This window comes from Ursus arctos, unplaced genomic scaffold, assembly GCF_023065955.2.
Source record: "Ursus arctos isolate Adak ecotype North America unplaced genomic scaffold, UrsArc2.0 scaffold_2, whole genome shotgun sequence".
Taxonomy (NCBI): Eukaryota; Metazoa; Chordata; class Mammalia; order Carnivora; family Ursidae; genus Ursus; species Ursus arctos.
Window position 1 is genome coordinate 74892369 of NW_026622874.1, and position 886408 is coordinate 75778776.

At 47.7% G+C, this 886408-nt stretch overlaps 5 protein-coding genes and 3 long non-coding RNA genes across 11 annotated transcripts; 4 read left to right on the top strand and 4 right to left on the bottom strand.

The window, feature by feature from the left end:
- Nucleotides 1-21512: 21512 nt before the first annotated feature.
- On the bottom strand, nucleotides 21513-34230 carry RSL1D1 (ribosomal L1 domain containing 1). Its single transcript, XM_026520309.4, has 9 exons — nucleotides 34047-34230; nucleotides 33173-33312; nucleotides 31164-31302; nucleotides 30113-30261; nucleotides 29922-30023; nucleotides 27172-27265; nucleotides 26962-27087; nucleotides 24598-24897; nucleotides 21513-22140 (listed from the first exon to the last, which is right to left on the bottom strand). Exons 1-9 carry the CDS (start codon nucleotides 34143-34145, stop codon nucleotides 21814-21816), a joined length of 1476 nt encoding a protein of 491 aa, XP_026376094.1. The 5' UTR covers nucleotides 34146-34230; the 3' UTR covers nucleotides 21513-21813.
- Nucleotides 34231-34287: 57 nt separating this feature from the next.
- On the top strand, nucleotides 34288-38307 carry LOC113270788 (uncharacterized). Its single transcript, XR_003321953.4, has 3 exons — nucleotides 34288-34613; nucleotides 35404-35493; nucleotides 36425-38307. It is a non-coding gene; the product is annotated as an uncharacterized LOC113270788 (long non-coding RNA).
- Nucleotides 38308-42870: 4563 nt separating this feature from the next.
- On the bottom strand, nucleotides 42871-77688 carry GSPT1 (G1 to S phase transition 1). Its single transcript, XM_026520307.4, has 15 exons — nucleotides 77071-77688; nucleotides 64535-64579; nucleotides 64374-64415; nucleotides 63421-63648; nucleotides 62401-62434; nucleotides 59454-59531; nucleotides 58008-58188; nucleotides 57239-57393; nucleotides 56926-57066; nucleotides 55439-55532; nucleotides 54526-54606; nucleotides 50665-50838; nucleotides 49624-49713; nucleotides 49284-49452; nucleotides 42871-47313 (listed from the first exon to the last, which is right to left on the bottom strand). The coding sequence occupies exons 1-15, from the start codon at nucleotides 77435-77437 to the stop codon at nucleotides 47261-47263; spliced, it is 1932 nt and encodes a 643-aa protein (XP_026376092.1). The 5' UTR covers nucleotides 77438-77688; the 3' UTR covers nucleotides 42871-47260.
- A 63843-nt stretch (nucleotides 77689-141531) lies between these two features.
- TNFRSF17 (TNF receptor superfamily member 17) lies at nucleotides 141532-145631 on the top strand. The gene is made up of 3 exons (XM_057315399.1): nucleotides 141532-141753; nucleotides 142108-142239; nucleotides 143825-145631. The coding sequence occupies exons 1-3, from the start codon at nucleotides 141636-141638 to the stop codon at nucleotides 144100-144102; spliced, it is 528 nt and encodes a 175-aa protein (XP_057171382.1). The 5' UTR covers nucleotides 141532-141635; the 3' UTR covers nucleotides 144103-145631.
- Nucleotides 145632-145642: 11 nt separating this feature from the next.
- On the bottom strand, nucleotides 145643-147699 carry LOC130544294 (uncharacterized). Its single transcript, XR_008960469.1, has 2 exons — nucleotides 147240-147699; nucleotides 145643-146674 (listed from the first exon to the last, which is right to left on the bottom strand). It is a non-coding gene; the product is annotated as an uncharacterized LOC130544294 (long non-coding RNA).
- A 27-nt stretch (nucleotides 147700-147726) lies between these two features.
- Nucleotides 147727-658807, top strand: SNX29 (sorting nexin 29). 2 transcript variants are annotated; one of them, XM_026520303.4, is made up of 21 exons: nucleotides 147727-147840; nucleotides 165652-165716; nucleotides 168005-168057; nucleotides 190691-190815; nucleotides 208811-208991; nucleotides 211940-212010; nucleotides 213368-213616; nucleotides 215562-215937; nucleotides 222309-222427; nucleotides 228212-228287; nucleotides 229307-229389; nucleotides 265987-266050; nucleotides 268128-268256; nucleotides 341180-341262; nucleotides 408567-408673; nucleotides 473561-473677; nucleotides 502005-502060; nucleotides 506568-506649; nucleotides 560196-560336; nucleotides 604288-604427; nucleotides 653771-658807. In XM_026520303.4, the coding sequence occupies exons 1-21, from the start codon at nucleotides 147834-147836 to the stop codon at nucleotides 653898-653900; spliced, it is 2454 nt and encodes an 817-aa protein (XP_026376088.1). In that variant the 5' UTR covers nucleotides 147727-147833; the 3' UTR covers nucleotides 653901-658807. The 2 variants fall into 2 exon arrangements, 1 of the variants encoding a protein (XP_026376088.1); XR_006411828.3 differs by lacking the exons at nucleotides 473561-473677; nucleotides 502005-502060; nucleotides 506568-506649; ... (1 more) ...; nucleotides 604288-604427; nucleotides 653771-658807 and adding an exon at nucleotides 397809-397996 and having other exon boundaries at nucleotides 147751-147840; nucleotides 408567-408654.
- CPPED1 (calcineurin like phosphoesterase domain containing 1) lies at nucleotides 626620-827168 on the bottom strand. 3 transcript variants are annotated; one of them, XM_044391581.3, is made up of 4 exons: nucleotides 826973-827166; nucleotides 807823-808041; nucleotides 758664-759086; nucleotides 626620-629831 (listed from the first exon to the last, which is right to left on the bottom strand). In XM_044391581.3, the coding sequence occupies exons 1-4, from the start codon at nucleotides 827040-827042 to the stop codon at nucleotides 629734-629736; spliced, it is 810 nt and encodes a 269-aa protein (XP_044247516.1). In that variant the 5' UTR covers nucleotides 827043-827166; the 3' UTR covers nucleotides 626620-629733. The 3 variants fall into 3 exon arrangements, with proteins under 3 accessions (XP_044247516.1, XP_057171383.1, XP_026376086.1); XM_057315400.1 differs by lacking the exon at nucleotides 626620-629831 and adding an exon at nucleotides 702816-703633; XM_026520301.4 differs by lacking the exon at nucleotides 626620-629831 and adding an exon at nucleotides 725660-727892 and having other exon boundaries at nucleotides 826973-827168.
- On the top strand, nucleotides 784992-787232 carry LOC130544295 (uncharacterized). The gene is made up of 2 exons (XR_008960470.1): nucleotides 784992-785832; nucleotides 786124-787232. It is a non-coding gene; the product is annotated as an uncharacterized LOC130544295 (long non-coding RNA).
- Nucleotides 827169-886408: the final 59240 nt, after the last annotated feature.

Below are 886408 nucleotides of genomic sequence, written 5' to 3' on the forward strand. Positions count from 1 at the left end.
GAGACTATTTACTTGGCCAGCCCTCCTCCGGCGCTTCCTAGTCTGCGAGTGGAAACCCGGGAGCCCCAGAGCCACCATATTGTCCCCGGCCTAACAGATGGAAGGGTCACGGGCGCCCAGGGCAGCTCTGGGATGCAAGGCCCGCCTCGGCCTAGTTCCGTGTGCTGGCTCCCCGAGGGCCTGGCTCCTTGTCCTGCAGGTGCCAGCCCAATGCCACGTCACCCACTGTCCTTTTAACAGCCAGGTGCCCCTGTGCTCTGGGGCTCAACCGTGGGCAAGGCAAAGTCACCAGCCGGGAATGGGAATAACAGGGACACAGACCTTTGAGGACAGTGCAGACCAAAGACACCGAAGCCAGGTGACGCGACCAAGATGGAGGGCTACACTGAAGGTGGGGGATGAGTCAGGAAAGGCCTCAGAAGGTGACAGCCACGCAGAGATGGAGAACGTGCCCCAGGTGGAGGGCAGAGCAAGTGCAAAGGCCCTGAGGCTAGAGCTTGGTGTCTCGGGAGCCGGAAAGGTCTATATAGTTGGCGTGCGGAAGGGGAGAGGTCCGGGAGAAGAGCAGGGCCATGACTTGGAATTTGGACTTCTATGTGGCATGAGAGTCCCGCGACAGATCTGAATTGGGAGTGCCATCATCTTGATTTACATTCTAGACAGCTCTTTGGGCTACTGGGCAGAGCCTAGGGGTAGGGGACAGGACGAGGAACAGGGAGACTAGGTAGGTGGCTCTGTCACAGTGGTCAGGGGGATGTAGATTTACAAATCAGCTGTATTAGTCTGCACAGGCTATCATAAAATGGCACAGGCCTGGCGACTAAAAACAATTTTCTCACAGTTCTGGAGGCTGAACACCCTAGATAAAGGTGATGGTACAGTTGGTTTCTGGTGAGAACTCTCCTTGGCTTGCAGGGGTCCACCTTCTCACAGTCTCCTTGTATAGCCTTTTCTCTGTGCACACACATCCCTGATCTTTTTCTCATAAGGATGACCCTTCTACTGTGACCTCTTTTAACCTCAATTACCTCAGTAAAGGCCTTACGTCCCGATGCAGTCACGTGTCGGTTAGGGCTTCACCATATGCATTTGGAGGGACACAATTTGGTCTATAACACAGGTAAGCATTGTGACAAACATTCAGGGAGAGCTGCCAGGGGCTGTGGCTTCAAGAAAGGCCCCTCTAAGGAAGAGGCTCTTCTGGCCAGATGCTGCTTATCATTCACGTCTCAGCTCAAATGGCTGCTCCTGGAGAGGCCTACACCGCAGCCCATCTACCACTGTTCATGAACACAGCATGCAGCTTGGTCCTTACAGCAGTCCTCACTATGGGCTTGTTGAATGACCTTGTTGAATCATTCGGGTACTTACAGCCCTAGGACAGCAGAGACCCCTCTTGTTTTGTTGTGCATTCCCAGCCCCTAGAATAGTGACTAACACTTCATAAACACTTCTTAAATGGATGTCCACAGGAACCTCAGAGCCAAGATCTGTAGAACGTCCAAGAGGTAATGGGCTGCAGGCGTGCATGGAGAGAAAAGGAAAATTTAAGTCCGAAGATCCTGAAAGGCCAGGGTGGCCAAACTCCAGAGCACTGGGTGGGGTACCGGGGAGATGAGATGAGCAAGGACCAGGCCCTGAAGGGCGTTGTAAAGCCACAAGAAGCTGTACACTGTTCTGCCAGTACAAGGAAAAACTCGATGGGATTGTATTTGTTTCCTATTTCTGCTGTAACGGATCACAATTCAGTGGCTTCAAACAACACATTTATAATCTGATCGTTCTGGAGGTCTGGAGTCTGAAATGGATTTCATTGAGCTGAAGTCAAGGTGTTGGCAAAGCTGGTTGCTTCGAGAGGCCCGAAGAGAGGATCTCTTCTCTTGCTGTCCCCAGCTTCTAGAAGCCACCCCAATTCCATGGCTCATGGCACCTTCCCCCAACTTGACGCATGCCTCTGACTCTGCTTCTGGTACGTCTTCTCTGGCTCTCCTTTCTTCTAAGTACCCCTGTGATTACATGGAGCCCATGCACCTAATCCAAAATGCTCTCCCCCATCAGACTTCATCCTGCGACCAGACAATTTGTAGTCTAAAGAGAAGCCATTCTTTTTATATAGGTTTGTTTTTCCTGAGGTATGTTCTACCAGTGACTTCAGTCTTCTTGATGACCTTGGATACTATACTGTGCATGTTGTCTCACCTCTTATTTCTCAACTGTATGAGGAGTCAGTGTGTAGGACCGTTTCTGGTCATCCTGGCTTTCCTTTCAGCTGGGCACTAGACAGCCTAGCGAGGGGTCCTCAGCTCCAACACTCATCTGGAGGTGTGGGCGTGATTGCTCCCTGGGTCGGGGGGGGGGGGTGTCTCTGGACAGCAGCTCCCACACCTAGGCAACGATGGCGGTGCTAGTTCTGTTTTATGGATAAGTTCTCCAAGATTCTCCGCGGAAGCTGCCCTACACACATAACAAGAGTGGTTTTTGTTTCATATATTCACATCCTAAGTTCCCTACAAAGGAAAAAAAATGTTCTGTATACTGATAAATACCACACGCAAGCTCCTCCAAATATAAGGTGAACGCTATGGAATGAATGTTTGTGTCCCCCTGAATTCCTCTGCTGAAATCCTAATCCCCAATGTGATAGGATCAGGAGGTGGGGCCTCTGGGAGGTGATTAGGTTGAGAGATAAAGCCCTTCTGAATGGGATTAGTGCCCTCATGAAAGGGGTCCCAGAGAGATGATTTCTCTCTCCACCACGTGGAGACACAGGAGAAGGCGGCCGTCTGCGTGCCAGAAAGCAGGTCTCTCCAGACCCCAGACCTGCTGGCACCTTGATCTTGGACTTCCAGCCTTCAGAACCATGAGAGATCAATGTTGCTTAAGCCCCTCAATCTATGGCACTCCTTTAGAGCACTAAACGGACTAAGACGTGAACACCCGCGTTAGAAGTAGCCGTCAGGATGTAGTGTCATGGTGAAAGGAGGGGACTTTGGAGTCTGGGAAACTCAGGCTAATTCCCAACTTGCTCCCTACTCATCTGGGTGAGCCCTAGGCCAGTATCTTCACATCTCAGAGGCTTGCGCTGATCACCTTGAAATGTGGCTATCAACCCCTCTGGCAGGGTGCGGATCATACAACACGTATGCATATAAGGTGCCTGGTACTGATGAGGTTGTGGGATATTGGCGAGGTTCTGTGGGGTGGAGTCTGGAGCCGACGACCCAGAAAGAATTCTTGAGGCGTCTTTGGTGCACAATGGTGGTTTATTAAGCACAGGGACAGGACCCGTGGGCAGAAAGAGCTGCTGCATCGGGGTTATGAGGAATGGCCCATTATATACCCTCAAGTTGGGAGGGGTTAGGGATAGCGTAAGTGTCTAAGGAATTTTGGAAGCAAGGTTTCCAGGACCTTGAGGGGGCTAGCTATTGTTGGGAAAAGGTCATTTATTACCGTCTAATAAAATCTTAGTCATGAGACCCTTCAGATGTATATCGGTGGGCCATATGCTTGGATGATGGCCAACACGTATGGGGGAGGGGTTAGAGATAAAGGAAGTTTCCAAAGGAATTTTTATACATTAAAGTAGACTTACAGGATCTTGGTGGAGGGGAGGGGGTCAGGCTAGGACTGCCTCGAGGAGGCTGAGTTCCTAGAGGAATGTCACTGTGCCTGTTTCAAGGACTTGTCAATGGGCTGCAGGTAGTAAGGAAATTTAATTGTGTCTACATACATTCCCTTCTGGAAGCTAGCTTACTGATAGCTTTGTTCTTGTAAACTGCTAAGACATTTGGAAACAAAGTCTTGCAGGATTGTGGTATCTATAGGTTAACTGTTTCTTTGTCCTTTAGGGCAGCCAGGAGTGCCTGAGGAATGTCACATACATCCCATGGTGGGAGGGGTTGTTGCAGGGTGTCAGCTTCTGCTTTGTCCTCAGCTTGCCTTCTGTTCCCTCATCAGTACCCAGAGTGTGTTCTGTCTCGCTGGCACTTACCTTTCCCTAGAGGAGCAACTAATGAACGGAGTAAGCTTTCCAGCATCATCTTTGGAGTCGGAAGGGGCACTTGCACGCCACTCCATCCCTAGACACTGAGGCACATTCCCTGGTCCACCGTTGCAAAAACTGTTCCCATGGGGCCCGCTGAAGGGGTGGCATATCTCTTAGGGGCACTGAGGCAGAAAACTGCTCAAGACTCACTGGCTTAAACATGGAGCCTCAATCTTGGGACCATTATCACTATATACAGAAATGGACTGACCAGAGGGACAACGTCAAATAAAGGATAATGAAAATGGTCTGTTTGCTAACATTACATACCTGCATCCGAAAAGGAAAATGTTATAGCACTCCGACATGAAAGATATGGGCTAAATGTTTGCCACGTGACCCCGTGACAGTTGTACAAGCCGCACGCGTTGACCTGTGTCAATGCATCATATGGAATTCTGTGCTGGATTCTAAATATGGAGCCTAAGACAATATCACATTCCTTCTTGAATAAGCAAGTGAGCTGAACAGTCCCCGTGAATCACCCGGGCTATGCTTCTTCCAAATGAAGCTTTGATGAAATGCTGAAGCGTAAGGAAGTTACCAGAAATATCCACTGGATTCCTTTATTTCCCATAGGCTGGTTGCCTGGACGTCAGGTTTAATGTGTAACTAACTGCAGGCCAGCTACTCAACATTAGATAAAGCAAGAGAGCACTAATTATTCAAGGGGAAGAAAAATAGATCCACAAATAATATGTGGGATAATAAGACAGACTTTGTATTTTTTTTCCAGTGATTTTTAGGAGCTCTCCTGAAGGACACTCTGCACACTGATAGGAAAACAGATCTTTACTTCTGAAGGACTTCTTTTCCTTTTGGATTGGTACTGAGTTTAATGTCACGGTGTATCATAGTCCCCTGCTTGTATTTGGGATGACAACACATTTATCAAAAAAAAGAACCCAATTCCTAGTAGCTTCTAAGAACAGAGAAGCACAAGAAATGAGGAGCACTCCCTTCCTGCCTTTTGTTTTGTTTTGTTTTTGCCCCAGAGTTGGGAATACAGGATCCCCTTTCTATGTGTTCTGTCTTCCCTCAATACCTATTCCCAGCTGACTTTTCCTCCCCCAACTCTCCGATTATGGAATTAATCCTGCCCATACTTTCTACTGCCTCCAGCTTCTGGAACTCAGGCCACTTGGAACTGGTCCTTCTGGGACCTTGGGTAGAATCCAGGGAGCTTCCTGCATCTTTTCAACAAATTCAAGTGCCAACTATGTCCAGGGCAGTTTGCTGGATTGCCAAATCAACCAGTCACGGTGCCTAAACTCAAGATCCTTAGAACTAAAAAGCTGTTTGAAGATCCTCCAAGATGTGGGCTTGGGAAATGGACTAAAGAACAGGAAGGAGCCCCAGGACCCCTGTGAGGAAGCAAAAACAGATTAAGGGAACTTGATCTGTTGGAATGCTGGGGCCACGACCTTTGTCTTTTTAAGATGTGAGATTGTGGGATGTGTATAAATGAGAATTAACATGACATCAGAAGGTAATTCACCAACATGGCAGTTGAAAAGATACTTCCTGTCTCAATTCAAGGAAACTGCTGTCAGTCTCCTTTAATCCAACTAGTCTACAATAGAGAGCTTTTTTTTAAAACCATACTCAAGGATCATAAATTTTACTCAGTCATTTATATCCCTCGGCAGGGTGCCATGCCAAGGCTTATTAAGAAATTCGCAGAAACCATAAATATAAAGAGTCCTCCCTTGGGTAAACACATGGATGTTTCCAAAAATCTGTCCAAAGCCATTTTCCCCTCTGTGAGGTTGTTATAAAATGTACTTAGCACGGACTTACATCTCCTGCTCCAGACTGATTTACAGCAAGATTTATTTATTTTTTTAAGATTTTATTTATTTATTCGACAGAGATAGAGACAGCCAGCGAGAGAGGGAACACAAGCAGGGGGAGTGGGAGAGGAAGAAGCAGGCTCATAGCGGAGGAGCCTGATGTGGGGCTCGATCCCATAACGCCGGGATCACGCCCTGAGCCGAAGGCAGACGCTTAACCGCTGTGCCACCCAGGCGCCCCTATAGCAAGATTTAAATCAACGGACTTACATCTCCTGCTCCAGACTGATTTACAGCAAGATTTAAATCACCGTATTTAAAAGACATTCGCCGAAAGGAATAAATGTGAACACATTCTAAATCTAAATCACGGTAATCGGGTTGTGCTGTAAATTTTAAATATTAATTAAAAAAACAAAAAGCCAGTTGAGCTCACTCTGTTCCCTAATATTCAACATCCACCGACCTGAAATTTAAAGCACGCGTCTTCCTTAGCCGAGATGTTTTGGGAACAGGAGCTGCGGCAGGTATATGGTACCAGGAACCAGATATCCGTGTGTGTGTATGTATATGTTGTCTTCTGGAAGAAAAAAAATTCAACCAAAAATTGTATACATTACACACAAATGTGTTACGAAATAGGTCTATTCCAGAAAAGCATCAGCAGATTTAAGTCTATTTACCTAGGTTTTAGACATTCTTGGGTTCCTCGTGGCTTTGTAAGAGCATTCACTTCAAATGCTAATTTTCCCTACCTGGCCTACGTTACCAGCAAAGTCTGGGTTGCTTTTCCTCACCTGCGATCAGGGGAATTGGTTTCAAGTCCACTAGTTTATCCACATTACAGTAGTTTGGCCACTTTTTTTTTTTTTTTTTTAATAGGAGGACATCAAAATCTAGCAATGAAGTCCCGGTAGGCAGGGGGACTCAACGTCTTAGTGATTTGGATACCCTTTTGGGGACCAGTTCCTTCTCAAGCACTTTACTGGTCTTCTCTTTGAAAGTGTTGCTGAGTTATGTCAAGAACTTTTTAGTTGCAAGTGATCTGTGAGTAGTGCAGCCTCCTTACACTAGGTGAAAGCAGAAAGCGAAGGTATGAGCCTGTGGAACGTAATCATCCACGTGACGCTGCCCCGACGTCATCAGAACCCACTCTCTATCCATCCGCTGACTCTCTTTCGCATTCTTCCGCAGACCTTCCCTCTGGGAGGCCAGAGAGCTCCCAGCAGGTCCAGGCTTATGGGACATCTTTTCAGCAACCCCATGAAGACTGGCTTTTAGAAAAATTCCCACAAATATTCCAGCCTGACTCTCATTGGCCAGAACTGGGTCGTATGACCATCTGGAATCACTGAGGCCAGGGATGTGGTCTACAATGGGTTGCATACACCCATGTTATATGACCGGGGCCTAAATTAGGTCCTTGCCACCTCTGGAGCTTGGGGAGGGGGATCGACCTCAGCAAGAAACGGAAGGATGGCTCCTCCAGGGACAACTGCTGGTACCTGAAGAAGCTTATGGGTCGAACACATGTACGTCCAAAATGGTGACTCCATTTGTCAGAAAAGAAAATGGCTGTTGTGTGTCCTCTCCTGTTCCAATTCTCCGCCCTCCCAGGCAATCTGCCACATCCCACCGCCACCGTCACCTACACTCGGATGTTCTCGCATGTGTGTCTCTGGCCAGATCAGCCCACTGAGCCCACCTGCCTCCGTTAAGCACCTCTTCTTGGCTTCCTCAGGAGCATTTCCAACATGACACGTCACAAACTGAACTCATGGCTTCTCCACGTGACACTTTCTTAGGGAAGTGTCCCTAACTTTACGGAGTAGGTCAACAGCAGTGACATTCTGTGTACCACGTACTTCCCTCCTGGCCCCGGACGCAAGTGCCATGTTACATTTCTTCGTGTATTATTTAATTCCTGTTTGTCTCCCTCACTAGACCCTAAGTCAACCAAGACAAGGGTTTTATCTTTTTTCTCCCTCAACACTGCACCGCACAGTGACAGGAACACAGATATTCAATAAATATTTTGTGGACTACATTAATTCTGACTGATGTATATCTATTCATGGAAAAACATTTTCCACTACTATATAAGTACCGTCTAGTGGTGCCTGGGGGGCTCAGTCATTTAAGTGACCCATTCTTGATTTCAGCTGAGGTCGTGATCTCAGGGTCGTGAGATGGAGCCCCGGGTTGGGCTCCAGAATGGGCATGGAACCTGCTTAAGATCCTGTCTCTCCCTCCCTTTCTGCCCCTCCTCCCCCCCAAATAAATAAAAACTTTCTAAAAAAGACCATTTGCTAGTAAGAAATTAATCCAAAGTATAGCAGACCAGATGGGTGCCGGTGGATGAAAAGAAGTTGGTTGTGAAAGCATGCTCCTTGATGACTACTGGTCTGCAAGAGATTCTAAGGGGAATTTAAAAGGCCATCCCTGGGGCACCTGGGTGGCTCAGTCGGTTAAGCATCTGCCTTCGGCTCAGGTCATGATCCCGGGGTCCTGGGATCGAGTCCCTCATCGGGCTCCCTGCTCAGCGGGAAGCCTGCTTCTCCCTCTGCCTGTCACTCCCCCTGCTTGTGCTCTCTCTCTCTCAAATAAATAAATAAAAATCTTAAAAAAAATAAAATACAAGGCCATCCCGACGTCAACTATACTTCAGTAATAAAAAATGTTTTAAAAATTAAATAAGTAAAAGGCCATCCCAAAAGATTCCTAGGCCTCCTGAAGGCTCTTGGAAGACATGCAAGTCAAAGAGAACGTCTGTGGCATTTCATACTTAGTTGGGAAAATCCAGCGGTCGTGGGAGAACAGTGTAGCTGAGCTGAATGAGGTGTCGGCTGGAGAGAAGTGATGGGCCCCGGAGGAAATAAAGCAGACTGAGAAGATCCGAAAAGGCCAGGGAACAAAATGGAAGAACAGGGAAGGAAAAGTAAACAATGGGATATGATGACCCAGGGAGCTAACTGTCCTCCAAGAAAGCCAACTGCTGAACAAAATTCAGCGTGTTTACAGACAAAAGCGGAAGTGCCGGGGGCCAATTTTGGACTACGTGCTTTTTGGCACAATTAAAAAATAAAAGTAGCAGTTCTGGGGCACCTGGGCGGCTCAGTCCCTGAAGCGTCTGCCTTTGGCTCAGGTCATGATCCTAGGGTCCTGCGTCGGGCTCCCCGCTCAGTGGAGAGCCTGCTTCTCCCTCTCCCTCTGCCTCTGCCTGCTTGTGCTCTCGCTTTCTCTCTGACAAATCAATAAATAAAATCCTTTAAAAAAAAAAATAGCAGCTCTGGCAATTATTTGCCTCACGAAGGCAATTAAGTAAAAATTCTGAAAAGGCCATGAGGTAAAATGGCCTTAACACAGTGAGGAACTGTTAATATTACAGACCAAAGCCATCCATAGGAAGAAGCCATTTTTGAAGGCAAAAGACCCACGAGGAGCACTAGAATGTTCCAGAGCAAATACAGAAGTTAGGAGGAGGAAGACTATGGAAAAGTGAACTGGACTCATCAAGGGCTAGAAGAGGATGAAGCTGGTCTGGACAACTTCCACGTCACAAGATGGAAAAGTGAAAGTGCTAATGGGGGAACGTCAAATGTTTTCCCATTAAACTCTGAAAGCTTTACTGCAGAAAGTTCTGAGAGAACCGTGGGAACATTTATGCACCTTAACAACGCCAGTCTGAAGAAAGGAGGTGTAAGGGCGCCTGGGGGGCTCAGTCGGTTGAGCATCCGCCTCTTGATTTTGGCTCAGGTCATAATCTCGGGGTCCTGAGATCAAGCCCTGCCTCGGGTTCCTTACTCAGTGGGGAGTCTACTTCTCCCTCTGCTGCTCTCCCCCCTCATTCCCCCTCCCCCACGCACATTCTCTCCCTGTCTCAAATAAATAAATACAATCTTAAAAAAAAAAAAGAAAAGAACATTATTAACGCTTTGGTCTGAGTTTCTAAAATGACCAATCACTACAATTTTCTTGTCGTTGTTGCAAGATCGGAACCGGAGTTTGATGTAGAATACATATTTAATACAGTTTCTATGTTTTCTGTGTCTACCCCTATCTGTGCAGACATTATTTTGTGGGCATAATTAGGCAGGTTGCATAAACTATCAGCTTGTGATACTTAATCCAATCCAGGTTAAAAGGATCATTCTGATTTTGTGAGCTCCAAATCAGGAAGGTTTTATGGTACCGGTAGCAGCCGATGTTTGCCATTTTCTGGGGTCTCTTCTAGATTCCGGTCCTGCTCAAAGGGCCATCCGTGTGCTGGCAGCATCAGCCCTTTGAACTTGTTGGGACTCTGCTTCGGCAGATCCGGGGCGGGGCCTGAGGTCTGGCGCTTCTCCCAGGCTGTGCAAGTGCTACCAGTCTGTGGACTGCACTTTGAGAAGGAAGCTTCCTCCAGACGATGTCCCATTTGCCTTTTTAAAACTCCATTCCTTTTCTTAGGGGTTTTCTGTTTTCGCCTTAAACAGAGGGGGATACTGGGATTCCACAGTGCTCCCAATCAGAAAAACACTACGTTTAAATACAGCAGCTTTGGCTGAGTCAGTAGAGCATGGAGCCCCCTTTTTTTTTTTCTTTTAAGATTTTATTTATTTGACAGAGACAGAGACAGAGAGCAGGCCAGAGCACAAGCAGGGGGAATGGCAGGCAGAGGACAGAGGGAGAAGCAGGCTCCCAGGCTGAGCAGGGAGTCCAATGCAGGGCTTGATCCCAGGATACTGGGATCATGATCTGAACCGAAGGCAAATGCTTAACCGACTGAGCCACCCAGATGCCCCAAGCATGCAGCTCTTGATCTTGGGGTTATGAGTTTGAGCCCCAGCTTGGGGATAGAGATTACTTAGTAAAGTTAATATATATAAATATATTACTTAACTTACTATATATATAGCAGTTTTAAAGTCTTAAGTCCTTTCTTCATGAATGACAACTCTTATTCAGGGAAAAGGGGAAAAAGAAAAGTTTCAGTGGGCTGTGGCAGGCCACCAGCGCCACCTTGTGGCCAGTTCTTATAATTACAATAGCATTTCCGGGTCCCTTTCAAATGTAAAATTAGAAAAACTGACATTTTTTTTTTCATTTCAGTAGTCTGTGTTTTAATCCCATTTAAATTGTTTAACTTTTCATTTTGAAATAATTATGGATTCACAGGAGATTTCTAAGAAATGTATAGGGAAGTCCCGTGTACCCTTCTCCTGGCTTCTCCCAGTGTTAAGGTATTATGCCCTCAAAAGCAAGAAATTGACGTTGTTCGGATTTCACCAGTTATACGTGGGATCATTTGTGACCATAGCATTTTGACATGTCAAGGGAGCCACAGCAGACCTATGAGATTCTTTTATTTTGGTGGTTCTTTTATTTGGTGGAAATTCTTGAGAATAGTAACAAAGTAAAATGAATTCCATATGCTACAACCCACAATTTTATTGAGTCAAATGTTGTAAAAAGTACAGATATAGTAAAATAGGTACCGGACTGAGAACCAGAAAGTTCGGGTTCAGTCCTTGGATTCCACATGGCTGAACAGCTTTGGGTCAATTGTATCATCTCACTGGGCTTTATTTTCCTCATCTGTAAAATGGGAGCATTGGACTACTTGATTCTAAGATTTATTCAAAGCCAATGACTAAAAATATATTCGTCTTTCATCCAACAATTATTTGAATATCTATTATCAGCTTGGTGCTGAGATACCTCAATGAACGGTACTTTTCTTCAAAAAGCTTGCAGCCTAGCATGGGGAGAGAGATCCGCAAGTGACGATGTCCAGTGTGCCGATGGGTCTGGACCCATGCTGTCCAGGACAGAAGCCCCTTGCCACATGTGACTAATTAAATTTAAGTTAGTTAAAAGGTTATTACTTAAGTCTTAGATAGTCTAGGCATGCAATCATAAATGCAAATTACAGTTGCCTCTTTCCTGCGTTTTGTCTTCCTTCATTTCCTTTAGGCGAAACTTTCACTGCCGTGTTGAATCGTGCTCACGTCTCAGGGTTAGGGAAACACCCCTCAGCACTTCTCATGAGGTTTGCTTTTTTCTTGCACATGAAAAGGCTTTCCCTGTAACATCTGACTTAGGATTGTGATGAATTGCTGAGTTTTAGTAAATGATTAAAGATTTTCACATCTATGTTTAAATGAAACTGATACATACTTTTAATTTCTGAGCTCTTTTGGGGGGAGGGGGGACCAGGTATCTGGATTATACTCTCTGTATAAGAACGCTTGGGAAGCTCTAATTAATCGCACAGTGATGTTATCCGAGCAATGTTATCTGAAGATACTGTTTTCTTTGAAGGTACATCATTAACTGCCTTTTCAGTTTTTCCCAAAGTTAGTTGTTTATTTTGTTCTTAATTTTCATGAGTCAATTTTATTGTGTAGATCTTCCTAAAAAGATTCCCATTTCTGTACATTCCTTAATTTGCCAAGATAATACACTTTTCAGCGTTCTTTTAATCTACACGGTTGCTTTTCTTTCCTCACTCTTGATATTGGAATTACTGGTTAGTTGTTTTTGAAAGTCTTGCCGATTATGTGATTGTTCTAATTGCTTATTCCAGTCATAGATATTCAAGTTTTTTTCTGCCATGGTTCTGTTTCTAATTCATTCATCTGTTTTTCTTTTTAATTATCCCCCTTTTTTAAAAAATATTTTATTTATTTATTTGTCAGAGAGAGAGAGACAGCCAGCGAGAGAGGGAACACAAGCAGGGGGAGTGGGAGAGGAAGAAGCAGGCTCCCAGCGGAAGAGCCTGATGCGGGGCTCGATCCCATAACGCCGGGATCACGCCCTGAGCCGAAGGCAGATGCTTAACGACTGAGCCACCCAGGCGGCCCATATTTTTTTCTTATTTTTTAAAAGCAGGCACCATGCTCAGCGTGGAGCCCAACGTAGGGCTTGAAATCACAACCCTGAGATCAAGACCTAAGCTAAAAATCAAAAATCAGAGGCTTAACTGACTGAACCACCCAGGAACCTCTAATTATCCCTCTTTTAAAGGTCCTCCCCAAAGTTCTCTTTTTGGCTTTTGTGATACAGCCCCCTTTGCTACAAGTCAGTTCATCTCCAGCTTATTTTCCAGCTTGGTTTAGTAAAAGAATTTAAGGTCCTAGTTTTGTTTTCAGGAATGAAATCAGAAGCAATAATGCAATACAAATGGATTATTTTCACTACGTGAAAAAAGGACAGGTATAGAGCAAAGCACCGCAGAGACGAAGTTAAAGGCAGCGACAGACCAGGATATTTTCCTAAGTTCTAACAGACAAGGAATGGCACGTGAGAACTATTGGAAGGGCCAACGAGGAGAAGGCCAAAACCTACCAGAAAAATAGACCAAGTCCCAAGCAAGAGACACAGCTGAGGACAGACAGATGGCAGAGCAACACACGCTGAGACGTGCATCCTCACAACTGAGGAGGCCACGCGAAGAGCCAGGATGGGAGGCAGCCGTTGGGTTTTCAGTGACGGGAGAAGGTCCAGCAACACACAGGCAGTAACTAGTTTCTTCGCCTGACATGAATTTGAGAGCACAGCATTTCTGCAGGAAGAAATAGAGATTTCACAGAAGCAATCGGGAACGAGAAGATTCTGAAATTCAGATAACAAGCTTCTTAGAAGCCAGAGTTTATTTCTACTTAAAAGAATGCTTGAAGAGGTTTAAAGGAGGTCCAAAGGCCCCAAAATATAGGAGTTTAATATAAACTATAGTCAGGTGCTTGCTGTGGATGCTTCCATTTCGTACTACCGGGAATAGTTACTTCTAAGCCACAGGGCATTTCGAAGATTTGCTAATGCTTCTTGGCTGAAGGATGAATTTTTGAGTTTTGACATGCTTCATTCAAGGTGAGCATTGCAGTAATAATAAAAACAATTCCAGAAGCAGCCAGTATCATTGCAAGAGAAAAAGGTATGTGATCAGACAAGAAAGCCACTGCAGAAAGTTGCAAAAGCAAAATGAGTAATCCAAAAAGAAAAAAGAAAAAAGAAAAGATACATTTGGGGCGCCTGGGTGGCTCAGTTAGTTGAGCAGCTGGTTTTGGCTCAGGCCATGATCTCAGGGTCATGGGATCGAGCCCTGCTTCTGACTCCGAGATCAGCAGGGAGTCTGCCTGAAGGATTCTGTCTCTCCCCCTCTCTCTGCCTCTCCCCCTGCTCATTCTCCCTCTCTCTCAAATAATTAAATCTTAAAAAAAAAAAAAAAAGGTATGTTTGTAAAAATTCTGTGGAAACCTTCCATGCTATTTTCTCAACAACAAGGTCCTCTGGTTATCAGCTTGAACAGCTGGGATCATAACGAGTCTTGTCTGTACAGATGAGAAGAAAACGATTAAGGTTAAGGTAAGTCAAAAGTTAACTAGGAACCTATCTCCCCATTTCGCCTGACATTGCTTTCTCGTGAAGTTTTGAATCCCATCCACTGTAAGTGAATCAGGTGTCCTCAAGGCATAAAACAGGGGCATCTGGGTGGCTCAGTCAGTTAAGCTTCAGACTCTTGATCTCGGCTCAGGTCTTGATCTCAGGGTTGTGAGTTCCATCCCCACATCTGGCCCCATACCCAATATGGAGCCCACTTAAAAAAAAAAAAAAAGCCTGAAAATGCTAATGGGGTCAAAGGGCTAGAGGTTAGCATGAGCATAGATGTTTGCTGGCAAGTTAGGGATGGTTCATTTATATTCTTAATTTCCTTTCCATACTCATTCTCCCAATAACTACCATGAAGCAATCACAAACTTCTGGAAGATTCCAGAGAGACCCATACTGAATTGAGGCATTGCTCACAGTCCTGACTTTGCTTAAGAATATGTATACAGCCAGGATACACATTGCATTTAACGGGAGTGTCAGCGTTGCTCAATGGAACATTCGAGGTTGTTAGACTAGTTCTGGTACTGATGGTACTAGATACAGTGGAATGGAGGCTGAAAGCCACATAGAAGACAAGGATTTAAGACCTTTCTATACAAAAAACATTGACAAAGAAATAAAAACAATAGAAAAACAGAGGGTATAACAAGAAACATCTAAGGAATGGCGGTGGTCGACGAACCCCAAAAGACATCCTGGCCTCACCTAGTAATAAGAAAACGAGCATCTTTACTGACTTCAGAACGCCACTACCTTCATATATAAAAGTATACATGTGGTTACATATACATGCACATTGTAGCTAGATCTACCTGGCATTAAATGCAGCTTTTTCACCACGGCAACAGCCAGACACAGCTCTTCGGGCTTCTCTCACAGGAGATAGGGTCTTGATTGGGTATTTGGAGTGACGAGGGTTCTCATGGCAAACCTTTCTCACACACCAGCTTAGCTTTTCCCCAATTCTTCCAGTCTTAGAAGATGCCCAGGGGCTGAGAAGACTCTTTCCAGGAGAGGCTGGTGGGACACCGCTATGCGGTAGTTCTGGACCTGGGTGAAAAGCCAGGGAATCTGGATGGTTTCCCCCTGGCTCTTGATGGCTGTGGTTTCACTTGGCTTCAGCTGATGACGGTTTGGTCAAGACGAGGGAGGCCTCCTTCTCGGCGCCCACCCACCTTATACCCGTGTTTCCCACGTCCCTTGTTGAAAGCACAGTTCACCTGGTGCTTTGCGGGGGCTGGGGCGGCGGGGCCAGGAGAGTAGACTTTCCCCAGCACGCAGGGCTTCCTAATCTGTCAGCAAAGACGGGAAACACTGCTTAACACCATGCACTCTATGCTTCTTTATTCACAGCTTCGTGGAGGTGGAAACGAGGGGCAAGACTGCACACATTCAAAGTATTCCACTGACGACTTTCGAAGTGTGTCCATAGCAATGACGCATCAGCATGAATAAGAGAAAAACCCATCCATCACTCCCAGCAGTGCCCTCGTGCCCCTTGGTAACCTACACTCCTCTCTCCGCTCTACCCAGCAACCACTAATCTGCTTTTCGTTCCCGTAGGTTAGTCTATTTACTTATATATGACGTCATGCAGTAGTGTATTCTGTCTCTTCTTTCATTGAGAATAATTATTTTCATATTCCATTTATCAATAGTTTGTTCTTTTTTATATGCTTTCCCCATATTGGGAGAGTCCAGTTGATTCCCTCACTGACGGAGAGTTAGGTTTTCGGTTTAGGACCATTACAAGTAATTCAGATACAGTTAAAGAAGGATGGCTTTCCTTTTTTCATTAGAAATTTCTTTTTTTTTTTTTTAAAGATTTTATTTATTCGACAGAGAGAGAGACAGCCAGCGAGAGAGGGAACACAAGCAGGGGGAGTGGGAGAGGAAGAAGCAGGCTCATGGTGGAGGAGCCCGATGTGGGGCTCGATCCCATAACGCCAGGATCACGCCCTGAGCCGAAGGCAGACGTTTAACCGCTGTGCCACCCAGGCGCCCCTAGAAAAGAAATTTCTTAACAAAAACTTGAAACGCATAGTAAAAAAGAAGGGACATGAAAGATGATCTATGGGAAAAAGTCAGAAGCAAGCTTTTAAAAAGCCAAATTTTACTTGTAGGTTAAAAACCAATGCTTGCAGGACTTAAAACCAGATTTTCGGCAGCCCAAAGATAGGTTAGGACATACATGACAGCCGGGTGCTGGCTGTCGGTCCCTTGCTCCATACCACCTCAGATACTCGTGTCCCCAATTCCCGCTTCTAGCCTTCGCACTGCAGTGCTCTGAGATGTGGCTCACTGCACATGGAGCTGGCACTCCAGTTAGAACAAAAATGCCCGTGGTCACCAATATTATTCCAACAGAGAAAGCCATACGGTCAGAGGAGTTGTGCACAAGGACAGCTACCCCCAGGGTCACAGTCAGTAGCCCTATGCAGGTAATGATCGTGTATTTAGAGCAAGACAGACACTGGGTTCTTTGCACTGCCTTCTTAAGAGCCTGTCCTCTGATTATAAACTTGCATCTGCTCCAACATTGTGATTATTATTATTATTATTATTTGCTACAATGGGGAAGAGAAGAAACAGAAGTATTACAAGTCAGAAATATTAGAAGGTTGAACAGCAACTGTTGTTCTTCTTTGCTGAAGACATTGTCAGGAGTTGCGCCTAGCTGAGTGCCAGCAAATCTGTGTTCACCCCTCCAGTGTCCTGATGCCTTAACTCACAAGGGCTGGCTTCTAGGAAGACGGAAGTTTCTTTTTTTTTTAATTAAATATTTTTATTTATTTATTTGATAGAGAGACAGCGCTAGAAGGAACACAAGCAGGGGGAGTGGGAGAGGGAGAAGCAGGCTTTCCGCTTCGATCTTCTGATGGACATCCGGACTATGATTCAGCCCTAAGATAGGAGCCATCAATCCACGTAAAGATAAGGAAGAAACTTAAATGCGTATCACTAAGTGAGAGAGGCTGGTCTGAAGAGAACGCGTACTGTAGGATTCCGAATGCATGCCATCCTGGGAAAGGCAACACCATGAAGACAATAAAAAGGTCAGTGGCTGCCAGGGGGGCCGGTGGGGAGGGGAGAGGGAGGCCTGGGTGGAGCACAGGGGATTTTCAGAGCAGTGAAACCATTCTGTATGATCCTACAATGGTGGACACCTGTCATCATGCATGTGTCCAAACCCCCAGAATGCACGCCACCAAGAGTGAACCCCGATGTAAACTTGGGTGATAATGATGTGTCTGTGCAGGTCCATCAGTGATAACATGCGCCCCTCTGGCGGGCGCGGTGATGGGGGAGGCCCTGCACGTACGGGGCAGAGGGTGTGTGGGACGTCGCTGCACTCCCTCTCCATTTTCCTGTGCACCCAAAACTGCTTTTTAAAAAATGAAGTCTTGGGCACCTGGGTGGCTCAGTCGGTGAAGCATTTGGCTTTGGCTCAGGTCATGATCCCGGGGTTCTGGGATCGAGCCCCACGTCGGGCTCCTTGCTCGGCAGGGAGCCTGCTTCTGCCTCTGCCTGCTGCTCCCCCACCCCGCTCATGCTCTCTCATGCACTCTCTCTCTCTCAAAATAAGTAAAAATCTTTTTAAAAAATGAAGTCTTAAAGACACAACAGGATATCTGTGTGTAAATTAGCGAGGAATGACGACGAGAGGGGAAAAACCAGTCGTGTTCGCTCTGCTGTCAGCTAGTACTCTGCCCCCGCGGGGCTCACGAGCGCCCTCGGACCAGATGAGAATCTGTTTCCATTTCTTGGAACCCTTCTGTAAGCCACGAGGATCAAGAGAGAAACTTGGTCATTTTTCCTTCCTCCCTTCCTTTCCTCCTTCCTCCCTCTTTCCTACCTTCTTTTCTATACGTATGTATTTTTTTGGTGATTGTTCTTTTATTTTTCAATCACTTTTTTACAACTAATTCCTGTGCATTGTGGAAAATTTGTCAATTATAGAAACACCTACAGAATAAAAACAGGAGCGCCTGGCTGGCTTAGTCAGTAGAACAAGCGACTCTTGATCTCGGGTTTGTGAGTTCAAGCCCCCATAGGGAGGGAAGCTTACTTAAAAATAAAAATCTTAAAAAAAAAATAAAAATAAAAACCTGCATTCTCCAGCCAGAGATAACATTATCATTGTGTGGGTATTTTCCAGTCTTTTGATGCCCTTAGAGACTTTAAGATAGAATTGAAGAGATGTGTGTACTGTAATGTTTTTGTCCCATTCATAATAAATAGCAAACACCCCACTATGTTTATTAATTGAAATATTTCATTTACTTTATTCTTGTTCATTTATTTTCTTAAGCAATCTCCAGGCCTGACGTGGGGCTTGAACTCACGACTCTGAGATCAAGAGTCACACGCTCCACTGACTGAGCCAGCCAGGGGCCCCTAAATATTTAGTCTAAACACTTATTTACTCATGTGTTTAAATATTTCCGTGTCATTTGTACTGATTGCCTAGTTTTTCAACGCACTGTTCTGTGTTTATTAAGCACTGTGTATGCGCCAGCACTAAGTGCAGATTAAGTCTTTTTTTAAAAAACACTGCAGTTGACAATGTTATGTCCGCATCACGCGTGCACCACAGTGATCTCAGTTCTATACACGAAGCGACGCACACCGGGAGAACGGTCGTTACCGTCTGCCACCATACAGCATTATCACAGGGCATGGACTCGATTCCCTACACTGTACTGTTCATCCATTTATTTTGCAGCTGTAAGTTTGTACTTCTTAATCCCCTTTACCTATTTCGCCCCCTCCCCCTTTTTCCACATCCGTCTTGTTGGTGTCTTTCAGGTTAGAGCCATCCTAGCGGCGTGAAGCCGTATCTCCTGGTTTTGATTTCCAGTTCCCTGATGACGAATGATGTTCAATTCTTCCTTTGCTTGTTGGCCATTTGTAGATCTTTGGGCAAACGTCCATTCAGATCCTTGGCTCATTTTAAAAACTGGGTTGTCTTGGGGGCGCCTGGGTGGCTCAGTCATTAAGCATCTGCCTTCGGCTCAGGTCATGATCCCGGGGTCCTGGGATCAAGTCCCACATCGGGCTCCCTGCTCAGCGGGGAGTCTGCTTGTCCCTCTCCTGCTCCCCACTGCCAGTGCTCTGGCTCTAATAAATGAATAAAATCTTTAAAAATAATAAAAAATAAAACCATCTAAATAGTTGCCATTTACTCTCCAAGCCCATCATCCTGAAATAATCACTGTAACTCAAATTTTATTTGTGGTCCATCATCACATGAGTTAAATCCTTTAAAACCCAAGGATTGATGAGGGCCTCTGATGGTTCATGAAGTCCCATGGGGAATCTCCATGCTGTGCTTATTAACACAGGGAAAACAGTAGCACTTTTTTTTTTAACAGTCTCCATGCCAGTGTAGAGCCCAATGTGGGGCTTGAACTCACGACCTTGAGCTCAAGACCTGAACTAAGATCAAGAGTCAGACACTTAACCGACTTAAGCCACTTGCTTAAAAAACAGTAGCAATTTAAGGAGAAAGAAATGTAGGTACTGCAGAGCCTTCAAATATTTAATAAAATTGCCAAAGACTTCTTTGCTATTTAAACCCTTACACACTGCGGTCAGGCTTCTGGCTCATGGGATCTAGCCCCAGGTCAGGCTCCATACTCAGTGTGGAATCTGCTTGAAATTCTCTCTCCTCCTCCCTCTGCCCCTCCCACAACTCACACTCCCTCTAAAAAATACATCATAAAAAAACCCAAAAACAAAACATCAGCCATGTACTCACCTCTTAAAGCCCAAGAGCGGGACTCACTGTAGATTTCCCGTGCTCCTCTCGGCCCCTGGGGAGCCCACTGACGGCTCGCAGCCTTGTCACTCAGCTGGGATCACGCCTGAGCCTTAGAAACCTACCAGCCTGGGGCGCCTGGGTGGCACGGTCATTAAGCGTCTGCCTTCAGCTCAGGGCGTGATCCCGGCGTTCTGGGATCGAGCCCCGCATCAGGCTCCTTGGCTGGGAGCCTGCTTCTTCATCTCCCACTCCCCCTGCTTGTGTTCCCTCTCTCACTGGTGATCTCTCTCTCTGTCAAATAAATAAATAAAATCTTTAAAAAAAAAAAAGAAAAAAAAAAAAGAAACCTACCAGCTTGACTTGTGCCTTTTCCTTGCAATTCCGAATTTTCACCATTCCCCAACTGTGGCTTTCCCTGGTCAAAAAAAACGAGCATCCTGCTTAGGAAGCTGAAGTCAACCTGCCTTTCCAACGTGGAGAATTTACGAGTGGAACGCGATGCACAAAGAACAGGAAGGTGAACGACTGCCTCACATTCAATCAGGACCAAGCCGCAGACCAAAGATCACTCGCTGTTGCAAAATCTTCATTTGGCTAGAGGTTGGGATTAAAAAACCGTTAAGGCTATCCCCCCCGAAATTACGTCCCGTAGAGAGACCAGCATGCTCGTGTAGGGGAATTTGCCTCTGCAGAACAGCACTGAGATCTCCATCTAGGAACACGTGAAGCCAGGCTGGCCGCGTCCCCACAGCCCCTCGTTTCTGTGGGAAACAAATCGGTTACGCGCACCCTCGACATTGAACGCATACTCGAAAGCCTACGAGGCCACCGGAATTAGAAAAATTTTGTATTTGAGAGGCTTTCGTGATTTAAAAAGTTGACGTTACCATCTAATCTGTGGTACTAAAGAGCAAAAGCTTTTGCTGACTTGAAGGAGGATCACCTGAACCTTGACTTGTTTCTGAACCACGTGCTCTTGGAAAGCGTGCTTCACTGTGCATCGGGACAGGATGCCATCGCTTACCGCCGCGGATGTGAACCCCATTCAAATCCAGGGAGAGGCTGAGTACCCCGAGAGTCATTTACTGCTTCGGAATCTATCTGACCGTCATCCAAAGTGTGCAGTCCACCGGTGAGTAAGTCCATGCAGCCTGTGGAGGGGTCTGGAGGAAGACGGGCATGGACTTCTTGCCTCTAGGGGGCAGCACGCAACTCAGGGCCCCCGGAAACGGCTTCCTGGTAACGAACCTCACCGAATGCACGCTAACTCAGTGACCCACAGCTGTGGCGGACTACCACCGAAATCAATTATTCTGACCCAAGGGCCCTTTCCAAAACCCACCAAGACTTTCTCCTAAGTTCCACAGCCGAATGTCCGGCAGCGAGCCCATCCCGGGCCTGCGGACAGGCTCTGGGAGGGTTTGCGCAAACTAGCGTAATGGGGCCAGGTGAGCGAAGGTGGGAAGCAGACAGGGAAGAGGACCACATCGTAGGAATTCAAGTAAAGCCAACGGGACAGGGAAGACCGACAGTCTGCTCAGGAGCCAATGGTGCGCTTTAATGATAAACCGCCACAGAGAAGCACAGACAAGCACTGTATTCCCCCCGTCCTATTAGCAAATGCACAGAAGAGCAACTTAAAAAATGATTTACTTCAAAACTACTGGTTCTCACACGCACGAACATACGTCAGAATTACTTGAGTAGGTTTTAAAAAATACTTAAGTCTGGGCCTCACTCCCGGAGAAGACTGCATGGCATGGGGCTCGGGACCCTGGTGTTTTTAAAAAGCTCTTCGGGGAGTGTGGATGCTTCCTTCTGCTTGAGTCTCTTGATTTTTAGGTCGACTGGGGTACTTTGGGCTTCTTGGGCCACTGTTTGGGGGTGCGGGCAGCTTTTTTTGCAGATTTACTAGCAGTAGTGAAGAACTTGGCCCCTGGCTTTTTGGTCATCTGTCTTGGGTCTTTTTTCCCCAGTGAAGAGTTTTTTCCTTTCTCTGCATCGTCTTTGATTCTTGGCTTCTTCCCCAGGCCACTGCCTGGGGTCTTGGGCTCTGCAGCCTTCGGGGTCTCCAAACCTGGAAAGGCCTTTCTCTTCTTCCCACGGGGTGTTTTGGGAGCAGGACTCTTTTTTGGAGACTTCTTTCCTGTGGCGTGTTTTTGCACCTAAGGAAAAGCAGAGAGTTAAGTCCAAGGGAGGACAAACCCTAACGATGTCACTCCGAGAGCTGTCATCTTTATCATGTCACCCCCAGAACAGACACCCCAATATGATGAAGTGAGGGATAGCTTTGCCTTCTGCCTCGAAGGCATTTGGAAAGGCAACTGTTTTCTTTTTTTTTTTTTTTTAAGATTTTATTTATTTATTTGACAGAGATAGAGACAGCGAGAGAGGGAACACAAGCAGGGGGAGTGGGAGAAGCAGGCTCATAGCGGAGGAGCCTGATGTGGGACTCGATCCCAGAACGCTGGGATCACGCCCTGAGCTGAAGGCAGACGCCCAACCGCTGTGCCACCCAGGCGCCCCAAGGCAACTGTTTTCTGTTACTAAAGACTGTAGCAAGGACCCTGGTGCTGCTCTTCTGGGTCCAACCAACACAGAACCATCTCTACCTTTGCTAGGGATGCCAGGAAGCGCTCACTGGGAGCACCACAGGGAGCCCTGTGCCCCAAACCCGACTCTTCTCCATCTTCCGCTGTAAATTCCTTGCCTGTGGGTGAGGACAGGAGGTCCTGAAAGGCTCTTGGAGGGGAGGGTGTTGGAGACCGGGAGGCCGGGATTGTGCAGCAGCCCGGACGACAGCTGCTGGACAGCACTCTAGTGACAGACACTTCCCATATGGGAGATTAGAGGGACAAAAACAGCCAGCAAAGCAAAACTTTGCTTTTCAGTAAATATAAAGCGACAGGATTGTTACAGGAAATTTGGAAAACATAAATAAAAGAAACAAAATTCTCTAGTAAGTTTACCACACAGTATTAACTACCTATTACTCACTACCTTTCCCCCCCAAGCGCGCATGTATTTAAAAGCCAAACGCTGGGGCGCCTGGGTAGCGCAGTCGTTAAGCGTCTGCCTTTGGCTCAGGGCGTGATCCTGGAGTACTGGGATCGAGTCCCACACTGGGCTCCTCCGCTGGGAGCCTGCTTCTTCCTCTCCCACTCCCCTGCTGTGTTCCCTCTCTCGCTGGCTGTCTCTCTGTCACATAAATAAATAAAATCTTGAAAATAAAATAAAATAAAATAAAAGCCAAACGCTGGGACATCTGGTTGGCTCAGTCAGTTGAGCGTCTGCCTTCGGCTCAGGTTATGATCTTAGGGTCCTGGGATCAAGCCTCCCATTGGGCTCCCTGCTCAGCACAGAGTCTGCTGCTCCCTCTGTGCCCACCCTTCGCCCATGCTCTCTCTCTCATATTAAAAAAAAAAATCTTAAAAATAAATGAATGAGTGAATGAATGAATGAATGTGAGCCAACTGTTATGCCCTTTCCCCAGTAACTTCATTAGTACTCCCAAGAGCACTGTATTTCCTTACTGAACACCACTTCGAATTATTCATAAAAACTACCGCGAGGGTACATGACGTGTCCTCCCCTGTGCCTCTATGGTGAACGACAATGAAACTCTTCTATGTCACCATCCTGGTCCTCTTTCCTAGCTGGGTTCAAAGGGCACGAACGCTTCTACGGCTCTAGCTTCACACCACCCAGTCGGCTATGCTTTTCTAGCCTCCACCACATGACACCCCGTCCCGCGCTAACCAACACAGTGTGCTTTCTGTAAAAACACCTACGACGCTTCCAGGTGAGACACTGACACTTTGCGTTAACTTCAACTAGACTTAAACACTCAGTAGCACTTGGGGGCACCTTTACGAGGAATACTTTTGCCAGAACATGAAAATTGCAACACCCTGATGATTCTAAGGATTGCTGCTATCGGACAAAACACCAAATCGGTCAAGGGCAGGGCTAGCCCTGGGGCTGTCACTCCCACGTGCTGAGGCCATGCTGGTTGCTGTCACAGTGAGGACAGCCTTGCCGGCTCTTAGTCCCCCCTTTCCTGCCCCGTCATGTTCAAGAGGCCTTCTCCTGGCAGCTGGATAGACACTGAGAACGAGGAAACACTGTACCAAGGAACCAGAAAGTTAAGAAACTCCATTCCTTTAAACGATCCTGCGAAACCCATGCAGTCAGATTTCAGGAGCCAACAGAGGTGGGGTGTTGGAGAGGTTTCGGGACCCAGCACCCAAGCCCGCCCTGGCCCTGCGCAGTTTTTTTTTTTTTTTTTTTAAGATTTTATTTATTTATGTGACAGAGAGACAGCCAGCGAGAGAGGGAACACAGCAGGGGAGTGGGAGAGGCAGAAGCAGGCTCCCAGCGGAGGAGCCCGATGTGGGACTCGATCCAGGAGTGCCGGGATCACGCCCTGAGCCGAAGGCAGACGTTTAACGACTTCGCCACCCAGGCGCCCCCCCCCACTGCGCAGTTTTCTAAGGCTAATGATGTGGGGATCCAGGACTCACCGTCAGCAACAGAACCACTGCCCACATTTCTGCCCCGGCCTGCTGTTTAAAACCACAGGCAGTGTTTCCAACAATTCTAATGAGTATCAATGAAAATACCTCTGTGCCTCCTTTAGCGGGCGTGTTCCCTATCGGTACCAGCAGAGGGATCTCGTCTTCCGAATCGTCCTGCACCTTAGACCGAGCTTTTCCTTTACTGCCCTCCTTCTTCTCTCGCGCTCCCGGCTCCTCCTTCCAGGGCACAGGGCTGGGCGCCGCTGCACCGGTAGTTTTGGGGTCTGCATCCTCCTTCTTCGGGGCTGACGGAGCCTTTCCAGCCTGTTTCACAAGCCTTTTGTTTTTCTTCTTCTCTTTTCGTTTTTCACGATACTCTTTTTGTTTTTGTTTCTTCTTTGCTTCCTACAAAAAAAAAAAACCACACACACACACACACACACAAAACCCCAAGCCTAATTTTAGTAAGAGATACACTTGTTGGCAAAGAAATGGCATAGATTCAGGACTTGCAGCTCTGATTCACCCTAAGCTTCTGTAAAGTGCCTCGATCTGAACCAACTCCGAGCAAACCAACGCCACTACCAGAACGTGAGCGTCAACTCCGGTTTGGTTTTAACTCAGCCGAAGATGCCCACTCTGTGAATTACACGTCGGGACTCAGAACCCGGCTGCAGCCAGAAATCCCGTGAGAGTGGATCTCGCTTATGGGGGACTGAAGAATTATCCGAAATTGTGGAGTACGATGATGTCGTCTCAATAAAACAGTTCCAAAAAACCCCCACAACTGATCATTTTTCCCCTACTTCAGGGTTGGGGGTGTAACTGAAAACAGTGAAACACTTCGTCAGCGAGAAGTCCATTATCCTAACCACAGAGCCCTGTTCAGTAACATCCATAACCGGGTCCGATTCCATTTTAACCAGCAACACGTTCACCAAGTCCTCAAATGACTCTGCTGACAAATGGCAAAAGATGCGGATTTCTTGCTTCTGATAACAGCAGTCTGTTATTTTGGGTCATCTTCCCAATGAAAATAAGTTAAAAAGTGGGGTAAAATATATTAAAAAAAAAATTTTTCCCCCTAAAGACATCAAGGAACCAACTACCTGCAAGATATTAAAAACAAGGACCCAGTGGGTAAGTGAGCCCAGAAGCAAATTCTGCCAAGACTACGTGCCGGTCCCTAGTTTTTATTTTAACCGCGGGCGCGGATGGATGGAGAGAAATCCAACCCCAGTGTCCGCACCGGGCAGGGAGTCTAAGAGGAGCCCCCCACAATAAGGTGGGAGGCCAGGGAGTCACTCTCGGGGTAAAGATGAACAGGAAGCAGAGCTGTGCAGAGTCAGCATGGTTTGCTCCGAATCATTCAGGGAATCTCCAGCCTCGGATGTGCTTTCAGGAGCCCCAGGGCCCCGAGGTACGCAACAGAACCAAATGGAAATCTTCTAGAGAAAGATCTTTACCTTACACGGCAAACTATTTCTACAAATCATTTTCCCCATGCGACGACCACAACACGGAGACAACCAGGTCCACAAGGAGCCAGGAGGGACACAGAACCGGCTGTGACATGAGCTCAGTGCTACACGAGTGATTAGATGATAGAACGGTAATGCTTAACGTGGTCCAGGAATCGTGGGGAACTGGAGGACCATTTGTAGGTAGGTAATAAGAAAGTAAAAGAAGCAAAGCCAATTCGAAAAAGAAGAAAACACACAACTTCTAGAAGTACAAAAAAAAAAGAAAAGATCCAAATTAAAAACCCACTGAACGCAATTAACACGGCTAAAGACTTTGTTTGCAAACTAGGAGGCTGATCTAACAAACAGCAAAAAACCGGAATTCTCTCTCGTGCTGGCTTTTTTTTTTTTTTGCAACAGTACCAATAGCAATGAAAACCTACAAACCCAAACTGAGAGCTTATCCGTTAGCCTAACACAACTGCAAATTTTGCCCATAAAAAAGTTCTTAATAACTAGAATTTGGGGGCGCCTGGATGGCTCAGTTGGTTAAGCGTCTGCCTTTGGCTCAGGTCATGATTCCAGGGTCTTGGGATCGAGTCCCGCACCGGGCTCCTTGCTCAACAGGGAGCCTGCTTTTCCCTCTACCTACTGCTCCTCCTGCTGGTGCTCTCTCCCCCTCTCTCCCTCCCTCTCTGACAAATAAAAAATAAAATCTTAAAACTAGATTTTGGTTTTCTTTTAGCTCCTCTTGCCACTACACAGGACCCCGCTGAGCTTCCTTGGGCCACTTAACTAAAGTATCAATAAACCCAAGATATTTGTACCTCGATATGCTTTATTCACACCACTGCTAACGGACCTCATCTGTAAAGTGGGATCGACGTATGCAAAAGCAGGGCCACTGGCGACCACTGAAGGGCAGGCAGGAAGGGCATCTGCTCCTCTCCCTCTGCCGTGCTTACGCCTGTGACTAAGCCTACCCGGTATTTACAACTCTACTCACCTTTTTCTTTTGACTGGGGGTGCATATTCCCTTGGCTTCATCCTGACAGCTGACAAACGAGGAAAAGATGGGCAGGGAAGCGGACCTCTCGGTTTTCACATACAAGAGTTTCACGCTCTCCCACTTCTGCAACAGACAAGAACGGTATTATGTGTCCGGGGTCCGTTTCTTCTTAACGAACAATCAACAGATGCACCTGTGAGACCGCACCTCTGGCAACTTTTGGGAAAGCCTCTTCGTCACGGTGGTGATGTTATCAACGATGTGTTCAACCTCCATTCCGGTGTGGCCAACGCGGATAGTACTGAAATTTAATACAATATCAGACACAAAGATTAAAAAAAAAAATCAGTGCTTCACAAGAAGCACAGGAGGGTATGTGAGAAACATAAATACATGATCCTTAAAAAAAAAAGCTTAAGGTAGAAACCCTAAAATTTTTAGGGTGTCACTATTTGATTTTGCAGTTGTTTTACACAACTGATTTATTTAAATTCAATTAGCACAGAGTTATCATTAGTTTTGGAGGTAGAGGTCAGTGATTGATCGGTCTTATAAAACACCCGGGCTGGTTACATCACGTGCCCTCATTCATGTCCGTCACCCAGTTACCTCATTCCCCCACCCCCCTCCCCGCCGGCAGCCCAGTTTGTTTCCTATGATTAAGAGTCTCTTATGGTTTGTCTCCCTCTCTGATTTCGTTTTATTTTTCCCTCCCTTCCCCTATGATCCTCTGTTTTGTTTCTTAAATTCCACATGAGTGAGATCATATGATAATTGTCTTTCTCTGATTAACTTATTTCACTTAGTTTCAACTTATTTTATCTTATTTTTATTTTTTTGAAGATTTTATTTATTTGTCAGAGAGAGAGCATGCAAGCCAGGATGAGCAGGCCGGAGGCGCAGAGGCAGAGGGAGAAGCAGGCTCCCCACTGAGCAGGGAGCCTGATGTGGGACTTGAACCCAGGACCCTGGGATCATGACCTGAGCTGAAGGCAGATGCTTAACCGACTGAGCCACCCAGGCATCCCAGTTTCAATATATCTTAAAGGGAGATTATTATCTTTCCTATTCTAGAAATGGCCTGCTCCTGAAATACGTCATGCTGTGAAGTGGTGATGGAGGGGCTGCACTTAACCCTGTGAGGCCTATCGGTCAGTGGGCAGGGCCAGAGGAAGTTCTACCTTCATTCTAGAAAACACAGGTCACAGAGTCGGCCCTCAAGCTTTCCTGAGGAGGGGCTGTTCCGGTAGGAAAGACCCTTAGGAGGGATGTTTCTGTCTTTACTGTACCCCTGCCCTGACCCAGCTGTCATCCTCTAAGACAAACGTTCTCGTCCCTTGTGTTAACAGTGTCTTCCAGCCAAGGGCACGACCATCCCTCCAGCTGAAGCAGGGTGCAGGCAGAAGCCAAGTAGAGAGTTCCTCTATTGCTCAGCCACGGGGTCCCCTGCTCCTGCCAGCCCCCATCCTCCCCACCGTGGGAGCCGGAAGGCAGGCTCATGGTCTGCTGGGCATCACAGAATGAGGATGAGAAGGGGCTAGTGCTGTCACCTCCCCCAGCCGAAGCCAGAGCTCTGCCTGCTGTGTGCTCACTGCCATCTGTATGCACACCCCTGGTGTCCCAGATGCAAAGATGACAAGGAGTGAGGGAGAGAGAGGAGGGGGACGGGATGGGAGAGAGGGAAAGAAAAAGAATGAGGGACAGCGGGAGGAAGGTGGGTGTGAAAGGAGAGCAAAGAATGGTTCAGGTGTCTATGCTGTCCACTAGCTGCCCACAACTCTCCCAAAGGAAAAGGGGAGACCCCCCCCCCCCAGCTGCTCATCGATCCCAGGCCCCCAGGCCTCTGACCTGCTAGCGAACCACTTCCCATGAGCCACGACTTTGATATCCGCCTACAACCAGAGTCGGGCCCGGGCCTGACCACCAACTCTTCTCAGCTGCTTCATTACACCCAGTTAAGGGACCGCCCACCCGCACACAGAGGACAACCCCAGAACCGCCCTGGGGAGCAGAGTCTAGCCATCCTGGCAGTCCCTGGGTACACAGAGGCTCCTGGGGTATCTTCAGGAGGGGCCGCTGGCCATCCCCATACCACAGATGCCCCAGGCAGGAGGTTATGTTTCGAAATGATTCTGAGTATGTTTAACAGCCCCCTCCTCCTGCTCAACTTCCAAGCACTCAAATTTAACCGGCCCCTCGGCCTAATAAAAAGGTGGAGCCACATGCCCTGTCCACCCGGGGAGCCATCACCGCCCCGCAAGGTCTCTCCTGTTCTCTGGGGCTGGGTGTGGGAGTTCCACGCAGCTCGGCATCCTGCATCAGAAGTCAGTGTGACCACAGAGACAGCAGACAGCATGGTAAGACAGGACGGATAATGAATTCACTGAACAAGAAGCTAAGCCAAGACTGAGGGGATCTTCCCTGTAGTGGGCAACACAGAAGCCCAGAACCGCTGACGTTCCCTAAGCATTAGTCTTGTCCTCCATGTTTTCCGAAACACCTAAAGGTGCCCTAGCCAATACGGTAAATACTAGCCATATATAGACCACTTCCATCACTGTGGAAAGTTCTATGGGACGGCACTTTTCTAGAGAATGAGATACTTCTTAAGGATGGACGTTAGTTTTAAAAGAAGGATCCGGGGCGCCTGGGTGGCACAGCGGTTAAGCGTCTGCCTTCGGCTCAGGGAGTGATCCCAGCGTTCTGGGATCGAGCCCCACATCAGGCTCCTCCGCTATGAGCCTGCTTCTTCCTCTCCGACTCCCCCTGCTTGTGTTCCCTCTCTCGCTGGCTGTCTCTATCTCTGTCGAATAAATAAATAAAATCTTTAAAAAAAATAAATAAAAAATAAAAAAAATAAAAGAAGGATCTGGTTTCATTAACACGACCTTGTTAAAAAATTACTATCAAATGAATATAAGACTAGACACAGGCACACGTTGATACCCTTGACTTACCTGCAGGAACCACTTTTAGAGATGTTGATGACCGTTCCACCTATGCATTCATTGATCTCGCTGGATAAATTCTTGGCCAGAAGGTTTACAGGTACCGGAACTCTGTAAGAACACGCAGGGGCTTGCAGCAGAATGTATATACATCCACGAACTTCGCACTGCTCAAACCCAGTTACTGCCAAGAAACTTACTTCTTCCTGTGATAGAAATGTCTCCCCAGGTGGGATGGCAGGAGACGCCTGATTCTCGCGTCAGTAAGGAAGAAGTCAAAACTGCCCAGGAGGCGGAGTTTGGCTTCATAGGCTTTATACTCCTTTTTTAAAGTTCGGAGGGGGATAATCTAGGAAACACAAGAAGAGGAAAAACACAAAAAGTTAAGAATAGGAACAAAAAGAAGAAATAATACTCAAGCAGTAACTTGCGTCTGGATCTTAAAATGTCCCAGAGCCACAGTTTAGTGAGCACGTGGAGAGTGCCGAGCATGGCCAGGCACTGGGCTAACCGCTGGGGACACAGAGACAGATGTGCTGGGATGCCACATAAAGAAAGGACACCAACAACTACAAACCACTACGGGAAGTGCCAAGTCACAAGCAAACCCGGGAATGTTCTGGAAGTGCCAATGTGACCTAATGGAGCAATCCTGTATAAACTAGTCAAGATATAAAAGTTACTGATGGGGCTCCCGGGTGGCAGTTGGCTAGGTGTCGGCCTTCCGCTCAGGTCATGATCCCAGGATCCTGGGACCGAGTCCCGCATTGGGCTCCCTGCTCAGTGGGGAGCCTGCTTCTCTCCTTCTGCCTCTCCCCTGGCTTGTGTGCTCTCTCTCTCAAGTAAATAAATAAAATCTTAAAAAAAAAAAAAAAGACTGACGTATACATTAGCTGTGAGGTCAAGAAACCTTAACAGCTCATCCATCATGGAGAAGATGGAACACGTCCTACTAAGCCAACGAAAATTAGAAAGAAAAAATTAAATTAAAAATTAAATTTCTAGTGGCGCCTGGTTGGCTCAGTCGGTGAAGCATGTGACTCTTGATCTCAGGGTCGTGGGTTCAAGCCCCACATTGGGTGGAGAGATTATTTAAAAATAACATTTTTAAAATGAATGAATGAATAAATAAAAATCAAATCTCTAGGAAAGAAATACTAGGTTACTAGGAAGTACAGGAATGTATTACTTATCACTTCAAAGACCAAATCAGATCTTTTAATTATCCTGAAAATATTAACCACTCCTGACCTGAGAAATGGTTTTAACTCCATGCTTGTTCAAAAGCTTCTTGTAAAACCGTTCTGTCTTTTCAGGAGTTAAATTGGGTTCATCCTTGGTAAGTAAACAAATATCTGTTAAATCTGATCGAATACCATGAGGCAAGGACCTGCAAAACAAAGAGATGCCATAGAGGAGGAAAGCATTATAATAGACAAAGTGTATGTTTCTATTCCACGGAATACACAATACAGTCATTTCAACAAACTTCATTCATACTATTTAAGCAAATACTCTACCAAGAACATTAAAAAATAAACCTAGTTTTCAATGGTATGAAGAAGAGATTTAAGATTCAAGTAACTCATCACAAATACCCAGAGTCCAAAATATCAATTAGGGGCACCTACGTGGCTCAGTCAGTTAAGCGTCCGATTCCTGCTTCTGGCTCAGGTTAGGGTCTCAGCGTTCTGAGATCGAGCTCTGCACTGGGCTCCACCCTGTGTGTGGAGCCTGCTTAAGATTCTCTCTCTCCCTTTGCTTCCCCCCCCCCCGGGAATAAACAAAGTATCAGTTACTACGTGGGCTATAACTAGAGTTAAAACCTAATCAAAGTCACCCAAAGTAGTCCATGTGAGGTCATTATTATTTTATATGTCGTTAAATATGCACATGTACTATAACGTGCTAGAATAATCAGGTTTCATCAGGACAGTGCTGGTTCAGAACTTTACCTTGCAGAAAACTCTGGGATCCATAAACAACGTTAACTCCTTAAGAGCTGAACAGAAAACAGGGAGCAGACCAACAGGGACCAGCAAACATGTGTTATTACAGTTGAGTCTTAAATCTTAAGAAAAAGGTTTCACTCATTTCCTAGGCCTATGTGTTCTGAGGAAACCCTTCCTTGGTCTAAGAGGCGAACACGCATGACTTGCCAAATACGATGAGAAGTGATACGGAGCCGGGAAGTCGCACGAATCATCGCGAGGTCAGGAGTGGGGAAAACATCCTAGGGAAAGTGACAGGGCTTTCCAGAAAGGAGAAACTGCCTGAGCAGAGGTGTGCAATAAAGAATGTGTATGGGATATGGAACACAGTACTAAGGAAACTGGCTGGGGCAGGTTTGGAATCATCAGTTAATAGAAAATCTGAGGATCCAAGAGTCTTTCCAATTTCTAATCATTCTCCAGCGTCCCTACTCAGAGAAAAGAAAAGAAACCATCTATCCAATATACCTTCTTCAGCACACCTGGCCTTTTTTTTTTTTTTTTTTTTTGACACTCAGGAAATGAAAGACTCCACAGAGGCAGGGGAGCCAGATAGAAAACAGCACAAGTTAAATTTTAATCTTTGTATTATATTTTGGGGTGCCTGGGTGGCACAGTCAGTTAAGCATCTGACCCTTGGTTTCGGCCCAGATCATGATCTCTGGGTTGTGGGACGGAGCCCCACACATCAGGCTCTGCTGCTCCAGCCCGGAGTCCGCTTACAATTCTCTCTCTCCCTCTGCCCATCCCACTCCTGCTCGCTCTCTTCCTCTTTAAAAGAGATAAATAAATCTTAAAGAAAAGAAAATAACTTGAATTTTTATTTGCTAAGTCTCGCAACTCTGCAGAGAAGGCATCTCTGACCTCAGAGTCCCATAGCGGTAAGAATGTGTGCTCACCAGGGGTCTGTTTTCCAGAAGGAGCTCTCTGCCAAGTTTTTAATCATCTTTACACAAAGGAGTGACGCCAGGACCTCAGGACTTAGCTTGGAACTAGCATGATACGGAAAGATAACAGAATCTATACAAATACAAAGCAGTCTAATTTATTCTAAAAACCACGTTTCAGACTCAGTAGTACTGCTTAGGTTAACTGTCCACCAGCCCCAAAAAACTGGTGAAATTTTTAGGAAAGTTAAGCATGTTGGAATTCTTGTTTTTTTTTTTTTTTTGCACAATTACATATTTCAACTCATATTTTGAGTTTGCAAAGTTTCCACTAGAAATGACGGAACAGATAACAAGGGCAAAGGAGAAAATCAGAACTTACACTCTGACCCTCAGTTCTTTACTTGGAATCTTCCACAATACCACCATTAAGAAGAAATTTTCATTCTCATTCAGAAGCAATCCATTCGCGTTTTTCCTGGACTTGGAATGTGCCAACAGAGCTTCCACTGCCTTTCTAATCTGCAACGTGGAGATACACAAATAAACGAAATCTCAATCCAATTTAGCACTTGCCCCCACCTCCCCGCCTTTTTTTCCTCCTCAAATTCTATTCGAATAGGCAACCTCCACAACCGTCTGTATCGGGATCCTACAGTTTGGGACCAGACTCTATCAGAAACCACCTAAGTATCCGCTCAGCACGCGTCTACAGAAGCGAGCCTGTCCCACGTGAAGGCACCGCGCCAGGTGGGAACATGCTTCCCGGGCCCTGGATGATTAAGGCAGCAATCCCGGGAAAAGCGCAACACACCACAATCGGCATTCACTGAGCGTTTACTCTGTGCCAGGCCGCTGGCTACAGCGCTTGACGGGCCTTGCCTCCTCTGATCCCGGGGAGGAGCGGAAGCCAGCAGACGCCCTTTTAAACCCGAGGTCACTGAGGCTTGCAGAATTAAGCGACCTGCCCAAGTCAACCGGTAGGCAAGCAGAGCCAGGTGGAGCTCACCGCGGAACCCTAGGCTGCACCTGCAATCCACCTGGGGGGGGGGCAGGCCGCAGGGCTGGGGGGGGGGGCGGCAGGCGCCTCCCCGCGCGCAGGAAGGAGCGGGGAAGCTGAGCGCAGCGCGACCCAGCGACCGTCCCAAAACTCCTGGGGGCGCCTCCGGGGGCGCGGAGCCCGCACCGGCACCCCGCGCCTCACAAGCCCACGGCCACCCCGCTTCCGAGCCTCCCCGCCCCAAAAGGCCGCTCACCTGCCCTTTGTCCAGCTGCTCCACGGACGCCGGGGTCGCTGGAGCGGAGGCCGAGGCTGCGGTTGCGGACGAGGGTGGGGTGGAAGCCGAACCCTCCATTTCGCTCTCACCTCGTGCAGAGAGACGTATGCGCGGTACCCAGGGCTGCCTCCCCGTGCGCACGCGCGAGCTCAGGCCCGTCGCCGGAAGCGGGGTGGGGGGCGGAACCGAGCGCTCGCGTCACGTCCGGGAGCGTGGGGTCGACACCCAGGACGTCACTGCGGCGAGATTGTGGCGGCGCGAGTAAACTGAGCTGGCTGCCACGCCTGCGGTCCGAGTCTCACGGCTCGCAGGCCCGCACCCTGGCCTCCGAAGGGGTGGCGGCGGGCCGGCGCTGGTGGGTGGCAGGCCAGGCCTCATGCTCTCCTTCCGTGCCTCCGCCGCCGCTAGGCGCTCGCTCGATTCCGTCGGTGCAGACTGAGGGCCAGGAGCCGCCAGGCTGCTCCCGCGCCTCACGTCTCAGACAGGGGGGAGGTCAGCGCAGGTACCCCGAGGCGTGCAGGCTGGAATAACCCGCATCCGGAAAAGGTAGAGTTCTCTCCATCCCCGCGTCCCCCGAGGAGACCGCTGCTGCCCGTTGTCCTGCAGCGTTCCAGGGATGTGGCAGGCACGTTTAGGAAATACTCCTCCTTTTTCTTCTTTATGGATGCACGGTTTAACCTTAATTTTTTTTTTTTTTTTAGATTTTATTTACTTATTTGAGACAGAGCACAGCAGGGGGAGCAGTAGGCAGAGGGAGAGGGAGAGGGAGAAGCAGGCTCCCAAGCGGGGCTGATCCTAGGACGCTGGGATCATGACCTGAGCCAAAGGCAGACGCTTAACCAACTGAGCCACCCGGGAGTCCATTAATCATCTCTTCTTGGAAAGCAAATCGTAGTCTAGTATACCCGCTGTTCTGTATGTTGTCTTTTCCTCGAAATGCATATATCTTGGAGATGTCCAAGTCGGTACCTAGAGCTCTACCTCATCTTTAAAAACTGCCTTCTATCTGTAGATAAAGTTTATTTAGGAGCGTTTTGATGGACAAGCAAGATGATTCTAGTCTTTTTGCAACTAGCTGTGGACATTTTTGAGAGCTGAAAGAATAGGAGTAGGAAGGAGGCTTTCCATATCTGTCGTTTCCCAAAAATGCTCCTTCCATATCGCCAAGGCTGGAGCAAGGCGTGTTCTGTGGCTGGTCTCTGCTAGTGACTTTGTCTGTAATCAGCTTGTGGAAGAAATGTTCTTAAGTCTTCAGCACCTACTATCACTCGTCTGTTCTAGAATTTCGTGTCAGAGGGAATTCATTTCAGCCCAGTATTCTGATTTCTTGTGTTAGGCCTCATGTACCAACGTTTCTTCACGTGTCATTTGAATTCAAGTCTGAGAACCAGACTTCTGGACCAAAGGAAAGGCATGATGACTTCAGGTATGTGAGCACGGTGGTGGCTGCAAGTAGTAAGTGGCTGGAGCAGGGACATGCAGAGGAGAGGATGGGAGACGAGGCTACGATAGTAGGTTAGGGAATTAATTCATTCGCAGGCTGAAGATTGACATGTACCTTGGAGAAATCTATAGGTCTACAGTTTTTGAACTGGTGGTAGGGAAGAAGAGGAGGCAGCCCAAGTCATCACTAGGCTTTGGGAAAGTTCATAATCTGGCTGTGATATTTTGGTGATATAAAAAAATAGGACACACCCACAAATTCGTGGATATTTAAGTGATGGCACTTCATTCCCTTCCCCTTGAGTGTAACTTCTATCAGATACGACACAGCAGACTGGTTTCCACCGTGAGTATCTTTTCCCCCTGCATCTCTTCCTCCCTCCCTCCTTCCTTCTGTTCAAAGTGTTTGCGCTGGGTGAAGCCAGCTACCATGTCCTGAGGCTACTGAGCCACGGAGTGAGCACGGAAGTGGATCCTCAAGGAGTGGAACCTTGAGATGACCACAAACTCTTTTTTCGTTTTGTTTTTTTTTTAAGATTTTATTTATTTGAGAGAGAGAGAATGAGTTGGGGGGGCAGAGGGAGAGGGAGCAGCAGACCCCCTGCTGAGCAGGGAGCCAATGCAGGGCTTGATTCCAGGACCCTGAGATCATGACCTGAGCCTAAGGCAGTTGCTGAACTGAGTCACCCAGGCACCCCAACCACAAACTTTTGAGAGACCCTCTGCCAGAACCATCTAGCTATGCTGCCTCCTGACCCACAGAAACTGTGAGATACTAAGTGTTATTTTAAGCCACTAAATTTGGGGTAATTTGTTATGCATCATAGATAACTAATGGGAATTTGTAGACTTTCAGTCTTCAGGAGGACCTCACGCCTAGCAGGTCCCTCAGCAACTCATTATCTTCCCCACAGACCTGTGCATCCTGTTTTCTGTCTCAGTCGTTGACACCACCAGCCGCCTCGTTGTCCCAGCCAAAATACGGGAGTCATCCTTAACTCTTCTCCTCACACCCCACTCGTACCCAACAGCAAAGGCTTGTTTATTCCTTTTAAATGTCATTTTTCCTGGGGCGCCTGGGTGGTACAGCGGTTAAGCGTCTGCCTTCGGCTCAGGGCGTGATCCCGGCGTTGTGGGATCGAGCCCCGCATCAGGCTCCTCTGCTATGAGCCTGCTTCTTCCTCTCCCACTCCCCCTGATTGTGTTCCCTCTCTCGCTGGCTGTCTCTATCTCTGTCAAATAAATAAATAAAATCTTTAAAAAAAAATAAATAAATAAATGTCATTTTTCCTACCCAACACCTTGCAGTGCAGCCAGCATCCTGTTTTCCCCAGACTATCCTAACTCATCTTCTTGTCTCCAGTTGGGCATCATAGTCCGTTCTCTGCCCCCTTCAGCGATCTTCGTAATGTGCAAATCTGACCCTCTCAAAGCCGATCATGCTTGACCACCTTCATGGCATCACTGTCATTAGGAGAAGGTACAGATTCCTCCAGGGGCCTTACGTGCATCTTGAGGTGGCATCTGTTATCTGGTGTCCTATCTGGTTTAGTATTTGTCCTGAAAAAAAGTGTCTCCGTTTGAACAATACATTACACGGTCGTCCACATGTAGGCAGGCTTTATCCGGTGCCTCCCTTCTACGTCCCCAACTTCACACACTGCCCCTCACTACTTGTGATCCTGCTTTCAGCTCCGCACCCTCCACTCTGTCCTCATACCTTCCGACGCACCCTAACTTCTTCCTGGAACACTGCCACCTCTGCACCTGTGCCCCATAACTGGCTCTCCCCTGTTTGAAGATAAGCTCTGAGAGGGTGGGGGAGAGCCAGTTAATGGTAGGAAAATGATAAACAATTATGTCCTAGCACCTAGCACTTAATCCCATATGTGACATAATTAGTATTTCTTTAAAGAGTGGATAATGCATTGGAATGGCCTGAAACAGGGCTTAGGTGGAGGAGCACAGGGAGCTGGTGTGGTCTCATAGGTGCTGAAGCCTGATAGGGTGATAGCAGTGAGGACAAATAAGACTTGACCAAAGGGGCGCCTGGGGGGCTGAGTCAGTTGAGCATCTGACTGTTGAACTCAGCTCTGGTCATGATCTCAGGGCCGTGAGTTCAAGTCCCATGTTGTGCTGCAGGCTGGGGATGGAGCATACTAAAAAAAAGGGGGGGGGATTTGACCAAAAATTAGATAAACAAGGAGAGAAATTCATATTATTCCCAAATTCTGAATACTTGGGCACATGAGTGGTGGTGTTAATAGAACTTGGGAAGGCAAGAGGAGCAGATTTGGAAGAAAAAATAGATTTTTTTTTTCAGTATTTTGAGCTTGAAATTCCAGGGGTACATCCAGGATCTGGACCATGGAAGAGAAGGTTCTTGAAGGAAAGAAGGAAGTTGGGAAGTCATGGAGGGGACGGTTACAGCTGTGGACGGATGAGTGTGCAGGACAGAGGAAGAGCAGGGCTGTGCAGAGCCCCGCGGACGAAAAGAGCCACTGTCAGAGCCTGGGAAATAGTCCAGGATGTATAAGGAAACCAGGAGGGTGTTATGTTCCCTCTGGAGGGATGGAGATGCGTGGACGAGGTTACAGCACGTCAGTGCTGAGGAAGCTGAGAAGACACACTGAGTAAGGCTGTGCCGCTGGCCAGGTGGGTCACAGTGAGGTCACAGAAAGCCGTTTCAGTGGCAGGAAGATGAGCCATGTCACAGATGGAGGAAACGGAAAGTGGTATGTTGTCACCTTTACCCGAAGGGCAAATGAAATAAATGACAATGTTTTCGTGTCCCAGGGAATGTGGTAGAGTCCCAGTTCTTTCACCACAGAGGAAGTGTAATGACACTGCCTCATCTCTTGCAGCATTTATTGAATTACTTGTTAGCATTTTCGGTTTCCCCACAGATTGAACCTCCATGACCTCACGTGACTTTGGGTCCCCAGCACCCAGCGTGTGTGTGTGTGTGGGCCGCCCAGCCTGAGTTCACAGGGCGAGCTGAGGCCGGGGAGGCGGGATGTGAGGCCCACTGTGTGAGCGGCGTTGTCGGGTGCCATGTGGACGCGGATGGCTCACAGACTGAGAGGACAGCAGTAGTAAGAGTTCTTCTCTGGAGTCAGCGCCTCACCCTGCCCTGGTCAGACCTGCTCCTTCCGCCAGCACCGGGCTTACACACAGGGCTGTCCTGGCACACGGGGAACGGACCCTTGCTCCCAGTGTGGCTCTTCCTGGTCCACGGTCTTCATTCCCTCCTCCGGGAGCTGTCTTTGTGCGTAACATGTGCTCTTAAGACAGTGCCAGGCTTCCAGTCCTTTCCCTCCTCCCTCCCTCCCTTTTGTCCAGGAGTGCTGGTTCTGCAGAATCGTTAAGAGGATTCAATGAGATGACATCTGTCTGCGCAGCGCTCAGCACACACATAATAGCACAAGACTTGCCCTTAGCTGAAAATATTAAAATGAAATGGATTGGAGGTGAAATGTGCATCTTAGCTGCTGAGAGGGAAGGAGGCAGTGCACCTGCTTCCAGGCAGGGAGAACTGGCTGGTTGGTCAGGACATTGTTATTAGACTCGAGGAAACTTGGGAGGACGCTAGGGAACATGTTGCAAGCAGGAAAGCAGCGAAGTCGCCAGGGGCAGTTAAGGGGGTTACCGGCAGCTATAGGGCCGGGGGGGGGGCACCACAGGCACACTGGGTCACTCAGGCTTGTGTACATCAGCCCCTCCTTGGACACGACTTAGGAAGAAAACTTTGTAATCCAGTCAATGTCAGTCTAGAGGAATTCAGGCCAATCTGAAAAGTGATTTCTAGACTTCTACGAAACACATTACCGGTACCAGTGGTCTCTTAGCATCGAAGATCGGCGGCTGACAAGTTCTTGGAGGACTGTATTCTTTGAACCGACACCCGTATATAACTGCTGGATGTCGTGACAGTTCAGCACATCTTTACTCAAATTAAGAAGGTTTTCGATAGACACTGTCAAGTATCTTGCTAGGTCATCAGTAAAGGGTCAGTGAGAAAACTTTTAGAAGTTTTTCGTGAACATAATTTAATAAAATAAGTCACCTGAACAAGAAAAAAAAAAATAGGACTTGGTCCTGAGTTTTGAAGGAGTTGATCAGTAGAGGTACGAGTCCAGTTGAGTCGCCCTGGCAACACACAAGTCTGTGGGGACAGACTGGCTTGGAAACAGGCATGGCTCGTCAAAGGACACGCAGTGGAGAAAGCGTTCAGGACTGACAGATCAGAAGGGAGCTTGTGTCATTTTATCACCTTTTAGGAGGGCTAAATGATCTGTCTGGTAATAAAAGCAGATAAACAGAAAAGATGAAACTTTTCTGTCTGGTTTATTTATTTATTTGCATTTCTAATGATGATTCAAAGAAGGCTGTATTTGCAACCAAGATGACAGAATCCTAATTGGGAAACAAAACTAAATCTTCTTTCAAGGAGGGATAAAAAAAAAAAATCTGAGATACTCATAAAATACAATGTTACTTGGCGATAGAGAGTAAACTACTGATAAACACGACATGATTAATCTCAAAAACATGCTGCTTGAAAGAAGACAATTGGGTGCATAGTGATTCCATTTATGGGGAGTTCGAACCCAGGCAAAACGAACATACGACAGAACACTGGTCACCTTAACAGGAGGAAGGAAGGGCTTGGAAGGGGACAGAACAGAACTTTTTGGAGTGATGGAAATGTTCTCTATGTTGACGTGGTGTCTATATAATTGTATCCACTCAGCAAACTCATTGTAAGTTTAAGGTATGTGAACTTTATGCCAATTTTGCCTTAATAAAAAACTTTCCTTTTGTACACAAGTTCTGTCTGCTGGAACTTCTTTACAAATAGTAATTACTCCTAAGACTCCAATTCTTTCAAAATTTCTTGATCCTAAAATTGTGTCTTTGCCAGGGAAATAACAAAGCTGGTAATGGAGATTGCTTTTGTTCCCAGTAACTTGTGAAGTCTGTGAGCAAACACAAAGCGTTTGAGTACTGTACTCCTAGTCCACTAAAAGGGCGAGGTCACTGTAGTCAGTCTCAATCTAAATATCACACAATAAAGAATTCAAAACAAGTTAAATATGTCATTTTCCCCATGATTTCCTCTCCAACAGTTTAACCAGTAGACTTCGATAACCAGTAGCCTCTTAACCCAACCCAGAGAATAGAACTCTTTTGGTGAAAATGCCTTAAAATTAAAATTCATATAAATCATTAAAAATTCATATAAATCATTAAAATCATATAAATCTTTATATATTTGGGCACGATCATTTCTGCTGAAATGAAATGTTTAAGAGCTCAAAAGTGGGATGGTTTAAGAAAACGTGCAAGTAACATTAAGTGTGACCCAGTGCACACAGAGAGGGAAAAGTTTTTGCCTAATTTTTAACAGAAGGATCATATCATAAAAATAGTGATTGATGGGGCACCTGGCTGGCTCAGTAGGCAGAGCATGCGACTGGATCTCAGGATCATGAGTGCAATCCCACGTTGGAGCCCACTTATTAAAGGAAAAAAAAGTCGTTAAAAAAAGCACCACAGTAATTGAATAGCAAAAAGCACACTTGTCAGCTACAAGATTTTTTGTTTCCTTGTTTGAGCCAAGCTATTTCTAGCAGAAAACATAGGAAAATATTTCATGCAAGGAATTTGGGCACACAGAACCTTAAGAAAAAATTCAAAGGAAATACATTATCACAGTAACAAAAATTTCACTTTTAAGACTGAATTTAGAGGATGAATATAAGGAAACAAAAAGATTTGCCACTGCAATACACGACTTAAAATTCTTCACGTAGCATCTAAATGGCCATAAATGGCCAGAGACTTAAAATAGATAACCTTGTTACTAAAAAGGTTAAAACGTATTTTCCAGAACCTGTCTTTTCCCATGGCCAAAGAGACGGCTGTTTTTTTAAGGTCTTTTTAAATTCAGAAAATATTGTAACTTAGCCATCATTTATTCTTCTAGATTAGATCTGTAGTTCTTCACTACAAAGCTACAGTGTCCGAGGTATTGATGCTACTTTTCTGCTTTAAGATGCATCGATAGAAAGAAGCGTGTCTCTGAAACTGCATCCACGGGCGGGCCTGATGTGTAAGATTCCCTCCGTCTTTTCCCCACCACAGTGCAGTGCCCATGTGTGGCTGATGCCCAGACACATTTAGAGCACAGGGCTGGATGGGCAGGGCTGGAGACCTAGTCACTTAAGAGCACAACAGTGTTAACTACTGTGGTTAATCACAAACTTAGAACTTTCATAATAGGAACCCCTGCTTCAACAGCAAGCTTGCTGACAAGTTGTAATCAAAGACTCCACTGAATGCCAAACACCTCTACTACAGACGGATCACCAAAACCTTGAAGTGATTCCTTTCGCCCAAGATGGTTTAAGCAAGAACTCAAACTCATGGAGTAAAAGGAGGACCCAGGAATACACCGCTGGCAGCTCACTAACCACTACGTGACACTGCCTCTGTTTACCGTTCGTTTCTTGTCCCCGCAAAGTACCTGGTTGCTTGCTCATTATTAGAAATCCTGAAGAGAGAGGGTAGCACCTGTGACAGAATCCCTGATGTCTCCCCAGCTCCAGCACATAGAGCCACACGCTGCGGTAACAGCTGTTAAGCACCTCTAACTTCCTGCATGGTGGCTGTTAAGACTCGGTCGCCTGTGGGGCGCCTGGGGGGCTCAGCCAGTCAAGCCTCTGACTCGTGGTTTCAGCTCAGGCTGTGATCTGGGTCCTGGGACTGAGCCCTGTGTCGGGCTCCACGTTCACTGGGGATCTGCTGATGCTTTGCCTCTCCCTCCCCCTGCTTGCATGAGCTCTAAAATAAATCTTATTAAAAAAAAAAAAAAAAAAAAAAACCAGACTCAGTCACACAGACTGTACAGAGCTTTGCATCCCACATGCAGGCAGACCACACATTCATCAAGTCCTCATGTGATCGGGCTCATCACATCGCTCCCCATCTGCTGGGACATGGTGCCAGTACGTGACCCAGAAATCGAGGGCCGTACAGAGGATGGACCGATGCACCTGGGCCAGGAGACAAGAATACAGGCGACTGCAAACAAACAGACAAATCCTTCAAAAGGGAAGATGACAATTTTTATTGTTATTACAAAAGCAAATTCTTTTTACTTCAGTCATTTGAGTAATTGCAAGAGCGGCTAAGGGCTTCATCCTCACACAGGCACCAAGTCAGGCACAGTAGGTAGCTACAAATCGTAAGAAAAAGGTGTCTTTACCTTGGATTCCCACAGTTCCTACCTAGAGCATTCTGCCATGCTTTGGAATTAGGTTAAAAAACCCCAGCAGAGCTACTCAGTTCCCTTGAATTCTTTCTTTTTTTTTTTTTTTTAAAGAGCTAGGTATTGACCTACGCTGTTCTAGTAAAAACTAGTCACTAAGTCCTGGCCTGAGAGAGATCCACATTTCCTTTAGAACAGAACAAACTAGTTAAATGATGAGGTGAGTCAATTCACGAGAGCCCAGTGGGAGTCCTTAAAATACGCAGACCTTCCGGGCTCAGCCCTCAGTCACGGAAAGCCCATGGCTGATGACCTGGGGGGCGAGGAGCTCTGCTCCAGCGTGCTCTTCCTGGCAGCAGGAGAGGAGGTAGCGGGGACTTGGGCTGACATCTGGAGCGCTAAGCTAATGTGCCTGGCAGAGGGGAGCCTCAGGAAGCACAAAGTCATTCTGCCCTTGCTGTCCACAAACCTGAGGTTTCTGTGTTACGTTTGAAAGGGCACAGTGGCATGTGTGGCGAGGCAGAAAGGACAGTTCCCATGCCGGGGCTTGCTTGAGAAATCCTAATTTTCTGCCTAATCAGACATGGTGCCAATCTGCTCTTCCCTTATTATGTTAGAGAACGTCAAGGTCCTGATCTCCACTCACACCTCAGGGCCCTTACAACATTCCCTAGGAAACAACTCGGCTAGCATAGGACTGTTTCAAGGAAGCATAGGATTAGAGGTATGTGAAAAGTGTCTTTATTGAAGGGAAGACTCAGTATGTTCCAAGATACTGAAAATCAAGAACATCCTAGAACCAAAACCATCACAAGTTGAACCAATCTAGCAGCAAATTGGTTCAAATGGGATCCACTGAACTATCACAGGAAAATAAAAACAGTCCCTATTCCACTTACTAGGAAATCTAATATAACGAAGTGACTGCTAAATTTAAACCTAGCAATAAGTTTTTTGAGTTGTGCACGTGTAATTATATTTATTTATTTAACAAGCTGCTGCCATGGCAAGATCTCTAAAGAAACAAAGCACTGAATATATCAGATGGCATCTTGCTAGAATCACTGAAAAATGAGCGGGAGGAAATAGAAGCCACGTTATCTGGAGACAGAAAATCGTCCCCTAAATCCTGCTGACGGTGGTCTACCTCTCACGTGTCTGTGGGAGGACTCATGGCACAGTTTACTCTGATGAGTTAGGCCAACACTGTCCAGAACACTGAATCATTCTACAGGTCGCTGGAGTGCCGGAACCGGAACTGTGACAACGAGTTTTAAAGGTTCAGAGTTGCCTGATGTGGAGATTTGCCCCTCGACTACCTGAAATTCGTCCCCAGAGCTATGAAGCTCCCATTCATGTGGTGGCGGTCTGTGAGGAAGTCCGTGCCATCGAGGAGAGGAGCTCAAGTGTCGCCCCGTGGGACAGTCGTCACAGACCGCGGGGTAGTGACACTTGTGACTAGTCTTCCTGAAGATGCCAGGGAGTTTAGCTGATTTTTCTCAAGAGTTCATCATGGAAGCAGTTTTTGAACATAGGTTCGCCTTTTTCTTGGGCTGCAAAACTGCATCTGATTGAAAGCATGACCCAAAATATCTGCAGCACTTGAGCTGAGAGGGTGCCGGGGCCCATCCAAGGGCACCTTCCAAGTCCATCCCACACCGAAAATGCAGTTCTCGTCGCTTAGGGAACTGGCAGACAAGTGCGAGTTACCTCTTGTTACAGTGAACCACCTGTACTTTGACAATTTACAAAGTTTTTACATTCAATTATCACGTATTTCAAGACTTTCAGTTCAAAACAAACAAACATACATGGGCTTAAGTATTCAAGAACACTACTATTTGTCACTTAATTTCATGGCAATACATACTCAGTCTGACTCTTCTGGTTTGATTTTACATTGATTTTCACTGGATAAGTCCTTTTTGCAAATTAAAAACAAGAAATAGAAGCTATATTTCCCCTCCCCAACAGTAAGGTTTAAAGTGGCAATTACTTCGGATGTTCATTTCAACAACACCTTCTTCTCTTCAATTCAATTCATTAATTTAAAATACCATAAATAATCTAGCATGAAAGTTGTATACAGAACATTAATGTAAAAAGATGCAAAGAAAGTTGTGATTCTAATATCTCTATGCTAAAGCTGGAAGAAAAAATGCTTGGGTCCATATTATCCTCATCTGCAGCCAACTACCCCACTACGTTCGCATCGTCAGCCACACCCACACGCTCACGGGACACAGAACGACAGCTCAGGACCCCGTAGGGCCCTGTGGAGCCCAGCATCACACGCTGCCAGTTCACGCCAGACGTTGTTTCCTCAGCCGAATCACTAGCCAGCGTGACTAGGAGTTTAAAATGCATCGACTCTGAATACTTCTCAAAGAACTTCCAAGTCCATATTTAACAGTGCGGTTTCTTTTAAATGATTAGATCATCATTTGCACAGATTGTAAAAGAATCCACTGAAATCTCTATTTCACAATGACATCTCTATTCATTAGCTCTTCTATGTTGGAGGTGGGCCCTTCACAGTTGGTATCCATGTCGTTTTGCTGAAGAGTCTTGGCAACATGCACATAGTATTTTAAAAATCTAAATGTTTTAATAGCAAACAGAACTGGTTTTTAAAAATATGCTCGATTGAAAAATGGAAATCTATTTCTGGAAATAATTTCAACAACTCTTGAGCTTTTAAAGATTCATTAAAATCCAAGCAATTGCTATTTTGTTCCTATTAAGTTGGAAGTACAAAGAGTCCTATGTACTGATTAAAGCTCCCGTATTTCCCAGAAAAATAAAAGCCCAGAGATTTGCTGACATAATAAAATTTAGCTAAATTTCATGCAATTTAATAGCCATGAGTATAGTTATAGGAAGCTGTAGGACAACCACTTTGCTCTGTCCATAAGATATAGCCTCATTCATGAAATGAATGATAACCCAGTTAAGAGAACAGGATTAGATTAAGTTTTATGACTGGAAATACAGTCTGACTAGGCTTTTCTTTTCTGAGGGAAGGGACGTGTCATTAAATATACAATTACAAACTATCTTATTTAGAGATAACCACAATCTAAAAGAGGCCGAGTCTTTGATCCATGGCAACAACCCTCAAAATCAAGGGTGGCTTCCAATCAACCCAGAAAGTGGCTCTTCCATTTCCCATTTATTCTCATTAAAAATTTTTAAATTCATGACAGTTACAGTAGAAAGTTGCTGGCCCTCAATCTAAAAACCACCACAATGCTCCACTGTGGATCATCCAGATAACAGCTTAGCAAATTTCAGCTTTGTATTTAAGAAAACCATGTCAAATAATCGAGAAAAACTTCGATACTGTGCTTGATTCTACTCATCACTTTTCACTTCAGTCTGTGCACATTTGGATGGTTCTAAATACGTGTTCCTTTCGTGGCTGGGTGAGATTTAGCTTTAAACCAGCACGGATCATCCCACCTTTAAAATTACTGATACAAACAGTAAACGGAGTAATTTGCAGAACTGGCACTGGCAACGGGTACAGTTTTCATACTAGGTGCATGCAGCTCTTATCAACACTAAAGGAGGCATTTTTGCCAGGTCTCAACATGCTTTCTTTATTGCAAATCCCACTAATTTAACAAGTTAATGGAATTTTCTGTAGGGGTACAATTTCATTACGCTTTACTTATAAAAACTACAGCACGCTGCTCTTTTACTTTAAAACAACTTACTGTGTTTAAGAAATCACGTTGACTATAAATTGGCAGAAAACAGCCGGCAGACCTACAGGTAGAGCAGGTCCCAGCCCCAGAAAGGTATTTAATTGGACGAATGCAGTAACCATCAAAGGAAGGGGTCAAACTAATGCTTTCCTTCAATACAAACTTGCACATCGTTTGGAAATGCCTCATTTAAAGTAGTGGGTAGGGAAAAAGTTTATAGAAAAGTCCAAGTCATAAAATGTACTCAATTACTTCGTAAGTTAAAAAGCTAATGCAACAATGTTACATCCAGATAAAAAACGTTATTCAAAAGCAATTCAAATACCGAAAAGGATTTCAAATCGAATATTTTATTAACATGGTAGTTGTCTGTAACATGTGCACACACTCGCACACTCAGAATCATCTGCCTGGGGAAAAAAAGACTAAGTATGCCTAAGGGGAAAATGAAAAATAAAAAATTCCTGTAAGTTTTCATTATTGTAAGCAATTATGTCCACATCACTTACAAAGCTATTGCCAAATCTGTCCAAGGAAGCAGAGTTTGGGAGGGGAAGGAAAAAAATCTGGGGGAAAATTCAACAGTGGCATAGCAGAGCTCTCAATATGAGAAAGCTGACATAATGTGGACTTTTGCTGTGGATTTTTGTCTCTGCAAAATATGGGGAGAAGTTTGTCAATGGGCAGAAAATAAGAGAAGGCGGTGTGAAGTAGGCTTTTGCAGTCAATTTTCCTCACAGTATTGTGCAGGGTCATCAAGAAAATGCTTAGTCTTTCTCTGGAACCAGTTTCAGAACTTTTCCAATTGCAATGGTTTTACCTAGAAATGAAATTAAAGAAACAAAAAACAAAAAAACAGAAACAAAAACCCTTTTTCAGTAGTTAACAGCAAAGCTACGTGAGGTATTCAAGCGTATTATTTTAAATCATAAAATTATTTTTCACAATGTAAATTACTTTAATTAACTGGCTTTACCACCAAAGGCGTGATTTCTGATTAGGCAGTCTTAGTAAGTGGGTCTGTAGAGGGTGGGCGGAGTTGAAAAGAAACTTACCATTTCCTGTATCATAAACCTAAGCCTGGACAAGTACAACGTGGAATACCCATACCACGGAATACTATTTTGCAATAAAAAGGAACGAGGAACATGCAATACATGTCACAACATGGTTGATCCTCAAAAACACGCCAAGTGAAATAAACTAGACACTAAAGACCACAAATCGTATGATTCTATTTATATGGCATGTCCCAAAAAGGCAAACAGAGAAAGATCTGTGGCTGGCTAGGGAGAGGAACACCAAGTGACTGTAAACAGGTATAAGGGTTTTTTTAGATGTTCCAAACGTTCTAAAATTAGACTGTGGTGATGGCTGTACAACCCTGTAAACAGACTAAAATTCATTAAACTGTACACTTAAGTCAATTTCAAGATATATAAATGAACTCAATGAAGCTGTGAAGAGGGTTTCTCAGTCCTCTTATAAGGGGTACAAATCCCACTAGGTCACGTGAAAAAACCTAAAAGCCAAGCTACTCTTTAGGAAAAAAACAACTCTGCAGCTAAACATTCTTGCTACATTAATTTCTTCTGTCCACCCGATTTTGTCCATTTCTAACTGGTAACTAAGATTCTCATCTTGTTATGTTAATAGGACAAACCCAAGCAACCAGGTTCACTATTACCAAGAGGAATTGAAGATAAGGACTTCAAAATACAGTGACCACTGTCCCTATACAGATTCCTCTGAAGTAAGGTTCCGGAGCTGTAATCATCATCACACCCCCAGTGCCTGTCACAGCTCCTGACGTGCAGAAGACACACAGGGAGTTTTCTGTCCAACAGAACTGGAACGAACATGCGAGCTGCTGACTCTACATTTCAACTGAAGCACAATGTTTTATGTAAAGTTTTCCACACTCTTAAAATAGTCATCTGAGTTAGAAATACTAATGATCCACGGAGAAACATTTAATAAGAGTCACTTTGTTTTGATGCTACCAAAGAGTTTCATGGCCATGAGATTCACTCGGAACTAGGCAGAAATGGACATCCACACACACACAAAATGACATTAAACCTCTGTAAGAATCAGGTGCTGAAACACCATCAAGGTATGTGTCCCCTTCATCCCCCCAATATCTGTGTGGTGAGTGTTTTTTCGTATTTGATTTTGAAGTGTCTCCTGGGGCACCTGGGTGGCTCAGATGGTTAAGCATCTGCCTTCGGCTCAGGTCATGATCTCCAGGTCTTGAGATCGAGCCCCACATCGGGCTCCCGGCTCAGCAGGGAGTCTGCTTCTCCCTCTCCCTCTGCCTCTCCCCTTGCTTGTGTTTTCTCTGTCTCTCTCTCTCTCTCTCTCTCTCTCTCAAATGAATAAATAAAATCTTAAAAAATAAAGTCTCCTAACCACAGAAACTACAAGGTTTCTACTTCAGAGGCTTGTATGGCAAAAACCTACCTGATAGGGTTAAGCCCTTCAAGACGGGCTCTCATCACACATATTACAAAGAATTTCATCGCAGCAATGCCTCATTTAGTAAATAAATTAACTCTCAAAGCCCACTACTTGCAAAATATCAAAATTAAGATTCTTAATCTACAGCATACTGCTACAATGCATGGTCGGCTCTGCCTGTTCAATTCACTCAACTCATGAACATTTATTACAGGAACACATGACAGAACACGCACCCAAGTTGTCTATGAACTTGTGAGGCACGCCGTATGCGGACGCACCAAGGTCCACATCTCAGAGACACTAGTAGGCATCAGTGCAAAGGCTTACCCTCATCTCTTAAGGTAAAGCGCCCCATCTGAGGGAAGTCTTTAAAGGTCTCAAGGCAGATGGTTCCCGCTGTCCTTAAGCGAGCGATGCATACTTGATCTTGTTTCACAAAACGGGGTCGAGTCTTACTCTTTTCTCCTGATTTTTTGTCTACCAAGCAGATTAAGGCCTATCCAAGAGAAAAGGATGAGATCAGAACGCTGAATAAGAGAATCTTTAAGACAAGGGTGCAAACAAGAGTACATCCACTGCTGCCGATCAGAAATGATCAAGACCGTCTTCAAACACATACACAAACAAAAACCCCAATTAGCTTAATTATCAATTAATTAGGACTCACTGTTATTTCGACTTCCTCGATACAGGTATGAATATGCAGCACCGCATTATAACCTGGGCAGATGATGGATTTGTGCTCTATAATCACTATCTGTCAAAGAAAAAAATTCACATATTTATCCCTGGGGTACAAAAAGAAGTGCACGTTCTCCAGCGCAATATAGTACCACAACAGGGAACTCGCCGTCTCAAGATTCGTTTGGGTTAGAAGTGCTGGGTCAGGTCGCCTGGTATCCAAGCATGAACTCTGATATCCTCAACCCACTGATCTTGGCCAGACCCAAACAGTAGAAACATGGCAGGCCAACTAATTCTTCTCTGAGAAGCCTTTCCTCCATCCTCCCCAAGGATTTTCAGTAATCACCGCCACTACAGCTACTTTTGTTTTGTCTTGTTCCAGATGTGAACTTCTCATAATTTTATCCAATTCTCAATATCGAAGGTCCAGGAAAAGTAAACAACCTTGTCTCCAGCATCTAAATCTAATCTATCATCATAGCTTGTAACAGAACTCAAAATTCTGTGAGCTACACTGGCATTCTTCTGCGGAAGTCAGGTTGCTAATAACAGAGAAACTGTGTTTTCCTGTCTGTGAAGTTACTTACTCTGAGTGAGCAGACACACCCTAATTTCCAAGGCAACTCTGCTCTATTTACGAGGAAAGACACTTTGAGCAAAATATAAGTAATAATATCTACTATTAATAGGAGATCAAAAATAAAAAGGAACTTGGGGTGCTTAGCTGGCTCAGTCAGTAGAGCATGGGACTCAATTTCAGGGTCATGAGTTCAAGCCCTATGTTGGGCGTGGAGCCCACTTCAAAAATAAGTAAATAGATAAATAAAAATGAACTTACCAAGAATACCACCTCTAAAAGACCTCATGTGTGTGGGATACACATCATGGTTGTTGTGATATGTATGATTTATTCTATTTCAATACACACAATGGCATGTCACCAATAATCAGGACAAAAGCCATTTAAATCCTAATTTCATTTAGACAGTGAAGATCACTAAGACAATTACAATAACAAGTTTACCTGGGCATCAAACGTGCGTCCAGAATGACAAAGATTATTAGGGTCACAAAGTATGAATCCTGGAAGAATCTCCTCTTCTTCAATTCCTTTCAGTCTGATTTTGAGGTTTTCACCTGGGGCTACAGAATCAGTTTCTACATCATCGGAAAGGATTCCAAGAACTTCCACATTGTGCTTAAGAAAAAGAAAAAAAAAAGCAGCAAACAATCAAACCCAAGACTGGGGGTTTTCTGACACATTCACTGCATAACAGTACATAAAATGATCTTGGCCGTTCACTTATAGACTTGAAAGTCACATTTTTCTGAGGTTGTGTATTAGCCAAACACTTATCTGAATATAAAACTTTATTACATTTGTATGACATGAATTTAATGAAAATCATATCCTAGAAGTATAAGCTGCCAATTAAAATATTAATTCATCAGCTTTTTATGATCACATCCCAATAATTTCCAACCTGAACACAGTATAAACAAGCATTTGCCTTTTTTACCTTTTTAAAATTAAAACATTAAATTTAACATCTGGATTTTAATTTTGTGACTGTTGTATTATTATGATTAAATTCTAGGACTTAACAGACACAGTTTCTACTACCTATCAACCCAAATGTCTGAAGAGTGCGCTTCTCAAAAGATATTTGAACAATTAAGCTGGAAAGAATACTGACTATTTAATGGGTACAGGGTTTCCTTTTGGGGTGATGAAAATATTCTAGAACTTGATAGTGGTGATGGTTGTGAAGGTACAAAATGTCACTAACAGTACAATTTACATTATTTTACCAGTTACTTAAAAAAGAGCATAGAGATGGGAGAAAATGCTGAAAGCAATACCCACAAGCAGCCCCTTATTTTACTTTCCTTCTGCCCTTGGAAATTCGTACTTTTAAAACACATACCACAAACCAAACAAAGTAACAGACCTCAAGACAAAATAAACTATCTCTTGCTGGTAGATAAATGGTGGAGAATCCAGAATCTGTTATGTTCCATGCCAGATCTCTATCTACAGACTGTCTAGTTAAACTCTGGTAATCTCTCCCCTCGCCACTAATAATGGTCTCCTTTCCCAAAAGGCAGCTTATACCTTCTTATTGATACCTGTTGAAATTCATTCCAAGAAGTGAAAGAGAGCTATATTTGTTAGCCAAATTCTTTCTAGTACAGGAGAAAAGGGCAGAAACCAGCAGTCCCAACAAAGACAAACTAAGCAAGTACTGTAAACTACCTTTTGCCCAAATGATCCAGCATAACAATCCCTCTTCTCCAAATGTGGTCTTCTATGGCTAAATACAAAGGAGCTAGTGCAATCTTTAAATTAATCCAGAACTTCAAAAATTAAGACTGAGACCAACAAATTCTCTTGGTTTATGAAACATAAGGATATTGCCTGCTCTAAGTAACTCAAAGAAGTGGAATCATAGGGACGCCTGGGTGGTGCTGTCAGTTAAGAGACCGACTCTTGGTTCTGGCTCAGGTCAGGATCTCAGGGTCGTGAGATCAAGCCCTGCATTGGGCTCCATACTCAGCACAGAGTCTGCTTAAGACTCTCTTCTCCGTCTTCCTCTGCCCACCCCCAAAATAAATAAATAAATCTTTAAAAAAAAGTGGACTCATACATTTTTCATCTTTTTGTGACTGGCTTATTAATTCACTTAGCAGAATGCCCTTGAGGGTCATCATGTTGTAGAATGTGTCAGGATTTCCTTCCTTTTTAGGCTGAATAATATTCCATTTTATGGATACATCACATTCTGTTTATCTACTCATCCATCAATGGACACGACAGGCTGCTTCCCCATTAAAGCTTTTGTGAATAATGCTGCTATGAACATCGGTTCTTCGAGGCTGGCTTTCCATTCTTTTGGGCACATATCCCGAAGTGGAATTGCTGGATCATATAATTATTCTATTTTTAAATTTTTTTGAGGAAACATCATTATGTTTTCCATAGTGGCTGTGAAGTTTTACATTCTCACCCACAGTATACAAGGGCTCCAATTTCTCCACATCCTCGCCAACATGTTATTTTGTTTTTTTGATGGGTATGAGGTGTTCTCTGATTGCGGCTTTGATTTGCATTCCCCTAATGATTAGAGACGAGATCTTCTCTGCTTGCTGGCCGTCTGCACATCTTCTTTGGAGAAAGGTTTCAGTCCCTTGCTTGTTTTTTAGTCAGGTTGTTCTAGTTCGTTGTTGTTGAGTTGCAGTTCTTGATATATTCTGGATTTAGCCCCAAATCAGATTTACGATATCCAATTACTTTCTCCCATTTCATAAGATTACCTACCCATTAATATTTTAACGTAAGATAGTCTGGCATCTGTGTCTTTTGAAATATTTAACTCCGTTCCACTGAGACTCAGCAGAACTAACAGGAACGGAGTCTTCAAAGCTTGCCTACCGGCTGCAGGCAAGGCTATGCTGACCGGCCCAGTCACCCGTATCAAGTCCCAGCTCCTGCGGAGAAGCTGTAACTAGTCTAGCCTGGCACCCAGGCCACCTGCTCATAGTAAATTGTACTTTTCTTTCTATTATGGTAGAACAGTCACAAAATTTACCTTTTATAACCATTTTACGTTGTACAACTCAGTGACATCTAGTTGGCATTCACGACACTGTACAACCAACACCAGCACCTAGTTCCAAAACATCCTCAGCACCCCAAAAGGAAACACTGTGCCCTTCATTCAAGTGACTCCCCATTCTTCGACCCCCTGACCTTTTGCAACCACCAATCTGCCCTCTATCACCAAGACCAAACTACTTCTGTAACTGCCCTGAGCTAGGATTCACGATGAGCAGACTTGGTGCTGAGCGCAGAGCCCAACGCGGGGCTGGATCCCATCACCCCAAGATCGTGACCCAAGCCAAAACGAGAAGTCAGATGCTCAACCGACTGAGCCACCCAGATGCCCCACTCATCTGGAGATTCTGATGCCTGAGGCCTACTTTCCTACATAAACATCTCTGAAGCTGTGAGAGAAGGCCTGTCTGGAAAACAGGTAACAGTTTCTCAGGTAACAGGTCTGTAATTATCAGCAACTGAGCGGCCAGAAATAACACAAAGGCAGAGTTCATGGAGACTTTACGTGTTTAATGAAACCCTCTCCGATAATAAACAAATTACAAAAAGGCAGGAAGAAAGAATTAAGAAAAGACCCATTTATGATAAAGGCACATTTTCTTTTCTCAAAACAGATCAGGAGTACAGACTGGGCACATTTTATAGTATCCAATATAACAATACAAGATAAAGAGAAGAAAGCAGGGATGCCTGGGTGGCTCAGTTGGTTGAGTGTCTGACTTTGGCTCAAGTCATGTTCTCGGTCGGGGTCCTGGGATTGAGCCCCATGTTAGGCTCCCCGCTCAGTAGGGAGTCCACTTGTCTCTCTTGCTCTGCCCCTCCTGCACTTGTGTTTTCTTTCTCTCTCTCTCAAAATAAATAAAATCTTTTAAAAAATTAAAAATTTTTTAAAAATAAAAAAAAAAAGAAATGAAAAAGAAAGCAAATTATGTCATGATTAAACCTGAGTTTTCATCCTGCATTCACTTGCTAATCCAATGTGTTAACAGAAACAAGTCGCTTAACCACTCCAGACCTCTACTTGCTTCTGGTGAAAGAATGGAGGTAAAGCTCTCCTGAGGCTCCATCTTTTAGCTCTTCCCCATTTTGTCACTGGATAACTATAACACCTTATATTCTGTACTAAATTTTGTACTTGACATTAATAAAACATAATCCTGGATGTTAAGTTTCTTTTAATGGAAATCCCTTCATTTTTGAAAAGTTCTAACTCTTTGCTAACATTTTTAAGAGAAAATTTAAATGAGAAAGAGCATTACTAATTCTTACCTTGTTTGGCATCATCACAAGCTGCTGGCCTTTACAAATAGATCCTGATTCCAGCTTTCCCAGGACCACAGTGCCCATATCCTGTTTAAATTTGAAATAAAAAAACCCAAGTTGTAGACTTTTATTACTATTCTTCAGCAGTTCAACAACCCAAAGTGAAATCTGATGGGGCTTACTCAGAAAATCTTTAGCTCAAGTGGCAGAATGATCAGGATTACTCTTAAAGGACAGGTAAGAAATATATTATCTGTCATCAGCATATGTGCAATTATAATATGAGTAAGTATGCCTAAGATCTTAAAAAAAAAAAAGTACCAGAAACAGCACAAAATTTTACATATGAAGATTTCAATTATTTGTTTAAATTCCAGTTCCTTCAAAGCTGAGACTGCTTCCTCATGTATAAAATTTGAAAAATACTTGTTTAAGAAATTTAGCAAGGAGCTAATGAAAGAATTAATTATCTGAGGAGGTCAAAACGTTACATACTGATAAAACTTCTTAAAAAATCAAGTTGAAAATCCAGTTAAAAATAATGAAGTCTATTATTTTAAAGACTAACATCCAAAGCTGGCGAGGCTATGGTGAAACCAGCACTCATATACTGCTGGCGGTATTTTGGAAGACTGTGGGTCAATATCCACCAATTTCAATGTGCAAATCCTTTGAGTCCAGCAGTTTTACTTGTCTGACTTTCTCTCTAAAAATGATCACTGACTCACTGGGAAAACAGCCTGAATAAAGGAGGCTGGCTGATTAAATTATGATCCATCTGCAACACTAAATAACAAACGGCCATTAAGAAAGAGACATCTATGCTATGTTGTTAATTATTAGGATTGTTTCATAACTTAAAACACAAAACAATGATCTTCCCTCCCATAAATCTCAATCTCTTAAATATTCTGGGTACCTTGTACTTATCCACAATTGGCAGCCTGATTGGTCCATCAACTGATCTATTGAAGTTTGGCAAATTATCCAGATAGGGAATAAACGGTAATCCACTGAGAACATAACAATATCCATTAAAGAGAATCAATAAAAATATCAAAATTTTAAGACCATAACTTTATATGAAAAACACAGTTATAATACTTTCATTCTACCCACATACTCTTCTTATTCAACCAATTAATTATCTGGTTCATCCCCTTCATTCCACAGAAAACTAAAAATACAACAAAACAGCCCTATAAATATAATGAAAAACCTTCCCCATAAACTTATTAAGATTTAGAAAAACATTTGATAGCAATGGCCTACATTTTGCAATAAAACGACTACATTCTTCTTTTTTCCTTTTTTAGAGTGAGCGAGCGGAGAGGGAAGGGCAGAGGGAGAGAGATTATCTCAAGCAGACCCCACGCTAAGCTCAGAGCCCTACGAGTCCAATGACCCTGAAATCATGACCCGAGCTGAAATCAAGAGTCGGGACGCTTAACTGAATGAGCCACCCCAGTGCCCCTAAAATGACTACATTCTGTTACTTAATTCTTATGGACTTTTGCAGTTCTCAAATCAGGATTCTATAAAATAATTTCCCCTTTAAAACTACAGTATACGATTGGGAGGCTTAGTATTGTCAAGATATCAACGCCCCCCAAATTCTTCCACAGATTCAGTACAATCCCCATTAAAATCCCAGCTGCCTTTTGGCACAAAATGACAATCTGATCCTAACGTTCATACGGAAATTCAAGGGATCCAGAAAAGCCAAAACAATCTTAGAAATAAAGAACAACAAAATTTAAAGACTCACACTTCCCAATTTGAAAACTTACAGTTATAGTCATTAAGATTTTACCTAACAAAAAAATAACTCAACATGAAACACACGTCTAAATATAAGAGCTGGGGCGCCTGGGTGGCACAGCGGTTAAGCGTCTGCCTTCGGCTCAGGGCGTGATCCCGGCGTTCTGGGATCGAGCCCCACATCAGGCTCCTCTGCTGTGAGCCTGCTTCTTCCTCTCCCACTCCCCCTGCTTGTGTTCCCTCTCTCGCTGGCTGTCTCTATCTCTGTCAAATAAATAAATAAAATCTTAAAAAATAAATAAATAAATAAATAAATAAATAAAAGAGCTAAAACTGTAACAACCTTAGAAGAAAATAATATGGCTAAGTCTTCATGACTGAATTAGGCAATGTTTTCCTAGGTATGACACCAGAAGCACAACCAACAAAAGAAAAAAATAAACTGGACTTCATCAAAATTAAAACCTGCTGTGCCTTAAAGGATACCATCGAGAAAGTGACAAGGCAATAACAAAAAGACAACCCAATAAAAAAATGAGCAAAGGTCGTGGTATTTTTAAAGTCACAGTTACTCAACAGTCCCTGTTTTCTAAAATTACTTATAAAGACATAAAGTTTTTCTAAAAGGAAGAAAAAGTTACTTACGTGTACCAAGGACAGAAATCTGACTGCTCTTTAAGATTTGCTCCAGTCAGTCCTGAGCAGGGCATAAAGTGAATGTCCTTTTTGGGATTGAAGCCAACTTTTTTCAAAAATGGCACTAGTTTCTCTTTACATTCTTCATATCTACGGATATTTATAAATAACTCAATTATAATATAAAGCAAATGAACTCTAGTTTCATTATTAAACAAATTAAGGTTTTAGAAAAACCCGAGGGGGAAAAAAGCACAGGGTAGCAAAACACCCTTTATTCCGTTTACACGCCTGTGAAAACTAGCACGACAGCGAAGCTCACCTCTCATTGCTCCAATTCACCGTCGGATCATCCATCTTATTAATAAGCACAATCAAGTGCTTCACACCTGCCGTCTTTGCCAACATCGCATGTTCTCTCGTCTGTCCCCCTTTTTCAAATCCAGTTTCAAATTCTCCTTTCCTAGCAGAGATGACCTAGTCCAAGAAATCCAATAGTTTATTCTTACACACTCAGGGATACCCTTAAGCAGTGAAACAGCTTTCCTTTCAGTTTTATCAGAAGCTTTTTATAAGAAAATAAAAGTAAATGAGTTATAACCTATAAGCTTTTGAATGTCACAATGTCTAAATGGCTAAAGATTTTGGTAAATGTTTCTTCTGATCCCCCAATTTTCCAAAATCTAGTATGCCTTTATATTTTGCAATTCAAACATGTATGTGATTTAGGGCTGGTATGGTGACGAAACAAAAACAACCCCGCAAAATGACTGAACAGATCATTTCTTACTCAGCTTTGTACCCACAGCACACATGGTATGTACAAAGTGGACAAGCTTGGCATTTAGTGGACACTAAGCTCTGACATAGTCATAGGTAATAGCAACGGTAGAGAAAAGATGAAACATGTTTTCGTAAGTGAATCCAATTATAAAGATTTCTTGAGCAGATGAGACAAAAGTGACATCTGTGACTGTGTATTATAGCTCACTGCAACCTCAATTTTAGCTTTTAGAGTATAAACTCAAATACTTAACACTGAAGTAGAGCTGCTAGCAAATACACAGGTGAATTGGAAAGTTCTTACTTACCAGTACAGCCAAATCAGCTTGAGAAGCACCACCTATCATATTTGGGACAAAACTCTTGTGGCCAGGGGCATCCAGAATTGTGAAATGCTTCTTTTCTGTTTCAAAATAGGCACGGCCCACTTCTACGGTTTTACCCTTGTCTCGTTCTTCCTGATTTGTATCTAAGGCCCAAGACAAATACCTGAAATAATTTTAAAATAAGGTTAATATTGCTAAGAACAAAAGTTTTTAAGATACTCTTCTACCATGAAGGTGTAATGATGATATCCAGCTTTATGTCCGGCATACATTTAAATCACGAACAGGGGGCGCCTGGGTTGCTCAGTTGGTTAAACGTCTGCCTTCAGCTCAGGTCATGATCCCAAGGTCCTGGGATCCTGTCCTGCATCCGGCTCCCTGCTCAGCATGGAGTCTGCTTCTCCCTCTCCCTCTGCTTGCACTCCCCCTGCATGTACTTGCGAGCACGCGCTCTCTGTCAAATAAATAAATAAAATCTTAAAAAAAAAAAAAAGTCGGACACTCAACCGACTGGGCCACCCAGGTGCCTCAACCCTGTATATATTCTTTTTTTTTAAAATGATTTTTATGTATTTATTTATTTCAGAAAGACAGAGAGCACAAGCGGGAGGAAGGGCAGGGCAGAGGGAGACGCAATTCCCCGCTGAGCAGAGAGCCCAATGTGGGGCTCAATCCTAGGACTCCGGGATCATGACACATGCTGACGGCAGAGCTCAACCAACTGAGCCACCCAGGAGCCCCAAACCAGTATATATTCTGTAAGCAAACCGTATTTATGAAAACAAGCTGATGACATACACAGAAAGACGACTTTGTACCAATGCCAATATGACTGTGAGCTTCTATAGTGATCTGGCACAAAGTATAATACAAATAATGGCTATCTAAGGATATTTTTCAAAAGTGAAACCCAGTAACCACCATTTGGGAGCAAGGGTTACTTGTTAAAAATTATTTCAGTATTTCTTTGCCATGTGAAAATGCTTTACATAAGTTAAAAAAAAATCCAGAATAGTAGGTGTTAATTTAAATGATCTCATCATCTGTATTACATAGTATGTAATCCATTTTTTTAGTATAGCACTGATGATGATCTTTTCCCTTAATACACAGGAATACAATTTAAAAACAACAACAAAACAAAAACCATGAATGTCCCAGTCAAATCTTAACTTTAAATAAATGAACGGTTTAGAACTTATCCAGCAAGTCTATTTCTAGAAGTCTGGATGTTCCCAAACGTTCCCTGTGCAAGTTCTGAAGGCATCAGGAGCTGATCTACTCTGTAGTATGAAGGGAAAGGAAACTTTTCCTTTGTTATGACACTACCTCAGACGTCATGCACTTGTATCTAAGCAGACTACAAGAGCATTAAGTAGGCTGTGCCTCCTGAAAAGTAATTTATAGTGCCAGAAAAATTTACTATACCAAGTTTCTCTGTTTTTCTCTTTAGCTTCTCTTTCATATTTCTCAAGCGTCCTTTTGTCAACCATTCCAGTCAAATACCTGAAAACAAAGAAAAAAGGTAAAAACTGAATTATAAATTATTCAGTGAAGTTAAGACAACTATCAAGCTCTTTGGGGAAGTTCAACTCCAGAAAACAGCAACTTTAAAATAAAGGAACCACTGACGGATGCCGAAATCATGGGAAGTTAGGAAAAGATATGTACGTGGTCTCAAATTCTCTCTCCCCAGATAAAGGGGAAAAATAGTAACTTTACTGTGGAGAATCCTGGCAGACAACACATTAACCAAGTAATCCTGGCTAACAGCACAGCAGGAAACAGAACACGTCGAGAGCTGACAGGAGGTACCCCTGATGGGACGCTCTGAGAAGAGCACAACACAGCCTGTGTGACAGTCCTGCCCGAATGTAAAACCTCAATCTAACTGAAAAACTTCAGTCGCACCCAAACCGAAGAACACCCTACATATTAGCACTCTTCAAGTTAATGAAAGTCGTGGAAGACGAGACTCGGGCAATGCCGCAAGCTGAGGAGACCAAGATGGAACAACTGAACGCAACGCGGGATTCTATAACGGAAGAACGACATTCATGGAGAACCTGGTTAAGTTCGAGTAGGAGCCACAGTTTAGTTAACAGTACTGCGCCGATGTGAACCTCCTGGTTTTGAGGACTGTACTACAGCTATTTCTTATGTTAACGCCAGGGAAGGCTGAATGAAAGGTATATGGAACTCTGTACTATTTTTGTAACCTTTCTGTAAGTCTAAAATTATTTCAGAACAAAGTTTTTTAAAAATTTATTTATTTTAGAGAGAGAGTGCAAGTGCAAGCAGGGGTGGGGCGGGGGGGAAAGGGGGAGAGAGAGCGAGAAGCAGATTCCCTGATGAGTGCAGAGCCCCACGCAGGGCTCGATCTCAAGACCCTGAGATCATTCGGGGCACCTGGGTGGCACAGCGGTTAAGCGGCTGCCTTCGGCTCAGGGCGTGATCCCAGCGTTATGGGATCGAGCCCCACATCAGGCTCCTCCGCTGGGAGCCTGCTTCTTCCTCTCCCACTCCCCCTGCTTGTGTTCTCTCTCTCGCTGGCTGTCTCTATCTCTGTCGAATAAATAAATAAAATCTTTAAAAAAAAAAAAAAAAAAGACCCTGAGATCATAACCTGAGCTGGAACCAAGAGTCAGACACTCAACTGAATGAGCCACCCAGGAGCCCCCAGAATAAAATTTTTTTAAGGGGCAAATATAAATACTAATATAAAAAAAGTGTTGTCCAACAGTGTTGTCCAAGCAATTAAATCTTATTAATACATTTCAATATTTAATATTTTTAAAAAATTACCAAAGATTACAATTTGAAAACAATTCCTTAGGAATACTGAACTGCTTCCCTTGACGCAATCCAAATCAAAGCCTTCCTGTTTAAGCTTTCTTCTCTGTGGGTTCTCGGCGGTCATCTACAGTGCGTGCTGCTAGCCTGCTGAGCACAGCATCCTAGTGAAATGCCCATGAAAATTACAGCCTAAGCAAAAAATACACATTCTCCTAAAACACAGAATCAAATGGGCATTCCATCCGTAGAGCCTTAGTTAAGGATTCCTATTTAATAGCTTATTTTAAGGTCTGTTATAGAATTTTCAGAAGTAACTGGGAATATTACCAACTAAGACTACAAGGCAAGACAATGAAGATATGCTCTCTAGACCCTCTGATGATACAGTTTAAAGAAATGGATATAATTCAGGAGGGATTAAAATTGTAAAACACTGAAAAAAACCAAACCAAAAAACAAAAAACTCTGTCCCCAATGTGGGGCTTGAACTCACAACCCTGAGACCAAGAGTCACATGTTCTACCTACTGGGCCAGCCAGGTACCCCAAAATTATAAGACCTTCTAATTAAAAAAACTTTTTTCAATACTAGAATACATTGGGGCGCCTGGGTGGCTCAGTCGTTAAGCGTCGGCCTTCGGCTCAGGGCGTGATCCCGGCGTTCTGGGATCGAGCCCCACATCGGGCTCCTCTGCTGGGAGCCTGCTTCTTCCTCTCCCACTCCCCCTGCTTATGTTCCCTCTCTCACTGCCTGTCTCCCTGTCAAATAAATAAACAAAATATTTTTTAAAAAAAATACTAGAATACATTGCTAAAGATCAACCGAGGTGTTTTCATACTTAGATAGCTTCTACATGTGATAAAAGATTATGATAAATTATCTAGCATGCTAGCCAGACTACCTGTCTTTGAGTAATCTACCTAGGACTTAAAAGAGTTGATGAGTAAGGAATAAGGAGTTCCCTTCCCCCCCAAGTACCAGACTCATGTGCTGGTTCTCATTATTCCTAAGAAAATTATATTCAAAGCAAACCAAGATTTCCTATAATCTAGGGTTCTACATTAGCTTTTATTAAAAAAAAAAATCTAAAATACAGCTTTCAAAAATACATTTAATTAATGTTCCATAAAAGTTTGACAGTGATAACAAAAGAATTCTAGTGAATGCCTCCAATCTATCAAAAAATACTAACAATGATCACACTGCAAAAATTCCTTAAGATCAGGTTTCCTCGGGGCACCTGGGTGGTTCAGGGGTTAGGCGTCTGCCTTTGGTGCAGGTCGTGAGTCCAGAGTCCTGGGATCGAGCCCTACAGCGGGCTCCCCGCTCAGTGAGGCGCTTGCTTCTCCCTCTGCCCCTGGCCCTGCTTGTGCTCTCTCAGTCTTGCTCTGCTCTCTCTCAAATAAATAAAAAAATCTTTAAAAAAATAAAAATAAAAGATCAGCTTTCCTTACAGGTAATGTCTTTATAACTTCTTCAGGTGACCTGTTTTATCTCCTTTGTATGACTGTATGTTTACAGTGCCCAAAACTCATCCAATCAAGTTAACTCTATTATTTAACAAAAAATACAGACTTACATTATTTGTCCTCCAATGGTCGACTTGCCAGCATCTAAAAGTAACAACAACATCAATAACATGCAAAACACAGGCTTAAAAAAAAAAACAACCGCTATATGCACTAATACCGTTACCAATCAGCATATATAATTCAATAATTTCAGTTGCAAAAGAAGCTGCCAAGACCCCTTGCAGCTCTACAATGATTTATACTGATGAAGAATTTAGAACTACTTTTGATAAAGAAGAATTTTTGAACAGACTGCTCTCTGACCTTCAGCTAAGAGCACAGCAGCAACAGAATATAAATTACCCAAGGGGAATCTCAGGGGAGAGCCGAAGTGGCCAAAGAGCTGTGAACTACATTTAGGTAGTCTGCCTTTCACTAATTTTAGCAAATATAGGTGTTCCTTTACAAATTTCAAAGGAGTTCTTGCTACTAAAGAAGTCTTACGGTGTAGCATTATATTCCGGAGAAAGCAGAGATAAAGGGAAGAAAGGGACACATGATTCTGTATTTTTCTTCTCGTGATTTTGAGGCTAAGTCAGATGGTCAGGGAAGAGCTGAGTAAATTAAATAGGGTTTTGTTTTGTGCTAAACCAGTAACCTGACAAGCATCCAGAAGTCACTCCAAATTATTCATTTCCTTTGTCACACAAAATTAAACTATCTAGGTTAGATGAGGCCCATAAAATTAACAAATTAACTGAAGTTCACACAAAACAACAGGCACATTTTCTAGGATATTAATCACCAGATGTCATAATAGGCTTGGCTACCATCAGGGGGCCTACAAACCAATTGTGCATCACATACATACAGAAGCTTATTCTCTTCCAGCTTCCACGCCATTACAAGATTATTTATCTGCCCAACAAAATGTTGGCAATGTTCTGCCAGCTTAAAAAAAAAAAAAAAATCTATCAAGTTAAAAATAAAAACATTTCAGATTAATTGAGCTCAGTTTCACTAACACCCCCAGGTAGCTGATGTACCCCATGACTGGTCACTGTCTCAGCGCTGGGAGCGCAACTTACCTACATGCCCAATGAATACCACATTTACGTGTTCTTTCTTAGGAGCCCCAGGGGGTGCGACCACAGATTTAGGTTTTGGTATTTCCTCTTCCTCCTCCATCATTTCTTGTGCGCTCTCCTCTGGAGGTCTTCCATCTCCCAAGGAACCACCCCCTAACTCTGCTTCACTTATTTCTTCTTTGTGCTCCCATGATTCTTCTGGGGACATTTCTGTCTCCCCATTTTCTACTGAAATAAGACATTTAACTTAGTATTCTGAAAAAGACTTACAATCTGTACTGTAAAACACAGATGCCTTCAAACAAATAGAACTTTGCATATTTAGTTCTACTTCCTAACATCTAGTGAAACATAAGCAGGAAAATCTCTTTCACAACAGAAATGGATTACAGCTTTCAAGCTGGCCCCACTGCTGACATCAGAGCTGACTCAGAGACTATGAGAGCTTGCTATTTTAACAAAGCTTCATTTCCATAAGGACAAACAAACTATAAACAGGAGATGTACCATTCCTAACAGCCCAGTTATTCCAGTGTCAGGATGTCCTGACACACGGAAAATGGGAAAGTTTCAAATCAGAACGTGGGATTTACAACATCTTTGCTTTTCCCTCTGCAAGTCATTTGGCATCAACTTTATCAATGACCTGAGGAATCTGACACCCTTAAGTGCAACAAGTTGCAAAAAGGAAGGAAATTTTTCACAAAGGAAATCTAACAAGCCCAAGCCCCTCAACTGCCTTTAGCGCTCTTCCACTCGGCTTTCACGAGGGCAGGCTCAGTGTACCACCGCACTGCTGACGTCCAACTAGAGCTGCTTTCTAAATCCCAACAGCAAAGACTCAAAGTCAGTTTTAAATGCAGGCATTACCATAACCATGACACTTATATTTGCACCTTCTATCCTGAAGGGGTTTCATATTACTATATTAATAGGGTCAGAAATTTTCTTACCAACGGGTTCTGAAAGTTCCATGCTTACAGCTGAATTTGAACCTAGACAAGAAATTGAGATAGAATATATATTTACAAAACAATATCCAGGCTTCACACACCATAGACAACTTAATGTTTTCTCAATTAGACATTCAAAGGGTCATATCATAGAAAATTACCTTCACACAACAATGACTGTTCCTCTCGAGAAGGTTCTACAGGTGCTGTTTAACAGAAATACGTTCTATTAAAAATTAAGTCCCACACATCCATTTTCATGTATCTTTTAAAATGCGGTAAAAATAGAATTTCAATAACACAGCAAAAACCTCAGTAATTTAGACCAACAGCAGCTAACTCAGGTGTTCAAATTACAAGTCTCTGTTTAAAAAAATATTTTTAAACACCTACCAATTACAGCCTATTTTACCACATTTTCAGTAACTGAAATGTATTCATAAAGGTATACTTATTCTCTTAATTTGCTTTATAAAACTTTTCCTTCAAGGATATTATAAAAGTAATCCACAGCCCAGTGCAGATCAAATCCACAGCCCAGTGCAGATCAAATTATTAAGATTTTGCTCACCAAATAACGTTATTTCTCTAGATCCTCTCTTGGTAGCTCCAGGCCAACAAGGCTATGATTAGCTCTTTTATAAGATTCCATAATCACACAATATTACTAAGATCCTTGAATAAATTCTATTTGATAACAATAAAATAAAAAGGACATTCACATAAAGTCCTTGAAATGCAAAGGATCCCTTACAACATGTCAGAAATGGTGATTACAATGACACCAGTTTTGTCCTATATTAAAATTCTAAGATCAAGCAACAATCCAGTTTCCACAGCTGTCACACTGCAAAATCTACTTGTGACATCCCTGGAAGACAGGTATGAGAAATATATACTGATACGCAAATATGTAAATTTATTTTTTGTATCTGACAAACCTAAATCATATCCCAATATGAAAGTGCCCTTGCTTCAAAAAATCTACAAGATGCAAAAGGTATCAAAGAATTTGAAGTCACCTGAATCCTGCAAACCGAATAATAAATAATGAACCCATAAACTGCAAAGCGCCTATTTAAAATCACTGCACAGAAACAACAGTAAGTCAAGACAAAGTTTTAGAACCAGTCTTCAACAATGTGAAGTGTTGAAGAAAGTAACTTCCTGTTCCTGAAAGGTAAAGGGCAACCAAGTTTTTCAGAGAGAAGTGACATGCTGAGTGTCACTTGGGAAGGTCCATCAACGGTGGCAAAGAGATAACTAGAGAAAGAAAAAAACACCACTGGCAGAGAGACCAACATCACCAATACCGGCAAGCATGCCCTGGGACCACTAGAGAGGTAGGGTTGAGTGGAAAGATAACAAGCATCCTCCGGCAGGAGGAGGAAGGAAGAGTGAAAGGTCTAAGATGACCCCAGCCTATGTGATTCGTGATTCGCAGGATATAAACAGAAGCTTAAAAAAAATCATTTGAACGAGGTTTGGAGGGACCAGGAATTATACCTTTATTTTGTTTTCCTTTCTCAAAGAAAAGTTTACGCGTAGGGTAAGGAAAATTGCTCAATTTTCAGGGAAGGCCAGGCTGTGCTAAGTGAATCAAGTTCACATGCCTCCCTCGGGCTGGAGGGGGCAGCACTGGGTAGTGGTAAGGGGCTGGCACTGGGCTGATGCCTGCTTTAAACGCTGGCTTGTCACTTCGAATTGTGAGATTGTAGCTATTTCACTGGAATTCTGAAAATGACAGGCTATCTACCTGATGGGACCACTAAGAGAATTAAATGAGAGAATAGATTTGTTTCGTGTCTATTAAGTAACGCCTGACACCAAGGAGATATTCAACACGTGAGTCTCTCCCCCCTAACATGCACCAGGATACACTCAACTCTATCAACCAGCATGACTGAGTACGAAATGGACGGAGGCACTCACGAATCCACACAGCGCTGGAAGTGGGGGCAAATTAACTCCAACGGATTTTTAACAAGCCCTGATGTGCTGACTCATTCAATCCCCTCCAAACACCCTGAAATACGTAACTGCAATCACTCCCACCTAACATTCAGACAAAGCCGACCCAACTGGGCTTTTCCAAATTAGACAAGCACCATCTCGCCCTTCTTCAAACAGCCCCTGCTGCAAACTTACTCAATAAAAGTAAATTGAGTTAGAGATGATGTAGCGTTTTAGGGCAGGAAAAAGATCATGGAGTAAGATATTCTGAACTGCAGCTGAGTTTTACAAAACCAAACAATACACATACCTGACCACCCAGTTCCAGAACCAACTCTTAGGTTTACAAATACACAATACATACAGAAGACTGTAAGGCACTCTCAGGATAATGACATCAGTCACCAGACCACCTCCGTGGCTGCAGAACGCACCATGATGAAAATATGCTCATGGCTTTACTTCTCAAAACGCCCTGTTTATAATATGTATGCCTTAAGTTTGTAAAGCTCACAGGGACGGAGTCAAGTACCAAAATCAATAAAGTGCTTAATATATGCCTAATGGTATTAAAAGGCCCAAAAATAAAAAGTTGACCATACTTTCCCCAAGGTGGAAAAAAGCTTTCCACGCATCCAGATGCGGATCCCATTATAAACCTAACAAAAATGCAAGCGACATTTGTGAACCGGTATTTTTGCAGTAATGAACCAGAAATATCAGAGAGAGCAAGATGTTCTTTTAAATTTAAACTTCTCAATATTATTGTACCTGGTCTCCACACACACACACACACACACACACACACACACACACACAGAGGCAACCCTTTCCAGTTCACTCTACTCAGGTCTTACTCATATAATGCATATCACATCCTGACTTTACTAGCACTAAGGAGCCAGGGCTTAGAATTCTACTAGGGCCCAAAGTCATTTATTTATTCATGTTCAGCAAACAGATGACTGTGGTTTCTCAGGCCCTGCACAGTCCATATCCCCAGTGAAGGAAAAGTTGGTAAACCTCCTGAGGAGTGAGCAGTGACATTACGATTTCATATTTTCCAATGGTATTTCCATGTTCAGAAATACACCCTTGTCAAGTATTCAAAAAAGGAACAACTCTAATTAATGGGAAAGTTATCAGAGCGCAACAATGAGTAACCTGCCATACCCCAAATTAAAAGGGAAACCAATATTCTGGTTCATGATAACTGAAGATTAAAGAACTAGGTGTGATACTGGGTATATCACCACAAATTTTAAAACAAGAAGTGAAAGACGTTACCAGAACACTGTCAGGCAGTATTACTGCTTATGCTTTATCATCAATGATAATCTGAATCTTAGACTGTTAGAGATAATTTGGTCCTGGTGAAATAAGCCAGAGACAAAGGGTCACATGCTGTACAATTCCACTCATATAAAATGTTCAGAATAGGTAAATCCATAGAGACAGAAAGCAGGCTGGTGGCTGCCAGAAGCTGAAAGGAGGAGAAGGGAATGCAAAGTAACTGCTTAATGGGCACAGGTCTCCTATTGGGGTGAAGAAAATGTTTTCGAACTAGACAGAGGTGGTGACTACACAACACTGGCTGAATTATTCACTTTAAATTGGTTAATTGTATGTTACATGATTTCATTGTAATTTTTGTTTTTAAAGATTTATTTATTTGAGAGAAAGAGCAGGGGTAGGGGAAGAAGGAGAGGGAACAAAGAGAGCAGCAGACTCCCCAACGAGCATGCAGCCCAAAGTGGGGCTAGATCCCAGGACTCCGAGATCGTGACCAAAGCGGAAATCAAGAGCACTTAACCAACTGAGCCACCCAGGCGCCCCATGATTTCACTGTAATTTTTATAAAAAAGAATATAAATATTTTAAAAAGATCTGATCATGCAAACCGTAAGAGACTCTTAATCTCAGGAAACAAACTGAGGGCTGCTGGCGTGAAAGGGGGGTGGGAGAGATGGGGTGTCTGGGTGATGGACACTGGGGAGGGTATGTGTTGTGGTGAGCGCTGTGTGTTGTGTAAGACTGATGAATCACAGACCTGTACCGCCGAAACAAATAATATATGTTAATAATAATAAAAATAAAAATAATTTAAAAAATAAATTAAAAAAAAAAGATCTGATCATGGAGGGGCACCTGGCTGGCTCAGTCAACAGAGAATGAGACTCTTTTTTCTCAGGCTCGTGAGTTCAAGCCCCATGTTGAGCGTGAGCGTGGAACTCACTGAAATGAAATGAAATGAAAAGAAATATCTGACCGTGAATCAAAAGACTTCAACACGGGGGCGCCTGGGTGGCACAGCGGTGAAGCGTCTGCCTTCGGCTCAGGGCGTGATCCCGGTGTTATGGGATCGAGCCCCACATCAGGCTCCTCTGCTATGAGCCTGCTTCTTCCTCTCCCACTCCCCCTGCTTGTGTTCCCTCTCTCGCTGGCTGTCTCTCTCTCTGTCGAATGAATAAATAAAATCTTTAAAAAAATAAAAAATAAAAATAAAAGACTTCAACACGAAGACTCCTACTTTGCCAGCTCATCAGTACAGCACAAGTTAGTCAAGGTCAAACAGGTGGTAGATAATGAAAACTATGTTATAATTCAAGCTACATGTTTTCAACACAAATGTCTGGCCAATTCTTGAGAAGTGCTTAATCTGTATATTTCATAAATAACCAATTTGAATGTGTACTGCTTTAGATATAAAACTGATCTTGAATCCTCTTTACACAATGAACAGCAATATATAAAATAGCTACCCTAAAATTCCTTAGTCCTGGTAGCTAAATGGTATCCTCATTGAAGAAAAAAATAAAAACAATTTCAGTGCTGTCACAGAAGTCACAGTGTGTTACACTGTGCAGAAGTTGAGAAATAGTGTGACAAAATTCTGTCCAACACCAGTGTCTGCAGTGATGGACGTGTTCTCTGTGCTGTCATAGATAGTCCCCAAGCCACGCGTGGCTATTAAGCACTTGAAAGGTGGTAGCTCAACTTAGGAATGGCATTTTAAATTTTACTGAATTTCAATTCATTAAGGCGCCGCAAGTGCACAGCCCGAGCAGCGCTCATTCTCTGCAAACTGGCCACACCTGATCTTCCACTTCGAGCACACTCCCGACCCGGCCCAGCACCTCACGGCTAATGATCCCTCCTCGGAGCCCTTCTAGGCTAGGACCCTGCCCTCAATTACAGGTGCACACACACAGATCTTCGTCCCGGTGCCTAAGGAGATTACAGACTTCCAGAACGACGGTGGTTTTCTGCAATATGGAGACTTTTTTCTCTACTCTTGCAGTCCCTACAGTCTGGCACAGCACACGTACCATACAGAATAAGCATACAACTGATTTTACTGAATCCACTTCCGCTTTCCTTTTGTTTTTTTTTCACAGGGCTAGTTTCCTTGTGGTCTTATCGGTCCCGTTTTCTCAGCAGTCTTATGTTTACTACATTCCCATCAGGGCTTAAAGAGAGTAACATCAACCTTCCATGTGCTGACTTTTTAACAAGGGGTTAGAGAAACAACGTCCCAGAGATGTTCAAGCACAGTCCGAGTAAAGAACTGCACCTCCCCTAGCACTCAGGTGACCACGCAGTCCCACCAAAACTGCATGCGGAGTATTTTTCTCTCACAGACAAAACCAGAAAACAGTAAAGGCAGACACAGAAAGAAGAGCCCACAGGACACACACAAAGGTCCATGGTTTTGCTTTAACTACCTAACATTCTAAAAGTAAAAGGCATCATGTCACAGACAGTAGTGAACACAGCTGTTTAAATGACTTTACATCATCATTTCCTAAAACGTATGAAGAAGCGATTTCAAAATACTACTTTAGAGCGTTGCCTCCTCATGAGAATGTGACTTTGCTCCCACGGAGACAGAACACGGAGACAGAGCCAAAGCCCACACGCTCAGGGGCGCCTTTTCTGAAAAAAAGTATCTCAGCCAAAAAGATCGTTTTAATATCAAATCACAAGGAACGGGCTAGCAGGGAAACCATTACTAGAATAAGCTCGGAAATCAGACCTAGATTCTAATCCTAGCTCCTGCATTTAGTCAACGGTGTCACCTCGCCAACATACTTAGCTTCTCTGAGCCTTCATTTTCTTACCTGTAAAATGTGTTAACAGTATCTATTACCTCAAGAGAGTGTCATGAAGATTCCACATTAAGCAAGTGGTAACTGCTCAGTAAATTTATGATTACAACCAGCAATTCAAAGCCCCAAAATAATTACAAAAATTTAAGAATGAAATATAAGAAAGGCAAATTCCCGAGTGAGAACACTATGATGGTTGTAGTATTAGCTCTATGCATACCCTCTTCCCCGTTATTAAACAGTGATGTATGCAGAGAGCACTGAACTAGAAGTTGGCAAATGTGGATTCTAGAATCAACCATGGCATTAAAGCTGTAAGTGACCTTATGCCTTCACTTAGCATCTCTAGGCTTCAGTTTCTTTATCCAAAATGAGGCAATTGTATTACTGCTGGGGTCACTTCCAGCCCTCACGTTCCAAAATCCTATTTATTCGATCACTAACGCACGACTCTATATACCAACTTGATGAGACTTTCTGTAGAGTTAAAATCCCACTGTGTTCTTCAATCAACCGTAAAACATTTGTCTATGATCTATATCCCACCTATGTCAAAAACAATTTGAAATATACTTGAAATACATCAACCGAAACCATTTCGGACAACCCAAAAAAGTACAAAGAGAAGAGAAAAACACGTATATGCAACCAATGTCAACCACCCGAAGGAGATGGACACAGACCGCTTGGTAGTATGGTAACCCACTGGAGCTCTGCAGAAATGCTCAACCAAGAAGCTGCCCCAATGACATTCACAAGTATGCACTTTTTGTCTGTTTCAAGTGAAGTGACCTACCATTACCTAGCCGGAATACAGTCTGGAATTTGGTGTCACCACTCTCAGGCCAGGCTAATAAAAGATGCTCAGAAAATCCTTACTAAATGTTTCTCTCACCTGGAAAGCAGAATTATGCTGGGGATCTGGTTCAACTTGGAGTACCGTAACAATTAGGTTTCCTCAGAACAAAGCCACTTATGAAAAAAACCAAACACATCTACAGCTCAGCCACGCTTTGTTAAAATCTACTGAAAACAAGGACAAAACTTTTAAGCAGCTTTGGTATGAATCAACAACTGCAGCTAAAAAAGGAGTCTAAGGGTCCAGAACAATCGAGAACCTTCAACTAGTGGCCAAATTCTTGCTTCCCAAAGATTTTTAAGAACTGTGAATAGAATGGTGCACCGTAAATGAACATGGCCAACAGATACACCACCAGAACTACAGTCACTTACTGCTGCTCGTGGGAAAGAGCCAACAAACAGTGTAAACAGAAAAGCCAGGGGTGCTCACAGGGACCCAAGGCACGGCACAGCACAGGGGCACAGGCGGTGGCGCTGTAATCGCGCCTGTGTGGTGACAGACGGGAGCTCTACCTCTGGCGGGAGGAGCCACTATACTGTACACCCGAAACTAACGTCACATTGTGTGTCAACTATACTTCGAGTAATATAAAAAGATAACCAATGCCCTACTCCAGCAAATTCCTAGCAAACTTAATAAAATAGAGAAACACAAGGGTGGACTGTGTATATAAATTAGATCTCAATTTAAAAAAACCCCAAGGTATTCACAAAGAACACTTAGCAGAAAATACATCTTTAGTTTTATGATTAGGGTGACAGGACTGAAATGACTTACATAAGGAAATCTGTGGACAATTCCTCCTCTCAGCTTTGAAAGCCTTCGACCCCCTCTGTTTGGCCCTCTTACCACCTTGGGTCTCCCATTAGAGTAAAATGGGTATTTGATCCATCCCTTTCTTTGCTCCTTGAGGAATCACAACTTAATCATCTCGGTGGCATCCCTTCAAGTGCCTAGCACAGCATCCTGTGTTCTGAAGGCATGAAAACATTTGCTTGTTAATTGCTATATATATAAGCAAAGCCAGAGATCCACATCTCAACACATTTCATTCTAATTCTGCTAATTCACCCCAAAACGTTATCAAATCTCATTCATTCCTTTCTTTTCAACCAGAAAGACAATACTATTTTAACACTTTAAGCCATTTCCTCCCTGGGACACCTGGGTGGCACAGTCGGTTAAGCGTCAACTCTTGCTTTTGGCTCAGGCTGTAATCTCAGGGTCGTGAGATCGAGTCCAGCATCGGGCTCCAGAGTCTGCCTGGAATTCTCTCCCCCTCTCCCTCGTGTGTGTGCACTCTCTCTAAAAAAATTAACTTAAAAAAAAGGTATTTCCTCCCCAGTGAACAACAGCAAGCAAAACAAGGTTTAAAATCTGTCCTCTACATTTCCCTAACTCGCACGACAGATTTTAATTGCTGTCTTCTCATGCAGTACAATTCCAGAAAAGGTGAAAAATAAGCAAAGGATAAAAGAATGCAAAAAGCTATGTACTAACTACATTAAATAAAACCTGACCCAAAGAGGGTTTACTCAAAATCAAAAATTCTAACAGTTTGTAAAATCCTGAAATAAGAGCCCAATCTAACAGTCTAATAATCAATAAGGTAAGGCAGGAAAGGAAATAACCAGGTAGAAAATTAGGTAGGAAAAGAAATGACACTCCAGGAACAATACTTTCCCCTGATTTCCTCTGCTTACTCTATTCCAGTTACTGTCCCACGGAAGCCTGAAAAATCCTTGACAGCTGAATTGTTGTTGCAGCCCTTCGGTCTTACAGAAAGAGAAACAAATCTCAAGAATCTTTTCTGTCAACTATCTAACCTTATCTTTCAGTTTCCACGGGTATTGTTTAATGTAAATAAAGTCTAAGAGCCCTTCTGGACAAAACAACTACTACTTCGATTCTGGATCTTCTCTACTCCGGTGGCTCTGAAGACGTCACCTTTGAGAGATGAGTGATTAACAAGCATTCACCAAATGGTGATGGTTGCTTAACTTTGTAAATATACTAAAAACCACTGTATAGTTCTAAAGGTAAATTTTATAGTGAGTTATAGCTCAACCGTTAAAAAAAAAAATCCCTCCTCCACAAAAAGGCATCCAGCGAAACCCAAACACTACAAAATAGACCATTTCTCTTTAAAATTCAAATTTCACAACACAATGTGCAACATTTTGGAGACAAATCTTCTGACGGCCTCCTGAGGACTGCTAGTTTTATTTAGTACTGCTTTTAATGGCAGACTTTTGAGAGGTGTTGAGGGTGGGGTGGCAGAAAAAACACTCTACCACTATTTTAGAAGCTCCGGCTGTCCTGAAAGTCCAAGTGCTATGTATGGTCTGAATATTTGTGTCTCCCATAATTCCTATATTGAAATCCTAATGCCTAATGTTATAAAGAGGTGGGGCCTTTGGGAGGCCCTAGGTCATGAGGGTGGAGCCCTCAAGAATAGGATTATTACCTTCATTAAAAAAAAAAAAAAAAAAAAAAAGAGGTCGTCCATAGAGCTCCCTTGCTCCTTCTGCCTCGAGACACAGGAAGTCAGCAGTTGGCTATCCAGAAAAGGGTACTCACCTGAACAGGCTGGAACCCAGATCTTGGGCTTCCAGCCTCCAGAGCTGTGAGCAATAAACTTCTGTTGTTTCAAAGCCACCCAGTCTGGAGTATTTTGTTACAGCAGTCCAAATAAACCAAGCACCAAGTAACCCTGATCACCACCGCTGAATCTGTTTCTCATTTAACAAAAACAACAACAACAACAGAAAGACTGAACTGGGTGCAAAGTGGAACTTCAAATACATTCTATCATAGAAAACGTTAGTTCTAGTACAAATAACCCCTGTCTTACATTTTCATTTATTTCAGGACCTCTACTTTAAGAAGCATCACTTAGCCAATTTACTTGGATCTGCAGAGAATTACACTTAAATGAATTATACTTAATTACACTTAACTGTGTTCTACTTAATCATTTTTTTGGAAACATATATTAAATTTTCAAAGGGATTCAAGGTCAACACTAAATCCCAAGTTCTGACTTGGGACAGCTAGAAACAGGCTAACTAGCAGCCCTCTAGTAAGGTAAATGACACTTTGGGCAAAAGCATCTTCTTGCTCAAGGCCCACTGAAAGTATTTCCAAAAAAAAAAGAGAGAGAGAGAGAGAAGAAAGGAAGGAAGGAAGGCAGGCAGCCAATTTTCAAGAGAAATGACAGATAGTCATTCTAGATAGATACATTTTATAAGTCATTCATTCTGGTGCTCTACCTCTAAACAGACTCCTTCAAGAGTTCTGGTATTTAGTTTCAAAACACACCCACCACAAATTTCAGTTATGGCTTGACAACAAAAGAAAACATGCTTGCCCTACCGACTATTTCCTCACTATAAAAAAACTTGCAAATTTTATGGTTCCCCCTTTGTGAATTTCAATCTAAGTGCTACTTCCAGCTTTTTCCCTGCTTCTTCCAAGCACAGTTCCCTGCTTTAACAATATTTTATGGACCTGAATGGTCTGGAAAATAATGCAATCCAATGGACCTCAATTTAGAAAACCCATTCTTTTCTAAATAAACATCCTACAGAGGATTATTTTTTAACATTAACAGGTATTTTGTAGAAGCATCTGATAAAGGCAGTAACACCAAAATAGGCTTCCGATAAAAAAAGAAAAAACTGACCACAATGCAGGGAATCTTCCTACCAACAACCACTTCCCCACGCACTTTTACATCTCCAACTCCGAGTAGTGTGACAGAGAAAAGGGGTAAGAGTAAAGCTGAAATTGGCAAATATCAGGAAGAGAAAAGCAGTCCCCCCACCTAAGAGATACTGCCTAACCACTCAACAATAACCATCGTTCCTGACCACCACTGCTCTAAGGATGACTGTCCTTTGATGGCTGATGGCTACAAAGGCTGGAAATGGGAGTTCTAGGTACAGCCCAAGTGGTGCTAGTGGCTCCAAAGGAAGGGGGGGGCAAAAAGAAAATGGCTGGATAAAAGGAAATCTACAGGATAAAGTATGGGGAAACCAACACTGTCAGGAGGTGGTAATGAACTAGTTTGGGCCACCAAAATGGCTTGATCTAAGCAAAAAGTAAGAACTGCATTTCCTTACTCAAAAAGAAAATATCAAGGGCCTATATAAATAAAGAAATACCAGTCAATAAAACAACCAAATCCAAACTCTGTACTCACATACACACTCTGAAAAAGTATTTCTCCAAACTCTTCTTGCCTCTAGAGAGAAAACTATATAGCAAAATTTTCTTTTTTTTTTTTAAGATTTTATTTATTTATTCGACAGAGATAGAGACAGCCAGCGAGAGAGGGAACACAAGCAGGGGGAGTGGGAGAGGAAGAAGCAGGCTCGTAGCGGAGGAGCCTGATGTGGGGCTCGATCCCATCATGCCGGGATCACGCCCTGAGCCGAAGGCAGAGGCTTATCCGCTGTGCCACCCAGGCGCCCCTATAGCAAAATTTTCTGAAGAAACTAACCTCCCAGAGCACTTTTATGATGTCCACTTATCTAAGAAATACCACAATTTAGAACTTTAAGGAGAAATCAACAATCCACTCTCTCTCACAAATTGCTGGGAACATCTATGACCCAGTTCCTGATACCCTAGTTAAATAAAGGGAAGGACATTCCACCTTTTCCTTTCTTTTTCTCTTTAAAACAAAACTGACAGTTCCCAACATAAGCACCTCTCTCTGAGAAGTATAAAGTACTCACACTTGACATTCCTATAAATCGGTTCCTGCAAGCATGCTATCACTGAGGTAGAACCAGTAAGACTTAAAGACTGAACTCAACTTGAAACCACAGAAAGAATGCCTACCAGCTCTGATGAGAATGGCACATGACTCTTAAATCCTAACAAATGCTCAGACTCATTCCTGACACGTGAACAGAGAGAAAGAGCGAGTTATGCCAAGCAACCTGAATAAGGTAAACGATTTCAACGCAACGAAGATTCCAAACGTGTCACTAAAGAGAAAAGTCCATGTCCCACTTAAGGTAAAGGGCACACAGATCAATGTCGTTGCCTAACACATTAACGTTTAAGTGAAGAACTTTAACTTGCTGACACTTTGTAAACTTTACACGCTTACGAATGCTAAGGGTGACCAAGATTTTTGTATTGATAGCCAACAGTTTCTGCCGGATCACAAGGCTGCAATGCATCTTGGGATTCCTTCAGGACGGTTCCGTGTCACAGACATTTAAAACGCAATTACAGTTTCAATAATAGAAATTGCTCTCTCGCCTCGGCCTAAGGGTAAGAGAAAACTCAAGCATCGTCCTCGCCAACTCCTCGGATCTCTCAACGCCCACCCAACCCACTCGTGGCTCCATCTGTCCTCACTTCTAGGCCTCGTGGCACTGACCCGCCACGGCCCGGTCTCCGTCCCATACGGTCCCCACTTCCAGGAGGTGGCTGCGCCCCCCCCCGGGGGGAGGAGCGGCCCCCAGGCCCCGCGGGTGTCCCCCGCATGCCACCCCTGCCCCGCCCGGCCCTCCACCGCTGCCGCCGCCCCGCGCAGGCGGCCTCCCCGGCCCTGGGCCGCCCCACCCAGGGCTGCCCGCGCCCGGCGCCGCTGTCAGCGCTCCACGTGCCGCCGGGCCCCGCGGGGCGCGCCGCCCGAGCCCACCGCACCCCACCCCCATCCCCAGTGGGCTCCGGGCCCAGGCTGGCTGCTCCCACCCCGCAGCCCGGCTGCCTCCCGCGCCCTGAGGCCGCCCCGCGCGTCCCGGCCCTTTACCCGGAGGGCCTCCCGCGCCGCTGCCGGCTCCGTGGTTGGGGGCGGCGGCGCCAGCTGGGGGCGGGGGCTGCTGGGCCGGGCCCCGCAGGAAGGACGGCACGAACTCGGCGGCGTGGACGTTGGGCACGAAGGGCTTGGCGTTGACGTTGAGTTGCCGGCTGAAGGCCGCACTGAGGTGCTCACGCTGGGCCTCGGTCGCCGCCGTTGCCGCCGCCGCCGCCAAGGGGCCGCCGGCGCCGCCACACGGGCCCGGCCCGGGGGCTTCCATGTCCGCCTGGTCCCAGCAGTCGGGCGCCGAGTCGCTGCTGCTGCTGCCGCTGCTGCTCCCACCGCCGCCGCCGCCGCCACCGCCACTGCCCGGATCCATGATCGGGGGGGCCGTGTGTGTGGTGAAGAGAGGGCGGGAAATGGAGGCGGGGGCGACGGGCCGGGCAGGAGCAGGCCGCGCTGACCCGGCGAAGCGGCAAGGCAGAGGCGCCGGGGGCTAGCGACACAATCCCCGGCGTCGTCGCGGCGAAGGCTCCAGTCCCAGCTCCGCACCCGCGACGACAACGGCGGCAGCGGCTCAACCCTCCTCGTGTGTGCGAGCGGATCTCCTCCCACCCAACCCCAACCACCTCGGACCGCCTCAGCGCCAGCCCCACGCCGGCGCGGATTGACCCCTCCCCGCCACCCGTACCTTCGCCTCGGTAGTTCTTGCCCCTGCCCTTCCCCGTTTCCGACTATGAAGCGCGACAGCAGATGGAACTACGAGTTCCGGCAGAGCCCGCGTGACCTCACTGCGGTTTTCCCGGGGGCCGACGGGAGTCGGAGTTCGGAACCCCAGAGCAACCGGAAGCGGCTCCGGCTCCCGGCAGGCAGCGCGAGGAGGCTGAGGTCCAGTCGTCGCTCGGCGGCCCCACCTGTCACCCGGTGGGGGCAGTGGTGGGGGCGCGTCCTTGCGCGACACCTCAGCCGCCGGGGTGGTCCTCGCCGTCCTGTTGGGCACAGGATGCCGGGAAACGGACAGCAGTTCTAAGGCGCGCAACACAGCGCTCCCCTCCTGGAATTCCTCCCTTCTCACATCACCAGCCTGTGCGTTCTCTGCCTCCCAGTCTCCCTACCTTGTGCTCGCTCTTTCCACCTTCCTTCTCCCCGCCCCCAGCCACATTTTGCCCTACATTTCAAAGCCGACGCTGCGCGTCTTACATTTTATGTATTCATTTGGTAGAAGAGAATAAAACCGTGAGACAGTACAACTTAAAACTGCAGTGTGGCTCGTAAAGCGCTCGGGCCCAGGCTCTGCCCCGGCAGAGGGGATTATTAACTGGAAACTTTGAATGACTCACCGTCTGTTTGACTAGTCATTTAAAGCCTTCACCCAAACTTTTCCACCCCTCCCTCCTCCCGGCCAAGGGCCTTGCAAACTAAACAGAGGATTGGCCTATTCCATGATGTATCCAGCTGTATCCAACTAATAAGGTTATTCTGGTGCGTCCAGCTTCTATAAGCACCATTAGGTGAAGTGGTTTTCTTCTGAATGATGGGATTTGCTTGAGTATTCCCTTAGTGCTTTATCGACTGCTTCTCACGAGGGCAGACAGCGTTTAGGTAAACATGGGGTGGGGGGGAGCAAAAGATACTTAGACCCAATTACACGAAGTAGGAAAATAACGTTGTTCTGAGTACCTGTAAAGGTTTCCTGTAATTCACCCCCGTGGAGCCCAAGGTGGGGGGGGGGGACGTACTGTTGATATTTTTCTCCAACGAGTCTAGACAGAGTGCAACTAACCTGCTAAAAATTACAGAGTAAAGGCGTAGACACACAGAGAATAGATGTTTCTTTACAACTGCATGTTACAGTGCAAAATCTAGATCTAGATATGAATTTAAATTTTAAATACCTGTATGTTAAAGATAAAAGAGACAGCTCAAAAACAAAGCTGTCAGGTACCTTTCAAAACAAATCCTATGCTAAAGTGGTTTGAAATTGTGTTTAATATTAAACTAGCAATTTTTATGAATGCTGGTTTTTTCTTGAGCTCTTGACACTTGGGATATCAAGTACTATAAATGTGAAGAAACCAGAGACCTCCATTATAACAAGCCTGGCTTTAACTTTTTCTTCAGATCTGTGGTCAATGCTCCCTGAAATCTTCTGGACATTGATTTTTCCTTTTTTCCATGACAGATGATGTATTCCCCTGATTAATACAAAGTTCAGGTTACAGCCTATTAATATAGTTCTCTGAGACCCATTTAAAGCTTTCTTAAGAGTGTCCCACTTTAAACTTGGTATTAAGTGATTGCCCTCGGGTTTACTCAGAACTTACTAGCACTTGATATAAAAACTCAGATCTTCCTTCATAAAAGGGAGACCTGCATTGCTATTGAGATAAATGTTTTTATCTTATATTCACAACAGGAAGAAAATACAGCGTGTCCAAAATAAAGTGACTTCTCACTCAAGATTGGCACTCCCTAACCTACTCCTAAAAAAATGTCAACACACACACACAAATGTCAAAACAAGCAGCTGACTCAAAGAGTGACCCACACTGTCCTTCAACTGCTTCAACATTGGATGCCATACTTCAGCGTGGATCACCCATAGGGCACTGGATGACGATGGATCCCTCTTTGGTTAGTTCTTCACATATAATTAAATTAGCAGTGTCTTTGTGCCTGCACGGCTTTTTCTAGAGACAAAGACAAAAACTGCTGAGACCCGCAGCTTAGAAAAGCAGTTGACGTCATTAACTTCCAGGTCCCTGAATAGGATAATTATGGAAATTCAGGAAAGAATCCACTCCATTGGTTTTCAAAAGCCTTGACCTGCCAGGGTTGAGGCACTGCTCCAGCAGGAAAGTGAGAAGCTCTTCTTGATAATTGCTGTTGTGCTAAGATTGAACAACTTGAGGTCAGTATCTTTTCATCTTCTTTCTATTCCCAGTGCCCAGTATGATGCCTGACATAGGGAATGTGCTTAACGAATGTTTCATTGAATGAATCAGTGCATCAGTAGGGAGTTTCTGATGATACTGGCCATTTATACTCATTTAGGGCTGTTGAGACACAGGACTATCAACTTTAAGAGAAAGTTTTCCCAAGGACATCCTGCTCTGTGCTGTGATTCACACACAGGATTAGCCTGACAACCGCTTTACTTCACAACGCCATGCTTATTCAAGGTCTGGGCCATTCCACGACAGAGAATTCCCATCTTCCGATGCAAGCCTCACCAGCCGGCATTCCTGTATTCTCTCTCTTTTGTTCTCTGCCATCTTCCTGTCCTCGCTTAAGTTATTCCACCTTTAAAGTGAATCGGGGTCTCAGTACCCTCCCCTTTTAGTTTTCCACACAGTACTTTGTTTTGCTTCTTTAATCTAAAAGTTTACCTTTTAGGGGGCGCGTGGGTGGCTCAGTGGGTTAAGCGTCCCACTCTTGATTTCAGCTCAGGTCTTGATCTCAGGGTTGTGAGTTCAAGCCCCGAGTAGGGCTCCACGCCTAAATAAATAAATTAATAAAAGTTTATCTTTTATGCTTCTGAGCATGAGGCTGATATGAAAATTCATGGCCATCCCAGGGTTTTAGCGGATGAAAACCTGTGCACACAAATGGACACTGAGGTAGCAGGGCCACTCCTGGAAATGTTTTCTGTAGAAATAGGAACGCAAGTGTAAAAAGCTGTCCTTTCCAGCATTTTTGCAGCAGCTCTAAACCAGAAACAACCTAAATGTCCATCAACAGGGAAATTCTGATTAAATACGTGATGGATAGCAACACTATGGAATAGTATGCAGCTATCAAAAAAGAGTGACACAGACTGGGTGCTGATGGGGAAATCCATTTATAATATATGGCGAAGTAGGCAAGAGCAATACATCTTGTATGTGCAGCATATATAGTGGATCAGTGTATCTATTGCAATCCTGTTTCTTTAAAAGCACCTAAGTTTTTCCTCTCCCTGGAATGCTCTTTCCCTAGATCTTCACCTCTCCAGCTCATTGTCATTCAGCACCAGTAGGTCCTCTCCTAATCACCTTGGCCATCCACCAACCCATATCACTCTCTACCACTCTCACCCAGTTTTCTTTTTTTCAGATGCCTCATCACAATCTGAAATTCTTATTCATTCCCATGCTTACTGCCCATCTCCTCCTACTGGAAAACTAATTCCAGGATTCTGTCTTAATTTGCTATTGTGTTCTCATCGCCTACAACGTTGCCTGGCGTGGATAAAGAGCTCAGTAAACATTTGAGAGAGAAAGAGACATATGTATCTCTTTGTATGTTATGAAACTTTTTAAAGTGTGAGCAGTTACATATTAAATAGTTAATGGAAGCTGTATTTGTGGGGTGGGATTGGATGTGGAATGGAGGATAGCTAGAAGAAGAAATTGCAATTTTTTTACTATACTTTTACGTTTGGATTTTCCTACAAGAAACAAATTGCTTTAAGAAACTCTTTTATCGGGTTGTCTAGCTGGCTCGGTTGGAAGAGCACAGGACTCTTGATCTCAGGGTCGTGAGTTGGAGCCCAGGATGGGTATAGGGATTACTTAAATAAATAAAACTTTTAAAAAATTCTTTTATTGAGGTGAAATTCACATAATATAAAATGAACCATTTTAAAGTAAGTAATTCAGGGGGCCTGGGTGATGCAGTTGGTAGAGCGTCCTACTCTTGGTTTTGGCTCAGGTCGTGACCTCAGGGTGGTGAGATCAAGCCTCACATCTGGCTCCACGCTCAGCACAGAATCAGCTTGAGATTCTCTCTCACTCTTCCTCTGCCCCTCCCACTCATGCTCTCTCTTTCTCTCTAAAATACATTTTAAAAAAATATTAAAAATAAATTAATAAATAGGAGCATCTGGGTGGCTCAGTCGGTTAAGGGTCTGCCTTCGGCTCAGCTCATGATCCCAGGGTCCTGGGATCGAGTCCCACATCGAGCTCCCTGCTCAGCTGGGAGTCTCCTCCTCTGTCTCCCTCTGCCCTGCCCCCAGCTTGTGCTCTGCTCTCTCTCACTCATGCTCTCTCAAATAAATAAATGAAATATTAAAAGAATAAATAAAAAGCAAGTAAAAATATAAATAAATAAATAAATAAATAAATAAATATAAAGTGAACAATTCCGTGGTCATTTGTGCGTTCACAATGTTGTGCAACCCCCACCTTTGTCCAGTACCAAAACATTTTTACCATGGCACGAGGAAACCTATAACTGTTTTGAGAATGGTTCCCATGCCCATGGAAACATGCTCCCCATTCTCCTCTGCTGTCTGCCCCTGGTAACCACCAATCTTCTTTCTATCTCTAAGATTTACCTGTTCTAGACATTCATATAAAAGGAATTACACAACAGACAACCTTTTGTGCCTGGTTTCTTTCACTCAGCATCAAGTTTTCAAGGTTCATCCATACCGTAGCATCGTTCCTTTCCGTGGCTGAGTAATATTCCGCTGTAGGCACGTAGCACGGCGTGTGTATCCCTTCATTCACTGATGAGCAAATCACTTTCGTAACTTAAACACATTTTTAAAAGAAGATTAAACAGATGAAATTCCAGTGAGGTGTAGAGTCCTTCATCGCGTCGTGGAATGCTAGTTACCTGTATTTGACAGTGTGCCATAGTGACAGAAGATGATACCATGGGGGAAGCAGGGTGATGGGTGCAGGGGACCTCTGGTAACAGTTACACAGACTTTAACCTTAGTTCCCAAGTTTTACCAAAACGTTTTTTCTGCCTTCCTTAATTAAATTTGGACCAGGGGCAGCATTGGGGGAAGTTTGTCTTTTTTGTTGTTGTTGCTATTGTTTTGCACCTTTGAAAATTTTATAAGTATGAAATAGGGCAAAGACTCACAAGCACTCACATACCTACATGGAATCCTGAGATTGTCAACTGCTACCATCTCATCACCTCGTTTCATGTTTTAAGATCAGAAATAAAACAATTCTCATACAGGGGCACCTGGGTGGCTCAGTCAGTTAAGCGTCTGCCTTCAGCTCAGGTCATGATCCCAGCGTCCTGGGATCAAGTCCCATGTCCCACCTCAGGCTCTCTGCTCAGTGGGGAGTCTGCTTCTCCCTCTCCTTCCGCCTGCTGCTCCTCCTGCTTGTGCGCCGTGCACTGCCTCTGGTAAATAAATAAATAAATATTTTTTTAAAAATAAAGATTTATTTATTTATTTGACAGAGAGGGCTCAGGCAGAGGGAGAAGCAGACTCCCTGCTGAGCAAGGAGCCCCACAGGGGGCTTGATCCCAGGACCATGAGATCAGGACCTGAGCCCAAGGCAGGCACTTAAGCCACCGAGCCACCCAGGCATCCCAATAAATAAAATCTTTAAGAAACAAAAACAAACAATTCCCATACAGCAGGGAGTCTGATGTGGGACTTGATCCCAGAACCCCAGGATCATGCCCTGAGCTGAAGGCAGACACCCAACCAACTAAGCCACCCAGGCACCCCCCCAATTCATTTTTAAACATATTTACACATATAACATACAAGGCAATAAAAGATCACTGTACTGTTTCACAATTTACATATAATTATAAAGCCTACTTTTTACTTCCGGTGTTTATCTTTTACCTGCTACAGAGTTAAGTCCATTTACCTTTATACTACTTTTGTATTTGTCCATTTTGCTTCTGATGGGCTTTGAGGCTACTTCCAAACATTTTTTGTACAAGTGTCAGGATCCTTTCAGAAAACAAGTTACAGAAATTTCCATTCGAGCTAGATTTAGCTGTAAGAAATGTATTATTTTACATAACTATGTTAAAAATTCAACTGGTTAAATATTAAAGATCTTTTTGGCTTTATTCAATGACTCATGAATTAAACAGCATCCCACCTAGCAGACAGAAAGGAGCTCTGAAGAGATGAACAAAACGAAAGACAGGCAGAAGGGAGTGGGACAAGGAAATTATACTAGCAAAGAGGAAGATTGAAGGGGCACCTGGGTGGCTCAGTCATTAAGCGTCTGTCTTTGGTTCAGGTCATGATCCAGGGTCCTGGGATTGGGCCCCGCATCGGGCTCCCTGCGCAGCGGGAAGCCTGCTTCTCCCTCTCCCACTCCCCCTGCTTGTGTTCCCTCTCTTGCCGTGTCTCTTTGTCAAATAAATAAAATCTTAAAAAAAAAAAAGAAAAAAAGAAAGAAAGGTAATGAAACAATGAATGGATAGCAGATGACAGTGATGTTAAATTTGGTAATGCCAGCAACGAGTGCAGTGACCTTGAGCCCCAAAGCTCTGTCTTAAGGAGTCAATCAACCAGTTCTGTCTCGGAAATTGGCTTCCTCAACCAGCTCTTGTGGGTTAGCCACCTGTTCAACGGAACTGCTATGAAAACCAGTTGTTCTGGTTTCCCCAGGACTGGGAGATGCTTCCATGAGTCAATCTTCTATGTCGCTTTGTAGGCTTCATTTTCTAAGACCATCCACCCAGAGGAAATACTTGCATTCAGAGATCTTAGCCAGTGTAATCCTGGTGCCCTCCGTAACTAAAATCCAGGAGGTTTAATGATTGCTGACCCCTGCTGGCTTTTCCTGTCAATGGTTTGTCCCCCTGAAGCAGAAGGCAGGTACCAGGACACCCCCGAGAGCTGCCTGTTTCCTCAGCCAGCCTGGCTCAGCTCTGCTCCCTGTGTTAGCAGAGCTTGGCTATTAAAAGGTTATCTAAGTGGCAGCGGTCCCCAGGTTCCAGTAGCCTATTGATTTACATTTGAAATAGCTGTCTCATTGCTAATGATTATCTCATTACATCCCCTTTGTGTGTGCAAAAGACCCATAATGGAGAGCACAGAGAAAGTCTGATAATGATCAGTTAATTCACACGAAAAGTTGATTCATTCTGCAGAAATCAGGGCTCATTATTCCCGAGGTATTAACATATTGCTTATTATGTTTTACATCTAAGAGCCTGGCTAGCTTCAGGGTCCTGGCGCGTGTTTTTACAGACCACTTGTGGGGAAGGGGGTGATTTATAAGTGGGATCAGGAAAACAACTAACTTGAGTAGCTTTAAGCTAACCTAGTAAATAATGTATATGCTTTGCAAATATGTAATAGTAGCAATTGTTATTTAACCATTTTCATGGTACAATTTAGTGGCATTAAATATATTCCTATTGTTCTGCAAACATCACCACCATCCATGCCCAGAACTTTTTCATTTTTTCTAATAGAAACCTTGTAAACGGGGCGCCTGGGTGGCACAGCGGTTAATCGTCTGCCTTCGGCTCAGGGCGTGATCCCGGCGTTACGGGATCGAGTCCCACATCAGGCTCTTCTGCTATGAGCCTGCTTCTTCCTCTCCCACTCCCCCTGCTTGTGTTCCCTCTCTCGCTGGCTGTCTCTATCTCTGTCGAATAAATAAAAAAAAAAAAAAAAAAAAAAAATCTTTAAAAAAAAAAAAAAAAGAAACCTTGTAAACAATAGCTTTTCATTCTCTCTTTCCCCAGTCCCTGGCAACCCCCATTTTACTTTCTGTCTCTATTAATTTGCCTACTCCAGCTGTCTCATATAAGTGGAATCATACATTTCTTTTGTGCCTGGCTAATTTCACTTAGCATGTTTTCAAGACTCATCCGTGTTGTAGCCTGTATCAAAATCTCACTCTTTAGTAAGACTGAATCATATTCCAATGTGTGAATGGACCACATTTTGTTTATCCATGAGTCTTTGGATGGATACTTGGTGGTTTCCACCTTGGGGCTACTGGGAACAATGCTGCTAGGAACATAGGTGTACAATGTATCTATCTGAGTCCTTCCTTTCAAATCTTTTGGGTGTATTACCCAGAAGTGGGAATTGCTGGATCATATGGCTATTATCTTTATTATTTTTTAATTTTTCATGACATTTTTAAAAAGATTTTATTTATTTGAGAGAGAGAGAGAGAGAGAAAGAGAGCACAAGGGCAAGCCCGAGCAGGGGGAGGAGCAGAAGGAGAGGGAGAAGCAGACTCCCCGCTGAGCCGGAAGCCCGATGCCAATGTCGTGGGGGTCCATCCCAGGACCCGAGCGGAGCTGAAGGCAGACGTTCAACCAACTGAGCCACCCAGGTGCCCTTGGCTATTATCTTTAACAATAACCTCCATATGTCCATTGTCAAGGGAAGAAAACAGAGTTCAGAGATACTGAATTACCTGAACCCCCCTCCATCAGACTGCAAAGCTATGGCTCATTCCCTACATCCTCACACATAATCCTAACACCGCTGGTGTGTCTTGATTAGGGTCTCAGTCAAAAATTGCACAAGTCAGTGTCTCTAAAGAATGCCTCTTAATGCTTTGCTTTAACAAAGAAGCTGTTTTCAGATGGACTGGAAATGAATCTCTGGTTTAAAAATGTCACTGATTCCATCAGAATGGCCAAACATTCTAAAAATGTCACTGGTTCAAACCCCTATTAACTTCCAAAGAAGATTGGGGGCATTTTATAACAAAAGTAGAGACAATAATGCCAAAAAGCATAAAAAGAGAGAAAAGTCAGAAATCAAGATAAACAAAAGGGAGAAGGGGAAAAGGATATCAAGATTCGTTGAGTGAGGAAGGCTACATGGACCGATCACAGTATTTAACTCCAAGTTCCTCAACACACAGAGAAAAGAGAGATGGGTGGATTGCGTACCTCTCTTCGGTAGTAGAGTATACACTAGTTCGTTCGTTCATTCATTCTTTCATTTTATTTTGATTTATTGTGAGTCTACTGAGGACCAACAAACTTTTCACTGATCCTGAAGTCATTTCCTGGAAATCGATGTTAGCGCAATTAATACAACACAATCTATGGTGTTGGGGTCCCACCTTTCCTCCTGGACTTCTGACCTCCCCACATGTGACAGGCCTCCATTATTGATACCAGCTTTGCAGGAGTCCTGACAAGCATTGAAGCACACTCGGGAACACAGAATACTTTCACCAGCGTATGATGCCACGTAAGCAGTTTTCAGGACAGAAATGACATTAAAGACCGTCCCTGTCCTCAGTTCACTTCACCTACTTCGTCTTGCCTCACTGATTCATCAGCAGCCTCTGGTTCTCCTGCCCCTCCTCGAATGGGATTTCCTCCACCGGATATCATCAGTCTTCTGACAAGTAGCAGAGGATGGAAGAGAAGCTTGTGCCGACAAGGGCTGGTTGCCTTTCTGAGCTTGATTCCAGCCTGCCTGTTTTTTTCTTTATTCTTTACCCTAGAAGAGGAAGGGAAAGAAATGGAATGAGGCCACGGTGTTAGCTGTATATGTAACATTTTATTTAATAAGTTAGCCTGTTAGTTATTTTTACAAGAGGCCTGATGCAAATGTTGCAGACTGTTCTCATGTGTGAGCTCTAAGTGAAAGGTAGGCAGGTGTCTGCTAAGCTATTTTCCTGCAGCTTGTGTTTGAAATACTTTATATATTTTTTACAAGTCTGATTTGTATAACAATGAAAATCTATGCAAGACATTTTTAGAGCTGCTGCTGGTTGTCTTATTTTTCAGCTTTACTGAGCTATAGCTGACAAAACGGTAGTATGTTTGGGAGGATTGGGAGATAGGCCACAAGGTGAAGGGCAGTGGGAGGTACAGGCTTTCAGTGATGGAATGTGTAAGTCACAAGGGCGAAAGGTACCACATAGGGAGCATAGTGGATGGTATTGCAACAGTGTTGTCTGGTGACAGACGGTAGCTACACTTGCTGTGGGTATGGCATCACACATAGACTTGTCCAATCACTATGTTGTACACCTGCAACTATTGTAACATTGTATGCCAACTGTACTTCATTTTATTGTATTTATTTTTTATTTATTTTATTTTAAAAAATGATTTAACTGATTTATTTGAGAGAGGGGAGAGCATGGGGGGGCGGGGGGGCATGAGCAGAGAGGGAGGGAGGGGAAAAGAATCTCAAGCTGACTCTATACTGAGCGGGCAGCCGGATGCAGGGCTCGATCTCACTACCCTGAGATTATGACCTGAGCAGAAACCAAGAGTCCGACACTTAACTGACTGTGCCACCCAAGTGCCCCTATACTTCATTTAAAAATATATATATATTTAAAGTATACAATGTGATGATATGATACCCATATACATTGACACATTGTGAAATGTTACCATAATTAAGTTAACGAACACCCCACGTAGTTACTTGGTTTTTTGTTTGTTTTGGTGAAAATGCTCTATGCAAAGTTTAAGAGCAGGAATAAAAAAAAATTTTTTTTAAGATTCATTTTTTTATTTTATTTTATTTTTTTATTTTATTTTTATTTTTTTTAAAGATTTTATTTATTTATTTGACAGAGATAGAGACAGCGAGAGAGGGAACACAAGCAGGGGGAGTGGGAGAGGAAGAAGCAGGCTCATAGCGGAGGAGCCTGATGCGGGGCTCGATCCCATAACGCCGGGATCACACCCTGAGCCGAAGGCAGACGCTTAACCGCTGTGCCACCCGGCGCCCCTTAACCACTGTGCCACCCAGGTGCCCCTTAACCGCTGTGCCACCCAGGCGCCCCCATTTTTTTATTTTAGAGGGGAGTGAGAGGAGCAGAGGGAGAGGAAGAGAGAGAATCTCAAGCAGACAACCCTGAGATCTTGATCTGAGCCGAAGTCAAGAGTCGAATGCTTAACCGATGGAACCACCCAGGCGCCCTTATACTTAACTTCTTTAGAAGAATATCTGGGAAGGCTTCTCTTAGGAGGTGACCCCTTAGCTGAGTTCTGAAAGGGATAGGAGTTCGCCAGAGGAAATGATGTTCAATATTAACTCACATAATAAGCTTACTCAACTACTAGGGACTTCGGGGAAATATATGGCCATAATTCTTATAGCCGAATAAGGTTTTACTTATTTAAAATGATTACTGAGGGCACCTGGGTAGCTCAGTCAGTTGGGTGTCTGCCTTTGGCTCTGGTCACGGTCTCAGGGTCATGGAATTGAGTCTGCATCCCACTCCCTGCTGGGCGGGGCGTCTGCTTCTCCCTCCCTCTGCCCCTCCCAGACCCCCCCCTCCCAGCTTGTGCTTGCTTATACTCTCTCTTGCAAAAATAAATAAATAAAAATTTTAAAATGGTTATTAAATGGTAGCAGAATATACCACCCCAAAATCTGCCACTTTGGCATAAGGATTATGCTGAGAGCAACTGAGAAGAAACAGGTTTAAGAAAAACTCTCTGCCCTTCCGCTATTTGCCTACAAGTAGGACAAAATTTGTAAAGGTGTCTCCCCTCCCCCATACCAGGGAGGACAGAAGTTAATCTCTGGAGACGACCGCAGACAGTAGAAAGGCGACCGCAGACAGTAGAAAGGCATCCGCATTACGAAGCGCCACCATTAGCTTCACCGTATATTTACTTTCCCATGATTTGCCGCCTCTGGGAGCTCAAAGTCCTTCCCCTTTGATTTCTCACTCCTCCAACAGTGTGCTGCTCTTTTTGTTACGATGCTGTGTAAGTCCAAGTTCTAACCACCCTTTCCTTGTGCGAGTGCTTCCGCGGGCCCACTAAATGCACATGCTAATAAACTTCTGTTTGTTTTTCTCTTGTCAATCTGTCTTTTGTTAGTTCAATTTACAGGGAACAATTTACAGCTAGAGAACATAAGGTGGGGAAAAAAGATTTATTTTCTCCCCTACACTATCAAAGCAGCAGCCAGTTTGCACCCATCACGTGATTTAGGGTGATGGCGGGTGAGGCACGGAATCGGAAGAAATGTGGGCTTGGTTCTGTGAGTTCCGTAGAACCCCTTTGATCCTCCTCGGTAAGTAATTCCTGGCTCTTGGCGGGGATTCTCAGAGTTTAAGGCTATCAGATTGACCTGCGGGCTTGCTAAGAATGCAGACGCAGGCTCCCAAAGACACTGGTGTAAGGTAGCTCATTCTAGGAACAGAAGGAATGTCAGGGAGGGCCTGGGGAAGGAGACGGGTGGGGTGTGGGATAAAATGAGAGGAAGAGGCAAAACCCAATCCTGCAGAGCCTTAACAGCAGAGATGGCTGTCTAGCTGAGCTCCCTGCAGGGCCTTGGCTTCCTCCATCTGTTCTCCACACAGAAGCTATTGTTATCCTCAGTTATTCTTGTACTCAAAATGCTATGTGAGATGATTTCCCACTGCTCCCAGAGGTGAAGGTCAAAGTCTTCATCATGGCCTGCAAGGCCCTGCATCACTGGGCTCCCAGCTACCTCTCTGATCACTCTGCTCAGCCATACTGACCTTGCTCCACCTTCACCAAGTGGAGAGTGCGCCCACCGCAGGGCCTTTGCACTTGCTGATTTCTGCACTTGCCGGACTTACACCCTCACCACCTACAGGTCCCTAAAGGATGACTTAGCAAAAAGGCCTTCTCCATAGTATTTATTACTACCTAACATAGAACTCATTGTACAGATTTAATTTCTTCATCTGTGAAGGTGGAGATTTAATATCATGTCCCAGTTGCCTGACGTAGTAGAGAGCCTCCCTGAAAAAGCAGGTTAAAACAAGGAGTTGTATTTTTGTTTAGAAGTTTGGTTTTTTTTTTTTAAGGTTTATTTATTTATTTATTTTAGAGAGAGAGCAAGCACGAGCGGAAGGGGCAGAGAAAGAGGAGAGATTCTCAAGCGGACTCCATGCTGAGCACAGAGCCCGACAGGGGGCTCGATCTCATGACCCTGAGATCACGACCTAAGCTGAAACCAATAGTTGGACACCTAACCGACTGCACCACCAAGGTGCCCCTAGGAATTGTTTATTTATTTATATATATAATATATAACAATATAAAAAATACATTTTAAGTACTCTCTGTGCCCAATGTGGGACTTGAACTCATGACCCTGAGATCAAGATTTGCATGCTCTAGCAACTGAGCCAGCAGGTGTCCCGGAATTGTGTTTTTATAACAACAACAGCAACAACACCTGCATGCTTAAAATCTGTAAAAGTGCTTTCATTTGTCAGTCTCTTGAGGTAGAACTAAAACCTTTCTTCTAGGACAGGTCCAGGTGCTGGGGTTCTTGATCTAGTCTGAGAGCTATAATATATACCGCTAACGGTCTTATGTGTAAGGAAGGCTTTGTGGCAGTGGTTGAGTTGAGTGGAGCCTGGAGACCCGGTTTGGGAATGGAAATGCTAGAATGCCAACACCCTCTCACCTCTGCTCAACTCACAGTCCAGAGACAGAGCTGTGCATTGGCCAACATGCACGTTATCACATTATCCGCTCCTGCTCCCCCCCCCCACCGCCCAAGTGAACCGTGGAAGGCGCTCATGTGCGACTGCTTCCCAGCAGGAGAAAGGCTCCCCGCAAAGGTATTTATTTCCTCAGCCTGACATGGATGTGTTACTAGAAAGAGGGAATGGATGTAGAATAAGCAAAAATAACCAATGGCAGGACAGACACTGTGTGACAGACACCCACGACACGGGCACAGCAGGATGAATGCCAGGACATTTGCCCACTCAGGCAAACTAGCAGAATGTGATCCTTCCTGCTTGGTTCTTCATGTAACAAATGTTTAATTCAGATCTACCGTATTCAAGATTTAAATAACATCCGTGTACCTTCAGTCATACGTTGCATTTACTCTTGCTGATTACAAACCTTGCAAATAATAATAAGCCATGGAGACAGACTTTTGATTCACCCTGTACAGGGCAAGGTATGGTGAACAAGAGAAACCGCAGGATATCATGACCATCCATAAAGACAAGTGTTGAGGGTCTATAGATTTAAGAAGAGCTGGAGGAGAAATAGAACATAATAGAAAGAACCCAACTTGGAGTCAGATAGACCTGAGTCTGAATCTTCTCACAGCATCGAGCTGTGTGACTTTTGATAAGTTCCTTAACCTCTCTGAGCCCTTTTCCTTAAAGCATATTGCTTGTGCTCAGAGAGTGGTAATTATAATATGTTAATGGCCACGACAGTGATAGTAACTCCTCTATATTATTACTTAAGACAACAGAAAATGGATTGTTGCAAGACTGGTTTAGGTCACGCATGAGAAAGAACTTCTTGCTTGTTAGCATGTAAATGTGTGGGGCCCAAGTGAGACAGAGGGCAGGGCCTGGCCTGCTAGGGGAACCAGGTGAGGCCAGCAGAGGTAGGGGCGGAGGGTGGGACCATGGGGGTGGCCCCAAGAGAACTCTTTGGCTAGAGGCAGATCCAAGTTTTATGCAGGTGATGGGCCAGGATCTATGCGGGCCCTCAGAACCAACTCAACCCCATGCAACTTCTCCCACTTCACCTCCTGCCCCTCCCCCATTGCTCTCTCTACACTTGAGTGGCTCAGACCTCCTTTCTGATTCGCCAGTTCTCCATGCTGGATTCTTCCTTAAGTCCTGTGTCCTTGGGGCTCCCTCTGCCTGGCACGCTGTGGCTGCCAGAACCTCCCATGGATGGCTACTTCCCATCACTCAGGTTTCAGGTGAGATGTTACGCATCCCCTCTTCAGAGAGATTCTCAATTGAAAACTGTCTTGTTCCCCCCACCCCCACCCCACCACGTTCTTTACCCCATCACACTGGTTTGTAGTCAGTCCCATCATTTGCATGTAGATTCAGTATTTGCGAATCCGCCTACTCGCTGGAATTTATCTGTAACCCCCAAATCAACACTCAGAGCATTTTCACTCATTGGCGGACCCGCACAGGGTGGTAAAAGATTTCAGTCACCTGATGTGCCCATGCCGCGTGGGATTGGAGCAAGGCCATGTTCTGCCTTTTTGTTTCTGCTGCCATATTGTAAGCAGGTGTCCTTTTCTGGGGAAGAATGGGCACAGACCATCCGAAATTGATTCATGTCTATGGGTCTTCTTGTTTATTATTATTATTATTATTATTAAAAGATTTTATTTAATTTATTTGACAGAGAGAGAGCGTGCACACAAGCAGGGGGAACGGCAGGCAGGGGAGAGGGAGAAGCAGACTCCCTGCTGAGCAGGGAGCCAGATGTGGGGCTCCACCCCAGGACCCCAGGATCATAACCCAAGCCGAAGGTAGATGCTTCACCAGCTGAGCCACCCAGGTGCCCCTATCTTATTCTTTTTTTTTTTTTTAAAGATTTTATTTATTTATTTGACAGAGATGGAGACAGCCAGCGAGAGAGGGAACACAAGCAGGGGGAGTGGGAGAGGAAGAAGCAGGCTCATAGCAGAAGAGCCTGATGTGGGGCTCGATCCCAGAACGCCAGGATCACGCCCTGAGCCAAAGGCAGATGCTTAACGACTGCGCCACCCAGGCGCCCCTCTTATTCTTATCCTTATTATTGCTCATTTCTGGGCTTGGGGAGTATAAGTGCTCTGAGAGCGGCAGGCTTGCCTTCCACATCCCTTGCTGTGCTCCCCCCCCACCTCTTGCCTAGCAGACACTTAAGAAGCATGTGTCACATCAGCTAGTGAAATGAAAGAAACGATCGCGCTGTCCATGTTCAGGAGGGAGGGTTAGGAGCCAGGGGGGTCCACTGACCAGTGTGAGTAGATGGGAGCATGAGCGATGATGTGTACATGGGAGGGAGCAGGTGTGGGCAGGGAGGCCCTAATCCAGAAATACGCTTGTCCCTGTGGTTCTGCATACAGGGACCGGGATGGACCCCTACATGGGTGGGCTGCTTCTTCTTCTTTTTTTTTTTTTAAAGATTTTATTTATTTATTTGACAGAGAGAGAGAGACATCCAGTGAGAGAGGGAACACAAGCAGGGGGAGTGGGACAGGAAGAAGCAAGCTCATAGCAGAGGAGCCTGACGTGGGGCTTGATCCCATAATGCCGGGATCACGCCCTGAGCCGAAGGCAAACGCTTAATGACTGAGCCACCCAGGTGCCCCCATGGGTGGGCTTCTGAGTGTTTACCAAGACACAGAGCTGTAGCCCGGAGGAAGGCTGATTTTATGAGTCGGATGGTGTGCTGGTGTTTTGCTCACATATCTCTTTAAACCACGCAAGTGCTCTGTGGGGATGGGATTATCCCGCGGAACAGGTGAAATCGCTGGCCCAGGATCCCTGAGCCACCAAGTGGCAGAGCTGAAATTCAAACCCAGCCCAGTCTGATCCGGAACCAGGACCCCTTAACCACCGCAGATCTGTTTTTCAAACTTCAGCCTTCTCCTGTTTGCCATCAGCATTTACACTCTGTTTTTTCTTTGAACTGTCACCCTTTTTTCATCAAATTTATTTGATTTTATTTTTGAGGATTTTATTTATTTATTTGAGTGAGAGAGAGAAAGAGAGCACAAGCGAGGGGAGGGGCCGAAGGAGAGGGAGAAGCAGACTCCCCGCTGAGCAGGGAGCCTGACACGGGACTCAATCCTAGGGTCTTGGGATCATGACCTGAGCTGAAACCAGACGCTTAACCGACGGAGCCACCCAGGTGCCCCATGGAATTTATTTTAAAAGGAAACTTTATTACTACCATCAACAGAAAACAAGTGTCCCTTCTTACAGAGAGAAGATCATTTTGACCGTGTATATATAAAGGAAACAAAATACTGTTACATGTCTGCCAGACAGTTACCTGCTTGAGTCTCACTTTCTCTTTGTCCCCAGGGCAGGTTAGCAAGCCTTGGAGGTGCGTTAGACAGAAGAGAATTCACCTGAGGCCGTCTTCTAGAGCCAATCAAAGGGTATCCAAAAAGAGAATAATTGTCTCACTGTGTGACTCGCTGTGATTTAGTGCCATGCCTCTCCACCCCCCAGCATCTCCCTGGAGTCCTACAATCAGTTCACGTGCCACCAGGCTTTGGGAAAGCAGAAATGACAGCACACCTTTGTGGCCTTATGCCCTGGGGCGTGTCACCTCCGCACAGTATATGGAGGCAAAGTTTATGTTACGGAAAGTTACAGAGGGAATTTAAGGAGTCAGAAATGCAGCTCCTTGAGCTGACATTGATCCAGTCCCAGAGACTAGGCCAAGGGGTCAGTCGCACCGGACCATGAGTGTTCCGCTGTATTGCTTTTCTAGGGACTCATCAAAGTCATGACATACGGCTTTGGGAGTGGTGGTAAGGATCACGGGAGGAAATAACAGTCCATAGTAAGGGCAGAGTAGGGGCCATGGTGATTGAGGACCGACACACAGTCCTTACTAGGTGGAGAGCCAGTGTAGAAGATGTCTTCTTGTTTTGTTTTTGTTTTGAGAGAGCGAGCGAGCAAGAAGAGCAGAAGCAGGAACGGGGGGGGGGGGGGCGCAGAGGGAGAGGGAGAGAGAGAATCCCAAGCAGGCTCCATGCCCAGCACAGAGCCCACTGTGGTGCTCGATCTCACGACTCTGAGATCAGGACCTGAGCCAGAATCAGGAGTCAGACACTTAACTGACTGAGCCTCCCAACGCGCCCCAGGATCTCTGTCTTCTGCTCTGAGTCTTCCTCTTCAGGCCTTCCAGAAAACAAGTCCATTGTTTGCTATGCGAAGAGGAAGTGAAGACATACCCAGAGGAGCAACAGCAGAGGGGAGGGGGTGTCCACTGGAGAAGCTATGCGACCCCTTACGAAGATCTAGGTTAAGGGCCTGGCTGTCACGAGTGATACCAGATCCCTCGAATGGGGGAGGCAGGGGTTGCTAGAGTGGCTTTCTGCCTTCTTCCTTCTCTCTCTCCCATGCTCTTCCTCCTTAGACATTTTAACCTTTTAATTTTTATTTTTAGAAAGAGAGAGTGTGGGGCGCCTGGGTGGCACAGCGGTTGGGCGTCTGCCTTCGGCTCAGGGCGTGATCCCGGCGTTAGGGGATCAAGCCCCACATCAGGCTCCTCTGCTATGAGCCTGCTTCTTCCTCTCCCACTCCCCCTGCTTGTGTTCCCTCTCTCGCTGGCTGTCTCTCTCTCTGTCAATTAAATAAATAAAATCTTAAAAAAAAAAAAAAGGAAAGAGAGTGTGAGAATGGGGGTGGGGGGGCAGAAGGAGAGGGACCCCGGGATCGTGACCTGAGCCAAAGGCAGACGCTTCACCGACTGAGCCACCCAGGCGCCCTTGCATAGACACGTCTACGAAGCAGATGTAGGGGTGACCACTCAGCACACGCGAAGATGGAAAGATGCGCCACGTCACTAGTCATTAGGGAAATGCACACCAAAACCGCCTAGCTACTGCCGAAAACAAACCAAACAACCCCACGACAGCCCCCAAGCCCACAAAATCGCAGAAAGTTACGGGGGTCGGTGAGCCTGCGGAGAAGCTGGAACCTTTGGGCGTTGCTGCTGGGAATGTGAAGCGGGGTAGCTGCTGAGGAAAACGGGGTGGCGATTCTTCAGAAATTACGCGTGCAATTACCGTAGGATCCAGCGATTCCAATTCTGGGCATGTACCCAGAAGCGGGAGCTCAAACATTCGTAGACTCATGTTCACAGCGACACGATTCACAAGAGCCCGAGGGTACCAGGAACCAAGTATTTCGGAGGCAGGACCGGGTACACGAACTGTAGTATGGAAGGGAGGGAATTCGGACACCTGCGCCAACACGGATGACACTTGAGGACATTATGCGGAGGGAAATCAGGCAGTGACAAACGCACCAACACGGATTCCAGGTCTCTGAGCTACATAGAGTAGTCAGATCCCACAGAGACAGGAAGTAGGAGGGTGGTCGCCAGGGGCTGGGGGAGGCATGAATGGGGAATTACTGTGAATGGAGTTTCAATTGGAGAGGATGGAAAAGTTCTCAAGACGGATGGTGGTGAAGGTTGCACCACAGCGAGAACAAACTGAATGCCGCTGAATTGTACACTTAAACATGGTTAAAATGGTAAATTTTATGTTTGTATATTTTACTACTACTAAAAAAAAAAAAAAGGCTGGAAGATCTTAACACTACCTCTCCACCTTTTTAAACCAGGTAGTTCACACGCGGCTATAAAAGGAAAAGTCCTGGGGGAGAACCCGGGAGGAAAGATCTCTGTAGACAGATTCTCCAAGGTGGGGGAGGAAAGCAGTGCGGGGTGGGGACAGGGAGGGCGGAGGAATCTTTGTTGAAAAATTCCTCCAACCTGATGTCCACGCAGCTCACCTTTCCTAGTCCTCGCCCTTGGTGGGCATTTCAAATGTACTCCTCAGGCCGACAGAGAGAATTCCTGAAGGCGAAATCCCTTGAAAATGACCCAGGGCTTAGAGTGGTTATTGTTGACATTGTTGATAAACGGCTTCCTGCATGCATAATATATGCAAATGTTGGAGGGCAGCTCACGATTATAATGTAATCACCTTATAAACACGTTGATGAATCAAGTCATTCTTGGGGCAATGTCCTCAATCAGCATGATTTTTATTCAGCCCTACGGTTAGGCTGAAAATTTGATGCATTTGATGACGAGAATCACCTTCATTTGGTCCTCTGTCATATTCTGGTTTTGCCAGATTTTTTCTGAGCCTGTGAGTTTCATAATGCTTATAGTAACTGTAAGGAGTATAATATGAAAGATCCTTTTTTTTTTTTTTACAAAAAGCGTATCGATATATTGTAAAAAAGAAAAATTCCACTGTCAACTATACTTCAATTAAAAAGAAAAAGAGGAGCGCCTGAGTGGGTCAGTCAGTGAAGCGTCTGACTCTTGATTTCGGTTCAGGTCATGATCTCAGGGTCTGGAGATCAAGCCCCACATGTTGCTCTGTGCCAGCGTGGAGACTGGTTGAGATTCGCTCTCTCCTTCTCCCTCTGCCCCTGTCCGTCCTCTCTCTCTCAAATCAATCAATCAATCCATCAATCTTAAAAAGAAAAGAAAAGAAAAGAAAAGAAAAGAAAAGAAAAGAAAAAATTAGTTTGTACTGAGGAAGTGAAAATCTGCCTGACCACGCATCAGACTGGAAAAACAGAACTAGAGAAAACCATTGGAAAGTTTTTTAACCACCCCCTTCTTTGAGTAAGTACTGCCTTTTTACGCACTGAGAAAATTTGTTCTATAAAGTCATTGACAACCAGAAATGTTGTTGTTTGAAGCTGTGCCAGTACCAACACCCCAGCATTAATGCCCAAGTCACTTTGACACAGAGAAGCTGCCTTGATTTCCAGCCCACGACAAAGTGTCAGATATTGGATTTAACGCCTGCATCGACCCATCCATGTCACCTAGACTAAGATAACATTGACTAACATTTATTGAGCGCTCATTATCTGCCGGTGACCATTCTAATCATTTTACAATTATCTACTTGCTTAAGGTCTGTAAGGACTCTGAGATACGTCTCAGTGCTTATTCTTACAGATGAGGAAACCGGCCACAGAAATAGTAAAGGACCCGCACACTATCACAACTCCGAAGCGGCAGAGGCAGGATTCAGCGTAGACCCCAGACCCACATTCTTTTTACTTTTTTACCTTTTAGACTTACTGGAAAGCTGTAAGAGTATTACAAGAAATTCCTGGAAATTCTTTACCCAGATTCCTTACATGTTAACATTTTGTTGCATCTGCTTTATTATTCTCTATTTATTGCGATAAGTTTTTTTCCTGAACTGTTTTAGAGTACGCCACTTTACCAGTAAGTACTTCAACATGTGTGTTTCCTGAGAGCAAGGACATTACAAGTTCAGGAAATTAACATTAATACAATATTACTATCGAATATACAGATGTCATTCAATTTCACTTATTGTCCTGCAATGTCCTATACAGCAAACAAATAAATGAAATAAAAAAACAAATTCTGGGTCACGTTGCATTTGGTTGTCATGTTTCTTTAGATTCTTTTAATTTAGAGCAGATAGATAGTTCCTCTATGTGTTTCATGTGCTTGACCTTTTTGAAGAATACAGTCTAGACTATGGTGCAATAGCACAAAGGACCCTGACATTAATACAGTGATGAGTGTTCCATCATCACAAGGATCCCTCATCTTACCCTTTTTCCACCGAGTTGCCTTTGTAGCTTTATGAAAAAATCAGCCCGCCATGCTTGGGTGGATCTGTTCTGTGTCCTCTGTTCTGTGCCATAGATTTTATGTTTCTATCCCTTCCCCAATACCACGCAGTCCTGAGAACTGTAGTTATATAGTAAGTCCAGACGTTGGGTAGACTGATTCCTCCCCCTTTAGTCTTCTTGTAAACGCTTGTTTGAGTTATTTTAGTCCCATATGGAGTTTAGAATTATTGTATCTAGAACAATAAAAAAAACCTTACTTGGATTTTGACAAGAATTGCATTGAGTGTTTATCAATTTGGGATAACTGATATATTTATTATGCTGACTCTTCCAGTCCATGAACATGGTCTGTCTCATCATTTTATTTAGATTTTCCTTGATTTCTCTTCAACTCTAAAACAAGTGTTTATTAGTTTTCAGTATAGAAGTCCTGTACATGCTTTGTTAGATTTCCACTAAATATCTCATTTTTTCTAAGGTGTTGTAAATGGTATTGGGTTTTAAGTTTTGGTGGCCAGGGGCACCTGGATGGCTCAGTCGGTGAAGTGTCTGCCTTCAGCTCAGGTCATGATTCCAGGGTCCTGGAATCAAGACCCACGGAGTGTGCTTCTCCCTCTGCCCCTCCAATCCTGCGTTCTCTCTCTCATTTGTACTTGCTCTCTCTCAAATAAATAAATAAAATCTTAAAAAAAATTTTTTTTTTGGTGCCCATAAGTTCACTGATAGTCTGTAGAAAAGGTTTCTGAAAACAAACAAACAAAACAGTTGGTCTCCAGGCTGACTCCCAGAGATTCTGATTTTCTTGTTCTAGGTGGAAACTGGCATTGATGTGATTTTAAAGCAGATGATTCTGACGTGAAGCCGGGGTTGAGAACCACTGTTTGAACGAGCTTGATTTCACATTCGCTCTTTTTAACACCTGTAATCCTCTTGCCTTGGTAGCTTTGGCCTCAGCTCAAATATCACTTCCTTGGAGAGACGCTCTCTGAACACACCATCTGAAGAGGGCTGGTCTCTCTCCTAAGATACTGTCTACTTAATACTCTCTCTCTCTCTCTTTTTTTAACAGCATTTACACTGTCTGAAATGATCACTGCTTTATTTCCTGGGAATTCACCCCCACTAATCCCCAAGAGCAGACACGGTTTCTATCCTACTCACGCAGGATCCCCAGGGTCTGAATTGTGCCTGGCACGCAGTAGACACTCCATAAATACTGGATGAATTAATAATTAGGTTTCTTTATTCTCAGGGAGTTGGTAATTCCCTAATCACTTTGCCTGAACTTGGTATTCCTTAAGTCTTTATTGGTAACACATTTATAAACGACCTTTTGAGATTTTTATTTTATATCTGGCTAATTTCATGTTATATCTATATTTTTAAAATGTTGAAAGTTGCATGAGTATGTTTTCAGTATAGAAAAAATAGAAGCAAAAGTCTCAAGTTAAAAAAAAAAACTGGTAAAATTATGCATAAGGGGCACTTGGCCGGCTCAGTGGGTCGAGCATGTGACTCTTGATCTTGGGGTTGTGAGTTCAAGCCCCAAGTTGGGGGTAGAGATGACTGAAAAATAAAAATCTTAAAAAATATGTGTGTGTGCGTGTCTCTGTGTGTATATATATGTGTGTGTATATATATATATATATATATACACAAAATTTACCATTTTAACCATTTTTAAGTGTACAGTTCAGTGGCATTAAGTACATTCACATTGTTGTTCCAACCATCACCACCATCCATCTCCAGAACTTTTTCATTATCTCACACTGGAACTCTGTCTCCATTAAACAATACTTCCCTGTTTCCTCCTCCCTCTGGGTCCTGGCAACCACTGCTCCACTTCCTGTGTTTACGATTTTGACTACTCGAAGTACTCCATATGCGTGGAGTCACACAGTGCTTGTCTTTTCTTGTCTGGCGTATTTCACTGAGCATCCTGTCCTCAAGTTCACCCGTGTTGTAGCGTGTCAGAATGTCTTCCCTTTTTAAGGCTACATAATATTCCATTGTACTGATAGACCACATTTTGCTTATCTATTCACCCATCAATGGACGTTTGGATTGTTTCCGTATTTTGGCTATCGTGAGCTATTGCTATGAATATTAGTGCACAAATACCTGTTAGAGTCCCTGCTTTCAATTGCTGAATCATGTAGCAATTCCAAGTTTAATTTTTTGAGGAACCGCCATACTGTTTTCCACAGTGGCAGCACCATCTTACATTCCTACCAACAGTGCACAAGGGTTCCAGTATCTCTACACCTTCATTAACGTTTGCTGTTTTCTGTTGTTGTTGTTGTTATAACTGCCATCCTAGTGGGTGTGAAGTGGTATCTCATCATGGCTTTGATTTGTCGTTCTCCAATGATTACTGACGTTGAGCATCTGTTCATGGGCTTGCTGTTCATTTGTATCTTCTTAGGGAAAAGGTCTATTCAAGTCCTCGTTCTAAGTGCCTGCCCTCCCCACCATCCTTATGTGTCAGGGTATCAATTCCATACCTTCTTTATATATGTGTGTGTGTATATATATATATACTATATATATATATAGTCTTCATTGTATAGATGTTCTACATTGATTTATTATTATTATTATTATTATTAACACATCATGTATTATTTGTTTCAGGGGTACAGGTCTGTGATTCATCAATCTTTTTTTTTTTTTAAAGATTTTATTTATTTATTTGACAGAGAGAGAGACAGCCAGCGAGAGAGGGAACACAAGCAGGGGGAGTGGGAGAGGAAGAAGCAGGCTCATAGCGGAGAAGCCTGATGTGGGGCTCGATCCCACAACGCCGGGATCACGCCCTGAGCCGAAGGCAGATGCTTAACCGCTGTGCCACCCAGGCGCCCCTGTGACTCATCAATCTTACACAAAACACAACGCTCACCACAACACATACCCTCCCCAATGTCCATCACCCAGCCACCCCATTCCCCCAAACCCCTCCCCTCCAGCAACCCTCAGTTCGTTTCTTGAGATTAAGAGTCTCTTATGGTTTGTCTCCCTCTCTGGTTTCATCTTGTTTCATTTTTTCCTCTCTTCCCCTATGATCCTCTGCCTTGTTTCTTAAATTCTGCAAATCAGTGATATCATATGATAATTGTCTTTCTTTGATTGACTTACTTTGCTTACCATAATACCTTCTAGTTCTATCCACGCTGTTGCAAATGGCAAAAATTTCATTTTTTTTGATGACTGCTACATTGATTTTTTAAAAAAGATTTTATTCATTTATTTTAGAGAGACAGAGCCAGCAGGGAAAAGAGCAGAAGGAGAGGGAGAGGGAGAGAGAGAGAATCTCCAGCAAACTCCACGCTGAGCGGAGAGCCTGATGCGGGGCTGGATCCCAGGACCCCTGAGATCATGACTGGATGGAAACCAAGAGGCCCATGCTTAACCAACTCTACCACCCAGGTGCACCTTCATTATTTTAGATAACACGATGATAACATTCTTGTGACCAAATTGTCAAAGGCTTCCCTAATTTCATAAAAATACATTTCTGGAAATGAATTTCTGGATCAAAGAATATATATTTTAGAGCCTTTCGATCCACATTGCCCAAAGCCCCTTGGAGCAAGAGTCGTGTCTGTACCGCCACCCACATTGTAAGAAAGAGATACGTATTGCATTTGTTTGGTATTCGGAAACACATTTTAAGCTTTCATCCCTTATAAATTATAATTACATCCTGTTTCTTGGGAGGTTTAAATTGCCTTTGTCAGATTAGCCCAGCTGGTGGGAGCTAATCCTCTGGCTGTTACTAAACACTACAGTGCTACTAAGCTCATAAGAGCAGCAAGCCTTAGACTTAGAGCAGGCTTGCTTTGCATTTCTAGCCAGGCGATTAGAGTCTGTTTATAATTGCCTGGTGGAGAGACTGGCTGATTTCCAGTTAGCAAACCAGACAAATAGTGTTCATTTGAAACTTTTGTTTGTGTACAAATTTAGTGGTTCCACAATTTACTTTCTAATTTAATATGAAGTCAGAGGATGATAATTTGCCTGATATTTTCTGATATTTCCTGGATAAATATTTGCACCCTTGTTATTTAATGATTGTCTCTGAAAATGCATTTGGTTTTTGTCCCAACTTGCCCATAGTCTTTCAGCCTTGAAGTGTCGGATGTAGCAGGGACACAAAAGACTGATCTGGGAAATGATGCTCAGATCAAAATGGAATTGTCACAGTGCACTGGCTTTCACTTTTCTTTTCTTTTTTTTAATTTTAGGGAGGGCGGGGTAGAGGGAGAGGGAGAGAGAGAAACTTAAGCAGGCTCCGCGCTGAGCAGAGAGCCTGACGTGGGGCTCTATCTCAAGACCCTGAGATCATGATCTGAGCCAAAATCAAGAGTCGGACTCTTAACCAACTGAGTCAACCAGGCACCCCTGGATCTCGCTTTTCTTTTCTTTTTTTTTAAAGATTTATTTATTTATTTATTTGACAGAGATAGAGACAGCCAGCGAGAGAGGGAACACAAGCAGGGGGAGTGGGAGAGGAAGAAGCAGGCTCATAGCAGAGGAGCCTGGTGTGGGGCTCGATCCCAGATCGCCGGGATCACGCCCTGAGCCGAAGGCAGACGCTCAACCGCTGTGCCACCCAGGTGCCCCTGGATCTCACTTTTCTTATGTCTACATGACATTTACGCTATTCTATCACATCACCTGTCGTGAATGAATGGTCTCATTCCAGGAAAATAGCATAAAAATTAGTGATCTAAAACCTGAGACTCAGAGACAATCGGCTTCACCAGGTACGAGCTGTGTGACCTTGGACAAGTAATTGAATCTCTCTGTGCATCAAGCTCATCTTTAAAGAGGCATAAAATAATAATAACCTCCCTCTAAATGGGAAAAGGAATGTGAAAATCCTTAGCATGTACCAAGAATATAGAACTGGCCCCTCAGCAAATATTCAGTATTATTATCGCTGCCACCTTCGGGATCTTTCTGTGGAAATTTGCGGTGGAACACCTGAGAAGGAAACAGTATAACGAGAACTATATGCATAGTGATAACATTGTTTTGGGTTCTAGCTTCCCTAGGTGAAGGACCATGGCACTTGCTTTCAACATAATCAGGGCTCTCAGTTCTTGCAAAGGGTGCACCTTATCACTCATCATCTTTCTGTGGCTTAAAGTAGAAGAATAGCTGAGCACCTGGCACTGAGTTTACACTCTGGTGCATTCATGGGGTAGGTGTTCAGTGAGTGAACACCTGCTGACTGTTGCCCAGGGACTTAGCCATGGGGGTGTGGTGTTTCCACCATCACCATTTCATGTGTTGCCTTCTTCCTGCCTGTTTTGGATAACTTCCTCCTTCTTTAACTGTACCCCACTATATTTCTGAAGTGGTGGTCCTAGGTGGTCATATTTTATGACCTAGTTTATTCCCCCCCTTTGCCACTGATGATTGGACTAACCTGATGACATCTGCAAAGACCCTACTTCCAAATAAAGTCATATTACAGCTACCTGCGGGGGGGGGGGGGACGGTTAGGGCTTCAACATATCTTATTCTGGGGGGACACAATTCAACTCCTAATGAGGGGTTGTGTGTGCTGTTTTTTGGGGGACAATTGACTGAGACCAGGGAAGGAGGGATCCAATCCCGAGCCGATCCTGAAGAAGAGCATTTTGGGTATAAGTTGGGGCAGGTGTCTTCAGTGGGAAGGAGTTGGGTGAGTCCGAGAATCAGCCAAGAGGACAGTGTAGCTGGAACCGACTTCAAGAAGGAGCAGACTTCAAATAGGTTGTGGGCCAAGGGACCCAGACGGCGGAGGCTCAGGCCTCCTTGATAGTGTAGACCCTTCCCCTTATGTGTCCCGGTTGTCATGCCACAGGGCAGCGCTGGCCCAGGACTACCCAGGTGCCCAATTTTTTTAAACGAAGGCTAGATACCTAGATTTTTGAAATGTGAAATCTCCCAATTGTTAAATGTTAACGATAAATTCACATTGAAACAAGATTCATTGGAGGCTGTCAGTTTGCAGGATGGAGCGGGAGGAGGGAGGGGAGTTGGGGGAGGCATCTCAGAGAAGGTTTTGGATGCTGAATAGGAATAAAAAATAAAGGACAAGTCAAAATATGGGCTGAGGTGGTCCCCCTCCTCCCCCACCAGTGGTCTCCTCGGCTCTCCTTTCTCTTTGGGAATCTGGCATCTTTTCCAGCATCCCCACTCACCAGCTCTGTGTTCTTATGGTTAAGCAATCCAGCATCTCTGTACCTCCCTTTCCTCATCTGTGAAGTGGGGCAAGTCCCTTAACTTCTCTGGGCCTCAGTTTCTGCTCTCAAAAATCATCCACCATGGCGGGGGGCAGGGCAGCAGTTGTGAGGATTAAGTAAAATCCAGTCTAGCTCACAATATGTGGTTAATTAAAAGCCAGTTCTTGGGATGCCTGGGTGGCTCAGTTGGTTAAGCATCTGCCTTCGGCTCAGGTCATGATCTCAGGGTCCTGGGTTCGAGTCTTTAACTGGGGCTTTAACAAGGGCTCCTTGTGCAGCGGGGAGCCTGATTCTCCCTCTGCCTCTGCCGCTCCTCCTGCTTATGCACGCTATCTCTGACAAATAAATAAATAAAATCTTTTTTTTTTTTAAAGATTTTATTTATTTATTTGACACAGAGAGAGAGACAGCCAGCAAGAGAGGGAACACAAGCAGGGGGAGTGGGAGAAGAAGAAGCAGGCTCCCAGCAGAGGAGCCTGATGCGGGGCTCGATCCCAGGACTCCGGAATCACACCCTGAGCCGAACGAAGGCAGACCCTTAACGCCTGAGCCACCCAGGAACCCCGAAATAAATAAAATCTTAAAAAAAAAAAAAGCCAGTTCTTATGGTTTTCTGTCCTCTCCCCTCCACATAATCTTACCCAGCCCAACAGTGGGGATTCATCGGCATCCCAGGTTCCTGAATGCAGGGCAGCTCTGCCCCCATGAGAGGTATGGAGGTGCCACCACGGGGCCTGGCACTCCTGGGCAGAGGCTGCTGGAGGGATTCTCAGCAGTTGCCAGCCGCTTGCCCTGTTTTCCCAGAGACCTGGCAGGGGTCCCAGTGGTTCTGCCCAGTAGGCAGATGAAAACCAACCATTCCTGGGTGGGGAGGAGGGTGGGATCGCAGGGTAGATGCCAGTTACTCCTGCTCTTCGGCCTGGGTGACTCTAGGACTGACTATAGCTCTGTGTGTGTGTGTGTGTGTGTGTGTTCTGTCGCCTAGTGGCGCCCCGAAGTGTGGGAAGGGGAACACGGAGATCCAATCACAAAAATGACAGGAATTTGGACTTTGAGTGCTTTATGCGCATTAGGTACTCTGGGCTCTAACACCTTTGAAAGCTTTATCAGTGAAGGGGTCAACTTCATTTGTCAACTTGAGAGGGCACAGGGCGCCCAGATACTTGGCTAAACATTACTCTGAATGTGTCTGTGAGAGTGTTTCTGGAGGAGATAAACATTTGAACCTGTCGAGTGAATGCATTGGATTGCCCTCCCCGTTGTAGGTGGGCTCTTCCAATCCACTGGAGAACTGAGGAGAACAAAGAAGGAGACGTTTCTTGAGCTGGGTCATCTGTCTTTTCCTGCTTTTGGACTTGGACCCACATGGGAACTCAGGCCATCAGCTCTCTTGGGTCTCCAGCTCGCCACCTGCAGACACTGGGACTTCTCAGTCCCCACAATCATGTGAGCCAGTTCCTTAGAGTAGATCTCTGTTTATGTGTGTCTCCTGTTGTTTCTGTTCCTTTGGAGAACTCTGACTAATGCAACCGCTTTCCCATAATTGAAAATTTCCCCCCTTTTCACCTGTCACAATCCACAGAGAAATCTTCCAAGTGAAATGAGTCTGTGGCTGGTTTAATTTGGGGAGTAGAGCCAATTCATTCATTCTGTTATTTAGCAGATGTGGATAGACCGATACAGAAGTTGTGCACTTCTTGGGGGTGAGGTGTGATGTGTAGAGAACACAGAGGACACAGATGCCCCCAGAATTGTATGGCTTGACAACCCTGTACCTGTTATGTTAGGTCAGGGCTGTCTGCTGGGTTCTGGGGACATAGCACTGAACAAATCTGACTGCCTCCTGCCCTCTGGAACTCACCTTGACCTGTTGCAGCCAGACCAGTTTACTAGCACCAGAGGCATCTAGCCTAAGCTTAAGGAAAATTAATAGTCTTGATCACAAACTGAAGGCTTGCAGACTTGGGAGCCTGTGGGGAAACGAAGCATAAGAGGCAGCTCCAAATGTCCTCTGCAAGAAAGTAGAACTTCCTGACTACCCAAAAGATGGAGTGAGCTACCGTGTGGCAGTGCATGGCGTTCATAGACAACCTGGTGGGATCAGGCGTCCCCTGGGAGACTGGGATACGTGACCGTGCAAGTCCTTTACCAAGGACTTCAAAGAGTAAATGATCCTATGAAAGCCACCGCCACCACCTGCCCTTCTGCTTTATTCTTAGATGAGACAACAGTCATAATAATGGTAGTAGTAGTAACAATCACGATAATAGTATTAACAATCACCCCATCGCCTGTGCTGACATGTAATTAACATGGGATGGGTGCTTGGTAGGTGAGACAACCCTACGAGGTAGCTACTTTTATGGATTCCATTTTGTAGATGAGTAAATGAAGCTTAGAAAGGGGTTCGGTCACTTTCTGGAAGTCACACAACTAGAAACTTTCAGAGCTGGGATTTGAACCCAGGCCTCTGCAATGAGTTGGCATAGCCCCGAAGCCAGGGAGCAGGAGAGTCTTGCTGTAAAGAGTCGGGAGAATGTACAGAGTATCTCTGAAAAGAACAGAACCCCCAGGAATAAACCTCTCCAAGAGCAGGACCCAGTTTGCTGGGGTCTCTGCCAGCATACAGATGCATGGCCTTCTCTGGCTTCCAGAACAGTGGAGGTCACCAGTTTTGGTTCTTCCTGACGGTTCACGAGGCTCAGTTGGCTTTTCCGTCTCTGGCCGAATCATCTGGCAGCTAAATACACAGACAGAGCTCCCCCTCCAGCTGGGGAAAGGAGAACTATAAATAATAAGCTTGGGGTTCCGCCTGGAACCAGAGTCTCATGGGAGGAGGACCCTGGTGACGGCCAAGGTCGTCACTCTTCCTCTGTCACTCTTCCTCTTTGCCAACTTCCAGGCTTGGTTTCTGCTGATCCGTGTATCTTGGCACACTGAATGGGAATGACGCCCTCCAGGGGACCTCCAACAAAGATCAGCAAACTCTTTGTCCCTGTGGCCCACGGCAGAGCTGGGGCTCTTACTTTCCCGAGAGTAGGGGCCACATGACTCACCGCGGGGAAGCACACAATAGGGTCTGCGTCCATAGGATGGGGATCCTAATAGAACCTACCGCATATGGGGGTAGTAAGGGCTAAAGATACCACGTAAGAAGAGCAGCTGGCATGGAACATAGTAGTCAGTCACTCAGAGGGACAAACAGACTTCCAGCTGAGCAGGAAGCCTGACTCAGGGCTTCACCCCAGGACCCTGAGACCATGACCTGAGTCGAAGTCAGAAGCTTAACCCGCAGAACCACCCGTGCGCCCCTTGAACTGAGTTCTTAGTCTTCACTTGAGCGAGCATGCAAAGTTCATTCCCAATGCTCAGGCTGTGCACCCGAATTAATAAGGAAATCGCCCCTCTCCGTTATATTCAACAAAATGCAAGTAACAGAGAATCCAACTCAAGCTGGCTTCAACCATACAAAGGGTTTATGGCTCCTGTGACGGAAGAAGTCAGGACACTGGACGGACTGTGGGTACCGTTTCATTGGTGCTCTGATGCTGTTCATTTGCAGCTTTCTGAGTTCTTCCCTCCTCTGGGTCACTCCTCCTAGGATGGTGACAAGGCTCCAGACCTCACATCTGTTTAGAAGAAGCGAGACCGCTATTTCTTCATGCCTTGCTCTTAACAGTGAGGAAATGTTTCATGAAAAGATGCTAAACAACATTCATCATGACATAAATGCAAATAAAACCACCATGAGATACCACTTCATATCCACTCGGATGGCTATAATCCAAAAAACAGAATAACAAATGGTGAGGACATGGAGAAACAGGAACCCTCACACATGTCTGGTAGGAATGTAAAATGGCCCAGCCACTTTGGCAAAACAGTTTGGCAGTTTATTGAAAGTGTAAACAAAAAGTTACCATATGATCCATCAACTGACTTCCCAGGTATTTATAACAGAGAAATGAAGACATATGTCCATATAAAGCCTTGTACAGGAACTCTCCACTGCAGCGTTATTCGTAATAGCCAAACGTAGAAACAACACAAATATCCCGGAACTGGTGAGTGGATAAAAAGTGTTGAGTAATGAGGGGCGCCTGGGTGGCACAGCGGTTGAGCGTCTGCCTTCAGCTCAGGGCGTGATCCCGACGTTATGGGATCGAGCCCCACATCAGGCTCCTCCGCTATGAGCCTGCTTCTTCCTCTCCCACTCCTCCTGCTTGTGTTCCCTCTCTCGCTGGCTGTCTCTATCTCTGTCGAATAAATAAATAAAATCTTTAAAAAAAAAGTGTTGAGTAATGAAAAGGAATACATTACCGATACATCCTGCAACACGGGGGACGTTCGATAACATGCTAAGAAAAGAAGGTAATCGCAAAAGACCACGCATTATATGATTTCATCCGTAAGAAATGTTCAGAAAAGGCAGATCCGTTGAGACGGAAAGTGGATTAGTAGTTACTCGGGGCTGGGAGTGGGGATGGAGGTGGCAATAAACGGGCATTAGGGATCTTACTGGGGCGATGAAAATGTTCTAGAACTATTGTGAAGGTAGTTGGACAACGAAATCAATTTTTTAAAAAAACCACTGAGTTGTGTGCTTGAAACGGTTTATGGTAGGTTAAAGAAAAAAAAAAAAAGAATGAAGAAGCGTTTTTTCTTTTTTTTTTTTTTTAAAGATTTTATTTATTTATTTGACAGAGATAGAGACAGCCAGCGAGAGAGAGAACACAAGCAGGGGGAGTGGGAGAGGAAGAAGCAGGCTCATAGCGGAGGAGCCTGATGTGGGGCTCGATCCCATAATGCCGGGATCACACCCTGAGCCGAAGGCAGACGCTCAACCGCTGTGCCACCCAGGCGCCCCAAGAAGCGTTTTTTCAAATGCCACTAGCAAACCACCCCGTGTGACTCACTGGCCCAGGCTGTGGCTTGGGGAATGGCACGTACTCACTGGCCTGGGCCTCGGTTCTGGAAAGGAGAGCCCATCCCTGGAACTAGGGCTGTGGTCAGCTCCCCGCAACACATGGGGCGTGAGTAGGGATCATTGTCACTACCTAAACAAAAATCAGGGTTTCACGCGGAACGTGGAAATGGAAGTTCAGTGGGTAACCACTAAGGTGACAGCCGCACCCAAGACAGGCTGCTTAATACCGCAGCTTTACCCCTGTATTGTCTGCTCTGTTACCCACATTTTGTCTCTAGGGTCTGCGCCCCGTGCAGAGAAGGGAGGGAGAGGTCATGGGAAGAGCCACTTCTTGAAAACGCAGAAGCTCAGCTAGGGTTACCGACTGTCCTGGTTTGCCTGGGTTGGAGTGCTTTCCTGGGATGCTGGAAGGAAGGCGCCGACACTGGGGAAGTCCCAGGCAAAGTGGGAGGGGCTGGTCACCCAGTGACTCTCCGAATAGAAACATAGAAGCTCTCCTAATGAATTGGTGAATTCTGGGGTCATTGGCTGCTAGCGCCACAGAAAGACAACAGGTCACTGTGTACCTCCCACGAAAGCACACTCAATGCCACCTTTGGAAAAAAAAATTAAGTTTATTTATTTATTTTAGTAATCTCTGCACCCAACATGGGGCTTGAACTCACGACGCCGAGATCAAAAGTTGCATGTTCTACTGACTGAGCCAGCCAGACGCCTTGACAAATGACTTCGTTCTTCAACAAATAAATTGGAAAGGGGAAAAAACAGAGGTGGAAGACAAGCTGTAGATGGCAAGACACTTAAGAAGCGTCTCAACCAACTGCAATGCGTAGATCTTATTTAGATTCTGATTTGAACAAATTAGAGAGAGAAATTTGAACAGTCGTTGGGGTGTCTGGCTTTTGGTTTCGGCTTGGCTCATGATCTCAGGGTCCTGAGATCGAGCCCTGCGTCTGGCTCCACGCTCAGTGGGGAGTCTGCTTGAGATTCTCTCTCTCCCTTTCTCTTTGCCCCTTCTTCTTGTGCTGTCTCTCAAATAAATTAATAAATATTCAAAAAATAAGTTGTTGGTATAATATCGTATTGTCATTACATTTTCTCAGGAAGAGTCCTTACTTTTTAGAGACGCATACTGAAATATTTACAGTTGAAATGATATGATGCCTAGGTTTGCTTCCAAATAATCCAGGGGGAAGAAGGTGAGGCTAAAGATAAAGCAAACTCCGCCTTCGGTGATAATTTCTGAAGCCAAGTGACGGTGTATCAGGGTTTATTATACTGTTCTCCTTACTGTTTGAACTGTTGACATGTTCCCTAATCAGAATAATGAAAAGAAGACGCATGGTGTTCTCATCTTTCCTGTGTCCTAACCCTCCCTGCTAGGGACGGGGCGGGGGGCCGTCCTTGGTTACAGGTAAACCAAGTCTCAACAGAATTTAGAACGTCACACATATGTGAATTTTCCATAATTTTTGGTGAAGGACAAAGTCAGTTTTTCGTTTTGCCAAATTAAAACAAAACACTGCCGGGGCACCTGGGTGATTCAGTCCGTTAAGCGTTTGCTTTAGGCTCGGAGGTTGTGGTCCCAGGGTCATGGGATCGAGCCCAGCATCCAGGCTCCCTGCTCAGGGGAGTCTGCTTCTTCCTCTCCCTCTTCCCTTCAACCCGCTCATTCTCTCTCTCTCTCTTTACATACAGACAAATAAATACATAAAATCTTAAAACAGAAAACAAAACCTCCATCTACTCTCAGTGCTGATTCCTAAATGCAAGAGCATAGCAGCACTAATGACGTCATTTCAGAAAACGGCCAGGCTTTCAGCTGGGCACCATCGGCCTCACAGACAAACTTGCTTCGGTGACCCTGTTTTCTCCGTTCACCCTGCAACCGGCTGTGCAAACAGCCTGGGGAGAGGAAGGAAGATTGCGGGGGGGGGGGGGGGGGGGGGGCCGGGGGGGGCTGCTCTCACTTCTCACTTCCCTTTGCTTGTGAGGGAAGGACTCGGATGCTTCACACCCATAGCTACTCAAAGGGTGCAGGGGAGGATCCCCCCAAAGGGGGCCCCCTAGTACTGCTGGACCCACCCCCCTTTCTGAAGCCCTCTTGTATCTACTCCTACTTTTGTGTGTGTGGGGTTGGGAGGGGAGTTGCAGATTCAAGGGGGGGCTTTCCCTCCAGGGGGTTCTCAGTGTGAGATATTTGGAAATGAGCTGCTGTTTGCCTGAGGGATAAGAAGCAGCTGGCTCCCAGCAGCACGGGCCTTCTGTCTGGACTCAGCTGACACCAGGGCTCCTTTGAGATCACAGCGGAGCCCGGCCAGCCCTGGCGTTGGCATCAGCTGGTGACATGCCTGTGCCCTTGACATTTGAAGCCCCCATTGCATACACCGTGACTCGCTCCTCTCCCCACCTTGCCTCCTCTCTCCTGCAACCCACCTCCCAACTGCTTTTGACGGTTCCCTTAAGGCAGCATGTTTCAGGATCAGAGAGGAACCCGTGTTCCCAGGCAACTCAGGGACATGAGAGAGAGATCATTTAGGGTGATGAAAGTGTTCTGGAACCAGATAGGAACTAGATGGCGCAATGTTATGAATATAGTAAATGCCACTAGTAGTAAGTTATGTCATGTGTATCTTAGCAAAATAAAAAAAAAAAAATAAACAAACTGTCCCCTGGGTTCTCCTCAGGGCAAAGTCCTAAAGGAGGTCGGATGGGGTTCACCCCTCATTTTACAGAGCAGCGTCCTGAGGTCCACCATGGGGAAGGCAAGTGTTCAGGGACACACGGCATATCAGGCAGAGGTGGGACAGGACTCCACATGTCGAATTTCAGCCCCTACTGAATTTTCGGTCCTGAGGAGCGAGCGGGGTGGGCCTTGCCTCCTTTCACGGTAACGGCTTCTTGCCAATGGATCTGATCACCCTCAGTTTGCAAGCAGGGACCAGGCAGGTTTCATTTGGCTGCCCTGTGTCTAATAGTCTCAAATTAATGGCCAGCATTTAAAATCAGGCAAGTTCGCATAAAAATCCAGATTTCCAGCATCTTTTAACAAGCAGATGCCCTGGCAGCCTTGAACCCACATTCCCCTATGGTGGTGATGGGAGCTGATAGGGTCGTGTTCTCTCCAGTTCTCCATGCTCCCCACTACCCAGTGGCCACCATTCATCCCCAGGCCTCTGTTATTTTTCTGATGCTCCCCCTGCTTTATTGATTTCCCTTGCTTGCTTGCTAAGGATCAGCACCCCTGCTTTGGCCCTGGGCTGGAGAATGGAAGGTCTCCCACATTTCTCCTAGGTGGCATCGCAGCCACAGGGGGTTGCCCACACCTGGGGCTGTGTGTCCCAGCCTTTTCTGCTCCACCTGCACTGTGGCCCCGGGAGGCTGTGGGCTAGTTTTGGCTACAGAGTTTGCTTCTCTGGGGTGCCTTGCATTTAAGCACTTGCCCATTTTACAGATGGGGAAGCTACGGGAGAAAGCAACATAGGGGTGTGTCCAGAGAAGAAACTAGCTTGAAGCCTAGCATTGTGTCTGAGGGGATGTGGGCGTAGAGGGGAATCTCCACGCAATGGATATATTCAGCCATAAAAGGAATGAAGTTCTGATACATGCCACAACGTGGATGGACCCTGAAAACCTTTTGCTAAGTGAAAGAAACCAATCACCAAAGGGCACATTGTGTATGACTTATGCGAGGTGCCTAGAAGAGGCAGATTCAGAGACAGAAGGTAAAATCGAGGTTAGGAGGGGCTGGAGGGGCGGAGGATGGGGAGATGGTGTTGCATGAGCACAGAGCTTCGGCTGGGGGTGGTGAAAAATCTTAGAAATGGTGATGACCGTTGCATAGTACTGTGAATGTATTTAATGCCACTGAACTGTTCACTTAAAAAGGATTTAAATAGGGGCGCCTGGGTGGCTCAGTCGCCCAGCTGGTCACTCACTTGAGTGACTGACTCTTGGTTTTGACTCAGGTCATGATCTCGGGGTCCGGAGATCAAGCCCTGTGCCGAACCCCACGTCGGGCTCTGCACTCAGTTCAGAGTCTGCTTGTCCCTCTCCCTCTGCTCCTCTCTCCCCACCCCCACTCTCTCTCTTAAATACATAAAACTTTAAGAAAGGGTAAAATGGCCCATTTTAGATGTTTTAGCACAATACAAGAAATAATAGAAAAATGTTACTATCAACAGGAACTTGCACGAGCTACCCCTGCACCTCTCTCTCCTGGTAGTGCTGCTACACATGGAGAAAAGGAAGCAAAATGTTTAAAAAGTTCTATTATCATTGAAGACACCTGGGCCGGGGCGAGTGACCCTTCCCTTCCAACTCTCAATACGTGGTAACTCGCGCTTGGTCCTCACACATAGGCTTACCCGTGGCTCATGTGTCCAGCTGTGGCTCACGTGTCCGGCTGTGGCTCCTCTCCTTTGCTCTCCTCGTCAGTCCATGGCGCTCAGTGCTGTGTCATCCTTCAGGGTGATGGTCTGATTCACGTGTGTTCTGTAAGCATCACGGTATCAAGGGAGCAGAGATCATGCCTGGTTTTTGGTTCAACACTATATCCCCAGCACGTAGCCCAGGGCCTGGCACATAGTAGGCTTTCAACAAATATTTCATGAATGCAAGACTAGAAGTTCGTAAGACAGGCGTGTGCCAGATCGAAGGGGAAGCCTCGTGGTCAGCTTCCACCATGTTGCCCAGATGGTCTTTCCTTGATGATTTCTCCCGCTGAGGGGGTCACTCTCCCTTTCTGGCTTGCCTTATCCAGAGTCAGTTTCTGCTGTTTGCAACCAAAAAAGAATCTTCCATGGTGTAACCTCTCTGAGCCTCAGCTTCCTCATCTGGAAAGTGGGGGTATAATAGTACCTTCCGTTTATTCATTTTAATGAGGATTACAAGAGTGAACTCTGTTACCCTGCAGCACGATGATGGTGATGAAGAAGAGGAGGAAGAGGAAGAGGAAGTTGGTACCATGCATATTTTCTATTGCTGCTGTAACGAATCACCACATCCTCAGTGGCTTTAAACACCCAAATTTATTCTCTAACTGCCCTGGAGGTCAGAAGTCCAAAATGGGTCAGCAGGGCGGCTTTCTTTCCAGAGGGTCCAAGAATCCATTTCCTTGGCTTTTTTTTTAACTTCTAAAGGCTGCTTGCATTCCTTGGGCCCACATCTTGCCAACCTCTGCTTGCGTTGTTACCTTTCCCCTGACTCTCACCTCCCTGCCTTTCTCTGATAAGGACCCTTGGGATTGCACCGGGCCCATCTGGGTAACCCATGATAGTCTCTCCATCTCACGATTCTCAGACCAATCTGCAAACTCATCTGTAAAGTCCCTTTTGCCATGTAAAGTAACATACATGTGGGTTCAGGGGATTAGGATGTGGACATCTTCAGAGGGCTGTTATATAACCTACCACTCCCTATGCCCAAATTTTGGTTTATGTCCATTTATGTAGAAGATTCCAAGATAAATAAACGCTCTTTCCTGCCTTTCGGTTGCTTCGAATCCTGCTGGGGAGACAGACTATTTCTGTCTCACGAAGATGGTCCACCAAGCCCTAGGCAGTGTGGTTGGTGCTGTGATGGCAGGTGCGTGGTACATCGATGAGATGAAGACGAATGCCCGGACCCTCTTCTTTCCCTCTGTATCTCCTCTCCTCAAAGCTGTGGCTTACAGCCCTCTAGGCTGCACGTCGCCCCCAAATCCGGGGCTCACCTCCCAGGAATCATGGGTTCCAATGAATGCTGTCCCCTGAAGGCGTGTGACAGAGTATCCCTGCCTTCTCATAGGCAGTGAGCAGTGTCCTTTGCTTTCTACTTTTGTTGATCGCTATGGTCTGAGTGTTTGTGTCCTCCTCCCTGAATTCCTATGTTGAAATCCTAATCCCCAAAGGGATGGTAAGAGGAGGCGGGGGTATTTGGGAAGTCCTTAAATCATGTGGGTTAAATCCTTGTGAATGGGATTAGGATTAGTGCTTTGCAAAAGGGGCTTCAGAGAGCTCCCTTCCTCTGCTCACAGTGAGGATGCAATGAGAAATCTGCAATCCAGAAAGGGTCCTCACCTGAACACCTCTGCACCCTGATTTCAGGCTTCCAGCTTCCAGAACTGTGAGCAACAAATTCCTGCTGTTTATGAGCTGCATGGCCTGTGGTATTTTTGTTAGAGCAGTCCTCACGGACTAAGACACGGATGCTCTGTTCGCTTAGACTCTGGGAAGAAGGTTCTCAGTGTTAAGCTGGCTCAGGGTCTGGAAGGTAGATTGTTGGTAAAACGGGGGTGTGGGAAGGGTGAAGGCATGTCTCCCTCGTCTAACTTCCCAGAACCCTGGAGAAATTGTATGTTAGAAACAGGGCAGGACGGTCCAAAGAACAAGAAGTCAACTACCACATTATACACTGTGTGAGCTCTTCCAGGAAAGCATGAACCTTGCAGATCTTTCATCAAGACAATAAAACACGACGCCAACAGCAATAAAGACAGGCCGTGAGCAATTTAATTGAGTTATCTGGAAGGGAGACCTACCACTACACGTCCAGTCTCCAGGTAATGACTCTGGGTCTGGCACGTGGCTGGAATGAGCCAGGTCATTCCCTGGTGGGTAGTTACTTTTTCTTTTCTTTCTTTCTTTTTTTTTTTTAAAGATTTTATTTAGGGTAGTTACTTTTTCGACTGGTGTCTGTCCTGGGATGTGGTCCGTTCAACTCTACTTCCCCAGACTAAAAACTGTGATATGTTCCTCACTAAGGATTACTTGATGTGTGCGAGCTATGTGACAAATACAAAAGCCTTAAAACGTACTTATACATTGAATCTTTTCTTTATTTTTTTTTAATTTATTTTTTTTTAAAGATTTTATTTATTTATTTGACAGAGAGAGAGACAGCCAGCGAGAGAGGGAACACAAGCAAGGGGAGTGGGAGAGGAAGAAGCAGGCTCATAGCGGAGGAGCCTGATGTGGGGCTCGATCCCAGAACGCCGGGATCACGCCCTGAGCCGAAGGCAGACACTTAACCGTTGTGCCACCCAGGCGCCCCTGAATCTTTTCTTTAAAAATAGCTTTATTGAGGGGCGCCCGGCTGACTCTGTAGGTGGAGGGCACGACTCTCGATCTCAGGGTTGTGGGTTCGAGCCCCACATTGGGTGTAGAGATTCCCTAGGAGTAAAATCTTAAAAAAAATAAAAATAGCTTTATTGAGATATAATTCACACACACAGCATACAATTCACCCATTTAAATAATTCAGGGGCACTCACATGGTATGGTCGGTTAAGCATCTAATTGTTGGTTTTGATCTCAGGTCATGATCTCAGGGTGAGGAGATCCAGCCCCGCGTCAGGCCCTGCGCTCAGCGTGGAGTCTGCTTGAGATTCTCTCCCTCTCCGTGTTATAGCACATATCAGTACTGCATTCCTTTATGTGGCTGAACAATATTCTGTTGTACGGTTACCCCACATTCTGTTTATCCATTCATCGGTTGATGGACATTTGGGTTATTTCCACTTTTTGGTTCTGAGCACACAGTCCTGTGGGTATGGAGAGCAAAGCAGCTATGAACATTGGCGGAGAAGTTTTCGTGTGAGTGAATGTTTTCAGTTCCTTGGGTCTACACCTACGAGTAGAATCGCTAGGTCATATGGTCACTCTGTGTTTCAGTTTTTGAGGAACAGCCAGTTGCCTTCCAAAGCGGCCGTACCATCCAACATTCTCACCAGCAATGTATGAGGGTTCTAATTTCTCCACGTCCTCTCCAACACTTGTCACTGTCCACTTTGTGGTTGTGATGGGGGTTCTTCGGTCGTTTGCATGGCCATGCGGGGTGGACCTGAAGTGGTATCTCATTATGGTTTTGGTCTGCACTTCCCTGGTGGGTAATGATGTTGAGCATTTTTTCATGTGTTTAAGGGCCATTTGTGTATTTTCCTTGGAGAAATATCTCTTCAGAACCTTTGCTTTTTTTGTCATTGGGTGCATCAATCTTGAACTGTCTCCGTCACGATTACACAGGAACCACTAGAGAAACATGATTCATAGTGGACACTCTGAAGTTGATGGCCTGGATTTGACTCCCAGCTTGGCTGCTTATTAGAATATGATGGTGACCTTTCTCTCTGGACCTGTTTCCTCCGTACACAATGGAGGTAGAAATATTAGCTGGTTTGCAGGGTGGTTCTAAGGATCAAAAAAAGGCAGCGCATGTCAAAGGCTCAGTAAGGACTCGAATGTTATCCATCACAGTAACGACGTCAACATTTCCTAAGCTTTTCCTCTTTTATTACGTACACACGGGTGATCTTATTGACTCTACATGGCAGTCTTGCAAAGCAGGTATCATCGCCTCCATTTTACAAGGGAGAAAACGGAAACTCAGGGAGGTGAAGGAATGTGTGGAGGGCTCCATGCTCAGTAAGAGGCGGGGCAGAGATTCCTACCCAGATCGGGCAGACTTACCTTCTTGGGAAAATTTTCAGTCTGAATTGGTGGCGTGTCCTCTCATGGCTTCTGCTATTCAAATGCGACTGTAATTAAGCAAATGCCATCAGAAAGGAATCAGAGTAGAACCCAGTAATGAAACCGTCAACAGCTTATCCAGGCAGAGAAAAGCTACAGCAACCCCGAGAAGAATGTGCTCATTTCACTCCAGGCTGGCTTCTGAGTCAAGGAATTTTTCACAAGGTCCTGGCAAGCTTCCCTTGTTTGGCAAAGGAGCAAACTGGAAAAGAGTGAAAGCCAAGGGTCCAGCATTGCCCACCCCCCGCCCTCCTATGGAATCGCGATTTACGATTTCTGTGTAGTTCCCCTTGGCGACATTGGGTGTCACCTTCGAGTTGTCTGAAGCCAATCGCCCCCGGAAATTGACAAAATGCACTGTTTCCCGGAGGGTTTCTGGCTCTCGTAGGATCCAGTGTGAAGGTTTGCATCACCGGCACTCCTGCCACCAGCTCCTCCTGGACAATCTGGTTTTCCTTTGTGGGGCCAAGCATTGTCCTGAAAGAAGTGAAAACCAAGGATAAGCTGTGAGTTTGAAAATGAGCTCCATGGTCATGACTTTTGCAACTGGCTTCTCTTCCATTCGTGGGGGAGTGATGAGAGACAGTTAATGCAAAGCCCAGTATCTCAAAACCCTTTACTCCCAGAGTTCTCTGCACTGCCCCTTCCCAGAACAACTCATCTGCTCACTTAATCTGTGTCTGTGCTAGCTAGGCTGTGAGTAACTGTGAGCAGCTTGGGGCAGCAACGCTATCCCTCCCTCTCTCCCTGCCTCTGTTCCTCCTTTCCGTTGTTCCTGCATTCCATACATGTTAACTGAGTAGGTATTATGTGCCAGACACTGGGGCAAAACACCAAAGTTCTCTTTCTTCATGGAACCGACATTCTGATTTCTTCATTATCTTCATGTTCCCAGCACCTAGCACACAGTAGGCACTTAATAACTCCCTTAATGGCTTGGTGTATACACTTCTTTTCCAGTTTTTCCTATGCACATACTCTTTTTTTTTTTTTTTAAGATTTTATTTATTTATTTCAGAGAGAGAGCACGATCAGGGAGGAGAGGCAGAGGGAGAGGGAGGCTCCTTGCTGAGCATGGAGCCCAACGTGGGGCTCGATCCCAGGACCCCGAGATCATGACCTGAGCCAAAGGCAGATGCTTAATGGACTGAGCCACCCAGGTGCCCCTCCTATGCATATACTAACACATATATATGATATTTAAATTTTAGATGAAAGGAGATTACCCTTAATGCTACGCTGTGATCTTCTTTCCTACTTAATAGTATATTCTGCCATCTTTCTGTGTTAGAACGTAACAATCGACTTCAGTGTAAATGCTATTTGGGGTCTTCCTGCCCCTGGGAATCTAGAAAAGACTGGCTTGAACCTCCAGTCTATTCCCTGGAGAGTCTCAGGGTCAGGTTAGGATTGCTCCTGTTCTCATGGTCACCTCTGGTCGCTGTCCTTGCATCTGCTAAGTTTATTCCATCCAGTGTTCTTAACCAGTTTCCTTCTGATGGACATTTAGGTTGTTTCCGGTCTCTTGCTACTACAAACACTGCTGCAGTGAGTAAGCCTGACCATCTTGTTTTATGCATATTGAATAAATTGCTGGAAGTATCGCTGGGTCAATTTAGCAGTAGATACTGCTGTAGATACAGATACAACAGTATGTACTCATATTACTAAATTCTCTTCACAGTAATGGTACCAATTTTCATTCCTGATAGGATGTTTTAGCAAACTGTGATCTTCACTTATCTGTGCCAATACACACACACACACACACACACACACACACACACACACAAGTTGTTTTCATATTCTTTGCTCTTTTTTTGGTGTATGAACCTTTTATAAACTTTTATATGTTAGAGAAATTATCCCTTTGTAATTTGAAATACAAATATATTTTCTTAGTTTATTATTTGTTTTTGTATCATTTTTTTAAACAGCTGGCTAGTATTCTATTAAATGGGCCTTTCTATTTGGTTTGTTTCCAACTTTTTGCTATTATAAAGATTTTACTTATTTATTTTTTTATGTAAAATCTCCAGCCAAGTAGGGCTCAAACTTAATCCCCGTATCAAGAGTCATAATACCGACTGAGCCAGCCGGGTGCCCCCAACTGTTTGCTATTGTGCATTACACAGCTCTTTCCACCAATCTGCATTGCGTCTCTGAATCTAGGTTAAATTCCTAAAAGTGCAATTGCTTGGTTAAAGACTAGTAACTTAAAAAGGCTGCTTTTTTTTTTTTTTTTAAGATTTTATTTATTTATTTGACAGAGAGAGAGACAGAGAGAGAGGGAACACAAGCAGGGGGAGTGGGAGAGGGAGAAGCAGGCTTCCTGCCGAGCAGGGAGCCCGATGCGGGGCTCAATCCCAGGACTCTGGGATCATGCCTGATGCGGGGCTCAATCCCAGGACTCTGGGATCATGCCCTGAGCCGAAGGCAGATGCTTAACGACGGAGCCACCCAGGCGCCCCTAAAAAGCCTTTTGATAGGTATTGGGTTTTCGATATTACATTGAAACAACTTTTTTATTATTATTTAAAAACAACAAACGTTCATTGGTTTAAAAAATCCCCCACGTGCCAATCACCCCTTCAGCCAGACTGGCTGGTCTAACCTATACTCCCACCCACTTCCGCTTCTTCCCAGTTGTAGTGGAGCAAATCGTTTACAAAATTGAAGAATTTGGAGAGAATCTATCTTTGGGTGAGAGACTCCCCACCTCTCCTCCCAGTTCTTCCAGATGGTGGCAATGGAGAGTTACCCAAAGCTGCTGTTTGGATGCCGTGTGTGTGGGGGTGCTGTTCATGGGGTGAATGTGTAATCCCACCCCATGCGCCCCTTCTCTGAAGCCTCACTCTGCTTTTTTTTTTTTTTTTCAAAGATTTTATTTATTTATTTGACAGAGACAGCCAGCGAGAGAGGGAACACAAGCAGGGGGAGTGGGAGAGGAAGAAGCAGGCTCATAGCGGAGGAGCCTGATGTGGGGCTCGATCCCATAACGCCGGGGCCAGGATCACGCCCTGAGCCGAAGGCAGACGCTTAACGACTGCGCTACCCAGGCGCCCCCCTCACTCTGCTTTTGCATGGGGGGAAGGAAATGATCGCCCACATGGATGACTCAGCCAGCCCCAGGACACTTTGGTCCACTGCGGAATCCCCACGGACCCAAAAGCTTTGCTTGGACCATAAGTTTTCACTTACTTTTGATTCATCCCATCCCAGACAGGCAGGAAATAGCTAGCTGGTGGTGCATGAATCATGTAGGAGGCTTTCCTCTGTCCCCTTTCTATGTGGCTTCCCTGCACAATACCCCGATCCTGGTGATGGGCACTCCCCCACACTATCTCATCTGGATGGGCACTGACATCTGTCTATGTCCCTGCTGGGCCACAGAGACTCACGGAGTGAACGGTCACCCAGCCTTGTAAGTGGGAGAACCAGGGTTTGCGACTGGCTTTGTGGGCTGTTTCTACTCTTTTCCGACTCACATTGCATCTCAAAAATGGCTCCACCCTGGGGAGTGGCTCCCAGTAGCCACCTGGAGGGGAAATGATGTCCAACACGGTCTTCAAGAGGGTAACCTCCTGTTGGTATTGCTCAGAGAACCGCCTCAATCTCAGCCTGGAGATTGGTGTGGCTGTCTGTCTGGAAATGGCCACAGCCTGAATCTCTCTGCACAAGCAACATGAACCCGAACTCTGCCCTGGGCAGTATAGGTTAGACCAGCCAGTCTGGGTGAAGGGGTGATTGGCACGTGGGGGATTTTTTAAACCAATGAACGTTTGTTGTTTTTAAATAATAATAAAAAAATTGTTTCAGTGTAATATCCAAAACCCAACACCTATCAAAAGGCTTTTTTAAGTTAATATTCTTTAACCAGGACTCTCCAGGAGGGGTTCTGAAAACTCTTGTTTCTGACCGGTTCCTAGTGTCCATTGTTGGTTGGCTTCACCCCAGGGGTACCAGGTGCTGAGGGGGGCAGGGCAGGCACCTGGCCAGCCAAGTCCCCGGGAGGGCTTCACCACCCCTGCCTCCTCTTCCCTGCAGCATTGATTATCGCCAAGGGGGCTTCTAGTCCTCGGGATCTGGGAAGCAGAGAACCCACAGGGGTATTTCTCAGCCTGGAGATTGCTGTGGCTGTCTGTCTGGAAACGTGAGCCACAGCCTGACTCTCTCTGCACGAACAACATGAACCCGAACTCTGCCCTGGGCAAGCCACCGTGGCGCCAGGCCCTCACCCACGCTAGCCCACCGAAGCCTCCGTGGCATATGGGCATTTAAATATTCTCATTTTACTCAAGAGGGATAGGAAGCTCTCAGAGAGAATAAGCAACTCCCTGAAAGTTACACGATGAGCAAGTCATGAACTGGGATTTTGAATCCAGGTCCTCAAGCTGGAATTCTGACCTCAAAACCCTTGTTCATACATCTTGATCCATTTTTTTCAAAACCAATAAATCAGATAGAGGTCGTAGCAGAGAGGCCACCTGATTAACCCCACCTCTGAGGCCCAACCTGGGGAATTCTAGAGAAATAATGTCATGTGGGGTAACGTGAATATTAGTCAATGACACTTTTCCAGGCATGGATGGGGTTCAGGTAGGGGAACGCTGTGGTGGGAAGTCTGTGAGCAATGACTTCTGGGTTCTTAGGGGTTTTATCTAGAGAGGAGAAGGCTGGACCTCCTCTGGGGGACTTTCTATCTCAGTGATGGGCAGTGTTGGGGCCATTGGACCGTTTTCACATCACAATTAACAGAGAGCCTTGTGCATTCATGCAAAGTTGAGTACTTGGTCCAAGTGGGGGTGGGGCTGGGGTTTACTCTGCCTGCATCATCTGGACTCCCAGCCACCAGGGGGCCATGGGATGCCCATGTGGTAGAAAGGAATTTGTTCTGCCATGTATTCAGTGTGAGATAACAACAAGACGATTGTTTTGTTCCTACGTAGGGGTTCAGAATGTCACCCCAAAATATGCCACATTGGCATATTGATTATTATTATTATTTTTTAAGATTTTATTTATTTATTCGACAGAGATAGAGACAGCCAGTGAGAGAGGGAACACAAGCAGGGGGAGTGGGAGAGGAAGAAGCAGGCTCATAGCGGAGGAGCCTGATGTGGGGCTCGATCCCATAACACTGGGATCACGCCCTGAGCCGAAGGCAGACGCTTAACCGCTGTGCCACCCAGGCGCCCCTCATATTGATTATTTTTTATTCAAGTTACTTGAGAAACAGCCAGTGCAAGAAGGACACTCTGATCCTCCTGTGTCTTCTTGAAAGCAGGAGAAAAGTCTTCCATGTGAACGTGCCCTCCCTGTACCGGGAGGGTAGAAGGCAGCCTTATCACGAGAGAGGGAATTCAGGGCCAACAAGCCTGCATAAACAAGCCTGGTTAATACTTCACCATTTACTACCTCTAGCCTATACCCCTCTGCCTTGTCAATCCTTCACAATGTTCGGTTTCTTTGTCTAAAAGGTATAAAAGCTTCCTGCTCTGGTCACTTCTTGGAGTCTCATGTCCTTGTAGGGCTTCCATATGTATGTACATAATTAAATTAGTTTTTCTTCTGTTCATCTGTCTTTTATTACAGGAAGTTTCAGCCAAGAACCTAGAAGAGTAGAGGGAAAGTTATTTTTCCTCCCCCACAACGCTTAGCACCACTGAATAAAAGTGCACAAGGGGAGATTCCCAAACTCGAGCTTCGACATGTGTGAGGGCTCAAGCACCGTGTTGCACCAATCTCCCCCGCACCCCAGTCCCTTCGTTGAGTTTGTGACATCGCCCTTCCCAGAGGCTCTCAAATGAAAAACAGGCTCATCTTCAGTGCCCCACACTCCCCACAGCCAGGCATTCATCACTGCCCTCGCTCATTTAGTCTCTCTCTCCAACATTTCAACACTTGCAGTAAACCCTTCAAACACATCTCACATCTTTCGATTCTTCTGCGTGTCTGCTTATCCCACACTTGCCTCTCTTACTTGGGGGCGGGGGGCGACAGTCCCTTCTTAACTGTCTGTGGCTTCCTCTCTGTCTTCACTGCAACCTATTCTCACAACAGAAGGCCAGAAGGAGCTTTTAAAACCCAAACCAGATCTCACCATTCTGCTTAAAATCCTTCAATGGCTGTCTTCCCGTTGGATCAACGTAGGAAAAATGCAAACTCCTCTCCTTGGCCTCCAAGACCTCAGGGAAACTTGTCCCTGCCTGCCTACCTATATCAGCTGCACTTTTTTTTTTGAAGATTTTATTTATTTATTTGCCACAGAGAGAGAGAGTGTGCGTGAAAAAGCACAAGCAGGGGGAGCGGCAGAGGGAGAGGGAGAAGCAGACTCCCCACTGAGCAGGGAGTTTGACAAGGGGCAAGATCCCAGGACCCTGAGATCATGACCTGAGCCGAAGGCAGACGCTTAATCAACTGAGCCATCCAGGCGCCCCTCAGCTGCACTTTGTTGCAGGCACGCTGGCTTTCTTTCCTCTCCCATCATTAGCACTGTCTATCCAGCTCCAGGCCATTTGCACCCGTGGCTTCCTCTGCCTGGACTACTATGAACCTGGTCCTTCTCATCCTTCAGGACTCTGCTGAAGTTACAGTCCCTCAGAGAGCCTTCCCTATCATCTGAGCAGATTGCCACCCTCCTTTTAAATGATAGAATTCCTTTCATTTTTTTCCCTATAATTTATCACTGGGTTAAATTATGTTCCCCAAAAAGATATGTCCAAGTTTTAACCACTAGGACCTGTGAAAGCGGCCTTATTTGGAAATAGGATCTTTGCAGATGTATCAAGTTAAGAGAGGTCATCCTGGATTAAGGTGGGCACTAATCCATTGGCTGGTGTCCTTATAAGAAGAGGGAAATTTGCACACAGACAGACAGAAGGAGAAGGCCATGGGAAGACAGGGGCAGAGACCGGAGTGATGTGTCTACAAACCAAAGAAGGCCAAGCTTTGCTGGCAGCTACCAGAAGCTGGAAGAGATTAAGAAGGATTCTCCCCGAGAGCCTTTAGAAGGAGCGTGACCCTACCAACACCTTGATTGCAGACTTCTGGCCTCCGGAACCGTGAGAACACCAATTCCTGTTGTTTCAAGCCACCAAGTTGTGGTAACTTGTTACCTAGGAAAGTAGTTGTTGGTAATTGCTTTGTTGGCTTATGTGTTTATGATTTTTCTCCCGCTCGACAAGGTGTTTATTTCTTTATTCTCTCTTGTACCCTTGCTGTCCAGCTGTGTGTCTAACACATAGGAAGTACCCAGTTTCAGAAGAATCATCAGCCACAAAGTCTTACCAGCCTCAGCTCGTCTCATGTTCACTGCTCTGTATCATGTGTATTGTTCTGGCTCTGGCTCATCATCTCCCTCTCAATTCCTGCAAGAACCTTCCATCGGTTCTCCTTGATGCTTAATTTTTTACCTTCTTTTCAACACGAATCTGATCTCACTTTTCTACTTTAAACTCTTTGTTCTTTCCCTATCACTCTATGCCAGCTTTTGGACCTCGGACCTGTTCCATAAACGCCCAGCCTCGGCCTCAGTCTTCCCATCTGTGGAATGGGAGCAACAATGGCACACACCTGACCAGGTGGATATGCAGATTATCTGAGAATCATTGCAAAGCGTGGAGCACAGGGCTGAGCACTGAGAGCCCACCCAGAGGCTAGCTTTCAGGATTAATGTCAGCATTTGTTTTGGATTGAGGCCAGAGGCCCCAGGCTTCGTAAAGTGAGTCCTTTGTTAAGACGGGAAAAATCACGTGTTCAAAGCTGGCTTGCCCAACAACTGTTCAAACTGATGAAGAGGCACTTTGCCTAGCATCCCTGGCCTGCTGAAGTTTGGAGAAGTTTGAAAGCATGAGTCTGCGTATCATCATACACGCAGTACCAATACAGTAAGTGAACAACTTAAAATAGGCTCACATTTATATTAAAATCATGTAATTCGCACCGTAGACATAACCTTAAATACAGAAATAGAGGAATTCATTTTAATCATGGCTCAGAATTGGTGTTCTTCATTTCTGAAAAACCTCTTAATCAGGAAACTTCAGAAAATGTTTAAAATGCATGGTAACACATTTCAGAGCAATTCCAAAATTTAATGTGTGCAAATTATTCATATATTCATAATTTTATTATAGCACATCAGATTTGGGGAATCAAGTGCTGGGTAAAGAGAATATCCATTAGCTGCTAAGAAAAAAAAAATAGGCCTTTAAGTGAAACGAATTTAAATATTGTAACAACCTTCCTATTGGCTGAGAGCTCTCCCCAAAGCACTCGCCATTTAATAAGATTGGAACCTCCCATTGATTTGAGAGGCTAAATTGCTGAGAACCTTTAGAAAGGTTCTGTAGAATTGAACTAAGCTGACGTGGTCAGCTGCTTTTGTCAGCGTCATGGAGCCTGATAGGGGGCTGGAGCTCATGACTCTGAGATCAGGACCTGAGCTGAAACCAAGTCTGATGCTCAATCAACTGTACCACCCAGATACCCCTGATTTGGGAAGGTTTTTTTAAAAATAAATAAATAAATAAATAAATAAATAAATAAATAAAATTAATTAGAGAGAGAGAGCAGGGGGAGCAGCAGGCAGAGGCAGAGGGAGAAGCAGGCTCCCTGCTGAGCACGGAGCCTGCCGTGGGGCTCCATCCCAGGACCCTGAGATCATGACCTGAGCCGAAATCAAGAGTCAGACACTGAACCGACTGAGCCATCCAGGCGCCCCAGGAAGTTTTAAACAGAGGGAACCAATGATTGAAAATGGAAATGCGAACCTGCCTTGATAGTACACTTAGTCCCAGGGAGCTCCCAGCAAAATAAGTGTGCTGTTATTTATTATTTATTAAAATTGGAAATTCTCCTAAAAGTAGGAGAAACAGGGAGACTTCTAGCCAAAATGTGTGTGTGTGTGTGTGTGTGTGTGTGTGTGAGTGAGTTTAAAGGAGGCAGAGACTGTTCGACAGGAGGAATCTTGGGCGATTTTACAGACTCTGGGGAACATACAAGACCATGAGAATTGGACAAGTCCCTGGCCTGTGCCCTGGGTGGAGAGCACTGTCTCCACTGTTTCATTCCATTAAAAAGTAAAATCTTCTAAAACATTCTTTACATAGGCATACCTTCACGTGCTATACAATTAAAATAATGCAGATGAAGTGTTAATGTTCCTCGACCCTCCACTCCTTCCCTCCCCCCCCACCTGGGACCTAGGTCCTCTCATTCCAAGGTCAACGGGCATGTTATTATTTTGATGTTTTTTTTTTTCTTTCCAGATATATATATTTTTTAACTATTTTATTTCTTTATTTGAGAGAGAGAGCGTGCAGGCAGCAGCAAGGGGGAGGGGCAGAGGGAGAGGGAGAAGCAGACTTCCCGCTGAGCAGGGAGCAGGGAGCCGGATGTGGACATGACCCTGGGATAATCACCTGAGCCTAATGCAGATGCTTAACCAACAGAGCCATCCAGGCGCAGCTCCTTCCAGATATTCTCTACGCATTTGCAAACACACATGCACATATGCAAATGTATAGAGATAATGTGTGATGTCTAATTTGCATCTTTTAAAATTCTGACTTATACATGCTCACAGTTTAAAAACCAAATCATTATACAAGACCATTTATTGAGTCCTTACTGGGTGCTGGGTACTGAGCTACAGTGGTGTCCCAAGCCAATTCTAAATAGGAGCCGTGGCTGAATATTTCCCTCGGGGTGCACCACACCCACGCCCCAGTCCCCAGCGGCCGTGTCTTCTGTATTATCTTATTTGATCTTCACAACAACTCCTGTGATGGTGCTGTCCTTACCATCTCTCTTGTACAGACTAAATAGTCCAAGCTCTGACCAGTTAAAGAAATTGGTCCAAAGCCACGTGACCGGCCAGTCACAGGCACTTGACCAGAATCTCAAATCAAGCAGTCTGGCTCCAGGACGTGATGACTCCACGCAGCAATGTTTCCTGTGGTCTCCAGTTGCTCTTGTGTCTAACTGAGGGCAACGGCGGGGAAAAGAAATGCCTCGGAAAGTGAAGCAAAAGAAACAGGACATGCAGTTGTGTATTGTGTCCCGTGACACCTGGAATCGTGCCAGACGTCACACTTCACATGTCACCATCAGTCCTGCGGCTTCTGCGCTTGGAGAGAAAGCTTCGTGGAAGAGAGTCGTGATAAAACAGCAATGCCTCTCTATCACAGAACCCCGTCACTGCTCGGGGCGCGACACCTTCTTCTCTCAGCCAGTTGCTCACTGCCACTTACTCGTGAATCTCCATCGCAAAAGTGACAAGTGCTCTTGCTTCAGATGTCAGAATGATGTCACCGTAGGAATCGAGGGAAACAGTCTCAGTCTCCGAATCGGTTCATCAAATCACACATGTGGTTGTTTTAACGTTATTTATATCTTAGGAAAGCTTATTTTTTTAAAAGTTTATTTATTTTAGTTTTAGTCATCTCTGAAACCAACGTGAGGCTCGAACTCAGGTCCCCGAGATTGAGAGTCAGGCGTTGCACGGATAGAGCCAGCCAGGTGCCCTGTGTTTAATTTTATAAGAAACAACCAAACTGTGTTCCAGAGTGGCGGTAGAAATTCTGCATTCCCACTAGCAGTGTGTAAGAGTTTTGTTTATTTAACTCCCTCACCAGTGCTTGGTCTTGCTGAGAGAGACATATATATTTAGCCCTTCTAATATGTTTGTAATGATAGCTCACTGCGGTTTTAATTTGCATTGCCCCATGGCTAATGATATCGAGTAATTTTCCGTGTGCTTATTTGCCTCTTAGGTGAAGTGTCTTTTCAAGTCTTTGCCCATTTGGGGGGGGAGGGGCAGAGGGAGAGGGAGACAGAATCCTTTTAGTAGGTTCTATGCCCAGCGAGCAGGGTTCCATCAAGAGTCAGCCCCTTAATGTACTGTATGGTGACTAACATAATGTAATAAAAAATCATTAATTAAAAAAAAAGAGTCAGCCCCTTAACTGACTGAGCCATCCAGGCACCCCAAGTCTGCCCATTTTTAAATTGGGTTGGATGTTTTATTATACATTCCATCTGTTACTGTTGAGTTTTAAAAATTACTTATATGTTTTAAATACAAGTTCTTTGTCAGATATATGATAGCAAAATTCTCTTTCAGTGCTTATTCCTTCTCTTAACATGTCTCTTGCACAGCAAAAGTTGTAATTGGAATGAGGTCCAGTTTATCAATATTTCCTTTTACGGATTATTCTTTTGCTGTCCAGCCGAAGTACTCCTTACTTAGCCTCAGGTCCCAAAGGTTTTCTTCCATTTTTTCCCCCTACAACTACTGTAGATTAACATTTAACATTTAAATCTGTGATCCATTTTGAATTAATTTTTGTATCAGATGTGAGGTTTATTTTGAGGTACTTTTTTTTTTTGCTCACAGATGTCCAGTTTTTTTCTACAATTTGTTAAAAAAGACTGTCCTTTCTCCACTGAATTTCTTTTTTTTTTTTTTAAAGATTTTATTTATTTATTTGATAGAGAAAGACAGCAAGAGAGGGGACACAAGCAAAGGGAGTGCCTGGGTGGCTCAGTGGGTTAAGCATCTACCTTTAGCTCAGGTCATGATCTCAGGGTCCTGGGATTGAGCCCCACATTGGGCTCCATGCACAGTGGGGAGTCTGCTTCTCCCTCTGCCTCTGCTGCTCCTCCTGCTTGTGCTTTCTCTCTCTGTCAAATAAATAAATAAAATCTTATTTGAAAAAAATCAATTGGTTACATTTGGATGGATTTATTTCTGGATTGTCTATTCTGTTTTCTTAATACACGTGTCTCTCTCTCCACCATCTTAATTATTGTAGACTTATTGTAAGTCCTAAAATTGGATGGCTTGAGTCCTCCATTTTTTCTTTTTCAAGTTGTTTTAGCTATTCTATTTCTTTGCCATTCCATATAAATTTTAGAATCAGCTTGTTTGTATCTACCAGAAATTCTACTGAGATTTTGATTGGAATTGCATTTAATGGATAGATCAATTTGGAGAGAACTGACATTTTTACTATGTGAGTCAATCACTACATGGTTTATCTCTTCATTTATTTAGGTCTTCTTTGGTTTCTCTCATCAGTGTTTTGTGGTTTTCAGGATTCATATCTGTATATCTTCTGTTAGTTTTATATGTAATTATTTCAGTTTCTTGGTGGGGAGCTGATGTCAATGTATCATTTTTTTGAATTTCAGTTTCTAATTACACATTTTCAGTACATAGAGTTTCAGTGGATTTTTGTGTGTTGACCTTGTATCCCATGCTAAACTGACTTATTTGTTCTAGAAGTCTTTTTGGAGTTTTTTTTGGATTTTTTCTTTTCCTTTTTCTTTCTTTTTTTTTTTTTTTAGATTTTATTTATTTATTTGTCAGAGAGCACACACAAGCAGGGGGAGCAACAGGCAGAAGGAGAAGCAGGCTCCCTGCTGATCAAGGAGCCTGAAACAGGACTTGATCCCGACCTGAGACAAGGCAGTTGCTTAACCATCTGAGCCACCCAGGCATCTCTCTTGGGATTTTTTCTGTAGGCAATCATGTTATGTGTGAATAGGGAGAGTTTCATTTCTTTCTGTCTGATGTATATTATGCCTGTTATTTATTTGTCTTGCCATTCCTTTCTAAGGTACTTGCATTATCATATTTGAAGTAACTTTCTTTTTTAAATTTTTAAAATTTTTTATTTTTTAGAAGATTTTATTTATTTATTTGAGAGATAGAGAACATGAATGGGGGGTTGGAGAGGCAGAGGGAGAGGGAGAAGCAGACTCCCCACTGAGTGGGGACCCGATGAGGGGCTCAATCACAGGACCCTGAGATCATGACCTGAGCCGAAGGCAGACGCTTAACTGACTGAGTCACCCAGGTGCCCCTTGAAGTAACTTTCTTATAAATAGTGCATAATTGAGTCATGCTCCACCACCATCCACCCCTGCCCCATTTTCACAATCAGTCTTTAATTGATTTGTTTAGACTATTTACATTTAATGTAATTATTAATATGTTTAGATTTAAGTCTACCATTTTATCATTTGCTTGCTTGCTTGCTTTATTCTCAGGAACTCACGACCCTGAGCAGACATTGAGTCGGACGCTTAACCGACTGAGCCAGCCAGGTGCCCCTTATTATTCGCTTCCTGTTTTTTCCTTTGTTTTTAACTCCTCGGTTTTCCCTTTCCAGCTTGGGTTAAACATTTTCTTAGTATTCCAACAAAATGTAAGTGGATGGCAAGATGATATTGCTTTAGCAGGCAATCAAGCTAGTTAGGTTAGGATAAACATTCTTAACCATTTTCTGCGGATTGTGGTTCCAGTGTCAGTTCACTCTCTAAAAGCTTTGCAGTGCTAGTCAGATCTGTCTTGTGTGTGTGCCACCAAACGGCCAGTGTGGGGTCTGGACTAGGCGTAGTCTGTCTCAAGGTTCTTCAAGTCTTCTCTACGTAGAGAAGCTCAGGAGGTCATAAATGACTTTCTGGAGTCACGTTCCCAGGCTTCTCCCTTTCTACAATATCCTGGGTACTTTCTAGTCCTCTGGGGATTTCCTTTTTGGTTTTACAGTCCAGATCTGGGGCTTTAGTTATCCCACACTGGTATGCATTTCTGTGCATGCACCCACATCTGGGCTGAGCAGTGAGAGAACTGGAGAACTCCTCTCTGGTTTGCTAGTACTTAATATTCTCTTCTTCATCCTCATTTACTGCCATGATATACTTTTCAGAGTCCTCAAGTAGCTACATTCCACCCAGTTTTATAGCAATAATCAATAGAAGAGCCGAAGAAGCATATGCTACTTCATCTTACCTAGAAACTGGAACCCCTCATGTAATTTTAGAGAACATTTTGAAGAACTTTAAATCAGAGCTTTGGTTATAATTCAGACACATTTTCCATTCTTTGTTTTTCCAAAACGTTGTGTCAAATATGGGTTTTACTGAATTAAAAAAAAAAATCCTAAGTGGGATGATCTAGAGAAGAAATTAAATCATTCTTTTTGGCGTTCTGATGTGTAATCATCTTCCTGATGAACTTTATGTCTCTAAATAACATTCTGATGGGGTCTTGCTCAATCTAATGTGAACTAAATGGGAATAACCACAGATCTGAGATGGTTAAAGGTACCTAACAATTCTGGTGTACAAACATTAGTGTTTCCAATATAGAGAGAATGTTAATACATCTCTCCCCTGCTGGATGGACAGTAAATGTTAAAAAGCCTCCTACAATATCTACATAGAATACCCCATCATCCATAAGGAACTATTTGCAATAATGGCTTGTTTGGTGCTTTTCTCTCTGCAATACTGAGCTCCACGAGGGTAGGCACTCTCAACATTTTGTTCACTGCTCTATCTCCAGAGCTTTGTATAATGTCTGGAAAATAGCTAACACTCAACAGAAATTTGATGTCTGAAGGATTGAATGAGTTGAATGAAATGAGGCAGGAATGAATCCACACAGTTACTATAAAAAGAAGTGCGTGGATGCTGGAGTAGGAAGAGGGCAGGGTAAAACCAGCTCCAATGTCCACCATACAGTAGTGTTTCAGACTAATACCCTACGACAAGTTGTATACTGATTTAATAAGCATCTGTCAGAGGCTCACCATGTTCAAAGTATTCGTTAGGTGATGGTTAATAGGGTGATACAAATATGAATGCGGTCAATTTCTTTTCCAAAGGCACCCGTCTTCTAAACAAAGGGATGCTGTGTTCTACCTCAGAATCCAGGAAGAATAATAGATTCTATTTTTTAGTACCTGATATTCTTTAAATCAATTCAAAAAGTATTTATTGCATGCCTATCATATGCCAGATACTGTGTGAGTTACTTTCATAAAAATAAGAACAATAAAAGCTACTATTTTTTCCCAGTGATTACTATATGCCAGATTATGTTAAATGCTTTGTAGTCATTAAAAATCTTTGCAATTTTTAAAAATTGTGGTAAAATGAACATAATGTAAAATGTACCATCCTGACCGTTTTGAAGTGGACAGTTCGGTGGCATGGGGCACATTCACACTGTTGTGCAGCCATCACCACCATCCAGCTCCAAACTTCTTTCACGGTCACACACTGAAACTCCACACATGCTAGACTCTAACTCCCCATTGCCGCTTCCCCCAGCCCCTGGCGACCACCCTTCTACATTCTGACTCTGTGAATTTGAGGACTGTAAGTACCTCATCTAAGAGGAATCATACAGTATTTGTCTTTTTGTGACTGGCTTTTTTCACTTAGCATGATGTCCTCCAGGTTCGTCCATGTAGCAGCGTGTGTCCGAATTTCCTTCCTTGGGGCGCCTGGGTGGCTCGGTTGGTGAAGTGTCTGCCTTTGGCTCAGGTCATGATCCCGGGGTCCTGGGATTGAGTTCCACAGTAGTCTCCGTGCCAGGACACTTTGGACACTTGTGCCCAGACCGGTAGGAGAGAAGAGGAATCACCATGCTAGTGCAGGTAATGGCCTGGTGGGCAGGAAGAGGCACGGGGGCCTGAATCTAATGGGGGAGGAGAGGAATATGTGTGCAACCCAGGGGATCTACTTGGGGGCACTCCCTTCTTCTCCCTGAACCTGTGAATGAACACATGCAATCGTCTGGGCCTGAGAAAGGTGTGATTTGCCAAGAGTTCACACCTCTCAGGAGTGAAGGTTTGGGCCACGTCACCTGGTGAGAGCCCTCCCGGCAGCTCGGGTGACAGCTCCGCGTAAGGAGCTATAGGATGAGGAGTGGAGGAAAGAATGAGACTGGGTACAGTCCCAATACAACCGCGGTGACCAAGGCCTTCGTTTGCATCACTAACTTCCCTCACGGAGAAAGGCCCATGGAAGTCATGGCAGGCTGCTCTCCAAACACGCATGGCTGCCATGACAGTGACCTCTGGGATGTCCTGCAGGGAGCACACTTGACTGACCACTCTGGCTGCCGCCACTCACCATTACACTTCCCCTGCCTGTTCCCAGCCAGGCCTGAGCCCGGCAAGGGTGTTAGCGCATTGGGCCCACGCCTGCAAGACACGGGATTCCTCTGACTGGCAGTCTTGGCTCAAGAACTCTCCTTCACTCAGGCTGGCCAAACCTTTCTGGGACTTGCACTGCAGGCTGAGGTGATTTTCCCCCTGACTTCCCTTTCGTCTCCTCACCTGTAGTGCCGCTAGGCCTGCATCAGTAGGTTCCTTCTCTTCCCCTGGCTTCCTCCCTTTATCCTTTACAGGTATTTTGCCCCAGAACCTGTCATGGTCTAATTCCATTATGGTGACTGTTTCTGGGAAGACCCCCAGCTAACACTGGAGTTCCTCCCCATCCTTGGCTCCACTCACCTCTTTTTAGTCTGTGTCTCAGTACTGTGCTTACTTCTTGAAAGTACTTTCACAGTTGGATATACTTCTTTTATTATATATATATATTATATTATATATATGTCATATATATTATATATATTTTTGGGGAAGGGGAGAAGGAAGAAGTAGAGAGAGAGAGAGGGAGAGAGAATGAGCTGGGTAGGGGCAGAGGGAGAGAGAGAATCCCAAGCGGGCTCCATGCCCAGGGCAGATCCCATGGCGGGTCTCAATCCCATGACCCAGAGACCATGACCTGAGTCGAAATCAAGAGTTGACACTTCACTGACTGAGCCACCCAGGTGCCCCTCCTTTATTAATGGTTGCTCTGTTTCCCCCACCAGACTGCAACTTCCGTTAGGGCAGGAACCCCATCTAAATGGAAGTCACTCTTGCAGCTGGTGCCTGGCGCAGAGCCTAGCACGCGGTGGGCACGGTCCGTCTTTACGGGATGGGAGAACTTCCGCCGCCGCTCCCATCACTTGACGCAGATGCCACTGTCTGTGTTCTCTGGGTCTTGTCGTTGGTGGTGTTTAAAGTAGGGACAAAAAAGCATCACAGGGAGGAGTCAATGATTTGAAAAACAAGAAACCACCCTTCCCTGACATAGTGAGCCTGAGAACTGCAAGCAGCCAGGACCCTCTGGAAATCAGAGTGAAGCCATTTTGAGAAGTTCTAAAGAGCTGATAGGATGTGGTGCTTCTGATAGTGCCGAGGGAAAGCAGGAGTTCAGACACCCGTCTTCAAAGGAAATCTTCCCCGAGAAGGAGCGGGGGTGTGAGGTGGGGTGGTCTCCAGCCGTGGCCCCAAATCCAATTAGCCTTTTTATGTCCTCAAGCAAACAGGGCTTCTGAGTGATCTGCTGAGATCTAAGTAAGAGGAAGAGAAGGAGGGAGGAGCATCTTTGCATTGGAATCTTTTGGTGCAGGGCTCGCTCAGTGGGGCTTCTGATCCCGGCTTTGAGCCGTTGAATCTCCTCCCTCTCCCCTCATCCAAGGCCCGCTTCCCCCAGGCTCTGGGGGAATAGTAGGGAATAGTAGGTAGGGAAGTCTTGAGAAGAAGTTGTTAGTGGCAGCAAAGAGGCAGTACCGTACGGTGGTTAATACCATGGCTTTCGACTCTGTATCAGTCAGGAGAGATGACACTATGTTGCCGTAACAAACAGCCCCTCAAATCCCATTCGTGCCTTGTGTCTGGTTTAGCATGGGCTGCGGTAACAAAGTATCATAGGCTGGTAGTTTCAACAACTGAAATTTATTTCTCCCAGTTCTGGAGGCTGGGGAGTCAAGATCAAGGCACCAACAGACTTGGCGTCTGGCCGTAGTTCTCTTCCTGGCTTGTAGCTGGCTGCCTTCTCCCTGGGTGCTCCCATGGCATGAGATTGCTTGAGAGACTAAGTTCTCTGGTGTCTCTTCCTATAGGGGCACTAATTGCATCATGAGGGTCTCTGCTCATGACCTCATCTAAACTTAACCACCTCCCAAAGGCCCCACCTCCAAATACCATCACACTGGGGGCAAGGGCTTCTACAAATAAATGTTGGGCCCGTTGGGGTTTTGCCATTCAGCGTGGCAGAGGGAAGAGAGTGTGATGACTTAAGCACAGCCTCTGCCTTCACGTCATACATGTTTCTTCTGCTCACATTTTCTTGATCAAAAGCAAGTTACATGTGGAACTTAAAGAGGGCTATGGAGAATACAATCCAACCTTGTCCTCAGAAGGAAAGAACTGCATTGTTGGCAACGGCCCTAATGATCACCAGAGTGACACAGTCCAGATGTTGCTGTGAATACATTTTTTAGATATGACTAACATTTAAATCTGCACACTTTGAATGAGGCACATCACCCTCCATAATGTGGGTGGGCCTCATTTAATCAGTTGAAGGCCTTAAGACCGAGGTTTCCCAAAGAAAGTATTTGGCTTGAAGAATGCCACATAGAAACCCTGCTTGAGTTTCCAGACTGCTTGGCTTGCCCTCTGGATTTTGGACTTGAGACTGTAAGAACACTGAGTCTTTCCTGAATTTTCAGCCTGCTGGCCTGTCCTGTGGATTTCAGACTTGCCAGTCCCCACAAATGAGTGAGCCAGTTCCTTAAAATATCCATCTATCTCTCTTGAATCTTTTTGGGTCTCAAGCCTGCCAGTTCTTAGACTGGGATTTACACCAACACTATTGATTCTCCGGTGTCTCCAGCAGATCTGGACAACTGTACATCTTAGGACTTCTCAGCCTCTGTCATTGAGTGAGTCAATTTCTTATAATAAATCTCTGTGTGTGCACATGTGTGTGTGTGTGTATGGATATGTATGAATGTATGTATATGTTTGCGTGTACACACACACACACACACACACACACACCCTGCAGGTTGTGTTTCTCTGTAGAACCCTGACTAATACATGTGTAGATTTCTCCTCCCTTGTGAAAAATCTACTAAAGCCCTTGGAAGAAACTGTGTACTTTTGTTTGGAGTTAAGAGCTAAAGGTCGAGTGCTCTGCTGTGAAAACTTGATCATAGTTTAATAATGTGGGGAGAAGAATCTTCTGGTTGGATGGAATTTTCCTTGCAGAGCATGCTAATGGCTTTGGACGTTGGAGGCAGTGTCTCTGCTTCTTCAGAGCTGTAAGTAGGTGCAGAAGCTTGGGGCTGACTCGGGGATTGGTTTTCCTCTTGTTTTTTTCTGTGTAGAGTGAGGTCAGACCTAGTAGTGTTTTGCTGATGTTATTTCATTGACAAACTCTATTCTGAAACTTTTAAAAAATCTTTAATTTAGGTGTTACTCTGCTAAGTCCCCAAATGACAGTCTTTGAGACTTGGGGCGAATCATGGAGCTAGTCTGGCCTCATTTCTCTCAAATTGTGTTCTATGAAACATATATTCCTAAATGGTCATAGGTGGTCCTTGAAAAAAGTGATTCCTTGACCAAGTGGGTTTGATAAAGACAGCATATACTCTCTCCTTTTTGGAGAATTCCAAATGCACTTCAGTGAAGTTTGAGGTGCCTCAAACTTAAGTTTTTATGTCATGTCTTTGAAAGGGTCCTGACTAGTATGACGTCTCCCAATCTCTTTTGCACACTTATCTCTGTCTCCTCTCCGTTGCTGTTTCTCCATCTCCTTACCTGTCCTGCAGGAGAACCAGCTGACCCTAAGTTGTCAGAATTAACTAGTCACTCCCATCCTGAGGAGCAGAGGGGAACCTGATGTCCCCCAGTCGTGGTCTGTTGTCATTTTGGGCGTGAGTGGAGCAGTCAGCTAAAAATCAGTTATGTGGCTAAAGATTTTATTTTTATCTTTGGATTGCTAGCAGCCAACCCAAACTGACTCGGCTAATGTAAGCCAGAAAGGAAGTTTATTGGAAGCATCCCAGGCTTCCCCCTCCCCAGAATGGAGGACAGAGCTGGAACAAGCTGAGAAACAGACGTGGGGAGGGAAAGCAACCAGAGCCGTCCTGGGGAGCCTCAGCAGGCTTTCACTGAAATCCTCTCAGGGCTGGCCACCGACATGGTGCACCCTCTGTTCTAGCTTGAAACGGCTGGTAGACAGAATATGTTTTAAGGATGAGAGTGAAGTGAGATGAGCCTCTTGGCCCTGGTTCCTAGGAGGCCACCTTGCATATCAAAGCGGCTTGGTAGCCCACCCAGAAGGGTCTGCGGGACCTCTCTGAGGGAGGAGCCATCCCTGGGCCGCTCTAAACTGCTCCAGGCCCCCAGGTGACGAAGAACCACCTATGCAGGACTTCACTACTCCTAAGGCCCAGGGAGAGCTGGGGAGATGCTTCCCTTAGTGCTTTTGGCTTGTAGGACTCGCATGGGCCCAGACTCTGCCCGTCAGGGGTCTCGCTGACATCTTCAATCTTTCTCTGTTTTCCCTTGGTCTCTGCTGTTCATGCCTTTCACTCTGCTTTCTTTCGTCTTCCGAATGCCCCTCCTCCTACAGACTGAATGTTTGTGTCCCCCGGAAATTCATGTTGAAAGCTTATCCCCAGTGTGGTGCTATTGGGAGACAGGGTCTTGGGGCGGTGATTAGGTCACGGGGATGGAGCTCTCACGAAGGGGATTAGTGTCTTCATAAAAGAGACTCTGGAGAGAACTCTTGCTCCTTGCACCTTGGGGTGCAAAAAGATGTCTGTCCTTCCCCCCTCAACCCTCTTGCCAATTTAGCTTTTCCCTTAGACTTCCGTACTTCTGTCTGAATTCTGGGAGTCTTCCTAGGTGCAGGAAGTGGGCTCTCACCAGATACTGAATCTCTGAGAAATATGTTTCTGTTGTTTGTAACAGAACTATATTCAGTCTGTAGTATTTTGTACGGCAGCCTGAATGGACTAAAACATCACCCTTTAAAAAAAAAAAGGCTCTTATTTAAAGAACAATTATTCAAAAATAGTTACTCAAACTACCAAATATTTTTCAGTGAAAACTTAGTCTTTTTTTCCCCCACCCTAGACTTCCTGTCTCTTGCCACAGGCAGTAATTCCAATCCTTTTTCTGGATATCTGTCCAGATGTAGCTTATGTCTGTATCTCTATATACCTCCTATTTTATTTGTTTGTTTTTTTTTCAAGTAGGCTCCAGCTGGGCTTGAACTCACAACCCTGAGATCAAGACCTGAGCTGAGACCAAGAGTCGGATGCCGAACGGCCTGAGCCACTCAGGCGCCCCTGCCTACTATTTTATTTGTAAACACAGCAGAACAGATTAGACACTTGCTTGGTAACTTGCATTTTCCACTCAGGGATGTATCAGAACACATCTGGTGCATGTTTTGGATGGCTGCGTGGCCTTCTACCGCAAGGCCCCATCGATGGACGGGTTTCTGTGAATACAAATGATGAGGCAGCAAACGTCCTTGGGCTCCTGATGTGAGGCGTCCGAGCAAACACATCGGTCAGAAGCAAGAGTGTTTCCTTTCCCAAGAGTTAGCAAAGCTTGGTGCTTCTGGTTTCTACCAGACTTCCCAGGCATGGCCCACATTGGCTGCTTCTCTTTCTCTCGACTCCTGAAGTACTTACAATACAGCTTCTGCCCACGAACATATATATGCAAGGGGCCCCAGTGACCTCCTTCCTTAGTGCGTCGCTTCTGACGTTTCTGTAGAATTTGACTCACTGCCCATCCCATCCTGAAACGCTCCTTGCTTGCCTGTTACGGTGGCTGATCTTTGTCTTCCCGTTTCTCTAAGTGTGCTTTTCCTGTGACCTTGGTCTGCTTCGTCGTCTGGCAGGGGCTTGAGGGAGTGGAATCCGCTGGGTTAGCCCTTGGCCCACACCCATTCACCTCACTGCCTGGACCCCCAGAGGAATGGGAGGTTTTGATCAATATCGAATTCACACTCTCTTTTAGGCTCAAACCCTTCATTAAAAAAAAAGAAAATGTTGTCTTTCATTCCCGCATTTTAGGTTATTATCATCACTATTTTAATATTTACTATGTACCATTTAAAAAATACGAAAAGGTGTAAGGGCACCTGGGTAGCTCAGGTGGTTAAGCATCTGACTCTTGATATTGGCTCAGGTCTCGATCTCAGGGTCCTGAGTTCAAGCCCTGAGTTGGGCTCCACGCTGGGTGCGGGGCTTAAAAAAAATATGAGAGCTGTCAATGATAACAAAGAATACGACAGAAGAATAACACAACAAACACCAATGTATCCACCATTCAGCTTAATAAATGTGAACAACACAGCCAGAGGCCCTTTGATACCCTCCCTGCATCCTAGAGAGAATCACTGTACTGAATTTGGGGTTTGTCATTTTCTTGCATTTTAATGGAGTCCTGAATTTCTGACTGGCCTCTCTGGATATCTCTATATGGGTATCCCACTCAGTATGGTTAAAAACAAACTCAAGTGATTCCATTTACATAAAAAGAAAAAGGTGCTTGCTCTATCATCTATCTATCTATCTATCCATCTATCTATCTATCTATCTATCATCTATCTATCTATCTATCATCATCTATCCTCAGAAATCCTTCCAGAAAGATCTATATTAGGGGTTGACCAGACAGAACGCAGCAGCAAGCCTGTTTGCAACTTCTGTTATCTATCTGCTCGTTGGTGTTTTCTAAATTTTCAACAGTGGAGCATGGATTAGTTTACTACTAATGCCCCAAACTTATCTTCCCCTCAACCCTCTTTCCAATTTAGTTTTTACCCTAGATGTCCCTATTTCTGTTGGAATTCCACGATTCTTCACAGGTCCGAAACCTGGGAGGCACCTTGACGTTCCTTTCCCTGTCTCACATTCCTTCAGTTCTTACTACACCTTGTGGTTGAGCGGATTTCTATCTCCCCTGTTAGATTTTAAGTTCTTTAGGGGCGCAGACCTTATCTGTCTCCCTGGGGGCCCATCACTCAGCACAGCTCAAAAACAGATGGCCCAAAAGTGGTTATCGAGCCTTTCTGTCTGATGCCTCAGGCTCGTCTACACACCTTGCGACTGTCACCTGATTTATTTATAGAAATTTCCTCTATAAATAAACGGTTTCTGTTTCAGGTATGGTTTGCCCTTGATATTTACACTCCATCTCTTACCCTACCCCCGTCTCAAACTTAGAAACCGGAATTGGAGCTGGTATTCAAATCCTTAGCCACAGTACAAGGAGCCAGCCCCTTGTGTAAGAACTAAGTCATAGTTGTGAAGTTCTTCTTTTCCCTGGACATTCTAGCTGCTGTCAGTACATTTGCTGGGGAATTCTTGACGAGGTTTTACTTGTCCTTCCATGCTGTTCTTTCTGGGGTTTCCTTGTTTCTTTTTGTGATCAGGTTCCAGATGGCTCAGGAGTGCTTACAAAATGAGTATTTTGACAGATTGCTTAGTGCTTGCAAACCGTGTCACCTTCGATGTTCTAATACCCCTCCTGTACCGTGTCAGCGTTATTGTGATGCAAGTAAGTAATACTGCTTGAACAATTAATTCATTGGTGTGACCTATTTTCTCTACATTGACTATTTATGAAAAAAATAGACATTACAGGAAGGATGGTGAGATCTTCTGAATCAAAAAGAGAGAAATAAGGCAAGTATTTAAATGCCATCGGGAGCAAAGTAATTATTCAGAACTGAACTCAATTTTATTCAGCGCTGTTAGCAACATGGATTTTTATCAACTCTTCTAATTAAGTATTATTTAGAATTTACAAGTCAATGCTGATGAATTAGGGAAATTGGATGGCAAATAATCTTTACTTGATGTGGATATTATGTTGTCAGTTCATTATCCCTCTGGTATTCTTTTAATTCAGTGAAAGGAACAAATGAAATTCTCTGGACCTGTTTGGGCCTGAGCTTGATAGTTTCTTTGACAGTTTTTGTGTTGATGTTCTTGCTAAGGAAGATGAATTCGGAACCATCAAAGGACAAATGTAAAAACACAGGTTGGTTTGAAATCTATTTGCAGTCTTTGAAATCTATTTCCAAGAGGTTGCTATTGTGAATTTCAGTTCCTTCTCTCTCTCTCTCTCTCTCTCTCTCTTTTTGTGTTGAGTATTTCATTTGGTTAGAGCCCTTTTGAGTGTGTTAGAGGACAGTTGTGTTAAACGAACTTTCGGGAAGGAGCGAGCTGTCTTCTTTTTGGTTTGTCTCTTCTTTGCAGGTGCTCCACAGAGTCGCGCTCCCCCACATTCTTCCCTCAGTAATTACTCTTCTGAAGTAGTGAGGTTTCCTTGGCAAACATCCACCCCTTTGACCAAAGTTAGCACATTGATTAAATGTCTTACTCTCAGAAACTGCTAGCCAGGTCTGCTACTATTAGGAAAAATGTATTTGGCAAGACCCATGGCCATATTTTTCATACAAATGTAAATGCTGTTTGCTTGGGTGAATATTTTGCTGCCAAAAAAAGTGCTTGAAATGAATAACCAGTTGTTCTTGGATTATTTGAGTAGTCGTTTTAAAGATTATTATCTTTATTAAGCAGCAGAGAACCAGTCTCAGAGAAGTGAATGTTCTACTTAAAGCCTTTTTAAGATAAAAGCATTTCTGCAGCACCTTTGCCCATGATCTGATTCCCAAACACTTCGCAGCCATTGCCCTATTTCTTGATGCATTTATTTTCTGTGCATAATCTGTAAGGCACCCACCTCATTTGCAGTAAAGAGAGGTAGATGGCTGTTCCCCATAATTTACTCATGTTTCTTTTTTTTTCTTCTGCCTGGGGTCTGAGAGACAGGTGGGGAGTGACTTTAAGTGTTTTATTTTGGAAGATGGAGTTATTCTGTGGCAGGTTGGGGAAGTAGGAAAGCTTACCTTCACCAGCATATAAATGGGGACATAATAGAGACTCCTACCTTACATGATCACAAAAGATTCATTATAAAAAAATTTTTGATTTGCTACCAAATGCTCTGTAAGAGAAGCATCTTTACTTTGAATTCTAAAGTGTCACCCAAAGGCTTATTTTGGTGTGCTGTAACATATGGTAATTTCACAGGTGTCATTTCACGGGTGTAAAATAGGGTCAACACTTCAATGCCTCCGAGGACCAAGCAGGCAACCAGTGAATGCAGTGGGCAGGTGGAGGTTTCAAGAATAGAGTAGCCTGTGCCCGTCACCAAGGAGACAGGTGCTATGGACTCCAACCAATTGTTTCCATGTAGGAATGTAAGCTACAAGTTGCCACTTTTTCATTATTATTATTTTTAAGAGACCAGTCGCCTTGATCTGCATGTGAAATCCCTTGAATTTTGGTTTTTATTTTTTAACCACTTGGTTTTTGAATGGGGGCCAACATAAAACGTGTAAGCAAACACTTAACAATACTGTAGGGGCCTAACCGAAGTCTATCTTCAGATCCAGTGTGGCCTGTGGTCTGTAGGTGGGTGACTTCTAGCGTAGGACATACTCATTTGTTTTGTAGGAGGTCTGTCTCCATGGCTTGGAGCCCTAATGTGTACTGCTAAGGCTGTCAGGACCGCCTCACGTGGGAAGTTGAGGTTAATGGTTGTGTTTCTGCATGATCAGGATCTGCTCTCCAGAAGGAGGCGAATGCTGACCAGGAGGAGGGCCGTGCTAGCAGGACTGGTGACGAAGTTCTCTCAAGGGGCCTGGAGTACACAGTAGAAGAATGCACCTGTGAAGACTGTGTCAATTCTGAATCAAAGGTCGATTCTGACCATTTCTTTCCACTCCCGGCTATGGAGGAAGGTGCAACCATTCTCGTCACCACGAAAACAAATGACTACTGTAATAGCCTGCTAGCTAGTGTCACAGAGATGGAGAAACCCATTTTTACCAGATAATCGACCGTTTCAGCTGGTGTAGAGCTGCTTTGAAAATCTGATGTCAGGATGATGTATCTGATCTCTTTAGGATGATTGTACTTATCAGTTGTTGATAGAGCTTTTTGTCCTGTAATTCTAGAAAGTCTTTATGTTAGATGTACTTCCCTACCTTATTGTTGGGAGCTTAACTGTAGAAATTTCCTTGGTCTCATGATTAAATTCTTGACTCACTGAAAAAAACCACTGCAGTGTGTAGATCCCATAGTCCCACATTTCTATGGCTAGCCCCTTTCTCTCCTATACACACACGTATATACTTCTAGCCAGATTGGATTTTTCTCTTTATTATTAATGGAAAGTAAGGTGATCTTATGTACTCCTGGAGATAGGAGAAGCCTAGAGTCAGCCACACTAATTTAGTGTGCAATGCGTGAGTGCAAGGCTCCTGACCTTGTGAACTTTTAGCTTAATGGAGACATCAGGCATTATTACAGTCCCATAAATAAATGTGTAATTGCAAACTGTGATAAAGGTATAGTAGGTATCATTTTCAGACCCCAATGCAGGTAATAATAATGGTAGCTAAAACTTAGCCTTACTAGGGACGCCTGGGTGGCTCAGTTGGTTAAGCATCTGACACTTGATTTCAGCTCAGGTCATGATCTCATGGGTCCTGGAATCAAGCCCTATGTGCTCAGCAGGGAGTCTGCTTGAGATTCTCTACCTCTCTTTCTCCCTCTGCTCATACTCTCTTTCTCTAATAAATAAGCAAATCCTTAAAAGAACAACAACAAATGTACAGTACTAACTCATCTAGTGCATACAACAAATCACAAGGTAGGTGGACAATTATTACCTCCATTTTACAGGTGTTGGCAGAAACTGAGTCAGAGGAAGGTAACATAACCAATAAATGGCAGAACTAGGATTTAAACACATCCTGACTTATTTATTTTTTCTCTTCGCATCAAATTAAGTTCATTTGAATTTCCCATCTCTTTTGGCTACAATCTTAGTCATTATTTGGGCGGGGGTCCCTTTCTGGGGTTGTGCAAAGGTCCTGAGGTGTTATGGAAAAGTTTGCAACAGGTGATGATGCCCTCTGGTAATATGTTGACTTTGATCATTGTTAAGATGCCCACTGACACCACAGCGTAGACCTCAAAGTCTTGGGGCTTTGTGGCTTTTGTGTCAGGTTTGGGATATGGGAAAACTTAGTGAGCCCTTTTTACCCTTTGGGGGCCATTCCATGGTTCCATTCCAGGTCCTTGAGGACCACAGGAGACAATACAGTACGGTGGTTAAGACACTGGCTCCTGGAGCCAGATTGGCTGGACTTGAATCCTGGCTCTGTTACTAGAAGTTACAGACTTTGGGTGACTGTGAGAGTTACTTAACCACTTGTGCCTCAGTTTCCCCATCTGTAAAACGGGAATAGTAATAGTATCTACTTATAAGGTTATTTTAAGGATTAAACGAAAACACAGACACACCCATTGGCGCATATATGTTTTTTTTCATGAAAGTATCTGTTTCATAATAAATACTTTGAGTCACATTGCTGTAATGATTTTTATTAATCTGCTTGAATTGTAGTTTGAGAGCAGGCACACACTCCTTTCCTGTTCTATGGCTGTTCTAGGAACAGTATATGGAATACTGCTCCTAGCTTCTCACAGGCCTTCTTCCTTCTCCCCTCCCCTCCCCGCCACTGGCATCTCCTCAACGACTTTGGTTTTTCAAGGCTGACAAGAGCTGTAGACTTTAGGCTTTTGATTCTTGGTCTTTGGGGACTAGGCGAAAATCTCAGAAAAAAGGAATTACAATGTTTCAAGGGTGTGGTTGGAGGTAGAAACGGGGAAGGACAAGCACTGATGTCACTAACTTCTCCTGCCTCAAGTGCCATGAAGGTTCAGGGTGCTATGAGAAGGTAGAACACGTTATCCTCGCGACAACTCCATGACGCAGGTATGTGATGCCTTCCCCAGGGTTACAGAGGCAGGAGAACCCAAACTAGGCTTCTGGGGGTGGGGGAGTTGGGGGGTGGATTTAGGCACATAGACTCTTCAAAATAACAGATTAACAATAACTATAGAGTATAATTTTGAAAATGGCAAAGACGATCCAACCAACCCACAAGTATTTTCATCTCTCCACTCCCTCAATCCCTACACATGGTCATACTTTGACACATTGTAATTATGGCACATAGACCATTTTGCACCGGACTTTTTTTTACTTGAGGCCTTATCATTGGCCTCTCCCCAAGTTTCCATCTTTATAATTAGAATTTGCAACTACCGCAAGAGATTCCTTGTGAAGTGGGCCATGATTTGCTTAGCTATTCTTCTGTAGTTGGGCTTTGGGGGTGCTTTCCACTCGTTCCGTCATAAATAACGCTGCACGGCAGCCGTCTCCAAAGAGCTCTTGACTTCTGCTGGAATCCAAAAGATCAACTTCCAGGGGCCAGAGGTTTTGTGTTGAAAGGCAGTGTAGTAGGAAGACCATGGGGCTGTGGGTCACACAGAACTGGGCTGGAATTCTGGCTCCATTTCCCTGTGGGGTCTGGTCCTCGATTCAGTGTTTTCAACTGTGGATTAAGATTTATCAGTGGATCAATCAACTGTCTCAGTCAGCATAAAAAAGAAAGAAAGAAAGAAAGAGAAAAAAAGAAAGAAAAATAGAGAATACATTACCCATGGAATTGTTTTGTTAAACATCTTGTTAAATGTATCCACATGTGTACTGGGTTGTGATGTAAAAATGCCTTTTTTTTTTTTTTTACTCCGGGTTTTGGGCAAAATGCTCTTTTAACCTTTCTGGGTCCCCTTTCCCCCATGTATAAAATGGGACAGTAACCTGAGCTTCATATTGTGAACACGTGTTGGCACATCATCCATCCACCTTATCTCCAATGCCACCAGCCTAGCCCCAGACATATTATTTCTTGCTGGGCAACTGACTGCAATGGCTCCCTAACCAGGGGCCCTTTCTCCACCCTGCCCCACTACAATTCATTTCGAACCCAGGAGGAGTAACCGTCTTAAGACCTAATTCAGATCGTGTCACTCCTCTGCTTAAATTCTGGCAATGGCTTCCCATTCCCTTACACCCCCTCACCATGGCCCACAGGCCCTCCACCCAGGCTCTCCTACCTCCTCTCTCTCACCCACTCTCTGGCTCTAGTCAAGCCCCGAGGCAGGGCCTTTGCACTTGCTGTTCCTTCTGGAACACCTTTCCTGCGCATCATCCCGGGCCGTTTTCCAGCTTCCGTCGTCCAGGTCTCAGCTCCAAGATCGTCTCCTTAGGGGTGCCCTCCGGAATTGCCCATCTCCCCGGTTCCCATGCTTTGGCCCATTACCCTTTATTTCCCTTCTTAGTTCCTACTGCTCTCTGCAACGGTGTTGGCTCACTTCTCGTGGCCTGTTCACTGTCTCCCCGACAGAGGTGTGGGCCCAAGAGGGCAGGGAAACGTCCAGGTCAGTCCCGCCGCAGCCACGCGCGGTGAGCGATTCTCGCACCTCCGTGCTTCCCCGCGAGCATCTCGGTCCTCCCAGGACCGGGCCGCCCAGCCACCCCGCCGCGCCGGCGCCCGTGTTTACCTTCCGGGTCGGTGGGCGGGTCCGCGGCGGCGGCGCTCCACTTCCGGGGCGGGGCGGTGCGCTGTCTCCCGGCCTGTCTGGAGCCCGGCGGCGGCAGTGGCGGCAGTGGCGGTAGCACGGCGCGGGCACCGGCTCGGGAGCGGCACCATGAGCGGTGAGTGGCGGCTTCGCCGCTGTCACCCGGCCCGGCTGCCTCGGCTCCCGCCGCTCCAGCTGCACACTCCGGCCCCCGAGTCCCCGCGTCCCGCTTGCTCGCACACCCCCGTCCCGTCTCTCGTAGACCCCCGTACGCGCGGGAGCTGGCCCCCGTTCACCTGCACTTATCTGGCGTCCCGAGTCCAGACACTCCCAGTCCCCTGCCTCCTGTTCCCCGCTTAAAACCAGCTCCTGCACACCTGTCCCCAGACCCCCAGTCTCTCCCAGTCCTCCGACCCTCTCACCCAGTCACCATCCCCTCAGTTCTCAGACCTTCCGGCTCTCAGTCCCTCCTAACTCCAGAACCCCCCCCCCCCCCCAGTCCCAGTTTCAGTTCCGGGCCCCCCTGCTCCCCAGTCATTCCTGTTTCCCAGGCCCCTGGTGTGCAGTCGCTCCAGTCTCCACACGGGAAGGGTGTCGTCTCTGACACTCTTAGTTTGCTGACCCCTGAACCCCGTGTCCCCCCGTGGCTCTCGGTCCCCAGAGGAGTGTGAGTTCTCCAGCCTCTTTGTCTTCCCCGCCCCTCCCATTCCCTCGTGCCCTGTTCCCCGGTGCTTTGCTGTTCCAGTCACCAGTTGTTCCCAGTTACACTCGCAGTGTCCCTCACTGGTCCTTGCTTCTTACATTTTGGTCCTTTTTTTCATGCTCCCGCCCCTTTCAGTTCTTTTCCTAGCTCATTTGAGGTCTCCCTCGCTCTGTCCTGCACCCCTTTCCTTGTTCAATTCTGAACCCATCTGGGGACCATCGCGTTGCCCTTCCCAGCCCACCCCCTTCCCGCCTGCAGGGAGGGGTGTGGTTTTGGTCGGGAGGCCGGGAGTGGGAGGGAGGTGGGTGTGGACAGCTTGTGCTCCGCGTTTCTGAAGTTTAGTCCCCAGACTTGGATGTGAATTCTCAGCCGTTCTCTGAAGCGATCTACTGGTGTTTTGGTGCTAAGTCATTCCTGGGTGTTGTGTGTGCAGAGTGACTCCGGGAAGCCTCGCAGCCCGCCCTGACTGGGATCTGGATTTACTTAGGAGGACCCGCCTACCCTCACACTGCCTGTTTTTCTCTTACTGTGGAGTTGCCACTGAAGAGTCCCTGCATCCAGCTCCCTTGGCCCTAGCCTTTCACCCAGGCATTTCTGGAGGTTGAGGAGGAGGAGGAGGGCAAGGCGAAGGGGCCGTGTCTCTCTTAATTTTTAACTTTTGAGTTATCTCCGTGGATCTTTTTTTTTTTTTTTTTTTTAAATACAAGTCATGCGCCTTTTGTTTTGCTGTTCAAGAGCAAGATTTGTGATATCGTTGGTCCTAATGAGGGAGCTGGGAAGGGGGTTTCCTGGGAGATAGTCCAGCTTCTGTTGTCAGAGCAAATGATTTTTGGCCTAATTAAATTTCTGGTCCTTGAACATCAGTGGGGTGATTAAGAGGTGATGAGTTGATTTCCACCCAGGAGGTAATGCAGCCTGGTTTAAATTCACAGTCTGGAGCCAGACAGCCTGAGTTCAAATCGTGACTCTGCTCTATAAAGCTGTGTGATTTACAGTAGGTTACTTGACCATTCCGAAGTCCCAGCAAAATGGGGGTAAATAATAGTACCTGTCACCTAGGCTTATCACAGTGACTAAATAACTTTATTTAGGTAAAGTGCTTGGTATTGCACTTCTTACATGGTATGTACGTAGGAACTTAGAGCAGTTGTTGTTTCCATAAGGACTCAGCTGGGGCTCAGGTGGGGTTTTCTGACCCAGCGCTGGGACAAGGGCTGGGGCTAAGTATGCCTTGAAAATCTCTTGCTTTTATTTTTTTAAATTATTTTTTATTTTATTTAAATTCACTTTACGTATAGTGTATTATTTCAGAGGTAGAGTTTAGTGATTGCATATCACACCGAGTACTCATTCCATGAAGTGCCCTCCTTCATGCCCATCACCCAGTTACCCCATCCCTCCACCCACCAACCCCCTCCAGCAACCCTCAGTTTGTTTCCTATAGTTAAGAGCCTCTTATGGAAAACCTCTTGCTTTTAATATGACCAAGGAGACTCTGCCTCAAGCTTAGGGTTCTGGACCATTCTCCTGCCTTGATCATAGGAACAAGTGAAGTTCACAAGCCAAGGGAAATTGATCAATGTGTCCTTCAAGAACCAACTTAATATCAAAGATAATGAAGTTTTAAAATATAATTTTAAAAATCATTACAAAAGGAAACCAACAGATGGCTTTTTTAGGAAAAAGTGTTCAGGATGAAAGCCTTCTTTTGGAAAGATTGTAATTGAGGCGGAAAGAGTGGTTGCTGAAGACAGAAGGGAAGTCCCAGGTACTTGCAGTTTTTTCTTTCCCCCAGTTTTATTGAGAAATAATTGACATACATCACTGTATAAGTTTAAGGGGAACAGCATGATTGACATATATTGTGAAATGATTTCCACAAAAGGCTCAGCTAACATCCATCCTCTATGGATACAATAAAAAGAATAGAAGGAAGAAAAGATTAAACTTTCTTTTTCTTTGTGATGAGACCTCTTAGGATTTACTCTCTTAACTCCTTCCATATGTCGTACAGCAGTGTTAGTCATCATGTTGTACGTGACATCTCTAGTGCTTATTTATCTTATAACTTGGAAGTTTGTACCCTTTGAACCTCTTCCTCCAATTACTGCCTTCACGTGTCTTGAGAATACAGTTGAAACAGGGTCTTCCCGCCCTTGGGATCGATGATCAGCATACAGTAAAATAATGTTGCATGGAAGTATTTCCTCTTTTTCCTCTGTCCTTTTTTTTTTTTTGAATAGAAAATTTCAAAAAATGTCTCGAAAATGAAGAGAATAGTCTAGTGAGCATTTACTATCTCATGACCATCCCCTATATACCTATTTCTTATCTCTGTCCCTAGTTTATTTTGAAGCAAATCCCAGATGCTGTATCCTTTCATCTGCAAATATTTTAATATGTGTCTGTAAAAAATAGGGACTCTTTAAAAAAACATAGCTCAATTTCATGATCATACTTATAAAATTAGCAATAATTCATTAACATCAGCAGATATTAAATGTTCAAATTTCCATAATTGCCTTATAATTTTATAGTGTGTTTTTCAGACTTAGGATGTAAATAAGGGTGAAACAATGCAAATTGGTTTGTTTTTTAAGTCTTTTAGTTCTCTCTCTGTTTTTTTTAGTTTGCTATTTTTTTTTAGTGTTTGGTGTATTCACAGAATTGTGCACATATCACCATAATCAGTTTTGGAACATTTTCATTAGTCCAAAAAGAAACCCTTGTACCTGTTAGCAGTTGTTCCTCATTCTTCCTCCTCTCAGCCGCAGGCAAACACTAATCTAGCTTGGATTTACCTATTCGGGATATTTCATATAGATTGAATCATATAATAACGTAGCCTTTTGGGTCTGGTTCTTTTCACTAAGTATCGTGTTTCTAAGCTTCATCATATTGTAGCATGTAACTATACTTCATTCCATTTTGTGTTTCAGTACTGTTTCATTGTATGGATACTCTGTTTTCTTTAACCATTCGTCAGTTGATGGACATTTGACTTGTTTCCACTTTTTGGCTCCTCTGAATAATGCTGCTTTGAACATTCACGTACAAGTTTTTGTGTGGGGATGTGTTTTCATTTCTCTTGGGTCGATATCTAAGAGTAGAATTGCTGGCTCCATTTGTGGAACTGTCAGACTGTTTGCCAAAGTGGCTGCACCATTTTCCATTCCCACCAGCACTGTACGAAGTATGAAGGTTCTGCTTTCTTCACATCCTTGTCAACAGTCTTTTGATTATCGCCATTCTAGTGGGTTTGAGGTGGTATCTTTTTGTGGTTTTGATTTGCATTTCCTTAATGGTCAATGATGTTCAGCATCTTTTCATGTGCTTATTGGCTGTTTGTGTGTATCTTCTTTGGAGAAGTGTTTGTTCAGATCTTCTGTCCATTTTTAAATTGGGTTTTTATTGTTGAGCTGTAAGAATTCTATGTAATTTCTGGATATAAGTCTCTTAGATCTATTACTTACAAAAATTTTCTCCCATTTTGTGTTTTTTTTTTTCTTTCTTGATTGTATCCTTTGAAGCGCAAAACATTTTTTTTAAACTAATAGGTTCCCCTTTCCTCTCTCTCTTTTTACCCCTCACAGTTTTTTTTGAAGGAAACAGTTCACCCTGGTTGTTACAGGGTAGATTGTTTCTTTGTGGGATTTTGCTGACTGCGTCCTTTTGGTGTGGTTTGACATGTTTCTTAGTCTCTTGTATTTCCTATAAATTGGCAATTAGAGTCTGCTGTATTTTGTAGTTGAAAATGTTTGAGTAGAGTCAGGGGTCAGATGGTTTCAAGGCCAAGCGCATTAAGTGCAAATAACCAGGAAGTGGAATGCCTAGGTAATGCATACAAAAGATAAATGAGTATCCTGAGGCCAGAAACAACTAAGATGACCATTAACAGGGGAGCTCATGCGCATCTGTGGTATGGTCACATGATGGAAAACCTCAAAGAAGTTAAAAGGAATAAAATGGATTTATACACATCACTGTGGCTGTATCTCAACATTAACCTTCTCTAAAAAGAAGCAGAGTGCAGAATTATACTAAAATATATACCTTGATGGACATTAAAACATGCATATGAAACAATATTTGTGGATGAAGTAAACAAATCGTCTGGAGGAAGGATACTTGCTGCACGTGGGTTGTCTTAGCATGAGAGCAGTCATGATTTATTTGTTTCTCTTTATTTATTTGAAAGATTTTATTTATTTATTTGACAGAGAGAGACAGCCAGCGAGAGAGGGAACACAAGCAAGGGGAGTGGGAGAGGAAGAAGCAGGCTCCCAGCGGAAGAGCCTGACATGGGGCTCGATCCCAGAACGCTGGGATCACGCCCTGAGCCGGAGGCAGACGCTTAACGACCGCGCCACCCAGGCGCCCCTATTTGTTTCTCTTTAAAGAATCCAGTAGGTAGAATACTTGATTATCAGCCTCTATAAGCTAAGGAATTATGAATTTCAGATAACGCTTTTGCTCTTACTTAGAAAGTGGAACTTGAGGGGCCGGAAAGTCATTATGATTCTCAAGCACTGTATTTCCTAAGACTTTAGATTTGAAGGTCCTTGATGCTCATTTCCATCAGTAATGAGTCTGTCAAGAATCTTGAAGTTAAAAACCCTGTTTCAAGGGTGGGGGAAAGCTTGCCCCAGAGAGGTCAGATAATTTGTGGAACAGTCAAGCTCTAGGGGCCTGATAGACCAGGGTTTGGGGCTTAGTGGGTAATTTACTGCTGTTCGTGCCTGATGTTTGTGTGCATTTTAGCAGCTGTATCTTCTTCTTCTGGAATGTTGAGGGTCATGGTTTTCCCTTTGGCATTGACTGGGTCCTTTCCAGCAGTAGCTTGTGTTTGGGATACAGAATCAGCTGAAGCAAGTGAATGGAAAAAAGAATGTTTGTGGTTTTCATTCAAAGCAGAAAAAGTGATGGTATTAACTTTTCCCCCAGCATGAAGGCACTGTGTTGGTCTATTGTGGCAGATTTTAAGAAGTGTTCCACCGTCAGCAAATATTTGACTGCGTCCTATGCTAGTAAGTGGCAATGGACTGAATCTCATTGACATCACCTTTCCTGCTTTCTTGTTGTAACCAGTAAGAAGTCAGGTTCTTAGAGCTCTTAAAATACGAAACCAAATCCAGGATTTTATGGACTTCTCTGAATTCTGGCAATGTGAATATAATTCCAGATAAAGCCCCTTCCATCCTGCCTCTATCTTGTCTATACATAGGCCATGCATCCTCAATGGGAGCAAAAATTGGTTTTCGAGGGAGAAAGAAATTTTAATGTTGTGTGTAGAGCACAGGTATGCGTGCAGTATGTAAACAGATACACAATATATTTGTGGTATTAAAATTTCATGGAGGGGATGATCAAAAAAATGTCTGAAAAGGATCCTAAGGTCATGAGCAAACAGTTGAGAAACACTGGTATGAGCTGAAGTAATTTTATCGTTACCGTATAAACTTGCATTTTGCTTTTACCCTTAGCATTTTAGGATAAAACTTTGCCACATTGCTACGTGGTCTTCATATTGGCCACTTTTACAGACTTCATAATTCATTATTAACCCATCGTTTTGCATGTAGTATAATTTTTAAACTATTTGATTCTACTTACGGAAACGTAACTTATCCCCCCCCCCTTTTGGGTTCTTATTATAAGGAATGATGCAGTGACATTTTTGTTTAAGGTAATTTTCCTCCCTTTAGATTGATACGTCTTTAGGATGATTTCCCCGAAATAGCTGTAACATGAAAGTGTTGATAGTTTTTGATTGCTCTGGCTTTCAAAGTGGTTGTAGTAGGTTAAAATGCTGCTGGTAAGAGTGAGGGCTCTAGTGGCAGCAGAGCCTGGCCAGAAATTCAGGGTTCAGCATACAGCAGACATTTACTGAATGACAGTTCGGTGCTTCTTCTGTCACTTAGCAGAGGGCTGTGCTGTTGGTGTCTGTTGAAGCACATCGAATGAATGCACCAAAAAATATTTTGTTGGAGTAATGGGTGTGTTAGCCAGGACCCTTCAGTTCCGTGTGGCAGAGCAGAGGCTGATTTCAGAAAAACTGCAGTTTAAAGCATCTTGTAATGGAAATGTCTAGGGAAAGGGCTGTCTTCAGGCTCAGTTGCATTCAGATGCTTAGCAAGTCATCAGGACTACCTTTCTGTCCAGTTTGAAACTCTGCTTTCCTCTCTGTTGGCTTCATCCTCCAGCAGCCTCTTCTCCATGGAGGCAAGATGGCTACCAGCAGCTCTTGGGTCTCGTCCTACAATGTAGCAACACCTGAGCCAAGGGTGGGCCTCTTTCCCAGTTGCTCCTGCAGAAGTCCTGAGGCTGACTCACAGCAGTCTGGCAGGCTGTGTGGTCATCCTGGAACCCATCACTGTAGCTCTGGTTGGCCAGGTCTGGATCGCATGCCCAGTCCAGAGCCCTAGGGTGGCATCTGACTTGTTGTCTGGATAGAGGATGAACTGAGGGGGAAGGCTGTTGTAATTTTGGTTGGAGCCGTCAGGGAAGGCCTGTCACGGAAGGTGACCTTGAGCAGAGACCTGAGGGAGGGGAGGGTGGCTCCTGGGTTTTGCTACTGGGCAGCTGGAAAGGGTAAGAATTACCCCTCACTGAGGTAGGAAGGGCTGTGGAACATCAGTTTTGGGTGTGGGGTGTAGCAGTTTGAAGCCTTCAAGGGGAGTGAGGACTCTTTCCCAGGCTCTGACTTGTGTGTGCCTGTCCTGGAGCCCTCCAGAGGACTGGCGGTGTGTATACTCTGTCCTTGCTGCCCTGCTGTGCCGGGCCTCCTGCTTGGAGGAAACCTTGCCCACTGCATCTTATTTTTCTTTGCCTGTGCTGCGTATTTTGGGATCTGCTGTTTCCTCCCCATCAAAAAAAAAAAAAAAAAAAAAAAAAAAAAAAAAAAAGGCAAAACCCCCAAAATGACATTAAAGATTATTGTGAAAACATGGGATAGCCCTATAAATATACCTCCCTAGAACATTAAATATTTAGATTTTTAGGTATTCCACTTCTGTCTTTGCTCAGGGCATACGCATTTTACATAATTGCCTTGAGTCTACATCTGAATTAGTGTTTCCACTTACATTATAGCATTTATCCATGTGCCTTCCTGCCACAATTATTTAAAAAGGCTGCATAATGTTCCACCAAATGGATATACCATTGTAGGAAAAGAAAGTAAATTCCATTTACAATGTTCTAGGATGGAATTGGCAAACGTTTTCTGTAAAGAAGCAGATAGTAAATAATGTCTGTTTCGCGGGCCATCTGGTCTCCGTCCCAACCACTCATCCCGGTTGTTGTAGCGTAAAGGCAGCACAGGCAATCGATAAATGAGAGGATGTGGATGTGTTCCAATAAAACTTTATTTAGAAGAACAGGCAGCAGCTGGATTTGGTTTGTTTGCTGACCGCCGTTCCAGAACACTACTGGAAAATTCTGTGTGCCCATGATGCCATATTTCGGCAGTCACTGGGGTATAGTGGAAAAAAGTTCAGACTCAGATAGTCCTGGATTTAACTCCCCGTGCAAGAGCCTGAGCACATTATCGAATGTCTCTGACTCTTTAATTCCCTCCTCAGAAAATGGAAATGAAAGCAAGTGATGAACATACAGTGCCTTACTCAGTACCTGGAGGATGGAGGAACTGGTGAAATTGTCACTTAGTTCTTTTCTCATTTCCCCCTTCGTCCCCGTTAGCTTAGTTTCCAAGTTGTCAGGAAGGTATTTTGATATTTTGGTAGCTTTTTGTGTGCACTGCCATGTTGCCTTTCAGAACCCACCGCACCGATGTGCTGTTAGTGGCGGTGTGTGCGTTTCCCCACAGCTTTACTAGCATTAACTGTTTCTTGGTGAATTGAGTAGTTATATAATGCTAACATGTGGCAGCTAATTTAGTAGGTTTATAATTTGCATTTCTCCAACTGTGAGGGAAGATACACTTCTTCAGAACGCTTGCACAGTGCCATTTTAGTGTTTTTTCTACGCAGAGATTGGCAAACTGAGCCAGCCACCTGTTTTGTGAATAAAGTTTTATTGGAACACAGGCACATCCCTTCATTGACTATTGTTTATGGCTGCTCTCACTTTACAATGGCAAAATTGAGTGGCTGTGACAGAGACCTTATGGCTTGCAAAGCCTAAAATATTTACCATTTGTTCTTGATGGGAAATGTTTGCTGAGCCCTGCTCCAGAGTAAATTCTTTGCCCGTTGATGAGTATGCTGTTGACTTAGTCTTTGATCTCAGACCTCGGAAGGCCACTTGGATGGCCCGAGGCCATCTGTCTGCCTTGAAGCAGAGGCTGCCTCTTTCCATTGTGTGGTGGTGGACAGTCTTTCCTTTTGTCCTGGCCCAGCTGTGCCGCTTTACCCCACAGTGCAGGGAACTAGCGCCCTGACTTTGGGGAAGAATGGAGTCTGTTTTATGTGTTCGTGTGCAAATGCTGAGCAGACAAAACTGCTGCTTCACTAGGCTCGTTACACACACGCACGAGGCTGCTGCTGTGTCCTGGCTCATTCTGGTTCTGCATTTAAAGCAGCCACTCGGGGAGGCACAGAACCTAACCCCAGAGCCTTGATTCAACGATTGTTGAGCTCCTTCTGTGAGTCGGGGTGGGGGGGTATTAATGCTGGTCCACCCCGGAGAAGCCTCACAATCTGGGATGGGCATGAGGAGCAGGTTTATGATTCTCCATAACCCTTTCTACAGGGATGATACTAGGGGTGTGGTGTGGCTGCGGGGTCACGGGAGCACCCTATAGAGAACAGTTTCTTGTGCCCGTGGCTGGACGGTTTCTCGCAGAAAGTGACACGTGAGCCAGCCACTGGGAGGTTGGTTTGTCTTCAGTGGCTCTTTGCAGAGAGGTCCCTGCATGCAAGTTGAGCTGCCTGAGGGTAGCCTGGCCATGTGGAGGTTGGCAGGCCTGGGCATTGGGGTCAAGTGTTGGGGTGCAGTTCCTGGGGCAGGTGAGCAATGTTTCCAATCCTCAGTTCCTTTAACTGTTACAATGGTGCTGTCAGCACACCCATCTTACAGGTGGGTATGAAGGTTTAATGGGTATCTCAGGACACAAACTTGTTAGCACATCTGGCCCCTAGCTGTGTCATGTTTGGTTCACACAGAACTGGCTGAAACAGTGCTCTAAAAAGTATGATTAGCTGCCAACTAATTGACATGAAAGTCTGAGTTTCTGGCTTCTCTTGAAAAACCAGAAGATGGGACAGCCGTGGCTGGTGCGGCTGTGAGCTGTGATCCGCTGGAGCCCAGTAGCAGCTGCCCTTTCTATAGAGACACCTGCTTTGGCCCCCTCAGTCCCTACCTCACCCGCTTTCCCATTCTCTGCCTGACCCCAGAGGGGTGGGAGTGGGGAGCGGGGGAAGGTCTGATCTTGGTCTTGTACACGCCTCTGGCCTATGCGAGGCTGCCCTCTCTGCCCACTCCTCTTGCTTCTGTGTTGGAATGGTGGTGGGTTTTTGGGGGATGGTGGAAGTTACCCAACAAAGCAACAGCACTAAATTCACCATTGGGCCGAGTGTGCCAAGCATCCTTTTTTTTTTTTTAAATATTTTATTTATTTATTTGACAGGGAGACAGCCAGCGAGAGGGGGCACAAGCAGAGGGAGTGGGAGAGGAAGAAGCAGGCTCCCAGCGGAGGAGCCTGATGTGGGGCTCGATCCCAGAATGCTGGGATCACGCCCTGAGCCGAAGGCAGACGCTTAATGACTGAGCCACCCGGGCGCCCTGAGCGCCAAACATCCTATGCCTGCAGATGTAACTGAGCGTGAAGTCTAGTGATCACAAGTTGACAATGTATCTGTCCCTTGCAAGGTTCTGGTGTGGGCTCTTGGTTATGGGTGAGGGAAGATGGGAACACGATGGAGGTGTGGGTCTGGTCTACAGTCTTCTGGGGACCCCTAACATGTAACCATCTTACTGCTTACTGGGTTGCCAGTAAAGTCTGCAAACACAGACACTGTTCTTTTAATTTGTAAAACCCTGTCTGATTAATTCTGCTAGGGCAGTGGTTGGCAAACTGTGGCCCGTAGGATAAATCCAGCCCAAGGCCCATTTTTGTAAACAGCTACGCTCCTTCATTAATGTATCGTCTATGGCTGCTTTTGAGATATAAGAGCAGAGTTGATTAGTTGAGACTGTATGACCTGCAAGGCCTAAAATATTTACTTTCTGGCTCTTTACAGAAAACATTTGCTGACCCCTGTCCTGGGGCACGTTAAAGGTGCAGGTTTATTCAGTGAAAGCCAGAAACACAGATCATCTGAGACAATCCACTGCGTGCTTCGGACCTGATAGAAACGCAGTGTTAACTACAGTTTTGCAGGGTGCCTGGAAGGAACAAATCACAGAATATCATTGAGTGTATCTTATATAATATCAGTAAGTCATTTGCTGCCACCTGTGCTTCCAGATGTTATCGCTGCTGTGTAGATAATCAGTCAGTGCAGGGTGAAGGCGGTGGGGGTGGAAGGGCTCCAGGCCAGAGCCCAGAACGGTAGTCAAGGCAGGGCTGGCTGTCCCGGAGAGCCTGGCAGCTCCTGTGAAGGGAGAGCTGGCCAGGGCAGCAGAGAAGTGGGGTTGCAGCTGGAAGGACACGTGGGCGCAGGCAATGGCTTTTAGAAAACGTGGGGGAGGGGCGCCTGGGTGGCACAGCGGTTAAGCGGCTGCCTTCGGCTCAGGGCGTGATCCCGGCGTTCTGGGATCGAGCCCCACATCAGGCTCCTCTGCTATGAGCCTGCTTCTTCCTCTCCCACTCCCCCTGCTTGTGTTCCCTCTCTCGCTGGCTGTCTCTATCTCTGTCAAATAAATAAATAAAATCTTTAAAAAAAAAAAAAAGAAAACTTGGGGGAGATCTTACGACATCCTCGTATGCTGTAAGAATTGCATGCACATGGAGAAAAAACTGACCGGGGAACAGTTACTGGAGCGTGTCCTCGGGTGGACTAGAGGAGATGGGATTCAGAGCCCAAGTGGACTTTCATGTTATTTAGCCTCTAAGAGCCTCGGGTTGATCTCTCTGAAATGGGATAATCACATATACTTTTGGGCAGAATTTCCTAATTGTAGCACTACTGACATTTTGGGCCAGGTAATTCTCTGTTGTGGGGGCCCGTCCTGTGCCTGGGGGAGGTGTAGTGGCATCCCTGGCCTACACCCCCTCGAGGCATCCTGCTGAGCTGTGCCAGAAATATCTGCAGACTTTGCCAAATGTCCCGTGGTGGGGGCAAAATCACCCTGCTTGAGAATCACTTATCTATACCCACACCTTGTAGGGCCCCTCGTAACGACATCTCTCAACTCCCCTTATTTGAGTGTGCCTGTTGTTCCCTGTTAGTAGCCCTATGATTAGAAGTTGGGGACCTCTTAGCCTCCTACCCCCTCAGTGTAATCAGAAATATGGAAGAGAAGTGAGCATGGGGGCTGGATGCTATCTGGAGTTGTCTTGTCCACCCCCCATCCCCTGCAGGGCAAATCCTACCTTACTTCTCCCTTTGGCTTGGAATGTGCTCTGGGCCGCCCTTCCCATAAAAACATTTTTTTATTGAAGTGAAATTAACATAACATAAAACATATATGTTTTTAATGCTATTAAAACCATTAATAATTGCTCAATTATAGAATTAACAATTAGTAAAACAACCATCTTAAAGTGAGCAATCCAGTGGCATTTAGTACATTCATAATGTCGAGCCACCACCATCTCTGTCTAGTTCCAAAAGGTTTTCATCCCCCCAAAGGGAGAGCCTATTCCCATTAATAGTTGTGTTGTATCTGCATGGATTTACCTATTCTGGTCCTTCCCATTTTTTTAAGCACGGCTCAAGTTCCCCCTTTTTCAGTGAGCCTCCCTTGGCCCCAGAAGAAGGGCAGTGTGGTGTGGTGGAGGGAGCATTGTAAGAGTCAGGCAGACCAGGGTCTCAGCCTCTGATGCACCACGTACTCTGCTGCGTGACCTTGGGCAGAATTCCTGGCGTGCAGTGGCACCCAAAGAACATTGCCCTTTCTATTCTTCCCTGAACCTTCATAGTGAGTGCATTGCAAGGATTAGCCTTCAACCAGAGAAATACCTGGCATGACTTCACTTCTGCCACTGCATAGAGAGGCAGGGAAATACCACTGTGTAAGTGCATAAGTGACCTTGATCAAGTGACCTAACGTCCTCTGTGGGTGGCAGCCCTATTTACTTTGACTTCCAGGGTTGTTGCAAGAATTAGAGGAGGAATATACGTAGAGTTCCTGGTACGTCTTGCTTATTTTCCCCTCCCTAGCTGCCATGGACTCTTCCCTTATCCCACCTAGTGCGGCTAGCACAGAGGCCTGGATTGGGTAGCTTTCTTGTGCTTTAGAGAGAAAGCCAGTTGACAGCATGTCTTAGAGCCAGGGGTCTTACACCTCTGGGGTATAGGGTTGCCAACCACCACAACGATAATAATAGCTAACATGTAAAAAGTACTTGGTCTAAGCTAGGCACTGTTCTAGGTGCACAGTGGACACTCACTTATTTAATAGACCTAGGAGGTGCAGAGGGGGGGGTCAGTAACCTGCCCATGGTCACATACCTGGTGGTGAGGGTTTGAATCTGGGCTATCCCATTCTTAACCCCTGCTCTGTTTCTCCCTATGAGGTAACTGAAGCCTGGAGGTTTGTGGTGAAAAGTAGTGTAGGATCCTAAGGATTGTAAATATTAAAGACAACAGGAATGCATGTGAGCCGGGTGATTGATTTTTGACATGCACATGTGACTTCTGAGTTAGAACCGCGGGGGATCATTGCATTTGTCAGCCAGGTTTGTGGCCCCCTGGGGATACTCCCTGGGGTGTCTGTACGTTTTCTGTTTTCATTTTTGATGGTAATCTAACAAGAAATTCAAAAGAAGCCTGTTATGGCTCATCTCATCAATAGTGTGGGCTGAGGGTTGCCCTTGGAAAAGCAAGAGAGCCGGAAGGCAGGGGCTACCTTCAAGGGAATCACCGAGAAATCATTCCTGAGCGGCCGTGGGGCAGGTTTGTTGCAGGGCTTAAGGGCCAGCAATATTTAGCAGATGGCCGAGCCTAGAGCTAGTGGGGTTGAAACTGAAGCCCTCCTTGGGTACTTCCTGTGGGACTGGCCTTGGGTGCTCCACGCTGAGCCTCAGTGCTCTGGTGAATGGAGCCACCTTTCCCATGTCAAGGATTAAATGTCAGTTACTTAGTGGCTTCCCTCACCGTTGAGGCTCTGTGGGTAGGCGTTGCCTCCCTGCTCCCCTCCGGTGGTTGCAGCATTTGGGTCTGGGGGATTCTTCTTGGCACTGGCAGGGGTGCTGTATCCTCTTGGTCACTGGAAGAAGGCAGGAAAGACACCGGTAGCGTAGATTGCTCTGTCTGCCCGGGGGCCCCATGTTCCAGACTGTGGAGCTAGGAGAGTATGATCTCATGCAGAAACCAGTGCCCGGAGAAGGGAAGTGGCTGTCCCTGTCACATGGCCAGCCAGCGGCTCTGTTGGGATGAGAACTTATGATGCCATGTGACTTCCCACTGGTCCTTCTTCCGCTGCTCCTCGTGGCTATAGCCTCCTGGGCACCTCCTGCAGTGCGTACATGCTCCCAAGGCCATCTGTGCTCTCTCCACCCTCTGAGACTCCCTTCTCTGAATCCCCAGTTAGGGCCAGGATGGCCACAGCTGCCTCTGCTGAGGTCAGGATCGTCTCACTCAGGTGCACCTCTCACCTGCAGAGGGGCTGCAGCCAGGGAGGGTGGGTGGAGGGCTGAGGCCCGTGCAACCTCAGATTGTTCCTCGGCAGTGAACAGGCTTTTCTTCCCACCACAAAGAGGGCATTGCGACGTGAGGTGGAGGAGGCTGCTGACATCTCATCTAGAAAGAGCAGTGCATCAAGATACTGTGGAAAAGATCTGGGGTCATCATGCACATCAGGAAGGGTAGGAATCGAATTCCTTGCTGTGCAAGCATGGGTCAGGAACCAGCAGCAGCAGCAGCAGCAGCAGCAGCAGCAGCAGCAGGGAACTTGGGAGAAACACCGAATCCCAGGCCCCACCTAGACCTGCTGAATCAGAACCTGTCTTTAACAAGAGCCTGGGAGAGGTTGTGTGAATGCACTAACAGTGATCAGGAATCAGATGATGGAGATTTTTATTTTCTTTGTACCTGCTTTCCTGATTCATCATTAGTTTTTTTACATGAATTACTTTTTTTATCATGGTAAAATACACCTAACAAAATTAACCACTTTTAGGTGTACAATGCAGTGGCATGAAATACATTCACACTGTTGTGCAGCCATCACCACCACCCATCCCCTTGACTCTTTCCATCTTGTAAAACTGAAACTCTGTCCCCATGAACACTAACTCCCCATCCTCCCCTCTCCCCAGTCCCTGGAAACCACCATCATACTTTGTGTCTTTGTGATTCTGACTACCTCTTATAAGTAGAATCATGCGGTATTTATCTTTTTGGGGACTGGCTTATTTCACTTAGCCTAATGTCCCCAAGGCTCATCCATGTAGTATAGTGCAGAATTTCCTTCCTTTTGAAGGCTGAATAATAATGCGTCGTGTGGATAGGCCCTGTTTTGCTTACCCTTCTGTCTGTCGATCGGCACTTGGGCTGCTTTCACGTCTCAGCTATTGCCAACGATGCTGCTGTGAATGTGGGGTACAATATCTCTTCGAGACCCTGCTTTCAATTCTTTTGGGTGTCTACTCAGATGTGGAATCGCTGGGTCATATAGTAATTCTATCACACAAATTACTTCTATGATCAAAAAAAAAAAAAAATAGCAGAGGCATTTCAGTGTGGAAAACCTTGTCAAGTTTCTAGCTGACGTTGCCCAAGGACAGGTAGGGTTGTCCAGTGCAGTGCTTGGATGAAGGAAGAAAGAAAGCCTCACTTGTCCACTCTGGTGTTAGAGAGGGAAGAGCAGAAGCCAAACCTGCTAAACAAAAAAAGTAGGATGTACTGATAGACATAGGTATGAAGAGAGGTGTTTGGGGGCTTTGGGTGGCGGGGGGTGGTGGGGGTCTCCAGCCATCCTGAATGACACTTAGCATGGCCTTGTGTGGTGAGAATGATGTGTAGTACATCCTTTCTCAAAGTCCCCCCACGGAAAAATAACAATGACGACGTTCGGGAAGTCAGTTGTTATCACCGTGTGTCTGTGGAGTGTCTCCTCACTGGTGTCATCTGTGGGCCTGGAGTGAGGCAGGAGCCTTGCGTGGTGGTCTCGACACAGACTTTCAAGGGGCATGGTCTTGAGTTAGGATCACAGTTCCACCAATTAGTATTCAGGTTAGAACAAAACCTGTTATTTTGGTTCGTGAAGCCCTTTGTGACTGGTCCCTGCCTGCCTGTCTGATCTTTCCTTCCTGATTTTTGCTTTTTGCCCAAGTCACAGCAGACTTCCTTCTGGTCCTGGAAGACCAGAAGCCAAGCTTGTTCCTGCCTCTGAGCATCCGCCCTGGCTATCTGCTCTGCCTGGCATGCTGAGCTCCCATGTCTTTCCAGGGTTGCTCCTTCTCTTTATAAAGGGCTCACCTCACATGTCACCTGTGTGGAGAGGCCTCTGCCACTGCCCTGGTGAACGGGGTCCCCTTGCTTCCTCCTTGTCTCATCAACCCATTTGGTTTTTCTTTCTAGTATGACTCTGATATCGTCTCAGTTTAGGTTTACATAGGTGCGATTTTTGCTCTACGGGAGGGAGGCTGGTTCTTCTCTACCTTCTCACTCCCATGTCCCCAGCACTTGGCGCATTGCCTGGCACACAGTAGAAGTGAGATAAATACTAAGTGGTTCAGTGCACACGCTTGCCGTCTCTGGACTTCAGTGTTCCTTCTGCAGCGTGGGGATCCTAGTACTTTGCTTGTATGGGGGGGGTGCAGAAATGACAGGATGTGAGGCATGCAGAGTACTCAGTTTGTGCCTGGTGTGCAGGAAGTGCTCAACACGTGGTCACAGTTGTTACCAACCGAGTGGCCCTGACATAGTTCTGATGAACCACAGACTATCTCTGAGGTGCGGCCCTCCTGGGACTCTCTGGCGAAGCCCATGATGAATTACCCGAGCGAGAAGCAGCTCGGTGGCACTTGAAGGCCTGTGGTGCGGGGCATCTGCTCTTGTACCTCTGAGTTGAGTCTCCTTTGAAACGACTGTGCTCTCGACTGCAGCATCACAGTACGGAGCCTGTTGACTGGAGCCCCCAGGCCTCCTGTGGGCCGTCGGCTGTAGCTCTGTAGCGGGCTGCTTGGTGCTTTGATGTGTCCCTGCCTCAGACCCTTTTAAATGGAAGTTCAGCACATGCCACGTGTATCAGGAATGCTTTTGGCTGCGAGTAACGGCCCGGCATGTAGTGGTTTGAGCAAACGGGGTTGTTTGCTGTATGAGAGGTTGGAGATTTCTAGTATTGGTCCATCAGTGAAATGGTGTCAGGGCTGGTGTCTCTGTGGTTCTCTTGGCCTTCCCTCCGGGCTTGTTGCCTCATGGCTGCACAGTGCTGCTCTGGCCCCTACCCCTAGCATGGTTAGGATGAAGGTGTGAAGGATGGAAGGAGGAATGAAACCATTCATAACTGTTCTTCTATCAGGAAGGGATGGTTTCCCCGAGCCCTCCCAGTGCCCTTCTGCTTACATCTCGTCAGCTAGAACTTCTTAAGGTCAATCTTCCAAAAGAGGCCGAGAAAAGGAGTAATTAGGCTTTTCAGCTTGTACTGCGGGAGGTGGCATGGGGAAAGGATGTTGGAGCCGATGGTGAGGCCAGCCAACAGGCAGTGCCTGTCATAGTAGGGAACCTGCTGGTAAGTCCGAGTGCTGGTTCTCAGCTGGGGGCAGTTTTGTCCCCCAGGGGACATCTGGCAGTATCTGGAGACATTTTTGTCGCCACAGCTAGGGTGTGTGTGTGTGTGCGCTAATGGTACTGGGGGTAGAGGCCAGGGGCTTTGCTCGCCATCGTGTTCACAGGGCATACCCACCACAATGATCTGGCCCCAACGTGAGTTGCGCCAAGGTTGAGAAACCCTGAGTTAGACCTTTCCGGGCACATTTTTCAAATGTGGGGGACATTCGTTTAGCTGCTTTCCTGCGATGTAGCAACAGGCAAATGGCCAAACTTCACTGTAATGATGTAGATTATCGGTGCCTTCATTACGGAGGACGCTGATGCCAGTTGGGGACAGTGGCAGAAAGTCTCGGTAGAAGGCTCGTGTCAAACAGAACTAATGAATCCTGTTGCTTTCTAGGACCACAGAACAATGACCTGAAAAGACAGTTTCTGCTGGAGCGTCTGCTGGATGCCGTGAAACAGGTAGGAGGAGAGCTCCCATTTGACTATGAGGTCAAGTAACAGTGTCAGGCAATTCATGTCAAAGTCCTTTCTGCCCTTCCCTATATGCACGGACTTACCCCCACTTTCAAAGTTTGGGAGCAGTGAGGCTTGTAGTGTCTCTCAGGCCATGATAGAGCAGGGAGGGCAGTCGGAAGTAGCGACGGAGGAGCGCCCCGTGTCCTGACTTTCTAACACACCTTTGGAGCACCCTGTCCTTCGTGATGTCCCTTCGAGAAGGGCATTGGTGTCGGTTTCAAAGTCTCACTTCCACGCAGTTGTGTTTTAGGGCTACTCTTCTGGGCGCTGAGGTGGTGGCTGGAATTAGTGCCGCGTGGGCACAAGAACAGAGACACACAGGAGGAATGAAGCCATGCCCAGGGTCACGTGGGTCCTCCAGGTGGGGTCTGCTCTGATTGCTGGATGCGATTTTTAATATCTGGCTTTTGGCTGGGTGTGGAAGCAAGCTTTGGCACGAGGCTGGCTTCGGTGTGCTTGCTTGCGTGTGCCAGCCACGCGTTGTTAACTGCACATGCGTCAGTCCCGTGCCAGGCTCTCTGCTAAGCGCTTCACCTTGAATCCTTCCAACCACCCTGTGAGATGGTTCCTGCAGTTGTTCCAGTTTATGGACAAAGACACCGAAGCTCGGAAAGATGCAGTAATTCGCTTAAGGAGCTAGAGGTAAAAAGTAGCAGAGTGAGGACCCAGCGCTGGGAATTCTGGGTAGCTCACATTTTGGAAGCCATGACTGACAGTTCTGTGCATGCGGTCACCATACAGGGAGGTAAATACTTTCATAGAGATCCGTGTCAAGTGTTGAAGTGAACCCAGAGCAAACGGGGCATCTCCCGAGACTCTGGGCGTCTTGGGGTGCTGTGTGGTGGAAAGGACGCAGGCTCAGGTGAAGCTGGAGCCGAATACCAGCTTCATCTCTTCAAGGCTGTGTGTGCTGGGGCAACTCTGGCCTCTCTGGGCATCCTCTTCTCTGTCGTCGGGTCACTGCTCTCCAGAGGGATTGTATTTGTTAAAGTAGCTGAAGGGCCCAGCAGTAAATATGGAGCCCACGTTATTTGTTTCTTTCTCCCAGAAGGGGGAACTGTAATAAGAAAATGAAGAGGCAAGTGGAACCACTTTGAATGTAGCCGTTAAACAGAAATAAATTGGAGCCTATGCCCAGAGCTGCTGTTACTATTGTTGTTATGATTTGGGGGGGATGAAAGTATTGTACATAGGCCTTTTGAAAGTCAATCTTACTGAGGTATAACTGAGGCATAAAATAAAATACACTAATTTTAAGTGTGCAGTTCTATGAGTTTTGACAAATCTATCATTTAAAATCATTCATTCATTCATTCATTCATTCATTCTTTGGAGAGTAAGTTCTGGAATCTTGCAAGCCTGCTACCCACAGTGGAGATTCCACACCTTTAAAAGACAGTAGTGGCTACTGCTGATGTTGGCACTGTATTGTGAATTGAATGGTATATAACTAAAAATGGTTAAAATGGTAAATTTTATGTTATCTATTTTTTTTTTTTTACCACCATTAAAGAGGAAAGAATGGTTTGCTTTTATTTGTACCCACCCTGGGTAAAATGTCATTTGGCACAGTCGGATGACATGGTTGAAGCTTGAATCATGCTGCCATAATTTTTTTTTTTTTAAGATTTTATTTATTTATTTGACAGAGAGAGAGACAGCCAGCGAGAGAGGGAACACAAGCAGGGGGAGTGGGAGAGGAAGAAGCAGGTTCCCAGCGGAGGAGCCTGATGTGGGGCCTGATCCCAGAACGCTGGGATCGCGCCCTGAGCCGAAGGCAGACGCTTAACGACTGCACCACCCAGGCGCCCCCATGCTGCCATAATTTTATAGGCAGGCTTAACAACTTTGGAGCCCTTTCCAAAGGCACCCATCATCACAGATTTGTGTAAGTTTTTGTTGTCCCCTTGGGAGCTCTGTGTTCAGATAGCCAGCTGCTGACACACAGAAGAAGCTTCCTGGATCATCTGCACAAGGCTGTGTGCTTTTGTTTTCCTGTTGGTGTTGTTTTCCCACAAGGCTCCCCTCTGTAGAAGTGGCAGATAAGGGCTTCCTGTAAGCGGTGGCTAGAAGGCTGGGGTGTCCACATCTCACATCTTGGCTTGACACCCAGGGCACCTGGGGTTCCTGGTCCCGTGTGTCCCAGGATCCTGAAAGCCTGTGTGGGCTGTTTGTGACGTCTGAGTGTCCCATCCCAACTGCCGATCTCACTGGCTTCTTTTTCCGTGCAGTGCCAGATCCGCTTTGGAGGGAGAAAGGAGATCGCCTCGGATTCCGACAGCAGGTAAACATGTCTCTTCTTTTTTTTTTTTGTAAAGATTTTATTTATTTATTTGACAGAGAGACAGCCAGCGAGAGAGGGAACACAAGCAGGGGGAGTGGGAGAAGAAGAAGCAGGCTCCCAGCGGAGGAGCCTGATGCGGGGCCTGATCCCACAACGCCGGGATCACACCCTGAGCCAAAGGCAGACGCTTAAAGACTGAGCCACCCAGGCACCCCACATGTCTCTCCTAAAACCATTTACTGTCAGGACCAGAAAGGCGGCCAGAGATGACTAGCTTCTGTATTCTGCCTGTGCAGTGGTGCGGTGATTCAGTTTGGGTGATCTGTAGACCTGTCTAGAGTATTTGCAGCTTCCTGTGATACTCCTTCCCTCTAGTAGTCCATTCTGAGGGAATTACCTGAAATACCCTTCTGCATAGTTATTTTCAGGGTAATTGATCACAATGGCAGCTCAGAAATCTAAATGCTCAACAGGTGGGAGATGGCTGATAAAGTGCAGTGCGTTTGTAGGACGGAATGTTACGTAGCCATTAAAATTGATGTCTGTACAACATTTGTTTTAAGCAGAGGAATGCACATGTAGTAATTTACCAATTATATATGTAGTTAAAATAAAAAGAGTAAGATAGAAAATTATACGGATGCAGAGTGATGCTAGCATGTTAAACCACCACTCTGGTGAAAAACGTACCAGAATGTGAACAGAGGTAATCCTGGGGTTGAGGATATTGGGAATCCTTATATTTTCTGATATTTTTCATATTTTATACTGCGATCATGTGTTTCTTTTATAATTAAAAAAAAAAAACCCTAAAATTTGCAATTGACCTTCATGACCCACGAAGGGCTGATGTAATTGCATAAGCTTCTCACATTGACTGGGAGGAGACGGAAATGTTTTGGCAAAGGTAAGGGACACACAGGCATTTGCTTTGTGAAGTCATCCAGGGCTGATTCATGGTGGCAGGAGGCGCATTCCCGCAAAGGAAGGGAAGGGAAGGGAACTCACTTGCTCAGCATTCATCTCATCCTGGAGCCTGGCGGCGGCCCCCACCCCGCCCAGCAGAGCCAGTCCCGTCTGTCCTTTCAGACCCGCGTCTCCGCTGCTTTACTAGCTGCGAGCAAAGCACATTGTGCTAAATTTTAATAGAGCTGTGGGGGGCTGTTTGAACTGGTGCAGATTTAAAACTGTACCCCTCCCTTTTTCTGTCCCTTTTTTTCCTCTAGTTTTTCTCTCTAACACTTAGCACCAACCAACAGACTGTACGTTAGATTTTTTTATTTTGTTGATTTCTGTCTCCGTGTCATAATGTCAGCTCTGTGCGGGCAGGGATGTTTGCTGTCTTACTCACTCATGTATCCCCGGTGCCTGGAAGCATGGAGAAGGTGCTCAGGAAAGACTTGCCGTCCGGGTGAGCGTGTGCACTGCATTGTGCCGTAGTCAGGTGTTTACATAGCTGTGCCACCACGAGGCTTATGAGCCTTGAGGGCAGAGGGGCGACTCCTGTAGTGTGTACCTCTCAGTGTTTTGCACGGACATTTCATGCCTGTCACACATTGGCTTCTCAGTATATACACTGTGGCATCAGATCATTAGCCCGCTGATTACTTCAGTTTTTCACGAGGCTCTACTATGGGGCCTGGGCCTGATCAGCACAAGCGTCCTGATTTGGGGATGCAAGGTCTACCTGCATCAGAATCATCTGGGAGGCTTACTAAGCAATAATGCAGCTCTCCATCCCATCCTGGACGGCCTGTGTGTGCGCACACGAGCGTGTTCGTGTGTGCATCCGTGTGGCTGTGTGTGGGTATGTGGACTCAGGACTTCTTCCTCACTTGTTCTTTTTTTCCCCCCATGATTGTCCAGTTCTTTTCCTGACAGAGAGAATCCATCTCTCAATGTTAGATTAATGTACTACTAAGATTTTTATTGGGTACAATAATATGTTTTAGTAGAAGTTAGAAAGTGAATTCCTTCAGTGAGAGCTGTCCTTTCTGGCTGGAAGGAGTATATGCCGCTTTATATTAATAATAATAGTTACTGCTTCCTGCCGCTCATGATTCATGTTGATGCTTCGTCTGCAGGACAGCACCTGGAGGAGGAGGAGTGGTGGTGTTACTCCTTCTTTACCGATAAGCAAAGACTCAGAGAGGTAGGATAAACCAGCCTAGGTTACACATCTGAGAAAGTGAAACTTGCAAGGGACCCTAGTTTCTAGGGCTCCAAAGTCTGTTCTTCCCGTGCTATAGTACATTTCGTGATTTTGTTGGTTTCGAAGCTGGGTTTAAAAAAAAATAATTTTTCCCTCACCTGGACAGTGCCTTCTCAATAACAGTCTTGGTCTTATCTTTGAAATAAGTTTGGGTAAAGGTGGCATCACCTTCACATCGGAAAGGCCACATCATTGTCCTTATTCTGTGAGAAAGCTTAACCTCAAGAGGGAAAGTCTGTGAACATTTTGTTTTGGGGTCTGAAAAGATAGATGAGTCCTTTTCTTCTCCACCCCTGACAAATGGTCCAGCACCAGAAGTGATCTCAAATGTATTCTCTTCTCTCCAGCTCCCCTGCTGTCACCTTGTCCCAGTCACCACGTCTCCCCCAGGATGGCTGCCATAGACTGACTCTGTCTTCCTTCTTGTCCTGCTTCCTCTGTACAGAGAGACTTCTGCAGAATGCAGATGCCTTCCCGTCACTCCCCCATGGAGAACCTTCCCCTGGCTTCTCTTTGCTTTGTGGAAAAAGACTCACATCCCTAACACAGCCTTGCTCTTTGCTCCAGCGACCCTGGCCTGTCCTTTTCTGTTTTTGTTTTGTTTCTTTTTAAAGCCTTTTAATAATTTTCAGGGAAATCTTCAGATCCTTGATACCAATTCTCCCCCCACCCACCCCACCAAGTGCTGGTCGTCTGTATCTGTTTTCCTTGCTCTATACCATGGATCACGAGGTATTTATATTTGTTCTTGGTCATTCTTGTCACCAAGCTGTGAAACCCCTGGAATTCTCAAAGTGATAAGAGCCATAAAGGTGTCTTCTGTTATGTTAATGCAGTGACTTTTAAAAAGTCCCAAAGGTTGGGGCCTGTTGCCAGGAGAACCAATTCTATGATTAGAGGGTTGGAACTTTCCCAGCCCCCCCATCACTGGGCAGAGGAGAGGGGTTGGAGAAGGAGTTCAGTTGCCAAAGGCTAATGATTTAATCTATCCCACCTAGGTAATGAAGCCTCCATAAGAACCCCAAAAGGATGGGGTTCGGAGAGCTTCCAGGTCAGTGAACATGTGGAGGCACAGGGAGAGAGATGTTCCTGGGGAGGGCATGAAGCTCCGTGTTCTTTTCCCTTACCTGGCCCTACACATCTCTTCCACCTGGCTGTTCCTGAGTATTATAAACTGGTAATCTAGTAAGTAAAATGCTTCTTTGAGTTCTGTGAGCCACTCTGGCATATTAACCTACAGAAGAGGTCGTGGGAATCTTCGAGATACATAGCCAGTCAGTCAGAAGTACAGGTGATAATCTGGGCTTGAGACCAGCATCGGAAGTAGGGGGGGATGTGTGCAGTCTTGTAGAACTGAGACCTTCACCTGTGGGATCTAATGCTGTCTCTGGGTAGATGGTGTCAGAATTGAGTTGAGTTGTAGGACACCCAGCTGGTGTCAGAATTGCTTAGTGGTGTGGGGAAAACCCACACATCGGAAAAGGTGATGAGAATTGCATCTACCTTGCTGGTTGGGAGGATTAAGTCAGATACTGTGTGTAAAAGTGCCAGCCATGTAGGTGTTAATTTCACTCCATAGGGAATGAAGTCTGGTGGGGACAGTCATCACTCAGCTGTGACTCCTGCCCATGCTGCCTACTGATGGAGATAGTAGTCTGCAAATAGAAGGGAAGGGCAAATGTGAATTAGTGAGCCTTATCAACGTTCTCTCTTGCTCTAAGAGGAACAATTGAAGATGGAAGATTTCTTTCTGTGTAACTCCAGGTATAGTTCTCAGTCACATTTGCAAGGTGGAGCTCCTTAGATGTGTCTCTTCCCTCATTTTCCTGCAGGAAGCTAAGAACCAGTGTCTGTTAATGCATAATGGATAATTGGAAGGGATTTTTTTTCTTTTTTTTTTTTTTTTAAAGATTTTATTTATTTATTTGACAGAGATAGAGACAGCCAGCGAGAAAGGGAACACAAGCAGGGGCAGTGGGAGAGGAAGAAGCAGGCTCATAGTGGAAGAGCCTGATGTGGGGCTCGATCCCATAACGCCAGGATCACGCCCTGAGTCGAAGGCAGACGCTTAACCGCTGTGCCACCCAGGCGCCCCTGATTTTTTTTTCTTAAAAGGCCAAATGTTATCTTTGAATGCCATTTTAAATTTACTGTCTTAGGCACAGTTCTAGGCATGACTGGGAGTGTTGGCCTATGGTGACAGCTAGATTCCAGCTGGTTGGATGAACATCAGTAGGAAGCTTTGGAAGGATGGTACACAGCTGTTTCTGCCAAGGCTCTTTGGTAACAAGCAGGGGAAATCGACTCGAGTTGAGGAAGTTGTGAGCTTATAGAGTTGATGACAGGCCAGGTTTGGAAACAGGAAGGAGTCAAGACAACTTTGGAAGCCTCCTAAGCTGAAACAGGGGCCCAGAAATGGTCTTCTAACAGGAATGGTGGTCTAGTTAAGGTTCTGCTGCTGGAGTGACTCTCTCATTCTGCTCAGGATGGACGTTTCAGGGAGGAAGCACCTGATTGGCCAGTCTCAGGTCACATGTCCCCTCTTGGCCACCAGCAGAAGGATTTGGCGGAAGGAGCTTCCTGGGACTCTACTGGCTTGCTCAGTGCAAGATGTCTACTTGGGTTCACCATCCCAAGACAGGATCCAGTGAGGAAGAAATAAACCTTCAAATGCAGTCTGGGTGCTGTGATGAAGGGGTCTATTATGAACATGGGCTGCCCACAGTGCCCAGCAGCTGTCCTCTGTTTCTACTGTATTATAGTGACAGTCTTTCGTGTGACAGTACTCTGTGGTTTAACAATGTTCGTGTCTATATCATCGGTCTCATTTGATCCTTGCAGTGACCCTGAGGTATAGACAAGCAGGAGAGGGGATGATTTCCCTACTTTTACCAGTGTAGAAACTCGGAGGTTGGTCATTTATGCAGCATTAACTTAGTATCTAGTACACACTGGTGCTGGGCGCACAGATTTGGTTGGGTGGGTCATGTGGTTTGTGGGTAGTGGAGTAGGACTGGAGACAGACTTTGTATTCCTACTGTGGTCCTCATTCTCTGACACTTCACTGCCTCCTGTTTTTCTAACACACAGTTTCCTCAAATGAGACATTTGTATCACTGCGAGTGCCTAACATGTTTTTAAGCGTTAAATGTCATGGCATTAGATTCCTTTTAGTTGCCTAGTGGCTCAGTGGTTCGCCTTTTCTTTTTCAGTCTCGGTGATACTGGTGGTGAGACTTGGTTTGGTATTAATAGTTAGGTTGAATTAAATGAAATTGCTAATATTTGATCCTTTTGACCTACAAAAACAACAGTATCCTCCATTTCAAACTAGTATGTCCCCAGCAGCCCCCTCCTCCTCTTTAAACAGAGGCTTCAGGCTCAGTCTTCCTCTGGCAGAGTGGCAGAGACAGAATTTAATACTTTAATTTAATTGCATTTATATTTACTCTGTAGGGCGCATGATGCTGGCTTTCTATTTGCAATAACGATAGTTTTCCCTTTTAAAACTGGCTTCTTTACGTGGAAAAATAAGTCAAACTCAGGACAGGTAAATAACGGTATCTATCCTCAGGTGTAACAAAAGTTGCCCAGCCGTTTGTGAAGGACTGGAGTCTGGCAAGGAGCCAGTCTGAAGCTTTGTGTGGCGTTTGGGTCCCCACGCTATCCAGTGCTGTTGGGCTCATACCAGATGCAAAGCGTGAATGTGTGGGAGGGAGAACTGATCTTTGAGATTACACAGCAGCATGCACCAGTCCTCGTGGAGAGTGTCCAGCACCATTGAAATGAAGGGAAATTAGAGGCAGGGCTTGTTTCATCAGCGTTTGTCCATAGAAACCTCCCCAGGAGGAAGTGGGGGCAGTCGCTGGGCCCCGAAATGCATGCGTTTCTCACCCCTCTCTCTTGGAGTTGTTCTCGTGCTCTGTGTTCCCCTAAGAACAAAGACCCATTCTTGTGCTTCATTAAAATTATTCCGTGGACTGTCAGTCATGCCGGGCGATGGGAGGCTGTAACGTGTTTTTTAAATACCTTGGTTTCTAGAAATAATGGCGGAAGAACTCAGCAGGCACTGGAGGTTACCTCAAGGGCTAGATACGTTATTGTCCCTCAGAAGCATCTTCTTCCCACGTGGAATTACCCAGCACAATCTGGAAGCTTCGCCTTGGAATCATAAACAGCAGCCCCAGCTGCGGGGCGGCAGAAGGCGTGTGGGATTCGGAGCTCAGAGTTTGAGCCTTGGTGTTGCCAGTCCCAAGTCATGTTGGTCTGCGGGCAAGTTTTGACTTTCTCATGGCCCAGTGTCCTCATCTGTAAACGGGTACGGTTGCTATCACATTGATGTGGTAGAGTTGTGAGTTAGGTTACGTGGAGCCTTTCTAACAGTGCCTGGTGGCTAGTAAGTTTCCAGAAATTGTTAGCTATTGTTATTGTCACTGCAGTTTTGTCTTGACACTTGGTGAATATGCTCTGCATACCGGGTCTCTCTGCCGTTACAGGGAGGCAATAGTTGGCTTTGGCTATTCGTCTCAGGACGTTTAGGAATTGTACATTTTTGTGACCCTTTTGGTGAGTATGTCAGAAGAAGAGCGGAGCATTTCCCCTCCTTTCAAAGCTTGCCAGGGAACAGTGATTGGTTTGGTGGTTTCTCTGTACCTGTGAGGGATTAGAAACATTCTGAACTCTGCAGGAAGCTGCAATACGAAGCCAGCTGCCCTTTGTTGTTCCCTAATGTCATTCTTAGCATAGTTGAAAACTGTCATATGTATTCCCCTGGACACTTGTGAAACCAGATGGCTTTTCCAGGCATTCCTTTTCCTCTTTTAAATGTCTCGGGATGTTCATCATGTGATTTTCGTCTTCAGTTTGTCATAGTTTCTTACCATCCTATTAGTTGGAGGTGTCGACTGGATATTCTAATGCTTCTCATCCTGCAAAAGATCTTGGGGTTCATTAATTGGATTATCTCTCCTCCCTATCCTGAGTACTTCATTTCCACCTTGACGATATGTAGGAGATAGTTCCACATTGCATATTCTTTTTTTTTCCACATTGCATATTCTTTCATTTTACTGTATTGATCAAATGAATTGATTTCTTTTTGGAAAAAGATTATTTTTAGCTACTGGGGAGCCCTAGGGCATTCAGCAAATCTGAGCACATTTCCACGTCTGATTTTTAATAAATATTTATATTGCTTATATTGATAGCTATGGAAAATAGTGCTTGGCCCATGGGAAACAATATGTAAGCATCATCATCGCCATCATCCTCGTCATCACTGTCCCTGATGGTGGAGAGATGGTAGAGGTGAGCATGAAGTATGAACTGTGATGTCAGATGTCCAACCCAGCCACAAATCACCAATTACCAGCTGTGTAATTTTGGACCTACTTAGCTTCTCCAGGCCTCTGTCGTACCATCTGGAAAGTGAGATGATGATCACAGCCCCACTTCCTTAGATGTCACGGTGTTTGCTTGGCATAGCCGGTTGCAACTTACTAAACTCAGTGTGTTTTCTTTCTATGACTAGTCATACCAGGGTTTTGGCTAACTTGGAAACTAAAGGCGAGACTCATTGCTCATTAATCCCTCCATCCAACAGATGTCTGTTTGTAGATCACTGTGTTGGCATTGGGGATACAAACTGGGTGAGTTGGTTGCTGTCCCAGGGAAATCAGAATGGAGTCCAGGACATGGGTGTGTAAATTGGGGATAGTCATCATGGCCTGTAGTAAGAATTACATAGTCCACACGTGAGAGGTGGGTGTGGGGTCTTTAGTGGTCAGATGGGTAGGATGGGAATTCCAGGCAGCAGGAGTAGCAAGTGGGACAGTGTAGGGAGGTGTGAGAAAATGGGATTGTAGATGTGTTGTATGTGTTGGGAGATGGTCTGGAAAGTCAGGAGGTTCCTCTCTTACTGTCACGGAAAAGTGTTTGAACTTTACCCATTAGGGTCTCCCTCCTTTCCTCCCTCCCTTGGTTTTACTTATTTGAGAGAGAGAGAGAGAGAGAGAGAGCGCTCAAGAGCATGAGCAGGGGGAGGGGCAGAGGGACAATCAGACTCCCCTGAGCAGGGAACCTGATGCAGGGAGGCTTCACCCCAGGACCCTGAGGTCATGACCTGAGCTGAAGGCAGACACTTAACAGACTGAGCCACCGGGTGCCCCGTAAGGTATCATTTCTTAAACTGTGGCTGTTTGCATTCCATTTTCACAGTTTTTGCCATTTCTGTATACCATCTGAGCCAGATGTTGGCTTGTGGTGGAAGGTGAAGGCCCTGTCTACTCTGGTCTTGTCATAAGTGAAATCAAAGACTGATGGCTGACTATAGTCTTTCTTGATGCATTGAAATGATAACATAAACACGTTCATCTCTGTTCCTCCTAAAATCGTGTCATGTCCCATGTGCCATGGCAAAGTGTAGTATGGGTGGGGGAAAAACAAAGAAGTATAACAGCATAGTCAGAGTTGCATTTCTGGAAGAGGTGCGGGGGGCTGGGTGGGGTGAGAGGGGGCCTGGGGAGCAGCGAGGGTGGCTCTGTGCACTGGGCAGGAGGGCTGAGTGGAGGTGGTTGGGAGGAGAGACGGAGGGATCGAGAAGCCTTGTGACTGAGCCTTGAAAAGCCGGACGGGCTGACAGGACATGGATGATGAGACACGGAGGATGAGACTTCAGTTCTCTGGCTCTAAGATGTGGTCAGAAATCAGAGCAATTGTGTGTTGTTTTAAATTTTGTTTTGTTTGTTTTAAAGCAAGCTTTGGTGTGGAGTTTTCTTTCTTCCAGGCTATGGGCTCCAACCAAGCTTTGAGAGCCCGTGGGCCCCTGGCTTAGCGTCACTTCTGTGTTTCCTCGTTTCCCATTGACTCACTCCTTCTGCATCTAGGGACTTGTGTTTTCTCCATTCTCTTTTTCCCGTTGGATCAAAGCAGCTCCTTCAGCTGATTCCTTCCCGGCCGCCAGCTCCTGTTCCTGATTTTGAAGTTCCGTATCTGCCCAGAGAATCCCAGGCCATGTTTGCATCTGGACGAAGAGCTGGAGGTCTGTCTGCCCCAGAGAAGACAGTGCCTGTGCTGATATTAGTCACTTTTGAGACTGGTCAGAAATTGTGATTTAACCCATTGAAGAATTGGTTATTTTTTTCATTTCTGGCTCCTCTGGTAGAACATTTATTTGATTTCTTTTTACATGCCTGTCTGCCACCCTCAAACCTTCACACTTCCAATGCCTTGAAAACTACTGCCTTGTGAGTTTTCACTGCTCCCAGGTTTGAATTTTTTCTGGTTCTTTGTCAACGTTTTTTTTGGCTTCTTTTTTCTCCATTATGTCTTCTTTTCCTTCCCCCTGAGTACCTTATATTCATGACCAGTGATTTTCTCCATGTTCATAAAATTTTTACAAGTAACACACCGATGTGTGTACACACACACACACACACACACACACTGAGATTTTATTCCCATTGTTTTACAAAAATTGAATGCTAAATAATGTTCCATATCTGCGTTTTCTCTCTTGGTACAATCCTGTCAAAACCTTTCCAAGTTAAGGTTCTAGTAATTGTGTTAATTATTTTTAATTTTGTAAATCTAATAATTGTTTTTAAGAGGTTGCATTATATCTCATGGTGCATATGTGCAGACAGTTTCCTATGAGGTAAGAGCAACTTCGTGTCCAGTGTTCACTACCGTGGACAATGAAACAACAGACACCCTTGAGCTTCTTTACTTACATAGTGAGGATTTTATTTCCTTGGCATAGATTTCTAGGAGTTGGGTTGCTGGGTCAAAGAGAATATGTGTTTTTTTGTTCGTTTTTTAAAGATTTTATTTATTTGAGAGAGAGAGAAAGCACGAACAGGAAGGAGAGGGAGAAGCAGACACCTCACTGAGCAGGCAGCCTGACGTAGGGCTCGATCCCAGGCAGACGTTTAACTGACTGAGCCACCCAGGCACCCCGAGAATACGTGTTTTTATTTTATTTAATTAATTGATTTATTTTTTTAAGTAGGCTCCGCGTCCCGTGTGGAGCCCAATGTAGGCCTTGAACTCACAACCCTGAGATCAAAACCTGAGCTGAGATCAAGAGTTGGACACTTAACTGACTGAACCACCCACGTGTCCCAATATGTGTTTATTTTTTTATTCATTTTCTTTTTCTTTTTTTAAATAATTAAAAAAATATTTATGTTTTTGACAGAGAGTGGGAGAGAGAGCGAGAGAAAGCACAAGCAGGGGGAGCAGCAGAAGGAGAGGGAGAGGCAGGCTCCCCACTGAACAGGGAGCCCGATGTGGGGCTCGATCCCAGGTCCCTGGGATCATGACCTGAGCCAAAGGCAGACGCTTAACCGACTGAGCCACTCAGGTGCCCCTTACTTTATTTTTCTTAAGAGATTTTATTTATTTGATCAGAGAGACAGAGAAACAGAGTATGAGTTGGGGGGAGGGGCGGAGAGAGGTGGGGAGGGACAAGCAGTCTCCCTGCTGAGCGCCCAGCCCTATGCAGGGCTCTATCCCAGGACTCTGAGATCATGACCTGAGTTGAAGTCAGATGCTTAATCAACTGAGCCATCCAGGTGCCCCAATATGTGTTTATTTTTAATAATTATTATGATCAGGTATCTTTCTAAAAATTTCTGCTGGCAGTGCCTGAGACTACCCTTCTCTTTCCTACTTACTGTAGTTGTGAGTGTTGTTTTGAAGTTTTGTACGTGTGATGGGTGAAAGCCTGCGTGGCTCAATCCGTTAAGCATTCGACTCTTGGTTTAGGTTCAGGTTGTGGTCTCAGGGTCTTGAGATAAAGCCTTGGGTCAGGCTCTGCACTCAGTGTGGAGTCTGCTTGAGATTCTGTCTCCCTTTCCCTCTGCTCCAACCCCTACCTTGCATACACTCTCTCTCTCAAATAAATAAATAAATCTTAAGAAAACAAAAAAGAATGGTGATGGCTCAGACTCACTTTAATTTGCATTTCCTTGATTGGTAGTGAATTTCAGTATCTTTTTTTTCCCCTTGAATATGTTTTGGCTATTTGGCTTTACTGTTTTGTTTAAAACTCCTTCATATTATACATTTTCTTACTGGATTATTTGTCCCCTTGTCAGTTTGTGAGAGCTCTTTGTAAATTATTATAATTAATTAACGTTTCATCTGTTTTCTGCTTTGTAAGTATTTTTTCATATCTGTCCATTATCATTGTAAGCACAGATAACAGTATCTATTATACTACCACATTTAAAAATTTTTTACATGATTAAATATCTTTTTACGTACCCATATGCCTACCTACCAGTTTCTAGGTTTTCAGTGTTTGTTTTTTTAAAGATTTTATTTATTCATTTGACAGAGAGACAGAGAGAGGGAGCACAAGGAGGGGGAGCAGCAGGCAGAGGGAGAGGGAGAAGCAGGCAGAGTGAGAAGCAGGCTCTCTGCTCAGCAGGGAGCCAGATGTAGGGCCTGGATCATGACCTGAGCTGAAGGCAGACGCTTAACCAACAGAGCCACCCAGGTGCCCCATAGGTTTTCGGTGTTTTAAAAAGATCTTCCCAATATTAGATTATGCATACTGTATTTTTAAAAATTTCTTGTAAGATTTTTATTGTTTATAGTTAAGCCTTTAATCCACCTGGAATTTATTTTTGTATGGCCTATGGGATAAAACTGAAGCCAATTTTAGTTTCTCCTAGATGGTTGCCATCTTTCTCACAGATCTTTTTGGTTCTTTAACTCTGGGCATTATTTCTGGGCTATTTGGTTCTTTACTTCCATTTCACTTACTTAGCACAGAGAGAGCATGCTCTGGGCCACAGCAAGCAGCACTAATTGAGAGCACCAGGCTGGCTTGCTTCTCAGGTGCTGGGACCCCTGGCACAGGAAGGAGTCAGGAGAGGGCCCCTGCACGCTGGTGCTGTCACACTGGGATGTGGGGCCTCGGCCCCAGCCCTCATGATCCTTGCCGTAGATGAATTTACATGAATCTTCAGGGATGCTTAATTCTACTCAAATAATGGTAGAAGGTGCAAATTATTGAGAGAACATGATTACTGGAACCCACTCCTCTTTCTCCTACACCCTCACAAATTTATATTAGTCTATAAATTTATATATAATATAATATATATAAATATATTATGTTTATATATAATATATATGTTTATATATAATATAATATATTTATATATAATATAATATAATATTTATATATAATATAATATAAATTTATATTAGTCTATAACTTGCCTTTTTTTTTTTTTATAGTGAGAGAGAGCATGTGAATGGGGGTAAGGGGTGGGGAGGGGCAGAAAGAGAGGGAGAGAGAGGGAGAACCTTAAGCAGGCTCCATGCCCAGCACAGAACCTGACATATGGCTCCATTTATGGAGATTATGACCTGAGATTATAACCTGAACTGAAATCAAGAGTCGGATGCTTAACTGACTGAGCCACCCAGGCGCCCAGTTGTTTTTGTTTTTAAACCTGGCCGTGTATTATGGAGATTGTTCAAGGTCAGTAGTTAACAGAATGGTGCAGCTTACTGTCAATGGCATCTTCATGACCAATGTCAATTTTATTTGTATAATTTCATCAATTATGAGGCACAGCTGGATTTCAAAGGTGTGTGTGGGGGAGAAGGTGGTGCTTCTTAGGGTTGATTAGATACGTTGTCTCATTCTTTTTAAATGTCTCTGTAATATTTTGTAGTGTGGAGGTACTGTAACTTATTTACTATTTTCCTGTTAATGGATATTCAAGTTGTTTCTTGCTCTGTCTTTGCTTTTGCTATTGTAAACAGTGCTTCAATAAAAGTATTTGTGTATATATATATATATATACATATATATATATATATACACACACACAGCCACACACACACATATATCTTTGCCTGCTAGTCTTTTTATATTGGTTTATTTAAACTTTTGATTTTGAGATAATTGTAGATTCATATACATTTGTAAGAAATAATATAGAAAAAGCCAGTTTCCCTTTTCCCCAGTTTCCCTTAGTAATAATATCTTATAGAACCCTAGGACAGTATTTCAGATTTCCCTAGGTTTACTTATATTTATTTGTGTGTGTGTGTGTGTGTGTGTGTGTGTGTGTGTGTTTAGTTCTGTGCAGGATGATCACTGTGTAGGGACACCTGTCCATCACCACAGTCTGATAATAGAATAGTTTCATTGTCACAGGATCCTTCCTTTTATACCATCCCTCCCTCCCTCCCTCCTGTTCCCTCCTTCTCCACCTTAACTCCTGGCAAACACCAATCTGCCCCTCAGTTCTATAATTTTGTCACTTCGAGAACATGACATTAGCAGAACCACACAGTGTGTTACCTTTTGGGATTGGGTTTTTTGCCCACTCAGTGATTCCCATGAGATCCACCCATGTTGTTGCATGTATCAGCAGCGTGTGTGCCTTTCTGTTGTGAGTAGTATTCTGTGGTGTGGAGGGACCAAACTCTGTCTCTTCATGAATTCACTGAAGGACATCTGGCTTGTTTCAGTTTTTGGCTACTGCAAATAATGCTGCTGTAAACATTCATGTACAGGTTTTTTGTGGGAACATAATGTTTTCATTTTTCTGAGATAGTCACTGGGAGTGCAATTGTTGGGTGGATGGTATTTGCATATTTAGTTTTATAAGAAACTGCTAAAGTTTTTTCCAGACTGGCTGTACCATTTACATTCCTACCAACAACGTGCGAGTGATCCGGTTCCTCTGCATTCTTGCCAGCATTTGGTATTGTCATGTTTGCCTATTTTAGCCATTCTTATAGGTGTGCAATCATATCTTATGGTGGTTTTAATTTGCATTTCCCTAATGACGTTGAACATATTTTCCCATACTTGTATGCATATATCCCCTTTGGTGAAATGTCTGTTTATGCTTTTTGCTCATTTTTAAAATTAGTAGTGCTTTTATTTTTATAGGATACATTCCTAGAAGTAGGATTTCTGAATCAAAGTATATGGGCATTTAAAAAAATTGTACTGTCTAGGGCGCCTGGGTGGCTCAGTCAGTTAAAGCATCTGCCTTTGGCTCGGGTCATGATCCCAGGGCCCTGGGATCGAGTTCTGTGTTGGGCTCTCTGCTCAGCGTGGAGTCTGCTTCTCCCTCTGCTCCTCTCCCCTCTTGTGCGTGCTCTCTCTCTTGCAAAAATAAGTAAACAAAAAAAAAATTTTTTTATTTGTTGCTATTAAAAAAAAAATTAAAAAAAATTTTACTGTCCCATTTTGCAGAAAGATGTAGCAATTCACATTTATATTCCCAACAGTGCTCATTTACATATACTCGTGCTTGATCTGTGTGTGATTGGTTATAAAATTGATAGTCCTGAATTGGTATCTTAGTACTGTGACACTTTCCTGGCCACTGGTGAGACTGAATATCTTTTCATCTGTTTATTGGCCCATATTTCCTCCTTTCATGATTTGTTTGTTGACTTGAAAAGTTTATTATTATTTGAGTTGTTTGTCTTTCCCTTACCCATTTGTAGAAACTCTCCATGTATGATGGCTTTTAATCCTTTTTCAGTTACATGTGCTATAAGTATTTTCTTCAGTATATTATTTATTGTTTTACCATGTTTATATTTTTTGCCATCTAGAAATTCAAGAATCTTATGCAGTTAATTAGATGAACCTATTTCTTGTAAGTAGGCTCCATGCCCAGTGTGGAGCCCAACATGGGGTTTGAACCCATGACCCTGAGATCAAGACCTGAGCTGAGACCAAGAGTCAGATGCTTAACTGACCGAGCCATCCTGGCGCCCTGAATGAAACTTTAAAATTTTAGTTTTAGAGTATCCTGTCCTGAGGTTCTTCTGTATTTTTCTCTATTATTTTTACAGTTTTATTTTTTCCCATTTATATTTTTCTTTATCTTGATCCATCTGGAATTTTGTTCTGTCTGGAGTTTGAGACACAGGTTTATTCTTCTTTTCTTTCAGCCCTGTAACCGGCCACGTGTGTCATTGCCCCTGCTTAAATAGCCCATTCTGCCCATCTGAATTGAAGTGCTATTATTATTATATTTAATATTTCCATATTTATTTGGATTTTTTATAAGGGGTTTTCCCATACTCCATCAATATATTTATCCCTGCACCCAAAACCACACTGTGCCACATCCTTCCTTGGAATTATTATTATAATCCTTGGGATTATTATTGGAGTTGTATTCAATTTATACATTAATTGATGTATACATGATTAATTTATACATTAATTAATGACATTTTTATTTATGAATGTTATTTAGGAAAATGGTATTTCTATTTATTTTGACCTTTATACCTTTTAAGAAAATATTATGCTTTTCTTTGTATAGGATTTCTATCTTTCTTGTTTAAAAGCAGATTTATTCCTGTTTCTCCCTCTCACACTTCCCTTGCTTGTGTTCCCTCTCTTGCTGTCACTCTCTGTCAAATAAATAAATAAAAGTCTTAAAAAAAGGGAGGGGGGTGCCTGTGTGGCTCAGCCGTTAAGCGTCTACCTTCGGCTCAGGTTATGATCCTAGGGTGCTGGGATCGAGCCCTGAATCGGGCTCCCTGCTCAGCGGGAAGCCTGCTTCTCCCTCTCACACTCCCCTGGCTTGTGTTCGCATTCTTGCTGTCTCTCTCTGTCAAATAAATAAAAATCTTAAAAAAAATAAAAGTAAAAGTAGATTTATTTTACTTCTGTTACTATTGTAAATGGAATTCCCTTGCCCTGTTTTGTTTACTTAAAAAAATCAAATTTTAATGTTATAGTTTCATTTATAACAATATTTTTTATTTGTGGGTTAGAAACACATCTTTGTAGATCTGCTTTTTTTGGCTTAACATTATAATCTAAGCTTTTTATTTATTTTTAAAAATTTGTTTATTTTTTAATCTAAGCTTTTAAAAATGCTATTTCAAGTTCACTATAAGCATTTAAAATAGTTGTATGCTTTTTCCTCACCATAACTTTTATTTTTTATTTATTTTTAAAATTAAAAAAAAGATTCTATTTATTTATTTGTCAGAGGGAGAGAGAGAGAGAGAGAGAGAGAACGAGCACAGGCAGGGGGAGCAGGAGAGGAAGAAGCAGACTCCCTGCTAAGCAGGGAGCCCAATGTGGGACTTGATCCCAGGACCCTGAGATCATGACCTGAGTCGAAGGCAGACACTTAACAGACGGAACCACCCAGACATCCCTCAGCATAACTCTTAAATTGTATTTCTCCATTTGTTGTAGCTTAAGGTGGCAGTATTTCTGGTTCTTGAGACATGAATACACTTTAATGCTTGTTGGAAAGAAGCTGAGTTCTGAAAAGCATAAAGCTAAGAAAGACATCACCAGCAATTCTTTTACCAAGTGGCTCTTAATGTTTTTACATAATTCCCTTTAGGATTTTTTTCTTTTTAGCATAGTTGAGGGCATACTTAATATATAGTTTCATATCCTGCTTATTTTTCATTTTATGTTATAAACTTGTAGGTTTTCATTATAAGCTCTTGGTGTGAGTTTTTTTTTTTTTTTTAAAGATTTTATTTATTTATTTATTCAACAGAGATAGAGACAGCCAGCGAGAGAGGGAACACAAGCAGGGGGAGTGGGAGAGGAAGAAGCAGGCTCCTAGCGGAGGAGCCTGATGTGGGGCTCGATCCCGTAACGCCGGGATCACGCCCTGAGCCGAGGCAGACGCTTAACCGCTGTGCCACCCAGGCGCCCCTCTTGGTGTGAGTTTTAAGGGCTAAATAGTATTCAGTTATAAGCTGTGCTATTGTTTGTTGAACCAGTTCCCCAAGTGTCAGATCTTTAGTGGTTTTTAACTTTCCCCAGATGTAGATGATGTCATTTTCAGTGTGTTCATTCCTAAATCTTTACCTGACTAGTAGATTCCTGTCGAGGATTGGTATCTGCCAGGAAAATTTACAGGTTGAAGGATGCGAACCTTTGGAAAACTTAATTTATTATACATAAATGTAGAGCATGGCCCATTGCAAAAGGGTGCCATGCTGTAGCACGGCTAGTGGTGACTGTATTGTCCTAAGTCTGAGATATGTCTGATGCTGTTAATTGGCTGATTTTTATGGGTACAGTTGACTCCATTCCAGGTGACATCGGCACTTTCCACATGAGGATAATCTGGTCCATTTTCATGATGTACTTGGTTTTCCCCAAAAGGTTCCTATAACGTAGTGAAAGGAGCACTTTGAAATATGCCCTCTTTATAAGGTTAATTTGATGTCATTCGTACAAATGCAGCTTTTATTGCTGATCCTGTCAGTTGTTCTAACATTTGCCATAAAAAGGTACAGGATTCTTAAGAATCTTATTATAGATTAATGTGGCAGGATAAGGAGTCTTGAAATATAGGTCAAAGCTCAGGAAAACCAATGCTTGCAGAATTTCAGCAGTAAACTAGTTAAGCTCACGTGGCGTCCAGCTGTGCTGGTGTTGGTAGATAGTTTTAAATTCAGCAGGAGCAAGGTATTTAATTTTCCATTCCTTCATTCCTTTATCAGGCTTTGCTGAGCATCTTGAGGGCGGTTTTTTTTTTTTTTTAAAGACTTATTTATTTGAGAAAGAGAGAGGGAGAGAGCATGCTGCGATCAACTGCGGTGGGAGGGGCAGAGGGACAGGGAGAGAGAATCCCAAGCAGATTTCCCACTGAGTGCCAGCCCCAACCTGAGGCTCGATCTCAGACCTTGAGATCACCACCCAGTTGGAAACCAAGAGTTGGATGCTTAACTGACTCTGCCACTCAGGTGCTCTAGTTTTTTTTTTTTTTTTAATTTTAAATTTTAATTTTTAAAAAGATTTTATATATTTATTTGAGAGACAGAGAGCACGAGCAGGGGGAGCAGCAGGCAAAGGGAGAGAGAGAAGCAGACTCCCAGCTGAGCAGGGAGCACCATGTGGGGCTTGATCCCAGGACCCTGGGATCATGACCTGAGCCTAAGGCAGATGCCTAACGAACCAAGCCACCCAGGTGCCCTAATTTTTATTTTTAACAGCTTTATTGAAGTCTCATTTACATACCATAAAAATCTACCTCTTGTGAGTATACAGTGTGAGGGTGTGCACGAGGCGGGGTGGGGGAGGAGTCTTAAGCAGACTCCACACTGAGTGCAGAGCCCAGCGTGGGGCTCGATCTGACGACCTAGAGTGGAAACCAGGAGTCATTTGCTTAAGCAACTGTGCCACGCAGGCGCCCCCTGAAGTGATTTTTTTAAAGTAAATTTATAGAGTTGTGCAACCAATAACACACCCAGTTTTAGAACATTTTCATTATGCCTATTTTCTATTGTGCCAGTTTACAATTAATCCCCAATTCCAGCCTTAGGCAACCACTAATTGACTTTTGGTTTCTAAATGTTTACGTTTTCTCAACATTTCATGGAATCCTACAACATGTGGCTTTTTGGGCCTGACTGCTTTCTGTTACCATAATATTTTCAAGGCTCATCTTTGTCGAAGTGTGTGTCAGTACATAAGTCCTAGTATTGCTGAGTAGTATTCTATGGTCTCGAAATACCACATTTTATTTATCCATTCATCTGGTCAGCAGTTGTATGCATAAAAACTTGAAGTGATTTTCTTGACTAGTGATTTTATTTATTAAAAAATTTTTTGGGGAAAGATTTTATTTATTTATTTATTTGCCAGAGAGAGAGAGAGTACAAAGAGGGGGAGCAGCAGGCAGAGGGAGAAGCAGGCTCCCCACTGAGCAGGGAGCCCGATGAGGGACTCGATCCCAGGACCCTGGGATCATGACCTGAGCCGAAGGCAGATGCTTCACCGACCAAGCCTCCAAGGCGTCCCTTGAGTGGTGCTTTTAAAACAAATGAAAACATTCGCTGTTTCGTCCCCCCACTTAATCACAAACATGCGACGTTCACCGACTCACAGTGGTAGTTAGCTGTGATGAAATGCCGTGGAGGCAGCTGACCCACCATAGCGGTGCCCGGAGGCATCTCACAGAGAGCATTCTGGGAAACAGGAGAGACCAAGCTGAGAAAAGAAAGAATCCCACAGCGTAGCTGTCCCTTTCACTTTGCAGGAATGATCATATAACTGAGTAAAGATGAGAAGAAACGGAAACCTTAGGGTGACAAGGTTATAAATTAGTGCCTATAGTGTGCCCACATGTGCTAAAGGGGTGTAGGAGCCTGTGGTTGCACAAGTGTGTTCTGCTGGATTCACTAGTCCTAACTGACCTGGGTTCAGATTACAGATTGTACAAGATGTCTGGAGATGCATCTGTCCCCTAAATATCCATCAAGTCTGTGTTCTGAATGCCCCCAGGGGAGGGACCATTTTGGTCACCATTACCATAGCAGCCAGGCATTGTGCTAGGTGCTGGGACAATGAAGATGAGTGAGGTACCATCCCTGTTGTGTGGGAGCTCAGGTCAGCAAGAGGGGGCATCTCTAAAGCAGATCACTAACAGAGAGGTTGGTCAAGGGCTGCAGTAGAAAGAAGTTCAGAATGAGGAAGCACTCAGGAAGGCTTCCTGGTAGAGGGGACCCTTGAGCTAAGTCTTGAGTGACCAGTAGGTATAAGCTCAGGTCCAATGGGGAAGTGAGAGGGGACATGGGAACGGCGATAAATAGCATGGCCTTCGGCAAGGTAGTCATCATAATGAATTAGTTATAGGATTAGTACTCCCCCTGGGTTTTCTGCTGTGTTAGGTTGGTTGTGACCTGTCTGCATCTAGAAGGTAATACTGATGATGTAATCCAAACCTTGGGGACTGGGTTTGTGCTGTTCACCTGCATTCCATTCCCTTTAGGGGCCAGATATTATCTAGAGTTGGTAGGGCAGCCCCTGACTTGTGCATTAGAGCCAAGTAAAGTAACGGGGATTGTTGATTCAATTATTATATTTGCAGATGATTTGTTTAAAGATACAGGATGTTCTCTTTTTTTTTAAAAAGTATTTTTATTTTTATTATGTTTTTAAAAATGATTTTGTTTATTTGAAAGAGAGACAGAGCATGAGCAGGGAGGAGGGGAAGAGGGAGAGGGAGAAGCAGACTCCCCACTGAGCAGGGAGCCCGACGCATGGGGTTCAGTACTAGGACCCTGGGATCATGACCTGAGCCGAAGGCAGATGCTTAACTGACTGAGCCACCCAGGTGCGTCCAGGCTGTGGTTTATTGTGGAGAACTCTAAACACAGCCTGGGGTTTTGGGTTTTTCCCCTGAGATAGGACTTTGGTTGGGCTCCATTTTGCCATGCCTGTTTTGGTTACTGGAATTTAGATGGTTTTGTTAGGTATCCCGGCTTTCAGGAAGCCCTTAAATGTGTGCCTGTGTGAATGTGTAGAGAGACTAGCATATACACATCTCATATTTAAGAGTGACATATGCCTAGGAAAGAGGGTTGTTTCAATGTAGGGGAGTGTTCTGGGACTCACGGCTCAAGATTAATTAGTCACTTCCCTACCAATGAAAAAGCATTTATGGAGCGTGCATACCAGACACTGAGCTAGGTGCAGGGGAGCCAAGGTAGGAGCTAGAAACCAAATAGTGTTGTTGAGGACAGGTGTTAGATTTGGGATGCCAATTAGTCTTCCTTCCTGTGGGGGGCCAGCTTTGATCTTTGGCAGTGGTCACCCAGAATGCTGGGATGGATTAGTGATGTCCGTCATGAGCACAGAAGGAGAGTAAATGTACGAGTGCAGTGTATTTGCTGACACTATGTTAGGGTTTTCTGATATAGATGGACAACTTGAGTAAAGGTGGGGTATGGGAAGGAGAGGACATTTGTCTCAGAATAAGCATGTTTGCTTTGGTATGGGGTGTATCTGGAATCTACTTTGGATCAGTTTGGGGTTGGGTAGGGCTGGAGTACCTGTGTTGTTAATTATGTAGTCTTACAATGCTGCTTATTATGTACTCATGTACTGTCTCTGAAATGTCTTTAGCCTGTTTCTTTAGGTGTAAAATGGAGATAATACCTGCCTCACCTGTATGAAATAATGTTGATGGGAGGAGCTAATGAAATAATGGGTATGAAAATATTTTACCGCCCACAGAGCAATAAGCCCTTGGAGTATTATTACTGCAGGTGTGGAGGTGAGTGGAACAGGAAATGCCTGAAGTTAGGCAAGGTTGAGCCAGATGGTGATGGCCTCAGGGACTTTGCACTGGGTCCCTCTGCCTAGTCTGCTGTGTCTGTCACATCCAGGTCATAACTCCAAGGTTACCTCCATTCAGGCCCAAGAGTCTAAGCCTGTTCGGCTGTGTCTTCACCTACCACCTCATCTGGTTTTATTTTCTTCAGAGTTCCCATCAACTGAAATGGTCCGGTTAGCATCTTTGTGTATCTCCCTCTGCTAGAACTGTGCAAATGTGGTGGGGCAGAGACTGTGCTGTGTCTTTGTATCCTCAGAGCCTAGAACAGTAGTGTCTGGTACCTAGGAGGAGTTCAGGATTTATTATTATTTTTGTGGGGAGGGGGCACAGGAGAGTGCTAGCATAAGTGGGGTGGGAGGGCCCAAGGGAGAGGGGCAGAGAATCTTGAGCAGATTCCACACTCAGTGTAGAGCCTGATGTGGACTTGATCTCACCACCCCGAGGTCATGACCTGAGCCAAAATTAAGGTTGGACACTTACCCGATTGAGCCACCCAGGTGCCCCAAGGATTTAATATAGGTTACGTGAGCGAATGGAAGGGCCTTTAAGTCCGCAGATTCAATGGCCTAGGTGCCCAGGAGCCCTGGGAGGATTGTAAAGAATAGAAGGTAGTAGCTCTGACTTCATTTCTTTGCCAACATGTTCGTGAAGCTTCTATTTCTTTGGTTATTGAGAAATAAATTTAATTGAATCCACATTAGTAACTTAATTGAAAATTCATTCCATTGAGTTTCTGGATCCGACTTCATAATATAATCCCTTACAACAAAATAAAGAACAAGAATCAGAATTCATATTTTTTTTAGCGTATGTAACAGGCCATGAAATTATACAATGTTTCCAGTTTGGCAGGCTGGTGCATTCAATCTCTTGAAAGATAATCTAGTTCCTTAAACTACATATAATTTGAATTAGAGTTGGAATTTGTGAATTGAATACAGTTAGCAGCCCACCCCTCCCCACGCCAGACTGATTTGTTTTTAAATTGGCTTATATATTTTTTTCCTCTGTTGGCTGGCACCAATTCCATTTTCCCTCCTTTCTTGTGAATTGTTACTATGCTTTCAAGAGTCTGATGAATATGGCCAGGATGTGTGGGGCTTCCTGGAGGTATGTGAAATGAGCACAAATGGAGAGAGGTGTGCTGAGGTGCCCAAGTCAATTCCATGTCAATTAGCTGCCCATAAGTCCAGGTCAAGTGTACCTTCCCTGAGGCTTGGAGCTAGTGACTCACCCCCTTCCTGGAGGTGCTGGAGCTGCTCTGCTTGTCTCTCTCCCTGCACAGGTGGACTGATGAATCACTGGTTCTCTCGCAGGGTAACCTGTCTGTGTGCCCAGTTTGAGGCGGTCCTGCAGCATGGCCTGAAGAGGAGCCGGGGATTAGCGCTAACGGCGGCGGCGATCAAACAGGCAGCAGGCTTCACCAGCAAAACTGAAACAGGTACTGATGCAGCGCAGAGGATGGAGTCTTTTCTTAAAAGTTTTTATTTATTTTTTAACAGTGGGCAATCAGGCATTGTGTGGGAGTGGGATGGGGGCAGCCTGATGGTGTAGAAATCCACGTGTGAGGATGTCTTACCTATAGTCAGTAGTGGTGTTGTCCTCTGCAGAATCCTCAGAGCCATGTGTCCCAGTCTCTGAGAGCTCAGGGTCCTGCAGCCAAGGGCCTTATGTCACCAGTGTGGTGTGGCAATTGCTGGGAAATCGATGATGTATTTTAATTTTGTGCATGGGGATAGCATGACATTTCGTAATTAAGTCCGCCTTCAACACCAGCAACAGAAACAGGAGACTCAGTAGGTCTCTGAGCTTACAGCTCTCCTAGCATCCATTTTAGTGTTGTCTAAGTAGTGTGCCGTGCTCCTGTGTGCCTGGAAGACAGGGACAATGCTGACAATCACTACTAACACACGGGAGCACTTTGCACAAGCCTGGAACTTCGTTCATCTTTTATATGAATTAACTCATTCAGTTTTCAAGACAGCCCTATGAGTAGTAGGGACCTTTATTTTCTCCACTGTACAGATGAGGAAGCTGTTTAAAGTGATTTGCTTTGGCTCTGGACCTAAAAAGTATATCATGTCATATAAAAAACATTCTTATGTCCTTCTTCCCCAACACTTTCTTTCTTTCTTTTTTTTTTTTTTTTGAGCTAGTATGTGAGCAGGTGGGGTGGGGTGGGGTTGGGGGGGAGGAGCTCAGAGGGAAAGGGAGATAGAGTCTCAAGCAGTCTCCACACCCAGCACAGAACCTGACGCGGGGCTCAATCTCATGACTGAGATCACGACCTGAGCTGAAGGCAAGAGTCGGACGCTTAATTGACTGAGCCACCTAGGTGCCCCTCTTCCCCAGCAGTTTAAAGAGCAGGTTTATTCAGACCCTGCTTGTGGCTGCTGTCCTGAATCTTGTTACTGTGACGAAGTCCGTGTCACTGCTGGTGCCCCTCGTTCCCAGCTGACCATCAGCCCTCGCCGTGTCTGGTGGAGGTGTGGGGAATTGTCTGCCAAACAAGCCCTTTGCCTTTCCCACTCCCACGTGTTGGTGCATCTCCCTTCCTTTTGCTCTCAGCCCTTCAACAAATCTTTAATTGCTGTCGTTCATCTCACCAGTTGCTCATTTTTAGAAGTGAATGGGGTTTCTGTGGGGGTCAGGGGACAGCTGCAAGAAGGATCCTGTCACTGTTGATTTTTCTTCTGTGCTCCTGGGTCCCTTCTTTAAAAGTCGGGGACATAGGGGGCTGGGTCAGAGAGGAGCTGCCTTCCAGGGCCTCAGTCCCCATGGAAACCACTGCCTACAACCTTGGTCACCTTGGCTGTGCCTCTGTTGTCTCGGCGGTGTCTCCTGGCATCTGCATGGGGGTGGCTCAGTGCTGTGGGCTGGTTGATGAGCTGCTTGAGGACATAACTTTGCCCAGAGTTCTCCTCGATGTGATGGGCCCTTGTATTTCTTCCTGTTTCCATCTTCCCTGTTTGTGCAGTAGCTTCCTTAGAGAATGGGTGTGGAGTAGACCACTAGGCTCCGGGTCGGCTTCCATGTAATGAGGGCAGCTGCTGGCATAGCAGAGGCAACCTTGGCTTTGGAGTCAGACCGTGAGCGTCAGCTTGGAATGACCCTGGGGAAGCGCCCCTCTGAGCCTTAGTTTTCACCTGTGAGGGTGATCTTCTCGTCTACCCCGGGGGGCGTCTGGAAGATTCAGTGAGAATTAGCTGCTTTGATTCATAGAATATAATGAACATTTCACCAGTTACCCTCCTCTGCCCAGCAGCCTTTACACTTGTAAACTCTTCCCCCCTCTCATCCTCACTCGGGCTCTGAGCCTTGGCCGTGCAGAAGGGCTCTTTCTGTTCCTACACAGACTAGAATGCTTGTCTTTTTGTTACTTGGGCCTGGTAATCCCAGGAGCACCAGCCCATTTATGAGGCACCGCCAGGGTTCCCAGTCTTGCCCCTTCCCTGTGTCGTAGCACAATTTCTGCACCTGCATCCTGAAGAGAGACTGACCAGCGAGCAGTGTCTGCTTTTTCTTTTTCTTTCTTTTCTTTTCTTTTCTTTTCTTTTCTTTTCTTTTCTTTTCTTTTTTTTTCGCTGCAGAGGATGTTCTGGGCCGCCTCCTTGCCAGTTTGAATCCAGGGAAAGGCTGGATTAGCTTAGGCCTCGAGGGGCTGCCGAGGGCTTCTGTCAGTCTTGTCTGCTGAGCAGTTCACCGTTCACTGGTGCCGGATGCTCCATGGCTAATTAAAATCTCTTTGCCGCTGTTGTGTGTTTGATTAAAAACCTCATGTGGGGAGGGGGCAAGGTGGGTTTTCAACTGCTAGGAGTCGGGAAAGATCAGATCAGTGGCTGCTTGGTTGCTCTTATAGACATGGGAATGACCGTGGCCGGCAGAAGGGAGAAAATGAAATCTGAAGAGGAAGCTTGGATGGATATGAGCGTCCCTGTGCTCCCTCGTCCCTGCTGGCTGCTGGCCTGGGCCCTTTCTGTAGCTTAGCAGTTGACACCAGGCTCTAGAGTTGGGCGACGGGGTTGAAATCCCGGCTCCGTGACTCATCACACAGGAGCTGTCTGGGATATCCCCTCTCTGAGCTTCCGTGGCCTCATGTGTGAAATAAGGCCATGCACAGGACTGGCCTCACAGTGTCGTGCTGGGGGCTCTGTGAGAAAGCACCTGTGAAGCCAGGCCTCGGTGCCCAGCTGCCGGAGCTGGTGCTTGATAACATGGCAGCAGCTGTCCAGGCGGGGCGACCATGTGCTTCATGGTTGGATGATGTCACTGAGGCTTAAGTAAGTTCATAAGTTGTTCAAGTTCACATAGCTAGTAAGCGGCAGAGCTGAGCTTCTAGCCCAGGTCAGACTAATGGCAAATTCCTGGCTCTTGCCCGCTCCCCCGCCTCCGGCAGTGGCCCGATGCCCACTGCTGTTCCTCTATAGACCGCTCTCGCTCCATTAACTGAATTGGAAGTGACAGGAGACAGTAATGGAGAATTAATCCACCAGGCTGTTGCAGTAGCTCTGCGTACAGATGGGAAACATTACCTCTTGAAGAGAGAAGAGTTGAATTCCAAGTAATGACTGAGCAAAACGAGATTGCTGAAAATCACGCTACGGTAGATAATATGGAGAGTCCGCCGGGGCAGGGCTGCCGTCGGTCGTCTGGGGTTAGGGTGCACGCAGGCCTGAGTTTGGAGACTGGTGCCCTTGTCCCTCGTGCTTAAAAAAATGTTTCTCAAAGTTGTCCGCACTTAGAAATTATGATATTTCATGTTGAAATATGGATTTCTACCTTTCGTTCCACTTGAGGATCTGTGGCTCTGGGCCCACGTTCAGTGCTGTGGTTGGAGCCCCCCCGCCCCCACCCCGCCGTCTGTAGAGGGGCCCCCTTGTTCTAGTTCCCCTCACTCTGCCCCTGTCCCTCTTGCCCCTGACAGTTGCGACGAGTGTTGTTGTCATGATATTGTCCTGCTGTCGTTATTCCTGTTGTTCGTATCTGAAATTTAGCAGTTTTAAAGCATAAACACCTCTCAGATGATAAGCCTTTGAAGTCAGTTTCCAGAGTGCGGAAATGGTTGTCATTTTTGTCCAGTTTTATAGTTGCTTTCCGGGGAGAGGATTTGTTGACTTCCTCCTTGGCTGTAGCCAAAAGTCCGTTGTTTTTGTTTTGTTTTCATCTTGGTTTTGAATCCGTCCTTGTCTTTGGCACGTGCCTGGCAGTTTCGACTGCGTGCTGTGCATAAAGGGTTGTGTGGAGCTTGTGATGATTTCTCTTTCTTCAGAGGGGAGTCACTCTTGCTGCCCAGGCAAATAGGTTAGAGGAAGATCAATTTACTCCCGTCAAGGACTGAGCATGTCACGCCTGGGCTTCAGCATTTGTGAGGGCTGTTGTATTTCTGCTTTTGCCTTATTGCTACGTTGTAGTTGTTTGGGGTTTCCAGCATGTATTCGTTTTCTAGAGCTGCCGTAACAAATTTGCACACCCTGGGTGGCTTAAAACAGCAGGGAGAAATTTATTCTCTCACATTTCTAGAGGCTGGGAGTCCAAAATCTAGGTGTGGCAGAGCTGATTCCTTCTAGATGCTCCAAGGGAGAATGCATTCCCAGCTTCCGGTGGGTGTCAGCGTCCTTGGCACCAGCTGTCCTTGGCGCCCTTGGCATCCTTGGCTGCTCTTCTCCAGTCTGGGCCTCTGTCTTCCCACGGCCTTTTTCCTCTGGGCCTCTGTCTCCGTGTCCTCTCTTCAGAACAACAGCCCTGCTGGATTTTGGCCCACCCTCCTCCAGTATTACCTCAACTAATTACATCTGCGAAGAGACTTTTTCCAAATAAGGTCACATTCTGTGGTTTCAGAGGGACATGAATTTGGGGGGAACACTGTTCAACCCATTGTATCCTGGATCTCTGAGCTGTTGACCAGTTTCTGTCCTCCTCCGCTGGTTATGAGCTCGAATTTTTTCCCTTTCAGACCTTAAGGGAATTCTGAAAGCCCTGCTTAACTTCCCATCAGAGAAACTGTGTAGCTGGAAGAAGCCTCAAGTGAGGCCCTGAATGTAGGACTCCTGTCTGTGGACTTGCCTTCTCTTGGGGACCTGGGTTCTTCGTTCCTTGCCTTTGTAGCACTCCCAGGTCCTCAGTTCTGTTTTACTAACTGTTTAAATAACTGCCTAGCTTTTTTAGTTGTTTTTGTGGGAGAGGTGGTCTGACCTGGATTCATCTTCCAAAGCTGAACGTGGCCCCTTGAAGCCACACTGTGCGTGCCTTTTCATCTTGCTGCATTGCCACCTGCATGCGTGGCCATCTCAGTGTCTTGTCTATCATTCAGGCGCAGGTATCCCTCCTGTGATAAATGTAGCCTGGAAAGGGAGCTTACAGGCAGATTTCCTCCAGTTCTGGGAGGTTTTTAGCTGGTGCCTGTATCTGTCCCCCATTCCTGAGTTGGCTTGTTTGTCTGTTTGGTGTTTTTTTGTTTTGTTTGTCTTTGTTTTTGGCTTAGCATTCAGGTTTTATTTGTTTGTTGGCTTATGTGTTTTTTGACTTGGGGAGTTTTTACCCAAACATCCCTGAGTTATGAAATGTTGGTAGCATGGACATGATTAGAAACAGTTATGTTACCAACTCAGGTTGGTCTTGTCGAGCATTGTTGGCAGGCATGGGAAGTGGTGTCCATCCCCAGCTGAGGTCCCCTCGAATTGATGGTGCCGACAGGTGGGTTATGCAGAACCCAGAGAGGCTTGGGATGAGGTTATCTAGCGTGTCTCCTTTGGGATTCAAGCCCCAGAAGTGGGAGTCTCCTGTGTCCGGAGGAGCTCTTTCCTCTTACTGGGACAAGTGGCTGGATTTATCTACACACGTGATTGATTTGGTGGTGGTGAGATGGGAGTGTGCATTTGCAGAGTCTGGTTCTGCAGTTTGTATAACTTTCTCTTCCACTTACGCAGGTTAGCACGAATAATTACTGCAGGAGTTGGTTATTCCCCACCCAGCAGCTCTGTCGCTTCTTTCTTGCTAATAGGATTCTGATTTTGTTCAGATATTGGGTTGCCGAGAGCTTCAGGCCTGAAGCTAGCTCCAGGGGGAGTGGGTCTAGATCAGATCAGGCCAGCCATAATAATTATCAGCCAGCCAGTAGTTGCTTTCGGAATAGACACGAGATGAAATTCTGACCAAAAGGAAGGAAGAAGTCTGCTGAGGGCCTTCTGAGAAAATTTCTTCCTATTTGAATGGAGACATAAGGGAAGACTTACTTTACGGTGTTGGGTTGTTGCCTGAGACTGTGACGTTTGGACCTGTGGCAATGATCTTGAGACTATGAAGAGGGAGAAGTCTGAGGACAGAAGCCAGTACACCAAGGATGGCAGCTCGGCAAGATGGAAAGTATGTTGGTAGTGTCACTGAGCTACTGAATCCACCACCTATAGGCCTGCCCTACCTCTGGACTGAATGTTGTGTGGGACAGTAAAGTTCCTAATGTTGGAAGCCATCTTGAGTTGGATCTCTGTTTACAAGCTTCCAAAAACAACTGAACTTAATAGAGAAAAACAAGACAACTTTAAAGTCAAAGGCCTGTGCTCCAGAAATGAGAGGAGCGTTGTGATTAGCATGTTAATCTTGGAAACGACACCTGGATGTTTTCTGCTCCTTTTTGATAATTTGGCTGACCACGGGCCTGGCTTCCTTGTTCGCTGATGACTCATACGGAGCAGCTCCCATGAGCCAGGGGATTTGTTAGACCCTCTGTTCATTGTTCCATTTTATTTCTGAAATGACTGTGCTTAGTGAACGAGAGTGCCCCCGTTTTACAGATGAAGAAAATAAGGCTCAAAGAAATGAAATAATTTTCTTAATGCTCCAGAACTAATAATTGTGGCAGAGCTGGGGTTTTGACTTCGGTCTACGTGATTGCGACTTGGAAGCTCCTGCTTCTTTATTCATGATGGCATGTTGTTCCCAGAAAGAGAGCTCTCTGAAAACCATGGTCTCCCCCGCTCCCAGTTTGAATTCATGAGTAAATGAAGCAGCAAGTATTTTAAGTTATGATCATTTAGAGCAGAGGTCAGCAAACCATGTCCTGCCACCTATTTTTATAAATAAAGTTTTATTGGAACACAGCCATACACGTTCATATACTTACTAGGCATGGCGTCTTTTAGGCAGTTGTGGCTGAGACCATCTGTCTCGTAAAGTCTTAAGTATCTAATATTTGGCCCTTTAGAGAAGAAGTTTGCCACTCCCTGTCTTTAAGAACAAAGCACAGGGGATTCCACTTTCCTGTATCACGCCACAGTCACTTGTCTGTTGTCTGTATACCTCACTCGATGATAAGCTTTGTGACTGCAGGGCACCATGTCTGTTTTACTTCCTCTTGACTTTCCAGCTCCTAGCATAGGGTCTCTAAATATATCAGTACTTCAGTAAAAATATATTCATATGTCATGATTTCAGTTGGCACACTATGGTATTTCATGATTCCCGAGGTACCTTATACCAGGATCACTGCAGAGTGCTACAAAGGAAGTGATTAAGTTTGGAGGAAAAGAGCAAAGATTGATTTTTAAATTTACTGAAAATGAATTAAAAGTGTCTGAGAGCTTTATAGGCTTGGCTTGGAATTGGAGGGTTTTGCAGATGTTGGATGCCCGAAGCAGTCAATACAGAATGCGGTGTGGAAAAATGAATTATTTTTCGTTCTGCTGGAGAAAGGAGAAAGAGCCCCCGTAGCTAGCCCCCGTCTTTGTCTGTGTGGGCGGCCATCACAAAGTGCCACGGACTTAGGAGCTGTTCATAGCAGCAGTTTAATCACGTTTGCGGAGGCTGGCAAGTCCAAGATCAAGGTGCCTGTGGGCTTGAGTGAGGACCCTTTCCCTGGTCCATAGCCAGTGCCTTCTTACTGTGTCCTCACACAGTAGAAGGAGCAAGGGATCCCTCTGGGGCCTCTTTCATAAGGACACTGATCCAATTCCACGAAGATTCCACCTTCATGACCTAAGGGTCCTCCAAAAGGCCCCACCTCCTAATACCATCATTTTCAGAGGTTAAGATCTTAACATCGGAATTTTGGAGGGACACGTTCAGACCGTAGCCATGCCATTTCATGACGAAACCTTGTAATTTGATGTTCTTGTTAATGACTAATGGATCATCATGAGGTGATGTCTTGGCAGTCCATTACAAGGTCATAGGCTTGGTTCAGAACACACCAGATACACACCTGCTGTTACTGAGCTGTCTGTCCTATAAAATTTAAGTCTATCTTCCTTGTCTGGTCAGCAGCCCTTGGCACCAAGGACCCTCTGATGTTGAAACCCTGTTTCCCCCTCTCTTCTGCGGGGCCACAACCTCCTGGCATACTTGCTACTTCTTTGTTCATCCTTCTTATGTATCATTTCTACACCCTCAAATATTACTTGTCATTCATCCTCAGATTCTTTTGTTGCCTCTCTCTTGCCTCTCGCTTCTGTACATACACTTGCTGTCTGAATTCCTTGGTGAGAATTGCTCTCCATGCGTTGATTACTTGAAGTTCTGCCTGCAGCCCACATCACTCCCTGGGGCCCTTTCTCTTACGTGTCTCTTATCTGGATGTACCGTAGGCTCGTCACAGGTTCCAAGACCGAGTCCTCCTCTCCAGCCCCGTTTGTTCCTGTGTTCCTTGCTTAGCGAATGGCTCTGCCCTTCACCTGGCTTTCCTGTACAGGGCTTCCGCACAGCCTCCGTGTCCTTCCCCTCTTCCCTGTTTTGTCCTTCTGCCTTCCATCTCTGTCCTCCCTAATCCACTCTGCACATTATGCCAGTCTGGGGGTGGGAGGTTCTTCAATGACCAGCCTGTTCCCTGCCCCCTACTTAAAGCTCTGTCATGGTTCTCTTTAGAGTTGAGACAGGGGACACACTCCTTGACATGGCTTCCACGGTCTGTCCCCTACCAGCTTTGTCTGTCTCTGCTCTTCCTCTAAACCTGACCCCAAACCCAGGGCTAACAGGAAGCTGGCAGGTAAGACATTGCAACACTTTCGTCCAGTTGATAAATAAATCAGGACTTGAGTCCTCTGAGTTCCCCTCCTGCCACAGCCCCTGTCTGGGGAACCCCTGGGACCTCTTCATAAGTCAGCAACTAAAGCATTAATGCTAGACACTCTGGGGGAGAAGGTCTTCAGTATCCCTGTCTTTTCATTGCTCAGAGACTGATTTAGGTGGTTAAATCCTTAGTGTTGAACAGCGTGCCTGGTTTCTACAGTCCTGAAGCTGTCAAGTCTGGAAGCGTTCTTTGTTCTTACCCTTCTGCTGCCTTCCTTCCTCCCCAATCCTCGCTCAGACACTAACTACTCAAACGTCTGTTCTCTCTCTTTATAATTGTGGCAAAGTATACATAACATTAAAATGACCATTTTAACCATTTTAAGTGTACACATTGGATGACCATCCCCACCATCCATCTCTAGAACCTTCTCATCTCCCCATGTTGAAAGTCCATCCGCATTAAATGCTGACTCCCCATTCTCGCTACCCCCAGCCCCTGGCACCTGCCATTCTACTTTCCGTCTCTCTGGTTTGTCTTGTTTAAGTACTTCATATAAGTCAGGCTGACTTCTACTCCACATACCTAAGGCTTATTTCATTTAGTGAAATGTCTTCAAGGTTCACGCATTTGTAGTACGTCAGAATTTCCTTCCTTTTTAAGGCTGAATAATATTCTGTTGTGTGTACGCACACCCACACACCACTTTGTTTATTTCCTCATCTGTGGATGGACACCTGGTTGCGTCCATTTATTGCCTGGTTTAATAATGCTGCCACGAACATGGGCGTACAAATAACTGTTTGCATCCCTGCTTTCAGTTCTTTTGGATAAGTACCCAGAAGTGGAATTGCTGGATCAGATGGTAATTCTGTGTTTCACTTTGCAAAGACCTGCCAGACTGTTTTCTGTAGTGGCTGCGCCATCGTACGTCCGCAACCAGCAGCGCACGGGCGTTCCGAGTTCTCCACATCCTCGCCAACACTTGCTGCTTTCATGTGTTTATTTTTTGATACTAGCCATTCAGATGGGTGCGAAGCGGTATCTTGTTGTGGTTTTGATCTCTTCTCTTGAAATCAGATTTTTCCCCCTAAAAGTCACTGATGAGCTCCTCACCCAGTTCAGCTGGCCTGTCCTCCTCCTCTAGGTGTCTCCTTTCTGCTCCTCCCCACTCACTCGTCCTGAGTCCTTCTCTCTTCAAACCGATATATAGCACTGCCTGCTTTCTTGACTGTCTCTCTTGATGGTCAAGGACTGGGTCTATTCTCGCTCTTCCTTGTAGCTCCGGTGTATTGCAAGGTGCCTGGCCACCAAAAAGGACATTCAAAATAATGACTCCAGGACCCAGACTTGAGGACATGCTGCTCTTTGTCCTGGGAAGCCAGACTCCACCCTGTGCTGTCTGTTCATCTTCTTTACACTCAGCTGAAAGCAGGTGGTATTAATATACACCCAACTGTAAAATTAGAGAAACTGACTTCCTTGATCCTCAGTGGGGATTTTTGGTGAAAATGGTTGATTGCATTTAACTCAAAGCAGAATTTATATTTTGCTTCATTGGGTCACTTTGGGTAACCATTTCTGTAGAAAAGTATTTTTGGAGGAAGCTTCATGTGCCAGGAGAAGCCTGGGCCCATCCTTTTGCTTGTGAGGGGAAGTCCACTCCCCTCCCCTCCCCTCCCTGTATGGCTTTCAGTTCCCTCTTTATGTTTCTCTGTTGTATTCATGAACTTGCAAATCAGCTAGTTCTGGTAGGAGAGATCTTGGAAGGATGTCGTGGAAGATGTATAGAAAAGACTGAATTCTGTCCAGGGCTGGTGATAAGAATGTTTAACAGCTGGTTGGGAACTGCTGGCCTTAGGGAGGGAGCCAGAGCCAGAGTGCTATGCCCCTCCGGCTAGGTGTTAATCTGTGAGTTCCTAGGTTATGGGGATGTCCGCAGGGTCCTGGGGAAGGTTGTTGACAGCTGGGGTGGCCGAGGGCTTGGGCCAGTGGCTACTTACTAAAGGGGAGGAAACTGTCCCAGCATTTTAGGATCTCATATAGCCAGACTGTTGCCTCTTGGTCAAGGGTGACCTCTGGCTGTTTTAAAGGTGTTTGATCCTAAGGTGTAGTAAATTGAAACTAGTAAATTTGGCCTCAGAGTTGTCAGTGTTTAGTCCATAATTATCTGGCCTGTTGGATTGATAGGTCCTTTGCTTTGTTCCTGTCAGCATGAAAATGACTCTTCAGCAGAGGATGGGGTACATTCCTAAAAGGAAATAAGACACAAGCTTCTGAAGTCTTCTGGCACTAGAGAGGGTTCCCACTTTGTAATAAAGGAGGTGCTATAGACTCTTGAAGACCACGGGTGAATGCCACATGTGCTATGCTGAGTGGTTAGAGCTCAGGACTCCAACTTCAGGTGCTCACAGGGGCCAGGCAGATGACAGAAATGAGCGAGGCAGGCCTGCAAAAGGCACTGGGTTGGTGGAGACTGTGTGTCACCTGGCTGCTGCAGGGCAGGCTGGGAAGCGTCTGGGGTTTAGGAAGAAGAGATTTCGATGAGCAACTGGTAGCCTGCAGTGGGGTGGGGGTTCACTCTTCTGCATAGAGTGGTGAGAGACGGGCTTTATGGGACCTTTGAATAGAGACCTCAGGGAAGGAGGGAAGTAGCCATACTGTTCCCTGGAGAAGTAATCCAATGCTGTTCAACAAGTGGAAAAGCTTAGAGTCACTTGTCCCTGGTCTCAGATTTATTCTGTGCCTTTCCCTGCAGACTCTGTTTCCCAGGCTCCCTTGCCTACTGTCTTCCCGCTTTGCCAGAGGGAGGTGGTGATGAGTTGCGAAAGTGGGAGGAGGAGGGAGGCTGGAGCATTTCCTCCCAGCTGCAGGTGGCATGTCTAGCAGTGCTGTGCTTCCTCTGTGGTCCGTGGACGTCACATGTGGCCCGCAGGCCAGGCTGGGGTCTTCTTGTTTCACTGTCCTCCCTGGTGCCTCTGCCACAGGCCCGAGGTTGCCTGGCGGGTCTGTGTTTAGGAGTGGAATTGCTGGATCATACACTAATTTTGTGCTTACCTTTTTGAGGAACCACCGAACTGTTGTCAACAGTGACCGCACCATTTTACATTGATACATTTTTTTTTCTTTTTTGAGTAGAGATGGAATTGCCTTTATTTTTCTGCAACTGAAATGAACTCTGCTGTTAAATCCCCTTTCAGTTAGTCCTTTTGCTCTTAACATTACCTCTTCCTTCTGTGCCTCTGGCTTTCGGGGACAGGTTGGCTTCCTGACATTGGTGATCTCTGGGTGGCCTCATTATCTCCCGTTTGGCTTTGTAGCTCTGCCAGAGTCTTTGTAACAGATGGCCTGTGTTCAGTTCCTTCAGTGGACTGCCTGGTGTGGTTTCCGTTCATGGCTGGGCAGGCGCTCAGGTGGAGCACGCTTGGCGTGTTGGAGGAGCGTCAAGGAGCTCAGCGAGGCTGGAGCAGGGGGAGGGAGGTGGAGAGTGGGACGGGGTGCAAGGCCAGAGGCGGCCGAGGAGCCAGCCCCCGGGTGGGCAGTGAGTGGCAGTTCATCTTCCGAGTCGGGCCTTGTTTTTCTGATCTCCACCCACCTCCACCAAGTAATTGGCCCTTGTTCTGTGGAGTCAGCAGGGATGTTTTGTTGTTAGATTTAAACAGACTGGAGTCCTCAGAACTCATCCAGCATCTCAGAGTATTATGCATTTATTCCTTCTGTAAAAATGTACCAAGTTCTGAAATACAAACTTTAAAATAGTGGATTTTATGTTAAGTGAAGTTTACCACAATTAAAAAATAAGCCTGGAAGTGGCTAAGTTCCCTTTAATTGGCAAGTTTAAGTTTTTTTCTAACTGAAAGGGAATTTAATAACAGAGTTAATTTTAATTGCAGAGAAATAAAGGCAATCCCACCTCAAAAAAAAAAGTGTATTGATGTAGAATGGCGTAACCACCATTGACGAGAGTTTGGTGGTTCCTCAAAACCCAGAATTACCATATGATCCAGCAGTTCCCTTCCTAAATATGGACCTAAAAGAACTGAAAGCAGGGACTCAAACACACATGTACATGAATGTTCCTAGAAGCATTACTGATAAAGAGCCAACAGATGAAAAGACCCAAATATCTGTTGACGGATGAACGGATGCACAAAATGTGGTAGAGACACATAGTAGGATATTATTCAGCTGTGGAAAGAGATGAAGAACTGATAAATACTAGGACACGGACGACCCTTGAAAGCATTCTGCTAAGTGGCCAGACGCAGAAGGTCCCATATTGTACGATTCGACTTACATCAAGTATCTAGAATAGTCAAATTCACAGAGACAGAAAGTGGAATAGAGGCCCCTGGGGGCTGGTGGAGGGGAGGATGGGGGAGTTATCATTTCCGGGGTGTGGAGTTTCTGTTTGGAAGAGTTCTGGAAATGGGTGTTGGTCGCACAACATTGTGAATGTACTTAATGCTACTGCATTATACACTGAAAAATGGTTAGAGTGGTAAATTTTAGTATGTATATTTTACCACAATTTTTAGAAAGAAAAAAAAAAAGAAGTGTCAAGTTTAGACTTTTTACAAGTCTTTATTATGTGATGTTTAAACCACACTTCCTGTCTCCTGGTTTCGGGAGGCAGTCCTGTGGCAGGTTGGGAGATGGCCAGGTGACAAAGCTACAGCCCCTTCTTGGAAACTCTGCTTTGCTGATCCATTTGTGTCTTGTAGTCAGGCTCATCCAGATTTGGATGTGACTGGGATTTGGGGGGCACTTGTGTTCACCTAAGTCGGGGGCTGGGATAAAGGAGCACTTGGTGGCCTTTTGTAGCTGGAATTGTTGATAGCACGTATGGGTGATTCTATTAGCTTGTTACTTAAAATCCATTGCCCGTTTCTTCTTTGGCTTAGCAGAACCTTGATTTTGCTCAGGGCCACGGGATGTCCTCTAGGTAATGGGTCACGAGTGATTAAGCCAGTCTTGACATTCTGTATCTCTGTGCCTCTTGGTTTTCTGGGATTACTTACCCTTGCCTGAAAAAAGGGGTGATAGAGCTGGTTTTACCTTGTCCTCTCTCTTCTTCGATTGTGGCTGTGATACCTAGGGTGGTGGCAGTCCTCTGGGGCAGGGGGGTGAAGGTCAGGAGGTTGGAGATTCTGCCCGTGACAAGTGCCTTTGAACCAGCTATCTGCTTCCAGACTAAGTCTGTGAGAAAAAGAAGCCTTTCTTTGTTTACAAGGAGCCTAGCTTCTTGTAGCTGGGTTTTCTGTTTCTCGTTGAGCAATGCTGTTTTGTTTTTCTTTCTTTCTGAAGGATGCATTTGCCACTTGTATGCACGTAGGCACTGCTCAGTGCCTGGAGTGCTGCCCCTCCTCTATAAACTGAAGAATGCGCCCTATCTCACTGCATCAGGCTTCTGGTCGCAGGTGACAGCGAGTCACTTAGACAGACTTCCCCAAACACAAGGCACTTACTGACTCAAGTAACAAAGAAAACTGGAGGGAGAACTGGATTTAGGGGCTCAGCATCCCCCACATCGGCCTCTGTGTCTCAGCCCTGCTTCTGTCTGGGTGGGTGTCTTTCCCAGGTGGACGTACTGTACAGGACAGGGAGGAAAAGGGCCGCAGTGGCTGCAGGTTTCCGAGATTATCAGAGCTCCTACTTCTAGAACAGTAGATGGCAAACTTACTCCTTAAGGGATCAGACAGTAAGTGTTTTGGGCTCTGTGGGCTGTAGATATCTGTAGCAGCTTCCCAGTGATGACTGTAGCAGCAAAGCCACCACAGACAGTATGTCTACAAGTGGGCATGACTCTTCCACTGAAACTTCACTTACAAAGACAAGTTGTGGGCCAAGTTTGGCCCTTAGACCATTGTTTGCTGACTTCAGTTCTCGAAGGAGCCAAGGTCTCTCCTCTAGTGGTTCAGGTAGAAGTTGTAGGCAGAGTCCTGTGGTCTAGGGCTGGGACTAGGGTGAGACCAGCGAGGCCCTCACTGCAACCACAAAATTTACGGGAGCACCAAAAAACTCAGCAATCGAGAGACCTCACATTTTCATGCAAAATTTTTAAAAAGTCAGAATTAATACAGAAAAAAAAATCATTTGCTCAAATAACAAACGAGGTCAGGAGGAGGGTGGGGTGAGTGAGGCCATTTGTGGTACCCACCCTGCTCAGACAGGTGATTGCCCAGTCTGGCTTACCTGTCCAGCTGTGGGAGGAGAGGTTAGTGGTGCTAAAGGCAGCTTCACAAGGAACCAGATGGAATGCGGTTCTCCTAGGAAAGGGGGACACAGCTACCAGAAGAAAGGGGAAGGGGTGCTGTTTGCCCAATGTGCTGCCTTGGCATGAAGCACTTTACACATATGCTTTATTTTCTCATTCCCTGCCCCCCCCCCCCACTGTCATAAACCTTAAAGGCAGGTACTGCGATACCCATTTTACAGATGAGGAAAATGAAGGACAAAATAAGTTGCCCAAGGGCACACAGCGCCTGAACTAGCATTCCCACCAGGGTCTTTGTCCTCCAGAGTATCCTGGCATCTCTTATAGCCGAGGCCTATTAGAAACTTTGCCAAAGGGCCTGTGATGTTCGTCCGCCTCTGTTAACAAGTGCTCCCAGAGGTGGCTTGCCTCAACAGCCCCTTCATGGCTCTTGTTTGTGTGGGCAAATGGCGTTCAGGTGTTTGGAGAGCCAGAAGCCCTCACCCACTTCTGGAATTAGCCCCTGGTTTCATAGCAGTAAGAGATCAGTATATTGCCCCAAATTAAATTACGGACACTGCAAGCGTTAAGTGGCAGGTGAGCTGCGCTTGAAATAGACCACATTAATGCTGGCAGTGGAAGTGCAGCCCTGCTGGGATAATTCTTATCATCGCTGGCATCGCCTTGGCAGGCTGTAGAAGGATTCTGTAGCACTAAGCAATTTGCGAAATTGAAAGGTGAAAACACACGTTAAGTGTTTCGTGTGCATTCAAGGTCAGAGTGAGGTCACAGCAGTTCTCCAGAAAGACCAGATGCAGGGGAGAGTCACCTGACTTGAGTCATGATGGAGATACAGATGGTTGTTTGGCATGTTTTGAAATAAGTTATTGGCCTGCCGGCCCCGGATTTAGCTCTTGACCTGGTTTCTGAGAGAAGCTTTGCGTGGAAAAGGGCCATTACGCCTTTGTGTGGTCTGGGCAGATCTCCTGGGTTTGGGAAGGGGATTCGTGTGGCATTTAGGGATTGGGACAGAAGGGAGTCCCGAATGAGCTGCCGAGGGGGATTTTCCAGTCGTCCCTGAGCTGTTCATTCAAACCGCTCCCAGAGGTTGGCTTGGTCCACAGATACGCGTACATATGCATGTAGTTGCTTTTAACAGGACAAGGAGAAGAGGAAACAACGCAGTTGCTCTCCTTTGCGAAGCCAGTCATTGAGCAGATGGCGGCTGGTCATCGTGGCCTGGCCGTCGTGCTCAGGCTCTGCTTCCCTTTCCTCTGGTCACCGTAGTATCTCTGGGCTGTTCTGTACTTCAGGGCTTATTTCAAGGGAGAGGAATCTGAAGCCTAGCATGGCTGAGTGAGCTGCCAGGGCCATTCTCTCGACTGATCTCTGCACCGTCATCCAGCCTGCTCGACAGGAAGCTTCCTCAGGGATGAACCCATTGTCTCCCTCGTAGCCCACAGCCTTGCCCAGTCCATGACTCCCATTAGGAATGCAGTCCATGCTGACTGAGCTGAATTGAATTATTCGAGTGAACTTACTAACCCGGTGTCCAGTTTATGGAGATATGTGTGTTTACGTTCTTTCAGAAGGAAGGTTGAAAGATCCTGTCTCATCTCAGAAGGGTCTATGAGCCTGTCGAGCTCCTGGATTAGAGTCCCCATCTGGCAGCAAAGACTCGGCAGCGCGTCCTCTGAGATATTAAGCAGTTGTGAACATGAGCATCTTGAAGAGGGTAGAGCCCTCCGTCACCGCACAAGGCTGGCCGAGTTAGTGCTCTGCAGTCAGGCAGCCCCGAGGTCCCATTCTGCCTTAGGGCTTACTAACTGCGTATCACTGGGCGAAGTTGCCGCCTTGGCCGGGCCTCAGCCCTTGTACTTGTTATGGACATGGCCTTGGTGCTTGTGAGGACTGAGGTCAGGTGTCCAATCTTCAGTGCAGTGGCGGGTTCTTCACTAGTGCTCCGCACACGGTAGCAGCTCTTGCTGGTGTTGCTGGTTATTACTGGCAGCGTGGAAAAGGTTTAATGAGCATATGTGGGGGTGCCTGGGTGGCACAGCGGTTAAGCGTCTGCCTTCGGCTCAGGGCGTGATCCCGGTGTTATGGGATCGAGCCCCACATCAGGCTCTTCCGCTATGAGCCTGCTTCTTCCTCTCCCACTCCCCCTGCTTGTGTTCCCTCTCTCGCTGGCTGTCTCTATCTCTGTCAAATAAATAAATAAAATCTTTAAAAAAAAATAATGAGCATATGTGAAGAAAATGGATCACAAAATGAGGTATATACTAGAATGAAAATTATGAAAAAAATCTGTGTGTGGATGAAAAAGGTGGGATGTGAGGAGATCCAGTAACTATTTTGTGGATAAAAACAAAGGTTTTTAGGGGCGCCTGGGTGGCTCAGTCGTTAAGCGTCTGCCTTCGGCTCAGGGCGTGATCCCGGAGTTCTGGGATTGAGCCCCACATCAGGCTCCTCCGTTGGAAGCCTGCTTCTTCCTCTCCCACTCCCCCTGCTTGTGTTCCCTCTCACACTCGCTGTCTCTATCTCTGTCAAATAAATAAATAAAATCTTAAAAAAACAAAACAAAACAAAAAAACCCCAAAGGTTTTTAGCTTTCCCTTAAATCCTTAAATCTGTTCCTATTCTCAGACATATGGAAATCTTTTCTAAAGAACTAGAATGAGGACAGTTATGGACAAGGAGGTTCAAAGCAGTATGTAGGGAAGATTGGCAATGTATCATGTTCACAGAGGTAGAGAAATGGTTAAAATAGGTTTCATTGGGAAGCCATCAAAAATCATGTTTTCAAAGATCTTTATTATTTTTTTACATTTTAAAAAAGATTTTATTTATTGGAGATAGAGCGAGAGAGAGAGCGAGTGAGCATGAGTGGGGGGAGGGCAAATGGAGAGGGAGAAGCAGGCTCCCCGCTGAGCAGGGAGCCCGACTCGGGGCTCCATCCCAGGATCCTGGGATCGTGACCTGAGCCAAAGGCAGACGCTGAAATGACTGAGCCACCCAAGTGCCCCCATGTTTTCAAAGATCTTTCAATGTTACAGGAAAACATTCATGATCTAGACAAGTAAAGAAACAAACCCGGATGCAAAATTACTCTTCCATATCTTCCTTTTCTGTGGTGAGGAAGTAACCTTTTTCCGATCCTGAAAAATGCCTAGGGACTGTCACTCTACAACGATGTGCGTCCCAGGCCGAGTGCCGCCATGCCCATCCTTCTCTCCTCAGAGCCCGTGTTCTGGTTCTACGTGAAGGAGGTCCTCAGCAAGCACGAGCTGCCGCGCTTCTACTCCCTGCGCCACATCGCCTCGGACGTGGGCCGCGGCCGGGCCTGGCTGCGCTGTGCCCTCAACGAACACTCCCTGGAGCGCTATCTGCACATGCTCCTGGCCGACCGCAGCAGGCTCAGGTACCGGGGATGGGCTTCCGGGGGGAGGCGTAGCCGACTGGTTAGAATCGCAGAATCTGACTGCCTGGGTTTGTATCCCAGTCTCCTCATTGGGGGCACGCACGTTCCGCTTTTACAGTCCCAGTGTATTCTGCTGTGCTCAGGGCACAGCTGGTCAGAGAATAATTATTGCGAGAGAATGAATGCTCGTAAAGTGCTCTGCATGGCACCTGTATACAACAAGTACTCCATAAATGCTTATTATCTGGTGTGGAATGTGGAGAGAGCTGTTGTCCCGGGGTACAGCCTGCTCTTCGTTTGGTGGAATTTTAATTTGGGTTCCTTTCAGATTCAGAGTTTCTTTCTCGGTAGAAACTGGGTGTTTAGTGCTCAGTTTTGTGTTTGTCTTTCCTTTGTGCTGGATTCCTTACAATTCCTTCTATTTTTTTGAGGTTACTCAATCCCAAACTGACTGAAAGAAAATAGAGAAGCTTTGTGCTGGGGAGAGAAGTCAATTGTTATTTAAAAAACAAAACAAAACAGAACTATTTTATGATGTTTCCTTTTTTTCCTTGATCGTAAACATACAGTTGACCCTATCAGTTAGTATAGGTCAGTTTATGCTGCTCTAACAAACAGCACAAACAGCCACGTTTACTTCTTCCCCCTGATACACGTCTATCGTGGATGAGTCGGGGTTTCCCGTCTCAGGGTCCCAGGCTGACAGAAGCTCCCTCTTGACAAATGCTTTCATGAATGCCAGGGTAGGAAAAGGGGATGTGGTTGAACTGAGCACTGCTTCTGAAGCTTCTGCCCAGAGGGATACTTCACTTCCACCCATGTTTCATTGGCCAGCGAGTCACATGGCCACAGCCTAGCGCAGCAAAGTAGGGGCGTGTGCGGGTCGCATAGCCGTGGGGGGAGGGCACTGAATACACATCAGCCCTAGTACTGTCAGCCACATTCCTTTCAAAAGCATGTGACAGTGCTGTCATCTTCCTATACTCATGATGTTAATGGTGACTGTGTCTATGTCCGTGGCTCTTACTTACCGTCTGAGAATGGTGGACTAGACTTGTCACTTTGTGTCACCTGACGGTGCAAAGGGACAGTGATCAATCCTGTGTGGGTTCCTTGAATAGCTTCCACATTAGCAGTGCCCAGATCCTCAACAGTGAGGATTTAATTTCAGCGAATTAATTTCACTTAATTCGAAACCTGGCATTTCATTCGTGCCATGATGCATTCCCATGATTTTATATGCTGCCATGTGTTCCCTGGCTTGTTTCCTCTTCTGTTCTTTTGTGCCGCTCATGGTCACATGTCTACCAGCAATATGTTAGGTGTTCTGGATTGTGCACGAAGGCTCTGACAAATACTCCGGAAGTTCTCCCTTTGATGGTGCCTGTGGTGCGTTGTCCGGCTGTATACTTAGACTGTGCATCGGAAATGGAAGGCATGGGGGCCAGGACTACTGTGCTGACCGCACCCGTGTGCCGCTTAGGTCAGAGCCCCAGGCTGTGGATGTCTGGGTGCACCCCCCCGCCCCGAGCATTAGGCAGTTTTAGTTGAGGAGAACGTACTCCTGTTTCTTACAATGAATTTTCTTTCTTTTTTTTTTTTAAGATTTTTATTTATTTGATCCAGAGAGAGAGGGAGGGAGAGGGAGAGAGAACGCGCACAAGCAGGGGGAGCAGCAGAGGGAGAGGGAGAAGCAGGCTCTCAGCTGAGGAGGGAGCCCGATGGAGGGCTCGATCGTGGGACCCTTGGATCATGACCTTAGCCGAAGGCAGACACTTAACCGACTGAGCCACCCGGGCATCCCCTCAATGAATTTTCATGAAGCTCTTTCCAGCAGATGATTTTCAGGTAGTTCAGAGTTGTACAGCTCCGTATCGAGGTCGACTATGAGAATGAGCAGTCGAAATGAATCCAGCTGTTATCACAGTTGAGCTTACCCAAATCACTAGCTACTTATCTAACTAGATGTGGAAAAACCAAATTCATTCACATGCATGGAAACTGGCTCTGATTTGTAAAGCATCACAGTCTTGGGAATTGGAGGGACCGTGGCAGTGCCAGCCTGAACGTGTAGTTTGTGCTTAGGCTGCCACTCTGCTGGGTCAGTGTATGGGAAGTGGGGCGTTCCTTTGTTCTGTCTGTTGCATCAGTCCCTTCTACCGCGAACGGGTCCCGTCTCCTGCTGCACTGCAGGGCCCTTAGCACTGGCTGTGCTTGAGCGATGTGAGCTTTGACTCCATCAATTGAGAGTTCTCTGACCTGGTAGGAAAGTCAGGGGTTGAAGATATTTGCATGCTACTGCTTAGCAGGGGTCGGATACAGAGCTGGGGAACTGGACTGGGGCACCTGCTTCAGAGACTTGGCTGTACCATTATTGCAGGACGAACTTGGACATACCCTGTAGGCCTTGCTGACCCCTTTCCTTCTCCTGCCATTGAGATTCGTGGGCACCTTTTAGCTTCCCAGCCCTTTCCAGGGGTTATTTGGGCTTTTGGGTCTGCAGCCCAAGCAACTATTATGTACAAATGCTCTGGTTGATTGAGCCGTGGAACTCTGTCATTTCTTTCTGAAGTTGTCTCTTGCGGTAGCCTGGTCATGGCGCCCAGGGGTCCAGGTCGGATTTCCTGCCTGTGTCTTAGAGACCTCGCTTGACTGGATGCCATCCCTCTGTTTGTCCCCTTCTCCTTTGCTGCTTCATAAATAACTGCGTTTATATCTCATGCCTATTTCTGTATGCTCAAGCTCAGGGCACCAATGAGGAAGCTGTAGGATATATACGGTCAATCCTTTGTTTATACCCGGAAGCTTTGGCTGGGCAGAGACCTTGGATATCCACTCTGGGATGAGCAGGCACGGATTTTCCAGGGAGCCATGTAAGGGGGCTGTGTGGCCAATGGATGCAGAGAATCACTGTTCAGAACTTTTCCCCTTTCTCTTTTCATTTGCAGCACTTTTTATGAAGACTGGTCTTTTGTGATGGATGAAGAAAGGTCTAGCATGCTTCCTACCATGGCAGCTGGTAAGCCTGGCCTAGGCCAGGGGTGATGGGTCCTTGAAGCTCGGTGAGCAGAGTCGCTGCCTGGGAGGGAACTTATAACTCCAGGAGAAGCTGTGATTTTCCCTGTCCCTCCCTGACTTAATGAGTCACTAGCTATTGTCCTTCCTTTAGTGGCTTTGGTCACTGAATCCATTTATCTCAAATTGGATACCCTGGCAGAGAAAGCATAGGATTGGGGGTTTGGGCTGTGGCTTTGCAAGACCCGGAGAATTGGAAGCAGGAGACCTGGCTTTGAAACCTGGCTCTACCCTTTCCTGGCTGGTGACCTGGGGGCAGATCCTGTGAGCTCTGTCACCCTTACTTCCCTCCTCTGCAAGGTGGGGATCCTGAGAGCATGGGAATTGCTTTTACAGGGCTGTGAGAGAATCAAGTGTGGTGAAGAGTCATGTCCACGATTGTCAGTGTGGCAGCCCCTGGATTGATGTTAGTTGGTGAATCATTAGGTTGTTTATAGTTTGACTCTCACTCAAAGGGTGAGCCCAACAGAAGTGGGTAACTTGCTTCTTTCTTTCAAATCCTCCCTTGCCTTTTTTTCCCTTTCTTTCCTGAAGGTTTATACTAAGTCCCACATATTGAGAGTTATGTTCTTCTTGTCCACTGATGAGGAAAAGTCAGGCTTTGACCGTGATGTCCTGTGTAGGCCAATGCAAGCTTTTGCCTGAAGTAATAATAGTAATGATATTGGTGCACATGTTTGCTTACTGAACTGGGTGTTTTTGGTGGGTGATTGTCTTTAATACCCTGTGAAAGATACTCTCGTCCCCATTTTACAGGTAAGGAAACTGAAGCTCAGGTTGTATATGGCTTGACCAAGGTGTCCTAGAAAGCAGCAGTGCTGGGGTCTAACCGTCCGACCCCAGAACTTACGTCTTAACCTCCCTGGGGTTGACCTCTTATTTGTCTTTGACCGAGAGGGAGAGGATTGGGAAAGACTCATCTGCTGTGACAACTGGTGTCTCGTGGCCCCGTTTTGTGGGAGGTTTTGTTTTTTTTTTTAAAGATTTTATTTATTTATTTGACAGAGATAGAGACAGCCAGCGAGAGAGGGAACACAAGCAGGGGGAGTGGGAGAGGAAGAAGCAGGCTCATAGCGGAAGAGCCTGATGTGGGGCTCGATCCCATAATGCTGGGATCACGCCCTGAGCCGAAGGCAGACGCTTAACCTCTGTGCCACCCAGGCGCCCCTGTGGGAGGTTTTTAAATCAGTGCTTGGGATCAGCATGTCCCCTCGTGTGTATCTATCGTTGCCACTCACTTACCATGTTGGAGTGTGACTTCCCTAAGGCGGAGACTCCAGACTTGTCCCTTTTCTGGGCAGGTCTGAACTCCATCCTCTTCGCAATCAACATTGACAACAAGGATTTGAATGGGCAGAGTAAGTTTGCTCCTACCGTCTCAGACCTCTTAAAGGAGTCAACGCAGAATGTGACGTCCCTGCTGAAGGAATCCACGCAAGGAGTGAGCAGCCTTTTCAGGGAGATCACAGCATCATCCGCCGTCTCCATCCTCATCAAACCGGAGCAGGACACCGACCCCCTGCCTGTCGTGTCCAAGCACGTCAGCTCTGGTGAGCGAGAAGGGGTGTGGGAGCTTGAACAGAGGGGTCGGCTGACCGTGGCTGAGGGGGACACACCTCGTGGTCTGAAAGCGCCAAGGGAAATCCCATGCACTTGAGTTTTTAGTTTGCGCTTGTGTTCATTTTTCTTCCCCTTACTCGCTCTGAAAGGGACCGAGAGCCTCGCTGAGACGTGAAGGCACTAGGGTGGGAGTGCATTCAGCGCACTGACAGCAAAATGACCGTGAGGGTGTGTTGGTCACATGAAACCGGATGGGTTTGGTCTTCATTCATTTATTCCTTCATCCATTCATTCATGTGTTCATTTCCTGCACTCTGTGCTAGGCAGTGAACTAGGAAGATCTCTGGCATTTAGCCTGCAGTCTCTTTTGGGTTGGGTAAGGATAGATATTTAATGACAGATTATACAAATAAGTAATTATCCTTCTGATAAATGAGATGCAAGCCAGGTATGGGCCGCGATGGAGAATGTGCACTGTTGGTGAGGGCGGGGGTGACGTTTAAGTGGAGGCCAAGGAGAAGGCAGGAGTTGTTAGCTTTGACTCTAGGCTCGGGAGGCCCAAGCAAGTTGATTTAGTTAAGACCCATTTTGTGAGAACTTTGTAATATGCCTTGAGCCTTCTGGGACCTCTAGAATGTTGCTACAGCAGAAGTGGAAATTTTGGGTTTAAGTACATAGTGCTGGCATTCTCAAATCCCTTCAACGAGGCAGTAGTCATGGCCATCTCTTTGGAATTATTAATGATGGTGAAAACTCAGAATCTTGGGGCGTCTTTGATGTATGCTGGCTTTATCTGTCTTGTCCGCTCCTTCTCCAGTAGAGACCCCAGGCGAAGGACACAGGAAAGAGGACTGTTGAGGGCTTTGTGTACCAAAGATGCTGGAATCTGTACACCCAAGGAGTGTCCTTTTCACTGCTTTTGACACTGTCTCAGAGTTTGATACACTGGTGAGGCATCGCCATGTCACAGCTTGGCTGAGACGGGAATGGAATGTCTGGAGTCAGCTCCAAGTGTCTCACACCCAAGTCTGACGATTAAGATACGTGATGGACAAACTGACTTCTAGAAGTACTGGGCAGCAAGGCAGCCTTGATTTCTCTTTCAGTTAGTCTTTACTGTGTAACAAACAGTTGCAAAATGTAGTGGCTTGAAACGGCCAGGATTTATTATTATTATTTTTTTATCAGTCTGTGGATTGGCAAGATGGCTCTGCTGGTTCACCTGGGCTCCCTCGTGGGGCTGCCCTGAGCTGGTGGCTGAGCTGGAAGATGTAAGATGGTCCCACTTATGTGCCTGGAAATAGTGCTCACCGGTGGTGGGGGCATCTGTTTGTCTACACATGACCCCCCATGCTCTAACAAGCTAGTCTGGCTTCCTTCCCTGGCAGTTTCAGGGCAGCGTTCGAGGGGGGTGCGTCCCTCCTGGGGCCTGGGCTCTAGAACCCACCGTTATCTCTGCTGCATGCTATGGGTGAAATCAAGCACTGAGCCAGCCCCCGTCCCAGGGGGTGGAGAAGGAGATGCTGCCCTCGGTGGGAGCAGCAGCGAATTGTGGCTGCTGAGCCATTGACCACCACCCCAAACTGGTGTTCTTGGTCGCATCAGTCAGCCAGGAGAGTATTTTCCAAAGTGAAACCGTGAAAGTCATTTACAGAATGGAAGCATCCTGTACATCGAAGTGCTTATTACAAGGGACGAGTGGTAGGTATGCTCTGTGGCATGGTGGTTTAGATCAGAAATAGAGCCCCACATCCATTTTGTTCGGTCTCCTGCAGACAGATTTTTTTTTTTTACCCCAAGGATTAAAAAAAAATCTGAATTTATCTTGTTTATTTTTCAGGAGTAGAGTATTTTCCACAATCTAGATACAAAATGGCTCAATCATGGCTTTATCTTGCCTGCTGCTTCTTCTTACACCATGTCTTCCTTTGCCAGATGCCAAAAGTAGAAAGGAGCGGAAGAAGAAAAAGAAGGTGACCAACATTATCTCTTTTGATGATGAGGAAGAGGAGCAGAACTCTGGCGATGTTTTTAAAAAGATCCCCGGGGCAGGGGAGAGCTCAGAGGAGAACTCCGACCGCTCCTCCATCAATATCATGTCGGCCTTTGAAAGCCCCTTTGGGCCAAATTCCAACGGAAGTCAGAGCAGCAGCTCATGGAAAATTGATTCGCTGTCGTTGAATGGGGAGTTTGGGTACCAGAAGCTCGATGTGAAAAGCATCGATGATGAAGATGTGGATGATAATGAGGATGATGTGTACGGGAACATGTCAGGAAGAAAGTGCCTGGGCCACTCGGGGTCGCCTGAGAAGTAAGTGTCGCTTGAGCTTTTAACGAAGGGTGGTGCATTAACGACTTTCTCTTTCTGCAGCATTGGGTGAAATCCGAGCGCACAGTTTCGATGTGTATAGGGCATCATTTGCTTTTCTGATCTTGATTGAGGAGGAAGGAGCATGAGCTTACTGTCCTTCTGAGAATGAACAGGACAGGGAGTATATTTGAAGGTACTTACTATAAAGTTGGTGCCAAGCTGTGTGCTTTATGTATCTGTTTTTTGTTTTTGTTGCTTGGATATTCCTTGCATCTCTACTTACTCCTAGCACGGGGAGCTCCGGAGAGAGGCAGGGTTATTCCAGAGAAGAGTCGCCGCCGGCAGTGTCTGTGTTTATCTGCAGGGGTGTGAACAGCAGGAATTTGCCTGTGCTTGCTGCTTTAACGGTGGCGTTGCGGTAGATAGGTGATTATGGAAGGGCCTTGATGCACAAGCAGGCCTAAAGCAGAAAAGCATAGTTAAGAGTGTGGATCTTGGAATCGAGACAGCTTGGGTTCTCGCTTACTAGCTGCGTGGCTTAGGTTGGACAAGTTTACCTCCTGAACCTCATCTGAGACCTGGGAGGAAAACAGCACCTGCTTTTCGGAGTCCTTGTTGAGTTAATGGGATACTGCGGGCGGGGCCTTTGACAGCGAGAGAGAACACAGATCGGCCGCTGCCGCTTTTGCTGCTCTGTAAGAATTCCTGTGCTTGGTCTTCCTTGGAATGCCAGATGAACGGGCTGCCTCTTTGCTTGGCTTGGGCCTCGCAGTGCCCGGTGTCACCCGTCACGGCCGGCTTCAGGCCGGCTTCAAACCCAGCCTGAGACCCTGTGGCGGGATGCGGGGGGCATGGTGTTTCCGGCCCTAGGCTTCTGCTATCCCATGTGTTCTAATAGGAGTCCTTTTCTTTCACATGAGGCAATGCCTGTTTCTGATTTCTGCTGGCGTCCTCATTCACATGGGTACCGGTGTTAGCAGCATGACCTTGTTGATCTTCTGTGGCAGGCCCAGCCAGTGGGCTCCGTGCACACCTGTCGCAACACTGGAGCCGCCCTGGGAAGTTAGTGGGTGTCGCCCTGTGTTCGTGGATGGAAGAACTGGATTCCTCAGGAGTGGAAATTTCCCTGAGCAGTGGGCGAAGCAGGGATTAAGGGGAGGTTGTGCTGTGCTCCGGAGATTCTGCTGTCCGATAGTCCCCTTGTTTCTATATAATTAGGACTGTCGGTTGGTTGACAGTCTGATCAACACGTCACGATTTGCTGACGTTGCCCCCCATCGTCAGTATTTAGCTCATTGGCTTTTGCTGTTGTTCCTGTTTTTGCTTTGTTGTTATCAGCCATTCTGAAGCGAATATTTTCATGCACAAGGCTTTTTTCTACTCCTGATGTGTTGGTCTGGCTCACGGGGTGAGTGTTTTCTACCTGGGGTCCACGTGTTGCGACCTGCTGTGTGAGTAAGTGTCTCCAGAGAAGCAGAACCAGCAGAGGGGACCACCCCTTATCTGCGGGTCCACTTGCCATGGTTACCTTTCCGTGGCTTCAGTTACCCCTCCTCATGGATCATTGAAAGGTCGGTAGTGGCCTGGCCTGCGTTATTCACCCCACTTCATCTCATTGATGCTGGCAGCCTGGGTCCTTCCTTAGATGCACTGTTCTGAAGAACTCATTAACTCCTTGTCCCTTACAAGGAGGACATATGCTGTTTGCATTACGAGGCATGTGTAAAGTGAAAGTATGGGCCCAAGGAGGAAAAGGAGCAAAAAGCAGATTTAAAAAAAAAATTATGTATTTATTTGAGAGAAAGAGAGCACACAGAGGCAGAGGGAGAAGCAGACTCCCTGCTGAGCAGGGAGCCCAACACAGGGCTTGATCCCAGGGTCCTGAGACCATGACCTGAGCCGAAGGCAGATGCTTACCTGACTGAGCCACCCAGGTGCCCCCAAAAAGCAGATTTTTATGGAGTCCTTCAGTTTCCCTGTCTCATCATCATGTAGGCAGTTTGTCATCTCACGCCATCACAAGAAGGATGGCTACAATACAGTATGATATTTTGAGAGAGAGAGAGACCACATTCATGTAACCTTTTATTGCAGATTATTGTTACAATTGTTCCATTTTGTTTATTTTTTGAAGGTTTATTTATTGTATTTATTCTGTTAGAGAGAGAGAACAAGTGGGAGGGGCAGAGAGTCTTAAGCAGACTCCATGCTGAGTAGGGAGCCCAATATGGGGCTTGATCCCACAACCCTGAGAACGTGACTTGAGCCAAAACCAAGAGTCGGACATTTAACTGACTGCACCCCCCAGGTACCCCGTTCTATTTTATTATTATTGTTGTTACTCTCTAAGGTGTCTAATTTATAAATTAAACGTTATTATGGGTGTGTATGGATAGGAAAAACACAGTATATATGTAGGGTGCAGTACTTTGCACAGTTTTAGGATTTTAGGAATCCACTGGGGGTGTTGGAACATATCCCCTGTAGATAAAGGGCAGAACTACTGTCTGTCCGTCCATATCTGTCTGTCTAGATTTATTTTAAGGAATTGTTTCACGTGATTGTGGAAGCTTGACAGGCCCGGAATCTGTAGGGTAGCCCAGCAGCCTGGAGACCCAGAGAGGAGTCACATTTTGAGTCCAAAGGCCGGCTGCTGGCAGAATTTCTTCTTCTTTGGGGGACCGCCATCTTTTCCTGTTAAGACCTTCAACTGGTTGGGGAGCCGAACTGGGGAAAGTGATCTGATCTCAAAGGCTAGTGACTGAAGTGTTCATCGCATCTAAAAGTACCTTCGCAGAAACAGCTGGAATAATGTTTGATCAGATATCTTCCTACCTTGGGCTTAGCCGAGTTGACGCAGTCAGCTACCACATTCTGTGTGTCTGTGGTCGAGCGTGTCTCTGAGTTGATTCACTCTGTGTTTTTGGCCTCAGGCATAGTCATTTCTCTTCCTACCAGACTGTGCCATTGAGGGAAGCCCGAGGGGGAGGCCAGCTTGTGAGCCGCCGCGGGCATTGTGATGTGTGACACACAAAACAGTGCAGGGTGACCTCTACAGGGGCCCGGGCCCTTCGAGGCCATTGGGCCACCTGCGGATTATGGACAGCCTCTCCCTGGCGTCAGGGGGGATCTCGATCGAACGTTCTGCAGAGCATCTTGGGGAGGAGCCGAGGAATGATGACGTGGCCTACTGAGTAAACTTTCATTTTGATTCTAAGCTAACGTTCACACGAAAGGTGTGGGAGCCTGGAGGGCCAGCTCCCGGACAATTGAGCAGCACCGCCAGGTTTGTGAGGGACAGGTGGCCCGTCCAGGAGAAGCACGCTGCGGATGTGACAGCCTCTGGCCACGGCAGGGCGCCGATTGTCTCTGAAATGCCCTGTTGGCCGGAAGTTGGGTTTACGTTTCTGTGTGCTGGCAATTAAACCACCTCTGATGACAGAGAAAATCTTGTCCCTCCCACCTCAGTATTTACCAGCATTTGCTTTGCATTTTGTTTTTGTTTTTCTTAAAAGAGGATAATATCTTTAGAAAGGGGTTTTTCTGTCACTTCCTATGTGACCTCTGACACCAGTAGGGAAGTGGGTTGGAAACAGTTCAAAAAGAATTACAAACATAGGGACACAAGTTACACCTTACTAACAATTAAGCAAATGCACAGTGCCACCAGACACCATACTGTGCCACGATTTAGGACTGGATAAAAGGCGAGCCCCGGGTTAGCGCCGTGGGGGAGGACTTGCTCCCAGCGTGTCCGCAGTTGCGTGGTATCTTCCAGGCACACAGGAGGCACCCACTGTGGGATGGATGACGGGGCCGGGCTGGTGCACAGGGGTGTCCTCACAGATCCTCACAGATGGCCGGTCATGTTGACAGCCCTCTGGGAAGACAGTTGGACATGATGCCAGGAACCTTAGAAATGTTTATCCCACTTGATTCAGCAATTCCACTGCTGGGAGCCTGTCCTGAGGACAGAGTCTCGGGAAACAGGTGGCTGCGTCTACATACCAAAGTCCGCCTTTCGAGAAGCTGAGCACTGGCGCTGACCTCTGTTAACAGCCGACCGCTCTGTCGCTTACACTTTAACGTCGTAACGTTTCGGGTCTCAAACATCTTTTTTAAAAAAATTAGGTTTTTAATTTTAATTCCTGTACAGTTAACGCAGTGTTTTATTAGTTTTGGGTTTACACTATAGCGATTCAGCAGTTCCATCCGTGACCGGGTAGGCTCTTGAACGTCTTAAGTAACATTTAAGAGTATCCCAGTAGTGTGAAGACCAACTTGGGAATGAATCCTGAATGAAGAACGCCAACTATAAATCCTGCCCTGAGTTGCATTACGACCTCCTAAAGTAAAGGATGTGCAGGAAGAAAGAAGCGCTAAGGAGAGAGCGTCTACGTCAGTTTTGGTTTTGGTAGTGCGGCTTTTGGTGTATTCCCCGCCCCTCTCCTCTTTTTGGCATGTTCTAGGTTTTAAAATAAGCGTCTCTTTTTTCTAATGAAAAGGAACACCTGTTATTATTAAGCCAACTGGGGCACCATGCTCGGAATTGGTCTCTGCCTTAGGAATCATTTCAGTGTAAATCATTTTGCTTGGGTTCCAGAACCTCAGCTGATGGGGCCTGGCTTCACCTGTGCTCTGCATATGTTTCTGGGAAGTGGCAAAATTTCCCCTTAGAATACACAGTGGAAAATCCCACCTGCCTGGAGCCGGTTCAGTGGCCCAGGAAAGGACGGGTGGTTTTGCTGCCTTCTCCTGAGGGGCGGCCCTGAGCGCCTCTGGGTATCCGGGAGTCCCCCTGGTCACCAGCTGCTGGATCCGAGCCGGAGGAGGACGGCTCTCTACTGATTCTAGAGGTACAGCCGAGTTCACCCCAGAACCCGGCCCCACTGTGGTTGTGCCGCCGCGCCCCAGGCTCCTGAGAGGCTCATTGTGGGTGTGACCTGCAGGATCAATGATGGATTCTGCAAAGTTCTGTTAAGATTATTTCCCATTTCATGCTCAGAGCCGAACGTTGGACCAAAAGCTAGAGAGGGCTGAAAGGAAACTTTCCAAGTGGCCTCAGGAAGCCCCGAAAAAGTAGCCTACGGGCCAGACCTGCCCCCGAGCTAAGAATGGTGCTTACTTTCTAAAGGGTTGTTAACAACAGCTACAAAGAACTCTTAGGGCCACGAAGGCTGCCCTGGTTCCTGTCTGGCCCTTTACAAAAGATTGTGTTGATCTCCGCTTTAAACCAAAAGAAAAGCTACATGCCTCATGCCGCATGGCCAGCAGCAGGCGTGAGCTTATCATAATTGGATTTGGAAGATGTGGCCTCAGACCCTGAAGCCTCAGTTTGTCCCGGATGCTGAATTTAGACAAGTCATCACCTGGACTTTCTGTCTCCCCTCTCCCTCCCCTTCCTTCCCTCCTCTTCCTCCCTCCCATCCTTTGTGAGGTAGGTAGGACTATGATCTGCTTTGGACTTCTTTACAACTGAGTTACAGAGTGATTTTACAAACTTTAAAGTCCCTTGCAAATACAGCCTGGTATTTATTGTTTCCTAAATGTCCAGTGGCAAATGCTGCAGTGGGCAAATCTGTCCCAAACACATTGAACTGAACCAGCTGGTGTGACAAAGATGGTCCAGGTGGCCTTTGTACTTCACGATGGACAAGGTGTCCATGTGACAGGTCATGTGAGCCCCGTTAATGGATAAGCTGACCCCCTTTCTTGGAAGGGACCCAGACACGATTTGCTCTGATTCTGCTCTTTTACTAATGCGGGTTTGGGAATCAGCGAGGCGACAGGACATTAGCCCCAGGTCACGTGGCTCACATCTTTTCAGAGCCTGGGACACCGTTCTGCCTCCTGCTTCAGAACTTGGCACGTGCTGTTCCCTCGCCTGCATCCCCCTCGTCCGTCCTCTTCTTTACTCTGCTCACCCTGCGCTCTCACCAGCAGCTCTCACCTAACCTCCCTTCTTCGAGGAGGCCTTCCGTGGCCTTCCTGACCAGCTCCGCGACTCTGAGCTGGTGTCTTACATCTCCTTGCGGGATTGTGTGAGTCACGTCCTGGTCCCCCACCAGACTGTAAGCTTCTTGAGGGCAGGCTGAACGCTGTGTGCTGGCTCTTTGGCCAGCACAGAACATATGTGAGCACAGAGCCTGGCCTGTAGTAGGTGCTCCGTGGACACGGGTGGGAGGAATGAAGGCATGAGGTCGGTTCCAGACCGCATGCTCCCGCTCCCAGCCTGGGCCTCCTGTCTGCAGCCCGTCATGGTCTGGTTGGTTCCCAAGAGGGAACTTGAGGGAGGCCCGGCAGATGCTTGCGGTGGTCTGAGCCCTCGGAGGCTCTTTGGTGTGTCACGCAGCTGTCTTCTTTCACCTTAGGCCGCTGGATGGGAACCCCCACCTCTCCCAGATGCACAGCTGGGCTCCCCTGCAGGTGCTACACGGTGACGCCGACGTCCTCTTTCCGGTCAGCGGAGTGGGCTCCTACAGCCCTGCAGGTGGGTGTTCCTGGTTCCTCCCTCGCTGCATTCATGCGCTTTGCAGGGGTGTCTGGGTTCCCTCTGTAGGCAGGACGGAGCCCGGAGGCACAGGGCTCGGGGCCGGTGACTGGAAGGGACTGAGGGTTTGGCTTCTCTTCTTGCTGACCGTGAGTGTTTGAGTTGCTCCCACCTGAGTGAGGGTTGGGCCAAAGCAGCTGACCAGTCACGAAGGAGCCCCTAAGTCTGTTTTCTTTACTAGTGAATTTTGGGGAACTGGGCACGTACAGGCTGACCACAAGTTGTGACCATTAATTTTGCCTCTTAGGGAGAAAGTTACAGACCTCATAGCTCTAAAGTCCCCCCCCCCCCCCACTTTGCAGCAAAGTGCGGGGGGGTCAGAGAGCAGCTTGCTCAGAGCCTGCCTGTGGGGTGGTGTTTCCGACTCCTTCCATTTGGTTGAGTGTGCTCTCGTGTGGTTTGTTGTTTTCTTGAGCTAGTGCAGGTCACGGGGAGTGGTGGGAGAGGGGGAGGGCATGTGGAGGAGCCTGGTGTGCCCAGAGGGTGGTAAGTGGTACAGTGCAGCGCTGGGTGGCCATCACTGCCCCACAGCACCACTGGGCTAGCCCCAGTCCCCCCTCCCCCCCACAACCCTACACAGGCACCTTCTCACCCTCCCAGGGCCAGGTTTAAGAAACCATAACAGTTCCTGGACTGCTCAGGAAGCTGTTGACAGTCTGAACCAGATGATAGACTGTTGTTCTTGACACAGGCGGGGGACAGAAACCGGCTTGAAGTAGCTGGAGTGCAGGGGCAGGTGCTCTGCCGACTGGCAGCAGTCTCGAGTGGGGGTCACATAGCCCGGCCCCAGGAGCCACATGAGCAGGGCAGGGTACCTCTCTGAGCGACAGTATTCCCGGCGGAAACTGGGGCTCCTGAGTGTGCATGGTGAAGTGACTCAGTCCGCCAGGTGGGTCTCCTCTCTGGAAGGTGTGGCTGATGGTGGTAATGGTCGCTGGCACTTAGCAAGCCCTTGGCGTGAGCCCAGGTCTGGAAGGTGGCCCATCCGGACAAATGCATCCCCTCTTGACCACACAGCCTGTGAAGAAGGGCTGGTCACTCTTCCCCACCTACCTCTCAGATTTGTGGTGAAGGGTCCCCAAGTTGATGTGGGGCAAGGTGCTAGGCACCGGCTAAGGCCCCATGGAGCCTGCTGTCCGCACCATGTGGCAGGGCACCTGCTGTGGGGTGTCTGTGGACCGGGAGCCGGTGGTCGGAACAGAGGGTGCTCCTATGTCTCCCCCATTCTGTGCCCCACACTTCCTTATGGGGTCTGTCCTATCTCCTCTTTCCTTTGAGAGGCTTTGCTCTCTCTCACTATTACCCCCACCCCGTTTGACTTCAGCCGCGTGGCCTCCCATACTGGCCGGTACTTCTCCCTGGGTCTCCATTGAAATCCCCAAGAGGGGCCGAGCTGGTGTCTGTGGGCCAGGCCAGCACCAGCCGCTGCGTTCCCTCAGGTGACCACCTGTGGCCCACATGGCCAGCGGTGGGGTTGGTTACCTTGCCATGGCCCATTCAGGGGCAGTGCACTGACAGGGTGCCTGAGAAGGGGCGGGGGCATGTAGAGAGCAGGCGGTCCTGACCCCCTCTGGGACCACATGACTTCCACCTGACAAGCCAGGGCCCCACTCACCTTGTCTCCCTCCCCACCAAGGGGGCCAGCGGTCGCTGGGCTGTCCGGTGCCTGCGCTCGGCGCTCCTTCCTTTCTTAGCTGGGCTCCTCTCTACTGTCAGACCCTGGGGGCCGAGGGCCGGCTGCTCCTGGGGCGCTGCTGTCTGCCGTTTTGTTGGGTTTGGGCTGACAGAGCTCGGCGCTCTTCCTCCTTCTGTGGGCCTGCCTTCCGTGTCTTCAGGGAGAGCAGCTTCTGGCTGGCCTCCAGCCTCCTTGTGGGAAGGCGTCCTCCTGGCAGCTTTCCCGCGGTCCCACCTCTGCCTGTCAGCCTTCTAGACCCAGAGGCTTCATCTTGTCACTATGGCGGGACCCCGAGCTCCGGCTTATCTTGATTATCCTTCTCAGAGGTGCTGTGTGTGAGCCGGTCTGCCAACTATGTAATTTACTGTAGTAACAAAGCTGCCAGGAGTCCTGGAACTTGTTACAGCCTCAGGGCCAGAGTCGCTGTGGGTAGGAGTTGCATAGGAAGACAAGTGACGCTCAGGCTGCAGAAGGTACTAGAGTCAGAACTGGGGAGTCTGCTACCTGGTTCGAATGCCAGGTTGCTTCGAGTCGCTCCTGGCCTGATCCCCATGTCCTTGGGAGGCCTTTCTGGGCAGCTGTGGGGCATACTGTCAGCATGTCTCTCTCAGACTGCTTTTCTTTGGCTCATCCCTGAGTGGTGTCCCTTCCGATCGATACCCTCCCACTTGATCAGGGTTAACACATGATTCCCTCTCATTCTAGCTGGGGAGCCATTTTGTGTCTTTAATGACAGCTTTGCACACAGAGGGCTCTACCCTTAGGAGACCTTCCCCATCATCTTTGAAAGTGTAGGTGCCTCTAGCGTCACTGCCCTAGGGGGGCATTTAGCGGAAGAGGGAGGGAGGCACGTGGTGGAGAAGGATGAATGTTTTTGGTTGCTAAATCTGGGGAGGGAGAACGTGGCAGAGAAGGGGACTCTCCACCCGGAAGTATTGTCCTTCTGATTCTTGGATGAGGAGGCTTTGTGGATTCGGGGGCCAGGCTTTGGAGCTGCATTTCTGCGGTTAAAGGCTCAGAGAAGGAAGACCCTGCTCGGGTCACATGAGACCCGGATGGAGGATTCGCTCCAGTCATTCCTCTGGGCATGTCTGTTACCTGCAAACAGCAAAGCACGTTTACCGACATGTCTTTGAAGCTGCAAGAGAGAGAGAACGCCCAGAGTTTCTTTCCCCTGCGAGTACTCAACGGGGGCCAACAAAACACCCACTTCTACCCACTGCACATGTGAAAACATTACTGCTTCTCTCCTCACTGAGGGTCCTGGGTTTAGTGTTGGCTTTGAGCAAATTCAGAGTCCGTTTCTGAGGGCTTGCTTGTTCATTTGAAACCTTGGGTCCTCGAACTTTCACTTCCTCATCAGGAATAATGTTCTTCAACTTCTTGTCCTACCATTGGGTCTTTGGGGTTGCTCGTTGAGGTTGCGGGGGCTCTGCTGTAGCGCTGCTCCGATCTGGGGTGGTTGATCTGGGAGCCTGGCTCCGAGGGTGCTGTTACTGTCTGGAATGTCAGGGGACTGTAACGCCCACCCGCCTGCGTGCTGTGTGGTCTGCACCCCACTCATGTGGGTCGTGTGCCACTCAGGGCTCATGGTTTTCTTTACACAACCCATGGGTGATCCTGCTCTGCACCAGCACCGTGGTCGGCTCTTGGGGGATCCCGAGGTAACGCCCCCCCACCCCGGAGTTTTGCAGGCAAGGAGGGGATGAGGGACATCAACAGCTCTCCCCGCTTCTACCCAGTTGCTTCTTATAGCAACTGGAATGATTTCTTAGAACATAAATTGCATTGTTCCCTTGCTCCAAACCTTTCCAGCGCACTGAGGATAAAGTCCAGAATCCTCACTGCGCCCCCCGCCCCAGGCCCTGGCTCAGCACGCGGCCTGATCTCCTCCCGTTTCTCTTTAGCTCGGTGCCCCTGGCCACGCTAGCCTGCTTCCACTTCCAGTGTCTCTCCTCCTGCCCCCTGCCCTGTGCGCGTCCTTCAGGAAGCAGCCCAAGTGGTGCTGGCTCATAAGGGCTCCTCTGTCCCCTCCCTGGCAGGCCAGGCCTCACGTTCACACTGCCAGAAACTTCCTATGTCCCCAGTGCCCTGACCTCAGCTTGTAACCGTGTGTGTGTGTAATTACCCGGTAATTCCTGTCCCCCTGCTAGTCTTTGAGGTCTGTGAGGGCAGGCCCGTGTCTGCCTGGTTCCAGTGTGACCCTGACCCTGGCCAGAGCTAGGCCCACAGTGGGGGGCTTAAGAATCCTTTGCTGAGCAGGTGAGCAGTGGGTGGACTGAGAAGTGGGGATGGGGCATGCCGAAGGGTGTGGACACCTGGCCGTTGGAAAAATGTTATCCAGGTGGGGACACAGTGTAGACAAAGGAATAAGGCAGGGAATCCAAGGACCCGTAGAGGGAGAGGCCGATAATGAAGTGGAACTGGCTGGTCTGGGGCACCCGGAGCTCTGTGATGGGAGGGAGGTGACGGCCCTGAGGAGAGGGTGACAGAAGGGAGTGCTTTGGACTGTCGCGATCAGGTGGTGGGCCCTGCAGTGTATCCTAGTGGAGCTTTCAGGCAGGCGGCAAGCCCCGTGGGATGAGGATTCAGATTGAGATCCCAGCCAGAGGTGTGTGTTCTGGAGGTTGTCCTCTTCACACAGGTGGGAGCTGGGGCCAGGACCTTGTGGATTTGCCGAGGGGGCAGAGCCGTGATCCAGAGACACCTTCACAAAGGAATCAGAGAAAAGACGATGGGGCGGTGTGTGTGTGTGTGTCTGTGTGTGTTTGATGGTGGGAGTCTGTGGTAGGCAGGCTGGGTTATAGAGTGAGTTACGCTCGCAGTCACTGAGTGACTGTTCTCACCGGAGCATACGTGTGTTAAAACGTGAGTTTGATCACGTGGCTGGTATTATTAAAATGTCGTGTGGTAGGCACTGGTGTTACCCCTTCCATAGCTGAGGAAGCTGAGTCACAAAGAGGTTAGGAAACTTGGCTCTGAATTAACATTGGCAGAGCCTGCACCCTTCAGCTAACCACAACACTCGGGAGGGAGGCAGGGGAGGCCGAGGGGGAGGACACTTGCTGTTTCCCTTTCGAAATTCTTAAAAAAAATAAAAGAGCAAGTGGAATAGCTTACTGGGGACAGCAGTGTCGAAGAAACAGTGAGAAAACATTTTAGGATTCCCTGAGTACAACCCCTTAAGAGCTGGGGGATCTCAGGCAGGAGGAAGCTCAGGGGAAAACAGGAGGAAGGGCAGGGAGGTGGCCTCGGAGCTGGGGGCTGGGAGCTGTGTTCCCTTCTACCTCTGTGCCCCGTCCCCCATCCTGGCCTGGTTCTGCAGTGGGCCTTCAGAAGCCTCAAGTGGCTCCGAAAGGCACATGTTACCATGGCTGATACCGGCCTTCATGTCACCATCCAGCCTAAAGGCCGTGGGTTTGCACTTTGTTTTGGAAAGCCCCATGGGATGTGGATTCAGGATTGAGATCCCAGCTAGAGTTGCTTGTTCTGGAGGTTGTCTAGACATGAACGGCATCTAATACATTTATGAAAATCTTCAGTGCCTCTAGAGATTATGTGTGGCCTCCCTTCTTCTGAATGCCTTCCCCATACACCCCTCTGCGCAGGGAGGCGGCTTTCTAGAAAGCAGTGGGGTACCTGGTTTTGATGCAGACAGACGTTGTCAGTGATTAGACTGTGCTGCCCCCTTGTGTCTGTAATAAGCCACTACAGTGAGAGTGGTTTTGTCTATCAGAAAGCTGATTATTACTCTCTGATCCTGAGGCTGGCTCTGAATATGGACTTCATGTACAATTCCAGGTGGCTCAAGGTCAAAAAGGTTAAGTGGGAGGATGGGGCCTCCTATCAGTGACTGATGCCAAATCTGAGATGATAGGCAAAAAACAATACAAGTAGCAGATTAAAATCCATTGTGCAGGTGAGGAAACATTTCTCAGTCGACTGATTTAGCAGATGAGCCAGTGTCTGCACTGTGTCCTTGCCTCATGGAGAAAATGAAATGAAAACAGACCGCTGACTTTCTCTCTGCGACTGCTCTCTATGCACAGATGCCCCCCTCGGGAGCCTGGAGAACGGGACAGGACCAGAGGACCACGTTCTTCCGGAGCCCGGCCCCCGGTACAGGTTAGTATTCCAGAGCCAAATTGCCTTTGGGATTGAGTTGTCCTGTTCACAACTGTGCATTTTATTCTCTTTTAAAGATGGGAGTGTACCTGCTGGGATTCAAGGTCAAGGACTTATTTCACATTTATGTTCAGGTTTAACTTACATCATAGAATGTGAAGTTGCCAAGGGCTTCAGAGCATGAGAGACGGTGTTTATCAGACTTCATTTGCATACCACCTTTACTCTTACGGTTTGGGGGCCATACTTGGGTGCCCCCTCTCCCATTATGCTTGATTTTAGCATTTGACCACAATAATGCACGATTTGAATATTATGTAATATCTGAGCCACTTAGCTCTCATGTATTTGAAAAGTGCTTAGTCTGTCATATGGTAGTAAGTGCCATGTAGGTTTTCTGCTTTTCAAATAAAAGTCAGAGGGAAACTGAGTTGCTCAAAGTCACTGGATGTTGGGTGGCGGAGCTCAGATGGGCACTGAGGTCTCCCCGATGCCACCAGGATCCGATCCTCATTACTCTTCCACTTGTTTTTCTGTCTTCATGCTTTTAATTTGGTGCAAACTTGAGCGAGTAGGGATAGATCCCATCTGCATTTTTAGCCTTAGCTCCAGGGTGGGAGTCACCGATGACCCCAACGTGTGCTTGGTGGTGTGGTCTCTCCCTGTGGACAGGGCCCTGCTCTCTGACACAGCACCTGTAGGTCCTGCACAGTTAGGACCCCGTCAGGGGGGAGTGGGGTCACCAGGTCCCTCCAGGACGTACAGTCCTTTTTGCTGTTTATTTGAGACAAATACTGAGTACTGATTTTGGGGACACACATAAACTTTGGTGAGAAGGCAAATTTCCAAGTAGGGAATCCACACATGATGAAGGTTGCCTGTGATTTTGAAGGGCTGCCTCCCGGGCTTCTAGCAGGTATACCTGAGTGATTCCACTTAGCACCTGCTCGGTGTTTGAATGGAGAGGTTGTGTATTTCCAGTGGCCGAGTGTAACTTCCTTCTGTCTGCTTTCTCCCAGTGTGGAAGCCAGTCCTCCCGGCCAGGGAAGCCCTCTGAGCAGCCTGTTACCTTCTGCCTCCGTGCCAGAGTCGATGACAATTAGTAAGTACTTTCTGAGTGTCCTCCACCATACCGGGTGACCCTTGGGCCTGCACATCAGTGGAATGCCTTTGCGCTGCTCCTGTGTGACTGCAGACTTCACGGAATGCGGGGGTAAAGTCAGGTGTGTGTGTACCTGGTCGTGGAATTGAAGTGTGGTGTGCAGTTCTAACTTCCTTAGCTGCAGTTACTACGTGGTGCTTGGGTGTGTGCACGCTCTAAAGGACACACTTCAGAGGGGGAACAGCACTGAGCTAGAGGGAAACTTCTGCTGTTCGAGGTTTGGGGGTTTGCCTCCTGGCAGGTGTCAGCTGCAGAGGAACTGTGCTAGTTGGTTTCCTTTGTAGCTCTGGAGGGATCATTTTTGTGAGGAAGGAAGAGTGTGTCTCTCAAAGAGGAACGAAGGTTGCTAAAGGTCAGGTTCAAACAGTTTCTAAACTTATTGAGAAAAAGTATTAAAGATATAAAATTAGGCTTATGTGGTTTTATATGATAAAGAGTAAACCAACTGTAGCTTAAAGAGATAGAAGTTCATCTGTCTTACCATAGGTAGGCAGGCTGGGACTGGTATGTGGCTCCATATTTATCAGAGACTGGGACTTCTTCCATCTTGCCTCGTGGTCCAAAAGGGCTGCTTTTGTGCCAGCCATCCCATTCTCATCCCAGGTAGCAAGAAAGAGGAGGGAGCAAAGGAGAGACTTCCTCCATTTCCACAGGTAGGATTCAGGGTCTGAACTTGCATAGGGAAAGAAATGAGAACTTTTTTGTCTAGCCTCTGCCTGAAATATACATTTCCTTCAATTCTGAAAGTAGCAGCAAACCATAGAAACCATAGCAGTGTTAGCAAAATGGGTGACTTTGTTACTGATGGAAGTCATAGGCGCCTGTGAGAACCGTGGCATGAAAAAAAAATCTCAGAATGTTGTTTTTGCTGGAAAATAGTTTTCAATGTGATAATAAAGAATTCTGTGTATTCCTATGTCACTTTTATTTTTTTACATTTTGATAGTTCTTTTTCAGTATAATCCATTTCCTTTGTAGTCTTGTGTGTTTTATGTATCGTAAACTAATTTTTGAGAAGAGACCCATGGGCTTCACCAGACTGCAGAGTGGGTCCATGGTACAAAACAGGTGACCCCCACCCCGAGCCATGAGGCCGTGTCCGAGGAGGTGCACAGAGTGTCCCATCCGTGTGGCCGGCTCCAGTTCCCAGGACTCCCCTGGCTGCGAGGGAGGCGGTGACCCCCCACCCCCCTTAAGGGTTTTTGGTGCTAGGGAGGGAAGAGCAGAGTCTGGGAGCCAACCAGCATTCTCTGAGTCGGGGCCGAAGAAGGAAGTGAGCAGACCCTGTAAGGTGGGCGCAGTGGGAACGACCGGTCTGTCTCTGTGTAACGAAAGCCTGCAGCTCGTCATGGCGCACCTCAGGCTGGAGTCCAGCCGAGCGGGTGTCTGAGCAGTGCCCCACGTGGGGCCCATGGGCTAGGAGAACGGTGGAGTCGCCAGCTTCCAAAGTGCTGGTATTCGTTGACCGCTGTACCAGTACTTACCTGTAATGTGTGCGTGTGCATTTATGGGTGCACTCAAGAAAGCCGGAATGCCTTTACTGAGGAAGGGCACTTTGCATGAGTACGGCCAGCGGAGAGCCACTGCCTGTTGAGTGAAGTAGCTTCGTTGACGGAAATGGCAGGTAACTGAAAATAAAGACGCCGGAGAGGAACCAGCTTGGAGTCGGCCTGATGTCCCCGCCTGGCCCAGCTTCTGTCTGAGACCCCCTCCCATTGTTACAAGGAGAGGCGAGTAAGTGAGCAGCAGCACGAGGGGGCTGGGGATATCCAGTGTGAAACTCAGATCTTTTTCCTGGAAGAAACCAGAGGGATTGAGAAGGGACGGAAGCCCTCTTGTCTGAGTCCCTGTTCCTTCGCGCCTCGTCGTTCTGCATCTGCAGTGCTCTCTCTCTGAGTGGCTTCCAGCTCGTGTAGAGGGCCGAGACTTTAATCTGGCTCCAAAGAGCACCGGGGTTTGCCTTACTTACATTTGTCTTGTAAAGAGCAGCGCCCCCAAGATTGTGGGTGTGAGCACCAGGCCCCGCTGCTTGTCAGTGGGTGTGCCCCAGCCGGTATCCAGCGGTATGCTTCCAGGCCGGGTTCCTGCTCCCTGGGCGAGGCACCTCCCTCCCAGCTGACCACGGTCCGCTTGTCGGGGGCTCTGTGGCTCCCCCTGGGCCACGTTCTGCTGAAGGAAGCAGCTGGCCCTGCTTGGGCATCAGCACTTTGGTCTTCTGTTGTCATGCTGATGGTGCTGATGGCGGAGATTTCGGCTCTTTATCTTTACTCATACGATCTTCCAGAAGTGTCAGTCCAGTCTTATTATTTGGTACCTTTGTCAAGTAGGGACTTACCCAGAATTTATAACTTGAATCTCGAGATGTGTCACCACACCCTCATCATGACCCTTGATACTTTGTGTTGATGGACTTTGTGGGGGGTGATGGGGTGCTTCCTGAGGCAGGGGGCGGTGGCTCAGTTTGCTGAGGTGGCTGCAAATTTCAGCGAGCCTTCTGGACACAGTGCTATGTCACCTGTGTGTGTTTCAGATGAGAGATCTGGATTCTTAGAAATTTTGGGTGGAAGGTGGTTTGGACGTCCCCCTCACCCTGCCTCTGCCTCTGTGACGTCCCAGAAAACTAAGGAAATCGAGCGTGTCTGGGGGTCCCGGGCGTCAGCAGGGGTGGCTGTGACAGAGTACCACAGGCCAGGCGGCCTGACCAACAGTGTCTCTCTTGCGGTTTGGGAGGTCCGCGTGACCGCCGTGCTGGTTCCTGGCGAGGCCGCTGTCCTTGGCTTGCAGATGGCCTTTTCTGTCTGCCTCTGCATTCCTGGTGTCTCTTCCTCTCCTTGTAAGGGCCCCAGCCCTACAGAATTAGGTCCCCACCCTTAGGACCTCATTTAACCTTTGTTATCTCTGTGAAGGTCCTACCTCCACATACAGTCCCAGTGAAGGTTAGCGCTTCACATATGAATTTTGCCTTGGGGAGGCTCTCATTCAGTTCTGGGGAGTCTCAAGGATGGTGTCCCAGGAGCTGTCCAGCTCCAGATTAAGAATTCCGTTGCAGCACGTGAAGCACATGGGCTTTGACTCGGGACATGCTTGACTCTCAGGAACCGTGCAGAGCCTGGCAGAGGAGCCCTAGCTCTGCTCTGTGATGCAGGGAACCTTCCCTCACATCCTGCTGGGTGCCTTCCCCGGCTTCACTTCATCACGGGTACAGGGGCCGCCTGGGCACTGTGGTGGCGTCAGAGCAGCGTGTGTAATCCTCAGTGCCTCTGCCGAGCAGCCGTCCCCTCCTGGGTGCCTCTGAAGCGGCACCGGGCTTTGTCCTGGGCTTCTTGGGTGTATATTCTTGCTGTCGTGAAGTGCCCATGAGAGGACGGTGTGGCCAGGCCCACATTCCCGCCCTTTCTATGAGGCCCTTTTGCTTAAGAACCCACAAAGCCTGTTGGGAAGAATTAACCATTTAGCGAAGTAGTAAAGACCGTTTGGAGCGCAGCAGAACACCCTTGCTTCTGTCTGCAGGCACCTGCCATTCAGCCACCTAAGTGTGTGTCTGCGTTTGGGGTGTGCAGGGCCGTCCGGGTGGGACTGCCGCCCGCCTGTGCTGTCCCAGCTGGAGGGGCAGGCGGAAGCCAGGCTGCCCGGTTCCCCAGGCTCCCCCTCTCAGGGCCTGTTTCCGTATCCAAACACCAGGATGCCACAAACACCCATCATTTGCTGAGAAGGGTCTCTGTGTCAGAGCTGAGTGTCTGTAAATAGTGCCTGTGACCAACCTGCTTATTTGCATTCTGCTTTCTTGGCGTTATTTTCTAGCATTTTCCCCTCTTCATCTACCCAGTCGTCCTGTTGAATGGCTGTGTAATAGCCCAGTTTACTAGATAACTTTGGGGGGAGGGGTTGCAGCAACCAAGTTTTTTCTTTTCACACTGTCTCTTCACTCATTGTAAGGAAAAATGAGAGTCAGTGCCAGGCTTGGAGTAAATTATTTTTTTTCTGCTATGTGTTCCTTCATGGTGAATTCTTGAGGCGTGGGGCGAGTGGGCCAAAGGTGAGTCCTGTATCCATGGGCTTGTTATCAGTAGCCGTCTCATGGTCGGAGTGTCTGTGTTGCCAGTAGGATGACAGCTGCTAGTTTCTTTACTCTCCACTGACCGTAGTTGCTAACATTTTATTTTTATTTTTAAAATTTTTAGAAAGATTTTATTTATTTATTTATTTGAGAGAGACAGCACAAGCAGGGGGACTGGCAGGCAGAGGGAGAAGCAGGCTTCCCACTGAGCAGAGAGCCCGTCTTGGGGCTTGATCCTAGGACCCTGAGATTATGACCTGAGCCAAAGGCAGACGCTTAGCTGACTGAGCCACCAAGGCGCCCAATTGCTAACATTTTAATGCATCTGCTACTTTAAGAGCTGGAAAAATGGCACTCAGAGGCTGCGTGGCTGTTTGCTCCCTGAAGGGGCAGCCCCTCTCCAGGCCTTTGTTTAACATTTGTAAACCCCCCCCCCCCAGTGCGTGGGTTGTTTATATCCTTTGTTTTGGGGTTTCCTGTCCTCCCATTGGCTGTTCTGCCGGGTGTGGAGACCAGATGGGAATGGGGCACAGAGCTCTATTTGCTGCTCCTGGCGCTGTCCCTGTGGGTTGAGGAACAGGCCAAGAGGACAGGCTGATAGGCCCCCACCTCCCTGTGCTGACCTTGGTCTATACGTCAGACAGCAAGAAGCCAAAGGCCTGCCCCAGGGAGTTGCCAGGCCAGAGGGGAGGACAGACAGCAATGACAGGAACAGACACGTGAACCTTGTTTGCACATCTCAAGGCCTAGGAAGGTGGGGCACGGAAGGGGCTGTCTCAGGGTGTGTGTGTGTGTGTGTGTGTGTGTGTGTGTGTGTGTGTGTGTGTGTTTTAAAGATTTTATTTATTTATTTGACAGAGAGACAGCCAGGGAGAGAGGGAACACAAACAAGGGGAGTGGGAGAGGAAGAAGCAGGCTCCCAGCAGAGCAGGGAGCCCGATGTGGGGCTCGATCCCAGGAGTCTGGGCAGACGCTTAACGACTGAGCCACCGAGGCGCCCCTCAGGGTGTGTTTTTAAGACAGGTTGGTCTCAGGTGGTGGCGGAGCCTGAGGCCTTCGGGGTGAGGGGACTGTGTGGTTTTGGCGGTGGGTGGTGACCGTGGAAGTGTGGCTGGGCAGAGGGGAGAGGGGAGAGCTGAGCCGGAGGATGCTGGAGAGGGCCCTCCATTGGATTTTTATCCCAAGAGCAGTGAGAAGCGGGGGGTGGGTCTTAAGCCGGAGTGCTGGGACTGTGCCCACTTGCTTTTGCAAAGGGAGATTGGGCAGCTTGTCTGCTACGTGAAGTGTCCTCAGGAGCGTGCCTTCCAGTCCCTCCTGTAAGTCCCTGATGGCCCTTGCTTGCTTGGTACCTCTTGCAGGCCTCCCCTGTGCCTCACAGGGTGGGGACTCCTGAGTGGATGTGGGTGTCCCCACTCCTTCAAGTTGCCAGCAGTCCCCAGGTAGTGCTGTAAGCACGGTGCCCTCACACCCATAATGCAGGGGCGTGCTGAGTGCTCCAGGAGAGCAGGGCAAGATGTTTCTGGGTGGCGACCTGGCGCCACCATCCTGGGATCTGGCCCTGGCTCCAGTGCCTCCTGGCTAGGTTTCCCTTTCTCTTTCTTTTTTCTTCCCCCAGACTCTCTGGGCCCCGGTTTCCTCACGTGTAAAGTGAAGACACTTACTTTTGGAGACCTTCGGGGGGGGGGGTCAGTTTGGAGCCCATTCAGTAGCCTCAAGGGTTCAAGCTCTAAATCCCAGTTAGAGCCCAAACCCCTAGGACTGTGGAGCCTGGTCCCTGACATTTCCATCCTGGTTCTTGGCGGTCCGTCCTCAGGTAGCAGATCCACTCACTAGTTCAGATCTGTGTCTGGGGCCACTCCAGTTCCTTCACGGAATGCCTGGAAAAGATTGATAATATGCTCGTCTCCTCCATGGTGTCCCTTACTGTGACCCAGTCTGTATTGTTACCGCTCAATTGTCACAGCATCCCTGCAAAGTGGGCGTGTTGGCCTCGTCTTCCAGTTGGAGGAAACGGGCCGAAGGAGGTTGCGGAAAGTCTGAGGGCCATGATGAGGTGGAGCCGGGGTTTCCTCTCTCTCTCCTCGCTGTTTCTGCAAGCCCATGGCTTCTGGAATGCTCCGCCCTCAGAGGGAAGTATTGGGGTCTGCAGAGATGTCCGAAAGAGCTTGTCTGCATTGCCCACTCTGTTCCTTCACATCTGCTCATTCCAGGTTTTTGAAGCCTTCCTGAGCCGAATATACTGTTTTCCATGTCCCCACTGGGGTGAGCTCCTTGAAGACAGGTGCTTTTCCAGCTCACTCACTGCTCGCACCCCAGTCCCTGAAATCCTGCCTGCCATGGTGTTGCGGCTCAAGAAACTTTGGTTGAGGGGGTGAAGGGACGAACCGATGTTGATTTGAGTTCTAACAAGCCTGAAAACTTTTATTATCACTTTTTAAAGATCTTATTTATTTGTGTGAGAGAAAGTGCGTGCATGTGAGCACAAGCAGGGGGAGCGACAGGCAGAGGGAGAAGCAGACTCCCCACTGAGCAGGGAGCCCAATGCAGGACTCAATCCCAGGACCCTGGGATCATGACCTGAGCTGAAGGCAGATGCTTAACCATCTGAGCCACCCAGGTGTCCCAAGCCTGGGAAGTTTTTAAAAGTGTTCTGCAGGACTGACCGGAAAGCCAGTTCCCCGGTTGCCACTGCATCTCTAGCTTGGTCTGTGGCACAGGCCCAGGACTGTGAGTTACACATGGGGGCCGGGGAGTGAGAGATCTGCCCCCCCGCCGTGCACCAGGGAGGAGGCAGCTGGTGCTAGCAGAAGGAGCACTCGCTTGGGAATCAAAAACTTGGTGCTGATACTGGCTCTGATGGCAGTGGGTCCCTCAGTCGCTCTTTCAGTTTCCCCAACTTTAAAGTGGAGGAGGCTACACTCCAGGATTCCTGGCACTTATGACCATCTGTTCTGGGAAAGGGGTCATGATCCTTACATTCTTCTTTGCGACCATGAAAGAGCCAAGTCCTCGAAGTCTGGATGTTTCTCATGTTTCGCCTGGTCAGGTTTGTTGCCCTGCTGTCATTGCAGGCCTCTTCCTTCTCTCCAGGCTAACGGTCTCCTTTGTGAACGTGTTGACTGTTGAGGGTACTTTGAATGACCTTTGGCTCGGGAAGCTAGTAAGCGTAAACCTACCGAGGCTGACATTTGGCCCGTAACTTTTCCTACTCCAGGCCAGGTGTTGGCCGATGCAGGAGGCATGACCATTTGTAGAGAGAGGCAGGGTGGGATTTGTGTGAGTGCCCAGATGCCTGTGGACTGCTTGGAAGAGATGCTGTCTTACAGAGTTGGGAAAGGTGAATTAACCTCTGTGAAAGGCAAATGCCACCTTTGGGTTTTAATTCTGAGTGGTCAGCAGCCCTTATCTACACGGTCACTGCCAAGTTTCTCTCACCAGTGCAGCTAGAAGATGAGATGTATAAATCCTTTATGCATCCTTTATTTTTATAGTTTTCTGGTGTGGGTGGTCGCAGATGAATTAAGTTGAGAAGGCCGCCTTTTGGAGTGGAAAGAACACTGGGGTCAGGCAGACTGTAGTGCCACTATTCAAGAGCTCTGTGACCTTGGGCAAATACTTTACCTTCTCTGAACTCGGTTTTCCAGTCCCCGAAAGGAAATGAAGTATTACCTGCTTACAGGGTTCCTAACGAGGTATATGCAGTGTCTGGCTTGGAACCTAGAGTGTCTTTTGTCTGGTGCCGCACTGGAAACCCATGGAGAGTTTCAGAGACTGTAGAAGCCCTTGCGATTGTGTGCACAATTGTGTTTGTGTGTGTGTGTGTGCTCATACGTGGATTTTCCCTGGGGAGAATTCCTTTGTTTTCATCATTCTCCCTCAGAGGTTTCCAAACCTTGGAAAAAAGTAAAAACCCCATGGGTGCTCAGTCTGTGATAATTGCATGTAGTGTCTGCAGCCCCCCAGTAAGTATGGTGTCGCTTATCCTGGCTGTGGCTTTTCTGCTCTGATGTTCCTGCCGGGTACACTCATTATCTTCTTTCCTGCATCCCTCCACAGATGAGCAGTGGGAGCTCGGGCAAGTTATGTGGCCTGTCTGCGCCTCAGTATTCTCATCTGTAAAATGGGGTGAATAGTAGTACTCATCTAATAGGCTTGTGAGGATGAAACGAATTAATACATGAAAAATACTGAAAATACTTTATGTAAATCATACCTCGGTAAGAGAAATTGGAAAAACATATTCCGGAGAGCACCTGGCATATTGTACATGCTGTTATTATTAACATTCCCCAAAGGTTACATTGCTGTCTAACCATCCTACGGGCAGTACCTGGGCCTTCTTGTGGAGCTGCAAATGGACAGACCCGATTTCCTGTTTTACTGATGCCCTCCCTGCTGCACCGGCCCCGGCAGTTCCCTTTACCTGGCTTTTACTCCTTTATTTTTCCTTCTGGTTAAGAGGAGATCCACATGTACCCTCTTTCTGTGAGGCTGTAAGAATGGAAATGAGGGCCAGACAGGACGGTGGTTCTCAATTATGGGCGCTTTCAACCCCTAGAGGACATTGGGCAACATCTGGAGACATTTTTGGGTGTCACGCTGGGGTGGGGACACAGCTGGCATCTACTGGGTTGTGGCCATGGTGCTGCTAATATCCCACCGTGCACAGGACGGCCCCACAGCGAGAATAATCCAGCCCCAGATGTCTGTAGTGCCGAGGGTGAGAAACTCCACGATAGGAGAGGGAGGCAGTGGGGTGGTTTTTCAGAAACCATGTTTTCTTCTAGACCTTTTTTTTAAACCACTTGCCTCCTGCATGGCTCAGGGAATGAAACTTAGAAGAAGGAACCCCAAATGAACCCAAACGTAACGATAGATCCCAGAGAGCATTTGCTCTTGGGTGTGTCTTTGGGAGCTGCTTCGTTCCGTCACTGCAGTGGAGATGATTTGGGGGGAGCTGTAGATGCATAAGAATAAGCACCTGTGGAATGCACTAGAATAAATGACAGCTGGAGCATCATAATAGCCGTAGAGACATTCACATTCAGCACGTGCAGCTCCTTGGGGCTCAACTTATTGAGAATCCCTTCAGTTCATACTTATTGGTATTCATGTCAGCTGTACATGCCTTCACTCCCTGTGTAAAAAAATGAGTTTCTACTCCTGAGTTGAATTCTTTGTTTGACTATATGGTCATTTGGGAGCTGGAAGTTGCAAGCAAGTGGTTCAGCCTTTCTTCCTGCGCAGTGCAGGAAGGGCAGCCCCGTGGCCACCAGGGGGCGCTCGGGCTCTTTCTCTGCCTTGCTCGTCCAAGCTTTCCTTCTGCAGCTGTGGGTTGTTGCTGTCTCGATTTTTGATGTCCAGCGCTTGTGCCCTATTTTAACTGTGCGGTGGGGGTGGTGATGGCAGCGGGAGCAGCGGTCTTTCCTAGTGGAGGAGCACTGAGCATGCTCGGAACATCGTATCTACCATGAGTGGAACCACGGTTGTCTGTCGCCAGTGGCTTTCAGAGGAGTATAGGTGTCTGGTCCTGTTTTGGAAAAGGAATATAAGCTAATTGGAAAGTATTTCTCCTCTGTCATTGCTTTTCACGAGGTAGAATTAATTATCCGTGAAGTTTTATTCATCATTGCAATCCTAATCATTGCTGCCTTTTCCTTTATGGGGTGCTGGGGGTGGTTTGGGGAGTGATAGGTGGTAAAGAGAGGTAAGCCCGGATAATCAACGTGATTGTTTCCTTTTGGTTTCTCCTCACTCTTGATATCCAGCCAGGGCAGAGGGCAAGAAAAACATCCTTGGTTGTCAATAGGCCTTGTTGAGCGGGTCCTTTTTCCCAGCTATTATTGGAAGGGATTCTCAATACTAGGGAGGAGGTCTGGCTCATCGCCTGGCAACACAGTTCCAAACATTCTGCAGCTTGAAGAGTGCTGTAGTAATGATGCAGAGGAGGCGGCAAGCCCCACAGCTGGCTTACTGCTTGGCCGAGGATTGCATGATTCGGTTTGAGGCAGGGCGGGGCGGGGGGGCAAGAGGTCACTGCACTGCCTGCACTCTGAGCCCCTTGCCCCCTTAATCACAAGGAGTGAATCTAGTTGATAATGGCCAACACAAGTCCTTCAGTTTCTTTAAAGGGGAAACTTCTCACTGAATATTATCTGCTAGACCTTCAATCATTATCTTGGTAGTTAGAATGTTCCAGATGGAATTTAGGCATGTCTCACTTCTCTGTTGATTTGTTTATTCCATCCACAAACATTTGCCAGGTGTCTCTCACACTCTGGGCACTATTCTAGGTGCTGGGAAGTCAAAGGTGAAGGAGATCCAGCTCTGCCACTCTGAAGCTCTGTGCCTCAGTTTCCCCTTCATGAAAGTGCGGGTTTTAAGAGTACCAGCACCCTGGATGGTTGTGAGGAGCTAACATAAAGTGCTTATGGCAGTGCATTCAGCATATGTGAGTTCTTGTTCTGTGGACCCTGCCCACAGGAAGTTCAGAATCTCTTGGAAGTAACCATGGTGAGAAAACCCAGAAGTAAAAGAAGAATGGTTGCATGGGGGAAAGGAAGGCATTGGGTCATGAAGGGGTGATGTATTCTTTGTTGCCTCTGGGCACTGAGTGACTGCCACCGTGCTCTCCCCCCACCCCCAACCTGGGATGACTTCCCCCCGACCCCCTGCAGTGGGAAATCCTAATCAGAGTTTTGGATCTGGCAGTCCAGCTTCCCCTTCTTACCTGGAACCAGAGTGGCCTGCAGTCCAATGCGGGGTGCTGCCCGTAGCTGACATACATGGCTGTTTCCTTGCTGCTGCCTAGGGGTGGGGGCTGCGGTCCGGGCGGACAGAGGAGGGAAGGGCTGGGGGGAGCGGTGAGTTGAGGCAGCCTTGATGAGGAGGGGAGGGCACTCCAGGGAGAGGGCAACTGTGTGCAAAGGCTCCTGAACGAGGAGTCCACGAACCCCACCTCCAAGCCCTGCTCAATGCTGCGGGACACCCTGTGGGTCTGAAGGGGCTCTTCCCGCTGTCAGGAGGCCGTTGAGGAAGTGATGGCCATGCTGCCAAGTCCTTGGCCCTCTTGCCTCGTGCACTCACTCTTCGCAGCAATCCTGTGAGGGTGGGGCTGCTGTTAGCCCATTTTACAGAGAGCAGAAGTGACTGGCACAGCCGGGGGACTTACCACGTGCACTTGGTCCAGGAACGCTGTGCTTTAGCTGGCCCAGGGCATTCCCAGGAGTCTGTCTTTCAGGGTGACCTCCTGCTTGACCCCCGGGAAGCTTTCCCTTGACCGTTGTAACCGTGGGCTGCTGTGAACTACTGTGAACTCTGCAGGTCTCAGGATCGTGTCTGTGCCCCTGGTTCTTTTGAGCCAGACATGATCCCCCCGCCTTTAGGAATTTCATCCTTCTAGTCTGAGGTCTGTTGTGTTCCTGTGGGCCCCCTTAACAACTCAGTCTTCTGATTTGTTTGCACACGTTCGGGGGTGGCTGCTCCTTGACCCCTCATCCAGGAATAATTTTGGGTCTTGAGCCTCTCCAGGGGGCTCTCGGCTGGGCCCGGCAGCGGCTCATGTCACAGTCTGTCGTCGTTCTGAGCTGATCCAGAGCAGGCTCCTTGTTCAGGGGGTGAAGCCCCAGTCAGACTTGTTCGAACTAGCCGCTTCATTTGGACTGTGCACCGGAAGACCTGGGGCAGCTCAGTGTGTAGAGCTGCGTCAAGGAGGCAGTTCCCAGGTTGGAGTTCGGGGTGGAGGTTGCTGGCTGGGCTGGGCATCCCGTGGAGGTGGTGGGTCACCAAAGCAGTGGGTCCCAGAGGACACCCCAGGCCCAGGGGGCTCCTGTCCTAAAAGGGGGTGAGTAGCGCCCACCTGTGAGAGGGCCTGATCAGTAAAGGGGAGGGGTGCTTATGTTTCGGTTCTGCCTCGTTTCTTCCTTTTCCTCCACCTCTTCCCCCTCCTCTCCTGGATCTTAAATGTTACCTTTAAAGATAGCTATTAAAATTGGTGCTCTGTATGTGAATATGCCTGCATGGAAAAAGCCCAGAAGATACTAATGGGGCACAGTAAAGAGTTTGCCTTCCTCCCTTGTCCCAGCCCCCGGCCTCTAACCTCGGTGGAGTTCAGACCCCGGAAGGACACAGCTGCCGGACTGGACAGACGGGGCTGGCTCTAGCGTCTGCCCCTCACCCTCTGACAGGGTGTCAGGTTGCTTTTCAGCAGCACCAGGCTGCCTCAGGCCCCGCACCCAGCCAGCCTTCAGGTGCTCAGGATACCGTCCCTGCTGGTCCTTCTGCTTGGAGCACCCACCCCGCCTCCCCCCTCGTGGCCTGAACAGCGCTTGTCCACCTCTAGAAGAGGTGTCACCTCTTCTAGACCAGACAGAGAGATGTAAATCAAACAGACTGGTAGTCTTGTTATCCATAGAGCTGCCTGGAATATCGCTTTAAAGCTGTGAGCTGGTGGACTTGGACAAATGTTAACCGTGAGTTCACTAGTCAGGCGGAGACCCACAGGGCCGGGTCCTGAGCGTACTCCATGGGTGGGTGAGCAGCTGGTGGGCCCTGAGAGGGAACCCACAAGGGGCTGGGCTGGACATGCTCAGTGCCTCCTCTCTCCCTGAGCGGAACAAGTCACCCGTTCCTCCGGGGAGCAGTGCGTGAGGGGCAGAGAGCTGGGGTTGGGAAGTCGGGGGCACCTCTTCCGCATGGAGAAGGACAGTGAGAGAGTTGGCGTTGCTCCAAGTCAGAGCCCCTCACTTGAGAAGAGACTTAGAGTTCAGGCTATTTTTAGGTATGTGGTTGTGGGTGGCTGACTTTCCTGAGGCTCTGTTTTCTCTTCTGCAAAGTGGGATCAGTAATCTTTGCCTCACAGATTCGTTGGCAACCTTTGATAAAATAGAGCCCGTAAGAATGGCGCCCGAATCTGCTGGGTGACCGGCTGAGCGTCAAATCCACGACTCCTCTCTGGTAGCTGGGCTGCATTTCATTGTGCCGCCCTTTTCCCCGGTCCTTCTCAGAAGGCACATCTCCTGTTCTCCCTGAAGCCAGGAAGTGGGAAGCAGTTGTAGAAATGGGGTACATATGGAGCAGGGAGGTTAGGTTACACCCCTGGGGCAGCGGGTGACAGGCCGTAGCTCAGTATTTAGTGAGCTGGGGGTTTGTGGGGGTAGAGTTGAGTAGCAGGGGGAGAATGCCATGGCCCAGGTGGGGTTTGAGCTCTCCCGCTGAATCTTCTGATTTATTTAGAGACGAATTCAGAGCTTAGGGGAAGTACAGAGGCCTTAGGGAACAGGAACAGATGTATCCTGTCTTGGGGTGGGTTGTCCCTTGCCTCTGGGTTCCTTCCACAGCGTGCTGCTGGTCTTGGCTCCCAGTAGAGCACGAGTGCCGCTGGAGAGTGGCCGGAGGGGCTGCTGTGGCCTGCTGTCTGTGAAGGCCTTTCTGATGAGGGCCTTTTGAGGAGAGGCCTGGTGCAGTGAGGAAGGGAGCCGTGAGCATATTGGAAGAAGAGTTCCCAGAAGAGGGGACAGCCAGTGGGTGCAAGGGTGCTGAGCAGAATGAGCCAGGGGCAGTGGGAGGGTGGGGCAGAGAGGGTGCGGGTGGCTTTAGTGGTTACTCTGTGTCGACGGGGACTCTGAGCAGAGGAGGGCCACACTGGCCACTGGGTGGAGAGTGGACGGAGGGCAGGGGAGGGCAGGGCAAAGGAGAACAGCTTTTCGGGATTCAGGCAGCAGAGCCAGCCACTGGGCTGGCAGAGGCTCTGGGGCTCTCTGCTCAAGAGGAGGACCTGTGGGCTCTTTCAGATGATCGATGTCATTTCTGCCCTAGGTTGAAAGCTCCGGCCCACTGATGCCCACTTCTACCCATGTCTAGTCCCATCCCCCCTCATTGAGTGTGCGCCTCTTCAGCTGTTCCTTCTGCAGCTCAGGCCTTTCTTTTGACCCCCCTTTCTTGAATCAGCATTTTTAGGAAAGATCAATTAGCTTCCTGATAAAAGCGCAGGGATTGTGTTTCTGACCTGAGCACCCCACCCGGCGGAAGGAAGCGGCCCATTCCGTTCTTTGTCCTCAAGGCCCCTGTTGCCTTTTTCTCCTCTAAGCCCAGTTGCCCTCGGGTAGCTTTCTGCTTCACGCCGCCTTCTGAGCCTTTAGTTCCCTCCTGTTGTGCTCCTCCCTCTAAACACCAGTTTATTGACCCCCTCATTAATTTTAACCATTTTATATTGGCAACTTTGGTTAGTCACAGCTGCCCCTTGATAATAATGAAAAAGGAAAGTGTCTTAATGTGTCTTTGATTCCATTTATCATCTCTCCATGGCGTTCTTGGAATCATTAATTTATTTGCTTATCCCCAGAGGTCTGTGTGATTGGGGCCCTTCTGAAATTCATGGATAAAAAGATGAACTGCATTTGAAAAAAACAGTGACCTCTGCTCACTTCAGTTTCCTGGAATTGGAAACCCACACCTAAGATTGTCGCTTAGGATGAGGCCACAGAAAACGGAATGCGTTTCCTCGAACTGTGCCTGTGACTTGGCCCTTGACCTTCTGGTAGCTCGGTGCCCTGTTTGAAAAATCGAGGTGTGGTTCGGTGTTCATGGGCACTTGGGTGCCAGGTGAAGAGAATCTTTTCAAGGGAAACCAGATGCAGAGATCACCCTCGCTAGAGTTCCCTGGGGCCAGTTCCTTCTAAAATGTTCTCGCCACCCACGTTTACCTGGTGGCGTGGCTTCGTCCAAAGTGGCTCCAGGATTAGCTCTGGGTCGAGGCCATCAGTGTCACGTGCAGCAGTCGACATGTGCTTCATCGCACACGGAATAGTTGACTCACTGATCACCAGGAATACTGGGGATCTGCTGCGTTTTCCTGTGTCAGTCTTGGTGAAAAATCGTCTCTGACCCTTGTCTTTATTGCCGTATACGGTATTCAGAGCTTCCCCTGCCTTCAGAGATAGGTCCAAACAGCAGAGTATGCTGAGGAAAAGAAACTGGGAAGAATGCCAGAGATTCCCCTTCTGCATCCGGGGGTCTGCCGGGAATGTCGGCGTGGCCCAGCTCCCGCAGGTGGGATGAGTTGGCTCCGAACTCAGACCCACTCGCGTCTGATCAGAGCTGCTTTTTGCCAGTTCCCAGGCTGCTCAGTGCAAGAGGGAGTTGAGGCTGGCTTTGGGGGTTTCGGGAAAGTCAGTCTCACTCCCCAGAGTGTGGGGAACAACTCAACGGGCAGGTTTTCCCCACTTAAGGCCACAGTTAACTCAAATACGAAGCCGGACTGCTCTAAGAATTTGATTTGAAAAGAGCATTTTGGGGAAAAAAATCCGCCAACATATCTTTAATGAAGTTTGACCGATTAGTCTATGTTAGAATTTTTTCTTTTCTGAGTAGCACTGATAGCTTAGAGCAGCAGATTTCTTTTTTTCCAGGTAATATGTGAGCCATGGAAAACTCAAAAACTGGTGACAAGCGCTGTCTGTCTGGGGATTCCTGTCCCTTCTTCCCTCTCCCCACAGCCTTCGGATTGATCACTATGGTCCTGTCACACAGATGAGTCACCGTCCCTGAAGTGGAGAGATCGCTCTGGAGAGGAGAGTTTCTCAGAGTTCTCTCCGTGTGAATATTAAGTTCAGGTGATTGAGTTGAGGAGTTGGGGCCAAGGGACCCCAACTGTATTTAACAGAGAGCTCCGCAGTGGGTGTGCTGCTTGGTCTAGCGTGGGAGGAGATAAAGAGTGATTGCTTTCCTGAGGCGGCCTTCCACCATCCATCTCACTAAGGTGGCTCCGCTAGAGGGACAGGGACTATGTCTCCACCTAAATCACATTGGGGAGGAGGGAGAGACACTGAAGCAAGATTGTCACAGCTTAATACGCAGTGCTTTCACCAGGGACCCGAGAAGTTTGGCTTCTGTAAATTTCCTTTGCTCATTCCCAGCTCGTGTGGGCTGTGGGATGGCACTGAGACGCCACCTTGCTAATGCGTTGGTGGCTTCGTCCAGAAATGCATATGGTAGCATAGCAGGCAGGAAGTCACTCTGGCTACGTAACAAAGACCTGTGTTAACGCTGGTTTAAACAAGATGGAGCTTTGTCTCTTCCCACGGAACAGCTTGGGACCTGGTTCCCCCTTTTTGTGGCTGCCCCATCATCTATCACGTGCTGTTGCCCTTGCCCACATGCCCGTGACATTCACCTTTTCTGCCAGGGAGGAGGCATGGCCCCACACTGCCAGCGTGCCTTCCCCCTCCCTGCTCCTGAGCTAGCATGAATCCTGTGGCCCTGGCTAACTGAAAGAGAAGGTGGGGCAGGTTTTCCTTCTGAGCGGTTATGTGGCCCGCTACAGAAAAGGGGACGAGGGCATTTGGGACAGCTGGTGCACGCTCCAGCTGGAAGATCACATGGTCAATCTGACCATGGAACTTCCTTTTTTGGCATTAAACTGTTTTGAAAGAATTTAAACCTCATGAGAAATGGTAAAAACTAGATGATTTCCATGTACCCTTCCCCGCAGTTCCCCACTGTGGTACCATCTTACGGAACCAGAGTATGTTGTCAAAACCAGAGAACTGATATTGCTACAGACCTTATCTTATTTTACCGTGTCTGTAAAGGCTGCCCACCCCCAGGATCAAATCCAGGCTGCTGCAGGAGCCGTGGGTCCCTGCCCGGGCTTGAGCTTCATCCCTGGCCATTTCTTGACCTTGGAATGTAAACAGCTGGTGGTTTGCTTGTTGACTGCGTGATTCCTTCACTTTCTGCCCCCACTTATGCCCATAGGTTTCAAACTGGCCGTCCACAGAGGGGTTTCATTTGGGCTGCACAGTGTTGAAAATATCTTAATTAGTCGCCAACATTTAATCATTGGGCGATTTTCATGTTAAAAACACCCAACAACAAACCAAACAACCTCAGTGGGAAAATCAGAACATTTCATGACCACAAGGCATTTTTGCATAGCATTCAGCTGTAGCCTAATGGTGGCTGCCGGCCGCCTGTTAGCAGTCCCTCCTAGTCCCACCTGCCGGCTTTGCTCACTCGTGCTTCCTGCCTGTCCCCCAGGCAGGTGCAGGTCTGATCGCTAACAGAAGCAGTTTTCATTCTTACAGAAGCAGCTTTATTCAGTTCTGGGGGGCCAGCTACTCTCTAACGAAGAAGCCCAGCACCCCACGACTCTAGGAGGTTCCTGTAAGATGCTCTTACAGGGCCCAAGATTTAATCTCTTCAGCTTCTAATTTCTTCATTTCTAAAATGGGAGTGATCTCACCTGTTCGGTTTCTTCACAGTGAATATAGAGTTTCAGGTGCTTCGAGAATGATGACACTCATTTCCAGAAAGCTCGAGTTGGCACTGAGTGCTGAGCTGGGTGGGAGCTTTCTCAGAGCTGCAGCTCGTATCTCCAGCTGGTCTCAGATGGCCGTCTTGCCCCATCCCTGCTTGGGGGCGTCCCCGCAGCAGTTCCTGCAGCAGGTGGGAGGTGGCGGTGTTACTGGCCACTTGAGCTCAGCCAGTCCCAGTGGGTCCAGCAGCAAGCCCCCCCCATGTCTCTTGTTGCCCGTCCTGCTGTCTGAGCATTAGTTTCAGTAAAGACTAATTTTTCAGCTCCTAAGGTGGAACTTGGCACAGATTTCTCCAGATGAGTGGGCTTTGCACAGCGGCCCCAGACCACTGGCCGTGAGTCACACAGAGGCAGCGTTCAGTGCCTGCCGGCCCAGTGACCAGGACAGGAGGGCGTTTCCCTGAGGGACCCCGTGTGAGGGGTTGGGCTGCTTAACACACCCCTGGTTTCCAGAAGGCTTAGGAACTGGGCTCCCAGCATGGCTTTTAAAAATGTGCAGCAGGAGTTGACCGCTGTTGCTTCAGAGGAGGCCCTGGTGTCCACAGGCCACGGCTCTGCTGTCGGGCAGGCCCGTCAGCCCCCTCTCTAAAGTTTGAGGCTCCAGCCCCTTTAAGACAGGCTGGCGGCCTAGGAAGCCGACGATTAACACAAGCTGGTGTTTTCTCTAGGGGCCCAGGGTTTTAGTAAAATGGGACGTGCACAGGGACTCCTAGAAAGACAGACCACACACCCTCATCCTCTTTTCAAGATGGTGGTTTCTCTGGGCAGATGGGACACGGGCATGTCCAGACCCTTCTCTCACTTCCCCCTCTGAACCTTGCAGGGCCTTTTTCTGTACTTGCGGCAAAATCCAGATTCCTGTCAGGGCCTGTAACCTTGCCCCTTTGTCCCACGTTCTGTGCCTGTTGCTCTCCAGCCGGTTCTTCAACCCTGCGGAGTGCGTGCTTGGCTGGACTCCGATGGCCCTGCCCCCAGTCGCCTTTCATTCATCGCCTTGCTTTTCCTCGGAATATTTCTCCTTGCTGTTCTTTCCCTCCCCAGCCTCTCTGTGATGATTTCCTTCTGGGCCTGTTTAGTGTCTGTCTCCCCCGCAGGTCTGAAGCTCTGTGAGGGGGACCCTCCCCCACTCCAGCTAGTGTCATGGGTGGCACATAGCGGGGCTTGGGAATGACTGGTGAATGAATGATGAGTGAAGGGTTTCGGGAGGGGTGGGTGCCGGACCAGGTGTGGGGTGTTGTGAGCTGCCCAGTGAGAGAACTTGGGGCCATCTGGTCCCCGAGGGGCTGCCCCTCCTGGAGTAGGTCCGGGTGTGTGGGGCGGGTGGAGGCCGTGAACACAGGGGTCTCTTCTACTTGGCTCCCCTCCCTTCCCAAGGTTTTGGGAACTGTTGGCTGGTGGTTGGAAAAAGCCTGGATTTGGGCTCAGGGTGCAGCTCAGTGCTGTGTGGTGCTCGTCATGGGCCTCGGGCCAGCCCCAGGGCCTGGTGTGTGCTGGGGGCAGCATCCCCGGGGCCTGGGTGTGTGCATGGGGGGGGGGCAGCCCTGCCCCAGGGTGCTGTTCAGCTGGGGTTAGTGAGGCAGCTGCTTCATGCCCTCGGGTCACTCATTAACACCTGCTCCCTGCCTCGTGCCTTTGGGTCATTCACAGCACCTGGTCCCTTCCTCCTGCATTCTTAAGCCGGAAGGGGAGGACGAAGGACGCTGGGCTTGTGGTCTGTGGCCTGAGTGCTCTATTGGCTTCTGTGGTGCGTCCTTTTCTGTTCTTTGGGTTTCTTTGCTGGCGGTGTGGCGTCTCACTGCAGGAATCCTTGTGAGTAATGGATGGGCTCAGCATTTTAACTGCCGATACGAAGAATGCCCATACTCGGGTTCACACGGAAGGGAGCTGCGGTCTGAGAGTGTCGTTCAGCCCCTGGAGGAAATAGATGATGGAGGCAGTGGTCCTCATGTTCTCTCCCTGAGGGCCTCTGGGGAGGGGGTTGCACCCTCTGAGAGTAGGCGGGCCTTCCTCTTCGGCTTTTTAGGTCTTGGGTGATGGGGTTTTGGAATATAGGTGAGGTTCGGTGGGGTGAGGTCTGGAGCCGATGACCAAGAAAGAATTCTTGAGATGTCTTTGGAGCAAAATGGTGGTTTATTAAAGCACAGGGACAGGACCCATGGCCAGGAAGAGCTGCTGCATCAGGGTCTCGAAGAGTGGCTAATTATATACTTGGGAGTTGGGGGAAGGAAAAGGGAGTCTTTTTTTTTTTTTTTTTTTTTTTAAGATTTTTATGTATTTGACAGAGAGGGAACACAAGCAGGGGCAGTGAGAGAAGCAGGTTTCCCGCTGAGCAGGGAGCCCGTTGTGGGGCTCAATCCCAGGACCCTGGAATCATAACCCGAGCTGCAGGCAGACGCTTAATGGCTGAGCCACCCAGGCACTGGAAAAATGGAGGTTTCAAAAGAACCAAAGAGGACCAACCTACAAGATACCAGAGGTCTTGCCACTGTCAAGGTGGTTTTCTCCCTAGCAAGGTATTAACATGAAGATAGTTGGGAAATCCCTGGAAGAATGTCACACATGTCCCACCCAGGAGTGGGGGGCTGGGGGAGGTTGCAGGGTGTCAGCTTATGCTTTGTCCTCAGCCAGCCTTCTGCTCCCTCATCCCTGGGGACGGGATCCAGCGTGAAAGAAGGCAGAGTGAAAGAAGGCAGAGCGTTCTCTGGGGCTGCATTTTATCTTAGATGCAAAATCCCTTGCTGAGTCTGGGGGACTGTTTCTGCCAGGAGGAGGTTCTCTGCCTGTCTGCTCCGTGCGTTGCTTTTTTCCTTCCTCTTCCTGCTCTGTCTCTGACGGGGAAGGGAGCCAAAGGAAACTTGGCTGCCCAGATTTAGCTGCCCCCAGGGAAGGTGGTGGTGTCTCCTCTCACTTTCTTTAGAGGATTTGATGTGGGGTGATTCTGCCCCAGGGCAGAGTGGGGGGCATGAATAGGTGTGGGAGGGGTTTGCCTTCAGTTTCTTCTGCCTCCTGGTGTTTTCCAACCATCTTCTTTAATCCCCGTAATGGTTGCAGGAGAGGAGTCCTGCTCTCACTATTTTACAGGTGAGGAAATGGGTTGAGAGGTTAAATCTCTCACCCAAGGAAAAGAGCCGCTGACTGATCTAAGCTCTTCTGACCCCCAAGCTGGAATTTTTTTTTTTTTTTGGCTGTGTCGCACTGTCTCCCAGGGACCTCATGATGTCCTGTTCAGAACCTACTATGTATGAATAATATTCCCATCCTACCAAGTATTTCATCTCCCTTAGTCCCCACGGCCAACCTGTGGCCTAAGTAGTGCGATCCCCGTTGTCCCATCCAGCGACTGGAAGGCCCCGAGAGCACCACTAACTCGGTTCTGAGCAGGACTTGGGCTCCGGGTGGGGCTGATCCCAGAGAGAACTACAGAGGCTGAGACGGCTTGTGTCCTTGCAGAGCTCCAGGTGGGCCCGCAGGTGGGAGTGTGGGGAGGTGGGTTCTCAGTGCCCCTCTCACCTCTGTAAGCAAGCTTATTTCCTTTTTAGAACAGACGGTCGGGAGGTCGGTGGTTGCTGGCATGGTTCAGGCTCTCAGTTCTTTCCGCCCCAACTTCTTTACTTACTGTCATGTAAGTGTAATAGTGTTTTATTAGTTTCAGGTGTATAATATTCACCCATTTCTCAGTGCTCCTTGTGATGATTGTACTTCCAATCCCCTTTATCTGTTTTTCCCCTGCCCCACCAGTTCTCTGTATCCGAGAGTCTGTTTTCGTCTTTCTCTTTTATTTCTTAAATTCAACATGCAAATTGGTGCAGCACTGGGGAAAATGGTATGGAGGTTCCTCAAAAAATTAAATACCACGTGATCTAATTCCACTACTGGGTATTTATGCAGAGAAAATAAAGACCTTAATTGGGGAAAAAAATACACGCACCCCTCTGTTGATTGCAGCATTATTTATAACAGCCAGGACACGGAAGCTGCCCCAAACTTCTTTAGCTGTTCATTTTCATGCTACTGTTGCCCTGTGTTTGCAAGCCGGTTGCTTCTGTTCTGGATACCGGACCCAGTTTCAAGCAGGAAGCAAGGGAGTAAGGGTAGCCCCTATTTCTTGGAAAATAAAAGCACCTCCCCCCACCCCCCTCCCCGCCCTGTAGACTTGCCTTTCTGTCTTGGTGACCGGGACTGAGCTGCATGGTCCCCTCCAGCTGCAGGGAAGGCTGTCAGGCGCTGTGCGAGGCTGGACATTCAGGGAGGATAGGCTTGATTTCCACTCATACAGAGCTCCCCCTTGAGCGGGGCGGCGGGGGGGGGGGGGGTCCTCAGGCTGCCCCAAGGTGAGGAATTGGCTTCATATTGTGGAGTCCACAAGGCTTCATGCTGGAGAGGGTGTAAAGGGGAACCAGGAGTGCGAGAGCGCTCAATGCACGAATGTTCGAGGCCTCTGATTGTTCAGTGTCCACCTGTGCTCTTCTTCCGGTCTAGCTGGGCCTGCAAGTCCTCCTGCTCTTAGCTCGTTGGTGTCTCTGTTACCTGCCCCGGGGCAGGGAGGGGGCAGCTTGATCTGTGACTCCCTTCCTGTATTCTGCCTGCTGTTAGAGATCGCCCCTTCTCAGGCGTCTTCAGAGCCTTGGGAGGGCCGCTTCGTGGCAGCAGCAGCCCTGGAAAGACGTGGTACTCCGGACAATGTGGTGTGTGCAGTGTCGGGGAGGGGGAGGGTCTAACGATAGCCATTGCTCGTTGGCCTCCTGTGTTCTGAGCGTCTCTTGTCCCTCTACCTTTTTGGGCCTTCCTTGCCGTAACTGTAAGACTTGGGAGCATGGCTGTGCTTCCCTTCCCTGCTGTCCGTGGCTGAGGAGGCGGCTTGGGGCAGCTGCTTAGCCAGCCAGGAGTCTCCCATCCTGCATTCACAGAGCGCCTCCGGTCTGCTCTCCCGTCAAGCACCTCCCTTCAGAGGTGGGGAAACTGAGTCTGGGTGGGTGAAATACAGCTGCACAGGAAGTAAGTGGTGCAGCTGGGACCTGGCGACTCGGAGCTCGTGTTCTGTGGACCAGACCTCAAAGTGTCAAAGTGCAGAGCAGGACAGCAGAGAGCCGCTGGACTCCGTCTGGTGTGAGATTGGCCTATGTCCTCTGTAGCTGTGTGCTTCTAATTAATTGCAGATTATGTGTGTGGATCTGAGAATTGGCCATACATGGGATATCACAGCCTGAGGGCGGAAAGAAGCTGTGCAGCTGATGTCTTAATTATTTATGGGAATTTCACATGCAATTAATCTTCCTTGCCGTCAGTTAACCCTGCCACTCTGCTGTGCGTGAGGCCAATTGCAGCAGATGTTGGTGTGGCCGCCCTCGGGGCCATGGCAGACCGGGTGCTGCAGACTGGTCCAGGGCCCGTGGATGCTGTTTGCATGGGGCGGTCCAGCCAAACGCAGCTAGCCGGCAGAGAGGAGCAGATGACGGGGTTGCCCAATGCTCTGTCTGCTGGTAGGAGGCAGAAACTAGAAAGGCCCCTCTGCTGTTCCTGAAGAATCCCACCCTCGCAGAGCTAGGAGGCTTCTAGAGGACCAGCTTGTCCAAACAGCTCGTTTCATAGACGCTGAGTGGCCATGAAACGCCTAAAACACCTTGCCCTTAAGCTGAACCAGCCAAGGACCTGGAATCCTTATGTGTTCCTTGTCCTATCTCCCATCTTTGCTTACATCCTTCTGTCATCCCTTGTGTCTCCCGGCTTGCTGGCCACTTTGACTCCAGTGCCAACTCACTGTAGGTCCCAGATTGCAGCTGTGGGGACTCCTTTGGTCGCAGGTGCTAGGAACCAGCTTCAGTCAAGTGTAAGGGAGTGTTCCTTCTCTCCTTCTCTCCTTCTCCCCGGTGGCACCCTTGCATTTAGATGGCACTGGAAGCCCGGGAGCAGGTGGTCAGGCCTCCCTCTTCCTCTTGCTAGAGGAGTAATGGGAAAGAGGTGGGCAAAGCGTGTCCCCAACCTCTGGCCCAGCCCACTTTGCCTAGAAGCTTCTGAGGTTTTGCGTCTGAAAATCAGGAATGTTGACCTTTTCTGGAGGGTGTGTGTGTGTGTAGATGTATCGTATAGTTGGTATGGAGCCCTGCCTCTTTTGGAGATCCACCGTGGAGTTGGGGAGACCGTAGGTGTCACATAGTAGTTGTGGTTGTGGGTCTCCTTGTCAGGTGGCCTGGGTTCTGGTCTGTGTCTGTTTCCTTATTGATAAAATGGGTTTGATTCTAGAACCTACTTCAGGAGACTGTTCAGACGGCTTAGTGAGACCATTTCTGCAGCGTTTCACCCAATGTCTGGTATGAGGAGGCATGCATTTTGCTAGCCGCTATTACTGGCAGAGCCATGCTTGGTTTTTCTACCTGTAAAATGGGGGATGACCCCATCAACCCCATGAACTAAGGGACTCATTGATTCCTTGAATATGGCCAAGCCTTGACCTTCCCTGCAAGGTTAGCAGATGAAAAATTGCCACGTGCAGGAGAAGGCTAGAAGCTGGGGCCCTGTCTCCTCTGTGTCTGCTGTTGTTTTTTTGGCTTGCTCCCAGTCACTCTGAAACTCCAAGCTGCCTCTGGGGGTGCTGTGTCCCCTTTAATGTTCTAGCCCCAACATGAACATCTGAGAGCAAGCTGGAGTGGTTAATAGGGCTTGTGTGAGTGTTGGGGTGCATGTATCTGTCACCTTTCCTCCAAGGGGGAAAGCTCCCACAGTCTTCCCCCAGAGAAACCGTGGTGATCTTGCAGGACAAAGGACCAAGCCCTCCCCATCTGGCTCTGCAGCCTAGTGATTGAGATGGGAACACAGGCTCCCAGCCTACCAGGCTTGCTAGTTTCCTAACTGTGTGACCTCGAGCAGGTTATTTAACTTCTGAGACTTTGTTGGCTCACCTGAAAAATAGGAACGGTAACCACTTAGGGGCTTGTTGGGGAGCTCAACTGAGGTAATGTCTGCTGAGTTCTCTGGACAGTGGCTGGCCCCCAGTGGGAGTTTTAGAAGGTTTGGCATGTGCCCTTGCCGCTGTGCTGAGGCATCGTCAACTGGGGATCTCCTGCTGCCCAGCCTTGGCTGCACGGTGAGCTGAGGAGCTTCACACGGACACTGATGCCTGGATCCCGGCCCTGCAGATGCTGGGCTGGCCGGTCCTGTGGTGCAGTCGGAGCATTGCTCTGTGTGCGTGTGCGCATGTGTGTTTTTTGTTGGTTTTTAATATCTTCCTAGGTGGTTCCAGCGTGCAGCCTAGCCAGGCTGGTGACCATTACCCTCCTCATACCTGCTGTCATCTGCTCTGTCCTAGCGTGGCCGAGGCCATCTTCTCTGACCGTGTGGGTGCTCCCTTGCCCTGCTAGGCTCTGCTAGGTCCAGGCCCTGCAGAGTGAGGTCTGGGGAGGGAGGCTTTGCTTTTACCAGGGGCTGAAGCCAGGAAGCCGCCTCTCTCAGCAGAGACTTTATTCTCTGTCCACACCCAAGATTTAGGGCCAGGGCAAAGCTCTTGGACCCATAAAAAAAGCTGCGCTGGACAGAACAGGGTGGGGGTGTCCTCTTGTCTCTTGACTTAAGGTGGCATGTGAATGTCATGGATATTGACTGGATCTGGGTCACTCCCAAGAGACCATTTTCCAGGGCGGGTCTACTTCTGATTTCTACATGTTTGTGACCTTGTGGGAGCAGAGAATTCTGGCAGCGGTGTCTCTGTAGTGGGGAGGGTGCCGTGCGACCAGCGTTGTGTTCCTGGTGGTCAGATCTCTTTCTATGGTAGGTACTGTGTTCTCCACCACCGCAGAGGAAGAGCGTGGTTTCTCCGTTTACCCAGGGCTTGCAGACCTGTGTGGCTTCAGGAGTCAGGCCAGTAAAACCTCAGGCAGGGGTGGGGTCCAGCGGGAGAGGACTTGCTCTGTCCAAAGAGCCTCAGATGAGTTCTTGCTGGGCTCAACTGCACAGCACAGGGTGGGTGGGTAAGTAAGTGGAATCCCACTGGCGTAGCAGTAGGATGGCCCATGTTCTCAATGCCGGTGCGAGCACCTTGGCGGAACGTACCGTCTCCTTATGGACGCCTACTAATCTAGCTGTGGGGCAGTGAAGAGCAGGTAGGCCCTGCCTTGCCTAGCTTCGCATCTATCCTGCACCATCTAATTAAGACCTGCGTTCTACTCTTCACCTTAACGCCGGGCACTGGACTGGTTTCTACTGTGTGTTTCTCCCTGGGCCTTCCTTGATAAGATACTCCAGCCCGTGAGTACTGCTGCCTGTGCAGCAGACGGGAGCACAGGCTCCATGTGCAACGGTGACAAGAAGCGCCTGCCGCCCCCTGCAGTCAATCCCGCTTAGGTGAGCAGCTGCTGCGCCTTCCGTCTCCACTGCCTGTCTCCTTCTCCGGGCTCTATTTTTGAACTGGATTTTGTAGCGATTTCCTGTTCTAAAATCTTTGGGCCGTGAATAATGATGAAAGAAATAATAAGAATTGACCATGCTGGGTGGCAAGGGCCTGGCTGTCGACCACACACATGTGAACTCTTCTGTGAGATGCGGTGAGTGTAAACCACTCCACAGCCTCACTGTAGGAAAATGGGTGGCAGTTCTCCAACAAGTGCAGTGGAATTACCCTGTGACCCCACAGTTCCACCCCCAGGTGTCTACCCCGAAGAGTTGACAGTGGAGACTCTAATGGATACGTGTACATGAACGTTGATGCAACTCTGTGACCGTCTCCTAGGGTAGAAGCAGCCCCCATCTCCATCACAGGACGAGCCGGTGAACCATATGTGCTTTATCCCTACCACGGAAGGTCGTGCGGCCCTGAAAAGGAAGGGGGGCCGATACATGCTCCGATGTGGGTGGACCTCGGAAACCTCCCAGGCAAAACAAACCAGGACCAGAAGGTCACCTGTTGGAGGATTGGACGTGGGGACTGTCTGGGAGAGGAAATTGCCTAGAGCCAGAAAGCAGCTGAGCGGTTGCCTGGGGGAGGGGGCAGTGTGGGGGTAACCACTGCTCGGGTGCGGGGTTTTACTTTGGAGGGGCGGAAGGGTCTCACAGGGTGAGGAGGGTGCTGGCTGTGCGACACTGTGTGTGCTGGGCGCAGATGAACGGGTCACTTTAATATTGGTTTCGTGTTATGGGAGTTTGACCTGAGTACTTGATTAAAAAAAAAAAAAAAAAAAAAGCCATGACTATGCCCACCCCTCCAGTCTTCTTTCTTGCCAGATACGTCCCTCGGTTCTATTTCTTCTCCTTGAAGCAACCTTTAAAACCGTTGTTAGTTCTTAAGGCAGCATACCTCTTGAAAGCTAAATGCTGTGCTGATGCCTTTTTCTTTTTTAACTTTGGAGAATAAACGTACAGACTGTTCTTGACTTAATGAGTTCCTACCTTTCCACTTGTTTTTTCTTAAGACACCCTTCCCTCCCCATCCACCGAGTTGCTCCTAATGTGACCGTTGGTGTGTGCTCCGGTGCTGTCTTCTCACGGGATTGCTGAGTGGGGCAGGGTGGGGGGCACCGGGACCCTTGCTGGTTCCCAAGTCCATCATTTTGAGGTTCCTGGGGAGTTTCCTCGGGTGCTCGGTCTCTGCTTCTGCCCCCTTCCAACTCCATACTTCTGACATTCTCTAGGAGACCTTTTTTATTTTATTTTTAAAATTTTAACCATATGGCTCTACTGGCGTGCCCTACTTCCGCTCTTTGCAAGCTGATGGCGATCAGGAGCTCCAGCTTCGGGGTGGGGGCCTCAGAGTGGGGGGACCCGTAGCTGCGGTGTGTTGGGCCTGCTTGAGGAGAACCTTGTCAACTGCGTTTCAAATCAGATGTACGTAAAAATGTGGTTGCCGGCTTCTCTTGACAAATCAGAACTGGGTGGTAGCCTGGGACGGTGGTCTGGAGGCCGGGGCTGCTGCCTTTGTGGGCCGTGTTCTCCCTTCTTGCAGCTGGCCCCACACCCCTGTGAGGACTTCACTGTGTTCACTGCCGTTACTTGGGGGCCCAGTCTGCGTTTGCTTTGGGGACGCTTGTCTTAAAGTTTGTATTAAAGTCACTGTAAATAGACTGTGCATGAGTGTGTGTGTGTGTGTGTGTGTGTACGCACGTGCGTGCACAAATGAGACCCCCGCCCCCAGCCCCCAGCCTCACATTTCACATGGAGAAGGTGATAAAGATACAGAACTTGATCATTGTTGTAAGGTATTTTTCTTTCCCTTGTGATTGTATTTCTCATTTTGTTCCTACGGGTTCCTCAAACCTTTTCTTTTTTCTAGATTATGTAGAAACAGTGTTAAGGGTGGGGGGTGGAGGGGCTCTTGGGTGGCTCAGTCGTTAAGCGTCTGCCTTCGGCTCAGGGCGAGTTCCCAGGGTCCTGGGATCGAGCCCCGCATCGGACTCCCTGCTTGGCAGGAAGCCTGCTTCTTCCTTTCCTGCTCCCCCTGCTTGTGTTCCCTCTCTTGCTGGCTGTCTCTCTCTCTCTGTCAAATAACCAAATAAAATCTTTAAAATCTCCACACACCCCCACCTGTTTTTTCTTTTCTTTTTCTTTTTTTTTGTAGGCAGAGGTTGGGGGAGTGGAGGCCATATGCTGGGGGCTTGAGGCTTGAGTGTGCCCCCTCTCGGGGGCCAGCTCAGCCTGGTGCTGCCGGTGCAGGTTGGGGACAGGTTTCTCAGGAAGGCTGACCAGGATCGGGCCTTGTCTGATTGACTTCCGGCTCTGTGGCCTGCGGCAGGTGTCTTTTTTTTTTTTTTTTTTTTTTTTTTTGGGCCTTCGTTTCCCCATTCATAGAATTGGTATAATAGGCCTTGTTTCTCTAGAGGTGGCGAAAATTCACGGGGACTGTGGATAGACCGTGCTCTTTCCCGGCTGGGCACACAGGAAATGCTGCAGGGTCGCTGCTGGTCCTCGTAGCACTGGCAATGTGTCTGGGGACACTGACACCCCCCGCCCCCCCCCCATCTTAACGAATTACAAAGTAGAAACCCTGGGTTGGCAGGGGAGAGGGGGAGGCCGGAAACAGAACAAAAGGCAACAAGGGCCGGATGGATTATGGAAGTTAGAGGAGCTCGATATAGTTTATCCTTTCTCCTGGAGATGAGCGGGAGTGGGTAGGCAGAAAAAGATATAAAAAGCAGTAAGTTAAGTTTGAAAAATGACGGTGTAGGTTAAGTATATAGCCGTAGAAGCATATTATTTATTTCTGTGCCTGTGCCCTCGTGAGCTCTCTCTTTAAATATAACTGAGTATGGGCCCCAGGGGAGCATTTGTAAAGGCTCTTTGAGGTCTTTGGGAGGCCTTGCTATATATAGGCAAAGCGCTATTATATAGATCTATGTATATGTGAGAGCGCGCGTGCACCCGTACGTCCCGATTGTCTGCGTCTAGTTATCCTAGGCTGTGAGTTTTCTCCCCCTTAAAATGATCTTTAACTCCTCTTTCACAGTTAATCTTAAGATCATCCCTCCCTTCGGTGGCTGAGCATGGGCAGGCGCGCCCCCTCCCGCCGCGGTGCCTGCCCCGGTACTACACATAGCAGCCTCTGACCCCCATCATCCCTGTGTGAAGGGTGTTCTCTGTAGTGTGTGTCTGCATCCATATTGGTCCCTGCTCTGCCTATCTGTTTGAAGTCTGGGGTTCCCGTGGGTGGATTCATGTGCCGGGGAAGAGGAGAAGGGTCCAGTTTTGGGTCCTGGTGGTGATAGAAGAATCTGTACCCTCCCTTCCATTCCCAAGACCCATTGGAAAAATCTTGTTTGAGCCTGAATCCCCGTCCCTGGGGCAGGAAATTACAGCTGTGAATGCAGTGGTTAGTGTTTTCTGGGGAGGCACTGAACTTATTATTAAGCACAGTTGATGTTTCTGCCTGCCCATTCCACTCTCAGTTCCTGGAGATGAGCAGACTTTAGCAGTGGGGATCAGTTGCTCATTAATTCATCCTACCCTTCACTCATTCTTAAGGTCTTGGGTGTACTGTGGACAGAGGCTAGGGCAGGTAGGGGCCCCCTACCTCTGGCCACCCTTCCCTGTTCTGGGCTGTGTGGGGGCTTTGGTGCTTTCATGGTGGTATCGATAAGGTATGATGGGGCCTTAGGGAAAGGGGGGTTTTGGTGGCTTGATTGGCTGTGAGGACTTGGGATGGCTGAGGTTTGAGACACGAGGGCGGGATAGTAGGGGCTCTTAAGGCCCTGGGTGCTGGGAGGGGGCAGAGTCAGGCAGGAGCTGGGTCGGCCATTCATCCACGCCCGTGTTATTCCTGTGGCTATGTGGTCTCTGCAAGTCACTCTCCGTGGTCTTGGCTACTACATTCGTGCACTTAAAGACCAAGTCAGCCATTGGTAAGTTCACCAAGGCAATAGGGCTTCTTCTTAGAGCTTGGGGTTCTCTGTGGCTTTGCCCCAGTGTCAGGCAGCAGGGTTCTCATGTTTGACACTTCAGACACCAGCCCCTTTGCAAAAGTCCGCATTTTCTCTGCACTGGGTTTGCCTGGAGGGGTTTTACTGGCTCCTCTCTCTGGCGGACTTCTGCCCCTGTGTCTGTTAGCTCCTTTGTCCCCGGCCTGGCCAGCTCTCCTCCGCTCAGCTTTCAGCACATGGATCTTGGTGGAGCAACTTAGAACCGTTTGTTCTTGGCCAGATGCATTTGCTTCAACATCCCCCCCCCCCCAGCCATCCTTTATATCTAGTGAGAGACTGGCCCATCCCAAACTTCTGGAGAATTCCCTCTGATTGGCTCAGTTTGAGGCAACCAGCCACCAAATGTCTCCCTGGCTGCAGCTGGAGGCTTATAGGGCAGAGTCCTGAGGAGGGTCACCAGTAAGACTGGGCCGGCCTCCTGGCTCCTTGACTGCCCCTGCCAGTGGGGGAGGGCCTCACAGAAGAGGTGATCCCTGGCCGAAACCTGAAGGAGGCTCTGAGTCCCTCAGGACAGCCTGTGCCAACACCCAGAGGCATGAGAGAAGGGGAGTGGGTCTGCTCTATGGCAGACGAAGCATGGAGGCGTGCAGGAGACAGGCAGGGTGTGAAGCACCCAGGGGCTGAGGTGCATGTGGGCTGGAGCTTTGGGCATCCATGGGGCGCAGGCGGTGGTTGAGCCCTGGGTGTAGATGTAGCCGCCCCTGGGGAACCACTGAAGGCAGACAGAGAAGATCAAGGGCAGGAGGCTGAATAGGGACAGCTGGAGGGACCAGCGGCAAAGCCGAGGAGATCTCTGAAGAGGTGGGGAGGGATTTGTGGGGTCTGAGGCAGCGTTCCCCTCCTGCCCGGGGTCCCAGAAGGGAGACTTGAGGGGTCTGGGATTTGATGAGGGAAACCTGTGTTTTTTTTTTTTTTTCTTACTGTGTTGGCTTCCCTGAACAGGGTCAAGTTTCCATAGTGGATCAGTTTTTTGTTAGATGGGCCCTCTATGGGCAGAAGTTGAAAACAAACAAAATATAATTTCGTTCATGGACCTGTTTGTTTTCATGTTAAGGCCTCTGCTGCAAGATGGCGTTAATGTTTGTTCACATATTTCTAGTGTTTTATGGTTGCACTTCACATTTAAATAATTTCATTTGAAATTTGTTTGGGTCCATGACAGAAGCAGGGATGTAAGTCTTGTTTCTGGGTCCCAAAATGGCAACATTTATGGACGAATTCATCCTTTCCACTGTGATTCGAAATGCTGCTCTTTATCCCAGATCAATTTCTTATGGTTAAAGTGAACATTCTTCTGTGTACTTGGCCGGATTTGCTTGTCGTTTCTCTGAAGCCAAGGAACTGATTTCGAGGTGGATGGTCCTCTGCCTTCAGCCTGGGGTGTGTGGAGGCCGCAGCACAGAGAGGCAGCTCCTTTGCCACTTGAAACGTGTGTTGTGGCAGGTAATAAAGAGGAAGAAAACCACAATGATAGAGACTAAACCAGTAATGGGATGTGCGGTGCCGGGGAGAGGAGAGAAAATTACAAGTTAGGGAGTGCTTCTGCCGGCGTGTGTCACTGGTGCTTGGAGAAATACCCTATTTATGTGATCTGTGAAAACCAACCCCAGTGTTACCCACTGGCTTTGCTGCCCGAGAAGTCAGCAAGGTGAATGCGTATGAAACGCTGTCCTGAGTGTTCGTGCATAGCTGGACTTTTCCCTTTTTCTTGGTGACCTTGAATGTGCTGTGATGGTGGTGTGGGGAAGGCCGGGGGGATCTGACAGCCTTATTTTTCCTTCTGTTTCCCCATGTCAGGGGATGGTGAGCTCAGCCTTGGTCGTCACACTGTGTTTCATGGGTGGCTCCTGGGTAGTGTGGTCGGGGTGCCCTCAAGATGAGCCTGTAGCCGAGCTCTCTCATTCCAGCTGCTGTGGCTCTTGGCCGGAAGAGCATTCGTGTTTTCTGGGACTTTCTGGGGACTGCTGCTTCCTCCAGGTTGTCTTTCCCCCATGGAATATGCAGTTTTGAGCTGCAAAGTCTCAGGGGCAGTACCTGGGACCCCTTCATGCCGTGCCCCCAGAACACAGACATTCCGTCTCCTTCAAGTGACACGTCATTCTCTGGGTCTGATTTCCCACTTTGCCCATGGTGATCTTGTTGGACACTTCAGAAAATTCTATTATCTGGTCTGCTGCTCTAGGGCTTAGGCCATTTTAAAAAAGTTATTTCCCAAAGTTGAGGTACACAGGAACTTCATAAAATCTCCTAACTCCTGAAAACGTGCTTGACTGAGCCGACTTCTACTTGGGTAGTCAGCGCTACCTCGTCCCCATCTTGCTGTCCCCTGCTGTTGAAGGGGAGGCCACTAACTACAGGGATAGGTAACATGTGGAGTGTTTATTATGTGCTGGGCGTTTTCTAAGCACCTCATTTACATATTACACATTACATATTGAATCCCTACGACGCTTGTTTGAACTAAGGACTCTTGAGATCCCATTTTGTAGAGAAGGGAGTTGATGCTCAGAGAGGGTGGGTAACTTGCCCAGAGTCACCGAGCTGCAGAGTCAGAATTTGAACCCAGGTCCTGTGTTTTAAAAATCAGGACGCAGAACAACTACTCTGCGTTTGCGGCAGTGTGTCTCCAGGCTGGGAACTCCAGTTGACTCGTGAATCATTCTGCAAGGGATGTGGCATTATCACCGCTTTGTATTTTGGCAAAGGTGGAAGCCCGCTTGAGGTTACCAGGCAATAAGTGGCTGAGCTGGGGTTTGAAGTCAGATCTGCCCAGCCCAGGAGCCTGTTGATAGCAGCTCTTCGCGGATCCTGCCTCTGTCATCAGAGTGGAAGCTGCTGGAACCCGCACCTGACCCCCTTGCCCCTCCCAGCTCCCACTAAAGCGACATCTCTCCAGCTCTTGGTCCTGCCAAACGCCTTTTCCACGCTCGTTGGCCTTAGGGTGTGGAAGGAGACTTCAGACCTTATGGCCTTTTCCCAGTGTGGGTTTCTGCTCTGTATGGAGAGTCCTCATGATGTGGTTGTGAAAATTGAAACAAGACTTGTCAGGTGCTGGTAGTTTGCACATAAAAAATGGGCATCACATGGCAGCTGTTACTGTTGTTCGTTTCCATGGTATTGCAGTTGGGTGTGAATTGTCATTGTCCGTGAAACTTGACCAAGCACCCAACGTGCTGGACTTCTGGGGACCCAACGTGCATAACCTGTTGTGCATCTTTAAGGAGTTGTAAGCCAATTGTAAGAGACAGGTGGTTAATTATTGTACATTCTGCAAATTGTTGAGGGGTGGGGAAATCACGGAGGGCTTCCTGGATGACATGCCTTTTCATCTGGGCCTGAATAAAGGAGTAGGGTTTTATCAGACTGGAAGTTGGGCGTGAGCATGAGAAAAGACAGGTTCCAACAACATGTGGATAGCGTCAAAATAGTGCAGTTAAAAACATTCCGGAGAGTCTCTCAGGAAGGCCTCTGGTAAGAGGCTGCTGTCTCTGCAGTTGAGGCCAGGCAAAGGGGCTGGCGATGCCTGGTGACCCCAGGAGGGGGCATGACACAAACGTGTCATAAGGCTCGTGTGTGTGGGTGGTGACGTGCTCCCTCCTGCAGAAGCTTGGCAGAGAGGGGGTGGGGGGGACTGAGCAGTCCAGGGCACCCCGTGCTGAGCGCTGTGGCGGTGGGGGCGCCCTGTAGAGCTGTCCTGCTGCTTAGATCCAGGGCGGGTGGTTCATGGATGTGAAGTAGACACGCGGGTGTGCTGCTGCCCCCGCACAGAAGGCTCGCGGATGGAGTGTGGTTTCTCCGATTCCCAGGAGATCGCACTAGGGGTCGGGGGAGGGAGGATAAACAGGTGGTGCACAGGGGACATGGGTGGGCAGCAGGACTATGTTGTGTGATATTGTAATAGTGGACACAGGTCAGTACAATGTTCCAAACTCCTAGACTGTACAATGCCAAGAGCAAACCCTGATGTGAACTTTGGGTGGTTCCAGGGCATCAGTGTAGGCTCCTCAGTCCCGACAAATGTCCTGCTGTGGTGGGGATGGCAATGGTGGGGGAGGCTGTGCCTGTGTGGGGGGCAGGGGGTGCACGGAAACCTGTACCTTCAAAACTGCTTTAAAAAATAGTTGAAGAAGAAAGTTTCACCTCATCCAGCATCCTGGCAACTCACTGCAAACGCATACCTTTTCTTCCATCCCTGTAAGAAGTTTGGACCAGTAGAGAACCCCAGTGGGAAGGTAGCTTTGTAGGAAAACTCGGGATGCAAGCAGTCCTTGGAGGACAGGAGCAATTTCTGGGTTTGTGTCCACAGTCCATGACTGCTGGCTACTGGTGCTGGGCTTCTCCTTTTTTTTTTTTTTTTTTTAAAGATTTTATTTATTTATGTGACACAGAGACAGCCAGCGAGAGAGAGGGAACACAAGCAGGGGGAGTGGGAGAGGAAGAAGCAGGCTCATAGCAGAGGAGCCCGATGCGGGACTCGATCCCATAACGCCGGGATCACGCCCTGAGCCGAAGGTAGACGCCCAACGACTGCGCCACCCCGGCGCCCCTGGGCTTCTCCTTTTTAAAAGATTTTATTTATTCATTTGAGAGAGAAAGAGAGACAGAAAGCACAAGCAAGGGGAAAAGCAGTCTCCCTGTTGAGCTGGGAGCCCAGTATGGGTCTTGGTCCCAGGACCCCGGAATCATGACCTGAGCCGAAGGCAGACACTTAACCTTGTGAGCCACCCAGGCGCCCCTGTGCTGGGCTTCTTGAAGAGAAAGGCCACCTAGATCTTATCCTGTCTGCCCACCCCCCCCATGGCTGTGGTGTCCTGGAACAAATGACTGGGTTGTTTGCGTGTGGCTTTCTTTTCTCCCCCCGCATTTTTCAGTTAAAGTTTTACATGCTGAGTTTTGTAAGTTATTGGCTGCAGGGTGTAAGAGGCAGTGCCTTACCACAGTGCCCTCCCATCCCCTTGCTCCTCTGAACCTTCTGGCTCCCCAGGGAGTTGCGAAGGTGGGTGCTGTTTTTGCCTCTTGGATCCGAGGGAAAGGCTCATAGAAGCAGAGACACTGGTTTGAGCCTGAGAGCCAGGACCCTGTTTAACTGGTCAAGTTCAGAAGCAGAGTCCCATAGACCCTGTTTCATAATAGGCCTATGTGAACGTGTATTGTGCTCTTAAGAAATAGTCCTTTAAAGACCTTCCTTAAGTTGGGAGCCTGGCTCCCTTCTTGGGAAGGTACCTTGTACTCAGGAGGTGCTCAGTAGGTGTCCGCAGAGCTTGGCTGAGGCAGGCACACGCTCTGCGGCTGTGTCTGCTTCACGTGCTGGTTCCTGTCTCCCAGGGGCTGCGGGCCGGCTTGGGCCCTGTTGGCTTGTAAGGCCTGCGAACTCTACCTAACAACTTCCTTCCTCCTTGGCCCTGCCCCCACCCTTGCTCTTACCTTTTCAGCATCTTTTGTGGAAATGCTTTTCCTTTCCTTTTCCTTTTTTTTTTTTTTTTTTTCCCTACTAAATTTTCAAATGTTGGGAAAGATTGCAAGGATCCTTTGTGACTCTGGTCTTAGAACAATGTGCCAGGACCTGTGCCCCTGCGGTTCTGGTTGTGGCCTCGTTACCTGGATACCCTTTGTTTTTGGACTTAGCGCACGTGTGAGTTAGGTCTCCGCCCTGGCCCTCCTGCCTTCTTCCAGGGCCATGGGTCTTCATGGCAGCGTCACCCAGGAGTCTGAGAACTCAGTTCTGATCTTGGCTCTGACATGAAAGGTGTGCGGTTGTGTGACTTCACCTGTCCGGATGTGCTCTTCCTCTGTAAGATGGATGAATGTCCTTGTGAGGTGTCCGTGAAATCCAAATTCCTCCATCTCTGCATGCGACTGGTAGACGTTACTGTTTCCTGGGGTCCAATGCAGAGGTGAGAATTGGGAGATTTAGATTCAGATTCTAGCGCTGTTGGCATTTAATCTCCTTGAGCTCGTTTGCACGCCCGTAAAACGGTGTTTCATGGTTGCCACATGGCTCCGTGCACTCACAGGCGGGTCATTTTGGCTGTGAGCTTTCTAGCAGCCAATCCTGAGATGGAAACAGAATTTCACAGGGTTTGTTGGGAGGTAGGGTGGGGAGCAAAACCGGTCTCGAGATCTGCGTGGTATGGTAGGTGTCTTGAATAGGTGGATGCAGTGTGAAAACAGTTAAGTTTGATGCAGATAGGGAAGTTGGATGCCTATTGAGAAACGTGCCTTCCTATCACTGAATGCTTTCCTGAGTTGAAGAGTAGCTCCGATAAGCAACAAGGGACTGTGCATTGGAGAGGCCCCACCCCATATGTGAACGATAGAAGTCCGTGTAGGAAAACCACATCTCTTAGGAAACTTGGGTAAGTATTTCTATGTCTACCTGGAGCTAAATGCCACTTGATCGGCTCTCTCATCTGTTGATAAACAGCGGTAACTGGGAACAGATCATTGTTCGAAGCAGATGTTGTCCAGTAGTGGGGGCTTGGAAAAGCGTGTAGAAGCCGCAAGGCTGTGTGTTTTCCATAGCAGTGGAGTGTGCTGCCTGAGGAAAGCCCTCCACGCTCCTCACTCTGCCCGGCCCTCCTGTTTCGTGTGGCTAGTAAGTGATGAGCCGCGCCCGTGGGGTCTTGGAGACTGCCCTGGAGTTAATTTTGAAAGGGAAAAGGGAACTTGTCTAGACAGCTTGCCCTAAATAGCACATAATCCAGCTTGGTGAGGGGACGATGACTCAGGCGGGATCTGCCGATTCATCTCGACTTTCTTTCTTCCGTTAGGTGAACTGCGTCAAGCCATTGTGGCCATGATGAACAGGAAGGACGAGCTGGAAGAAGAGAACAGGTACCCTGATTTTTTCAGGCTTAGGAGTAGTCTGTTGGACGTTCCACCTCTGGGACGGAGAGTCTCACAGGGGAAGGAATTTTGCTTTGGCAGGACTGTGACCAGTGATGTCGTCTGGTGTGGGGTGTACCTCTTGAGCGGTGGCAGGGATTGAAAGCCTCCCAGTCACGGCTCTGCCTTAGAACCCCAACTAAGAATTTGGTAAACCAATATTCTCAAACAGCTGTTTTTAGAAAGGCACTTTGAGAAACAATTCGCAAGTTATATAATTGACCCATTTAAAGGGTACGGTTCAGTGTTGGCAGACGTGTGCAGCCATCACCAGGGTCCACTTCTAGAATGTTTTCACCACCTCACAAAGGCCCCCCCCCCACCTGTTAGCTATCTTCCTCTGACCCCCATCCCTCTCCCCGCCAAAAGCAGCGTTTGGAGTAACCTTCCATTTGAGGGCCTATCTTACTATGTTCCAAGCACTCAAATACTTAGTTTTCTCAAATCAGGGATACCTAGAGCAAGATGACATTTGGCTTCTTTTTGGCTTGTTCAGAAGCAGCCCAGTTGCAGATAGCGGGTGGAAGGCTTTATTTGTTTCGGGTCGCCTGTTGAAAACAATGGTAGATCCCCGCCCCGTTAGTAGTTAGCTATGCTGCTCCCAGCTGGCTGCCTTGAATGTGAGCTTCCCGACTGGCTAGGGCAGTTGGTGGAGGGATTTGCCTGCGGTTGTAGGCTAGGCTTTGTGAGCCCGATTGTCCTGCCTCCCTGGGGGTTAGGGGACGTGCGCACACGTGCCTGTGTATGTGCATTCACGTTGCTTTCTTGCTCTACTCCGAGCAGGAACTAAGTGTCCATGGGGACAGGCAATCATGACTGTCCTTTTGAAAGCTTAGTTTGGGCCGTGTTTGACAAGCTTCTTCCTCATCCTTTATGGAAATATGTAAAAGCAAACAAGCATGATTTCTAAAACAAGAGATAATTTTTTTAAAAAAGAAATCTTGAGACAGCACAATTTTCAAACTAAAATAAACTTTAAATGCAGGGCTTGTAGACAACATAGGATTCTTTGTCCTTTCTCCACTGGAGCTGTTGTCTTGGTAGCAGCCGTAGGAAGAACAGTAGTCACTGTCTGTCAGTTTCTCCTAACCCACGGGGGTAAAAAATCACACCATGTTTGTGTTGGGGTTCCAGGCCTCAAGAAGGGAGTTTTTTCAAAGCTCTAAAGGGACATGGGCCTCTGACTTGAGTGAGTGATGGGGCGGGGTGGGGGGGGTGTCTGCCAAGTTCACAGTCACACTTCTCCCTCTGTCCTGATGTCAGCTGGCACTTGTACACTGGATTTGGGATGTACGTGCCCCAAACTCAGTAAATGTTCTCTAGAAAAAGCCATTTGAGGTCCAGTGAGGTGAACGGGAAGTCAGAACCATGTTTGGCTCACTTCTTGAGGAAGAGCTGCCGTCTTGTCTGCTTGTCAAGACCGAGGATGACCAGTGAATGTATTTTGGAGGGTTAACTCCCAGACATAATACTGAGCAGGATCCCTGCAGCATGAGACCAGATAAGGCTGTAAAACACTGTCTGCTTGTGGCACCTGGAGATGCCAGGACAGGATGATGGTGTGTTTTGATGGTAGAAGGGGAAAGGAGAGGAGGCCTCTGTCCATATTCCGCTGTTACTGCTCACAGGACCCTGGTGGCCTGTCCTGGCATCCCTGCCCTGGTTCAGTCTCTTCTTCAGTGTGGCTGCGACAAAATGGTCTCCTCTCATGCGCTGCCCCTTGCGGGGGGATGCCTTGAAAGGGGCTTGCCTGGAGGTCTCTCAGCTCCTTGTTTGCCAGTGGCTGACGCTGCCCACAGGCTAACGGGGGGGGGGGGGCACAGAGCCTGGGCCACGTGCTCCTTCTTACTCTGAGGCTCTTGAGCAGACGTCGGTATCCGTGTGAATCCCCTTACATGAGATAGACGGGAATGCGGGTTGATACGGACCCTCGTGGAAAATGAAGGCAGGAGGACTTAGACGAATCCTTGTGTATGGCGTGGTGGGCTCCACGAGCGGTGTCTGAACAGGTGGCCCCTCTGCCCAGGTCTTTGCGGAACCTGCTGGACGGGGAGATGGAGCACTCAGCGGCGCTGCGGCAGGAGGTCGACAGCCTGAAAAAGAAGGTGGCCGAGCAGGAGGAGCGGCATGTCCTGAAGGTCCAGGCGCTGGCGAGGTACGGGGAGCCGTGGGCCTGACACACGGGCAGGGGGTGGGGAGGGCTTAGTGCAGACCCCAAGCGTACCCTTCACTGGCACTTCTAAACAACAACAGAAGCCAGTGGAAATCTATGCTTTTGAGAGTTTAATTTAACTTATTGAATAATATGTATACATATGGCTCGAAATACAAAATGTACACACGGGTAAACGATGCAGTCCCCCTGGAGGCGGGCAGTGCCAGCCGTTCCAGAGCTGCTCCTTCACCTCCCTCCCCTCCCTTCCTTCGACCTTCGTGAAAAATGGTCATGTACTGCACCCCCCCCCCCCCCCCCCCGGCAGCGTGGAGATGGTCTGTCCTGGTGTCTGTGGGCTGCCCTCTAATAGCTCGTGATCGCTTGTCGTCTGCCCTGGAGTTGGTTCGGCCAGTGTGCCGGCAGCTGGGCGTTGGAGGTGGTTTGGGATCACCTGCTGAGAATGTGGTTTGTAACGATGCCACGTTTGCGTTCATCACTTTTTTCTCCTAAGTTCATTGGAAAAATTCCTGGAAGTAGAATTGCTGAGTCAAAGTGCAGTAGTTTTCTGAGGTGGGTAGAGGTCAACACCTCCTCTGCCCGCTCCCCCCGCCCCCAACCTTAGACGCTGAGCTAAGGTGCATCCCGCAGCCGTGGGTGAGAAGGCCTGCTTCTGTCCAGCCATGCCCGCAGGGTCGGGCCCCGCTTCTGGGTCCCTGGTAACATCACAGGCGAAAAGTGGCCGTGGCGAAACGGTTTCCATCCGCACCTTCCTAACGAAGAATACAGTTCAGCCTGTTCTTACTAGAGAGCCATATTATTTCCTTTCCTGTGATTTAGTTTGTATCTTGTTAAAGGAAACTAAAAATCTCAGGTCTCATGAAAATGTGGATTTTCCTTAATTTGTTCACAAGCAAACATTTTTATGTGCTGCACTTAAAATCTATAGCCTGTCGTTTCTTCGTCTGCTTCTCTGAAGCACTTGGATTTCGTGTTCATGGCTTTAACATGCCTGGATGGGGCATTTCATTGAGCTAATGAACCACATGAGAGTAATTTCAATTTGCTGGACATTATTAGAGTTCGAGTTTTTTTCCTGTTTTAGGTAAGATAAGCAGTTTATGGGTGGTTTTTTAAAGCTTCTTTGAAATAAGACCAGGAGGGGCTCCTGGGTGGCTCAGTTAAGCGGCCGACTCTTGATTTTGGCTCCAGTCACGATCTCTGGGTTGTGAGATCAAGCCCTGTGTTGGGCTCCGTGCTCAGTGGGGAGTCTGTTCGAGATTCTCTCCCTGTGCTACTCTACCTGCTCGTGTGTGCTCTCTCTCTAGAAAGAAAAAAACAAACAAACAAACTTAAACCCCGGGAGTCACGGCCTTGTCGGTCTGTAGGGAAGTCCGGAGCTCCGGCATTCACAGCAGCCGTCCGCCCTGGCGCTGCCTGGGGGTGGGCGTGGCACTGCTGGAATTGTTATGTACATGTAATCAAACGTTGATGCAATGATCCCATATCTAGTTTCCATTAGAATTTCTCTGCTTGCTTCATACTCAGAAAAGCCCTCTCAAGAATGTCAGACAGTTGAGTGACAATGATAAGTACAGTCCCTGGTGTCTTTTCCACTGGACCACCGTTCGGTCTGGCCACGCCAGGGTTCTGTGGTAGGACTGTTTGTGCTTACGATAGAGGCTGAAGTCTGCAGGACTCTGGTTCTGGGTCACAGACAGATTGTTGTTCTCCGTCCTTTTGGGATCGTGCTAGGAGGCTGCTTAGCCTTGAGTCCCTGCTCCCTTCTCTGCAGGTTGGGTTTCTGGGTGATTGCTGAACGTGAGCAAGTGCGCATTTCTTCGTTTAGAAAGTAGATGATCTTCTGCACCAGAAAGGACAAAATGAGAGCCGTATTTGAAAGGACATGAGGCTCTGGATAGAAGTGGTTTAGTGTATTTTGTAGTAAGTGTGTTTTAGTACATGATGATTCTGAGGAGAATTTTAGCCCATGAATGGTATAGAAAAAATTAATTTATTAAGCAGTTTTTATGATCTGAAATGTCTCCATTTGAACCGTGGGTCGCTAGGAGTGGAAGGTGCCTGAAGGTTTGCAGGCTGTAGATAGAAGGAACATGTATGAAACGGCACGTAGTTGAGCAGGAGAGAACAGGAAGTAAGCAAATGGAACTGTTGGATGTGTACATTTTGAATCCGCCCAACGGCTGACCTGTTCCAGAGAGTTCCTGTGCCAGTTGTTGGAACTTTCGTCTTGCCCCTGGCCACGGAAGTAGTGCTGTCCGTGCTGCCAGATGGTGGACCTGCGTGGACAGTTGCTTGTGAGCCTGAGGTATGTTGACGATGGGGCCCAGGAAGGGTCTCAGGCCGGAAGTGAGGCCTGTGTGCGTGCCCTGGGGCTGCTCGGTTCTCACATCTACTTGAGTTCAGGTGACAGGTGTCCCAATGCAGGTGGTTCAGCCTAGTGGTCAGTGGCACGGGTGCCGGCATCGGACTGTGCGGGCTCAGTCACGGCTTTGCTGCTGCTGAGTTGTGTGAGCTGAGCAAGTGACTTAGTTTCCTTATGTCAGATGAGGATAAGAAAACCTTGGACCTCACTGTTGTTGCAGGATAAAATGAGAGACCGTGTGTCAGCTCAGTAAATGTGCTTCGTAAGTGCTCAATAAATGTTAACTATCATTATCCTTTTTCTTTAGTACAATAATCATATTACCAAGAAACCTTATCTCATCAAAACCTAAAATTTCATGGCAATGGTGCAGAAAGAATTAAATGCTAGGCGATTTCAGACCCTAAAACGTGAAATCATTTTTGCCGTAAGTATTGGAATACTCAGTGTGTTGACATGTAGGTGTGTTTTACTGGCTCTGAGTGTTGTTGTAAAACTGAACAACACTCCCCCACCCCCCTCGAACAAATTCAGCATTTTATCACGTTCCTTTTTGCTCAAAATGAGTGGCTTTCCTTTGGTGCTGTCATGGCTCAACCAACAGCAAGGTCGTATAACCAGCCCAGTGCTTTTGTGGCCCCAAGCAGCTGCTCGATCCTGAGGCGGAGGCTTTATAGTCGGGAGCAGCGGAAGGTATGTGAGTCTCATGGCTGAAAGACTGCCATATTTCCTGCTGAATTAGGCAAACTGAAGCTATGAGACAGGTGTTCACAGAAAGCAGAGCTCTGCATGCAAACTGCCTTTCAGAGAAGCCAGTGACCAGAGCTGTTGGGTTATCGTGGGCATGTTTTCTGTTTTTGCTCATTTTATTAGCTCTTAATGCGTAGCAAATTATTCCAAAACTTGACAGTTAAAAATAAATGTTCGTCATCTTCACAGTTCTTGGAGGTTAGGAATCTGGGAATGGATCAGCTCGGTGGTTCTCGAGCAGAGTTTATCCTGACGCTGCAGTCAGCTGACGGCTTGGTTGGGACTGGAGGGTCCACTTTTTTTTTTTTTTTTTTTTTTAAAGATTTAGGTATATGAGAGCACATGTGCGCACAAGAGGGGCACAGGGAGAGAGGGGAGAATCCCAAGCAGACTCCCTGCTAAGCGTGGAGCCTGATACAGGGCTCAGTTCCACAACCCCAAGATCACAAGCCGAAATCAAGAGTCAGATGCTCAACCAACTGAGCCACCCAGGTGCCCCTGGAGTTTCCACTTTCCAGCTTACCTGTGTGGCTCTTAGTAAGAGGCCTCTGTTCCCTGCCACGTGGGCCTCTTCAATAGGGCTGCACACAGCACAGCAGCTGGTTTCTGGAGTGGGAGTAACCTAAGAGCAAGGGAATACACCACATGGAAGATACGGTCTTTCACAACCTCATCTTGGGAATGACATCCTGTCAGTTCCCTGTTTCCTCTTGTCACACAGATTAACCCTGATTAAGTGTAGCGGGGGGTCTACACATGCATGTACCTTCCAAGAGGCAGAGACCATTAGGGGTCAGTTTAGATCCTGCCTGCCCTGGCCACCAGGATTTTTTCTCCCTGGGGTGGACGCTATCCCAATCATTCTTGTTGGGTGATTCCTCCTTCCTGTTCCATGTGATTTGATGGGACTGACTCTGCCACTGCCTGCCTGGGTTCCAGAGCAGGGCAGGCGATGCAGGCCTGGGTAGTCAGCTTATTCTATTTCTTGGTCACCGTGATTGGGTCACAGAAGGTAGGCAGCCAAGTTGGTTTGCTAATAGGCTATTATGGCCTTCTTAAGAGGATAGGATATAAGGCAGACCTTGTTGGTAGCAATGTTTGCTGCTATGTGGGAAGATCCTGACCTCAAATGGCAACAACACAGTGGAGAAACGGAGAGAGAGAGAAACAAGTTCTAATTAGATACCTTAAGCTCCTCGATCCAGTCTTTCTTGAAGCTGTTTTTCCTCTGGACTTAGCAGTTAAGTGAACTAATAAATTCCTTTGGTTACTTGAGTCAGTTTGTGAATGGTCTTAGCTGTTAAATCCTGAGTCCTAACCAACCTTCTTCGCGTGTATAATAGGGGGTTGGTCGGAGTTGTGTTTTCTCTGTGCCAGAGTAAAATTGCTCCCTCAACCATCCACCTGCCAGGTCCATGAAGAGATGTGCTGCTGGTCATGATTTGGGAAGAGGGTGAAGAGCGTGTCCTGGGGTTGTTTCACAGAGCCCCAGTCAAAGCCTTTTCTTCCTGTCTTCTGTCAGGACCAGCCTCACTATTACTGTTGGTCACTACTTTATCTCCTGTTGGGGAGCTTGGGTGTGCAAACAAGAACATGTTGGTTGTGTGATGCGGCCATTTCCTTTACCCTCCTGAGCCTCTGGTTCCTCCTCTGTTGAAAATTTAAAAGGCTTTTCTGTATCTCCTGTGAGGTAACAAAAATCAGGATGCGGTGTGGTGTGCCTGGTGAGTGCTGGCTTGCAAGGGCTGTGTCTAACCCTTGGCTAAGGAGGTGGCACAGTGATTCTGGTCCTTGCTGGGCCACCTAGCAGTTTCTCACATCTTCCTTTCCCTGTTCATGAACTGGTGCGTAATAATCTGAACTAATATTAATAAACTTTTGGCTGTAGAAATCCAAACCAGATGAGCTTGGGTCAACAGGAGAATTTGATGTTGGCGGGACTGGTCACTCTGTTCTGGTGTTACTGGGCCTGGTTCTTCACTGAGGTCATTGCTCTCTCTCCCTTGCTATTGGCTCTGTGTTCATGTCCTTCTTGGGTAAGGCCTCTGCACATAGCAGCAAAATGGCCTCTGGTCGTGCCAAGCCTTGTGCAGGATCTAAAGAAGAGACTTTCCCTTATTGTCCATGTATAACCTCTTAGACTCTTGACTGGTCATGTTGTGGCCAGGAGTGAGCAGAAGACAATGATGGACTGCCTCGCCAGGTCTTCAAGACGGGCAGAGGGCAGGTAAATCATGTCTGTTACACTTCCTCATAGGTTTGGGGGAAGGTGACAGGAGCTAATGCTCTTAAAGCCTTCAGCAGATCTCTAGGCTCATCATAAATGCTCAGTGGATGTTCCTGAATTTCTTCTTAGCTGGTGTATTGGCGGTGGGTGGCTCGGGGTTCTGAGGCCAGGAGAGAGCTTGTGGGTCCATCCCTGTCCTAGCTTTCCCCTGCAGTGAGCATCTGGGAGCCTTTGGCCACTGACCTTCATTTGACCTTCAGCTCCTCCCAGTGTTCTTTCCAGTCCTGTGTGTCCCTTTATTTGTCCCTTTTGGGCTGTTGAGTCACCTGCTGTGACCGTGTCCTGCGTGTGAGACAGAACCATCCTGCCCAATCTGTAAGGGAAGGCTAGATAAGGCTCTCTGGCACCCCGCTCCCGTCATTATGTCTGGCCCCCTGGAAGACCTTCAGTAGCTTTCCTGGGAGGCTTTAAATCTCAGTCTCTGCCTTTTGTTGTATTTAAATTAGAGAAATGTGAGGGGTATGCTTCTAGTGAAAAAGGACAGTAAAAGTCTTCAGTGTTTATCTAAAGGCATTGATGATGGTTTTTATCCCAAGAGTCCAATGGTCAGAGTTGAGAAGGTCACACACAGGCTCTGTGTCCTCTTTTCTGTCTTGCCTTGTTTGGATCTTCATGTCCAGTAGTAACTTGACCTCCTTAGCAAGCACTGAATCTTGTGGATCTGTAGTTCTTAGGCTCTAGAAGAGTCTGTATTCCTTCTTTAAAATAAAAATAATTTGGGGAAAATTTTTTGGGTAAGGTCCCCTTTATTGTACTGAAACGAAATGCATAGCTACTATAACCTACCTGTAGAACTAATTATTAAATGAGTATAACACTCTAGCTGCTGTGAAGGAAAATAAAAGGAAAGGAATTCATAATATCGAGTGAATTTCAGTATATATTGGCTGGGTAGGGCTTTGCTGGAAAACCTGATGCGGTTAAGTGCTTGCACCTACTTATAATGCATGAGTTTGGATTAAAGGCGGTAAGAAGATCACAAGGCATTCTTTATAAGAACAGAAAATGAAAGAGCAGAGCGTGGTGGATGCTAGGATAAAAACTAGAATGTTTCATGTATATTAAATGGACTAGGTTGTGGGGTCAGACTAGAAACAAATTTTGCACCTACGTGAGGGGTCCAGGACGATCAAAGTATGATAGGATGTAGGTCACTCCTGGGTGTGGTGGGATTGCCTTGGCCGGTGGGACTGCCTTGGCTGTCAGGACAGCTAGTATCTCAGGCCCCAGTGGATAAATGCTAGCAGCACCCCATCATCCTGGCGATGGCCAAAGCGTCTCCGTACTTCTGTGTTGCTTAGGCTTCTCCCAACATGAGTCACCAGTGGAGCTTTAGAAATGCCTATGTCCACACCTCTAGGAGGCAGTGCTATTCCCAGTGAGGGTCCTTGCCTTAGCCCTTGCCCAGTATTCTCATTTTCAAGACAATATGCAAATATGCCATCAGAATTGGGTGGGAGCCTTCTGGCCCATTTTGAGTTGCTTTAGTTCTCTCGAGTTGCTTCAACCTCTGAGAGGCTTTGGCTAAGGACTAGACTGTGACTACAATGAATTGTCTGTTGAGCTCCCACTTTGTTCCAGCCTACTCTGGTGCTCCTGGCCTTCACTGCCCCCTTGGACACAAAGCTTGCTTTCCTCAAGGTCGTTGACTCTTGCACTTGGCTGAATTTCATTAGCTGAATGAGCTGTTCTCTTCCTCATTCTTCAGCGCGTCCTTGTCAGCAGCTGACAGGTCCTTGATGACTTAAACCAGAGCAGCCATGGAGAATTCAGTGGGGTTGGACAAGGAGTAGAAGATGTATGTGTCAGGGCAGGAGACCAGATGGCTTAGCGGGAGCTGGGTTCCTGAAGCTTAATGCTACTGAAATTCAGTGAAGGATGGTAGTACTCATGTGTTCATTTGTTGAGTCACTCCTCAAACATCTATTCTGTGTTAAGCTTGTCAATCAGCAATGAACAAGACAGAGCTGACTCGAACCTGTAGGTGTGAAAATGGGGGGGAGGGTGGGATATATAGATATATATATATCCATCAACAAAGACTTTAACCTTTTGGCTTGTCATTCCTTACATTCCGGTTGAGTTGGCCCTTCTTGGAAGGAAGTATAGTGTAATGGTATGGGGCAAGGCTTGGATTGGAGCCTACTTCTCAAGGTCAGGACTAGGGGAAGGGGATCTGAGGGTCCTGCTGGTGCTTCTGCCACTTCTAGATGTGTGACTTCTGGTGGTAATTGTACCCCTAATGCTTCTCACCTAGGAAACTGGGATAATCGTCTCTCCCTTCTAGATGCTGTCGAAGAGACAATGCATGAAAAGTGCTAAGCATGGTGAATGCCAAGAGTAAGTACTTAGTAAAAGCCAGCCGTGGTTGTTACTGGTTTCAAAGAAGTAAATTTTTCCATCTAAGCTTGCAAAGAGCCATTTTCTGGAGTTAATCTAACCTGCCGTTGCTCAGATGTAACTAACTTTCTAATAAAGAATTCTTTGGGTTGAAGAGCTAAATGACTCACTTAGGCTTGGCTATGTATTACATTCACCAGGGGAGTTTTTAAAACTGTCCAGAAAAACCCAAAACAAAACAAAAACCCCAAACCCAGAAAACCAGCTGTCCGGGCTGCCCCTCCAGACCAATTAAGTCAACCTCTGGAAGTGAGACCCGAATTGCTCCGGTAACTCTAGTGCTCAGCCAAGTCTGACGATCGGTGGTTTAGAGCAGTGCTCCTCCAACTTGAATGTCTCCACCAGGTGCAAGTGGCGGTCACGGTGGACTGCACACTTGGTTTCGGTGGGGCTGGGCAGGGCCTGGTAGCAGGTGTTTCCTGCAAGCTCCGGGTGATGCTAATGCCTCTGGTTCTTGACCCACGTTGAATATCAGGGATCTGGGAGGGGAAGTTTTCTGAAACCACCTGGGCTTGTAGAAAGCTGATGGCACTTAATTTTTCTTTCTGAGCCAAGTTGGGAGTTAGTTTTGTATTCTAGTTTGAAAAACAGAATACTCTGATGCACTGCGAGAATTAGCACCATTAACATTGGTCATTTTTGCTTTTGATGATATATTTCTAAGTTTTATTTGAGATAGCACAGGGTTGGGGAGAGAGAAACTCAAGCAGATTCCATGCTGAGCGAAGAGCCTGATTCAGGGCTCTGTTCCATGACCCTGAGATCAGACCTGAGCCAAAATCAAGAGTCAGATGCTTAACTGATGGCTCCATCCAGGTGTCTGGATATATATATATTTTAGAAGATTGGTCTATTTTAGGCAGATGGAGGTAGGGGCGGGGTAGGGGAAGAGCGTGTCTTAAGCAGACTCCACGCTGAGCATGGAGCCCAACCCTGACATCAGGACCTGAGCCCAAATCAAGAGTTGGTCGCCTGACTGTGCCACCCAGGTGGCCCTTTTGATGATACTTTTAAACTAATGATGAATACCATGTAGGCTTGCTTTTGGTGGGATTTGACGGATCTGCATGTGCGGTATTAGCATGAGCCCATCATCCTTCAGGTTGGTTTGCTCGCCTGACATTGCACTGGATGCTCTCATGTGCAGATGGATGTAAGTGGGATTCCAGGGTAGAATTCTGCCATGACTAGTCCGCTGGAGAGTTCTTGAGAAAGCTCTTGTTTCCGTGCTTTTAAAACAAACAGCCCCCCCCGCAAATCACCTTTAAGTTGTAAAAGCAACATAACCTAAAATGGAAAAGGACATCTCAAATCTCCCAACCCTAGCATAACGATTATCTCCCCTTAGTCCATTAAAATGCGATTTTTACATAGTTCTCCCACCATCAGTGTGTGCATGCAATTTTCTTATTTTCTTGTTTTTCTGTGTAGATTTCAAATTATGTTAAGTGAATAAAAATGTGCAAATTGCAATCCTTAAGTCTGAGAATAAGAGCAGTTTAAAGAAGAAAATCCCCTGGACATGATTACCATAAATGTTTTATTTATTATTTATGAGGCATTTTATTGCAGTTCATTTTATGTATTTATTTGACATAATTCAGATCATTCTGAATCTGTAAGTTGGTTTGCTCTGAAAAGCATTTAGCGTCCTACCATGAATGTTTCCTCACATTACTGCCTTCCGTGGATATCCCTTTCAAAGGCTGTGTGGAATTCTGTGTTGGGTTGTGTTCTTGGTTCTCACGCCATTTCCTTAACCATTCCTCTCCACTCTTCTCCCCCACCCTTGCTGGAGTAGGATTTCCATGAACATATATTTTGATAAAGTTTTACTCTGTCTTTTTTTGTTTTAAAATCCTTAGTCTAGATTTCTGGAAGTGGAATTCCCATGTTAGAAGGGATCTGTAAAGGGGCACCCGGTGGCACGGTTGGTTGAGTTTCTGCCTTTGGCTCAGTTTATGATCCTAGGATCCTGGGATTGAGCCTTGGATCAGGCTCCTTGCTTAGTGGGGAGCCTGCTTCTCTTCCCTCTGCTTTGTGCTCTCACTCTTGCTCTCTATGAAATAAATAAAATCCAAAGAAACCCAAAAAGCTGTAAAGGCTTTTGGTTCATATTGCCCAGGTTCTTTCCAGGGAAGAGGTGTCACCTGATAACGCCATGGTGGCATGTGGAGGGCCTGCCTCTTTGTCCTTTCTGAAGGCTGTAAGGGACTCCACAGTTGACTGAGTGGTTTCCACACGGGTTCGTGTTCAGGCTGCTTCTAGTTTTCTGAGATTGTAGATGCAGGCTGAGATGATATCCTTGGGTCTGTCACTCCTTTTCCCCTCTGTGAACATGTTGACAGGAACAGGATCGCAGGGCAAAGGATATGAATGTTTTCATGGCCCAAGCGAGGTGGGCTCCAGGGTGAGGCAGGAGGACCCCCACCAACAGAGTCTGAGCCAGTTTCTTCACCCTTCGTCACCGCTTGGTTCCTGCTTTGGGGAGTGTGGAAGGTGAGGGTGTCCTTGGCATGGGTGATTTCCCAGCTGATTTTTCTTTAAGGAGTACAGACGTGGGGATCCTCCTTTCCCCAGACAGAAAGATGGAAAAGCCAAATGTGTTAACATCTGAACTTAAAATTATGGAAGTGCATTCTCAGACACCATGAGAAGTGGAGAACCATCTGAGTTCCCTAATGCCCCCTTCAGAATTGTGTGACCCATGCGAGTTTCCTAGATAGTCGTTCGGTATGAAAACCATGGACAGGAAGAGAGGAACAGGAGCACCATGGCATATGTTCCCGCAATCAAATACCGGGGAGAAAGCCATGTGCTTGTTTATTTTCTCTGCTGCTTCCAGAATCCAATCAAAGACTCAGGTTTTGTTGATGAACTAAAATTTTTAGGAGGAGTAAGCAGCAAGGTATATTTGCACGAACAGCTGCATTTTGAAGCACGTGCCAGTGTTGAATGGTTATGCGTTAGAGCCATTAGTAGTCGGTGCCAGATGTTCCCCGCAAAATGTGCGCCAAACATGGATTTGGGCGGTTCATCAAGATGCAAAAAATCTGCAGCTGCTGAGGGAACAGGGAAAAGGTTGTGTCTGAAATAATGCTGCAGCCCATCACTTTCCCATCAGAGCACAGGAGCAGGAGATAAAAAAAAATTACCCAAACCAATAAGTATGATAGAACTCTGATTAAAAGGTTATGATACTTATCCATAGCAGGGTGGGGAGAAGGGGGCTGCGTTTACCATTCATTAACGCTCCATTTGCTCTTTTATTCTAATGAGAAGTAGGTAGAGCAATCTGGAGGAGTAAATAAAAATAACAGAAGGGTGTGGAGGGAAAACAGAAGACAGAGGAGCCGGGGAAAGGAGAATAATTCAAAGAGAGTGAACACACTATCCAGAGTGAGTGTTAGCATTTGTGCTACTTGAGAGAAGCGGTTGAAAAGAACCAGTTGGACCTGGCTGATCCCCGAGGCTGGAGCCCGCTGCTCAGTTGAACGCCCCGGCTTCTCTTTGCCTTAGGAGAGGCAGAACTTGTAACCTGGTTATTCGTAGAAAATTTTTCGAACCTTGCCTTTCCGGTGCGGTTCACAAGGTGGCAATTTCCATGTCACTGAACATGAAGCCTGGGTCTTAAATATAGCCAGCATGTGAATGCCCTGCAGGCGGTGACAGTGGCAATGACATCACTGCCAAGCAACTTCTTGTTATTTTGGAGCCAGGGAGGGGAGCAACAGGAAGCTCAGCGAAGGGGAGATATTCTTGGCAGCGGCAGAAATGCAGTTTAAAGAAAGACAACTGTCAAGTTGAGGGATTGTGGAAGTTAGCGAAGTTTATTTGCTCACTGAGCAAACGAAAGTTCACGGAGTTTGTACTGGGTGCCAAGTGCACTGTACAGACGTGTGAGACGCTCACCTGCCATCACGTGGCTCCTAAGGCCAAGCCACCATCACAAAAACATTTTAAGCTAAAGAACTGTTTCTTCATTTTTTTTCTAATTTAAATTCAATTAGTCAACATAAAGTACATCATTAGTTTTAGATGCACAGTTCAGTAATTCATCAGTTGCATGTAACACCTGGTGCTCATCACATCATGTGCCCTCTTAAATGCCCATTACCCAGTTACCCCATCCTCCCCACCTCTCCTTCCGCAACCTTCCGTTTGTTTCCTGGAGTCCAGAGTCTCTCATGGTTTGTCTCCCTCTCTGATTTCTTCCCATTCTGTTTTCCCTCCCTTCCCCTATGATCCTCTTCTTATATTCCTTATATGAGTGAAACTGTATGATAATTGTCTTTCTCTGAATGACTTAGTTCATTCACCATAATATTCTCTAGTTCCATCCACATCTATATAATGCGAAGTATTCATCCTTTCTGATGGCTGAGTAATATTCCGTTGTAGATATGTACCACATCTTTATCCATTCATCTGTCGGTGGTCATTTGGGCTCTTTCCACAGTTTGGCTGTTGTGGACATTGCTGCTATAAACATTGGGGTGCAGGTGTCCCTTCAAATCACTGCATCTGTATCTTTGGGGTAAATACACAGCAGTGCAGTTGCTGGATTGTAGGGTAGCTCTAATTTTAATTTCTTGAGGAACCTCCATACTGTTTTTCAGAGTGGCTGTACCAGCTTGCGTTCCCACCAACAGTGTAAGAAGATTCCTCTTTCTCCACATCCTCGCCAACATCTGTTGTTTCTTGTCTTGTTAATTTTAGCCATTCTGACTGGTGTGAGGTGGTATCTCATTGTGGTTTTGATTTGTATTTCCCTGATGCTGAGCGCTTCTTCATGTGTCTGTTGGCCATTTGTATGTGTTCTTTGGCGAAACGTCTGTTCATGTCTTTTTCCCATTTCTTGGATTATTTGTTTTTTTTTTTTTTGGGGGGGGGTGTTGAGTTTAAGTTCTTAATAGATCTTGGATACTAGCCTTTTAGCTGATATGTCATTTGTGAATATTTCCTCCCATTCCTTAGGTTGCCTTGTAGTTTTGTTGACTGTTTCCTTTGCTGTGCAAAAGCCTTTTAAATCTTCTTTCTTGATTAAAACTCTCCACAATCTAGGAATAGAGGGAAAATTCCTTAATATCATAAAAGCCACCTACGGAAAGCCCACAGCGAATATCATTCTTAATGTGGAAGAACTGAGAGCTTTACCCCTGAGGTCAGGAACACGACAGGGAGGTCCACTCTCACTGCTGTTGTTCAACATATTACTAGAAATCCCAGCAATCAGACAACAGAAAGAAATACAAGACATCCGAAATGGCAAAGAAGAAGTCAAACTGTCTCCCTTCGCAGATGACATGATACTCTATGTGGAAAACCCAAAAGACTCCACCCCAAAATTGCTAGAACTCACACAGGAATTGAGCAGTGTCGTGGGATATAACATCAATGCGTAGAATCAGCTGCATTTCTATACACTAACAGTGAGGCAGAAGAAAAATTAAGGAACTGATCCCATTTATAATTGCACCAAAAACTGCAGAGATACCTAGGAATAAACCTAACCAAAGAGGTAAAGGATCTATACTCTAAAAACTACAGAACACTTACGAAAGAAATTGAGGAAGACAGAAAGAAATGGAAAAACATCATATGCTCATGGATTGGAAGAATAAATATTGTTAAAATGTCTATGCTACCCAGAGCAATTTACACATTCAAAGCAATGCCTACAAATTACCATCGACATTTTTCACAGAGTTGGAATAAATAATCCTAAAATTTGTACAGAACCAGAAAAGACCCCTAATAGCCAGAGGAATGCTGATAAAGAAAACCAGAGCTGGTGGCATCCCAATTCCGGACTTCAAGCTCTATGACAAAGCTGTAGTCCTCAAGACAGTATGGTACTGGCACAAAAACAGACACATAGACCAATGGAACAGAATAGAAAATCCAGAAATGGACCCTCAACTCTAAGGTCAATTAATCTTCGACAAAGCAGGAAAGAATATCCAATGGAAAAAAGATAGTCTCTTCAACAAATGGTGTTGGGGATAATTGGACAGCCTCATGCAGAAGAATGAAACTGGACCATTTCCTTAAGCCATGCACAAAGATAAACTCAAAAGGGAGGAAAGACCTAAATGTGAGACAGGAATCCATCAAAATCCTAGAGGACAACATAGGCAGCAACCTTTTTGACCTCGGCAGCAGCAACTTCCTGCTAGACACATCTCCAAAAGCAAGGGAAAATTGGGACTTCATCACGAAGAACTGTTTTTTCAAATGCAGCCTCCCCGAGCGTGGAGCTGTGCGGGCTGGGGGTCCTGGAATATCACCTACTGAGCTGTAATAAAACCCCCTTGTGAACCATGCTGCCCGAAAAGGCAATTTGAAAATAATCACCCAGGGTGGAAGAGGTTTACCTATGAGTCCAGTTCTGCTTTGTTTCTGCTCTGTGGAACTGAATCCACACTTGGCCTCTGCATCTCTTCACCACCCCCTGGGGCTCTGGCCCAGGAGGGTTTCACCAGGAGCCAGGTTAATGGTGTCTTTTTAGATCTTGTTTTTCTCTTCATTGACTCCTCTGTCTGTGAAACTTCCTACTGCAATCTCTCCCTTCCCTCTGTTCTCTGTCCTCCTTATTAGTGGTTTATTTCCCCATGGCATTTGGCATCATCTAGCTTGTTACTTAGTGTGTTCACTACTGCTGCCTTTTCTTAGGTTGCAAGTCTCATAAGGGCAGGGACCTTTGTCTCAATTGTTCACGGATGTGTCTCAGGGACCTGCACCATGTCTGGCGTGTAATAGAGCCTGGAGATGTCTTGAAAGAACAGATCCATATTGGTCAGTTATTTCTATGTTGTTGCTCTGCTGCATTTGGCTTAGCTTTCTAAGGTCCTTCCATGGTTTAAGAAGGCTGCTAGAGGCCCAGCCATCACATCTGCATTCTAGGCAGCAGAAAGGATGAAGCAGGGGAAGGGAAGAGACAGTGTGTGTTGACCACTACTTTTTTTTTTTTTTTAAAGGTTTATTTTAAAGAGTGCGAGTGGGGGAAGGGGTAGAGGGAGAGGGAGAACCCCAAGCAGCTTCCCTGCTGAGTGCGGAGCCCTACGCGGGGCCCCATTTCATAACTCTTGAGATGGTGATCTGAGTTGAAACCAAGAGTCAGATGCTTAACCACTTGAGCCACCCAGGTGCCCCTGCGCTGTTTCCTTTTAAGGAGGTTACTCCCCACTCAAAACAGTTTCTTCCATTTAAGTGGCCTGAACTTACTCTCTGAGGGATGCTGAGATTTTTTTTTAGAGGGTACGTCATCCCAAACAGGACAGCAGAGGGGAAGAATTGGTGTTTCTCGCCCATTGGTAATGCCTTAGCTGGTGTTAAGGCCGATAGTGGTCTGTGCTCAGTGTCTTGCACACATAGTCTTCCCTTGTTGGAAAAAGTCACTTTGGTTACATAGAATGATGAGGTTTGGTTTCTTGGTTATTGGTATATTCACTTGCCCCAATGGTGATGGCAAAATGGCTTTAAAAAAAAAATTTAGTGAGAGAGTGAGCGTGTGCAAGTGGGGAGGGGCAGAGGGGGAGAGCGAGAGGGGAAGCAGACTCCTCACTGAGCAGGGAGCCCAGTATGGGGCTCAATATCAGGACCATGAGATCATAACCTGAGCTGAAACTGGGAGTCAGAGAGTCAGAAAGACCTTGGCTCAAATGTCTATGCTAAACATCTGTTTAATACAGTAGCCGTGTGATGTTGGGCAAGTTCCTTTATCTCTATGAACCTGAATTAAAAAAAAAATCTATAAAAAGGGTATAATAAAGAGCCTTTTCATGGGTGATGGTGAGGATTGAAGGACATAACCCAGGTGAAGATACGTGGCAGGGCGTGGTATAGCCAGTTCATGGTTGGAGGCTGTTCTGTATGTTCCCATGATGTTGATCACCATCTAAGCCAGTGATGGTTTCAAGATGCCAGGGATCCAAGGATGACAAAGACGTGGTCTGTGTGTTCTAGACGGTCACAGAAGGGTGTGCTAGCAGAAGACTTGGGGCAAGGGTAGAGAGGTACGATTCCGGATGGTAGGTTGAGGAAGCCACAGGTAGCTCGGGATGACTGCATTTCAGTGTCCTGGAGCACAGTGTGCATTTGGGGAAGGACTAAGGAAGGAAGAATGACCTGGGGACAGTTCCAAAGGCCCCCATGAGTAGTTTGGGCCTGATTCTCTGAACGGTGGGGAACTAGCAAAGGCCCTGAAACAGCAGGGTACTTGATCAGGTCTGTTCTGTGGGCCATTTGCTCTCCCAGGCCTTGTGGAGAGCTGGATGGGAGAAGGCGGGTGAGTGTGGGTCGGAGCCATACAGCCAAGAGGTGGGGGCGGCTGCATCTACGTAGGGCCAGTGATTCTAGAGAGAAGATGCTGTGGTGGGATCAACACCAAGGGGTACGAGGCTGGTTGCTCTGCACTTGGGTTAGGGTCCATCTGCCTGACGCCTTTGTTCCCTGGGGTGGTGGGGAGGATAAACAGGCTGTAAAGGAAGGACTTACATAGCTCCCGGACACGGAGGACCGTACCCAACCCGGGTCCTTGCTGGCACCAGTGTTTTCACTGCGACGTGACTTCATGGCTGGGCATCCTTCCTAGTGGTAGGGCTTTTGGTGAGTGAGGCAGTGCGGACGCGGTGAAGCCCTGCACCCTGTGCCAATGACAGCCTGAAAGCTCTGCCAATGAGCTCGTTACTGCGCAGTGATCCCATGTTGAGGCTGGGTGTGCAAGCTTGCATCCCTAGGTGATGACTGTGGTCCTACCGTCAGCAGGCTTCAAGCCCACAAGGAGGGGGCTGTCCCTGGGTCACCAGGGCCGTCACAGCTCGTGCTTCAGGTTCATTTGTGCAGATTGAGGCTAATCTGTTTCGACTCCTTTGTCTGACCTGAAAATGGCTCAACTGGGCGAGAATTGTGTTCTTCTAGCAGACGGTGATGCAGATGTGTGTCTAGCAGACGGTGTCAGGGATGTGACCTGAATTTTTTGCCCAGGTTGGTTGCTAATCAGATTGTGACCTTGGCTTTCGGAGGACCTAAACAGGCCAAGATCGCTCTGCCCTTCTCTGCCCCATGGTGACAGAGTGAAACTTAGTATCTCTTTGCTCATGTTTCTTATTTAACTGTCTGATTATGGTCTCCAAACATGGAGAAGCAGGAGAATAGTCTAACCCACCCCCCAGCTTTAGTGATTACTCACATTTTATCACTCTGGTTGTGCCCATCCCTTAACACTGTCTGGTGTTTTGCTGGAGTGCTTCAAATGCTAGATACTAGATCACCTGTACAATTGGTTATATGTGAATCTCTAACAGATCAGGACTTGTGAAAAAACAACCATATGCAACACTGTTATCACCTTTAATACAGTTAGCAACAATCTGTTGGTGTTCTCTGGTTTCTCAACTCAAAGGTTGTCTCACATTCTTACCGTGCTTATCCGTTTTGATTTTACTTTTAGAAGTATGAATCTGCTTATGTCCTTCTCATGATTAAAACCCTCTGCATTCAGGAAAGAAAAAAAATCCTCACTCTTGACCATGGTCCTCCAGCCCTGCATCCTCTGACCTGTGCCTACCTGCCTCGCTCTGGGATCTTTGCTGTTTCTTGTGCCTGGGACATCGTATCCCCGTTGTGGCCCAGCTGCTCCTCCTCCTGATCTCTGAAGAGAGGGCAGCCTTGTCTAAGCAGCCTTCCCCCTTCTCCTCCAGACCTCTTCTCTTCATCCCTTCAGGTTCTAAACTTCCATACACTCCCTGTTCTTGGACATTGCTTCATGTTCTCTTTGTGGTCGACCTCCTTCCGTCCACTGATGGGCGTCTGTCACTGAGGGCCAGGGCTAGGCCTGCTCTCCCGCTGCTGTTTGCCCTGTGCCTGGCACCGAGCCACTCAGCCAGTGCTTGTTATGTCAGTGGACTCTTGTACGGCACCATCCCCTCTGCACGGCGTAGCCTGGAAGCCTGCAGCACTCGCCCCTTGTGTGTGTGTCTCTCTGTCTCTCAATAACACTGTTGGCACAGGCAGTTCTGGCCTTCAGAAACAGCCACGCTAGTGATAGTTATTATTTATATAATAATACTCTAGGGCTGTTCAGAAATCCCGTCCTTACCATGCTGCAAAACCCCTAGTGCTTTACTTCCCCGAGCCTCAAATTGCTCATGCTTAAAATGGGGGAGCCAGCATCTCCAAGGCAGCGGGCCCCGAGGCCTTCCCCGGTCTCTTCACTTGCCGCACGAAGACTGCTGTCCGCTCACAGTGGCATTATTGGTGCCTGTGTTAGGCTCGGAGATGAACGAGCATGGTGCACACCCCATAGGTCCCTGAACAGATGCTGCCCATTAATTAGGGTTAAAACGTGGTTCAGCGTCTTTTTTTCCTTTTCAGAAGTGTTTTCTGTGTACTGGGAATTGATTGGTCTTCCGTCAGCTCTGCTACGCCTCACGGTGGCCAGTGAGTTGGGTCCTGTGGCTCTGTGTTTGCAGGAGGGAGGTGCCTGTCCCCATGTATTGCTTTTCCCTGAATCTTCATGGGGAACTTGAGAATGCAGCTTTCTCAGAAAGTTCTGTGTAGCAAGACACTGTGACAGGAAGACAAATTGTGGAGCTTTAAATTGAAGAAAAACAGGAGGCAATTTGTCTGACGTGTTCCAGTTCTGTTCTTTTTACCTTCTTCCAGTCTGAGTTATGGAGACAGTTTCCTCTCGCTTTGAAGGTTAAACTGCTGGGAGGTGTTTTATCAGGGAATGTTCTATTAAAGCATTAAGAGCAATTAGATGTGGAGTCCTTTTTTATTTTTTGCAGATTTTGACATCGAAGTTACTGGAAGCTTGGCTCTCTTTTGCTCTTCCTTAAAAGAATTCTGAAAATACTGGAATGAGATGTATTTTGGGAGGGGGCAGTTTGGCAGCAGGCTTACTGTACTCTCCCAGGAGGAGAAAAAACTGTTTACTTTTGGAAGTGGAGTCTGGTCCTCCAGGCCTGAGGGGCTTTCATGGTGCAGCTGTGCCCTCTTCTCGGAGACCTTTGAGATGCATCGGCTGTTCTTTGTAGATTCTTGCAGGCTCTGCTTCCTAGCCCTGAATCTGGTTTATACTTATATATTTGGGGGCCTCTCTGCTGATGGTCTGTTTCCTACTGGACTGGGACTCCCTTGAGAGAGGGGTCCGGGGTTTGGCCGCCTCTCTGGCTGTTCAGGCCTGAAGCCTGCACCTCGCACAGCAGGTGATTGGCATCCTGAGTGTAGCTGGACTAAGACTTGCCCTCTTGCTTCCTACTTCCCCACCCCCTCGTCCTTGAACCTGTGACACCCTCTGCTGGATGCCCCCGTTCTGGATGTTCTAGTCCTGTTGGTGCCGTCTGACGACCCCTTCCCGCTGCAGGCCCACTCTCTTGCCTGTTGCAGCTGTGCCAAGCAGGAGAGAGAACTCTATCCCAGGAGGAAGTGAATTTGGTGGGAAGGCTTGTGACATTGTAATTATGTGCCTGTGACTGCTTGGAAATATTCTGTACATTATGTTGATAGAAAAATATTGCATTAAGTCGGTGAATTCAGAAGAACACACGATTTAGCAAGCCTTTGGGAGGAACAGCTAACAAGAAGAGCTCCCGAATGTTTATCTTCTTGAGAGCACAGGAACGAGGTGAGCCAAGGACACTGTCACTACCAGGTACAGCGGAGGATCTGGTGTGGGTTGGAGGGCACCAGACCTCTCCAGTGGGCTTTGCGTAGAGATTGGTGCTATGCCTTGGTGGAAAAGAAAAGGGTCGACTGGGCTGGGTGACTGCTGAGATCACTTGGGGGGTCCCAGAGCTTTGTCTGATTGCCCTGCTAGAGGGGCCACATGAGCATGAAGACACTGAACTGTCAGCAGCCCTGTGGCCTCCCCTGCTGTTCAGGGGACAGCGCTGCAAGGAGGGGACCTGTGCGAACAGGCACGACATGTTGTGCACTCAAGAGTTCAGTTGACCTGGGTGCAGTCCTGTCCCTTTGCTTCATGCTGTGTGACCTGGGGCACCTTTGAACCTGTTCCTTCATTTGTTATGTGGGGGTGTGAGGGTGAAGAGAACCCGAGCCCTTAGCCTTGTGCTCAGTGCATGGTTCTTGGCCATGAAATCGTGAACTCCAACCTATTTGCCCCAGTGAGTGCCCAGGAAGTTGTCTTTGACATTGACCTCCAACTCAAAAATCCTCTTTGCTTATGGAGTTGAGTGGAATGGGTGAAGAGTGGGGTTGGCAACACGCGCTGCTGGGTTAGCGCTGTCTGCCCGGCAGGGAGACTCCTGTTGTGGGTGTCTGTGGAGAGCACCTCTTGTTCGTTGTCTTAGCAATTTGAATAAAGGAAGCTGCCAGATGACCTCTGCCAAGGACACTGGTCCAACAGAGGGCTTCTTTGGCTCCCAGGAGTGGTTGGCATCTCTGCAAGAGTGTTGATGATTCCCTGCCAAGTTAATTGCCAGTTGTGCCTAATTCCCAGGTCCTGGCAGAGCCTGCAGAGTATTACGGGTTTCTGGCTGCGTTCCCCTGCTGTCTAGAGACTGTGGCTCAGCTCGCTGTGGTTTGTGAGAGCTAATTCCTATGATCTCAGGGCCCAGCACGGAGTAGACAGAAGAGGGTCTGGAGAACCCCAGCCATTTCATGTGCTAGGCCTTGGCTTCAGATGTTTGACGAAACTTGTAGGTGAGGAATTTTCACCAGACTGGAGATGGCATCTCCTTGGAGCCACAGTGGAGTGCTAATTCGAGGAGGTAACCTCACCAGTAGGAGGAAGTAGAAGCCCGCAGACAGGGGGGTGCACGCTTCCAAGGTACTGGGCTCGTTGCCCTGGATGCACAGAAGAGGGGGATGTAGGTACAGGTGGCTTGCTGCCACTCCTGCATTCTTTGCTTCTGGCAGACATGAGTCCTCAGTCCCTGCGCTCCTTGATGTAGCCCCACAATCTTCTTAGTCCCGTGTCTGGGCATCCACTTCTGATCAGGGTTGGTTCTTCAGGGAATATCTGTTCCTTAACTTTCCTGTCTCTCTGAACCCTAAGAAAGGCCCTTTCCAGAAAAAGTAGAGGAGCCAAACATATCTAACAAATGGTTCTAAGGGCACGTGGGGATGATGAGCTTGGCCAGAGCCAGGGGGAGCCCTGAGCTTGTGATGGGCAGGCCTGGTCACAATGCCAGGGCATTGGTCAAGCTGACCGTCCTGCTGGCCCCTAAACAGGGCCTCACGTCCCTTCCTTGCCGTGTTCATGCTGTAGGTGGCCATTGTAGAAATAAGTGTAAAGTCTTAACGGGAAGAAACTTGCTTGGGTGCAGAATGCTTGACGTTCACCTGGTTTGGGGTCATGACCCGTATGGACCTCTGCATCTGCCTCCTGAGTTACGTAGCAGAGGGGCTTTGGTGTTTCGCTGAGCAGCCCAGGCCACCAACTTTGAAGGGTCCTAACCAGAAAAATGTCGCAAGCAAAGCATTTAACAATAACTCAGAGCTATCACATTTCCATGTACAGGTAATGTCCTGAATAGGAAATTTGTACAGACAAAGTAGATAGCTGGTTGTTGGGGGTGGGGAACAGTTGGGAATGACTGTTAATGGATACAGCGTTTCTTTTTGGCGGGATGAAAATGTTCTGGAATGAGTGCTAATGGCTCATGATATTTGGGCGTATTTGCTGATTAGAGAACTATATACTTTAGAAGAGTGAATGGAGTTGTAGCTTAATGAAAACGGTGGTAAAAGTACATGGAGATTTAAAGCAAAATAGTCCAATTTTACTAAAAGCTACTATTTATTGAGCATTTACAACAATAGCTTGGTGATACAAGTGCTGTGCCATTCCCTATTTCTTCTTCATTCTAGAACATCCCTGGGGAAAGGAAGGTGGTGGCCTTTCTTTGGGGTCACACGTTAGTAGAAACTTGAATGATTTTGTTACTGACTGTGCATAGGGAGCAGTTAATGGGCATGTGATTTTGAGATATGCAAACTATCCTTTCCTTTTCTGGGTCCTCCCAGGAATGTTGACACATTACAACCCTTCAAAGTACATACCCGATTGCTTTTTTGACAGAGTGGCAGTAATAACTTCATCTTTCATTCCCGTAATCATTCTTTCTCCCAAGGAGTGCATCTATCTGGTACCTCTGAACATCCCATGCAGTTGAAATTCTCTCCACTGATGGCCTGTGGAGTCCCATTTTCCCCTTCACATGTACAAGGGATCCCATATAGATGATGTCTTCCCCTCTGGATTTAACATCTACTCTTCCCTACTTCGTTCTGCACCCCAGGAAATGCACCTTGATGGACTCCATCCCTGGGCTCCTCTGCCCCCCACCTTCCAGTGGGAGTTCAGCCTGCTTTGTGGATGGGAGGCAGTGGCACGAGGAAAGCAAGGTGGGGGCATTTGGCTCCCTGCCTGCGAGGCCTCAGGCTGGCGGTGGCTGTGTTCCTGTCCTAGAGACCACAGGTCCTTAGGTGTCCACCCGTATCATTCTGGGTTCTGGTTACTGCTGTCTCCCTTTGACCTTCTGGCCTGTAGGAGCGTGGCATGGTGGGGGGTGGGGTGGGGAGGGGCTTCCCACTGTGGCCAGCTCCTGATTCGGTCACCATCCCTTGCTGGTTTCTTTTCACCTTGCCTACTTAAAGAGCTTCTTCATTAAACCCCACGATCTCCCCCCTTGTGCTGTTTTCTGCTGGGCTGTGACTGAAATGCCAGGCTTGATCTAGCTGCATGGTGTTGTGCTTGGTTGTTCCTCTCCTGGAATCCACTTTTTCCCAGATCATGGCAGATAGCCAGGCTTGGTGTAGATGTTACCACCTCAGGGGGGCCTCATCTGTCTCCCTCCTGCCCGTTCTTTTTTTTTTTTTTTTTTTTTTTTTTTTTTTTTTTTTTTTTTTTTTTTTTTTTTTTTTTTTTTTAAAGATTTTATTTATTTATGTGACAGACAGACAGCCAGCGAGAGAGGGGACACAGCAGGGGGAGTGGGAGAGGAAGAAGCAGGCTCATAGCGGAAGAGCCTGATGTGGGACTCGATCCCGGATCGCCAGGATCACGCCCTGAGCCGAAGGCAGACGCTTTAACGACTGCGCTACCCAGGCGCCCCACCTCCTGCCCGTTCTAATCAAGGACCATGACTTATTTTCTTATAGCACCTGGACCTCTGCAATCATCTTTGACTTCGTTGGCTCATTGGTCTTGTCCAGGGTGTTCCTGTTCTCCCAAATAGATGAGGGCTGGGTTAGCAAACCTTTCCTGTAAAGGGCCAGAAAGTAAATATTTTCGACTTAGCAGGCTAGATGGTCCCTGCTGCAACCACTGAAGTCAGCTGTCATTGAAATGAACGGGCTTGTCTGTGTTCCTGGAAAACGTGCTGAAAGCAGAGCAGAAACTTGTGGTAGGTAAGTGACCTCTTAATATAGCTATTACAGAACACCACCAGAATAAGCAGCATGATGGATTTGGCCCGCGGGCCATTGTTTGGGAACCGTCAAGTAGACCGAGAGCTTCATGAGCCCTGGAACCTTATTTGTCTTGTTCACTTTGGGCCCCAGGGCTTTGAGTGTGGACCAGCACGTAGGTGTGTAGCATACGTTCATCGAATGCAAACACTTAACCGAACGTTTGCTCTGTATAGGTCATAGTGCTGGACAGTGGGACCAATGGTAAAGGGGGACAGTTCTTGACCTTGGGGTCCCTGGGAGACCGACAGACATGGTTTATTGTACAACATACCTGTTGGTTCTGATAGATGGAAATGGCCGATGGAGCCCACAGGTGAATTGGCTCACTCTGCTGGGAAGATCGGGGAGTGGCCTCCATGTGGAGGAACCCTCAAGATGCATCTGGAAGGATGACAAAAGGGTTGGCAGGTGGACAAAGTGTGGTATGGGGATTGGGCAGAGGCCAGGTCATAGAGAGGTCTGTTGTGCTGTCATTTAGTCATTGCCCTGTAGCCTGCAAAGAGTCACTGGATGAGGCTAAACTGAGGAATTGCAGTGATAAGAGGTTTTCGAGAGCAGCACAGAAGTCAGGTTGGAGGGGGCTGGTAGCAGCAGAAGATTGGGGCCTATTTGGAAGCTTCTTGCCTGAGAGTGGTGTTGGTCTGGGACAGGATTTCAGGAGGATGTATATTTCTCAAAGCTGAAGTTGATGCTTAGCCAGGTCTGGTGACTGGTCCCTGCCTTAGAATGTGATGTCGGAGGGAATGGACAATAGGCTCATAGAGATGGTTTCTGGCTTGATGGGTGGTTGGAACTGCTCCCTGGTGCAGGAGGGGGAGCGGGTGTGGATGAGGCGAGGATGTGTTCAGAGTTTAGGTGGTGGTTGATATGAGGAGGAGAGCGACAACAAGAAAGACATTAAAAAATAATATTTTGGGTAGTGTAAGTATCAAGAAGACAAAAGATGGTTGAGAGGAAGCTGCTGGGGATGCCTGGGGAGGAACTACCACTTTCCTAGTGAAGGAAAGCCTCTTGGTAGTTGGAGGATGTGGCACAAAGGAGCCAAGGTTGGAAGGATGAGAAGGAGCCAGTTCTCCCAAGATCTGGGGGCAGACATTCCACTTAGAGGGAAGAGCATATGCAAAGGTCTGGAGGTGTTAATGGATGTTATGTGTGCAAGGAATGTAGAGAAGGCCAGTGTGACCAGAGCAGAACATGTGGAGGGGAGCAAGATACGAAATTAGACTGGAGACGCCACCAGGAGCCCCATTATGGAGGCCACTGTGAGCCGCCTGGGAAATAGAACTTCTGGTTAATGGAGACTTGTGGTTTTAGGCCAGCTTCAGGAAACCCATGCAGGAGTGAATTGTTGTGTGACAGATTGATAAGATGTGCTTGGGAATCCTCGGCTATGTAAGTTGGAGGCTTTCGGAAGTTTAGCCACTACATTTTCCCTTCTGGCCCAGTGTGACAACTTGGGGAAGATTTAGTACTGTTTACGACTGTGTTCCTTTCTGGTTGATAATATTTTTTTAAACTTCTCACTTGAAAATGGGCTGGCATTGGAAAGCTGTACGAGCAGTCTGAGCACTTGGCTTGTTTTTAATCCTGGGCTTTTCTTATTTGGGCAGTGAGATTCGTGTGGAGTGTGTTTATTCATGCTTTCTTGACTGACTTCTCCCACGGCTCTTGGTGAATTTGCATTGCCACCATAGGAATGAATCAAGAATTTGTCATATTCAGGCTTTTGAGGAAACAAATAAGAAACATTTACCAGAACTTTTGGGGAGGTATGAACTTTTTGCTAAGTGCAAAGTACACAGTTTTGCAGGGAAGTGAATAGAACGGAGCAGGCCTCTGTTTTGGCTCCAGAGTCATTGTCTCTGAGTCTGCCTTGCAAACATGTTTTCTCTAGGTAATCATCCTGAAGGACAGAGGGGCTTGAGCGGTGCTCCATCTGCTGACCTCTTTTCCCTTATTGCACGGTGCTTGCTAGCTGTTCAGTGGCACATACATGGCTTGTCGAGCCATTCAGCAATTCGGTGGCATGAAAAGATGATTTGCCTGTCATTTTCTGTCTTGGGTCAGCTCCCTTACGCCTAAGGAAACGGGAAAAGTGACGTGTATAGTAAAAATTGTCGATCCTTCAGTTTCTGAAGGCTTACTCAGGTAAATGTTTGTTGTAAGCCTACTTTATAGACCTGTTTTTATTATTCAGATAATAAGAAGGAACATTGATTCCCTGAGCACTTCCGGAGGGGTCTTGCATCATTTGGGGCTCTTGATGGGAAGCGTCGGGAAATCTAATGCAAATTGGCCAAAGCCAAAAGGGGATTCATGGGCTCCTCTGACCGTGATTTTGTCTTCAGGCATGGCTGGATCCAGGGTCCACCTCTGTTCCCCTCTCTGGGTGGGTGTCATTCCTAGACAGTTTCCTCTGGCTGGCATGGGATGGTCGTAGCAGCTGCAGACCTCCCATGTTCTTAGTTGTATGTCTGATGGGCAGGAGAGAGCTTCTTAGGTTCATAGTCAAACAAAAGTCTTAGGTTGGACCCTCCTTCTCGTTGGCTCCTACGGAGGCTAATCGTGTGCCCGTTTCTCAGTCAGTCCCTGTTACTGGGGAGAGTGAGGGCCTGAATAGCCTGTTCCGAATTACCCATCTGTGGAGGTGAGGTAGGGACAGCTCCCAGGGGAGCACAGGAGGAGGAGGAAGAGCTGTGGAGGTAATGTTCTTGCTCTGAGCAAAAGCAAGAGCTGCCCCCTAGGAGGTAACATGTAGATGAGTGTATCCCTTCTCTCCAGCCCCTCAGTGCCCAGCGCAGTGTCCAACCTGTGTTCACTGGTTAGATTCAAGGAATGTCCTCAGAATCGAATTAGACACCCGAGAGACTGCAATTTAGACCATGCTCAGGCTGGCTAGAGGGGGCACTGTGGCACTGGGCCTTGTTCTCCAGTTTGGGAACTAGGATGGCTTCTCTTGCCATACAGATGAATGTGCTTATTTCTATAATTACGTTTATTTGGTCTTAAGAAAGTGTAGCCCATCAAATAAGTGACGTTTCACATTTTGTTGCTTAGGACAAGGTGCTGTTAAAATGTGAGCCAACTTAAAAACACTGAGGAAATGTTAGCATAGGGGGCATGGGACATGGTGAAAAGTTAGGGCCCACGGGTGACTTGTGGGTATGCAAGCCTGGCACAATAACAGTTAAGAGTTAGGGTCTTTGAGCCAGACTGCCCACAGTCAGCCAGGTGTGCCACACAGTGGCTGTGTGACCTTGGGCTGGTTGCCTCACCTCCCTGGGGCCCCTTTCCCCCTGTGGAGTGGGACCGCCCTGGAGGGTTGTTGGAAGAAGTGTAGGAGAGTTGAATAAAGTGCTTATCACTGTGTTTAACGTGGTAAATGGTGAGTTGCTGTCAGCTATTTGTTAGTAGTGGTAGTCTAGACATGGCTCAAGGTTAAAAATGTGTTGTGGAGGTTTAGTGAAGGTCAAACATTAATCAATGAGAAGTTCATTGGGCACCTACTGTGTGCCAGGCCCTGAACAGAGTACTTCGGATGCTGAGTGAGTAGGCAGGGCCGTTGCTTTTGAAGGGCATCTAGCCTCGTAGGAGAGACCAGCGGGGAAGCCATGCTGGGAGTGCTCAGAGGGCACTCGGGAGGGCGCTGTGCTAGCACAGGAAGCAGCCTGCCCAGAGAGCAGGGGCTAGGGAGGGCTTCCAAGCTCTGCCTTGAAACCGGAGGAGCCAGCCAGGGCAAGCTGGTGAGGGAAGGGCACTCTCGCCAGAGGAGCTGGTGTGTGCGAGGCCCAGGGCATCGACAGCTAGATCTCATGGGGTGCTGGCAGGACTCGAGTACCAGGGGCAGAGGAATGGGGCACTCAGTGTAGTTGGAGCTATGTCATTACGTTGTTCCCCACCCACTTCGCTGGTGACTGCTCTCTGTTGGGGGACTAGAAACGGGGCAACCTGTTGTATAGCCACAACTCACAAACTCCGCACATTCTATATGCCCTTCCTCTCTTGGACACCCTCTCTGTCTTTGAGAATTGGCACCAATAGCTGAAGACACAGAGAATGTGGTGTTTATGTACGTATGATGTGTGTGTTCAAAATCACATGATACAGTTTTGTACAGAGCCAGGGAACCCCTGGTCCAATGTAACGGTGTGGATTTAATAACTGTAATTATTGGTCTATCTGGGCTACAAGTATTTATTTTGCAAAACAGAACCAAAGCCCTACTTAAAAAAAAATTATTTAAAGAGTGTGTGTGACCTGGGGGGAATGGGGGTGAGAGAATCTCCAGCAGACTCCCTGCTGAGTGCAGAGCCCGACATCGTGCTCTGTCTCACGACCCTGAGACCTAAGAGTCAGACACTTGACCGACTGAGTCACCCAGGTGCCCCAAAGCCCTACTCGAAACAATGAAAATATTTCCATCCTTGCTTTGGTTTGCTGTGTGGTCTCCCTTTATGTGTGGGGTCTGTCTGTAGTCCACGATGGTGGTAAACCTGGGGCAGTCAGGTACAACTTCCCACATGCTCATGAGCAATATGCCTGTCTCATTTGCATCCTGGGGGAATTTTTGACTTTGTGGGTACCCTGTGATGAAGTGTTAGCTTTGCGGGCTGGATCAGGAAAATCGATTTCCTGGCTGGCTCTCAGCTGATGAAGTCACTGTCCTCATTTGGAAATGGAAATACTATGTCTTTTGTCCTTGTCTCCTGCTTCTTGAGAAATCATATTCCTGTGGCCTGGGGTCTCACCAGCTGATTGCCTGGCCCAGAGCTGGAGTCCCCCAGAGGTGCTTCTGTGCACTCTGCCAGGAAAGCGGGAGGGTCGGTCGCCCAGAGGGGACAGTGGTGAGCCACCTGTCTGGCCATCCATACCGTCATGGAGCCTCTGTGTGTCCGAGTGGATGTCCTTCCCCAAGCTCACCTGTTTGCCTCTTTCCTTGTCAGGGTTGGCTTCATGATCCTCATTGTTAGCAGGGCCAACATCATGGCAGCCACCATTTATGAACTGCCTCGGGTGGGAGGTGCGGCCATTGTTCTGTCATCCCTACCACCATTGATGGAAGACTCTAACGATCACGGTAGCTCACATCTATTGGGTGCTTGCTGTATTCCAGGCACTCATTGAATCCTCCCGGAGCTCACTGAGGTAAATACTAGTGTCCATGCCATCTGACAGGAGACTGAGGCACAAAGAGGTTAAGTGACTTGTCGGGAGTGCCATTGCTGGGGAGGGGCTGAGCCAGGATTGGAATTCAGACACTGACTCTAGAGCAAGGGTTGGCAGACTGTGGCTGCAGTGCTGCCATCTGTTTTTGTAAATACGGTGCCCCTGTCACACAGCACGCCCCTCTGTTGACGGATTGTCCACGGCAGCACTGGCCCCACCACAGCAGAGTTGAGCAGTGGCAACACGGGCCGTCTGGCTCACGGAGCCTGAGGCATTTACTGTCTTACCCTTTACGGAGAAAATGTGCTGACCCCTGTTCTGGAGTCCACGCTCTCCGTCACCATGCTACACTGCCTTTCGATTTGAAAAATGAAATCCGTGAGTTCCTACGGGGTGCCAGGTGCTGTGCCCGGAGCCCTGGGAGACAGTGCTGACCTGGCGGACGCGTCTCACACTCTGGTGGGGAGGCAGGCGGTCATCAGGCACTCACCTTAGTAAGTGTGCATTTGCAGGCAGAGTCGTGCTCTGAAGGAAAAGTGCAGGCCGTGTGAAAGCAGTAAGGGGACACTTAGTGCTTGTACATACATGATGGGGGGTGTGGATCGGGGAAGATGTGTTTGGGGAAGGGATGCTTGAGCAGATAAAGTCCAAGGGAGGAGTCCTCCTCAGAAGGAGACAACAGGATGTGCAAAGGCCCAGAGGTGAGCGACAGGAGACAGGGAGAGGGTATTTCTCTTTTCAGAGGAGGAAACGGAGACTCAGAATCAGAAGTAACCCTCGTCCAAGGTCACACAGCAAGGTCATGCAGGCGGTTGAACCCACTTTGATTCTAAACTCTGTGTCGTTGCTTCTCTTCTGTGTTCTTCCATGTGAAGTGTCCAACTCCTTAAGTGCCTTATCGCGGCTGGAAGCCTCTTCTCAGAATGGGATAGGCTGAGGGGCGTCCCAGTGACCCTGGGGCAAGGCCCGGACACTTAGCGGGCAGCTGCCTGGGTGAACTGGGGCCTTGAGACCCTGGCTTGCCTTTTAGAGCCTGATCCACTTAATAATGTCCCTGGTTTCCTCCTTAGGAGTGACTTCTTGGGGCTTCTTTTCATCCCTCATCACAGTGAGGCAATTTGAGCACTTTCCCGAGGTCACCTTTGCTGCTAGAATTTTTTTTAATGATCCGTCTTGAGTTATTATTAGAGTGTTACATAAATTCTTATCAGTGCATTCTGGTAGGTTGCCCTCTGAACAGATCTTTTAGGAAGATAACAGGAATTCATAGAAAAAGGATATGAATGAGTTCCAGTTACTTGAATGCTGGTTTCTTCTTGTCCCAAATCCTTGCTGGAAGAAGCTGAGCATGGCAGCTCAGGGCTGGGCAGGCCGCTGCCGTTCCACTTCTGACTGGCACCAGTCGGGGAGGGCATTCACGAGGGAGGGCCCCCATCTGGAGGGACTGTGCCGTCACTGAAGGAGGACTTCAGAGGTGATCTCTGCACTTGAGGCCACTGCTAAGTGGTGTGGGTTTGGGGCTGATGAAATGCCCGAAGACGGAGTGTGGTGCTGCTTGCACGAAAAATCATTTATTGTGTATGTGTGCAGTAGGCGAATGGTATCCGAGGTGAATTGTATCTTGATAAACATGTTAGTGAAACAAGGGAGTGGAAGGGAAGGAGAAAACCCCCTTGAGCTCATTGAGGCTCAAAAAAACAAGAAGTGAGGGGCACACTAGGTGATCTGTGAGAAGCTTCAAGAGGTTTCTAGTTCGAGAATGCTAATGCTGTTTACAATTGTGAGGGACCCCTCCTTGCAGAGAGGGCTGGACAGGCAGCTGGGGTGGGCTCAGAGCACAAGGCTGACTGCTGTGTACACAGGCCTTCCGAGGCCCCACTTGGATGTCAAATACGCCTACCATGTGTGGAACCCTTGGGGAGGAATTCTTACCAGGAAGGAGCCCAGGACACTCTGGGGGCTTGTCAGTGGGCACAGGCTTGGACTGGGGTCCGGCTTCTCCCACCTCCCATCTCCCACCTGAGGGACCGTGGGGCAGTCCCTTTCCCTTTGGGCAGGGCACGCTGTGAGTGGGAGGGCGCAGTAAGCAGTGAGGGAGTCACTTTGAGTTTGCGCATACTCCCTGTGCGCCAAGCACTGGGGGAGACAGGAAGGCCGGTAGAGAGGATCTCTCCCCGGTGGAGCTTAGTCTTGAGTGGGGTTTCCCCCGCTCAGCCCTGTGGACAACAGGGGCTGTCATTCTTTTTTGGGCCTGTCCCCTGCACTGCAGGACCTTTAGTGGCTTCTCGGGGTTCTACCCACTAGATGCCAGTAGCACCCTCCCCTCAATCATGACCACCAAAAACGTCTTCAGACATGGCTCCCTGTCCCTGGGATTGAAATTGGTCCTGATGGAGAACTAGCACTGTGGAAAGGGAGGAACAGCTTCCCTGTGCTGCAGGAAGGACGGCAGCACGTGGGTGAGGGAGGTGGCCCGTGGGGGGGCAGCCTTCGGGTGAAGGGCAGCAGGGCTTCAGGGAGTCTGGCACTTGGGATGCGAGGTGGCTGCTGGGAAAGGGAGCAGCAGGCACAGTGGGTGCAGGCCCTGGAGAGGGGCAGTCGGGTAAAGCCCGGCTCCTGTGTTCTCTCCTGTGCCTGGGAACTAGTTTCTGCTGTGACGTGAAGGGGAGACCGTGGCTGCTGTGCTGCTGTGGGGAGGACGGGGCTGTGAGCGTGTGACGCTTGGGGTGCCTGCCTGTGCTGTGTGCATGAGGCTGGCCTGTGGAGTGATGGGGCACCTGCAGTGTGGGGGGAGCTCCTAGCAGGCCCAGGGCTTGGGAGGTCTTAGGAGGGTGTGACCTTTGCTGGATGGAGATACTGGGGGATCAGAGGGAGTGGTGTGTACTTGTGTGCGCATGTGTGTCTGTGCCCCTGCCTGCTTGGTAGAGCAACAAAGGAAGGAATCTTCGGGTACACGGGTCATGTGAGGAGTGCCTGAGCCCAGAGAGACGATGGTGTGTTCGAGCCCTGCTTCCGGTTCCGTGCGAGTGAGGTGGGCCTGCTCTGCTAGGTGGGATGAAGGCTGACGTGGCCGCGGGGTGGAGGCCAGGGAGTTCAGGGAGGAGAGGCTGGTGGTGATCCAGGGGACCAGTAGGCTGCCCTTGAGAGGTGCTGGTGGGACACAGAGAGTACTGTGTGTGAGCCGTATCGGTTACAAGGAGGGAGCCGTGGAGGATGACAGGGCTGTGTAAGAGGGTGTGTGTGCCTGAACGTGTGCAAGTGTGCATGCCTGTGGTTGTGTGTGTGTGTGTGTGTGTGTGTGTGTGTGTGTGTGTGTGATGCCAGCCTGGGACTTCACTAGGAGACCTCCAGGAGACCTTGATGTCCAGGTACACAGTGGTGGGATTTATTTATGGCCTAGAGCTCAGGAGAAAAATCATGGCTTTGAGGTGCTTTCAGGGTCTTGGGGAAGGGATAAGATTTTTGTGTCTGAGATGACTCCAGCAGTTTGGAGGAGAGCTGGGAAGACCTTGCACTGGGGCCAGGGTGTGTGCTGGTGGCCTGTGACTCCTTCTCTAGCTCCTGAAAGACCCTGTAGGAGAAGTCCAATCCTCCTCCCTGCTTGACAGAGGCTCTCTGACAATCTGGTGCTTTCCTCCAGAATTGTATGACTCCTGCCATTAACGGGGGTTTCACAAAGCTGCCCACATCATCATCGCGTTATAAGCAAGAGCACCAGATTGATCCTGGCTCTGGACCCTGCCGTTGTATCACTAAAGCCTTGCCCAAAGGGTGAAATTATTTATAAACAGAAAAAGAAGAAAAGGGAGGGGGGCTGAAAAGCGCTCGGTTACTTCCCTCTTGTGATCATCCTGAGTCAGGGAGCAGTAAATGTATATTTCCGATAGGTCTCTGCCAGAGCATGGTTGGTGTTGTCCCCTCCCCCCATTGTTTTTGGTGGACTGTTATTTTGAGCCTGTGCTGTTTAAAATCATCTGCTGAGTGAGAGAAAGCAGGAGCCCCCCAGCTCTGGCTGTGGCCTTATTCCAAAGTCCATGTGGTTTCTTTGCCGAAGAGGACTGTATGGTTTGGGGTGGTAGCCTGTGGGTACGCTCTCTAGGGATGGCGAATGTAGAGGAAGCACTGCATGTGAGGGTTCTTTGGGTTGCAGATTAAAAAAACAAACAAAAAACTGCGATCAGTTTACATAAAACGAAACAAAACAAAAAGGAACCTGTTGGTTAGTGTAAGTTGGAAGCCCAAAAGGATGGTGTCTGCTTCTGCTTGGGATCTGGAACAGTCATGAAGTACCTGAAATCCTTTATGGATTGACATCTTACTCAGGTGGGTGTTCTTGAGAGGTGGCAAACATGACCTTGAGCAGCTTCAGGCTTACATTCTTCTTGAAGGATCTCCGCAGAATGAGGAACACCGTTCCTCCCCAAAACGACCCTGGCTTGGTCTATAAGGGTCAACAGAGCCTCCCCTGGCTTGGTGGTCAGTTCCAGAGGGACGGGCTAGCCAGGGTCAGATGCCACCCTGGTAGGCCGGGAACGTGGGGCTATGGAATTGACAGACAGGAGAATCTCATGAAGGGCAGTCTCCAGAGGGAAGGGAATGGGGTGACCCCCAAAAGAAGAAGAGTCTTTTCTACCTAGAAACCTGGACAAATCCAGGATCCTGAATTTTAGGTCTTTGAAGTGAAGAGTAGAGGAACTTCTGGTCAAAGGGTAGGGACCCCTACTTTTAGGCTTAATAAAGCATTTAGGTCAAATTCATGTTTGTCTGATAATGATTACAGGTGCTCAGTGTTGATCTCAGCCGCTCCTGTCTCCTATGTCCACAGCTCGTGGCATGGTGGGTAGCCAGATGTTAAATCTGGTTGTGGGCTTTGTTTTAATTCTCAGCTCTTCTCCTTACCAGCTGTGTGCCTTCAGGCAAGTCTCTTGCTCTCTCTCTCTCTCTTCAGTTTCCAATGAATGCCAAGCCTGGCTACCTCACGATGGTTTTGTGAGGACCGGATGAGAACCCTGACTGGGTGAGCTGTGACGTTGCCGGCAGACCTTCCCCCGCTGCTACTTGCTGGTGGTGTTCTGGGGCACACGTGGGGTCCCCCCCCGCAATTTCACCTAAAAACTGCAGATTTTTTTTCTGGAAGTATTATACTCTCTGGGAAGTTATGTATGTGTGTGTGTTTTAAAATTTTACTTTTTACGCACTTAACAGCGTGAATTGTTGCACGAGAATGAACTGCAGCTCGGTACCTGAGGAGACTCTCACGTGGTTTGGCTTTGCTGAGCTGCTGAGGAGAAGCAGGTTGTGTATGTCTCTTAAAATAAAAGGTGGTGTATTGTTCTTGGCAATTGAAGGAGGAAGGGAATGGAAGGAGGGAAAGGGGGCCAGGCTGGAGAAAGGGCACGGAGACAGGGGAGATGGTGTCAGGGTGGCTTGGGTGGGGCTGAGATCTGTCCTTGCTTTGCTCTGGTGGGCAGCACCTCCACCCGTGTCCCCAGGGCCTGAAAGAGAAGGGGGTGGCACATGGATTAGGAGCTGGTGCTGAACCTTGGCTCTGCCATTGACTGGAGGTGTCACCTTGGTCAGCATTCTTCTCTGAGCCTCCCTGTTCTTGTCTGTAAGATGGAATCATAATACGATTTTCCTCATAGGATTGTTGTAGATGAAATACAGTAGTCTGAACAAAGTGCTTAGAACTCTATGGCATATATTAAGGGTATAATGTTACATTGTTAAGAGTATAATGTTGAATGAATGTCATTTTTAGAAAAGAAGGAAGGTTGGCAGTGCAATTCTCACTTGAAGGAAAATGGTCACTGAGATTCAAAGATAGGAAGTCACGTGAGGTAGCATATTGCTCGTGAGGCAGCAAACTTCATCTGTAAAGGACCAGACAGTAGACACTTGCCGATCTCTCCACCACATGATCTCTGTTGGATCTACTCCGCTCTGTCAGCGTCGTGTAGAAACTGCCACAGACGACACATCAACGGACAGTTGTGGCGGTGTGTCAGTAAAACTCTAATTACAAGATACTGTTACCAGCAGGACTTCATTTACAGTGGTTGCAGCTGCTTTTGGCCTGAGGCCTCATTTTGCCCTCCCCGCCCCTCCCCCCGGGGGGGGGGTAAGTTGCCAGTGCTGTTAGCTAGTTGCATCTGGGTCTTGAGGCTTCCAGTTCTAGCCCTGTGCCACGGCGACATGCGGCTGCCTCTTCATGCGTATCAGGACAAGCTTGTCTGCCAACCGGGAGAGAGACACCTGCTTTTGGAGCCAATGAGAACCTTTGGGAGAAGGGAAGGGCTTCATCTCCCAACTCGTGAGATGCTGATAGAGAAGTTGCCTCGCTTTAGGGCTTAAGGTATTTGAATTCCTTGGATGCTCGGGTGGGTTTTGCAGCCCTGCTACTGTTTGTTGTTGGTTTCGCAAAAGTGCATGTTCTGGACGGGCAGTCTTTATCTGGACGGGTGGGCTCCTGCTAACTGTCCCTAAGACAGCAGAGCCTCAGACTCCAGGTCTCAGCACCTCCTGGTGTGAGGTTGCCTCTCCTGGGATGCAGCTGGGCCATTGGCTTTGTGGTCCTGAGCTGCTGGAACAACCCTGTGGGAGGGTGGTGGAGCGCAATCCCTCAGGAGAGTGCCCTGCTCAAAGGGCAAGACATCGGCATTGGAGTTTGCCCAGCCTTTGAGGAAAGGGTGAAGGAATCCAGTTACTGCAGCCAGTGTCTGCTCTGGGCAGACGAGTGGCGGAGGGCTTTGTTGCTGGCCTCGTGCTGACTGCACAGCACTTTCGGGACAGGTGCCCCGGGCTGGGCGGGAGCAGGGTGGAGCGGTGTCAGCACCCTGCCTTGTGTGGCATTCACCGGTGGTTAAGGCAGCCTGGGAACCGGCACCAAACAATCCTCAAAGCTCATTTAAAAACCGAGGGAATAGGTGTATTTTCCACGTGATAACACTGTTGGTGCTTCATTAATAATGAATAATACAAAGATTAGGAGGTTACACAATGAGAGGAAAATGGAATCTGTGCGGGGTGGCTTGTTGGAAAGTGGCTAAATTCTCCCCCTTAGTAATAAACAGCATGTGGAAGGAAATTGTGTGGCGGTTGAGCTCTTTGGAATTTTGGAGGAGGAAAATGGTTCTGTAAATTGCAAATATTGTTAATCTATTGCAAATCTTCATTCTTTTGTCCCTGAGCTAAGAGGGGCATAGCTTAGCGTCCTCTCCTGAGAAGCCCAACAAAAAATGTTAATTACATTTCGTTTACCGCTTAGGTAACTTCCAAAGGGAGATGGGGCTTGGGAATAATTGGGGATTTTTCTATTTTTAGGGCTGATGTTTAGGGATTATCTAAATTGCTCCTAATCTTACTGGGCTTCATGTTACTCCCTGTCGCTCTTACAAACTTGCCATGGCATTGGCCGCATCAGAAGTGGGTCGCTATTTGTGAAACGCTCAGTTAGGTCCTCCCAAAGCTCGTATGTTTGCAGTCCTAACCCTTGATGTGACCGTACACAGAGACAGGCTTTTGAAGGTGTAATAAAGGGTAAACGAGGTCAGCAGGGTGGGGCCCTGATCCAAAACGATGGATGTTGCTAGGTTCTTAGAGGAAGGGATCGAGCTCGCAGGAAGGAATGCAGGCACACAGAGGAAGAACCGTGTGAGGACACCGGGAGAAGGTCACCATCTGGAAGCTGAGGAGAGTGGCCTCGGGAGTAAACCAAACCTCCTACACTTTGGTATTGGTCTTCCATCCTCCAGAATGCTGGGAAGGAAAGGTGTATTGCGTAAGCTACCCAGTCTGTGGTCCTTGGTTAGGACAGCCCTAGCCAATTAAGACCTGATTCTCTGATGTCTCTTGTCGCAGCTTCTGACAAGTTCAGGTTCAAATCCTGAATCCCCTGCTTATTAGCCGTGAGTACTTGGGGCAGGTTAATGAACCATCTTGTGCCTCAGTTTCTTTTTCTGTAAAGTGGGGATATCGTATGTCCCAGAAATGGTGTATTCTTTGATTGTTGTTTTAGTGTGAATTGTGAAAGGATTGGACTCCCATCTGAGCCTTGTTTTCTTTTTTTTTTCTTTTTTTCTATTTTAATGATTTTTTATTATATTATGTTAGTCACCATACAGTACATCCCCGGTTTCCGATGTAAGGCTCGATGATTCATTAGTTGTGTATAACACCCAGTGCACCATGCAATACGTGCCCTCCTTACTACCCATCACCGGTCTATCCCATTCCCCCACCCCCCTCCCCTCTGAAGTCCTCAGTTTGTTTCTCATAGTCCATAGTCTCTCACGCTTCATTCCCCCTTCTGATTACCCCCCTTTCTTTATCCCTTTCTTCCCCTACCGATCATTCTAGTTCTTATGTTCCATAGATGAGAGAAATCATATGATAGTTGTCTTTCTGAGCCTTGTTTTCTGATGGAAACCATATGCTGGTGTTCTGTGTCCCCCGGAGGTGGTTTTTTTTTTTTTTGTTGTTGTTTTGTTTTGCTTTGTTATTTTTACTGGTTTTCTTTGACTCCCACCTGTTAGTGATGGAGGCAAATGTCTCCCTACTAGCATTTATGGCCAAAGCGGTGTGGTATAGGGGGAAAATAAGCTAGTCCTGGGGTCAGGCTGCATGTGTTGGGGTGGGGGGGCAGGCTCTGGCTGGCTGTTTTCCCAGTTAAAGCTGCAGTGGGCTCAGCTGTGTAATGGGGCCAGCATGGAGTTGGGTTGGCATTCTTGCATGTTACACAGACTAGGATTCTGTGATGCCATTTTAATCCATGTGGGACTAGCTCCCTCACGGCTGTCCTTGTGGTTTTTCTCCCCAGGTTGGGGGGTATTAGTCTGTGGAGGGTTTTTTTTTTTTTTTAAAGATTTTATTTATTTATTTGACAGAGATAGAGACAGCCAGTGAGAGATGGAACACAAGCAGGGAGAGTGGGAGAGGAAGAAGCAGGCTCATAGCGGAGGAGCCTGATGTGGGGCTCGATCCTATAATGCCGGGATCACACCCTGAGCCAAAGGCAGACGCTTAACGACTGAGCCACCCAGGCGCCCCTAGTCTGTGGAGGGTCTTAATAAAAGACTTCATTGATCCTGTTTAGAGGCAGTCCTTGTTGGTTATATTCTCACACATCCTGAGTCCCTGGTATAAAGCAGGTGCTCAATTATTTTTATTAAGTTTTATTGATATACAGTTCACATGTGATAGAATTAATCTACCTCAAGAATGCAGTTCAGTGGTTGTTAGTACATTGGCAGCATTGAATTATTTCTCAATTTTAAAAAGGAATATGAATGAATTCATTATCTGGTGCTTCATTTGTGGCATTCACTGATGCGGTCAGTATTTGCGGGCTGCCTGGTATGTGCCACATGAGGTGCTAGTTTCAGCCCTGGGGATCCAGCAGTATGAAATTGTGTGCCTTCAGTGGGCATGGTAGTGACTGCCTTCCCTCTTTCACGTAGCTGCTGGCTAGCTATGGAACAGAGCTACCTAGTGATAACTCTGTCCACTTGACCATAGACTTCATCGTGTCTGCTGTTCCAGAAGTTGCTAATGTGGGCTCTGTGTCATTGGAGTTTTCATCTGATCCATATTTTCTGGACGTGGGGAAGGGACCAAGGTCAGGAAATACCAGGGTAGAGGTTCCATGCTTCATTGAGCTCTGGAGGATGAGGCGTGAAGGCACCTCTGTGGATGAACACCATTACAGGTCATGGCTGCGGTGTGGGGTTGACTGCTGTGGTCTCTTACCATGTTCTCTTCCATTTGCTGTGATCTGTGGCTGGTTATTGTGTTGGAAGGGGGCTGCAGTAAGCTGTGACTATGGTGGGAGATGATGAGAGGCTTGAGTCGTGCTCATTTGAGAGCAAAGCTAGAGAAAGTCATTGCCCTTGGTGCTATGGAATGTAGAGCTCAGTTAGGATATCGATGAGATCCCAGATTCCACAAACTCTCCTGGCTCTGCTCTCATCCTCTTTCAAGTCAACCCAGCACCACAAAGGGCCAGACTCCTGCAGAAAAAGGCCTTGTGGTCCTGGAAGCCATATGGAACCCTCAACAACCAGGAAGCTTGTTTAATACGCCATTTTGTCATTTTACTTTGGAGAGGGGAATGGTAGGTAATCAGCTTCATGAGACATGAGTCAAAACAGAGCTTTCTGTTGTAGACCATGGGCTCCTCCTCTTTTTAGCCTCTACTTTGTGGCCATGGTCACTTGTCTTTCTGGATCCTGAAATAATAGCCAAGACCTCAGAAGTCAAAGAGTTCAGATGAGCTGGAATGGTGTTTTGTTTTCTTTGTACAGTTGTATAAGCATGTGGACTTGGAAGGACTATGCTTGGCTAAATGGACACAGGAGCTTCTTGAGTCCCTGCCCCGGTGGTGGTGGTGGTAATTTGAGGCTGTTGTATATGTATTGTGGTATAAAGCACATGAGTTACTATGGGCTGTCCTAATTCCGTCATCCTGTGGATCCTTGACATACTTTATATTTGTATATCCTTTTCTCTTAATACAATCTAGAAGAAGTTAAGTAAATTCAGTAAAAAATTAGAATTGAAAATGGCAATATGAGTAACAAGGTATTTTATCTTAAAATGTTTATGTATGCATGTATATTCATATGTGCAGAGAATTTGTGAAGGCTCAGAATGACACCAGGAGTACTGCTGCAGTATGATAGTTGAGAATGCATAAGATATTTTACATATACTGTCCCCATTCTTGGAAAAAGTATCCTTCTGCACCTGCATTACCTGAGCCCATAGCCAATAACGTACTTTTTCACTTTAATCCTCGTTTAGTCTTAGTTCCGTAAGTTGATGTAAATTCTGTCAGTTTTTCCACCAGCTCTTTGGCTGGCTGGCTAGTCATTTGGGCTCTTGCAAGCTTGTTCTCTTCTATTCTGTGGGGGGCTGGGTGGAATGGGGTGGTGTTTTCAGGATCAACCTGCCTAGACTTCCTGCATGTTGTTACTAGTTTGTGTTCTTTTTACTTGAAAATAAACTTGGTGGATCTGAAAACCCTTAGATGATGTTTTCTTGATTATCTTAAATAGTTCACTATGTCTTTTGGAAGGATTGCTTTGGAAGATGGTTGATAATCTAATTTTCTTTCCCTTAGAAGTCACTTGCTCCGAGGGGGGTTGGTGTCTTCTCTTTTTCCCATGGTCATTAATTTCAATCTTGGTGTTTGTCACTCAGAATTTGTATTCCCAGGTACGCAGCATGCTCTGGCAATGTAATAGCAAATTTCTTGCAACAAAGTTTTTTTTTCCTCTCCAGGGGCTTCTGTTTTTTCTATGTTAGATCTTATTTGTCCTGGGTATTTATCACTTTCTTTCAAATCACTTTTATCCCTTTATTTCCTTTTAGGTTTTTTTTTCCCCCCACTGTTTTTTAAAGCTTTTTTTTTTCTTTTTCTTTTTTGACCTTCTAGGTGTTCCTTCTAGGTTGGTCTTCATTTCTGAACTGTTTTCTTGAATTGACTGGGTTCTGTCACCTCATGACTGAGTCTGATGCTGCTTTCTGTTGTTTTTTCCTGTGTTCCATCATTTCCATCTGTCTTTGAGCATAGTTCAAAATAGAAGGTTGCAGTTACATGGGTATTTTTGGCATGACTTCATTACCTGAAGATATGTTCCACTTGTTGCTCTTGCAGAACTTTGGGATTTTATCTGGATCCTTCTGTTGCTCTTCATGTATAGTCAGGAAAGTAAACTTCTGGAGGGAGGTGAGCTTGAGTGCTGCCTTTTCTAACTTGGCAATGCTCCCCCTTCTGTTTTGATGGCCTGATCAGGTGCACGCAGCCTTTCCCCTGAAGCTTCTTCCCTTGTCCTGCTATCCCGCCTTGACCTTGGTTGTCTTCTCTCACCTCTGGTGTGTCTCTCTTCCATTAAGATTCCACTCCAGTGGGTGGTGTCTTCATGACAGGACCGGCCCTGGAAAGGAGTCTTTGTGGGCCAGTTTCCAAGCTGTCTGGAGGCCAGCCTGCATTAGCCCCATCAGCCCCCCTGTAGGTCCCTTGTACTCAGCTGCTGCAGGGAGGAGAGAAACTCCCCCACTGTTTCTGGACTTGATGGCTCAGCATGTTTCCTTCCCAGAGAATACCTGTTGGTAGTTGAGGTTGTTTTTTTTTTTCCCCCCCAGGGTATCTTATTAAATGCCCTCGTTGTTTCCCTCTGCACTCTGCTGCACAGAAGCTGAAGCCACTGTGGCTGATGGTTTGTCCTTACCTGCTTCTTAGTCACGCAGCTTTATACATTATCTATAGGCTTGTGGTTTTGGTATTTAGTTGTTATTTATATATTTAGAAAGTTTATAAAAACACGCTACTGTCCATACTGTTTCCCTAGAATCTCTTCCTGAGTAGACATTTAAAATAATACTAATAAATCTCCTCCCCCCAAATAAGGATTCCACCAGATAAAGCACAAAGGAGGGAAGTTGCCAATGGATGTGAAATTGAAAGAGGATAGTGAGCTGGTAACAGGCTGATTGATTACAGTGGGTCAGAGCTCATTTTCTTTCACAAAATGGATTCTTTTGGCTCCTAAGCACCTTCATTCCTTCCCAGCAGTGCTTCCCATTTTGGGTGTTGCACAGGGCTTCTGGGGGTCAAGGCTGTGACTCCGTCAGCCCATGATGTTGCCAGAGGGACTGAGCTGCCAGGAGCCCCTGGCCAGTCACCTCTGACCTGAGTGGCTTCACCTCTTCACTCTCAGTAGGGCATAGAAAGGTCATTTTGAGTCCTGCTTATGAATTTCTTTATTCATCAAACATTCCTTATTTAAAAAACATTCCTTAAATTTTTATTTGGAAAATTTCAAACCTATCCAAAAGGTGCAAGATCAGTACAATGAATTTGGGTACACATACCCTTCTCCTAGATTAACCAGTGGTTAACACTTAGCACATTGGTCTTTATTCCACTTAAAAAAAAATTAGTTCTAGTTAGTTAACATACAGGGCAATATTGGTTTCTGGAGTAGAATTCAGTGATGCATCACTTACATACAGCACCCATTGTGCATCATAGCAAGTGCACTTTTTTTTTTTTTAAAAGATTTTATTTATTTATTTGACAGAGAGATAGCCAGCAAGAGAGGGAACACAAACAGGGGGAGTGGGAGAGGAAGAAGCAGGCTCCCAGCAGAGGATCCTGATGTGGGGCTCAATCCCAGAACTATGGGATCACACCCTGAGCCGAAGGCAAACACTTAACGACTGAGCCACGCAGGTGCCCCATAACGAATGCACTTTTTAATGCCCATCCACCCATGTAGCCCATCACCCACCCACCTCCCTCTATCAACCCTCCATTCTCTGTAACAACAGAGTCTCTTACGGCTTGTTTCCCTCTTTTTTTTTTTCTTTCTTTCCCTCTTCCCATATGTTCATCTATTGTCTTTCTTAAATTCCATATATGAGTGAGATCGTAGGGTATTTCTCTTTCTCTGACTTATTTCACTTAGCATAGTACACTCTGGCTCCATCCATCTTTTTTTTTTTTGATGGCTGAGTAATACTCCATTGTATACATACACCACATCTTCTTTACTCCTTATGCAGTTGATGGACACTGGGGCTGTCCCCATAGTTTGGCTATTGTAAGTAACGCTGCTATAAGCATCAGGGTGCATGTACACCTTTGAATCTGTATTTTTGTATCCTTTGGGTAAATACCTAGTAGTGCAATTGCTGGATCATAGGGTAGTTCTGTTTTTAACTTTTTGAGGAACCTCCACACTGTTGTCTAATATTGGCTGCACCAGTTTACATACGCTAACAGTGCAAGAGGGTTCCCTTTCTCTGCATCCTCGCCAACATCTGTTGTTTCCTGTGTTGTTAATTTTAGCCATTCTGACAGGTGTGAGGTGATATCTCATCGGGTGAGATAATTTTCACCTAGGTGCCCCTTTTGGGAGATTTTTGATTACTGATTCAATTTCTTTGCTAGTTATGATCTGTTCACATTTTCTTTTTCTTCCTGTTCAAGTTTTGGTAGTTTGTCAGTTTCTAGCAATTTGTCCATTCCTTCCTGATCCCCCGGTTTGTTAGCTTATAATTTATCAGTATTCTCTTACAATTGTGTGTATTTCTGTGGTGTTGGTTATGATATCTCCTCTTATATTTGTGCTTTTATCTAAGTCTGGCTAGGGGTTTTATCAGTTATATTAATTTTGCCAAAGAACCAGCTCTTAGTTTCATTGATTTGTTCTACTTTTTTTTTTTGTTTGTTCTATATAGTTTATTTTTGTTGTAATATTTATTATTTCCCTTCTGTTGGCTTTGGGCTTTATTTGCTCTTCCTTTTCTAGCTTCTTTAGGTGTAAGATTAGGTTGTGTATTTAAGACTTTTCTTGATTCTCGAGGTAGGCCTTACAATATCCTTCTGTCTTAGGGCTGCCTTTGCTGCATCCCAAAGGGTTTGGACTGTTTTGTTTTCATTTGCATTCATGTATTTTTAAATATAATTTCCTGGTAATTTTGTTTTGTTTTGTTTTTCATCTCTTCATCTCTTGTTATAGTCTTTGGTTTAAAATCTAGTTTGTCTGATGTAACTATGGCTACTCCAGCTTTCTTTTGATGATGTCCATTAGCATGATAGATGGTTCTCCATCCCCTCACTTTCAATCTGCAGGTGTCTTTAGGTCTAAAGTTAGTCTCTTGTGGGCAGCATATAAACAGATCTTGGTTTTTGTTTTTGTTTTTTTTTTAATCCATTCTGATACCCTGTGTCTTTTGATTGGGACATTTAGTACATTTACATTCAGAGTGAATACTGAAAGAGATGAATTTACTGTTATTGTGTTAGAGTTGGTGTTTCTGGTCATGTTCTCTCGTCCTTTCTAGTCTTTGTTGCTTTGGGTCTTTTTTTCCCCACTCAGAGTCCCCCTTAATATTGCTTGCAGGGCTGATTTAGTGGTCATGAACTCCTTTTTCTTCCTTCTTTCCTTCCTTTCTTCCTTTCTCCCTCTCTCTCTCTTTTCTTTTCTTTTCTTTTCTTTTCTTTTCTTTTCTTTTCTAACTCTTTATCTCTCCTATTCTGAATGGCAGCCTTGATGGATAAAGAATTATTGGCTGCATATTTTTCCCATTCAGCACGTTGAATATTTCCTTTCACTTCTTTCTGTCCTGCCAAGTCTCTGTGGACAGATCTGCTGCAAACCTGATCAGTCTTCTCTTGCAGGTTAAGGATTTTTTTCCCCTTGCTGCTTTCAGGATTTTTTCCCTGTCTGTGTATTGTGTGAATTTGACTATGATAAGCCTTGGTCAGCTTTTGTTGAATTAATGGGAGTTCTCTGTGCTTGGATTTTGGTGCCTGTTTGCTTCCCCAGATGAGGGAAGTTTTATCTGTAATACTTGAATAAACCTTTTGCTCCTGTTCTCTCTTTTCATCTTCTGTGAATCTTAAGATACAAATGTTAGTCTGTTTTAATAAGTTGCTGAGTTCCCTAAGTCTGCCTTTGTGATCCATTATCTTTGTTTCCCTCTTCTTTTTAGCTTATTTTTCATAGTTTTATCTTCTGTATCACTGATTCCTCTGATTTGTTCATCCTCATTTTTATGGCATCCATTTGAGTCTGCATCTTGGTTGTAGCATTTTTAATTTTGGTTTGACTTGATTTTAATTCTTCTATCTCTACAGTAAGGGTTTTTTTCTGGTGTCTTCCATGTTTTCTTCAAGCCCAGATAGTATCCTTTAAATTGTTTTTAAATCTAGTTCAGACATCCTACTTATATTTGCATCGATTAAATGCCTGATTGTCCTTTCTTCCTGTTCTTTCTTTTGGGGTGAATTCCTCTGTCTTGTCATTTTGGAGGAGGGGAAGCAAAATAATTTAAAAAATCGAAAAAAATAAAGTACAAAACAGAAGTTATATTCTAGATGTGTTTTGGTCTGCTTGTTACAAGAAGTTTGTTAGAAAAGTAGAAAGAAGAAAAAGAAAAATTAAAAATTAAAATATATAATATAAAAAATTAAAAAGATGGGTCTTTATCCAATAATAATAATAATAAAAAAAAGACAAAAACAGGGGCGCCTGGGTGGCACAGCGGTTAAAGCGTCTGCCTTCGGCTCAGGGCGTGATCCCGGCGTTCCGGGATCGAGCCCCACGTCAGGCTCCTCCTCTATGAGCCTGCTTCTTCCTCTCCCACTCCCCCTACTTGTGTTCTCTCTCGCTGGCTATCTCTATCTCTGTCAAATAAATAAATAAAAATCTTAAAAAAAAAAAAAAAAAAAGACAAAAACAGACACCAAAAGATGCTAGATCCTGTTTCCCCAGAGGTGAAGCTTTGTGTCACCGTGTGATCAGTAGTAGACTTGGTGTGGGTGAGAGGTTTGTGCTGGTCTTCTGGGGGAGGGGCCTGCTGTTGTGATTCTCAGGTGGAATTCACCTATCCACTCTTTCTTAATAAAAGAGTAAACACGTACATGTGTTGTACATAATGTTTTTTTTCTGAGATACTGGAAAAATGGTTTCAGACATGGTGATTCTTAACCCCTAACTCCTTCTACGTTTATTTCCCAAGAATAAAGACTGTATCCTATATTACCATAATATTATGATGCTTGAGAAGATAAATCCACAATATTTAACATATAGCCTGATGTGGGGAAACAAAGGCAAAAGAAATTAAATTTTCTTATTTCCTACAACCTATCGACAAGTCCTTGAAACAGGCAGAGTGGCATTCCTTCAGGAACTCAGCTGCCTCTATGTTAATACATTGCTAAAGGAAAGAGGCAACGTTAGCCTGACCCCCAGGATCCTTTGAGTCTTCTTTAATACATAAAAATTCTTTTGGAGACTTCCTTTATCTCTGCCCGCCAAGGTACATGTTGGTAGCCATTCCCCAAGCATATGACCCACTGATCTACATCTGAAGGGTCTCATGACCAAGGCTTTATTAGACAGTCATAAATGACCTTTTGCTAACAATAGCTAGCCCCCTCAAGGTCCTCGAAACCTTGTTTCCAGAATTCCTTAGAGACTTACGCTATCCCTATCCCCCTGCCAACTTGAAAGTATTTAATCGGCTGCCCCTCACAACCCAAGTGCATCTCTTTCTGCCCACGGGTCCTGTCCCTGTGCTTTAATAAAGTCACCTTTTTACACCAAAGACATTTCAAGAATGTTTTCTCGGCCATCAGCTCCAGACCCCAACAATACTCCAAAATGACATCACTGCCCATAGTTCTAATTCCTTTATTGTTCCTGAAATGTCTTTTTTTAGTAATTACCCCCTAGATGCAGGCATTATATGAAGTGGATGCGTTCATTACCTTGGGATGCCATCATCAGACCGTCTTTGAGCCTGAGTTCCGTGCTGTGCACGATGTGCTGCACGTTGTGCCGGGCCAGGGTCCTGCTTCTGAGGACCCCTGCCTACGAGCAGCCATGTTACAAACAAAAGCACGGAGGGTTTGGACCCTGTAGAACTTCCTGCTGGTTGGTGTGTTCCTGAGTTGCAATCGCCTTTATAACAAAAGGCGTCCAGTTCCCTCCTGGACTTGAAGACCACTGCGCCTCGTCAGCTTCCTGGAATGTGCAGAATTTCATTCACTTTTGGGCACTGACCGGTATAAAGCCATCTTCAGAGCTTTCCAGGCACATGGTTCTGGCCTTCTAGAATTTTCTGGGAACCTGGAGGCCAGAGAACAGTCACTGCTTATATTTAGTAGTGTCCTTCCTAGTTTCTCAATAACTCATCCTCAGGGTGTGGGGTGGAATTGAATATAGTTGAAAAATATTTTCATCAAGTGAAGACAAGCGGCAGTGACAGACAACTTGAAGGAGCCTGGTTTAGGTTTTTTGTTTTGTTTTGTTTTTGTTTTTGGGGTGTGTATGTGTGTGTGTGTTTTCCTGCTCTGTCAATTTGCAGTCATTAGCTGTTCAGGGAAAATAACTGTTTCCTCAGATGTGTTTTAGTTGGCTCCATCCTGTGGGCTGACTCCGCATCCAGGTGAATATGCTTTTTTGAGCAGGCCAGTGAAAGTTCTGTGGTCGTGGAACCATAAGCCATCGTGTAGGGAGGGCTGTTGGTTGAACCTGGACTTAAAACTCTGTGGTAACCTAAGTTTTATATCCCATCTTTGCTTTGACCCTAAAATTTCTGTCCCACAGCTGTCTCTGAAATTGGTCGGAGTGCCAGTGTTTATGTGCAATGGGGCTGGGAGTGGGGGAGGTCTGAAACTGGAATTCCTACAGGGCCAAGTGGGTAATGGAAATGAAGAAAGCAGGGCACAGGAGAGAATAGGGAGTGGGGGGAGCCTTTGGGACACTGGAAAGCACTTGTCCTGCCCGAAGGAGAGCCAACTACTTGTTGCCACCCATGAGTGGCCCTGAGGGCTCACAGGCCCTCTGTGGTCACACACTGGCTTTTTCCAAGACAAGTTGAAAACCTGGCTCTTGGAGGAAGATACCTTGATTTTTAATTGCTTGTATCTAATAAAACCGCGTCGCGCTTATGTGGGCGTGTAAACACACACACACACACACACACACACACACACACACACACATCCATCCATCCCTCCATCCATCCCTCCATCCCCCAACCCCCTGAGGGTCAATAGAGCAGGTCTTCCAGCCAGACAGCCCAGTATAGTAACCTTTGTGTTTCGCGCTCTCTGCTTCTTGGCCTCCATTGTTGTATTTTGTTGGTCCCTGTTAAATTTGGCTTTATTCATAGAGTCTACATTTCCTGCCTGTGGTCTCAAGAGGCTGGGATTTGATGAGACTATTGTGACTTACTCAAGGGCCAAATTGAGTTTTCACCTTAGTATTCAGAAGTAGGATGTGTCTGCCTCCCAAGGCTTCAGCAGTGACAACAGCTCCTTCACAGCCCATCAATCCCAGACGCCACACCACCTCCGTGAAGGAGGGCGGGGGGACCATTCTAGGCCTTTCCCCTGCTTCCTCATAGGCAGGCTGCACAATAATGGTGAGCACGCCCCTCCGTGCCCAAATGCCGCTGGAAGTGTGGCCTAGGTTCAGCAACAGTGGTCCTTTTGGGCATTGGCATAAAGGAGGTGGGCAGGTTTCATGCTAGCCTCCCCCTGCCCCCTCCCAAAATTTGATACTTACCAAGTAACAGCACTAGCTGGGCCATGTTCTTGTCAGATGCTATTTAATGTAATGTATTTGTATTTATGAAGTAAAATTTTCTGGCTTTTCAGCGCCAATTATTAGCTATTTAACCCTTTCACCCCTAGTTTGTGGGTTGTTATTATAAATCCATGTTTTCTTTGGTTGCAAGCCTTTGTTTTTAACACGTCTTTTTAATTTGAAAAAATTAAAAAATTTCCAAAGAATTGGAAGAATAGTGAAAGGACTCCCATGTACCTTTCAGCCAAATTAACTAGTTGTTAGCATTTTATCATATTTGAGGTGTATTTCTTTGTATTTACCCTTAAAAACTTTTTTTCTGATCATTTTTAGGTGTTTGTGTTTTCTGAGAACAAGAGCATTTTCATAGATACCTATCACGTGATGGTAAAATTCAGGAAGTGTATCACTGATGGGATAGTACGTGATGCCCGTACTCGTGTTTTACCAGCCAGGCCAAGTAAGCATTTTATGGCCATTTGTTTGGCCTGATCCAGAATCTGGTCCAGAATCAGGCATTGCATCTGTTGAATCTCCCTTAATCTGGAGCCCTTCCACACTGTCCTTATTTCTCATGACCTTGATCTGTGCATTTCTTTTCTGGCCAGTTGCTTTGTAGACCATCCCTCGGTCTGGGTTTGTCCGCTGTTGGCTCATGATTAGATTCAGGTGATGCATTTTTGACAGGACCTGAAGGGTTTTAAATCCATTTTCTTTTGGTCTAAGACAGGGACACTAACTGGCACGTAGACTTATGGTCTGATGGGGGTGGAGCTCGATACTGACTAGTGAGTGTGAAGAGCAGAAGGAGCTCTGGGGCCCCAGCCAGAACTGGCTCACAGGTGGGTCTTGTTTGGCACAGGAGCTGTTTTTTTGTTTTGTTTTTTTAAATTGTGAATCAGTGTTTTAAGACCTTAAAATGTGGCAGAGAAATCCAGATTGCCAGTTGCTCTTAAAGGGCTTGAAGATCTGGTGACACTGGGGCCCCAGTCCTATGTGCCTATTGTTGTGTCATGGATGCCCCTGCAGATGGGCGTGTGCTCTCACCTGTGACCCCTACACTCACACGATGGGTGATGGATGTGTGATGAGCGTTGCCCCTTCCTGTTTCACTCCTGCCTGTTACTCGCCTGGCTCCTGTGGGTCTGCGATTCTGAGACCTCCAGAATAGACTGGCAGTTCAGCTCTGTGTATTCTCCTGTACGTGGTCAAGCATTCTTCCTGGGACCTCCTTTGGGGAACGGTTGGCCATTTCATAGTTGCTCATTCTGCTCGTTCTTCCCTTTTTGGGGAGGTTGCCTTATTTGACTCTATTTATTGTTATCCCCTGCAGTGATACAGTTTGTATTCACTCTTCCTAAAGGTAGATTGTCACCTGGAGACCTTAGGGTGTCCCAAACTAGCTCCCAAGGAAGCCGAAGTCAGTGAGAGGCTCCTTCAGCTTCCAGTTAATGTGGAAAAGGCTCCATCCGTAGAGGGGCCTACACCAGACTGGGGCAATCAGGCAGGTAGTGTCTGAGGAGGTGCGCGTGAATTGGTGATTCATCCAGTTAGCTTGGAGGAAGAGGACTCTGTAATGACTCTGACCTCGAAATACTCGAGGGACGACTCGCACATTATTGCACGTCTTCCCTAGCCTCTCACTTTCATGGAGAAAACCTTCTTGGGTTAGGTGACAATGATGGTAGAGCTCCCGTTTATAATTTATGAAAAATGATAACAGAAAAGACAGCTAACATTTACTTAGTACTTATCATTTGCCAGACACTTGATATGTACGTGCATTTACACACACACACACACACACACACACACACACTTACTTACTTTAATCATGCCTGTAGTTTCCAAAGCAGGTATTTCTTTTTTTTTATAATATTTTTTAAATTTTATTATGTTAGTCACCATACAGTACATCCCTGGTTTTTGATGTAAAGTTCGATGATTCATTAGTTGCGTATAACACCCAGTGCACCATGCAATACGTGCCCTCCTTACTACCCATCACCGGTCTATCCCATTCCCCCACCCCCCTCCCCTCTGAAGCCCTCAGTTTGTTTTTCAGAGTCCATAGTCTCTCTATCCTCCTATTTTATGGGTGATATAACAAACCCAGGGCCCAGAGAGGTCAAGTGACTTGCCCAAGGTCACACAGAGGCAGAGCCAGCTTTCATGTTAGGCCTGTTGGACCTCAAAGCAAACTCTTTAATGACCTAAAGGACTGAAGTGAGCAGTAAGCTGCCCTAAGTCAGTGCCCTAAAGAAGTAACTCGAAAGAGTTGTGAGTGTAAATGACAGTCAAGTATGATTCCAGCTATTAAGTTTGGAACCCTGTGATTTTCCTGTTGTGCTCAGGATATTTTGGGTGTGTGTCATCTGCAATTAATTACCTTCATGAGTTGCTGGAGTTGTTGGGGCTGTTTCCCTGGCTTTGGATATGAAATGTGGGTCCAGTGTGCCATTCTGAGTGGAGTTTACCAGGTGGCTAATGAGATGGGGTTTATAAAAGAAATAGTGAAATGGTGGGAACAGGGAGCGAGCACTAAAAATCAGACAAGCTTTTTATGACTCCTCTCCTTCCTCCAGCTGCCAGATGAGACACCACACAGCTCAAGTCAGAGAACAGTCAAGGAGAAATGCAGACTTTCCAGAATTCAGGCCCCCTTGGCAGCCCTTGCCCTTGCCCTGTCTTATTAGAGAAAATGCCTGGAAAGACAGAAGTAGTCAGATTTCTTGTGCCCAGTAAGTGACCACTGTTTCCTGAATCACAGTAGGGGGTGCATGATGGCTCCTCTTGTGGACTCTTGGTCCCATCGGGTTGTGCTGGGCGAGTGCAGGGTAGCGGGTGGGCTCATGTGTGTCCCAGAAGTGACCTAATGTGTGGTTAACATACAGATTGCAGGCCTACTCCCGAGTGCGGATGTTGAGTTCTGCAACAGGGCCTGGGAATCTGCTTTGACCTAATTTTTTTTCTAACTCCTGAATGTATTTGTTTGCCATGAGCAGAACATTCTTCTCCATAATGCATACAGTCAATCCAATCAGAAAATTAACATTGCATTTTTACCATCTAGTCCTTTCTTCACATTCCGCTTTCACCTGTTGTTGCAGTGATGGCCTTTCTTGTAAAATGATTGACTCCAGAATGACTTGTTGCGTGTGATTCCTTCTTCTGGAGCAGTTTTTTTCTCTGGACTTCCATGACCTTGACAGTTCTGTAGATTACCGGTCAGTTTATTTTGCAGAATGCCGCTCGGTTGGTTGGTTTGTTGTTTCTGTGCATCTTGGTTACTAACGTCACTGAGGCGCTGCGTGCTCTTCTCTGATCATCCTAGCAGGCGGTGCATGGCTTCATTTTGCCCCATTACTGACGATGGGAGTTTTGATCCCTTGATCGCTATGGTGTCTGCCACCCTTCTCTGCTGGGAACATTTTCCCCCTTTGTGGTCGTTCAGTATTTTGTGGAGAGGTAGTTGGAGTCTATGTAAATATCTCAGTATGCATTAAACTTTGCACTTACCCATTTGCGGGGTCATGGATTTCTGTTTTATTCAGTAGCTCATCATGCATTACTACCACCGTTTTGATGGTCTGATTGTTCTGGATTTGTCCAGAGGCAACCCTGATGAGTTGGCTTCTGTGTCCTTTGGAAATGACCCCATGAGTTTACATGGACGCCCTGAATTCCAGTCCAACAGCACACTATTGACTGTGTGTCTTATCACTTTATGAATTTGTTACTCCCTTCTCTGAAGGAAGAGCCCTGGCTCCCACTAAGTGTATGTTGAGGTATTTATTTATTTTTAATTAAGATACCAGTTTTTAGTGGCTCCTGAGTGGCTCAATCATTAAGCGTCTGTCTTCGGCTCAGGGCGTGATCCCGGCGTTCTGGGATCGGGCCCCACATCAGGCTCCTCTGCTATGAGCCTGCTTCTTCCTCTCCCACTCCCCCTGCTTGTGTTCCCTCTCTCGCTGGCTGTCTCTCTCTCTGTCAAATAAGTAAAATCTTTAAAAAAAAATGCCAGTTTTTAATTCTTACTTTTTTTACTTTAAGTTTTTACTTTAATTCCAGTTAATGTACAGTGTAATAATTACTGTTCAGGTGTACGTTACAATGATTCAACAGTTCCATTCATCACCCTGTGCTCATCATGACACGTGCGCTCCTCAGTCCCCATCAACTATTTCCCCCACCCCCCCCCACCTCCCCTCTGGTGACCGTCAGTTCTCTATAGTTAAGAATGTTTCTTGCTTTGACTCTCTCTCTCTTTCTCTTTCCCTTCGCTTGTTTTTCTTAAATTCCATGTGAGTGAAATCATGTGGTATTTGCCTTTCCCTGACTGACTTGGCTTAGCATTACACTCTCTAGCTCCATCCACATCTTGCAAATAGCAAGATTTCATTCTTTTTTATGGCTGAATAATATTCCATTGTATATCTACACCACACCTTCTTTATCCATTGATCAATCGATGGACGCCTGGGCTGCTTCCATATATTGGCTATTGTAAATAAAGCTGCTATAAACATAGGGGTACATGTATCCCTTTGAATTACCGTTTTTGTATTCTTTGTGTAAAAACCGAGTAGGGTGATTACTGGATCTTATGGTAGTTCTATTTTTAACTTTTTGAGGAACCTCCATACTGTTGTCTAATAGCGGCTACACCAATATGCATTCCCACCAACAGTACAAGAGAGTTCCCCGTTCTCTGCATCCTTGCCAACATCTGTTGTTTCCTGTGTTGTTAATTTTAGCCATTCCGATGAGGTCATTGTGGTTTTGATTGGCATTTCCCTGATAAGTGATGATGATGATGCCTTTTTTTTTTTTTTTTTTAAAGATTTTATTTACTTATTCGTGAGAGACAGAGAGGTGGAGGCAGAGGGAGAAGCAGGCTCCCCGTGGAGCAGGGAGCCTGATGTGGGACTCGATCCTAGGACTCTGGAGTCATGACATGAACTGAAGGCAGATGCTTAACTGACTGAGCCACTCAGGCGCCCCTATGATGTTTATCTTTTCATGTGTCTGTTGGACATCTGGATGTCTTTGGAAAAATGTTCATGTCTTCTGCCCATTTTTTAATTGGATTATGTTGGTTTTGGGTGTTGAGTTTAATAAGGTCTTTACGTATTTTGGATACTTACTCTTTATCACATATGTCACTCGCAAAGATCTTCTCCCACTCCAATAGGCTGCATTTTAGTTTTGTTGATTATTTCCTTTGCTATGCAGAAGCTTTAATTTTGCTGTAGTTCTAGTAGTATATTTTTGCTTTTGTTTCTCTTGACTTAGGAGACCTATCTAGTAAGAAGTTACTATCTCCAATGTCAAAGAAGTTACTGCCTTTGTACCCTTCTAGGATTTTTGTGGTTTCAGGTCTCACATTTAGGTCTTGAATCCATTTTGAATTTATTTTTGTGTGTGGTATAAAAAAGTGGTCTCGTTTCATTCTTTTGTAGGCGGCTTTCCAGTTTCCCCAAGACCTTTAATTGAAGAGACTTTTTCCCATTGGGTATTCTTTCCTGCTTTGTCAGAGATTAATTGATCACATAATTGTGGATTTATCCTTGATTTTCTATTCTGGTCCATTGATTTATGTGTCTCTTTTTGTGCCAGTACCATACTGTTTTGATTACTATGGCTTTGTAATATAACTTGAAGTCCAGAATTGTGATGCCTCTAGGTTTGCTTTTCTTTCTCAAGGTTGCTTTGGCTCTTTGGGGTCTTTTGTGGTTCCATACAAATTTTAGGATTGTTGGTTCTAATTCTGTGAAAAATGCCAGAAGTATTTTGATAGGAATTGCATTAAATGTGTAGGTTGCTTTGGGTAGTGTAGACATTTTAACAATACTTGTTCTTCCAATCCATGAGCATGGAATGTCTTTCCATTTCTTTATGTCTTCAATTTCTTTCATCAGTGTTTTATAGTTTTTGGAGTACAGGTCTTTCACGTCTTTGATTAGGTCTATTCCTAGGTATCTTATTTTTGTGGTGCAATGTAAATGGAATAGTTTTCTTAATTTCTCCTTCTGTCACTTCATTATTGGTGTATAGAAATGCAACAGATTTGTGTCCATTGATTTTGTATCCTGCGACTTTACTGAATTCGTTTATTGGTTCTAGGAGTTTTTTCATGGAGTCTTAGATTTCTTTTTGTTGTCTGATTTCTGTGGCTAGGACTTGCAGTACTATGTGGAATGAAAGTGGTGAGAGCAGACATCCCTGTCTTGTTCCTGACCTTAGAGGAAAAGCTCTGTTTTTTCCCATTCAGGATTAAGTTAGCTCCAGGTGTTTCGTAAGTGGCTATTATGTTGATGTATACTCCTAAACCTATTGAGGGTTTTTATCATGAATGGATATTGTATTTTGTTAAATGCATTTTCTGCATCTATTGAAATGATCCTATGGTTCTTACCCTTTTTCCTATTAATGTGATGTATCCCATTGATTTGTGAATATTGAACCACCCTTGCTTCCCAGGAATAAATCCCTCTTGATTGTGGTGAATGATTTTTTAAATATATCGTGGCATTTGGTTGGCTAGTATTTTATTGAATTTTTGCATTTGTGTTCACCAGGGATATTGGCCTGTGGTGGTGTGTTGTGTGTGTCGCGTGTGCGTGTGTGTGTGTGTGTGTGTGTGTGTTTGTTTTTGTTTTTTTGTGGGGGGGAGGAGGTGTCTTTATCTGGTTTTGGTCTCAGAGTAATGCTGGCCTTACAGAATGAATTTGGTAAGTTTCCCTTTTCTGTTTTTTGGAATACTTTAAAAGAATAGGTAGTTTTTTATTGACTGAATTTCTTTTCTGGTTATTGTTCTGTTCAAAGTTTCTGTTTCTTCCTGTTTCAGTTTTGATAGTTTATATGTTTCTAGGAATTTATTTCTTCCAGGTTGTCCAATTTGTTGGCATACACTTTTTTATAGTATTCTCTTATTATTGTATTTCTGTGGTGTTGGTTCTCTCTTATAGGTGATTTTGAGTGTTTTTCTTGATAAGTCTTGCTTGACGTTTATCATTTTTTTCCAAAGAACCAGCTCTTGGTTTCATTGATCTGTTCTAATGTTTAGTTTATCATTTACTTCTGTTCTAATCTTTATTATTTCCCTCCTTAAGGCTGGTTTTACGTTTTGTTCTTTTTCTAGTTCCTCTAGGGTACAAGGTTAAGTAGTTTGAGATTCTTCTTGTTTCTTGAAGGCGGCCTGTATTGCTTATACTTCCCTCTTAGGATCACTTTTGCTGCATCCAAGAGATTTTGGACCATTTTAGTTTTCATTTGTTTCTTTTGTTACTTTTTTGTTCTACTTCCTGGTTGATCCATTCATTGTTCAATAGCATGGTATTTAACCTTCATGTATTTGTGGTCTTTCCCAATTTTTTTTCTTGTGGGTGACTTCGAGTTTGAGAGTGTTGTGGTCAGAAAATAGGCATGGTGATTTCGATCTTCTTGAATTTGAGGTTTCTCTTGTAGGCTAATATGTGATCTGTTCTGGAGAATGTTGCATGCACCCTTACAGAGAATGTGTATTTTGCTGTTGGAGGATGGAATGTTTAGAAGAGGTCTTTTAAATCCATCTGTTCCAGCGTGTCTTTCAAAGCCACCGTTTCCTTGTTAATGTTCTGTTTCGATGATCTGTCCATTGCTGTGAGCAGGGTGTTAAAGTCCCCTGTGAGTGTTATTATCAATTAGTTCCTTTATGTTTGTTATCAGCAGTTTTCAAGTATCTAGGAACTCCTATGTTGAGTGCATAATTACAATTGCTGTATCGTCTTGTGGGATTGTCCCCTTTATTATAATATAGTGTCCTTCTTTGTCTGTTGTACCGTCTTAGTTTTAAAGTTTTTCTCTGATATAAGTATTGCGACTCCAGCTTTCTTTTGACATCCATTTGTATGATAGATGTTTCTCTGTTCTCTCCCTTTCCATCTGCGGGTGTCTTTACATCTCAGATGGGTCTCTTGTAGGCAGCATATAGCTGGGCCTTGTTTGTTTGTTTTTTAATCTGTTGTCACCCTATGTCTTTTGATTGGAGCATTTAGTCCATTTACATTCAAAGCAAGTATTGAAAACTATGCATTGGCATTTTATTACTTGTTTTGTGGTTGTTTCTGAAGATTTTTTTCTGATGGTTTCTTGTCAGTCTGTCTTCCAGTGGTTTGCTGATTTTCTTTAGTGATATATTTCGATTTCTTTTTATTCTTTGCATATTTATTAGTGGTTTTTGATACATGGTTACCATTAGGTTTATATAATGTCTTCTGCATATAGTAGTCTGTATTAAGTAGATGCTTGTTTACCTTTGAACCCATTCTTTTGTCCTCTCCTTCCCACATTTTAGCTGTGTTGTTATATTTTATAGCTAGTTTTTGTGGGTTCCTTGCCTGATTTTTTTTTTTTTTTTACAGAAATACTCATTTTTACTGGTTTTGTGTTTCCTACCTATATACTGTCACTTTTCATTTCTCCTTTGCACTCAGAGTCCCTTTTAATATTTCTTGCAGGGCTGGCTTAGTGCTCCTTTAGTTTTCATCTGGGAAGCTCTTCATCTCTCCTTCTATTCTAAATGATAGCCTTGCTCGACAGAGTATTCTTGGCTGCAGGTTTTTCCCCTTCAGCACCTTGAATATGTCATGCCGCTGCCTTCTGGCCTGCCAAGTTTGTTGAGAAATCTCCTGCTAGCCTTATGGGTTTTCCCTTGTAAGTAAGTAATTTGTTGCTTCTAAATTTTTTTCTATATCACTATATTTTGCAAATTTAATTACAATACGTCTTGGTATTTTGACTCTGTTGGGGGTTCTCTGTGCTTCCTGGATCTGGAAATCTGTTTCCTTCCCCAGATGAGGGAAGTTTTTAGCTCTTCTTTCTTCAAATAAATTTTCTGCCCCCCTTTCTTTCTCTTCTTCTTCTGAGACTCCAATAATACAAATGTTATTACATTTGATGGAGTCACCGAGTTCCCTAAGTCTGTCCTCGTTTTGCATAATTCTTTTCTCCCTTTAGTTTGGCTTGATTACTTTCCATTACTTTGGCTTCTAGGTCATTAATTTGCTCTACTGCCTCTGATGTGTGGCTGGCTTGGTGGGGCGCCTGGGTGGCTTTAACAAAATTTGCCCTGAGCCCAGGGCAAACCCCGCAGGCTTGAGGGGGGTGAGTCCTCGGAGTTGGGGGATTAGGTAGCAAGTGTCTGTGCAGCCCCGCCTCTTGTGGGCGTCTCTGTGCTTATGCTGGGGGTTGAGGGGAGGGAGTGGCACCTGCCAGCTTCCTCATTTTCAGAGAAGTCCCCCAACAGGTTCAGAAGTCAGTGTGAACAGATGTCTCCTCTTTGCCCCCGGTGTGGTATAAACTGCTGTTGTTAGGTGGCTTCTCTGCCCAGGCTGCTGTCTCGCTTTAAGGGCAGCTTCCTGGCTCTTACGCCCTCCAGTCTCACCCAGTGCTGAGTTGCTGAACTGCAAAGACAGACTTGGGGAATTCAGCTTCTGTGGGTTGTAAAGCTCAGAGTCACGGGGCATTAGTCTTCCCTGTGTGGGGGCCCGTTGCTCTGCTCTCCCTGCTCATGCAGCTCCCTCCTGCTTGCAGGCACCCTCCCTCTGCCTTCTGACTTCTCAAATGCAGCTTGTTGTCTGTATTGAGTTGTGACTTTTTTCTGCCAGTCTTGGGATCACTCTCTAGTTTATTGACTTCAATGTGGATGATCTGTAGTTGGATCTGGAAACATGGGACAGGGTGAGCTCAGGGTCCTCACCCTCTGCCATCTTAGGATATCAGGCTATGTTTAGTTACTTCATCATTTCCCCTGTATGTAACTGGTTTCCAGTGGCTTTGGTGGGATTGGTTCAGGAAGAGCAGGGCTGGGAGATACCTACTTTTTTTTTTTTTTTTTAAGATTTTATTTATTTATTCGACAGAGATAGAGACAGCCAGTGAGACAGGGAACACAAGCAGGGGGAGTGGGAGAGGAAGAAGCAGGCTCATAGCGGAGGAGCCTGATGTGGGGCTCGATCCCATAACGCTGGGATCACGCCCTGAGCCGAAGGCAGACGCTCAACTGCTGTGCCACCCAGGCGCCCCGAGATACCTACTTTCTGATGAAGCTCTTCGCTGATTCTCTTAAAGGGCATCCTCTGTTCTCTGACCACCTTGGAAGAACCCTTGCCTGTTACAGGGTGAGGACTTTGGAGTTTCCTAGATACCAATCCTGTTTCCACGCCTGGGTGACCTCGGCTAGTCTCCAACCCTACTGAGCTTCCCTTTCCTCGTTTGGTCAAGTTTGGACAGTAGTAATACTTAAGTTTTGGAAGGACTAAAACAAGAGAAACAGGATCTGACCACTTTCCTCAGGAGCTTGTAGTTTAGATGGGCGTGATGAGCATAGGCTAAGGGTATCAACATGTTTTACTTGTTGGGCGGGAAGCTTCTCTTGGGTATGGTGGGGGCAGAAGAGGGGGGTGGTCCACAACCCCTGGTGGTGGAGGAAGGGCTTCAGAGAGAACATGCCTTTGAAGAGACTGCTGAAAAACCTGGAGTGTTCACCGGGACAGAAGGGAGAGTTGTAGACAGAGGGTCAGATGAGCCTTGGGAAGGCACAGCTGTCAGGAGGAGCCTGGCTGGTGTGGGTGACAGTGATGAGCTGATGGCCAAATCCTGGAGCTGGGTGGGGTTCTGTGTGGCTGGTCGTCTGAGCTACTCGGGGAGCCTTGGGCAGCTGCAAGAGGAGGGGAGGGGGACAGGTCCATTCTGAAGAGCACTGTGTGTTGCAGGGGGTCTAAAGCCTGCATGGAAACCTAGAGTGGGCCCCCCCCCCCCCCACGATGGCCTTGGGAGAGGATTCTCTGAAAGATATCCTTTACTTCCCTCTCTAACCTGGTCATTGCCCATATGCTGGCTGGCTGGCTGGGTTTCTTCCCCTGGACCTCTTTGGGCTGTTGATGGTGTTACAAAGGCAGCATAGAGAGTGCTCGGGTTCTGGCCTGGGAGCCACACTACTCAGGTCTGGGTCCAGGTTCTGCCCCTTGCTTGCTTGTTAGCTGCCAGTAGAATTACTACATCTCCTTGTAGATCTAGAAACCCTAGCTGACCCTGGTCCCCTCATGTGCTCCCCCAGTCAGTGCTGGACAAGTGTTAGCTTCTGGTGTCATTGTCATGGTGAAGACTGAAGAGGGTGTGAACGCTAAGTATTCTGTGAAAACAATACAGAAATACATGTGCTCATCTTAGAGCCGGGGAGCGAGAATGCATTCCCTGTCAAGGGTCCTCTTAACTGGACTAATCCAATTGGCATGAGACAGATTAACAGGAGAAATTCAAAATTTTTATTAAAGATTTTATTTATTAGAAAGGGAGAGAGAACAAGCAGGGGGAACTGCAGGCAGAGGGACAGGGAGAAGTAGGTTCCCTGCAGAGCAGGGAGCCTGATGCGGGGCTCCATCCCAGAACCCTGAAATCATCACCTGAGCTGAAGGCAGACACTTAATCGACTGAGCCACCCAGGTGCCCCAGAAAATCAAATTTAATAGTGTACATACAGAGTATCAACACAGAATGCAAATTCCAAACATAGGCAAAATGAGGTGTACATGTCATTATGAACTAAGGAGAAAGGGGGGCATAGGGGTCTAGGATTTCAGGGAAAGAAATTAATTCACAGGGTGATGAGAATAGCAGATGTTTGGTAATTAGATGTTTGCCCTGCCATACCGATGGGTCATGAGATAAAAGTTATCTTTGCTAATAACCCCTTATTCTGCAAAGATCCTCCAATTTAGATTCTTCTCGAGCCTGCAAGGTCTGGATGGCATTCAACTAAAAGAATCCATATGGGAAAGTGGCACATTTGCGGTTGGGTGGGGAGGGGAAACTGTCTTGAACCCCTTCACTAGCAACAGTCCTGAGAGATGATAATTCCCCCAAAAGGTGGTGGTGATGGAGTTGGCGAGGGGACTCACCGGAGCACACTGAGTTTGGGAAAAGTGATTTTTCCCCTTTGACTCTTTGGTTTTTCAGTGAGCTAGACCTTGAATGCTAGGAGTGGCTTTAATCGCTGGAGAGCCCAGCAATCCCTTCCTGCCTTTTGTTGGTGGCTGCTTGGGACAGTCATCACCATTGTGGACAGCCTGATCACTTAGCCACATCTTGTATTCAGGTGTGGCTATGGTAAGTGCCTACTTGACACCCACCAGATAGTTGCCGTGAGATGGCCTTGCTCCAGCCTCGGGCTGGGCAAAGCACAGCTCCTGTAGGTGTGTCCTACAGTGATGTTTTGATGCCTGCGAATTACCAAATGCACTTACCAAGTTCCTTGGTTTTTGTTGTGAGTAATTATCCTTTGAGGAGTGCTGTCTGGGGTTGCTGGCTGTTTATTCTGACATTGGGGCGGGCATAATTGCTTTCCCTGACAAACATTAATTACAGTCATTGGAAGCTGTTGGAGAAGTACTTGCCACCTCCTCCACGCCTGGCTTCCTTTACTGATGCTTTTAAAGAAGATGGCAGGATGGCCAGCCCGGTGTGAGCCGGGGCTGGGGGTGGGAGTTGGCAACAGAAGAATATCTGAATCCTTCTGTCTCCTCTGTCCCTAGCCAGTCTTCCTTGTCCTGGCCATTGTCCTTTCTCACCTGGATGCGTTGTCAGAGTAGCTTTTTTTCTAGTCTGCGTACTTGTTTCTGTCCCCTGTTTTTCTACATAGCATGTCATTCCCCTGCTGAACACCTTTTGTTGGCTGAATGAAGTCTTATCATGTGGGGTCCCTCATGATTCCTCACCGGCTGCAGCCTCCTTGGCTGCCCCAAATCCCAGGATGAGGCCAGATGCAGGCTGGCCTGGGGGCTCCCCCCCGCCCCCCACTGGTTCCTCTGCTGGAGACCACCTAGAGTGTGCTCTGAAGTCTGGCAGTGTGGGCATCCCCTGCGGGTGTGGCAGATATGCTGAGTCTCAGGCCCCACTCGAGACAGTCTGAATGAGAACCTGCATTTTTGCAAGACCGCCACGTGACCCTCCCCCACATTCATGTGGTGCCCGTCCTCACTTTCTGCTGGTGTTGCCTCTTTGTCACCTTTCAGAAAGGCCTTCTCAGACGACCTTGTGTGAAATACCGACTTACTTACCCTATATCCTTTTCCCTTTCTTCCTTGCTTTATTAATAAATCAACTGATAGACATTTACAGAAATGTGAGCAGAAAGTACCGAGTTCCCACATAGCCCATCACGGCTCTCCTCTCCACCTTCCCCTGTTAACCTCGAGCATTCGTGTGGTGCATTTGTCACAATTGATGAACCAATATCGACACATCATTGTTAACTCAGGTGCATGGTTTACGTTAGCGTATGTTCCATGGGTTTGGACAGATGTAGGGAGACCTGTGTCCACCAGTGTGGCACCATAAAGAGTGATTTCACTGTACTAAGATTCACCTGGGCTCTGCCTGTTGACCTCTCCCTCCTAACCACGGATTGTTTTGTTGTCCTCATCATATTGCCTCTCTCTGAGTATCCTATTGTTGGAATCATAGTCTGTAACCTTTTCAGATTGGCTTCCTTCACTTGGCAACATGCATTTCAGTTGCCTCTATGTCTTTTCATGGCTGTTGTCACTCATTTCTTTGCATCATTATTCTTTGAATAATACTCCTTGTCTGGATATACTGGTTTGTTGATTCAGTCACTTAAGGAAAGATGTCTTGATTGCTTCCATGTTGTGGCAGTTAGGAATAAGACGGCTATAAATATTATGTGCAAGATCTTGTGTGGACATAAGTTTCAGTTTGTTTGGGTAAATACCAAGGCGTGTGGTTGCTGGATCATATGGTAGGAGTATGTTTAGTGTTGTCAGAAACTGCCAGGCTGTTGGGAAGCGGCTGTACCATTTTGTTCCCACCAGCAGCGAAAGAGAGTTCCCGTTGCTCCACATCCCCGCCAGCATTTGGTGTTGTCAGTGTTCTGGATGTCTGCCATTCTAACGGGTGTGGTTTGCTTTAGCTTTTATAGTCCTCGTTGTCTCTGAAGTCTGTTCGGTGACTGGTTCACCCAGCTTCCCTGTGTGAATGTTGCTCTCAGGAGGGTAGAGACCTAGTCTGTCTTGTTATCCGTCCATTTCTGTTGCCAGAATAATGCCCATTGAATAAATGATAATACTTTCTACAGCTTTCTGGTTAAGTCCTCAGTATTCTTCCATTATTGAGGCAAGTGAACTGAAGTGCAGAGAGGGACATCTATGCTGCACACGTTTGGTTAGAAATCACTCCTGCGAGACCCTCACTTGGACAGATGAGAGATGGGTTGGAGGAATTTGTCACTTTGTGCACGTTATTTGTCCTCTCTATTCTTACCTCTGTTTCTAGGCCCCAAATTGAGGCTAAAAATACCTCAGAGAATTGTTAGGATTAAATGAATTAATACATAAAAAGCTGTATTAGTTCTCAACTGTTAATAAATTACCCCAAAATGAAGCAGATGAAAACGACACACTCTTGTCTCCCAGTTTTTATGGGTCAGGAGTCTGGGCACCGCTTAGTTGGGTGTCTCTGGCTCAGGCTGTGCGGAGGTGGTGGTCAGGGGTTGGGTGGAGCTGCTGTCATTTCAAGGCACCCCTGGGCCTGGATGGTCTTCCAAGCTCGCTCACTCGGCTGCTGGCAGACCTCCTCCCCCAGGAGATGGGCCTCTCCACACTGCCCTTGAGAGATTGCGTATCACGGAAATCTTCAGAACAGAAGTTGGTAGCCGGGGAGCACTGTATGAGCTGAGGTGGGGGTGCTGCTACCGCCCCTGCCACCACCACCACGTACTATGACTGCCACCACCGTGACCACCAGTAGCACTGCTGCTATCACCACTAATAAGTGCTGCGGCCACCGTAACCTACCACTGCTACCCCCTTCCCTCTTCAGGTATTGTCAAAGAGCTGGTAAGAACTGCTGCTGAGAGTTGAACCCAGGTTTGTCTGATTCTAGATATTTCCAGTTTCCTGTGCTGCCGACTAGAGTTGACTTTCTGCTGTTCGCCGTGGTTGCCAGGGCTGATCTTCTTTGTCCCCACTGGATTGTGAACTCCAGGAGGATAGAGGGCTCTTGTCTGTTTTGTGGAACCTTCCGCCTTCTGCACCCAGCCCTTGTTGAGCAGATGCTTTCTGATCACCTTGTTAGTAGAATCACCCTCTACTTAGTCAAATGGAAAACGAAAATTGAGAAGTAAGGGAAGCTCCAAAAGTCGAGGGAATGGTGTCTTTTGTTTTTGATGCATTCTCTTCACTTACATCATGCCTGACGTCCGTGAGTTCCTGCTGAATGAATGAGAATGAATTGATAGCTTTTGGTGGCAACACTCCTGCCCCCATCGGGAAGGAGGAGGGGATTGGCGGGTGCTGTGGTTAACCCAGTGCAGTGTTCAGTGGAGGTTAAATCCAGGTGCCTGGCTGTATTCATGCCCCGCTTTGTGCCGTAGGGAATTGAGGGCAAGTGATGCTCTGCATGTGAGCAGTCAATTTTCAAAGAATTGGAAGGTGGCAATAAAGTAGTCGAATCTAGACTTGAGCTTTTCTTGGATTCTGAAGTCAAGTCAGGATCTGAGAAGGAAGCCTCAGCCTTCCCGCAATCCAGCCATTGTGGTGGCGCTGCACTTGGGAGGGAACGTGGACCTCTGTGTGGTGGGAGCCTGAGCAAGCCAGGCTCGACTGGGCTTGTCCTACTGAGATGGCCTAAGGTGACCTGTTCGTGGGTCACTGAGTCTTTGGAGCCACATTTCAAACCCAAGTTTTGAATCGGTGACAGGCCGTCTCATGCCCCAAAGATCTGCGCAAAGTGTACCACTGTTGCTACTGATGATGGCCTTGTCCTCTTTCTTAAAAGTTAAAGGTGTGTTAATCAGAGACCAAATGGAATGTAGTTGCCAGGGGCTGGCAGAGTGTGTGGTGGAGGTGGGAATGGGGAGTTGTTGTTGAACGGGTACAGTTTCCACCATTGAAGAAAGTTCTGGAAGTAGCTGCACAACAGTGTGAATATACTTAAGGCCACTGAACTGTACACCTAAAAATGATGAAGCCAGTCAATCTTACATGTATTTTATTAAAAAAAAAATAGATGAAGAAAAGGTGCAGAGAGATAGTGGCAAGAAGGCAACTTTGTTACTCTTAGTTTATCTTTTTCCTGCCCCCTGCACTGGGCAGCCTCTGGCTTTATGGTGTTTGTCTTTGGTGCCCGTATTGTGGACCCTGGTCAGTGGGGGATGCCTCCTAGGTGGGTGCAGTGGTGAATGTGGCCCTGTCTTCTCTCCTTCTGTAACTTACTCCTTTTGTTAACTATTTTTTAGTTTTAATATTCTTACAGTAAAAGTCCCTTTATAAACATGTGTAGTTAAGAGTTTTAAGACCTGCACGGATGAATGTAACCCCACTACCACAGTCAGAACGAAGAATAGTTTCATCTCCTCCAGAAATAGTCGCCTGCCTCTTCTTTGCGTTCAGACTCTGCCCCAACGCCTAATGTTTGTTTCCTGACCATCTGTTTCCCATCCCTGTAGTTTGGCCTTTCCTCCAACGCCGTATACATGAAATCCTAGTATGTGTAGCCTTTTGAGACTGGCTTCTTTCATTCAGCAAATGTTTTTGAGCTTCAAGTTGTTTCGCATCAATAGGGCATCGCTTTGGTATTGATAAGTAGCATTCCTTCATAGGAATGTGCCATGGGTTTTTCAACCCTTTACCCACTGAAGGACATTTGTTCCCAGTTTTGGAGGATCATGAATACTGTTACATTCATGTAGAAATTTTGTATGAACAATACATTTTCATTTTTCTAGGAAAAACCTGCAGAAGTGAGTGCTGGGTCATTTGACAGATGTTTGTTCAACCCGATGAAAAGCTGCTGTACTTCTCCCCAGAGTCACTGAGCATTTCTGCATCCCACCAGCAATGTCAGAGAGTTTCAGTTGCGACACATTCTCCCCAGCTCTTGATACCTTCATTAGAAAGTTTCTTAGGTATTTTAATAAGTTTCTAGTGCTATCTCACTGGAGTTGATTTGTGGTTCCTTAATGATGTTCACCATTTTTTCCTGTGCTTGTTGACTGTATATCATCTTGGATGAAATGTCTGTTCAGCTAGGTTTCCCCTCCCCTTGTATTATCAAGTAGTGGTATTTCCTTGAGTTTGGAGAGTGCTTTATGTATTTTAGATACAAGTCTTCTGTTGTCTGTGTGATTTATAAGTATTTCCTCCCAGTCTGCAGCTTGTCTTATGCTTGTGACAGTGTTTCTTGCAGAGCAAATATGGTTTAACATTTTTTCTTTCTATTGCAAATTGTGCTTTTGGTGTTCAATCTAAGAACCGTGTGCCTAACCCAACGTAGGCATGCAGGTTTTCTCAAATGTTTCAGAGTTGTGTGTTTTGCATTTATCTGTCATACAGTTTGGGTTAAGAGTTGTATAAAGTGTGAGGTATTAGTTGAAGTTGACTTTTCTGCTTATGGAGGTGCAGCTCTTCCGAAACCAAGTGTTAAAAAGACCATCCTTTTTCCTGAGTTGCCTTTGTACTGTAGTCAGAAATTACCTGGCCAGGGACGCGTTTATGGCTCAGTCAGTGGAGCATGCGACTCTTGGTTCTTGGGGTCAGAAGTTTGAGTCCCATGTTGGGTGTGGAGATTACTTAACATCTTAAAAAAAAAGTTACTTGGCCAGATTTGTGAGTTTATTTCTGGACTCTTGGTTCTGTTCTGCTGGTCTGTCATTTCGCAGTACCCCATTCCTTGACTGCTGTACCTTTATAGAAAGTCTTAAAATTGGGTGGTACGAGTCCTCCAAAATTGTGCTTCTGCTTCAGAATGATTTTGATTATTGTAGTTTCTTTGCCTTTCCATTTAAATTTTAGAATCAGCTAGTGCGTATCTGTGGAAAAAAATCTGGAATTTTGATTGGGCTTGCATGAAATCTTTGGATCAGGGTAATTGACATCTGCACTATTTTGAGTCTGCCAATCCATGAACCTGATAATTCTTGCATATGTAGTTATGTTTTGATTTCTTTCATCAGTGTTTTACAGTTTTCAGCATACATATCCTGCACTTTTTTAAAAAAATTAGATTTACACCTATGCATTTCACCTTCTGGAGCTATGATGAATGACTCCTATGATTTTGCTTTTTAATTGTTCATTGCTAATGTGTAGAAATACTGTTTTTTGCACCTGACCTTTAAAAACTCATTCTTGGAGATTTTTGTAGATTCTTGGGATTTTGTGTGTAGAAAATCCTGTCACCTGCTCGTAGGGGCCAGTGAGTTCTTCCTTTCCAGTGTGGATGCCCTCTTTTTGGCCTTAGTGCACTGGATAGAACCTCTAGTGCTGTGTTCAGTGGGAGTGTTGAGAGCAACTTCCTTGACTTGTTTTTCAACTTCTGGGAAACCATTCAGTCCTTCATCACTAAGTGTGATGCTAGATGGCGGTGTTCTCTCTTCCCCCACCCGACCGTGTTAGATCTAATCGTACTCTTTTATTTTTTGAAATTTTAAAGATTTTATTTATTTGTCAGAGTGTGAGCACACAAGCAGGGGGAGCAGCAGGCAGAGGGAGAAGCAGGCTTCCCACTGAGCAAGGACCCTGGGATCATGACCTGAGCTGAAGGCAGACACTTAACCCACTGAGCCACCCAAGAGTCCTGATCTAACCTTACCCTTAATGTTGTTTTTCTTTCTGCCCCTAGTTCACTGGTGAGGTATATTGATGGAAAACTTGAAAATGTCTCCTAAGTTCATCATTCACAAATGAACACTGTTAACATTGTGGTTTATATATTCCTACTGTAAGTCCATAGGGAACTGTACCTAAGGGGCTATAGTAGGTCAGCGACCTTTGTACTCTGCTGCTTTCACATAATGGTATGTTATAAATCTTCCTCCATGTGCAACGTACATACTCCCCACAGGTGTGACAGCTCCATAGTATCTTGGAGGAGGACACACCATAGTTTATCCACCCCCCTACCATCTGACATTTAATTTGTAACCAGTTCCTTTTGGACATACTCACAACATCCTCATGTGTGTGTTCTGAGACTTCTCTTCCTCATTTACGGATTTTGGCTTCCTGGAAGGGGAGTTGGTGGGTGAGAAGGTGTCCCATTCTTGAGGCTGTCAATTCCTATTTCCTAAAGCTTAGCTCTGACCAGCCACTTCAACTGGGGAGATGTGTGGTGATGGGTGGCAGAGGCTTGCACTGTGTGACTCTTGGGAAGGCATTCCCTTCTGAACAAAGCTAGCTGGTCAGGAGAGTCCTGTTCACATTTGCCCAGGAGTCTAACCAGCCAAGAGAATCTGCAGACCCATGCTCATCAGCCCTTCTTTTTCAGTGGGGTCTTTCAGCACTTTTAAGTTTTTGACTTTGTACCTGTGCTTAATTAATTCCCTAGATGTATATGGAACAACGTGAGACCTTGGAGTTAAGGGACATGGGTTTCAATCTTAGGTTTGACTCCCTGGGCCACCACTTTGCCATCTGCAAAATGGGTACAGTTAAACCAGCCTCCTGAGCTACTGCTGACCACGTGTGTGACAGAGTCAAAGAACAAGCACTTGGAGATGTTTACGTGTGAATTGTGACCCTGCCTTGGACTCTCTGTGTGATTTTTACTTATCTATCTGTCTGTCTATCTGTTTTGGGCTGCTCAACCTCTCACAGACTGTTTCTTCGCCTGTTAAGTGAAAGGTAATAAAATTTGGGGATAATAGCAACCCTTCTGCAGGGCTACAGTGCAGACCTCACAAGAGCCTGTGTGCAGTGTCTCCGACCTGGGGTCCCCCACGCAGAGGGAGACCCTGATGCGTCGTAGGTAGAAGAGGGGCTTGCCTCTTAAATGCGTAGGCATCTTTTGAGTGAGGCACAGCTTTTACCTGTGGGAGGTCTTGGCCCTGAGCTGCTTTTCCCTTAGCTACCACAGAAGAATTTAAAGGAAAACCTGAAGATGCCCAGTGCCCGCCTCTGCCACAGTCCATGGGGGCCACATTTTTCAAACAGAAACTTGGTTCTTTGCCACTAAAATTTGTCTCCCAGTCTTAGGGGGCTGTGTCCAATATGAAAAAGCAGCATTTCACAAACTGTAGGGTAGCCAGTGTGCATGAATACATTGAAGGCTCTGAGAAGCTCTGGGGAGGTGGGGGCCATGGGAGAACGAAGGTGTTCAGTGCATCTCTCCCTGACTGTGTCTCCTTGTAATGCACATTGTCCTCTTCCCATGGCCTGTTGTCACCCCTTCGAATGCAGTTTAGGAAATGCACTTTAAAATACCTTGTTCTGTATACCTATATTTTAAAGCAAAGATTGTCTGCCCCAGATATTGGTCACTGTGCACTAGCCTCATGGTTTGGGCCACGCCTGTGTCCCACCGGCATTATTCTCTCTTCAGTGTTCTTTCAGTCCATTTTTGAAAACCTTTGAACTTCCTTTCAAAAGGTTCTTTATATCACAGCAATATATGGAAAATCAGTTTCTAAAAAATCTATTAGAAGAATATCTCTGTGTTGGAAAAAAATAAAAATAAAAAGATTGGTAAACCTCTAAAACGATCTTGGAATGTACTGCATTTGGAAGATTCTGTTTAAGTTCCTCTTCTTTGTGTGATTCTTCTCGTTGATGGAACTGTGAGGAAAGTTAGGTCCCACCGCTTTTGAGAGTGGAGAGAACTGCGTAAGTACTCAAGGGCGAGGGGGCAAGGGGGATTTCTGCAAGTTTGTCTCTGTGAGGTTGGTTTCCTGCTGCAGTTGCTTGGGCCATGACAGACGGGGTCTGCCTGACAGACCCCTACCCCCACACCCCCTTGTTGTGTGGTTTTCTCATCATTGGCCTTGTGATGGCTGAGGGTACCCCCCGGTTACACCTCCTCATTTGAGGCACATGGGTGAGTGCTAGCTGAAAGACCAGATCCTTGGAGAGGTGCTAGTGTTGACAGGTGGATCACTGACAGGTCCCAAACGGGGTGAAGCCCCAGCTGCGCCTGGAGCCTCAGTGACTATGCTCAGGACTCAGGACTTCCTAGTGGCCCATGTTACTGGAAGGCCTGAGCCTGGGCGGTTCTTAGCAACAGTAGCATCCCTGCCCCCAACTTTTCTAGGTGGTTTTGTAGATGGCCTGTCAGGTTTGATATTAAACCAACTCTGTTGGTTACAGAAACACTTAGATGTGGTAGGGTGATCTTCAGTTGAGCACGGTCGTCCTAGAACCAAAGAAGCGGAAATTCCTATGAACTGGAGAAGAGGGAGATGCCCTAAGTTCTTAACGGACAGGGTGGCAAACACCTGTGCGTCCTCGATCAGAGCTCTCCTCCTCACAGGCATGCTACGCGTGTGTTGCCAGTGTCAATGGGGTGGAGGTGCCTCCCCCCCATACAGCTGATGGGGTGGCCTGCTCCACAGCAGCTTCAACTTTTCTCCTTAGCATTTTCTCTAAATTTTCTTAGTAAATTCTTAAAGTCTTTAAAAAAAAACTTAAGAGACCTAGGTAGTGAAAGTGTTTTTGGTCTGCAAACATAACTTTGCTGTAGAAGTTTAGGGAACATAGCTGAGCAACCAAAAGAGAAAAAGGCTAAAAGTAGAAGCCCTATGACCTCATCACTCAGGGGAGATACTGTTGGGATCAGGGCCGTGTGGTGTGCACACTCTCTCGTGTGCATGCACACACACGGGGGTGGGGGTGTAGCAAAGAGGCAAGGCGCCCTGGCTCTACAGACACACTACCTGTGAGCTGATGCGCCCAGAGCCCTGCTCAGGCTTTGGTCTTCCCTGCTCACCTGGCCTCTTACCTGTTGAGGCTGACGGGTACCTGGTCGTGGGACTCGTGGTGGCGTGAAGGCGCTTAGGTGGCGGGGGAAGAAATGAGCGAGTCTGCACCACCCTTCCTATATTTTTCACATGCTCAGAGGGCCTCGGAGCCTTTTTACAGTCAGGATTCATTTAGTTAACTAATCCATTCTGTTGTCTGATGAGGTGTCAAATAAAAAGGGATTTTTAATTTGCTAATCATAATAGACCTGTGTAATAAGAATGATGGATTCTCTATGGCCCTTCTAGCTACAAATTAAAGTCCCGTCAGCTGGTTGCAAATTAGTTGTCTAGAGGCTGGGAATTATTTTCTTGGCCTGGTAATATGCTTTTTTTTTTTTTTAGAGTTTATTTTTATTAACAATCTCTGCACCCAGTGTGGGGCTTGAACTCATGACCCCGAGATCAAGAGTTGCATGCTTTTCCCACTGGGCCAGCCAGGTGCCCCGGTAATGTGTTAAGTTTTAAAAAAAATTGTGGTGGGGCAGGAGCTCCCTGGTTTTCATAGCCTCCTGCCCCTGACTCCCTCTTAGTCCTGGATGGCTCTGCTCCTTGGCCTAGCCTGTGTGACTGTAGTGGCCGTTGAATTCCATATTCCATCTAAGGAGAAACACTGTGGGAGAGGATGGTTAGGAGCCTCAGTGAAAGTAGTGGGTTGGACGGAACTGCATGCATACACGTTGTGCCCATATCAGACTCCTGATTTTCCTGTTGCTCCAGAGATGTGTAAGCTGTAACCACTGGGCAGACTGGGCCAAGAGCGTAGAATCTCTTGCTATGATCCTTGCAACTTGATGTGAGTCTCTAGTTATTTAAAAAAAAAAAATTGAACAAAAAGGGCCTCATTTGGGTGTTTGAGTTTTATTCATAAACACTTCCAGTGACCTGAAAGCATTAACTTTCCACAAAAGGCAAACAAGTTCATTGGTACAAAATTGGGATGAATTTATGGCTCCCAGAGTGCTCATCCAAGGGGTTCCATGTACTCTGTACTTTCTCATCATCTTGATGGAGATCGGTTTATGTCAAAAACCTTGCTTTCAATCTGTTACATCTGATTTTGAGATAGAATCTTTAAGACACTATTAAAAGATCCAAACCAGAAGAAAAGCCGCCACTGGAAACCTGTCCGTGCCGGCTGCAGAGGAACAGGGAAGCTGAGGGTTGGCCTGCGTGCTGGGAGCAAACGAGAGCCCGCGCTATAGATGTCGGCACGGTGCACCTGTCTGTCTGCCTAAATGAGCCTGTGTATTCCACCTTGTGGAAGATGTTCTGCCATGAACCCTTGTTAAATGAGGCCATAGAGAGATGCAGATAAATTGCTTTCCCTCGTTTTCAGGTCCTATGTGACTTGAATTCACACGTGGAGACAACACTCTGCCGAGGGAATCCAAGGAAACAAGCTGTACCATCCACGTGTATTGGGGAGTGTTTCCCTCCCCCAGACCTTTCCAGAACTTGTTAAGTCCTTAGCTTCAGACGTTTGCTATTCACATCACAGACGGAGGAAGTTGCAGACACCGTTACAAACACCTGTGAGGGGCTGTCTAGGAGGAGGGAGGCGGGTGATGAAGGGACCCCTCTGTGGTTCACGCTCTAGAGCTGCCGAGATGAGTGTAGCATTCTCAAATGATACCTAAGTGTATGGTAGAGTCTGCAGTTGGTGATGCTCTTTCTGCCGAAAGTACAGAAGAGTAAAATAGCAAACACAGGGCTGAGGTGTAGTCAGATGCATGGAAAACAGTACTGGTGATGGGCAGTCAGAAGTTTTATACCCGAGTAAGTGTGTGACGCACATATGTACCAAGGAGTGGCATTTGCATCCATAAATAGATGGCGTTAGAAACTGCCTGTGTGGTGAATTGTTAAAGGAGATGACCCGGCTGTGGAAAAATTTATAATACCCAGTTTTATAAAGTAACCTATATTTGAGTGTATTGGGGTTGTAGTGACTATAAGAGTGTGGAGGAAGGCTTGACACGTATATACTGGGTTTTCAGCATTGGTTACCGTGAGAAGGGGGGGCGGTGAGTGGAGCAGTGAACAAAGGGAAAAAAGACTTCAAACACAAAAATGAAAAGAGTGTGAAAAATGTTTCATCCAGGGAAAATAGATTTACTGTGTGTGTGTGTGTGTGTGTGTGTGCGCGCGTGCGCGCGCACGCGTGCCTAGAGAGAGGTATGATAGCATAGCTATAAAAATGTCACTGGGATTGATTTCAAGGTGTTGGGCTTTCAGCTGACTTTTACATTCCTGCTTAAATGTCCTCCGATTATTTTGTGACGAGCTCTTAAATTTTTATATTTATAAAAGAAACCCAGTCGTAAAGCAGTTTTCATATTGAGGAAATGTTCTTTCATATTTAAAGGCACTCAGGCTCAAAACCTTTGGGTGGGAGGAGTAGAATCAGAAAATGTGGAAGAGGCAACTCTCCCTGGGGTGCTGATGAGAAACCAAGTTCAAATCCCACTGGAGACTCAGAAAAGCTCTTCTGGGCCTTGGGGACAGAGTGACCTGTGTTTGTGTCTTGGCAGTGTGCCCTTCTTATGACCTTGACCTTGGCCACGTGACCTTAGTCACAGACCTTATCTGTGCCCCAATTCTTCTAAATTGAGAGTACTGTTGGGTCACAGACAGGCATTTAAACATTTGCCAATGAATAAAGAATGAACGGATGCATGCTTGATTCAGTGAAGTCAGGTAGGTCAAGTCTCAGCTGTGTGATACTCAATAACTGATCTTTGTGTTCTTTTCCTCAGCCAGTGTACCTGTGGAGTGAATTTGGTAGAGTAGGGTTTTGATGGAGCCTAGTGGTAGAGTCTTGTGTGGAGGTGGGTGTGGACTAAGCTGCTGCTTCTCTTTATTTTTTTATTTTTTTATTTTTTAAAGATTTTATTTATTTATTCGACAGAGATAGAGACAGTGAGAGAGGGAACACAAGCAGGGGGAGTGGGAGAGGAAGAAGCAGGCTCATAGCGGAGGAGCCTGCTGTGGGGCTCGATCCCATAAAGCCAGGATCACGCCCTGAGCCGAAGGCAGACGCTTAACCGCTGTGCCACCCAGGCGCCCCTGCTGCTTCTCTTTATGACTCAGTTTCCTCATCTGTAAAGTAGGTGTTGTGATGACACACCAGAAGGATTAAACAAGATGATAAAGACCTCGTGTGATGGCCGGGAAATATTAAGTGTTCAATGCATGTAGCCATTAATAAAAAATTAGTATTCCCCAGGTTGAATAGTTGGTTCCTAGAACGTGCTTCCGTAAACGGAGAGAATATTACCAAGTGCCTGACACCGAACAGGCACCTAACAGTTTGACAGATTCAGGTAATCTGAGCACAACCCATGTCTGCATCCTGACTTGGTGGGAACTGAACCAGTTAGCACTTACCTTCATTAGGAAGGAATGGTTGTTACGGGCACTCTGGAATGTGCCTTTGCTAGTGTAGTCTTCTTCAGTGAGGATCTCTAAAACAAAAAATGTGTTAATAAGATGAGCCCCATGTGTTTTTATTTACACAGATTGCTCCCCGACTTAAGTCTAAGTTGCCAATTTTTAAAAATGTATTTTTTAAAAATATTCTTGTACCTGCAGAGAAAACGAGGTGCTCAAAGTCCAACTGAAGAAATACGTAGGAGCTGTCCAGATGCTGAAAAGAGAAGGCCAAACAGCTGAAGGTGAGGGGGAGACTGAGCCTGGGTGGGGAGGGGGCCAAGCTTTTTAATCCTTATAGCCCCTGTGCCTGTCACACAGGAGCCACTCAACATGGGATGAGTGCACATGCAGATGAATTAGAGAATTAGTGCTGGTAAGGATTCTGGAAAACAAATTAGATGTAACATCCTGTTGTGTGTTCTTTCTACATGCATAACTAATGTCCTAAGACTGACTTTGTGGATCACTAGTAACAGTTGTGTTGATTTATGTACTTCGGGAGTTTTGTGTCTGAGGTCTTGAGATGCTTGCCAGGTAGGGAACCTTGCAGTATGATTAAGTCCCATCGGGCCGGTGGTGAATGCAACAGAACCCCAAAGTGGTGGACAACCAGAGCTTTGGAATTAGGCTGACCTGGTTCCAACCCCAGTTCTTGGTAAGTTCCTTCATCTCTCTGTACCTCAGTTTCCCCATCTGTAAAATGGGGTTAGTCGACAGTCCCTATCTCATGAACTAATCCATGTAGATTCTGTAGCATAATGCCTACTATAGGGTAAGTACTGAGTAAATTTTAGCTGTTGATATTAGTCGGAAATACAAAGAGATAGAAAGATGATCACTTGGTCAAGATTGCACTGATGGAGGTGATACCATATGCTTCATTTTCTCTGCATTTTGGCTACAGTTTAACTGTCTTGAATCAACTAAAACATGTCTCCGTTCAGCTGGCAGAAAGGGTATTTCACTTTGGCTGAAATGTCTTGCAGCCTTCAGCTCATCTACCATTAAGAGATTTCCTTAAACACAAATGAACTCTGGGGGTGTCGACATTGTAACAAAGGGGGGGTGGACCCTCTAGGCCCGCAGGTCTTGGGATTCGGCCATACCTGCATTTGAGTCCAGGCTTACCCAGTATAATTTGAGGTGTTGGAGTTATCTTGCCATCTGTAAGTGGAATCATCCCACCAATGGTAGTTGTGAGGATTTACTGAAACAATGTGAAGTTTCCAGTATGGCACCTGGCCTATAATTGGTGTTCAGTAAATGGTGGTTATGTTTCTGTGTAATAGAGGGAGACAGGATTGGAATCTGGATGTGGTTTGCATAGTAATCACAGAAAGGCTTAAATTGTGTTTAAAGCTTTTGTGTTAATTATGGTCTCTGATTGGCTTCAACACATTTGTGATTATTATTAATTTTTTTTTATCACCTGCCTTGCTTCTTTCATAATTGGCCTGGTCTGTAACTGTTACCAGTCTAGGGGTTATCATTGAAGAATTAATCATGTCTTCCTCTGTGGGCTCATCAGTTTTTCAAAGAGATGTTGCTATTATGGCCCTGAATCCATTTTACCATGTGTTCTGTGGGTGTTGGTCTTTTGAGTTTCACTCCCCATCTTTGTTTCCCCAACACCTAGCTTTTGTAGTCGCTCATTCCATCCATGATGTGTTTTGAATGAGTAGTATTTGTCTTTTCCAGGCAGCTTCAAATCTGTTTCCTTTGGACTATGTCACCCAGTGAAGAGTAGGTATTTTTCCTCTCTTTTAATTTTTTGATTTTCCTTTATTTTAGAAAGGTCATTATTGGAGGCTTAGGAGAGCTTAAGGGGCTCATACGTGTATCTAGGGTGGAAATGAACTCAGTCATTTTCCTCTGAATCCCTGGTTCTTTGCCTTGCAAAGTTCTTAGAGTCTGCAGAGGGCAATACCTGGGGGAACTTACTAAATATGCCTGTTCTCAGGGAGGAAGAGCGCTGCTCTTGTCGGCAGTGGTTTCCGTGGATCTAGGATGGGCCCCACGGTTGCACGTCTAGAAATGTGACTCTAATGCACGTGACACACGGGTGGCACCCCACCACCTCCTGAGAAATCTGTACTCCACCTGCTCCTAACTCAGGTTCCGTGCAGTAAGAATATCACACCTAGGAAAAAAGAAGCACTGTTGGGCTTGTGTTTGATCGAAACACCTCAGCACTATAAAATACATTTTGGAGTATGAGCATTATTGGAGTCCTTCCCCCGGCACGTGGGTCCATGGAACCCGCAACGTACAGAATAGCTTTCTGCGTCAGCTGAAGTTGCCTGTCCTGAGACTCAGCCTGGATGTTCTCAGCAAAGCTGGGTATGCGCCTTCAGGATGGTGAGACCGCCCTGGAATGGATTGGAGCAGAGACCGCGTGGAGGGTCTTGTACTTCTTGTGACACAGTCCTTACTGCTGTTCATCACGGTCAAATTCAAGACCATCTACCTTCTCTGGGGGTCATCTGTCAGTGCAAGGTTTGTCTGAAAGTCCTCGAATGTGGACCTTCTGTGATGGGTGCTCTGATGGGACTTAGCCCCGTAGTTCATGCCGTTCACTCAGAAATGCTCGTGAGCACCTGCTCTGTGCCAGGCACCACGAAGCAGCCTCATGAAAAGGTACTCTGTCAAAGAGCTTTTGCCTGATTTTCAGGGGGTGTCCTCTGTTAGTCAAGCAATTGGGGCTCATTCCTCAGTCCCAGCTAGTTGCTGACTCATGTTCAAATCCTGAGTGTGTGCCCTTGTCAGGCTGTGGTAGCTTGGGGCGTCTTGGCCAGGCTGAGAAGGCCTGGGGTGTCTGGGAAGTTGGAGGAGTAGGGACAGGAGAGGTTGGAGAGGGAGAGAGGCCTTTCTCGTCTGTGATTTCCTTGGCTCCTGGTGTTACAGGGGTGGACATAGAGGTGTATACCAGCTTCCCAAATGCTACGTGGAAGTTCAGAATGCATTTTGCACAATATAAGCCTTTTAGTTTGAGGATATAAAGATTCTTTTTATCATTTGGCAACAAATTCTTTACGCAGGTATGAGCGCTCATCAGCAGGGACAAGAGTGAAAATCATTTGAAGCCCCAGATACCTTCAGGGTTGAATATGTTGCTGAGGGTTGTGTTGGGACCCCCACCTTCATTGTTGTGGAAAAATGCCTCCAGGATTAAAATTAAAAAAAAAAATTAAAAATGAACCATTAGATTGTTTACAACATTTAATTTTGTGGATTTTAGATTCAGATTCATATTCTCATCTTTTTTTTTTTTTTTTGAAGAATAGTGTATTCCTTCTAAGAAAGTTGAGGTTTTTTTTTTTAAAGATTTTATTTATTCATTAGAGAGCGAGTGAGTGAGCGCATGTACAAGCAGGGGGAGCGGCAGAGAGAGAAGGAGAAGCGGGTTCCCCACAGAGCAGGGAGCCTGGTGTGGGGCTTGATCCTGGAATCATGACCTGAGCCGAAGGCAGATGCTTAACCGACTGAGTTGCCCAGGTGGCCTGAAAGTTGAGATTTAATCACCAAATATGGAATAGGATTTTGGGTGGCCTCATTAATAGAAGGATTTTTTTTTTTCCCCCTAATGTGGTCTGCAAGTGTGAGGTTGGGTTATTCACCACTCGAGTGGTAGTTGGCCTTGCTGAGATCTGCTTGCCCAAAAGCTTATGCCTTCCCTTGAATATTTGGATCCCTCTCATCCCGGCGTGTATTGTCTGCTCCCCCTCCAGCCTTACAGCTGTGGCATGAGGGCTGCCGCGTCCACAGTGAACTGGCTTGACCCTTAAGCTTGCAGTGCGACTCTTACTGGGTGTTAGATGAGGTCTGGTAAGGAATTCAGACATTTCTCTTCTCTAGCACAGCGCACTGTCCTTACGGAGGGAGAGCAGGGGATCGCGTTCCAGACTCAGGTTTCATCTATGGCTTCACTAAAGTTTGAAACCTAATATGTCAAGTTGGCTGCTTGCCTAGAGGATGGGAGCAGGCAAGCCCACTCAGATACCTGCTAGGTCGTGTCGACAAGACCGGCTCATTCTGTCAAGACTGGACTCATATTAGTCAAGCACGCAGAGAACGATGTGCAGTCAGAAGAGCAGTTCATTCAGTGGTCGTGAGAAGCAGGTGGCGAGTAGACCAGAAGCTCAGACCTGATGCTCAGGCACGTCATTCCCCTGGGCTTGTCAGTGTGGGGAGCTGCAGTCTCCCTTGATGGTGGCCCGTTGACTCCGAGAAGGGGGAACTAGTGAGTGCCTCATCTGTTGAGTGTCGTGATGGGTCCCACAGCGGGTGAGGGAAAGGTCTCGGCCCAGGCAAGCCCTCAGAGATGCTATCACCCTCTGGCCCTTTACGTGGTCCTTTTTCTTTTTTTCCCGGCTTGTGGTTTAACAGGGTTCTGTGCTCGTTCTGTCAGATGGTAGTTGATGGTGAGAGAGGGAACGTGCAGGTGTGGCTCTTCTGTGAGATGTTTAGATATTTCGTACTTGCCTCCTAACCAGGAGTCAGCAGATGCATTTGTTTCAATTTAGAGATGGATCACTAATCATCTCTAAATCTTCTTGTTCCCCCCTCTAGTTCCTTGTAAGACTTACACACAGGACTCTCCAGGAAACTCCAGCTTGACCTGTAGCCATTGTCCCCCTGCCTAACACACTGCCAACCAGGTGTAGACCCAGGGACGCCCCCTTATTAAGGGTTGTCGGGTCTGTAGAATTTTCACCTAGTGCAGACCGAGAGGGAAGAGTCCATGGGGGTAGGTAGTTGACTTTTTCAACAATTCCACTCAATTGAGAATCTCCCCAACCGGTTCTGAGGTGTGGGGAGTGAGGCTGAGTGTATTTGGCTCCTGAAAGTCTCCACAGGGAGACACAGCTGCCGAGAGCTGTGAGGACCACAGCCGAGGCCTCCTGAGGGGGGGGATCCTGGCAGGGCTGGGTCGGGAGTGTGGTGTGGTGAGCAGATACCACTTCCATTGCATCGACCATCCAGAGAAAGAAGGAAGGCTTAGTCTGTCAGGGCCCGTGCATCTTTGTTCAAGGTGCCACTTCATCCTGTGTGTCGGGCCCTGTGCATGGCCCATGGACAAGATGCTCGTGGCCACAACAGTGGGGAAACACGGCACTCCACATGGTCCTAGCAGCTCACGGTGGACGTGGGTGGGTGAGTGACTTCTATGCAAGGACACCGAGGACTCCCCTGCACAACTGACGTAGGGGCCACGTGACCTTTCTCTGACTCTATTTCTTCTCTGTACAATGGGAATTGCAGTAGTGACTTCCTCACCGGGTCAGGGGAACATGGAGGTGGATTAGTACACGCGAAGCACTTAGCAGCCTATCTGACGTGAGGCACTCAGTACATACTGGCCACTGGTGCTAGCTGTGGTCACTACCTCTACCTCTTTCAGCCCAAGGACGAAAACAGTATGTACTTGATGGGCTGTTGTGAGGTTAAATATTGATTAAATGAGGTAGTGGAGAGAACATGCCCATGTCTGGGTCTGGGATCTAGAAGATGCTGTGATAGACGAAAGGATGGTCCCCCAGTGACATCTGTGTCCTGGTGCTCAGGACCTGTGAATACGCTGCCTTAAGTGGCAGAGGGGACTTGACGTGGGTGAGTTGCAGATTTTGATATGGGGAGATGATCTTGCTCTCTCCAGACGGCCCCAGTAATCATGAGGGTCCTTACCAAAGGGAGGAGGAGGGCCAGGGAGGGAGAAGATGCACAACAGAGGCTGGAGCAAAGCAGGGCCCCAAGCCAAGGGGTGTGGGTGTCTTCCAGAAACTGGAAAAGACCAGGGATTGGGTTCTCCTCTAGAGCCTCTAGAAGGAGCACAGCCATGCTGACGGCCTGACTGTAGCCTGTGAGACATTTGGGACTCTTGGCCGCCTGAGCTCTAAGGTGATAAATTTGTGGTATTCTAAGCCACCAAGTTTGTGGTTGTTAGAGCAGCCATAGGAGATGAACACAGGTGGTGAGTTGAACTGAGGTATTAATTTTACCCCCGTTAGGGGCATGGGGACCATCCTCACCAGCGTCCTACTCCTCTTGTGGTGGGAGGTGGAGGTTATGAAGGTAGGGCTTTTAGTCAGAGGTCCCTGGGTGGACAAAATGGGACCTCAGGGGAGATCTGTGGCCTTTGAGTGGCAGCACACGTGGGACAGGAAAGCCCACTGTCCCTGGCACATGCATGGCGTGCTTGTCTGGCCCAGCAAGGGGAGCCCTTGCCCCAGGCACATACTCGCCCCGCCCTGGGGTTGCTGTCACCAGCCCCTGTGGGTGGTTGCTGTCACTGCCTGCTCCAGACACGGGCAGTGCAGCCTCCACACCGTATGGTTGGGGCCCCGCTGTCTGGTGGACCCTCGGTGTTACTCTTCCGGTATGGTCAGTGGTGGCGTGTGCCGCCAAGGAGGCTGGTTTCTCAGTGTCCCACAGGAGGACGTTCTTACCATGTCTGCAGCTCAGCAGAACCTTGCTCGCCTGAGGAGCAGTTACCTGGGAACTGGAGCTGGCTCTCGGGACTGAGGAAGAGAGCTGGGCCTGCCAGGGGCACAGTTCTTTGCTGTTGGGCCGGGAAGGCTGGGGCCGGTGTCTCTCTCTTGTGTCTATATGAGGCCATCATATAGATGAGCTGAGCTGGGTGGCAGACAGGAGCTGAGCTGTTGGAGCCCCTGAATGCCCCTGATCGACGTGACAGTCTAGCCCTGAGCTTTCTGTTACTAAGAGCAATAATTCCACCAGTCTCCCCTGCCTGTTTTCAAGGTTGAGTTGGGTTTTTAGTTCATATGCTCATGGCAAATTGTTAGCTCTTTACTGGATACGGAGTCCATCCTGTCCTTGTGAGGGGCTCTTATTTGTTGGAGTCGGTCTTTTAGATGATACGGTGTCTGGTGTGTCGTGAGGCTTTTGCTCCTGCCCCCCCCCCCCCCCCCCCCCCCGTTAGGTACCTTCCCCTGTCCTCCTCTGCCTTGGCCACTGTATCTTATTCTCTAGTGATGGATCTGAGGCGGCATGCACTTGTCGCTGGCTCCATTTAATTAATCTGTCTTGAGTTCAGGGACAAAGGGAGAAGAGGATGGCCTGTTGCTGGTGGCCGTCGGAGTCATCAGCGGCAAGGCGGGAGGTACAGTGGGAGGAACTTGACAGATGCAGGAGGCTTGGGAGCAATTAAACAAAAGTTGACTCTAAAACCAGAAGAAGTTTAAAAGAAAATAAGAAGTACTTAACCTGTGTGACGCGTTGTGTCCCTGCATGTGGCCCGCTCCGTGATTCCCTGTTGGACACTGCATGTGCTTCATGTCCTCACGGGCCTGTTTCCCTGGGCTCGCGGGAGATAGGACAGGACAGTTGATTCTGTGGAGATGGATGACCATGGGTGAGGGGATTCCTAGAGCCTGCATGTGTCTCAAGCCTGTGGGGTCTAAACCATCGCAGGTTTGGGCCATTTCCACTTTGGTGGCCTCGCATTCCTGCCCCCTTTGTGCACAGAGGCACAAATATCTTGGTCTGAGGCAGGCATTTTGGGTTGCAAGGAAAGCTAGGTCATGACTCTACGTGCTCCTGTCTTGTTGCAGTAGGATAAATGTGGAACCTCATGGAAACATACATCAGATCCCATCACTCTCTTCTTTAACACCCACTTCAGACCTTCTGACGGTGGCCTCCAGTTCTGGCTGTGGTCTGGCTCTTGCCGTGTTCCAGCCCCACCTCCCCCAGCCACCCTGGCCATTAGGCTTTTCCTCGGACGCACCAGACTGGTTCCTCCCTCAGCACCTCTGCAGTTGTCCCTGTGCTGGAATGCTCTTTCCCAGTGTCTACACGGCTGATCCCAGCCTATCAGGCAGGTCTCCACTCAGCAGTCACCCCCTCTCACCGCCTTGCGTCACGTTGTGTCTTCCCACTCATTTTTTATTATGTTCATTTTCATCACAGAGCTCATCGGTACTTCAGAGTGTCTTGATGGTTTGTCCTCTTCGGTTGTTTGCTGTCTCTGCCCCCACGCTGCCCTGTACAAACAAGAGCGAGGACCTTGCCAGCTCTTTTCCCTGCTCTGTTCAAAGTGCCTTGAGCAGCCCTTGACCCGTGGTACGTGCTCCACAAATGTTCATGACATGAATGAAGAGAAATTTCAGAGGAGCTGTTGTAGGACCTGGGCTCATGGCATGAAGGTGACAGAAGACCCGTGGCAGCTCCAGAGAGAGCATCCACGGCGAGTTGAAGGGTGTTCATTTCACCGCCACACCAGCCATGTGCTGGACCCCACATAACCCTTCTTACTCTCATGCCTCGAAGCAGATTCTTCCCAACACGGGTGGTTTTGTTTTGTGTAACTACAGATTGCACATAACTTCCCTTCGCCTGTGGTTTCATCATTCACATTTCTTGACTACAAGAGTTATAAAATCCAATTTTATCTGGCCTAAAAAATTGTTGAGAAGTGCCTGTCTTCAGGGATGTCTTGATCCAGGGGTTCCAACAATAACAGGAGTTCCCCCCGTGCATCCTCCCTCCCCCCATTTCTCAAGTCTGTTTCGTCCTCTTTCTCTCCCTAGTGTTGGCAGTGTGTACTGGTATGTGTTTAACCACCAGTCCTCTGCTGGGAAAAAAGGCATGATTTAGGGTGCTTGCTGATTTTCTGTGGCTGATTGCTGGCTGCCAGCACAGTGTCACTGAGGGCCACGTTGGGAAGAATGCACACGCTGCCCTCCTGTGAGCCGCTCTGCCCCAGCCCTTGTGCCCCACTGGGTGCCCGCTCTCAGGCAGGTGTTCTCACACTGGCAAGGGGCTGCCTAAAGCTCTAGGTTTAATCCTCTCAGCAAACCAGCAGAAGCATGTGCTTCTCTTCACCACCAGTTTCCTTATAAACGGCTCCACCATCTTTTCCCCACTTAGAGCAGAGCAGTGGTTCTCCATCTTGGCTCCACACTGAATCCCCTTGGAGTTGTAAAAACTCCCATGCTCGGCCCCTGGGAACCACTGCCTTGGAGGATCCTGCTTTCAAATGAATGCAATTCAAGGTCAGCCAGTGTGCTACAAATGTGCCAGCAGTCTGATTCCTGGCCAGTGGGTGATGTTTCAGATTAATTGAGGCTCTGTCTTCCATCTCTGATGCAGGTTTGGCCTCAGAACCTGTTTCCACAGAGGTTCCACAGATTACGAAGATGGTGGGTAGCTGGGTCGGGGGAGGGGTGTGATGGAAGGTGTCCACCACTGTGAAGTTAATACGGTACTTGTACCGTGCTCACCCCCGGCTTTGCTCAAGGATCCATGGTGGGTGTCAAGCACATCTCCTTTCTTTCTCTAGTCTTCCCCTTCCCCTGCAATCTTGGCTCTTCTCTTTCGTGCCCAGCATGCCCTCCCTCTGGGCGCTGCTCATGACACTTCAGTGCTGTCTGGCCATGTGCCCCCTTCCTGACCATTCCCTGATCTCTGATCTTCGCTCATCCAGTTTCCTCTTCTGGAAGTGCCATTTTCCTTCTCCCTGGTCAGGCCAGATGTTGCATTGATTATAAGAGTCAGCTCTTCTCCTGTCACCATAGAAATCTAATCCTGATCCTTGAATTTGCTAAACTCCTGTTGCACTTAAAAGCAACAGCCAATCTCTGGCATTTGATTGCTCACTCTCATGAGTTTGTAATCCTGTCTTTTGGGTATGAAGTCTGTCTGACCACACAGAGGATTATCTGAGACTTACAGACTTAACTCTTGTGTTTGTGTGTGTTGTCCAAGTGCACAATAGGTATGTGATAAAACTTGTTGCCAGACTCCATCCAAATAATCTTAGGAGTGATTTCAACGTAATAGACCAGCTGGTATAGATGGGAACAGCATCAGCTGAGGAAGAAGAAAAGTTAGGGGAAGTGATTTTACTTAAAGAGGAAGAGAAGAATTGTTGGTCTCCCTTCTTGCAGGAGTGACCCACACCACTCTGCCCATGGCGCATGGGTGGTCCCACCTAGATGAAAAGGGGTCTAGGGACTGTTGTCTCTGTCTGGGTTGCTGCTTCCCTACAAGGGAAAGGGAGTAGGGGCTTGTGCCAGTCATGCTGGGTACTCATTTGATGCATGTGGTGTCTGTCTTTGAAGCCAGGGTCCTTAGAAAGAGATCTCCTACTCAATATGCTTATTTTGGGGCTTACACCCTTGAGAGTCTTAGAACTCTCCTTCAACCTTGCTTGATAACTTGCAAAGGTCTACAGTAGAAAGTGTCCAGGGGTGCTTGCATGGCTCAGTTGGTTAAGCGTCTGCCTTCTGCTTAGGTCATAATCTCAGGGTCCTGGGATCGAGCCCTGCATTGGGTTCCCTGCTCAGTGGGGGGCATGCTTCTCCCTCTCCCTCTGTGCCTCCCCTTGCTCACATGCTCTCTTTCTCTCTCAAAGAAATAAAATCTTAAAAAAAAAAAAAAGTCCAAGAATGTGGCAAAGACACGTCTGTAAGAAATATTGATTGCTTTGTCAGTCATTAATTGGGATGAAGAAACCATGTTGTACCTACCCATTGTTGAAAGATGTTTCTGGTGTCCCCTGCACGTCTTGGCTGGGTGATGGTAAGAAAAGATGCCCTTGGATTCACTCAACAGATGTTAATTGAACACTGACCATGTGCCAGGCACAGTTCTGGGATACTTCAGGGAATGATGGGTACAAGCTCTACCCCTGAGCTGACAGCTTTGTGGGGGAGACAGTAAGAAGGTAGACAAGTAGGACATTATAAATAATTCTCTAGGAATCACCTGGAGAAATCTTTGGTTGACAGAAAAGGTCCTGTCCATTGGGTACCTGGGAAGGTGCTAGACCGTGTGCCAGGTTCTTAGCTATGGAGTCTCTGCAAGGTCGGTGCTGTTGTTGGGAGAAACCAAGGCTCTGAGAGATCGATGTGCTCAAGGCCACCGTGTTAGGGTTCTCCAGAGAAGCTACTGCAGTGTACTTGTGTGAGCACACGTGTGTGTACATACACACATACATACAAACGTGCATATGTGGAGATGAGTGTCTGTGTACAGGTCTGTGCACACGGACCTGCCTACATCTCCGTCTGTCTAGACTGGATTGGTTTATTTTAAGGAATTGGCTCATGCTGTTGTAGAATCTAGGAATTCAAAAATTTGCAGGAGAGGCTGGCAGGCTGGAGACCCAGTGAGCAGTTGATGTTGTAGTCCTGAGTCTGAGGCCATCTGGAGGCAGGATTCCTTCTGGGGAGCTCAGTGTTCTAAGGTCTTCAGTTTAAGGCCTGCTCCCCTTCCATTGATTGACTCACCACATTATGGAGGGGAATTTGCCTCACTCAAAGCCTACTGTTAAAATGTTAATCTCCTCTAAAAAAAAAAAATACCTTCATAGTGGCAGTTAGACTAGCGTTTGACCAGGTACCTGGATGCCATGGCCTGGGCACATGGACATGTGAAATGAACCATGACAGTCCTCTGCCTAGAAAGAGGCCAGGCCAGTGTTCCAGCCAGGTCTAGGCTGAGTGCGCGCTTTCCCGGCAGCCCTCCACCTCTGTTCTCCTGGCAGTGTCCTGGGTGGTAGGATCTGTTGCATCGTCCTGGTCCTCAAAGGTGGTGGTGTGTAGCCTCTGACCAGGAGCTGCCTGCCTGTGTGGGACAGTCTGGGGCGGAGTGGCATCTGCCCCTTCACTTTATCCAGGGAAAGCTCTGCTCCCTTCCCCTCTTCTCCCCGGAAGACTGAAACCTGATCGTGTGCCCCCAGGCACATGGGGAGCCGGCTCAGAGCAGGAGGGCCTCGGAACTGGCCATCAGACTTGGGGAGAAGCCACTTCTCACTAGCGGTGGAGACTACGCCTGCTACTGGCATTTCTTTTCTTCTTCCGTGAAGGCTCCTCCCTCCCCAGTGCAAGGTGAAGAGGCGCATGGAGGGAGGCCACACCAGAACACAGGGGTGAAGGCCAGGCTTAGGTTTTCCAGGTGTTGAGATCTGGGTGGAACCTCTGTGCTTTGACTGGTTCCAGATTCTTGGAGTAAGTTTTTATCTCAGAGCTTCAGTGTGTTCGTTTGAGGAGCATAGATAATATTGCTGACTTGATGCAGTCATTTAAAGTTTCAAAGGGATGACATATGTCAAGTGCCAGGCAACTGTTGATGTTATTTTGGATTGGAGAAGGATTTTGAAGGGCATCCAGGCTGCAGAAGGTCACAGCACATTAGCAAAACACCTGTACATTAATTTCTGAAAGTGGGTGAATAATTGTGGTGATAATCATAGAGTAAATCTCCTTGAAAGCTTTGCAGTCCTGGTAACATTTATGTGATGAGCTGGTTTACCGACCTTTAGATAAATACATCTGAACCGGTAGCTTAGTGCCTGGCCCCTGAGGCAGTGCTCGGTATGCAGTACCCAGGGAGCCATTCCTGGGACAGGGGCCCAAACTGATTTTTTAAAAAAAAAATGACAACTTACTAGAAAAGTCTGGGGAATAAGGTACCAACTCCTGATGTACTCACCACCCAGATTAAACAGATAATTTTCCATATTTATTTCAGATCAATAAAAATAGTTAAGTTATAAGTGTCATTTAGGATGTCCTTACTGATGATGACATCCATATGTTTCCAGATGAACACTGGTGGCCCAGCTTGGGTGGCCTGCCTCACTTATGCTAATCCGGACGATTTCAGAAGAGGGTTAGAACTTGGCTCCTCACATGCCCGCTGCTGGAAGGGGATGAGGTGGGAGCAGCTCCACCCAACACACTGGATTGACAATGGGAGGGGGGCAACATCCCTGAAATGAGGATGGGTACTGGTAAAGAGAGGATGTTGGGGAGAAAAACCCAGATGGCTGTGCAGCTGGAGTGACGTGGGAAATGTAGCATCTCTAGGATTTTTGTTTAGGAGAAGTTTGGTGGTTTTGTTGGGTAGGGGTTTGGAGGCATTTTCTTTCTTTCTTTTTTTTTTTTTTTAAAGATTTTATTTATTTATTTGACAGAGATAGAGAGAGCCAGCGAGAGAGGGAACACAAGCAGGGGGAGTGGGAGAGGAAGAAGCAGGCTCACAGCAGAGGAGCCTGATGTGGGGCTCGATCCCAGAACGCTGGGATCACACCCTGAGCCGAAGGCAGATGCTTAACCGCTGTGCCACCCAGGTGCCCCTGGAGGCATTTTCTTGACACTGCATCCGCATAGCACATGCTCTGTTTTTGTTGAATTTGTAGGTTCATTTGGGCTGGTGTATCAGGTGGACTAGGTTTGGCTGCATAAAAACAAAACAAAACCCAAACAACAGTGACTTCCACAAGATTTTTCTCTTATCTAGCGCAACTCTGGAAATACAGGGTCTCATCTAGGGCTAGTTTGATGCTTTTATGATCATCAGGAACTCAGGCTGCTTTTTCTTTGTGCTCAGCCATCTTCAGTACATGGCTCTTTATCTTCTTGATTACCTCATGGTACCCATGGAACTGGTGTTCCAGCCATTACATCTGTATTGCAGGCAGGTAGAAGTAGGAAGTGGGGAAGGACAGAGTGTGGATTGCACAGCTGAATTCTATAAGGTTTTAAAACTTGAAGGATAATCTTGATTTAAGGAGCTTCTCAGGATATCCCTCCTCCATAACTTCTACTTAGAGCTCTTGGGCCTCCCGTAATTGCAAGGAAGGCTGGGAAATGTGATGGCTTAATTGGCACATAAAGGAGGGGTCATGGATGTTGACTAGACAGTTGGCAGTCTCTGCCCCAGGTGGTTTTGGGGAAGGTAAGGCTGATGGAAACTCTGTGGCAGAAGTTGGGGGAGGGGGTTGCCAAAGCTCCTCGCACCCCCCAAACCAGCCCTCAGTGCCGTCACTGTTGAGAAAAGCTTCATCAAAGGTACAGGGGTCATCACTGCAAGAGGATCTGGTCCCGGTTTCTAGAAGTGCTCATGTCTGTCAGGGGACTGCCATAAAGGATAACGTTTTATTTGCTCAACTTGATTTTATCCTCTTCAGGATGCTTTCCCCTTCTAAATCATTGCAAGAGCGATTGCCTGGAAATACCAAGTATTGATTCGTGATTTTTGTTCATTTCTTTTTTATTGTTTGGTGGGAAATGAAGGCCCAGAAACAGGGCAGGAGCACTCGCGGGGCTCAGTTCCCTCCGCAGAGGCCGAGGCCCAGGCCAGACATGTATTTATCATTGTTGCTGTCCCTTTTTAGGGCCGCCTTAGTGTTGGGGTTGTTGTCGTGCAGTTTGTCAGTCAGCGTCTTGTTTGCTGTCCACGTCCTCTCCTTCCAGGAAGCTGACAGGTGGCTTGTTTTGTTAAATGCCACTTTGGTTCTGAAAGCTGCGTTACAGTTTCTAATTACAGCTTTCATCAGGCATCTGGTCATTGTGCTTTGCTGGAGTGGGTAATGATGCCTTGTTCCTCGGATGAGAGTGACTTGTCTTTATTTTTCTATTCGGTCCAAGAAAAAAAAATTGACATCCTATAAAGAGATGAAGCTGACCTCTCGATCTGGGGTTATTGCACTGGTTTACGGCCTCAATTTCACCTGCGTTTCTGTAGAAAGACACTCCCTCCCCCCACCTCCTCCGTGGAATGCCTGGTCACCTGTGTGCCTTCTATTCACTCTGTCTAGACTCTCCCTGCTGCCCAGCACACCCCTATTCACAGGCATCACCGCCCCACTGTCATTCCCTCCAGCTCTGTAGTATTGCTGCCTATTTTGTACTTTAAAATTTTTATTCCTTTCTTTAGTGACATAATCAGTAAACACGTACACCAGGTTGTGTACTCCTCCTGAGTAGGGACGGACTTGATTTTGATGCTTTTGTGCAGCCAGATTCGGAAACAGACGCCCGAGCGTGGTGGTGGGGAGCAGCTGGTTGATGAACGAGAGAAGGAATGAATGTAGTCAAGCCCCCGTAATAACAGCCAGTGTGGGTCAGGCATCCTATGGCAGGCCCTGCTGTAACTGCTTGATAGGCAACCTTCCTATGATGCCAGTACTATGACTGTCCCCGCTGTGCGGGTGGAGGAAGCCGAAACTTTAAAAGGTCAGAACATGCGGTGGGGCCACACGGGATGCAAGCCCCTGCCGTTCCCTGTGTAAGTATCTGATTGTTGTTACTGTCGTCAGCACGGCAGGTAGATGCTGGGACAGATCGTTGGGGTCCTGACACAGAAGTGAGTAATGTACGGTGTGTACCCCTCCGGAGCCCACACACTGGGGTGACTGGGTGGGCTCCAGGAGAGGGAGCAGCCAGATTTCTCCCAGCCAGCCAAGCCAGTGGGCAGATCAGGACGGGATATGGACATGGAGCCACGCGCCGGGCTTCCTGGGTGTGCTCCACCAGAGTAATTGGGAGGTATTCTGGGTCTGTGCTGCCCCTGAAACTTCTCACTTTGCCACTCTCCCCATTACCCTTCCATTTCTCTCTGACTCACAATCTCCTTTTTCCTGGAACCTGATCCCTCCAAAAACACACCTTCCTTCCCCCAGGTGGAGCCAATTAGGCCAAACTCCGCTCTATCTTTAATTACTTGTGCCTTCGTTCGCATCTGGTTTCTCTCATTATCTTGCCATTAGCAGAGTGCAGGGGTCCCACTGCTGGGCAGCCAGGAACGGTGCCTACACAGTTTGAGGCCTTGCTTCTGTGCTTTTGGCTTCCTTCTGAGGAGTAAAATGAAAGATTTGGAATAGACAGTAAGCACACGTACACCCATGGGCCAAAAGTAGTCCGCTGAACTGGTAGCTTGCCTAAAAATTGTTTTTCAGCAACTTTATGGTTGAACAGCAATTTGTGTTTTCTTGTTAAAGAAGAAAGCATATTCATTGTAGAGAATGTAAGAAGAACAGATAAGCAGAAAGGGAACAAAAAAGAAAAATCATAAGCCATCAGGCATGACAAATATTCTGGAATGTATCCGTCTGGGTAGGGACAGCACTTTGCCGTGTGACCTCTCATGGGCGAAACCCTCCCCCACCTGAAGAGCTTAGTGATCTCTGACCCCATATGACACATGGACCTTGTGGTCTTAGAGAAAAACTGATGGCATAAAAAAACCCCACACACGATAAATAATTTAATAGTAAAGTCAGGCAATGGTGCAGAACGACTGTGAATTACATCAAGTATCTGTCAGTGACCAGTCATGTGAGTGCCGGGTGCCAGGGAACGGGGTTTGATGGGATGCGGGCTGGCTGCTTGCTGTCTTTTCTCCTGTCTCACCTCGTTTCCAGAGTAGAGTGGGACAGCATTTGCGAAGGCAGCCTGTTCTGGAAAGTGTTAGAACGTGAAGGTGAGACCATGGGTTTGGCCCAGAAAGTCCTAGTTTTGCCCTTTGCCACCAGTGTGACTGTGGGCAGGTTACTTGGCCTTGATTTTTCTGTCATGGTGTTTCATTTTGGGTAGTCTCTATTGCTGAGTCTTCAAGTTCACAAACCTTTTCTTCTGCATTTTGCCCATGACCTGTTCATGGGGCCACACGGAGCTGCAGGGGACGCTGGGAAATAGTCTCTTTGTTTTCTGTCCTGATGGTCAGGTGCCCAGTGAAAAACGTTGGTGTTTTCTTGCTAAAGAAGGAAGAATGGCTTTTAGGGGACACAAGCCGTTTCTGCCATGCTTCTGAACTGGCAGCTACTCCTCTTTCCCATGAGGGAGGTCGTGGTGCTGGCTTTGCCAGAAGCGGCAGTAACCGGGTCAGTTTCAGGAGAGAAATGGGAAAAGTAAAATGTGAAAGATGATTTCTGCCAAACGCTTGAGAAACTGCCCCTTTTGGAGTGGTAACAGGAGAAACAGGAGTCCTCCTCCTCTTGATCTTTACCCAATAAGGTGCCAATTTCTTGGTGTCCCGTGCTTATTTGCGCTGTGAATCTAGGGTGCCCTTGTAACGTGCAAGATTGGATTGACCTTGGATAACTGGCCTGTTGATAAGCTACTGGTCTGTGCTGTGAAAATTGGATTAAAGTAGAAATGAGACTCGAGTGTGAATCCTGACTTAATGCTCAACTGGTGTCCTTTTGGGATGGCGTCCACTCAACCACTCCACCTGTAAGATGTGGATGTGATGTCCTGGTACAGTGAACAGTTTCACAGGCCTAAGTCTGAAACTACCCTTTCGATAGGCTTTGGTCTCCAATTGGGAGGGGAGAAGAAAATTAATCTGCTTGGTTTCCCATGACTTGGTATTACTCTTTCCACTTTTTTTTTTTTAAGGCAATTTGTAACTGGAGAGTTCTTTGTAGGACACTTGGCATCCAATTAAATATGAATAACAGAATCCTTTCTGTTATTTGTAATAATTAAAAAAAAACGGTTAAATGTATTAGAGAATTGATTTTAGTGAAGTCAATCACTACATACCTTGTATTTTTTTCTTGTTTTTTTCATAATTGAATATTTTGTTGGAATCTTAAAGTTGAGTAATATATGCTTTTTGTAAGAAACCCAATGATACAGAGATGTATGAAGTTAATGTCACGCAATCCTACCCATTTTAAACAGCCAGAATTAATTGATGTATGTCAGCTTACACAGATCTGACAAACATGTATCTCTCCCCCACCCCACAAGAATTTGGATTACAGTCTCTATCAGAAATTGGCCCACTATGGTCCATGGGCATGCCGTCTGTTGGTGTAAATAAAGTTTTATTGCAACACAGCCACAGCCAGTTTTTATGTATTGTCTGTGTGTGATTTCTCGATAAAACAGACTGTTGAGTAATACAACAGAGAACAATAAGGTCTGAAAAACTGAAAATAGGTACTGTCTGTCCCTTTAAAGAAAAGGCTTGCTGACTCTTGATCTACTTGGCCTTTCTTAGGTAACCGTATATCGCTTAATAGTCATGAATCTTGCTGCAGATCTGAGTCTGTCTTATTAATATCTTATTAGAGTCCATCATGCAGCTGTGATGAAATTCTATTTTTTTATTTTTAGTTTTTTTTAAAGATTTGAGAGAGAGGGAGAGCGAGCATGCGAAACGGGATGGGAAGGGGCAGAAGAAGAGGGAGAGAGAGTCTCAAATGGACTCTGCTCTGAGCACTGAGCCCCATACGGGGCTCCATGCCAGGACCCTGAGATCACGACCTGAACCAAAACCAAGAGTCAGATATAGAACTGCCTGTGCCCCCCAGGTTCCCCAGCTGTGATAGAATTTTAAAGATAATTTTCCTATAGACGGCATTTAGGTCGTTCCCAGGTTTTTGCCGCTGCAAGTGGTGTTGAAGTCAACCCCACATACGTGTCCTTATGTCCAGGGGCTTCATGTTGACGAGAAAGATTTACACAAGTCCAGTCACTAGGTGTAAGCCTGAGTTCTATGCTTGTCAGTTGCTTTTTGGTTTAAAACCAGTAACAGAAGAGGTTTTTAGTCCTTTTTGACTATGGCTCATGATAAGAATGCTGCTTGTAAGTGTGCACTTTCATGTCTTAAGGAATTGGGAGTGTACCTTCCTAGAATAATACTTAACCTTTACTATGTGCAAAACATTCTTATGTTTTATATCCTATTCTATTTTTTTTTTTTAAGATTTTGTTTTGAGAGAGAGAGAGCATGAGCGAGGGGGAGGGGCAGAGGGGGAGGGAGAAGCAAACTCCCTATTGAGCAGGGAGCCTGATGTGGGCTCGATCCCAGGACCCCGGGATCACGACCTGAGCCAAAGGCAGACAATCAACTGAGCCACCCAGGCGCCCCTACTCTATTCCATCTTAACAAATAGATGTGACTCATTATTTACATTCTCCACCCCACTAAAGGGATGCAACCCATAGTTTGAGAAAAATCATTTTATAGAAGGGGGTAATACTCCAGAATCTAGTAATCCAGTTAATACGTTCAGTATTTTCTGTGTTGGTTAAGGCCATTCCTCTCTTCTTCCCTTATTTTAAGGTATAAACATTATTTCTCCTACTGAAAAGCCTTACATATTTTAGCTTATGTTGTTTTTATCCTTAGTTTCAAGGTGGGCACAGACCATTTTCTTTGGAAATGGGAGTTGTCCTTTGGTCTTCATGGTTCCCTGAACAAAGTGACTTTAGGGGCCTTGCAGCCATGCATTGTGGGTTTCTGGTAGCCAGGCCATCTCACAGGTAGTTGTCCTGCCTTGGATTTTGCCCAGTCCCTCCTGCATGGATCCTGATCACCCTCTGACCCCAGCATTCACACACGTATCGCCATCCGCTGCCCCCGCCTCAACTTCCCCTGTGCCCCCTGCTGCGTACTCTGAGTTTTGACCTGGACCAGCCGTGAGCACTGTGATTTCGCTCTTCTCTCAGGGTCTGTGGGGGCCTCCAGCCTTATTTTAGTAATAGAACATTTCCCCCCTTTGGCAAACAATAGAAACCAACTGAAGGCAACAAGAAAGTATATTATCGAGTAGGAGTAGATCTGCGGTGCGGGTAGGGCTGGATCCCGGTGTGCAAACAGTTCACCGCGAGCGTGTATCTCTCTGCCGCTTGGTTCTGCTTGCAGTGTCGGTTTGTGTCACTTTCAGACAGGTGTTCTCTCCTGGAGGGAGGAAGAGGTAAGAGATACACGGGTCAGAGTAAGGAGCACCTGTTTGACTTGCTGAGAGGTGTGGATTTTATCGTCAGGTGTGGGGGGGGGGGTCTGGTGAAAAATTAAAAGTGGGAAGTGACATGAACCAATTTCCCTGTTTCCTCCCCTCAGACGAAGATGTGCCCCACGTGTTGTGTTGTTTCTGTGCACGACAGAAATGATTCTGCCTTTAGAGGGCTGGGTACTTTTAGACACCTAAAATATTTTTCTTTTCCTTTTTTTTTTTTTTTTGAATTTTCTGACATTGTTTGAATTTAATGATTCATATTACGAATTATTCATGAAAATGATCTTTTAAGCTTCTTATAATAGCTGAAATTATCCTTCATTAGATACTGACAGGTCCTGTGATGGGTGTAATTATAAAAAAATATTCTTAGGCTAGCTATATTCTGCAGCGTTAAAATTACGCAAATGAGCAAGGGATAAGAATAGAAGCTGAGTAGGATGGTCAGATTTTATGGGAGCCGGGGGGGGGGGTGGCAGCTTTGCAAATTTTCTAAAAAGGAATAAATATGTGCTGTACACATTACGTTTTTATTACAGTCTGCCTCCATGCTTACCCTTTCCTCATCGGCAAGGGAGCAAATTAATTTTAGCGCCCTGAATTGTTTGTAGCTCCTGCCCATATATGAATCGCACGAAGGAGAATTTTTTTTTCTCCCCTTCCTCCTTCCTTCCACTCAGCATTTTCTGTAAGGCACATTGTAGTAGTCTGACGGCGGTGAGGAATAACTTTGGTGCTGAGACGTAGAGCTGAACAACGGGATGGGGGCGGTGGGGGGGAGATGGGAGGGTGGGGGCAGCCGATCTTGAATCTGGGCCCCAGGATGGCCCCTGGGCTGATGGAGCCTGAAGAATCAGGACCTCGTCTCATTCAGGTCCCGAGGATGGCCAGGTGGGACGTTGATGGCTTTTATAGGGGCCCACCTGCTTCTTGGAACTAACCGTGGCCACCCTGGGGGGAAACACTGGGCAGGGAAAGCGCTGTGCGGCCGGTTGGGTTTGTGTAAAACTGCGGTGCGCCATGTGACCTGGCCCTGCATGCCTCTCTGAGGACTCTGTTGCTAAGGCCACCTTTCTGCCTCTTCCTCGGGTGGTCCCAAGCCTTGTGGGGAGCTCTATGGCAGAACCCCTGAGAGGGAGGATGGTTAGCGGGGCCCCATCATGGACTATACTGTCTCTATCCAACACTCATGTAAGGCTGATGGATTGAACCCTTAATTCTGCATCTTTGAATTGGACCATTCAGCAAAGAGAGTGATTTAAAAGAAAACCAAAAACAAAAGCAAACATTTAAGCAGTGCTTACTCTGTGTCGGGCACTGTTTGAAGAACTGTCCACTTTCTCAATCTTCCAATCTTAGTCCGTAGATGCTGTTACCGCCTTTGTTCTGCAAATAAGGAAAATAAACAGCTTAATTCATTGGCTCAAGATCACACAGCAAATTAGGAAGGCTAAGTAATGCTGGTGAATTTCCATTGATTCGGGATGGGAGCAGGGGGAGAAACGCCTGATCTGCCCACCCCAGAGGTTTGCAGACAAGCTTGGGTTTATTCATGGAGACACTTCGAGATTTCTCCTTTTTCTGTTACCTCCCTTTTGTCTTCATCCTGTCTCCCAGCTCCGTTCTGAGCACCCACGGTGCCGACACGGCATCTGCGTGTCACTGTAGGACGCCGATGGCTTGGTGTCCTCCTCACCTTTACCTGAGTGCCCCTTCTTGCTCTTGGGGTTTCTTCCAAAATGTGTACACATCTCTTTCTGCTTTCAGATGACATGAGGCAGATGTTCACTTTCTGCTGTATCTAAGACCAGAGCCAAAGGCCCAGAAAAAATTTTTTCGGCCTTGTGGATGGTCTGTCTCCTTGTCCTCTACTTTATTTGCTCTTCCTCCTCCTGAAATGTGCAGTGTGTACAACAAAATAGATTGCAGGCTGGATTTCACCTACAGGCTGTATTTTGTCAACCTTTGTTACAGACATTGGTGTTAAACTGCCTCTTTTAAAAAATTGAACTGTCCTTGTCCTCGTGGGTCCGATTTTTGCCTAAGATTTTTCTTCTCGCTGTTATCATGTCGCCTTTTTTCTGATGTGCGGTAGACCCAGTTTTATATTTTCCCCCTTCCCCATTTATCTCCTGCCGCTCTGGCCTGTCCTTGTTTTGCTCTAGCCATGCTGGTGCTCCGGAAATTTCTCAGAGATGTGGAGCTGGTGGAATGAAGGGTGTGAATGATTGCTTCTTCATACCTTTCTTTCTGTAGTTTCCATGGTAGACATGCATTGCTTATATCAGAAAAAAGCCCACTTGATGGAAAAGATATACCCTCCAGCCTCTGGGTTGGCATCAAAGGGATATTCATTTGGGGCGGCTTCTCGCTGAGCTTCCAGTGTAGGTGGGAAGCCGCGTGGGACCGGCCAGCTCATTGGGGAATGAGGCTTTATGGGTTGCAGAGTGTTGTGCTCTTATGGATCCTTTGGCAGCCTTGTGAAGTCACCAGGGTACCTGGTTCTTCTTCCGACTGTGTGTGTGAGAAAATGGAGGCACGGCGCAGGGTTCTCCCAACTAGCCAGTGGCACAGCGGGAAATCGAGTTGAGGTCTTGGGCTTCCACATCTGGGGTTCTGGCTGTGCCTCCTTGAGACCTGAATAGTTCTGCAATGCTCTTTCTCAGTGTGGGTCAGGGCTGAGAGGAGGGTTTCTGGAGGTGTGGAGGTGAGCCCAGCCCTTCAGCTCCCTGCCGTGTGATGTTGATAAGGCCGCTTCCCCTCCCTGGATCTCTGCTTTCGTACACGTAAAATTCGAGATAATAATAGTACTGCCCTTACTGCTTGTTATGACTATAGGATAAAATCAGTGAGTTCATGCCCTCTAAATAGTACTGTCACTGCTATTTCCTTCTATAATTTTTATTTTTAATTCTGTAAAATATGTATAACAAAATTTACTGCTTAACCATCGTTAGGTGTACTCAGGTGGTGTCAAACACATTCACGCTGTCGTGCAACCCATCTCCAGAGTTCTCTTCATCTTGCAAAACCAAAACTCTAAACCCGTTAACCAGCACCCCATTCCCTTCTCTGCCCAGGTCCTTGCTGTGCTTTTTACTTTTTTATTTTTCATTTTTCTTCCTGTGTTTTAAAAACAACAACGACAACAACAGGCAAGAGCAGGGTGCCCTCGATGGAATTGAAAACAGCTCTGAAATCTGTGGACGGTGATTGTGCTATAGGGTGAGGCAGGGGCCGAGAGGAGCCTCTCCCTCCCCGGCTGCCCTGTGTTTCCCTTTACTGAGCGCCTGCTCGGCCCGGGCTGCGGGCTGAGCCCCTCGTGATCGGCGGTCTCGCACAAGCCCTCGCACAGGACTTGGCAGTGTGTTCGCACAGTTCCCCTGCTTTGCCTCTGAAGAAACGGCCGCTTGGAGGGACTGAGCAGCTTAGTTACGATCCTGTGGCTGACAGAGGGACAGAGGTCAAGAGCCAGAGCTCTTCACGCTTCCCCGGGGGAGTGGCTCTGTTTCAGGCTTCTCATCCCTACGCAGTCTGTTGTTGTCGGAGAGTTGCGGTGAGATTTGTTGATTGTTTTTTTCCTCGGCCTGTGAAATACCAGTCCTCTCGAGTAGTAGGTGACCGGGGCATCTGCGTCAGACTTGGGGCCTGGAGTAGATGGAGTAGGTGTGGCGAGCAATGCCTCTGCCTCCCTACTGCTCCTCCCTTCCGTGTTCCCTCCTTCTCCGTCCTTCCTGCTCCTTTTGCCCTCGCTCCTCCTGTCATCGTGCGGGGGCTGGGCTGCGGACACCAGACACGGTCACTGTCCTCAGAGCTCACAGACAAGAAGTGGGGAGGTCACGGTACGGCAGGCCACGTCCTTGAGGTGGCCCCGAGGAAAGGCCAGATGTGACAAGAAGTGTTTTTTGGAGAAAGGGCTGTCTGTTTTGAAGGTTGAAGCTTGAGTGGGAGTTCTCCAGGTGGAAAATGGAGGGATGAGGTGGACCATGAATTTTGAAAAACCTGCATGCGCCCAAGTGGGAGGATTATTGCAACTTCCCGGTAGATCTTTCTCTAGCCAAAAGATAGATATGTATGTATTTTTAATGTAGCAAGCATGCACGGACCCAGACCAGCTTCATGGCGTCTCAGCTCTGTGTCCTCCTAGATGCTTCCACAGTACTTGATGAAAGAGTGAGCCCTGGGACTGTATTCTGGGGGCAGGATCTGTTAAAATTAACTAGGGATTCCGATAGGGGGCTGTCCACAAGACCAGTTCAGAATCCAGCCTGGGCACCTCTGGAAGGGTGAATGCTGTCGGCCCTCCTGGATATTAGACTCTCATCAAGCGAGGAAAGAGTGTACATACGACGTTTCTCGCTAATCTGTAAACCTGACCCTTACTTCGTTCAGTGAAAAATCTTGATGAACACCCATTATTCTAATTCACACAGCCTTTGGTGGTGGTCAGAGATAAAGATGGCCTAAGTCTTAATATACCTATCTTTAAAAGGCCTCTTTTGTACTTGGCTGTGGAGATGTCCTTAAGCTGCAGTAGGCGTCTGGGTCCACCCTGGCCTGGCCCAGCGTGCAGGGTAGAGGCAGCAGGGAAAGTGTAGATCCTTCCCCCGAGCTGTTGGAGGATTGGAGGAGTTGATGTAGGTTGTGCCCGGATCTCAGCAAAACCGTAAACAAGACTTGGTCTTAGGTCTGACCTCCGCAAGCTCTCCTTGATCTGTTGAAAGCCTTGACTCTCCAGCTTCCAGCCCCACAGCTACCTTGCCGTCCTCATTTTAGTTAAGCTTACAGCAATACACTGGAGCTAATGAAGAGGCCCTTCTGCCTTTTAACTAACACTAGTTAGACAGATGAAGCAATCGAGCCCTGTGTTTTACTCTTGGAAGCTAGCCAGCATCCAGCCCTCCTCCTCCCGCAGCCTGGCGAGAGGCAGCTTCATCCACCATACCAAATCCCTCGCATACAAATGACTTCTTTGTCGTCCCACCCCTTACTAACAATTACTTCTGGAAATGATTAATCTTTCCATTCTTGCCTTATCTAACCAGTAGTCTTGTTCAGTGTTTGGGAGACCTGAAAAGTGCTGTGTGGGTTTAATGTTAATATGCAGCCGCTCAGAAAGGTGCAAAATAAACAGGATTAATATTGTCTGAGAGTTCGGGGTGCTGGCACCAGCAGAGGCCCAAAAGTGAGGCGTGCGCTGGTAGGGAGCATGAATCTCCTCTCTGCAACAGGAGAATGTTCTCATGATTTTTTAATGGCCCTCTGAAAATGAATGTGCACTATTAAGGTAAACTCTTTAAAAATTAAGGCTTTTGTAATTCTGTGAGTTTAAGAGGGAGAGAGAGAAGAGTGTAGGCTGCACGATGCGTGAGAGGCAGCTCTTGGGGCTGCCTGCTACTGCGTGCGGCTGTAGGGGCTCTGTTTATTTTAGAAAGGAGCTTTGGTTTCCAGGGAAGCTGAATGCCTTGGACGGAGCCTCCAGGTTTTCGGAATATTTATTTTACACCAAATCAACTGTCCAGCTTATTCCTTCTGCTGCAGGCAGCTGGGTCTGGCTATGACCCCTGATTCCGAGCTGATTTGGATCTGTCTTCCACAGGGAAATTTGGACTCAGCTGATGTTCATAATAGGATTATGGACCTGGAGCGTGGCGGGGTCCAGACCAGAGGTACAAGCTGCCCTTTGGGGCTTCTGTAGGAGCCAGTGCTCTCACAATGCAGTGCAGCTGACCGTCCAGCAGGGGGCGCGGTGCTGCTCCTCTTTCTTGCCTTACCGTATCTCCTGGCATTCATGGAGCTCCGAGTTCAAGTAATATCCCTGTGGTTAGAATCATGCGTGTTAGGCAGATTTCTGGCCTTGCATTTTCATTGCTGCTTCTTTTGGGACCCCTCTCCCCCAATCCCAACCAAACGATCTTCGCCTCGGTAAGGAGGCAGCGGCCCCACAGATGCATGCTACATATGTGCAATGCTGCTCATATTCTAGGGGGATGCTTTTGTGGGTCCACTATCCCTGGAATTTTGGGGAGTTCTTTTTGTAGCAGTTGAGGGCTGAAAGTCAGCCCCTCTCTCTCTCTCTCTCTCTCTCTCTCTCTCACACACACACACACACACACACACACACACATACACACACACACCCCAAACTCCATTCAGTCAGCACTTCTCGAGTGTCCTGTGTCAGGCCTTGGGAGCTGGGGCTCACTCTGTATAAATCTGTGGTGACGAAGAAGAGTAAGCTGTCTAGATCCTTGCTATTGCAAGTGAGGCCTCTGGATCAGCAGTACTGGCGGGACCTGGGAACATGTTAGAAGTGCAGATGCTCAGGCCCTCCCCCAGCTCCATTCCTGCAGAATCTGCATTTTGATTAAAGGTCTCTAGGTGAGTTGCCCATACGTTACAATGTGAGAAGCACTGCTCAAAGTTTCTGTAAATGGAGGACAGATCCTGACACATGTTGGTGTTACTCCTTCTCCTTTGCCTGGGGTGGGCATCGCTGCTCCAACTGGATGCTTCTTCCCAGTGACCCCTGTGTGCACTTCGCAGCCCTTCTCAGCACAGTGGTCAGGCAGCCACTTCCAGGTGCTCAGAGCAGGCACATGAGATCAAGCTCGGCCGCCTTAGCCCACCTGCATCACAGTCCACCATCAGCTCTCGCTGGACAGCAGCCGCATCCTGCTCCCCCTGCTTCTGCTCTTGCCCTCCCCCCTTCCCTCCTCTCCACAAGACAGAGTTGCCTTTTAAAAATACAAATGGCCCTGCTTAAAACCCCTTAGTGGTTTCCCATTGCAGTTAGAATAAAACCCTGGCTGACTAGGTCTTCTGGTCCTGTCTTGTGTCCCCTCTCGCCCCTTGCCTACTCTGTACTGCTCGTCTGGCCTTGTATCTGTTTCTGGAGCATGCCCCACTCTTTGCGTGGTAGGGCTGGCATGTGGGGAAGTCACTGTCTCCCCGAGCCTCCCCATTGTCCATGTGAGAATGCTGAGGAGCACGTGAGAAAGCCTGAGGCCGCATGGCCAATCAGAGCCCCAGCAGGCTCATTTCAAAGCCTGAGCTACTTGGGGAAGTTAACCCCCCTCAGTGAACCACACCAGGGAGCTGTCAGCAAGTCCTGGGAGTCTTCGGTGCTTCCTGTGTCTGCAGTGTCAAGAACGCTCCTCTCTCCCTCCTCCCCCCGCCTCGTGTGGCTGGCCCCTCCTTATCTGGCAGGGCTGGCCTTGGGCCTGTCACCTCGCTAGAGATGCCCTCTCTGGCTCTTCTAGTCAAGCAGCCACCACTGTTACGTCTCAGCACCTGGAAGTGTTCTCCACAGCACTTATCATAATTCATGATGAGTTTTATTTATCCGTTGTTCGGCTTGTTTTCAGGTTGTCTACTAGGGTCTAAGCTCCATGGTGGCAGGAATTCTGTTAATGTTATTGGCCCCACACCCACACAGTATCTGGCACATAGTCTGTGTTCAGGAAATAAAATTTGGGCATAGGCTTGAGTGAGTTAGGGAAGCGGGAGGACAGTCATAAAATTTTAGGCTTGGTTTGGACCCAAGAGTACATCTAAGCCAGTCTCTGCATTATGCAAATGGTAAAGCTGAGAAACTGAGGTCTGACCTTCCTGAGGTCAAGCGGATCTAAGCGAATGAGATCCAGAGCGATTTTATTTAAATACAAGGATACTTTTAAAAATTACTACTCCCAGTGGACCATAACAGCCCCAAATAAATATTCTCTTCTTCATACCCTTTTAATTATTAATTAATTTTTACAAAAACTTGCATAACATTTTAATTTCCACATATTCATATTTATATAAGTGTATTTATACAAGGACCGCCATAGAAGCCACAGAACATTTGTGTAAATATAATCTGATGGCATGGCGTTTCAAAGCCTGGCGGAGGTTTTACAGATAGGGAAATCTCAAACCTCACCGAGAACCCCAAAAGAACACTCATCCAAAGATAAGAATTAGTTGAAAGCATTCAGATATATTTCATTTTTAAATAGATCTGCTGTGAAGTTGCTTCATACCCTTTTTTTTTTTAATTTATTCATTTATTTGAGAGTGCAAGTGAGCATGAGCAGGAGGGGCAGAGGGAGAAAGAGTCCTCAAGCAGACTCCACACTGAGCCCAGAGCCCAGTGGAGGGCTCAGTCCCATGACCCTGAGATGACAACCTGAGCCAAAATCAAGAGGCGGACACTCAACCGACTTGTGCTGCCCAGGCGCCCCCGTACCCTTTTTATCTTATTTCCTTTGAAGAATGGTATATTTTCGGACTCTCACCTGACCTTTTCCTTAATCAAGTAAGATACTTCCTGTGTTGTGCAGAGGTGTTCCATCAGAGTGAATTACATAGCATTTGAAGTGGGGGGTTTGCTTTTCTGGGATGAACCGACAGTCTCCGTGGGGTGGTGGCCTGAGCCAAAGCAGAAGGGATGAATTATGCTGCCTCTGACTTCTGCAGCCATCCCTGTCTCATGCTGAGATCTTGACGGGTAGCTCAGTCCTGTCTCCTACTAAGTCTCTGTGGACCTGTTCGGTGAGTCACGTGAATTTGCCTTCATTCTTTGTAGGACAGGGTTCAGCAAACTTTTTCTATAAAGGGCCAGTTAATGCATATTTTCAGCTTTGCTGGCTACATGAACCTCTATGAAAACTACTCACCCCTGCTGTTGGAGCACTGAAGCAGCCCTTGATGTCTATAAATGTGTGGTCATAGTTGCCTATCAATAAAACTTGATTTCCAAAAGCAGTGTCAGCCCACATTTGGTCTGAGGGCCATAGTTTGCAGACCCCTGTTCTAGGATGTCCAAAATAAAAATCAAAACCAAAGAACTTTAAAAGTTAGCTTTCGTTTGTTCAACTTTGTGAAGTACCATGAGATGGCTTTGAGGCTGCTGTTCTTTGGATCGGGAACAGGCTCTAAAACTTGAGAAACGTAGTTGTTTTTGGCTTTCTGTTTGGGCAAAGAGTCAAGCAGTGATTTATCACTTGCAAAAATACTTTTTATTTTTCAAATAAACAATTTCATTCTCCTCATTAGTAACCCATCTGCCAGGCCATCAGCAGTGTTGAGGAAAGATTCCTTCATAAACATGGTAGGGAGCGGGATCGCATAGTCAACTAACCCTCATTCTTGAGTGACAGCCCAGTTTTGGAAACTGGACTGCTTTGCAAATGGGTCCATCATCCTTGTCCAAATGCTGGGAGGGCCCAATCAACAATTAGTGGAAATGCCAATCTCCTTTCACATAGAGCAGGAAAAAAAAAAAGCTGCACATAGACAAATGTCAGCATTTGTGGTTTTGTCTAACGAGTAGTCGGTAATCCTTGAATGCCCCAAATGTTTATCTTTGAGTTAGGTTGGGGAAAAATAGAACATCAAACCCAAAGTGAGAATTACTGTTACTCATTCCCCTAGAAATGATTTAGGCTGTAAGTAACGGTTTGTTTCTTGTGTTTTGTGTTTTTTTTAGAATAAGGATTTATTTTCCCTTATAGCAAGTCATTTAAAAGTTAAACTGGCTGAGGAGGACACTCTTTAACCAGGTTGCTTGAATAGGGTACAAAGTTGACTCTCTTGGGCTCCAAAGCTTGATCTCTTTCCACTGCACTATGCCATTTCATTAGAGAAAATAACACAGGGTTTCCTTCAGAAGATTTCCCCCCCTGCTCACACTTAAAAAACAATGTTGAACTCATGCTGTGTATGCATTTTTGTACCTCGCTTTTCCCTGTAATGGTCCATCTCAAGGCTTTAAGTCCTTTTAAGACTGCGTAACTCCAGTTGTCACAACGGCATGCTATTACATCTAGGACATAGTGCAGAGTTTAGTCAGTTTCCTGTTGTTAGATCTTTTTTTTTTTTTTAAATAAATGTTATTTTACTAAAAAATGCTGTAGGGAATGTCTTGTGTATACAGAATTTTCCCATGTTTCTAGTTACTTTGAAGAATGCGGTGCCATAAATATATTTGCGGGGTGAAGTGCTATGTTTTTTCTGACTTCTGTGGTCAGTTATCGTGTTGCTCCTCAGGGTTGTGTCCATTTGTCCTCAGCACACAGGGCTGGTTGGCCATTCTCTTGAGCATTAATGAATGGTTACCATTTAAACTCCACTAGGCAGGAATCTTAGCTGGTTGTGTTTGATTTGTATTTCCTGAGTTGCTATGGAGATGGAATACTTTTTTTTTCTATATTTATAAATTGAATTTCTTTTTGGCGAATTATCAGCTCATTTCCTTGGCATGTATAAGGATTTTTCCTATGGGTTATATATGAGGGCTCGGCATCAGTAAAGATGCTGGCTCTGTTTTTTAACCAGCCGTGCCTCTTCTGTTCATTAACCCTATCGCACCATAGTAGTTGGTGTTGTTTTAGTGGGTTCCCAGTTCAAATGTGTTGCATAGTTCTAAATTTTCCTCCCCTTCTCAGGTCTCCTCTGTCTGGGTGTTTAGCAGTTGGCCTGGTGTAGGCACTCCTACAGTCCGTATTTTGAGAATGAAGCCTTCAAGCCTTGGTTTGAAGGTACTTATAAGGGCTTATGGTCATTAAGGGGGAAGAGTGTCAAAAAACTATGTTGCCATCCCCCTGCCTTCTTTCCCATGGTATAATTGCTTTGGTAGTGGAGATGGTTTAAAAACTAGAATCCTGGGCTTACTTTTCCTTTGGTAAAGGAAAGAACAGCTCTGGTTCTGAATCTCCCAATGAGCCTCACAGTGGGTACCTGAAACTTCAGGAAATCTGGCTATCTACGAGGGTATCATTCTCCCTAAGCTATGAGGATGCTGATACTCAGTTACCGTGTGGAACCCATTACCCTGGGAACCACGCAGGACCGTGAGCAACCTCTGCAGGAGGAGTGTGGATGGCTGGCACCCTTTGATGAGTGAGCACTTGCTGTGCGAGCCCTGGAGGTGCTGGGGAAGAGGCTCCAGGATCAGGCTGGCTGCCCAGTGGGTCCTGGCCATAACCCATCCCCCCCTTTTTTTTAAGAGAGCAAGTGTGTGAACCGGAGGGGATGGGCGGTGGAGGGAGGTTGAGAGAGAGAGAGAGAGAGAGAGAATCCCAAGCAGCCTCCACAGTCAGCACAGAGCCCGACACGGGGCTCAATCTCAAGACCCCGAAATTGACCTGAGCTGAAATCAAGAGTTGGGTGCCTGCAAAAACAGACACATAGACCAATGGAACAGAATAGAGAGCCCAGAAATGGACCCTCGGCTCTTTGGGCAACTAATATTTGATAAAGCAGGAAAAAACATCCGGTGGGAAAAAGACAGTCTCTTCAATAAATGGTGCTGGGAAAATTGGACAGCTACATGCAAAAGAATGAAACTTGACCACTATCTCACACCACACACAAAAATAAACTCCAAATGGATGAAAGACCTCAATGTGAGACAGGAATCTATCAAAATTCTAGAGGAGAACATAGGCAACAACCTCTACGACATCGGCCAAAGCAACCTTTTTCATGACACATCCCCAAAGGCAAGAGAAACAAAAGATAAAATGAATTTATGGGACTTCATCAAGATTAAAAGTTTCTGCACAGCCAAGGAAACAGTCAGAAAAACTAAGAGGCAGCCCACGGAATGGGAGAATATATTTGCAAATGACACTACAGATAAAGGACTGGTATCCAAGATCTACAAAGAACTTCTCAAACTCAATACACGAGAAACAAATAAACAAATCAAAAAATGGGCAGAAGATATGAACAGACACTTTTCCAATGAAGACATACAAATGGCTAACAGACACATGAAAAAATGTTCAAAATCATTAGCCATCAAGGAAATTCAAATCAAAACCACACTGAGATACCACCTTACGCCAGTTAGAATGGCAAAAATAGACAAGGCAAGAAACAACAATTGTTGGAGAGGATGTGGAGAAAGGGGATCCCTCCTACATTGTTGGTGGGAATGCAAGTTGGTACAGCCACTCTGGAAAACAGTGTGGAGGTCCCTTAAAAAGTTAAAAATTGAGCTACCCTATGATCCAGCCATTGCACTACTGGGTATTTACCCCAAAGATACAGACGTAGTGAAGAGAAGGGCCATATGCACCCCAATGTTCATAGCAGCAATGTCCACAATAGCTAAATCGTGGAAGGAGCCGAGATGCCCTTCAACAGATGACTGGATTAAGAAGTTGTGGTCCATATATACAATGGAATATTACTCAGCTATCAGAAAGAACGAGTTCTCAACATTTGCTACAACATGGACGGCACTGGAGGAGATAATGCTAAGTGAAATAAGTCAAGCAGAGAAAGACAACTATCATATGATTTCTCTCATCTGTGGAACATAAGAACTAGGATGATCGGTAGGGGAAGAAAGGGATAAAGAAAGGGGGGGTAATCAGAAGGGGGAATGAAACACGAGAGACTATGGACTATGAGAAACAAACTGAGGACTTCAGAGGGGAGGGGGGTGGGGGAATGGGATAGACCGGTGATGGGTAGTAAGGAGGGCACGTATTGCATGGTGCACTGGGTGTTATACACAACTAATGAATCATCGAGCCTTACATCGGAAACCGGGGATGTACTGTATGGTGACTAACATAATATAATAAAAAATCATTAAAAAAAAAAAAAAAAAAGAGTTGGGTGCCTGGGGCACCTGGGTGGCTCATCTATCTTCAACTCAGGTCACTATATCCAGGTCCTGGGATCCGCATCGGGCTCCCAGTTCAGTGGGGCGTCTGCTTCTCCCTCTGCCTCTCCCCCCAACTCGTGTGTGTTTTCTCTGTGTCTCTCTGAAATGAATAAATAAAATCTTAAAAAAAAAATCAAGAACCAATGAGTTGGATGTCCAACTGACTGAGCCCCCAGGTACTCGGCCATACCCTTTTTTTGAGCTGTGTGTCTTAGGCAAGCCACTGTTCTGAGTTTCGCAGTCCTCCTCTGCGGAGCGGGCATGGTAATAGTCCCCTGAGAACTGTCCTTGCGAAGATCCAGTGAGATGAGCCACTTCCAGCCCTGTACCGCCTGGGAGAGACTCTGCTCTTACGTTTCCTTCCTTGGTTCTCCATCTCATGCTGACATGCGTAGGGTTTATGAAGTGCCTTCATACCTACTACCTGTTGGGATCGTTCAAGTAACTTCATGGGGTCTGGTCTTTCTAACATGCAGATCGAAATAGACCATTCTGTCGCTGTGTCAAACCCTTCATGGCTCCTCATTGCTCTTGATGTTCCCTCTCTCCAGCACAGGCTGGCCTGTGGTCTCCGCAGCCCCCTCCCCGCATCCATGCACCTCTTCACCTTCTCTCTCTGCTGTAGCCATCTGGGCCTGTCTGTTCCTCCAGTTTGCAGAAGCATGTCCCTTTTCCTCTTAGGGCTTTCGCACTGACCATTTTCTTTGCTTGACGACCCCCCACCCAGGGAAATAAAATACAGAAACAACCAGCTCCTTCCCCTTCTGATTGGCCTTCAGGCCCCAGCCAAGGGTACAAGGCCTAAGGGGTATGGGGACCGGGCAGTCTGAAGGTGTGGGGACAGATGATTTCTCCAGCCTGTGGGGTGGTTGGTGCTTACCCTTAGCTGGATTGCAGTTGTGCCGTATATGTAATTCCGAGTTCCAGTTCTGTCTTCCTCACTGGAAGCAGCCGCTCCTTCCCCTCCCCCCGGCCCCTGGCCACCACACATCTGCTTTCTGTGTCTCTGGATTTGCCTGTCTGGCCATGTCCTATGAAGTGAATGGTACAATATGTGTCTGGCTTCTTTTCATTTAGCTTATGGTTTTCGAGATTCACTGAAACCGTAGCACCTATCAGTACTTGATCCCTTTGCAGGACTGAGTAGTGCTGCACTGGAGGCACGGACCACATTCTGTTGATCAGTCTTCCGCTGAGGGCACGGGTGCCGTCCCCGGCTGTGTGAGTAAAGCTGCTGCACGCGTTCCTGTACCCGCTGTCTCGCGGACGGGTCCTTTCTCTTGCCTGTGTACGTAGGACTCGCATCGCTGGGTCGAATGTAACTAACTTTTTGAGGAACTGCCACAATTTTTTCTGAAGGGCGCCTCCCATCAGTGGGGAATGAAGATTCCGGTGACTCCCAGTCTCAGCCAGTGTGTTATCATCTGTCCCACTTATTATATAGCTGTCCTGGTGGAAACGAGGTGATACCTTGTTGTAGTTGGTTTTGCATTTTCCTGACGATTGGTGATGTCGATGCTTTTTCACGTGCTCCCTGGCCATTTAGGTGTCTTCTTTAGGGAGCTCTCCCTTCAGACCCTTTCCCTTGTGTCAGATGGCTTGCCCTTTTTATTGTGTGTTATCTGTATGTTCTGGACACAACACCCTATCGATATGTGATGTGCAGATATTTTCTCCCACTCTCTAGGTTGCCTTTTCACTTTCTTGCTGGTGCCCTTGAAGCACAGCTGTTGTTAATTTTGGTGAAGTTCAGTTATTCTTAGGTTGTTGATGGAGCACATGCGTTTGGGTGTCCTACCTAATTGAGTTTATTGTGATAATCGGTGTTTCTGTCCATTCCATGCCTCAGAATGATTTACTATTTAGGATTAAATACTCTTCGGCTCTGGCCCAACGGTTTGGGGTTATTCTGGGTGGAGAATTGTTTGTTTCTCCTCTAGACTGACCGCTGTGCTGCATTGACAAATCTCTCGCGCCTGGGCCTGAAACCGTGTGGGGGCATGGCCGTGTCCCTACTGAGCAGAGTAGTGGGTGCCCAGAAGACAGCTGCCAAACGCCTGACTGGATGCTGAGCTGCTTAGTCTGGTTCTCGGTTCCCTACCCGGCCTGTGTCTCTCCCTTCTCTTCTCCTCAGGTGCTGTCTGCCAACACCCCTGCCCCACCAGCATGCGTTAAGCGTATGTGTGGATGTCTCTGTCTCTCATTTCTCCCCTCCCCCCCTCCTTTGGCTTCTCCCTCCTCCTCGGTCTGTCACTCTCTTTAGGTCCCTCTGGCTTGGTCTCTTTATTTCCCTTGAATCGCTCTCCCCTCTCTTTCTTCATTTTTCTTCTGCTTTTTCTTCCAGTTTGCCCCATCCAATGGTTTTGGCAGGTGTTGGAAGCAGACCTCTCTCTCCCTTTCTTTCCTTTCTGGCTGGGGTTGTCTCTAGTGTTAAGTTTGAGGAACGTAGACACAAACTGTTGATCTCTTCGTCCCGACTCCGCCGGTGGGTGTTGGCAGGAGTCTCTCCAGAACCGGCTGGCGCAGTGCTCAGGTCCACAGCGTGCCATTTGCAAGCCTATCCCCGAGGGCTATAGTACTTAATTTGAAATTTGGTTAGGGAACCGCAGTGGAGCACTTGCACGTTGCGGGGTGCATCTTTGGCATGTCGGATGGGAGCAGAGCAGGCAAATTTTTCCCTGTGCACCACTGCTGGAGTGGGGAGCTTTATTATGGAAATCACTATTTCTGCCTTTCCATTTTCCCGAGTTACTGTCCTATATTGGTGTGTTTTCACCTGCACAACGTTGGGCTATTCTTCAGGGCTCTTGCTTTCTGATTGAGTGGCAAGCCTCAAAATAACACAGGGGAAAGAAATGGAAAAACCTCTGGGTAAAACAGATTTGCACTCCACACTTCTCTTATTGAAAGGAAAATTAATCAGTGTTTGGAACAGAAAAACTTAAACACAATAAAAGGTGGATGAAAGCCTAGGTTGTAAATTTGATCTGGGTGTGTATGTATATGTTTGGAGTATAGATTCTGATTTATAATCACAGTTCTCTTTGGTAGGGTATAGAAGCCTTCGGGAACTGAAGAGAAGCAGGTAAAGATTTGGAAATAAATAGCAATTTAGGGGTTATTGGAAAAGTACAGTTTTCTGTTTCTGTAGGACTTGTTTCTGCTCTTGGAGAGTCGGGGGGGATACGTGTGACTTAAAACCTGATCTCTCTTTTTAATATATGCTACCTCTGGTTGCATAGATAACCAAGAACTGCTTTACATACATATTTCCCAGTACTGCAGGTTTTGATTTTATATGTCTAGTTTCTTCACATCAATCCAACACAAATCTCATTAAATAAATGTCCATCAGCTGTGTTCTAGCAATTACTACATGCTGTTGGTTTAACCGAAAGACCGGACGGGAGAAAGAAAGGCCGTCAGTTTCAGTCTGCGAGTATTTATTTAAAAAGTCTTCATTTGAATTCGAGTCTGTACGAGCAGGGCTGATGGCTGCTGTCTGTACTTTGGTTAAGGGGCTTTCTCAGAGGCCCCATCTAACAATTTGGGTTTACAGTTTGCTGTCTGGTCTTAGGAGAGGGAGGCGTGACATGGTCTTTTGGCCTGGAGCATGGCCTTCCTGAATACAACTGGGCTTCTGCCACAAAGGAAGGAGGACACAGTGAATGCCAGGCAGGCTGCCCTGCCCGGGCTGTAGAGGTCATGCTGACGGTAGGTCATGTTCATTGAATGATGCCATATGCCAAGATGTCCACCAGGCATGGGAAGTGTGTGGCACGTGCGTGAACAGATGGAGATGACATCTGTCTCTGCATTTAGTGTTTGGTTGGCTAGTAGACTTCTTCATTGTTCAGCACCATCTCCTGGGGTGTTTGTAGCTCACTGGACTGGAAACTCCTTGAGGACAGGAGTCCTCGCGTTTGTTACCGCAAAGCACACCTAGCTCAGTGCTGTGTGTCTAGCAAATGTCCACCGAACGGTGACGTACTAAACCCAGGCTATTTCCACTGACGTGTGTGTGGATTTTCTGCCTATAAAGAGCTGTACGTTTATTAGAGATGGATTTTAAAAGCAGGCACTAGGATGGAGAAAGGAAAAAAAATAAAATCTCATTGCTCAGATGTCGCCACTGTTGAGATTTTTGAAGTACTTATTTTCAGTCTTTTATCTTTGTATGTCTGTGTAAAACAAATTTGGATCATTCTGCGAATATCATTTTGCATTCTCCCATTTCACTTGGGATTTGGGATTACATCATGAGCATTTTTGCATGTCGTTAAACACTTTGCCTTCTCAGTCTTTGTGGCCACATAGCGTCCCCTCCTTGCTACGGCCAGGCAGTATCGTGTTTCATTGTTACCACTGCCGAGGTGACCATCTTTATGTGCATGTATGTATGTGATTCTAATGATTTCTCTAGAGTCTGCTCCTACAGAGAGAGTCACTAGGCCACTTAAGGCTCTTGGCAAAGATGACCAACACGCTTTCCAGCAGGACCACGTCCATGGCGGCTTTGTGGGTGCCCCTGTTTAGCGTCACCCTCGCTGGTACTGAGTGGTAGCATCTTGCTGTCTGCTAATTTGATGACAAGTGCTGTGTTTCTGTAATGGGATTTTTCCCAGGTTTTAACCATTTGTGGTTTGCTTCTTGCTATGAACAGTCCATTTGTTGTCAATCTTGCTATTTTTTTTTTTTTTTAAGATTTTATTTATTTATTTGACAGAGAGAGAGACAGCCAGCGAGAGAGGGAACACAGGCAGTGGAAGTGGGAGAGGAAGAAGCAGGCTCCCAGCAGAGGAGCCCGATGTGGGGCTTGATCCCAGAACGCCGGGATCACGCCCTGAGCCGAAGGCAGACGCTTAATGACTGAGCCACCCAGGCGCCTGTTTTTTTTTTTTTTTTTTTTTTAAATCAGATTTTTAGGCTTTCCTATTTTTGATTTAGTTGTACATAAGAATTGTAACACTTGGGCCGTTTTTGTGGCAAATACTTGTTTTCCCTTCATTTTTCTGTGTAATGTTTTTTGACCTATAGCATTTTTTAATTTTTACCTAATCAAATCGGTTGACTTCGTTCATTTGTCCATTGATTTGGAAAGTTATTAGAGCTCCTGAGAACTAGTGTTTTCTTCTTTGACTTACTTTAAATTTTTAAGTCTTTTTAATTCGTTTGGAGTTTGTTAGTGTAAGATGTAGAGAGAGGTTCTGACTTTGTCCCCAGTCTCTCCCCCACCCACTTGCTAATTAAGCAATTAGTTCTGTTTTGTTTAGTAACACTTATGCCTTAACTAATACTGTTTTAAGAGGGAGTTTATTGATTTAGGTAAAAAAGAAAGTTTTTCTGACTTCAGGCAATGCTTGATCAAGGTATTGTTATTATTAGGGCCTAATCTGTCTGTGCTTGTATATCTGTTTGTATCTTTGTTTCTCTCCTTGTTTGTCTTTATTTCTCTCTCTCTCACTCTCTCAACTTTGCCATCATTGGACATGTCAGGCTGCCACATGGCAGTAGGATGATTGCAGCAGCTCTGGGACTGGGGTCCTTTAGTTTGGGTCCAGTGTGGGAGAGTGGGGAGAGCCCCTGCTTCCGTGTCAGGGGACTGTGCCCATGTTTCCTGGGGTTGTACTCACTCCAACATCCCCATTTGAGAACCAGTAGCTGGCAAGGGAGACTGCAAGGCTCTAGTTGGCCTGGTCCTAGTCACATGCCAGCCCTGGAGCAGAGCTAGGGTCAGCCCTTGGGTGGAGTCAGCGGTGAGTGAAGAGTGGGGAGAACCAGCTTCCCGAACAGAAGTTGGGTGTTCTTTCTCAGAAGGCGAGGAAATGGAGTCTAGGCTTCCGCTATGCAGTGCACGTGTGTTGTAATTTTGTGAGTGGGGGGGCATTCACTGCTAGCATACCTTGAGAGAGCCAAGGGCAGGCAAGGGCCTGTTGGAGAGAGCTAGCAGCGCCCTGACTTTTTCAGGAGAGGGGGTTACTCTCAGTCCTGACCCCAAATCCTGTGAGCGCTGATACTGCAGCCCTCCTGTCTTCTGTCTGGAAGGCTGCTCTCTCTCCTGCTGTCCCTGGCTACGGGAGCACGAGGCTGCTAAGTGTCACGAAGAACAGCATCGATCCCAGGAATTCACTGAGGTCTGCTTCGGCTGCCGTCCGTTAGTACCAGAGGTTCCCCATCACAGGTAGTCTGCTGGAAGATGGAGACACCCATGGCATTTTTGCAGCTCTCCAGCCGCGGATTTCACAGACGGCTGAAGCAGAGCGGACAAGAACGACCGTGTTGCTGCAAAGCGAGCTGCTGGCGGCTCGTCAGCCCGAAATCCCAGCAGGACCTGTTAGCTTATGGGCGACTCAGGAGGAGGCAGAGCGGGCACTTTGAAGAAGGCCGTCAGTAAACGCTAAAGCAAGAGGTTTAATGGAAATTTGTCACATTGTCAAAAAGGAAAGTTAATTTTTTATGCTTTTTTCCTCATCACTTGTGTTTCTCCAACACATAGTTCCACGTCCTTTGTGTTCCTGTGACAGGTCTTGCCAAACTTCTCAGTAAGGAGCTCTGTAATTGCGTCGTCGGTGGGCTCAAGGGACGCCTCTTGTCTGTTCAGGAATGCCGATACCCTGTTTGGACCTTTATCCTGGCCCGCACACCTGTTGGGCGTTTAATTGAGTTAAATAGTTGTGTGGTTGGGTTTCGGGTCCATCCATTTAGAAGACAGCAGAGACCTTGGTTCTGTCCTCATGGGATCTGGGCAGGATCTCCAGCACCCATCCTGTGGGAGGGATAGGGCTAGTATCTGTGAAGACTTCCTCTCTCTGTGTAAGGCCAGCACATCCGCATCTATTACCTAATGTCGCAGAGTCCGTTGTGGCTCTTGGAGAGGTTGGGCTCTCACCAGCATGGATGGTGACAATCCCCAATAGTTGGAATTATTCTGGAAAATGCCTTGGGGAAGGTAGCATGTCACGGGTGCTCCAGCTTACAGCAGTGGAACAGAGGGTGGCTTGTGAGGTTACATCTCGCACCAAGTGGCTGGTGGGCATGTGAGAGCGAGGCTGTTGATAAACACCCACACCTTTGTCAAACCCTATAGCCTCTCTGTTGAGTAGGAGCTTCAGACTGCGAGAGGCATGTGGCTGCCGACACTCCCGGGGAGCGGCAGTCCGCACGTCTGCTCCGCGTGTGTCCTGGCACGCAGGCTTGACGAGTGGGGTTGTGGGGTGGCTTGTTTTCTCCTTTGTCTTTCAGTGCAGGCCTGGCCTCACACGTCCACACTGGTCCATGTGCCTAGCTGAACACGGATGAACTAAGTGTGCTTTTGGTGCCACTCTAGAGCACATGCTGCAGGGAACCAAAGCCTGGTACCCTGACCCAGGGCGTCACACAGCTTGTGGAGTGAGTGCTGGGGGCAGGTTTCCTGTCTGGCCCAGCAGACCTCTGAGCCCCAGCTTCTCCTGCTCTGCTGTCTAGCTGTTGGTCTTTTTTATCTGCCTGGCATCTCCTTTTGCAGTTGGTAGTATCATCTGATGCCTTGTGATGAGTTTATTTATGGGTACAATAGAGCACATTGGGCCAAGGGTTTCACGGGATGTGAAGTCATTGGGTAACTTGACCGTGATGCTGGTGGTTAGTCTTGCTCCCTCAGGGTGATAAAGTGGGTCTAGAATTTTGAGAATGGAAGAAGATTGTTTTTTCCTTCATGTTTTCACATAAATCACGAATGCTAAATAGAGTTTCTTATGCTTCTTAGAATCAAAGTCCTCTTCTCAGTGCGGATGGGGACCATGTAATCTAAATGGAAGATGGTTTACCATTTTTGAGGAACCGTTCCCCATCTCTGAGAACGGGCTGCAGCTGGCGGGAGTGACGGGTTAACACGGAGGATGGCTGGTTGATGCTGAAACACACATGTGCCTAGCTCCTGAGCCCCGTGTCTCACCATTTGTTACTGTTACTTAATTTGAAATGACAGTTTTGTGTTCTCAAAAGAACAGTCACGTTTCTTCTTCCAGATTTGTTGTGGCAATTTATTAGCAGATCTAATTATAACGTTTGTTTGGTGTGGCCTAGGTGAGGACCCACCCAAGTGGTAACAGCACTGCTTTAAAAGCAAGTCTGAAAGGGCATGTTTTTCTTCTAATGATACAGAACGTTGTTGTTGTTTTTTTCCCCTCAATAAAAATTGCTCCTTTAGTAAACTTTAATTGAAACAGTAAACTTTAATTGAAAAATGTTTTGCTTTTTTGTGGATCATATATGTGGTGGTTGAAGGCTTGGGCTTTGGAATCTGTTAGTCCAAGGCCTAATCCTGGCTCTGCTGCTTATTAGCTGCATGCTCTTGACTGGGATGTGACGTGGCCCAGCCTCAGTTTCCCTGTCTGTCAAATGGTGTAATAAGAGGAGCTCTTCGCTTCCTTCCCTGTGATAGGCTGTGACAGTGGGTGTCAAGCACTGAGTACGGTAGCCCCCACCTCCCTAGAATCTGCCCAACAAGTGTGGCTACTATGATGATTACTTTGTTTTAATTCTTCCCGTTTGCTTGAATTTTGAATGACAGTGACAACTTCTTAGCTTCTAGCATAGGAGATGGTGACTTTTCCTAGTTAAATTTGAAGGAAGATTTACCTTAAACATTTAAAAAATACAGTGCTTAAAGATATTTTACCCCCCCCCCCACCCTCAAACTGAAACCAGTGGTTGACATTTAGCCGACATCACTGTTCTGTCCTCCCTGCCCCTGATTAATGGTGACTCGGACCCTGGTCAATGAATTCTGCAATAAAAGCTGTTTCCTGCAGGAGCAGCATCTGTTCCTTTTTTTTTTTTTTTTTTTTTTTGGAAAGAATGAGTTGGCTGCTCTGGGGCAGGCTGGTTTTGTGGTCAATGGTGTGTTCTGGAGAGGTGAGTCGGTTGGGGGGGGGCACCCAGAGTTTCTGCTGCAGGAGCTGGTGGTCTTGATGGATGGGGGACGGGTTACCTGTCTGGACTTCACAGCACTCTGACCTTGGATTAGTAATTTCCTTAATGTTCACCTTTCTCATCTGTAAAATAGGGGTATTATTAACAACGTTCACTTTGTAGAGGTTTTGTGGAAACATAGGTGAGCCCAGAAAAGGGAGTGAACACCGTGCCTGGTGTATAGTAAGCTTTCCATAAACGGTAGCTGTTGTGTTTTTATTTTTGTTCTTATTTTCCTTGTAAAGCTGTAATGGTGACCCAGAGGGTAACTATATGTGTTGACCTTGTCATCCTTTTCCTTGGAATCAGCAATTTGGACTGATGGAGGTTAATACTGAAATAAGTTAGGTGTTAAAATAAGGTGGTACCCTTATTTCAGAGAAGGGCTTATCTCTTGATGTCTCTAAGAAGAGGTAGCTTGCCGAAGTTCTGACATAGGACTTTGGATGGTCTGAGGAAGGGACAGGGTGCTGGTGGGGACAGAACTAATCACAGTTACAGCGAATCCCACCTCCTTTTGGCTGGGTCACAGCTCGGAGGAGTCTGGATCAAAAACAGTGCTAAGCTTGATCATTCATGATTGAGTCTTGGAGTCAAAGGGTATCCTTTCAGTATCACCAGCACAGAAGGGCCAATTTGTGAAATTGTCTTCTGAGAAAGATGACCCCAGCCCACGGCGGTCACTGTCAAAGTCCACAGCTGCAAAGGATCATCTCGGGTCTGGGGGTTGGGGGGCGGGTCTGGCCTGGCTCCTGTGAGGAAGAGCTGTTGGAGCTTAGGCCTGAAGAAGAGGAAGGCCTTCCCCTTCCCACACCAGCTTTATCTAGTTGCCTCCTCGGTGGAGAAAGCCCGAGGCAGGAGGGGGACAGGTGTCAGAAGCCCTGAGAAGCGGCTGGTGCGGTTGGATCCCAGAGTAGGGGAATGGGGTGGGGCCCAGTGCACCCAGAGCCTCCCTCCTAGGTCCCAGGAAAGGGTCTGATCTTTATTTTAAGAAAAATGGAGTGTCTTTGAAGAGTCCTAAATAGGGATCAGGTCTGCATTTTGAATTTGTCACACCCTCCCCACTGTGGGGAGAGAATTGAGCAGGAAAAAGGCCTATGTGGGGTGAGCTGGGCCAACAGCTCACCCCACGCCAGCTACCGTGGTTGGCACTTGGGGTGGGGACGGGGGGAATTCAAGAACATCAAAGGATTTGGGAGCAGAAACGGACAGGACCAGGAGTCCATGCCTCACATTTTTAGACAGAGCTCTTTCTTATCAGACTATATTCTTCCTTTAGTCTCTCTGCCTTTGCTTCAATTCCCTGGGGCCTGCGCAGTCCATTTCCTTCTGCTTTTCCCTGGAAATGATTCTATGGGTAAAAATAAATATTTTCCAACTTTGAGCAGCTCCTCTTCTAGATGACGCGGGTAAATGAGTGACTGAAATGCGCAGTGATTTGTAATGAGGAAGGAACCAGTGGGCCATGATTGACCCAGGTGCAGCGTTTCCTCCCGGAGAGCCATTGGTTCCACGTTCCATTTACAAAATGCACAGCAGGGCCCGAGTTCTGTAGTGGCTTTACCCAGCAGAGCATTGCAATATTGTTTAGTTTATTTTGAGGCCCAATTAAGGCTGAAAAAGTCCCCCTTCCAAGCGGTCTCCAGACTAGGTTTGCTTTTCTGTAGTTGGGGTTCCTTAGGTTGCGAGCTCAGGAGGTGCCATTAGAGCGTGTCTTAAAAAAGAACACCACCTGTGACGGCAGCCACATATGTTTCCTGTTCAGCCTCGCGGCTGTGGAAGAGTGACAATCTAATTTTCATCTCCAAGAAAGGTAGACAAGGGCGAGACCAGCGCTCTGAGCCTGTTCGGCTCCTCACAGCAGCTTTTGCTGGGGGCCTGCTTCCACTCTGGCCACCCCTTCCCTATGGTCGCATCTTCGCTGCCACAAGGGGAGCCTTTGAGAGTAGAGGTTGGGTCCTGTCCTCTCTGGCCTCTTGGGCTTCCCTTCAAACTTAGGACAAAATTAGGTCCTGGGCATGGCTCTCACAGCCCCACATGGTCTGGCCCTTCCCTCGTCTTCCTCTCTTTCACCGTCCTGCCCCAGACAGCCCCTCTCCTTCCCCTCTGCCGTGTTTCAGGCTCAAGACACTTGATCTTGCTGGCCCTTTGGTCTGGTATGTTCTATGTACCCTTCTCCCCTTTTCTTTCGGCTCTTCACTGAAGTTATCGCTTTACCAAGAGGCTGTTCTGTTTGAGCACGCTGACATAGCTTCATTTTTCTGTGTGGCTCTTGGCACTGCCTGACATAAAAACGAATTTATTTGTTGGCTTGTCCGACTCCCCGACTAGAATATAAGCTCTCTGGGGACTGGGGCCTTCTCTCTTTTCTTCTGTGCTGGGTCCTGGGCCCAGACAGTGACTGGCGCGCAGTGTGCTCTGTGAATATTGCTGAGTGAGTAAGCACTTGAGAAGCACCCCACTGGGTACTGTGTGATCACTGCATGATCCCGTTGGTGAAAGTAAGGCAATGTTTCTGTTACCTATTTTTGCTTAACAAATCACCCCAAAAGTTAGTGGCTTTAAACAACCACCATTTTATTTGCTCACACTGCTGCGAGGCTGAGATTTAGGTGGGGCACAGCTGGGAAGAGTCGTCTGCTGCCTGTCGCCTGAGGCCTCAGCTCAGGGACCTCAGAGGACTTGGGTGGGGGGCCAGGAGGTGGGGTCTGGGCCAATTCGGCTAAGGCTGCTGGGTTGTCACTAGTGTTCTGGCTGGTGGCCAAGTCCCTCGTCCTCCTTCACGTGAAGTCTCCGCCTCGCTTGGGCTTGGGCATACCTGGTCATCTCAGACTTCTAGGGGAGCATTCCCAAAAGACAAGTCCGTTTGCAAGGCTGTCAGGCCTCTCCTTGTCTCACACCTGCTAATGCGCCATTGGCAGGAGCAAGTCTCATGGCCAAGTCTGAGTCTGCGTGGAAAGTGACTGCACAAGTGCAGGGATATTGGGAGGGGTGGTTCGTGTGGGTTCTCACCACACAGTCTGTCACTGTGTAACGTGTAGTTAAAGGGACAGAGTTAGAACCAACCTGCTGGGTTTGCGTCTGTATTTATCTACTGTCCAGTGGCAGGACTTTTGGTAAGTCACCTGATTATTCCGTGCCTGTTTTTCTCATTTATAAAATGGGGTGGAGGTTACTTCACAGGGTTGTTACTGAGTTTGAATAATCTGTGTAAGTTCTGACCACAGCTCCTGAACTGTAGTAAACACTAGATAAGCCAGTGGGTGCCCAGCACCCGTCTGCCTGCTGGACTGCTCTGCGCTCCCATTTCCCTGTTCTTGACTTCACTCGCTCTTCGTTTTATTTATCAAAAGTTTATTAAGCACCTGCTGGTTACCAGCTCAGTGCCTGAGTTCTGGGATGCAGGAGATCCTTGTGGACCTTGCAGGAGGATGGGGAGGGCAGACGAGGTCAAGAATCCCCCTCAAAGTGTGAGGTGAGCCGGATTTGAGAGCTCCAGAGCTCGGGGAGCCCAGAGTGGGGGACCCTCACCTGGGCGGTGGCGGGGATGGGCAGGGAAGGCTTCCTGCGGGGAATCACATAAAAGAATTCTTGAAGGATAGGGTAAACGTTAGTGGGCAAAAGGTTAAGGTAGGTGGAAGGGTATGTGTAGCGGTGTGGAGACAGGAGGGGGGACATGGGGTAGACAGAGGACTGAGAGAATCGGGGCAGGAGGGGCCGTTGGTCCTGCCCCCGACACACACCTGTGCTTCGTTACTTCTTCTCAGTCCATGGGTTTGAGGCGTCAGAAGAAGAGATGTTGGTGAGAGCCCCAGGAGAGCAGCTGCAGGTGGTCAGTTGGTCCTCAGGCTAGCAGGGCCTGGCAGAGAGAAGAGGGTTTCCAGAAGGAGTGGAAGTAGATGTCAGTTGGTAAGAGCTAGCCTAAAGTACAGGTGGATGGGATCAGGTGGCTGGGAGATCGTTCTGCATCTCTGCCTTCTCGTGATCTAATGCACTGCCCATGTGCTTGATCTACTGGGTGCAGGCTCAAAGGGCCTGATACACATCCTTAGGCTGTAGTTTGGAAACAGATTGTTATTTGTTTCCATTCTGTAAATCCTTACTTGTGATAAAAGCAGATCTGTGTGCAGACAGTTGAATCATTGGGTTGCAGTTGACCCAGTTGTAGAGCATGGGAGGTGGAGAGGGCAGGGAAAGGGCTGTTTGGGTGGTTCAGGGTAGGTTTCCTGGAAGTGGTGACATCTGGGAGTCTAGTCTGCATCCAGTGACATAGTGGGAGGTTCTCTTCCATGAGCACTCAGGGTCACTCTTGGCTTGGCACGTGGACAGCTGAGCTGGGGAACTGCTGGGGAAAATGGCACAGTGGGGGCTTGCCCGCTGCTCCTCCTGAAAGCCCCCGAGTCCCTCTCCTGACCTCCAGGCCCTTGCCCATCTGTAAAGTGGGGGCAATAATAGTTCCTGCCTCATGGAGCTTTTTTCAGATTTAAATGGGATAACGTATGGCAAGGACTTAGAACAGCAGTAAGGACTTAATAAATATAGTTGTTTTCATGGCCATTGATATTACAGATCCCTAGTAGACTGCTTTTTAGGGTTTTTTCATGCCTAAACTTGATGATGCAGAAGGCATTAAGTAAATATTTTGAAAGACAATTGCGGCACTCCCACAGCTCTTGCTTGTTGTTACAAATGTTCCATAAATATTTCCGAAAGAGAGTTCAATGACACAGAAAACTGTCCACAAGCCCCATCCTGAAACCTCAGAGTGACAGATGTAAAGGAAACTTTGACACCCCTACTCCTACCAGGTCCCAAAGCATTTGAACTTCCCGGCTGTAAGCTAGAAAACTGGGAGCTTCCAAGAAAGTCTGGAATGGGGTTCCGACTTGGCAACCTTATCCTGTGTCCTCTGGACACGTCAGCCATACCTGGCCCTCTTTCCCACCGGCTGCCTTCTTGACTTCTTGGGAATTCTTCCAGTCTCCAGAATGGGGGAATGTATGTACTTGATAGGAGTGATGAGAGCATTAAATCAGGTAACGTAATCACACTATGATTTGTGCTTACCGACTGTCTGTGAGCAGGGGCTTGCCTCTGTTTCCACTAGTGCTGTTTGTCACACCTGTCCATAGGGGGCGACCTCCCACACCTGCCTCAGTGTCGCCTTTGGGTGCTGACAGCCGTGCCTCGGTCCTTCTGCATCTCTGGGAAAGCACTGTGCTTCCCTGGCTCACACCTTGAAGAGGTAGCAGCCACTTGAGGGGCTCTGGGCGCCCAGCCACACAGAGTCTTTGGACCACCAGCTGCTTCTCCAAGTGGCGTGGTGCCTGCAGCGGGGGAGCAGCTGCCTGTTCCAGCTGTGTGATTGCTCGTCAGGTGCAGTTGAACACCAGCGTAACAAATCTTACTCCTTCATCCCCAGCCGTCTTTCTCGGATCTGGACTGCCAGCTGGAGATGACGGGGGCAGAGGGTTTGTGTGTTGGGTTTGAGGAATTTTCAGACCCAGGTGGAAAGCTGGTGGTATTGGGGTCTCTGGGTCCTCTCTCTGTGTCTGGCAATCCCAAAGAAATGGTCATGTGTTCATTCAGCTGGTGCCCTCTAACCCTGCCACGTGCTGAGCAAGTTGTGAGATGAGCGAGACAGAGATGGCGGGACACAGTCATTTGGGCCATAAGCCTTTGGTGACCACGTGTTTACTTAGAAGTATTCGTTTATTCTTTCATTTATCTTTCATTCATTTATTCCTTTTTTAAAGTAAACATTCATTAGCTGGTTATCATAGTCCACTCCTCTTGGAATTTGGGCTGTCAGTGAACAAAACAGAAACACACCCTGCCCTCGTGGAGTTAACCTTCTAGTTGGGGGAAGACACCCAGTCATCAACAAAGAGGATAAAAAAGGTCTGTCAGAAGTTGATAATTGCTTGGAAGAAAAGTAATAATAGAGCAGGCTAAGGGGGGCCGGCAGTGTGGGAGAGGACGAGCTTCATGGAGAAGGTGGTGTTAGAGCCCTGGCTTGAAGGAGGGAGCAGTGGCCATCAGGTAGGGGAATGTTTGAGGCAGAGTGGGGGGCCTGGTAACGGCTTAGGGCGCGGGTATGCCTGGCATGTCCCAGGGGCAACAAGGGGTGACTAGGAGGAGGTGAAGTCACAAAAGCTTCTGGTGGGTCAGATCCTGCAGGGCCTTAGGAGCTGCTGTGAGGAGGTTACATTTTTTTCTGTGTGGAATGGGAAGCCACTTGGAGGATTTCAAGAGAGGAGTGTCACCTGACTTAGGTTTTTGAGGGTCACTTTGGCGGCTGTCTCTGGAGACCACAGTGCAGGGGAGCAGGGGTGGTAGTAAGGGGAGAACAAGGAGGTTATCACAGGAATCCAGGCGGGAGGTGATGACCGAGAGCTCGGTGGGTGGTCAAAGTGGTGAGAAGTGGCTGGGCATTGACAGTGGAGCTAACAGGATTTCTTGGAACTTGGGCTGTAATGTGTGAGTGAGAAAAGCAGAGGATGGCTGCAAGGAATTTGGCCTGAGCGACCAGAAGGATGCCATTGCCGTTCACCAGGATGGGGATGATTTGGGCAGACCAGGCTTTGTGGGGGCCAAACAGGAGTGCTGGTGCAGATGTGCTGAGTTGGAGACAGTAGGACATGCTAGAGGGGACAGGAAGGAGACTTATCTATCCTGGGCTGGAAGTACAGACATGGAAGGTGCGGACAAATTAAGATACTTAAAGCCCTGAGATTGGAGATGCCTGGGGATGTGAGTATAGATGGGCCAGAACTGAGCCCTGGGGCCTCCCACGTTTGGAGCTTATAGGAAGAAGAAGGATGTACCAGCAGAGGTGATGGAGAAGGGAGTGCCTGGGGAGGAAGGGAGACACTGAGAGTGGGTGTTCATGAAAGCCTAGTGAAGAACATGCTTGAAGGTGGAAACTGTGAACAAGTGTCAGATGCTGCTGATGGGTCAAACGAGATGGGAATAATCTAGCAGACTAGAATAATCTAGTGGCCTTTGGAATAATCTAGCAACAGCCAATGGTGACATTGACAAGAGCAGGTCAGCAGAGCAGATGGGGGAAAGCCTGGTGAGAGAGCATTAAATAGAGGAGCTGGGAACAGCTAGTGTGGGCAGCTCTCCGGAGGAGGTTGGCCACAGATGAAAGCAAGGAGTTGTGGCAATGAGGGCAGGGGTGTGGAATGAGAATTTTTTTTAGTAGGCTCCATACCCAGCATGGAGCGCAATGCAGGGTTCAAACTCACAACCCTGAGTTTAAGACCTCCGCTGAGATCAAGAGTCGGACGCACAATGGATGGAGTCACCCAGGCATCCTGAGAGTTTTTTTTCTTTTTAAATAGAACAATCAACATTGACCCCACTGTTTATTCACTCCATCTGCTGTGCTGCTGTCTTAGAGTGGGGAGCAAGACCCACTTCCTGAGTACGTGGGCTTTACATCTACTGGAGTAGATGGTGGAGGGGACAGGTGTGACCCTTGACCTCTCCCTGTGTGCGTGACCACCCGTCTGGCTTGCTCGGCTGGGTTTCTGATGACTGAGCCAGAGCACTTGCTCTTCCTGCCCAGCCTTCAATTCCTCCTCTGCCTTCCCTGTTGTATTGGTTTCTTCTTGCCGTGGTAACAAACGGTCAGGACATTAGTGATTTAGAACCATGCAAATGTATTGTATTACACTTCTGGAGATCAGAAATTTGACACGGTCTTTCTGGACTGAAGTTGAGATTTTGGCAGGATTGTAGTCTTTTCTGGAAGCTCTAGGGGAGAACCCATTTCCTTGCTTGTTTAGATGTTGTGGCAATCATTTCCAAGTGATTGTAGGACTGAGGTCCCCACTGCTTTGCTGGCTGTCACTGGGGGCACCCCTAGCTCTGCAGCCCTCTTCCAGGCCCTGCACATGCCGCTGCGTCTCTGGGCCAGTAGGCCCACTAACTGCTCGTCATGCTTAGAATCTGACTTCTCCCTCTGCTGCATCTCCTCTGTCTTCGAGCCGGAGAAAGCTCTCCTCTTCTAAGGGTCTCCGTGATTAGAGGGGGCCCACTCAGGTCATCCAAGATGATCTCCCCACTTCAAGGTCTGTAAGGTGCTGTGCTGGGCATTGCGTTCACAGCTGCCGGGGACTCAGTGTGGTCACTGTGGGGAGCCAGTCTGCCTCCCACGCTTGTCTCCATGAGTGCTACCAGCTGGTTGTTCAGATGAGAGATCTTGGGAGTTAGCCTTAAATCCTCTGCATGCTTCACCTCCCATTTCTATAAGGAGGTCTTGTCTGCTCCAAAATGCACGCCAAAGATAACCAGTGCTTTCTGATCTCGCTGCCATGTGCCTGGCTCAGGCCACCTCCATCCCCTCCTGGAATGCCGTAGTAGCTCCTGACGGGTCTCCTCTCTTCCAGCTGTGTTCTTTTGCCATCCATAATTCACATGGCAACTAGAGGGACTTAAAAATAAGCAAACAAATCGCATTATATGACTTCCCTGCTTGAAATCCTTTACTGGCTTTGCCTGCTCATGAGAAGAAGATGGAAAATTCTTCTCATGGCCCCAGAGGGCCCTGTGGGATCCAGCTGACACCTGCCTTCTGTGCCTGTCACTGTGCTCCTTGTTGTTCATGCTTCAACGACACCGGCCTTCTTTCTGTCCTTGGAGAAGCCCCCTGCATCCCATGCCGCAGCATTCACCATTCCTTTGCCAGAATCTTCTCCCCGATAGTAGTTCCTAACTGATCTTGTCTCCTCAGAGAGGCCTAATCTCCTCTTGTCTAAAGAGCTCTTCCCCCAAGGCACTTCCTCCGGATTATTAGATTTTGCATGGCAGTTGTTACCCTCAGAAATTATCTCCTTTATTTGCTCGTTTGCCACAAACCACATGTAAGTTCTCGGAAGGCAGTAGCCTAGCATGTCCTGCTCCCCATGGGATCGAGAGCATCTGACCCATGGCCACCAGTCAGTGTGTATGTACGTGTGAAAACAAGAGGTTGCAGCATTAGAATTCTAGAACGCTTTTGGAGAATGAGTTGTGTCTCTAAAAGAAAAAAATGCTTTCTTCTTCTACTCGACTCAGAACACTTCTACTCGACTCGCAATACTTCTGACGCCAAATGTGTGGGGATTTTCACTGTACCAACCAGTCCCCGAATTTGGGGACACCGCCGGGGTGTTCTACAGTGCAATTCAGTTCTGATAAACTGGAGTTAGTGCAGACACCACAGCCTACGGGCACGGCCGCCGCAGACAGCCTCCATTTCAGATGCAGTCTCAAGCCGTAGGTCTCCACCTGTGCTTCTGACCAGCTGGCTAAGAATTGGAGTTCCTACCACCCCTTCCTCGGGTTCAGTAATTTGCTGGAATGGCTCACAGGACTCAGGGAACATTTACGTGTACTGTTTTTTTAATGAAAAATATTACAGAGACTATAGTGAACAGCCAGATGAAGCGGTCCACAAAGTGAGGTTTGCTCGGGTCCTGAGCACAAGAGGTTCTGTCCCGTGAAGTGGGGGTGCACCCCCTTGCTGGTATGTGGATATGTTCATCATCCCTGAAGTTCCCTGAACCTTGTAGGTTAGGGGTTTTAATGGATAGTTGATCACATAGGCACGATGGATCATGAACTCTATCTCCAACCCTTCTCCCTTCCACCAAGGATTGGGGGTGGGACTGAAGGTTTCTAATCGTAGCTTGGTTCTCTCGGTGGCCTGCCCCCATCCTGTAGCCCACCAAAAGTCACCTCATGAAAAGAAAAGATATTTGTCTCAGGAAATTCCAAGGGACTGGGGAGCTCTGTGTTAGGAACTGGGGTCCAGACGTGTGTGTGTGTGTGTGTGTGTGTGTGTGTGTGTGTGTGTGTTTTATATTATTATTACACAGTTTATCTGCCTTTCCACCTTACTACCTGGGAGGAAGAACTTTTTATCTGCCCATGTCACATGGGACTTGTAGTAGTTTGGGAGTTAGTTCACGCATCCGACATCTCCTCAGAGGTGCCAAGTATGGAGAGAGTGGTTATTTCTTTATCTAATACACAGACATCCTAGGGGACTTACAGCCTCCCTTGGGAAATTTCCTTGACTCTCGGTAAGGGGAGGACTTGACTCTTATGTCATTATCTGACTATAATAGTCAGGTACAAAGAAATAACCACAAGCAGACCAGAAACATCCCATCACTACAGCGAGGTGGATTCAACCCTCCGGCTTGGCATGTTCCAGGCCCTTCCCCGGATTCTTCCTTCTCTCCTTTCTGTCCTCTGCTTCCCTCAGATCTTCCTTGCTTTGGGTTCTTAGATATAATGAAGATTTCCTGAGAAGTTGTCAGGGTTGCAGAACATCTCTGTGGGCCGTTTGAAATAGCCTCCTAGTTTGTCATATATTATCATGTCGTCCCAAATATGTCAAAGTCTGTTTCTCACGTGGGAAGGAAGCACACACAGCTTCCAGCTGTCCAGGGAACTGTTGAGAGCACAGAGTGATCACGGCCAGGCCACCTGGTCCTTCTGCCCCATCCGAGCAGAGGCCGTGTGGACTCCCTCCCAGCATGGGTCGGGTTGGTGGGGTCACTTGCGGACATGGCGCCCTCCCTCTTTCTGCCTGCCTTCAGCTAGAACAAGCCTGAATTACGCTGCGTGTGGGGAGTGCCACGGTGGGTCTCTGGCTTCCCTCACCCAGCAGCCTTGCTAAGAGCCATGACTGAAGGCCCCCTGCCTGGTGAGCTTCATGGAGCCCTGGGGAGCCCTGGGGAGCAGGGTTATCTGAGCTAGCCCTTGTAGGGTCGCGTGTGGCTCCTGGGGTTGAACACTTGAATGTGCTGCTTCTCCTGTTCCCTAGTTACCGTCTATAGGACATTTTCTCATTGCTTAATGCATTGGTTCTCGTACTTAGTGTGTGCATTCAAATTACCTGAGTATTTATTAAAATGCAGCTTTCTGATCCTCCCCTCAGACCTATTGAATGAATTCTGGGAATGGGGCCTTGGAACCTGCATTTAAGCATTTCTCTCCCATCCCATCCCTGTCCAGGTGAATCTGATGAGGGTAGCCCATGGTCCACCCTTAGAGTGGCGCCAATCTGATGGACCTGCCTGTTGGGTCACATGATGTCCGTGAGCACCCCGCCCTCCTCCCTCCCAGAGGTAGCAGCCCCTCCTGCCCCTGCTGCATTTGCCTCTGTCCTGCTTGCACCTCTGCTCTTCCCCACAAGCCTCCATTTTCCTTGTTCTTCTGTCCCCTTCGGAGGCAGCTGCCATGCTGAGACTCCTCCTGTGCTTCTCGGTGACCCCTTTTTTCTTTTCATGGTGACTTGACCTTATGGCATTTTTTAGAATTCATAAGGGACCTGAGTTTTCAACAGGAATTCTTTTCTAAACCAGTCAGTCATGTCCCCCTACTCCCACCCCTGCCTCTTTTCTCAAAACAGCCATGACCTTGAGTCTCAGGGATAAGGATTTTTCTTTCATGTTTGTGTTCTGGGCGTCCTATTTCAGCCTTGACATTGCTCTGTTGTGGGTGCCTGGAGCAGAGACAGATTTTGAGCTTTCAACATAAATTGTGTGAGCTTTAAAAAAAAAAAAACTCCCCTTGACAAAATTCTCTTCCTTAAATCTTTTGTTACTACTGGCTTTTGTTGACCGGCTTTGTACTTCCGGCCTCAGGTGTGGTGAGCGTCCTTGTACACTGCTTGAGGTGCCCGCTGGCATTACCTGTGGGCTGGATGGGTCACTTCTCAGAGCCCAGCCGTAGGTCCCTCACCTTGGGGGTGTGGAGCCCTGCCCCGCAGCTTGCCAGCCTGGCGGCTTGAGGTCCTGTCTCACTGAGTGTGTCCGTTTCAGCTGCCTGGCATCTTAGTCCTCCTGCTGGCCTGCCTTGGCCTTTTTCAGTCCGGTGCCCGGCCCCGGTGGCTGTGCTATGAGCTCAGGCTTGCCATCTGCTCCAGACCTCCCTTGTTTCCTGTCCTGTGTCGTCTGGATCTTGCAGGCTATGAAGGGAATGTTAGAGCTGAAACTGACACGCAGTACTCTGCTCAGTTTCATTCGCGAGGACCCTGGGGCCCATGACAGTGAGGTGGCAGTTCAAAGCCACAGAACACTTGGGAATCTTGGCCGGGGGGGGGGGGGGGGGGGGGAGGGGCAGGAAGTCTTTGTTATAGGTATGACAGTGTAAGCTCTGCATACCCTTCCACCCAGCAGCTCAGTTCCCAGGAGTTCAAAGAAAAATCTATACACGTGCGCAAACACAGGCACCAGGCTGTGGACTGTGGCCTTACTGGATCTGGAATCCATTCCAGAGCCTGGTGGAAGGGATGGTGGTTTTGCCCTCTGGTGGCTCCATGATGAGGAAGGAAGCCTGTCTGCCTGGGCTCATGGGGTGTGGTTGCCCAGGCTGGCTGTGAGTGACGGGTGGCTCTGCATCAAGTGCCATTCAGGTGATAAAAACCCAAACCTGCAAGAGTGTGTATGTATGTGTGTATCTGTGTGTATAGTCCAGGAACAGCAGGGAGGGAACAGGCGTTGGGGAGGGGGCGGCGGTGACGGTGAGGATGAGGTGAGGGGTGCATGACACTCGCTGTGCTTTATACTTAGACATTGGGATATTTTTTTATTGACATAAAATTCATGTAACATACAATTCGCCTGTCTTACGTGCACAACATACTTCCAGCGTGTTTACCAACATGTGCGATCATCACTTCTCTGTAACCCCAGAAATTGTCATTACCCCAAAAAGACATCCTGAATGCATTAGCGGTCACTTCCCACCCATGACAGCTAGGAAACTACTTTCTGGTTCTCTATGGATTTGCCAATTCTGGACATTTCATATATCTCCCCCCACCCTTGTAAAGTGCTTACAAGAGTACCGGGCACTTGTAAGCACCCCCTGCTTTTGGAAAGCAGGATGTTCCTGTGAAACCCTCTGTTAGCTGAAGTGGTGTCAGGTGAAGAGCTTCCCTGCTTTCTAGAAGTTTGTGTCCTTCTCCTTGGCATTCACAGCAGACCTGCATTAGAAAAGGGTTCCTTTCCTTTTCTTTTTGTAAAAGGGAGGGCCTATGGACTTCTTTTGGTTAGCAAAAACAGGTAGTAATGTAAGTCTTTTGTGGAAGCAAGGTAGCATAATGCGAACTTGGGGAAAGTGGGGTACCTGTAAACAGAACCATGCTGTACGTGGTCTCTGGCATCTGGTTTTTTCACTTAGTGTAATGTTTCCAAGGCTTATCCATGTGGTGGCATGTATCAGTATTTAATTCCTTAAATTTTTCTTTTATTTTTAATTGTGGTAAAATATATATAACAAAATAGACCTTAAAGTGTTTTGAAATGTACAGTTGGGTGGTATTAAATACTTCCCGTTGTGCCCCCTTCCCCACCGTGCATCTCCAGACTGTGTCATCCCGGCTATGCCTATTGAACAGTAACTCCCCGCCCCTCCTCCAGTCCCTGGACATGACCTTTCCACTTTCTGTCTGACGAGTCCAGGTACCTCATGTAAGTAGACTCCCACAGTATTTGTCTTCTTGTGACTGTGATTGGCTTATTTCACTGAGCCTAATGTCCCCTAGGTTCATCCGTGCTGTAGGAGGTTATGATTAACCTCCTTTCTAAAGGCTGAATAGTATTCCATTGGATGTGTGGGCCGTATTTTGCTTATCCATTCATTCACTGATGGACACTTGGGTTGCTTCTGTGTTTTGGCTATTGCGAATAATGCTGCAAAAAACATATGGATTCTCTCGGGTTGAATTTTTTTAAACAACACACTTGTGCTCATGTATTATTTTTGAATTTATAACGAAATGGGAAATAGGAAATAAGTGGTCGTGTCTAGAATGTAAAGCCTTCTGGATTCTGAGAGCCTTTTCTGGTGTGGTGCCCTGGCACGAGGGGAAAACCGTCCTCCATTCGGGAGCAGCACCCTCAGTCTGAAGCTTGCTCAGGCCTTCCCTCTGGAAGCAGAAATCCCGTCAGTCTCCACCAGGCCAGACTGATGGGGTTGCAATTCCTGTGGAGTGGTGTAATGCAGAGGGTAAGACTGCTTCCCTCACTTGCAGATGGGAAAGGAGGATGAAGTAGGTTCGTGCTTGTAAAGCACTTACGATAGTGCTGGGCACTCAGTAAGCACCCCCTGACTATTAACGGCTGTGAAATGACTGTTGTGTCTTCTCTTCTTGGATAGTTGCCAATCCACGAGTAGTTGTGTGGGCCAAGTGGGAGTGGGTGTCTGCAGTCCTTTAAGAGAATAGAAACTGTCTAGAAATACAATGGGTTATCCTATGACCTGTTGGCTGGCTTGGGATTTATACCATGTTCCCGTTCCTTAATTGGCTGAAGCCTAGTGTATCTACAAGGGCATGAAAACACAAAAATGGATTTTTTTTTTTTCGTGCAGTGAACATGTGTTACTTTTATAATTTGAGAAAATAAACTTACTGAAGAAATGGAGAGGAAACAGAAAAGATTTGAGAGCCATGCTAAACGGGCCTTGTCAGTTAGATGGCTTCTCCTGTAAGAGTAGCCAATGTTGGTTGACCGAAAATCTTGGTAAGTTGGTACATTCAGACTCAAGAAGAGGTGTTGGTCAGCCAGGCAGGAAATACTGAGAATCTGACTTGTGTCCCATCTGATTTTGAACATTCTGTGAGTTGAGAGAAACAAGATGGAACCTTGAAGGACCTTGTAGTCTAGGTAGACAGACAAGGTCACACACCCTTGCCACGTTTAGAGCCTGCTTTTGGCAGCAGGCCCCTGCTGGTTGCTTCACCTGCTGCCTTGGATCCTCCCCTAGCACCCTGCAAGGTGGGTGAGACGATTGCCCTCTTTACTGGCCAGAAGACCGGGCTTCGGTCAGCCGAGCACTTTGCAGAAAGTGGCCAAGCTGGGGTTGGAAACGAGGGGCATCTGACCGCAGCTCCTGTGCCTTTGCTCTGTGACGTCTCTCTTACTATATTGACATGTTTCCATTTCTAACTGCATGATATGGAATGGGTTAGGGTATGACACCAAATCCTAGAAGTGAGGCAGTTCAGAGAAATCATCCACACAGGCTTCTGGAATTCCAGGCATCTCTTCTGAAGAGTGGGTTGTACAGTGATGACCCAAGGAAGTTTTCGATTCCCATAAATCCAGGGTTTACAGGTAACCCATTTCTGGCTCTGATGTATGTTGCCGTGCTGTTTGAAGAACAAATTGCAGAAGTCACATGTGATTGTTTGACATAAAATGATTTAAAGGCTTAGAATGAAAATACTGATTGCTCTCTACTCCTACAGCCCAGGTTTCCAAGGTTGACAGCTTGGGTGTGCCCTTTTTCCTTGCTCCGGCAACCAGGTACTCACCTAGCTGCTGTCCTTCCTTACTGTTCCTTCCGCCCTCCCTTCTACCAAATAGAACCATACACATTTCTGTGACTAAATTAATGCTTGAACCTCAACATATTTGTGTTTTGAAATGAGCAGTGTAAAATCCTCTGGAGCCATCCATGTCACCGTGTCTCGTTGTTGACAAGCTGACCCTTGGTGAACCTCCACAGAGTACGGTCTGGCCCCAAAGTTCTGTTGAGCAAACACACGCACCACTTAGATCAGGGCAAGAAATCACGGTGTCTGGCATGCCTGGCTGCGTGTTTCATTCCAGGAGAAGAAGCGGTTTTCACTGTCAAACTGCTTTTCTTCACTTAAGGGGAAAAATGGAACTCTCAAGTTTCTCTCAGAGCCTCTGCTGGGCTCCATCACATGAGCAGGTGAAGATGTGCTTGGCGAAGGGTGTGAAGACAGTTCTGGTGTATGCGGTCGTCATTCCCAGCTGTCCCTGTGCGCGTGTGACATATTTAGATGATGTCTCGGAAGAGAGCCGCAGCATCTGAACAGGTGAGCATCTTTCTCTGGAAAGACCCGTGCAAGATGGGAGCTTCTAATGAAGAGACTTTTCTGTCTTGTAAAAAAAAAAAAAAAAAAGGAAGGTTCTTAGTGCACATTCGTCTTAAAAAGTTTTCCTACTTTTAATGCTTGGAATGTGGATATAGAATACTCCGGAGTCTTCTCTTGTTGAATACTTGCGAGAGGTGCCCTCTCCATTTTACAGAGGAGGAAACGGACACTCGTAGAAATGAAGTAGTAAGTCTAAGGCCTCGCTCTACGTGGTGGCAGAGCCAACATTGGAAGCTAGGGATGCCCTGTGTGTCTGCCCATACTTCCAATCGCACCTAATTCCTCGTCTGTTATTAGAAACAATATCCGTACCTCTCAACCTCTTGATTCCTGGTCCTTAAATTGAGAGATACAGAGGACTGTGCATTCTTCTGATCTCGTAGATCTCTTTTGATCTTTTGATCATTCTTTTGATATCCCATATTAGAGCATTCTTGGGTAACATTCTCTTTGTTTGAATATCACCACACAAGCCCCCTGTGCTTGTTTTTTGTTTTTTGTTTTTTGCTTTTTTTTTTTTTTTTTTTTTTTTTTAAACTAGAGAATCCTCTGTGAGGTGGGTGGATTTATATCAGGGTTTTGAAAAATTGGGTTTCAACTTTCTGGAGAGCTGGAAATTTATAGTATTCTTATAACATGAGGCAACCAAAAATGTCAGGGGGTGTGTGTTTGCCTGTAGGAAAGTAGGTCTCCTTTGGAGTTTTGGCACATGGTCTTGAAATTCTGACATCCGTGGAAATTGGTACCACCTTGCTGAGTACCTCCGATGGCAGGGAGACTGTGGTGAGTGGGGAACAGTGGGGGATCTTGAAACTAGGCAGACTGGGCTCTGTATAACTGGGTCCATCATTTACCGCGTTTAGAGAAGAACAAACAAACAAAAAAACAGCCCACCCAGAACTCTATTTTCCCATCTCTGAAATGAAAACTTTGTGCAGTGGTATCTTAAGCCTGAAGTGAGAGGATCCCCCTCCTCTGGGAGGTGGGGTGTGTTAGGGCTCAGTCAACAGGAGCCCTTTCGGCTCTTCATGGCTGCCTGTAGGTGTTGCGTGCTGGAGCCTGCGCCCGCGTCCAGTGGTAGAGCCTGCTCTGCCCTCGTAGGGAGCAGCCATTCCTTTTCAGTGTCTGATGCCACCTTCTTCCCCAAGTGCTGAAGCCTGGCGTCTCCTGAGAGATTCTATGTCGGATAAGGATTTCTTAGCTTTGGGGGACTTTCTTCCCCAAGATCGAAAGTAGCTGAACAGCAGCCATGGTTCATCTCTTGCCCCTTCCCTGCACAACTGTAACATGTTGATTGCCGAATGGAGCAGGCCCTCCATAGAAGCTCTCCAGAGAGATTCCAGAAGCTTGCTGCCTGGGCGGCACCTGGTTTGGTGAAGCTGGAGCTGTGTGGGGGCCGGTGGCAGTGTCCCTGTGTTCTGTCTGTGTCGCAGCCCTGGGGACTGGAGAGAAGCACTGTACCCCCATCACACTCCTGCCTGACTTCTCCTTAGCTTTTGTGCCTCATGAACACCTGCTGGACCAAGGTCTGAGCGAGAGAGTGAGGGATTCTCCCTTACTCAGCTGCTGATGGGGGAGGGACACAGGTTGAAGTTTTGCGGATTCCGTCCCTTGATAGCTGTCTGACCTTGAGCAAGTCATGAAACCCCCTGGAAAGTCAAGTTTGGGGGTTGTTAATCTCTCCCTCACATGTTTATTGTGAGGACAGGAAATACTGTAGTGAAGCTTCAGTCGTGTGCCTGGCAGGTAAGCATCACGGTTGCTGATGAGTGCCAACCGTCTGAGCACCTTACTCGCAGCCATGCCAGGCTGCGTGTTTGCCTGCATCGGGTGACTCATCCCACGGCGCTTTGGGGTTGGCCTAGTACTATTTTCCAACAGGAGGAGACTCAGCTTACAAAGGGTGAGTGATCTCATCTAGTCCTGTGGTTTTATTATCTCTACCCCATTGACTTCTAACTTGATATCCCCAACCTCCGCTCTCCCTGAACTCCAGACTCACAAGCTACCGTGTTCCTGCTGCTTTTTCTCAGATGGTTGTGTCAAACCTTAATCGTCTGAAAACCAGACTCCTGGTGTCAGTCACTCTTCCCTGTCACACCCACTCCTTGCCTAGCTCAGTAAAATGATAGCTCTGTTCTTTGAGGTTCCTGAGGCCAAAAATGTTGGCGTTAGCGTGACTCCTGTCTTCACCCTAATCCCACATCAGATATATTAGCATCTTATGCATACGGGGCTTGCTGTAGTTGGAGGTTGTCCGCTAACTGCGCTGCTTGCAAAGAATGATAAGTTCTTCCTTGAAGGGAGACCCGAGCTGTGCCCCCTGCCCCCAGCCGCCACACCTGCTCTCTCAGCTTCCCCGCTTACACGGGTACTTCATATGGCTGGTAGAATGATCTTTAAAAAAAGGTCTGGTCATCCTGCCTTTTGCTCTGAACCTTTCAGGGGCTTCCTGTTTTGCTCAGAATAAAACATCCTAGCTTGCCACCCCCTGCCACCTTCTCTGTGGCCTCACTTCCTGTTCTCTGACGAAGCCATTATCCTTCAGCCATGTTGGCATCCTTGCTGTTTCTGGAGCACCCCAGGGCCTTTGTACTTGCTCTTCCCAGGAATGCAGTCCCCAGGCCTTGCATGGCTCACACCTCCACTGTATTCTGGTCTCGGCTCAGATGGCATCTCCGAAGTGACCCTTTCCTTGCACTGGACTTAATTAGCACCCAGCACCCTGAGTGCTTATGCTTTCCCCACCCCCGTTGGCACTTCTCACAACCTCGTACATTAAATAGTTGGTTCTTTATTTTCTGAGGCCCCAGTCAAGGGTAGGCTTCATGTTGGCATTCACGGTTTCCCCTTAGTACCTACCTCTGTGTCTGATGCCTCGTGCCTGGTGTAGAAGAGATGTTCAGTAGCTAGTTGTCGCGTGAGTAAGTAAAAGACTTGCTCAAGGCTCAAGGTCGCTCACTGGGGAGCGGTGCAGCCAGACTTGGCACTTGGTTGGATTGCAGAGCCCACACGGTTTTCTTGAGCGTGCTCTCCGCTTGCCACAGCCTGCACGTGGAAAGCGGTGGATGCTATTATTATGAAGACTGTTTCCTTTGCTGGAACAACTGCGGATACCTGCTGTCTTGTAGGGATTGTTGTCACTTCACCCAGGAGGGACCTTTCTTCTTTAGAACCTTCGGGTGTCCCACATTTCCCATCCCACCAAACCAGGGCTGCTATTCCAGGACCTGGCACACTGCCTTGTGTCCATCAGGACGTTCAAGGGAGCCATCGCTGAATTTAAAGTGGCTCTTTATCCTCTTTTGCCACCAGCGTCTCACACTGTTTGCATCTGGGGTCATGCTAAGCTTGTTGAAATTGAAAGCAAAACAGTAACCTTATACTGTTTGCCATGCTGCTCTCCATGGTCTTTGAAGTTTTGCTTAAACTAATTTAGGCAGAAAACCCCATGTGTTCTCTGGTGACTGCTAGCGAGATGAGCATAGTGTCTGCTGCTTTCAGATGACTTATCACAGACACCTCCAAACCGTAATGGCAGGCTGCAAGGAGGTGAAAACTGTGTCATGTTCGCTAAGTTTAAATGACCTGCTAACGGTGCTAACAAACCCACAGCTTTTCTGGAACATGAAAAATAGTTCTGATTGAAAGTAAGCGTTTCTGTGCCTCTGCCACACACAGTGTCTATTTGGATTTAAAAAGAGAAGGCTTACTGGTTGGGCCAAGTTTTTCCATTTGGAGTTTAAGTTCTATAATAAGGCCGTCATGGAAATACAGGAGAAAATTGCTGACCACTCAGACTATATGCAAGTAAACAAAGTGTAGATTTTCCTCTGAATAATGTGGCTCTTAAGCAGGTTGCCTGGGCTAGTGGACATCCTTGGCTACCCAAAGGACGTAGGCCTCTTCGCCTTGGGCCCAGGCTTGAGACAGCCAGACGGAGTTGTGGGTGGGGGCCGCAGTGAGATGGTGCACTTGAAGATGCGTTCTGAATTCTCGAGTGCTGTGTCACAGGAAGCCCCGTTCCTGTTGCGTTGTCGTGCGCACACGCCGTCTGTGGTTGCAGCTCTCACGTTTTGGTTAGCAGGTTAAATACGGTTCTTCCTTTTGCGTTTGGGCCTGTCACTTTGCTTTGCCTTTTTCAGTACAGTTTAAGTTCCTTACCCAAAAGGAAATGCTCAACCCCACAGATGGAAGTTTCTGTCTTGGGTCCTGGCAGCTGACCTTGGCGCGTCGTCCTTGACCAGGGCAGGCTGTGGAGGTCTGAACACTGTCTGGTAACTCAGATGATGGACTGGAAATGTTAACGATGAAACTGGTAACGGCAGGCTGAAGGCTGCATTGCTAACCGGTTTTCAGGCCTTGGGTTCTTGAATTCAGGAGCAGCTGTAGTTGGTAGGAATACAGAACCATGTTTTCCTCTTGGGCTATTCAGTGGGCGTTCTCTCCGTTGCAGACTAACAGATCACTCACAGAAGATGTGCATATTTAAAACCCCCATCAGCAACCTTCAGTTGGATCCAGTTCAGTTGGTTGTGTAGAATGGACTTTCCAAGTTCAATCACATTGCTCCTCGCCACACTGATGGGTTTATTGGGGGATGTGCAGGAAGTTTGGAATGGCGGTGTAACCTGCTGTTTCTGGCTCTCAAACGACTCGATGATACTCAGCCTTTGATGGTGCTGCCTTCCTTGAACATCCAAATGTTCACTGCTCCCAAGGCAGATGAAGTCTTTCTGGCTTGAAAATAAACAAATGAGGTATGGTGCTTGTAAAATTTAAACCAAAGGGATGACTGGCCTCTCGTGCCTCACCACACGTTTGCCTTGCCAGTGGGGAGGTGGGAAGCGTCTGACTGATTCAGTGGCTCCCTTCACTTTTCCTAATAACCCTTAAGCCATAGAGATAGATCGGCCAAGTCTACTTGTACGTTGTCCTTTATATAAATGTCATCCATGTAGCACTGTACCCTCGTCCTTACGACTCCAGGACCTAACTCAGGGTCCTACCCAGAGCGTTCTCTGAGGGAGTACCTGTTGAATGATTAAAGGTACCGTATTGTTAATCTATTGCTGTGTAACAAACGACCCCAAAATTCAGCCTCTTAAAACAACAAACATTGTCTTCAGTGTGTGGAGAGCAGTATTCCCGGTGTGGCTCAGCTGCGTGCTCTGGCTCAGGGTCTCTGACAGAGCTGCGTTGTCATCTCGAGGCTTGACGGGAGGAGGGTCCACGTCCGCTCATGTGGCTGCTGGCAGACCCCAGGCTGTGGGTGGAGGCCTCATGGGTCGCTCCATAAGGCAGCTCCCAAGATGGCAACTGGCTTTCCTCGGTGGGTGTGCGCACCCAAGACAGAAGCCACAGTCTTGTAGGACTTCATCTCAGAAGTGACGTGCCCTCGCTTCTGCCACATGGTGCTCATTCACGGTGTGTGAGTCCAGCCCATACTCAGGGGTGGAGACGGTGGAACAGGGTGAGTACCAGGATGGGGGGATCCTGGGAGCCATCTTAGAGGCTGCCTGCCAGGGAGAAAAGCATGGTATAGCTGGGATTCGTTCTTTATTATTTTGTACATGGAATAGAAGTTGCTGAGCCACTTGTTAAAGCTGTGGGAACTGAACCAGGTCAATAGGAGGTCAGATAGTTGCAGGGGAAGGTCAGCTGGTTAGTTTCTAAGAGACCTTTTATAAATTCATGACGGTCCAAGGTCTGTTCCCTTGTCTTGAAGGTTAAAAAGCTTACTCCTGCGTCTGCCTCCTTGAGTGTGGAAGATTGTGGCTTGCTCTTAGATGTACAGAGGGCCTGGCGTCTGAGGAGGAGAGGCCAATGGCTGGATTTCTGAAGAGCTGAGCAGACATCGAGCAGGCGGGGTGGCCATGTGATCAGCAGGGTCTCCTTGTGGAGGGAGGCAGCCTCGTTGAGGCCGAGATCAGGTTGTTTGGAGAGCACCAGCAGGCCGTGCTGTTCACACATCCGTCATACCTGAGATGTGTGCTAGCGTCGGGCTTTGCTAATTAGCCACATCCGGCTCCGTGCTGGGGGTGTCTGCCCTGCCTTGGTGGGCACGGCTCCTTTCTAGTTGAACTTGTCTAAGTGCCGCCTCCTCTCAGATTCTGTTTTCATACTTCAAATCGAATTCGGTGTTTTGTTGTTGAAATCCAGCATTTGCACGTAGCCTTGCCATGGAAGACCGGGCGCTTCTAGCCACCATAGTCTCCGCCATTTTCCACTCCCCACAAGTAGCTGCTGCAAACCTTTCAACGGATTGTTCTGGGAGTTACCTTGATGTCTCTGAATAGCAGTGTCTACTACTGCTTGTGGATTGCTCAGCTGGACGTGTTCTCCATTTCTCACCGTGGAGCGTGAAGGATAGCTTTTCCATCCCTCCACCCTCTTAGCTCCCCTCTTCCTCCAACCCCCACCATAGACACACCATCTTTTTGGTTTGGTTCCTGGGCCATGAATACATTATTAGGACTCTGAAAATGCTATCTAGCTGAGCTGTGAGGTCTGTGATCATTATTTTCACACAACTTCAGAATTTCTTTTGAGTTAATATTTGGGAAAAAAATTTGGTTGGTGTTGTGTGAACTCATTATTAACCCAGTGCAAGTGTGCTCTCACGGAAATATCTGTGTGTTAAAAACCAGGCATCTGTCCGTTTGATCCTGAGACCATCTATCCTGCGGTCCTGGGACCCGCTGTGGCCGGGGGAAGCCTGGCTGCCCCATGGGCCTATTCCCTCCAGTTCACTGTTCCCACTGCTGCTCCTTTATTCAGAGACAGTTCACGTGCCATACAGTTTGCCCTTACGAAGTGCATGATCTTTGCAAGGTTGTGCCACCATCATCTCTCTCTGAAACCAGAGTGTTTTATCACCCCAAAGAGGAGCCCTGTACCCATTAGCACCCCATCCCTCCTTCCTCCTGGTCCCTGGAAACCAATTCGTGTTCTTGACACTGCGTATAAATGGGGTGCTGCTGTCTATGGGCTTTCGTGTCTGTTGGGGCGTCTTTCTCTTCGCAGGATGCTTTCAGGGCTCAGATGCGTTGGGGTCTCTGCTCCTTTCCTTTTTCTGGATGAATGCTATTCCATCGTAGGGGCAGACCCCAGTGTGTTTATCCATTAGTCATCTGTGAAGGCCGTGTGGGTTGTTGTCCATCCTTTGTGAAAGTTCTCCCTCCACTTGGAAAATCAGTGCCCTGTTCCCCTTGTCACTCGTGTTCAGCAGTTCCCCTGCGAGGTGCCTGAGCGTGGCCCCCCCACTGCGCCATGTGCTCAGCGAGCCTGTCCCATCTCCACACGCCTGTCCCTTGGTTCTGGGGCCTTGTCTTGAATTAAGTCTTGGATTTCCTTGTCTGGTATCTTCTCCACCCCCCCCCCCCCACCTTGGTTTGTGCTCAAACGGTAACTCTCCATTTCGTTTTTTGTTTTCACTTTTGTTATCCTTTGGCTCTGTTTTCTAGAAGTTTTCTTACCTTCTCTCCTTTGTACCCAGTGTTCCTTTTTTTTTTTTTTTTTTGCTTTGCAAAAGAGCCCCCCCACCCCCCACCCCATGTGTGCTGCTTTTTCTTCTTAAATGCCTCCCTGTTCCTGTTTTCACTATACTATCTTCTTCTGTCTCTGGGAATATTGTTGATAGTTTGCTTTCCGAGTATACTTTTTCCCTAACTTGGGTCTTTTCCTTACAAGTTCTTTTCCTCTTTGTTGATTCTGGTCCCTGTTTTCCATCTTAAGAGCTTGTGTCAGGCGTGAGGTGCTTTCCAGCTGGCCACTCGGAGGTAGGAGTGGGACACTAAAAAGCTAATATCATACTGTGCTCATCTCCTGATGGGGCAAGCTGGCTTTGCCATTTCACTGGAGAGCCCCTCACATGGGTCCCTTTAGGTCTTTCTCTTCAGCCTCTTAGATTCCCAGGACGATGTTTTTTTTCTCCCTGCTTAGAGATAGGTATATGTTGGCTGCTGGCTGCTTTGGGAATGGGCGAAGAGTGGAAGAAGTTCAGCAGTGTTCTTTGCTCTATTTCCTGTAGGGTACCCCGACCTTCAGCTCTGTCCAGAGCTACAGTTTACCTTCTCCAGAGAAGGAACCCCTAGTTTCCTGCAGATTGCCTTTTTTTTTTTTTAAAGATTTTATTTATTTATTTGACAAAGACAGCAAGAGAGGGAACACAAGCAAGGGGAGTGTGAGAGGGAGAAGCAGGCTTCCCGCCGAGCAGGGAGTCCGATGCAGGGCTCGATCCCAGGACCCTGGGCTCACGCCCTGAACCGAAGGCAGACGTTTAACGACTGAGCCACCCAGGTGCCCCTGCAGATTGTTTCTTAAACAGACTTTGTATCTCTTCACTTTCAGCCCCATGTTTACCCCCACTTCTAGAAGTGTCTCATATTAGCAGTTTACCAGCCGTTTACAAGTTGTCCTACATTAATCAGGTTGAATGTTTCTGTGGCCCCATTGCAGCCAACAAGGAAGCTTTCTCAGGCCTGACACGCTCCTTTCCAGTGATCTGCCTGCTTCTCAGCTTCTAGAATTTTGTCATCTGGTTTTCTGTCCCATTCTTGTTTTTCTCAAAGGTGTGATGCCACTAGAATTTTAAAAACGGGTATTTTAATGGGACTCTGAGAGGACGTGAATGTAAATTAATATATTCAGTTTGTCAGCTTTAACTGGAAGCCCTTGACATTTTCTCTTAATACCTATTTCAGATTGCAGAGGGTTACTGGGTCACTGTCCGCAGCAGTGGCTGGAGGCGTAGTGACTGTTGGGATGCGAGCATCGTCGGTTCATTCCAGCATGTTGGGTGTCATAGTTCAGGGCCTTGCTGCCTCTGGGACTCGAGCTCGTTGTGGCCTGATGGAGGCTTAGGGAGGGGGCTGACAGCAGGGCTGCAGGCAGTGCAGGCACAGGACCCCCATTTTTTCTCATCCTTTGCCCACTTGCCCATTCTCCCCAGGCTCTCAAATCCCAGTTGCTGGAGGGCTGGCCTTTGTTACCATCTGCTCATGTTCTGAGGGGCATCCGGGACTCTGCTCTCCCAGAACATACAGGGAACAGAATCTGTTTAGTTGGGGGCGCCTGGGTGGCGCAGCGGTTAAGCGTCTGCCGTCAGCTCAGGGCGTGATCCCGGCGTTATGGGATCGAGTCCCACGTCAGGCTCCTCCGCTAGGAGCCTGCTTCTTCCTCTCCCACTCCCCCTGCTTGTGTTCCCTCTCTCGCTGGCTGTCTCTGTCTCTGTCGAATAAATAAATAAAATCTTTAAAAAAAAAAAAAAAAAAAAAGAATCTGTTTAGTTGATGCTTGCTTTCGGACTTGGGGCTAGTCAGTATTCCTGATAGATGCCATTGGGGGGACTTCCTTCCTTCCTGCCCATGTTCCCCTGATTTTCTTGGAAATCGCCTGCTCATTCCCGGTCCTAACTTCCTGCTCTTCCCCACAAAGCGATCTTTTATGGATGTGTCCCTGAAAGGAGGAACAACACCCACTGGTGTTTGCCGTGCTGATAATTCTTGCATTGATCTGGGAGCCAGTCTCTTGTTAGGATGTCCTTGCATTGTCATTATGCATCAGTTTTAGAGTTTTTCCCGAAGCTGTGTAGCTTCCGCTCTATGTACGGTTTATAAATGGCACTTAGCGGCTCTGCCTGCCCTCTGACTCCCTCTGCCATTGACGTCGAGCGGTAGGCAGACGATGCTGCATTGGGGAACTTTCGTGTTAGAGAAGAAGAAATTGGACCACTGTAAAAGATGGAAGTGTAGGCTCTTTTGTCAGCATGTTGTCTGTTTTACACTGGAATGGGAACTAGGAGCAAGTTTATTCCCCAGACTCACATGCATCTGTCTCTGTGCCCATTCTTCCATTTTTATTTTTATTTTTTTTTAAAGATTTTATTTATTTATGTGACAGAGAGATGGCCAGTGAGAGAGGGAACACAGCAGGGGAGTGAGAGAGCAAGAAGCAGGCTCCCAGCGGAGGAGCCCGATGTGGGACTCGATCCCGGAACGCCGGGATCACGCCCTGAGCCGAAGGCAGACACTTAACGACTGCGCGACCCAGGCGCCCCTCATTCTTCCATTTTTTTTTTTTTTAAAGATTTTATTTATTTGGCAGAGATAGAGACAGCCAGCGAGAGAGGGAACACAAGCAGGGGGAGTGGGAGAGGAAGAAGCAGGCTCACAGCGGAGGAGCCCGATGTGGGGCTCGATCCCAGAATGCCGGGATCACGCCCTAAGCCGAAGGCAGATGCTCAACCGCTGTGCCACCCAGGCGCCCCGTCATTCTTCCATTTTTAAATACAGCTTATTATTCACTTCATTGCACTTGTGTGAAAAAGTTGCAGTGTTGAAGTAATTAGTAACCGTGATCCCTGGGCCAACACCCCCTCCCCTCCCCCCTTCTTAAAGAGTTTTCTCTATGGAGAAGTCATTCAGTGAGAAGAAAAAATTTTTTTAACTGGGAGAATAACTTCCGATTACTGCTGAAACATTTACGGGGTTTCTTTCTTTCCCTAAAGTTGTACCAAATCTTTGGAATGTTGATGGAGAAGTTACAGTCGTGGAGCAGAAGCCGGGCGAAGTGGCCGAGGAGCTGGCGAGCTCCTATGAAAGAAAGCTCATTGAGGTAGGTCTGGCGGCCTCTGTGCGTTTGCTCAGGTGCTTCGGGGACATTGCACGGACAGGTCCAGCCTGTTATGCAGATGCTAGTGGCTTAATCAGACACTACACCCCTCGCACTGCCAACAAGACAAAACACAAAATGGTAAGAGCATTGTACTTGATGACCAAAACTAAGAGGTGGATCTTCAGAAATACTAAATGAGATACTTTTGGTGCCTATGGCAAGGAAATAGGGAAAACACAAATATGTCATGTTAAAAACAGGAAAACAAATGTAGTCTTGGATTTGGAGACTAAAAGCAGGAGAGCGTCACAAACACCTTTGATGTTTATAAATGTGCACATGTGGATGACACGGACTATTTCCTAGGATAATCTTTATTATCAAAATCAATTGACGATGCAGCCTACTTACCTGGAGGGCTTCCAAAAGCTGGAAGAAAGTAGTAAAAAGAAAGGAGGTGCCCTAAGAGGTAGCAAACCTGGGTGGTTTCACAGCAGTTTCTAGGAAGCCTTTCAAGGTATGTATAAACAGCCTTTTGCCAGTCTCACTAGTGCCTAAATGCATAAAAATCGTAGAAAGGTGTTACCTAATGAAATCTCGTTGTATATGAAAGGACCAGTCTGTGTGAAATTGGGAATAATTTAGGATTTCAGGAATGACTTAATGTTAGGAAATCATCAAGTCCACTCACTGTGATAGATGAAAGGCTAAACACCAGATACAGATCTTGCTTGGTACCCAAGAGTCGTTTGATAACATTCATCATCCATATCTAACAAAAAGACTTTTTTTTTTTTTTTTGAAGTAGAGTTGACGCACAGTGTTACATTAGTTTTAAGTACACAACATAGTGAGTTGACAACTGCATGATAAAAACATTCTGGAGAAAGAAGAATGCACTTCTTTGATAGGATAAAGTGTTGTAGTTGTTGTTTTTAATCAGAAATCATTAACTGCCACTGTACTCAGTGGTAAAGCTGGAAGGCTAAGTTTTCAAATAGGCAACTAATAGATAAAATACGTATATTTGTAGGTGTGTGTATATGTTGTGGTCACGTGGTGGTATTTATTACGAATCGTGTTTGTTTACATACTTGCATAGAAGTGTACGACTATACTTGCAGTGCTTCGTGAATACTCTACAGTACATTTTATTTTTGGTAGGAGAAAAGCACCTGCCATTGCCATGGAGACATGCCTGACCTTGGGGTAGGTTTTAGAGGCAGGGTCCTTTGAGGAGGGCCCCCCCTACGCTTGTTCCTGGTTCAGGCTGACCATCTTGCGGTCTGTTTCACCTGATTCCTAATGACTTCTAAAGAAGGGAGGTGAGAAACAATTTGAATTCTAACTCAAGGGAGCTCAAAGGGGGTTGAGCTGGGGTCTTAGCATAATAGGCTGATAGGGGAAGAGTTACAAACCAGGATGGGAGAGCCTGGGGGTTGGGGGGAGACTATCCCTTCAGGGCCTATCCTCATCCCAGTGCCCATCCTCACAGCCTCATTTAGTGAGGTCATTGACCACAGGTGGCTCGTGGTGGTGCCAGGTGCTGGGCTATCATTCCATTCTCAGCCTGGGTGGAGAGGGGAATGGGCCGGGTACCCTCAGGGTTGTGTCACCCTGTGTGGTTGTCTCTCCAGGGACCTCAAATCCCTGGAAGGTAGAGACCATGTCTTTTTCAGCAGTGTATACTCAGCTACCATTTCTTGGCAAATGGTAAATGCTAAATAACCCTTGAATACAAGCATTTTTAAGTTCTCCTAGGACAGGGATGTCTCCGGTTTGTTGAATGAATGAAGAGCTGATGAGCTAGGAAGGGTGGCAGGGTTCTTAGCAGAGTGAAAGTAGGTTGGTAGCCTGTGTTCCTTCAGGAAACCCAGGGCAAGGTGAGTTGTAAGGACTTCATCAGACCTGCACACGTATTAGAGACTGGTGCTCATGTCCCGGGGCTCCTGTGAGCATGCTGAGCACTGGGCGGGGGTGGGTGGGGGCAGCGATCGACATATAGGTTCCACCAGCTGGAAAGCTGACCTGCTCATCAGTAACTCTGGCTCTGGAGGGCTCGAAAAAACCGTGACTGGCCACTTGACCTACTGAGCAAAGCACCATAGTTCGTTGGTTGGTTAAGAGATGGGTCGGTTGATCGGGTGATTTTTGAGTTCCTGCTTTCTGCATAGGGAATGGAAAGGACAACGGTCCTGCACAGGGAAAGAGTTCGCAGGTTTGAGGACCAGAAAGGAGACCTAGGTCTGGAACAGAGCAGGTGGGGAGAGCAGTGGCACTGTGGCTGCTGAAGTCGATGGGCCAGATGACAGTGCCTGGGAGGCCGTGTTGTGGCCGTGCCACCCCCCTCGTTTGATGTTGACAGAGTCTCACTGTCTCACTGCACAGACTTGAGCAATGTGCAGGGAAGATGACGGCGTGATGTGAAGTTACTGCCCGATTCACTTGCATTGTTGTTCTTGTTAGCTGTCACATCAGAGGGAGTGGCGCTTGGGGTGTAAGGATTTCTCTCGTCAGCCTTAACTTCCTGCCTGGTCCTCCGTGACCCCCTTACTCAGCAGTAGAGTGGGTGGCTGTTGTTGAGCTGAGAGACATGTGAGCTTGAAGCTGAGATGTTCTCTATTGGCATTTACGGCCCCTGCTGATTTTTCATTATTTTCTGATGGCAGAGTGAGTGGCCAGTCATCTTTCCTCTGTAAGTATTATTAGCATCTCATTATACCAAGACCTTTGCTGAACCCTTTAGGTTAGCAGTAATCAAGCGCTTTACAACATTCTTTGTGATGCTCATCTGTCATTTTGTTAATGGTTGGTTTTTAACCAAGGGGTTTTAAACACATGGTGAGTGGAGTAATGAAAGCATGTGGGGGAAGAGTTGATGCACTTCCTTCCATTTCAAAAGGGCAGAGAAGAAGAGGCATTTCATTTTACGTAATAGGACTCTTCAAAGAACCGCAGCAGTCGAATTACTCTTTTGTGATTCATCCCAGTGAAAAAGGAGTTCCTGAACATTGTTTTTCTAGATGTGTCTCAGAGCCCTAGAAACCACCTTGTCCCTCTCCACCCACATGGACTGCACACTACATGAGTGCTCGGTGACCTGACACCTGGCACCCCTGACAGCTCAGTACCCAAAGTCAACATTGTCAGCCATCTTTTAGTGGCTGGAGAGCTTCGGGGACCGGCGATGGGAGGTGGAGAGATTGTTCTGGACACCCTGTGTGTCCATGGCTAACTTTTGAAAACGAGAAGGAAAGCAAAATGCTGGCAGGTGTAGGTTCCTCTGTCAGGGGGGAAACACGAATATAGAAGCACGAATTACCCAACAGCTGCTGTGATACGGGTAGCTAGCTGTCAGGTGCACGCTTACTTCCAAGCACTGCGCTAAGGCTTTGGTGTAGACGAACTCACGTGATCCTCAGCCGACTTTCTCAAGGAGGATGCCGGTCCCAGATGGAGCTTTGAGAAATTGAGCAAGGTGCCCAGCATTTCTCGGCTTGGTAGGAAGCATGTCTGGATTCAAATCACGCAGGCTGTCCAGAGCACAAGCCTGTATTCTTTCTGCCTGTTCTGGAAGGCTACGCTCATGGGGGAAACCAAAGGCGGACCTGGCAGAGGAGAAGGGACTATCCCTGGTCACGGTGGAGAGAATGGGTGGAAGGAGGAAGACGAGCAGTAGAGCAGAGGGAGGGTTCGGCACTAGCAGTTTGCAGCAGTGCTGGGAGGGGCACACCCCACACTTTTAGTTACAGCAGAAGGGAGTGAGTGCCTCTGGGTAGGAATTACCTGCTTCTGAAGCACATGTAATAGAACGCCAGGATGAGAGCCCCTCCAGGGAACTGTAGATGATACCTTTTTAATTGTGTATTAATTGCCTAACATGATTCCAGCATCCAGTAGGAGCTCCATAAATATTGAACAGAATGACAGTCTACTGCGAGGATTCAGCTGTTCAGTGTAGTGTTTATAAATAAAGTGATTGATGCGATTTGGGAAGTCCCGGATTGAACATGCGTAGTACGAGGCACCGCTGTAGCTCAGGATAGAGGGCTAGGGAGAGTTCACGTGGGTTCTTTACAGGAGGCAGACTCTTCAAACACTCAGTTTCAGGAGAAGTTTTAGCCTGGAGAGTCTAGAGAGGACCTTGAGGGACAGATGGACAGTTCCAACAACTTTAGCCTGTGTTTGTTGAGGACCTTCTAAGTGGCCAGGCTTTATCTTCCTTCCTCCTCCTTTCATGGTTTTCCCACCCCCAGGAGCAGTAGAGTTGATGGTTCTAGGAGGTGATTCATGGAAGATGTCAGTTGAAGCAGAGATGGTCCTGAAGGGGCATTTACTTCCCTAGATGGACTTTTCCTTCTTTTTTGATGGCAACGTCATTGATGTTTCATCAGTGGGTAGTGTTATCTCTTCATTGCCCCCAGGCTGGCCCTAGGTCACAAAGGTGAGTAGCAGTGACTGTGTTTGGGAAGCTCCCACCCCAGGGGTGAGGCAGACACGTCTGTTAGGATCTTCAGGGAGCAGGGTTGACACACAGATGTAGAGTTAGGCCTCATGGGGTCCTAGAGCCATGTCCTTACTGACCAGTCTGCAGAGCACTTCTTGGGAGCTTCTAGAATGTTCCTCCCATTTTTTTTTTTTTAGGACTGTTAGTAATGAGGCTTGGAATTTCTTCTGTAAACTTCCCATCTGTCTTGAAGATGTAGACATGAGGGGGAATGGATTTGTTGTCACCAAGGGTTTTGAAGATAGAAGATAGTGGACGTGTCCAAGGAAGATCTAAGAGTCTTCTTTACCTCTTTTAAGTACAATTCCTTTGGTTTAGACACTTCTGTAGAGATTTTCCCATGCTTCTCCAGCTGGTGTTGTCAAGAAAAACGTAAAATGCTGGTGGCATTTGGACTTGAGCCTGCATCTCTGCAGCCCCGCCTTCTACAGCCTCGTGGCCCGCGGGGCACACCTGTCCCCCATCCGACAGCCCGAGTACAGATTCGTCACTTCCTGCCCCGTGCTCCTGGGGGCGCTCCTATCCTGTCTAAGCCTCCGCTTCTCCATCAGTAAAATGCAGTGAGGAGACATGCTGGCAGGGTTACTTTGAGGATGGAATATAAAGAGTCTAGTTCAGGGGCGCCTGGGTGGCACAGCGGCTAAGCATCTGCCTTCAGCTCAGGGCGTGATCCCGGTGTTCCGGGATCGAGCCCCACATCGGGCTCCTCTGCTATGAGCCTGCTTCTTCCTCTCCCACTTCCCCTGCTTGTGTTCCCTCTCTCGCTGGCTGTCTCTCTGTCACATAAATAAATAAATAAAATCTTTAAAAAAAAAAAAAAAAAAAGAGTCTAGTTCAGTGCCTGTAGCAGACAGCTGGTATCTTAGTGCCTTTTTTCCTCCCTTTGGTTTTTTTTTTTTTGAATGACCTCTCACCGCTGCTTGTTCTCTTGGGGGGCAGTAAATCCAAGTTCCCTGCCCTTCTTTGGCCCAGGGGCAGGAGTGTGCCTAAGCTGAGGCAGCGGAGCTGTTAGTCCTGTGGGACCAGCACCAGGACGTGGGGGGCTGCTCATTCAGTAGCAGCCTCCTGCTTACTCTGGCGCCTCCCGTCAAACTTGCCAGAGCTGAGCCACTTTCTCCCACTTCTCTGTTGACTGTAATTATTTTTTTGTGAGGCTATAATCTGTTTCTCTTACTAACCTCCAAAGTGCCCTAGCTCCTAGGAGGCTTTATATATGCAGCTGACCCTTGAACAACATGGGTTTGAACTGTGTGGGCCACTTACCTGGGGGTTCTTTGGATAAATACAGTATAGTCTGTAAAGGTATCTTCTCCTCAACATTTTCTTCTCTTTAGATTATACAGTACATATAACATACACATTATGCGTTAGTGATGCTGTTCTTGATGAGGCTTTGGTCAACAGTAGGCTGTTAGCTAAATTTTGGGGGTGTCAAAAGTCGCATGCGGAATTTGGACGGTGCGGAGCTTGTACCCCGAACCTCCATGTTGTTCAAGGGTCGTGTGTGTGGGTGGGGGGGAGGGAGAGAGACAGAGAATATGATTAGGAGATGACGTCACTTCCCCTCCCACCCTCTGCTACCAGGGCTCCGTTAGACCTACCCTCTTTGTACCCAAGTTCTGATTGACAGCCGCCCGTCCCCGCTGTTGAGTCGCCTGTGGGTCCGGGCTTCAGTACTGCCCATCCATCCTCTGCAAACAGATCTTTACTTCCTCCCGTGTGTCAGGACTCAGCTAGCTGTTGATAGATTTTTCAAATTACAGGATACTTATCATTTACTGTATGAGTGTAGTTAGTCCCTGAATTTTTGCTCCTGGGTGAAATAAATGGCATATTAGCAACATTTATTCTCATTATAGTGGCAGGTTACTATTAATGGAAAAGTAAGCTCAAGCTGGTAAAAAACACATTCATAATCACATGCCGTAGATAGCCGTGAATGTGATCATCATTTCAATAAAATGTAAAAGTTCCTGAGGCAGCCAGGACCTTGGGAGCAGTAATACCCCCAGCGCTTGCTTCCTAAATTGGCACCAGTGGCATCCAACATGCGTGATATATCTGAGAGCCATGTTTATACAAAAGAAAGATGAGTTTTTAAGTAAAGTATTGGATTCCATGTAAGAACTCAGGATAAAGAACTCTGAGCTGAGATCTACTTTAAACTGATGATCAAAATGAAAAGTGTGGTGTGACTTTGTTTTTATTATTTTAGTCACAAGATGCTGAGGGATGGAGACCAGGCTCTCACCTCCTTGGGAGGGGGAAGGACTTTCTCATGAAGCAAAGCAGTTGAAGTGCTTGTTTAGGTATGAGTGAAAACTGGTGAGGGGTTGGGGTAGGTGTCATTCTCACTGAAGCATGAACGACTAACAAGACTAAACCTCCAAGGACTTCTTTAAAACTTTTTATTCTGGAAAAGTCAAAACATGTACAGAGCCAGACCAGTCTCCTGAGCCTCTGTACTCCTTACCTGGCTTCCACCGTGAGATGTAACTGTTGACCATTCTTGCTTCATCTTGACCCAGTCTAGTCCCTAGTCTTTCATGGTATTTTGAAACAAACTCAGTTTCATTCCTATGTATTTCAGAATATAAAAGGTAAGAGCTCTTAACAACAACAAAAAAACAAACCCACACAGTACTATTAAAAAGTCTTATAAAGGAGGCCTCTGCTGGTCCCGGTGAATCTTAGATGGAACTATCAGCTAAAGGGACTTCTTCAAACAGGGACCCGTCAAGGGGCCCCTTGCTTAGAGATCCCCCTCCTTGGGGGAGAAGGAACCTTAGCCTCTAGGTCATGCCCGGTGGCCCAACCCAGGTCGTCTCTCTTCTGCCCTTGGCTTGGCTCATATCCTGATTCCAGTTGGTTTGAACTGTAGCTGTGTCACCAGCACAGCTGCATTGGCCCTTGGGGGTTGAGGAGTTTGGAGACGAGGTGGAGTGACCACAGCTCGCAAGTTTTCTCTGGTGCCTTGGTTTCCAGGCCTCCAGTGCGCTGCTGTTGATGAGTGAACTCCTTCCCTCCTGATGGTCTCAAGAGAGGTAGTCTGTCTCTCACGGGTGGCTCCATCTGGGATTTTTTAAAGGATGTTTTTACTGTGGACACTTGAAATATATGTAAGAGTAGACGGAACAACATATGAGCTTCCACGAACCCATCACCCAACTTCAGCTGTTGTGAACTCGTGGCCAGTCTTGCTTCATCCTTACATCTTTTTACTTTCCCAGCTTCTCATAGTATCAGAAGCCAAACCAAAGCATGACATGATTTCATCCCAAAGTATTTTGGGACGTATCTCAAATAAAACATAAGCGTCCTTTATTTCTTAAAAGGAGAACACCCTGTATTATCGCTAGCATACCTACAAGCCAACAATAATTCCTTAATATCATCGAGTCTCTGCTGAGTGTTCAAATTTCCAGTCCAGACAGATGTTTGAGGAAGGTCCAAATGGGGTCCATCCACACATTGTGATTGGTCTGTAGACCCCTGAAGTCAATCTCAATCTACAGGTTTCCCACCTGTATCTTCCCTGGCTCCTTTCCTTCTTTACTTGTAATTTATTAGTTGCAGAAACTAGAGAATTTCTCCTATCAGTGTTCTTTGAGGGTTTATAGTGTACCTTGATTTTCCAAATTATAGGATGTTTATCATTTACCGTATGAGTGTAGTTATTCCCGGAATTTCTGCTCATGGGTGAAATAAATGGCATATTAGCAACATTCATTCTCATTATGATGACAGGTTACTATAAATGGGAAGGAAGTTCCAGCATAAAGCTGTTGCCCTGTGATCTGTTGGGCTCTTGGTGACATTTATGTACACAAGAGCACCCAGCAAACAGGGATCACGATGGTGACGGCAGTTAGCATACATGGAGGGCCTACTGTTGTTCCTAGGCTGTGTGCTGATGGATCGTCTCAGGTTTGCTGCATCCTTGCAGATGAGGAAACTGGAGGCTTAGAGAGAAGACCCCTCTCCGAGGTCACAGGGCTTGCGTGTGTAGAGCTAACATGCGACCCTGGCCGTCTGACTCCCGCGCCAGTGTGCTCGCCGCGACCCTCCCTGGGGCCTGGCCAGAAACCAGAACCAGGCCTTCCCGGGTGGCAGGCTCTCACTTAGCTCTGAGCGGGAGCTGGGGTGATGAAGCAGTGACAAGCATGGCAGCCATTAGCTTGTCAGACCCCGGGGGACTTAGGGAAGGGATAAGGAGGGGTAATAGAAATAAATTCTGACACACACAGTGCCTGATGTAAGCCTTAGTGACGTAAACAGACCCAAGTGTTTGGTACCCATCAGACGGCTCCGGTCTGCTTCTCTGTGCATGGCTTGTCCCCCTGGAGCAACAGGGGAGAAGTTCACTTTTCTCAGCACCCCTTCTCACCCAGCAGGTCTTCTGTCTTCCCTCTGCCTCCCCGGCCTTTGGGTCACACATCGCTCTAGGCGGAATGTGTCCGCTGCAGGCGACACACTCGTGCCCCTCTGCAGCATGTGCCTGCTTCAGACTTGTTAGCGTCTGTCGGTGCCCGTCTGCTAAATTACTGCCGTAGACCTTTGGATCTCTGTTTTCTATTTCGTCGCGGAGTTGGCCACCCTCGGTTGGTGGCGCTCCGGGCCCTGCTGTTGGCTCAGTGTCTCTACCCTGCGTGTTCCATTTGTCTTCCACTTGTTTTAAAGTCTCGTTTCCACTTGTGTCTCTGATCTGGGAGCCTGGAAGACTTGACAACGAACAGATGAACTTCCTTAAACACCAAGGAAAATGATCCACTAGTCCTTTCTGGGCAGTAGATAAAAATAGTTGTAATTAGGGTGGCTGGTTTTTAGCTTTTCAGACCCATGCTATTTTGGGCCTGTTTTATATTTGCTTTCCTCTTCAAAAGTGGAAAGTGGCTTCTTGAAGCTACTTCTGGGTCCTCAGGAAGAATTGTCTCTATTGCAGTGGGTACAGGAGGCGCTGTCCCATCGGGGTTGGGCTCCGTGTTGAGAATATGCCAGGTGAAGGCACAGGAGTGTCCCATCTCACTGGTAACAGTAGGAGTTGTCAGTAGCAGATGGAGCTCTAGCACTCAGGGGAGGGTGTGGGGGCTGAGAGCTGAGACTGGGAGGAGGAAAGTGTTGACTTTAATGCTTGCAAAGGGCATGGTGAAAAACAGCTGAAGGCCCAGCCGGTCCAGGCCATTTTCCTGCGCAAAACTCGAATGGCTCACCTTTGTGCTTAGATTCATGGGAACTTGACACGTTATTGTATGTTAATATAAGACGCTGCATGTTCTAGCTCTTTGCCTCCCTATTCAGACACAGGTCTCCCCTCCCAGTTTGTTTCCATTCCCAGATGCACGTATTCTCTCCAAACCTGCCCATGGGCTGGTCTTTACGTGGATCCCTGTTCTTTATCCTTTTTCCCTCCCCTTTTTCCCCAGCTGCTGCCTTTGATCCTTGAGATCTCCTCCCACAAGCTTTCCCCGGTCACCCCGCCGCCCTGCTGAAGGCCACGTTCAGGTCCCCAGGTGTCTTGTTGCAGCCCGTGCCCCTTCTCTAGTTCTATCAGTTCTGTGTTGTGTGCTGCCTGTCCTGTCCGTGTCTTTGTTGGCCTCATTCCCCCTTGTTCTTGTACGTGGCCTTGTTCACGGTTGTAGTCCTGGTGTGTGCCGTGATCCCTGCCACCTGGCTGGTGCTGAGTGCATGGAGGAGTGTTTTGGCGTAGGCGGCGGGGCCTGTGCTGTGCATTTATCAGGCCTGTCTCATGGCTCTTTTCCAGGACCAAGAGGACTGGGGTGTTTCCCCATCTCCCTTAGGGTCAGATCGGGACCCTGTGACTGCTGCTGGCTGTTGGGCTGTCAGCAGAAGTGATGAGTGTCATCTGAGAAGAGGTGGTGTGAATTTTCTTCTCGTTTCTCCTGCCGTGGTGACCTTGGAAGCAGTATATTCCGTGTGGTCTAGCCACAGGATGACACCAGCCGGGGTCCCTGACTCCTTGCTTGCAGGGTGCTGCCCTGTTGTCCTGGGGCCACTGCAGGCTGGTGAGAGCAGGAGCAGACCGAGATCTGTTCAGCCCCTGAGCTGTCAGGGTTTGCCTGTTAGTGCCTCAGAGCACCACCTACCCTGACTGCCCCTGGGAAGAGAGTTCCTTGATCCAAGGGACAGTCTGGCTTTAGGTGTGGTTGAATTGTGGGCTGTGAGCTGTGTTATCAGGCTCCTCTCTGGCTTCTGCCTCTATCATTTCTGGGTTGACATCATCTCCAGTGTCCCCGCCGCCCCTGCTCATTCACCCTAGTCACACAAGGCTGTGGTAACCTCTGGATAAATGTTCTTTTGCTAGGTTCACATTCAGGGGACAAAGCAAGACTCTGTGTCCATTCCCGGCAAGAGCCTTGAGCTGACTCTGATAGAGCTGGCTTCGATCCCAGTCTCCCTTTTCAGCCACCCACAGGGTCTCATTGATGTGCTAGGCTGAGGGAGGGGCCCTGTTCACACATGCAGAATGAAGGCGGGGGGTGGGGGGATGAAAACTGAGACCATTGCTAGACAGGACATGGGTGCTAGAGAGGTGATTGCCAGCACCCACGTCAGTGCTCAGTGAAGGTTTGAATGTATATGTGAAAGAATGAAGGACTGAGCGCCACACGAGTTGACACGTTGATGAAGAAACCCTCGTCCTTGCTCTAAGGGGCTCACAGCCTACTAGGGGAGTAAAACAGTAATTTCTAGCAGCTAAGGGGTCAGTGAGTCAAAAGAAGTAATAAAGAGAAGAGAGGGTTAGCTGTGAGATCCAGTAGTAGGGGGGATGTGGTTTGGCATCTTCTAGAGAAGACACTCCACAGCTCTTCATTTCTAAGCTGGGTTTTAAAGGCAGAGCAGGAATTTGCCAGAGAGTGAGAGACAGGAAGGCAGCCCAGGGCAATCTGAACAGCAGGTGCGGAGGTCTGACCAGGTTGTGAGGAGGACACTGAGTAGCAGGTGACGGGGGCAGAAGCAGAGCGTCGTCAGAGTGTATTAGCACTGTCCATTGTTTGTGCCTGTTAGAGTCTTTTTCCCTTCAGCTGCTGTGATGAATGTTTCTTTTTCCAAAAGTGGTATGATTGAATAATGTTCTTTTTCCTTGGCCTTGTCTGGTCTGCTTCCCCCGACACAGGTGTACATGGGCAGCCACGCCTGCCACCCCCTGGCCGCTCTTGACCCTTTGGTAGAAGCCCCTTGTAAAGCCCGGCCATCATTTCTGAGCTGTTCAGGAAGATGGTATTTTTATGGGTCAAGTCAGTGCTGTCCAGAGACTTTGGTTTCTTAAAAACGCCCTGCAATTTGGTCCTAAGGGACGACACGTGAAGACTTCTAGCTTGAACAGTTTGTAGCAGTCTGGCTGGGTGGGTGCAATTGGGAAACACTTTGTGAAAAGCGTTGCCTGAGGGCACCCTGTCATTTTAGAAGTGGGACTCGGCTTCTAATGGCTTAATGTTCTTGTTGGTTTAAAGGAGCTAGAACTTTATATCAGTTGCCTGTTTTCTTTCACCAAGAGGTTGACACAGCCAGGTGGCTCTGGTGAGAGGTTTGCAAAAGCTAGAGGTTTGACCGTCTTAGCTTGTATGTAAGAAGTGCTGCTAGCGTTCATCTGAGTAACTTTCCCATGTGGAATGAGCAGAAATTTTCCCCCAAGTGCCTCCCTCACCTAGAAATGGAGGAGTAAATGAACGAAAGGTTAAATACAAGTTAATACAATTGATACCACTTAATAAACACCAATTATGTGCCAAAAACTGGACTGGGACATCACATGCATCCTCTCATTTAATCAGTAAGCAGCAGGTCAGGAAACAGGCTCAGAAAGGTTGAGCAGACCGTCCTGAGTCACAGCACGTGGGAAGTGGCAGAACTGACATTTTAACTCTGTTCCAAGGCCAGCTAGGGGTGCGATCCCCCTCACCTCGCTGTTCAGACAGTGCGTTTCTGTACGAAGGTATCCCTGGGGTTTGATGGCCCTTGTTGGAGGTTTAGCTTACCATTTGTTTCCTGACACATTTTATGACTGTCTTCTAGTGGAATACCTTTCTAAAACTTGAAATAGACCCGAAATTGGATTGGGAGCGGCTTTGAGGTTTGCTGGCTGCTTCTTGCTCGTTACAGTGCAAATTAATCAAATGAATTATGTAGCTCAGCTAATAACTTGCTTTGATCCAGTAGCTCTGTAGAATGAACGAGTTGAACATTTCTATTTAATCCACTTTGGGGGCATAGTTGAGTGGATTAAAAAAATTAAAAGCACAAAGAATCCTTTTTATCCATTAATTTTGAGCCTTTCTGTTCTTCTGGGCAGCTGTCTTCCTTCATAGTTGTTAAGATCTTTGTCATGCTGGCTAGCTTATATGTGTTCCGTGTTTATACTGTGCTGGGTGTTTTTCTGAGCCCTTTATCTCAGTTGACCCTTAGAGTCACTTGCTGTGGTGGTATTACTCTTACCTGCATTTTCTAGAGCAGGAAACTGAGGTGTGGTGAAATGACTCATGTTTAAGGTCACATGGATACTTGGTGGCAGAGTTGGGACTGAGATTCCAGACCCGAAGCTCATAACCAATACCTGCCGGAAAGAATCCTTCTTGAATCTAAACTACAGGTGATCAGGTGATGGTGGAGGTGGTCTGTCCCTGGGTTGGCCAGAGTGTGAGGGTTCCAACATGGCCTTAGGTGTGTGCCTTGGCCCTCTTACCTAGCCTCTGGGAGCCTCGGCTGTCCTCATCTATGGCCTGGGAATCACCACGTCTGATGTGTAGTTTACACATTGAATGAAGATCATAGGCATTGCTTCCTGCTGTTCCTGTTCACCATGGGTGTTGAGAAGGAGACTCGTCTCATTTACCTGCAGGGGGACTGACAGTGTCCCTCCGGAGTTGAACTGCCTTGAGCCCCACCAGTCAGGGAGTAGCTGTGAGTCTAGTCTTCTCTTGGGCCTGTCTCTGCGGATGGGCTGAGAAGGGCCTGGTGTGCTTACTCAAGGACAGTGAGCCCTTGCTGGCTTCTGAGGATGCACCCCTCCTCCCAGGCAGGGACGTCTGCAGTGCTCCCCTCTGTGCAGGAATCTGGATGGCTTTGGGCTCCTGCTACAGCCACTGCACAGCAGTAAGCATCATTCTGCTCCCCGAGAGCTGGTACTGGCCGCCTGCCCCGTCCTCTTCTAGGGGATGAGACCCCATCATGGCTGCTCTCCAGGCTGGCTCTCCCCTCCCTCCCGGGTCACTAGATCCACCGCTGGAACTGCTCTGCGCCTCTCTGGCAGGCGGAGCCCCCGGAAGAAGACGTCTCCCCAGTTCCACCTCCTCAGTTCTCCACCTCTCCTGTCCAGGCATTGATGTGACCAGGATGAAGAGTGCTGGGGTCCCTGGTTCCTCCCTTTGGGGAGACCCACGCTGGCCACAGGGCAGGAAGGCCCGCCTCCTGCTTCTCTTCCCACACTGTCCTCTGTTCGAGCTTCCCCAGAGCCTGCGTTTTTCAGATCCCTCACCAGGCTTGTTCCAGGACAGGCTGCCCAAATCCCTGGCCATTCCCCCTCTTCCTACCAACCTGAGCGCATCCGCTTGCCAAGCTGCCCGGCGCTTGCTGAGTTCTGCTTTTCACCCAGCAGCTCTGTCTCACAACTTGTCTGGTGGCTGATTTTTTCCGCCGGCACCCTGCTTTCTCCGCAGCTCCCGTTGACGAAGGTAAATGTTAGCTCTGGCGCGGGCACAGCCAGGAGCTGAGTGCGCCCTGCTCCTGTCTTCCTCCGCGTGAGCCACAGGCTCTGTTTCCAGGGCCGCCGACTCTGCTTCGCCCGGGCAGACTGTCAGCCCTTTTTGCACAGTGACAAGTCCTTTTTAAAAGTCTTTTTTTTCCCCTGCACAGAGCCTTTACTTACTTCCCTGGACCATGTGCATGCACATCGCTATGGCCCGGTTTGCGCAAACAAGGATACTTGAGCAAAGGACATTGAAATTGGGTTTTGTTGAATTTTTTGCCCCCCCACCTTCTCAGGTGGTTTAAAAAAATGCATTTTTAACAGTCTAGAGAAGGGAGATCAGTCCTAGAGAAACTTAAACTTTTCTTCTACACGGAACAACTTCTGTGCACCAGCTCTTTGACTTCCAGGTGCCTGAGATGAATACTTCCGAAAAGCAGCCTATAAAATTAAGTTCTCCTCCTCTAAATGGAATGTGTTTGGTGGGAACGACCCAGTTCCTACTATGTAATAATGTAGAAATTATTTTCCCTTTGCGAGGAAAACCGGATTTAAATGCTAAAACATTACCTTTTTGTTTTCTTGAGAGATCTTCTCTGCCTTTGGTAGGAAAAGCTTTTAAAATTAATGGAAAATTCCTCCATCCATTTGCTGCCGCTCAGGAGGGGAGCAAGATACATACTGGCTTCTCTGTAAATAACATAACAACTGCCTTCCCGGTGTTTGAGGTTTGAATTGCTTCAACTGCATATATTTTAAAGCAAGGTGGTGGTCAATTTGGATGAAAAGTGATAATACTGAGTGGATTAAATTGGCTGTTAACTGCTGAAATGCCATTTTGCGTCTGAAACTTTGTGCCAATAGCCTTTCTGGATGTAGGGAAAGGTAAGTTTCCCACAATTTCTTTGACACATCAGAATTGTAACCGTGTGTGTGTGTGTGTGTAGCACTGGACAATTTCTAGATCATGGGTCTGTACCCTTTTTCGGTAAGTGGTCAAATACAAAGTAGTTTAGGCATTGCAGGCCACATAGGCTCTCCTGCAGCTTCTCAGCCCTGCACGGTGGCACCCCAGAGCAGCCCTGCGCAGTGTGGTGTGGAAGCAAGTGGGTGTGGCTCTACTGGTGAAACTGTACTTACGAAGTCAGGTGGCAGTGTGTCCGTCCCTGATTGAGACGGTTCTGTTCCTTCATGATGGCGGCCCTGGTGGTGATGTGGATGGAACTCACGTGTTAGAATTGGCTACCATCATAGGTCTGGCAGTCAGCATATTTAATGCTCCTAAGTGCTTGAAGGGAGGGGACAATTATTGCCGCTGGACAGAGGAATAAAGGGAGGCTTCATCTATGTTCTAGTAGAACTTTATGAGAACTATGAAAAAATAAAAATCTCGTGCAGTTCAGAGACCTACTACTCTTGTATATCTTGTGCACGGACACCGTAGTTTTCCATTGGTGTTGATTGTGTTGTCTGCTTTGCGGCCTACAGGAACTTTCCGGCAGGTGCAGTAGTACCTTTTGATGGTCTCTCTTGGAGACACATCCTCAGGGTGAATACATTTTGAAAGACCTCTCACCATTGTCTTGAAAAGCATTTCTAGTTGGAGAGGATCCATTTTGGGCTGTTGAGGGGAAATGCCATCGCGAATGAAGGGTCATTTGATTAGTCACATTCTCATGTCACTAGGAAGAGAAGTAACGTGACCATTGGGGGGAAAAAGTACAGATGAGTAAAACTTTAAAAAAGAAAATTCACCTGCAGTTCGTCCTAGAGATAGTCACTGTAGACACTTGGGGATTTGTTATGACAACATTTTATTTCCACGCATAGATCTATAAGTAGAGATACTCTCTGTCATGTAATGTATTTATTTTTGAATGGAATATATTGAATTTTTCAAACTTGGAATCTTGCTCTCTGCAGAGTTGTATAACTTTTATATTGAAATCAGATCCTCTCTCTGGAGGTGTTGTCAGTAGTTGGTGTATTAATAGTGCCACTTCTGAGTGCATAGTGTGACCTCCTAACAGGCTGTCAGATTGCTCTCCAGCTCATTTGGCTTTGAAAGGGTGTTGGGATCTGTCCTTGGTCAGTAGCACATATGTCTTCCCTCTGGGTTTGTGGGAATGAGTATAAGGTCAAACTTTCTGCCGTCCAGAACTCTTCAAAAGCTCATTTTTAAGAAGTGGTATTCACAACACCTGCCCGAGGGTCATATGGTCTATCCACGTGAGACCCTCTCATCCTTGAATGAAGCTAGATCGTGGGCAGGGGCAAATGGGGTCTGAATTGCTTTACTGCTTAGAGAATTATCTCACAGTTCACCATGGAGCTGTCAGCCTGAGTTGAATGCTGCAGGCCAGCAGCTGATAGGCAGTGTCCAGCCCATAGAGAGTCAGTCTACATAATGTTCTTTTTTGATTGGAATTAGTTTGGCCATTACTAAAACCTAGATTTTAGCCCCACCGGAAAGAAGCACTTGCCCACATGCGTCAGGAAAGACCCATACAGCCATGTCCATTGTATTGCTTGTAATGGCAAGACATTCAACACAACTCAAATAGCCATCGATAAGAGAATAGATTAAAAAGAAGTGAAATGTCGCCTAGAAATCAATATAGCAATGAAAATGGATGAATATAGCTGTGAAAATCATGAAGGTGGGTCTCGTGAATATTACGTGGCCTGAAGAAGGCAAATTGCTGCAGAACATGTTTCAATAAAGATCAGAAAAGTGTCGAATGGAACAGGAGGTGGGTGAGGAATTGGGATAAACTATACCGAAAACCAAAGGGAGGACACATTTAAAGATCAGGGCAGTGGTAACAGGGGAGAGGGTTTCAGAAGTACTAGAAGGTTCTGTATCTTAAGTGATACAAGCAAGGAGTTGATACACAGGTGGTCGCTTTATTACAGTTCTTATTTCCTAGACCTATGTGTTCTTGTATGCTTGAAATATTCCATAATTGAAAAATTGGGTTCTCTGGAAGCTCTGGGCCCATATCCCCACACAGCGGCAGTTGGCTGGAGTTAGGGCTTCCTTTTTCAGTTGCTACACAGACTTCCCAGCAGATGGACCCTAACTACCTGCTGTCCCTACTCTTCCCCTGGCTCAGCATCCCCCACCTGTTTTCAGTGGCACTCAAATTTTGATCTCTGTCCTTGCTTGGGGTGGTTGGAGAATACAGCCTGCTGAAAATCATCATAATTTTTTTCTGCAACACGTAGGTAAGCATGTCATGGGTTGTTCATTTTGTATGTAATTTCTGTGTGAGAGAAATTGCTCTTAGGTAAAAGGTACGAGGAGTGATTTTCTTCATGAAGTACTCAGTTCTTTTGGGTGCTATGAATGCTGTCACTAATGACGTTTCCTTCTTTGCCTTGGCTGTTAGGAAGCTCAGAGGCAAATGTGGGCTCATCCCCAGCTAAAACCAAAGTGTTGAGGCACGTTTTCGATTCTAACCTTACTATTTGGCTTCATCCGTTTTCCTGCCTCCTTTATCTCGTCACTTAATGTAAAATTACGATTCCATAATGTACCTGTTCATAAGTGACCATATTATTTTTGGGGAAAAAAGAAGATGTGAATTATAAATTCTCACTTAGGAAGATGGCAGAATATGGGTTTGTGAGAATATTCTGGAAATCAGAGTTTTATCCAGAATGTTTTATTCACAAAGCTGCCTTGATGATCTATTTCAGCCGTGTGGATTACTAATTCTCCAAGAATGAGAATATAATTAAAATACACTTAACGCTGAAATGCAACTGAACATAATTTGATCTTCGATAATTTAGAAGGCAGTTAAGGAACTTGCCTTGCCTCAAGGCCATAATTACAAACATCAGTTATCATAGTGTGACACTACAAAAAAAAAATCTGGTTATTTCAGCTTTCTGGGATTTGAAATCTGTGGGAACTAGAGAGACTCTGTGTGCAGTGTATGTATCGGTCTTTTGAGTGCCCACCTAGGAATACTTCCTATGTGATTTCATGCTCATGAGTATTAGAAAAGGGGAGAGACGTGGGTCACAGTGGAAAGGGTTCAGTTCTCCAAACACACTAGCTAGTGCCAACCTGAGTGCTGGAAAAATCCTTGCCTTTTGGTTCGATGCACTATGTAAGAACGTAAGTAAGTGTATTTGTCAGAAGTGGTGAATGCCTTGGTGGCACAGATTGCTCTCTTATCTGAGCATGAAAGGAGTAGTGAAAGGAGTCACTGTGCTGGGAAGTAGCACGTCCACTGGGAGGCGGAGTGTGGGGGTGGATTGGGGTATGGAAGGATCTAAGAAGGCCTAAAACAACCTGGTTTCAGGGGCTTAACTCTGTTTTCATCCTTATCCCAGCAGCGATAAGGCGGTGGTGGAGGTGAAGGTGGTGGAGGGGTTACTGATGGAGGGGCTGGTGTGGGACGTGGGAAGCTGGTTTCGGCATTCATTGAGCATTGCTGGGCCGGGCACTAGGCTGTGCACTCCACACATACTGTCTCATTCAGTCCCCATAGCGACCCTGTGAGGGTAGGTATTTTTTGTATTCTCCATTTTGGAGGTGAAGAAGTCAGGTGCCCACTATGCACAGAGCCCCTCTCGGAACACCGTGCTGTTGCGTCGGCTTTATTGAGGTCTTCCTGACCATGCCTTAGGTTTGTGGAAGAGGCATATGATGTGATGATTTGATACATGTGTATATTGTACGATGATCACCACAATAAGTTTAGTTAACACCCCCATCCCCTCACATAATTACTGTTTGTGTGTGTGTTGTGGGGAGTAAACTTTGAAGATCTATTCCCCTAACAACTCTCAAGTAGCTACTACGGTGTCATTTATTATAGTCACGATTCTGCCCATCGATCCTTAGAACATGTTTTACAACTAGAAATTTGTATGCTTTGATCAGCTTGTCCCCATTTCCGCGAGCCCCTGCAGCATTTCCTTCTCAGTTTGAGGAGTTCAGCTCTTGGAGATTGCACATAGTGAGACCGTGTGCTATTTGTCTTCTGCTGTCTGACTCATCTCACTTAGCATAGTGCTCGCAAGGTATATCCGTGTCGTCACACGTGGCAGGATTTCCTTCTTTTTCTGACCACCCTATTTAAAACTGCTTCCCTCTCCCCCACAGACCACGATTCCTATTTCTTAACCCTGCTTTGCTTTCTTCCATATCCGTTGTCTTCTGGTTTACTCTCGGTCTCCCCTACGCTGCTCACTGTGCTTTCCCACTGGAACGTGAACTGGGATAGGATGCATGGTCTCTTCTGTCCACTGCTGTGTGCCCAGTGCCTTACAGAGTGCCCACATGCGGCGGGGCCGACACTTGCCACAGAGCCCTCGCCTCTCCTGGTTTCTCGTGGGAAGATGGGCCTGCTGTTGCAAAGACACTTCTTTAAGAGGACTTCAACACATCTGGGTTTTCCTGAAAGCTTGATTTCAAAATGTTGGCAGCTGACTTTAGTTGTAAGTACCCCTGCTGAATTGGACTTACAGGTGCCCGCTTGCGCCTCTGTCAGTCTGGGAGAAGCACCTGCTGCCAGGAAGCGGCGGTGTGCCCGGACGAGGTCCTCGGCAGTGCTGTGCCGTCAGCACGAGTGAGGATGGGGGGCTGGTGTGGTCACCCTGCCCCCGGTGCTGGGGCTCTCAGCAGCACAGTGAGGAGGGCCTCGAGGCCTGGGCATTTTACTTACAGTGACTCCGTGACTCTGGCCAGTCACTCCCCCTTTCCGGGTGTGTCTTACCGTCTCCAGAAGGAGGAGCGGTGCAGAGCCCAGCCATGTCAGAGCCTGAGCTTAGCCAGAGGAGGAATCAGTAACACTGATCCTGTCTTTATTTATAATTTGGCTATTTTGTTCATTAGAGATTTTTTGCATTAATTTTGGTTCTTCAGAATATTGCATGAAAACCTTATTTATCATGAGTGAGTTTTTTGGCACCCCCTTAAATTTTGCACCTGGCCCCTACTCACCCCAGTCCCACCCCCAAAAAGCAAAAGCAGATTGCTTTTGACGTTGGGGCCCATCTGGGCTCTGAAACCTCTGACCCAGTACAATTACGGTTTTCTAATTATGGCTTTCCGGGCTTTGTGGAGGAAGAGATACCGTTTCCACCTAGAATTTTGTCACCTCGCTTGTCCTTTGATGTGGCGAGCGGAGTACCCACACGCCTGTATCCTGTCCAGATTTATGGTAGGCCTTGAAATACATTCCGTGATTTGTTGAAAGAGCAAAATCTTTGGCTGGAGAATTAGATTATTACAGAGCGTTTGGAATCTTTGTCCTGTTCTGGCAAAGGCTGAGTGTGTGAATGTCTTTGAATGCATATTTCGTCGCCTTTACCACCATGTTCCCTCCAGCTCAAATTGAAGGCAACGTCTGTGTTTAATGATGATTGCCTTGAGCTAGCCCACTGCTAATGGCAGAGCTCCTGCTGCAGTGGCCTGGCCTTCGGGGATAGTGGCAGAGTGTTCGATTTCGCTTCCCCAGCACTTTGGAAGTTCTTCAAAGAAAGTTATGGGTCTGACAGCAAAGGGTGGACTTGATGGGCGAGCTGTCCTGTTGTGCTCACTAGGAATGGGAGCCCTAGTTGAGGCAGACGGTTTGTCTTGGTTGGGGGTAAATAGAGTCACTGCCTTTCAAAGCTTTGTCTTAAGAGAGCATCAAGGATTATGGAATCACGCCCCATGGGCCACCTGTGTCCACGGGGGAAGAGGCAGGGAAGGAAGCAGAGTGGTATCCTAGAGAGAGCATGATGTTCGGAGGGACCCAGGATGGATTCTCAGCCCTGGCCCTTTCAGGGGTGGGTGTGCAGGTGACCGGAATCAGGCCCCGCCCCTTCTCTGCACCTGTTTCCTCACCCTTAAATAGATGATGAATGGGCCCTTCTAAGAATGGATTGTAGAAAGGAGCTCTCTAAGCTGTAATAGAAAGATACAAATTCAAATTCTGGCTACTCATAACTGCTTGGAGTCAGAATTTTCTCCTTCATCAAATGGAGTAGCGATGCCAAGTGCATATTGTCGTGAGAAGGAGTGATTATGTGTGTCAGCGATTATGAGGGTTCAGTGTGGGGTGGACGGGTGTTCTGTTGTTGGGACTTCGGGAACTGTTTGCTCTTGGGTGCAACAAGGATGCATTTGCTGTCAGTACATGGGGTGATGTCATGAAGAGCGTGAAGAGCAGTGCCAGGCATGCGGAATTACCCCTGCACACGCATTGCATGAATGTTGGATGGGGGAACAGATGCATGAAGTCCCTGCCTCGTGAGGGGCTGGTCTGGGTCCATTTTTATCCGCTGTTTTATCCCATGTATCTGGCACAAAATGGGGCAGCTTGGTAGGTGTAAACATTTGCCAGATGCCGTCTAGGCCAAGAACAGACAAGAAGCCATCAGTGGTGGAATCCTTGGAGGCTACTTGGGCTGCTGAGTGGTCTCGAGTGTGTTGGAGAGTGGAGTGGCTCTGAGAATCCTGGAGGCCTGTCTGCACGGTAGTCCCTGCCCCCTGCCTCTTGTCAGGCACTGAGGTGGCCGTGCTCGTGGCTAAGATGGTGGAATACATCCCCCACCTGTTGGCCAAGTGCTGCTGTGAACTCTCTGTGTCATCCTTCACTTCCCCAGTGACCTTGACTCTCTGGACTCTTGGCCTACCAGCCCCCTCTGCTCTGTTTTTTTTTTTTTTTTACATTTGGCAGCGGAAGTGACCCCTCCCTGGCTGTGCTGGCCCCTGATAGGCAGATTCCTGGGACTTATCTGTCCCACCAGCTGGCATTTGACCCCGTCTCCTTTTGTAGTGGCTTTTGGGACCTGCAGCCTCTGCTCCGTCCTATACGATTATTCCCCACAGGGCCTGGGGTGGTCCCAGGTTTATTGTTTTATTTTTTTATAGATTTTATTTACGTTTTTGACAAAGAGAGAGAGCACAAGCAGGCAGAGCTGTAGGCAGAGGGAGAGGGAGCAGCAGGCTCCCCCCTTAGCAGAGATCCTGATGTGGGGCTCCATCCCAGGACCCTGAGATCATGACCTGAGCCAGAAGCAGACACTTAAACAACTGAGCCACGCAGGTGGCCCTGGTCCCAGGTTTAGTCCAGGCTTCAGGTTGTATATTATCTATGTGCTAGATAATGGCTATGACCTAGCACTTTTCCTGGGCCCTGTACTGCACAGACGATACTCTTCATCTCACATGCTCCTGGGTTAGGTGCCGTCATCGAGTCTGCTTTGTATTTGTTGACTTACTGTACAAATACTTAGTGCTTATGGTGTGCAGGTCTCTGTTCTGGGTGTCCAGGATAAAATGAGCAAAACAGAAAACGATCCTTGACTTCATAGGTAGAAGACAAATTGTTGCAATGCATGTATAATATTCCCTATTGCTATTTACACATAAATGACATTCTAGATGGGTACAACTTATAGACCATTCCATCAGTTTCTCAGCTGGAGAGTCTTGATGACACATAAGGATTTATTTACCTAATGAGCAGAAGCAATAAAGATGCTGACGAGGGACGGCAATCCTAAGTGTGGTTATGTAAGCTGTCGATTATGTCAGGATACATTAGGAACCTATTAAACCTGTTGCATGTAGAGAGGAGAGGAGTGAATCAGGGAAATGCAGGTCACGGTTGGCTGGGGATAATGGGAGCAATGTGAGTGCTTACAGCAGACTATTTAAAAGGAGGCCTTGCTGTGTTGGAAAGGTTCTGTCTCTGGGGCCTTAGCATCGATGGAAACTGATCTAAGAGAAGATAATCCACCAAGTGTGTTTGGGAGCTATCTAGTTTTCAAAGGCCCTGCTGTGATTTCTGTGTATCCCGAGACAGGGGTGGGGGGCTGGTGGGGGGGGGGCCACTGGAGTCGGGTTCAGCTCCCAGGCCCTTTGGTATGAACAAAGGGTGTGTTAGCCCCTGAGCAGAGAGACTCCTCCTGACCCCAAGGCGCTCAAATGGGGGAGATGCGGAGATCCACACTAACTAAAGTCCAGCCATCCACACACCCCTGCACACGTTTCTAGCTGACAGAGTGACAGTGCCTACAGGAGGGTTCAGTGTGGCAGGCATTGCGTCGTCTCTGCTTGGATGTCTGCCTCTCAGGAGGTCCTTCTTGATCCTCCTCTCCAAAATAACCTCTCCTCCACCCTCACCACACACTTGTTTTTCGTCCCTGCACCTGGCACATACATTTACTTGTGTCCCCTCTGTCGACATCAGCTCGCCTGTCTGTTTGGTGCGTGTGGAGACAGACCACTTTGTTTGCTGTGCTATCCCAGAGCCCGCCCCAGGTCCCAGGATGTAGTCGGTACTTGGTAGACGTGGACTGAATGACCACATGATCACAAGGACTCCCTGGGGGCAGGTTCCGCTGTCTGCAGCAGCACTGGGGCCTGGGAGCAGAGTCACAACTTCAATCTCCCTGGCCAGTGTTTATGGGGCTGGAGGTGTCGTGTGGTTTGGAGAAAACCGGAAGATTGCCCTCGGAAGGGGCAGGGGAGTTGAAGGCTCTGACATGCCTGCCTTTGGCCTCAAACTGATGTGCATTCCCTTCAACTACACGGCTTAAGTCACAGCTCAGTGCCGGTTGATGCTTTGTCTTCGTACTTCTTGAGCTAAATATGCAGGAGTCAGGGTTTAGTCAGAGAAGCAGAACCACCGAGAGCTCTGTCCACATATACATTCAGGCATTTGATGCAGGACCTTGGCCTCACACACTTGTGGGAGCCCATTAGGCAGCCTCCACAGGGCCGTTGTCTTCCCATCTGATGCTGGAGGGCAGGCCGTCAGGGAGGGGAGAGGGATGTACGGTGGGGACAGCGAGAGCTGCCTGGAAGCCACACAGGAGCCGAAGCCCAAGCCAGTTCTGTTGCCTTCCCCTCGGTGCCATGGGTGTTGTGCAACAGCCAGCGCCTTCCTCCAGCAGGTAGAGACACAGGAGAAGTAGACTGGAGGGTGGAGTACTGCAGGAGCGTGAGCACAAGATGCACAGTGTTAACATGAGCCCAAGCCCAGAGAGGCAGCGAGCGTGTTGATGGCGAGTGCGGCCCCACAAGCCAGGTGGTGGGATCAGATCCTGCCTCTGCTGCGCACCTGCTGCCTCAGTCCCCTGGGGCGGCTCACTCCAGACTGGCCCCTCCGTGTCCTCAGTGTGGCGTTAAGAGTCACACCTCTTCATGGGACTTTGAGGGGATTAATCCACATGATAACTGGAAAGTGCTTATCACAGCCTGAGAGACACATTAAGTGCTCAAAATGTTAATAACAGAATGAAGACGTTGACCTTTGCACTCTCTCAGATCCAGGTTCCCTCTCATGTGCAGGATCCTAGTTGTGCCGCATTTGGAGAGACTCAGCTAAATGCTGATCCCAGTACTGGAGCCTGGCAAGAAAGCTACACCAAAGGGATCATGCTCCACCTTCAAAGACGGGTCCGAGGTTTTTATCCATGAGAAAAGGAAATAGGTGTCTATGCAAAGCCTCGTGCACAAATGCTCCGAGCAGCTTCGTTGGTGAGAGCCCAAAGCTACAGACACCCCAATAGCCGCCACTAGTAGGTAGGTACACAAAGGGTGGTGGTGCCTATACAGTAAAGGGGAATGTTCCAGTGGTATACACAACAGCATGATGAATTTCAGTTATGCTGAGAAAAAAAAAATCAGACCACAAAAGAGAATATGCTGTATTTCCATTTATAGAAAACTCTAGAAAAGGCAAACTAACCCATAGAGCAAGAAGGCGGATTAGTGGTTGCTTGTGATTAGGGCGTGGTAAGGGGGTGCAAGGGACGGATTGCCAAGGGACCTCTTGAGGGTGATGGATACTTTCACTACCTGGATTGTGGCGATGATTTCGCGCATGTCAGCATATGTCAGAACTCCCCAGTTACGCACTCAAGTAACGTGTTGTCAGGTGTCCATCAGTGAAGCTGCTTTAGGGGAAGAAACGGTGAGGCTAGAATGGCCTTGGCTGTCATGGCACGTGCGGGAGCAGCGGCCCCACTGCAGGAGCGCCTTCCTCAAGAGCCCTAGTTCAGGGAGACATCTCGGGGAGCCAGCAGCGCATTCCCCAGAGGAAAGGCCGTTATTAAATAACAGGAGGTTAGGAGGAGGGAGATAATGGGATGAGGCAGCCCTGGGAGGACCGTAACCTAGTTATAAATTGCAGTAAAAAGAAAGTAAACAAGGCTTCCTTTAGAAGGTTGTGAGGGCTGGTCATTAATAATCAGCACTTTGGGATGAAGGTCTGTGGTTACGAAATCAAGGTGTTCATCTAACGCGCTACTGGGGACAAGAGGAGTCATTTTCCGAACTCCTTCTGGGCTAGGCAGCTTCCTTCCCTGCTCTTTGGTGTTCGTCCTCCCAGAGGTTGCTGGACATGTGTCATGGTGTCAACCACCTGGTTCCGTTACAAGGGGGACAGGAACTGAAGGCTCAGAGGCCATCTCCCAATCGCCTTCCATGACCCACAGGATACATGAGGACTGTGCCCGGTGTAGCTCTTGTGGTGCCCTGTTCTTTCCCGTGTGCGTTATGTCAGGTCTTAATCTGTGGTTGTTGGCGTGAGCATTTGGTTTTCTGTCCTTTCTGCTGTTGGACTGCACACCCCACCTCACCGAGTCCCCCGTTACTATGGGTTGAGAGAATGTGTCCATGCGTAATAGGTGCTCAGTAAATTGGAGCCACGTGAACCGAATCCCACAGCAGTGGCTTCCTATGACCTAGGGTATATATGATCTTAAGCAGCTGAGGCTCAGAGGCCGTCAGTGGCAGACCCCAGACTCATGCCAGTTCTCTGGTGTCTAAGCTTATCCTGGTCCTTCACAGCTCACTGCTGTATTAGTTCTAGAAATAGGTGGTGGAAGAACAGACCAGGCGTGTGACCTGTCCACGTCACTTGCCCCTGACAGGGTGGAAGGCAGTGGTGGTTGGGTTGCTGGAGTCAGACAGATTGGGTTGGAGTCTTTGCTCCTTGAATTTGTAGCTTCCCTGAGCTACTTGGTTTGTCGGAGTCGCCCTTTGCTCACCTGTAGAGTGAAGCTCATAACGGCGCCGTCACAGCAAGAGCTAAATGAGTTAACGAACATGAAGAGGTTTAGGGCAGGCCCTGGTGCCCAGGAAGCACTATTTAAGTCTCTGTTTTAAAAAAACTGAAATCAGGTCTCTGGCATCTTCCCTGTGAGCTTTTGAAACCAAGGCTCCTTGACTGTAATTGAAATTGTGGTTGAGTAGAAAGGAAACAAAAGCCACGAGAGCAATAGAAGCCAGTCATATCTTTGGCCCTTAATAGATCTTGGTGGATTAAAAAGTGACACATAGGACATCACTCTGTCTCGTACCAGAAGGCCTGGAACACCAAAGTCCCTTGTCTTGGGAACAGTCCTTGGGTGGTTTCTACATTACAAAAGTGTTATTAGCAAACCGGTGTCCTGTCAAATTGCTGTGGGGCTGGCACGTGGCAGGTGACGGAGTTCCCTGATTCCCTGGGTGTATCTCCATTCTGACTTTGTGGGCTTGAATTTATAATCTGGGTTTCATATTCCAGAATCTCAGGAGCTTCGTGGCTGACTGGGGAGGGACACAGCTCCCGGTGATGGTGAAGCAAAGTGACAGTACCCAGATGCTATGGACAGGGTTTCAGGTGGCGTCCTCTGATCGAGAATCCTGGGACAAAAGGATCATTGTGACACATTGAATGTGATGGGGCTTCGTTCTGGACCAGAACTCCACAGACTTCTCTGAAAGCCTGGCCGGTAGATTGTTCATGCTTTGCCTACGCGATGCTCTGTGTGGCAGCCACTCAGCTCTGCTGCTGTAGCATGAAGCACACAGAGACTGTGTGTAAACACACGTGTGGCAATGTGCTGCATGGCCTTAATTGTCTCAGTTGTGTAACTCCCCCCCCCCCCATCCCTTTCTTACATTGAATCCCCAACCCCCCGTGTGACTGAATGTGGAGCTAGGGCCTTCTAGGAGGTAATTAAGGTTAAATGAGGTCATAAGAGTGGGGCCCTAAGATTTCAGTAGGACTGGTGACCATAGGGGACATTTGGATACAGAAAGAGCCATCAGGGCTTTGTGCTCCCAGAGGAAAGGCCACATGAGGATCCAGTAAGAAGGTGGCCATCTGAATCCAAAGGGAAACCAAACCAACCCTGCTCATACGTCCATCTCGGGCTTCTAGCCTCCGGAGCTAGGAGCAGTCCGTTTGTGTTGTGTAAGCCACCCAGCCAGTAGTACTTTCTTATGGCCGCCGTGGGAGACTTACTGCAGTTCCAGGAAAACTTTGCAGAAACAGACGGAGAGCTGGACTTGGCCACCGTCTGTAGTTGGCTGACCCTGCCCTAGAGGACTGTCAGCACTACAGAAATCAATAAGAAGTTTTTGAGCACATGTTCTGAGCAAGGTGCTGGGGACCTTAAGGCCTGATAAATTAAGCACAAGTTCTCTGCTGGAATGGAGTTGACATTCTCACGGGGGAGACCGACAGCCAACAAATGCACAGAAGTAAAGGAAAGCTTTATTTATCTACTTATTTACCAAGCTTGTTCCTGCCTCTGAAGACAACGGGTGATGTGATCAGGTGACTGCTAGGAGGTGGGGGTGGAGGGACGATGGTCCGGGGGCTCTGAGGAGGTGAGGCTTCAAGTGCAAAGGTCCAGGAGTAGAGTGTCCCAGGCAGACAGGCAGAAACAAGCTTGGTAAGTTGGAGGCACTGGCAGTAGCCTCAAAGATGGAAGGATTTGGGTGAGCTTCATGGGCTCGCGGCCCCTTTTACCAGTATCCAGGTGGTATTCTCTGTCACCTCAGGGGCCATCCCTGCCTACCTTGGGGTACTCTGTCTACACCCCAAGGCTCCTTACTGCTGCGTCCCCGTTCCCCACCTGAAGGTCCGGCTCCCTGTGGACTCAGAGTAGGTGCATCTCCTCCTCTGCGTCCCACGCCTGCCCTCTCCCCGTTGCTCTGCGTGCTTTTCCCTCTTGGTTCTTTCCTAAAGCCCTCATGGAATAGAGAGGTGAGGGCAGGCCTGGTGCCCGGTGAGCTGGGAACACGGCAGAAAGTGATGTCTTCGAGGCCATGTGGGAACTCACTGGAGTGTTTGGAGCAGAGGCAGGTTTAAAAGGCTCCTTCTGGCTGTTGGATTGAAAACAGACTCAGCAGTGGCAGCGAGGGCAAAGCCCATGTCCCTGGGAGTTAGAAAGGACACATTTCATTATTTGAATTTTTTTTTTCTTACTAAAGAAATTGGACTTGGCCTCTTGTCAAGCGTGCTTCCTACCTGTCCAGTTGGAGGAAATCCAGTCAGTCATTTTTGTTCCTTTTCCCTGCAGAAGTTTGTCTTTGCAGCCTGGCTGTGCTGTAGGAGTCCAGGACTGCCCTAGAGAGGGCATTGGTAGGCAGTCTTCCCGTCGGCAGCACACGGAGGCGGCTGCTCCCAGCGCTCCATGCGCAGGCCATTTGCAGGCAGGAGCCTCTGCTGGGGACTGCTAATTTCTCCAGGCTACTGGGCCGTAGGGGCATCACCACAGGCTCTTAGTACATGGGGCTCCCCCTACTTTCCCATCTTGGGGTCCTGCCGCCTGAGCTCATGGGCCCCCTTCACTACCATCCCCTCATCCTTTCTCTTGGTATGTGTGTTGGTTCTATTCCAAAACTCTCACAAATAACCCATCTTTTCTTGTTCTATCCCTTCTGGGATGGGCTTTGTGGCTCACCCAGAGGTGGGGAGTTCGGGCAGCTGGGCTGCAGAGCCTAGGACCTCTGAGAACCTGGTGGCTTTTCTGGGGTCCTGTCTGCAGTAACAGCCGGCCTCTTATCCCCCCAAAGATAGGTGCACGCTGCTTGTAAAGCCACAGAGAACAAATCATGGGGCTTAAATGCCCACACTCTGCTTTACGATCTGCCGACTTCCTTGCCTTGTGAGCAACTCCCTGTACGTTTAATACCTGACTTGGTCTGTAAAGGCAGGGGACTAAGTGTGTATTGTGCATCGTTGTATGTATGGGGACTTGCATACATTAGACGATAAATGTGGCGTGAATATGAAATGAATCAAACATGCATTGTTAACTGGGCAACCCTGGACATGTTCCTTAAACTGTCAAAGCCTCAGTTGCTTTACCTGCAAGATGGTGATGGTCACAACACATCCCTCTCCGTGCTGGGACCCAAGGGGGTAAATTAGGCACAGGTGCTCTGCAAGGAGAGAATGGAGTTTATATTCTAGTGGGGGGAGACTGACAGCTCCCCCCACGTGGAAATGAGATACTGCGTATGAGGCATTTGGCCCAAGACCTGCTTGTATTTGTCAGCACCTTTTATTTGTAGCTGCTGTGGGGGGATCCACACTTGGTTTAGGCAGGAACAGCAGCCGGTAAGCAGTAGGGCTCCCCAGTACGGCCATATTCTGTATGGAGTTCTGGCTTGTGAGGCTCTGTGCTGGCTGTTTGTACCCTTGGCTCTCAGCAGTCCTGCAATGGGCACATTGTCCGTCCGTTTCACAAATGAGTCACTGGGACTCTGAGAACGGGAGCCTCTTTCCCAGAGCGTGCCCTCTGAGTGTGGCAGGAAGCTAGTCCCACGTGGCACAGCCAGAATAGGAATTCACATCTTCCTTGGAATGTGCACACACTTGGAAAGCGTCATGCTCTTGCCGGAATTGGCAGCCGGGTAGACCCTAGTTGGACCGTTGGCAGCAGCCTTGGCTCACACTGCTTTTTCTGCCCTGGGGTCCTTGGATGTTGCTCCTCTTGGTTTTCTCTGGGTGACAGCGACCCCAAGGGCACTGTGATTTGCCCAGGGATGGCTGCATCCTCTGCTCGGGGGGCATGGGAGCCAGCAGGTCGAGAGCATCTGCTTTCTTTCTGCCTCACGTGGGAGATGACGTGTGACTTGGATGGAGACTCTATGTGGAGAGGGAAGAGCTCCTTCCAGTGCGGAGAGGATTGAGCTGGGAAGGCAGAGCTGTGGAGCTCTGTCCCTATTACTTGTTAGTGAGAGACGATCCAACGGTGAGAATCTAATTTCTCAGCATGTGCACTTTCTCCCAGGGCATTTCAAAGGTCACAAGGTTTAAAAGTTTAGGGATCCCCTCCCACTGCTTTAGAGGGATCTCATAACAGTAACAGCAATGTTTTAGCTGTCATTGGTTTTGAGAATCAGGGCAACAGTTCGTCTGTGATGCTGCTTTTTTACCCATCCCGGGAACCAAGAGAAGTAGTGATTGGGTACCCATTTGATAGATGAAACAGATGCCATGGGAGAAGAGGAAATAATATTGGCAGAAACCATACGAAGGCTCTGCTCTTATCTCCGCAAGAAAGATGAGAGATCAGCGTCCTCACTTGCTTTGTGAATGGTGGAGGCATGAAGTCAGGGAGAACTTTCTTTCTCTTGGAAATTTCCTGGACAGGAAGGACTGCTAGGGTTCAGCCATAATTACCTTATAGGTGGTGGGTTTCTTTAACCTCCCACGTAGGAGAACTCAAAGTGTAGTCTGAAGGTGCCCCTTCCTGCCAGCTCCAGGCCTCTCTCTCCACTGGCCTCCCCTGCTCTCCAGGAGCGGATACTCTTGGTCAGTACCTGCCCCAGCACAGTGGGTATGTCCCTGGGTCAACGCAGCGGCTCCGGGCTGACTCATTGGTGGGAAAACCATTCTTGTATTCAGTGAAGTGTTTGGTTGACCAGTGAATAAAGCAGATGGGCAGAGCATATTTTCTGGTGGAGCAGGCATAGAGGATAAGTATCTGTCCTTGCATTCCCAGCAGAGGACCTGAGATAGAACCTCTAAGGCCAGTCATGCTGGCAGCGGCAGTGAGGGAGACTTCCCTCATTGGCTTGACCTCATCCTACATTCCACCCCACTAGCCTGGAATTACAGTCCCTACTGGAAATGAGAGGCCGTTCCAAGGAAGGGCAAGGAATGGGTGTTGGGGAGGCTACCAAGTGACCACTACAGGTCCACTGGGGTCCTGCGCCATGGGAAAATGCAGGGAGTCTTGTTCTGGGGTAAACAGTCTTCCTTGATCGCAAATCCCACTTGAGAGCAAGAATCCGCAGTATACGTGTCCGTTTGCAATCTACCTAGTTAGATTATTTATAACATACAAAGCAAAAACCAGAAACTTGGTGAGTAAGACTAACTCTCAATTGGAGCTCTGCTACTTTTTGGTGCCCCGGAGAACTGTGGGGAGCACCCTCTCTGTGGGATCCCGTCGTGATGCAGTGACCAGGGCTGAGTTGTTCTCGGGCCCCTGTGTGTCAACGCCGTTCCCTTGAGTCATTCCCATGCTCCTGTCAGGACTTCTGCTGTGTCTGCCCACCAGCACTGATTGAATATTTTCCTTAAATTGCCTCCTTTTTTTTTTTTTTAACCTAAAGTCAATTTATTTATAAAGAAAAACAGTGTCTTTTGCCACTGGGAGAAAATACCAGCACAAGCACCATGATGAATACGAAACAACGGTTAGTTTCCAGCCAGAAGCTGTTGGCTGCCCCAAGGTGGAAAGGGAGATGAGCACTGAACCAAGTGTGGTCCTGAGTCCTCAGAGAGACTGGGCGCATAGAAAGAAGAGAAGAGCCTTGTCTCTGGGACTCAGTGTGGGCCTCTGGTGTCCAGGCGGCAGCTCATGATCCCCTGTGCCGAGGTCTGTGCTGGGCTGGGGAGACACCCGTGGGGTGGTTAAGAGTGTGGGAGGTTAAGAGCTCTGGAGAGGGATGGACGTGAGTGTGAGTACGGCATCACTTCCCCACTGTGCCTCAGTTTGTCCGTCTGTAACATGAGTGTCCCTCACAGGGTTGTTGGATTAAGTGGAATCCTAGTTTGAAATCTCTTTCATGTAGTACGCAGTTGATAAATGTAAGCTTTTAATATTATTGGTTTGAATTATTTGAGCTGTCCCATGCTTTTTAAGAGTGACTTTTGGGTTAAAAATACTAAAATAGAGTTGGATTTTAAGTGCTTTTTGAGCAAACTAACCCCATGGAAGAATCACGTGAACTTCCTCAGTTTCCCCATTGGACCTCAGATCACACTGGTCTTCAGTGACCCCAACTCAAGTCATCACAGGTGTATCTGTTTTTTTCCCCCATGTTAGTATAACTTTCTCAGGGGAAATCAGCATTCCATGGGCTCTTGGGGGTGCCCTTAGTTGACTTGAGAATGACATCCTTGAAGCCTCAGGAAACAAAGCAGTCCCTCACCAGCTGGTTGCAGGGTGCTGGGAAAGCAGGCCCCAGTAACACCGAGGGTCCAGGCTGGCAGCATTCAGGAGGGACGGAGGACGGGGAGGTAGGAGTGTCCCAGGAAGGTGGTCCTCCCTCAGCTCCAGCTGATTCTTGCTCTGTGGGGATGCTTCCAGCATTTCAGTGCTGGCCTCTGGCTCGTATTCTCTTTCTTGGAGCTTGCAGTCTCTGGCCTGGGCCCATCTGCCCATCTGGGATCCATCCCCCTCCTTGCCCCCACATCATTGACCTTGAGGCTCAAACCTTGGCTTCTTGCCCATCTCCTGGCCCGTTTGGTGGTAACCGCTGCCATGAACACAGCTCAAAGCTGGCAGACAGTCCTTCTGACTTAGCAATCCATCTATTCGGGAAACGACCACCCCCACCCCTTCAAGGAACCTAACCTAGACACCTTTTTCTAAAGCCCCAGTCACTCCGTCAGGTAATGAATGATAACGAAGGAAATTAGAACACCAGAAACAGCAGCAGCAGAGTCACAACCAGGACCCAAGCTCAGAGTGACTTCACCCAGAACCCCCCTCCCCCCGCCCTTTATACGATCCCCTGTAACGGTAGGCAGATGATAGCACGTTGCAGAATGACTGTCTTGCAAGAGGTACGGAAAACGTGCAAGGACTCCACAGTTTTAACTGCGTTTCCCCTGCCAGACTTTGCCCTGCACCGGAGGTTTGTCCCGACCCTGGTGGGAAGAGGGGAGTGAGACTCTGAAATGCCTACGTTTTGAGCGTAGCCATTCCCATCTGCCCCTCTGAAAGGTGTTTGCAAGACGGAGCCGCACTGTTGGGAGGCCGCAGGGCATGTGTTTGCTGAGTTTCATAGCAGATTTCAATCTGACAGGGGGACTCTGTGCCAACAGGAGGGATTGAGAGCCGACGCGAGGTGATTCGGAAAAGGTTTGCTTTGCAAAAATTAGTTAAATGCATTTTGGCAGCTCTTCTTTGAAGGGTAATTGTGATACTGACTGTTAGGGAAAACCTAATTAATAATAACAGGAAAAAAAAACTACATTTAAGTAATATTAAGGTTGTGACAAGCACTTTATAAAACCAAGAATTCAACATTAAGGTTTAGACTTGATCTTCCAACCTGTGGCCCATTGTTCCCAGGTGGTGAAGCAGATAAAATGCTTTAATTAAATATTTGGGAGGCACTTTGCTGGTTCTTCTTATTTATTATCTTGCGCGAGGTTGACATCTTGGCAATTTCTGAGAACAAAAGAATCCACAGAGAAATTGGTTTGCTCTTTATTTCATCGGTAGGATTGTATTTAAATAGAATTTTTTTTCCCCCCCTTTTCTCTGTCTGGGTGTGGGCAGTCAGGATTGGGGAGAGTCCTGGAAGGGTTGAATTGGGTGGGCAGGGTGTGGAGTCGGTTGTCTAGAATGAGGTCAGCGGACTTTCTGAAAAGGGCCAGATAATGGAAGTTCAGCTTTATGGACAAAAGGTCTCTGTTATGTGCTCCTCGCTGTGTGGACTCGGTCGTAGACCACACAGAAACAAACGGGCAGGGCTGTATTTCAGTCAAACTCCATGAATAAATGAAGGGAGTGGGGTGGATTTCGTTTGCCAACCCCAACCAGAGAGTCTGGACTCTGGCGACCTGGGTCCTCGAGGTCACTCCCGAGTCTGCAACCCTGGAGAAGTGCTTTTGGTTTCTTGGAGGAAAATGGGGTTCTACTAGTACCTAGGGTTGTGGGGGACAGTGAAGGAGGCACGGAGGCCTGAAGCCATGCGGGGAGCCGTGTGTGGGCGATTGTGCCTGCTGGCAGGGGTCTGGGGGGAGGCAGGCCCATTTAGGTGGAGTCCAGTGCATTTGTCACTGTGAGCCGTTGTCAGGGAGATTGGGGAAATGCTGGACTGAGGGTGGCAGTGGCCGCTGATGGTTGGGGGAAAGCCTTGCAGCTCCCTGCTGGTCTGACGGAGCTCTGGGTTGCTGCGTTAGAGAAGTGGAGGGCTGGTCCTGTAGGCCCGTCCCTAGCAGGCACGGCAGCTCCCAGGAGCAGGATTTCCAGCCTCCTGTAGTGGTCGTGATTTCCCTTGGTTGACGTTGATCACAGAAGAGCCCCTTCCTCTGCAGCTGTCTTCAAAGACAGCGGGGTCTTTCCATGCTTCTCAGCGGCCTCAGCCTTCACACCCGGATGGGAGCTCCTCCAGCTGAGGAGATGGGATGAAAGATTCGTCTGCTCAGGCCGCCATGACAAAGTACCACAGACTGGGGGGTTTAAACAATAGGCATTCATTTCCTACCAATTCTGGAGGCTGGGAAGTCCGAGATCAAGGTGCCAGCCAAGTTGCTTTTCTCTGAGGTCTCGTCCCTTGGCTTGTAGATGGTCACCTTCTCCTCATGGTCATCCCTCTGTGCGTGTGTGTGTGTCCTCGTCTCACGTAAGGACACCAGTCCCAGTGGCTTAGGGCCTGGACTGGTGATCTCTTTTTACCTTAATCACCTCTTTAAAGCAGTGTCTGCAAACATGCTCACATTCCACAGCTGTGGGGCTTAGGATTTCGACATAACGATTGAGCTGAGGGCACACACGATTTAGCCCACAACAGATGAATCTCTAAGTGCATAAAAACAGAGTAGGGGAGAGCACAGCACCACCCAGGGACCTTCTTCAGACCATGTCACATGGCGGCATGAGCAGCGAGCGTCCTGGGGTCAGAGCAGCTGCGCTGTGGCTGCTGCATGCCGTGGGGCAGGCCACCCTTTGGCTGAGCTGAGCCTCCCATTCCCCACCTACTTTATAGTACTGGGGAGACGGAATGAAAATCTCTGTGGAAGTGTGTACCTCCGTGCCTCCCACAGAGAACACCTCCATAAACGGTAGCTATTTTGTTGTAACTACTGCTTTTATTGTTTCACTACTATTACTGGTTCTTTCAACCACAGACGTTTCTGGTCTGTTGGTGTGACCTTGGTCTTTCAGATAAGAAGTGTTTGTTAAAGAAGCTAATCCTAGAACAGACTCAGTGATGGTCCCAAGTATCTTAGCAAACGTAAAGAAAGTTCTTTGAGAAGCGAAGTAGCAAGCTTTTGGCTGCCTCACATCCCCTGTGACCTTCTCTTCTGTGCTGGCAACCGCTCTCAGAAAACAGAGGCATGGCTGTGAGCCTGGCCCCGAAGCGCTGTCCTCCTGGCGGAGGGGGAGCCTGCACACAGCAAGGCTTTGTGCGGCGTGACTGATTGCCTGGTGCCTGGGACGTGTGGCTGTCTGTCCCCAGAGGACCCAGCTCTCTGACTCATCCATCAGTCAGCCTCCTTTGTCTTGCCACGCTCAAGCCTCTCTTGAGAAAGCTTGTCGATCCCTTCCCTTGGGCATCCTCTGACTCAGAGTCCCTTTCTGAAACAGCTCAGCCGACTCTGCTTATCTTACTCTTTACGGTTGCATCTCACCCTTTGGGCTTCTTTTCGTTAAGATTGCCAGAGACCCATCTTCAAGTGATTTGGGCATCCTTTCAGCCCGGTTAATTGGCCACGAAACAGACTCTTGGAAGGGTGGTGGCTGGATATGGGCGCTGAGGGGATGGGTGAGGATGCCACCTGCCTGCTTCCCCAGCCGGGCTCCCCTTCCCTGGCTTCCTTCTCAGCGGGCTTCCATCCCGGCAGCTCAGCAACTCCAGCTGAAGGCCTGGGGTGGGGTCTCAGTGGCTACTTGGTGGCAGGGGGAGGGGGCTTCGTTGCCTGGTGAGAGCCTGGTACAGGCATCAGCCCCTGGTGTCGTACACATTGGAGATGGACAAATAATGGTTTCCCCAAAGTCGTTGTGCTGTTAGAGTGGATGGGAAGGAGATGCCCGGCTGCCCCAGCAGCTGACCTCCTCTCCCAACCCTTAAGAGCAGGGAACTCTGGCTCCCTGGATTTTGTTGTCTCAGCCCCTTGCCGAGTGCCTGGCAAATGAATCAAAGGCACTGAACAGAGTTGTCACATGAAGATAATTGGAATCCTCAATTGGGCCTCGCTCTGCCAGTGGCTCTTGTGATTATTTCAGTGGCATAAATGACCCGAGAGTGATATGTACCATGTACAGGCCTGTGCAGTAAACAACGACGTGTATTATGTTAGTGTCTGCTCTTGCCAAATGCGGAGCACATTTCCCAGTCGTGTGCTGGCCTTCTCGAGTTCACGGTTCGCTGGTACTGAGTCCTGCTTTATGTCCCTTGAGAGGTGGAATAGAGATGTTTGTACACGTGTGAAGTGGCCCTTCTCCGTTCAGCCAACATTGAATGACTTAGCTCATGTTTTTCCTTTGTCCTTCTTCCCCTTTGACAGAGGACTCTTCCCAAAGGGGTGGAGATGTTTGTAGTCCTGTGTGTGTCTCTGTGGGCCGTGGGGCTGCAGTTTGGGAATGGACTGTGTGCCAGGTGTTGTCCTGAGTCAGATCTGTAGGCTGTTGTGTAGGCAGTGCCTTTTCCCACAGACAGATCTCAGCGTGTGGTCCGGTTCCCAGGCTGGCCCACCTCACCCTTCGGACCCGAGCACAGTTCGCTGTGAAGCACCAACAAAATGGTGAGACTATATATCTGCTCTGCCACCTAATGAAAAGGGATAAAAGTGCCACCAGTGAATGCCTCCAGTGGCACTGGCTTCTTGTTCTCAGATGCCGTGAACTTTCCCGTTACGTGCTACTGCGGATGAAGGCCTCCAGGGTCGGGGCCCGTGCAGGGGGCTCTAGCTCATCCACAAAGCGGCGACAGGCCAGCCTGGGGATTCTCCATGTGGTGGTGGTGGTGGTGGGGGCCTGGGTTACTCCCAGGGGACATTGGGCAATGTTGGGACACATTTTTGGTTGTCACTCGGAGGGGATGCTACTGGCTACGCGAGTGGGGGCTGGGATGCTGCTGACATCCTGCTGTGCACAGCCCCAAATGTCAGTGGTGCTGAGTCCGTGACCCCCTTGGCCAGTCTTATCCCTGCTGCGCATGCAAAGAAATGGTGCAGGACGAGGAGATGATGAATCATTTACCTCTGGCCACTCAGCGGGAGTGGCAGAACCCAGGCTGGGCTCAGGGTAGGCCTGGTGGCCGAGTTCCTGTTCTCCCCTGCTGTGCTGGCCCCGGTGCAGTCGTGGCCAGTCTCAGTCATTGTGATGCAGAAGCAGCTGAAACCTTCTGCAAGAATGGCCGTGGCCATGTTCCAATAAAACTTTGTGTAGAGAAACCGGCCACAGGCTGGATTTGGCCTGTGAAGTGTAGTTGGCCCATCTCGTTCTAAGTGGTTGTATGTGGCGTTTCTCATTTTGGGGGTCCTTCATGGTCAGAGAGGGCATGATACAGTCAGAAGCAGGTAGATTTTGTTTGGAAGAAGTGGAGGTGAACTTTGGTCCGGTCTTCTACTCTCTTGTGACCGTGTCACTCAGTCCCAGACCCCAGTCTGTGTCTGTAGAATGGGGACAGTAATGCCGACATCACGGTGGTGTGACCTGGTACAGAGATGGTGCTCGGGAAACGGTAGCCCCCTCTTGGCCTTGAGCAGGTGACTAACTCCCCGAGCCTCACTTACCCCACCTCTGGAAGGGGCTTGGTGGTGACAGACGATCGTGACTCACGCTCCTGCAGGCCATCTTTGAGCCAGGCTTTCTGCCAGAAGCAGGCCATTGAATCCTCTGACAGCTCTGTCAGCTAAGTGGGCCCTGTCATCACCATGTTACAGAGTGAGAAACTGAGTCCTGGGGAACTTAAGTCGTGGCCTAAGGGGACCTGCCAGCAGGTAGTTGGTCCGGGCAGCCGCAGCCCAGAGCCCTGGTTCTGCACCACGGCCTAAGTTTCAGCTCTCAGCACCTGCACCTGTGGCACGTTCCATAGCTGTCAACACCGTGGCTCTCAGTAAGTCACATCAGGTACTTTTAGCCATGGGTCCTCATTGCTCCCGCAGACAGCCCAGTGATAAATTTTGGGGCAGATTCATGTTCAAAAGGACTCCCTGCATCTGCTTCATAAGATTCCTGGGGCCATGTCCTGGATACAGAGCACGGTTGTCTGCTCCATGCTTGCCACCTCTTTTCACTGACATGCTACTGGAGCATTCCTTAGCCGCCCTCCACAAGCTGACAGCAAGTCCATTTCTTACTGTTTTCAGGCTGTGAAGCCAACTACAGCTCCTCCTTGGTCCACAGCTGCCTCTGTTCTTGGCAGAGGGCCGTGGCTCCGCCCCACAGCCTCACCACCATGGATCCTGGGCTCCTGTGAGCTGCGTGGGGGTAGGGCTCACATGCCCGGGCCTGCCCAGCCCTTCTCCAGACAGAGAGCATCGTGGCCTCAGCTGCTTGGGGCTACCTTCCCAGGAGGCTGGACTTGGCTGCGGTTGATTCTCAGGACCTTCTACATGGAGATGGAGATAACAGGCCTGAAGAAAGACTAGCACCTTCTCTGTGTGCTCCAGGTCCGTCTCCTTGGGCACAAATTGCTTTAGCCTTGCTGTGCCAAAAATGGACTGGAGGCTACCCAAAACTTGATTCGTTCATTCATCCTCTGTCTTGTTCTGAAAAGCATTTGAAGGAGCATCTCTTCCATATAGGTGCCGGAAGCCTGGAGTGTGGCATCCGATATGCTGTGTCCTTGGGGGCATGTTCCTTAGCTTCCTCTAGCCTCAGTTTCCCTATCTGTGAAATGGGAACAACAGAAGCCCTATTGCAGGATGTAAGTAATTTACAGCATAAACGTTAGTTACTTTTGCTGCTGTTACTGCTGCTGTCAACATTATTACTGTTCACCTCAGAAAAAAAATGGTGGTCAAGGAAGATGAACTTTCAGTCTGGCTGAGAACAAGGTGTGTGTGCACATGTGTGCTTGCATATGTGTATGCGCGTGTGTGTGTCTCAACCTCATTGCCGAACGGTTGCATCTGGTTTTTCCTGGATGAAGTGCCATCATTTTCCTTGGATTCTGAGCAACATTTAACTTTTGCTTGTAGCCGAGGTAGCTCATTAGTAGCCATGCTTGTGAGGAATGTCTGGTTAAAGCAGTTTTTTTTTTTTTTTTTAAAGATTTTATTTATTTATGTGACAGAGAGACAGCCAGCGAGAGAGGGAACACAGCAGGGGAGTGGGAGAGGAAGAAGCAGGCTCCCAGCAGAGGAGCCTGATATGGGACTTGATCCCGGAACGCTGGGATCACGCCCTGAGCCGAAGGCAGACACTTAACGACTGCACTACCCAGGCGCCCCTAAAGCAGCTTTTTTGGTGATGCTTTAAAAATCTGTGTTACTCTCTGTGTATCCCTTTTGCCAATTGGAGTGATGCCTTCCAGTTGTCTCCTCTCCTGATCATATTTAAGGCCATGGTCTAAAAGCTTCAGAAGGACCTGGTGCTTGGTGAGATGGCTGTGGGCTCCCCCAGGACCCGCCAGCAGATGCTTGTGGCTCACCAGAACCTCATCTTGAGGCCCGGCTTCCGGGTTCATCTGCATCGGCAGCCCCTGGATGAACACCTGCCTTGGCGTTACTCACCCAGCCTGACCTGTGTCACTTCCCCATTGCCGTGAGTCTTCCTGCAAACTCTTCCTCAGCCCTCGCAGTCCTGTCTGCTTTCCTGTGATTTTTCCACTGGCTTCCATCATCTTCCTTCCTCCTCACCGTATCTGCTCTGGTCCTTCAAGCTTCAGCTCCAGCGGCACCCGATGGAGCTGCTGTCCCGGACCATCTCTGAGACCCCCGGCAGCCCTGGTCCTGTTGTTTGTGCGTGCTTACGCACGTATGCTGCTGGTGGTTCACACGGGAGTGAACAGGAGGAGCACGGATCTGTCACACCCGTGCTGTAGAGTCACCTCATGATGCAACAACTCTGAGTACGGTGGCGGCGTTTTTCCTGTTTGAGAGACAAGAAACCTGAGGCTCAGAGAGAGGTCGTTACTTGGCCAGTGATGTGAGACGATGAAGCACTGAATTCAGGCTTTGTTCATTCATTCGTTTGCAGCATCGTGACGGCAGCTGCTGACCTGGGTGCATCCAGCCATCCTGTGTCCCATGCTTCTGTCATTTCACTGCAGCTCATGCAGCTTTCTGGGAATGCTGGTTTCCTTCGGGAGCTGGTGGGTCCATTTGTTCAACATTTGGGAGGTTCATTTTTTGGATAGCCTTTTCCAAAAGATGAAAACAAAGGATCATCCCTTTCCGCTAAAAGGAAATAAGGACGAAATCACACTTCAAAGGCAGTGTCCCTTCCAAAACCATCCCTTGCAGAAGTTCAAGTTGTGGCTGAAGACCACTGTGCGGAGATGATAAATACTGATCAATCACCTGAATCTGGAGATATTTTGGATGGGATGTTTTAAAATGAAGCACAATGCAGATGAACCCTCTTCCCTTGGGGCATCTACAGTTGTGCTTGTTGACGGGCCTTTTGATGGAGAGACGTTGGGAGACTGAACGTCTTGCAGCATTGAGGGAGGAAGTTTTGATCTCGAACTCACTATGACACAGGTGGAGCTGAGATTCAACGCGGAGTCTCTGCTCAGCATCTCACGATGGCTTGGGAGCCATACATAAATGTGACTGCAGAGCTGTTCTTGGCAGGACTTCATGCACATGCACACGCACAACTTGTAGTTGGTGACATGAAGCTGGGCTTGCACTGCCCTGTGTCTGTCGTGATGCTGCTCAGATGGGCCTGGGCACCTCGGCACGCCCCTGGCTGCTCCTTGTGTTGTGGTGATGCTATTGCCTTAGAGTTCTGTTTTCCAAGTGGAAAATGATAGGGATACTGCGGTTTCTCTCTGTCCGGGTTTGCCTTAAGACTGGTGTCCTTGCTTCTCCCATTTTAGAGATGGAAGACCAAGGTACAAGGAAGCCCTGTGTCCTGCAGCCGTGCCCTGAGGCTGGCCCTAGAGGAAGCCCTAGGAGGCAAGGGCTGAACATTAATTGAATACCAGCATTGCCAGGCCCTTGAGAATTTTTTCTCAAGTTTACCTCTTCTTCTTATTTTGGTTTTTTAGAGAGACCGTGCAAACATTGGGGGACGGGCCGGTGGCGGGGGGGGGGGGGGGCTCCTAAGCAGGCTCCACACCCATTGCTGAGCTTGACGCAGAGCTTGATCTCACGACCATGAGATCATGACCTGAGCCGAAATCAGAAGTTGGACACTTAACTGACTGAGCCTCCCAGGCGCTCCCCCCACCCCCCACGTTGCCTTCTTAACCGCCCTAGGCAGCTGGGAGCAGTAGATTGTTGTACAGACAGGAACACTGAGTACGTGACACTGAGTGTAAGTTACGTTACCTGCTCAGGGTAAGCCAGCAGGTGATGAATCTGGATGCAGATCTAGATTGGTCTTCCCTCTCAAAGTCCTGTTTGTGGTCCAGAGCCACGTTGTCCCCAAAGCTATTACGTGGAGATCTTTTAAGGTACCCACTGAGGGCCACCATTCCCAAGGCACCAGTTTGACTCTCAGCTTTCATCACAGTCCTGGAAAAGGCAGCTGCAGATGAGACACGGCCCAGCCCCTCAGAACTGGTCACGAAGGACCACATCGTCCCTCCTGTCTTGTCGAGCTCTCACGATGTGCATCTCCGTCTCTGTTTGGCATCCCCTCAGCAGCTCCAGAGCTCCCTGCTTCTGGTCATACCACCCACAAGGAGGCGGAGCCAACCTCTCTTTCCGGAAGCCTCTGCAGGCATCTCCTCCCTTCTTGTACACTCTGATGTGGCGGTCCCCAAACCAATCACTTGGGATGGGGGTGGCACCAATCCTGCCAAATGCCTGGGGTGAGAAATGGGAGAGGGACCCTTTCATTTGGTAATTTGTAAGAGCTTGTTGTCATCTGTGTCATAGAAATATTTCCCTTAGATCTGTCATTTGCCTGTCGCATGGCTGGCTGAATAATTTGCAGGGCCCAGTGCAAAATGAAAATGCTGCTCTTTGTTGAAAAAATAGGATGAAAGCGTCTTCCTCCCTTCCACAGTCTCTCTCGTCCTATCAAGATGTTGTTAAAAATTTTTATTTGCTCTTTAACATCATGTTCCCTTGGGCATGGGGATAGTTGCTGGGCAAGTGTGCAACCTCACAGGCATCAGGAGCCCTGTACCGAGATGTGACCTGTGCGGGCATGTGTACACCCAGACCCCAGTGGGGAGTGGAGCCCATGCACTTCCTGGCGGGGGGCGGGCAGGGAGCAGGCAGCCAAGAACCTGTCTGTCCTCTGCTCATGCTCACACCCCTTTGCCCATCAAACCTCACTTACAAAGCACCGATTCCAAGGTAAAATGAAGAAGGATTTCAGGTGAGCATGGAGCATTCAGCCCCAATGGCAGGATCACCCCTTCGGAGCACAGGTCGGTGTGACCACACTGGTCACATACCCATGAAGCTGGCCCTAGACTCTTGACTTTGTGTGTGGTCATTTCCATGTAAAGTGAAATATGGTCACCTTTCCTTTTAGTTTCTGGATTTTGCAAAGGCAACTCCAAGGGTCTGTTGTAAGGAGGGGTCTATGCTGGGCAGTAAGTAGCAGAATCCACTGCAAGGACATTGCTTCGGAAGGTTGGAGGCCGTGTTTCGTGTGTGTGTGTGTGTGTGTGTGTGTGTGTGTGTGTGTGTGTAAGGTGTTGGCAAGGGAATGGGTGAGACAAAGAGATGTTGGCTCTTGCCACCACACTAGCTCAGTGTGCCTATTTCAGTTGAACGTCATCCCCCCCGAAGGCTTGGTCATTGGCACATGATGTATTTTCTTTGACCACAGCCGGTTGTTTTTAGTTGAGACTCACCATCCTTTGGAGAGAACCTCCTACCTCCCTCCCTTTGCAACTGAGAAAGTAGACAGCTGGCCTGGCCCCGCACATTCCTGGGCTCCTAAAACACCTTCCCTTCAGGCAGGGGCGCCGATGGAGGGTGAACAGTGTGTCCCATGCCCCCTCCCTCTCCTGCTCAGCCTGCCCCGGCATCCAGGGCTCCTCCAGCCACATCCCCAGTCTCTCCTTGTGATGATTCCTTTCTCCTGTACCGAAGGCGGTTGAAAGTTTCTGTGTTAATGCTCCTGGCAGAGCAGCAAGTTGTTTTTAAAGATCTGTTTTATTAATTTCTGGCTAAATTTACAAAGCAACATATGCATAATACTAGTCTGTCAGTACTGAAATCACACGCAGATTCCTTCTCCCGAACAAACTGCTCAGAGACAGGAGACCTCTGCAGAGTTGTCCCGACCCTTCAGACTCCCTGGGCCGAAGCAGTAGCTGGACATTCAGGGTAGGGTGTAGGGAAGCGCCCCGATTGGGAATCAGATGGACCTGGCTTTGAATCTGAGCAGCCGGGTGGCTTTGGCCAGTTCTTTCAGCGATGTGGGGTCTCTGTCTTCTCATCTGTAAAGTGAGGGGAGTAAGGCCTACCCGATGGTGACAGGATTAGGGGAGACAGCTTGTGCAAGACTGGCACGTTTCCACCAGCGTCAGCTGGTCCCACTGGCTCATAACGTACAAGAGTCGTCTTCAGCGTGTGGAGCCTCCCAGGGGACGGTTTCCCTGTGTGGCTGACGTCACGGAACCTGAACACTGGAGGGCCTGGGATCCGGAGACGACCTGCTCTGACCTAACTCACATGAAAATTCCGTTGATGCTGTGTTTCTCATCTCATGAACACCGAGCGCCGTTGCTGGGCACTGGTATGTGCGCCTGCGTGCCCACGAGTGCACAAGACGGACTTGGTCCTGCCTTTATGGAGCTTATGTTCTAGCATAGGGAACAGAACAAAACCAAGCTGTGAGTGACGAAGTGAGTCGAGCCATATTAGTTGTGGTTTCTGTGTTTTAGAGGAAAAAAAAAAAAAAAGACTCCTAAACGTAGTGGTTTAAAACAACGCTGTGTGGATTTGTGGCAAAAACTGCCATTCAGTGTGTAGCCGTGCCACTGTGTCACTGCCACGGGCAGCCCGCGGTTCCTTGTCACCGGGGTGTCTCCTGAGGACGGCTCACACATGGCAGCGGGCCCCTTCGAGGGAGCCAGTGAGAAGCAGAGACGGCAAGAGCAGGAGGGGCGTTGGTCTCTTGTGACCTCATCTTAGCCCTGGTGTCTCAGTGCTTTTGCCACTTTGTTCGGATGTAGTCACGGGGCTGGGACCACGAGTAAGGGGAAGCGGTGACACACAGGCACGAGGTGAACAAAAATGGGTGCCAGGAAGAGCTTCTGGACAGGGCGGTCAGGGAACACCACCGTCAGGAGGTAATGTTTGAGCTGAGTTCCGAGTGGTGAGAAGGATGAGCGGGGAAGGTCGATGGGGACTCTGAAATGGGGCAGGGCTCATCGGAGGAACTAGGAGACCATTGTATCAGGGCATAGTGCATTTAAAAACAAAACTGTGAAATTAGGCTGAAACGGTTAGCAGGGACTAGTCTTTGCTTGTTGAGATCTTGTGTCCATGGGGAGCTCACCATCTTACGGAGTAGCCTCCCCTATTAAGGGTTAACGTCACCATCAGGAGTTCTGCTGGGTGCTGTCATCTTGCCCTGGCCGCAGGTCCCTGGTCCCGGTTCTCTGTACTTGAGCCATGAAACTTACTGGACACAGCGGGCCTCCTGTGTGTGGTGCAGTGGGCATCACAGCATTTCTGCTGAGGTCAGCGTCACAGCACCCCTGCGCTCGGGGAGCTTACAGGGCTGGAGAGAAGGGCCAAGGCTCAAGACAGAGGTGGTAGGAGTTGTTCCATTGGAGACGCGCTGCCCACTAAGGGTTGAAGGCAGACTGATCATGGCCAGTGGATGGGTGTGTAGAGGCTTCTGGAGGAAAGGGCTCTGAAGGTGTCTAGCACGTGGGGTGCTGGAGGGAGAGCCTGTCTGTGAACGGCTCTGAGCCTGACCTCAGAAAAGCCGTGTACTGGCCATCGGTACAGAGCGTGATGGAGCAGACATGGTTCGTGCCTGGACAGGCCTGGGTCTGTGACCTGGGGTATGGGGGAGATTGCTCAGCTGTGGGGGATGCCTCAGAGATGAGGTCATATTTGGAAGTTCATGACTGCCTCTGTTGAAAAGGCCCTAGAGCTTTCTTTCAGCTTTAGAGCTAGCCTTCTAGTGTGTGTGTCCTTGGGGAAGCCAGCAGTCAGGGGCTGGTGGCTTCTGTGGTGTTTTCTTCTTCCTCACTCCTGTCAGGTGTATGCTAGCTGTATCCCAAGCCTTGTGCCTGGAGCTTTCTGGATGCAGTTTGATTCCTTACACCCCCCCGTGAGCGGGCATCAGTGCCGTCTTTTAGTGCAGGACCTGAGGCCCAGAAGCTCAGTCAGCCTGCCCCAACCCGCAGTGGGGCTCATGGAGGTGGGCCCCCCCTGAGCCCCGCCACCCCCCCCCCCCCACCTCCAAGCCTGCCTCCTTTCTTCTGGCCACACACCTTCTTTCCCTTTTCTAAAGTCTTGGGCCAGAAAGAATCACTGGTGTCCATGTGAAAAATCCCCAAAGAAGGTGTTGGAACCCATGAAGCCGTCATAGAGGGGGGCTTTTATGTAGAGAAATATCCTATAAGCAGATAGGAATGCGGGCAGGCATTTCCCTCACTTCGAGATGTTTCTAGTCTCTGGGCTGTTACAGTGACCCACCAATTGCTTTGTTGGTGATTTCTGAGCATGAACAGTGTCAGGCACCATGATTTGTCCCAGAGATCCAACAGTGTACAACGCCACAGTCCCTGCCTAAACCTCACCACCTCTGGTCTAGCCCGAGACCCCGATGCACAAGAACACGTTAAGGTTGTATGTGGGCTCAGTGCTGTGATCCAGGATGGTAGAATAGGGCCATCCTCTGCATCCCCCCCCCCCCCCCCCCCCGGTGATTCAGTGAGCTGAGCTGACATTTTGTGAGCAGGACAGGACCTAGGAGTCCCAGCACCATCAGCGGGCCAGTGCGAGCCAGGTCAGCCAGAGAGGAGAAGCATGGCCACGGCCTGAGGCTCGTGGCCCTTGAGACTCCTCCTCTGCCCCTGAGTGAGGGGTCCATCTTGGTCTGTTCAGGCAGCTGAAATGGTACCACCATGTGGGCAGCAGACACTGGGGGCTGCAAAGTCCCAGATCTGGGCCCCAGCAGATCCATGTCTTGGTGAGGGCCCACTCCTGCTTTGCAGATGGCGGTCTTCTTCCTGTGGAGAGAGAGAGAGAGAGCAAGTGTTCTGGTCTCTTCTTAGAAGGTCACTGCTGTGCTCTGAATGTTTGTGTCCCCACCAAATCCATGTGTTGAAAAACCTCGTGCCCAAGGTGATGGTGTTAGGAAGTGGGGCTTTTGGGGGTTGTGGGGTCATAAGGAGTGGGGTTAGTGTCCCAGTAAAAGAAGCCCCAGCCCCTTCCCCCCCTGTGAGCACATAACTGCCCCCTGGAGTAGGGTGGTCACCAGAGCCCTCCATGCTGTCGTCCTTATCTGGGACTTCTAGCCTCCAGAACAGTTGAGAAATACATTTATTTTTTTTAATAATAAACCCAAATTTTGTTATAGCAGCCTGAAGAGACAAAGACAAGCGTGAATCTGGTTTATGGGGGCTCCACCCTGCTGGCCTGATCACCTCCTGAGGGCCCAGTCTCCTAATCCCGTCATGTTAGGGGTAGACTTGAACATGTGAATCTTGACCAGGGACATATTCACTCCGCACACTAACTTACATCGCGGCCAGAGGTTGTGGGTGCAGATCGTTCACTGGGGAAATAAGTCCTGGGGTTCTAATGTTTGCTTTTCTAACGTGTAAACATTTTAACATAACATTTAAAAAATGCTCAGAGGTGATCTATATTCCTCTCTCCCCACATGCTCCATACATTTATTGAGCACTTACTGTCTGTGAGCCACTGTTTGGGTCCCTGGGGATATGGCAGTGGACGCAAGACCCAAATCACTGCCCTCCTGCTGCTTGCTTCTAGTGGCGATGAAGTGAGTATGAAGGAAAGTAGTCAGCCAATAGGAAAGATTATACTGAAATCAGAAAAAGGTTGGGGAGCAATGGGGGTGACGAGAAATAGTTTGTATGGTGTGGACATGCAAGTTCATACTGACACAAGCCAGGAATAAAGGTAGGAGAGAGAATGAGCCAGGTGTGGTTAGTTATCTGGGGGAGAAAAGTCCTATGCAAAGGGCATAGCAAGTGCAAAGGCCCTCATGTTTAAAGAACAGAAATGAGGCCGGTAAGGCTGGTGATGGTGTTGAGGGCCGTGGTAGGAGACAAGGGCAGAGATGTAAGGGCCTGGTCAGGTTGGGCCTTCTAGGCCCTTGTAGGGGCATGGCTTTGACTCTGAGTGACATGGGGGCCTCTGGTGGATTTTGAACAGGGACAGGGGAGGTGCACTGGCCACTCTGTTGAACACAGGCAGATGGCGGGCAGAGCAGGGGGCAGCGAGACCGCCTGGGAACTCTTGCAGGAGTCTGGGTGAGAGAGCATGGTGGGTTGGACCAACATGCTGGTCGGAAGTGGTGAGAGCGTGGCCGGGTTCTAGGCTTGCTGTGGAAGGAGGGCCATCAGGTTTTGCTACGGGTTGCCTGTGGGCTATGGGAGAAGGAAGAGTCTGGGAGGATTCTGAAATTACTGGCCTGAGCAAATGGAAGGCAGTGAATTGTCATCTAGTGTCATGGGGACAGCTGCAAGGGGAGGAAAATCAAATTTGGTTTTCGGGCCATTTACTTTGAAGTAAATGAATGAGCAGTTGAATATGTGCGTCTGGGGTTCCCAGAAGGAGATAGAAACTTATTGGTCCTCTGTGTACACATGGTGTTTAAAACCACGGGACTGGCTGAGGGCACGTAAAGAGGTTTTAAAGATCTCCTCCTGAGAAGAAACTTGTAAGCATCTCCTCACCCGTTCACCCGATGTTGAGTGAAGGGGTTGCTAGCCCATCTCTGTGTGGCAGTGAGGGGCTGCCTGGCTCCCGAGGACCCCTGGTACCTGGCCTTCCCCAGCCATCAGCTGCCGAGTTCACCTTCCCTCGCCATCCTGGGTCTGGCCCGATCCCCCCCTCCAGTCCTAGAAATGAAAGCACAAGTGAGCACGCAGAGGTTGCCCTGGAGCCCATACAGAGTGGAAGTTTCAGGGGGTGGGGTGGGCTGAGTAACTGCTGATTCATGCTTTCCTGCCCGCCCTTGGCTGCATCAACTGGGATGTGCTGCATCCTGGAGCCAAAGTCATGTTCTCTCCACAGCACTTTGCCAGGAGCCTGAGAGGCACCTGCCCTTGGAGGACCTCCAGTGTGTCGCGTGATGGATTTTTCTTCTTGGCATAGGCAGAGCTCTATCTAAATGTCTCAGAGGTGTTCGCAGGGGCTGAGTCATTGTGAGGGTTGGAGGTTGATGAGTTGTTCGGGCCAGATATTGCCTTTTTCACGTGCTGACAGTGAGGCCTCCGTTTTCCTTGAAAAGGAGAGTATTGGTGTGCAGTCCGCATCCCTTAAGCAGGTTGGAGGTATGGTTGAGGCCCCGGAGTAACAGGGAAGGAGGTGTGCCCTCTTTAGCAGCTTGCTAGTAAAATCTTGAGGGTGTTTCGTCATTTCCGGAACCTGGCCAGCAGAGGAGCCATTCTGCCTTGGCTGCCTTCCCGCTGAGACATGTTCCTAATAACAACACTCTCTGTTTCTGCACTTCTGTTAGGTGTCAGGTGCTGTGCACCAGGCGCCGCGTTTTCTTAACACCTCTGGAAAATCCATATCATTGACATGCCATTGGACAGATGGAAAAAAACCAAGGCTTAGAGAAGCCATGTGGGGTCTCACAGTATAATGAGGTCTGCCCTGAACCCCCAGCCCACACTGTACCCCCATGGCTGTCCTTTGGACTAAGGGGACATCATCTGAAGCCTCTTGGTTTACCCAGTAGCACGGGTCTGGGAGATGGGACTCTATCTCATATTTCTATCCCAGAACTCTCACCTTACACATGGGAGGCCCACATGTGTGGCCCAAGACCATACAGCATTTCCCAGGGGAGAATTTGTGATGCTGTCCCGCAGTCAAGTGAGTCCCTTTAAATAAAAGGATGTTGTGGACGTAGGGATGGGGCTTCTTCCCAGTCTGATCCTCATGGGCCTGTCCTGGGACTCTAGGCAGAAAGGACGCACATGTCATCATCACTGTAAAGAATGGTAGTGAATTGCCTGTGATTGGGGGTGTTCAAGCGGAGACTGGGCATGACTTGGTGGCTCTGGTAGTCAGGACTCTAAGCTAAAAGACAGAAACCCAGTGCAAACTGGGTCTTAATAAAAAATGAAGTCTTTGTGGTTCATGGAAACCTCGTGTGCCCACCCAGGAGTTCGTCTGACCTTGGGCCAGGCACCAGCCAGGGGTCAACTGTTCAAATGTGGGTGTGCTCTTCTTCTCTTGTTTGTCTCTGTTTTCTTCTTTATGGTCTTTGTTCTCAGGCAGGTGTGCACTCGCGCGCTCTCTCTCTCTCTCTCTCTCTCTGATGGCTTCTAGCAGGTCCAACTAACTTCCTATGAGCTTAGCAATTCTGGTGATGTGAGAGGGTCTTTTTCATGACCTCTATGGAGATTCTTGGAATCAAGCCTCCCGCCATCCCTGAACCAATCACTGTGGCCAAGGGGGCGGTAGGTACCGATGGGTAAGGTCAGGGCACATGCTGCCCGGGGCCAGGGGTGTATGGTCAGCCTCCCAAAGCTGCTTGAGCTCAGAGAGGAAAATGCAGGGTTCCATTAGCTGCAGGAGAAGGCAGTGGATTTTGGCAGAGAAAACTGGGGACTATTCACACTGAGGGCCTCTGGTCAAGCGGTCTTCGAGAATCCAATGTGGAATATTGGGACGATTGCTTTTGAAAAAACTCTTTTTAATCTAAGACATAATGATCAGCTTGATTTCTTAGCCAGAAGGTGTTGCTGTTGCTGCTTTTCTGTCTTTGCTTTTGTCTTCCTCACATCCATGTCCTTCTCCTTTCCTGGGATCACTAACGAGAACGGAGTCCAGCTGCAGGGAGACCTGCTCATTGCCTCCGACGCGCAGTCAGGACCCTGCAGGGTCTCCCTGGAAGCTGGGCCTCTTGTTTGCGGTCCCACTCGCTGTGACAGGGCACAAACACACTGTCACGTGGTCAGTGAGCACTTGTAACCTTGGGCATTAGGGTGCAAGTTCACGGGAGGCAGAGATTTGGGGCGGTCTGTTCACTGCTGTGTCCCCAGTGTCTAGACGGTGCTTGGCACATGGTAGATGCTCAGGCAACCCTGATGGGTGCAGGAGGCAGCGTGGGAAGAGCATCATTTGAAACTGGACAGGTCTGGGTTTGAATCTGGAGTTTTGGAGGACGTGGTCTTAGATCCACCTGGTGCCCAGTGACGACTCGGGGACATGGCAGCTGCTATCGTCACAGGTTCCTGGTGGCCAAGAGACGAGAGGCCCAAAGCTCCCACATAGTTGGGAGGGCCCAGAAGGGCTTGTCCCCCTGTAGTCCCCCCCCCCCACACACTCTAGGAGGGAATGTGTCTCAGAGTCTGAGTGGATCACCCTGACCATCTGAGCCCTCGAGGGCCAGGGATCCTCCAGTAAAGAGTGTTCCTGAATCTCCCATTCTGTAGCTGTTCATGTGGAATATCTTTCTTGCCCTCCGTTAAAGGAACCTGTATCCTTTGCCTATCTCTGTCCTCATCTTTCCTTTATTTATTCCAGCATCTCCGTGTGAGAGCTCTGCCTGTAGTCTCTGTAAGCCTCTGTTTCCTTACCTGTAAAATGGGAATTTGCCTTGAAGACAGGTGAGTCCTGCAGTGAAGGAATGTTGGTAAAGGGCCTCGGATGGTGGAACACAGAATGCATCCAAGCTGTGGTCACGGTTCTCACTGGAGCCCGGGGATGACCTGCACTGCATTCGGGACCCTCACAGTATCTGAGAAGTAGAAGGAAAACACTTGCTGGGCCCATGTAGCATACACAACACACACCTTGGGGCGGGTAGATGTGAGTTCAGATTGTGGCTTCACCACTTGGTATTTGTATGCCCTTCGACACATGATTTAACTTGTCCCAGTCCAGTTTCCTCTTTGATGAATGGGAAACACGAGTCCTCCTTCCCATGGGTGTTGTAAGACAGCCTCTCCCAAACTTCTTTGGGCTCTGTGCCATTCTGCAGACTTGCAGGCCCATTGTGAAAGAGCCGGGAGACACAAGGTTGTTACACAGAAGGATTGTGTTTGTCAGGATAGGCTTGGTTCTACTCCAGTAACAAGCACTCCCTGGTCCCCGGGGTGTAACATGGTAAGAGTTGATTTCCATGCGTACTGTGTGTCCAGCATGAGCTGCCCAGGGCCAAGGGTGGGAGTGGCCTACTCCCTATAGTCACTAGGGAACCTGGGCCGACCTGAGCTCTCCGGTTCTGCAGCCACACCACGGGGAGAACGTGGCCTTCTCACTTAGTGTGGCAGGGGCAGAGACAGCTGTAGAGGTCCAGGGCAGCAGCCCCTTGCTGAGACTCAGGAGTGCCATGAGCACAGAGGCCGCGAGACACGAGGGAGAAGAAAGGTGAGCACTGGTGTCTCGGCCGCAAGGACTTCCTTGTCTCCGTGTCATTCCCACTTCAGGGCTTGTGACTTCAGTCCACCTCCAGACCAGTGCTTTCTGCCAGTAGGGGGAGAAATTGAGGCCTCAGCCACCCGCCATCCTGCCCCCAGCTTGATACAGGCTGCTGAACCAACGAACTCCCTTTTACTTCTACCAGGTTTGGGGGAAGTGGGCGTGTCTCGTTGGGCTACTGCTCAAGTGACAGAAAACAGAGGAAAGTCACATTGGATGAGCCCGTCTGTAGGGGTTGATCATGAGGAACCACTGTGATACTGTTGCATTTGTCCTCACTAAATGTGTCATGGGGCTTCAGTGACCCAGAGAGAAAGTGACTTCCATGGCTGTCTGTGGAAGGAAGAGAGGTGAGTGATGTTTGCAGAGTGCCTGCTGCCGGCCCGGCCGTGTTCTAGGTACTGACACATCCATAGAATCTTAGTTATGTGCCACGTGGCACATGGTACCCCTTGCAGGGAACAGGGTACGGTCTCAACAGTGAGATTTAGAAATGTGCACAACTGGGGAGAAATGATAGCCGCTGTTCTTTGTGGGACGCAACCGACCAAGGGTGACCCTAGGGTCAGACCCAGTCTGTCTGCCTCTAAAGTGCATGCTTTTTGTTGGTATGTTTTCTAAACCAGCCTATCCTGTCTTTGTATCCTGATGACCCTGGGGCTTCAAGAAATGTCACAAGCACACACATTTTCATGTGTTACCAGGTGCTACAAGAATCCGTCATAGTTGGGACACTGTTGATTGAGCCCTTGGGTATAGACCCCGTTGCTAGCGATCCTGTGATGTAAGTGGCTGCCATTTTTATTGATGCAGAAGCTGACTCCCAGAGAGGCTGAATGACTTGTCCAAGGTCACTTAGCAAGTCACTGGCAGATGGGGTTCCCCGTCCTGGCCACCTAGCTCCAAGTTCATCCTCCAGACCACTACCCTACACTGCCTGCTCAGACTTGAGCATGACCTTCCTTCCGTATGGGTGTCTGTGTCCCTAGCTCACCGCTTGGCAACAACGGTGTACCCCACCCAGGGAGAAGCCAGGTGATCGTTACCCGAAGGGGGCCCCTCTCATCTTGAGGTGAGTGCTGTGTGGTGCGAGAACGGGGCTCTCCAGGGAGAAAAACATTTTTTTGATGCTCATAAAATTTAATGTTTTTCATTTACTGTCTTTCTTTTGAAACTTGGGCATAATATATTGAGCTGTGTCTGAAATATTCAGGAGGTCTCTGTATTCCTTCTGATGGAACATGATTAAGAATGCATGCTGGCCTCCCCTCATTTCTAGAAGACATTGGAATATGACAAAGAGCCATATAATTTCAGAATTTACATCTTTATATGAAATTCTGTGCTTTCCAGCACTCTGCACAATAAATGCAAAAGCAACACTCCAGGGTGAAATAATTTTTGAAGAAACCTCTGGAATGGAGAGCAGGTATTGGGTACATGATATTATATAACTTCCTAGAGCTGGCAAGCAGGTCTGCGGCATACGAAGCAGCTGCCCCATGGTGAGTGCCTCTGTGTGCTGCCCTGGGTGCTCTGAAGTTTGCTCCTGTCCCGTTTGGTTCTCCCGGCAGCCCCGCCTGCTCTGTGACAGATCCCCACCTGGTAGCTGAGGAGACAGTGCAGAGTGCAGGGGGCTCGGAGGTGGGGCCAGGGTTTTAACTTGCTCTCCTGCCTTCTGCCTAACCTCCTCCCGCTGTGCAAGCTTCAACCTGGGGGAGCTTCTGGACCCCTCCCCCGGGCCCAGGCTGAGTTGAGACCTGCCCTCCATGTTCCTGCTGCACCACCGGCCACACTGTGTGGGGACCGTCAGAGTCAATCCCGTGGAGATGGGGAGCTCCCTGAGGGTCACCGCTGAGGCCCAGCACCCAGGACAGTGCCTGGCACACCAGTGAAGGGCCCAGGAAGCAGATGAAGTAGTGGTTCCGGAAGTGTGCGGGGAGGCACACTTGGCCTCAGGAGGAGCTTTATAGAGTAATGACTGCAGAGCTTCAAGAGATCGTGCATACTCCGTGGTAGTTAGGAGCATGGGCTCTAGGCTTGGATCCCAGGTTCTCTGTGGGTACCTCAGACTAGGACTGAACCCCTGTCAGCCTCTGTGTGCTCACCGGTTCCCTGGGGGGTAGTAGCTGGAATGCAGACAGCACCCGGGCAGGGGTTTCCTCTCTTCCGTCGGCCGCTGTATCCGCAGTGCTGAATTCCGAGCATGCTGCATGGTAGATGGTCCATAGGAACTTGTCGAGCAGATGGGTCTGTGCGTTCCCTGCTCCTGCAGAGGAGTGTTCAAAGAAGGGAATGGGCTATGGCCGGGCCTCACAGGTTCCCTGCGCATGAGCTGATGTGTGAGACCTGGGTCTCGCACAGAGTACGTGCTCGGTGAATGTCTGCTCCTCGTAATGAGGGCTCCCCCTCTTCCTCCTCCTCCTTCAGTGCCTGCCCTGCAGGCTGGAGAAGGCGTTCTGTGCTGGGAGGTGGATGAGGCCACTGCGGAGCTGCCTTCCAACTCTGGGATCCTCAAGAATCAATAGCCCCTCCGTGAGCCAGCCTGTAACAGCTTTTCAAAGGAGAGGCCAGCAAAGCTTTTTGAAGTAATTCTTGACCCATTTTCACAAGCTCAGCCGAACACAATATTTTATACTTGTAATGGGTGATAATTACAACCATTGTATGATGCCAGGTAAACTGCATTATCTCCTGTGTTAACAGAAAGGAGACTTTGTGCTCTTCTCCACCATTGACCCTCCCATAATTGATCCAGCAAAGAAAAGCCTGGAAGTGTCTGGTTTTGTTGCTGGCTTTGGCAGTGATTCCAAGTAAGATGTGTAGAGATGGGTGAGATCCTGTGCTCGATTCCAGGACGGTGAACTGTGCGGGAGACAGCATTGTCTGCTGGGTGCACAAAGCCTGGCCACGGCATTGACGTACCACCTTCTGCAGGAGCTTTGTGTAACAAAAAGAATGTGGTTCTGGGTGTTAGCTATCGCGGTAACCTCTCTGTGATTAGGGGCAAGGGTTCTAGACTCTTGGGGTCTCATTTTCCTCCCCTGTGAAATGGGAGCAACAGTAGCACCTGGCAGAATGTCTAAGGCCACTGTACAGTTGTGCAGGTTGTTCACTGTACAAGGGCATGTGCTCGGAGTCCAGTAGGAGCTGTATCCAGCCCATGCCCCACTCACTGAGCTTAGGCCCTGTGAGGCTATAGCCACCCAGAATGCACACCTTTTTGTTATTTGTGCAGAAAGATCCTTTGTGGCCCTGCAGATGCTTGATCTGTATTAGGTGTTCAGAAAACAGCAGCTGTTGTAGCTACTGCTGATGCATCTTTTATGGAGATGATGCATGGATGGATCAAAGGAGTTGGGGAGGGAAGTAAACGGAGATTTGAGTTGAGTTTTGAGGGGTAGGTGGGGCTTTAGGAGGTGTGTGAGGGAGGGAGTTGGAGGAGGATCCCGTAGTCTCATTATGCCGGTGTCCGTCTTTCCCTTGAAATGTTTCCTCCCCTCCCCTTCCCACCTCGCCCCTCCTTCTACCTCACCCCTCTTTCCATTGCTTGAATCCTATGTCAAGGAAATGAATGGGATGCCACTGAAAGCTGTTTTTAAATTTTGGGTTCTGGAGAAATTTCAGTGTAGACAAAAACGGTGTCACGTATCTCCCTGTACCCGTTACAGGCCTCATCCAGCTCCTTCTCCAAGACCAGTCCTGCTGCGTGCTAGCCCTCCTTTGCCCCCCGCCCCCGCATTATCTTGAGATCAGTTGCGGATAGCCTGTCACTGTGTGTGTCAACATCATTGACAGATGTTAGGCGGAACAGTGTGATCTGGTTTGGGTTCCAGGGGGGCTGTTGGAGCATCAGCTTGGGAGTGGGGTGCAGAACAGGACAGGCAGCAGGGGCTGTCATTTTTGTCCAGGTGGGAGATGGGAGCGGGTGTGAGAGAAGTTAGCGCTGTCGATGGTCCAGGGCCTGTGGCAGCGGCTGCTTTGTTGGCGCCTGGTTCGTAGCGAACAGTGGCTCTAATAGTAGGGGTACTCGTGCGTGCCATGCTCTAAGCTAAGCACTTCTTACCTCTTAATCATTTAAATCTCATGGAACCCCTGCGAGATTGACACTGTTAGCAGCCTCATTTTATGGATGAGAAACTGAGGCCCAGACAGGTAAAAGCGATTTGGGGGATGGTCTCCTGACTCGGGGTGCACACCTTAGACACAGCGCCAGGCAGCCTCTCTGCAGAGGCTCCAGCAGGAGGGTGACAGGTGATGGGACCTGTCAGACAGCTTCACAGCTGCCTGATGCCTCTCTGTTGCTCTTGGGTGAGCGTATCTTTCAGCAGAGGGCTGGGACTCATGGTTTTGTTTTTCTTTTTCTTTCTTTCTTTTTTTTTTTCTCCCGTCATTGCTCATTTGTCTCAACCGCAGGGAAGGTGTCGGCTGCTGCTTGATGATCACGCTTTCTGTCTATTCTGCCTTTGCTCTTTAAGGGCCATTAGCAAAAGCTGGAAAGAAAGGTGTTATCTGGGCTGTTCGCAGCCACTGCTCCGTGTGACCTTTCTCCACGGCTTGCCTTGTGTATTCTCTGAAAGGTCACGTGTCAGGAGAAACAAGGACCAACATTAGGGACTGGGGCCCAGCAGCTCCATGCTGGGGCTGCCACATCTGTTTCTCAGACATACCATTATTAATTGAGCTGTTGTTCGTTCTGGGTGTTTCTTTCCCCCCATTAAATCGTAATCCCAGCCAAATGTTTTCAAGTAGGACTTCTCTCAAGCTCAGCGGTTCTGAACACACAGGGGCTAGTTACAGAGGAGATTAAGGGAGGCTCTTTCACATTGAATTTATCAGCAGGGTTTTCTTACAGGCCTCTACTTATCTCAGGGATGGAGCAGACAGCCCACATAGCCCTATCTCGTGGCACTTGAGGATGGGTCTGTCTCAGGCTTCAGCTGAGTGTGTCACTTGACAGCTTTACAATGTGATGTCGAGGAGGACCAGTCCTGAGATGGCAGAGCTGTTGCCTTCTCAGGGCAGAGGTTGGGGGAGCCTGAGCAGCTCCTGGGCTCAACAACACCACCGCACCCAGCTCCGTCCTCCACCCAATAGGATCATGGTGAAAGGCGGTGTGGAAGGAAGGAGGAAACTGGGGAGACTCAGAAGACAGGAGATGCAGGGTTGTGAGCTCTGGGGTTACTGGCCCCCCACCCCCTCCTTACAGACTGTGACTTTGGACAATTGCTTGCCCTTTTTGAACGTTGCTTTCATCTTCTGTAAAATGGGCACAGAGCTGTACTTCCCAGGCTTGTTGTATGTGCGAATGTGGAGAGCGCCTGGAACGCTCCTTGTCTCTAGAAAGTGCTTATCATGGGTACTGAAAGATCGTTCACCGGGGCCGGCCCTAGGGAGCTACTGAACTCTTTCTTAATGCACCTCATGACACACCTGGACAATGAGGGGCACTGTCCTTATTTGACGAAGAATATAGTATGAATCAGAGATGTGAACTTACATACTCATGTCACACAGCAGAAAGTAGAACCTGGATTGGACTTCCACACCTCTTATGTCTGTACCTATCCTGATTTTGAACATCCTGAAGTAATACCTGACAGTCCCTTGGGATGATTTCATATTGAAATTGTCACTTAGAAACTGATTTCCGGGGTGCCTGGGTGGCTCAGTCGTTGGGCGTCTGCCTTTGGCTCAGGGCGTGATCCCGGCGTTCTGGGATCGAGCCCCACATCGGACTCCTCCACTGGGAGCCTGCTGCTTCCTCTCCCACTCCCCCTGCTTGTGTTCCCTCTCTCGCTGGCTGTCTCTCTGTCACATAAATAAATAAATAAATAAATCTTAAAAAAAAAAAAAAAAAAAAAAGAAACTGATTTCCAACATGTCTTCACATGAAGCAAAACCCGCTTTCTGGAAGGCTCATCCTGGGGCCTGCATACTCCTAGCATGTCCTCTGGGGTCTCTTTTAGACGCTGAATTCCACAGTAGGGCCTGCTTTAGCACAGGTTCTCACTTGATCTGGGTGCTCTTCCCTGCACTGCCAGGGTCTCCTTGAGGTGGGTGTCTGTGAAGTGGTCTGAGGCTGGTCTCTGGGGGCTTAGAAGGCAGTGGGAGCAGCCAGAGCCCCGATGGCTGTCCTCCTCTGCCTACTGATGACAGCCATGCCCTGTCTGGTTGATGGTGCCTTTTCCTCGGTGTGTCCGTGTGTGTGCTCGTGTGCGTGCGCACCCCTGTGTGTGCAGCGGTGCCCTTTCCTAGGGGATGTGTGCACCCATGTGTGTGTGACGCCTTTTCTGGCGTGTGTGTATGTTAATGTGTGCACCGTGTATGGGTGACAGTGCGTTGTCCGGCAGGTGGGGCTGTGAATGTGCCAGTGTTTCTTGCCTGGGGCAGTGCTCAGAGTCCTTGACCCAGGTTCATCAGCCCTGGCAGGCCCTGTGCTGTTGAGACGGTGGCTCAGCATCCTGGTGATGGTGGGTGGAGAGGCCGGGTAGAGAGTCCAAAACATGGACTTGGGCTGTGACTCTTGGTTCCGGGGCTGCTGGCTTCCTGTGTGGCCGTGGGCACGGTGCTTACCCTGTCAGTGACGCCGTTCCCTCAGCTCTAGAGTGAGGAGGAGTAAGAGCCTTCGTCTCCTAGGGAGCCGCAGCATCTGACGAAGTGCTTCCTGGAGAGATGGGCGAGCAGCCGTAGGGCAGAGAAGTGCACCGTGCACCTGCCTCCCGTGCCCCACAAGCGCTGTGCCAAGTACTGCCCCATTTCTCATCCTTGGGAGTCTCCTGTGCCCCCTGGAGGAGCAGGCTGGGTTTAGCAGCAGGAGATCTGGTCTAGAGTCGCGGCCTTATACAGGGCGCGCAGCCTCTCTCAGCCTAGCCTTCCGCTCAGCCCAAGTGGTCCCAGTATTTCCCTTGCTGGGTGATTTATCTATCACCTGAAGGGTTGAGTGGTGGAAAGAATACAGGCTTTGGAGCCATGATAACTGGGTTCAGATCTCAGCTGTCACTCGTGAGCTCTGTGACCTGAGACTTCCTCATTCCCCAAGCCTCACCTTCCTCCCCTGGGAAATGGGCACGTTCAGGCAACTATAGGATAGGCTGAGCGTACCAGGGTCAAAGAGGGCGATGGCGGCTGTAACTTTCCCAGGACGTCTGAGACCTGTGTCCTGGGCTGGGTATGGACACTCAGGATTTTAGTTACTGTCCCAGACCCACACTGTACGAGAACACCGTGTATACCCATCTGAAAGGAGGACAGGTATTGATGGCCTCAGTTCTGTCTTGTTTTTTTTAAAAAAAACTCAGGTCTTACCTAAAAACGATCCTATTTTGGCTTTCTTTTGTCCTCATCATTCATCATTGTTTCTGATAATTAGCGTAAGACATTATTTCAAATCTAGCATATGTGTTGTAGGTAGGTGCCTTTCAAACTCCCTGTGGTGAAGAGCTGGGTTTTTAGAAACATTTCCATTTCACTGCAGACTAACACGTGTACAATACAAAAAAAAAAAAAAATCTAGAAAAACCAAATTCCTGGATTTCATAGCAATATGAAATTGTGTTAAATATTTATAGATCTTCACTGTCAACTCCAGTTCTTCCTTTGTGCCAGACCGGTAGCTTGGAGCCCAGTGTCTGCCTCTTGGCCCCCGTTCCCAGGCCCCTCCGGGCAGTCCGCACCGTTACCGAGCGCCCCGCCACACGTGCTGATGGCTGCTGTCTGTTGTCAGTCAGCGGCTTAAGGTAGTTGTTCTCTGGCTTGTGGCTTAGCTCACCTCAGTGAGAAGTTGGATGTAGAGAGCTGACAAGTGGAGAAGCTTCTGTGACATCGCTGTTACAAACATGGGCTGAAACACTAGGTTTTCTACAACTGGGCGCCAGCCCACCTGCAATTCATACCTCGGCGTGTGAGATGCGTCCTCCTGGTCTGTGCTGGTGGCTCCCAGATTGGAGTGATCGTCATGGCCAGTGGGGTCCTTAACAAGTACTTCTTGGGATGCCCTGCCCCCCCTCCCCATTGAGTCAGTTCCTGAGAAGGAGGGCCAGAAATCTGTATTTTTCAAGAGCCCTCCGAGTGGCTAATGATCAGCTTGTTTTGGGAACCACTGGTCCGCATTGCACTACTTCCCTTCCCTCTGTGGGCACACTCCTCTCCTTAACCCCTGGAAGGCTCAGCCTATGTCCCATCGCCCAAGGTGGCGTGCGGAGAGCACAGATGGTGGCCATCCCGTCCTGCCACTTCCTGACTCCCCCACCCTAGTCTCACAGCCTGGCCTGTCTGAGCCTCGAGGCTCCTCCTTAGGGAGACATGCCCAGCCTGCAGGAGGGATGCGAGAGTCATGTGAGCGGATGGATGTAATACCTGGAAAAGGTCTGGAACATAGTTGGTGCTCAAGAGTGAATTAAGCAAGGTCTTAGTCTTTACCTGGTGCAGTGTCCTCATCACAGAAAGAGGTTCTAGATCCCTCCCTGCACCCTCTGTATGTGAGACCAAAGGCCAGCTTGTGCATTTTATACAACTTACGATGCTGAGACGTCAAAGTGAATGTTCTGGATAGTTTGGGGTATGTGACCAGGAGAGCCTCAGTTACCATTAAAATTTGGGGGTTGTCTTGGTCTAATCAGGGAAGTGTCTAATTAGGTAGCTGAGGGAGGGAGAAGCATGATTTGCTTGAATGTGATTAGATAGAACATTCCAATATCAAAGGAAATGCCAGAGGCTTTTTTTTTTTAAATTTATAATTCTTTCGTGATTTGGCAGGTAATTATGATAATTCCTGGGATTTTCACAGACTTAAAAGCTTTTTCACAGCCACATTATTTTTGGAAATCATCTTCTCTGATGCTCCAGCTGGAATGGATTGCTCAGTCTCCTGAACTTCCAAAGCTTTCGTCTTCCAAAGTCCAACTCAAATGTCACCTTCCTGATGACGCTATTCCCCATCCCTTGTGCCAGGGATACCAAGTTGGTGTCATCCACAGGCCAAGTCTCCGATCAGTCGGGAGTGACTGCCTGAGTGTTTCCTTGAGGAAGGAGTGCAGCAAGCGACGAGTGGTGTCTCCCAGGGGCCAGAGGTGGGAGAGAGGGGGTGAGCCCGATACATTTTACTGATCCCTTGTGGCTGAGTATTTAGGTAGGTTCCAGCCATTTGGAGCTGCACTGGGGCTTGGGGCACAGGTGCAAGTGGAGGGGCTGGGTTACTCCCTGACAGAGACTTGCCAAGTCACAGGTGAGTGATTTTAAAAGTTTGATGGATATTGCCAAAGATTCAAGAAATCTGCCTTCTGTCCAGCCTAAAGGGCAAAATCCAAAAGGTGCCTGACAAGCAGCTGCACCTTGTTAATTCATGAGTTGTGCACTTTGAGAGGCTTCCTCTCCGAATGGCCCTGGGCATAGTGCATGGGGGTGGGCGGGGGCGGGGGGGCTGCCCGGCTTGTGCCAAGCCTGAGGGGAGAAGTGAGGGACTTCTGAATGTTCGCTCTTGGGAAGACCTTCCCTAATACCCCGTCCTCTTTCCCAGTCCTCCTCTCTCAGTAAGCTCTAGTTTGTCTGATCTGTAAGGTGTGAACCCCTTGACCTTCCTGCCCCCCCTCCACCAGGCCTGGCACATGGTTAGCAACTCTGTCCACTGGGGGACAATGAGTCTCTCTCCACAGCTGAGTTCGTTGGTATAGCACATGTGGCCCCTTTCTATCTGGCTTCTAAAGACATCCCTGTCCTCCATTTCCCTTTTATGGGATCACCCATCCTGTACAACCAGGTCTCCTTCACTGAGCACTTGCCACGTGCAGACGCAGTGCAGAGCTGGTTAGGTGCGGCTGCTCACGTTGGCAGCACGGTGGCCCCATGCAGTCGGTAGGGTTTTGAATCGCCGTTTTGTGGGTAAATGGCTCTAGGCTCCTCAAGGTTAAGAGCCTGGCGCCGGAGCACACTGTGAGTGATCAGGTGCAGGCCTGTCTTAGACCAGACTCTGAGCCCTTAATTGCCTGTCTCAGCTGTCCCCTCCCCCCTCCGCCCCCACCAGCCCTGGCAACCTCTGGGCCTTTGTACTTACAGTTTCCTTTGCTAGATATCCGTTTCTTCTTCCTATCTCAGGGTGACCTCCTAGAGCTTAGCATGTTTATGGGACATAGAAGACCTGCGGGTCTGAGTGACTTTAGATGCTGGGGGTGAGGGGGCAGGTGATGGGGTTAGAGAGGCTGATCACGAGGGGGTTTGGGTTTTATTTATCCTTAAGGCAATGGGAAGCAATGAAGGTTTTAAATAGCAGGTGATGATATCGGATGTTGTTTTGGGACGATCCCTCAGTCTGCTTGGCCGAGCATGGACTGAAGGGTAGCCAGTGTCTGTCTCTGTGTCCCATTCCCTGCGACTCTCTCTGGCTGCTCCAGGCAAGGCTTGGTCAGGCGAGACCTGTCAGTGCCCTCAGAGCCTAACAGGAACTCCAGCCAGCTGGGCTTGAGCTGCCTGCTCTTGTTTCCATCATCTCCGCTTCCTTTTCTGGGGCTCTCGGAGTCTCAAATCCATTTCTAGTTACACTAGCGTTGGAAAGAGTTATTCAAGGAACAGTGAGCTCAGCATGGTTTATAGAAGATCAAAGCTGTTGGTCTCAACGGCTCTATGTAGGCATATCTAATCTAGAAACTCTGAATTTCAGAGCTTAGCTTAGTAACAGTGAATATTGTAGTTTTAATGGTTAGTCAAAATTATTTCATCAGTTTATCTCCTCTGTTCCACCGGATCCCCCCCGCCCCCCCCCCCCCATTCCCTAGCAAAATGAAAGCTTTGTCTGACGTGGTCAAGTCACTCTTCTGGCTGCGAAAGAGAACCAGGCTTTTGACAGCTCCTGATAAATACCATTGCAAGCTGGGATGTTTCGATGTTTTATACATTTATGGAAAATTGTTTTAACACTCTGGCTCCCACTGCAAAACAAAGCAAAACAAAAACAAAGCAAAACCTTGCTTTCCTTTGGAAATGCCGGTGGCGTTTATGTAAAGCTCTGTTTTGCGGGGTTACGGCAGCAGGCATTTAGCAGGAGTATTGGCAGCTGTGTTCTCTGCATACTGTGTGGTAAATGGACTGTCCGCCCCGAGAAAGCTCAGGGAACATTTAGGTGATTTCTGTGTGGGGGATCCGCACAGGCATTATTAGCAATACTGTCTTTGTTTGTGAAAGACCAAAAGAAGATCGTCTTAAGCTTTTTCTATACAAAAGGAATAACACAGCTGGGAAATATGAATTTTAGGTCTGTACAGACAGAAGCTGGTTAAAGGCTCAGTGCCTTATTCTCCCGTTGTTAATTGCATGGTACTTGGAATATCTTTTATACCATTTCCCACTTGGCATTTCACATGGGTTTGAAGGAGGTGGGCACCCCGGGGACAGGGGGTTGCCATGAATAGGGTGCGGATTCACAGAGCAAGTTGAAGGAATCAGGATGTGACTGGGAGCCCAGTGCATTTTGTGTTGATTGTACCATGGCTGCCTTTAGTTTCAGGTGAAGAATTTCAGTTCTTTAAAGGGCCCAAGTGGTTCTACCCACTGATAAATGGAAGAGTGTTCATTATCAGCAAACTAAAAAGTAAGGAAAAGTAGAAATAATGGAAAGAAAATCTGTCCCTTGACTAATGTTAATATCTTGTGTCTTTCCTTTTATCTTTTATATAACAACACATCAAAAACAAAAGCCCCCCCCCCCTTTATTCCTCCTGAGGCCCCAAGACTTAGGTTAATGATCCTTTCTTTTCCCATAAGATGTCTCCCTGTATCCCTTCTTGATTCTTACAGTATGTTTTATATTTCATATGTAGTACTTATTACAAGTGGTTTGATACTGATTTTGTCTTAAATAGAATATAAGTCCTGGCTGAAATCTATAGTATACAGGAGGGGTGATCTCTTAGGAAAAGCAGGGGGACAGGACTGGGGGAAGGTCTCTTGACCTCTAAATTCTCAAGGGGTTCTCTTTAAGATGGTTGCAAGATTCTTCTTTCAAAGTTCCTGAAGACCATGGCAAGATGACATTGCAAATTTCTCTAAAATGTTTGAATAAATTATAGTCGAATTTGATCTTAAGCCCCCCCAAGATCGCTCATAGAATCAGAGAAATTACTTTGTTTTGACCATATAGGATGTCATTGTGCTTGTCATAAGTTGATAGCGAGAAAGACCTGTGGTTCACTGTGTATATCAGTCATAGACTACTTGATGGCAACCTCCTTTTGTTTGGGATGAGCCAAGGGTATTGAATAAATATGCACAAGTTCAAGGGCTCAGAGCAGGCCCGAGTGGGCTGCACGTGGGCATAATGCAAGTTGTAGAACTGTGGCGTGTGGTCCAGAGCCGGGGCCCCGGAGTCCCTCCTTCATGGGCGGTATGACCTTGAGCTAGCCCCTTCTACGCTGTGACATCGTTGCCCTTCTGAAAGGCAGGAATACTGACACCTGCCTCCCGGAGCCAGCATCATGAAGATGCGAGGAGCACTCGGAAGGGATGTCCCTGGCAAAGATCCTGGTGACTGAGGGGTCCTTGTGCTGCTGCCATAGGATCTGTCACCGTCACTGTCGCCATCGCCATCGCCCCGAGGCTCTGGCTCTGTGTTCTTGGTTTCAGAACCAAGGCCCTGAGGAACGAAAGTGGTCAGTTACTCCACCTGTGCCGTGAGCCGGGTCATTCCTGGCAGGCACAACTCAGATGAGGAAGAGAGCCTTTGCTAGGGAAGTGTCTATGAAGGATAAAAACCGAAGGCCCAAAAAGAGCTGATAGGGCACTGTTCCGACCATAGACTGCGGACCGTTGATTCCGTAGTGTTCACATCTACCCAGTCACAGATGTGTTCGACTGAGAGGCAGGTTTGCACAGCTCATAAGCAGACAGTGTTGTGTTTCCAGCCAGGACAACCTCCTGGTGCCTTGCCGACGAGTGGCAGGCCCACAGATGTGGGGCAAGTGCTGGGGGTGGGGCGCGGGTCTGCCTTCTGAGCCTCACCGTGTGGTGCTTGTGTGTTCCAGGTGGCGGAGATGCACGGCGAGCTGATTGAGTTCAACGAGCGCCTGCACAGGGCCCTGGTGGCCAAGGAGGCCCTCGTGTCCCAGATGAGGCAGGAGCTCATTGACCTGCGGGGACCGGTGAGTGCTCCTGCCTGGGAAGGTTCCAGCCTCACTCTTCTGCCTGCTTTGTCCGTCTTCCCAGTCTCTGCTGCCCACAGCCACACTGTTCAGTTTGTTCATTGTTGGCAATGTCAAGGGTATGGAAAAGTACGGAGACGGAAAGAGTGAGCTGTCATGTCCCCACCATCCAGATTTCACGTGCATGAACCTTCCCTACACTTTTTTTGCTTCGGGTGGGAAGGGGTAGAATTAACATGATGGTACCAATTCTATTTGAAGCCTCCCCTTTGCAACATTTCACGCCCCCGCACCCCATAGTCAGTATTCTGAAATTGGTGTATAGCCTTCTCCTTCCTGTTTTTATACTTCACTACATAAATTTCCATGAGCAACAAACAATCTTGGTTTTGTGTAACCTTTACTTACATGGTGTTACCTGTATATATCTCCTTGGCCCTTGCTTTTGTTTGTTTTTAAGTCAGTACTGTGGTTTGAGGCCTTTCTCACACAGATGTAGTAGAGGATTTTAAAACTGTGGTTCTTTTGATACATTTGGCCCCTTAGGGTCGTCCCCCCATATCTGTGGTTCCACTTTGCCACAGTCTGGAAGCAGATGACTCTCCTTCTGATGGGTTGTCAGAAGGTCAGTGGTAGCCAAACGCTATATGACAGCCCCTCCGTCACACCTCCTTCAGCTCCTCATGTAGGTGTTGTGTCCTCTCACATTGTCACAAGAAAGAAGGGAGAATAGAGGACAATAAGATACTTCGCGAGAGAGTCCACATTCACATCTTTCATTGCAGTATATTGTTAGAATTAATCTATTTGCTATTGTTGCTGATCTCTTAGGTGCCAAATCTAGAAATTCAACTTTGTCGTAGGTACCACATGAAGGTGTATGTAGGGTTCAGGACTGTCCGCAGCTCCAGGCGTCCACTGAGGGTCTTGGAATGTATCCCCTGCAGATACGGGGCATGACTGTAATTCCTTGTTGTGGGGGCCGTCCTGTGCTTTGTGTAGGAGGTTTAGCAGCACCCCTGAATTCTACCCACTAGAGGCCAGTAGCACCCCACTCGCTAACGACTTCCAAGAATGCCTCCAAACATTGCCAGATGTTCCCTGAGCAGTGGGGACCAAACCACCCTGGTCGGGGGCCTCCCGTCTAATTCGTTCACTTCCTTGACTCTTGAGTTCTCTCTTGAATGAAGTACAATGATAATTTTAATCCAGTTGCATTTTAATGGACAGTTAGGTTTTTTTGCATTAATTTGCTATTGCAAACCACGATGCTGAGAGCATTTTGTCCTCTTATATACGTTTATAATAGCTTCTTTGTTTCAAAGGTTTATCATGTCCAGTGTTAGATGCCCAAAGATTAAAGAATCTTAGGCAAATTTGTTAAGTAGAACTCTGCTCAGTGGTGGTCAGTCTTGTTTGAAGTTCCCCACACGTGCTTCTCCTTCTGTATGATTTTGATTTAGATACTGGTGTTATTTCATCAATAGACCTCTTTGTATAGATCTTAAAATCTTAAAAAAAAAAGGGGGGGGAACCATAAATACGATATCATCATCATCCCTCCATTACCCTTCATTCTTTTATTTTTATTTTTTATTATTTTTTTTAAAGATTTTATTTATTTATTCGACAGAGACAGAGACAGCCAGCGAGAGAGGGAACACAAGCAGGGGGAGTGGGAGAGGAAGAAGCAGGCTCTCAGTGGAGGAACCTGATGTGGGGCTCGATCCCAGAACGCCGGGATCACGCCCTGAGCCGAAGGCAGACGCTTAATGACTGAGCCACCCAGGCACTTCAGTCTTTTAGATCATCAAAGAGCAGTGTTCAAATTTCTTACTGTTTCATAATGTTTTATAGTTTTTTAAAAACTAGGATACATGTGAGGTCCGTGTCTTGTCATTGGTTATGTCTCTTGTGTTTCATGTTTCATTTTAACACAGTTGTTTTGACTTGAGTGAAACAGAAGCTGAAATGTTCCATCCTAACCAGTCTTCAGTGTGAGATGGTGTGGCCCTAGGTGCAACCCGCACCTCCCCTCTGTCTCCTGAAGCTTGTCCTCCTCCCCAGCTCAACCTCTGCCCCAGAAAACCCCAACACCCCATTCGTCCCTCCTCCAACCCCTGCCCACCGCTGTTTCACTCCCTCTGTCCATTAATCAAAGTGCTCGCTGGTGTTCCTGTCCATCCGTCGCGTCCCCCTCCACCTCTCTTTCCTCTCTTTTCCTTAACATGTGTTTGTGGAAGACCCTGGGTTGTGTCACCACTGGAAACTAGCTGATGGTGCCTTTGCAGCATTCTTCTCCATGCCCCTCTGTTGCTTCTATTTTCCGGAATTGGCACTTGGGTCTGGGGGCTGGGATGGGGCTTTAATTTTCCTGCGAACGTCGCTGTCGCTGGGGTGGTGTTTTCTGTCGGGAAGCGCAGAAGGTCGGCCTGTCTGTCTTGCCGATCTTAGCAGTCCTGTAGTAGCACTTCCTGCATCCACTACACAGGTGTTTCTGTGAGACCCGGGCCTAAGGGCGAACTTGGCGGAGTTGTGTGCTGTGTTATTTTAAACGGTACTGAGATTTATTTATTTATTTATTCATTCATCCATTCAAATACCTGTTTATGATCCCTCTTTTGGTGTGCACGAGTTCCTGCTAGCACTTTGAGATCCCTACCAACACTTGTGGGCGTGTGGCAGGTTTTAACTTGTGATTTTCTGATCGCGAGTGAAGTGGACCATCTTGCCATTAGCCAACTCAGTATTTCGGTTTCCACTTCTGTGACTGGCAGCCTGCGCCCATTTCCTGCCGGGTTGCGTGTGTTTTCTTGCTGATTTCTAGCAGTTCTTTACCTGTCTTTTCAATTAACAGATGTTGTGAATATTCCCTACCAGCCTATGGCTTACTTACCAGCTTTTTAATGAAAGTGGAAAATTTAAGCCTGTGGAAAAGGGAGAATCACCTAAATGAAACCCCATCACTCAGCTTTGGCAGTAACCAACTCAGGGGTCATTCTTGACTCATTCTTACTCCATTCAGTCCCTTCCCAACTCAGATTATTTGGACGCATATCCAAGTCATATTATTTCAGTCACAGAATAGTTCAGTGTTTATCACTAAAAGATACTTATGGTACCATCATCATACCTAAAAAATTAATGATAATTCCTTACTATCCTCAAATGTCCAATCAGTGTTCAGTGTTCTCCAGTTACCTCAAAACATTTTTTTGATTTATTTGGTCTAATCAGGGTCTTAGTGCAGTGCAAACAGTACAGTTGGGTGATCGGTCTTTTTAGCTTCTTAATTTGTACGTTACCCTCCCCCACACACATCTTTTTGATACTATTGAAAAACCTGGCCTTAAGAACGGTCTCCTGTTTAGTGTTCTGTTGATGGCAACCCCGTGGTAATCCTTACCATGTTCCTCTGTCCCTTGCCTTTCCTTTGAATTGGTCATTAGCTGTAGAGTCTGGATGAGTTTCAAGTTTGACTTCTTTTTTTTTTTGATACTTGCCCTCACAGGTGGTGGTGGTGGTGTGTACTTCCTTTATATGATGTCAGCATGTGAATGTTACCTCCTGTGCTTAAAGCCCTCTAGTGCAGTCCCCAGTTGAGTTGGTTTCCCTTATTCCTCAGATATCCAAGATGTGTACAAGATCTTTGTGGATTTCTTTCATTAGGGAGATAAATACGTTTTCCTAAGACAGAAACACAGGTAGTGAGTACCTATTGTGCACTAAGAACCTTCTGTGGGAGGTGATTTCATCTTTGTTTTATAGCTTGACTGAGGCTCAGAGAGGTCCCGAATCTTCCGGTGAGAGTATCGTGGAGCTGGATTCAAACTCCGCTTGAATCCATAAAGTCTGTTTTCTTTCTCAAGCTCTACCAACTCTGGGGAGTTGGGGAGAACAGGTATGCATGGGTTCCCTTGGGTTACCCATTATCCTACCAGGCAAGGTCCCTAGAGTCCCTATATGTGTCCTTCCCGGCTGTGTCCCACATTAAAGACTTGGGCAGTGTGACTTCTCACTTTACTGCCATTTGTGGCCCCCTTGCTGAGAAAGGACAGTGGGGTTGCAGGAATGGGGAACTCGCTGTGCTGACTTGTTTCAGACTGAGCAGACCTGCTGTCGGGGGCACGCAAGTGGCTCCCGTATCCCTGCATCCTGGCATCCTCCAAGGCCTGCCTTCCTGGAGGGGGGACGTGAGAGCAGGCGAGGACCAAGGAGTGGTCGCATTCCTTAGAATGGGTTCAGTGTGGATTCTGGAGGAGTGCCTGTGTGTCCTCTATGCTGAAGGAAAGATCAATGACTCCTGTCACTGCAGGTGCATTTTTAGAGAATGCCTTCAGTGCATTACTCTCCTTTTAGATGATGGAAACCATGAACCAGCTCCTCTAAGTCAACAACTCCACTTTTAATAGGTAACATTTATTGATGTCTGCCCCAAATATAAATACTTGTAAAGTATTAGTACTCCATTTAATCCTCCGTGACCCTAGCGGTAATTACTATTATGATACCATTTTGCCTAAGAGACAACCGAGGCTTGGATATGGACTAACTCAGCCAAAGTCCTCCAGTGAGAAGTGACAGATCTGTATGCCTTGAAAGACTGGAGTTTTCTTTTTTTTTTTTTTTTTAAGATTTTTTATTTATTTATGTGACAGAGATAGAGACAGCCAGCGAGAGAGGGAACACAAGCAGGGGGAGTGGGAGAGGAAGAAGCAGGCTCATAGTGGAAGAGCCCGATGTGGGACTCGATCCCGGAACGCCGGGATCACGCCCTGAGCCGAAGGCAGACGCTTAACAACTGCGCTACCCAGGCGCCCCTGGAGTTTTCTGTAAACAATTGGAACTTGTAAAATTTTGAACTCTGACAAACCTTGTTAGACCCATGCTGAAAAGGCAAGTAGTCTAAAAGAGCACTTTGTGAAAAGTGAGTGAATCTCCCTCGTATCGCTGGCGCCCTAGAAGTCCTCCCTAGAGTCAGTAAGGACCCCCAGTGTTGGGTTTGTCTTTCCAGAAATGAGGGATGCCTGAGTGAGTTGCACGCACACTCCCACACGTTTTAGCAACTACTTGCCTACTGTATTCACTGTTTGGAATATGACTTTCCCCCCAGTTAACAATGTAGTTAAGAGATCTTTTTATTTTATTTTACATACAGATCTACCTCATTCTTTTTAAGAGCTACACCGTATTGCTTTGAACTGGCAATACCATAATTTATTTAACCAGACCCCTATTGATGGATATTGAATTTCTCATTTTTATTTTTATGATAATGGGTAGCATAACATTCTTGTGAAAGCCTGCATTTGAATTAGAAGGTTGTCTGGTGGTCCGTGGGACTCAGCTCGGCTAGGTGAAGCCCAGAGATGGTGCCTTGGGCGATTTCCAGGGCCCTGGGGGGGACCGTCATCACCTTCCATTCTCCTCCACCTGTTGGACGAAACCCTTCCAGGGGTCCAGCATCCATCACCAGCTCACGATTTATCAAGTTCTTCACAATGTGTCAGGCACACATTGGGTCTTCATGTTCATTCTCTCAATTTTGAAAAGCCTGTGACTTAAGCAGAGGTGTTACCCTCTTTTATAAGTATTATGGCAACTGGGGGGCGTCTGGGTGGCTCAGTCGGTGAAGCATTTGCCTTCAGCTTAGGTCATGATCCCAGAGTCCTGGGTTCGAGCCTCTCATCGGGCTCCTTGCTCATCAGGGAGCCTGCTTCTCCCTCTGCCTGCTGCTCCCCCTGCTTGTGCTCTCTCTCTCTCTGGCAAATAAAGTCTTAAAAAAATATGGCAACTGAGACGCAGAAGGGTTGAGCTCCCCCCAGCGCTGGGCGCCTCATTATGGTGTATGGCACTGAATTTTTATGTCTTCTCTGCTGCACGAGAGCAAATTCTCTGTCTTCTGCTCCCTTTGAGGCACAGTGATTCGTGTGGTGGGTGCTGAATTAAGGTGGGTTGGCTCACTGAGTGAAGAATTAGGCGAATGAATGAAGCCCACAGGCAGGAGGTGGTGGAGTCCAGACTTTCCCTGGACCCCTTTGACGCGCATGCCTGCCTCCTCTCCGCCAGGCCATGCTCCTTTTGCTTCAAGTCTGAATGCCCTTCAGGGTAGTGCCATCTGTTCACACAGAGGCGGCCCTGACTGTCAGGGGATTCTTTCCTGGGGGCAGGTTGTGATGGCCAGAGGGAGGAGAGAGAGAAGAAAGTGATCATTAAGGGCCTGAAGGCTGTGGGAACGGCTGGCCATTTGGGCAGTGGGCCCCCAGAGGACACCTTGACCTGGTCATCATTGCCTCAGGCCTGCTCTGCTTAGTTTCCCCAGAGTCAGACAGCGGGGGCCATAGGAAGGAGGAAGTTTGAAGCTCAGTTTCAGTTTCAGAGGCTTCCCTTTGTGAGAAGCATCTGTTAGGGAATCTCAGCCTCTCCTCCTTCATGTCCACTTGGTCTGGCTCTCTGCTGCCTCTGGATTAAACTTTCTCTCACACCACCGGAGTATTTGAGGGCCTCAAGGGCAACATGGAGTTTGCTTTATTTGGAAACCCCAATTTGCTCTTCTCTGAAGTGGGGAGTAATATGGCACCTCTGGGTGACTGAGCGAGAGACTGCCAGTAAAACCGCTCAGTGGCGGGAACGTGGCAGGGGCCTGAGTATATTTGTCTCTGAATCCCCAGTGCCTAGCACCACAGTGCACATAGTAGGTGCCCAGTGAATGTTCTCTGCGGGAGAACTTCATTTGCACAGAACCCGAGAGGACTGCATGGACCAAATAATATTTTTTTAAGATAGAAGCCGAGGACATGGTTTGCTCTCAGCGCTGTCTTTTTGTGGTATTATATAGACTTTTAAGCCAAGTCACTTATTTTAAGAATGAGTTTGGGATTAGGGGTTGAATTTTTTTCATTTTCTTTTTTTGAATGTTAAGTATTTTTAGGACTCTGCTCATTATTCTTTTTCCCCCTCTGGTATAAGATGTGAATGAATGCTGGAGTTTTTTCTTTTTCTTTTTTTTCCTTTAGTAGGATTTGATTACAGCCCTGAGAATTCTCTGGGAACACAGCTCCTGTTTTGAATAATAAATGGAGACAGAGAAATAGAACCTTGCAAAATTGTAAGGCGCAGAGGTCACTGAAAGTCCTCAGTGGGGAGAGCTGAAGGCTAAGCGACTCATTACTTGCGAGTTTGTTCCTGCTCGGGAAGCAAACTTGGTCTCACTTTACATAATTGAAGCTGGATTCCTCTTTTTTTTCTGTCCACACGGTGGGCCTATGTTTCTCTGTACCATGCACCCTTTAATTGGAACCCCTCCCCCGCGGGGAGGTGGCCCACTGTGGTCTGAGGCCTGTGAAATCACTGCCTTGACTCAGAGCATTAGTTCTGTTAGCTTGTCCTCCCCCTGCCGCAGTGTACTTTCCCTGGACCCCTCCCTTGTCTGTTTGGGGAGGGGGCTCCCCCTTTGTTAGCCGTTGACCTTGTGCTTGATGTGCATTCCTGTCCTCTCCCCCCGAGAGACCCAGGTTTCGGCCAAGCTAACGGGGGTATAGAGAGATCTCCTGACTCAGCCCGGGACACCCGGCTTCATGGTAGCACCGAATGCAGATCCAGCCCTTTCTCATTTTTTAAATACCTTGCCGCTTACTCTTTTCATTTATTTTATTTTACTTTTTCTCTTCTGTTCATCTCAAGCAAAATGTCATGTCTCTTGTGCTCTAGGCCAACATACTGGGTGGTTTTAAAGACTCCCATTCCTCTGTGGTGAGGCTCTCACACATTCCCACAGCCTTCCTGCAAAATGAATCTCTCCCTTTCTTGTCTCCCCATCTCACTTTGTACATCAAGTGGTTTCTTTTTTTAAGCCTACTAATCAGTTCCTCCTGATATCAAAAGGGCTCTTTTGGAAACTTGGAATCTAGAGGAGGCATGGTTCAGAGGGTGAGCAGAGTTGGTGCCTGTAGAAGAGGGGAGCATGGTGATGGAATTGTCCTGAAAAGATAGAATTATTGTAGCCTAGAGTGTGTTCAGTGGGCTTCTTTGCTGTAGCGCTTCTCACGATGGTGCCTCCTCGCTCTCCAAAGCAGGTTGATAGGACACGCACTATGTGCATTATTTCCTAAAATTATTTACCCAAGGAGCATCTCTTCTAAGCTGTTTTTGGAGGAATGCATGTTACCCATGCGCTAGCTGGTGAGGGGATCATGGAAGCCTGGTTTGTCTCATGGGCCTGCCCTGGTGCGCCATCCCCAGAGGCTGGAAGGGAGGAGGTGACGCCGTGTGGCTGTGGGGTGCAGCGGGCTGGCTCCGACTGGCCTTGCACGTACCCCCAGCTGGCCGGAGCCTTGGCCTTGTGAGCAGCACTGTCGCCCGGGCACTTATGGCCTCTTACACGGTGGCCCCCCAAGAGCAGGTGGTCCTCGTTCTCTCTCTCTCTCTCTCTCCTGCTCTTTCTGTTTGTTCTTCAGTCACTCTCTCTGTTTCTTCTTCTGTCTCTTTTTGCTTCTCTCTCTTGGTTCCCGTGCCCGTGTCTACCTCTCTGCCTGCTTCTCTCTCTCCCTCTGTTCCTTTCTTTGTCCCTCGGCCTCTGCGTGTCTTTATCTGTGGCTCTCTTTCTCTGTCATTTCCTGTGTGTGCCTTGGTCTCTGTCTATTGGCCTGACTCGTGCCCATGCCTGAACCTTGGTCTGCAGCTGGCTTGCTCTGTCTCTGCCTTCCCCGCTCCTTCCCATGTTCCCTCCTTCCGTGAGCATTCATGTTGCTATGTGGCGTGGAGATGCTCACTGTCCATTGCAGCTTCCTTGACAAACTAACATCCCTTCCACTTCCTCGTCTGACTGGTGTGTTTTGCACAGGGCCCCTGTGAAGTGGCTTGCCTTAGGATCAAGTTCCCTGAAAGCCTGTGTGGACTCTCCCCTCTCCGCCACTCCCCTCCCGAGCCCTTGGTGGGCCCCTAATCAGGTTTCCATGGCACTTGGGGCTCCAGCGTTTGTCATGCTATCTTACCACTTCGTGTTGAACTTTGTTTCCCCTGCCGACAGCTAGCTTCCCTGAGACAGGAGCTCCGTGTTCCTGTCCGTCTTCTTGGGCTGGCACACGGTGTCACTCATGGAACATTTTATGTGTAAATCTGACCGTGCACCTGTGGTATCCATGGTAACACTCTGTTAACCAGGATACTTCATTATCCATTAGGGTGCCTTCCCGGATCCTGCTGGATAACAGACTTGCTGTTAATCCTTGCTCTAAGCTGCTTGGTATTTCACGGGACACCTTCCTCTACTTTGGAAATGACTGAGCTGCTGGGAGAGGAAGACAAGTAATTTAAAATTCAGGGGTGAGATGGATGGGAAAAAAAAAAAACTCATCCCAAGTTTTTTTAATATGGCTTACTTTGAAAGGAAATGCTTCCTGGGACTTTCTTGGTATCGTTAAAGCCTTCAGAGGGAGTGATCTCATTTGGGGGCTGATGCTATTTAAGTAGAGAAGCTTAATAAGAAATGTATTTTTCAGCTGGGTGGCACTTGCAGAATATCTAATGATCAAGTACCAAATTGTCTGCGGCCCCACGGCAGCTCTAAACATCATGTTCCAAATTATAAGAGGCTTTTAAATTCAGTACTTGGACCATCAGTGTTTTAATCGTCTACCGTCTTGAGGGAGATTATTTTTAAAAGTGCCATTTAAGAGAGGCTACTAAAAATATGTCTCGCATAGAGGCTTAGCTTAGAAATGTTAGTTTTTGACACAAAATCATCCAGAAAGTTGCTTGCAGAACCTGCTTTAGACCTCTCTGGGCCCCAGAATGAAAGGCCCTCCTCGAGCCCAGCATCTTTTCCTGTCCATAGGCAAATGCCCTGAGTGATCACACACTCCTTGCTGGTAGAGCAGAGGGCTCTCCAGATCGCCAGTCTGTCTCCCCACATGTGCCTGGGTTACGCTCCGGTGCCTGGTTTGTGCCTGGCTTGCTCGTCACCATGGGTAGTTGGGTTTCATGGGAGGGCCCCGAGGGGCTACAGCTGATGTTTCGGGTGGGCAGCGCCTGGCTACCCGGGGCTTATGGGCGCAGAACTCTGAAAATACATTTTCATGAAGATGAGAGTTTTGTGTCTTTTGGCAAATGCTGCGTGTGCAAGCTTTGCCGCATAGCAGGTCTCATATCGATGCAAATAGGAAACACGGGCGAGGTACAGAACAGTCAAGATTTATATGCCCCGTGCTCCGTAATGATTTCAGCTGTGCATCGAGAGAGCAATTTTCTGTACCAGCTTAGGCTGCCTGTCGGTTGCTCCTGTTTTGTGTGGCGGTCTTACACAGAGCATGGGCACGTTGCAGGGGTGTGGCGGATGTGGAAGATATGGGCTCTGCCCCTGTGGAGGTCAAAGACTGGGATCTGTTGTATGTGACTTGGGTCTCTCTGGTTTGACTGCTTTGTGATCTGGTTGGAGATCGAAGTCTACCTGGGATAATTCTGATACCTTTCCTGCTGCTGATTCTGAAGACATAGAAGCCAAGATCTCGAGGCAGCTTTTGACCCCCCACCCCCACCCTTTTACCTATTCTCGATTCCCCAGCACGGCTTTGTGAATGGCTCCTTTGAGTTGGCTGCTCATCGCCCCACCGGCCCCACTGGCTGAATAGGCAGGCAGTGGCAGCCGAGGTGCTCTGGTGCTCACGGGCCCCGTGCCCCTCTTTTATTTACCACCAAGTCCTTCCTGGAATGAGCCTGTTCTTCTGTGTTTGTTTTCTCCTGACCCAGATGCTCACATTTGGATGAAACCAAAGTCCCGTACTCAAGACACTGTGACACATGCTATTGGTGCCAGCAACGCCCGCTCTTATTTATATAATAAAGTAGCTATGATCTCACTCTGCCTTCTGTGCAAGCTGCTCCCAGACTCCTCCTTCCCCCAAAGGGTAGTAGCCTCAAGACCCTGTGTTGCTTTTCTTCCGACCATTGTGTGTTTTATCGGCTCATAGGTTTCTCAGTATGATGTCATTGGCATGGAAAAGGGGTTCCTGGGATGGAGGCACCTGGTGGGACTCCTGTAGAGGTTGGTCTGGGCCAGGACCTCTGTCCCACAGGGTCAGCCTGCAGTACTCTCTGGACTCCTTTTTGTCATCCTCAAAATGCAGACAGCCCCAGCCTCTTCTGTTCTCTCACTGCCACGTCTTCGAAGTCTGTCCGACCCAGACATACCCATTGAACCCTAACTTAATCTGTTTCTGCTGAATTAACACACAGTGTGTTTCTAAGGATGCATAACCACATGATAATACTTGTACAAACCCTGTAACTAGATAACCTATATGCACTTATTCCTTAATTTAATAAATGTTTCTCTGTGCTTCTGATTAGTTCTACCTTCCCTACCAATTGCATGTGACTTTCTCCATTTTTTTAAGGTTTCTTCCCAATTTTTATAATCTTCTAAAAAAAATAATAAATGCCCATCTCTACATCTCTCCTGGCCCATCATAAACTTAGGGCTGCTGTGTTGGGCAGTGAGCAGTTTTAACTGAGGGGCATCTAGATATCAAAGTGACCTTAAAATTTGCTCTGGAAGCTTTCCCCATCTTCTCGAAGTAGATTTACATTCTTCCAGAAAAACAAATACTGCTTTTGTTCTATGTTTCATGGAAGTTGAGTCCCTGGCTAGTTTGTTTGTGGGATCCAGAGTAAAATTATGCCTCGATACATTGTGCTGTCTCTCTTCTGGAAGACCAGCAGATTACAGGATTGAATTGAAACAGATGAATCTTGGTAAAGGGATCCCTGATGAATTTGAAAAAAGCCGAACTGTTAGCTCCCTTGATCTGTTCTTTTGGAAATGACCTCTTCTTGAAGGATAGGCACGATCTTGGACTTGCCCATGGGTTTCCTGAGCCCCTTTGCCCATGGGAACTACAGAGTGGCTGCTCTTATTTTTGAGGAAAATTATTTTATTGACCAGGATTCAAATGGTTTTCTACCAAATACTCAAAAATGGAGGCGCTTGTCCGCACCAAAATGGGTGGTTGTGGTTTGAGGTGTGCCTGGTGTTGTCATCTGGGCATTGGAGATCTGACTTGGCCAAGGTTTCTGATGAAGCTGGAAAAACCCAGATCCCCTTAGATTTTTTTTCCCCCTGGGAAAGTCGGTTTCTTACCTTTTCTGCTGTCCTGGAGTATCACTGCCTTTGGCAGCATGAGTGTGTGCTCCTCTACTGGGAGTCTCCTCCCTCCCATTATAGCAAGGCCCACAGTCATCTGTTGCTCCCAGCACCTTGATACAGTGCTGGTGTTTCTTGTAGCTTTGTTGTAAGAAGAATCTGGCAGATGCTGAAGCAGCACCTGGCCCTCACCTTCTTCCTCACCTCTTACTGTTGGCCCTTGGGTCACGGAGTTCTGCCCCTTCTCTTTGCTCTTGCTCTTCGTACTGTGTGCTTTGCCTTGCTTCTCTGCCTTATGCCTTTCATGAGACATGCTTCACATTTTTTTTAAGTTACATAAACAATATATTTTTGAAAGAAATTAAATAATACAGATATAAACCGTATGTTGAAGAGAGTACAAAATACAAGTGTCCCTCTCGCAGAGACCTTTCCCATGAAGAGGTTTGGTATCTATCCTTCCGGATACCCTTATGTATTTACATCAAGACAGAGGTGTGTACATATACTTCCCTTTTTTAACAGCTGGCTGAGACTTGGCTTTCTCCATTCAAGAGCATGAGTTGGCGTCTCCATCCTTCCCTGCCTTCCAAATCTTTCCCTTGAAGTCCAGCTTGTTTTCCAGCCCTTTGTGGCCCTGTCAGTACCGAGTTGTTTTTATTCGTGACTGCCTCTGAATTCCTGTAATCCTTCTTTCCCCACCGAGCCACCCATCTTGTCTGCTTTTCTCATGCCCTCCTTTGTTTACGAATTTGTTCTGTTGAACTCTACCCAGTTAAGTTCTTCTGCCGCCGGACGGAAGTTTGTTGTGCAGTGGAGGGGACCCAGAGATACGTTCACATGTAGTTGCGATGGGTTATGATTACGGGTGACAGATGGTTGGCTCTCAAGTCACACTTGTTGAATGAATGAGTGAATGGCTGTAATGCTGGCACAGTGGTGGGTTAAGTGACTGATGGGATTGGCAGGAAGGGCTTCAGAGAGGAAATGTTGGAGTTGGGTTTTGAAGGATGAATTGAGATTGGTCAGGAGGACGGGCCTGCTAGGCTGAGGGAACTGTGGTATAAGTCAGCATGGTTCCTTTACGGATATTTCCCACTGTTTTGGTGGGAGTGTCTTTCTGCTTTGCTATCAGATAATGAAGTCCTTAAAAAAAAACGGGAGTGAAGGGGCGCCTGGGTGGCACAGCGGTTAAAGCGTCTGCCTTCGGCTCAGGGCGTGATCCCGGCGTTATGGGATCGAGCCCCACATCAGGCTCCTCCGCTATGAGCCTGCTTCTTCCTCTCCCACTCCCCCTGCTTGTGTTCCCTCTCTCGCTGGCTGTCTCTATCTCTGTCAAATAAATAAATAAAATCTTTAAAAAAAAAAAAAAAAAAAAAAACGGGAGTGGCAATTATACTCCAACCTACAATAGAAGCTTACATTTATTGAACGCTTACTGTATACCAAATTCTTTCCTAAGTATGTCATGTGCAGCAGCAAGGCCATGGGGTAGGTACTCTTGTGTCCATTTTAGGGATGAAAAAACTAAGGCACAAGTACAATAGGTACTGTCCCCAAGTCCTTGTGACCAGGAAGTGACGGGGCTGGTAGGCATTCTCCTTTTCCAGTCTTCACATGCGTGTCTGGAAACATGACTGGGGGTGCTCACCAGACAGAGTTGTATGAGGTTGGACTCTAATGAGCTACTGCTTCTAAATTATCCAGAGTAGGGATACCACCTTATCATAACCCTGAATAAAACAGCACCGCCATGAGCATGCTTTTTCTTCCCCGCACTGACCACTAGTTGGCATAGAGTGGTTGATTTGCCGTCTGCCCCTTCATCCTTTTATACTCGACTGTGTCCCAGTGCCAGGTGGAGACGGTGGAATACTTGCTGCACAGATGACTGTGAGTTCCCACTTCTCACCAGAGCGTCCTGAGTGTGGGTGCCCAGAACATACTGGGTGAATGTGACCGACGCAAAACATTCTGTGCCGGTTCCAGACGCCAGCGAGGGACCACGAATTTATGTGTCACAAGACGATCAACATTGCTGTTTTCTTTTTTTATTTGCTGTCATGTGTAAGGAGCTATCATATGTCTCCCGCCCCTGATTTTCCTGATGTCTCGATTTAAACGGTTTCCAATTTGAGTATGAAATTACCCGTCAGTCACAGAGAGAGCTCGTGCTTTCCTTGGTGGCTCTCAGAACAAGCCAGAGCTTAACTGGAGAAACAGTTGTTGGAAGAGCAAGGGCTGACTGGAGGAGACGTGCCCCCTCCATCCCGGGCCTGCATGTAGAACACCGCCTCTCCCCTGGATGGTGGTCTCGGTCTGGCCCATCCCCCCCCCCCCCCCCAGCGCCGATCCAGTGTGGATGACACCTCGTTGATGGATTCACCCGATGCATATTCGCGTTCTCTGGGTGTCAGGGGCAGACCTGGGCCCCGGACTGTCCCCTGGACCCTCCGTCTGCATTGTAGAGGGGACACCCATGTCCATGGCCTAGGGGTGCCTGTGGCTCAGAACCACTGGGCTGTGAGAGAATACAACGTGGAGAGGCCCGTGGTCCTGCTGTTGGACAGGATAATTTCAGGTGGCTCAAGAATCAGGTGTTAAACATGGTGGGCCCTGCAAGGGAGGGGACGTTGTTTTCTTTTCGGGGAGGTTTTGGCAGTGCTGGTGCAGTTTCACTGTCTTCATTGCTTCTGTGTCTCCCTGCCAAAGTGGGTGTGGGCCTCAGGGTCAGAGTGCTGGTCGGCCGTGGTATCTGAAGTCTAGATTCCAGGGCCGAACCCCCAGGTCAGCTGGAAGGGAGTCTCTGGAGTGGGGCCAGCACATCCCCAGTTGCCCCAGGGGATTCTGACGCAGGCAGCTTTCAGAACCACTGACACTTTGAATTTCACGCAGTTTTGCATTCAGTGGATCCGTTTTGTTTTCTATGTATAGCAGGTAAAGTTGCTTTGCTATTCGCTAGAGTGATTCCATTTTTAAGTAAATTTTCTAAGTAAAAAAGGTAAGTTGATTGAAGAAAGAACATTTGTAAACACCAGCGCAAGTGGTATGTGAGTGGAGCCCCGTCGTGCTGGTGCCTGGAGATGGGCTGACGTACCCCTTGAATTGATCATAGTATCAGGGTGTGCGCCCCAGTACTTTGGCTCCCATAGGGTCCCTCAGGGCTCATGTGCCAGTGTGCCAACTCTTCCTTAAGGGATAGCCCCAGAAACAAAGAGTGCCCCCAGCTCACCAGCACATTTATTCAGGGATTATCCTGGTTATCTATTTCTGCATAACCAAGTATCCCAAACCTTAGAGGCAGAAAAATAACTGTATTTACAATCTCATGGTTGCTGTGGGTTCTGAAGCCCGCGCCTCCCAGGCTGCTGTCAGGGTGTTGGCTGGGGCTGCAGGCTTCTCCAGGCCCCGCTGGGGCAGGGTCTTCTGCCACGCTCGCCTGCCTGGTTGCTGCCGGGACTCCCCCGTTTTTCTAGGCTGCTCAGTCTGAGAGCCTCAGTTTCTCTTGGGCTGTTGGCTGGAGGCCCCGTCTTTTCTTGCTACCTGGGTGCATGGCAGCCAGGTGCCTCATCACAGTGAGCAAACCAAGAAAGCGGAGGAGACCAGGAGGACGGAGGTCAGCGAGAAGCTAGCCTTGGGAGGGGCACCCCATCACTTCGGCCCTGCCTCTTAGTGGAGCAGGTCCCCGGGGCCACTCCCACTCAGCAAAAGGGGACCACACCTGGGCAGGAAGGCCAGGCGATGGGGACCACCAGGATGCATTGAGAAGGCTGCTTAGCACAGGAAAGTGGCCAAACACACGCACTCCTTCACGTCCCTGTCCCCTTTAGGGTACCTGCGCGGGAGAGCTCTCACAGGTCTGAAGGCCAGGGGAGGCTGCACTGCTGCTTACCGGTCACGGGTTATATGTGGACAGAGAGGCTTCTGTAACTGGTTTAATTTACTCTGCGGTCACGAGGCATCTGAGTCAACATCACTGCTTCTCTTGAGTTGATGGTATAGAAATAAGCAATTGATTGTGTAGAAATGTATAACACAGAGCTTCTGTGGCGGGACTGTGTGTGTTGGGCCTCCCGGGTCCGGGTCTTAAGTCCTGTTTCTGTCTTCATCTCTTCCCTCCATCCTTGCTGCTTGCTTTATTCTGCCCTGTTGGAAATACTCTCCCAAGCCTGTAACTTCACGTGTCTTGGGGTTGGGGGAACTAGGTATCTGAGATTTTGCACTGTTTCAGGGTTGGACCCTGGGCTTCTGAGATACAGAGGTGACCAGCACCTCTGTTCTCCTGGTGCCTGGGGTTTCCAGCCAGGAGCTATGTGTGCAAGGTGGGCATGGAAAGCCCCAAGCTAGCTGGCTTGTAGGGCAATCACAGCTCCTCAGGACCTGAGGAACAATGGCCAAGGCTTCCTATGTTCTCCACGCCTCTCTGCATTAGTAACAGCATGGTTTTGGGTGAGGATCGTCACCTCTCTGAGCCTCAGTTTTCCCATGCATAAAATGGGGTATAGGATTCTAGAGTATGCTGGGTTATGTTGTAGTGACAGACAGCTCCAAAATGTCAATACAGAAAACACAAAATATTATGTCTCATTCACATTACATGTCCCTCACGTATGGCTGGGCTTCTGCCCCGTCTCCTCACCGTGATCTTCGCACCCAGACCCAGACGGTGGGAGAGGAACAAGAGAGCCTGGCCATGCATGCTCTCTCTGTCTCAAAGCCTCCACCCAGATAGGACACGCATCACTTGTCTCTCATTTCATTGGCAAAGCAAGTCCCACAGATGTGTCTCCCTGCACATGGAGGGGAGTGCAGCCTTGCCAAGCATCTGGAAAGAGCTGAGTTATTTGTGGGTGGCCTTTGTGACCTCCAGAGGTGTCACCTTAGTTCTCAGGGTGGCTGTGAGGATTCTGTCAAACGATATGTGTGGAGCTAAAGCCTGGCACCTGCTTAGCACTCCTGAGCGTGACGATGGACGCTGGTATGGCTGTGGTGACGATGTCGATCACGGAAGTCGAGCTTATCCAGGGCCCCTGGTTGACAAGCCTCTGTCTTCGTGATCTGGTCCTTCAGTGCACGTACTGGGGGGATCTTGGGTTCCAAGCTCCAGGTGCTGTGCTTTGAACTGGGGATCTGTGGTAAGCCTGACCTGGTCTGTGTCCCAGATAGCTCCTGGTCTCTCCTTGGCAGCAGGGTTTGAGGGATTTCCTTTGGGTTTTCATTTTTAGGGCTTGACCTTGGTAGGAAGGCATACAGAATAAAGTAAGTGCTAGACCCGGAAGGGGCCATCGTTTCTGTACCAGGATGCTTTCAGGGACAGATGCACAGAACCGAAGCCAAACCAGGTTCAGCAAAGCAAGGCATGTGTGTTGTTGGATGACTGAAGAGCTTCGAGCTTGGGGCGCAGTGGTGCTCGGCTGCTCATCCTCCCAGTCATCATGAAGAGAGAGAACGCGACTCCGTTCAGCATGGCCCCCAAGTCCCCACATTCTCTCTGATCAAACCGGCTTTGTTCGTGGGCCGCTGTCGAGCCAGTCGCCAGCACCACAAGGACGGGGTATGCTGACTGGCCTGGGTTAATTGGTGCTCACCGTGGGGTTTACTCCACACACAGCTCTCGTTAAGGGATTTCCCGGGTGGAGAGTGGATGTCCGGCAGCGAACAGCCGCAGTCTACCCCTTTGTCTTGCCCCTTTATTTCCTTGGGGGACAAAAGGAAGCTCAGTGCAGGGAAATGACTTGCCTGCTGCCACGCGGTGTGTGAGAAACAGAGTGGGGAGCAGGCTGTGGGGCTGGGGCTCTGCGCTCTCGCGGCTTTGACTTAGCTCCAGGCACATCCTTGCGGAAAGCCATCCACTTCAGAGGGCGTTGGGGAAATGAGATCATAAAATGGATTTTAAATGGCCCTGTGCCTGGTGTCTGTGTATTAGCAGAACTTCATTATTTACTGCCTATTGATGAAAGACAGATTGAAAATCAGGCAGATTTCTCCCTGACAGGACTGTCTAGTGTCCGATCCCGGTGGTGACAGTTTGGGGCTCTAATTGAGGGTTTTGCTGATTGGCTTCCTCAGTCGTCAGCGCCAGCGAGTGGGCACTGTCCCGTGGTGATGAGGCCATTGTGTAGCTGGTCGTGGGAGGCACTGGTGTGTATGGGGGGGGGCAGTTAACTTTTGTGGGTGACATTTCTGGAAGGTGCTGTTGTGGGGTTCTTGCTAGTCTGCAGTGCTGAATATCACAATGCAATGTGTCCAGGAGGCAGGGTCTGGAATGTGCTATTTCAGTGTTGGAGGACAGACAGCTCAACCTCAGGCATTCTTTCTCACTTTCTGCTCTCAGGGCCGCAATCTTGGAGTCCTGCAGCCTGGAACTTCTAATGTGATCGAATGCCTAAACCGTTCCGTGGGACTTATTTTCTTCCCGTCCCCAGCCCTCCCACCCATCTGGCATTTCCAAGAGCTGACAGCACAGTGGGACAGGTTAAGTGAGTGAATTCAGGAAATGATTTGTCCCAATAGCCATCCTGTTCCTCATGGAAGAGCATATCTTCCAGCCAGCCCCTACCTGCAGTCTTCCGAAACGACCGTCCCTACCAGTGAATGACACTGTAACCCTCCCTTTCCTTATTCCTTTAGAAGATGCTCCGGGAGCACTGCCTCTGTGTTGGGCACTGGGATACAACACAGAGGTATTCAGTTTCTCTCACTTACTCCATAGTAAGCCTAGCAGGAAAGTAGTATCTGCCGGCTTTATCACGGAGAAACGCAAGGCTGGAGAGGCCAGGGCTTTGGGTGGGATAGCAGGGTCGCAGTGCAAGCTTGGACCTGTCTAACCCCAAAGCCATGCTCTTTGGAGACGGTGTCCTATCCTGCTGTGGACCTGTGGCCACAAAGCTCTGGGGGTGGCTACTACAATCCTGGGAACCTGCTGGGAGCGGGTAAGAGCCCAGTGTATGGTGTGAGGTGGTAGGAGTGTGCAGCCAGGAGACACAGCCCCCACGAGGCTGTTGCTTCCTTCCTCAGGCCTCATGGCAGGAGTGAGCTTGGATTAATTGGTGCTCCCAGCTCGTGATGGTGGGCCTCCGTCTTTCACTAGAGATTGGCTGAAGATTCTTGAGAACTGCTTTACATCTTAGTAAGTTAAGCCTAGAGAAACTGGAGACGGTTGCTGATTTGTGTTTTCTTACAGGTGAGACTTCCATCTGTTGGTGGAAAAGTAGAGAGGTTGGCAAATCCCTTTGTGCACACAGTCGAGATGGGGTGTGTGTGTCCGTGAGAAGTGTGTGGCTCCTGGCTCCCCAACCCCCCCCCGCCCCGGCCTGCCTCCCAGGCACTACTGTGCAGCCAGACAGACTGAGCAAAGTGCCAGCTGGCTCAGGCTCTCTCCCTTGCTTACTTCCCCTTGGGGGCTTCTCACCGTTCGAGCAGGGACCAGAGTCCTCTCTCTCCTTGGTGCCTTAGCCTCCTCTCCAGCCACCCGCCCTCCATGCCAATTTACCCTGTCCCCCTCCCAGATGCCTTAGCTATCCCTTTTCTTCTCCGTGGACTTGCACACCATAACGATGTTGATGGATTGTCTGAAGACGGGCTCCCCTGCTGGATTATATGCCGCGGGAACCCCAGGCTTTGTCTCTTCCATTCGCTGCTGCCTTCCTGGTGCCAAGGTGTCTGGCCCTTCAGAGGCGCTTAGTACGAGCTTGTGGACTCCCTGTTGAAGAGCTGGCAGGTGTTTGCGTCAGTGGAATGGAGCCACTTCACTCGTGGCTGAGGGCTGCCGGACCCCAGCCTTCTGTCTGTGCAGCGCCCCTGAACTCCACCCAGGGTCGATGGGAGTGGCTGCTGCTTACCAGGCTCTTGTTCTCTGCCAGGTGCTGACAGGGTGGGTCCTGAGGGGTCCTAGAACCCCCACAGCTGTCTCACAGCTTCTGTTGCCCCATTGTACCAGAGGAATGGGGCTCAGAGAAGGGCAGTGGCTCGTTTGAAGCCACACTGCGAAGTCAGAACTCAGGCCCAGCTGACCGAAGTCCCAATCCAGCCCATCTTAAAAAATTATTTATTGATGAAGAAATCACAACCTGTTTTCATTTTTAAAGGCTGATGAATAGCACTAATATCTCAGAATCCAGAAACACAAAGTAGTTTTATTAACCATCCGACACACTTCTATAATACTTTCTCGCCTACGTTTTTAAGCTGTATACTCTGATAGCCTCTTTATAGGACAGTGATCTAATGTCATTTTCTGTGCAGAGACTAGAAAGGTAATTTGGTCATTCTGTGTGGTTGATCAAGACTTACTTTTTCCAACATTCTATTAAAAAACTTTAAAACAGCTATGTTAAAGAATTGCAGCATGAATACCTGTATACCCACCTCATACATCCTGCCATTAACAGCTTACTGTGCTTGCTTTATCCTGCGTCTTTCCATCCGTCCCTTTCTCTCCCTTCCTTTATACCCCATCAGTTCATCTTTTTTGAAAATGCATTTCAGGGCAAATTGCAGATATTAGTACATCTTCATTGCATGCTCCCTGCGTTCAGACAAGTGCCTGCACCTGTGTAGCACAAGCCCCAGAACTTTGCCGTCACCCCAGAACGTTCCCTGATGCCCTTTCCCAGTCGGTCCCCACCCCCTACCTCAGAGGCACTCACTGTCCTGCTGTTCCCCCTGTCATAGACATAATAAGTTTTCTCTTTAGTTTAAAATTTCAAGGTTGTTACATTTATTTTTTGAAAGGGTAATTCCTCTTGAACGTAGTAAAACTTGATAAGGTATAGAGTCATACAGTAAAAAAATAACTCTCTCTTCCTCATGCCTTTGCTTTTCCGAGCCCTTCCCATAAAGGCATCCACACTTGGCAGTTTGTCGTGTGTCTTTCTGGAAATGGTTAATGGAGATGCAAGCGCATACGCGTGTCTGTCTTCCAGCTGCTGCTGCTGCTGCCTTTTTTTTTTTTTTTTTTTAAGATTTTATTCATTTATTTGACAGAGAGCCAGCCAGCGAGAGAGGGAACACAAGCAGGGGGAGTGGGAGAGGAAGAAGCAGGCTCCCAGCAGAGAAGCCTGATGTGGGGCTCGATCCCAGAACGCTGGGATCACGCCCTGAGCCGAAGGCAGACGCTCAATGACTGCACCACCCAGGCGCCCCTGTCTTGCAGCTTCTTGATGAAAACAGTGCTTTACCTGACCTGTAGTTTTGGATCTGTTCTCGTCACCTGCCATCATACCCCGGACGTCGTCTCTTGTTAGCAGAGGAGGTCCGTGCTACCCTAGGATTTGTGCCGTCGGGCTCTGGTTGTGCAGTATTCTGTGGAGCCATTTCGTTGCTAGTTCCCCGGCTCTTACTGCCGTGGATGGTGGTGTAGTGTATGTCCCGGTAGAGCCTGGTGTATGTCTGTTCTCTGTGCATCTTCATGACTTGGGGAGAAACTTGATGTTCATTCTTAGTTGACTGGATACTTTCCTTGTGCCTCTTCCCTGAAATTCCTTTGCTCCATGTATCCATTTCTGTATGTGTTCATCTCTCCATCCAGTGGGAACATTCACTGAGCAACTAGTGTGTGCCTGATACCACTGTGGACTCTGGGAATATTATCCTGAGACCCTCAAAGTCTTTTTGGAGAAACAGACCCATCAAAACCTAATTCTCAGAAGTGTCATGGTCTGTACTGGTTCAAGTTTCCGGGGCTGCCCAGACGACAGCCTGAAAAACTGAAAGCCCTTCGTTGCAGGTGCTTGACTCGCTACAAGAGAGTCTTGGACCTCAGCTGATTTTTAAACCACATGAATGCCTCTCATTGTTCATAAAACAAAACAACAAATGAACAGATAAACCCGGAAGACTGAAGGTGGTCCAGACTCGGGCTGGCTTCCTCCTGAGGGCCCAGAAAGCCCTGGCCGACCTCGTGCTCAGAGCACAGGCTGGGGCCTGTCTGGCTGGCTGGGGACAGCCGTGCTGTTGCACGTTGTGCTCCTTGTTAAAAAAAAGAGAAAGTTGGGGTGTGAGGGGACGGGAAATAGTTGTCATTTTTGGCAGTGCAAAGTGAGAGCTAATTGCTTAAGGGAAGGCTATTTGAGAAGATCAATGAGGGAGAAAGGGACTCTGGAAAACATAAATCATGGGTGTCATTTCGTGATTGGGACAAAGATTGGCTGCTCCATAATATCTGCCTTTTGCCTTTTCTTCTGAGCGGTAAATCTGAAAGACGTGTAATTAGGAGAGAGAGAGTACAGTTCTCTTCCTGTGGTTTTTCTTATCTCCAGACCAGTTATCCTTATCATGCGTAAAGATTGCAGATTTGCTACAAAGCAGTTTCAAAAGAGATGGACATTTCAATGTGGGAATACAGCTTATATTAACATTCATTTCATCACAAATACTAATTCAGTGTCCGCGCCGGGCGAGGTGCTGGGCCAGGCTGCCGTGTGTCACAGGGTGCACGTCCTCCTGCTCCCGGGGAGGGACGGGTGCACAGACTAGCCTGAATGGAGCCATGGCCAGCTGCACGGCCTGATCCGTAGAGGTGGCAGTGGAGAGCCACTTAGTTTTGGCCGTCAGGGCAGATGTCTCCTAGGAATGTGTATTTTAGCTGAGTCTCGAAGGGTGAGAAAAGGGCCAGCCATACAGACAGGTTGGGGGAAGAGAGTAGGGGAGCATGACTTGAGATAATTCTTGCTTCACACGTTATGTGAGATTTAAAGGTGTGAGTACACGGGCACATAGTAGATGTTGAACACGTGTTGGGTTGGGGTCGCCTCGTCTTTGTGGATTCTTTTTAATAGAGTGCCCAGAGACAAGTTGTCAGAGACAAGTAAGTGAGGAAGAAACCAGAGTTTGTTGAAGCTGGGTGACTTCCTAATGGTCAGTGGGAACCTTCTCTAACGGTCAAAATGACCAATTTTCCCCTAGTCCATTGAGACTTGATGTGTTCTGCTCAGAGTCTGTAGGCTGACATGTGTATCCAAAGATGGGAAAGGACTTGGGATTTCCTGGCCTATGTCTGGTTCCTTCTGGCCCGGTGCCTGTCCAGAAATCACCCTGTGGCATCGAAGACGACAGGCTGCAAGAAAGGCTTAGGGTTTTAGACCCATGTGTACACCTGTGCGCATCTACCCTTGAGCGGTGGAGTCTTTACGAACCTCCTTCACTGCATCAGAGGTCTCTATGCCAGCGGAGCCTCTTCATTGTGGATCTGGGTTACTGTGTCTTCTGGGCTTCCCCGTATGCAGAAGCAAAATGCAGAGACCGGGGACTTTGTAGTGGGAGGCAGCAGAATTTGGTGATAACAAGTGTGGACTCTGGATCGAGACCCACCTGCATTTGACTCCCACCTCTGTCACTTACTTGCTGAATGACCCTGAGAAAGTTACTTTTTGGGCTATCCAGTGCTCTGTGGGGTGGTTTTGCTCTGTCGGCTGGCGTGGCAGTCATCTGGGGCTCCACGGAGCTGGACATCCAAGATGGCACACTCATTCTTCTGGCTGGTGCTGGCCTCATGGCGTCTGATTCTTGTGTTTATCCACACTGAATCCTCTTGGCCTTGCCTGTGAAATGGGGGTGATGCCTGTGCCCACAGGGCTGTGAGGAGGAGGGTGTCAGAAGAGTTGTGATGGGAAAGCACTTTGTAAAGCAGGAAGCCTTTGACGCTGCCTGGTGGTGGTGTGTGTATGTTGCAGCCCCCAGGGCTGGAAGTGAGGGCAGCTCCAAGGAAGGGGAGTGTTGTGTGTCTACCTTTGCGGCCCCTGCTTGGATCCTGATTCTGGAAGTAAAAGGAGGTAGAGTTTTTCCTGTGGCCTTGGCAGTTGCCTGATTAGTTCTTTCCTCTCTTCCTCCCTCCTTCCCTTCATATTTAAATAAGCATTTACTCAGCAAATCTGTTATTCTTTTTGGCAGATTTTCTGTTACCTGAGCCCTTATCCTAGGTTTGAAGAATTCCCAGTCAGAGCACCAGGGTGAACCAGTGTCTGAATTCCATGTTGGCATTGTGAGGGGCTGTGGTTAGCTGGCCCGTCCCTGCTCCCCCGAAACCCAAGAAATCCTGAGTTGGGAGAGATGGGGGAAGCTTCTTTGTCGATGCACCCCGGAAGCGGATTCTCTGTGAATCTCACCTGTTCCTCCGCATCCATGTGTGTGTAGTTCCTGGGCTGTCTGTCCAGGAGGATCCGGGAAACCTGGCTGCTGTGTTTCTCCAGTAACAGGCTCTGCATTTCCTGCCCCCGACCACAGGCCACTTGGGGACCTGCCTTTTCTGCAGGGCCAGGGAGAAGTGAATGAGGGCATCCATGCTGCTGATCACTTTTTTATGTGTCCCGTTGAGAGTGAACAAAACAGGCTGTATCCCAGAGATCGTCCTCCGGGATGCCCTGTAGCTTCGGGGGTGTTACAAGGAATATTTGTGGCCATTGGCAATAGAAAGTTAATGTTTCTTACAAAATACTCCCTGCCCCACACTTTTTTCATTGCCAGACTATGGAGTAAAATGAGCTTTCTGGATGAGGACTGTAAACCCCAGATGATATCTGGTACCAGTCTGCATAGACAGCATGAAAAGACAAAATGTTGCGTAAGTTTGGGCATCAGTTATCAGTATGCAGCTGCTGTCAAGCTTGGCCTGATTTGCAAGATACATTCCACAGAGGTCGGAAAGTTGACAGATTCTTTCCCAGCCAGCCTCCCCGGAACTCACGGAGACACATAAATGTCTCCTGGCTTGCTGATACCAATAATGTCACATAATGAGACGAAAAGCTCCTAATTGAGAAGGGTTTAACACTTCCCAGCTACGTAGATCCATTGTCCAAATGTTCGCTAAAAATCAGCACCCCTGAGGGTTAACTTATCCGTGAAGAAAATGCCTTCCGAGAATCGATTGTTTTAGAAGCTTCTTTGTTCTTAGCATTGTAAAGTGATGTCTGTCCTTAAAACCCTCACCTTCTCTTTTACTTGAGTCCAACAGGGTCAACCCATTCAGAACCTTCACTGTTCCCTCACCCGGTTCCCTGGGTCCAGTCTGAAATCAGGTTGATTTAAAGGTGGTGTCCTGATGCACGTAATGGTGTGGCAGGTGTCTTCGTAGCCTGGGAGCCCTCCTCCAGCGTGTTTACCTGCTTCTCACATCACGCTGGAACAGCCTCCCCCAGACCCAGCAGGGACGGAGGCTCCCCGCCCCACAGCCGTGCTGGAGAAGGTGTTAGAGTCCTGGCCGTGTCCACAGGGCTCCGTGTGGAAGCACCAAGGGGAGAGTGGTGTCCGCACGGTGATGTGCCTTCCAAGCCTCCCCTTGTCCTTTTCCATCCCACATGCTTAAGAGAAGAGCGTTAGAAGGCAAAGTCTCTTACTGTCTGGCTTTCTGCATTTTAGCCAAATGCATTTTTGTAGTGGGGTGGATTGCAAAGAGTATCTTATTTACTGCACACAGTAATACAAGTGACTCTTAATATGTAATACATGTCTGTTTATGGTTACATGAGTCATGCACCTTTTTTGGAGACAGTGCAAATACATCCCGCAGACCCACCTGCCCTCTCCCTCCCTGAGCTCTGCCAGGGTCATCTTTCCTATGTGCTTTGTTCTGACCTCACTGAAACGTGGATGTCCGAAGTCACGTTGAGGACCCAGACGGGGCATTTGCAGCTCCCGCAGAGAGCAGGAGCTGTTGGCTGTGCCATTAAAAATTTATCAGAAGCACTGTTTTGGTGGGATAATAGGTTTTTATTTAAACGTTTAATTGGCAGTGCATTATTTCAAAGCTCCAGCCATGTAAAGGAGTGCTTAATAAGAAGCCTCCTTTCCAGGGTGTGTGCCAGCTGTGCAGGCCCCACTCCCACCCCCGGTTCCCACAGCGTGCCCGTTTTCTAGGTGTCTTCTAGTTCGCTGCTGATGCTTCTCGATGCAAAAATGAATACAACTTAATAGTCTTAACTCTCCGCCTTTGTGCCCCAGGTAGCGTATTGAGACTTACTGCCTGCACCCTGCTTAGGCTCTCACTTGATCTGTCCTGGAGATCTTTTCATTACAGCACATGGAAAGCCGTTTTGTTCTTCAAAAGCACAGGCAATTGATTCAAAAGATACATTTTTTAAAAATCTTAATGGAAATACAGCAAAAGAAAATTCGGCCTCTCTTTCTCCCCATTCCCACTGCTGCTGCATTATCAGTGATAGCCACTGTTAGTTTTCTTATATATTTCTCCAGAATTATTATTAGGCTTGTACCCTCATGAGTGTGCATGTGTTTCTCCTTTAAAAAAAAAAAAATCTGGCCATCTCATACGGACATGTCATCATTTCCTGAATCATTTCTGTATAGTTGGAACTTTCAATTGCTTGAAAAAAAATTTTTCAACTTGTCTAAGCAATGGAAAGAGGAATGATCTTTGATGTCAATTCTGGCCCGTGTCTTTGATTATTTCATCGAGATAAATCCTGGGAGTGAGCCCTCTGGGTCAGAGGGTGTGGATGTGTGTGGGGACTGTGGACACAGCCTCATGGCTCCCCTGGTAGATTACACCGCCTCTCTACCCAGCCGCCCATGGGAAAAATGACCTCACCCTCATAGCAGGGCACCCTGAGACCCAGCGTAGTTAGGGCCTGGTTTTTTTGAAACTGAGGTGTTCTCAGGTGGGCGGTGGGCACGTTTCTCCTTATTGGGTTTGAAGGAATCTGTCAATAGCAACTTCTTAGCAAAAGCTGCTTGTGGAGCCCATTTTAACTGCTTAGCTCCATGCATCTGTCAGGGGCTCAGGTGGGGTGGTTCTCCCTCTGGGCTGTCATATGTGGGGTGAGAGATACCCCTTGGTCTGGCAGGACAGATTCTGTGTGGGCGTCAAGGATAACAGAACACCCTGCTTTTCTCAGTAATCGTCACGTGATTCGTACAGTGCACAGTTACTGGGAACTTTCTACCTGCCAGGCACTGTTGTGCGTACCTTCCGGGCAGCGGGTTTCATTTCAGAACGACCTTGTGAGTTGTAGCACTGTCCTACCTGTTCGACACATGAGGACAGTGTGGCACAGAGCAGCCAAGTGATTTGCTCCTGGCCACAGGCCGGGAACAGGTGGAGCGGGGGTTGACCCTGAGCTGTGTGTCCCCAGAGCACAGCCTCCATAACCATGGCATTCTCCTGCCTCAGAGGAAGTTACCTTCTGTGTCTCTGCCCCCTGGAAAGGGCTCAAGTCTTAGCTTCTTCCACCTATAGCTGCTTTTCCCTGTGTTTGCTGAGGGTTCATAGCAGCAGAGCCTTTGAAGTTGGACAGACCTGAATTCAGATCCAGTTCCTGCATGTGTGGCCTTGGGCAAGGTCTCAGCCTCGCTGAGCCTGTTTCCTCATCTATGAAGTGTGTGTGTGTGTGTGTGTGTGTATGTGTGTGTTGTGGGGGTGCTGTGCCCTCCCCGAAATTGTTAGGGAAATTAATGAACACGGCAGGTAACACGAAGGCTCTGACAGGTGCAGAGCCTGAAGTAAATGTTCTTGCCTCTTGAGCCCACACCCTCCCCTGTTGCCCTTGGTCCTCCCGGTTTCCGTTGGCATCCTTCCATTCTGGCCGCTTCACATTTGATGAGAAGCTCCTTCCCTGGACGTGACCATAGGGTCACCATTCCTGGAGCAGCTAGTAGTGCTGACCATTTTGCGGTTGGCTTTACGTAGTTACCTGCTCCCCTGCCAGGCAGTGCAGTGTCTTTTGCCCAATTCCGTTCTCGGGGGGCCCTTCTGAGTCAGCAGCAGCAGCTGTGTTCTGCCTTAAATTGCTCATGCATCACGAGGCAGGAAGGATAGAGCCGGTTGGGGGCAGACGTAGGCCTTTGTGTTTACGTACTAGGTGTGTCTGTGTGTGTAATGTTCATCATGGTGACAGTGGATATTTTTTCCACTGCTCATTTGATATCTCGCATCTCAGATCCTAATTAGGCCTTTATAGCTCCAAAATTACATGATTTTACAGGCCTGCTATTATCTCAATAGGATTATCAGTCCTTTCTCCGTGAAGATAATTGAGATCCCTCATGGTGGCATATTTTTATTACCATAACACCGTCTCTAACCATCCTTCCACGAAGTCTCTTATTGTCTCCCAGTAACTGCTTTTTCACCTCATTCTGAACAGGAAATGTTCTCAAAATTCTTATGTGATTGTGCCAACCATGGTAACCAAGGTGTGTTTTTCTCTCTCCCTTCCCCCCTCCCGATGGCAGGTGCCTGGAGATTTGAGTCAAACGTCCGAAGACCAGAGTTTGTCGGATTTTGAAATGTAAGTTCTTGGCATCCGCTTACGAGGGGCACTTTAGAAATAGGACTCTGTTGTTTGGCTTGTGTCCCAAAAGATCACAGGGGGAAACCAAGGTCACTGTTGAAATCTGCATGGGCTGAATTGATATCTTTGAGGTGAGAAGTTGTTCGCCTGCAGCCCAAGTCTGGCCTTCAGATGTGTTTTGTTTCTGTTCCTCAGTATTGGAAAACAATTAATTTTTTTGGCCGACATTTAGGATTTGGAAGCTGTCACATAAGAATGTAAATTTCACTTTAACAATTAAAAAGAAAACAAAACAAGAAAAAGCTGGCTGTGATCCCAACCAGGCCACAGTGGGAGCTGCGTAAAGGCTGTGTCCCTCACACAGGGCGTGTGCTCTTCTGCTGACCGTGGTCCCCACTACCCCCCGGGTGCCTGACTCTGGCCTGCTTCTCTCATTTCATGATCTGAGTGTCTCCTGGAGGAGTTTGAGTTTACAGCCCCTGAGTTACTGGAAACAACAGTGGTGGGTCTGAGTTGTTAGTGGATGTGATTCTGTCTGGTGCCTCTGACTCCTGAAGCACTTAGTGGGTCTTCAGACGATTTCAGATCAGGTTGCCTTGGGCTTTGGGCAGGTAATCCCCTTGGGTTGATAAAGACAGTGGAGCGAGTCCCAGGTTAAGGCCTGGCAGAGCCTACTTCTGCTCTCACTCAGTTGTCCCCAGCAGAAGGTGGCCCAGCCTCCCTGAGGGAAGGTGTCATCTGGGCAAAGCTGGCCTCTGGAGGGTAGGGCGGGGCGTCAGAAAGAGCATTAATCAGAGCCAGGCTGACCTACACTGGCATCCCGGCTACAGGTCTCACACTGGTATGACCTTGGCAAGCCTCTAGACCTTGCTGGGCCTGAGTTGCTCATTCATTTGGTGAAGGTCACAATGCCAACCTCACAGGATAGTGGTGGTTGTGGGAGGGAGGTGATGAACAATGTGGTGAGTTCAGGAGGCCACTCGGTGCTTGGGTGGCTGTCAGGCTGGTAGGGTGAGGGGGTCGATGTGAGGTGAAGCCATGAAGGATGGAAATCAGAGGTGAGCTGGCCTCCCATGGGCCTGTGGGGAGGCTGGGGGTCCAGCGTGAAGAGGATTATGGGGTGGCAGCCTGGTGGGGGGCAAGGGTCAGCACAAGCTGGGCAGAGAGATGAGAGCTGTAGAGGAGGGGTTTCAGAGACTGTCTCGAGGCCCAAGGCCCCCCTTTACAGGAGAACTGATCAAGCACTTCCTGTGGGGAGGTGTCATGCCAGGGCTTTGACGGAGGGCACGGATAAGCCTCAGGCCCTGCCCCAAAGCAAGCAGCCGCTGCCTGGTCTGGCTCTGTCAGCTCTCTCCCAAAGACTTGCAGCCCCTCCCTTCGGTCTGTGCATCTCCACTAAAGCCAGAGGGAAGCGTCATTTTCCTTTCTCAGGACAGAGGCTGAAATCCCTCATGTAGTTTACACAGAAGGCCCTTGCCAACCTCTGGATCCATCCTCAGCCCTCCCTGTCTTCTCCCTGCACGCCAGCCACCCTGGCCACCTCGACTCCTCTAACTCCCCTGGTCTTCCCCGCTCAGGGTCATTCCTTCTAGACGGTTTCCTCTGTGCCAAGCATTGTTCTCACCCACCGAGTCCCTTCGACAACCCGGTGACATGGGGGTTGTCCTCCAGGTGACACACCGAAGGCAGGATTCAGACCCAGGCAGGCTTCATCGGGGCTCTGCACCCCCCACCAATGTTAATCCCCTGCCTGCAGCGCCTTTCACAGCTTCAGCCTGCCCTCTCCGGCTTGGCCAACCCCTGGTGCTCCTCAGACTGAAGCGGCGCCTCGCCCCAGCCCTTACCAGCGCCTTTCACTGTCCTGAGATCGGTGTTCCTTGCTGGCACTAACAACAGTGGTGACTAAATAGTTTCTGTTAACAATTATAAACATGTGTACCTAACGACCAAGCCCCAAAATGTAGAATGTGAAAATTGCCCGGAATGAAGGGAGGAACGGGCAGCTCTGTGGTAATTGCTGGAAACTGTAATACCCCACTTTCCATGTCGGGTGGAACAATAGGGAGAAGACCAGCGCGGAAACAGGACTGGAACAACATTGTCAACCGGCTAGATCCAGCAGGCATACGTACACAGGCACACTTCCTTCTTAAGTGTCCAGGAACATTCTCCAGGCTCGACCATACATATTAGACCACAAAACAAGTCTCTGTAAACTCAAAAACGTGGGAATTACACAGAGTATCTTCTGGGAGCATAGTGGAATAATCGTTAAGGGAATTGTCTCTCTCCCACTCCCTGAGCACAGGGACTGTCTGCTTGCTTCCTTGCTCTGTCTCCAGGACCTAGAGTAGTGACTGACAGGTGGTAGGCTCTCAGTACATGTGTGCTTTATGCACAAGGAAACGAATAGAAGAATGAACAAATGAATTAATATCTAGGACAGAGATGATCATTTAAATAATTTTTTTAAAAGATTTTTATTTATTTATTTGAGAGAGAGTGTGGGCTAGCAGGGGCAGAGGGAGAAGCAGACTCCCCTGCTGAGCAGGGAGCTTGATGCGGGGTGGGATCTCAGGACCCTGCGATCATGACCTGAGTTGAAGGTAGATGCTTAACCGAGGGAGCCACCCAGACGCTCCAACAATTCTTTTTTTTTTTTTTTTTAAGATTTTTAAAATTTATTGATTTGAGAGAGGAAGAGAGAGTGCGAGACCATGAGCAGAGGAGAGGGGCAGAGGGAAGAGAGAAGCCGATTCCCTGCTGAGTAGGGAGCCTGACGCAGAGCTGATCCCAGAACTAAGGCAGATGCTTAACCGACTGAGCGATCCAGATGCCCCTCTTTTTTTTTTTTTTGATTAATTATTTGAAAGAGAGAGAGAGAACAAGTAGGTGAGGGAGAGGGGGAGAGAGAATCTCAAGCAGACTCTGTGCTGAGTGTGGAGCCCGTTGGAGGGCTTGATCCCACAACCCTGAGATCATGACTTGAGCTAAAACCAAGAGTTGGACGCTTAACCCACTGTGCCATCCAGGCGCCCCAGTCATGTAAACAATTCTAACACTGTATGGGAAATGCTCTGAAAGGGAGAAATGCCTAAGCCAGCTGGGGGCGTGTAGCCCTTAGCAATCAGGAAGGTTAATGAGAAGCAGATTGTTACATGCATTTCTGCACTGCACCCACCCCCTTGACAGAAATGTAAGGGGAGCGCTTAGGCCCTAGTACAATTTGGGGGACGTTTCCAGGCGGAATGCCATTAGATGTACAAACCAACTTGATGGCTCAGAATTGCAATTTTTACTTGGAGCTCTGAAGAAGTGATGAATTATTTTGCCCCGTGAAGGAGGTCAGCACTTCATCTCAGAGCTTAGAAGAAATGCTGCTTCAGGAGAGAACCATTTCTTTGTGAAAATAAACTCTCCACTGTAGAGATTGGGAGGCCGCTGAGTCACGGAATCTTCCACCATCTTCTCAAATTGTGTTCTAAGCACAGGAGGCCGGCGCATGGCTACGAGCTGCTCTTAACAGAGGAGAGTTCAGGAGAAAGCATTTAGCCCTGGAACAACTCTAAGTAGAGGCGGGGACTGGAAACTCCCAGCCCTTCCAGAGTTGTGCAGTACTGTTTTGATAACCGTCAGGATTGACGTTCAGGTGTTAGCGACAGTCAGCACATCTGTCCTGCGTGCCTTGGATTCAGCCTGGTGGAAGATTGTTGGTGGTGGGTGTGCGGACCCAGAGGCTCAGTTAAGTGAAAGTCATCACATCAGACAGAACTCACAGAACTCACAGAACCGAAGTGGCCCTGGAAGACCCCCTAAATATCCTCTGAGGATTAACTAGGATGCTGTAGCTGAAAGCTTGGAGTCCTGTGCTGTAGGTGCTCGGTAAACGATTCGTACTTGAATTTAAGTCTTGGTTTATTGGAGCCATATGCAGTATTTTGGAAAGTGGCCAGAGGGTGTTCGTGCCTGCCTTCTTGGTTTCCCCTTCTGCACCCCAAACAGCTGTTGCTTGCCTAGCCATGGACGTCGGCCTCCTGAGCTGCATTGTGGAGTCTGATGTTAAAACGGGTGCCAGGGCCTAGAGTGAGCACAGCAAGGAGGCGGCGCGATCTCCAGGGTGCTCAGGTGGCCCGTGGTCAGCAGCGCACGTGAGCCTCCGTAGCCGTGTGGGGGCTTCCAATTATTAACCCGTTTCAGATGAAGAAACGCGTTTAGATAAATTCTGAGTCATGGTGACTCAGTTGTAAGAACGGAAGGGCAGCCCTTTCTGATTCCGAAGTACAAACTGTGTATATAAAGAAGAAACACACACGTATTAATCCAAGTCTCTTCAGAACAACGATGGCGGCTGGGTGAGCGGGCTGACATTGGTCCCCTGGGTCACTCCTGTGCGTGATGGCTGTTGTCATAAATTGCTTGTGTGTAATGCCTCTTGGAGAAGACGGCTTCCTCTCTTTCTCTTGGTAAATTAAAATGACTGATTTTGATCTTTCTTTTCGGTCAGATCAAACCGGGCCCTGATCAACGTCTGGATCCCATCGGTGTTTCTCCGGGGCAAAGCAGCGAACGCCTTCCACGTGTATCAGGTGAGCCCCTGGTTTTCAGTTGGACGTCCCCGCTCGGGTGGAACGGGCAGCTGTTTGTGGCACGGTGGTCCGTCTGCTTCTTGGTGATGTAGTGCTGTACTTAGGAGGCCACGGCCTCCCGATGGAGGCGTTCCGGCTGCCCCACATCCCTGAGGAAGGAGTCCTTCCCTCATTCACACAGGAGAGACCAGGGTAGAGTTTCTTCATGCCGGTCAGGCCTGTTGGTGTGGCCACGGCAGATCTCAGCGCAGACTGCTGGAGCTGAAATGGGATCTGTCGGCTCGTGTCACAACTGTAAGGTCCAGGCGTGGGTGCGGCCTCGGACGTGGTTGACCCTGTGGCCAGAGAGCTGCTGCTTGGATCCCCTGCTCATGTGTCCTTTTCGGGCTGGCGCTCTCTGCAGCTTGATGGATGGCTCTCTGCCTGTCTGGGACGTTTCCGCATCTCTCCCTGGCCTGTCTTGGATCAGGAACCCATTTCTGACCCTCCGGGCTGGTGATGCACTTAGCGATCGGCCAGGCTTGGACATGACCACTGCCGGCACTGGGGTGTGTCCGAGAGGGGAGAGGAGTTCTCCAAGTGAAAACCCGGCTACTCTCCTCAAAAGAAGGGGCAACCGTTACCTCACAAAACCCAAACTGCGCGTGTCTCTTCTTCCTCCTTGGGGAAGGGTCACTCCCTGGGCTGGAGGTTGAGTGTTGAGGATCATGGGGCCTTTGTCTGCTTTAGAGACCTGGGACCCCAGTTTTCCATCTTTTCTCCGATTTTCTGATGCCTCTTTCAGCCTTCTTACCATTTTTTTGGTTGTCCTTTTTCTTTGTTTTGTTTCCCTTGGATCCTGATCTCCAGCCATTGATGTTCACCTGTCCTGGACTGCTTCGTTTTCAAGTCTGACTCTTAGCTGCCTCCTGGGTCTGTCGTCTCGTATCACGACAACTCTCATTAAGTTCTGTTCTTAGTCCCCATCAGCTCTGTGAAAAAGCCTTGAGTTTTGCCGCCCAGCCTCCGACTTTTTTTTTTTTTTAAAGCAGGGGCTTGACCACTGAAGACGTCTTCCCAACTATTAAGATACTTTCCCACAGCCTGGGGTGGTGAAAAAAGGACAGTGAACTTGAAAATAGGAGCCCTGGTTCAATTTTGTAACCTTGAGTGGATCTCGTTTCCTCACCTTTGAGATGGAAACAGTCCTACTATGTACCTCGCAAAGCTCTTGTCGGCTCGATGAGCGTCTGGCGCCCTGTGCACACTCTGTGTCCTTGTCTTGGTGTTTCTCCTCTTCCCACAGGCTCGCCCTGTGTGGTCTTCGGCGGCAGGCCTGATGGCAGGTGTGTGTCTTACGGGCACGGGCAGCAGCATGATGAACGCATCTTAATATCTCAGGGACAGGCGAGCCCAGGGTTTGGCAGGGCAGCCACACCAGAGAGTGACGGTAGTTTACTTGTTCGTCTGGGCAATGGCGGTGAGTATGTACCAGGCTCCTAAGTGTTGGAGAATCCGAGTGTTCGTGATGCTGTCGGCTTGGGCTTGAAACGAGACTTAGACATGACGATTTCTGCATATCCCCTTCGTTCTCTTTCTCTTCTAATGCCAAACCAACCAAAACCCCTCTTGAGTGTCCTTCGAGTTCTGCTTTGTGGTCATCAGAAAGCTGGGAGGTGTTGCCTGGAGGATGGAGAAAGTGAAGCCGACAGCTTTATTTTAGCACGAAATTAAAATGTGATCTCACTTGAGAGGTTTCCTTGACCTTTCATTTCTGACTCTCCCGCACCCCCCAACCCAGCCCTGGATGCGGTCTGGCAGGTTGTAGTGTCTCGAAGTCAGTTATGAAATGAGACAGACACGGCCCATGTGCCATTGCCCGGGAGATGGTTGCCACGGTGGTCACGGTGGCATCTGTGCCCCTCTGTCCCTGTCCTTCATGGCTTCGGAGCTTTCCTTGGTGTGGTCCAGTCAGTGCCTAGAGGACAAGGCCCAGAGTCGCCGGCGTCAGCCACAGCAGCTTCGTCTCGCGCTGTGGGCTCTCTGAACCTTTCCCGATGTTGCACTCCGGAAAGCAGCTCTTTCTCCTTTTAGCTCACAGCGCTTTTGCTCGGTTCCCCAAGAGCAAAATCCGAGCATGTGTTTGGAAACGTTGGAGAAAGCTTTTGTTTTACGGTGTTTTTATCTGATATCAGATAGAAGGTGACTCACTTAAAATGCTGGTACCATTGGACATTATTTTTCTTAGTTTGAAAAATGCATTCTATATATTTCCCCCAAAGATCTGAGATAATTTCTAGAGAAACGCCTGTAAAAGAATGATAAAATGTAAGTAAAAAGTGAAATAACAGGGTCCGGGAAAATGTAAACTAGGAGAACTTGAATTAAGGAAACTGTGAAAATCACAGATATCTGTCATTAGTTCCTGTATGACTCTTCTCATTGGTTTGTGAATTTCCTATGAGCTTCCTGGCAGCCAGGGTGAAAATGGAAATGTGGCTGTTTCGGATAATACCATGGCTGATGAGAAGAAAGTATGTCAACTCCTCAAAGGGAGTTCCAAGAGAAATTTCCACACAGGGCTTTAGATTAAGCAATACCAAGGGATGTAAGAGACAATCCTCCGTTACATCCCTGTGACAGATCGCTGTCATGCTTCATCGGGTCTCCCTCAAAGGAAGCCAGGGGCATAACCTCCAAACGGAAGTAGTTCATTTGAGGCGCCAAGAGGAAAGTTTCCGCACGTGTAGTTCCCTCAGTAGATATGGGCTTTCCAATACAACAGCCACTAGCTACGTGTAGCTATTTAAATTTACATGAACTAAAATAGAATAAAATTAAAAAGGCACTTCCTCAAGCGCACCAGCCACATTTCGAGTGTTTAACAGCCACATGCAGCTAGAGGCCACCACGTGGGGCAGCACAGATTACAGGACACTTCTATCACTGCAGGAAGTTCTCTGGAGGCAGTCAGGAGCTAGAAGAGTGTCTCCAGGAGTGTGGGAAGGCAGGCTCCTTGTATGTGTGCTTGCTCAGGTTTTAGACTGAGGCTGGACATGAACTTCCAAATCCTGCAGGGAGGAAGCCACTCACTTTTCAGCTCTTCCCTGGCTTGGGGTTACCAGGTGGGGGGGGGTCCCCTGAGTGTTGCCCCTGCGCCACCTGTGCCCTCGGATCTTGCCGTTCAGTGGAGACAGGAAGGCTCTGGAGGAGCGCGTTGGCAGGAGCAGACTTGAGCTGGATCATGCACGTTGTTTTGTTTTCATTGTGTTTATTTATACATTTGCCTTCTAGTTATGGCACAGAATCCTGTTTTCCACCCACCATGGTGATGCATGTTCCTTTTAAAATAAAGTTAAGAAGAAAGAAAACGAGTCTGCTTAAAAAAAAAAAAAAACAAAACTAAGTAAACGATCATGCAAGCAGCAAGAGTTTGGAACAGCACTATGTGACCACTAATACTCGGGAAACACTGAGCGGAGGGAACGGACAGCTTAGGGTAGCACAGTAACAGTGATAGTCCCACCAGGAAGCCACGGCGGCTGCTGCCTCTGGCTGTCCTGTGTGCATTCTGTCCAGTAGCTCACTCAGTCCTCACAGCTGCCCTGTGAACAAACGCCTTTATCCCCATCTTACCAATGAGACAGTAGAGGCACCGAGAAGCATCTCATTTAGTAACGTGCTTTTAGCCCAAGTCGTAGTTTCTCCCAAGGTACCAGTTGGCAGAGGTTCTGAGAACGAGAGTGGAGCTCTTCAAAAACCCAAGAGGCGAGTGGGGCAGGGACTTCATTCTGAAGGGAGGGGCCCGGCCTGCACAGAAGGCCACCTGCACCCCGGAGCTGATAGGCCAAGGGCACCCAGCCAGCTGTTTCCTGTCGAACTGCTCGGGGCCCACCGCGGGGCACAGACTCGTGACCCATCAAGCCCTGCACATCCCCAAGCTGGGCTGAGATGCTCTTGCTCCGGGTAACTGTCAGAGCAGGTGCTGGTTCGCGGTGGCTGCTCTGGCCGCAGACGGGTTTCAGGGGTGCTCCTTTACAGCTTCTCCCTTGAGCAATGTCAGGGTCTGGAGAGCCAGCCTGCGGGGTGTGGAAAAGGTGCTCCTGGATGCTGGAGGAACTGAGCTAGCTCGCCCGCTGCAGGCAGAGCTTGGACTTTCACTCCACGTATCGTGGGAGGGGCCTGGAGTTCTGTTTTGTGCCAGGGATTCTGGCAAGAGGTGCCATCGCTGGACAGGGTTGAATGCAAGGTCTTAAACAATGGTTTGTGCCTTTGAGTGCTGTGGTTTCCGTACTTGGCCCCCACATCTGAGATGGGGGCCGAGTGTGCTCTGGCAGTTGGAGAAAATGGCAGCATTTGAATAATTCTCAGAACACCAGTAAAGTCGATGTCCAGAGCTTTCCCAATTTAAGGTTTTCATTCATGAATATTTCTGACACTTCTGGCCCCTGCTAATGCTTGGCTGCCAGCAGACACTAGCCAGGGACAAAACGATTGAACAGCAACAAATAAAACGGGAAAAACTACTTACTAACTGGTCTTGCTGGGTTTTTGTCTCTTTCTTTCTATGATAACACACCGTTGTGGTTGTGAGCTCGAATTTCTGTCACTTCTGTATGATAGAGTTACATTTGTTAATCAGTTAGTTCCTGGTTTATACCTTTGCAATTGTTTCTTCTTATTCCCCAAATACCCCCACTTCCAAACAAGATTGAGGTCCACCGTCTTTAATATCCTGCTGTAGTGTTTATAAAGGGATGTTAGAGCTTAAAAAAAAAAAAAAGAAAAAAACCTATTTTTTTGTTAAGCAAATATTACAACCACCAAACTGGGATGAAATAATCATTCAGTACACTCATTTTCTGAACCGTCTTCACCTTTGAAAAGAACTGTTTTAAGTGCAGCTGAAATCAGTCCTCTATGTGGGATTAATTCCAGCCTTTGAACTTAACCATGGGAAACATTGGCTACTGTACAATATTCCATCTGCACAGCCCAACTAATTATGTCTCCTTTGTATTAAAAGGAAATGTTGCTTTGTTTAAGCAAAGCTGTTCCCTTCTCGAATACGTTCCCTTTCCTAGAGACCACAGGGTGTCTGTCCTCTTGGCTTAAAGGAATGGCGGTGCCCCGGGAACACCCACCCAAAAGGAAACCATGTCCCCTGGGCAGCCATTCTGAAGGTTTATTCCAGCGGAGCGTATTTTCACACGTGACGCAGGGAATCCATTGTTTCTCCTGTTAATAATAGATCACAGGGTCTAGGAGGGCTGCAGGAGGCTGCAGGTGGTGGGGAGGATGGCGAAGTGTTGGTACTTGAGGCTTCGGGCTTCTCAGCCATTCCTTTTAATCCTCTTTCCTCAGGGCTTACCCTGCGGGTTCTCCGCTTCTATAACTCTGGCTCTGGGCTTAGGCTTACTCGGTGTGTAGCGTTGCCGAGAGGGAGGGGTTCGTGAAGGAGAGGAGGCTGAAACAAAACGTGGCCGCACAGCTGCAGCGTGGTGGGCTCTGCGAAGCCCCTGCCCTCGCAGGCACCGCTCCGGGACCGGGGGGACGAGGATGGGGTCCAAGGTGACGTGCTTCTCTTTCGTTGGCGTCTGGTCCCTCCTGCCACACCCATTGTGCTGGAGGTAGGCAGGAAAAATAGCTGTGCCCTGGGATTGCCCAGTGTCTTTCCAGCCCCTGGGGGCTTCTATGCTGTGCGGTGGGCAAACCCTGGACCGCTGGCCTTCGCTCCTGCCGACTCTTTCCTGGAGAACTTCCCACCCCACCAAGTGCATCACGTGAGCGCCTCTGGGGTTCAGCAGCATGGGGCTGCTGAGGGCTTCTGAGATTGGCCGATACAGGCGAAAACAGAAAGCAAGAACCAAATGGGCTGTGTTCCTCCTTTGGACGTACCTGTCACCATTATTCTGTTATTGCTTCTATCTTCCCAAGCAGGAAAAACTATCTTTTTCTTTGACAGCATGATTCCTGTATTCATCCCAAAGGTGTTTTATTGAGGGCCTACTATATATGCCAGGTTTAGCTGTTGATGGAGGGCCTGCTGTATGCCAGGCTTGTGCTAAAGTCTGCAGACTGATGGTGGGCAAAACTGCACATTGAGGTTACCTTCTGTTCTCTCCGACTGCACAGTCTGGTGGGGGAAGACAGATGCTGTCGAGTAAACGTAACAGTCTCTCGTGGGAAGGGCTGAAGAGAGGTACGGGTGGGAGGGACGGAAGGCCGCTCACCTTGCAGAACGGCAGGTACATTGGAGAAAGTGTTGAGCACAGTGCCCGACGTGCCACTGTGAGACTACTACCTATAGTGACCTGTAAGCACTTGCTTGGGATAAGCTGTTACCCCTGGAAGCAAATATGAAAAGAATCCTCCCTGTTCAACCGAACGGCTCTGGGCGTGTTCATATATGCAAAAGAGCCTTTCTTGAGCACCTCACTGATCGGGGCTCCACATCAGCTGCCCCAGGGGCTGCAAGGAGCAAGACAGCTTTGTCCTCAAAGTTTCTGGCTTTGCCGAGGAGGTGGGACCACCATTCAAGCCCCTGAAATGGAAGGCAGTATCTGCGTATGACTCCACAAGGCTGTGCAGGGATGATTTCTTCCACCCAGGGGGCCAGTGCTTAGAAAATAATATCTAATATCAGAGTTGTTTAAGCGAGACTCCATGAGGCCTGAAATATTTAATGCCCAGGCCCCAGTACACGCGCGTTTCGCCAGCTGGGAACTGTCCAGTTGGTGCTGGATTTAGTTTTGTTTTGGATTTAAGTTAGTTACTGAATTGGACCAGTGGCATTATGCACACATGTATGTCCTCGGTTTCTGTTGCTGCCAGAATTCCAGTTGGGGCTAGCCTCCAGGTGGGCACCACCCCCCACAGTGATCCTTCTGTTTGCTGATCCCCAGGCTTGTTCCCTCATGGGCATGTTTACATGGGGAACAGTGTCTTGGTCAAGGGCGGTGGTGGAAGTTGAACCTGAGTCGTCCCGGAGACTTGGATGGCAGAGCCCTCAGGCTACAGCCATCACTTCAGCTGGACCCCGCCTGATGCTCTGATATGATCCCGTTCCCATTCAGGCCGGGACTCCTCAAACTGGGACAGTGAGCGAGACGAGCTGACCACCCCTCTTCTGACCAGGATACTAATTCCCGAGATACACCTGCCCTCTCTTGCTTGTAGGAGAGGGAAACCAGCCCACACTAGAACAGAACTTGAGGGGTTCACCACTTGGAGTGCTTAAATGGAACACAACCCAAGGAAGTGTCAAAAAGCAAAGAACTTGTGTTACTTGTCGCAAGTAAGGACGCAGGGAGATAGTGCTCAAAGCGCTGTGTCTCTTTGGGGTGAGTGCTAGAAGCTTTTATTTGGTATATCAGAGGGAGGGGGCAGGGAGCTTGGTACATAAGCGATGTATACGTTTTCTGTTACTTAGGCACTTGGCTTAAGGACATGCTTCCGTAGCACGTCAGCATGCTAGTGCATATATCGTATGTTTAAAACAGTGGTGGAAAACCCCACCCGTAGGAGATCTCAGTATTGTAATGAGCTGAAGGTTAACCTGGGGGGGTGGATCTTGGGGAGCTTGGGAGTTGCTGTTTCTGTAAAACAGACACATTCTTTTTCTGCTTTTGTCCCTGTCCCCTCCTCCCTTTTGCTGACAGCTTTCAGTCCCCTGCGTAACTCTGCTTTGAGTCCTAACTAACAAGACATAACAAAGAATATTCATTGGCTTGCCTAATGGAAAATACCAAGGGCAGACATGCTTGAATTTCAGGGACTCAGTGCATGAGGACTCCATCTCCCATCTTTTGAGGAGTTAGTTTTTCCCCTGTGTTGGCTCTGTCTGTGCACGTGTACAGGCTGACATCCCCTCGGCTTAGTGGACCTCAGTGGAGAAGACCTGTGTCTCTTCCAAGGCCGGCAACAGTCCTAGAACCGAGGCTGACTCTGGTGTGGCCATACCCCTGTCTGCTGATGGCTGTGTCTGGGTGGATGGCACGCTTTCAGGTTCTATGCCTACTCCTAAGCCTTAGATCAGTAGGATTCGGGGTGTGTCCCCCAAGGACAGTGAGGGTGCTCTTACCCACAGAAGGGGGCCTGGTGCCAGCACACGTCCTCGGAAGCCTTCAGGCTATGCATGGTCCGGGCTTGCCAGAGCCAGTTTGGTGGAAGACACCTTTATACCAGAGTTTTTCCACCGCAGCAGAATGGACATTGTGGATGGGATAATTCTTTGTAGGGGGCTCGCCTGTGCCTTGAAAGCTGTTGAGCAGCATCCTGGCCACTTCCCAGTTACCGCCCATACTGTCTCTCCAGCGGTGACTACCCAAGAGCTCTCCAGGCGTTGCTCAACGTCCCCAGGGGGCATAATTGCTCTAGGCTGACAACTGCTGCTCTACACGGGTCCATCGAAAGGTGTTACGGTTTTATATTGTTGAACATAAATGGGATCCTATGACACACGTCTTCCTCCTGAATACACAGATCTCTCTTCCTTCCTCTTTTTAAACTTCTGTGCATTATTTCCTAGAATGAGGGAACCATTACTTACTGTTCTGATGATGGACATTTAGATGTTCACATACTGGCCGTCGCAAACACAGCTGCCAGGTTGTTCTCCTACAGATATCTCTGTGCACATTGCAGGTATGTCTGAGGATAGATAGCTAGAAGTGGATTTGCTGAGGGGGAGAATGTATACATATTTTATTTTAATAGGCCTCGCTAAATTGCTCATCTGAAGGCTGAACCAATTTTCAGTCACACCAACAAGGTGAAAGAACATTTTGTCCCCATGTCCTTGCCATCATCGGGTATTATCAATCTTACAAATGTCACCATTCTGATAAAAGGAAAAAAATTACATTTCGTTGATGTTTGAATTTGCATTTTCCTTCCTGCTCGGGAGAGTGAGTATATGTCTGTGCTTTGTATTTGTGTGTGTGTGTGTGTGTGTGTGTGTGTGTGTGTGTGTGTGTGTGTGAGAATTGTCTGTTGGTGCCTTTCCTGTTGTTCTCTGGCATCGTTCATCACTTTATGACCCTTGTGTAAGAGTGCCTTGGCTAGTAAGCCTTAGTGCTGTACGGTTCTGTCTTTGGCTTGTCTTTTAGCTTGATTTATGAGAATTGCTGAGTGTTCTTCTGTTACCTGGTCTTCAAATCTTGGTTGACTTACTGGAGTGTACTATACCTTATTCTCTTTGTTGTTACAATAGCTGAGATCTTACAGATGTCTCTGCCCACCTCTAAAATGGAAAAAGCATGTTCAGAATGGTGAGTAAGTAACTTGTCCAAGGTCTCAGAGTAAAAGCCTCAGAGCCAGGTTCACTGCTGGTCTCTCCACCCCAAGTCTAGGGTTTTTACCTGTGCTCCCAGCTGCTTCCAGAGGACAGAATGGAGAACAGTGAGCGGAAGTTGGAGAGAAATAGGTTTTGGCTCATCTCTTGACCCCTCCAGCTGTCTGTTCATCTCTCTATCTGCCCAGCCATCCTGCAGTGGGTTGGGTGCTGGGGATGTTGTGAATGATAGAGACATAGTCTTGGTCATTGACTCCTTGATATAAGGAAGATTGAATGTGGAGAGCTGATCAAAGGCAGAGCGGTCTTATCAAGTACAGATCTTGACAACCCCTGCCCCCTGCCTCATTTGTCCCTGTCCTATGCCAGAAGGACCAGATGACCTCTGAGGCCCCTTTCCAAGTTTATAAAAACTTAACTGACATATATTTCTGTTCTACATGGGCAAAAAGGATTTTTTTTTTTTTTTTTTTTTTACTGTCACAGCATGAAAAGTGGCTACACAGTTATTCATCCATCTTGAGACTGACCCTAGTGCAAGAAGCAGCCAACATACTGACTGCCCCCAGCCTTGTAATCTAGGAGGAAGCTCCGTCTGGGCTCCTCACAGCCAGCAGAGTTAGGACGAGAACCTGAGATTTGCCCCGAGAGCAGGGTGCTGCAGGGCAGGCATGTGCCATAGCCTCATTCCACGCCACGGGGGCGCAGCAGAAGCCAGGGGCCTCGGTTCTCGCCAGGGTTCTCATGGGATCATCATGGCCATGGCTGCCATGTTTATATCTCTAGTCTGGACCTTGCCCCTGAAGTCTAGACCTTGGCCACTAGTGTGCCCCCTGTGCAGGCTGTGACCAGCACTGTGAGGCACTGCTGCTCACCTGAACCCCTGCTGTTCACCTGACATGAAGCCACAGCTGTGTGTCCTTTTTGCTTGCTGCTGTAGCTCCAGTGCTTAGAATAGGGGAGCAGGCTCCTTACAGGATGGATGGATGGATGGATGGATGGATGGACGGACGGACGGACCAAAGAACCAGCTTGACTCCGGTTCTCCACCCGAAGTAATTTTCTGCTAGGCCCCTCTCATCAGAGTTCTCACTATGGAGAACACTCTTGGTTTGTCAAATTCTTCCCTAAAGTCCCTGGTCTTCCTGGATGATTTCTCTTGTCATTCATTTCGGCCCTGCCTCTGTTTTCTCACTGATTGAAACCACTTCTCTCCATGTTGATAATTGGCCCAGCCCTGGTTCAGGGAGTTTTACCTGCCCAAGTAATATGCTGTTTTACGGTGCAGTTAGTGGTTTAGTTCTCTAGAGTTCAGCAGTTGAGGATGGCGTGTACCTCCGCCTGTAATCCCCAGACTTTCCTATAATCACCTATACACACTCAGGGCCCCAGTCCCAGCACCTGCCCCAACATTTTAGGTACTGGGAGTAAGAGTTCAGGATTGGCAAGGGAGGGCTTTATGAAGGTCAGACAATAAGGATTCATTGAATTCTTGTGAATCCGGCACTGTGTTAGATCCTGGGGATACATCCGTGAACATTGTGGACATGATACCCACCACCCCCTTTGGAGTTTATTTTTCTATCAGAAAATAGACCTTAAATCTGTTAATGAACTTATAACACAGAGATAAATACATCATTACAAACTGTGGATGTGCTGTGAATGAATAGTACACGGGGTTCCAGAGATTATAAGAAGGGGCCCACTTAAACTAGGGTAAGAATGGGATTCTTTGAAAACATCTGCTCATTCCTGAAGGACGGTTTGGAGTTGATGAAGTCAACAGAAGAGGAACAGTCGAGGCTGAGGGAATTTCCTTGAGGCAGGAAAGAGCTTGGTTCATTAGAGGAACTGGAAGGCTGGTGTGGTTGGGGTGGAGAGAGAGAGGAGGAGAGAAGGAAGGCTTAGGGTGCTATAGCCATCTGGGTCTTCCAAGGCTTTCTAGAGAAGCCTGCCTGTCTGCTTGCTTGCCTATGCATCCACCGATCCATCCATCCGCCCACCCACCCATCAGTCCAGCCAGCCATCCACCCATCTCCCATCCACCCACCCATCCTTCTGTCCATCCATCCACCCACCCATCTATACCCCAACCATCTATCCACCCACCATCCACACCCCCCGACACGTGCCCAGCTAATCACTATTGCAGGAGCCCAGGTGAGGGAATGGTAATGGAGACATGCAGAATGGCCGTGGAGAGCAGACCAGATGATGTGTCTGAGGTATGAGTTCATCAGGATTTCAGGTACCTGGAATAGTTAGCAGTTCCGATGTAGACTCTGGAGTCAGTCCAAGTTTAAATCCCACATCTGCCTCTTAGTTTCTAGTTGGATGACCTCTTATGGTGGGGTCTTTATCATTCTGTTGAGGTTCCAATGTTCTCACCTTTAGGGATGTTATTTCCTTCCTAAGGTTGTTGAGAGCTGTAAATGAACACACGCCTTTAAGGTACTTAGCGCAGTGCTTAGCCTGCTCAGTGAATGGGAAGGACCCAGAGAGGCCGCCATTCTTACCATTTGCTCAGTCAAACAGGTGTGCACCTTGGGCACACACATGTGCCTAGGATTTGAAATACATGTATGTGGTGTGAGTCTTTGCACCCGCACGTAGGCACTCCTAGACCCACGGTGGCCCAGAGCCTTAGAAGAATGTTCCTCTCCAGCAGGAATGCAGAACCCATATCGCCCTCTCCTTCATTCCACCTCGTTGAGCATTTGGACACAGGGTCTGCTGGTCCCTACTTTGCTGAGACTAGAACACCCGAACTGGAGCTTCTAAACTGGGCGATGCTGCACTGCAGGCTCACTGGAAAATGGCATGGCCATGCTGCTCCCCCCCACCCCCGCACCCCCCACCCCCATGCACACGCTGAGGTTGAAGGGAGGCAGTCCGGGGGAAACAGTTGATGAGCAATTAGGCAGCTGCTCAAATGTCAGCTGTCATGATTTATGTTTATGTGATGATTGTTTTCCCAGGACCTAAGGCAGGGGAATAATAACTCTTTTATTTCTGTGTTTAAAAAAATAATTCTGGGAGGAAAAAAAAAAAAAGCCCAGCTCTGTGCATTGGTAAGTAAATGCCTTTCCTAGCACGGGTGAGCCGTCTTACAATCTGTAGGACTTGAATTGTGCTAGGGTGGGAGGGCTCTCACATCCCCGTGAGTGTTCACCTGAACCGAGGCACCGACGCCATTGGGGCTATTGGCTTTTCCTGGGAGTGGGGCTTTCAGAAGCCTTGGGTCAGAAAGAAGTAGGAAGGGTGGGGCTGTTGCTTTAAGCTTTAGATTTTTTTTTCCCTACCCCTTGCAGATATGGAAAAGCATTTTGAATCCAACCTTTAAAGGTTATCTCCTTGTGCCGCCGGCAGACTCATCCCGAGAGACTGTGAATTCCAGCTCCTTGCCAGACTTTCCCGCAGAGTGAAGTTCTGTCAGCCCGCCCTGGCTGTCTGGAGTGGGAAGCAGCCGCGCAAGCTGGCGGCCGCGTGGAGGCTGCTTTTCAGGGCCAGTGGAGAAAGGAGTGTGTGAGAAGTGTGTAGCACACTGATTGGGGTCTCAGGAAGTCTCGAAGGATGGTGTTAGGACTATGAGCGCAGCATGGTGGAGACGGGGAGCAGGAATTTCACCTCTGGGGTTATGTTGCCGCTGGTCCGCTGTGGCCCAGAGGACAGGAGGCCGGGGTGGAGGGCCCACAAAAGATTGACAGGGAGACGAGCTTCTGACACCTCAGTTGCCAAAATCCTGGAAAGGAAAACAAGCTGCACTTGGCAGCATGTGATTGAGAGAAAGCCACATGCTAGACCGTGGAAGTCAATGAGTCATGTTACCAAGTCTGCCCCCCCCCCCGCCTGCTTTTACTTTAATCTATTTATGAAACACTAAATACGGGAAACATACATAAGGCACCTGTGACTAGTAAGCACGGGTACCTATGAAGCCTTTCTCATACAAAGTTCTGATCTGAGAGGAAGCATTGTCAGCCTCGTTGACAGATGGTACATTCAGGTCAGAGAAGTGAAGTAAACTGCCCAAGGTAGCACAGCTGGTGCGTATCAGGGCTACACTGCAAACCTGGGTCTCGATGACCCTCCAGCTTTGGGTTCTTTCGGAGAAGAATGCTGCTTTATTCTTGTTAACGGAGTTTCCCAAACAAAGAGGGAGAATGTGAAAGAAAATGACAACGAGGGTAGTGGTGATGGTGTGATGATGGTGTTTGATTATTGGTAGTGAAGGTTGATGAGGATAATGATGGTTAGTGAAGAGGGTGGTTGATGGTGAGATGTGGTTGTAAGGTGGGTGATGGTGGTCGGTGAGGATGGTGGTTGGTAAGCTGGGAAAGATGGTTGGTGAGGAGGAGGATGGATGGTTGGTGATGGCAGCAGCTATGTTTCCCATGTAGTAGACATTGTGCCAAGTTCTCTCCATGTTTTGTCTCCTTAAACTCTCACCAAACTCTGATGGGAAAGTTTTAATTATAGCTGTAGGAATAAGAAGAGGCCCATGTTTTCCTTGAATACCCCATTTGTGTTAAGGAAAAGCATGTCAAGAAAGAGCCTAGAATCTTTTCACAGCTGAGAGAAATTTTTCTACACATTACAGCTGGTTTTCAAGTATTCTTCATTAAGGGCCTAGCAGTGCCCAGGGGGCCTGAAAGCCGTGGTTGGTCTCCACACCTTCCTGACTAGATTTTTGCCTGACCTGCTAAAAGCACAAAGTAAGCTACTCCTAATTTCCATCCCATTGGCTTTTAGGACTAACACTCAACACTTTGGACTTCTACCACTTTGCATGACAAAGAAGTTGTGTCTGGCTTTGTTTCCATCAGTCTGTTTTTCAAACTCCTAGGCCTTTGGAGCCCTGAGGTTCAGAATGATTTTCCCACCTCTGTTATTTACCAGCTGTGTGTGTTTGCCAGATGTGTTTCTCATCTGTAAAATATAGCTGCCAAGCATCTCATGTGTGGGATTGGCATGAGAAGTGAGATACATAGGAAGAGTGCCAAGCACTGTACTTGGCCCACAATAGATGCTCAAGAGACCTGTGTCTCTGTGTCGCCGCCATCTTGCTGTCGAAGTGTGGTGCTTACTCTTCATTTTCTGGGCTTGCTTGTTTCTCTCCCACTTTCTCCATGAGCACTGTTTTCTTTTCCTGCTGTATCCTGGTGCCTAGACCAGTGCCTATTGAGAAATACAACATGAATGAAGAGACATTGGGGAAACAAGTATTTGCACGGAGAGTCAAGGCATGTAGGCAAAAGATGAAGCTGGTGAGGCGGACGCAGCCTTATGTCTAGGCTGTTGATAATTTTCCCTGTAGAGTGTGAGCTCCACAAAGTTACTAGGTTAATAAAGTGAAGTTACTAGATGTTTTGCTGAACTGGTTGGTCAGGGAGAAGGACCACAGGCAGCCTCAGCCATGCATGTGTCTGAGCTAGAGCCTCATGGGTATGAGTTTTAAAATGAAGGAGGACATGCACTGTTTGGATTCTGGAAGTCAATTTCTGTCCCAGTTGTCAGAGCAGTGACTTCCTCCTGTCAGCTTCTATCAGAGGTAAAAGCAAGAGCCCTTCAAGACTTGAGCGTGGAGTCCATTCAGGGCGTGGTTGCTGCTCAAGGCTTGAGCCCCTGGCCAGGAGGCCCTGTTAGCACTTTGTCTTCTCCACCTTATACAGGAGTTTGCTTTTATTAGTTTTCCTGCCAGTGCATATTTTACGAAGAAAACTGAAGTGATAATTGAATTGTGAATGGTTTTATCTCTTGAACACACTGATAACATGAAGATGATAATGTTCTGTCTTAGGGCCCATCCTCAGGCAAGTAGAATCTTGATGAGCACCCGATTTTAAGAGCCAGACTTTTCTGGTATCTGTGAATTTTTACTAATAACAACTAAATACCGTCATTGGCAGTAAGAGGCAGGAATCATATTAAGAGCCTAGGGGCTTAATTTAATGTGAAATATGTTGGGAGAGAAGAGTTTTATAGCAAGCAGGAGCTGGGAAATTATTTGGTTGTTGAAACAGACCTTGTATCTGGGAGTGGGGGGCCTATCTTCGGGCACACTTGTAACTTGTATGCCCTTCCTATGTACTTCACTCCCTCCCTCTATCCCTTCCTTCCTTCCTCTCGTGTTACGGATCAGCCACTAAGTTAAGGACTGAATTACAGTAATGAGAAAGTGTAGACTTCCTCAGCTTCTTGTCATCGTGGAGTTACAGTCTAGTGAGGGGAAAACAAATATTCACCAACCATATAAACAAGTGTGAAATAATGAGCGTGACCTGTCCATCCACAGAGGAATGGCTAAATAAACCGTGGCATAGTCACACAATGAAATGCTGGACAGCAAGAATGAAGCTGTCTAACGGCAATAGTACAGAGGACTCTCGCAAACACGTTGAAGGAAAGAAGCTAGATACCAAAGAGTGAAAGAAGTGTACACATCAGGCGATTGCATTTATCTGAATACAGACTCAGGCAAGATGAAGCCATGCTGTTGGCGGTGCGGTGGCTAACAGAAGAAAGAAGCTTAGCAACTGCCATCCATTGCCCCGCTCCCCGACCACCGAGTCAGCCACGTGGAGGATGGAAGACAACGGCATGCTTGCGTTCCCTGTGGATGTTGAGGCCAACGAGCCCCAGCTCAAACAGGCTTTGAGGGAGCTCTATGACATTGCCTGGCTGAGGTCAGAACTCTGATCAGGCCTGATGGACAGAAGAAGGCCTATATTCCACTGGTTCGACACTGTGATGCTTTGGATGTTGCCAACAAAATTGAGATCATCTCAACTAAGTCCAGCTGTCTAATTTTAAATATAAAAATGTTCACCATTAAACACAAAATGAAGTAGGGCCTCTGGGGTCTGGGTGGTAAGGTGTGGCTGATGTGGGTCCTTTAGGTTAGTGGGGCCCAGTTGTAAAAGTGAGGGGCCTAGAAGAGAGGAGAAAGCTGGATCACCAAGCACATGCCCAGAGACCAAGACTGAAGCCTGGGTGTCTCAGATTTCAGAGAGGAAAGCAGAGCAAAACTGCCGATAGTCATTAGCTCAACAAACGTCCTGAGGTTATAGGGTCTCCTGGAGGACTCTAGCCTCTGGGTTATCACTGTATATTTATTATTTAGTCAAGGGAGCAGCAAGTCATTTTGGCTGTGAGACCACAGGGCCCATGGAGGAGGAGGAGAACCAGGGGCCTTGGTGCGCCCTGATGCACAATTTCAGTTAGATGAAGTTGACTCTACTTCATTGACCAAAACCATTTAAAAAAGGGGGGGGGGTTGGAGAATGGAAAGTGTAAGAGGTATACAGTGGAGAGAGAGAGAGAGAGGCACCTCGCCTAGTTTGAACCCAAGGGAGGCCACTTCCTCTACTCTAAGAGCGTGTGTCCTGGAGCATGCAAGCACCACACAGCGGGGGGGGGGGGGGGGCAGGTGTCTGCTCTTCCCTTCGTCAGTCTTCCTTTCTGAGTTCTCTTCATATTGTGAGCATCTTGCTGCTTAAAGCGACTTGTTTTTCATACTGCTTTCTTGTACCCTTGGACACAATAACCAGTTGCCGCTGACATAAGTAATGGTCTCTGTCTTGGCCGTGTGTTTTCTGCAGGGCCAGCTGGCCCGTCCCATACTGCAGCCGGCAGGCACACAGAGCCACTGCTCCCGGCTGCATCCTGCCAAGCCCTTCAGGGCAAGGCTTGGGCACTGGCCAGAGACCTTTGTAAATGGTTTATTCAAAGTTATTTTACAGAATGTTTTAATACTTCAGCATATCAGTCAGCTGAGGCTAACTTCTGCTGTTGTAACAAAACAATCCCCAAATCTCAGCAGCTTATAGTACTAAGTTTATTACATGTCTCCAGAGGGTCCCTGACTTACCATGGTTTGACTTGGAATTTTTCAACTTTATGATGGCATGAAAGTGATATGCATTCCGTAGAATCCATATTTTGCATTTTGTACTTGGCTCTTTTTTGGGCTGGTAATGGTCGGTACAATCCTTTCTCATGTTGCAAGGCAGTGGCACCTAGCCACAGCTCCCTATCAGCCCTACAGTCATGAGGGTAAACTATCGACACACTGAAGATCATTCTATAGCCGTACACTTGTCCTCTTTGTCACTTTCAGTGCAGTATTCAGTAAATTACATGACACAGTCAACACCTGATTATAAAGCAGGCTTTGTGGTAGATGATTTTGCCTACATTAGTAGGCTAATAGAGCTGTTATATGTTTCATGGAGGCTAAGCTAAACTGAGGTGTCCCATAGGTGAGGTGCATTACATGCCTTTTCCACTGGAGACACTGTCAGCTTAAAATGGATTTACTGGGACGTAACCCTGTCATAAGTCGAGGAGGATCTGTATTTTCCATTTGTGCCGCATGTCCATAGGTCAGCGATGGTTATGCTCCGTGTTCTAGATCCAAAACAAAGCAGCAGCCCTGAGCTGGGGCATCCTTTCCTCATGGCAGGGAGAGAAGTGAGGACAGCAGACCGTGCTTCCTTCTGCAAACCTGTGCTCAGAAGTGGCAAGATGCAGGACGGGACAGGAAGACTAATCCTCTTAACGGAGAAGGGACCTGCAGAGAGGAGACAGCTGGGCTGTCTGGTGGAGGAATAGTAGGATGGACCTCAAAAAGTAATGCTCCCTCATTATGGAAGATTCAGGAAAGGTAGATAAGTAGGATATAACCATTAAAAATGATGATGTAGATTTTATTTCTCAGCTTGGAAAGTAATTTCTCATAAGATAGGGAAAAAGAGGTAAATAAATAGAATGCATAGTGCCATTAAAAACCTAACCAAAACTTGAAAAATGTGTACATTAGCTTAGGAACATGAAGTGGAAAGATCTAGACCAACTGTGACAAACCTAGGTGTCTGCAGAGCCCAGGCCGGAAATGAATCTGGTCAGCTACTTCTCAGTGCCAGCTGATGGTCACTACACAGGAATTGGGGCTTCGTTTTTTCCCCATCTTCCAGGCTTTTTAATTTAAATGGAAATCTGGAGTTAGATGTTAAAAACTCTCATTTTTAAATGTTGGCAAAGGAATGAAAAAATTTTAATAATTTTTTTATTATGTTACGTTAGTTGCCATACAGTATATCCTTAGTTTTTGATGTAATGTTCCATGACTCATTATTTGCGTATAACACCCAGTGCTCCATGCAATATGTGCCCTCCTTAGGAATGAAAATTTTTAACCTGCATGGACTACCAGTTTTGCAGTTTCCACTATGATCCACAAATGGTTTTCTTGGGGTGGTGGGGATTTTGCGTATTTTTTTTCCCTTTCTCCTTATCTGTTTTCTAGTATGACCTCAAAACTGGGCATTTCTTTGTGACACATCATGGGAAAACAAAATAATTAATAGAAGGAAAAAATACGTTTTAGCTACAGGAATTGCTCTTGACTTTGTAAAACTCTACTCAGCTGATAGTTGCTGGTTAATTAAAAAAAAAAAAAAAGTGACCTAAAGCACAGGCCATTCTTGGAGCTGCTCAATGTTAATAAAACTGCTGAGGACCCTGTCTGTGATCAGGAAAAGTCAAACCCCAGGAGGAGGTTGTGGGAAAGAAAGCTTGGGGTCCTTGGTGTCTTGCTGACCTTAAGCATCAGGATTCTCTGTGCTGGCTTCTGTTAACACAGTCATGTGTGTGTTGCTCAGGGTGACTCTGACTTTGGGGAGACTAGAAAGATGTCAGCTGTCTTAGTGGGAGGAATGAGAGCCACTGCAAAGGCCAGTTCCCAGAGCCGTTGCTGAAGAAAGTCGGTGAAACGCTTGGACTCCTGCTTGGCAGTGATGTCAAGAACAGTCCCCCCCCTCCCGCCCCCCACTGCAAAGGAGATTGGCTGGGTGTGGATGGGAATGTGGAAGTAGGCTGGAGGTTCAGGCTGCTGAATATTCAGGAGTGGTTTTCATTTCTCTTTTTCCCCAACTGTGATTCCCTGCCTCACCACCCATCATGCAAATGTGATTCTTGTGCATTTTCTAGTGTTACTCTTTCCCTAAACAAGTAATCAAAATAAGGTTTTGAGCTGTATTTGAGCTGCAAATAAGTTTAGTATAAAATGCAATTATTCGCCTCAAAAAAATCAGAGACAATTTGGACATTTGAAAGGATTGAATTACCCTTAATCAGAACTCAGAATGGCATCCATTCCAAGGATTAAAATAAGCTAGGACTCAGCCCTAGTTGATAATAGCCGGTTTCTTTAAAAGAAGAAAAAAAAACTTAAAAAAAAATGCTTAAAGTAGTATATGCTCATTATGGAAAAATTGGAAAATAAAGTTAGAAGGAAGGAAAACAAATGACTCATGGCTCCAATATATAGATACAATTACAATTAATGTGTCTTTTTGTCTTTCCTCTATGTATTTTCTCTCTAGACGGGAGTGCCCCTTATGTGAACTTCTGGGTCCTGCTTTTTAATTTAACATAAAATTTGCTCACGTTACTCTACACTTTCTGTCAAAATCCTATCTCTCAGCTGTGTAATATGCTACCACAGTGATGTAATACTTTCTTGGATCCTTCCTTTAAAAGACAAACCGTGTCCTATAAAAAGTTTCAGGAGTTTATTGGAGCAAACGTGGATGCCAGGTGAGCAGCACCAAACCAGAAGGGGTGAGGGGCATCCCACGGACCGCAAGTGGGGCAGAGTTTTTATGGGAGAAGATGCAGAGGCAGAGCCGGGAAGTTACTTGATTGGCTGGCTCTTACGTGGTTGCGTTAATCGGAAAATCCTAGTTGGCTGTTTGAGATCAGTGGTTCTTAACCTTGAAGCGTTTTCAGGGATTGACTCTGGTGTAGGTTTTGGTTCCCTTACACAGGCTACCGGGGTGCTACGGCCCCCTCGGTCTCCTGGCCTCCTTGTTTTGTTAATTTAACAATTCCTCTTGTTCAACATTCGGGTGTTTTTCTGATTTCTCACTGTCTCAAACAATTAGAACGTTATCCTTCAGGCCTATTAGGTATTTTAGTTTCGATTTTCTAAATGGGTCTGTGGCTGGAGGAGGGACATAGCCCCTTCCAGAGTAGTTCATTCAGGTGGATTCAGATTCCAATCCTAACCCTACTGATTTCTAGCTCTGGGACCATGGGCAACTTTGTAAACTGCACAGTGGGGGCACTGTCACTGAGCAACTTGTGGGGTCATCATGAGGTTGAGAATAATGACTGTGAGGTACTGGGCACCTAAGGGACACTTAGGTAACTCGATGTACTATCGGCCACAAGGAACAGAAGACCTGATTGGCTGTGACCTTGAAATCAGACTCACCGGCTTTGGAATCAGGTCAGTCCTGAGTTTACATCTCAGTTCTGCCCTGAGAGAGCTGTAACCACCTTGGGCAAGTTATAGAACACTCCTGAAGCTCAGTTTGATTTTTTAAAAGATTTTATTTCTTTTAGAGAAGGGGGGGTAGGAGCAGAGGGAGAGACTATCTCAAGTAGACTCCCCGCTGAGTGCAGAGCCTGTTGTGGGACTCAGTCTCACAACCCCGAGATCATGACCTGAGCCGAAACAAGTCAGACACTTAACATCCTCAACCTCAGGCGCCCCGGCTCAGTTTGTTCGTTTGTAAAACGGGAATTGTGGTACAACGCTCCCAAAGGGCTTACGAGGATTACATGGGACTGACAAAATGAGATTATGTACGCACTTTGTGTAGTGCTTGGATCATGCTTGGTGCACGATGGCCATTGTAACTGTTCTCGCATCCTCATCCCTTTCAGTGCTGTAAGTGAGCTCTACAGAAACTGCTGTGGGAAGGTGAGGACACCCCTCATTCTCTTTGCAAAGGGTGGTGGGAGGTCATAGAAGCTTCTGGAACCGGTCCTTCATGCTGAACTGGGACCAGCTGGGTGGGTGAAAGAGGCTCCCCAGCCCACAGATGAGAGCTGTTGGGGCTGGCTGGCTGGCTGGCTGAAGGGGTCCAGAGGCAAATGGCCAGGACCCCCATGCGAGTGTCAGGTCAGTGCGGACCCTGAGAATGTCACCCCAATGAGCCGAGCCAAGAGGGCTTGGGAGGAAGAGGAGAGTATTCTTAGGGTTTTATTTTTAGGGTCTGGAGCCTTTCTCTGGTTCTTGTGTGGCTGTTAGGAATCCGCAGCGTATGAGTGATGCTCTCCAGCTCTGTGCTGCAATGAAAAACTCAGCGTTGATGCAACACATTTGGAAAGTGAAATACTCCTGCCCTCCTTCAAAAGAAATCTGATGGCTTGCAGAGTTTCAGAAAACAAATCTCATCTGTGTTACGTAAAGCGCCCTCTTACTTTCTCCCTCACTTGAACAAAGTCACAAAATAAGGACGTAAACATTTTCTGCTTCCGACTTGAGATTTGAGTACCCAGTGTCTTCTGAGCTGTGACCTCAACTCTGGCCCCATGAGCTCCATTAATGCTCGCCATGTCTGGGTAGCTCACAGTCTCCTTCATGGAAGTTTGTTCCATTCATATGTTCATTCATTCATTCATTCCTTGAAGTAACCAACCAAGGAACCTACCAACAGTATCTGTTGAGCACCTTCTGTGCTAGACTCTCTCCTATGCCCTGGAAATATACTAACGAGCCCAGCCAGGTAAGATTCCTGTGCCCACAGAGTGCACATTCTAGCAAAGAGGCTCACTTAGCAAATAAGCATTATGGTTTTATTCAATAGTTAGTGCTAGAAAACAAATAAAATTAATGTTCTGCGGAGGGGCCTGAGGTGTATTCAGGTAGAAGCTGCTGCACATGGGGTCAGCCCACAAGGCTTTCTTCACTGGTTGGCATGGAGTACGTCCTTAAGCTTATTGGCAACCACATGAATTGGTCCTCCCCATTCAGAAATTCGACAGATGGGTCTTGTTACTTACAGCTTCTGTGTGTTTCTGTATTCCTTCTTCCAGGTTGGCAAGGCCAGTGGGCAGAGGACTCTCTCCTGTGCTGTGATTGTATATCAGTTTAGGGAAGGACTTAGGGGGGCTCCTCTTGGGTGAACTTGGCCAGCCTCTGGACGTAGGGCACGGGATGGTGGGCTGGGCCTGGGGCCATGTCCTAGAGACCACGGTGTGGATGGAGGGGGCTCTGACAGTGCCACCACGATGACGTGGAACGGTGTGTGGAGGTGGTTCTTGGAGGAAGGGGTGCCACACAGACAGAACCCACCACACTCTTCTGAAAAGCGTGTTTGCACCATTCCTTTTGGACCATTGCAGAGATCTGCTCCCACTATGGAGGATGGCAGATGTCCCATCCTGGTGAGCCACGGTCCTGGGCGTCTCTCATCAGTTTTAAAAGAAAGAAAAAAAAAAGGAAAGGTGGGGGTAGAATGTGTTGAGGGGTAAATAGCAGTCTACGGAATGAGCCTCCTCCCTCTGCTGTCATGTCCACTCAACTGGAATATATCCCTTGGTGGGTCTTCTAGCAGGAAAGTCATGAGAACGGTAGAGCTCAAAAGGCCCTGTCCAACTTTCTGGCATTTGCATGAAAATATTCCCACATCCTGGAACAGAAACTGACGTTGAGCAACCCCCACTACCCACTCTCTTAGGGCCTTGATTCCGACCACAGCTGCTTCATTTCTGAGGATTGTCTCCTCTGCTTGACTCAGCTGCTGGGGTGTGTGTCCCCCACCCCCTAGTTTGAGGTTCTCTTGTTGGGCATCCTTTTTATACCTCTTACACTCATTCTTCAGATCAGGGGTGATGGGCGAGTCTTCCAGGTGCCCTTTACTTCGTGTGCTTTGAGATGCTGGGGCAGCAAGACTGGGGGGCGGGTGGCTCTGGAGGCAGACACCAGCTTTCAAGTCCTCAGTGGCCTTGGGCAGCTTATTTGACTGCTCTAGGCCTCAGTTTCCTTCTCTGTAAAATGGGGCATGGCTTTCGTTCACCCCATTTGGGTGAGAGTAAGGACAACTTTGTAAGTTAGTATAAAGTGTTGTGTAAGATACTGTATAACATAGCTTCTGAGCAACATGGTAAGCTCTCAGGGACTGCCTTCATTTCTTTGTTTGGCCACAGTAAGAATTGGTGAGCCCCAAGATCAGAGACCCTGGGGTCAGCCCTGTACCCTGAGAACTGCAGAACAGGGTCTGCAGTGGCGGAAGGGGTAGTACCAAGGTGGGGGGGGGGGCAGCTCCTGCTGTTACTTGCCTAGGTTTGAGCTAGAGCAGTGGGCCCTGATGTGCCCCCCACCCCAGATCTTGTGATGACCCCCACTAAGCTGGTCCCCCCCCCCCCCCCCGCTGTGCATCCTTGAACAGCTCTGCACTGTGCTGGGGGCTTTCTGGGTCTTTTACTCTGTGACATTGCTCTACATCTGGCCTTAGGGGACTTGCAGACCTGACCCAGAGAGAGCGGGGGGTTTCATTTGCTCCAGGCCCGTGAGAACATTTGTATTAACCTGTTAGGAGGGGCTAGAACAGGATGCTCTCCAGGCTTGACTTTGCCATCATGCCAGGGACATTTCTGTTGGAGAATTAAGTCAGGCCCTAGTGGTCCCCGGAGAAGGGAGCTATCCCTGGGTGTCTTTGCTGTCAGTCCTATTGGTTGTAAAAGGCAGGTAGGGTGATCCTTTAGGGGAGAGCAGCTGTGTGTGACTAGGTTCCAGTCAGGTCCAGCCAGCCCTTCCCTTAGGCCCAGGGTAGGGTCAGAGGAGTCCGATCTACGTTGGGGCCTGTGCAGCTCCTCAGTCACTGTGCCAGCCTCTCCGCCTTGAGATCAGCTCAGGTAACCCCTGGTGGGACTCACCTTGTGTTAACTGGCGCCCAGAATAGAGGGACTTTGTGGAAGATAGCCTGCCTTACGTCTGTTTCTTAGAATTCTGAACTGTTTGCTCTCTAGCTTAGAGAAAGACCCCGTTTACTAAACTGGTGAGTGGCAAGATGATGGTCAGGGAATTTACTTGATCAAGTCATTTTGAGAATTGTGCATTCCTGGATGACCCTCGTGGGAACCTCCAGAGGCCAGAGGCATAGGCAAGGCTCTGGGAATATGCCAGAGACACTGAGCATAGCTTGGATTCCTTCCATTTTGTGTGTACCTATCGACTTTGGTGACACAGCTGGTTCAGGGCACTGTTCAGAAGACACTGATTGACGTAGAGATTAACCGTTCTTTTGAGGACTGCACCCAGGAGTGAGAGAAGCAGAGACATTAAGTGTTTTCCACTTGGGCACATTGCCGTGGGTCCTCTGCCATGAGTTTCTCTCTTACTTTGTTCCATGGAGGCTCTGGATGGATGGGTAGAGGACCCTTGGTTGCTGCTGTCACCTGCTCCTGGGGCTCCCTGCATGGAGCCAGCTACCATTTGGTGAGGACACGGCAATCAAGGCCCCCAGGCTAGTCACGGGGTTTCAGATCAGCCTCATTCATTGGGCAGCTACTAGGATCAGGTGAAAAAGGGGTCCATGGTGTTCAGCCAGAGCTCGCTCATCACCCCAAGGTTGCATGCGGAGATGCAGCCATCTCTCCAGACAGGTTTTCCAGAGGAGTCAAGGCTATTTGCTGGGAAGTGGCTGAGCGTGCCGCGTGCTCAGCTTAAGCTCTCCATGAGCAAGCATAGCACACTTGAGGGCCCCATCTCCTGCTTGGGCCTGGGCATCTGCCTTGGGACAGGAGGCAGTGGGTTAAGGAGCTCACAGACAGACGTTTCTATTCAGAGAGCGGGAAAGGAACGAAGACAGGAACATGGCACCATTTTTAGTACGAGGAGACGTGACAGCTTGGCGTCCGCGCGATGCGTGACAGCTCCGCGTACAAGGTGCGCTGCTGCCTGGTGGAGTGGGGAGCGAGCACCTGGCTGCTTTCCTCCCTGCCAGCTGCCATTTCGGGAAGGCGCCTGTGTTGCTCAGACAGGCGTTCACACCCCCAACTGCTCAGGCACTGACCTGGCTGAGGATTCGGGGAGACTGAGGGGGCCTCTCTGAGCTCCTGTTGGGCCTGGAGGGACTCTGGTGGGTCCCTGGCCCCTGGCCCCCATGGCATGGCTATTGGCCCAGGCTGCTTTCTGCTTGGGTGACTTTGGCCTGGCCCTTTCACTTCTCTGGGCCTCACTTTGCTTTCCTCGTCTGTGAACGTGAGGGTTGGCCCAGCGTGACATCTATGAATATATGAAAGGAAGGTATCAGACATTCACCTTTTTCAAGTGTACAGTCAATCACTTTGTAGTAGATTCACAGGATTGTGCAAAACTGTCCCACTCTCTGATCCCAGAACATTTTCATCAGCCTCAAAAGAAACCCTGGGCATATTAGCAGTCACTCCCCATCACCGATCCCCCCTGCCTTCCCTAAATCCCTGGAAGCCAGGTGTCAGCTTTTCTTTCTTTCTTTCTTTCTTTCTTTCTTTCTTTCTTTCTTTCTTTCTTTCTTTCTTTCTTTCTTTCTTTCTTTCTTTCTTTCTTTCTTTCTTTCTTTCTTTCTTTCTTTCTTTCTTTCTTTCTTTCTTTCTTTCTTTCCTTTCCTTTCTTTCTTTCTCTCTCTCTCCCTCCCTCCCTCCCTCCCTCCCTCCCTCTCTCTCTCTCTCTCTTTCTTTCTTTCTTTCTTTCTTTCTTCCCTTTCTTTCTTCCCTTTCTTTCTTCCCTTTCTTTCTTTCTTTCTTTCTTCCTTTCTTTCTTCCTTCCTTCCTTCCTTCCTTCCTTTGTTTTTTTTTAAAAGATTTTATTTATTTATTTTAGAGATAAAGTACGTGAACAAGCAGGGAGAGGGGCAGAGGGAGGGATGGAATCCCAAGCAGTCTCCACTCTGAGTGTGGAGCCCGACATGGGGCTTGATCTCCCCACCCTGAGATCGTGGCCTGTGCCGAAACCAAGAGTCAGACGCTTAACTGACTGAGCCACCCAGGTGCCTCTGGACTTTTCTTTATAGGTTTCCCTGTTTTGTGACCTTTCATGCCTGTGGCATCATGTAAACCATAGATCATGTGTCTGGCTTCTGTCACTCAGCATAGAACTCGCGGGGTTCACTCACATAGTAGCCTGTCGGTGCTTCAGTCCTTGTTACAGCCGAAAACTGTGGATGTAAGCGTGCTTCGTTGATCTGTTCATCCACAGATGGACTTCTGGGTTTTTTCCTTTTCGGCTGCCGTGAATAACGGACCTGTGTTTGTGTTCCAGTTTTGTGTGGTTGCTGAGTTTACTTCTCTTGGTCGACACCTAGGGCTGGAGTTGCTGAGTCATGTGTCGCTGTCGTTGGTTGTAGCCACACTGGTGGTTGGAAGTAGCCTCTCGTCGTGCTTTCGATTTTCATGTCCCTGACGGCCGACGATGTCGCGCATCTCTCCACGCGCTTGCTGGCCATTTGTGTAACTTCTTTAGAGGAATGTCTGTTCCAGTCCTCGGCTCATTTTTACACTGGGTCATTTTTAAAATTTTATGTTTGAGTTGTAAGAGTTCTCTATTCTGGATGCAAGGTCCTTATCAGATACACGTTTTGCAAACATTTTCTTCGTTCTGTGGTTACCTTTTCACTTTGCTGATGGTGTCGTTTGAAACACAAAAGTTCTTAATTTTGAAGATGTCCAATTTATCTGTTTTTTTTTCCTTTTGTTGTTCACATAGGTAAGAATTGATCCATAAAGTATTGATTGAGTCTTCAGGGTAACCAGGACTAGGCTAGGCACCAGGAAAGCTTTTGTTCTTGATTTTTAGAATTCCACTAACAAGAAGCACCCATTAATGCATACTTCTGTCCTTTTATAGAAAAGAGCCAGGCAGAAAGGTACATGAACTTCATACTGATGCCCCGTGGGCCTCCTTGAACTCCCTGAATGCTTTGGGAATCCTAGATTCTATTGGAGGGAATGGTGCTAGTCTGTGGTGTTTATCTTAGGTTTTCTAGAAACCTTCACTTAGTCCCTTCCTGACAACTGTGCCACCAGTGGAGACTCTCCCAGGTCTGTCTAGAGGGGCAAGATGCAGGGGAGGGAGGTGATGGTTCAAGTACCCACGTATTTCATACTTTCTGTGGCTGCTTTCCTGCTACAGCGTCTGAGTAGTTCTTGTGACAGAGCCCATATTTGTCAGAACACCTGAAATATTTACCGTCTGGCCCTTGACAGAAATTACCTGCCGCTCCCCGCTCTAGATGTCCCCCTTCAGGATGCTCGTACACCGGGGTTTCTTCCGTTCTGTGTGCTGATGCTCTGATCCTGTGTGTGTCTCCCATTCGGGGGTGGGGGGGAGCTCCTTGAGGGCAGTGGCTCTTTCTTCCCGCACCCTATCTCTTATGCCACAGGCACACAGCAGGTGCTCCGTGCCTATAAGTTGGGTAGATGCCTTGCTGAAGGAACGAGTGAATGAAACAAGGTAAGCAAATAGTGGCTGAAGACCAAGTTCTTCCGGGGTGAACCTAAACTCAGCTTTCTCATCTGCACAGATGTGGTCTCCATGTAGCCTTGGCCCAGAAATTCTGTCTACTGTTGATCAGCTCCCTCCCCAACTCTCACAATGAGTAGGTGTCACCCATCAACGCGGCTGACACTCAACATGGTCCCTCCTGTGAGCCTGACCCTGTACTGAGAGCCCGGTGGGTATTAACCAGCCCAAGCCTCATGACAGTCCTAGGAAGGAGGTACTATTACTGCTTCTGTTCTGCATGGAGGAAATTGCACACTGGGGCAGCCAAGCAGCTTCCCCGGGGTAGCCAGCTAGTAAATGCATGTGTGAGGGGAGGGGGCTGCGTTCCAACCCACGTGCTGGGGCTCTCGCGTACACGTACACGCGCCCTGCAGTACACATCCTGCCTCTTCTGCAGCCCTGAGTGTGCAGTTGAAACAGTAGCTGCTTGTTGCGATTGTTTTAAGACAAGGAGCTCCTTTCAGCTTCGCCCCTTCAGATCTGAAAAGCGTAGCACAGTCGATAATTGTTCTTCATCATCTGGTGGCATATTTAACGCATTAACCTTCTTTAATTGAATGAGTAATTCAGGATTGATCTAGCACTCCGAGAGGCACCCATTGTGTGCTTGATGAACAGAAAAGAGAGTTGGAAGAGCTTGTCAAGAACATTCTCAAAATAGGAGCTAGCAGTAAATGTTTTCATCTGAAGGAGCTGGCCCTGGGGTGGTGGTCGCTGACAGGGTTTTGTGGTGGCGGAGCACCTCGGACTTCTTGAGGAGCTCTGGTCTTCCCTTTCTGGAGGTGTCGTCCTAGGTTGTCTTAAAGTACGGTTAAAAGAAGGGACCCTTAAAGCAAGATCAGGACACTGTGACCATAAGAACGTGGACATCTGGGAAGAAAAAGAAAAGCCAAACAAACGAGAAAATGGGCTCCTGTTGTTATTGGAACAGAAACTGAACTACTGTAGGGTGTGTGCGCACACGTGTGTGTGTGTGTGTGTGTGTGTGTGTGTGTGTGTGTACGCATGTTTACAGTCTTACTCTTTGGTTCATTCATTCTTTCACTTAGTCAGTAAATAGACTGATCACGTTTAGGTGCTCAGTAGACATGAATGAGCAGAAGCCCCCCATCCATTGCTTTCATGGGAAACCTGGTGGTGGGTGCCCCAGGAAGTCGGACGCTAGTTAGAAGGTTGCTGCATACTCCAGGCCCCGGCTACCGCCGGATGAATTACATAGTGATGGGACTAAGCTAGGATGGCTGGATGTTGCCATCTTCCAGTAGGGAAGTGCAATCCGAAGGACCTCCACTCTCTTCGTGGAGATTCTGTCTCCTGGGACGTGGGGAAGGGGGCAGTGCCACTGTCTGCTTCCTAGAGCTCCACATAGTACTTCTTAGACAAGTCTTAGGTTGAATGACATGCAAATTCTGTTTTTGTGTCACACCTACAAAATATGACCCAACCTTACATACGCCTGTATTTAGATGCCAGGCTGATCTTACAAGCTGGTGGTTGTCCTATTCTTGAAGGAGGTGTCCCGTGTTCGGTCTGTTAGGTGTGGCTTGTGCACTTGAACTTCTGAGGACAGCCGCTGCCTCCAACTCTCCAGGTTCCTGGGGAAAAGTATCTCATGTTGCCTTCACCTGCCAACTAATGACAACTTCATTGACATCTGATAGGCCAGGTACTCAGGGTGGTCTCATGTACTTGATGGGGGCGAGAGCACAGAACACATCCTCCCCAAATTCGTCTGAAGCATCTGTGCTTCATTCCTCTGCATTTTAGCCAAACTGTTCTTCAAACAGTTCCTCTCCACTCTTGGGTCTCTTTAGCATTCAGATGTTCACTCTGCCTGTCTTTTCTTCCCCCTTCCCCTTTCCCCCTTCTCTCTCTGTCCACCACCTGCCCTCGAAGACTCAGCTAGAATCTTCTTGCCTGGCTGGCTGTCACCTTGCCCTCCTCTCCATCCGCGTGGGACTGTTTGGGCCTGTCTCATAGCATGACCACAGTCAGTCTTCAGTGGCATTGATTTGGGTGTGTATGCCAGGGCAGGAGTTTGGGCTTCGGGGCCTGACTGCGGGGGTTCTCCAGCTGTGTAACCTTGGACACGTGATTTCATCTACCTGTGCCTCAGGCTGTGAGGATTAAGGTCTGGAAAGCACTTGCAGCCAGTGCTGGTATATGGCCTAGGCTTGCAGTATGAGATGGCTCTTGATTAGATCCTGCTTTATTAAATGTATCACTGCAAGTTGCCTTACAATCTTTATTTTGAGAGAGCAGGATATAGACATTGAAAGTACCACAGACTAGGACCTTTCCTTCAAATAACAACCGTGATTCCTAAAGTATTAAGGTAGGTGAAGAAGGCCCCCAGGCCCCCAGCATGAATCTCAGGTACCTTTCGACTGGGCCTTTTTCTAGAAATGGGCAGAAATACATATTAGTGGCTATTTGTTGCTAGCAAATTCTAAAAATCAAAAATGAAAACTTTCCTGGTGCCCAGCCTGGTTCTGGATACCCCTGGAGACTCTGAATCAATAATTTATAGATCAATTTTTACCTCCTGTCAAACTTCATTTTTAAGGTATGAAAGTGAAAGTCTAGAGAAGCCACTTGGACAAGGCAGAGATTTCATAAATAGGAAGGAGATGGTGTAAACCAGCAGCCCGCTCTCCTCACTCTTAAAGCAAAATCAATTTTCCCTTATTGCTACAGCAGATTAATGGAAACCAGTCGGTCAGGAGGCCTAATTGGATGTGTTTTGGAAATTCTCCATTCTGAGTTGAAATGCAGGTTCACAGACAAGGCTGTCAACTCCTGCATTGTTTTCCAGAGCTCACTCCGGAGATTGTTTTTGTGATGTGACTAATCACATGCTTTATTTTACTGAACAAAAGCTAAAATAGCCCTGCCACTCACAGAGCCCTGCCTTCCCTGCCCCACTCGACAGACTTCAGAGAGTCTCCATCGGTGGCCCGGTTGTCAGGAGGCCTGGCGGAGGGCTCGCAGAGAACGTGCTTCATACGGTTACCTAAGATTAAAAACCCCTCCAAATCCAGTGGTGATTGCTGAGGGTGTAGGATTGCTGAGGACGACGGAGGTGTTACTCCTGAGAGCGTGCTGGCCATCTTGAGTGTGTGAGCCCTTTGCCTTGGAACAGCCCTGCAGGGCGCCAGCACTAAGACCATCGTTAAGTCCGTTTCAGAGAAGAGCACTGAGGCTTAGAGAGGTTAAGTGAGCTGAGCAAAGCCACACAGCTTGTAAGTGACAAAACCAGGGCTTGAATCCAGTCTGTCTTACTTCAAAGCTTGTGAATTTCCTGTGAAGCACTCCCCCCACCCCACCTCCAGCGAGCCACCCCAGTTCCTGTCGCTGAAATCCCGTCTTGGTCGGAGGTGACACTGACCGTGGCAGTCAGCTGAGCATTTGACCATGGTTTTACATGACTCTTCAACTGCTGCAGAACATCTTTCCTAAAATGCAAATTATTAAAATTGTTCAAGGTGATTGGGCACTTTTTCCTTCAACCACCAGCCAGTGATCCCACTTGACTTAGGATCGTTTTTTACTGTGACATCTCGTGTTTATGTTGAAGCTGAACATCTGGGACATACCTAAGGTCTGAGCTGGTGATGGGCAGAAAGGAGGTAATTTTTCCAGATAACCCTCTGGCCCACATTGCTGGCTAGAAAAGCCTGATTCCTCCATCATAGGACCTCATTCCATTCATTCAGATATTGGTACGTGGTGCTAATCACAGCAGTGGCTGCCCAGTGCCCAGAGGCACAGCTGAAACTTTCCATTAAGTCTCTGGTTCATAGTCCTGTGTGTCTGTCTTTCTCCGACATAGTAGGCCATTCTGATGAGGTCCTTTCCAACCCTATCCATCATCTCAATTATTAAGTATCTTCCTTTCCCTTTTAGACAGTAGTGATTTGCTTGGTTCTCATAGTCACTGGACTCTACCCTCAGAGTTTGATTCCCCATGATCAGTCATCCAAGGTATTGAAATGCTTACTGGCTGCCTGGAGGTTTCCAGTGGAGCAAAACTCCACTCGGGTTCAAAAGACATTTTCCAAGTGACCTACTTACTGCTGAGTGGGATGCTCAAAACAAGGGGTAGAGAGATGAGAAAGCATAGCTCTTTACACTCGGGTGGTGCTCAGTCCAGCTGGGAAGACAGAGGACACAGGCCCAGCAGCAGGTGGGGAGTGGGGAGGGACAGTGATAGAGGTTAGCCTAGAGCACCATGGGAAAAAGAAATGGGATACTCTTGGGAGCAGGAGGAGAGAGCAGGGCAGGTTATTCCAAGGAGACAATGCTTGTGGGCAAACCTTGCAATATGAGTAGGACGTCACCAGGCAAAAAGAAGGCAGGGTGGGGACAGAGGAGAGCACAGGCCGAGGAAAGGGAACGTGGCCCATGTGGGGAGCTTGAAATTGGTTGGTTCAGCTAGATTATGCAGTGCAGAGCGGGTAACGAGGTTTGTATCTGGCACTTGCACATGGAAATGGCAGAAAGCTTAACCCAAATTGACTTAAGCAAAAAGGGAACGTATTAATCCCTGTAAGTGAATAGCCTTGGTGTAGGACTGGCTTCAGGCATAGGTTGATCAGGGGCTCAGACAAGGTCTGCCCGCTCTCAGCATCTTCTGTGTTCTCTGTGGTCATTTTCTCAGACAGGCTTTCTTCTCACCAGCAGAAGTCAACTGTGGCAGCTCTGTACTCTACTTCAGGTCAGTGAGAAATGAGAAAGAATCTCTTCCCCGTTATTCCCAGCAAAAGCCACATCAAATCATAGGTAGTCACGTGCCCATTCTTGGACCAGTTGCATGGCCAGGGGACTGAAGGCATGAGCTGATGGGCTTACACCCGGGTCACAGGTACCATCCAGAGCATGTCACGTGAGAAGGGAGGATGGCATCTTCTCCAAGAGAGGGCAGGCCATGATAACCAGAAGGAGCTGTATGGACCAGATGGCCCATCGCGACCCACGTCCAGTGCAGGCTGGTGAAGGGCTTTGTCTGCTGTGCTGAGCAGCTGGGGCATTACCCAGCATGTCATGAGGGCCCTGGGAAGTGTTTTAGAGGGGAGTGACACACACGATTGGTGACTGAGGCCAGTCATTGGGGCCGTGGAGAAGTGGGGTTGATTGCATGCCATTTGGGGGTCCTGGCGGTTGTTGCAGAGGACCGAGCTCAGGAGTGGGGAAGAGGGAGTAAACCCCAAGCGCAGGAGGGGGTACAGTGGGCCACACTCAGTGTGCTCCTTTGCCCAGGGAGGATACAGAGGTGAGCTGTCCTCAGCCGTCACAGGGCAGAACTAGCCCTGGGAAGTATAAGGCTTTTGATCTTGAATTTAAGCTGAATGCTTATCTTACACAAGCAAGGGAGAGAGTCCGTGCACTGCCAAAACAGTGGCCACTCACTCTCTCCTTGAATCGAAGCTCTCCTGAGATACTTACTGCTATTTTTATTTATTCAACAATCCTCTACCCAGTGGCCCCCCAACTCTTGAGATTTATGTTCTCATTACTCCTCACCACATTGCTCTAAAGTACACATTCGGTTCATAAACACAATTTCAGGGCTCTGTGAAAAGAAGGAGATGCACTGTAATAGAAAATTAGCTTCCCTGCCAGCTCCGGCAGGTTGAGATTTCATTTCCTTTGACGGCAGTATTCTTGGTGGTGGGGGGGCAGAAAGGCACCTTCGGGTTAGAAGTGTTAGTGACTAATCACCAAGTGGTAGCCGCCTCCTGTGAGCCATCATTTAACCGTGTGGTGGTGGCCCAGTGTGCAGGACAACCCATGACCCTCTGTGTTTTATTTACCAACAAAAGCTATCCTATGCAGCGGCCTTTGGGCGGTAGGAGACTCACCAAAGGCCATCGTGGAGCCATTGTCCCACTTCAGGGAACAAATGGTTTCCAACCCAAAGGGCTTTGCCGAGCACCTCCCCCTCTCCCTGTCTTAAAACAAGGAGATAATGTATCTGACCACAGGCCGGGAGCTTTAGCCGTCCAGGTCTTTTGGATCCAGTTCTGGGAAAGGGCAGTTCCCGGCTGTGTGGGCCAGCAGTTGAGCCCCTCTGAACCTCAGTTTTATCTTCTGTAGGTTAGGGGTAGCCATGCCCACTGCATCAAATCCTTGCGAGGTGTAAATGAGCTCCAAGAACAGCTGTGAGGAGCTTTTAGCCCTAGCTTAGTACTAGTTGTAGGACTCTGGGCTAGTTGCTGGACTTTTCTGGGATCATGTCCTTCAGTGATTCCTAGCCAGGAGTGATCTTGCCCTTAGGGCAACATTTGGCGATGGGGAGTCACAGCTTGGGGCTGCTGCTGGCCTCCCGTGGGTACCAGCCAGAGGTGCTGTCTATCCTGCAGTGCATAGGGTAACTCCCACAACCGAGAATTCTCTGGCCTAAAATGTCAGTAAGGCTGGGGGTGAGAAGCTCTGGTATAAGAAACAAAATAGTATACTATTGGGCTCTAAGTATTTCAGTAGCGGGTGGCTATCTAGTGATGGGAACTAAGTGCCAGCGACCGTGCTGAATTTAGCCAGCCAGAGATGGAAGATGCACGTCCACTGGATGGTGGTGAGGAAAGTGCCAGAGCTCAGAGGAGAGTCCCCTAAACCACTTGGGGAAGTGCAGGGGCTCGGGGACCACTTCTTGGAGGAAGGGCTCTTAAGCCGAGTCTTGAACTTGGCATGAATCCTTTTCTCTTCTCTCCTCCATTTGGCCTGGCTGATGTCAGAGGAGGGACACCAGCCCTGGGCACTGGGATGTAGGGACAGGTGGCCTTCCCGAATGACTCCTGGGCCCCTCTGACTGTCTGTCCCGTGGGCCTGTGGGAGTGAGAGGAGGGCCCAGGCGGCGAGCGTGTTGGCAGGCATGGCACTCCAGGATAGGACCTGTCTCCTCTGTTCCAGTCTGAGATCGTGGCTCTGTCCTTTTAAAGTTGGGTTTTAAAATAAAATAACATCTTGTTCTGACTGTAGCTGTCACTTCTTTTGTTACTTTTGAGGCTGTTAGTAAGTGACATAATTTAGGGCTTGGAGGTGGCCTTCATTTTGGCAAGTTGCTAAGCAGCCACTTTCTCAAGGCGCAGGGCACTTAGATGCACAAAAGGTTCTTAGCAGCAAGACCTGGGGCTGTCTCACCTAGTGGCAACGTGTGCCTCACCTCCCACCCCGTGCTGATGGGGCGCCAGAGTTCAAATGCAGTGTTTCCACCGACAAACCCACCACCAGTAGCCTCTCAAGTGGGAGCCTTCAGCACGTGGCATGACCCACCACATCCCATTACCACGTCCATGGCAGACATAGCTAATCAGGGAGCTCAGTCCCATTCCCAGAATCCTCCACACAGTCCCCGCCCTTCTCCAGACAGCCGCACTAATGGATCAGAGTAGGCTGGCAGCTCTAGACGTGGCAGATCTGCCATCCTTGTTCTAGCTCCTTCCTGGCCACGCGGCCCTAGGCACATCTTAGGACCCCTCCACATTTGTTTCCTCCTCTACAAAATGTGGATCATACCACCTAATTTGCGTGGTTGTTACAAACTAGAGAGATGTAAAGATAAAGTGCCTAGCATATTCCTCTAGTATATAATAGGTACTCAATAATTGTTAACTGCCTCCCTGTTTGCATCAAACCTAGCCTTCACAGACTGCAGTAGGGCTTGTGGTCCCTTTTTTTCCCACCTGATACTGTCTTTTATCTTTTCAGCTGTGTTTTTATCAGTCCTCACACAGACTGTGGGCGTGTATAGAGCAGGGATGGTGTCTTAGAATTCTTCTTGTCTTCTGGCCTTCCATCAAGATGTGGTAGTTGGATGTACAGGAATATGGCAGAGACCACTCTTTGCATATCCAAAATATCCCTTTCTCGCTTACCTCTTAGTAACAGAGCCCTGGGCAATGTGCCCAAGTGAGAAAGACTACATTTCTCTGCTTCCCTTGCAGCCACAGCTGGCCATGTGAAATCTGGCCAACCAGATACAGACACATTGGGTATGGCTTCCCAGGAGACTTGCTCAAAGGGAGGAACCTCATCTGGGTGGTGGGTGGTTCATGCCTTGTCCTTCACCTCTTCCTCCTCCCTGCTGCTTAGAACTCAGACATGATAGCTGGAGCTCCAGCAGCCATCTTGGCCCGTGAGATGATCTTTGAGGTGGCAGAGCGGCAGGATGGAAGGCACTTAGGGACTTTGTGGATTAGCTATAACCAGTCCTGGACCATCTCCTTCCAGACAGAGAAAATAACCCCCAGATGATACACCCCTGTTGTTCGGGAGCCAGATGGAATTCCTAACAGCTACAAAGATTTCTCAAAAAGAGGTTGAGAGAATTGCATGCCCAGAACCCTAGAGGTGCTGGGCACGTGATATTTAGGGACCCTGGAGTTTAATTAATTTGACAGCTGTTTATGAGTTCCCACATATACCAGGTGCTGCTGGGCAGTGTGGCTCATTGCTGGTTTAAGAGGGAAAACAGAAGAATCTGAAAAAGAGATGAGCAAGGAAAGATCATGCTGTGCCCTTGAAGGCCCGTGGAGGAATTCAGACTCACTCTCAAGCATGATGGAGAGCCGCTGAAGGATGTAAATGTGTGCTTGGGGACCGCCGTTCTAGCGGTGGTGTGGAGGACGGGCGGGAAGGGAGAGAGCTGACTTGATGCGTGCTGGCGAGGGTTAGCCTGTCTGCCATCTATGAGGACCCCCCCCTACACACTTCGTACACCGGAGCCCCAAGTTACTTGAGTGACCAGTCAGACCTTGGTGTATTACTGGAATCCTCTAACACACTCATAGCTCTGGACATTGTGCGCTGGGCTTTCTTGATCCTGGGTCTGGCCTTGTCGAACGCCTTTTAATTGAGACGCCCGTCCTTTCCTGGTCAGCCACAGTGACAGGTTTGCCCGACGTCCGCTCTGTCTGTAACTGACCTCTAGGTGGCAGTGGCTGCCTGCTGCTCCGGCGCTCCGGGCCATGGCGACCGGAAGTCTTCTTTCCTCTCCATTAGCCAGTGTTGCTTGTCCCTTTCCTCCCTGAATTTTGGATCCAGACACCTGTTTCTCTGTCTTACATGCTGTCCTTTCGACTTCACAGTATCCACTGCTGTTAATGTTGTGTATTTTCTTTACAAAGTCTTTATTCGTCGGGAGGGCTGGATGGGGCATCACCCAAGATGCCTGTTGAAGACCTTGGTCCATTGCTCACTGTCGGACAGTTGCCGACGAGAATGGGCATGTTTACGTGTAGGTAGGTGATGGGACGCACAGGATGAACAATGTGCCTGCCCACCTACCTTCTTTCTCCTTGTCTCCTTTTCCTTCTGTTCATTTTACCATCCGAACATCCTGTCCTCCGTCCCTTCACTCCTATGCCCTTTGAGCACCTCGAGGCCCTGGGGATTCCCAGGAGCATCTCAGTCATGGATTGTTGCCCTCAAAAAAGGTGTCACCTGGTAGAGGTGGAAAGATTTGTGAAGGTCCAAATGCAGGGAGATGTTCGGGTGGCGTTTATTTGTTCCTTCTGTCACTGAGCGGAGTTCACCAGGCATCTGTGTTCCAGGCATGGAGCTGGGGGCTGGGGCATAGTGAGTAAGACTTGGGAGCTTCCGTTCTCCTTGAGAGGAGGCAGAGAGCAGTCAAGAAGTATGTAAAAGGATTGCTAATTAGGCCGCATGCTAGAAAGAAATCGAATATGGTAGAGGATGAATTTGGAGTGTGGAGTTGATAAAACCTCTAGAGAGTCCAGGGGGGACCCATTGGGGAAGGTAGCAGGAGTTAGGTGAACGGAGTCTTGGGAGATGTGTAGGGTTTGCCAGGCAGACTGAAGAGGGAAAGGCATTGCAAGCAGAGGGCCTGCCATAGAGTGGGGCTGCATGGAGTGGAGCACCTGCATGGAAGAGGGAGAATCAGGGGGGGACGGGGTCTCTGGGAACTGCTGAGCATGGTGGTAGCCCAGCTACCAGATTCCTTTTTCAGAATTTGAGGCTGCTTGCAAACTCACGTACTAGAAGCTCTCTGAGTTGAGTGTTGTTATTAGCCAGCAGGGCTTTTGCGCTCAGATCTGGCTTGCTGAGCCTCAGTTTGTCTGTAAAAGAGGGATGACAATAGCACTGCCTCTTGGAATTGTTACGCGGATTAAATGCGGTCTACAGTCTACCGGTCTACCGTAAGGTGCTTAGCCTCAGAGCCAGGTACAGGGTCCGGGTCATGCTCAGGAAGTGCTGGCTGCTGTTGTCAGAGTTAGAGCCTTAATTTCTCCAGCACCTCTCAGAATTCTGGATACACAGTCAGCATTCAAAACATTAGTGTTAGTTGTCGAGTCTCATCCTTCCCGCCCAGGATCCCATAGTGACAATAGAGATCATCTCTCCGTTCCTCTTCCACAGCCAACGTAATGGAGGCCAAAGGAAAGTCAGCATAACACGGTGGCTAAAAGCTCAGGTTCTGAAGGTCGAACAGGTGGAGGTAGGGTGTCTGCTCTGCAGCTTTCTAGCTGTGTGAGTTTGGACAGGAGCTCTAGTTGTCAGACCCGGACAGTCACGACTTCCCGGCTATGGTGGCCAGCTGGGCCCCAGGACTTTCTTGAATGCTCTGAGATGATTTGTACAAGATTGTGTGCACCTAGTGGGCATGTGTGTGTAATTGTGTGGGTTTTTTTTTTTTTCGTTTTTTTATTTTTACTTTAGTGTTACTACTAGAATTTATAATACAGTTTATACCGAATCATAAATTTCATATCAAAGTAAGTTCCTATTAGATTAAAAAAACAAGAAAAAAAAACCCAGAAGTTCACTTAAGGGAAAAACATTCTAAAAAAAAAAAAATTCATTTTTGAAAGAATTTAATTTTGAAGTTTTGAGCAATCTAATATGAAATGTAAAGGACTTATATTTTTGTTTTTTTCCGACAAGAATCCATAGGCCTTAAGGAGTGTTTTTTTTGCGGGGGGGGGGGGGGGTCCTGTCCCCAGGAAAGATTCCGAATGCTGGCCTGCTGGGACACAAGGCAGGATAGGAGAGCTGCTTAGGAGCTCTCCCCACACGCGAGCTCCTGGAAGGCAGGGGACCTTCACTATCTTACCTGCCAAAGGCTTCTAGAAAATGCTCTGTGTCTCTCCAAGCTAAAGGAGTATTTGACTTGAGTTGCTGGAGTTGGTTATGACAAGTCTTTTGCCTGCCACCTTCCTTGGGCAGTGCGCCGAGATCTCCGATGAGGCCCGCTTTTCCTCTTCTTCCCTCCCCAGGTAGCAATGCAGTCATGGAGAGTCCGGTCCTGCCTGTGTCCATCTCACAGTCAAAAAGAATTCAGCCCTCACTGGATTGCTAATAATAGGATAGATGTGTCATGTACTGTGTCACAGGGCAGTGACAACAACCAGTGAGGAGATGCTAGTGTATTCCCATTGTACAGATGCTAAAACCAAGGCTCGGAAAAGTTAAGCAGTTTGGCCCACATCACCCCACTGGAGCTGGATAGACTTTCACTTCGGTTCCCCAGAGAGGGCCCTCCCCACTCTGGGTGGCCAGGAGGTGTTTACCCAGTGTTGCTCTCTCCTGAAATGTGAAGAAATGTTCATCCCAGCCCCATCTTGGACATCAGGAACTTTTTTTTTTAATGCCATCTTATGGGTGTCATTATGAGGGAGAAATGAGTACCTGGAGCAAATTAGCTGTTACGATGTTTGCGGTCAGCACGCAGGCAGATTTGGTTGTGTGGGGAGATAAAAGAGGGTTCCTCCTAATGACTAATATGTCTCCTTAAGCGTACATGAGAGAGAGGTGCATGGAGTGCTCACATCACGTCGGAGATGGTCTATTGTTCTGTTTGTTTTTCATTACTCTGAAGTGATTACTGCAAAAATTCTTAAATTGGATGCTTTTCGAAGAAGAAGATTAAGGACCATACGCAGAGGCTTGCAGCTGTGTAAGAAGCATGCATCTGTGTTGCTCAGGGAGGCTTTGGGTGGAGTGGGGCAGCTTCACCTTGGGCTCTCAACGGGAGCTCGGGGGGTGCATCTGCCATGCTCCCCCCCACGGGCCTACATGGAGCTGAGTTGGCATCTTGGGGCGTTTCTTCCTCAGCCATACTTTTGGCACGATGTCACTAAAGCCCCCTAAATGCATTTCAGTGGGGGGATGGGTCCTTCTGGTGCCGGGAGAAGGATGCTGAGGCGTACTTGGGCTTCAGCAACTGCCTGAGAACTTGTAGCTGTTTGACAAAGGATCAGTTCTTTTTTTTTTTTTTTTTTTAAGATTTTATTTATTTATTTGACAGAGAGACAGCCAGTGAGAGAGGGAACACAGCAGGGGAGTGTGAGAGGAAGAAGCAGGCTCCTAGCAGAGGAGCCTGATGTGGGGCTCGATCTCGGAACGCCGGGATCACGCCCTGAGCCGAAGGCAGACGCTTAATGACTGCGCCACCCAGGCGCCCCGACAAAGAATCAGTTCTAATTAGAGAGCCCAGTATTCATCATCCGCATATTTTGGTGGGGGATAGAAAGTCTTGTTTCTTGAGTGAGGAGGAAGTATTTGTACTCCTGGTGTTGGCTGCAAGGTTGTCCCAGGATAGCTGGGGAAGGGTACGGGAAAAGCTTTGCATTGTGGTGCAAATGAGTCAATGTTGTGCAAATGAGTTCGCTGATTAAACTCGGACAGGGGAGTACTGGGGGGGGGGGAGTGCTTTACCAATCTCCTTCTCAGAGAATTGCCCCTTCATCCTACATACACAGGGAGCAGATGCTCGCCAACTCACTGGTCCACAGTGGACACCCAGCTAGGGGAAAACTATCTGGATAGTGGCCTCATCACATTCTCTTTTGGTCTGAATTCTTGTGAGTGTTGGGAAAAACTTCATCTTAAAGTGGCTTAAACACAACAGTTAGTTCATGGGCTTCTGTAGCTGAAGAGTTTAGGTGTGGCTTGATCCAGGGGCTGTGTCCCCCCCCCCCCCCACACACACACTTCCGCTTCCCTCTGTAATGGCTTTATTCTCTGGGAGGTTCTGCTTCTTGTAGTCATCAGCAGTCCTGAGCTTGTATTCTTACAGGTCAAGAATGATTGGAAAAAAAAAATCTTTCGGCTCTTGCCCAGTCATACAAACTCCAGATTGGCCTGGCTTGGGCCAGATGCCTGTCCTGTGGTGCAGTCAGGGCTTTGACTGGCCAGGCCTTGATCTCATGCCTGCCTGTAGGGTCAGAGCTGGAGTGGGATTCCTAGGAAGCAGAGACTGAGTTTGGCTGGGGAGTGGGTGCCTGGAGGAGAATTGAGTTGTTGATGCAGGCAGAGAGAACAGCCATGTTCATTGTGGGCACTCTCTCCTGGAACATTCGGGATTGGGCAGGCTTGACTGGGCTGGTCTGAATGTCTGTGGGGCTGGGTTTGAGGGGCGTCCTAGTTGGACCATGAGCTCAGAAGTCGCGAAAGCAAGCTGTGGAGAGAGCGAGCAGAATTGAGTGGGTGCACACAGAGAGCAGCTGAGCGTGGGCTCTGCACCTGCCGCCTTCTGCATGGCTTTGCAGCTCCTGGTCCAGCCCTGGACAGGGCCCAGCAGCATTGCCAGCCCTTGGCGCTCTGAGATGCCCTTGTGTCCTTCAGTAAGGCCACATTTCCTTGAAGGCATCACGAATCAGTGGCTCTTCCTAGTGATAAAGAGTCCATGACTAGGAAGACATGGGCTAGGGACACCGGGGTTTCTCTGCAGGGGAGAGGCACCCGGCTCCTGGTCTTGGTGGGGATTGAGGTGCCCAGAGCAGAAGCATGTTGAGGCAGAGCCGAGTCTGGTATGAGTCTATACCAAGAGAAGCTATCAGTTCCTTAAAGGACAGTGAGTAGCAGTAGGAGAAGGAGGGTCATTCTTAGTCCCGTTAGAAAGTGACATGCTTTCCTTGCTGAATCATGTCCTCGCTTGATCGATGGCCTTCCTGCCCCACTCGTTTGTACAAGAGCTGCTTGCCTGCCTGACACTTGGTGTCCACACAGCCCACTTCTCGGAGGCCAGATGCAGCATAGCTGAAGCTCTGTGTCCCGAAGCCTGAAGGCCATCTTTGGGGAGGGGGGGGGGTCGCCATTTCTTCACTGCCTTCAGAGTTGAGTGCACTGCTTGTTCAGATCCAGATTCTCTTATACCGATTTCTTTCGTGCCAGTCTCCCCAGGAATAGTTGATGTGGAAAGGTCTTGGTGTAATCACACAAAGGAGAACGTTCCTCCTGCAGCTTTGGCCTGGATGGTTCCTCCTACTGCCCTCTGCCTAAGGCCAGTTTGCCTTCCTCCTTCAAGGCTTAGCTTAGACATCATCACCCCCTCCAGGAAGCCGTCCTTGATGCCTTCCGCACTGAATTATATGCCCCTTCTTGTCTCCTGGCCTCCCATGCTTCCCTTTGTCATAACTTATTCCACTGGACTGCCCTTTTTGTCTGTTTTTCTGTCTGCCTCACTAACATGTGACCTTCTTGAGAGCAGGCATCTAGCGTTTGCTGGTAAGGGTTCACTTTTGTTAAATATTTACATGCCAAGCAGAGTGGTTGATCTTAGACACAATCTGTCACCCTTAGAAGGAGGGTGATAGACTTGTCCTCACTTTACATTAAGAAATTAGGGCCCACAGAGAGGCTTACTAAATTACTTACGGTCACATAGCTAAATGGAGAAGGTGAAGTCAGTATTTGAATTCACCAGGCCGTGCTCATAGTCATGGCTCCAGCCATTGCTGCACCTCTGTCTCTGTGCTTGCAGCCAGCACAGGTCCTGGACAGAGTAGGGGCTCAGTAAGCACGGGGTCCCCCGGGGGCTTGGAATGCCCAAGCTAGATGTGCTGGGAGAGCAGTGCTCAGCTCAGCTCAGAAGGGCAGTGTCCGAGGGGTTTGCTGCTTTTATTACTGAGAGTGAGAGGCAGGTTGGGTGCCCACTGGAGTAGAGGCATGCAATCAGAGAGCCCGTTCTCACCGTGGCCCTTCCCCTCATCAGGGCAAAGAGACTTACTCTGGTTTTAAAACTTAATTCCCCCGACAGCTTTCTGCAAGGCTTTAGTTCAGAGCATACAGAGTAAAAACAACACCACCACCCTTCCTATCTATCGCAGCAATATCACAGCTGTTTGGGGCCAAAAACAAGTTTGGAGCCTCAGATCTTCTAAGAGGGTTTTACTGTAAATTGGCCTGCTTTGATTGAATTCAGGCACATATTGAGATGAAGAGGCAAGCCTCTGGGGCCCAGCTCTGGCTTCACATGGAAATGGGCTCCTCTGCTTGGTCTCCTGCCCCAGGGAGGGCTGCCTGCTCCGCTCCCCAGTCTCCAGTGAACAATCCCTGCCTGGCTCCATAGCCCAGCTCCCGGCCCCCCTTTCCCAGCCTGTTCCCCGTTCCCTCCGGGAGATTTCCTCTTTCTTCCTAAATGACAGAGACAGTCCTTTTGTTTCTGGATGTGGCCATGCATTTCAGAATGTGTCTATATTTAAAACTGTGTCCAATTGTATTTGCAGAAAAGGAAGGTCAGCTCTGCACTGTCTTCAGTGACCACCAGAAGTCCCGCTTACGGGAAAAATGCCACTTAATTTTTCTATTACCAGAGTCAGTGATCAGTAGAGGAAAGAAATTTGGAAAACTCAGAAAACATTAAAGAAACTGTAAAGATAATAAAAATCCATCAACATGAAGAAATAACCACTGCAAGGGTTTTGATTTGAATCCTTCTGGTATTATTTTCAGGGATATAATTGCACACATTCATACATGTGATTGGAATCTTACTTTTCAATACATCGTAAGTAGGCCCTAAATTAACTTATTTCAGAACAAACAGATTTCCAGCTTCTTCTTCCCCCTTCCTCCTACCCCAGGAACACTTAGCTAGTATTAGTATCTGGGAAAAAAGAAGCAGAAGACTTTGCTACTTTCTGAGTGGGTCCATAATGCTATTTTATAATTTTGGTGCTACAGAGTAACCAGCTTTCAGCAAAAGACTGTGTCTTGCAGAGCACACGGGGCAGGGGGTACAATGTGCATGACTCAAATATCTAGACTGCAACATGTGACCAGCAGATGAAGTCATCCTTCCTTTTAAAATTCCCTGAATATGATCATTGGAGCCCCCAGCAGCTTGATTGCCGGAAATTAGCTCCCATCAAAATGGCTCTGGCTATTTCTGAGTTCTCCAGGGACTGTCTCATGTGCAGTCAGAGACTCGCCCCTTGTGATTTTCTCTGTGGTCCCTGATGTCACTGCCCGTGCTGAAGATGACCGTCTTTAGGCAGCCAGGCTCCTGCGCCCAGCTGCCCACCAAGGATCACTGTAGCTCTGGCTTGGGGTGGGGAAGGGAGAACAGTGCTTTTCTCTTCCCTGCTTTTCAAACCCAAATATGACAGCTGGGGCTATTCCTTATGTTCCTTCAGCACAACCAAGACCAGGCTAGAACTTTTAATAAAACCGTGCCAACAGTGTAGGGATCATGGCCAAGAAATACGACATGAGGGGAACTCTCAGTTACAGTTCCTAGACATAGCTTTACTCAAGGCCAGACCCATCTTCAGGGGTTTCTGAAACCTGTCTCCCTGCCTTGCTTCTGGTGCCCAACTTCCTTGAGAGGGCTAGTTTACCACCCCACCATGGGAGGGTTCCACGTGGCGCCCAAGGCCCTCAACCATGAATCCCAGAGCACGGCCAGCTTCACACACCTCCTGAACTCCCTGGCAGAGGCTGGGTTTAGCAGTGGTTGGAACTGCAGGGAGCTGCAGGGACCATCTTGCTGAGGGGGGGGGGTCCTCGCTGGGCTCTGAGGGGATTGGAAGGTCCCTTAGCAGGTGTGGCATGATATGGAGACCGGGCCCCTGAGTCCTCAATGAGAGCCAGTCTGCATCTGGCCCTCATCTCAATTTTATCTAGTGCCAGGCTTTATTTTCGAGACGAAGTTGTGAGTTGGCGGGGTCAGGAACTTAGTCAAGGGGGCTAGAGTCCCCACCTTTTTCACTAGCATCCCTAGGTCTTGTTGGGGGGAGGCAGGGTCTCAAAGGGAGAGAGGATACTTTGAATCCTGGGTCCAGTTCCCATCACCGCAGAAACCACTTGGGTGCAGTCTGGTGAGAAGGCTGATCTTTGGGTACTGCTGGCCGTGCCGCTTGTGGAACTGTCGAGACTGCTGCCCAGTGTCAGAGACAGCAGAGCCTGGGCTGGAGCGTAGTGCGCAGGGTCTGTGCGCCACGGTCCTCTCCCTGAAGGAAGCCGTCTGCTGCTCAGCCAGTGTTTGTGATTGTGGTGTCGCTGTTCCGGGTAGTGCAGAGTCTGGGCTGGGTCTGGTCCACTTGGAAAGTGCCCCTTCTGTTTCTTTCTTTGAAAGGCAAGGGGTGGGGGGGTTGTGCCGGCAATTCTTAGTAAATACTGCCTTTCCTGCTTTACTGGCCTGCCGAGTTTACATAATCCTGTGAACTAAAAAGTCGTTTTTCTCCAGCTAAGTTATTTATCTTATTCTTGGCATCGGGCTACTGTAATATCACTCCATCAGCGTGGTCATATGGTAATTCAGGCATTTGGTTCTAGCAATGAGGGCACTTATAGTTAATAACACATGAAGCCATTTCATTAAAAGGGAAGTTTTGTTAGGACACATTAACACAGGCTGCCAACCAAAACACAAATCATTTAATTCGTTGGATATTAAGGAAGCAAAATGAATTAGGAACCTAAAGCCATTTTTAAAAGAAGCTTTGTTATCCTGATATCCTCTGTCTTTGCATTTAACCATGTGCAGAAGGGGCACTGGAATTCAGAGTTCATAGCATGTTGTTCTCAGGTACAGAGGACGTGGCTCTTGGGTTTAGTATCAACTCAAGAATCTGTTCAACTCCCCCTTCCTTGGGTCACATTAGGCACGTCTCTTGGTTGTTCTGAGTCCTGTTGTAGGGATAAAATTGCAGGGTTTTAGTGAAAATTGTAGATAAAATCTGTGGCACTGACAGGTGCCACTAAATGTTACATCATTTCCTAAAAGTCCAAGGAAGTTCTCCCCGTTAATGCCAGCTTTCACTCTTGAGTGTCACGCATAAAGCACTGTTTGGTGCCTTGGCGTGGGAGTTTGGAGCATTAAAAAGTGGCCTGAAGTTTGAAATGGAGAGGCACGCATTGGGCGGTGCTGAAGAAAGCAGGGCAGCCTGGCGTTTTGTTTCCAGAAGCAGCCGTGTGTAAATAAATGAGCCTTCATCCCCAAGCTCTTGCTGCACTCCATCAGCACTTCCTCTGTGATCCTCACGGCAACCACCAAGTACCTCCTGTGAGGTCTTCCTCCTAAAATAACGCTCTCGTCTGCGGCCCGCGGTGCCGGTGTGACAGTGGCTGTGTCGGTGCCAGGCCAGCCCGCAGTGAGACGGCGTACCGAGCTCCTCCTGCATCAGCAGCCCCAAGAACGCTTCCCTGGGTGTGTTGCGGTACTTGAAAACCCACCCAGGAAGGTCATGCGCTGAACTCTGCCGTTTCTGTTGACGGTTTTTTGGAAGCAAAGGAGAGGCTTAACTGCCCAACCCACAGTCTCTGCATTATGTTTGCGTTTCCTCGCCTGCCTAGCATTTGACAATTAATTAGGCATGGTAATTACCTGCTGTAATTTTGTGATTGCACATCCTATAATTACCCCTAATTCTGTAATAGGGAAGTTCATGTACACAGAGGCAGATGATGACGAAGGTGATGGTGTCACAGTATGAGCAGCTGCCACTGCTCACTGCCTGCCAGGCCCAGGCCAGGCCCAGCGTCTCACAGCCACCCAGCAAAATCGCTGTTGTCCCCATTATACAGATGGAGAAGCTGAGTCCTGAGGTGGAGTACCTCCCCCAGGGGCACAGCTAGCCAGGGGAAGAGCTGGAATTTGAACGCAGGCCCCATTCCCTGCACAGCCCGGGCCCTGGTACTATGCCATTCTGCTTCTACGGGGGAGGCCCCGGCTGTCCCTGAGGTCAGCGTTTACCTGTGCTTGGCAGAGCCTTGAAGTAGATCTGGAACTTTAGGCCACTGAAAAACTGCTTTTAAATCTTCATTTTCGCTCTCCACTAGTCTCCACTAGTGTGTGTACACATTTAACAGTATATACGTACGTGTGTGTGTATGTGTGTATGTGTGTGTGTGTGTGTGTGTGTGTGATTCTCCATATATAATCGAGGCTTGAAGAGGTGAATTAACTTACCCAGGGTCACTTGGCTAGCCAGAGGTGGAGCTGGAATTCGAACCCACATCTGCCTAAGGCCGGAGTCTCGTCTCGGGACCCCTCCCCTCATCCCTGACCTCTCATTCCGTGTCAGGTCCTCACAGATGCTCACCCACTACAGTCTGGTTAAGACATCCTGGGAATGTAAATTTGGGTAAAAGCTCAATGTCCTGAGAATAGTGAAGGTGTGGTCTTGGGTGGGAGGGCTTTTGCTTTGAATTCTAGGTTTAGTATAAATATCAGGTGCATAAATCTTAAGTTTATAGTTCAGTGAATCTTTACTTTTGTATATAGCTATGTAACTACTGCCCAGAGACGCAGGGCATTTCCCGCATCCAGAAGGTGCTTTGTGCCTTTTTTGGGTTCTGTGTAGGAATCCTTGCCAACTTGTAAGGTCATGAAGATACTCTCGTATGTTCTCCCCTTGTAGCTTTATCATTTTACCTTTCACATTGAGATCTGTGATCCCAAAAGACATGCGTGCAGAAGCCAAGCATGTAAATGCCCACAGCTGCCTTGCCCACAGCGGCCCCACTGGAAACAGCCCGAATACCCAGCCCAGCAGAACAGGCAGACAGACGAGTGTGTGTTCCTGCAGTGGGATGCACTCTATGACTGTGAACGACACGTGGGTGCTCTGCACCGTAGCATGAAGATTCCACACGAACGCCATGCAGAGCAAAAGAAACCAGACCCAAAGGCGCATGCTACCCATTAGATGAAGTTCAAAACCAGGTGAAGAAACCGGGGGCGGGGGGGGGGGGTGGCGGTGTGCAGAGAATGCTCAGCAGAGGAGGTGAGTGGGGACGTGAGGGGGCAGGTAGGAATGCTCCAGCAGATGTTGGTAGTCTTCTCACGGAAGTGTTTCTGGAGGCCCTGTCTGCACAAGAGTTGGTTGTGGATTCAATTCACTGAGGGCCTAAGGTCCCCACCCCCTCCTTACCCCGTGTCATTACAGGCATTGCTAGGGTCATGCTTCCTAGCAGAAAAGAAACCTCCAGCTTCAAACTTCCTCTTAAAACAAAGAAGAAAGGGTTTGCCCTGATTCCTGATGGCAAATATTACCCTCCTCTTTTATTTTTCTTTTGCTGAGTCGAGGAGATTACACTTGAAGTGGCTTTTTATTGCTTGTTTTAAAAGGGAACTTGCTTTTGCTGGAAGAGGTCAATTCTTGTTATTCCTCTAAGGAATTATTATCTTTATGGCTCAAGCAGAAGGAGTTGAGGCCTAATCAAACTTAATTTGGAGGGGGAAGCCCTTAAAATAAAAATTAAAATCCTAACAATGTTGGACATAAGCACTTTTAATTCTTCAGTGAAATAAAAGCACAATTGGGTTAAGTGTAATTCAGGGACAACTTAATTTATAGAGAAAGTTTCCCAGTTGTGGATGCTAAAGGCAATGCTTTTGAGGATGGACCGTTGAGGTAATTTGGCAGTTTGGATGGCACTAGATTTCTGAAGGAAGAGACATGAGAAGGCACGATTGGAGTGTCTGGTACCAAAGGGACTGTTCCAAGGACATGTGATCTGCCCAGGAAAGGGGCATTTGGGCCACAGAGCTATCGAGCAGGGACCTTCACTGCCAGCTGCTATTCCCAGCTGCCAGCACGGTCGGGTTGGGGGTCCTGGGGTCCTGGGGAGCCTTGAGGAGTACAGCAGCATGCTGTGGTAGAAAGTGCCAGGCCTCAGCGTCAGGCAGACTGGAGTTCTCCTGGGCAAGTGGCATACCTGCTCTGACCCCATGTCTCCGGTCTGCCTTGCAGATTGAGGTGAGGATGGAAGATGAGGCTTCTGGAGTGCCTGGCACAGGACCCAGCACACAGTAGGTGCCTCATGAATGGCAAGCGGTAGCATTGAAGATAATTACATTTTATTGGAGTTCTGAAAAAAATTTTACTCCCTTTGGTCTGGCAGTGGGCCACTCCACCCTTGCTGAATTTCTCGTAGAGCTTCGTAACATTGACTACCAACCAAGAAGGTTATGATTTGACCAATGTCTAGACAACAGCAGAAATGGAGTATGGGTGCTTCTAGAAGAGTAACCAGAGGCCTGTTGCTGTGGCCCGGGCAGAGGGGTGGGTTGGCAGGCCCTGTTGTTCAGTCCTTGGACATGGGGGTGAAAGAACAGGACTGGTCAAAGGTGATGCCCAGGTTTCTGGCTCAAACAACTCTGCTCCATTCACCGAGAGAATAAGGTCCCAGAAAGAGGGAGGAGCGGATTTGCAGTGCGGGTCGTGGGTTCAGGTGTAGACATGATGAGCTTTGTCGAGTCTGGATCTGGAGTTCAAATCAGAGGTCCCAATTAGAGATACAGGTTTGACCTAAAAATGAAGTGTGTGGACCAGAATTGGAGTTTCGTCTGGGGCGAGGAGGGCAGTGAGTGAGAAACTCCATCTCTGGCATGGGCAGAAGAGGAGGTACCCACGTGGAAGACCCAAGAATGGGCCATTGGAGAAACAGGGACTCATCACTTTCATGGAAGGAAGCCATTGGCTCCTGAATGTGTTATGAAGAACATGGAGTCATAATCTATCACTCACGATAGAGATACCTGTTTTTACCACTACGTTAGAGGTTTTTAAGATGTGCGTTGACATTCGCTACTTGCAGATTATACTAGCCATTTTCATTGGAGATTTTACTCTCTAGGCTCTTCTTAACTCAGGCAGTTTTTGAAAGTGCATTAATCTACTGTTTTCCCTTCCAGTGTAGTTGCTGTGTGTTTCTGAAAGGTGTTAGGGCCTGTAAAAAGTTGAAGAAATAGCCCTTACAATGTGTATCCCAAGAATGTTCTCTCGAGAGTCCCATCTCAATGAAACTAAGCAAGTTTTATGCTCCACTTGGCGCCTATCCCATCTGGACATGACCTTCCATCCAGCTGGGTTGATGTCAACTCTGGCCCTTCCCTCCTTCCCCAGATTGATTTCCACGTCCTCTGTGTGGTGGTCTGCATGGTCCCAGGCAAAGCTGCACTGCTCATGTGTCCGAGTGTTCCCAGCACCACCTTGGGACGAGGTGCTGTCAGTCAGTTCCATGTCATAGGTGAGAAAACCCATAGTCAGAGAGGGGGCATTGTCTGACACCTAAGTCTGTGCTTTACCTCAGGGGTTTCCTAAATGGCCCACTGTCTGAGTCCATTCAGTCTGCTATCACAAGGCACTGTAGTGTGAGGGCTTAAACAACATTTTACTGCTCACAGTCTGGAGGCTGGGGAGTCTAAGATCAAGGCATCAGCAGGTTTGGGGTCTGGTGAGAACCCACTCTCTGATTCATACACAGCATCTTGTCACTGTGTCCTCACATGGCAGAAGAGGCGAGGGAGATCTGTCGGTCTCTCTTATAAGGGCACTAATCCCATTCATGAGGGCTCCACCCCCATGACCTCATGACCTCCAGAAGGCCCGCCTCCTCACACAATCACTTCAGGGATTAGGATTTCAACATACCAATTCCAGGGGGACACAAACATTCAGACCATCACGTCTGCTCCTCAGAATCACTAGGGAAGCTTTGGAGCAGGACGGATGCCTGGACCCCAGATGGTTAATGCATCCCAGCCAGCGGCTGGTAGTATTTGGAAAGCACTGCCCCTTTCCGCACCGGTTCTTGGATATGTCGGTGGGAAAGTAATAATAATGAGTACTGAGTATCTAGATTGAGGGTTGGCAAAGTGTTTTTTGTAAAGGGCCAGAAAATAAATATTTTCAGCTTTGTGGGCCATATGGTCTTTGTTGGAACCACTCAGTTCTGCCATTATATTTCAAGAGCGGCTGTAAACAATAGGTAAACAAATGGATGTGGTTGGATTTGGCTCATGGGCCGGAGTTTACGTCTCCTGATCTAGATAATTCACCTTGTGCCTGACGATCAGACAAGCAGTTGAACTTGCCACTCTCCAGGGGATTCTTGAATCTGTGTAACAGTCCACTACAGGCAGAGAGAGTCCATTTGAGATGTGGCAGGTGGGAACTGCATGCAGCCACCAGGACAAAGACCTCTAAAACATGAAGCAGGAATAAATTCAAGATGAATAACTTCTTTTGTTAAAAAATTTTTTTTGAGTAGGTAGTCTAGTAATTGGGTGGCCCCATAGTCACATCAGTCCCTTCTTTTTCCGTAATCAAGATGATCTTGTGATTACAAAATGTCTGTTGGAGCTCCAGTCATCACATTTGTGAGAGAGAAAGAAGAGAGGCAGAAGGGTAAAAAGGCACTATTAGCTACGTAAGATCTCTCCCGAGGGCTTCCTGAGAAGCCCCAGTGATTTTTGCTTACATCTCTTTAGCTACTCTTACCCACGCGGCAGGCAGGAACATGTCCTTAAGCGTTTGTTTATTTGTTTTGGGTTTTTGTTTTTTGTTTTGGGGTTTTTTTTTTTTGTCCTGAGCACATTGCTGTCCCCAGAAATACTGGGGGGGAAATGGAGACCAGCTGGGCAAAGAGCACTTGCTGTGATCCAGGAAGACCCAAAGAATGTCCCAAATGTGCTCCGTTGAAGTTCCCTGAGCTCCGCTGGGTTCATTTGCTAACTGATCCATCGTGTCTCAGTTTATAGAGATCATGAAAGCCTAAAGTCCCTTTTCTCCACAACTAGCCAGGCCTTTCCAGATGCTTCTGGAGTCTTATAAATCAAATACTTCCATAATCGGGATAACAGTCCCATCTGTCATCATACCACTGCTCAGACACCCCATACCAAGAGGCCTTTTGAGCTAAACCTTTTCTTCCCAGCAGCTTGTTTTTTCCCTTTGGAAATCTGTGTTCATTTACTTTGTATCTGCTGGAAGTCTGCTTCCTGGTGTCATCCAGAACATGTCACCTTGGTCTTTCCTCTGAGATCTCTGCACCCCAAAGCTCAGATTGTTACCCTTCACTGCCTTCCTTATAATTTGGCTGCCGATCCTTTGATGGGACCTGTTCTTCTCAGACTTAGAGTGTGTGGAGCACTTGGGTTCTTGTTCCGAGCTCTGAGCGGTGCATGTGGGGTGGAGTCTGAGACGCTGCCTTCCTGACATCTTCCTGTGGGCTGCCGGTGCTGCTGGTCCACAGACGGCCCTTTGAGTAGCATGTGATCTGGGTCTTTCTGAACATATTTCCATTCATCCTTTAGTTGGTGGCAACCAAAACCTAACTAGGTTGGTATGGTTGATGTATAATAGGGCAAGACTTTCAGCTCATTTATCCCAGAAGTTATCCTATACCTTTTAACGAGGTCTGAAGATTACATAGGCTTTTCTGGTGCTCTCCCACTTTATTTCCTCAGCTCAGATTTACCAAAGTCTCTAAGTCTTGGTCCCATAGGCCACCCCTGTGCCGTATTTCCCCATCTTTTAGTTATGGTGTGGGTTTTTTGGATTTTGTTGTAAATCCTGACACTGATCTTTTTGAATTTCATCACGTTGGATTGGATTCATCCCTCAGGCCAGTTGAGATCACTTGATATCTGTCATCCAGTATATGTATTGTCTCTCTTAGCTTGGAGGCATCTACCTAACTTGACAGGCCTCCATTTCTCTCCCTCATTCCCTGGGAAACTTTCCGTCCATTAATTGGAGTTCTTTGGTTTAAATCATCCGTCCTTCATCTTGTTCACAAGAGTGTTACAAGAGACCGTGATGGTCGTCTTGCCGAAGTTCAGATACGTGATGTCTGCATTTGGGAATCCTGGGTGGTTTTCGTGTAGAGGCAGAATTATCTCTCACATCACAGATGCCTGTTTTTATTGTGTGAGAGGCTTTTAAGATGTGTATTGGCATTTACTGATTACAGATGACAATAGCTATTTATCATCGGGAACTTCACTCTCTGGGATGTTCTCGTATAAGTTTTTAACATGCATTGATCTCTCTTCCACCTCTGTTTTCCTTGAGTTATAATTGCTGTGTGTCCCTGGAAGGTGTTAGGGCTGTGAAAAGCTGAAGAAACAGCCCTATTATTGTGTACCCCCAGAATGGTCTCTTAAGAGTCCCATCTTGATTCAAAATAAGGAAGTTTTATGCTCCAGTGGTGCTTATCCCACCTGGATGTGACCTTCCATCCAGTTGGGTTGATGTCAACCCTGGCCCCCCTCCCTCCCCAGATTGATTTCCTCCTCCTCTGTGTGGTGGTCCGCGTGATCCCAGGCAATGCTGCACTGCTCATGTGTCCGAATATTCCTTGGAAGGAGGTGCTGTTGATCAGCTCCATCTTACAAATGAGGAAATGCGTAGCCCGAGAGGAGGCAGACTGTCCCCAGCAGTCTGTCACCACTGTAGCATGCATTTGAGAAAGGTATGAAGACCATCTCTCAGATCAGTTGGACTGTTTATCTCTGCGGATACTGGGACGTGATACACAGTGTGATGTTCCCATAACCTGCCTGTTTTATTCTTTCATCAGCCTCTTTGTTGACTCAGTACCACTGAGGCCCTTCTCTGCTAGGCACTGGGTATCTGGTGGCTTGGGAGGTGGATGTGGCCCCTTGCTCTTTTGTGGGTGGAGCTTGACCAAAATCCCACCCCTTTGGAATGAGAACTTTTTTTAAAAAAAGACGTATTTATTTTAGAGAGGTGGGGGCAGAGGGAGAAGGAGAGAGAATCCCAACCAAACTCCATGGTGAGTGCAGAGCCCGACGTGGGGCTTGATCTCACCCCCCAAGATCAGGACCAGAGCTGAAATCAAGAGTTGGATACCCAACCGAGGGACCCACCCAGGCGCCCCTGTAATGAGAGCTTTAAGAGAGATTTACGTTTTCTTTCTCTTCTCCTTTCTTGCCAGGTCTACATCCGGATAAAAGATGATGAGTGGAATGTCTATCGGCGGTACACAGAGTTCAGGAGTTTGCACCACAAGTTACAGAACAAGTACCCCCAAGTGAGGGGCTACAACTTCCCACCCAAAAAGGCCATTGGAAACAAGGTACTGTCACCACGGGGGACCAGGCAGCTCACTCACTAGTGCCTTATTTAGTCACACATGCATTTATAGACCTGTGACTCAGAGGTTGGCTAATACAAGAAAAAATAGGGACAAAGATACCAGTCATAATTCCATCACTTAAAGACAAGCGTGTTATGTTTTGTTTGTGTGTATCGTCTTATTTCTCTAGGGCAGGGGTTGGCAAGTGTGTCCTGTCAAAGGGCCAGAGAGAAATTATTTTTGGCTTTGTGGACCATACCACCTTAGCTGAAAATACTCAACTGTGTTGTTGTAGTGTGAAAGCAGCCACAGACGGTATGGGCACAGATGGGCGTGGCTGTGTGCCAATAAAACTTTATTCATAAGAAGGGTTGCAGCTCGATTTGGCTGATGCGTCATAGTTTGCTGACCCCTGTTCTGGACCAAAAAGATATTTTCTGGTTTTTATCCATAGTTGTCATGATACTTACTTGGACTCATGGATGTGGGGTTATTTCCCATTAAAGCTTTCTCAGAGGAGCTTCTTTTTGGTGTAGGGTTACTTCCCTTAGGAAGGTTAAGAATTGATAATGGCATAATTTGTTTCCAGGTATTCATTCAGGCACCCTGGAGAAAGGAGGTACTACCCCCCCCCCACCATGAGGTTGCTGGTTGATGAGTGCTCGTTCCTCCAGTGGGTGTCTACTGAGCACCATTATATGTTGCGGTACAAGGGGCTGGAGCCCAGGGCCTGGGACGACAGGCCTGGGCCTGGTGTGAGGCCTCCCATTGTCTGCCTCAGCCCGTTGGGATCATTTTGTCATCCCTCACGTTAGCTTAGAGCAGCAGTTCTCCCTCTTGGCTGCACTTGGAATCACGTGGGGAGCTTTAAAAGCTTCTGAGATCTATAGTCCCCCGCTCCTGTTAGGATTTAAGGTCTGGAGTGAGGCAGGGGCCCTGAGGAGTTGCAGATGTCTCCAGGTGGTTTCAGCATGCAGTCCAGATGGAGAACCCCTGGCTTCGAGTTCAGTAGGAGACGGCGACAGGTGCACAATTGCAGTATATTAACTAGCTTGGCAGGGACAGTTCGGCCAGAGGAGGTAAGGTCATGACCCTCCTGAGGACAGGTGAGAAGTTGGACCTTGTTATAAGGAGGATCCCTCTACTACCGTGGCTCTCGGAGTGTGGCCCCTGACCAGCAGCGGCATCATCATTAGAAATACTGATTTCCAGGCCCCACTCCAGACCTGCTGAAATCCACGCTCTGGGGCTGTCAGCCCAGAAATCTGGGTTTCTATCTGTGTGGTGCTGAAGCACGAGCAAGCACGAGGGCCATGGTGCTCTCACGTTGACAGAGCCGTGTGGCAGATGCCATATGTGATGCATTTCCTAGTTTCTGTCTTGAAAGAGGCAACTTGCTAGGGTCTCCTTGGATCTTTCTTGCAGAAAACCAGAGCAAGAGTGTCCATAACCACTCCCAGCACTTGAGAGTTCCCCAGGGAAAACTCTTACTGACTGTTCTGTTTACATGTTCATGGATTTCTGTTCTTAAACCAGATTAGAAACCTGATCACGTCAGGGTCTGTTAGATCTTAATTTAAACAGTTATAAAGCAGGTTTATCTGAGGCCTAGAATAAATGTGTCATTCCATTTGTTTCTGAAGATAAGTGGAGTTCAGCCCATAAAAACAGAAGACTAAGAAATTCTATACTTGTTCATAGCAAGGACAATAATTCTTATAAAAAGAGGGGAAAAATTATATACTGATTTAATCTAATGACTTGCAAGCTCATACAAATCTTGGGACCCATCCAGAACATCTTAAAATGTCATAAAACAAAAACTCTGCCTAACCAACGTATTATCATTATGAGATACTCTCATTTGTAGAAAGCATTATACTGAAGCAGCCTTTCCATGACACCTTCTCTGGGGAGCTCAGCCTGTCTGTATCTCACTACGGGATATTAGTACGAGGCTGAACTAGGGATATTCTGATGGTGAGACGTCTTGTGCTGTGTGTTTGCCTCTAGTGGCTGCCATACCAAAGTGGCATCCATTGAGTGGTCTAAAAACACAAATTTATTATCCGTTCTGGAGGTTAGAAGTCGAGAATCCATCTCGCTGGGCTAAAATCGTGTTGGGAAGGCGTTCGTTCTATTTGGAGGCTCCAGAGGGGAATCCTTTCCTTTTCTAGCTTCTAGAGGCTGCCTGCATTCCTTAGCTTGTGGCCTCCTGTGTCTTCAAAGCCAGCAACCACATGACTCAGACCTTGCCTTCTGTCACAGAGTCCCCTCTCCTTTTGAGACTCCTCTCCCTCTTCTAAGGACCCTGGCGATGATGGTGGGCCCACCCAGATAAGCCACAGTAATCTTCTAGCTCAGGATCCTTAACACATTTGCAGAGTCACTCTGGCCATGTAAGGTGAGGTACTGTCAGGTTCTAGCATTAGGCTTCTTTGGGGGCCACACATTGCCACATGCTTTCTCTGCAGACCAAAGCGACGCCCCCACACCTTGGGTCTCAAGGCAAGCCTTAGTGTTATTGCAAACTTACTTAAGATGAGACAAACCTACTACCCACCACCACCCAGGAGTAGGGACAGCACTGCCTTTCCCCTCTGAGATGGGCCGTCCCCAGCCCCGCTTCACCTTCTCCCATCCTTGTCAATCCTGGGACTGACTCTCAGCAGCAGTGGGCTTTTGCCCTGTGAAATCTGTGTCAGTAGGGTGCTGTCTGCCCTGCGCCCCAGCCCCATACCCAGTGCAGAGCTTGGGAATTAAAGGTAGTGACTTGGTCGGCGTGGCCCAGTGAGGGCCGGCTGGTACAGACGCACCTGCCTGTTGGTTCTTTACTAGATGGTTGGTCCTGGTCAGGGGTGGACCTGAGAGTTTCCTCTGTTGCTCAGGATCTTGACAGCTCATGAACAGTCATGGGGTCTCCGCCTCTTGTCTAGCCTGTGTGGCCCTTTGCCTTCGAATTCACTGGTTGGCCATGACTACACTTGGACTCTCTCCCTCTGCATTTGGCTGACTGAGATATAGCCACTTCCCTTACGTACACTTGGGCTGCTGCCCAAGACAGATCTGAAGGTTTATCTGATTTTCAGGGCAGATTGAGTCAGCATGCACGGCTTCATCATCCAGCAAAGGCTACTGATGAAGTCTGTTAAGAGACAAAGCCCACACTGGCCCCACCTGAGCCTACGGGCTCAAGAATAGCTGCCTCGATACCCCGAGGGCAAGTTTTTTAGCGAGTTTTCATTCTAAATTGGTCCAGAAAAGTCAACCATGTCAGCATCTTTTCCTTGATTGGGTCATTTCAAGAACGTCTCACTTGCCGGTGCGCCGTTAAAGTACGCAGATAGACTTTGTGTGCACTGAGTCACATGTACCTTGCTACTGTAAGCCTTGGACCCATTAAGTGATTTAATCCATGATCCACAGACCTGGACAGTATTCAAGAAAATATTAAACAGAGTTTAGTTTTTTTGAATTTGCCATATGAGTATCTTTCTAGCCTGAATTTCTAGGTACTGCCGTAACACTGCCACCATTGTTGATTATCTGCCAGTTGTAGAATTAAAATGTCATCTTAACCCAAGTTTTAACTTAAAAAAAAAAAGATTTATTTACTTATTTTAGAGCGAGAGAGACAAGAGAGTGATGAGCAAGCGTGCAAGTGTTGGGGAGGGGCAGAGGGAGAGAATCTCAAGCAGATGCCCCACTGAGCATGGAGCCCGATGTGGGGCTCAGTCACACGACCCATGAGATCATGACCTGAGCCGAAACCAAGAGTCAGATGCTTAACCGACTGAGCCACCCAGGTGCCACCACGTTTGAACTTTTTTAAATTGATGAAATAGCACATTGCATAGTTTGTGGATACAGGATTTGTTTTTAGCAAAGAATTTCTTTTGCCTTAGTATGCCATGTGTGTGTTTGATCGTAAATACTCAGAGCACTCACTAGAGCTACCCTGCCTACAGGTAACCACATCAAGCCTAAATCTTATTGAGGTAGTTTCTTGAGTATCAGTCCACCACTTGATGAAGGTTATTCCTTCATAGTTGAGTGAAGCAAGCCACAATAGTTGTAAATTAAAATTACTCATTAAATTTGAAATATCACAGGTGTGGGGTTGTATCAAGGTAATCTGGGTTAGGCTGGAGTAACTCCATGATCTTAGCAGCCTAAGCCAACCAAGGTGTATTTTTAGATCGTGTTTCATGTTTTCATGTCCATCGTGCGTTGCCTAGGAGCTCTGCTCATCATAACATCAGGAGGCTAAGGACAGGGGCAAATCAGACACTGGCTCTTAAAGCTTCTGCCCATGGGTGATACATGTTAATTCCACTTATATTTCATTGGCCACAGCCAGTGACTCAGCCATGCATAATGCTGAGGGGCCAAAGGAGTCCACTGCTACCACATGCCCAGGAGGGCTAGAACTTTCACGGTCAGCTCTCATGACCCCCACAGGGGTGGCTTTTGTCTTGAGCCCCGTTTCTGAGTAGGGTGGGGATAATGGGAAAGCACGGCTCCACCAGTTCAAGACTGGCATGCCAGGTCCTGCAGGTGTCCTTCCCTAGAGTCCCAGTTCAGATGCTCCCCTCCATCCCACCCCATGCCTGGTCCTTCGTGGTGTGGGCATTTGCACCCTTTCCACTCTGAACTGCCTTCCCCTCCACTTCCCGTGCTGCAGCCACAGTGAGGTTTGTATGACATAGATCAGATGGTGGTGGTGATTACAACCCTCCAGTGGCAGTCATGATAGTTAAATTCAGGACTCCTCATGACCTTCAAGATGTCCCCCGAGCTGTCCCCCACTTCCTTCCCTACTTTATTTCTGGCCGCACCCTCCCCCTGTACACCCAGTCACATTTACCTCCTAGGACTTCCATGCTGTTCTCACCTTATGGCCTTTGCACCTGTTGTCCCCTCTACCTGGACTGGCTTCCCTCCATCTCTGCATGGATGGCCCCTGTGGTTCATTAGACCTCAGCTCGACTCCACTCCTTGGGGCAGCCTTTCAGACCACCCTCATTAGTGCTGCCTCTTCAGTCACCCTCTGACCCATGACCCATTAGTCTGCTTCAATTGTGTCCTGGCACGTACCATCCATCCATGTGATTGGCTTGTGACCTTGACTAGTTTTGTCTGCTCTGGAATGGAAGCTTATGACAGCAGGGCCTTGGTCTGTTCACTGCTCTCTCCCCAGCTCCTAGAATAGCACCTGGTGCCCCAGAGAGGCTCGTGCCCTGAATTAAGGCATAAGTGAACAGGCATTAAACGGGAAAATTTCCCTGCTGTTTTCTTCTTCACGTCACTGGGTCTCTGCGCAAGTTCAAAAAGTCTGAATTCCCAAAGTGGGTGGAATAATTTTGAGGGTGACTTGTGAGGTTGCTCTCACTTCACTTGGAGTGAATGTGGTTTTTTGCAGAATGGGCCAGAAGCCGGCAAGCCTTTACAGACCAGAAAGGTGGTTCTCTTAACAATCTGGGGGAGTTGCCTGGCAAGCTCTCCATCCAAATGGACTTCGCCAGCATGAGGGGTTGGGAAAAAGACTCATTTTTGATGACGCTACTCCAAGTCTGCATGATCGCTCAAGGAGAAATAGATTTGAGAGGCTGTCATTTCTTCTTAGGATAATGGAGTCAGTCTCTGAAAGTTCATTTGACTATTAAGGCAAGACAAATCGCTTTCCCTGGAGCCACAGATAATTCAACTTGTTGGAGAAATTGTGCATTAAAATCCTCATTAAAAACACATACACCAGCGTGTGCTGGAGGAACCGACCGGTGCTCACAGAGCCACGGAAAGCACCTTTGCATCCTGAGAGGTACAGACTTAAATGCAGCCCTGGGGGCGGCAGGCCCCCAGCAGAAGGTACTTGGAGTGGTGGGAACCAGTGAGGATTTGGAAGAACATCGAAGCTGCTGAATTTTTTCCACTTAGAAACACTTCTGGAATGTAGGGGTGTCATGTTAGGTGTCAGGGGAACTAAGATGGTCTACAGTAAGGGCTCTGTCTTCACGAAGTTCATGGCCCTGTGGGGGCAAAGACGGGTAAATCGGTGCTCATGGAAGAGTCCTGTGATTAAGGGGAACGAGCGTCCCTGATGCGCTCCGGAGGGGGGTGAGCAAGGCTGCCTTCTGCAGGGTGGTGAAGAGCTCAGCAGGCCCGCAGGATCCCGGTGATAAATCTTCCAGGTGGGAAAGCAGGGTCAGTTCAGGGGCTAGCCTTTCCTTCTCCATAGCCTGTGTTAGCTTCGTATTGCTGCTATAAGAAGTCACTGCAAACCTAGCCGCTCTAAGCAATACACATTTATTATATTATAGTTGAGGAGGCCAGAAGTCGACACAGGTGTCACCGGGTTGAAGTCAAGGTGTCAGCAAGGGCTGTGTTTCTTTCTCGAGGCTCTTGGGGAGGCTCCCTTTCCTTGCCTTTTATAGCTTCTAGAGGCTTCCCACATCCCTGGGCTCTTCCTCTCTTCAGTGCTGCAACTCTGGGACCATCCTCGCATGGTGGAAAGATTCTCCCCTTTTGAAGGAGTGGGACTAGTCTAGCCACACTACCCTGAGTGTGCCGGGTCTCATCGGAAGGAGTGGGATTAGATTGGGCATGCCTGAGTAACCCAGGGTAATCTCCCCATTTGAGGACCCTTAACTGAATCACCTCTGCGGAGTCCCCTTTGCCCTGAGCACATTCACAGGGATGAGGGTGTGAAAATATTGGGGGGGGGGCATGTTTCTGCCCACCTCACCCCTCTCTTTCCTTGCCTGTGGTATACGAACGATTAGTGTTATTTTGCAGATGGAGAGAGGGAGGCACAGGAGGGTGGAGTGACTTGACCAAGACGACCTCACTCGGCAGTGTCAAGGTGACATGTGGGCCCAGGCAGACAGTCTTCAGGGATCTGCCGTGGAGTAGCACAGAGGGCGGATGAGTGTAGATGACTTAACCCTTGCCCCATGGTGGACACTGACTCCCTTGGGTCACTTCCTCAACCTCGGTGGTGTAGAAATCTGCCTCTCCCTCTGCTGATCCGCCTCCCTCACCCTCAGTCTGCTCTGACTGACTTAGGGCCCTTTGTACAGCTAGGAACTGCTGCCCCCATGGTCGACCTGGAGGCTTATGTAACCTCCCCTCGTAAACCTAAACGTATGGAGGGCTAGTCCCTTGTTCATTTGCCCATTTATTCATTTGTTCATTCAACAGCACTTTCCAATTCTGAGAATCAAACGCAGAAAGAAAAAGGTTCCTACTGCTTCACTACCTGTATGGCCTTGGGCACGTTACTTGATCTCTCTCTGCCTCAGTTTCTCCCTTGCATACCACTTCCCTCTAGTGTCGTCATAAGGACTTGCGGTGGTGACATCTGCCACATACCTGTGATAGTGTCCGCACAGGGTTGAGCCGTGGACGTGTTAGTGAAAGGGGTGCACGGGCTGGCAGGGAGGCAGAGCTGGCCGACAGAAGCAGGGCGTCGGGGGCACCGAGGAGGCAGTGGATGAGCCTGACGCAGGTGGCCCGTCCAGAGCCCGCACACCCTGCACCTCTGTCCAGTCATACCAGCCATCACGTGCCCGGCGTGTGCACAGCGGGGGCTCTGTATTCAGTCTTGTACCGTGGGATTCTGGTCACGCCCCATAGCCAATACCTTCGAGGTGAGGAAATTGGGTGCAGAGGCCGTAAGCGTCCTGCCCAGGGTCCTGCAGCTCCCGTCAGGAACGGAGTCAGACACCTGCTAATGCCACTGAGCCACCTGCGCCGGGGTCCGGAAGCCGCATGGAGCCACGCCAAGGTCAGGGAGGCAGTAATGCACAAAGGACCACGTGACAGCAGCTCTCTGGGGAGATGCGAGATCTCAGGGGATTCTGCCAGAAATTCCATCATGTGGAAGAGGATCCAGAGGACAATGCAAATTTGGGAGAAAAAAGAAGCTCCAGTTGAATGAAAGCCATAAACTCACGCTTGTTTCTCCTCTGACACTCCGCCAACAACTGTGTAAATAGTCCTGGTACTTAATGTATTAAGCGAGAAGAAGAGTGAAATTGGGCTCATTATACATCACACATTTGTGTTTCTCTTTAATACAGTAAAAGCCTCTTAAGATATTTTCCAGGAGAGCAGTTGCTAAAGCCATCTTGCCAGAGAAACAGTCTCAGGAGAGAAACTTCGAGGAGCCTCGGACTTGGACTGCATATATGCGTACCTATGCAAATATGCATATGTATTTAATAAGGGGGGCTTCCTTGGGACTACTTCTTTGTACTATCAAATTAAAATCCAATGAAAAAATCAAGGTCAGTTTGTGAACAAATAATCCAGAGCCAGCAATGAGAAGTGTTGTTTGCTCTCTGTTCACAACCTGCGTGTTCTCTGCAGGTGGCACGTGGAGAGGTTGGATCCAAGTGAATCATTTTGGTGATCTCAGGCCAGACCTTGCAGGTGCCACCGCCTCTGGGAAGCCTTCCCCAGACTCCGAGTGTTAGCTGTCCCTCCTCAGGCTGCCTGATGCAGCCTTCTCTTCCCCACCAACCCCGTGGAATTAGAGCAGCACCTGGCCTATGGAGCCTTTGTCTTTTCAGCTTCTCACCCGGCGCCTGGCACATGGTGGTGCTGAGTGAAACGTGTTTGATGAACACAAGGACTCAAGCCGCCTAAAAGCTAGTGTGCGACTCCAGAGTCATGCAGTTCCCAGTTCCCTTTCTTAACCATTCCCTCCCTCCCTGTCACGTGCAGGTCTTTGGTAATTGTTCAGGGGAAGATTGGCACAGCACAGTGAAGATTTGCATGAGGCTCGGAAGAGACTTCCCATTCACCGTGTCTGGAGACAAAGAGGAGCTATTTGATCCATCAGGGATCTGGCCTGCCAGGTTCACCAGGCAGTCGTGGCGCACTCCCTGTCCTTTGCCCATCTCAGTCCGAGCTCAAGGCCTCCGATGCAGCAGCGGGGAACCCATTGATTTGGAAAGTGATACGATTTACAAGACCCTTGACTCTGCTGGGCATTAAGTGTTGTCCAAAATATTTCTGGGGCTGTTAAATTACTTGTATGTCATTATTTAATCCCTCTTTCTATCTCTGAAGGCCTTCTGATTATACTTAACCCATGTTATATGTGTTTCTTTCCTCATATTTTTGGGCAAGTGATTAAAATCACAAGCTAGAAGAGTACTTGTCGGCTCTTACTCTCTTCTTGAGTAATTGAGAATAATTGCTACCTCTCCCTTCACTACTGCCATTAATATGTGAGCACTCAGTATTGCAATCTTGGTTCATCTTCAGCAAGCTCGAGGAAAACATTTTTAGTTTTTCAAGTTGCCACCACTGATCTGGAGGTTCCAGAAACCCTTATGTATGGAGGAAGCTGTCCCTTCCCCTTGACGTCCTCACAGGCCATTGGCATTTTTAGAAAGCCCACAGTACAGAGGTTAAGAGTTTGGGTTTTGGCATCGCACTGGCCCTACTTCGGACCCTGTCTCTGGTACACCAGCTGCGTGACCTCTGACTGTCACCAGGCCTCCATGATGCTCCGTTGTCGCGGCTGTCACGTGGGTTGCGGGCACTTGCATCTTGGGATCTGGTGATGATCCATCTGGCACATTCTGAACCTTCAACTGCTAGCTTAAAAAAAATAAAAAATAGGTCTGCAGAGAAGTCTTGTCAATTTGGTTTCCATTCTTTTGTAATTTGTGGTAACTCGGGCACGGGCATGGTTGGCTCTTCTTTCTTCCCCTCTCCTCCCCTCTTCATTCTCCTCGATACAGCATGGTGTGCGTGTTTGTTTTCTTCCCTTTTTTTATTATTTTAAAAATTGGGTTATAAATGCCTCTAATCTTACATGTATAGTACGATGTATTTGCACAAAAGGAGCACACCTGTGTGAACAGCACAGACAGCAGGAAATACATCACTGGCAGGATTCCACGCCTCCTTCCGTAACTCTCCCCAGTAGGGTGGCCACCGTCCTCCTACCTGATCTATGGATTCGTTTTGCCCATTATAGGACTTTACAAAAATGAGATCATAGAGCATGGACTCCTTTGTGCCTGACTTCTTTTTCTCAGTGTTACATCTATGAGATTCAACCACATTGTTCCAAGTAGCAAATTGTTCTGACCTTTTTCATTGTTGTGTAGTATTCCATTGTATGGCTATATCACAGTTTATCTTTTCCGTTGATGGATGTTGGGTGGCTTCCAGTTTGGCTCAATTACGCATCCTGCTGTAGTTAACATCTTTGTATGTCTTCTCGTGGCTGTCATTGCTGGTTTCTGTGGGTCTGTACGTGGGAATGGAATTGCTGGATCACAGGGTGTGCATATGTTCTACTTGAGCAGAGAGTGCTAATAGTTTCTCAAAGTGGTCACGCAGTGATGATTTCTTAAAGGTAGGGGGAAAATACAAAGAGCAAGATAACAGGTGCCCATTTCCCCCCCCCAAACAAGAATTAACACCTGTTCACATTTTGTCCTGTTGGTGTCTAAGCTCTTAAAAATGTATTTTAAAATGTTTCAAATGTGTCCGAGAATACATGGAAAAATACAATGAACACACATCATCCTCATTTAATATAATGTTTAGAAATTAAACATGACAGGTATAACTGAATCCTCTTCCCTTCCTTCCTCTCCCTTCCTCCTCCGCCCCCTTCCCCCTGCCCCGCTGAAGAGGGAACCATTCTGTAGAGTTGTATACCCTTCCTGTCCGAAAAATACATACCTTGTATTTTTCACCTTTGTTATCTTTCAGCGATTGATACACTTGGGTGCGCAGCATTCTAGCGCATCAGCTTTCACTGCCACACTGACATTCTCTTGGATGAAAATGCAGCGTTGTATTTATGTATCCTCCCTTCTATGGGCAGTTCGACCGTTCGCAGTTCTTCCCTGTGTGAACGGTGTGCGGTGAGCACTCTACCTGCCTCCTGGCCTTGCACGTCTGTCCTCCGCTTGTCCAGCTTGTGCTCCGATGACGGCGGCTGCTGCCTCACGGGCCTGCTTGCCGTCTTTCCCGGCTGCTGCCAAATTGCTCTCTAAGGCGGTCGCACCAGTTGTTCCCTCCCGACCACATGGACGAGGGATTCCCATTGTTGTGCATTCTCAGCAACACTTGGCATCATTAGACTTACAACTTCCTTATGTTTTGCTAACACGATGTGTACAGAGTGTCAACTCAGGGTGGTTTTCATTCCTGTTGGCCTGATTACAGACAAGGTTGATGATTGCTTCGTGTTTTTTTGGCCCTTCAGCTTTCTCATTCCCTTTGTTGCCTGTTTGTATTGTGTGGGCTTTATTCCTCCAGAGTTTTTGTCTTACCGGTTTTTGGATCTCATTACGTTTTCCTGATGCTAACCTTTGTGCATTCCTTTAAAAAGATGTAACTCTTGCCACCGCCTCCAAGAAGCCCCTCCTGCTGCCCTGTCTCTCCTTCCATGTGCTTCCTGTTTCCTTCACAGGCCCCCTAAGGCATCAGTGCATGCACTAAATGCTGACTTTCCTTGCTGGACTGATTTTCCAGAGGAACAAAACCCCTCATCATATGATACATGGCAAGACGCTGGCATGGTGTCGTGGATCCGTGGAGGCCCCATCCGTGGTTATCTGCCTGAGAGAACACTGGGCCCCCGCTTGGGTTCCTCAGTGTGGCCCCAGAGTCCCCCCACTCCAGGGCTCCTCTCTCTGAGCTGGGGTCCCAAGAGCTTTGAGCCCTGCTTTGGAGAGCTGCTCTTCCCTGCCAGTTACCAACGACATTAAGCTTAGCTGCCCCCTTGGAACTTTGTCACTGTTTAATTTCTCGGCTCTTCTGCCTTTGGAGGGAAAGTGAAGTTCTTTTTTGTAATGAGTTTAGAAGCTTTTTTGAGTTAAGTGCCTGATCCTCATAAGCTCATGAAAATGGAACTGTTTTGTATTATAAAGGAGCCCTTGATACTGGCTTTTAGCTCTCCCTGGCGAGCTGGGCAGCCTTCTTCCTAGCAGCAGGAAATAAACAAGCCCTTCTTCACATCAGCACTGCCATCTTACTAAGAATAGCGGCTGTTTATTGAGTGCTAACTACATGCCAGGCGAGGTGCCAAGGACTTCGCCTGCGCGCTCATTTCATCCCCCGGCATCCTGGTGGCTGAGGAATTATTATCCCTGCCTCACCTCCTGCCACTGTGCCTGTCCCCATCTTAGATCTTGAACCTTCGAGCTCTTCCTTGCCTAGGGGCTTGGCTCACACAGCTCCTTCTGGATCCTCCCCCTATCCTGTGGCAGGGTCTTTCTCGTCTGTCCAGCCTCCTCTTACATTCTACCTCCTCAGAGAACCTTTCCCAACTGCCCAGTGTAAATGACCCCACCCCTCCATTCTGGGCTTTCCTGGCCCCTCGTTTTTCCCCTTTGTAGCCTCAGCTCTAGTTGTTTGTTGAAGCATGGCAGGGGGAGGGGGAGCTGGTGAAGGATTTCAAGCAAGGAATGACAAGCATTGTGTTCTGGAGACATTGCTGCCCCATGGAGGATGGCTTGACGGGGGTAAGCAGGAAGACCCTTGCCAGGGTGTGGGCAGAATGTCTATACCAGGTGCCAACAGGTTTGGGTTAGCTCAGTGCCATCGGATACTGTGAGAGCATTGTTAGCGGACCTGGAGATGTGGGGTCTGACCAGAGACAGAGTCTCGCAGAAAAGACAGACACGTGCATAGGAACTGCTCTCTGTGGTGTGATGGTCCTGTAATCCTGATGTGGGCAAAGCCCCAGCCCCGAGGAGATCGGCCGGCAGTCCATAGACCACATTCCACCGGAGATAGGTGTTTAATGATGATGACCATCACAGTGACAGCAATAATAATAAACCCTGTCCACAGCTTGGGGTCCACACGCTTCCCAGCAAGGGGAGGCTGGTCTTTATCTCAGATTTCCATGTGGCAATAGCTGACAGGAGCTGGGTGGAGGCTGGCGCTTGCACGGGGCATGTGCGCCCCAGATCACCAGCCTCCCTTACTTCTCTCATTTCCTAGTCCCTGAAGGCTTTTGAAATTGTCGCCCCTGAAGTTGAGGGTAGACTCCCTGGAGGGGCTGATTTTTCATGTGACCTTTGAAGAATTAAGTAGAGAGGAAAGGGAAGGGCATTGCAGTTAGGGGGTAAGCACCAGCAGAGGAACAGAAACATGACAAGTTAATGGGTTCAGGTGTGTATTGGATTCTTGATGTCCTGGTGCTCGAGCCCCTTACCTGGGCAGCATTGGGGTCTAGCAATGACTTTGGCCTTGATTGAGGTCCAGGTGAGCAAGGTGCAGCAATAGTTGGACCCTGGGTCATGTGCTTTCTCAACCCCTTGGACCTGCCCCTTCCTGTTACCCCTAGGATCTCTAGCTTTGGAGATCTGAAAAACAAGCATTCAGGGGAGTAGAGCATACTGGCAATGGCCAAGAACCGGAGGAGTCTGAGAGTTCTTATGAGAAAGGCCCTTGAAGTATAATGAGGTAAATGGGAAGCTTCATTAATTCCCAGATAAACATTCTTTTCCAGATAGATGTACCTTTATTTATTTTTTTAATTTCACAAATCCCTTTGGCTATTTATGATACAAGAAGTCTCGGGGCTACTGAGGCAAATGAGATGTGTCTTGCCCTCAGGGTGTGCACAATTTAGTAGGGCAATTGGCAGATCACACCCCCCATTAGGTGCTTGTGGGAGGTTAAATCAGGGTTCTCTGGGAGCACAGGAGTATAAAAACCAGAATCAAATTATTTTTACTGTAAAAAGAGAATTAATTGGCTTGTATAACTGAGAAGTTTAGGTCTGACTTCAGGAATGGCTGGATCCAGGAATTCAGTGATATCATAAGATGGTCATTATCTCAGCCAGTCCCTTTCTCCTTTGCTCGCTTACTCTCTTGCTTATCTGCCTGTCTGTTTCTCTCTCCACTTACCTTTTTCCCGAGCTGGCTGCATTCTCAGATGGGCACCCCTTTCATGGCAAAGATGGTCACATACCTTGAGGCTTTGTCCATATCACTCATAGCAGCTCTAGCAGAAAGAGCCAGTCTCTTTCCCTGCAGTTTCAGTATCCGTGCTGACACTCAATGGCCCACCTTGAGTCCTGTGCCTATCTTAGGACCAATAATAATGACTATGATTGGCCAGGTCATGTGCTGAGCCCTGGGTCAAGGGGTGGAATTGGTCCCATCTCAACCTTATAGTCTGAGAGTGGGAAAGGTTGATTGTCCAGGGGAAGATGGTAGTGCTGTCACCAGGCGAAAGGGGCATGGGTGCTGAGTGGGAGAAATAAGGGGAGCCAGCCTGGGGTGGGATGAGGGGGAAAAGGGAAGGAGAAACACCAGAGAAACTTCAGGATGGAGGTAATACCTGAATTGAGGGCAGAGCAGGATCCAGCTCTTGAGTGTGATGGGGAATTCCAGGCAAAGGAAACAGTCCTTTGGGGGCCAGCATTTACGGAGCAACTCTATCTCCTCAGGCCCATGATGCCTTCTGAGAAATGGCAGGTACTATATGTCCTGGGTGCACGTGCCACCGAGCGTGGCATGTGAGGAGATTGCTCAGAGGAGCTAGGCAGGGACAGTTACTTCGCATGCTCGGCTGAGGAGTTTGGATTTTTATCCCCAAAGCATATTACTTGGTTTAAAAAAAAAAAAATGGCTTTGCATTTTTTTTTAAAAAGCTCACTTGGGAAGTAGTGTGGAGGATAAATATCAGTAAGAGAGACTGGCCCAGGGAAGCACCCAGGGGGCTATGCACATACCAAGAGGGATGTCATTCACTCTCTCATCCATTCATTCTGCAGGTCTTCCTTGAACACCTACTATGTGCCAGCCACTGAGCAGGCAGCAGGGAACTAAACGGATCAGGTCCTATTCGCATAGGGCTCAGAATTTGCGGCTGGGGGTGGGTGGCTGGGGAAGGCAAATGATGACATACAGCCAATTTCTAACAGTGTCTAAGTAACATACACTAGGTTATGTTACATAATCTGTCCTGGAAGGGTTACCCAGGTCACAGGAGGTTTCACATTTTGAGGTGAACAGTATGGAATTTCTTTGACCTCCAAATTAAAAAAAAAATTTTTTTTCTCGCAGCTGCCAACAAAGTAAAATTATTCAGCTCCCTTTGAAAGACAAGGGTAAAAAGATAGAGAGGTGGTGGGTTCTCAGCTAGCAGTGAACCATCATTTGTGCTTGACCTTCTGCCACTTAATGTTCGAAGCGGCTCTGTGTGCTGGGTAATGGATTTGTAGTTTGTTGTGGACAGGTGCATAAATCTTTTAGAGAAGCTAGAAAAATGGGCTAGCCAGGCAGATCTGGCATTCTGCTTCGTCTTCATTTCCACCTTTTATCTCTTCCCCCACCCTTGCCCTCTGTTCCTTCCTCCCTGCCACAGTGGGAAATCCCCCGCAGAAAGCACAAACTGTGTGGCATAGGCATTCTTCAAACTAGAGCAACAAATAAGAAATGGTTTTGCTCTCTGGGGCCTTCCCCTCAGTAATACCATTAGTGTGCAAGCAGGTCCGGAGAGCTGTAAATCAGGCCTTCCACCGTCTACTCCAGGGACTCTTGCAGATGCCTCAGATGCATTGATTTTGGAAATAATTGGACATAACTGTTTTCCCTTTGCCAATGGGTTAGGCTTCACTGCTATGCTACAGGTGACTGATGGCTATGCCAATAATGCCAGCACCTGAGCAGAGCAAAAATGTCTGCATCTTTTCCAGATTCTCAAACAATGTGGTGAATTATCGCCTCCCAGGAATCCTCTGAAACTTGTATTTAGGCCACATTACAAGCCACCAGTCAGCACCACGGACAGTTCCACCTTGGCTGCCATTTGTCTGAGGATTTCCCACTCTGGATATAAATGGGAATCATTAGGTCTAAACAAAATGTGATGCTCAGACCACACCTCAGACCTGGTGAACTAAAATCTCTCTGGGTAAAGCCCTAGAATCTGTATTTTTGAAAAATTCTTGGATAATGCGGACATAGCTGGTCTGCAGACCAGTGATTGGTGGCACTGACCAAAGGCCCATGAAGAGGAAATGACTTGCTTGGGATTACGTGGTGAGGTATTCAGAGAGCCAGGACTGGAACTCTAATGAGTTCACTTCTTTATGATCTCCGCAGGCCCATTTATTCTCAATCTTATGCTGTTAGGCAGAGGAGCAAAGAACACATAGGTGGATATTTTTATGAGTTGGTGCCAGGCTTTCCAGCCCAAATCTGGCTTGAGATTAACAATATCAAATAGGAACTCAAAGAAAGCTTTTAAATTTCTGTCTTCTATCTATTCTTTCCAAAGATCTTGCCACTTAAAGTGTGGTTTGGATGGGCACAATGAGCCTCACCTGGGAGCTTGTTAGAAATGCAGACTCTCAGGCCCCACCCTGTTCTTCTGAATCAGATTCTGCATGTTTCACATGCCCGTGAACTGTACACACCTGAAACGTCAAGCGCTGTTCTGTGTTATTTTTGTGTTCATATCTGATCAGACCCTTGGAACAACACGCTTCCCCATCTCCTTCCTGTCATGGTCACCCTGATCCCCTCCAGGGGTGAAGATGGATCCTCAGGTTGTCAGGTAGTCAGGCCTTGAGCCACACCTGTTGATGGACAGAGTCACTGTGTTTTTTTTTTTTTTTAAAGATTTTATTTATTTATTCAACAGAGATAGAGACAGCCAGCGAGAGCGGGAACACAAGCAGGGGGAGTGGGAAAGGAAGAAGCAGGCTCATAGCAGAAGAGCCTGATGTGGGGCTCGATCCCATAATGCTGGGATCACGCCCTGAACCGAAGGCAGACGCTTAACCGCTATGCCGCCCAGGCGCCCCGGGAGTCACCGTGTGTTAAATTGGTACATGGGGATGTGCCCGTATCCGGTCTCGACCTCCCAGGCTGGGACAGGAAGCTCTCCCCAGCAGCTAGCTGGCTCAGTCCCTTGTTGTTTTCTTTTCTTCCTGTGTGATACTTATTTATATTTATTCAATTCACACAGTTGTGTTTAAGATGGTGAGGAAAAACAGATGTGGGTCCTGCCTTCATGGAACTTTTGGTTTAGCAGAGACAGACGTTAGACAAATCAACTGTAAATAACCTTCGATGGGGGCCAGGTTTCTATGTCAGCACAGTTTTTGCATAAGCACAGTACCGGAAGCTGTAACCCAGAGGACCTGATGCAGTGAAGGAATCCAGGTAGGGAGGTGTTCCAGGCCAAGGCCGGCCTGCGGGCAGCTCCACACTGGATATTGGGCCAGATGCTCTCTCCTTGCTCACTCTCCTTGGCTCCTGTGGCCTTTCATCTTCTTGGAATGAAAAGATGTTCATTCTTGGTGCAAACTCAGAGTCTGCTTTGTCTCCAGGCTCAGGACTGCCTCTCACCCAGAAGAACACATGTTCCATACAGATGTGCAAGTTTGGAATGAGGCCTCTAGCTCAAAATCAAGTCTGACTCAGCTACTCTTTGCCTCCTCTGGGCATTTACCTCCGTTGGGACTCTGGGGTGGGGGTGGGGGAGTGAGAGGCAGTGGAGGACGGCATGGGTCCTGGGGTCAGCGTACTTGGGTTGGAATCTTGACACCAGTGTATAGCGGCCTGTCATGTCGCTGTGCCTTGGTGCCCCCCTATGCGAGTATCCTGGTGTCTCCCGTGTGAAGTTGCTATAACGATTCAGGTGAGGAAATGCAGGGAACAGGCTAAGAACACAGCGTGGTCTATGGTGAATGCTCAGAAGCCACTGGTGATGGTGACAAGGCCATTCCCAAGTCTCCTGGCCACGCTTCCCTGTGAATGCCATTCCTCTCCCCCTCCAGTCTCCTCCCCACCCCATAGTTGGCAATGCACCATCCTCAGTCCCAGAGGGGCCTGCTTGGGGGCTCAGCCTGACGCAGCTCACGATTTCTTATCCTAGGGTCTGAGGATAAGTCCAGGTGGTCGATGAACAAGAATTACACGTTTCTTGTCAGTAACATCTAATTAAAACATGAACTTCAAACATGAATTGCGGCCACAAACTGTCACAGTAGTACTAATATCTGTGACTTTGTCCCCAGTAAACATCAGTCCGCTTCTCTTCATATCCCATGACAGGTGCCACAGATGGCTCCAAGTATCCTCAGACGAGATTGGGCGCATTCAGGGCGGTATGTCTGTAGACTCCAAATATCATCAAAGCTCACCACTATTTTGAAATTACCGTCATGATAAGACCTGCCACTAGATCTTGTTATCTAAAGCCTCAGCACAGAAACGCTTGTATTGCTTTATCATAGTTTGGATAACTGTGTTTAAATGTAAGTGCTTTTCTTTCTGTTCCTGTGTAGCTGTTTCATGCATTTAAAAACACAGCTCTGATGAGGGTATGGTGGCCTTCAGCAAGACCACGCGGAGAACCCTGCCAGCGCCCCTCCCTGCGGACCCCCCTCTCCCCACCTCACATGGCTTCCTGCCATGGCTGGCAGCCACCATGCACCACTGCTGTTTTTGGCTGCCTTGCTCTTTCCAGACTTTTCTCCCTACTCCTTCTCTGCTGAGTTCCCTTTTTTGTGAAGCAGGTGCTAGATAAATAATTAATAGGGTGGGAAAACTTGTTGGAAATAACACAGCCCGTGTTTATTTTTAAGCAGCTGAGTTATAGAGCTCTGCTCCAGGTGCATCCCAGGTGGGGAAAGTGTCTCTGGCTGAAACGAGGTGCTGGGAGGTTGGTGGGAGGCCGCTGCCAGAGGGAAGGAGAGGATTTTCAGAAAAGCCTGTGCCCTGGGAAAGGTGGGGTATTGGGCAGGGGGGCTCCAGGGTGGAAAGCCCGGGGAATTGGGGGGGGGGGGAAATCTGTGACCTGAACAGTGAGTGGAGGATGCCAAGGAAGAATCCGAATCAGTGAGAAACTGAACTAGAATCCTCCCACACTGGCAGAGTTCTGAGAGGAATTGGATTTATGTGATTGAAAAGAGCAGGAATGGATTGCAGCTTCAGGCGTAGCTGGCTCCAGGGCTTACAGTCCCATCAGAAATTGATCTTTCCCTCCTTCCCTTCCTCCTTTGCTTTCCTCCTGCTGGCTGCTTTCTCAAACAGGCTTTCTCTAACAAGATAGAGCCTCTGGCGGTCCCGGGTTTATGTCACCCTGACAGCAGCTCGAAAAGAAAGTACTGCCTTTCCCAGTAGCTCCAGCAAAAGTCTGGGAGTAGATTTCACTGTTCTGCCTGGGTCACGCGCCCTTTTGTTGTTGTTCGAAACAGCGTCATCTACTTTTTGTATCTGTAGATTGGCCTATTCTGAAAATTTCATGTAAATGGATCTTAACTTTGTGGTCTTTCGTGACCTCACAAAAGCAAGCTGTTTCCAAGGTTCATCTGTGCTGTAGTATGTATCAGAACTGCATTCCTTTTTATTGCCAAGTACTGTTTTCCATTATGTGGGTAGACCACGTGTTGTTGGTCCGTTGGTCTGTTGATGAGTGTTGGGTTGTTGCCACTCTTTCGAGCCATTCTGTTGTGTGTATTCGTGTGCAGTCTTCATTGTGGACACACACTTCTCTTTTTCTTCCCTTTCATTCTTTTGTTTGATTTCATTCCATCTAGGAGGGAAGTGTTGGGTCATGGGGTAACTCTGTGTTTAGCATTTTGAAGTAGTTTTCTGCAGTAGCTGCCTCATTTTATGTTCCCATCGGCCAGGTATGAGGATTCTAATTTCACCACATCCTTACCAATGCTCGTTACTGCCCGTGTGTGTGTGTGTGTGTGTGTGTGTGTGTGTGTGTGTGAGATTACAGTCACCGTAGTGGGTGTGAAGTGGTGTCACATGGTGGTTTTCATTTTTGTTTCCCTGATGACACACGATGCCGATTGAACAACTTTTCATGTGTTGATTCAGATCCTTTGTCCATTTTTATTTTTATTTTTTTATTTATTTTTTTTAAGATTTTATTTGTTTATTTGACAGAGATAGAGACAGCCAGCGAGAGAGGGAACACAAGCAGGGGGAGTGGGAGAGGAAGAAGCAGGCTCATAGCGGAGGAGCCTGACGTGGGGCTCGATCCCATAACTCCGGGATCACTCCCTGAGCCGAAGGCAGACGCTTAACTGCTGTGCCACCCAGGCGCCCCAGATCCTTTGTCCATTTTTAAATTGGGTTGTCTTTTTATTGTTGAGTTGTCATTGTTTTTTATATATTCTGGATACAACACAAGTCCCTTCTCAGATAGGTGATTAACAGATATTTTTTCTCATTCTCTGAGTTGTCTTTTCATTTTCATGTTGATGTCCTTTGTAGAACCTGACATTGATAAAGTCCATTGTACCTATTTTTTCTTTTATTCCTATTCTTTCTGATGTTGTATGCAAGAAAGCTTTGCCTAATATAGGGTCACCACAATTTTTAAAAAAATTTTATGTTGGTCACCATACAGTACATCATTAGTTTTTGATGTAGTGTTCAGTGATTCATTATTTGCGTATAACACCCAGTGCTCATTGCAATACATGCCCTCCTTAATACCCATCACCAGGCTACCCCATCCCCCTCCCCCCTCCCCTCTGAAGCCCTCAGTTTGTTTCCCAGAGTCCACAGTCTCTCGTGGTTTGTCTCCCCCTCTGTTCCCCCCCTTCGTTCTTCCCTTCTTTCTCCTAATGGCCTCCCTGCTATTCCTTATGTTCCACATATGAGTGAAACCATATGATAATTGTCTTTCTCTGCTTGACTTATTTCACTTAGCGTAATCCCCTCCAGTTCCACCCATGTCGATGCAAATGATGGGTATTGAGTAATATTCCATTGTATATATGAACGATGTCTTCTTTATCCATTCATCTGTTGAAGGGCATCTCAGCTCTTTCACAGTTTGACTATTGTGGGCATTGCTGCCATGAACATTGGGATGCATGTGCCCCTTTTTCTCACTACATCTGTATCTTTGGGGTAGATACCCAGTAGTGCAATTGCCGGGTCACAGGGTAGCTCTATTTTTAACTTTTTGAGGAACCTCCACACTGTTTTCCAAAGTGGCTGTACCAGCTTGCATTCCCACCAACACTGTAAGAGGGTTCCCCTCTCTCCACATCCTCTCCAACATTTGTTGTTTCTTGCCTTGTTAATTTTTGCCATTCTAACTGGTGTAAGGTGGTATCTCAGTGTGGTTTTGATTTGATTTTCCCTGATGGCTAATGATTTTGAACATTTTTTTCATGTGTCTTTTAGCCATTTGTATGTCTTCATTGGAGAAGTGTCTGTTCATGTCTTCTGCCCATTTTTTGACTTGATTATTCATTTTTTGGGTGTTGAGTTTGAAAAGTTCTTTATAGGTCTCAAATACCAGCCCTTTATCTGTAATGTCATTTGCAAATATCTTCTCCCATACCATTAGTTGCCTCTTAGTTTCGTTGACTGTTTTCTTTGCTGTGTAGAAGCTTTTTATCTTGATGAAGTCCCAAAAGTTCATTTTCACTTTTGTTTCCCTTGCCTTTGGAGACGTGTTATGAAAGAACTTGCTGTGGCTAATGTCGAAGAGGTTACTGCCTTTGTTCTCCTCCAGGATTTTGATGGATTCCTGTCTCACATTGAGGTCTTTCATCCATTTTATCTTTGTGTATGGTATAAGAGAATGGTTGAGTTGCATTCTTCTGTATATAGCTGTCCAATTTTCCCAGCACCATTTATTGAAGAGACTGTCTTTTTTCCATTGGATATTTTTTCCTGATTTGTTGAAGATCAGTTGACCACAGAATTGAGGGTCCATTTCTGGAGACTCTATTCTGTTCCGCTGATCTATGTGTCTGTTTTTATGCCAATACCGTGCTGTCTTGGTGATCATAGCTTTGTAATATAGCATGAAATCAGGCAATGTGATCCCCCCAGCTTTGTTTTTCCTTTTCAACATTCCCTTGGTGATTTGGGATCTTTTCTGGTTCCATACAAATTTTAGGATCATTTGTTCCACTCTTTGAAAAATGCCAACGATATTTTAATAGGGATGGTGTTGAAAGTGTAGGTTGCTCTGGGCAGCATAGCCATTTTAACAATTTTTATTCTTCCAGTCCATGAGCATGGAATGTTTTTCCATCTTTTTGTATCTTCCTCAATTTCTTTCATAAGTATTCTGTAGTTTCTAGAGTATAGATCCTTTACCTCTTAGGTTAGGTTTATTCCTAGATATATTATGGTTTTTGGTGCTATTGTAAATGGAATCAATTCCCTAATTTCTCTTTCTACAACAGAGTCGCTGAAATTTATGCTTAGATTGAGTTCTGGGACTCATTTGGAGGTAATTTTTCTGTATGTTATGAAGGAAGAGGTCCAAGTTCCCTTTGTACATGTGAATATCCAGTTGTCCCAGCACTGTTTTGTTGAGAAGACTGTTCTTTCCCCATTGAATTGTCCTGGCATCCTGGTGGAAAATCAGTTGTCCATCAATGTGAGAGCCTATTTCTGGCCTTGAAGTTCTTTCCCATTGATCTAAATATCTATCCTTGCACCAGTGCCATTCTGTCTTAGTTACTGTAGCTTTTGTGGTAGGTTTTGGAATTGAGAAGTGACTCTTCAACCTTGGTTCTTTTTTCAAGGTCAGTTTGGCTGCTCTGGGTCCCTTAAATTTCCATATGAGTTTTAGGATAAACTTGTAAATTATGTTAAAAAGAAAAAACCATCAGTAACTGAGATTTTGATAAGGCATTACATTGAATCTGTAGATCAATTTCAGGAATATTATTATTTTTATACTACCTTCCCACTTATGAATGTGGGATGTTCTTCTGTATGTTTAGGTCATCTTTAATTCTTTTAATAATATATTGTAGTTTTTAGAGTTTTGTGCTTCCTTTGTTCATATGCTCATTCTTGAGCCAATCTCTGTGGCCAGGGGGATTAAACATTCCAATAGGGGACCTGACTCATGTGTCTGCTTCTACAATTGCAGGGGGTAGCCTCTCCCCAACTATATGAACTGAAAATTGGGGAATGGGAGATTTTTGAAGGGATTATTATAGTGTTCTTAACAGTGGCATAGAAGGGATGGCTGCTGGACAGCCAAAAATAAGAAAGAAGAAATTATCTATCATAATATCTTAAAATCAAGGCTTCAGTAAAGGCATCTAAAGGGATGTAAAGGCAGTGGAGCCAAGGTGTAAAAGGCTGTTGTCTACTTGGTTACCCCGTAAAAGAAGAGATAAAAAGAAAGCCCTGAGGTCTGTAGCATCTTAGGATACGGAAGTGAGATCGTGGAATCTTACATTTACCAAAGGCTGCACGTGAGGGATTTAAGTCAAGGCAGGTTTGGGAACATCAAGTCTGGTCAATGCATAGAGGTAGCAGAGACTTAGCTGGGGAAGTGGGATCTCCCTGCTTAGATGACCTGGACTGACCTCACCACACCCCCTCCCAACCAACCCACCTCAGTCACTGGAACCCCATTCCTCAGGTGCCTTTCCTGGGGCTTACCCTAACACAACACATGTCTGTTCCTTGTCATCTTCAGTTTTTCATTCCTCTGTCTGACAAAGCTGTGGAAAAGCAAATACCATGTCTCATGTGCTTCTCAGCTAGTGGAGATGATGACTGTCCAAAGCCCACAGGTGATGTTGAGAACAAAATGACCTGGCAAAGTGGTAACAACGATGGCAATGGTACCCAGACTGTGTGCGTGCTTTGTGCAGGCACCGCAGCTACCATTGTGATCCCTCTTTTAGAGACTATAAAATGAGGTAACTTTTCTAAGGCCACAGCTCTAGTAGGTGGTAGAGCCAGGATTCAAACCCAGGTGGTCTGACTCTCCAGTTCAGTCTCTTTACCAGCAAATCGAAGCATTTAGCCCAGTGTCTGGCACATGGCACACCCTTGAGAACTGTTAGCTGCCATTTGCGGTCAGAGAAGAAGAATCTTGACCATGCAGAGTAGCTGATACTAGGCCCCATTGTCCCAGGTCTGGACAACCAATGACCAGTGGGGAATGGAGTCCTCTGCCTCATCCATTTCTCCACACATGTTAGGTGGGGTAGAGCTAGCTGCTGCAACAAATTTACACGCCAGACATGCAGTTTGTTCCTTGTTGATGCTGTCGTCTGACATTTGTGGTAAGTGGCTTACGCATGGGCCCAAGCTCTTTATGCCCTGAACTTTCACCATCCCTTAGGGCGGCGGTCAGCAAATCTTTTATGTAAAGGACCTGATAGTAAATATTTCTGGCTTTGCAGACCATACAGTCTCAGTGACAACTACTCCGTTCTGTTGTTGCGTCATGAAAGCAGCCAGACGACCCAGGAGCGGATGGGTGTGGCTGAGTTCCAATAAAACTTTATCCACAAAAACAGGGGCCATTGATGTCGGGCCAGATTTGGTCCTAGGGCCTTGGAACACAGTTCACCAGGGAGAAAGAGGGAAAGGAGAGAGTGGAAAAGACACATCCACTTCTTAAATACCTCAGCCCAGAAGTGCAGCCTCACCTCTTAAATTTGACTGTCAAAAACGAGTCCTGCAGCCTCACCTAGATGAAGGAGGGTCTGGGAAATAGAGCCTTTGGCTGGACTCTGCTGTCCAGGAACACATCTGCCCCTGGGAGGGGACCATGCATTTGGGTGTCAGCCTGCTGCTGTCTGTGCCACATGCCCACAGGCGCCTTTCCGCGGTGCAGTGAGTAGACTGGGAATGTCACTGGGCCCAGGTTTGACTTCTGGCTCCATTGTCCAAAGGATGTTTGACCTTGGGCAAGTTTTTCACCTCAATACTTCAATTTTCTCATCTGTAAAACGGGTTTAGTTATAGCGCCCACCACACCTAAGCTAGCACCAAGTAGGCTCTCCGTAAATAGCCGCCATTGCTGTCGTCATGGTTGCCATCTGCAGTGCTTGGAACAGACAAAGGGGAGCTGCCGTGTTGAATTAGCCCCTCCTCTTATGTCCCAGATGGAGCCCTCACCCAAGAGACTTCTGGGGAATTCTGCAGGAACCTCCTTTGAAATGATTTTTTTAAAGAAGTAATCTCTAGGGATGCCTGGGTGGTTCATTCAGTTAAGCATCTGCCTTCGGCTCAGGTCATGATCTTAGGGTCCTGGGATCGAGCCCCTCACTGGGCTCCCTGCTCAGCGGGGGGGGGGAGCCTGCTTCTCTCTCTCTCTCTGCCTGCCACTCCCCCTGCTCATGCTCACTCACTCTCTCAAGTAAATAAATAAAACCTTTAAAAATAAATAAAAGTAATCTCTACACCTAATATGGGGCTCAAACTCACAACCCCAAGATCAAGAGTCACGTGCTCAACTGACTAAGCCAGCCCTGCACCCTTGCAGGAACCTCCCTTGAAAACTCGTGAACAACGTGAGATCAGAAGTCCCTTTGGTTCTGAGGGATGAGGTCAAGGAACCTGCATTTAAACTTGGCTACCAGGCAGGTCTGTGCTTCAGGGGACCCATCTGTGCAGTGGGCTTGGCAGTAGCTATCTTGCCATCAGCAGGGGGCAGGGGGGCATTGGAGGCCGGGATTGGGGGAGCACCTTTTGCAGGAGTTTGAGAGAAGCAGGAAGAAGGGACAGTACTGCTCCCAAGTCTCTGCAGCATGCCCTGCAGAGAGAGACAGCAGAGACACGGCGGCCCTGAACTGTGCCCTGGCCAGCTGGTAGGTGCAGCTTCTGCTTGCTGCCTGTTCGCCAGAGCTAGTCCCCTGCAGGGTTTACTGGGGGAATGGAGTGGAGCATACAGCTGTTCTGTGAGCCCCAGCTTCCTATGCTCTAGTCTCATGCACCATTGTGGGTCCCAGCTCCTAGCACATGCTTGGCACATCCTATGGGTTGAATAAATGCATGAAGACAGCTGCCACTCTCTTACAGATAAAGGAGCTAAGACCCCCCCCAGTTGGGGCATGTCTTGACTCTAGCTAGATTGGATCCTTATTTAACTCTGATGTTATTTTTACTTTCTTTCCTGCAGAAAAACTCCAGGGACCCTGTCCAGGGTAAATAAAGCTCCCGAGTAAAACTTGAAAATAATCCCTTTATCCTTCCTGCTTTATCTTATCCATTTTTTTGTTATTGTGATATAATAACAAATAGATATTTAGTCTTTGTCCCTGGTTCCTGGCACAGAGCCCCTAAAACCCTTGGAATTTCCTGATGGGCTGAGAGGAGCATCTTTTGATACACTGTTGGGTCCTGACCCAGGAGGTCCTAAGACCCTCGGAATCTCCCAACGCTAATGAGCTAAGTGGTGGCTGGGGCCCCCAGATGGCTTCAGGATGGGGCTCTGCTCCAGAAAGGCCAGGACGGGATTAGAGGGCTGGAATGCTCAGCCCTAACCCCTGACCTCTGAGGAGGGAGAAGGGCTGGCAAATAAGTTCGGTCACCAATAGCCAATGATTTAATCAGTCGTGCCTGTATCATGGAATCTCCCTAAAAATCCTCAACTGTGAGGCTGCAAGAGCTTCCGGGTGGGTGCACACACTGAGGTCCTGGGAGGGTGGTGCACCTAGTGGGGGCTGGGGTGCTCTGCACCCCTCCCCCTCAAACCTTTCTCTTCCATTTGGCTGTTTTGAGATGTAAGCTTTATGGTAAACCAGTAATGTTAAGTAAACTGGTTTCCTGAGTTCTGTGAGCCATTTTAGCAAATTACAGAACCTGAGGAACGGATCATGGGAACCCCCGATGTGTAGCCACTTGGTCAGAAGTACAAGAGGCTGGGACTTGGGGTTGGCATCAGACGTGAGGGCAGATACAAGGGACAGAGCTCTTAACCTTTGTGGTCCGATGCTGACTTCAGGCAGTTAGTGTCAGAGTTGAGCTGAATCGTTAGACAACCGGGTAGGGTCTGGAAAGTTGGAGAATTGGTTGTTGGTGTGGGAAAAGCCCCTGCACACTTGGTGTCAGAAGCACTGTAGATAAACATAGTTCAGGCTTGCATTGAACTCAGATGTCCTGAAAGGTAGGTCTCCTGTCCTTTCTGGTCCCTCTGCTGCCCAGCACGGCCTCAGGCACACTGCAGACTTTCTGAGTTGGATTTTTGTCAACTTCTCCTGTATAACTAGGGCACAGTGTGGGACGGCAGAGGAGCTGGGCCTGGGAGTTGGCTGGACCATTGTCACATGAGCATGGACGGGGTACCTCATCTCTCTGTGTCTCAGTGGCCTTACCTGTAGGAGGGAGGACCACCCCCTGTCTGAGAAGTGTGTTTTTGAGGTTTTAAGTGAAATGCCGTATTCTGAAGACCTGGCCTCAGGGATGTGCTTGCTGTGGAGTGTGTAACCTTAGCGTCAAGGGTGGGAGTCGCGGGAAGTGGCGCCCTGTTACGGCCCCAGCCCTGCTCTGGTGGTCGAGCCAGGCCCCACCCCCTCCCAGGGTTTCTGGAGTGTTTGTGCAAAAAGGTGCGGGGTCTGCAGGAGCCTGGAACTGGCCCCTCGCACGAGCCCAGCCTGATGGACTCTGACCGGGGTTGGGGAGAGCCAGTGTTGTGGAGATCTATTTTTGATGACCTATCAGTTTTTTTCTGTTGTTTTTGGATGGCTTGCAGATATATTTTCTTTGGTCTGCTCCATGATATTCAAGCGTTTGAATTAGCTGCCAACTGACTTGAGAATTGAGAGATTTTGCCTTCATTATGCCTCCCTTTGCCCATCCAGCCATTTCAGCCCATGGCACTAGCAGTAAGAATGGATGTTCATCATTGAGGCAGCAGTTAAGACAGAGATGGTCCCACATAATGCCACCGCCACCGCTGTTAAAACCTTTGAGGATCTCTAAACCAGACTGTGACCCGATCCAGGGCATTGTGACTGAACTCGCTTGCCAGTCACGAGGGAATGGCTGTGTGTGTGTGTGCCATCTGTCAGCCCGGCATCACCAGGCCAGTCCAGGGCTGGCACAGCCAAGGGGTTGCCTGGAGGAGTGGGGACGGGAGGAGAGTGGGGCCCCAGGGGGTGCTTCCCATGGGAAGGGAAGACTGGAACATAAAATACAGGAGAGTGCTCTCAATTTCCAGCTGGAATGTTATAGCTCCGTCTCCACGTCTGAAGTTACCGGACTCGAAGCTTCTCCAGGGCAGAGCACGTGTGGACCCAAGGTCCTGCTTGGGCCTTTGGGTCTGATGGAGGGAGGCCCTGGCAGTAGACAGGGTCAGACGAGAGAATAGTGCTGCTCTCCTTTCTGTGTTTCCTCCTTTGACCTCAGGTACAAAGAAAAGCTCGTTAGCACTATTCTTCGGCTCCAATAAACTGCCCCCATTGGGTGCCCTAAAGCCTCCAGCCCTCTGTTGCTCAACTCTTACCCCGTCCGCCTCCCCCTCCCCCGGCCTGCCATGGGCAGCTGCTGCTGGATTTGGCTGGAGCTGCAAGTATGTGTCTGCCTCTAGACTGTGTTGCATTGCCGTGTGTATTTTTTCTGACTTTCACGGTGCTAGGCTCTAGTCTCCGTTCCTTTACTTTGTGTACTCGGTGGCCTGTCGCGGCTCCGTTCATGGGTCTGTGTCCCCCTGTGCTTTGCTTCTGTAACTGGTGATGGTAATTTCAGGTGTGCATCCGCCACCTCTCACTCCTCCTCTCTCCCACAGGTGCCACAAGTGGCTCCTGACTCCAGAACCTTGCAGCGATGAATCTCCCTGTCCGTGACCCGTATGATCCTGCATGAGCAGTTCTCTGGAATAGATGCTCATGGTGGAATTGCTTGGTTGTGCAGTCTACTCTATAGAACTTGACCAAATACTACCAGAGTGCTCAGAAATCTAGCCCTTTTACAGGCAGAAGCAAGCTGACGTGTGCTCCGTTCTACAAAGGAGATTTGTTGTGTACCGAGTGTCCATTGTGTACTGAGAGCAGCCCCAGGTTTTGCTTCACAGGCATTATCTCCTTTGGTCCCACGATCATCCTCTGAGCCTGCCATTCCTAATACCCGCACTGCGCAGCTGAAGAGGCCGAGGTCCCGAGGCAGCTAGTGACTCGCTCACGATCCCGCAGCGAAGCCGCAGTTGGAGCTGAGCCCAACTCTCAGGGACTCGTGTGGCTACACCCTGTCCCTTGCCTAAAGAATCCCGGGTCCTCCGGCTGGCTGCTGGGAGTTTGAGGAGGGCTCTCTGGGTGGAGGAGCGTCTGAGGAGATCGTACGTCTCACACTGGTGGCTTTGTGTGGCCTGCTCTTTATTGTCACAGTTCTTTTTCAGCATTTTAAAATCTGAGATTTCACTTCTAAGTCTAGGCGATCTGGCCACGGTGGGCCCGCTTTTGCACAAGGCAAGTTTCCGGGACTGGGGAAGTGGTGCCCCTTCCCAGCTGGCCTGTCCACGCTGCCTCCAGTGGCTTGTGTGAGCCGTGGCTCGGATGGCACTGAAGTTCGTAAAGGAGACATTTTTGTCTGTGGGCAATGCCCTTCTTTCCCTTCTGAGTTCTTCCTGTTAAATGTATGACCCAGCCTCCCCCTCCTCCCCCCCACCGCCGGCCCCAGCTGCTGGGCCTGCAGTTTCCCTTGGCTACAGAGTCGATAACAGAGACAAGTAGGCTTTAGCGGCAGTGGAGCCTGGTGCTTGCCTGCCACAAGCTCATTTGTGGTGTCCTGCCGAGGGCCCAGCCTGTGCCTGGCACCGCGGAGGGCGTAAAAGACGCTGCTTCTCTGTGGAGAGGGACAGGCCACCATACCCAACCTGTCTTGAGCAGCAGAGGTGACAGTGAAACCTCTCTACACCGTCCACCCTCCCACAGATGAGAAGTTATCCAGCCAGGGATATGTCTCACTGTGCCAGGGGAGAGTGCTGGGAATGATGGTATTTGGTTTACTCTGTGCAGACTGTAGGACTCGTTGGGGTTTGTATTTCTATTTTTAGCAAAGCTGCAGGTCTCCTGCAGTTGTGAATACATTAGTCCTGACAGGCAGGGATGGCATCGTGCTTAGGAGCTGACAGACACAGGTGGCTGTGAATCCCAGCTCCGTCCCTCACCAGCGGGTCACTGTCGAGAAGGCATTTCATCTCTTAGAGCCTCGGTTTTCTGATCTGCCAAATGCGGGTATGAGGGCCTGGTTCATAAAGCCCTTGTGGGGTGGGCGTAAGATAATGCAAGTAGACGCTTCAGCTGGGCCTTGGCACATGGTAAGCTTACAGGAAAGGGTGTCATGATTATTGTTGTTACTGTTGCTGTGAGAAGCCTCTGGGAGGAGGACGGAGATGCAGCTTGGGCCTGTGTGGGTTTGCAGTCCGGGTCTGGCGCGGGCACGCCTCCCTACAGATGGGGCTGGGGTTTGTTTGCCGTTCTGACGCTTGGTGTCGCCCACTGATAGGGTGTGAGTGCTGACTGCACCTGCTATATTCCCCCTTGAGCTGCCCAGCCCTGGGGCTCTGATCTGTCTCTCCCGTTTAGAGGAAGGTCTCGTCCGCAGTGGGACTCACCACAGCCCCATCAGCAGTGTGAGCAGGGGGAGGAGGGTGTCTGGGACCCACAGGAGGAGCGAGCTTGCGTTTGGTGTGGGCGCTAAGCCTGTGGCTTTTCCATGAACAAAGCATGGACAGGATCAGGTCTGAGAGGTTCTCTTAGGTCTGCCCTTTTCCTTCCACCATAAGCAGTCCCTCACCCCGAGGCTTTCAGAACCCAGCCTTGGGCTGCTGACAGCGTCCTAAATCTGCCTGCACATAATGCGGGAAGTCCTGACTCAGATATGGTGGGGGAGGCAGTCGGGCTGTCCGAAGCCCCTTGGCCTTTCCGTGGGGGCGGCAGCAGACACTGTTGACAGGTCAGAGGACCTGGTTCGAATCCCAGCCGTGTCATTCACCAGATCCAGGAGCTTGGGCATGCCCCCCCGCCCCGCACCTCTGATTCATTATTTCACATGGGCGCATGATAGAACCTACCTCGGAAGCTCGTTTTCAGGGTGAACCAGATAACAGGTACAAAGTGAACCAGGATGAACCAAGTAACAGGTACAAAGTGAACCAGGATGAACCAGATAACAGGTACTTAACCCAGAGCGGCACATAGTAAGCGCTGAGATGGTAGCTGTGGTGATGATTCTCGCTGCTGTTCTCTGCGCATCTGCCGTGCACATGTGTGTAGTTTCTTGGGAGTTCTGTTACCCGTTAGGCAAAGTTCGTGGTTCCCTTTGCCTTCCCCACATGCACATTCTACACAAATCAGGGGGAGGCAGTTTAGGAGAGTTCAGCGATTTAGTGCAAAGAGAGGGGTACAGTTTGGGTCTGAGAGTCCAGATTTTAAATTCCGGCCCTCCTCATTTTGTATGGCTTTGGGAAAGGAAATAACCCTGTAGGTCCTCCATCATCGCCTCTGCTGAGGGGCTCGGCCCTTTGGCAGGCTCTGCAAGCTCCCAGCTGCAAATGGGCCGAGCTCCCCGCCTCTGAGACCTGATGTTCTTCTTTCTCCTTCATGTAAATCTGGTTGAAAATACTGCCAGGCAGTTAGGAGCAGGGCTGCGGCATTGGACAGTCTGGGTCCAGATCCTAGTACCACTGCTTTCCAGTTGTTGCCTTCGGGCACGGCCAGTGACATCTCTGGCCTCAGTTTCCTTGTCTGTGTAAGGGGTGCTAATGATAGTGATAACCCCACCTTGCCACCGGTCTGGGAGGACTGAGCTGGCTTGGTGCTCCCCACAAGCTCCACGGCATCAGCCACTGTCTGGTGACCCTGGGCTCCTTGCTGCTCTCCCTTGGCCTTCCACTTCCCCCCTTCCCCAGGCAGCAGCCGCAGCATCCAATTTCCCTGTAAACTGGTGAGCACAACGTGGAATGGATACGACATACGGAAGGGACTCCTGGGCCCTAATACTAAAATACGCCAGATAATGAAAAGGCACTGGCAGATCTGAGGTTCAAAGGAGGTAATGGACTGATGGACGAGTTTGTGCCTTTTCATCTCTGAAGGCTGCCCCTGCTACAGAGGTCGGAACTATTGGAAGAGCTGCGGTAATGCAGGATTCTTCAGGTCTTTGCCGTATTGATTTTGGGGGCTACCGGACTATTGTGCATGTTTCCTTCACACACGAGCTGAGTCGCCTCTATTTGTGGCTGGGTGTACGTTGTCTACCATGCTGTGGAGAAGCCCTGTCAACTGGGGAGAGTAACGTGGGATGAGATTACTTCGGGAAGTCTCTTTTTTCTTTAATTAGTCTTGACACTTGGAATGAAAGGAGGAGCTACAGCCTAACCAAAGCAGGGGTTCTAACGTGTCTGCCCAGGAAGGAAGCTGAGGGATCCTCGGGCTTGCCCACTCCCTTTGCAGGCTTCGAAGGGACCTGGCTTTCCCAGGGACACGCACGGGGTGGGGAGCAGCGTGACACTAGGACCCAGGGCCCCAGCCTTCCCTCACCTGCACCAAAGCACAGGTTGTGTTGGATGACTCCAGGCTTAGGTGAAGAAATTGGTCTCTCTGGTGTCACCTCATAATTGGAGAGGTCTAGACACTAATTTTTCATGCCCACTAACTTGGAGGGTTTGCCATGCCCCTTCCCCTAGAGCTCATGCCACCTCCGTGCCCTGGGAGGATGGGGATGGGATGGGGATGGGGGTTGGGGGGTGGGTAGGAGGGGTCTTCTCTGAGAACCAACCGGGTCTGCAGAACAAATCCATTCAAAAGTGCAGGCTGGAGAGGGGCGCCTGGGTGGCACAGCGGTTAAGCGTCTGCCTTCGGCTCAGGGCGTGATTCCGGCGATCTGGGATCGAGCCCCACATCGGGCTCTTCTGCTATGAGCCTGCTTCTTCCTCTCCCACTCCCCCTGCTTGTGTTCCCTCTCTCACTGGCTGTCTCTATCTCTGTCGAATAAATAAATAAAATCTTAAAAAAAAAAGTGCAGGCTGGAGAAAAGATAGACCAGAGCTTACCCAAAAGGCAGCCCGGAAACCTGTGGTAGTAGAGCCAGGGATACCTCTAAGCGTGCATTTTGCATCTGGCGACATCCCCACCAGGGCCCCAGGAACCTGTTCTTCCAGGTAACCTAGGAGGCCAGCTCTCGGGAATGGCCATTGCCTGAGAATTGATGACAGGTTACTCTTCCAGGAGTTGATCTGCATTTCAACAAGGACTCCGAAACGCCAGCTAAGTGGTTAGGGTGTGGGCTCTAGAGTGAGCCCTGAGATAGGCCTGGATTCCACTTCCAGACTGCTCACTTACTAGCTCTGTAAGCTCAGGTAAACTGTTTAGCTTCTCTGTGCCTCAGTTTCCTTAACTGTGAGGTCAGAGAGGAACAGAAGGGACTACAGAGGGACCAGCACATGCAGATAGATACAGTGTTCAGTGTTTGCTTAGTCAGTAAACACAAAGCACCTGCTGGTTGCCAGAAACTGTCACCAGGCACCAGGGACATATATGGTCATCACCGTGGAAAAATAAAGGGGTAGGGAGGGTAGCAGAGTGGACCCGAGGGTCTCTTGTTTGAGGAGAAGGGACTCTAGGCAGAGATGGGGAGACAGTGAGTGACGTGGGTCACGGAGGTATCTGGAGGGACGGCATTCCAGACCGAAGCAGCCAGTGCAAAGGCTCAGAGATAGAAGCAGGCTTGGCCTGTTTCAGGAGGCCCACATGGCTCCTGAATAATGAGGAGGACAGTGGGGAGGACATGGGATGGAAGAGGGTGGGAGGAGTCAGGGCATGGCGGTCTTAGTGCCGCACTGAGGGCTTGGGGATGTTCTAGACGGAGGGCATTGGGTGGGGCCGGAAATGCTCGGGCTCCTCGGGAGCAGCTTGATAAATGCTGCCTGGGATCCCTCACTTAAGAGTGTCTGCCAGGAACCTAGCCTTGTGCTCGGTACTGCAGGTGGAGACAACAGTGAGCAAAACCGGTTCCTGTCCTGGAGGAGCCGGTAGCCAAGAGGAAAGAGTTCGTGTGTGTAGTGAAGTGAGGCCACTGGGAGGTTGGGTCTGGGCTCCTTGGTGGAAAGGCAGCCAGCTGTCCTGGGGGGTTTAGGGAAGCACTTATGTTCGACCCCAGAGATTGAGGATGGGGGTGAGAGCGTCTCTCCAGGGATGTGGGACTGGAGTCCAGCCCAGGTGAGAGGGTGAAGCCAACAGGCCTGTGGCAGCCGGATGACTAAGGGCCTTTGGTGCCATGAGAAGAACTTGACATTGGTCCCCAAGGCACTAGGGAGCCCCTGGAGGTTTGTCCCTGGGAAGTGGATGGGAGCAGAACTTGAAGGTGACCCTTGCACAGGACCCCGAAGCTTCTCTGCCCAGTCACTATGATGTTTGACCTGGAAGGCTGAGAGGGTTTTTATAAGGGGTCAGTTCAAGATCTGCCCTTGGTGTTCCGTGGCTCGCCCCTTCACCCCACGGAACTCAGAAGTAATGCTCTCAGGGGGCGCCTGGGTGGCTCAGTCGTTAAGCGTCTGCCTACGGCCCAGGGTGTGATCCCAGGGTTCTGGGATCAAGCCCCGCATTGGGCTCCCTGCTCTGCTGGGAGGCTGCTTCTTCCTCTCCCACTCCCCCTGCTTGTGTTCCCTCTCTCGCTGGCTGTGTCTCTCTCTGTGTCAAATAAATAAATAAAATCTTAAAAAAAAAAAGAAAAAAGAAGTGATGCTCTCAGGGGCAGCATGGCCCAGCCAGTGAGACAAGAGCTCGAAGCTCACCGTCCAGGTTCAAATCCTGGCTCTGCCACTTATTCTTTGTGAGCTGAGCAAGCAGCTTCATCCCTCTGTGCCTCTGTTTCCCCAGCTATGAAGTGGGGTGATAATTCCAGCCCCACAGGAGGCCACAGGGATAAATTCATGTGAGGCTCTGGGCATGGTCCACGTGAGGTGGTGAGCATCAAACTGTCCCCACTTTCCTCTCCAATTTCCTGACTCCCGTGTGTGTACCTGATCTCTCCTTCGCACACTCTGAGTGAATTCTGGCCCTAACCTGGGACTCTCCCCATAGCCTGGCTCAGCCCCTGCTTCAGTCTGTCCACCCCTCTGTCCAGCTCCCTCAGCCCTGATCGCCAGCCCCTGGGCCCTCCATCCCAGTGCCTCCCCCCTGCCACCATCCGTGGAAATCCCCCTCACCAGCCTCCTCCACCCCGGCCCAAGAACCACAGTGCCTCCTGCTTCCCAAATGCTCTCCCACACCAGCCTGGCTGGAAGGGAATGCCACCTTCCACTGAAAGTTCTTCTTATGTTCTGCCAGAGTTTTGTTAATGCTGTGCCTGCCCGTCATCCACCCCTAGCCTGAGAGTTGGTGCTGTGACTCGTCATCAGTCTGGGGCCCCCAGCACGGCACCTGGCCCATCAGCCTCCTGGAAACGTTGTTAGAAGAACGAAGGGCTTCTACATGGTCACCTCTGGGGCTGCCATCGTGCCATCCTCTGACACCTGCTCCCCATAGGCCCTGGTGCAGCCTGGCATCCAGGGAGTGAGGATGGCCAAGGGACTGTGTACCCTGGCGCCTGCTGGCTCCTTGGGTGCATGAGCGACATGTGTAACATACGCGATCCCACGGGCTCTGTAAATGTCAGAGGGAGACTGTGACTTCGGAAGGGTTACATCTGTTTCTTGGCTTGCTCCGTCCTTCCCAGTTGATGACTGACTACTTGCTTGGTAAAGGATGACAGGTTGAGCCGCTGGGATGAAGTCATGAGCAGGACTTCACTGCCCTTGTCCCTTCAGAAGGGCAGTGACTTGGGCCTCTGAAGTCAGGGGGTGTCTGTAGAGACTTAGGTCATGAAATTCTCACCAGGGGTGCCTTAGAGACACACCCCAGCCTTCCTCTCCCTCCCTTCCCCAAACTCTGCAGAGAAAGCCTTCTCCTTCCCCTCTTCCCTTCACATCTGGTGCATTTCAGCTGGTGAACACCCAGGAGAAAATCTTGTTAAATGAGACGTGGTTAAACCAGCCAGGTCACTCATCCAGCTGTCTAGGCCTGTTGTGAACCTCAGGACCCCCTCATGGCCTCTTGGAGCCCGTTCTGGGTGTAAAGATTAGAAGCCCAGTTTCCTTATCTAAGTTTGCACCTTTCTTATTCCCTGAGTTAATCAAGTGAAGATGCTTTGTGCAGCTTTGCCAAAATTACCCCATCAGAAGCTTATACAAGGGGCTCAGTGGCATTTCGGAAGCGGTGCGAGGGTCCATCATGCCCGACAATTCATGGTTCTCAGATCCCTCTGTGGAGAGTGTTGGAAGTGGCAATTGCGGGAATTTTCTCTTCTGGCTTCCCAATTAGCGATTACATAACGGTCTCCCTGGAAACAAGTGCTCAGGCATCACACCCGTAACACAGCGGAGCTCGCGGAGCTCACCAGTTTGCAGCTTGCGTGCCGTGCAGCCTGTCTGCGTGTCCCAGGAGTGCGGGCAGGGGCCTGCGGTTGAGATCAGCTGCGTCTGCACCTCCCAGCTGACCCATCCTGGAAGCACGAAAGGCAGGTTTTCAGGATTCGAGACAAAACAGAGTGAGAGGGACCAAGCAGAGCTCTTACAAACCAGAGTCCGAACTTCTCTGTCTCATGGAAGGAACAGCTGATTGTCACTCTCCTGTTGCCCCGAGGGCGGAGTCCATGTTCTCTACCGTGACCTCCCCGGTCTGCCCCTGCCAGCTGCCTGCCCCCCGCTCTGCTCCTGCCTCCGGTTCTCCCCAGCCGTGGCCCTTGGCACATCCCGGCCATCCCTGCCCAGCACCTCTCCCTTCTCTTTGTCAGGCAGCCGGATGCGGGCACCGGCCCAGGAAACGGGCTCAGTTGTTGAGAGCGTGTGGGCACTCGCGCCTCAGCCTCTCCTCCGCTTCCTCTCTCGGAAGTGCCTGTCTCAGTGCGCTTCTGAGAATGCAGGGAATCCGTGCCGAGGTGTGCGCGGCCCAGCGCCCACGGAGGAGCTGCTCCCTACACGTGACTAGTGCCAGCCCCTGCTGCCACCGCTGTGATGGTGGTTATAGGACGCCAGCCTCAGGGCACGCCCCCTGTACCCCACAGCTCACCCCGTGCACACCTCTGTCACATGTGTGGTGTCGTGGGCACTGCCTCGCCTACTTCTTCCAACCGGCTAGAAGCTCCCTGAAGTCAGGACCCAGGCCTTCACAGTGCCTGGCTCACAGCAGGCCCCAAGCAATGTCTGTTGAATGAATGAATGAAGTGACTGGATCGTTGAATGAGTAAGCGAATGAATCTAGCCCACGTCTGACCGAGAACTTGAGTGCATTTCCTTCCCTTTGAGGTTGGCAGCCTGGGCCACACCACCAGCGCCTCTTGCCTGGGTGACCACAGCAGCCTCCCCACTGCTCTCCCTGCCTCTAGATCTGCCCTCCTGTCTCTCCTCCTGTCTCAGCTTTGAAGGTGCCCCCTCCCAGGGGCCTTGCTTTCGCCAGGCTAGTCCATCTGCCTTCCTTCTGACTGTCCCACACGCAGCTCTCCCATAGCACTTACCCTGATGTATTCGTGTACCTGCTGCTTGTCTCCTTCCCCTACCAGCCTCGAAGCTTCTCAAGGGCAGGGGCCACATCTGTTAACCAGTGTGTGTTCTTTCAAGGCATGCTGCCTTGGACGCAGGCAGGCCTGCAGCAAATCACCAGGGTATGTGCCCCGTGAGAATCCATGGAATTAGCAGGAGGACCTCTGAAAGCACGTGACGTAAATGTGGAACTCTGTGGCTTTCGGCCACAAAGTTAGTTTCTCATTCAGCTCACACCCAGTGCCGGGGGGGTGTGGTGGCTTCCTCATGAGTGGCTCTGCCATCTTCCCAGACGACCGCCACACTCCCAGAGGAAGGGAAGAGAAGGGAGAGGAGAGCGTCGCAGGGTCCTAACCTTCTTCTGGCAAGGCCTGGACATGGTTGGCTCATGTGGCATCTGCCAGGCCTGGCCCGTGGCTCCCACCTCACAAGGATGCTGGGAAGCCTGACTCTCTTGTTCCCAGGGAGAAGAAATGGGGCGCGGGTAAGCCATTCTGCTCAGAATTGGGCAGGGGTGGGGATCTTGTAGCTAGAGGATCCTTGTGCTGGGCCCCCTGGGAGTCTAATCAATGTTCCAGAATTCTCCAGCCAGGGACCAGATCAGCTCACTCTGGAGTAGCCGTCTCTCAACAGGGCCTGAGCCACTTGCCACTCACCACTCCTGATGGAACCAGACCTCCAATTTATTTTGTAAAACACTGTGATGTTCTTAGATGAGAATGAAAAGGAACTCGGGATTACAGAGTCACTCTGCCCACCAGCAGGCAGCTCACAGGAAGGGCGGCCTCACGGAGACAGTGTCAGAATGTGGAGGGTCAGGGGCCGAGTGTTTGTTCTAGAAAGCGTGGCTCATTGTCTGGTTTACAGTATTCCATCATTTTCAGAATTGCTATTTTTTTTAAGGTTTTTATTTATTGACTTTAAAGAGAGAGTGAGCATGAGCCGGGAGGGGAGCTTGAGGGAGAGGGACAAGCAGACTCCCGCTGAGCGCCGAGCCCGGCTCAGTCTCCTGACCCCAAGATCATGACCTGAGCTGAAATCAAGAGTCAGATGCTCAGCCCACTGAGCCACCCAGGCGCCCCTTCAGAATTGCTGTTCTTAACGTGATGGCGTCTTTATTTTCTTGAGGCTCAAAACAAAGTTACCCTTTTCCGGAGGGAAGAAAACACTCCCATCCAGAGAGCCCTGGGTGTTCTTTTCTGATTTTTCTGATGCGGGGACTGACCCCCAGCATTGCTAATGGCTCTGAACGCTAAATGACAGTAGTGGTGTGACAGGAATGCCACAGAAATGACAGCAGGGCCATGGCCGCGGGGGTGCACAAGCAGCCCCCGGACGAGTCTGGCAGGTTCCATGAGCTAGGCTTCTGTCCACTGCAGCCACTTCTTGCACTATGTTTAGGCTGCAGCTCTGCGGCCCAGCCAGTGAACTCAGAAATACCTCATGGCCCTTGCAGCGCTGACCCAGTCCTGTGGGGCAGGCTCCGACAGGACAGAGATCTCCCGGGTGCCCGTGTGACAACTGGGGTTTCTGAAGGACCAGCTCCCTGTCCTTGTGCAGCTGTTACCTGTCTTCATCTTGCTGCCTGAGGCCCCGTGGAGGTCAGCCTCCTTTCCTCCATCCCACTCCCCTCAGGGGTCTTTGTCCTCTCTCATTGGACTTGGCCACAGCCTTCAAACCATTCTGCCTGGTGGCCTGCCTTTCCTCCCCTGAATTCATCCACTGCGTGTATGCATTCTTATGGCAAATGTTTATGGGGCCTCTCTTCATCTCCAGGCACTGCGTTAGGCTCTGGCGATACAGGGGGGAACAGGATGGGTAAGGGACCTGCCTCCCTGGGACTTAGAATTGATGAAGGGAGGTGGGGGAGCAGAAGGCACATGTTAAGTCAGCAAGACCATTCCAGGCAGTGGTGAGGACCGTGAAGAAGAGAACAGGGCAACATTAGCTAGTGTGTCCTGGAGGGCTTCTCAGAGGTGGCGGCACAAGAGCAGAGACCAAAATTGTGAGGTATTCCAGGGCAAGGGAAGGGCTCTGGAAAGGCCAGAAGGCACCAGGAGAGCGCGTGTGTCATGGGGAGAAAGTCAGGGGGCAGACACGTTGACGGTGTTGGGTGGGCTGAAGGGTGGAACAGGGAGACGTGAAGTGAGGTTGGCAGGGCGTGCTGTGGCCACATTGTGCAGCTCCCTGTGAGCTGTGCTAACGGTTTAGACATGTGTGTTGGGGAGCAGATAGAGTTCACGGGGAGCCTTTGAAGAATTCTGACCCAGGACAACGTCATGACAGAATTTTGAAAGATCTCTCTGTCGAACGCTGCCTGTAGGCGGTGTCCCCCAGAGCGGTCTTCCTAAATGCCTATGAGATCACGCCTGTCCTACATCCGTCCTCCTGCCGGCCTCCTTCTACGATGGTCTGCGAGGCTGTGCATGATCCCCTCCGCCTGCCACTAGTCAGCTCTCGCTCAAACGGCTGAGCCCTGCTATGGGGCCTGCCCTCTGCTGCCCCGGCAGACCTCCTGCCTTTGTCGTTTGCATTTGCTCATCCCTCTCCTTGGCATGTCTGTTCCCCACCCGAGGATGCCCACCTAGACGCTCTGTCTGACGTGTCTTTTCTCCAAGGGATGCTAAAGCAGTATTTTCAGGAGTGACTTCCTCCGACTGAAACCCTCCTCCATTCCTCTTGCAAATTTCCTTCGAGCTTCCCTGAGTACCCGGGGATCACAGCTTCGTAGCACTTGCCCCCTGCCTCGACATCCACCATCTGCCTGCCTGTCATCACCCTGTCCACATAGAAATGACTTGACAGGAAACATCGTGGCGGAACAGCCATGAATCATCATCTGTTGCAGCCTGGCAGATGATGTTCATTCCCAGGGGCTTAGCCTAGGTTATCACGAGTGAGGTAGGCTCCATCCTTAGCCCCATTTCTTGGATGAGAAGTCTGAGGCTCCCGCCTGGTTTAGCCACCTGATGGTGGAGCTGGTAAATGGCTACGCAGGTCGCTCTACCTGCCTGAGGGAACGTCATTGGGTGCGATTGTCCCACAGTGTGGTCTCTTGGATGGTTTTATAGGGGCCCCGGGAGGCCAGGCAGGGGATCGGACCAAGGAGGCAGGCTGGGAGGGGTGGCGGCTCTGTGCTTCCAGCTAATGACGGCAAGATTGCTCCGTTTTCAAGGGAGGCCAGGAATCTGGATTTTATGCCGGAATATCCTGGTTTTAATATTTTTAGGTGATACAAGGCACCAGCAGCTTGTGGTAGAAAAAGTAGGACCGTCTTCACCAGTAGGTCAGAACCCAGCGGATCCCCAAGGGGGAGTCTGTTCTGGACAGTGTTGCATTCAACCTACTGGAGTCACCAGTGTCCTTCTGGGATGGACTAGAGCCCCTTCTTAAAAAAATTCGAGAAGCAGTAGGCACATTTGAAAACTAAATGCTTAAACATAGGCTACGTATGAGATAACACCAGCAAATCAGCATTCATTTTGTTAGAGGCACTAATGGTATTGTGGTTAAATAGGAGAACGTTCTTCGTATGTTAGGAAGACATGCCAAAGCCCCCTGTGGTGACATGTCACGATGACTATAATTTACCGTAAAAGACCTCAGCAAAAAGGTAGCAATGATGAAGCAAATATGGAGAAGGTTTATGGCTTTTTTATTAGATAAAGGGTTATGGGGATTCCTGGTATGATTTGCTCTGCTTTTTGCTGTATTTCGAAATTTCCATAATAAAGTAAAAATGAAATGACAGACATAGGAAAAATGCAGTCTTTCATGAAGAGTTCTGAGATCTTCCCTGCCCCACTGCAAACTCTGTGGGGACTCGGGGTGTCGGCACCTCCGAATCAGACTGAGACCCCAGGGAAGCAGTATCCCCGGCAGAGGATGGCCGCCGGGCACCAAGGTGGCAGGCTTTCTCCTCCTCCCACGGTCATCGGCTTCTGCTAGTGCTGACCCCAGAGTGGAATTTGTGTGAACTGAATCCTGGTCTGGGGAAGCCTGTGCTTTGGAAGACTCGTAGCTGATTCTTCTGTAAGTTGGAAGAGTGCCTTCTGGGTGGAGGGCGGCTCCGACTCTGAGCAGGTTGAAGACCCAGGACCCCGCTCGTCCGCCTCCCGATTCTGAGCCCTCGGGCATGTTCCTTTCCCTTTCTCAGCTTCTGTTTCCAGCCTCAGACGGGTTGTAAGCATGCAAGGCAACGAACGCGCTGAGCACAGAGCATGAATAAAGATTCCATAAATACCTTGGCTTATTGTGAATCGCTCCAGTAAAAATTGCCCACTTGTCAAAGTGCGGTTGCTGCCATATTGGGATTTCTCAGGGGCTGGCCGGGTTTCCAGGCCCCGGCCATCTGGAGGAACGCGTACGGGCAAGGATTTGGGATTCTTCTAGGGTGACAACCTTTCTGCCATGGCACTGCTGCCTCTGGGACCTGGGTGAGAGGAGGCTCTGAGACAAGTGAAAACGGGCCTTATTCAACCCCTGGGTGGCGTCTCCCACCTTCCTTCTGAGCACCCTCACCTCCCTGGGATCCTGTTGCCCCCTCCCCCCCAGCCCTGCAGGCAGCGGGAGGAGCCATCTCCCGTCTCCGCTCTAGAGCACGCCGACTCTCCCCGCTGCAGAAACCGAGAGATCTCTGCGAGCTCCTCTGGGACCCATGGGTACCTTTGTTGTCCTGCTGCAGCCTCTCAGGCGGGCCTTGTGGGCTTTTGTGCCGATGAGAACTCAGGCCTCCTGAGCTCCCTTCCACGCTCACCTGGCCTGTGAACCACCTTCCCAAGGAGGAGCGTCTAGTTGCTCAGTGACGCGGGACCGTAGAGCGGCAGGTAGCATTCAGACCAGGGAGGCGGTGGCGTGAGAGGCTCCAGTGCAGGCCCAGGACCTCCTGCTCTCCCTGCCCAGCGCGCTCCCCTCCCGAGTCCCCGCCTGGGGCTGGGCCAGCCCTAGAGGTGGAGTGCCCCATCCAGCAGCATTCAGTGCTCTCACCCTCCCGAGGAGAGGCGCCGAGACGGGCCCGGGGGTGGCTCTGGGCAAGACCTGGTTGTGACCCAGAAAGGGCCTGGTGGGGTGGGTCGGGGTGGGGGGGCCGCTTGCCGGCCCCAGCAGCTCTGTGACCCTTTCTCCCACCTGGTGCTCCGGGATAGGTTGCCAGATGAAACATAGGGTGCCCGGGGAAATTTGAATTTCAGATAAATGATGAATAATTTCTTAGTTCAAATATGTCCCAAATATTGCATGGGAAGCTTTTATTGTGTGGTACGTAGTTGAATACTGAGAAATTATTGAGTCATGAATTATTGAATATTGAGTTATGAATACTGAAAAACTATTCATTGTTTATCTGAAATTCAGCTATCACCCAGCATCCTGTATTTTTGTTTGCTAAATGGGGCAACACTTAAAGAATCTCCCTGCTGTGCTCAGGGCCTTGGCTGGGCTTTGTGGGGCCTCTTCTCCCGAGATCAGGGGAGGCTCTGGGCAGGTTCTTGGGTGCCTCTGAGCACAGCCTTTTTCAGCAGACTTGCTGAGTCCCTCCTGGGCCAGCTCTGTGCTGGCCCCAGTCCGTGTGTGGGACCTCGTTCATGCTAACGCTACCCAGACCCTCTCTACGCCGCCACTTTCTCATCTGTCATGTGACTTGAGTCAGGGTATGTCTCCTCTTATGTGCTCGTGAGGATGGATGACCCCATCCCTCCTGCCCTCTCTCTACTCCTCCCTTACTCACCCCACGTGGCTCTCAGAGCTTCCTGCCCCCCACAGGCTGGCCAGGGCTTCTTTTTAGTAATCCAGGGCCCCCCACTGCAGTTATGAATGAGCAGGGTGGGCTGCAGAATCGGTGGGGCCCCTTATTTTGAAACTGTTAAGGATGTCGACTGTGGGATGGCAAATCATCACACAGGTCCGAGTTCTAGTGCCTGGCAGGCACACGCGGGAGGCCGGCATTGCCGCCAAGGGCCAAGAGACACGGGGGTGGATTGGGGGCTCTAAGTGGGGAGAGTCAGGAGCACCGAGCCCCAGAGCACAGAGGGCTGGAGAGACTGCATGGACCTGGGGGCCTGTGCCTGCCGCAGGAGCCCTGCTGCCCAGCCGCAGCCTGGCGGGCCTCCTGCTGCCACGTAGCCTAGTGTTTTAAGAGAAGGTGCAATTTGTTTATCAATAAAACCTTTCCTAAATGGCAGTGACTGATTCATATTTTGGAAAATTCCTATGTTGGCAAATTAAGCACTGTCTTTGGAAGGCAGCATTCAGTGTGATAAATAATTATTTTGGCCTGTGTGTTCCCTGGGTTTATTGGTGTGTCCCACACTGGCCTGTGACCTCCACCAGCGACACAGCAGGGAGCCCTGGGGTCCAGGTTCAGTCCCCAGGCCCAATCACCACCCTCGGCTCGTAGTAGGTGCTCGGTACATAACAGCCACAGGTGTAAGACTTCATTCATTCGTGGGAACACACTGTAGGTGGTTTTAGGGACCCGCTGTGCCCCTCTTAGTAGGAACATCATGAGCGTCTTCCCTGTCACTCAGCGGGACCGCCCATGTAAGCCTCGGATGCCGTGCGCACGAGGCATTTGCTCGCACGCTTCCACCGTCTGCCCGGTGCTGACTGATGGCAGTGTCTTCTGTGGGCTGTTTTGGATGGACGGAGAGAGCACACCTGAGCATCTCTGTGTGTGTTTCCTCAGGATGCCAAGTTTGTGGAGGAGCGGAGGAAGCAGCTGCAGAACTACCTACGCAGTGTCATGAACAAGGTCATCCAGGTGGCCCCCGAGTTTGCTGCCAGCCCCAAGAAGGAGACCCTCGTGCAGCTGATGCCCTTCTTTGTGTAAGTACGCTTCACGCCGGCCCGCCGCCCAGCACCTCCTCCTTCCTCTTCTCCAGCAAAGTGTATGTGTGTGTCCTCGCCACACCGGGGCCCAGGCGTTCCCAGCGCTGCGAGCCGCGCTGCGGACTTCGGAAGGGGCTTCGAGACCGCGAATCTGCGGACGGGTGTGGTTGAGCTGAGGTTTGCAACTAAATGCAGGCCTGTGCAGTTTTATACTTTGTACCTTCTGATCAAAGGAGAGATTGATTTTCTCTGCAGCTCACAGAATGTTCCAGAACCAAATCAGTCCATCACTGTTGCCTCAATGGGTAATGGATGCAAGGAAACATTCTCAGACTCCACTGCTACTGACTTACGTCATATTAATATGACAATAATTTAAGTGTGAACTAACTTAAAATTAGGTATAAGTTTCTTGTTCTTACATCTCATAAAAGTGAAAAGAAAGTGAAAGGCATTGGTGGACGTGTCAAGCACTTACAAAATCATTACAGTTTAGAATTGTCAACACGGTGGATGTTGCTGTTTTCTGAAACCGAAGCTTTGCTCACAGTAGCGCGGCACGTTTTTTTTTTGCTTGCCCTGTGTGGCACCTGTGTGTCTCCGTGCGGACTCCATGTCCCCCTCTTCTCCGGTCACATTGTGGGGGACATCTGTGCAGCACGTTGGGGCAGGTGGTTGTCACTTGGGGTCACTACATGATCACTGATGGTCCCGTCTGTGCTGTTAAGTCTGGCATTAGCCTGACCCATTTATACCCTGGAATCGGGACCAAGGTGATGGAGAATAGTTGGTTTTCTGTTGCGTCTTCTGATGCTAGAGAACGTAATCATATCATTTCTAGAACATTAACATCACGTGGAAACACAAGATGGAAGACCCCATACGGCAAACCTGTGGATCCCCGGAAATGGGATTGGGACTCGTTAGTTGAGAAGCTCTGGTCTGGGTCTGTGTGATGGTTCGGGGGAAATAGGAGTTGCTTTTTAGTTTAGCTCTTGAAAAACGGCACCTACGGGCTTGGGGGCCTGTTCTCATGACCAGTGATGCTCGAACTTCAGACCGGGAAGCTTCTTCTGCTCCTGTCCGTGGGGGCGCCTTTGGGTCACACTTCCTGACATTTCCAGATTGAACTTCCAACCAGACAGACAATGGCCTGACTGCCCCTCTTACCGCTTGTAGCTTGCTTGTGTTTTTCTACTTGTTTCAGGGCTTTTGTGAGAAGACAAAGCCTGTAATCCGCCCCGAGTACAAGGCACCTTGTTTCCTGGACACACCAGATGGGACACGGCGTCTTTCTCTCATTGTCTTGTGCGGCCGGGGCCTTAGCTTCGCTGTTGTGAAAGAGCTGTGACAGTTGGCGAGGGCGATCCCCCTTCTTTTCAAGACAGCTCCCTGGCTGCTAACCTGTCACTGAGTCCTGTGAATTTGGGCTAAGTTTTCTGATGAAAACCAAGTGAGAGAGTTGGGCCTAAGACCCTGACGCAGAGCAGGGCTGCTTGCCCGAGTCCAAGGAGGAGGAAGGACTGTTCACCGCAAGCTGGCGTCCTTCCTGCGGGTATGGGCGGCCGCGGCATCTCTGGCTATGTGTGTACCAAACAGCGGCCTGCGGGATGGTGGAAACTGCGCGTTCACCGCACGTCTCAGGGTGTGGGGCGAGCTCCGCCGTGCCGGCTGCCATCCGTCACAGCTGAGGGAGAAACCTTTTGTGCCTCATTAGCACAGAGAACATAGGGTTTGATGTCACAGGCTTTAAAAAATACAAAGAATTTCAGTAAGAGACTATGGCAGGTGACACGCTATTGACACCAGACTTCTGAGTAAACGCTAGTGTAGACCCCAGTTGGGATTAAGCCATTTTCCCCCTGTGGCTTTCCTCGCAGTGCAGATCACGCTGCCCTGTCCTCCTCTGTCTTTTCTGAGTGAGGTGGGAATCCAGGGTGGAGTTTGCAGATCCGTTCGTTTTGGGGCAATGGAAGGTGGACATTGGCCAAGTGCGTCCATGCTGGTGAATGTCCACGCGGTGATTTCCTATTTATGTGTTATAAATAGGAAATCACCTGCAGAAAACAGCGCGCCTGGCCTTCTGCTCAAGAGCTCACCCTCAGAAATTTCTAGTTTAAAAAAAACACAAAACTCTCTTGACTAAGGAAATAAACCCCACAAAGCATAATTATTCTTGGCAGATTTCCTCAGCTCTTTCAAATGCTGACTCAGGATTCTAAAACCCCCTTTTAGCTACTGAACAGAAGTGGGCTTGTTTCCTAAGGACAGTGCCGCCTGTCCCTTTCCATTTACTGAGTACTTACTACAGACCCTGAGTGCTTCCCCCACTTGATCTCTTCCAGTCTTCGTGAGAACCGAGTAGGTGGAGCCTTATAAACTTGCCAATGGCATGACAATTTGATGAGGTTTCCCTCTAAACTGCTGAGGAGAGTGAGGCCCAAAGAGGTTACCTGCTGCTGCCGGGGTTACCAGCCAGCACACGGGGAGCCCGGGCTGTTTGGTGTCGTATCCCGTGTTTCAGGACAAACCCACAGCCTGCAGATTGAGCCTGCCCCTCTGACCTGGTCTGTGACCAGTCCAGTGGGCTTTGGCTATTTGTTTATCTTAACTGAAGTGATGCCAACATCAAAATATGAGACGGTGTCAAAAAAAAAAATCTGTTATCAGAATTGGTCATGTCCTGTTATGGACCGAACACTTGTGTCCTCCCATAATTTGTATGTTGAAGCCCTAACCCCAGTCTGATCGTATTTGGAAGTAGGGCTTTGGGGAGGTTGTTAGGTTTAGAGGAAGTTGTAAGGGTGATATGACAGGATTAGTGCCCTTAAAGGAGAGGGGAGAGGCACTAGAGTGCTCTCTCTCTCCCGCCCCTCCCCCGCAACGTGAGGACACAGTGAAAGGCAACCATCTACAAGCCAGGAAGAGAGCCTTCACCTGGAACCGAATCTGCCAGCCCTTTGATCTTGGACTTTCAGCCTCCAGAACAGTGAGAAATCAATGTCTGTTGCTTAAGCCCCCCAGTCCGTGGTGTTTTGTTACGGCAGCAGGGATGGATGAATGCCCACCCCACCCCATCCCGCTCAGCCTCACTTGGCTGCCCTGCCCTCACTGAGACCTCCGCTCCTGTCGTCTTCTGGACTCTGCCACTTCCCTGCCACTGGCTGTCAGTGTTGGGCTGTTGTTTTCGTACACTGAGTTGCGTTACCTGCCTGGCCCCGGTGGAGGCTAGAGTTTGCAGTCCTGCCTCCCACCGGCCACTCCATCTAGGCGGGATGGGGGCCGGACTGTTACTCATAGTGCGTTCCTCTCATGCTCCGCTCCCACGCATGTTCTATGAGCTGGACCACTGCTAAACTTCCTAAAGGTGGTCCCATTCCATCTTGGGCAGGAGAGGGAAGGCGGGCAGGGGAGTCAAAGCAAGTGGGTAGAATTTGCTCATTTTCCTCCATCAGTCTTCCTTGAAACCTTGAGGCTTGTGCAGCCTGGAGCCCAGTACCCACCAGAACCCGCTTTTGCACGCACATTTCTCTTTACTGTGTCCGGGTTTCCCTGTGCTCTGCAGGGGGCACCAGGACTTGCAAGTCTTCTGCCATCTGCACAAATCTGAGTCGAAGAGTCAGCTGGTTGAATTTATTCTCCAAATCTCTCTGCCTCCCATTGCCTTCCTTGCTAATGCCAGCAGCAGTCCGCTATAGAAAGCGGGACGGTAGAAAGCAGGCCATTTCCATTTTGAACTCTGTGTATGAGGCGGGCCCAGAGTCTGCCCCCAAAATGGTGAGCACATGAGGAGCAGCCCCCCAGTGGCTGCCTCCTTGGGAGCCCCGCGTTGTTTGCGTCCTCCCGGCATTTCAGGGAAAGGTGGGTGCCAAGACGTGGCGCGTGGCAGATGTTACCCCAGACGCTGGGGGGATGTCAGGTGCTCTTTTGAAAGCCTGTTAATGAGGGAGGCTTGGAATCCAAGAATTCATTCCGTGGAACTGGACCACAAATCGGTGAAGGCTTAAATGATTTGTTGTGCTGTCATTTAGCGCATTATTAAAATGTTTTCTGCCGAGTAATTCATCCTTGGGAAATGTATCGTGTTCTGCTGTTCCTGAAGGGGAGAGGAAAAGTACGGGGCAGAGGCTGGGGTAATGTAGGTCACAGCACAAATTCCCAACTGAATTTTCAGCAGAAAATGTGGTCGATGTTTGCCCCCACCCCTACCCCCATCTGCTGCTGCCTTTACTCTTAAAGCTGTTGGATGTATTCCTTGCTGAAATTGGAGCTGCCCTGTTCTCCCAGTGAGCAGGGGGTTAGCTCAGGGAGGAATGCCGCAGCCTGTGCACCACCAGGGGGACCCTGAGCATTCACTTTGCAAGCTGAGCATGCCCCAGTTGGGCACCTTTCCGAACACCCTGTCTCGCATCTCCCCTTGGCTGGCTTCACTGATTTGCTTCACTACCGGGCCCTCAAAGGCAAAGGAATTTGAGATCCCTGGTAGCCAAATAGAAAGGGTGGGGAGTTTGGAGTTTGTGATATTCCCCAGCTCTACCACGAAGGAGGATGGCGACCTCGGGCAAGGATTTGGCCTCTGTGTCTTGCGCCATAAAGCATAAAACGGCAAGAGTTGTATGAGGGCCGCTGATCTGTTGGGGTACTCAGTGAGGGCACGTGAGAGAACTAGCACGGTGTCTGCTCCGTGATGTCCGCTGTCAATCATGAGACTCACGGCAAAGAGGAGGAGAGAATCCTTATAAAATCCCCGCGGACGTTTCTCTGTTTGTCTCTTCATGCAGCCATACATCCATCTATCCCTACAAGTAAAAAACCGGAGGCCCAGAACATTTAAGTGATTTGCCCAAAGTCATTCTGAATTATTCCTAAAGCCAGCCTCTCCGCTCTCCTTCCCCTACTGGGGATCTCCCACTCCGGTGATGCAGGGCCTGCCCTGGGGAAACCGGGTGCGGCAGCTGAGCTCTGGCTCTTCAGGGAGCCAGAGAGGTCAGCCTGGGTCCAGGTGGCAGTGCTCTTCTCTAGAGGTCAGGCCTCTCCCGCAGGAAAGCTCCCCGTTGCTTGGGAGTTCATTGCCAGGGGCACCTCCCCTGGGGGACCTGCTATCCTGTCGCTCTGCTGGAGAGATGATGGTTAAATCACCTCCAGCCCATCCGGGCTACTTCCAGGGCTGCTGTTAAGGGATGTGGAAGAAGTGCTCGGCCCAGGTTGCTGGCCCTCCAGATCCTCAGGGCTCTGGCCCCAGGAGATGGGAATGAGTCCCTCTGTTTGAAAGTGACAGGGGCCCCAGCTCCTCTTCTCTAATATTCAGATAACCTCCGTGTCCCCCAGGCGTTCCCACCACGCAGTAATCGTGTTCCACTTCTGCCATCTCTTTCTGCTTGATGGGGAGTGGGGAGACGTCAGTTCCACAGAGGAAGGAGAAAAGGGAGGAGGAAGAGGATGGTACAGCTTTAGCGAGTTCCGGAGAAAGTGGGGGACTCTGGAACACCTCCAGAACAAACACTGTGCTGAGTGGACACATGGAACGTACCCGTCCGAGGAGCCCACATTCTGCAAACATTATCACCGGTCACTGAAACAGAGCACCTACTAAGTACTCAGCAAGCACTGGGGTTATAGTAGAGACCAAGCAGAAAAAAAGATTAAAAAACAAACAACAAAAAACAACAAAAAAAAAACCCTGCCTTTAAGGAGTAGGGGAGTTGAAAAATAGACAAACAAATGCTGTCAAGTAATAAGGTCTATGAAGAAAGTTAATGCAGAGTCAGAGCCTAGAGTCTCATGGTGATGTTTTCCATCAGATGATCGGGACCTCAGGGGCCTCTCTTAGGGAAAATCTTACAAATTTCTGGGGAGGTGTGCAGTTAGAGGAAAGTGCAAAGGCCCTGGGGCAGGAGCAAATTTGTTGTGTCAGATTAAGGCCAGGTTGCCAGAACAGAGCGCACAGGGAATGAGGCTGGAGAGCTCAACAGAGCCAGACCGTATGGGGCCTTGGAGGCTATAACTTTGACTTTGAGCTTTATTCTCAATGAGTTGGGAAGCCACTGAAGGGTTTAGAGCAGGGATGTGATAATGACTTGATTTGCATTTTTAAAACTTCACTCTAGGGGCGCCTGGGTGGCACAGCGGTTAAGCGCCTGCCTTCGGCTCAGGGCGTGATCCCGGCGTTCCGGGATCGAGTCCCACATCAGGCTCCTCTGCTATGAGCCTGCTTCTTCCTCTCCCACTCCCCCTGCTTGTGTTCCCTCTCTCGCTGGCTGTCTCTATCTCTGTCAAATAAATAAATAAAATCTTTAAAAAAAAATAAAATAAAATAAAACTTCACTCTAGATGTGGGAGAGAGAATAAAATTGGAGATGGGCAGGTGGTGAGGCAGGGTCTGGGCTGCAAGAGTTGGTGTCTGGGCCAAGGTGATGAGAAGGGCACGTGAGGAGTGACTGGACCCTGATGTGTTGGAGGACTGGCTGTCAGGTATGAGAGTACTTGATGACGCGCCCAGCATCCCGCCAGGCCAGGCAGGTGTAGAGATGCCCCAAGTCTACTCTGTGTAGACCATCTCCGTATTCAAGTCAACACACATTTATTGAGTGCCTCCTCTGGCTAGCAGAGAGGTTGGCAGGGGTATTATACAGATGGCTAGGACATGGACCCTGTGTCGGGAGCCAGCACATGTATATCACCAGGCCATGTGTGTTTCATTCATTCATTCGATAGGAGCTTGCAGAGTGCCTCCTCACGCATCACGCCGCCCGGTTTGTATCCAGCTTTGCCACTGATGGGCGGTGTGGTCTTGAGCAAGTCACAAGCTCTCCCAGCCTCAGTGTCTTCATCTGTATGATGGAGGTATTCGTAGCTTCCACCTCACAGGGGTCCTGAGGGCGCCATGAGCGCGTATGTGTCAGGCCGTTAGAACAGCGCCTGGCGCATAGTAAGCATGTACGTGCGTGACTATTTTTACCAGCAGAAAGGAAGCACGGGGGAAGGAGAGTCTGGGGAGCAGACGTTTTGGAGGAAGTGATAAACTTAAGGTATGAAAAAAAATGAAACGCTACAGAAAGATAGGAGACGAAGAAGTAAACGTCACTCGACTGAGTATTGTGCAACCCCCCACCCCGCCATGATCGCCGTCAGGCTGCTTATGTAATCTTGTAGAAATTGTTCATACTTATGTAAGTCGGAGCCAGATTCTACGCAGTGTTCCGTAGTTTGCCTTTTTCATTGACTAAAGCTGGCTCACTCCTGGCGAAAGCCGCATAGTATCCACTGCAGAGCCTGTGTTATCATTTATTCCACCCTTGCTCTCTTGGAACATTTCAGATGTTTCCAGATTTTTCTTCCTCCAACAGTGCTGCCAGGAATGTTGCAGTAGGTATACATTTCAGCACATAGGTCTGTAGGATTGATTTTTAGAAGCCATTCTGGCTCAGAGGGCAGGTGCATTTAAAAATCTTGACAGATGTCACTAAACCCCACCCTCATATGCCAGTTTGATACGCAGAATTTTGTTAGGCATAAAAGGGAAAGATGTTCTTTTCAGTGTAGCCAGAGAGCAGGGGGTTGGCTCCTGCAGGCAGCATGTCTCGGAAAGCACGGCTGGGACCTGGGGTGGAAGGTCTCGAGGGAGTTTCTCTCCTGATGTTTGGAAGGGGTGCCCGTGCTGGCCTTCGGGCTCACGTCTGTGCTTTCAGAAGATCATGCCTGCGGCCAGGGGCGGGGAGGGGCAGTGGGGAGCAGTGAGGGATGGCACAGTGCTTTCATGGTAACCCAGAGAAACCGTGGGGCCTGAACTGGGTGATGCCTGGTGTTTGAGGCCAAATGTCTGGGCAAATGATGTGCAAAGGGGACAGAAGAGAAGCTGGTTTGGGAGCAGATGAAGGGAAAGCAAGGCGTTGGGTTTAGAAACTGGTCTCTGTGGGGTCCTGAGGCTGAGTTGGGAGCCGGGTAAGAGGCAGTGATGAGTGTCTCCAAGGACTGCAGTTCCTGAGCTTCGCATCAGCTGGAACCTCCTGCCCGGCACCTCTCAGGAAGCCTACATGCTCAACCTCGAGAAAAAGTGTCAACACATCAGGAGAGAGCATCACAGTTTTCTGGAAATTTCAAGTACAGCAATCATCATCCGCAGTGTGAAAGAATCCACACCGGGGAGGCAAAGGGAAAGCAGAAAGAGCTGACCCACGGAGGTGGTTAAGGTTGACATTTCCAGGAACCAAGGCAGGCACTGGTAGGAGAGAAATGGTCATGGTCGAATTAGTCAGGCTTGCTTTTAGCTGCTGCCCCATTTTAAGTGTGTGTTCATGGCTCCGTGTGCTGCAAACAATGAGTCATTCTTGCAAATAAAATAGATACTAATAACCTTATGTGCGTCCTATACTTGATGTGAATGGTCTTCAGGAATAAGTTTTGGAAGCACAGTGAATGGTTTTGACCCCAGTCCTGCTGAGCGTGGGGGGGGGGGGGCGGTCTGTGCGCTGTGGGAGGACAGGGACAGCACTCAGCAGTGCGCACTGGTGTGTCCCAGTGTTCGGGCGTTTGCTCGAGGCCGCAGCTCTTCTTGAGTACCACCAAACTCACCGTGTCTCAGCTAGGGGAGCTATCTTTGTAGATTTCCAAGGCAGTAAATAGCACAGAGAATGTCAGGAGTGTCTCAGGAACAAGTTGTGATTTGGGAAATTGCCAAGAATGCCCAGGAATCCTCTTGCAGGAATTGGGGAACATTCTCCTGATAGAGACTTGGCACGGGTCTCCACGGACTTGGGGAAGGGTGCCCAGCGAAACAGGAGAGGAGACAAGGTGACAGCGAGGGTTGGACATGGAGCACAGGGCAGGCCCTGTGGAGGCAGGAAATGCGGACAGAGCTGGGTCAGGGTCGTGAGGGCGGGGTGTTGCCCAGAGAAGCTCCCCTCCGCATGCAGGAGCTGCAAAATTAGCCCCGAGTCCCAGAGCAAGAAGAATAAATAGCAAGCTGTCCTCTTCGTTCGCTGCCAAGTTGGCCGAGGACCCACGGAGCAGGTGGTGCGGCACAACTGTGGTGGCATCCCCGTCACCCTCGCCGGGAAAGTGCGGCGAACGAGTCATCCCGGGCAGCCAAGGGGGCGCCCTCACCCTCCTCAGCCCGCCTGTCCCACCTCCCACCTCTGGCTGGGGCCGGGATTCAGCTCCATAGCCCAGCTTGGAAACGCGGCACCTCTGAGGATAGGCCTCTGTCTGTGGGAGCCGGGTTCTGGAACTAGCAGCTGTCCGGGGCCGAGGAGGACCCTCTGCGGCTGTTGTGCACGAGGGAGGAGCTGCTTGTGGCACAGAGCACTTTACACAGTTCACAGCTTCGGCTGGAAGTTCAGTGACTGGGGCCCCTCCTCAGGAACTGTGCCCTTTACTCCCAAGTAATCCAGATAGAGGCCACTGGGGCTCAGAGAATCTTTGGCCCCTTTTCTGCTGTGTCCAAACGAAGCACCAGCACAGTGGGGGCAAAGCACTAACGTGTCACCCCAAGGTCACAGGGGGCATGAGCAGGCTTGTATGGAGGGGAAAGGCTTTCCCACTGCAGCCTTTGTCACTGTTCTTCGCCTCCACCCCTGACCCTGTCGTTCGTTATTAACCAGGTGTGTTATCTGGGGGAGGAGGCAGTGTGCCACCAAGACGGACACACTTAACTGGGACTAAGGGCCCTGGTGGGCAGTCCCCTCCTGACTTGTTCTGTGATCTCCCAGCATCTTACTTCTTGACGGCACCTTCCCCACACTCAAGAGCAAGAGAACAAACGTCCCCAAGTTTACCCCTGTCGACCGGGGGATGGTGGCCAATTCAGATGCCTGTGGGTCCACGCAGGTCATGTAAGTGAGTAATGCCCATGAGGTGTGACCTCAGGGAGGGGTGAGAGGGTCAGCCGCTGCTCTCCGCACACGGTTATTACTATGTGGATCTGCGGGTGGCCAGATCTTCGAATTCTCCAGATGGCAGAATCCCTTCTCTCAGTATAAAATCTGATTTTAAGATTAGCTGTCAGCTGATCTGTGTGGTGGCCGCACGCGGCCCGTTGTGTATCAGAAGGCTTCCAGGGCACACAGTACCTGCGTTGGACAAGCCTCTTGAGTGCATGAAGGGATGCAGGGTGGATGGAGGCGCTAAGCCCTTCGGTCCTTGGGGCCAGTGACGACCAGATACTGACCAGGGTCGCTCTGACAGCCAGCCCTCCGGACGCGGCAGCCCCACCATCCTGACGGAGGTCCCCTCAGCGATGGGCCCTCGGAACAGTCCGCAGGCAGGGGGGTGCCTGGTCAGCCTCCAAGTGCAGCTCCTCAGCCCCGCCCCTTCCCCGTGTGGCAGGTTCCAGACCCCCAGAGACGGCTCTGCGACCAGCCATATGTTCGACTCTTGCGGGAAGACCACCTGCCTCAGTTGTCCCCACCCTCTCTAGGGCAATTCTTTCTGTTTCTTGTCATCGTTGCGTGCCCATCGGCACTGCTTGTTGACCTAGAACAGCCAGCCATGATGGGGTTTTCTTTCGAGCAGCTCACCACCAACGGTGGGTTCTGGGAGGGCCTCTGTGTCTATTCCGGGGAATTGGTCACAGGTTATTAGGGTTGGAATGGAAATCTCTTATTTTCACCTGTTAGGTTGAAGAATCTGGTTCACAAGTAAAACTTGCCTCAAGGGGTTTCATGCAGAGCAGCCACGGTCAGCCCCTCTCATGTTTCTCGTGGTGTCGCTAGATTTCTGCTGCTCGGTGTCCTGCCCTCCTGAGCCCTGCTGGGTTTCCTTGTGCCCCTGACCCCAGGGGTCTCAACTGGGGCCTCTGTTGCCTCCCAACCCCAGGGACAGGTGCAGTGCAGGGAGACATTTTCGGTTGTCACAAGGTGGGGGGCGTGCTCCTTGAATGCAGTGGGGTACAGGTCAGGGACGGTGCCGAACCTGCTACAGTGAGCGGGACAGCCCCTCGCGACAGAGTTTGCTGACCCACGGTGTCAGCGGCACCAGCCTGGACAGCCCCTGATCCTGCTCGACAAGCTGCTCTGTCGTTGACCCTGAGGAAACCAGCTGCAAACGTCTGTGGCTCGGCCGCCGAGAAGAAAGCAGGTGTGAGGCCAGGAGCTCTTCTGACGTGAAGTGCTCACATCTCCCCTTTGAGGTTGGCGTTCCTGTGCCCTGCCGTCAGACGAGGAAACTGAGCCCGGCCGGTGACGGGACCTGCTGTAGTCTCGCAGCTGGGACGAGAGCTGAGTTGACGAGGCTCTGCCGCCTCTACTCTTGGTCACAGGTCAAAATGAAGCGTATACTAAGAGTGTTCATAAGTCTGTTCATGCATGGTGATTTCCCAGTTCCCACTATGGGTCCTCGTGTCTCTCGGAAGGGAAGCCCGGGCTCTGTCACACCACCTCCCCTCCCCCTGGAGGGTGTCTGGTGTGGGCTCCAGGCCCTGGCTTTAAACCTGCCCCTGCTGTGGTCACATTGCGCGCGCTGTGATGGGGCCCTGGTGGGTGCTGCCTCAGGTCCTACCCATCTCCCCGTCTTTGGGGTTAACTCCTCAACTAACTGCTGCAGAAAGGCCTGGGGATGGGGCCCAGAAGGGTTAAAGCACTAAAGAGGGCTTAGTGCTTTAACTAAAGTGCTTAGTGCTTTAACTAAAGCCCTCCTTAGTGCTTTAACCCAGGGGCGAAAAGTGGTCTTGGGTGCCTGCCCACCATACACTTCCCAGCCATCTCCTTCCTCCCTGGTCTGGTCGTGGGCTGTGGCCTCATCTTGTCCTTCATGCATCTAAGATACCCGGAGTATTTAACTGGACTGGAAAGGAGGACCTACATCCTGCTTCGGCCCCTAGAACACCGTCCTCTGAGCACACAATCAGCTGGCTTAGCAAGCCTCACACAGAAAAGAGAGCAGGTCATGGACTGAAGAAAAACAATGCCTTGTTTTGATTTCTCTTTTTTCCATTCCTCTTTGTCACTCTGCTGTGACAGTGGTGGATGTTTTTCTCACTAGCTCGCTCTGGGAAGGCAGGTTGAGAAATTACTAATGTACAAGGAAACAAGGCATTCTGTTGGAGTTTGGGATGTGGCTTGTTTTAGAACTTTCACATTAAAGGTATGAGCAGAGTGGCATCGTCGTTAAGAGAAAGGGCATCGTCGTTAAGAGAAAGGGCTGCAGCCCCACAGGCCTGGAGGTCAGGCCATTTACCAGTTCGGTGATCTTGCATTAGACGTTTTAATGACTCTGTGCCTCGATTTCTCCATCTGCAAAGTGGGGCTGATACTAGGTTCTCCCTCAGAAGGCTGAGTGAGAGATTTAATAGGACAGGGCTGAAGCGCTGAACACCAGGTGCAGAGTAGACACCTGCTGAGAAAATCGTCAGAGCGTCAGCTGTTGGCGGGGTATGCACAGCTCGTGTGCGTCCTAGAACCCAGGTAGACCTTGGCGCTGTGGGGCTCTTAGAGGAGCACCCAGCAAGCACATTCCCTGAGGCTGTGGGCAGGCATGAGTCTTCATGAGTCTTCCCGCCACAGTTCCTCTCTTTCTTTCCAGATAGTGGTCAAGTTGATAGAGGCAGCTGAGGCTCTGTGAGCTTGTCAGCGTGAAGATGGCGTCCCCGTGGCCGAACCCAAACTTGCTGAGACCAGGCTGCCGAGTGCCAGATTCCCCCAGAACAGCAGCCCTTCTTTTCACCCCAGGAAACTGCTGTGTTTGATGGATGGTCCAATTTCCTTATAATGGATAAGCCCAAGCTCTGAGCTTCTCATAGGATGAACAAGGACAGTTTGGTACCTCAGTGAAAGAGCAAGAGCTTGGATCACACATCAGCTGTACTACCTAGCGGGCTTGTGCCCTTGTCCGCTCCGTGCCTCAGTTTCCCCATCTGTAAAACGGGGCCAGTAGCACAGACCTCGCGGGTTTGGCGAGAGGATTCCGTGCAGTGTCACCCAGTAGGAGCTTCTCCAAGGGGACTTATTTTAGCTGTGGTCGCGTTTCACTTAATCCTTTGTTCAGACTCTCACTTCAGTCCCAAAATGATTTGAGTTGGCAGCTTAAATAGTATTACACTTGCTTGTCCTACTTCCTGTCTTTTATTTTTAAACATTGGAGCATCTGAAAATTCAGTGTGGAGCAAGGGAAGCAGATTAGGTTATTTTGGGCACAATAACCTCCATCCTATTTTAGGGTTAGTAAAGAAATAACAAGTAATGAAAGTTCTCTGATAGCGGGGAGGTGAGACTGCAGCCCACAGGAAGTTGGCGGCTCTCTGCCAACCTGGTTGTCTTGTCACACAAAGTGTGCTCGATCTGCCCTCGGTGTTTTCTCAGTGGGCCAGCGCGCGCACACCGCACTCTCGCCCGCACTTGTTAGGTGAGATCTGTGAGGGATAACTGGGAATGTTGACTATTGGGTGAGGTGTCCGGTATCTACTGCAATGTTAATACTGTGTGGCAAACCCCCACGGTCCCCTGGTCGCACTCCGTAATCACGGCGGAGTGGGCCATGGGCTGGGAGGCCAGCTGACCGTGGCCATGTTTGCGTCCACGTCTGGGGATCGGCTGGCTGGCAGCTGGTCCAGGATGGCCTCGCCTGGGAATAATGGAGCAGCGGGGGCCAGGGAGGCTGCTGGGGTATGTGCAGCAGAGCGAGAACAGGGAAAGCCCAACCCCTGTAACTCTTTCCCAGCCCTGGCTGTGTCCTGGTTGCTAACATCCCCTCGGCCAGGGTCAGAGTGGGAAGGCGCTGCAGAGTCACAGGGCTAAGGACAAGGCAGAGAGCAGCGGATAATCGGGGCCATTTTTGCAACTAGCACAGATGAGTAGCTTGTTCTGCGTAGGAGGTAGAAGTGCGTGAGTGGGGGAGTGTGTGGGGGAGGGGAGGAGGGTGCACAACTGTGAGATTATAGGGTGAATGAGATTTCGACAAGGGCGAAGGTAGAGGGAGGCCAGTGATGACCTCCCCGGCCGTCCATGAACCAGCAGGGGGCTCACTGCACTGTGCTCCAGGAAGGGCCACGTTAGGACCTTTAATGTACTGACTGGAGTCCTGTTTGCCTTGACTTTGGGGGGAAAAAAAACCTTTTAAAAAAGTAGCATACAGTAAAAGTAGTTTTTTTTTGTTTGGAGTTGAGGTCTGTGAACTGTAATGCATGTCTAGATTTGAGGTCCCAGCCCCATCACATTGAGGATACCACTGCATCACCCCAAACTCTCCCTTGTGCTGTCCCTTCATGGTCACACGCTCTCCCTAGCCCTAAGCCCTGGCAACCGCCGCTGTCTTCTCCAGTACTATGGCTGTGTCTTTTCCAGAACGTCCTCTACGTGGAATCACACAGCACCCTCCGGAGACTGGCTTCTTTCACTCCTCGCCCTTCCTTTGAGAAGCATGCAAGTTGGGCATCTCAGCGGTCTGGTCCTTTCAGTGCTGAGGAGTCCTCTATTACGTGGATATACCGCACTTGATCCGTTCATGAGACGCTTGGGTCATTCCCAGCTGTTGACAGTTTCCAGCTAGTATAAACATTCGTGTGCTTTTTATGTGGACTTTGGGGTAAATACTGAAGAGGGGGATGGCTGGCTCCAAAAGTGTAAGAACCTGCCAGCCTGTGTTCCCGAGCGGGGACAGTTCCGGTGCTCCGCACGCTCGCGGGCATGTGCTCCTGTCCCAGTGCCCGTCTCGGCCGTTCTAAAGCCTGTGTAGGAGGTCTTGCTGAGGTCTTAGTTGGCATTTCCACGGGCTAGTGATAAGGGAGTACCTTTTCATGTGCTAGTCTTGCTTCAGTATCTTTTCTTGGGGGAAGGTCTCTTCAAGTCTTGTGGCCATTTTTTAAAATTAGGTGTTACCTTTTTTTTTTTTTTCTGTTGTGGGTTTTGATTTTTTCTCCCAGAAATTGATTTGGTGCACCCAAGTCTTCTGTTTCTCAGTAAGAAAAAAAAATCTCCATAAAAAAAAATTAGGTGGAGTGGTTTTTTTTTCCTGTTGAGTTTTGATGGTTCTTAATATATTCTGTGTGTAAACCCTTTGTCAGGTAATTTGTACATAATTCCTCCCAGTCTGTAGGTTGTCTTTTCATATTTCTTAACAGTGTCTTGTAACAAAACTTTTTAATTGTGATGCAATCCAGTTTCTTGGTTTTTTCCATTACGTTTTTGGAGTCCTAAGAACCCTTTGACTAAACCAGGGTCACAAAGATTCTTCTCTTCGGTTTCCTTCTGAAAGTTCTATAATTTTACATTTAGATCTGTGATTCATTTTGAGTTAACTTTTGTGTAAGGGGTGAGGGTGCGGTCAAGGTTAACAGACTCCCCGTGACCACTCCTGTGTCCAGAGCCAATGGGAAGGGAGGCAGGGAGGAAAAAGCACTGAGTGTTTACCCTGCTGTCTTGGGACCCTGGCTCTTCTTATGTGAGAGGAGGTTTCCCCCGTGTGTGAGCCTCCCGTGTCTGCTGAAACTAATGACCACAAACCCACAAATTTGTCCTCTTGCAATCCTGGAGGTCAGAAGTCCAAGGTCAGTTTCACAACATTAAAGTCAAGGTGTGTGCAGGGCTGGCTCCTCCCCGGGGCTGCTGGGCAGAATCTGTTTCCTCACCCCTTCCAGCTTCTAGAGCTGTCACATTGGGGCCCCTCCTTGCACTACTTCTGTCATTTGCTCTGTCACTCTGCCCTCCTGCCTCCCTCTTACAGGGACCCTTGTGACCACTGTGGGCCGCTCCAGAAAATCTGGGATCATCTCCTCATCCCAAATCTTGAAATGAATCCCATCTGCAAAGTCCTTCTTGTGTTCTGAGTAACAGGGAGTAGCACCTGGACATCTTTGGGGAACGATTATTCCTCTTGCCACACCCTCTCTTGGAGTTCGGGGTACTTGAGGATGGCTGCAGACTGAGGCATAAGAGACCAAAGAGAGAGAGAGACCCGCTCCCCTTCCCCACCACTGTACCCAGCATTCAGTGCCGCTTTCCTGCTCTTTGTGCCAGAACCAGAGGGCTCACCTGGAGCCCTGTCCGTGTGCCCATCCCACCCATTTCTGGGTATCAGGCTGTCTTGTCTCCAGGCCGGAGGGTCCTAGAGGGAACGGCAGTAAACTCACTATGGTACTGATGGTGCATCGAATTCTGATTTTCTTCCCCAATCCCCCAATTATTTCCTTTCCAGAGCCCCGGAGTAGCTGCCTCGTGCAATCTCCACACATTGCATAGCTGCATTTGGCACCATCGATGCCTTCTTACCCAGATCCAGAATCCCTTCTTTAGTGTTTTCTAGACCAACGTATTATGGACTAGTTGTGCGTGCAAAGAAGGGATATGCTATGTGAACAGGTATTATGTCAGGGAATGCTCAGAAACAGGAATATTGCTAGCATTATGCTTGTCAGCATTTATTGAGCACTTTCTGTCAGAATTAGCTCATTTTTATAATTTTCCCTATGAGAGTAATTGCCATGTTTAGGTGCATTTTACAGATTAAGAAACTGAGGCTCAGAGAGGCTAATGAACTTGGCCAGGGATCCATATTTACTAACTGACGGTACCCGGTTCTCAGATGCAGGTCATGTGACTGGGGGGGGTGGCTAGGCCGTAACCACAAGGTCTTGCAGTTTTTAACCCGCCTCCTGAGTGCAGACCTTGGCTATATCTCTGGCTTCACTGAGTCTCCTTTGGCTGTCCTGACACCCCATTACCACCGGCCTCAGGTGGGAATGTGGGTCCCTGTCGTGCTTCCCATCACCACACGCACTTCCCTCCATAGTGGAAGCCATGGCCTTGTGCTGACTTGACGTGTGGATGGGTGTTTCTTGCTCCCTCGAATGTGAATGTCCAGGGGGGCAGGAACCCTGCCTCTTCCCCTTTGATCCCTCCGTGAAGCACAGTGCTGGGAAATGATGGATGCCCAGCGGATACTTCCTGTAATGAACCACAGCTATTTTCCATGGATTCCCCACGATAGGGCACTCCCCTGACAGGCTGTTTTTTGCTCCATTTAAGGAGACTGGGCTTGTCTGATAAATGTTTGCAGTTCCACTGTGGTTTTCATTTTTTTCTGTAATTAGTAAAGCAAAGATAGACCTAATCACCAGTTAGCTCCAGTCCTGCGACACTGTCTCCTCCCACACTGTTCTCTAACCTAGGCCACCATTTGAGATTCAGCCACGGGACCTGGTGCACCTTCTGTGTGTCAGGCCTGTTCACTAGCGTTTTACACACGGAGCTCACTGAATCAGCACCTCCAAGACAGCTGGGACCTGCCTTTGTTCCCATCGTCGAGGCGAACTTCGGGCCTAGACTGAGGGAAGGACTTGCCCAAGATGGCACAGCTGGCGGGTTTCATAGCTGGCGCTGAACGTGGGTCTGAGCCCTGCACTCGAGCTGTTGGAGGGACAGCCTTCGTGCTCAGAGCTCTTGGTCCCAGGTTTCTCTGGCCAAAATCCACGTTTGTAAGCACTGTACAGTCCCTGCTCCTTTAAAAAATAAGTTATTTGCTAAATGGCAAAATGGCATAAAGGCATCTAGTAAGCTGTCAGGATCCTTGAGAGGCACGCAGTGCGCTAACCGTGAGTCTCTAAAGGTCTCAGAAGCTTCGTATGTCACGAGGGACTCTGGTTTGCACAATCTCAGAAACTCCCTACAAATGAGCGTAAGCTGAAAAGAAGTATTTATTAGTTCATGTAACTATAGAGACCAGGGAGAGTGGTCGTCTGTGGAGGCTGTACCTCGTCTTGTTCTGAAGGGGCTGATTTCCTTACGCGGCCCTCCATGGACGTTTTATGTGGGGAGCTCTGTGGCACAGGAACATTGTCCCAGATATTACGGGATTCCTTCTTTCAGCAGGCTTTTATTAATCCGTTGCCATTCCTCATTCTGCGTCAGACCCACGAGAGATCCCATTTATTTGTCACTACAGCTCTTAAGAGAGCTAAGGCTATAATGATCTTCACTTACAGCCTTTCGATGGTGCTCTGTAAACTAAGCCCAGAGAGGTGTATTGACCTGCTCTGGGTCACACAGCTGATGACTGGTAGAGCCGAGATTCCAGAGCTCAGACTTCTCACCGCGCCAGGGTCTTAAGCCAGGGAATTCAGCAAGGCCTCCTTGGTGAGATGCCCGCAGTTTTCAAGGGAAGGGTGGTAGTGAACCCATCTGTATTCCTTGTGAAGAATTTCAGAGCTGCACAAGTCGCAAGGATTAGCTGTAGCAAGGGTGTCAGTCGGGCTCAGAAATCCCAGCAATGAGGAAGGTCACAACAGATGGTTCCTCGGGGAATAATCCTGGTGTTGACTTGTGAGGATAGGCCCTGGCCCATCAGTCAGCAGCTGCTAGATATCCTCCCTGCCGTCCTCTGTGGGTATTATTTACACATGAGACAGAGGCTCAGAGAAGTGGAGCAGCTTTTCCAAGCTCACACAGCTGGGAAGCTTCAGAACTTGTTTTCAGTAGCCAGCTCTGTGAGACTCCAGGGCCCAGGCACACACTCCCCACCTCGCTGAGAGTTACTAAGTGCGGACACTCTGGTAGCCTTCAGAGAAATAAAAATGAGTAGAAAAAGGGGGGAGATGACAAGGCGGTAGCCCCTGCTCGCAAGTAGCTTCGTGGAGTTCCGTTGAGTAACTGGCTTGCCATGTGGATCCCTTCAAACATGGACAAGCTGCAGGCCCCTCAGGAGGGGGTGACAGGGACACCCACTGCACGCGGCGGGGGAGGCAGCCCACTGTAACACAGCAGGTGCACGGTCCCCTTCCCACCCGCCCTGCCTGGCTTCTAACCACCGGGACCTTCCCTGCTGGGGTTCATGGACGGATCTATAACCTTGAGCGAGACTTGCCCTCCTGTAGACTGTGCTTTGAGAGAGCAGCGTTAGTTCCCAGTTGGAGCAGGTGATGAGGGCCTTTGCCAGCAGGGGATTTTTGGAGAAGCTAGTTTGAAATAGACTGAGGAGCCCCTTTCCTCTAGAATCCATACATACAGAAAGCAAAGATCAGGCTGTTTCCTTCTGTTCTCTGAGCCCAGACTAGCCCTGACCCAGCTTCTAGCCTCCAAATAAAGGAGATTGGATGGTTCAAAGTGGCCCCATTATTGTCTAAACTAGGGAATCCACAGATTATAGCCTGGGGGGCAGACCTGGCTTGCTCCGTATTTAAATAAATTTTAATTGGAGCACAGCTATGCCCATCCATTATGTGCGTATCTGCTTTTACTTTACAACGGTGGAGTTCAGTAGCTGCTGAGCCTATATGATGCTTACAGCCTAAAATATTTACCATCTGGCCCTTTACAGAAAAAGCTTGCCAATAACCTCTGCACTAAACAGATTACCATGTCCTCCCGTGTGGTGTGCAGGGAGGGACAGCTTTCTAATTCAGACTGTAAATTAAAGGCAGAGGCTGGTTCCCACCTTGACAGACAGTTTGGACAGTGACCAGGGGCCTGGGGACCCTGCCCCTAACTAGCCATCAGACCTTGAACAAGTTACTTCACCTCTTCTGGTCTCGGATTTCTTATCTGTCAAATGCAGTTAATAGTAGCGAATGCCTTGTTGGGTGGTAGCGAGGATTGACCCTAGACCAGTGCATGATACACACTTCTACCATCTTTTGGGCTACTTCTGTGATTGTTGTTATCCCCTGCATGGGCATGGCATCCAGGCATGGTCCAAGTCTTAGTTCTGTTGCTTAACAGGGGTGTGAACATGGGGACCTTACTCTGGGTCTCAGTTACCTTCTCTATCATATGGGCACAACTGTCATTCCTCCCTCTTGGGGTTGCCAGGAGGATTGAGTGGGACAGATACTGCAAGGTGCTTGCCTCGTAGCCGGGCCCAGGGTTGTGCTCCAGAAATCAAGGGTGTGAGGGTGTTTTTATGGTAAAAGTGTTGAATTTTGTCAAGCCGTTTTTCCGCATCTATTGAGAAGATCACTTTTTCCCCCTTCATTCTGGTAATGTTACATGGAGTGGTTTTTGTATGTTGAACCATCCTTGCATTCCAGGAATAAGTCCCACTCGGTCACTGTGTATGATCCTTGCTGAGGGATTTTACATCACTGTTCATCAGGGATTTGGGTTTATAGTTTTCCTATACTGTCTTTGGTCTGGTATCGGGGCAATGCTGGCCTCATAGAATGAGTTAGAAGTATTCCCTCATCTGACATTTTGGGAAAAGTTTAAGAAGGATTGTCATGACTTCTTTAAATGTTTGGCAGGATTCACCAGTGAGGCCGTCGGGTCCAGGCCTTTCTTTTGTCAGGAGACTAGATAATCGATTCAGTCCCCTTAGTAGTTATAAGTCTCTGAGATTTTCTGTTTCTTGGATTCAGTTTTGGTAGGTTTTATGTTTCTAAGAATTGGTCCGTTTCATGTAGGTGATCCAACTTAGGGTGTGCAACTGTTGACAACCTTCTTATCCTTATTTCTGTAGAATTGGTAATAATGTCCCCATTTTCACTTCTGATTTTAGTAATTTGAGTCTTTTTCCATAGTCCATTGAGCTAAAGGTTTGTCAACTTTGCTCATCTTTTCATTTTCTCTCTTGCTTTTCTGTTCTCTCTTTTCTCTCTGCTCGCTCTCATGTTCTTCCTCCTGCTCCCTTTGGGTTGTTTGTTCTTTTTTGTAACTCCTTATGGTATACAGTTAGGTTGTTGATTTTTTCTTATTTTTTAAAGGTAAGCATTTACAGCTAGAAATTTCCCCCTTAGCACTGGTTTCACTGGATCAATTGGTTGTGGTAGGGTGTGTGTTCATTTTCGTTCAGCTTGAAGTATTTTCTAATTTCCCCTGTGATTTCTTCTTTGATCTGTTGGGTGTTGGAGAGTGGTGTTAATTTCCACAAATAGGTGAATTTTCCAGTTTTCCTTCTCTTAATGATTTCTAACTTCATCCTGTTGCAGTCAGGGAAGATACTTTTCAAATCTCTTGAGACCTGTTTTGTGGCCTAACATACGGTCTATCCTGGAAAGTGTCCCTTGGGCACTTGACTGCTGTCATTGGGTAGAATGTTCTGTGTGTGTCTGTTGGGTTTGTTAGGTCCTCAGTTCCCTTCCTTCTCTCTGCTGGTTCTGTGCATTATTAAGAGCAGGTCTCAAAGTCTTCAGCTACAGTCTTGGAACTCTTTCTCCTTTCAGTTCTGTCCATGTTTGCATCATATATTTTGATGGACAGTTACTGGTGGGTAGATGTTTATAATTATCTTTTTGCTGTACAGCCATGCCAAGGGCACAAGGGTGAAAATGAGACTTGTAGTCCCCCTGCTTTGAGATTCATTCCTTCATTTAAAAAAAAAAAATACTTATTGCATCTCCTCTCCCCTTGCAGGCCACAGGCAGCATGCTAGGCTCTGGGAAGACGGAACCAGCAGTCTGTGGCCTCAGGGAGCTTGCAGGCCAGCCTGGAGGCTTGTTGAGGGGCAAGAGGATCAGTCAGTCAGTGAAGGGATCTGTCTGCCTAGTGCTGGGACATCACTGGGGAGTAGTGGAGGTTTTGGGGGTGGCTCCTTGGCACAGCCAGCATCACAGAGAACAAGCCACAAGCCCCTCACCCAGGGAAGGGTAAGCTCTCTGCTTCATTCGGCACATGGTGGGTTTCCTCATCAGACATGGGACCCCCACTCTGTGCACGCTGCTGCTGGCAGGGGAGACCGTCATCTGCTGAGCCAGCAAGGTCCTGCAGATGCCAGGTCCTCTCCCACTTAGCCTCCCCACCCCCCCCGCCAATCCAGCTTCCTGAATCTGCACTTCCTGCTCTTCCAGCCTCAGCAGGATACGTGGGTCCTTGGGTCTGGCTGTCCAGACTCGGGTTGTCTGGAAGCAGAGGTTGGAGGTACCTGACCACCTTAGGGGGTGAGGAAGGGATGAGTCTCAGGGGAGCCTGAGCTTCCCAGCTGTTTGGGAAAATTTGACAACTACGGGCAAGACCTAAGCTTTGGTGGGGACTATAGTTTATGTTTTGACATCCAGCTATTCTGTCTCCGTGTGCACATGGAAAGCCCTGGGTTCAGGTTCCTAGTCTGCCTCTTAGCTCGACAGGATGTTCTCCGTTCTGCACATCATCATTCTTCATCCAGAGAAAGGAGCTAATCACCCAGACCCCACAACGTCTCAGTGGGGAATAAAAGCCACCAGGCACATAGTAGGTCCTCAACTCTATAGAGCAGAAACAAATTTCCCCTTTCCACCCTTTGTTCAACCCAAGCAGCAAAACATGGGTAAAATATATAGATTGATCATTATAAACAATTAGAAGAGGAGAGAATCTTTATTTCTTAATCCATATAGAACCACTGCAGTTAAAGCTGTTGTTTTGACTGGAAAACTAAGAAAACATGATGAGAAAATTAGAGACATTTAAGCACCTACCTTCTGCACATGCACATTTTTTTTTAAAGGAAATTTTAAATATAAAGAGATTAGAATGAGTCTAAACACGAAAAGGTGAGGCCAGGCTCAGGCAGTTCTCCCCAGGATTGGTCAGGGTCCCAGGGACAGGCACAGCTGTGTCACCCGGGACGGGGCCAGAAGCACAGACAGTCCTGGGAGTACTGGGGCAGGGAGGGAGGAAAAGTCCTCAGTCCGTCCACGCACCCGGCAGCAGATACTTACTGTGCACCTACTATGTGCTAGGCACCCGTTCAGATACTGATTGCGTTTATTCAGCAGTGAATAAAGCCCCTGCCCTCTGGACATTAAGGTGGAGTAGACATTAAATGAGCAAGTAAATGTCTGTAGGTCAGATGGTGGTTGCTATGGAGAAAAAATGAGCAAGTAAATGTCTGTAGGTCAGATGGTGGTTGCTATGGAGAAAAATAAAATAGCACATGACACTGTGTGTGTGTAGGGGAAGGGACCAGGTGGGGGTGTGTTGTTTATGGCTGGGGAAGGCCACCAGGATAGTTTGATACAGTGTGAGGAGACCTGAGGGATGTGTCGGGTAGAGGAAGCAGCAAGTGCAAAGGTCCTGAGGCAGAGCTTGCTCAGCCCGCTTGAGAAAGCAGGAAGCCTATACAACAGAAGCAGAGGAGGGGAAGCCGGGGAGGCAAGGAGAATGGCCCTATCCCAGAGGGCAGTGTAGCCGAGGGAAGACTTCAGCTACCACTTCGAGTGACCTGGTAGCCACCAGAGGGAAGAGCTCCCTTGTGAAGGAGGATAGGGGACTGGGAAGGAAGCAGAGAGGTCAGGTGAAAGAGGATGTGGTCACACAGGCATGAGAAGATGGTGAACAGTCTGATTCTGGATATACTCTGGAATATAGTCTGAGGTAGGAAAGGAGTCCTGTCGAGTGGAGAGGATGTGCCACAGGGTTGATGTGGGCACAAAAAGAGAGGAGTTGGGATGGTGCTCTGGTTGTCGGGTGAGGAACGGGGGAAGGACTCAGTTGCCATCTATAAAGTGGGCTTGGCCAAGGGCAGTGGGGGAAGCGGGAGGTGGCCTTGGGCATGTTGCCTTGGAGCTTCTGGTCACACATCCCGGCAGCAAGTGGGAGGGGCACTGAGCCAAAGAGCCCGGCCCTCAGGATGGAGGTCTGGGCTGGGAGCAGACTAGCAGGAGTCCCCATGTGTTGGGGGCACTTAGTGTGAGGAGCCTGGGGGGTGAGGACAGAGAAGGGGACAGGACCCAGCCTGCCTACCTTGTAGAAGTTGGTCCCTGAGAGGGAACAGCAGGGAGGAAGAGCCAGGAGCTCCAAGACGAAGCTCAATGTGGAAGCCCCGGGAGGATGTGCGCCAGGCAGGAGGGCCGACGAACCACGACCTGGGCACTTTGGACGGGGAACAGCCTCTGAACTTGGTCCAGGAGGCAGCAGTGTGCAAAAGGGGCTGTGTCTGCAAGTCAGGCGACCCTTTCCCACGGTGGGGAGGCCCGGGGCACTTCTTCCCCCTCCGAGAGCCTCTGCTGGAACGGGATGCTGACCTGACCGCCTTCTCAGGGGGATTCTGGATACCTTCCTCACTTCCTTGGTCTTCTGTGACCATGCTGCATAGCTGTTGTCCCCCAGGACCCCATTCAGGGGCCCGCTCTGACCCTCTCGAGTAGCCAGCAGCCTCCAGCAGATGCTTCCCGACGTCTCTGAAGGGTGGCCTGAGGGCCGAGCAGAGCTCCTTCCCCATAGCTGCGTGCCTCGTCTTTGGTCACCTCTGCAGGGAGCTTGGACTGCCTCACCCTGGGGTCTGCCCGTCCTTCTTGTCAGAATGGTGCCCATGGTTCTGAAAGGGCAGCAGCAGTACGGGTAGGACGAGGTGTTGTCACCAGCGCCGGCTCTCGTAGGGCTACATGATGCCTTTCCCACCTCTCAGCCATGAAACGTCCCTCCCTGTACTGGGCCCCTGGCAGAGTCGGCCAAGGGCGTTGTGCTTCCACAGGCCGTCTGATGTCAGCGGGGGAGCCCTGGGCCTGGCTGAGTCCAGGCAGCCGCAGGAAGACTGAGCCCTATGTCCCCACCCCAAGCCTCTGTTCCTCACCTGCAAAATGGCTGTGCTGCACTCAGGAGCTCCAGGACCCTCCTCATGGCTCCACCGGGAGCAGGTGTGGGGCTTGTGGTAGGTGAGAGGAAATGGTCACATACAGGCGGATGTCCCCGTGTGATGGGCTCTGGGGGAGGTGGCTTCCCCTCAGCCGTGAGGACCGAGCATGCAGAGTGCTGCTCCACGGGGGCCGGCTGTGTGGCACACGTGCCAGGCTGGCTGCCCCCCCTGCTGCCGCCACTGCTGTTGGAGCAGGGGAGGGGTGGGGGTGAAGATGGAACCAAATAACCACAGCAGCGATCCTGGTCATCATGGCTGTCCATTAGCAAGGGACCCCCCTCGCCCCGCTCTGTGGAACCACGGGAACCACGTTCTAGGCCTTCTGTGCGCTGGTCCTCGACCCGGAAAGGTAGCTGCTGCTGTTGGACAGGTGAGCAGGTTGTGGGTCGTGAATGAAGCGACTTGCCGAAATTCCAGACCAGAGCCCCTGACTGCAGAGTCCAGGCCTGCCCGTTCCCTGCTGCTGCTCCTCTTCACAGGGGCGCCCCCAGAGCACGCGAGGCCTGTCATGTTGCATCAGGGCTAAAAGTAGCATCGTCGCTGCAGCGTGTTGTGCCTGCTCTGCGTGGAGGAGGAGGGGGGCAGGGACATCCTGGCGCAGAGAAACCCGCTCCTCTCGCGCCTGACCCAGAAAGGCCACTGCAGAAGCGTGGGAGCCGGGCCTGGGGCGGCTGCTTTCCAGGGAAGTGTGGCCAGCACGCACCTGCCGTGGCCGTTCACGGGGCCAGCTGCTCTGCTTGCTCCCACGGGGGGAGTTTGGCTTTTTCATCCCCACCTAAGACACGAAGAACCGGACACTCAGGTTGTAGGAGTGACTCCTGCGGGGGTCCCTCCCTCAGGAGGTGTTGGGTCCAGGCTCTGAACCCAGGGTGGTGGCTAGTCTTCGTTGAGCTGTGTTCGGCCGGCTCTGTGGTCTTGCTACATCCAGAAGACCTGTGTGAACAGGAAAGACGGGGTGAGGAGTGCAGGGGCTGCACCCAGATGGACCTGGGTGTCAGTTTCAGCTCTGCTGTGTCTCATTGTGGGTCCTCTCTGACCCTCAGTCTCATCTATAAAGTGGGCTGATTGCTTTCCTACCTCAGACGGTCAGAGCCTGTTCTCAGATGAAGGCACAAGCCCAGGTTCCTCTGGCTCTCAGGGGAAGAGCAGGCCGTTTGTTATCTATCTATCCGCTTTCTCAGTGAAGCAAGATCTAAGGACCAGGCCTGGTGCCAGCCCCACTGTAGGGGCGCAGCTGTGTTTGCTTCTCTTCCTTGAATGAAGAAGTGCTGAAAGGCTACCGTGGGAGGGCGGGGTGGCCTGTCCTGCGGCTGCCCCGGCCTGGGTCCTCCTCATGCTGCCTCTCTCGGGCGGGTGAGGCTCTTCTCCCTGCCCATGCTGTCACTGGCTCTGAGAGGACAGTAGGGACAGTTGCTTGCAGCCCGTCTCCCCCGTGACCTCTGTGCCTTCAGGAGGAGCCCCCCGGGAATTATCTCTGGTGCCTGCTGGAAGTTCTCAAAGGTGGTTTGAATTGAACCTCCCCCCGCCCCAAGCCCCCTGACCTTCCCAGGATGGTGGGCTTTGCCCTGGGCCCAGGGGGTCCAGCACCACAGGGCCCTGCTGCGGGGGAGGTGTCATTCCTGGACTCTACTGCACTGGGAGGAGCCTTGCCCTCCGCTCAAGCCCCGGGGACTCTGGGTCAGAGGACAGACCTGTATTGTCTCTGCCCAGAGTGGGCTTGGGTCTGTCCAGCTCTCGCTCCGTTCCTCAAGGCTCCACCCATAGCCCTCAGTGTATGTCCTGAAGGTGCCAGCACTCGTTTTAACAGCACTGTTGAGCAAGCAGGTGCTTGGGCTCAGCAGGCAATAAGACAGGGGCAGCCCTGCTCTCCTAGTGGTTTGGTTTGGGGTGGGGAGCAGAAAATTGAATAGGCGATTCTAACTATCAGCAAGGGGACAGGGCAGACTTCTCTGAAGAAGAGAGAAGAACATGGAGCTGAGAGAGGATAGGGCAAGGAAAGGTGGGCCCAGAGAGGTGAGCATGGACAGATCATGGAAAGTCTTGGAACTTATGGCCACACTTGGAGCTGGGTATTAATCATAGCATTTGGCTTTATGTTAAGTGATGATGGTTTCTTGGGGACACAGCAGATGGAAAATACTGGGGTAAAATTTTGACCTTGTTTTTATCAATTTTCATCATCATGTTTGCCATTTGAATGTCTGTGTGCCAGGTACCCTCACGCTACTGAGCACTGGTGTCTTCTGGGTCCCATGCAGCCAGTAAGGGGTTGGAACAGGGATTAGCTCTTTGCTCCAGGACCCCAGCCCTAAGGCCTGCTTTCTGCAGCTACAGAGCTCTTGCCCTCCACCCACATCTCTAAAATGAAAAGAAGTGAAATAAGAGAAAGACAATTATCATATGATCTCACTGATATGCAGAATTTAAAAAACAAGGCAGAATATCATGGGGGAAGACAGGAAAAATGAAACAAGATTAAACCAGAGAGGGAGACAAACCGTAAGAGGCTCTTAATCTCAGGAAACAAACTGAGGGTTGCTGGGGGGGGGGGGGTGGCGGGGAGGGATGGGTGATGGACATTGGGGAGGGTATGTGTTGTGGTGATCGCTGTGTGTTGTGTAAGACTGATGATCTCACACCTGTACCCCTGAAAGAAATAATATAGTACATCTTAATAATAAAACAACGCTGCTGGAATTCCCTTGAACTGGTCCCAGGGCCCAGCATTTTGGTGTCCTGGATGCTGCTCGGGGCCAGGAGAGTCACCAGGCAAAATCTGTTGCAGCATTTAGCTTGAGATGTGTTGGGTGATAAACAGATGGGGGATTTTTGTGTGCAGTCAAGTACCCGTGAAGGAGAAAGCCCAGTCCTGGTCCCTGTGCTTTTGGGCCAGCAGGCCATGGTGTCTGGGTATCACGCAACCATGGACAGATACAACCGGTGAATCACCAGAGTTTAGACTAGAACAGAGGTCAGCAAACTGTGGTCCACAGGCCAGATCCCACCCACTGCCTGTTTTTATAAATTGCATTGGAACATAGCTACACGCATTTATTCACGTTGTCTGGGGCGTCTTCATGCTATGAGGGCTGAGTTGCATGTGTGCTCTTAGCCCCTTCAGAAGTTTGGTCCCTAGACTAGAATATTGGAGCTGACCTGCCTGTAGTGGGATGAAAAACTCTCCATGCTACATCTCTCTAAGAGGAAAAAGCAAGATGCAGCACAGTGCATAAATTTAGATGTGCACATACGCACACCTGTGTTTATGGAAATGCTTTATATGCAATGGAGAGCTCTAGAAAAATCACCATGGTTGCCTGGAGAGTGGGGGAGACTCACTTCATACATTTTTCTCTGCATGTTTTATTTTGCACTACTTGTTTTCTATTGAAGAAAATAATCTAGTTCAAAAAGTATATTGAGGTTGAAGAGCAGAGAAAAAAGGAAGACAGAGAAGGGAATATCTTTTGCCTTATTTAACTTATTCAAGAAGATGGAACTACTGTCTTTTTATACACGGGGCCTTTCTTATTTGAATGTTATCTTCCTAAGAATTAGTTGGGGGAAAGCTGCCAGAGAAACTCTGAATTGCCTGTTTTATTGAAATGGAAATTCTCAGTTGAACCCTAGAGATACAGAGGCTTGGGGCACCATGGAAGATGATTAAGCCTGTGTTCATCGTGAGCTGAGTGAGCCGTGCTTGTAAGTAAGGTGCAGGCCCAGTGAGGGGAGCAGCACCTTTAAGTCTTCTTTTTCTTTTTTTAAGATTTTATTTATTCGACAGAGATAGACAGCCAGCGAGAGAGGGAACACAAGCAGGGGGAGTGGGAGAGGAAGAAGCAGGCTCATAGCGAAGGAGCCTGATGTGGGGCTCGATCCCATAACGCCGGGATCACGCCCTAAGCCGAAGGCAGACGCTTAACTGCTGTGCCACCCAGGCGCCCCAAGTCTTCTTTTTCTTGAATGAGGCCTGATCTAGTGTGGAATGGTGAAACCAGGGCACACAGCTGCCAGGAAAATACTAGAAAAACTTCACTGGCATCCATGCAGATCCCACAGCTGCCAGCCTTCACAGACTGTGCTCAGATCGGCCCTCTTTCAAGGAGGGTTTAAAAATTGTTTCCCTAGTGGCACCTGGGTGGGTTGGTCTGTTAAGTGTCTGTCTGACTCTTGATTTCGGCTCAGGTCATGATCTTATGGTAGTGAGACTGGGCTCCACGTCAGGCTCCGCATTGGGTGTGAAGCCTGCTTAGATTCTCTCTCTCCTCTCCCCTTCTCTAAAAAATAAAATTGTGGGGGCGCCTGGGTGGCACAGCAGTTAAGCGTCTGCCTTCGGCTCAGGGTGTGATCCTGGCGTTGTGGGATCGAGCCCCACATCAGGCTCCTCCTCTATGAGCCTGCTTCTTCCTCTCCCACTCCCCCTGCTTGTGTTCCCTCTCTCGCTGGCTGTCTCTATCTCTGTCAAATAAAATTGTGTCTCCAAAAGGTCTGATAGAATCAAATGTTCAACCAGTTTGCCAACCCACCAAAATAAACTTGCATCTGAGCTCAAAGGGAACAGTTCTCCTTTTAACTGGTCTTCAAATTTGCAGACTTGCCCCCAAGTGATAGGGTTGCTTTAAATTTGGGGGCCCTCAGCCCTAGCTTGCACACTGGATCACCTGGCAGGAGTCTGAGCAATACGAGGCCAAGCCCTGCCCAGTGCAACAGGGCTTCTCTTTAAGTCCCACTGGTGGTTCTAAAGTATACCCAGGGGTGAGTACCCCAGCTTTAAAAAAGTATTGGAGGAGAGGCTGGGAAGACGGCAGAGTAAGGGGACCCTAAGCTCACCTTGTCCTGCAGATAGAACTAGATAACACTCAGCATAAGTAATCCAGAAAACGACAGGCACAGCAAACCTCACAAGTACAGGCAGAGAAGAGAATGCATGAAAGAGGGGAGGAAGGGCAGACATGGTGGGGAGTGAAACTTACCGTGCCCTTCCACTGGGGAGTTACGGAGTATTGACAGTGGGGAGCCTGCAGGAGTGAGACGAAAACCCATCACACTTGACTTTGAAAGTGGGAGGGGCCGAATTTCCTGTGTTCCTAAATCCAGAGGAACTTAAGGCCTGGAATTTTAAAATCAGCAGGCTCATCTCAGCTCTGGGAGATAGATAGTCCTGAGTCCCCACCCCTAAAGAGACAGCAGGACACAGCCGGTGGAGATACAGCATAAAAGCAGCAGTTTGAAAAATGCCTGAGGCATTTTTGAAAAAACTAGAGGGAGAGTTATTTACTCATCTCAAGCGTGTCCCGGGGAGACTCCTCCAGGAACAAAGGAGCTGGCAGGTGCCATCTCCCTCCCCCACCCCCCAGTATTAACTCAGGGTCACCTGCCAGAACCACTGTGATGCCAACAGGTACTAGTGAACTTGCTCACACCAAGCCCCGCCCCCAGCACGTCATTGACTGTGCCCTTCCCAGTCATACTTGCCTCAGTCCCTATGCTACGGGTCCCCTCCCCTAGAAGACCAGTGCAAACACATCTCCCTACCCACACGTTCTGCAGGTCCTCATCCTGGCAGCTGCGGTGGCAGGCCCGGTGGAAGCCAGAGGCACACTAGTTAAAACTGCATGCCCCACCACTGCCCACAGCAGGCAAAGAGAACGTCTGCGGGTGACTGAAGGAAGCAGCACCTGGGTACGTGCAACACGCATGGGACACAGCCGCTGGAGCACCAGGTTCTGGGGCACGGGACACTGCACTGCGAGGCACTACCAAACCTCTTCAGAAGGCCGTTACTCTCGAGAGTAAGGATGTAGCTGACTTTCCTAACACACAGAAACACAAAGGTAGACAAAATGAGACAGAGGAATATGTCCTAAATGAAAAAACAGGACGAAATCACAGCAAGAGAGCTAAGCAAAATGGATACAAGTATAGTGTGTCTGTAGAGAATTTAATGATCATAAAGGTACTCACTAGACTGGCAAAAACAGTGGAGGACATCAGTGAGACCCTTCACAAGGAAATAAAGAACCCATCACAGATAACACAATAAAATGGAATAAACAGCAGGCTAGAGGGAGCAGAGGAATGAATTAGTGACCTGGAGGACAGAGTATGGGAAAGTAATCAAGCTGAGCAGGTGAGAGAAAAAAAATTATGTAAAATGAAAATAGACTTAGGGGACCCTGTGACTTCATCAAATGTAATAACATTCATATTATAGTCCTCCCAGAAGAAGAAAAGAGAGAAAAGGGGACAGAAAATGTGCAAAAATAATAGCTGAAAACTTTCCACATCTGGAGAAGGAAACAGATATCCAGACCCAGGAGGCTCAGAGATCCTGCAACAGAATCAACCCGCGGAGGTGCACGCCAATACCTACAGTAATTAAAACGGGGAAAAGCAGTGATTCTCTTTAGAAAAATTTAAAAGCAACAAGAGAAAAGACAGTTACATGCAAGGGGAAACCCAATAAGGCCATCAAGATTTTTCAGCAGAAACTAGAAGAAAGTGACACAATATATTCAAAGTGCTAAAAGGAAAGAAATATGCAACCAAAAATATCCAGCAAGTCTATCATTCAGAATAAAAGGAGAGATACAGAGTTTCTCAGACAAAAGCTAAAGGAGTTCATAACCACTAAACCAACCCTACAAGAAATGTTACAGGGGACTGAGTGGAAAGGAAAGACCATAAGTATGAACAGTAGGAAACAAACAAACAGTAAAAATAAGTATATCTATAAAAATCCATTCAGGGACTCACAAAATAAAGGATGTAAAATAGGACGCCATATACCTAAAATGTGGGGAGAAGAATAAAGAGTGGATTCAGACTTAAGCAGCCATCAACTTAATGTATCCAGAAGATGTGTAGATAAACCTCATGGTAACCGTAAATCAAAAACCAGTAACCTGCGAAGAATAAAGAGAAAGGAGTGCAAGTGTATCACTAAAGAAAGCCAGCAGACCGTGAAAGAGAGCAAAAGAAGGATCAGAGAAAGACTGGAAACCACCACAAAACAAGTAACAAAATGGCAATACATACATACCTATCAATAATTACTTTGAATGTAAATGGATTACGCATCCCAATCAAAAGACATAGGGTGACAGAATGGATAAAAAAAAAAATAAACAAGACCCATCTATATGCTGCCCACGAGAGACTCATACCAGACCCACAGATAGATAACCACAGACTGAAAGTAAAGGGATGTGGAGAAACATTTATCACGCAAATGGATTTCAGAAGAAAGCTGGGGTAGCAGTACTTACACTGGACAGAACAGACTTTAAAACCAAGACTATACCCAAAGAACACTATCTAATAAAAGGGACAATCTAACATGAAGATATAACAATTATAAATATTTATGCACCCAACATGGGCCCACCCAAATACGTAAAAGTTAATAACAAACACAGAAACTAATTGATAGTAATACAACAACATTAGGGCCTTTAATACTCCACTTACACCCACAAACAGACCACCCAAGCAGAGTATCAGCAAGGAAACAGTGGCTCTGAATGACACACTGGACCAGATGGCTTTAACAGATACATTCAAAACATTTCATCCTAAAACAGAAGACACATTTTTTTCAAGTGCACATGGAACACTCTCCAAAATCACATATTAGGCCACAAAACAAGTATCAATGAACTCAAAGACTGAAGTCATACCATGCATCTTTCTGACCACAATGCTATAAAACTAGATATCTATCCAAGAAAAAATCTGGAAAGACCACAAATACAGGGAAGTTAAATAACATGCTACTAAACGTTGAATGGGTCAACCAAGAAATCAAAGAAGAAATCAAAACTTACATGGAAAGAAATGAAAATGGAAACGTAACAGTTCGAAATCTTTGGGACATAGCAAAAGCAATTCTAAGAGGGAAGTTTATAGTAATACAGGCCCACCACAAGAAAAAAGAAAAATCTCAACCTAACCTTAGACCTAAAGGAGCTAGAAAACCTAAAACCAGCTAAAGAAAGGAAATAAAGATTAGAGCAGATCAATAAAATTGATAAACCTCTAGCCAGATTCATTAAAGAAAGGACTCAAAATCACAAATGAAAGAGGAGAAATAACCACCAACATTACAGAAATACGATCAATGTAAGAAAAATTATATGCAAGGGGCACCTGGGTGGCTCAGTTGGTTAAGTATCTAAGTCTTAATTTTGGCTCCGGGCATGACCTCAGGGTCATGAGATCATGCCCCACGTCAGGCTGCGTGCTTGGCACAGAGTCTGCTTAAGATTCTCTGTCTCTCCCTCTCCCCTGCTCATGCTCTCTCTCTAAAAAGAGAAAAAAAAATTTTATGCCAACGAATTGGATGACCTAGATGAAATGGATAAATCCCTAGAAACGTATAACCTACCAGAAGCGAAGCAGGAAGAAACAGAAAATTGGGGCAGGCCAACGACTAGCAATGAAAGTGAATCAGTAATCAAAAACTCCCAACAAACAAAAGTCCAGGACCAGAACCAGATAGCTTCACATGTGAAGTCTACCAAACTTCTAAAGAAAAATTAAAGATAACCACGATACCACACACACAAGAAAGAGAACTATAGGCCAATATCTGATAAACATAGAGCAAAAATCCTCAATGAGGTATTAGCAAACTGAATCCAAATCATTTACCACAATCAAGTGGGATTTATTCCTAGAATGCAAAGGTGGTTCAATATTTACAAATCCGTCAACATGATACATCACGTGAGAGAAAGGACAAGAACCATGTGATCATCCCAGTAGATGCAGAAAAATCATGTGACACAGTACAACATCTATTTATGATAAAAATCCTCAACACAGTAGGTCTAGAGGGAACCTACCTCAACAAAATGAAGCCCGCGTATGAAAAGTGCACAGCTAACAGACCTCATACTCAGTGGGACAAAACTGAGCGCTTGCCTCCTAAGGTCAGGAGCAAGACAGGGACGTCCACTCACCACCTCTATTCGACATCGTACAATGAGTCCCAGCCACAGCAAGCAGACAGCCAAACGAAAATAAAAGGCATCCAAATAAAACTGCCACTATTTGCAGATGACATGATACTGAACTTGAAAGACCCTACAGAAAACTGGCAGGACTGATACAGGAATTCAGTAAGGTTGCAGGATACAAAATATACCGAAATCTGTTGCATTCCTAGGGGCTAATAGTAGCAGAAAGAGAAATTAAGAAAACAATCCCATTTAGAATGGCACCAGAAAGAATAAATTACCTAGGAATAAACCTGACTGAGGAGGTGAAAGACCTTACTCTGAAAACTATGAAACATTGGTATAAGAAACTGAAGACAATACAAAGAAATGGAAAAACATTCCACACTCAAAACCCACAGCAATCTACAGGTCTAATGCAATCTCTATCAAAATACCAAGGACATTTTGCAGAATAGAGAAAACAATTTTACAGAAGTAGAGCAAACAATCCTAAAATTTGGATGGAGCCACAGAAGACTCTAAGTAGCCAAAACAATTTTGAAAAAGAAAAAGAAAAAACCGCAAGTATCACAATTCCAGCCTTCAAGCTATATTACAAAGCTGTGGTAATCAAAACAGTATGGTACTGGCATAAAAAGACTGATCAGTGAATAGAAAACTCTCCAAGAAACCCACAATTATATGGTCAGTTAATCTTTGGCAAAGGAGAAAAGAACATGCAATGGAAAAAGACAGTCCCTTCCACAGATGGTGTTGGGAAATTGGACAGCTACACGCAGAACGAAACGATCACTTCCTCACACCGTATACAAAAATAAATTCAAAATGGATTAAAGATCTAAATGTGAGACCTGGAACCATAAATATCTTAGAAGAGAACATAGGCAGTAAGTGGTTTGACATCAGCCATAACTTATTTCTAGGTCTGTCTCCTGAGGCAAGGGAAACAAAAATAAACTATTGGAACTACGTCAAAAAAAAAAAAAAAAAGCTTCTGCACAGCACAGGAAACAAAACTAGAAGACTGCCTACTGAGTGGGAGAAGGTATTTGCAAATGACATATCTGATAAAGGTTTAGTGTCCAAGATATATGAGAACTTAGTAAACTCAATACCATAAACACACATAATCCAATTTAAAAATGGGTAGAAGACATGAACAGTCATTTCTCCAAAGACGACATCCAGATGGCCAACAAATGAGAACATGGTCAGCATCACTCAGCATCAGGGAAATACAGCTCAGAACCACAACGAGACAGCCCCTTACACGGGTCAGAAGGGCTAAAATCAACACCACAAGAAACAGATGCTGGTGAGGATGCAGAGAAAAAGGAACGCTTACACACTGTTGGTGGGAACGCACCCTGGTGCAGCCACTGTGGACACGAAGATGGAGGTTCCTCAAAAAATGAAAAACAGAATTACCATATAATCCAGTAGTTGGCTACTGGGTATTTACCCAAAAAATACAAGAACACTAGTTCAAAGGGATACATGCACCCCTGTGTTTATAGCAGCATTATTTACAATAGCCAGATCATGGAAGCAGCCCGTGTCCATCCGTACGGGAACAGATAAAGAACACACACACACGAGTATTACTCAGCCATAAGAAAGTGAAATCTTGCCATTTGCAACAACATCTCTGCATCTAGAGAGTGTAATGCTAAGCTAAATAAGTCAAAGAGAAATACGGTATGATTTCACTTATCTGTGGTATTTAGGAAACCAAACAAACGGGGGGGGATAAGGCAAAACCAAAAAATAACTATACAGAACACACTGAGGGTCACCAGAGGGGAGGTGGGGGGCGATGGTGAAACAGGTGATGGGGAAGAAGGAGCGCAGTTGTGATGAGCACTGGTGATGGATGGAAGTGTTGAGTCACTATGTTGTATACCTGAATTAACGGAACAACGTATGTTAACTACACTGGGATTAAATTTTTAGAACAATCTGATGTTGGTCTCAGACCTGGTTCTGAACATCAACTCTGCCACCTCCAGTGCGACGTGGGCCCAGTTGTCGTCTCTGAGCCTCCGTCTCCACTCCGGTGTGACAGGAGGGCCCACCAGCTCCAGGACGCTTCCCCGCCTCCTCTCCCCCAGAGCCAGGGACCCTGCGTTCTGAGTCTACTGCGGGGTAGCACACAGGCTTCAGAGTCACACTAGCGGGCCGTCATCCCAGCTGGGCCCTGCAGGAGAAGCCCTTTGCCCTTCCTGAGCCACGAGGATCCTTCTACCCCGCCGCATGGAGACTCTGAGGATCCAGTGCACTGACCACTTCCGGGTGCCCCCAGCGCGAATGGCAGCCCCTGCGGCTGTGCCGAAGCTCTTGCCCGGGGCTGCTGCTCTAGAGAAGGCTGGGAGTCACCAGTTGGAGAGTGGACCGTCTTGGCTTTGCACTCAGGCCACTCATCTCTGCAAGGACTCAGCTCTGCCCTAGTAGCATGAAAGCACCATAGACAATAGGCAGACCCTGTGGTTTGCCAACCCCTGCTCCGTGTCCATCTACAAGTTTCGCCTTTCTCTTTAGCTTCAGCCTTGCAAGCTAGGGTGGCAGTGTTTTTTTTGTTTTGTTTTGTTTTGTTTTTGTTTTTAAGATTTTATTTGACAGAGCACAAGCAGGGGGAGCGGCAGAGGGAGAAGCAGGCTCCCCACTGAGCAAGGAGCCCAACGCAGGGCTTGGTCCCAGGACCCCAGGATCATGACCTGAGCCGAAGGTAGACGCTTAACCGACTGAGCCACCCAGGTGCTCCTAGGGTGGGAATGTTCTTACCGACTTTTACAGAAAAGGAAAGAACTCCAGAATGAGGAGAGTACAGTACATCGTGGAAGGAGGAGGGAAGCCTGGGATTCGGACAGCTAGCAACCTGCTACCTCAGTGCTCTTAACCCTGGGCCCCTTAACCTCTCCGTGCCTTGGCTTCCTCACCTGGAAAGGGGGTACGAACGGGCCCTCCCTCCCTGGCTTCGGTGTGGTTTATTGCATCCATACAGGGCAGTGAGGACAGTGCAGGGCATACAGCAAGCCAGCTGTAGCAATTCAAGCATAGAAGTGATACACCCCCGGCCATCAGGTCTCACGCCATGGTGCCCCAGGGATCTTGCTCCAGAATGACCAGTGGAGAAGCTGCTCGTTCCTCGACCAGTTACCAGGCGCCGCTGTGCACCAGGCTCAGGGAGCGTGCAGTCTCGTGGGGGAGACCAAAACCTCCAACAGATGGAATTCCTGCGATGGGAGATACGCGCCGCGAAGGGGATTTAGAAGCGAGGGACCATGTGAGGTGAGGGGCGGTGTCTCCAGTGGGTAACTTGCAAGCAGTGACATGAACTCATGAGGAACAGGTGTGGCCACGGGGAGAGTCTCCCTGGTGGGGGGAGGGTGGCCTTGTCTGCAGGTCGTAAGGGGCGTGAAATGTATTCATTGTTCAATGGCAGCCTCTGGAGGGCTGTGAGCAGGGGACCGTGCTGAGATCAGCTTTCTGTTCTAAGATACATTAAAGGAGATCATCTAGGACCATTAGCGCTTTCCTCAGAACCACGAGCGAGTAGTTATGGCCTGGTAGGAAGGTGGTGGCTGACGGTTGGGGAGCTTTGGACCCCTGGCTCACAGTTCCGCAAGCTTCCTGGGACTTTGAGTCTGTAGTCAGTGCACAAGGGTGGTTCTTTCCCAAGGCGACGGTTCTGAGCAGGTGTAGCGGCTGGACCCAGAGGAGACTCGCTCCTGCCTGTGGAGCCCCCCAGGTGGCTTCCCGCAGGCCACGCTGTGTGTACCTGCTGTCACAGGGCCGCGGAGAGGGACCCAGGGAGACTGCTCCTTGGCGGCCTAGTAAGCAGCAGTGTAGGGGCTCTCTCATGCGACATTTTGTTCTGTTTATTAAATGAGTAACGTGTGCGTAAGTCCTCGTTACAAACATTTCCTCAGTGTCAGTATCCACAGCAAACGCATCGCCCTGTGTCTGCTTATCTCTGCGTTTACGTGCATGTGCTCATTTTCTCATTTGAGGTTTTGTTTTTAATAACATTAGGATCCTACGCAGTCTTCTGTAACCCGTTGTTTTCGCGTTATTCGCGGATGTGCGTGCACACGGGTGTGTCGTCCTCGGTGACGGCGGGCCGCGGTGCGTGTTACGAACGTGCCATTGCGGATTGAAGGAGGATCCCGACCTCCAGGCCGATAGGTTGTTTGCAGGCCTCCCGATCCGAAGCCAGGCTGCATCGCATATCCTCACACACGTCTTTGTGAAAATGCTCCCCTCTGTGTCAAAGGGACCCTGGAAGTGCAGTTCCTGAGTCCGGGGTCCCATAGGGTACGTGTTCTCCTTCGCACACAGCTCCTCCGGTTTCCTGAAAGGTGTCAGCTGTTTGAATGGGCCGCAGCCACCTAGGACCGCCGCCCCAGTGCTTGGCCACAGCATATTTCGCCAGCTTGCATTTCTCTGCTCCCCGAGAGTGGTCTGGGGCTGTGCCGGGTGCCCCGCGGACTCGCTCATTCCACGTGTCTTCACGCAGTGCCTGTTCTGGCCACCCCCCACCGACGTGCCCGCTTGGCATCTGTGAACCAGACTGACCACGGCAGCACTCGCCAACGGCTCATGCAGGGGAGGGGGCAGGGGCCGGGGACGCCACACTGAGACCCCAGCAAGAGGACAGAAGGGAAGGAGGAGAAGGAGCGCACAAGGGCACGTGGCTTTCTTTGGGGCCCAGTAACTACAGAGGCAGCGGGACAGGAGTGTGCCCAGCTCCCGCTGAGAAGCCTTAAGGCTGGAGGGGAGGAGGCAGGACCGTGTCCGGGATGGTCGTGCGGAGTATCCTAAGGGTTTCACTCCGAGAGGAGGGAGATGAGAGGGTTTGGAGCCAAGGAGTGTCCTCATCTGGCTTGTTTTAGCGGGATGGTTCCAGCCCTGATTCAGCTCCCCAAGCTTCAACAAATATTAGCAGAATGACTAACAAGCCTGTTTATCTTCCCCCATGAAGTGCTCACCCTGCATGTTTGTTGGGCTGTCTGCTCATTCTTGGTGGTTCGTAGGAGCCCTTCAGACACTCCGGGCCTTCCCTGGTCTGCCTCCCCCCACACGGCGGGACACCCGTCTCTCCTTCTGTGTTTCTGCATGTGGCTTTAGGTCTGTTCACTTCACGCTGCCTTGTAACACCACCCTTACGGTTTTCTATGCTGCTTGTCCTCTGCACCCGCAGCGTTAAAACCACTGAGCTTTTACTAGCGGACCGAATCTGGGTGATGCTTCAGAGGGGGTGCCTTATTAACAGTCTCAAAAGTCCTATTATCACCACTCTCTAGGAGAGAAGTGAATATGGATTATTACTCCTGTTTTCTCAAAGTAAACCTCAGAAGTGCTCGTGGCTTTCTGATTCCAAGGCCCATGTTCCGGTGTCACACATGGCCGCCTCCACTAAGCTGGGCATGACCAGGGTACCGTCCGACCTGAAGGACAAGGCTCAGTTGCCATAAAGAAACTAAGACACAGTGACTGGGTGGCCCATGAGCAGAGGTGACTTTGGAGCAAGACCTGCAGCTCAGGGATAACTGAGCAGAGCCGGGGGTGGCGCGGGCTGGACCCGAGGGCCGCCGGGAGCTGTACAGGAGGGAAATGGAGGGGGACTTAGGACGAGGTGCCAAGGAATCCACGAACTCAGGGAGACCATTTCGAAATCTGTTGCGAGTCCAGGCCAGAGGCCGTGGTGGCTGGATCTGGGATGTCACCGTGGGCATGGAAGTGCAAGTGTTGCACATGTGTCCAGACGGAGAGCCCACGGGCCACTTTGGTGAATTAGGCATGGAATGTGAAGGGAAGAAAGACCAAGATGGTGGGTCAGGGTTTGAGCAAGGAGGCAGGTAGTCGTACCGATTAGGAAAGCTGAGAAGACCAGAGAGGAGGTGAGATGGGGAAATGCAGAATTTCTGTGTTGGCCAAGTTTAAGATAGGGAGACGGGCAGTGGTTACCATCGAGCCCTGAGTCCCACCGGTAAGGAGGAGAGATGGGGCTGAGAAGGGGCAGTGGCAGGATCCAGGGAGTGGAGTTTCCAGGAGGAACTAGCCATGGGTAGAGGGCTAATTAGAGGCAGTGAGAACGATCCAGTCCCTTTTCAAAGCAGCCTTTCAGGGGAGGTCCCAACATGGCAGCTGGGTGCAAAGCTTCCCGAATGTCAGTCTCCGTCTGCTCGGGAACCCGTGGGACACCCACTTGGGGTAATGAGCTCTAACTGAAGAGGCTCCCAGCCAGGTGCCCAGTGTCACCCCAACAGCATCAGGGCGTCTGTAACGATCAGAAGCCCATCCACTGTCCAGGCCGTGAAAGCATTAAAGCCGACATGTCTGGGGGCCACAGTGGGCAGTACAGTGTTTTTATGGACTTGCACCATCCTTCAACATGTACTAGGCCTAATGCATTTTTACTTTTCTCCAATAGCATCACTGACCGCAGGCACACGCGCGCGTACACACACACACACACACACACACACACACTCGTGTGCACGCTCTGTCTTGGTGCCCTGTCTGCCTGGCACGTGCTGTACCTTCCCCTCCAGCTCAGCTGCCCCCCCCACCCCAGTCCAGTCTCCAAACAGAAATGGAACACTTCCCCCTCTGATTGGTCCCTGTGCCCACGGAGGCGCTCTCTCCAGCACCCTCGTACTCTCCCCCCACCCCCGCTCTGTTGCTACTGCACCGTCTTGGTTCTGACCTCAGGATCCTGCTCCTGGGGCCATACCAACCCCACAGGGCACCCTGGCTCTGGGGCTCCTCTCTGTCCTCGTCACTCCCGGCCCCACTGGGAAACTTCAGAGGCTGTACGTCTGAAGTGGGTTACACTAATGGGGCTCCCCACCATCCTCAGGGGGCTCTCATAGCAGTCCACCATCTAGCCCCTCTTCCAGCCTCAGAGCGCACCTCATACTGTCTTCCCAGAACCCTTGAGATATTTTTCTCTGCAAATATCTCTGTCATCTGCCCCTTAGCCCAGAGGATGAGAAGAACTGGCTGTAGTCAGACGGGCCCAGGCTGGCGTCCTGCTGTCACATAGGAAACGTGTGACATCGGACCAGTCCCTGCACCTCTGCGTGCCACATTCGACGCTCTGTTCTAGACTCCATGCGTGCAGCAGAGCCCCCACCTCCCAGCTGGGTGGGCGGGAGACACACATACAGGGTTGGTGCTCAGGCCCCGGCCCTCCAGCAAGCACCCATGACTGTCCCCTGGAACCTGTGCACGCTGGCACTGCGGCTCTCCCGGCCGTGTCAGCCTGTCTGTGGCATCCCAGGACAGACTGCCTGGATCTAAAGGAACATCACGGCACCTCCCTCATGAGGCCAGCGTGTAAAGATGATATTGAAAATCAGTCACCAGAGACCTTTTGGGGTTAGGAAGTGTGGTGATCCGAAGAACCACCAGAACCATCTGTGGGTCATCTGCGAGGGCAGAACTCTTGGGCCCCAGATCTAACCAGGGCGCAGGCAACCGAGGAAGTGCATGGAGGCCACCTTCCACTAATCCCCAGAGACGGTGTTCACACGGCGAAACCTTCAAGACCGTAGCGGAGTGACCGGCGCACGGCTACAGCGCGTCCTCTGGATCCCCATCGTAGTAGGGGCCGGGGCTCGAAAGCGTGCCCACAGTGAGTTCAAAGGCTGCGTGGCCTGGTACATCTGGACCAACACAGCCGCTTGCAGCCCTCATGCCACCGGCCGGCGGGGGTGAAGCGAGGCCTCCCCCAACCCCGCAGATAGGAGGGCAGCTGTTCTTTGTGGTTTGCTCACTGTGGAGGCAGAACGCAGTCCTCCTAACTCCTGCACACACACACCTCCCCAAGGAGCCGGGTCTCAGAGGACAGTGGTCATAGCTTTGGTAGAAAAGAGCTCGGTCCCATCCGTGAGCCAGGGTCCAGCCCGGCAGCCGGCATCACCCATGCGAAGCCACCCTCCAAGCTACGGAAGGCGGCTCCCAGCAAATGGAATATTGACCGGCTCTCTACACCCGGTTTATAAGCGAAATAAAAAGTAAATCTCTCCCCATGGCCATTTTTCACTGCTGTGTCTGAGACCATCGGATCGATGTCACCCACATGCTGGGGACTGGGATGCCACAGGGGTGCACCCCAGAGGCTTATTAAAAAGAGTTGTCACCCCTGGGGCTCCTGGCAGGGTCTGCTTACAGACACGGATTCCTTTGGCTCCCAGATGGTAGCCAGCAGGAGGGGGGAGGAGTTGTTTCTGAAAGGGTTGCCAAGTTGATAGGTCAAGGAGAGAACCCCAACAGCTCGAGGAGGTACGTGGGGGACATGTGGGCTGTGTCCTGGGTGAGCAGCCGTGCTCAGGAGGCTGCTTCCCCCACTGCCTTCCAGCGAGGGCCGAGGCCAGTTTCCAGCTGAGCTGAGAACCAGGTGCACGGTGTCGGTCATGGGGAAGAGACGTCCCCACAGAGCTCCTGTCTCCAAGGCAGGGAGTCCCTAGAGCCCAGGAAGTTCACATCCCGTGGCCTGGGGAAAGGAGGCCTCTGCATCCCTCCATCCCTTGCTTCCTGCACACTGGTTCGAAGTCTGAGACCCTCCCCGTATGGACCCCAACATGGCTTTAACAGGACCAGAAGGACAGGACTGTTAGAGCGTGGGAACGGTTAGAGCCATGCGTTGGGGACCAAATCCCAGTTCAGCAGCGGGGGAAGGACAGTTACCAGGCAAGCAGCACAGTCCCATGCTGTGTCGTACGGGCCTGCCAGAGACGATCCTACCATGTCCTTCCACCTTGTTTTTTCAGCTTGGGCCATTTCTTTAAACAGCCTTAAGACAGAGTTCACATGCCATACAATTCGCCCATTGAAAGCTGCCCAAATCAGTAGCTTTGCGTCCAGAGAACACACAGCTGCCACCCTGCTTTAGTATCTTTTCATCAGGGCAGAAAGGAGCCCCATGTCTCCCCTGCTCCAAGCAACCACATACGTCCTGTTCTCCAGGTAACCCTACTCCGGACGTTCCCACTAGCAGGATCACAGTACTCAGACCGGTGAGCCTGGCGTGTCTCGATCAGCATGGGGTTTGCAAGGCTTAGCCATGCCGGGGCACATGTGGGGCTGGCAGCGTCTCTCCCTCCCCCTGAGGGCTTCTGGCTGGCCCGGGAGTTGAATCCGCATATGCCCGAGGAACAGGGAAAAGCACAGAGCCATAGGTGCTCCAAGACACGGGAATGGTGAGGAAATAAAGACCCCCAAACCGCCAAGACTACCTGCTTCTGTGTAACGTGGAACCAAAGGCAGGTGTGGAAGAGTGATCTAATTTGGAGGGGGGGGCACAAGGAAGAGGAGAATTAGTTTCACAAGATCTATCTGTATAGAATGCTCTTGGCCTCCACTTTTCGAGAAGACTGTTACTTTACTTCCGGTGTAGAAAGGATGTCCTTCCCATGGGAGTTTTAGGTTTTCTGCTTTTAAGGAAAGGGAGAGTCCTTCCCTCGCATTTGCTGCTTCTCACCTGCCTTAAACCTGTGTAGTCGGGGACCACGGTGATGTGGCGGAGGGGTGTGGTGTGGCGGAAGGGTGCGGGGTGGCAGAGGGCCGTGTTCTGCCCCCTGGGACTTGCACCAGAGCCTCAGCACCCCTACAGCTGACAGACCTCAGCCACTCTCCTGATAGACACTGGGGCGTCCATGCTTTGGGGCCATTATGACTCCTGCTGCTTTCAACACCCAAGTCCAAGTTTCTGTGTCGGACGCATTTTCACTCCTCTCGGGTGTCAGGTCCCACGGCAACTCTGTAATCATCGGGGGAACTGCCTGCCTGTCTTTGACGGCAGCCACAACAGTCAGCATTCCCACCGGCAGGTGGTAGGGCTCTGATCTGTCCCCATCGTGCCCAACACTGGTGTTGCTGGATAGTAGCCATCCGAGGGGGCGCGAAGGCAGCCTGCACTGGGGCTTCGAGGCGTGTGTCTGGCTTGCTAACGATGTTGAGCATCTTTTCACAGCTGATGGGTCATTTATATATTGTCCTCAGAGAAAGACATATTCAGATGCTGCGCTCATTCTTAAATTCAGTTGTCTTTGTACTATGATCCGTCTTACAGGGGAGGACTGGGAGGCCGGGCGCACCCATGACCTGTCCACATAGCCCTGCTGGTAAATTACCTGGAATCCCCAGGGCCCCTGCTCTTTCTGCCCAGATAAGGGGACAAGGTCACAGTCTCCTATAGGAGAATCAGATCAGAGATGCCCATTCATGCTGCAGTGGATCTAAAGACTGCCTTTCTCGGACAAGCTTCTTGAGATGGACATATAGATTATATGTGGTAAACCTTGCCCTTTCTCCTGTATGGTTCTAGGAGTTTTGACAAAAGCATGGGGTCCTAGAACTACCACCATCATCAAGGTACAGAATGGCAGCCCTTAACCCCCAGCGTCACCTAGAGCATGCTGTCGTCAACCCTGGCACCCTGGGATCTGTCCCTGTAGTTTTGCCCTTTTCCAAAATGTCTTATGAACAGAATCAGGGGATAGCCTTTGAGGCTGGCTGCCCCCCCCCTTTTTTTTTAACTTGAGGACACCTGGGTGGCTCATAAGTGTCTGCCCTTGGCTCAGGTCATGATCCCAGGGTCCTGGGATCAAGTGCCCTATCGGGCTCCCTGCTCAGCGGGGAGCCTGCTTCTCCTCCTGCTCGCATACTCGCTTGCTCTCTAGAAAAAAAAAAAAAAAAAGTCTTAAAATTTTTTTGCGAGAGCAAGCGAGGAGTTGGGGGTGGGGGGTTTGGTTCATGTGTTCGTCCTTCGTTGATGGGTCAGCAAGCTGCTACAGTTGGTGTGTGTTCTCCATCCCTGGTAGCAGATAGAGTGTGGCCAAATGTAGAAGGGGTGGTTGTGTTGCCAAGTCTTCGCTCACGCCCGCGTCTCCCTGCAGAAGGCGGGTTCGTGCAGCGCCGGGACCGCACGGATCTAGATCACCTTGCAGCCTTCCCGGCCGCGCCACCGCCACGTGCCGCCCTGCGTCCATACGCAGCCTGGGGCATCAGCCCGTCCCCTTCCTGGAGCCTGTCTCACGGTTCTTCCTGCCCTTGCTGCCGAAGTCCCGAAGCTTGTCCTTGCCGGACGTCACCTGTGCTCTCGCATTCTTCTCTCAGTTGTCTCGGGGCCCTGAGAGCGCCACATCCACCTCGAAACGTCGCAGACTCAGGTGTTGAATGGGTCACACACGGTAGGACAGACCAGTAGCATCCCCATTTCACAGATCAGAAAACGGAGCTGAGGGAAGGTAAGGAATGTACCTTCCTCGAGGGTTCTCTAGAGTCTAATGGAAGGAACCCTGGTTTTCAGACTCCAAAAATGAAGTCCTGTCCAGTGCCTCACATTGTTTACGGAGGAAATCCCTGTGTAGGGTGGAGGTGGGGCCTTCCTTGTCTGTGGAAGGGGGCAGATTAGCCCTGACCTCGTAAAGGAGTTGGGAGGTCAGGAAGGTAGTTCCCCCTCATTCTTCAGTTCCGCTCCCGCCGAGGGCCCAGCCCCCACTTTCTCAGACAACACAGACGAGCCGGAGCAGTGACGGGGCTGGCTGCTCGGGGGCCTGCCGTCTATCGCCGGGGCCAGGGCGGAAACGGGCGCCGTCCCTTCAGTCCCACCGTGCACGAGGCACGGAGTCAGTGGCTCACAAGGATGGGGAGAACTGCCTTCTAAGGACACCGAGCTGTGACGGCAACAGAGGCAGTGGCTACAGCAGGAGCCCGAGGGAGCCTCGGTTCCAAAAAATCAAATGTCCCTTTTTTCAGGCTGCACTCACAAAGTGAGCTTCCCACCTCCCTGGAACAGCCCGTGCCCAGCCCTGGGGCGCCGCTGACCTCCTCCTGGTCAGAGCAGGCTTAGCCCCTGCCCCAGGCTCGCCGCCCCCTCTCCTCCCAGCTGACATATACCCACAGGCTCACCCCTTCTGCTACGATCACCTGCCCGTATTAGACACACGAAAAATCGTATGCTGTGAGCACAGGAGATCTGCCCTCCCCCGCTCTGGGCATGTAGTACGTTCTCGATGAGACCAGGACAGTGCCATGCAGCGGGGCTCTAGAAAGGATTCCGGTGGAACGAGCTTTGGGCCTGCTGATTCGTACCTCCGTACCCTAATCACCAGATTCCACTCGTGATTCTAGGAGTGGGACTATTTTAGACACTGCCTGTAGGGAGAATCCCACAGAATTCTAGCTTCCGCGGATTGAGCTCACGCAGCATCATCTCCTCCGGGTTCCTCCACGGGGTTGCGTGGGTCAGGATTTCCGGGAAGGCCAAGATTCTGTTATATATAATGGCCACATTATCTTTATCCATTCATCGTCCCCAGACTCTTAGCTGGTTTCGTGGCCTCGCCGTTGTGAGCGCTGCTGCAGGGAACATGGGGCTGCAGATGCCGTTTCAGGGTCCTGATCTCGGCTCTCCGGGGGAATCCCCAGAGCTGGGATTGCCGCATCGTACACTTCTTTCTCTCTGTCATCCTTTGAAAGCTCCACGCTGTTTCCCGGAGCAGCTCTACCATTTTGCGTTCCCGCCAACACCGTACAAGGCTTCCAAGCTCCAACTTCCTCCCCAAAACATTGAGGCTTTTGAGAATCACCATCCTGACAGGTGTGAGGTGAGAGCTCCCTGTGGTTTGGATGTGCATTTCCCCAATTAAGGAGCTGCCTAAGGGCTGGAGTAGGCCGGTCTCCAAAGACGACACGCAAATGGCCAATGGCTATAGGAAACTGTTGGGCAGTTCTTGACCTGAAACAGCAGCAGTTCCTTGGGGTGTGGCCTTCCACACGCCCGGGGCTGCCAGCTCTTCATCCACTGCCTTAGCGCCGACCCCATCATTAGTATGGCTTCCTGCTCCCCTGGACCTTCCCCCTCTGCCACCGGCTCAACTCCAGTGCCTGCCTGCTGCGCCCGCTGTCCCAGGTTTACGGGAGTTTCTGCCACAGCTTCTGCCCGTCTGGGCCAGCACGGCCATCAGGCCCCTTGTCGCTGCTTGCTGGGGCCTTGAGGATGGAGCTCTCCCTCCCCCCGTACCAGCTGCTTTCATGGTCGGACCCCCAGCAGGGATACTCAGAGCCCCCCAGGCATCGGCTCAGTGACGTCCCACTCCACCCGAGCGGCCAGTCCTGCCTTCCGGGAAGGCAAAGCAGCTGGCGGTGTCCCCCAGCACAGGACCCTTCCCATGGTGAGCCATGCCACTCTCTCCTCATTTTCTCAGCTCTTCCTCCTCCAGGAAGCCCTATAAGCACCGTGATGCCCGAGTCTGGTGCCCTGCTCAGAGCACCGTGTGTTTACCCGTCAGGATACCAACTGTGCTCCTGGGCTCTGCACTGCCCATCCCCAGTGAGACCGTGGGCCCCTCTCTGCCTGGCGCAGTATCAGGCGACACAGCTCACGGGCTCTGAGTGGCTGAGTATCCCTTGAACTCTCAGAACAGCCCCACCTTCATTCTGTCCTGGAAGCCAAGGGTCAAGGAGAACAAGGCGGGCAGCTAGCATGTGGCCTTACGTGGGGTCAGCGCCCCTTCCTCCCGGCAGCATCCTGAGGGTCCCTAGCTCATCATCTCCATGGGACAGACGAGCAAGGCTCAGAGACAGCAAGGTGCCCTGGCTGGCAGGACTGGGCCTGGTTCAGAGCCGCTGCCCTGACACCCCAGGCTAGGCTACGTCCGCCACAGTCGGTGCCGTTTCTGGAAAAGAGGAATGTCCTGACTAACTTGTAACTCTCCCTCCCCAGAGCTGCTGAGCCCCGGGCCTGACAGGCTCTGGTGGGACTCAGCCCACCTTGTAGGCCGTGCCCAGTGAGGACAACAGCCACCGAGCTGGTCGGCCACTGGGACTCTGGATCCTGAACAGTGAAGGGAGGGGGTGGTTTCAAATGACGTTCACACCCAAGCCGTCCCCACCGCGTGAGCAAGCGTCTGCTGCCCGTGCTGGGAGGGGCCTTCAGGCACAGGAGGCTTGGTAGCCGGGTAGTTCTGAGACAAGACCAGGACAGGGTGGCCTTCAGCCTGCGGCCAGATGTCCTTCTGAAGGAGGACCGTGCGGCCGAGCCGCTGGCCGGGCGTGGGAACGAGGTGGCCGCTCCCCCTTGTTCCAGGTCACATGTGGCGCTCACGCCGTGCCCGTGAAGCGGGGTGCATCTGGACTTCCGAGGGAGGAGACGGTCACGAGAGGAGTTTTTCAGTTTGTTACTGAGGTACTGTCCTGACCTCAAACCAAGGGGCGTCTCGCTGAACACAGTGGCCGTGTCCCCGCAAAGGCATGAACATCCCTCGTCGTCTGAGCGCGGAACCGTTGTGGAGACACGGCAGGATGTAGGCTGTCCCACAGAGCCCAAGGGACCCATGCGGCAGGGGCCGTTTCCTTCACGTGGCTCATTCCCTCACTTGTCTGGAGGGGCGTGGACGGTTCTGGATCTGCCCCGTACTCCCTGGGTGGCCTGGGTCCTGCTGAGCCTGGTAGAGGGGCTGTCTTCCCTGGCCGAGTCTGGGGGCCACACATTCGGAAAGGTGGTGGCACAGGGACACTCAAGACATGAGTGTGAGTTTCATCTCGGCGTGGTTTTTTAGACACGTTTTGTACCAGTGAGACATTTATTGTAGAAGTTACGTTTTCTGCCAGCTGTGGAGACCATTATTGTTTAAATACCACATCTTTTGATTCCACTTTTCAAATCTCTGTACCACACAGAATAATCCCAAGCATGTCCACGCCCCAGTCCCCGGGGACTCTGCCGGGGTGGTTAAGGATCTCGAAAAGGGCAGAGGGCCCAGGTGGGCCCCGTGTGCTCATGAGACAGAGGAATGCAGGGGGCCAGAAGCAGGGAAAAGCAGGGAAACATTCTCCACTGGAGCCTCCAGAAGGAACCGGTTTTGCCAACATTCTGACTCTAGCTCCCTAAGACCCGTTTTGGACTTAAGACCCCCGCAACTGTAAGATGGTACGTGTTGCATTCAAGCCACTAAGTATGGGGTCACTTGTTAAAAGAACCGTAGGAAATAAGTTCACCAGCTCCGCGGTCACAGCCCAGACCCCTCCAGGCCCCTCTCCACAGGGCAGGCAGGGGTCACTTCAAATGGCAGCTGGACCGTGGAGGACCACCTGCCCCGCCCCACCCCGCGAGCCTGCAGCGGGGCCACCTGACGAGCCTCCCTCCTGCACGGAGAGCCTCCGACCTGACCCACCAGCGCTCTCCGGTGCCTCTGAGTGGAGGCCGCAGCCTCAGGCTTCGGCCCAGGGAGGCCGTAGCTGCCTTCATCACGTCCCACCTATAACATCAACTCGCCGGTGGCCCGTCAGTGTCCGCCAGGCCTGGGAGAACCCGTGTTGCTCACGGCGGTATCTCCAGGGGCTTGAAGGGCTCGACCCACACGGTGCTCAAGAAAGTCGTGGAATGGAGAGACAAACCGCCTTGTGCTGCAGGTTTTTCTGAACCCCTGGCAGGGGGTTCCCACGCCCTCGTTTATCTTCGGTTCTCCTCATCCAACCTCCCCAGGTGCTCAGTGCCCCGTCCACCATGGCCTGCGGCGCTCCTGCTGTCCCGACGCGTAGACCGTTTAAAACCGAGACAGGTAATCCCTTCGGTTGGACTGCTGAGCTGTTTTACTATTTTTGGTTCTTGTCCCCAGGAACGTCCTTCTAATTAGACGCTGGCCTACATCCTGGTTATTCTCTTAGGATGAATTCCACAAGAAGTCCCCCTGTTTTTGCTACACCTCTTTTAACCTTAAATTTAATGTTATCCAAAGCATTTTCTTTTCTTTGATCTTCCAGCAAGGAAGACGGCGGAAGAAAGCCACAGCCCCCCTCGTACTTGCCAGTCGGAGCTGGAGAGCAGCTGTCCCCTCTGAGACCACTCCCGCCCTTCTCACACTGACTTAATCCAGTTCTCCCTGCTCTGTCTTACAGGGACATCACTCCTCCTGGAGAACCACTGACCAAGAACACCCGGCCCAAAGTGGCTTCCCGCTTCCCCAAGCTGTCCCGAGGTCACCCCAGAGAGACCCGCAACGTGGAGCCCCAGAGCGGCGACCTCTGACCTCCGCCGAATCCCAGACTTGGGCCCTATGTGCTACGCCAGCTGCCTCCGCCCAGCCACTCGGCGTCTGACCTGGCCCCGGCAGCCGGCCCCTTCCAGCCTGGAGTGAGCCCCCACGTCACCGGGTGAAGCCCCGAGAGCGCACCTTCCCCCCAGTCCCGTGACACTGATTAAACTGGGCAGTCTCAGAGGGCAAGGTGGCTGCTTGCCGGACAGACTCGGACACACAGGCACCCTCCCAGGGCCTGTCCCTTCCCCTCCCTCCAGCTCGGGGGCCGGCAGGAGGGTGGGCACCGGGGGCAGCTCGGAGCCCCTTGATGGAGGCGCACAACTCCGAGGTGGTTCGGAAACCACCTCTGGACTCTTTCCCACACAGGAATTAGAACGACTGTTACCCTTTTCTTTTTCTTTCCTGTTAACGTAACTGCCTGCTGTAACCTATGGACACGTGGGGCTAGAGGGGGGAGGTCGCGTTCCTTCCCCTTTTACTCTCTACCCGTGGTCCTAAGACCCCCTGGTTGTAGAATCCGTGGCTCGCGGTAACTCACATGGCTTTCCTGTGAAGGGGCCACTAAGGACGCTGAATGGAGGTGCACAGAGCACTTCCCCCAACCTTCGGAGCTTGGCTTCCGGAAGGACTAGCCCCTGTAGGTGAAACCTGAGGCCCCCTGGGCCCACATGCCCCTTGTGAGGCTTGGTGGCCCTGGGCTGTCCAGAAACCCGGGGCCTTGACCTCACAAGGCAAGAGGCCTCAAGGTCATGAGAGAGACTGTGTTCTGAGAACTACAGCAGAAGCAGCCACAGGCCCTCGGGCTTGCAGACTCCGGAGCCTGCAGAGCTCCACGTGGCTCCCTGGGAACCAGACAACATACACTCGCGACAGATCATGGTCATTCCCCAAAGACACGTTCATGCTGTACCCTCTGCCCCCCCACGTGCTCTCAGTGTGTGTCCCCCCCCAGTCTCAGAGCAGGCCCCTCGGCAGGTGGGAACGGGATGAAGATGAGCAGCCCGGCCAGCTCCTGCTCCCACGTCAGCCAACTTCGCAGAACCAGAGCCCTTTGGCCAGTTTGAACGTGCAGCACCCCGGGCCCGTCGTGAACGGCACGTACAGCTATGAAGAGCTCGCGTTTTTTGGGGGAAGGACTGAGGAGCTTGGTCCGTGTTGTCCAACAGACCACGCGGCAGCCAGACTGACGTGAGCGAGAGGGAGGGCGTGAGGTGCTTGTGGACGGCTAACCCCAGCAGCTTCCTGGAACCATCAGAACCGCTCAGACTTGGGGAGCCGCCCCCCCACCCCGGGCAGGCATCAAGCATTTCCTAGACCAAGGGACATTCCAGCACGCGGCACCTGGAAGCTTTCTGTCGGGCAGTCCCGTGAGCCAGGGGCAGCGGAGATGATTCCGGGCAGTTCAGCACAGCGACGTGCTGTCCGTGCCGCCCTCCAGGGAACCACGGCGGCCCGATCCACTTTGGAGGGAGCCATGAGCTGGGGGAGCAGACCGAGCCCACCGTTCCCGTGGGGGGAAGCTGGAGGGGCCCTGTCGCCAGCTCAGAGGGCTCGAGAGGACCCGAGACACCGTGTCCCAGGAAAGCTACACGGGGACTTGCCTTGCTTGCTAGGGGCTTCCTTTCCATTCCAGGTCCCACAGGGCCAGCCAGGTGCCCGTCACTGGCTGCGGGAACAGAGTCGCCCTGGACTCTGAGAGCTTGCGCTGCCCCAGTCCTGCCTCCCAGGGGTGGGGTCCTGCTCCCCCTTGGTCCCTGGGAAGCTGTGTTTGCATGGGATATGGAGTGGAGCCTCCCGCGGCTGACGTCCCCTGCGGCTGAGGGTTCTGCTCAACCCACCCGTTCGGGCACCAAACCCGAGACATGTCTGTGAATCTGACCTCACCTTCTCCAGAATTCCCGGAACCTGCTTTGACATTCTGCAGAGGTTAAAAAAACAAAGAAAAAAAAAATGCCCAGGACTGTAAGGGACAGATGCTAAGCCTTGAGAAGCAATTACACACTCAGCCTGTATTCACAAAAGGAGAAACTCTGCCTGTTTTTTAAAGCTTGATCATTCATGGAAACCTTGCCCTGCTCTTCTGAGACGCGGCTGGAAAAGCCTGTTCCTGGGACCACATGCAACCCATCGAGGCTGCATGCGATGTGCACCCCGTGTTCGCGATGCCGCAGAAACCCTAGAACCAGTCAGCATACAGACCACCCCCCTCATTTCAGCTCCGACCCGCACGTGACCTACACATGACAGCCGCTCCTCAACGCCTTAACTCTGGGCTCACAGAATGTTCCGCAGTGGCACCTCCATCCCACTGCTCGAGATCCCTGCCCTGCTCCCCGGCAGGCGGGGTGGACACAGAAGCAGTGGACCTCCCGTTCCTGGAGCAAGAACCACAGACCCAGGTCCACCTCCCACACCACCCCCCCACCCCGTGGCTGTGTCATCTGCTGCCCTGCTGTCTGATCCAGTTCAGGGGGCTGGCTGGCCCCGCCCTGCATATCACCCACGCAGCCGTGTGACCCGCCAGAGGGAAAGATAGTGCAACAGAAAAAAAAAGTGCAAGCTGTTCCTGGATCCAGTAAGAAGGTTCTTTGGCACCTCCCAAGCCAGCACCCGAGGAAGGTGACAGGGCTCACCGTGGGCACCTGGGCACCACTACCCAGGTACACCCAAGGTCTTTGGTTACAGAGGGATCCCCTACCATCCTACGAGTCCTAGCAGGAGACAGAAGCAGGGAAAGGGAGGAATGGGCTGAGGGTCTGTGGACAAGATGTGGCTACACGCTGGGCTCTGCTCCACGGCTGGGCGCCTCCTGAGTTCCCGCTAACCCCTCAAAGTTGTTGACATCGGGTGGATAGCACAGCCCCAGCTCCTGCCAAGAGCCAGCAGGCCCGGGAGGCCTAATGACGAATCCCATTTGGGCCCGAGTCCAGAAGCGGGAACGGAGCGCTGCCGGCCAGTCCCGCGATCAGACACCGCCCTGCTTGCCTCCCAGCACCCAGAACCAGGCTCTCTCTGGCCGGGCTGTGCCAAGGGTCCTCGTTTTCTCTCGGCTCCGCATGGGGAAGTTCACCCATCTGAGGCCCAGGGCACACGATTCTAGGCCGCAACCGCCCGCCCCCACCTGCTGACCTTCACTGGGGTACCGGCCCGCCCCCACGCATGCAGGCCAGGCTTTGTCCTGTGCGGCCCCCACAGGCACCCGCCCCACCAGTCTCCTCCAGAAGCCTTCATGCCTCAGCCTGGCACCTTCGTGCCAGCACCAGAGCCCATGCCCGGGGAGCCGCTGCACTCCTGAGGGGCCGTCTCGCCTGGGCGCGGAACTGAGGGCAAACAGGCTCCATTTTCAGCCTGGAGCGGCCGGAACACCACCTGCCGGGGCCCCACCTGCCCAAGAGCATCAGACCGGCGAGGAGGCATCCCAGAAGGGGCACACCTCCTGCTCGATTTCTTCCCCGAAGGCAATAATTGTCCTGACCTTTCCTCCGTGTTCCGCTCGGGACCGTGCCGCGCACGCTGGGCTCTGGCCCCCACCCGGGCCGCGGCAGACAGAGGCTGCTTCTGGCAGGCAGCTGTCTGCTCAGGAGCAAGGTCTTGTACAACCATCCTTTTTCTAAATATTTTGCATTGTTTCATTAAAGCTAACATTAAATATTTGCTGTTGGGTTTGGCTTCTGTGCTAATTCCGCACAATTGTAGCACTGTATATTTTATCTAACATTTCCGTGCCAAAAAGTTCGTTTTCATGTTTCTGTAACACGTGGTTTTGATTAGGTTTCTAAAATAAAACCTCAGCTCCTGGATCGGTAGGGATGAGGGGGGACCGTCGGCGCCCTCCGAGCCCACCGGCTCTGGGCTCGGCCGACCGCGACCCAGACGCAGCTGCTCGGCTCACCCCGCGCTCACCTTCCCCGCGGCTACGAACCACTGCTGTGCACGGGCCTGCGTGTGACACTCTGGGCGAGGGCAGGGGGCCTCTACCCGCGTGTCTAAATCCTCACCGCCACAGCGAATGGGCTTCTTTACCTACCTAACCCGTTTCTTGAGAGGAAAATACAAAATCTGGTTTCTCTACAGCGCGGCTGAGCTTACAGCCTGGATGAGCCCCCACCGCTAGAACACGCTGAATGCACTAACTGTTCTGAGGTGCGGGGGTTCCGTGCTCCCTGCCCAGGGAGCGCCCCTCTCCCCGGAGCCTGAGCCGGCCCGCTTCCTGCCTTCCCCACTGCGAGCCGCGAGGCCACTCGTTCACCTGGAAGGATTCTTTCCACCCTCAGGAGAAACCGGAGCCGAGGCCCTTGCAAAAGCCAGGACCGTGGCCACAGAAGGATACGGAAGAGCAGACGGCGCATTTGCACCCCGAGTTGCTGAAAGGAGCCTGGAGAACGCGTTTGCCGGAGTGAGGGGGTGGTGGAGCTCACGAGGATGCTTTCCCATCTGGCATTCGGCCTAGAAACAACGTCCTTACCTCGGCGGCCTTAGCTTCCCCACCGCTGCCATCGTCGTCCGGTAGAACACCGCTCGCCGTAGCAAATACGGACTTCCTGCAGGAAGGCGCCTGGTGAACGTATCCCAGCAGAGTCCCCCTCAACTGACGGGGTCCCCGTGAACCCTCTGCCGGGGAGGGGGGAATTCGGCAACACATGGAGAGTCTAGTCCACTGTCCGGACGAACGTGGGGCCTAGCAGTCGGCAGATTTGCTCTGAAACGTGAAGTATTATGTTAACTGCCCTCTTATGTTAAGGTTTACACAATAGAATTTTTAAACAAATGTGTTTAATTTTCTAAAATCTCTTGTATTAAAATTTTCTTTTGGAATAAGCTGTGGTGATTTTGTTACAATCTGGTTGAGATACACCTCTTTACAACGACAATAAAAACGGTCACGTTTTATAAATTAGATGGTCCACTTATGGTCTGTTTCTTTGTGTTCTTTTTCAGCAGTTGGAGAGTAGCTCAACTTTCAATACACACATTATAAAAATTTCCAGAAAGCTCACCCCCCATTTCCCGGGAAAGCCTAGAAAACAGCATTCACTTCGAGCGACCTCAGCTTTATCAGAGCCGAAGTGGAGCAGAAATCCCAGTGCGAGCCGGTAGCCCTGGGGGACTTGGAGAAGTGCCATCGGAATGCCATACAGAAATAACCCTTGTTACAGGTTCTTATTCATCCACATAGTTATTGGGCACCTACTGTATACCAGGCATCTTGCCCGGCATGGGCGTCCAGCGGGAAACACGACAGAAGCATCAGGTGAGAGGGGTGGACAATAGAGGTTTGTGAAGCCAGCCGTCCCTGTGATTACGGCCTGCAGTAGGGCCCTCGAAGGAGTAAGCTGGGCTTGGGGAGCCTAGAATGGGCCCAGGACCCGCTTTGAGGCACAGAGACCAGGGTGTCTCGCCTGTGGCTGTGTCGACACTGGGGAGTGGATGCGGCTGGGGGGGCCACACGTAGGACGTGTACGGTGTGTCTGGTCTCGACCCACGAGATGCCTGTAGCTCCGCGTAGCTGTGACCACCAGAAGTGTCTCCCGCCATGGCCGCGTACCCCGAGGGACGGCCGTCCCTGGCTGAGAACTGGGGTGGGGCCAAAGGGTTCTTTTGGCAGAAGTGCCATTTAAGCTTTAGCTGGAGGATGAGAAAGAAATGCTACACTGTCCTTCCCCGCCCCTCCCAAGTTCCGTCGCCTTGAAAACCCACACCACACAGCCAGGGACTTCGCCCATGTAGCCTACTTATGGGGACGGAGGAGAAAAAGGTCCTCGGGTTCAGAAGAGCCCAGGCGTGAGGTCATTCTGTGAAACTCCTACCATCAGATCTGGGGGGGATCTGACCGGGGCTCCAAGGAGGGTGCCCTCCAGGCTGATGAAATACGGGGGGAAGGACAAATGCTGGTCGTTGTGGACAGCAATCGCCGCACACACTGTGGCCTCCAGCCCTCTCAACCCTACACCCCACCCCCACCCTTCACCCCTGCCCCGTGAAGCATGTGCCTTCCCAGGTGTATGAATTGGTAAGAAAACTAAGCTTGGGCTGTGTGTTGGCCCCGGCTCCCCCAGCCCAAGGTGAAGGAGAAACTGGGGGGCTGTTCGCATCACACCCACGGCCAGGATTGTCTTGGCCACACTGTCGCCCCTGCCTCATGTCCGTGTGTGTACTGAACAAACCCTGACACATACAACCCCTTCTCAGGGAGGGCTCAGCTTCCCGGCCCCCCCAAGCACAGCTCACCCCCCCCACAGCATTCCCTCGAGCTGTCCCAAGTGGAGGCTCATTCTCAGTTTCCCTATTTCAAACCACTTTGCCTCCTCAAAAGCATCAACTCCTGTGGCCCTCGGGCCAGCTCCTGGTAACAGCCTCTACATGGAGGCTGGCCTCCTCTCTGACCTCCATGTGGCTTCTCCTCACTCCCTGGTCACTAACACCCCAGCCAATGGCCCCGCATCTCACTCCTCAACTGCTCCCTCCCCGGAAGCTTTTCCTCTTGGCCACTTGTGCCTCTTCCACACCCACACAGCAGCCATGACCTTGTCACCTCTGGAGTCTTGAATTACGTTCCCCGCTCTGACCCCTCTGTCCTCCCAGTGCATTACTCCAATATCCCCACCACAACAATTCTTCAAATACGTTAAGACCTGCAACCTGTCAGTTTTTAAAACCTTGTCCTCCTCACTTTCTTGTCAAGTCTCCTCCTTCCCAGCATTGGTTCCATGGGCATGACAATCATCCCTCCCAGACATCCACTCTCTTGCCCATCTCTCTACTTGCTTGGCAAAAGCAGCCCCCACCAAGCCCAACCAATAAGCCAGCATTACCGTAACTTTACTTTGGGGACTCCACGCTGTGTTTTCTATTAATTTGAGACTAATGCATTTGAAAAAATTATTAGTTTATGTTTGGGGGCACATGATTCACAAAGATATAATTTTTCAACATCAGCACCTGAAAGGGGAGGGGACAGAGCTATAGTGTTTTGTAGGTTACTAAAGGTGAGCTGGATAAAAACACATTGGAGTGCTCTAAGTTCAGGATGTTCAGTGTAACCCCCACTGTAACAACAAAGGAGATCACTATATATGCAAAAAAGAAATAAAAGAATTTCAACATTTCACTAAAAAAAATTTTTTTAAAGGAAAACAAAAAATGGGAAGCAGAAGGCTATAAGATATATTGAGAAGAAATAGCAAAATGACACAAGTCCCTCCTTATCAGTAATTTCTTTAAATGTAAATGGATTAAAGTCTCCAGCAGAATGGATAAAAACACAGGATCCAAGTACACGCTGTCTACGGGAACTCACTTTAGATCCAAAGACACAGACAGTGAAAGCATGGGAAAAGATATTCCACGTCAAAAGTAACCAAAAGGGAGGAGCAGCTATACTAAAATGAGACTAGACCTTAAATTTTAAAAAAAAAAGGTTGCATGAGACAATTGTGTAATACCAGGCTCAGTACAGCAAGAAGATCAAATATAATGCACACTTCATGATGGGCCCCCCGATTCTAGGAAGTAAAAACCAAGAATTAAGGGAGAAATAGACAGTTCTACAATTGTAGCAGGAAACTTCATACCCAGTCTAGATAACGTATACAGCACCACACAGAAGGCAAGAGGATGTAAACACGATAAACCAGCTGCATCCAACACAGGCACAGAACACTCCCCAGGACAACATACACACAATTCTCAAGGGCACAAGGGACATGCTCCAGGCCACACCATACTGGTATCATACAAAACATCTTCTCCAACCACAAAAGGATGAAGTTAGAAAGCATTAACAGAAGGAAAACTGGAAATTTCACCTATTTGTGGAAATTAATACACTCTTAAACAACCAATGGATCAAAGAAGAAATCACAAGGAATATTAGAAAATGCTTCAAGATGAATGAAAATGAAAATACAAAATACTGAAACTTACAGGATCCAGTGAAACCAGACCTAAGGAAGAGAGGTACAGCCATTAATGGTTATGTTTAAAAATAAGATCTAAAGTCAGCCACCTAACTTTACGACTTAAGGAACTAGAAAAAGAACAAACAACCCAAAGTGAGCAGGAGGAAGAAAATACAGATAAGAGCAGAAATAAACAGAGAACAGAAAAGAAAGAAAAATTAATGAAACCGAAAGTTGGTTCTTTGAAAAGATCAAGAAAATTGACCAACTTTTAGTTAGATAAAGAAAAAAGGACTCATTAAAATCAGAAAATAAAATGGGGACATTACTACTGATTCCTCAAACAAGAAAGATTATGAGCATGCTGTGGACAGCAGCATGCTGTAAGTTGAATAAACTCCATGAAACGGACAAATTCTTAGAAACACCCAACCTTGAATCACTAAATTATGCACCTAACACTAATACTACACTGCACATTGAGGAATTAAATAAAAACTTGGAAAAAAATACACAAAGCCTATAAAAACCAAGTCCAAAAATAGAAAATTTGGAAAGACTATAATTGAATCAGTGACCCAAAGTCTCCGGGCAAAGGGAAGGACTGGACTCGATGGCTCCCCTGGTGAATTCTGCCAAACATGGAAGGAACAAGTGCCAGCCTCAAGCTTTTCCCAAAAACTGAAGAGGAGGGAGCACTTCCTAACTCATTCTATGAAGCCAGCCTTTCCCTGAAACCAAGACACCACAAGAAAACTATAAGCAAATATCCCTGGATAAATGTGGATGTAAAATTCCTCAACAAAATACTAGCACACATTAAGGTGCCTATGAAGAGAACTATACACCATGACTAAGGGGAATTTGTTCCTGGAATGCAAGAATGGTTCAACATATGAAAACTGACCAACGTAATGTGCCACATCAACAGAGCAAAAGGAAAAACCACCAGATCATCTCAACAGGTGCAGAAAGAGCATTTGACAAAATTCAACATCTCTTTTAGGATTAAAAAAAAAAAAGGCTCATTAAACTAAGAATAAAGGATACTGCCTCCATATAATACAGGCCATATATTAAAAAATCTACAGCAAACCTTGTATTTACTCAATGGTGAAAGACTGAAAGCCTTTCCTCTAAGATCAGAAATAAGACAAGGGTGCCCATCTTCACCCCTTCTATTTGATATGGTACTAGAAACGCTAACCACAGCAACTAGGCAAGAAAAAGAAGAGCATCCAAATTGGAAAAAAAAGAAGTAAAATTACGTATCTAAACATGAGACCTAAAACCATAGAACTTTTAGAAGAAAAAAGGGCGAAACCTTCAGGACATTAGACTTGTCAATGATTTCTTGGCTATGACTCCAAAGGCGCCAGCACCAAAATCAAAAATAGACATACTATTAGGAAATTAAAAAAAAATTAAGCACCTTCTGTATCTTCAGTATCACCTGAATAAAAAACACACAAAACAGAAGATATTTGTAGATCATGCATGTGGTAACAGATTAGTATCCAGAAAATAAAACGCACCCAACCCAAGTCATTTGATTCAAAAATGGGCAAAGGACTCAGACATTTCTCCCCAGAAAATATATAAGTGGCCAAAACACACGTGAAAAGGTGCTCAGTGTCACTAAGCGTTAAGGAAATACACGTCAAAGCTACAAGGAGATAGCACTTCATGTCCTGTAGGAAGTCTGTGATCAAAACCGGGGTGGCTTATTCAGTCGAGCATCGACCCTTGATCCCAGTTCAGGCGTTGACCTCAGGGTCATGGGTTGGGTGGGGAGTCTACTTTAAAAAAAAGGTTAAAATGAAACCGAAAGGAGCAAATAAAACATAAGCAGCGGCAAGAATGGAGCAACGGGAGCCCTCGCGCACGGCTGGCGAGAACGTGAATGCGCGCAGCCGCTGCAGAATCCAGCACGGAGGCTCCTCCAAAACGCAACCCCGGCGTTGCCGTGTGGCCCGGCAGCTCCCCCCCCCCCCCCCCCCGCCCCGCGCATCCACCACAGAGAACTGAAAGCAGGGTCTGGAAAAGATTCTTGCACACCCACGTTCCAAGTAACATCCTTGCCAAGAGTTAAAACACGGACACAGCCTCAGTGCGCACGGACGGAGGAGCGAGCACGGTGCACGAGGAACGAGGAACGGTGCAGGGCCTCGCGCGGGAAGCTGTGCCGCGCGCTACCACAGGGGAGCAGCGTGAGGACCGCGGCGCCGTAAATGCAATGAGCCAAACGCAGAGAGACAAATACCGCACGGCTGCTGCTCTACGAGCTGCTTAGAGTCACAGACAGCACCAGGGCTGCCGAGGGCGGCGGCTGGGGGACGGGAGCGGTCCTTCGGTGCGCACAGGGCTCGTGCCGCCGCTGAGTTCGGAGCTGGACGGTGGGGGTGCCGGCACGGAACGGCGGGCTTAAAAATGGTTAAAATACTCAATTTTCTTATGTGCTTTACCCCAGTGAAAAATCGATGTAACGAAAATAAAGAAGAACTTTAAAATCGCAAAGACTTGAGCATGCAACCGATGAGCTGTGGAGCCTTCGATCAGGGCGCCCCCGTGCCTCTGTTTACCCCTGAGAGGGACACCCGAGCTCGGATCTGCTCCGGGCTGTGACAGGTCAGTGAGGCACCTGGCCCTGCGGGGACCATGCGAGGGGCGCATCACTGCCGTCCTGCTCTGGGTCCCCATCCCTTCAGGAGCCACCCATCAAGCCGGCCGAGGCGGCCACGACCACTCAGATGAGAGCAGCCCCTCAGAGGCTGGACGCCGCACTCGGGGAGGCAGGTTTGGTCCTCGGGTTCTTCCAGCTGCTGGGCGCATGAGAACGAGCTCAGATCACGGTGGCCCCTCCGTGTCCCCGCAGGGAATAGAGCCGTCGCCACCCCACCAGTCTCCCCCTAGACAAGCATCCCTGTCCTCCCGCTCCCTCTGCGGGGCAGGTTCACCCACTGGAGGGGCAGGGCAGTCCCTGAAACCTGCGATTCCTGAAGCCCCATAACGCGGCGGGCGGGGGCAGGCTGCGCTGGAGGGGTTCGCGTTCTCAGACTTTCTAACCGTCCCCACGATTAACTGGTAGGTGTTGCATGGTACCCGGGACTCCGTGCACCTCGAGGAGTCATGCGCCTGGGCAGGCCTGGCTTCTCACTGCCTCTTGCGCGGCCGGTGCAGGCTCCCTGACTGTTCCCTCGGCCCGCGTGGGTCTTGAGTTCAGGATTACTCTGTGGACTGCGCACCTGCTGTGAGCCAGGCCTGGGCTGAGCCCTTCAGGCACTTCACATCCTGTAAGCCTAACAGCGACCCTAAGAGGAAACGGAGGACCAGAGACCTGCTGGAATGTGCCAAGGCCACACAGCACAGCACGGCAGACTGAAGGGGGAGCTCAACATGCGTGGGACAGGGGAAAGCAGGGGTCGCCGTGTCCAGCCGCACCTCTGCCCCTGACTCTCCCCAACCTATTATGCACCTGTGCAAACGAGCAGAGATGTGCTTTTTCTGGAAAAAAGGAATTTACGCACGTTACTCTCTCTCTGAATGTTCTGATTTCTACATGATTCGTCCACCAACCACGCAGGTCTGTTTGCTTTCCACATAGTTCTTATCACTCGTGCTGTTTTCACGGATCAGCATCCTGGGAAAGAGCAAAGGGATGCACCCAGCGGGGGTCCTTTTCATGCAGGTGCTTGAATCCTGGAGTAGCCAGACAAGCGGTCACCCCGGGACACCAGCGGCGCCTGAGGCTCAGGGCCACCCGCAGCTTCAGGAACATCCTTATCATGCCCATCACTGTGCGGGACGCAGGCACCAAATGCCGCCACCAGCACTGGGGGTCCGGCTCCTGGCCCCTGGAAGAGGCAGTCCCATGGCAGCAGCCCCGTGGGGTCTGGCACCTTCCGTCCTGCCAGCAGCAAGCCCTCCAGTTCCTGTCCCCCATGGGTGATGTTCAAAAACCCAGCACCCCAGTCTCAGTGTTCGAAGTCAGGGGGTGGGGTTCTTAAGGGGGCATCACTGTCACTCAGAGGACTGGTGAAGGCCCAGAGGGCTGGGCCGGCCCCCAGGAGCCCTGACCCTGGAGGTCTGGCTGGAGCCTGAGAACGTGCATCTCCGCTCAGCTCCAGACCCGGGCACACGCCGGAGAAGCTGGGTGGCAGCGGCCACAGCAGTGCTGACGGAGGCAGCAGCTTTCGGCGCCAGCATTCACCGAAGGCCTGTGAGATCCCGGCTGTGTACTGAGCTTCCACATAAACCACCCCTTCACTGCCCGCACAGCCCCGAAAGGCAGGTGCCAGCACCATCCCCGGCTCACAGATGGGCAAACCAAGGCATGGGGCGATCAAGTCCACTCTAAGGGGCATCACTGCAGAATCGCAGAATATTCGCATCAGGGACTTCAGACTTCCCAAACCCGCAGAGACTGGCTTCTCGGGGGAAGGGCACGCATGCTTCCTTCTTCCCCACGGGCACGTGTTTCAAGGCAGTGGCCACCTTTCCCAAAGTGGCATCCTTCTAAAGGTCCTTGTGTGTTTCTATTCCCTGTTCACACGCTCTTCCAGCTCGGGGGCATGTCGGTTCCCAGACAGTGGGGCTTAGGGAAGGGAGATTCTATTTGGTCTTGAACCTGAGCTCCTCCCTCCAAGCCCCATGTATCTGAGCTCGGCACTGGGGGGAGGGCTATGTGTGGAAAAACACCCCAAAGCCAAGTGCTGCCTTGATACGCATTGGCCAACCTCCTGGGGTGCGATGTCCTTCAGGAACTGGAGCTGGACAGCGAGGCGGGGAAGGAGGACTCGTACACGGCTGGGTCCTGACCTAGCCCACTTCTCCCCCAGTGCACACTTGCTTTGTATTCACATGACAAAGGGAGGATTTAAGCCAGGACATGGAAAGCCTCCTCCGTGGCAATATGTAAGCTGAGACCCAAAGGGGAAACAGGTGTTGGTCCAGTAAAAATGAAGGGAACAGCATTCAGGAGGAGGGAACAGCATGTGTCCAAACAGAGACAGAAAATTCAGCAAGGGCCAAGTCTGCTGGCAGATTTGAAATGACAATTTTTCTTCCCAGCTTTGAAGGTTGTCAGGGTTTCAGAAGATCTCGGCTTTTGTCTAGCTCACTGTCGTCTCTGTGCCAGACCTCATTCTTGGCACTGTGCGGGATTTATGTTGATCCTCCAACAGACAGCTGAGGTGGGCACAGTCATTCCCCATTTTACAGATGAGCAAGGGAGGCCGAGAGGGTGTAGGCACCTTGAGCAAGATCACGCAGCTAGCTAGTGTGGGGTCGGGGATTCCAGCCCTCGTCTTCCGTTCCAGCCTCAGCAGCAGGCAGGGGCACTGTCTCCGCCCCGGACACCTGCTCTGAGCAAAGGCTTGCTTTTCACCATCCCATGCTCTTCACAGCCCCATGGGGTGGGGGTCATCGTACTGTTTAAGCAAAGCTGCATCGAGCCCAGGAAGATGAGGCCATAGGGGATGGAGCGGGACTTTGAGTCCCAGGCAGACTGACCCCCGCAGTCCCGCATGCTGGACCTGAATTCAGGGTTCCCCAATGTTCGTGTCCCTGTATCGTCACAAGGTTCTTGATTAAAGACTTTTTCTGTCTGTGGTCCCGGGGGCCACCTCCACCCTCCACCCCACGCCCACCTTCAGGGATGGGGGAGGGCCTGAGGGGCCTGAACTGGGGCAGCTCGTCAGAGGAGCTCAGCGGTGAGCAGACGCCACCAGAGGCAGCAGGAAACCTACAGAGCAGTGAGCAGCATAGACAAGGCACCTGGAGGGGGCAGGCCTCCAGGGGATACTGCGGATGGACTGGATGGAGGCGGGGGCGGGGCTGGATCAGGGTCACGGGCTCCATCAGACTACGGCGCAACAGAAGCCCCAAGATCAGAGCCCAAGAGCTCAAAGCTGGATGGGGATTGGGAGAGGAAATGTCCATCACCTAGAACTGTGGGCTGTCAGGGTGTGATGGAGAGGACGGGCTCAAAAGCCCCTGAATCCAGGATTTCAGTGCCTGGGTGACTGGCACCCTTTGCCCTTGGCCCTCCCTTTCAGGGAGGGGACTCAGCCCTGCCCCAGGTCACGAGGACAGAGCCATCACTCCGTGCGAGGCACAGGCACACGCTGCGGACTTCACATTCACCATCTCTGAATCCCTTCACATGCCTGAAGGCAGGATGCCTGGGATCAGACAGGTTAGGCGGCTGGCCCAAGGTCACCCAGCTGGCAGGAATGAGACCAGGACTGAAGCCTGGGCTTAGAAATTCCAGAGCCTGTGTTTGCATCCTAGAGACCCTTTCAACCTGTGACCAGTGATCCCACATGGACTGGTGGCCCGATCTCCCTGGTGCCTGCCTCCCACTTCAGTCCGAGGGGTTCAGACTCTGGCCCAAGCCTTGTTTCCCAACCCCGACTGTGCCTTTCTCGCCTTCCCTTGCACCCACCTTCCCGACTTTCCCCAACGCGTGTGCCAAGCCCTCACCTGCTGCCGTCCCTTTGCCCGTGCCTGCAGGTCCCACCCCTGTACTGTTCTTCCTGCCTTCTGTGCTTGGCTCGATGCACTGCGCCCGTCTTTAGCTCTGCTTTCCCAGAGGAGCCCTCCCCCACATCCTGGTCCCTTTTCCACTGTTCTCCAACCCTAGTATATGTTTCGATCTTTGTAGGTTTGCTTACTTATAATAATGGCAGCTTCCCCCGCTCTAGAGGGAGGGGACCATGCGGGCGGTACGCTCCAGTTTGCATCCCCATTGCTAGAACATGGTCGGCATTGAGGAGACAGTGGTTAGGTAAAGGGTTAAGTAAATGAGTGACCACTCCCCCCTTAGGACTCAGCTCTCCTTGTTAAAAGGCACAATTATCTACCTTCTTCCAGGATTCTCTGAAAACCTGGCCCAAGAAGATGTCCACCAGACCTTTATCCCAAGTGGCAAAAGGGTGACAGTGAAGGCTCAGACTTACATCTTTTTTTTTTTTTTTTTTTTTTTACTGCTCCGTCTCTGGTCATACCTGTTGCTCTATGAACAGGGAGGAGAGGAGGGAGGCAGGGGGAGTCATGCGTTTTTCTCAGGCTCACTGGTCTCTGAACACCTTGTCCAGGTGGTCATGAACCCTGGTCCACAGATGGGGTGCATCTGGGCCCCCAAACAACATCATCGGGACCATGAACCCTCGTTTACTTCCATGCCCAGAGTCCTCCAGAGGGCTCCCTGGATTTTGTCCCAGGAACATTCTGCGTCCCATGAAGAGTGGGTCTCCTGGAAAGTTGTTACTGATCCCGGGTGAGGAATGCAAAACCTCCATCAACCCGAGGCTGGAAATTTTCTGATGCTAACAGAGTGGCTTTTTCATTCTTGGAAAAACAAAAGTGTTTCCTGGTCCCACTTGAACTGAATTAGATGACGTTAAGGGGATTGATCTGTCAAGTTACATGAACACGTAGAACACCATTCTGATTTATCTCCTCAGCACAAAATCAAGGTCTCAACATTCACCTTCCTTTTTGTTCCTCTAACTTGAATTTCTGCTTCTGCAGATTGGAAGCCTCATGAATGCTGCCTGTGCTGATCCCACAGATCCTGGCGTTAGAAACCCAGGACGGGCGGCCGCCCCTTGCCCAGGGGAGCTCACCCAGTGCCTGGGACACACTCACGACTCCGCATTTGGCTCACTCCGAGTCTCCCATGGGAAAGTCTAACCGGCATCTCAAAGTCAACATGCCCCCGTGGAACCCGAGGACGCCCCCAACCCCAGACTCAGTCCTTCAGTTGCCCCGCCTCACGATGAAGGGCACCTTCCCCCAGTTGCTCAAGCTGGACGTGGAGTCACACTTGACTTTCTCTTCCGCTGCTTTCAGTCAGCACGTCCCTTCCGCTCTGGCTCCTCAATCCTAGCCGTACTGCTGATCCGTGTTCTCTGAAAATTCACATCCATCCGAAGCTTAGAAAATGGCCTCATTTGGAAATAGGGTCTTTGCAGGTGTCATTTTTAAGATGAGTTCATACTGGATTAAGGTGTTCCAAATCCAGTGGGTGGTGTCCTCCTAAGAGAAGGGGACACACTGGGACAGCATGGGGAAACACAGAGGCAGAGGCGGGGGTGGGGGGCGCAGCCACATGGCGAGGAGCACCGAGGATCGCCAGCAATCACTGGAAGCCAGAGAGAGGCCAGGAAGGCCGCTTCCCCAGAGACGTCAGAGGGAGCACGGGGCTCGCAGAGCCCTCAGTTTGGGCGTCCAGCCTCCAGAACTGGGGGAGGAACTTGTTTTAAGCCATCAGGTTCGCGGTAATCGGTTGCAGCAGCTACCCCAACCCATCGACTTCTGCCCAGGTTCTGCTCCCCGTTCCCGTCAGCCCTCCCCCCCGGGTACCCCGCAGCCGGCTGGTCTCTGCGCTATGCGACACTTTCCCGCCACAGCAGCCGGGGGAATTTCTGATGTGCTGGGGCTGCTGGATTCTGCGTAGAGACGTCTGAGTGCGCGCTGCATCCTTCCCCCGGGACGTCACACAGACGCTTAAGCCACGGAAGCCGTGAGTGAAGGAACGCAGCCCGGCCCTTGGGTGTGGCCCCCGAGTCCTACCGAGCCCCGCCCGCGGGGACCCTGGGGGACCTGCACTGCCCTCCTGCACCCGCCCCCGCCCCTGCCCGGCGGCCTCTGCGCTCTTCCCACTCTTGCCCCGCTCACCTGGCCGATGCCTGCGTCCCTGGGCCTTTCTCGTCCTCCATCCTCCCACCTAGGCCATCCGGACTCCAACAGCACCCCCACACGCGCACACACTACCACGTTCTAGTTGAGTCTGTTCTCTCACTGCGCACGCCACTGCTCCACGCGCTACCCCGTGAGCTCCGCGAGGAGACAGCGTGCCGAGCACTGGCTCACCCTGAGAGGAGCATCCTCAACCGTATTTGTCGCACACACGACGTGACCCCACCTTCCGCTGGCGTGTTACCCATTGCGCTGTTCCCACACCCCCGGGTCTTGCGGGGCCCTCGGACGGGACGCACAGCCGCGTAGCTCGCCGGCCGGTGAGCTCTGACAGGGTCCGGGGTACTGCTCCCTCCCCCTCCCTCCACGGGGTGACCGCCCCAGTGCACGCGCAGGAGACCCTCCAGCAGCCTGGGCCCCGAGTACCTCCAGTGACCAGAGCCCTCTTCCTAACCTCTACTCCACACAAGCGGAGAATGACAAACGTATTGTGCGGAAAGTGACAGCTGGGGGATGCTTGTCACCACCGTACAACCTGCCCAGTCCTGACTAGTGTCCTGTTCTCGTGTGCCCGCCCCACGCTCCCCACCTCCCACTCCCTCTGGCGCCCGCCCAGCCACCGGCCTCAAAGTGTGCTTCGTCAGGATCGCCCGACCCCCCTGAGCGCCCAACACCCACGTGAGCTGACGGATGGCGCATCTGGGGAGGGGGGAGTCTGCTCACGCTGTCGCCTTGCAACCCCTTCTTCTCTCTCGGGTTAAGGGACGCCGTGCCCTCCCAGCTTCCTCCCTGCTGCTCTGCACACCCCGTCCTGTCTCTTGCTGGTTCCTCCTTTTCTCCTGGCCTTTCAGTGCAGAGCACCCCAGGACTTGGTCCCACCCCCACCCCCGCCCCCAGCTTCTTAGTGGCCTCGTCAGTCTCCGGGTTTGCAGGAGCAGCCAAGGGCTGGTGACCCCCGTGTAGGTGTGATCCCTCCTGCGCTCTGAACGCCAGCCTTTTATTTTCATCTGCTCACCTGACCACTGCACTTGCTGGACCCTTGACATCTCACACTTGACAATCCAAACAGGGCTCCTCATCTTCCCCTCACATGCGCTCCACCCCTGATCTGGCCCACTTAGTATCCCTCAGGGACTACGATGAGCCGAGGTCAGAAACTCTGGAATGACCTTCCACTCTTTCCTTTCTTTCCTGCCTCACACATTCCATTTATCAGCAATCCCTGTCCGACTGTATCCAGGAGCCCATCACTTCTCACCATCTCCTTGGTTACCTGCTGGTGAGGCCGCCTGGATCAGTGCCTTAGCCTCACGGCCAGCCCTGCGTCCACACTTGCCCTGTAATGATCATTCTCAACCCAGCCTGACAGCCCCAGTCTCGTCTCCCAAGATTCTCCCTGTGTTCCTCCAGCCACTCTCAGCCCCTGCGGGGGGAAGGGGGTGTGCCTCCTGCCTTGGGGCCTTTGCAGTTGCTCTTTCACGAAGGTCACCTTAACCCCAGGTCTTTGCTCAGATGTTACCTCAGTAAGTCCCACTCTGACCAGTCTAACGTGTAGGGCAGAATTCTAAGACCCTAGTGACCTTCTAGAATGCCTGGAACAAGAAATGATGGGCTTATCACTCCCATATTACCGTGCTGTAACCAAAAGGGATTGTCAGATGTAATTAAGATCACTAATCGGTTGACTTTGAGTTAATTAAAAGGGAGATTATCAGGTGGGCCTGGCTTTATCAAATAAGCCTTTTAAATCTGGCTGTACAGGTGGGGGACAGAGGAAGCCAAAAACTCAAAGCATGAGCCCGATGTGATGTACCATCCCTGGCTTTGCAGATGGAGGGGGCCATGTGGGAAGGAATGCAGCAAGGGAACAGATGCCCCGTCCTGCCGCCAACAAGGGACTCAATTTTGCTAGTGACAGGAATGAGCTTGCAAAGAATTCCCCCCACCTCAATCTTCCAGGTGAGAACTCAACCCAGGGACACTTTGATTTAGCTTTGGGGAACCTCGAGCAGACAACCTTGCCAGACTATTCTAGACTTCAGTCCACAAAACGGAGCAGATACATGCGGGCTGTTTTAAGTGGCCACGTCCGTGGTAATTTTCTATGCAGCCACGAAACAACAAATACAGATAACAACCTTTGAACTTCTAGGGTGGGAGAAGGTATTTTCAAGTCACATTTCCTATAAGCTCAGATCAAGAATATAAAGAAACTGCAAAAAAAGAACACAGGTAACTCAATAGATAATGAGCAACACACCCGCACCGACACTTTATAAAGGAGGGTACCCACGGCATTGGAGTATCTGTCATCAGGAAAAGACCAATTTAAACCGAAATGAGCTAGTACTCCATACCCACCCAAATCCAAATTCGAAAGAGACAAGAAATCCCAAGTGTTGGCCAGGATGTGACAAAGCTAGAAGTTCTCCCAGCCCTGCTGGTGGAGAGCAAATTGGCAAACACACTCTTTGATGGCTGACGCACCGACTCCACCTGAACCGATGTGGAATCCGGGATCCAGCACTTCTGCTCCCAGGTGTACATACCCCCAAGAGTAAGCACAGTTCACATGAGAACGCTCACACATGCTGGATTCAGAGTGACTTACGACGGTCTGGCTCTCCAAGCCTTTTCTGACGTTACCCAGTCACCCATTCCCTTCTCTCCACGTGAGAATCTCTTGTCCTAGAACAGTTCTCAACTGTGGTGTGACTTGACCCCTTAGGAGACATTTAGGCATGTCTGGAACTAGCTTGGATTCCCGCACCCGGGGGGCTGCTCAGGACAGCCCCCATGAAAGAACCGTCCAGTGTCCACACCAGAATGTCCACAGTACCGAGCTTCGGAAGTCCACCCTACGTATCACTGTGGCTCAGTCCCCAATGTCCCTGAAGTCTGCTGGAATGCCACTCCCCCAAGGACACCTTCCCAAACCACCCCATGTAAAGCTGTGCGGGGTACTTCAGTAGGTCACGCCATCTCCACAGCTCTGCTTTCCCCTCGGTAGTTACCATCATCCGACAGACTGCGTACTTGTTCGTTTCTCTCCACGCGCTAGAATGTACGCTTTCACAAGACCGTGATTTCATCTAGTTATCCCCTGCATTCCTAGCTCCCTCGACAGGTGCTCAGTCAACATTTGTTGCTAGGACGGATGGAACGCACAGGCAATGAGAGAAAACCACCAAACTTTACGACGTGCCCAGCAATTTTATTTGCTCTCCTACACTGACGGGGGAAATTAAATTGGAAGGTAGGTCGGCAACTGGTGTTAGGACCCCAAGAAACCACACGGAAGTCTTGGAGAGAAAGGCTTCTCCTCTGCCTGTATTCTACTTGTTACAAGGCGTTTGCTTTCAAGGTCTAGTGCCTCACTATTGAAAGTAGACTGTACTTGAGGTTCAAGGCAACTGGTTCTCATTGTCCATAAACTTGGGGGGGGGAGGGAAAAGCAGAGGCGAAGACCTCACGTGTGCAGGAAGCAGATTGTCGCCCTACTCGGACATAAAACCTCTCATGGCCTAGAGGGAACTTCCTGCAGGACGATGTGATCTGACCAGATGCTTCGGTTTCTGGTGCTGACCACCCCGCGTGCCTGAGAAGCAGTTACACAGCCCTCTGGCGCCGCTACGGAAGGGGAGCGCCCCCACGATTCCGGCCTAAGAGTTTTGGGGAAGGGGGCTCAGTGAGAGCCGGGCTAGCTCTGAGGGGGGAGGGCTGCGCTCTGCGGGCCTCAGGTGGAGGAGCTCGACTAGGCCACCGACCTCTCTGTGGGGCAGTGCTTCCAGAGGTCCTCAACCACGTGACCCGGCTGCGTCTTTCTGAGCACGGACTTGCAAGTTCCCTCACTCTAGAAGTGATGAAATAAATGCGTTCTGAAGTAACGTGCTATGTAGAATCCACATCCCAAAAGAAGCGTTTTAAAAGAATGAGATTTTCAGAAGTGGAACTTTTATTTTTATTTGCTGTTCTTCCCGGTGACTTGTCTCGACCGCCGTCTGGGGACGTGGACTCCATCTTGGTGATCACTGCATTCAGTGAAAATTCTCCTCAAGGCTCCGTGAGCGCTTATCAGAGCAAACCAAGTGCAGCCTGAGCGGGGCACGTCTTGTCCTACGAGGGTTACTAACCTCAGTTGTCGCCAGCCACGCTCAACCGTGACAGGGACTTTGGAACTAAGAACAAGACAACATGGCAGAAGGCATCTGGGACCATTTCCGTCCTTTCTTTTCTCTGAACATTCTTGGCCTTTTCTTCCACCCTCTTCTGGAGCTTGCTACGTTCTGGCCAATAGGATGTAAGCATCAGTGAAGTTCAGTTTCTTTAAAGGGAAAGATGCTTGCTGTCCTCTTCCCCCTTCCCTCTGGCTGCAATGTGGCCCTGAGGGCAAGAGCAATACCCTAGGGAGGGCAGAGCCACGAGACGTACAGAGCCGGGGCCCTTGACAACTTTGCGGAGCAGAGCCGTCTCTGTCTCGTTCAGGCTCCTGTTGTTCAGTCTCTTGTCTGCAGCTGAAGTTATGTAACAGTGTCTTAACATAGTGCAGAAAATCCTGGAAAGGTCCACCGGATAATGTGGGGTCTGGGGCTTGTGTCTTAAAAAAAATAAAATCAAAATCAATGTTTGAAGGCCTAACAGATGTTTAGCCCAGGGACGAGAAGGTGAAAGCAAAACATGGCAACTAGCTTCAGACACCCATAAGGCTGGGCCCAGGACAAGGGTGGTCTTACCCTGGTTGCTCCAGATCATTTGTTGAATCAGTGAATGAAGGAATAGACAAGACTAGATGTGTCCAAGTTTCAGGAAGGCATATTCTGGTTCCAAAAATAAAAATCCTTTTGAACAATTGAGGTTAATGGGGGTGCGTGGGAAAGAAGCAACGTTTAGTCGAGGACCTACCAAATGCCAGGCAAAGTGTTAGGGGCTCGGCGTCCTGCTTCGGAGGCCATCCCAGCCAGCGTGAATTCCCGAGTACAGATCCATTCACCATGTACATCTGAACTCAAAGTTCTTCTCCACTGGTCACGAAGCACATACGATTCTCAATGTCACGCATCATTAGGGAACTAGACATTGTAGCCGGAATGAAATAGCACTCCACACCCCCGGCTGAAGCAGAGGGACAGACAACAGCAAGTACTGACGAGGATCTGGACAACTAGGAACGCCCGTGCGTTACTGGTGGGGCTGTGGAACAGGCTGCTGGGGAAACAGTCTGGCAGTTCCTTACAGGATTAAACATAGTTTCTACGTAACCCAACTCTTACCGCCTAGGAGCATGGCCTGGAGAAGTGAAAATACATCCTCACACAGATTTGCACGCGAACGCACACAGCATTATTCTTACAAGCCAAAATAAAGAGTAGGAACGACCTCCACGTCCACAAGCTGATGAATGTCAACAAAATGTGGTTTATCTGTACGACGGGACCCTCGTCGGTCACAACAGGGAAGGAAGGACGGACACGCGCCACGGCATCCCCCCTCGAAAATGAGCTGAAACGGAAGAAGCCAGACGCAAAAGGACAAATACGGTCTGATTCCATTAAACGGAAATGGACAAGAAGCGCTTCTTTAGAGACAGAAAACAAACGGCTGGTTGCCAGGGGTGTGGGGCGCACATCCCGGGACGCTGCAGGGTTGAGCAGCACCAACAGTAACAGAGTTAAAGTGGCCAGAACATCAGTAGAGAACGGGCCGCAATCCTTCTGTTCCGTGACAGAGGCTGAAATTCGGCCGCTGCTGCTCTGACTCTCAGAAGAGGCACAGCAAACCGCCAGGGAAAGCCGCCAGAGAACAAAAGCCTGGAAATACCGGCTCAGAGAGTGCCCATCCCCATCCCCCCTCGCAGGGGACACGGAGACTCTACCCAAACAGGGCTGCCTGAGTATCGGTGCGGCAGGCCCCTCCCCCAGAAGGCAGGCTGAAAAATCAAGAAGCCCACAACCCGGGCGCCTGGGTGGCGCAGTCGTTGAGCGCCTGTCTCCGGCTTAGGGCGTGATCCCGGCGTTCAGGAAAGGAGTCCCTCATCGGGCTCCTCCGCTGGGAGACTGCTTCTTCCTCTCCCACTCCCCTGCTTCTGTTCCCTCTCTCTCTGGTTGGCTGCCACATAAATAAATAAATAAAATCTTTAAAGAAGAAGCCCACATCCCTAAGATCCCTATAAAACAAGGGGCACGGCCTGGGACCCAGTCAATAATTTGGGCTCTGGACAACCCCGCAACCTCTCCTCATCAGAATGACAAGAAGGAGAAGCCCCCCCCCCCAGTAAAGAAAAGACAGTGAGTCTGTGGCCTCTGCCACAGAAATAATGGATATGGATGTAACCAAAGTATCAAAAATGGAATTCAGAGTAACGATGGTCAAAATGATGAGCAGAATCGAAAAAACTATTAACGAAAAGGTTACTGAGAATATAGAATCCCTAAGGACAGAAATGAGAGCGAATCTGACAGAAATTAAAAATTCTATGAGCCAAATGCAGGCAAAACTAGAGGCTCTGACGGCTAGGGTCACAGAAGCAGAGGAACGGGTTAGTGAATTGGAGGATGGGTTAATAGAGGAAAAAACCAAAATAGAAGCTGCTCTTAAAAAAATCCAAGCCCACGAATGTAGGTTACGGGAGATTACTGACTCAATGAAACGATCCAATGTTAGAATCATCGGCATCCCCGAGGGGGTGGAGAAAAACAGAGGTCTAGAAGAGATATTTGAACAAATTGTAGCTGAAAACTTCCCTAATCTAGCGAGGGGAACAAACATTAGTGTCCAAGAGGCAGAGAGGACCCCTCCCAAGCTCAACCATGACAAACCTACGCCACGTCACGTCATAGTGCAATTCACAAATATTAGATCCAAGGATACAGTATTGAAAGCGGCCAGGGCAAAGAAATCTCTCACATACCAAGGCAAAGGCATCAGAATTACGTCAGACCTGTCTACACAGACCTGGAATGAGAGAAAGGGTTGGGGGAGCATATTTAAAGCTCTTTCAGAGAAAAACATGCAGCCAAGGATCCTTTATCCAGCAAGGCTGTCATTCAGAATTGATGGAGAAATAAAGACATTTCAGAATTGCCAGTCACTAACCAATTTCGTAACCACGAAACCAGTCCTACAGGAGATATTATGGGGGGTTCTATAAAAGTAAAAAGGCCCCAAGAGTGATACAGAACAGAAAGTCACAGCCAATACAAACAAAGACTTTACTGGCAACATGGCATCATTAAAATCATATCTCTCAGTACTCAGTCTTAATGTTAATGGCTTAAATGCTCCCATAAAACGCCACAGGGTTGCAGATTGGATAAAAAGAAATGACCCATCCATTTGCTGTCTACAAGACTCATTTCGAACCCAAAGATGCATTCAGACTGAGAGTAAGGGGATGGAGTACCATCTTTCATGCAAACGGACCTCAAAAGAAAGCTGGGGTAGCAATTCTCATAGCAGATAAATTGGATTTTAAACTACAGACTATAGTTAGAGACGCAGAAGGGCACTATATTATTCTTAAAGGAAGTATTCAACAAGTGGATATGACAATTATAAACATATATGCCCCCAACAGGGGAGCAGCAAGATACACAAGCCAACTCTTAACCAGAATAAAGAGACATATAAATAAAAATACATTAATAGTAGGGGACCTCAACACTCCACTATCAGAAATAGACAGAACACCCTGGCAAAAACTAAGCAAAGAATCAAAGGCTTTGAATGCCATACTCGACGAGTTGGACCTCATAGATATATATAGAACACTACACCCCAGAACCAAAGAATACTCATTCTATTCTAATGCCCATGGAACATTTTCAAGAATAGACCATGTTCTGGGACACAAAACAGGTCTCAGCCGATACCAAAAGATTGAAATTATCCCCTGCATATTCTCAGACCACAACGCTCTGAAATTGGAACTCAACCACAAGGAAAAATTTGGAAGAAACTCAAACACTTGGAGACTAAGAACCATCCTGCTCAGGAATGACTCGATAAACCAGGAAATCAAAAATCAAATTAAACAATTTATGGAGACCAATGAGAATGAAAATACAACAGTCCAAAACCTATGGGATACTGCAAAGGCAGTCCTAAGGGGGAAATACATAGCCATCCAAGCCTCACTCAAAAGAACAGAAAAATCTAAAATGCAGTTTTTATATTCTCACCTCAAGAAGCTGGAACAGCAACAGAGGGACAGGCCTAATCCACATACGAGGAAGCAGCTGACCAAAATTAGAGCTGAAATCAATCAAGCAGAAACCAGAAGTACAGTAGAGATCAACAGGACTAGAAGCTGATTCTTGGAGAGAATCAATAAAATTGACAGACCACTGGCAAGACTTATCCAAAAGAAAAGAGAAAGGACCCAGATTATTAAAATTATGAACGAAAAAGGAGAGGTCACGACGAACACCATTGAAATTGGAAGGATTATTAGAAATTTTTATCAACAGCTATATGCCAATAAACTAAGCAAGCTGGAAGAGATGGAATCCTTCCTGGAAACCTATAAACTACCAAGATTGAAACAGGAGGAAATTGATTTCTTAAACAGGCCAATTAATTATGAAGAAATTGAGTCAGTGATAAACAACCTTCCAAATAATAAAACTCCAGGCCCGGACGGTTTTCCTGGGGAATTCTACCAAACATTCAAAGAAGAAATAATACCTATTCTCCTAAAGCTATTTCAAAAAATAGAAACAGAAGGAAAGCTACCAAACTCATTCTATGAGGCCAATATTACCTTGATCCCCAAACCAGGCAAAGACCCCCTCAAAAAGGAGAATTACAGACCGATTTCCCTAATGAATATGGACGCCAAAATCCTCAACAAGATACTTGCTAATAGAATCCAACAGTACATTAAAGGATTATCCATCACGATCAAGTGGGATTCATACCTGGGATGCAAGCGTGGTTCAATATTCACAAATCAATCAGCGTGATACATCATATCAACAAGAAAAGACTCAGGAACCATATGATCCTCTCAATCGATGCCGAAAAAGCATTTGACAAAATACAGCATCCTTTCCTGATTAAAACCCTTCAGAGTGTAGGAATAGAAGGTACATTTCTCAATCTCATAAAAGCCATCTATGAAAAGCCTACTGCAAATATTATTCTCAATGGGGAAAAGCTGGAAGCCTTTCCCTTAAGATCAGGAACTCGACAAGGATGCCCACTCTCGCCACTATTATTCAACATAGTACTAGAAGTCCTTGCAACAGCAATCAGACGACAAAAAGGGATCAAAGGTATTCAAATCGGCAAAGAAGAAGTCAAAATGTCTCTCTTCGCAGATGACATGATACTCTATATGGAAAACCCAAAAGAAGCCACTCCCAAACTATTAGAAGTTATAGAGCAATTCAGTAACGTGGCGGGATACAAAATCAATGCTCAGAAATCAGTTGCATTTCTATACATGAACAATGAGACTGAAGAAAGAGAAATTAGGGAATCCATCCCATTTACAATAGCACCAAAAACCATACGTTACCTTGGAATTAACCAGAGACGTAAAGGACCTATATTCTAGAAACTATAAATCACTCTTGAAAGACATTGAGGAAGACATAAAAAGATGGAAAGATATTCCATGCTCATGGATCGGAAGAATTAACATAGTTAAAATGTCCATGCTACCCAGAGCAATCTACACTTTCAATGCTATCCCGATCAAAATACCGAGGACATTTTTCAAAGAACTGGAACAAATAGTCCTTAAATTTCTATGGAAACAGAAAAGGCCCCGAATCTCCAAGGAACTGTTGAAAAGGAAAAACAAAGCTGGGGGCATCACAATGCCGGATTTCGAGCTGTACTACAAAGCTGTGATCACAAAGACAGCATGGTACTGGCACAAAAACAGACACATAGACCAATGGAACAGAATAGAGAGCCCAGAAATGGACCCTCGGCTCTTTGGGGAACTAATATTTGATAAAGCAGGAAAAAATATCCGGTGGGAAAAAGACAGTCTCTTCAATAAATGGTGCTGGGAAAATTGGACAGCTACATGCAAAAGAATGAAACTTGACCACTATCTCACACCATACACAAAAATAAACTCCAAATGGATGAAAGACCTCGATGTGAGACAGGAATCCATCAAAATTCTAGAGGAGAACATAGGCAGCAACCTCTATGACATCGGCCAAAGCAACCTTTTTCATGACACATCCCCAAAGGCAAGAGAAACAAAAGATAAAATGAATTTATGGGACTTCATCAAGATTAAAAGTTTCTGCACAGCCAAGGAAACAGTCAGAAAAACTAAGAGGCAGCCCACGGAATGGAAGAATATATTTGCAAATGACACTACAGATAAAGGACTGGTATCCAAGATCTACAAAGAACTTCTCAAACTCAATACACGAGAAACAAATAAACAAATCAAAAAATGGGCAGAAGATATGAACACTTTTCCAAGGAAGACATACAAATGGCTAACAGACACATGAAAAAATGTTCAAAATCATTAGCCATCAAGGAAATTCAAATCAAAACCACACTGAGATACCACCTTACACCAGTTAGAATGGCAAAAATAGACAAGGCAAGAAACAACAATTGTTGGAGAGGATGTGGAGAAAGGGGATCCCTCCTACATTGTTGGTGGGAATGCAAGTTGGTACAGCCACTCTGGAAAACAGTGTGGAGGTCCCTTAAAAAGTTAAAAATTGAGCTACCCTATGATCCAGCCATTGCACTACTGGGTATTTACCCCAAAGATACAGACGTAGTGAAGAGAAGGGCCATATGCACCCCAATGTTCATAGCAGCAATGTCCACAATAGCTAAATCGTGGAAGGAGCCGAGATGCCCTTCAACAGATGACTGGATTAAGAAGTTGTGGTCCATATATACAATGGAATATTACTCAGCTATCAGAAAGAACGAGTTCTCAACATTTGCTACAACATGGATGGCACTGGAGGAGATAATGCTAAGTGAAATAAGTCAAGCAGAGAAAGACAACTATCATATGATTTCTCTCATCTATGGAATATAAGAACTAGGATGATCGGTAGGGGAAGAAAGGGATAAAGAAAGGGCGGGTAATCAGAAGGGGGAATGAAGCATGAGAGACTATGGACTATGAGAAACAAACTGAGGGCCTCAGAGGGGAGGGAGTGGGGGAATGGGATAGACCGGTGATGGGTAGTAAGGAGGGCACGTATTGCATGGTGCACTGGGTGTTATACGCAACTAATGAGTCATCGAGCCTTACATCGGAAACGGGGATGTACTGTATGGTGACTAACATAATAAAAAATCATTAAAAAAAAAGAACCAATCAGAGATGAAGAACTCAGTAACTGAAATTAAAAATACAGTAGAGGGAATGAACAGTAGATTAGAGGAAGCAGAACAATGGATCAGCAAAGGCAAAGTACAGAACAGAAAGCAACTGAGCTGAACAGCAAAAAGAGAACAATAAAAAATAGATTAAGAGAACTTCTGAACATTCAAGGGGAATAACATTCACAGTATAGGTGTCCCACGAGGAGAGAAAAGTGGGAAGAAAATTTGAAGAAATAGCAGCTGAAAACTTCTCTGTAGTCATTGAGACAGTATGGTACTGGCACGAGGACAGACACACAGATAGGAGGAACAGAATAGAGAGCCCAGAAATAAAGCCAAGATTAAATGGTCAACTCATCTATGACAAAGGAGGTAAGAACATAAAATGGGAAAAAGGCTCTTCAGCAAATGGTGTTGGGAAAACTGGACAGCTACTTGCAAAAGAATGAAACTGGATCACTTTCTTCCACCATGCAGAGAAATAAACCCCAAAGGGGTTACAAAACTAAATGGGAGAGCTGAAACCATAAAACTCCCAGAAGAACACATAGGCAATAATTTGACATTAGCCATAGAAGCAGTTTTCTAGCTAGATCTTTTAAGGCAAGAGAAACAAAAGCAAAATTAAATTGTTCAGATCAAAATAAATAGTTTTTGGTTCAGTGAAGGGAACCATCAACAGAACAAGGCAACCTATTGAACAGATGAAGATATTTGCAAATAATATATCCAATAAGGGGTTAATATCCGAAGCACATAAAGAAATGACACAACTCAAAACAAACCAACAAAAAATAATAATTAAAATGGGCAGAGGACCTGAACAGGCATTCCTCCAAAGATGACATCAGGATGGCCAACAGACACAGGAAAACATGCTCAACATGACCAATTGTCGGGGAAACCCCAAACCCTCACACCTGCCAGAACAGCTAGGATCAAAAAGAAACTAATTGTTGGGGAGGATGTGGAGAAAAAGAAACGCTGTTGCACCATGGGTAGGAAGGCAAGCTGGTGCGGCCAATGGGACAGACAGCACGCAGGCTCTATGAGGACTGCCATCTGATCTGGTAATCCCGCTATGCGGTCCCCGAAGAAAACACACACTAATTCAAAAAGATATGTGCACCCTTATGTTTACTGCAGCGTTATCTACAATAGCCAAGATACGGAGGCAACCCAAGCCTCCACCCACAATGAATAAAACATATAGAATGGAGTATGTCTCAGCCATAAAAAATGAAATCCTGCCACGTGCAACATGGATGGACCTATAAGGCATGACGTTAAGTGCACTATGTCAGAAAAAAAACACCATAAGGATTTCACTCCTATGTGGCATTTAAGAAACAGAACAAATGAACTTAAGACAAAAAGAAAAAAAAAACAGACTGTTAAATACAGAGAACCAACTTGAGGTTACCGGAGGGGAGGTGGGCGGAGAGAAGGGGCGAGGGGATGAACACTACACTTTGCCATGAGCACTGAGATAGGTACAGAAGTGTTGGATCCTATCGTACACCTGAAACTCACAGGACACTATATGTAAATCACACTTGAATAAAAGAAATTATCCAAACCGAAGCAGAGAGCAAAAGCCGCCTCGGAGACCCGCGGGAGAGCATCAGTGTAACACGTGGGCAATGGGAGCATCGGGACAAGGCAAGGCTTCCCTTCTCAGGCACTGCTCAGGTTGAAACGTACATGTAACTCAGGAGGAAGTTTGTGAAATGATTTATGTCTCTATCTGAAGTTAAAAAAAAGAACAGTAAATTAAACCCAAAGCTAGCAGAAGAAGGAAACAAGAATGGAAATCAGGGAAACCGAAAACGTAATACTGGCCAAAGATTTTTAAGTTGGTTCTTTGAAAAAGTACACGTCGATATGCCACTAAACTTAGGAGGATTAAAAAATCTAAAGGGAATAATACTACAAATGAAAGGACATCACTACAGCCTTATAGACATTAGAAAGAATTTTATGAACCATTATTTCTCTCAGTTTGACAAGTTTTTAAAAGTCAATAAGTCCCTGGAATGAAATGAATTATCAAAACTGACCAGGCGGAAATCGGAAATCTGAACGGTTTTGAGTCTATTAAAATAATTGTGTTCATAATTTAAAAGCATCCCACAAAGAAAACTCCATTCAGAGAGGGCTTCCCTGGTCTATTTTAACCATCATGCAAGGAGTTTTATCAAACCATTGGCATGGTACACCAACCCTTTCATAAAAGAATATTCCCAACTCATCCTAAGAGGCCAGCATCATTCCCACAAAAAACCAAGCAAAGACATTACAAGAAACTACAGACCATTACTGCTCGTGAACATACACACATTCAACAAAATATTCAGAAAATTAAATCTAGCAATCAGATGAAGTTAGATTCCAGAATGCAAAGTTGGTTTACCATCTGAAAACTAACACAATTCACCACGTTAAGGAGATACAGGAGAAAAACCATGTAATGAGGTCAATAGATGCAGAAAAAAGCTTTGAAAGAAGTCAACACACACTTAGGACAACACTCAGAAAACCTGATGAAGTGTGTACCCACAAAAACCCTACAACTACCATCTTAACAGTGAAAGGCTGTGTCCCCTAAAATTGAGAATAAGGAAAGGAGGTCTGCTCTGGCGAGGTGTATTTAACGTTTTACTGGAGATGCTGACCAGTGTAATACAAAAAGAAATACATCAAAGTCACAAAGAATTAGCAAGAGCTGAAACTGCGTAAGTTACAACATTGTGTATGTAAAAAATCCTAAGCAAGCTACCAAACCAAAGCCTCACTAGATCTCATGAGCAAATTTAGCAATGTTGCAGCAGAGGGTGTCAACACACAAAAATTCATTTACTTCTATTATTTCAGCAGCGAGAAGTTGAAAAATGAAACTGAATACCATTTACAATAGCATCAAAACCCAAAATACTCAGGGACACCTGGGTGGCTCAGGTGGTTAAGCGTCTGCCTTTGGCTCAGGTCATGATCTCAGGGTCTTGGGATCAAGTCCCACGTCAGGTTCCTCGCTCATCAGGGAGCCTGCTTCTCCCTCTGCCTGCTCTGCCTGCCACTCCCCCTGCTTGGGCACTCGCACACGCTTTCTCTAATAAATAAAATCTTAAACTCGGATAAATCTCAACAAGAAACCTCACTGAAAATTACAAAACACCAATCACTACAGAACATGTAAATGAAGAGATGTATTACACTCACGGGTTGGAGGAGTCAATGTTAAGGTCTCAATTTCTTCTCAAATCCACCGGCAGACTTAATCTCAAAAACTTCAGCAAGATTTTTTTGTGGAAACTGACAAGATGAATATAAGTTTTAGGAACATACAGAGGACCTAAAACAGCCACAACGGTTTTGGAAAGTATGATTCTGATCATACATCAATGGAATGGAACAGCAAGCCTTGAAGAGACACACACTTACAAAATAAAGTTTCAAAGAAAGAAAAATGTTGCCAATTTATTACGGAAAAAAAATTAACAAATGATTCTGGAACAACTAGGTATTTCTCTAGAACAAAAGCGAACTTTGATTCATACACCATTTCATACACAAAAGTTAGAATAAGATGGATCAAAGAACATCTAGAGAGATTCTAGGAAACATCAGGAACATACCTTCACGATGTGAGACAGGCAAAGCTGTAGACAAGGGGTAGAAAGAAGTCACTAAAGTTGTAAGATATTAAAATACACTTCATCAAAGTAAAAAACGTCCATACATGAAAGGATTAGTAAGAAAAGGGTAAGCCGCTAACCAGAATAGCAAGTCCTAATACATATACCTGACCAAGGACCTCCATCCGTGGTACGTCTGAATAAAAACACCAAAAAAAAAAAAAAAAAAAAAGTAAAATAAACTTGAAAGCCCCTTACAAGAGACCTAACGTCCATTAAGCACATGGAAATCACTCGATGTAATTACTTATCAGGGAAAAGTAATTTAAAGTCAACGAGCTACCACCGTGCACCCATCAGACGGCTAAAATCAAGATGGTAACCCACATCCTGGCAGGCACGTGGAGCCATTCACCCCTCACACCATCGGTGCCGCTGTGTAAAACTACCCAAGCAGAAACCTTCTCTAGCACCAGAGATCCACTCCAAAAATGAAAACATGTATCCAAAATCAGTCCTTTACAAGAAGGGTCGCAGCACCTTTACTCATAGTAGACCAAACCCGAGAACCACCAGAATGTCCGCCCGCTGGTAAATACATTATGTCCACACACCGCAATACCGTTCAGCAGTAACAAGAAGGGCTTGCTCATAGTACCCTGCTCAGGAGGGAGCCTGCTTCTCCCTGTGCTCCTCGCCCTGCTCTCTCTCTCTCTCTCAAAAAAAAAACAAAAACAAAAACAAAACTTAAAAAAAAAAAAAACCATTAAAAAAAAAAAAAGGAATGGATTGCTCGTAAATCTAACAACATGGAAAGACCTCAACAAACTGGTGTATGGAAAGGGCTAGACTCCAACCAGGACATATGGTTGGATTCCATCATACCAGCTCCAGAGGTGGCAAAACCAAACCACAGAGGAAGAAATCAGGATGGTGGCAGCCACTTGGGCAGGGGTGGGAGGTAGGGAGGCAAAGGGCATGGGCCATCTTTGGGGGATGAAGACATTCTGGAGCTCGGTAGGGGTGTGGGTCATACAGATGCATACGTGGGTCCCCGACCTGGACGCTTAAAGATCTGCCTCTTTCCTTGCATGTAGGGATCTCGATTTTAAAGAGTTTTAAGCCGAAAGGGAATATTGTCGCCCCTCCCAAAATCCCAGGTGCTCTTGAGCAGAACTTCCCGTGCGGGGAGCCCCGGACGCTCGACTCCCCATCCCGTCACAGCGGGTCACACTTACCGAGCGCTCACTATGTACCAGGCACTATTCTAAGTGCTTTAGGTAGATGAACCACCCATACTCACCAGTGGTCTTTGTAATACTCACTTTCTTTTAATGGAGCAGAAAAAGCTGACCCACACACTCACACCGACGGCCTCACCTGGGGGTCCCTTAGCAAAGGCATTTCAGCGCGTGACCGTGATACTGCTTCCCGGGGTGACACGGCTTGGCTGCTGGCAAGGTGATGTCACACTTTGTATCTTTGATCAAGTTCATGTGTGAAGGCTATAGACTTCCAGCTGATCAAGCCTACACAGAAATCCAGGTTTTCTGGAGCCCACACCATGCTGCACCCCTGGGTAGAGGGAGACGTCAGGACCCCGTGCTCGCTGAGGAAGGCTACCTCCTGCCTGGGGACCTCAGGGGCCATGCCGGGGTCCTGCTGTGTCTTCCCACAACCCCTCCCAGCTCATGAGGGACAAACTTGAGCCAGAAGGAATTTAGGAGAGCCCTCAAGTCTGGCGACCTTGATACGTCAATTTTCCCTTTCTCTCTGGAACAGATGAATTATGAACACAGACCTTTATTTTTAAGCACGTGACATTAACGTCCACGTCCATTGCTACACCTGGACAAAAATAAGAGCCACAGTGGTTTGGGGTCCCTGTTTGTGGAGATGAAGGGCAGGGTTGCTCTCTACATTTGTGTTGCAGATTAGAGGAAAAACCGGTCTCTCATTACCCCGCATGCACAGAGAGCTTCGGGCACCCACGACAGGTCTTTGTGCGAACGAGAAGGAAGATTGTGGACTCTGGGAAACGAACTGAGGGCTTCAGAGGGGAGGGGGGTGGGGGATTGGGGTAGGCCGGTGATGGGTATTAAGGAGGGCACGTATGGGGCGCCTGGGTGGCACAGCGGTTAAGCGTCTGCCTTCGGCTCAGGGCGTGATCGCGGCGTTCTGGGATCGAGCCCCACATCAGGCTCCTCTGCTATGAGCCTGCTTTTTCCTCTCCCACTCCCCCTGCTTGTGTTCCCTCTCTTGCTGGCTGTCTCTATCTCTGTCGAATAAATAAAATCTTGAAAAAAAAAAAAAAGGAGTGCACATATTGCATGGAGCACTGGGCGTTATACGCAAGTAATGAATCATGGAACTTTACATAAAAAACTAGGGATATACTGCATGGTGACTAACATAATAAAAAATTATTATAAAAAAAAAAATTCTTCCCTTGGGCAGAGGCAGCCCAGCCCCCCACAAGCGTGCACAAGCTTGGCAAGCAGGACACGGGATGGGTTTCATTTCCCACCTGACACACCAAAGGCCGTGTGTCATCTCCCCAAGCACACAGGGCAACCCTTAGAGGCACCCCAGATTTCCACCCAAGGGGAGCTAGGAGAAGGGATCAGGACTCTGTCTCCCACCCAGAGCTCGGTGATGGGAGACAAGCCTCTTTAAAACTGCACTTCAGGGGCGCCTGGGTGGCACAGCGGTTAAGCGTCTGCCTTCGGCTCAGGGCGTGATCCCGGCGTTACGGGATCGAGCCCCACATCAGGCTCTTCCGCTATGAGCCTGCTTCTTCCTCTCCCACTCCCCCTGCTTGTGTTCCCTCTCTCGCTGGCTGTCTCTACCTCTGTCAAATAAATAAATAAAATCTTTAAAAAAAAAAAACTGCACTTCAACTAAGACCCCTGTTTAGACAACAAAGAGTCCCCTTTTGTTTAAGGGCTAAGGGGTGGCTGCGTGGACAGGAGTGACAGGTAAGTGGTCCACGTCCAGCTGCCACAGCACTTCACCCCTTTGTGCCAAGAATCATCAAGGCGACAGCAAGCCTGGGCAGAGGAGCGGCCCTTTGTTGTGTAGGGAGTCAGAGGTGTGATGGCTTAGCTCGGGCACCTCTGCCCTTATTCTCACCCACAAGATTCCGACCTGATCCTGCCCACCTTCCCCGGTTCGGCTAACTCATTTTAACACACACACACACACACACACACACACACACACACACGCTTTTTAAAACCACTCCACACGAGGACAAGGGAGACTCAGTAAGTGTGTGTCCAGGGTCACACAGCTAATGGATCCAATTTCAAACCCAGGCCTGCCCACTGCACATCTGGCACTCTTCCCCTATGCTCACCACACACGGGCTCTGAGCCAGGAAGACGCCCCAAATGTCACCGCCACTTTAAAGCGCGGTATTGCTGACTGAGCCCAAACATGCCTCCAGTGATTCCACATTATAACAACGATCCGCTTCCTGCATGCCAGGCTGGAGAAATTAAGTCTAATAACAAATTCTGATCGAAAGACGGTTTCTGAGGATCTCCACGTCTTAATTCCTGAACACAGGAGCAGGTCCTGCCACGTGGCAAGCGTGCAGATGGAATGAAAGCTGATTGGAGGTGGGCCCAACGTAATCCCCGGGGTCCTTCAGAGCAGAAGAGGGAGGCAGAAGGGAAGCCCAGAGAAGCCCCGTGAGGATTCTGCCTGCTGGTTTGAGATTTGCAAGAGGAGAGGCCACAAGCCAAAAAATACAGGTGGCTTCTAGAAGCAGGGAAAGACAAGGAAACGAACTCCCCTCTAGAGCCTTAAGAACACAGCCCCACCAGCACCTTGCTTTTTAGCCCAGTGGGACCTCACTTCAAGCTTCTGAACAAAGAACTGGAAGAGAGTAAGTTAGTGTACTTTCAAGCCGCGAAGTCAGTGGTAGCTTGTTACAGCAACAACAGGACACTAATACGCCCAGAACCTTTCCTGGCACCCTGGTGCTGCGTGTCAGGGGAGCGCAAGACACCGGAGGTCGTGATGAAGAAGGCAGGGTAGCATCAGGAGGATTTGCTGGAGGCGGCCGTGTCTGAGCTCAAGCTGGAGGTGCAAGCCACTGGAGGGACTGTGGTTTTCAGATCTCCCGGGAGAGCCAAGCCAGCACAGGGTGCTTGGAAGAGGGCATGCCGTCGGTTCTCCGCAGCTGGAGAAAGCAGCAGGCCCGGGGCACTGGTGGTCCCCACAGCATGGTTCTTGGACTTTGTTCCCCAGCAATAGGGAGTGTGTGTGTCTGGGGGGGAATAGCTGGGTAATCCACAGTGTCTTCCCATCTGCCTTGAGGAGCCCACCCTGGCTGCCCTGTGGGGAGCGCATGGGAGGGGAACTGGAGGCAGGCAGACAACACAAGTGGCCACTGCAACATCTGAGCAGAAGGGGACAGGCCTGCACAAGGCTCTGGCAGAAGGGAGAATCACGGATGGACTGGGGGGTGGTCACAGGGACCAATCCCCTGGACTTGGAGTGGGCAGAGGGATCAGAGAGGGAGGTGGGCTCTTGTGTGAGGTACTGGGCACATCCCTTTGGCCACAATTCCTTTACCATGTCCTACCCGGCGTTTCCAACAGCTGCTCGGTACTCCTTGAAGCTGACGCACATCCCTGTCCCCGGAGGAACGTTGAACGGGGAGCAGGGGTTGTCATTTACCATCTGCTGAGAGAGGCCCCAGTGGAAGAGGACGCGTGTTAATTAGGAGGGACATGGGAAAGGGAGAAAATGACCACCATCTGCTCTGGTGCTTTGGGGGAAGGGAGGGACAAGGACAAGGACATGGAAGTGGTGACCCCAATTTAGTCCCAAATACAGCTATCTCAAGGTTGGAGCTTCAGGGAGCCAGGTGTCCTTGGTGATGCCCTTGGCGGACAGTTTGTGGTCCCCCCCTAGAAAGTGGCCCTGGGCCTTCTCACCGAGCAGGACCGCCTGCCGTGGCCCGTCCGTCCACGCTGGGCAGCTGTGGGAAGGGCGCCCGGGCAGGGACCTTGACTGAGGATGGGTATGGCGGTGGGACAAGGAGTCTGCTGGCTGAGGACGGTAGGTACAGGGGAGAGGAGTGAAGGTGGAGAAGCTGACTCCAGGACAAATGGATTCAGGGTAGGGATCCTTCACTTTAACAAAATCGGACACCATTTCCAGGCAGTTGGGAGTAGAGGGGAGGAAAAGGTGCTGTATGTTGAATACTGTGCAAGTTAACCTTCTTATGAAGACTAAAAAGATCATGCTCGCAAGAAGAACAGTGTAGACCAGGAGAGGTCAGTTCCGTAACCCAATAGGCACCGGGTGCCCGTGCCCTCGAGGACGGAGACACAGGAGCCCCATTTTCTTCCCACAACCTGCACCACCACTTGCTTCACCAGAACCCTTCCTATGGCCACGGTGTTCGGTGTCCACGGTGCGAGGACAGACTTCAAGCAGCGTGGGGCCTCGGGAACCAAGCTGTGAGCAGGGTTCCTGGCTTCCCCCTGGGGCACCCACGTGGGTTGTAGCAGGGTGGGCAAATACCAGTTTGCAGCTTGAGAGCAGTGAGAACCCGGATTCTGACCACGCACGCATCTATCACTTTATGTCACGTCTCCGGATGTGTGAGCCCCACTTTCCCAGGGACACGGCTCCCATTTCCTGGCCAAATGTGCTTCCTTCAAGCAGGAAATGATCAATGACCGTGGTCTTGACCTCCGACAACCTGGGTAAGTCCCCCAGAACACAGAAGTAACTTCACCACTGAACAGGCAGATACTCGACAGAGAAGAACTGGCAGAAGTGCTAAGTGGTCCAAACGTGACTGGTCTAGTTCTGGACTGCAAGACGGAGTCAGGACAATACACAGATCACGAGAAGCAGCCCAAGTGTGCTGGCACATACGGTATGCTAGGTACCATGACCGAGGGGGTGCCCACTAGGACTGCCCTGACCAAGTACCACAGGCTGGGAGGCTGAACAGCAGAAGCTTCTCATTGTTCAGGAGGGCTGGAAGTCCCAGATCAAGGACCTTCTGGAGAAGCCACTGTCCGGTCTCACCCACAGCCACCACCTCATACGTGTTCACATGGCCCTTCCCTTGCGCAGTGCACTCCTGGGTGCCCTTCCTAGGACACCAGTTGTACGGACTGGAGCCGCACCTTCATGACCTCATTTAGCCTGAATTACCTCCTTTAAGGCTTATCTCCAAATATAGTCACACTGGGAGTTAGGACTTCAACACAGGAGTGTGTGTTGGGGTTGGGGTGGTGGGTGGTGGGGGTGGGGATGGTTCAGTCCAGAGCACAGGGATCCCCTACCCCTCAGTCTCCTACAGGGAGCTTTTTTTTTTTTTTTTTAAGATTTTATTTATTTATTTGACAGAGAGAGAGAGACAGCCAGCGAGAGAGAGAACACAAGCAGGGGGAGTGGGAGAGGAAGAAGCAGGCTCATAGCAGAGAAGCCTGATGCGGGGCTCGATCCCAGGGATCCAGCATCACGCCCGGAGCTGAAGGCAGACGCTTAACGACTGAGCCACCCAGGAGCCCTGGGAGCTACTATTATTTGACATTTTACAGACGTGGAACCTGAGGCTTCAGGTGCACAGTGGCCCCTTGGGGTCCAGAGTCTGTGCTCTTGACCACAGGGGTGATCCTGCCTTCCCCCAGCAGCAGCACACTTCCTGTAAGTGGACGGCAGGAACGTTCCCCCAGCAAGAGTACTTTGAATTTCCCAGGCACCTTCCTAAGTGATCTGCCGACAGGAGAACCAAGAGTTCAGCACAGGCTCTGTCCTCACCTTGAGTTGACCTCTTGAGAAGCTACAGAGCATCCTGACTTTGCTCCGGGGGTAAATGGAGAGGACGCCTCCAAGGCAGGACTGTGGTAAATTGGGGGATGCAGAGCTCTCAGTCTGTAAGAGAGGTGCAAAGCAATTCCGTGGTCAATCCTCCTTCTTCTTTTCTGGAAGTTCTTGGCACTGAAAAAGACCTGAAGCCTTTCTTGCTCCAAGAGCCATGCCCGGAGCGTCCCTGACCACAGCAGGGGGGAGTTGAAGAGGTTCAGCAAATCCACCACACAGTGGTCACCAGCAGAGCTGCTGTTCGGTCATCCGTCCACAAGGAACAAAGGGGCCAAAGGCCAGAAAGCAAAGGAGATGATGAATTAGGAAGAGAAGAAATTAGAATGGGCCTTAGGACGGATGGTTTTCCTGAGGAACTATTAAAACACAATATAAAGCTGCAAATAATAGAGCAGTGTGAGACCAACGTAAGAATGAACCCTCCCGTCAATAAAACCGAATAGTTTTAAAATGGGCTCCAGCAGCACTTTGTGAAAGCTAGGACCCATGCAATGATTCAGGCTATCAGTATTCCTCAGACAGGTACTGAGGCAAGAACTCCAAAAAGCAGAAACAGATACAAAACTATAGATCAGAGAATATAAAGTATTTCCTAGAAGGTTCTAAGAAACTTACATACCGTTAATAAAGGAGAGCAAAGCGGGCCGACCGCAGACATACACAGAACGATGTAACAGGAAATTAAAAATTGGATAGCAACAAAACTGGGCAAAAAAGGAGGTTGAAGAGACAAGGATAAATCTTTCCTGATTAATAAGGGACTCATCACGGGATGCTGCAGGTTCACGAAGGAGAAGCCGATTATAAAAACGCAAGTCACTTCTTCCCAAATTTTATAAATGTCATCTACTCCCTTGTCAAAGCCCCAGTAAGATTTTTTCATAGAGTTCGACAAGATTACTCTGAAATTCAAAACAAGAGCAGGGACCATCTTGGGAAAACAAACAAAATGAGACTTGTCTCACCAGTTACCACAAATAAATTACAAAGCCTTAGGACACCAGAGCAGAAACGAACGTGCCTATGACGGACAATCCAGACCAGGGGAGAGGAGGGGGTTTCCTGTGTAAAAGGACAGACTTCCCATAAACCAAGAAGCTTCCATTGTTTGTAATGGGACAATTGTTCAAGCTCCACACTGGGTGTAGACATTACTTAAAAATAAAACCTTAAGGGGCGCCCGGGTGGCTCAGTTAAGCACCTGCCTTGGGTTCAGGTCATGATCCCAGTGTGCTGGGATCCAGCCCGCCATCGGGCTCCCTGCTCAGCGGGGGAGTCTGCTTCTCCCTCTCCCTCTGCCTGCCGCTCCCCCTGCTTGTGTTCTCTCTCTGTACCTCCCTCCCACCCTTTCCCGCCAACTTAAAATTAAATCAATTAAAATCTTAGGTTAAAAAAAAAAAAAAAGCAAGTTCAAAGGCAAGCAACTTTCCAGAAGGTATTAGCACAGGGGACACGTTATCTAGAATGATTATACGTAGATTCATTTGAGGGAGCGAAAGCCTTTTATGTTAAAAGATAAACCACGAGGCAAGTGGGTAGTGGTGATGAATGTGCAATTCCAAGAGGAAATGCAAGTACCCAACGATCATATGAAAAGGCGTTCAAGCTACTTGGCCATCGAAATGCAAACTGAGACAACGAACTATTTCTACCTACCAGATTGCCAAAAGCCGAAATACAGGACTTTCACGCATGGCTGCTCGGCAACTGCCAGAACCATTCAGGAGACTAGGTCAGCAGTAACCCACATGCCTACCTCGGGTGGCGCAAAGCTACTTTTCACCGCTCTCCCCCCAGGGGAAAACATTTGCTCGTGTTGGCGAGAGAGCCTGAACAGTGCCGTGTGCAAAAGCAAAGTCAGACAACAACGCAAATGCCCAGCGCTGGGTGAACGGCTGGATAGACCTCAGTTCTCTGCACCATTGTCTACTGCACAGCTGCTGGAAAGAAGGAAATTAAGCGTACTGGTAAACCTCTGATACAGTGGTAAAAAAAAAAAAAAATTGAACGATACATTCGGGATGGTATTGTTGACACCAAAACCAGAAACAGTCCTTTCAAAGGGTATGGATACTCTCACGCAGAAAAATGTCTGGAAAGGCACGTGCTTAGCCAGGGACAACGGGGGCGGGGGGGGGGGGGGGGAAGGAGGGAGGTCTGAATAGTGGCTAGTGGTCAGAGAGAACTTTGTTAACATCTAGGTTGTCAAGAACATAGTTGTCTAAAAGGACTGAGAAGAACTCAAACTTGGCCAGTACATTTAAGACCTTGACAAGGATCTCCAGAAATATCTACTTGCATCTGAAGAGAATGAGCAAGGGATGGGAGCAAGGAACGCACGAGGTGGGATCTGCCTCACTCCAGTAAAGCAATGTCCCGAGTAAAACATTCTGCTTGTGCAAGTTCATGATCTAAGAAAGTGGCATATCTTCTCATCCCGAGGGACACAGCACGTGTTCAGTTATAGAAATCAGGATTTCCATATTCAAGTCCCAACCCCACTACTTCTAAACTGGCGATCTTTGGGCAAGCCATTTGACGTCACTGAGTCTGATTTCTATATACAACAGAAGGGCATGCCATGCCGTCCACTCTGCTTTCCCGTGACTGAGTCAGACACAAGATAACAGTAGCAGAAGTGCTCTAGAGGTTGTAAAAAAGGGGCGCCTGGGTGGCTCAGTCGTTAGGCGTCTGCCTTTGGCTCAGGGCGTGATCCCAGCGTCCTGGGATCAAGCCCCACATCGGGCTCCTCTGCTGGGAGCCTGCTTCTTCCTCTCCCACTCCCCTGCTTGTGTTCCCTCTCTCGCTGGCTGTCTCTCTCTGTCAAATAAATAAATAAAATCTTAAAAAAAAATAAAGGCTGTAAAAAAAAACTAAAGATCTACAACAGTGATTCTCTCCCCCAAACACACACACACACACACACACACACACACACTCTCTCTCTCTCTCTCTCTCTCTCCCCCCCCCCCCACCTTCCCCAGGATAATGTACATATCCACTAATTAAAGACACGGTTAAAAGAACCCCCCCCCAACTTCTCATCAGTTCAATACCTTACACGACTTTCTAAAATAAGGCCCAGATGAAATAATCACATCAACACGAAACCATAAAAAGACCCAAATCCCAACAGTATCATTCCTAGACAGAAAAGGGCTTGATCACACAATATTTGATCACATGAAAACTTTGAACTTCTGTACATCAAGTAACATAAGCAAAAATAAGGCAGGCAACAAACCTCAAAGGCAAAAGACGGCACATTTAGTACAGAAAGACCTTCCACAAACCAGTGTGAAAAACACACAAATTCTCTAACAGGGAAATAGGTGCCAGAATTCTAAGCCAATAAACCCCCCAAAAATGAAAACTCAAGGAAAGGAAAAAAAAATAAAACAAATGCGATACTTTTTTGGCGACCATACTGGCCAAAATCAAAATACCAGGAATACTTAATGCTGCCAAAAATCAAGCAGGACAGACCCCAGAGCAATGCCATTTGGGGAGCTACCTGCCAGCCAGACACGTGATTTAACACTTTCCAGGATCTGCATTAAAAGCAAAAATAACCAAGTGAAATTTTAATATCTTTAACCCAATGTATCAGAAGTGTTATTTTAACTTGCTATAAAATTAAGATGTGTTCCCTTTTCTGGGAAGGTAGTACTCCTCTGAAATCTGGTATTTTAGACTTACAGCATCTCTCAATCCAGATGCTAAACTTTCGTTGGAAAGGTTTTAAATTTCCTAAGATTCTCCATGGAAAAAGGAGACTCTCATACCCATTTTGTCCCAAACGTATTTAAGTCTTCCAAGAACTGAATCGAGTATCAGGCTTTAAAGTTCATTCTAGAAGAATTAAAACTCAAACCGTTCCTTGGTCCCACTAGCCACATTTCAAGCACCTAAGTGCCAGGCATGGCTGGTGGCGGCCGGACTGGGCAGCATAGTTCTGGAGTTCGGGAGTAAGTCTGCCTGACTAGCTTCCTGTCCCTGCAGAAGGGAGAGGCAGCTCCTCACTCAGGCTCCTGAAACCAGACACAGGGACTCGGATCACTATCCTTATGTATTTCCAGACTTCCCCTCCTAGCCAGGTACCTTCCACTCGCTGGACAGCACAGATCCGTCCCCTCGTCCTTCTCTGTGCCAGCTGGGCTGGGTTTTCTAGGAGCCCCCAGCCCTGTCCTCAAGTGGCGGGCACACGTTAAGTTCTCAGGCTATGAACAGTCCATAATGACGGGAATAAGAAAGCTAAGAACACAAAGCAGTAGGTTCCGTCGTCGAGTAGCTCATGGTACCAGATGCTTTCCGTTTCTCATCATCAACAGTCTGCACACCTCCAGTTTACAGCCAGGAAGTAGGCTCAGAGCAGAAAGCTCTGTGTTCAGGTCACGGTACGGGCCTATTCACAGAGTCACCCATTATTCGACGACAGGTAACGGCCCCAAACCCCTCCCAGGCTGTTCCGCAGTCTGAGTGAAAGCTCCCTCCCCCGGGGAACCAGCAGGGGCTCCCAACTCTCCTTGCAGGATCATCGGGGGGTGTTGGGATCCCCTTGGGGCTATGGCTTCTTTCCAAAATATCATTCAGCTAACACAAAGAAAGGACCCACCATGTGACCACTTCTTCTGTGTTGAGCACCATGCCAAACCCTTTCCAAACAACTCTCACAGCAACTTGTGAAATAGGAATGGTCCTTTCTACCATTTTACAGAGAACCAACCTGCCCAAGGGCAGGCAGGAAGTGGGAAGGGCTGGGATTTCACTGTGGAACGTGCACCCTACGCTCTCCCCCAATGACCAGTGCTGTCTGGGCAAGACTACCAGGGGTGGGGTTCCCTGCATACCTCAGTCCCCACCTCTGAGTGATCTAATACTGGTCTCAGGGGGCTGCGATCGGGGCTGAGTAAGCCCCATCATGTGTCAGACGAAAGCATGCTCATCGGTTCCACGTGTCCTACGTACAGTGGGCCATTTCGAAGGCCAGCGTGTTGGGGTTGGATCATCGGGCACCCACTATGCCATTACATCTCAGGCTCTTAAGCCTGCAGGCTAGGTGCTAGCATCTGCCTTCACATGGAAAACGAAGGTACGAAGGCAAAGAGATGCATTTAAGACAACAAAGGAAGTCAATGGCAGAGTCCGGGTATGAAGCCACATCCTGTAAGCAGGGGTTCCCGCTGAAGGGGCGTTCTTCAGGCACACACCATTTACCAGACACCTGTGGGTCAGGCAGATGAGGTGCACAGGACCCCGAAAGGAGTAGAACCAACATCGTGCATGGTCCTAGGTGTTCAGCCCCCAGTAGGGGGACAGTCTTCCATGGAGACCATGTTTCCATCTGCCACCCCCCTCACCTGCAATTTCCCGGCCCCTCCAGAGTTAGGTGGCTGGGACACGGTCACTGGTCACAGCCTGTAAGCACTCCATGGCAGTGAGGGGGACCCTCTCCGGGGGGAGGCAGGACACTCTGCACTCCCAAGTCATGCGCCATGCTGGTGGAGCCAGCCTGCATCGTGAGCCACCCCGTGAGTGACAGCCGAGTGTCCCCATGCAGGGCGAGGGCTAGGCTTTCAGGTGTGAAGCCAGGGAGAGCAGTCAGTTGCTGCAGGAGAGCCGAACACATTCTGGGGAACACGGGGAGAGGGGATCAAGCACTACACAAAGAAGCCACGATAGAACCTACCTACGAGGGGCACAGGGAGAGTTTAACAGACGGATTTGGTCTCACTTGGGAGGCAGGGGTTGGTAATGGGAAGGCTGAGTGGAGAATGGACAGGCAGGGATGGTGGCAGGTCCAGTTTATTCACGGGCCAGGCACGGTGCCGCTTTGGAAGCATGTGAGCAGAAGCCACGCTCGCAAGGAGCCGGAATCTTGGGAGGGGGTTGGCTGGGGACTAAAGGGTTGGCCCCAGGAGTGTGGTTCATCAGGCACGGGGCACAGTTTGCTTCCACCAGCTTCCGCCTGAGAGAAGGGGAGCTCGTGGAGGAAAGCCTCCCCGCAGAACTGACAGAGCAGAAGGCTGGAGGGGAGTGGGGAGCTCCGGGTGCAGGGATTGTCAGAGGAGGCCATCCCGGAGTAGGTCTGTGAACCATTAAGAGGTGAAGAGAGAGATAGGCTCGGGCTGCTACTAGAAGTCTCCAGAGAGTCCTGAGCACAGAAGGAATGTTCTGCTTTTCAGAGGCTCTCTGCTAGTGGCAGGGCTTCTCCCCCAAGGGCAGTGAGGCCTCCGGGGGACATCTGACAATGGCTGCAGACAACTGTCGTAACTAGGGATGCTATCAGTTTCTAGGGGGGAGGCAAGGGATGCCACTCCAGGTCCCACGGTGCCCGGGACAGGCCCACGGCAGAGGACGATCCAGCCCCAAGCATTGTCGGGGTTTGCTCGACAAGAGACTGCAGACAGACAGCAGCAGCAGTGGACCGGTTTGGCTACGGAGTAATTCGGACGAAGTGGTGGCTTGGTCCCCAGGTTGCAAGAACTGGATTTTGGATGCTCTTATAGAAGGAACCATGGGCAGGATTTCTGGAGAATTCAAGTGGAATAATGGAGAAGTCAAGGACAACACAAAAGTTTACAGTTGAAGCACTCAAAGAGGCAATTTTAGGTAAGAAGTGTTAGTTGAGCACCTAGTACATGCCCACAAAACCAGCATTAAAAATCTCTGTCCTCATTAACACTTAGCAGCGAGTGGGAAGTAAACTGGCAGAGAAGCCAATAGTCACTTCTGGGGGCAATACACCCTCTTATTGCAATTTGATGGAGACCGTGATCAAGGGCAGCTGGAGAGCTTCTCCAGGGAGCAGACAGGAGACCTGGGGTGAAGACATGCCAGGCCGGCAGTAGTGCAGAAGCAAAGGTCCGGAGGCAGGAGTGTGCACGTGTTTGCAGAGCTGCAGGAAGACCAGTGGGGCTGGAGCAAGTCGGTGGAGGAAGCCGGCTCTGGACAGGGAGGAAGAGGGGCAAATCCAAGGGTTCTGCGGCCATGTCAGGGTTCAGATTTCATTTTCAGTGCAGCCAGCTGCCATTCGAGGGCTCGCCACTTCACGGTCTCCAAGCAGCTGTGGCAGGGGGTGGGGACCAAGGGGGCATCAGGGGAAACGGAGGACCCCCCCCAACCCGGGGAGGCTGTGCAGATGTCAGAAGGGAATGCTTTCTCTCCCGCCCCAACCCCAAGCCTGGGAGTCAGATGTACACGCAGAACCTAAAAAAATCAGATTCTAACAGCTGGGCTAGGGCCCTGAGCCTCCAGGGGACCCCAGGCCTCCTCTGCGCCCTTGCTGGGATCGCGCGGCACTGTCTCAATAGCCATCATCCCCAGCCACAACGCACCCTGCTATGTAGGTGGCTCAGGAGGCCAGTGGCCTGGGTGTTGGGTCCTGGCCACCAGACACCAGTCAATTCTGTGAGTTCCAACAGCCACGGTGCTTCAGGGGGACATCCCCACAGCTACGCCGGGGCACTGCGCAGGACCTCGCCAGCCTGTCCTCCAGCTCTGATATAAAATAGTCCTGGCACTTAGCTGAAAGCATGCAGAGTGCCTGGCCCATAGCAGGCACCCAGGAAACTGGCGCGACCATCTGTGGGGTGGAGAATTGGGTAGCAGGGGTACTCCCTGCCCGGCCCCTTGCAAGTCATCAACTCGAGGCCAGAAGGTGTTTGGATGGAAAGCTATCAGCACACGGGGGTCACTAGAGCCAGACCACCCGAGCCAGGGCCTCCCTGTGGGGCTCGGGCAGCTCCTTTGATTTTTGCTGAAACTCTGTTCTCTTCTACAAAGTGGGAAGAACGCGGCAACTGCCTCCTGGGCTGAAGAGCGACCTCGACCAGGGAACACACGGCAGCTTCAGCGTCGGGCTGAAGCAAAGACTGGGGGTGCGGCACAGACAGCTGTGCTTAAAAGGCGCGATGTACATAACAGGGGGACACCCACTGCCTGCCGTAAGCCAGCAGCAGGGGCGTCTTCCCACCCATCTACACACTTCGGGCAAAGCCACAGGCCAACCAAGGGCGGACGTGGGACAAACGGTCCTTGCTTGCTGCTTCCAGCCCCTTCTGTCCCTCTGCTAACAGCACAGAGAACTGGCTGTAGATAGACTTCACACAAAGCTGAGAACACCTCCCTCACTTGCAAGGGCCCCTTTCAAGACCGGGGCACCGATTTTGTATCCATGGTTTGATTTTTTTAAGTGTCAATAATTTCTTAAGGAGACCCAGCAAATTAGGTCAACTTCAGGCCCTGCAGAGCCACCACCTGCTGCCGTCTACACAGGCAGGTGACATTACCTGGGCACCGACATTTCAGGTGCTACATAACCACGACGGTGCTTCCCAGACGTCCCCGGGCATCAGCGTCCCCAGGAGTGATTACTAAAATCAAGTGGATTGAAACCCACCTTCAGTGTTTGAGGCAGATCCAGGTGGAGCTGGAGGAAGTGTATTTCCAGAAGCTCCCAGGAGACGCTGCTGCTGCTCCAGGATCACAGTGAGAGCCGCAGCTCTATGAACGTTCCTCCTACCTTCCACCTGCCCTAATGCCCCAATTCACTTACCTGGAGAAGTTCCTTCAGCCTGTAAACGCGCTTGACTCCTGCCTCCAAGGGCCTAAATAAACCCTGCTTGTCCACCTCCCTCCAGGAAGCCCCAATCCTTTCCCTGTTTCCCAGCTATAAGACGGTAACGGTCAGCTACTTCACTGCTAACCCCAGCCACACGATGAAAAACCATTCCTTATGCAAGTTTTCCCATGCTTCCCCACGTCGGCAGACGAAGGGAAGGCCCGTTGTTTACCTCAACTTACAAGGTTGCTTCTTCCCCCACTATCCCGCCCAGGGTCCCTCTCCTTCCCCCAGCTGGGCTCCTACATGCTGGTTGAGACCCAATCCCTCCTCAGGTTCCTCCCAAGAGAACCTCCCAGCAAAGAGACTCGCCAAGACCCACAGGAGAGACCACCACGCTTTCACAACAAGCCTCTGTCCTCGCTTCCAAGAACAGCGTCTAGACTATGCAACTAACCATTTTACGAAAACTCCATCCAGCACTTGGCGGCTGGTCCTTCCTCCCGCACCTAGCGGTGCTGTCTGTCCCTGCAGCCCCCACAACGGCTCCTACGCACGTTGCCCCATCCCCCTGAGAGTCCAGCCGCTGTGCCCCTGGCCATTCTGCCTCCACTCTTATCCCACGACACTCAGCTTCCCCCGGCTAACACCCTCTCCTCTACGAACTCCAGCAGCAAGGGGACGCCCCACAGTTGAACGAACGCTCAGAGGCCTGGGTCCATGGCTGGTCTGAGGCCAACAGAAAAGAGAAAAAAGATGCCACTCACCGCTCTGGCTCCCAGGGACGTCCTGCCGGATCTACTGAAGAGCTGGGGAGAGGGCGTGGGGCGCAGCTGGGCATTAAGTCCCGGTGGTTTCACATGAGCCGCAGCTGAGAACCCTCGGGCCCCCCGTGCAGACTCCTGCGGGCCCCTCGGGCTCTGGGGCGGGGGCGGGGAGGGAGGGGGCGAACCTTGATCTCCTGCACGTGGTCAGACCCATCCAAGGCAGCCCCACCCAAGAACCCACGAGTCACAGCTGAAGCGGGTGGGGGCCTGGGGATCTGCTTTTCACAAGCAAGCTCAGGCAGGTGGCCGCACATACACACGCACACTCACGGAAGGAAGTTTGGGGACCATGCTCCTGGATCTAGGGGTGTATTTGTAAGCCTTCTTTGCTCTCAGGGCATCTGAGGGGCCTCAGCTGGGAGGGGTCTGCTTCTTTCTTCGGGTTTTGTTTGCTTGCGTTCTCAATGAGCCGAGGCGCTCACAACCCTCAGCTCTCTGAGCAGACGCTTTACAGACAAGGAAGCAAAGCTTTATGATGACAAATCACCCCATTTAAAAATATCATCCCCCACCCCGTTTATTCCAGTCTTGCATAGCTGTTATAAGGCATTGAGAAACTGTAAAAATATAAATTAGAAACATAAAAATGATAATCACCTGGAATCCCACCACCGACCGATTCCAACACCACTGACATTGTGATACATTCCACCAAGTACTTTTCCTATACGTATATTTAACACAGTTGGGAGCTCATCAGATAGTTTTTTTTTAAAGATTTATTTATTTTGGAGACAGCGAGAGAGCGCATGAGCGGGGGGGGGGGGAGGGATGGGCAGAGGGAGAGAATGTCAGGCAGACTCCCCACTGAGCCCAGAGACCAACATGGGGTCTGATCTCAGGACCCCAAGACTCATGATCTGAGTGAAATCAAGAGAGTTGGACACTTAACTGACTGAGCCACCCAGGTGCCCCTTGTATTTTTTTTAAGCTCAATTAAGGTATAACTGACACAATAATCTGCACATATTTAATGTGTATAATTTGACACGAATACACTCATGAAACATCACCACAGTCAAGACGATGAACATATCCATCACTCTCAAGTCAAATTTTTTTAAAAGATTTTATTTATTTGAGAGAGAGAGAGAGCATGAGCGGGGTTAGGGGCAGAGGGAGAAGCAGGCTCCCTAGTGAGCAGGGAGCCCCATGTAGGGCTCTATCCCAAGACCCCGGGATCATGACCTGAGCTGAAGGCAGACACTTAATCGACTGAGCCACCCAGGCGCCTCCGCAAGTCAAATTTTTTTTAAGTGGAGTTTTTTTATTTTGGAATAATTCTGGATTTACAGAGAAGTTGCAAAGAGAGCTCCGGTATAACCCAGGCCCAGTTTACCCTAATGTGAATATCTCACATACCATGTACGTTTATTAAAACCAAGACTTTAGGGTTGGTATGTTACTATTAATTCAGAGACAGATTTCATTTGAATTTCACCACATGAATTTTTCATGGTGTCCTCTCTTCTGTTCTAGAATTCAACTCAGGATGCTGAACTGCATTTAGCCAAACAGTTTAACACCTTATCTTTGGTTACTTAACATTAATCCTCTTGAAAAAATAGAAACTTCAAAAACATTGTTTCAAATAACTGCTTCATATTTCTTGTTATCAATTTTTCCTATTGCTTGACGTAGGTGATTTCTAAGTTTTCCTCTTGCAAGTGAATTTTGCCATGAAACTCTCTGCACCTAAATTTCTGTTCGCATCTTGTCTTGTTTCCTTGGGATTTCTTCCTCCCCCTCCTCCAGGTCTATTGAGATGTAATTGACATATAAGATTATTTTCCTTGAAATATAACTAGGAGGTCGAAGTCCTTTGATATATACTTGCTTCTTGTCTTCTCAAGAAGGCAGTTAGATTTGGCAATCGTGATGACACTCGTTTCACTGCCGAGTCATCAGTGGAAGCTAAAATTAAAGTGTGAAGGTTTGATGAGAAATGGGATATTCACATGGTCTCAAAATAACTCCCCACATATTATTCCTTGATTACAAAGGAAAGAATAGCCGCTTTAAGTGGAGAAACCCGGCAGACACCATCTTAATTGAGTAGTGGGAGTTAAAGACATCGAATGACACAGGCCAACACCTGAGCCACCAGGTTCTGACATCCCAAGAAAACCGCCAAGATTGATCTGTGACATCCCTGCCCGAGATGCATTACCTGAATCTAATAACGAGAAAACTTCAGGCAAACCCAAAGTGTGGAACATTCTACACAATAATTGGTTGTACTCTGCAAAAATGTCAAGGTCGTGAAAGGCAAAGGGAAGCTGAGGAACGTTCTAGATGAAACGAGATGAGAGAGACATGACCACCAAAGGCAATATGTAATCCCGGCTTGGATCCTGAAGAGTTGAAAAAGAGTTTTGGGGGAAAAAAAAAAGGATGTAAAAGACGTTTTGGGGAAAATTGGCCCATAGATTAGAGTACCATATCAGTGCTAATTTGCTGACTTTGATAAGGATTTCTTTATGGAGGAGGCAGTGTGGACTTCCATCTATAAGGTGTTCCGGAGATAACTGATATTAGACTATTTTTAAGTGCTAAGAGGCATATTATGATGCCTTAGGATTCAAGCATCAGAAGAGCCTATTATCGCTCCAAGGTGATGGTGAGATGTTCCCATGAAGACTTGAAGTTTCCAATTTCCAGGAAAGTTGCAAATTACAACAAAAAACTCCCATATGCTTCTTAACGAGAGACCTTATTCAAGTTCTAATATGCTCTTTACTGGAAAACACCCAGTCCACAATGGTGCTTTGAAACCAAGTCCAATGTCTCTCTAGTCTCCTTCAGTCTGGGCTGAATTAGAAAGGACAGAAGAAAGGAGGGAGAGAGGAAGGGTGAGAGGGCTGGTCTAGATTTTTAGAGGACCCTCTGTTTTCTCAACATCAAATTTTCTGATTAGGAAAATTTGGGAAACAGCAAAACACACAGAGGAAACTCTTCTCACGTTCACTCCACCCAGACAGGCATTGCTCACGCTTGGATGAATTCCTCATTTGTTTGTTCTTTGATCATGTTTGAGATTAGAGTGAATATAAAACATTCCAGGGCTACATGACATCTCTCGGTGAACCTGCTCAGAGGACAGATTTTTGTCCTTGCTCTACCCCATGTCCACTGAGTTGGCATCTGTATTTTTACCTGGTTTCCAGGGACACTGATGCACTTTAAGAATCATCTTTGTGGGCTGGGGCGCCTGGGGGGCTCAGTCATGAAGCATCTGCCTTTGGCTCAGGTCATGGTCCCAGGGTCCTGGGATCGAGCTCTGCATCTGGCTCCCTGCTCAGGAGGGAGTGTGCTTCTCCCTCTCCCTCTGCTCCTCTCCCCTGCTTGTGTGCTCTCTCTCCCTCAAATTAATAAAAAATCTTTAAAAAAAAAAAAAGGAATCATCTTTGCATTCTGTATTTCTCATTTAATACTACACATAAACATTTCCCTTCACCATGAGGTCTTTTCAACCGCTTATATGATCATATATTACTTATATCACCTGAATGATTTTAAAAATCTTCTAAAGGCCAGCCATCCTCACAATTTTGGTTTATAACTTGTGTTCCCAGAAGGAGTCTACCGAGAGGTGGACACAGCAGGAGCTGAGGGAGTGTCTGTGGAATCTCAATGAAATGACAAGTGGGATTCATGTGTCAAGAAATGGAGAGAAGCAGAATCTGCCCCAGAGACTCCCACGTTTGAGGGGAAGCGCGAGCTGGTGCCGTCACACCGGGTGGGGTATCTGCTGAAATTACATCTACACACAGCCATTGACCCAGCGTCTCCAGGACCAGGAATTGGGTTCCTGCGGACATCCTGCACAGAGAGCAAAGACAGATGATCTGAAGAGCTCGCCGCAGCATTGCTTGTAAGAGCAGATAACGGGATACGACATAAATATCCATCGATATGCGAGGGAGGCCATTCCACGGAAGGCCGGGCAGCCATGAAAGGAATGTACCAGTTCTACACCTCGTGATGCTAAGAGAGGCCCAAATACCTCATGAACTGGACGGAAACCGCATGTGTACCTGGTTTAAAGGATTCGCGGTCTCTGTCCATTCGCAGGTTTGTATGTGCACGAAACACTTCCGGAAGGACACAGAGAGACGGTTACAACAGTCGTGGCTTGTGGGGAGGTAGCCTCTGAGGTCTGGGGCAAAAAGATCTGTTTTTTATCGTAGTTTTTCTTGTGCTGTTTGGAATTTTTACCTTGTGGATGTATTATTTGCTTTGTTAAAAAACAAAACCAAACAAAGGAACAAAGAAGTAAATAAACGCTAACGAAATGTTAGCTGCAGGGGGCAGCAGCGATTGGGAGCGTGCAGGGTGCAGTGCGTGCCCTGCAGGGTATTTCCAGGTGGTGCTAAATGGGTCCTGACACCTCCTCCTCATTGCAGCGGGCTGGCAGGTCTGAGATGCACCTGTCGCCTGTCCCCGCTGCAGTGGGGCGGGGGGGAGCGTCTGCGTGCTGAGCTCGTGCAGTGTGGGGTCCCTGCCCTGCCGACTGGGAAGCTCAAGTCCCATCCACAGGTTTCCAAATCAGCTCCCGGGCCTCTAGGCTTCTTCCCACTGCTTTAGTGTGGCCCGACTAAACTTCCAGCTCTGGGGCCTCCTCCTTCTGGGTTTATGAAGTGGCTCCTGGGCCTGGCAGCCCAGCCCATGTCCCGCCGAATGCGGTGGATGGGAAAGGCAGTGCAGAGAGCAGGGTTCAAGACTTGCTTTCCCCCCTTACTGTGTGGCCTTGGGAAACTTACTCAACGTCTCTGAGCCTTCCTTCCCTCATCTGTAAGAGGGGGTTAATAATCATAGCTATGTATCTCATGGGGCTGTGTTAAATGAGATGGTCTGTAGTAGAAACTCATCAGAAACCAGCTATTTCATTCACAAACATCCATCAAGCCCCCTAGTCAATATTAAATCCTTTGATAAGAACTGGGGATTAAAAATGTCTTTAAAGGTGAAAGAGTCTAATAGGAAAAGGGTACTATGTAATATTTAATCGTTATTTTTCAAAATGCCTCCACATTTATTATCTTCCTTAGTTTGTATTATAACCCTATGAAGTGGCTATTAGGACTCAGATTTTATAGGTGACGACACGAAGGCTCACAGAGGAACGGAGCAGTGGGGCTGGGGTAACGAGGAGGCTGGGCTGCTGACATCGCTTCCGACGCTGGACGCGGGGTTCTCACGTGCAAGCAATCGTCTGTCACAGCAGCCGGGCGCCGGGCAATTCAGGCCCGGCCCTCCTCCGAGCGAGCGCAGACCCCACCGGGTGAAGGCTCCGTCCCATGAGACAGTCCCCTACTTCAGATGCCAACCCCAACTAACGGGTCCCCACTACTCACAACTTCTGTCGGACTTGGCTACAGGTGGTTCCAAAGTTGCTTAATTCAGCCCTTGATGCTATCAGTATGGGCTCTGGGACAGTGTCTCTGCGGTTTTGTTTTTAACCTTCTTCCTAGGGTTGCCCTGACACCGCAACCTGAAGATGCCCTAGAGCAGGCAGGGAGGAAGGGCTTCTCTGCGGACAAGTCTGGCTTTGAGCCAGGAGGGAAAAATCGATCCCTCGAGCTCCAGCAGACTTCCCCTTACATCTCACCGGCCAGAGCTGAGTCCCGCGCCCATGCCTATGCCAATCACCAATGTGATCTAGAAGGCTCTACAAGGTCTGGGTGCTGCCCCCCTGGCCAGCCTCAGCAGATGCCATGGTCCCCAGATCAGCTCTTTGAATGACATTGTTCCCCCCGGGGTCTCCCCTCTTACTACCAATGCGTCCTTCCTATCTCGGTTAAGTTTTTTAAAAGAATTTACTGAACCTCTCTGCCTTACTTTCCACCTCAGCAAAATGCATTCATATTATCCGTCACATTTCTGTGGGGAGACTGCTTGGTTGGGCGGTTCTTTGCTCTCACTCGGGGTGGCATGCGGCAGCTGCCAGACGGTGGCTGTGGCAGCTGGGACCAAGATGGCGCTGCTCATATGGCTGGTGCTCTGGAGAGGTAGCTGGAAGGTGGGGCCTCACGGGGTCTCCTCATAGGACTTGGGCTTCTTTACATGGCAGCTGGATCCCAGAAGCACAAAAGTAGAAGATGCCAGGTCTTCTGAAGGCTTTTGGGTTCAGAGCTAGCATGCTGTCAGGCCTTCCCTGTTTCACTTGGTTAAAATGAGTCCCAGGACCACCCCAAAGTCAAGGGGAGGGGGTTTCTGCAGGGTCCGAACACCGAGAAGCACAGGTCACTGGGCAGGTACCTAATCAGTAGCTTCCAGAGCAGAGGAGACACAATCCCTTAAGTTCTCTGGCATCACAAGACACACGTAGCCAAATGAGTAAGTCGGAGAAAGTCACATTTCTTCTAACCCCAGATAATGTTCTGTTCACACTAAGCCCATTTTATATGGGAAGACAGCTAAAATAATAACCTTTTCTTGACAAGGGCTCAACATCTAAAATCTTACTTAAAGAAGTTTTTCCTCTGTCTCCTTTTTTGGGGGGGCGGGGGTGCAGGGAATCTCGAGACCCAGCAGTGATAGTGGGAGAGCACTGGAATAGGAGTCAGGAGATGTAGATTATAATCCCAATTTGGCAACTAAGTAGCTAAGGCTTTGGGAAATCTCTTTTCCCTGCACAAGCTGTGTCTCTAGGAAAACCAGAAGGGTAGGACTACATATGAGATGGAAATAGGCTTCCGTTATGACAGCTTTTCCCACAGCATGGGGCCTGTCCTGCCAGAGGGGCAGAAAATCATCTCTCGTCCCACATCTCATGATGTTAGGTGCCACAGCCGCATGGCATGAACTAATATCCTCGCTTACTAAGTTCCTTCCTCAGATTCTTTTTCAGCCCTTCTGCTCACACCCAGGCGTGGCATGTCCTTAACCCAAAACGCATGATGGAGTAAACAGGTCAGTAGGACTAGCTGCTGTAACAACTCCAGAATCTTCCTGTCTTACATCCAGACAGCCAACAGACACGAAAAGATGCTCGAAATCACTCATCATCAGGGAAATGCAAATCAAAACCACAATGAGCGATCCCCTCACACCTCTCAGAATGGCTAAAACCAACAACTCAGGAAACAGCAGGTGTTGGCGAGGATGTGGAGAAAGGGGAACCCTCGTGCACTGTTGGCAGGAATGCAAACTGGTGCAACTACTCCGAAAAACTATGGAGGTTCCTCAAAAAGTTAAGAATAGATTCATCTTAAGATCCAGCAACCAAACTACTGGGTATTTACTCCCCCCCCACACACAAATACAAAAGCACTCATTGAAAGGGATACATGCACCCCTAGGTTTATAACAGCAGTGTTGGGGCGCCTGGGTGGCACAGCGGTTAAAGCGTCTGCCTTCGGCTCAGGGCGTGATCCCGGCATTATGGGATCGAGCCCCACATCAGGCTCCTCCGTTGTGAGCCTGCTTCTTCCTCTCCCACTCCCCCTGCTTGTGTTCCCTCTCTCGCTGGCTGTCTCTATCTCTGTCAAATAAATAAATAAAATCTTTAAAAAAAAAAAAAACAGCAGTGTTCACAATAGCCAAGATACGGAAGAAGCCCAAGTGTCCATCGACAAATGAATGGATAAAGAAGGTGTGGTACACACACAAACACACACACACACACACACACACACACACACACACACACATACAGTGGAATATTAGTCATAAAAAATAATGAAATCTTGACATTTGCAACAACATGGATGGAGCTAGAGGGTATAATACTAAGCAAAATAAGTCAGAGAAAGACAAATGCCATATGATCTCACTCATATGCGGAATTTAAGAAACAAAATGAAAGGAAAAAGACAGAGAGAGAGAGAGAAACCAAGAAACAGACCCTGAACTGTAGAAAACCACTGATGGTCACCAGAGGGAGGTGGGTCAGGGATGGGGGAAACAGGTGATGGGGATGAAGGCGTGCACGTGTCGTGATGAGCATGGGGTATCATATGCAAGTGTTGAATCACTATATTGTACACCTGAAAGTAATATTACACTGTATGTTAACTACACTGGAATTTAAACTAAAACTTAATAAAAAAGAAAAAGAAGAGAAAAAAAACTTACTGTCCTAACTCAATACGGGCTTATTTCTTGCTTCTTTTTTGCCCCACCCAGTCATTCAGGCCCCCAACCTCCATCCAACCTGGGCGCCATCCAACCCAAGGCCTCTTACTTACACCTCTGCCTCCAGACGTATCTTACTCCAGCTGGCAGGCAGAGGAAGAAAGACAGCATGAGGGGAGGATTGCTTGAGGGTTTCAGAGCTGCACCAGGAAATGGCTTATGTTGCTTTTTCCCACTTTCTATTGGCCAAAACTCCCAAAGGACCTCACCAGAAGCAAGAGGACTGGGAGGGAGGCCCTAACAGTGAACACTGGTACTGGTGAATCATTAGCAAGTCACTGCCATACTCGCTGGTCTTCAGGGCCAGAGCATTCTGCAAGCAACAGTATCTCAGCACTAGGAAGTTACATTGTTTGGCTTTCAGAGTGGCTATGTCTACTGTTACCTTCTCTTTATGGTAAGCGATGCTGGCTTTCCATTTCAGTTGGTAATATAAAATTTCCGTATTAAATATCTTTTGGGTATTTATTTATTTTAAAGACTTATTTAAATATTTGAGAGAGAGAGAGAGTGCGGGGTGGAGGGGCAGACGGAAAGGGGAAGCAGACTCCCTGCTGAGTGGGGAGCCTGCCATGGGGCTCGATCTCGTGACCCTGAGATCATGACCCCAGCTGAAACCAACAGTAGGTCACTTAACTGACTGCACCACCCAGGCATCCCTAAATAAATACCTTTTAAAAAAATGAGTCAGTGTGGCAAAAAGTGTAAAGGTATATGAATGTCTGACATTTGGGAAACAGTGATCCAGGGCAGTGCTGTCCAGTGAAACTTTCTGCAATGATTGAAATGTATTCTGTGCTGTCCAATATGGGAGCCACCAGCCACATGGAGCTATTGAGCACTTGACATGTAGCTAGTGTGACTGAGAACTGTATGTTTAGTTTAATTTTGAATTGTACTACATAAGACAATGCAGACCTAAGGTGACAACCAAGATTGACAGTGAATGCCTGGATCATGTCTCAGGGGGAATTCAGAGGGCAATAGTGCTGTGATTGATTCTTGATGTCTGGTATTGGTGTGAGAAGAAGGTGATGGAAAGCATGCCACTTACTGGTCATTGCTATACTTGATTTTCTTAGAGGGTCTTTTTAGCTCTAACATTCCAGAATTATATATTCTTCCCTAAACCTTCAGTAGAATTTAGTACCCACTTAATGATCTGCCTAACCCAGGATGTAATGGAAATATTTCTCTCTGGTCTCTGTGTTCCTTTTAAAACCTCCTACCATCTGCTCCTTTCCCGATAAATGTAGAGACTATTGATTAGAGGGATTAACTTGAAAGTACTTCCCCATATCTACATGCATTTGCCCCGAAATTAATGATTTCAGGCTTCTGAGATGTGAGTCACCTTCTCTTTTTCTCAAGAAAGACATTGAAAAGGCACCTCTTTAGAGGCAAGGGGTCATTACCAACGGAAAAGGGAAGGACCCCTTCTGCTTAATGTGCGGCTAAAAGTGGGATGCTGGAAATAACCTTTCACCACGTGACCGCAGAGGTGGGACAGGCTGTCAACAGGCTTCTGTTGTCTTGGAGAGGAATCCACAGGTTCTGCTGCAGGGGGAGGCGGGAGGGGTGTGGTGCAGAGCCGAGCATCGGGAAGACTGGCAGCTTCTCTCTAGCCCTCCCCAGCATCCCTGGCTAAGCCTGGAGAGATGGGTCACGGGGCTGACCCTGGCTGGCATTTCAGACAGCTTTATAATTACACTATCTTTTCTTCAGCTTACCAGTAACCTTTTGATCTTGTTTGAACGTGTGTGTGTTTTAGATGTCTTTTATCTTAGCCTGATATTCTAATCATCATTTTCTTTTCCTCTCTGGCCTTTTTCTTTTTTCTTTCTTTCTTTCTTTTTTTTAGAGATTTTACTTATTTATTTTAGGGGGGGTGGAGAGAGCGCATGAGTGCGGGGGAGAGGGAGAGAGAGAACCTCAAGGAAACTCTCAAGTGGAGCCCGACAGGGAGCTCGATCTCATGACCTGTAGACTCTGCACCCATTATCATCTAAAGCCTGTTTCGGCCCCTGTACACAGAGTATAAAACAATGAGTGCATATTCTTCTAGGGAAAATGAAATAAGATCTGTACGTAAAGTTCAGAGAACAGAGCCTGCTGCTCCACGCATGTCTACTGGCGGCTGGTAAGTTTCTTAATTGGGGTGAATGTGATTGTTGAATTCTGAAATCTTTTTCCTAATATTTTTATTTTTTAAATTTTATTTATTTATTTGAGAGAGAGAGTGAGAGAGTGAAAGAGAGCATGAGTGAGGGAGAGGGGCAGAGGGAGAGGGAGAAGCAGGCTCCCCACTGAGCAGGGAGCCTGATGTGGGGCTCGATCCCAGGACCCTGAGATCATGACCTGAGCTTAACTGACTGAGCCATGCAGGCGCCCCTTCCTAATATTTTTAAATGACAAATTTCAAATATAAGGAAAGGTTGTAAACATACCCACCACCTAGATTCTACCATTAACATGTTGCTGTATTTATTATCACCCCTCTGTCCACCCAACCATTCTTTTATCCATCCATTGATACACCTTATTTTTGTTGTATCTCAAAGTAAATTTCAGGCATTACCTACTTCATATACTCGACCCCTAAATACTTCAGCATGCATATCATCACCTAGGGTCCAATGTCTGTTTGCAGCCTCTACCTCTTTTGATGTACGATCTACATACAGTGAGATGCCCAGATCTTGAGTGTACATTCACTGAGCTCTGACAAACGCATACAGCGGTGTGATCGAAACCCCTAGCGAGACCTGGAACATTATTATCTGCAGAAAATTCTCTCAGGCCCCACCCCCAGAAGCAACTACTGTTCTGATACTCTTTATTCTAGATTAGTTTTTTCCTGTTCTCCGATTTCATACACATGGAATAATACAGTATATGTACAGCACATACTCCTTGTGCCAGGCTTATTCTCTTGATATAATGTTTTTTGCGATTCAAATCAGTAATTTTTTTTTTTTTTATCACAGCATATATCCGTCAGCTTGGGCTGCCATACAAACTACTGTGGAGTGAGTGACTCAGACAACAAATCTAGTTCCTTAGAGTTCTGGAGGCTGGGAGTCTGAGATCAGGGTGCCAGCGTGGTTGGTTTCCTGGTGAGGGCTCTCTTCTTACTGGTTCGCCGATGACGGTACTCATTGTGTCCCGATCACCTACCCAAGGCCCCACCTCCTAAGGCCACCGCATTGGGGCTGGAGCGTCAACATGTGCATTTTGGAGAGAGACAGACAATCAGTCCATAGCACAATGCTAAGGTTTTCCTTTCCATATCTAGATATGTCCTGAAACTCAACTGCCAGGCTAGTCCATCCAGCTCTCCTCAGAAGGAAGATGTCAGTAAAGAGCAATACTGTTGTGCTATCGAATAGCTTCCTATGAACCACGGCATAGATTTTGAGAAATACAAGAGTGCCTGTTGTATTTGGCAGAATAAAGGCCACCCAAGTGGCAACCTCATGGCATAATAAAAGTGCCTGGGGATTTTTATCTTTTTTTAATGCTTAAGTTGGGCAGGAAAGCTCTTTGGCAACTGTTGCATGACATGAGGGTTTCGGTCGGTTTCGGTCAGGCATACACGCCAGTGGACTTGACCTTACAGACATTCGGGGCAGGGATTCCATCTTACTTTTCCTCTGCTCTATCCGGGACCTGGAAGTGGGCCTGGAGAGTACTGAGTGATCAATAAATATTTGCAGAATTAATTGGGCATCACAAATGTGCATCTGTGAAGCACTGACCTCTCCTCCCAAAGAGGTCTGTCCTGAATTTCTGGTAACTCTCTGTCTGCGCAGCCTTCTGACCAGTCAAGGTGTATCACTCCCTCGTCATGCTTATAATCCCATCCTTCAGCCTGCAGCTCTGGTTTATGAGACTAAGTTGCAGAGTTAGAATGGAGAAGGCAGTGGGAGTTGAGGTCAATATGTGGGATAGTATCTTTGTCAGGTCTCTTTTGGTTTGTAAACAACAGAAAACTGACTTAAGTGAAGAAGGGAGTTGCTGGCTCATTTAATTGAGCAGCCAGGCATTCATGGGCACCAGGCATCAAGTGACTTCAGGCATGGCTGGATCCAGGAGCTCATTTTGGTTTCTTAGGTCTTCTTTCTTGTTCTCTCTACCCTTCCCCCCATTTATCTGCCCTAGTTTCCTTTATGATGTTTCATTCCTGGTAGGTTCTGTTACAGGTGAAGCCTCCAGCAGAAAGAGCCTCTCACCCCAGTAATTCCAGCAAGAGTCCCGGGATTCTATCTTCTTGAGCCGATCTGGGTCATATGGCCTTGTCTAGCGCCCTGGCACCAGAACCTGGCACTCTGTCACAGGCCCTCCTGCTCCCACCATGGGTAAAGCCCAGGAATGGCACCAACCCCACCTGAACAACACAGACAGACTAAAGTGAGGGAGAGGAGGCCCCGCCAAGTAAAATCAGAAGGGCCAGTGAATGCTCTCCAGGGTAAGTGACAGATGCTAGTGGCAGGTGGGTGGTTCACATAGGCACTAAGTCACCCTGGATGAAGGTTACATTGGGCTGGGCAGGAAGACCTGTTAATAAGGTCCCAGACTTTCCACAAAAGAGGGATGAGTTGCCAGAAGATTGGTAGATGATTTCAATGACAATGAGCCATGAGGTGTAGTCCCAGCACAGAGCATGTGGCCAAGAATCCATGGAATGAATACACGAATGAGGAAAAGACCATGCAGGAGCCAGGGGTTTGGAATACAAAGTTTGTAACTGGGAGCACACCAGTCTCACCTGTGGGAATTGTGGCGACTGGAACTGGACGGGAGGGGACAGTGGACACTCAGAGTGCGCTGCAGGCAAAGCAAGGTCCTGCTTGGTCAGCCGCAGCTGAGGCGAGAGCGGGGAGGTCTGAGCCCAAACAAGTGGCTGAAAATGTATGCGGATTTATTTAAGAGAAACGGGGGCACCAGGGGCTTCGACGAAAAATTTTGAGAGAGAGAGGGGGCGGCGCTGAGGGAGAGGGAGAGGAAGAGGCGGTACAGAGAATGACAGCAGGGATGGGCTAAGGAGGGGCAGGCAGCAAAGACGAGAGTCAAAAAGGCGACGACATTACAGCAATTAAGAAAACTTGGAATGACCGTCCTTGGTCCTGACGGTGCATGGCTTCTTACAGATTTCCTGGAACTGGAGAATGTGCAGCTGGAAGACGGCATTGTTGCCAGCCTGACGCTTTCAGACTGTAATTAATTTTGTTAAAAATCTTTACTTCTCCAAAGCTCAGTGGAATCCTGCCACTGGGGAGATCAAATTATTCCCCTACTCTTTTTCCTTTTGAAACAAAAGCACATTGTGAAATTTATCAGAATCAGTTAATATTTGTATCTGCTCTAATCCTTTAGGTATCGAACCGTTTTCCTTTCTGCTGGGTCTGATTTCACGACAATAAATGGTACCCAGGGGCATGATGATTGCGCGAGTGATTTAATCAGAATTTCTGATGCTTGGCAAAACTCATCCCAATGCCAACGATTAGCCTTAGGGCCCGTGAAGAACCCAACGGAAGCCAAGAATGGCAAGGTGTCCAGGACGGAGAGCAGCAGAGCTGAGTTCCAAATTTCTAGTTCCCTAGGATCTAGTGTTACCACCTTCAGAAATGCCCATGATGCACCAAAAGGGTGTTACAATTACCAGCCCTGTTGGGAAGATGTTGCTGAACTGTCTACACAACATCAGAAGGCTTGTTTTCGTGAATGATAATTAGAACATCTCCATGGGAGGGCTAGTTCATAAAGATGTTCCCTATGAAACAGCTCCATCCACACAAACAAGCCAGACGGGGTACCGCGACCAGGAGGGCAGAGGCTGCCACTAATTAGACATGACATCAGCATTTACACTCCACTGGCCAATTATGTCGGGAGAAGTAAATAAAGCTAATGAAACTTTCTTTTCATCTGTGCCAGGAGCCAGAGTCTCTGCAGGTGAGGTTGGCCCAGAAACCCCTCTGCTGGAGATCTTGTAGGGAATGTGTGGCTTTATTGCCAGAATTCCTTGGAGAGAAAAAAAAAAAGAATAATTAAATAGATAAACTGCATTCCATTTGTTGGAGGAGACATAATTTTGGGATGGAAAGAATTGGCTTTCTAGTCTGTGGCTCCGACAGGAGCAGAGGGGCCTCCACGTTGGATGGAGGACAGGCCGGGGTCCTGTTTGGTAATATGGTCAGCCCTGTGCGGTAATATGGTCGGCCCTGTGCGGCTAAGGGGGTACGAGTGTTGCTTCCACGACTTCCAGTACCGGGCGCTGGAGCCTGCCCCATGCTGGAGCCTGGCAGGCCACTTTGAAGCCTGATACAGCGTAGCGGTCCTGGGCTCCAATGGCACGGCTTGGGTTTGACTTGGCTCAGCCACTCTCCAGCTGTGTGATCCTGAGCAAGTTCCTTAATGTCTCTGTGCTTCAGTTTCCTCCCCCATAAATATTTTTTTTAAAGATTTTTTAAATTTATTTATGTGACAGAGAGACAGCCAGCGAGAGAGGGAACACAGCAGGGGAGTGGGAGAGGAAGAAGCAGGCTCCCTGCGAAGGAGCCCGATGTGGGACTTGATCCCGCAACGCCGGGATCACGCCCTGAGCCGAAGGCAGACGCTCAACGACTGCGCCACCCAGGCGCCCCCCAGTTTCCTCCTCCATAAAACGGGGATAATGAAAGCACTTACCTTGGGGGGCCACTGGCAGCACTCAGTGAGTTCATGCATGCGGAGTGGCCGGCCGTGTAGCTGATGTGTCCGGTGCCTCAGCTACCTCCCCGCCTCCCCCCACAGCTGTCCAGAGGGCAGTTTCTTGTTTCCGTTTGAGGATGAATCATAAAAACACCGTCTGCTACTCATCACACCTGCCTTCCCTTTTCCCTGCTCCCCTGCCAGACCTATTCTTACCACCTGTTGTAATAATCAGCAGCCATGTTATCCTAGAAATTCGCGAATATAAATCTATTTTTTTAAAGATTTTATTTAGTTAGTTATTTGAGAGAGTGAGTGAGAGAGAGAGAGAGAGAGAGAGCACAAGTGGGGGGGGGAGAGGGAGAGGCAGATCTCCGCTGAGCAGGGAGCCTGATGTGGGGCTCGATCCCAGGACCCTGAGATCATGACCTGAGCTGAAGGCAGGCGCTTAACTGACGGAGCCACCCAGGCGCCCCTATGTATCTATTTTTAAGGAGCCAATCCGGGAGACAAAACACATGAGGGGTCAGGGACAGTGGGCCCCTCGTGAGGCAGTGCGGGGCTCTGTGCAGAGGTAGGGGTGGGAAACCAAACGTGTGGTGTTTGACGATGAGCAGGTGGTTGTTATTGCCTACTATGCGCATGTTCCACACCATGCGCAGTACGCCAATGCATCAAGGAAGGAGCTCATTTAAACCTTATGGGGAAGGTACCATATTGTGCCCATTTTATAGATCAAACTGAGTCCCCCACACAGGACATGACCTGCCCAAGGGCTCAGGGTTATTGGACTTTTCCTCCCTGGCCTGGAAGCAGCAGGACATTTCAGAAGTGGGGAGACAGGCAGGAGGCCGTGACAATGACTCAGTGACCTGAGGGGCAGCTGTGGTAGTGCAGATGACATTTACTGAGGGGTCCCTGTGCGCCTGGCCTTAGGCTAACAGCTCAACACACGCTGTTTCCCTTAATCCTCACCCAGGTACCATGGCTACCCTCCTTCTACAGATGAGTGTGGGTGAGGCTTGTGGAGGTTAAAAACGCCCCAAGTCAGACTGCCGTTGGAGGCCCAAACGGGATCTGGGTCCAGAGTCTGCCTTAGGAGCCCCGGCTGTCATCCACTGTGCCAAGGACCCGGGGGCACTGAGGTATGAGCAGTTGTGAGAGACTGGACACGGTGCCTGGGGCAGAGGGAGAGGTCGAGGCTGTCTTTCTGACTCAAGGCAGATGGCTGGGGAATGTGCCACTCGCCAAGACCAGGAGCAATAGAGGAGAGAAAGTGTTTTTAGAAGGAAGATGAATTTGATTTTGGAAATGGCTCTGAGTCGTCTTGGGGACACTGTTTCGCTGTCCAGTTGGCCTTTGCAGTATATAATAATTTGGAGGCTCTGACGTTTGTCTCATCTTACAAATGGTTTACGTAGGGATGGTCATCACAAAAAGTGGTAATGGAGGCTGTTGGTACGGACGCTTCCCAAGTTCAAAAGGGAGCAGACAAGGCTGTCCGGGACGCAAGGAACATCCGTATTTAAATTGTTTCACTGAAGTTGAAGGCTGCTTTCTGTTCAGAGTGCTTGGCGCAAGGCATGGTCCCTATTTGGCAAGTGTCTTTGGGCTGGAAGAATAGTTGGAGGGAAGGTTCATGGTACGGAGGGGTGCTGAGTGGAATACGCCAACACACATGGACAAGGGGTGCCGGGCCCTGGGTCAGGTGGCGAGAGCACAGTGCCCACGAGACACTGTCCTCAGGAGCTTGAGATCTTGTCTGACAAACACTGGAGATTTGGAAAGTACAGGACTACATGATAAGTACAGTACAATTTCATTTAAATGGCTTTTCAAAATCTGTGACAGCTACAATATGTACTTAAGGGACACAATGTTCCAGTTTGGTAGTTTTAAAAAAAGCAAATCCAGAGAGTCTTTCAAATGTTATACGGGATGAAATCATCTAATTTCTTTGGGAAGGCTGGGAAAGAAGAGTTTCAAAACCCAAGGAGAGACTTTTCTCCAGCACGGTCGTAAGCCACACCCTGCACTTGCTCTCCTTTGATGTCTAAAACACATCCCATGTGGCCCACCGGGAGGCAGAGCGTCAGGGCCAGCCAGATGGTGACCAGTTCTCTACAGATGGTGGCTCTCGCCTGACAAGATGAAGGTGAACTGTGCATCAGTCCAGAAAGTCTCACCCACTTCTCAGTGAAGCACAGACAGGGAGCCCCTCTGAGAAACGCATCAGTGGGAAGTGGGATATGCCTGCCCGTCAGTCACCCCATGGCTCCATCCACGCTCTCAGCCTTATCACCCGTTCTGTCCTCTTCCTTATCTCATGGCCAAGGCTGTACTCCCAAGCCCATTTCTTTCCCCTTCCAATGTCCTCTTCCATGTCCACGTTCAGCCCTGTTCTCGCTCAAGGCTGCTAGACCCATACACCTTTCTCCACTTGCTCTCAGTCTACTCCCCTCCCTAGTTCCCTGGAAAGACGGGTCTCTCCCGATTCCCGTTTGTTTCTCAGTACTCATTTCTTTAGCAGCTTGTAGAGTGGCTTTCACGTGCACAGTGGGGTGCTCTTTCACAATTACCGGTGGGCCTGAACCCTCATCCTAGGGTCTTTTTTTGTGACTGCAATGGCTGTTGGGTTGTATTATTGGCGTTTCTGCTTCCGGCCATTGGGACTTACGTTAGAGCATCTGTTGGAGGCCTCTGGGCAATAATTTCCTCTTGATAGAAAAAGTGACTCTGGAGGTAGAGACCCACTCCACCAGCCCTTTCTTCCCGTCTTGGAACACAGTTCCATGTGGATATGATGCTTGGAGCTGGGCCACCATCTTGTCAGTAGGAATCATGGAGCTGTCGACACACAGCTGACCCAGCGAGCTGCTCGAACATCCCACAAACACTAACATGGGGACTCGGGACTAATGTTGTGTGAGAAAAATACCTCCCTTACTTATCAAGCCCCTTCTGGTCTGATATTGGTACCATCGGCTAGAAGCGTTCCAACTGATGGAGTGTGTGCTTTTACTGATGAGGAAACTGAGGTATAGGGAGGTTAGCGAGTCTTGCGAGAGAACCTATGTTCACAGTGAAACCTGAGAGCCTGGATTCAAACCTGGATCTGTCTTCAGAGGCACAGGAGCTCTGGAAACGAGCATCTCACATGACAAAATGCCTCAACTTTACTGAGATACAATTTACGCACAATAACTACTAAGCTGTACACATTCAGAGTCTTCGATGAGCGCTGGCAGACCATGCACCTGTGTAACATCTACACGAAAGGATACAGAACACTTCCATTCCCCCAAAACTTTCCTTTTGCCCCCTTCACAGGCCATCCCTTCCTCCACCCCCATTTCCCGACAACCACCAATCTGCTGTCACTTAGGTTAGTCTGCATTTTCTAGACTTTGATATAAGTGGAACTGACTTAAATGTATGGAAAAAGTGCGACTTCTTTTACTCAGCATGGTAATTTTGAGAGTCACCCATGTTACTGCATCTATCCAGAATTCCTTTTTGTGCTGTGTAGTGTCCCATTGTATGAATGTACCCTATTTTGCTTGTTCATGCAGTTACTGATAGGCATGTGGGTTGTTTCTAGTTTGGGGTTATTATTAAAAGTAAGCTCTTCGGCTCAGGTTTCTATGTGCAGATACGTTTACATTTTGCTTGGGCAAATCCCCAGGAGTGGAATGGCAGCGTCACAGGTGGAACTGAATTTTTTAAGAAATTGCCAAACTATTTTCTAACGTGGTTGTACCATTTAATACTCCCAACTAGAATGTATATAAGTACAAGTGCAGGAGACGCTCTTCCTTTATTCCCTACTCACAGACCATTCACTCCTGATACTTCTGTTATAAAGTGTGTGGGTTTCCCACCTCCCTCCTCCGGCACCCCCACCCCCTGCCCATGACCAAGCAATTCTGCAACACTAGCTGGGTGTCCTACAAGTTACCTCAATTCTGACACTCTCTCCTTGGAGATGGTGTCAGATCCCACAGCCTAGGGCCCAGTCCCATAAGACTGTCCCCTTCCCCACTTCAGCTGCAAGTCCAGGCTGTCCCCTGTGCTTCTGACTGGTCAGTTATAAACTAGAGGTTCCCACAACCCCCTCGTGGGATTTGGTTCATTTGCTAAAGTGGCTCATAGAACTCAGAAATATTTCACTTACTAGAGTACCAGTTTATTAGGAGAGGATAGAACTCAGGAACAGCTAGGAGGGAGAGACACATAGGGCAAGATACGTGGAAAGGGGCGTGGGCTGCCACGCCCTCTCTGGGTACACCATCCTCCCAGCACCTCCATGTGTAAAATCTGCAATCAACCTAAACCCCATTTCTTTGTTTTATTTTTATGGAGGCTTCCTTATATAAGCACAGTGGATTAAGTCATCACCAAATGGCTGATTTGGTGATTTATTCAAACTCCAGCCAACCTGCACTCCCCTGAGGATGGGAGAGGTAGCGGAAAATTCTTAACACTTCAACCTCTTCACAACCAGCCCCCATCCTTAGGAGCTTGCCAAAAGTCACCTCATTAACACAAACTCAGGTGTGGTTGGGAGGGGCTTGTGATCAATAGCCAAGGCAGCTTCATCTCTCTTAGCACTTAGGAGATTCCCAGAGTTTTAGGAACTCTCTGCCAGAGACAAGGACGAAAACCCAGTATGTACTTCTTATTGAAAATCCCGATACTGCAGTTGGAGTCGTACCCCATCCTTGCCATCACTGAGTATTGTTCGTCTTTGCCATCTCAGCCGTTCTAGTGAGAGCCAGAGGGTGTCTCACTGTAGTTTTAATTTTCACTTCCACGCAGGCTGTGATATAGAGCATCTGTCATGGGCTTATTGGCCATGCGTATATTTTCTTTTGTTAAGTGTCTGTTCAAGTATTTTGCCCACTTTTTTATTAACTATTTTTTAAATTGAGTTGTGAGAGCTTTACACATTCTGGATGCGAGTCTTTCATTTGATGAATGTGTTGCAAATATATTTTTCAGCCCATGGTCTGCATTCCATTTCCTTAGTGGTGTCTTTTGAAGAGCAGAGTCTTGATAAAATCCAGTTGGGTGATATTTTGGTTTATAGTTCACATTTTCTGTGTTTGTTGAGCATCTGGAATTGGCAAATTATTGTCTTTTACCAAATAAGGGAAATTGTTGGCTTTAATTTCTTCAAATATTTTTCTGCTCCATTATTTCTTTCCTCTCTGGGATATATATTACCTGTACATTAGGCCTTCTGACATTGCCCCAAGATTCCTGAGTTTTTTTTTTTCCCCAACCCTTTTTCTCTTTGCCTTTAAATTAGATAATTTCTATTCACCTCTCCTCATGTTCACTCATCCCCATTCTGATATTAAGTCCATCCAATTTTAAAATTTCAGATTCTGTATCTTTTCAGTTCTGAAGTTTCCATTTGATTATTTTTATTCTATATTTCAGAAGAGATAGACTTCCCTGTCATTCAATGTAAGCATATTTTCCACATTACTTCACTGAGCATTACTATAGCTGCTTCCGGTTCTAGTGCAGTAATTCCAGCATCTGGGGCATCTTGGGGTTGGTTGTCTCTTCCTTTGAGAGTAACTCCCATCTTCTTGTTATTTTTGTTTGCTTATCTTGCACAAGTGATTTTGGATTGCATCCTGGGCACTGTGTACGTTATGTTGTAGAGAATTGGGATTCTGTTATATTCCTCTGAAGATTACTGAGGTCTGTTGTTGTTGTTGTTTGTTTGGCTGGGTTTTTGTTGTTGTTTTTCTGTTTTTGTTTTTGCGCCAGCAGGCAATTAACTTGATTAGACTTGGCAGATCATATTTAATTCTTTGGGCTTTTGTTGCCCTGTCTGTTCTGCTCGTGCAGACTCAGGGGTGAGACAGAGATTTGGGTGAAGTTCACATACAGCACTAGGAGATTTCTAATCAGCTGTCTCCCCTCTGGGATTCCTCCCTCTCCAGTGACCCGGGATTCTCTCCCTGGTTTCTCTGGTAAGCAGATGGTGGACTTTTTTGTTAACAATGTTATCCATCCCTAATGTGCTACTCTACAAGGGCAAAGTGTGGGGTGGAGGAGAGAGGGGAAGGTTTCTGTTCCCTGGTTTTGTTCACTCTCCAAATCACCAGGTAGTTTTTAAAAAAAATTGTAGTTATGCGCAAGTGTGCTGGTCTATGGGGGGCTTACAGCACTAAACTCCACGTGGAGCCAATTCCTTTCCCTGTTTGTTCAGTGTGCACAAGTCTGAACTTCGCAGCAAGATTCCCCTTCACTCCTTGCTGGCTTCCAACTTTTCCTTCTTTTGTGGAAACAAAAATGTTCCCTAAAAGCCTGCTTTAGGGTACTGTCCTCAGGTCTCCTCCAGTGCTGCCAAATTTTGTCAAGAATGCCATTCATGGAACATAACCTCTTCCAGCGGCACTTCCAAGATGCACTTTTCACTTACTTCTTCTGAGTCCCAGACTTATATTTCCAGCCCTCTCTTTTACATATTCCCATATAACGTTTAATCTAGAATCAGACCCTTCTCTGGGCTGACTTGCTTTGGTTACCGGCACAGTATTCATTCAGTGAGCTGGGCTTAGAATTACTAAGAGTCGAGGACACTTCTTTCATTACCCCCAATTCCTTCACTGTGAGTGGGGAACCAAAGTGAACAGTGATGCTGCCAGTTATCTGCTGACTTGTTGACAATACCTGACTTAAGGGACAATCCCAACAGAACTACCACGGGCTTAGGAATGTGGCCTCCTCTCCCTCCTTCCTCCCCTGTTGAGTGTTGACGTCGATAATTAAGTATTCCTATATATCCTGGCTTACCTTATTTATCCCACACTCGTGGCCAAGTATTCACTGAGCAGCCCCACCCCTACCCCACGCCCCAGGCACAGTTGTAGGTATTGGGAGGAGAATGGCCAGTGAGTCAGACCAGGTCCCTGCTGCTCTGAAGGTTGCACGCTGGTAGCAAATACACACGAGGGTCATGAACCCAGCAAATCTCTTAGTGGTGCACCATGAGGAGGATGGACAGGGCCACACCTGAGGGTGAGGAGCATACCCACAGAGCAGGTGCGGAGAGGAGGCCACTGTGGGGAGTGACAGTCGAGCTCAGATCAAAACGCTGACAGAAGCCAGTTCCCATCAGAAGAAACATCAAGTACAAAGGGCAGTGGGACGTTCTACCGGGAGAGGCCATTCAGACAACGCTGAGAGGAGGTCTGGGGCAGAGTGAATGGGCCCTGGGGAGTCACAGGAAGGACTCTGAAATTTATTCTACCAGAGGTGCAAGTTCCTTTTGTGAAGAAAATGACTTTTTATTTTTTATTTTTTTTAAAGATTTTATTTATTTGACAGAGAGAGAGACAGCCAGCGAGAGAGGGAACACAAGCAGGGGGAGTGGGAGAGGAAGGCGCAGGCTCATAGTGGAGGAGCCTGATGTGGGGCTCGATCCCGGAACGCTGGGATCATGCCCTGAGCTGAAGGCAGATGCTCAACCGCTGTGCCACCCAGGCGCCCCAGAAAATGACTTTTTAAAGACAAGAATCAGAACAGATGATGAAAGGTAAGTTGGGATTATTCATGTTCAATCAACTTTATTTACATAGGGTTTTTAAAAAGTCTACATAGGTCCTTTAGGTTTTATCTAAAGGAAAAATCCAATCTGTATATATCTGTGTATGTGTAATGTCTAACGGTCAAGAAATAATGGCAATAGCCCATTGAAGGAAAAAGAGAATTCAATCAGTAAAATCTTTTCTAGAAAAATGTTAGAAGTCATTATTATTAGTATTCCAAGAATCCTCATATATATATATATATATATATATATATATATCCCTAAGAACTCTCCAATGACATAAGACAGTATTTTATGAAGTTATAAAAAAAATCAATATTACCTGTCAAGGACTATCTCTTGCGTGTACAACCAAAACTGCTAAGGTTATGTGGACAAGAAATCAAGAAATCCCTGGTGTCTATTACAGAAAGCTTTTAATAGAACTTGCCTTGACAATTTATTCCTAAGTCCTCCTTTTCCCCCCAGCTCAATACAGTATTGCTACTGAATTTCACGGCTGCGCAGAGCTGTTTTTAGGCACTACTTGGGGAATAAGTATTAAGAGTTCAAGTAATTGCAAATGACGTTTTTGGTACTTTTTATCAAAAGATTTCAATGAGAATACCGACGATAATATTAAGCTGTATTATGTGTATAGAGTTTCTATAGTTATATGTAACTTGGTATCTTTTGCAGTACATAAGGGAAATGGTCCTAGTATTATTCAGGCTTAAAACGAGGGTTTGCCTTGCAACTCTCTATCAAGGACTGGCAACCTTGTAATGCTGAAAATTACAAGATATTATGAAACATTCTCTCTGTTTGCTCAGTTCCATAAGGTTTACTATAGACACTGCCCAACCCCCCACCCCACGCCATTCTCCAACCTCAGAGGAAACATGACTGAATTCTAGAGATAAACTTACTTATCGTAAAAGGTGAACGCAGTTAGCTGTCTCCCCACCTTTGTCCACAAACCTACTTGAGTCTTGACAACTCAATTTTAGATCTCCTTAAATAAACTTTTCCTTTTAGCAGCCCCATTTCCACCCCCAATTAAAAGGATGAATTGGAAGGGGTGGCACTGCTTGCCTTGAGAGCTGCAGGTGTCCTACCCCTTATGGGTCCACCTCACTCTTCCAGTCTCCTCTAGTAAACATTCTTTGCCTCGAACAATCTGGACAGGCTTTGCCACCCTGAACCCGGTGCAGTCAGAGAAGGCGCATCTGGGCTTTGCAAACCCTGGGATCAGGTCCCAGGGCTTCCAGCTCACACTGGGTTGTTGTCCAGTAAAGGTGATCAAAGGTGCTAAATATTGTAGTATTGCCATAGGCTTAGCTGGTACAAACCTCTCATCCATGAAAAATGTTTTCTAGGAAAGAGAGGATCGTGTTAAGGAGCATGGGCTGGACTGCTGGGTCTGCCTGCACCTCCATCCTTGCTTCCCCACTGATGAGCGCTGTGATCTTGGCCAAGTGGCCCCACCTCTCTGAGTCAAAGCACTTAAAATCTACTTAGCACATAATAAACATTCAACACCATAGCACTCATGAGCATGGAGGATTTTATTGTTTTCCACAACATAAGGCACTTATTCTTTAATGTGCTTTTTTTTTTTTTAAAGAAAAAGCAATCATAAGTGAATGCGTTGGTAAATAGCTATTATCAGAACGAAACACGTTCATCTACAAAATCATTTCTTTTTGAACCAATCAGCATTAGGGAATATTGTTGGTTACTTTAAAAATGGTGAGAATTTTAAGGGTTCCCTATTCTTTGCATATCTTTGCTGTGTTTTGAATCAATTCCTTTACATATTAGGTTTGTGGGGAAGGAGACTTAGAAGTTTCATTTCCATGACTTCGAATTATCTCCATATCCTCCCCCCAACCCAGGTGCCGCAGTCTACTGAGCACCCTGCACACGTCATACAACAGAGAGGGCTCCGTCGGCCCTCTGGGATTCCTCCTCCCTGTGCCCCCGGCAGCCCCGCATCTGCATTTACGATCCTGGCATCTGATCTGAAAGTCAGCACATCCCACGCCTCAGACGCGTCGCTTATTACCTTTTACTCAACTCCTGTTCCTGACCTCTTAAATCCACACCTGTTGTCGAGAAAAATGAACACCAAGCGAGACTGCGGCAAAATACTAAAACGGGAGCATTCTAATTTTGAGAAATTCTAATTTTCTTGTGCCATGACACAATGAGCTACGGTGCATCACCGTCTGTAGTATAATTAACTTCTCGTCTTTTGTTCCTTATGAATTTACATATCCAATTATCCCTCTATTTAATTTCTCACGGTCTTGCTACATTGACTAAAACTTTTTAACAAGAAAGTCTTTGGACTTAATGGACTTTGCAGTTCGTTGGTAACCAGTCGTTTGGGTCAGCCTGCAAAGCTACCGCCCGGCACCGTGAAATTTTCCCGGCAGGACGGAATGCCACGGCGACAGACGCGATCGCGCAGCGGTCAGCAGCTGCAGAGAAGCCGTGGCCAACGAGCTTACATTAGAACGATGCTGATGGTAAACCACCCCCGCGCCTTTGTCAAGGGACACCGCCCCCCATTCATTTCATCAAAGTTGGCGCCAACGTAGGTCACAGGGCTAAAAGCACCATTTTTGCCCCGCTAGAGTTTCTGCTGTGTTGCCTTTCAGAACTCTGCATCGATTTCCACTTATTCTGACAAAGTAGACACGGCGAACAGGCTCATAAATGGGGGGCCATTCCCATCCCACAAGAACGCCAGTCTGCGGAGCTCCTGCACCACGGGGTGTGACTGTGAACGAACTCAAGCCGTGCTGCGGGCGGCCTGAGAGGTGGCGCTTTGGGGCTTCAGTGCTAGTCTCTGGGATGAGGTTTTTAGAGATGGCCAATTTGTGTGCCAAGAAGGCTTTTCTCGTCACCCGGAAGGCAAATTCAACTTTGACTAGTACTGACTGCATCGTGGACAATACCAGAAGTCTCAAAATTTAAGAGCAAATGTTGTCTGCTTGGTTCCTTGTAAAAAGAAGCCCACGGAGCTCTGCTAATGGGATGCAATGATTTCTTTTGTTAGGAAGGAAAGGTGACGACCTTCATTCTGTCTAGCATTTTGGGAGTCGTGAACACAATCTAATGCACTCAAACGCAGCTTGTTCACAGAATTATCAAAGACCACGCTTGGGTATCAAGGTGGGATGGAGGTCGACAGGTAGACTTTTACCATACGCGACTGGGAAGCAATGGATTTCACCAAGCAGAGCTGAGAAACACATCATTAGGAGAATTTACTCAGACACAAGACGCAGCGAGATTCTAATATCATTTATTCCTTTGTTTTCAGGCTTCCCCCACTCCCCTCTTGTTTAAAGAGAGGGCAGCTCTACTTTGAATATAACTTAGGATAGGAGGATAGGACCTAGCTCTCTGATTTATGCAAAAGTACATAATTCCGCAATGCTGCCTGGAATACTTTTATATTTCAACAGGGGGTGGTGTGTAGCTGCTGTTTCTGGCAAAGTAAAAAGCCAGTGGAAGTGAACCGTGAACAGACTGTCAGTGGCAGTCACTTTTCCTCCATCAGGCCCATGAGATCGTCTTCTATCCCCTTCTCACTCAGCTCATCCAAACTGTAGTATCGATGAACAATTTTCTCAGCGGTGACCACCACGACTCGGAGCCCGTGGGTGTCTTGGCCCAGCTGGCATCCGATGGCCGATGACACCACCATGTCGAGGTTCTGGTAGGTGCCCCCCGCATTCCTGTGGTAGTGGCCTGAGAACACAGCTGTGACACCTGCGGGGGAGGGAACAAGACATTAGGGGGCCAAGGATTTCCATTTAGGGAACTTGGGGGCTCACGGCTTCCGTCTGGGAGCAATACAGTATGTTATGAAATTAAATGCATAATACTACTCAGTGCATAATAAACAAGAAGACTGCATATGTGACATCCAGAATCCTCTCAAGGATAATTCATTGATGCAACATATTAACACACTTGTCATCAGTGGTACAAGAAAAGTGCTAGGGAACAAGAAGAGAGAAGATAAAGTGACTAACTTTGGGAGAGATACAGGAAGTGGAAGGAAATATTTTGAGGCCTGTATAAACAGCCATATGATGGAAGTTAAATGTCTACAAAAAAGAATGTTTATGGAGCTCTAATCAAGATAGCACAGCATGATCAACATTTACTGTACGTCCTCCGCTCCACGCTCAAGAGCCGTGATGGATAAAATCTAAAAAAGAAAACCAAAGGACATAAGTAGCCTCAAAATCAAAACAAATAGCTCCATGGATGAGAAACAAGGCAGAAAGATAATAAGCGGGGTTACGGTACTGCTGGGAGGTAAGCTCCTGCAGGGTAACAGAGCCTGCAAGCAGTTTCCGTGACAGGAGGAAATAAAGCCCGGCCCGTTTGAAAGAGGGCTGGCGTGGGAACCTCTGTTTATGGAAAGAGGGTGCAGAAAACCATCGCTGCCTGCTGCCTGGGGCTAGGGCACGGTGTGCAGGTGTTTCTAACCAGCACTCCAGAAAATTAAAGAGAACCAATTTGTAATGTTTACTAATTTCCGTGGGGTGAACGCTTGGATGGTGGCTGATTTCAAATTATCAATGTGACGTCACTGCCCAGACATGGGAAGAGATGCCTGGTAGCACATCATTATATAATGCTTCTACCACACAGACACAGAAGCTGTGGGCTACCTTGCCAGCACGGTAATAGCAACACATAGCAAGATAATTAGAAAATAATCAGTTTTGAGTATTTATTACCTTTGCTTTTTAATATGATTTATTTAATGGGTGAGTTTGCAGAATTTAATTTTTAGTAATGATTGTTTAACAAGGAGCTCACAAAATTCCTTAAAATTTAATAATTGGTTTTCATGAACTGAGTCGGAGCTGTTTCCAGCACAGCACTGGGCTAGGGCTTGTAGCAATCTATGGGTTTAGGAATGAAGGACAGACAGAGGCTCAAGCCTAGGAAATGAGACATGTTTTTTCAGTGTTACTGTGGGCAAGGGCCCTCAAGCTCTACTGTAAGACCTGGTCCTAGGCAGGGGCTGGGGTGGAGGAGACCCAAATCACCAGACAAGGAGAAGCTATTCAAGAAAGAAAGTGAAGCAAAAACCAAAGCTGAAATTACCTCTTACCAAATTGAATCTGAAAAAAAAAACAAAAATCCCATCACCTGTGAAGAAATCTCACGCTACCTAAGACAGTCTACAGACTCCTCAATCAGGAATATGAATTCATTCCAGGTAAAATGAATGATATAAAACTGCCTGAAAATATTTAAAATGAATATGTTTAGGGCATCAAAAAGTGCTTAATAAAGACTGATATCTATAAAAAAGAAGCAGATGTTATGAAACAAAATAGGCATGAATTCAACGAGAATAACTGGTAATGAAAGCTTAGAGACAGTGGCCATTAAAGATAGCCATTAAAACAGAACACAAAGACAACTCTCAATAAATGGGATGAATTCTAAACTGGACACTAATCAGAGAGGAAAGCAGCGAATTAAAGGACGGAATGGAGGCCCTGAACCAACCAAAAGACAACACAGAGACTCAGACACAAGCAATCAGAACACGCAGTTCAAAGAGCCCAAAGAATGGATTAAGAGGTATCAATGGATGCTTAAGAGACAGTGCAACAGGAGAAAGGAGGAAATAATACTAAGAATAACTTGAAGAAACAACTGCTGGCCATTTTCCAAATGAAGGAATATATGGGTCTTGAGATACAATATTCTAAGCAGAATAAACAAAGATCAATTCGTACGGATACATATCATGGCGATACTGTGGAGCATCCAACAAAAAAACCCTAAAAAGATATTGTGGCAAAAATATAATAAAGGAGTGACAATTCAACAGCAGACACCCCAACAATAACAGAATCAAAGAGTAATGCCTTCCAGCGCTGAGGGCAAGCAACTATGAACCTCAAATTTTATACCCAGCTAAACCATCATTCAAGTCAAGGGGCAAAAGAAATACATTCTGGGGCATATGAAGACAAACAGTCTACCACTCCCAAACCTTCACTGAAAGAATTATTAGGCGATACACTTCAGCAAGGAAGGGATGAAATATTAAAAAACAGTGACGAGCTAACACTGATAAAAATATTTTGGTAAATTCAATTAACTACTGATTTTCTTTGAGAGCCATTATTATTTTTTTTAACGTAAAAGTAAAACTGAAGCTCAAGAATGTCAGGATGGGAAACTCAATGGATAATTAAACCACATAAAAGCTATTGTCATATTTGGAAGGAAGATGAAAATAATTATATTTTGCTAGAAAAAATGCATAATTAACATGCTTCTTAAAAATGTTTGGGCACATGCAACCAAATTAAAAGTAGGCAAAATGTACTTCATCAAAATTTTAAACTTCTGTGCGTCAAAGAACACCATCAACAATATGAAAAGATAACCCGTAGAATGGGAGAGAATATTTGCAAATAATCTATCCGATAAAGATCTAACATCCAGAGAATATGAAGAGATGAATATTAAAAATATGAAAAAATGTTCGATGTCACTAATTATCAGTGCATTGAAAATCAAAACCATAATGAGATTTCATTTCACATCCACTAGGATGGCTATCATCAAAAAGATGGAAAATAACAAGTGTTCACAGGGATTCGGAGACATTAAAACCCTTGTAGAGCGCTAGTGGAAATGTAAAATGGTGCAGCCATTCTGGAAAACACTTGGGCAGTTCCTTAAAATGTTAAACATACAGCCACCATGTGACCCAGCAGTTCCACTCCTAGGTGTCCACTCAGAGAAAGGAAAACACACAGCCATGTAAAAACTTGTGCGTGATCACAACAGCACTATTCATAGTAGCCAAAAGAGTGGAAAGAACCTAAACGTCCATCTAAACTGAGGAATGAACAAAATGTGGCAGCTCCATAGGACGGAAGATTACCCAGCTGTCAAAAGGACGGAGGAGCACTGACACATGCTCCAACATGGACTGACCTCAAAGACATCATGCTCAGTGAAAGCAGTCAGATGCTAAAGGCCTCACACTGTATGATTCCATTTATACAAAGTGTCCAGAACAGGCAAATCCACAGAGATGGAAAGAAGGTTACTGTTTGGCAGGGGCTGGCACAGGGGGCACAGGGGAAAGCAGGAGGACTGCTAATGGGCACAGTGTTTCTTTGTGGAATGGCAATGGTGTGGAATCAGACAGTGGTGATGGCTGCACATCCTTGTGAATATATTAAAACCACCAAATTTTATACTTGAAAAGTGCAAATTTTATGATATAGCTCAATAAAAAAATGCAAAAAAAATGTATGGGAAAGGGAGGAGGCCAGAATGACCCGTGTGGCAGTGATGAGAGGCGGAGACATCGGTATGAACTCATGTTTACCTTAATACTGTGTTAAAAACAGATAACGACCCAGAGAAACATGTATAGATGTGTACGGACACAAGTTAGTATACCGACACATACTCCCTTGCTCTGTCAGCTGTCAGTGCCCAGAAACAAGGGCACATACTGGCCATGAGCACACCTAGTGTCCAGGTCTTGGTTTCTAATACCATTCTCCAATAAAGGGTGCTCAGAGAAATGGCTGACTGTGGGGCTGAGGCAGGAAATACACGAGATGAGCCTGGAGCATCTTGTTGGGCGAGAAAGGAAGGAAGTGCTCAAAAACTCGTGCGACGGGGGTGTGTCAGAGGGACACAGGCATCAACGGGAAGAGCTCCCACAGCCAAACGTCAACAAGGGAAGCAACAAAATATACTCGTGAACTATAACCCAAAGTATAAAAAATAAATCCATGAGCCCAAAGTAATATAAATAAGTAAGTAAATGTGGGAAAAAGAGACAAAATCTCCCATATAGAAGAACAAATAATTGACATCGATACTCCGTCCTCAGGGAGGTAGAGCATAACTCCCCACCTCGAAGGTGTGGACTGTGCATATGGACTTCCTTCCAAGAGTAACTTTACAGTGGAGACACAGGCCAAATATCACCAGGGATGGGAAGGCAGGTTGCTAGTATGCACCTCTGATGCACCTTGATGACTGTATGCAAACGGCACTTTACACCTGTGTGGTCCTCCTCCCCGAAACCCAGGACTCCAGAATGAGACCACCATCAGACCCATCCCCATAGAGAGACATTCTGCAGAATACCTGACCAGTACTTCTCGAAACTGTCAAGGTCATCAAAACAAGGGGATTCTGAGAAACTGTCAGATCGCAGAGGAGACGAAGGAGGTGTGATGCCTAAGTGAGGTGTGCTATGCTAGATGGGATCTGGGAGCGGAAAGAAGACATTAGGTAAAAGGTACGGGAACCTGATTATGGACTTTCATTGCTGAAAGTGTATCAATATCAGTTCATTAATGGTAGCAAACGTACCATACTAGTGTAAGATACTAATAACAGGGGAATCTAGGGGCAGGGTGTAAGGGAAGTCTCTGTACTATCTTTGTAATTTTTACGTAGATTCGAAATTGTTCTCAAATTTAAAAGTTGATTTAAAAAACCCATACAGATAATTTCCAAAAGAACCGAAATGGAATATGCAGCTTTCAATCAGCAAAGAGGCGGGGGAAGAAAAATCAGAATAACTACAACAAACAAAAAAAATCAAACACGAAATTTTTAAAATGTTCCTAACAGCAAATGCTGGGTCTGGTGCAGAGGAACGGGATCGCTCCTGCAGTGCTGGTGGGAAGGTGAAGTGGTACAGAGACGCTGGCAAACAGCCTGGCAGTTCCTTATAAAACTGCACTTGCATTTACCGTATGACCCGGCAACAGAACTCTTGGACGTTTATTCCAGAGAAATGAACACTTATGTTCAAGTATCTGTATGTGGATGTATACTGTAGCTTTCTTTGTAACAGCCAGGAATGGGAAGCAACGTGCACATCCTTCCGCGGGGTCTATGGCTACACGCCACGGAATACCACTCAGTAGCAAGAAGGAACGACCCATGCATACACACCACAACTGGAGTAGATTTCAAGGAAATTACACTCCTTCAAAAAGCCAAGCCCCGAAGTTTCCACTGTGTATGATTCCGTTTATGTAGCATTCGTGAAATGACGAAATTACAGATATGGCTGCTAGGAGTTAGGCACAGCGGGCGAGGGGGTCGGGCGCGGGTTGGCCTATAGGAGGACGGCAGGAGGGATCCTCGTGGTGATGGAACTGTTTGCATTTGACAAAGATTCAAAAAGGTCTGAAGGGAAGGTGTTCAAAATGTTTACGGCAGCTACTTCTGGGAGACTCTGAACAGGGCATTGTGACTACAGCTGCCAGGGCTCGCAGCAGGCGCCGGGACACACGTGCGGGCAGGTGTGGCCGTCTGCTGGCTGAGGTCCACACCCAGGGATGGGAAGCAAGGGCACCCAGGTTTCTCTAAGTGGGGCAGCCAAGGGTGGAGGGAAACAGCTATTTCCATTTACTGTTATTAGGATATAAACAGATATAACTCATTTCAGGGCGTAATGAGGTGCTATGCTCTCACATCTCACTGTGCGTTCCCCTTGACCCACCACCCCCACTTTGGTAGAAATGTATCCTTCAGAAATACCCAGAGAAGAATCCACAGACGTAGGTGTGTTGCATCTGGGGGCATAAATGCGCACTCCAGTGTCCACTGAGGCACTGATTCTGATGTTCATTTATGGGAGGACTGGATAAATTAAAGCAGGTGTATTTTTGAAAAGAGGTAGATTTACATGTGCTGGCATTGAAAGGCACCAAATATATTATTAAGTATGAACAAGATGTTAAAGTACTGTGGGATCCTGGTTTTGTAAAACAGAGACAGCATGTGCCTAAGAGGGTGTGTGCACGTGTGTTTGGAGCCCCTAGCTGCACTGGGATACAATCCCACTGCTCACACTGGTGATTTCATGGGGAGGGTGGAGGGCTGGGATTAGCGAGGGGGCGTCACTTTCTACTCTTTCATACTGTGGTCCTCGCCACAACTGGGGATGGAACAGTCCTGACCACACAGACCGGAGGACCGTGGAAGTGACTGCTTCCTCCACAGCCTTCCTGGGGTTTCAAAGCTTCATGGCCTGCGCCGCTGGAGGCCCAATGGGAGCCTGTGCCGTTAGACCGGCCTCGGGGAGTTCCTCATGGCCAGACAGAAGCCACTTAGTGTTGTTATTATTTTGTTGTGTACTAGATTATGTGCATGGAATTTGGCTCTTTATGCCTAATTCATAGTTGCAAACTAATATTCTGGAAGGAACGTTTGGCAATTTTGAAAATGGATCACATTAGCTGTAATTAGCTGTAAAAACTCATTTATGTTCAAGTTTCACGCCATGTTTATTGGCGTCCACAGAGACAGGAGCATTAATGGGGCTGTTCGAGTGACCTGCAGAACTTTCCCAGCAGATCTCAGCGGACTCTGGACAGCTGTGCTGGTCTGCGGTATGTGTGCTATCCCTCTTCCCACCGCAAACCCCTCAGGGCTCACCGTTTATTGTTAATGTCCCAAGTCACAGCAAATGTGGCCGGATGAGGATTGTGGTATTAGCAGGGATACCTAAGAGGACGAGCAATAAAGATCAAAGAGACTGTCAGTGAGCAGGGCCACTGTGTTTAGGATAGCCTCCCCTCTGGCTGGAGAGCTCCCCACCCCCACCATTACATCAGGAACTTCAGATCTTGGAGTCTTGAATAAGACACCGTGGAAAGGCCACGGAGTAAGTGTACAAAGGGACGGTCGGGCAGGAGGCTGCAGTCTGTGTCAAACGGAGGAGGGTACGAATCACTCTCCACTCTGCCGGGTTCTGGTGCAGAGTTCAGGGCTCTGGGCCATTCCTGGCAGGCCCAGTGAAAACTGAAACACAAGGGATGAGACTGGAGGAGGTATGTGAGAGAGCCTCTTCCCGGCCTGGAACCAGAGCCAGAAGCAGCCTGGTGGCTGATAGTGGGAGTTTCTATTTCCCACCTCCTGGGAAGTCCAGCAGTTCTCAATCCCGATTATACTCCTCCCTCGAGTAAAGGCAGTATTGAGGCAGAGTAGAATGAGGATGGCTTGGAAGGAGGACAGCAGCAGGACCCTAAGGACTTTCCAAGCATCATCTTGCTGAATCCTCCCAACAGAGGCTCGAACGAATCACCTCCTTTTTACAGATGAGAAAACTGAGGCCGGGAGAAGAAACAAAGTTCTCCAGCTGGAAAACTCACGTCAGAGCCCAAGTGCTGAATTGGCCTTGCAGACTGTGGTTCTGTTCTTTGGGGACCTTGGGCAGGCCGCTGCCTTTTGGAGGCCTCCACTGCCTCCCTTGTGACGTGAATAAGGATTAACACCTGTCTCATGGATGGCAGAGAGGTCTGAAGAAGAGCACGGAACCGGTGGCAAGCACCCAGCACCTAGCAGGTGCTCATCAACGCCTGGGGCTCCTCCCGGGCGGGGCCCGCAGCTCACTGCTGAAGTGGGACACAGACACCACGTGCTTGCCCGGCAAAGCAGTCTCCCGCCTGAGTTCCAATTCTGCCCCTTTTATGCCAACAGGCCACGAGGACCCATCTCTGCTTTCTATTAGCTTTTGATGGGGACACATTGATTCGCAACTCAAGGCAGGTAAGGAATGCATTAATAAATCATGGTTTCCCTGACGGGGGGATTGATTTTAGCAGTGTTTTCAAGAGTTGTGCAGGATTTCCATTCTGGCTGTTCATTAGTCATCTGGGGCCGACATGCCTCTGTGGTTCCTTAATTGAGTATTACGTATAGATTGTTTCTGAATTATGAACTGCTGTAAGGAGATGACAAGCATCTTCTTAAATTACCGCCAGAAGAATTCCCAAACAAAAGACAGCCCCCTGCACGTCAACAGAAGACAGCTTCTGTGGTGTGAGCTCCGTGTTTATTTCTCCATGGTATTATGTCATAAAGACACTATAAAAGCTATTTTTAAGCTGTCGTGATTCAAATTCATTTCAAATAAATCAGAGGATGGGAATGCGATCTCCATATAATTTAATATTCTAATACTGGAAGCTTGCCTCAAATCAGTCAGAACACGGGATGTCCCCCAGGATAATTTTAATATTAAAAACTGGCTTCCTTAATGCGTTCGTGTTACTTAAGCCTGGAAAGTGCAAACAAATTTGAATTTTCAGGACCGCTTTTGTTTTTATCCTGACTATACATTTATGACAATGGCACACATCTTTACATTGTCAGCTGTGACAGTGAAAACTGTTGTAAATCATTAGTCACTCAATTCTGCCTCAGTGGTAAGGAAAAAAAGTGACTCACTAAAAAAAAAAAAAAAAAAAAAAGGAAAAAAAATTTGGTGTGAACAGACAGAAAACAGGTACAAATGATCCTTGCTGCAGGTAAAGAATTTCATCAACAGGTCGCCGAGGGCCCTGAGACAGCGGCCCCTGCAGCTGCTAATCCAAGATCGGGGTACAGCCCACCTGACTTGTTACGTAAGAGATTCTTTACTATTGGGTTAGGGTTTTGAGTTGCCAGAGAGGTTAAGGGACGTGTCTGGGGTCACACAGCCAGGACCAGGCTGACTTAGAAGCAGATGCTCTTCACCCATTACTTAGAGGTATGAGGTTCCAAGGATCACGGCACTACAGGCCCAGTAAGAAGCCTTCCTGGAGGGGGTGGCTTTGACCTAAGTCATACTCTCCACTTCTGTCGGTTCTTTGTTCGTATCTACGCTGGCACTTGAAGTAGGATAATGATTCTTGCGGTAATAATAATGATAATAAGTGATATTTATGGAGTGCTCACTACAGGACATTGTTCTGAAGAGAACTTCACATGTTTTTAAATCGTGTGAGCCCCACAATTTCCCCACGAAGAAGGCACAGTTATTATCCCAGTTTGGCAGATAAAGAAAACAGACGTAGACATATTCCGTGCTTGCCCCGCTCGGCCTGTCCCTGGCAGGGCTGCGATCAGAGCCCAGGGGTCTGGCCCCAGAGTCGGCGCTCTTAACCAAACACCTGCCAAGTGGAGGGAAAGAAAGCACACCCGAGAGACAGGCCAGGTGGGTCAGGGGTGTTGAGGAGGCAGGAACTACGTAACCACCACACGGCTGCTGTTGACCCACCACCACCCATGGGCACCCCCATTCCTTCTCTGTGCTTCTGAATCCTCACCAGACGCGTGACGTGGGAGAAATTCTTCCGCGAGTTTTCCAGGGGAGTGCATGGTGGTACCAGGATTCCAGATCAGAGTCTGGCTCAGCTGGAGGGCAGGGGTGGCAAAGCTGGGGGCCGGACTGACCACTGGCTGGAATGGAGATGAGTGAGGTGCCAAGTCCAAGCCTGCATCCTCCTCCTCGTGGTGAGAGCATCAAAGCACCCCATCACCCCCAGTTCCAGCCTTTCATGAATCCAAACCTTCCCATCCCCAAATTCCCATTAACTTAATTGACCTGGGGTCTACAAACATTTTCTGTACAGGGTCAGAAAGTAAATATTTTAAGGCCATGCAATCTCTGTGGAACTGCTCAACTCTGCCTTCCTTCATAGCATGGGAGGAGCCACCATTCACAGTTATGTAAACATGTGGGCATGGCTGTGATCCAATAAAACTTTATTAACAAAAATGAGAGGAGGGCCAGCCCCAGTAATGGGGAGGAAAAAAAAGCCTATCATCTTTAAAAAAAAAATACATTTGGGTAATCACAGTTCAGCCACAATTTCTCAATCCTTCAAAAAGTAGAATTTTCTTTCTGTACTTCTCACAAATAAAGAAGACAACAAAGAAAACAGTAATTTGTAGTTGTAAAACTATGAATGCCATTCTGACCAGGGAAGACAAGTGCATTTGCCCAACAGAGAACACTGGTTTAATGAACACAAAATTATTCTATAAACAATTACCCAATTATATAATACTTCAGAGCATTTGTAGTAATGGTCAGAAAGAGACTTCTATATTTACTCGAAACTAAGAGTGTCCACATCCTTCCACTAAAAAAGTAACTCAGATCTAAAATATTAAAAAAATTGTGTGCTGACAATTTTTGCTTCAAATTAAATGTCTACTGGGCTATTAGAGAGATTATAAAATTCAACCAACATACAGTTTACGCTCAATAAATATAAATCTATGCTGCTGAATTAACATTCTAGTTGTCCTTTATACAGACAATGCGCAGTGGAAAAGGATCTGAAGTGGTCCTGCTCAAGAGAAACATAATTGTGAGCCTCTTGTGTAATTTTAAATTTTCTAGTAGCTGTCTTTAAATGAGTAAACAGTAAGAGGTGAAATTAATTTTAGTTATGTGTTTTAACCCAATATTCAAGATATTATTTCAACATATAATCAATACATGAAATATTACCAATTTTACATTATTTTCACACCAACTCTGGAAAATCCAGTATGCATTTTATACTTAGAGCTGATCTCAATTTGGACCAGCCACTTGTGGCTACCATACTGAGTAGAGCCATTCTGGCGTGGGACAGATGTGGAAATCTAATCCCAGCGTTGGCTCTAACTGAATGGCCTTAGTTTCATTATCTGAACAATGGAGGTAATCACAGCTACCCTGTGAGGCTGCTGCTATGAGAAACAGCTATACTATGGCTGGCACACAGTAGGCTCCTAATGAATGAAAGCCATTATAATACCAATGATTACATCACTGGATATTTCTTTAACAGAAGCACTGAATTATTACTATCACATGACAAACACAAAGCCCTTTTGCAGAGCAAAAATAACCACACCACATGTACAAACAAAGACGGCGGCTTTGGGATCAACACTTTTCGTATTTTACAAGGAAGCTCAACTGCTGGGTCAGAGAATACCTCCGCTTTTTTGGTACAGCGTCAAGTACAACTGAAGAACCGTAAACTTCATACAGTTGATCAATTTTAACACATGTCCACACCTGGACACCATCACGAAGATCAAGATCATGAAGATATCCCACCACTCTCAAAAGTTTCCTCGTGTTTCTTGGGAGTCATTCCCTCCCTCCTTCCTGGCCCAGGCAACGTCTTTCTGCTTTCTATAGATGGATGTGGATTTCATACAGTGGAATCATATAGTTTGCAATCTTTTTTGGTCTGGCTTCTTGCATGTAGCACGATTTTGAAAGATTCCTCCATATTACTGTATGTATCAAGAGTTCACCCTTTTTATTGCTAAGTAATATTTCATTGTATGGATATCCTGTAATTTGTTTACCCATTCAACTGCTGATGGGCCCTGGGGTTATTTCCAGAATTGCCTCAGCACGTGGGATGAAAAGTGATTAACTGTATATGTTTGGGTTTATTTATAAACTCACTTTTCTGTTCCATTAATCTGTTTATCTTCTAATACCAAATGCCAGCTTTGATCACTGTAGGCGTACAGTTAATTCTGAGATCAGGTAGGGTAGGTCTTTCAACTTTGTTCTTCTTTTTCAAAATCACTTCGCTATTAGGTAACTTGCATTTCCACAGAAATTTTAGAATCAGCTTGCAGATTCTACCCAAAATAAAACTGCAGGAATTTTGACTGGAATTATGTTGAATCTATGGATCAATTTGGGGAAAATGCCACATTAACACCAGTCTTCCAATCCATGAACATGGTCTATCTTTCCATTTACTTAGGCCTTCTTTAATTAATGTCAGCAATGTTTTATAGTTTTTAGGGCAGAAGTCTTACATGTCCTTTGCTATTTCTGGGTATTTTATGTTTTTTGCTGCTATTGAAAATTGAATTATTTTTACAATTTCATTTGACAAGTGTTTGTTGGTGGCATATAAAAATACACTTGACTTGTGTCTATTAACCTGATACCCAGAGACCTTGCTAAATTCATTTATTTTAGTAATTGTTTTGTAAATTCCTGGGATTCCCTACGTATATAATCATATCATCTGTAAATAGGAACAGTTTTATTTCTTCTTTTCTGATTGTTATGGTTTTTCTTGCTTTTTGTAATGATTGGAACCTCCAATATGCTGTTACATAGGAATGGTGAAAACAGGCAAGCTTTCCTTATTCCTGATTGCAGGGGAAAATTTTAGTCTTCCATAGTCCCATAGCTTAGACTTTGGATATGACTGTCAAATTATCCTTAAGGAAAGAAAGCAACTTAAATTCCCACCAAGGGTGTGAGAGTTTGGTCACTGAGATTTCATTCCTTGGTGATCTTACGAGGAAGAGCCTTTCAAAGATTAAAAGGGAGACTGTCTAGAACAACACACGTTTATCCAGAAATTCTGAGTAACTGCTATCCTTTTTTTTTTTCTTTTATCATGTTGGATAATCCCTGTCCTCTTACTCTTAACTAAACCCTTTCACAGGTTTTATGCTGGTGGATGCTGTCGGTGTCCCCACCAGGCCCCTGTGCAGGCTGGTGCGTCCGGCTGCTGCCGGGAAGGTTGGCTGCTAACTGCTCACAGCTGCCTTGCTCCTGAGACCTGAACAACTAAACCAACACCGTGGTGGGGGGCAGAGCCAATGAATGAATGACCCGAGAGTGCAAAAAGTCAGCCCCTAGACCATGTGGCACAGGGGTCCTATTATATGAAATATCCAGAATAGATCGGCACATCTATGGCGACAGAAAGTAGATTTCTAGGGCAGGGAGGGAGGAAATGGGGAGTGGCTGCAGAAGGGTGCAGGGTTTTTGACAGCGTCATGCAGATGTTCTAAAATTGACCGTGGTGGAGAATGCACACTCTGTGAATAGACTGAAAACTGCTGAACTGTACGCTTTAAATAAGTGAATTGTACTGTATGTTAATGGTAATGGTATGTCAATAAAGCTGTTATGGTGCAGTGGGGGAGGGAAAGAAAGGGAACAATGACCATAATAGGAATAGCTACCATTTTTTGAAGATCTGCTATGGGCCAGGCACCATAAACAAGCCTCATTGTGTGTATTATTTTTAATTTTTCCACATCCCTAAAATGGATCACTGTATGTGGGGGCCGGAGGACGTGGCCCCCCTGCCTCAAGGCGGGGGTCCACCTCTGTGGTGTGATTCATGCTCTGGAGCTCAGCTGGATCAGGCTGAAACCCTGAGCACATATCCTTGCTTATTTTTTAAATGTTTTTTTTATTATATTATGTTAGTCACCATACAGTACATCCCTGGTTTTTGATGTAAAGTTCGATGATTCATTAGTTGCGTATAACACCCAGTGCACCATGCAATACGTGCCCTCCTTACTACCCATCATCAGTCTATCCCATTCCCCCACCCCCCTCCCCTCTGAAGCCCTCAGTTTGTTTCCCAGAGTCCATAGTCTCTCATGCTTCATTCCCCCTACATATTCTTGCTTATTAGCTTTGCTCCTTGCCCTGTGTCCTCATGCCCCTGCTCCAGGGAGCCTCCCTCAGACACTGACCTAAGGAGGTCAGCTGGACCTCCTGACGCCTCTATTACTCTCTCTGTGAGTCCCAGGGCCGCCCAAGGGCTCCTGGCTGCTGCTTTCTCCCACAGCCCCACTCACCTTACAAATAACAAAGACTTTTTCTTAAGAGCTTCAGCTTGCTCTTTTCAGTGGCTTTAAAATTTCCTTTCCACTCTTTTATCTTTATTGTGTTTCTGCCTTCAAAAGTAATGCATGCCTTAGGAGGAGCAGCTGAATAAGTTATGGTACACACACAGTGCAACTGTTAAGGAAAAGTCAGGAAGATCTCCATGAACTGATAGAGAATGACAGCCAAGAAAAATTATGTGAATCAAGTGCAAAAAGCATACACAGTAGCCCTCCTTTTGTGTAAGAAGGGATAATAAAACAAACACACATGATGCATGCAGCTTACCCTCCAATAGATCAGAAAAATATATATGTATTTGCAATATCTCTCACAAAAAATAAAAAAAATAAAGCAACTGGGGTAACATGCTAGATAAATCTGGGTAAAACGAATATAGGTGTTCTTTTTACTTGCAACTTTTCTGTAAGCTTTAAAATATTTCTGAATAAAAAGTCAGAAGAAAAAAAAGCAATGCAAGCTTACTAAAATCAAATCAAATGTCGTAAAAATACAGAGCATGAAAAAAAGGAGGGGCAGGAAAATCCCTTGAACTTCCTCTTCCCATTTTAGTTCCGTGTGTATTGTCCAGACATTTCAAATCGTCTGTACTGATAATACAGGTATTAGATACAGGTCTATGGCAATACACGTATATACAAATACACACAATTTCACAAAAACGGGGTATGCCATCTACGGATTTGCAACTTGCTTTTATTCACTCCACACTGTATCTTTTCATTGTTCCACTCAGGACATACAGCTCCATCTCAGAACCTCCCCATAAAATCCCGGAAACTGTATTTCCAGTATGTAAAAATCTAGGCTGTCAGATGATCATTCTAAACTGGGAGGCCAGGTGGGTTCAGGGCCTTTCAGCTCTGCACACTGCTCAGGTACCTGGAGCAGCTCAGAGTTAGCAGAGCTTCTCCAAGAGCCCCCGGGGACCTGGGAGCAAACCACTCCTGGGAGGAAGGAGTCTCACAGCCCAGCCACTCCGGCGGGTCTCAGGGGAGGAGCCCATCTGTATCTGTTTGCTGCAGGATCATTAGCACAGGAAGAGACTCCCAGGTGTACGGAGCACCTGAGCCGAGAGGCCCTGCTCTGTGCAACCTGACCCAGGGAGAGGGCTGCATCGTCTCCTACGGGAGCTGGGACCCAGCTTGCTGATGGGGGGTGAGCAGCCACAGCTGGCTGGTGAGGACTTCATTACCGCGGCACCAGGTGTTCCTGGGCGGGGCCGCTGCTGGAAGCCTGGGTTCGCGCCTTCCCCTCTCCTGTGGGTGCTACGTAGCTGCAAACATCTGGTTACCTCAGGCATTTGCCCAGATGTCTGGCTCACGTGTCGTGAAACATCTGGTTTGTCTTAAGGATCCATAGCCTCTTGGGATTCTTTCTTTCCTTTTTTCTGATTGGGTAGGAATTATGGCCCGGTTGTTGAAATGACCTTCACCCAAGGCCAACTCATTCATACTCTATAACCACAAGAGATTTTTTTTTCTTTCTTTTTAAAAAAATTTCCTCCCCTCAAGAAATTACACTTTTCTGGCCTCGACTCAATAATAATCAACAAAAATTATATTGTTCACTGTTCAAGACTCCTCTTAATTGAAGCTACAAGCAGGTGAGGAGGGGGTGGAGCTGTAATTCTCGATGGCACAGAAGCGGCCCAGAGAGCACCAAGGGCTGTGCATTTTCAGCTTCATCAGGTTGGAAGTGCTTCTGCCACAAAAGCCCCAAAGAAGAGCAGATGGGGAGAGAGCGGCCAGTCGGAGTCATCACGCCAACACCCAGAGGAGTCGAGAAGGGCCCAGGTCCTGTTTCTAACGTGACGTTTCCACTTCCAGCCACTGGACTCACTTACACTGCTACAGGACACGAGCCTCCCCTGCCTCTGGGAGCACCTGAGCTTGGATGACCCAGGGCACAGAGCAGCGCTGCTGGGAAATCATTCCTCTCCAAGGCCTGCAGGTGCCTGGCCACCCACACAGCCAAACCCCTGGGAGTACGGCTGCAGAGGAGCCCTACTTACCGCCTTGGACTCAAGAATTAATTATGCGCTCACAAAATTCAGACTCACTTCTTACTTATCTACAAAGGAGGCTACACTCAACTTTTTTATTTAATTTTTCCCCTTCCTAATGACGCAGAAATTCAAAACCTGTGTGAAATATGCAAGAGGAGGGCTGTTTTATTCATACTAACATTTGGCTGCCAAAAAAGCAGTGGCAGCTTGGGGTAGGGGTCAGGGGAATGCAGGCTCGAATCTCAGTCTGCTATCATCAAGCTGTGTGAGTGTAGCATGTACACTAGCCTCCCTGAGCCTCAGTTTCCCCGTGTGGAAGGCAGGAGTCATATCGACCACACCCCGGGGTCACTCGAAGATCAAGGGACACTCAGAGCCATGCCCAGGGTTGTGTGGCAGGAAGCTGCCTGTGACGTACTCAGGCAATGCTCAATAATTACACCTTCCTCTCAGCCTTCTCTAAGTATCTGATCAGAAGATCTTTTTTTTTTCATTTGCACAAATTACATCTTTCTCGCTATTCATAATTTCCTCTTTATTTCTAAAAGAAGATGGCGGGCTTGTGTGTGAGATGCAGTGTGTGGCACACATTAAGGTTTCAATCCAGAATGGACAATTTTCTAGATTTCCATTACCCAGCTTCCATGCCCGATCTTAAACACAGCTGTCAGGACAAGAGGCTCATTAAAAAGATTGTTTTGACTGACGGCATGTTCATGTATCAAACTGGAAATCCATCCAAAAATACTCAAGGGAGGCAGACAGAGGTGGCAGCAAGCCGAGGAAGGGAGATGTTTTGCAGGGTGTCGAAGATGAAATGTGCTGGGGTAAAAAGCGCTCTAGCTTGGACTCCAGCCCGGGAGGTCTCGGAGGGGCGCTGTCACCACTGAAACGTGAGGACCTTAGAAAGTCAGCTTCCATTTCATTTCAGGACTGGAGAAAGAAAGATGGCAATCAGGCAGACTGCACTGTGGCACGAGCCAAACGGCATGCTTTTCCAGGAGCCCCTTAGACGGTGGTCTGCCCTGGGCTCTGTCCATGCCCTTGTCGTCCAACAGGATGACACTGCCTCCTCCTGACCTCAGCCATGCCACCCGTGACGGCTCCGAGCCATTTCCCGGAGTTCTTGGACTGCTCTGAGGCCCTCTCCTCCTGACTCACTCACTTCTTCGGCCCCTGTGCTCGCTGCTGCCGTGGGCTTCCCCTGGACAGCGCACACAGTCACCTGCTGCAGGGTGCAGGCCGTACGTACCACTGCTCTCCTGCTAGAGCCTGCTCAGAGCCTCTTCAGCTCTCTGCCCTAAGGACAGCCTTCGTGCCTGCCTGTTCTCATCCTCTTGCCTGCCCGGCGGCCCGCCTTTCTGCCCCACATGTGTCAGGACGACAGTCGGCTGTCAGTGGCTTGAACAAGTGAAAGGTGCATTTGTATTTATCTATGACGTATTTATCCACCCTGTATAAAGAAAGGAGGCGGGTGGCCAGGGTGGGCACAGTTTGGCTCAAGGATCTCACTAAGAACACTGGTTCCTTCTGTTTCTCTGCTCTGCTATCCTCCGCTTGTAGCCTCGTCTTCAAGACTGCAAGATGGCTGCAGGGCTTCCAGGCACTGTGTCCCAGTTCCAAGCATGAACAAGAGAAACGGGCCAACGAAAAGCTTTGCAGGAAGCCTCACTTGCTAAATTCCAGGTGTAAGGGGGTCTGGAAAGGAGTGTTTTCAGACTGTCACGCTGACATCCTGAACAAAACCTGGTAGGGAAAGAGAAAATGTATCCTGGATAGACTGAGCAAGGTTGTTGTTTCTAAAATGCAAAACTTGATTGACAAAAAACCTTTACATGCTTCTTTAACACCTAATGGTCCTGATCCGGCTCCTGTTCCCTGTCATCTAACCACCAGAGTCCTGTTCCACTCATGAGTGGTTTCCAGGCCCTGGCGCATGCTCTGCCCCGTGTCTGGAATGCTCCCTTCCTGCCCACATCTGCCTGGGGCACTCTCATTCATCCTTCAAGACACCGCCTGCTCCTCTCCGGACGGGATCATCCCTGGCCCAGCTGCACCAAGCTGGTTCTCCTTCCTCCTGATTCTTGCACATTCCTCGACTCTTGTCCTGGGGTTTCTGGCTTCCCACCTTGATGTCCCCGACCGGTCTGTGAGGGCAGAGAGCAAATCGACTTAACTGGATATCCATCCTCAGAATGAAAAGGCTAGAGCTGCTGCTCTATAAATGACTGTTGGCTGATGGATGGACAGAAGGATGGACGGGCAGATGGACAGATGGACGGTGAATGAGTATATGAAACTTGAGGCAACTCACAAGCTTTATGTTAGTAGGTTCTGGGACGGAGAAATTCCATCTCCCCATTTTGTAGATATTATCTAAGGAAAATCAGTATTCCAGTACTTTCTGATACTACAAAAGAATCTTGTCTGTTACTTATATGCCACATGACATCTGTTTCCTTGATTTTAAAAAGGGGTCGATAATATATCTCTCACGGAGTTGCTGTGAGTTTCAGAGATTGTGTGTAACCCCCCGAGCACAGGCCCAGTGCACAATGGGAACACATGCTTCCTAGCACGGTTTCTGAAATAAGGTGTGAACATGGGGTTCTTTCTTGCTGGCCACGGGAGACAATGCTGGCTGTCTTCCAATAGCCATGCCCTTTCTTTTTTGTCTTTGCTGAAAACAATCCCGATTTTGTTCTGGGACATGTCCTGCTCTGGCAGGTCATGGGCTTCATTTCCAGAGCCAGGATCGAGGCAGCTGTGGCAATTCTCCTCTTAAGGCCACCAGCATTACGGGCTGGAACAAGTCTGTGGCCCAGGTCTGGGCACAGAACTGCGGGAGGATAGCTGCTGGGGTCCTGGGAAAGGTTTTATTTCTTTTAAAAAGCCCCCTGTAGGGGCGCCTGGGTGGCACAGCGGTTAAGCGTCTGCCTTCAGCTCAGGGCATGATCCCGGCGTTATGGGATCGAGCCCCACATCAGGCTCCTCCGCTATGAGCCTGCTTCTTCCTCTCCCACTCCCCCTGCTTGTGTTCCCTCTCTTGCTGGCTGTCTCTATCTCTGTCGAATAAATAAATAAAATCTTTAAAAAAATAAAAATAAAAACCCCCTGTCACTTCTGAGCATCAAATCCAGGACTGTGGCAGCCATCTGAGAAGGTCCAATCTGAGGAAAGGGCCACATGGAGTGGCAGGTGGGGGCAGCGAGCAAAATCACAGCAAGATCCTGATCCCGGAGCTGGCCTGGCTGAGAGCCTGACCCGAGCCTAACCTTCTATGACACGAGATAATAAACTTCCTTGTTCTCTGCGCTGGGCGAACTGCATGGAGCTTCCTGTTACAACCAACAGGAACTGCTACTACCCTATGCTTTTTAGAACAGTAACTCTCCTTTTGGGGTGACCAATAATCCACTTTTAAAATAAATCGGCTTTTGGAAGCTCTTACAAAATAACGGACTTCACTTGCTCTCCAACAGGCCCCTTGATGGGGTGGGACTCCATTCGAGCACTATTTTGTCAGTGACCTTCTCGACATCCCTTCTCCGGCTCGTGAAATTGCTTTCCCAAGCATCACACATTCAGTGGGACCGAGGCGTGGACCCAAGGCAGTGCAGTGGCATCAAGGGGGGTAAGGTGGCTTGGTCACCTCGGGCCATGTCTGTATGACAAGTCAGAGGCAATTTGGAAGTGAGAAACAGACAACACACATTGGGGGCGGAGTGTGTCATTACAAGACCCAAAACGTGGTCAATCAAAAACAAAGAAGGGAAATCTTCTCCTCCCTTAGATTTCAAGCTTTTCACATTGAAGATTAAATGTGGAAAATGCTAAATGGCATAATTTTTTGAAAGAAACTGATGGCTCTGTAACTATTTCCCCTTAAATGTAAGTGTCAATGGTTATTGATCTTAAGTACCTGGACCAGGGGCTGGGAAACTACAGCCCAATGTCTGTTTTCCTATAGGGTGTATGTATTAAGAGTGCTTCTTAGCTTTTTAAATGCCTCTAGGTAGGTTTATATAAGCACCAAGTAATACCCCTAATTTTGCCGCTTGGCCCACCAAGCCTAAAATATGTACAATCTGGCCATTTACAGAAACCGTCTGCCAACCCCAACCTAGATGTCATTGCAGGGATTTTTTTGATTATTTTTTCATTTTTTTGGAAAAACTTAGAAGATTCAGATGAGTATAAAAAATAACATTTATATTCCCACCACCCACAGATAACATCTTGTAAGATCTGCTTTCACAGTTTTTAAGAATGAAAAAATTGTAATTATATGATTTTTATACAATTACAGCCCACGTCCTCTTTGACTGCCACCTGCTATACCAGAGGCACCTGGCTTTAGCTTTAAGGATGGCTACCTTTGGCCAGAGGATCAGCGACCTTGACAAGGTCAAGACAGCTGTTTCTTCACCATAATCGGACGACAGGAAATGGGGACAGTCATCACAGTGCTTCTGTGTACTGATGGATCAATCATACAGAAAAGACTTCTTTCTCTTGAAAGCAGTCTCCATCATGATATATGGGCTTTGGACAGAGTAGGCAACCCCCAACACCTACTGGATTGAATGGGTGCCCCCATCAAAGCAAACGTTTGCTGGAGTGATTTCGTGAAGACGCAGCCATCAAGTAAAGGTGGTTATGAATGAAAAGAAGGAAGAAGAAGAAGAAGAAAAAAGGATACAGGAAGAAGGGAAGAAATGTCCCTGATAGAGAGGCTATCCACCGCACCAGGGATGACACAATTCTCACATTCTTATGGAAAACCATGCCCCTATCAAGCAGGTAGCAAGCCAAGTATTTGCACAACTTCAAATGTGATTTCTGGAGAGAGGAATTTAAATATTAGAAACAAACGTCTCATGCATCTGAAGTCCCCTCTAAGACATCTACTTTGACTGTCATTCTCTGGTTCCTTCCCTGACTTTTCCCCCTACACTGAGCTTCTTGAGGGTAGGACCGATGCTTACTATTCACTGTTCCGGTAGTTTCCAAGCTCAGAGCATGTGTGCACTAAGGGCTCAACACATAGAGATGAATGTGACGACAGACGGAGCACCTGACCCCAGTGTCACGAGTTCCAGTAACTCTTCCAATCAGAACGCTGAACCTCTTCAGCGAAACATGACTGGAGGTCACGTCTGGCTTTACCAAGACCAATTTCGGGCACAGGTTTCATAAATTAAAAAATGTGCAAGCATTTTTAATTTAAGATTTGGACCTGTTTGTGCACAGAGAAGTTTGTGACAGTTGTTACCACAGAGAAAAAGTGGAAAAGACTTTAAGTGTCCAATAATGACAAAAGAGTTCAACGAACACGGTACGTCTATGTATAGTATAAAGTATCGGTGGTCTGGGGAACATTTTTAACGACACATGATAATGCCGTGTATGACATCATCTTCTGCTTCTAAAATGCTCATAGGGTAAGATCTCAGCTGTATGAAAAGAAGGAACTCCTTAATAACAAGAAAACGTTAGGAATAGACTGTTTATAAACAAAGCCCCTACGAAAGAAAAACCAAACCAAACCAAACCCAACTTTTACAACCCAGCAGAGGCACCTTTGTATTGAATCACAAATCATACTAAAGACACGGGATTTCATGAAGCCAATCAAAGTGACACTTGGGGAACAGATGGAATTGGGAGAAGGGCAAGTCATCAACATGGAAGGCTCTGGCAGAAGAAACACACGGATGTATACACAGGAGAGTTCCCGAGAAGGGCAATGATCAGATTACTGATGGATTCAGAAAGAGACCCTTAGGAAAACCGATGCAACCTGGAATTATTTTTCTCTCATGCAAAAATGACCCTCGGTGATGGTGCTGTCAAACACACAATGCTGTTGAACAACAACTTTAGACGTTTCGACCAAGGAAACCCAGTTAACACTTGACTCATTCTTCATTCATTCTAAGAATTGGGACACATTTGCAATAACAACCAACGTTTCGTCAAATACAAGTTGATGTAAATGGACTGCCACGATTTGTCTCTTTTTGCAACGTAATGTCTCAAACCAACATTTATTCTTTAAAAAGATTTATTTATCTGAGAGACAGAGAGAGAGAACGTGAGCACACCTGCACTCAAGTGGGGGAAGGGGCAGAGGGAGAGAATCCTAAGTAGGCTCCACACCCAGCGTGGACCTGACATGGGGCTCAATCCCACGACCCTGAGCTTAAATCGAGAGTTGGATGCCCAACTGACTGAGCCACCAGGTGCCCCAAGCCAACCTTTATTCTTACTTCATCACTCGATGCTAAGAGCTACAGTCTCCATGTTTTAAGTAAGCTTTTTCTGGTGCCCACTATCCTTGGGTAAGAGCCGCTCTGGACCTGAGTCTACAGGGGTGGTAGAGACCCCTCCCTGCCTTCCAACAGCATCTCTGCAGAAGGCGTGATTCACACACTCAAGATCAAAGGACGAGCTGAGGAGCTCAGTCTGAAACAAAGGCTGCTGCTTGCTGAGGCCAGAGGGGCCTTCCTCACCCTGGGTGCGCTCCCTGAAGCCTCACTCCGCAGACCTATCAGACACGGAGGCTCTAAGCCTCCCTGGCGAGGTGGACCAGCTCCTTGCCGAGGCGGCCCCTGCAGAAGAGCAGGTGCGGGGCCGACGGGGTGGGTGACAGGTGGGACCTACCCCCCCCCAAGCTGGCCTGGCCACCTGCATCCTGCCATCAAGTTCATACCTGCGCCCGAGGTGCATTCTACTCATTACCCTGACAGCAGCACGGCTAAGAGGTCAGAGCTCTAGAACGTAAGCCCAGCGCGGCCACTTCCCAGCTGTGCGTCTCTCTTCCTGTCTATAAAATCAGAGCAATAGTACGTGTCCTGTTTCTTAGTCTAATATTACTGTACTATAATAATTAATAAGTGGTCACTGTTATTACATGAGCGTAATGTTAATTGTGTTTTAAGTGGCTCAGGAAGTAAAACTGATACTGGAGGAAGTCCTGTGTGTTTCTAGCACCCACTGGTGGCATATGGTGGGCCTGACTCAGGGACATGGGACCCCAGCGTGGTGGGCAGAGGGGTAGCAGAAACAACATGGTCAGAAAAACGAGGGTCCCAACTCTGGCAATACTGCAGCCACCCAGCGTGGGTCAGAGGCGTGAACGTGCAGAAAGGAGAAAACATGTTCCTCACACATCTATTTCTTAGATGTTAAGTCACCGTATTTTGAGGATAATAACGACCGTGGCAGGAAGACGGGTAACACGAACAGCGCTGTTCTAACTGAGCACTCCCCAGGAACCAGACCCCGTGTCACGATACTGGCTTATCTTATCCGATCCCCACCAACACCGGAGACGTTACCACGCCTGCTTCCCACCTCTGGGACCTCCATGAGCAACTCCACCTCCAGGGCTCCAGGCCGCTCGTCGGGGGCTGCTCGTGCAGAGGCCGTGCTGACAAAGAGCATGGCCGTCGGCAGACCCTAAGTAACAGTAAGACTGAACGTGAGCCATGGCCCTCAAACACCTGGTTCATCTTTTCCCTTTTTCAGGAGAAAAGCTGCTCTGTTTGGTGTCTGTGACGTGGCTTCTGGGAGGGAGTGAGGCTACAGCCCTGAGGGAGACACAAGCGCAGACCACGAGGCCCCACCCTGGCGGGGTTGCCCCACTGGACCCTCGTGGGCAAGGCGGCATCACACCTGCCCTTGACCGTGACCCCTTCCACCCGCGCAACATTACTGCAGGCAGCTCCTCACCTGGCCGCCCACTGGTGCACAGACCAGTGCCCTGTGGAAAAGATACAGCTGCGAGCAGCTCTTTCCTTTCCTCTTACCTGTCTGTAAGTTCAATTTAGAATGGACTCAGAGCCAGAGAGCGTCCGTGTGCCGGTCTCCTCACCTGTGCTGCACACAGGGTCACGGGCTCGTGAGGAGGGGCACGGAGTGCCATGTCTGCACTAGGAGGCTTGTCCAAGGGGGTGCCGTTTGTTCACTTCCAACGGAATCATCCATATGCAAACATTTTTGTTAGTCAAATTAAAAAACAACAACTATAAACCTAAAGCAATTTCTAGCTTATTTTAAAGAACAGTATTCTACGTTCTCACTTATATCGTTGGCCATAGTGGGGGCAAATGTCTCTTAAATGCAAGCAAGTCCAGTAACTAAAACTACATGAACTAGTATAGGAAGTAAGTTAGAGTGTCTAGCTAAGCAAGGGATATTTCAATTTCACAAAGGCATCCCACTGCTCATTTGAAAGTGACACTAATTGGTATTTTTAAAATATGACCTAAAAAGAGAGGATATAATATTTTGATTCCGTAAACTTAAACAGTCACTATGGTTTCCCATGCACTGTGCCTCCTTTTTGAAATGTCGCAATGGGATTTTTCAACAAAACTGGTCATTTTCAATTTAAGCGTGGCAGCCACAATACCAGAGGAGAGACCTCTGTCTGTTCCGCTCCTTCCTACCCTCAGTGCCTCGCCCAGGGCCCGTGCCACGTGTTGAACGAATAAATGTTGACTTAACTCTGGGAACCGGCAGCACACGCTGAAACGCGCCAGATTCTCGGTTTATAAATATTTACAATCAGGACTTGATTTCGACTTTAATGAGCCCAACTGTTAAGGATACCTCCGAAGTGAGAAATGTAATCTATCACTTCCCGCCAGATGCAGCCTCGGCATTTGGTCCTTTATCTGGGTTTGTGGTGAACGAGGCACAGACATCAGATGGAGCGGGATGTTTTATGGTGGACTGATCAAAACAGAAAAGAGACCCAACCTGGGAACATGAATTTGGGACCAAATCTAAATTTAAGAGGGTAAAATTCCTCAAGCAGATAGGCTCCCAGAAACTCCAGAGTCTACGGATGCTTCAAAAAGGGTAGTTTAGGAGGTCTTGCTTGAGAGTTGATTAAAAAAAACAACCACTAAGATAGTTTCTTAAAATGCATTTTAAACAGAGGGCATTGTGAGGGTGTCTGGGTGGCTCAGTCGTTGAGCATCTGACTCTTGATTTAGGCTCAGGTCGTGCTCTCACAGTCGTGAGATCAAGCCCCCTGTCGGGCTCCGCACTCAGCACACAGTCTGCTTGAGATTCTCTCTCTCCCTCTGCCCCTCCCCCTGCTCGTGGGCGCTCTCTCGCTCTTTCTCTCTCTGTCAATAAATAAAATCTTTAAACAGAGTGCATCACAAGATGACCGCCACTGTCTTGAGGACACACTGGCCAGATTCAGAACACCTGACTACGAAATTATACCCTCACAGGTGTGTTTACCAACATTAACTGACGTGCTGTGTGCTTTAGAAAAAGTAATGAGGAGTCAAATTCTATCACCAAATTCCACAGGAATTTTCCATCTAGTTGAGTGCTTTCCCCCTTTTAAACTAGTACCCCCTTTTTGATAAAACTAAAAATAACATGTATTCCTCATCCGCCCTGAAAAATCTCAGACTCCTTGAGACACAGTCTGTCTTCTTGCACATCCCAGGAGCTAAGAGACGTTCTGTCTAGCTTCACTTCCTGCAGTTTGTATTATGAAAAGAGTTGCTAATTCCTTTCTTTCTCAACTTACAAAGTCTCGCTAGCAAACACGCCTCTCCTTGCTTGGAGCTTCTCTTGCACCCCCTCGCGAGCAGACTCTGCCCCTCCTGCCGGCACCCCAGGATGAGAAGAACGAAAGCTAGACCAGCGTAAAGCAGATGTGCCTGCCATGCGAGGGCTCGCGATCTAACGGCTGGGTCATCTACCAACCAACAACCCTGCATGGAGCACATCCCATGTCCCCGCCTCACTTTATCTGCTGCTCACACCAACCCTGTGAGGTTGGGACCAGGAGCCCCATTTAACAAGTGGAAAACTAAGGCAGAAAGATGTTCAAGCAGCTTATGTGAGGCCACGTGGCAGGGGGAGTGGCACCAAACAATTTGAATCCAGGTCTGTCTGAAGCCCAAGCCTGCCTGCTGCCCTGTGATGTGATAGGGCCTCATCCCGCCCGCCCACACGTCACCCCTGCACCCCAAGTTCTGCCTCACCCACAGGCTACCTGTACTATCATTTACCGAATATTCTTCTCTGACTTGAAGAGCTAGTTACATTTTTTTCTAACACATGCTGAAAACAGACACCCACATATTAGATTTTAAGTGCCCCCATGTCACCTTCCGCCCTGAACCCCCACATCATGTCATGAGCCTCCAATGAAACGTGCCTTGTCCAGGCGTGCCGTCCACTGAGGAACCTGAGGCTTGCTCTGGACAGACCCTTCAGTGAGTCAGGCAGCTGCCACAGTGGGGTCACCAGAAGCATGCACACCGTGGACACAGCCTCGGGGGAGGGCACGGGTGTCACAAGTAACAGGAAGATTTCTCTACGCCGAGGGTGGGTAAAGTATGGCCTGCAGGCCCACGCCTGATTTTGTAAATACAGAGTTTTGCTGGAACACAGCCATGCCCGTTTGCTTACATATGTCTGTAACTGCTTCCACGCTACAAAAGCAGAGCTCAGTGGTTGCTACAGAGACCACAGGCTAAAACGTTTACTATGTGACCCTTTGCAGAAAAAGTTTACCGACCGCTGCACTAGGTGACACATTTCCCATCCAAAAGTCAGTTGGCAAACACCAAACCATAGGTAATACGGACCTTACTTATGATTCTGATTCTGCTGGTAAGTATGTGAATCAAATTTAATTCCATTCCACTTAACCAGTATTTATTTATTGACGGGGCTACTACACGAGTCTTGGCGAGGGGCTGGGCTTACGGAGGCAAACAAAGCTGGGACTCCATTTCTTGGAGGAATCAGAATATAAACAAATAATCTCAATACAACTCAGTAAGACATTAGAGTAGGATCTGATGTTTTATTTTTCCTATAAGTGGATCCTGGAAACCTGACCTTTTTGTTCTGTAAAACTTTGAAATTCTAAAACCGTAACCATGGGCTAAGATTAAGATCTCTTTCTCTCTAGTTTTTTTTTTTTTTTAAGCATAAATACTGGAGATGAAACTACTTTTGTGAAATTACTCATTAACTTTTGCAGGAAAGATCAACTTATTGGAAGTTTCTGTAATTGCCAAATTCACTCTGGGCTCCCGACTACACAGTTCTCATTTCTATGTTGAGAATGGAAAAAGGAAAAGGTACCGAGACATCAGGGGAGACCGGGGTCAGTTACAGAGCCAGACTTTTGTTTTTTAAGATTGAGTTTTTAAATTGGAATCCATATTAACTGGGTCACATATTAACCTTTTGCTGAAAAAGGCATGAGGGACAGAGACAATGGCTGGGTTCAGCCACGATTTCATTATCTACTACCTGTCTTTGCAACTCAACTAGGTATCAGGTGAATTAAGGGGAAAACCAATTTCTACATCCCGTGGATGTGATGAAATCGATTATCCTCGGGCAGAGCCAAGGAAGACCGACAGTAAGGGGCACGGCTGTGCACCTGTCCTGCCCTGATAACGGTTTACGTGCGCTGGCTATCGACGCCGCCTTTGTTGCACACAAAGAAGGTTTTTCACCGAGCTTCACAAGTAGAAACAGAATGCGTCCGTTTCTAGGGCAACCTGACTGGGGAGGCTCGCAGGCTTCGATTCATAGAATGCGTCCCCACGCACGTAGTGGCCCATTTGTACGGTAACACCCCTCCTCCTCATTTACCTCATCCCATTTGAAAAATTAATGCAACAATGAGAGATGATTGTTGATGCTCATTATTAAATCATTTATTCATCCCACACAGTGATTCAGAATTATTCATTAAGCTTGCTGGAAGGAAGCAGGGTTTTACCTCCATGGTGGTTTGAGGAGGGATGTGCTCTTTAAAAGGATATTTTGTAACAACACAATTATCATAATTAGAACCTACCCTGATATTCTGATGAGCTTTTGACATATTTTTGAGTACTGGCATTTTAACACAAGGAGATAAATGAGACTGGAACAGTACTAGCGAATAATATTGCTGTGGGGGAAAGCCGGAGGCAACATTAAACAGCAGCATCACCCCCAATTTTACCATGGTCCTTTACTAATGAATCTTACAAAATGTCACTTGAACTTTCGGCTTTCCCAAATGAGCCCAAGAATTACATTTTGTAACCTGAGCACAAGAATGTACATTTTGTACATTTTGTAATCTTTTGCGTTACTGAGTCATGGGTACACACGTTCCCCATGAGAGCCTACCTACCCGTGCTTCCAAACCAAGCAGGTCACTCAGCCCGCCACTGAGCTGGTCCACATCTGGCCTCTGATCTCTTCCCAATGTTGCCCTTGGTTTGTTCTGGGTCTGAAAGGCCATAAAGCAAAGGGCCTGGTTTGATAAGCCGCTAAAACTGACAAGCGACAGCATGAAAGGCACCCATCTCTCCGCTCTTGCCCAGCTGAGCATTAGGCTTCAGGGAAGACCCTAAGGCCAGGGGCCAAGAGGAGGCCTTCTCATACATGAAGGTGCGTGGTGGCTATAGTCAGGGGCCACGGGGGAAGAGAGAAACTGGCTACTGTGTGAACCTGGAAAGCCAGCACGTGGATCAGGGTCGAGGTGCACAAATGGCTTTACCCAAGAACGAGGGGCTTGGATGCTGTGGGGTGTGTGCTTGGCACCTTGAACACACCTTGGACAAGCTTGGCCTGGGAGCTCCGCAAGAGCATGGACCTGGTCTGCTTTGTGCCTGCAGTACAGCGGGTGCTAAGAAATGGGCCGTGTCGCTCCTTCACTCACCGCACAAATAGCGACAAAGTGCTGATTATGAGCTAAGACCCCAGTCAGGTGTCCTGAATGCAGAGACGACCACAGCAGTGTCCCCGCACTCCAGAAACTGAGTCTAGTGGGCGACTGAGATGACTCCCCATGTACAAGAAACCTGAGGAAGAACCCAGGTGGGGCTGGGGGCACCTCACACGGAAGGTGCCGAAGTGGAGTAGCTGGCCAGGTGAAATGGAAGAGGCAGAGACCACGGGGCTATGGGGAAGAGTGGGGAGCTGGCCCTATCTGGGGGTGGGAGGGACCCCAAAAGGAAGGGGTGTTATGGAGCTGCTGCTATGACCCAGATGGCAGCCTCAAGAAGCGGACAGTCTGGAGAGATGCTGAAGGCACTAGAAATATCAGACTGTCGTGGGCAAGGAAGCCCTACTGGAGATGGCTCCGTCAGCGTTCCAGGGCCTGATGTCGTTGAGAGCGGAACAAGACTACGAGCTCCTCTGCTCCGTCTCACGCTGAGCAAGCAAGCTCCTGCTTGTCACTTGGCTTCCCATGCTGCTCTGCCCATGGGAAGAGCCTCTGCTGCTGGGGCTGAGGGGAGGGTTTCAGTCTCGCACTAAATCAGTCAGTTGGCATCCTGGTATAGATATCCATCTGTGAGCTGGGGCAACTGGAACCCACCTCCAAGACACAGACCAGCTCTGGGTGTGCTCACAAATCCCTCCTGGGCCTGCAGGGCTGCGGGCCTGACGGGGACGTGGACAGTGCATCCTGAATACAAGGCCAGGCTCCTGGTGGGCGGGCAGCAGGTGTCCCCCAAGGGGCTGCCCTGTTAGAGCTGTGGGCTCTCTCTCTGTAAGTGTCTACAGGTCTCAATATCTGGGGGAGCCTGTGGGCTGCATGTGCTCCGATGATGACGGGAAACCCAGAACCACACGCCACTCAAGAATGTGGCTGACAGGAGCAGAGAACAAAGAGCAGTCACGGGGACCGCATTTGCATCATTTAACATTTGATATGAAAGGAATCATTTCACTGGCATTAAATGTTCTCCCTGGCATTATTCTCTGTTACAAAATAGTCTCCATGGTGGTGCTGATGCCATCTTGACACTTCATTTCCTTGTCATCGAAATGGTGTTCTGCACCAACTCAAGCATGGCATGAAATTTCAAAGACCTCAATAGAAGTTTCCCAACTTCATCTCCATGGAACAGTTGGAAAATGTCTCCAATTATGCAAGCTTTTTGTAAAATGTCTCAAAAATACAGAAGGGCCTATTGTACGTTTCACAAGTAAATGCGAACATATTTAACGCCTAAAGATGAAAAGAAGAGTGTCAAGGCTTTTTTAAAAAATTTTTTTTAAATGAATGCTTGCTACCGGGTCAGGCCACCACCTCCCTCTTCCTACCACCTTACAAATAAATGGATGTATTTAAATGTCTGCAGCATCTGATGAAGTACACTCTGGAAAGATCTGAAAGGAGGCATTAAAACCAAAACAAGAGACACGACAGTTGTCAGAACGGGAATCCTGCCAAGTCGCTGGCCACGCAGGGAATCGGCTGAGAACGACCCCTTTCTCACAAGAGCAACACTGCAGGTGCTGCCAGGAGGGGAGATGGAGGGTGTGCGGACCAGTACGCCATCGTGTGCGTGTGTGTGTGCACATGTGTACACACGCGTGTGTCAAATACCTGATTAGCTGATAACTGACAGTGGGCTAAACCAGACTAAATACATTTCTCTCTCCTGGTTCTGGAGGAGAATTCAGTCCTCATCCTACGAAAACTGATGGGGAGGCTCCAGGACCTGCCACGTCCCAGGACGTCCCAGGGTTACATCTGACACTGGCGGAAAGCCTAGCTCTTAAAGATCACCTGCCGGTGAGCAAGTTCCTGCTTCCTAGACATATGAGAAAAGGCGCCCCTGGCATCATCCCTTCTCCTGGGGTCAGTACAGCCACCCTCTGCCCCAGGAACTGCATACCTGCAGGACCCCCATCCTCGGCTGCCAGCAGCTGCCACAGCTTTACTACTTGGTAGGCCAGCGGCTACTGTCATGCTTGACAGGCCCCCGCTCCTTTAATCCTAACAAGCACCCTCTGAGAGAGCTCCTTCTGCTCCTCCTGCTTTACAGATGAGTCCACTGATGCTGGAAGGGCTAGGCAGCTTGTCCAAGGCCACACTGCCAGTGAGGGATACAGCTGGGGTCAGGACCTAGTTCTGTCCAAAGCCCCATCCTCTCTACCCTTCACCAGGCTGCAGGAGGTGGAAGAAGGATCTGGAAGCCTCCCCTCTAGACGGCGCTCCCAGCCAGCCCCTGGGGTCCCGGGTCACTACCTGCTCCGGTAAGCTTGTCGGCCACCTCCTTCCGCACGGACTGGGTGAGGTTGAAGTAGTCGTCGTCCTCGTCCATGCTGCGGAGGAACAGCGGGATGTGCTGGAAGACGATGGCGTGCTGGCACTTGCGCTGGCCCGCGACGCTCAGTTGCTGGTCCAGCCACTGGTCCTGTGCCTGCTTCAAGGCGGGGCATCGGGAGGCATCGTACCAGAACTGGGAGTTGAGAACGAGGAACAGGACACCCCCGACCCAGAAGCTGAAATAGTCGTCCCCCCAGGTCTGCTGGAACTCCGCCACAGTCTCGGGGGTGGGGGTGTTGCCCACGTCATGGTTGCCGCTGACCAGCACCAGCGGGATGTCGCTGTCCACGCCTGCGAGCACCCGCTGCAGGTCCGCAGTCTGCTCCTTCCGCCAGGGCATTCCTGCAAGAGTGAGGGTCATGTCTGAGACGGCCGCGGCTGGCCACGTGTTTATTAACATAAGGTAAGAGAGCACAGCCTAGAAATATACTCACCCCTCACGTGGAACTGCAAACAGCAGCTGTGTGTTAAAAGCAAATCAGTAATTTAGGTGGGAGCCTCTGTCTACCCCTCTTCCCTCAGGATGCCTTGGAAATTCAGTGTCCAAGTGGTCGTCTGACCCAACGTTGCTGACTGAGTGATGATACGCAGTTATTCTAACAGTAAATGTTAGTGAGGTGTCATTTCTTTTATTCAGATGAAAAATAAACATAAATAGTTGTAGCTTTTCCGTCCCATCTCAGTGGGTCATCATGTGCGTCCATATTGTGTGTGGACCCAGCTTTGAACACTAGTCCCAAACCAACTGCTACTTAAAGTTATTCTTACCATACCTGTGGCTTTGCAGACTGGGGGAGCACCCTATGGGGGAAATGCTTAGAATCCGAACGGCCAGACCAACTGGCACATGCATCCTGCCAAATCCCACTCCCCTCACCCATGCAGGGGAAGAAGTACTTTATATTCCATGAACGGTGTGTAAATGTAAGGGCTCAATGTCTTGATATTAAGTGTGTCTCCCCACCCCGTCCCCCCACTCCAGATACACAGGATTCGGTATGGAGATAATGTATTAAAACTCTAATGGATGGGATTTGAAATGACCACTTCAATTCTGGATGTTTTCTGTTGTCTTTGTTTTGTTTTTTAAGCTCCTCTGTGCTAATTTATTCAACAAATATTTACTGAGTACTGACTGTGTCTAAGGCACTGATTCAGTTGCCGGGGCAAGATGTGAACCAGAGACACAAATCCTTCCCTCCCAGCAAACGATGGACGCACACCGTCCGTATCAGATGCTAATGAAACATTACTGAGAAAAGCAAGGTGGGGAAACGGATAGGATTCCTGCACCACGTCAGTCCTGAGGAACACACTCACCATTATGCAGAGACAGCGTAAGGAAAAGGGTGAGAGAGAAGAGCAGCCCAACTTCCCTAGGGTGATGAAAACTCACCTGAAAAACCTCGCCGTGAGCAGACGAAAATTACACCCAACAGCCCGTGTCCCTCACAAATTTACAAGAAGGCAAAAGGTCTTTACGAAGCAACCGCAGCTAAGAAGGAAGACCTAACGCAGAGAGGAATTCAGTCTAGATGGTCATAAAATAGGCGGGCGTGAAGCAGGAACGGGTAGAAGTGACTCAGGAAAGGGACGGCGGCAAGAGACAAAACTGTTTGAGAACTTGCAACTATAAGAAATCAGCAGTGGCCAGCTCTCCGTTATAGCCAAGGATATGCCCGGTTTACCAAATGTCCCGTGCGAGCTTGTAGAGAATGCGCATTCTCTCAATGTTGACCACGGAGCTCCTTATATCGCCCGTCAATCAAACCTGCGTATGGTGTGATTCAAGTCTCCTGTGTCATTTGTTACTCCCTGCTTTTGGCCGACTGATCCATGTCAGTTTCAGGGAGCCTTGGTTAAGCCTCCGCTGTAACTGTGAACTGATCCGTTTCTCCTTCTAGTTATGCCAAATTTGATGTGCGTTTTACTTTTAGCTATGGGATTACGTACGAGGTCAGAACTTCCACATCTCACTGAAACAGCTTTGTAATTCATTCTAACAAAATAAATAGAAAGAAAGAGGTAGATCCACACTGATACAATAGAAAAATCATTACTATATTAAGTTAAAAAGGTAAGACATGGAGGGAAAAAAATCACGTGGAAATTTTTAAAAGGCTTACACATATTTGCATGTTATAGATAAAACTTCTCCAAAGACACAAAGAGAACTACAACTCTGGTTAAATCTGGGAGATTGTGGTGGAGAGGGAGGGGGACTTTCATATTCGGTTTAAAACCCTTTATACTACATTTTAAAAGTTCCTTCTCTCCTTTTTCCAAGCTTATGTACTATTTACACTTTCTTTTTTTAAAGTGTTTTCTTGGTTTTTTGTTTGTTTTGTTTTTTTAAAAAGGGGCTTTTAGCCCCAGGATCCCACGGTTTGAAGAAGATTCAGGAATGGCCAGTCAGGCAGCTACATTTCCAAGCGATCCCAATTTCTAGGATGAGTGGAATTTGCTTGGAGAAGGTGTCAGCAGCCGACCCCCACAGGGAGAGCCCCTGAGGGGAGCAGCAGATCCTGCCTGGCACCAGGGACCACAAAGCCCCTCCCTCGGCAGTGCTGGGCATTTGCTCACCTCCAGCGTCTGCCTCCTCGCTGGTCTGGGCTGGCCCTGGGGCTCCTGGTTTGAAGGGGCCATGGACTGATGGTGCTTCTTTAGCTGAACCCAGACTGTGGGCATCTGTGTTGACTTCCATAATCCCCTCTAGGACCCTGCTGGTCAGTTCTTTTCCCATGTCAACAAACAGGCAGTATGAATCCTTTATGGCCTTGAACACGATAAACCATTTCAAAGGGACTCCATAAGCCAAGGCCAATTCATCACTACTTTCCTTAACCAGTTCTCTAAAAACCCCAAAGCTGCCGCTAATGTTCCCTTCTTTGCATTCACACTTACTTGGGGATGCTGTGACCCTTAACAACAGCCAATGCTAACCTTACTACGGGCCAGGCACTGCTCTAAGAGCTGTACTCATATTAACTCGCTGGGACAGCCAGTGGGGGCGTCAGGATTTGAACTCACTGTTCCAGCTCAGACCGCTGCTTCTCATTACAGTGACCTGAACAGAAAGGTCCTAGCTTCCTGGGTGACTTCTCTCAGCTGTCCTGATCCACAGGACATCGATTTACAACACACTGGGGTCCACAGTGTCTCCCATTCCTGATTTTCAAAGGGCATTTCGTCATGACGCTTCATATGCTGACTGAGTCAGACACAAAGAATGTTCAATTACCTGATGACCGTGAGGAAAAAAGCACCTCAAAAAAAAGGCTTACTCAAAACTTGGAAAGGAGACCTTGTCTACAAGCAATCTACAGGGAAGACCTGTGAATTACACACAGTAAGAGGATGTTTGTTTCCAAACTTCAGTGGGAACCTGCTTGGGGGAAGTCACAAATATCCCCCAATAACCTGTTTAAAAAAAGATGAAACCCATCTTCCCAGGATCCCCTCAAATATGAGCCTCTCTCGTGAGGCTTTTCCAGAACTTTCTGTACCCCTCACGTGGAGGCATGGTGTGGAGATGGAGTCTAGGACACCTGGCTTTGGTCCTTGGCTCTTGCCCCTTACAAGTCATTGGCCTTGGTGAGTCACTTGGTTGCTCTGAGCCCTGGTCTCACTGTGTGTGAGATGAGAACGATAGGCTCCATACCTCAGAGGGCAACTGTCAGGATTCATACCAAGATAATGATTTCCAGAGTTCGACTTGAACAGGGATGCAAAAACGTTAGCTGTCTTCCCTCCACTCCTACACCCGAATGTACTGAATTCTCCCTTTCTGACTGGTGACTCACAGTGTGCACACAGCAATCAATAAATCACTTCTGAAGGAAAGAAAACATTCCCTAGGGATATAAATAATTTTTAGGTAAGAATTTAAAAGTGAAGGAGTAACTGCTCAATTACAAAAAGCCAAGGTGAAGGAAAACATTTACATTATTTTCAACATACTTTCATTTGTGTAGATCAGAATTTCTTTAAGGTCAGAACATCAATAATCCCTTAGTATTATTAGCATAGCTGATAGTACATCTTAGCACAGTTTCCTAAAGAAATCATAATATTACAGCAAAGGACAAAGGCAAACCTAACTAGCATCAGGAATAGAAAAAATGTTAACTTGGCCAAGGATATAGAGTTTCCATGAGTTTCTTACGGGATCAAGTGGGGCTCTGCACTTCACAGGAAGGACAGAAAGAGAGGCAGGGAAAGAGGAGAGGGCTTTGGTGAAGGAAGAAAAACTGCAAGAAATGACTCAGAAGACAGAAGGCGATTCCATTAAAATTTTAGAATTATATGTTCTAGTTCTGTGAAAAATGGTATTTTGATAGGGATTGCATTAAATCTGTACATTGCTTTGAGTAGTGCGGACGTTTTAACAATATTGGCTCTTCCAATCCATGAGCATGGAGTATCTTTCCATTTGTTTGTGTGAACTTCACAGAACTAGAACAAATAATCCTAGACTTTGTATGGATCCACAAAAGACCCTGAATAGCCAAAGCAATTTTGAGAAATAAGAACAAAGCTGGAGGCATCACAATCCCAGACTTCAAGTTATATTACAGAGCTATAGTAATCAAAGCAGTTTGCAACTGGCCCCACATAGATTAAGGGAACAGAATAGAAAATCCAGAAATAAACACACACTTCTATGGTCAATTAATCTATGACAAAGGAAGAAAAGAATATACAATGGGAAAAAGACAGTCTTTTCAACAAATGGTGTTGGGGAACCTCGACAGCTACATGCAAAGGAATGAAACTGGACCCCTTTCTTACGCCATACACAAAAATAAACCCAAAATGGATGAAAGACCTAAGTGTGAGACCCGAAACCAAAAAATCCTAGTAGAGAGCAAAGCAGTAATTTTTTTGACATCGGCCCTAGCAACATTTTTCTAGATATGTCTCCGGAGCCAAGGAACACAGAAAGCAAAGTTAAACTATCGGGACCACATCCGAATAAAGACCTTTTGCACAGTGAAGGAAACCATCAACAAAACAAAAAGGCAATCTACTGAGTGGGAGAAGATATTTGCAAATGATACATCTGGTAAGGGGTTAAGATCCAAATTATATAAAGAAGTTATACAACACCAAAAAAACCCCCAAATAATCCCAATCAAACTGGGCAGAAGACCTGAACAGACTTCCAAAGAAGACGTCCAGATGGCCAGTAGACACGTGAAAAGATGCTCAACATCACTCATCGTCAGGGAAACGCAAATCAAAACCACCATGAGCTACCACTTTACACCTGTCAGAATGGCTAAAATCAAAAAGATAAGAAATCACAAGTATTGGTGAGGATACAGAGAAAAAGAAACTCTCCTGCACTGTTGGTGGGAATGCAAACCGGTGCAGCCACTGTGGAAAACAGTATGGAGGTTCCTCAAAAAATTAAAACTAGAAATACCACATAACCTAATAATTCCACTACTGGGAATTTATCCAAAGAAAACAGAAATACTAATTCAAAAAGACATATGCACCCCTAGGTTTTTGGAGTATTATTTACAATAGCTAAGATACGAAAGCAACCCAAGTGTCCACTGACCGATGAATGGATAAAGAAGATGTGGTACACAAACATACACACACGCACACACGCACGCACGCACACACACACACACACACACACACACACACAGAGGAATATTACTTAGCTATAAAAAAGAATGAAATCTTGGCATTTGCAACAACATGGATGGGCCTAGAGGGTATTACGCCTCTAGGCATAATGAATTAAGTGAATTCATTATGTGAATTAAGTCAGTCAATGAAAAGACTTATACGATATGATTTCATTCATATGTGGAATTTAAGAAAACAAGTGAACGAACAAAAAAAGAGACAACTGAAAAACCAGACTCTTAAATACAGAGAACTGGTGGTTGCTGAGGGGAGGTGGGTGGGGAAAAGGGTGAAACAGATAAAGGGAATATGACCACACTTATTGTGATGAGTACTGAAAAATGTATAGAATTGTTGAATCACTATACTGTATGCCTGAAACTAGTATAACATTGCATTTTAACTATATTTGAATAAAAGACAAAAAGATGAGAGGAGGAGGACTGCTCTGGGCGGGTCTCCAAGGTGGAGAAGGGGCATCTGCTGAAAAGTGGGTAGTGAGAGAACATGGAGCCCGATGTCAGCACACATCTGCTGACTGATGAGAAGAACTCTGATGAGATCGGGCACGTTCAGGATGGTATGGCAGTAGACTAATGAGAAGAACTCTGGATGGGACTGATGGGAGCAGCGTGGAAAGCTGTGACATGTTCAAAATATAAATATTTAAAATTTTCTACATATAAGGAGTTTAAAATAAAACCAGGAGGTAAAAAACATTATAAAGACAACTACAAAATAGTTATTTATCATTCATTAACTTTGAATTTTTAATAAGATGGGGTACCATGGAATGTGTAACGTATTACTTCAGTATTTATTAAGGCAGAGATGATTATCTTCTTGTTTTGAGAATAGTCTTAAAACACACTGTCTGATAAAATCTCTTAGCAAACTTAGAAGAGAAGTAAACATCCTTAACCAGATAAAGTATATCCACATAAACTCTGCAACTAATGTCACGCTTAATGGTGAAAGACTGAATGCTTTCCCCCTAGGACTGAGGACAAAGCAAAGATGTCTGCTCTTACCATTTCCATTCGGCATCGCACTAGAAGTTGTGGCCAGTGCAGTAAGGCAAGAAAAAAGAATAAGAAGCATACAGATTGGAAAAGAGAAAAAACTGCTTGTTCTCAGAAGACACAACTGTCTTCATAGAAAACCCACCCCCCAAAATCTATTTTTTTAAAGACTGATTGATTGATTGATTGATTGATTTGAGACAGCCAGTAAGAGAGGGAACACAAGCAGGGGGAGTGGGAGAGGAAGAAGCAGGCTCCCAGCAGAGCAGGGAGCCCGATGCGGGGCTCAATCCCAGGACCCCGGGATCATGCCCTGAGCTGAAGGCAGACACTTAATGACTGAGGCACCCAGGCGCCCCAATTTTTTAAAAAAAATTTCTAGACTAATAAGGCGGATTGGCTTAGTTGCTGGATACAAGGTCAATATATAAAAATTAATTGTATTATAGACTAGCAATGGAGAATTGGAGGTTAAAGAGAAATATCTGAAAGATACTTAAGGGGTAGAAACAATGGGAGTCCTTGTATTCGTTACAAGAAGGAGAGAAAGGAGTCGAAAATCATTCTCCATGTCTCAGCAGCTGGGAGGTTAGTCATATCATTTATTGACATGGAAAAGACTGGGGAACAAATAGATTAGAAGTAAAAATCGAAAGCTGTTTCAATATAAAAACTGCCATACTGACATAGACACAAGCAACAAAAGGAAAAAGCAGACAAATGGACTTTCTGACAGTTAAAAACTTCTGTGCACCGTAAGACGTGAGTATCAACCACGGAATGGGAGAAAATATTTGCAAATCATACATCAGGTATGGCATTAACATTCAGAATATACAGAGAATTCCTAAAACTCAACAACAGATTAGGGCTCCATCTTCTGAAGGGAAAATGACACGGTGCTTCAGTTCAAGTACATCTCAGCCAAAAGTGGAGGCAGATACCATAAAACCCGAGGGCTTACCTGCCAAGCTCAAAACACCATGATAAACATATTTTGTTTTCCCCTTTGGGGATTAAGGAGAACAGAAGTTGCCTCCAAGCCTCAGAGAGTATAACCCGGCTACAGAAAAAAACAGAACAAGAAACAAACAGCGAACCCACATGTTTCTATTCCCCTTTAACCATCCCCATCCCCGGCAAGCAAAACGTAGTGACAGCAGAATTCCACCTGGAAACTACTGAAGAAAACCATCCACCTCTGAGACCTTCACAACATTTTCTCTTCTCTGTGGAGGCTGTCCGAATAACAGATGCTATGAATAGATTTCAACACTGCTATGAATCTATTTACTGTTTCAGTAAGAAGATTTTCTTCTTCTTTTTTTTTCAACAAGCAAACCAATGTTCTCTGTAGCAAACCAACAAGGAAGGACGTTGCTTACAGAAAACAAGACTTCTATATTCCCCCGTCCCTGTAGACACTAGAACTCAAACGAGAGCTGATGCTAATACACTCAACCACCACCAGGAAAATTTAAAGTAAACAGCGCGGCAACCTTAGCAAGCACAGAACCCATCCGGTGATGTAACGGGCTGTTCATTCCAGGGGACCTAGAGTGGACTTCTTGGTTCGACGCAGGCAGCGGTGGAAAGAACAAAATCAATATGGCGCTCGAGGAAGCACACTCTGAGCAGTTACTTGAAAACCAAATGATTTCTCCAGCTGAGGCCGGGGCACGACAGGAGGATGAACCAGTGTGTGACGGGGACGGATTTCCTGTATGGAAGACGGCTGCGGTATGCAGTCAGATCCCTTCACACCTGCACAGTCGTCTTGGCCTGCCCTGGCTCCCTGGGGCTTGCTTCTGCCTGGGATTTCACATGGCCCCAAGGGCCGGCTGTGCGGTGAGCAGCGGTCTTCAGGAGCATTTCCTTTGCGCCGTGAAGATATTTGGTAGATAGGTATGAATTTGGTCTAATTTGGGATTGGCTGAGTGCAGAAATTGCTGAGAAGACACTGGGATATACACGGAACACCCCTCTCTTGTCCCTCCTCTAGCTAATGTCAGCAGTGGGTTCTCTGCTGGGCAATCCCAGAACTCTTCTTCCTCAGCCCAAGCTTTCTGAGAAGAAACAAAGGTTCAGCAGCTTCTCCATCCAGCTACAGTCCAACTCCTCCTCCTCCTCCTCCTCCTCCTCCTCCTCCTCCTCCTCCTCCCCCTCCTCCTCCTCCTCCACACACACACACACACACACACACACACACCCCATTCCTCTGATGTCTCTAAAGTCTCTTTTCCTAACAGCTATAGGCAAGTTTGGGGTAAGTAAAGGCATGGCTTACTGCTTACTCTGTGATGCAGCAACGGGTAGCTTCATCTGCCTGTTACGGGCTGAAATGCTTCCTCCCAAACTCGTACACTGATATTCTAACCCTAATAACTGCATACGGTATACTGGCCCTTTGTCCTGATACTGGGAGAGCTGACCCTCTGTCTTCCTCTTGAATTCCTCTTTACCTATCCTTCCCGCATCACAGCAAAGGCAAGACCATGTTTCTTCTCCCCTGGTTGTAGCTCACCACCTACGGTGGCCCCCTTGCTCCCATGATTGCCCCTCTGCAATCCGTCCTCACAGCCAGGTCACCAGCCTGTTAAGCTGCTCACCTCGCCCAATCACAAAGTTCTCCAGGGTTCAGATACTTTTTTTTTTTTTAAAAGATTTTATTTATTTGACAGAGTGAGCGAGAGAATACAAGCAGGGGGAGGAGCAGAGGGAGAGGGAGAAGCAGGCTCCCCGCCGAGCAGGGAGCCCAATGTGGGGCTCGATCCCAGGACCCTGGGATCATGACCTGAGCCGAAGGCAGACACTTAACCATCTGAGCCACCCAGGCATCCCAGGGTTCAGATACTTAACCTCATCTTCTTACCCCTCATCCCATCTGACCCTCCCATCATCCCTGTGATGGTGCAATGGAGGGATGACCGTGTGGCATCTTGTACCAGAGACACGTTCTGAAAACCCTGCCAAATGTAATACTTGCCTGTTGTTTCAAAAGTACTCCTGAAACAGAATGGTGTTATTTGCTTACTTGCTGAAGTGTCCCTGACGTTTTGCAAGAGCGTGAAAAGTTTTGCATTTACTCATCACCAGCTTCACCAGCTCTAGATTGACAGGATTCTTGACAAATGTTTAATTTGAAGGGATCTGTATTTCTTCAAAACTAAAGCACAGGGAGGCTTTTCTTTCTTTCCATTTACTTCTTTCTGGGGGCGGGTATCATGCTATTTCAGATTCACATAGCATCAATTCATTGTTGTATTACCACAGTTTACAGACGAGCAAACCAGGGCTTACTGCAGTCAAAGGGAAGGGAACAGGGAATGGAGACCCAGAACCGAGCTGCATGGAGGCCAGGGCTCAGCCATGGAGGGCTGGCCTGGGAACCGGGAACTCGTTTGGGGGGTGTTCACAGTGAGGATTCGGGGAGTGGGGAGACAGGTGTCTTAAATCTCACTCTATGACCAACCAACCATGCTCTTTTTGGCAACAATCAGTTACGAACATGCCCCTTGCCATCATTAGTGAGTTTCCATCTGCCAGGGCACTGACGTAAGAACTTCAACACGACCACCGTCCCATCACCATGACACTTCTTACTTAATGGTGTGCTGCCTTAATTTGTCCAGGTATAAAGTAGCAGTACAAACTTGCTGTATTGATTTCCAATGAATGGAAACTAAGACAATGATGTCCCATGTATGGGGCCAGGTGCCTGGGGTAGGGTGCTGAAGGGGATAAACATGGTCCCTTCTTCACGGACCTTCGAATGCATACACAAGGCTTCTGCTGGTGTTGGGAGAGGGAAGACACTTCCCCTCAATGCTAAGGACCAACCTCACAGGACCCGTCAAGGAACCACTGACTGACAACAAAGAGCGAACAACTCTCACAGCCTTTCGACAACAAACAACTTGACCCCTGGGTTTAGGAGGTATGGTTAAGATCTCCAAAAGCGTGTCAGATATCGAGGAGTTCTCGACTGTTGAAATGTATCCGGGGGAATCACGCAGACAGGCATTCCAGCCAGTGGTAAAAGGGAGGACACAGCAGCAGATTCTCTGACCAAATCATCAGATCCGCCAAAGGCATGAGGGAGGTCACTGGAATTGTAGGAGAGACTCTGGATATCAAAGCCACTTTTATTCAAGCCTTCCACTCGGGCAGAGTAATGTCAGTTCCTCGATAAAGATGACACTCTACACTTCCTGAGTTCATCACAATTCTGTACTTAAAAACATTATAATACAGATGTATTAACCTGCAAAGCTTTGTTGTTTGGTAAATTATCCCCCTTGTAGCATCCAGCAGGGGAAACGACTAACTAGAGTTATAAAAAATTTTAAACCTCTTAGGATGGTTTTCACTTTGCAAATGTAATGTGTGCAAAAGTTTGCTCATAAACTGGCCGCTTGGAAGGCAGCTAGGATCCGTCACAGAAATAACACAATAACTGGCGATGAGATCTCAGGCTCACTCACAATAACCTAGTTAATCCCCAACACAGATGAATGTACTCACTGAACTAAATGAAAGTTACAATCATGCTTGTCTTCCCGGCTGCAATGTTTACCTTCCCAGCAAAATATTTGAGATTTGTTGGTGTTGCCAGTTTCTGCCTCTTTCCTTCCTTTCAAAAATGCTCTTACCAGTTAGCATAAGAACCTAACTATTATTTATACCCATAGGTAAAAATGATTACAAGGGAATTTAATATACTGGAAGAGAGAAATGTATTATGTGAAGTAATGAGTACACCAAATGCATCTGATTAGAGGTTCGGCAGAGGTATAATTATGTGGTTATCTATACTTAGAAATATTATTTGTTACATTAATAGAAGGAAAATGTAATAAATTAGTGGTGTTAGGGTAACATATCTCCGATATATGAAGAAGCAGAGGAAATAAAGATGAAGGGTCTTCAGGTTGAATATATTCTTGGGACCCCAAAGAAAGAGTGAGCCAAGGTCACAGTTTGAGTTTGACCAAGCGAAGCAAACAACTCTCCTAGGAGACTCAGAAGCTCACTCTGTGAGAAGAAATAATAAATATGATGTCGGCTATCACTCACGGAATTCTGACCATGTGCGAAGCACTGGCATTACTGCATCCTGACACACCTGTTACTGCCCGGTCAGGTGACTGGGGCCCCTCCTCATGCTAACACTACTCTAATGAGTAAAACCACATCAAATGAAGTGAACTATGGTCTTGCCAGTTCTGCAATGCAAGCAGGACGGGTAAAGGGGGTAAGGAGAGGATAAAGGGTCAGCTCTCCTGGGGAACAGACTGAGTGGTAAATGGATGGGACATTCAAGGTCTGGGAGCTCGAGAGCGTCTCAGGCATTGAGTGTGCCTGCCATCTTGTCTGCTGGCATGGGCACCACCACTGTGAGCAAAGAGGCTGTCTGGGACTCCTCATCGTCATCCCCACCCTGACTATTGTTATCTCTGCACTAGAAGGAGCCCAGGGGGTGGGTGGGGGCCAACATGCATTCTCAGTTCTTTGGGGGAAACACAGTCTAATTTCCAATTCAAGGTTCCACTGTGCATCCTAGTCCAAACTGTTGAAGAAGTCCCAGGGGCACAGGGAACACCCGGAACACAGGCTTGGGAAACTACTGGTTAAATGTTAGGGTATTCAGATTTGCCTGGACTTGAACACTGCAAACTTGGGGGAAAAAATTAAGGGAGAGAACCCCACAAACTATATGTTCAGTCTTTCCTGGTTTTTCTTTATTGATTTTTATGTCTGATAAAGACAAGGAATCAGAATCATCTTGTCATTTTGATGGAAATGAGGAATGCAGAAAACAACGTCTGGAGTAGCTATGAGAGGCTGAGAGCAATAAAACCTTGTTTTTATCAAACCTTTAAGCAGAAAGAACTCAGAGAAAACATGAGAGTGATCATGTTTGGTGAGACTGAGAGCTCAAAGCCATCTTCAGGTCCTAAGAGTTAAAGATGGCAGATTGGAAACACACACTTAGCTCTGTTCCTCCCACATACCGTACTGCAAAGACAGTAAACTCTCCAGGACAAAGACAAGAGAGGAGAGAAAAGCCATAGCAATGTGGAACCCGGAGAGCAGGTGGCCAAGTGAGCTTAGCTCACACAGAAAGGTAAATAATCAGCTGAAAGTGGGAAAAGTTAAGAAAGCAACTGGCTTGGGAAAACCCTCTGGAGAGATTTACCAAAGCTCAACCTCCATCTTCCTGACGACCCAGCAATTCCACTCCCAGGACTGTCCCCAAAGAAGGGAGTGCACAGGTCTAATAAAACACATGAGTAAGAACGCTCATAGCAGCGTGATTCATAGGCGTCCCCAAAGAGAAATGACCCGGATATCCATCAGTAGTGGAATGGGTGGTATATTGTGATACAAACATTAGACGGATAATGTGTTACAGTAACAAAGACAGTAAGGCAGAGGAAACGCAGATGTTACATACAGTACAAGAAGCAAGAGGAGTAATACTGTACAATCTCGTTGTTAGGAACTTAAAGAACAGGCAAAACCTTTGAGAGAGACAAAAGGTTACTGATGGGAAGCATGAGGGAGCTTTCTGGCAGGTGGCAAATGTTCTCTATCCTGATGTGAGTGGTGGTTAAGAGTGGGTTTGCTGTTCAAGCTCTTCACCTCAAATTAACTGTATTTTGGGGTATTTTTTTATATTGAACCTCAATTTTAAAAAGAAGTAAAGAAAATGAATGAAAGGGGAAAAGAATCTGATTTGTTTTACAGATACCCCAAAGGCTGAAGAGTTTGCAGTGACAGGTGTCCTTGGAAACGAGAGTAAAAGAGAGCCAAAATGGAAAGATGCCCTGAAATTGCCCAGAGCTGGACCACTGTCCTTCATACTTCGGTAGACTTTGGTGGGCCTCAGTTTTTGTAAAGAGTAAACGATTCGATTCAGACAGCCAGCAGGTACAGCTGGGGGTAGGCGTACCACAGTGATGGTGGGAACATTAAGATAAAAGGTTTGACCCTAATTTCGTGAGCACAGCCTTTTTCCTCCATGTGCTCTAAGAATGAGAACATCAGGTGGGGCTCCCCAGCAAGAAGCAGGAAGAATCTACCATGGAGCATCTGAGAGCCCGAGAGAAAAGACCTATGGACACTGGTTTTGGGAAGTTGGGGGGGGGGGGCTTTACTACCCAATGGTGAAGATCAAGCCCACCCCCAAAGGGTCCGGTCAGCTTCTCAGGGCTGCACTGTTGTACATGTGTGATATACTCAGGCAGGCACAGGCAGTCCGGAATTGTTATACACAACCAGTATGAAAGACACCCCAAACAATCAAAATGGGGAAACAGAGAGAGAAGAAGGAGAAGGAGAAGAAAAAACTATCCTCAGTATTCTCAGGGAAGGGAAAGATACTGCATCCATCAAACAATCACAGGAATAATGACCAAAGAGCTCTTGAAAATTAAAACTATGGTAGCAGAAATGAAAATCTCAGCAGAAGGCTCAGAATATAAAGTTGAGGAAATAGAAAATAGAGTAAGCCAGGAAATTGGGAAAAAAAGAGACAATATCTGAGGGCCAGTATAGGAAGTCTAACATCTGAAGAACATAAGTACCAGAGAGTATAGAAAAAAAAAATCTCAGGGGGAAAATGATCACTGAAATAATTTGGCAATATTTCAGAACTGAAGGCCATGACTTTACATAAATAAATAAAGCAGATTCACACCTCAGTATACCACAATGTTATTTCAGAACCCTGGATACAAAGGGAAGATCCTATATGTTTCCACTTTCATATAAAGGGCCAAGAATCAGAGGGGAATTGAACATCTTAAAATCCATACTAGATGGGCAAAGGCAAGGAAGCGGAGCTTATTCATGAGAGACTGTGGACTCTGGGAAACAAACTGAGGGCTTCAGAGGGGAGGGGGGTGGGGGATTGGGATAGGCCCGTGATGGGTATTAAGGAGGGCACGTATTATATGGAGCACTGGGTGTTATACTCCAACAATGAATCATGGAACACTACATCAAAAACTAAAGATGTACTGTATGGTGACTAACATAACATAATAAAAAATTATTATAAAAAAATAATACTGAGAGAAAAATGACTCCTTACCTAACATTCTATACTCAGCTGAACTACCGCATTAAATCTCAATTTCATGTGCAGCTAGAACGAGCATATTTCAAATATAAATTCTTCTCCAGAAACTATAAGAGCATGTCATCCATCTAAAAAGGAAGGAAACAGGATCCAACATGAGAGAGGTGAAGGTGGTCAGTTTCTAGAATGGGGGTGGAAATCTCAAGACAGTAGCTGTTAGCAGGCTTACAGCAACCAGACAGGAAACAGAACTTTCTCCTAGACCCTCTTTATAGGGTCATTATGTACACTGAGTGTCTCCTAGACAAAGACAGAATGCCCGATATTTTTAAATTTATTGACAGGAAATCCGTGCACTTTCACCTGAGGTTGAATTAGTACATTTAAAAAATTAAAGGGCGTAGGGGCGCCTGGGTGGCACAGTGGTTAAGCGTCTGCCTTCGGCTCAGGGCGTGATCCCGGCGTTATGGGATCGAGCCCCACATCAGGCTCCTCCGCTATGAGCCTGCTTCTTCCTTTCCCACTCCCCCTGCTTGTGTTCCCTCTCTCGCTGGCTGTCTCTATCTCTGTCAAATAAATAAATAAAATCTTTAAAAAAAAAAAATTAAAGGGCGCCTGGGTGGTTCAGTCAGTTAAGTGTCTGCCTTCAGCTCAGGTCATGATCTCAGGGTCCTGGGATCGAGCCTCACATCAGGCTCCCGGCTCAGCAAGGAGTCTGCTTCTCCCTCTCCCTCTGCCCCTCCACCCTGCTCATGCTGTCTCACTCTCTCTCTCTCTCAAATAAATAAATAAAATCTTTAAAAAATATTAAGACATTTTGGGGTGCCTGGCTAGTTCAGTCAGTGGAGCATGTGACTCTCGATCTCACGGTTGTTAGGTTCGAGCCCCATGCTGGGTGTAGAGATTACTAAAAAAATGAAATAAAATCTTTAAAATAAAAATTAAGACTGTTTATTTTAAAAACCCAAAAAGAATCTGCAGGGAAAATGATCATGGCATACGAACATGGCTCAGTTGTGAATAATGTTCAAGGTAATGTATACATAGACGAACTATTATAAATACCAAATAATGATACAACTAAAATTAAAATTTAGTGAAGATGGCATATTCAATAAATAACAACGAGCAGATCCAGAAATGGTAACGTAAGCATGTTATTTAGAAATGCAGAAGTGATTACCAGCATCATCAGCCAAAATCACTGACGGGGGCCGCTGCTGGGAAGGGAGCCACGGCCAGGTGAGGAGTCGTGAGCTGCCCCTTCTCATAACAGTCTGTGTACGATGATTTGACTCACTGATCTGTGTGCCTACACAAGGTTGACAAAGATGAAAAACTGAATTGAAGAAGCAAGACTTTAAATCATAACCCTATCTTCGGTCACCATAAAATAGCAATTTTATAACCTACATAAACTATTACACAATAATTTTTGTAATTAAGAAAATCACTTTCCTGTCCCAAAGGTATTTAAATATCTAAAATGTAGTTCAACTCTTCTGAGTGGCTACAGGGTTCTCACAAGACCCGCCATCAGAGCAGATGAGGAGGTAGTGGGGCTGAACACAGGGATCACAAACCATGGTGTGTACCCCACAAAGACCACTAAGCAAGTGACAGCCTCAAAGCAGAGATCAGCCAGGGCCAGAGACTAAAGGGCTCCTCTGTCCTACCTCGTGCTCAGATGCTCTCCCATGCTCACCACCAGATTGTAGACAGCAGGCAAGGCAGGAAGATGCAGGGCAGGAAACGGGGTGAGCCCTGCCAGTAGGCAGGGAAGTGGGGAAGTTGTCTGGAGGGTCAGGTGGGGAGACGATGGTCGCTGCCATTGCAAATATACAGCCATCTGGGGAACCCTGGGTGCACCTCCTTTTCAAGGGCCTGAAAATCTGCCCCTCTGGCACACTCCACTGAACAATTACTATTTATCCCTTTCCATCCGTTGGGCAAAGCAGTACAATGAGCAGGCACGACTATAAAGCAATGTGCACCACGATCCAGGTGCCCCTTCCCCGAAGATGAATTACACATGATGCAACAATATGTATAATTACACTGCTTGCTTTATAGGGTCATTATGTACATTGAGTGACTTCATCTTTGTAAACCACTTAGAACAATGCCTGGCACACAGCAAGCCCTACATAAATATCAGTTATATTAATAAAATAAGGGAAGAGAACATGGTGTGTTTGCAAAGGCGCAGTGGGAAGTCTCTCTCTGTCCAGAAGTTGTGTTCATGTGCTGAGGAAGGGGGTCCTGCAACAGATTTAAAAGGGGCCTGCCCCGCCCTGGGTGCCCCAGTGAGGAAAGGAAGTCGAATTTATATGAAACTGCCCCCAATGGTGGGGGAGATGTAGGCCTGGATATCATCCCGGCCAGTGCTTTGACCCTAGGGAACGTGTCAATGGATCCAACTAACTGCCAGCTGAGACGAAAGATGCCTGGGGCCCTTGCCGTGTGCAGAGCGTGCTGCCAGTGTTCTGACTTTGTTGCAGTGAGCTGGACATACAGGGCATGGAGGGCGGGCTCCCTGTTAAGTCCAAGGTGGCTTGGACCTTCAGAAAACCAACCCCAATGCCAGCAATGGTCTGAGAAGTGGGGGCAGCACAACCAAATATTGCTTAGCACTCTCCATATGAGGAGAAGGTTTAAATACCTTTAGATTTTGGCTCTCAGTGTCTGGAAACTTCCAGCTATTGTATTTAAAGAAAGTGAATTCTAACCCAGAGAGAAGACTACAAAGGAAACGGGGGAGTGACGTAGACTCAGTATTCTTCCCATTGGCTTAACAAACATTTGCCAAACACCCACTCAGTCGGCACTAAGAGCACAGACGAATGCCAGGATCACGCCCTGAGCCAAAGGCAGACGCTTAACGACTGAGCCACCCAGGCGCCCCTAAGAAGAGCACAGACGAAAACAAACTTCTTGCCACTGGTGGAGACGGACTCTCAGTACAGTTAGGACATACGGTGTGTCGGGTGTCACATGGCACTAAGTGTTATGGAGAAAAATACAGCAGGGTAGGTGCTAGGGCGAGCAGTGGGGATGGGAAGAGTTGCAATTTTACAATCGGGGACAATGTCCAGCAAAGGCCTGAGGCGAAGATCACAAGGACCTGGAGGAAGAGCAGCAGTTCAGGTACCAGAAGAAAGGAGAGGAGGTAGCGGGAACAGCTTCCAGGAAGAGGAACAGTATGTGGGAGCACAGAAAGGAGGCACAGTTCACTGAAGAACGGAAAAGCAGTCAGGATGGCCGGGAGCCAGAGCACCCCGAGGAAAGTGACAGGAGATGTGGCAGGCAGGGCCAGATCAGGCAGAGCCCTGTGGCCCACCGTAGCGACCTATCTGGATTCTAAGAGCAATGGCAGCCGCTGAAGGGTTTTGAGCAGGGATGGGCATGGTCAGGATGGAGGTTTCAACCCACCCTACTGGCTGCAAGACTGTTATTGGCCACAACTCGTGTGAAGAATGAAAGGGAAACAGGTAGAGTTTGGGGAGTTTCCCCCTGCCTCACTGAAGGTTTCCATGAACCAGGGAGGGCTACAGAAGCCAGCTGGCTGGCTAGGCTATGAGAGGAAAAGGTACACTGGAGCTGGGCAGCACAGGGGCTCGAGGCTATCAAAGTGGTGGCCAGATATGGAACAGTGGACGGGGAAGGCTGGATGGAGGGAACATGGGAGTAATGTTCTCTCTGTCTTCCTGGTACCCATCCTCTCAGTGTCAGGGGACACCTGCCACAGAATTGAAGGATCTGGTCGTTTTTTAAAATACAAACATTGCTGGCATCTCGTTCTACCAAGGAAAAGTCCTCGTGACAGTGAGAATGACTGATGGTCATCGGTGATAAACTATTAACATGGACTCTGACGCAGGCAGAAGGCCTGTTAGCAGATGCGTCAGGTTTTGAATGATTCTTCCTTCAGAAAATGTGAGCAATGCAAGACTCACATCGTGGCATCCATGAGGCAATCCAAACATCCATCAGTAAAAGATGCAGCTGGTGGGGGTGGTTCTTTAAGGCATGGATATGGAATGGCACCCTTCCATTACAAATACTTTTCTAGAAAGAACCAGATGTAGAATTAAAAGCAGGAATAAAGGAATGTGCAAGTCAAAGGCTGTGCTCACTTTCAGTAAGAGGAGCCTCAGGCTATGCTCCCATCACAACACCCCTTGTAGCCCCTGTGCCCTTAGACCCACAACCTCTTCCTCAGCACAAGAGAGGAATGCAAGGCTGGTTGGTAGTCCCATCAGTCTCTAAGAGACCAGCATCCTGGAGCAGCCCGGGCATCTCACACCACAAAGCACGACAGAGCGAAACAAGGAGGGATCCTGAACTTCCCGCCGATGCTTCGATGCTTCGTTAGTCGCGGGCCTGCAGACTGGACTCCCGTGCACCAAGCCATTCTAAGACCGACAGGCTAGCTGTTCAGACAAGAGAGTTAATACTCTGCAGAGAAATTGTCAGACTCAAGTCTCTGGGAGGTAGCAACAACTTCTGTGTTGGGAACAGCCATTTGCAAACCCTAGAAGCATTTTAGGCTTGTTGACAATCAGTGTAATCCCATGCAGGTTATTATACGTGTAGAGAAAGAAAGTGAAAGGTGACAGGTGAGGGCTTGGAGCTGGAAGGAGAATGCTAGGTACCAGTTCTCCACGCTTCTGAGAACACGGAGTGGAATATGCCCTGCAGATGTACTGCTAAAACAAAACAAAACAAATCACCCCTTGAATCACCATTCGACTTAAGAGGAAATGATGTCTTCTGAAAAAAAATATGCGAAATGTATTTTTCTAAAAATTAAAAAACCTTGGGGCGCCTGGGTGCCTCAGTCGGTTCAGCGTCTGTCTTCTTCGGCTCAGGTCATGATCTCGGGGTTCTGGGACTGGGCCCCTGCATCGGGCTCCCTGCTCAGCGGGGAGGAGGCTACTCCCTCTCCCTCTGCCCCCCCCACCTCCTTGTGCTCTTCTCTCTCAAATAAATAAATAAAATCTTTAAAAGAAAAAAAGAAAACTTCTGTTCTGATGGGTTCTCATATCTGTAGCATACGTTGCTTGAGGGAGCAGAATAAATTATTTTCCAGACCTTGAAATGCAAAACCAAAACATACACGACAAAAAAAAAAAAAAAAAAAAATACCGCTTCCATACACACTTGAGCAGTAGACCCGGCCACAGAAGAAATTCCAGTAATCCCTCCCCAAACATGTGTTGCAGTTGCTCAGACTTCCAGGTGACGGCCTGGCACTCTGCATCTCCTGGGGAGAAAGAAGGCATGCGGGTGGCTGAACAGAACACATCCCTTCCCACTGTTGTCTTGATGAAGCTGGATTTGAGGTCAGCACCCTCGCACTTGCCGGGCGGGAAGAAATCAAGACACAGGAGACCGGCCTGGGAAACAGGAACCGATCACGTGAGCCATAAAATGAGGAAGACGCTGGACATTTGGAAAGAGAACAAACATTGCTGGAGCCAAGAGGAGATCAACAAAACGGGGAATATACTTTGGCATGTGATGCCACAAAACACATTTACAAAATCTTAAAATTAAAAGACCGGTGCTGAAGCACATCTATCAAGAAAACGTTTGTCCTGAGGCGTGCAAAATAATATTCAAAGTAGTTTTACTTAAGGGCCTCTATTTTATTTACTTATTATTTATTACTTAAGGGGCTCTGTTTTATTTTAGTGCACATTTAAAAAATATGAAAGATGGTATGTCCTTAATGAAGGGACATTATGCAGCCATTCACAATGATGCTTGTGATAACAAAGAGGCTTATTTACGTTACATGAAAAATCACAGTGCAAATAATGTATGAACTGAGCGATGCAAAAAAATTTTTTTTTTAAGATTAGAAAGGAAACATGCCAAAAATGTTAATAGCTATTGCCTCTGGGTGGTATAGAATTATGAGTAATTTTTCTCATTCTTCTTCTTCCCTAATTTCTCTCAAGTGAGCATCTATTACTTTTACAATCTCTCTCACACACACACACACACACACACACACACACAACCCACCACACACACTATTAAAATGCATGTTGCAGGGATGAAATGTCTGAGTATTTGTTTATAAATGCATAGCTGTCAGCTGCGGGCATGAATATAGATGATCACGGTTTCATTTATTCTGAAACAAGAATGCTGGGATTTTCGGGAATAATGAAGGGCAAAAGCTCCTGGCAAAGTATCTCACCTACTTAAACAGCAAAGGATTATACAAATGATTTAGAACCGAAGAGTATGGACTAACTGCTGGGTAAAGGCTTATTAAGTAGGCTACTATCCCAGGCCCCGTGCTAAAAATGACAACACTGCTCAGGGAATGAAAGTCACCTTATTAGACCCCAAAGATACCATCACCCCAAATTACTGCTGCAATATTATTAACAAACTGTTTCTGCCAATACGTGTTTAATGGAGAAGCTAAACTCTGGCAGGCAATAGTTGGTGCCCCCCCCACCCCCCGCCCCCAGGCAGGAGATCGGCTGTAATCACTCTGGCAAGCAGGCTGTCACTGTGGACAGCGGGAGGGCTCTGCACGGAGGGAGGTTTGGCTTTAAGTCTTGGTTCTGCCCCTTACTGAGCTGTACAACCTTAGGTGAGTCATTTATTCTCCCTGAGATTCCATTTCTAATCGCAAAATAAGGCTAATAATGTCGACCTTGCTGGAGCTGTCATGAGAATAAGAAAATGTGTGTCTAGGGTACAAGTATAGAGACTGGTTCACACGAGACAACGGATGAACGAATGCACAAATGATCAAAGCAAGTGAGTTTTTCCTACTTGTCCACTAACACCAAAGTACTTGTTCAGGCAAATGCTGGACGAACAGGGGTGGGCAGACCACTACTGGTAGGCTGGTCTAACTCCCATTTCTTCCCTTTTTCTCTCTCGTTCACCTCCGGTATGGAGGCTGGAAAAAGCTACATGCACGGTTTCTGGGCTCCTTTCTGGCTAGAAGTGGCAAAGTGACAAAGCGACACAAGAAGAAAGTGGCTGGGGGGATTCCAGGGAAACTTTTGCTTTCTTGATGACAGGCACAGGTCAGCGGTACTGCCTCCCTCCCTTCCTTCTTCTCTTAAACATGGAGGGGATGGCTGGGCCACAGCAGCCGTCTTGCAGTCATGAGGACAGTCACAAGAACACGGCAAAGACACTGATCATTACAGTGTTAAGCAACGTAATACCAGCAGGTACCGACTTCTAGACTTGTTATTATGTGAGAAAAATAAGCCCTATTTTACTGAAGCCAGTTTTTCTTAAAACCCACAGCCAAAAGCATTCTTAAAGAATACAAATCATGAGTATAATTCTGTCTGGTCCTTGCTCTCATGGAGCATATTGTCTACTGATGATACAGGCAATAAAGGGGGCTCATGTATAAATGTAAATTAGAATGTATTATGAGTGTTATGAAAAAGAGGGTACTTGAAATTCTGTCCTTTGTATATAAGGGATTTTGAGCCAGTGGAGAAGGTTGGGGTGAAGGGGACGAGGGAGAAAATGCTCAGCAGAGTGAATAGCAGACGCATGGCCCCCTGGCAGGAAAGGAGTGCAAGGCGAGAGGATGCTGAAGGGGACCGTGGGGTGGGGCAGAGAGCGCAGACAGCACAGTGCAAGATCAGGCCTTGAGAGGTGGGGAGGGCCAGACCTCTCTGGATCTTGTATTTCTTGTAAGTAGATAGGATCTCCCCCACCCCCCCGCCCAGGAGCAAGGGGAAGCTATATGAGTGAGTCTGGCAAAGAGGGGGACATATTCAGATTGAATCCCGGTGGCTATCTGATATCTACCTGTGGGTGTGGTGTGGTATACAAGAGAAAGTCAGAGACTGAAAATTCCTATCTGTGGTATACTGTATACGCAGGACCCCCTCTCCCTTGCCGAAAGAAACCTCATCTTGTTCAGGGCAGCACTGTGCTGTGCCCTGGTGACGGACTCTGACTGGACCATGCCAATGAGGACTTTCTTCTTCCCTGTTTTCTAAGATTTCCTAGACTCCAGGAATAGTCCACATGGCCCTGATCTGACTGAGGGGACCTCAGCAGGAGTCCACCTACTGGTGGGGGTGGGGGTGGGGTGGAGGTGTGTGCCGTGGGCATATTCCTAGGGATCTATTCACTTTCCTGGTAAGAGGGGAAGCCTATGTTGAGACCACAAGGTAACGAGCAGGAACATGAAAAACAGCATGCTAAGGATGATGGGGCCTACCGTTAGAAAGACCCTGGGACCCTGAGGGCCCTGCTGGGCTGCTGGACCAAAGAACTATTTGTTTAAGCCACCAACACCTGCGTGGCATTCCCAGTAGCTGAACGCTCTCCTAAGTGATACACCTGCTATCTACAGAGAAAAGGTGAAGGGCCCACACCCATTTAACATGCTTGGTAAGTAACCTCCTTCATCAGTCTAAAAAGCCAGCACTGTATTAGGTAACATTCCCACTTCCAAACCGGGAGAACTACCTGACACAGTAAGATGATGGGACCCAATTATGACAAAACACGACAATAACTTCAGGCCAAGTGGCTGGATGAGACTTATAATAAAGTGGGCAGGACAGCAGACAGGGTAAACCATGGATGGCAGCAGCGACCTTCTGAATAGTTTGGTATCGGGCTTCAAAATGCGAGCAGAATAAATAAATCTTCCTTGGATGCTTTTTTTGTAGAGTTAAGTGAATCGAGACAGACCTGTTTATGGAGAGCTGCAGAGAATTACATGTGAATGGAGAGAAATGGCAATCATCACGAGTGATGAAGGGATCTCCGCTCACTGTGGGAATGGTTAAAGACATTACGCTCAATTTAGAGTAGTTTTTGAAATGGGCATGATTATCTGCTTCCCTTCATTAGGGGAAAAAGTTAGTTGGTCACTATTGATCTGTTCACACAAGCCGCTAAAAAAACCCAGTATGGAAAAGCTGGGCCGACACGTGAATTTCTATGGGACAAAAGACACTGAACAGACGAATCCGACAACGGTTCGAGTTTTAGGGGAGGATTCATGGTTAACTGTGCTGCAGCTCACAACTTCCAGAACGTACGGCCCACCGTTCTGTGTGTGCTCACCTTGTGTCTATGGCCAACAAAAGTCAACAGGATTTAAGAAAACAGAGACATTCGTAGAAACACATGAACAGAGAAACATATAGAAATGATAATGCTTGTATAAAAATTATTTTAAATTACTGTAGACAGGTCTTTCAAAACATTACGAACCATGTAATCACTTATGATTTAAGTGATTGTAGCCAATAATGAACTGCTCCCTAAAGAAACATAGTAGGAATGCAAGCAACTGGTTGAATAGTTGGCTTGCTAGAAATCACACCATGACATGTCTCAGCTTGGACTGCTGTAACAGTGTCACAGACTGGGTGACTTATACACAATAGAAACTTCTTTCTCCCCGTCTGGAGGCTGGAAGTCCAAGATCAGGGTGCCGGCATGGCCAGGCTCTGCTGAGGCCCTCCGGGCTGCTGGTGGCCCACTTCTCAATGTGTCCTCACGTGGTGGTAAGAGGGGCTGGGGAACTCTTGGGGGTCCCTTTGATGAAGCACTAATCCCACTCACTTCCCAAATGGGATCTAATCACCTCCCAAAGGCCCCACCTCCTAATACCATCCAATCGGGGGCTAGGACTTCAAAATAGGAATTCTGCGGGAGACATATTCGGGCCATAGCATGACACAGAGGTGGGAATGCCAAGCATGTTAAATGACCTCAGGATTTTAAATTCTCAGACACGAATGAGGGAGGTAGAAAATTCTTAACTGAAGGTATTAGAGGAATTATAAATATTCCAAGATGATAAAAAAAACCTTTTTTCCCATATCTATTTACGGTCGGCAATCATAATTTATTTCACTCATTGCAAAAACATAAAATATACCCGCCTGAACGATTTACTGCTGAATATTTAACACCTTCCTCCCAAACTACTATAGCGCTTTACCTGCTCCTTTCTTAGGGTTATTAATTACCATTTATTGGATGGCACAGGGTGTGTGCCAGGAATTGCATAAACCACCCGAAAGGGAAGGGACCGTAGAGGCTCCGATGAAGAAACAAATGTTCAAGAGTAGCTACGAACACTGCCCAATATCTACTTCTGAGAAATCCCCAGGATCACTCCCCTGTCTGATGACTCTAGGAGGCTCACAGGACAGAACTCAACACACAGGCTCACGGCTGTGACTTATCACAGCAGAGGACACACAGCGAAGCAGCAGGAAGGCCAAGGACGCAGGAAATCAGCCACCAGTTTCCGAGAGTCCTCTCCCAGTTGAGGCACAGAGGACATGCTTAACTCCTCCAACAGTGAGCTGGGACAACACATGTGACATGCTGTCTATCAGGAAAATGCCTTAGAGACCCCGGGTCAGGCCTTTTATTGGGGCTGGTCATGTAGACAGCCTCTGCTGGGCACATACAACATTCCAGACTCACAGAAGGGAAGCGGGTGTTCCCTGCTAAGCCACATGGTCTATACAGTCGGGGCACAGTGAGGTCCCTGTCAGTTCTGGGAACCCCCCGAAATGCTGGTTTCCACATGCCAGCCAGCCACGTGGACAGGCCTTCCTATGGGCACGTTTCAGGCCTGCCAAGCTAACTCTTGTCTGCACAGAGACTAACCATTACACGGGGCTGGGGCAACTGGTGATCACAACTAGAAAAAAATTAGATAAAACTGGTTCCCTATCCCACCACACACTAAAATCAATTCCAAATAAATCAAAGACCAAAATATAAGGACCTCTTTAAGCTTTTAGAAGAAAATATAGCAGGGGCGCCTGGGTGGCACAGCGGTTGGGCGTCTGCCTTCGGCTCAGGGCGTGATCCTGGCGTTATGAGATTGAGCCCCACGTCAGGCTCCTCCGCTATGAGCCTGCTTCTTCCTCTCCCACTCCCCCTGCTTGTGTTCCCTCTCTCGCTGTCTCTATCTCTGTCAAATAAATAAATAAAATCTTAAAAAAAAAAAAAGAAGAAGAAAATGTAGCAGAATATCTTAATGACTTCAGGGTAAAGAACGATTTCTTAAAACAAAGAAACGCACTGACCATAAAGGAAACTGACAAACTGGACTATATTACAGCTTAAAGCTTCGGTTCATCAAAAATAATTTTTATTTTTTTTAATGTTTTTTCATTATATTATGTTAGTCACCATACAGTACATCCCTGGTTTTTGATTTAAACTAATGAATCATCAAACTTTACATCAAAAATAATTTTTAAAATGAAAAGACAGTTCAGTCGAAGAAAAGACAGCAACCAGCAATGTATGCTGACAGAAGACTCGTCTGTGAAATACATAAAGAGCTGTTTCAAGTTACTAAGAAAAAGACATGGCTATCTCAATGGAAAAAAACAGGCAGACAAGAACAGACAATTCAGAGAGGAAGTAATCCACGTGATCCAAAAACGCGAAAAGACGCTTAACCTCTCCCGCAATTACAACAAGGAAATTAACAGGCACACGGGCACTTACTTCTCCTTCCAGACCAGGAGGAAGAACACACACGGGATTTACCCTCCTGCCTGGAACAAGTGAGACACTGGAAAACTCGACGAACCTCTCTGGTGCTCAGGACACTGACCTGGAGGCCACAGCACCCGGTGAGCACAGGAGGCAGGAACAAGTGAGGTGAGCCCTGCCACAGCCCGGACACCGCGTGCAGAGTCTCCGGGCAGAGAGCTGCCATCTCTGAGCTAAGAGTCCGGGCATCGGGGGTCAAGAGCTTGAGGGTAAAGAATGAGCAAGGACAGAAGTGCTTTGACAGAGAACTCCAGGGTCCCCCTAGGAGCCGTCGGTGAAAACAGATCAGCGCAGGTGAGGGAACCATTCCAGGCCAAGGAAGGAAACATCTGAAAGACGCAGAGGGAACAGTCCTCAGTGTCCACACAGGGCCGGGAATGATTCCCATCCCCACCAGCCAGAAGGGAAAGCCTCGAAATTCAGGGGCTGCTGGGAAAAATACTCGAAGGGGTTTGCTTCAGTAGTGGGGAAAAATTAGCCCCAAACCAAACTCGGCTCGGGCCCTGCCCAAAAACTTTAAAAGGATGAACTGTTCCAAACAGCTGTGCCCCAGAGCGGCTCAAAAATATTAATAGGAAGACAGAAATATCCAGCATCCAACAAGGTAAAATTCACTATGTCTGGTATCCAACCAAAAATAGCCAGAAATGCAAAGGAGGAAAACAACACCCACAACGAGGAGAAAAATCAATGGACAGGCTAATGGAATGGGAGAGAGGAAATGCAGTAGCAAAAACCCCCGAACATCTCATCTGTTGGACGACAACACAGCGGGCGAGGGGTAAGTAAGCTGCGGTGTGCTGAGAAACGAGCCGGCATGCTTCGTGTCACTCTAGAGGACTCCACGTACGGCTCAACGAGGAAAGAACACGCATTGTATAAGAACACACATGAAGTTTTAGAAACACATAAAATAAGCCTATGTATTCCCGGGGGCAGGGGGCATACACATAGAGTAAAAACACAAAGAGATCCCATTTTAAAACCCTCTTAACTCGGGACAGCGTTTCCCTCAAGGGGAGAAGCTGCTGGCTGCCCACCTAATCACCCTTCTCTCCTTCCTTCCTAACAGCACCTGCTAAAGACTGTATCTTCCAGCGCAAGTCCAGTCTCTGAAGTGGAAGTCGTTAGGGGGCCCTTCCTTGAAAAGCCCTTCCGCACTGGCCTTACCTCCTTCCTGGGCGGCCGACGTGAGGGCTGCTGGGAGCCGGGAACTAGGGCTGTACCCTGACCATGGAGGAGCATGGAGCTAGAGAAGCCCGGGTCCCGGGAACGCTTACGCCCCAGCTTCTCGTTGCCGGAGACAGAACGTGCCACACTTGGGATTTTCTGGTCACGTGCCCTTAATCCCTAACCAAAGTGGCACACAGGCGGCTTCAAGCACCTTGTCCACGTCTGACTTCAGAAGCTGGCCGGTACATACTCATTATATTCATCTTTAGACTATTTTTGGCATTTTTTATGCTTTTCAGGTTTTTGTTCTTTAATGCTGAAACATCTAAAACTTTAAAAATATGGAGCCCAATCCCTAATCCTCAGAAAGATTTGAAGACTCGGTGATAATGAGAAATGTGTTCTGAGGCAACCCAACAAAGAACACTGAATCAGAACAAAGAGGGGGCTTCCAAGAGTCACCAAGCCTGTGGACAGTAGTGCCAGAGTCCAAGGTCCGAGCGCTCCCCGCTCCGCAGCTCTGCCCTGAAGATAAAGCTTTCTCCTAATAAACTGGTTCTGGTTCATGAAATCAGAGGCAACAGCAGAGCAGAGGTAAAGTGCTATTATGAAAAGGCTCTCTCTTTAAGAAAACCCTACTAGAAGAAGGTCGCGGGGCGGACCTGGATTTGGGGTTAGAAGCGCCCTGTAGGTCTTAAAAGGCCTAGCTGATGTTCGTTTATAACACAGATGCGCACCTGAACCACTCGCTGCTTGGGTGTGAAGGGGCTGCCGTATTGGCTGAGAGACTCTCACATTACCTATTACTCTACCACACACAAAGCGAAGCTTTGTTCAATCCTGGCAGCCCTCGCTTAACTCTCCCTAACCGCCTTCTGGTCAACCACAGCGGTCTTCGCATGGGTGGGAATAAATCAATTTTGTCAGTTTCAAGTAGATCAAATTTATTAAACTCTGAAAATTGGTTACTCAAGGGCTATGCTGGTAGGTAATAAATAAATAAATAGAGAGTGAACGTAACAGTAAGAAAAATTTATCTATCTATCTATCTATCTATCTATCTTATTCTGCCCGTGTGGCAATATCAGCGTCAACCTCTCTTGCCCTTCAGACTTCCAAGCGAGCTTGCTTCCTTTCTCTGCTCTCCTCCGTGTGAGCACACAGTGAGAAGGCGGCCGTCTGCACACCAGGAAGAGCCTCTCACCAGACACCAGATCTGCCGGCACCTTGACCTCGGACTTCCCGTGACAAACCCATGCGTGCTGTTAAAGCTGTCCAGTCTGCGGCAATCTGCTACAGCGGCCTGAGCAGACTCATACACACGTTACAAATGCAGCACTTTCAAAAACTCCACTAGAGTTAAGAATCCAACAAAGGAAAACAGTTGGATCTGGTGAGAATTACCTACTGAAATCTACCTCTGTAGGACAGCTTTTATTTCCGTTTTGTTCAGGGTTTTCCCCCCTCGATGCCTCTGCTTACCACCGATCCACTGAGTCAGACCAGAAGGACTGCTGCTCCCCAGCCCATGTGTGCACAACGGCCCCGGGCCGGCAGCCATGGGAGCGCGGGTGCTTGGCACAGGGGGAGCTTGGGAGGCGGGGGGAGTAGAAGTGGGAGCACCAGCCAGGACAGAGCCATGGCTTCCCAGCGTCTTCCCTGAGCTGCTGGACTCCCCGCCTTCACTCTGGGTGGTGGGAAACTGGTTTCAGGACGTAGAGGTGTGTCACTGCCTGGGAAGGGCAGACACGACCTTCACGCACCTTCTCCCCCTGCCCCTCCCTTCTGACCCAGCCACGCGGGTCTTCGCATGTCCCCCGACTAACCTCAGGGCTGTCTTGCCCCTGCGTCTTTGGGGTGGGATCTGTCGATGCTACCCGCCCCGCGTTCAGTCTCTCCTTTTTCTGACAACTGCACCACATTGTGATGTGCAGAACTACCTCTGCCAGCTGTTCACAGACTCCGCTGGGACGGTCATTCAGGGCGATGTGTCCTGGCAGAGGCGTGAGTGTGTACATCAACTGGGCCACTCACATGCCCCCTCCCTGCACTGATGCTCGAGCGGAGCGGCGGGAGGATGAAGCATGGCAGCAGCAGATGCACGCGGACAGCAGTGCTGTGGAAAGATCTCGCATTAAGCTCTGCTTCTCAAGCCCCCAGGGTGGGTCCGGGCTCTCTCTTCTCCAGATGCCTGGTTTTCAGCTTCTCACTTCAATCCTTGAACCACCTCTAATCTTTCCAATTAATCCTTTTTTTCCCCTTAAATCGGCCACTGGGTTCTGTTGCTTGCATCCAAAACACCCTGTTCTCCCCTCCAGGGGAGATCTATCTAGAAGATTCCTGCCCCACCTCCCCCCCCCCCCAATACACGGAGAGGGACAAGCACCAGCAGCCATGTTTGTACAGTGTGACCCCGGCCCCTGGCAATGGCTGGCTGGTATCGGGAGACAGCCGATTCCACCTGAGCCAATCCCACGCTCTCTTCTGGGCACTGGAAATTGGACCCTTTGATATCTGTGCATCTGAGGAGAGGAGCTATGAGACGACATGAAGGCAGGGCGGGCATCATCCCGTATGCGTGCCCAAATTGAGAAAGCTGGTCTTCAGACAGGGTGGAAATGAAGCAGAAAAGGCCATGGGGACCCAGGAAAGGCAGAGGTCAGTGACTGCTGCCTTTCCCGGCTCTGTGCCCACACGTCTCCCCCCTCCTCATCTCTCAGGGGACTCCTGCCCTCCCATTCACTGAAATCCTCCTGCCCCCCACCCCTGACATACACTTTTTTTTCTTCCTTAAGAAGAATCACAAGAGAATCACCTTTCTTCAAGATCCTCATAAATCCCCCCTTTCCTCCAGAAGCCCCTCCCCCACTGTACAGGCTGATTTGAACACACTTCCTATTTTTCACAAGAAGTTCCTTTTCCCTGGACCACACTCCCAGTGGGAGCCGCCCACCCACCGGTGGTTACTCCTGCAGAGTCTAACCTTCTGGAGATCCAACCGTATTTGGTGACTGACCCAGGAAAAGAGGAACTGTAGTCGTTCCTCCCATGTGGGCTGTCTAGAGGCTGGGCAAGGATGAACCAAGATGGCCATGAATGAGGCTCTGGGTTACTGAGAAGTTCATCAGGCTCACTTCCCTACAATGCGTGCAACCTCCCTGGGGTCCTTTCCCGCTTCCTCCCCGGCTGCCTGTCAGCCCGGCTCCAACCTTCTATTTCCTCGGGTGGCAGGTTTGTCAGGTAGAAGACAGAGAGCATCTGGTCTGCAAAGTGCATCGGTAACAAAGAGCCACACCCAGGTGCTCCGTGGCCTCCCAACCCACCCACGTGAGGTTACACAGTGTCTGGAGGAGGACAAATGAACCAATAAAGATGGGTTTTAAAACTGGCTCTGTCCTCGATCATTTTGACGGGATGTTTTCAAGCCAAACCCAAACCAGAGGCAGCCCTCGTCGTTCAAGGCCACCTTTACAAGCAGCTGCTTGCTGGTTTTGGATCCGCTCCTCCTCCTGAGAAAACGGCCCCACACACTAACAGCCGCTGTTCTCGATACACTGCGGCAGGGGGGTGGGGGGGGCACACAATTTCTCAGTCTGATCCACAGGCATCTGATGAAACAAACGGAGGGGATGAGCGCACGTACCCGTGGATTCCGCGCCCTACCAGAGGAGAAACTGTAGAGACCTCCGAGACCCTCTGCCGCACACAGTCTATTTATAAAAATCTAATTTGCACAGGACCTTCTCTACTGCTGGGAGGAAGAGGCCAACAGGGAGAAGAAGACCAGCTTTTCTTGGACCTTACAGTGGACCAAATTAGAGAAAATGTTAACATACAGCAGGAAAAGTGGGGGAGGGTCAGACTCACGATAAAAGTCCTGTGCCTGGGAAAGTGCAGGGCAAGTGACCGTTTTCTCTCTCTCAGGTGGGAGGCAGCAAAGAACGGGGACAAATGTCTCTGAGGGGGGTCTCCAGGCAAAGGAATGGCATCCTTTCTACGACTGTCACAGCGACCCTCGTGGGCTAACCACTGAACTTCCCTCAGGGTGACCCTTTCGCAAGCATTTCAGTCTCTCTCTCTCTGTGTCTACTAGCTCGGATGTTAGATCATTCTTGAGATAGGTATCAGTACCTTCGGGAAGGCTCATATCCGTATAATGCTATTAATTCATTCTCTGTTGCCTCCTCATATGAAAATAGCTCGACACATTCAGTAAATTTGGGAGGTATGTTTGGGGCAGTGTGACATAAAATCCTGGTTAAGTGACATATTCACACTGCACTGCAGGCTCTGCAGGGGCCTCAAAGAAGCAGAAGCTGGTTCAGCTGCAGAGTCTCTGAAATAGGTACGATGCTACATCCACGGGACGGGCGACTGGGAGAGCATGCCGTCCATACCGACAATCTGTGGACACAGACAGCGGTGGTTTTAAACAGGAGCCCCCAGACGGGAAGTCCCAAGGGCAGAGACCGCAAGCGAGGGGGGTGATACGCGACACAGTGGCACCACACGCGGCAGCCCCGTGCAAACTGCTCCAGGCTAAGGAGCCGCAGGCATGTACGTATTTCGCAACAGTGAGTGATTCTCCTCAGCGACACCAGGAAAGCCAGGCAGCAAATAACAAATCAGACAAAAGCAAGCAATTCAAGGCTGCTTAGCCAAGTCAGGGTACAACTTGAACCCCCGAGACCAAAGCTGTAGCCCTTGACTACAACGCCCTCCCAAAATACGTTCCCGATGGGTTGTTTCTTCCTACGGACTGGTGAGCATTTCCATGAAATGCGTGGATCAACAATTTCCCACGTTTCACTTTGATCATTTGTAGTTACAATGCCCTGAAAAGTATCTATCTTCGCAAACGACAACCTGGGTACAGGAAGACTGTATTGCAGCATGTTGAGGGGGACCCACCATCTTGGTTTGCCCAGAACTAAGGAGTTTCCAGGATGTGAGCCTTGTTAGTGCTGTAACCAGGACAGTCCCTGGCAAAGCAGGCTGGGCGGCCGCCCTAATCTGGAGTAACACAGAACTCCAAAGTCTAGCTACGAACACTACCGCAGATGTGAGCCCCATGCGACACAGTGCGCCTAAAGGGGGTGCCTACCCGAACTGAACAGAAAGGCCTTAACACGCCTGCAAATAAAACCCACAAAACTGAATGCCTTGACCGGTCTCCCTTTGAGCATTTGGTACTTTATAGACAGAGCCTCAGACCCTAGGCATTGATATTCCACACAGGGTCTTAGAAGCAGAGGTACGGTGAGTAGGTAACAGTTTGCATCCATGACGGGCTTCATTCCTTCCAGATGATCTACCAAACCAATCCTAATGGCAACCTAGGATAAAAGGTATTTCCAGCATGCTCTCAAATGATACCAGATTAAAACGCTGTACAGTTCTAGGAAATGATGGTGTGTCAGAGCATTGGGCTGAAAATACCGTGTCTCCAAATAAATTTGGTAGAACGCTAGGGTTGCTCTAAGAGCACAATATCTGGCAATGAAAGGCAGAGCAGGATCTCGTCACTTCGGTCCAGCGTGGTGTCAAGTGAGGATAAAGGAAAACCAGCAAGGACATCACTCCATCACTGCCACCACCAAGGCCCACGCAGGCCCTGTAACTTACGATCTTATTTAATCCTCCAGACAACCCAAGAACATAGAAGTCACCACCCTCAGCTTCCAGATAAGGAAGCAGATGCTCAGCGAGGTCTAGGAACTTGCCCACGAACAGCTCCCAAGCGACTCGGTTTTAAACTAAGGTCTGTCTCTCCAAAAACCGCATATGCTTTGAACACCTACTACGTGTCCAATACTGTGGTAGGTGCCGGGATGCAAATGGATCACTAGCAGGGAACCTATCCGCGAGAGGTTCCCGAGCTAGGAGGGAATACAAGCAGCTGTGCCGTAGCAGGTGGGACACTGACTGAGGTCTCACAAGGTGCCAGAGATTGTGCGAAATGTTCCCCAGTCATTACCTCAGCCAGTCCTGACACAGCTATTGCTTTCTTTCCATTTTTATCATTTTCCACAGTCATCCAAAGTCTGAGGCTTACAGATGTCAAGTAACTAGACCAAAGTCACAGGGTTAGTTAGTCATGTTCCTCTGACTCCAAAATCCAGACTCCTACTAGACCATGTGTGTCGGACAAACGCAGCGGATGACAGGCTCAGCTCGGCACCGCGTTACTGAAACAGACTGACTACTGGGTTTAGAAGTAGAAGTAATCACTAGAAACTGGTACTTCTGGAGAAGTCTTCGAGAAGACCAGAAGTGGAGCAGAACTGCAAAGGAAGACGTGCTGATGATGACGAGGGCAAGGACAACGACAATGGTAATAAGATGGAAGAGGACGGAGGAGGAGGATGGCTCAGCCACCATTTATTCAATGCATATTTCGTGCCAGCCCTTTTAGGTTCTTTATCCTGCCTCGTCCCCATAACAAGCCTCTGAAAGTAGGTACCATTATTAGCTTCATTTTCTAGAGGAGGCCCAAGGTCACACGGCCATGACAGGATACAGCTGGGGCTGGTACCCAGGCAGGGAAGATGGATGCTGTGGCCTGTGCTCTTAATCACTGTATCAGACAGCCCCTCTGCAACCAGAGGTGAAAGGAACACAAGAAACACACTCCATCTCCCAAGGGGAAGAGCTGCAAAGTCACACTGCAGGATGGGATGCACGGAGGAGTGCAGAACGCAGGCCATGTGTAGTAAGTACAGCACACGGGTGATGGGCTAAGTCCATGACATGGTGGAGGTAGACGACGAGACCAGGTGGCCAGTGGAAGGGACAATGTGATGAGGGGCCACACTGTTCTAGGGAGTTCAATCAGGCAGCTGCAAAAGTCCTGGCATGAGCATCTGGGGCTAATAAGACAGAGGGGAGTCAAGGTTATAGGGAGAATGGGCCGCACTGGGTAGGAGTTGGGTGGGGAGGAAAGATGGTTCAAGAATGAATCCAAGCTCACATCCTTATGACTGAAGGAACAATGAGATATCACCAAAAGGAAAGGAAGCTCTAAGGACAGCAAGTCTGGTTTTCCCATGATGAAGGTGAGGTGTGAGTGGAACAACTAGGCAGATACCCGGGGAGAAGCACAGAGTGAAACTGGCCTGGGGACGGGTGAGTCATTGGGAAGCACAGAAAAGAAGTGATGTGCAAGCTTCCATTGGTCAGGCTCTTTGATACAAACAAGTGATTCTGGCTAGTTTAAGCAGAGAAGCAATTTACTAAAGGGTATCAGGTCGCTACGAATCAAAGAAAGCTGGAGACCTGGGTTTCAAGGCTAAGACAGTAGAAGCAGCACCTCAAATCACATGCAAAATGCTTCCAGGGAGAAACACTGGCCTGGGTGCACCCTCAACCCCGGCCTGCCCGGTGACACTGCCGACGGCCATGCTGGATGCTAGTCACATTAGGGCCCTGACCACTGTTGCTCCTGGGAAGTGGGTGTGGCTGCCAACCCCTCACCAGGACAGATCCTGCCTCTTCTGTGCCTATGGCTGAAGGTTCAAAATCCACTTGAGGGGAGTCTGAGTGGTTGAAACCGGGTCACATGCCTGAGTCCTAGCTGCATGGGAAGCTGGAAAGAGCATCAGGGCTTCTGGGCATCTGGCTTCAATCCCAGCAGGTTGTTTCTACGTCCCTCAAAGGTACTGGGAGGCCAAGCCTAAACACCCACTGAAAGCATCTGGTTCTGTCTTTTCTAAATAACGGATTGTTAAGTTTGCCCTTCACAGGTAGAAAAACCTTTACGTGTCTCAGAACAGAGAGTTTAACGTGGTGATGCTAAGATTTTGAAGAAGATGGTCACATTCATCTTTGGTGAGTCTAGGGGCTGCTCTAATGATATGGTTGATTTTTTTTCTGCTGCTGGGGGCCCAGTCGTCCCGGAGCGGGCTGTCAGCAGGCCCGGTCACTGGGAATAAGCAAGCTGTCTTCTGTTCAGAATTGCTGCAAATCTCCCACAGCATGTGCCAAGGGTTTGGAGGTCCCTGGGTTATGGACTCTGGGGACCATTTTTAATTTACCGATAAGTGAAATTTTAAAATGTGACATCTTTGAGTACTGCTGCCCTGGTCTATTAAACAAAGAAAAGCAACTCCCATGACAGTATCATCCTATTAACCTAAAGCTGGTAACATTGATGTAGCCCAGGGCTGGCAGGACGGCCTAAGAGGCAACTAGACCACACGAGTTTCTGCCTGCAAACACCTGCAGGGCCTCGCGCTTATATGGACGTAGAGACAGATGGTTTTGTATTTTGCAGGTTTAGATCCAAAAGAGCACGTAGGCGTGGCTGTTATCAAACTCAAGTCGGGAACACTTGTCCCCCACCCACCTTCACCCTTTTCCCCAAGTTTTTATGCAGCCTTGGCCCATTGGAGGGCGGCAGATAGAAGGACTGACTCTAGGATGTCTGTGTCCTGCAAGGGTCCAGGAAAAGGAGCCTGCCCTTGAGTTTGAGACCTGGGCTCAGCCACAGCATCCCACAGCAGCTGGGCGGTGCTGGGAAAGCTGTCAGACCTGACAGTCTGCTCATCTGGAAGAGGGGATAAGAACACATGATCCCATAATAACCCAGCCACCTTGTGGCTCCCCACCACCCTGAGTACGAGCACTTCCCAATTTCTGTGGTCACTTTGGTCTACCTAATGACACGGAATGAATCAGGAAAGACCATTTTTGAAATGACTACTTAAAAAAGAGAAAAGAAAAGAAAAAAGAAAAAAGAAAAAAGAAAAAAGAAAGCTACAGATACCAGCAACTCAATCAACTTAGCGAACTTGCTATTTAGTTTCTAAAAGTTTGGGTTTCATTTCCAGACCAAAATTTCCTTAATGAAAACTGTGGAGAAGAGTCAGAGTCTTACAATAAACAGATCAATTCTCATCCATTCCACATGGCAAACGGGGGGACCTGAGTCAGGGAGCTGGGCCACTCTCCACCATCTCCCTTGTGTTGAGTGCCCTGGACTTTCATTTCCACATTACAAACACCCTCTCTTTTATTTTTACTTTTTTGGGAGGTGAGGTGGGGCTCAGACACAGACGACAGTAAACTTGATCTTTTGGGCCACTAGGAATATTATTTAGTAAGAGGATAAAAAATACCAAAATGGACTAGTTATACCACATACTAGGACAAAGGCCCAATTCCCACTTTTCTTAGTATTACCATTTGATTCAACAACCTACTTCTAGGAACTTATCTCACAGACAAACAACAAAGAGTAGATAAATAAAATGTGGTAGATCCATGCCGTGGAACATTACCTGGACGTGAAAAGGAATGGAGCGCTGACACCTGCTATGACGTGAGGGAACCCTGAAAGCACGATGCTTAGTGAAAGCCGCCATTCACAGGAAACGTCCGGAACAGCCAAACCCGTGGAGACACAAAGGGCGCTGGTGGGTTGCACAGGGCTGGGGGTGAGGAGGGGCTGGAAGGGAACAGGAAATGACCGCTCATGGGTACAAAGCTTCTTCTTGTGGGGGGGGGGGACAGAAATGCTCTGAAACAGCTGGTGGCGATGGCTGCACAACTCTGTGAACATAATGAAACCACCGAACTGTCCACTTTTAATGGGTGAGTTATATGGTATGCGAGTTACATCTCAATAAAAAGCTCTCATTTAAAAAACCCAACTAGTAGAAGTAATTGTGATTATTGTACGGTATTAAATTCCAGACAGCCGTCTAAGCACTTTTTAAAGTTTTATGAGGAGTACCATGATTATCTGGAAACTCAGCCGCACAGAGAGGTAACTCGCCCACGGTTATCTGGCCGGGAGACAGGGGACCCGGGACGTGAGTTTCAGCAAGCTGACTTCATAGCCATACTCCTCACGGCAGCACACGTGCACAGAGGTGCGGGTTCGAGCAGGGGCCCTAAGTACTGGTCGTGACAGAACGGGGGACACGACCAAATGTCCACTGGCTGGGGACAGATGACCGGTGACATGCACTCTATCTCGTGCGTGAACAACAGCGACGGGTGCCTATACGTGCTGCTGTGGAAGACACCAGAAAGGACAGAAATGAGTGTTGGGTCTTTTTGGCTCCCATTCTGCTTTTTCACAAAATGCTACACGTGCAAGCGTACAGAGCGTGACAACGTTCTATCATTTTTCATGAAAAACTGATGACTGGTTTTCTCTGAGGAGAAGTAGTGGGGCAGGAAGGCAGGCTTTTTTCTGTATACCTTCTGACACTGTTGGATTTGATCTGATTGTTGGGACCATGTGCATGGTGCATGGTGGGGCCACCCCAGACCCCTCCAATTTTGCGGAAGCTGCTCTGACCCCGCGCGTCAGCCCAGGGCTGCGCACCGCCCTCCCTCACGGAACAGCTTCACTCACTAAGGCCCCCAGATGGTTCCTTTTGTGTGGCCTCTCACCTTGACCAGCCTGGATGCCTCCCGAGGACAGGCACCGGGCCTCTTTCTTGCTGAGCTGCACGGGGTACCTACACAGGCCCCCATACTCCTCCGCTGTGACTGATGGGACAAATGGGTCCACGAACTACAGTCGAATGACCTGACTTTGACAGCCGACAGTCCAGGCCGGAACAGACCCAAGGAGCAGCAGGATGCTGCTTCGGGACCCCCTGGATGTACCAGGACTGGGGACTCCGTGGCACAGGAGCCTTGAGTGGGACTTAAAGAAAATGATTTATTCCTTCAATTAAAAACATTTAGTTTCATCTAGTGCCAGAGAATTTACAGAGCTATAATCCTTTCCATCTCGAATCCTTTCCATTATCTTTTCCTAATTAATGGAGGTATGCAAATTCATTGATCTACGACTTTGCAAGCCTAAGCATTACTCAGGTAGTGATCCGGCACCACACTGCCAACAGATCAAGTTTAATCAGGTTCCACCGCTTTTTAAATTATACATGTGATTAGACAAAATTCATTTAATTTTGCATCTAACAGCTACGGCTTACTACACTGGCTGTTCCCAGACATTCACCGCAACTCACTGTTGAATATGTACTCTAAGCCAACGTAGGATGCAATTAATAAAACGTTTGACATAATCGGCGGCGTTGGTAGGATATGGAACGTGCTTTAATGTGTTTTTGACCAAAAAAAAAAAAAAAGAAGAAGTAAGGTATACTATCCACGTGGAATTTCTAGAGTTGCTACTTTACAGATCAGTACAAAATTTCTTCACAAGAATATTTACGGATTATGGCAGCAGTATTTTGTCCAAATAATACATAAAGGAAGGAAGGAATAGTAAATTTTTTATACAACCGAAATAATACATATTGAAAAGAACTTACCATGGTTTTCCAATAAAGTATTCAGGAGCTACAGCTGAATATAAATATTCAACAATCTAGAATTCCAGACATGCAGGTGAGTTTCTAAATTCTGAGGGTTACAAAATAGGTCCCCTCAGCAGTCTGGCACTGAAACGTGCCACGTTTCCAGTCTCTCATTATTTTTTTCATTTCACATTCTAATCAGTTGCCCAATTACCTGATAATTGAACTCTTTTGGGATCATGTTCCTTTTTAGTATTTCATTTAGTTGCAGAAAATAGGCCCATCAAAGAGGTGAAATGTCCCAATTCCAGGAAATGAGTGTTTAGAGCAAAAAACAATGAAAGGGAAGATATAAATACCCCAATCAGCGAGGCACAAGCTAGAAAGACACTGGCTTTGTCTCTACGATATCAGTTTGCCAGGGAATGCCGCATGTTTCTGCAGCGTCCCTCCGCCGTCCCCGGAAAACCCCCAGCACGGGGCAGAGGGTGGAAGTGGGCTTGCGAGCAGACCGGGACAGGTGCCTGGCCTGATGGCGTCTATGATCTCGGCTGACCCCGAGGGAAAGTGTCCTCAGATGGACGTCTAGAGAAGTTGCACTGAGGTCCTAAGTTCCTTATCCTCCGCTTGAGTCAGGGAGCCCTGGAAGGATCTGATGAAAGCTACAGACCTCCCGACTCCACTCCCCAAGGATCCATGCATACACTGGCTTCTGCCCAGTTTGCCAGGGCTCAGCGGCTAGATGAAGCCTATTCACCGACTTCACACCTGGGGCAAGAAACCGGACTCCAGACATCCCCCTGTCAGACATTATATTACTTAGTGCCCCAGAAAGAAATCCTTATAAAAACTTTCTTTCAAACTCCTCTATGGGTTTGATTTTGTTTCTTTGACAACTGTTTTTTTTCTCTCTGGCTAATCTACCATCTTATCAAGCACAGTGGCCCTTAAGACCTGCCTATTTGTTTCAGCCCCTCCCTTGGGTCTTGACTTCATAAATGAACTTATATTTTCTTTGGTCCTGATTGGTCATTCTTACTTTGATTTTTTATTGTGTGCTTCTGTTTATTTTAAGCCCTCTCAAACGCTTCATGGAACAAATGAACCAAAAAATGATCAGTTTTTGATCCAAACACTGGAAACCAGAGAGAAGGAATACAGAAAGGGTTTTTTTGTTGTTGTTTTTCCTTAATCAAAAGGCAGTTGCTCGCTAGCTTCTGATACCCAGCTCCAGCCATTTCTTTTCCCTAAATAATCAAACATCCACATTTTCCTCACCACAACTAAGAAGGCTTTCAGCCTCGAAATAACTGTAGAGTTTATACTTTGGTCAATTATAATATCCACATGTTGACTAGGACGGGACAGCTCCGAAGGGCAAACGAGAGTACGTCCATACGTGCGCACGGAGAAGGGCTCTTCATCTGGGGCCATGGGGACCTGTGCACCTCCCACGTGGGAAACACTACAATCTCACTCACCTCTGTTATTTAGCATTTCCTCCTATTAAGCGGAAAATCACAGAGGTATTATTAAGGCTCCTGTGACTGTGTCACCAACAGAAACCACAAGGACTTTTCATATCCCATTACAGTTGTTGCAGATCCCTCAAGATACTGTTTAAGCCCAGCACCACTTTGAAATTACGGTAGTGATTAGCCCTGCTGTTAGGCTGTGCTGTATAATAGATCAACAAAGAAGTATGTATTTTACCCTATCAAATAATTTAAAAATATTTTGATAAGTATATTTCAATATGCTTGGTTTCCTTTGAAATCGTATGCATTTCATTTTATACATTTAAAAACATTATTCTGAGAGGTGGTCCAGAGGTGGTTGGCCAACCTGCCAAAGGGGTCCAAGGCACAAAACAGGTTAAGATGCCCTGACTGGGGACAAAGCGCTGACACAGCCAGCAGCGAGCACAGTCCCTCTGCCAAGACACCATGTGGCAAGTGCTGGGGGGCTGGGGGCGGGGGCGGAGGGGACGATCACGGCTGCCAACAACGCTGCTTCTGATCACACACCTAATCAGAAACAACTTTTCAAGTAATGCTCCAAGCTCCCTAATTAGTAATATTAGGTAAATTAGTTCAAACCACTTTCAATCAGCCTTGGCAGAAGGAAGGTATTGTTGCTGATTGCCTGGAAGCTTTAACAGGCTTCTAATGGATGTGGAGGATCTAAGGAGCCATGGGGCCGGCTGATTGCTGCGGGTTACCGCTGCTCAGCATTCAGCCACACGCAAGCTGCCGGGAGCTGAGGCTCACAGCCCTGCCCATCCCAGGGCCGGGTGATATCTGAGCCCAGGCACGTCACTTCCCAGCATGTACGTCACCCCTTTCATGCTTCTGCAGGTTAAGCTGTATGGTAAAGTGCCTTCAAATCTTGGCATTTCTTGGAGCCTGGAGTAAGCACTTAAAAAACTCAAGGCTAACGAATCACACAGGTGAGGAAATGAACTCACATTAACTGAGCTATTTATTTATTTATTTATTTATTTAAGAGAGAGAGAGATTGAGTGCAAGCACGAGCAGGGGGAGAGACAGAGGGAGAGAGAAAGGGAGAAGCAGACTCCCTGCCAAGCAGGGAGCCCGACGTGGGGCTTGATCCCAGGACCCTGGAATCATGACCTGAGCCAAAGGTGGACGTTCAACCGCTGACCCACCCAGGCGCCCTAACTGAGCTTTTTTAAAGAAAATAAAAACAAAACCAGCAACAAATCCTACTGTGATAGGGACAAGAGGGCTTCTGTTCAATGGCACCTTTCTGAGTAGCTATGGTGTGGTGGGCAGTGCAGACACTCCTCACTTGTACGACAGGGACTGAGTCGCTGGTGGCACAAAAGGGAGAGTGTGGAAGTGTGGGTCAATCCCTGAGAGATGTGCCCCGGGGAACCACACAACAAAGTGACCAGAGCAGATCCCAAACCCAGACAACCCATCGGCTTCAAGAAAAACTGACCAGTGTACACGAGAATGTCTGAGAGCGGCATTGCTTAGATCAGCTCCGACACGAGGGGATGATCACTCCTCGTTATGCCAGGGGAGAGGGTTCACCGCTGAGATCTAATCCACGGAACGCAATGCACTTACTGAAAGCCTGGCGTAAACCTCTGTGTATCGACATAAAAGGACTGTCCAGGTACATGGAAGGGGGAAAAGTCAGTCACAGGACAATGTGCACAGAATAATGACACTGATGAGACACGGCTGCTCACATATGGGGTGACCCCAAGGGAAGGACCTGGGTGAGGTCACACAGTTTATTCTAGATGTCGATTCTAAATCTTTACAAAGGGGATATATTGACATATTATTTATGTAATTTAAAAATCTAATAAAATAGGGGCGCCTGGGTGGCACAGCGGTTAAGTGTCTGCCTTCGGCTCAGGGCGTGATCCCGGCGTTCTGGGATCGAGCCCCACATCAGGCTCCTCCGCTATGAGCCTGCTTCTTCCTCTCCCACTCCCCATGCTTGTGTTCCCTCTCTCGCTGGCTGTCTCTATCTCTGTCAAATAAATAAATAAAATCTTTAAAAAAATAAAATAAAATAAAATAAAAATCTAATAAAATAATAATAAAATCAATCCCTATCTACAGAGGTTTGACTACTACAAAAGATCAGAATGACACACACGGACACATAAAAGACAATGTCCCGGCTCCATGTGTCCAGGTTTCTTTCTTCTAGGCCAAGCAAGGACTTTTGTCTGTTTTATTCACTGATGGAGCACAAGCACCCAGAACACGGCCAGGCACCAAGCAAGCACTCAGTAAGTAAATAAATGAACTGGTTGTTCACTGAATCCAGAAATGTGTGCTGGTTGCCTCCCTTCCACAGGCCACTCGCTACACATCGTGGGAAACACAGAGTGATTCATCGGACCTGCATTCAGGGCACACCTTTCCCCTGCCCAACAGAGTCGGGCACCGGATGAAAAGACGCACCAGTACGAGCACAGCCCCCACTGCCCTGGAGGAACTTGAATTAAGCTCAGAGGAAGGTGAACTTGTAGAGGTTGCAGGGATGAGATAAGGCCTTTTCTTTGCCACAGCCTTAATCCTGGCTTTGTTTTTCAATTCCTCTGAGGCTTTGCTTATCATAGTCCGTCTTGTACCAGAATCACGTTCCTGCGTTTGGTGCCTACCCAGCTGGGGGAAAACGAACACCAGCCCTCCTGGATTATGTGAACGCTGGAAGGACAAGTGACTTATTCTTTGCCTGAAGCCCAGCGCACCAAAGCACTCCATCTTTGCTCGATATGGCTTCACTTCCCAATTCTATCCCTTCATCCTAGAACGAAAAATCAACAAGTGGGAAGGCATCTTAATGGTCATTTGGCCATGGCTACTCCTATCTGGACCGTGGCCCAGCCGTTCATACCTAATTTAAGGCAAAGGGCTACCAAACTAGATGAAATAGGACGTTTCAGGTTTCATCGGGTCTTTTCAAAGAGCCACAAACTTGTTTACTAGTAATTCCACTTCACATTCCCATAGCATCTCCCAGTTCCTAACCACCATGCCGCTGATTCCTTTACTTTCCAGCCCTTGACAGCCGTATCTGCAGATGCCCAGCCCTTTTCTGCCTGAAGCTAAGACTTTTCCACCTAAGTGGATTATTCTGCATTTATCTATAGCAAACATCACCTTCGTACATATATCCTCTCCTTCGAACTTTGGAAGTAAAATGTGGTTCCTGTGCACTGGTATGCATATGTTACCTCAGGAGAAAGTTCTATCAGAGGAAGGGAAAAGTCTTCTGCTTCTAGTGATGAAGGGCTCCTTCATCCATAAATCCAAAATTATTAACACTGAAAGATTCATATGTTCTTATCCCAAAGCCGAGGGACCAGATCTGCTTTGAAACTTGGAGTTTTTCAAACTTGAAAACAGCAGTACTGGGCTCGGAGCATATATTAAATGGCACCCGGAGCTGGGTCTCAGGCGACATCCCATTACGGAACACAGCAGGATTTCACTGGCAAAAGAGATGAATATTCTCACTAAGTAGGAATAAAGGGAGACTATAAATAGCCTTGTGTCAGTTCAGGTCAGTTTTGCTGCCAACTGAGTTAGTTTTCAAACTCGAGAGAAACTTAGCTTTCAGAGTTTTTTGGATTTTGGAATAGCAGATGAGGGATTATGCACATGGCCCTGACCCAAATCAAAGAACCAGTTCTAGCTCTCCCCAACCATTCCACCTAAAAGCACGCATGTGTGATTGTTTTCTTGAACATTCTGGACAAGTTCTGTTTTGACTCTGCATGACAGAGGTCACTCCACTTTACTTGTTCAAACTGTTGTTTTGAAAGCAAAATAAGGGGCACTTGGGTGGCTCTGATGGTTAAGCATCTACCTTTGGCTTGGGTCATAATCTCTAGGCCCTGGGACTGAGCCCCACATGGGGCTCCCAGCTTGGCAGGAAGTCTGCTTCTCCCTCTGCCTCTCCCTGCTGCTCGTGCACGCTCTCTCTCTCTAATGAATATATAAAATCTTTACAAAAAATAAAGAAAGCAAAATAAAAGCCACAAGCCTAAAACACTTCCCTTTGACAGCTGAGCATGGTAAGTCTAAAGTATTAACAGTTCCCTTGTTAAGCACCATTATCCTTAACAGGTGAAGGGAATGTCCACAAACGACTAGTGTACACACAAAAACGGTACCTAATGCAAATAACACAGGGCCTGGTACATTTCTGTCTAGCAAGAGCTTCTCACACTTGACTATCCCCAAGTTCATCTGGGGATCTCATTAAAATGCTGATTCTGTCTCATCACATCTGGGTGTTGCAGAAATTCTACATTTCGAACGGGCTCTCCACGGCTGCTCTGGAGGGCCCACCCTTTCAGTCGGGAGGCTGCAGTGTGAAGTACGTGAGATTTGAAAACAGCTGGACCCGAGTTAGATCCTGACTCCCCCACTTACCAGCTGACTGACCCCGGGAAAAGTACGTAACAGCCCTGAGCCAGTTTCCAGCATCCGTTAAAAGGGAAATGACAACGACACCCTCTTTTCACGTCTCCAGGGAGGAGGCGAGCTAGCTGCACCGGTCCTGGCAGATATACCCCCTGAACTGCATCCCATGCCATCTCCGGTAGGCTGAAAACAGCCCCCAAAGATGTCCTCACCCCAGTCCCCTGAATCTGTGACTGTGTTCTCTTACGTGGTAAAAAGGGAATTTGCAGATGTGATAAAGTTAGAGATCTTGAGATGGAGAGGTTACCCTGGATTATCTGCAGGGGCCAATAATCACAAGGGTGTTCATACGAAAGAAGCAGGAGGGTAGGTTTGATAGAAGGAATATGAGAAGATGAATCAAAGGTCAGAGGAGAGAGAAGATGCTGTGCTCTTGGCTTTGAAGATGGGAGGAAGAGGCCATGGCCTAAGAAACGTGGGCAGCCTCTAGGAGCTGGACCTTCTAGAAGGAAGGCAACCCTGCACACCCACTCCAGACTTCTGACCTCCAAGACCGTAGGAGAATAAATCTATGTTTGTCTTAAGCCACGAGGTTTGTAGCAGTTTGTTACAGCAGCTGTGGGATACTCATACACCATCCACTGGAATAATGCTAACTCGGGCTTGCCTCGCTTCACGTAACGGAGGACTTCCGGAGGCTGAATCATGAACTGAAATGAAATCACATAATAGTTGCCTAAGAAGAGGTCAACACACAAAGAGCTCTTCAAGGAGCCTTTATATCCAGGGAAAAATTTGTTCCGCACTCTCTGTTTTGTTTGGTTGTGGCAATTTTTAATCAACGGGCCAGACATGCACATTAATAATGAACCATTCTACGGCCTGAAAGGAACTCTTGTACTCGAACTGCATCGCCACATTCTGCTCTGTCAAGCCCTCACGTGACCTGCTGAAAACTCAAAAGGTTCCTGGGGACAGTACCAGTGGGTCAATGGCTCCACATCAGGGCGACTGAACAGCCACCCTGTGCTTCAGCGTGAAGGACTGAAAATCAAGGGTCTCAATATTTGTACGAATCTCCACTTGCTATTTATAATGTGGTTTATCCCATAGAGAAGCTTTATAAAATTAAAAAAACAAAAACAAAAAACTAAGGTAACCAAAAAGACATCCTCAGAATGAAAACACGTGTTTCAAAACTAACTAGACTTGGTCCTGCATTTCCCGGGCTTTCCCTGAAGGCCGTGGTACCAGGAGGGCCCCTCACCATCCCCTGGTTTTGCACTTCCCTTACCAGACTCTAAGCGCCACGGAAGGGCCGCCCTTTTACTTCCAACCATCACACCCACAGCACCTAGGGCTTTAACTGGCACTCAGTGGGCACACGGTAAGTATTTGCAGATGAACAAATATTGTGATGAATATGTATAACGGAAAAGTGCCGTTATGGCTTTCACTAGAAAGAGCATTATTCATAAAGTTCTTTTTTCTCCAGTTTGAACTTAAAACTACTTGGCCTAGGATATTATTTATGGTAGAATTAAAAGTATGCTTTCTGATTTTATTTGCCTATTAATACATGCATCTGATAATTAACAATGTGCTAAGCAGTCAAAGCAAATAATTACTTTTCTAGTGTCTGCCCCTGCGTATGAGCTAAATGAGGAGGAAGCCACTAATTGCATATTAAAAAATGGTAACTAGCTTTAAAACATTCTGTTTAATCTCAGACCACAATATTCAAAATAGTTACAGTCCTTCCACTGGCTCAGTTACAACCCCACAAAACAGTCCAGCTCTTCAGAACAGATGTGAATTCTGCTCGGGTCACACTGAATATAAAATTATGTGTTCAAAAGATTGCCGGTTCACATTTACGAGGTCTTCTGACCAATGGAAAAAGCTGATCATAAAAACCATATCTTTTAATTTACTATGCTCAGTATATTTTATTCAAGAAGCAATGAAATTACATAGAGAGCTTTCATTTTAAATCTTATTTTGAAATATGACTGAATACATTAACATAATTCAGAATGAGTCGGTAAACATCTACGAAAACATGTTATATAATTTTAGTGAGTCCTATAACATTTCTGCTTTCTTTTTTTTTTTTTTTAAGATTTCATCTATTTATTTGACAGAAAGAGAGAGTGCACAAGCAGGGGAACAGAAGAGGGAGAAGCAGGCTCCCCGCTGAGCAAGGAGCCCGATGAGGGGCTCGATTCCAGGACCCTGGGATCATGCCCTGAGCCGAAGGCAAACGCTTAACTGACTGAGCCACCCAGGTGCCCCTACATTTCTGTTTTCAAAGAAAAGAAGCCACTAGACAAAAAAATGGTAAAACTGGAATCTGACCTTCAAGTGTCCAATAAAAGCAGAAGTTTGCTCACTGGATGGTCCAGAGTGAGAGATCCAGCTGATGCTACCATGCATAGTAGGCCAAATGATTCCAAAGAACCTAGCTAACAGCAAATCAGACCATTTGGAAGCAGTATTAACCTGGTCAACTAGTATATTACCTTGGCTTTACCTGATAAACCAAGACTCCGAGTCCTGCTGTGATTTCCAACTCCTTTAGAAACCCGGGCATTTTGTGGTCACTGTAGCAATGTACAGTATCAGCACCAGGAAATCCTCGGTTGAGGGTCACCAAGGATGGCCCAGTTCACACGCAGCTAAGATTTTACCTCTCTACAAAACGAAACTCAGCACCATCCTGTGAAGGTGCTTCTCTACTAAGCTGCTGAGATGTCCACCACCTGCAGAGAGAGACAGAGCTGTCTGACCCTTCATTGTGAAGCCCCAGGCCATTGAGGTTTTAAATGCTAACTGCATCAATGGGCTCTTGGCTCAGAAACAGAGGCTCTGAGAAGGGAAGGAGCCTGTCCAAGTTTACCCAGCACATCAGTGGCAGGTGTGGAGCTGGGTCTCTGTCCACTGCCTTATTTTCCTTCCTCCCCACCTTGCTGCTTTTGTATAAGCCCAACAGCAGGACAGGTTCTCTGGGGATGACCACCCCGGGTTCTCCCAATGAATGACATGGGCATGTCCACATTCGTGACTTTGCGTTAAATACATAGAAACAGAGAACGAGGGCAGGTCTGAGGGTTCCTCCTGCTCATTATACTCACTGGACTTTGGGGAGAGCGATGCTGGGCAGCCCCTTTCCCATTCTTACATCTTCATTTTGGGATTTCTCTGCAGAGGTAGGCTGCCAGACAAGTGAACCTTGAGGGGAAAGAGTGAATGCGCCCCCTCTTAACGACAGAGTGCCTCAGCTTCCAAAGGCACTGGGAATCACAGGATTCAGAGCCCAGGTTTACAGGATAGTATTAGCCAAAGCAAACCTGCATGGCCACTATGGTGTTTTCTGCAATGGTCTTCAGGCCCACTGCTGCTCCAAAGGCAGAGGCCGCTGTTCCATTAAGGGTGGCCGTGGGGGTCTACTCCACCTCTCTGATGGGCAGGCACAGTCCCACCTGCTTATACTTGCTCCCTGGGCTTTACTCTTGCCTGGGGAAGAAGGTATCAGAGGAGGGAAAAAAAAACGCAAGAGAGTTCTAGAAGGCATCTGTTACTTTTACATTTGATCTCTCTTGTTTTGAGCGGAGTCATCCTGCTCTTCAGACCACATTGCTGCAGTGGAGACGACCCCACACCCTGGCTTCAAGGGGCCACGTGAGCCAGACAGGTGTCGGTTGGGGACTTTGATCGGACCACCAAGAATAAGGCATTTTCTTTCTATTGTGGTTTCTGTGAGAAGGATGTAAACCTGGAGCTCCCAGGAGCCACTACCTAGAGGGAGAGCCTACATAAGAATGAAGTCAACCCACAGGAAAGCAGGGCTGAGCAAGGACCAAGTCCTGATAACAACCTCTGAGCCTCTGGATCCAGTCATACCTGAAGCCCAGATTTGCCCCTGGACTTTACAGTCCCATAAAGGAACATGCACCTTTCATTAAAAAATGTAATTCAGTTTAACTCAGATTTCTGTCACTTGCAAATGAAAAAGCACAAATACAGGAGAAATTAAAGTGTAAGAAGAGAGAAAATAAGAGAAGATTACACTTATGGATATGGTATATGGAAGCAGTTCAAGTTTGTCCCCTGGAAATAAAGGTGACACGTGGGAGTCTGTTCCATTTTTCAGAGTAAGTTCAGATCATCAGAACTGTAGCTCTGCCTAATTACTGTGATTAATCTCGCCAAATTCTAAATATAAAATGAGCATGCATTTTCTGATGCTCAAGGATACTCCAACAACCATGGAGAAAAGGAATGGGCCATTACCGAATAAAGACATCTTTTAAAAGAAATCCTTTTTTTTTTTTTTTCCTGCCCAAATGCAGTCATGACTGGGAGAAGAGAAGGTCACATCAACAGGGCAAGTCTTACCTGGCATGGCATGGATGAGGTCCCCACAAAGAACAAAGAACCTGGGTTTGGGCTTCAACTTGTTGATGGCCTCAACAGCTTGCTCAGTTAGACGGATCTCCTCGCCCCACTCGTCACCACCGCTGTCACTGTCCCCAGTGGACCAGGCCTTCATTAGTCCAAACTGTGGGTCTGCGCCTTGGATGAAGTAGAATGGGCCTTTCCATTCCCTTTCCTTTTCTTATAAAAACAACGAGGGGAAAAAAAAGGAGAGGAAAGAAATATTATAAAATCTGTCAGGGAAAGCATCCAGGTTATTGTGCAAGTGGATACAATATTTTTCTTAAATTAAGTAGGTCATTTTAATAAGCTGCTGTTCAAACATACCATTTTCCTGTCATAGTCTAGAGGATTTTGATTTATACTAATTATGCCTGGGACCTGGTGATTCCCAAAGGCCAGGAAAGACCACGTGGGCCGCAACAGCCACGCAGCCAAGCTGTTTGTTTAAAACTAGCCGGCCAAAATGGAGCGCGGAGGCACACCAGCAATGCTGTATAGAGGATATTAATGTTCAATAATAGTTTTTTAATTAGAATTAAAAATACCAGAAATTGAAAGCTGCCAGAAGTATTATATTTAAATTACTAGGTGAAGTGCTTTCAAATCTTTTATGCCAGGCTTAATGGCACATTTGCACTGTTTCGGGGGATGTGACAGAATTTTAATTATAAAACTTGGAGCTTGGAAGCCCTGGCTATCTGGTAGGAAATGCAGTGCCAGAAATGAAATCTTGAAATGAGTTAGTCAACGAGAAAAAAAAAAACTTGATGCTAACATTTCAAAGGCTGCATGATGTGGGCTTAAGCGAGGTGTGAGGCTAGGGGGTGGGGGGAAGCAGGGGGAAGGGAGGGAGAGGGAATTCTTTATGTTCTTGGAACGGGCACTAGATAACATGCACCAAAATTATTAGGCTTGCCCTTCCTATTGGTTCCGCTGACCCTAAGCTCTGTGGGTCCACAGGTCTCTACCCTTATTAGCCAAAACGACTGCAACCAGTAACTGCTTTTGCAGAGCTGGAATGGCCATGAGTGGGCATGGAAGCCCTGTGGGTGTCAGACTCCCCCCCCGCCCCCCGGTGACAACAAATTCTTATATGGTGGACCAATGCTGAAAAACAGAGCCTCCTCTGCCTGAGCGGGATCTGAGGTCAGAGCAGTCTGAAGATCCCCGATCTATGGCCCCTGCATTTCTCCACAGAGAGAACGGAGGCCCAGAGAGGGGACATGACTGGCCCAATGGCCACCAGCCATCAGTGGCAGGGACAAAACTACCCCACAATCGTGAGACTGTTTTCTTCTTTTTAACAAATTAGTATATTTTGCATGTTAACTGAGTAAGTGGCATTTCCTTTGGAAGTCACGAAGATATTATGATTTCCAAAAAGCTCCTTGGAGTCATTTCACGTCTGTGTGCTCAATTCATTCATTGATTCGATAAGTATTTACTGAGAGCCTACTCTTTGCCAGGCCCCATATGTGGTGCTGACGATGCACGGCTGGACCTAGACAGACGAGGCCCCTGCTCTCCGGGGCAAGGAGATCTCACCGGCAAGGAGCCAGTCTAACTTTTTTAAATTTTGTCACCACCCTCCCACTCACCATGCCTTGCTTACTGTCATCTTAGAGTGGATTTCTGGCTTTAAAACTCCCTTTCCTTCTCAATTCCTTTTTCAGAACCTAAAAATGCAAGCGTGTGAACTACCTGCACATACTTTATAGAAAAATTGTACATGCAAGTTAATCCACCAATTCTGGACCCACAGCTCAGATCGTTAGCTGCTTAATCAAATCACAACCAACTTGAACTCAGTCTGAAGAAGGAGGACATGAAATCCTGGAGTACACATCTCATTGCTAAGCACGGGGATCTAGCGTGATGACGGATTCCAACTCGTATTTATGGAGCTCTTACTTTGTATGGCAGAAAGACTCCAAGAAGGTCCCAAAGATCCCTGCATTGTGATATTCACGTCCTTGTGCAATCCCCTCCCCTTGAGTGTGGCCTGCACCTAGTGACTTTATTCTCACAAGCAGAATACAGTGACAGGATGTCCCTTCAGGCATTAGGCTACACCATGATATGGAAACAATCTAATGTACCTCAATGGATGAATGGAAATGTGGTATATATGTACAATGTAATATTGTCCTGTCTTACAAAGAAGGAAACCCTGCCATTTGAAAGAACATGGATGGACCTACAGGGCACTCCACTATGTGACAGAAGCCAGCCACAGAAAGACAAATACTATCTGATCTCACTTCTACGTAGGTTCTAAAATAGTCAAACTCATAGAAGCAGAGAGTAGCATGGTGGTTTCCAGGGGCTGGGAGGAGGGGGAAATGGGAGATGTGATGGTCAGAGGGTACAGAGTTTTAGATCTACAAGATAAGTTCTGGAGACCTACCGTACAGCACAATGTCCACAGCTAACAATACTGTACTATATACTTAAAATTTGCTAAGAAGGTAGAATCTATGTTAAGTGTTCTTACCAAACACATAATCATAATCATAGTCGTAATAATAATAAAGGGGTTGCAGGAAACTTTGGGAAGAGATGGGTATGTTTACGACCTTGATGGCACTGATGGTTTCACAGGTGTTTATTTATCCCCAAACTTATGGGGTTGTACACTTAAAATATATACAGCTTTTTCCATGTAAATCATGCCTCAATAAAATGGTTAAAGAGAGAGAGAGAGATTAGGCTAGAAAAGACCAAGACTTTCATCTCGCTCACTCTTTCTCTCTCAGGGCCCTCCCTCCGGAGGTAAAAGGCTGCCATGCTGTGACTCACCTACTGGAGAGGCCAACATGATAAGGAATGAAGGCAACAGCCCGTGAAGAGTGGAGACCCTCCATGCAACAACCCAAAAGGAGTGGAATCCTGCCAACAACCACTGAACAGACTTGGAAAAGGACTCCCCCTCAGTCAGGCCATCAGATGAGACCACAGCCCCAGCTGACATACTGCCTGAACACTGTGGGAGGCCCTGCAGCAGAAGGGTCCTGACAGGCGCACTGAGATCCACACAGAAACTGTGAGATAGCTGTTGCAAGCTGCCAAGTTTCAGGGAACTCTGCTACAAAGTAATAATAGATACTGAGGGATCAGGCACTAAAAATACCAAATTAGCAGGACGTCTTCAAGAGTTGAAGGCTGGTGTCATGAAAAAAAATGAGAGTCCAATTTGTGTTTTAAAATTAATTGTTAGCATTATTCATTTATTTTACTTGAATAATAACCTTTTTACACTGAATGTTTTTAGCGACATTCCTGTTTCTGAGGCAGTTTGCAGAGCTGTTTAAACTGCATAAATTAATCAGAACCAGATCAGGGAGGTGATCGTCACCCCAAGGTTGGTGCATAAATCAATCTTCTATAACAAACAGAATTTATGAACAGTTTTTTATAGCAGATGTTTTAACGAATATAGTTTCCTACAACAAATAGTCATCGTCTCAAAAAGTCAATAGTCCTTGGAGGCATTAAAATAAATCTTTCATCATTATTTGTTTACTTAGTAAAATCTTAGATAGAATCTCTATTTTATGATGACACGGTACAAAATAAATAGATTTGACCTGAAATACATGACAGCTCACATATCACTATTTCACCTGCCTATCTATGTAATAAGAGCAATTTGCTGACTTGGAGCTCTGCCTTCTCAAAAGCATCTGGGTCCTCTTCAAGTTCTGCTACAGAAGCTTGTGGTCTTCAGTCTCATCTTAATATTCACCAAGGCTGAATAATGGGTATTTCAGACTTACAATGCTTAGTTGCAGAGGGAGGAATCTTTTGTAAATTTATGCCTCCCCCATCCCTCAAAACATTATGAAAGTGAACGCTTAACAGCACTTGCCTTAAACTATTTGGCCAAAGTCCAGAGTCACACCCAGGGCAGAGCACAGGTATTGGAGGACATCTAGGAGAGCTGGGGAGAGCTTGAAGCTATGCCATCACCTGCAGGGCAGAGCACCTGTCTGACCCTGGCACAGTCCTGCTGCTTTCTTTAGACTCCTTGAAATCAGTGTTCTGGCTGTTCAAGCCACAGAAGTTCAGAATACTGAGGTCTATTCCTGAAGCACCCCAATACACAATCAGAGCATTTTTTATTACTGAAAAAAAGAAAGACACTTAGGCATCCAGCAAGCTTTTTTGTTTGGTTTTTTAAATTTTCCTATCAAAGAACTCAACTATGGGACAGCTTGGTTAAATGGTAAAGGCCTGATAACCCCCCAGAAAGGAGCAGAACTGCTGGAAGTGGAGGCTGAGGGAGAAAGTGCGAAGGACAGGAGGGCACCAATGAAGCATGCGGCACTGGGCGCAAGGAGCAGGGCTGGGTCTACTCCTCAGGCCTCAAGGTGTGGCCTCTGCACCAGCACCAGCATCAGCATCAGCACCTGTGAGCTTGCTCTAGAGGCAGCATCCCAAGCCCAGCCCACACCTACTGAGGCAGTCTGCATTTTAACAGATTCCCATGTGATCTGTACACAAACCCAAGTTTGAGAAGCACTGACCTGTAACTCATCAAGGAACTGCTTGAACGTGTTTGATCAGAAACAGGTGCAAAGTGATTTTTGTTTCCCTAAATTGAAATAATGGCTTGGAGGATTGGTTGTTGTTTTGCATATTTCCCTACTGATGGCTTTTTTGGTTTGGTTGTATTTTTGTTTTGCATATATTCCTACTCATTTTTAGGTCCCTGTCTCTATCCAGCCCAGGTAATTTCCAAAATTGATAAAAGAATGCAGTCAGGGACCCTAACTGGTGACTATGATAAGGCCAAAGTCAAGTTTTGAGATAAACTAAGTACTTGTAGAATGAATGCATTAAAGAATAAAGTTAGGTTGATTAATTTAAGACCTCATTTCTGACCCACATCATACCAAAACAAGACTACAATCTTTTGAAACATTTGACAAAATCTTCTGGTAATGTCTATAGGGTACTTACTGTTAATACAACATAAAGCACACAGGTATTGAACTGAAACACCTAAGCCGTCTATAAATAAGAATGTCCACAGTGAACCGAATTTTTTCAACATTAATTTTTGTAACAAATTCACAGAGATGGTGTATTAGCGCTCTATCACTACTGTAACCAATGAACACAGATGCAGGAGCTTGGAACAGTACCCAGGTGCTGTCTCAGGTTCTGTGGGCTGGGGATCTGGCCATGGCTTAGCCTCCAATACCTGCTCATGGTCTCTCACAAGCCACAGTGAAAGTGTCAGCCAGCGCTGGGGTCTCACATGAAAACTCACGTGGGGCAGGATCTGCTTCCAAGCTCACTTACAGGGTTGTTGACTAGGTTCCTTGCTGGCTGTGGTCCAGAAGCTACCCTCACTTCCTTGCCATGTGGGCCTCTCCAACATGGCAGCTCAGAACATAGAAACCTGCTTCCTCAAAGCCAGCAAGGGAGAGTGTCTGCTAGCAAACAGAAGTTATAATCTTATGTAACGTGGAAGTGGAAGTGATGGAAGTGATATCCCATCACTGTGCTGTGTTCTATTCATTATAATCAAGCTGCTAGGCCAGCCCCTCAAGAGCAGAGGATCACACATGCCATGAATACTAGTAGGTGGGGGGAGGGGTCACTGGGACCATCTGAGAGTCTGTCTGCCGCAGAGGGTACTATTAAACAACCCCTAGGGGCGCCTGGGTGGCACAGCGGTTAAGCGTCTGCCTTCGGCTCAGGGCGTGATCCCGGCGGTATGGGATCGAGCCCCACATCAGGCTCCTCTGCTATGAGCCTGCTTCTTCCTCTCCCACTCCCCCTGCTTGTGTTCCCTCTCTCGCTTGCTGTCTCTATCTCTGTCGAATAAATAAATAAAATCTTAAAAAAAAAAAAAAAAAACAAGCCCTAGCCTCACATACTTAACCACACCACTTACACCTGACCCTCCTGTTCTGAGCTGAGTGAGCCCTTCCATTGCAGCCCATCCCAGGGAGGCTGGAGGCTTATAGAAGCCAACCTTTTCCCACTACAGCACTGGAAATTTTCAGCATAGGAGGGATTTGCAGAATCACTAACCCCTTATTTAACCAAAAGGGGATACTGAGGCCTGGCTAGGGATCTCAGTCATGTTCAAGTTCAAAATCACACAGTTAAGGAGCAGCGGCTCCCACTGTTCAGAATCTCAGTGCTGCTGGGCTGGCCCCGAGAGGAGAGAGCCATTAAGGAGACGGAATGTGCCTTGGGCTGCCTGCAAGTTGTCCACCTCCATAAAGACATTTTTATCTCCAAAAAGTTTCCTTCGGATGGAACATCTTGGTAAATAAGGAGATTGTACACAAAGATAATGCTGGCAAGGCCCAGAGCTTTTCCCCAGAAGGCTGGGATGCTCACAGTCCCTGCCAACAGCACAGGGCTGATTCAGGGTACAGGCTAGAGCCCAGAGCATCCATCTTCCATGGGATGCTAACTGGTGATCCTCTCCAGAAATTACAAACTCCAGGTCTCTGGATGTGGTCTGGCTAGCAGATGTGTTTTGTTCGGCCCATAATAGTTATACAATTTTGAATTTGTTGCCAACATTTTAAATTCATGAGTTTCATAGAGATACCTGGTTTTCTAGATTCTCCTGGAAAATCCAGCCAAACCAGGCCCAATTGGAGTATGCTGACCGGCTGGGCTGAGCAGCGGCTGCTCCTCAAAGGGGGTGCGTGGTCTCAATTCCCACGGTCCACAATTGGTCCCATTCACCACCTGGCCCCTGTGGACACGTGCAATGACAAGCCTACATCTACAGTAACTCTTCCATTTTGCTTAGAGGTGAAGAAGAAACTCAGCAAGGTCAAGGTTAAATAACTCACTCGAGGTCTAATAAGGGCAGAGAGGCAGAACCAGGCCTCTTATTCCACAGAGGCCTGACTTCAAGGCAGGTGGTCACGGAGGTGAGATCATAGAGAAGACTTATCTGGCTAGGACTGCCAAAGTCTGTCCAAATGATAACCCAGAAAAAACAAGATCTGAGTTATTATCATAATAAATTATTTGTTGTGGTCCCATAGGAGTCACAGCCCTGAATCAAATTTTAAAATTTATTTTTTAAAAATTTAAATCAGGTGCACCTGGGTGGCTCCGTCAGTTAAGCATCTGCCTTTGGATCAGGTCATGATCCCAGCGCCCCGGACAGAGTCCCGGGTCAAGCCCCTCACTCCCCTCCCCGGCAAGCCCCACCTCGGGCCAGCCCCACCTCGGGCTCCCTGCTCAGCAGGGAGTCTGCTTCTCCGTCCCCCTGCTCTTGCACTCTTGATCGCAATCTCTCTCCCTCTCAAATAAATAAATAAAAAGGGATAAAGAAAGGGGGGGTAATCAGAAGGGGGAATGAAACATGAGAGACTATGGACTATGAGAAACAAACTGAGGGCCTCAGAGGGGAGGGGGGTGGGAGAATGGGATAGACCGGTGATGGGTAGTAAGGAGGGCACGTATTGCATGGTGCACTGGGTGTTATACGCAACTAATGAGTCATCGAACTTTATATCGGAAACTGGGGATGTACTGTATGGTGACTAACATAATATAATAAAAAATCATTTAAAAAATAATAAATAAATAAATAAAATATTTTTAAAAATTAAAAAAATAAAAATTCAAATCAATTTAAAAATATTTTTATAAAAGAAAAACTGGCCTTAGAGAGAAATCTGATTCAGCCATTGTATAGAGAGTTATCAGGATTTGGCCACTTCCAGATTTCAGCTAACAGACAGAGACTGTCATAGAAACCATCTTTCAAAACTGAGGAATAAAAAGACGGTGGATTTGGGTGGTATTAAACCATAGACAGTAAAGGCCTGTGAGTCTTCTTTAAGCATTACTGGGTACAAAGCAACTGTACACATAGAAGAATCTTAAAAACCTTTAAAAACTCACACAATGCCTTACCACTAATCCTTCCTACGAGACGGTTTACGTGCCGATATCCTGCCTGAAAGACAGATATTCAGATTGCAACTGCTCTGTGCAGTTAATATCAGGAACTACGTGTTTTCTTAAATGTGTCTCTGTCAATACATTCCCTCTCCCTCATTTTTATTATACCTTTCAGACATATCTGTCAACTCTTAATAAAAGCTGACTTTTTAACACATACCAAGAATTAGAAATTTCATTGATCCTTTCGCTATTACCAGTTAGTTAATCAATGACTAATTATAATAAATGCACCCCCAAAAGCAATTGAGTCACTATTTCATCACACAACTAGGAAAAGGCCTACACGAATCAGTCCTGCCATTAATTAACACCTAACACTGTAACAATTTGTGCTCTCCTGATGTGCCAAACCTGTTACTTTACAGGCAGCCTCAAACGGTTCAAGGTGGACTACAGTGATAAATAGCTCTGTTTCATTCTTATAAAGCAGAGTCTCATTTCCTAAATCTCTGTTTTTTGGAAGATACTGGTTAGAAGTCTGATGAGCAGGCAGTCTGATGAACCAGGCCCCTACCACCACACAGCACATCACTACACTGTAACAGTATTTAGAAATTCACTGTTTGGGCTCCTGTTAACTTCTCTGATTCAACATCATACATGAATTGGGACCAGAGGGGCCACAAGTCTACACTCGACTAGAAAGCTACAGAATTAACTAAAAAAGGGAATCGAGAGTAGTGTGTTTGCTTTTCTGGGTATGTCCAAGCTCCCAGCTTGTCCCATCAGCACCTTACAACACTCCCACAAGCCAGTTCATCACCTTTTCTTCAAGACTGGCCTCTTCTGATGGCCCTGAGTTTGCCACCATGGTCCCCAGTCCACCCATCTACATATGACAGGACTGTGTGTCAGTGGGTCCATTTAGCCTACCGGGTAGATGAACCCACATCTCCAGTGCTCCGCAGGACCTCCCTCCCCTCTGCGGCCCCATCAGCCTGGCTCAGGGCTCTACCTCTCCCACCCAGGGCCACCAGGACAGCTCCACGCAATGCTCCCCACTCTGATTCGCTGCAGGCAATCACCACCGCTGTGACTTCCCAAGACCCTTGTCCTGATCACCAAACTCTCCTGCTGAAGCGTCACTGTGCCCTAATCTCCACGAGTTAAAGGCCCACGCTCACGTTCCCTTTCCGGTATATTGTCAGCAGGTATCACTGGGTCACTGGCATGTGAGAGGCATTCAGTAAACATCTGATGAAGGGATAAGTGAACATGTCGAGGGATCCTCATTCATTCTGGCACTTGGGTCTAAAACGCAAGAGCAACACTTTTCCAGCTATCCTGATTACTGTTCCCATTAGACTGGTGGCTCTCGACCAGGGATGATTTTGACCCCTAGGGGATATCTGATGTCTGGAGACACCTTTGCATGTCACACTGGGAGGGCAATGGTGCTTCCGGGATCCAGTGGAGAGAGGCTAGGGATGCTGCTCAACACCCCACATTCCACAGGCAGCCCCACAACAAACAGTCCAGCCCATAAGGTCAATGCAGAGATTGAGAAACCCTATGCAAACATGCCACAGGATCCCTCCGAGGGGACCCTTATCTGCTCCTCAAACACAAGCCATGCTTTCCCACTCCTTCCTCCAGGGGATGCTCCCCATTCTACCAACTCTTCCTGCTGAAACTGCACCTGCCCTTCCCAGCCCAGAGCCTCCCTCCCTCCCCTGCCACAGATGCAGCTCTTCCTCTTCCCTCATTCAGCAAGCTTGTTCTGAGTACGCGCCACATGACAGGTGCCACACTAGTCGCTGGGCATTCAACAGTGAGCAAAGCCACAGGTCCCATTCCTTAAGACCTTAAACAACAGTGGGGAGATGGATGACGGACAGGCCAACAACTAAGCTGGCCGCATGCTGTGCTCATTACTTTTGCAGACGGAATCACGGTGATCATGGACAGAGGGACTGATGGGTGGGAGCTGGGGCTGGATGGAGCCCTGAGGCGACATAAGAGCCAGGCACAGGGTGGCGGTGGGGACGCACCCCAGGCAGAGCGCACGGCAAGTACCAGACCCTGCCACCAGAGACAAATGTGAATGGAGGGCAGAGGACAGATGATGCCGGGACATGTGGGCTTGAGGAAGACTTAAAGTCTCCACCTCCCAAAGCCCTCACCTGGTCCCAGCGTTGCCTAGACTCTGAAGCTTGCGTACCAGGCTCAAGTCCCATTTCCACCCTGTACCAAGCACGTGACATGACCAGGTTAAGAACAGGTTCTTAACCTCTCAGGGTCTGTGTCCCCGTCTGTAAAGTAAGAGTAACACACCTACCTCTGAAGGGTTGTTGTGAACAAGGACTGAGTGAATACACGTAAAGCATCTGCACTTGGCACACAGTAAGCAGTCAAGTGTGAGCTTGTGCGATCACGACTGTTACTTACGGTAACTCCTACCCTTGTCTTAGCAGAGACAAAGCCACCAAAACCTTACCCATTTCTTTATTCCCCATAGCACACAGGGGGCGCAGAAAATACTTGATGATATAGATACACGCACACGCACATGCACAGACACAGTAACATTCTTTGATCTTAACATCCTTCCGTTCACATCCTGGGGATATTGCTTTGGTTATAAAACGGCAAAGATGGGTAGCTTTACAGCTGTCTGGAGGCTTTCTGGCTAAAGAGCAAATGCCAATGAAATGCAAATTTTACAGTTTCTCCCAGTAGCCATCTGCACAGTGAATCACAGTCTAAATGTCTTCAGCAATACCCCTCATCTCCTCCGGGGACTAATCTTATTTTGTGGTTAAAAACAACAACACAACAACAACAACAACAACAAAACCGCAACAGTAGCAAAACAATCTTCACCACTTTGGGACCCTTTCTGGTTTAACGATCCGAACGTCCCGACTGTAAAACTGCCGGAACTTACGCCCCATTTAATAGTGCCATTCGTGAGCGGCTGCCCGGAGCTGGAGTGGCGGTGGGGTGACAGCGAGGGGGTGCCGGGTTTCTTTCTGCCTAAAATCGACTGTGGTGATGACTGCACAACTCTGTGAACAAAGTGCCACTGAACCGTACACTGTAAAAGGGTGAATAGTATGGCATGTGAAGCTGTTGAAAAAAAAAAAAAAAAAGAGTACCCTTCAGGGTCCCCTCCTCCCCCAAAATAATTAACTGTGACAGCAATGTCCTCAGAGTCTCCGTATTACTCTTCCTAAGGAGCAAAGTGAATTTAGGCAACCTCTCTTCTCTTTGCCTAAACACATCCAAAGGTGGTTTGTGAGACACACAAAAGCTTCTGAGTCATAGCTTGGCGGCCACACTTGCCATTCAGGGATAAAGGACCTGCCAAAATCTTTATCTGCAACCCTTCAGAGAAGTAAAAAGGCAGACAGGCCAGGGCTCCTTGGCCAGGTGGCTTTCAGCATCACTGGCTTTGCCCGATGCTATTCTAGACAACAGCTACCAGGGGAACAAGACATTTCCTGAACCTCTCTTGCTTTTCCAAAGCAGAACTCCATTTGGGGTTCGCCTTTTTGGGGTGGATGTTTGCTATGACTTGTTTCCAACAATTACCCATGCTCCCCTGCCAAGAGAGCAGGTGGCTGCCGGCCCAGATGGTGCTTCGGGGAGAAGTGGAAGAAGGTGCTCTCTCTGGGCAGAGCTGCCCTGCAGACACAAGGCTGGGCAAACAGAGGCCCTGAATGCGAGGAGAAGGCATCCTCAGGGCAGATGAGGCCCAGAGAGGGCACCCACCTAGGAACAAGAACCTCCTTTAACAGACACCTCTGAGCACTGCATGAACCTCAGGGCCACCCAGGGTGGTTTGCTAAGGGATCCTACTAGTTGATTCAATACCTTGTTTCTGTTTTGTTTTGTCCACAGGATACATGTGTAAGCAATGGGTTATGCAGATCCTGAAATGTGATCATATTTACTCATTTCTTTCTATAACAAATGGCCACTGAGTGGCCACCACTGCCAGACACTGTCCTAGGTCTGGGCTTCCTGCCCTCCAGGAATTTATAGTCTAGAGGCATGAAAAGGCATGAAAATCACAGGAATAAATACACAACTATAAGTTGTAATAAGTGTCATAAAGGAAAAGAATGAGCAAAGGGAAAGACCAGGATCCTAACTGCAAATGTTAGAATGAACACAGGTTTCTTCTAAAATGCTACCTGAAGAATGAGACCATAGAGAGAGAAAGAGAGGGACAGAGAAAAGCCATGTCAAGGCATGACAGACCCAATTTTTGTTTCAAAGAGATGGCTTTGAATGCTGTACAGGGAATGGATGGTGGGGCCAGAGTGGATGCAGAAACTCCTGGAATTGTCCAGGTGAGAGAGACAGGTGGCTGGGGGTCACAGTGGTGGGAGCTGGGGAAGGGGACAGATGGACAAAACCAAGGTGAGCTCTGGAGGTTGAAGGGACGGGGCTGCGGAGAGAAGGGGAGGAGGAGAGGTCAGGACTGACTCCTGGGCTTCTGACTGAATAGGAGTTGGGGGGAAGACAGGAGAAGAAGCAGACTGGAGATGAGATGAAGAGTTCTGTCCTATTTCAGTATGTTCTGGTGTCAAGGTCAAAGGGCCAGCTGCCAGAAGGGCTGCGCTCCCTGCTCAGCGCTCCCATCTCCTAGTTTAGGGCCTGAAATCACCCAAGCGTCTCGGCACCCTCGTGGAAATGAACCCAGCACATCCATTACCACAGCGGCATCTCAGACAGCTCAAGCCAACAGTCGGCCTTCGTTTCACAAATGAGGAAGGACCTCCAGCGTTAGCGTGACTAGTGTTTTTTCCTTTTTCTTTTAAACAAGGGTACGTGGAGACTTTGGGCATTCTTCCAGTCAACAAATATTTCCTGATTGTCTGGCTATGTATCAGACCTGGTCATGAGAGTGGCTCAGAGTGGTTCTTGGGCTCCCGGAGGCTCCAGTTGCCAGGGTCCCATGCTATCGCCTGCAACTAATTGGGAGGGTTTGGCAAAGTTAAAAATCATATGCTTCACAAATATAAAAAGCTGCCAGTTAGTCCTCTCTGTGAAAGAGACATTCCCTTAACAAACCCCCAGATTTACCAACATTCTCCACGCCCTCCACAAAGGCATGGGCTGTGACCCGAGGTCCCCCAAGGGTTCTGCACCATGCATCCATCAGGAGTTGTCCCCGAACCTGTTCATGCTAGCACTTATTTTTAAATCAGTCAAACATGTAAACCGGAGAAATATGAATTGTAAAAAGGGCTGCTTCTAATAAAACTAAGACAGATGCTTTGGGAACACTCAATAAAAGGCAAGCTGGTGAAAATAAAGTACTATTGAATTAGGTGTTGTGGAGACAAGCGTAAAAGATTAGAGGAAAAAGAAAGTATAAACCTAGGATTCTTTACTCAGAGTGCTTTCCAAGTGATTTTTAACTGACTACTCCACTGGAAAAAACCCAAACTGGAAAAGATTCATTATGGGTGTTGTTTATGCAAGAAAGGCTCCATGGCAGGCCCATCTGTAAACCCAATACTCCAAGACAAGTCCTTGGCCCGACCTCAAAAGAATGGTAAATGAATGTACATTTATGGTTTACATTAAAAGGACATGTTAAAAGAATGTGTAATTTTTTTAATTCCCCTCTTTGGCTAAGTTTTTCTATCCATTGACCAACTACTAGGTTTCTACTGTAGTAAAAAAAAATTTTTTTTCTAATAATGAGACCCTTACCCCACACCATACATAAAAATTAATTCAATATGGACCTAGACCTAAATGTATGAGCTTAAACTAGAATACTCTTAGAAGAAGCACAGAAGTCAATCTTCATGATTTGGGGTTAGGCAAAGGTTTCTTAGATAGGACATCAAAAGCATAAGTGATAAAAGAAAAAGGTGATAATTTAGACTTCAAACAAAATTAAAATTTTGGTGCTGCATAGGATATTTTGAAGCAAGGGAAAGGAGAATCCATGGAATGGGAGAAAATATTTGCAAACCATGGATTTGATAAGGGATCTGTAGCCAGTATATATAAAGAACTCTAACAACTCAATAAAAACACAACCCAATTAAAAATGGGGCAGGGGCGCCTGGGTGGCACAGCGGTTAAGCATCTGCCTTGGGCTCAGGGCGTGATCCCGGCGTTATGGGATCAAGCCCCACATCAGGCTCCTCCGCTGTGAGCCTGCTTCTTCCTCTCCCACTCCCCCTGCTTGTGTTCCCTCTCTCGCTGGCTGTCTCTATCTCTGTCGAATAAATAAATAAAATCTTAAAAAAAAAAAATGGGGCAAAGGACCTGAAAAGATATTTCTTCAAAGATGGCCGGTCAGCACATGGAAAGATGTTCAACATCATTAGCCTTTAAGAAAATGCAAATCAATATCACAATGAGATACCAATTCACACCCATATGGTTGGTTATAATCAAAAAGGCAGAGGATGACAAGTGATAAGTGTTGGCCAGGATACAGAGAAACGTGGATCCATATATCTTAGTGGTGGGAATGTAAAATGGTGCAGCTGCTTTGGAAAACAGTTTGGAAGTTCCTCAAAATATCAAACATCGTTACTTGTATGACCCAGCAATTCCAATCTTGGGTATCTACCCAAGAGAAATGAAACATACGTCCGTACAAAGATCTGTATGTGGATGTTCATAACAGCTTTACTCCTAACAGCCAGTACCCAAACTGGGGAACACCTGCCAACGTCCAAATGTGCAACAATGGGTGAATGGATAAACAGATGTGTTTTCCCATACAATGGACTACCATTCAGTAAAAAAGACGAGAGTGCAGCTATCTGCTACAACATGAGAGAATCCTGAAAAGATGATGCTAAGGGAAAGAAGCCAGTCACAAAAGACCACAGATTAAATGATTACATTTACATGAAATGTCCAGAAAAGGCAAAGCTCTAGACATAAATTAGTAGTTGGCTGATGCAAGAAGTGGAAACAGGAAGACTGCAAATGGGCATAAAGTTTCTTTTTTGGGGGGAGACAGAAAGGTTCTAAAATCCTGACACTGTAACACTCTGCAAATGTATTAAAAATCATTGAACTGTTGGGGCACCTGGGTGGCTCAGTCGTTAAGCGTCTGCCTTCGGCTCAGGGCGTGATCCCGGCGTTACGGGATCCAGCCCCACATCAGGCTCCTCCGCTATGAGCCTGCTTCTTCCTCTCCCACTCCCCCTGCTTGTGTTCCCTCTCTCGCTGGCTGTCTCTATCTCTGTCGAATAAATAAATAAAATCTTTTAAAAAAAATCATTGAACTGTGAACTTAAAATGAGTGAATGTTATGGTACCTCGATAAAGTTATAAAATATAGAAAGGCAAAAAAAAAAGGTACTCACAAATAAAAGTTCGTTTGTCTCTTAGAAATGTTACGACAGGAACGTTTTACACACTTATTTTGACTGATGATGATATTAATGACGCAGGGATAAATAATCAAAATTCTTGTTTTAGTCACAGGAGCCCTTCTCAAATAAGAGATAACTGGTTTGGCCTAAATGTATGGCGTAATTAAAAGCATTTATTTCATTTTCATTTTCCTCATTGATCTATTAGAATTTTTCAAACTACAGTATTTTCAATCCCGTTCAGACCTGGATACCCATTTCCGGGTCTACTATTTCTAGAAGAGTTCTTAGGTGAGACCTGGAAGAGGTGGAGCAAGTTATTTTTTTGGAGACTCTACTTTCTGCCATGTGAGAGGGTTTCCAGAGAGGACCGAGAAATATTCAGGATTGGTGAATATGGTCAACTCCTCTGAAATAGCTGCGGAGATTTAAAATGTCAGGGGAAATCATCTTTTTAAGAAACCCACCAAAGAGCCCTATTCTTAAGGTGGAAAATATACTGGTGGTAAAATGAAACTGGAAAAAAGAACAGTTTAGGACCTGAAAACAAATAAATACAGGTAATTTCTGAAACCTATTTTACCTTAATATTTCTCCTTTTTTAGAATTTCTTCAAAACAGATGTTGTAAACTTTTCAGAACAACAATTATTTGCTAGGAGAAAGTAGTCTTGATTAGGGTATGTGTCAAGGAAATACAATGATCAATTTGCCTAATTAAAATGAGTATCTGAACATGCCTGAGGAATGGGAACCTTCTCAAATGAGACACGTAGAATTTACTTTTTATAAACATCTGTGAACGGAGCCTCGCGGACACTGTTAACAGAGAATGGATGACTGAAGCCAAGCTTCAGGGGCGATACTGCTGGAAAAAGTGCTCGCAGTCCGGCCGCTCCCATAGATCACGGGGCGGGGGAGGGGGGGATGGTCTCACAGTGCTTACCACACACTGGACGTCTGTGGGCCCCCCAAATTCTTAGGTTGAAATGTAAACCCCAATGTGATGATATGAGGAGGCAATGAGGTCAGGGGGGCTTAGTGATGAGATGAACGCCTTCTCAAGGAGACCCCAGAGCACTCATTCCCCGCTCCCACCGTGTGCGGGCAGGGCAAGTAGATGGTCATGTATGCACCACACACGCATTCCGCGGCGCCTTGATCCTGGACGTCCAGCCTCCGCAACCATGAGAAGCATCTGCTGTTTATAAGCCCCCGGTCTGTGGTGCTCGCTTATGACAGCCTAAACACCACGACAGCACTCTTCCCTCCACCTGCCAGGCTTTGCTTGAGAACCAAACTTTCGCTATTTCAGGAGGGGGCTTCGAGGAGTGAGCATATGAGGATTATCAGGGCTGTGATTTGGGGCAGTGTTGCTCGAGTTAACCAAACCTCTGGCAGGCAGTGTGTATTTTAGCAAGAGACAGGGGAACGCCAGTTGCTTCCCTTTCTCTTCCGGGCCGGCCTCTAGAGCCACCCTCCCAGCTCCAGTGGCTTCACGTTCCCACACGGCTGGACCTGGCAGTGGACCCTCTACAAGCAGCTCTCAAAGGTGCCAGCAAAGCCAGCAGGAGACAAAGACTCGGCAAAAACTAGGTGAGAGCAATGGGGGCACCTTGGCGGTGGACGAGGGCTTCAGCACCCAGTGACAGGAACCCACAAGACTAGGTGTTCTAAGCCCAACCCGCCGAGGCCGGGTCTCTAAAAGCCCTATGCTAAATGGCCCACACTGCGCATTTTCGCTGGGGACCAGGCATGGGCCCCACTGCTAAGGGAAGCCCAGGGTCATTTTCCCTCTTCCTATCTCAGCAGGGTAAGTGTCCTGTCCTTTTCTCTTCTCAGTCTCTCTCCCCGCTGCCCCGTTCTTGTCCAGGTGAATGACTCTTGTTCTCCAGAACCCCTGGCAGTCCTGTGGCAACTTCGGTGTGTTAAGAAGTTTTGACACCTCTGTATCCCTCCCCATCATTTCCATCAAAAGCCCTCCCCGCAACCACAGGCACCTCCAGCTACCGCGAATAAATAAACCCAAAGTGAACAACACGGGGCTATGGAAATGTGGCTTCAAGCCAAGTTCTTGGGCTCCAGCTTTCAATCAGATTGCACCCCAAGTTCCTCGGAGGTAGAAATTCTTTCGCTGTCACTGCTGCAGCTAGACCATTCTTTCCAAAAGGGAAATCTTATCAGTGTCCTCGCTTACTCACACATGCAGCTTAAAACTGATGGTATTAGGTAAAGACAAAAGTCCTCAATTACTCCCCCCCCCCATTGCCATCCTCCGTTCTCACAGAGCACCACACCCCTCCCCCACGCTTCCCTTTCCCATCTCGCCAGGCCACAGACTTTTACACCGGTTCCACCCACGGTCCTCAGTGCTGTTTCCACCCTTTCTGGCCCAGGTTAACTCACCCTCATTCTTTGCCATCAGATAACACACCCCTTCCTCAGGGAAGATACTCTACATATCTAGCAAGACAATGTATACAACAGAATACTGCCCAGGAGGAAAGAGTGACCTAGAGCTACCTGTATCAATACAGATAAATCTCAAAAAACCTCATGTTGGGGGAAAAAAAATCCTATTAAAATATGTTTTAAATGGGCACTATCACAGACTGTATTTTCCAAAATCTGCCACAGCTATTATTTCTGGCCCCCATATGCTCTTCCAGAACCTTGCCACTCCCCCACCAAGAGCTGCAAAGAGAGAAAAGAACAAGGCTTTAGGACAGAGACCTTGAGGAGGAACCTACTTTTTAAATTAGGCTAGCCAGGGAAAATCTGACCCAGGAAGTGACCGAACCTTAACTAGGGTTCGAAGGTTGAGAAATGGCCAAGCCCTACGAGCCCGGCTATTAGCGATGGGAGCCAAGAAAAAGAAGGGCCTTCGAGAAAACCAGTGCAGCAGGAGAGCCGGGCAAAGGGCAGGATGACAAGCATGAAGCAAGAAAGGTGAGCACCGGCCAGATCACGCAAGGCATCTGGGGTGACGTCCCCGGGGCTTACAAAACTGGTGAGTGCGTGGGAGGGAATCTTGACTCCAAGCAGCAAAAACCCAGAGAGAACCAGGAAACCAGGAACGTGCCTCCCTCTTGACTTAGGGTTCCAGGGCTAACATTCACTTAGCACCTAGCCTGTGTGTGTCGAACACCGCGTTAGAAAAATACTTTCCAGCTGTTCACGCTTCCCCAGGAGGTATTTTAAAAAACAAAACAAAAAACAAAATTCACAACATTTTTACAACGAGGCTGACTAAATCCAAACCCCAAGCACTTAACTCTGACCGGACCCTGGCCTGCCCTCCCGCCCTGCTGTCCCGACGGGCACACCGCACATTCTGGCTGATGACCCCTATCGCTGGAACTAAGCGGGACTGTGGAGTATAAAATACATCCTCGTGAACCACCACCACAAGAATAACCGCATCGAACATGCACCAAGCGCCTACGAGAGCTACACACAAGATCACCGTTGTTATACCCGGTGTGCAGGTGGGGAAACTGAGGCTGAGCCCTGCTGAGCAACGTGTCCAAGGCAGGGCTGAAAGCAAGTCTAACTGCACAGCCCACGCTCCTAGGAAGCACGCTTTGCTTCCTTACTCTATCTCCTGTACTCTCAGGAAAGTTAGGTCAAGGCCAGAGAAGCCCCACCGCCCAGACACCCGTCTCTCAACAGCGCCCCTCGAAGCCCTAAGCGCGGGCGGTGCGGCCGCTATTGAGGTCCCCAGCCCCCCGGGGTGCAGCCCCCAAAGCGGTCCGGCTAGAAGCGCGTGCCCCCAGAACGACGGTTCCCCCGACGGAACGTTCCGCAGCCTTGAAGTCATCCCCTCCCCGGGCGAAAGGCCGGCAGTACCTGAGGGAAACGCGTCTAGGGTCCTGCCCCTGGCTCGGCGGAAAACACCCCCCGCCTCCGCAGCCGACATGACGAGCGAGTTTCTGGCTTCCCCTGAGTACACAGTGTGGGAGGGAGCGGCAGGACAGCACACAGCCCAACCGCCAGGCCTGTCCTGCCCCGCTCGGGGCGGCGCCCTCTGCTCAGGGCGGGGCGGCAGGGCAGGCGCGTGGGGCTCGGCCGCTCGGGGCGCCGCTAGTGCTGCCTGAGCGGGGCGGAAGCGTGAGCAGCCCCTCTGGGATCGACTGGGGCGCCTGCCCAGTGGAGGCGCCTGGACTGGGGCCAGCTTGCGTGCGCAGGGAGGGTGCTCTTGGGCTCAGGCTTGGGAGGGCCCTTTCTTTCCCCTAAGGTGGCGTTGCTAGGTGTCAAAAGTAAAAATACAGGACGCCCAGTTAGGTTGGAATTTTAGATAAACAAGGGATGATTGTTCAGTGTAAGTATAGCCCATGCAATATTTGGGAGATACTTACACTAAAATGTTTGCATTATTTATCTGAAATTCCAGTTTAACCGGGCTCCTGTATTTCAGTCGACAACCCTAGCTTGAGGTCAGAAGAACTGGGTCGTGCCTCGGGACGGTCCTCCAAGCCACCAACTGTGATCTCGGACAGCCGATCATGAGGCGTGTTCATCATCATCCTGTTACTGTCATCACCGCTCACTAGGAATCACAGCTCACCTAATCTGCACACCAGCGCCAGGAGATGGTGCTGTCATTAGCCGCATTTGTCACAAGGGGAAACTGATGATGCTCAGAGGCGTGGAGCAGTTTGCGCGAGATGACTGCAAAAGCAGTGAACTTGCCACCGACCCAAACTCGGATCTGTCCAGAAAAAAAAGAAAGAAAAGCCATTGTGCTACACTGCGTTAGGCCAGTGTTTGTCAAAGTTGTTAAAAACACAAATTCCAGGAGGAGTTGCACCTACTGAATCCAAATCTCCAGGAGAAGGGTGTGTTTTTTAACTCCGTAAGGAGCTCTCTTGACCCACCAAGTTTGGGAAATTCTCAACTAGCTGCCTATATCCAGGAGACTCTTCCTCCAATCTTGGACAAGAGTTCTAATAGCAAATGGTTAAGTCCTCAATGACTATGGGGCATTATCATCATCACTATTAATCTCCATATCCCTATTCCCTGCCTACAGTCTGGCCCAGGGAAGGATTCTCAGAAAACATTCAAGAGGGAATGACAAAATGAGAATTAAAAGTCCCAGTGGGTCCTCAAGTCCTGGCAAGTCCCAGCCTCTGCCTACCTCTCACCCAGTAACTCTCCTCTTTCAGTTCCTTAAACATGCAAATCCAGTTCCCTTTTTGCACAAGTGGTTCCTTCGGCTTAGATTGCATGTGCCCATTTAAACATCAAGGCCTCTGCTTAATCACACTCCAAGGAGAAGCTTTACCCCCCACACTTGCATACACCCTTCCTATCTAAACCAGCCCTCCTCATTCTTTTTTAACACTCTGTTCTTGTCTCTTATAGATAGCCCTCTGCACAGTTGGTGTTATCACCACCCATGATCGTTATTCATAGATGTACTTATTTGTTTCAGGTGTCATTATTTATTCCCTGATGTCTTTCCCAGCTCGACTATTAAGGTCCACGAGGGTGGTTACCTCGACTGTCTTGCTCACCAGGCAGGGTGCTTGAGGCATAAACACTCCAATGGCTGCTGCATGATTAAATGGATTAGGAATATCGTGAGGATATAATGCTGATTTGAACCTGGGCAGTGGTTGGGCGTAGCTGTATTGGTATTGATGATGAGTAACCTCAGAACTACACAGGAACCTCTGAATGATAATAATGGCTGCCACCAAACCTGTCCACCACTGGGTCCCAGCAGCCTCTTAGCCCCATTGCCCGCCCCAGCTTCCCCTCATCATTGTACAGTTCGGTGGTTCCACCCTCCTCTGACCGTGCCCTTCCAGCTCACACCCTCTTCTGTGCTGCTGTCTGCCTGGCAGCGTGAGAAGAGCATATTCCTGGGCAGCAGGACCTGCTCTGCTGGACCTCTTCAGTCCATTTCCCTTCTGTGCAACCTTGAGCAAGTCAGGTAATCCTTCTGAGCTTTAGTGTCTTGATTTAAAATGAGATAATCATAGTACCAACCTCATTTGCTTTTGTGAGAAGTCAATGAAGCTCTGGGCAGTTTCTGGAACATATGAAGTGCTTGATACATTTTTTTCTGAGTCTGTATTGTTGTTAGACTATCCCTTCTACTCATTCTTTTCTCATCAAAGTTCTCTTTTTTCAGGATTAGGTGTTCTATCATTCAGGTCTCATGTCGTAGCAAATAACCAAAAATCAGTTCAAATTAGCTCAATCTAAAAAGGAATCCACTGGCATATATAAATTAAAAATCCTAACAGCTTCAGGTGAGGTTTGATCAAGCTGCTCTTAGGATGTTCTAAGAATCCAACTTTCTCCATTTATCCTCCCTGCCTTTTGTAATTTTGGCTTTATCTTCAGTCTCCATGTAGAGGACTCCCTCCCATCACTTGACAGTTCCAGGCTCCCCCTTCACAGGAGCAGAATGGCTACAACATTTCTAGACCATACCTTCATGAGATACCATCTAGGGAAGAAAAGGGAAAAAAGTCTCTTTCTCAAAAGCTCCCGGAAAACACCCATTTGCATCACTGCAATGCCAGTTTGAATATGCGCTCCTTTCTGAAGCAAGGTCAGAAGATAAATGGCATGTTTAGACTGGCTTAAGCCAGAAGGGCCACCCCTGGAGAAGGAGTGCTATCCATATCACTCAAACCACCTGTCTGAGGGTGAAGAGCATAATTCTCTTAGAATGAGATCTGGAGGCCCTGATTGCCCTGAGAAAGGGGGAATAGCTACTTTTTTTTAAAAAAGAGCCCATCGAGAATCCACTGTATTCCCCATGCACAAGTGAGGGTTGGGAGCAGGGGAGGGAAAGCATATCAGCCAGTGATTACCATGCCTCCTCCGTACCCTTTAAAAACTGCCCTTTTTCTTCCATCTTATCCCTTGTAACAGCTAATCCAAATATGTTGTTACTTAGAGACCCAGGTATATAATTAAGAACACCAGTTGCTCTGCTGGGCTCTATTATAGCCTCACTCCATGAAGCAAGCAGAACATTTTGTCTTAACACTCAAAGGCTCTATGCTGCTGAGCTTTTATCGTTCTTCCATCTACTTTTTAGAGTCCTCCTCACTGTCAGGCTGTGAGCTGTCACTTCTCACTGTTTCTGGAATCTGCCTGTAGCAAGTCCTCACTCTACCTCCTTCTCTTGTTTCTTGTCTGCCCAGGTTTGGGAAACCAGATGACAAAGGTTGTTAGGAGCCAGATTGGTTTACAGATTTGAGCCAGTAGCCTTGGCATAAGAGCTCAATGCCTCATTTAGAGGTAACTGCTTGGGCTTGACTTTCATGGAGGTAGTCATTTCTGGGGGGACTGTGTGATGGTAAGTTTTATGTCAAATTGGCTGGCCCCCAGTGCCAAGATATTTGGTCAAGCATTATTTTGGATGTTTCTGTGAAAAGTGTTCTTTAGATGAGGTTTACATATAAATTGGTGGATTTTGAGGAGAGCACGTTGGCCTCCACAATGCGGGTGGGCCTCGTCAAATCAGTTGAAGATCTGAACAGAACAAAAGAGTGATTCCTCAAGCATGAGGGTATTCAGCCAGCAGATGGCCTTTGGATTTCAACTGCAGCACTGGCTCGTCCTGGTTCTCCAGCCTGCTGGCTCACCTTCCAGATTTTGGACTTGCCAGCCTCCATAGCTGTGTGAGCCAATTCCTTAAAATAAATCTCTTTCTGTATATCAACACGTTTTTGCTTCTGTTCCTCTGGAGAACCCTGACTCACACAGATTGTCAGAGGTCTTTTTTGGAAGTGTTAAAGTCCCAGAGTGAGGCTTTAATTCAGGTTGGTATCATCATTCTGGAAGGAAGGAGAATATCCCGATGCAGTACATTTGAGACACGTGGAAATGTGAGACACAATATAATGACTCAGCACTGTGGGCGCCAGGTGCCCCCCACCTTTACCCACTCCAGACCTGCGCTCTTCAGGTGAGACTCAGGAATGATGGACTAGGGGATGGGATGGGGTCAAGGTGAAGGGCAGTCCACGAGGATGTCAATTTTATACACTTGATCATTTTTTAAAAACTGAAAATAAATAGCTTGGGCCTGGTCGACATGCCATGTGTCCTTCAGACCCCCAAAGTCGGTGTGTTGTTGTTGTTGTTTTTAATTTATTGCCTTCACTGATATTGTCACAGGCTTGGTATTAACAGGACTTGCACAATTTCTCCCTTTTCAAGGTGTTAGAGAATTTCTGAGATGTTTCAGGTGTACCTGTGTTCTCCAGCATAAAAGTTAAATCATGTCCTTGAGACCTTTGAGACGTCCTTGCAATTCTCTTGGGTGAGTCGCATACCTTGCAGAAGTGTTTGCATTATCAGAAAGAAAATATAACTGTTATGTATGCTACCATGTATAATGATCATTTATGAGTGTCTGCTGGGTCTTTACACATAGTCTCTCATGTTATCCCCCAAACAAAATAAAGTTTCACCTCATTTTAAAAATGAAATAATGGAGCCTCAAGAAAGGCAAGTAATGTGCCTGGACTCATCCCACCACTTACCAAAATAGCCAAGCCTACACCCCTCTCTTCACCCTCTTTCTGCCAATCATGGTCAATTTCCATGTCTGTTTGGTGCCAGTTCTCCTTGCTGCCCACCATTTGGCTTGAAGAGTTTCTTAAGTCTTTGAAAACTTGTCCCCTTTGGATGCAATCTTCTACCCAGTTCAGTCACATGATCTGAATGTAAGCTCACTCTACTTACCAGCTCTGTGACCTTAGGCAAGTCACTCAACCTCTCTGTTCCTCACCGGTGCAGTGAATGTAATCACGTTCACTTGCAGAATTGTTGGCAGGATTCAGGGACATAGCATCTTTTTTTAAGATTTTATTTATTTATTTGACAGAGAGGGAGACAGCCAGCGAGAGAGGGAACACAAGCAGGGGGAGTGGGAGAGGAAGAAGCAGGCTCCCAGCAGAAGAGCCTGATGTGGGGCTCGATCCCAGAACTCTGGGATCACGCCCTGAGCCGAAGGCAGACGCTTAACGACTAAGCCACCCAGGCGCCCAGGGACATAGCATATTTAAAGTACATCTCACGCACATAATAATTGCTCAGTAAATAGCTTGATCTTATTCTGGTCGTTACTCTCTCAGATATGCTCTTGAAGACTTCCCAGCACGGCAGGGCCCTCGGGGTTTCTTGCACACGGAGGCGGGGCTTCCTGACATGTAGAACCCAGAATGAAGAATCTGAGTTCAAACACCATCCCCAGGGAAATCTTAGGCTGGCAGAGGTCCTCTCACGTACCCTATTTCTTCAGATCGAGCTGACCATTACGCTAGCCACACGCAACTGCTTCCATTAATCAAAATTAAGTAACATTTCCATGACAGCTCTTGAAGTACGCAAGGCATATTTCAAGGGCTTAGTAGCCACATGCGGCTAGGATGACCCGAGTTCACGGAGAAAGATCCAGGACATGCCATTCAATCTGAATTTCCAATAAAGTATGTCCCAACGTACTTACAAGAAAAAGTCACGTGTTGTTGATCTGAATTCACATTTAACCGGGCATCGTATCTGGCTAAGGCTACCATGCTGGAGAGCACAGATGTGGCGCGTTCCCATCTTTGTAGAAATTTCTAATGGACAGCACGGCTTTAGAACCTTCATGAGCAACTCAAAGCCACTGAATCCAACCCCATTCCTTGTGTTCTTCTGCACATGATGGGCATACAGAGCATGAAGAGCCAGAAGTGTCCCGAACTACTATAATCAAGTTCTTGGACTGTGAAGCAGTTAATACTAATTACTAAAGTTTTTTTTTATCTGAACACTTGAATTTAATTTCCTCATTTAAGCTTTTGTTCCTCCATTTTATTTATTTTTTTTATCTCCCCTACATTGCTTAACACCTCTTGTAAATAATCTCCTGGCACGGTTGTAGGGGCTTACTCTTCTTTTCCAAACTTCATTTTATTCGAGTGTATCGTGAACTCAGCCTCAGACCCATTTAAATAGTTTGCAATCACTCGGCACCATGAAAAATCCTTTTTTCCCTTTCTCAACAAGAATTAGTGTTCTCCTGGGCACCTGGGTGGCTCAGTGGGTTAAGTGTCTGCCTTCAGCTCATGTCATGATCCCAGGGTCCTGGAATCACGTCCAGCGTTGGGCTCCCTGCTCTGTAGGGAGTCTGCTTCTTCCTTTTCCCCTCCTCCCACTCATTATCTCAATCTCTCTCTCACTCAGATAAATAAAGTCTTAAAAAAAAAAAAAGAATTAGTGTTCTCCTGAAAGCTCCAATCCTCGTAACTGTATGATATATTGAGTGTACAATTTGATCTCCTTGCAGTGTTGGGCCATGTCATCAAAACATTGTGACTGCCAGTTGACCCATAGAGCTAGACCCGGGCACTTGGAGTCTCCTTACCTGCTCCCCTGTCCTTGGAATGTGGGGTTGGCTTGCCTCTCCTGCTCTCAGAGGCTGCTCCAAGAACATAGCCTTGAGATGGTGATGTGGTGTTGAGAACACTGCACCGTATGCGTGACTGACCCCAGTTAGGGCTTGTTTATAAGCCTTCAAGATTTGGCAGGTGGGCGCAAGGATCCATTCATCTTGCCACCCAAGACAAGCCTTGAATGTAAGTTCCCTTTGCTTGTGAAAATCCCCACATGCCGACCTGGACTGGCCTGCCTTTTTTTCCCCCATCTCTCCCTGCCCTCTGAGAACAAGGGCCAGTTTCAGATGATACCCGGGAAGCTCCCAAGAGGATTGTGAACCAACACAGAGCTATAAACTCCCCAAGGCACGTATATATCTCCAGTGGAATAAACTAAGTGTCCAGGACGGGACCGAACACATAGGAAGCCCTCAATCTATACGTGTTGAATGGAATCAAATTTGCTTCTCAGTTAAGCTTATGAATATTGACGGTCCTGAAGGCAGATTTCTAATTCCGTTATTTCTCCATGTGCCTTAGTATTGGGTCAGTTTGCAGTGAATGACAACCACAACAACACAGCTCTACCTACTCCGACCCCTGCCTCTCCCCTGGTGCTTTCCTTTAATCTGTCAAGTGTCCGTGCAAAGCCACTGCAGGTTGGTTTCTGGCCCTCTCTGGGTAACATTTCTGCCACTGGAGGCTGAGGACCAAATTGAAAGTCATCGGAAAACACTGTAGACACCTGTCCGTTCCTCTGCTTTTGTTGTGTTTTTCCACTTTCATCCTGCCAGGCACCGTTGGAGTGAGTCAAATCCTGTGTGTGCTCATGTCGTAACAATGCTTTGTATCCCACAAGAAGGAATAACTGACTATACACAAGTCTGAATCTGACAAGTCTTACTGGTTTTTGTTTTTCCAAAGCACTGGCTTGATTTTTTACTCACCTAATGTTCTAGAGAAGTAAGGGCTGTGTACAGAAGCGCTCCAACAGCACGATTCTGGATTTTCTCTCTCGGGACTCTGACCACATTAGTCTCAGGGTTCTCAACCCTCATTGCCCATCAGCATCCATCCCCGGAGGGCTTTTTAAGCACGCATTCCCAGACTTCGCCCTGGAGTGTCTGATTGGATAAATCTTGGGTGAGGCCTGAGAATTGGTCTTAAAAATATCCCAGGTGGGCACGTATTGCATGGTGCCCTGGGTGTTATACGCAAGTAATGAATCATGGAACTTTACATCAAAAACTTGGGATGTACTGTATGGTGACTAACATAACATAATAAAAATTATTATAAAAAAATTAAAAAAAATAAAGACAGCTTTAAAAAAAATATCCCAGGTGGGGCGCCTGAGTGGCTCAGTCAGTTAAGCATCTGACTCTTGATTTTGGGTTGGGTCATGATCTTGGGGCCCTGGGGTTGAGCTCTGTGTTGAGCTCTGCACGCAGCAGGGAGTCTGCTTATCCCTCTGCCCCTCCCCCTGCTCAAGCTCGTGCACTCTCTCTCTCAAATAAAACCTTAAAAAAATATATCCCAGGTGATTCTGCTATGCAGCTGGGGTGAAGGACTGCTTGTCTACACTCTATAAGATGAAGCCAGCTACCTGACTCAGCTGAGCAGCCAGTGAACATGACAGCCTACGGCTGCAGGTCTGAAAGGAGAAATGCAGTGACATTTGCTGCATCACTGGGCAATGGGATAAGTTCCTTTTAATATAGTGTCCAATGTAAGTTCCAACACAATCTTGAGAGCTTGTGTGTTGAAGTGTCCCCCCCAAATTCATGTCTACCCAGAACCTGTGTATGTGACCTCATTTGGAAATAGGGTCTTTGCAGATGCCATAAGTTAAGGTGAGATCACGCTGGAATAGGACGAGCCTGGTCTGAGGACTGGTGTCCTTATAAGAAGAGGAGAGGATGCCCAGGGACACCCAGAGAAGAAGGTCATGTGATGAGAGATGCAGACACTGGAGTGACCCACCTACAAGCCAAGGATTGCAGTCAACCACTTGCAGCTTGGAGAGGAGCAAGGAAGGACTCTCCCTAGAGCCTTCTGGGGGAGCACACTCCTGCTGACACCTTGAGTCTGGACTTCTAGACTCCAGAGCTGAGAAAGATTCTACTTCTGTTTTGTTTTTTTGGTTTTTTAAAAGATTTTATTTATTTATTTTAGAGATAGAGAGCAGAAGCAGGGGGAGGAGCAAAGGGAGAGGAATAAGCAGACTCCAGCCTGAGTGCAGAGCCCGATGCAGGTCTTGAGCCCAGGACCCTGAGATCATGACCTAAGCCGAAATCAAGAGTTAGATGCTCAACTGACTGAGCCACCCAGGCATCTCTCTATTTCTGTTGTTTTAAGCCACGCAGTTGGTGGTAATTTGCTATGACAGCCATGGAAATCTAATGCAGATTTGTATTATTGCCACGTGGCAGATGAGAAAACAGAGGCTGTATGAAGGACACAGAGAAGTTAGAAGTGGGCCCTGTCACCATAATCTGTCGCAGGGGTTGTAGGAAAGCCCCTCGTGCAGACTGAGAGCTTGGGCTCTGGAGGAGACTGACCTGGGTAGCATCTCAGCTCATCACTTACTTGCCATCTGACCTCAGGCAAGTCCCTGAGGGTCCACCGAGCCACAGTGTCCTCATTTTCAAAATGGAATACTTCATAGAGTTTGGGGGAGGATTCAATGAGAAACTGCAGGAGAAACACCTCGACTGGTATGTGATTGGGTCTCCAAAAAATGGTACCTGTCACGATTGTCCATATTGTCAGTATTAATAGTAGATAAAGCTGGCCAGCATGCTTCTAGGAGGAGGAGGAATCAGAATTTAATTCTGATTTTGTGCTAAACCTTCACCCTTTCATGCGGTCTTACTGGCTTTGGGCAACAAAATCAACTGGAAGTGAGGGAGGAGGGTCTTGAGCTCCCCCTGGAGGCGAGCGTGGGTTACAAACCATGGGAGGAGAGGAAGGGAATGGAGGGAATAGGTATGTGTGAAGAACAGTTCGGAGAAAGACTGGTTAGGTAGAAGCAAATTGGGGAAAACCTTGAACACTAGGCAGATGAGTTGCTTTAAGACAGACAGACAGGCAGACTATGGTTTTGGTTGGAAGGAACTGGACGTGAAGAGAGCAATAGAAATCTGAAATGGCTAGGCGGAAAGTTCTGGCAGTCAGAATGGAAAAGAAAAAAAATGTAGGACAGAGATGTTATGAAACAAAGAACCTGGTGACGGTATGAATACAGGGACTCTAAGGCAGGAATCAAAGGTTTGGGTTTCTAGCCAAAGAAAATAGAAGAAAAAATGATTCTGCTTTCAAAAACAGGTTAGTTGGAGGAGAGAGCCAATTTTGGGAGTAGTGGGGAGATGATGAATTACTTTTTGAACAAGTGGAAATTGAGGGAATTTTTTCTCCTTTTATGACCCTTTTTTGCTGGTGTTCTAATCATCCGTTTTGTCTGCCACCTGGGTAGTCCAGTGTTATAGAACACGGAGATGTTAAGCCATGAGTTTTAAGGGCCCTCTTTAATTTCCCAAGAAAAGCCCAACTACCTAATACAGCTATGGTCTTTACGAAACGGTAAAGCAATGAAGAGAAGATGAGAGTTTCCATAATCCTATCCTTCCCAGACATCGCTACAGCAAACAGTTTTAGAAAAAAGATATTGATACTGATATAGACATAGCTCAACTTTATGCATATACGAATGTGTGTGTGTGTGTGTGCATGTGTGTGTGAGCACACACGTTTTAGGGACGGGGGGATCCAAGAAATATCTTCTTTATTAGCTATGTAAGGATATTTTATTGCATCTGTAAGGAGATCAATATATCTCTTATCACCAATAAAAGCAAATTTGGAGGACATGGCTGATGTAGGTAACCAAGTGGCCTTTCTAATGCTTTCTGCCTCCGAAAGAGATGTACTTACTCGCCCAGTCATTGTTCAGCTGGTCAATGGTCAGCATCTCCCCGCAGGGGCAGAACTGACTCCTCTAAACTTGCCTGGGTTAGTGGGGAGCAGATAACAGGGGGCCAGCTCTGGAACCAGGCTGACCCAAGAAGAGGAAGTGCGCGTGCCCAGTTCATCCGTTACAAGTGACCAATCAGAGAAGTTCTCCCTCCTCCCCTGTCACGTTATAAGGGGTGGGATGGAGAAGAATCAGGAAGTCCCTTAACAGGGAAACACGATGGGGCGGGGTGGCGAGAGCACAAAATATTAGAATTCGTATGCTTGTTTCTGAGCCTTTTTCACTACCCTCAGAGCCCCATGAAAATGCTCAGGAGGATAAAGGCGAGATCTGCTGTTTTTTAAGCTGCTTTCTTCACTTAATATGCTGATGCCATTTATACACAGAGTGTGTGTTTGTGTGTGTGTAAAACTCACACAATTCCATTTGGGTTCTATTCTGGGGTTGTTTCAGATTCTCTTCTTCTCAACGGAACTATGTGAAATTGCTGTTTTCATACATCAAAATGGTTAAATATCCAAAATTTTATATGTTTCAACTTAGTATTTATAAGCAATGCTGCAATGAACAGTTTCAACATATTGGTACACTTTTCCAATAACTTCTCCAGGATAAATTCCTAGAAATGGAGCCATTAGACTAAAGTGTATACCCATGTGAAATGTTGATGGAGTTTCTCAGACTGCCTTCTGTTCCAGCAACATGTATGAGACTCCCCAGCTCCCCTGACAACTGCCAAACAAAGCCAATTCACTCATATCAAGTATGTATGCACTCCTCTTTGTTAGATTTTTCTGTGGAACTTTTGTTTCTGGTTGCCTATCTTTGGGGTCTTCTTTCCTCTGGCATACCGATACCCAACTGCCTCCCCCACCCCTCACTGCCCAAGAATCAGGAGGAAGAAATCTGAACTATGCTTTTTTCCATGTCAACTGTAACAGAAGTTCAAGTGTGATGTCTATGAAAAAGTTGTCTTATCTATTTTAATCTCCTGTACATTGCATTAATTAATTTCTGAAATTGGTGTGCATGGTGAATATAAAATGTTTTAATAGGGGAACCTGGGTGGCTCAGTCAGTTGAGCGTCTGATTCTTGATTTCAGCTCAGGTCATGATCTCAGACACATGAGATCAAGATCCCTATCAGGCTACTTGTTCAGCGCAGAATCGCTTGAGATTCTCTCTCTCCCTCTCCTTCTGCTCCTCCCCCAACTCACACTCTCTCTTTCTAAATAAATAAATAAAATCTTTAAAAAATAAAATGTTGTCAATAAAATAAGAGTACATTTTAAAGTAAGCTCACAAGGTGCCAGGTATCATATTAAGCATTTAGCTTATGGAATCTTCACAGCCAACCTGAGAAATAGGTATTGGCATCCCCAGTTTACAGGTTTAGTAGCTCACCCAAGGAGGCACAGCCCCCGTATTAGTTATCTATTGCTACATAACAAATTACCACATGCTTAGCAGCTTAAAACAACAACTATTTTTTACAATTGCTGAAGGTCAGAAGTCTGAGAATAGCTTGGCTAGGAACTCTGCACGTGGGCTGTCACAGACTGCCACCAGGTGCCAGCAGGACTGGGGTCTCATCTGAAGACTTGACTGGGGAAGTTCTGCTGCCAAATTCTTACGTGGTTGCTTGTTGGTCTCAGGGCCTCGATTCCCTGCTGGCACTTGGCTGGAGGCTGCCCTCAGTCCTTTGGCACATGTCCTTTCCAAAACAGCAGCTCACAATATCAAAGCCAGTAAAGGAGAGAACCTTCTAGTGAGACAGAATTCACTGTTCATAGCCTCATCACAGAAGTGGCACCCTGTCACTTTTGCTATATGCTATTGGTTAGAAGCAAGTCACCAGACCAGTCCACATGCAGAGGAAGAGAGTTACATAAGGACATGAATACCAGGTGGTAAGACTTCTTGTAGGACATTATAGACCCTGCCTGTCAAAACAATTAAATAGCAGGGGCGCCTGGGTGGCTCAGTCGTTAAGCATCTGCCTTCAGCTCAGGGCGTGATCCCGGTGTTCTGGGATTGAGCCCCACATCAGGCTCCTCCGCTAGAAGCCTGCTTCTTCCTCTCCCACTCCCCCTGCTTGTGTTCCCTCTCTCGCTGGCTGTCTCTATCTCTGTCAAATAAATAAATAAAATCTTTTAAAAAAACCAATTAAATAGCAGAACTAGGATCTGAAGTCGGTCTTTTCAAACTCTGAAGGTCCCCATAGTTAACCACTATGTTTACTGCCTTCCCAGACAAATTAACCCAATTACATCTCAGAAAGATTAATCTGGTTATTCTAACATGGACTCTAGCAGTTTTTTTAAAATGTATTATCCTTTTAAATTTAATCTCCCAAGTGGGAAGCAGAAAGATCCATCCAGGGTGGGTGAATTAACTAGTTCCATGGATTTTAGTTAGGGGTAACTTTAGAAAGACTAATGACCACAAGACTTCCCGTGTTAAATCCTGACTCCTAGATATTAAACTTAGCCTTCTCATATGATTTTTAGATCATCCAACCAATTTACTAAGGATAAAATACAAATAGGGCAGACAATTAGATTCAAAGCAGATAGAGCACAGCTTCCTTGAGAGAAATAACTTATATTACTTTTCCATTCCTTTCTCCCCTCCCATTTGGTATCTTGAATCTGTAACCAAATTCAGAATTGAAATGACTAGGTTTAATAAACATCTTCAGACATAACCATACATCTGTGCGTAATTTGGTTTGGGGGAGAACAGGAGAACTGGTTCATGGGGGCATCTATGTGGGCAGAGAAATATCTTCATTTATTGAAATGTTCCTAGCAACAGAAGTTTGTTTTCTTTTTCGCCCCCAAATTCTCAAACTAGAAACAGGCAAAATGATGATAAGAAATTTAGAAAATTATAGATTTATTTTAGTTTCTTTAGAGTGTAATTGTGTTATAAGGATATCTCGTTGCATTTGCTAACAGAAAGTCAAAATCTTTTTTTTTTATTTTAATGCCAAACTTGGGTTAATGTGGATTTTTTTTTTTCAAAAGCTAACTTACACAACAGCAGGTAAATGCTATTATATTAGATTGCTTCAGGACTGCTTTGGCATTTCAAATGCCTTTCCCTCACGTGATGATTTTTCCTTAGCTGTTCTCATATTATTCAACCCTGCACGCATTTAGAACTTAGCCAGCTCAATCCCTTCTGGGAAGTAACAACAACAGTAATAATGTTTATTAAAAAATTATATCCATCAATTATAGTGTTTCATACCATGCTCTGCATTTTCCACACATTACTTCATTTTCTCTCCATAATAATCCTAAAAAGTAGGCACTTATCCTAATTTTACAGATGAGGAAAATGACGTTTGCCACTCAGAGAACTTTAGCAAAATGCCCAAGGCCACAGAGTTAGGAATTGGTGGAGCAGGATTTGAGACCGTGCTCTTTAGAACTACGCTACACTGCCATCCCAGGGTTTGGGCATATACAATGAATGAATGAATGAACAAACGAACGAACGAATGACCATTGAGCTTAATTACAGCAAGCCTTACTTTAAAAATCATATTTTCTCAGGGCACCTGGGTGGCTCACTCGGTTAAGCATCCCACTCTTGGTTTCAGCTCAGGTCATGATTTCAGGGTCATGAGATGGAGGCCCCACTGGGGGCTCTGTGCTCAGTGGGGAGTCTGCTTGAGATTCTCTCCCCCTCCTTCTGCCCCTCCCCCTGTTCTCTCTCTCTTTCTCTCTCTCTAAAATAAATACATAAATCTTCAAAAAAATTTTTTTTAATTTTTAAAATTTTCTCAACTCCCCACCTTCCCTTGGCAACATGTGTTTTATAACAGAAGCTCCCGCAGAAGGTACAGAGTGCACTGTGACGTCAAACTGTGCTTTACTCCAATTCAGACTTGCAGCTTTTTAGCTAAGTGATCTCAGCCAAATTGTATAAACTTACTGAGCCTAGCTTGCTCCTATGAAAAAACAGGAATCCTACATGCACCCGCTTCTTACAGTCAATATCTGTATCTCAAGGATGTATAGCTCTTCCTCAACTTACGATGGGGTGACATCTGGATAAACCCATCATAAGGTGAACACATCATAAGTCAGAAATGCATTTGATGCATCTAAGCCACGGAACATTGTAGCTTAGCCTCGCTCGCACCCTACGCATGCTTAGAACACATACATTAGCCAACAGTTGGGCAAAATCATCTAACACAAAGCCTATTTTATAATCAAGTGTTCGATATCACACGCAATGTATTGAATGCAGTACCGGAAGTGAGAAACAGAATGGTCATGGGGGTGCAGACAGAATGGTGGTCAGTGTATTGGTTGGGTACCCTCCTGATTGCGTGACTGCCTGGGGGCTGTGGCTGCTACCACGGCCCAGGACCACAAGAGAGGATCCTACAGCATGTCTCTACCTGGGGAAAAGATCCAAATTCAAAACTCCAAGCACACTTTCTACTAAATGCAACTCACTCTCACATCATTGCAAAGTCAAACAAGTGTGAAGTCGAACCATGCTAAGTCAGGGACTATTTGTACAAGTAAAGAGCTTTGCACCGTGCCTGACATGGGTAAATGTTTACTCGTAGGTGGTTACTACCACATGGAGTTGTGGGGATCTGGATTTAAACCCTGGTTCTGGCACTTATTTGCTCGGCATCTAGAAGCATGGACTTAACCTCTCTGTAAAATGGGCATCATAATATCTCCTTCGTCGTCAGGGATTTTCTTAAAGGGTCGGATGGCACTGGTTCTCAGATGTCATCAAACAGACATTTGGCTGTGTCTGGAGACGTTTTGGATGTCATGACTGAAGGGGGGATACAACCGGCACCTGCAGGGTAGAAGCCTGGGATGCTACCAAACACCGTATTGTGCAGAGGACAGCCCCCCATGACAAAGAACCATCTGGACTCCAATACCAATAGTTCCAAGGGTGATACATCCCGTTGGGTGGGCACATCAGGAAGAGCGAGTGCCCAATCGATGCTAGCCAGTATAATTTCCTATCTCTTTGAGCTCCCATTTCAATCAAAGCGTTGTTTTTGGGAGCCCTGTCAATTTTAAAATTCTCTGATTCAACATCTGTGAAGTGGCTACACCCACGTGTACGAGACAAGTAGGACACGAACCTTGTTTCTGAGTGTTCTTGCGAAGACCAGCCGAAAACAATGATCTATGTCGGCAAAATGGAAAATTCACCTTTTCGTTATTCAAAGTCTTGTAGAAAGCTGACTTTAGAACAAAAGTGGAAAGCAGTCCTTATAAAAACTGTTTTTCTCCCCATTTTATATTAAAAGAACAGCCCTGGAGAGAAACTATTTGTGCTATAATTCCATGCCTATTTGCAGGGCTTTTAAAAAACTCAAGGTTTTCTGAGACAGGAAATGTCCACTTATTACTAATTTTTTTTTCTGAAAAGTTATGGTTATGGGAATACTTGTCCATTTATGTCTTAGGAGTTAAAGTTGACATATCAGGTCATTCTTTCCTTAGAGATCAGCCTTTTTTCAGTGTATGCTTTTTTTTGTATAATGGCAAACTTGCAGAGTCTAAAGAAGTATTATAGAGAAGGAGGAGAAGAAGAAAACAGGCATAATCTCATCACCCGAATATACCCAAACAAAGTACTACTAATATTTTGGCATACTTCTTCCTAGCATTCTTTCTTCAAGCTTTTTTTTAGACACTTTAAATGAAACCACATAAAGAAGTTTTATATTACCTTTCCCACTTAACGTCACAGCATAAAAACTTCTGCACATTATAAAAATACGTTCTAAACATTTCTAGGGCTGTAGCATATTTCATTATATTAACGTATACTTAAAAAATTTATTACCCACTTGTAAAAATATTTCATTATAAAATGAATTTGTTGCAAAATGTCAAAAAATACAGTATACCAAATGAAAATTAAAAATTAACCCCTCGATCCTCCTCCAACTCTTTTTCTTCAGTCGTAACTATTTTTAACAATTCCATGTGTTTTTCCAATATGCTGTTCGTGGTGTCTGCCAAAGAGTTCCAGCCATTTTCCCAGGCACGTAGCATGAGCGCACCTGCCGGCTAGTGTATGGTTTGGTTAGACCACGTGACTGGTTCTAGCCAATGAGTTGTGAGTATTTAATTGCTGCTGGTAAGATCCTCCAGGGACTTTATTCCCTCTGCCCTCTCAACTACCAATGTTCCAGCTAGTAGCGGCTTTATCAGCCAAGTACCAGAGAGAAGGTGACGCAGAGCAGAGCTCCCAGACAACTCAGCAGGGGCAGGTAAGGTAAGTGAAAAATAGCACACGTCGTTTCTTTGAGGGGTTGTCTGTTACGGCAGTGTAACAGCATAGACCCGTATAGCCACCCTATCCTCACTAATAGAGTGGTAGTGTTTATACACACACACACACACACACACACACACACACACGAATTGACTGTAATGTATGCATTCTTTTGTAGTCTGCTTTTTTTTTTGCTAAGAAATAGATTTATTATTCAGAAGTTGTTCACTGAACATCTACGTCTTGCTACTATGCTAGATGTTGATGCCGTATCAGTGAACAAAACAAGAAAAAAAAGCCTACCCTCCATGGCCTTTACGTACGTGGATATCTTTCCATGTTTGTACATGTAATCTGACCTTATTATTCGTAACAGTTGCCTATTATTCTGTTGTAGGGATGTACCAGACTCATTAGCCATACTCCTACTTCTGAATATTCCCAATTTGTCTATTCCTGGAAAGCAAGGGTACTGTAAATATCCACAGGCATGTGTGTCACACACACACACCTGTGTGTGACCGCTGCCCTTGTGAATCCACCTTAGTTCACTTCACTGTTCTTTCACAATTGGACATGGGAACATTTTCAATTTTTGGTTAGTGTCCATGCAGTGGTTTTAGAGTTAACACCTGTTCGTTTGAAGATTTGGGGGCGGTAGGACTGGATCAAAGGGTCTGGGCACTCTCCCGGCTGTTGGCACATGTTGGCATGATTCTCTTTTCAGACTTCCTACTTCAGCAGGCATCCTGGCATCTGGGGTTGTTTTGCACACAGGAGGTAAGAGGATGTAACCATTCCTTCCTAAGACCATCTGAACCAACACGAAAAATAAAGCCAGGAATGAAAACCTCAGGGATATGGGTGGACAGACTTTATTAAGACTATTTTTTAAGCCATTAGCATTTTACTTGATTTTCTTTTCTAGGCATTAATGTATTTCTTTGCTTTTTAAACAAAGTTGCTCTAACAGACACTCTACACAGATGACTTCACACCCAGTAGGGCGCACCTCTTCGCCTTGACCGTGAGTTCACTTTTCTACTCTCCAAGACAATGACTCATATCTTTTCACCTTACCTTCCCACTAGCACACCTACCCCCTGCCTGTGGCTGTACCACGTTCCACCTCCCTGCTTCCAATGATCACGTAGGGACAGACTGTGATAGCCTCAAAAGACACCCCTTATCTTGTGCATAGCATTCTAGTCCCTCTTACCTCCCCAGGAGATAGTAATGCTCCCTTTTGCTACTTTATCATTCACTTTAGTGCAGAATGGTGCATGGATTTTTGTTATAGGACAAGGTTAGCCACGAAATCGCCAGCCCTTCCTCTCTGGACAGGGAATAAAAAAACAAGATGCAAAGGGCAACATCTTACCAGGTTTTCTAACCACATCGGTAGTCCTCTGCAAATGCTGTGGGCTGCAACTGGCCTATCCTGAAGGATTTGCCTGTGGGACAAACCAGCTGCTGCCCACATTGCAGATTGCCCCGGACAAGCTGTGAATTTTTAACTGCTCAGGGCTACTGTATTTCCAGCCCCCAGAGTTGTTGGTGGAATGACATTCAGGAAACTTAGCATGCATGCGATCAGCAGAGCAGACTAAGTGGAAAAAAATGAAATCCTATTGTCTTGCTCTTTATGTAGCATGGTTACAGGCTTTCCCAATTAAATAAATAAGCAGAAGTCCGGGTTAGGCTGATGGGCAGCGGGAGTGGCCCATCTTTGGGACTTCCATTCATTTGTTCTGCAAATATGTATTGCATGTCTCCTTTGTGCCAGGCACTGCTTTGGGGGCTTAGGATATATGAGTAAATAAAACAAAGATATCAGTCCTCATGAAGCTTATATTCTAGGAGGGAAGTTCAGATGATATATATAATAGACAGATGACAGAATGTGATAGAAAATTTTATATATATATATATATATATATATATATATATATATATATATATATATATATGTAAGTCTGAGCACGCCAGGGGAGGAGAGAAGGCAGTCTGTATCACCACGTAGAGTGGGCAGGGCGGCCCTCTCAAAGAAGATAAAATTTCAGCAAAGATCTGAAGGAGGTAAGGGAGTTAACCAAGCCGGTATCTGGGGGAAGAGTGTCCCAGTTGAGAAAAAAGCTAGAGCAAATTCTCAAGGAGGTGGGAGGGGGTGCCTGGAACATCAAGGTGCAGCAAAGACCCCACTGTGCCAGGAGGAGATGAACAAGAGGACTGGAGTAGGAGGAGCAGTCCAGGAGGGGATGGGAGCACATCATGCAAAGTCCTTTTTACCATGGGAAGAGCTTTGAGTGAGATGGGAGCCCCTGCAAGATTGTGAGCAGAGGCGTGACATGATCCGACTTACGTTTTTAAAAGATCACTCTGTCTGCTATGTTGAGAATTGAGCAGAGGGAAAGAAAGAAGCCAGGGGTCCTATGCAGGCCAGGGTCGACATCAGGACCAGATGCTAGAGGAGGAGACAGAGCAGTGGTTGGACTCTGAATGCATTTTGAGAATAAAGTCAGCCTGATTTTCTGAGGGCTTGAATGAGAAGAGAAGGCTTGGATTTCGTCCTGAAGGATGGAATTGTTAGGGCATTGTCTGGGAGCATTGGTGGGAGAAACAGATTTCAGGGGGTGGGGAATCAGGAGTTCATTTTGGGGCATGTTGGGTTTGAGATGCCTGCTAGATATCGAAGTGTAGATGTTAGTAGGCAGTTGGATAGATGCTTCTAGAATACAGGGGCAAAGTCTGGGTTTGATGCTGGCAAGTGCTCAACCTTTTTTTTTTTCTTTTTTTTAAAGTAGGCTCCACATCCAACACGGGGCTTGAACCCACAACTGAGATCAAGACCTGAGTCGAGATCAAGAGTTGGATACTCAACCCACTGAGCCACCCGGGCGCCCCAAGGGCTCATCTTTTTTTGGTCTATTTTTTAGGAGTCAAAATTTCTGTTATGCAAAATCATTATTAACCACTTTTTTGTTTTGGTTTGTCGGCACTTCCAGGAATCTATCATCGATAATATTTGATGTTCCGAATGCTGAACCCAAGGCCCATAAGACCCTCAGATACCTTCCGATTCATCAGTGGAATAATAAAATCAAGGGGAGAGGACCTTTGGGTTTAGTTTACACTTGACAGTTGATCTCTCTTCACAGCACGCACGGTTGCGTACCACCAAGACTGTTCTTTCCTGACTCCTTTCTCCAGTGCTGTCCCTACAGAAGGGAAGGGGGCATGAGTGGAACACCTTTAGAACCAAATATCTGAGTGAGATCTTAGAGCTGGAACTTTTCTGCTGTAAAGAGTAACTGAAATTTTTGGAATCCTCCAATCTTCAATGCACAATGAGGGTAACACCCATCTGGGAGGGCTGTTGGGGGAAATGTTGCCTGATCCCTGATAATGATGATTTTTGTGACTGATACCTTACCCATCAGGTGGGTGCCCAGTAAACCTTCCTACACCTTCTGCTCCTTGCACAACCACCCACGAAATGCCTAGCACATAGTAGGTGGTCAATAAACGTGAACTGATTCACCACTTGGGCTATCCTCATTTCTGTCCCTGTTCTTCCAAGATACATTTGTTTCTGTCCATAGTGCATATCGCTACGTAGCATGCAGGAATGTGTTCATCTGTTGACTCTCCACCTCTCCCAGGAAGCGTAAGCTCCGAGAAGGTTAGTCCTTGCATTCATTCACTCCCTGTGGCTCTAGTGCCTAGAACTGAGTCTGGTGCACTGTAGGGGCCCAGTAAATATGCATGGAATAAATTAGGAGATGAACGAATGGTGTCGGCAAACAAACCAGCTCCACTATTTCATATACAAGGTGAAACTTCAAGGACCATAAGCCCGAATCACCTTGAAAACTCTGCAGCCTGGAAAAGGATGGACCTGACATTATTTCCAGCAGTGAGGTTTTACAAATTAATTGATTTTTCTGACTCACTTAGTGTGGGTTTAAACCATTTATCTGAAAGTGCCGTAATATATTCTTTGAATTAGTCTAACAGTTCAGAGACACAAAAGCTGAACTAATGAGTTAAACACTTAGCTGAGCTATCTTTATTAGCTCCTTGCGCTCACTGTCTCCACATCATCTCTGCGGTGCCGGCTTCAAAGCCCGCTTGGTTCTTTCGGGGGACAGATTCAGCGAGTCTTCCCTTCCAGCTCCTTGGGGAAAACTGCAGACATGCCCTTTGGTGACATCACCTCCTTTCAGATCAAGAGCCTTTGGGGGAGGGGAGCGCCAGACCCTCTGAATAAAGCCACTGCTGCCTCCGTCCTGCCCCTGGTGGGCCACCCACCCCTGCGGGAGCAATATTTAACAACACAAGGACTACAGTGCCTGGCGGGATGAGTCACTGTTGGGAGTGACCAGCCAAACTGAAATCTCCTTTAACAAAAAGGCCTTGAAATGCAGGAATAAAACACAGTCCTTTAATTTCCACTTTTAACGGGCATAGTACGCATGCCCAGAGACAGCGCCTGCATTTTCTTCCTCCCGTTAGCTATCATAAAACCCCTCGGAACCCAAGCGAGGTTCCAAGTTCTTTCTTAACGCAGTGTTCTGTAAATGTCAAGCATTTCTCCCACCGTTCCTCTCACTCTCATTGCCCTGTCTGCAGACCACCTCCTGGTTTTCTTGACTGTAACTCACCTTTGCTACTTAAATAGCTTTGCTCTATGGAAACATTTTTTTTTTTTTTTTAATCTCATGCCTCATGATTCTGGGAAGCCAGCATCTCTTGCCACAAACAGACATGTATAAAATTAGAGGGGAAAATACAATAATAGTAATACAAGGAAGACAGCTTCAGCTGTCCATGGAGGACCCTGAGGATGGGACAGGTGAGGTCTCGGACGAAGAGGGAGAGGAGAAAGGGTTTGGTGTTAAAGACACAGAGACCACAGACGGGGACCATTCTCCTTGAAGTTGTGAAGGGACATGAAGGAGAACGCAGATGGGGGAGCTCCTTTGTGGGGATGTTTTCTGTACCAGCATTGTGACAGTGGTAGCAAAGAAGCGCTACACGGGACCCAACTGCATAGACACACACACACACACACACACACACACACACACACAAGCAAAAACTGGTGAAATGTGAATGGGGTCTGTAGCCTGGTTGACAACACTGTATCAGTGTCAATGTCTGGGCTAAAAAAAATAAAAAATTTTTTTAAAAAAAGGAGGACCCCCTCCCTTATGTGGTCTGTGTGTGTGTGTTGCCTAAATCCACAGGTGCGCCCCACTTTGGGCCAAAATTGGCTTATCATTTTGTGGAGGTGAAATCTAAGAAGCTGCGTTTATCAGACTTTGAAGCCCTCGAGAGACTGAGGCATGTAGTAAAGCACTTAATAAATGCTCGATAGTCATTTATTTCTCTTGTCTTATCCTCTTCTTTCTCATCTTCCTATCATCATCATCATCATCGTAGTGGATTGAATTGTAAACCCCCCTCCCCCAAATGATGTGTTCACATCCTAACGTCTGGTACCTATGAATGTGACCTGATTTGGAAATGGGGTCTTTGCTGATGTAATCGAGTTAAGAGGAGGTCATGCTGGAATGGGATGGACCCTGATCCACTGACTTGTGTCTTTATGAGAGAAAGAGGGAGATCTGGAAATAGAGACACTGGTGTCACAGGGGGAAGAAGGCCACCTGAAGATGGAGACAGAGATGGGGAATGATGTTGATGCAAGCGAAGGAATACCCAATGTCACCAGCAACCACGAGAAGCTAGCAGAGGCAAGCAAGGATTCTTCCCTAGGGCTTTCAGAGGGAGCATGGCCCTCCCGACATCTTGACTTCGGGCTTCTGGTGTCTAGGATTCTGAGATGACAAACGTCTGTGTCTTAAAGCCACTTAGTCTGTGGTAATTTGTCATGGCGCCCTAGGAAACTAATATAACCGTCATCATCCCTGGTCAACTGTTTTATGTCCAGTATCTCAGCATCTATCATATTCTCATTTAGAAGACTCTGTGAAGTTCTGTAGAAAGGAGCCCATTCGACTATCTTTGCCCCTATTTCCAAAGTGACCAGAAACTAGCATTTGCACATAGACAGAGCAACGAGCATTTGGGAAATACTACATCATCTCATCTCACAATGAAAAAAACTAAGAACCCGTGAGAGGAGTGGACTTGCTCTAAATCGCAGAGTGAAAGCAACAGAATTATAACTCAGTCCTCCCCCCTCCTCTCCATCCCAATCACAACCAAAATAATCATCACTGAGCCCCAGAATTCTGTCAGGGTCTCAGAGCTCATCTAGTATGCACACCCCAAATTACCCAGTGATCAACCTAAAATTATAGATGCTGCTGCCCCTAGTGGCAGAACGCCGCAATGAAACTCTCGCCCCCAGCTATTTGTCACAAGTAGATTCCTCAGCAAAGATAACCACAGACCACACAGCTTATCAGAGGTAAAGTAAGGTTAATTCCTTAACATATTAGATTTAAGCTCATGATTACACTGACTTTGCTATGGAACATTAATCACTGATACCAAAATATTTCTCTTCGATGACTTTATATCTTTTTTTTTCTAGGTTAGTACGTATCTAGAGCACATCTGGAGCTAATAATTTTCTACTGAATTTTAATACATAGTAAAACGTGCTTAAAGCAACCAAAAATTAATGTGTTCCCTCCAACAAAAAGTACTTTAAAATCACTTTCAATACATGTACGATGAAAAAAAAAATATTTCTATTTTGTCCATCCAAAAGTGTAATGTAGAATTGGGGTATATTTTATATATCCACACAGGTTATGTGCCAGAAAAAATGGTAGTAACACAGAAAAACTGGGTTTTTCATATTTATGTCTCACTGGGGAATCTCTTATTTTTTTCTTTTAAGTCATCTTACCCTTCGTTTCCGAGTCAGTGTTTACATGAATTTCAGGAAAACGTTGACTGGTTGGGGTGCCTGGGTGGTTCAGTGGGTTAAGCTTCTGCCTTCGGCTCAGGTCATGATTCCAGGGTCCTGGGACCCAGACCCCAATCCGGCTCCCTGCTCAGCAGGGAGTCTGCTTCTCCCTCTGCCACTCCCCCTGCTTCTGTTCCCTTTCTCGCGTGCTCACTCTTTCTCTCAAATAAATAAGATATTTTTAAAAATAAAAAAAAAAGTTGACTGGTAAACATGCTAATTATCCCATCACCCTCTACTCAGATTAGATATCAATCTAGTCGTACAGACCCGTGATCTATATTTTGAAGGCTGCATTAAGAGAGCAGGTCTGAGGAGGTGATTTTCTGGAAAGATCAGAAAGTACTCATTGCCTCTGCTTCCTCAACTGTAGACAGACAGGGTTAACCATGATTAGTCAATCGAGTATTTGGCAAATAGCTTCAGAAATGAGCACAGCCCTCCATCAGGTCTCACCATATCCTCAGAAATAGAACATGATAATGCCAGCTCACAGGGAAGAAAAGAACCAATTCACGTTGACGTGACCTCGCCTATCTTTCTCCGAGGAAAGCTAAAGGAAACCAAGATTTTTGTGCTAAACAAGCACTTGAAATCCTTCATCTTTTTTAATCCTAACTGTACATTGTGAGAAAGACACCAATCCCGTTTTATGAATGAGGGACCTGAATTTCAAAGAGGCTCATTTGCCCTTGGTTTTCCATTGTCAACTAGCATGTACTGAGTACTCATTTTGAGCCAGGATCTGTAACATTTGCTTACTTTCATTTAATCTTCAAAATCGTTATGGCATCAACCATCTTTCTCAGAGAAATAAACTGAGAATAGAAACTGTTCAAACTTGTACAGTCTTAAGAGAGCCATTGATAACTTTCCTTGGAATACACTGAGAAACAAGAGACAGGAGTCAGAAACACAAAGATCGAAACACCGTGTGGAAGACCAGAGGCTAAGTGAATGAAAATCCCCTCCCCGAAATGTCACGTGTCCAAACTCACACAGCATGTAAGCAGAGGAGGTGGGATTTGAACTCTTCTGCGTGGCTCCAAAGCCCAGAATTTTATCCAGCACACTGTCCTATCCCTAGTCTTTCTCTCTTTGAGAGAAATAATGGGATAACAAGGACATCCTACAAAAACCAAGTTTCATCCATTCAAATCTTGGTTACCTGCAGGGGATTCTAAGTACTGTCACTAATGGGTTAACTATGGGTTAGTAAGTACTTTAATTCTTTTCATTATCATCCCTGGAATGAAAAAAACCTACTGAAAAATGGTCCTCTGCCTGATTGAGCAAATTTGATCGGACACTTCATTGCAACGACCAGGAGCACAATTCCAACCGCTTAAACAAAAGAATACACTTATTAAAAGGACACTTGGAAGTCACACAAAGAAGGCAAAGATTGAATCAAACCAGGAGAAAGCAGAGCTCCCATGTGAGGATGACAAGGAGCGGAATCTTCTAGAAGGAGTGGCTTCTCTGGCAGCAAGGGACTCTATTAGGGTCCTATTGCTGCTGTAGCACGTGACCACAAACTTGGTGGCTTAAAACCACATAAATCTATTGTCTTACAGTTCTGGAGGTCAGAAGTCTGACATCGGGCTCACTGGGCTGAAACTGAGATGTTCACAGGGCTGCAATCCTTTCTGGAAGGTCTGAGGGAGAATCCATTTCCTTGTTTCCCAGTGTCCAGAAACTGCCTTCATTCCTTGGCTCACGGACCCTCCGTCTGTCTACAAAACCTGCAATGCTGCATCTCTCCCTGAAAATTCTGTTTCTCACACCTCCCTCTGCCTCTCCATCCCTGCCTCCCTTCCTCCATTCCTTAAGCATCCTTATGTTACACTGCTCCCTCCCCACAATCCTGGATAATCTCTGTATTTTAAGGTCATATAATGAGCAACATTAATTCCATCTAAAACCTTGATTCTTGGGGCGCCTGGGTGGCTCAGTTGGTTAAGCGTCTGCCTTTGGCTCAGGTCATGATCCCAGGGTCCTGAGATTGAGCCCCGCATCAGGCTTCCTGCTCAGGGGGAAGCCTGCTTCTCCCTCTCCTCTGCCTCTCCCCCTTGCTTGTGCTCTATTTCTCTCTCTCAAATAAATACAAAAAATCTTTTAAAAAATAAAATAAAACCTTGATTCTCCTTTGACATATTCCACAATACAGTCATGGGTTCTGAGGGTTAGAACATGGACATCTTTGGGGGACAATCATTATTCTGCCTACCATTAAAGGGCATACACCTGGATTTACCAATCAGCAACTCTGAACACTGTGGGTGAGAGATGAATTTTCAAAGGGAAGTTGGGATATTGGAATGGGGAGGGGAAAATTTGCGAGTGGTCAAAAGTGACAGAAGTCCTCAACTGGTGGAGAGCTCAGTCATTTCAGAAAACGGAGGGGGTGCTGAGTGGACTCAACTATAGTTGTTTACTACAAAGCAACACTGCAAATAAATCCTTCTTGGATGACTCATGCTTTCTCAACGTCTTAAGATCAGTCTTATGACTACCACCAATGGGACATTGAGTTACACGGGAAATAGAAGTGAAGGTGGATTTGTACTGTCTTGTAAAGTATTCTGAAGTTTTGCTTTCTTTTTATAAAAGTCATACCTACGTTGTTTTGTTGTTGTTTGTCCTTTTCTTATAAAAGTGAAAAGTAGAATTCGTGAAAATGATTATGTGAGGGCACCAGGGCATTAAAATCTCATTCTGCTGTGTTAAAGAAAATAACTTAAAAACAAATGGTTAGTAAGACCTTTTCTCAATTTTAGGCATACACTTATTCTCATCCCTATTAAGATGGAGCCCTAACTTGGTGAATTTTCATGGTCACATAAAACACTTTATTTAAATTCTGGATGGCTGTGGAATACCTCCCATCTCACTCTATTTCTGGTAGGGAACTATGATTTATATTTTGGTGTCTCTATTCTTCTAGTTCTTTTTATGTACATTCTACACAGAGACATGTTATACAGAAGTTGTATTGGATTTTCTTCTCAAGTAACAGTGCTCTTTAGAAAACACTGTAGGTCAGGCTAGGGGGGCCTGGGTGGCTCAGTCAGTTAAGCATCCAACTCTTGATTTCAGCTCAGGTCATGATCTCAGGGTCCTGGGATCCAGCCCTGCGATGGATGGCGGTGGTGGTAATGGCTCCGCGCTCAGCAGGGAGTCTGCTTGAGGATTCTCTCTCCCCCTTACCCCCACCCCCTGCCCCCTGCTCTCTCTCTCTCTCTAAAATAAATAAATACATCTTAAAAAAAGAAAAAAGAAAGAAAACACTGTTGGTCAGGCCATATAATTCCACCCTGTTCTTTGAAGTAGATCACTGAGAGATCTTCCAAATGTCTTGAGAGAAGCCATAGATTGAGATTTTTATGGGAAAAGTCCCAATTTTTTAAATGTGGGCAACTCATTTAAAAATGTAAAGAAGAGTGTGAAGTCTTCACTGAGTACACCTGTGGGCTTGATTCATCCTATAAATGGCTAGTCGGCGACGTCTAAAGGGAGGTGCTCTTCAATCCAGCCCCACGGGCACGGTGTTCATAGAACATGAGGAGGTCTGGAAGCACAGGGATAAAGGAGGACAGCAGACTCAGATGGTCATGGTTGAGATGCATATGTTCGTCAGTATAAGGGAATCATACTTCTCAGCCTCCTTGACATGGGGCAAAGCCAGACAAGTAGTTATGGTCAATGAGTTGTACGCTGAAGGGATGCAAGTCACTGCCAGGCTGCTAAGAAACACTCCTGCTTTGCTCTTCCCCCCAGCAATCATGGAAGTACATCCTAAAGATGTACTTTTTTAAAAAAAGATTTTATTTATTTATTGGACAGAGAGAGAGGGAGAGAGAGAGAGCACACAAGCAGGGGGAGCAGCAGGCAGAGGAAGAGGGAGAAGCAGACTCCCTGCAGAACTGGGAGCCCGATGTGGGGCTCCATCCCAGGACCCTGGGATCATGACCTGAGCTGAAGGCAGATGCTTCACCAACTGAGCCACCCAGGCGCCCCGAGTCTGTGGTTTTTAAAATAATTTTTAACTGTAGTATAACTTGGTTTATCCTAATATGGGGGTATATTCAATGTCTATTGCTGTGCTACAAATTATCATGAATTTAGCAACTTAAAATAATGCTCTTCCATTTTGTCCAAAGTTCTGTGGGTCCAGAGTCTGGCGCAGTGTGGCTAGATTCTCTGCTAAAGATGCCTCAAGGCTGAAATCAGGGTATCCATTGATCTACATCATATCTAGAGGTTCAACAATGGAAAGTTCTATTTCTGAGCAACCTTGGGTTGTTGGCACAATTCATGTCCTTGGGGTTGTAAGACTGAGGTTTTCATTGTCTTGCTGTTTGTTGGCCTGGGTCCGTTCTTAGCTTCTAGAGGCTGATCTCAGGTTCTTACCATATGGCCCCTTCTTCGGCAGCAAAGAATCTCCCTGAAACTGAATCCTTCTCATGCTTTGGGTCTCTGATGTCCCTTTCTATGACCAGTCAGAGAAAACTCTCTGCTTTTTAAAGCTTCTTGTGATTAGATCATCCCCATTGGGATAATCTCCTTATCTTAAGGTCAACTGTGGCCCATCACATAAGCTAATCATGAGAACAAAATCTACCATCTTTATAGTCCTGGGATTATGCAGGACAATTTACACCAGAGGAGAAGAAAATCTTGGGGTCTGTATTTTTTTTTAAGATTTATTTATTTATTAGAGAGATATTGAGAGAGAGAGAGCACAAGTAAGAGGGGCAGAAGGAAAAGGAGAGAGAATCTCAAGCAGACTCCATGCTGAGCACAGAGCCAACATGGGGCTGGAACCCAACATGGGTCTGGATCCCAAAACCAAGAGTCCAACGCTTAACTGACTGTGCCATCCAGGTGCCCCTCTGGGGTCTACATTAAGATTCTATCTAACACATAGCCAGTGAGTAAGACTCCTTATTGGTCTATTTTTGTATGGGGAAGAATATACACCTATCTCTAGCTCAGTGACTTTAACTCACTCCTAAAAACTTTGCTGCTAAATAAAAAGCCATTGAATGGGGGAAAAACTCCATTACTTTTAGTGGGAAACTTATGATGCCTTCCATGGGAACCGAACCAGCCTCACAATTTTCAAAGATAGAAAAATACAACAATTGAACAATGGAAACAAGTTTACTTAAGAACTAAGGAAAAAATAGAAAGTAAATCAATACCACATGTACATAAACTATTATGCAAAGAAAGCTTATTGTACTTGGCAAAGGAGTAAGATAAGACTTAATTAGGGAGGTACGCAAGGTAATTTTTTCTTTGAAAGGTGCATTTTTCTTTCTATGCCATTTTCTTCAGTAATTTCTGAACCATTTTTGGGGCTGGTGGGTAGGTTATCTTGCACTCAAAGTGCTTGAGAAAATAACAGTAGAGCTCACATAACCACCTTTAGGACAAAACAAGCCTAAATATGAGAGCACTCATGGAAATAGTACATGTGCAGAACATACCGAGGGCTCTAGATGACACTGCCTCCTTATCCCTTGATGATGGTGGGCACAAGCAGGGAAAATCCTTTGGGTCCATCCAAATAGGGCTTGCAATGCAAATTTGTTCCACTTGGTATTTTCTGACTTGAAACTGTCGTGTTGGGTAAATTGGAGAGTGTGTCTTTGCCTGAAACCATAATGTCAAACTATCACTTCTTACAGCATATGTATTCAATATGTTTTGGGGGAAAAAACATTGGGTGTATATACTAAAAAAAAAAAAAAAAAAAAGGTGGTTGTCCAAAAAGTAGCATACTTTTCAAGAGCCATTATGGCAGAAATGGATTGAACAGGTATCAGGTCATCTAGTATTTAGATCTTGTCCAAGGGTACATGGTTTAGGGACCCTCTGAAATACATAGGCCTATAGCTGGTTTATATTTATTACCTGCTCTTGGAAAAATCACTCTTTTTCCCCCCATAGTTACAATGAAAATGAACAAGTCAAGTATCATAAAGGGGAAAAAAATGAGATTACATTTAGACCAAAATGACCCATTTGGAGGTTACCACTAATTAGGATTTGCTGGAGGAACCATGCTTAAAAAATGAACGTAGAGCTGCAAGTAGATAGTTATTGGCTTTGGTAAATCTTTTTATTTAAATTTTTAAAAAGGAAATTTCAAACTTAAAGGTTAATTCCGTATTTTGGGGTACAATTTCCTACAGCACAAAAACATGATAATGAAAATATAATCTTTAAAAATCAGCACAAAGGCAAAAAGGATGAAATTCTGTATTTTTCTTTAAAACATTTTAGTAGGAACTGTCCATTTATGTTACAGTATTATATTTCTATTTCCTAAATGCCATGTAGGGTACTTTTTCGGGATTCTGAATGAGGTAGAGAGGCTGTAAGTCTCAGCTTTTCTCTTGTTATTTCTCTGAGTCAGTCTTACTTGAAAAATTCCTGGGAATGAGTTTAGCTTTATCAAAAATGGACAAAAGCATATTTTTGGTAAAGTCCCTTGACAGTTCAAAAGGAGAAAACACAGTTTTAAGCAAATATTATATAAATCTAATACACTTGAAATAATGTTTATAGAAGATGTTTCATGTGTGTCCTCAATACATTTATAATCCGAAACTATTTACTCGGCTTCAATTCTAATATTTTTAAATAGGTTTATTAAGAACTAGCCCGCACACCATCCTTAGGGAGAAGTAGGTAGAGCACTTTCTCTTGACCTCTCTTCCTCACATTCCACTTTAGTTTATTGCTTTGAGCATGAATGTGGAGGAAAGTGAAGGAGAAGTCAACATATGATTTGGGGAGCACTGAATCTCCATCACCAATGGCTTCAGGAAGAATTCCATCATGCATCCCCCCTGACCGTTTTTTTTTTTTAAGAGAGAGAGAGAGAGGGGGATGCAGAGGGAAAGGGAGAGAGACAGAATCTCAAGCAGCCTCCATGTCCAGAGCAGAGCCAAGGCAGGGCTTGATCTCACAACCCCAAGATCATGACCTGAGCTGAAATCAAGAGTCAGACACTTAACTGACTGAGCCACCCAGGCACCCCCATCATGCATTCCCTTTGAATAAGCTATATATTTATGGGTTTTGCCTTATGCAACCTGATTCCCTCAAGACTTTTTGAGATGAAATGGCTATTGATAGTAGTTTTAGGGCTTCTTCCCCCAAAGTGGTGATAAGTTGGAAGGTATTATGTTCCAACAGTTGAATAGGATTAGGTTCAACTGCAATAAAATCCTAATGATGTTGACTTAATAGAAATGTATTTCTTTTTCATATAAATGACATCTAGAGGAAGGCAGTCTGAAATTATAAGGAAGCACCATAGTTCTTAGGGATTCATGTTCTTTCTATACTCAATACATGATTTTGACCTCATTGTCCAAGATGGCTGCTGGAGGTCCAGCCAGGAGGAAGAACAAAGGACGAAAGAAGAAGCCAAAGGTATATGGTGGCTACCTCTTAGGAAGCTTTTCCTGGAAGACAAAACAGATTACTTCCTCTCCCACTTGGAATTTAGTTATATGTCCATACCTAATTATGGGGAGTCTGGGTGGCTACATGTCCTAGTTCAGAATTTGAGAAATTATAATAATGACAAAAGGGGGGAAGGGATCTTGGTCTCTGACACTGGAAGAAAGAGCACGGTCTTTTAAGTCAGACACTTCTAGATCGTCAATCCAACACTTATTAATTGTGTGACCTTGTGAAAGTGACACAATTAAGCCTCTATTTTAAAACCCAAGACAAGGCTGATATCACCTGCTCGTATGGTTATAATGTCCTGCTTTCCTAATTTCCATGAAGTATATCTCTAAAGTAATAATACTCTGACCCCTGATATGTGCACCTTACACCGTCTCTTCCAACACAGTCAATCATCTTTGGAAACAACTCTTTGAAAAACATCCTTCAAAGTCACATAAATCTCATTAAATTAGAATCCACTGCTTAACACAGAGTGTTTGTACAGCAAATGTAGACTGGAAGAATAAATACGTTTGAAGAATACTCCCATGAACCCCATTACACAACTGGATAATAAATATTGACTGAATGAAAAGTGAAAGAAAAAAATGAACTAGTCAGATTCTTTGTTTCTTTACTTCAACAATAATTTTAAGTAAAATTATGCAGGCTTTGGGGTAGCCCTTCCCTGATTAGACCCCTATGGTGAAGAGAGGGACTTTTTTAAAATTAAGTTTTAGTTATGAGAGTGTATTGGTTAGGGCTTTCCTAAGAAGAGAACCAATATGAGATAGATAGATAGATAGATAGATAGATAGATAGATAGATAGATAGATAGATAGATGATAGACAGATAAAGATACAAACATGTCTCTCTAGATAGATACATGAATCTTTATATTTACATCTACACCTATATCTAAACTTAAATTATGATAAGGAATTGGCTCATGGGATTACGAAGACTGAGAAATCCCACAATTTGCCATCTGCAAGCTACAGACCCACAAAAACCAGTGGAAGAGTTCAAAGACCTGAGGTCAGGAGAGTCAGAATAGTATGTGCAGAATCCATCCTGAGTCTGAAGACCTGAGAACCAAGAGTCCCCAGGGCAGGAGAACAGGCAGGCAGGGAGTGAATTCCCCCTTCCTCTGCTTATGAATTCTATTTGGGCCAGGAATGGGTTGGATGATGCCACCCATGTTAAGGAGGACTACCCACTTGGCTCAGTTCACCAGTTCAAATGCTAACCTCCTCTGGAAACACTCTTGCAGACACACCCAGAAATAATGTCCAACCAGATATCTGGAGCCCCCATCCCAGTCAACTGGACACCTGAAGTTAACCATCATATAAAGCAACAAAAAAAATGGGCTGCAAACAATCCAGAGCACAGAGAGGGTTAAAATAAAAAGCCCATCATTGTCTTCATTCCCCAAGATAACTGCTGTGGATCGTATAGGATTTTTCCTTCCTGACCTTTATACTACCCTGACCTTTATACTACTCTCCCTATGTTGTATTCAAAACAACATAGGGAGAATACTAAACACATGAATCTGCAACTTCCTTTTGTCCTTAACAGGATGTCTTAGACACTGATCCACACCACTGTCTAGAAGCTGACCCCATTCTTTTTACCAGCTGCATAGTACTCCACAGTGGCTGTGTCATACATTTCTCAAGTAGTGCCCTAATGCCAATGTTCCAGCTATGTCTGGTTTTTCTCTATGACAAACAGTGTTGCCAGGAATATCCTTGGGCAAATATTTTTGCTTCCACCTGTGGGGGGAAGTCCTGGAAATTAGGTCATCTGGCCTCAGGATCTGCTCATTTGGCAGGGGACCACAGAATGACATAATGCCAGAAGAAACCATTTAGACATCTTTTCTTTGCCAGTCCCTGATTGGCGTCTGGACCGAAAAGAAACTCCCCAACTGGGCACAGATATAGATTCCTTCACGTGTTCAATGCCCACATCTCCTCATACCTCCTTCCGCCAGCAGCTCAGCAGGATGTTTTACCCCTGAAAGACCCCTCTTAGGTAGGCAAGAGAAAAACAAGCCTGACTAATATTTCCCTAACATACTGGAAGTGTTTTCGGAAGCAGAGATGATGCTTCAAGCAGACTGTTTGCTTTAGGTCAGCGGCGAGCAAGCTATGACCTATGGGCCAAACCTAGCTTCCATCCCTTTCTGCACTGTCCGTGAGCTAAGAATGGTTTTAACGATTTTCAGTAGGTGCAGGGGGAAAAAAGACAAGGAATATCGGTGATGCAGAAAAATGGTATGACATTAAACGCTATGCCCGTAAGCAGAGTTTTACCAGGACCCAGCCACACTCTGGTTCACAGGTTGTCAGGGGCCATTCTTCACCAAACAAGGGTGGAGTGGGGCAGCTGCCACAGAAACTGTATGGCCCAAAACATTAAGCATATTTACCATCTGGCCTTTTGCAGAAAATATTTTCTCACCATTCCTTTCTTTATTTTGTATTAAAGTCTTTTTTTTTTAAATGATTTTTATTATATTATGTTAGTCACCATACAGTACATCCCCGGTTTCCGATGTAAAGTTCGATGATTCATTAGTTGCGTATAACACCCAGGGCACCATGTAATACGTGCCCTCCTTACTACCCATCACTGGTCTATCCCATTCCCTCACCCCCTCCCCTCTGAAGCCCTCAGTTTGTTTCTCAGAGTCCATAGTCTCTCATGCTTCATTCCCTCTTCTGATTACCCCCCTTTCTTTATCCCTTTCTTCCCCTATTTTGTATTAAAGTCTAATGAACTTCCTGTGCTGTTAGTTCTAGGTGTACCATATGACTCAAAATTCTACATGTTTCTCAGTGCTCATCACGGTCAGTGTGCTCTTCATTCCCTTCACCTGTTCACCCACGCCTCCTCCCCTCCCCCTTCTGGGCACTACCAGTGTGTTCTCTATAGTTGAGTCTATTTCTTGGTTTGTCACTTTTCTTTGTTCATTTGTGCTGTTTCTTGAATTCCATATATGAGTGAAAGCACACGGTATTTGTCTTTCTCTGACTCATTACACCACCTAGATCCATCCATGGGGTTGTGAATGACACAATTTCATTTTTTATGGCTGAGTAAAATTCCATTGTGTGTGTGTGTGTGTGTATCTCACATCTTTATCCATTCATCTATGGATGGACACTCAAGGCTCCCAAAACATATAATCCAATTAAAACTGGTCAGGGTTACCTGGGTGGCTCAGTCGGGTTGAAATCAGTCTTGATTTCAGCTCAGATCATGATTTTGGGGTCCTGGGATTACGCCCTCAGCAGAGTCTGCTTGGGATTCTCTCTCTTCTTCTCCCTCTGTCCCTCGTCCTGCTTGCATGCTATCTTTCTAAAGTAAATAAATAAAATTAAAAAGATGATCAGAGGACCTGAAAAAACATTTTACCAAAGAAGACGTTCAGATGGCCACTAGACACATGAAAAGAGCTCATCATCCCTTACCATCAGGGAAATGCAAATCAAATCCACAATGAGATACCACCTCGCACCTGCTAGAAAGGCTAAAATCAAAACCACAAGAACAACACGTGTTGGCGAGGATGCGGAGAAAGGGGAACCCTCTTACACTGTTGGGGAGAATGCAAACTGGTGCAGCCACTCTGGAAAACAGTATGGAGTTTCCTTAAAAAATTAAAAATAGAACTACCCTACGATCCAGCAATCGCACTACTGGGTAAAATTTACCCAAAGAAAACGAAAGCACTAATTTGAAAAGACATACGCACTCCATGCTGATTGCAGCATTAGTTACAACAGCCAAGATATGGAATCCCACTGTTCCTTCAGGTCTGAGGTGCGATTTTTTTCTTTTGTGCTAGTCTCATATTTTCTTTTCCAAATTCTTCCTATCATTCTGTGTGTTATTTCTTGTTTTCCTCCACAATTCTCTGAAGATAATACTGCAAATTAGCAAGGCCCATTTTAATAGTGAATTGCATTTTTCCACTTGCCAAGTTTCTGAAGGTAAAATATATTTTAAGGAAAATGTAGAATAATGGTTTTGACTTCGGTCTAAAATTAATTTTGGTCACAATATTAACACAAAGCTAATGAAATTCAGAACGAAGGGAATTTTTTTTTTAATGAATAACAAACCGTAGCTCTTAATCTTTCTAGTCCTACCATTCCCTAGAAAGACGGATTTAATTGTAGGGTAGGAACCAGAGGAGATGCTTCCCCTTTACATTTGGGGGTCCATCAAAACAAAAACATCAGTAACCCTTTCTGAACCAGAACTGGCCAGAGGCTGAACAGCTGCTGAAGTTTTACTGGGAAAGCCTATTTGTAGGCTCATGGATAGAGGGAAGGCCTTGGTCTTTTTAGATTAATCCCCTGGCTCTCAGGTGATGGCTTGCAAGCTGACAAGTTAGTAGTAAGCATCAAAAGAGAGGACGGGAGGAGGAATTCTGGCAGCCCCTTTCCAGATAGACTGCTATCCTGAGAAGGCTGTGTGGAGCACTGAGGTGGGGCCTTGGTTAATTTAATGGACGGTTCACGGAGCCAGAACTTGAAAACAAGATGGCTCCTTGAGAATTAGACCATGACATCCGTGTTCCCGGAACCAGCTTTGCCTGAGCTGGTGAGCTTTGCCAAGTAATCTGTGTTGTCACAAAGCTCCAGGCGAGGGCAAAGCATTTGTGGAAGTTTAAGAATAGCTGCATTCGATCCCTACCTCAGGGTTCAGTGTGGAGGCAACACTAGAGGACTTGCCAGAAACCGTTACGGTTGAAGTTTCCCGTTTGTGGGTTGGTTGTTACTGCGAGGATGGCAGAAGTACTGTAGCACATTGAAATAACAAGAGCTAGCACATTTATTGAATCTATTCCAAACACTGTTCTAAGGGCTTTCATCTACCACCTCATCGAATCCTGGAAACAATCTAATGAGGCAGGTGCTGTTAATACTTCCATCATACAGAAAACTGAGGCACAGAGCGGCCATGTCCTTGATGAAGGGGCATACAGGTGGCAGAGAGAAGACCCACGATGTGGACCAGGTGGTCAGGCTCCACAGCCGTCACTGGTAACCACGACATACTGTTGCTGATATTCTGAGATGCATTAATTCAACGCATCATTTTATCCCCTTCACCTTACTTAGAAAGTGAAATGCATGAAACAAATTTTATGGCTGAAGAGTCAGACGTGCTGAGAGTCAACTGACTCGCCTCAAATCACACAGTCTTTAGAGGTTCAGCTGGGTTTGGACCCTTGTCTGTCTGCGTCTGTGCTGGGTCCCTTGAGCTATCCTGCACGCTCTGTCCTCACAACTCATGCTAGCACCGTCGGGCGGGTCATCAACACCTGGGGATGACCCGGACCCTATTTGGGGACAGCCTGACCCCTTCTTTAAGGAGTACAAGGCACAGGTCCTCCATTCAGCCGCAAACTGAGCCCCACCAGAAAGAACAGTCCCCAGGAGCTTCCTGGGAGCTCACTGGAAAATGCAGCAAAGGTGAGACCTGGATTCAAGTATGACTCATGTGAACAGTTTTCCTTAGCACATAAATGGAGGGGGCGCAGGGGCATCAGTTAGACTATGTAGTTCAATAATCACAAATACGCAGAAAATTCTTGGGCGTCCAGGAAGTCAGCATGGTCCACGAACACTAAGAACACAGAATGTCCTTTTCAGTACTGTTAGAAAGAAATCCACTGGCCCAACACGGTGTTATCTCGGTCAGGACCCCAGGTCAGTAAACCAAGAACGTAATACCTAACCGAATTATAGTTTCAATCCCCCATGAATGTATGCTTTAACTAGTCCATGTGGGCATTTCCTGGGCAGCCGTAGGAAGTTTACTGATAGACCCCTTCCATTCCCTTTAGGAGGGCGACCTTGCCTAAAACGATGGATTCTTAGCTAATAATTTCCCTTTTTAGAGAAAGACAATTATATGATTTCTCTCATCTATGGAACATAAGAACTAGGATGATCGGTAGGGGAAGAAAGGGATAAAGAAAGGGGGGTAATCAGAAGGGGGAATGAAGCATGAGAGACTATGGACTCTGAGAAACAATCTGAGGGCTTCAGAGAGGAGGGGGGTGGGGGAATGGGATAGACTGGTGATGGGTAGTAAGGAGGGCACGTATTGCATGGTGCACTGGGTGTTATACGCAACTAATGAATCATCGAACTTTACATCGGAAACCGGGGATGTACTGTATGGTGACTAACATAATAAAAAAACATTAAAATAAAAAAAATAATTTCCCTTTTTTCTGCTGCCTCTCTCCTTTTAAAAGGCCCTTTTCTTTTCTGTAGCCCTTTGGAGTGCCCCCCTACCTGTTAGCTGGGATGCTGCCCGATATGTGAATTTTTATTTGGCAGACTAAACGGGGCTCTCAGGATTCAGGAACAGTGCAGTGATGAACCAAGTACGGCTACTTTCAAGGTTGAGAAATCTGGTCTCATCACGCTGGCCCTCTGTTTGTTCTAACATGACAAGCTGGTTCCGAGCTCGGGCCCTTTGCCTGCTCTTCCCTCCCTCCAGATACCCTGGCCTTGGATCTTAATTTCATCGTCACAGTTAGCGAGGATACCAGGGGAAGTCACTGAAATAAGGGGGCTGAACGCTATGGCACAAGGGAGGAGGGCAAGGGACAGAAGCAGGGAAGGACTGTTTTGTTTTGCAGAACCAACAAACCAATGGTTCCAGCCAAGGAGATACCCAACTAGGTGTCTCACCTGAGCGCTGCTTATCTGAGCCAGTTTGGGCCAGCCTGCAGCTGAGAGCCGGCACAGAACCTGAAGTTACCTTCAGCTCATTATAATACTAAGATCTCTTCCTATGGGTACTGTTTTCCACCATTTTTTGAACATACGATGTATGCCCTTAGCAATGCTGACACGCAAGGCATGTGCCATTGAACCAGAAATACCTCTCCCAGCTCCCTGCCCCACCCCCTGAGGCACTGGATAAAAGTTTCCTGTACTAACCCCAGGGGGAGACAGCACCTTGAGAGCTCTCTCCCTGTCTCCTGCCTTGTAACAAGTAATGAAAAGTTCTTTGCTTTCAACTGTTACATGGGTTGTGTCCAATTTGATATCTGCCAAGCAGCGAACCTCTTGCGTTTGGTTACAACATTCAGGGTTTGGCTGGAGGGTCTTACCCTTAGAGAGGCCTTCCCTGGCCACTTTCTCTAATGATGCCCTTCTCCGTGGTTTACACTCCAGGCCAAGCATTAGTACCTCCTCCTATGCATTCCCTCCACTTTCTAAAGTCATTTGAATTACTCACTAGTTTCTGTCGCCTCTCTGTCCCTTCCGGGGAACCTGCCCTCCCTGGGAGCAGGGCCTTGCCCCTTAGGCTCACCACAGCATCCCCAGAGCCTGCAGCAGTGGCTGGTACCCAGGAGGTGAACCCTACCTACTGGTCTCATGCCTCCCTGGGGGGAAATTCCAGATGCCTCGCAATTCCTCCCCCCTTCTGCTATCAGGACCTGATCTGAAATCTGATTCTGGGTTTGTACGAAGCACCCTGCTCCTCTGGTGAGCATTATTCACAGGGCAAGCCCAGAGTGTGCACAGCCCTGCCCTCTGCCTGGAGAAGGGAGGCCGAGAAGCTGCCTTGCTCCAGGCTTACTCAGAACAGCAGTGTGAGCTCACCTTTCCAGCCCAGAGGCCTTTTTGGTTCTGATGGTGATTATTTGAATGAGGCATTTTTAACTGCGCAGTCCAAGGGTTTCTCGGCAGGGGACCCATTAACACTGGCCTAAATGGGAGTCACCTAGGGGGAGTGAAGCCCCAGGGACTGCTCTGAAAGCCTTAGCAGAGAGCCGGGCCTCTGTCGCTGTGGCTTCCCCCAGGCAATCAAATGGGCCGCAGACAGGATTGCTCACTTAGCATCTTCAGCCTCCAGGCTCGGAGGCGCCCTGGAAGGGTCTGCCCCACAGCCTGGAAATCAACTATCTGCCTCCCAGTCTCCCTCCATCTCTCCTCCTCCCTTCCTTCTCCCCTTCCTTCCTGCCTTCCACCTCCCCTTCCTCTTCTCCCTCCTCCTTCCCTTCCTTCTTTTCTTCCTTCCTCCCTTCCTTCCTCCTTTTTCTTCTCCTTTCCTCCTCCACCCCTTCTCTTCCCTCCTTTCCTCTCTCTCCCTCTCCTTCCAGCCTTCCGTCCTTCCCTCCCTTCTTCGCCCCCTGCCCTAAGGACTTTACAAAGATTCTCTGAATTCCCCTCTTCCTACCTCTGATCCCTGGCAATTGGCTCCACCCTCTCCATCCCTTTCTCCTGCATCTGGCCTGCCTCTAAAATCTGAAATATCCAGGTGACCTACTTTGGCTTTGTAGGTGGAGGCCATGCAGCTGTGGCTAGATGAATGTCCAGCAGGCAGGAACCCCGGGCCCTGCAGGTTATCTGGCGGGGCTGGTGGAGGCTGCTTGCGGGGAGCAGATTTTCAAAGCCTGGCCCTTGGGCAGCATTCATGCACCTGGAGTTCTTCACCTGGAACATTTCAAGGCACCTCTTTGGGCAGCAAGTTGGAACAGAAGCTGGGGTTTCTATAGCCAGAGTGCTATGTTGGACCCCACATTTACTGAGTGCTACCACCACTGCGCTAAGCAATGTGATCCAAGTAGGAGTAACCGTGATCACCTCATAAGGCAAGCACTCCGCACACACCATCTCAAGGGAATGCTCCCGGAAGCCCTCGTGAGATGGGGGTGATTTGTGCCCATTTTTCAGATGAGAAAACTGAGGTGTAAAGGGCTTGAGTTAGACTGCTTCTCGAATTACAACTCTGTGAGGTGAGACTTCTAATCTCCATTTTATTCATGAAAACCCTGAGGCTCTGGGTCAAGATCCCACAGCAGGTTAAGTAGGAAACCCGGGGCAGGGCTCAGCAGCAGTCCCGCGTGCATTGTAGGCTAGGTCGCAGTGCCCAAATAAACTAATACCATTTGCAAAATTTTAAAATTCCGTTGCTAGAAGACACATTTACTCTTGCAGGGAGGGTTTCCCCGCACAGTAAGTGGGTATTACACTCACTGCGGTGCAGCAGAACGCAAATACGGACTCATGGTTTCTCTTTAGCCACGCCCCTTTGCAATGTGATTGCCTTCTCCCCATCAGGGGGCGGAGTCTAAGGCCCCGCCTCTTGCACCTGGGAGAGAGAGCTGACCTCCTCGGTTCTACAGGCCGCCTCACCTGGCAGCCCAGCCACCCCCCAGGAACAGCAGCGTGGCTGACCAGCAGCTGACCGACCTTGGATGCATGAAAGGAGCGCAGGTGAGAGCAGAAGAACTGCGGACATGAACCCAGCCCCAAATGCCAACCACGTGATCATGAGCACACCGAGTGTCCCTCAAAGTGTATTCTCCAGCCCAGCCGCATCAGCATCACCCGGGCACCTGTCAGAGGTGCAGATTTTCTAAATAACTAAATAACTCACCTTAGAACTACTGCATCATACACTCTGGGAGTAGAGCTGACGATCTTTTTGTTTAAAAAAAAGCCCTCCAGGTGATTGTGGAGCAAGCTAAAAATTAAAGACACACTAAACTATGTGGTTTAAGCCACTAAGTTTAAAGATGCTGATACAGGTGTAGAAGATGAACTCACCCGTGCCCTTGAGATTCTTAGATGTCATTAGGGAAGATAACATACTCTTAAACATAAAAAGTCTGCAATGTATGAGGTCAGATGTTAAAATTATAAACAGTATCAGATTGCATGATCCTAATGAGAACTAATATTTATTTATTTTTAAGCTTTCCTTTTTTATTTTTAAGCAATCTCTACACCCAACATGGGGCTTGAACTCATAACCCCGAGATCAGGCGTTGCAAGCTCCACTGACTGAGCCAGCCAGGCACCCCTGAGAACTAATATTTAAATGAATGTTTACTATGTGCCTGGCTGTGAAGTGCTTTGCATTCATTATTTTACAAAGTCCTCACAGGAACTCTTTGAGGTGAGTGCTATGCTTCTGTCCATTTTACTGATAAACAGGTTGAGGCCTAAAGAAGATAAGCACTTTGCCTGAGGTCGCTCAACCAGCCAGTGGCAGAAAAGGATTCTAACCTAGGTGTGTGCCAGACCCTTAAGTCCATGCCTCTGGGTATCGTAGGAGCCAAACCCCAAGTGCATTGCAGAAAGCACAAAGCATGCTGGGAACATTCAGAGGGAGAACATTCCCATTCCATGGGGAGGGAGGGGGGAGTCAGAAGGGGATTTATGGCAGAGGGAGTCCCTGGGTTGACTTCAAAAGCCTGACTTGTAAAGACAGAAGAGAAGAAGAATTTCAGACAGGGGACCAGCTTCGGCAAAGGTGAGGGAACAAGCAAGCCTTAGGAAGACACAGTCATTTCATTGACAGAAGAGAGTGTTCCAGAGAAGGACTGCGGCAGAATTTTAAATTCAGAGAGTTACAAAGATCCAGCATTAATAATCTTGTTGGACACGAGGTGTGGAAAGGTTATTTGAAATATTAAATTATTAAACTCAGCACTAACTGAATGTCTTCTGAATTCTGGGTAGTGTGGTCTCTGAACTGGTTTCCCTCCACCATTGGACTACCCATGGTTTGAAGGTGTTGGACTTGAAAGGGTAGGAAAAATATTTTGTTCTTGTTTTAGTCTGATCTCTCACGAAGATTTTTTTATAGAGATATTTTCTCCTTGAAACTTATTGGGAGAGTAAGACCACTCTCTTTCTGCTGTCCTGTCTTTACATATCGACAGTCAAAAGCGGGAATGCCTAAGTGAGCATCTACTATTGTGATCAGCATGCTGTCATCTTCCCCGCCAGTGAAGAGGCTGCCCCTGCTTGCAGGAATTTAGAAATCTAATTGGACACTAAACTTTTTTGCACACATCCACTACGAACAATGAGAGCAGAGAAAAATCAGTGTAGGCTGGAGAACCCAGGAAGCCCTTCCGGGAGAAGTCAGTACTGATGCAGAAGGAAATTTCAGTACAATATTCAGTGTGTGAGGGACAGCCTTAGTATCAGTTAGAAAATACTCTTATCCAATTTAGAAAAACGAGAGATAACACTTTGCCTAAAAATTTCTTGGCACTTTTTCAGTCTGAAGTAGCAAATGTGTTTCACCTCTTGGATCTGTTCTGCTTGGAAGGCTATATTGTAAAGGATTTTGAGTCTGCCAGCCTCAGTGGCAAGGAGTGCTGGAATCAATTGGTGATGTCTGCCACAGGTGTGGAAGAACCCAGGGAGAACTTTCTACATATATGACTTCTCTCTCCCACACTTTTCTCTGTGTATTAGAATAAAACACAGCTGTTTTCATGGACCCAACGAGCTGCACTCTTTAAGTACCTGGACTTCATGCCTTGCTTTGGGCTTTTAGGACAGAGGCACAGAAGAAAAATTAAACATATCAGATATTTGAAGAGAATCTACTGTACATTTCTGTTCAGCTAGTTACATTTTAAACTGATATCCTGTACTTTAGAGTATTATAAGCTGAATCCTTTATATTCTGAGAGATGACCGTGAGGTACAAAAAACTCCTGGATTATTAAGGATAAACTGTATATTTGTATACACACTAAGCTATGGTCTGTTGACAACATGTGTTCTTAGATGGAAGTCTATTTGCATTAAGAAACACTCATTTAAGGATGTAGTTACTTGCCACAGTGGTATTAGGTGATTCTGAAAGTGTTTGGTTCTAATTAACGCTAGATAGCAACTCTGTGTTTTGAGGGTAGAAATCAGGAAGAGCAGTGGGTCACAAGGAGGCGATTTCTTCTTGATTAGACAACAATAGCAAGAGGAATGGGGTGGAGGTTAGTAGGGCTCTGTACTACGCAACTCTGGGAGAAGCCATCTGTTAACACTGTTATCTGCAACACAGCCAGTGGGACTTCCTGGCATTCCATCTAAGCCAAGTTCAAGTTCAAATGCCAATTTGAGGGCACCAGGGAGTCAGTGAAAAGTTTCAAACTGGGGTCGGATTTTCCTTTTAGCTAAATCACCCTGGTGAACAGTGTGAAGGAAATGCAAGAACAGACATGAAACAAAGACCTCTTTCCTCCTTTGCATAAAGAGATGGGGAAGAATGGAAAAAGTTCAGGAGAGAGTCCCTAGGGCTTTGATCTCAACTAGCACCGAATGCTAAAACTTGGAGCTCGAATGCGGTTTAGGTACCTTTGAGAGCCTTTATGGAAACCACAGGATGAAAATGGAGCCACTTAGGCTAAGTCACCAAACCTGGGCTTAATACCTAACCTAACTTTAGTTCCAACCTCGCCCAGGAAGCCTCGGGAATTTTCTGGTCAGCCCCAAGGACGTAATCTGTCACAGGGACTCTCTCTATCTGCTCCCCCAAAGGAAGATGAAGTAATCCACCTAATAAGACCCCCTGCCTTTCCCCCTAAGGAAAGGTGACCTTGACTGGACAAATCCTTCCTTTTCCTTTTCTTCCTTCCTTTCTTTCTTCCTTTCTCTCTTTCTCTCTTTCTCTTTCTTTCTTTCTTTCTTTCTTCCTTTCTTTTCTTTCTTTCTTTCTTTCTTTCTCTCTCTCTCTCTCTCTCTCTCTCTCAATAACTTCCTTGCTCCACCCTCTTTCCTATTAAAAAAACATTCTGTTTTCTACAACTCCTTGGAGCTCCTCTCTACTTGCTAGGTGGGATGCTGCCCAATTCATGAGTTGCTTAATAAAGTCAATTAGATCTTCGCATTTACCCAGCTGAATTTTGTTCTTTTAACATTCTAATAAGAGATTCAGAAGAATTGCTTTTACTCAACCTCAGGCATAGAGAGTTAGATTCTGCAGAGATTTTTGAATTAAAATTTGGTGAGAACTGACCCTAGAGAAACCTATGCAGGTGAGCTCAACATTCATGTTCTTGGATGTTCACAAGCACGCTGTTCAAGATAGCCCCAAGGTGGAAATAGCCTAAATGTGCCTCATTGGCAGACTGGATAAATACACTGTATATTCATGGAATAATATAGTATATACTATGTTACATGACCATGTTACAGGAATATAGTAGTATACATGAATGTAGCAATGCAAATAAACACAAGAGAGCCAATGAAACCATAAGGATGAATCTAAAGAACATAATACTGAACAAAAGAAGATACAAAGAATAGCACACATGATTCCATTTACGTAGGGCTCAAAATTAGGCAGAAGGAAACTATATTGTTAAGGGACATAGCTATACATTGTAGAACTACCAAAGAAGGCAAGAAATGCTTACTTCAAAATCCTGGGGGAGTGTTGGTTGGCAAACTGGCCCCACACAGCGAGGGCAAGGAGAGGGGAAGAGGCAGACCATTCCAGATGGGTAGGTGGTGGGGTTAATAAGCAAGGGGACTTAGGGGTGGCTGCAAGACGAGACGATCTCGGCAGCTGCCTGCCAGAATCTTAACAGTTTATATAGAGGCTTTAATGCAATTCATTTGTATATATTACCCCTTACTCTCTCAAGGTTCCGTCCTTGGACGGGATGCTAGCTCCAGAATGGTGGCTGGAGCATTCATTTCAAGAAGGGGGAGTGTGTGTGTGTGTGGGGGGGTAACCTCTAATTCCTGGGTCCAGCTCATGGGTCAACTGGAGGTCATGTCCTCTCCACGATTTCCTCCAACAGCATCTTAGCTATGCCAACTATGCAGAGAAATCTAGACACCACCTGGGTGAAGCTCCATAAATTCCATGGTGTGATAGGCCTAAGAACCTCTCAAAGGTTGGTCCAGAAGGTTTGAACTTCTGAAATGATGCTAGATTCAGAGCTCTGAAAGGAAGACTCGTTTTTGTTGGCTCCATGTCTTGGGAGCAGGTGCAAAATCACCCCTGCTTCAGACCCACTGCTTTAGAACAGTGCTGGTCAATGGAAATAGATGTCAAGCCACAGATATGATTTTAAATTTTCTTGTAGCTACACTAAAAATAAATAAATAAAGAGAAACAGGTGAAATATATTTTACTTGACTCAATATCCAAAATATTATCATTTCAGTATGTAATCAATATAAAAAATTGATGAACCTTCCACTCTGTTTTCAACACTAAGTCTTTGAAATCCCACATTTTACACTCACGGCACAACTCAACGTAGACTAGCCACTTTGTAGGGCGCCCGGCTGGCTCAGTTGGTAGAGAATGTAACTCTTGATCTTGGGTCATGAGTTTGAGCCCCACATTGGGCACAAAGATTACTTAAAAAAAAAAAAAAAATATATATATAGACTAGCCACTTTTCAAGTTCTTAACAGCTCATGTGGCCCATGGCTGCCATATTGGACAGTATATTTCTAGAACATAAGCTCCAAGAAGGTAGGATTCTTGTCTGTTTTTTACATTATTGTATCTTCAGTGCCTAATACCATACATAGCAGATTGTAGACCCTTGACAAACATTTTTAAATAAATGATTAAATGAATAACCAATTCTATTTGTAAGAGAAAGGAAGGACATTCTTTTTTTTTTTTTTCAGTTCAGTTTTTTTTTCCATCTCAGTGAGGTGTAATTGACATAAACACTACAAGATTGAGGTGGACAGCATAATGAATGGCTTGGACCCACATCTATCTATCTATACATATGAATCTATCATCTATCATATATCATTATATATTATCTATCTATATCTAGGTGTCTATGTATCTATTCATGTATCTATCGTATCATATACCATATCTATCTATCTACATATATATGTATAGGTATATCTATCTACAGATAGATATATATATATTATGTGAAATAATAGAAGTTGTGTTTACATCCATCATGGAAGGGCATTCTTCTATGGAGTGGGATACTTTAAGAGTAGTAAGGGCAAACCAAAGCAAGTCGGAAAAATAAACTCCCATCTGGTGAGAGTTTAAATCTTGCACAAGATGGAATTCATAAAAGCACCAGTAAAGAGGCCAGTTTGCTGTTAAGTGGAGGAAGTGTGTGGGTGGAACTCACACACACACACACACACACACATACACACACACACACAGGCACTGATTTCCTGCTGTCTCGTGCACTTCCCAATAGGATGCTGAGTTGTCCCCTTTTAAGCATCCTCCCCTGTCACACCCTCCCAGAAACGTGATTTCAAATTCCAAATCACTGTCATCTCTGTTGCGACACTATTTTAACAGTTCACATACTGAATTAAGAACTACAGACTTCTTCTAACCGTCTGGCCTAAAAAATATTGGCTTGCTGTACCTGTGCTTGAGATTGAATTTTCTTAATTGGCGGACACCGTGATCTCCTGTGTATGTGGAGGCAGTTAAGTGTGTTATTAAAACAGGATGGTGTTTTGCTCTTTACATATGACATGCTGATGTGAGCAAACTGGCCACAAAAGACACAACCAGGACCTTCTCTCAGCAACTTTCCCCCCATCTTCTCCCAACATCTTGATGTACTTTTCAAATTAGACTCCTAGTCCTTTTGGGTCTTGCCTTAAATTTTTTTTTCCCCTCCAGCAATAGGAGCATCACGATTCTGGGCAAGCTAGTTGTGCAAGATGACACCGAGTATATTTCGTGGACTTATCTTCCCCCCCCCCCGGCATTAATATAATCAAGCTCGTACAGATGGACTAGATTTTCTTTTTTTCAGCTCAAGAAGAAGATTCTCCCCTGTTGACAGATATCGAGGGAGAAATCAGACTGTACTAACTGAAGTATATAACTTTCTCATCAAGAAACCATCTATATTACAATTGGATTTTCCCTTTTCAACAAGTTTGCCGTTTGGTCCCTGCTCCTGTCAGGACATCTGCTTGTAGATGTTACACGAACCTGTCGTCTCCCTGGAGGATAAGCAAGAGACAACTTTCCGAAAGCTCCTTCTAATGCCAACCTTTTTGCTCTCTCCTAAATGGTGACAGTCTGGGCTGGCATTCTCTGGCTAACATGGCTTACAGAAGATTAACCCCCAGCTGAAGCAGAGGGACCAGCTTCCGCCCTAGTCCCTCACTTTTGAATCTCCCTAGGCAGGGAGAGGCAAGACTTGAACTCCCCAGTGAAGACAGGTCAGTGGTGTTGAGACTTTCCAAGTCATTTTAAGGTAAATGCATCCCCAAGGTTCACCACCACCAAATGTGGATTATCAGTGGAATCATTTGGAAGAGTTTTAAAGAACACAAATTCTAGTGCAGGCACTCCAGAAAACAGTAGGGAGGTTCCTCAAAAAGTTGAAAATAGAGCTACCCTACGACCCAGCAATTGCACTACTGGGTATTTACCCCAAAGATACAAATGGAGTGATCTGAAGGGGCACCTGCACCCCAGTGTTTATAGCAGCAATGTCCACAATAGCCAAACTATGGAAAGAGCCCACATGTCCATCGACAGATGAATGGATAAAGACGTGGTATATATGCACACAATGGAATATTACTCAGCCATCCCAAAAAATGAAATCTTGCCATTTGCAATGAGGTGGATGGAGCTAAAGGGTATTACACTAAGCGAAATAAGTCAATCAGAGAAAGACAGTTATCAGATGATCTCACTGATATATGGAATTTGAGAAACAAGGCAGAGGATCATGGGGGAAGAGAGGAAGAAATGAAACAAGATGAAACCAGAGAGGGAGACAAACCATAAGAGACTCTTAATTTCAGGAAACAAACTGAGGGTTGCTGGAGGGGAGGACAGTGGGGAGGATGGGGTGGCTGGGTGATGGACATTGGGGAGGGTATGTGTTATGATAAGTGCTGTGTATCGTGTAAGACTGATGAATCACAGACCTGTACCCCTGAAACAAATAATACATTATATATTAATTAAAAAAAAAACAGAACACAGATTCTGGGGTGCCAGCCTGGCTTGGTTGGTTAAGAGTCTGCCTTTGACTCAGGTCATGATCTCATGGTCCTGGGACTGAGCCCGACATTGGGCTCCCTGATCAGGGGGAAGCCTGCTTCTCCCTCTGCCCCTCCCCCTCAACTTTGTGCACATCTGCACTCTCTCTCAGAGAGAGAGAGAGAGAGAGATAGATAAGAACATAGATTCTGGTTTTAGTGAACATGAGATCAGTTCTCTGGCAAGACTTCTGGCAACAGGATACTAATTTCTGAGAGGAAACCCATTTATCTGATGTAGGTGGCGTTGATGTTGATAGCTCTGCCCCAGGGATGGACACGTGACTCAGGCCTCACCTATCAGAGCACTCCATCTTTCTGGCTAGTGATTGGTTCAAAGATGGGCATGTGACCTAACCTAGACCAATCAGATATCTCCCAGGGACTTTCGCGGAAGCTACCAGGAAAGAGATGCCCTCCTGTCTTTGAGGGTCATTAGCAGAAAGATGGTCAGCACAGAGCTGTTGGTGACTATCATTTTATCACCTGAGGCGCTCATGAGTGAAACCAGATGGGATGATAAGAGCCAGGAGATGGAGAAAAAAAGAGAACCTTGAAGGCAGCATTTGAGTCCATAGATCTAGCAAGGTCTAAATCTAATCCTGGACTTTCTAGTTTTGTGAACTAATAAATCTGCCCACTTCTTTTTTCCTTAGCTAATATTAGTTTCCCTTGAGTCTCTGTCATTTTCAGACAAAACTATACCTACGAACACAGTCACATTCTCATGATCTCTCTAGTTGGAAACGATTGAGTCAGAGACACTGATATTTAAACTTTGGAATGCATAAAACTCAAACAGAGGGCTTTTAAAAAATGCTAATTTCTGGGTCTTCCCCAGAGATTCCAAAGATGCAGCCTAGGAATCTGCATTTGGCAAGCACTCCAGGTGTTTCTGACCTAGGACCACACTTGAAGAATTACAAAATTAGAATATCCTCACGTGCCACAGCTTTCGAGTGGAGGGAGGTGACTGACTGGATGCCTACCATGAGCCAGTCATACACCTGGGCTAGGTTCTCTACTTACCTCCTTTCATCTCCAGAACAACCTAGTGAGGTCCCAAAAAAGAGAAGTAAAATCTCTCCTTCTAGATTTGCAAAATGACTTTGCACAGGAGTTCAACAGCAATTTCACTCTTTTAAGCCAGACAGAGAGATGCAAAATAATAAAAGAAGCCACAGAGATTTTCATTGATTTTCCAGATGTTAATAATACCAAGGATATATGTAATTAGGAGAAGTTAATTAATTTCTTAAATAAAACCTGCTGGTCTTGTACACAGGGGCACGAGAAGATAGTGCATCTTTCAACAGACAGAATCCTTAGCCTGTTACAGAGTCTGAGTAGTAAATATTAGAGCTGAAGCTTTGAGAGACTGTCATTACATCAGCCCTAATCTGAATTGTCCTGTTGTGTGCAAACTCGACACTGGAATTTTCTGAAGCTGGTCTTGGATCAACAATATTTGTGCTTTCTGTTTCTGGTTTTGAGTTTAAACTTGCAAAAAACATTGTCTGAGACTGTGTAATTAATTTATTAAGGAAGCTCTTGCAGGGGAAGACAAAAGGGAAGGACAAAAGCCAAGCAAGCGTGATTTAGGCGAAGCTCCAGAGCTGGTAATGTCAGCCTAATCTCGCAGGGGACTCTGGAGGGTAAGGTATGCCTCTGACTTTGTTCTGACCTGAGCAAGGGAGCTGGAATTTCATACTCTTGTACCCATATGTGATTGACCAAAGGCTCCTTGGAGGAACGTAAACCCCCGCTGCCCCCCCACCAAGCGCTTCTGGCTCAGAGCATCCAAGCAAATTTGCTCCACTGGCTTGAGACTGTTCCTCCCTTTTAAAGACTCACTTGTGCATGCTCATAGAAGCAAAAGCACATCAGATCAGGCCAGGGACACAAGAGATGGTCAAAGGAATCCAAGGGAATCTGGGTGGAGGACCAACAGCGCCTGTTCCAATAACATAAATCTTAATGACGACTTAACAAAGCTCGTAATTTGTATGCGTTTTATGAATTCACCAATGGGCAGCTCGTGGATGGCAGACATCGGTCTTATAACACAGCTCCAACGTGATTTCAGAATGCAAGATTAGGAAGTATCCCTCAAGTTGCCATGTCTCAAAAATGCTCAGCGTATAACATTTTCTGTGCCCCAAATGTGCATAAAATAGGCATAGACTTTGTTTTTCTCATTAACAGTGTTCCATTCAATAAAGTGATAATCTTCTAGTTGAAGAATACCCATATTTTCCATGGGACTCAATAAAGCCATGTTTGATTAAAGAAAACTTGTGGATTTATTAAAATTACAAAAGTAAGTCATGTCACAAGAAATTAAATAAGAAATGAAAAAATAAAATGGAAAAATCTCCCTTTTAAATAACGCTTTCTAGAAGTGACCACATTCTAGCGGTTTATCCTGTTTACTTCCTCTTCCTTTTATTTAGCTAGTGCTCTATGGACATTTAGGTTGCTTCCAATTTTTCACTAATACAACGTTGCAACACAATTTCTTTTGTCTACAGTCTTGTGTAGGACATGAGTATTTTGTGCACAGGGATAGACCCCTTGAAGGAGAATTGCTGATACAAGGTTCATGCAATAAACATTTTGAAAGATGGAGCCAAATGTTCTCCCCATACCCCAGTCCCACAAATGGTCCTACTAATATATACTTTCACCAACAATGATTAAGGTGCATTTCCTTGGTTATTTTAATCTTAAATGAAAAAAAAAAGATTTTATATATATATCTCAATCATTGTATTTCTTGAATTGGCCCTTGTATATAAAATGGCACATAAAATGGCACTCACCTCCCCCCAAGCCTTATCTCCATGGGTACAACCTGTATTAGAAGATGACCTTGCTCAAGCTAAGGCTTGGGTCATTTTCACCCCAGCCACTTTAAACTGAATAATTCACGGCTTTTAGTACATTTACAATGTTGTACAACCATCACCCCTGTGTAGTTCCAGAACATTTCCATCACCTCGAAAAAGATAATCACTTTCAGTGACCTTTGTACCAAGTAAGCATTCACTGCTCCTGGAATGGTTGGGGGAGGGACAACACACACTTCAAGAAGAAAAAGTACTCATCACTGAGGTTAGTGTTCTTATCATCTTTCTTCTGCTGTAGAGTTTCTAGAACATCAAGGGCTCCTTTCAGCGCTCGGAGACTTGCCAAATGTGCTCCTCTTAAAAACAAAAAATCCCTTATTGGCCTGAAAAATTTAAAACACTGAGCTGGGATCTTGGTAAAAGAACAACGTGGCTCACTGTCCTATTCTCATCTTGTCCTGCTAGCTGGTCTTCCACTTCCTTCTACCACGTAGCCCATTGCTCGGCCATACCAAGGACCAGTGTTCCCAGGCTCTGTGCCTTTATTTAAAGTGATCTCGGATGTTGAACCAACCTTACATCCCAAGAATAAATCCCACTTGGTCATGGTGAATAATCCTTTTAATGTACTGTTGGATCCTATTGGCTAGTATTTTGGTGAGAATTTTAGCATCCATGTTCATTAGGGATATTGGTCTGTAATTCTCCTTTTTGGTAGGGTGTTTGTCTGGTTTTGGGATCAAGGTAATGCTGGCCTCATAACATGAGTTTGGAAGTTTTCTTTCCATTTCTATTTTTTGGAACAGTTTCAGAAGAATAGGTATTAATTCTTCTTTAAATGTTTGGTTCAACATCTGCAAATCAATCAATGTGATACACTGCATTAATAAAAGAAAGGACAAGAACCATATGATACACTCAATAGATACAGACAAAGCATTTGGCAAAGTACAGCCTCCTTTCTTGATTAAAACTCTTTACAGTGTAAGGATAGAGGGTACATACCTCAATATCATAAAAGCCATCTATGAAAAACCCACAGCAAATATCATTCTCAATGGGGAAAAACTGAGAGCTTTTCCCCTAAGGTCAGGAACAGGGCAGGGACGTCCACTATCACCACTGCTGTTCAACATAGTACTAGAAGTCCTAGCCTCAGCAATCAGACAACAAAAAGAAATAAAAGGCATCCGAATCAGCAAAGGAGAAGTCAAACTCTCATTCTTTGCAGATGATAGGATACTTTATGTGCAAAACCCAAAAGACTGCACCCCAAGACTGCTAGAACTCATACAGGAATTCAGTAAAGTGGCAGGATATAAAATCAATGCACAGAAATCGTTGCATTTCTATACACCAGCAACGAGACAGAAGAAAGAGAAATTAAGGAGTTGATCCCATTTACGGTTGCACCCAAAACTGTAAGATACCTAGGAATAAACCTAACCAAAGAGGCAAAGAATCTGTATTCAGGAAACTATAGAATACTCACGAAAGAAATTGAGAAAGACACAAAGAAATGGAAAAACATTCCATGCTCATGGACTGGAAGAACAAATAATGTTAAAATGTCTATGCTACCTAGAGCAATCTACACATCTAATGCAATCCCTATCAAAATACCATCAACTTTTTTCACAGAAATGGAACAAATAAACCTAAAATATTTATGGAACCAGGAAAGACCCTGAATAGCCAAAGGAATGTTGAAAAAGAAAACCAAAGCTGGTGGCATCGCAATTCCGGACTTCAAGCTCTATGACAAAGCTGTAGTCATCAAGACAGCATGGTACTGGCACAAAAACAGACACATAGACCAATGGAACGGAATAGAGAACCCAGAAGTGGACCCTCAACTCTATGGTCAACTAATCTTCGACAAAGCAGGAAAGGATACGTAATGGAAAAAAGACAGTCTCTTCAACAAATGGTGTTGGGAAAATTGGACAGCCACATGTGGAAGAATGGAACTGGGCCATTTCCTTACACCATACACAAAAATAGACTCAAAATGGATGGAAGACCTAAATGTGAGACAGGAATCCATCAAAATCTTTGAGGGGAACACAGGCAGCAATCTCTTCAACCCCAGTCACAGCAACTTCTTCCTAGACACATCACCAAAGGCAAGGGAAGCAAGGGCAAAAATGAACTATCGGGACTTCATCAAAATAAAAACCTTTTGTACAGCAAAGGAAATAGTCGACAAAACCAGAAGACAACCAACAGAATGGGAGAAGATATTTGCAAATGACATATCAGATAAAGGGCTCGTATCCAAGATCTATAAAGAACTTTTCAAACTCAACATCCAAGGAACAAATAATCCAATCAAGAAATGGGCAGAAGGCATAAACAGACATTTCTGCAAAGAAGACATCCAAATGGCCAACAGACACATGAAAAAGTGCTCGGCATTAGGGAAATACAAATCAAAACCACAATGGGATACCACCTCACACCAATCAGAATGGCTTAAATTAACAAGTCAGGAAACGACAGATGTTGGCAAAGATGTGGAGAAAGGGGAACCCTCCCACAGTATTGGTGGGAACGCAAGCTGGCACAGCCACTCTGGAAAACAGTAGGGAGGTTCCTCAAAAAGTTGTAAATAGAGCTACCCTATGACCCAGTAATTGTACTCCTGGGTATTTACCCCAAAGATACAAATGTAGTGATCTGAAGGGGCACCTGTACCCCAATGCTTATAGCGGCAATGTCCACAATAGCCAAACTATGGAAAGAGCCCAGATGTCCATCGACAGATGAATGGATAAAGAAGATGTGGTTATTTATATACAATGTAATATTATGCAGCCATCAAAAAATGAAATCTTGCCATTTGCAATGAGATGGATGGAACTGGGGGGTAGTACGCTAAGTGAAATAAGTCAATCAGAGAAAGACAATTATCACATGATCTCGCTGATATGTGGCATTTGAGACACAAGGCAGAGGATCATGGGGGAAGGGAGGAAGAAATGAAACAAGATGAAACCAGAGACGGAGACAAACCATAAGAGACTCTTAATCTCAGGAAACAAACTGAGGGTTGCTGGAGGGGAGGAGAGAGGGGAGGATGGGGTGGCTGGGTGATGGACATTGGGGAGGGTATGTGTTGTCGTGAGTGCTGTGTATTGTGTAAGACTGATGAATCACAGACCTGTACCCCTGAAACAAATAATACATTCTATGTTAATAATAAAAAAATTATAGGCAACTCAACAACAGGAAAATAAACATGACTGGGGAAAAAAATAAAGTGGTCTCTCTGCCCCAAATCCCTCTTCTGTAGTACTTCCTGCCCATTCTTCAAAGCCCTTCTTTGCGGTCATCTCCTCCGTGAGGTCTTCCCCAATATTGATCGCTTTCTCCCGCTTATACCCACAGAGCATTGTTTAAACCTTCTCTTTCAGGGGCGCCTGGGGGGCTCAGTAGTTGAAGTGTCTGTCTTCAGCTCAGGTCATGATCCTGGGGTCCTGGGATCGAGCCCTATGTGGGGCTCCCTGCTCAGCGGGGAGCCTGCTTCTCCCTCTCCCTCTGCTGCTCCCCCTGCTTGTGCTCTCTCTTGTGCTCTCTCTCAAACAAATAAATAAGTAAATCTCAAAAGCAAAACAAAACAAAACAAAACACTTTCTCCTTCAGAGAACCTGCTATTTGAATGGTTTGACTGTATGCCTGTCTTTCTCCATCTGAATGTGATGTCTGGATGTCAGGGACATCGCCCCATTCATCTTTGAGCTGTCTCAGAGTTTCCAGCTCAATACATGCGTGCTGAAGTGAATTGAGCCATGGAACACGTTACTATGAATTTTGATAGTATTTAATTAAAAGAAAGTAATCTCAGGGAAAAAAATGATTCGTATTTCTAGAAGAAAAAGAATACCCATCTTAGGTTCTTCTGGATGATGAAACCAAAGCTGTTCAAATTAGCTTAGGTGTAAGAGGGTTTTTATTCATTTTATTTTATTTTTATCTTTTATTTTCTAAGTATGCTTTTAAAGAAAGATTAGAATCGCACAAAATCCCAAGGCATGCTAGAAATCTAGTTCTCTTAAAGGAAAGGAGCTGCGTGGTACCAGGGATTTATAGCTGGTGGAGTTTATGGATGGTCTCTCCGGTGATTAGTTTTCCTTTCAACTAATTTTTCTCGAGTACCTAGTATGTGCCAGAACAGTGGTGAGCCCTGGGCATAGAGCAGGAAGAAGACCGCCACAGTTCCTGCCCTCATGCAACTTTCAGTCTGGTCCCTAAGCATTGATGTAATGGGACCCTTCTCCACCCTTCTCCCTCATCTATGTTTCTTAGCTCAAGTTCTTGAGGAGAAATCTAACTGGCTTTGGGCAACATGATAATTGACTGGATCCTCCCGGGTCAGGACTCTGGGTCCATCTCTGGCCGGGCGATGGAGGACTTCTCTCTGCACCGGGTGTGGGGCTGATCAGGCACCCAAATGTGCCTCTTGTAAAAAAAACCACCTTATTCTACATGATTTTCAAATATGTTATTTATGATTCATTTTATATCCTTTAAGGTGCCAGATTCCAAAGATAACTCTAATAAAGAAAAAGCCATTTCATATTATGATGGTAACATCATATGCTGCTGTGGGAAGCCAGGACAATTACTGCTTTAATTTGAAAGAAAGTTCTGCTTGAGCAATTAGCTCTGTCAGCGAATATTGCAGACGGTTTTGGGAGCTGGGACCTTAGAGAGCATAGAATTCCCCTGACCTGTTTTCCAGATGAAAAAACCGAGGCCCAAAGAAGGGAAATGATTTAGTCAAGGTCAAGGATGCATCATGGAGGCACTGGGCATGGAACTCAGCTAGTGGAGGCTGAGTTGTTTGACGCTCGCTCTTTTCTCTTTCATCTGCCCTTCATCCAGTCCCCTTTCTCTTTTTCTTGGCTTTTAAAGACACTTTAATCAATTACTGTCCTTGAAGAGTTGAAGCATACGGATGGTTAAAAAAACAATATGCAAAAGCATGGGGGGGGGAGGGGGAAGCAATCCTCCTCCCCCTTTCCTGTCCCTGAGGGTCACCACTGCTTTGAACACATCTTTCCAGAAATCGTCTGTAAGTTCTAAGCATAAATGTGCTTTTATTTCTGCTTTGCTTTTTTAAAAAGTTATATCTTGATTGAAGATCATCTGACATACACACACACACACACACAGTATGTATTTATATATATTCATACTATATCTATTATAAATATAAATATAAATTTATTTCTAAGTTTAATATTTGTGTTTATATATTCATATAATAAATATACTTATAATATATTCATTATATATTTTTATAAGTAAATGACAATGTATTTATCCATTTTTATAAAAACATTTATAAGCATAATAATATAAGTTATGATTGCTTTATAATTTATAATGTTTAGAATACAAATATATTTATTTATGTATTAAATATATATATAAGGCAGTAATGCCTAAACTGATTTCCAGATTTTTAAAAAATGCTCATTCTTGGTTTTTTTTAGAGAGAGAGAGAAAGAGAGTGTGTGAGCAGGGGTCGGGGAAGAGAGAGAGAGAGAACCTTAAGCAGGCTCCACGCTCAGCTTGGAGCCGGATGTGGGGCTCAATCTCATGACCCTGAGATTGTGACCCTGAGATCATGACCTGAGTTGAAATCGAGAGTGGGACACTTAACCAACTGAGCCACCCAGGCGTCCCTTAACTGCTCATTCTTTTTAACTGCTATATAGTATTCTGAAACACAAAAACTGAGAATTTTTTAGCCGGTATCTCAATGACGGGGAGATCTCTCCAGGTGATCATTGGTCCTCTCACTGATAGAGGTTGTTTTCCATGCTTTGCTCCTACAAACAGTGCTTGAAGAACACTCTTCTGTATCTTTGGGTATGTATGCAATGACACCTTTCTCTCTCCTCCCCTCACCTCCTATCCTCTTCTTGCCTCTTGTCCCCACCCCTGCCCTCCCCTGATCTCTCCTCCTCCTCTCCATCTGGCCAACTCATGGCAACAGGGAGGAGAGACACAAAATGTAACACTCAGTGGTGATGTGACGAAGGCCTGAATAGAGAAACTGGAGACGGAGTATCTCGGTCAGAATTATAACAGGAATCAACTTGAGTTAATTTAGGCAAAAACAGGAGGAAGGTAGGAGGACTTTATTGGAAGATCCAGGAGTATCACACAGAACCCCCAAATCTAAGGATCCAGAAAGCCATCAACAAGGTAGTTAAGTTTCTTTCTGTCTTGTTTCTGCTGCTCTCTGGAATCAGGCCCATTTTCCCTTCTGTTTCCCCGCCCTGTTTGCTCCTATCGGTGCATGGAGGCCAATGGGGATTCCCCACAGGACTCAGTATGGAGGTTCTCAGCCCAGAATGATTGGCTTTTTCTCGGTCCCAGATGGGTGATGAGGACCAGATTAGCTGGCAGAGTGCTCTACATAACATGCAAATCTGAACGAATGCGTCTCTCTTTGCTTCGCATTGTTAGACGACGTACCGTCGCTATAGGAAACAGTCCCGAGCGTCTTAGCAAGGCACTGAAACGCTTCAAGCTGACCCCCTCCCTGACCTTTAGTTCCCATCTTCTCTGCTCAAAAGCTCCAAGTTCTGGCTATGCCAGACATCAAATCATTTTCTCTGTACACCAAGAGTGCATGACCTGGCTGGAACAGTGCAGGTTGGGTTTCAGGCCCGGCCACCCCCTAGCTGGGCACCCCTGTGGAGCACATATCAGCATGGGTACACAAGCAGAAGCAGGAAATCAGAGTCAGGAGAGATTAGGAGAAGCAGAAATCCCTTGATCATGGTGTGGCTGGTGACGAAGGGTAATGCCGGACTTCCCTTTCTATGGGGATGGCGCTTGAACCATTTGACTCGAATTACAAAGGACATGATGGTCTTGGTGTCTACGGGATTGGGAAGAAGACATCGAATGGCTAGCACCTGGGGTTCACAGGTACCTTTGCTGCTCCTTTAGACCTCCCTATTTTGTTTCCAAGCAGGATAAGTGGCTAAGCAGGTTCTGGCCTTTACGGGACCATTGACCCCCAGAGTTGGTGCAGCTGATGTTGGTGCTGGGGTGGATGTCTCTTGTCAGAGGCAGGCCATCCCCAAGTCCTGTTGAGCCCACGCCATATTGCCATGACCCTGAATTGCTGCCTTTCTACTTTCCTCCTATAATAAAGCAAGTGACTTCCTCCTACCTCCAGCATTGGTTTCCCTGGCTTGTTCTCCGCAGAGCAGGCAGGGCTGTCCTGCAAAAATGTAAATCTTGGTCAAGTCACTCCTGCTTCAGTGACTGCCCAGTGCCCTCAGGTTTAAATTCAGTGTCCCCCTGCCTCCCAAAACCCCTGTTTGATCTGGACCTTGCTATCCCTCAGCCTCAACCTCTAGCCCCGGCCCTGCCCTCCTGTCTTTTTGCCTAACTCACTGAGGAGTGATCCTTAATCTGGAACCCAGCACGGGCATTACTGCTTGTATGAGTTTCCTCTTGCTGTTGTCACAAATTACCACAAATTCAATGTTTCAAAGCAAGAAAAAAATGTATTCTCTTATCCTTGTGGAGGCCAGAAGTCCAAATTGAGTCTTAACAGGCTAACATCAAGGTGTCAGCAGGCCGATTCCTTCCGGAGGCTCCAGGAGGGAGACAAGGCCTTCCTTGTCTTTTTTCAGCTTCCTGGGCTCGTGGGACCCTTCTTCCATCTTCAGAGAGCATCACTCCAACCTCTGCTTCTGCCATCCCGTCTCCTCTTCCTCTTTCCTAGCCAGATCTCCCTCTAGCTCTCTAAGAACACTCGCGATTACAGTTAGGGCCCCCTTGGATAATTCAGGTTCATTTATCTCAAGATCCTTCACTTAATCACATCTACAAAGTCCTTTTTGCCAGGAACTCTGTTTGAGGTTCCAGGGATTAGGACTTGGGTATCTTTGGGGGCCATTATTCAGCTCACCCACCCTGCCTCCCTGAATCCCAGGATATATTAAATACATTAGGCACTCCCCTGGTTCCCACAGGATGCTTTACTTTTCTAACCATGGCGTCTATTATATGCATTACTATTGTTTATTGAGGAAAGAACTGGTTATATACTCCCCAGTTCTCTTTCCTTCTCTGAGCACAGAGGAACGCTACATTTCCCAGACTCCTTTGTGCTTAAGTTGGGATCACGTGACTGAGTTCAGCTAATGGAATACTGCGGGAATGATGTATGCCACTTCCAGACATGGCCATAAATTGCCTCACTCCATCCTTCTGCTCTTTCCTCTATGGCTGCATATGGCCTCCACACGGCAAAAAGTAAATGATTTCATGATGGTGGAGCAACATGATGGGGAGGATATGGATTCCTAAGTCATCATATACTTTGTTAAGCCACAGAGATTTTGTGGTTATATAATATAGCAGATGACCTACCCTGCCTAATAAGTTTGTCTTCTTTTGTTTCTTTCCTTTACCAAACTATAGGCTCTGTCCGATTTTCTACTGTATCCCCCACCACTAGCACAGTGCTTGGCATGAAGTGAACATTCCCTA

Excerpts from the sequence above, each read along its gene's own strand:
- RSL1D1 (XM_026520309.4), bottom strand. The coding sequence starts at position 34,145 with ATGGAGGGTTCGGCTTCCACCCCACCCTCGTCCGCAACCGCAGCCTCG. Across the intron at positions 33,313-34,046 it reads AGCAGCTGGACAAAGGGCAG|ATTAGAAAGGCAGTGGAAGC; the intron begins GTGAGCGGCCTT and ends TCCACGTTGCAG. Across the intron at positions 31,303-33,172 it reads AAAGAACTGAGGGTCAGAGT|GTCCTTGCCTCATGGTATTC; the intron begins GTAAGTTCTGAT and ends TTTGTTTTGCAG.
- GSPT1 (XM_026520307.4), bottom strand. The coding sequence starts at position 77,437 with ATGGATCCGGGCAGTGGCGGTGGCGGCGGCGGCGGCGGTGGGAGCAGC. Across the intron at positions 64,416-64,534 it reads ACAGTCATTGTTGTGTGAAG|GTTCAAATTCAGCTGTAAGC; the intron begins GTAATTTTCTAT and ends TTTCTTGTCTAG. Across the intron at positions 57,067-57,238 it reads GTGAATTGGAGCAATGAGAG|ATATGAAGAATGTAAAGAGA; the intron begins GTGAGCTTCGCT and ends AAATATCCGTAG.
- TNFRSF17 (XM_057315399.1), top strand. The coding sequence starts at position 141,636 with ATGGCTCAGGAGTGCTTACAAAATGAGTATTTTGACAGATTGCTTAGT. Across the intron at positions 141,754-142,107 it reads TCAGCGTTATTGTGATGCAA|TGAAAGGAACAAATGAAATT; the intron begins GTAAGTAATACT and ends CTTTTAATTCAG. Across the intron at positions 142,240-143,824 it reads GGACAAATGTAAAAACACAG|GATCTGCTCTCCAGAAGGAG; the intron begins GTTGGTTTGAAA and ends CTGCATGATCAG.
- SNX29 (XM_026520303.4), top strand. Across the intron at positions 190,816-208,810 it reads CACCAGCAAAACTGAAACAG|AGCCCGTGTTCTGGTTCTAC; the intron begins GTACTGATGCAG and ends TTCTCTCCTCAG. Across the intron at positions 228,288-229,306 it reads GAGCCCGGCCCCCGGTACAG|TGTGGAAGCCAGTCCTCCCG; the intron begins GTTAGTATTCCA and ends GCTTTCTCCCAG.
- CPPED1 (XM_026520301.4), bottom strand. The coding sequence starts at position 827,042 with ATGTCGGCTGCGGAGGCGGGGGGTGTTTTCCGCCGAGCCAGGGGCAGG. Across the intron at positions 808,042-826,972 it reads CCTAGACGCGTTTCCCTCAG|AAAAGGAAAGGGAATGGAAA; the intron begins GTACTGCCGGCC and ends TGTTTTTATAAG. Across the intron at positions 727,893-758,663 it reads CGACAAGCTTACCGGAGCAG|GTGTCACAGCTGTGTTCTCA; the intron begins GTAGTGACCCGG and ends CCTCCCCCGCAG.